Source organism: Ambystoma mexicanum, chromosome 10 (genome assembly GCF_040938575.1).
Source record: "Ambystoma mexicanum isolate Mex_15411 chromosome 10, UKY_AmexF1_1, whole genome shotgun sequence".
Classification (NCBI taxonomy): Eukaryota; Metazoa; Chordata; class Amphibia; order Caudata; family Ambystomatidae; genus Ambystoma; species Ambystoma mexicanum.
The window spans coordinates 1,412,097,112-1,413,250,544 of NC_090932.1; the positions used below are offsets into that span (position 1 = coordinate 1,412,097,112).

General features: G+C 45.1%; 2 protein-coding genes across 3 annotated transcripts; both read left to right on the forward strand.

The window, feature by feature from the left end:
* Positions 1–104,320: 104,320 nt before the first annotated feature.
* On the forward strand, positions 104,321–617,554 carry CORO1C (coronin 1C). Its single transcript, XM_069619459.1, has 11 exons — positions 104,321–104,463; positions 233,105–233,304; positions 383,653–383,775; positions 471,105–471,234; positions 526,392–526,573; positions 544,461–544,580; positions 546,238–546,342; positions 553,642–553,787; positions 559,176–559,233; positions 606,415–606,660; positions 616,404–617,554. The coding sequence occupies exons 2-11, from the start codon at positions 233,110–233,112 to the stop codon at positions 616,521–616,523; spliced, it is 1,425 nt and encodes a 474-aa protein (XP_069475560.1). The 5' UTR covers positions 104,321–104,463; positions 233,105–233,109; the 3' UTR covers positions 616,524–617,554.
* A 312,494-nt stretch (positions 617,555–930,048) lies between these two features.
* On the forward strand, positions 930,049–1,107,948 carry SELPLG (selectin P ligand). Of its 2 annotated transcripts, XM_069619461.1 has the most exons (3): positions 930,049–930,371; positions 1,044,653–1,044,723; positions 1,106,106–1,107,948. In XM_069619461.1, the coding sequence occupies exon 3, from the start codon at positions 1,106,111–1,106,113 to the stop codon at positions 1,107,182–1,107,184; it is 1,074 nt and encodes a 357-aa protein (XP_069475562.1). In that variant the 5' UTR covers positions 930,049–930,371; positions 1,044,653–1,044,723; positions 1,106,106–1,106,110; the 3' UTR covers positions 1,107,185–1,107,948. The 2 variants fall into 2 exon arrangements, with proteins under 2 accessions (XP_069475562.1, XP_069475561.1); XM_069619460.1 differs by lacking the exon at positions 1,044,653–1,044,723.
* Positions 1,107,949–1,153,433: the final 45,485 nt, after the last annotated feature.

The following is a 1,153,433-nucleotide window of genomic DNA, read 5'->3' on the forward strand; positions in this document are numbered from 1 at the left end:
TTGTCTGGCTAGGTAGTCTCTACGCTCTTTTGCCACAATCAGTTCTCTTCTTAGAGCGTTGGTTTCTTGTCGAGCTGAATGCACCTTTGCTCTGAGTTCCCCCAAAAGCTAGGCTAACTGGTCAGTCTCTGAGGTTTGCATGGCGCCCAGGTAGAGGTTTGTGTGAAGGCTTCGCGTTCTGTTACGCTCACCTGGTCTCCACAGGGGCACCGAATGAAGCTGGACGGCAACTGTCTCCACCAGCGTCACACGTAGCAGAGTGGTGAATGGCTGCACGTGCCCTCTTTATTTTGCCCTTTCGTCACGAATGAAGATTTGCCTAAAATGTTGAAACAAGATGTTAACTAGCCAAAAGGAGGAGGACCGACTCCCACCTCCCGTGACCTCCTTGTGCACCCCTCTACTATGTCTCACCTTAGAGTTATGAATGGCAGACTCTCCATCCTGCGACTGTATGCAGGGGCGCATTGTAGTTCAAGGATCTACTTACTTCACTGATCCTGCGGATTACTGTAGAGTTCCAGTCAACTGTGACTCTGTGGGTAATTCTTTATGCCAATATTTCTTGGTATGGATTGCTTTAGAGTTCAAGTTGCCAAAGGTTCACTACTGTGCTTGTTTCTTTGCAGATCCCCTTTTTGATGCACCCGATGAAGAGTGTCTCCTCTCCACAAATGATGAGCAGAATTCCTGAGGTGAGTTTCAACTCTAGCACGATGTGATAATATCTAAAAATACAGAATTGTTCTTCTGTGCAACTAACCTGCTGTTCCTTTTCAGTTCTGCAGGTGCGGTGACTCCGGAGCGGCTATCGCGTGATGGTGTCTCGAGGGACCGCAAGAGTCTGCAGCCTTCGGGTGAGTATTAGCGCTGCGTAAGGTTGAAATGTCTTTAATGAGGCCTTTTTCCTCTGTGCGGCTAACCTGATGTTTCTTTTCTGTTCGGCAGGTGCGGTACCTCCGGAGCGGCGATCGTGTGATGGTGCCTCGATAGATCGCAAGAGTGAGCAGCCTTCTGGTGAATATTAGCGCTGCGCAGTGTTGAAATGTCTTTAACGTGGTCATTTGCTCTGCGCGGCTAACCTGATGTTTTCCTTTTCTGTTCGGCAGATGCGGCGGCTCCAGAGTGACTTAGATGGAGCGTCAGGTAAGAACCTTGTTCTTGTTTCTTCTCTCTCTTTCTTTCTTTCCTTACAGGCAATGGTTCGTGAAGACCAGGACGGGCGTGGCTGAAGACTGGGCTGAAGCTAGCAGACACGGTGAGCGTTACGCTGCAGGAGTGCAGAATAACGCGAGGCGTGTTCTGTTCTGAGGGTGTGGTTTATATAGCCTCAAAGAAGTAGTCCCTCCAACCACACCCTCCCAGGTAAAGTAGTCCCTCCTGCATACCTCAGACTGGGCTGAATAAGATTCCACATACCCTGCAAACTGCCTTGCTTGAAAGAGCATTATGAGCCTGGCGCCAACGGAAGTCTTTAGGCAATCCTTTGGGGCCTTACCGGTCCCCATAGGTGCCGGTACCTGGGGCAGGCTGGCCTGCTCCTGATTGCTGGGGGCAAGCACCGTGACAGCCACTTCTTGTCTCCAAAACAAATCTGTGGGTGATAGAACACAGCCTCTCTTTTTACAAAGCTCCTGTTCTTCTGTGGGGGGTTTCTCTTATATTTCTGTTATAGGGAGCACCAGGACTGTGGTGTACAGGGCTGGTGACTGTACCTGTTGGGATACGGTTTCACTTTTCTGAGAATCTGTAAAAGGAAAATATGCTGCTTCGTTCGCCGCCTTGTCTGCAGCATCAATTCTGAGAGCTACTGAATTAGTGCGGTTAGTATGAGCAGCACACTTCACTAGACCTATCTCTGCTGGCAAGGTGAACGCTTCAATCAGCTGGGATAGCAGTGCAGCATGCTCGACAGAGCACCAGTCAGACCTCCAAAACCCTCTTCTCTGCCATCGTCAGAATAAAGAGTGACTGCCTTCCCCTTAGACATTTGTAGCCCCACTGTGTGCCACTAGTTCTGACTCTTGTGCAGAGTAAGGAGAAGGCAATCATCTCTTCAGTTTGACTGGGTACTCCCCATCCACAAGACCCACAACTGATGCACCTGTATGCCTCCCACCCATCTCTTGGTTGATGGTCGAAGACACATCAACAAAAATTACCTCATCCCCCCCCAGGGCATCCTCTTTCACATTCACCACCTCTTCCTCTTCACCCTCATACGTGCTACAATCGTGAACAATATCCTCAGACTGCACCGGCTCTGCTACAAATGTTGCAGGATTTAATAGGTGACTTTGCATGGGATGAATTGATGAATTTGATAAAATTACCTCATACCCTGACACTCTGAGTCATCAATGTGGATTTAGATTTTTCTAGAACTGTAAAGATTGCATGCTCTGCGTACAATGTAAAGTAATGGATGAAGATTTTTGAATTGCAATAGCCGCTCCCGCCAGAGCTTGTTCACAAGGGAACTGTCCCTGCATCACTGGGTCTAGGAGTCAGCTGTAATATGCTAAAGGTTTGTAGCCTAGCAATGTTTTCTGAGTCAGGACTGCTGTCATCACCTGCCGGTTTGAATGGGAAAACAGAAAATAATTGCTTCTTGTAATTTGGGGTCCCCAGGACCGCAGCATTTCTGATTGCAGCCTTGAGTTCCCAAATGCAAGTCCCCATTTCCTCAGGCCACTCTGTCAGACCTTTTGTCTTCTGTGCTTCCTCTAGTCCCTGCAAAAAGGGATTCACATAACTAGAGTAATCAAAAAACCATGATCTACAATAGTTACAGAGCCCCAAAAATTGCTGCATTCGTTTCACTGTGACTTGCAGAGGCGTATTTTGAACTGGCGTGGTTCTCTCTGGCATTACCTTTCTTCCTGCGGGCAATATTACTTGGCCCAAGTAAACTACCTCTGTCTGAAAGTATTGTAATTTCTCTTTGTCAACTTTGTCTGCTCGACACTGCTCCTCTGAAGTGCTGCAGACTAATAAATTGTCCACATACTGAATTACAGTACTGGACACATGTAAATTCCCCAAATCCATTTGAACCATCCTGTTAAAAATACTCAGAGATTCAAATCTCTGACCATGATATGTAAACACTGTGAGGTCCTGAGAATCGGGGCTTATGGGAACAGAGAAAAATACATTCTTTAAATCAATTACCGTGAAGTGGGTCGACCCATTAGGGTTGTTACAGAGAGTGGTAGCAGGATTCGGTACTACTGGAAATTCTGCATCAACAATATTATTGAGGGGGTGCAAATCCTGGACCATCCTCCAACTGGAACCCTTCGCCTTTTTAACAGACTAGCCATATTGCATGGGGACACAGAGGGTTGTATTATGCCTTGCTTTAACAACGCCACAATGGGCTCATAAATCCATTTGTCTTCTTCCTTGGACATGAGGTACTGCTCTAACATTCTTTAGCAGTCCCACATCATGAGGATTGCTGGTCCACAAATGGGCCAGCACTTTCCCAAATCATCCTTCCAAACTGATGATGTATTCTTAACAATGAGAATGGTGTGTGATACATCTCTTTGCCCTATCGCTATCTGGCAAGGCATCCAAATTTCAAAGACCGGTTCTCCTGTGTCTTTAGTGTCTTCGAAAAAATTGCTCGTCAGACACATCCCTTAGTGATAAGGTTGGATCGATGCACAGAACTTTGGGCCACTCTCAGCATTCCTCATCTGTGCCTGAGAGAACCACCCTGTTCTTCTTAATCACTAGGGCCTCAAAGAGAATTGTAACAATGGTGCCTGGTGTTACTTACTGTGGCACATCAGGTTGAAATAAAAACCTGAATGGTACTCGCCGGGCCTGATTTCTGATCCCCGGGACCCAACTCAACAAAACCATCACCCCATAGAGAAACAATTCTGTATGCAGGGGAACCCCTCTAATCTTGCTGTCGCTATAATAGGTCTGAAAACACGCTGCTTCCCTAACTGGACACAACCCTGGAGTCGAGCATACAATACTTTCCTCCGTGAAGGCATTCAACATCCGCAACTTGCTCAGGATGTCCCTTCCCAAAAGATTTGCTGGGGTATCCATTCAAAACATACAAAACAACAAAGGGGCTGATAAATGTTGATTACCCACCCTGATATGAAGATCTTCAGTATAAGGTACCGACAGGACAGCCCCAGAGAATCCTTGTGTGTCCATCGTTTTGCCTAACAAGGTGAACTCACCTTCCATGATAAAGGTCTTGATAGCTCCTGTGTCAACCATGAATGAAAATGTTTGGCCACCTACCTGCATTCCTATCCGGGGTTCCTCTTCCGGATTGGTGGTAATGGACAGGACTGGACACATCAGAGATCGATGTGAGATGTCCTACTCCTGGTACATATTAGCACCTGGGAGAGAAAAAGGATTTCCCCCCAAAACATTCACTCCAGTGTAGTGTGCAACTGTTCCTTGGGGTAAAGGATTCTTGTCCCATGTCTGCACCAATGCTTTTGCTGGCATGGTCGGTAGGATCCTGAATGTCTGTGCAGCCCCAGTCGCTGGGTTCTTTTCAACCCAAGCCTGCTGCGATTGCACAGGACCTGGGACATACGGCAGGGTTGGGGCCTGCATCTGTTGAGCTCCCATGTTAAAATACTGTGGCTGTTCATGATAATCCGGTGACACATGTCCCAACCTTCCACACGACCAACACTGAATCCCATAAAATCCTCCACAATTATTTCCTGTTGGCTCATTAAACCGGGTACCCACTCCTCCGACCCACCAAAAGACCCACTTCCATGTGGAAATCCTCCTCTGCCCTTCAAAAAACCCTCTCTTTGACCTTGCACTGGGAACATACCTGTCCACCCATCCCTGCGTCATACCTGGTTCACTGTGTCCCTGTTGTCCCGGTTCCCCTGCTGTCCCTCCATAGAATTTGTAATTACTGCCCCTTCTAAACAAATCTTTGCCAATTTCTTATGAATGAGTTTAGCCTCTGCTTTTTGTGCCTGATCTACATTATCCCTCTCTTTTTCATGTCTTCTCTTGCAAAAATACATGATGTGTGCCTGAATTTCTGGCCAACTCTTGGCCTCCATCCCTACTGGCTTATCTAAATCATGCTGGACTTCTTTAGGGAGTCCCTTTTTTAGCATGTGGTGAAGAATCGCCACATTCTTGTCCCATGCTTCTCCCATGTCTACCCTTCACATCTCCTGAATTACCTTGATGTGTTTGGCAGGATCATCATCGAATGTCATCGTCTTAACTAAAATTGAATTGATATCAGGCATATCGGGATACATAATCCACAAGGAAGATTAAATAAAGCTGCTCCATCACAGGTATTTACATCCGACTGAACTCCTGGGTACCCCAATCGCTTCCAAAGCTCGTCTGACTGCTCCCCCATTAGGGCCGTGAATAAGCTCCTCATGTCCCCTATAGCCAACATGACACAGACAGTATGCTTTTTTAATGCATGAATCCACTTGCCCGCACCTGCAGTGAGTGAAGGGTGTCTCTTCATCAAGTTATTCTGGTCCATATGTGACCATGGACAGAATATGCCATTCCCAGACCCGTCTGGAGCAACGGAAACTGAGTCATAGCTGTTTTTACTGGGGCTTCCCCCATCTCTCCCCTTCCACTTACTACAGCCATGTGAATACCCTGACGCGTTCTATGTATCCATGGTGTGCTTTCTATCGCTGCTACTGGAGCAGGAGTTAGAGTGCCTACACTCTACACTCCTTGCTTGACATCCCATTCCTCTCCCTCATCATCTCCCCCGGCTACCACATCCCTTACCCCTTCTACAGGCACAGAAGCATGATAAGCACTACCATAGGGTGCCTTCTCCCATCCTCTCTGCTCAGCCCCATGGCAGGATCCCTTTTCTCCATGTCCACCTGAACCATACTAATAACCGAGTTGTCCAATATAACAAGAATGTGTCCATGTCTCCACCTTCCTCCTTCTATGTCCCTTACCTGTCTTCTCACGTCCTTCCACTCTTCATGTCTTTGCTGCCACTGTAGCAGCACTACCCCTTCCTCAGCTAGCCATAGCGCTTCCTTCATCTTCTCCCGTTCTTGCATATCTACCACTCTTCACAGTCTATCCTCTATCATCGCAGGAAGAGGTCTAACCTCTTCTTTCGCTCTCATTTTCAATCCTTCCTCCGCTCTTCTAACTATCGGACTCACTCTTTCTCGCTCCTCCACCCTTAATCTCTCTGCTGAACCTACCAGTCGGGTTAGTTATCCCCATCCTGCAGTCCATGTTCAACTTCTCTGTAGCCCTAACCATTGAAGGAGTTACCGTTGCACGTTCCTCAAAATCCCAGTTCTTAGAACTCGTAACTGATGGAGGTGTTATCTGAATCCGTCTTGCAACTACTGGAGTAGCTGCTGGGGAAAATGGTGGTAAGAACTCAGGGTCTGTGTACCCCTCTCTGGGCAATAAAGGATAGCACCCATATGGGGGTAGCGCAGAAGAAATTCTGCAGCCCTCTTTTTATAGCCCTCCCCGCACAATTTCAACATTATGGCCCATCCCGCTTATTTCATACATCCTCCATAATTCCAAGATGTTTAACTGCTTCTCTAGCTTCGGGCCCTTGTGCTTTGTAGTCAAAACGGTATGCAGGTTTTCCAACATTCCCGTTTCATAGGATCCATCAATATGCCAAGAATTTATCATTTTCCCCTTAGTTTCCCGCAACCATTCTCTATGATATTTTAAAATGTTCGTGTTATAGCCGGGCAACACCTGGCACAGATGATTCAACAGAGTCTCCGTACTCCAACCCAGGTAATCAAAACATAGTTTCACAACAATCTCATACCGAGCTGAGCCTGCGCAACAAAATGTTTTCACCCAAGAGCTCACTTTTTACCCTTAGCCAATTCCTTATTCGCACTTCACACTAGTTCACTGTACTCGTCTATAATGCAATTACCTCACTTCACTATTTGAGCCAATTCTACTTCTCACTCATACACAGAAGACAGCATCTATATTTGCTGGACAAAATTTCCGAGATATCCCCACCACTCGAGCATATGAGGGGTGCAATGCTTTCCACTACAGCACCACTGCTCTCACTCTTTTCATCACTAGTACAATTTTTCTCTACTACAAAACTGCCTTTTATTGATTACAGGAAGTTTCCCTTCACTACTTTGACTAACCAAGAAAATTGAGGTGAGAGGCTCTGCCCACATGGCAAATACAAAAGAATGTCAAGGCCTACTTCAGAAAGGTCTCCACGGTTTGATTTACCCTAAAATACCACCCCACCTTCAGGTGAGGGCTCCAGCCAACCAGACAAGCAAACTAAAGGGTATCAGGACAAGCTTCACACTGGGCATGCAGAGTAAGGTACCCCCTCACACCTCTAAAATAACAAACTAGGTAAACAATAGATACAGGGGTCTTACAACACAGAACAGTTCAACCACTCTATCAGAAACATCCACTTTTCCAAACCCTGCAACCTCAACTAATTTCACACCCACACTCCAAGTCTACCCTTACCAAAAAAAACTGAAACAAAGAAACAACCCCATTCTTACCGATATTTCCCCCTTGCTTTACACCACCAAACGTGTACTCACATGAACCCAAGGTGCTCTGATGTGGTGCTTCATCAAGTCTTTCCGGACAGCTAGGCCATGGCATCACGTCTCCGGGGAGCAGATGGCCTTTAACCAATATGGCATCCGCAGACCTCTTTCTCACCATTCACGGAAGACGGGTCGCCATCATGAGGTGCCAGAGCTGAGAGAAGTGGACAGAAGATCCTCACCGTCTCGGAATGCCTGAGCTCCTACCTAGCTTGCCAAAATGTGCAGATGGACCTTTAATCACCTTAACCTAAACAGGCCCACCACTTAAGAAGTGAACACACAGTTGTACATAAAGCAAGTCCATTGTACAAAGCTCCGGGGAGCGGTTAGATGGTGTTGCCGGGGTTCCATGTGTTAACATCCCCGCAAACATATCGCCATACAAAAATATCACCATATTTTTGCAGCAATATTAAGGCATGGAACCTGCGGGGGACGCCCCTAGAACCCCTGCATTATTTTTAAAGGAGCGAGGGACTCCCCAGCAACCCTCGCTCCCAAAAAACCAAAATGTATGCCCCACAAAAATATCACCTATGGCCATTCCAGACGACCATGTATACAGCAATATTTTTGGTGGGGATAATATGTAGTGATACCATTGCAGGATCAAACTAACCCAAGTCTCAACAATACAACATCAGTTGGCATCTTATATACTTTTAAAACACTCCCAAATACCCTGAAAATCAACCCCCTCCAAATATGATTGGACAAAAACCTCTTATCCCAATTCTTCCATTTTCATTGGCCAGTCTCATCTTGATAGTCATCTTCAGATCCTACTCAGAACACATATCTTCTTAGGATTCGTCCGTAGTAGGCCATGACGTCAGTACATGGTTAACCATTGGTATTGAAAACATAATTCATTGCTAGCAATAACTGGCCTAAGACCTTTAACTTTAAGTGTGATTGCACATGGTTCGCTTACATATTTTAGCAAATAGAGAAAGGCATGACTAAACAGGATCTTCTTTGAAGACTCCTGGGACTTCTGAACACCTACTACTGGATGCAAACACAACTCTAGAACATGCAGCCTCTGATGACCTACAAAAAACAATTAACCAGTGTATACCCTGGCCTCAGGGCTCATTTTTATTACCACCAAACAAATTACCAACCCCCTCTAGCGACTTCAATACAATGAGCGAGATAACATCTGTTGCCTTGCGGGACTGTTAAATTATAAACCTTGCCCTGTTTGTAAGCTGACCTTCTTACTAGATGACTCATTCTTCTTTCCGTCAAGAAAGTCCCTGCTACTTACAATCCATGTGCAGCAGCTAACCACATAGATTAAAATTACTGATGTACTAACTTTTCTGCCGTCTGAAAACCTGAGAAAGTCAGTTTAAATGTAAACAGTCCCTACTACTTACAATCCATGTACAGCAGCTAACCACATAGATTAAAATGACTGATGTACTCATTTTTCTGCCGTCTGAAAACCTGTCAAAGTCAGTTTAAATGTAAACAAGCATTATGCAAGAGAGTCCCAACTACCATATTTTTTACAAAGCACCCTGTGGTGTAAATTGTTTTCATGTTGCATTTCCAGTTTTAATATTGTATCTTTCTACGCGCGTGAAGATCTGATATGTATACATTCTAAACAACTGTAACATTAAAAGTAACATATACCATCCATAATTAACTGCACTCCATACATATGGATTTGTAACATTGCGCCCAGTTCGCTGACATGCCCCGTCATCAATATGGTGCGCGCAACATGAATCCCTCGTAATGATGGGGACCTTTCCTGACCATCCCAACAAACACTCCAAGCACAGTTTTAGAAAAATATTTGCTATGCCTCTTGACCTTTCCCAAGATCTGTGGTAGAGATTTCAGTAGGCTATTGCGCTTTCTCCTTCAAGGGGAATTGTTCTCCCGAGCAGCTGCATGGTGGCTCTTAACAGACTCGCAGCCTTCTTGCCTCAGCTCTTTGATGGTAGCTACTTCTCTGTAGACGCTTCTGCCAGTGTAGATATTTTTCTCTCCTCACCTTTTATAGAGCTTTCCATTGCCTAATTTATCGAATAAAGTACAAGTCTGACTTAGCACTTTCCCTGTTTACTGCGGTCCCTGTGATTGGTTACAAACCCATATCTAGATCTCACTATCTGACCTGTGTCTCATTATTTATGTTCTTAGGTTTGCTAATGTGCTTTGGCCCCTTGAAACATCTTCTTGATGCTAGATGGAATTACCAGTAAATGTCTCAGACCAAATAACTGGACAGACCAAAGGAAGATGGTAAAATACTGTTTTAATCTCAATGAAAGAAAGCAGGGAGATATGACAGCTATCAAAATAGATCCATGCATGTTCACACTTTATCTTGCTTGTACAGATTTATATACTTTCACATACATCATTTATGACGTCATCCTACATGGCATTTCATAAAACCTATCGCCGGGAGGGATTTTATTACGAGAACATGTCTACTTATAGAATGATTTAAGGGTTAATATCTCATTGGCTGCCCCTTGTCTGTAGGACACGCCCTGAGCTACTTCTACCTACGTCACATACTGATTATAGCAGAGAATATGGCAGCAGACTAAAAACTGCAAAATTGTATATGAAAGTGTGTGCAGGCTTTCTGATTGTTTGGCAGTGTAAACGAAACCTAGGTTTTTCGAGCTGCGTCAACTTGTTCCGTGTTTTCTCAATTAGTCCATCATATGTCATCGACCCAATTCTGAGCCAAAGTTTACCGTTTGCAGTTGACCTTGTAGTTGTAGTCTCCTCACTGTTCTGGGACATTTGAGGGAGTGCGAGCACCCAACTATCTTAACTCAAAGCTCTAATGAATAGCCTTTGTTAGGAGACCACAATTTTATCCATTACAGCCTCTCAATTACTGCTATTTGATTTTATTAAACAGGGTGACAATTCCCTTTCTGGCCTTTAGAGACTTGGTCACTCCACCTCACATAGGCTTTTGCCTTCGTAGTTGACCAACACTTGGCATGTGCAAATGTCCTTGTTTCTCTTAATCTTAGCAGAAATATGTCTTACGCACATGGTCTGTTCATTCGACTCCCTTGTACCTTGCACCCATCTCTCAAAATAGTCTCCTTGATTCCAGGCCAAGATGCTGCCTTATTTTGTACACAAAAACAGATTCTTCATCAGTTCTTCAATTTGCAATCCTTGGCTCGTGTTTTGAGGTAGCAGGGTTGTTTCTTTAACACAGGCCGTCGTCCATTTTCTTCCAATGGCCGTCCTAAACGTCATGTATATACCTCTTTTTAGCAAGCTTCTATATGCTTTTTATTCTTGCGTTACAGCATATTTATAGTTATCGGTCAGAAAATGACTTCATCATCTTATTTTCGTTATTACTTTAGCTTTAGGTACATGTTACTCTTAGTGCTTCAGTTACATGGTCAGTCTTAGGTATTTCCATATTGTTTCAGCGTAGGTTTATATATCTACTTTATGACATCATTCTGTTGTCATCAGACTTTTACTTAGAGTTCCTCCATATTTCCCACAGCTGCATTCTGGCACTTTGGCAGTGGACATCCTTCATGGTAGCATCCTTCCACTGTCTCAACCTGAGGGTATCTTCTGAATGGCTGCCTGAGTGCATATAGTCTTCCATATAATCGATGTGGTATAATGTCACATACATTTGTGCATGGGCTCCCAGTTGTAACTCTTCGTCTGCTATTCCAATAGGATGGTGGTGAGGGGGTGGGGCGGGGACTAGAGAAGAGGCATCCACCTGCTCCTCTACACTATCTATTCTTCCTAATCAGTGGCTTGTCTGGCCAAACACATACCGAGAGCTTCAAGTCATGGTCTGTAACTTTGGGGGAGGGGCGAATGCACAGTTGTGTGTGGCACGGCGTCCTGTCACAGATCATTCTGATCCCACTCATCTCTCTGGGCTCTCCAGTAAGTAACTTGTCACAATGCGATCAGGGTCAAGTTGAGGTCGGTTATAACCTGATTGTTTGTTTTCACTCCTGTTCAGAAAGTTAATAGGGAAAAGATAGTGCCTCGTTGCACCCGTGGATGGAAGCTAAGAAGGGCTGATAAATGGTGAATATTCCCTCCCACATGGTTTCCATGTTTGTAGTGGTGACTGTTCTGTATACCCTTGATTCAGAGCATCTGTTCGGCAGAAGGGATAGCAGAGAGAAGGAAGACACTGCGAAATCCTCCATGTACTGCATATGGGTAGCTTTCCCCAATAGTATAAAGGTCTCCCTCGCTCATACTCCTCCGCATATGGTCTCCTGAATGTGACTATATCAATGTATTTTAGAACATCAATGCCAATCTTGATTGGATTCCCTTTATTGAAAGGGACAAAGAGTGGGAAATCTGCTCTTGTCCCCCTCTGCCCGCCTCTCTGTGCAGGGAATCCGTGGGTGGAGAGACATGAATCCATATGGATTCTACTGCTCTTAAGGATTTGAAAGAAGCAGGCTGAGACTGTAGGGGTTCTTGGCACTAGCAGCTGCCATTGCTGATCACTTTTGCGTTATATGCATGCAGCAGAGGATGGCATAGAAACTTGGGGGCCAACCGGATTCCTCTGCTAGCTTCTGTTCTATGCGGATAATGACCAAAATCCATCAGTGCTGACCCCAGACACAATTGTGGATATAATCTGGGTCTGCATTGCTAGTCACTTCGGCTCCTTCAAAATAAGCTGAGTGTTCACATGAAAGACCCCCTAAAATACTAAATTTAAGAGGGGAAAAGAACTGCTACACAGTATAAAGGAAAATAAAGGACAATTATAACTAAGTCGCAGACCTTCCAAAGGGAAGTGTTACTCTAGTATTGTTTTCTGTGCTGTTATAAGCAATTTCCCAAAAATGTCAGAGAATGACATAGGTAAAAGTGTTGAACTCTTTTTCACAGGTCAAAGTTCACAAGTGTCGAAAAGGCAACACTGCTCTACTGTAAAGTCCAGTCAAAAATTAAGAATCACTTCAGATCACAATGGAGCACCCGACTGTCATTGTAATATTATCGCTTAAGTGTGTTCCGTTTCTTGATCCATTGTGGCATTTCAAGAACTTTTGTGATGAACTAAGACAAAACTTTTCTGTTTTCCGCCAGCTTGAGGCTGGTAGTCCAGTCCAAACGATTTGTATTCTTACCTGCCAGAAATAGTACATTTCTTTGCCACGTCCTGGTGTGACAAGCACTACTGTAACCCAATGGCTAGAGACTTATAAAAAAACATGATTGAATGTGCAAATAAAGATGTATTTCTTGTGACTGGTGTGTTTCACTACGAAGGCTATGCACTAAAAATCTGAACGTAACCAGGATAAATATTCCAGTTTTGCAGATCTCTTAATCTTCTATTTTCCCTGAATTAGTAACTGGTATTTTTTATCACAAATCTTACAATGTATTTTAGATCAATAGCCGCTTGTGATGTTTGCTATATAAGGAATTGGATTCTATAGAGACGATGGGTCTCATTACAACTGCAGCCGGAGGTGTGTTTTTTCCGGCGCCTGGCTTTAGGGAATCACCGGGGCATTACAGCCCCAGCAGTCCGTGAAGCCAGGTGTTGGAAAATGTAACTCCCCATTCCCATTCCAGTCCCATAGGACTCAATGGGAATGCGGAGGACGGTAGCACCGGCACCAATCATAATGGTGCCGGTGCTATGGTCAAAGTCAAAGTCTCCCATTGTATTTATCATGACGGCAGCCAGCTTTGTTTTTCATTTTTTTCAACAATAAGTGTATGTCGCCGTGTCCCGCCACCCGTGTTACGGGTCGGGCCTGACAAACAATGAGGGATGGAGGCCATGCGTCTTGTCTCAATACTTTATTATTTAATACTCATCTATCTTCCTCTGAGCTCCGGCACTTCCCTTGTCCTGCCCTGCACCCCAAACTGGCCCCTTCCACATAACGAGGCCAACAGGCTTCATAACAGCATGACACCTCCCCCTTTCTTAAATGCCAAGAGAGGGGCGGTCAGTCAATTTCTTCAATCAGTCCGACAGGTTTCATCCTGACTCTCACAGGCTGCTCTGTCGGCTGACATGTGGGGCCCATCCCTGGTGTGGGCTGTCGAGAGTCCTTCGTCGTGGCCCACTCTTCCTCTGACACCTCACTGTCCCCTAGATAAGAATGATCGGATTCTCCCTCTGGATCTTCGTCCATGTCACTCTCCCCAGCTGACTCGTTCCTCACTTTCTTGAAATGGGAGACAATGCGTGTGATGGACACCATCTGTCGCCATCGCTCGCTGTGAGAGTCTTGGGAATTAATGTGGAGTCTTCCTTTCATTGTTTCGTCTGTTTCACTAGTACGCAATCTCCTATGTCCACTGTAGCAGTTTTGGCCCCTCTCTTCGTATTGGCCATTTCTTTCAACTGTTTGGCGGTCTCATCTTTTGCTCTGATCTTACAGTCTTCATGGCCCTCCGGACCATCATCTGGGTTGTGCGGGAGGCATGCACTGATCTGCTGTCTGAACATAAGGTCAGCTGGGCACTCACCCATAGTGCAATGAGGGGTGTGTCTGTATTCTCATAAGAACTGATACAGGACTTTTCCAAACAGCTTCCCAGAGACTTGGGCGATCTGTAAGGTCCTCTTGATGCTTGACATGAACCGTTCCACCATGCCGTTGGTTTGAGGCCAGAGTGGGGTTATTTTGCGCTGTTTAAATCCCATGCACTCCGCAAAGTACGCAAAGTTGTGGCTCGTGAACGGTGGCCCATTGTCCTACTTCATGACCTTTTGGATGCCGGAAGCTGTGTGTATACAGTCCAGTGCTGGGCTGGCAACCATGGCTGCAGTGAAGGGTATAATCTGGACTTCTGGGAATCGTGAGTATTCATCGATCAGGACAAGTACATATGAGCCATCTCTAATGGGCCCAAACAAGTCGATTGCCAGTTCATTAGCAGCGTGTGAGGTTTTGGCAGAGGGGCAACTACCCTGCATATGGAACAGTTCTGTAGCATGGTTTCCACTCTGCTGTCGAGTTTGGGAAAGCATACTTTCTGGCAGAGTAGTTTCTTGGTCGGCGCTGTGCCCCTGTGACCCTGATGAGCGAGGTCAATGACCCTTTGACAGAGTGTTCTGGGTAGTACAATCTTGCACCCTTTGAGGACGATATAATCTTTCGTGACAGTGAGTTCATCATGGATGAGGCATAGGCTCTGTACATCTTCCTGGACGGATTGATCCAGATGTTTCACCATGTCTTTGGCGTATCTCATCCTCTCCCCCCAGCCCTTGCATGCATTGAGCCACAATGCTGAGGGCCTGGTCTGAATCGCCCACGGGATTCGGAATGGCTTCATTTGGTGGATGACATAGCTCAGGTACTCTTTTTTGCCTTTCCCCGGCCTGTTTTGAATTGTGAATTTGTAGTCTTAGAGCCGGAGGCCCCATCTAGTGATACATGGAGGCTTCATGGACTTCGGGCTGCCATAGATTTTAAGGAGGGCCCGATGGTCTGTGATGATAGTAAAACCCTTGCCATACAGAAAGAAGTAGAAGTTCTAACATTCCCAGACCACCAGCAGGCTTTCTTGCTCTACCGGAGAATATCGCTGTTCTGTGTCTGTGAGGCTGTGGCTGGCATAGGCAACAATCTGCTTGACATGATGCTTCTTTTTAGTCAAACTGGGATAAAAGGTTGCCATGTCAGCAGCTGCTGCAATTTGCGAGCAGATGACTTTTAAGCTGGTCTGGCACTCTGGTGACCAGATTAATTCATGTCCTTCCTTGGTGGATTCACAGAGGGGTGCGCTGATGGTGGCGTAGTTTTCTAGATATCTGGCACAATAGCTGGCCAGACCACAGAATGATCTGAGATCAGAGACGGTGATGGGCCTGGATGTTTCAGCCAGCGCTGCCACTTTTTCAGGGTCAGGTCTCATCCCTTGTTCCGAAAAGATGTAGCCGAAGAATTTTAATATGTGCTTCCGAAATTCACATTTGTCTTTGTTTAATGTCATTGTAGCAGCGTCCAGTGCCATACATACACGGTATAATGTGTCGTCATGCTCACTCAGAGATTTGCCAAAGACAAGAATATCTTCACGGTTATTTAGGCAATTTGGTATGTGTTTTATGACCTGGTGTATTTCATCCTGGAAGATTTCTGCCACTGATGATACCCCAAAGTTAAGTTGTTTGTCCCGGAATAGCCCCATGTGCTTAACAAAGGTCGTAAGGTAGCGGGACTCCGGTGGCAATTCTAGATGGTGGTATACCTTATCGAGCTTAGCAAAGACTGTGGCGCCATTGAGGAGGTGGATCATGTTAGTGATCCTGGGGTCCTGGTGCCTTTCTCTCTGGATGGCTTCATTTGGCCTACGCATGTCCACACACAAGCGGATGGATCCCTCTGTGGACTTCTTGGGCACCGGGACTATCAGGGAGACCCACGGTGTGGGGCCACTGGCTCGCTTGATGATGTTAAGGTCCAATTGATGGCAGAGCTCCTCTTTGACACGTTTCTGAATGTTGATAGGGATGCCCCTGTAGTGTTGACCAACTGGTTTAATGGCAGGGTCTTTGTGGAGTTTGACTTTGCAGTTTTTTAGTATATCCAGGCCTTTGAACAGGTTTGGGAACCTTTTGACCATGTCACCGTCCGGGGCCAGGTATTTGTGTGCCATTATGCGATACAGGATGTGGACTAGGCCCATGTCGCGTGCCATTCTGAAACTCCATATGCATCCACAATTTGCTGCCGTGGACAGAACATGCAGTTGAATCTTTGCTGTGTAAGATTTGTGTGTACACAGTGGTAAATACCCCTTTGCATGGGAGTGGGGTGTCAGAGCCATAGGGATAGACATCCACCATGGAAGGCTTCAGTTTTGGGGGTCACAGGAGTTGGTTGTCTGTCTCTTTGCTCATGATATTAGACAGTTGCACCTGTGTCGATGAGGAACTCTGTTGGTGTATTCAGTATTTTAAGCGTGAGTATCGTGCTGTGTTCTTTGGCCGTGGTGTTGTGCAGGGCCCACATGTAACCTCTTTTGCTGTGGTCAGTGGACGAGCCTGACGAGTCACTTTTGGATTGCGAGTCTGCGTGCACATATCTCAGGGTTTGTCTTAGGCGGCGTAACGTTCTCCTTTCTGGGGATCTGTGAGGCTTCCGCTCGTAGTATTTCTCAGGGTCCCCTTCTGTTGGTTTGTGTCTTCTGGGTTTTCGGGTATTTCTGTGCTCTTCCTTATGGTACTTCACATGTCGCCTGCTTCCCGTCAGTGAGGAATGTCATGGCATGGGCTGTGGCACGTGCTTGCATACTGCTCGGAAATGGCCCAAACCTTCATGTGGGTATTCATATCCGCAACAGTAACAGGTCATGTTGGATCTTCTTGTGCATTCCCCCTGCGCGGGTGACAGTCTCTGAACAGAATCTCTGTGTTGTGTTGAGGATGCGATTTTGACTTTCCCCATATTTTGTACTTGCAGGGCGATAGCAGGGTATAGCGTCCTTTCATTGACACCCGTTTTTATGACAGTGTTTTGTCGTGGCATTTTTGCCGGAAAAAATGTTTCACTATTTTTTGGGGTGGCGGGGTGGGCAAGGGCATATTAAGGGTTGGGGGATAAAAAAATAGGTAAATGATGGAGGTGTTGGGGGGAACCCAGTACAAATAATTTTAAATACATTTTGAAAAGTTTTTTCAGCAAAAATGCTGCAGCAAAACACACGTCGTAAAAACGGGTGTCGATGAAATGACATAGCAGTGTCTGATCTGGCGATAGCCAGAATTTCATCCAGTGATCTTTGTTTTTTTTAACAGTTTTTTCCTCAATTCGGTTGACTCGGACCTTGATATTACTTGGGATCTGAGTGGCTCATCGTTAGAGTAGCAGTGGAAAGCGCAATGTTTCATGCAAATTTGCAGCCTCATGACAAAATTGTCGAGCTGGGTGTTTGTGTGGAAGACATGTAGTTCGTAATCGAGATTTGTGTGTGGTGCGAAATATGTCGTTAATGCCTCCTGGATTTCACTTTCACCTCAACAATCAGCTCGTATAAAATGTCCCGTACCGCTGCTCCCACAGCCAAAGTCAGTAGGTTCTTCATTCTTTCGCCGTCAACATGTCCCATGTCCACTATTCATACTTTGAAGTCTTTTATCCATCGAGCCCACCTTGGGCCAAGGTTGTTTGAGTTGGAAAAATCAAAAGCTATTGGCACTTGCCATGGGATGGTGTCTCCCTGTGCAATGTGGAACATCTCTGAGGGGTGTGCCGATACAGTGGTTGGTCTGTCGTCCAACGACATGGTTGTGTGGCCTCCTTGGCATGTGCCTCCGTGGGATCCCTTGAATCAGGTGGATCCTTCCCCTTTTGTGGGTGTGGGGATTCGCCTGCAGATATTGAGGCTGCTGGTAGGCAGGATCTTCGTCCTGGGATGCCGCCTCCCCCCCGGGATTCAGTATGGTCGCCTGACTGGTGTCACATCTATGGCCCTTTCCCTTGAGGGCATCTGTGTGGGGCCACACAAACACTCAACCCCGTGATGTAGGGAATAGAACACTGCTGTGTGTGAGGTGACTTTCAATATCCCTTTTACCATGGTATTGGGCCTTCTCCAGATAACCTTTTCATAGTCATTTTAGTTATACTGCTAGATGAAAAGCGGTTGACAGGCAAAATTGGTCGACTTGCATTTCTGGTTGATTTGACTTCTGGTAAAAAGTGACGAATGGGGTTGGAGGGTGCAGCACAGTAGGGGAGGTTCTTGCAACACCCCCCTAAAAAAAGTAAAAAGGTAGCAGATTGTATGTTTATACATTCCTCAGTGGGCATCCCCATTTCAATTGTAGTTAAATCTATTCACTCATATTTATTTTGACAGAAATGTCAGAAAAGCACACAAACATGTATACAACCACATACATCATGACACCTAAAACATTAAAAATAACAAAAGCTTCCACAAAATTAAGACCAAACATTATTCAACTAAATAGAATTGTCAGTGCGTCTTAAGCATCAATGCAAAACTTGTATCTACAGTGCATAGCTCTGGCATGTCTGCTTGGCCCCTTTCATATGTTATTAGATCATTCCCTTTTGGGCCAGGAATTTGCTAACTGCAGGGTCGGACTGGGACAAGAAGTAGGCCTGGACACCTAAAAAAGAAAAGTGCCCCACCCCTCTCCTAAAATAAAAGTGGCCCTCAAACTGTCATCCATGAATCGCGTCAATTCATGACTTTACAGAAAATGCTACAGGTCCTATTGCTGTGGCTGCAGAGTCAAGAGCTAGCAGTGCACAACATAACATTCCAGACATCTACACATGTAAACTACAACTATTACATCATTAAATGAGTCTTGATACTGCAGCATTCCTGCAAGGCAGTTAGAAAACCAATACAGCAAGCAGAATGCATACATCTGGCCACACCCTACAGCTGCATTGAGGTTCCCACTGCCACTCATCATATATTTTGCATTCTTTTATAGTGTGCTTTATACTCACACCTGATTACTCATGCGTTTAAGTACTGTAATAGCAGGTGTTATTATTCCAGTGTATGACCCACCTCTGAAAAATGAAAGGCTGAATCGGCACGTGCAGGATTCAAACTTGTTTAGTGCAGGCTGGCTCCACCGTAAGCAACAGCAGGTGAGTACTTAATTTGTGAGCGACCCATCGAGGTATGTGGGGCGGTAGCCATGGCCCTGTCTGGCATTTGATAATGATTTGTTATTTATATAGCGCTTTTGCCAAAGAACTGTACATTGAACATCTTAGAACACCCCCTGCTTCAGTCATGCAAGATCTGCACATTCTCAACCATGCTATGTGCACACTCACCCATGTGCATACCAATTCTGGGCACCCTGAACCAACAGAACACCGTTGGCCGGTCTGTGCACTCTTTCATCAATAGGCACAAAATGTGTTTTCCCAGGCATTTTTGAAGTGATTGGGTCATCCCTAGCTAGCCCCAATTCTCGTTCAAAACTATTGCCATCCTATACTCCCCCAACTCCATGAACCACAAAGGAGTAGGGAGAGAATCCCCAGGCTTTGAAGACCACTTCAGTGTAGAGGTTCGGTAGGTCCAGTTTCTGCCATTCCATGTGCGTAAAAGAGCAGCACAGCAGTGCTGGTAGCACCTGGAGACCAGGCAAACTTATAACTAATGAATTACTTCTACAGGGGCTATTACTGCAGGGCCTCAGAGGCAGCATTCTTTCCTTTTGAGCATATCTTTGCTGCTGCAGAAGGTCCAGCAATAGCACAGTTGCAAGGTATCATGACTTTATGTGCGGCCACCCAATTAATAACAGGGAAAAGTATCTCGTCCAAACCGAATGCAAAGCAAGGGGATTGCTCTCATTATGGCCATTGGTGACACACACACAGCAACATGTAGAAGATGAATTTGTAAATTTTTAAGTAACAATCACAGAGCAAAATCATACAGTTTAAATAAAAGATAAAGGGCCTCATTCCGTCTCTGGTGCTCCCGTAATGACGGGTGCCAGTACGGGACCGGCACCGTTCATTACGGGATGCCCTATTACGAGGTCCCCTTGCGGGACCCGCTCAGAATGTCTGGTCAGACCAGACGTCCTTAACGGGTCCCGCAAGGGGACCAGGGAGCTAATAACGGGCACGTTATTAATGGGCCTGTTATTAACGGGCCCGTTATTAGCTCCCTCCCCATTCCCATTGAGCCCTATGGGGGCTCAAATGGGGAGGGGTTTTTTCAATGAGGAATTACCAGGTCCTCCAAGGTTGCAATGACCCGGTAATTCCTCATTGAAGGAACCCGGTCCTGGAACCCGGTATGGAGGCAGCCATGCCATTGTTAAGGGCATGGCTGCCTCCATACTCGTAATGAGGCCCAAAGTGTCTGTTAGAGCTGCTACAGTCCCAGCAATTCTCGGAAAGACAGATCTAATGGATTACCGAGTTGGAGCCTGTGCTTCTTATATGTTTAAAAGCATAGTGCCAACATGGTGACATTGTCATGGAGGATGAAAGGACTGGATGAGAACGTTGTCTGAACTCCTTTTTTTCTCCTTTCTAAGAAAATTGCAAATACATGTAAACTGGCAGAAAAGTTTGTGAAGCGTGCATTACTGTGTGGGACCACAGGCCACATGGTACTTCTAATTTGGCTCGCAAACCATCACCTTCTTTTGCTGGTGTGTCTGACAAGTTACCTGCCCTACACCTACTGGCCTTTTAAAGTCGTAGTAGCCTCACCTGTTTATAAATGCCATGATTATTCTATGTCTGAGTCCTTTCAGATACCAGTAAGGAAGGACCATTAAAAAAGCAGGAAAACTTGCTTGTTATTGACAAACCCTAGACGCCTTTTAAGCATACAAACCAGACGAACGGGACTATTATCACAGACGGTACTTGCACATGCTGCACAGATTTGTGATTATGCGGCAATTCCCAAGTGCTTATGCTGCCAAAATCACTTGGTGCGCTACCGCGCCTGTGGCAGGTTATGGGTTGGAATCCCACCTGTGCCAATGCAGCCTTCCACTTATCAACAGGACTTCTGTTCTTTTAATGCAACAGAATAGTACTTTACTGCTGTAGATGCTATGGTTTTAACATCATTATATGTTAATTACAAGCATAGGGTCTATACATTTATTGGACAATACCAATACTTCCCGGCACGGTTTCCATAATGCATATTCTGCCAGCAGAACGCATGACTTCCAGTGCTTCAGTTAAGCTCTTTTTGGACTTTTTCCGTCTGGCTGGAAGGGTGAAAACAAGCCAACAAAGGGGGCACCCTCTAAATGAGGATGGGTGTCGAGCTACGAGATTGCGCTATTTCCCACACCCTTCTTGTAACTCCTTGTGTGCGTCCCACATGAGCAGCTGTCCATTGCTTATCAGCTGGGTTCACACAAGCAGGGCTGCCTCCTGGCTGGCGCCACGCCGGCGGATGGCTGAGGGTACTCCAGCATGCCCTCAGCTATTGTGGTGCATTCATCAAAGAAAGATAACAATTAGAAACTGTTAACTTTCTTTGATGAATGCATACATCTGCGTCTGCCCATTGCCTGGCGAGCTGGTGGCAGGCAAGCAGCAAGCAACTTTAAGTTACTTAAAGTAACCTAAGTTACAAAATGTATGTCGCTTAATAAAACCGGCCCCAGGATGGCTTAAAAAAAACAGCCCAGGGCCATCCTAAATCCAATAGCATTCGGCCGGTGGCCGAACAGCTGATAGGGCCAGTCTGCCCCTGGTCTCCTGCCTATGTGATTTCTGCCTAGTGATTGATAAGTGGATGTCACTATGTCCCCAAATTTCTCCCTTTTTTCTTGCTCATTTAACTGGGACAGTTTTCTATGAACTTCTAACCTTGCAGGCTCTCCTTTCAATAAGGGTAGAATTATGCTCTTAACCATTTGATAATTATTGGATGCTATGGACAAGCCTAAAACCATGGCGGCAGCAGCACCCTATGTTCCCATAATGTCTGCCAATATTGATGCTAGAGATGTGATAAACAGCGTGCCTATCAGCTGTAAATAAAGCCAGCTATAAATTGAAATCTAGCTGTCACAGCAGGCTAAAGGCGGTGTGCAGCAGAGCGAAGGATCATGGCTAGTGCACTATGCCTATGCTGTGTTATAACCTGAGGATAGGCGGCTTGCAGCTGTCCTAGCTTTTCTGAATACCACTTGGGTATGTCCTCAATTCTGGAAGTGCATGGCCCTAATATAATTCTCAAAGGGCCTCATTACGACCCTTGCGCTGACGGAATGAAGGGGGCCGGTACGGGACCGGCCCCCTTCATTCCATCAGGGCTGATTACCAGGTTCCCTTCGCGGGACCCGGTTCAGACGTCTGGTAAAACCAGACGTCTTTTCCAGGTCCCATGAGGGGAAGAGGGAGATAACAACGGGACACTCATAATGTGCCCATTGTTACCTCCACCCCCATCCCCATTGAGCCCTATGGGGGCTCAAATGGGAAGGGGGGATGGTTCCTGCAAGGAGGACTTACCGGGTCCTCCTATGTCAGAATGACCCGGCAAGTCCCCATTACAGGAACCCGGTAAAGGAGCATGGTTTGGAGGCAGCCATGGAGCTAATAGCTCCATGGCTCCCTCCAAACTCGTAATGAGGCCCAATGTCTGTAGCTGCACTGTTTCTATCGGTCCTTGTGGCTGCTGGGCAGGTGCTATGCCATGCTGCGCAGCATATTGCAATGTAAGGTTACGCACTGTGTCAAAATATGGAGTTGGTAGTTGATAGTCTGTTTGTAAAAAGGGGCCTCTGCGGTTTGGATGAAACCGGGCTAATCATTCTAGTGACAGGTTGGGTGTGGCTAATGGTCCATGTCTAGAATTTGTTTTTGGATGAATTAGATTACCTTCAAACCAGTTGACATGATTTGTATGTGTTAAAGCCAATTCAGGAAACTGGTATGGGCGACATTGGATGATGTTTAAGTCTCCCCTTATCAGGAGATTTGCATACCTGTTATTTACCTTGTTGGCTGTGGTTTTCCAGTAAATGAAGAGCGATTCAGCAGGCAGCCCTCCCAGTTGCCCGATCGCCACTGTAAAGTTTATGTTAACTCCCTGATAGTGAGATGCCCTAAGCCACTCGAACACTGCCATCCTGCAATGGATGGGAATATTGATTTCCTGATGGGCCATATTCTGTACCCACCTAACCTCTTTTGATTAAAAAGCTTTTTAGAAAATAATAATTTTCCCGCTCTGTCTATCATGACTGGGGCATGAGGTTATTTTATTATTAACAATGGTAGGGTCATCTCTTAAGAGGTCTCATCTGTGCAGGGCGCCACCTGTCTCGATTGCCTATCATTTAGGCATGACCATGAGCCTCTTATCTCCACCTCATTTGAGGCTGTGAAAACAGACCCCTAATCATCAGTCATTCATGTCAAAATTCACCTTAGGGTGTGTCTCAGCGCTAAAAGACGCGCATACCTAGGTTCATGTGCTTATCAACATGATTAAACACATACAGCCAGGAATTGTAAAGTTCTTGGAATCAAAGATTCTCTGATTACTCTGAATCATACACTTGACACAGGAGCTATAATGGTAATGCATTTAATATGACCCCATATCTCCTAAGGGCTCCGATTGTCATGTGGGCAAAGAGCATGTTTGAATAGATAAATAATACAAGTGGTGGTTTTAGTTTAACAACAATTATAACCTTTATGTCTCATGAAGCTATGCTACACTATACTACACGCCATCAGTCTCCAAGCATGCAGCAAGACCCCACCCATCACTCACGTTTAGAGCGGAGTGTGCTTCAAATGAAACAGCTCCTTCGGTTGGCAAGTTCTGCTTAGTTGGGCCTGGCTGTCTCTTTCCTGCTGCTGCTCTGCTCGGGACTCCTCTGCTCTGCACTCCTCCCCAGCCCCTCAGGTTTCACTGCACTGGCAGTCTGCTGGTGTTCCTTCTTTCCCCTTTTTGCGCTTAGGCTTTATATGTATATATGTATGAAGGAACATGGTTTCCCTACAAGTGAGCGGTGTCATATCCACTAATTTGAACAGTGAGGCCTAGGGCTTAATGTGTGTTCCTTGAGTTAGGTTTCCTATGTAAAACTACATTAGGTGGGTTTTCGCACCTCTCAGTGAGCACTCTGCACCCGTTCAGTGAATTCCTTCACTGCACTTTATGACATTCGTGAAGCTCTGCATCATTATGCATGGTATGCTTCTGCGGGCTATATTACTGGTGTGCAGTTAAAACAGGCAGTTAGCTGTCATTTCTGGTCTGCTCATCTGCCAGAACAGGATAGTACCACTTCCTGGATATCGGGGCTCTTGCAGAGCCCAAGAATATCTCCTCAGCAAGTGTGCCCACTATCCTTCTGTGTTAAAGTGTACTGTTTGTCTGAAGATAATGTTTTGGCTATCAATGTGTGCAGGCCACATGAGATATGAAAAGCTGTCTTACATTAGGATTGGTTCATGTCACGAGCACAGGCAGGGCCCAGCAGGGAGTGATGGGGGAGAACAAATGACACATACATGCTGGTAACTTTACTACTCACGACTGTCCCATTTTACAGGCAGTCTGGCCTTTTATTTGTTATCTTAGGTCCTGACGTTGCAACATCAGGATGCCTTTGGGGCCTTTCCTCAACATACCACACCCCTCCCCAACTTACGTGACAAATGAAAATAGAACAGGTGGCATGAAACACTGTTGCTGTCACATAAGGTGGCACTGCCTCTCGGGCTTACTGTTCGGTGGTAGACGCCATGCAGGCCGAAGCCTTTCAGTCTCGTGGATGCCTGCAGGCATTCAATAAGCGCATACTTTGATGCAGTGTTCCGTGGTAGGTGGGGGGGTGGCACCACATGCTCTGGTTCAGGGCTAGCCATGCTTGAAGACTCCCTTGCTGGGCCAACTGTCTATTCATTCCTTTCCTGGCTGCTGGACTGCTGTGGCGTCACCTGGGGGTTGGCCTAGCCTGTGGCTGGTGGCACTGCTGGAGAGGAGCATTCTTCCTACATGATAGTCGGCACACGCCGGAAGTAGGACACCTTCCTTGCTACCGACTCTTGTTCTCGTTAGACTGTTACCATTCCGTGGTCATTTTTTGTGACAACCCACGGGTTCGATTCATATGGCAGTGCTAGCTTAGCCTGGGCTCTCTGTTCTTCACCAGCACCCTGTCTCCTGGAGTGATGTCACTGGTGATGGTTCTCCAGACACGGCTTTCCCTTTCATTCCGGGCTCTACAGTCTTCCTCCATGTGTTCCGGGTCTAGCACAGGGGCAGTCCAGCTGTTATGTTTTGGCAGTCCCACTTGTGCTGGAAATCCAAACATTAGGGCAGATGGGCTGACTTGGGTGGATGAGTGAGGCGTCTGCCAGTACATCCGCAGGAACCAATAGGCTTTTGGCAACCACCGTTTCCGTTGCTTCTTCGCCATGCGGATCACTTTGTTGAAGAAGGCCATGAAGTGTTCCGCATCCCCATTTGCCTGAGGCCAGTATAAAGTGATATGATGGTGTTGGACGCTTAAGTTGTCTAGGAAGTTCTGCAGGTCTCGCCCTTTGAATGGATGCCCGTTGTCGCTTTTGACTCTGTTATGTATGCCATGCACTGTGAACATTTTCTTCAATGCTGTAATGACTGAGGCTGCATTTGTTGATCGGACTTGTTCGACATCGGGGTACCTAATGAACTCATCCATAGCAACCAGTAAATACGCCTCGTTGGCTACCGGACAGAAGTCCAGACTGATCTCGCCCCACCTCTTTTGGCTCGCAGGGGGGCAAGCGATGGGTTCTGGAGGGCATGGTCACTGCATTGCTTGGCAGGCTGCACACACACCTACTAGTGCTATTACTTTCACCTGTATGTTTGGCAGCCACACTCTTCACTTAAGGAGGGCTTAACTCTTGCTGATGCCTTGATGCCCTTCATGAGCTAGCCGCAGGGCTCTTTCCTCCAATGCTAACGGTAACACTATTCAGTGTCCCTTCAGCATGACTCCTTCTGTGAAGAATGACAGGTTGTGCTGCACCCTAAGTAGGTGTTGCAGCATCTCTTGGGCTGCCGCCATTCTGTTTGTTGCTGCTGCTAGCAGGTCCTTCCAGTTTCCTGACAGGATGGACTCTTTGACTCGCTGGAGGCATGAGTCCTGGTCCGTTTCTCTGATGATCTCTTCCAGTTTCATCTGTTTTGGCCTTGCGTATGCAATCACGTGGCACATGTGCTTGTCTGTTTCCTGGGTGTCATCCTGTTCTGCCGATTGCTGGCCGGGGGTTCCCGCGACAGGTAGTCCACTGAGTTGTTGCTTCCTGAACGGTATGCTACGTCGATGTCGAAGGGCTGGGGTTGTAGCATCCTGCGCTCAAGCCTGGCTGATGGATGTGTGGCGGAACCCTTGAATATGGGCACAGGGGGTTTGTGGTCCATGTACACTGTTGCGCGGTTCCCTAGAAAATATACTTGAAGTGGCAGCACCCACACTGGATGGGTCAGCCATCAGCTGGCGAACGCTATGGGGTGTGCGTTCCCCTCCTCTTCGTCTAATTGGGTGAGCACAGCCCCTAGTCCTACCGAGCTGGCCTCGACTAACAGTTGTGTTTTGTGTGCAGTGTTGAAAAATACCATTGTGGTGTTGGACAGCAGGGACGCTTTTATCCTTTAGAACGCATAATCCTGTTCTGGCCCCCAGGTCCAGGGGACATCTTTCAGTGTCAATTGTCGAAGTGGGGGTGCAATGGTTTCCAGGTCTGGGATGAAACGCCTGAAATAGGATGCCAACCCATGAATCTCCACACTTCCAACACAGTGGCTGGTGGGTGGGCGTTCTGGACATCCGTGACTTTGGCTGGGTCGGGGGACACTCCTCTCCCGTTAAAGACATAGCTGAAGAATGAAAGTTCTGCTTTGCTAAATTCGCATTTTTTGGCATGTACAGTGAGGCCAGATTCCTCTAGGTGCTCCAGGACGGCGGCTAGCTGTGAGTTGTTCTCTTCTTCGGAGGCACTGTAGATTAGGATCCTGTTGCTCACGTTCGCTGTCCTGGACAGTTCCTGCAGAACTTTGCGAATCTCATGCTGGAAAACTCCCACCGTTGATGAGATGCCGAAGTTCAGCCAGTGGTATGTGCGACAAAAAAGTTGTTATGTATCTGGATTCCTTTGCCAACCAGATCTGGTGGTAGCCAGAGCAGACATCCAGCTTACTGAACATCGTCGCCCTGGTTAGGTAGACAATCAGTTCAACGATTGTTGGCGTAATTTGACATTCACGCCCGATGGCCAGGTTTGGGAGTCTCATATCAATACAAATTCTGACTGCATCGGCTGCTTTGGTTTTTTGTGACCACCATCGGGGAGACACAGGGAGGTCGGTCCTGAGGTCTTTTTATTATATGGAGGTCTTCCAGCTTGTTGAATTCCTCCTCGATGGCCTCATGCCGATGGAATGGCACCCTTCGATGCCGGACCGATCTTGGCTCGATGGTTGGGTCGATGTGGAGTGTCACTGTCCTGTTTTTCAGGCAGCCGATGCCTTTGAAGAGATTCAGGTGTTTTGCATTGATGTTGTCCAGCTCTGGCTGTTGGAACTGGAGGGCAATATGGATGATCCTCAGTTTCTCTTCAGTTCTACTGCTTAGTAAATTCTCGACACCGGCGTCCACTACGCAGAATCTTGTTCTACTGGCTTTGCCATTATACAGAATGTCCGCCTTGAATGATCCTCTTACTGGGAGGAGGGTTTGCACCCATATGCATACAAGTGAACTGTCTTGCATTGCAAGACGGGTTTCGTGTGCATGGTCTTGATTTTGGTGAGAGGTATAACGTTAACTGTTGCCCCAGTGTCAATGAGCACTTTGGTCGGTGTGCCGTTCAAGAGCACCGTGCAAGTAGGCTGGGATCTCTGTGTCGTTCTCTTTGACTTTTTGTGTGGTACTAGTGCCGAAATGAGGTGCACCCTTTCGGTACACCGTTTGCTGTGCCCAGTGGGCCGTCCCTTGGCCGATTCATCCTGGGAGTCCTTGCTCACTTCGCTTTCACTGCTGTTTGTGCATGCTCTCTATTCGCCTGTTCTTGCTTTGCCTTTGCGATTTGCTTGCCGACTGCCTCTTGGTCGATATTGTTCCTGCAAGGGGGTTTCTGGGCCTTCTCTTCAGGGGCCGGCGCTAAGGCAAAGTGGTTGGGTTTTCCACACTTTCGGCATGTGGCTCTAATTGCCGGGCTGGATACATACTCCTCCGCACAACTTGCATGATCTTTCATTGCGCGCTGACCACTTTGGGAGAGTAGGGTTCCCCCTGGGGGATGCCTTTTGGTGTTGACTTCTGCGATGGCCGCTGTTCCTGGCTCTGCGTCCATCGGTAGACTACTGATGGCTGCTTCCATCGCGGCTCGCTGGGTTTCCGTTCTCTCTCTCTGGTGCCCCATCTCGAGAATGCAGTTCAGTGGAATGTTTCTTTCAGATAGAATGTCTCTCTGGAGCTTCTCAGACAGTACTCTGTGGATGATCTGCTGTCTCACAGAGAATTCATCATTAGGGAACTTGCAGCCTATGGCCATTTCCCTAATTCTCGAGTGGAAGTTATCGATTGTTTCTGCTGGCTGTTGTCTTGCCAAACTCAGCTGAAACCGCTCATAGTCAGGATTCAGTTGTGGCTGGAATTTTCGATTCAATCTCTGCCTGAATGCCAGCAAGACAGAGATCCTCGTCATTGGCATAACTGCACCCATCTTTCCCCTCACTGTCTGGCAGGTCTCCCTTGGGCCTCCTCCTGCTCGCACCTGCGAGGCTAAGAACTATGGGGTTATTTTTGATTCTACATTCTTCTTGCCTCCTCACATAGCCGATGTCTCTAAGAAGTCAAACTGCCAACTGCACCTCCTCAGGGGTACTCTGCCTTTCCTCTCCTTCCCCCAGAAGCTCGCTGTCTCTAGAGCTCTGGTTCTCTCTAGGCTTGACTACTGAAACACCCTCTTCTTAAATCTGCCTGCCTCTACTCTCCGTCCTGTGCAACTCATCCAGAACAGGACTGCGAAACTTGTCCTTGGCCTCAAGCCCAGGGGTCGTATCTCTCCAGTACTGAAATCCCTCCATTGTCTGCCAGTGGCTGCAATTATCAAATTCAAGACCTTTTGCATTGCCCACAAGGCTTTCTGGGGCCTGGGACCAAAGTATCTCTAACTTTCTCTTCTTAAGTATCTTCATACTCAAGCCCTTCGTGCCTCCCCCTCCAACTCCTTGAGGGTCAGGCACTTTTCCAAGCAACTATCTGGGGGCAGATCTCTCTCCTCGGTGTACCTTTTAATGCATTTTATATTTTGTGGAAACACACCCTACAGTGGAGGAGGAGTTGAAGTGTGAGGGAAGCTGCTGAGACAGGCAGGGATACATCATTGGGAGAAGGAGAAGAAACACCAGGAGAAGGTTGGAGGCCGGCCAGGGAAACATAAGGAGGATGGGAAGAGGTATAAACAGGAGGTGGTGAGCCAATCATAAGAACATCAGGAGAAGGAGAAGTGATATCATGAGAAGGTGGTAATAAAGGCTGAAAAACATCAGGAAGAGAATGAGAGGTATCAGGAGGAAGAAGTGTGACAGTGAGAGGAGGAGATGAGGGGAAAGTCAGAGTGACATAAGGAAGATACAATATCAGGTGGAGGTGGGGAAACAGTCAGAAAGGTTTCAGATGGTGGAAGAGAAGAGACATTCGGAGGTTGGAAAAAGGCAGGAAGAGGTGAAATAGCAGGTGGTGAAGGAAGTGTAGTTAGTGATCTTGCTAAGAGTAATGCTGACCAGTCTAAAGGTGGTCGAGCCATCGTTGGACTTGAATGAGATAAAGGTGTAGCCTGGTAAAGCTGTATACAAGTACAGTGCCTCATGGACCATTGTGCTGCATGGGCAGAGGCACTAGCAGTTGCAAAGTGGTGAGAATTCCACAGGAGCTCAAGATGATAGGATGTATACAGGTAGAAGAGAAATGGGAGCAGGGGGAGCTGCCGAGGAATGAGAATGTTGCAGAAGCACAAGGAGAGTAGCCAGAAGGGGGAGATAGGAGGCAACAAACCACCCCAAACAAAAGCTACTAAACCCTCCCTCAATCTAGCCAGTCAGATGGATCTCAGGTGTTGGCATTGGGCCCTAGGTTTGATGATCCTCAACCTCCTTTTATAGGTCACAGAGATATGGACTTCAACGTTGTAAGACCCCTGGATTACAATCCCAAATGAAGAAAGTTACACAAAAGAGAATTTGAGAATTTTACATTTTGGACAATTTGAGAAAGGTGCAGAGAAAGTTTAGGTTACACTATAAAAATCATTAGTGATCGGAAAGCCCCAAAGATTGCCGGCATGCACCTGGGCTTGTGATACCTTTGATATTCAAGTGAAAGAACTCTTGTTGTATTTAGACCCATTTTTTTTATAGCCTCAGCAAAGGAACTTTCGTTTGCTTTTGCTGATTCTACAATGCAATGAAAAGCCATTCGGTTATCTTTTTGGCTATTTATTTATTTATTTATTTATTTCCCACTTGTAAAGCGAACGTTCACCTGAGGGCCTCTTGGTGCTATCTAAGCAAGTATAAAGAAGAGAGCTAAAATAGGTAAGTCTTCAGGGATGTCCTGAAGGGCATGTAGTCATCCATCCTCTGGAGGGCTAGAGGGAGAGAATTCACAGGACGGCAGCTGCAACCAAAAAAGTCCACCCATCAAGCCAAGACAGCCTAAAGCAGGGGACCTCCACCCGACATGCTTCTGCTGAACGTAAGGACCAATGAGCCACATGGAACAAAAGCTTAGCCTGCAGATAAACTGCCCCTGTCCCATGCAGGGCGGGGAAAACCTGACAGAGTACCTTGAACTGCATTAGTTTTGCCACCAGTAGCCAGCAAAGTCTTCGTAAAACCCTGGAAATATGGGTACTGCCAGGAGTAGATTTGGACACACGGGTCGCAGAATTTTGTAAATATGTGTAGGCGTCGAATCAGATAGGCAGGCTGTGCAGGGAACAACGCATTGCAGTAATCTGATGAAGACAACAATAGGGAGGAGACCACCGGTGCCCAAAGATGAAAAGGCAGAAATGGTAGAACCTTGCACGGTATCTTTAGTTTGAGATTCCCCACCTGACAGATTGTGCCAACCTTGTCAGCCATTGATAAGGCTGAGGTGATTTTTACCCTCAGATCCATTACCATGAACACTGGGGTAGATCCAGGACCCAACGACGTAGGCCAAAAGAGAGGTGACCGCAGAGCAGCCGATTCAAATGAACCCACCACCAGAATCTCTGTTTTTTCGACGTTGATTTTCAGCCAGTTGGTTGACATCCACTCTCCCACGGCCTCCAAGCATGGCCTAAGCCTGACAGCTGTATCTGGTACCGTCGAATTCAGGCAAACCAGGATGTGTGTATCGTCAGGATAGGAATAGCAAGAGGAGCCATGGGAGGCGATAAGCCCAGTGAGTGGCTGAACATAGGCATTAAACAGAACGGTAGAAATGGAAGAGCCTTGGGGGGCACCGCAAGAAAGTGCAGTAGGAGTAGAGCAGAAAGTCGGGAGGGAAAGAGACTAGGAGCGATCAGATAAGAAAGAAGAGATCCAGGCCAGTGCAAAACCCAGAGAGGCCGGCCCCAGCGCGGTGGCTCAGCAGGACCTCATGATTGATGGTATCAAAAACGGCTGACAGGTCACTAGACCACAATTATATAAACTGCCTGAGAGGGGCATTGGGTGAAGCAAGAGAACAATGCTGCCATCCTTATGCCATGATCGAGTGGTATAATACTACCCAGAAACTGTTTTTTGAAAATAATTGCCATCCCTCCTCTCAGCCATCCTGTCAAGGTGCAAGATTTTAAAGTCAGGGGGCCAGTAGGCTCACACAACCAATGCTGTGGTAATGAAAACAAGATCAGGAGAACAGTCGCTCAGTAAATCATTGCACTGGGTCGAATGAGCCATCAGGGAGCGAACGTTCAGCAATACACATTGTAAACCCTGTTGGGGATGGGAAAGAATGCAGCCAGAGGGAGTGTCAGCCAGGAATCCCCTAGGGTATTGCGTAGTGGGGGTGGGGGGCACGAGGGCCAGAATCCTTTCACGTGAGAAGGTGACTACATTAGCACCTACTAGTGCTGCAAATCTTAACCCGTTATTAATCTGGCTTTAGCGATTGGGACGAAGGACAAGGAGGGCAGGAGGTTTGGTAGCAATATGTTGCCTCACCCATAAAGTGTCTAGCTTTGGATACAATCTTAAAAGTATCCCAACTAATGTCTAAGCGTATTGATGCCTCTCAGCTTTGTGACAGTGACCATGTCATTTGTTTATCACAGGTGAGTAGTGATGTCATAAATAGACTGCAAAAGGACAATTCTGTACTGGTGTTTTCATACAGATAGTGCCAGTTACCTTGAATGATGAATATTTAACTTTTCATCAGGACCCTGCATGACCTTGAATGCCTGCCCACAATCGCAGAAAATGTGCATGGCTTGCCTTGATTGTTTATTTAGGTGTATCACAGGGTACAATCACTCTCCTTTTCATCGTGTTCATAGTACTTTGAGACATCATAAACCTAAAGCCATAGCACAGACAAGAGCAAAATAGTTGAAAGACAGGATGTATGAGCTGGTGCACTGGCACTGCACAATGCTCTGCCAGAGGATTATAAAAGTATCCATCTGGATAGAATGTCTCCCCACCCAGGTGGTGGGTTGGCAATTATTTTTAAAGCTGATTTTCAATTAGCTCAAACCCCTTTAGTGCACGACTTTGATATGGAAGCCCTGCTAATTTGTCTTAAAATATCAGCTGCTATGTCATGGCATGTTCTCATTGTATATAGGCACCCTGGCTCTTATACAGGGTTTTTAAACCCATGTCTTGATCTGATTGCTGAACTTCAGGTAAAATATACACATGTGTCTGTCTTAAGTGATTTTAATATTAAATTCAATCAGCCCCATCCTCTTATTGTTACTCATTTTTTGAGACACTATCCGATCTTGGACTTCATCAGACCAGCAACGAGACCACGCATGTTCTGGGTAAAACCCTTGATTTGGTTCTGTCCGGGTACTTTTCTATCTCTACCTCCCCTGCTGTACCGGTGGTCTGGTTTGACCATTTTTCTGTTCACTTTTTTGCTTAAACTTCCACTAACCTTATTAAAGATCCCTCCTGCCACTGCTTGGCGGTGGAATTGGCGCTGTGGTGATAGGACTTTTAATGCTCAGTGTAATGCTAACACTTGGTTGACTTTTCATTTCTAACAGAATCTCTTAGGGCAGCAGCCGATGTTGTGGTCCCTCTTAAATCTATCCAGCTGCGTTGGTGCATCTTGGGACAATGGTTTTCGGGTGATCTCAAATCTGCCCGTCTCAAGTTGAGACAAGCAGAGGGCAATTGGCGTCATTCTTATGAATCAGTGGGAAAAGTGGCTTTTTGCCAATGTGAACCCTTATGCTCTTTAAGACAAGGTAACACTCTACAGGGTGGTTGGGGATGAGAAATTACTCAAACATCAATAATAAAACCGACTCAGGAAGTTGGCAAAAGACTTGGTCTGTTTTAATACCAATTATCTAAAACAGGGAGTACAACGGACATAGTCGGATGTCTGACAACAAGATCCCAGCGCAAAACATAAAAAACACATTTATATACTGAAAACTCATCATTATTGACGTCACACTATGTGGCAAACTGAGAGAACGTATGCGAGTCTGTGAGTGGGTAACAAAGGTCATCTAGATATACTTTCTATGAGGGTTGGTGTTGTGATTGGGTCTCTACTGACAGGTGACCAACTCTGCCCACCCACAGTGCAAGTCATTGTGAGTGTCATAAAATACACAACGTCTCATTGGACCTCTAAACTATAAGGCTCTTTGATACGTGGCCCTTTATAATTGGTTGGCAAGCTTGACTCATTCTGGAATATTCCATGCGTTAGCAGCATGCAAGCTGCTACCCCACGTGCCGGTGGTTTCGGCCTGGTCATGCCTCCCCACCCAATTAGCCCATCATCCATCATCACTAGAGCTGTCTGATATGAGATTAGTCTTTGAACTTGACCTTGCAAAGTATCACTACTCCTGGGAATAAAAGGGAGTGTGAGCATGACTTTATCTTCTGGTTTCGATGTATCCTGCCCAAAGTCTATTTTCATCTGATCAAGTGCCTGGAGACCATGTTTTGAGCTTCCTTGTTGTATTTAATAATATAAAATGAATAAAACTTTGCATCCAATGCCCTTCGGCCGCACCTTAATAGGAGCTCGACTCTTGCCTTCTCATCCATTGTATCTTTTCATTATAATTAAATAGTTTCTTGGCTGTCTCTTACCTTGACACTGGGCCAGGCAAGCGTCCTTGATTCTTCTTCCATTTACAGCCAGGCTTATTTTGCTGCACCACACTTTTCCAGGCCTTCTATTCACTGGGTCCAGTTTGCCCATATACGATGTGGAACTTCCAGATTCCTATGCATATATATACCTTGGCGCATCGCCGCAATCTATTCACTACATAGCCAGCCTTATGATGACTTTGTCTACTTGTGTTAATGCAACTGTACAATTATAAAATGGTTGTCTGTTTCTTCTGTGCTCTTCGCACGTGTGATCATCATCCCATATATGAAGTCTATTTGATTCTTACTTCGTCATCAGATTCTATATGGTCTATTCATCTTCTTTCTTGTCATCTCTTCTGAGGTGTGTCACTTTTCCTCATGTGGCCTCACAATTCTCGTCTTTCATCCATCTTCACATGTTCTTCTGGGATCTTTCCCAATAGGCTGTAATTTCTCTGTGGAAACATAAAGAATGATTTCCTTAATGGATACTTTGCTTCAAAGGCTGCTCGTGTTATAGGCATCATTACAGGTGTCTTGCTTGTCACTATTTCCGGTTCCGAACATATAGGCAATTTACGGGCAGGACTTCCTGTAGAGGCTTTTGGCTCCTCTTCTACACTCCCCCTCTGGTTGATTCTTTGACCACTCTCTCACCAGTCTCCGCATCTAGACCTCCTCTCTTTAAGAAGTGCTTCTTAGGGGTCCATATCTTCATCACACCTTTCAAATATCCTGCTTATTTTACATGTTCATCAACACTCCAGGTCATGTGGTTCTACTGTCAACTCAGGCTGCAGTAGATCCATCTTCCCACATACCTATTGTGGTCTCTTGGATACAGGAACTTTGTTCCCTCAGGTTCATGGATGCTAGCTTTTATACAGTCTCAAATTTCTTCGTAAGTCAGCTCTTTGGGTTCAAATCCAGATTCAACATCAATCCTGATCTTCATTCCTACTGCCTTCTTTGCTGTCTTCTTGCACTGTGCGATTATCTTGATCACACAGAATCCAAACATTATCACCGGCAATAATACTACAAAGGGACTTGAAGATATTCACCATCCATTGTGGTACCCATGAGAAGATTGCTGCAAACCCGCTGTCATCTGCAATATCTTGCACTTCATCTTCCATCTTGGTATGTAGAGTTGTCAATAGAGTTATGGCCTCTGACAAGGACCCATTCTCTTGATTGTGAGCAGGTATGAATGTGCAACATGATTCTCCAATTTTGTCACAAACACCTCCATCCATGGCTGTTTTCATGTCCAAGATATATGTTTTCTGGAGAGTCATCGGTCTTATGGCTCTCAGCTCTTCTTTGATAGCATTGAATCCCTTTATGGTAGTGTTGATCATCTGTAGGAGCTCCCATCTGGTTATCTGTAACCATTTGGCATTCGTCATCATCTGGATCCTTGGCATAAAGATTGTCGTGAATATTGCTGTCTGGCTGAACAATCAGTGTTCATATGGTATAGCATCAAAGGCTTCCTCGATTTAGCTGAGAAATAGTTCTCCCTCTTTGTCCTCTTGAGAATCTCAAGTGATCTCTTCTTCCTTAGATGAGCATTAGCCTTTGGAAATTCTCCAATGTTCAAGTCACTTTTAGGAATCACAAATGCTGGAACATGAATAATCACTATGGAGCACAGTCCTCCCCAGTCTCTATGTCTCTTAGTAGCTTCATATACGCTCTGGACCCTCAGGCCCAGCAGTGGTCCATTATCACTATCGTCCCATCTTTCATTGCTGGTATATCATAGATGCATCCACATTGGGCGTTTTCTCCATCTTTTCTTGTGCCATTGTTTCTGAAGCATAGTTCTGCGCTTGCCAGAGGCACTATCTGTACTGGGCCTCCCCTATCTTCAACACATGTCAGTAGTTTGGGAAGCTTCAGCCATAGGGGTTGCATCCCTTCTCCACATGCTCAATAACTAGTTTATGATATCCTGCTACTATCCCAGCTATGCATACGACTATGCCTTCTTGCCAGCCATCTGGTGAAAGTACTGTTCCCCAAATCTGCATTTGGCCTCTCTTCTTGCATCTTCATATTTCTTCATCAGTCTTTCTTTGGCAATTGAGCTTTCTGTTTATCTCCAATCTGATTCATGCTCCTTTCATTCCAGGCTGTTTGTATCTTATTACATGGTCTGTGGTGTGCAGTCTTGCTGTTGTCTTCAAATCTTGAACATAATTGTCTTCTTGTGGTCCTGACCAATCTGGGAATTGACCTCTCGTATGGCAGAGTGCATGGTGTGTCAGGCAATGAGCAGTTTGCACGTCTATTTCTATAGCTATGAATATCTTATAATTCCCCAATGCATAGGGTAGGAGAGCATAAACATAGCAACTCTCCTCAGAGGTTCTCATGCCCACCTCTTTCATGTGCTGATACCACATGTTATTCCCCAAATGTGCTGTGCTGTCTAAATAATGATTTAACTCATGATCTGTCACGATGCCTGACACCCAGACATCCGGAACAGGTCCATCTGTCCAGGGAACAGGCACCCAAGAAAACACAGGAATTCCCAAAACCCCGCCTAGGGGCTATATGGGTTCAGTACTGGCGCCATAGGCACCAAGCTCATATTGCCAACTTTAAACTATGCAGGTCATCCTGCAAAGAACTCATGTACAGGTCATCCTTAGGCCATGAAAGGACTACTTTCCTTTAGGAACTATTTTGCTGCTTGGGTGTGGTACTGGAACTTCTTACCTGGGAACTACTTTTTTAATGCTATTTAAACCACGCCCAAAGAGCAGCACACGCTTCGCGTTATTCTGCATCTTAGCAGCGTAACGCTCACCGTGTATGCAGTCCAGCATCCAGTCTACAACCACACCCGTCTTGTGTCCGGAGCCGATCCTAGAGAAAAGGAACGAAGAGAAGGTTAGAACAAAGAGATTTCCATTTGGTCATCATCTTTTTCTGGAGCAGCCGCACCTGTGGATAAAGGAAAAAGACATTAAAATAAACCGCGTTGCATTGCCAGCTGCAGCGCCGCGCCATACTCACCTGTCTTCGGAGCATCTCCACGACCTGACGCAGCACCCGTTGAATCGCCGCCCGAAACATCAGCATCTGAGAAGACAAGAACAAACAAAAGGTGAGCGGGGTTCCGCCAAAGACATTCTTTTACTTACTGCAAGATACTTACTCTGAATTTTACCGCTCGTGGCAGCGCTGGTCACCATCCTACATTAGACATTTTCGGCAAGGCGCCGCACCTGCAAAGAAGATAGAGAACTATTGGTTAATTACATTTGGAACAATATTACTTGCTAGATAGTGCTTGGTACAAACTGACTCTTACCTAAGCGCTTCCTTCATCCATCGAGGCAAACTCACTCCTTGGATCACGCTGCAAGGGAAAAGGTATGAAAGGAGCAAGAGTGAATTAACAGACATTACCATTGTATCTCAGCGGCAGTGCAGCCGATAGTGGTCTATTCCACTAGTCAACCAGGATGACCCTCTTTTTCTGGATTTTCAGGGTTTTCAACTAAGCATGGAAAGAGTATTTACCCGACATTCCCAAGGCCAAGCTTTGGATAACGAACGTTTGTCGTTGCGTCAGGGTAACCAGGATCTGCTGACCTAAATTGCAACCTTCAATAGGTTGGTGGTAGAAACAGGATGGCCAGAGGTCAAGCAAATTATGCTATTTCATCGTGGGCTACAAGGTGAACTAAAAGATGTTTTGGCACAAGTAGTGAAGCCACCTCAAGATTGTGTTGAATACATAGACCTGGTTGTCCAGTTGTATCACAGACTTCAGAATCGGAAGGCTGATCGGGCTAGATTCGACAATCGAGTATTGGTAAGACCTAAGGACAACATCACCCCCAAAGGAACTGATGTATCTGAACCCATGCGAATTGGGGGGTGGGGGGTTAAAGGACCTTTGACTCAAAAAGAAAGGGACAAGAGGCGGCAGTTACAATTGTGTTTGTATTGTGGAACCTCGGGGCATTTTTTACAGGATTGCCCAGTGAAACCACCTAAGAAGGTGGTAGGAGTCGTCGACAAAATCAATATGGAATCAGAGCCGGGAAACGACCACGCCCGACAAGCGTAGAGGTCCGCTTGCCAAGCATGAAGGACACTCAGACCTCGCACCTAATTGTAATTATTGACTGGCGAGAAAAGAGAGTGACCTTCTCGGATTGTGCACACACTTGTTACCCTGAAAGAACTTTGATCAAAAGACTGGCTAAGGTCACAAATCCGATAACTCAGTTACCCCAGGAATACCAGACATTTCAGGATGTTTTCCAGAAAGACCAAGCAAACACGTTACCACCCCACAGATCATATGATTGCCAGATCAACCTCCTACCCGGCGCTTAAATTCCATGCAGCAGAATCTACGCCCTCACTGAACCCGAAAATCTTCATTTACGGCAATATTTGGATCAATATCTCGGTAATGGCTTCATTCGCCCGTCCAAGTCTCCGGCAGCATCGTCTTTATTCTTCGTCCCTAAAAAGGAAGGTGACCTTAGGACTTGTATTGACTATCACGCATTAAACCAAATAACAGTAAAAAAAGATACCCGTTGCCCCTGATCCCAGTATTACTGGACCAAGTAAAGGATTGTCGTATCTACACTAAGTTGGACCTCCGAGGGGCGTATCATCTGGTACGAGTGAAAAAAAGGCAACGAATGGAAGACGGCCTTCCGTACCAAATACGGATTGTTCGAATACCAGGTGATGCCTTTCGGGCTTTGCAACGCACCGGCAGCCTTCCAGTATTTTATGAACGATGTCCTTGGCGAACTCATAGACGTCTGTGTTGTTGTATACATAGACGACATCTTAATATACTCTTCATCTGAATCAGACCATGTGAAGCACGTTTGTGCTGTACTAGAAAAACTATGCCAGCATACATTATATGTTAAAATGGAAAAGTGAGTTTTTCATACTTCGGAAGTTGAATTCCTTGGATTTATCCTGACCCCAAATGGAGTTCGAATGGATTCACGAAAGGTGGATGCAATCCTCAAGTGGCCCTCACCTACCTCGATTAAAAGGGTACAGAGTATGCTTGGATTTGCGAACTTTTAACGCAGATTCATTCCTGATTTTTCACATCTTGTACACCCCATCACGGCTCTTTTGCGGAAAAATAAATGCTTCCAGTGGACAGAAGAAGCTGAAAAGGCCTTCAAGATCTAAAACAGAAATTTACTTCAGCTCCTGTTTTAAAGCACCCACGTCCAGAACTTCTGTACGTGGTTGAAACTGATGCATCCAGCTTAGCCATGGGAGCTTTCCTTTCCCAAAAGGATCCTGAGACTGGTCAACCTCACCCGGTGGTGTTCTGGTCACAGAAATTTTCAGCACCAGAGTTAAACTATGCAGTTACCGACAAGGAATTGCTGGCCATTAAGTGGGCATTCAAAGCCTGGTGGCATTATCTTCTCGGTGCTCGACACACCATCACCGTAATCACGGATCACAGGAACTTACAATATTTAAAGACAGCCAAGGCTCAATCGTCACGCCAACTTAGATGGGCCTTATTCTTTGTGGAATATGATTTCGTGATGACTTACCAACCAGGTTGTCAAAATGGCAAAGCAGATGCCTTATCTCGTATTGGAATGGGAGAAGCATATCCAGAACCAGAACCAGTACCAGTACCCATAATTTTGGAGAGAAGAATTCTTGGAATAACCACTCTACAGACTCTGGACGACATCCATAAAAAGATTCAACAGCTTTTCGACCCTGCAGCCTTACAAAGCTGGTTGAACAAAGGCAAAGCTTATTCAGTCACCGATCACCTACCATACTATCAAGGACGTCTTTACCTACCAAATAAAGAATTACAAGAACATGTAATCTCCAATTACCATGAGTCTTTGATAGAAGGGCATCCTGGGATTGCTAAAACCGAGGCCAAGATCAAAAAACAAATCTGGTGGCCTACTTGGCGGAAAGACATTAAGTCATTTGTACTGTCTTGCGGTATTTGCGCCCAAAATAAGACCCAGAAAAAGAAACCAGCAGGCCTATTACAACCTTTGGACATTCCGCCTACGCCTTGGCATACCTTATCCCTTGACTTTATTACTGACCTTCCCCCATGTAATGGGTATAACACCATCCTAGTTATAGTGGATCTTTTTTCCAAAATGGCTCATTTCATTCCATTAAAGGGTCTACCTTCTGCCTCGACCTTGGCCAAGGAATTTCTAGAACATATCGTCCGAATACATGGATTCCCCTCTGTATTGGTTTCCGACCGGGGAAGTCAGTTCATTTCTCAGTTTGAGGAAATGCTGTCAATTGGCCCAAATCGACGTTAGACTATCAACCAGCCACCATCCTCAAACCGATGGTCAAACTGAGAGGACCAATCAGACACTAGAGCAATACCTATGGTGCATGTTACACCAAACCGAAGGCAATTGTTGTCTGGAACTCTGCCAAATACCTTTGGATCAGTGAAGTAACCGAACTTCTACACGCCCCTACACTCCACACAGGATGGAGAGTTCATCCTTCCAAACAATAAGGTGAGACTTTATGAAGGGGAATACTGGAAGTTTTCAGGGAAAATAGTGTTAGTGTAACCTCTCTACAACAGGTGGCTAATCCCCTTTACTGCTCTTAGGAAAATATTCTTGCGGGCCAGGCAGACGAAACTGAGTGGGCAAGTGCAGTCGATCATCACTTCGCTACGAGTCACACTGGTGGAGACCGCAGCAGTCCAGCTTCATTTGACGCCCCTTTGGAGTCCAGATGAGCGTAACATGATCATCCTCTCTTGCACTTCTCTTGGGTCTCTTTCTGGCCAAGTGAGTCTGTACATAATGATCATGTAATATATCAAAAACTGACCTTTTTCCAGGCGGAATCATAGGAATGCTTGTCAGTGAAATAGGTGACCTTACATGTGTCACTGCTGTAGGGATGATCACATATGGTCTTGGCCTTCGTGCAACAGTTATATCTGTAAGGGTCACTGGTGTTGGGAGAATCAAAGGGACTGCTACCTTCTTTGGACCAGCAAGGTAGGCAGCATGCATCAATAGAAACTGGAAAACAATAATAGATGCTGTGCAAACATATATCAGGCACCAATACATTAGTCCCCACTAGTGGCGATTTCCCATATGTCGTTGAACTCGCTTGTTTCCCTCCACTGCATAATTTTCACGATTACACATTATGCTTGTGTACTATTTTTTAAGGAAGGAAAACACCTTTTTAATCAGGCTAATTCGTTAAGTGCTCCGGTAGCTGCAAGATTTGCTCAATAATTACTGGACCATTCTTAAGATCGTGCAAGAAAACACAAATGTCAGTACTTCTCCCCACAAGTGCAGGATATGCCGAAGAATACAAATAAAAACAATAAGTAAGAGCCGGTGAATGTCAACATCAGATAGGACCATGTGGGTGTCCAAAGAGAAATTCAGTAAGAAAAGTGTTGGGATACTGCTACCTCTTCAAATTTTTAACCAAATGTCATTTAAGTGTAATCATGGTGTGTCAACAATTTTCTAAAGTTCATTTTTCCAAAAGATTCCTGTGGCTCAAGAACAAGTTTGCTTTCTCACTTCCTGTTATAATATCTATAAGAAGTGTCCCATGGGAGCCACAGTCCAAATGCACACTTGCATGTATTTAACCAGCAGTTTCAGTGTCCTCCTTACTTGTCATCGATCGAGTCTGCACCTGCAGAACTCCTTCGTGTGGACTTCCTTCCGAATTGGGAGGGGTGTTCCAGTCTCACCAGCATATGGCTTGACGTCGCTGAGGTGAATCCATGCGTGTCGTTCCTGGATCTTTACTGCTGAGGGAGTAATGTCTTCCACAATGTATGGACCACTGAACTGGGTGGGGCTTGTTCCACTTCCTAGTGAAGTTGTGGATTAGCACTGCATCTCCCTCCAAAAAGCTTAGGCACTGATAGAAATTCCTTAGATCCGGTTGCTGAATGGTCTTCTTCTGTGTTCTGAGACAACACCTCTTGCGCTTGAATTGATCTGAAATGACAGAGATACTAGCGGTCATACATGTCAAGTAAGCAAGTAACTAATTTCCTAACATTTCAGATGTCTTCTGGGCATCAATCCTACTCCTCGTTGGAGGAGTCAGAGGCATTCTCATTTGCCTCCCTGTTACTAGTTCGTGGGGCGTGAGATGGTGTTCCTACCCAGGCTTATTCCTTAATGCATATAATGCTAAGGGCAGGCACTAGAGCCATCCCTTTTTTAGTGACAATTTCAATTTAGCAATTCTCTCTTTGAGAAGACCGTTGAGTACCTCTCATATATTCTGTTCGCTTGCCGGTGATAAGCAGAAGAAAACTTGTGTTTTATGTTCAATAACAAGCTAATCTGTTCAAACAATTAATTGACAAAATGTGGGCCATTGTCGGATATCAGCACCTCACATACTCCCCATCTTGGAAATACTTCTTGCATTAAAAACTTCACAGCGCAAGTGGCATCGGGGTGTGTACATGGACCTGCTTCAAATCAACCCGAAAAGGGGCACACCACCACTATCATATACTTAAATCCACTACAAACTTGCAGCATATCAACATAATCGATATGTAAATACTGAAAAGGACCATTGGGTCGAGAGATCACTCCCCTGATTGTTCGCAATGTGTGCCCAGCAGTAGACCTTTGACATACGCTGAAATTTACTACATAAAATGCAACATGTTCTCACAGGTTCGTTACAAACCAATCGTTGCAGCGAGGATGTCCCCAATTACATGCGCAGGGTAGTGTAGCTCTTCTAACGCCACCCTTAATAAGGCTACAGGCATTGCCGGTTTACCAGTGCTATCCTGTCACCACAATGCTTCAGAAGGGGATAAGGAGCACCCTCTCCGCTTCCACATTTCTAGCTCTTCCTGCGGTGCACTGCCTTGAATTTCCATTAACTGTGTTTTCAGCAAATGATTAAAACCTGCCTTCATTAGCACAGTCAAAATGTACCCCTTTCTTATATGAGGAGTATCAAAACATGAGATGTCTGAAGAAGTTGCAACCTTTTACGCTTCTTCATCAATGGCTTTGTTTGCGCGTGATATAAAATCTGATTTCTTAGTATGAAGTTGCACATTTAACTATTGCAATGGCTGCTGGGAGCTGTAATGCCTTAATAAGTCTATTCATTAATGCTGTGTTACACAGGAGTGCCGTCCGCTCGGAGGTAGCCCCTCCTTTTCCAACATGCTAGCCCTGTGTGCACGGTTGACATCACATAGGCAGAGTCACTGTATGCCGTCACTTCTTCTCCTTTGTATTTCTCACGCACGATAATAAGCGCCACCAATTTTGCAGCTTATGCCGAAAAGTGAGACGCAGTCTTATGCTTGCCACAATTTCAAATTCCCTCTTTTCTCTATGCCTCACCACAGCTGACCCAGTCAATCTTTCTCCATTAATGTGAGCAATTTTCGATGACCCATCAATAAAGAGAATCTCTCCTCCGGACAGCGGCTTTTCTTGTACACGCGGTATGCCCTCATATGACACTTCGTAACTTGTGCAGTCATGCACATATTTATCCTCTGCCACTGGTTCAGCTACAAATGTGGCAGGGTTCACTATTCTGCACCTGACTATGCTAATCGCATGATTAGATATAACAACTTCATATGCAGATGCTCTCTGGTTGTTCCAGAATGGCAAACAAAGCATGCTCAACAAATAATGTCATGGAACACCCCATCACTATGCTCATAGACTTCTCAGTAGCGAACGCAGCTGCTGCCAGCGATTGTTTGCAAGGAAAGTGTCCTCTCATAACTGGATCTAAAATCCCACAGTAATATACCAGAGGTTTATACCCCAATGTAGCCCTCTGTGTAAGCACTGCTGTCATAACTGTCCCATTAATGTGCGAAAACAGGTAAAACTTAAGAATAATTGGGAATTCCTAAAACTGGAGCGGTGCAAATTACTTTCTTTAATTCTTCAAACCCTTCCTCCTTTTCCTCAGTTCATTCTGTTTTCTCATTACTCACTAGTTCCTTGATTAGAGCCTGCAAACGTGGTTGCTCATATGAACTATAATCAAACACCCGTGCTCTAACATAGTTACATAGTCCCAGAAACTGCTGCATATACTTTACCGTGGGCGGTTTTGCCGTTTTCAAAATTGCCTCAGCCCTTTCAGGTGTGACCTTTTTTTCCCTCATGTGAAATCAACTGGCCTATATACAACACCTCTTCTTTTTTATTTTTTTTATTGTGTTTAACCAAATTGGTTTTTACAAAAGAAATTCAACGCTTTCATTATTAGTACTTGTGGAGTACTTGAGGCACCACTTTTGGACGTGTGGGTTCAGCATGACTAAGTGCAAGCTCCTAGGGTCACAGGGGGCAAGATGGTATCTGACGAGTTGGATCTTTTTAGTGCCACTACTAAAAATTTAGCTGCCATCCGGGACCATCTAGCAGAATCGCCTGCCATCAGTCGAAACCAACCAGTTTCTTCATCTAGAATGGAGACGTCAGAAGTAAGTGGTGCCAGGTATACAATTGTCTTTCAGCTGTTAGTGCTGGGCATGACATGAGAAGATGTTGAATGGTTTCCACCTGGTCTGTAGTTCCACACAGCCGACAATTAGATATAGGCAAACGTGCTCGAATAGCCAGGATTTCCCTAGTGTGGAGCAGATTCAATCGTGCACGCATGAAAGTTTTCCTAAGTTCTTTCTCTGGGAATTATTCACAGTACTTCAATGGGACCTTCAACTGATTGTAAGACGGAGGTAGGTGCTTTAAAGATTTGTATAGGAAAATGTTCTCATTGGTATTTATCCAATCCTAGTACTCAAGTTTCGCTTTTACTTGTCCTGGATTCATAATTAGAGTTTCTTCCGAGCAGACGACTTCTTCGAGATTTTCAAGAACTTTTTTCACCCAAGCAGCTAACGGTTTACAAGTACCTTTCTTGATTTCCGATGCCACCACCTGGAAAATTGGCAGCGAGCTAGGAGACAGGATTTTCCCGTATAGCTGGACTGCACTTAGGGCCACCACCGAGGCTAAAGATGGAAGCACTAGGTCACGCCGAATTGCTGGCATAGGAGCGGATTTGGGCAAGCCCAGCACTGATATCCACAGAAAGCCATCCAACTTTGCCCAGATCTCTTGGGGCAGATTTAGGTTAGCCGCCATACCATAGGTTATCGCTGGCACTACTTTAGCCTTTTAGAACTGAAGTGCTGGTATCCATGAAAGTGTACAAAATTTTTCATCCGCTGCACGGGTTTGGGCCGTCAAGTTTCTTATTTTTCCGCATAGTGAGTCCTGAAGGGAATTGTCATTCAGAGAGCTGTTGAACAGGACGCCCAGGTATTTGAAGTCCTTTACTACTTCAATTTTAGTCTTTTCGAGAAACCAGGACAGGATGTTCTGGGTTTCCTTGGCCGATTTGGTGAATAACAAAATTCTGGTTTTCTTTTTGTTGATTTGCAAGTTGTTACTTTCCATGTATGTGGTTAAATTGGTCAGTTGTCTTTGCAGACCTATTGCCGTCTGATCCATAAGGATCAAGTCATCAGCGTACCACAGTCTTGACACTTTGCAGTCTCCCAGTTTCGGCGGGAAGGAACGAACCATTTTTTCTGACTCCTGAAAGTCGCCGAAGGCTATGAACAGAGCTGGGGCCAAGGGACAGCCTTGTTTGACTCCTCGTTCCGTGTACATCTGGTCAGAGAGAATTCCTTGTTGGTTTAGGCGAACTCAGAGGGATGTTGTTGTATGGAGAGCTATTATCGGTTCTAATACTGGGCCAGGGCACTTACAAGTTGTTAGCTTAGTACATAGTTTGATGCAGTCCACCATGTTGAAAGCCTGAGACAGGTCCACCATAGCCATATTGTCTTTGGGCGCTCCTCCCTTCACATTGACTTTAAGGATGTTGAGGATTAGGAGGTTGATCGATGTTCCGGCGCCTTTTTGAAAGCCAGTTTGGAACATGTCTGCGGCCAGAGATTTCCTGGCCCAGTCTTTGAAGTGCTGCAACAGAAGAGATGCAAAAATCCTCCCTATAATGCCAAGTAAGACAATTGGTCTGTAATTGGCCGGACTGTCTCTTGTCCCCTTTTTGAAAATCGGCACCAGAACTGCTTCCGTCCAAGTCTTGGGGATTTGTTTCTGTTTGACACAGTAATTGAATAGCTCACCTATCGCTCCGGCCCAAGCACTCAGATGTTTTTTCAGGTCTATATTTGTCAGACCGTCGGGGCCCGGGGCTCTTGATGATTTTAAGTTGGTAATTACTCTGAGGATGTTTGCCACATTTGATAAGTCGATCCAGGATTCGCCATTCATAGGTAGAAACTGCGGCACCACAGTAGTGGGCTGGCGATAGAGCTCAGTGAAATACGAAATCCACTTTTGTTTGTCGACCGAGTTGGAAAGCGGTTGTGCATTCTGGCCATTTGCGCTCTTCAGGAGTGACCAAAACTCTCTCGCATTCCTTGAGGCCCAGGCGTTTTGCATGGCTTCAGCATCATTCTGATATAAAGTCTGGCGTTGTTGCTTTAGCCAAATTTTGTAGACTGTTGCTCCGATGTGGTAGGCGTTCCAAGATTCTTTGGTATTACATTTTCAGTGCCAGTCTTTTTAGATTTCTTAATTCTTTCCACTTTATGACCACAGTGATGTTATACGTGTGGATGTGTTTTTGTTGGCTCTGTTTCTTTCCGGCAAAACTCACTTTGTGGGGGGCCCGTAGGGAGACGTATTCAGGTCTTGTCTCTGCCATACCTCTAATTAAGAGTCCTTGTTGTCTGCATAATTTGTCCTCGAAAGTTCTTATGTTTTCGGACGTTAACCGTAGTCGGTTTTGCTGTTTGTTGGACTCAATGTCGGGAAAATAGTGGCGTCGTTCTCTAGATGCTCCGCCCCACGACATGTGTAAGCGGTTGTGGTCGCTTTCGTTGGTTTTTTGGACTTTGAAGGAGAGGAAGAACGGAATCAGGCCTTCTGTGAGCATGCCATTTCAGTCTTGCATTGGGCCTCTGGGAGTTCAGGTCCATTTTTCGAGCTTTACTCAGCGGGGAGGGGTCTTGGATAGCCTCCAAGATTTCAGCATCCGACAGCTCCGGATCTTGTTCTAATTTCCTTTTATGCTGTTTTATAAAGTATTCTTTCAATGAGGACGATATCAATGGAGCTGGTGGACATTTAGAGCCCCTTGGATTTTTAGGCCTGTCTTCCGATATTTCTTAGAGATCAGCTTATCTCCCATGATTTTTGGTTTGACGCTTCCCTTAGTACCTAGGCTCTTAGACGCCTTGTTATAGTTCTTTGGTGCCGCAGCGGATGGCCCCTTTTCCGTCACCAGGACTTCATCAGAGGATTCAGGTAGGTCTTTGGCCGGGTTTGACTTTGGGGTTGTGGTCGAAGAGGAGGGGGTTTGATCCTCGTCTAGCCCCTCGACCCCAGCTGGTACAGTTTTATCTTGAGGCTCACTCAGTTCTGCAGCTATGTCCTGATGGGTCGAGTTCCCTTCCGTAGTCGCCGCAAAGACCAAATCATCCTCAGACCTCCTGTTCCCCCCCTACCCCCCCCCCCCCCCCCAAGTCCTTGTTGTCTGTGGCCCAGGAGTCATTTGAATTTGACATTATTGGTGTGGTTTTTGCCTCGTGTCGCTGTAGGTGCTTCAGCTGTTCTACTGGTGGGTTGAGACTTTGGTGAATTTGCGCTAAGGTCATTAGACCTTGGCTGGCCGATGCCGATCTCTGCTCACTTTTGTTGCTAGTCCTGGACTCCCAAAGACAAGGGTCACGGCTGGCCGCTGATGGAAGATGCACATTTGCGTTGCCAGTCGATTAGAACAGCCCCCGGCCGTTTAGACCCAAGCCGTGACCGTCCTCTGACAGGCTCCAGCAGGGAGGCCCTCAGCATGACGGTAAGACGGCCGGGCGGTGACGAAGTGGCTGATTGTGGCAAAAAACTGAGAGCATCTCTTCCTGGATTAGTTGACGAGGCCTCCTCTGCCGACACAACCAACGCTGACAGGTGAGTATTAGTGGAGGCACTAGATGATGGGTTTGTGGAGGCCTTTGCAACCTCCTCTTCTGTTAGAGTCTGAGGTGAAACAGGTTGCGGCTGACACAGTCTTCCTGGGGTCCAAGGCTCCGTAATCGGAGCTGGGATACGGGCCGGAGCGTTAGGCTGATAATCAGGGAAATCCAGAAGCTCCACCTCTCCAGCCAGAGTATTTGTCCTGGGGCAGGCTTTCCTTGCACTGAGCTCCGGTTGAGATTTGCTACTTCGTAGCCAACGGCCGGAGTCAGCTTCAGTGGGAGAAAGTGGCGCCATCGTGCCGATTAGAATTGTAGTTAATGTGGTGTGAATTGTGTACTGTCGATTCTTGAGGTACTAGCGTGAGATACGCACAGTTCTTAACAGCTCTTGGCAGGAGGGGCAGGGGTGGCCCTCTTACCTCGCCTCCCGTCACCAGACACCAGACACATTGCTTCGCACTCTGTGCATGCGCGGTATATAAGTAGGAAGTTCTTACTTATAAGTCAATGGAGATCAAAAGCGGACTGCAACCCTTGCAGACCACGAAGAGCGAAATGGGCAGAGGTCTGTCCTCACGTCCTCAGCCAGACACACTGCTTCACACACCTCTTCTTGGCAATACTGTAACTTCTCCTTGCCCCCTTTATATCGCTTGTCTGCTACGATAATCATTAACTGAATGGAGTCTTGCCTGCACTCATCTTCTGTTGTGCTAGAAACCAAAATGTCATCTACCTACTGCAAAACAACACTTTTCAAATCAATATTGCCTAGGTCCATCTGCAGGACCCTATTAAAAATCGATGGAGACTCCCAATACCTTTGAGGTAAAGAAGTGCTTTTCAGTTTAGTCTGGCGAAAAGTAAATTACGTCAGATCTTGAGGTTACTTATGCAACGGGATTGAGAAAAACTCTTTACCGTAAAAAATTGTGCTTCAACAGGGATACTACATAGTATCATTGCAGGATTTGGAACTAGAGGAAACTCTGCCTCTACAATCGGGTTAATTGGCCTCATGTTGAGAATTAAACGCAATGACCCCCCTTCGATTTTTTCACAGGGTACACTGCAGAATTGCATGGGGACTCTGACGTCACCAAGATATCTTGTTCCATCAGTGCGGAAATAGTTTTAAAAATATCCTCATCCGCCTCTCGAGACATGGGATACTGTATTGCTTGAGGTAAAACTGCTCCTGGCTTCAGTTTAATCTGAACTTCTCCCACCCCTTTCAACAGGCCTATGTCATAGGGGCCTGTAATTCATAACGAGGCTGGTACTTTTTCTAAGTCCTCGTCAAAATATACTGGATGCTGTTGAATTATCATTCGCTGTGGGACCTCTCTGTTCTCTATTTTGATCCAATAGGTAATGTTCATTTCAAATATTATTTCATCATCTGCTGGATAGTCTCTAAACATATCCTTATCTGTGACATCAGTCAGTCAGTCTTTACCCTTCCCCAACGGCAATGACTGTCCTCCATGGCCTGCCCCTATCAAATCCTTCGAGCATGACCAATTCCCCATGTAGTATGGCTACAAATAATTCTAGGGGAACCGTTCGTCCCCCCTCTTCGTCCATAGGTATCTGTGGTCTAAATAAAAACTCAGCAGGTATTCTCATAGTCCTTCCCACTAAGCCAGGAAGACATGTTAACAAAATGCATACCCCATAATGGAGGACTTCAGGTTCCATTGGCACTCCCCGCAGGGCCATGTGCCCTGTAAATGCCATAATAAATTCACCCACATTTAAATAGTGTATCCCTAGAGTCGAGCACACTATTCCATCATCAGTGAAAGAAATCATCATATTAAGCGTCATCATTAGATTTCGTCCCAGAATATTAATCAGGGTCTGCCGTGAATACAATAATGGAACAGACATATCACACTCTCCTATAGAGACTGGCAACTCATCCGTAAAAGGAACTCTACTTGTAGCTCCAGAGAAGCCTTGAGCATTCATGGCATTTCCCGATAACGGAAATGTTCCCTCTCGTAAACATGAGCGAGTTGCTCCAGTGTCTGATAAAAAAGAAAAAAAGATTTGCTTCCTATCGACACATCAGCCCTTGTTTCCTCATGGTGGTCTGGTGTCACCAATAGTACTGAACACATCAAGTCGCCCTGTGAGCTGTCCTATTATGGATATATGCTCATCCCTCTACCTGTGAAGGACTTCCTCCAACTACAGAAACACCTCCTATTCTAGGAGTCAATAACTGCCCTGTGTTTGCATTCTGCTGTATCTGCATGGGTGCATGCTGTGACTGTCCTTTCGGTGGATTCAATGGTACTTGCTGTTGCTGTTGTGCTTGCTGTATTGGTTGTGCTTGTTGCATTTGCGGCACTTGTGCTTCATACACCGTCTGATCGTGTGCAAACCCATTCCTAACTTGTGGGCTATATGCAGGATGATAAGCTGTCCCCCCCTCTTGAAAATTGGCCATTCTGTACAATCCCTTGGCTTCCACACATGTGTGCTGCATGCCCTGCCATGCCACATGTCTAACATATAGGAGGTGCTCTTTTAACTTGCCCTCCATGGTTAAACCCTCCTTGCATATTCTGGTTATCATTCTGCATATTCTGAAAGCCACTCTGATTATTTTGGAAATTACCTCCCCATCTGAAGCACATTACTCAGCCTCTCGGCATAAACCCATTTCCCCTTGTACCATCTGGCGTTGATGATTTGCCTGTGATGCACCCATAGCTTGTTGCTGAATTCCCAGCCCTTCTCCACTTGTCAATACCACACCTTCTATGGCGTATTTCGACAATTTCTTCTGAACTAACTTAGCTTCCTCAAACTTCCTAGCCTCTTCCTTCTTCTTGTTTTTCTCTTGCAATAGTCGACAGTGGTGCACTATAGTCAACTGTATCTCTGCCCAAGGCCTTGCTTTCATTCCCACTAATTTCTTGAGCTGTCTCTATACTTGCTCCGGTAGTCCCGGACATAAAATGTGGTAAAATACTGCCACTGATTTCCCCCACAGCTCGCAAGTTTCCAAAGTCCCATCTTCCTGAATATTTTGAATGTAAGCAAGCGGATCTTCGCCCTCTTGCATTTTACGTGCCATAATTGCACCCATATCTGACATGTTAGGATATTGCACCCTGAGAGCTGTCCATATGTCTGCTCTACAGTTATTAAATGGCGCTCCATCATGAGTTGTATTCTGCACTTTGACACTTGAGTAGCCTGCTCATGTCCAAATGTCATCAGCTCTCTCTCCAAGAATGGCTGCTAGGTGACCCATAATGTCCCCTGTGGCTAGAGTGTTTCCTCCTGTCATTTGTATGAGCTCATAAATCTATTTTCCTGCACCTGCCATTAAACTAGTGAGTTTACATCTTAAATTATCCTTATCCATCTGCGGCCATGGAATATGTGGCCGAGCTCCTCCCTTCTCCAATAACGGGAATTGTGTGAACCCTAATTTGCAATCAGCTCCTATTGTTTGCCTATTTAAAGCGAGGACAATGGTTCCGCATTGCCTTCTACCTGGCAATTACCTTAACTTGCTCACATACGGTGGCGAATCTCCTTTCTCGCTACGTGATCAGCCTTTAGAGCGCTCAGGATATGCTATGGGCTCGTCCTAACCTTAGGCTGTTCCAAATCAGACCATTTTACTTCCTTAACTGACGACATGCATCCTTCAGGACCACATGTGCTTTCTCCCTCCTCCCCATGGAAGGCTTCTCTTTCTCCGTCCTACATATCTAGTCCCCAACTGGTATGGCCATCATCTCTTTCATCCCTATTCAAAGTTAGCCTGTCCAATGCTCGAGACTAAACGGCTCCCTTCTTTGCCTCGTGACCGGTCAATTGAAGATCGATCCTCTCTTCCTCAGCTTCCCGATTCACCTGTTGCCCTCATTTCTCGATATACCTTATTGATCCCATCTCCGATACCTATGTCAAATTATCATCAAGGTTTACCCTAGATTGTCCTGGCATTGCCTCCTTTAATGGGGCAAACTCAGTGGTTCTGCCATTGCTCCCTGCGGCAGGAGGAACTTCTCTATATGGATCCACGATATTGGTGGGCATGGTTCAAATAACCCTGTTTGAATATGCTCAATGTAGCGTTCCCTCTGCCTACTTTTTCCCTCTATTTCTTCATCTAATTCCCTTTGTTTCTTTGCTTCCTGTCTAACCCTTTCCTCTTTTCGTCTTTTTTCTTCCCTTTGTTCATATACTATATGCACTTCCTCTTCTTTTCGTCTTTGTATTCTTTTATCCTGTAATTTCTGAGCTTCTTCCTCTTCTCTCTTCTAGCCTATCTTGTTCTTCGAGTGCTCTCTGCCTGTTGTCAGACGTTCTTTGCTCCTCTGCCCTTTCTTCCTTACTTTGTTGTTCCTCCTGATACATCTGCTCTCGTCTTTGACTGTTCTTTCTCTTGTTCTCATCTTCCCTCAATCTCCTTTCTCGTTCCCTGTCTTTTTATCTTGCTCGTCTTGGTCTTCCCTTTGCCTAACCTCCTCAAGACTTTTCCCATCAAGCTTTAATAATATCTGTCCACCCATCCATTCGTTCTGTACCAGCATAATCGCATCAGCTTTGTCTTGTTCTCCTTTCCATCTTTTAATCTCTCGTTCTATATCTGAAGATATGTTTGATCGTTCACTTTTCTCTTCCTTGCCCTGTAAGACCTTAAATAGCTCTTCCTTTCTTTTAGACTCTTCTTGACTATCGTCGCTACCACAAGCACACGGTTCATATATCGGGTTGCTATACCCGGTCATCGCTTTCAGTTCCTTTAATGGATACAGTCCTGCATCTTCTGTACTATCGCAAATTAACTTCCGGCAGAGTAGTGAAGCAGAAGGCACAACACTTTCCACCCTGCTATGGTTAAGCATCCATTCCTCAAGGGACAGCTCTTCCCACTCCTCCTGGTACATTTTCCAAAGCTCAAAAAATAGACAATCTTTTCTCTGATTTCTTTCCTGTGTACGCTGCATGCAAGTATGTGGTCATGTGTTGTAACACTGCCTTTGCTAATGATCCCCCTTGTGGCCATGGCATAAACATTTAATCTGATGTGGCTTTTACCGATTCTGTACTGTACTGTTTGATCTTGGCCATATGTGCCAGTAGAGTCTTGCACATGTGCATTAGTGGTGTAACCTCTCCCATTAAGTCTTAATTGACTGTCTATACTTAACAGTGATTTTACACAGAATACATTTCAGGAAAATAACAAATATGAGAGTGCTCCAACAATCTCTGCTCAAAGCCTCTACTTCTTAATAATCTCAGTCTATATGATCGTCGCCAACAATGACCTAGGAGGAATAATAACCTTTTCCTCTACTTAAAAACAGCCTATCTTTGTCGCTCTTCGACACTTTTTAAATACAAAACATATCAAAACAAACAACCTAGTCGACTCTTTACATGCACACCATGGTATATACTCCTTTCTCTCCTAGACCCTAAAATACTCTAATGGGAGTTTGAATTGTCTTCTCTCACAGATCTATCTGTGCGCACCCTATTTTACCCCCTTGGGGTTTAAGACAAATCCTAATTCCTTGAATTTAGGACTTCGGGCTTTTCTTATGGAACGCTCCTCGTCCAAAACACCTTTTCCCCTTAACCCTCCATTACTTATTTATGTGGTACCACAACCCCGCTCCCACAATTTGCCAGTTTCCTCAATCCACTTGCCATTCGCATTTCGGTTCCGGACTCTCGGGATAGCCCCCTCCTCCAATCAGCCACCGTCACCTTACGTCCGCTCAGCGCCTGTGGAAACCAGGAGGGATTTCATGAAAGAGGGGCCCATTCCACATGTACCTGCTTTACTTGCAAGATTGGCCGTTCTCCACAAGAAACCTTGCGTTCCTCCGGTTGGATGGTGGAGGGTGTCCAATATTCCGACTACCCCAAAGACCTACAAATCGATGGGCCTTTAAAATCATCCCCTTTCTGCTACTACGTGAACCCTTAGGCTTTTAAGACAAGGTAACACTCTACAGGGTGGATGGGGATGGAGAAATTACTTAAACATCAATATTAAAATCAAGTCAGGAAGTTGGCAAAAGACTTGGGGCCTCATTACAAAGTTTGTCGGCCCAGGAACTACAGTACGTGGTAAGCTTGCCGGAACCATAGTTCCCAGACCGGCAAACTACGAGTTGTGCTCGTGGGTGCCTTTCTGCCTGCCAGGTCGGTCCTGGCAGGCAGATCGGCACCCGCGAGCACAGCATGCCACATGCACCGGCACCATTCATGAATGGTGCCGGTGCATGCGGCTTCCTCATTCCCATTGAGCCCTGTGGGGCTGAAATGGGAATGGGGAAGAATTTTTTTCAGCGCCTTGGAATGGGCAATCACCGGTTCCGCTGGGGTTGTAATACCCTGGTAATTGCCCATTCCAGGGCACTGGAAAAAAACTACTCCGGCGGCAGCCGTGCCTGTATTGTCCGCCAGGGTCGTAATGAGGCCCTTGGTCTGTTTTAATAGCAATTATCTAAAACAGGGAGTACAGCGGACATCGTTGGATGTCTGACAGCAAAATCTCAGTGCAAAACATACAAAACACATTTATATACTGAAAACTCGTCATTATTGACGTCACACTACGTGCAAACTGATAAAACGTATGAGAGTCTGTGTGGGTAACAGATGTTATCTAGATATACTTTCTGTGAGGTTGGTGTTGTGATTGGGTCTCTACTGTCAGGTGGACAACTCTGCCAAACCCTAGAGCATGTCATTGTGAGCGTCATAAAATACACGTCTCATTGGACCTCTAAACTATTGGGCTCTTTGGTACGTGGCCCTTTATAATTGGTTGACATGCTTGTACCATTCTGGAATACTCCACTCGTTAACAGCATGCAAGCTGGTACCCCAAGTGCTGGTGGTGTAGGCCTGGTCATGCCTCCCCACCCAATTTCCCCATCATCCATCATTACTCAAGTTGTCTGCCATGAGACTAGTCTTTGAACGTGGCTTTGCAAAGTATCACTGCTCCTGGGAATAAAAGGGAGTGTGAGCATTACTTTATCTTCTGGCTCGATAAATCCTGCCCAAAGTCTATTTTCATCTGTTCATGTGACTGGAGACCATGTTTTCAGCTTCCTTGTTGTATGTAAACTTGGCACCCAATGTCATTCCGCCGCATCATAATAAGAGCTCGGCTCTTGCCTTCTCGTCCATTGTATCTTTTCATTATAATTAACTAGTTTCTTGGCTGCCTCATCCCTTCACACTGTGCCAGGCAGGACTCCGATTCTTCTTCCATTTACAGCCAGGCTTATTTTGCTGTGCCACACTTTTCCAGCCCTTCTGTTCACGGGGTCCAGTTTGCCGAAATACGATGTGGAACTTCCAGATTCCTATGCGTATATATACACCATGGCGCATCGCCGCAATCTATTCACTACATAGCCAACCTTATGATTATTTTGGCTACTTGCATTACTGCATCTGTAAAATTATAAAATGGTTGTCTATTTCTTCTGTGCTCTTCACACATGTGATCATCATCCCATATAGGAAGTCTACTGGATTTTTACTTCATCATCAGATTCTATATGGTCTGTTCATCTTCTTTCTTGTCATCTCTTCTGAGGTGTGTCACTTTACTTCATGTGATGTCACCAGTCTCGTCTTTCATCCGTCGTCATGTGCCCTTCTGGGATCTTTCCCAAGAGGCTGTCATTTCTCTGTGGATACAGAAAAGTCTATTTTGGGAGTGTACCTAGACTCAACCTTGTCCATGGACAGACAGGTAAGCTACATCTCCTCGGCAGCAGCACTAACAACTAAAATAATCAATGCTGTAAAATCCCACCCATCTACTGAAAATTACCTCAACATTGCCAGGGCCACTATAGGTGCAAAACTGGACTACTGCAAAGTCCTTCTACTGGGCACCTCTGCCAAAAACATTAATAGATTACAAATCACACAGAACAATGCACTGAGAGCAGCCCCCAGTATCCCTAGGAGGGAACACATCTCTCAAGCTAGACAAAAAGCTCACTTGCTCCCAGTCAAATAGAGCATCTTGTTCAAGACTCTCACGATAACCTATAGATGCCTATCCCAATCGGCTCCCAGCTATCCAACTGAACGAATACACCAAGTGCAGATACTTAGACCCAAAAGAGACATGTATACACACCAACTCTCAAACCCTTCCTTCAACAGAACTAAAACCGGTGGTTCGAGCTTCCAAGTTCTAGCACCAAAATCTTGGAACTCTCTGCCACCTAAACTGAGATCGGAAACATCCTTCTTGGCTTTCAGAAAGACGCTGAAAACCAACCTATTCAAGTTATGTGTCCCTAACCCATTACATTACTTCCCAGGTACATGGAACACGTGTAATGACTAACAAATCCTACTGTGCCCTTATACTGTACCTATATTTCTGTTCCCATGTAACTCGGAAGATGAGCAATGTATGTAACCAATATCCTATTGTCAAGTGAGCCTTTTGTAACAGCGCCACGATGCCCGAGGGCAGCTGTGCGCTTTAAAAATGTAAATAAAGAAAGAATGGTTTCCTTAATGAATACTTTGCTTCAAAGGCTGCTTGTGTTATAGGCATCATTACAGGTGTCTTGCTTGTCACCATTTCCAGTTCCCAACATATAGGCAATTTAGGGGCAGGACTTCCTGTAGAGGCTTTTGGCTCCTCCTCTACAGACTCATTAAAGGGTATCATATAGCCATTGATGATGCCAAGCAGGCCCATAAATTGAAAATGCCCTTAATCAGCCGAAGGAGCTTTTCTCTGGGGTTAGGTCTCTTTCCTCTACCACCACTCTTACTCCTACAGTTCCTTCTTCGCAGGCGCTCTGTGATTCATTAGCTTTATACTTGGTCACTAACATTGACAACTTACCTGCTTCTATTAAATTGGCTCAACAGTCTGCTGTGTGCAGCTACTCAGTGCCATTAACAATAGATATCCTCCACACTTGGTCCAATTTCCCTATATTTTCTGAGTACATGGTGGGACAGACTATGTTGCACCTGAAATCTGCAGCACCTTCCGAAACCCAGTTCCTCTGGATGTGCTTAAAGATACCATACCGGACATTGTTGGGCGGGTATCACAAGCAGCTAATGTATCCTGTCATTCTGGACATATCCTGTGGGAGCTCAAACAAACTGTGGCCATATCTCCTTTAAAAAGAAAGTCACTGGATCCTTTAGTTCTCGCTAACCTTCGTCCTATCTCACGCTTACCTTTTTCTATGAAGCTGCTTGAAGCTCTGGTCTCTCCTCTTCTCTCTTCTTTTTGAGCCTGTGGGCTCTTGGACCCCTTCCAGTCGGGTTTCCATCTGGGGCATGGCACGGAGAGTGTTTTCGTATCCGTGGTGGATGAAATGGCCAGGCTGGTTGACGGCGGTGGAGTGGGTGTCCTGATTTTGTTGGATCTTTGATGGACTTATTGAGGTCCCCGATGCACAGGGGGCTAGGGTATAGGGCTCCCTGATCTATATTAATATTACGAAGCAGCCCAACTCAGAGTGGTTAGGGAGTGGTTTTCGGAAAGTACAGACAAAATATGGGCTCGCATGGATAGAGCAGTGGCCGGAATGCCCTGGACAGGTTTGCTCTGGCTACTTGGGAATGAGAGACCTCTGAATGCCTGATATAGTAGGGTTCTACGTACGACGCGTGACATTTGGGACAGAAGGATTAAGAAAGGACACTTATCTTCTATACCCTCCCCCTTTACTCCAGTGTTCGACAACCCCAATTTCACTCTGGGCTTGGCAAAAGGGTCATTTAAAACGTGGAAGGAAAATGGGTGCGTAAAGATCTGAGACATGATTTGGGAGGGAGGAAGTAATGTCATTTGTAGATTGTAAAGACATAGGTGGGGGTGAGGGAAGGCGATAGATTTGAATATACCCAATTGAGACATTGGCTGAGACAGAAGGAGACTCAGCAAGCTGCATCTAGGCCACTAACAAAATTTTAGACATATATCACTTCACACTCTGGGGACAAACACTAAGAGGTGGACATATATAGATTGTTACAAGAATGCCCAGCCCCAAGACAATGGCTACATAAATCAGCATGGGAAGGCTCGCTGGGTGAAGTAATACTCCTGCGACACTGGGAAAAATTGCAGAAGAAAATAACAAAATTAACCAGGTCACTGCAACTGCGAGAGGCATGGTATAAAATGATACTCCAGTGGCACTACACCCCAAGCAAATTGCACAAGATGTTTAGTTCATCATCTGAAGAATGCTGGAGGGGCTGCAAGGGAGTCAGGGATTGGATGCACATTTCGTGGGGCTGCCCCAAGATAAAAGGGTTCTGGGAGGAGATTATGAAAGGTTTACAGGAAATAGTCCCAGGAGCCCTACCCCTTAATTAGATGAGACCCTGGGAGGGGTGTTGAGACCGGCGCTACATATAATCTCGAAGTCTCAGAAAATAGCCATGACAACGACGCTAATAGCTGCATGGATGGTAATCGCTAAAGACTGGAAACAAAGATCCCCCCTTCCTCGATCAGTTGGTATCGCAAACTTTGGGACATAGTGGAGATGGAGTGGATTTCGAGGGAATGCCTATAAACTCTAGGCGCATGCCTGATTTCGCCTGAAGCACCCATGCATCGCTGGATAGCTTGTGCCATTCATGCAAGAACAAGAGCGTCCTTCCCCCCACTCTCAGGGTATCTGTGTTTTGGGTACTCACCGCCAGCTGCGCCTTGCTGTCTTTACGCTTCTCTTCTTTTTCGGTTTCTGGTGAAACAAGCTCTGGTCGGGAGAATGTATCCTGTTGTCTATTCTCCCAGTACTGTTCCTGGGGTCCTTGGGATCTCCGCTGCATCTCAAAATGACTGCACAATCGACCCCAATGTTATCCGGTCTCTGCGAAAACACGTCCTGGGAAGATCTTGCGTATGGAACTTTGAGCCTTCTCTAAGGCTGGGTACGTTTCTACAAACTACGCCATGTCCTTGACTCCTGCTTCTTCCGAAGAGTAAGCCCTTCCCTCCTTCCCCTGCTTCGTTCGAAGCCAAATCACTGAGGTTACCATCTATTTTTAGCAACACTCCTCTCCTTTTTTTTTTTAAACAATTATTATTAATTTCAATAACACAGCAACCAAAACAAACCAAACAGTGAATCAGTCTCAACATGTATCGTTTCAGGTTTAACCACTGTTACCCATCCCCCCCAAGCTTACTCTCCTTCACCTCCTGCAGTCGCTGTCTTTTGGGGTGTCCCTCCCCCCTCACCCTCCAGAGAGTCCTCCCCATCCAGGACAGTCGCAGTAGATTCCGATAGGTTAGCTACCAAATACCTCCAGGCTCTCAATGTCTCTGCTTCTTTTTCCCCTCCCCTATTCGCAGCCTCACTCCATACCACTGTTTCTGCATCCACCCATTTCTGAAGGTCATGCCACCATAATACATCCACCCTTGGTCTGTTAGCTGCTTTCCAACCCATGGCAATTTTGCGCTTGGCTAGTATATAGGCTAGGTCCTTGAGTTTGCTAACATGCGCTAGCTTCCGTGGTCTAACAAACCCCCCCCCCCCCCCCAACCATGCATGCCTGCAAAGATTCTACCTCCAGCTTGATCCCTTTCTCAGACAGGAGGTGGGCCACCGCCCCCCAGAATTTCCTTGTTTTAGGACATGCCCAAAACATATGTATCATTCCCACATCTGCCTTCCCGCATTTGAGGAAAGTTTGTGTCCCAGCATTTTTTAACCTTGCAATCCTGCGGGGGTCAGGTACGCCATGTGTGTGACATATAGCTGGATTTGTTGCAGCTGCGTATTCCTAGATACCTTCTTATGGTATCTCTGAACCCTCCTCCACAACCCATCACTCATAGTTTCCCCAGCTTCCTCTTCCCAATACATTCTCAGCCTGAGCACTTCCTTCCCCACCCTTGACATCATTAGTTCATAGATTAGGGAAACCTCATGACCACCCTCTGATATGTCATAAAATGTTTCTATGGCCATATCGGGGGGTTGGGGGGGATCCTCTAGCACTATTTCCAACCATGTGTCTTTTATCTTCCGCATCAGCCTAGTGTAGGCAATATATTGACCCCGATGCAGACCAGTGTCTACCGTCAGTGAGTCGAACTCCACTGCCTTCCCCTCTTGACAGACATTCCCCAACGTAGCAATTCCGATCAGTTCCCATTGCTTGCAAACTGTCATCCTCTGTTGCTCATCATCTCCTTCCAACGCCACTAGCGGCATTTGTAGGGAACACCGGGTCGGGTTCCCCATGATCCGACATGCTCTTCGCCAAATCCTCCATCCCAAGTCTAACAATCCTACCTTTCTATCCTGCTGTTGTTCCGGCACCCATATCCATTCTCTCAAAAAGAACGGGCCACGCTCAGCCCTCAGCAGACTGGACTCTGATGTTGAGTCATCTAACCACATATTGTAATTGACTGGCCAGGTAGTGAACATCAAAGTTGGGTAGTTTAATGCCCCCTTGATCATGTGTGTTCTGAAGCTTCCACAAGGCTATCCTGTTTCTAGTATTGTGCCATACAAACCCTCTACACATGCTCTCAAGCTTGTCAAAGTGCTTTGGTATCATATTATAATATTATTATTATTAAATATGGTATGTTCCCAAAGAAATGCAGCAACCTAGGTAACATCACCAACTTCAGTAAAGCCACTCTCCCCCATCATGGCCAAAAGGAGCTTAGCCCAGAACATCATACTACTCTCTATGTTAGCCATAGCCTTCTCTGTGTTATGTTTATATTCAGACTCCACTGTATGATATATGTCTATACCCAGGGACCTGAAGGTTCTGGTCTCCCATTTTATCTGTAGTACCGGCAATTTATCTTGAGGTATCCCTTTATATGTGCCTAGTGGAAATGTACATGACTTTTTAGGATTTACCGTTATGCCCGACAGTGCTGCATCTCTCCCCAACACTTCCAATACGTATTGTAGGTTCTCCTCCCGGTATCGTAGGTATAGCAGCATGTCGTCAGCATACAGTGATATCAGCCGTTGACCTCCTTTTGTGCTGATCCCCACCTCTCCAAATTGCTGTCTCAGGTATATCACCAGAGGCTCCAATGCCAGGATAAACAGCATCAGGTACCACGGGCATCCCTGTCTAGTACCCCTACCAAGCTGCCAGCGATCTGAGACCGTTGCTCCCTTCTTGACCCGGGCAAGGGGCGCACTATATATTAGCTGTGCACATCTCAAGTACGTGGGCCCCACCCCATACTCCTTCAAAGCCGCCAACAGCCAGGGCTTCTTCACCGAATCAAAGGCCTTTACCGCATCCAACAAGATTATAACAACCTCCTGTTGGTAGCAACACTCCTCTCCTTTCTGATGAAAGGGTGCAGTTAGCGTTGTTTAAAAGGCATACTGCCCGTTGTGCCCAGCTACCTAGGGCTTGAACGTACTGGCTTTCCTGTATCTTTGGCCCTCTCATCGAGATCCACGATCTTCGTGAGAGGACCTGCCAGATCTATCAGCTTGTCCTGGCAGCCTCTCCAAGCCCGGTCTATCCCTTTTCTAATGTCTTTAGCTGTCTTGGTAACAAAGGTTACCATTTTCAGGTCCAGGTCTGTGGTAGCCGTCACCTTGCCCGGGAGGTCAGGCCTAGGACCTCTGTGTCCAATGATTTCCTTATATGTTGGGATATATACTATGTCAGTCTGGGCGATGGCCCCCATTCGGTGGACTTAGGGTGCCTAATCACCTCTGGGTCAAACATGTCACCCAAACTCTCCTCTTCTAGATGTGGGTCGTCGATGTTGGGGGTCACAGAGGATCTCCTCTTTGTTTTCCCCTCCTTCTTCGTCCGGCGAGTAGCAGGCATCATCTTGATCCCCTTCATTGTTCACCCCTGGGACAGGGGGTCGAGAGCGTGGCACTGTTGCCTTCAGTAGAAAGGCTTTCTTCAGCCTACTGACAGGATCGATTGGTTCTTGGGGTCTCATGTCTACCCCTTCTGTGTGGCTCAGGGGTCAAAGAGGGTGTCCTCTTGCAAGCCCTTTTAAACCCCCTATTGGTCAACCCCGGACAGGGGGGGTGGGGGGGAGTCTCTAGCTGAGGTTCCCTCTCCAGAGCTATCTGTCTGGCTTCTGTTTACCAAGCAGAGCTTCCAACAGATCTAATCTCTGCGCTAGGGGCTGCACACCCTGCGATACTGCTTGTGACAATGAGTCTCCCAGGACTTTCTTAAAGCTAAGGGACAAGTCCTCATCCCCTTCTGTGGGCTCCTCCACCCACTCCTCCGAACTCCATTCTGGGAGGTGCTCTGTGACACTTTAGGGCCTTCAAAGTGTGCCATTCTGTATGCTCGAACTAGCGAGCTGCTAGGGAACTCAGCTGTGCAGCAGCCTCTAAAGTATCTCAAACTCGTTTTTTGTTTTATACTTTGAACGTAGTTATTTCAAGCTGCATGTATCAGTGTCAAATCCATGAAGAAATGAGGGCTGGACGCTGCTGGGATGCAAAGCATTGCATCTTCCTCCCGTGGGCTCCTAGTGCCCCGCTGTATACACGACTACGTTGCGGCTGAAGCAACAAACAAACTCTGTGCGATCGAGCATGAGAGAAGGCGTCATCCTTGTGAATTCAACCGTTGGTACGCATGCGCGCTGCCACTGAAAATGAAGGTATGATCCTCAGCTTTATCGTTGTATAACGCGCCTATGCATATACATCTACACGGAACAATAGTGAACAGAAAAAAATACAGTACTCGGCGCAAACACCATTACTGAAATGTGCACATATGTCCACACACACTGCTACGTAATACTAACACTGAAAGTGTAAAGACAAAGATTCACTTATCTGAGTGCAGCAATAAAGAAAGAGGAATGGACCCGAGAGGGAGGTCTACTTATACACAGGGACAGGTTCTGATAGGCTCAGGAGAGCAGCCCAGGACTACCATAAACTCAAGGATTATGGGGATTGGTAGTTTTATTTGTATTTTGTTTATTTGTATAGCGCACCTGGCCCAAAGGCATCTGGGCACATTTCTTTCAAGATTACAGTTGTATACATATACAGATGATGCATTTATATCATTTTACATACAGTAGATATTTTACAATGGTGTTCAGCATGATGGCATAAATATACAAATGATGCATATATATCACATTATACATGCCCATTTACCGTGGTGTTCGGCAAGATAACACGTCATTGACCGCAGGCAACAGCATAAGTTGCTATGAGCAGAGTGTTTGGTATAGGCTTTAGCAATCCTGCGCTACAAGCCAAGTTTTAGCTTTACTTCTAAAGGTGCGGAATGATGATACTGATCTGAGTGGGTTAGGTAGTGAATTCCACAACTTGGTGGCGAGCACCGGAAACTGCAACCCCCTGCTTTGTGCAGCTTGAACCTCGGTACTAGTAGGCAGTGTGCTTGGGCTGCTCTATGAAGGCGATCAGAAGTGTTGGGTGTGAATCGGTTAGACGGGTATTTCGGTGCCTGATTGGCAGGGCATTTATGCGTGAGAGAGTTTTTTGGGTGATTCTCTGGGTGACTGCTAGCCAATGTAAGCTGCGTCTATTTTCCGAAATATGATGATTTCACTGGATATTTAGTGCTGCCCTGATGGCATTGTTTTGTGTTGCCTATAATTTATTCAAATTCCGTTGGCTGGTCCCCAGAGGCGTTGCTAGGGGGTGGCTGAGGGGGCTATAGCCCCGGTTCTTTTGGTTGTAGCCCTGGATAGATGCTCAGGAGCTACAACCAAAATGCTAGCTAGCCCAGTCTCTCAACAGTCCCGACATTATTATGGCCCCAGATCTTTTCCCGACCTAGCAACATCCCTGCTGGTCCCTAAGTATAGTGTGTTGCAATAGTAGAGTTTCAACATAAGGGTTCTAGCAAGGGTGGTGCAATTGGCAGTGGTGAGAAATGGTCAACAGGCCGTGATAAGTTTGCAGGTGTAGGCTCTTGAGGATATTATGGCGTAAGTTTGTTTTAAGGATAGTGTAGAATCAAGATATATGCCTAGAGTTTTAGTGTTGTTAGATACCTTTATGGTGTTGCCATCAATGATGAAGGCATTGAAGGCAGGAACTAGTCTGTTGACTCTTGGTTGGGATCACAGGAGGAGTAGTTCTGTCTTATCGTCGTTAAGACAGAGCCTGTGTTGTGCCATCCAGACCTGGATGACCAGATAGTCGTTGTTTAGTGCTTTGGAATGAACTTTGTGATCTCCAGTGATGGGGATGAGTATTTGGATGTCGCCTGCGTAATTAGTATGGAACCTTTTTGAAACTCTGGGACCTTTTTGGTTTTTTTAAGCTCCGGAAGAGAGAGTAAATAAAAAAAGTGGTCAGTTTAAAAAATGTAAAAATTTGAAGTGCTGTGAGAGCAGCATTAAAGAAATATAAGCATAATAATTGCCTCCTGTCTTGACATAGAATTCAAGAACAAAGAAGCTTGAAGGCGTGGAAGCTTATAAGTAGTGCTAGCCGGGTGTAAAGCCAGAGTGGAGCTGCATGATTGGGGTGAACACAAGTAGGAGTTTTTCTATGGCAACAAAGGAACAATAATTGCTGCATTCCATTGAAAGGAGTCGGTTTGTTTCCAGTCACAGTGAAACCAGTACACATGCAACTCAGATTCCAAAATAGTTTCCAGATTTGGCTGCCAGGTTTTCAAGGTAGCTTCCAGGTGCATTATGGGAATTTAAGTTCATGTTTTTGGAAATAGAGATTTGTGGAAGGAAATGTTAAATACTGATTTAGGGTCTTCTCTGGAGATGGTAGACCCTGCAGGTCTGCAGACAGCACCACCCAGAGGCAGAGATGCAGCGACATGATACTGTCCCGGTTTATGACAAGTATTGCCAGATTCTACATTGCCCCAGAAAATGAAAATGCTGGTTACAAAAGGTGCAATACAAGTTTTGCCCCAGTTTTTGCCATTTTGTCACACTAGTTTCTATATTGTCGGCCTGAAATGCCAATTTATAATTATGCCGTGCCAGAAAATGTGTAAACAAGTAGATCTGTAATTAGGAATTATGTTTGACTGTCTTTTTTGACCTAGATTGAAAGTATGAATATATCTATCCGCCCCTGAAGAAGAGAACACATCTCGAAACGTCCCCATTGATCAATACATTTTATATTTAAGACTGAATAACTAGTTATTGAATTTTGACTTATGATTTCATATTTATGAATGTTTCTTTCCTATATTGGATGGTATACATGGTAATATGATTATGACTTTTCCAATAAATCCCAAATGATAAACATTACTACTAAAACTGCCTGGCTTTCTTAGCCTTTGATAGTGTGCAGGGGACAGGAGTTCCCCAACTGGGAACTTATCTTTTTGCTGATTCCACCCACTAACCAGGAATCAATAGCAGTGCAGATGGTGCCATGGAAGGGAGCTTGGTAGCCCCAGAGGTTGTGCTGCACCTGTGCAGGTTGCCCTGTGTGGGCAAACTGGGCTCTGGTCCTCCTTGGAGGGTGAGAAGACAGAACGTGTGGCTCTAGCAATTAAGTTTGTGTTTCTTTTCCCCACCTCGTCACTCTATATACCCACTGGTCATTTCTGTTGCTGTTAACCACCCATTCACCCTTCTCATGATCTTTTTTCCTGTTCATATTATATATATATATATATATATATATTTGCAATGAAAAAACTTGTTAAAAAGGGACGTTATGGTTAAGTTGTGCTACTAAAAACCTATGAAATTCAGTGAAAAAGAGTTGTTAAAGGGACGTTATGGTTCCAACTGCAACCGAAAAACCCTTGAAATTCACAAGTTATGGTAAGCTAAACAACTATAATTTGCGCCACCATTGTGCACTGCTAAGCCTAAAACCCAGGACATCAAATATGACATCACTAATGTCATTGATGACATCACATATCTGGCTCCCCCTTTTCTCTTTGCTGACATATCTAGGCCACATGTTTTTCTTTAGTAACAGTTAGGAACTAAGAATTGTAAAACGTACTATATTTGTAGACTTATCCTTCAAGTATGTTCTTACAATAATTCCCTTATGGTCCAGTTATATCATATGAAACATATACATAGGGGGAAGACACAACCTTGAAAGACAGCAATCCTTTTTGTACATTAAAATAATCAGTAGAGTTATGAGCACTTTGATAGTTCTGATGTTTTTTTTCTTACTGTAGTTTCCCTGTATATGCTCCTATTTTTATATGTTGTACTCACTATTTAACTTAGGGTCCAAGCACATCGTGTGATTATGTATACACATAGGGTACGTAACAGCTTAGAAACAGAGCAATCATTTCTCTGCCTAAAGGTAATCAGTTAGGTTATGAACACTTTCTGCTACTACTGCTGCTTTTTTAACTTCTATTTCCTTGTATATATTCATATTTGTATGTGGTGTTGTCTCTGTGTTTTGTCTACAATAATGCAATTATGTAGTAAGTGGGTTTTATTACCTACTTATCACATGTTTCACAGTACGCAAAACTCTAATAAGAAAACAGTTATTTCACTTTTCAACATGGCAAGCCTATGAATATTGCACCTCCATCATGTATGCTGCACACAATGCCTATGTTTCTACATGAGTACCTTAGTGTACTGGATTGTACTTAATAATAGAATGCTATTTATATCAATGCTTAGCTTAATGCACTAATTAGCACTTGATATTTATTCCAAAAATCCTTTACACTTTTTTTTTTTTTATTAACATTACACTAAGAATCCCTTGTACAGACTTTTCATGAAAGGTAAATGCACATGTGATGTCATCAGTGATGTCATCAATGACATTTGTGATGTCATCTTTGATGTCCTGGGTGTTAGGCTAAGCAGTGCACGATGGTGGCGTGAGTTATGGTTGCTTAGCTTACCATAACTTGCAAATTTCAAGGGTTTTTTGGTTTTACTTGGAACCATAACGTCCCTTTAACAAAGTTTTTTCACTGAATTTCATTGGTTTTTATTAGTGCAACTTTACCATGATGTCCTTTTCAATGGATGAAGACCACTAGCATCCTAGATTCTCAAAGTGGGAACCCGGGGTGGTAAAAAAAAGAATTTTCTTCCCAAACCGGAACACCTGCGGCATCCCGGTGTAGGAAGGAAAATCTTTTACCAAGATGGACACCATGGAAAGGGGAAGGTGGGGTGTATAAAGAGACCACAACAGGGCATCGGCAGGGGGGACCATGAGAGTGACACGGGGCATGAGCGGGGGGGGAGGGAGACACTAGGGCATGAGCGGGGGGGGAACAGGGGAGACACAGGGCATGAGCAGGGGGTGGGGGGGAACAGGAGAGACACACAGGGCATGAGCAGGGGGTGGGGGAACGGGAGAGAGACACATGGGCCATGAGCGGGGGGGTGGGGAGGGAACAGGAGAGAGACAAGGGGCTTGAGCAGGGGGTCGGGGGAATGGGAGGAAGACACAGCTTACTATGCAGCGCTCTGATGCAAATGATAAACAAAGATGGTGGGCGTCTCTCACAATACGATGCACTGCACGCTTCACCGCAGCCAATAGGAAAGCACGTCAGATGTCCGTGGACATCACGCAAGCCGCTTGCCCAATCCCTGTCCTGACCGCGGAGCGAACAGGGAAGTGTGTCGGCAAAGCGGACACAGATATCACTAATTTTTTTCACTTACATTTTTGTCATTTTATTTCAAAACTACTGGACGGATTTACACCAAATAAAAAAAAGCACGCTTTCGGGACCAAGCCACCGCTCCCAGCACAAATTTGGTGTAAATCCGTCCAGCGGTTTGGGCTGTAGGCATTATGTCTATGGGAAAAAAAGAAGTTTTGGGACCCCCCCCCATAACTTTGCCTCCCCTTGCAAATAAATTCAGAGTGGGCCATATACCTTTTCTGCAAAGTTTGGTGAGGCTTCGTCCAGGGGGAGCGAAGTTATAAGCCGCCCAAAAGATGCTCTTCCTATTGAAACAGCAACTTAACCATAACTACATGGCCACTACCGTGGCCATCTATCTCTCTCTCCCTCTTCCCTCTCCCCTCTCTCCCCCCCACAAGAACATGCAACTCTACATACAAGCCAACGCGCATGCTAGTTAGCCATGCATATGCAAAGAAACATCCACAGAGTATGCACAAGCAGGCAAAACAAGCCAGACACGCTAATGAACATATCGCCAGCATGCCCGCATGCAAGCAGAAACAGCCTTCTGGGATGTCATTACGGTTTATGGCTGTATTGGCAAAAGGCAGACTCCAGGAAATGAATTGCTGCTTAGTGATTCTCTAGCTTTCAATCACTGACAATTACAGCTGCTGGGGAGGGTAGAACAAGCAGTGTCTTTACACCCTGAAAGGGGCTCAGGTTGCAAAGCTCACTGCACCACTTGCAATTCCCCCTTTGCTTGCCATGGTTTTTGCTAAATGTCTTTGTTTTCAATGCTTTTCCAGACTTAACTTCTGCATTCAACTGAAACTCAAGCTGTTCTCTATGTCAAAACTGCTGCTAATAGCACAATTGGAACCTTTGACCCAGCCATTGTTGTAAAGAGTGACGTAAGGGGGCTGCGGAAAGCAAGCACATCAGGGACAGCAAAGTCAGCTTAGAAAGAGGCCACAAACACAAAACTGGGGCAAGTATTTTAGAAAGGCGTCATCTGTCATCATAAAACAGCGGGGCTAGACAACTTTGAAACGGTCTGGTCCGATGCCCCTAAAAAATTGGTGAGAGAACACGAAATGTAAAACTGACTGACTTGCGGTTTGGACTGGATCCGTGCAGGTTTCCTGTTGGAGGCATGGTTGTGCTTCAAGTGCCACGCTGGGGATTATTTTCCCTCTATGAATCCATAACAGATCTCAAGTCATGACTTTCTGATCACAAACCCGATTCTCGAGACACATCCCTAACGCATAGATGAGTCATCTCAAACAGAAGGGTCAGTAGAAATAAACAGAAACCCATCCGCTTTGTGACAGTGAACCATGAACCATGATGCAATGGCGTCACCTGCTGGCCAATAATAATAGATCACACTTTCAAGCAATTTGTAATAAGATCAATTCAAGCTTGCAGAGCAGCCAGATTTGGTATGTGCTACAGGTGTAACTTCGGCTTCGAGTAAGATTCCAGTAAGTATTCTGCCAAATAGCTGATTTCAGCCAAATATTTACTCGAAGCGAAGTTTGGTACACCCCTACAATGAAGTGACTGATTTTGGTTTGTCTGTGTGACACTGGTGACGCGCAATCATGCCATCATTATTGTTGTTCATTGTGGAGGGAAATTTGCACAGCATGTTACACAAGTTTCAGTGCCGTTAGCAATGAAGGAGGCACTTGCCAAGGTCATGCACCTTTTTCCAATCTCCTGCATAACTTTTTAATGACATTGTGTAGACACTGATGTGGCTGCATCATTTTTCATTTGGTCCGCTAATGGAGAAAGCACGGTACATTTTGCAAAGAAGTGCATTTGTGCCTTTCTACGACATGTGCCAATGGCATACTTCGCACATAGGAATATGATATTTCACAGCACAAAGCTTCCCCCAGCAATAACGTTCATTTTACTATTCCTCCCATTCCGATTTCTGCACACCCCATCCAAATTGCCTTGGTGCCCTTCTTGAAAGTAGTGGAAGATTTTTTTGTAGTAGGTGTTGCGCACTGAAACGCTTCAAAACACTCTACAACACGTAAAGAAACCTGTTTCTGCAGCAAACCCCTTTCCAACCGATTCAACTAGTGTTTTGTACAGTGCCTCGCCTCCCACCCTGCATCGGTTCATTGGCAATTCCATTGTTCATCTCTGAACGGTGCTTTATTTCCCTTTTTCCTTTCCCAGTTCATTTCCATTTATTTTGGGCTTCTAACACACACCACAGAAGGAACGGCAGGAAAGGCCCAGTACGGAAGGGGCAATCAATGCATGGATACCATAGGGGGCATGCACAGACGGAATTATTGGGTGACCCTCAGCTACATAGGCACCAGTCATTGTCATGCTCATGGACAGACCCTTCCCACGCACTTCCACGTGCCTTCCCTCTGTATAGTAGCGCGTTGCAGTACATGCACAATACAATGCTTTTTGCCAGGTAAGGGTCTGTATCGCGGCATATGGTCTGCAAGGATGTTTTAGAGCTCTGCAGCCCTACAGGACTGCCCCTGTTGGCCGCAGCAGATGTGGAAAACGCTGTACATGAAATTGCCCTACTTCTTTGTTGGAAGGGCGGTAGACTGCTCACTGGTCCCTTGTGCTTCGATTTCAGTTGTCACATGCAGTCCAAACACTTGATGCTAAGCCATTAGCCTTAAGAGCAGCATTCACGGAGATGCACAGATTCTGGAATACAAGAATGTTTACAACAACGCGAAACACAGCTTCATTACATGGAGTAGGAAGACAATTCAGTGAATACCCATGCAGCTACATTACTTGTCTAACAACCACCGACATGGTTTGCGCTCTTAACATTCTGCAGTTTGCTTACTTGTCTTTACATGCACTAGTATGTGCATGACCAAGCCGGACCAGCTTTGCCATTTTGCAGATTCACTACAAACTGTCCCACCAGCAGTTACATGTTTTCTTCAACTGTACGATCCGCAGACGACCTCTTGACTCTTTGCGTCACAGTGCTCAGTGCACAGGCGGTGTGTCTGTTTCGCGGGTCATGGAAAGGCAAGCAGCACATCAATCAAATTAATGGAATATTTAACACGCTCACGTTACACTGCAGGTTGCTGTTGCTAGTTTACCAGTGGGCCACATACAGCATGGTGTGCTGCAGCCATACATTGGTAGGTTTGCAGAGCCACCCACGTCGACGGCAGGAGTACTTGAAATGCGGTAGCCTACCGTATGAATCCGAAGGGCTAGCGACAAGGGCAGAGTTACCAGCACACAGATGATGCCCGACGCATTGGGTATAGCTGTGCAATGATACACATGCGCTCCCACAACTATTTAAAAGTGCATTAGAAGATGCAGACATGTGGCCACTAATGGAGTCCTACAGATACTTGCAGTGTGATTGCACATAAGCCAGCCAGGTGCAGTCTCCCCAGGAAACGTCAATATTGCTCACCTGCAGTCATCTAGGCCAGTACTGTGCAGCACAGACTCACCATGTAATGTTAACAAAAAGATAAAGTACTCAAACACTCACCAACACTTACCATGTACATCTGTAATTGTTAAGATACACCAACACTATTAGGAAAAGGAAGGGGTACCGCAAACAGATACATACACCAGAGAATTTGGCCTTTCCACACGTTCATCATGAGGGCATCTAAGGAATCTGTGACAAACCGCTGTTAACAGGACGTTATCGTTCCATAGCAGTACCAAACAGCTATCATCTTTAAAGAAAACACTACGCTAAAGCAATGTTCCGGTTACAGTGCCCTACTAAAAACCTATGAAATTGGTTAACAAAAAACATTGTTAAAGGGACGTTATGGTTAAGTTGCACTACTACAAACCTATCCCCTTCACTGAAAAAACTATGCTAAAGGAAGAGTCTGGTTACAGTGGCCTACTAAAAACCTATCACCCTCAGTGCAAACACGTTGGTGAAGAGACGTTATGCTTCAGTTGCTCTAAGAACCACCTAGCAACTTCAGTGCAAAAACCTTTGTTACAGAATGTTACAGCTACTTTGCACTAACCCCAACCTATCCATACTGGGGACATCATACAGAAACTCTTCACTGAGGCACCCTGGAAGCCAGTCCCGAAAGAATGTTGACCGGAGACAGGGACCACTGAGGAATCCTGAAGTTAAGCACCCGCACATCAAAGTCCATTGTCGTCGACCAGGGTTTGGAGGTTTGCCGTAATCACTGGTAGCCCGTTGAGTCTTGTTGCCCAGAAGCAGGGTACTGTGCTGCCGACGACCAAAGCAGCAACACTCCACCTTTGCCTAAGACTTTGAAACAAAGGACTCCCTTGCCAACACTGTCGACCACTTTGTGCCGTCGGAGGAAGTCGATGTTGTCGATGAGCCGAGGAGAATCCGCCAGTGGGTTTGCCGCCATCCGGTCCACAAAGACACAGACCAATGAAGATCCGAAAGCCAGCCGTGGTAGAGTTCCGACCACCGACGGCAACACCCGCTACCGGGCCTACGTTCTTTATCAATCTGCTTTGCGGCATTGAACTCTTGTCATCGAGGTGCACCGCATGCCTCATCTTCTCAGCATGTCCATGACCGATCGTCAACAAGCACTGCAAAGATTGAAGCTGCTCTCTCGACGACAGTGTTCACATTTTCTTTGAGGAATCTCGAAGCCTTGTGGCTCCTGCTTTAAGGGGATCAGTCGACGAATCATCAAAGTAACTCTACTAAACTCATGTACATTGGGGCCATAGATGATTTTAGCAGGAAACAAGACTATTTTAAACATATGGACTGGGCTTGTTGATACACTTTATTTACAGGTTGCCCGGGTGGGGATCCTCACACAGAACTGTGTCTTATTAGCTAAAGTACTATTCTGCCATTGTTTAGCCTAATTTATCTTCCTTCTTATGTCTGATGTGGCTTCACATTACTATTTGATTTGTCATTGAGAAGAATGTTGTGAGGAGTAGTAGCGGTGTGAAGGTGGGAGTAGTAGGAGGCCGAGTAGTAGAGGTGTAAGAGTTGGAAGAGGTGGCGTAGTGGAGGTGGGAGTTGTAGGAGGCAAGAGCAGGGGGTGTGGAAACAGAAGCAGTCGGAAGAGACAGTAGCGGTGTGCAGGTGGGCTTAGTAGCAGTAGTGGAAATGCGGTTGTATAGTTGAGGAGAGGAAGTAAGAAGTGGTAGTTCATAGAAAAAGATCATCGGAGGGACAGGTAATAGAGAGGGAGAGTGGGAGAAGAGAGGGAAGAAAGGAGTGGAGGAGAGTAGCAAAGCAGAGAGAGAGTAGAACAATAAGGAAAGGAATAGAAGGATGTGGAACATCAGGTGAGTGCCCCAGTTAATGGAGTGCACCATCCAACCGGGGTCCCAGATAGATATCAGCTAGATTTCCCCCAGACCGCCCCCCCCACCGAGGAAGTATAAATAGACAATGAGTTTGACTTGAGACCATCACCTTTAAATAGCTTTTAGATGGTAGGGGTAACCAATCACTACCCCAGTTCAGGATCGTGGGAAGTCTGGGTTAAAGTGGGATTCCCCATCCTTAGGTTAGAAAGAGAGGGATGGCCAGCAGGCCGCTTTGAACTCAAAATAAAAACTCCAGTTTCAGCAATGCCATGCTAGTGTTCTGGTTCACAATATGATCATGGCAGTTTCTACATGGACCTAAACAATTGCCAGACCATTTTAAATTGCTCCACAAAATTGCCACCTTCACATGTTCACAGAACTTTGTCCCATTCATGCTGCCTAAAGATAATTGCTCAATGGCACTTGCTTGTGTATCGTTTCCCAGAACATTGCCCCATGCCACTTTCACAATCTTTCCAAAACATCACCCCATACCACTTCATGTTGAGCCCGCTCCTGTGCCACTCCCACATTACCCCTATAAAACAGTTCCCTATGTCACTTGTATACTGCCTCAGAATATTACTGCTTGTAATTTTCACACTGCCAAAGAGCATTGCCCCACTGTCCTAGAACATTTCCATGTGCCACTTTTACATTACCCTTGAATTATTCCATGTCAGACTTTCTCATTGTCCGACAGCACTGTCTCGTGCCACTTTTACATTGCTCTCATTAGAATACACTTACGTTTTCTACATAAACCTACCCCACGCCACTTGCATTGCCTCATGTCATATTCCTATGGTCTGCTGAACATTGCCCAATGATACATTCAGATGTCCGAGAATACTGCCCTTTGCATAGATCCCCTTGACACCAATATATATATATATATATATATACACATACATACACATACATACATACACATACATACATATACACACACACACACACACACACTTTTTAATGCAAAGACAAAACATTGCAACTTAAAAAAATGTATCTAATCGATTCTAATCAGTCTGCATCACCGCACCATATAATTCTTCCATCCTCTTAACCCCTACTCAGGTCAATTGAGTATTTTAGACACGCAGGTCCTCCCACTGAAGGATTGGTATCTGGGTGCCGTGGCTGCATGGTTGAGGCAATGTCTTTCTGCACCTGGCAGCTGAATGTGCTATAGTAAGTTAAAGATCAAGTGCACCAAGGACAGGATTCTGATTCTGGCAACTTAACACAAGTGTGAACGAAGATTTTCTGGCATTAGTCCTGCTCATGTGAGTCACAAGCTTGGTTAGAAACATGTGGAGGCACTCAGATAGATGAGTAATTTCATCCATCATTCAAGCACCAAGAAACGGTTCACTTTCCAGTATGTGACACGTGAAATTGAATAAGAGAATGGTTTATAAAATTATGAAAGCCTAAAAAAAGTGCCCGTTTTCTAGCGCCCTTTAATTTTTAGTTTTGGCCATTAGGTGGCGCTGAAAGCGCTACCTATAAAGCCAAAACGTTTGTCATTAAAATAAGAGCCTTAACATTAGAGCTTGAAACCAGCTTTGGTTGCAGGTTTGTTTTAATGCTTTTCAATGTAGGTTGGCATAGGAGGATGGATATGTGTTGTGTGCCCTATGTGTCCCTCCCATTTATGCCCATCTCCAAGTTAAATCAATATGATTTTCCTCCCATGTCCACGCATCTGTGGGCAAAACAAACCCCTTTTGGCACTCTTTGGCTGATTTCCTACTGTGTGGTGAAGTTGTCAGCCATGTTTACTTCCAACATGGCGGCCGCCATGTGTCAATGTTATTACAAAGTAATTTGACTAGATAGATGCTTTAAACATATGCACTACAGATACATATATATTTTTTTATTTGGTTTTATTAAGGTTTTCAAAAAACATGTTAATCATCATACAGGTATTATTTCGAGCAGGTCATAACTGTCAAAATCTTCCCCTTCCCTCCTACCTTTCAACAACCAGTACATCATTATTAAAAAACAAAACTCCCCTCCCCCCTCACCGAACAGTGCTTTATCTATCATCTCACCTTAGACATCGCATTCTCAATTGGGGCATGCAAACCCTGTTTAGAGTATGTTCTCATTTCACAGCTCAGGTCGCACAAGAGGGGCACAATCCACACTGGTTTCTGGATCTCCTCAGGTGTACAGCCACAATAACATTGCGCCATTCTGATTGGCTTGACCCTGTGATCCCGCGGGTCTGCTCCTCATTCCACTTGTTTTACAATTGGCAGGAGTTGGGTATATATTCATTCACAAAAATCGCACCACAACATTTCATACTGCGTAGCTCTCCCGTGGAGGGCTGCAGCAATTCTTTCCATTATACAAATGTTTGTTGCCACATTGATCCATTCTCTCTTACCGGGACCCAACGCCGCTTTCCATCGGATCAATAGACAAAGCCGAGCAGCAAGCAGGAGCAGGCCACTATTCCAGTCAACCTTCTAAACTCGCCTTCACATTCCTCCAAACCAAATAGAACGAGGGGTGCAGCTATGCGACAGATCCCATCCACCTCCTTCATCCAACCCAGGACCTCATCCCAAAACACCTTAATACGGGGAAATCCCCACCACATGTGCCAGTAGTCTGTTCTCTCACCACACTGTCGCCAGCATAGGGTGCTTGTGGCTAGAAACATCTTTGACAACCTATGGGGATCATATTGCCACCTGTGAAGATGGCGTGCAATTTATACTGACTCACGATTGATGTTTGCGAGGCCCCCTTACATATCCTCGTCCACAAGTCAGGGTCTAGTTCTAAGTTCAAGTCCCTTTTCCCACCTGTTTTTCAAGTTGACAGTGGACCCCTTCCCGGTGTTTATCACAGCTTTATACATACTAGATATCAGGCCTTTTGAGGCGCTCCTCGATACCAGGATAGACACTAAAGGGGTGAGGTGCCTCTGCATCTTCTCCTTCCAATTGTCCCTCATGAAAAAACACTGGAGTTGGAGAAAGAAAAAGACAGGTAAGGGGTTCATCCCCAATGCTTCTTCGAATTCTGTGATCGTGAGGAATCTGCCCTCCCTCGAGGCCTGCCTCAAACCAGGATTGGAATCCTTCACAATTGGCGACCTCTTCCCAAACTCCCGGTGCCCATGTATGGCTCAAAGGAGATGGCCATGTGACGATTCCCCGTATGTCTACCCCCCCCTCCAGATCTCCCAGATAGTGCCCAGCACAGGTTGGTTTCAGAGTCTACGGAGCAATTTGTTTCGTGGCACCCATAGCCATTCAAAGACAGTGGCTGGGGCTAGAATATAGTTGTCTAGATGTATCCACTATAACCCTTACTCCCCTCTCAAGAGGGGGACTAAAACCCATTAGCTGTACCGCCTGGTAATATTTTTTGAGATCGGGTAGACCCCACACCTCCCTTATCTTTGGGTAGAGTTAGAACATCATAATCTATTCTTGCATTCTTCCCTTGCCCCAAAAATCTCGAGATGGCCCTTTTTACCTCTCCAAAGAATACTTCTGGAAGCCTGATTGGGAGCATTTGGAATGGGTATAAAAATCTCGGGTGAGACACCATTTTGACTGCATTAGGCCTCCCAAGCCAGGAAATCGTAAACTTTTGCCACTTGGCTAGGTCAGCATGGATGCTAGCCAGCAGGTGGGGAAAGTTGGCATTGTATAGAGTGTCCAACTCACGAGTAAGATTCATTCCCAAGTAACGTAGGGTAGTACTGCCAATCGTGTGGCCCAATGCGGAAAATCTAGTAATGTCCTCCTGAGTGGGTTCGTGTAATGGAAACAGGATTGACTTGGACCTGTTAATTTTGAAGCCCGAGTTCTCTACATCGTTCAATTAATTGTATGGCTCTTGGTATGGATGTCAAGGGATTTCTGGATCAGATCTGCATACAGGGATACCTTGTACTCTTTCCCGTTCACAATAAGTCCCTCCACCAGACGATCTGCGCTGAGTTTCTGGGCAAGAGATCGGCTATGAAGCTCTTAATTTCCTTCTCGGACCCCAGCCTCTCTTTTTTTTTTACCTTCAAGCTCAAATGTGAAGAAGAATGGGTAGCCCCATCTGTAACAAACTCCTCGTTCTTTCAGCCATTTTGTGAGGAAGACACACATCCTCCTCAAGGCAAGCGTTAAGGAGGACAGGTCCTGGAAGATCGTCACTCTCACCGTGTCATGGGCGACAGGCTCACCGTGTTGTTCCTTCAAGGATTCTGGCCTTGTCTTGATAATTGTGAAAGCAGGCTAGGACAGTTCTCGGTCTGCCAGCTGTCTAGTCCCTCACCCCCTTCGCCCCCCGCTCTGTGTATCCTTTCAATCTTCAGCTCATCAATGGCATTGTCCTCAAATAAGAGAGAAATTTTCGAGAGCAGTGTTGAGGGGGACAAGAGTTCTAAAGGTGAGAGTCAACTATTGGCATGAAGCGAATTCGTGCCTGCAGGCGGATGACTGTGCGCTGTGAATATTTTCAACTAGTCTTATTCAGTGTCAAGACCGTGGTAGTTGAGATCCAGTATAGGTTTCGGCATATAAGGGAGAGCAGTATTCTACTTTGATCAAGGTGTGACTAGGAGTTCAGCTAGCACCTTCCCGTCCCGTTTTTGGGGAGGGTCCGATCCGGTTGATGAGTCCAGTCTCCTCACAGGCCCCTCTCCATTTATACAGATGTTTAAACGTGTGCTCCAGGGTGTATTTACTTCTTCTCTGTCTTTTCTGGTGCTGCTTTAATTGGCCTGATCTCATCAAGTCAAGAAGGAGGGCATACACCCCAAGCACTGGGGGCCCAACCCTTCGTTTCTTAGAGACGTTCTGTCCACTCCAACCTGGAACAGTGCCATGCATCTGAGGAGGAATTTAGGGGTAGGTCAATAACCACATGAGACTGGGGGAACACAATAGCCTTCTTTGAGCCCTGGGCAGTAGAGGTTAGGTGTGGCTGTTGACTGCTCCTGGACCCGTGCAACTTTGGTAGTCAGCTGTGGGTGTATGCCTTTGTGGGCCGTTGTGTGGTTAAGAAACCAGAGAGCCAGACAGTACCTTCTCTGCCACCCTATGTGAATCTTTCAAGTGGGACTGTTCTCAGGGACCCACATTTCGTGCGGGTACTGGGGTAACTGGGCGTGTGAGATGGCCAATGGCAGACCATGGTCCCTGTGTTTCCGCTGCTTCCTCCTAAAAGGGCAGCAAAGGTCATTTGACCTGGTAGAAGGCGTCAGACACTCACACAGGCAGAAAGCATGGGCTTCTTGGCCCTCAACCGTGGACGAAGGGCTGGTTCACTGGCTTCCTGTGCTCCGGGAATAGTGTTCTTCTGAAGTGTCTGAGAATTGGCAAAGGGACTCTTTCTCTTCAAATGCCTGTATTTGCATTCATTTGGGACGAAAGACCATGGCTGCCATGGGCTTTTCAATTATACTCTTGCGTCTGCCTCTCCAGATATTGCCATCCGGCACATTGCAGTCTGTCCCTCGTTTTACCTGTGAAGCCACGTACGAATGAACAACAGAAGAAGATTTCAGGTCAGTACTTCGATGGCCCACTGAGTCCTGTAGTTTCGAGGAGTTGCCCGCATGTCACCACCAGTACATTGATTTTCCTGCACCCAGGTGGTAGCTAGACTGTGTTGCTCTGATATGTTATTCTGGCTGTGGGGCGGTGAGACCGTTGGGGCAGTCCAATAGTCTCCCTCAGTGGTAGCAAACAGGGCAGCCGACGAACACTTCTGCTGCAGGTCCCGGGGGACTATGGCCGTCATCGGGACCAGCCTAGGGAGAGGCTGGCCACTCCAGGGAGGGTATGCTGTGCAACATGCAGATGGGTCGGGGCAGAAAGCAGACCCAACGGGGCGAGGTTGAGTCATGGGTGCAGTGCACCCCAGCGCACTCTGGTAGTTATTCACTGGTCCAAAGCCACGAAAAGCGTTGGGGGTTTGGGGCGGGAGGGGGATGTGATCATCCTTCCTCTTCACCACGGACACCAACGTCAGGAAGGGGGGGGGGCATCAACCTTGTTGGGTGCTTCACTCCACGGGCAGCGGTCCCTGGTCCGCCTCAGCCGCCCGGTCTGTACGTCGATGTCTCGGCACCCTGGCTCAAGGTGGGCTGCTGGGTGACATCCACACGGTGTCTCGTGTGTCAGCAAAAGGTGTTCGGGTGGAGGGTTTACCACTCTTCCAGCCTCTCCTTTCAGTCTAGGGTGGTGCAAAATGGCACAACGCTGTGTCATGTACTTGCACTTTCAGTATCCGGTGCGTTTCTCTGGAAGGCCGATGTTCCTTTTCTCGTTAAACTACGAAACCACATCCATTTTCTTCCACTTCTTAGATCAGTCTGTGGGGGGCATGTTCATACCTCGTTGGGCACCATTTTTTCAGGGGCCGGGGGGTCCCATGGTGGGGACTCAAGCCACGTTTGGGACCGCTTAGTGAGGAGCTCACATGGAGGTGGACTTCATCCGTGCTCCCTCCCGGTGGCCGATCCTACCACAGATCGACACATTTTAATGTATTTTGTATTTAAACAAGTTACTTTAATAATTACGTTTTGTTCAAAAATGTCCACTACTTGCTTGTGGGTGTCTAGTGTTTCTGCTGTTAGTACCCAATTGGATATGCTGTACGTTAGTAGGCCGATATTGGTTCTGCAGTATGTGATTTTTTTTTTTCAGTACGGGAAACATTCATTACCCCCCCCCCTCCAGCTCCCCATTGAGTGTGGCTTAGAGCTGGTGTCCGGTGTCTTTGGTACTTGTGTAATCGTCAGTGAGCCCAGTATTGGGGAGCTTGCATTTTAAATAGTTAAACTATTTAAAACATAAGTTCCTACCTCAGCGGCAGGCAACGCCACTGTGTCTGCCTGGACTAGAGTGTTCGAGGCTCAAACACGTCCACCAACGTGCAGAGAGCCAGTCACCTTCCCCGATTACATGGTAGGAACGTGTGTGTGATCCCAATATGGAGTACACTGGGGGCTGGACTGTGCCAGACGTAAAGGTGCAGACCATGTATTCTCTAAGAGTCTGACAGACCACGAATGCTACTCGTTTCCTCTGCCAGACTGGTTCTTTATTTATTGATTCATCTGAGGCTAAGTCCCACTGGCTTGCTGTGCTTGGAAACTCTTCCAGGGAAATAGTTTTTCACTGCGGGCTGCCAAATTCAAATGGGCATCGGAAAAAGCATCTGCGTATGTGAGCATCAAGCAATTCTTCCACTTTCTTGCCGAAAACAAACCAAAATGGGTCTTGGCCTTTCCCCACCAGTGACCTTAGAATAAATAACTACATTTGCGGCAGAGGAAGAGATTATTTTTGTTTGACTCCATAGGAGAGGTCACTCACGCTTTGTTCTGCAACGTCAGATCTACAGCAGCATTCCAGCATCTAATTCAAAGTGTGGCTACCCCTTCATCAGCTCGTAGCCCCGGGAAGCTGGGTTGCTTAAGTGCTTCAAGACGGGGCTGCAAACTATCTGGATTAGACACCCGCCCCTTCCACTGAAGCTACGCAGACAGTGTCCTTCGCTCCTGCTGCCCATTTAGCAGTGTTACACAGGCAAATTGTCCCCTGCCATTGCAAAGCAAATACAACCTGTCAAAGCAGTTTTTGTTGAACAACGTAACCCAAGTCACGTGCACTGAATGGAGGGTTGGAAGCAGAAGGGTCAGCATTGCCAGATGCACAGGAAAGCTGATCAAGTGAATGAGGCTAGCTGGCCACCTGCGCTTTGGAGGGTGCCAGAAATAGCTATAGTCTTTCCTCTGATGCACGAGTCTGTAGGTGGCAAGTCTGTCCTTGACAACGTTTCGAGAGAAAGGGAGGTAGTCAACACCACAGGTTGCAGAGACACCATTTACTTGTCATATCAGCTTCCAACTAATCTGTGCCTGACAAATTCATTCATTTCAGAGTTTTCTATGTCTCAAAGCGATATTGACAGGAGAAAGATATAGCCCTGCACGGCAAGTCAGTATGTTTAATGTATAATAAATACACCATTAAGCCACATATCGCTCAGCAGCATATCAACATGTTGTAGTTCATGCAATATATATACACGTTACAAAAAGGCATTACAATATACAAAGTCAACGTTTGTTTCTGGCTATCACGTTGACAATGGAGTTCTGGGGTTGAGGGGCAGGGAGGGAAGTGATGCAGGGCAGGAGGGGCAAGTCAGTACCGACTAGGGTTGTTGAAATAAAGACTTGTTCGAGATTACTCCAGTGTCCGTCTCTTTACTGCACAGTTAGGAGGAAAGCCCACACTTGACACACGGATGGGCCCAGGTGCCACAGGCACATCCTGCCGAGAGCAAGCTGGAGGGCAGAGTGAGCACATGTGGCTGCAGTGGTGAGGGCATTGCTCCGCCCATAAGGAAAAGCAGTCAATCAGGACATTCAGGCAGGAAGTCAAGAGGCTACATACGCTACAGCTCCACATAGACTTCCCGATTCACTAGCTGTGCAGCTACCAGGGGTTTTTGATGTGTCAGACACGAGCAACATGAGCCCCAAGATTGGCCAGGTTGATCAGATATTTTGATCTCTACATGGGGGCAACAGGGCCTGTGGATGAGGAAAGGCAAAAATGCCTACTTAAGTTGGCAGTGGAGCCTGCAACAAGGGACAGCCATCAACAAAATGCCAGTGACATCCATTGATTCAATTGAGGACTTGCTTTGCCTACCTACTTCACACTGCACACCCATGTGGATTATGAACGGCATCTGTTTGATAGCACAAAACAGGCAAAAAGTGAAACTATGGATGCTTACGTCATGGGCATCCGAATCAAAATGAAGCACTGTGACTTTGCTAATTATTCAAACACGGAGGCCCTACGGTCCCAAATCATAGCGGGCTGCGAATCCTAGATGTTTTGGCGCAAACTACCTCAAAAAGCCCAAACACTTGACTCTAACGCTTGCAAGGGCAGACTTGGCAGAGGACACACAGGTTGAGAGTTTCAACACAGCAAGGCCCTCAGAGTCATCACACAGACTACAACATGACCACCGACAAGAAGAACATAATCGGTGCGGATATGAATATCCACACAAAGAAACCTGTCTAGCAATAGGTCTGAGGTGCTCCGCGTGTGCCAATAAAGGAGATTTTAAAAATAGGTATGTCGCATAGCAAGAGAAAAAGGGCGAGATAGAGGGAGAGAATCCATAGTTCGCTACAGGTCCAGGCCACTTTTTACGGTGACGCAATCGTCGCAGGCAGCCACCCAGACTCACTACAAACCAAGAGAGACATAAGCAAGAGAGCCAGAAAGCGAACAAGCACAAGAAGGAGAAGAGGTCCGTCACAGGCACACGACCAGACAGAGGATTGAGAAGTCATGTGCGATATGTAGTAGAACAGTCTCCCTCAGACACAGACATCAGCTCATCGGAGGGTGAACACAGGAAGAAGGGTTACGTGTACACGTTGGGCAACCCTGCAGCAACTGAACACAGCCCGACACTGATCATGGGGCTCAATGAATCGTCGATAGAGTTCTTGATAGACACGGGTGCCACAGTGAACGTGATAAGCAAACAGGTATACAATGAACTAAAGCGCACGCCCCCCACCCGCAAAACTCAGTCTGGCAACTGTAGACATATCCATACGAAGCAACATCTCCTCTGAAGTGTTTGGGAAAATTCAAGGGCACATGCCGATCCAAGTCACAGGAAAAGAAAGTACTCATACATGTGCTTGCCACCGGGAGTGAAAGCGGATGCATAATCAGCTTCAAAACAGCCATAGACATGGGTCCGATAGAATGTTGTATAAGCCAACGGTACATAAATACATTGACCCCGTTAACATAATCAAGGGACTACACCGACCCTGTTCAAAAAGTATATAAATAAAAATGAAAACTATGCAACAAAAAAATCTAATTACACATAGACGAGGACATCCTGCCGGTACACTGCACCCACGTCAATATTCAGCAGAAGGTAGATGAGGAACTGTACAAACTACTTGAGCAAGACATAATCGAACCAACCATGAGTCCCACAACATGGGTATTGGCCATCGTCCCAGTCCCGCAGAAAAGCTCAGACACCATCTGCCTGTGCATGGATATGAGAAGACCCACCCAGGCCATTAAAAGAGTGATCACATGACACTGTGTATTAAGGACATAATACACTTAAATGGCGCCAAAGTTTTCTCTGAACTGGACCTCCAAAAGGGCTATATAACCAACTAGTGTTCAGCCCAGAAAGCAGAAACATAACAATTACAGTGATGACATTCTAGTGTTTGGCACAGACATAAGAAAACATGATGACACTATGCAGAGTTTGTATGACATTGGAAGCGGCCAACCGCACCCTGAATCAAGAAAAGTGTGAATTCAGGAAGGGTACGCTGAAATTCTCAGACATTTTCAGAGAAAGGCATGACCCCAGACCCGGACATGGTCACGGCACTCAACGAAACACCTCCACCATCAAACATCTCCAAACTAAGGTCCTTCCTGGGCCTTGCCAGTTCCTGTACACGGTACATCACGCAATTCAAGCTCTAACAAAGCAGAATGCGGTTTTCAACTGGTCTGAAGACTGCCAGCAAGCCTTCACCACAATACGCGACAGGGTGGCCTGGGCCGAGAACACCTATGTTGACGCCAACCACAAGTCGGAATTGAAAGTAGATGCAAGCCAGGTCAGGCTGGGGGCGATCCTAGCCCAAATTGACCCTGATGATCCAAGACGCACCCACATTGTGGCATACGCCAGTCGCAATCTCTCGGTGACAGAGCAAGCGTACTCTGAGGCTGAGAAAGAGAGTCTTGTCGTATGGGCATGCAAACTTTTTCATCATTTCCTATATGGAAAGCCCTTCAAGGTAGTAACAGACATCAGGCCCTACTCTTTCTGTACAGCAACCCCCAGTCCAAGATGCCACCTGCATAACCAGATGGGAACTCAAGACTACTTGTTTGAAATTGTTCACAGGCCTGCTAAGGAAGAACACCTGGCCAACTTCTTGTCCCATCATCCAAGGAGTGGAAGTGCACCTGAACCATCTGTAGCGGACCGCTATCTCCGGTACCTCATCCAGGAAGCAATACCCAAAAGGTATCGACCCAGCTCACCTCGTTCAAGAGATGGAGGCAGAAATAGCATACCAAATAATCAGCGAGGGACTCAGGTCAGGGCAGTGGAGGATAGCGAAAGAGAGGGGTCGCCTCGAGTCAGAGGACATCAGGAGAGAGGTGGACAGGCTCATACAAGTGAAGGAGGAATTAGCCCTCTCTAAGGACATGTTACTAAAAGGACACAAGATGGTGATCCCAGCCTCCCTCAGAAGAAAAGTGGTGGAACTGCCATGAGCGGCACCGAGGCATCATCTCCACCAAACACATGTTGCAACAAAAGGTGTGGTTCACACAGTTGGGACTCGCTGGTGGAAAATATCCTGAGAGAGCGCCCGACGTGCTGTCTCATCACACCAAACAGACATCCAGAACTGCTACAAATGGTCTGAGCTACCGGAAAGGAGTGTGGGAAGCAGTAGCTGCAGACTTCTTTGGACCCATCGAAGAAGGAAAATATATCCTGGCTATAACGGACGAATACTCCTACCTGGAGGCACAGCTGGTGTCATCCACGGCAGCCCACCACGTCATCCAGGCAATGGACCATATCTTCACTGCATATGTCATACCCAGAAGGGTAAAAACAGACAATGGGCCTCCCTTCACTGGCCAGGACTTTGATTGGTTCAGCGAGTACCAGAAGATCACGCCACTAGGGCCATAGGTGAATGGCATGATCGAACGCTTCATGGAAAATCTTAAACAAGCGATACAAGTGGCCCGACTCACGGGGCAACCCTATGAACAGGTCCTCCACCAACTGCTAAGGGATTATAGGAGCACCCCACATAGCTCCACTGGAAAAATGGTGGATCAACCTATTTTTAATCAGAACTTGGTACCCTGCTCCGATTTGAATCTCGATTTTTAGTAACTTATGATAAGCAGGTACTACTTAACATATCGCACAAGACATTATGACCCCCAAACAATTGCCATTTTAAGCCCTACCAATCTGATTTTTGCACACTCGGGACTGATCATCCTGATAAGCTATATTCCGTTTGAGGGGGGGTGGGGTCTATTTCCTATACATTCAGTTTGAAGGGGGGGGGGGGGTTTGGGGGCTCATCCCTGTACAATTTCACAGACAACTCCCATCGAGGAGATTGACAAGACTCAGATGCCTCGGGCGTGGAGGACCTTCATAAGCCAGAGGGAAGGTGCATGATGGGAACCGAGCACTCAAGACCTCAAAGGGTGAGGAACGAGCCTTGATGAATCATTGAAGAGATGGGGTGAGCTGCCTCATCCCAGGTTCATGTTATGCCCCTATTGTGGTAACTGTTTCATTTGGGTGGGATGTTGGGGGGATGTCACATTGACAATGGAGTTCCGGGGTTGAGGGGTGGGCGGGAAAGGAAGTGACGCGGGGCAGGAGGGGCAAGTCAGTACCGACTAGGGTTGTTGAAATAAAGACGTGTTGGAGATTACTCCGTCTCCTTACTGCACAGCGTGGTGCCCATTGGAGAACGCCAAAAGACAGTGCAAAGGAAGTCATTATGCCCAGTGTTTGGGCCATAGCAACCGCTAGAGCAGCAGGAGTTCCTCCCAGGAGACCTACCAAAAAGAGAAACCTCCAATACCCATTTATTTAACCCTTTGGGCCTGGAACGGGGCCCTCTTTCCAATAAGGAAGCCAACTCCCCGTTCTTTAAGATGATGCGTGGAAAGAAACTACTGCAGGAACTCCATCCTACCTACGTCTGATCTGCACAGGTGCATTTCTTGGACAAACTCAATATCAATCTGAGAGCGCTTCAATCTGTGCAATAATGTGCTCCACTTGCTAGGGGAATCCAGTCCCCTAACATTCCATACCACCTGAGAGGGTAGCATAGCGCCAAGTGACTGCTCCATTCGGGAGCACAATAGAACCATCGGTAAGACTACACCCAAGCAGTATCATAATGATCTTACATATCAATCAATGTATCCTCCCATTTCACATACCAGCAACGAAAATGAAGACAAACAAACAACTCCTGCCATTCACAGGTGTATAGTGGCAGATATGCCCCGAGTGGAACCACTTTCCCCAGTCGGGCAAGCCCGCCCCAGACCAAAGCGCCGCCAAAAGAGCCACCCAAAGCTAAAGATCAAAACCACCTGAGAGGGTTGGAGGCCCATACCTCAAACACACACTACTGCTAAGATCACCAATCATCCTGAGGGGCCCTGCTCCGGACCCCACTTCCTCTTCCCCAGATCCTGGAAGAGGATACGTTTCTGAGTGCCATAGGAGATCTCCCCCATCGACTTAGAAGCCCTTAGGATCTCCCCCTTGACCAGAAAAGCGTGCATTTTAATGAGGATATTTCTGTGTTGGCCCTGCGGAGTCCTTTGGAGGACATCCTCACTTCTACTCCCACTGGATCCTCCGCTCAGGTGGCCAGGGACACGGCCATCGCTCTTGGATGCGGACCCTGGAGGTGGATAGGCAAGGGTGGATCACCTGGGTGGAGGTACTTGGAGAATGGGGATAGGGCGTGTTTGGGTGAGGCATGTTATCCCCTTTCCCTTGTCAGAATGACCCTTACCCTCCCCCTGCCTTCACAGGTTATTACCCGTCAGCACCTCTTTCTACCACCCAAAATGCCCCACAGCCATCTCCCTTTAAGACTTGGACAAGGAAGAAGCATCTGGGAGTAATGCACACTTCCATTCATTCACACTACTCTGGTACTGAGACAAGGAAGAGGGCTGTGGTGGAGTACTGTTGTAAATGTCAGGCATGTTCAGCTACTTGGTCTAATTATGGTCAGGCAACTAGAATGAAGGACCTACGCCTGAAACCACTGGACAGGTCTCAGGTTTATAAAACAAGGGACCGCCCAGCAGCTCGAGAGAACCATCCTGGTGTGAGCCATCCAGTAAGGAACACGGCATGCAGAGGACAAGCGGGCTGGAGGGGATCCAGGTGGACCAAAGCCAGGTTGAGCAGGAGTGCAGAAAGGACACTGCGGCCAGCGCAGGCCGTGCAAGGGTCAAGAAGTCTGCTACCCCCTTTTACCAGCATCTACAGCAGGAGATGTGGGACATCAAAAGCTCCCAACCGCCACACGCCACTGGTAGCTTCTGCTAGGGAAGAGCAGGGCTACACAGCTGAAACGGAGGCCGGTGAGCGCTTCTTGCAGAAGCTCACACAAGGAACAGGCAGAGCTGAAAGAAGCCGAATCGAGAGGCTAGGAGAAGCTATAACAGACCGGTGAGTGTAAGAGAAGGGAACACTCATACCAGGGCATTCCGGTGCTGGAGCAACATATTGGCATAGCGAACAAACTAAGAATCAGGACAATTGCTATGGAAGATTAAACCCAATGCTGTGAATGATGAACAAGCTGCAAATTAGCATAAGTGCTTTTGAGAGTACTACAAGCGTTACTGAATGCCAGAGAAAGATACAAAGTAAGTACTGTTTGTGAATGCTGCAAGCATTGCTGAATACCGAGGTGTGTTGAGCCTATGTGAATTCAGCACGAGATCAATATAAGTGATGAACATTTGAGCAAAGCGAAAGGAAGGTGGTGTAAAAAGGTGAGCACCACAGAATGAGTTGTGCTATACATGTTGTGGCAAAGCCAAGAGAATGCCAAGGAGAACATGAAATCAGTGTTGATCGATATTTCTGAAAAACACAGAAAAATAGTGCCAATTGTTATCGGTTGGGTGACCTGTAATGGGAGGAACGTGTGGTCCGACAACTGCGCCTAGACCAAGTATCCCCTATTTGAAAAGAGCCAAGGAAAGCCAATGTAAAGAAGCTTGCATTCTGGTACCGTTACTTGTGGCTAAGAAATAAAGAGAGGAAAAGGAACCTTTGTGAACTATTGAAAAGCCTGAATGATTAAGGAGTTGAATGGGAATTATTTTGAAAGTCAAGAGACTTGAACTGATTTTTGTTTTGAAGCTTGGAAGAGCCGACTCTTGTGGAAGGGATCCCAGGACATTGTGAACTCTAGGGGAAGGGAACACAGAGTACTTTTAGGAAGCTGAACTTAAGCCACGAGCTGGAAGAAACTCAGAACTTTGTTTTGACCACTATTTTATGCCAACATCCCTACACATTATATAGGTTTAGTTGTGATGGCAAGTATAGGTTTCAGACACTCCATCCTGACATTTAAGAAAATAAAACATCTACTTAGAAATTTGAATCGGTTGTCTGTGTCTTACTTCATGTTGCCTTCACAAGAGATGTCAGGATAAGAATCTTTGAAGAAGCGGAGAACTCACACCTTCAGGTCAGATCCCTCAGTTGATTCTTCAAGGCACTGTATCCTGAGGTTCTCTCTCCTGTGCCGATTTCCCAGCTCTTCAATGGTGGAAATCAGCTCTTCCATCCCCTGCTTGGCACCAGCCAGTTTGCCCTGCAGATGGATGACATCTTCCCGAGGATAGTGTATTGATTCTTCTGCATAACCCACTTTCTTCATGTCCTTTGAGAGTGATCAAAAGCCTGCTGCTACGCCCAGGCCGCGTGAAATGACCCTGGGGAAGGTGCTCATACGCCAGTCCCAGAATCTGACAGCCTTCCGAATGCTTAAGTCTTCCAGGCTGACTGCTGCTCTCCTACCTGCAGATCTGCCTGCCAATGCGGGTCCATCTACTAAAGCTGCCGCCCTCCACTATGGGCGTGTCAGGCCTCCTACCCCTCTAGCAACGGAGGCCATCGGGTACAGCTCACCATCAGATGCCACCATACAGGCTAAATAGACAGCCATATGGTCCGAGGCATGAACAATAGGCCGCAGGCCACATGGTAGTGTGCTGCTCTGCACGCCTCCCTGTCATCCAGGACCCTGCGCCACCACTCACCGGGGTCTTGGGCACATCAGGGTGACGTCCAGGTGGCCCAATGCCCTGCTGGCGAGGGTGCTCCGGGGCATGCTCCTCTGGAGGTTGGAGGAGCTCCTTCAGCACAAGACCATCTTGGTCACCTCCGCAGGAAGTCCTGTGGTGGCTACAAGACAAAACCAGGTGCAAAATAAAGGTTCGCCTTGTACAACTTAATGAGGTGTTTTATGTGGAGCAGTCAGAGTGGTTTTGTGTTGTTAACCATGTCAAGGCAATTAAGTCTCCAAACATTGATTAGTCGAGGCGACTAAATAAAAATATTTTGATTAGCAATTCAACGTATATGATTAGCAAATTTCTATATCCTTCCTTTCAATCAGGGCCAATGCATGACATTTTTCCCCTGTACGGCAGCAGAGGGCCTAGGGACCTCAGAGGCTTCCTTCACCACTGGTGCTATATTTAGGATGCCTTTTGTTGAACATGTGACCAGACAACACTACTATTGCAAATTCAACAGGGCTTCCCACTAGTGCCTCGCAAATAGTGAACAATTACCAGAGCTGCCTATGCCAACCGCATCACGCCGCCTAAATTCAAGAAAACCAAAGCTGGAGGCTTTAGTTTCTCAGCCACAGCTGGCAAACACTGGAACTTCCTCTCTTCGACCCTACGTGCTGAACTCTTCTACTGGACTTTCAGAAGAACTCAAAAAAAAAAAACACACTACTGTTTGCATGAATGCTGGACACAGGCCCTTTACCTGGTCTGATCTTCGAAACTACAGTAACTATTACACTGTGCTTATCGCAATGTCTGTAAGTAACTGGTCATGCAACAGTGCCTTGATGCTCTTGGATTTAGTGCGCTATACAAATGTAAAAATAAATAAAACACACACTTACTTATCGGCAGAGCCTTTAAATTATTAGTTGTGGTTCATTGATGAACCATTGTTTCTGACAAGTGTTCACATTCCCATCATGATATGCAGAAGCAAGCACGATTCTGTCAAACAATGACTACAAGAAGGTGCCCTTATCATGCAATACCTTTTATGTGTCTAACTCTTAAACGTACATTTACCAAACTCATAGGATGTTTTTTTAACTTAACATTACTTCGCTTTCTTGTAATTTTCCATTCAAGAATTAGTAAATAAAGCTACGACCAAACTGTTTGTTCTCAACATGGATTTATATATTTTTCAGAAAGTTTCAAACCATCTCTACAAAACAGAGTTATTTAAAACCAAAGTACTATATTTCTACCAACTAAAGCTGGGAAGATATTTGAATAAGGGCCTTATGTTGCAGACTGGTCTCAAATCCCAGCTTCACAATTAACTAAAGTGTGTGATTGTTGGCAAATCATTTGATCTCACAGAAGTACCCACAAGCCATTCAGTTGACATATGTATGCTACACAAAAAAGCTCACTCAAGGAACTGCATCATAAAATAATGATAATGCCACATCTGCACAGCAAAGTAACTTACCATTATCGCATTTAGTATCCAAGGCTACATATGAGCTCCTTTTCTGTGGTATCGCTTCCAGTGATGTCGAAACATAAGCAAATTAGGGGAGGCTTCATGTATTGCACAGCCACTCAAATTATAAACCTGGCAACTTTCAATGGAAAGAAAAGTTCACATTTGTCATGAGTTTAATGCCAGCATGCATATCAAGGTCCCATCACATGGCATGTGCATTATGTTCGGACTATAGAACCTGCTAATAGATGGGTTAACCATAATCTTAGCTTTTGCTGTGGTCATTGAATTAAGATGGTGTCCAAATGGTAACATGTACAATAACCACAGCAACACATACGATGGCACCGCAGCTTTGCATGACAAATACAGACTCACATGCACACAGACCTCAGCCTTACATGTTCACACCTAGCCTTTCATATGCAGCATAGCTTTCAGGCACAAAACTGTAGCCTTTCACATGCATGCACACCAAAAATGCACATGTGCAAACTCAGCCTTTCACATCCTTTCAAATGCATGACACAATAGCCTTTTGCATGTGCACCTGAAAGCCCATCATGTTTAATAAGGCCGTTGAAGTCTGAGTGGAATATAGAGCTCAGCAAAGGTGGACAGCAAAGAGAGGGGAATTAGACAATTGATTTAAGAAGATGTGTGAGAAAGGAATAGATGAAAGAAGAGCCTCTCAGAAGTGATGAGGGGAGATGGGCAAGAAAGAAAGTTATAGGGTTGGTGTATACATGAGAGCAAAGTGAACAAAAAAAGGGGTAGAACTTTTAAGGGTGCAAAAGTGAGCAAACAAATTATGAAATAGAAAAATGCTGGAGAACAGAGGTGGAAGAGTCAGAGAGAAAGGGCTAACTTGTTTAGTACCATCCTGCGTCCCTCCCAGTATTTACAGTGGAAGACAGACAGGCTCCCACGCAGTCACCCGTATCTGCAGTTTCCATCAGCCAAAGTGTTCATTAAAAGGGAACTTGGGGTCAGCCTGTAGCCTGGCACTCTGCTTTCCTTTATAGGCCTGCTATTGTCCTGGAGCTTGGAAAAAGAATAAATAAACAATGCTCATTTTGCTCAAATTACATCGCAGTTAGTGCAACACGATTAATAAAGTGAAAAGCAATTCATCATTCTTGTCTAGTGATTGCAATGCGAAACCAGTTATTTTATGCCTTGCATGTCATTTGCAGCTGAATTTTAACAGTGGACTAAGGTTACGTATCAACTTGTGACACTGTGACTTAACATGTACAGTATTGTCTGGTACGTGGTGTATTGCCAACATAATTTGTATATAAACATTTGAAGTATAAACATATATTACATTGTATATAAACACTTTGAAGTACCGTGACCAATTAGAGAAACAAGGCCCAAGGTCATATAACTCTGAGGTGACTTGCAATATCCTTTTTACATATGGTAGGGGAAATTGCGATACACTGTCATCAGCTTCAATAATTGAATCCTTGCATAATGTGAGGTAAGTGATCTTCCAGTTGCTGAAGCATATAATGTACAATCCGTTTGGATTAAAACAAAAATAATAATATTCAGATTCTATTGTGTTGCATAAAAAGACTTTAAGCAGTTTAATAACATGCATCCAAAGAAAGTTTGTTTTGTACTTCAATAACATGCATCTCATGTGTTAAAACCCCAGTAATAAAATGAAGATATGGAAAAGACCCTATCAGCATTTCAAACTGGATTCCATAAAAGGTATGTCAACCAATGTTTAAATCTGTCAAATGGAGCTATACTTCAAAGTAAAAAGAAAGAGGAATTGATTAGGATTTATTGGGAATGATCAAAGCACTACATAATGATACCAAAGTGAGAGCTCATCTAGATTTGAGGATCTGTGTGAAAAGTCTGAGGTCAAAATGTCTGAAGTCAAATAGACCCTCCCACCCCCATTTGTTCGTATTTATCTAGGGGAGTCTCCCTTTCACCTATATATTTTCTATTAGCTTCACCCCCCCACGTATACCTATACCACCCTGGTTACCTGGCCACCCTTCTGGCCCAGGCCCCGCCAGTTGCACACCTGCACTGCCTCCCTAGCAACCCCCGCACCTGGGGACTGTTTTTCTGTATCCCTACAGTCCAATACGACCACTTATTTCTGAACTTACCTTGCACTTGCCACCAGCTGGCCATATTTTTTATTTATCTTATTTATTCTATTATCCCATGTACTGCACTTTCCCCTTCCACTTCCCCTACGCACTTTCCCCCCCCTTTTCCCTTCCCATGCACTTGCGATCTGAATGACACCTGGCCTAGTAAGATCGTTGTCTGTCATCCCTCTGTTCCCCCCTCCCTTGCCTCATCGCGCCTTGAAACACTTGTGTATAGGCGCGTTATAAATGCCATATCATATGCGAACAAATGGGGGAGAAAAAAAGAGAAATAAAAAGTCAGACTTTTGGTAGGTCTTTTTGACCTCTGACTTTTTGGCATATACCAGATTTGAAGGGCTCTTGCTCCAATTATATACAGTCTCATTTGGGGTCAAACAGGTTTGTGTTTTAGAACCAACTTTGCTTCATCTATATCGGTCTGATCCCGACGTAGAATTTGGGAAGGTACATGCTTTTCCACCATGACCAGGATCCAATTCTTTGCAATGGCTAGGTTATGTGGGGGTTCAAATGCAGCCCCCCCCCAACCAAAGGAAACTGCATTTCGCTGGCTGAACGCGAAAAGTGCAAAACATTGAAATGCTCACAAAGGCCAGCACAGCAATGTCAATGATACGATAAGTGATTTATATTGCGCCTGTACACAAGTGTTTCTAGGTGCGCCAAGGAAGGGAAGACAAAAGGAGGATCTTACTAGGCCTTGTGTCATTCAGATCGCACAAGTGCAGGGGAGAAGTGCCCAGAGGGGTGGAGGAGGGGAGAATACAATCAAACGCGTAAGTGCTGCCAGAGAAGTGGCTCATAAGTGTAGGGAAGAGGGGACTGTAGGGTTGCAGATACAGTTCCTAAGTGGTTGAGAGGCCCGGAGGCAGTGCAAGGGCAACCGGTCATGCAGAAGCCTGGTCCCGTAAATTCAGTGGGTCACCAGGTAACCAGTCTACACAGCAGACCGGAGCATCAGCAAGGTAGGAGAGAGAAAGTGGAAGCAAAAAGGTCTTGAGTTGCTTCTGGAACCGTAGGTTGACCTGTTCAAGTTTGAGAAAGACAGGGAGGCTGTTCCAGAAGGAGGCCCCAGCCGAGGACAGATCTACCCCCCACTCTGTGCCTGGAGAAGTGTCTGACCCTCAGAGTTGGAGGTGAAAGAGCAGAGGGCTCAATAAGGAAGATGCTTAGGAAGTGAATGTTGGATGTAGCGTGGTCCCCAGCCCGAGAAAGCCTAGTGGACGATGCAGAGTGTCTTGAACTTTATCCTTGCAGCCACAGGGAGCCAGTGGAGAGATTCCAGGGCTGGAGAGCCACGGTCCCTGGGCTTGAGGCCAAGGACAAGTCTCACAGTCTTGTTCTGGATTAGTTGTAGAGGGTGAAGAGTAGAGGCAGGCAGATTTAGAAAGAGGCTGCTGCAGTAGTCCCGCCTAAAGAAACCAGGGCTCGGGAGACAGCGAGCTTCTGGGGGGAAGGAAGGATGCGGAAGTGCAGCTGATAGTGCGACTTCTTAGACATCAGCGATGTGAACACCATACACCAACAGTGTTTCAGAAACAGGAAGATAAAAATTAAGTGTGCCTTATGTGTGAATGACAAAAAACACAAATCAAAGGCCTACACTACAAGGCATTCACATAAAGAAAGCTGTGAAATAAACACCTTCTGCAGCTAGGATCGAAAGGAAGTGTTTACCAGTAAACTCCAGTGTCTGTGCCAGTTTAATCTAAAGTATAATTTAAGATGGACATTGATGGCCTGATGCAAGATACATTTTTAAAAAGCCTTGTGTGAAAACATTGTTCCATTCAAAAACACCAGTTTTCTGTGTATGAAGAAAAGCTGTGCTAGCCCAAAATTACATTTTTCAGGAGATTTGCAGGGCCAGCACTGATCACTAGCCACCCCCCCCACCCCACCCCACCCATCCGAGGCAAGGCTGAAATCTCTGCTCAGCTGTCTATCTAAAAGATAATAGGCCTCATCCCTGCCGGTCCAAAATTAACATGCTGGTAATTCTGTTTATTGGCACGTTCTGGACTAGCAGAGTACAAGTTTGACCAAGGCATAAATTAGTTTTCAAAAAATTGATTAGCAGAGTTTGCTAATTTAAATGGTCTTGATTAGCAAACGCACCCATTTGATTAGTAATGTTGTACTCATATTTTTTATCATCATCAGAAGTTATTTGGATCCTCAAAAGACTATCAATACAGCATTTGTGTGTGCCGCTGAAGTAAGCTATTAGTGAGACAAATCAGGCCTTGCAAATTCTTGACAATTCTGCTAGACCTCCAGGTTAAGTCATTTAGTTTACCTACTCGACCTAAAAGGTAATGCACTCGACTCATAGCAACGGTGACAAAAAAATGTAAATGCACCTTCAGTAAAACGGTACGTCACCACAAGCCCACTTTATGTTTGGTACTCTACTGCCACCCCAAGCCAGCTATGCACAGTGAAGCATCTTTGACATCAACTGTGCAACAAAAAAAAAAAGTTAATGTTACAAAAAATGTTTGACATCCCTTGCAAATGGTACTCGCCCTTCATAAAATCTACTAGACTATGCAAGTGGGCGAGTGGACTTGCGAGCACTGGCTGAGTGTCTGTAAACATTTAAATGGTTAGCTACATGAATGGACACAGATTTGATTTTTAAAAAAGGCTCTGAAAACAGTTTGGGCAGTTCCCTCCCGCAGGTGTTAATTTATAATGCAATCATAATCATAGAGCAAAGTGAGTTCTGGAGCCTAATTACAGTGTGTGGTATTGCAGAAGATGTACCGTCTGGATGAACTATTGATCATTGCTTTGGTAAACATCTAGTTAGGCTTGTGTATTCATTACGTAAAAGGGTAGAAAGTAAGAGACAAAGCGATGTAACAGGCAGTGTCAAACTAGGTGGAATACTTTAGTTTGCTGCCATCTTACTTTCAGTGTAACTGGTATAAAACTGCTCATGCGTTGAGCACCAAATTGCACACATAAAAGCAACCAGCAGGTTAGGACACAGAACTAGATTTGCCATTAAAAGCGGTTAGCCGTGTGATCATGTACATTAGTATTCACTCAATGTGAATGATTATTGCAGACCTTCTGAAAGAGTTCATGAAGCTTCCAAAAGATTTAGGAAAATTGTTTTGATTACCACCCCCCAGGATGTATCCTTTGGGTGTAAGATCGGTAGTATTACTATAGGGTGAGTCTAACTAGACTTAAGGATAGTGTACTGGAAAACCTCAAAGGAATTTGCAGCCGTCACTTTCCATTGTTGCCTTCTATGCTAGAGCACTAAATGTCGTTAGCTAGGTTTGCCGATTTAGTATGCAAAACTCCAAATCCACCCCACATCATGAACCAAACAGTAAACTCCCTCATTTCAGTTCTCACCCTTAGCCCCCGTGGCATCACACCCAATAAACTCCCACAGTTACAAATCACAGCACTAAAATACACACTTTCAGTGACCTAAACAGAATCCGTTAAAAGTCTACCTGCATGACAGACTGCCGCCAGTCACTTCACCCCATATCACTATGAGCAGCTAACAATTAGTTCGACCATTCACCACACCCAAGAAAACAATCTCTGACCCCACAAGAAATCATAGACAATACCCAACAGCACAAAAACACGTACCATTTACAAGTTGGCACCAACCTACAAATTCACCAGATCAACTATATAGTTCTAAAACACAAGAGCATTTGGTATCTTCAGTTTCACACAGCAGCATGTGAGATACAATTACTTTGTCGATTAGTAGCAGGGGCTGACGTAGCAAACTGTTGTGGGGATGTTCCAATTCCATTGTTTTTAAAAACCGTAATCTGAATGATCGAACAGGTGTGTGGGAACGTTTAGGTGTCACTTCACTGTCTAAACAGGCATGACCATCATACTGTAACAAGGACATTGTGTGGCGATACAGTATAACTTGTGAAATTACCAGGTGAAGTAAATGAGGCAGCTTCTGGGGCAGGAATGAAGAACACTAGCCATGCCTGCCAAAAGACTTCGGTTTTCCAGCTTTTGTGACCGTAACTGAACAGCCATTACCAAGTTTATAATAGTCGGTTTCCACCCATCAGCTCTTGATTTTCTTTTTTCACTGCATTTTCTTCTTGTAGTTCATGCAACACTCAGGTTTCCAGTGCTTCCCAGATTCCACCAGTAGCTGTTTTTTTTACTCTGCCTTTTTTTTTAAAGCCTGAATTAGTCCCTGAGCATCACAATAGGTTTTAATTATTATGCCAAATGTTTTCTGTATCTTAATACACTGGTTCCTCGCTGCGGGTACGCAAAAAAGACAAGTTACAAAGTCAAAATGTGCCTATCAATAAAACAGACTTTTTACTTGAGCTGTACTCTGGGTAAGTTACTCCCCTTAGTCCCGATCCTATCCGTCGCCTTGGTTTCGTTTTTGCTTATTCTTGCGCTCCTTGGTGCTTTCCCTCCCTCCCCCTGCAGCTATCCACAACTCAGTCTAGCTGCACACATACTCTGACCTGGACTACGGTCGTCGAGGGCGTTAAACCCATAGCGCTTTGAGATCATACCAATGGTAAAAGGCGCTCTGCAAATGTCCAATAACATAAGAGAAATCATGTAGACCATCAATGTTACTCTAGAGGAAAGAGATGCTGTAAAAGAGTGGTGGGCATTGAGAAGCACTCATCTGTTTATGTGAAAAAAGGGAATGCCTCCGTTTAGGGACATCAGATGTACCCCCCTCCTCCCCCAAACATTAAATAGATGGACAAAATAAATACATTGCTTACCTGCCGACTGATAAACCAATACTGCTTTTAAATCCTTTTCGTCACGTATTTCTCTTCTACTTTCATCAAGACCATCCATCAGCCATTTACAATTAACTTCACCAGGAATTGCCAAAGGCTCAAATTCCCCATCCTTTCAAATACACAGAATTGTCGGAATCAAAGAAAAGCACATTAAAGAGCACCACGATTTGAATTATTGCCTAAAAGAAGAAACAAGTTAATTTAGTATGCTCCCAAGCATTTGTGAAACTAGTCTGTACCCAAAACCATTAATCTATAATGGGCTTGCTATGGATGTTCTTGCTTGATGCATCCCTATTTGTGAGAGAAGCGTCTCCTAGTGCTTGGTAACTTCCGACAAGACTTCACCCATTGTGGCTTCAACTAGTTGCATCTGCTTGCTAATAGGAGGTGGGTGCTCCGGAAAGGCAATACGTTCTTAACTGCAGAGCTCTTGTACCAAAAATGCTGCAGAGTCATTTTGAGTGTGTCCTTTAAAAGACAAGCACCTGTTTCAGTTTCTTAAATGTAAATATCAACCTTAGAAGAGTCTCCTAGCTTGCAGACAGCAACATATAGGGACCGGAAATAGGACAGTATGCAGGGACAGAACCTATGATCAAAGTGATCTTTACAGGTGGAACAAATAAATATTACACATTAGCAGGCAGGCCTTTGCTAATATGAGCCATGCACTATCCCCCTGAAGGGTCAGAAGCCCCCCCCCCCAATAAGCATTGCTACTGTGCCATAAAGTATGCACTACAGCTGAACTAGGGTAGTGCTCACGGGCAGTGGAAAAATCCTGCAAAAAAAGTAAACCAAGCCATGGGTAACTTTTGCAAAGGCATGGATTCCCCACAAATGCGCCAAAGCCTGATACATGTAGATAGCTTAGAGGGTCGGGTGCACCCATCTTGAGGAAATCAGGGACCTATTAATGTGGAACATTGTGGGGGCATCGAAGCAGCAACAGCATTAAAGCCAGAGAGGGGCAGCCAGTAGGAGCATGTATCCCCTACTTGGCGACAGTTTGAAAGTGATCAAACTGATCGGAAGACCAGTGATTGTGTGGAACAGGGAAGGAATCACCCCACCCATGAAAAGGGTGCCTCTGTATGCTGAACAGCTAGGGTGCCTTAAGCATGTGTGGTGGGGTGGGAGGGGCACAAAGCTCTTTAAAACAGGATTATGGGGACTGTTTTTAATTGAAAATATAAACATGTTGGGAGGGGGGGTCTTTTTTTACTCGAAAAGGGGGGGGGCTCAGCATTGCCTTCAGGGAATAAAGTGACCTCCCACTTTCAAATAGCAAAGCAATGAATAGCACTCCTTCACACCCAGGTCAGAAAACTTGCGCTATCGCGCCACTCCTCTGTTTCACAAGGCTGCTGAAAAAATAAAATTAAAAACAAAAATCGGGAAGAGCAAGAAAATGGCTCCAAGCTCCACAACATCTACCGAGAGTCACTGGTCCCATCATTAGAGACAAAAAAACACATCATCATCATAAAAAGCATTCACCCCAGATCACCAAACAATTATCAAAAAATATATTTCCAGATTAATGGCATAGTGATCGCTAGCCCTGGCAAGCATTCAATAAAGTTATGAGTTTACAGGAAAACTATCTTCAATTAACTGCTGAGGTGCAATGGTTGGAAAAAAACAAACCGCATTGAAGGGGAAATATGTTTGTTTAGTACATTAAGCTTCTGCCTTTCAAGCCTGCAGGTGCACCTGTCCCATAGGGACCGGGGAGGGTCCAAGTGCTCTAACTAGCAATCAAAATATATGTCAACATATAACTGTGCCATCAAGATAGAGGTTTTTCTGCCTTTTTTCTTTAAAGAAAGCCAGTTTTCTTGATAACAAGATAGTTGCTCTACAGCACTGGTCTCCAGAGTTTTTTGAACCCGAGCCCACCCTAAGAAAAACGTACCTGGCTTGCGTCCCCCTATAAACATGGACTCTTAAATGTTTCTGTTGCAAACGGTCATCGCACGCTGGTGGAGAATGGTGGCCCAAATACTAAATTATTTCAAACTCATTGCTTGTAATAACTTAAATTAGAGGACAAATATTTGTAAACACAGCATTCAGAATGTTGCTACATTAGAGAGGACTGGACTGAAAATAGTGTTGGATATTCATTTCCCACAAAAGAAAACAGCCAATATTTCTATCCTACAGTAACGCAACTGATGGAACAATTTGTTTAAGTACATCGCCAGCTTTGACCGATATTTAGTCTTATGGGCTGCAAGTGCCGAGAATCCAATCTCACAAAGGTACAAGGTGTTTAAAAGGTAACACTACATTGACTGTACATTTGGATTAAGTTGGAAACTGCAGACACATTTTGCCAGTCACTTTGAAGCTTCAGGAGTTCCTTCTGGAAGTGTATTGGGAGGTGGGCCTCCTATGTCAGCTAGGAAAGGCTGAACCACAAAGTCAATGACGTTACAATTGTCCTCTGGAAAGTACTTTGAGACTGGTTCCGAGATGGATTAGATAAGCAAGACATGAAAGGTTGAATGCTGATATTTTTGCATTCATAGCAAACTATGTGGTCTGTGCATTGCAGGTAGAGGTTTAGAAAAGTTCACTTTTCAAAGATGTTGCCACGGTAAACTAACAGTACAAGCCAGCGTGAATCACACACAGGCTCCTATTTTGTCCGGTCTAAACCCAGGATAAAGTGTCTCACTTAGTTCCTGAGTTCATAAATGCGATACAAATCCTTTCCCCTGTAGAGCCACCTTACCCCTATGTTAAACAGCCAAGCATATTGTTCAGCTCCCATTTCTGCACATAATGTGGTAGACGGGCTCTTATGTGGTGCATCTTAATAAAATGTACAATCTTACAACAGAAGTCAGCACCTCTGATTTCCTTCCCCATATTGCACACAGGCAAAGCTTGCCCACTACCAACATGTTTTGCTTTTAACCCAGCTCAAGCACCACACATTGAAGGAACACCATCCGTGCAAATACCAACACATGTCTCCCACTTTAAGCAGTGGAAGCAATTAGGAAGTAGTAAACAATGTCAAAGACTTATGATGCAGTTGCTCTGCCCTAAATTGGTTTATAAAATAAGAAATCCTCCATCTCTTTTCATGGCAATACTTCACATAAGCAATACAATGAGCTTCTTTTGAAAGGTCAGTGGCCTCACATCAAGTGTAGGGTAAACAGACCGTTTCAAGCGCGATATCAAAGGACAGGTCAGTGATGCCGCAGCATCACTGACCTGTCCTTTGCACTGTAAATGCAACTCTCACATGAGACGTGAACTTTAAGTATCGCCCAAAACTGGCCATGAGAAAGGAACAGCCTTAAAAATAGGTTTGAAATCCCCGATTGAGACTCCCAACTACACCTTTAAAATTGACCCACCTTCACACAAGTCAAAATACAGTTTTTTTTTTAAAAAAAAAGGCATCCTTACCTTCGGCAAGTCCTACTACAGATTTCAGGTTTTGTTGGTGCCACTGCTGCTGGGGACTTTGCTGGGATGATAGAGCCAATTTGTGTTACTGCAATTGAAAAAGTACAATAAAAAAAAACAAAATTAGACGTACCAGATTGACCGTAGCAACATTTACGCACTACACTCCGATAGTCAGCGCTCAGCCTCCCCTGCACACTAAAGGGACCTAGGGTACAGAGTCTTACTGGGAAATCTCCAAAAATCCCTATAGGCCAGTCCACCCCAGCTGACAGAGAAGAGTTAATACCTGAAAAAGTTAAATCAAACCCAGTCACAGAGACATAAAGAGAGAAAGAGCATCAGCTGGTTATATTTTACCCTTTCTATTCCCTGCCTAGAATAGTTGAGAAGTCAGCATGCTGGCATTCCAATCACATATCATATATAGAATCCAACACGGTAGTGCTTAACCCACCGAGCTAACACAGAATAGCAGCCATTTCGCTTTTAGCACAGTTCGCTGACAGTGATAAAGTAGCAGCCGACTGTTGCGTCTGCCGTGCCAGACACGAGGGCCATGAATTCCACTAGAAATCCCTTCTATGGCAGTGGTGCACCCAAAGTACTGTTGGTAATGCAGCGATTTCTAGTACATCAATTGATGCATACGCCTGGTCTATAATAGATGGCTACCAGGGTAGCTCAACAGGTTGACAGACTGTTGCTGAGGTGTTAAATATGCAACAACAAAAAATAGAAGTGCTATAAAACGTGTTTGGCCAGGGGATGGGTTGGGGTATTTCTGACTCTGTAGTGAAAATCAAAAGGTTTCCACCCATGAACAGAGTTTAATTTCCTAATGACTGCTGTCAGCACAACGGAAACATAACATCTTTATATATAAACTGTGATGAAAACACAAAGCCAGGGGCACACAAATTAGTATTGGTGTGGGGCTCTGACAAAAAACATTTCCAAGAAAACTAGTGAACGCAAGTTTCAGCAGCGTTTGAGTTTTGAAATGACTTTTCCTATGAATGTGTAAAATGCACAATTGAACAATAATGTGTCCAGCACATAGAATGCCTACTTTCAACAATGACACCTCCCCCAGTGATGCTAATGTACCATTGATTCCTGTGGTGTTCCTTTCAGGACAGAAGAAAAACGGGATGAGCAAACAGAGCCAGGAAATGCACCAGTGACGGCCGGGGAAAGGAGCACAGCAAAGATTAGGTCACCTAGCACTCAGCGGAGCTGGGGGCTTGGTAAAGCCTTGTCAAGGCTAAGGCAAGCCAGGTCCCAAGATCCAGCCAGACATCTGGCGCCGGATCTCGGACAGTGCCAGAGCTGGCCAATGGTCTAGATGAGTGACAAGGCAGAGGGGCAACCAAAGCAGGGGGACCGCTGTTGTACGATATCCGGCTCTTCCACAGCAGTCTGCTGGAGCCCAGTAATCTGCCGTGGGGGAGCCAAAGATTATACAACACTGGCATGTGTGCTTCTGTCCCTGCTCACCTCCTCTCCCCGTGGCCCCCAAGGTGATGGCACAGAGGGTTCACTGGGGGACCAGCATTGCAGTGATCCTGCCCCCCTGCTCACCTCCTCTCCCCACGCTTCCGCCTTTGTGGGTCCACAGGCAGAAGAGGGGAGCAGAGGAACCGGGAAATGCCTGAAATGCTCACTTCCCAGCACCCCCTTCAACCGTGGTGTGTGGGGTGAGCCGAGAAGCAGCATCCCCTATTACGCAAGCAGACGCTGGCAGCACCAAGCAGAAAGCAACGTAGCCTGGACGCGCAATCCAAATGCAGGAAAGTGCATGTCCAGGCTGTGTTTTTTTTCCTGTTTCGTGGCTACGCCCCCATCACGTCGCATGGACTGAGCATGTGCATGAGGGAGCCAGTGGCTCACCATGCACATTTAAGTGAGGCAAAAAATATAAATATATACGGAAGAAAAAAAAAGCATCGTTTCTCTTTTCTCACAATCCTGGACCCCAACCCCACTACACCCCCCTAGATTGAAGACCTCTGCCTACAGTATGGCTAGTTTTTTTAACTCAATTTTTGTTATCTTGCTGGCAAGACTACGTACCAGTCTCCATTTTCACTGTATACTGACGTAGTATACATGAACATGCAAGCATCTAGTCAGTGAGACAACACAGGGGAATGAAGAAACTGTCTTATACATACTGACAGCAGAAGAAATTCTGAGGGGCGGGGGTAATCAAGAAAGACATCTTATGGTACAGACAGACTCTGGCCTGTACAGCTCAATGCGCTGCCTGGCAGCAGTGAGCGGTAAAGTTAGGCACATCTCCCTGCAATGTTCTAGTCAGAACCCCTCACTTCGTAAAGGCAGTGCAGAACTCATCCCAGGAGACCTTCATGCTGGAGCGCTCCCGCCCCCTGCTCTTCGTCCAAAGCCCGCGTTGCCACCACCCTCGCACCCCGCCTGCGGCATATATAACATGGTATATAATGGTAAAGGCATATGTCACCACGAGCGCAGGAGGGCTCGGCAGCACCAGAGGCATCAAAGCCGGCGTGAGCCTGTGCAGCAGTGCAGAAAACTAAGAATGCGGCTGTGGTAAACACGGAATCGACACGGGGCTAAACTTCCAACTGGACAAGTTCATCGTTTGAAACAATGAAAGACGTTGCGCAGACAAGGGTGAAGAAAGCTGAAGTGCACCATGTACAGTTTTGTAGAAAGCCCGTGTGGCATACCGTAAAAAGCCACTGCCATTTTGCTGGTGGAAAACATGAAAGTACGCGTACGCAAAAAAGAAAACACACAAAGATCCGCTGTTGCTGCAACCAAAATCAAAATACGAAAAACAAAACCAGCGTCACCTAAATATACGCTGCACTTCGAAACACGTTCTAGATGTATAAGCGCCTTATAAATACACAATACACGTTAAATGCCTGCCCGTGCAGGGCATGGACTACAGTCCTCTCTCCTCCATGATTCTCTGCCTAAGCACGTAGACCGCCTACGTGAAAACGTCACGACGACTTAACGGCATTTTAGAAATACGTCATGTTTCCATAAAGGCATTTCAGAGAGTGTCGGCAAACCTTTAAAGAAACACACAATGCTATCGGGTCTCATAGGGACTTTAAATGTGTGCTTCAATTGATAATGGAAGCGACATAAGGTCTCCCTTCACGAAACGCTTCTTTTCAGTTTCCAGGCAGCAGCAGGTGAGTGAATGCGATCCAGCACTCATAGTGAATTTTATATGCATTTATTATAGCATCCATTAACGCAGATCGTTCTCATCCCTGTGTTGCTATATTGGTAAGAGGAGCTCGTTTGCAATCTCTGGAAAAGCACGCTTAAGAGGCTGCAGCTGTAAATCGCTGTATTGTACTTATCACATGTTGAAATTACAAATTGTAAGTACGTGACTTTCTAAACATCTGATTTTGAAATTACACATGGCAGCCTGTTGTTGTTGGTATGGTAGACACAGTCGCTGCCCCGAATCTCATTTACGGTACCTTTGAGGCTTGGAATGCTCGCAGACGCAGTACAGCCCCTGATATATAGTATTTGCGCCGGCTAATGATTGCAGACGTATATTGTCTCCAGTTCCAGTGCCTACTCTGAAAGTAATTATTCCAAAGGGCTAATGGCTGCAGATCCGGTACTTTCTCTGCAGACACAGAAACAGCACCCCGATGAATATCTGCAGACACTGCTTTCTCTATGCTAATGGTAAAGGCCCATTGCATTCTCTGGCTGGAGCGAATGAGTGCAGACACAATACCTGCTCTTGAACTAATTACTTCCTATACAGTACGCACCTGCTCATCGGCTACATCCGACAATACCTACCCTGGGGCAAATAATTACACACACTGTACCGGATCTGGGATACCGATTTCAGACACAGTACCTTCCCTGAAACTAAGCTAAACTAAGAACTATTGCACCATTCGGTTCCTTAAAGTAGCCCAGTTGCCATAGCTTTCGGCCACACCCATTACCACTACACTGTAGGTATAAAATTCCACTATTTTCTTTCCTTAATCTCATTTTTTTTAACTTTCCCCATAACCACGGTTATCAATATACTGCAGAAAACCGCAGTTATCTGTAAACGCACACAAATAACCAGGGTTATACATCAAAAGCATGGAAAATCCCAAACTCTTCCCTTCCCCCCCAGGAAATCTCCAGTGCCTGCCTCCTCGTGCCATGCCCCCTCCAGTCCTCTCCTGAAGTCTTTCCAACGCTATCCATCTTCCATGCCCTCCAACGGTCGTCCTTTCATCTGACACACTTTAATTCTTGATCTAGTTTTCTATCATAACCGTGGTTATCCCGCCGGCTAACCCTGGTTATGCGAAACCTTGAGCTCTGAACTTGGTCCCCAGCTGCCCCCAGTCATCAATTTCACATGGTGTCCTCTTTTCCCTCCCTGATGCCATTTAATCCTTTTTCCGCCTCCAAGTGGCATTTTTCCACTTTTCGTTTTTTGGCAAACACTGGTTATAAAATGTCATTTCATTTCTGAAAATCCTTGCTGCTGCATTGTGGGACATATATATAATTTTGGGAGAAGAGGGAACCCCCTTCTCTGTCAAATATTTTAACTACTACTGGATGGAGTAACCTTGGATCTCTTCTGGAAATTAGCCTCTCTCAGCCTCGCTGCTGCAAAGCATCAAGACCGATGAAAGGTTTTAAGGTGCAGGGGGCACCCTGTTCTCTGTCAATTGTTTCCTATTTGGTCCAAATCTGCCAAGTGGTTTTCATGCTACAGCTGGTCTCTGTTTCCTTAATAACCTTTTAACTTTCTGACTAATTGTTCCCAACATTTCCAGTTTAGTGGGACTTTTGGCAAACTTTTTGTATGCAAATTTCAGCCAAATCCATCATGCAGGTCAAGTTAGTAGCAATTCATTTTTTAGGTTTCCTATGCATCGTTCTCAACTTAACTGTGCGCTCCACTATGATATATATTTTCATTTATTTTTACATTTGTAAAACGCGCTAATCCCAGAGGCATAAAGGTGCTGTTGCAGGTACAAGTTATACAAGATCCCCTATTAGACAGGTAAAGGGTGTTGGGTCAAAGAAGGTAATATTGCAAGGAAGCATACGTGCTGTGCTCCCGAAAGAACCATGCTTTCAACTGTTTACGGAAGACCTAGCACAACTGTTTGGCTTTCAAGGTCTGGGGAAGAGCTTGCCAAAGTTTGGCAGAGATGTAAGGAACTCGCAGTGGCAACAGTAAAGACGGACACAAGTGATCACAGTTCAAGGGTGTTTATTAAACTGTGTAAATGGGCTGGAAAAATGCCTAATCTAAACCTAAATCTAAGATGGGAACAAGCTACGATCATCAAATAAGGCAGTCCTAGTGGCATCTCTGCAAATAAAAGGGCCTATAAGATAAAAAAAAACTATTGCCAATCCTTCCAGCTAAGCACAAAAACAAAGTGTGGGATAAGTGTTTCACAAGAAAAGAAAAACGTGTTCACAAATAAGTCAGGATGTGGTAGCCGGGGTCTCCCTTTCCCATGTTTTTAGCATGGGACAAGGTGGGACTCCTGAGCACAGCATACTTTCAGGCGACCTCAGCACGAGGCTACAGTTCCTTTCACTGGTATCAGGACCTCCGGTGGTTAAGTCTCTTTTCTACAAAAAGTCTCCGCCTCTGAGGACCTGATGTGTTCAAAATCATAAAACAAAAAGTTCCTTTCCATAGGAACGTTGGGTGATGACTCTTCACTCTTGGATCCCCCTCTTCTGGACTCAGACCCCTCTCGAATTTTAGCCTCCCTCTGTCAAGTTCACTACTGCCTTTATTCACAAGATATCACCTGTTGTATTCACAAGTCTCAATGTCTTTGTAAACAATCCACTGTGGACATCCCTCCGTCGGGTTGTAAGTGACTTCAATCCAGCACTCAAAACAAGTCAAAGCTTAGTATGGGATGCCCAATGGAAGCCCTTATTTATATATTTTTATGTCAAAGTTCTTTAAATCTGGATGATGAACCCTTATATAACGCCCCTCTCTTTGGATCCCCCTGACCTCACTGAGCCAAGAAGTAGGTTTGTTTTGCAAATTAAAAGGTTTATTTGAAGAATTAAACAATATATATATATCACACTTCTATGAACAAAATAATATCTGAATAGCACAATTATGAATATGGACGGTAATCAACAATGGGTAATATTATGAAATTAACAATCTCTTTAATCAGTAAGGAGTAGGAATAGGAAGGATAAGGTAGCAGAGAATACTTATATGGTTCAAGGAAATGCAATGATGGGAAACATGCAACACAGAAATAAACTTGATATGATTTCAATCAAAAGATAATATGATCACTTTTTCCCCTGTGACTACTCACTCCCCCCACTATGCAATATGAAGAGATGGAAATGAGGGCACACAGGTTTCAGGAATACAATTAATAATGCAGTTCAATCCCAGTTCCCCCAGCACGCTTAGAGAGACACAGGAATGATTAGGCAAAATACTTTTGAATGAGATTGCAATAGATGGGAAAATCTGCTAAAATGATTTTAATTCACTAAAGGATATTCAGCACTAGTGAGAATTACTTTGGATTGGTACAGGTCGACACTAGCAATGATTCATGAATGATTATCAGATTGAGAACCAATCTTTAGCAGTTGAAAACAAGAAACCGCTATTTTGACAGAAAATGAAATTGAGCCAAATTGCAATTCGCAGCAACTTTTCCGCGTGCGTGAATCGCGATTACAGAAAGACTATAAGGAATTGGAATGTCGTTTTGGTTCTAGGACGTGTGGTTCAAAAGTTAGACATTTTTGTGAAGGTAGATTTTTTAGAAATAAAGTCAAGATTTCAGATATGACAGATCACGCTTTAAAGATTTACCAACAAGGATAGGCATAAACTAAGGAGCTATGAAGAAGCAAGCCATTCAACGGGCAGCCACCAGAACCGCGGCGCCACCGCTCTGATCTCTGTCCTTCAAAACACCTGTCCCTCTTCAGAAAATATCAGCGCAAAAATGATTATTGCTACAATTATCAAGAATTATGTGGAGGAGAGAAGAATTTAGGATAGACAAAAGAGGTTCTATAATGTAGTTCTGGACAGGTTGAAATGGAAGGAATAGATTACTTTAACTAAGAGATGACTATGCACAGTTCTAGGTTTGGCTGGGTTCTCTCGCCACCAGACAGGTCTCAGGCACTCTGGGTTCTGCTCTCAGCACTGCACGGCGGTCTGGTCTGCTCGGTCTCTCGGACTGGATCGGACGGGTTCTGTGTTACAGCACTGCTCACTCTGGGTCTGGATCTTGGTTCTAGCACAGGGTTCTTAGCTAGAAGCAACACAGCGCAGCCAGGCTGTTGAATGGTTTGGTTAGGCCCCGTGGAAGTTTAGGGGTTAGAATCAGATTTGCAAAAGATTCTGAAGCCTGCTGAAAGGGGTTCAGCTTGTGGGTCAGGCCTCTCTGCTTCAAGGTTCTAGAGTTTGGGTTCTAGAGTTTGATCTCTGGATCTATCTGGAGTCTGTAGTCTTCCGGCAGGGTGCTTCGCTAAGAATAGTTGAGTAGTGGAAAAGAGTGTGTCTGTCTGGGTCTCAGCAGTCCCTATTTATGTGTTTCCAAAGTGGGTGGGGAGGCTGACTCTCTATGCCCAACCCTCTAAGGATCATGATAGGTCAGAGAATTTCCTGTCCCCTGATTTGAGACAGCAGCTCAACTGAAATCCCTCCCCTTTGCTTTTACATAGAAAATCCATTTTCCCAAAAAACATATTTCCCAGATACACAAGTTGTTCATAATACATATACACATCACAGCTTAATTAAGGCAGGTCTCTGTTCAAGTCCCATGTTCCTACAAGCTTGGGTTCAGAAATGACCACTTATTCGCGCTTTTTGTGGGTTTCCCAATATTGGTTCTGCACCAAGTTTTACACAGGCATACACACTCCATCTGAGCACATCTCTGTAATTTTCCATATCCCTAGCATAAACATAGCAGCTACAAGATGAATAAATTCCAGGGTTTAGACTTTGAACATCGCACAGATTCCAGCTTAGTCTTAACTTGTGAGTGAATTTTTCATTTCAGGAACCTCAGTTTCCAATTTTTGTCAGCTTGGTACAATTTGTGATAAGCATTTTTATAAAACATACATTTGCTTTCAATTTCATCTCAGTCTGGTCCGCCCCTAGAGCTGGGCTGACTCAGAGGGTCACATGTCTTGTTTTCTGCCAACACGACAGTTACACCCGAATTTAGCATATTCCTATTCAGTTGAAAGACTCTATTGTCTCTTTCTCCTGCCAGCAGAGGAATCCCCTCCCCACCTGATTAACATGTCCATGCGACATCCTCCCTTTTTGGTGGGAAGGCCCAAGGTGTGAAGGGTTCTCAGGGGAAGCAAGCCTTTTGAAGTTTTAACTGCATCAGGTTACTTTCTGATCAATTGTAACATAGTTCCTCGTGCAAATAAAATTGCATTTATAAACTTAAAATAAGCAACTTATCTTTAAATCAAGTCTTTTTCAACATGAAATCACGGTCTGGCACTCTATATGGCATTTTGATGGAATTCTCTTCTTGGGCATATTTAACTTCAGAAACACCAGTTCTCCTGTCAGAATTATAAATCGCTAGCACCTGACAGAGGCGAGTAACGGTACTACACCCATTTTGACAGCTGTCTTTCCATCAAGTATCTTTAAAATGGGTTTTTGTTCTGAGACCATATGATTCTTGCTGACATTGTATTGATGTGGATTCTTGTAGTAAATAATGTGGAACACCCAACAAAGAGGTTGGATCTTTTAGGTGATTTGTGAGCCATGATTTTAGCAATTTTTGACAATCAGGAAAATGGATTCTCAAACAGCTGTGTTTCTTTTTCAATCAGCATTGCTATTTTCAAGTGGTTTCAGGCTACTTTGTGGGTAGCCCAATGGTGGTTTTTGGCAGTGATCTCCTGTGCTCACTAAGATAGGCAAAAGTGGATGGTGGACTATTTTTCAGGATTTCACTGCGTAATTTCTGGTGATTTCTAGCGAGCAGCGTGCTTTCCAGTGGCCATCATGATGTTTCTGCTGCCAGCAATGCACAGTTGTATTGCAGAGCTTGGATGAGTGGGTTGATGCATCTCACAGGGTTCACTCTTGTCATCAAAATGTTTGTCAGGTTTCATGCTTCACCCCGTTCTGCAGGCATCCCTCAGCCGGGTTCACGATTGCCAATTATACACTTCCCTCTGCTTACCACGATACAGGATTTACTTCCCTTAGCTCCCTTTGGTTTTAACGGGTCAAATACTTTCTACTGTACAAGGGGTTTTACACAACACTTGTATGACCACTTTGACCGTCTCTGTGAGGCTATCCTAGGACCTTCTGGTATCAGTTTCATCAAACATAAAAGGGAGCCAGGGGCAGCCAGAGCCTTTAGAATGAGCACCCACGTGGTGCCGGACCATTCTACAGCTGGTCCCTCCCCTGGACTTTCAACAGTTCTTTAATTTTCCCTTATTTTGCCACTTGCAATATTTCATTAACACAGTTCGGTTTCTTTATTGGGTCTCCCTCCGACTCACCGGCTGTGATGAACTGCTTGGCTTTCTCTTGTCTATGGAGTTAAAGGCGGTACCATAGTAGCAGGCATCTCTCCCTGCCTTGGTCATCACCGTAGGAGGCCTCCGTGTACAGTTGACATCTGTTACAGAACTGGGGCTATTATTCAGTCTTATGTTTCCTTTTTTACAGAGGCTTCACAGATCTGTGTTGAAAAGGGCAATAGCTTGTCTCTACTTGTCGTCGTTTCGGTTCCTGCCGTCTTTTGTCTCCTCTTGAAAAGCTGCCTTGTCATGCGGTCTGCCTTGCTCTTAGTGTGCTCTCGTGCTCCACCTTTTATCCCTGTGGGGAAAGGAAAGGGCCGTCAGGTGTGTGTGGTTATGGTCAACTGCCTGACTTTGCCTGACCGTTGTGTTGGGACATGCCGGGTAAACTGCTCTGTCGTCAGTTCTTTGTCTTTCATGGTTTAAGAAAGAGTTGGTGCAATGCATATTTGGGGGAGGGACGTGAAGGAGAATGACTGGGAGTTTTTCGGGTAGGACACAGGAAAACTGGGATTCTGGTTATAGCTACTTTCGGAGTACAACAGGGTTTGAGTTCCTAGGGGATTTGTCATATACGTAGAGGTCGTTGCATCTGGGCAAGAGAGATTCATTGGGAGGAAGGGGAGCAGATGTGGTACAGATGTGGTACAGCCTACAAAGGGCTCAGGGATCTCATCCTCTCCTTCTTCCCCGGTATAATACTGCATCTAACCTGGGGTATTTCCCCAAGACCAATCCCGGGCTCCCCTGCCTGAGTGATCTCCCTCGCTCGTCCACCCCCAGGGTTGGGGTCTGAGCGGTTTCTCACAGAGATGACTGGAAAGCTAGTGCCTCCAACCATAGCCAGCCTGAATTTAGGCTGCAGGAGTCAGTGAATTTAGGATGTTCTGATTGTCAAACCAATCTTCTGTAATGGATATGGAGGTGCTGAGTATGAGAGGCACTTGTGGGTGATTACCAGTGTCTTGAAAGCGATTTGATCTCTGATAAGGAGCCAGTGTATGTTTTTTGCTCACTTCAGAGATGTGTTCTTTTCTTGGGAGGTTGAGGGCTGCTCTTGGTGCATTGTTTTGGATTATTTGCAATGTTTGTATATTGCGTGTTGAGATACTTGCGAAAAGGGCATTGCAGTAATCCAATCTGGAGACAACGAGTGCTTGTGCAATAGTGAAACAGCTGTCTGAAGAAAAGACGGCAGGCGCTGTTAAGTGTATATGTATTACATGCCTATTTGGTAAACATATGTTAAATAATGTATTTAATTGCATGGAGGGTGAATTAGGTACATAGAAGTTCATGGTTTACTAATTTCCTCTAATAAAGATATGGGCTCCCTTGGCTGTGTCACAATACGTCACTCCATTGATGAACCCAGGTGCTCTGAAACTATTATGGTGGCTATTTGTCGCTGTGGAAAATCAAAGTAACATAAAATAGTGATTTTCAGTTATCAATGGTGCTTTTGGGAGAAAGTACAAGCTTATGTAAACTGGTTGTTTTGGGCTGGTGGAGATTATGCATGTCTTGCACTAGGATTTTCAAGGTAGCCCTGTATGTCCAAAGATGTGCTGCCCCCCTAATTTGCAAATGTGTTTACCTCACCGGAATTGAAATCCCTGAAAATGACATCACAGGGGATTACAGCACTCTGTGGGGCATCATGGGTATTTACATTGCAGGGGTCGAAATTGGGATTTGTTGACCAGGAGCCAAAAACGGCTCCTGGCTATCAGGCATCACCCGTTAGGCAGGAGCTACCTCTGGGGAACCTGGAGTTGGCCCTAGCACACAGCAAATGTAACATGAGCGCAAGATGCAAACTTTAACGTGTTAGTTTTTCTTATTCTACAATATGCTTTAAACTTCCCTTAGGCGTGTAAACACATTCCCAAAACTACACAATTAATATCCCATTGCTATGTTTGTTTGGCACCAATTGCCTGAAGAGTCCAGTGTAGTTCTTGGTAGCTGTTGGTGTTCAGCTAATCTGGCTCTTTGGCTATAACCAGGAGCTAAATAGCTCCCAGCTCCTTGCATTTATGGACCCTGCATTACAAGGAGTTGCCAAGAGACAAATAACTTTGTTTTCTTCAATAAACAAATGGTGACCGCTCTTATCATGCATAGAGAAATACAGCAAGCGAGTCCAAGTTCCAGTTTTCTTATGCAAGTTGCATGTGTCCCATGGCTCTTCTCGCTCAACTGCATGTTGGTGATTGTCGCGAGGTGCAGCGGAATCACTACGCCCCAGAAGAATGTCACCTCTTCACCGTTAAGAGGCATGTTTACTGGCAACACAAGGGCCATTTTCCTTGCTACCCTTTGTGATCTTTTAACAGATAAACCACAATAAGGTATTGCAGACCTTCAAATCAGCCAATTTCCCTCTCTAAGTTCCTTCTTAAGCTCCTTGTCTGCCTCTGACCACCATGTCTTCCGTTACTGATTTTCCCCCAGACCCTTCCGGAATTAAGTTCTTCACATTTGCACCCGGTAAGAAGCCCCGGGTGCAAATGTATTTCATTGTATGTTTAAAATATACATATTAGATCATGTTTCAAGCTCATTATCTAAACACAGTACTTTTCTAAAAACACGACTGATAATTCAGTCAATACTAGCTTAATGTAGACAAGCAGTCTGAACGTCCTGCGGGTTGGAGGGGATCATCCAGCTGGCGGTCAGAGGCTACGGCCACATTTGACAATATAAAAACAGCCACAGTTAAATAGACCAGGCAATGTTGGTTACTTCTAAAGTTAAGACCAACAGAAAAAGGAGGGGTGCCCCTTCTCCCATCCTCCTCAGATCAGATCATGTGTCTCAGCAAGCAGATCGAATACACTGTAACCAGAGTGCTCTGCTGCCCTCTTTTGGTACAGGTAGTACGGAAGTTAGAGCGTGGAAGATTAAAAGGCTTGTTTATGCAGATAATTCCCACAGGTATTGGAGTCAGCATTGTGGGACACTATCTCCATCAGGCTTCCAGTAGGACTCCAACTCTAGGTTGGGCAAGTTTAGTGTATTGCACTCCAAGGACCCACCCCTATCTGTGTGTTGTTCTTCCCGCCTAGCACAGTGGTTTAGGCTATTGTGGTCCTAGAAGTTTGAAAGTGGGTAATGAGGTCTCCAAAGCCTCTCCTGGGCATTGCTGTAACTCTGCACAGGTACTTTTCACCTGTCTGAGCTATCGTGAGGCTGCGGATGAGGCATTGCGAAGTTCACGGTGCAACCTGGACTGAAAGCCAAACCAGAGTGCTATAGAGAAGTGCAGCAATGGGAGAGGACTTGATAAGGGGTGGCCTGATGTTGGCTTTCTGCGCATGGAAGGAGGTGTTTGTACAGTTTTCAGACCATGTGTAGTGCTGACGATGTGCCTGCATTCACTTGCACACAAAATGACAGACAGTTCTAGAAGTACCTTAGCTGAGAAGTCTGGCATCGCACCGCCCTCCTCTGCCGAGGGACCGTGCCCCAACAACCAGGCAGTGTTTAGCTCTTCTCTTGCCTTCAAATGTCAGACAAAATGACCCTTGCATGAGCAAACAATCGAGATGACTGAACATCCGTCAGAAATCCCACTCTTGAAACGTGATCTACAAGCACTTTCAAGAGTCTGCAAGTGAAATGCAGCATTTTCCTCAACTCCTAAATAAGTAAATGAACTGGTGGACTTATTCTTAAACTCCACATATGTAAATATCCAGCAACCGTTAAGGACTCCTCGGTGGAGAAGACTGCCCAAATCTTATTTGCCCCTGGCCACCCACAACCTTTTCGTATGAGAGGAAATAACCTCTTTGAACCAGATGACCCATTCCACACCGCCACCCAGTAGCCATCACTGGAAGTTCACCTACAGTTCAGCACCAAAGGAGCAAAGCATTGTGGGTATGCACATTGGCCGATATGCAAACATTCAGCTCCATGAAGAGAAGTCTTGATGGATGAATTCCCACCCTGCCCTTCTTGAAAAACCAGTTCACTTGTTTTCAACTATGATCCAAATGTATTGCTCTGAACTTCTTATTCCTTCAGTTCATTTGAATTCACTGCATGTTAAGTGCATATTTTGGGAATTTGTGACACTGATTACAGTTAGGCAGATCATCGCGTAGGTGTCAGTATCTACATATATCTGCTAATTGTTGACTTCCAGCTGTTTCCGCAGGCAGCACTTACTATCTTCCTCATTGGACTATTAGCCTCTCACATAAGTTAACTGAGCTGCCAAAAAGCTCCTGCTCAATCTCGGTAAGTCACTTGGAGATGCCTGGGCAGCCGCATTGCTTTTCAGAGTATTTCCCCACTTTTCTGTCTAGCTGTATGGAGTACTTTTGCAAGTGAGCCCAATTTAGTAGTGTCAGACGATGTGTACTCATCTTTAAAAAGATGACTTTGTAATATCCATAAGTATTATCTGGTATAGCCATCTTGAAGTGCTGTATGTATAAAGGTGACCATGAAAACCAGTATACCAAGTGATTGCCAGGATCTCGAGGGCCACTACTCTAGGTCCCATCACAGGGATTGAAATGAGGATTGGATAAGTAGGAGTTAAAGCAGCTCCTGGGTATCTAGCATTAGCCAGTGACCAGGAGCTACCACTGGGGAACAAGGAGCTAGTACATAGTATTACGCAATCTAACTTCCACATAAAATGCAAAATTCTCATTTTGTCCCTTATTTATGACCCCTTCTGCTTTAAATGTTGTAAAGATTCGTAAGGCCTGTTCACAAGGCTGCAGGAGCCTGTTGTGCCCTTTCCAACTCCCATATGCACAGGAGTGCATCAACAACACGAGGGAGTTCTAACACCCTCGTCACTCCAATTGCGTATAGTGACTATTCACGATGGGGAATCGGCTGCTAAAATGGCCGCCCCTTCTGCAGCAGCCTCTCCATGCAGGCTGTGTGCCCCGGACCCCCCCCGTTCGATCCGATTGGCCGGCTCCTGCTAATCAATGGGGTTCCTCCATGATCTGGCAGGCGGTCCCAGCCCATTCGCAAGACCTGTTCATAAGGCTGCAGGAGCCCTGTCTTGCCATGGATGCCGATCCAACAGAAGTAAGAGGTGCTCCAGGCCCTCACACATCAGTAACACATGGCTGGGTTTCCCTAGCACCCTCCGATTCCCACCTCAACCTAACCCTTCCTCCACATCTATGCGAGGCTCCTCGTCGCACTGCAAATCCACCTGCGTTCCAAACCCTTGCGTGACCTATCTTGACCCGCCCTCCGCCGTGTGCTGCATACAAACATTATTTGATCAGAACTACCGATTTCGGCCGGCTGCATACTTTTTCTTTCTGCCTTTTGACAGCTGACTGTCCACCATGAACAACCTCACCACCTTGTTATGCATGCCCTAAAGTGCCTTGTTCAAAAAATCGAATCTAGGTATTTTTAGAACTGTGTACCCATTTTTTTCTACTTTACAGTACCTTTGAGTGCCCCTCATGTGGGTGAGACCTTCCCTCTATGCTATCGGATTATTAGTCACTCACCTCAGCTGTCCTTACTGTGTGGCAGCCTAATTGATGTTGCCCCTCACTCCTTGAGGGGAGGCTTTGCCAGTCTGTGTAACCATACCTATTTGACTCATAAGCTGCCGGATGTAGCCCCCTGTAACATGAGCTGAGGCTTTGCCAGTCTGTGTAACTGTACCTATGTGACTCATATGCTGTCAGATGTAGCCCCCTGTAACATGAGGTGAGACTGTGCAAGTTCTGTGTAACCGTACCTATGTGACTCATATCCTGCCAGATGTAGATCCCAGTAACATGAGGTCAGGCTTTGCCAGGCTGTGTAACCGTACCTATGTGACTCATCGGGCGCAGAGAGAATGGTAGTGTTCAGTTATCTTACTTAAGGTTGTTACCCCATTTGTGTTATGTATGTTCACACTAATGCTAGTTTCGCGCCATGCTAGTTTCCACTTCTTGTAAGACTCTTAGACAGGCTCCACTGACGCCGTGGCTGGGCTTGCGCTATACCAATACATCTAGTAAATACATTGTAATAAATGCTGCTGTACACACAGTGCATATTTGAGACTATTCCAGCACTTTGGGGAAAGAGGCGAAGTCTGTTGGAGGGATGATGAGATCTTTGCTCGATTTGTGGGCTTTGGGGAGGTGGTGCAAAAACAGTGGCAGCCATGGAAGTGAGGGATCACTCCTTCATAATGGTTTATTGTCCTTTGGGTTTTAGCTCCATTTAATTTAAACAAATCTCTCTTATGTGACAGCTTGACTGCATGTGGCGGGGATAGAGCCAGGACTGGGAGTGACACTGAGGCACTCAATGGAGGCTTAATGTCAGACCCTAAAACACCGTTTTCACACGGTGTTCTCAATTGAAAATAGAAGTATCTGATATCACTCTCAAACTGTACCTCGCGCCACTCGCAACGCACGCGCACACACGCTCGCAACGCACACCATTTCCCATAGCTCGTTAGTCACTCGGGACGACTTCATGGAAGAGCACTAAACTTGTATACTAATTACACAAACTCCTACTGCACCATAACACCATGCCCTCACTAGTCGCGTGTGCTATATTTTCTGTACAGTATTTTCTAAATAGCTTCTTTGTGCAAGAGGACTGCTTGAAATTATTTTCCACCCAGAATCCCCTGCTGTTGGTCAGGTGACACGCCCCTGCGTAACTCTTCACTCCATACATCTGTGGATGTATGGCACATTTTGTTTTATTAGAAAACCCCCGCTCACCCACAAGTCTAACTCCTGAATTGTGTGCCTTTTTGATGACATTAGCCTGGAAAAAATGTTGGTCACCCAGGGGTCAAAGTCACAGGGCTTTAAGACATGTCTCATAGCCCTACCAGGGCTCGGTGGGCCCCTGCAGGGACAGGAAGGCCTGTTATATCATTTTGCTATTTCCAGTACTGGAAATGGCAAAACATGTAATGCATGTTTAAGGTGGAGGGGAGCAAGGAGTAGTGCGTGTGGGCTGGTTAATCCTCCCCCCCCACCCCAAAACGGAATCGCAAATATTTGCCTCTTTGACCTGTGCCGGTCACTTTTGGGGAAAGTTTGTCCTGCCCTAATTCCGAGCTCAAGCTATTAGGCGCAAATTAGATTTTCTTGTTACACATTATAAAAAGAGGGTGTGTGGGTGGTTTATAAAAACAAAAATGTAAAGGCTCAGTAACGAATCTTGTGAGGTAGGGCGATACTCGCATTACGTCACAATGTTAAGCCTCCTCTGTGGGGAGATCTGTTGATTGCCAGCTGTCTTTGTTCCCCAGAGAGGCAGTTCCCTCCAGCCTATCCCTGTTGGTATTAATTAGCTTCATCAGTCTGCCGGGTGTGTCTGCTCACGCTTTGAATACAGTTTTAAATGTGAAACGGTGATGTCATTGGTGGGTACCTAAGCCGAACCTCTGCGCCCTCTGCAGTGTTATTAAATGGTTTATTTAGTTCCCTCTGTGAGTACCCGGGTTAGACCTTGCCCCTTCCTAGGATTTAAAAGCGTTTGCTGCTTCGAGAGATTTTTCTCGAACGTTCTCGGGCGCAATGTCTGCTATATCTAATATAAGTGTTTTCATTTATTGGAAAACTTGTAACCAAAGAGATTCCCCGCCCTACCCACACGGAGTCCAGGGGGGCACCTAACAAGCACACACTAGAATCAGGGGAGCATGTTCTCCAAAATGGGCGCAGTTTCACAGTCCAGCAGCCAAGGCCGAGGCCACGATTGACCATACACACCTGGGATTTCATACTCCAGGACCCCTAGACAGATGCTACAAAAACATGTTTTAAATTGGTTGTCCTCGCTGAAGTTTGCAGATTTTCTACCCGTCCCCTGACGTGCTTTTTAGGCCACTGTGGCCTCACCTCGGCGACTCGCCCTTTCTTCTCGTCAGTAAATACTGCTTGCGCATCTCAAATCCTGGCCTCACCCAATGTTGGCTGTGACCGTTACCCCGTCTCGATCATTGTTCTTTCCTCCTCAGGAGCCTTGTAAAACGACTAGGGTGTTTCAGACAGTGATGCAGATCTCCAGCGTTCGTTGGCGAGCAACCCACCACCCTCTTTGTATTAGACGGGAATAAAAGCATTCAAGAAAGAGGCCCGGCTAGTGCTACATGCAGCCATCCCCTGTCGCATCCCAATAAAGGGTTCCAGCATCCTGGATAACTCGGGCTGTGGCACAATATGCCGGCTCTCAGGCACGCATAGTTACCGTGAGACTACTGTGCTGGTGATTTAGTGCATTTAAAAGAACGTGGTTGGTTAAAAACTGTCATGCTATTTTGAACTTGCTCTGTGCACCTGTTCACACAGCATCTGGGCTCACCCTGGTGTTGTTGTTTGCCATATTATACTTTTGAGTGGGTATGGGAAACCGCGTTGAAGGCATCCCCTCTGTTTTAGATATATAATCTCTCTGGTTCCCTGCACAATTTACCTCCACAGCTACTGATGTTCTCCGACCGGTTTCTGTGCTTATCATGTCACCAGGGAGGCAGTCTCCCTTGCAGCAAAGAGCCAATGCAGGTGTAATTAATCAATGTTGTTTCTGCTGCAAGGAATTATGGAAGTTGTAGTAATTCCTTGGAGCAGAATCAGCGTTGATTGATTACACCTGCACTGGCTCCTGGTCGGAGGAGAACATCAGTAGCTGTAGAGGTGAATTGTGCAGGGAACCAGAGTGTGCCCCTTCCATCCAGTGATATAATATTTTTTAAGTAATATTTAAACCAGTTTGTCGGCTGCACAAATGATGGGACATAAATATAGGTAAATACATAAGTGCTGTATAAGATCTACATTTAACATATTATAAAGTAAAACCTCTTAGTATTATATAGCCTCTAGATCCTTCCTTTCCCCTAGTAGTACTAGTCCAAATTACATTAGCCACAAATATAACCGTCAAATAGAAATTAAAACTTTCAACACAAAAAAAAGTATAACCATACACTTTTTTTGATTGAAGTTAGCATTTGAGAAATCACGTTTTCAAAATATTTCGACACATCAGATCACTTGCGAGCAGGGCTTCATTACTTAAAGGAACCTTCAAAGAGCGGCACTGCTTTTAAATGGAGGGGGGTGGGGGTTTATGTGGAAATATTTCCTGAAGAAATATTACCAGCAATAATGTCACCACAATGGTGTCACCGGAATTGGTCTTGTTGTGGCATTGATGTCACCAGAGCTAAATATCCCCTTTCACGCTTCGAACCACAACTTCCTACATATCCTAGCATTGTTTTAGTTAACAATTCTAACTCCAATTTTGGCTTCTACAGGGTTACCTGCTGGATTGTGGGCTTCTCCTAAGTTTAGTTTGGGGATATTTTGTTCTGCAGATAATATTGGCCTGCCAAAATAGCTTAGCGAGTTAAGTGCTTGCCCCAGAGATGTGTTCAGCCTGCACGATACAGGTTTATCTCCTGGCAGGCCCGACTCTTATCGCTACATTGTGTACCATTAAAATTGGAAATGATGCCATTAGAGCTCTTAAATTCTGGAGGAATCTGATATGTAGCACTACATATAAAGCCTTTACAAATAATAAAGTGGTGTGCCCTATAATCCTGCAGATGGAGCTCAATTTGAATCTCATACTTTTACAGATCTATGAATATACCTAGCACAATGGTTTATTACAAAATATCTCAATTGGATTTATGCATGCAAAAGGATGGTGTTTTTGAGTCCGTGGGCAGGTGGTGGTGTGCCCTTATATACGACAATAACAATTACCGGGGTTCTCTCCATTATATTGGCCACTAAATAGGACAACATTGTGAAGCACGGCAGGATTGCTGGGCACATTACTGTGGAAATGTCATTGCTGAAGATATTTTCATATAATTAAGGTATTTATTGAGCATGGACCTAGCTCTGAGAATGCCACCTACCTTGCTACTAAGCACATTTCCAGACACCGTATTTTTCTGTAAAATTATTAGGAGTATTAAAAAGATATGTTGCTCGCTTACAAGCATCCCAATGGTGGAAGAACCCCATAGATGACACATGTGCTCTAGATGAGTGCTACCACAACGCTTGCCACAGAGCAAAAGCCCTTTTTCTCATTGAGACCAAATGGCCATATTTGAATCGTTTCTGGATCAATTTGCCATGGACAGCGTATTAGGCTTCATCAATATTTATTGTCCTAAAGTCTCATTATGTTGTATCCAGATGGCCACTGCTCCCCCTTTCTCATTGGCTGATCTGTCTTATGCCCTTGGATTCCCTTTTTGTTGCTGCAGTCCTATTCCCATCAACATTTACACACGTTTCGTTTGCATGTGTTTTTGCCGCTGTTTTCTGGTTTGGGAATGTATAATCCTTTGTTGTCCTTCCATCAAATGTCTCTGTAAAACATAATTTGACCAGTGAAATCATTCGGGAAATATGGAGACATCTGGAAGTGAAACCATTCTAAATCCTGATGGAAATGTCAAGGCACAGATTTCCTCGGGATCTGAATAGGGATTAGAACGTGAGGCGCGAAAGCGTTTCCCCAGAGTATTGAGCCACTAAACCCTTGTTGCACTTGGCTTTAGTGATGCTCTTTTAGTGCAGATGTATAAATCGCATTCTTTTGCTTTATGCGGGTACCAAGCCTAATTTTGCTTTCAACTCTTCTCTTATTTTTTTATTTTTTTTATTCTTCTTTGAAGTAGTTTGTTTTGCTATGTTTTTTGTGTGTGTTGCAGAACAGCTCAGACCTATGTTTTTTTTTTATTTCTACACATCCCTATTTTACGTCGAGGAACGTGGAGAGTGCTCTGGCTACACCAGTGCGGGACTCCGGTTTGAACTGTGTACCTGTCTATTTTACACCTTAAAATCGGGCCAATACTGACAGCAAAGTTGAGTAGGAGCAGGTCCGTGGGTGTCTGACCATTTAGGCCATCTGCAATGCTCGGGTGATGATCAGAGCAGTGGCAGGAGCAGCGCCTCACAGGGCCTTTGCTGCAGTGCTGTCTGGCTTGAAGGCGTCCGATAGGATGAGGATGCTTCTTTCTATTTACTGGGTGTGGTAGTGTCTCACATCAGGACAGCGGGGAAGCTGTTGTGCGAGCGGACGAGCAAGCAGCGTCCGAAGTGGTGAGAGAGATTGCAATTCATGTTACACACCTGGACTTTCATGATGTAACTTATTACGTTTGAATTCCTTTTGCGACTCAACGCCAGCTTCCAGCACAGCCACGTTTAAAAGCGGTTCCCTGAGCACAACACACCAGTCATTTATACTGTAAATTGCAGACACCACTCACCTTTTTTTTTTTTTTTTTTTAAGAATCGTTTTTAGACCATATTTTTTTTTTCTTTACTTTTCACCAAGCTATTAGGAAAACATTTATGATGCTCTTTACTTGGCGCATTGCTGGAGATGGAGATGGACAGGCGAGTAGGAATCTTACAGCACCTGCACATGTAACCACTCACTTTGATTTCTTTTTCAAACAAGGCTCTTAGATAATGTATTAATAATCAAATGTATATTATGGTTGCATAACTCCAAGTACATTCAGCGATTCGTAATTGCTGTATTAAAATTGTATGTTTAAAATTATTTTTAAATGTCATCACTAGGATAAGAACTGGGAGCGATTGTGGGTAACCTAGCATATAGCATAGAATATAATTAATCCATCAGCCAGGAATTGGTACACCTTTATAGGCACACGTGTCCTCCCATTTAAACGGCACCTTTTCATGATGTGATAGCAAGGACATTGCCTTGATCCAGTCGACCACTAACTTTGAAACAGTCCTTGAAGTTGAGCTGAAGTTCCGAACACCATACCAAATGTTCCTTTGACCCACCCCACGCACTTGGCCTTGCCAGTACCGGCTTCTTTAATGCTGAAGGCTCCGGGCAGGAAAAAAATCCGGCTGAATTGCTCGCTAACCCTGCCAGACATATGCCAAGTTGGTTAGTTTCCCCAAGTTACATTTGTGCAGACATGGAGGGCTGTGTGAGCGGATGATCTATGGAAATGTTACATTGCCAAATCCACGCCCACAAAATGGCTACTTATTTAAACTAAAAGTCTTGAAATGGGGACTTAAAAATATACATCAAATGGGAAGAGAGCTCATCCTGTCTGGCCTATCCCGTTTACAGCAGTTTGACTACACTACTAGTATGGGCAGGGCCAGTGTAAGGAGTTATGCTGCTTCTGACAAGGTGCCATACCCTCACCCCCCCCTTTTCATTGGGGCCCAATGTGATATTTAATAAATCTGCCTGGAGCCTTTTGGCCCGTCTAGTGGCCATGACATTACTCACAAGAGGCTTATGGGCCAGATCAAAGGTTCCTCTACATTCAGTAATCCACTGCTCCTTGGGGACCGGATTTTGTTGAAGGTGGAATGGGAAGTGCCTCCAGGACGGTACTGGCCACACACTCTGCATTAGGATTTCTTTCAAATCATAGTTTGCAGGTTAAAACAATAATCAAAAATCGGAGTGTGAAAACTGTAAGAAATCAAGCAGTCATTATATATTTTTATGATGGGAGGGAACGCTGTGATAAGTCCATGCCAGTCTGAGGGCTGTGCATTACCTTGGGAATGGGGCCATAATCGGAGCCCTTAATGGAATGGGTGCCCCTCTTGGATTCGCTCGTCTCCTGCCATAACCCACCCCCATGTGAGCCACGAATCAATGCCAATTCCCCCCGGCATTTGAACTGATTCACTCTGCTCTGGCCCACATGTGGTCGCTCTGCCTTCCACCCTTCCAGTGGCAGAGCCCACGGCGGGGCGATTGCTCCCCCCTGGTGCCCGGTGTGACCCTCCCCCACCCCCCGGCTGGGCTGGCATACTATTCTCAATGCGGCCAGGCCAGCGGAGCACGAGTCAGTGGGCCTGCCTTGGTTATCTTAAAGCCATGCCATGAAACTGACAGTTTATCCTCATCATGGACACACTTCACTGTGTTCACACAGGACTGGCCTACCTGCATTGCTCGCGGCTCGCTGTGTCTCCCAGCAGTAGCAGCTTGTTTTAAATGTTCTGCAGCGCTTAGTACATCACAAGAATGTTTGCCTGAAAGTGAAAGACATGTGTCCGGTCCGGACAGACATACATACAGCTAGAGCCTCTGTTCACACACAATTATTATATTATGACAGGTTTTCAGCAAAGCATATATGAGATTTCGGAGTGGGAGATAATTTCTTTTGCTGTTTTGGGCTAAAGCTTGGAACACCAAATGTGTGCTGACTAGAATTCACTCCCTTTTCTCAGAGTTTTGTCTGCGCCAGGACCGGGCGGCAGCCCTGATTGAAGTTGTTTAGTTCGTTCCACTTGGCTCCACCACCCCACCCTCCTTCCCTTCCCTTCCCTGCTAGCCTGGAAATTATTCCCTCCCTTCCGTTTGCAAAACGGACAGGACGGTATCCTTATCATGCAGGCTAGAGTTGATACCAGGAGTAAGAATGGGTAGGTCCCAAATGTTTTGTAAATGGGCGATTGAGCAAAATAGGGACTAGTTACATAGTGTAAAACAAGCGAACAAGATGCTCAATTACCCTCTTTTAGTCCACTTTAGAACCAGGTCACTGAACAGAAAGAGGAATACTGATAGATTGTCTATTTCATCTATCTGAAATTCTAATGGAACCCAAACATATATTTGCCAAAGCATAAACAAAGTAAAAACACATTTTAATCAATCAATTTTTAACCCACAGCAAAATATGGTGGGTGCTTTCCACAAGGTACTTCACAGGTTTAAAAGGAATTCACGATTAGAAAAACACAAATCATAAAGTCCAGCAAAATTGCGTGTTCTACCAGTGGTGTCTAAGGTTAGTAAAGTGACACATGTAACAGATCACCTTAATATATTGTTTTTCAATATATTTTTTTGAATTGCAATTTTCAGAGGAACAGACTGTAAATGTACAGCATCAGATGAGTGCTTGTGCTGCAAAAAAGAAAGACACATTTGTTTCAATGTCTAGAGGATGTCTACATATGTTTCGGCACACAGACTACATCAACACCATCCCTGGTGTTCCACTGTTTTAGTTGTGGCCCTCTTTTTTTTTTTTTTTTTTTTGTTGCAGCACAAGCACTCATCTGATGCTGTACATTTACAGTCTGTTCCCCTGAAAATTGCAGGAGCCAACAGCCAAGTGCTCTCCCTTCAATCAAGTCTATTGTTAATGCTATGCCATCATCAATAACAATGATGTTATGTTACATTTGACATTTTCCCAATTCCCACCACGATTGGAAGGCCCTCTGCTTCATGCGTTCCCAGCACAGATCACAGGGGTTGTGCGTGTGCTGCTGATTGATCTTTACTGCAGGTACCTCTTGCCTTCATTGGCGGCGGAAGCAGCTTCACAGTGCAGGGTCTCAAAACGCTTGGGAGCCAGCGTGCACCATCCCTTATAACCAATAGGCACATCTCTGCATACAACTGATACATCAATGTGCCTCATTTCAGAGTGTGTGGGGAACAGGCCACAGGGTTTGTTAACACTGACTACAGCAAATAACCTTAAAGCGTAGTAAGACTAAGCATAGAAAGTACTCTCTTCAAGCATAAGAAATGGGTAAGGAACTTGGTGGGCTGTCTCTCCAGTGAGTCCCTGCGTCAGTTGCTCCGCGCTCCCCTCAAAATGTGCGCCAAGGCCTCGCACATGCTCTTTTCTCCAGCTGTCACGGTGGTTGATAGTGGCCTTGCATCAGTTGGAAAATGGGACTTCAGTGAATGGTTTTAATGGCTCAATTGGATTCTTTCATGATGCAGCGACAGACGATTGCAAGCTTCCTTTGCTAAATTAGTGCACCATTTTCCACCTGTCTATTGGCTTGGGGTGGGTAAGTGCAGCTTTTCATTTGGTGATGTTAGACTACTGTAAAAATGCTTTTATTTCCCCACTCACCAGCTAAACTGTCACCAAAAATCCTGGTAGAGCAGACCTTACTCAAATACATGTCTATCACTGTGGTTGTTTTGATGTTTTGGGGGGGCAAACTGTGCCTATATTCATTTGGACCGATGCGCTACTCCCTCAATCCCATACTGATTATCCTGCCATGTTCATGTGACTTGAGGGGCCAATAAAATCCAACTGAACCCCACTTTCTCTCATGGTTTGTCTGGTGTTTCTACATTGATGATTAACTGGGCTTGCCTTGTCCTCTTGGCACTTGTTGCATTTTTGGTATTTTTCAATCAGCCTACTTATCCCATCCCTATGACAGCCTCTGGGTATTTATTGTAGGCGATATTGAAACAATTCTGCATGGGGGTTCGGGGACCCTCAGGAAATGGAAAAAGTGGGAATCTCCGTTCCCTGTTGACCATTCCCTTAGTGGGAGTCCGAGTCTTTAATTTTGCGTGGGTCTGACTGTGCCAACCAAGGGTCATCACAATGCCCGAGGATCAGGATCCATCTATTCTAAGCTGTCCCTTAGTCTGTCTATACTTGGCTGTTGGCTCGCTCACAGCAGCAACATGCACAGGAAATGAGCGCTGCCAGTATTGAGATGATACAGATGTAAACATGATTCCTCCAATACAGTCATTGCTGTTTTGAATTGTCCTTTTTTTAAAAAAATGCATCTTGCTCAATTCTGCTGTTGAAACTTTAGTTTCTGAGGTGTCGCAGGGTCAGTGCAAATCTGCTGGGGGCACTCTGCTTCCCTCCTCTGTCACAGACGCCTGCAACATATAGGCATATTGCACAAAATGGTATCCCTCCCTATCAACAGTTCCTGATTATACCTGGAAAATTACAGTAATGGCAGTGACCCCCGAGCCCTCTGACCCAACTGTCCTGGCGCCCCCTGAAGAGCACTTTGCCCCCCCAACCCCCTGGCAACAAAACCTGGCTCCGCCACTGCACCCCTTTCCCCAGGCCCTCCCCTCCCCAACTTTCTTACCCTTGCTCTCCTCCCTCCTGGCCGCCTAGCGCCTATCTCCTTTAACCTCTGCTGCCCTCCATGCCACACTCCACTGATGGATGCCTAGGGAAATGGCAAAGGAACTACAAGGGGTTCCTTCTCCCTTTTGTGGTAACCATCTTTTTTCTAGTTGTATTTGTTTGCTTTTGAAACAGCAAGTGCCCCTGGCTGCTAATAGTCGGGACACCCATATTTGCCTGGTCGGTAGCCACTTTGAGACGACTTTATGCTCTGGCCTTTAACTTGATCTTCAGGCCATTACTACCCTGGAAATTCCACATGTCTCGGTTTTTATTTTGATCTTCTAAATCTAATCTTAATATCAAGTTTGCTGTAGGCAGCCACCATGAGTACTTTGCTATGTATGGCAGCCACCTTGAAGCTGGTTCAGCATGCGTGATTGCTTCCCAGGGGCGGGGGCTTTGGCACGTTGGCTTCCACTGTACTGAGCTCAGGATTGTCGGATTCCTTCTGCTGGGGACCAATCATTTCCGTTCTGACTGGTGTCCGCATGTCTGCAGCGGCAACGTTTAGAATAATGCACGTATAAACCTTCACTTGTATTCATTTTCTCGCAGTAACTAAATCCTATTAAACATGGAACTGCCACCACCTTTTATTTGTGATACAGCAAGTCCAAAGCTTAGAGACCTCACTCGGGTTACTTGTTTTGGGGAGCATGATTTGCGAAGTGCAGCTTTCACCATTTTGGTCGTTTCTTGGCGCTGTGTTCAATGTTTTAAGCCCCGGTGATGTCTCAAGTTTGTGGTGGAAGATGCATCCTTCACCACAAAGGATTTTAAAAGCCAATTCTTTGGCACTTAAACGTTTTGGATAAATAGCCTCTAAATACACGGCGTGTGGACACCATTGCTCGTACAGGAAATAGCCCTAGTAAGCACCACCATAAAAGTGATTTTGAAATGCTCAAAGGATAACCTCCTGTGTCACGGGAGATGGGTTCTTGCTACCAGGTGTGCACGCTGTTGGCCTTTTTTGCACACGTTCTGCTCCCTTGCCAGGTGTCTTGGACAGCAGAACTAGTTCTCCAACTTGTATCAGCGCCGTGTTCTTGGAGATGTCATGTTGCCAGAATTGAGTCAAACTTGGCCGCATAGAAGTAGCATTAACCCGAGGAGGTAACTGGCAAGCAAAGGATTCTTGGATACCTTTTTATGGTTTCTATTTTGAAGAGTAGATCTTTTAGTTGGTTAATGTAATCTTTGGTATTCCATTTAGCACCAGGTGGTTGTACAAAGTGAATGCAATCATTTAATCTTGCCATTGCAGACTTGCTGAGACGAGGCAATCCTTTCAAGCAGGAAAGGGGCATATCCTTAATACGGGAGACATTAAAGGGTGCATGCATTCATCAGTGAAATTGGTGGTTAAGTGGTATTGGACAGACAGACAGACAGTCAGTCATATACAGAGTATCCTCTAGGGCTTACTGCAGAATTGTGTAACCTGTAGGTCATGGATTTGCACCACTGCAAGGGCAGCTCAGCCTTTTATCCTTCTGAGATCGATGATGGAAGGATCAGAGTCTGGTAATAGCAATTTCTGACATTTTGGTACTTAGCAACCCCAGTTGGTGATTAGCTCTACAGATATGAATAATTGCGCATAGTAAAACCTCAGAAGGGTTCAGTGGGATCCTGGTTCATGTCACAAAGCACCCCCCTGTTCCAGCAGCAGCGCAGCATCCAGCATTGAAATCGGCAGTAAATCTACCAAATCTTGGGCATGTCTCCAGGGGGAATGGAGAAGAGGCAAGCGATTATATGATGTAGCTCTGCAGCGTTTTTCTCCTTAAGCAGAGTGGGAAATGGGCCGGAACAAGACGGCGCTCCGCTCTGGCAAAGTTTGCCTCACAAGAGTGCTGTCTGTCCTGCTCGGGCGCTCGAGAGCTCTCGCCCACAAGCAGGCTTCGGAAGACTCCACCAGCGAGACTGAATATTTAATTTGAGCTCGGGAGATCCAGCGCAAGCCTCCCATCCTGTGGACAAGTTTTCCAAATGGGTTGATGTGTCTTGTGATTGACTGACAGATGTTTTTCTCTTAGGGTGATTATTGAGACCAATGAAGAGAGCTCAATTTGTATTATTTGATCAGATGGATTTAGTGTACAAGACTACTTGCAGTATTTCTGGCTATTTTTCCGTTCCAATTCCCAGGGAAATTTCTGCACATGAGTACCAGGGGAGCGCTCCTTGGAGTCTGGGGGCTGGTTTTTTTGGGTCTGGAGCGGGATCCTGACCAACTGAGATTGGGTCATGCAGACAGATGAAGGTGGGTTTGAGAGGTAGGTCTAGTAGGGATGTTGCCATGTCTGCAGAGATGGGTCTATGCAAGCGGGGATTGGATTGTGGTTGCCTAAATCTGCCGATTCATTCATTATGTTTCCAACCAGAATCTTCTCGTGGGAAGATCTCATTTTTGATGAAGTTGACAGTGAACAACTCTAGATTTTAATAACGAGAATAATCTGAGGGTAAAAAGAGACCTGGGGTGAGGCCTACAACAAGAAGCTTTGTCTGGCTCCTCATCTGTGGACGAGTTTAAGCATGCTACAAACCACAACCAAGTGTGCTTTGGGCCCCGCAGAAATGAAAGGCAGATGTTTGGAAAATGCCCCAAAACTGTGCTGCATGATGATGATGAGTTAAGGGAAGCTCGCGTGCCTGGCCCCCATTCCCTGCACATCAGATGGCCGTGTGCATGCATAATGCCCGGGGAATTCCCAGGGAACAGTCTCTGATGTTAATGCTTGCTCTCGTTTCATAGTGTGATGTTGAGCAAAGTGGCTGCTCACGTGCCTGGCCCCCATTCCCTGCACATCGGATGGCTGTGTGCATGGATAATGCACGGGGAACAGTCTCTGATGTTAATGCTTGCTCTCGTTTCATAGTGTGATGTTGAGCAAAGTGGCCGCTCACGTACCTGGCCACCATTCCCTGCACATCGGATGGCCGTGTGCATGGATAATGCACGGGGAACAGTCTCTGATGTTAATGCTTGCTCTCGTTTCATTGTTTGATGTTGAGATAAGGGCAGCTCGCGTGCCTGGACCCCATTCCCTGCACATCAGATCGCCCTGTGCATGCATAATGCCCTGGGAATTCCCAGGGAACAGTCTCTGATGTTAATGCTTGCTCTCGTTTCATAGTGTGATGTTGAGCAAAGTGGCCGCTCACGTGCCTGGCCCCCATTCCCTGCATATCAGATGGCCGTGTGCATGGATAATGCACGGGGAACAGTCTCTGATGTTAATGCTTGCTCTCGTTTCATTGTTTGATGTTGAGATAAGGGCAGCTCGCGTGCCTGGGCCCCATTCCCTGAGCATCAGATGGCCGTGTGCATGGATAATGCCTGGGGAATTCCCAGGGAACCGTCTCTGATGTTAATGCTTGCTCTCGTTTCATAGTGTGATGTTGAGCAAAGTGGCAGCTCACGTGCCTGGCCCCCATTCCCTGCGCATCGGATGGCCGTGTGCATGGATAATGCACGGGGAACAGTCTCTGATAATGCTTGCTCTCGTTTCATTGTTTGATGTTGAGATAAGGGCAGCTCGCCTGCCTGGACCCCATTCCCTGCACATCAGATCGCCCTGTGCATGCATAATGCCCGGGGAATTCCCAGGGAACAGTCTCTGATGTTAATGCTTGCTCTCGTTTCATAGTGTGATGTTGAGCAAAGTGGCCGCTCACGTGCCTGGCCCCCATTCCCTGCATATCAGATGGCCGTGTGCATGGATAATGCACGGGGAACAGTCTCTGATGTTAATGCTTGCTCTCGTTTCATAGTGTGATGTTGAGCAAAGTGGCCGCTCACGTTCCTGGCCACCATTCCCTGCACATCGGATGGCCGTGTGCATGGATAATGCACGGGGAACAGTCTCTGATGTTAATGCTTGCTCTCGTTTCATTGTTTGATGTTGAGATAAGGGCAGCTCGCGTGCCTGGGCCCCATTCCCTGAGCATCAGATGGCCGTGTGCATGGATAATGCCTGGGGAATTCCCAGGGAACCGTCTCTGATGTTAATGCTTGCTCCCGTTTCATTGTTTGATGTTGAGATAAGGGCAGCTCGCGTGCCTGGACCCCATTCCCTGCACCAGGGCCGGCCTTAAGGGCAGCAGCGCCCTGGGCGAACTGGCGCCACCCCCTCGCCCTCCTGGTTAACAGGGGGCGGGGCCAGGATGGGCAACTTTTTTATTTATTTCTTTTTTTACACCTCCTCACTCTGGGCGAGGAGGTTAAAAAGGTGCCGTTAGCACCCCATTGTCATTGAATGAGCCCGCCATCGCGGGTTCATTCAATGACAATGTGGCGCCTGCCGCACCTTCTGACACCATGTCAGCTGGGGGCATGGGCGTAATTTTAGGGGGGGGGACAGGGGTGTTTGTCCCCCCCAACTTTCATGGCACACTATGTTGTCCCCATTCATTTGAATGGGGCACCTTTTCTTTAGAGGTCATGTCCCCCCCAACATTTTCAGCAAAGTTTTCTCCACTGGCTGTGGGGAGTGCTTGAAAGACTCCCCGGAGCTGGCGTGGTGGGGGGCTAATGGCTTCCTTTCTTGTGAAAAGTGTCCACGGCGGAGGGGCGCATTTAAAGTCACCCACCGCCACGGGCCCCTTTTACAGTAAAAGGCTACCTGCAGTGCCTTGTCCCACACCGCCAGCTTGGGGGAGCCCTTGAAAGACTCCCCGCCCCCCCCCCCTCACCCCCTGCCCCCCAGCTGGCGTGGCAGGGGCAAAAGGTGCCCTGGGGGGCGTGGCGACCCGGGCGGTCGCCCGAATCGCCCCCCCCCCCCCAAGGCCGGCTCTGCCCTGCACATCAGATGGCCGTGTGCATGGATAATGCACCGGGAATTCCCAGGGAACAGTCTCTGATGTTAATCTTTACTCCCATTTCATTGTTTGATGTTGAGCAAAGTGGCCGCTCACGTGCCTGGCCCCCATTCCTGCACATCAGATGGCCGTGTGCATGCATTATGCCCGGGGAATTCCCAGGGAACAGTCTCTGATGTTAATCTTTACTCCCATTTCATTGTTTGATGTTGAGCAAAGTGGCCGCTCACGTGCCTGGCCCCCATTCCCTGCACATCAGATGGCCGTGTGCATGCATAAGGCCCGGGGAATTCCCAGGGAACAGTCTCTGATGTTAATGCTTGCTCTCGTTTCATAGTGTGATGTTGAGCAAAGTGGCCGCTCACGTGCCTGGCCCCCATTCCCTGCACATCAGATGGCCGTGTGCATGCATAAGGCCCGGGGAATTCCCAGGGAACAGTCTCTGATGTTAATGCTTGCTCTCGTTTCATATGATGTTGAGCAAAGTGGCCGCTCACGTGCCTGGCCCCCATTCCCTGCGCATCAGATGGCCGTGTGCATGCATAATGCCCGGGGAATTCCCAGGGAACAGTCTCTGATGTTAATGCTTACTCCCTTTGGTTTCGCTTTATTGGTGGCTGTGTTTTTTTTTTATTTATTTATTTATTTTTTTTAATGCTGTTCTTGCGAAGCATGTATTTAATTTGAATTCACCCGTCTGCCAGCCTATTGAAACACCCTTAACGACTCCGCCGCTCCAACCTGGTATTTTTCTACTTCGCTTCTTAAGAGTAATTTTACATCCCAACCTACAGCGGTACCGGCAGGCCAGTTGGCCGTGTTGCCCGAGTGTGTCTAAGCAGCCAAGTTGTGCTCGTTGGCCGGCCTGGGTTGCAGGGGATTCCACATTGGCCCTGGTCTTTTCCTGCTCTAAACACCACACGCTTGCAGTAGACTGGATTCTGCGTCTAACCTGTGTTATTTTTTTATTTTATTTTTTACACTGGTTTAAGAGATTTTTTTAAAGTTTCCAGTGATATAGGAAACCTCTATAAATGACTAACGGCTATAAAAACTTATGTTTTATGAATGTATTGTGTGTTTTCTTACTGTAGGTTGGAATCCTGTCAGACTGCTCATTTACAAAGTAAATGTAGCTAGAAATCGTGTAAGGTGGACTGGAGCATCGTTGGAAGCCTTTAGATCACATTATGATGCGCAGCTGAAGTTGAAAATGGTGTTAGAACTATGAAGTGGTTTATCCTGAACTAATGCAACTATTTCAAACTACCTCTATTACACATACACATAAACAATCTCTGCACTTGTACATTGGTGATCATGAATTTCGGATCAGAAAAGCGATGGTACGGGCTGAAAAAAGGCAGGCATATAAACTCCCCGTTGCTATACGATTGGCAATCCTCTCCCGGATCAAAACAAGATACAGAAATTGGTCAAGAGGGTTTAGAGCCAAACTATACCAAACGGATGGTAGTAATATGCTTAAATCTCTAGCTGATAAAAATTCAACACAGTCCTGGAATATCATCAACCAGGCGGTAGCTGGTCATCCGGTTGCAGTACAAACCAATGATGTGTCGGAGGCTGCTTGGGTTGCGTATTATACTAAACTATTTGCTGCTCCAGTGGATTTCGCCAGCTTAAATGAGCCCGAATCAGTCTCAATTTCACTTACCATATGATAAATACGACATTTTGTACTACATCAAAAAAGCTAGCCATTCGAGAGCTCCTGGCCTGGATGGGTTGTCTAATATGCACATGAAGCAATTTCCAGATATATGGGCAGAGATCCTCTATCTTCTTTTCGAAGAGATTAATCGGTCCCAGAAAATACCATTATCATGGAAACAATCCATCCTTATCCCGATCTATAAAAAGGGAGAGCGGGATAATCCTGCTAGCTAAAGGCCGATTTCTTTACTTGATGTACCAGGGAAGATCTTTTGCCGTCTCATTTTGAGAGACCTTAATTTGTGGTTTAAAAACCACGCGAAGAGGGATCCTTTTCAAGCAGGTGTTGTTACTGGATTGGGTACTGTGCCCAATATTATCTCTCAATATGCTTAAATCACAGTATGCTGCCTGGAAACAATTTTTATACTTTGCCTTTATTGATTTTCGGTCAGTGTTTGATTTTATAACTCGAGATCTTTTATTTCTAAAGTTAAAATTGTTGGGCTGTCCTCCCTCCTTATTGGAGGTTATAAAGCAGTTACATACAACGACCTCCATGCGAGTCAGACTATCTTTAGAAGGATTATTGTCGTCAGCTTTTCCTACCTTATTAGGGATAAAACAAGGATGTATTTTTAGCATCAACCCTTTTTAACCTCTTTATTTTTGATCTGGGGCTTTCCTTTTTTAAGATTCAGTCTGATGCCCCTGAATTGGGAGGGCAACGTATATCGTGGCTTTTTTATGCTGACGATTTAGTCCTTATATTGCAGACTCCTAAAGGGTTACAGGCCTTGTTATCTGCTCTATCAGAATATGTGATAAAAAAATCAATTTACTATAAATATGCTAAATCACAGATTTCGGTTTGTAGGCCCCATTATAGAACGAAATGTTCCAACAGTAAATGGTATATTGGTAATGAAGTTATGAATTCTGTCTCTGAATATAAATATTTGGGGATGTATTTACAAAATACTGTTACTGATAACAAATATCTGTTGGATTTGATTTAGAGGCTAAATTGTTAACTTTGACTTCACAGGCCAGACTATTGTATTATAAATATGGGAAATTTACTTTAAAACACATATTAATGTTCTATGAGCAGAAAGTAATTCTTTATGGGGCCGAGTCAAAGTTGTATACAAATGACAAAATGTGGGATAAGTTAGAAGTCACATTTTGGAGAAAAGTTTTATACCTGCCAAATTGCTCACCAATGTCGATTCTGAGATTTGAACTAGGTATTAATTCTTTATCCAATAGACTCCAGTGGAGAATGTGCTCCTTTTTTCGAAAGTGTTTGTGTGGTGTCGAAAACAATAGTATTTTGAGTACGGTAGCACGTTATTTGACCAGTTCAAGGCATGTCTTTCCATTTGAAATGGAGGACTCTAATTTTGAACATATTGGTTGAGGCTGACATCTCTCTTGTCCTGTTACTTGAAAATCTTGGTCGTGCCAAGATTAAGTTTAATCGTTGGGCATGGCTACAGAACTATGCATGTTGCTTAAGTCTTAAAGACTTTAATACCAATTGTTTTGTAATCAAGCGACTGGGAGAAGTGGCAAATTATTTGCTGAAATGTCCCTCGGGACATGTACGAAACCAATATCTACGCTTCAAACTCAATTTATGGCCCACAAGGGCAGTCTTGGTAAAACGGAAAATCATTTCTCCGGATCTAATCATTTGTAGATTTTGTAAAATGGGAACTAAGAAAGAAACTACAACACGTGATAATAGCATGTCCAAATCTGAAGGCCACACGAGATAGGTTTTTTAGTAATCTGTTAAATCTGTGTGAGGAAACTCGGGTATGGAGTATTTTATGTAACTCTACGAGATTCGCTGTGGTAAAGGCGATGGTGCATTATCTGCAACATATATTACCTGTTGAAAGCAATGTATGAATTGCATTTGGGGTCGAATTCCAGTGGTAAAAATCTGTATTTGCAAATTTTTTTGACTTGAATACATTTTATCATTTTGGGGTTTTAACTTGGCATGTTTTAGGAGTTTTTTATTATGTATTTCATGTAGCTTCTTTCCTCGTGTTTAAACTTTGTGAAATTTTGGTTTTAAGTAAGTAAACTGAAAATGTGAAAGTGTATTTGAAAAGTTTATGTATTCAGCTATATCAAATAAAAAAAAAAAGACTGCTCATTTTGTACACCTGTATCTTCTGCTTTGTGTGTTCTTTGACTCCACAAGTGAGCAGAGAACTGGCACTGTGCCTTTTGGTTTTACTGAGCTATGTACCAGTATAAATTAACTCTAGTGTAAGGGGTCCGGTGTTTATTGCCCAAGCCTGCCAACAGTAAAATAGACTACATAGCAATAATAGTAAATCAATACTGCTGTAAGGCAAACACTAAATGACACTGCCGTTTTCGGTCAGATGGATTTCTTTTTTTAATACATTTTTTTTATATCTAACATGGGCTTGTGACTCAACTGAACACACCATTGGGGCAGACATTGCAATGTCAAAAGATAGCCAACCCTTCTAGGGATGTAGTTGTAAAGTAGGGTACCCGAATCTCTAAGTACGCAGCTACTTATTTTGGTTCTGTGCGTTAATGTCACCTGGGGAAAAAGTCAGCAGGTAGGTGAATTCTTTTTTTTTCTTTTTTCTTTTTTTTTTTCTTCTTCCTGCACCTCTAAAAACCCTTCCCCAACATCTTTTAGGACGAGTATAATTTACTGATCTATTCTCCAGTCATAGAATATTTGGGGAAAGTGCTTCATTTTCTTGGGAGTGCAAATTTGGGGAAATGTCACCCCCCTCCCAACCATTTCCCAGAGGACTTTATCACCGGATACCCTTATTTTCATTACTTTGGTAAAGAAGACTCCTTTCAAAAGGGAGTAAGTAGGAGGCAGGAAGGAAAGCGGCTGGGAGGCGATGAGCAGGCCACCAAAGACCTATACTAAACTCATTGACAGCAGAGTAGGTCAACAACCCAGGTAGTGTTCCTTACCCTCCTTATTCCCAACTGCTGCTGCTGCACACTCCTGTGAGTGTAGGTCCGTAAGCCTGTTGAGGAAAAAATAGTACAGCCTTCTCTTGCAACTTGTGCTAAACTAGCTGTTAAATTCCTGGAAACGTGAGTTTATAGAGCTCAGGCCATTAACGAGGTGTGGGCGCAGAAGGCTACTAGCTCCCTGGTGAGAGGACTGGGTGCCGTAACCATTTTCGTTGATATATCCCTGAGAGAAACCAATGGAACATCCAATCATAGAATGATGGCTGCCAAAATGTAGCTAAGGGTAGCTGTGTCCTCTTTCAATTTCCATTAAAAATAAAAAAAAAATAGAAAACGCCCTGTGACCCAAAACATGGATGGCTGCTGCATAGTGCAGCTATATCTTAAGGGTCCCAATTTCTAAAATAAATTAGTCCCTCCTTTCCATATTTTTTCATTTTATTCACGCATATTGAGTCACATTGCAAGCCAGTCCCTGTGTGGTTTCAGTTGTGCAGGTAGGATGTACTTCCTCCACATCTAATTACTTAATCTGATGCTTGTGTTTCATCGTTTGTGTCTGTATCTGTAACAATATCAATTGAGGACCAATATTAACACGGGAAGGGCCTTCTCTCTAACCCCTGCCCCCAGTTAAACGGCCCCACCAAATACCGTTATTTCTGTAATATTGAATTTGCTTAGCCCTGTCTGAACAAAATATACTATCACCAAGGCTTTCTTCCCCTGTGCCACACTAAACCAAGAACCAGGCGGGGGTATAGCGATTTTTATTTATTTCAATTAGATGTTCCGAAACTCGCACTGAAATGTGAAATACCACTTTATCCGTGGCACAACACAAACTTCTCTCAACCTAAATAAATCACACAAGTGAACAGAAATCGCAATTCTTTTCTTTCTACAAATGTCACTTTAAGAAATAATTTGCACTGGTCCGTGAACATAATTTACAAATGTAGTGCTGTGCAATTTCAATTTTCCTGCGTGCTTAAAAGGCTAGCAGTTTGTTTTTCCAGATTTGGACAAATGCATTTGGCAATTATGATTTCACCCCTTTTGGTTTAAAATAAACCCAGGGTGATTTAGCGTTTGTTTTTAGACCCCCCGTCCCCCACTTTGGTCTGGTTTGGGGAAATCTGACAGAAAAATTAGGATGATTGAAGACTTTTGGATTTCAGACCCCCCTTCCACAGAAAGACCGGTGTTTGGGAAGGTACGACAGAAAGATTGCACTGATGTAAGAACAAAGGCACCTCTCTTCCTCAAAGAAGTCAGGGTTAACAGGACAAAAAGGATTAACCAATTAATTTATAGGCTATAGTTTTTCAGCACACACTGGGAAGTGAGGTTTGTTAATTTCGAATCTTAAGAAAAATCACCCTGTAGTGTTCTGCCAAAGGGAATTAATTACATTTAATATTATTTACTTAGTTCTGTGCCCCCCCCCCAACCCACTATAAAGGGAAAGCATTTAAGGCCAGCAGATTCCCCCACCTAGTTTAGTTAGAAACGGCTCAAGTCTACTTACATTGAAAACCTCTGTAAAAGTGCAGGACAACCAGCTGCATGTCAGATAGGGCAGTGGTCTGGTCACTCCACTCTCAAGGATGGCTTCCCGCTCTGCACCATAGAACCCAGTCTGCTTTTAGGCCTGGACAGTTGCACCCAGATGCATACTCGGCAATCTCCTATGGTGTTTCCTTGCAGCTGTCAGGCGGTAAGTTTCAGCAGCTCTTCCCGATGGTAAATTTCAGCAGCTCCGTCACTTCCTCACAGTGCATTCCCCTTTACATAGCAGCAATGACACCATCAAGTTTACAATCTTGGGGGAGTACCCTGCAAGAGTTCCCGCAAATAGGATTGGACAGTCACCCATCTCTCTTCTCCCAACTCCTGCCCATCTGTACGGATCGGTTTAGGAGTCTGGAGCAGATAAATGGCAATTCCCATTTGTAATCGCCATCTGTTCTCATGGCAAATTCTTGCCAAAAACGAGTGATTAGTTAAATTATGAAGTTTTGCTACATAACTGCCAAAATATACATATTTTCTGATTCAGTGAATCATGGGGAATTAAACGACAGCCTAGGCTGCACCATGTTGCATAGCTGTGTGACAATTTTCTGTTTGCACAGAACACAAACCGTTATGAGCATATAATTTATTCCCCATACTCTTAATTTCACCCTCCACCCAAATTTGGAACATTTTCAGATCAGCCAGAAACCCTTTTTTTTTTTTTTTGTATTTTTTTTTTTTAGATGGCCATTACAGTTCCCCGAGTCATATAGGTGGATACATTTTTATATGACCAAAATCGCCTGGAAATTACCTAATAAATGATATGCATGTAATCAGTATGATTTATGGTTACTGAGAAAAAGGCCTAAATTATTATAGGCCTTTTAAACAAATGGAATCTTAATATGTGCAAATATAAGCTTCCCTTCCCCCCACGCCAACTGCGATTTGCCACTCTGGGCCAGCCTGTGACCAGAGTTATTTTATTAGTCTCTTTGAAGTTGGTTGTTTGCTCTTTGCAGTTGAGTTTCAGCCTCCCTTAATTGTAACCCTCATTTTCACACCTCCTGCTTACATTGTGGTCATGCTCCATCCACGGGAAGTTGCCCTGCAGTGACAGCCAGTCTGACGGACCCTTGGTTTTCCACACCTTAAGAGCAAGTCACTTTTTATTGTTGTTGTAAATTACTGGGGCTGGGGTTGTAAACCAGGCCTTCCGTGGGGGGGCGGGAGGGGCTACAGTAACTTTGTCATGGAAACAAAGTTGGCTTTTCTTTTCAAATGTTTGCTGGTATTTTGCATGCAAAACATAATATACATTACTTTTTGCCAATACGCGCCATGTTTTTTTCCCTGACATTTCTATGTTAGCAGGGGTACATTTTCACATTTGAACTGCTTTAGCACGCAAACACGCATGCAAAGCCGTTTCTGTGTCAGTGTTTTCTTGTTTCATATGAGAGGGACCCTTGAATTCCTTCTTTTGTGAATAAAAATTGCTCCTTTCCTTTGGTAATGACGGGTAGGCCTTTTTCACATGGATCTTCAGTTTGGGGCCTTTGATTACACCTCACACTTCTGCATGCATAGTGACATGAACTAGCACATCACTGCATCATTCTCAATGGACTGATGGCAGTGCTTGGTGCTGCCGATGCTGCAGACGAGTGCTGTTGTCATTTGTCTTGTGCAGAGGCCTCATAAGTAGAGTGGTAGAGAGCCAGCATGTGGGATAACATATTCCTGCAGACACCGACATGGTGGGTGGCACAGAGAGAAGTTGTTTGGCTGCCTCCTAGAGAACATTCTCAATCTAGTTCTCACTTTTGTGGACGGAACAATAGAATGGAAGCGGCCCTTAGGAGACCCAAAACACACATGGGTTTGTTTTTATGTAATGCGATTACCAGCTATTGATGATATCACAGATATTGTAGCATGGAGCGAGTGGGGGGTGCCTTTTCAGCTCTATATGTGGTTGTTATTTTATGTAGTGCTTCCGTTTTTTTTAATGTAGTTTGTTTGTTTGCTTTTGTGCATGGTATATGTCTACCGTAATGAAGCAGAAGTTCAGGAAGTTGGCTGTGGTAGGAAAAGGTTGTTTTTAGAATATATTACAGCACTTAATTCTTGTTTGAGAACATGTCAGAAATTCCGGTAAAAAGCTTTTCCCACCAATGGCAATAACCAGTCTCTATGCAGCAAGGCTTCATTCCCGCAACTGACTTGTGAGCCAGTGGTTGCTCCTTAAATTGACATCTCACTCATAACCATGGATAGCCAATGAGGTAGTCCTAGGGTGCCGTAACTTGTTCTCTCTGACCGCCAGTCCACACTCTTATTTTTGTGGTGTTTGTATCAATGTTTTTGACATTTATATTTTATTGAATTTATGAAGTGCTTTTCGCCAAAGGCGCTGAACAATAAAATAATCCAAAAAAAAAGTACAATCAAAATGATACAAATTAGTGCAGGTTACATCAGCAGAGGGAAACGAAAGACATTTTTAAGAAACAAGAGACAAGAAGGTAGAGTTTAGTATTTGTTTGAAAAATGCAAAGGGATGAGGAGGAGCGCCGTGAGAGGGGAAGAGCGTTCCAATGCTTAGGAGTCAAAGGAGAAAAAGGGCAGAAACGAGATGATGCACAGGGGGACTTAGGAACAGTTAAGAGAACTAGATTCTGAGCTTGTAAGAGGCGTGAAGGGAGATAGAATGAGAGTAGGGAGGAGAGGTAGGGCGGGCCAAGCCATTGGTAAATTTGAAGACGATCGAGAGAAAGTGATATAAAAGACGGGATTCAAATGGAAGTAGTGAAATTAAAAGCGGGGAGGATGTAATAGGGGGTAGAGGGGGTAGAGGAAAAAAAGGAGACAAACTGAAGAGTTCTAGATGGAACGAAGAGGGAAAAGGCAAGTAGGGAGACCAAGCACTAAAGATGAACGGTAGTCAATACGGGAAAAGACAAGGGAAAAGAAGTTCAGTAGTGTGAAAAGAAAGGAGTGCAGGCGGGGCGATTGTTAAACAAAGCATGGCGGCAGGAGCGGGTAATAGAGGAGATATGAAGGTAGAAGGAGAGGGAAGGATCTAAGATGACACCCACGTGTTGAAAGTGAAAAGGAAAGAAAGGATTGGGGAAGGAAAGAGGGGGGTTGGAGTAGGAGAGGGAAAGAGCAGAACCTCCACTTTTGAGGGATTATGATATAGAAAATGGGAAGACATCCAATTCTGAACAGCTAAGGGACAGGAGTGCAGAGCAAAATCAAAGGAAGAGAAAGATCTGGGTGTCAGCGTGGAAGGAAAGGTGAAAGGAGGAAATGAAGGGCAGAGAGAGGAGCAGTGTAGAGAGAGATAAGATGGCCAAGTACCAAGCCTTGGACACCATAAAGAAGAGGGAGTGAAGAAGTGCCCAGCCCAAGTGACAGAATAAGTCTGTTGTGAAAAATAAGAACAAAACCAGTTGAGAACAGACCCAGAAATACCTAAAGTGGAAAGGGAGGAGATAAGAAGAGTGATCCACGGTGTGAAGCTTCACAGACAGATCGATAAGAATAGAAGAAAGCTTGGAGTGGCGGGCTGTGAGGAAAGAATAAGAAACATAAAGGGCAGTTTTGGTGAAGTGAGATGGGCGGAAGCCAGACTGCAAGGGAGGAAGAAGAGAATGAAGACTCAAGTAACTGGTTACCTGGGTGTAGGTCGGACCATTCAAGAATTTTAGAGCGAAGGGTAGAAGAGAAATGGGGTGGAAATTAACTCTGGAAGACTGATCAAGAGAAGGTTTTTTCAGGATATGGAGAATAAATGCATGCTTGAAAGACGCAGGAAAACCAGAATGTACAAGGGAGGAGTTTATAAGGGAAAAAAGATGGGGATATGCTTGGGGAAGGAGAGGGTCAGAAGAGGCAGTAGGATGAGAAGAAGTGTCAAGGTTCGTAAGAGGAGAGAATGATGAAAAAGAGCAAAGTGAAAGTTGAGGAGAGTGGGTAAAAGCAAGACAAAGGTTGGCCACTTTAGATGTAAAGTTGTTTGCCAAATCAGACGAAGAAAGGGACGAGAACGCAGAAGGATCGGGGGCTTTTGGAGAGAGGAGATTGTGTAGAAACTGATGGACAACGAGGGTGGTGAGATAAAGTGTAAGTTCAGAGAAGTAAGATTTCTTGGTAACTAATAAAGCCAAATCAAAGGAAGAGTGCAGCATGGAAAGCGCAGCAAGATGGGAAAGGGAGTGACTTTTTCCAAAGCCGCTCAGCTTTATGCAAGTGTAGGGGTGGAGCTTTAATCACCTTAAACCAAAACAGGCCTACCACTTAAGAAGCGAGTACACGGTTGTACAGAAAGCAAGTTTATTGTACAAAAGCTCCAGGGAGCGGTTAGATGGTGTTGCAGGACCGAACTAACCCAAATCTCAACAATACAACATCAGTTGTCAGTTTATGTACATTCTGCAACAATTTAAAACACTACCAGGCACTTTTATTACCCTCAACCCTACAAATATGATTGGACAAAACCTCTTGTAAGAAATCCCATCTTTTCCCCAATTCTTCCATTTTCATTGGTCATGCTTATCTTCATTATTATCTTCAGATCATATTCAAAACACACCTTCTTGGGATTCATTATAATAGGTTCTGACGTTGGTGCATGGCTTAAATATTAGTATTGAAACCATAATTCATTGCTAGCAATAACTGGCCTAAGACCTTTAATTTTACGTATGATTGCACATAGTCTCGCTGAAGTATTTTAGCCAATAGAGGAAGGTCTGCTTAAACATGTTTTCCCTTGAACTATAGATGGCCATCTCCATTCCAGACTTCTGGCTCCTTAGTTTAATGTATGCGGCCACATACAACCTCTGATGACCTGGGGAAATACTTAACAGTCAGACCCTGGCCTCGGGCCTTGTTTACTACCACCAAAGAAATGACTTATCCCCTCTAAAGATTTTAATGCAAAAGGCCAGTTAACATCTGTTCTGTTGCAATCACTGTGAAACTTTCCCTGTTCGTACAACCTTATTACTAGGTAGCCAATTCTTTCCCCTCAATGTTCCTGCTACTTTTAGAATGCCTGTATAACAATTTATCGTGCGGGGGGAAAATAAAGCACCCAATTGTATGGATTTGTTTGTTTTACATTGTCTTTCTACGTGCTTGAAGATATGATATGTATGAACTCTAAATGATTGATCCCATCGACAACTGACTCCACTTGACACACATGGATTTGCACCATTGCCCCAGTTTTGCTGTCATCCCTCTCCTGCCATCAGAATGGTGTGCGCAACATGAATCCCTCGCATTAAAGGGGATCCTCCTTGACCAACCCGACACAAGCTACAGCAAAGGGAAATGAGACTTGGAGTAAGTAGAGTCCAGAAAATATTGTACACAACAGTGTAGGGTGCTGGCAGTTAAGTCAGGCGTAAGGGAGTAGACCAGCAAAATTGGAGAATGGCAAGAGCTCAATCTCAAGAGGAAAGATGAGGAACCCAAAAGAAGAAGGGTTCCGACTTGTAAAGCTAGTGTAATGAGGAACGGATGGGCGGGAGGCGAAAGGGAGGCCGAAAGAAGTGATCAGAAGCATAAAAAGGGGGACGAGGAGACCTGGGGGAGAGAGGGGGAAGAGGAGACGAGGGAGAGGGGGAAAAGAAGAGCAGATTAAGTTGAGGCAGGAGCCAGACTGATGAGCAGGAAGGAAGTGCACGTGATAAGAATCGGCAAGAGAGCAGCAGGGAGTTGCTGGCAAGAAGATTAAAATCCCCAAGGAGAACAAAGGGGAGGAAGACGGAAGAAGATGGGATAGAAGGAGATCACAAATCTGTAGGTCAGCCAGGGGGACTATAAACAGAACAATGTGGGAGATTGGAACAATGAGATGGGAGAGTCCAGGAGGAATTGAAGAGAATTCCAGTGCCCCCCTTTCCCCTAAACCTAAGTGGGCGGGGGTGTGAGAAAAAGTAGAGGCAGTGTGAAGAAAAGGAGTTGGTTATCAGGGGTGATCCAAGTTTCAGTTAAACAGAGAAAATGGAAATTGGAGCGAACAAAGAGGTCAAGAATGGAATGGGATTTATTACACACAGAGCGAACATTTAAGAGACCATAGTGGAATTGCGGAAGAAATGGGAGGGCAGGACAAGTTAGATGGATTATGTAAACGAGCAGGGGGGTAGCACCGGAGAAGTGCGATACGTTTTCCTAGATGGGATAGGACGAGGCATAGAAACAGAAAGAAGAAGACAAATAGATGACTAGTTGCCATATGATTCGCCACAAACCGAAATATATAAAGAAAATCAAAGACCTGCCCATCTATAAGGCGCTGCAGTGGTCCGGTTTAGCTGCAGTTCCAGCCATCACTGCGGGCACGTTTATTTGACTCCGGAACTGTAGCATCCAATTTAAAAGCCTGGGGTCGTACTGTCCACACTGCTTCCTTTGGTTTTTATAACCGGTAAATGCCATCTAAAGCATCGTCGTTTTTGCCTCGATCTGACTCAGTCATAGATTTTGTTGTTGGCTCCATGTGGTAGATTTGCCTGTTCTAATGTCTGGAAACAAAGCACCAATGTGTTGTCTTGAATCCCAGTCATAGCCGAAATCCCATGGAAACATTGTTAACTATGACCACATTTTATATGATATGATATTTTATTTGTATTGCGCTTGTACACAAGTGTTTCAGAGCGAGAAAAGTTGATCTTGAGTTCTAGGATAAAGCCACAGGGCATGTCCTATTATGCCAAGAACATTTTAATGTCCTGTTCCTCCGTGGAACAGCTGTTAGTAATTAGACGTTAGAAAATGGCATTTAAAACAAGCTGTGGCAAAAGGGACATTTTAGGACAGAGGGCCTATCCCTGCCACTCCATTGTCATCAACAGAACTCCTAAATTGTCAGTGTTCTAACTTTGCCTTAGAGCCTCGAGGGCGGAGAGGATGAGATTAGTTGACTGGAAGGCCGATTTAACGGCTTCACATGAAGCATGGGCCATTAAGGAGGGCTAAGGGCACCTGATCCCGCGTGAATCCCACACCCGAATGTGCTAAGGCTCCATTTTATTAGAGTGAATCCATTGAACATGCGTGTGTCCACAAACCAACTCTACGCGTGTTTAGCTAGATAAGCAGGCCAGATAGCTCATCAAATTAAGGACCCTCCCTGGACCTCCGTCTTTAGCCTGCAACACAAAGGTCCGAATCCAGGCAAGGCTAACTCGGCCCTTCCTCCTTTCACCGCCTATAGACGGCCATTCAATTTGGTAATGATACCACCTATTAAAGCAGGCGGATTCCTTCTTGAAGCACGATGTAAAAAACGTGCGTATTGCAAGTCTTAATGCAAACACATCTATCAGTTTATGGTCAACAAGTTATAAGTTAACAGTAGTATCAGATATTTGATGAAAACGTTGCCTTTTAGGTAAACCGAGTGCTTGAGCTCGTGTGAAAAGGAGGAATGTGAGCACGAAAGTGCAGAATTCAGAAATCCTAGCAATGTGACTTGGCCCCTCGTTTGCCATTGATGCACTGAGCTCTCATGCTGTTGTGGAACCCCAGCTGGGGTGATGCACAGCTTGCAATCATGCTTGTGATCTTGCATCCTTTCCCCTCCCTTTGCTCTTTAGTCCGCTGTGAGGCATGAACAGGTGAGTAGCAAGAACCAATCGCCCTCCTTGTACGGACAATCTCCTTAAGCCATTTATGACCACGTTCTCGCTGCCACGTTTTCCTATCTCCACGTGAAGAAGCCAGATCGAAGTGTCTGTATAACCAAGCGGCTCCGGCATACCAAGACCTTGCAGTCTATGTGCAGAGAAGTGCTAATGTCATTTCATAGACCTGAAGCCCTCACTTTGCATCACTCGTTATATGCAGTTATAGTGTGATTGTAAACCTGCTTGGGTCAAACCGGAAGTACGAGGGCACGTGATTCATAACAGCCACATGCTTCGAGAGCAGAGCATCAAAACCGCCCAAACCTGAGTAGATGGCTTGTTTCCGCCATGTGCTGACACCGGCAGCATCATTCTGCATGCTTAGCGCATGTTCCCTAGTAGAGGCCCTTGCAAATAATGACTGCACATGGGCGTGCATTAAGGATATTGTGCGAAGAGGGAATCCCCAAGCAATCTTGCGCAAACCTGGGTTCCGCCATCTTTTTTTTTCTTCTCCCCACCAGCCAAGCGAGATGGAGTAGTTGAACACTGGATTGGAGAGTAGCAGAAATACCAGTTCCTGTTCAGAAGTAATTTGCTGCATCGGCCCCGCAGCAAAGATTAGAACTGCCATATAACGCTCCACCACGAAGTCTGCCCCCCAATAGCTGGCAGCTCGGAACATTTTGTGGTTTGTTGTGGGAGGAGTTTCCAAACTCTCATCAACTTGCGCCTCTGGAATGATGCCCTCCCTTCCAAGCCCCCCTTTGTCAGAGTTGTTCTTTATAACTTCTAGATTGCTCTGCTCTGTGGGGCATTCGCTTTTCTAGGGGAGCATGCACAGGCTACCAAACTAGGCAGCACGCTGTCACTTGGTGAGCGAAACTCTTGCGGGGCTGCCGTTTCCCTGTTTCAGGAACACATCAATGCCATGTATTGGCTAGTGACATCCTATACAAATTGAGCACTTCAGTTCCAGTAGCTGTAGATTCAAGAACACAAAATTGGTGTCCCTCTCCCTGGTTAATCCTAACCAGTCTTGAGAATGGTATCCAGGTGTCTTATGAGTTGATTGGTCCCACCAACTCAAAGGAAGAAGCCGTCCTTGAAGGAGCTTCTCTGTCGAATGGAGTTTGACAATTCGGACCTGCAGCAGTGCTTCACCGGGCAAACCAACGGTCCAGGATTTGCAGCAGCTGTCCTCTTCCAGCTCGTCTTAGTTTCTTTCGTTCCAGTGGTCGACTCTGCTTTCCAGTCCAAGAGAATCGCCCTTTAAACTGCTTTCTCCCTTTCATTCCAGCCTAGCTGTCACTCACCCAGCAGGGTGGCTGTCCTTGCCGGACAGTCAGCCAATCACGCCAGAGTGCATTTGGGTCTCCTAAGAGACTAAGCAGAGGGAGTTTCGGGCACCTCCCTCACTTCCTGCCCACCCCAGATACTCAGACGCCAGAGGCGGTCTTCAGTCCTGAAGCCCGCCAAAGGCACACAAACAGAGGGACCAAACCTGGTTTGGCGCGCAGAGACAAACACTAGAAGGACCTATCCAAAAAGAAACTGTGAAAAAAGACTGGGACCTGTTTAAACAAGGGGCTTAAGGCGCCATCTTGAAAAACATGGCTCCCATGATTTTTAGCTACCGGTGTTCGCGGTCGGGAAAAATCCTGGTAGTCCGTTATAAAACCACTGCCACCAATCCTTTTCAATAGGAAACTGAAGCATTTGACTGCTGCATGAGTATTTAGACACAGGGGATACTATGTAACCCCTCCAGCACACCATTGTAAGATGGTCTGTGCTGGGTCTATGAATTTGGAAAGCCTAGTAAAGTCAATTTCACTTTACATTCTCTGGGAAACAGTAGTTTATCCCAGAGAAGGTATTTGGACCTTTGGGAAGTCTAAAAAGACATCCCTGTGTCACTGCACTGAAGGTGCTGTGAAACACACATGAAAAGATGATGCCTATGGAGTTATCTAAAACTCCATAATCAAAGAACACAAATGTAAAACACACATCAAAAACATTGACAGTGTGGGGGGGGGGGGGGGGCTCACACTCTTTCCAGGTAAAAAAACCAAGTCCTCAAAATCCAGCAGTTGCTGGGAGTCTCTATGGTGAAGGGAATTAGCACTAGTTATATTCATGAAATATCATAAACATACAAACAAGACATGTAATCTACAACCACCAACCATACACATTTTTTATCAGTGAGCCCTAGGTTGACACCTTATTTTAGGCACAATAATAAACCATTAAAACATAAACCACGTTTTGCTATCGTAATAAAAGGAATGTCAAGGGCATTATTCCCTTATTCCCCACTGAGCATCAAAATAAGTAAAAATAGCTGTAACCCATGTATGGCTTTTTCGCACTACGGAAGGGTGCTTAACCAATCGGGTGGCTGGAACAGCGCGCGAGAATACACATTCTCTGCCGACTGCTTCCAGCCACCAAAGGCCCTTTCCCTGGATGTGCCATGTTCTTCTTTAATTTATTTGTTTATTTTTATGTGGGGAGGCAACAGGGAGCCCCTCCCTGTTGATTCCACCCCCTAAACAAGTCTTCCCCCTTCCCCCATCTACCCACTCCCTCCCCACTTTCCTGCTAGACCGGAGCTTTGGCGCTCCTCCCGTCTCCTGGCTGCTGCCATAGAAATGGAAAAGTCCCTATTCCTTATGGCAGTGGCCATCTTTTCACTTTTGTTCCCCTCAGGAGATGGTGACGCCAATCTCCCAAGGGGGGGAAAACATTCACACCCTGGTTAACCTGGGTGTGCGAATGGCTTTCACCCCCGCTGTTGGTGGTGGACATGGCCTTTAACGGCCTACAGCCCCCGCTGAGGCCCTCGCTTTGCTTGGGCCGGCGGGTCATTAAAGGCCATATCTGCCCCCTTCCCCCAAAGCGGTGGTGAAAGCCATAGTAAACCTACGTCCATTGCCCAAATCATGCATATATTTTGTTAAACTTCTAATGAAACAAAAAAGTGAAACTATATCTACAATCTACACAATCTATAACATTTGATACATGGCAAAGCTGGCGCTATTGATGGAACGTTAGGGTTCTGGGTGTAGAGGGTGCTGTGGCAGGGGAAATATTGTATTTCCTGCCTGAATTGGAGGAGTAAAGGGGGCAATGGTTTGTGTTGGGGAGAGCTTTGTACCGTATTCTGGGAGTCTGTTAGAACACCTGATGGCAAGTCTTTTCTTTTAAAACCTTTTTGTTGTTCCAGTCTTCCAGTTGGCTGCCTGAGTGTAAATCTCTGCCTGCCCACAAGAAGGAGCATGTGGTCTTGAGGGTGGTGCGAGCCTGTTGTCCGAGTTGATGTGAATCTCAAAGGATGGGCACAATGTGCTTGTGTTTCTTTTGATTGATGATGAGATGGGTGACACCATGGATAATCACTTTAATTGGTTTGTGCTGGCCAATCCAGTCAAAGTTGCATAGGAAGAGCAAATGTGTTATTTTAATTGAGAAAGCTTCCCCCATAACTGCTGTTTATTTTTCTTCTTGAATATGTGATCCTGGAAGTTTAAACCAGTGCCAATGCTGGTGGTTAGAGGACAGCGGGAGAAGCCGTTCAGGATCGCGTTACTGTTTCGGGGTTGAATGTTGACTTTGAGCTTGCCCCTGTGGAGGTGAACAGATTTTCTTTGATTTGGATGGACCTTGACATCTAAGACTGAATGAGACTAAGCTGCTGGACCTTCGGTTCTCGGAGGGGTGGCTTGTCTATAATGGGCGAGGGGGTGCTGACCCACCAGTACCATTGCCCATTATGGAGGAGCCACAACTTAAACTGCCAAAGGGAAACCTGATTTCCCTTTCACAATTTCTGTTTCCCAGCACTCCTGTCCAATGACCCATTGGGGATTCAGGCTGGGGGACTGCACGTCAGAATTTGTGTAGGCGGCACTCCTGTGCACCCTGCACATTCAGACTGAATGTGGCACTAACAGCGCTCTGGCTCTTCCGCTTATGAGCAGGAACTAGGAAGTGCTCTGTGCGTCCCATTCTTGCGCATGGGAGCCAGGGGGCCTTTACTATAGGAGGCAGTATCTTGACCAGGACTGAAGGAAAATGTAGAATTCTGCGTATGTTCATCTATGCGTATGTGAATGAGCTAGTGCGCCGTGTGAATGAGTGAGTGTATAGGTGGGCATGTGAGTGAGCGAGTGAATGCTCTGTGAATGTGTATTTTGAATGAGCGAGTGCTTATTTGGTACGTGCCAGCGTGGGGCGCTGATATGGGCCGGGGACAGGTATATTTTTTTTTTTGGGGGGGGGGATCTATGATAAAAGGAGTAGAAGTGTTAACATGTGGCTGGACTGGCCTACATTGGCGCAGCCAGTTTGGACATGTTTACTTATTGTGGCATGGCATTTTAATGGTAAAGCCAACAGGATTATGTTCCTACATGTGCATATTGGTATATATTGGCAGAGTAAGCTTGGACATGTTTTCTTATACTGACATTATGCGCAAAGCAGGCATTAGTATGTTCTTATATGGGAATACTGGCATTTTGCAACTGGCCAGTCAGTGGAGCCAGCATGGAAATGTATGGGCACAGCCAGCGTGAACATTTCTTTTATACTGGCATATAATGTGGGAAATGCATCATGAAAATGCATTGGGAAATGCTCCTGTGCAGTGTTGGTGACTTTCATCTATTACATTTTTCATGCGTTTCCCTAGAAAACCGTAGGAAACCAATTGCAAACGGTTTGGTTTTTTAGCCAATTTGTCACAAAGTTGCTCATCACCATCCACCATTATAACCAATTATTCAAAAAGAATTCTCGGATTGGGTGGGGGAGTGACCCTCCTCATTCACCCACTGCCAGCCCTCTTTTGTTGATTTTGGGCAACCTCGCATATTTGTGGCAAACATATACACCCCTCCAATTATACCATTCACCAGCCATCACTGGGTTCTGATCAAATACAACTGTGGGTCATTGACATACTGATGTTTTGTGCTATCCAGCTCAAAGTGTAGCATTCAAAAGGCTCTACCTAAAGAATTAAAATGATCAAGGAGTGGAAGGAACCCGGGGGTGGCATCCTATGGCGGGCAATGGGTGCGAAACTAGTTCTGGATTTGGGGCGGTATCTTGCATTTGGCAGATGTTAAGGAAATGCTGTAGTTGCCATACAGTGCATACTTTGGAGGGACACGTATTGACTCATCCTCATTGTTGGAGAGGATGCTAAAATCAGTAGGAGGTGGCCACCTTTATAAAGAAGAGACCGATGCTGCTCTCTTCCAAATAAAACGGAGGGAGAGGTAATGAAGAATTGGTACATTTCTTCCAAGATCATATGCTGAATAGAGCAGTAGTGGTTTGGGCTGAATGCAACAAATGAAGACCTTGCTCCCTTATTGGTTTTGGCTAGTTGGTGGTAAGCACCACCCATAAGATGAACGAACTACATGGGAGTACATCTAGAAGAAAATGGTATAGGAGGAGGGACACAAAGCTTGTGTTTTGCTTATTTAGCCACCCATCGACTGCCCCTGGCCTTGCTGATCCCACTCACTTCCTCCTCCCCGCCCAAAACACATACTCGAGGGATTTCTTTGTGCTACATTTATCAAGCAGCAAGTAACTTTGTGCTTGGTGTGCCTGCCTCTGTTATATCAAAGCAGTCTTTTGACTGGAGTTGTAAATGCACTGCTGGTACAATAAAAATCTTTTAACCAAGTGGCCTTCAGGCACTTGAGGTATAAGCAGTATGTGTGTCCTTTGCTGAAGTCAGCATTGGCAAAGGCAACAGTTTTGGCTTATGTATAGTACCTAGATGGACATTTGCAGCAACTGCTGTTAATATGGCAAGTACTCGCACCATTTTGCAGCTGCTACAATTAATGACCAGTTAGTGCCATAACGGCAGTGCTTGGCAAACGCCTAACCAAGGCCTGCACAAAAGCCAACACTTAGTATTGCCAATGCTTGTGTTCTTTAAGCGCTGAATAACCATTCTGGGCGGTGGGTAAGGGGCACTTTTGAATCTTGCCGGCCCCCTACAGGGATTCATACCTGTGCTCTGCGGGTAATGTGCTGGAGTCTTAGGTTGCTGAGACTACTTAGCTTTGCTTCAGTTTATTTCAGTTATCTGTGCGTGGGTCCTAAAGCCTATTCCCCAGCATCTCCACCTGCAATGATTTACTGTTCCCAGAGCTGGAAGGGCATCTTCTCCGGTCAGCTCAGCTCTGCTCCAGCGTGTCTTTCTTTTAAGCATGATTAATAATTGCTAGCTGTATGTGGATAATGGGGTGTGACTATGGTCTTTGGCGTATCACTGAAGCGGAGTGAATAAGGGGCGGTGATGAAGAGGGGGGGATTGCATAACGCTGCATGCTATGCTATGGCTAACGATCACTACCAGCAGGTGATCGTACATTTCATTTTCTTTTACTCTATTTCGTTCAGTCTTGACATTTTTAGGCACACTTTGCTAAAGTGGGTTTGTGTTGGGAGGCGAGTGGAGAAGAGGCAGGATGCCAGGTAGGCTGTTTGTGATTGTTCCACATCGTGGATGGAGGATGGTGTCAAGTGGGGTGGTATAATTACATTTCATCTTTTTGGTACACTGGTCAAGTGCGGGGGGGGGGAGGTGGTGCGTTTGGTTGGTTGGTCCTGCCCCAATGAGTCTTACGTGGGTCTTGAGGTCCCCGGCCCACATGTATCTACTGGCTGGACCTAATAGTAACACATTCTGTTTAGAGTCTGGAGCCTTTTGCAAGCAGCTCGCCGTTTCTTTGTCCCCAACTCAATGGCACGTCGTCATTTGATAAACTGGTGTGAAATGAGGCTGTATTTTTTTTTTCGTATTATTTTTCTTTTTTAAATGTTGCCAGGCTCCCTCTTAATGCCACCAGGTGACCTCGCAATACGCGGCGTGTGCAAAGCGCACGTCTTCAGTGGCAGAATGAGGCTTGTTCCGTGCGCTTCCTCCCTTGCTTCCTGAAAAGAGAGGCCTCGTGCTCTTCCTACGGGCAACGCTCTCGAATGGACGGACCACAGTTGGGCCAAGCACGAACAGGGGGAGCTGCTGTCTTCTCGCCGAGTCATTGCTATCGGAGCTCAACACATGAAACGGCGTGCACCAAGACATTTAGGCAGAGACTCTGAGCGCGTAGTTTACCACCGCGGCAGTTAAAGAAAGCATGCCTGCGAAATGCACCCTCAATTTGGAAGTGCCTTCTCTGCTGAGCCCGTTTAGCAATTATGTAAGGCACTTCTATGCAACGTTATGGGACCATAATAGAGTGACTTTCTCCATACAGATTGAGCCGTCTTGGTCAACATAGTGCCAACAGACTGCTTAAATAGCAGACGATGTGCTATAAAAGACCACACTTCATTGCCGTTTCCGTAGAGGCAAACTGCATAACTTGGCGAAGAGAAAAATACACAGAAAATGTAAAACTTAAAAAAAAAAATTACTAGTTAAGTGACTAGGACCCGCTATCCCATTTTAAAAGTCGTTTTTGTTGTATGCGCTCAATAAACATGCATGGTTATTATTCGATGTTGCTGCGTATAACGGATTCAAACTGTACTCAAACTGTATCGTTTTAAATGACCGAATAAGTTGCTGACATTTTGTTTCTGGTGGCCTTTGTGGTTCTGAAATGGGAGGGAAAGGGGTCCTAGGGGAAGAGGTGTTGAGGGATGCGGACCAGGAATATCGGAGTGCCGTGTAAGAGTGCGCATGTAGGACGTTTATAGCAGTGACGCTTTGAGTGGCTGCCAGCTCCGGGGTACCGAGGCAGCTATGAGATGGGCTCTGTGACGCTAGGGGTGCCGTGCTTGCAGGCGGCGGTATCTCGAGATTCGCCTCTGTACTGTCAGAGACTGAAGGGGTGAGCAGTGTGACACTTCCCTTGCCGATGAAGAAGCGTCATTTCCTGAAGTATGATGCAAGGAAATGCTCTGCGTTACCTGCATCTTCTTGGGGTATCTCTAGCCCTGCACCCCACGCATGCTGCTACTCCGAGTACCCTGGGCTAGTTGAGGCTCCCTGTGTCTGTCTCGGTTTCTTTGGATTTAGCCTCTCGACGTGTTGGACAACCTTCTGCTTTTCCACAAGTTCCCACTTGTTGCATAACGCCTTATTTACTATGCCTCTTCCTGCTCGTTGGCGATTACTAATGAATGCCAGGTGACCTAGTCACATGTCTCTTGTTCCCAAGTTAGCTCCTTCACCAACCAACCGGGGATCCTTGTTTCTATAACAAAACGTCTCATCTTTGATTAGTCTGGGGTTGATTTTATCAGATTGGCGTTCAGGATTTGAAATTAACTTACTTTAGCAATGTCTCTTGCTTTACAACAAGCTCTTCTTAACTGTGGGAGGGATGTTTAGAATCGGCACAGGTGTGGTTCTGACAAGCAAGGATTTTTTTCACACTTGGTATAGCCAAACCCCCTCTGGGTATCGTAGGCTGAACAGCAAGGCTTAGATGACTATACGGTTTGAAATGGAGGTACAATTAACGCATGCATAGTCCAGGAATAAAGGGTCACTTGGATGTAAAGCAATATATATTATTTAAATTAAGAATACTATGAACTATAAACTACACAGCACACCAATATCTACACATATATGCAACAGTATGAATCCCAAAAAGGGAGGGGGGCACACAACATTTCTACAATTGCACAATTCTAAACCACAATGAAAAGCTATGCCAAAATAGTTTAAAGCAAAATGGGGTGGGAAGGAGGATGCTTAAAGAAGTAAAAACCGTATGTCTTAACATTAGAAGGCAATTAACTTAAAATCTAAGCTGGTATTGCCTAGGTAGGTAAGTAAAGTTCGAACAGTAAGTGAATTCATCAAAGAAAAGGGGGTCATTCCCGATTACTACAAACGGAGGGGTCCCCCTGGAGGAATTCCTGTTCAGAGCTACAATGCTCCTGGTCAGGCAAGGCTGGTGTTAGCAAATGGACTATACGCCCCTCAATGGTCTATATGGTCTGTTCCTGCAGATAGTTTTTCTTTCTAGAGATCCTTTCAGTGGCACTGCACTCCTGGTTCACTGATCTATCCATGGAGCAGTAGGTAGAAGAAATGGGCAGGCTGCTGTCTATTTCCCAGTTTTTGTTGTAACATTTATTATGTGCTTTCTTGGGGGGGGGGGGGGAGTGAGGGGGGGTTTGAGAGCAATTGCTTGTTTTTCTGGAGTAAAAGTGTCACGTATGCTGATTCTCTATAGGGCAGCGTATGACCCACACGACAAATTATCCCTTAAGATCCTCATGGCCAGACAAACAAACAGCTGCTGGAGCAGGGTACATCGATCACCTTCCCCCCGCGGGGTGATCCACAACTGGCATATTAATATTGACCGTGAACTAGAGTTTAGGGTGGGACGGGGGTGGTATTGGATCCAAACTCTTTGCAGAGCTCACACTTGCAACCACCAGATGACACTGCCAGCAGACCCGACTTCTTTCATTGAAGAGGGACAGATGCCTTGTGACATAATAGGACACTGGCTTTAAAACGTAATGAGGGTTGCCGCAGCCCCCAGGGCGCAGGAAGGCCTTGTTACATTTCTGATTCTGCCCTTTCTTTTGGTTTCGTGAGATACATCTGATGCAGGAAGACTGGCCTACTGATTTGGCATACAGACTGGCCTAACAACTGAACAGCCATGGAAGATGTCCGAGCACAGCCCAGCTGATCTGTGGAATGCGTAATGCCTCGGAGATGGGCATGAACAGCCCTGCCCTGAGAAATACAGTTTGATGCTGTTGGCTCTGGCTGCTAGAGGCTGCCATGCAAAGATAGTCTGCTGTTACGAAATGTGCCTTCTTTTTCCCTGTTCGGGAAATGTTATGATACATGGTGTTAATGGGTGGAGAATAATATGTAGCTTCTGCATTGTATATAAGGATGAGCCAGGCTTGGGAGGGGCAGAGCTGAATGCAGCCCTCTCAAGCACTGGTGTGTGTTAGCATTACAGCGCTTTTCCAACCCACTTCTGGTCTGGTGTATTGTTTGTGTCTGAGTGCCTGGAATGCCTGAGACGGTCTGAGGGAGCTGAATGAGCACTGGTATCTGGGGAGCAGGACGAGCTTGTGACAGGCCCCGCCAATGCATGTCCTGGGAGGGAGGGGGGGGGTCCCTATGGACTTAAACAAAAAACAAAATAAATCTCTGCCTTCATAAAGAAATTATTTCTGTTATAGTGTTCCTATTTTTTTATGAAGGCAGAGTGACTACAAAATGAAATTATTTCTTTTTGAAGTCCGAGGGTTCACCCCACCCCGTGACATGGAAGCCTCTCGCTCGGCTGGAGGCCTCCATGTCATGGGGTGTGGGGGCTCTAGGAATAGTTTCTTTTTAAAGTCACTCTGCCTTCATAAAGAAATTATTTCCATTATGGTTTGGTCCTTAACAGAAATCATTTCTTGATGAAGTCTTTGTGACTTCAAAAAGAACCCATTTATTTTTGAAGTAATAGGGCTCCCCTCAATCCCATGACTTGTGTGTATGGTGAAAGGGTGCACACTTAAATGTGCAACGAAACCTACATTTCAGGGGGGGGGGGGGCAGGGGCTACCCCTTCAAATGTTGGCAGAGGTGCTAACTTCACGGGCGGTGGGGGAGGGGCAAACTTATTTGTGGGGGGGGCATCTAACTTCTTTATGCATTCTAATGAGACTATTCTAGTGCAGCTTCAATGTTACAAGCAGTAAACTCTCTCCTTTAAGTCTGAAAGCACCTAATTATGGACGGCTGTGAGAATAAGCGGTCTCCTGTCCCCTCTCTACCATCGCTTCTCTGCCATGCAAGTACTAAACCACATCAAGCTTTCAATTGCCTAAAGAATTATGCATTTGACTGCAGGTACTAACAGTGAAATGCTTTACGTTTTAACATCTGTGTCCTGTTCTGTCCGGCAGCGGCTCTGTATGTCAGCAAGGTAGAGTGAACATAGCCCGCAATGTCGGCGGGGGCTGAAGCCCAGTCACCTCAGTGGTGTTGCACCACTACTTGTGTTTTAATCCCTTGGTTACTTATTGGTTTTCATCCTTACACATAGCCCTGATCTTCCTTTGTGCTTTTCCTCAAACGCAAGTGCTGGGATGAGGTAGAGGGACATGGAGGTAATGTCTGACTTAGTTACCTGTCATCCTCATTACTCCTAGTCCCACTCTTCCTCACCCTAGTACTTGCACATAAGCACTGGGAAAAGGAAAAGGGATGTGGAGTGTTAAGGAGTGTTAAGGATTTCAAATGGGAGACACACACCTTGGTCTCAGCCTAGTATGTAGCACACAACTGAGATGCCTTTTCTCTTTGTTTTATGCGGATTGAATTTCAGATGGTACACAACTCATCTCACACCCCCCCTTTTTGAAATACCCCAGGTCACAATGGACCATGAACCAGGCTGTTTGGTGAAAATGCTACATTTTATTTACTTTAAGATTCAAAGGAAATCATACAATTTTAATATGGGGCAGCAATCGCCAATGGGGTGATAATTATAATGAAAATTGAAGCAATGCACTTGGTTAACCTTCTCCTAGAACATATACAAAGCACAAGTGAATAGGAGCACTTTTTGAATTAGGATAGATAGCACCCAAGCTAAGGTTTTACCCTGCAACGTTCCCTGAGTGGATAGATAGAAGCAGTAGGCAGTCAGGAATAAGGGACAGAAAACCGAATCAATATCCAACCTTCCCTCAGAATGAGGCAAACACGGATTTGAAACCCTTTGCAAAGGCATGAAATGACACTCGGAAATGGACAAATAAATTAATGTGTGAGGCAAATATGATTTCTCCCAACAACAGGAATGAAGAAACACTAGCAATCACAATGCAATGGATCAACAAGAAGCATACAAATCGAAAATGAGTGGAAAGTTAGAACATGCTTCAGCCGAATGACACGTTGGAAAGTTGCAATTTTCTCAATTCCTTTTTAAATGACCCAAACAGTTTTTATAAAAACGGGTGAAATACTGAAAATCGCAATGCGTTTGTCTGTCTGGGGGACAGATGCATATCAAAAGGACAATATCAAAGTGAAAGTATGGTGGTAGCTGAGGATTGGGATGAGATTTTTGGGATGGAATGGGGTTCAGTTTTAGGAAAAATAGAGCAGTTAAAATGAACACTTCGGTTTTGAATGAAAGGCAAATGTTACTTAAACTAAATTATCTAGACTATATTGTTAAAGAGGAACACAGTAAGCTTCAAGGTTGATTCACGAGGTCAACCTTATCACCCAGTGCTCAACTTTAACTGGAAATTAGTTGATTACTCAAAATATAACTAATAGCTTAGGATTTACACCAGACAGATATGAAAAGAGATGGTGCTAGCACTTAGAATTCTCTGTGCACCCTGTCCTTGATTGTTACAGTTTTAACAAGTTAACACGGCGAGCACACCTTACAGCAAACAGCTAGGCAATTCTGGTCACCGGAGGGCAAGGACAGCTGGATGGCAGGGTTGCAACGTTCATGCAGGTAGTGGGCAGCCAGCTGGTCTGATTTCAGGATGCAAAAGGTACCACAGCTTTTCACTTTTTTAGTGTTTTTCTTTCTAGATCAATGGCCTTGCTGGGACAGGATCAGCAATGCTTTGGCCTTGTAGTGAAATCTGGAATCAGCAAGATGAATGGAGCAGATCAGGAACGTAGCTGCAGGAAATTCAGTAGAGTGTCTGGAGCTCTGTCAACCACTCTTATTTATAGAGCATGGTGACATCACAGAATTATTGGTGGCCAGAACTGAGCTAGGCCTACCTCCAAGAAGCATATAGGACAATCAATGTTGGTTGCCTCCTCGAGAAGGAGTCCCAGTTTATGAGGTTGCATTTTTATGAGGTAAAAAGCCATCCCACGGTCCGTTTTGTCAACAATCTGTCCATAACCTTATTTACACATTTGTGGCACTTTAACAAATAACATGGGCAGATTACATATTGTATGTAGAGCATAGCAGTCCAATCCTCACGATTGTGGGACCTTGTTTCACCGTTCTACCAGTTCTTCATTCTTTTCAGTGAGAGTTATATGACTTAATATTCTATAACTTTACACATGTGTAAAGATTATTATTAGGCATATCAGTGTTAAATTTGACAGTGGCATCCTATACACTTTCCGTGGAATACCCAATTCTCTGCCATTTCTATTCCCCATGTGTTAGTGAAGTCTATGACATCTTAAATTAAAGCCCATAAAATCACATTTAAACTGTTAACTTTTCACATTTTTGCAAAGTCCTGCTGCAGAGATAAAAGTTTTTAACATTTTTATTAATAAATAGTCCTTGGAGGCAAATGTCAGTATTGTTCCCCATATATGGGCATGCCTTTCCAAGGCTACCCCCTCAACTCAGGGTTGTCACAGATTTCCTTTGAAGCTTCTGTTAAAAGTCACCAGGAAGTGTGATTTTTCACTTCGCACATCTGTGTCCTTGAAGTTCCATTGTAAAATGGCTCAACCCAGACCCAAGTCTGATTTAGTATGTGAAGTTTCTTTGTCTTGGTCAAAGTTTTCCAAACTAGCGATTATCATCCAGGTGTCCTGGAAGTTCATGGTGGTTCCCTTTTGGGGGAAGCCTTGGCTCTGACCAACTGGAATAACCTGTTTTGGGAGCTTGCAAAATCTAGCCCATGCAGTTTGTTTTATTTTTATTTTTCTTTTGTCCTGCATCAAAACAAGTCTCTTGAATAAAACAGCCCATGTTTCCCCAGCAACAAACCCCTTTACGTTGCCAGGCACAGACAAGTCTTCATTCAACATTATACTTCTTAAAACAGGCATTTTTTTCCCCTCTAGTTTGTGAAAGCCCATTCTGACACATGTGGTGAAAGCTGGCATATTCCTTTCAAATTCGGTTTTGCTCTTCCAACTGGATTCCTACATGGTTTTGTAGCTGTATTCAGCTTGTTTTACACAACAGTCTGTACAAGGCAAAAGTCTTCATGAAATTGACATGTGCACAGAAAGCTAAAATTTTCTTTGTAAGCAGTGATTTTTTTTTGTTTGTTTTTTTTTGTTGACATTATCGTAGCAAAATGTAAGCGTTTCCTGTGTAGCTGAAGGAAAGCTTTTGTTGATTTTTCTCAGGTTTGGCTGGCACAGCCTGTCATTCAGGAATAAGGCTCTTTTCTGATGGAGCACAATGTGAATATGGCTGGGTATGACAGGGTCTTTTTGATAAAAGCAGTTTGATGAAAACAGGGAAAAATAGCATCAGAGCGGCATCATTTTAAAGGTGAAATATTCCCTTTTTCAATGCAAATTTTGGTCTTGCAGCAAAACAGCACTGCTTTGTCCCTCCATTTCTCTAAGACAAATGAGAACACACCCTAGTAACTTTTCTCGGGGTGCTCCCTCTTCCATCTTGCCCAATGGCGCTTTGGCAAAGAAGTGCAGCCATTCTTTTCGCTGCAAAAGGCAGTTTTGGTGTGAGGCAGTGGTGCCCACAGGAGCCAGCGCAGCCATTTTGCTGGTTCGGCTGAAGTGCAGCTTGGTTATGTGGGGGCGGGGAAGTACTGGTGAGTTGGTAAATATATCCCATAGGAGGTCATTCTGGGCCGAGAAGCTGATTTTTGGGGTTGTGTTGGAAGGGGGGTGTGTGAGGAGGGTGGGGTGTGATGGCAATTGTGCGATAAATCATAATGGTCATCCATGTCCAGGTAATCGGGCATAATACGTGGTATAATGGTGGCTAGAGAGGCATTTTGGTGCAGCCAGTCTAGTCATTTCTTAATTTGGCTTGACTTTTTTTTTAACTGGGCATTTCTGATAAAGCAGTCCTGCCAAGTGTAATTACCTGGCTAGACTAGCCGTTTCTTACTTTTGTATTTTTCTGGGCATCTGTGATAAATTAACCATGATCAGTGGTATGCTTCAACTGGCCTTTTGGTGCAACCGGTCTAGGTATGTCTAAATGTGGCCTGGCATGCTTTACTGTAATATGTTGCATCTAGACTGGTTTACATTGTGCAGCCAGTTGGACATGTTTTCATTGTGGTATGACATTTTTAATAGCAAAGCATTATATTAATTAAAGCATTAATGTTCCTGTACACTGTTGGTGACTTGCACATATTGGATTTTCGGATTGGTGTTACCGTACAAAACAATTGCAAACGCTCTGGCCTTTTAGCCAGTTTTTCTCAAAGTGTGCTGTGTAATGCATTAAAACACCCATTTCTATCTTTATCCTAGTGCAGTGTGTGGCTTATCCCTGCAGCAGAACGTTTGTGCGTATTGCACAAGTATGGTAATCTAGGTCGGCCCAGAGTGGTATTACCTGTGATTTGTTGCCGGGGTGGGGGGTGGGGGCGGGCTGAGCATGGTTCGCAGGGGGCCCCCAATTTTTGTGTTACACCACTGTAGGAAGGGTGTGAAACCTGACCTGCATCACTGTAATTGTAATTAGTTTTTTATAACACGCTTCATACCCAGAGGTTTCTAAGTGCGTACCCGGGGATCGAACCTGTTACTCTGCGTCTTTTTCAAGACGAGTGCGTTGCCCCTGAGCGATCCTCCCAAGACAGCAAGCCTGCTATAAAGTAGACTTCAACTCACTGCGTGTTGAACAGCTCCAGGATGCCAATGGCGAGGATGTGTTTTTTAAGCAGGTGTTGCGCAAGGTGAGCGAACGCAATTTTATCAGTATAATTGTCTAATCTAATGTGCGTGCATGGCTTTTCTTTAGCATGCTGTTTTCTGTGTGGTTTATTCATAATGAACACAAGCTTAATGCAATTAAGTTGTACATTAAACCATGTTGTTGCAAACCTATGAACCTTTCTGGCAGGACACCTCGTGAAGTGACCTTTACTAAATGTTTTGATCTGGTGATCTCGGGGCACTAAAGACACCAAGGCACCATTTTATTATGCTTCCAAGTAAATGGTAAGTGAGCAAGTTCCTGCAGATTTAATCTACTGCGCTTGTCAGTGAGAGTTCGGCAAGCTTACTCAACCAAAGGGGACAGTTTGAAAAAAGGTTTGTTCTCACTACTGATGTTTTCGTTTATGTTGGGTTTTCCCACCTCGGTCTACTATGCCGGTTCTTTATTGTCATTTAAATTGTTTCATAATACGGTCGAGAAAAAAACCGGGGGCCAGCGCAAGCCAAGTTTCATTTTGGAACCTCCCTGTTTGATATATTTAGGAGGAAAATGCTGCTTGGTGTCCCTTGGCTGCCTGCACCCTGGGCTCCCAGAAGGGCCTCGGCGTGGAACCGGATCTGGAAAGACTGAGTAACCCACCAGGGGTACATTCATGTGGGCCTGAAGCACAAGGTGTGTGAATTGATTGAGGGCCGGGGCTTGTAGAAGTGTGATTAAGCAGGGAACGTAAGACCCGTTGAAAACAATTAGAAAGCTATTTTATTTTCTTCTTTTATTGATTTTTCAAATTGCTAACCAAACTTCTTCTCCATATGAGCATTCACGTATTAACATCAATTGTCGACTTGTTTGGGTTAGGTTAACCCCCCCCACCCCCCACAGGATCAACAAGGGTACAGTTCACAAAAAGATGGTGAATGACTGGGATTAGGCAAGTATTATGGCAGAAAATGCATAATTCGGGGTTTTGAATAAGGTTCAGTGCTCAGTCTAACAAGCAGGTCCGGGCATTGAAGTCTTTCCTCGTATACTCCAGGAAAGGGGACAAGATTTCTGAAAAAGATATGAGATATGTCGTGATTCTTATGTCGGCCGTTAGTTTCTCAATTGCAAGGATTGTCAAAGCCTTGTCCATTCATTGCTGCACAGTTGCTGGGTCTGGTCATCTCCACATCTGCAATATGTATAATTTGTCTGTGATCAGCGACAGCAATTTACAGTCTCTATTTGTACATCCTCCTTTAAACTGGATTCGCAAACCCAATATGCACACTTTAGGGTCATTCTGCACATCCAGCCCCAGAATTACCTTTAGCTTGGATTTGAAAGCTATTTTGAATGGAAAATCCTGCAGAAGTTAGCATTTTAATATCAATATACCATTTTATATTTTTTGCAAACTTTAAGGTGCCTTTAAATGCAGCATTGACTGCCAAAGACAGGAGGTGACATTTTAAAGCATCTATAACAACGCATTGGCAAAGTAGAATTAGAGTGGGTTAGCAGGTAAATTGGAGGAAACGGGGATTCAAGCCAAAGCCACGAGTAACCGGATTCAGTAGACTAGTATTGAGGTTATTTTAGAAGCGTGGGTTAGCAGGTACATTGGAGGAAACGGGGATTCAAGCCAAAGCCACGAGTAACCGGATTCAGTAGACTAGTATTGAGATTATTTTAGAAGCGTGGGTTAGCAGGTACATTGGAGGAAACGGGGATTCAAGCCAAAGCCACGAGTAACCGGATTCAGTAGACTAGTATTGAGGTTATTTTAGAAGCGTGGGTTAGCAGGTACATTGGAGGAAACGGGGATTCAAGCCAAAGCCACGAGTAACCGGATTCAGTAGACTAGTATTGAGGTTATTTTAGAAGCGTGGGTTAGCAGGTACATTGGAGGAAACGGGGATTCAAGCCAAAGCCACTAGTAACCGGATTCAGTAGACTAGTATTGAGATTATTTTAGAAGCGTGGGTTAGCAGGTACATTGGAGGAAACGGGGATTCAAGCCAAAGCCACGAGTAACTGGATTCAGTAGACTAGTATAGAGATCAGTTTCGAAGCTTCATGAATAATCGGTATGATAAAAATGGAGGGGGGCGAGGTGGGTGGTTCCCTGTTTTCAAGGAAGTGGCACCTCTTTCTTATAATTTGTAGACTTGGAAATAAACACAGGGAACATGTCACTGGTGGGTAAGTTACAGATTGTTATTATTTTTTTATTATTTCTTTTTAGATTTAATTTAGGGGTGGCGTTTCGCTTTAAATCAGGCGTCCTTGATTTCCCGAGAAGGCCGTCTTAAGTTATTGGGCAGGATCTTGGGGCCAGACGCCTTGCCATGTGCAAAGAGCTTTGTGGAGCAAAGCGAATGCCCTGTCGCCTGCTGAGATTTCCTTCCTCCTTATCGGGAAGCACATGCTGTGTTTGGGCTGATGCTGAAAATGGCTCTCCAGCATTTTACAAATTGGAGACAGATTGCTCCCTTCTGTTCCCTAAAGCTAGTTTGCAAATTAAATTGTTTCGACTGGCCTGCTTACTTAATATGAACGCGTGCCATGCATCGCAGCAGCTCAAGTGAAGTGCTTATCTCGAACCGTCAAGTGTTTTACCGCTTCGGTTAGCTCATCGAGAGGCATTTTTTAAAATGTTCTTCACTGAAATTGAATCACGCTTGTACCCTCTGCTCTCTTTCACCAAACAAACGGGTTATTTACTTCTTTGCAAGAACCACCCTTATCTCCCTCATCTGCCCTTTTCCACTCACTCCTGCCTTTTCTTTTTTTTCCCCTCCTGTTCTTTTCCTCTTCTGTTGCTTTGTTTCTTCTGTTGGCTTTTCCCTAAACAAAAGATTTCTCATTTATTGTTTTTACCTTTTTTTTTTTAATTTAAATAATATTCATTTTTATTTCAACTACAATGAACGCTCATCTGAATGGGGGATTTGTAATATTGCTATGAAACGTAGACTGCACTTTCCTGTCTAGAACCTGGCCATTCGGGGGCATCGGAGTGTGTAGAAGGGCTTTGCCTGCATCTTTTGTTGGGCATGAGTTGGACATGCTCAGGCTCACAATGGCCCCCTGGCCACTGTATGGAGCTTGAGGGCCACTGCTGAATCCAAGCCAGTGCTCCGTGTCCTTAAACAGACAAGACTCTGAGACTACTGTGGCAGTGGTGCTCTGTGCAGAATAACATTTTTGTGCCATAGAGGGGGGAAATGGAGTACATTTTTCAGGGAGATGAGAACATGACGATTTGCATTTTTCCAGGTGTACACCCTGCGCAGACCACCATTGCAGCACGCTTCTTCTGTTGCACGGCCATTCTCTGTAATTAATTTGGCTAGCTGTCTGGCAGGCTGGGGAGCCCCTAAGTGCACTGGCTGTTCATGTTGTTGTCTTGCAACCTGAAAGATTACTTGTTACTGATTTGTTTTTTTAATAACGCGCTTCATTCATACCGTAGTTTGGTTTCTAATTGCAGATCCGGGATTCAAACCTCTGTTGCTCTGCGTGGTCTTGCTTCCAAGACCAGCACTTTGCCCCTGTGCAGCTGTCCTCCTTGCCTGCCTCTCTGCAATGTGGTCGTCTGTTAGATGGCCATGTTGCACCATGAAGCCTGTACAAGAAACAAAGCATCTTCTAGCCTTAAGGCGACAGTCAAGGCAAAGTAACCTAACACCACAGCAAGGTGCCAGACTGTCACTGCATACACGAAAGACGGACATCTGGCCCTTCTCTCCCCATTTGCCCTCATCCACCACCACCTGTCTCAGTCTAGTGAACTCTGCCTGCAAGGGCGGGGAGGGAGAGTGGGGGAGGAGCTCAGGCTGTATTTTCTCTGTAGATGATGGTGTATTAATATTGTTTGTTCACTACATTGAACTGTGCAGCACTTTATTTGTATCCAGTATAAAACCGTTCTACTACATTAACTCTGTTATAGAAACGTGGATATGCACTGAAACTATTGTTGACGTATCTGACATGTGCATGTATTTTGCACCTGACTTAATATTCAATGTGTACGTGTAATGCATGAAATGTAGCAGAACGCTCAACTGTACACTGTTTTCATTTGGGTTGATAGATCCATTTTATAAAATCTGTTCCCCTTTTTAGCACTGCGACCAGCGGAATGTGACCGAGTTCCACAAAGAAATTCAGGCCAGCTGCCAGATAGTGACCTACCAATCATCTGTGCGCCTGAACACTCTGCAATGCATGGCTAGTTTAATGTTCTGTTGTTAGGATTTTTACTGCACACTGCTGCCATTGGCATGGTCTCCAGGCGCTCTGGCAGATCTGGAAGAGAGTGAGTGGGTTTGGGTAGTTGGCAGGAGAGGGAAAGGCAAGACTGCAGTGCTTTTGTGCCGAGGATTGAGATCAGACGTACTTTTGATGCAGGACGTGTAGATGGTATCGAAGGCTGTGTCCAGAGAGGCAGTCTTGTGCTTACATTTTGGGTGTGTGTTGCCCGGGGGCCGAGTATGTTGGTTATAGTTATAGGTGCAAGTGTTTGACGTTTGGGGAGATGGTCTTTTTTTAAATTTGGGGCGATGGTCTTTTTTTTAAATTTATTTTTTGTATCTTTGTGCGAAGGGTGTTTGGCTTTAGTAATTGATGGATGACATTTCCTGTGTTGAGGATTGGATATTCTGGGAGACTGGGAAAGAGTTTTCTTATGGTTTGGGCGGGGCATTAATGTGATGTTGTTATAGCTTCCTGAGCGTCGTGTGTTTTATTCTAGTCTGGTCAGGTTGTGTCTGCACTTGAAAGTCGAACTATTGTGGAGTGTTGCCCTGCTTGATTGGTGTAGGTTAAACTCTGTTAAGCATTGTAGAGTCAGATGTTTTTACTTTTCCTGAAATTCAGGTGGTCTTGTAGTGTGAAGGTTTCCCTAGGTAGTGTGTTCCAGTCTTTAGCCACCATAGTGAAAAGGCCAAGCTTCTGTGTCTTTAGAATCCTCTGGATCTCTAATAGTCTGTTATTTCTTGATCTTAGTTCTCTGGCTGGTTGTTGGGGAGAGATTTTTATTTTTGAGGAATGCTGATCGTTGACCTGCAAGTGCTCTGTGGGCGATGCAGAGGTCCTTGAGTTGCTTGTGTGTAAGGTTGTCCTATGGGAGATTCCAAGGTTCTGATTCTTTTCCATATGTATCCGGTTACCAGAATTTATTTTTCTCTTGTGCTCCGTGAAGGACCTGGGGCATGTGTGAAGGTGGAGATGGATCATCAAACAAGTAAGGTTTTTGCTCTGGTGTGTAGGCTTTCTCCCTCTGAGGTTAATGGGTTGCTATTGCATGGTTTCATATACCCGAGACAGTCGATGGAAGGTTGAGTGGGGTTTGTGCTTCCCCGGGCCTTCTGTTTGGCTTCACGATACACAATCTTCATTATTTGGGTCCTGGAGAATGCCTCCCTTCTCCAAGTTCTCACAGTGCCAGGGAAATGACTCCCTTCCCAAGGCAGCCTTCCGTTTCGCTTCACAATACATCACCAGGGGTTAGGGTTGCCTTCCCCTGAACTTTCTTGGCTTTACGGGGCAGATAGCCATGAGTTATTCCCTCCTTCTCCTGATGTCTCTTGGCTTCACGGTTCACAAAGGCTTGGGGGAATAACTCCCTTCCCCCAAGCCCTTCTCCGACTTTAGTATGAAGTTCACAATGCCAGTGGGAATGCCTCCCTTCCCCTGGCTTCCTTGACCCTTTTGCTTTCACAGTTCAATCTTACCAGGAGGAAATGCCACCCTTTCCCTGGCTTGGTTTGCACTTAAAAAGTTCACAGTATCTCCCAATCTTATGGGTGTTTCCCAGACCAGTGTGTTGCTCTTTTCTTTTTTGCAGTAGCCCTGGTTCACTATCCTGCCAGGTACTGTGACTATGAAGGTGACTTGAGTTGCTCTTTATGAAAGGGTACAGGCTCCAGACTCAAGATTCTCCCCTTTTGGTGCTGCAGACCTAGTTCACTATCCTGCCAGGTACTGTGAATATGAAGATGATTTGGGTTGCTCTTCATAAAAGGGTGCGGGTCCCTGACCCTTGTTCAGATGCTTGTCAGCCTGTCTGAAGACCCACCAACTGTCCCAGCAACCCTGGTACCTGGAAGGGTTTTTTTGGGTTCTACGGTCAGTCAAAGGCTCTTCTCTGTGTCCCTTTGGGCCTCTTGCGGCCTCTGCTGCTTTTGTGTGTGTTGTGGCGGCTCTGCAGCATTTGGTTCCTTGCGCGCTGCGCATCTCCTGTCGACTGCGCATTCCAGCTGCTTCTCGTGTCTAGGTGCCTGCTTCTCCACAGCTCTGTTTGGTCTCTCCTCAGCGGACCGGATAGGGATCGCTCTTCTTCCTGGTTTCCCTTTTTAGTTTTGAATGGATTCTGCCCAAACGGGTAGCAGGAAATACTAGACCGTCCATTGTAGTTCTCATGTGCTCTTTATTTATTACATTTACAAAGCACACCTAACCCTTAGGAATCTGGGCACTTGTGCTTAAGAATACGGTTACATTGCAAGAACTTGATAATATAGTTACATTACTGATTACAAGAATAGTATCCATTCATGCTTGTACAATTGAATTACCACAAGTGGTTAGTTACATTTCCAACTTAGTCCAGTTCATTGCATTCCTAAGTTCGCAGAATACATTTTCCTAGTTCCACTATCCAAGCCTTGTCTTCGGAAAATGAACAAGGGAGGGAACGTAGGGCTCACTGGTGGATTTGGGTTGATTCTTAATGTCTTGGTTTGAAGACCCAAGTTTTATGTTTTCTACGGAAGGACCATGGTGACGAATCTGCCCTTAACTCTGAAGGCAATGCATTGATGTAGTTAGCTGCGATAACAGGGAAGCTAGAGCCTCCTGCTTTTTGTCTTTTGTATCTCTGCGTGGTCAGTTGCCCCAAGTAGGCAGATCGGGCTGGTCTAGATGAGTGTGCTTTGGAGATTTGGTTTGAGGGGTGGCGTGGGGGGGCTATTGGACAGACGTTTGTGTATGAGTGATAGTATTTTGAATTTAATACGGTCTCTTACTGGGAGCTAATGAAGGTTTTTTCTGGTTGTAGTTATATGGTCTGATTTTGGGATGCTGGGTGCTGCTCTGATTGCGTTGTTTTGAACAGTTTGACGTTTCGTAATGTTTTTTGCCGAACAGCCTGCGAAAATGGCATTACAGTAGTCAATCCTAGAAAGGATCAATGCTCTGGCCAGTTTGACTGCAGTTCTCCGCAGTTAAGAAGGGTCTGCATGTGGTGATAGGTTTGCCGGTATATGCTGAGGCTGAAGTGATGGCTAATACTTGTCGGGTGAGGGTTAGTGATAAGTCTAGATATACCCCTAGTGTTTTGACTTCTTTGGCTACCATGATACTGTTGCCATCAATGTCGAAGGATTTGTATGATGGTGGGAGGTTCTTGAGCCTTGAGGGACTTCCTACAATCAGGATCTCTGTTTTATCGTCATTAAGACAGAGTTCATGTTGGGCCACCCAGGCTTGAATGGCAATGTAGATGCGATTCAGGGATTTGGAGTCTAGGTCGTAAGCCCCAGTGATGGACAGTAGTATTTGGGTGTCGTCCACATAATTTGTATATGTGACACCCAAATTGTCTAGTCAGTCAAAGAGGTTTCGTAAACACGTTGTATAATGTTGGAGACACACATGATCCTTGTGGGACTCTGCAAGTGACTTAGTAGGAGGCGCTGCAGTCTTGGGGTGGGAAAAGACTCTCATGGAGTGGCTAGATAAGAATGATTCAATCCAACTTGAAAAGTGGCCATCACTTGCTAGATTGCGGCACAAAATGTTGTGGTTCACTAAATCAAATGCAGCCAAGAGGTCCAGTAGGAGAAGGATGGCTATGCACCCATCTTTCTCTGATTTGATCCATTTGGATTTTAGGATCCAACAAAGCCTTTGGTGCCATGGCCTGGACGGAAGCCTGATTGGCGGAGGCCAAGGAGGTTATGCATTTCGAGGTAGTTCTGAATTTGTACATCGGCAACTCTGTCTAATATTTTTAATAAGAAGGGAACTGTTGTAATAGGCTGGTAATTGGTCCGGACATTAGGGTCTAATGTCGGTTTCTTAAGCAATAGGAGCACCCATGCTGCCTTCAAATTGTCCGGTCCTTTGTTAGAGGCAAAGGAGTTATTAATCAGTGTCGTGATAAACGGGGCTAGGGTGTCTGCACATTCTTTAATCAGTGTAGCTGGGCAGATGTCACCTTGGCATCTCGATGGTTTAAGGCCCTTTATGGTTTTAATGGTTTAAACTATGATGATGGATGTGAATTCAAACCTAGGGTATGATTTTGGTTGCTTGTGGTGGGTTGAACAGATGAAGCAAGCTTCAATATTTTTAGGTCCATCTTGAGAGATGAGATCTTGTCCATAAGTGCCTTTTGAATGCTTTTGCACCAGGCTTGGTCCTTAATGCGTGGTCTGGGGTTTGTGATGGAGATTCTAATTCCTGAAGGACGGAGAAGAGCTCTTTGGTGCCAGAATTGGCATTCTCCAGCATTGGATCTTTCATGGATTCACATGCTTGGAATATTCCCTGTCGTCAGGCTGGGAATCCTCAGTGAATTATATGGACCTTTTCCATAGGAAAAATTTCGACACTTTTGTGTCCTATCTACGTCGTTTTGGGCCGCGTACGCCTGCGCCTCTAGGATGTAGAGGTCTAAGGAGCCCCGCCCCCGCGGCTCCCTCAGATTTCAACCGTCTTCCAAAGTAGTGGGATTACCTCGAGTATCTACTATTTTTGCTAGGTTGTGCGTATTTCTTCTTCTTCGACTTCGCTCGAAAATGTCTGGAAAGGCGTTGTTTCGTCCGTGTGCTACTTGTGGTCTTAAAGTGTATGAAGGTGATGGGCAGATGGACTGTATTTACTGTCTTCACCCTCATCATTCGGCTGACACGTGTGAGATCTGTCAAGGCTTCTACCAGAAGACCCTGAAGGACCGAAACAGAAGCCTGGTAACTTGGCTCAATGACGGGGCGGGTGCATACCCTGCATCGGAGGTAGGCTCTACTGCCTCGAGATCTAAATCTCCAGTGCCCCCTCGTCGCTCTGCATCGGCAGAGCCTCCGATGAAAAAACCACGTTCATCGGAAAAACGCCCCTGATAAACATCCTGCGAGGGACTCTTCGTCAAAGAAAATGTCATCTTCCTCCTCATCAAGAAAAGAGAAAAAATTGAAATCCTCCTCGGGAGACTGCCATGGCTCTACCTCGAGTCGAGTGTCGTCGACCCACAAGTCGAGTTCAAAACCGGCGAGCATGCCACAAGGCTCTGCGCCAAAAACTTTGTCGACGACGGTCAGATCGTCAAAGTCTTCTTTGCCATCTGCGTCTGCTCTTCCCGCGATCACTTTGGCGGGTCAAACAGCGCTTATGGAGAAAACATCATCGTCGTCGACGGTGGCACCTTCGGTGGGTTGGCTACCGGAAGTTTTCGACCCGATCTTGCCTGAGGCCTTATTGCAACCAGAAGCGGCCCTCTCCATCTCATCAGCGGAGGATGACCGTGGTCCGATCGTACAGCCGACTGATCTGGGGTTACGTGCAATCAGTTCAGCGGAGCTCCCGAGTGGAAGTGGCATCCCAGCCGCCTCTTCCTTGCTGAATCCCCAGTCTCTATTGTCCCTGGAGGTGTTGAACACATTACAGAAGCTGTTACAGCGTTTGGCCACGCAGTTGCCTCACACTTGTGTCCCGACGGTACTGCAGGCTATGCCGGTCGTCGCCGAACCAGGCCCGCCTCCTCGCTCGTCGACCAGAATACCTACAACTTGCCCGGTGGAGGAGGATCGTTTTGGCCCACACTCGGAGGAGGGAGAACTGCCGGAGTCGGAGTCAGAACGTGAAGGGTCTCTTTCAGACGTCTCATTATCCCCCTCAAGGGACCCAACATGGGAGTCGGATGGGAGATGGAAACTCCAAAGAGCCCGGCACAACCATCACCGCCGGATGACATCGGGGCCTTCCATGCAATGATGGGAAAAGCGTGTGCGGAATTTGGCCCAGCACCGGAAGAAGTAAAGAAAGATTGCTTTCTCTTCGATCATATGGGCAAGAGAAGAAAATCGATGTTTGCTAACCCCATTTTGGACCATATCTGGCAAGAGGGGTTGAGAACCATGCGTCATCCTTTCTCAGAACTGGCGATAAAAGGACGGTTAGAAAAGAAATTCAAGTCTCCGGAGTCAACCCCCAAATGCTTGACGTCTCAACCTTCGCCGGATTCGGTGGTGTCCGCTGCTGCGGCCAGAAAAGCGAGGTCGCAATACAAATGCACGACCCCGCCGGACAATGATGCCGAGACAAGATGCGTTTGGAAAGAAGGTATTGTCAGTCGGGGCGACTACAGTGAAAGCAGCCAACTCCCTGTCCATTATGGCGCACTATGATAGAGAGATGTGGCATCGTTTGGCTCCTATCTTGGACCATCTGCCAGAGGAACACAGGAAGTCCGCTATGCTGCTAGTACGTGAAGGGGAAGAGGCTGCCAATCACTCCATAAATATCGCTGTCGACCTGGCGGAGGCCGGTTTTAAACAAATCAATAACGGCGTAGTGTTAAGGAGGCAAGCCTGGCTTAAGTGCACGACTTTTAGACTGGAGGTGCAATACAAGGTGCTGGACATGCCGTACGAAGGGGAACAACTGTTTGGCGAGAAAGTGGATGAAGCCTTGAAGGGCATGAAAGAAGACTCTGACACTGCTCGGTCACTCAGAGCCCTCCAGAGTGGCAGAAATTTTTGTTCCTTTCGTCCTTTCAGAGGAGCTTCCGGAAACTCCCGGTTTGGATCACCTAGAGACCGAGGTTTCAGTAGACCCTCCTACTCTTCCCAAGGCTACAGACGAGCAGCCCAAGCTACTCGTAGAGGCAGAGATTATCAGTCCTCAAGAAGGAGAGGCTCCTACTCATCGTCGGCGAAGGATCGACGGGCAAAAACCCAGCAATGACAAGTTTCAAGAAGTCCTGGGGGGCACAGTGTCTCGTTGCGTCGACGAGTGGGAACGCATAACAACGGACCAATGGGTTTTGGACACGATACATCTGGGTCACTCCCTACAGTTCAAGGACAAGCCACCACACATTCCTCCAGTGTTCTCGCCACAATCCCATCTTCAGATACTGGTGCAGGAAGTGATGCTTATGCTGCAGAAAGGGGCTTTAGAACTGGTCCCGGTGGCAGAAAGAGGAAAGGGAGTGTACTCCCGTTACTTCGTGATCAAGAAACCCAATGGGAAATGGCGTCCCATTCTAGATCTACGGGCTCTCAACAAGCTGCTAAAGAATCTAAAGTTCAAAACGCTTACACTGCAAGAGGTTATCCGATCGATACAACCGGGAGATTTTTTGTCGTCGCTAGACCTTCAAGACGCATACTTTCATATCCTGATGCGTCGACGACACAAAAAATGTCTGCGGTTCGTCGTCGGATGAACCCACTATCAGTTCAAGGTCCTCCCATTCGGACTAAAATCGTCTCCCAGGACGTTCACGAAATGTTTGGCTCCAGTGGCAGCCTGGTTACGGAAGGAAGGTCATGTGTACCCATATCTGGGCGATTGGTTAGTAAGGGGATTATCTCCGGAAAGGGCACGGGACAGTCTGAATGGCACCATGTCCCTCCTACAGCGTTTGGGCTTCGCAATAAACTTCGAAAAGTCCTCCTTGACGCCATGAAGGACCTTGGTCTTTCTGGGGGCGGAGTTCCAGACGCAGTCAGGATTGGTAAAACCATCTGTCGAAAGAGTTCTGAAACTGCGACACAAAGCATTGGAATGGAAAGTCAACACCAGAGTGTCAGTAAGAAGGTACATGTCCCTGCTGGGGACCATGGCGTCCTGTATTCCCTTGATCAACAATTGTCTCTTCATGAGGCTCATTCAGGAATTCTTGACGGATCGATGGGCACAGAGTCAAGGTCGTTGGTCGGACAAATTGACCATCAACCGCAAGCTCGTGCAGGCACTTCAGTGGTGGAGAATCTCCGAAAATCTAACAAGAGGAATGCCCTTACTGGAACCTATGTTCCAGATGACAGTGGTGACAGATGCTTCTCTGACTGGATGGGGAGCTCATCTGGATTCCCTTCAAGTTCAAGGTCGGTGGTCATCGGAGGAGTCCAGCCTTCACATCAACGTGCTAGAGTTAAGGGCAGTGCGTTGGGCCCTGAAGTCCTTTCTACCACGCATAAAGGGATCCGTTGTACGGATAATGACAGACAACACGACAACGATGTTTTACCTGAGAAAACAGGGGGGTACTTGCTCCAGGACTCTGTCGACCGAAGCCCAGGAGATCTGGCATTGGGCCCTCCGCCAAAGGATATATCTATTGACGTTCCACTTACCAGGAGTCAAAAATGTGCAAGCAGACTCTCTCAGCAGAGAGATGAATCGACTACACGAATGGGAATTGAACGACCAACAACTACACTGTGTCTTCGAAAAGTGGGGTCGTCCGGCCCTAGATCTCTTTGCGACGAGAGAGAACAGGAAGTGCTCACAATACGCGAGCAGGTGGCCACAGCAAGACTCACTGGGGGAAGCGTTCTCCTTCCCGTGGACGGAAAAGTTTTTGTATGCGCCCCCCCCCCCACATCCCCCCCGTTTCCACTCATACGTCAGACGCTGCAATGGATCCATAGATATCCATGTCGGGTGATCCTGGTGGCCCTGTACTGGGCGAGACAAGTGTGGTTCTCCGATCTCCTCCATCTTTCAGCAGCGGAACCCATGAGGTTCCAGAGGATCTCGAACCTTCTGTCTCAGGACAAAGGGGCGGTTTGGCACCACGGCCCGGACAGCCTCAGTCTGACAGCCTGACTCCTGTTTTCTCCGAGTTTGGTACGTTAGCAATTCCACCGGACTGTTGTCGCATTTTGCAAGCTGCAAGGGCGCCGTCCACGAACGCTTCGTATTCATACAAATGGAAGAGATTCTGTATATGGTGCGGGGATCAGCCAGGTTTACATCCACTTAACATCACACCGGAGCAGCTTCTACCATACTTGCTACTCCTGGCTCAAAAAGGTTTGTCTTTTTCATCGATAAAAGTGCATCTGGCTGCCATTTCAAGATTTACTCTGAAGAGACATTCAACTCCATTGTTTAGTGACTGGTTGATTAAACATTTCATGAAAGGATTGTGCCGAACTTTTCCTCCAACGAAGAAGTTTCCTCCGATCTGGTTCTAGCAGCACTAATGAAGGCGCCTTTTGAGCCAATGTCATCGTCGTCATTGAAATTCTTATCGTGGAAACTGGCTTTTCTGGTGGCTATTCCTTCGGCTCGACGTCTGTCAGAAATACAAGCGTTAGTGATCGATCCACCATATTTGAGGTTTTTCAATAATAAAGTCGTGTTGGCTACTAACCCTCACTTCATTCCTATAGTCCCTACCATGTTCCATAAGCACTCTTCTATGGTGCTACCGACGTTTTTCCCAACACCTTCGTCTGCTGCGGAGAGGACTCTCCATACTTTGGACGTGAGAAGAGCTCTGAAATTTTACCTCCATTGCATTCAAAATCTCAGGGACACAAGACCGCTATTTGTGGCTTATGGCCCTTCGGCTAAAGGTAAGGCAATCTCAAAACAAGGACTGTCCCGATGGGTGTCATCTACCATTTCTTTTTGCCACTCAAAAGCTGGGAAACCGCTGGAAAAACATCCACGAGCCCATTCGACGAGATACACTTCGTCGGCGGCATTGTGGTCCGGGATTCCGCTGGGAGATATGTCAGGCGGCTTCCTGGTCGGTACCACATAAGTTTACCCGGCATAATTGCCTCGAACAACAACATGCTGAGGATACACAGATGGGTCGTGCAGTCCTACGGCACCTGTTTCAATAAGGTAGGCCCCAATAAAGGGGGGTATATCCTTCGGCTGATGTACGTTAAAGTGTTTTTTAGCTGTTCATGTACTATGATTTGAAGTTTAGCCGTGGCTAATATGCATTTATGGTTAGTGTTATTGGTTTGCATACACACCTCCAACTATGGGGGATACTGCTGTACAATCTATTCTAAGCATGTGAATCCATGAAAGATCCAATGCTGGAGAAGGGAATAGTTTCTTACCTGTAACTCCATTTCTCCAGCATTGGTATCTTTCATGGATTCACATGCGCCCGCCGGCCTCCCCTAGCATGCAAACCAGATGTCCCCCCATACTACTTTGGGGGTCGAAATCTGAGGGAGCCGCGGGGGCAGGGCTACTTATACCTCTACGTCCTAGTGGTGCAGGCGTACGCGGCCCAAAACGACGTAGATGGGACACAAAAGTGTCGACATTTTTCCTATGGAAAAGGTCTATATAATTTACCGAGGATTGCCAGCCTGACGATGGGGAATATTCTAAGCATGTGAATCCATGAAAGATACCAATGCTGGAGAAATGGAGTTACAGGTAAGAAACTATTCCCTTCTCAATACGTGTATTGTATGCGTTGCTCCTCGCTTGAAAGGTAGCTTCTTTGTATTCAGTGGCTAGGGTGATGAATTGTTTGTTATTGTGAGTGGGCATTTTTTCCAGTTACTTTCTGGATTTCTTTTTTTATTACGTAGGTCTTTAAGCTCTGTGGCTAAGGGTTTTGCTTTGCATCTGCCCAGAGGTGCCACTTTGTTTACCAGTCTCCATGGTCTGGTTTTAGGTGGCTACCAGGGATAAGGGGTTGGCAGCATTCTCTGTATGTGTGATGAACGGTGAGAGCAGGGGGGAGCATGTTGGCAGGCATGATATTATGGTAGTCGGGTGTCTGGGTCGCTGGTTCAAGGATAGTGGGAGTGCATGCTTGTGTGGATGTTTTGATGGAAAACAGTATTGTGTTGTGGTCTGACCAAGGGCAAGGGTCGTTGTTGGATATATTAGTGATGCAATTGTGGTCAGCAAGCCAGTCCAGAGTGCGGCCTTGGCGTGTGTGGGGCCCGCGGTCCGCAGGGTGAAGCCTTGTACTGGCCAGGGCCGTGGCTTTGGTGTCGGTACTGTCGTTAAGTCCTATATTGAAGTCCCCTAGGATGAGTACTTTGGAGGTAGGTTTTTAATTTGTAGTCAAAAGCGCAGCTATGTCCTCCTCGAAGGAGGAGGTGAGGCCTGGAGGCCTATAGCTAAGATGTATTGAGATAGATGCTGTGGCAGAGAGGGTTATTTTGACAGACAGCAATTCTCCTGACGGGAAGGCTTGGTTTGAGGTTTCTCTTCTGCTAAGGTTTGTTTTAGAAATGAAGGCGACTCCGCCTCCTTTCGAGGTGGTTCTGTCTTTTCTGATGATGGAGTAGCCATCTGGTAAGGCAATTGCCAGGGATGGGCCAGTTGCAGGGTGCAGCCAGGTTTCCGTTATAGCGATGAAGTCTATGGCATTGGTAGTGATGAGGTCTGAAATATCTAGGGCGTGTGCTGGGAGTGATCTGGCGTTAAGTGCTCACTTGATAAGGGTAGGCGTGTCCCTGCTAGGTGAAATCAGCACTTTAGGTATAATGGATTTTCTCGCTTCTGCATTTCTTCTTTATCTCAGTTCTGAGAGACCAGTGAGTCAATTGGTTTCTCCCTCGTCTCAGTACTTAAGCGATACATGTCCCTTGAGGACTTGTACTTGCTAGGGAACTTGTTGGTGGGAAGGGACGGGGGGGACGGGGTTAGGAAGGTGTGGTGTGGTAAGGTGGGGTATGCTCGCCCCAGGTCGTCACTAATCCCATAGGGGGTTTCTATCCCCATGACATCCACCCGCTAAGTACCACACCCAAGGGGACTATCAGTAGCGGCCTCGCCTACCTGGCCTCATGAGAAGGGGCTCCCCCTAAGGGAGAAGGGACATCCAAGGATTAGTCGCAACATTTAAATATTCAATGCACCAACATAGTGATGCCCAGATATGAACCACACCTGGGCTATGCAATGTCCTTTTTAAGGATGTGTAATATGATATACTTTTCTTAACACAGTGGTTCATACACATCCTCAGGCAATTCCACACTTGATTCGGTCCTCCTTGTTGTAGTACAGCAATCTTTGTTTTCTTCACCAGGACACCTCTACCGCCTCTGATATCTCTTATATCACGGGGGTGAGGGCGTCCTAAATCGAACCAATTTTTTTACTAGAACCTGCAAATATCAGACGTACATTTAGGATTACAAACCACTCTGTGGTTCCTTCCAGAAACCCCAGTATGTGCCCGTCTTGGGCAGCATCAGGTTATTTCTGTCCTGTTTCTGAATTCAGAACTTTTATTTGTCTTTGCTGTGTTGTCGTTTGGTGCATTTGGCTCTTTATTGTATTAGGAGTTGTGTAACATGATACCTGCAGAAGAGTTGCTTCAGATATTTTCAAATGATTTGTTTTTTAACACTTAACATTACTACTTGTGGCATGTTTCATGTCTGGGAGGTGTTGGACCATTTCCGCCATGACTGCTGAGATCCTTTCTCTCTGATGTCCTGAGCCGGGTGTTTTTCAAGGTCTTTGACTAATCGAACTGCTGCATGCGCTGTCCCGTTTTCTGACCATCTACTATCCCTGTTTCTGACCATTTGAATTAAGAAGAGCGGCTATGAGCAGCTAGACACGTGCCAGCTATCGCCATAGTGCTCTCCTGGCACTGAGGCGTGCCTGTAGAAGGTATTGGGCTCATGTCTGAGATAGCTAGACCCGAGACTGTGGGGGTCAAAATTGGAGAGAAGAGCAAGTAAAGGGCTAGGATGAGTTATTCGTTGTGTGGCTTGAGTGGGAGGTTTCGATGAAGGAATGGGTGCTAGTGGTGGGTCAGTAATTGGTGGGTATTTCTGGCAGGTTTGTGTACTTCATGAAGGTACATTCCGATGCTGCTTCAAAGGCCAGGACTAGATAAGTGACCCTCAAGACTCGGGGCCATTTGGGAGTTATGCATGTTGCCTTTCCGCCACAGGCGAGGACGATGCAGTGGCCCATAAGTGTGTACACCTTGGATCCGGCAGCTCGGGGTTGGCCAGGCGATGGCACTACTTTTGACAGTTGAATGTCTGCATGAACTATGGGGTTCTGTTAAGAGCAGTTGGTTGTGTTGTGCTCTCTGGGACAAGTTATGCGTATTCTGGAACTAGTGGCCCAGTAACCCAAAAGATAGCATTATGCTCTCTGCTTCTTACTTTCAATGGCGTACACTCCATATATGACCGGACATATGGTTCCCTCTGGGTGTGCGCTGGGGGCCTAACTTAAGTAGCAGGACACGTTGATCTAGGTCTTGAGTAGAAATTAGTTCTTATCTTAGGGTTCCTGCTTTTATGAATTGTATTAGGGTGATGGGTGGTACACCCAGACTCGAGTTCCCAGTCATTCTTTGAGCCTTTCTAATGCTAGTGCTAGTTTCTACATCTTGTTTGATGTCGCCCCTGGAAATTAGCGCACTCAAAGGGGTGTTGGGGAATGGGTGTGGCTCACTGGGTTAATTACCGTCTTTCCAGACTAGTTTTTAATCCTAGCTTCATAGCCTGATGACACGTGTTGTGTGATTCTAGCCAACGTACGTTATTAACTTGTGCCTCCAGATTGTAAAGTTGTGTACAACCATATATGTACGGAAGCGTATCTTTTGTTTCTCTAATCTGCTATCTGCCGATAAGACCCCAAACTGTTCCGTTTCCCCTTCTACGATAAATGACCCTGCGATGTCCTTTGCCGCCTTGGAGCTAGCTTTGTACTTCATGAACTGGCCAGAACAAAGGTTTTGTAACCAAATGATGATGAAGTCAGTAGACTCACGGGTTGATTGACAATCTACTGTAATTCCATTCTGCAATGTCGTGTCAGATTCAGTCCCTCCCCCTTTCTCTTTTGTTACATTTGTTTACACACATTGTCAAGAAGAGTAAAACTGTCGAGAATTGCTGTCAGAGTGCGCAAAGGGCATTGTCCACTCAGAGTTGTGCATCGTCGCCGCGGCTTTCGGGACAGGTGCAAAGCAATGCACGCAGCAGCGAAGATCAAAGGCCCCAGCCATCTGTCGGCATGAACTCTCAGAAAGGCTGTTTTTCTGCATGCCAGCTCGTGTGGTCCCTGATGGTCTCTGCCTGCAGGATGTGCTTCCTTTGGTAGAAATGTGCTGACCACATGCATCTGCAGCCTGCTCTAACCATGAGCAGGAAGGAAGGGCTTCCTCTTCCCCAGTTTATTGTACATAGCAAAATGTCTAGTGGTTTAGTTGCTGATGTTGAACCTGGCTTCAGCACTTGGCCAAAAGAAACGTGTAACTCTGGGTGATTCACTTGCCTCCGTTTGTAAATGTGTAATGCAAACATTTATCAACAGCAGGCTATGTGATTTACTTAGGTCGCACTGCAAATCCACGGACCCTTCCCCCTCAAAACCTGGTCAATGAAATGTGGTCTTGCACACCTACATAACCGGGTGACAAGACGTCCCGGGTTTCCTGGGACCGTCCCGGAATTAAGCCCTCTGTCCCCCCACCCCACTGCCACGAGAGTGTTTTTAATTTTAAAAACCACGTCCCAAGAGGAGGGTGGTCACTGCAGACATGCAACAATTGGTCTGCATTTTTGCATAATATACAGTTTCCCGAGCTTTCGATTACCAGATCTGACACCACAGTGCAGCCTCGAACCTACAGTCGTCTTGTTCATAGCTATATGCTGTTACTAATTGCGCCACAGGGACCAATAACATAGCCTGTGACCACTATGAAAGGAAAAACGCTCTAGTGTCTTATAATTTTGGAGCCCTGCAGTTAATATATAGAAGTGCTGGAAATATTTATTTTAATGGATGGCGGGGCCATGGGATGGAATGAGGGGGGTGTGGGAGGTGGTTGAATAGGCTGAGGGTGCTAGTCTCACGTTTGTTTTAGGCCTGCCCCGGTTTTTGATTTTCAAAATCTGGTCACCCTAAACATAGCCTTCTATGTCCGTTATGTTGGAGGAGCTACATCTAATATTACTAGGTGACCCAACGTATTATGCACCGATTTAACTCTGCTCTTTCTGTCTGAGAGTTGTGCCGTCTGGTGCGCACCTCCTAGAACCGTCCCAGCCATTGCTGACAGCAAAAAAAAAGACATTTAATTTCACAGACATTGTAAATTGGCTCATTTTAAAACTTTACAATGCTCATTTGAAATCACTTCCGGATATCATTTTAGTTACCACTGTTGTCTTGATCCTGTTAGTCGCTCCTACTGTCTCTCTAATACCTTAGGCCACACTCTCTTCTCTCCCAACTGAACATGGGACTGGGTAATCTGCTCCCCCAGCTTTCCTCCCCTGGTTGCTTGTAGATCCCCTGCTGCTGAGTTGTCCTCCCCTTCCTGCTCCTCTGCTTACCCCACTGTGTCCCCCCCCCCCCATGACTTGTAAAGTGCTCCGTTGCTTCCTCAATCTGCAAATACCCTAATTACAATAATACTGAGCAAAGCTCATAATCAAAACCTAGAACAACCATTTAAATCCTTTTCTGTCCAAAGTGAACAGTACAGTACACTCCTATTGTAATTTTTCAAAATGCCCCTATAAGAAGGGGAAGACGATGGATAGCACCAAAGGGGGTTCCTTGCTGCTTTGCATGCAATCACAGACAATTTGGGGTACATAGGAATGACCACAGCTCTTTATATTTGAACAATATATCAGTGAATCAACAATACAACCCATTTCTATCACAAAATACATAATACACACTGAACTGGGTACTCCATTTTATTTGTCATAATACTTTTAGTATTCATCCATGTATACCAATTTGGAGGAGAGGATAAAAGCGACTGAGATAATATTTTGCCCTCCCCCTCACACAATTTTGCAAGAGTAGGGAATTAGGGAACATTATATATATATAGGACATGTAAAGGACCTTGCTACATTTTGCTATTTGATCAGCACTGCATTGAATACAAAAAAGGAAGTAGTACTTTGTTTAATGTAACAATTCCTTTTTATTTTTTTAAACAAATAACTGCAGAATTCCTTTGGGGGTAGAGATCTCTTGAAATCAGAAGAGATTCTAATGGTTCGAAGTTTCGTTGGCAATACAATTGTTGTATTATACATAGTGACTTTTAATTTACCAATAGTCAATTGAGGGTTTATCCTTCTGCCATAAGTAGTTTATGTAAACCTTTTTTACCCTCTGTCAATCTTGCAATTGCATACTCTTTCGAACAACCTGAATAAAAGCTCAAACATGTTGAACGTGCATACTTTGGGAGAAATGTGTTAGGTTTTTGAACAGGTTGGGTCAACCGTCAAGCTAGGGAAAAGAGGGGGTTCCTTTCACTCTGACCAGTGGATGATTGTTCACATATGGAAAGCTGATCAAGCAGTCTCCTTCTCAAATCTAGAGATCCTTAAATTAAATGCTCTCAGTATCTGGGACTAACAGAGGTCAAAGAAAATTTGAACAAAGATCTCCTTTGGTTAAGTGTGGCAGTTCTATAATAAATCTAGAAATCACAAAGCAATCCAGAGAACATGCAAGTAGAACACCTTTACAACCTTCTGAAGGATCCCACAATGAACATCTTCTCAAAGAATTTAAATGACTTGAGTGTGAAACTGCCTGGAAATAATGGAGGAGAAATGGGTCCAAAAGTAAATCTTGACGTGGATGGCCGCCTGATGCAATGAAAGATCTTCTTTTGACGGGTTTGGTACCCATCAAAGAAAGAGGCTAGCCCAGCTCCCGCAAGAACTGCTAGAGTTGGGAAACTGTAAAAAATCCTTCTTGCAGTTAGTCTTGAACTGCACATCTGCCACTGAGGGAATACGATTTTGGACATGATCTAACTAGAGAATGGCTGCAATATCAAAAAAGATGCAGTGACATTGGGGTGAACTGATCACTCGTCTAACCTGCAAAGCTGTGGGTTAAAGGCAATCGTGGATGGAAACAAAATGCACTGCAGTACTCCAAGAGCTTCACGAATTGAGAAAAGACTGAATCGAACGCCAATTTGGCCACACTTGAAAGGGTGACCATGAATGCAAGGATTGTATTTGGCTGAAAATCAGGTATGTCAATTTCGACCTGAAAAGACAACATTAACACATTTACCAATTGCCAAGGAATTCTTGTGAAGGGTGCCTGCACAAAGATCAGAACGTGGTGAGCCAGTTTAAGAGGTTGTGAACGAAGTGGGCACATGGACCAGGGATAAGGGAATGCAACACAAACAATAAAAATATAAGAAACCGATGATACCATTAACCTAGTGGGAAAGTACTTCCAACTAAAGAGGAGTACTGTACAAATATACAAAATAACGTTATTGCAGTGCACTGGAGGGCTTGAAGGGGTCAGGTAGGGAGGTTGGGGGAGCCGGCAATGGTAGCTCCCTCCTTTAGCATGCAAGTGAAGTTTAAGCAGAGCTTTTAAGAGATCCATGTTTGGGCTTGATTTGATTGTGATGGCCAATGGGTGCTAATGGAGTGGGGCGAGGAGGGAAAAAGAGCGAAAGCAAGAAGAGGCAAAGGAGTGGCATGGGATAGTAAGGTTGAGTGCATACATGTGGGAAGGAGATGGTGAGTAGATGGAGATACAGCTAGACACATTTTGAGGATCAAGACTATTAAGAGCTTTGTACAGTAGGAGAAGAAACTTGAAAAGGGAGCGGTTGTGCATTGAGAGACAACCAGCATGGTGTCGGTAAGCAGAAGTGGGGCAGGAATCTGGATTGGTTGTAGACCCCAATGTTTCAAACCTTGTGTGAGTGAGCAAGCAGAGTAAAACGTGAATAGCTATTAACATTATTTGGGGAGCACAGTATATTTTGTGGGATTTATTAACCTTTTCATTGCTGTATCAAAGGTCTTAATTTCAGATTGATCAGCCATTGAAATTATTATTTTACACACAAACTTCAGCAGTTTTTCAAGTAAATCACCCTACCACAGAGAATTAAGTCCATGTTGATTTGACTATTGTGGTAAAAGTTGGGGATTAATTGTAAAATAATCCTCATGTAACTTTAAGAGAAATTACCATGCAAGAGTAGGGGAAAACAGACACAGCACCAAAGAACTTTAAACTCAAAAGGAAAGGGGAAATTCCTCATTCTCTACCTAGATCTCAAGAATATAGATAATTTCACGTGAACCATGTTTCTTCAAACTGATTTGTTTTCTGGTAACCACCTCTTCTCAAATCTAAAGAATGTTGGCATTCTTTCAACCAAGACTTCTATGCTTGTATTTTATTTTCCCACTTCCATACTGTCAAATATTTCTATGCAGTCAAGAAAAGCCTTGAATAACCTGCATTGCATACCAGTCATCATTTCAGCCAAACTCCCAAAAGCATATAGTGTAACAGCCTCATGGGTTCTGGGTAAGGTGTACTGTGTCACTAGACCCTCTCGCTCCAGGGCCTGTAGTCTTTAACCCTAGCCCATTGCCAAAACACGTGGGCCAAAGCTCTATCGTCCTCATACTCATTACCATGCTTTTCGTTCAGACTGTGGTCCACACTGTTGTATAATTCTCACAGATCTGCCTTGTTCTTATGGGAAGAGGTAAACACTCCTATGTGTTCCTCTTCAAATGGGACCGATTACAATTCCCTTGACGGCACCCGTTAAAGCTTTTCTGCTGGATCAATTTCATTGATAAGGTGGGTGTTCTATTTGCCTCTGGTGGTTTAAAATACATGAATTAAGTAATTTGGGCCGCCTGTAACATTTTGGTCACAAAGGTGTTAAAAGTTTTGTTTTGTAACAGACGTTTACATAATAGGTTGGTTTACTGAATTTATTGTTAACAGGGTAGTCTCTGGAACAGGCACACGAGGGGTAATCGAGTTTGATGAAGTATGGCGAAGGCTCGGAGCGTATGCACAGGTTTGATCAGAAGAAGCCATATCTCTGGTCCGGTGGTGTGGTAACAGGACCACATTATTATTATTTGCCATTGTCATTCAGAATCGTACCTGATGTCTGGTTCACCTTTCAACCCACTCCCTCTTTTGTACATGAAACTCTTTCTGATCTGGTTGTAAATTTGATGAGTAAGTACTGCGTAACCAGGTGGCAAAATGTGCACTTGCCACTAGACACTGGCTAGTGATTTTTAACTCTTGGCGAGTGAAAAATTGTGTATTGTGTACTGTGTGCATGTGTAGAATTGTGACTTTATATGGCTGGCTTGAAAGGTGTTTTGATCAGGTGACAACTAGTTTGTGGGAATTTTCCACACACCCAAATCAGATGCACACTATCTATTAACTAATGTTCTTTTTATGAACCCGGTACCCCAAATTTAACAATATTGATTCCATATAGCCCCCCTCATCACAAAGGGTTGCAAAGGTCGATTTTTATTAATTAAATAGAAATAATTAAATCAATTTAAGTATAAACACACTAGACCTATATGAAATCCCAATGCCAATAGTTACTACAATTTAAAATGATCCATACACTGGTCATTTGAATGGTCAAAATGGCATGAACTTGAAAATGGACTATTTAAAGCGCCTGCATCACCATATGTACATTTGACTTACCCTGAGCCAAACTTCTCCATGTGTTAAAAAGGAATGAGGATTCATGACAAATCTTTCATTTTATATATTCTTTTTTTATCAGAACGCCCATACCTATTTAAGTATCTCTACTTCTCCTTTATTGAAAATAAATGCCCCCCTCTTATCCTATGGACATGTCAGAATTTCAAATGGCATTCTAGAAAACTCAATTGAAAGACTGGCTACTTGACATTCCTGAATATAAACCACTTGAAAAGAGAAACCTGGCCATTCAACTTGCATGTTTGCTAGTTTCCCTTAGTGGTCTATCTTTTGTGTTAATGTATAACCGTGTTATTTCTCATTTGCAAGGGACAACTTAAGTGTGAAATGAGTAACAGTTAATAACCCTTTTCCTTTATTCTTGAGTGCTTCAGCACCCATAACAGAACGCTGTGTGGGGTTGTAACCTGGGAATGACTTCAGTTACATACAATTTCATGTACACAGTGAGTTATCATTTTGGTTCCCAGTATAAATCTTCTGTACTTGCGCATTACACAGGAGTCCTAGGATCTTCCAATATTCAAACCATAGGCTCCATTTAATTAAATCTATAATCCCAGAAGCCTGTATGCTTCTGAAACATTTACTAATTTCCCAAGATGTACAGTCAATTTATGAAACCCTCCACCCCCAGTACTTTCACAGATTAAAAGGGGCTGGTATTTAATTGAATCCCCTTAAAAGTATATTTCCCTTCTGTCATATTTCCCCTTCGCTTTATACTTGCATAGGAGTTTCTTTTGGTTGTCTCAGACAGATGGGTACCCTCTTACATACTGGTTCAATTCTCCCCCCCCCCCCCCCACCCCTCTCCGGAACAGTTGGGCATACGTCTCTAAGGTGGGATCAGATACCCTCCACAGCCTGGTTTCACTTTGTCTGTATTGGCCCTGTCTGCTGTTTTGTTCTACTGAAGAAGGCCCAGGGCTCTAAATACCAGTATGCCCCTTGCATTGTATTGTTGGTAATCCAAAATGGGTCCAAAAAGGAAAGCAATCTCTATTCCATTCTCCTTTCTTGCCTCCTTTTTTCCCTTCAGTCAGTCCATTCCATTTTAGTCAGTGAGTGAGCAAGTGAGTCAGTCCCCAAAATCTTTGGGTTTGTGTTTTTATAGACTAGAACTCTTTTCGTCTAGAGGTGGGCATAATTTCTTCTACCTAATTGGTCAGTGTATGCGACTGTATAATGTTCCAGGAGTGACATGTTAAACCATCCCCTTCATACTCAATGGGCATATTAATGAAGAGGGCAGTCTAATGGGATTAACTTCTACACGCAGTTTCACTGCCATTTGATGTGATGTCATCTTGGATAATTCTCCTTTTAAACAATTGTGGCTTTCTGAATCATCGTGTTACTTGCATGTGATCGTTACTAATCAGTTCGTCAGGTTGCTCACCCAATGATGTTAATCTGATTTGAGCACAACAATTGATATGATGTATGTGTGACAAATGTTTTTGTTTTACACTCCGATACTTTTACACAATTGTTTTCTCAGTTCAGTCTAACTGCCTAGGTTGCATGGATGCTAAGATAAATCGGTGACGTGCAATCTTTCTGCACAAAAATATCTGCATTAATTTAATTTGTATGATTAATCATCAAATATTTTACATTCAGCTGATGGAACTTTTCACACTTAACATACTTTTTTTTTAATAAGAAAATTATTATTATGACCTTTCCTTCAAAGGTTATATACAGAAATGTGATTCCAAATGTTAAATATACATTGTGCCATTTTTTTTTCTTCTTTTCAAAACATTCAATGATATCCCCAGTTCCTGGCACAATAACATGGCCATACGGAATTAGTTCCTTTTGAAGCTCCGAGCTGGGACTTTTATGACTCCCGAGAATGTGGTTATCGTGGTACTAGTTTCCGAAGACTATTTTTGAAGTTGCAGTTGCTCCAGCCAAATGTGTAGACAGCCCTCAGCCTCTCGTAATTTACCAATGTACTATCGCCATGCTAGAGAGCAAGTCTCAATAAGTTTGAATCTCATCCTCCAGTCCTGTAGCTGTTGGGGTAGGAATTGTAATTTTACTTTTGAGGCCCAAAGGTGGTGTTTTTCACAAATGCTGCTTTTTTTTTTTCCATTGTAGTTGTCACCTTTAAAAAGAAAAACGGTGTACCTTTTTATTTGCAATTAAACTTGATGGTTTACATTTTAAATATCTCTGTATGTTTCTTTATACAAACCTGATTTTCAGTCCTGTAAAGAAGAAAACAAACCTACTGAAGGGCTTGATTCAGTTTGACTCTTGTATGAAAGGCTGTGCTTTTCATCCCACATTGGACTGTTCTTCCTTTAATGAAAGGTTGCTGGATACCTTCTGTTAATTGGAAAGGTTTATTTGGGGCCTTGTCAACTACTTTGGACATATATTTTTGTTGTAGATGGGCTGCTAAAAACCCACATTTTCTCGCATGCGTCCTTTCCAGATGCTGTATGCAGGCTAAAGCACACATTTTTGTTTTTAAAGTCCGCTGTTTTCTTGGCATTCTTGTATACATTTTATTACAGGTTAGTAGCCCTGTAGCTATTTTTTGCTTGTGATTTCTGGCTTCTAATGCCATTGGTCTGGCTCATGATCTTTTTGAATCACAGTAGTAAGGTACTATATTGGTATTTGAGTGCCAACAAATACACGATTGCTAATCCATTAAGTATTGGGCTGTTTCATTCTCTTCATCTATGAAATTGATAAACCTTTACCGTCTCCTGGAAATGGGTTTTAAGAAGGATACATTGGTTGTAGTGTTACAGCCTCCGATTTAGTCTCATCTTAACTGTATGTGCTTAAACACATGCCTACTTCTTCATGTAAGATAGTTTGTAGCTTTTACCTCTTCACTGTCCTCTGTATGTGGAATGTGTAACAGCCATCTTTATCAAGATATGGAAAAGGAATGTTTTTTACCCAGATCCTGGGTGACATTATTTTTGAAGGAGCATTTATATATCTTAAATTACTGTATAAGAGAACATTTTCTCTGAATAAAAAGTAATTATGTCGACCAATGGTAACAACTACTGTATGATTTACAAAGCATGGGGGATAACTGGCAACCATGCTTTACAATGTAAAGAACAGGAAAAAGGTAACCAACTTGCAAGTGAACACACAAGTAGAAGATGCAATGACCGCTTAGTGGCAAGTGAAGAAGAAACTGATAAAGGGCTGTGCGGGTCTTTACTGAAATAGTATTGATCAAGCATTTTGAAGACCATTGTTACTGGTTGTTGGTAATTGTCAATTTATTGTAAATCCTCTTGTAAATTCAAAATCGGTGTAATTGCTCATAAGAAAGGGGCATAATTCTGACATGTGTAGATCAGACAATGCGGAGGGTGCAAACATGTTCTCTTGAACTTGTTTGTAGGTGAGAAACTAGTTCCCACACTAAGCCGTTGAACCATTATTACACCAACAGCTGCTTGGCAAGCACCCAGCCCTACCAGTATGAAAGGAAAAGTAGACATTTGCACTAACCTTGGTTTACCAGATTTTATTTATAACTCTATCCACTCTCCGCACTTAGTCTGGGGCTGTAAATCCACTAAGGCTACAAAAACACTACTGTCTTTGTTTCTGTTCTGTTTCCACTAAAACGAGAATAGTTTTGCGACAGGGAAAGCGGCCCTAACTTGTAATTGAAACCCCATGGGTTTAAACCATATAGAGGCGTGAGATCTACCGCCCAAGTCGCCTGATTTTATGGCTTCTTAGATGACCCTGACTAGGAGGGAGAGCATTCTCTGATCATGCTGCGAAGCTGTGGAACACCTTGCAGTTACCGGTCCGAGAAATCGCTCTTAAATATTGCAACTCTGTAAAGATGTTGCTTTTCAACAAGCAGCCAAGACATACTTACTTCAATGTCCTTCACCTTACTAATGGCAAGATGCAGTAAGTGAATGAATCCTGCTCTGCCAATATCCATTTAAAAGAAATGCTCCGGTGAGTGTAGGTTGTGCGTTTTGGAGACTATGCCCTTGGTGGGCTTATAATGTCTTATAGCAGCAATCCTCTCACTTCATTAGAAACATATTCTCTGAATTTCTGCAACTGCTGTCTTCCCCTCCAAGGGCCCACTGTTGCAGCCAAAACCAAAATGTTGTGGCCGCAGTCCCAGGAGGGGGCACACAGAACACCCTGCACCACTCCACCCTAACCTATGAAGTTTGTATATACATACCCAGGGAAACACAAAAATGGGACCGTATTGGCCTAGTGTGGAATGATGGAAAACTGCTATGTTAAAGGATGGGGCACGTTTTTAACAAATATGGACGGTGTAACTGGTGATCAATTTAGGGCTCTGATTTACTCAGGATTACCTTTTTGGTTGTTGCTTCGGCTGCTTTTTCTATTTGGCAAGAATTTCTTAAGAAAATTGAATCCTCCGTAAATTCATGTTTTTATGGCTGTGTAGTTTTATTGGGCTCCATTATATAATCGGGATGTATCAACTTGATGAAATGTATTGGAATTGTTGTTATTTATGTAATTAGAAATGTGATATGCTGATATTTTGTTGGATGTGGTATTAGATGTTGATTTTTTGTAAATGTTTGCATATGTGTGTCAAGATTATGTTTAAACAATAAATACTTATATATAATGTTTCTACAAGACCTGGCTAGCCCGCCAGTCGATGAGGAGCACTAGCCTTAAAGTGAGTTACTCAGTCCAGAACTCCGAGTTCAGTAAACATTTCTTCTTTATTCAGTCAAATAATATATTGCACATCATGGCTCCATGACATACAGCCGCCATCAATCTCGGCTCTCCCAAACAAAACAGTTGACGCGTTTCGCGGCACCACTTGCCACTTGGTCACAACACTGAGTCTCTGACACCACCTTGTTTAAAAATACTAGAGGCATGGTATTAGGCATGGAAAGGGGTCATGACAATGGACATCAAAAAGGGACTTCTATCTCAAGAAAAACTTGGCGGCCATCTTATAATGGGCTTTATAACCAACAAGCATTCACACCAAATAGTGTGCTGCCCCTGATATAATAATCAAAAATGGGCCATCATAATAACAAATGTGTTAAAGCATTAGTTCTTGTTTTAACTTAGCTGTCCAAGTTTACATTCCATTTACCACCATTGTCACTTGTCCATATCGTGATTCTGCATTTTCCACATTTAACATTTTATAAAGTGCAAAATGTTCTAGTCTCAATGCATAAAAGTGCTTAGAGCATAAAACAGGTTTGCCTGACATTGAACCATAAAGTACATAGTGCTTGCAGCATAAAGTGCATAGTGCTAAAGTGCTGACTTCAAATGCATAATATTTGCAACTTCAATGGGTTGAACCATGATCTCATATGTTTGGAAAATGCAAAAGGGGTTTAGTCGATTCTCAAGCTAATCAGTTGCCTTAAAGGTATCAATTTCCGAGACATTCAACACTTCACACCTGTGACACCTAATGTATACAAAAACACCCATAAAAAGGTTGTTAAAAACCTTCAACAGAAACGTGATCAGTCATTGTTAACGAGTTGGTAATGATTGTATTATGCTAGTATCCTAAAAAAGTATAAAGTCCTTAGTCTACGTTGTGTCCATTTGGTTGTTTACTTTCAAAATCAAGGAAACAACGGGTCTCTTGTTGTCGCAGCTTTTTCTATCTGTCACCACCTCTTGGGCCACTCTCAATGGCGTGGATTCCAAAGAGGGCACAACTGTTCATGTCACTATCATGATGATCTGTAAAATGTTTTGCCATTGGATAATTTACATCTTTGTGTTCGATAGCTCTGACATGTTTCTGCACTCTTATTTTAATTTACATTTAGTGCTCCCAACATACCACTTTTTACATGCACATAGCAGTATGTACACCACATACTCTTCTCCCGCATGTGATTTTTCTCATCTATGTACACTGTGGCTCCTGTTATGGGGTACTCAAAAGTGGCACAGTTTTTTGCAAATGTGCAGATATTGCATCTTGTGCACTTGTAAAAACCCTTCCTTCTGTTTGTCAGCCTTGTATTCACATCAGAAGCTTCTTCTTTTTGCATCAAACTATGTACCAGCATATCCTTGATTGAAGAATTTCTTCTGAGACTGATATCAGGGTTCTTTTTCAACATACCTCCAATGTCCTTATCTATGGTTAATACTTTCCAATGTTTCTGTAGAACCCGTTTCACATCTGGCGTTTGACATTGAAAGTCAAAATGAGGCGTGTCGGTTAATTTTTTATTTCCGTACTTGTTGACTTTTCCACCAAAAGAGCTTGTCTGTCCTGGCGTCTCGCTTTCAGATACGCTCTTTCTATTACCTTTTTTTGGATAGCATTGTCGTATGAAACCTCTGGCTATTTTGCTCTCATGATCGTAAGTAGCCAGAGTGTAGCTATTTCGTCTTATCCTTCTGAACTCTCCATAAGGTACGCTCCAAATCAGGCTTTTGGGATGCCCACTTTTTGCATGTAGTGGCGTGTTCGAACCCGTTGGTTTTCTATGTAACTCACACGTCAGTGTTTGATCGACTATGCGTAAATTCACGTCTAAAAAGGTTATGAAAGAGTAACTATGGGTTTCGGTGAACCTTAAATTGTTCTCATTCTGATTTAGTAGTTTCACCAATTCCACCCAGCCTTGTTCAGTTCCTTTCCAAATTATGAATAGGTTGTCTATGTATTTGAGCCAGATGACGACATTTTTCATTAGTTCCCGATTTTGTTCCGACCCAACCTCTGTGGCTTCCCAGGGACCCATGGTTAAATTCACATAGGATGGGGCGAAAGTAGTACCCATAGCTGTGCCTTGTACTTGTCTGAAAAATTCCTCGTTCAAAATAAACACATTATTGGTCAGGCATATATCAATCATTTGAGGGATCATTTGCGTATGTTCACAGTAATTGAGTGATCTTGTGTTGAGGTATCATTTGCATGCCTTTTTTTCATACTCATGACCAATAGACGTATATAATGACACAACGTCCATTGTGGCCATCATATAATTAGAATCCCAGGGAATGTCATTTACCCGGGATAGAAAATCCTTGGTATCTTTCAGAAAAGCTGGCAATGAGGAGACAAATGGAAAGAGGGTTTCGTCAATAAATTTGGACATGTTCTCCAGAGCAGAACCTACCAATGATACACTTGGTCTACCTGGTTTTTTGATGTTCTTATGAATTTTGGGGAGAAAATATATTGTTGGTGTAGTGGAGTTCGTTATCTGTAAGAATTTACAATTCTCTTCAATCAGGATGCCCTTCTGTTCTCAACTGGCTACGAAGTCTTTCACCTCCTTTCTAGTTCTTTAGTGGGATTCTTTTTGACTCTTTCGTAGCATTTCTTATCGTTCAGCTGTTTATATGCTTCCTTGATGTCATTTTCATGGGTCATAAGAACGATATTCTGCCCTTTGTCTGAGGGCTTAATTATACAGTTGGTAAAATCATTTAATTCTCTGAGGGCCATTCTGTCCTTGATAGTGAGATTGTCTGTTGCTTTCTGTCTTTTTCGTCTTCTGAGTTTCTTAAGATCTTCAATAACCAGGGTCTGAAACGCATCGATGTTGTTGCCCATATTTGTCATAGGATTAAATTTTTGACTTTTGTTTTACGTTACTTTTTACTATCCAATCCATTCTGATGTTTAATTCCCCAAAATCTATAGGTTCTAGTTCTTGTACAGCATTTACTTCCATGCCTTTTTGTAACTCTACCAAGTCAGTTAACACAGCTATTTCAGCAATGGTTATTTCAATTCTTCCTTCCAATGCTGTGGTTTTCCGTGCCTTAAAGTCTGTGGTGGCAAAGAACTTTTTTAGACGTAGCTTTCTAACAAAATGGTCAAAATCGATCCGGGTTTGTACATAATTGAAACCAGATGTGGGACAGAAATTAAGGCCCATACTTAGCAGTTGGCCGTTAGAATGTGATCTGACAAGTTAATAATTTTCAAACTTGCCTCTGTATCTTGACTCATTTCTTCTACTTGCAGAGCGCGGAGATCTGCCCGGGGTACTGTTTGATGCACTTGTTGCCCCTCTGCCCCTCCTCGTTTTTTTCGGCCACCTCTGCCTCTTCATTTCGTCTAAAAAATGTAACCGTGTAGTGGACTCCTCACTCTCACTGCCAGTGATATCTGACTTGGAGGCCGACAAATTTGTTCCACCCTCTCCTTCAATTGCTTCTGGGATTGTAGATTCGCCTAAGGTTGATGTTTGCATTAACTGCTCGAACCTTCCCGCAAATGTGTAAACTCTGCCTTTTTCATAATCCTCCTTGTCTCTCAAAAACTTCCTTTGTTTCCTCTGCTTGATTTCTTCTTCGTAATTGGTCATATTTTTATTCCATGCTATTTTTCAATTTTTTGGCCTCTTCACTCTGGTATCAGCTTAGGTTTTTACTCTCTTTCATGAATTTTATCCAATAATTTGGCCCTGTCACCACCAGCATACTTTACTAGTATTTGTAGAAAGGTTTTGGAACACCCATGTGTTGCTTCGCTCCATTCCTGGAACATTTCAGGGTCCTGTTCTTCGAAAGAAGGAATTGTCAGGATCCGTAAGCCGCGTGGGATTACTTTGTAATTTTTAGAGTTCCTTAGGTAAAGCAATTTCATTGTCATATACAACCGCTGGCATGGCACTCAATTGTTTGACTGATGCTTAATGTTTCGTTGAAAAGATTCAAGGCTTGTGCCTTTCTTGTTGCTATATATATATATATATATATATACATATATATATATATATATATATATATACACGCACATACTCACTTTGATTGTAACACTACAAAAACCAAAGTGTTTGTTAAAAATCACCCAAGCACTCCAGACCTTGTTGCCTCATTGGTAAAAACAAGTGATCTTTATTTTTGCATCTCAGTGCAAACACACATTACAGGCAAGCACACATGTTGTTCCTGCTCACATGACAGACAAGTAAAAAACACTTGCCCTCCAGGGCGGAAAGCGCCATGCATTCCGCTCGTGTAGCGAGCTTCTTCAGGCTAGCATTCTCCAAATTTGCTGCTAACACTGGCAAGTTTAAGAAGAAGCCATTACGAGTGGGGAAACTCCTCCCCTGGATCCAGTGCATTGCGATCACATGATCGTTAAGGGTAGGGAAAATGCTAGCGGAAAACCGCCACCATTTTGAAAAGTCTGTTCCAGAATGGAACAGCTGGTTGAATCGCCTCTCATAGCACCTGTAATCATTATTGTTGTGTATTAGATCTATGGGACTATTCGGGGTGTGTACCTCATACATAATAGCTTAAAACAAGCTTAGTTTTAATATTTACAATTATTTATGTTAAAATGCACCACATGCACTGTAAATATAATTATCTTGATTGCGCTCTGTTTAAATGATGGAGCACACCCAGATGCTCCCGAAGGGGGAACGTGCTTCATAAAGCTAGAAGGGCGACGCAATTTCTCTAATCTGTCCAATTCTATTTGTACCCTAGACGAGTCTAATGTCAGTGGGTATAATACCCAACTTCTCCAGACTCGTTAATCTGCAATTGTTCGATCAGTTTATATCTTGCATTGTGGTGATGATGCAAGTACAAACTAGCCATTCCTTCACCGATCTATATGTAAAGTACTAGTGCATTATTCCAAAAACAGTGTGATGTCATAGCAAGAGAAGTTAACGTCAATGTTATCATTTAAGTAGCATACATTTACACATGGGACAATCAAGATGCAACATAGTGCTGTGCCATGATATTCTGCAGAGTCACACAGAAACAAAATGTCCATTGTTATGGGTTTATTTATCTGCACCACAAGATGGCAACAATCACATGTTACCATAAGGTACATTTACTTGGAACTGTATATAGCAGCCATATCATACCTCCCTCCACGAGAACTCATGTTGACTGTCTGCCCCATACTTCATATCTAGTTGCACGGGGTTTCAGATATATGTGTAAAGGCAGCCGTTAAACATCCTTTCAAGTGCTGATTCATAGTGCCATTTCAAATATAGATTGCTATGCTATAAAGTGCTGATAGATATTACATTCTCCCTTCTTGAGTGCTAATACATATAATGCAGTTGCATTTTATACTTTAAAGTGCTAGTACATGTTCAACCTCTATGTGGCTTGTTAGTTAAGTGGTCATATTTTTATTCCATGCTATTCTGATTATATATCAATCCACTCTAAGGTGCTAGTGCTAAGGTGCTGATACCACATTGTTGACTCATACTCATAGTAGTCCCGGGCTCCAGAGGCGACGGCACCGGGGTGACACATGCCCCTACTCAGGAGAGCCACACTGTTGGTCCCCCCCCCCCCCAACTGGGGTTTTACACTTTGTAATTGGAGGTTGAGTTGTTTCCTGGGTACTTGAATGACTACAGCAACCAGAATCCCCTGAGGCCATCACTGGTAGTAACCATCAACACCTGAATAAAAACCTGAACAGACTGCCTCCCTGATGATTGCAAGAGGCAAGAAAGCGCGCTAGGAGGAGAACATCAACTGGACTGTGGAAAGGTATATCTAGCTGGGACCCAGAGTGCGCCCCTCGCATCCTTCTTTGTTTATATATATATATATATATGTGTATATATATATATACATGTCCACCATAACTTGGCTGATGTTTGTTAAACATGCTCCAACCTCAAGCCTGTAAGCCTATGCTACACTGATTAACCCTAATAAGGATGAAACCAGATATGTAGTTGTCTGCCGTCTTGAGAAATGTCTGTCTTGGGTTGATTATGCTATGTATAGTAGTACTGCTGTTGACAAAGGCAATTTTCTGGAACAAAAGTCTTGCATTTGAGCTAATTTTCATACCCACAATGCCTTGCTGATGTGGCTGTGAACTTCCAGCGATGGTTTAGGTGGTGTTGTAGCATGTGTGCCTTGGCTCGAATGGAATATTCCATTATTTTTATTTTTGTGTATGTATGTATGTATGTGTACATCAGTCAATGGGTTAAATTATGATGGTATGAGTATGCTACAATGACAATACAGAGATCAAGCTGTCGTTGTGTATGCACGTGTGGTGCTTTATTTAGCAGGTAACAAGCTATGAAGCAACCGAGTGCAGAGAAGCACGTTTTTTCTGCCTTCCTAAATGAGTGCAAGGTGGATAGAATGGGATATGATCTAGTGTACCTTAGTGTTGGCACATATGCACAGAGGCTCCCATCTCTTCCGCCCGAGTAGCTTGACTGGGGAACGTAATGATGCAGATGTCTACTGAAGTGTAATTCTCTCAGGAACTAAAGGACAGTCTTGTCCTGAAGATAACGGTGTGCAGCTCTGGTGAAGCATTAACATGGAACGCAGACAATGTGCAAAGCTGAGGACCAAAGTAATGATGGAATCGAGGGGTGGGGCTGGGCCAAACTCCAATCTGAAGTCTAGTGACCATGTCTGATGCTCCAGGACAGCACTGCACATAATTCTATGCATAATTGATCTGGGACTCCACCTCAGTCCCATGAAGTAGAATCTGCTGCGCGGCGGAGCCTTGCTTGGCTTGCAAAGCTGGAAGTGAGCACCCCGATTTGCCATGATCGTTTGGGGACACTTTTTTAGGTCCGTGCTGTGGTGCACTCTCCGAGGTTTTTGATTCTACTGGCTGAAGTGTGCTGTACGAGGACAACAGTGGGTCTGTTACCGATGACAGTGCGACGAATGTCACAGCAAGGACCTCTATCGGGAGGATCTCCATGTCGGCCCCATTAAGCTTGAAATACAAATGTTCTTTTTGTTTTTATTAGGTGCATATGGGTACAAATCTAAACCCTACACTTTCCACAAGCAAACTGATTGCTATAAACCTTTGCACATATATAAACAAATTAATACATCATTAGCAACATCTTAATAACGTGTTTTTTTTTTATTACGAGATTTAATCGCTTTGCGATTTTTACAAGATATACTAAAATCTGTCCATTGGTCCAGATGGGTAGCAGCAGATAAAGAGTTCAAGTTTTTAGATTTGTAGTTGTAGTTTCAGTCAGTCAACCTGCCCGAAGTTGTTTCAATTGTGTTGCCAAACGTTGGAAAAATCTGTTCCAGGGTTGTTGCTGCTGCTGCTATAGCCCAAGACGTTTTCTCCCTTTGATCAGGCAAGACCACCATAGTTTTTCGTCCTGTGTGTACAAGCTGGCCACGTGATGCGCCAGGTATGGAGTTCTGGCACTACCAGGACATGTCAATTGTAAATGTCGGATTGTTTCAGTTTCAAAGGGAGGCCCGCAGAATCTGCAGTTATTCGTTTCCGACTGTCCTCTAATTTTTAAGATTTCGTTTGATGGTAGGAGATTCAAACGAGCCCTTGGAGTATTTTTCATGCTTCTGCTGGGTTTTTTTTTTAAGAAGGGCTGGGTTTTGTCAGCTTTCCAGCTGCCGCTGGGAGGTGCAATGTAAGTTTATATGCCAGTCCTTTTTCCAAAGTCGAGATCTAGTCCGCTTCATACAGTCTTTTCAACAACATCTTAATTCCTACAATCAAATACCAAATCCATATTTGCTATTATAGCAAAGGCATATGTATTTGAATTCATAAGATATCAGACACATTACAATCAAGGAAACCAATCGGCGCAAATATTTCCTCTATGCAGCTTAATACTGCTAAAGACTGGGAGATTTCAGAACCAGATTCCAGAAGTACTTGCGTCTGTAGATTCTTTGGTTCAATAAAAACGTGCTAAAATGTGTGTGCCTAATTCTACGTGTAGATGGACATTCCGGAAGTAGGTGCTCCAGTGTTTCCAATCGCCCTTTGGTCATACAGTCTGCAAAATCTCTCCACCGCCCTTCCTGCACCCTCTACCTCCATAGTTGCGCAATCTTAGAAATGTCGTCATTTTCAAACCAGGCAATCTATTCATATACAGTTCTGTTTCATACAAAGGTCTTTCTCTTGAGAGCACCACGCAAGAGTATAATTAGTAATTGCCTCTCACGTCCTACACCAGTCGGACTCCCAGAGAGATATTGTTTACTATTTGTGGACAGGGTCGGACTGCGCCACACAATTGTGTGGGGCACCATTGGAAAAAGTGTCAGACAGTTGCAGATGCCTATTCAAACTGTCACAAAAGGAATGAATAGTACCCATGGGGGAGTTTTTTGATAAAATGTGATGCAGTTGTGCATTTTAAAGAATATTTATTCAGCAACACTGGTCAAAACTATTAGCAGCATAGTGAAGTAACTCCTCAAACTGGGCCACATTGGCCAGAAAAGTGGCCCACTTTGACCACAAAAACAGGCCCCCAACAGCCTTTTGCATTTTGGTTTGACCATGGGCATATTGACCCATCGGCCAGTCCGACCCTGATTGGACGAGAAACTACAGAGCGATTAGATTGAGAAAAAATGACATTACAATCTGCAACCCGTTTTGCCAGGCAGCGACTGTTCAGGTGCCATGTCACCATCTCTAGCCATTCACTCTCCGAGGAGAGGGAGTTCGCACATGCTGTGTGGAGGAGACCCCTGCAAGGAACTTTAGAAACGGATATTGTTTGTGATTTATTTACTCTGAGGTTCCTAGCTTCTCAATCATTGTACTTTTCATTAGTTTTGTTTCAAGCATGTGTCTGATTATGTTTGCAGTATTCCTTATTTTGAGTATTTGCCACCTCTGCATCATGTGGCTGTTCTATCCTTTACCCCCACATGATTGCAAGCACAGCCGACAGGCCACAGTTACTCTACCGTCTTATTTAAATACAAGAAAATAATACACGGTTATTTCCACTCCAATCCAGTTTGAGACACTGGTTTACAGTTCCTTTTATGGATGCGCCTCTGGGTTATTTGGGTTCTCTGACTGTAGCAAGCAGAGCACACGCCATGCTTTTCATACTATTCTAGAAAGTAAAGCACACGATAAGATTTTGAGGTGTGGGCTATTTTACTCCCAGGTTTTGGGCGTAAAAGATTTTTCACAGTGGGGAAAAAATGGTTCCGATTGTCAACGTGTATTTTAAGCAAGTACAAATACATTTTTAAGAAACTGGCATAGTTGTAAAACCTACCTTGTTTGCCCAGTAAGTGCCAGGCCTTCCCCAGAGCAGGTACCCCAACAGTCGAGCGTCTGTGTGCCTATAGCCTGGGGATGCCTATGGCCCGCAAACATCAACACAGTCGTGCAGGCAGGGGCAAGAGGCTGTTTTTGGTGAGAGTAGCAACACTGTTCTAAAACCTAACCTCGGTTTATTTGTTCAGCTTGTTAAATGCCCTGCTCACGATTGAAAGAGAACCTAAACGTACCTCTTTTGCTTGAAATGTGCCCTCAAGGCTCTTTTTGAAGAGGGGCACATGAAAACTGTTAAGGTATGGCTCCAAGCTGTTCAACGGGATGACTGTGTGTGCTCCAAAACCTTTGATTATGAATGTCTTTTCTTAAGACATTAAGCCCCCCCCCCCTCCCCTAACACCTGCATTCCACTTCTTCTATCAGGGGGCGTCTGTTTAAGACACACCACCAAAAAATAGTGCGATTTCGTGGAAAGCTCTAAATGTGCAATGTGACTACATACTGTACAGTTCGCTCTGAGGCCTGTTCCACTTGCATGTGTTCATCCCATCGGAGACATCCTGGCTTCTCAAGTGGTGCCATACTATGCACTGCGCCCCGAGATGGCGTTTCCGCTGCTATGCTACATTCTCCTATGCTGTTTGGATAGAGGCCAGCCCCCTGTCAAATACCAAAAATGCACGCAATGTTGGCGCTAGCTAGTGGGCTCGGTAAATGTGTCCGAGATCAGCACACGCTAAGCGCATGCACTGTGTTGCACAGCATGCATTTGACTGTAAATAGCCTTTCAAGGACCACCATAGCGTTACACCTCAGCGGACAGATAAATCCATTGTTCGCCCATTCCTTGTTAAAAAGAAATAAAGGCACGTCCAGGAAGCGGCCTGCCAAACGAAACCGCACGCTAAAAGGACATAATGAGAAACATGACCGCATAAAAGCGGTCACGTGCTTGCCGTCTCCCTGACAGTCTTGAATGGCTCTCTTCAGACTCACGCGCCGTCTAAGGCGGAGCATGTCGAAGCAGTGTTCTGCAGGCTTTACGGGACGACCTACAGCTCGGACGCCAAACATGAGCGGCTTCACGGCTCCACCTCTTTCCCCTGGAGAGTGCTTGGATCTCTCTCTGCCTGCAATATCCTTTCCCTGGGATTCCGGCTGCACAGATGCACGGTCATTCCGCTTGCCTTCCAATGGTTGTTCTGAATTTTCATGTCATTTACTTATTGCTTTTGAAAACAAATGTTCTCAAAAGAGAGCCTAGTCCCTTACACCATCCTTTGTCTAAAACTAATGGGGGGGACGGCGGTGTGCACACACAGTTTGTAGGTGGTGTTTGTTTATTTGCTCATCTATTGGACTGTTGGCCATGCTAATCCCCCACAACCAGTTCCTGACCCTCCCCGCCCGAAACACCTCCTCATTGGAACTCTTTCAGTTTGCTTTATTCAAGCCTTACCACCATCAAACTTTTGCTCTTGAAGTTCCTGCCAGTGTTTTTTCAAAGCAGCCTTTTCAGTGTTAATTACCTATTGGCGCTGTAAACCCTCCCCTAGTGTAATAAACCTTTCTTAACCAGGTCTGCCTTCAGCCACATTTATACATACTATGTGTGTCCTTCACTGAAGTCCTGTTAAAAACAAGTGAAGGCATGCACACTGCAAAAACGCCCGATTTCCAATTGGCCAGATTAATTGACACACCCCAGTAGGGAATGAGACTAAGAGATCATTCTGCAAGGAAGAATAATACTTTATAAAAAAATAAAGCAAGCAAAGAACTCTGCTGCCTGATAGTGCTCTGCCAAACAATACACGAGCAGCACATTAAAAGGGCACACAGCATCATCATCCACGTTTCCTATAATGTACAAATCCTAACGTTCAATTATAAAGGGCCTTATGGAAAAGGAAAAGTTGATACTATAAGGGAGGTAGACTGCTAATTGGTTGTTGATTTTCCAGTTGCTCCATGCCCACCTGGGCTCCTCTCCGTGGTGTGAAGGTCAGGGTGAAGTGACGCTGTCCTCCATCTAAGCTAAGCCATAAAAACAAACAATTACAAGAATAATGACTGGCATACAAATTCTTACCTGAACAGGGTTTTCCAAAAAGGTAGCAGGCGCCCCGCTCTAGAAACAACATGGCATGATAACCTGTTCTGTGGGTTTTTTCCCACTTTGTTTGCAAGGAACTTGGCTTTGGTCACACTGACTTACCTGGGGAGCCCAGACGTGGACTCCCTGCTTACTGTGCTCAGAGAGGCACAGCGCCACCTCACTGATGATGCCCAACAAGGCTGAAACACGTGTATGGGGTTGCTGTTGGTACTCTTGTTCAAAAGGGAATTGCCATAGCATTTCTCTGCTGGATTGCCCATGTGGGCGGGACAAAGACTGATATGCAAATGGACATTTCCCATCCGTGAAAGGTACAGTGAGCAAAAAGCGAGGGCTGCGAACTCTAAAAGTGGGGAAAAAAACCACAGAACAGGTTATCATGCCATGCTCTTTCTGGAGAGGGGCGCCTGCAACCTTTTTTGAAAAATGTTACATGAACAAGAGTATTAAGAAAAATGGGCAATATACTGGTGGTGCGACCCTTCCGCTTGGGGGTCCTCTTTGATACCTTTGTCCCACTATCCAGGTGCCCTCCCCAGATGCTAGATCTGCCATCATTTCCTCTTAGAACTCCTATGATATAGGGAGACGTGTGTTTCTGTTGGGAGGATATACTGCTGACTGGGATTAGGCCTGTGGTGGGTGTTCTGGAATGGGCAACGTGAGGGGGTCTGATGGTTATCAACATGAAGGAGGGTGAGGGGTCGGAAACTGGGGGAGGGGGCTTTTCTTGGTGAGAAGGGAGTTGAAAGGGCACGGGCAGTTTAGTGGAGATGGATGGGCACTTGTATTAAGAGTTTTGCTGTGACCTCATACTCTGCGGAGAGCGCAATCTGGGGAAGTGATGCGTGAAAATTGCAACAATAATTGATTGAACTTCCGAGAGAAAAAGGCTCATGCGGAGCTGCCGAGGAAGGGAGAGAGCGGGGGCTCGGGCTCTGTGTGAGGCACCAGGGATGGGGAGAGCTGGGTTTTGCATGGAGACGATTTCTGGGCCTAGTAAAAAGATGGCATCTTTCCGTCTATGGCTAGGCAGTGGATTGGGTTTTGCAGATACATTTCTATATTCTATTACATGATCAGGTACAGTGTGGGTCTTTCTCCCCTTGGTTCAGACATGCTTCAGTCGCAGCGGGAATGGTAAGGCGGGTGGAATTGGACCACCTCATCCCCAACATGCCCCCCTTTTGTTACTCCTAAAATAATGAATACCCTCCCCCAGTTCATCTTCATTCCTCAGCGTGCTGCTTCATCCCAGGCGGGGGTACTACCTTTTATTGGCATCCATGCTCTACACACATTTCTTAATCTTTCCCCACATCGTGCATATTCTTCAGGAGTGCATGTCATATAAATACATCCCCCCCCATCCCCGTCCAGGTCCACCCACACTTCCTTATAATATTCAAGATCTTGGGGTTGTTTGATAGTGGGGTGGTATAAGTGGTCTACCACGTCCCCTCTGTTGTATATTGCCACTATTCTATATTTGGGTTTGTTGTTTTCACCTGTCTGTACTTGAGCCTCTTTAGTGTCGGGGGGGGGGGGCATCTTATTATTTGCCTTTTTACTGCCGATGTCATCATCGCACTGCCTTTGTGCAGCACCGAAGACCTAACTGGCACACACCGAAAATAGCAAGAAGAACACCATGATGGGCACCATCATCTTCATTATTGTTCCAAGCCACGAAGGTACCCAGCTGAAGGCCTTGCTGAACCAATCTTCTCCCTGTGTGCCTCTTTCCTTCTTCATCTTCATGTCCAGTCGTGCAATGCTGCAATCAAGTGTGACAAAGTCCCATTCTCGCCATCTGAAGAAGGCACAAACGTGCAACATGAACTTCTGATTTTCTTGCAAACACCACCTTCCATGGCAGTTAGAAGGTCTAGTACGTAACGATTCTGCATCCTCATGAGTCGGAGTGCCCGAAGTTCCACTATGATGAAGTTGAACCCCTCTTCAGTGTCGATGAGCTCCCACCTCACTATTTGGAGCCACTTGGCATTTGTTCTTGTCTGGATGCTGCGGATGAGTGATGCAAAGAAGGTTTCTGCCCAGCTAAATTGTTTGTATTCCTCCAGTATTCGAGCAAGGAAATCAGAGAAGTCCTGAAATATGTAGTTGGAACAGTGCTTTTTTCAGGATATTTGCTGTTCTTGCTAAGAAACTATTTGGTAGATGGGGGTTGTGTTTCTGTTGGTTGAGGTGCTTTTGGACCTTTCTGCGACACCTCTCCCCACCTTAACGTGCTCTTCAGGTATCGCTAACATTACGGAATGGAGTGTTGCAAGCGTAAAATCACCCCTCCAAGATTACAGGAGTTGTAAGTACGCCTGTTTGGCGCATACCCAGTAATAGTCCATGAAGGGAGCAGTGCCTTTCTGAAGATCCGGGATGACGAGGATTCTGTTGCAACATGTGTTAAAACCCATAGGCACCTTTCCTTCACCATAAAAACACAGTATGTAACTTTCTTGTTTTTCGGACCTTGATTGGTTTTATGAGTGGTGTGACCCATGTTAGCTGTGAAACGTGCACAAACCTGGACTGACCACAAGTTTTGTGCATCCATTCCAGTCTTTCATCCGACAAGCCACGCAGTGCTTTTGCTTTGCACATGTAGGTGGACTGTGGTCTCTTGTTCTCCGCATAATTTGTGCATCTGTTGCAAAAAATAGTTCCTTGACACAGTTTGGACCTTGTGACCCTACGTTGCCAAGTTTTTCATCTGGTGGGAGGGCATTCAATATAACTGTGCATGCCTGGAAGGAGTTTGCTCTACTCTACAAGTGCGAGATGGAGACATTGGACTTCTGTTGAGGGGACGCCTTGTGGTACTAGAATCTTTGGTGTACCAGAGGTATGGGGAATTAATGAACACCCGTAGCAACTGCCATTGGTTACTCTTTTCCCCGTTGCACTCCTATCAGAATACCAGCTGTTAGATTGTCCTGGGTGACGTAAATCTTCAACTGTGTCTAACCCTAACTCGTGGTATGCATCATATCAGTGTTGGCTTATCTCCCTTTTCCGTCTGCTATTAGGCAAAAGAGAATGTGGCATTTTTGTAAACTTTATACACGTTTCATCATTATTACATAGTAGTCTGTCGGTTATAGTCTGGTCACTATATATGGAAAACATGTCACCATTCATATTTACATTAGAGTTAGTAGCAATGTGTCTGTCCATGGTAGGGGGAAAAGAGGACCCAGGTCTAACAATATAAGTCAAGGTTGGAAGGGCACGATCTATATTGCTAAATGATGAGGTAGGCAGTATAGTCGGTTCTGAGGTAGTGTGTTTCTAAAAGGATGATGGGTTGGGTACAATGATGTGGCATTATTTACACTGAAGACCTACTTAATTTCAGTAGTTAAAGAATCTTCATTTTGTACAATCACTTTTGTTCTGTTTTTGTGCAAAGTTGTAATGTTCAGGAATGTTTTGTTCTCCCACGTTATTTTTACCCCCTGACCCCCTTCTTTTATATGGACCCCAGATAAAAGAAGCAGACCAATATATTTCTAAAACCATAATCCTCATGAAAAATATTATTGCTGCAAAACAAACACCACAATTATAACTGTATGGAGCATTTATTATTCCCCTATTGCTATCTAACTGAGGGTGTGTCGATGTTGAATCCATGATCAAGGCACCTAAAAGTGATAAAACGGGTGACAATATTGTGGAGGGGGAGGGGGAGAGGGAGGAGGAGGAAGAGGAGGAGGGAGAGATAGATGGGGAGAGGGATTTTACATTATTTAAATGTTGTACTACATACATTCAATATCCTCTTTAGGGTGTTGCAGTGTTAGTTTGATTGTTCTCTAAGGTATCAGCTGCTATAATATCATGTGTTTTTCGTACATAAGACAGGTGGATTCAGTACCGTAGCCCTTTCACTTTTAGAGCGAGGGGTGTACAGTATATTGTCTCATATGGTCCATGGTATCTGGGGGAAGTTCCATTTCCGGGCAAAGCTCAGCTCGTACACTAATTCCCCAGGTAGTAAGGTTTTTGCAGGGCTGTCTGTGGCTGCAGTTGTCTGCCTCGCTTTCTCTCGTGCATGGCGGAGCAATTTGTTTGGCAATGCTACGTACTGCTTGTGTGAGATGTGTGAGGTACTATTTAAGTTCCTCGCCCAGTACCGTTGCTGTTCTATGTGCATCAAACGTTCTCCGTACTGGTGACAAAGGCGTTTGACTTCGTCGGCCAGTAACTATTTCATGGGGGGGACAGGTGGTGGTCCTTGCTGGGTTGAATGCACATTTCGAAAAGGGCTGAAGGCAAGCAATACATCCAATTCTTTTTGAGGGATTGGCATAATCTTTTACAATCTACTTTTCAGAAGGCTGTTGATTTTCTCAACCTTCCCCTTTGCTTGCAGGTGGTAAATTGAGCATATTTAAGGTTTTATTCATAATAATGCTGTCACTTCTTTAAAGAGGTCCTTTGCAAAGTGGGTCCTGTTATCGGATCTTACTATGTCACATGTTCCCCAACGTGGGAAAAAAATTTGGCTGCACACTTCGCGTCAGGGTGGGCGCAGGGCCCTGATTCCACCCATCGTGAAAAGGGACAGACCACTGCGATCAAATATCTTGCTCCATTTCATCGCTCTCCCATGTCTGCATAATCAATGTGCAGTTCATGGAATGGCCCAACAGTGCGGGGCAAAGTTCCTCTAAACCTTCTAAGCGTCATTCCTGAATAGAAACTTGGCATGTCGTACATTCTACATATCATTTTATTCAAATGTTCCTGAACGTTTGGTGTAAACCAATCCTCTTGTGGATCGGCCGTTATGTGCTGTTTAGATGTATGTGCTGGGAAGTGCAAATGTTCAAAAGCCATGACCAGTAATTCTATGGGCATTACTACCTTCCCTGTGTTTTGTCGCCACAGTAAGTCAGTGGGAGATTGGGTAAACCCTTGTTTCGTCCACAACTCTTGCTCTGTGTGTGGGGCTCTCTTCTGAAGCTCAATTATTTGGGCGATGGGTAATGAATTGTATCCTTCTTGTTTGGTTTCTTCCTGCTTGTTTATCATTGTGCGCGCTGTGGCCATTACTATTGGTAAATAAGCCGTTTCTTTGGCTGTTGCATCTGCCTCAGAGTTTCCCAAAGATATTTCGTCGTCGTTATGAGTGTGTGCCTGGCATTTTACCAATGCTAGTACAGCATGCTCTGCTAGTGCCTCTATTAGCTCGTTCAATAGTTATGCCTGTTGTACTGGGGACCTGTCTGCCCTTCTGAACCACCTTCTCCATCTGGACAGTCCGGCATGTACCATAGTGGTTACATATGCTGAATCGGAGTCAATTGTTACCGCGCACCCCTTCGCAGTGCAGAGCGCTTCAATCAGTGCCACTAACTCTCCTGCTTGGGCGGAAAAATACATGGGCAACCTTTTCTTTACCATTACTTCATATTCCCCTTCTTCTAGTCGCACTACTGCCGCTCCCACGTGTCCTTTTCCTGTTTCTGGGCATATTGATGCTGATCCATCTACAAAGTACACCTCCCCTTCCGCTAGTGCATTTTCTCGTGCTTTGGGGATGTCTTCCTTCACCCTTGTATGCGGCACAATCGTGTTCTTGCATATCTTTAACAGTACATGGTTCTTTTAAAAAGGTGGCAGGGTTCACTGTTTTTTACATCGTACTACATTTATATTGGGACTAAGCTGTGGCTCTTTGTGTTGTTAGAGTGGCTTTGTACCTTTCAGGTATTGCAAATATGGAGTGTTGGACAAACAAGGTGACCGAGCACCCCATCACAATTATTGAACTCGTCAACAGCAAAGGTGGTGGCTGCGAGGGCTTGGTGGCATGCAAAGTAACTTTGCATTACTGAATCGAGTGTGCCGCTGTAGTATGCTAATGGTTTCTGACCCAGGGATGTTTTTTGTTAGCACTACTGCCATGAGTGTTCCGTTGGAGTGCGAGAACTAGAATTCCATATCATAGTCGGGTGTGGCTAAGATGTGCTGATCAATTCTTTCAAGTTCTCAAATGCTTGTTGCATTTCTTGTTTCCATGTTCTGTGTGTTTCTTTCTGTGCCTCCTTTAAACCTTGCAGCAGGGGGGGCGTGTATAAGATGCATAGTCCAGTATCCATGCCCTGCAGTAATACCATATACTGAGAAACTTCTGCATGTCCTTTACAGTGTGGGGTCTGGCTGAGGCGAGCTCTGTTGCTGCCCTGTCAGGAATTATCCTTTTTCCAATCTTTTGAAATCAATAGGCCCAAGTACAGAACCACAGCCAGACAGTACTGCAACTTCTTTTTGTCTGCTTTGTACCCCTTGCGGGCTAACAATTGCAGCAACGCAATGGAGTCCCTACGACAATTTTCTTCACTCTCCCTGCAGACGAAGAGGTCGTCTACCTATTGTATGATTGTGCTTGGCACTTGAATATTGCCTAAGTCTTCCTGTAATATTCTGTTGACTATGCTTGGGCTCTCCTATTAGCCTTGAGGCAACCAACAGTGTTTCTATCTCCTCCCACCCAATGTGAAGGCTGTGAGATATTGGGAGTCAGGATTAAGTGGTACAGAAAATAAAGCATTCTTGAGATCCACTACAGTAAAATGAGTGGCCTGTTTCGGAAGGCTGCATAAAATGGAAGCAGGGTTGGGGACAAGAGGGAACTCTTTTTGCACAATAAGTGGGTGGAGGACCTGGACCATACGCCACGCCCCCCCCCCTTTTGCTTTTTTGATCGGGTAGACCGCAGTGTTGCATGATGAGATCGAGGGCACAATTATACCTTGCTGGAGTAGGGCACCTATGTGTTCCTGTATTTCTTCTTCCGCCTCTTGGGACAATGGATATTGATTTACCCTGGGTGAAAGTGCTCCTCGTTTTAGAGGTATTTTTACGGGTGTTACCTCCCTCAGTACCCCCACTTCATGGGGGGGTGGGGGGTTCGTTGTCCAGAGGTGAGAGGGCACTTGTTGAATGTCTTTGTCATAATAAGGATGCAGTTCACTGACGACGGCCATGAGGGCGCTCGGCACTTTTCTATATTGTACCATCACGTCACAGGGGATACTTTATTTCCAAGATAATCTCCTGATCACTTTCGTCATCAGTGAACAGCTTCTCATCGGACAACTAGCGTAATGGTATATTCGGGTCAATACACAATACTGTGCGCCACTCGCATCCATGTGCCCATTCCTATTGCTACTATCCTCCTTGCAGATACCTGTACTTCTTGCAAGTCTAACTACAATATTGTCCCAGCAACTATTTCAGGTGCTGCTACTGGTTGGAACGCAAAGTGTGAGGGCACTCTCCACTCTTGTCTAGTTAGTTCAGGCACTGCTCTGGCCAAAACCCTGATCCCTTAGATAAACATGTCAGGATCCACTGGTACCCCTCTCACCTTAAGTTCATTTGCCACAGAATGTAGTACCAACATTGCTCTGAGGGGGCACATACCAGGAGTGTAACAAACAGTCCCTCTGTCAGTAAATGTTATTGTCATGTTAAGCTTACTGAGCAGATCTCGGCCTAGTAGATTGACAGTTGAACTTTCATATTATATAATGGGAGCTCATACTGTTTTCCCCCCCCATCTTAACATCCAAATCTTCTGTAAAAGGAACTGTTACTGCAGCCCCAGAGAGTCCTTGTGTCTAGAGATTTTTGTTAGATAACGGATAATCACCCTCACGTATACATGATTTCTCTACCCCCGAGCCCACCATGAAGATGAACTGTTTGTTTCCTATCTCTGCCCCCACCAGTGGTTCCTCTTCTGGATTATAGGTAGTGTATAGGACTGTAGACGCAAGTACCCTCTGTGGACTATCCTTATTTGGTTGTTTGTCTGTGCCTGGCCACGAGAAAACATTTTCGCTGAGCAAGCACGTTCCCTGATAAAGGGCTTGTGCTCCATTTGGGGTAGTGGCGAAAGGTTTGTTATGTCGATGGGACATTTGGTTGGGGTGATTTGGTTGTGATTGCATGTTGTGAGGTGGGTGTCTGAGTGTGTTATAGCCTGGGATTGATCAGGTATTTGGTTGTTCATCTTGCTCGTAATTTCCTTGCGGTAGGCCATCAGGGCTGCCCGGGTGAGGGTGCCCACATTGAGGTTGATTTATGATATGCTTGATTGTACTGATAGTTCCCCCTTGTCTACTGCGGCATGCCTGTGACAAATGGCCCCACTTCCCACATGACCAACACTGTCCTTGTCCTCCTCCTCCTCCCCTGGGTCCTTGTGCCCCACGTCCCCCTCTCCTCTGTCTCCAGAACCCACCTTGTCCTCTTGCTGGTCTTCCTTGCCATTGAGGTCCCATATACTACTGCTCTTGCCTGCTGTCTGAGACCTCATTGCAGCCATTCTTGCTTGTGTGGCTATGGATACTCCTCCCTCCTCCACCTCCGCCTTTACTGCTGCGACCTTCACCAGTTTTGTCTGTACCAAATTTGCTTCCTCAGCTACTTTTCTCTGGATTGCTTTCTTTCTCCCTTTCTTTGATCCTCCTACAATGGTGCACATAACACTTTGAATCTCTGGTCAGCCTTTGGCTTCTATCCCAGCTATTTTATCTAGAGCCTTCTGCACTCTTTCGGCAGATCTCTCTTAATTATGAAATAAAATAGGGAGGTCGACTGGTCCCATGCAGTGCCTCTCTGCCCTCCACATCTCCTTTACACGAAGAATGAACTGTGCAGCATCTTCCTCGTCCCCCATATTTAATTGCATTATAGAGTGTAAATCGGGGGTATCTGGGAAGGGTATCTGCAGGGCATCCCACACTTGGGTCCTTACATTATTGAACGATGTTCCATTGTGAGTGTCATTGCCTGTTGTCATGCCCAGGAACCCTGCTTTTGCCCACACAGAGTCTGCCTGATAACTGCAGACACTAAGACTTTTAATGTGGTCTATTGCTATGGGCACCCCTGCAGTGTTTTTTTTTTTCAAATGCATAGATCCATTTTCCCGCCCCCGCCGTAAGCAGCGGGAGGGATTTAAGGAGGTTGTTTTTGTCCATCAGTGGCCAGGGTACATAGTGGGCCCGTCCTGCTCCCTTATGAATTGGGGGCATCTGCAGTTTTGAGTTCCCCTTTCCCCTACTTGCCTTTGTTCCCTTCTTTTTTGCTAACGCTAATCTTCCCCTTCTATTTGGAGCCTTCCTTCACTTACTCTTGGGGACGCTGATTGCACTTGCTGTATCCCTCACACAGCCCCCTCCTCTACTTCATCAAAATCACTCCAATACTCTTCATCCCGTATTGAGGCTACTGTGTCGTACCCCACACTGTCTGCCTCCCCCTCCCTTTCCACTCATACTGATTTTATGGGGGCACTGTCTACTCTGAAAAGGAAATCCCCGGATTTCCATTCATCCTCTGGTAGAAGAGAGGAACTTTTTAGTGGTGGTTGCCCTACCACCGACGGTTGTGTTGCTTTACATATTGCTCTTAGGCGGGCTAATTCCGTTCTAGTGGATGTCAACACTATTTCTAGGTCCTGAGTACTTGGCCCTGTGGGGACTCGAGTGGTGGCTAAAGAATCAAAAGGCGGAGGTGGGGCAGTGCTAGGTGTTACCGGCGTGCATTTTCCCAGGTACATATGCTGGGCAGTATACCCATGTGCTGGCCTTGTGAGTAATGGTATATCTTTTTAGGTTCTCTCCCCCCTTATTTATTTTATTTATTTATTTAATACTTGTCACCTTTCACTACCTCTGGAGGTTCTAATCCTTTCTCCCTCTTACTTAAGGTGGGCGTTTCCTTGGACATCTTACACAAATCTAGCACTTTGCGTCTATTCTGGAGTTGTTTTCCCTTATACTTCGTCGTCAATTAAGTGGATAGGTGCTCTAGCATTCCCTTATCGAATGAGCCCTCCCCAGGCAAGGTATGAAATAATCCCACCCCTTTTGTTTCCTTCACCCATTGCTCATGGTACTTCTTTATTCGTTCACTATAGAGGGGGAGATGCTCACAGATATGTGACAGTGGGCTGTCCATTCCCATTACCCCAGAGACCCTTTTTTAACTTTTCAAATGTCTCTTCGGTGTTCCCTGTCTAGGACAGTCACTAATATGATAGATTCTTCCTCTTAACGACCAAGACTTTACGCACTTGTATACATTTAAAACATAAAACATTTCGACATTTCAAGAAGAAAGAAATGGACAAATAAACAAGAAACGTATACTGGCAAAAACCTTATTCCCCACCCTTTACCCCTAGAGCATGTGTGCATTCTCTCACTCAAAACTCGCAAAACACCTCTGCCCCTTCTGGGCCTAACTCCACACATTATTTAAACGCTAAAAATAACGAGCTAAAATAACAAGCCAAAACAACAACCACTACTTCGTCCTGAGCTCACTACTTATATGGGGCGCCTACTTTTGTCTCTTTATTTATCCTCTGCACTGGTCGCAATAATGCTCTGCGGCACCTCCTTCTACCCCCTTTCAGAGCTAGGTTTGCGTATCTCCTCTATATTTTCACCTTGTTTCTTTTTTCATATATAAAAACTAATGGCCATGAAAAAGCGCTTTACTTGAACCAGTCAACCTCCTCATTCATTCATACTCTTGGCGTGTTCCTTTCAATCACTCTGCTCTTTATTTCCCCACGTTTATCATTCCCTGAAATGTATACTCGTGTGCCCGTGTTCTTCCAAGAGCCTCTGTTCGCAGTCTATCCACAACCTCTGGGCCTCTCCCTTGGGGCAGCACCCGGGCGAGCAGCGGGGTATTCGCAAAGCCGGAACCCACATGAACCTCTTTCTTCTGTGTACCCATTTTTGGGGACTGGTCAGCCGTAGGTGGGGATGGCCCGCCCAGAGAAGCCCTGGATCTTGCCGCAAGTACGGGGGTCTCGAGTAATATAACACAAGAGGGGGGTCACCAAATGAAGGCATGCACCCTGTTAAAGCATGTGATATCCAATTGGCCAGAATAATTGACACACCCCAGTATGGAATAAAACTAAGAGATCATTTGCAAGGAAGAACAGAACGTTACATAAAATAAACCAAGCAAAGGGCCCTATGGAACAGTTGATACTAAGGGAGATAGAGTGCCGATTTGTTGTTGCTTTTCCAGTTGCTTCATGCCCACGTGGGTTAGCTGGGCTCCTCTCCGCGGTGTGAAGGTCAGGGTAAAAGTGACGCTGTCCTCTATCTAAGCTGAGCAATAAAAAATGGCATACAAATTCTTACATGAACGGGGGTATTAAGAAAAATGGGCAATATACCGGTGTTGTGACCCTTCCACTTGGGGTCCCCTTTGATACATTTGTCCCAGTACACAGGTGCCCTCCCCAGATGCTGGTTCCCCATCCTCCCCTCTTAGAACTCTCATGATATAGGGAGACTTGTGTTTCTGTTGGGAGGATATACTGCTGACTGGGATTAGGCCCGTGGTGGGTGTTCTGGAATGGCCAACGTGAGGGGGTCTGATGGCTATCAACATGAAGGAGGGTGAGGGGTCGGGAACTGGGGGGGCTTGGCCTGGTCAGGTGGGAGTTGAAAGGGCACGGGCAGTTTAGTGTAGATGGATGGGTACTTGTGTTAGGAGTTTTGCTGTGATCTCATGCTATTCAGAGAGCACAGTCTGGGGAAGTGATGGGGGGAGCGGGACAATTGCAACAATACATGATTGGACTTCTGTGAGAACAAGGCTTGCGTGTAGCTGCCGAGGAAGGGAGAGGGTGGGGGCTCGGGCTCTCCATGCTGTGTGAGGCACTGGGGATGGGGAGAGCTGGGCTTTGCAGGGAGACGATTTTTGGGCCTAGTAACAAGATGGCGTCTTTGGCTAGGCAGTGGAGTAGATTTTGCAGATACATTTCTATATTGTATAACAGTCAGGTACAGTAGGAGTGTGCCCCCCCCCCCCCAACCGCCCTTGGTTCACACATTCTTTAGTCACAGCGGGAATGGTAAGGCTGGTGGAATTGGCCTACCTTGTCCCCAACACAAGCATTGGCAAAGCCAACAGGTTTGGTTTGTATAGAAGTATTAGGCATTTGCCATGCACTGCTTTTGGATGCCCAGGTACTCATAATTTTACTATTGCAAAACAAGAGGTCATGGTTGGACGTTTTAGAATTGATCCGGACCTCTGGCAGTGCTCTGGGCAACCCTCCAGACCATCGTTTTTCGCCCACCAAGTCATTACAAAAAAGGAAAGACCATATGAATATCAGGCCTAGTACCACCCATAAGGGGCAGTCGAGCCAGAACTGCTTGGTCACATGCCTTCTGCATGAGACCACAGGCATCCCCTGTTTCAGGCCTCATCCCATCTCACACCAATTTCCACCTGCTACCATCAATGGCCAGTTAATACCACTGCAGCAGTGCGTACTCCATACCTACACAAAATCCCAAACTATTGGCATTGCCAATGCCTGTTTAGATAATAACAGAGTAAAATCATATGATTATTTGTGCTTCCCAGTTTAACACCTCCCAAATTCCTGCCAGCCAGCCTGCTTTCTCGTTTAGCATGACACTGGAGAACAGATTGCCCGGTGACAACTGGAAAAAAAATGGGTTTTGGGAGTATCGCAGTCCTCATAATGCATGCTTTTGAACCTTTTGTGTGCGTACCCCCACTGTGGACCAAGAATGTTTTGGCTGTTTTGCCCATGGCGCCTGGGACTGAAGGGAGTAGCGGGGCCACCTCCCCACAATTTGTATACATGTACTTCGGAAGGGCACTCCAAAAGAAACACAGAGCAAGATTGATCAATCTCCCAAACCTGAAATAAATGCACCAAAGAACAACCACTAACTGAAAAGCTGATCAAGGGAACAACTACAAAAGGCAAAGTCTTGCACATGTACCACTACACTACACAAAGCACACAGAACCAGTGTGTGATAGAGCGGTTAGTCAAGAGACAGACACACAGCACTTTTAATTAAACTCTTTCTTTATTGATTAACTCCTTTTCCCTTTTCTTTGCTTTTAAAACATTGTTTTTCAACAGCTGGTGGGCTTCTCTGGTCTTGTGGTTTCTCCGGCACCTTTTCTTTGCACTGAAATAATGTTTATTGTCCAACAACTCGAACTGTAGAGTCTACTCCTTGTTTAGCTGACTCAGACTCTCAGCGAGACTGCTTTCTCTGCGTCTGCCTTTCAATCCCAATAGAACTTGACAGGGAATTGTTTTCATCAATGGCAACGTTACGATACGTTCTTTTCCATAAAACGTTCCTTCAGATATAAAGTCCTTAACAAAGACTCTGTGCTGCAAGGTTGGAGCCCTTTTCTCTCAGTCCGCTCCTCTGACATACAATTACGCTTTGAACTTCTTTCCCCTTTGAGTAATACGATCTCTCACCTCTTCTGAATGTAGGCGTGTTCTTCCGTTCGCTGTAGAGGTGTATCGACTCCTCTTGCAACGTTTCACTTGCTGAGGTCCTGCGGACCTGTCCGTCGACACTTGCCAGCTCCGCGGTGACTCTGAGGGGGCTCGTCTGCTCCTTCGGAGTTGAGCCCCGCTCCGCAACGGTGGGGGCTAGCGCCGCTCCTCGATTTCCCACAGCTGATCGGGAAACCGCGGCCGTGCCTGGAATAGCAGGGCCTCGCTCAGACGTACGCTTTCAATTAATCATTCACTACCTCTCACAGCTGTTTGTTCGGCAGCACTTGTAACACCTCGGCCCTCTTGCCTCGGCCTGTTTTCTCCCGGTCTTCATCTCGTTCACGCTGTCGCTTCTTCGCACTCAAGGAGTCAGCTGTTCGGTTCACCGGGACTTTGAAGCTTGGTATTTCAGCGCTTCCCTCCTTTAGTCTGCATCACAACATAACGTCTATTTTCTAAAATATAACTTCACGGGTTGCTCCACGGGAGCAAACCTCGCCTTAACTCTGGGCAGTAGAACCAATCAGTAGGCCCACTCATAAACTATCTCTCCTTCAGGAGGGTCGCTTACTTCTTCAGCTTTCTCCGTTTCCTGTCAAATCCAAAACACAGCCGCCCATCAGAAGACCAGTATTAAAAAAAAAAGCACCTCACTCGCTCGCTCATTGGCACTTGCTTATCTGTCAATCAAGAAGGCCCTCCCTCCAGGATCCTTTATGACATCAGCCTTGCAGACCACTTTTCCTGGACAGACAAGGATTTGCTGGCAATAGGCACTGATGTGTCTTATCTCCCTCTGGCTCATAATGCATGCTTTTGAAACTTTTGTGTGCGTACCCCCACTGTGGACCCAGAATGTTTTGGCTGTTTTGCCCATGGCGCCTGGGACTGAAGGGAGTAGCGGGGCCACCTCCCCCCAATTTGTACATGTACTTTGGAAAGGCACTCCAAAAGAAACACAGAGCAAGATAGATCAATCTCCCAAAACTTAAATAAATGCACCAAAGAACAACTACTAACTGAAAAGCTGATCAAGGGAAAACTACAAAAGGCAAATTCTTGCACATGTACCACTACACTACACAAAGCACACAGAACCAGTGTCATCACAACAAAAAGATGTTCAACCTTCAATATCACATACCTTACCAAGAAGGCCAACTTTCAGCTCCACCTTCTCAGAGGCATTCTCCCTTTCCTCACCTTCACCCAGAATTTCAATGTCTCCAGAGTCCTGGTTCTCTCTAGGCTGGACTACTGCAATGGCCTCTTAATCTGCCTTTTTCTTCTCTCTCCCCTCTGCAATTTGTCCAGAACAGGACAGTGAGACTTATGCTTGGCCTCAAGCCGAGGAACCGTATCTCTCCAGCGCTAATATCTCTCCACTGGCTCCCAGTAGCTGCAAGGATCAAATTCAAGACCCTCTGCATGATCCACAATGCTTTGTGGGGCCTGGGATTTCGCTACATCCAACTTGATCTCACTAAATATCTCCCGGCTAGAGCTCTTTGTTCCTTTTGGCTCCAACTCTCTGCAGATCTGACGTGCATCCAAGCAGAGATTGAGGTTAGATCTCTATCTTCGGCAGACTCTCTGGAATGGCCTCCCAGCCTTTCTCAGACTTGAGTCGGATCTCCTTAAGCTCCGGAAGCTACTCCAGGCCCTACTTTTCTCTACTTCCTTCCCCCTTGCCCTCTCCTGTTCATTCTGTCTGCTGTGACTGGCGGCCTGGTCCCTTATGAGTCTTACAGGGCACCAGACGCCCCTCGGCCAGTCCATCTCCGCACCTCCCCAACTAGCACTGCCTTTATAGGCCCCCTTCTTGTCCACCCCCTTCTCCGCACTTGATGGTGATCAAAGTCATCCCGCGGCTCTATCTCCTGGGATCCCCTTAGCACTTGCCTAACCCTGGGCCTTCCTTCCCCCTGCCCCTCCCCCAAGCCCCTGCACTTCTTGCTGTTGCACTTGCACGGTCTAAATGTCACGAGGCCTCGGAGGATCGGTATTGTTTTTATCTCCTTGTTCCCCAAGCCCCATTTCTTGTCTTGTGGCGCTTAGAAACACATTGTGTATAGGTGCCTTTATAAATATGCAATAGATAAAAATGTAAAAAAGGAATTCTGGAATCCAGCAGCTTGGTGCAACGTTGCTCTCAAATCTGAAGGTGTGTGAGACAGGCATGGTAGCAAGAGACACTGACACAGGTGATTTAGTTCTAAAACCTTTATTTAAAATATTCAAGTTATCTTGCCCTATTTCTAGTTTAGGTTGTCCCTTAACTGATGTTTCTAAGGATGGTCGGGGTCTGTAAGTCTCAAAACAAAGTCTGTCTGTGTCAAACTTATGCTTGCTCTCCCTTTGGAAACAAATGTTGTGCAGGGTTTCGCTAAAGGAAAAATAGTGTTCCAAAAAAGAAGACTGGATTCAGGTGGCCTCCTTGTTGGGTTCAGCTTTGCCAGTTCAAAATAGTTCAACTTAGTGCCCTTGGAACCTCCCAGGCAAGGTTCTTGTAGCTTCAAAACAAATCAGTTCACATAAGTTTGCAGGTCACCACAACGTGGGCCTTAGACTCTTCAAGGCACTGTCCTCTGTTTTAAACCAAACCAGTTTAAAAATGTTACTGAGTTCTCTTGGGGGTTTTCCCTTCCCCAAGCTTCTCGTGTATAGTGTGTTTTGGGCCTCTCAGGGTTCCCTTCCCCAAGCTTGAGCCCTTTGGTCCTATAATTTACAAAAGCCCACTGATTCTCTTGGTGGTCCTTTCACCAAGCTTCTTAAAGCACACAGCTCCTTTAGGCCTCTCAGTGTTCCCTTCCCCTAGCTTAGGCCTCTGTGTTCCCTTCCCCAGGCCTAGGCCTCTCTGGTATCAAAGATTTAACTCTAAGATCTTTTAGGCCTCTCTGGGTTCTCTTCCCCAAGCTTAGGCCTGTCTCGTTTCAAAGGTTCAACTCAAACTCCCTCTTGGACTTCTCAGGGTTCCCTTCCCCAATCCTAAGCCCCTCTGGTTGAAGAATATCCACAAGGTTCACCAAAACACAAAGGTTCTGCTTTCCAGAATTCACCCTTAAAACACAATTCTTTTTCTGAAGCTCAGTCTTTTACAAAACTTTGAGGATGTAGCTCCCCTTTTTTGACCACCTCTCAAGTGGCGCTGTTTGTATCCTTTCAACATCAGGATCTGTAAAATACTTTCGGGAACGCGTAGCCTTGTTTGACCCTATGCGCGACTGCTCTGCTACTTAGCCCCCTCCACATTTTTTTTTTGTTGTTTCTTTCATCTCTCTGTGTATACTACTGTACCTTTAGCCTACAGGTCTTCTGCTTTCCTCCTGTGTTTCTGGAACCCTCTTGTTTCAAGTGTTTCCTTCTTGCATACTTTCGTTCTCTCGTTGCTCTGTGTCGCTCTTAATGTTTTCCTTTTGTTCTCTGTGCCACTCTTATGCTTTTATTTCTGCCCTTTGATTTCTATTTCTTCGTGCCACTTGCACGCTTTACTTTCTCTGCTTTTCTTCAACTTGTGCCGTTTGCACACTTTAACTGCTTTCCTTTCAATTTCACGTATCAGCATCACACGCGTAACAGGTTTCTCAGCATACAGAAACGCACTGGTTAACGCGCTGTGATTGGGAGGGCTTGCCGGCTTCAATACTGAGGTCAGGCTCTCGCCACCTGACCCTCAGACACCTCTGGGACCTGGACTCCTCCCAGGGGAATGAGCATATGCCTGGCCACGTCCCACAGGACTGCATACGCCCCAGCAACCTTAGCAGCACACCGGGTCAATGTCTCGGCGTCATGCTCTCCTCCGAGTACTCAGGGTCTTCCTATTGCATTTCATAGCCCCCAGCTTCCATGGCTTGCTCAGCACCCATGGCTCACTCTGAACTCATGGCTCACTCTCTTCTCCTTTGCAAAGCAGGCTTAAAACCAATAAGAGATCCTGTGCTGGACTCAGCAACACAGCCTCCCTGTTGCTCTCCTAGCTGCTGATCTCTGCTCTGCTGAGTCCTCCACATGTTATACACCTGAGCCCTGTCAAGGGGTTTCAGGTGAATCCTTGGCCTCCTTGCCTGACTCCAATTAGTCAAATTATTGGGACATGCTTAACTCTTAGGTTTCTATTTCTTCATCCCGGTACTAGAGTGGTATGCAATAGAGTGCAGGTGTGTATAGTTGTCAAGTTCCTGACTCTGCCTAACCTTGTTAGTGACTTGTTGATAGTCTGGTGTAGTAGGCTTGTCCATTCATCTTCCTCCTCACAGTACTCTAGGGACTGTTCCCCATAGCTAATCTTTCTTAGTCTCGGATGCCTCTTCCTTGTCTCAGTATGTGTTGGAATTGGAAAGAGGGGACAGAATAGGACTTATAATCGCCCATGAAGGCTGAGGTGATGTATAATTGGGAAGGGGGTATACTGTATCTCGCCCTCGGGTATCCTCTTCCCACTCCCCACAGACTACCTACTCAGGTGATCCTCCCTCGCTTGTTCAACCCAAGGGTCGCGATCCAAAAGCGGTGGCCCTTCCCTGGCCACCTGAGAAAAGGATCCAAGGGAAGAAAATGTGAGGTCGCCGTCGGGTTTCTTACAGGTGCCACCAGCATATGTTTTAACTACAGAATCTCTGATTTACAGCAACCTGAACATGGAAAACCGGAGACTGGACAAGGTGAACGCCAGATATTCCTTTCAGGAAAGGGATCACCCCGAAATGTAGACCTATACTACATTTAAGACCTCATAACGATTAACATTCTGGCACACCCCCAAACCACTGTCCACTGAATGAATAACCATTTTTAGATTGCAAATTCGACTTCGCAAATGTAAGCATCTCCTCTACCCATTCCTCAACAAAGGGATAGAGCTATAAGCTTTCAAGACTGCATACATCAAGCCCCTCACAAAGAACATAAATGGAATCGCTAAAGATCCAACAAGCTACTCTTACCTATGACCACCAACACTTTATGCAGCATCTTCAACCCTGCAAAACTACTGGACAGTAAAGTCTACCGCCAGCTTCCGAAGGACATAGAAACAAACCATAACATGCACACGTAGGATTCAAGCCACCCAGAGCAACAGAATTGATCAAGTTATCAATCTGTATCTGTGTCTTTCTTCTGGTCATGCCAGACTGTTGTAGTGGCCTCATACTAGACATATTGTCAGCATTTGATGAAATTGGCCACAAAATCCTGAAGGAAAAATTGGAAGAGATGGGCCGGACCAGAACCACACACCAGTGGATTAGGTTCTTCCTCACTTATAGGATAGAGAAGACAAGTCTCAACTTTCTGCAGTGTGCTGCAAGGATCCAGTTTTTCGGCTCTCCTACTTAACATTTACATGTTGCTGCTCATGAGTATAATCTGGGAAAACAACCTGACAGGCTATAATATGTGACTGTCCAGATGCACAAAAGAGAATATGCTGGCTGTTTCTCAACAAATGCTTGACTGGATGACACAAAACCATCTAAAACTCATCCCCAAATAAAAACTAAGCACTAATCTGGTGCACCAAGATGAAAAGCCTTAACCAACCCAAGGCCAAACAAAAAGGGTAGTGTGAAGTAATTTCCCCCTTAGGGTGATGGTTCAGATCGCCAAGCGGGCCAGGTACTGCTGCTCATGCTGTGATTCTGGGCCTGAAGGAGGCTTGGGGAGAAGCCCCTGGTCAACCACATCATTCACAGAGGTGAAAGCAGGGTAGCTTCACTGTAGACCTGTTGCCACTTGCTTGACCCCTTCAAATGGCACCAAACCCTTTAACACTCTGTTCCCTTACATGGTCCCTTTTAAGTGACTTGGGGATCTTGCAATACACCTAAACAACCATGAACCCTCAAAGTACAAAAGTGCCCAAGACTTGGTAGGTAAAAGAGAAGGAATTCCTAATGGTTGGGAAATTTGGGAGCAGGACATGCAGAGCGCGGGCACATCATCCCTCTCCTCACCGATGACAGCCTTGTGTGGAAGGAGTGGAGTTTGGCCGCTCTGAGGCTGAATCATGAATGAAACCAAAAGAAAGGTGGTGCCCGAGTCTGAAATAGGCCCGGGCCACATTGCAAGCTAGTCTGACAAGAGGGAGCCTGGGTTGGGTGGAGAAATGGGCATGTGGCGTAGCGACAAGGAGATACAGGTAAAGCACAAAGACCAAGAGCAGTAGAGGAAAAGGATGGGAGAAGAAAAGGATGGGAGAAGAAAAGGATGGGAGAAGAAAAGGATGGGAGAAGAAAAGGATGGGAGAAGATTGAATAGGTGTGAACAGAGAACGCGAGATGAGGCTGGTGCGCAAGCTAGCACCAAGACAGGACGGAGGCTAAAGGCCCTGTGGGAAACCATAGAGTTGTTTGCCTGTAGACCTGGGCCTTTTTGAAAGGCAGGGTCAGGTTCATCTTCCACCATCTCCAGTGGCGACTACAAGTCCTGACTTTGGGCCAAGGGACAAGGTTCCCAACTGTATCCAAACTGCAAAAGACCTAGCCAAGAGAGCAGGGAGTGCAAGAGAATTACTTCACTCAGAGAATAAGAGTGACTGGATGAGGCCCGGAAATGCATGGGGTGGGGGGGGATTGAGAGACCTTCTAATTTGAGGTTTTTAGTTTTCATTTCAGCCAACCCTGTAAATACCCTGAACTTTTCTTTTGTGTGTAGCCCTTGCTTTGTGACTGTACTTTCCCCTCCTCTATCAAAAAGAGTGAAGAACCCGGGAATCTTGATGGTGAAAAAGCTCCCACTGGAACAAAAATTGAAAGGCCTGCCGCAGTGCTGCTTTTATCTCCATTAGTCAGGTGCATGCCTTTCCTGACCTCGCCACAAAGGACACTGGCCCTCTTCTCTGTGGTCCTCTCAAGGCCAAACTAAGCAGACCAGGCTTCCAGAATGCCTCTCGAGGTGCTTCATAGTACAAAGCACTGCTGCGAAGACCAAAACCAAGGGAAAACACTATTGGTTATTAAAACACTACCTTGCCACCAATCAGTCACAGATCCCTTTCAAGGCACTTTGTATAGCGCAGAACTCCATCCAGGGAAAGGGCCACATTTCAGCCACAAAATCCAGTGCTACGAATTGAGGAAGACCTTTTGGTCTGCCAAGCCTGCCTTACTATTGGTACCACCATACAACAGGAAACATCAGGGGTATCCTCATTTGCCGTTATGGCGACTACTGTGGAAATCGCTGAACATGAGAATCTGATCCCTGCAATACTGTCACCTTCAAAAAAGGACTGCAAATCTGGCACGCAACGCCAAAGGCTAGAAGCCTACACAGCTGAAAGAGGAAATTGCAGCCCAGTGCTGTGAAAAGGTAATTCAAAGACAAATCAACAAAATTGACCCGGCATCAGATCATCTAACATCTGCACCACTGCTCACAAATGAGCAAATTAATTTAGCGCCAGTTTGGCTGCTTAAGTAATACGGAATTTAGTAGACTGGTTTTGTCCTAGTTCGAACATTTGCACTAGGTGTAAGGAAGGCATGGTATAAATGAAGACAGACACTAATGATGCACAGTTCAAGGGCATTTATTTAGCAAATATGGGGTGGTTGAACCCCTATCTAGCCCTATATCTAAGGATAGGAGCAAGCTCAACCATCAAATAATAAATAACAGTCCTCGTGTCTTATCAAATCAAAATGGCCTAAACTAAAAAAAATATTGCCAATCCTTGCGCTATAACAAATGAGTGCAGGGGAAATGCAAAAGAAAACGGTATTCAAGAAAGTGTCTCAGGATGACTGAACAGTGGGGTTCTCTTCTCCACGTTTCACCACGGGACAAGGTGGCACATTCAGGCTTTGGAACACTCTCTGGCTTCTTCGGCTCAAAGGATTCAGTTTGGGACATAAGCCAGGGCCTTCCGCGACAAAGTCTCTTTCCAAAACAGTCTCATTCGCAGAATGCCTGGACACACACAAAGCAAAGTTCCTTCACTTTAGGATCTCAAAGTTCTCAAGGCTCAGGTTCACAATTCATACTGGCTCTCCCTCGGTTGGGCTCTGACCCTTTTTAAACGCAATCTTCATTTACAAGTCTCCCTCAGTCAGGCTCGGACCTCTTTCAACAAGAAGCACTTTATTCCACGTAGGTCTCACTCAGCCGGACTCTGACGTCTCAATCGCAACACTGGTAGGGGTTTCCTGCCCCTAAACTTCCAATCCCTTCAATTCAGTTTCTCGCAATCTTAAACGTTCATCTAAACAGAGACTTTCGATTGGGCACTTTCACTATGCCGGACCATTCTGTTACTCTGTAGGATCTGTCCACAGTTGACAAGTTATAGGCAAAGTGCAGATTTCTTCGTCGTATTTACACTACATGTCCCATAATGCACCTTTTCTTATGGTTAAATGGTGGATTTCATGCTCACAAGAAAAGTTCATATATTTCTGACAAGTTCCTGCTTCACCCTTACACACGTACTGGGTTTCCCCTCACTCAAACTCACCGGCCACACAATGCTGTCTGGAAAAGACTTGCCGTCTCAGGTCTGAGGTCAGGGTCTTGCCACCTGCCCCTCTTTCTCCCTGTGGATCAACATCCACCCAGGGAAAGCAGCACTGGCCTGTCTCTGGCCTGCTGCGAGCAGCTCCCCTTCTTTTGGCTCTCTCTCTCTCCAGCTTTCAAAACACAGTTCAACAAAAAGTTCATGCCGGTCTCCCTCAGTCGGGCTCAGACCTTTCAAAACAAAAGTTCAACAACACTTGCAGGGGATCCCTGCCCCAATCTTCACATCCTTTTAGCCCATAACTTTTTACACTTTCAGTCGGGCTCGGACCATTTCCTGATGTCAAAGACTTTCAAATGTGCGTGGCTTTTTCTACAGACCTCGCATGATCACTTTGCTTTTACAGTTCATTCACTTTATCGCTACAAACCTTTCACAGAGACCTCCGAGTAGGCACTTCCCTTCGCTGGACCACTCCGTTACTCAGTATCGCTGGTTCCACAACTATACTTACTTCAAAGTTCATTCACACGTCTGACTTTCTTCGCGTCTCATCCACACGCGTGCAGCCTTCACTTTTGTGACATAATGTTGCAACTTCAATCTTTCCTTAACACACACTGGTCTTTCATGTTGCTTGCCAACTCACCGGCTTTGTGCATTTCTTTCTTGTCTTTACAGTTTTACAATTCATGAGTCAAGATTAGTACCACAGGCTTGGCTTCGCCTCCACTCCCCAACTCTGCCGATCACCCGGGAGGCACGCTGGCGTCCTTGAAACAAAATGCAGCGTTCTTGTTTGGGATTTGGCCTTCTCCACGTGTCTTTCGTTGCCTTTTGAAGGCAACAACCTCTTGCAGGGAACTCCTGGAGGTCCTCAACCGGTTGCTGTCATCCATCGATCCGTCGCTCTGCTACAGTAGGTTTGCCTTCGCCCTGGAAGTTCTGCTCTTACTTGTGTTCCACCTTGTTCATAGTGTGTCTCTATATTCCGCCTTTTATCCGTGTGAGGAGAGCTGATTGGTATCGGATGTATGCCCTTAAAGTAAAGTGCCTGACTGGGACAGTCCAGTATTGGCATGTGGCAGTCCGTCTTCTGTCACTCAGTGAGGTTTTGAGTAATCTTTATTCTTCTTTCGAAATTGGGGCGCGGGAGTTGGGATGGAAAAATTGTCCTTTTAAAGGCAGAATGGGTGTGATTGCGATTGAACGATTGAGCACTTGAATTGGTCTCAGTGGGGCTGGGCCACTGTATATTAATAGTTATTCTTTCTAGTTGTTGTACATGGATAACTCAGTGGGGTAAGGCAATTATCAGAGTTGTAGATTCCTGTCGTGATGGTAGATAGCTTGTGTACAGACACGTCAGAAAAGGAGGGATGTATTAAATGTCCTCTGGGTTTAGAAGAGGGGGGGGGACTAGGTTACCTTCAAGGGTCAAAAGATGGTTTGATGTCCCATGGGGTTCTCTTTCCCTTTTCTAAGTTGGGGTGCGACAGGATTCTCCTGACAATAGCCTCCAATGACAGAGGGGATAGCGGGTAGGAGCGTGTCCGACAAAAGGGGGAATGCTGCATCTCACCCGAGGGCTTTCCTCCAACAGTCCCCAAGGAACCCGTCTTATCCTCCCGCACTGGTCCACTCCCAAGGTCTGGTTCCAAAGGCGATGGCCGTGCCCTGGCCACCTGAACAAAGAATCCCCGGGGACTATATGTGAAACCACCCTCCGGTTTCTCGCATAGGTCAAACATTTATCGGACTGTTTTTCTGAACTGTATATGCTTTGTAACATAAAGAAAGGTATTTGCTACGTTCCGTTTTATGGTACGTGGCAAACCTAGTGAAAAAACAGTCTGCTTTATTTTTGCCATAGTGACAACATACACAATACGTATTGGTGCAAAACCAGTTTGCTTCGTTCTGTTATACAAGAAGCAAAATTGGTGCTTCATTTTTTGCACAAGTGCAATTTTAGATAATCTGTCCCCTGGGGAAATGTACTAGATGAACAGCAGAATTGGAAAAGATTAATCTTTGTGGTCAGATGGTTACATTGGTGAACGCACCACCCAAAACAAATACCCTTACTTAATCAATAAAGGCATTGCAGTACCCAAGCACTTGCCCACCAATGCCACTCATCCACTCTCATTAACTGCCACACAGCCTGCCTGCTCCCACAATGCTCTCTATTATAGGAAAACTTTGAACTCTACAACAAAATATAATCGGATTTAAGATGTGTTTGTGCAGGTCTGCTATTCTATACTGTTCCTCTCGTGTTGGGTGTCAACATCTGCAAGGATTCCTGTGACCCATCTCATCACAATATACCTGATAATGCTAACTATCCCATATGCCAATTCATGTCACAAACCCATAAAAGGGCTGCTTCATGCTGCACAATAAGCCATGTCATGATATCCTCCAATGAACTGAACCAAGGACAGTGATAGACATGATATTTATGACGTTTGCTGTATTATAAAATATTTGCTACTCTTTTCTGTTCCTAACGCTAACTCCCACTCAACTCTAAATTACCCCCCCACCTGTCTACAGACAACAAGCATCACGCATAATCGAACACTCTAAACTCTCCACTGCTACCACCCACCCTAGCAACCTCACCATACTGTGGGATGTTTTAACCCACTCTCTTCTGCCCTGCGGAATCGCTGTGTGCTAGTGGTGCAGGAATCATCAAAATGGCAGCGAAAACGCCATGCGTGCCAAAACCCAGGGAAATTGCGCTTTGAAACATGGAAAGATGGCTGCCAGATCTACTTTGCCTGTTGTCAGTGGTGGGACGGAGACCACACTGCTGAAATAGGTCACTGGGCTGCCTACCAAAGAAAAATGGAAACTGCATGAAAGGCAGTGCTTTATTGAAAGAAACCTGGAAATTGCTCTTAAATCCCCTTTTCTGGGTTGCTGAAAATACAAAATGCTGGTCCAAAACACCACAAAACATCCAATATGTTTGCTGGGTGTACCCGCCACTTCATTTAAGGAATCAATATGAACGCACAATGTCAGGAGAAGCAGAATTTATCATCAAAATATCCACAGTAAAACGTGTGCTTGCCTGTGAAATCTGTCAAAATATGGGCGCAGTACCAGCGGCCGCCTGTATGACAGCTGTCATTAGTTGCATCAGAAGGTTAAACTTGTGCAATTGAAATCAAATGTCTATAAATTAAGTGACCTGTTATCAAAAGTAATATAGTTTGCAACTATTTAATCTCCATGGTTTAGAGACTGGAATTAGAGTTCTAGTTGCCTGTTTTAAAATTGCAAGTTTTTGTTTTCAACAAAGACAAATTTAACAAAGTGACTTTTAAAGTAAGCCTGATGCAAGCCAAAACTACAAAGCAACACCCCCACCCCCACCACTGGGCAAGGCACCTCCCTTCTGCTCTTTGGACCAGAAACTCACATTTAGGTGTTGATTAAGAGGGGTGGGGCACTGGGGCTGCTCCTGGGAGAGACAATGAACCTTCCTTGGCTGAAAGGATATGCAGATTGTAAAGTGTCAGAGGAAGAAGGCGGGTATTGCTCTTGAGCTACAAGATGGAGACGGACATTTTTGTTGATTCTCAATGCACAGAGCATATTTCTAAAAAGACTGATAAAGGACTGTGCAAATTTGTAAAAATGGTAGAATTAGTAGCAGTGTTAATGTGATATTTTTTTTATTTATTTTTTATTTGATTTTTTTGTGCACATTTTGAGAGGTGCCAGAAATCTGTGCGATGTTCTGAGAAGGTGCAGTGAAAATTCTGGTTTTGTAGCAATTGTATTTATGTCAGAAGCATGAAACTTCATACGATTATGTCCAGATATCATGCGCACATATGTACAAAATTGTGGACAAATCAGATATTGTGTCCCAGACAAAAAGTGTGACATTTTGCCAAATCCAGAGCCAAGATCTCACAACAAAGAGGATTGGAAGAGGATGTGCTCCACAAAATATGTGATGTATGTTATTGGTATAAAGATTGTACACATGTAAAGATGTATTATATCAAAAATAGATTTTATGTTCAAAAGGCAAAGGGGAAGATGTTTGCCTCATAAACCACATCATCATGATGACACTCTGTTTTCTCCTCCAATCATGGGAGAGAGCAGACTTTAGCCAATAGACTACCTAGGGGGTGCGCCTAGGATAATTCAACATACCCATCCCTTTATCAAACACATAAATAGAGACAGTTTAGGACTCAGGACAGACTGATCCACCCATCATCCCGAATTTGGCAAAGCACTTTGAAGGAGATCCATTCATACTCCTTGTTCCAGACTCCTGAAACTTTGCAAGCAGAAAGGCTCAGAGCATAGCTGAACCACTTTCAGCTGGGCCTAACTGCCAGAACCCATCCCTCAACTTAAAGGGGAAACCAAAGAAGCAGCCAGGCTGTGCTGTAACTTCTTGCCTGCCAAAGAATGATCTTCATAACCAGAAGGGCAGATTAAATCCAAATCTTGTGCCGTGCTGTGCAGATCAGAGAGCCATTGCAGATTCAGTCCAGTGGTGCTGTGCAGTGTAGACCAGAGCGCCTTGCTGTCCAGTCCTGCCGTGCGGTGTCCAGAGCGCCTTGCTGAACGCTGAACCCGACCAGTCCAGTGTGCCCAGCAGACTGTCCAGAACTATCCTTGACCAGAACCAGAATCCCAGACGGTTCCATTCGAAACATTGGTAGTGAGTATCCATAGTATAGGATTGTCATTAGCCTATGTACTGTCCATAGTCATCCCTATCCGAATCAAATCCATCTTATATCCAGGACTGTATTGTTAGAAATTATTTTTGTCTTGCCTGAACTCTGTCTCTTATCCTATAGTCCTTCAATAATAATATTGTTAAAATCATCTTTGCGCTGATATATTTTCTGGAGAAGGCAAGCGTCTCGGTGGGCAAAAACCATCCAGAGACGTCCTGGTATGGTGGCTGTGCTGACGTGTAGTTTGTTTCTTCATAGTCCATCCCTAATGTAAAGAAACCTTGTTTGTATTTTAAAAGCGCATCTTGTTTTACAAATTTGCCTCTATCTGAAAAAAATGACCTCCACGAAAACCTCCATACCTTTTTCATATTTTATGCCAGAAACGAAAGTGTCTACTTGAAGCTAACATCCTAAGCTTTCTAACGAACCCAACACCGCATCTCAACTCCTTTTATAGTTTTCCCGCGACCGCGTGTGGAAAAGTTTGCAGCAAATTCTTCGTTTGGCTAAAATCCATCACGTGTAAAATAGCTTTTCATTGCACCCGACCTCAAAATTAAGTTTCAACTTGCTTATTACTCTCAAATCATTGCGAGTGTGTGTCTGAAACCATACAAAGCGGCTCCCATTAGAATTTCAACAATTTCTGTGATTTAAACATTTTCAGTGTTTTACTCATTCCATTCAAAGCCAACTTTAAAACCATTTTTGACACGTTTGCCAATCAATTCTGTTTTTCTCTGATGTTTGCTGGGGGGGAAATTGGGATTGATATATTTGCTTGAATTCTGCATTCCTGAAACCTCTTCTCTCCATTTCTTCATATTGCATATTGGGGGGGATTGAAGAGTGTGCAGGGGGAAATATTAACCACATTGCCATTTGATTGAACACACACAAAAGGATTATTTCTGTGCTGCCTTATTTTTCCCATCATTGCTCCTTATGATTAAAGAGATTATTTAGTGTGACATCACCCCATTGGTGATTATTGTATACCCATTAAAATAGTGTGATATATATTGTACAATCCATAAATAAATATTTAACTTTGCAAACCAGCCTGCTTCCTGGTTCAGTGTGACCGGGGTGGGGGGATTCAAAGAGAGGGGCGTGATATAAGTGGTACATCATTCAGAATAAAAGAATTTATAGACACAAATAAATAATTAAGGGTTTCAGTTGTGCATCCCACGCTAGACATTGACTTAGGTGAAGTGCCGGATTGAAATCACTTACAAGATTCTAGACCAGGGGTCTCCAACCTTTTCTTTGGCAACAGCTACTTGTAGTTAATGTTAAATAGGCGTGAGCTAGTAGGGTAGTGATATCCAGGAGTTTGATAATTTTGACCAAGATGTTTTTCAGCAGTTTATTTGCTCTTCATATAAAAAAGGTATACTGTATGTATTTATTGTGATATTAATATATCAATAACTTCAAACACATGTTTATTTTATTATTTATTAGATGCTGTTTCCTAAACATTGTTAAGCATATCAGAAGTATGAAACTAATTGGGACATTCAATGTAAAGGCTTAACCTGCATGCTATCCACTGGTGTTCAGTAATCTGATGTAAATCTTGACAGAGCAACAGCACTCCGATGCTGTCAGATGGGATCAAGGTTTTGATTTCAGGAAGTTAGTCTGAAAAAGGCAGATTCACAGAGACCGGCAATCACATTGGCTGATAGCGCAGATACCTTTTTAGCCATAGTGACTGCACACCTTACATGGCAGACATACATTCAGGGCAGTTTTGAAACTTGCTTACAACAGACTCGGCCATGAGTTACTGTGCCCTTCACAACTGCACCATCTGTAAAAAGTGCATTTCTTTTTCATCAAATAATTAGCACCTTTTTTAAGGATGGCTCTGAAACAGCATTTACTTTACCTACACTTTAGAATCGCAAACAAATTCCTTTTGGAAAATTATTTTCAGAATTTGTGTATTACTGAAAAATTCCTATCAATGTTACTATTTTATTCCCACTTTAACTTTGGCACCGTAGATTAAAGGTGTTTCTTTGTACACTGGGACAAAAAAAATGGTTTCCCACTCTGGATGGAAATGGTACATCTTTTGCCTTTTGTTGGATGGTGAATCTGCAATGTGACTAGTTTTTCAATAAATGTGAGATATGGCTTTAAAACAAAATCCAGCATATGCCACATTCTGCTTTGTCAAAAAATATAATCCACTGCCAGTTTAGCATATTCCCAATTCATAAACATTGCTCACTAGGTCACAGAAGTCGGCCAAAAAAAAAAAAGTAAGCCAAAGCTTACTTTGTTGATTACCCTTAAAAGTTATGTCAATAATTGGCAAGATTGAAAAAAATGAACATTTGGGAAACCATGTGATCTGGTCCTATGCAAAAAGTAGTGTAAATGGTAGGGCTAAAATAACATTCAGGTTTATAGTGATGACTTGTAGCGTGCACACATGACACAACATATGAGTCTAAACATTTTGAGCAAAGAGTATGGTTGTAACAAGGGGCAACTGATTCAGAATGGATGGCAACATGCCACCCTGCTCCCTTTTATGGAGGAGGCAGTATCAAAGTGAACAGATCACAGGATCACTGCCTCTCCCTGCAGGAATAGTGTTATTCTGGTGCATGACCAATGGGCCATGCTTGGCTTGCACGTGCAACTCTGCGACATACTGGAAGGGTTCATGTATTAGACAATTATTGTAAATTAAGTTTTGCTGAATTTTCTGAAAAAACAGTGCTCTTAAATTGCACGATTTCAGCCCAGTTTTGAAAGGCTGGAAATCCCTTGCCAGAATTTCAACATGTGTACAGGTTCCCCATAGATCTCCCGATTTGTGCACATAGCCAAAGGGGATCAACCCTGTTAATTGTTCTCCCTTTCCATATCTTTCCTCTGTTCTTTCCCTGTATTCACCACCCTATTCTGTACAGTGCTCTGTTACTTAGCAACTAGGGTTAAGCTATAATAAGCCTTTGCATATCAAAATATATACACAAACCACTGCTCACATTTCCCACTTAATTCCAACTATCGCTTCGTAAAACATCTCACATAGTTTTTTTTAAGTCCTGGTATTGATAGACATGTCACTTTACATTCCTGTTTAGTTTCATAAATGTAAATGTACAAGCACCAGAATGCAGTGCAGTTAATAGTTTTCCATGTTTACTTAAATGTAAAATTGCAGTTAACGCTGAGTTCCTTTTTTTTGGGACATCCATAGAGGTGGGCTCCTCCATACCACCCCATTTTCCATCTTAAGCTTTAATACAGTTTGGGTACTAGAACTTTAAAACCGGAACTCAATAGCTGAAAATATGAAAAATAATTCAGTTTTACCATAAACACGCAAAGCGAGATGTACCCTTTGTTGCAAGCTGGTACTCGCACACGGATTGTTATTTTTCTGTGCACACACACACACACACACACATGCTGAGGAAATGATTACAGCTGTATCTTTATTTCCTCCATTCTGATTGAAAGCCTACAATTACCATCGTGCGAAGTAATGCTAGCTGAAATAAATCTAAAGCAACACAATGAGACTGAAACAATCACAACCGCAGCTTTGGTTTACACAGCATGCGGATTTATGCACCCAGGCGCTTTCCAATCCGCCATCATTTGCACCTCTTGGTGAAAATGGCCACAACACACATTTCCCATTTACTTTTGTTATTGATAGTTACCCTCATGTTGGGACGCTGTCCGAGCCCTTCAAGCCCAGATGCAGCCCCCTCCTCTCACTGTGCATACAGCGTTTGACTGCTTACAGGAAGAGAAGTGGGAGTGGGCAGGGGAAAGGTCCCAGGGACTTCAGACATCAAAAGAAACGTGCAATGCTAATTTTGGGGTCTGATCAAAGAGCTACTGGGAAGCCTCAGCGAGTTATCAGTAGCTCACATCTACTGGTTGGAGACCACTGTCATAGACTAACGTTTGTGCAGACAACCTGGTCTGGCTTGCTGAACACCAACAACCAGCAAACGTTGAAAGCATCACATTCACACACCTTGCACAGATAATCTGCCAGTGGCAGCTGGTGAATTTGTTTAATTGGAGGGGTGTGAATATTCTCCACAAATATGCCACGGTGACTGTGTTTAACAGGGGAGCACAAACCAACCAAGTGGGTTTTCCCCCAGTAAATTATGCTTTGATTTTGGGTTAAACAGCACATTTTCTGTCGAGAACTGGGCAAAAAGCAACAGTTTGCAATTGATTTTGTAGGTGAACTCCAATCCAAAAATACAATCGCTGCACGTCACCAACAGTGAACTGGAGCATTTCCCAAAGCATTTTCATGATGCCTTTCGCCCACAATCTATGCCAGTATAAAACTGTGTTTCCCTTTGACAGTTCAAGCCAGCCCAGGAGCGTCCTGGGCTGGCTTGGCTCCTCCATAATGGGCAAGGTTTCTGCTGGGTCACCATTGCCTCGCCCATTGTGGATGAGCCACCCCTGTGACCTAGTTGTAACCTCTGCAGTCACTAAACCCCCATAAATCTACTTTCATGAACTAAAGTACTAGGAGGCCATGCCAACGGTAAAAACCATGCAATGGCACGACCAAGTAATATCACGAGGAGATTCTGTATGGTCATGGACATGATGCACAATGTGCATTTTTTTGACGGAATCGGAATAATGCACAAACGGCAGCGACCACATGGTCAGGGGAAAGGATGGTGTAGGAGAGTGTAGAGAACCAGCATGTTGGAATTTATTTTTGCTACTATGTGTTGTAATGAATGTGCAGGCCTAAATTGTAGCATAGCTCCCCCTTAGCTTGGATGAGGTCACGAGAGTGTGTTTATGCCATTTAAGGAGACAGGCCTCATGTCCGTGTACAAACCTTAAAACTAATATAAATCGTGCAAGGGAGTGAGGTGGAAACTGGCCAGTGAAGATGGAGAGCGACCTAACCTCGAGTTAAAGGTTAATGGGAAGAGTAAAGTTGCCAGTCCGTGCTTAAAGGGCATGCGGTTGGGTCCTAACTCTAAAGTTAGCTTGTAGAGCCCTTGAGTCTCTGTGTTTTGTGCACATCAGTCTAGAAGAACAACTGATTTGGAATTGCTTTTAAGGGGACATCAGACGTTGCATCACTTGCATCAATTGGGGGTCTTAGCATGATATTAAAAACCTGCTCTCTTTGTGGCTATTGGTTTCAGATGTGACATACACTTCTGGGAAAAAACCGAGCCCAAGCACCTCCCTATGGGTAGACCCACTTCCCGTCTTTTTGGTGGTGTTACCTGGATTGGGCCAGCTTTTGCATTTTCTCTAAATGTCAATCTGTCAGGATGGAATTAGGAGTTGGGTTCCTGATGGCATAAAATCTGCGTGTTTCCCTTATGCAGGTTGTGGTATACTTACTTGTATTCAGAAAGATTAGGGGTAGCTGGCCTCATCAGGGTCTGTTTTCACCCGCCATGTTTTTCTGTTGATGAGCACAATGAGAAACGGAGAATCTGCGTGTTTGAATTTGTCTTTGATACTTTTATTTTAATAAATGTGTAGGCTTAAGTTGTAGCATACTCCCCCTTACTTGGATGTGGTCACAATAGTGTGTAGATGCCCTTTAAGGAGGCCAGTTTCCGTGTCCGCACGTGTGCACACAGTAAAACCAGTGTCTAAGGAAAGCTTTTGGACTATAAATCGTCATGCATTTGATTTTTTCTTTTCTTCTTTTCTTCAGACACAATGAGGCGAGTTGTACGACAAAGCAAATTTCGGCACGTGTTTGGGCAAGCAGTGAAAAATGACCAGTGTTACGATGATATCCGCGTCTCCCGGGTCACATGGGACAGTTCGTTCTGTGCGGTCAATCCCAAATTTGTTGCGATCATCATTGAAGCCAGTGGTGGAGGAGCATTCCTGGTGCTCCCTTTGCACAAGGTAGGAACTATGATCCGCTTTGCTTTCAAGTCCTTGACTCACTGACTATTTCCATCTATGTGCGAACGAACTAGCGAATGCAGAAGTCTGTTTAGTTTATTAGATGTCTCTCATTTCACGCTATCGAATCCCCTGGCACAATCTGTTATCAATGCACCCAGGATTGTCCCCAATGCACCCAGGGTTTCGGCTATTTGATTTTAAGCAAAATTTAACATCACATAAGATTTCCTATTACTTGTGATTCTTGTTATGTTACATGGAATTCATGTAGCGATGTGTTTACTATTTACATGACTTCAGGAAGGTCTCAGATAATGGCAATGTGCTGGGCTTTGGTAGGGCTGTCATGGTGGAGTTCTGTGTTTTTGAAGCAGAAGATCCTGGCCAGAGGGGTTGCGTACCCACATAGGCCTTCCCCTACCTGTATGTGTTTAATGTGAAGGCATCTGTATGATTCTAGTTGGGAGTTCTCAGGCATTTTGGTTGGTTACCAATAATAGGCTCTCTCCAAACTTCTCTCCCTAAGAAAATCCTGGTTGTTTTAGGTAACGAATGATCCGCCCGTGTGATTAATATTATTTTTTTGTTGTTGTGTCAAACAGTGTTTGGATACCAATAGCGCCACCTTGCCCTCCTTTAGGTTTGTCATGGTGTGTGATTGTAGAAGTGAGCAGTGAAATAATTGGGTTGGATACCTGTAGGCCTGCATCATTCCTTACCAGAAGGAATGTCATGGTTAGGTTGGTGGTCCTGTAAACAAATTGCACATCCTTTAAAGAGAATATGAGACAGGCTTTTGGTTTCCAGTGAAAAGAAGACAATCCTTCTTGGGCAGTATCGTTGGGTGAAAAGGAGTTTAACAATCGTCCAATGTATGCAGTAGTGCTTTCTATTTACATAGAGGGTGGAAGTCAGTGCAGGAAGACGTGGCATCTCGTGTGTGCGCATGATGCTAGGTATGTGTGGATTTTTTGCTCTGTGGAATGGTTAGTTTGGTCAGTGCAAAAATAGTTGGTTCTGGATTTTGCAGTGAGACAATATTGTGTGGACATGCTGAGCTAGGCTAATCCAGGGTGAGTTGTGCAACATATTGTTTAGGTGCATCATCTACACCGTGGGGATGGTGTATCTCTGGAGGTGTATGATGTTGTAGATGATGTAGATGGAGATGGGAGTGGTGTGATTAAAATCAGTTGCAGCTTTCCTGTCATGTGCTGGTGTGGTGTGGCTGCAGGAGTGTTGGGAAGTGTTGCTCATGAATCATGATGCAATGTGGGGTTGTAGAGAACGATGATACTGTAAGTGTGTGTGTGTGTGTGTGTGTGTGTGTGTGTGCGCGTGTGCATGTTTGTTGTGTCTGTTGATGTTTGTCAATGGAATGAGTTGTGGGTGAATGGGCAAGGTAATGTGATGTGATGTCTGATTGTAGCGGGTGATGTTACTTTGTATTGAAATGTGATGTGTGACTGAGCATGTGTCGTGTGTATGTATCCGCTCGAAGAAGAGGTTCCATACCTCAGGGGCGACTAACCACACAGGCCCACTGTTTAAAGTCTCCATTTCAACCTTGCCATCCCAGACTTTCTGTACTTCACTGGCCTCCCACTTCTTAACCAAAACTCAGGCCATCCTGTCCTCACTCTCTTCTACATACCTCCCTCTGTCCTCCCCAGCTCTCTGGCCTCCCTTGGCCCTCCTCTCCCCTCCTGCTCTCATCTTTCTCGCCCATAGCACTGGATGAGGTCTCTAGACCAGTCATCTCTATGAAGGTCTCCTGGAAACTGGCGCTTCCCTGTTCTCCAGAACTATCAAGGACAACATTGCCTCCCGTGCGCCAGCTTTGGCCGATTTCTGTAATCGCTCCTTTGCCTCTGGCTCCTTCCCGATTCCCCTAAAGCACCCACTTGTTCATCCTCTCCTCAAAAAGCCCTCTGCCGACCAGTCCTGCCTCACAAACTACCACCCTATTACCCCTTCATGGCAAAAACCTGGAGAAGCTGGTCATCTCCCAACTGATACAACACACTGAATCTGTTGGCTGTCTCCACAACCACAATTCTGGCTTCAGAGCAGCCAGAGGCACAGAAGCTGCTCTACTGAACACCTGTGAAGACTTGCTCTCAAATCTCGATTACAACTCTCCATCCATTCTTATCCTTCTGGATCTTTCCTCTGCCTTTTAACATGGTCAATTTGCCACCCTGTGACACCCTTGGCATCACCCGCCTGGCACTTGACTGGTACACCTCATTCCTTTCCGACCGACGCTCCCAGGTTGAAATGGGCCCTTTCTTTCCCCATCACACTCTCCAACTGCAGCGTTCCTCAAGTCTCTATCCTCTCACCGTGGCTCTTCAACATCTACCATGCCCCTCTGGCCCACCTGATCCTCTCCTGCTCTCCTCACTTCGTGTTCCACTGCCTGCTCCTCGCACATCTTTGACTGTCTAACTGCTATTCAGGCATGATGTGCTACCAATGATCTCTGCCTTAATGCCAGTAAGACTGAGATCCTTGTCATAGTGATCCCAGCTCCCTCCTTCCCTCCCTCTGGCTGCACTCTTTGGGTCTCCCCTCCCCTCACCCTCTTGTGAGGCAAAAAACCTTGGTGTCATCTTTGACTCCTCTCTCTTCTTCTCTCCTCACATCGCGGACCTTGCCAAGCAGGCCAACTATCGGCTACACTTCTCAGAGGCATTCTCCATTCCTTCGCTTCCCCCCAAAAACTCAATGTATCCAGAGGTCTGGTCCTCTGTAGGCTAGACTACTGCAACAGCCTCTTCCTCAATCTTCCTTTATCCTCCCTTTGACCCCTTCAACTAATCCAGAACAGGACTGCAAGACTTTTCCTTGACTTCAAGCCCAGGGACCGCATCTCTCCACTGGCTCCCAGTTGCTGCTAGGATCAAGTTCAAGACCCTGCATCATCCACAGGGCTTTCTGGGGCCTGGAACCGCGCTACATCCAACTCTCTCTCCCTAAATACGTCCCTGCTAGAGCCCTTTATTCTTATAGCTCCAACCCTCTACAGATCAGATAATTCTCGAAGTAGAGAGTGCGGGTAGATCTCTCTCTCTGGAAAGGGTCTCCCTGCCCCTCTCAGGCTTGAACTGGATCTCAGGTTCCGGAAGCTCCTTGCAACCCACATTTTCTCTTCTCCCTTCTCTCTCCCCTGCTAACAACCCCGTCTGCCACAGAAACTGGCTGCCTGGTTCCCTCTGAGTTCTACAGGCCACCAACTCCCCCCACCGCCAGTCCAACCCCCCCTCCCTGCACTTAGCTTGTGGGCTGCACCCCCTGTACCCTTGCAATCCGTGGCATCTGCCTTCCTCTTGGCCCCCCTCCTGCTCCCCTCATTTCGCTTGCACTCTCTCCTCTTTACCCTGCACGTCCCCTTTCCACCCTAGCACTTCACATTTCGTGCAGATGGGCACCTCCTTGCCCCCCCTTCTCCCTTGCATTTCTTTACTGCACTAGCACAATCGAAATGTCACAAGGCCTAGTAGGACCGTTATTATCTTTCTCCCTTGCCCCTCACACCCCCATTTTGTCTTTGACACCTTGAAAACAATTTGTTGTATAGGTGCCTTTAAAAATATCCAATAAATATGGTGACTATTTGCTTTGGTAGTTGATGCAGTTTATTTTTTGTGGTTATTGAACAAAAAGGTGAGCACTTTGATCGGCATCGGTGTGCAAGAGAACGAAAACCGAGTGGTGCAACCTTAAGGAAGGAGCTTTACACATGGTGAAAGTGATAACTGAGCAGGTGTGATCTAGGGGGAAGAGTCTAGGCAGCACATGGATTGGGGACAGCGCATAGGGATGGTTTTGTACAATTGGACCGAAAAAAAAGGTCAGACCGTAGAAAACGACCGAAAAATGCTACCACCAAAGGTTTGAACAACAAAAGTTCGAACCTTTGGTGGTAGCATTGCAGGTTAGTTTAAAAAAAAAAAAGCGGGGGCTGTGGGAGTGTCCCCCGCTCACTAGACTGTATGGTATAGTGAGCGGATAGTGGGGAACACCGGCGAATTTTAAAAAAAATAAAATTAAAAAAAATAAACAGGGGTTGCGGGGGAAACCCCTGCAGCCCCCGTAGTATGTAAGTGTGTTCGCTTGAGAAAGGTGCAAACTTTCTGGTAGTTCGCACCTTTCTCATGCGAACTTTCCGGCCATGGCAAAATCGGCCGCGGCCGGATCACTTAGAACCCATACGGATAACACGTTATGTGTAATCTATATAGAAAAGCAGATAACGTACAGTTTGATAGTTGTATCAAGAGTAGGACAGTATGTGCTATAGTGTAGAGGAGATGATCAGGATGCTTTGATGTGTTGGTTTACAACAGGGTCTCCAGGAGAATAAGTCGAAGAGCAGATATGAAAGCATGGACAGGTGTAATCTTATCAGGGGGTGACAGTGCCATTGTAGAGGTGCAAGGAGATGAAGGGAGAGGCAGCCCAGAGGCAGGTGGTTATGGGTTCAGACAGATTGAATAGGGTGCTTTGTGAAAAAGGTAATAGATTTAGAGTTGCCAGTCACTGAGTTAGCCAAGGAGCAGTTAAGGTGTACCAGGGTTTTGATTCTTTGAGGAGTAAGAGAGTCCATGTGGGCCCAGGATGGGTTGTTCTTTCATTGAGAATGAGCTCTAGTTAGTCAGATGAGGTAGGGAGTTGGGAGTTAAGAATTGAGAGAGTAGAGCTGAGGAGTGGAGCAGAGTAGGTGTTCAGAGGTAGGAGATGGAGGTTGGCTAGCTTTTCTTGGATCTTTGATATATTTGATGACCGGAGGAATGGAGCAAAGACAGCAGCATTAAGCCACCTGAAGCAGTGGGATTGGAGAGGAGATGGGATTGATGAGGTAGGTGAACCTACCTGTAAATATGAGTAGAGTGAGCAGAGAAGGCAACCTTGTAATGGGTCAGCAGTGAAAGGGGACACTCTTTGGGCAAATGTATTAGATGGGGTCACATGTTGGTCCTGAGAGATTGACAGGCAGATTGACTGGGGGTGAAGGCTGCGAGGGGTGGGTTGCGAGTTACTCATGCTCAAAGGGAAAGCTGAGTTGAAGTCGGGGAAGGTGTGCTGGACCGAAGAGGGCTGGTCGGGAGGGGGGGGGGGGGGGGGGAAGAGGACGGGAGGAGAAGAGAGGAGGGGGAGAGAGGGGTAGAAACACCTCGGCTGTATAGAGAGCCAGGGCATTGGGTTTCAACTTCTGTTTAGATCGAGGTGGAGTGTATTTTGGGGAGAGGGTTGTGGAGGGGGAGCTCAGCATTGTGAGTTGTCAGGTGGAGCTGTACAAATAGTCTGGATGTAACGGGTTAGGGAAAATGATGGTAAAATGAGGTCCTTGGAGTAATGGTGGACGTGGGTTAGTTGGTCATGGAGAGTCTTCAAGTTGTAGTCCAATGGTAAGAATTCAAGATCATGTTGGCAGTCAGTGAAGATTTTAGGATGGTTGTAGTCTCGGACGAGGGCAAAACTAGTCTCAGTGGTAAACTGATTGAGAAGCGGGCCAGATCAAGGATCAGAGTTGGATGAGGTGAGGTGCCTATAGATAAGGGGGATGGTGAGGGAGCAAGGTGTTGAGAAGCAGTGTGGGAGAGAGGGTACAATTTGGGCATAGGAAATGGGCAGGGTGGTTGGCTTTATGAGCCCAACCCCTCCACCATGACTCTTGGGCCTGAGTGAAGGAAGAATATAGCAGCATGTTTATGATTGGCAGAATCATGAGGGCTTATCCACATCTTGGTGGTAGCCAAGACCGGGGTTTGGAGGTTATGCGACTCAGAACTGGCAGTGAAGAAAGAAGTAGTATTGCATAAAGATTAGGCATTCCAGAGCCCAAGAGTGAGATGGGTGGGGGATGGCGCAGAAGGAAGGGTTCCAGAAAGCTGAGTGCAGATTAGTTTCGCTAATGCCAAATGGCCTGGGAGCAGATCATTGATTGTGCATAGTAAGGGGATGCAAGAGGAGCATCAATGGGAGAGAGAAGTTTTGAGGTTAAGTCATGCTGTTATCCCCCATGTGCAGTGTAGAGCTGTGGCTCTGAGTAAGAGAGGAAGTGTGTCCAAGGGCATAGTGAGGGTCAACCGGGACTGCTATGTCAAATGCAGGAGTACAATATACCCCAGTGAGTAGTTCTACCAGGATGAATCGGAGTGTTGTCACCCAGAGGGTGGTTGAAGAGGGTGAAGGCTGGCAGGTTTATATAGTGGGTCAGAAAGCAGTCTAATGGGCAATAAAAAATAAAAAAAAACAGTGGGGGAGATATTTGCTCAGTAGCATTACATTTTGAAGTGTGATTTTGTAGCAGCAGAGGGTGATCTGACTGTAGGGGCTAGTGCATGGCTGTTTAAGGTGACATGTGGCGGATGATTCATGGATGTGTGTAGCGTAACTTGTAGAGTACACAGTTGTATGTGAGTTAATATGGGTAGGATTGATGTGTAGAGTGGGCAGGTGTGGGTACAGCGGGTAGGTGAAAATATAAAATGCCAGAGTAGCTGAAACTTGCATTTGAGTAGAGTAAGGGGGCTCAAACGGGTGAGTTTGAGATGCATTTATTTTTGGCTGGTAACAGAAGATGCATAGGGGATGTTGATGGGGCAGGATGAAGGTGACCTGGTAGCAAGAGAAGGGCGGGAGGTTAGATGGGTGAAGTGAGGGTTTGGGTTACGTGTGCGAGCTGGGAGGGTAGTTGGAGAGGGGAGGATGCAGCATATGGGTGAGCAAAGGTGAGGGAAAGATGTGTGGGGTGACTAGTGTGCTTTTGATGCAGGTTATAGGCCAGGCCTACATGATACTGGGTTGGCAGGAGGTCATTATTTGTATTTTAATAGGTGGACAAGTATTACAGAGCAAAGGCGTTGGACAGAGATTGCTCTAAGTTAAGTGTGTTCCCTTGGGTAGGGGCCATGTTTAAGATCTTCCTCAGTTGTAATTCATCAGAAATGTATGGATTTCAGGTGGAATAGTGTTCAGAAGTCCTGCAGAGAGGCCTAGGTTAAGCTCCTTCCTTTGGCAAGAGAGCGGTTGTAAAACCCTTCTGAATGTTCAATGGACAGGAGGTTTTCAGATTTCCAAACCTCTTCTGCTGGTGCAGAGTAAGTTCTGCACAGTCAAAATTTGCTGTGGCTGATCCAAGCTGTTGGATTGGTCCGTGGTGGGTGAGATTTGCTTGTGGAACTCTAGACCATTGCCATGGAATGCTTGTTGCAGGGTAATTTTAACCGAGCCTGCGGTTCATGCCGACCGAGCGCATGGAATGTATGCAGTGCCAGCTAAATCGTGTTTATTCTTTGCAGCCATTTTGTGATGCAAGTTGATAGCCAGAGGTGAAGTCTGTTGTCATAGTCCAGCCGCGAGGAAATCAAGGTGATAATGGAAGTAACTTTCAAGAATGCTAGTTATGGTAAAATCTGCCAGAAGTTTAGTAATGTTGATTCAAAGGCCGTATCTGCATCCAGAATGACGCATGGGCTCCTCGGATTAGTGCCACTGATGATGGACCAAGATCAGTGGGACAACAGGTATCTACAGGGTATCATTATTAGACATCCAGCGGTAAACAAACGGGAGGCGTCGTTGGTGGCATGTGGTGGATGTACTGAGAGTTGTAAAATCATATTATTTCCGTTTCATCTGAATAATCTAATACATAATTCTGCATTAGTAAAGCGATTTGAAGAGTCTGGACATGTAGATATTGAATACTAGGGCGATATGGAGACATGTGTGCCAAGTGGTCTCTTTTAGCGAAACCTAATTAGTCTGTTGTAGGTAGTGGCAATGATGCCTGCCTCCGTAATTCAGTTCATTGGGTTTGAGTTCTACCACGTTAAAGATGGTTGGTCGTGCCAGGAAGGTCAGGATCCCATTTGCTGTTATTGCTGGCAGTGTTTGAAAGGCCATCCAAAAAATGGAAGTTTGAGCTCCTGAGACTGGAATCTTATTCATGCTGGGTCAATAAGGGTGGATTTTCATGAGGTTCTGTGTATACAACTAATTCCAGGAGATTTTCAGGGAAGTGCACGTTGCCCATTGGTTGAAGATTTTAAATTCTTCCAGGTTTAGGGATGGTTTTATTTAGTAGGTGCTTGCTGTGTGCAGCCTTGTTTTCTAAGGACACTAGTCCGAGTTTGAGGGATGCATCGATTAGTTTGAGAAATTAGGTTTTAGGTTTACTTGTAGACTGCATTTCCTTAAAAAAAATTTTAAAAAAGGGGATAAAAGGGTGGTTAGGGGTCGCTTAGGGACAGAGTTCATTGGTCGTTTATCTCTAAGCCCGAAACATTGAATGTTTTACAGGATCCAAATCTTATTGTGGTTGTGTTGGTTGACGGAGGGAGAGACATAGCTCGGGCTTAGGGCCGTTGCCTGCATTATATTGGAATGCTTTGTGTGCTGTCTGTGATGCCAGCATGGATTGTTGGTGATCGCTGGAGTATTCTGAAGTATGGAAGGACAATAAACCTACTCGCATGAAACTTGGACTGTGGAGTTCTTTAACCCGCGTACGTACTTCTAGGTGACTCAGACTAGTTTGATGGGTATTTGAATGTGGGCGAGTCGTTTAGGCAGAAAGGCTTATTACTGTTTTAGTTCGTTTACAGCTAATGTTTGTGAATCTTGCTGTTCTTGTCTGAAGTGTTTCCCATATCGTCAAATTGCTTGCAAAGAAGTGATGGTGTTGCTGTAGGGTTATGAAATGCATCAGAGTAGTGCCTCGCGTGGCTGATGTGCTGAGTGATTGTGTAGAAAGTCTTTTAGGGGTTGTGAAGCTGGGTTCTTCTTGGCTGTTGCATGATTGGCCGTTTTTGTGAGGCTAGTGTGTCTTATTGGTTGTTTTCTTGCACAGTTGCCCTTTAATTTGGAAAGTGGGTGGGGGAAGGGGTTGAATCGCTTGGCCAGGAGGTTTTTCCTCAAGCAGCTCTAAAATATCTGATGGGGACCGGATGTTGGTCTTGCAGCAGCCACTCTTTGAGTGGTCTAGCAATTCTCCCTGCTAGATCTGTGCTGGATCCCAATCCAAAATGAGGGTCAACGATGCTTTACATGCGTGCAGTGTCTGAAGGTGTGGCACTGATCAAGTAAAGAATGGTGAGGTCTTCTCCCCATGGCAAGGGCATGGGAGGTGGCATTATGAGGCTACCGGAGCAGATAATCGCATCAAGCGTGTGCCCGACGATGTGGATTTGTCCTTTCACTAGTTGTTATAATAACTTGTACTTTTCTTTAATTGTGCTATCTTTGACGTCCTAAATAATATAGATTCTCCCCTTAGGGGTAGAAATAATTTATTTTTTATTAAGAAAACAGAGTAGGGTCATACATTTCTTCTTTAATGCCCAGCACAATCTTACGACCAATCTAAATAAAACAAATCAAAAGGGATGATGCCCCAGGACTGCCACAGCTACATAAGGCTGATGTGCCATGAGATATAATGGCTTTTCACAAGTATACCCGCCATCGGGGCCTGGCCCATTTGTAGTCCAGCTGGGTGGTAATGAATTGCTGTGCTGGTGACTTATTTGACACTAGCTGTATAAAGTATATCAAGGGGCATACTAGTTATTGACTGTTCCTTTTGCCAAGGAGGGACTGATGAGATCTTGAGTTTGGGGTAGAAAGACCTGCCATCGATCAGAATTCTTGTAAATCATCTAAGCAATTAGAGGCAGGGGACAATGCAAGCAGAGGCAATAGCTAGACTTGGAAGGGTCCAGAAGAAGTTAGAGATGGAGGGATAATGGCGAATCCTCAAGCGAATAGCGCCACATGCAGTAGGCCAGGTCAGCTACTCCCATGTGGCTCACATAATACATAGTCTGTGCATGACTAGTATCCTGCAGAAGGCTCCTCAGGCCAAAAAGGAGGATAGAAGCTCCAAGACATTTACGTTGTATTCCAGGTCCAACGTGTGCCAGATTCCCTCTACATGCTGGGCTACAATGTGCTCCACAGGACGAACTGCTGGTATCTGTCTTCAGTGCAATGTCCAGGGGGGGGGGGGGGAACTTGAAAATGGTGGAGCCATTCCGTTGCTCCATGCGTCAAATCCACTGGTGCTTATGATTTGTGGATACATATCGGGATCTCTTGCCAGTACAGGAAGCTGCATTTCATGAATAATCCTTTAAGGGATTGGGTTTCCCAGTTGTGAATTTCTGGGTTATATAAGGCAAGAGATCCTGCAAGACAGCTGACCGAGTGTAACCAAAGGGCAGGATAAACACAGCCATAGCTGCTTTTGCATGCATCCCACCTTGTCGCCCAACCGTTCCAAGGTCCGGCAGAGGATATCTATTAGAAATCTCAAGTCTACTCTGAATTGGGAGGGCTTCAGGGGGACCTCCCCAAGCTGATCATAAAATCACAGATTGGAGAAGGTTACTTTTTTTAAAATTTATTTATTTAATGTGTTACAGTTTAATTAATAAACTTTACACATATATGGCAAATGAAATACAATAATGAGATTAAAATTACACAATTAAATAAAATGGCAATGCTAATAACAATAAATAAATAAATCTAGCCTAGACACAATCATACATTCTAAGACCTAAAAAACAACCTAAATCATCCTAAATCAAGCCCTGTGGATATCACATCAGAACTCACCAGGATACGAAATACTGACAATATTTGGAAGAAACAATTAGGAGTTAGAATTCACAATTACAGGATTCACGATTACAGAGTAACGCATAGCCCAAAAAAGGGTTCTAGTAAAGGTGTATCCCATCACTACTCCTGAGTGTAGATAATGCCACCTATTCAGATCCTAATGCCCAATTTTCCCTCTATGACCAACCAGATATTGTATAAAGCAGTTAGAATATGGATATTTTCGGAATTTAGGCAGTGATGCCAAAATAATGCCTTAGAGGTTGCTGCAGAGTCATGCGTATACTTTCCCATATGATGATGTATTATGCTTGTCATACTACTACATTGAGTCAGGACATGTCTTGCTGTCTCAAGAACTTTATTGATTTTACACAATCTGCAAATCCTAAGTGTCGACAGCAATTGATCTCTCCGGCCTGTGACCCATAGGGTCGGGAGTTGGTCCAGTCTTAATAGGAGTACAAAGCGTCGCAGTCTTTTGCAAGGGCATAAGTTAAGGTAATCTTGCGGTCTCATATATGTGTACAACCTGAATTTCACAAATTCATAACTTTTCAATGCACTGAGGTGGGCAAAATTTTCCAACCAGTCCCACATATCTATTCGCTTATCAAGGGCTCTCTGAACTTGCCTGGTGTAGTCCCCTTCGCGATACGTCCATCCTATATCAGCGAGATATCTTAACATTATAGCAGCGGGTGAGAGGGAATTTTGTTTTTTACATATTTCCTTATCCACAGCAATCGATACTGGATTTGTTGTACCACTACGCATTTTAATAAAAAAACCCTAGTCTCTTTTTCATCACTATAGCTTTCAATGACGGTATTCCCAGCTCTAGGCGTAAAATGGCCATTGGAATTCCTGGGGCGAGCCCCAAGACCCGCCGCCAGAATTTCCCTTCTATTACTTGTAGCCAGCTAAGATCTAGGTCGAACAGGGCCTCTAGTCCGTAGGTCACCATGGGTGTAAAAACCTGCACATAGAGTTGGCGAGTGCCCCATAACGTGAAACCTCCTTGCTTGTTAGTGAAGTTCGCAACCAGCGATGTAACCTGCGCTGCTCGCGTCTTCCATGTTAGTTACAGCCATGTTAGTGTTGCGACACAATGTTTTTGTGCTGAGTTAGGAGTAGAGGTTGTCAAGGTACATAATCCATTGCACACCTTGTTAATGGATTTAGGAGGCAATTGTGTGACTCCTGTAACCATTAACATGGTGAATTACCAAGTAACAGGTGGTGAAATGCCAGGTCTGCTTATCCAGTGGAACCTGAGAACGTCTTGGTGATGGCACACCATCAGGACAATGAGATGCGCATCCTTTCAATCCAGGCATGTTATCCAGTACCCTGGACACAGGGAATCCTTCAGGAAGGGGAGCTCCTTAAATTTGAAGTGGTGGTACTCTACTCATGCATGGAAGGCCTTGAAAAGGATGAGGGTCTCCACCAAGAATAGGGATCTGAAGAAGGTGGGAGGCTGACGACCTCTGCAATTGTGACCCTGGAGAGAATGCTGGTGACCCAATGCCTGCCTCTGACCCAGAAACAAGACAAGGGAGGGTTTGTTGGATGGGCTGATCACAAAACTAGATCTTATCGATGCAAATGGCAGCTAGTACTCAGTGATCTTGACCCAGGCCTACTGAAAGAACAGCAGCCTAGCACACACCTGAACAAGTATTTTTCATGGGGGCGGGGGTGCTTCTGGGTGGGTGCAGAGTTGCACCATCCATGTTTGGGGATAAAGGACGGACATTCCTGAAAGCAGACCTGATGTGCGTTACTCGTCCTGAACTGGGCATGGTCCGTAAAGTGCGGTTTGCAGTTCCCACCCCTGCCTAAAGTTTATTCCTGAAAAAAAATGTTTTTTCATTTCTCTTTGGACCTCTTTAATAGTCTTAAATGCCCCCAACAAACATGTCTATCTCTTTCAGGAAGGGACCTCCAAATAGTGGATGGAAGGGCCCATTTGTTTAGCGGCCAACTTGGAACTTAACCGAAGGAGGATGCCCCTTGGCCCCTTGAGTCACCAGAGACTCATTTGCATTGCCCAGTAGGCATAGAGCTCATTGGGGCCATACCCGTATGGACACAGGTTCCAAAGATATTCCTGAGACATAAGATTCTGCAGCCAAGTGCAAGGTCTTTGCGAGATCTAGATATGCCAATGCAGGGACCTTGGCGCAGACAGTTAGAAACGCAACCCCTTCACAAGGGTTTTTTCCACTGGGGAGACAAATGAAGGGACCTTTGGGGGATTGTGGTACACAGTGAAATGATTTTTGGAAGGTTGTCGGTGAGCGATGTATGGCAGAGTGAAGGAAGTGCTCCACGTGTGGAGCAGGCACCCATTCTGGCGAGGGTTTTTTTTCCCCTGAAGAGGTTCTGGGACGCTGTGGCAGGATGGCCAGTAGGGTCTCCTCGCAGGTCCTTCTAAAGAAGTGGTCCCTGAGGGACAGGGGCCTCAAGTCTTCCACTCGGGCACTAAGTCGGAAAGACAACCCAAACTCAATATGTCTTTCTCGCTCCTTGAAGGCAACAATGGTGGAGCATGTTTATCTAGCAGGGAATTCGGCAGGGAGCTGAACCCTTCCAAGCCTTGTGTGACGGGATTGCATGGCTATCTTGCCAACCTTGGCCAGGAGTTTTCTGTCTGCGTTGAGCCGCAGGATAGTTGGATTCATCTGCTGCAGAAGCTTGTTTTCCCCCCCAAGTGCCTTTGCTTCTGCAGGCATTTCACCACTGCAGGCTTCCTTCCTCTCTTGGAGTGGGTGTCCTCCCATTCTGGTAGTTCTGTGGGTGCTAATCATTGCATGGGGGAGGTGGGCCTGGGAACGAATCAGAAGAGCTAAAATTGAGACATCCAGGCAAAAGGGCGAAATGTCCTTCGCATAATGTACTTTGATATGGCCCCTTTGATGCCATCCTCTGTGGGTTTAAAGCGGTTCCAGTCGAGGGTTCAGAGCTAGAGTGAGCCTCCATGCTAGTGATATATTTAGTATCATTAACTATATTGTCAGCATATTCCTTACTTGTACTGCTTTATGCTCCTGCTCCTGGTCCCTTTTCCAGGGTAAATATCTGAACGTTATTAGCCAGGCAGCAAGAGTCACTGATCTCCTCGGTTCTGCACATGCACACAATTTCTTACTCTCCAACAGTCAATTATTATTCGCAAATAGCAATGGTAAGTGCACATTTGGAGACCTATTAATGGGAATTTTAGAGTAGAGTAATAATAAAAATGACAACCCCCTTTTTAATCCCGATTTTCTCAATTGTTTTAATTTTCACACAAAATAAAGTTTTTTTTTTAGTAGAATGAACACTGTGAAAAGTGTGCAGTGTACTAAAGTCAGAAACCCCAATCAAGTTTGAGATCATTATTAAAGCCAATGATTTGATTGCATGCACAGTAAATAAAAGAACAATCATAATCTATTCTATAACGTAGCGAGCACGAACATATCCGAAATGAAATTAAAAACCTTAAGCCAGAAAGACCAAAAGCCTTAGGCACAGGCAGCGCTTGCCTGGAATTCAAGCAGCCATAAAAGGATGCTAGCATGGTGCTGTGGACTTCTATAGCTGCTGGTGCAGTTCTGTGAGGTCATCCATTGTGATGTGCGTACTTTATTGTCCGTAAAATGAGGCTGAGGGTTGAGCAGCATTAAAGAAGAACTGCATAATTCTAGCCTCCCTGTCCTGCTGTAAAAGCAATACTTTCAGGTCTAAATAGGTGACCAATGTAATTATGTTCAAGGCGGTGAAAATGCCATTGTACTTGAACCGATGCCCTAATATTATATAAAATGAAAATAATTCTCATTAATAATAACGGTTTCCCTCCTGGTGATGTATGTACCTTGTGTGCAGGGGTGTCCCCGCGACAATGCATGGTGTTCAGTGAACTCGTTTGTATAAACACCAAATAAAACTCCACATTTAATCCTGGTAATCATAAAGATCTGTCACCAGCTAATGCAGAGTTTTATTCACAGCTGACTACAAGGGAGGAGCAGCTGTGACATCACAATGCCCTGTTGCCTAGCAGACGGTTGCTATGTTAAAGTTTTTTTTTTACACTGCGCCAGTCACAATTTTAGAGTATAACAGTAACGAGGCTTGTACAGAAAGTGTCGCAGCGTCCCCCGCAGAGCTGTATCCAGACCTTAGTGTGCGGAGGAGGAGTGACAAAGGGTATCCGAGGAGAGGAATGATGTAGAAGCTTCAGCGTTCAGAAGGTTAAAGTGTCCATAATCCAATGTGCGTCATTATACTTTGAATGTGGCTATGCGCTGAGGTGTTTATGTCACTTATTGTAGGAAAATGGAGGGTGCACACAGGAGGAGTGCGTAAAAGGCGGAAGTTATGTGGCCCTTGTTCGGTTTGCGGTATCCGCGGACAATTGATAAGTTATCAATGGAGTTCTCATCTTTGTTTTGTCCTTTTACCATTTACCACACAGCAGAAGTGCATTTTGATCATTGACTTAATGGGACTTGAGTCTCAGCAAAGAAAGAAAGTCTTTCTACAGGGGTCTACTCAGTTTGCATCTTTCATGTGGTGATTCCAAGGCAAATCCAAATGTTTAATAACGTTTCTAAGCAAGCCTTTGAATTTTTAAAACTTATTGTTGTCGCTCTTCCTGGATAATTTTTTTGTTTTGTTTTTGAGATTTTTAAAAATGTTGAAATTGGTTAAAAATTGTCGTTTTTTTGGTAGTGCTTTGCAATATGGGTTATTTACCAGGAGAAATATCAAGCGGCTCACTGATTTCAGCATAACCATCCGGAATGGTTGGCCCCATACAACTGCTCCACCCTTTGAATTAATTCCTGCAGCCGCAAAGCACATGTCGGCCAGATGATGCTTTTAGCTTTGCATAAAAGATTTCCAGAGAAGATTGCGGGGAAGGAATCCTTCATGAAATATTTAGTATTGTTTTTGAAACCTTTTTCAAATGTCATTTCAAATTGGGTTGATTTTTCCAGCTGGAAGATCTGAGCCATTTTTTACTAAGTGGGATCGCTTGCCATGTATTCGCTTCTGGCCTGACCCTCCTGAGACCAAATGTGGCCACATTTATCTCCACCTCTTAGTGACATGCTGCCGCTTTTCGGTTATGGTGTCTGCAGGTTTATGTCTGAAACTTCTAACTGAAAAAGAGGAATTCGCAAACAATGCAACAACTGGGCCTCATTGTACAAATTGCCCCCTCGCGACCCCCATGTGCAAGTGTAACAATGTGCGTTTTACCCTGACGTGGGCACACATTGGAATTACCAAGGCAGCGTAGAACCCTTCCCCAATTTCCAAATGCACATCCGCTACCTTAGGCATGCTTCCACGAGCTGGAATCCCCTCATTTACATAGGGGGCGTGGTCTGACCAAATGAGAATTCTTCTGCTGGTGCGCAAGTTTTGGTCGTTACCTATTGCACGATGGAAATGAGTTTTCCAGAGACCCTCCTGAACCCAACCCCCTAACCCCCCGCCCCCCTGTGGATTTGCGATGCAGTTAAACTGCAACCCCTGTGGGTACCTTGATACCTTCACAATCTGCATTCTACTGTAAACCTCTGTAGTTTGGACAGTGATACAGGGTTGTGATGAAAGCATTAGTCGGGGATAAAGCAGATTGCAGCATAGAAAATGTTGTGATATGTAGTTTAGTCACTCTCAATGTCCGCGAGTTGGAATGAGAATGTAAACTGTCGCTGGGTGGACGGTTGTTCACAGGCTGGGGGAAAAGTGAAGTAAAGACAGCAGTGACATCCCGCTGGCTATTGAGGGATTGAAGACACACTACTCACTGTCTCCGAGTGGTATTGGTCTCATCATTTTGGCAATGAGCACCAGCAGGACTGCGTGGCTCACAGCTGTTTGGCGTCGGCAACCTGGAGGGTATAGCTCTCTGTGCAATTACGGAGTCCTGGCTGCATGATGCAGCAGGACCTGCCTTCACTTTGGCGGTGTCTGATGGATATATTATCTTAAGAAGTGACTGTATGATGTGGCATTTATAACGCGCCAATACAGAAGTGTTTCAAGGCATGATGAGACAAGGGAGGGGGGAACACAGGGAAGACTGAGACAACGATCTTACTGGGTGACATTGAGATGGCACAAGTGCAGGGGATAGGGGGAGAGGGAAAGTGCGGTAGGGCGGGGGGGGTTAGCTTTACTCTACAATCAATCAAGCACTCAACATCCGTAAAATTGAGATTGTACAAATCCCAAAGTATTCTGGGCCAAGTTTCAAGTAAACCCCAATACTACCCAATACTACAATTAATGTATTATTCATTTACAGACCCCCCACATAGTGCAGCAGACTTTGTGACACATTTTAGTGACCTTTTAGACCCCACATTGAAGCACAACACTAGAACTTTGATACTAGGGGACTTCCATTTTGGATTTTGTCATCAATCGGACACACTGGCCATGTTGACCGAAGACCACGTTACTTGATCTTGGGTTTGACCAGCATATTACATTTATTTATGAAGCTCCCAAAGGCAACTAGGTACTGAACATAAGCATATGGTTACAGGTTTACAATACTTCAAGGAGATGTCTTCACCGTACAAGATACAATTTCGTTACGCATTCACACTTTTATACATTACATCATTACATCATATTCGTTGCGCATTTAATCATATACAAGCTGACTTGGTAGCAAATAGTGGCAGCAGTTAAAGTGGCTATATCCACTAAGTATTTGTCCTAGTGGCAGCGGGAAGGTCAGCCGAGACGGTGGGATCTAGGAACCTCAGTGTCTATTGTGGGGGGTCAGACCTGAAAAGTAGAAGTTTTTTTTCTAAATGACCAAAAAGATGGCATTTCTCAGTTGAGTCGGGAGGGCGTCCCACCATTTGGGTGCTATCACTAGAAAGCTTGAGCCTCCTGCTGTTTTCTATATCTGGGGGTGATGCAGGTTGGCGTAATAAGAACGGGTCGGTCTGTTGGATTGAGTTTTGCTGATCAGGTTACTAAGGTATATTGGCGCTTGTTCGATATACATTTGTGTTAGCGTAAGGATTTTAAATTTGATCCTTTCGTGGACAGGGTGCCAATGGATGTTCCTCCTGAAGGTTGAGATATGTTCATAACTAGGAGATATGTTCATAACTAGGAATGATTAGGCCGCTCTGATGGCATGGTTTTGTACTATTTGTAATGTTTTGATATTTCTTATGCTAGTTTCTGCAAATAATCAATTACAGTAATCCATCCTGGAGAGTATTAGAGCTCTAGCCAGGGTGATGGCGTTTTCTACAGAAAGGAAGTGTCTGCTGGCTCTTAGTTTGGCCGTGTAGGCCGCAGAGGAGACGGTGGCGTTTATCTGTCTGTTTTAAGGTGAGGGAAGTGTCGACATAGACCCCCAGAGTTTTTATTTCGTTGGCAACAGTGATGGTGTTGCTGTCTGTTAAAGGATTTGTACACTTGGGGGGGAGATTACTTAGTTTAGTTTTTATTTCCGATGAAAATCAGCTCGGTCTTATCGTTAAGAGCCATCCAAGCCTGGATTGCTAAATAGATTTTGTTTGTTTTCAGAGTCCGTGTCATAAAATCCTGTAATCGGTATGAGTATTTGGATATCATCCGCATCCATTGAGGTAGGTATCAATAATGGAGTTGGGTTGAGGTTAAGTTTAGATTTTGTCTGCTAAGGCATTTTGAATGTTCGAACACCATTGTTTGTCTTTGATATTATGATCAGGGGTGGGTGCTGGAGATTCCAGTTCACGGAGAATGGTGAATAGTTCTCTGGTATTGGACTGGGCGTTGGAGATTCTTTGGTTATAGACTTGGCTTCTTGCTTTAATGATTTCCTTTTTATAGTTGTTAGCTAGTGTTTGGAACAGGATTTTATCTGCTAGTGTTGGCGACATTAGCCAATTAGTTTCAGCTGATCTTTTAGTTGCACGCATGGTTCTGAGTTCAGGGGTGAACCAAGGGTTGATGTGTGCAGTAGGTTTGCATTTTTCCTTTTTAGAGGAGCAACTTTTTCAATAACTTCAGACATAACTAATTTATACTGACTAACCAAGGTAGAAGGGTCATTGTTTGGGTGGATCCAGTCAAGTAACTGAGTGAGGAGTGGTAGCATATTGTCTCGGGTGATGTTATTTTGGAGCTTCTTGAAGGAGCGGCCGATGCTGGTGGGGGATGTTTCAAGTTTTTAGTGATAATAGTAGCGGTGAAAATTATGGTGTTCTGATCAGATCAGGGTGTAGGGGTGTTGGAGTGGATATTCATGGAACAATTGGAGTCGGCTAACCAGTCAAGGTTGCATCCTTTTTTGTGGGTGGGGGCCCAGATTCTTTGTGTAAAACCTTGGGCTTTCATGGAATTGGCCAGGAGGCCTACATGAGTGTCTAATGGGTCGTCGTCATGTTTTCTTCAATCCTTCCGTAGGAGCTGCTGGACCCCACAGTCCCTCACCAGCTGTTCAGTGCCCCGCCTACTAATTCACAGTGGAGATCAGCCCAGCTAGAGGGGGGAAAGGGGAAATGGGACAAAATACCAAACGACACTGGAGCTTTTCTTGCTTCTTTGCTTGCTCCCTGCATAGGAGTTAAAGGGGTTAGTACACTAATACATTTCAATGTTCACAGAGAATAATACTTCAAATCAAAACACTATGTACCTGTGTCTCCTCTGCCAATCTGCCAGTTGCCTGGAGGGAAAGGTTTCTTAGTCTTAGTTTCTTCCTGCGTCAGGTGCTATTCCTACGAAGACGATACCAAGCTTCTGATCTGCCTCAACCTCGATCAGGCTGAGGCGTCGGCGTGCATAAGTGCCTTGCGGCCGTGGGTGAGTGGATGGGCCACAATTGCTTGAAACTGAACGGGGACAAAACTAAGGTGATGGAGGTAGGACCCCCTCCCGTCCCATCACTCTGGATTTCCTCCTTCTGGCCCTCCTCTGTGGGCCCACTTCCAGTGCCCTCCACTAATGTTATAAACCACTAATGTTATAAATCGGGGGGTCCTTACGACTAACAACTTGTCTATGGAAGTTCGGTATCAGCGGTCTGCCAGACTGGTCACCTTCAGCTGTAAATATTGAGAAAGACCCTCCATCTGATCCCTGGCACACTTTCTCCCCCTGTGATAGCCGCCATGATTATGAGCAAGTTAGATTACTGCAACTCCCTCTCTCTGGCTCAGCCAAAGGGGCTGGTAGGCCGGTTGCAAAGCCTTCAAAACATGGCGGTTTGAGTGGCAACCAGTTCCCCTTTGGGGGCCCATATTACCCCTGTACTGCGCTCTCTGCACTGGCTCCCGGTGGCCAAGTGCATCCGGTTCAAGTTACTGCATCATGCACCACGCTCTTTGACCCGGGAGTGGTATATTTGCGCACTCAGTTTGTGCGCTATGTTCCCAATCGCCCCTTGCGGTCAGCAGCTTCCGGTATGCTTTCTGTGCCAACTTTTCGTCTCACCAGGGTGGGCGGGGGCCAGGCTTTTTCCGTTACTGCTGCCCAGCTCTGGAATGCTCTCCCTCCCTCACTCAAGCTTTTACCCAATCGCATGTCTTTTCGAAAGGCTCTAAAAACTCTTCTGTTTTGATTTCAGGTCTGCCTGCTGCTTTTTCTCTGCCTGGTTCTTGGGCTCCCTTCTCTCTAGCGCCATGATGCCTTTGTGCAACTGCATGTTTTACAAAACCACGTTACATAACATAACTGAAGCACTAGATGCAAGTTACAATATATGCAAACAGTCAGGCATGAATTGTCGGATTAATGATGCAAAACAATGGCGTTGGACAATTTGGCACTTAGATAGTGTGACATGTATTGGTATGTTACCAAAGTTACCAAATGCAGTTAATTGGTATGCCCCTAACAATCCCTAGGTGGAAAAGTAGACCTAAGCACAATATGCGGAAACAGATGTTGCTAATTTTGGGTAAAATGAAAGGTTACCATATGGCTATGTGCTCAAAAAGGGCGTTTATACAGCAGTGGTAGCAATATTCTAGTTAGTGACATATAGCGGAGTCAACAGTTCTGCGTACCGGATTATGTCGATACCGGCTAAAATGAGATTTGTGAAGAGCGACTAAGGCTTCAAGGCGAGGCAGGGATAATGGGAGATAGACCGTTTTCGTATATAAATATATTGACAGATGCAGCACGCTATTTGAGGCAGGAGTGAGCCAGCCACGGATCTTGTATTAACGGCAGATATGGCCGGATCAGACGGAATAATGCAGATATAAGGCAGGAAACGAAGCAAGTAGTGCAGGGGCCTGTTTAACCAAGTGCCGTTAGTGCAGGGTTCCAGCCTAGGCAGACATGTACTAGTACGGTAGAGGTACAGTGATGGGAATTGCCGAATGTAGGCGGGGTCGCTGTCTTGTATAATAGTTACTTAGCCTGGACACTGTTTGAGGCACTGCAAGGAAGGTCGGAAGAGCAGTAAGTGGCTTACCACGATGGTCGATGCTAGTATAGCCGGTGGTTTAGCGCAGCTTGGGCGGCCCTCGGCTCTCGATTGGGCCAGAAAGGATGATCGCCTTATGTAGTCTGCCTTCGTAGTGAGGCACGGCTTCGCCATCTGGTGACAAGGGGTCGCCTTAAAGCAGATCAACAGCCTATCAACGGCTGATGATGCTGCCTAGCAACGCATATACAGAGCAGGTGCTGCCATTTTGGGACACAAGCCTTGTGTGTTGCCACATGGAGTGGAAGTTGGACAACTCGGATGGGTAGTGTAGAAAGATGCGCAAGCGTTCGCAATCATCTATTAGTGATAAAGGAAGAACCTTGGACTGGGTCTTGTCACCAAATATCAGCATTGAAAAAGTACATAATACACAATGCCCATAGTCAGAACATCTTCTGGACTGGATCATGTCCATTCCTTCAGTCACGAAAATCTCAAGGGAAAGTTGTCTGGTTGCCTATAGAAATACCCGTAAACTCGCCCCCTCAGCCATGGCACCCTTCTTTTTGCCTATGACTAATGACTTGACCAATCTTAACTTGTCGGAAGAGCTTTGCACTGTATTTCAAAGGACCCTGGAAACAACTGTTGAAAGCTTGGGGCCAGTCAAGTCACGTGTACAGAAGCAACCTGACAAAAAATTGGACACTGCAGAGATTTGTGTGCTCAAGAAAAATATGCACACTGCGCTCAAACAATGGGGGGGAAAAAATATATATTCTTATAAATTCGGGCGGCTAAAGCCTATAAAACATCAATTTCCAGTGCAAAAAGTAATTCTGACCATCGCATCCCGGGGGCAGCTTCCAGTTCCAGAGAGCTTTTTAGTATCCATAAAGAACTGGAGGCTTCATGCCCTCTACCTGGTTAGGTTGTCAAAGACTTAGGCTTTCTTGGAGAAACTCAAAAAAATGCCGGAAAATATCTGCTGCAAAAACAGATACCCTAAGGACACTGTAGGGGATGCAATGCCCAAGACCTTTCTGGAATTTGCCTTTCAGACGATTTCTGAGCAGTAACTTGCAGATATCCCTTGCAAACTAAAACCTACTAATTGCAAGGGTGATGTCTGCCCGGCTATCACGATTAAAGCCTGTGCCACCCCATCTGGTTCCCCTCATAACAAAATTTGTTAATGAGTCTTTCAGGGAAAATGTTTTCCCTAATTCAATAAAACAAGCCTGGATCGTTCCATTAATAAAAAAAAAACCCTCTCTTGACCCTGGCATGGCAGGCAACTATCGGCCCATTACGAATGTGCCTTATCTGTTGAAGATCTTAGATAAGTGGCACATCTACAGATTGAATCTTTCATAGCAGGAGCAGGTGCAAGTGGATCTAGGTCACCTGGCCTAAACACCACCCACCTTCTTAGCCCTGCCTCTTCCTTCCTGCTCTTAACTCTTAGATCAAGGGCGTCTCTCGGTCGGGCATCGGAAGCGAAGGGCAGACAAAGAAAAGGGCAATTCCTGTTTGGACCAGGAGGACCCATGGCCCGACCAGCTGCTCAGACAGCAGGTAAGCATGCACCAACATGTGTTTACACCCTCTGTCCCCACATGCCATCCCCACCCTCTCTGGTGCCCCTGTCATATTCCCTTGTGCCCCCCCTTCTCGCACACAGATGTTGCCTGATTTGCTTGATTCTTCCACTCTGCTTTCCCTCCCCCCTGCCCCCTCCAGCCTACTTCTGCAGGAGTCTGTTCTGATACATTCTGGTTTCACCATCACCGTCTTGTGGTCAATGCTGGATTTGACTGTTATGGACTTTGTTGATTCACAGTGCGTCACCCTTTCTCAACTCTCATGCTGGACTTCCTTTGCATCTTGTACTCATGGTGGCCCTGAATCATGCTGTTCCATCTTCATCTTGCAACATTATGTGTTACTACTGACTTCTGCAATTGTATTTGCTCTCCCCTCTTGCTTCTGCACTCTTTTTGACTGCTTACTCTCTGTTCTCCCCTCCTCCTCCCCTTACTTTTTTCTATGCACTTACTGTATCAGAATTGTCCCTGTACCTGGTATGATGGCAACCTCGTCTGTCTCCTCCCTCCTCCCCTTACTTGTTTTTTTTCCTTCCCCCAAGTCCCTCCAGCACTATCTGAAATGTTGTCAGGCCTAGTACGATAGTCGCTTGTTTTGTTCCTCCCCTCCCTTTCTGCACCTCTCTCCCTCACCTTTTGTTTTTCTCTGGCTCTACCAGAAATGTCGTCGGGCCTAGTATGGTAGTCAGCTGTCTGTTTCCATTTCCTTCCCACTCTCCCCCTCCCGTCCTTCTCTATGTTTTAGCTCTTGCACTATCTGAAATGTCATCAGGCCGAGTACGATAGTTAATTTCACATCCTTACTGTTCATGGCCTGTAAGAATGTCATTATTTCCCCTTGTTCCCTCCCTTGCCTTGAAGCGCTTTGACAAACATTGTGTAAAGTCGCTATATAAATAAACTATCATATCAAACTATCATATCATAGCTGAACATAACATCCTAGGGCCCAAACAATCGGGCTTGAGAAGAGCTCATTGTACGGAGTCTACCCTTCTTGAGCTCAAGACCAATATTTTGCAGTCCATGGCAGAGGGCAAGACCACCATGCTGATGCTCCTGGATCTCTCTGCCGATTTTGATCTTGTGGACCACTCCATGTTGGCAGAGAGATTACGGGTTTCAGCGCATTTTTCTGGTCCAGCCATTGAATGGGTAAAATCATTCCTGGCAGATCGTAGGGCAAGGGTCTTTTTCGAGGATGTCAGGGCTGAGGAGTTAATTGCTTCTTGCGGGGTGCCACAAGGCTTGTGTGTGTCACCCACTCTTTTTAACGTTATGCTCCCTTTATTCGAGCAATTAGCTGAACTTGGAGTGGTGTACGCTAATTATGCGGATGACACGCAGTGCCTCGTTCCCCTGGCAGTGGATTACGTTCTGGACTCTGCCTCCCTGAGTTCTACTTACAAACCTTTTAAACATGGATGCAAGCAAATCGGCTTGCCCTCAACTGTTCCAATGTAGTAACAGGGACTTAAGCTACCCCACCTGTCTGACGCTGGCCCGGAGTGGATCCAGCACAATTTGTACAGAACCCTATCGGTGGTCTGTGCATAAGAGAACACACAATTTACGTTTCATACCATTACAAAGCTATCATCCAAAACCTTTTGTTTGCCCGTAATTGCCGGGTAGTAGTACACTGTTTAAGGCATCTCAAATCAACCTCATACAATGGAACTTTGCATACAGTTTATGCAATGTGAGTTAGTACATCTGGTGACTTTCAAATGTGGTATAGTTGTCTTCACATCTATCTAGTCGACACTCAATGGTGTTTTTGGCACCCTGTAAGTAGCTAGTCTTCGGGTGCCGTCTTCAGGACAAGTATAGGGGACTCGATGTATCACAGAGATGGGACATCTGGGCCATTTCTTTAGTGTCGCAGGTTGGTGAAGAAAACCGTTTGAGTTCTTCGCTCCAAACGCATCCTGTGCGTTTTTATTTAATTTGATTCCGTTTGTCTAGGATCTGGTCCGCCGCTGACTAGCTGTACGCGCTGCTGCCGATCGCCGTGGGAATGGCGCTGTCTGTCGTTCCAAGACAGAACTTATGATGCTAGGCACTGCTACTTAGCAGAAGAAGCTTTCTTTCAGAATTGCAGATTGCAATATTGTCACCCAACACAAGGTCAAGACACTTGGGGTGATTTTTGATCAAAAACAGTCTATGGAAAGTCAGGTTAATTGTCTTGTGTCTAGTACTTGCTACCATCTGAAACTTTTGGCCCAGCTACAGTCCTTTCTCATCGGCAAATCATGCCATAGTTGAGCAAGCCATTATAGGAGCCAAAATTGGATTATTGTTCCAGTCTTCTGCTGGGAATCTCCAAACATGACATGACCTGTCTACAAGTGATTCAAAATAACGCGTATTGTGGCGTGTTTACAAAGGAGAGAACACGTCCCTGCTGCCAGGAGAGCCTTCCACTGGCTTCCTATTCGCAGTCGAATCACCGATCGCGTTGTGTATCACGCACCATTGCCTTTCTGGGCAGGCTCCCAAGTATTTGACTAGTCGTATTTCACGTCTAGCGGCTCGTAGAGTTCTGAGATCTAACAATACCTGCCTCCTTGAAACGCCAAGATCTCATCATTCTTATGTGGAGAAAATATCTTTTCTATATGCTGCTCCACGGATTTGGAATGCCCTTCCTGTGGATATCCGATCATGTACTAGTGTACACCTTCTTAAACATAGGCTGTAAACCTTTTTATTCGAGTAAACCATTGGACTAATATAGCATGATCTCCCTCCCATGATACTTCCTGATTCTTCCTGTTTAATGTTCTCTGTTGGCGCTCCTATGCCTCCAGGCTTTGCCTTGCATGCAGTATGAATAAAATAAATAAATACATACATAAATTGCAGTGAAGAGAAACAGGAGGAGGCACAGCAATTTCATCGGCCACCAGGTGCAGAGCGCACGTTAAGCGCAAGGTGGTATGGCTTCGGGGGGGCATATATTAAAGATTAATCTGAGAACAGGAGAAACCCAAGGCAAGTGCGAAGAGCGTGTGCATTGGGAAAGCCTGCTTGTGCGCACACGCTCCTTATTAGAGGAAAGGCCACATAGACATCGAGCGACAGGCAGCCATTTTGGTTCAGGAAATTTCATCCAGATTAATAAATGAACTGCAATCTTTCTTCTTACCGTCAAGGATTTTTTTTCTTCCTGTAACGGAATTAACAAAGAAAAAAAAAAAGCATTTTAATAAGAACACAGAAGACGGACATAGACAGAAAAGGATTCCTATGGTCAAAAAGTGAAAATAAGGGACAGTAGCCAAAACTAAGCAATCAAGAAAAGAAATCCTAGTTAAAGATCAAAGTGAAAAGAAGAGACTGCATAGAGAATATAAACATGGCTATGCCAGTTATATCGTTACACCCCCCTGAAGGTTTTCTTCCTATAGCGGGCCACCTAGCGGTTCTTGCCAAGAATGGAGGGAATATTGGCACAATTAACAATTGAACAACAAAGTCTCACTGCCGAAAAGAAGAAATTGCTTCTGTTACATGCTCTTGGTCCGGAAGTACAGCGCAAATTTAGGTAGCTACCAGTATTAGCAGAATTGGATACTGGAAACCTGGACGTACATGAGTGTGCCATTAGGCAGCTAGATAATTATCATGCACCAGAAACCAATTTAACTTCTATACAAGAAAACAAAAGAAAGAAGAGTCAGTGGAAGAGTATGTATCCTCTATGGAGAAATTGGCACTTGCATGCAAGTTTGGTGATGGGGATTACAACAGAAGAATAAATAGGTGATCACAATCATAATACATACTAAGGACTCAGCGATCAAAGAAAGGTTATGGATGGTGGGAGGCCCATCCTTAAACCAAGCGTTGGTGATCGCAAAAAGAATAGAACATACTCAAGGTGCTGAAAAACAAGACAAGAGGTGAAACAATTTGAAGGAAGCAAGGAAGACGAAATGGTCAAGCAGACACGTGTAGCAGTGGTTAGGAAGAAGGAAATACATAATGAGAAGGAAGAGTCATGTAATGAGGCTGGGCTTAGAAATAAAGATCGGGATGGCAGTGCCTTTAGAGAAAAAAGAAAACATGTCAAGAATACATACCGGTCACGAAAGACTAAAGAAAGAGATGTTTCCGATGCGGAAGAGTGGGCCATTATGCTGCATCCCGAAATTATCCAGCCATTGACAAAATGTGTGCAGCTTGCAAGGGTAAAGGGCATTTTTCAATAGTAGGGTGCAGAAACAAAAATAGGTTGTCGCTTCTCCAGAAAGATTCCGATTCCGGAGAAGAAATAGTATTATAGCTAACAACAAGACATGAAGTGCGCTTAGTGTGAAGTGGGCATCGAAAATTGGTTGCTGAAATTGATGGTGGATACCTGTTCGCCATATACCATTTATTACTGAGAACAAGTGGCAGGGGTTGGCATCTAAAGGATTGAAACATAGATTACACTGGTCAGAAATACGAAACCCAGGCGGGATCGAAGGATCCACAATACACTTGATCGGTTACTTCATAAGCAAGGGGCAATTTAAAGATCACATAGCTGAAATTAAGATATACATGACCAAGAAAATAGTAAATGTTTTGGGTTGAAGGGATGAAGCCAAGCTGAAAATTAATCTTGATCCATGTGAGTCACCCTGTACTTTATGTCGGTGGAGGTGAACGTGAAACCTATAGTACCGAAGAACAGAAGGAGGATGTATTTTGGGCCAAGTTAGGCTTGCTGAGAGGGTACGCACACAGAATTATACTCCAACCCAGGGCATTTCCATAATACATAAGAGAGCTAAACTTGTCCTGTTTGTGTTGATGGACAAGCTAGAAGCAGAATTGGAGGGATTACAGAAAGACGATGTCATTGAGTAGATTGAATCGTCTGAATGTGTGAGCCCCATTGTGGAGGTAGTGAAAAAGAATGGGAAGCTGCGACTATGTGTAGATTTAAGAGACTTAAATGGAAACATCCAAGTGGACAATTACCCTGATGCCGATCTTTTCAGAAATAGGGCTGCATGACTTATCCTTGGCCTCAAGCCCAGGGACTGTATCTCACCAGCCCTAATGTCTCTCCACTGGCTTCTGGTTGCTGCACGGATCAAGTTCAAATCCCTCTGTATCATCCACAAGGCTGTTTGGAGCCATGCTATCGGCAACTTGCTCTTACTAAATACTGTATTTCTAGATGCCTGTGATCCTGCGGCACCAATTCCCTGCTGGTCAAATGCTTCGCCAAACAGAGAACTGGTGGCAGATCTCTTTCCTCAACTGGCTCCCTCCTTTGCAACAGCCTCCCTCTCCCCCTCCGTCTTGAGCTGGATCTCCTGAAGTTCTGCAAGCTCCTCAAGACTCTCCTCCTCCTTCCCGCGCTCCCTTCTTTGCAAACTCCCCTCAGTCGCTAAGATTGTCGGCCAGGTACCTTATGAGTTCTACTGGGTCCTGGCCCTCTGCCCAATCACCTTCAGCATCCGTCACCTCTTGCACTTGCCTTGAGGCCCTCACCTGCCTGCAATGTTGCCATAGTTTGGCACTTATTTGATTTGGCAGCTGGCATCCCCTCCCTGGGTGTCTCTACCTCACACTTGTTCTCTGCAATCTGCTCTATGGCACTACCCCTGCACTTACACCCCCTCCTCTCTGCACTTGAATGCTCCGAATGTCACAAGGCCTAGTAGGGCCGTTGTGTCTTGTTTGTTTTTTTCTTTTTTTCTCTTTATTGTCATGATTGTTCCCTACCCCTTCTTGCCTTGTGGTGCTTTTTAACGCTATTGGATGTATAAGTGCCTTACAAATGACCAATAAGTAAATGTTAAACTGTTTTGAAGGGGCAAATGTGTTTACTAGACTAGATTTATCTAATGCTTACCACCAGATAAACTAGAAGAGTGTAGAGACCTGACTGTATTCATCACCCATTCTGGATGTTTCGTTCTAAAATAATGCCTTTCGGACTAGCTTCGGCTGCTGCCGTGTTCCAAAGAGCTATCAAGGATTTCAAAGGGACATTAGTGTATCAAGATGATATAGTATTTGGGAAAGGAAAAAGTGAACATGAGAGATTGCATACAGTGTTACTAAAACTAGCAGAGAAAGGTCTCAAAGTGGAAAGAAGCAAGTGTAATTTTAAGGAGCGTGGAATGGAATATTTGGGGCACGTTGTGAGTGGGAGAGGTTACAGACCATAAGTGGATGCTATAGCAGCTATAAAAGTGCCCCAGCCCCTAATAATAAGGTGTGGCATTGTGTTTAGGTCTGTGCACTATAGCAAAAAAGAGGATGGTGAGTAACAATGGGGGTGCAGTTCACAAGTGTGGAAATAAAGAGATACGCGCGTAAAGTTGCCATTGAATGGAGGTTTTAATCTCTTAACCAACTGCAAACTTAAGATGGAAAGATGTGACAAGGTTATGGTAGAAGCGGTTGAGCAAGTAGTCGGAAACAATTGGGATGTGAGGTCGGCGATTGAGGCGAAGTTGGTGGTGGTGTGTGATGACCTCAGTACGCAAGCATTGTAGCCGTTTGTGATCATGAGAGACAGACGGCCCAATACCATGCTTAATCCTGCATGGGGCAATCTGAAAGAATGTGTGGATAAGGAACGCAGTGTTAAAGGTAGTTTGAGAATGTTCAAGCCGGGCGACTATGTGAGGTTAAAGAAAGGTGTATCTCTAAGTAAAGGCTGTTCTAAATATTTGGATCCAGTAATGATAAAAGGAGAGTGTAACAAGTGTTGGGATTGAAGATGGTACTGTGTGGAGCATGTATAGATTGAGTAAGTGGAATTGGAATGGAGGAAAAGTGGATTTGGGTGTTTGTGAGGGTAAGAAGATGGATGTGTGGATGGAGGAAGAGGTAGATGAAGCAGTAATGAAGGAGAGAAACAGTGGAGGTGGTGACGGTAGGATACAAGAGGAAAGCATGGTGAGAGGAGGAGTGGTGTTAATGATTCCTCTACTGGTAGCAGAATTCGTAGACCACCATTTTGGTCCAAAGACTAAGGGCCTCATTATGAGGTTGGCGGTAAATCGCCGGTGCTACTCGCGGGTTGCCGCCGACCTCGTAAATCCATTCCCGCCGCCTGATATTACAAATCCTGCCAACCCGTGATGTCGGGTGGCGTGTCGGATCCTGTTCACTCTTGGAGCTGCTGAACCCCACAGATCCCCCGAATGTTTGATCAACAACAGATAAGCCCAAACATCCCTGGGGCAATGGGTAGTGGGTGAAATAAAAAAGGCACATCCTTCCTGTCTTCTTACTTGATTTAATCAGCAGAAGGTGGGAAAGGTAAGACAGTATTTTAAAGTCAACAAACCTCTCCCTCTAAAATCCCAAGGAGTACCTTTGCTTCCCTCTGCAACTGCCTAGATGAAATTAGGGTCAGATGGAACTTGTCAGAACTTGAAAAGAAGATTAACAAACTTCGAACTTGACTTAACAGACCAATTTCTTTGAATGGGTTCAAGTATAGTTTGCTTTACTTTAGACTTTAATTCAATTTATCCTGAACTCTTGAAAATATAAATGTATATACTTTGCTTGGCGTCTTAGAATTAAATTACAGTTTGTTTGCTCTTGCCTCAGCCTTTTCCAAAAGGTCTGTTCGTGTATTTGATTTCTTTCGTCCTATGGAGAGCCTTCAAAACACTTCACTCTCGCGTAAGTCTGTGATGTGCTTGTCCGCAGAGAACGCTAATCACCACTCTCGAGTCTAGTGAGATAAGCGTTCTCATTGGGCGCATGCGTGCAACTAAATTAAAGGAATGCTAGTTGTCTCACTGGTTTGCGGCTGCGTATGGCGCCAAGTATTGAGGCAACTACTCACGATCTACGCAGGCCCAAACAAATATCAAATGTCTCACACTATGCTATGCGCAGATGTTTCTCCACCCTCAATGTTCAAAAGCTTACCTGGAATGACGTTCAACTTGCCAAGTTCGTATGGTACTTAAACATGAAGCAACTTATGCTTGCGCTCGAAGCGGGAATAAATGCATCCTTTTTAACTTGCTGCTTGCTGAAACGATGGACTCCCAGTGCGCATATTCTACCTAACTAATTACCTGAACTATATACAGTAGAAGCAGATGAATTTAGTTAAGTAACTTGAAGTTCCTCCACGCTTATTTCGCTGCGCTCCTACCAGGTAACTGCTGGTCTTGTCGCACGCTGCCCTGATCACTGCTCATGCATAGTTTTTTCAGGACTACCATCAAACTGCTTAAATTATCAAAGGCCCAACTAAAGAGTTACAAAAAACAGGACCTCCCTGTTCAAGGAAGGACAATGAAAGGCAGTTTAGAATGTTTATTCAGGCTCCAAGTACATCTGACCACCAATCAGCAACTGGATACATTCCTATCCAATCAGCTCCCAGAATCTTCACCTCCATGATGGTTTGGGAAACTTTCTCCCTGCAAAGGAATAGTTAAGGACCAAACCGATTGATTCTATTCCAAAAGAAACATATTATTATCTTTAACTCCACCCGCCCATGTGATTCCTGACAGCAGGACTGTGAAGTCCCATAGGACTCCACGGGAATGTGAACACGGAAGCACTGGCACCATTGCTAACAGTGCCAGTGATTTCCATGCCTGCGGCCCTTGCAGGCATTCTCATAGTTCGGAGGTCCGGAAAGGGTGCCAGTACGTTGCTACCTGCACCCATATTTCCGGGCCGCAAGACTTGTAATGAGGCTCTGTTACGAGTTTTTCCTGAACATGTGGTGGCTTTGGGCAATTGCCTGTTCTAATATTTTCTTACGTTTGTTATATGTATTGTTTTTTTCTCTTTATTTTCTCTTGTTTTTTGGGATGGGGATGTGTTGTGATGTGTAGTTTAGTCACTCGCACTGTCTGCGAGTTGGAATGAGAATGTAAACTGTAGCTGGGTGGACGGTTGGTCACAGGGTGGGGGAAAAGTGAAGTAAAGATAGCTGTGCCGTCCCGCTGGCTATTAAAGGATTGAAGACGCACTACTCGCTGTCTCACAGTGGTATGTCTCATCAGAATATATGCTCGGCCACCGCCGGGCCCTCTAGGCCCTCTAGGTGCACTAGGAAGCCGCAGTACTTTTCAGTATGGCACAGCCAGTGTATGCTGTGCCCGGTGTAGCCTGGGTCTTTGGGGTGGCAGTTCAAGGGTGGTGGGTACTCCAATTCATGTGGAAAAGGTTGTAGACCTTTTGATTTCATAAATCAACTTACTGATATTTTTAAAGAAATAATATATTTTGATAGTTTTTGTATGCAGTTATTAGTGCCCTTTTGCAAGTGAAATTTAGGGCTAATTTTATTAATGGTATCTTTTTATTAGCAATTTGTCCATGGTCAATTCACACAGCCTGTGTTGCCTTTAAGGTCGGTGTTGGTGTTGTGTGACATTACTTACTGCAATGTCCTCATGGGCACTAAAAGGGCACGTGATCTCCCATACACTCCCCCTATGCTGTTGGGTATGTTGCACGAACTGGTTCATGATCAGAGCAAGTACCATCACCCACAGTAATTTCCATTGCAGTCTTAAAATACTGTATCCTTTGCATCAGCTCATTTTTTTCAACATGATTATCTATATATATTCAAAGTTGGCATCAGTGAGCTAATCTACTACCATTAATCGGATTGTAATACTAATGCGAGGGCTATTGTTGCAAGGAGGTGAGGGGTTAAAATATGCTAACAGTGTCATGGTAGGGGCATATTTTTAACTTCCACGTTTCTCGCCTGTGTTCTAGCTTGGCTGCCTCTGTGTGTTGAACATGTTCATTTTGGGTTCCATGTCTTACAGATTGAGTTTGTTCTGGCAACACTGGCTGTAGGGTACCAGGTGTCTCTGCCACATCTCTGTTCTATCTCCCCGCCTCTGTTCCTGTACTTACAGTGATGCTATGTTAATCGTTTATGCTGTAACAAATCGACACCATACTAGTTCGAGAACGAGCTTGTCCGTGGAGTGGCGCACTCGCTCCCTCCAGGAGTAGCCAGACTGGAGTCTGATGAAAGAAAAATGTACCTAGGTGTCCTCCAACAAAGCACCCACCTGACAGAAGCTGCCTCTAGACTTCACAATAATAGACTCACTGTAGAGGACTATTATGCTGGCTCTGAACAAAATCTGTAGAGCTGCAGAAGTCCTTTCTGATCACAAAGCACTGCATAGTTTCTCTCCTCAGTGAAGCGTGATCTGCCTCACTAGCAGGGTAACTTCTTCCTGACCCACAATTTAGACGGGATTAAAAAACATTGTCCAGTTTCTGTTCAGTTTTCCCCTTAATGCATATGCATGAGCCCCATTAACACACGTTGGGCTGAATTTGTAATTGTGGGACCATTTGCATGTGAATATTGGATAATTGGCATTACAGATAAGCCTTCATGAAAATCGGTCCCCGGATGTAGTCCGGACCATGGTGTGGCCCCATTCTCTGGTCCTGAGGTTGGAGGCTTAGTGATGAAATTCTACAACCGGGCATTTCTTTGTCTGTTTTTCTATTTGAGGAAGCCATTTTAACCACATTCAGTTGCCAGTTGTTTTGCTGAACTTTATTCCAGAAACATGGATTGACCGAACTTGTTCTGTAGGGAGTGTTTGGGGAGAGGAGTGTTGGATTGAGTAGAAAGTAGCATTTATGAGTGTCCACCTCTGTTCTATGTTATCCATCCAGAGAATTGTCCAGTGTTGTGATGTGGATTTGAGACCACTGATTTCAAAAACTCATTGATTCTGTTGGACAGGCATCTGCCAATTACAGCTGCCGCTCAAGTGGGTAACTGGGCAGTAGGGCTGGTAAGAATGTTCTCCTTGAAGATAAGTGATTAACAGGGTATTGCAAACAAAATAATGTGTTTTAGTGCTACCCGCAGTGTTCATTTCCCCAATGTTTTTCACTCCCGTTTTTTCTATGGAATGAACCCCTATTCTTCTATTACCCAATTATGTATTTTTTTCTAGAACACAATGTTAGTGAAGTGATCACGTAACACACCTTATTGGGAGAGATGTGTAGGCGGGCACACAATCTATAGCTTATGCCTCAACTTTTAACCTAACACGCCTCCTACTTGTCTCCAGGTCCCGCTTCCCTGGCTTTGGGAGATCGACTCAGTATGCACTGAGTCGATGACGGGTGCTAGGCTCTGCGTCTGCCAACTCTTTAGCAGGGGTTACACTGTTGTCCGCGGTGCTCCGCTCACACCGGCTGGGTCCGGTTTTTGTTTAATTTATCTATTTTTCTTTAATTCCAAAATCCCCGGTGTGGCTTCATGCACCAGATATCCTTTCTTCAATCCCCTGACCCGGGGGTTGCACAAGTTTTAAACATGAACTGCTAGTAAGTCATTCTTCAGCTATTGTCGCTTCATCCTTTTGAAAATGCCGGATTGGTTTAGCAGTGGCTCAATGGGGGAATTCTTTGGAAATAGTAAACTAGTACTTCGTCTTGACCATGCAACATAATCGCCATATAAGTCTGTGCATGCATGCATGTAATGTTCCGGTCCAGCTTCAATACTTACTCCCAGCTTCCAAGTGATCCCATGTCACACCTTCCCATCTACAGCCGATCCAGGTTTTTAGCCAAGTCCCATAAAGCAGAATGCACATGGCTAAAAAGCCAGGACAAGCTGAAACTGCTGGGCTTGATGTGGGGAACTCACTTTTATTTTTACACTTGCATTGTGCTGTGCTTGCTCAACCACGCAGTTAGCAATTTAATAATAATAATGAATCCTGGATTAGTGAACCACTTCCATGCGTATTTATATCGAAGCATGATATTCCCGCTCGTGCGGGGTCGCAAGTATGTGTGAGGAACGTCAATACAAAGATTGGTGCATTTTTAGGACGGAGGTCTGCCTCATGGCTGCATGTAAAGTGCATAGGTGAGAAACGGTTCATTCTACCAAATCTCCAAAAATGCATCATTTGTTGTAAGCCTGCTAACAATTTACGCGGTGGTAATCCCAATCCTCCTGCTCCTTTTTAGGAGTGAACCGCAGTTCTCTATCATTCCTGAATTTTGGAATACCCTTTGATCCATTTCCACTGCCATTTGGGGTAAGGCCCTGTATAATCCTCCGATGAGTAGCTGTGCAGCTTCCATCATATTGGTTGGTGAGAAGAAGCCACCAGATGGGATTTTCCTTACTACTCTTCAGCGCTTCACAAGCACGTGAAGTGCTCTGTCAGGGTTTTAGAAAGTTGAACAATGAAGATCTGTCAGTTGCTCTTTACCGCTGCACCATACTCGATTGACATATGTGCGAGCCCAAGAAAATGTAAGTTGGAGTAAGAAACCTAAAAAAAGAAATGGGGGAGAAAGTGAGTCGTTTTTGGCATCCCATTGATACAGTTTGGGAGGAACACATGTCCCAAACGTAGGTCAGAATTCAGTAGAATCATTTCATTAATAATTATCACCTCCAGATAAACGCACAGAGCTGAAGGTAAAGGTGCCCCTTTTGATCAATGAAAGTTAAGCTAGAAGATTGGTTTTGTCAAAAACTGTGTCAAAGGTGTTTATTGCCACATCGTGGTATGAGGGCAACTGTCCAGGAAGGAAAACGGAGCGTATTTGATCAGTATACCAGCACAAACTCTAAAAGATCGATGGACAGGCTAGACAAAGAGTATTTGTAGGGCACTTCTTTTTCATGCTCGGGAGCTCTATAGGGGTTTGTACACGAGGCCTAACTGCTATGTGGGCATGCTGAGAATGAGCAGCGCTTGGTGGCGTCATTCTAATTTCATTGACGTTTTACTGCCCTTTTTCCCTTGAATGAGCCAGCTTTGGCTGTGCCACTTTCTGATCGACTAGCAGAGGCAACACATCCTCTGCATAGCCTCGTAAGCTGTTTCTAGAAGCCCCAGCCACCTTAGCAGGGAGATTCAGTCTGTGTTCTCTCCTTTGGCGACACACAGCCTGCAGCCTGAGGTGGACTTGCTGATGGGGAACTCTGCACCCTTTTGTTTGTGGTAATCGATATTATTTCCTAATTGTCTCATAGGAAAAGGGTTGGGCTTCCTGAAAATGTGTACTATGGGGCCACTTCGAACATTATTTCCAGGGCCTCTTTTGGTTCCCACTCCGCCCTTGCAGGCAGCACATCACATTGAGTCCTGACAATAACGCCCAACTGCTCTTTTCTCCAGATGGTGTCCTAGGGGTACAAACGGGCTCATAATACAAGTCATCTAGGCGAGGGCGAAATGACAATTGCTTGTCCACAGTGCGATGGTGAGAAGGTAAGAAGGAGCTGCTTGAATATACCTGCTCTGACAGTGACTGACGAGAGGAGGGCAAACTGAAGATTTTATCATGCAATGAGCAGATTCCAAAACCTCTGCTCAGTGCAAGTGAAAATTCAGATGGTTTCTAGAAAAAACTGCTGTAAAATGTCTTTTACTTGAAACTTACTGAAACTTGAGGAGAACCATCTCCCGTTCCGGAAGCACCTCAAGACCTTCCACTTTGCTTCTGCCCAGGGTCGGACTGGGACAAGAAATGGGCCCGGTCACCCAAAAAAAAGTGCCCCACCCCTCGCTTCGCAACCCTTGACCTCTGATGACATCATCGGAAGTGATGTCATTTGACCCCACCCCAAAGTGACATCCCGGGAAGCGATAAAACACAACCTTTCACCCCTTGACAAAACAGGAAGTGGCATCAAATAGCATTGTTACAAAGTACACTAAATTACTGTGAATCCAAGCAGACGTCCAAGGCCAAATGATAATATGTTGTGGTATAGCACGTACGCTTAAGCTCTTTTTTTTATAGAACAAATATGCATACAATATCACCCAACCTGTGTTGGTACTCATTTATCGACTTAAGAAGGATGAAAGGCTTTTTTGAAGAAAAAAAATAAATTTGAAAAAAATAATTTAAAAAAAAAGTCTTCTTCCAAACCGGCCCAGGCATGGCCATAAACCGGCCCCCACTCCCTAGGGACGATTTCGGCCCGCTCACGGGCCGAAAGGCCGAGGGGCCAGTCCGACCCTGCTTCTGCCTTTGCCCCCCCCCTCTTCCTTGCTGATCTGCTCTCTCTCAGCACCATGCACCTGGCCTACCCTCTGACTTCCGGCCCAGGTACCTGCTCACCCTGCCACCCACCCCCACTGCCTCTTGGCAATCCCTTGCACTGGGGTCTGTATCTGTAATCATACAGTCCCCCGACCCCACCCTTGCCTTAAACCCAGCACTTGCCACTTGCTGGCTGCACTACCACTGTTTGTTGCTTTTTATGATTTACTTATGTTTTCCTTTGCTCAGTACTTTCCACTTCTCCCCCCTTCCAGGCACTTTTCCCCTTTCCCTCTCCCATGCACTTGCGCTTTCTCAATGTCACTGGGCCTAGTAAGATCGCTGTTTTTTGTTCTCCCTTGTTCACCTCTCTTGCCTTCTTGCGTTCTGAAACACTTGTGTTCGAGCGCGATACAAATAAAATATCAACAAATATATCCATATCAATTTAGGCGGATCCCTTTTTATTTGGCTAGACTATATTGTCTGTTTAAAAGCATCAACATTTAAATGGTCCGCATGGATTCTAGACCTACAAAAAAGTTTTATGGCAGCATATTCCTCCCATCTTTAAATAATCCTAAGAAACACGTACTATTTTTGTGTAATTGGTAGTTGCACCTGCACTTGGCATAAATGGGCACATGGAGATGTGCAAACGTATGCGATGCTTGGGCCAGTAACGGAAGTAGGGATTCCAGGATGAGAACTGGCAACAAAGCCTACGGGACTGACCACCCATATTTAATAAACAAGATTGGAACCACAATAATCATTTTAGTTTGCTTGGTGTGTTTTTTCTTACTCATTTGAAGATGTATAAAGAAAACCTATAATCACCAACTTAATTTTGCCTGAATTTTACCTTTCTTCTGTTTATTAAATAGCTTTGCATTCCATTGCAAAAAGAGCACACAAGACGAAGCGATTCCAAAAAGGTACTTCTCAGCTCTGAAAATGTCATCTAAAACAGACCGAAATCAAGCAAAGGTATCAAAACAAAAATCCCTCGAGAAACTGATCCAGGTGTGAAAAGAGTGGAAAGGAAGCCCAGGGAGGCAACGTGAGTTCATTCGTCCAGTGCACGACCAAGAGGCCAGGATTCCTTGCACCAAACAAACCATTGAATCCTCCATTTCTATTCCCAGTACTACTGCTCTGCCCCTTCGTTTTCTTTTATCTCGTATGATGAAACTTCCCACATACTAACAAAGGCTCACTCTACTGCCTCTCCAGGTGACCCTATTCCATCTGTTCTTATTCCTAAAATCTACCCTTCTCTTGTTTCTTATTTAACTTCTCTTTTTAACACCTATCTCATGCCCTGCGTGTTTCCTGCCTCTTTCAAACATGCTTCTATTCTTCCTTTAAAAATAAAAACTTCTTCTGATCCTTCTTTGGCCTCTAACCTTCGTCCTATTTCTCTTTTTATCATTTCTCTCTAAAATACTCAAACGCCTTGTTTACTCTCAAGTTTCTAATAATTCTATTCTCCCTTGCTTTCAGTCAGGATTCCAGCTTTTTCATTCTACAGAAACCGCTCTTATTTCCGTTTCTAATTCTCTACTCTCGACAATCCTCCGATTTTATTCTTTTAGATTTGTTTGCTGCTTTCGACTTTCTTCTCTTTCCTCCTTTGTGTTCATGGGTCTTGGTTTCAGGCATACCTATCCCAAAGAACCTTGTCAGTCTCCTGGGCCGGGTCAACCACTGACCCTTTTCCACTTATCTATGGTGTTCCTCAAGGCTCTGTGTTTGGTCCATTTCTCTTTTCCCTCTATACTTCCCCATTGGCGGAAGTTATCTCATCTTTTGGTCTTTCTCATCACTTTTACGCAGATGATGCTCCACGTTTCCTATCCTTTTCTTCTTTCACTCCTGAAATTCATAGTAAATTCTCGGCATGTCTAGTAGCCATCAGTTCCTGGATGACCAAACACTTTTTGGTACTCAATGCTGCCAACAGATATTCCACCTCCTTCAATCTCTTTTCTTCATTATCACCTTCCCATCTCTTCTACTGCCCACAATCTGGGACTTCATTTTGATTCTGAACTATCTTTCAAACATCATACCCCACCATCTTCTCAAGCCTGTCGTGTTCCCTTATCTAACATCCGTAAAGCTTGATCTTTCTTACCTTTTGACGCTGCTAATATTTCTTAATTTTTTTCTCTACTTTTAAATTGTTCTGCTTCTCTATTTGGTCTTCCTCTCTCTCATCTTGCCCCATTGAAATCAAATTTCAATACGTCCATTGTCGTCTCTATCGTCTTTCTCCACCTGATTCTATTATTCCCTCACTTTCTGCTCTTGGTTGGCTTTCCTTTCATTCTCATCTTCAATTTAATTTCCTGTAATTAGTCTTTAAATCTCTTTATGGTCTTCCACCAATCTATCTTCTCTGGTTTCTTTTTATACTCAAACTCGTTCTGCCTGTTCCCAAACTCAATTATCTTCTGGTGGTACATCGTTCTCCTTGTGCTAAATCCCGTTTCCGTTCTTTCTGTTAGTGGAAGCGAGTTCCAATGGGAGGAAACTATCTGTCCGCTCCATCTCTTTATATTCTCTTTATCGTTCTTCACTAAAGACTCATCTTCTCCAATCTGATTTACAAATCTGAGTGTTTCACTTTGTCATTTTCATTTCATTGTACTGTTTTATAAAGCTTTGGCTTAAAGCGATTTTATAAATCCCAAATAAAATACAAATGCAAAACCAGCATATGAATTTGGGGAGAGTAAAGTCTGCAGCGTACCTCCGTCCCATGCTGCCCCAAGATGCCCAAAGTCCAAGCCCCAAATAAGAAGGGCAGCGAGGCAAAGGCCTGATTGATGGGTGACAGTAGAATGGAATGGTTCACACTGGCAAGTGGGAGAAGCTCATCGGGGTCTGCCAAAATCCAGAAGGGCCCATCAAGGGTGTCCTGGTGCAACTACTGCATGTTGGTATTGGTGGGGGAATGTTTAGTTAGTTTCACTAGAGCCTTCCCCGACCATAGTTCCCCTGATAACGGTGCTTGTCGCTTTACAAAGTTAGTCACCTCTATTCTATGCCTTCTTTACTTCATTCTTTCTCCTACTTTCCATGCTTCCTTGCCTTCTTTCCTCGCTTCCTCGTGTCTCCTTAATTTTTCCACTTGTTTCTCAAATCCATTCTTTCGTTCTCCTTGCTTTCTTCCTCGTCTCATCCTCTTTGTTACTTATCTCGTCTCATCCCTTCCATCTTCTCTGGGTCTTAAAGGTACTTCTGTATTGTGGACAAAAACGTAAATATCCAACCATTGCGTGAGTTTCATATATATAATCATAACGTGGTTGCTGTTCAGTGTAAAAATGCCCCCTGGTTTACTGGATAGTCCTCTTTTTCAGGGCAATAGTCCTGCCCCCAGATTTACTGTTAATAGTAATTAAATGCCATCATTAAATATCACACGCTTCTTTGGGCTAGTGCTGTGTGAAAGGGGCTGGTGAAATAGGTCATAGAAAGTCGCGCTTGGACCCTGCATTCACATTGTAGATGGCAGGTGCTAGAAGACACCCGGCTGAAAGATGCCATCATTTGGAGAAACAGAGCATGCGCACTTAAATGCTAAACTTATGTTGATCAGTGCAGTCCAGGTCCTCATGATATGTGGCTTCATTTGCTATTCCAGTGGAGAACTATTGATTGAACCAGGCGTGCATGGGTGTTGCTTAAAAACTTCAAGACAACAATTACATTTAGTGCAGTACTCGGTTTAGGTTTGTGTTTAACACAATATGTACTTTTAAGGAGAAGTCCCCATATCATGGCAGCAAGTCCTGCTGCACTGTGGCGTTTCGCTGCTGTGCAGCGTTGCTGAGCATGGGTGTGAATGTGTTTGTGCACATTTGGGAGTGCCATGACAATAACTAAACCGAGCCACCCGAGTTTCATTTCAACGCTTCTTCCTCGATTGCCGTTTCCGCTGCGAGGCGCTTATCCCAGAAAGTCGCTTCTTGGTGGGCGGAATCCTTGCATAGATTAGATTGCTTTAGTGGCAGCACAAAATGCGAGGTCCTGGCCAGGTGACTGTCCCAAAACTCGATTTACATTTCTAATGGCACTGTGTCCAGGGCTCTAGCTTGTGGTGCGGCGTCACCCCCCTTGAATTGCGGGGCCCAGTTTGGTTTCTGGCGCTTAGTCGGGTATGGAAGGCTTGGTTTGGCGGACTGTGACCTGCTATGTAGCTCACCTGCACGTCAGTCATGACTTCGGACCATGGTCTTTGCTTTAAGGGCTGCCAATGAGATGGTGATCAATGGGAAATTCTGGCACGTCCAAGGTCGTCTTCACTGACCCTTTCCCGTGTGAACGTCCAGATCCCTCTGGAAATGCGAATTGCGAATGTGTGGCGGGCCATCTGCTGTTTAACGCAATAGTCCCATCACTTCCTGGTGTTGATTAATTTGCAGAACAGGTAAATCGCTGAACCACTTCAGATGGCTTTCTGCCTGTAAAATATGAGTTGTACTTGGATCGTGGAGCGTGGTGCTGCAAACTTAATTCACAGCGTGCACAACAAGCCGAAGGCCCGTTTCAAACCATGATGAACGCACGTAATTTGATTTTGATAATGCACAATAAACAATTTCCCTAAAATCTCACGTTTCCCCCCTACCATGCGTCATGTTCAGCACTGCCTCCTTTCCATGCAGTCGGGACTCGGTGGTCGGATGACAGTAGCTGCCAAGACCCTGTGTTTTTCTTTTTAGCCACTAACACTTTGCAGTTGGAGGTTTGTGGGCCCAATCTTATGGGGAAAGCAGAACTACATGCCCAAGAACGCAAAGTGCTGTTACCTGAAGAGCCAGAGCTGTGGGTAGTTTACAGAGGGTGACTTGGCAATACTAAAAGCCTTTTTGAATGTGGTCCCCATTCAGTAGATCTTCGAGCTATCCCATGTCCAGTTAGAGCAGTGGTATTCAAACTGTGGGTCGCGACCCCCTAGGGGTCCGCGGGTGCATCCCAGGGGGGCCCTGAGAGCTCAGCATGAAAAAAGATTTTTTTTTTTTTTTTTTAGATTGGAAGAAATGGGCAGGGGTGGCCCACATGGGCGGGCTGAAGCATGAAACTGTCTCAGGCAACAATGAAAAAGTGGCCCACAGTTGTAAATGGATATTCATTCCTTTAGTCACAGACTGGGCCTCATTACTACTATGGCGGACCAGTAACAACGGTGCTGGTAAGCTACCGGCACCGTTGCTACCGTTCCGCCATAGTAAGAGTTGTGCTCGTGGGTGCTTGACAGCCCCCGCCAGGTCTGACCTCAGCTCGTCGGATGCACCAGCACCGTTATTAACGGTGCCGGTGCATCCGAGCTCCCCCTTCCCATTTGAGCCATATGGGGCTCAAATGGGAATGGGGATCTACCGGCACCTTCGAAAGGGCAATTATCATGTCCGCCTAACTCGGCATGACCTAGTAATTGCCCATTCGCGGGTGCCAGACCCGGATGCAACTCCAGTGGCAGCCGTGCCGGTTTTACCGGCACAGCTACCGCCAGAGTAGTTATGAAGCCCACTGTTTCAATAGTACCCAAAGGGGTGCTTTGTGTTAAAATGTAAGTAAATTGTGATATATTCAGCAACAATGGTCAACATTACTAACTGCATAGTGGCCCCTCACCCATTATGGAGGAGCTAAGGAGCCAGCCCAGTGAAACAGTGAGCACTCCCTCAGCTGCTTTATCCAGCTAATGGAGTGCTCCTGGGCTGGCTGAACTGTCAAAGGGAAACACTGTTTCCCTTTGACAGTTCAGTTTAGTTCCCCAGCCGCACATGCTCACTGAGCCATGCAAGTGCTGGGGCGTTTTGCTTCGCCAGCATTGCATAGCTCATTGGAAATGCTGGCTGGGGCACTGCATGTCTGTATGTCCGAGGGGGAGCTCCTGCGCCTCCTCGCACATATGGACAGAGCAGCTGGAGCAGCACCCACACACAGGCCAATGCAGAAGGTACGTTTATGTTCATTGTTTTTATTTAAACATGTGTATGGATGCGTTATGAGTGAGTGTATGGTGATGGATGCTCATGTGAATGATAGTGATTGCTGTATGAATGTGCAGCGCCTTGCATATACACATAATCATGTTCATTGTGTTAGGACCAGTGGGGCCCAGGGGACAGGGATGGTATCTTTTTACCGGACATCTATCATTCAAAACCCTCTGCCTTGTCCACAAGGCTTTCTGGGGCCTCGGTCCAAAATACCTTCAGCTATTCCTCCGCAAATACCTCCCCTCTCGAGCTCTTCACTCCTCTACCTCCAACTCCCTCAGGGTCAGTCGTTTATCAAAGAAACGAGCTGGGGGTAGATCTCCGTCTTCGGCTGGGGCCTCCCTCTGGAACAGCGCCGTGCCACTCTAAAACTTGAGGAGAACCATCTTTCTTCCTGCACTTATCAGACCTACCCTGTCTGCTGCCTTAAACGTAGCACTTGCAAATTGCTGGCTGCACTACCACGGTTTGTTGCCTTTATTATTTATTTATTGTTATTTATCTGTTTCTCCTCTGCTTCGCACTTTCCACTTCTCCCCCCTTCCATGCACTTTTCCCCTCACACTTGCGCGTTCTCAATGTCACTGGGCCTAGTAAGATCGCTGTTTTATTCTCCTCTAATCCCCTCCCTTGCCTTGTCACGCTCTGAAACACTTGTGTACGAGCGCGATAGAAATAAAATATCAATGCCTGCCCCCTGGACTCCCAGCAACAATTGCAAACTGTTTGGCTATTTACCCATTTTTTGTTAAAAGTATGCTCTACAATGCAACATTTTAACCTATTATTTAAAAAAAAATTCACAGGGGGAAACCCCCCCGAACCTCCCCTTAATGCCCCTCCACTTAAAAAAGATTCACCAGCCGCCACTGGCCCTCAGACTGTGTTGGGAACGGGATGGGGGAACCGAGGGACTATGGTGGGAGCACAATGGGCGGGAACCATGGGATAGTGATGGGAGCAGAGTGGGGAGAGCCCTGGGTGTGTGATGGGGTGGGGAGAGACCAGCGACTGGGTAGGAGTGGGATGAGGGAGCCCAGCGACTTTGATGGGAGCAGGTGACGGCGCGCAATATATACTGTCCATTTGGCATTTCTGGGGGGTCCCGACCTGCCCAAATTTTGCTCAGGGGGGCCCTGGCCAAAAAAGTTTGAAGACCACTGAGTTAGAGAATGACGACGTTTTATTTTTACATTGCATATTTGACTTCTACTCATTTTGTCAACACATGCTCTGTTCCGTCGTCCCTTTTCAGAGTGAATACTTGCTTTGCCTAAGATATTTCTATTAAGAGTTCTTATATATTGCTAGGTTTATATACCATGTGGTTTAAACCTTTTAATGTAGCTTTATTTAACACAGGATGGCTTTTTAAGACAACGATGCTGCATAATATGTTGATTCCAATCTAAGGTTCGTATGGTATGAGATGCATATGATACTGTTAATATCTACTGCTTAACTTACAAAAAGTGGAAATAAGAAACCGCTCAAATTCCAGCTTATCCATAGTGTGTGATCCCGGGCAAATCACTTTACATTGCTCTGGCCTATTTCTCTTGGCTGCCGACATTTGGTGTCATGTAGAAGTTGTTTTCTAAATTGTACATTATTTTCATAACTTCCTTTTGGGATGTCCCTAGCCAGGCCCCACTCTCCCTCTCTATGCCTCTCCGCCTCTTTCTTTCTCTCTCCCTGGAAAATTTCATCCATGCAGCACTTGCACGACACAGAAAAGCGTGGTTTCTCAGGGAAAATCTTGCCTAGGTGTGAAGGCCTTTTATCTTTTGCTCCTAGGTTTCTTGCAGCGTTTGCAGCCCTCACTGCCTCCCAAAAGTCGTCATTAGAAGGATGCCAGCACAGAGCAGGACCTAGCAACCTCCATTGTTTTCATGACTCTCATTGTTGCCAGCAGCACATTAAAATGTGAAGCAGTATTGTCTGCAACAAGCCTCCCCAAGTGTGAATATTGAGTGCCAACAAGTGGAGAGGCGAATATGCAGGGTAAAGTCCTAAAAATAAAAGTGGGTGGACTCAACAAACGCAATGGGATGTGATGTCGCCAGAAATTAGCATATCAAGGTGACATATGCACATTTCATTAAATTGGCTTTGCATAACCACCCAAAATGAACAGGAAGAATGACATTTGCCTTTCACAAAGTCAACACACACAAAACCGAGACAGGATATTTTCTTCTAATAATGTTTTTGAAAACATTAAAAAGTGTGCGTGTTTTAAACTCCAAAAACCAATACAAATGTTTTCCCTGGGATTTGCACTACTGAAATGACACAATTTACCTTTTAAGTTTCATCAGGTTGTATAGTTCAGTGGGCGTCCGGCCTACAAACCTGACGACATCGTTTTGATCCCTGGGGTCGGCTTTAATTCATAAATTCAAAGAGGACATCCAATGTTTCTCTTTAGCTGGGGGGGACAGAGTCCACCCTCTGAATAAAGTGGGTGATCTCGGGTCTGCCCGTGTGTACGCTCGACTTGAGCCCTGCACATATGTACCTGAACCCCCCCCACCGCTCCAGTCAAATAACCAATCTGTTACTTATTCCATGATAATTTAACTGACTCACAAAATATCTAACCACCCCCCTTTTAAACTGTCTAGTTTATTTCCATGATGTCTGCTGGTTTCATGCACACAAAATAGGTTTTCATTTTTGGTATAACTTGACAGCTCCTTCACATTATATGTAACCTGTTGCATGCCATTGTCAAGCATTGACTAGGCTCTGTGTTTGAGACTTGGAAGTAAAGTTATAAGGTATCCTTGGGCTAGGCGCAGTTGTCGGACCACGCGGTCCACCCATTACAGGCCACACAACCGACAACCCTTGGTTTCTTGTCCACACTGGTTTCTCTTTCACCACACCTTTGCTTTAGTTTGCATTCACTCTGAATTTTCCGTGCCAGTCTTTTGGCTTTGCCACAGTGTGTTCTTCCACATAACTTACTCTGTGGTGCTCACTCTTCCACTAGCTTGCTTTCACAAACTTCATAAGTGTTCATCACTTGCTTTCCACTTCTTTTTTCTTTTTTTACCAATGTTTATTTATTCCGCAGACTCATACAGAGAACAAAGTTTCAACTAATGCATAGACCATTACAAACATTACATCTTTATATTCCCGTTAATTGGCTCTGCAAGGTCTGCAGGTTTTAACTTTTCAAACAACCCCCCCCTCAACCTCCCTCCCCCACTGCCCCCCCACCCTCCCCATCCCCAACTCATTCAGCTCCCATCTTGCTTGTTATTGAGTAGTCTGGTGTTTCATTCCGAGTTCTTCCTTCTTATTCCGTTTTTAGTAAGAGTCCGGATTTCTGAGTATCCTTGGTCTAAAATAGTGCGGTTCTTTGTGCTTTACCTTTTCACTAAATGGTTCTCAGATTGACAAAAATTTGAGGTAAGTACCAGTTTGTAATGCACAGATCTTCTCCATTGCCAGAACCCCCCATATTTTAATCCACCGCCACGCAATATTTGGACCTTGTTCAGTTTTCCACCCTTGGGCTAGGGTCAGTCTTGCAGCCGCGAGCAGATGTGTATTAATATAGCTTTGTGTCCCTTTGCTGCATATCGGTTTTCTGCTGTCGCCCCCAATAAGACGACTTTCAGATCTTCTGGGAGGGCAATTCCCATGATTTCTTTAATATGCCCCAGGACTTCCTTCCAAAATATCTGCACCTTTGGACAGGACCACCACATGTGGAAGAAGTCTCCTATCTCCCCACATTTCCTCCAGCAGAGCGGTGAGTATCTAGGGTTCATTTTATTCAGCCTGGCGGGGGGCAAATACCAGCGATAGACTATCTTATATGCCATTTCTTTGATGACTGTGCATCTGCAGCTTTTATGAGCTCTTTCCCCTTTCCACTTTATTCTTAATTTGTCATTCATTGCCTTTAAATGTTCATTACGTGTGTTTCACACCTGTTCTTATTTCATTCATGGACTTCTTACAGCTTTTCTTTAGTTCGGTATTCAATGCTTGTAAAGTGTTCCTTTAATTTGGTATTGAATAATACATGCTTCTCTTTTAAGTTTGTTCACTTTATAGTTCAGCGTTAGTTCGTAGTATTAAAAATACACCCCTTTCTTTGGATTCATTTTCTCTTGCACATTTGCTTCCATTGAACTGGCGAAGCCATATGCTTTACAGTAGCCCCCAGAATGAGTGTTCCCTCTGATTCACTCACCGGTCCTCAGCGGCTCCTCTGGGCAGTCTTTTTCTCTTTCTTGACTCTGCGTACACTTACGAATCCCACTGTGGGTTGTCGGTAGCTCCATCTCTCACTTGCGGTAGCCTGCAGAACTTATGAGTCCTCCGTGTCCCACAGCTCTGGCTGTGGGACACGGATCAACCATGATCAACACGGATCCACCTTGATCCGTTCACGGCCCGTTCAGGCCCGCTGTCAGTTTCATTCAGGCAAAAGCCGGCGTCCTGGTCTTCAGGCAGGACCCTCCTTGGCAGCCCCTTTCTTTGCAGGAATTCACCCCTCTCAGGGCCGTCTCCTGGCCTGGCGTCCTTGGCAGCCCTGTTGGCAGCCCTCTTCTTTGCAGGAATTCACCTTTCTCAGGCTTGTCTCCTGGCCCGGCGTCTCGCCTGCTGGTTTCCCCTTCCTTGTTGTCGGCTCCACCTTTTATGCACCCGTGACCTATTAACAGGTTGCTGGTGCGAGCCCTTGACTTTAATTGCCTGACTACAACTACTTGTGTTCTCTGTACATGCTGGACCCTCACAATAGTTTCCAGGCCTCTTCTTCCTCTCAGTACCAGAGTGGTGTGACTGCATGTTAGTGTGTACAACTCCTAGTCCCCTCTTCTTAATCCCAGTACTAGAGTGGTATGACTGAGGGGAAATAAAAGGAAGTGATTGGCAACAACCTATAACAGTAGGGGGAGGCTTGCTCTCAAGAGAGGGGGGATACCATATCTTGCCTAAATACATCATCTCTCCAATTCCCAAGGACCCTCCACCCAGGTGATCCTCCCTTGCAGGGTCCAGATCCAAGAGCGATGGCCTTTACCTGGCTGTCTGAGAAGACGATACGAGGGGGGTAGGTATGAGGATGTCCTCAGGTTTCTCACAGTAATAATTGTAGTTTTGTTGTGTTGAAACTAACCAACGATCGACAACCTTTCGGAGATCAGCCTGTCGTTCCGTCCACATTACCAAAAGTGGAGGTTTATAATTAGCTTGTTTCCAATCTGTTTGGATCCCTTCTGGTGTACTAGAGGTGTGGGGGTGATTGATGGTTTAGAAACCGATATTAATCCCTGGACCACGGATTCCCCAGGAGTTGTTAGTCACAACCGTATCTGCCAAAATTACAATGCCAGGTACATGTTGTGGGGAGGTATGATGCCAGTAATGGGCCTTGTTCTGTGAAGGTGGCGAGGTAGCGTGCAAGGTATGGGTTTTTTGTTTGCGGGGAGAGTAAGTGAGGCACCAGGTGCAGGCCTTCTGTTGTCGAGGGTGGAGGCAGGATGCTAGGTATGGGTCTTCGTGTGGGGTGGACTTGTTGGGGCAGACTGGCTTTGTTCTAACTTCCTCATGTATTCCAGGCTTTAGTCCCATTCATGCATACAAAATAATTTTTCTTCTTTGGAATTGAACTTGACTGACAGTGATTGACCTTTTTGTGTTCGTGCACAGGGCACCTTTTGGGCATGAACAGGACTCCTCCTCTCTTGTGATGCTGACTGCGATATTCTGGTCTCGTCACAAGTCCTTCTAAACCCTACTCCTGAACCGGAGCTAGCAAAGGCATCTTTAGTGCTGGAGTTCCTACTGTTCTCGCTTGTGCTGAAAAACATTTTCATGATTTCACTCCTCGGCTGTTGTGGTGCGTGTTGCTTTCCTGAGTGTACCACCTACTGATATTCACTGCTCTGTTGAAATGTGCACAGGCAGACTGCCAAACACTTCACTTACAGGACAGCTCCATTTACTGAGCGTGAAGTCTTTTCCTAAAAAACCTGTCACCTGAAGCACTGCTTTTATTGGTGCTTCGGTTGGCAATATATTTAAGGAAAAATTATAACCAGGCGCATACAGGTCCCCCCCCCCCCGTTGGCCACAGCAAACAATGTGCCTAAAAGGGATCTGTGCCCATGGTACCGTACCAAAACGGTTGGCACTAAAATAACTCAGCAAATGTAGACTTTGCAGTAAAGGGGCACGCTGGGTGAAGACATGGGTGCATGTAGTTGATTTAAGCAACACATGTCAGTTTATGAAGATATGTTTTCAAAGTTAGAGAAAGGAGCTTAAGTGATTAGTGTCCTTTAAGGTGGACCTGGTGGGCAAGGCTTCTTTAAACACCTTACGTACTTGCTGTTGGGACCGAACAGCGTCGAGCCAGGACTTTCAGCGTCAAACTGGGAGTCTGGGCACTTTTGGTGCTGGACCGGGATCAAGTTGTAGAGCAGCAGAAACTGGTTCCGTTGGTGCAGTGCGGTTTGCCAGCGGCGACAGCTTGCAAGTCGAAGACACTGGGGATGACCAGCAATGTTGGGTCAGCAGTGTATGAAGTCTCAATGGCCTCCGGTATGGAGAAGCAGACTTGGCTGGCTCAATACAGCATTGGCATACTGCAGTGGCAACTGCTTAGAGCACGAAGAAGCTGGTAAACCGGCAGGCGGTGTTCTAATGCAAAGGCTAAATGACTTGGAGGGTATCCTATGCGGAGACTGCAGAGGTTTGGCATCAAGCAGAATTCAGATATGCAATGGTGTTTGTGCGTCGATGGACTCTGGCCGTTGCAGAAGCTTGGATAATGTTGAAACGGTTCTACGTTATTTCGCCGACGGAAATCTCATCGTGGGACTTTTCATCGCCAAAAACCCTGTTTTATTTTTTATTTCTGGGAGGGGTTCCCCCCCAGACCTCCCCCTACTTTAATAATACCCCAACCCCTACAAAACACCCCCCCAAGAATATTTTAAAAAAACCAGGGTTTTTGGCGATGCAAAATTCGGCGATGAAATGTCCCACGATGAGATTCCCGTGGGCGAAATGCGTGTATACTGTTGAAACTGCCCAAACCAGCATTGAAGCAGTTTAGAGATGCAGGGGGATCCGGGGGTCGCTTTCTAGTTCTGTGGTTGCTGGGAGACCCAGGCCTTTGTCTCGGGGACAAGATGGGTACTTTTCTGAACTTTCTTACTAGGAAGATTTGTAGAGCTAAACCTCTCATATGAGCTACTCTAACACCACCCCCTTCCCCGTCTGCTTCTTTAAAAGGAATCCAGTGATCCGCACCCTAGTGTGAACAAATCCTTGTCATGTCAAGGCTGTTTTTGAAGCACGGGTTCCTGTGCACTATAGGAAGGGTCTTCCTTCCTCAGAGGATCAAAGGGGTGACTTGCTGTGTAGTGTTCCCCATGCTTGTTTTCACGTAGCCCAGACAGCTAATACACCTAGGCCTGTCATTAGTGAATTGCTTGACCAAGCTTGAAGGTCTTTGACTGCCAAATGTGGTGGCTGTATAATTTATTTTTAAATCTCAGCTGCCTCAATAACTAAGCTACAACTGGCTTATATTTACAGTTTGGGTAACCGTGTGGCTGGGGTACACAATTAAGTTATGAACCAGAGGTGCAGATGATTAAAAAGAAACCTCCATCTCTTAGATCTTTGTTCCAGCCTCTGTCAGGAATGCACATGTGAGCTTTGACCCTGCCCTGCTTTCTCTAGGTGGTTGCTGCCGGAGATGGACCCAGCAAAGAGCACATCTATGCACTATGATTGATTTTGGCATGGAGAATCTGACTATCGGACTAACCTTTCAGAAACCGAGTTACCTGCATCATTTGATTTCTGAACTTTGTGATGTTTAGATTATCATGCCCTCACCAGATATGGCATCCCCACAATTACTATACACATGCAGAAATAATTAGACATTTGGACAAAGAAAGACATTGCAACTTTGCTTTGGTTTAAAATAGGCAGTAACCTGCCTGTTATTCAAATTGGAGGGTAACATTGATGGAGTGGTGCCATTTACAATGACTTTGCTTCCACCTGCCACCAAGATGGTGGCCACCTGGCGACTGACATTTATGTGAACCCAAGTTCTTTCATGTGTTCAGCATATACCCCCTGCCCCCGTCCACCACTCCTGCACCCTTCGTCTAGGGGTCTTCCTCAGTTCCCTCAACTGGTCCATTTGTGATGCAATAATAGGTTACCGACTTATTTTTGGCCTGTTTTGGTTAATGGGCAGGTTAGTGGCACAACTAGAGTTCTCAAACCCCTAATAATAGGGTTGTTTGACCTCTATTTACGTAGTTCAACATGCCTTTCCTGATTGGTGGCTAAATAGGAGCCTACCAACTCTGGAGAAGTTGGTGTTGCTGGGTGCGTCTATCTGTACCGCCCTTCCCCTCAGCGTGGTACCCCAACAGACTTTGGCAGAATATGGGAAACTTGCTAATACCCAGGCCCGATTCCAGATGATGACACCATCATTCTGAGCCCGTATGTCAGGTGGTCTTGGTTGTGTTCCCTGCAGGGGTGGAAGGGTTCTGAGTGCAAGGTTGATTGGCTCCCCCCTCCACCTCACGTCCCCCACTGCATATGGCTGCAGCATTTGTCTGCCCTGTTCGTGCCTCCCAGCCAAAGTAAACTAAGCTGCCCTGCACTCGGCTGCTAAAAGACTGCTGTACTTTAGTTTTCGTAATAGTGATGCTGTATTTTAGGGAGGGCACTCATCTGAACCTTCCACACTTGCCTACCATTATTACCTCCCCCTTTCCTTCTGAAGAAAAAAACGCTCCCCAACCACCCAAATGCTACATGCTTCAGTTCACCAACCTGTAAGTCACCTGTACGTCCTCCCTGTGCCTCACCTCGTCCTCTTCTCCTCTCTAGTGCCCCTCTTCCGATTTCCTCCATGGTGAATCTCTTTTGTACCCTCATCGTGACTAGGGGTGGCTCGTCCATAATGCGAGGGGGAGGGCGGCCCCGACAAAACCCCTGCCCAATATGGAGGAGCTGGACTTCAACTATAAAAGGGAAACTATAGTTCTGTTCCCCAGCATGCATGCCAAATGGACCACGCAAGGCTCGGTTTGTTTTGGCACCCCAGCCTTGCATGGCCCATTGGGAATGCAGGCTAGGGAACTGCATGTTTGAATGTGTGAGGGGGCTCTCCTCTACCCCCCCCCCCCGCACATTGAAAGGGATCGGGGCATTGAGTCAAAAGCACTCTGGCTCCTGCACGCATGTCCAATAACCAAAAAGCTCTCTTTGTTTCCTGTTTGTGAAGCCGGAGCTCTTTCAGGAAGGTGCCGCAGTGCGAAGCATCAGGACCGGGGCAGAAGGTAAAGTTGATTTTAAAGTTTATGTATGTATGCGTATGTGCTTGTGTAATGAGTGTGTATGATAATGGGTACATGTATGAATGAGGGTGCGTGAGCTTGTGTTTGCTTGGCTGGCTAGGTCACCGGTTTTGGCTGGGGGAGAGAGGAAGGAAAAGGAGGGGTGCTGCATTTTTTTGCTGGGCAAAATCATGCTTGCTTTATCCCAGATGCTCTTTGGGTGTCAATGATAAAGCAAGCATGACAAGTGTTATTCCGTAACGCTTGTGCACTGGCATTTTGTTGCAGCAAGTCTAGCCATTACTATTTCATGACATTTTTTCCAGGGAAGCTTTGATAAAGCAGCTTGCTTTTTCAGAGATTCCCAGTAAGACATTTCAAAGCAAGCATGGTGTTATCACATGGATAGAATGGCATTTTGGAGCAGCCAGTCTAGCTACTTTTTGGCATGGCATTTCTTACTGGGCATCTTTGATAAAGTATGTGTGGAGAACCAGAAGGAGTTGAACGTGTTACTACTAACATGTTCCAAGGTTTTTATTTAAAATAAAATGTAAACGCATAGCTATCCCTATTACTATGAGGGAGGTTCCCTACTTAACGAACTAAAACTAAGAGTGGCTGTCAAAGTCCAAAGAAAGAAAAGTCCTCCCTTTTGAATCCTAATCAAATAACTGTCCCTATCACTTTGGAAAACCAAACAAAAAAGAGGAGACCTCCTTCCTCAATTCTGGATTCCTTATCCTAAGGAAGACCGTTTTTAGAAAGTTCTACAGGGCTCTGACCAGGTTTATCTATGTTCTTGGTAAAGTTTGAATTTTTTTTAAACTTCAACACTACAGTTCTCAGGCCTCTCCGTAGGCTCTGAATGTCAACATTTAAGTCTTGAAATAGGGTCTCTTCAGGAAAAACAAGGTTTCTTTAACATGGCCTCACCATTTCCCTTGTGGTGATTGATAGTAACCTTGCCTGGCGCATACAGATTCGAAATCCTCCAGGTTTGCTCTCCTCCCAATTCTGCACATTAGATCTCAGTTTTGTTAGAGTCCAAAAAGTCCTCTGGCCTTCTTAGGTTTGTTTTAGCAGGCCCCTGATATGGCGTCTGCCCGTTCCGGTTTTCCCGGCTTGCGTAATGCTGGTGGTTTCTCAAGCCTACACTATCAAATGTCTTTTGGTTTATCAAGGCTCCCCAAGCTCTCGTAGCTTCCGATAGGATTGTATCTCTATTCGGGTTTAACTGGTTCCCGTAACCCCTTGGCCTTCACAGCCTTGACTAGCACTGGTCGCCTCTTTACACAGCGTTTCCTTCTCGGGAGTGTTTGCTTACCTTCCCCGGCTCAGATCAGCAGCCGCTGTACTTCTGGTGCAAAGCTTGGACTTCCGGGCTCTCTGCTGCAATCTGGTGTTGCGCCAGTTGACTGGCCCCAGGCCCACCACAAGTTCTCTGTGATCGCTCTACCATATCGGTCTCTCTCCAGACCTTGGCTTCTCAGTCGGTCAGGACACCAGCCTTCCTGCATCGTATGGGCACTTCGCTGGCTTTCCATGCTACTGTTGGCTCTGTGGTCTAGTGTTGCTCCGCCTCTCTAGGATGTCTTTTTGTTGGAGGATGGCCTCTGCATGGGACCTCTCCTCCCACTGCGGAGGAGTTTCTCACTGATTCAAAGTTCCTCATGGTTTTATGCACGTAAGCACAAGCAAAAGGGGTGTGTCCTTCCTCTCCGACTGTCATTTTGGTGGAATCTAGCATTACCTGAATCCAAAGAAATTGTAGAAATTACACTAGGGTTAAGTCATTCTGATTCCCATGTTAAGCGGATAATGTTTTTTTTTCGCACAGGGAGTTCCTTATCAAAGGAGTTCTTGTTTCCGAGAGGGTAGTCATGCCTAGCGAGGTCCTACTTGCCCACACCCCTAGGGAGGGTCTTGTTTAGCGGGATCACGTCCCTAGCCTCAAAGGTGGTGGCTCCCTTCTGGGGTTAAGGGACGAATTTTCCAGATTCGTCACACAAGCATGATGCCCTATTATGTAGCTAAACTGGCATTTGCGTGCAGCCAGTTTGGATGTGTTTTCATATTGTGACATGGCATTTTTATTGACGAAGCCAACAAGCATATGCCCTTACGTGGGGGATACTGGCCATATATTGGCAGAATAGCATGAACATGTGTTTGATTTTTTGCAATGTGGCGATCCCAGGTGAGCTGCAGGGACCCCTTGCTCCATTTTGCCATCTTGTGGCCAGCAGCCATTTGCCCCAAGCCCCCTCGTGTTGCTCCCATCCCCTTCCCCTCCCTCTGCCTGCCTCCCGGACCTCCCTCCATCCCGTGATTGGCTGACTGTCTGGTCTTAAATGAACCGACCAAGGCAGCCCTCTGCCTGGCAGCCCCTGCGGCTAAGGGTCCCAAGGCAAAGGGTGGCTCCTACATTGGCGTCTCAAAGATGTGGCTGCAGGTGTCTGCAGGGGAAGCCAGTGAAGCCAGCAGTTAACAGACACCAACAAAAACCAACAAAAACTGTAAGTGTGGCATGGGTGGGGTGTAGAGCAATTACTCTACACCAGAAACCCCTGCCACTCTACTTTACCCTCCCATAACATAGACTGCCATTGACTTAGCCCATGCATACCTAGAAAGATTTGTGACCACCAGACTGATTTTATCCATGATAGTATTTGAAATGTTGCCTTGCACTGCATCCTAACATACTAGTCAATGTTACCTAATGTCACACCTGGAAGGAATTGTGGACGCTAGCCTGCGTCGCATCTGGATTGGTTTGTGAATGTCAGCATCTGCCTCATTTACACAGAATTAGGAAGGTTAGCATACACCACGCTTGACAGAACTCGTCCAGAAATGATAGAAATGTGAATGTTGGCATGCGCCACACTTAGAATTCTTAGTGTTGGCCTGCCTCACATCTAGATGAGATTACGAATGTTAGCATGTGCCACACTTAGACGGAATTCCTGACTTTGGCATGCGTCGCATATAGATAGGATTGTGAATGTTAGCACATGCCACACCTAGATGGAACTTGAATGTTGGCATGTGCCACACTTAGAATTGAGAACATTATCCTGCCCAATATCTAGATAATTATTGTGAAGGTTAGCGAGTGCCACACTTAGACGGAATTATGTAGACCAGCAAGTACTACACTTGGACAGAACTGTGAATGCTAGCATGTTAAATGTCATATAACCCACTAACCAATATAAGCTCAAACTCTCTGCATACTAATCTCACTCAAACTCGCACAACCATCTCTCGCACAACAAACCACACCGCAACAACACATGTGGCACCAACAGCACACGCGGACTGACACCGATCCAATACTCACGCCAAAGCTCAGCACCCGGTGTCTACCGAATTGAAGCTGCCAACAGTACACCACTCCTCTCACTATCCTACTCTCTCTTCACCTTACTAACTCATCCCACCTTCTTGTTTACAGATCCGCCAGAGCGCATGGGGACCAATTCCGTTGGTGACAGTGCGCTATATAAGTACCTTTTAACATATATATAAGTAATCTAACACTAGGGAGCTCTTTAAAATACTAAAAGAGGTAGAATCGCCCACCCAAGTACCTGACTTGTGCCTCAAGGACATTGAATTGGTGCACGGGTATACAAAATGACTTGGCCAACAAAATCACCTCAAGACTAAGATTAGTATTAAAAAAGATTACCTTCTCGCGTCCACCAAGCACACTCCTGCGCCTAATCCCCATTTAAATTTCCACAAAGTAACTTCTAAAGAGGTTGAAAATGTCATCCTCACCCTCAAGCCCTCAAACTGCCATGGTGACCTATGCCCTGCACAATTGATAAAGGATGCTGCTCGTGTTCTTGCACCGTTTATTACCAAACTAATAAATGCATCATTCACCTCAGGCACCGTACCTAACAACCTGAAACAATCCTGAGTCCTCCCCTTCTCAAAAAACCTAACTTAGATCCTGCCACCCCTACAAACTATCGCCCCATCACTACAGTACCATTCCTACTTAAAATCCTCGACAAAATAGCTTACCAACAAATCCAACATTACCTTGAACACTTCCACCTCCTTGGAGTCCGTCAATCAGGTTTCAGGCCTCAACACGGTACTGAAACCACACTCAGAGATCTCAAGGCACAGATAGATGAGCTGAGAGACAAGGGTAAGACTGCACTACTACTACTCCTTGACCTCTCAGCCGCCTTTGACCTGGTCGACCACGAGATCCTATGTAACCACCTTCAAAAAGCATCCCACTTCTCTCAAGAGGCAACCGGTTGGATCCAATCCTTCCTTAATAACCGCACAATGAGAGTCTTTTCCACTCTGGCAGCAGCCGACCCTTCGCCTATTACCTGTGGCGTGCCCCAGGGATCGTGCATCTCCCTGACCTTATACAACATCTTCACAAAGCCCCTTTTTGATGATCTAGACGGTCTGGGTATCACCTACACTAACTACGCCGATGATACCCAGATCCTCATCCTGCTGACGGGGGATTATGACAAGGATTTGGCCTTCGTTAACAAAATTTACCTCATCATCCAGGCATGGATGGCCCTACATGGTCTATGCCTAAATGATAAAAACAGAACTCATTATTCTAGGATCCTCCCAAAATATCACCAAACTAGACCCAATCTACTCCTCTTTTGTAATCGATGATAACAATATCTCTGTAGCCAAGGAGGTCAAAACCCTTGGCTTCTACCTGGATTCCACTCTCACCTTCAAAAAGCAAGTTAATGCTATGGCTTCAGCCACATCCTACACCTGCAAACTTATCAGAGCTGCCAAATCATTCCTCTCACCGTCGAACTGCATCACCCTAGCCAGGGCTCTTATCCTGTCCAAACTGGACTATTGCAATGCGCTATATGTAGGCTGCAACAAATACATCACAAACAAAATTCAAATCTTACAGAATAACGCACTAAGAGCAGCCCTTAGCATCCCTTAAAAAGCCCATATCTCAGACTAGAAGATCTGTCAACTGGCTATCCACCAAAGACAATACCTTCCTCAATCTGTCTCTTTGACCCACAAATGCCTACACCAAGCTGCCCCTGAATACCTTATAGCTAAATTCACTAGACCACCTCTCTCCAGAACGACCAGAATGGTTACCTCCAATCTCCTCCTTGTGCCTAGATTTAAACGCACTATGGCTGGAGGGAACAGCTTTCTGGTTAAAGCAGCGTAATTTTGGAATTCCCTACCACCTCTGTGTAGGGAAGACCTCCCTTATTGCCAATTCAGATCCAAGACCATTCAGTGGCTCAAGGAACATGATATATAATGCCTGCTGCGCTACACTACTATGGCTGTAAATCTGATCACCCAGGTGGTCAATTGACCTTTGTAATTTCAACTCTTGCTATAACCTTATCTTGTATACTTATCTTCTTGTAAATTCATACCTCGCCTATGTCTGTGTTTTTGATGATCCAGCAATGTAACCTCAGCTGGACTTCATCCTCTGTATGTAACAAGCTTTGCAAACCTCTTGATGCCTTTGCGCCCTGCTACCCCCGGGTTAGCTGCGCACTATAAATAAATAAATACTAAAATACTAAATAACATAGTTACTGGCATGTTCTCATATTGGAATAATGCCATAGGTTGGTGCAGCCAGCATGGAAATCTATGGGCATAGCCAGAGGGACATTTTTATTTATACTGGCATATATTATGGGCAAAGGCATCATGAAAATGTGTTGGAAAATTCTACTGTGCACTGTTGGTGGCTCGCATCAATTTTATTTTTCTATTTTTCTTTCTTTTCTCTCGAGTTACCCTACAAAACAATTTGCAAACTGACTGGCTTTTTACCCAATCCTCTTAAAGTATGCTGAAAAATTCACCTTTGCTAACCATTATTAAAACCTTTCTCGGTCAGGGGTAGGGTACCATCCTGCCCTTTGGTTAGTTCGGGCTCCATCCCGACGGTTGGTTTGCCATATTTTGAGAAAATATTTATGCCCCTCAAAAATGCACAACCCGCCACTGACCCACTCCTGCAGGAGTTGCATTCCCTGCGTGACACCCCGCGAGCGTCTTCCCCACTGTGGCACATCTTGTTTTAAGGATTCTCCCTCTGGCATGTCCCTAGCATGCGGCCGCTGCACCTGTAATGGCTACCAGTGCACCCAGTCTTCTAACGTGCTCGCGGGTACTGCGTTCTCCTCGCATATCACCCCCCAACTACGCCATCATCCTCCACTGTTGACGCCTTAAACCTCCGCTTTTACTGGGCACTAAACTAGCGACCCACAAACGCATATATGGAGCAATTCTTACATTTTTCGCTTTTAAATGGACGATGGTTAAAGGACCCGATTGTAATGTTCAGTTTTTTCAATTCCCCCAAAAATATCAGGGCTGCTGCATATGAAGAAACGACGCTGCCAAGAGAGGTCAGCGAGTTAAGCGCCCAGATGGATCTGTCTGTAACCTGCAGGCCTCCGGACTGAACCCGGCAATGGCCATCCGGGGCTTCTGGTCGCGATAACCATGCTGTTAAACGCGAAGGCTTCAGTAGGAATCGCCAAGTGAAAACGCTACGTTTAGTGTGCTCATTATTATTATTATAATGCTGTCTGTGAGTGTCGGTGCGATGGGTAAAGTGGGGGCCGGCAGGTTGCGAGGGACACTCCCAAGGTTACACCAGCTGCCCTGGAGCCTTTCCTTACACTCTGTGACTGCATTTGCCATTTTCCGGGGACTATGGACACGTCCCTGACAGCTCGCGGAGAACAATGCTCCGAGCGCTGCCTGCGAGCAGTGAATGGCTGCGGCTGGGAGCGTGCCCCGGCAGACGAGGGTCGGTCCCTGGAGGGGCGCAGCCTCTTTGTGCGGCTCGGGCCCCTCCCCCGCCCCCGATAGCGAGCGAGCGGCAGCAGCCAGCACTGCAGGCCTGCCTGCCTGCCTGCCTGCCTGCCTGCTGACGGCGAATGCTACCGTACATGGGCAGCGCGCGGGTTGCCACGCGCCCAGCATCCTTCTCCAAGCTTCTCGCTGATTGGCCCTTTTCGGTCCAGGCCAGGAGGATGTGGAGATGGGTCTGCGAGGGGGGTGCTGCAAAGACGGGAAAAAAAAGACAGGCGTCTGATTCAAGTGCGAGGAAACTGTAACCCCCTCCTTGCGGGATTTGGCACGGTGTCCCGCCGTCACAGCTTTATAAGGGGCAGCAAATTATTCTCTGTACCAGAAACGTACACTTGTTTTCCAGTCTCTGGAAGAATGCCCGCTTTAAAGTTGAACGTGGCCGTGTAAGACTATTAATTGAACGGTGCAAAAATGCGTCTTGAAGCAAAACCACATCAAAATGGCAGCAGCGATGTCCCAAGAGCCGCGCCCCCATTTTGGTAATTGCCTATACAGAGGGTTAGATCTGACGAACACCTGAGCCAATAGACGTGATAATACCAGAGAGAATACATGAGACGCCTACCAACCAACCCCCCCCCCACTCGCCCCTGACAAGGCCTTCATGTTGCGGGAGGGTAACTTGTTACCATTATGCCTCGAACGTGGAGAGAAAATCCAAATCCACCAAGAGTGTTCGGTAGATAGGGGGTTCTCCTCATCCTTCTCCCGGAAATGCTTTTAAAATTGGGTCCGAATGGAGCCTTTTACTGTTAGTTTTTTTTAAAAAAAATTATAAAGCGGGTTAGGCAGCCACATCAAGCTGTAGAAACGCATGAAATATTGCTGTATTCCAGAAGCTGTGCTACTAACATAAACGAGCGTATTTTGCTTCAGTTGATCAGGTACCTGCCAATAGGAAAATTGTTCAACTGATATAAACACTACATGCACAATGTAGACGCGTTTATGCCATGCACATGCACTATTGCCTAACAGTGTATGCCACTACCACAGTGGGAAAAGTAGCAATCCAAGAAATGACACCAGTTCCAAATATTGTGATAGGAAATGTATTGTTCAATACAATGTAATGTGATGAGGGCTTTATGTAGAGATACTTCTGGCATTTTGGCAACCTCTGTGTCCTTGATTACGTTAGTATGAGGGACGGGGTTAGCGGTAGTGGAAGAAAGGTACCCCGAATCGCTCATGCGGGCAGATTGCATGCATATGTTGTGTGTGCTAGTATTCTTGGTGAGTTTGGTTAGTACAGAGCCGAGCTATGGGGTTATGGTAACCTTGACTCTTTGGAGAAAAATGCATTTTAGCTCTTGAATTCTCGGTCTCCTGATGAGTATCCAAATGTTCCTCTTCAACCGGAAGTTGGGATCCATGCCGTTGTCTATGAATCAACACTCGGACCATTGATCTTTTGGCATGGACCAGAGAATACTTAGCCCCGTATAGAGAAGCTGTAGTGATCTGTTGACCCAACCTGGCTCTTATGGGATTCCCTGGTTCAGGTATACGTACTTAAACTAGAAAATTAGCTAGATTTCGGTAATCCCTGGGACTATTCCCTGTACCTAATGGCGATCATTTCATTTCACATCTACGTTGGCCATTAAGAGGGCCCATGAAGAATGGTTCTTTTCTTGCAATCTGGCTTCTATGTCCTGCTCAGGCCTAACATTTGGATATCTTGAGCTAGAGCAGCCTGGCCCAAGAATTTTATTTAACGATGATTTTGGATAGTGAAGTTAGATTGCTATACTTGAAATTTCGACAAAAAAGGAAAAGATTTAAACTTTGAACCCCCCCCGTCCTCTGCACACTGTAGGGTGTGTTGGATAATCCAACTACTATATCCTCGAGGAAATACATTCTTTATGAGTAATTAAATGGTATTTAAACACAAGTTTCAAACACAAAAAGTTATTTGACAAGCACAGAAGTGCATATGTTATTATTTTTACGTACAGGCTTTTGGGTACAAAGACAAAAGCAATCTCAGTACATTTGCAAAAACCAAGTGAAGAATGAAGGAGTGTTGCCAGTAGTCTGTTTCTGGGTGGCGACGCGTTTCGAGGCTGGACGCCTCTTCTTCATAGGCCTCAACAGACTCTAAACAAAATATTTATACATTAGAAGGCAGGCTTTTTGAGTATGCCAACATATATTAACACAAGAATACCTATCAATTCAAGCTGGTTTCATTACCATAAACATTGTTTCTGTGGTTCCCATGGTTAAACTGTCACTGTTTTCATATCCACATAATTGTATGGCTGATTATAATTTGCATGGTTTTCAATCACTAAGGTGACATGCTAATAGTTAGTTCAAATGTATATCCTGGACACAAATATGCAAATGTATATATAGAGCCCTATGGCCCACATGGAGTGACTAGATTAGTCTGACATTGCCCATAAACTAGAGTAGTATGATTTACCTGATAGAATCAAGTAGAGGACAGTGCTGTAAACAGAGAAGCGAAAATTCTTCCAGTATAATATAAACCTAAAGATTAACAATCTACTCTTGTCGAGACGTACTCTTGTCTGAACGCACAAAATAAGAGTCAGCAATCTACATAAGGAGCGCGAAATGCACTGTATAGCCCAATTAGAATCTCTAAAAGTATAATTTATTTAGAATCAAATATAAATCCATGTGAGCTAAACCCAGGCCATCATGGCCCGAAAAACGAGAGTCAGCAATGTATATGGACAAAGGAAATTATCAATTAACCTACCCAATTCTAGAGAACTGGGTGTGCATCCAAGTCAGCAGATTTCCTAACAAAGGTCCAGGGCGAACATAATGGCGATTCCACCATGCGCAGGCACTGGAACCGATCGAATTGCAGTGCTAAAAAGAAGTAATCATGAGAGTATGTAATAAGAGCAGCGGTCGCGGCTCTGTTGTAAAGAGAAGAGTTCTAATCAAAGCGGTCGTGTACCTTCGATAGCGATCAGTCGACCTTGTAACTGCAGGATAGCCAGTGCTGAACGGGGAAAGCGTGAAGGCATCGGTGACCGTTACCATAGTGACGCGATCCTCCAGAAAAGGGGAAGTGGAATGAGACCACGTGGGCCGTTCCAACCAATGGTAGAGTATCTAGGCTAGAAATAGAAATCGGACTACTGATGTCTTCTAGGAGACCGTGAAGCGGCCATATTAGAGTATGTTCCTTATGAGGAGCCTGGCCGGCGGCATTGCATAGAAACGAAGTGCACTAAATACGACGTACACCAACTAACCAATTTCCGAATTATACATCGTCAAAAAGTTGACGAAACTATGAAAAATAAAATGGAATAAAATAAACTAGACAATTAAAGAAAACATTAGTGAACAAGGCATGATGGCTAGAATTGTATATTAACGGACAGTAATATTAGCTCATAATGAGTAATGAAAAACAGACTAAATGAAAGTGGGAGCTAAAGTTAAGTAGGGCAATGTCAGAGCTCATCATCTCAACAAGAGGGCTAAAAAAGACATCTTCTTACTATATCTCATCAATACACATGATGGCCAAGTAGACATATATAGATTAACATGTAGAGTGAGGGATTATAATCAACATATCAGACCATTATTGAACAGTTGTAACGGGAAGAATTGTACTAATTTCATTCATGAGTTAACATAGTCTCCATAACAGGGCATCAATGTGTTAAAAACATAATTTTTCTCCATGATTCGATGGTGACTATACAGAGACTAGCTAGAGGTAAGAATTAGCAACATACTAGTTGGGGTAGTACAGAATACTCTAAAACCAAAATGTAACATAGGGGATGCTCAAAATTCCATCATAGGATACTCATGAGTACTAAAAACAAGTCAACGGTCAAAGACCGGTAAATATTTACATTTTTACAAGTAGAGAACAACAGTGCAAATATAGTCGTGGTTGTCCAGAAATACCCTCAGGTATTGTTTCAACCCTTGACAGACATAATTATCAAAGGAAACAGTTAAGAGAGTGTTCTTCATTGAGACCTTTGGGTTGAACGGTGTCCAAAAAATGTATCCAAAACAGTTCTCTCCTTAGGAGCATAGAGTGGTAATCTCCCCCTCTTGGGTTTTTTTTTTTAACAACCTCCAGGATTTGAAATCTGATCTGAGCAATTGTATGATGTTCAAGGTTAAAATGCCTAGCCACTGGCGATCGTTGGTTGTTAACCCTATGTTGGATTTATGCTCAGCCCAACGTTCTTTGGCGGGTCTCATGGTCTGGCCCACGTACAGTTTACCACAAGGGCATTTGATTGTGTAGATTACCCCTGATGACAAACAGGTGGAGTAATCATGTAGTTTTATTTTCTTTCCTGTTTGTGGGTGAGCGAGCAAGTTACCCCTAGTGATGTTGTTACAATGTGTACAGTTAAGACACGGGTAAGTTCCCTTTTTGTGGGTAGTCAAGAACTGCTGGTTATCTTTGAGGGGTCTTTCGGCTTTAATTAATTTGTCTCTCAAGTTTTTACCTCTCTTGAAGCACATCATAGGGGCCTTGGGGAACAATCTCAAAAGTGATGAGTCATTGTGCAGTATTGTCCAGTGTTTCTTAATACTTTTACTGATTTGGAAACTCTGGCGAGAGAATTTTGATATAAATAGTAGTGGAATGTCTTTATCACGAGTTTTAGTTTTCAAAAGATCAGTCCTTGTCACATTCAGTGATCTATTTTTCGCCTCAGTGAGAACTGTATCAGGGTAACCTCTTTTCTTAAATTTATCAATGAGTGTGGAGCACTCCATATCCAAGCCTTCCGGTTCTGAAATAATCCTTTTAAGTCTTAGAATTTGACTATATGGGAGGCTATGTAACATAGCTTTGGGGTGAAAGCTCGAAAAATGCAGTAAGTTGTTGGCATCTGTAGGTTTGTGGTAAATATTGGTCATAATATTACCATTTTCAATCTTTAAATTAACATCTAAAAAATGCAGATATGGATTGCCAATCTCCATCGTAAATTTGATTCTTGAGTGTACCGAATTAAGGTATGTAAAAAAGGATTTTAATTCATCATGTGTACCACACCATATCCCAAAGATGTCATCGATGAAACGTTTCCATATTAAGATGTATGCTGACTATTTTGGATGGTCTTGTACAAAGTCACTTTCAAATTTAAACATAAAGGTGTTTGCATACATAGGTGCCATGGAGGGCCCCATGGAGGTTCCTGAGGTTTGTAGATAGTATTTACCCAAAAATCGAAAGTAACTATTGTACAGTATGATATTGAGCAATTCAATGACAAATTCAGCTTCACCTCTGAGGTTTGTTGTGTTGAGGAGTAGCCACTCAACTGCTTCAATGCCTTCTGCATGAGGTATCGAGGTATAAAGACTACAGACATCGAGACTGAATAAAATACAGTCGAACTGATGGCCGTAATCTCTTTCAGGCAGTTGAGGAAATCAGTAGTGTCCTTCAAGTAGGTGGACGTAACTTGGACCAATGGTTGAAGTAACATGTCTACATAAACTGAAAGAGGGTCGAAAATGCTTTCAGTACCTGCCACAATAGGTCTTAATGGTGGGTTTGTTCTGTCTTTATGAATTTTAGGCAATCCATAAAAGACGGGAGTGATGGGTTGTTTGTTGATCAAAAAGTCAAATGTTTTGTCACTAATCCATTGATTTGATTTGGCTTTCTCTAGGGTATTCATAATGAGGCTTTTGATGTTAATGATTGGATCATTAGTTAGTTTCATATACGTGCCTTCATCGCGTAGTGACTCAAAGCATTTTTTGTTATAGAAGGGAGTATCCATCACTACGATGGCCCCTCCTTTGTCAGCAGGTTTAATGGTTAGAGATTCAGCCTTGGCCAGGCTCTCAATATGATCAAGTTGACTGTTTTTTTGATATTCAATGGGGAATTTCTTTTATAGTTAATTCGATTAAGATCTTGTAGCACATTCTTTTCAAAAAGATTTAATACTGAGTTCTGAATGTGTGGGTCAAATGTACTTTTTGGGCGCATCTCCAATGCGTCATCAATTGTTTGGTGCTGATCCATAGTTGGTTGTGTGTCAAAGAAGATTTTTAATCTAATTTTCCTTAGAAGGCGATGTAGACAGACTTTCTCATCAAAGAATGTAGTATTACAGGTCGGGACAAAGGATAAGCCTTTGTTCAGTGTATTAAGTTGACCACTAGACAATGTCTTACTCGAAATATTAACTACTAAATTAAGTGAATCTATTTGTTCTTTTTTCTGGGATGTTTTTTTGTTGCCTCGCCTGGCCTTTCTCTTGTGCCTAAAAAAACACCTGAATCTGGGATTTCACTAACTGCTAAGCGGCTGCTCTGTGGTGGCTCTTCAGTTTGTGGAGCTGGACTTGGTTGTTGTGGAGCTCGATTCTGTAAAGGTTCTCCTATACTCCTGTCACTACTGTTTCCAGAACTCGGTGACCCGTTCTGTCTTGGTCTTGATCGATTTGCGTTACGTTGGCGATAAAATTCCTGCCAATTATATACAATGTCGTTTAAATAGTCAAAGGTGTCACGTTTAAATTTTCGTAACTTTCTTTTTACAAATTCTGTTTTATAGTCGGCTAGTTTGGTATTAATGTCTTCTAATAGCTCAGATAGTTCTTGAGGTGTTTTGAATTTAGAAAGTTGCTCTTTTAAGGTTGAGATGTCTGTATCAATGGTTGTGAGTGATTTGGATAATTCTTCAATAGTAAGAAGGATCAAGTCCAAGGAACATTTATTGAGTATTTGGTCCCATCTGGCTACAAATGCTTTGTTGTCGCTACATAGTGTGGGTCTCAAGTATACTCTAAGACCCCTGGGTATTTTTTGTGACTTGTAGTACTCTACTAAGGTACTCACATGGAGTTTCTGAGAGATCTCTCTCCTAATAATTTTCTCTAGTTTAAAAACTAATTTGTCAGGGTTGTCTTTATCCTGTAAAGTTTTGCCTGTGTCTTTGATAAGAGACAAAATTCGGGTGGCCTCCTCCGAGCTAAATGCTAGAGTAGTGGCCTTTTTATCAGTTAACTCATTGATTTTTGAAAATGACATCCCTGTTGGATGTTTCTAAGTAATGGGTGCAACCTGTTCAATGTGCCACACTAGAGAAGTAGTGAACCAAAACAAGAAAATACCAAGGCAGGTGCACAACCTAGTATACTGATTATTTAGAGAAACGTAAAAAATTATGGTATTTAAATTTTAAAGGTGCGGGGGAGGAACTGAGATCCTGGCACAAGACCTCTACAAATAACAAAAAAGGAAAAGATTCAAACTTTGAACGCTCCCGTCCCCTGCACACTGTAGGGTGTGTTGGATAATCCAACTACTATATCCTCGAGGAAATAAATTCTTTATGAGTAATTAAATGGTATTTAAACACAAGAAGTTTCAAACACAAAAAGTTATTTGAAAAGCACATACGTGCATATGTTATTATTTTTAAGTACAGGCTTTTGGGTACAAAGACAAAAGCAATCTCAGTACATTTGCAAAAAACAACTGAAGAATGAAGAATGAAGGAGTGTTGCCAGTAGTCTGTTTCTGGGTGGCGACGTATTTCGAGGCTGGACGCCTGTTCTTCATAGGCCTCAACAGACTCTAAACAAAATATTTATACATTAGAAGGCAGGCATTTTGAGTATGCCAACATATATTAACACAAGAATACCTATCAATTCAAGCTGGTTTCATTACCATAAACATTGTTTCTGTGGTTCCCATGGTTAAACTGTCACTGTTTTCATATCCACATAATTGTATGGCTGATTATAATTTGCATGGTTTTCAATCACTAAGGTGACATGCTAATAGTTAGTTCAAATGTATATCCTGGACAAATATGCAAATGTATATATAGAGCCCTATGGCCCACATGGAGTGACTAGATTAGTCTGACATTGCCCATAAACTAGAGTAGTATCAAGTAGAGGACAGTGCTGTAAACAGAGAAGCGAAAATTCTTCCAGTATGTCGGGATGAAGCAAAAAGGCCGATGCTTGTTATTTGTAGAGGTCTTGTGCCAGGATCTCCGTTCCTCCCCCGCACCTTTAAAATTTAAATACCATTATTTTTTTACGTTTCTCTAAATAATCAGTATTCTAGGTTGTGCACCTGCCTTGGTATTTCCATACTTGAAATTTCGTTCAGGAACTTTACCTGTAAGTGCTTTGATGAGTAAATGAAACTGTGGAGCTACACAGGCACATTTGACTTTTGTTATGTGAAGATGGCCATAGTTTATTTTTTCTCCTCCTTTTATCAGCTCTGTGAAAAACTTATTTTTCCCAGTGTTTAGAATGATTTCCCATTGTTTAGAATGAATAACATTAGAACAATAAGATGGGCTTTCTCCTTATGTTTTCAATCCCAAACTTATCACCCTTAATGGGGAATTTCCCAATTTGTGATCATTGCATTGAGACTGAGAAAGCAATAATAGAAATTGGTGCTTTTCAATGCAACTGTGTAATTTGAAATAGTTTGGAAAAGCTGCAAACTTGAGGTTGCATTGTCACCAAAAGGGGAAGAAGAGTACTATTCTTAATAAAAAAAAATGGTATTGTCTTGTGGATGTTTTTAAATTGTGTATGTATTTAACTGTAGGTTTTTATTCTGTGAATCAGTTGTTTTACTATGAGATTTGGCTCCTATTTTATGTGGATAACACATTCTATGGTACCTTTTATCAACAAAAATCTGTTTTTGACTTACTGACTGAGCACAAAGGGTTTTGGTTGTATGCGGGGGAGCCCCATTCTCATTTTGCTTGGATGCGTGTGAAGTTGTTTCTCCATGCAAACATGGCTAATTCTGTGGAGTGCTGGACTGTGAGAGTTTGGATGGGTACTTGTTCAAGTGGCCATGTCTCTGCTGTGTGTGTACTTGCTGCTTGGTATGTAGGGAAAGATCGAAAAGTTGGGGAATGGGTGTATTTTATTGAACCGCACAGGAACAAAAATGCGTCCTGTTCCCCCCACCCCCCTGTCACACACACAAATTTGAAATTGCCAAAACATTCAAAAAAATTGCTGGACGTTTTTTGACACCATATGGCAATCCTATCAGTTTAAAAAATGCCAGATTAATTCCTGTGACAAGGCCAGTTTAGTTAGGGGTGGGAGGGTTACCAGAAAGCAGTACACAGCCAGCCCTACCCCAGAGGACAGTGGCATCAGATGGGGCCCCCTTTACATGTCCCCTTCCTTGGTGCTTGTATGCAGAGCCTTGTCGACAGCCTTGCCTCGAAATACAAATGCGCGCCAGTGTGCTTTTAAAAATAAAACACTTTAATATTAATAAACAAGTTGGACAAAAAAGATAATACTGACATATCCATTACATCAGGGACTTGCACTCAAATTACAGAAAGCATATATAAGTTAAACGGGCAATTATAACAGCGTTAAGATGCACGTAATAAAGTCTTAAGTAAACTACTACAAATTCCTATCCCATAGTAAAAATTCTTAAATCCGACTACAACAGACAACACTACAACAACAAACAAGACACTAAACCACACAATTCTCCACAATCCCCTAACAACTCCATATAGAAAACCAAGCATACATAGTAAGTATCAAATGTATAATTCATTAAAAGAACCCCAAATTCTAACATAATACTCCTCTCGCTTCTGTTTTCTGAGCATTACTTTCTCATAGCAAGACAAAGTACGGACATTTAACAGCCAATCATCCAAATCCGGCCATTTCCTTGATTTACAAACTTTTAGTATGTGCTTAATTGCCACTACCAGTACCCTATTAATCCAATCCGTTCTTATCTCTGCCTTATCCCCTCTCACCCTGCTCGATAACAAAATTGTTGAATGACATGTACGCGGAAGCGAGTCCTCCAGGATAATATCTAGTCTATTAAGGACTTCACTCAAAGGTGGACACCCGACAGCATGTCCATAGCATTTGAGATAAAGGTGCTCCCATGAAGACCACAATCCCAACAGATATCGTTATCCAATAGGCCTCATTTGGCCATTCGAGCTGTTTTCTATCGGTTGCAGATGCCACCAAGTCAAAGGATTAGTGGGGAAGATGAAAAACTGGACCGCCAGCTTGCCTGACATTCCAACAGAATGAGACAACAAAGACGACGCTGTGGAGACTCGATCGCAGCGGCAGCATGACGGCAGAGTCAGTCTGCACCTGCACACCTCTACAGTGTGGACACCCACCGCACAGGACCATCTGAGTCTGCCGGCCAGTCCTTATCTGAAAAGAGCAATCCCCTAGACCACCAAAGACTATTCAGGAGACTTACTGACAGTCCCAGGGAGCAAATCACGAAACATAAACTTAGGCATTTAATTTTCTACGCTGCTATAGCCATTACGCAGCGAGTCTGTGCAAAGAAAGTGGACAGGCCTTAACCCCCTTTTGGAGACATGCACATAACATCCTGGGAGGGGAAGACTGGTTCGGATTGACAATGCAAATCCAGGGAGGAGAAAACCGGTCCAGAATGGCCAGGCAAAGCTGTCAAATCAGTACAGGGGGAGGTAACTATATGCAGGGGACAGGAAACTGGAAGTGAGGGTTATTTGGGTGAGGTCAGCAGTTGAGCTGGAGGAAGACCAAGAGACCGACAGGTGGAATTGAGGTGTTTGTTGAAGGGATCATTGGAACTGGTGAGGTATTGGCTTAGGAGTGAAAGAGGTTCTGCAGTTGGGTGCATGAGTTTGCGTGGAGAGTGAGTAGAGGACATTAGAACAAGGAGTGTATGTGAAGTGAATGATACAGGTGAAAGGAAGGGGCTTTAGTTAATAGAGTTGGGAGGAGAGTAGTAGTGAGAGGGCGAGTGTAGTAATGAGAGGAAGAATAGTAGCAGAGGAGGGGAGGAGTCAAGTGGAGGAGTGGTTACGTCAAAGGGTGGAGGTGAGAGTAGGAGGAGTGATAAATCTGCGGGATGGTGTGTAAGCCGGAGGGAGTGGTAGTGAGTGTAGTAGGAAGAGATGAGTGGGCATTAATGAAGGAGTCTTAACATTACAGAGCAATTGCAAGGCACTATCCAACTTCCCATTAGATCACTAACCTCTTTTTAGAGTGGGGAAAGCTAGGAAGTTCAGATAGCCTGCACATTGGTAGCCATCTGTAGTTACCATTCGGTAGCACTTCCTAGGAGTTACGGACGCCTGGGTTAGGGAGGTAATCCCACAGGAGACGAGGGAAGAGGGACAGCCCTAGGGACTGCAAAAATGCTAAGAGAAACCCTTGAACTGTCCAAAAGACTCCATGGTTTTCTTTGCCTTATGTGACATTGCCAAGTAAGTTTTAAACAGTCCTACTTAATCAAATATCATCTTTCATGTCATTTATGATGGTGTAAGGCAGATCCCTTTTATATCAGTACAAATTTATCCAAGAGCCAAAAAATGGGATGGACGCGACATTAGAAAAACCAACATGTATTTCCCTGCAAGGGCAGGGAAATATCTAACAGCCATTCAAATTCTAATAACCAAATGGCTGGTTATATAGTAATTACAGAAAGGAAAATACCTCCTTTGTAGCAAACTTCCTCACTGTACATGGGCTGATGTGATGTTAGTGCGCGGTACAAAAATCCTTTAACATTATCACCACCGGAGTGGTCACTTGGCAGTCTGGCTGATCTGAACAGAGGGGGGTAGGTTAGGCGTTTTAGTAGGACAAAGGTTGGAGAAGAGCCAGGGAGCTGTGAAGGACTGTTGGCAGCTTCAGTTCTGTTAACATTGTTCGGCGAGCATATTGGTGTGTTATTCGGTTCTGAGTCCATTGTGTGCTGTTGTGTGGGTGGTTTTGTGGTGGTGTGGTTGTTGCGGTGTGGTGAAGTGCATGCGGGTTGCTGCAGTTTCAAGAGGTGTGGTTGTGTTTGGTTAGAGTGTGAGAGGTGTGTGAGGAGTGATGAGGTTTTTAGTAGTTTTTTGGGGAGGGGGGTTTGTTAGTATCCTTGTTTAGGAGAACTGCACATTCCTATTGCGTCTCCTTTGTGATTAGAGGAGGTTGTTTCCTTTCAGTGATTAAGTTTCAGCGTGATAAGGCTGTTTCATCTCTGTCATTATGCTAGGTTTGCTATTTTCGTGCTCAACAATATAGGTACTTCTATAAATGTTCTAAATTCATTGGCCTATTCTAACCACGTTGTAAGGTGACATGCTTGCTGGTCAGCTCATGTTCAGTGAAATAATTTCCCTTCTCACACACCAAGATTGGGTAGAAGCATTAGACACATGTATAAGTCCGAACTACTTTTATTATTGGTCTGTCCAGGAGGAGTGGATGTGGAGTGAAAGATTACAGAAATCTGGACCAATCATTGTGAGATGTGACAGTGTGACACACAAAATGTAACTTTAAAAACAACTTCCTACTGACCTCAGCGGTTGGCACCATCGTACTGTTCTCATTGCGAACTGCTTACCATCAGTTCATGTTGCAAATCCATTGTTGGTAAAATTAATTGCAGGTCCTTCCTGCTCTCAGGAGTTCATCTGTTCTGTGTGTGACCTTACGTGCTGACGGTTAGCTGTTCGCAAGCTTTGCTCTTTCGCAGTGGTGCAAATGTGTATATGCGTTTATACGCCTAAAAGCGTTTGTGCAATGTACATTGACGTGAACTTATTACATGATGTGTTGTGAATTAGGTGCAAGCTGTTAAACCGAGTACTGGATTGATCTCATGTGGTTCTAGTGCAGGGCAGTGGTGCTTGTGTAAGGTATGGCTTCATAAATGGTGCCCATCACCTCTGCATTCATCCTGCGTGAGTTGGGTATAAGCTCCTGTATTGTGTACTGATTCCTAATTTCTCTGTTGATTATGGTGCTTTGCATAACTGTTTCTTTGACATGGAGAACCCTGCAAATGCATGTTTCTGCATATCTTTCTGTTCAACTCCTGCCAACTTATGACCTTCATTAAGTTGTATTAGGTTGTTCTGCCTCAGGACTTACATTGTTAGAACTCTCTGGAATATGGTCGTGGGAACCCGTCGGACCTGAGGTGTCCTGGCCAATCAGTGTACAGTGTCTTGTCCTTCAACTCCAGGGCTTAGTATCTTTTCTTGTGTGACTTTACTATTGCAACTAAACCCTGGGAAAGCTTTTAGCCTCCTTGCTTTAACCAATCATTGTGCAGCATTCAGCCTTTGGGTGTGTGAATTGTTTCAACTTGGAATGTGTGTGCCCTTCTGCAAGGGCGGTGCTACCGTTCTCTGCTGTGGGGTGATGGAGAGTTTTCATGCTTCCAGAAAAGCTAACTAAATGTTGCAGCCTACATGTATTGTGCATTCTGCTAATGCAGAACTGAGGCTATCATGTATTCATATATATAAACACTTCTATATTTCTCTGGTTTATTTTAGATGTGTTTTGGATCTAATTAAATGTACATGGTCATCTGCACCTAAAAAGCAGGACCACTGGTGCCTCATTGGGGTCTGTGCAGGAAACTCTTCATTACATGGGGCTGCTCGCTGCTTTGCTATGTGCCTTTTCATAGTGACGTTTGCAGCTTGTATTTTGATGCACGTTTTGAACATTGCATATATTCTCCCATATTTCTATATGCCCCTTCATTGCTATAACCAAAAAAGTGATGGGTGGAAGATTTTGAATTAATTTGAACCACTGGCACTGCTCTGGGCAATCTTCCACACCACTGTATTTTAGCCCGTCTGTGCTATTGCAAAAGGGGGCTAGCCATATGCAAATCATTCAGGTACTGCCACCAATGGGAGCTGCCCAGCCGATCTGCTAGCCCAGGTTCCCTCTGCACAGAAACGCAAGCAACCCCATGCATGCTAGGGTTGCCTCAGTAAATCATTTATCATGGCAACTGATATATTGCCCCAGAATATTGAGAAGCCAGTCTTAAAAAATTAGCATGCCAGTGTTGTCCCTGTAAAGTGCATTCTCGTGCTACTGTCTACATTTTCTCCCAAAATGTTGAAGTCCGTCTCAACAAGGCTTTGCAGGCGCTGCTGTAGTAAAAGCAATATACATTTTCTTGGGACAGTGTAGACCCGGTGAAGGCATCATGAAGTATGACACAGACAACACACTTCAAGTTCAAACAAAAGATATTTATTAGCTTAAATGTCAGGATGGTTGAAAGCCTAAGTTATGTAGGGGAGGATTGGTCCAAAAGACCCCCCTTGTCTACATCCCTTCCCCAAGTGAGGGCCATGGCTCATCGGGCGTCCCCCCCCTTACCACCAGGGCCCAGGTGGTGGATGGCTCACCTGCTGAAGACATTGCCCAAACGTATTGAATTTAGCTAGGCCTCAGAAACCATTTTGTCTAAAGTTGGTGCGAGCTCGGCGCACTGTAGCGCGGCCCCCACCTTCGGAGAGTTTCAATTATCCCTGTGGCCGCAGCTCCCTGGCAGATCCGCTGTGAGCCCGTTCCCACGAACAAGACGGACATGAGCTAGTGTAAGATACCAACACTGTAACATTTCACCTTCCGCAGTGTATCACTGCTCCCAGCATGACCCAGCCAGCGAAGCCTGGGTGAAAAAGAGAACTGTAAAATGGTCCTCAGATAAAAGCAAAAGTTCCCAAATATTAATACCAAAACTACTTGCAATACGTGCATTCTCTCCACAAAACTTCTACTATTAAGGAAACCTGTAAAATGTATAAACATGGTAGAATGCATGTTTACATGACATTAGCAATAAAGAACCCACACCACTGCAGTTGTGTGCAAATAATAAAAAGCGTTCCGGGGGACTATTCGTTATGTGTATCATTGAAAAGCTTACACCCCACGGTCCCGCGCTATAACCGAACTAATGCTGCTAGAGTGCAAGGAAAGACAAATGTAACCATACAGAGGGCTCATGTGAAGGACGCGCGAGAATGCACCTGTCGTGTGTATGTCTAAGCCCCTTATGTGCCACTACCGTCACGTACGGTGGCGAGTCATTTTCTATGTGCTCCAACCTAACTACTACCTCACTTACTGCAAATGTATATGCATATAACTAAATGTTGTAGTTGTTAAAACATAGTGTACAAATAATGTGCTCAGACTGGCTATATTTGAGAGACATTTAGCAAAGTTAAAATGTATGTTTTCGAATGATCCAAATGAGTATTGTATAGTGTTAGAATGTTTATGATGTTTTCACCTAAATCGGCAACACACGAGGAAGATACCTTTGTGAATATGTGCAAGGCCATTCCCCCTCCCACCCTGCGAAGACTGCCAAACAAGAGAGCAGAGGCCCGCGCCGCGCTGCTCCACCTCCCCCAACTAGGCTGGAGCCGCTTCAAAGATTTGTAGTCCCCTCTGCAGCACCCAAGGCCATGGCCCGCCACCTGCATTATTTACAGCCCAGCAGTAAACCTCCGCCTGAATACACAAATACAAAGGCGCCCCCTCTTAAACCCCACAACCCACCGGATCACCTTAGACTTATGGCCCCTGTACAATTAGGACACCCAATACTGTGGCAACATACAGCAGCACATTCATAACGACTTCTAACAAGACAGAAAGACATGTACCGCCTGTCCCATGCCCTGAGACTTAGCCCCTCGACCTATGGTACCGGTCAACAGGACACTGGTAACCATGCACTGATTAATCACCATCAAACCCCTCTCAAGGTGCATTCCTCCTGTGTTGCATTAACCTGTAGAATAACCTATTGAAAGATCTACTAAAGAAGATAATATTGCAATAACTGAATGACTGCGGTGTGCATGGCCTAGGGCAAATAAGTCAGGAAAAGACATTCATCTCTGACACTGGCCACAATGGCACAACAACACCGCCCGGATGAACTCAGCTGACCTGCCAGGCCCAGCCCAACCCACGAGGCTGACCAGTGACATCCTCCAGCCAAGGCCAACCACATCGCAGCAGCGCCTATAGCTAGTCATCGCCACCCAATCCTATTGAACTTGTGCCCCTTATAGTATGTAGGTTCTGATGACGTGTTTTGTAAATATATACGCCTGTCTTTGCTATTGTCAGACAGAGCGCTCTCGGAGTTTGTAGAGTTCTTTGCATGCCCTATTCTGATTGATAAACTCCCATTACGCTCACCCGCACTCTGTCTTGGCCTTATTACCATTCTGGGAGAGTCCTTCATTGTCTCTCATTGCGGGGAGGATCGTGCTGGTTGGGGACGAGTGCCTTCAGTTACCCTATGCTAAGGTGTGATTTCCCTACCTGAAGGAAACTAAGGAAGGTCTGAGTCAAAGAGTTCAACTTAAGTCTGTCTGTGTCCAGCACCTATCCTTGCCCTCACAACTACAATTAGCCAATGCGTAGGGATGTCGATGTCAAAAGAAAGCGTTTAACTCCGAGTTCTGAGCTTCTTCCAGCTGAAAGCTTCAGTTCAGCTCCCCTTCTCCAAACACAAGTTCCATGAAAAAGGCTCAAAGTTTACCTTTCTCCAGTTTAAGGTGATATATTGCAACACCAGTCCCTGGGATTTCCCTTGCCTAAGTTTCAAGTAACGCAGTTCAAAACAAGAGGGTTCTTGAGAATTGAATCCCAAGACAAGTTACAGAATAGTTCAAAGTGATGTCGTTCAGCACCAATCCTTGGGGCTCCCTTCCTCAAGTCTTCATTGAACTATCCTTGATTTAGTTTTGTAGAAGTCTTAAACACCAGGTCATCCTGACCCTCTTTCTGGCTTGCCTTGCCAGCTCTTCTGCAGTGGTTTCCTTCGGTTTGTTTTACAGTGTTTTTAGCTTTCACCATTCGGGGTCCTCTGGTCTATGCGTAGTTGTCAGACCACATGGTCCAACCATCACAGGTCACACAACCAGGACCCTAGGCTCATCAGCTTTCACCCACAGGTTACTCGGTACTTTGCTCCTTGGCACTAAGCCACTGACATGTGATTATGTTTATTGGGCTCTTGGCTTAGGGTATATTCATGTACTAGCTTTGAATTTGATCGTTAAATTTCAGGCGCTAAGGAAAGCGGATACAAACACAATCGTGTATCTTTAGTCCAGCGACAAGGACACCAAAACTTGCAACCAGAAAATTCACCAAGAAACGGAGATCGTTTGCGAATACATTAACATATTCTTGTACTATTTTGGCTTCTCCTTGGTCACCTTGTGGTTCTGCCACCAAGTATCACACACCCTTGCCCAATTGTAGCTTTGTTACACTGAATTTATTCATTAATGTTCATTGTTTGGCTTCGCTTAGCCTTTCATACGAGTTCCAGGTTTGGATCGATTCATTATGCCACATATGTTTTTAAGTTCACTTTGCAGCTCAGAATTCAAGATTCTCTTATATGGCTTAATTAAGTTCAGTATTCAATGTATAGTTCGCTTTTAATGGTAAATTGGTATTTAATTCGATATTCAACATGTGCTGGTTTTATCACAGTGCTTAGTTTCCATTTAGTTGGGTATTCAGTATGCATCGAGCCTCATTACGAGGTTGGAGGTAGCCATGGAGCGATTAGCTCCATGGCTGCCTCCAAAACCCTTCCGACTACGCCCTGGTGAAATGAGCAATTACCGGTCCATTCAGAGGTTGGCGGGACCAGTAATTCCCCATTCACCAGGGCCATTCCCCATTCCCATTTGAGCCCCCATAGGGCTCAATGGGAATGGGGAAGGCGCTAATAACGGTACCGCAAATTGCGGTAATGTTATTAGCTCTAGAGTCCCTTTCCGGGTCCCGTCCTTAACGCCTGCAAAAACCAGGCGTTAAGGAAGGACCCGCAAAGGGAACTCGTAGTAGGGAGGTAAGGGATTACCGGCACCGGTGCCGGTAATACCTTACCTCCCACCTCGTAATGAGGCCCATTGTCTTTTCAAATATCGAATTTCTATTCAGTTCGGTATTCAATGGGCAGGTAATTATGTATTCCTCTGGACCGTTACTCACTTGTGGCCCGTGCGGTACAGGGGCACCTCTCTGACACTGGCCTGTCTTCTTTGCTGTCACCCTGTGGTGTCCCACGACTTCCTCTCCAATCCTGAAGTCGGAGGTCGGGAAAACACATTGTTGCAAACTCTGCTTGTTCTCCGGGTGCTTCCTGCTTCCCATCGGCGTCTTTGATGCTGGTCTTCGGACGTGGACAGTGTTCTCGGCATTCAGGGATACTTCTCAGCCCTGTCTGCACGCGCTTTGTTCTGGAGGCTTCCAGGCTTGTGGGAATGCAGGGCCCACTTACATTGGGTCCCACAATTTCACAGGATTTTCTGCCGGCATCCTGGTTCTTCCTCCTGGTCCACCACGGCAGCCTCCTTTCACAGGTTTCCTGCTGCTTCACCTGTCGCGCTCTGCCCTGCTGGGCTTGTCTCCCCTTGTACACATGCAGCCCCTTGACAGGATGCAGGTGTGGAACTCTGATTAGTCCTGCCTGACCACAATTACAGGGACATGCCTGCCCCTCATAGTGCCTTACAGGCATCTTCTTCATCCCAGTACCAGAGTGGTGAAAAGGGGTAACCTTCATCACTCTTGGTTGCATCTTCTTCGTCTCAGTAGTGTCAAATGTTATATGTGAAGATTTGAGGGGAACTGGCTTACAATAGCCTACAAAGGTCGGGGCAGGGGTAGGATGTTGTCAGTAGGGAAAAGGGATGCCATGTCTCGCCTAAGGGCATCCCAATCCTCAAAGACCCTCCATTGAGTTGATCCTCCCTTGCTTTTCCACCCCAGCGTCAGGATCCAAGCACAATGGCCTTTCCCTGGCCACCTGCACAGAGCATCAAAGGGGAGTAGAAGTGAGAATAATACCCTTAGGTTTCTCATAACACATAAACACTGCTCTAGGATAACGGTGATACCGGCTTCAACAATTGTGTTGCAGCACAGTTAAGCAGGTGGTTAATCTGCCAAATGCATTTGTCCAAGAAACTGTCCAGTGTCACATCATATTGATTTGCCCCATATCATTCATTGCCCTTAGGACTGCCCCATATCATGCCCCTTCAGACGATGCTTTGCCACTGGCCCATTGCCCCATAGCTGTCTCTTATGTCCAACTTCACCTTGATTTACCCCTAATAACATGCATTGCTCCTGCAGCTGACTCATGCCACATCCCTTTTCCCTCTAGATTTCCACATGGAACCCAATAACTGCCCCAGATCAGGTGTCTTTGCCCCATATATGGTGTAACAACAATTACATTGCCCTAGGACTACCCCATATCACTCCCATTTCCCCCTGTGCCTTATGCGACTCATTTACCCCAAAAACTGCACCATGCCATGGATCTTTGCCCACTAAATTGCTAGTTGCCACTCCTATTGCCCATGTCATGTCCCATTTCTACATGACACTCCTTGACATGAACTCCCAAATCTCACATTCCATTGCCTCCTGTACTTCTTGAGGTTTCCTCCCTCTCGTTAAGTCCGTCTTCCTCCCCCTCTCTGCACTACTCCCACTCTATCTCTATTTAAATCTAACCTCCTAGCTGTCCTCCTCTCTGAAGAACCACTTGCATAGCATTCTATGCCACCACCTCTCCCGATTCTCCTCTCCCCCTTCCTCTCGATGACAAGCTCACAGCACTTACCCCTCAACCCTTCATCCTAACATAGCACTTCCTCCAATATCCCGTTCCTTTATATCATGCTCTATTGTCTTCGTCCCTGGTTCATGTTTCTACCTACCCTGCATCATCTGATCTTGTATCCACACCCTCTCAGCCATTGTTAAGGATACTGTTCCTCTTCTCTGTAAATCAATGTAGAAAAGTTTTCTAATCCTTTTTGTGGCAGAAATGCATTGTTCTCACTGTAATTTTCATTAAATGGATAAATAATAAAAACTGTGTCACTCATGTCTCTGCGTCTTCCCCCATGTCAACCATTACTTCCCGGAGTGTCCTGCAGTATTCTCAAACACTTCCCCAAAGAACTTCTCCAAGTGAAGTACTCGAGTACCTTTGTACTCTGTATTGTGAAATGCGCCTCATGGCATCGGATGCCACAGGCCATGTACCATTGTCACTTGAATTGCCTCATGTCAATCCTGTTGGCCAAATAACTGTCCCATGTCACATTTCAATATCAACCTTTTCTCTGCGTCACTCACTGCCAAATGACATGGCCCACTGCCCTGTAAATTGCCCTATGCCACTCATTTCCTCAAGTTCTGCCCTTTAATATGCCTGTGCAGACATTTTCCTCTACACTGACCTTGCCCCCAAAACTGTCTCATATCACTTTACTTTGTCCCAAGAGCTGCCCCACCACGTCTTCCATTCTTAATACCCTCTTTCCTGCCTCACGCCACAACCATTTTCTCCCTGAATAGCCACATGACGCTCGCACTGCCTCCCATAGTTTCCCATGACTTGTCCCATGAGCCCTTTATTAATCCAATCCATGATACACTCATTACTACAATAAAGGTACCTTGTCACATCCATTTGCCACAAGAACTCCCCCAGGTTACTCTTACTGCCCCAGAACAACCACCATGCAGGGTCACATTAGCCACTAAATTGCACCATAGTATCCGATTAGCCCCAGACCTGCCCTATGTCGCATAAAACACAACACACAGAACTTCCTCAATGGCAGCCCCGTCACTCACTCACTTCCAGATCTGGTGTCGCAAAACACTGAAAGCAGAAATAGGGGTCTCCAGTAACTGTTCTCCAAGAGACCTTCTGTCTTTTTGCCATTAAGACCTCTCGGGGAGGAGGCTAAGAGTGGAGGGGCAGATCACAACCCCAGGCATGCGTTTATATTACACATGCCCATGGATGTGGTCCCCGGACACTCCAAAGGCCTCCTAGCACAGTGCCACTGTATGCTTATAGGGACAGCACCATGCGTACTCATGTGTGGCTCCAAGATTTTTTTGCCAGTTATCCAAACCTGAGGTACCTTCGTTTTATATGCATGGGAAGAACCCCAGGCTGTAAAGCCATGCTTACGAGACAATTTCTGCACCCAAACTTAATCAAACTTCTAATGTATTTTGCTGCATTTCAAATGTATCTGCACCCAAACTTAATCAAACTTATACTGTATTTTGCTGCATTTCAAATTAAAGATCTTTATTGTATACATGTAGAAAATGCTTTGGCATTTCTAAATATTGCAATAAAAAAGTTGTTTCTATAACCAGCATATTTAATTTGTGCATTAACAAGTGAAATATGGAAAAACACATGTACAACACATTTCACTTAATAAAATGATTCATGCATCAGCATTCCCCTTCCCTGGTGATGGAAAGTTTTATTGTAATATAAAAAAACACAACCTGTTCTGTGTATATAAAATGTATGGCACTTGAAAGTATTTTAATTGGAAATGTAATTGTGACAGAATTCCATCTGGCAGAGGTGAAGTAGCTTGAGACGTTTGATTTGTATTAATAAATGATGCAGGTAATTCTGTTTCTGAAAGGTAGGACTGCTAATCGGACACCCTTTCATAATGTTGCATGCCAAAATTATAGTGCACACTTGTGTCTTGCTGCGACTTTCTTCCGACAACCCCAACACCAGCCATGCAGTGGCAGAAGGGCAGGCACACAAGTCACATGTGCCTTCCTGACAGCTGCTGAAACATAAAGTTCTAACATGCACAGCAGGCTTTTTACTAATTGGCATGTCTAACTCATAGTATGTGTGTTTCCTATTTAGCTCAGTGCCACGATAACTGTAAATATGAGGTATGCCTAGTTATGGCATGGTGGCTGATTGGTCGCAATTATACAGCCACAGCATCTCAACTCCCTGATCCTGTCCATTTTCTGCTGAAAATCACTCTTGGTATGATGTCAGAATGAAATGACATGTTACAGTTCCCTGGATTGGATCCTTGACAACACGTTTGCATTGGAACAATTCACTGTGGCATTTTGCATTTATTAGGCCAGGCTACCCTGTCCTTAGTTGATTACTTTTTGGACTTGCACAAGAAGAAGGATTCACTGGAACTCTGTTGGGAATACAATCTATTCCAAAGCCCTCGGCAATAGTGCTGAAGAGAGAGTTCCCTAAACGTCCCCAGGGAACAGTGGGGCTGACGCTGCTGTGGACCATGGCCTCTCTACTGCCTGTGCACTGGATCCAGGATCCTGCTACCTGGAGGTGACAAACATCCTAAAGTGCAAGTCTGGAACTGCGGCGCAACTGTCCCTGGATTGGGCCTTCCAGCAACCCAGAAGTCCAAAAGCAGCTGGAACCCGGGTTTTACTACTACCCGACCTCTTTGAGCTGGTTCACTGCACTGAACTCACTTTGAGCTTCTGCAGTGCTGTTTTTGACACTCTAGGATTCCAAAATGCCTGCCTGCTTCTTTGAGCTACCTTGATGCTGACTCGACCCAGTGCTGTGCATCACGGCCATGACTCGACTGCTGGCTCGCTGCTGTGGTGGCCCCTGACCACCCAACAAAAGCATCGTCTTGGTCCAACTCAAAAGCTGACTGGACCCACTGGAAGTCATCAACTCAACATCTCAAACATGGACTCAACACAGCTTGACTAGCAGCTTTAGCTGTTAGGTCCCATTGACTCGAACAATCTCTAGCACGCACAGGAAGTCCCGCGCTTGGCCTGTGCTACCAAGTAGTTTTGGGCTGAGTGATTTTTAGCCACTACTTTTAAAATGTTATTTATTTATTGGATATTTGTAAGGCACCTCTACAACAAAAGGTGTTTCAAGGCGCCTCAAGTCGAAAAAAGGGGTAGTGGGAGAGAAAGGAAGAAAACAAAATAGCAGTCCTACTAGGCCTTATGACATTCAAATTGTGCAAGTGCAGTAAGAAGTGCAGGGGGAGGTGGGAAGTGTAGGCCGCGTGAGTGGGAAGTGCAGGGTGAAGAGGAGAAAGTACAACTGAAAAAGGGGGGGTTGGAGTGAAAAGGGATGCTGGAGCGAAATGGGGGGGCTGGAGCTAGCAAGTTTTAAGGGGAGGCCAGGAGGGCAAGTGCATGTGATTGAATGGGTTGCAGGGGGAGAGGGTCCATGTGCGAGGAGGGGGGTGCACTGGGTTAGGGGGCCTGGTGCCCTGTAGATAGCCTGTCACTGCGGCAGACGGAGGTGTAAGAAGAGGAGGTGGAGAGGGAAGGAAGAAGAGCAAAGGATGGTCTTGAAGAGCTTCCGGAACTTATGGCGATCCGGCTCAAGCCTGAGAGGGGCAAGGAGCCCATTCCAGAGGGAGGCTCCTGCTGAGGAGAGGGATCTGCACCCCCCCCCCACTCTCTGCTAAGTGAAGCGACTGATCTGCAGAGAGTTAGAGCTAGAAGACTGAAGGGCTCTAGCAGGGAGGTTTTTCGAGAGTTATTTGGATGTAGTGGGGTCCCAGGCCCCTGAAAGCCTTGTGGATGATGCAGAGGGTCTTGAACCTGATCCTAGCAGCAACCGGGAGCCAGTGGCGAGATTTTAGGGCTAGAGAGATGCAGTCCCTGGGCTTGAGGTCAAGGATAAATCTTGCAGTCTGATCCTGGATTAGTTGAGGGGGGCTGAGGGAGGATAAAGGAAGATTGAGGAAGAGGCTGTTGCTCTAGTCCAGCCTAGAGAGGACCAGAACGTTGGAGACATTGAGTTTCTGGGAGAAGGTGAGGAAAAGGAGAATGCCTCGGAGGAGGTGCAGTAGATAGTGCTGATACTGCACTTGTTACCTGCCTACCCTCGGAACTACGGGCCCAGGTCCCTGCCCTCCCAGTCGCACACATGCACTGCCTCCTGGCAACCCTGCACTTGGGGCTGTATCTGCAACCCTGCAACCCCCTACCTGCACTTATCTAATCACCTGTTTTCTGCATTTAACACTGCACTGCCACCTGCTGTCAGCACTTCTTGTTTTTGATGTTTGATTCTATGTCTTTCACTTGCTCCTCCCCTTCCCCTGGCACTTCTCCCTTTCCCTCCCTCCTCAGTTGCGCAATCTCAATGTCACTGGGACTAGTAAGATCGGTGTCTTGTACCCCTTGTTCCCCTCCCCTGCCTTGTTGCGCCTTGAAACACTTGCGTATAGGCACGCTATAAATAAAATATAATCATAGTGGGCATTCTTGGCAAGGTCTGCGGTGTGAGCAGAAAGGAGTCCAAGAAGACACCAAGGCTTTTTGCCTAACAAGAGGGTGAGAAGACCCATAGAGGGAGGCCAGAGGGCAGGAGGGAAGTGGGGTCCCACTGAGAAGGATCTCAGTCTCAGAAGGATTGCATTAAGGCAGAGATCATTGGTGGCACACCATGCCTGAATAGCAGACAGTCGGGTTGAGGGATGAGGGAAGAGGGAGAACAGGGAAGCTTGAAGGAGAGCTGCGTGTCCTCTGCATAACACTAGAAGTGAGAGAAGGAGATTAGGTCAGCCAGAGGGGCAAGGTAGATGCTGAAGAGCCAGGGCGAGAGGATAGAGCTTTGAGGAACACTGCAAATGGGGAGTGTGATGGGGGTGGGGAACAAAACGGCCCAGTTGAACTTGAGAAGTTCTGTTCGAGAGGAAAGAAGTCAACCAGACCAGTGCCAGGCCCGTGGTCCCAAGGGTGTCAGAGCCGGTTTATCAGGGTGGCATGATTGACTGCATCAAAGGCAGAGGAAAGATCCAGAACGGATGGAGAGTTGGAAGATTTAAGAGCAAGTCATCAAGCTTGGAGTTGGAGGCGAGAAGATGCGAGGTCAGACAAGGAGAGGAAGAGGAAGACCGGATCAGGGGTCCTGTACATGGTAGCGAGAGTGAACAAGAGGGTTGGGGAGATGCCAAGCCTGCAGACTCATTCGAAAGAAGAGTAGGTCTGAGTGGAAATGATAGTAGCAGGGACCCATTCAGGGAAGATCAAAGCCACTCTGCCTCCAGACTGGTTAGGCCTGGGCTTAAAGAGGATTAAAGAGGATCTTGTAGCCCTCAGGGACGAGTGTCAAAAGCATTGGCAGAGCTGGCAGTGAGCCACGTCTCGGTGAGAGCGAGAACGTCAAGGCCAAAGCCTTCAAGAAGAAGAGCCGGAGTGTTTAATAGCAGAGCAAGAGTTGAGGGTAGCTAGGCTAAGCTGGTTCCACCTTTCTGAAGGTCTTCTGAGAAGGGGTACAGGGATGTGGTACACCTGTCAGTGGTGAATGGGCAAGAGGGGTGGCAGACAGAGTGGCAGGAGAAGGGAGGAAGTTGATGAGAGACTGAAGACGCCTATCAAGAAGGAGGAGGTTGGGCTGAGAGCCCTGGGCCATGACGGTGCCATCCCTGTATTCCTGCAGAGGAGTAGTCATTTTGTCACAGTAATAAATTGCGTGGAATAAGGGTACATGTAGTTTGGGCATATAACTTGTGCTGTAGTTGGAGCTTTGTGCCCCACCACATGTGGGTCTTAAGAGCATGTACTGTGCCTGCTGACACAAACTGACTTCTGCGGTGTAGCAGATTGTTCTCAGCCATCCTGTGTAACTATTCACAAGGCGTTGTCACTTGTCCCTAGGGAGGAGCCCTTTTCCATGAGACTAGGGAGGTGCGGCCGATACCCAATAGTCCCCCTAGGGGTGGTTTAATGCGGGAGAACCTCATGGGACGATCAACTGGGATACAGCACAATGCATGTTGCCACTCCCCGACATTCCTTGGCCCTCCCTAATGTCCAGAGCCACTACATTGAGAACAAGCCTATGCATTGTTGTAACATACAGCTGAAGACCAAAACTACTAGGACAAGGAAGAACCCAGGCGACAAAGCTCATGAAGTGTGATATCACTGGTACAAGGTGGCACCAAGAAGGCATAAGGATCAAGCCGACAACAAAGAAAGACTTGTGTAAACCAAGTATACAACATCAACCAAGGACTGTTAGATGAGAGAAGCGCAGCACGGCCACAGAGCCGAACTCAGCTGTAATGAGAAGCACAGTTGTGGTAGGAGCATTGGTAACCAGTCCCGTTGGGGAAAGCATCCGGCACCCAAGTTCTCCATCGCGGGAGATTCGAAACGCCGACTGAGGCTGTGGAGAGTGGCAAAAGGATGCCAAGAAAGTTCTACGAGTGGAGGCTGACCGCAACCAGGAATATTCTGCGAAGTCACAAGTGCAGAGGAGAGAAGCCCACAGAGGCGGAGAAGTGTGCCCAGACCCAGGAAGTCCAGGCAGGGTACCAAAGCCCCATTAGGTGTGGTACAGGAAAACCAGAGGGGATCCAGGGGTTGACGCAGACTAAGGAGGCTTTTCCCCCAGCGCATTATTAGCAAGGATGTTAATGGACATAAAAAAAAGAAGGGTCTGGGACCTCAGCAGTGGCATCTGAGGCAATGTTCCTCAGCGCAGTGTTAACGAGGGAAACCACTGACCACCAGAGAAGGGTCTGGGACCCCAACAGTGAAACGGAAAGCATTGGAGGAAATCTTCCTCGGCACAGCGGTAGTGAGGAAACCACTGGCCTCCAGAGAAGGGTTTGGTACACCAACAGTGAGAAAGGACTGTATCAAACAATACCAGGAGAAGGAGTAAAATTCTCTTGGTATCGGACAAAGAGCTGTGAGAAAGATGCCAGGGGAAGGGAGTCATTCTCCCTGGTTCTATAGGGAACTGCATAAGCTTATATCGGGAGAAGGGAGTCATTCTCCTGGACATTGGATTAAAACTGGTAAAAGCCATAAGCCATAAGCCAGGGCAAGGGAACATTCCTCCTGCTGTTTTCTGTTGAAATAGAACATTTGTTGGACATTGTTCAAGAAGCCGGAGAAGGGAGCCATTTTCTTGAAGGAGGAACTTTGTTAGATTATTGTTTAGTTATAGTGTGAGGTTTAGAGCAGGATTTGACACAGGACGATGGAACTCTGATGCGACACACATTCTGACAATTCCTTTATTTTTAGTTCGAGGCAGGGCCACCCCTCTTAGACATAGGGACAGTGAGGTATTTTTGAGAAATAGTTTTATAACCAAAAACATGCCACCTTTCTGTCCGCGTTCTCCTTCGACACCCATACACATGACAGCTGGTCAGTTCAGCATGTGTCTGGCTCAGAGAAGAACTTTTATGTTCTCGCCCTTTCCATAATCTATACTGCGGTGCCACTCAACTGACTATTATAGATGGTCTACCAATGTCCTATGCCTTCCCATATATGGCTATCTGTTTCAATTTGTTCATCCGAAGTTCACTTGAATAACTCCCAGAGGATGCATTCGTTTGGTAAATAAAAGCCCATGACTTGAAAAATGGTGTCCAAGAGAAATGGAGCCTGGTTTTGCTCAGGTTAATGACGATAACTGGGTAGACCAAATTAACTGTTTCTGCACATGATAGTGGTGCAAGTGCATAATCCCCAGCGAGACTACATGGGCACCAGCATGTTATTGTAGAAGGTTGAGGGCATGTATGTAAAATACCAGCACTACAGTAGGGATATTGGGGAGTCCATGAACGGAAGGCCAGAACAGGCAGAGCTCACTTGCAGTTTGAACAACAGTACTGTGTTTATAGGGAACTTGGATGCTGCGAGGACTTGCCCAGTGGGACACAATGAGGGCAATGGGAGAACTGGCTTTCTTCAGAAGCAATGCAGAAAAGCAGACACATAGGTTATTTGATTTGAGTTAGTTAGTTATACTGCACAGAGGACCGAGCAGACTTAACTGCATCTGAATTGTAGAAGTTCCTTCATAATCCTAAACTCCCAAGGCAAGCTGTTCCAGAGTTTAGGGCCATACATTGCAAAACGTTTGTCTGCCCTGGGGATGCAACTGGAGTAAGGAACCAGCAACAACAATTTGTCAGCAGAGTGCAGCACACAATTTGATACCACATCAGTTTTTCAGCAAGCTATGTCGGGGCCATATTGTTCAAACATTTTATAATTAAACAAAGAATTTTAAAATCAATGTTATCCCCCATTGGAAGCCAGTGGACAGAGTGACGCAAAGCTGAAATTGGGGTTGATTTTGAAACTTTAAAAATGAGTCTTGTGTCTGCATTTTGGGCTTTCTGTAGTCTTTTGGGTGCTTCATTGGGGTGCCACCAGCAGGTTACATGTAGAATGGAAACCACGAACGCTGAAGGGAAAGAAGTACACTGCTGTGCATTCGACGTCCAGCTCCATGGATGTAGGTCGCGTCCCAGCCCACTGATCGAGACAGAGCTTGCATAACAATCGGGTGATAAGCGACATGGAAGCCCCTGGCTTCATCACTATGGAGTGGGAAGAGCTGTCTCTGTATATTCCCCAGGAAATTAGTAGAACAAACCCCTCCTCAAGAAAGGGAGTCAATGGAATGGGGCGATGGAGCGGAAGTGATGAGAAAACGGAGGCAGACCGCGACTATGGTGTAGGAAGGGCGACACCAGCGATACTTAACCAGAGGGATGGTGTGTCCAGGGATAGGTCCACAGAATAGGACCCACGACTTTGGTATCCTAACTATCAAGCAGGCCACTAAATGAGGACACATCTACAATGACCCCCCCATGAGAGGAGTTCATTTTGGGGAGCCTCAAGAGTAAGTTTGAGACCAAACTGGCCATAGTTATAGCTGGGGGCATTTAGGACAACATATTCTGGAGGTGGTTTCCAGAGACCCTGTTTGAGAGGATAAGCAATTGTGAGTATGTATATCAGTGGTAGACTAGAGTTGAAAGGACACAATCAATTATAGGCTAGGCGAATGGTCCCATCCTATAAAGTATTGCCCTAATCGGGCAGGGAATACGGAGAGCTACAGAAGCATTGAGAGGTTGGATGAGGGGCCATGTTTAGCAGGCAGATTGGGATGAGGTGAGTGATGGAAAGCTGTTGAGGTATTCTGCATTGTATGGGGGAGCAACCTGTCATGTAGATGCAAGATGAAAGTGGTAGATTTTGGTCATTGGACCAGAAGGCCTGAACGGGAATTGAAGTAAAACACAGTTTTGTTTGGCTTTTGTATAGACCGCAGAGAGAAAAGGTTAGCCTTTTGTCGTAGTTTGGAATTCTCCTGTCAGTTCCTTAATGCACCACTGTAGCAAATGCAAAGAAGACTAAGTCACCCGATCCTTAATCGCCGACACCCAAAGAGTTCACTCCCTCCAGCCCACCAGTCTGTGCTACGGTTCCAAGATGGCTGTACCCATTCCTGAACCAGCTATTCTCTCCCCCTTGAATACATGCAGGAGGTGAAGGAGATGCGTCCTGGAGCCTGGGAGTGTTGGAGTTGTGAGGGTTACACTCCAAAAACTGAGGTAGTATGAAAAGGATTTGTGCTGAAACCAGAAGGGGTGAAACTGGTATCTCCAGACATATGATATGGATGCTAGTTGGCAAACTCCTTGCAGGGCCACATGCTGGCAGCCACTAAAAGGATGAAATGGCTGTAAACATTTGTGGAGATTTTGGGTAGCGAGAGAACCCAAGAAACATGAGAGGAGCAAATGTATTTCTTAAACCACACCACAGTGTGGCATGATGCCACCTGATCTAAATGTGTTTATTCGGAAGGGTGCTCATCTGATGGTGCTTGGTTCTTGGTCAATATTAAATGTTTTATTTTACATTTTGAAGCGCTATACCACTCTATACTGATACCTTGTTAGTGCCTAGTATGATGTGGACAACCAGAGTTTGGTTAATTGATTTCAGGTAAAGCAGTGAAAAGGAAGATGTATAACTAATTTCAAATGTAATGTTGAATGTAACAATTTCATAGAAATGTGCATGTGCCTTTTTTCTTTGCAATGAAACTGGGGTAATGTTACTCATCAAAAGTAAAATACGCATAACTCAATCCATTGCAATATTTCAGGATCACGGGAAAGAGGGTGCTTTACAGCTAAACCTCATGGAGTTCAGAGAAATGTGGACTTTGATGGGTTCTTCTTTGCTCTGATGAGCCAGAATGCTTGTGTTTGACCTTTTGCAATGGCTAGTGAAGGTGGTCATTCCCCAAAATACAAATCCCAAACTCAGAATAAATGGACACACCCCCGTAGGGAATGAGACCAGGAGAAAGATCAAGTTGAGTAAAGGTTTATAAAGTAAAATGATGCATGCAGAGGACTCTGCTGCTCTGAGAGCGCTCTGCTAACAATACAGAAAAAACATACCTTTATACACATTTCTTTGTACACCAATCTCGTCCTCCGTGACAAACAGTATAGGGGATGAATAGTGCGAGCCCATTGGTGTATTGCATTGACACAGTATATTCCATACTGGGTTGGTGCATCTTGATTGGTCAGCGTGGAGTTGTTGCCTCTCGCAGCATGTGGGTCAGCTGGGCTCATCTGGGAGGGGTGAGGGTCAGGTTGGGTCCACAAGAGGTAATTGTCCTAACTAATCTAACTACACAGTATTCATTGACATACTAAGAGTAATGTAAAACATAAAACTCGTGCCAGAATGCAGGGTCGCCTATAAATTGTCAACAAACATATATTCATTCTTAACCTAGGCCTTAGCGGAGCAGAGGTGCAGTGGTCTTGTTTGCCAGGTGGCTTATCTAAACGTTTCGATCTGAGATTTATTCACCCTGGTGCCTCATGGTTCAAACAAATGAATTGATAGGTGTTAGTCCAAGAGGAATGTATGATCACACAGGAATAGTTATATTGGGGGCAATCAAGGGTGGTCCGTGGGGGAAGGGTCTCACCAACTGCTACATGAAAGGAGAATAGAGGGACAAAAGGTTGTGCAGGCAATAATTTCTACGGGTGGGGCGAAGGAGCAGGAGCAGGTTTGTGGAGACTGATTTATACACAAGTCAAGGTTCGCCTTGGACACACACAGGGCAGTGAGCTCGGAAGAAGAGCAAGAATACAGTTTTCAGTTTGCAACAGTTCGTGCCTGGGCTTCTATGAGAACTGGGCTGGTGTAGCACAGACAGGGGAGGAGGTGGTGGGGGCTGTCGGAGCTGGCCATGCGCGCCGCGGGGCAAGGGGAGAGAAGGCTTCTTAGAGATCAATGTGTGGCCTAGTAAAAAGATGGAGCCTGTAATGGCACAAAATGGAGTCTGAGTGTCATCCAATGGCTTCCTTCTACTGTCGTCAGTGAAAGGCAAGGGGCCGTCTCCCCGCAATGGGATGAGCAAATAGACTCATTTCATGCGGAATGCACAGGGGGGATACGGACCCTTCCTCCCTTACATTCCCCCGTTTCGTTACTCCTAAAGTAATGAATAACCTTTAGTGTTAGCACGTCTACATTCCTTTGCCTCCATTGCCGCTTCATCCCATGCTGGAGTTCCTTTTTATTGGCATCCATGCCCTGCACACGAATCTCCGGCTTTGACCCCTTCTGGCATATTCTTCAGGAGTATAGGTCATATAGATGCATCCACCATCCCCAGCCAGATCCACCCACACCTCTTTATATCATTTCTAATTCATAGGGCTCCTTTGTAGTGATATCTCTACCCTATCCCCTGTGTTGTACACTGCTTTCATACAGTATTTGGGCTCCTGGTTGTCCCGTGTTTGTACTTGCACGTCTTTCACATCATGAGGCACCTTGTTGGGGCTGCCCATTGGCACCACCATCATTGCACCACTAGCCATTGATTTTGCACAGCATCGAACTCCTACCTGGCACACACCAAAAGTTAGCATAAAAAATACTATGATGGGTACCAGTAGCCTAATTGCAGTCCCGAACCAGGATAATACCCAGTCAAAAACCGTGTCGAGCTAGTCACTTGGCTGCACACCACTTTCCTTCTTCATTCTTTCTCCGAGGTTGTGTACTGTAGTTATCACGTGTGATAGTGTCTCGTTATCAGCATCTTCAGAAGGTACGAATGGGCAACATGCGCTCCCGATTTTTCGGCAAACACTGCCTTCCATTGCTGTGAGGAGGTCTAGCACGTAACAGTTTTGCATGGTCATCAACCGCAGGGCTCTTAGTTCCACCTTTTGATGTTGAACCCTTCTTCAGTGTCGTTGGCTAGCTGGATCAGCTCCCAGCGCACGATGTGCAACCACTTGGCGTTTTCTCGTGCCTGGATGCTTGGTATGAGTGATAGAAAAAATCTGTCTGCTGAATTGAAGAGCTTAAACTGGTCCGTATCTGTGCCAGAAGTTCAGATGAGTCTTTAGAGATGTAATTCAATGCCCTTCTTTTGTGTGACACTCTGTCTTGAAGCTTATCCTCCAACAGTACATCATATGTGGGGGGTTCTTCGGTTGTTGACTGGGGTGCTGGAAGTGTTCTGACAGGCACCCTCTCTCCCTGGACATGGCTCTCCGTGATCACCCTCCGTGCCGAATGCAGCGTAGACAGGGCACCAGTGCCTCCATGACGGTGGGAGGCGCAAGTATGCCTGTTTGCCGCATACCCAGTAATTGTCCATTAAAGCAGCTGTTCCTTTCTTCATGTCGGGGAGGATAAGAGTTTTGTTGCAATGTTTGTTTGCCCCCATGGGCACCTTTCCTCCTTTGTGGAAACAAAGTTCGTAGTGTACTTCACCTTGGATCTTGATCGGTTTTTCGAGAACTGTTACCCATGTCAATTTGGCAATGTGCTGAGACCAGACCTGAGTGCATGTTTTCTTGACCCATTGGAACTTCTCCTGACAGTACCCGCAATGTTTCTGCCTTGCACATTACTGTTTCCTCTCACCATTTGTTTTCTGCGAACATTGTCCCTTTTATAACAAAAAATGGTTCTTTAATGCACATCACTCCTTGAGGCTTGCTGTGGCAGGTTTTCTCATTCTGGAGCAGTTGTAATGCTACTGTGTGTGCCTGGAAGGTACTTCAAATTCTACAAAGTGCAAGATGAATGATACACTGGGCATCTGCTATGGAGATCTCCTTGGGTATTAAAACATTAGGTTTTCCTGATGCGTGAGGTATCCAGGAACACACCTAGCAACTCTCATTAGTTGCTTATTTACCCATAGTGCTCATGTCAGAGTACCGTTTGTTAGATTGATCTGGGTGACGGGGGGGTCCTCCACTCCGCTCTCTGGCCCATTGTTCTTGCCCATTCGCTGCAGGGGTGGCTGCCATCCTTGCCTGTATTGCTATTGGCCCCTGCTCCCCGTCTCCTTGTCTGTCTGCGGGGAGGACGGCTGCTACTGCTGCAGCCTTCACCAACTTATTTTGTACGAGTTTCTCTTCATCTGCCAATCTTTTTTTGTGCAATTTCCTTCTCCCTTTCTTTGATCCTCCTACAGTGGTGTACTATAATGCCTTCTATTTCTGGCCAACCTTGGCTTCTATCCCAGCAATTTTATCTGGTGCCTTCTCTACCTCCTTCGGGAGGCCTCTCTTGATTATAAAGTAAAAGAGTTGGGAGGTCGACTGGTCCCAGGCCGTGCCCTTCTCCCCCCTCCACATATCCTGCTCCCGAAAAATTTACTGCGCAGCATCTTTGCCATCACCCATTGTGCATTGCATTACTGAATGTAAATCGGGGGTTTCAGGGAAGGTTCTCCGCATTGCATCCCACACCTGTGCTCTCACGTTATTAAATGATGCCCTATCATGGCGGTCGCAATCTATTGTTACTCCCGGGAACCCCGCCTTCACCCATACTCCATTTGCCTAGTCACCCACCGCAGACACTAGTAGGCTCTTCACATCTCCTATTGCTAACGGTACTCCTGCGGTATTTTTCTCAAAGACATATATACTTGCACCTCCAGAGAGCGGGGGCAATCATTTCAACAAATTTGTCCATCAGTGCCCATGGCACACAGTGAGGCCTTTCCGCCCCTTTGTGAATGAGAGGCATTTGTAGGTTCGTTTTCCCCCTGTCTTTACCTACCTTTGTGCCTTTTTTCTTTGCCAGCGCCATTCTTCCCATCCTATTCTTGAACCTTCCTTGCCAACCTGCTTCTTCCCTTCCCACCTGTGGTGTTATATACTGTACTTGCAGGCCTCCTCCCATCGCTCCTTCCTCGTACTCCTCGATATCGCTCCAAAACTCCTCTTCCCTCTCAGATGTCACACACCTTGTCCGGCACTTACCCGATCACCTTTCTGCCCTACTCGAACTATCTTAACTGGGGTACAATCAATGCCAAAGAGGAAGTCCCTGGACTTCCATTCTTCCTCTGCTACAATGGAAGGGGTATGTGGAGGTGGTTGTGGTGGTGGCAGCGTCTGTCTGCCCCCCGTCAGTGGCAGTCTGTCGCTGCATCGACACGCTAGTCGGGCCAATTCTGTTTGGGTGTTGATGATATGATCTTCTAATTTCTGGTGATGCACCCTATATCATCTGGGGGTGTGCTTGTTGGACAATATGGTCTTTTAGGGTCATGGGTAGGGGGGGGGTTATTCCTGGTGTAGTTGGCGCACTAGGCCAGGGCAAATATAGTGGGTCACAATATCCTTCATCAGGTTTGGTCAACAATGGGTACAGTTTATTAGGTTCTTCTTCCTTCCCCCCTCCTCCCCCCCTCCTCCTTGCTTGCTGCCACTGCAGACTGTGGTTCCCTGTTATTTGTCTTAGGAGGTGCTTCTTCAAACATCCTCCAGAGGTCTAATACTTCCCTCCTATTTTGGAGCTGCTTTCCCTTATATTTGGCCAATAAGTATGTTGCTACCAAATCCAGCACTGTCTTATTAAAAGACCCTCCTTCTGGCCATATCTGAGACGATCCTTTTTTAAAAAGAAATTTTTTAAAAGGTTTTTATTACATTTTCCAAACAAACAATAAACCAAACAAACAGTGCATATTCCAACAGTTTCAATACACTTTAACTTCCTAACCACTACTCCCACTACCCCACCCCCCCTTGCCAGTCTATTGCATTGAACCTTCAGTTTCCACACCCTGTGTTTCGGTCACCTCCTCCACAGGCTCAGTCGGGTCGTCTAATGACCCAAACAGTCCGGCTATCAGTGATTTCCAGGCCATCAGGGACTCATTCTCCTCCTCCACCTCATTGCTACATGCTTCTTGCCATGCCGTGGTTTCGGCTTCTGCCCATTTTTGCAAGTCTTTCCACCACAACTCTATCCTCGGCACATGGCATGACTTCCATCCCATGGCAATTCTCCTTTTTGCTAGCACATAAGCCAGGTCCCTTAGTTTGCTTACGTGCCTGAGTTTCCGTGGTCTCGGGAACCACCCCAGCAGACAGGTCCACTACTATCTTGACCCCTCTTCCTTCTAGTTTCTCTTTTACACCCCTCCAGAACCTCTCTATGATCGGGCATGACCAGAACATATGCACTATGCCCGCGTTCTCTTCGTCACACTTGGGGCATGCTTGCCGACCTGCATTCTCGAACCTCGATATCCTCCAAGGCGTCATGTAAGCCCTGTGTGTTATGTACAGCTGTATCTGTTTCAGCCTCGCGTTTCTAGACACCTTCTTATGATACCCCTGCGCCCTTTCCCACACCCCATCTCCCATTTGGGCCCCAACCTCCGTTTCCCAGTCCATTCTCGGCTGCGTGACCTCCTTCCCCACTTTAGACATCAACATCTCATACAGTCTGGAAATCTCATGACCCCCCTCAGCTATATCAGCTATATCATATATCACGTCTATGGTGGCATCCAATTCTTCCTCCAGCACAGTTTCAGGCCATGTTTTCTTAATCCTCTGTACCATTCTATGGTACGTAAAGTACTGGCCTTCATGCAACCCAGCTACTTCCCGCAGCCCCTCAAAAGTAACACTAGAGCTCTCCTGCCAGATGTCCCCCATCGTTGCCACCCCAGCCGGCTCCCAGTGGGTCCGGAGTATCAGTCGCAGCTGAGCGTCCGCCCCTGTCAGTACTACCAATGGCATCTGCGGTGAGCATGGGGACGGGTCCCCAATCATTTGGCATGCCCTGCGCCACACCTTCCACCCTAGTAGCATCATTTTAGGGTGACGCATCATTTCCCCTCTGGGTGCCCACATGACTTCTTTCAAATAAAAAGGTGCACAATCCCGCCCAAACAACCTGTTTTCGGAGGTCTCTTCATCAGATAGCCATTTGGCGACATACTGCAACTGGCTCGCCACATAGTACGCCTCGTAGTTGGGCAGCTTAATTTCCCCCTTTGTCATGGACGTTCTGAAGCTTCCATAACGCCACTCTGTTTTGCGTGCCGTGCCACAGAAAGTCCTTACACATGCTATTTAGTTTGGTAAAAAAAACCCTAGGAATCAAGTACGGTATATTCCCGAAGTAATGTAGGAGCCTCGGCAGGACCACCATCTTTAGCATCGCTCCCCGCCCCATCATCGCCAGAGGCAGCTTCGCCCAAAACCGCATGCACTTCTCAATGTTCCTAATGGCTACTTCTGTGTTACACTTATGCTCCTCTTCTACAGTTGGTATATATTTATCCCCAAGTACCGAAAAGTGCAAATCGCCCATGGTACTTGCAATACAGGTAATCACTCCGATGGAATCCCCTTATCCCCCCCCAATGGGAACATGCTGGACTTCTGGGGATTCACTGCTTTATCAGACAACGCAGCGTATCTCTCCATCACTTCTAGGATGTACTGGAGATTTTCTTCTGGGAATCGTAGGTACAGTAGCATGTCATCTGCGTATAGGGAAATCAGGTGCCGCTCCCCTTTCACCTCAATGCCTATAGTGTCATATTGATGTACTGGAGATTTTCTTCTGGGAATCGTAGGTACAGTAGCATGTCATCTGCGTATAGGGAAATCAGGTGCCGCTCCCCTTTCACCTCAATGCCTATAGTGTCATATTGTTGCCTCAGATAGATCGCAAGAGGTTCCAGGGCCAGTATGTAAAGCATAGGAGACCACGGGCATCCCTGTCTAGTACCCCTGCTAAATTGCCACCCGATATCACAGATCCTGTCTTAACTCTAGTCAGCGGTTCACTGTACAAAATCTTCGCCCACCTCACATAGCCAGGCCCTAACCCATAGTGTTTCAGGGCTGCTAGCAGCCACGGCCACCTGACGGAGTCAAAAGCCTTAATCGCATCCAGGGACACGATTGCCATTTCCTCATCCCTTCCACTGCCAAACTCAATGATCCTCTGGAGTCGCCTATGATTATTTGTGATGTTTCTATGGGGGACATAGCCCGTTTGATCCGGATGTATTAACTTGCTAATGACCCTCTTCAGTCTATTCGCCAAGACTGCAGTTAGTATCGTGCCGTCTTGGTTCAGCATTTACACAGGTCTAAAGGAACCACAGCTACGCCCAAGTTTATTTGGTTTAGGGAGAGGTACTATGACAGCCTCTCTGTGACTCCAGTAAGCGGCCCATCTCGAATGCTTCGTTTATCATTTCTAGCAGCGGGGTGAGGACCTCATCTATATATACCTTATAAAATGTATTTGCTCGGGAGCCCATCTGTCCCTGGGGTCTTACTAGTAGGCAACTGCCTCACCACCTCCCCCAGCTCTTCCAGGGTAATCGGGGAGTCCAGTTCCTCTTTCCTCCTCGCTTATCTTGGGCAGCCCCATATCCTCCAGCGTTTCCTCTATCATAACACGGCTGCTTTCCCCATCTTCCCCGTATAACCCTTTATAATAATCCACAAACGCTTGATTAACTCCCTCCTGAGTATCCTCTACGCTACCATCTTCCCCCTCTATAGTTCTAATTGTGGCTCTGGGGGTCTCGCTCTTATATAACCACGCCAAAAGTCTCCCCGGTTTATCGCCTCCCGCATGCTGTCTCTCTATGTACCTTTTATAATTAAGGTTACACAACCTATCCCAGTGTTCTGCATATTTTTGCTTTAGCTAAAGTATCAAATCTAGTTTCTCTGCTGTATCGTCACCGGCTCTTAAGGCCTCTTCCAATTTTGCTTCCGTCTCCCTCAGTTCAGCCGAAACCCCCCCTGTAGGCCCTTGGATTTCGCCATGGCCGCCCCCCTCATGACAACTTTAAAGGCCTCCCATAATGTCCCCGCCGAGTCCACACTCCCAGTGTTGGTTTCAAAATAATTTAATATCTCCTCTCGCAAGTCCTCCCTAAAGAAGGGGTCCCTCAACGCCTCCGCTCGTAGGCGCCATGTCGGGATCCACGCCCTCGGGGGGGCAGTATTGCCATGCAAGAATCAGGGGCGAGTGGTCCGAGAGTACCCTGGCCCTGTACTCTGTGTGCCATCTCCGCTATCATTTCAGGTGATGCAAAGACATAGTCCAGCCTCGTTGATAACTGCTGTGGGGCAGAATAATGCGAATATTGCCTTTCCCCAGGGTGCCACACTCTCCATGAATCTTCCAGCCCAAAGTCATCCAGCAGTGTTTGTAGCGCCCTGGCTGCAGGGGCCGGTCTATCTAATTTCCCATCCGATCTATCCACCCTCGGGTTCAGTACGCAGTTGAAGTCCCCTCCCCAGATCACCGCGCTACCCACACACACACACACACACACACACGCTCAGATTCGCACTCAGTGTCCTAATGTACGCCGCTGTGTTCTGGTTTGGGGCGTACGTGTTAACAATACTTATCTCCCTGTTCTCTACCAATCCCTCAGTATGACCATCCTCCCGTCTGTCTCAGCCACCACTTGCAACCGCTGAAACGGGACATGTGGCGCTACCCATATAAGTACTCCTCTTGCGTAGGCTGAGTAAGATGAGCCCACCAACACCCCTTTCCATTTTCCCGCAATCCTGTCCATCCTCTCACGTGTGAGGTGGGTTTCCTGCAGCAATGCGATATCTATTTTCTGCCTGCGCAGATGCAGCATAACCTTGTTCCTTTTTAAGTAGGTATTAAGCCCCCGCACATTCCATGTGAGTATTTTAAGGTCCCCCATGGCCTGGTATGGTCCCGTTCCCTCCCCCCCAGGTTCGTTTAGCTTTAAGTTCCAATCCAATCCATATAGGCTCGCATCCCACTCTAAAACCCCTTTATCCACAAACACACCAAACTTCCCGTTCCCTCTCCCCCCGACTCCTCTCCCTTCCCCAACACTCCCCCCCCCCCCCCCAACTGTTGCCCAGCTCCATCCGTGGATCTCAGGCTCCCCCGCATCTAGCTCTTTCCAGCTTTCGCCTGTACTCGAAGCTCCGCAGGGTGAGGCCGCCCTAGTGGCCAACCTACTACAACTATAATTCGGGGGGTAGGGCACTTCCGCCCTGCGCTCCAATAGCACATCAATTAACTACACATTGCCAAACAATTTAAATATATGTAACTGCCACTATATTCCAGTCCATCAAGTCTCTCACAATCAGCAATATGTAATCGAACATCAGCCTCCTACAGCCAGGCCCATCGTTCTCAGCCTTCGCCTAGGCGCCCTCGGGATGTTCGCACACCGCCATAGCAATATGCGTACCGTGTCCGAGTCACTTTTCGCGTCCATTTTGTGTCTCTTCCGTGTCTTGATCCGGGCAGCCCTGCAGATCCAGCCATGTTGTTGCTTCTTCCGGAGTGTTAAAAAAAATGCAGTTTGCTCTTATGCACGACCTTCAGTTTCGCAGGGTACAGCAGCATATATTTTATCCCAGCTGCCCGCAGCATCTTTTTGATAGTTACATAGCTGTACCGCTGTCTTTGGACCAGCATAGTATAATCCGGGTATGCCGTGATAGTGCTCGAGGCCCTCTCAATTGTACCACCTTTCCAAAAATATTCCAATATTTTCTCGCGGTCTTTATAGTTCAGTATTTTAGCAATTATCGCACGTGGAGGGGCCCCTGGTCTCGACTTCCTCATAAGGGCCCTATGTGCTTGCTCCACCGCAAAACCCTGCGAGAGTGTACCGGCCCCAATTGCTTGTAGGAGTAAGTTCTCAATGTAATCAGTCGGGTCCTGGCCTTCTTCACCTTCCGGCAAGCCCACCACGCGAATATGGTTTCTCCTCGCTCTCCCTTCTGCTTCTTCTGCTCGAGACTCCAAGTTGGCCACTTGTTGTTTAAGGACATGGATCTCCTTTGCATTGTTGGTGCTGGTGTCCGTGTTAGATTTCACCGCACCCTCCAGGCAGCTTGTGCGTTCCCCAGTCCCCTGACATCTTGTCTCAGCAGGGAGACTTCGATGCCCACTGCTTCGATTTTAGCTTCCAGGGAAGTGCGTAGGTCCATCGCAACCCCCCCAAGATTCCTTCAGCTCTGTGATGGCTTCTAAAATCTGATGATTATCAGCCGCTGTAGCGCCCTCAGCCTGTGCCACCGGGCCTTTGGTTGCGCTGGTCGCAGGAGACTGCTGTGTTTTCGTAAAAATATCCATCGTGGGTTGTTTGTTCTTATTCTTACCCACGGCCCCTCGCGCCGCCATATTCCGGTCTCCGTTGGGTCTCCCTAGCATCCGAGTGTCTTCCCAACCGTAATTTCCGCTCTTTACCGACTGTCGTGGTGATCTCCAGGCAGTCGCAACATCCTCTTGCCGCTGCTAGTTGCTGATCAATGCCGAGATAGCGCTGCTCATGCTTGTCGTGGTGCAGCCTGCATTTTCACACCTCTGTTGCCCTCGGGCCCTTGCCGTCCGGGCCAGTCCCCAAGCCTCCACGACCCAAGGCCCACAGCCCCCAGGGGTTTTTGTTCCGTCTTCACCTCGCCATAGCCGTTCTTTCCCCGTGGCCACCGCCTCTATCCGTCCTCTTCAGGTACCCCAGTGTCGTTTCCTTTGTTGTTGGCCATCTTGTGTGACAATGGACCAAACTGCCGCCGTTGTTCGTTGAGCATTTCCTCCAGACTCCCGCTTACGAATCTCTCGATCTTTACACAATGAGCAGAGCATACATTCCCGTGCGTGTATGATCAATTCTGGAACCAATAGCGCATTTTCAATGGTAGTTTTTTCGGATCATCTGTCGGATCCTCCGGAGCTACACGGGAAGCACGTCCTACTCCATGGCTGCTCAAGCCACGCCCCCCCCCCCCGAGACAATCCTTCCCCCCCCTTAATCTCACCCAGCCATTTGTCATGATACTTTTTTATTTTCTCACTGTATAAGGGGAGGTGTTGACAAATATGCATAAATGGTGTATCCATGCCCATAATTTCGTGTGTGTGTCAGTTATCCCTGATAGCACCTCAATAACCTTGTTTCTTCTAACATAAAATCTTCAAAATTGCATTCCAAAACCTTTCATTTACACATTATTTTGCTTTTGACCATGTCCTAGAAAGAACAGAAACCATGGAAACCTAAACCACTGAACAGACGGACCTTACAGACGACTCAATTTATTGACAACAAAATACCTTACTGACAACAGAGAACATTGAACATGTACTTTTAAGATGACTTTTTAGACCCCACTCCCTTTTCAACAATACTGAGTTTTCCCCCTTCATTCACACCTTGGTCACTCCATACTGGCCCCTTCTGGCCCGACCTCTAAAGAGTGTTTACCAACACTAAAAAGAAAACTAATTACTAATATTTTCAAAGTCTACTCAATATACAAGACTCCTACTTATTCCTCTTTCCCCATGTATAATCCTGCACTGGTCGAGACAGTACTATGCGGCGCCGCCTTCCACCCTCATTCGGAGCTAGGTTCCTGTGTCTCCTCTTATTTCATCAACTTATATAAAAAAAAACTAATAACCATATGAAGTAGAAAAACCTTAGTCAACAATCATTCAGTCCCACTCCTACTGAGTTCAACCCACAGGCTATTCCCCCACTTGTTTTAATCTGACCCTTTTCACGTTAACTTCCCCTCCTTTAATTCTTCTTGCAACCAATACTCATGTGTTTGTGGTGGTCCCAGAGCCTCCGTTCGCGGTCTATCCACAATTGGGGTGCCTCCCCCAATCAAGCCGTCGCACGCTCCGGCCAGCAGTTGGGTATTTGCAAAGCTGGGACCCGCAGAACCTGCTCGGGAGCGTACGTGTTTTAAATACCAGTTGGCCGTAGGTGGCAGTGGTCTTGATGGGGGTGCTCTGGATCTCGCCGCAGAGCACCGGGGTCTTCCCGGGCCAATCACTTTGTCGGGCTCACTAAATGAAGGTGGTCATTCCCCAAAATACAAATCCTAAACTCAATCAATGGACACACCTCAGTAGGGAATGAGACCCGCAGAAAGATCAAGTTGAGTAAAGGTTTATAAAGTAAAGTGATGCATACAGAGGACTCTGCTGCTCTGAGAGCGCTCTGCTAACAATACAGGAAAAAACATTTCTATGTACACCAATCTCGTCATCAGTGACAAACAGTATAGGGGATGAATAGTGCACACCCACTGCCGCATTGCATTGACACAGTATACTCCATACTGGGTTGGTGCAGCTTGATTGGTCGGCGCAGAGTTGTTGCTTCTCGTGGCACGTGGGTCAGCTGGGCTCATCTGGGAGGGGTGAAGGTCAGGTTGGGTCCACAAGAGGTAATTTTCCTAACTAATCTACCTACACAGTATTCATTGACATACTAAGAGACATGTAAAACATAAAACGTGTACCAGAATGCGGGGTCACCTATAAATTGTGAACAAACCTATACAAAGTCTTAACCTAAACCTTAGTGGGGCAGAGGTGCAGTGGTCTTGTTCGCCAGGTGGCTTATCTAAAGGTTTTGATCTGAGATTTATTCACCCTGGTGCCTCATGGTTCAAATGGATGGATTGATAGGCGTTCGTCCAAGAGGAATCTATGACCACACAGGATTAGTTAAATTGGGGTCAATCAAAAGTGGTCCGTGGGAAGGGTCTCACCAACTGCTACATGAAAGGAGAATAGAAATGATTGCCTGCACATCCTTTTGCCCCTCTAAGTGTGGGGGCAAAGGAGCAGGAGCAGGTTTGTGGAGACAGATGGATAAACAAGTCAAGATTCGACCTGGTCACACACAGGGCAGTGAGCTCCGAGGAAGAGAAAGAATACAGTTTTCAGTTTGCAACACTTGTCCGTGAGAACTGGGGCTGGTGTAGTGCAGACGGGGGAGGAGGTGGTGGGGGCTGTCGGAGCTGGCTATGTGTGCCGCGGGGCAAGGGGAGAGAAGGCTTCTTAGAGATCAATGTGCGGCCTAGTAAAAGATGGAGCCTGTAATGGCACAAAATGGAGGAGTGTGTCATCCAATGGATTCCTTCTACTGTCGTCAGTGAAGGGCGAGGGGACATCTCCCCGCAATGGGTGAGCAAATGGACTTCTTTCATGCGGAAGGCACAGGGGGGGGGCAAACCGACCCTTCCTCCCTTACACTAGTTTGCAGCTGGTTAAGACTGGGCCTTGTGTCTTTATTAGTAGATACTGGGGGAAAGATGTAACTTTTATGCATTCTTTTTTTCAGCTCCACTTTAATGTTACAGGGATTAGAATAGCTAGGAGATATGGAGCTTAGAGGAACATGGTTAGCTTGCACAAGCTACTTTTGATTCGCTGGGTCTACTGGTTCCAAACAAACATGCTTAGTGACGTTGACTCGGTTTGCAAATATATCTGAAAGAAGGATCTTGACCCATCTGGAGCACAGTGCACCTTGTATAACGGGCAGCAAGTTCCACATTCTCTCTCCGGTGGAATTCTGCTTTTTGAAATGCTCTTTACTAGCAGCTCCCAATTCCCTGGGTGTCGCCTTACACCTGGGAGGGGCTTTTGTGGTTGCCAGTCAGATCTTTATTTCGATTCCTCTGTTACATTTCCATGATCATGCTGACAGCGTATTAAAGGTGAACAGCAGCCAATTTCAAATGGGTGCTTTTGGGGGATTGGGGTGGTCTTTTCATTGGGCTGCTGCCAAAATCTCCATGTAGGAGTCTTGTTTTAAGATTAACGTCGGTAACTAACTCCAGCCAGCGGTCTTTGAACCATATAGCCGACTCCGTTCTAACGCAGCTCTAGAAAAGAAATGGTCCCATTGTAACCTCTCCCCAACCCTTTTAAATGAGAGAGCTGAGTTTGCTGCAGGTGACATGGACCAGGATTGATGAGCCAGCCCTTCGTTCTCAAGTGATCTATCAGTAAGGGAGCATCCCACTGGGCCTCTGGCGATGCCTTCATTTCATTGTCATTTGAAACATGGAACATGTGTAGCCTTTATGGCATCCCCATTGGCTTTATTGAACAGTTTACATGCTTCCCGTTCCCATTTGCAACACAGCAGAAAAGCCCCCCTGACGGGTTAGCCAAGAGGCTCCCCAGATTCTTGGCATTAGGCATCCTCATAGACGTTTCCAGTAGTGCAAGCCAAGCACCGACAAATGTTTTTGTTTTTCTTTCTGGCCATTTATGCGAGTTTGGTTTCCTGTTTTGCTTTCACACCCTCTCCCCTTTGCCAAGAATCCACTGATCCTGTATAATGCAGATAAAGAAAAGGAAAAAACACTTTGATTCAACCCACGCCTGATGCTCAGCAATTGTGCAGAGGTCTTGTGCGGCCCCAGCATAGACTGCAGAAGGAGGCAGCAGCTGACTTCCACAGGTCCTCTAAGGTCGGACTTGGGGGTTTAGAATATTTTTTCTAAATGTATTTTTACTAAAAAGCTGTTCCTAAAATTGTTTCTCCTCCCGCCACTCTTCAAATCCCCACAAACAACCATTTTTGCCTACCCATTCAAAATCTTGATTTTGCAATGATGTGGCACAGGATAAACCTTTCATCTTTAGTCAGCACCCCTACAATTTGAAGCTTTATTGAACATACCTGGCTCTCTTTTAAAAATGTTTTTTTTTAAAAAATGGTGAACACCTGCCCGAATTGAATTTGTCCTTGTCCTAACCACTTTCCTAGATGCTGGAATCCAATTAATTTCTGTCCAATCAACTCTAAAGAGCGGGCAATGTTGTATATAGACGCCTGCCACCTGTGGTTTCAGAAGCCCACACAGTAGCAGAGGTAGGTTTAGGTGACAGAGGGGGCAAGGGGTCTCTCATGAGGCAACTGTCAATAACCATTAGCTACTTTGTGCTTTGTGGGAGAAAGGTTGGGCCACCCTCTTCGGCCCCTCCCACACAGCTTCCCCAATGAGCACTCGGTAGTATGATGCTTAAAGTGAACTCCTGGCCTACCACTGTTTTCTGATTCCTCCTTACCTGGAATCAGCCCCTCTATGAAATATAACTCCATCTTTGCACATTCTCAGCTTTTGCAACTATGCTCTATAGATCCGAGTTTTGGACACCTCAGTGTAAAGTGCAGACCTCTGACATCCTGCAAACCCTATCCCATGCCCTGCATATCTTCACCCATGGCCTATGCACTCCTTGCAAATCAGACCCCACTTTAATAATACTCAGTGCTGAAAAGTATAGGGCAAACAAGTAACTCTGAGCCCGTCTACTGACCCCTCTCAGCAGTTGCCTTGTAGTTCAGCAAAATGGCAGCTACAAAGTGACATGTCCATTCCTACAAACAGCCTGACGTAACCCAAAATCCCATAAGCCAGGGACTGCTTTTAGCCGTTGGTCGCTCTGATTTGAAATTCTATAATTGTGTGCTCCCATATTAAACTCTAAATGTAAACCATGTCTAGTTTTGACATGGTGGCCTCTGGGAATCTAGTTCTACTGGCCGTAACTTCTTTTTGTCATAGTATTTTCAACTTGGTTGCATTTTACCAATTTTACTGGTTGTGCTTTGTTTATCAGTGTCTAGGTTCTAAGATTCACCCAAAACAACCATTTTGGCTCAGCCCACGAAAATAAACATTTTGATCTGTCTGGGATGTCTTGTTACCAGGACATCTTCCCATGGGGTTAGCCGGGAACCACTGCTTCAAAGGTGACTCCTGCCAGGAAAATGACTGGGGTGGCAATCACCAGAGACTCTTGGATGCAGTGCACACAGGAGAAGCTAGAGTTAGAAAAGACAGAAGATGGCTATCTGTCCATAGAAGTGTCCCACCATCATGGATTCTCTGAGGGCTCTGATGCTTCCTGTGCCTCCTCCCCACGTCCTGAAGACCAAGCACGTTGGGAACCACCAGAGTTGGACTTGTTACTGAATGCTAGAAAGGGACAGATCTACTGTGGCAAACTTCCCATTTATTGATGTGAGACCACCCCTTGTATTGAATCTTTTGGACTGCAGAAGATTTAATCTAGAACTGTGTTAAACAGTTTGACCCAATGTCCTCTTCCACAAGGGTGAAGACAAAGACTTCCAAGAAAGGAGCCATCTCTTTCCCTTACCTATCCCAGAGGAACATTTAGGGTGATCTTCTGCCTGGTCAAGGCCTGCTTCAAGCTGAGATCACTGGCATCCAGGAACCTGTTCAATGGTGCCACAGCAAGTGCCCTCTGGAAACCTTCCTAGCTACGAAATACAGACCAAGGACCCACCTTGCCACTGGTGACCCTGGAGCAGGTTCCCTGCAACCATAATGTCCGCTTTGAAATGCTTTTTGAGCTGCCGCAAGCACCCAGAGCTAGAGTGACACTCAACTCTTTTCAAATGGATTCAAGCTGCTAGCTCAAACTTTTAACTGCATGTGGTCCCGTTTTTGAGACAAAACCCACTGAAGAACCTCAGCACATCGTTGGGCCTCTTTGAGTCAACTTGGCTGATTCAAGGCACTGATCCCAGTCTGGCTGTTTTTCTACCGATTCAAATCCATCAGTGCTACAGGACCATATCAAGCCAACTCAATTGTTTCGACGCCTGCAATCTATTAGAATAACCGACTTGAACGTGTCAGTGCCTACTTGACCCCTTACAAAGTGCCTAGACGCCTTTGTGAGGTGTAATCAAAAGTGCTGAACCAGCCGAACTGAAGGGCCCACTGAGAAACTAACCTGCCAGCATTTGTAACAAACCTTTCACACCAGAAATGGGCCTATTAAGGTATACTGTGTGGTTTCTGCAAGTAACACAAGGAAGGGCCATGCAAAAAGACCTACCTGTCATTCCAAAAGAAACATCAGCATTTTAATTCACAAAGGTATAATCAAAGGGCCCTGTCACATGAAAAACAGGATTTTTAAACATCGACACAAACTGCTTTGCCTGTGTGTTTGTAAGTTAAAGCAAGACATGAGAAAAATGTTCCCCTGCCAACAGAAAAATGCCAGGGTGCATGTTGACAAAAAAAGTAATGTATATTATGTCTCGCATGTAGAATACCAGCAAACATTTGAAAAGAAAAGCCCACTTTGTTTCCATGAAAAAGTTCCTTAGGTCCAAGGCGCAGACACTGTTTGCTTGCTCTGGGACAAATTTTGCAAAGAGCTCTCCCAAGGAAAGCTTGGCCCGCATCCCAGTGGTTTACAACCACAATAAAAAGTGGCTTGTCTGAAAAGTGTTGAAACCAAGTGTCCTTTAGACTTGCTGTCTCTGCAGAACAATTGAATTTGGCTGATGAATTACCAGAACATAAGCAGGAAATGTGAAAACTGGTTCTACAATTAAGGGAGGCTGAAACGCCAACTTCATACAGAAAACTTCAAATACAAACAGAATAATAAACACTGGCCCACAGTGGCAAATGGTGTGGAGGAAGGGATGCTCAGATCTGCACATATGAAGATTCCCTTTTTTTAAAAGCGCTGTTATCATTCAGACATTTTTCTCAGCAACCATAACTCGGATTTTCTTTATTTAGGTTTCATTCCTTTAGGTAATTCCCAGGTGAGTGATATCAACTTCATCCAACTGCGACTCATGGACTGTAATGGCCATCTAAAATGGGTTTTTGGCTGATCTCAAAATGTTCCAAATTTGGGAGTTGGTGAACGGGTGGAGGGTGACATTAAGAATATTGGGAATACATTGCATATTCCCAACGGTTATATTTTTTGTGAAAACAGCAGAAATTTGCCACATGGCCGTGCAAAATGGTGCAGAACTGGCAGTCTTTTTATTTAATTCCCCATGATTAGCTGAATCGGAAAATATATATTATGGCAGTTGCAAGTAAAATCATGATGTTTTGCCACATAACTAGATTTTTGCCAAAATTTGACATGAGAACAAATGGGGATTGCAAACGAAGTGGCCATGTCTGCTCCAGATTCCTTAACCAATCCGTAGAGCGAGGCAGGAGTTGGGAGGAGAGAGAAGGGTAACTGTGCAATCCTATTTTCGAGAACTCTGGCAGGGTACTCCCACAAGATGGTAAACTTGATGATGTCATTGTTGCTATATAAGTGGAATGCACTATGAGGAAATGGCAGAGCTGCTAAAATTTACCATCGGGGACAGAGCTGCCGAAACTTACCATCTGACCGCTGCAAGGAAACACCAGAGGAGATTGCTGAGGGTGCATCTGGGTTGAGCGGTCTATTTCTGGTAAGGCCTAAAAGCTGGCTGGACTTTATGGTGGAGAGTTGGAGACCAGCCTGCAGAGAGGAGGGACCAGATTCCTGCCCTATCCTTTCAGAGGGCCCCGACATGCAGCTGGCTGTTTTAAACCACGTCATTCTATGCAAGTAGAACTGAGCCCTGGAAGCTAAGGTGGGTGGGAGTCTGCATTAAATCCTTTCTCGTTATAGTGAGCGGGGGCAAAACTGTGTAGATTCTTAGCCTAATTAACTGAAAATATTAATTTAATTATTTCCCTTTGGCAGAACACTACAGGGTGATTATTATTATTCTCCAGCATGGGGTCTGGCATGGATTCACATGCTCATGAATATTCCCCGTCGTCAGGCTGGGAATCCTCGGTAAAGAAAAAATCGGTATCAGTTTCGTTTCTGATCTGTCTTTCTCAGTAGTAACCAATCACTGGTCTCTGGGTCATACTGCCCCCAGCCAATGACTGCCCTCTCCCTAAGCCCCGCCTCTGGCAGCCATCTTCATATTTTTACCGCAGGCTCAAGTGTTGGGAGTCCTCGTGTTTAGCTCTCAAGCTTTTGCTGCGTTTTTGCGCTTTTTCAAAGAGAATTTCTCATTTTTCGGTCAAATAGAGCCTCAAGCTCCACCGTCTCTACATCCAATTAACGGCGATCCATGTCGGATTTTTCTACGCCCCTCAAGGGTGAAGATTTTGTCGAGTTACGCTTCTTGGAGGATTCCACAGGTTTCTGCGGCCTACCCGAACATGGCCCAGGAGAAAGGAAGCTCGACGCCCGGAAAGCTGTTCAGGGTCTGCCCTGGATGCCAGCTACAGAATGTGTTCAAGGAGGACGAGCATTCGAAATGTCTCTACTGCCTTCATGAGGACAAAACGCACGTGGAGAAGGACTTTGCGTTTTGCAGGAACATGTCGGAACGGACCATCAGGGACCGACACCTTCGTCTCTCCAACTGGCTGGAAGGAAGGAGTCCGTCAGGTGAGAAGAAGAAGTTGTCCGAGCGGTCTTCTATGTCCTGTGAGGGCGCCCCGGTGACGGGGGCCCAACAGAAGGCAAAGCACCGCGAGTCCGCGGGCACTGGGAGCGCCGAACGGTCGGGCTCTTCGGCTTCCAGGCTGGGCGCGCCTTCCCCAGCACCATCAACCACGAGCCAACGCTCTGGTTCGGGGAAGAGGAAATCGAGAACCCGGGTAAGCCTCTGGAGAGGCCCCGGTCGATCTCGAAGGATTCGGCCGAGGGGGAGCAAGGCGGTGACCCTCCCCCCAAGGTGAAGGCCTCAAGCGCGCCTATGGCGGTGAAGGCCTTGTATCAAGGGAGTCGCGGCGGCCCTGGCGCAGCCTGTGGAGGCTACACCAGTGGAGGTGACCTCGGGGCCCAGAGTCTCCCTGCCTCCGCGGAGGGAAGCCTCTTTCAGACCCATCGAAAAGACCCCCGTGAAGACCCCGGCGGAAAAAGAGGGGGGCGGTAGCCATTGTGGACACGGACACAACATCCGAGGAGGAGTTGGCAGAAGTCCTAAAGGGCCTCGATGAGGGCGTCAAGGAGGCCCGTCCCCACGAGGGTGACGATGAGAGTGACGGCGGCACTGGGGAGGGTCCTAGTCAGCCGTCGCTTCCGGAGCCGCAGGATAACTCGGCGGCCATTTTGTTGGTGATACAATCCTTATGTTCAGAAATAAGGACGAGATTGCCCTTACCACCGACAGAGGACCCGTACCAGGTCTGGCGGAGGAGCCAGAGCCGGTCCCGGCGGGAAGCCCCCCGAACAAGAGAAGACGGATCCACCCAGCCCGCCTTCTCAGCCCTCGCGGCCTGCTCGGCCTTTACCCACATCCCCCGTCCCTGGGGATGACACGGGAACAGACACGGCCACGACGGGTACCGACGACGACGGCGGTGACGATGGGACGGAGCTCCCATCACCAGCCCGGGCCTCCCTGTCCGATGAAATCGGATCTTTCCACGCAATGATCGCCAGGGCATCCAAGCTTTTTCAGCTCTGCCCCGAGGAGAAGGAAGGTTTCCTTTACCAATGGCGCAAGGCCAGGAGGAAGTCAGACCTTGCCGTGCCTCTGCTGGATGACATCTGTTTGGGGAAAACGGTGGATGAGTCCCTCCAAGCCATCAAGCCGGACTCGGAGACTGCTAGGGCCCTAGGCGTTCTCTGGCAACAGAGGCCGTCCTTTCAGAGCACCGGAGGCAAGCAGGGTGCCTCCAAGGGATTTGGCGGTGGCTCCTCTACGTACTGCCAAGCGGCCCGCTCCTCGTCGCAGGAAGCCTATAGAGGACGAGGCAAGTCGGGGGGGCCCATCGTCGCCAGGGCGGCCAAGGCGGCAAGGCGTCCGCCAAGCAAGATTGAACCGACAGCGGGGTCAGGCCCCCACCAAAGCACCCCGGTGGGAGGCCGGCTGGCGAAGTTTGTCAGTGTGTGGGAGTCCATCTCCACCGACCGTTGGGTGCTGGACGCCCTGGCCCAGGGGCACGCCCTCAAATTTTTAAAAAAGTGCCCCTGCATTCCACCCGTGGTCAGGAAGGAAAATCACGTCCCTCAACTACTCTTGGAGGTGAGGGCATTGCTCAGAAAAGGTGCCATCGAGCTCGTCCTGAAGAGGCTCCGGGGCTCCGGAGTATACTCAAGGTACTTCCAAGTAAAAAAGAAGACAGGAGGATGGCGCCCCATCCTGGACCTGCGACGGCTGAACAAATACATCAAGGCACAGAAATTCCGGATGATCACCCTCCAGCACGTGCTGGGACAGCTGGAGGAGGGCGATTTCCTGTCGTTGTTGGATTTGGAGGATGCGTACTTCCACATCCCCATTCTGAAAGGTCACCGAAAGTTCCTCAGGTTCGTGGTCCAAGGACAGCACTACCAGTTCAAGGCCCTCCCGTTCAGATTGAAGTCGGCACCCAGGGTGTTCACCAAGTGCCTCGCACCGGTGGCAGTGCGGCTGCGCCTCAAGGGGATCCACGTCTACCCCTACCTGGACGACTGGCTCATCTGAGCAGGGACAAGGGAGCTCGCCGTGGATCACACAGCAAAGACTGTCCAGCTGCTCTCGGATCTGGGATTCTCCATCAACTTTCCCAAATCCCACCTGGTCCCGTTGCAAGTCACACTGTTTCTGGGAGCAAAGCTTGACAGAGGCGCGCCTGGCCTCACCGTCAGAAGAAAGGACGAAGGCCATCCTGGGCAAGGTGCGGCACCTGCTGGCCACGGACGTGGCCAGGGTGAGGTCCATCAAGTCCCTCCTCGGGATGTCCTCCTGCATATATCTCGTGCGCCTGTGCAGGCTTCCGATGCGCCCTCTGCAAGAGTTCCTCGACTCCCGCTGGATCCAAGCGACAGGCAGCTTCAAGGACGGGATTCCACTCGACGAGACCTTCCAACGAACGATCCGGTGGTGGGGCACCTGCGCTCATCTGACGGCGGGCACAGACTTTCAGACCCCATCCCACCAGATAACGGTGCTGACTGATGCCTCCCTGGAAGGGTGGGGAGCACACACCAGAGATCTTCACGCAAGAGGCCTTTGGCTCCCAGAGGAGAAGAAGCTCCACATCAACATCCTGGAGCTCCGAGCAGTGTTCTGGGCCCTCGGGTCCTTTCTCCCACCCCTCAAGGGCAAGGTGGTGAGAATATTCACCGACAACACCACCACGATATTCTACATCTGGAAGCAGGAAGGAACCAGATCCCCAGCCCTCTCCAAGGAAGCCCAGGATCTGTGGCATTGGGCCGTCGCTCAAGGGATGTTTCTGGTGCCCTTTCATCTGGCAGGGATAAAAAACACCATCGCCGACTCACTCAGCAGGGAGCTGCGCTCGTGCCACGAGTGGGAACTATGTCAGGATCAAGTGGATCGACTCTTCCGACGATGGGGAAAACCCCAGATCGACATGTTTGCGACGGCGACGAACTCCAAGTGCCAGAGGTTCACCAGCAGGTTTCCCCAGCCGAGGAGCATGGGCGATGCTTTCTCGTTCCCCTGGGAAGGCCTGTCCCTTTATGCGTTCCCTCCATTGCCGTTGCTGCTCCGACTCGTCAACCAGCTCAAGAGGTACCGGTGCAGGATGATCCTGGTCGCACCGGCGTGGCCGAGGCAGATCTGGTTCCCGGACCTTCTGGACTTCTCAGCATCCCCACCAGTCAAGCTGACGACGGACGCGGATCTTCTCTCCAGAGAAGGAGGCGCCATACTTCATCACAACCCGGAGTCGCTGAACTTGCAGGCCTGGCTCCTGCAGCGCTAGAGTTTGGAGGGTACGATATCCCGGCTGACTGCAGAGAGTTCCTTGCAAAAGCCAGGGTGTCCTCAACTCTCAAGTGCTACGGACATAAGTGGAAGAGGTTCTCTGTCTGGTGCCGTGCACAGAAGATTAACCCTCTACGGATTACAGCCCCTCAAGTGCTGCCGTACCTACTGTCGCTGGCCAAGGCTGGACTGGCTCCCGCCTCCATCAAGATACATCTGGCTGCGATTTCCCCCATATACACCAGAACCACAGGACGGGCGTCCTTGTGGTCCCATCGCCTGGTGAAGGAATTTATGAAGGGACTGTTCCGATCGTTCCCGCCGGTGAAGGCCCCTGCCCCGGCGTGGGAACTCGACGTGGTGCTGACCAGGCACATGGGGGGCGCCATTCAAGCCCCTGCATTCGGCGCCGCTGAAATTCCTGTCGTGGAAGACTGCGTTTCTTGTGGCCATCACCTCCGCACAGCGAGTGGGAGAGATCCAGGCCCTATCCTGCAAGCCTCCATACTTAACTTTTCACGACACAAGGGTGGTGCTTAGGATGCACCCCTCGTTTATGCCCAAGGTGCCGTCGGAATTCCACCTCAACGAGCTCTTGGTGTTACCTGTTTTCTTCCTGTCGCATTCGTCTACGGCCGAGAGGACATTGCACTCGCTGGATGTGGCTAGAGCGCTGAAGTTCTACGCGGACCGAACGAAGGGTTTTCGGAAGACATCACAGCTGTTTGTGAACTTTGGACCTGTGAACCAAGGTAAGGCTCTCTCGAAGGCTTCCATTTCCAGATGGCTCTCTGGCTGCATCATGCATTGTCATCGGTTGGCAAACCGACCGTTACCCGGCCGTCCGAGAGCCCACTCGACCAGAGCAATCGCTGCTACCACGGCGTTCTTGTCTGGTGTGCCCCTGCTGGACATCTGCAGGGCTGCTACGTGGAGGTCGAGGGAGGAGTCCAGAGTCGGCCAGGCAGTGCTGCGCAACCTGTTCGCTTAAGGTGAGCCTGGTGAGGAGGTAAGCGATGCTTAAATGTTGAGTTTTATGTAATGCTTAATGTTGAGCCTTGCCACCTCCCGTGGTTGTGCATGTGTACTGCTATTTATTCTTATATTCATGAGCATGTGAATCCATGCCAGACCCCATGCTGGAGAAGGAACAAGTTACTTGCCTGTAACTGTTGTTCTTCAGCATGGGTCTGGCATTGATTCACATGCGAACCCTCCCTCCTGCCCCTCTACGGCTTTTCACTTGGTCATACTGCCACTTTGCGTGCTACCAAATCTGAAGATGGCTGCCAGAGGCGGGGCTTAGGGAGAGGGCAGTCATTGGCTGGGGGCAGTATGACCCAGAGACCAGTGATTGGTTACTACTGAGAAAGACAGATCAGAAACGAAACTGATACTGATTTTTTCTTTACCGAGGATTCCCAGCCTGACGGGGAATATTCATGAGCATGTGAATCCATGCCAGACCCATGCTGGAGAACAACAGTTACAGGTAAGTAACTTGTCCCAAATTTGAAATTAAATCCATTTTTCCCTGTTGAACCTGACTTCTTTAGGAAGAGGGGTGTCTTGGTCCCTAAACTAAAAAAATCCTTGAACCATCCAGCTTCCCCCAACCGTGACCAAAGTAAGGGGGGTGGAATCTAAAAACAAAGGCTAAATCACCCTGCCTTTATTTTAAACCAAAGGTGTGGGTGAAATAATTGCCATATGTCTAAATCTGACAAACCAAACTGCCAGCCTTTTAAGCGCACTGAAAAATCGAAATTGCACAGCACTAAATTTATAATTGTTTTTGGTTATTGATCAGTTCAATTATTTCTTGATGTGAAATTTGTAGAAAGTAAAGAATTGGGGATTTGGGTTCTTTTCAACTTGTGTGATTTATGTTGAGAGAAGTTTGTTGTCCACGGATAAAGTGGTGTTTGACATTTCAGTGCGAGTTTCATAACATATAATTCAAATAAATATATTTCCTGTACCCCGGGCTAGTTTTTGGCTCATTGGTAGCTCAGGGGAAGGGATCCAAGGGGCATGATATGCATCTGAAATAGGGCTGAATAAAATGCATCTGAAATAGGGCTGAATAAAAGAATGCATCAGACAGTTTGTGTGATGTTTGGCTTGGGGAGGGAAGGAACTCCCTGTGTCGAGGGTGGCCTCTCAAACGGTTCCACCTTGCGCAATGCTGTTGAGCCCTACGAAAAAACCAATAAGGTAGTTGAAGCGGTTCTGCCCCCCCCCCCCCAACCTGCATTAAAGGGCCATAGTGAGTAGTAAGACCCCACCCAGTGACCCCTTGCCTTTAGAGCCAGAGTGCGCCCTTTGATTACAAGTCTGCATATTGTGTCTTGTCTTATAGGGGTAAATTCTAGTCTTTTTGATTAGTATGATTGTATTTTTAGTTCAACTCCTTTTTTTCTAGAACTTTGAATGGACATTCTTGTATTTTGCTACCACAGTACTATTGTTGTTTGGACTGCTTCTGGGCTAGCTCACATCCCTCTTGAAGGGTATAGCCTTCCCTTGGTCCGCATTACCTAAGAGGTGAAGGAGGTACACCTCTTGGGCTGTGTCAGTGTTGCTTTTATGAGTCAAAGTTTTGTCCACTACTTATCCCTGTACACTTTCAGCACAGTAGTCCTTTCATCACAGTTCTACTGTGCTTCTTCCACCATTTTGTTTAGGCAGCTAAAGATTATGTATAGACTGCTTGATACTCTATGCATATCATCCCCTTCTGCACACATAATCAAGGGTGCTCCTTGTGAATTGTGGAAAAGCATACACTCTGGCCCGAGTCTGACCCTGTTGTATTTTGAACTCTGAAAAAGGTAGTGGAGCTGTTCACAGTAAAAACAAAAAGTAGTGGAACGCTTCTTCTGACCGTTCCCGCTCATTTTGACCACTGACCTGAGGACTGTTCTGCAGGGAAGGAAGCTAGCACAGATTATAGCACCGCGCGGTGGTGTTGCTTGCCTCTGGCACTATATAGGGTGTCTCAATACTCCTCCTGGCCTTCCTTTACTGATGCAATGACGTTTGCTTTTTTCCATTTAAGGCTGGGCTTCCATGGGAATAATTTTTTTTTCTTCTTTTTTAGAATTGCAATCGACTCTGAAATGTACAGTCTTTTTACCTAGTTTAACAGTGCACATTCCCCATTGTTTTGTTGTCTGGAGTGTTGGGCAAATTTCGGAGAGTAAAGCAGGCAGATGTTGCGTTTATCTGGAGTCTTCAGGGTTCTCGCAGCCTCAAAACTGGTAGTCAGTTGGAAGTAATGTCTATCTATATAAAGCACCAGCAAACCTTATTGACTGCCTTTTATGCCGGCGTGGATACGACAGTTGCTCTCTACCCGTCCCCTTCAATTTACACCCTGGGACAAAACGCCAGCGATTAGTGTTCCTCCAGCTTTTCGTGCCATGTGTTTATTTCAATTGGGGGTTCTGTGCCCTATCTTGGCCGCTTACTACCTGTGAGGATGTCAAGAAATGCGAACAGAGACGGTACTTGTGGTAAGAGGGTTTTGTTTACGTTAATTTACAGGGTTGGGGGTTGGAAAAAAGGCGTGGCATAACTAGGGTAATGATCTAGCGAGTGGGTGTGGCATCCTTGCTTAACCACCTGGTCCCATAGGCGTGGCCTGGGGTGGCACGTGCTACCCCTGGAATCTGATTGGCCACCCCCGGTGCCACCCTATTATCCCAAACTATGATTAGTGTTTTTGTGTGCGCTTGTACTTCACACCACCCCTGCATAAATCAGTGCCCCACTTGGGCCACCATAGTCCAGTCTGCACACGCCACTGCCTGATCCACGCATGGCCTGGAATCTGCTGTCTGGTGTGTGGGTAATGTGGTTCTGCTTGTGGCTAGGGATTCTCTCTGCTCGAGTCCTGGTCTGGAACAGAGGCTTCTGGGACTTGTAGTCCCTTTGCGATGTTTGAGGTGCTGGCATCTGAAGGGGGAAAGTGGAATATCTCATCTTGGCAGGGATGATGAGCAGAATACGGGAGGTGCAATTGTGAGCGGCCGGACCGTTCGGCCACCCCAGGCTGGGGTCGCCACCCTAGCCTACCTCACAGAGCCGGGGGGACCCACAGGGACGGCGTTGCCCGGCAGGGGCACCGACCGGACGGCACATGCAGTGTGGCACCGCCATGGTGCAAGACAAGAAACACACTGGAGCCTCGGATGGTCGGACTGATGAGCCGGAAGCGGCCCGTTGCTTTTATTATGTTGGTCACGTGGCTACTGCCACGTGACCCATGACAACATCCTGGGAGCTACCATGCTCCCAGGGGGGTTTACTTTGCAACACAGAGGATATGAGTGCCTCCTCACCGATCACTTATCCGAGTCCAACCAACCTCCCAGTAATCAATGTGGCAAGCCTCATCGTGCACACACCAAGCAGCTGGAAGTTCGCTGGCATGCAGGGCCGCACACACGGCAGTATGTTACACCTTTGGCGCATTTTCGCTGGCCTGTTTGGTGCCGGTCCTCTATATGCTGGCAAATTCACTTAATGAAAATCTTATATGGAGAAGTGGTTGAGCTTTTTAGTAAAGTGGTTGCCTCTTTGTTTCTGATTTTGTTAACTTAAATACAAATTAAAAACGGTTCCCAAATTTTGTTCCGCTTTTTGTACAAATTGGAAATTGCATCTTACATGAGCAGATTGGACACTTTCTTTGCCAAAATACTTGATGTTTTACATGCCAACGCATAAATAATAATGTAAAAGTGAACTACAAATAAGCGGATGCTCGAGGAAGACGAACAACATCTTAGCAGTTCCTCAAAATCCAATCTGCTCAGTGCACAAGGAATGGAAGTCTATCTAAAAGCAGTGCTGCATCAGTAATTGGAGAAAAGAAACAAGTTTAAGACTGGGATATTGTTCTATGCTATAGTTTATCGCCCATCTGAAAATGCTGGTTGCTAAATAAACTAAACTGTATGTTTACTACAGAGGGTCAGATCCCATGTTTTGGCAAACAGTGGCCCCCCAGTGCTTAAGAGACTGCCACAAGCTATACTCGGGATCAAAATATCTAAATCTGGGGCCAGCATAGGAATGGCCAATAGTGGACTAGAGCATGCCATAAAGTCCAGTGTGGGTCAGCTTGATCATTTGGTGCACTCTGCAGCTGGTCATTATGACCAGTGTTACGGGTCCAGAGTGTGCTCTAAAATGCCACTTTTGCTATAAGCGTTCGCAAAATGTAGCCCCAAGGCACTACACCGAAAATTGGTAAATTAAAGAAATGAATTGCAATTGTAAATGTGGTCTCCTTTATCTGGGGGAGGGTGGGGGGGGGGCTTTTTTGTTTTCAGCCTGGCATTATCCAGGGCATACAGAGAACCAGGCTCAAATGATATGTTGACGGTACCTAGGTCTGAATGGTGGGCCGGATTCACTTTCCCAGTTGTATCATTTTTATGGTGAAAAGCGATCGAAGACCTATGATGGACTTGAATTGTTTTTGAAAGTGTCATCTTGAAGGTAACAACGGTTCTTCAGTAACCAAACACTGGCTTTGCACAACTGTAAGTTGTGAGCTGCTCATGGTCACACTTCCTACAGGGTAGTGGCAGAAAGTAAGGAAGCCTCAGGCTGGCCTTCAGTCTTCATGAGCTCACTCAATTGTTATGCGAGAGGATGCATGCAAGTTCTGCCTCCTTATCACCACCCACAGTATTTATCATAAGGGTGCGTAACCTGTTGTAACTAGCGAATGCAAGCAATGCGCAATATTAACGGCTAGCTCTTCAGTTTTCACTGTTGCTAGGACACACTTCCATCATATGTCACCAATCTCGCCCACGTGTGCCATCCATCACACAGCTGTTTGAGGTAATGCTTGATCCGAGATAATAATCCCTAATCAAACATTACCTCCATCAAACCGCTGTCTGATGGCTGGCACATGGGGCCGAGATTGCTGATATATAATGGAAGTGTGTCCTTCACGGAGAGGGTGATTTTAAGTCTGTGGTGGTGTGGCAATATATCTTTACTCTGAAAATGAACTTGGTGAGTGGTACCGGAGCGCGTGTAAGTCGGGAGAGTGGTGTTGAGAATCTCAATGAGGCAGTGGTGGCAAAGGTGGCTGTAGGTAAGTTGAAGTGAGTTGTGGTGAGGTGGTTCCTTGCTCATGGTGGTCTGATCCACAGTTCATTAGCAGTAGACATAGTGTAGTGGAGCAGTGGTGCGAGTTGCAAAAAGTGATTAGTGGTAAAGATGCTTGTGATCGGTGGTCTGATAAGGTAGTCAGGGATGTTGTAGTGGCTTTGTTTAAATAATTAGGTTAGGTGTGGATAAATGGTGTTGAGTGGCTGTGGGTCAAAGTTTGAATGAGCATTGACATGAGTTAGTGTGAATGGCAGTGATCAATATTGTGAGTAGTTGTAACAGTGGTCTATAACAGTGGTGGTGAAAGTGACATCGAGTGAGGGTTAGCTGTGTGTAAATGGTTGTCAGTGTTGGAATGGGTGAGGGTATCTGTGTACCGGGAGGATGTGGGTGGTTGTGCATGTGGGAGAGTGATGGGGCAGTGGGGACATGTGGTTTTGGAAGTGAGTTAGCGAGAGTAGCTCATGACTAGCCGCGAGGTCAAGTACAGAAGGGGGAAAATGGTGTTGAGGGATAACGCGAGTTAATAGTGCGAGGGTTTGCTGGTGATGAATCATAGTGGGATCAGCGGCAGGCCATTGCCGGTGAGCTGGCTGCGGGCTGTGGATTGTGGATTGTGGGTTGCGGGTTGTGGCTTGAGCCGCCGTGTAACAGTATTGATGATCGTAGGTGAGGTGTCATCGGAGGAGGTTGAGGAGGAGGGGTAATTGCTAATTTTGCCAATCCCCAAATTAATAGGAATTCACATTCATATCTGCGGAGGCTAAAACAGTTGCAAGATACTCGGGGCGGAGGGGAATTTAGATCATTGCAAATGAAGTTCATTCTGGTAAGCTGCCACCAGCCCAAGCAAGCTGCATGGTTTCACTTGCACAGCAAGGAAGCTTGAAAGTGGCTTCCTCTCTGTAGGGGTTGATGGTGTGCTCTGTTGACTCAACAACGATAGAAAAAGATGTAGGTGATGCTGGTGGGATGGCCGAATCAATCCAAGGATTTACCCCACAGTATAAACACGCATTCACAATGCCCACTGCCAAGATTTTAAAAAGCAATTAAATATGTAGTTTACATGATCTAATTCTGCCATAATGACAGCGTTAGGTTGATGGTAATGGCCCGCTCCCCGAATTCATATGCCGGAGTGCAACCTGGGCCTTTAATATGGGTGGTGGGCCGGTACCAGATGGTTACAGGACTCCAAATGCAGGACAATTGCCAATAGCACCTTGGCACAACGTCTGTGGTCCTAAAGTCTTCCTTTTTGTGAGGGGCAAAAATTGGCAATGTAGATATGTGGCCCATGTTTTCTCACAAAAAACCTAAAGCAAAGATGGCAGGCATTGAAATGGTGGATGGGTACTCCTGTTATGTATTTCATTTCCATGGCACTGGGTGCGTTTCTAAAGGGGTGGTGGATTGGTAGTGGAGAGCAGTAAGCACAATTGGAGACTGAAGCATGAATAAGTAGCCGGGGGTGGCTCGGTGTGAGGGGCAGGGGCCTGGTAGTGGGAGAAGGCAGGCGTAGGGTGGAAAGGGCCGTGAGCATTTGAGGCCATCACGCTTCTTGGAACCCAGTAAGTGCTGATAAGTAATTTTAAGTACTGATCATACTGATTGTCTGCTCAGCTCTCTCTAGGTGCTAATATAACCTATTGAAGAGAATATCTATTACCATCTAGATTAATGTTTGAGTGTAGCAGATGTTTTGTTTTGTTTTATTTACATCAAAATTGTATCAACAATTGTTTTTTTAATTTTTTTAGAAAAACAGAATAACATTTTTCCAGTATAACACATTAGCCAAAAAAGAGGGTAAAAGATAAAAGAGAAAGAAAAATGAAAAAAGAACAGCAAAAAGGAAAGAAGAAAAAATGTATTGCAAATGAGTTTTGAGGGCAGCCAATGTACTGCGTTTAGTTTTGAATTAAACTAATGTATCGCATCTTGACACATTTTTTAGGGTAACCAATGTATTTAAACACATATTGACTCTCCTGCTCTCACATACTCCCCAGATTACCTCTCAGCACCCTGCTGCATACCAGCTTAACATGGGTGGGACATGTCCACCCCTACCTACCTTCTTATTGGCTATAATGCAATGTCACATTCCCTGGATGTTGTCGCTTCTCTCCAAGGGGGAGCCCCTTTGCATGAGTCCAGGGAGGTGAGGGCACTACCAGATAGTCCCCCTAGGGGGTGGTACAGAGCTGGAGGATCTCATGGGGAGAGACCCCCACCCCCTCTGGGGATAAGGTCGAACCTCTAGGGAGGATGCGGTAAACCACCACTCGCAAACCCCCCTACATTGTACACCCTATACCATACCATACCTTACAACCCCATGTATATGCGTAGGACCATACGTCTGACGCCTACTGAGACGAAGAAGAGCTTGCACTACCTAAGGGAGACGTATGTGATAAGTACTGAGATGACGGCGAGGTGCAGAACCATGAAGAATGCCATGTGAAACATAAGTAAGCATTCTAGTCATCCTTGGCAAAGCACTGCAACACCTGACATAAAAAGAGATGAAAGACTCGGTAGCAGGTCAAGCCATCCCTCGGAACATCGAGCAGGGAAGGGATGCTGTGCCAGAAGAGGCTGCAGACCGGCATACCTACAGGAGGAAGGAGATGTTCCCATTGCTGAAGGTCCTACCTGAGAGCTGGGGAAGCAGTAGTCCTGTATTGCGAAGGAGGTGGACCGCGTGTTCAGGCATCAACCTACATACTCTGAGGCACAGGAGACTGCAGAGCACCGCAAAGCAGAGGAAGACCACAGAAGCCTGAAGCGGAAAGCAGAACCCAACACAGCCCGGCCCCGCCAGAACAAGTAAGGAAGGTACGAGGGTTACCAGGCAGGCAGTTGGGCACCCTGCAGGGTCGTGGCAAACTAGAGAGGATATCGGAGGCAATTATCCTCAGTAAAGGGGCAAGAAGAAAAGCCCACACATGAGTTAATAGGGGTGATACTGGGATCCCCAACCTGAAATAGAGAACCCAAGAGAAAGATCATCTTTTTCATCCTAGTGATTATGAAAGATTGCTAGCTATCACTGAAGTGTCTGGGACCCAGGGAGCTTTAAAAGTCATCTTCTCCATGACAATGCCTGGCAGGCTGGGGGGGAGGGGAGGGGAGGGGAGGGGAGGGACAGAGAGACACTCTCACACTCACCTTCTTCATGATAGTACCTGGCAGGATAGTGAACCAGTCGTATCAAGTCTGTTGAAGAGTGCAGATGAGGAAGTCATTCCCCCAGGCTGAGGAAAAAAAGACCACAGTCAAGAGAAGGGAGCCATTCTCTTGACCATTAAGAAAGTTGAACACAGAAACCTTAGACCAGGGGAAGGGAGTCATTACCCCTGGCAGGACAAGTCAAGTACTGTGCTGGACTCAATTGATCTAGAGGAAAGGAGTCATCCCCAACCTGGATTGAAGAAATTGAGTACTTTTCGATACAGAGCGTTATATGATTGGCTGTCTTTTGTGAAGTACAAGGACCAGTATCAGAATTGTACTTCCCAGTACAGGGAAAGGGTGTCATTCTCTTGGACCAAGAACATTGACAAAACGTTCTGATTTAGTTACAAGTGTAAGGGACAGAATTAGAGTTTGACACAGGAAGGTGGACCCTTTAATTTACACGTACATTCTGACAGACCCATTAGCATTTTGGTTGAGGCATGGAAACCCCTCATAGAAGTAGGGACAGTTTCCCCTTTATTTTCTCTAATAATAAGTCTATAGCAATCACTATGCCACCTGTGTCTCAGTCTCCTCCTTATGCACCCATGGAGCACACATGCATTCTATACGTCTTGGACGATTCCCATACCTGGACCTCTGTACTCCAAGGGCTTTCAACCTACAGCGTGTTGGGATCATACCGATGGTGAAAGGCACTATACAAATGACAATTAGGTTGGGTACATTACATTATGGGAAGTGTTTCATATCCATCCCCTCAAAAACCTTGCCTTTCAGTATAACATGAAACATAAATATGGTGATGTTAAATGCATAGGATAATGATTAACCTTACCACACCGGTGTCCTAATGTTAACCCCACTCTGTTGAACAACTAATAAATCGGATGTATGCCTTTACCTTTCTCCATCCACTCCCTTCGCTCCATTCACCTTTACTTCTTCATTAATTCCCTTCGCCATGCATTCACTTCGTCATTACAGAGGGAGATCCTCTGTACCCCCTTTTTTAAACCCATATTCCTACCCTATGCACCCCCTTGACTCCAATCCCACCTACATTACAACTTATTTTATAATGGCCAATCCCACCAAAATGCAGATGAAGTGACTGTATGACGAAGTACTTGCATGAAGAAGTAAATGCATGATTAAGTCATGTAGACAAAGTGCTGGCAAAGTCTTCCCTGTGAACTAAAGGGGGATATCAATAAATCTAGTGCACACAAGATCTGTGACTGGCAGTGTTCAATAATCAAATGCAGAGAGGTTGCTTTGGTCTTAATTGGCTAAATTAAGATTTCAACTCGTTCCGCCAAGGAACCCCACTAAATAAACTTTGCTTCTTCATCTCCATGTGAATGTGGACTAAAACGAATCCAGCCTCCAAGTACTTCAGCTTTACAAAAGAGGATCATTAAATTAAGACCTGTGTTCACATTTTATAGGAAGAACATGTAATGTCCAAATATAAAGCACAAACATTGCTGGCTTTGCCTTTTTTTGGGATAGAAAGTCCCAAAGTTTCAAACTTGAGTCCTTCCAAATGTTTGGAAGTTAAATTAGATCATATTTGTCAACAGACTTCCTTCCACAGCGAACACATTGGAAGTTAAATGTTTGGTAAGGAAACTGGTAGAATTCTCCTGCCTTCTGGTTTCCAAGCCTGAGAAAAAAACTAAAGAAAAAGTAGCATTTAGCTTTGTAAAAGTCCCAATTTGGCCACTAGGAGCAGATGGAGGGACTCTTGGAGACATTCAAGCACAATAAAATAATTGCAGCATGTTTACAAATATTTCTTAGCCTCCATAACGGAAAGTCTTAACTTCAAAGCCCTCTACTTCTTATTTCCAGGTATCTATTTGCCTTTTTATGGATTTAAAATAATTCCTAAAGCCATTAACTGGAGTACTGCTGCTCCCATCAAACCATAATCCACCCACCGCAACTTCCTTACAGTATTATGAATTCCATTTAAATTGCAATAGTAGGGCTTAGTGTGTAGTTGGTTTTCACTGTCTAAATTGCAACCTAATAACACAGACTGATTGGGTTAATCCTGTAGACCAAGTTCCCCAAATCTAAAAATGTATATTTAGCAGTTGCTCACCCTCTAGAATTTGTGGCCTTTTCTAAATTGTTTCCTTAACCGTTATAGAGGTGCAGCTTCAAGGACAGCTTTTTATGTACTTTTGTCTTCACTGGGATATGTGCCGCCTGAATGAAACCTCATAATCACTTGTATAATTCTTTGATAATCGTTTTTGTTTGGGAATTGCCATAGCCATCCCAGTTTGAAAAAGCCACAAACTATAGTTGGGAAAATATGCACTTGTTGCGTCTAGGCTGTTTTTTCACAAAACCTTCTGAAAATGGGTTTATTGCATTTTTCAGCAATCTTTTGGCATTTAATGTTTTATGGAATACTAGTGTAAGAGCCCGTTTTCACGGATTGAAGTGCAGGTTTTCATTAACACAGTTGGACCACTATATATCTTAAGGCAACAGCTCCCTCTAGCGGTGACAACAGGCAGAGCTACTGCATGCGAAAAACATACAGGGACAAACCTACATCTGGCCTTTTATTATATTGTTGAGTAAGATTGCCATGTCCACACTTTGTATGGTGCTGTGTTAACCCTATGGTGTTTTGACTGCACCATATAAAATAAAAGTATCTAAAATCGAGTTTAGCAGGTTATATTTTAGTTAGAACACATAGGCTGTCCACTTGTAAAAGCCCTTGAAATTGAAGCTTTTGGTGCAATCTTTCTTTCTTTCAAATCCGATTGGAGATGTTGTCATGAAATATTCTTGTATTTGTATTTTATTGAATTTATATAGCCCTTTAATCCAAAGTGCTTTACTTGAGAACAAGTAACATACAGCAAGCATAAGATGACAATTGAATCACAACTCAAACAGTATAAAGAACAATTTACAATATTGCAGAGGTGAGGAGGGAGTAGGGAGGGGCACAGGTGTGCAAGGGAATAGTAGATGTTAGTGGAGGTATGATCGGGAGTAAGAGGGAATGCAAGAATGTGTGAGGAAGAAGAGAGGAAAAAGTAAGACTAGGTGAGAAGAGAGGGGTAGGGAGAAGGAGAGGAAACATAGGGTGTTAGGGAGATGAGTGAAAGAGATAAGATTTTAGAGAAGAGCGAAAGGAAGGGTAGGAGGGAGAAGAGTGGATGTGAAGGGGGTGGCGGTTCCAGTGGAAGGGAGCAAGGAGTTGGAAAGAGCGGAAGCGGGTGTGGGTGCAGGGTGGTGGTGCATGAGAAGAGGGTAGGAAAAGATTAGCAGAGCGGAGAGAACGAGAAGGGGTATAGAAAGTAAGAAGGGAGGAGAGGTGGGGGGGCAAGACCATAGAGGGATTTGAAGAAAAGACAGAGGAACTTGAGCTGGGAGTGAAAAGAGAGCCAACCTGGAGAGGTGAGAGAATGCAGAGGGAGCGGATGGCAGAGTGGTAGACAGGTTTGAGAGGGGAGAGATGAGATGAGAGGAGGGGAGTCCAAAGAGAAGGCGGGAACAGTGAAGAATCTGGAGAAGATGAGGGAGGTAATTAAAAGTTTAGTAGCGTGAAAGGTAAGGAGGAGTCAAATTTTACGAATGTTGTAGAGGTGAAAGTGTCTACAACATTGTCTAGGCAGTCCTACACTTTTCCAGTATTACTTTTCAGTGGATTGGTGGCAACTGTTGTGTACGTGGCAGAGGGCAGGGGACATTGACTAAGTATTGTATTTGAAACCTTTGTTTCTCATGCAAAGTCAAGCACAGAAATCTGTGAAATGCAACACTCACTGACGCAGAGGGAGAGGATACGTGCCAAGACAATGAAAGAGTTTTACTTTGATTACAAAAATTGATGATTGATTTCCTTTCAAAAATCCCAATCTGAGCCTTGACATCCTACTTTTCATCGGGATTCAATAAATGGGTCACTAGGACTTCTTTAATCTCTTACCCTTCTCTCAGAACCACAAATTGTTCGAAGTGGCTTTCCGCACTATCAGGATTCAACACTAGACTTGTGCATAGGATTTCTCAGCCTCTACTCTGGATTCTCAGCAGGCTTTTTTTGGCCTCTACTCTGGATTCTCAGTAGGTTTTCCCAGCCTGTATTCTAGATTCTCTTTCGGTTTTCACAGGGATGTCATTAGGGAATGGGTATAAATTCACTATCTCATTTGGATAAATGGAACATATGTGCAAGTTCAGTCTCCCATTCAGGATTTAACAATTCAGCAGGGCTCCAAATTAACCAGCATTTACCCGGAGCTACCACTGAGGAGCGCGGAGCAAGTATTTATTGATTGAGCATTTGTTAGGTTCCTGTACAACAAAATATTGTTTCAAGGCGCCACAAGGCAAAGTGTGGAGGGAACAAGGGGATAAAAAATAATGGCAAAAGACAGAAAATATACAATCGTGGTCCTGCTAGGTCTTGAAATTCAGACATGCAAGTGCTGTGAAGATGAGAAGCGGGGGTTGGGGAGGGGTGAGCAAGGTATGTGCTAGTGCTGGTGAGAGCCCGGATGGGAACTGCTGAGGGTGCCGGAGAGGTAACCGCTGATTAAGTGCTAGGGCGGGGGAGTCTCAGAGGGGGGATGTGAACAGTCTCCCTGTAATGGGCCCACAAGGGGAGTGCTGGGAGGGGGGGAAGGGTGCTGGTGTCGCCTGGGCAGGGGCCTGTTGTCGACTGGGCAGGGTCCTGGTACCTGTGAAATTCATGAAGGTCCAGGCTGCCAGTTTCAGCGGCAGTGGGGTGATTAGCAGGGAAGGGAAAGAGGTAGAGAAAAGCAGCGTTCTGGGAGGTTTCCGGAACATAAGGAGGTCCGGCTCAAGTCTGAGAGGGGCAGGGAGGCTGTTCAAAAGAGGGGCACCAGCCGAGACCTGCCCCCCCCCACACACTCTGCTTGGAGAAGCGTTTGACAAGCAGAGTTGGAGTTGGAACAGGGAAGTATTAGGTAGGGAAAGTTGGAGATGGCGTGGTCCCAGACCCCAGAAAGCCTTGTGGATGATGCAGAGGGTCTTGAATTTGATCCTTCCGGCCACTGTGAGCCAGTGGAGAGATTTTAGGGCTGGAGAGAAACAGTCCCTGGGATTGAGGCCAAGGATAAGTCTGCAGCCCTATTCTAGATTAGTTGAAGGGAGTGTAGAGAGAAAAGGGGGAGATTGAGGAAGAGGCTGTTGCAGTAGTTCGGCCTAGAGAGCACAGAGCTCTGGAAACATTGAGCTTCTGGGGAAAGGGAGAATGCCTCTGAGGAAGTGAAGCTGGAAGTGGGCCTTCTTGGCAAGGTCCAAGATGTGAGGGGTGAAGGAGAGGGAGGAATAGAAGATGACCCTGAGGTTTTTGGCCTCAAGGGAAGGTGAGGGTTAAGGGCCCAAGTAGGGCGGCCAGATGGCAGGAGGGAAACTGGGTGCAGGATCTGGGTCTTATTGGCATTAAGCCAGAGGTCGTTAGCCACACACCATGCCTAGATAGCGGTCAGCCAATCTGGGATGAGAGAGGAGGAAGAGGAGGTATTATAGGTAAGTTTGAAGGAGAGCTGTGTCCTCCAGTATAACACTGGAAATGAGAAGAGGAGGAAATCGGGCGAGCAAGACGGGAAAGATTGATATTGAAGAGCCATGATGATAGGATAGAGCCCTAGTCGATGCCACAGGTAGAGAATGAGGTGGTGGTGCAGGAGGAGGAGGAAGGGCCCACCTGGAACTGGGAGGGGTGGTTAGTGAGGAAAGAGTTCAGCCAGTCCAGTGCCCGATCCGTGATGCCAAGGGTATCACTGAGCTGTTTTATGAGGATAGAATGGTTGACCGTGTCAAAGGCAGAGGAGAGATCCAGGAGAATTGGAACAGCAGGAGAGTTTGAGAGCATGTCTTCATGGGTATTCAGGAGAGCAGTTTCAGTGCCTCTGGATGCCCGGAATCCATATTGATGGTCATGGAGGCAACCAGTGAGTTAAATATGAAGGATCAGTTGGGGGCAGACCAACTTCTCCAGTAGTTTACCCAGGAAGGGGGGGGGGTGGAAATAGGGCGATAGTTGGCCAGGCAAGAAGGGTCAGCAGACTGCTTTTTTAGCAGAGGGTGTACAGGGGAGTGCTTGAGGGATAGAGCCAGTGACAAAGGAGTGTTTACAGAAATCGTCAAGAGCCGGGGCGAGACAGATGTCCTTAATGGTTCTAGAAGAGCAGGGGAGCATCTGTTTAGATGAGACCTTCAAAGAGCGGACAACTTTGGAGACCTCATCGGGTGCTATGGGCAGGAGGGAAGAGAGGCTAGGGGAGGCAGAAAGGCAGGAGTGAGAGAGTGGAGGTGGGGTGGTGGAGAATGAGGACCGGGTGTCCTGAGTTTGGACGAGAAATGGGAGGCCAATCCGGTGCAGAGGGCCTGCGAAGGAAGAAGCGAGGTGTGAAGACTGCAGTTGGATTGTCGAGTTCCTTGCAGATTTTGTAAAGTTCAGCCGTGTTATTAGTGGCTCCAGAGATGCAGGCTTGTATGTGGGCCCTCTTCTTGGAGCAGATTGAAAAAGGATATTGCCTTTGGAGCAGGCCAGTTTGTCAGAGGATGAACCAGAGGTCTGCCTCTTCATTCAGCAACTCCGCACTTAACGTTTCAGAGATGCTAGATCGGAGCCATTGCACTTGGAGGCAGGTTTCAGGTGAATCCTCATGATGGGGGCAAGGATGTCGAGGGTCTTGGAGATGGCGAGGTGCAGGTTAGCGAGGACAGTCCGAGGAGGAATCAGAAGCAGGAGTTGGAAGGGGGATGAAAGTGAAAGCAAAAGCAGCGACTGATGCTCTCTTCAGTGCAGGGGCTGGTTCAGACCGATGCCGAGGGGCCCGAAGCAGGACGAGAGAAGAGAGTGGTCAGACCAGGAGAGGGGGTTGGTGACCGAGTTAGAGTTGAGGATGTCTCCATAGATGAGGGCAACCAGAGTGTCCCCGGCTGAGGGGGTCGGCGGAAGGATTGATTTCTGCTGTAGGCTGGTTGGACTGGTAAGAGAGAGCAGCAACTACGTGCTCGACTGGGCACGACAGTGGTACACACCAACGATAGTGCAGGGCAGAGTGATTAACCTGCTGGTTTAGGCTTTGTATTCTCGGGTGCCATCAGAAAAGTGCGCAATGGGGAGTAGAGGGGGGCGGGGGGCGGGGGGAGTAGCAGGAGCTCAGGCAACCTGTATTGAACTGCTGCACAGCCGAACTCTACTATTATTTCCCCCTTCCATCTTGGTGTTCACAGCCTTCTACCCTGCTACGCTGCACATGAACACAAGTGGTCTTAAGGATCATCTGCACGGCACTTCATGCCTCTCCGCAAACATTCCACTTTTCCTTACATACATAGATATGTTCTGCCTTGGTGCGGTAGAATGTAGAATGGAGTACATCGCCTCCGCGGTTGAACTCAACCCGGTGTTTGGACGTCTTTCTGGAAGTTAGAAAAGAGCAGCAAGGCGTGAGCATCATGGCTCCCTTGCTGAGCTTTTTTTTTTTTTTTTTTATAACAGTACTATTCAAAGTTTATGCCTTGCTGTCGTCAAACTGCTCTAGTTTTGCACAGAAGATACCATCTGTTGTTGCTAGTAGACCTAGCTCTTTCCGCACCCCACCGCCATTTTCTCCAAGTTTGTCCAGCCTTGTATGCGGTTCTAGGCTTTGTTCTCCAAATGTAACTTCCACATAAGATGCAAACATATAATTTTGGCCATTATTTAGGACCCCTTATGGTGTATAGATGGGTCCTGATGTTTTTATTTTAGATTGTACCAAATGCACACATTTAAATACAAATAGGTGTGTGTGTTCGGCATTCGTGTGCCTGAGGAGCCGAAAGTAGTTCCTGGTAGCTGTTGCTGTCAAGCAAGCAGGCTCTTCTAGGCTACACGCAGGAGCTAAATGGCTCCCAGCTCCCCTAATTTACAAAGCCTGTTCAGAGATGGGTACGGTATCCAATATCCACTCGGACAATCTGCAGATCAGTATGAATAAATACAATTTAATATTACAGATTCAATAGCAGCTAGATACAGGTGCGGTCTCGCCCATTCGTAATGTAATTTAAACTAGAAACGGGTTGAGCCTCCCATTCGTGATTTAGTCTCTCATTTGGGATTCAATGTAGGGAGGATTTAGGATTTGTGTCCCAATCGGCAATCCCCAAGTAGTCTGGATCTGGAGATGGGCCTGGGCAGTGACTTCTCAGGCTTCTTGTATGGTCTGCCAGGGAGTCTCCAACATCCGCAGGTCAGCGGTGGTCCTTCCTCCAGCTTATCTTCTGCAGTGTACTTGTCTTGTACCCCTCCTCCTGGGGTCTGATTGCTAGATGATTGTCTCACTCTACTCCGGCTTCTGGTTAGTTTATAGGCGTTTATTCTGGCCATCCTTCCCATACTGCTCTTTGTTTTAGTCCTGTCACATGGCAGTTGATGTAAGCCTGGGCGGCCATTTCCCTTTCTTATGTATGCACTGTTTGGTGTATAGATGCTCCCCTATTTGTTATCCTGACCTCGAGCACTACAGCAGATTTCTGGATACCCCTATGTTCTAAAGTTGAACTGTGCTGAGGAACACCAGACACTGCGGGGGGGGGGGGGGAGTGTCTGGCACACCCCACTGTGTGAAGAAAGCCCTCAGAAACGGGTGAACACAGGCCACTATTGATTTGCGTGTAATTCTAAGTCTGCGAGGGAGATTTGTCACTGATTGGAGAGTAAAAAGGGGGCATATAGCTTCACAGTACCTGGGCATTTGAATACACGAACAATTGGTGATCATGGGTGAGTGCCTGATTGCAATAGCTAGATATTGTTGAATGGCGTACAGGCCTATACTATAGCAGCCTGAACTGTTGGCTTTTTAATTCACCATTGTCTAATGCGTTCACAAATAGGGATGCACTTATTGGCAGTGAAAACCATACACTTATTGTATTTGACACGTTCAAATGCTTCTTGGTTTTTCCCATTTAATACATTGTAGGAGGGAATACATAGCCCTCTACTGCATCAGTCTCCACAGCCCTTTTTGCAAACATTGCAGAGCATTCTCTAGTTGGCAGGTGTCCTACAAAGATGAATGCTTGTCAGTGACTTCAGTAATGCTGTATTTACACCCCAGGTGTCCTACAAAGATGAATGCTTGTCAGTGACTTCATTAATGCTGTATTTACACCGTGCCTGTGCCCGGCCCTGTCTCGTGTGCTTCGTGGAACATCTCTGCTTCGTTTAACATCCGTTTCCCCTGACACAGTGAAAATAGAGGAGCCGTGTGCTTAATGGAAAGATGGTGTGCAAGCATGAAATCATCTGTTCATTGTTAAGTCTGCTCTGCCCTTCCTGAACTTCTCGCCATATGTTTCTGAGTAAGTGACCAAAGCTGGAGTGTTTGAAGGGTCCTTCCTGGCCAGCATCTCACTTCACACCTCCAATCAGAAGCCCGCATCTGGCACAAATGATGACATCTTCCAGATGGATTTCCGTTCTCTATGCAATGACCGAGAAATGTAATCCTTGTTATTGCACTGCTTGGCACTGCCATTTAGCGAAGACGTCACTGGTGTATCGTGGTTTTGATCCTACACTCGTAAAGGATGGGGCCGTGTCACATTGTATTCTGTTATCGCAATGGAAGGCCAGTATCCTTGTTCCGAGATAGCACCAGCTCATGAAAGTATACCACTAAGCTCTTAAGCGGTGCACAAAAAACACTGCCAGTTGGACAAGTGAGGCGTGGGGCCCAGGTTCCAAGCTCTCCAAGATCAGCAGGCCACTTTCTGATCTGGACATAGGTTTCACTTATCCTACAGAATGTGCAAGACCTCTTGTCCTTCAGTCTGAAAGTCCCAGAGATCTGAGAAGCGGCAATTAACGAGCTAGAATGATGCGTTTCCTCCAATGACCACCGCCTACCCCACATAGAAACTGTGCAACTCTTACCAGCCTTCACACAGTCGAGTCTGTCTGAAGTTGTAGACCTAGCTTTGCGATTGTCCCCTTCCTGGAGAGCTCCTTTCAGCAGTGTGGCTCGATGTCTTCACTTTAATCCTCACACCCAAATTCATGAAACTGATTCCCAAGCCACTTCAATAGGCAATAGTAACTTTTCCTTTGCACGTAACTGGGATCTCACTACTGCTCTTTGTGGAGCCTCCTGAAACCCAGCGAAATCCTGCAAAGTGAGACGATGAGGCAACTGGACGAGTTGGTGGAGGTCAACTGCCTGCTTGAAGATTGTCAGAATCCATTCCCACAACCGTGCTGACTTGTGGTAGAGCTTCTGAACCAGTTCCCACATTAACCCTACTGGATCGGTCTGTGATCATCTAGACGGTTGAGCACAAACCCTTCTTAAACGTGATAATGGGAAGGCATGTGGGGGGTGCTGGTCTGCACTAATAGAAATTAAAGCCTCACTTTTGAAGAATAGTCCCAAATCCTTAAAGGCATAACGACCAGCAGCAGAAATGTGTCTGCTGGCTATTCTGCTGCTCCTTGCGCGCCACATTTCAACTTGCACATGCAGTCAGTCTCCCAGATCAAGGACCTCAACCTTGGCTTCTAGTTGTATGCAAAAGACATCCAGGCCCCCCTCTAAGTGGAGGTCCATTTTGGAAACCATGCATGTCTAGATGGTATATACTTATGGGTGAGGCAAAGCTTTCTTTACATGCAGAGGAAATCGAGAGGTAGTAATATGCAAAATCCTTCACGTTTATGTGACTTGGGCCCCTCGGTGCAGCCCCAAGCCTAGTCTTGGTGCCTCCTTTGGCCTACCGATGAATACATTGATAACTGGGGCAAAAAGACAACCAGTGCAACATCATAAACTGATATTGGTATGGTCTGGAGTACACTACTGGAACATCCTGTTCGGGTCCCACCCCATGTCACAAATCTGGGTCTAGGTCCAAATGTTGCTTTTTAAAGAGTAACATTTTGGAGAGGTTCCCGGTAAAGGCCACCCGTCGCAAGGTTGCTCCTTCTCTATCCCCACCTTACCCTGGTCAGTTTCGGAGGGTCCCCCAAACAACATTCCCGATCTGCTGCATTACTCGGCACTCCCCTACTCCACCCAGTCTCTCAAGCTTATTCCCCCGGCTGGCTCCTGCTCCATACACGATTGCAGTCTCCCGCATGCTATTTTGTGTGTCACGTTTCAATCTGGCAGCCTGACGACCACAATCTGCAGAACACACAGAGGTTTTGCTAAATCTGGCGGCACACTAGCACAGCTTGAATCGCCCCACTGGATCCCTGTGAAATGAGACCTAACATTCGGTGAAATAGGCCTTCATGAGCTTCGGCCCTGCGCTGCTATTTACAAAACCTGGCCAAGGCACACCATGCTCTGCACGCACAAGTTGGGGTGGAAGCAACCTTACAACACAGGGTTGCTGGATGTGCCGCACCCTTGGCTAGAATCTTAGGGCACGCATTTTTCAGGAAAGCGTTTGGTGGCACTGTTTAAACGCCCACCCTTTTCCCTTTTCCGGAGACCGTGCCACGTCATCCAGAGTCCTACCAACCAGGGACCAATCCCTCTTCATGTAACAGGGCTCAACTGTCCACGTACTTCAATCTTTACTGGCCTGTTCTACACACGCTCCAATGCCATTCGAATTCTGCCAGCAGCAGTGCCCTAAATGGGCCTGTCCTATATCTGCTAGTTTGATGTGCAAATAATAGTCTCATTTATAGATATTCAAACTTTCTTAGCACAGTGCATAGTACAAACTGGAAGTTTGGGTGAAAGGATCTGAGATAAGCTGCTTTACCAAATGTGTGCTCCTTGGCACATAATGTGATCTCACTGGGCATTGTCTGCAAACCGGTTGTGCCAAAAAAGGGGCCTTCTCTCTCCCTCCCTCCCCCTTCTCTCTCCCTCCCTCCCCCTTCTCTCTCCCTCCCTCCTCCTTCTCTCGCCCTCCCTCCTCCTTCTCTCGCCCTCCCTCCCCCTTTTCCCCCTTCTCCTTCTCTCCCGCCTCCTTCTCCCTCTCCCCCGCCTTCTTCTCTCTCTCTCCATCCCCTTCTCTCTCACTCCCCTTCTCTCTCCTCCCCTTCTCTCGCCCTCCCTCCCCCTTCTCCCTCTCTCCTGCCCCTTCTCCCCCTTCTCTTTCCCTCTCCCGCCCCCTTCTTTCTCTCTCCCTCCCCCTTCTCTCTCTCTCTCCCGCCCCCTTCTCTCTCTCTCCCTCCCCCTTCTCTCCCTCTCTCCCTCCCCTTTCTCTCCCTCTCTCCCTCCCCTTCTCTCTCCCTCCTCCTTCTGTCTATCTCTCCCTCCCTCCCCTTCTGTCTCTCTCCCTCCCTCCCCCTTCTCTCTATTTCTCTCTCCCTCCCTCCCCCCTCTCTCTCTCCCCTCTCACTCACTCCCCTCTCTCTCACCCCCCCTCTCTACCTCCCCCTTCTCACCCCCCACCTTCTCTCTTTCTCGAGGCGGGATGGGTTGAGGCTGCAGGAACCGTTGGCTGTTCTACTGGTGAATGTTTTGAAAGACCTTAGCACACCTTTACATGTGCTGTGTATTTTGTGCACTGGATCCTCATTACATTGTCGCATGCGTTTCCCGGATAAAGATTCTCAGCAGCATATACCTACACATAAATTATGCAAACCAGAACAAGGAATTCTGGGAAAGTTCCTATTTGAAGTTAACAGCCTTGCACACGAAGCCGACTGGATTGGGGTAGCACCATCAACGCTGGGCCAGACAATGACAAACGCTTACACCTTCCAGGCAATATGCTGACGGGCTGCAATAACGCGTATCCCCGAAATGACAGACGAGGCAAGCCTAATTGAGTGCTGGAAATTCCCTTACAAAACATGGGATACAATCCGAGTTGGCCACAGCTGGGAATCATAAGTTTGCCTTTAAAAATATACTAGTGTAGCCCAAAGCACTCTGCGAAATTGGGTGTGCCAGTCACAGTGGCGTCGCCAGAAATCAAATTTAGAAGGGGCGTAGGGGGGGGGGGCACAGACAAATCTAGGGGGAGAACATGGTCACTGCTCGTCTTAGGTAGGGGGGGGGTTTAACAGGGGTGGGGGCCGGCCCCCTAGGCCCCTCCCTAGCGACGCCACTGGTGCCAAAGGAGCAGGATTTTTGCAGGTGGCTAACGATTTCAATAGGCATTCTCAAAGGAGGGGTGTACGTGCAGCGGGGGGCGGATAACTGTACATTTGCACAAACGCTAACGTAGGTGCAGCCATTTTAGTGCAAGTTCAAATGACTTTACATTGCGGACGGAAGGATAGCTCTGTGGCAAGGCGCGGGTCTTGGAAGCAAGGCCCCGCTGAGCAAACACAATCTCGCACTCGCGCTTGGAAGGGGAAACAAAAAAAGCGCCGTACGGGCTATGTGCGCTGCAAATAAATACATTGTCACCAGTTTTATTGCTTTGCATCGGATTGGCCACCCTTCCCCTGGACGCCTCATAACTTTAAAACGCACAACGTTTGCCTTGGAGAACCGACCACCATTAAGAAAGTGGGTAGAGAATGTGTTATGTGTTATGGTGTTAACGTGAAACCTTTTGTGTTAACCGCAAGTGGAATCGGTTTTTTGCATATATTTGTTTTCACTAGCATAGCGCTCTCTTCCTGTAACATAGATGCGTGTGTGTGTGAAGTGGACTCGCTGTCGGTGAACACTTGTTCAGATGTTTACAGCTTTGGGCCATACGCCGAGTTTGTGGTGTTTTCTTTTGCGATGCCACCATAACGTCTCTTTAGCCGCGCATTTCGATACTACGCTTGTCTGTGAATGAATACATGCTATCATTGTATCTCCCCTGCTGACCTCGGCCCCTACCCATAGGACTGGCCAGGTGGCTGACGCATGCGAGTTGAAGGATGGCGTGAGGATCCGCTGTAGTCATTCTGTGGCCCATGCGTCATGCCGGATCTGCCCTCATATGAAGGAATGGTGCAGTGTCCTCTTGCTCAGGCATTACTCAGCTCTCCCGGAGCTCCATCCTTCCTGACAATGCTGGCCTTGTAGGGACTAGCAATTATCCCACTTTGCTTCAGTCATGAAGGCAGTGGCTGCCTGGCTGCCTGGCTGGCTGACTAATAGCTATTTGTCATGGCAATGAAAGTGCAGTGCATTTTCATTATGGACTATTATTACAATAAGTGCAGAGTCCGTGACCATCTGCGCGGGCGGCTTGACGGATTCCGTGCCCTTTAGCTGGGCTTGCTTGATATGCATGGCCTGCAGCTCCTCCGGATCATCTTGGGAGATTGGATTTGAGGAAAAGGGAAATGCTGCTGTCCCGTGCCTTAGGGATTCTCAATGGGATCTTTGTTGACCTGCGCACGAAGCATCTGCGACCGTCTTTTGTCGTCTGTTTGGGGCCTTTCTGTCTGTAGATGGGAACAGTTTATTATGCAGTGTGATGGTCTTCGTGGGGTCGGCCTCGCTCGACTGCATAGGCACATCTGTTCCGCAATCCATACCCCACCCCCTTTATTTTAACTGGTGTTCTTTCGCGCTTGGAAAGGGCTGCTAACCTTTATTGTGGGTGTTTAAGTCCTAGTTTTGCACTATTATTGGTGTGATTGGGATTGATCAAGCGAGTGTTCCCAAAGTGTCTCTTGGATATGGCATAACGCTCCTTGCATTATACGGCTCCCTTGTTCTATTCTTCAGTTGCATTTCAAACGGGACAGATTTAACAGTGCACATCCAAGGAACGCAGAGACACACAAGGTGGGAATGAGGAAAGGGAAAAAAAGACGAGTGTTCTCAGTAAGTTGAAAGCAGGAAGGATAGCTCGGGTGCAAAGTGCTCGCCTTGGAAGCAAGACGACGCAGAGCAACACTGATTTGATCCCTGGGTCCACGCTTAGAAACCTCTGGGTATTAAGAGCGTTATAAATAACCAATTCTAATTATGTAAAAAAACGATGCAGTGCCGGCTGTGGGACCCTGAGCTAGTAGATCCTTTAGTGCCGAGACATTTTCCGATAGAAGTCAATCCTGCACATTTCTGGGTAGATGTTCGTCCCTCATTCACCACAATATTCTTTGAAGATTCACTAATTTGGACATCCATCTGCCAACAGCCTAGTCATAATATCTTCCAGTCAATGACGAGTTCTGTGACCAATGGGAGTCTTTTTTAGAAGTTCGTGGAACTCTGGTAACTTGCAGTAGATTGCTTTGGTTTTTCTAAAGCACTTAGGTATCTGCCACCACCTTTCGGGTACATTAGAGGGACCCGGACCCTGCTGTTAATTGGCTGTTGTGTGAAGTGTTGAAGCTTTCGGTACTTACTTATTTGTGTTTCCTATATTGTGCAAGTTGCATCCATCAGTCCTCTGCACCCACTGCCACTCCACCCCCACCCCGAACCGCTGCAGCTTTGCAGCATAGCTGCTACTTTTGCCTGTCTTTCTAATTACACCAGCACTAGTAATCCAGACAGCACCACCAGAAAAAAAAAACATTTCCAGCTCTGACACATATGAGGAAAAACAAGCCTAGGAAAGTATAGCAAAATAGCAGTATTGCTGCATTGCTGTTCCATCTAATGTTTCTGTCCTCTTTTTGTTCCCGCTGCATTTTCCCCTAAAAGGCAAGGCCGCGATCTTGAAATGGACGGGCAATCCCGTCGATGCTCAATAGGGAGAAACCAAACATGTGTTCAAGCTTCATTCTGCATCTATGTACCTGTGATACTTTGCAATGTCAAAGCAAGTAACTCCTTTTAATTTTCAGTTCAAACATTTAATCTCTCCCACTGTTGGAAAAAGCTAAAGGCTGGCTATTCTACCTTGAAGGACATTATGCCAGATCTGTAGATTACTGCATGAACTCCAAATTCAGGAATCTTGCCAGTTTGGTGCCAGAATTAAAAGGGCATTCTTTTGAACAATCTGGCCCTATAGCTCAGCACCCATGATTCCTCTTGCTGTTGTGGTATGGTAGTCCTCAAAATGAGTGCGGACCACTCACCTTATCATAGGAATTGGGAACCATGAAGAAAGAGCAATCCTTTTCTTGATTCCCAGATTATACTGCTGTTTCCCAGGCTTGTAAAATCTACATCCAGCAGGGTGCTTGGTAGCTGGGTTTTCTGAGGTGCAGGTTGGAGGCCGGGCAGCCACTCTGGGGAACCAGTTACTGTCCCTACCTGATTTACTTCTGACGACAGATTTCACAGACCAATCAAGACTTGTCTCTTCTGCCCGAGCAAAGGTAGCTCCTCCTTCTGCCCTTTCATCCATTACTACTTAAGGTTCCCTTTTCTGGGCTTTAGCATGTGTAGCTTCACAGCACATGAGCAAACCCTGCATAATATAACATCCCTTCAGTCCAGAAATGTCTCGCCTCTGGGTTCATCCCTACCCTTTCCGCTGAGATCCTGCTTCAGTTTCTGTCCCCTGGGGCCCTTCAATAGACCATTTGAGACTACACGGATGATCCGAAGTCCAGGTGTGAATGTGGGGCAAGGTTCCATATCAGCATTCCGACGTTTTAGGACCACGCATGGTGCCAAACGACTCAAGGCCACACTCACGCATTCAGAATTGCAGAGGAACAATACGTTGCTTCCTCAATTCTGCAAAATTGCCTTTTTTTTAATGTTTAATGGTCACTGTCCTATGTAGCTTGTTGTTTACTTCTCTGGGCTTGTAGGGAGAAGTGGAATCTACTAATTGAACCACCTCAGTTAGCCATGAAGTACAGAATACCTTTTATAAATGTTTCTTTGGTAGTTTGCCCCTTACGTGGTTTTTGCCTTTTTAATGGTATTTCTGCTCCTATGTCTGCCTGGGTCTAAGCCACCCAAGAAAGTTTTAGTAACTTTACTTTACGCATGTCCCTGGCCTAGACAAAGCATTGTGAAAGGGGCGAAACATGCATCAGCTGGATGCCGGATGGAGGCCAGATGCTCCCTATTTTGTAACCATGAAGAATAAAAACGTTTTACATTCTGCTGTTGGGTGAAGTGTGGTTCTTTTTGGGGCACTTCTTTTAAGTTTTTCTAAATAACCTCATGACTATTCACAATGTGTTTTTATTACTAACCATACAGTGCAATATTTGGTAGCCGTAATCGGCACACAACTGATCCAGGAGTGGGACGATACCACAGTGAAGTCCAGACTGCAACATGGATAGGTCTACTACACAACTGTAGACTGCATGTCACGTTGGCAAATGTAAAGCGTGCCTCAAAAGAAATATGCACTCTATATAAATACCTTATCCCCAAGTATTTTTGGATCCTTGGTAAAAACACAGCATGGCATCTAAGAGGTGGTCACTTGCAGCTGTAGATAACTGGTTCTTCTCAGTCCTTCTCATTCCTCCTACATTCCAGGCCCACTCTCTCAGGAGCTGCAGACCCTCCGTGGTGACAGCCCTCTCTTCCAGGTGTCATCAACAGGCTTTTCCTTTGCTCTCCTCGCAGAACACTCCTGAAAGCCTTGGAGCAGGACAGGAACTGGCTAACGGGGCCTTGTGGAAAAGGACAAGTCCAACTGAGCCTCAAGAGAGGAGCTCTCCACGCAGCAGCATCCATAAACCCAGTCGGGCACGACCAACTGAGCGAGCACTCGGCTCCAGTCACCACATGGCCCCTGTGCCCGGTTGGCAGGCGATAGGCCCACTCTGAACTTTCCTGCAGGTGAATGGAAGGTTCTAGGTCAGGGACCACTGGGGACCTGGAACAAAGTAGCACAGGCCCCAGTTCTGCACGACCTGGTAGAGTTCTTAGCAGTCAGTCCTTTCAGCCTAGTTTTCGTTCCCTGGCAAATGGGGAAGTATGACCAACCAGTGTACACGTGTCTAACACCGTGCACATGGCTGAAGGTTTACACCTGTAATAAACTACCATGCCCTGTCCACAGGTAACCTGAACTCTGGAGGGGCACAGAGCTGAGAATTTATAAACGCATTTCTTGTTTCAATGCTTCTCATTCCTAACCAGGGTTTTAGCGACTCCCGTTGAAAATGAGGGGAAAAAAAGCACAAACACACAGAGCATAACTGTATTTTATTCTTTTTGGGGGTGGAGCTTAAGTTGGTAGATTGGCGTTTGCCTGTTGTAAAAAGAGCATTTTATAAAATTGCTGTTATATTATTTTTTAGAGTGCAAGGTGCATATAATTAACAACAATTGTACCCATCCTCGCTTTGTAGTTTGTGGATGAGTTCCAGATTGTGTATCTATAACTAACAGGGCTGAGTCTTCTCCATCGGGGTGAAATTTAGGTTTGAAGGTAACAAACGGGAAACCATTGTTTACCTTGAAGAAATATTGATAAAAGTAAGCATTGTGATATGTACATTGCGACCCATTTACAAATATTTACGATCTCCTTTAGGACAGCCAAAGATTATTGCGCGACTTGACCCCTGATGTTTGCAGTACTAAAGTCTTCCTGAATTGCCAACGTGAACTGCAAATTTGTAGATCCTGGGGATTTGAAGGTGCTTTGGATACAAGGTAACAAGTCCCTGGGGCAGGGCATGACTCTAGATTCTCTTTAATGAAGATGTCACAGAAGCAAAGACCGTGTGTATGCTGTTAGATGGCTCCAATCTATTGGATTACAAGAAAGATTTAAAGGCCCTGACTGGATTCAGTTAATAGACAATGTACCACAGCATTTGCGACGCCTTGAGGATAATCCCCACGCGTTTAAATGTAACCGTTTTCTAAATGTAATCCCATAAAGGATGACAAAAGAGTTGTGGGGGTGGAGCCTTGGATACCATCGACTTCACTTTTCAGAACCTTTTCTGCTTCACACTATACACATGTTCAAATGATCAAAAGCCTCCTAGAATTCACCCTCTCACACAATCAGTTTCTTTTTAATGGCAATTATTATTCACAAAGTAGGGGGATTGCTATGGGGGCTAAATATGCGCCCTCTCTGGCCAATTTATTCATGGCCTTTTTTGAGGCTAGCTATATCTTTCAGAACAATCCTTACAAACGTCAAATTATTTGTTGGAAAAGGTACATTGATGATGTACTGGCCATCTGGGAAGGCAGTAGAGAAACTTTTGAAGCATTCATGCTCTATCTTAATGACAACACCTTTGACATCAAATTCACAGGCCACATTGATCCGCTTGTAATTACCTTTCTAGACTTACAAATCAAAATTGTCTCTGATACCATTGAAACCTGCACTTTTAGGAAAGCTACAGCAGTGAACTCCATACTACACGCCAGCAGTTGTCATAGTGTTATAAACAATATACCTAGAGGTGAAATGCTCAGAGCCAAGAGAAACTGCAGTCAAGATGAAATGTTTGTCACAGAATGTAAGTCTATAGGACACAGATTTCGGGAAAGAGGGTACCCAATTCAATTAATCAGGAATACAACAAATGCAGTAAAGCAAGTACCCAGATCGCAGTTATTGATAGAGAAGACCAAAACAATTCGAGATCAATATCCGACATGTGTCAACTTTATCACCAAATTTTCCAGTGATCACAAATTCATTCAATATATACTACAAAAACACTGGCATATTTTGCACCTAGACTCTGATCTGACACCATATATCACGGATAGACCAAATATTATCTTTACAAAAGCTACCACTTTGCGAAATATCCTGAGTCCCTCTTTCCTTAAACCTGATCCTATAGGTCAAGTTAGTTGGTTTTCCACCAAGTCTAAACCAGTAGGCTTTCATAAATGTGGTTCTTGTAATTTTTGTCATCATGCCCTAGCGCCTACAAAAATCTTCAGTTGCCATAATGGCCTACAAACCAAAATTTTGGACTTCATCAACTGCCGAACGAAATATGTTGTTTATGGAATAGTATGCGTTTGCAAGAAAGTGTATATTGGCAGCACAATTAGAGAAGTACGTTTCAGGATTCGGGAACACCTTAACCATCTCAGCAGTCAAGATACGAGACTCCCACTGGCCTCCCACTGGCAGAAACATCACCAATTGGACAATACTCAAGATATCAAATTTATTGGATTACAACATATCAAACAACATCAGAGAGGTGGTAACAGAGAATTGATCCTACGGCAACAGGAAGCAAGATTGATCTGCAAACTCCGCTGCTTATCGCTTGGTTTGAACCAAGATTCCGAACTTAATGTGTTCATTTAAACAATCAGTTGGTCTGGTGGCACAGTGACCCTACTCTCTAGACTTCTTTAGATTATAGGTATGAACTGTATTACCTACATATATCTTTAATGTGATTCACTTTCAGATCCAAAGGTTCATCACTCATGTCTTTTGACCTTATTACCTTGGAGCATGTCAATAAACTTCCTAGCAGGATCACATTTGTATTTACAATACCTAATTTGACTTTGCCTCACCAAATCAGTACCATCACACACATGCGTTATGACATCCGTCCCACTATTGAATTTATTGGCTTCCCAGCTCAAGCACACACTATTATTAATTTGTCTGTTGCCCTTTGACACGCGACAGCTAACACACATCTGGATTTCCGGATCCTTACAAATATTATTCCCTGGTAGCTGGCAACCAAACATCCCACAGCCCTAACAAAACTACCAATGATAGAAACTTTCAGGTAAATAACCGCGCTTGATGTAATCAATTGACACTAATTTACATTTTGCTTAAGTCAATTTTGGCTTTAAATATACACTTTTTTTCATCACCTGAGTGATTATGGGAAAAAGCCCACCTAACATACACCTTGCAGTCAAAACCAATACACAGCTAGTTTCAAGCTGTTTCTGCATTTTTAGACGTTTCTAAATATGTATTTCATTAGATTCAACTTTTCTAACAATACTTGACTATTTACCAATTATGAGTTTTCTTTTAGCGATAATAAATGTTAGTCTATCTGTCCTACCAGACCGCTAGTTCCTAATTTCATTACACTTCACGAATGGATCAGCATTTCCCTGCCTTCCGGCTTGGTTTAAGTGTCCTAGCAACCAGGTCAGGTGATTCGATCACCTGACCGACCCGGACGAGGTTACTACAGTAACCCGTTAGCACTGTGACTGATTTCAGTGAGAAACTGCCTGCCACTGAGCGCGGTATATCACCAAGCCGGTAAGCATTTCTTCCTTTTTCCCTACCTTTTTACATTGGGTATATTACACTGTTTGTATCCAAAACCCATTCCATACAAACACGATGTGACATTTATTTCACAGATTGCGGCTAGATATCCGGTTAAAATAATCAAACACGCCCTCTTGCATCGCACCATTGCCACAGCTACGGTATCGCTGCAAAGCAAAACACATCACAACTTGTCCTGCTTGAAGGTAATATCTGCCTCTAGTTCACTTTACATGTTATTTAAAACTGTCAAACTACCCTTTTAACATGTCAGAGAGTACTCGTTAATAGACTAAATCTGCTCCATTTGCTTTTTATATTTTACAGCATACAGAAATTATCAGTATCATGAATAAGGGAATCATCCGCTGCCACAATTTTCCAATAGCTTGACCATGAGTCTTCTGAGAAATATTTCAATACGGTATGCTTTACTCTTTGTAGCCTATACACTTACCTCTAACGTTCTATGGTGCACACAGCAATCTAACATCATGCCATTCTTTTTCTTTTCTCTCCCATTTCCGATCGTTCCTTGCTCCGACACCCTTCTCCCAACTCTGACAGATTTCCAGTTTGAACTCAGTCTAGGTTTAGCATCAGCATTCAATTTCAATGTTTCATATGTACCCATATGCCCTGATGACGACCTCATAGGTCGAAACACGTGTTGGCATTTTCGGAATTTCTTGGCATTTGGATGTTATTTTCCACTTTTCTTTGTATTGGTTGGTATTACCTGTATATTTTGGCATATTTTATATGGACTTCTTCTCAGGCATAGCCTGGCATTTATTTGTTTTCAGTATCAAGGTCCTCACATGTAATATGTATCCGCATGTACCAAGATTGTTCTACTGGTTTTTCTGAAACATTGTTTTATTATGCACTATTATCTACGTGAATGACACAATAACTTTGTTCTTTGCACCATAAATTTGTTCAATCACAAACTAGTTGTGCCTTTTTGTGAATACTCCCCACCTATCCCATTTAAAACCTATCACACTCGGTGAGTTTACACCAGGTTACAAGCGCAGCCTGTGCAGATGGTTACACATTCAAATTCCATAAAGGATGACAACAAGTTTGCATTACGAAGTCTTAACTGACCTCTGCATTGCTTTTAATGTCGTGTCCATTTTTAGATTGGGCTCATTGACATGAAGAGCTTTTTTATTTAAAAAATAATTAAAAAGGTGATCTTTCAGTGCTGATCCTTTTTTTTTCAGACCTTGTCCTTTTTTAAGTAGCTTTCAAAATTACGTAAATCCCTTCCTTTAGAAAATTATATTCATTCTTACGCCCTCGTTTCCTTACCCACTTTTTGGCAATCCTGGTCCTGCTAAAAAACGACTCTTTATCAAGAGGAAAGACTGCAGCTTTTAAAAGAATCTTAACCCCCTCCAGTGGGCACTGATTGGCAGCATCACTTTGACGAGCAAGGTGAGCGCTGCAGCTGAGTGAAGTACGCTACACTTTTGGCCCCTGGCTCAGTTCTGGTGGCGAATTTTGGTTTGGAGGTGCAGGGCTGCTTTGTAAGTGATCGACCAATGACAAGAATTGGGCGGTGTTTTTTTTATCCTGTGGGCGTGGTCATTGGGAAGCCTGTTTGCAATCCATGTGGTTCCTGAGTTGGTGTGTGCAGGGGAAAGAGAAGAAAGACGATAAATGGAACAGTCTGTAGGTGTGAAAGGAGATTGGGGTGGGGAGAGGGTCTGGTATAGCAGACTATTATGAGGGGGTTAATTAACAGCAACTCTTTGTTTAGCAAAATATTCCCTCTCTCGTTTACCTATCGCACCCCTTCCTCTGTTCTAAGTTTGCATCTGGCCGCTAGCTCTGGTGGCACTACGAAACCATCCACTCCCACCCGTTAATCCTCATCTGCCCTACACTCACCCGCTATATATTTACTTACCAGTAGAAGTAGGGGTTCAGGTAGCAGCACCACTAGCATGCTTTTATTTTGCACCATAAGCAAGCAGCGTGCAACTGCAGGTGAAGCCTTGCAAACCGTGACAGTGTTTTAGAAATTAGCACTGTTTCATAAGGTAACTGTCCCAACAGCAGGGTTTGATTCATTCGGACTGGTCTGCACTGATTTATTGAGCGTTCTCATCCCAGACCCTGAAAACATGACACAGGTAGGACAGTCATGCCGGGCAGTCTGTGGACATCAGCCAACACATTGCTACTAGAGAACTAGCGTATAACTCGCATCTCAGACCCCTATTCACTTTTCAGTCACCTAGTGGATCTAAAAAGAATTAGCCTCTGTAACATGTGCATTAGCCGAAGTCATCTTGTAGAACATTTTCTTTATTCACCGATGTTGCTCATAGTTTGCAATTATTATTAATCTTCCTTTAATGGTGTAGTCAACATTTGTCAGTGACAAAAGGAAAGCAAAATTAAAAAAAAATCAATCCCTCTAGCTTCCATTAATTGACAACAGTGGCGTTAAATGATCCAGCTTTCAACAGCAGACCCGGTGACAGTAGGTCACATGACCTCCCTCGTCTCTCCTTCAGCCTGCCATCCACTGCTGACAACACCCACCTCAGGCTTCCATAAAGGGACATCCGTACATAAGATCTAGCCTCCAGAAGCCAATGCAATGACAGCAGATCACGTGACCCCACTCTTACCTTCCACAGCTGACATCTCCCCCAGGGTCTTCAGTTAAGCAGTCTTTCCTGGGCGGCGTCCCCACCAGGCGTTCTCAGCAAAGGACCTGCGAAGATAGGAGACCACTAGTTTGTGCCTGTATGGGCATGTCAAGGCCAAGGGCCGAACCCTCTGCATCTCATGTCAAGGCCAAGGGCTGGACCCTCTGCATCTCAGTACTAATAAGGCATAACCATGTGCCTCTCACCCAGCTCATCCCTCACTCTCCAGAGAGCACCTTGGCAAATACTCCTCCATGCCACACACCGAAACTGGTAAAACATCTTCAAATCCCTCTGGTCACTGTTCACGCTTCCCCTCGCACCATGCACACTTTTTAATGCTGATCAACGCCCACTTAGACTTTCTGCACACAGCCAGCATTACATTAAATGCTATCTTCATTACCCAAACCTGGTTCCCAACAAACTCCCCCATATACCGCCCTCATGTTTGATGTCCTTTTCTAACCCGGATAGAACATCCAACATGTTGACTGATTGGTTAAGAGTCATCCACAAAATTGACTGGCCTAGTACAGTACACAATAATCAATCATCATTAGATTCACTGGAGGCTCTTTGCAAATTCTCTCGATCACACAAGTACTAAGACATTTTCCCACTCATCTACAAACCAACCTACAGGTGTGGCTACTTCATAAATGAGATTATGGACCTGTTGTTTTACAGCTTCAGTCTGTCATGTGACCAATATATTTCTTTGAGACTTCATCCTCCCCGTGACACAAGCAACCATATACACCAGCAACTCACTCCTGTGCCTGATACAATCGCTGGACATAATCTGTGTGGGGGCTGATACATGTCAGGTTAAGATTAACACCCAAGACCACACCTTCTCCTCTTTCCTTGTAAGCTGCGTGGACCTTCTCGTTCTCCACTGGACACAAAAGGCAGACACCCCATTCTCCTTATCACACAGTAGGTGCACTGGATACATTTCTCCAACTTTCCCACTGCTGCAAATGTCGCCTAGCTGTTTGAAGCCTTTAGTCAAACCTCCAAGGAGTTGACAGATACTTTAACCTGGCATTGAAACTTCAATTTACAAGCTACTAGTCAGCCATAAAAATTCACTCGCCGCCTTAGTTCTACATATACACACAGCACACCATTTCTTACTCTCCAAGAGTCAATTCTCACTAGCCAATGGCTAGTTGAGGAGTGCACATTTTGCACCCTGCTTTCACTCTACAAAAATTGGGCTGCTCCAGAATCAAACCATCCACCCCCTTGAATACGCAAGATCTCTATCAACAAACGGGCCATTACAGCTCTTGAGAAATGCTGGCAGAAGGCCTACAAACCCGCGGCCTTATGTTCGAAATGGCAGTACATGATATTCATAGCCCATGCTACATATTACACCACCATCATTACAGCAGTCATGAACAAGAGCAAATCTCTTTTTGCAAAAGTCAAACACTGTTCAAACCCCACACCAGAACTATATGTACCCGAATCCTGGAAGAAGTGTGAAGCTATCAGTATGTTTTTTTATCAAAGAGCTCAAATACCATCAAGCTTCACATCGAGAGTTCCAAATCCTCTCACCACCCTCCGTACATCGGACCACTGGCTGGTCTGTCCTGGATCAACTTTGTCTTGCCTGAGGGCTTCTAGTATACACTTGCATCCTGAAAACCAACCTCTCACACTGTACACGTGCTACCAGCTACCATCTTTGAAGAACGTACCGGTCCTGCCCTTACTGCAAATTTTAGGATAGATAAGAACCTCTCTGTGTAGGTACATGTCGAGATATCCTAAAAACGGGGACTATACACCAACTCCTGAAAACACATCCCTGGACCAGGAAGACGTAGCAATCTACTGACTGAATGTAAGCACTGGTTTTTCGGCAGTCTCATCGAAGGTAGTTGCTAACCAACTAGTCACATAAAAGAACATGCCCAGCAACTCAATTTGTCCCCTGTTCTCAGCTAAGGTCACAACAACCCAAGGATTTACCCTCGCATTCTTAGAGAAAGGAAAACCCAATATACAATTTCACATTTTACCATTGGGAAAGAAAACAACTCTATCATTTGCATGTCAAATACTTCCACCCCAGTCAATGATTTCCTATGTATACAACAGTACTTGGCAGAAAACATGTATTTGTTATATCTGTAAACTTTGAGGTAAAACTGACAGCCTTTAGCGCTCCTGCAGAATACCCCTTTCTCATGAATATATTTTCGCACAAGAGAACACAGCTGCTCTTTGGTAACTAAGATGAAATGTGTTGGTGTGACCTTGTATTTGTTTTATCCTGATTTGGCACTTCCCTGATCACGCATGGGGTTATCCTTATTATTTGTTTAATTCATTCGTGTTTTAAACTCCTACTCACCAAGAGCCCCGTGAGGTGGGGATTCAGACTGCTTGAGGGACGCCTTTGGTCTCGCGTGCACAATTTCTCCCACTCACAGCTGCCTGCCGAAACCCAGCAAGGTCCACTCGCCCGTCTCCCTCCTTTATGAACAGCCCAGCTCCGCTACGTCTTTCCTCTCACCGTCCAGTACCCCAACCAAATTCTTTTGTTTTTCGCTCTCTTCACTCTCGCTCCTCTCATGGCCATCCCCCTAATTTCCTCTTCCTCTAGCTTTTAATCTCTTTGCTTCCTCCCTTCTGCATATGTTATAATAAAAAATATATGGTTTCACCACCCATTTTCATGCATTCTGCCATGAGGTGATCAGTCAATCATCCTCCCCCTTTAACCAACACCCAGTAACTTTCCAGTGCTTGTCATTCTCCTTCCTGAATGACCCTTGTGCAGCACTCTTCTTCAACCCAGATGAAATGTGCTACATAGCATCCTGACGTCCTGTTTTTCCTGTTCGAACAAAGAATCTGTCTTTGCAAAAATTCCTTCTGCTGTCTCATTGCGCTCTGAACCACACGTTCACACACACTGCAGTTCAGCTTTACATTTTATGCATTTATTTCCTAAGCGAACACTGTAGTGGGAATGCACCTGTATTGTGGACTATGGCCTATGCAACCCCAGTCTAATTACTAGTAATTTATACATAGAAATAATGCTTGGGTATGTTTCCGTGCTCAGCTGATGCAATTTATCAGTGTTAGGTTGCCCTCTGCCGTCCAAATGGCAAAGTGCATCCACTTCAACAGCTATCATTTGAACAAACAGAATGAGCGGTTTTAAGTGGTCACCTTCACTTTCCACTATCGCAAACATTCGGTATAATTTCTAGTTACTTCTTTCCACCCCCACTTCACTTCGCACAAAGCACAACGGTTCCAGTGTCAATAAACAATGAATTACTGGCTCAACGTTTTAATCTCTAAAGAGCGAAACGCTGTAGGATGAATGCCTCCTCACGAGCTAAAAACAAAGTAGGTGCTGTAATTCTGCTACTACGCAATCTTATGTTATCACAGGTACTCTGTAGAAGCGTAATTGTCAACCGTGTTCCATTGCAAAGACTCTTCGTAGAGGCCTGTGTGATTGATGGAACTTCGATACTGTTCTTATGCTGTGCATACCTCTCATTCCATTTGATATTTTTAGCCTTTTCAATGACCATTAATAAGTCACAGGTGCCTACGCCCCTTTGCGAAGAAGCGATTAGTGGTAATTCCGATATTTAAGAAGGGGGACAGATGTGACCCTATGAATTACCGACCAATATTGACTCTTAAGATATGCTAGAAGGGCGTATGTTACATGGGAACAGCTAGTTACTAGTATTGTACCTGTTAAGATTAGTCATTAGTAGTGCTGGTGTATAATCATAAGTGTTAGCACACTACACTGTGCTAAGCTAAATCCCAAATCACCCCTTTAGTTCACCCTCAGTGTCTCACATCATTACTAAGTCACACACCTAACGTGCTGCAACATTAGCATCATTTGTGAATGCTGCACATTAGCCCTATTGAAGTCAGTGGTGCTGCTTAAATAAAAATGTGTGGACTAATCCCTACAGAATACATGCAAGGAGTAGTTAAATTATTATAGTTACCTGATCTAGCATGTACCCCCTGAGAAGCTTACCACCTCCAGGACTAAAACCTGTCTCTGCCACTGCTGTAAGGTTGATACCTTCCACTGTTGCATAGATAGAAAGGTAACGGAGCAGAGTAAAAGAGAGGGGCCTGAGGAACTGACAGACTGAGCGCAGGGCGAGAAGTAGGGATTAAATATTAAGAGTTAGCCAGCTAGGGGGGCAGCTTATGAGTAGATTTGATTGTACAGAGGAGGAATTGGAAGAGGGTTTGGTGCCACCGTGCATGGAAACAGTGGGCAGTCTTTTGGCAGTGCCGGGAGTAGGAAATTTATGAATTATGGTGAAGTGGAGAGGAAGACCCAATAGAGTATAACACTAGTCGTGACAACTGAGGACAAGAGTGGAGATCAATGTATTAGTAATTTTATATGTGAAGTGGGGCACTGATTTTGGATAAATTCAGTGTGTGTGACATGCCAGCAATAGAAGTAGCATTAATTAATTGCTGAAGGCTTAGTTCACTGTTGGAGAAACTCAAGGTTGCAGAACTTTGGGGGATGGGGTTTGGAAGTCTGGGGGAAATGATGGTGGGCATGAGGGAGTGAGTGGGGCACTGGGAGATTGTGATTTCGGCAGGCTGCAAAACATGCTCAGCAGTAGCCATAGTTGAGCAATAATTTGCTCTAACTTGTAAGACATTGTGTGCTGTGTGCATTTGGAGAGCTGTCATCCAAGCTAAAGAGCAAGTCACTTCACTGACGAGGAGCTTGCAAGTTGACCATTTACACCCCGATTGAAGTCTTCACAAAGGTGAGCATTTGGTCACTGAACCATGAGCTTGGACTTCCCCTCCTGTTTCTGTTCCATCCCATTCCTATGGCTTTCTTTGCTGGGTTTTCCTTCCGAGTTGGCCAGTCTCTGTCAAGCCATAGGAACCAAATTAAACATCGACTATTTTACTCTCCATTATCAATTTACAGAATTTAATGCAAGACCCGTTTTCAGCAATTGTGGGTGTATATTCTGTATGTTGGGATTGTATTGTTGCCCCAAAGGAATAAAGCTGAATCTTGTTAAATAGAATGATGACCAATGACTTCTGCCTTGACCAACTCTGTCTTGAGTTCACTTCCGAGTGGCTTGCACGAGTGGTAGTTGACTTCTACAATCCCTCTTTTGGCTTCTGCTTTACTTTCTTCAGCAATGTGTATCCCCTGAGAATGTATCAGAAATTCAGGGTTCGAAATTGAGGGGAGCTGGGGGATATTTAGCTCCTGCTAGCCTAAGGGAGCATGGTTAGCTTGAAAACCGCTACTAGAAGCTCCTATTGGCTTTTCGGGCCAATTGATGCCTTACAAACCGTGCATATGTGACATTAATTTTAGTTATTTGAAAACGCTAATAAAAAAGAATTGAGACACCTGTACAGTTTAAAACCTAATGCATCGTACGTAATGGACAGAGTTAAAGTGTGCATCTCTTGTTAGATTTGTGGTGCGCTGTGTACTCGCTCCTGGTTCCCCAGCAGTAGCGCCTGCCTACTGGGTGATGCCAGATACCAAAGAACTGGGTTTATCTCCTGCTCCTTGAATCTTAATTTCTAACCCTCATGTATGAGAAGAACTGGTTACTTGCCCAGCATTACTAATTCCCCCACATGACAAGACGGTCACGATCGCATTTGACTCTACGCTTGAGGAGTATTTTTCTTAGCTGTAAGAGCAGAAATTAAGATGGCTTATCGTTCTGATGTAGGGATGTGTGCTGTGGAAATTATTTATGTGGTTCTGTTTTTTTTTAAAGGGTTTTGGGTTCCTGCTATCTCGGAGTAGTAAATATGGGTTCAGTGATAATACTTTTCATGGCTAGCACTATCGTCATTTAAGTATCATGTTATCTCATGTGAATTGTTTTGTCTGCCTTTAGAGAGTGCACTATTGTTGATAGTCAAAATAAACAAGTGAAGGTTATGTTTGTATTTTATTTTAAAATAATGTGTTAAATAAAAAATGCTTTCAATACACATCCTGAACGTACTTCTTTTCCACACAGCCCATCTTCTATTGTGAACTGGGTTGTGTTCTTATTCTGTCAAACCTTTTGCTTATTGCATCCATTTCTGATTCCTTTTATTCTTCAGACAGGAAGAATTGACAAGTCTTACCCAACTGTATGTGGTCACACGGGTCCAGTGCTCGACATTGACTGGTGTCCACACAACGATCACGTGATAGCCAGCGGCTCCGAGGACTGCACTGTTATGGTAAGTGGACAAACCTCTTTCCATAGTATTTCCTGTTTCAGAACAGGTTCTGTTATTTACCATAAGAGATGACTTGGGAAAATACTAATTGCCCAAAGAATCGATGCCATGTACCTCCGTAGCCAATACTCGATTGGGAGATGGCTCTCATCCTTCTTCCAGATACACAAGTGATTTGGGTTCAGAGTGATAAAGCACATAAGGTGATTGGTTTATCAGAATAAAAAAACTGATGGGAGCAGTGCTGAGGGGCAGAAGTGGGTATTTTACTCAACCCCGACCCCCATGAACATTTGCCTCTTAGCCCCTCAGAAGATTAATCATGAACACTTGGAAAATAACGCAGTTTCTTCTAATGTTGTCAGCAAAGTATTTCCCCCTAAAAAGGTGTACTTCAATGTTTCCTATAAAGTGCAACATTAACAAGGGATTTCACCGGGCTCCTGCTCAGACCCTCTAATGGTCTTGTGGGCCCAAGAACCTATCGACCACGGTTCAAATCCTGGTCATGTGGCATAGTTAAAACCGAATGCACTAAGGATTCTAAAATACATTTGGAGTTCAAATAAATTTCCCTGGATCAGAGATCCCAGGAGACATTTTTGTCAGGATCCGGGAAGATCCGGCCCAATGCCAGCAAAGGAAATTAACATCTTTTCTTTAAGCAATTTACTTGTCATGGTTTTCCCCAACGTTTTACTTGCAATAGCATTGTAATATGCAGGTTCAATTAAAAAGATTGTAACGGCTTCCTCCATACTTTGAGTCAATTTTCGAAGTATATCGGGGAATGTCAGGGAATGTTTAGAGGATCAGTGTAAAGCTGTTTCTACTTAAACGATGTCAGAAGACACATGTTGTATGTTATAATATGCACAGGGATTGACGGCTAACTGAGTGGAAGCTAGGGAGTCTGTTTAGTATGTTTGGTGTTGTATTATCTAATGGGGAGATTGAGGTATAAACTGAAAATATACTCCCACCCCGCCCCTCCACAAAAATAAAGGTATAAATACTGATCTGTAAAAATAAAATGTAGGTTGCGATGAGGGGAGGGGTGGGGCTATGTTGATGGGGAGCTGGAGAGTCATGGGTTGGAGTGGATCCGCCATCAGAATGTGAAGCGACAGAGGTGAAGATTGAAGTACCGGGGCTGGTGGCGAAGAGTCCTGCCTGTAAGAGTTGGGGGTCAAAGCACATGCTAAATGTTTGTAGGTTGATGCAGTAAGTGAGGAGGTGTGTGGATAACCGGGTGCCATTGGTTTTATTCGTTTTTATGTAGCCCCTGTTATGTAGTCTAAATTTTCGCCTGTAACCTTTTTGAAGGTTCAGCACAATGGCCATGAGCGTCTATATGGAGCAGCAGGCACGTTACTCTAAAGATAAACCTTGTTTGTATTCAGTATGACTCCATGCAATATTTCAATGGAGCATTCCGGATGAAGGCACTCTCGCAACGTCTTGTTTTAGGCACTTCTTTAGCACTGACGTTTTTTCTCAAATGTCATAGTTCCGCATTGACTGCTTGAGAAGCACAGTTGTCCATAGGCTGTGGAGGCGTGGAGAGCAGGGAGTTGGAAAGGAACAAACTAAACTAAAAATGGGAAGATGTATAATGGAGTGGAGGTAGAAAATGTGATTGTATGAGTAGAGAGGTGCATGATTAATGGTAGACACTGAATAAGCTGCAATGCTGATATAGGAAGAGGGAAAACCAGACCTCGTGTTTGAGAATTTTCCAGAGAGTCGTTTTCTCGTACTGTGGATACTATAATAAGTCGATGCATGGTTGTGTGATGGCCCAGATATGTGTTTGGGAAGCCCATAATGTGCGGATGCCAGAATTGTGAAGTATTTTCTCAGGACCGCCACCCACTGAAAACCGACTTGCAAGCAAACTATCAGAAGTGACAAAGCCAAGGATTGGATGTCTAACAAGGTGCCCACAGTGAACTACAGTAGAGGGCGAATAGGGTCTTCTTGGACCTAGTTTGAGGTCCAGGGCCAAGGTATGCCATTGATTCCAACAGGGCATGAAATCCTACTTACCAGCCTTATCTTTGGAGGTTAAACCTCGGTATGTGCAGCTTTTCTGGAATTACCCTATTGGTAGATGCATTCCTCCACATCCTAGAATTTGTACGTAGAAACAGTGTCACACTAGAATTGCACATGCCTATTGATTTTACCTATTAGAACCAATGGGAGAACGTTCGTATTACTGCAACTCTGACTAATCTGTGGCGTTGTTTGAATACTTGTTCAGGGGATAGCTTTGGACTTCTGAAGTAAAGCTAAATTTGTGTTTAGTAATACTGTTTTTAACTAATTTGTATAATCCTCTTTCCAATTGCAGTAGTGAATCTATTGGGTAATATTTGTAACTGCGGTTTCATATTGTTGGGATGGAAATTAGCCGATCCCGCCCACCTAGGTGCTTTCAGGTAAGGCAAACCCCATATAAGGTGATGTAGCGTACAAGGGGGAGTAATCTGCAGTATCAGGCAATATGTAGAGGCACTGTAGCGCATGTGTGCATAACATATATCCTTTTACTGAAAAGGTGTTTGGTTTTAGCTCGGCTTCGCTCTTCATACCAAGTGTGTTTGTTCTTCCTCTCTGTGGCTTGTAGCTTAATTACTTGTACTCGTTGCCGCCAACATGCTTCGTGGTCCCCACTACCTCGGGTGGATACACGGCTTTTGTTGGCATCTTTTGTTTCTCCTGCTGTGAACCAGAGAAGCGTCTGTCTGTTTCCTGGTTGTGACCGGTTCTTCTTGGTTCCTTCTCTCGTGGCTTCCAATTTACACATCTGCTTCTTTCCGGGCTCCGGTAAGCAAAGCGCTGCTCACCTGCGAATGCCCAGGAGGCTTTCACCGGCTCCTGGTATTCCTGCAGCGTGTCCTTCTTTCACAGCCTTTTCTTTGTTGGTGAGCCGCCTGGCTCCACCACGCCGGCAATTGTCTTTCAGTTTGTTCACCTTTCAGGGAGAGACTTCCCACCAGCAGCAGACTTCGTTTCCCTACTTCAACTGCTACAATTAGAGCGCTTGCTGGGCTTGTGGCCGTCAGTAATTTGCACTGATCTTCACTGCTTTGTTCAGCTTCTTTGTCCCAGTGCTTTTACATGTATGGCAATGATATGATAAGTCATTTATAACGCGCCTGTGCACAAGTGTTTCTCAGTGCGATAGCCAATGCTCAGTAGCTTGCATGTAAAGTCCTGTTCTCTTTTTCCATACCCGTGGGCAGAAAAGCTGGTATTACTGAGGAGCTTTGGTTCTATAATTTCAGTAGCTTTAAAGTCACAAAAATGATGTTAGTCACAAGGATTCATGTTGATGTTAACCCGGTCCTTTTAACATGTGTTATTGGGGAAGCTGATGTTGGATCTTATTGGGAGTAATAATTACTGCTCCCTTCCTCGTTGTAGTTGTGGGCATATCATTCCCCATGTCACATGGGGGTTTATTGGAGGTGGAGTTGGCGAAGGGTTGAGGGAGAATTACAATAGTTCATCAGGGCCTGGGGAAGAGAAGGTGAACATTGGAGGTTCAAAACATTATAGCCCTCTACCTGGTATTTGCCAATAAAGAGACCACACATAGTGGATTGTGGTATGCCAAATGCAAGGTAACCCAGCTTTATAGTAATGTAAAGCTGGGGTAAAAACAGCCAAGCTCGCGCTCAAGGTTTTCTCCAAAATTTAACAGGAAACAGCAGTTTATATAGTCATTCTGATGTCGTCGTGATCACTGAGTCGCTCCTGGTCATTGGTTCACTCTACTAAGCTGCATATATAAATATGTCCACAATAATGATTGGATAACTCTTTATCTAAGATCCCACCCATAAAACATCCCATAAAATGTGCTACATCATCATGCTTCAATATTATTGGTAGGCTCTAAATTACTGCGGTGAAAAGAACATAGGCTTATCGGTTAACATGCGGTCACACTCTCCGTGAACTGGTGGCATGATGACATGTTTTATGTAGATGAGAGGAAAGGAAAAGTGTATCGCCTTTGTTCTTAATTAAATTGAACATCCCATGTTATCGCCGTCATGATGTCTGTGAGCTTCAAGGACTTCCAGTAATTCCGGTCCTTCCTATTCTTGCAACAGTAAACGCTGCATTCTGTTCTTGACGCATTTATTACTATTATTACGAATCCTACTGCTTTCACCATGCGCGCAGTCATTTGTCTTTTTAGCTGCACCCGCGTTAACGCCTAGCCAATCGCTGAGACATTAATCTGTCAACCACTTAGGAAATTTCCTGGGATGTTCAGTTCGTCCCGTGGACTTCAAATCGCCTGCTGTGTTGTCGTACCTTGATTTGCCTTAATAGTTGAACGCTCAAAATGGTATCTTGTTCTGTAATGTAACCCCCCGCCCCCTATGGTGTCTTGGGGTTTGACATTCCTTTGAGGCAGCTACCATCCAGCCACTGCAGCATTTTCCTGAATTAAATGTTTTTTGTTTCAAATATCGTGCTTAGCTGGGGGCCTCTCTTGAAGCTACAAAGCTTAATTCTCTGCTGTGTTTGTGCAATTTAAAATTGCAACTGCTTGTTGAATTTATTCCTCTACAGGATACATTTGCTTTATCTGGCGATTTCCTGGTGCATGCCTGTCGCATGCTTTCACTTCCTATGGGTAGCTGTAGCCTTACCTGCCTACAATTTTCTGCCCTCAGTGTGTAGTGAGTCCCCATCTTGCGTAAACGCTTTACTGTTGCCTAATGTATTCTATTTTAAAACTCACTAAGTGTGCAAGCTAATGCCTTCTCTGTTCCCTACTTGTGTAGCGCAAAAATAAATAACTATTCTTTATGTGAGCTGCATTTCCAGGAGAATTTAAGTACAGTTTCAAATGTGTCCTTTCTTATCTTATAATTTCGTTTCTTCTGAGGAAGGCAGTGGGCAGAGCCTGAATGTGCTCTCTAGTCAATAATTACCCCACTACAAAGGCACATCCCTAACGGGAAAGGGGGGGGTTATGTGTATTCCTCCGACGAAGCTGTGTCCTTTCTCTGAGGATCACCCTCCCCCATATGATCCTCCCTCATATGGCCACCCGGAGGGTTTGGATCAGAAAGTGGCTGCCTCACCCTGGCCACATGAGGGAAGGTTACCTCAGAGAAAGGAGTGATGACATTGTTGGATTCATCACATAATGCTCATAACATAGGTTTTGTGGTCTTCAAAAGAGAAAAATCTCTGCAAGTATTAGACAGGGTTCGAAATTGGGGGGAGCTGGGAGCTATTTAGCTTCTCGGTGGTCCCTAGACGAGCATGGTTAGCTTGACGCTAACAACTACTAGGAGATTCTTTTGGCTCCCCAGGTCAACTGATGCTGAACAAACGCACATCTGAATTAAACTCTGTTTGGGACAGCCTATAAGTAAGCATTGGGTCCAGTAAATGTTGCCACTGGCAAAAGAGGAGCTTTTTGTCAAACACATCATTTTGTCAATTGTTTATGACCCCTTCTGCTTTAAATGTTTTATACAACATTTAAAGCAGAAGGGGTCATAAATAATGGACAAAATGATGTTTCTATCTCATGTTAAAGTTTGATTTTAGAAAAATTATGTACTAGCTTCGTTTTCGCCAGTGGCAGCTCTGGTCACTAGTTAATTTTGGATAACCCAGGAGCTGCTTTTATCCAATCTTAATTTTCGAGCCCCGACTAGGGCTGGATGTGCAATCAGCCAACTCAGTGAAGAATATTTAATTCAGTTTCAACTTATTCTTCTTAAAAACAAATCTACAAATTCGTTTTTTGTGAGATCTTTTTCACCAGTTCCATCTAATTGGAAGATAACGACCTAATTTCGAAATTATTTGTGGCAAAAAGGGCATGCATTTCACCCAATTACTCTGGTACACTTCTTTTTCTGTCCATCCTGCCGCATTGTGGACGTCGACCCCCTTCCTTATAAGGCCCAAAACGACCATGTAGTCTTTCATAGGCTTCAGAAAAGAATGTAGCTGCATGTTGATTGTGTGGGGTGGGGTTTGCTGTTGAGTGCCAGTATAAAGCACATCTGGATGTAGATGCATGCTCCAGTCTACCTTAAAGGATTTTGGAGCCTGAATGGGGCACAGACCACTTGGAGCCCCTCAACCAAAAATGAAGCAACACAATCACTGGTCGTAGATCCTCCCCAGCCCCCCACCTCCTTCTGTCATCTAAATCAAAGACTATAGCTTTCTATAATGCCCTGGCAGCAATTAAAATAAGGATGTGAACACAGTTTGTCCCCTTACCCACCTGTGCTCAAATTAGAATAATAAACAAGTGGAAGTTCACGGCAACATCAGCTGTACACATTGTAAGTGATACTGTCTGATGGTCTTCTGCCACTTTTGAAGACTGCCGCGTGTGACTCTTTAAGAAAGAAAATGATGAAGAGGGTTTAGTTGGAGAGGCCGATGAGAAACGGAAGTACGTGAAAATGTCGAATCCCAAAAAATGTCGCTGGAAAAAACGAGGTACATTTCTACGAATCGTACTAAAATGATGAAAATTCGGCAAAATGAAGCTTTGTGAATAAATAGCAGAATCGCTATCAAAACCAAACGGAAATTACATTTATTATACATAAATAAAGAGTGCAAAGTACATGTTACCTTAGATTCATCTGACTGGTGAAAACCTCTGGGTTCCATATTCACGCGAGATTTCTATGGCGCATACAGTGTAAAAATCATATGAGGAATGTGAATGAAAGCTGCAGATTGTTCAATGGCAACATGGAGAAGATTTTTGGATTAACCAGCGTTCGAGAGGTCGCAGACTTGAGGCATGTGGCTGAAAGCAGCAGGCTATTTACGGGTTAATTGCCAATTCTGAAAGGATTGTTGGATTAACACGCCTTCGCGAAGGTGCATGCATGTATAGTAAAGTATGTTACTCAAAGCAACAGAATAAACACACAATACAGAATGGAATAATCGTTTGAATTATTCGGCCATACGAAATTTTCGTATGGGCGTAATACAAACAATTAGGCCATTAGCTGCTTGGTGCAGGTCGAAAGTGTCCGTTCCTGTGTGCTGATCTGTTTTGTATGGGTTTCCAGATTAGATTGCCCATACGGAAAGAGCCCGAGACTTCATAGAATGCAGCGCTTTGGATCTGGTTATCCAACGATTATCCAACGATGGAGTTTGTGATAGGTCTAATGAGGAGAGCTTAGTCATTGCACGATCACTGTTTATTTATTGTATTTATTTATGCATTTATAACGCGCACCAAGGCCGTGGGCATCAAGGCACTTGTTGCAAGTTCAATACAACCAAGTCTGGGGCAAATGAAAACGGAGGCTGCAATGGCTATTGTTGATTTGCAAATGGCTATGCCTGCAGCGGCTGTCTAAGTGTAGTGCAGGGTGTTACGAAATCTTATAAGGAGTCAGCTGGTCGGGGAAGAGGAGGTAGACCTTAAGAGGCAAAGAGGCAAAACAGCCTGCATCCCTCAACTCCTACAACTGGGCTCTAACATACAGGTGCCATTTCACTAAATGCCATTGCCACGATCTCTCTCTCTCTCTCTCTCTTCTCTTCTCTTCTCTTCTCTTCTCTTTCTCTCTTCCCTTTCTCTCTTCCCTTTCTCTCTTCTCTCTCTCTCTTCTCTCTCTCTCTTCTCTCTCTCTCTTCTCTCTCTCTCTTCTCTCTCTCTCTTCTCTCTCTCTCTCTCTCTCTCTCTCTCTCTCTCTCCGCACCATCTGCACCAAAACAACAAGCACCTGCGATGGGGAACAGGACAGTCTGGAAACCCACTCTTTACCGTATGCCACATGCTAAGGGTTAAGGGCTGTGTGAAATTTGAGGGCATTTGCCTTCCAGCACAGGTAAAGGACATGTTTTAGCAAACGGAGCAACCTGTACGGGCTGTAGCGTATGTCGCAGATTGGACATTCGGGATCAAGATGTATGCCAAGACCAGGTGCTCAAAGTACGTTTTTGTTAAGGACACACGGGTGGGACAATTTAAATATAAACAGAATCTTCCCCAGAGAAATCTTAAAAAATGAAAAAGTGGCCTTTGCCCACAAATGCAAATGTCCCTTTTGGCGGCTTTCCCAATCTCTGGGTGAGTAGTCTGGCTTTAGAGTCTCGGCTGTCACTGTTCCAAAGTCCCAGAGGATACACCAAACCCTTCCTTCATTCTAGATGTGGGCTTTCTGGTGTCCCATACCCAAGACTAAGCCAGTCCTTGATGTTCTGCAGGGCCCTCTGGTTTCTCTTTTAGATGGAGCTGGGGTCAGCCAGGAGAGAGGCCGAAATCCCTACTAATCTTCTTTCCTGACTCTGTCCTCCCCACCTCCTCTCGAAACTATCATTAGGATTCCTGACCACCACTGAAACTGCCTCCCTCCTGTTAGACCTGCCTAGGGTCTGTCCTGGCCCTCTGGAACCTCCTACCTCTAGCTGATTAATACCTTTTAATGAAGCACTGATCCTTTTTTTTTTTTCTCTAGTCCTCTTGCTACGCCTCTCATAGTTTTGCTGCCTCCCTTCTTTCCTTTGTTACTGCTACGACCTTCCACTCCAGAAATTACTTCCTCCCTCTTGTCTCCTGTTCCTACTACCAACCTTTACTCAACTCCTGGTTTTACTTCCTCCCTCTTTTCTCTCCCCTTGCTTGACATCTGGAGGGATCACCTCCTCCTCTCTCTGGCTGCCACTTCCTCTGTAGCATACTCTCGTCTCCAGCCTTCTCCAAAGACTCTGCAGTACATCTCCTCTCTGCCATTCTTCCCTTTCCAGCCTTCCTCAAACCGGATCTGCCTGCGCTGGTCAATTACCACACTGGACTGCGCTGCCTGGCTTATATAGTTACATGCCCCCTCCCCAGATTGGAATTTGGACCAATGCTTTGCAGCTGTGATCCTAAAGGGTATGAGGGTTGGGATTGGGCAGGCTCCCTCACTTCTTAATGGTCCGGACAGAATGAGGCTGAATGGGGTGGGCTAAACCTAAAAAAAACCCTGGTGGCCATTTTGAAACTCTGTGCATGGAGAGGCTGGACAAGCTGATTGTGTGAAGGATATCCTGCTGCACTGATGTTGGTAAGGCAAGTGTGCTACGGTGTTTCCTTCAGTGTCTTCCTGTCCTTTAAGGGCTTTTCTATGGCCTGTCTGTACCTGAATAGATCATTACATTATCCTAGCACATTCTGGGTTTTCTGGTTGGGAGAGAAGGGCATTGTGGGAGATGTCCATCCAATGGTGTTTGCTTGTACAATTTCGGTGTTTGGGCCTTGAGACCAGTTCCCTGATGTCTTCCCTGGTTTAAGCGACCTGACTGGGCCAGGTTTAACCTCTCCCAGGATCTACATTCTGCTTCCCAGAACCGGTCTGGGTTTATATTTTTCTCTAGCTGGTTTGGCTAAATACCCAGCTGCCTGAGTCGCCTGGCTTCTGGCCTCCAGATGAGGCTGCAGGCAGGGAATTTAGTAACGGTAGATGCAAGACGCAAAAAGTTGCACCTACCGACACATAGATAGAACTCAAACTAGCAACCTTACAGAATGTACAGATGCTAAAGCATGAAAACAGCTGAAAGATTTGAAGCAACGAGAAAAAAGGTACACCTACCATAGTATACATGAAGAATATGGACTGGAAGTTAAAACACAGACTTAGATTAGAAGAAGGGCGTAGTTTGCATGCAGTGTTGCCATGAGTGAGCCAAGAAACAAATTGTGTGCAATATACCAATGGTCGCTATTGTTCTGTGGCACAACTCTATAACAGTTAAACCAGGAGATCTGCATACCCTCAGAACTAAATTACTTTTAGGGGCTGATAGTTTTTAAATATTAGGGTCTGGTAATTTTGATGGGTTAGGCAATATGAGGTTAAATTAATTATCCATGAAATATACACTTTGGTTAAGTGGTGAAGCTGGGATTTGAGTCCAGTCTGCATTTCGGCACTTGCTCACTTTCTCAGTTCTTGTTTTACAGCAAGGTGCATTTATTTGTGAATGTTTGACTTTCTTGAACAATAAAGAATAGCCTGTTTTGTAGACATGACTTGGGAAGTATCGAAATCATGAATTACCTAATATGCTAATGTTTTTTTTTAAACCTGCATGGATGCATGCAGTGCTCCAGATAAGATTTGGAGGTGGGGTTATTTACTCCCTAATTTTTTTATTTGGTATTTTTTAGAGAGTTAAAATGTAAGTTAAACTCCCAATGGAAGTATTTTCTAAGCAAGTAAAAATATGTTTTAACTGGAAAAATAAATGGTTTTGTAATAATTATTTCTTTGCACCTAGTTATTCATACACATTAAAAGATGCACATGTACTTCTTCCGAGCAGGCAGTTATGACAGTAGTTTCTTCCTGTGGTACCACGTGCATGATTGGTCCAAACATATTCATGTAGCTGTGTGAGTGAAATCGGATGCACAAGATCCGGCATGTTTACTCCCTGTTTAAATTATTGGGAGGATTTTCCTATTTTTAGGGAGTAAAAGTAGCTGATGCACCCCTCATCTGTAGGGCTGGATGAATGTCATGCTATGCAAAAGGAAAATTATTGTACCTTTACTTTCTCTGTCATAAATGGAATCTACAAGTACCAGCATACTATCTGACATGAGCCTAAAGATCTCCTTAGGGGTTTTGGCTGTATTTTTAAGATGTACGTGCATCCAAAATAAACGGTGAAAAGTGCTTGCTTGTGGCAGACTTTCTGATTCGTATTCATGATGTGAAGAGCACCGTTTGAGATCGTAGAAATGTTGAATAAGACCCCATAGACCGGTGACATTTGGTTGGCTCTCTCCTGTCTAGGACCCCTTCCACTGAAATGGTCTATATGAAAGGAAGGAGCGGACAATGGGCTAAACCATGCCATTCAAACAGAATGTGAGATGGCAAACCCTTTCACAAATACAGCAAAGTGCTATATTGTGAGATTTTATGGTGTATATATATATATAGGATCACTTTAGCGAAAGTCAAAGAAGGAATGGCGTTATTTATCTAAAATGATATAATTTATTTAAACATTTTATTTTGTGCCTGCTTCAGCTGGCTTTTGAATTGGCAATGAATTGTTGTAAACATAGACACATATAAAAACCAACACAATAAATTTATGAAGTGCAATGTGCAAAAAGTGCAATCGATTCCCAAATAGTGTTCTAGGGACCTAATGTGCAAAGGATGCAATCCCCACCTAATCAATAATGAAAGGCCGATATCCAAATTGATTACCAATCTAATGCATAAAAATAGTTAAACATACAAACAAGAATGTTCAATTGTGCTGCAGCTGTATGACATGTTAAATTATGCCGCGGTCTACTAGGAAAGGCAGTGAGGTAGAGTAACATTGTCTTCAAATATATTCTGAGCTCTTTCTAAGGGTCTCCTATTTTCCCTCCCTATTTTCAACAGTTGCCCAATCAATGTGTGTAAATGTTTTCTTCAATAATGGCTGCCGATGCCTGTAATTGAAAAAATAGAACACTACTAAATAAAAAAGGCTATCTAACAACAAAATGACTGAGCAGCTTAATTTAAAAAGAATTAAAAATATAGAAAACTACACTTACTAATCACTTACACCTAACTGACCAAAGAAAAACATGCCGACAATACCATTCTGTTGGACCGGACCCCTATCTGTCTGCAGCATTCGATAGACAATCTTCCTAAATTGTAAAAAAAAAAAAAAAATCTTGATTGGTGGCAAACTTGAGGTGAGTAGGTATCGTTGGCTGTTTAATAATGTTCCTTTGAAAATTGTGGACAGATACATCTACCTAGGAGTCCCTAGCGTTTCATCCCCTGTACTTGATTTTTACAGTGATATTTGTCTAAGAATTTTATAGAAATGGTTGTATCTCAAGAAATGTATTAATAAAAAAGTGGCTACAACATTGAGGGTCTTACCCTGACTTAACGGAGGAGTATTCTGGCCAGGATACTGTGCGGCCTTGCAGTTTTGCTAGAATCCAAGCTGACTTGGATGGGCAAGTTCGAAGGTAAGCTCCTGTGCTCCATACTAGGAGTACCTCGTTCTGTGCCAGTCGAGGCCCGTCATTGTAAATTGGGAGTTTCTTCAATCTACACTATGCCTTCTGCAACGTTGTACTCTTTTTCTTAATATTTGTACTTCCTCATCTGTTTTAGATACATTCATTGGCTTTGTGGCAACCCAATATTCCCGGATATGCACTAATACTTTCATGACCAAACTATGCTCCACTGCACTCAGGCACTTTATGAATATTGATATTGAGCTCGAGGATCTGACCCAGGCTCCTAGTTTTTTTTTTAACCAATTTTAAAGAACAAAACTAGAGATTATGACACAAGGTCGAATATTGACTCTTTCGCTAAAAAGACTCTATATGCGTCATACAGCACTCAGGGTTTAAATGCAAATCTCCAAGGCCTTATCCAACTAAACTATGCTCTTTCCAAATACGCAGGTTTATTACATACTTAGGTTTTAACATACTACCTTCACGTGAGCATACTGGCAGATGGTCAAATCTACCTCGCGATGAGAGGATTTGCTGTCTTTGTAACTCTTCCATTGAAACCGCCCTCCACCTCCTTAACAAATGCACCAAATTGATGCCATTTTACTTGAAGAGTTACTCCAGCTACGCAACCAATATCCCTTTTTTCAAAACTGATCAGTTCCGAAACTGCATCTTTTGGGGCGGAATCCATCATCATGTCTGCGGCGGCCTATCATGTTTGGAAAGTTGCCATTAATTTAATTGCATCACCCTGAGGAATATTATTGTGTAATGATGTGATTGTATGTATTTTATCTTGGCCTTGTTCAATTTATTTTTAACATTAGTTTTTATCTGGTATTAATCTACTGTTTGAAATTTTAGTAATACATCTGTGTTTGTGTGTTTGATAATTTCTCTCAACGATTTAATGAAATGTTTCCACTATTGTATAATTCTTTATTATTTAGTTTTTTCTATTCATGTGGTATGATTTTGTTTTTGCTAAAGATTTGTATGTTTATAACCATTGCACAATTAAAAAAAAAACAATTTTGTCTTTCTAAATGCAGTATATTTGTACATGCATGCCCGCTCGTGTGGTGGTGACACTTGCGGTGTCTCAACTTTGTCAGGGGAGCGTTTTCGTCTGTTTTCTCCTTCCAGACATCAGTGGCATTCAAACATCACTAAGTGGAAACAAGAAGGAACAGGCCACTAGTGAAAACCAATAGACTAAAAATATTGTATTGCCATAAACTGAGCGGTTTGGCAAAATAATTTAAGAAAAATATAACGAGTACTATCCTCAAAGGTCTGTAGCATACCTCCTGGTATAATGTGAAAAACTTTCCCGGAGCATCACACGCAACCTCAAGAAAAACAGCTGTTTGTGCTGCACGTCCTTGCACTGCAATGGTGCTAGGCATACCGAGTTGTTCATTCTGGTATAGTTGGCCCGGAAAGTTGAACGTGTGTGTCATATAACCACTGTCATGTGCTTCTAACTCTCTGACAAGAACGTGTAGTCCTGGGTCTGTCCTGGAAAAAGCTAGACCGCTGCTTATATCAGAACGTGTGTTCTTGGCTTTATCGCGGAAAAGGCTAAGCCACTAATTGTTTCAGACTGACTGTCGGGAGCCGGAAAAGAAATTCCTGTAACGTTTACAATCGGACAATGGGCATAAAAAAGGACTTCATAACGCAGTGCCCTAGACCAATCAATTCACTCAGATTGGGAACTCTGCAGCTCTGTAGGTCGTTAATTCTTTTACCAAACAGGAATGTTGGAAAACTCGCTATGGTTTGTTTTTGGAATGTTAAGGGGATTAATAATGCAATCAAAAGACGCAAGGTCTTGGCTAGGATCTGGAGGAGTAAAGCTGATGTGATTTTTCTTCAAGAGACTCATTTAACTGAACAAAATGGGAGTTATTTGTCTAGTCCAAAATATTCAAAAATAATTTCACATTATTATGACTCTAGATCGAGGGGGGGTGAGTATATTGTTTAGGAAAGGTCTTCTGGCAAGAGTTGAAAAAACATTGACAGATGATGCGGGACGAATTTTGTTACTTGACATAGTCTATGATGGGAAAAGGATGACAATTGGGACGGTTTATGCTCCATGTTCCCCAAAAGTACAGTTTTTCGACAAATTGGGAACATTATTGGACAAAATGCAGGGTGAAGTGCTGTTGGTGGGGGGGATTTTAATATAGTGATGGAAAGTAAAATTGACCGGAAATCTGACTGTAGATATACTAGTAAGAAGGTCAGTGAGGAATTACGAAACTTTGTGTTTAAGTATGGGCTGGCTGATGTATGGAGGGAGCTTCACGTTGGGGAAGAAGAATTTTCATTGTATTCACCTGTCCATAACTCGTATTCTAGAATAGATTATTTTTTTGTCCAAAAACTATAATTAATCAGGTAGTGGGTTCGAATATTCAGGAACGTGACATATCAGACCATGCTTTGCTTGATATGCAAATTAACTTGAAGAACACAGGAGTGAAGTCCAAAAGATGGAGGATGCAAGCGAACGTCCTTAAGAATGAGTTAGTCACAAAGGGTTTGGATGATTTTATACATTTTTATTTTGGAAATAATAGAGGTACAGCCGGAATTAAGTCTGTTTGGGACTGTTTTAAGGCAGTACTAAGGGGTGAGTTGATATGTAGAAGTACACATGTTAAACGGACAAATCGGAGGGAGATTAGAAAGTTGGAGGAGGAGGTTAAAGTTATGCAGAAGGTATGTGCAACTGATGACTCAGATCAGAATAGGATTAGATTATTAAAACTGGAATCTGAAATGCATGACCGTGTAGAAAAAATGGCAAATAGTAGTAGGTTTTATTCAAGGCAACGGTTTTGGGAATCTGGTGACAGGAATGGCAAACAATTGGCTAGTAGGCTAAGAGGGATGATTACGGACACATGTATCTCTTCTATTCAAACAGATGGATGAGATACTTTGCATATGACAAAAGAAATTTGTGAAAGTTTCAGAGGTTACTACGAGCAGTTATACAAGGAGGAAATACATACTAGTGCAGAGAACTTAGAAACATTTTTTGATAAAATTTCTCTGTCTAAGTTAGATTTAGGGAAAAGAAATATGTTGGATTCTGAGATTGATATTGCTGAAGTATACTCCTATCTCACAAATGAAGGATGGGAAATCACCTGGGCCAGATGGATTAGTTGCAGAGTTTTATAAGAAGTTTGATTCTCTAGTGGCACCGATTTTATGTGAAGTTTATAATGTTTTTTTACAAACAGGAATAATGTGTGATTCAATGAGAGGCATTGATCATTGTAATTCCGAAACCAAATAAGGATCATAGAAGGTGTGGGAATTATAGACCAATCTCTCTATTGAATGTTGATCTAAAAATGTTCACAGAATATGGGCTAATAGATTGAAGTCATGTATAGGTGAACTGATTGACGGGTCTCAGGTAGGTTTTACTCCAGGACGATTTGGATATGATAATATAAGGACATTGTTAAATGTGATTGGAACACATTATGGAAAAGATTCAAGTAAAATTATTGGTTTATTTGACCCTGAAAAATCCTTTGACAGGATCAACTGGAATTTTATGGAACACACGTTGTTGAAAATGGGATTTGGCCCAATATTCATGAAAATGATCGTGTATACAGCATGATGTTGGGGCACAAGTGCAAGTTAATGGGGAGATCTCTAAGTCATTTCCGCTTTTGAAGGGAACACGTCAAGGTTGTCCGTTATCACCGTTTTTGTTTAATTTGGCATTGGAGCCTCTGGCAGAATACATCAGGCAATGTGATATGATCAAAGGGATAAGTGTAGGGAAAACTGAGATTAAAATGTTGTTACGCAGATGATATGTTGATTTTGTTGTCTAATCCAGAAGAATGTGGAACTATACTGAAAGAAATGTTTGAGCAAGTGGGAAAAATATCTGGACACAAAGTTAATTGGGCAAAAAATGAGATATTTCCATTATCTAGAACATGTGATAGTAGAATCTTGGAATTGTTGATGGTCGCCTGGAGGTGTCAGTATTTAGGTATACATATTGTTGGTGATTAGGGTAAAATAGTTCAGTGCAATTTTGATAAGGTGTAACCTAAAATATCATTGATTATTAAAAAATGGGAGAGGTTAAATTTGAATCGGTGGCCAAAAATCAATGCAATTAAAATGGTTTTGTTACCTAAATTGTTTTATATTATTCAATCAATCCCATTGCAAATATATAGAAATATATTTTTCTGGGGAATTAATAAAAGACCTCGTATTCCAAAATTCATGCTAATGCAGAGAGTTGAGGAGGGTAGTTTTGGATATCCAGCCTTGATGAAATACTGCAATGCTTTTTTGCTTAAAAAGAGTTTGCATTATTTTAATGAAGAAAATGCTAAGGAACCGATTTGGTTGAGAATGGAGAGGGAGTTGTGCGCACCGTTTCATTTGGATAGCATCTATAGTATGGGAAGATTGCCTAATAAAAGGCCAAACTGCCAACGATACTGGCAACTAGACAAGCTGTGGGGTAATGGTTTAGGGATAATGGACAGAGTTATGGTTTCAGCTCAGATGCTTCTATCTGGCATAATGAAGCGGTACAAATTAATAATAGATGTCTGTACTGGAAGAGTTGGGTTAAGAGAGGAATTCTGAAGCTGGGAGATATTTTGGATGGAAACAGATTGTTGAATTTTGATGAACTAAAATTTAAATTTGATCTAGGTCAAAGAGAAATAAATAGATATTTGGATCTGGTTGCCCTAATTAATCAAAGGAAGAATATGGCTAGTGGTTCACTTGGAGTGAAACCAGAGATTAGTAAATTGTTAGAGGGACAGGAGTATTGTGTACGGACTTACATGCAGATGGTGTGAAGGAGGCTTGGGCGAATGATGTGAGTAAGATCATATCTGAAAAAGATTGGAGGGATATTTTAAGGGTAGGCGTAAATTTGAAGGGAGATATGAATTTGCATTTAATTCGACAGAAAATTATTGGAAGGGTTTATTGGGCTCCAGTTAAAATGTGTTGTGTCTGAGTTTGGATGACTTGTGTTGGAGCTGTGGTACTGGCAAAGGTACTCTTTTGCATCTGCTATGGGAATGTACAAGGGTACAAACGTTTTGGAAGGATGTAATAGATAGGATTGATTTGGTTTTTGGTATAAGCCTACCAAGATCTGCAGCAAACATAATTTTGCTCTCACATGAAGATAGATGTATGAGAACTAGGAAATACAACTTATGGATTGACAGGGTTGTGATGATTGCAATTAAGCTGATCCTCAGAATTTGGAAGACAAGAAAGAAACATAATGTTGAGGATTGGTTGATGGAATTACAGATACTGTCACAATATGAAAAAGTCTCATTGAAAAATAAAGATAAAGAAAAGGTATACTTGTCGTTATGGGGACCGTTTGACAACCTTTCTGGATGAATTAATGGAGATATTGGAAAGAACATGTATGGTAATAGTGAAAGTATTTTTTTTTCTCTCCTTCTTCATTCTCTTCTTTTCTCTTGTCGTTTATATTGTCTATAGTTTTGTTTGTGAGTAGTAGTAAGTGCATTTAGTGGTGATGGTTTTTATGTTTCGCATAGGAGGGTTAAATTCATGAAATGTGTATTGCAGATGTTCAAGAATTATGGCTTTACATGTTTATTGCAAAATTCTGTTGGATATATGCGAAGTTGATGTGATTTATTAAAAATTCAACAAAAATCTTTTTTTAAAAAAAAAGAAAACTCGCTGCTGATGGTTATTCATAATGCAATGAGTCGTACACTAGCCATACAGGCTCAAATGCATAATCCAAACATAGTATTCTGCCCCTTGCATCCACTAGGATGCATGTGTGTTGTAATCCTAACTAGACATATAGTATAATACACACTTGTGGGTTTAATGAACTAAAAAAGTGAGAGCATGTTGTACACATAGTGGCCAAACACCCAGTAAGAGGCAATTGCAATATCCTACATCAGGTTTCTAAATTACATAAAATTCAAAAAAGATCCCATAATTCAACCAACACGAAGTTCTATGAAAAAATCAAACGGTGCTTTCAATTTTTTTTCTCACATTCAGACAAATTGATCAGAATAAAACCATCTAGTCGGTGTGTCCTACTGCCGAAAACAAGCAATGTTATTAAAAGATGGCACCTTAACAGATTGAACATGTCATGTCAAATTTGCTGCTGCAGGAGCCGAAAGGCTAACAAAATACGGACTGATGTCGGGGATTTAACCCAAAGATGAAGGTCACATTATATCATTTATATCAGAGAATGAGAAACAGTTTCTTCTAATTCAACTTTTCCTAACAAGAAATACCAATAACCTTTGCTTTTGGAAGTACGTTAGATGTCCAAGTGGGTATAGAAGAAATCCACTACCACTAGTTGCTAATATTTTTGGATCTTATTCCAGGCCTTGACAACGACCAGAGGTCGAAACACGTGTCAGCTGTTGTTTCTTCTGGAAAATAAACAACATTACTTCTTATATGATTAGGGCATTTGCAACGTCTTTTTGAAACAAATTCCGCATCGAGAGGACGGACCTTGAGCGCAAACCACTCCCCCGAAATTGATTTCATAATCTTCAATGTCATAAAGTAGATCAAGGTCAAATCAATGCATCTTTCTGCCAAAATAAAAAATGTTGTTAAACCGTGGCATATGTTGTAAACAAGGAGCCAGAGAAGAGAAATAGGGGAACCAAAATATCATGACAAACCCAAGGGCTGCCGCTTTTGTTGATTTAGTCCCGATTTGTAGCTATCCAGAATTGTTCCTTCCATGCTTGTTGCGGTAGCGTCGCCTTTTCTGGCGCTTTGGTCCGACCACTTTGTTCTTCCCTATATCACCTGTTTCTCTTGCATTAGCCGCAGTCCTAATTTTGTGTGACGGCGTCGACAATGGGGAAAGATGCCCCTGGTAGCCGTCCCCAATCTTCTTGTGCAGGCCACTAAGGACCTTATTACCAAGGAGTCATTTGACCCTTGCTTGGCCCTAATAGAAGCCATGTCACATGTCGCAGATGTGGTTGCACCCCTTAAGGACAGTAACATTCACCTCAGGCCGTGGCAAGTGTGGTTTAATGAGGAGTTTAGGAATATGAAGCATAGCTGTCGGTGGCTTGAATGTAAATGGAGACTGGATTACGATCTGCACTCCAGGCAAAAGTATAAGCAATCTGTGTTCCGCTATCAGGAAGTTATTTGCAATACTAAATCCCTTTACTATGCAGATCGAATTATCTCCGCTTGCTGCGCTGCAAAATAACTTTTTAAAATTGCGAAGGAATTATCCTCTGTTGCCCCCCCCCCCCAATGATGCTTTGTGCTCACAAGAAAGATGTGACCTTATTGGAACTTTTTTTGATGACAAAATACAATCAATTTGGGACTCTATTGCTGTCAATGCTTCCATCGGAGAGGATAGTGAGTTTCAGGGACTGTCAGCGGGCAGTGAGCCTGCTCCTCTGTTGGACCACTTTGAACCAGTCACTGTTGATACGATTAAGGAGACTGCCGAAAATAAAATCATCTTCCCCTGTGGATTCAATCCCTTTGTGGGTATTGCAGTCTCTACCCTCACAGTCTATCTCACTCCTTACGTCAGCAGTGCAATCCTCTTTTACTTTAGGGGTTATCCCCAGGACACTGAAGCATGCACTTGTCTCACCACTTCTGAAGAAGCCACAGCTCGACCCAGCCCTGGCCTCTTAACTATCGGCCAATCTCATTATTACCGACTGTTTTGAAAATCATGGAGGCAATTGTTACTCCCCAGATTATATTATTCCTGGAATCTGAATGTTTGTTGCACCCCTGTCAGTCCGGCTTTCCCCCTATGAGAGGCACCAAATCGGTTATGATCTTGGTGTTGGATGATCTGGCGTGTCTAGAGGACTGGGGAGAGGTCGGAGTGTTGATTCTGCTCGACCTCTCTGTGGTCTGTAACACTATTGACCAGAGCATTCAGCTCTTGGTTTTGAAGATGGCAGGAATTTTGGGAGCCCCTCTTGCCTGGCTTGCCTGGTTTACATCATCCTTGCCTGGCTTACATCCTTCTTGGCAGAACGCACACAAACAGTATCAATGTTTCCCTTTTCATCTTCAGCCAGGTCTTTGTCCTGCGGGGTTCTCCAGGCCTCGTCACTTTCCCTGCTACTTTTTAACCTGCACCTGCACTCTTTGGCCGACTTGATACAGGTTTTTGGGGTAAAATGTCATACCTATGATGATGATACTCTGCTTCTTTTTCGATTATATTCATCCATTAGTGATCCTCCGCCCCAGCTGATAGCAGTGGGGGAATGGATGAAAAAAAACATGCTGAAATTGAACTGGGAAAAAAACAGAGGTTATAGTGATGGGAGATTCGGAATCTCAGGCACTCTGGACCGATTACTTCTGGGCAGTGTCTCTGGGTCCACGTCTTCTTCCTGTGAACTCGGTAAAGAGCCTTGGAATCAAAGTCCAAGTTTCCGACTCTAAGGGACTGCAAATGGCATCCATCTGCAAGTCAAGGTTCGCTAAACTAAAAATTCTGCCTTACCTCCCTTTGGAATCCCGCCTTAAGGTTGTCGCTGCCACTGTGCTGGGAGCTATTGACTACTATAACAGCATTTATTTGGGCCAACCGGTATGTTTAATTTCAAGACTGCAGCTACTACAGAATGCTGCAGCCCGATTGGCTCTGGGAACGAATCGGATGGCCCATTCTGTAAATCTTCTGCGTCGACTGTATTGGCTTCCGGTGCACAGCCGCAAAAAGTTTAAGGCCATGTGTATTACTCACCGGGCCATGCAGCAGGGAGGAGCCGAATATCTGCAGGCTAAGCTTACCCCGTATGTTCCTGGTAGGTGCCTACGGTCAGAATCGCAGAGGCTTTTGATAGTGCCCCGTTTTCAAAGAAGTCTGTTAGGTGGACGTGCCTTTTCTTGTCCTGCACCTACCGTGTGGAATAAACTGCCTTTGGGCCTACAAAATATTGACAATCCTATCTTATTTCGAAAAAAGCCTTGAAGACCTATCTTTTCTAGTTTCATAACAGGTAATGTGTGAGGGAGGTGAGGTTGCTGGTTTCTCCCCTCCCACCTCGCCCCCCGTTGTTTCCTCTCAGCGCCTAGATGCCTTTTGTCCTTAGTAGTGCTCCTATTAATGCTATTACATTACATGCTAGAAGCTGTCTGTTCTCCTTTTGTCTACTCCAATAACCTTGTCGATCACCCACCAAAGTCCTTGCTATGTGCCATCAATGGAAAGTTTTCAACTAAGGGAGCGGACACAGTTTTGGTTCTAATTTTGGACTGATATTCTGTAACTCTGAATCTGATTTGCCTTGCCTACGTGCATCGTATAATGTAAATCGCATCTGTACTTTTACAAGTATTGGGTAACTTAAAATTCCATTCTCTGTGGTTCATTAAAAAGTTTAATTTGACCAAGGTAAATTTACAAGCTGCGCCATCTCAGCAAGGATAGTGTTCTTTCATGGGAATGGGGAGGGGGGTCTGGGAGGTCTCCAGGGAGTGGGGGGGTGCGAGTCCCTGGTATGATCTCAAACTAGCAGATGGTTTGACCTGTTTTCAATGCAAAAAGAGGTGGTTCCATTTTGGGACTGTTAAGCTGCAGAACATGCCAATGTTTCAGAATGAGTTGTTTTAATTGCATTGATATGTGGACTGAATGAAGTAACACAGTCCTTGAAGTTTTTCTTGATGTCCTATTTCTCGAAGAGCGTGGATCTGACCAAGTTCCTTGCTCTTTTTTTAGATTGTTGGAGGGTGTGGCTGGGATAGCCTCTGTTGAGAAGTCTCTCATACGCAAGGGTGGCTTCTTTTTTAAAAATCTTGTACAAGGGTACAATTTCTCCTGATCCAGATAAATTGACTAAAAGGTACATTTTCCCTAAGGGCTTTTGGGTGATACTCTGGTAATGAAGAATCTTATTACGGTCAGTGGGTTTTCTATAAAGACATGCACCTAGCGTACCCTCTATTTCTTTATTCTCCAGATCTAAAAAAGGAATACATACAGCATGTTTGGCCAAAGTGAATCTTAAATGGGGGTTGAGACCATTAATCAAGTTATGAAAATCATTGATGTTTGCTAGTCTGGTGGCCCAGATGACTAAGATGTCATCCATGTATCTCTTAAACAAGCGCATAGCTGTAAAAAATGGATTGGTGATTTTTTTAATGAATAGTTCCTCAAATTTAGCCATGTACAAGGTCACCAAATTGGGGGAAAATGATGCCCGCATGGCTGTCCTTTTCGTTTTGCATGTAAAATTGGATCTTGAAACGGAAGCTTTTTTACTGAGTGCCACTCCCACTAATAGCTCCAGTATAAAGTCAGTGGGGGACATTGTGTGGTTGAATTCTGCTGTTCAGATAATCTCTACATACCGCAGAGCCTCACCTGCGGTAAGTTGAAATAAAAGATTCAAAATCTAGAGTGACCAGTAAATCGTGGGAAGAATTAAATGGAAGGCCTTCAATGATGTTAATAACATCCCTTGCATCTGCCAAGAACATGGGGTTCTCTGCTGCTGAGGGTTTAAAAAAGAAATCGATACACTTTCCCAGGGGTTCCAAAACAGTGCTACACAAAAGCACTGGGTCTACCTGGAGGTTTCACTCCAAAAAAGTATATAGAGGGTTGTGCGCACACCATAGTTAAGGTTTTTATGTGGTGGAGTCTTGCTTAGCTGAGTTGTAAAATCTATTTGTGAAATTCAAGGGTACAGGGGAGAAAACGCTGCCTTTGACATCGTCATTTTGATAATTGCTAAAAAGAATAAAGTGTCTTCAATTGATGGACACTCCCTTCCTTTGCACTCACAAGTGCTGAAAAAATCAGTCAGTGGATATGATGGTTCATTAATTAGTTCAATCTATTACTCCTAAAGATTGATATTAATGCAAACATTAATTTGGTATATATTTAAAAATTCGCAATAATTTCACATATAGAGAAGTGTTATTTTAATAATGATACAAATACTAATAAGAAACATATATACTATTCTAGTGCATTCATAGCACAATGAGCTCAAGGCGTTTCGGGAATGAAAAATCCCTTCTTCATCGGAGCAAATTAGAGTTCAGGGAGTTGAATTCATATAATTAATTGTTTCAAACGTCAGCGTAATGTCCAAGGTAAATGAAAATCGTTATATCAGTAAATTGCTACATTCCGTATCTGATTGACTTCTTCTGATTCTGGTATGTCAATTGTATAACATCAGCTGTGTCTTGGGCTATTTTGTGATGGCGTTCAAACGGTCTCAGTGACACCTTCTCAAAAGCATTCTCAAAAGCATGCTCTTCCTGATCTGCATGTATTCTAAATTTGAAGGAAAAAATGATAGAAAGTAACTTGCTAGGGCTCCTATGTATACCCAACTTCGGATGTATCCTCAAATTAGTACCTCTGTGCTGGTGATGGACAGTGTTGTAGATCAGCTCTTCATCTGATCGTATTACGTGGACGCGCGATCATCTAAGAAAAACAATAAGATTGAAAGGACCTCAAAATCTCTTGCCACTTCTTGAATTTAATAGGTGTCTGAAGTAGCTTACCCCGTTTGTACAATTGAGGTTCAACTTAGTTCAACTCGGCAGAATGAAAGGTTCTTGTTGACGCCCTATCTACAAGACAGAGTGCCGTGTTGTAGTGTACTTTTAAATCCGCGTAAACTGTGAACGTTATGATCGATGAACATTCATTTTGGCTTACTTCACAAAAACCCAGACTCGATTAAAAGTGGAAAAGGTCGCTTTAATGTGACAGGCCAAAGCTTACAATTAAACGCTTACCTGGCTCCATGGCCTTACAGACTAAAGAAATATTTTAAACAACCAATTAAATAATTAAACATTTTCATTTTCCCCCAACAATTAAATAATTAAATAAAGCCACTTCCTCCCTAACTATCCCTTGGACCCTACCGTCTCCTTACCCCTTTTCCAGGCGTCCCGTTTTCTCCCTGGGGCCATGCCCCTCCAGGCTCAATACCTGTTGCCCCGGGGTGGCTCGCTTGTGCAAACGGCACCACCCCATCCTTTCCCGTGCCATTCCCCCATTGTGCTTCCCTCCCCCCACATCTAAAGGGGCCATGCCCCCGGCACCAGAAAAACCCTCCACCGAGGTGTTCTTTCTGCCCCACCCCCCCACCAGATTTCTTTACCTCCAACTCCTTAACCACTCTCCAAGCCAAGAGCCCAAGTCCGCCAGATAATGATTAATCCCATAAAGCGACAAGTGCACACCATCCTCTCTAAAGATCATGAATCCCTCATAGACTATTTCCTTATGGTCCATAACCTGTACCGCCACCGAGGCACAAAACTTAACCATCTATCTGTTTATCTCCTTCCTAGCCCGTTCTATCGCTCCTTCCCTTCTCGCTCCCCTCCAAACTCTCCGTGGCAACAACTTAGTCCACACTACCTCTGCTTGAGGCCACACTTGTCGGACCCATAACAAAAACCCTTTTTATTTTCCTAAGCAGAGCCACACTCGTATCCCTTACCAGAATATTTCCCCCACCATGAATAATCCCCCCATCTGGAGGCCCATAGCTTTCCCTCAACCCCGCCAACATAGGAAGCAACTGATCCCAGTGCAGCCCCCACAAACCCAGACCATTTTACCACAACATCTTTATAGTTGCAACCCAGTTGCCTGCCAACAACCCTTTTCTCAGCTTCTTTCCCCGCCCCCTTGACCCTACAATGTCCCACAAACCAGATTTTTGACATCTGACCCGACCGCCTAGCAGCATCTGAAAAATAAATTACAAAATCACTTACAAATCCACAACATCATAATAAATGCAGCACTCCTGCTACCTACTGAAAATTTCTATAGACATCCCGTTTGCCCCGGTCCCTGACAATACCCTTTGTATCTCCCTTACTTCCCGCGTCCCAACCTTTTCACCTACTCCCCTGAATAGCTCAGCCTGCTACCTTCAGATGCTGCACCCCTCCTACATGAACGAGTTCCAACCTCCTAACCTTACCCACACCACTAATAACACCTTCCTACAGAACCCATCCTCACCTGGCCATCTCCTTATCCCTCCCCGGAAACCCCCCCCGGTCCTCTCCTACCTGTCCCACTATATTTCGCACCTTTCACCTACCCATTAAACAATACACCTAAACCCACCTAGCCCCCCACCTTCCATCACCTGATTAATATGGCCCTGCATTGCCCCCCCTGCACCGGGGGCCCACGTGCACACCCCTCCATGCAGGCCCTTTATCTTATTACTCCTCTTCGCCACTGCACCAGGGGCCAAACCTGCACCCCCGTCCATGCAGTCCATTCCACATAACAAATCTTCAAGTTCCTTGCGTCCATTACCACTGTTTCCCACCTGCACCCGGGGCCGTAGTGCACCCCGTCCATGCAGGCCTCTTTTCTGCCTCACTCCTCTCCACCGCTGCACCAGGGGCCAAACCTGCGCCCCCGTCCATGCAGTCCTTTCCATATAAATTCCTCTTCCAGCACCTAGCTTTGTTGCTCCACTTTTTCCCCCAGCTGCACCAGCGGCCCAAGTGCACCCCCGTCCATGCAGACCCATCTCATCCCTTCCCCCTGCTGCACCAGAGGCTCTCCGGCGCCTCCGTCCATGCAGCCTGGAGCTTACTCACCTTGTCGTGCGGCAAGCGTGAGGGCTTTGCCACCGTCGTCAATGCCCTCCAAACGACGGCCACCACTACTTAACAATTTCCACAGTTACATCCCCCCTGCGGCCCTATCCTGCCCTACCTCGCGTCTTCCTCCTCACCCCTCTCCTACCCCCTTTGGATCGCCCCCAAAACCTCATCAAACCTTGTGCCCCCCCTCCTTTCACGATAAACTGAGCCCGACCTACCAGCACACCCCAATTTACCTGGCATGCAGTCCCCCCCCCCCACCTCTTTGCCCTGCTCCTCGCCCTGACCCACTGTCCCCTGCCTTAAAGCAATCTGTAGCCGGATGCCGACCCGCACACATGCTGCACTCGTGTTTAAATTTGCACATCCACCTCGTGCAGCCTTCTTTATTAAACGCCCAACATGCTGTTTAGGGCTGTCCTCCGCCTCCTCCCCCCACCCCCTCATGGGCGGGGCGACCAAGAAAGAGCCGGTAAGGCACAGGCAGCCCACTTGCCATGTGCAATGTCAGGGCAGGCCTCGTTGGAGCCATCCATTGCAGCCAAAGATCCATGTCTATCTCCCCCCAGACAGCCTGACTGTCCTCTGCCATTCTTGCTCTGAATTCCTCATCATAGCGTACCCAGGCAAAGCCCCCAAAACTCATGAAAGCCTTCCTAATTATGTCCATATATTTAAGCAGAGCCACGCATCGCTCTGGGAATTTTTCACAATATACACTGGCATAAATGATAAATGCCGATGTCCAATTCTCAAGGGTCACCGAGACCCTTGGGCGCGAAGCCAGTTCCCTCTCTTCTTCTTTAGACCCCTCCTTTGCTCTCACTTCCCTATGGAGCAACTTAAAAACCTCTACAAATTCCCCCGCCTGAATCTTCTCCCTGGTCGCTGCCATCAAGTGCGCCCCCAAAGGTTTTGTGATACCCATGTACGGCAGTTTTTTCTCCTTTCCTTTCACTTCAACCTCCTTTTCTTTTTCAACTTGCATCTCGAGCACCAACGGCTCCACCACCTTGTCCGTTTGAACCTCCACTGAGCAAATGCTCTTCTCATCCCCCGAGGCTCCAATGGCCTGTACACCAACTTCCTTCCTTACCCCTTGCAGACCAAACCCTTCATTTCCCGTCCCCTTTCTCATGTCCCCTCTCTGCCATGCAGATGACCATTCCCTTTCCCGCTCACCTCTTTCCACAAAGCCCGTCTGCGGTCTGGCGTCCACACCGATGCTCCTTATCTCTTCTCTTACTGCGGGGACAAAACATATCAGCAGACTCACCCAGCCAATAGTTCCCCCGACCACCCTGCACCTGCCTTTCCCGATCCCACCTCAAACTCTTCTCTCCTCCCCCCCTTTCCCTTACAGCCCTATAACCTTCTACCTCCCACTGCCCCACATAATCCTCCAATCCAACTTCATCACCCCTTAAATACCATTGTGGATGCGAGCTCATGCCCGAGTTGAGTTGATCTTCTTCGTGCGAGCCCGGGGCGTCCGCACCGCCACTCCTTTGACGGCTTCTCGGCGGGATCGTAGAAACCCCTGCCTAGTCATCTTCTCTCGGGCGAGGCGTGCCGTCCTCCACCCTGGAATCCTCATCGCTAGGGGCTGTGCTGCACCCTCTAGGCTCTCCTTGCGCTGACCGAGGGGCCGTACTAAAACCCTCTACCTCCACCTGAACAGTGGGGACTGCGCAGCGCCCTCCGCCCTCACTCCTCCTACCCGGGGGGGCCGTTCCGCACCCCACTCTAACCTCCATTGATGGGGACCTCTCCCTCCTTCTCCCACCTGCACTCTTCTGCAGGTATTTCCCCCCCTTTTCCCCTCTGCCCTGTCACCCCCTTCTGTGCCCCATCACCGCCCCCACCCTGGTTCCCTTGACCCACCTCTTTTTGAGCCATCCTAGCTTCCCTTCGGCTATCATTTACTCCCTCCCTCACTGGCTCCCCACCCGAAATCATTTCTCCCCCGGACGCCCTCCCATCTATATCCCTCCTCATCTTCCTGCCCCTGGATTCCCAAACCTCCCCTCTCCCTGCCGCGGGGGTGCAAGCCACCACTGCCGCGAGAACCCCATCCGCCGCTGCTCCACGCTGCGGCCTACTACCACTTAGCTCACCCTCACCTGTGACGTCCCCACCCGTGACCTCCCCCACTCCCCCTTCTTATTGGGCCCTAGATGCTCTACTAATTATTTCCAAAGCCTCCCTCAGAGCCCTAGCATCAACCAGACCCTTATTGCTGGCTCCCTGGCCCGCCATCGTGCACTAATACTCTTAATGTGCACTACAAATACACCCCTAGACAGCTACACTAGCTAAGCTAAGCCCCCGAGCCAAACCTACCCGAGGAAAAATCCCCAAAGGGTGAGAAAACCAGGAAGAAACTATTGAGCTCCAAGAGATAAACACCCTAGACCGAGAGCTAACACTATAGCCCCCCCTTTGCTTTTGACCTGCCCCCTAGCGAAGGAAAAATCAAAAACCAGAAGAAAGATACTGGGGCCAAAAACGAAAATATCACACCACCCCCTGGCGGCACGAAGGCCACACCGCACTATTAAAGAAATTAAGCTGACCCTTAAAAGGAGACTACAGTGCCCTCTCTGCCGAAACTCAGGCTATCGAAAAAGGGGAATAATTAAATTCCAAGCTTATTTATTCCTTATTCATTTATACATTTTTTTTTAATATATATTTAAATGCCCCCCACAAAATTGCCCTTGCCCTGGAGACAAACCCTTGCCTTCTCTAAAATGCCCCAATCGCCATAAAACACCCCAAAACAGAAAAACTATTTTCTAACGAGCGGGCCGCCCGCACTGAAAGGCACACGCTAACTAAAGCGGTCCCTTTAAGAGTCACACACTGTCCCCTCAGTCCAACGTACACTAAAGCGCCTGGGACACGACGCCCAAAGCACTCTACACGGACCCCAAGAAGGAGCTAAATTAAATTAACGCCCTCACCCACCACAACGAGGACCCGGGACAAGGGGATGCAGGTTCAGATTAAACTAACCATGAGCCGCTCCCGACAAAAACGCACGTTCACGTACTATCCGCGTAATACAGGCGGCTGCCGTGCCTCAGGCCTATCATCTGAGACCCCGCACCCCGCCCCCGCCCCCACGACCACGGCCACTACAGAGAAAGAAAGGAAGAGGTGAGAGGGGGGTACCTTATCTACGGTACCCCCGACTATGAAGTCTTTTTTTAAAATCTTCTTTTTTTTATTACAAATAAAGTAAAATACTATGCCTAACCTCCTCCCAATTAAAAACTCTAACCCCCACCTCACCTACGCTATCTCCGAACGAAGGCCCAACTACAGGGAAGGCTCGGGAGCAGGCGACAGGACAATCACCAAGTCCAACAGTCGCCTGCCTCCCGAACTTTCCCTGGACCTTTAAATACCCAGCAGAGGCGCTCTACACCCCACGGCCACTCGCTGGCCGTGTGCCGCGCCAAAATAATCCCCGGGGAGAAACGCTTCGCGTTCCCCCCGAGGACCCCCATTTACTTGGTGAGAATAAAGGAATCCGGTCAACCGAATTTTATTGTACATGTTTAGTCGCTGTGAGCTGAAAATATGGCTATTGCTGCAACATCAGCTTACTTGACGTCTGTGGTGTCAGCTCCGTAGTGGTGTCCCTAGTTACCGCTGCGCCACTAAACGGCGACTAAACATGTAGATTTTAAATTCGGCACTTTATGTTTGATAGGACGCCATCTGTTACCAGGACAACACTCTCTGCAAACCCTCGCGCCCTCCTACCTAGTTACAGAATGCTACCTAGTTGCAGAACGCTGGCAGTGCAGCAATAACTAAGGATATCACAGGTGACCAGATTCCTTAATTCTCGGCGCTTGCTTTGTCTTGTGGACCCGGCTCGCGTACCCTGCTTGTGGACCGTCACCCAACTCGAGTGAGTTTGGGCCAGGTGCCTAGCGCCCCCATCTCATCCATAGTGCCGTTTTGGCCCGTTAGCAGGTTTCTTACTCCACCTCACTCTTGCTAATGTGCCGACCCGGGCGTGCCGACCAGTGTAAGATTGGCGGGTACGATTGTAAGCCTGATGCCGGGCCTATTGTAAGATGGCCACGTGGGCGAGTGCTTCTGTAAGTAAGATAATGCAAGTCAGTGTGAGGGAGTGTGGGTGTGGGAGCGTAGCCGGCTGTGAAACGGGTTCCTTTGTGACTCGCTGCAAGACTGTGAAAGGCTGTTTTATTCAGCGTGTGCAAGGGCGTCCGGCTAAGGACACACATGCCCTCTTCACAGAATACACAGAAAAGGCAAAGGCGTCCATGGCTCATGCCTGCCAGTGGGGATAGATGAGGGGAAGGGATTGTCCTCATGACCAGTCAGCTGTCCAATCGCAATGCAGCGTGTATTATTATTATGAGAAACGTTGGGTTTTATAAGCGCAGCTTATAGAAAGAATGACAACATTGCAGAGAACGAATGTGTTCTATCTTCTGAAATAAGTGCTCGTTTTATTTTTCGGATCAGACTTGCAAGGCAAGTATTGAGCTCCTGCTCTGCCTCACCAATGCTGAGGAGAGTTTATTGAGAGCTCACAATGACTGACGGAGGGTCTCCTGGGATTTTACCTCAGGTAATGGTTGACTTGAGCTGCTGCATGCGACGTTTAGAACGTCACTGGTTTATGCATTCTATTGCGTTCAATGCAAATGGCCCTCCTAGCAACGTGGATTTTTGCCAATGCTGGCTGTACCGGAGGGTTGATGCATATTTAAACAGCATTGTCCATTGTTTTGGAAAAGCCCACACTACCTGCATCTCTTTGGGAATTTGTTCAAGCATTGCCCTCTCTTAGTTCATTTTTTGAATCCCATTCTTCTCTGCGTACTTTGGTTAAATAGCTCCTTGGGTGAGCACCCACGAGAGTGATCAGCTTGTAAAACGCAGGTCACGTGCTAAGGCAAGGCTGATTGAGCTCTCATTCCTCCACATAGATTACATGAGCATTTCTGAGTTTAGGGGAAACACCTAAAATGGAGGGAGAGATGAGGGGAAAGAAATCATGGGCCTAGTACCCGCTATGTGGGGGGGGGACGGTGGGGTGTCTGTGTCCCAACCATTTCCATGGTACCAGACAGACCCCCTGGCCCTGCAATGTGTTTGGTAGGGATAGAGCCCTACCTTACACCCAGTGCTTATTATTTTTTGAAGTGCCAGAGCTCAACTATTTTCTATCCCTTCCGTGAAACATCGGGATGGACCGCTCCGCTGCCTCCACCAATGGCTGCTCCCCTCAGTCTTAACATATATGGGGTTAAAGTTCCAACTCCCACTGGCTTATTGAGGTTGATGAAAGTATGGACTAAGGCAGATGTGCTATTTAGAAATACTAAAATAACCTACTCGTTGTGTCTTGACAGGGGACACATGTTTAAATGTGCCTAACACTTTGCTCTGATGCTTTAGGAGCTTCTCATGTGACTGACAGTTAAAATAATAAAGTTGCCAAAACGGCACCTCATAATTAAACTGAGCCTGAGAAAACCAGTGCTGGAGCTCAGAAATAAGTGCCTGGGCAAACACCCCCTCACATTAAGCACGGCTTCCAGCTTGGAAACATGTTTTGCAGGGCAATACGGCCTTCCTGCGGATAGTCACAACACAAGTGTGTTTTTACTGTTGCAGTACTGTCATTATTGGGCAAAGCCTAACCAAGTATGTTCTTATGGTAGCTCCTTACTGCCAGTTCTGGTTTTGGCCTTCTCTGGCAACACCAACATCTTGAGTGCTCTTACAGTTCAGTTACAGTACTGGCATAAAGTGGGCAAAGCCAGTACAGGTATATACGTACAGTGACCGGTACTGCTCGCCTGACAGACCTGGTCTTCAGTTACTGACATTATTGGGTAAAGCAAAGACAATGTGTGACTATAGTGGCCGGTACTGCCAGTAAAAGAAATGTGTGGCAATGTGCATTTTTAGGCGTAAGGGTGGTTGGTATAAAGGATGTTACTGGCTCCTTGTTTTCGGAAATGGAGGGGGAGGGGGTTTAAAATGAAGGCTCAAAAACAAGGAAAGGGGGTGTTTTAAAAAAATGGGGACGAGCATGGGTACAACTTTAGACTGAGAGCGCCACCAGCGGGGTGCCTCTCCCCAGGATTCTTATTCTAGCTATTGTACAGCTTTAGAGGGAAGACGATTCTAAAAATATCCCACTTTTGTTACTTTTCAAGAAACATATTTTGCTTTGTAGTGTCGGGCATTGAGGCTGCTACTTTCAGGCTGCAGTTACATGTGTAAGAAATTTGTTTCATACGGAAACCTAAGCGAATCGGCTTTTTACAGGGCGCTTCAGAATGGCAGCACTGCCATCTACAGGCAGTCACTTGTAGTTGCAGCTTAATTGAAGACGTATTTTGTTTCCCAGCTCACACTAATGAATGACTTGGTTACATATAGTTAAGTTAGGAGTGTGAGATATGTTTTAAGGTTAACTTCTAAAACTATGCAACCCCTATGATCAATCAAAAAGATGGGAATTGTATGCATTGTAATAAATGAAAATACAGACTTGCAAAACAGGGGGGGGACTGGGAAACTCTCGAGCACAGCCCATTGACTTGTTCTTGGGTGGATGGCCCCTGGGAGAGTCTCAACCAATTCTTTAGCTCACTGTTCTTTTCACAGAGAAGACATTTCCCTGCATATCAGTCTTTGTCCTGCCCAGGGGCAGTCCAGCACCGAAATGCTAGGCAATTCTCCTCTGAACAAGAGTACCACAGCAACCAGGGCGATCCAGACGTGGACCCCTTGCTCACTGTTCTTGGAGAGGCGCAGCTTCACCTCACTGATGATGACCAACAAGGCTGAAACACGTGTATGGGGTTGCTGTGCTCCCGCCCCCCCCTGCACCCCCCCCCCCCCGTTTTGCGAAAATACAGACTTGGACAACTAAACCAAATAAAGGTACATAGAATCACATGAGAAGATATAGAAACATCGGACGCAGAGCTATATGGGGTTATTTCCTTGCCGGGGTTCCAGGTGACGTCGGAAGCTGGAATTGTCTGTCATTTTAAACTCCGAGGCGGAATATGCCCTGCAGTTGAAAGCCACCCTTCTATAATCGTGTTTTCTGCTCTCCTGCATCCCTTTTCCACCCACTGTGCTGAACCAGCTTTGCACGGTGTACAGAAGTGGCTGTATGAGCTATATGCAACATAAACCAGGCCCCTTCTCCCTTCACCTCATAACAGCCAAAACATAACCTGCCGCCGGAAATGATGAATCCCCCTTCTGGGATGTTCCAGCAGTTGATTGTGAATTCCATAATCCTCTGTCATGACGTCACTGTAAAAGGAAACCGTAAAGTACATTAAACAATGTCAAACACAACAGGTTAATTCAGACACCCAGGGCTAGTGTAGGAATGGTCTTGCTGCTCATCTTCCTCCATTCTGTGCTTAAGATAAACAGTGTTTGAGGTTTTTTTTTACATACACAATGCACATAACATGACCAAAACTTGCCCAATCGTAGGCAATCCGCTCTTGGTCCTACTTTGCAGGCCCTACCAGAACATGGGAATCCTACATCATGATAAGTTGACCAGGCATCCTGGTGTCCAGGATCCTTTCTGAAAACAAAGTCCCTGTTTTGAGAGACTTTGTTGAGCATGTGTCAGGTTTCGTGGGATTTGGTTGAATGTGGTAGAATGAGGATATGATTAACATAAAGTATGGTTTGGGCCTTAACTTTCTGTGCAGAGTGTGGAGAGCTTCCCAAGTCAAAATGGAGACTTCCAAAAGGATCAGTGATTGGTCAGAAGTAACAGAAAGGCATTGTTGGAACATTCTAAACCGCCTTTCATTGTCAGAAGCCCAGCTGGAAGGTCCTATGTTTGAAGCTCTTAAGATTTAGAAAACTTTAGTTAGGCCCTTGTGCCTAAAATTAGTTATTTTGGTTCTGGAAAGTGTTGGAGATTTAAGAAGAAACTTAGAAAACGTTCCGGTGAAAGAAAGAAGCAAGCTAAGTGAATTCATTATCTTTTATGGATCTTTGTGATTTTCAAGCAGGAGTTAAATATTAATTCCATTAATTAACTTGTTCCTGTTTTTATTAGTTTTTGTTAAAATAGTAGTTCATTTCGTTCTTTCATGAATCTATTTTTGAACTTCTAGAACTGTATTTAAATTTACTGAACTGCGTCACATTTTTTGCAATTGGCTAGTTGGAGTGTGGAGGTCTGTTTATCATTTTAGCGTTGTGTGTTTTTTCGGCCGTATAAAATATTGAGTATTGTACCCTTTTTCGGTAACAGTGCTTTTATTAGCGTCGGACTAGCGTTAGAAATCTTACACTGTCTGCGCAAGTGACAGTGTGGTAGCCATGCGACTCTGAAGCGTTATGTTTAATTTACTAACATTCTAACCTGGCGCGTGATCATCACTGGGCTGCCTCTTCAAGGATTAGTGTCCGGAACTGAGGACTTTCTCCTTCCTGTTTGAACACTTCATATTAGAAGAGTGGAATACTATTCATTTACGCATGCGCCCATGCCAGTTTCATTTTTGAACTCTTTTCCTTGTTTTTGTGCGCTTCCATTTTAGAAGGAGTAAACAATATCTTCACGCATGCGCATATTCTGGTTAAAAGAAGGCTTCTTTTATGAGCGATCATCTTTGCCAGCAAAAGATCCAATTAATGAACACTTTTATATATTCAGGAAACAAACCATTTTAACTTGAATAGCCAGAGTGTCATTTTTGGAATTGGTATTGAAGCAGCTAGAAATCATCAATACAAACTACATGTATAATATTTCCAGCGGGTTGTTTGGGTAAATGACATTGGAACTGCTTGAAGATTAACTCATTAAACTGAGAGAGATTAGCAGCTTTTTCACAACCGAATTGAAGAAATTAGTAAGAGCATCTGAGACTCTATTTTTCTGTTTTCTTCATTTGAATTCACACGTCCTCTAAGTTATTCACAGAGGATAATCAGGTATGGTGGCGTGTTTATTTACTTAATATTATAACGAGAAGTCAGAGCCAAGGAATTCAAAGGTTAGTGACTAAAGTGAATTTGTTGTTATTTTCACCAACAGGTTGACAGATAAAGAAGCTGAGCAAAACCTGAAGTTTATTAATTTGTCCCATTTTCCCCCTTTCCCTTGGGGGTGCTCTCAACTGAACTGTTTGATACCAGTTAAGAGGTTAGCATCCAAAGGGGACTGCGGGGGTTCAGCAGCTTCCGGGGACAACATCAGATTTGAGAAAGCCTGACAGTATGAAAGGCCAGAAAAAATAGTCCTCCTAAGCTGTCATGAACCCCGAGTTCTCAATGGAAGCGTTAAGTGTTTTAGTGAGGGAATTACAGGAAGAATTAAAGGTGGCATATCAAGAGAATAAAAAATTAGGACAAAGAGTAGATGAGTTAAGTGAAAAGATGGCACAGACGCAGGGAATTGGGAGAGAAGAATTTCCCCCGGAATTGGTAAGGGTTGGTGAGGAGAGAGGTGTGGGTAGAGGTGATGGGGCAGAGGGAGGTTTTAGGGCATTAGTTATGCCAGTACCTTTGGCAGCTCCAGAGCGTTACTACGGAGATTCAAGTAAATTTCAGACATTTGTAACCCAATGTGAGTTGCACTTTCTTAGTAGGCCCGAACTATTTCCTTCTGATGCTTCCAAAGTTACTTTTATGATGTCTTATTTATCTGGAGAGGCTTCTACTTGGGCAGGTTTATTGGTCAGGCAGAAGAGTTTATCTTTAAAAAATGTTTCTCTTTTTATGGAAGAATTTAAGAAAATGTTTGATAAAAGACAACTGTCCTTAGAAATTGATGGTGAATTATTAGATTTGCGTCAAGGAAACAGAGACTTGGTTACATATATCACACAGTTTAGGTCTTTGGTTTTAGAATCCCAGTGGCCAGCAGAGAAGAGGTCTTCTCTTTTTTATAGAGGCCTCAAGGAGGAGTTGAAGGATGCCTTGTCCAGTGTAGTCCAACGCCCTTCTTCTTGTGAGGAATTGATTGATTTAGTAGTTCAGTTGGACTATCGTATAAGTGAAAGGAAAGCAGAAAGGCGTCGTTGTACTCAGGGGGAGGTGAGGTCAGTCATTAGAGGAGAGCGTTCAAAGCTTGAGGTGGGTAGTAAAGAAGTGAAACCAAGGGTGAATGATCAACAAATTAGAATAAAAGGTCCTTTATCAAAAGAGGAAAAAACTAGGAGGCGTGAGAATAATTTGTGTTTATATTGTGGTAGGGGCGGTCATTTTTTAGGAAATTGTCCCTTTACACCCAAAAAATTTTCATCAGCCGGAGGAAAAGCACAGCAGGTTGCAAATACAGTTCAGTCAGCGGTTCCACATATAACTGTAAATGTATCCTTGTATTTGAAGGAGGAAAAGAAAGGGTATGGACCGGTAGTGATTGATTCAGGAGCCACCGGGAACTTTATGGATTGGGGAGTAGCTAAGGCATTGGGAATACCACTAGTGAGGAAGGAAGTTGTGGAACAAGTTCGGGCTGTAGATGGAACTTCTCTTTCATCAGGTCCTATAACTCATGAAACTGGTGTCTTGGTTATGGAATTACTTGGAGGTCATAGAGAAGAAATCTCATTTGATTTAATTGATACACCAATTTTGAAAATAATTTTAGGCATGCCATGGCTAACCTTGCATAATCCTCACATTGATTGGAGTAGACGAGTGGTAGAATTACAGTCTAGTTTCTGTTTAGAAAATTGCCTTTTGAAAGGTAATCCTGGGAGGGAAGAAACACAAGGTTTAGTTTCCTCTTTTCTGACTGATGCAGGTATTACAGGACATAATATAGGAGCGGTGTTACGACATCTTCCGGAGTGTTATCAAGGGTACAAGGAGGTGTTTGATGAAAAGGAGGCAGGAGAATTACCTCCACATAGGAGTTTTGACTGTAAAATTGATTTGGAGCCCGGGGCGGTTTTACCAAGTAGTCGAGTGTATGCATTAACTGAAAAGGAGAATGATTATCTTAAAGAGTACCTTGCAGAAAATTTGGCTAAAGGTTTTATTCGTCATTCTCAATCTCCAGCCGCATCTCCATTATTTTTTGTACCAAAGCCAGATGGGTCTCTCAGAACATGCATTGATTATAGAGCTGTGAATAGAATTACAATCAAAAACAAGTATCCTCTCCCTCTAATTTCGGAAATCTTGAATCAGGTCCAGGGAGCCACAATTTTTTCCAAACTAGATTTACGTGGTGCCTATCATCTGGTGAGAGTCCAGGAGGGTGATGAGTGGAAGACGGCATTCAAAACCCGATTTGGGCTTTATGAGTACTTGGTGATGCCTTTTGGTTTATGCAATGCTCCAGCTGCCTTTCAATTCTTTATGGATGAAATTTTAAGAGATTTTTTAGATATATTCGTAGTAGTATACATTGATGATATTTTGATTTATTCTCAGGATTTAGAGTCGCATAAAATTCATGTGGGAAAGGTTCTACAAAGACTCAAAGAGAATCATTTGTTTGCTAAATTAGAAAAATCTCAGTTTCATACTAATTCAGTGGAATTTTTAGGATACATTGTTTCTCCCAAGGGATTGGAGATGAATCCGAACAAAGTTCAAGCCATCACGGATTGGCCAACACCAACGAAAGTAAAAGAAATTCAAAGCTTTTTAGGTTTTGCGAATTTTTATAGAAGATTTATTGAAGGATTTTCTCGATTGATTACTCCCATAACAAAACTTTTAAAGAAAGGTGCCAAATTTGTGTGGTCGACGGAGGCAGAGGAGGCATTTCAAGAATTAAAGAAAAGGTTCAGTTCGGCCCCTATTTTAATTCATCCAGATCCATCTCAGCCTTTTTATGTAGAAGCGGATGCATCGAATCTTGCCATGGGGGCTGTTCTTTCTCAGAGACATCGAGAGACCGGACAACTTCATCCAGTGGCTTACTATTCTAAAAAATTCTCTATGGCAGAACAAAATTATACGATCTCAGATCGAGAATTATTGGCAATCAAGTTTGCTTTTGAAGAGTGGAGGCATTTTTTAAAAGGAGCAAGACATACAGTGACTGTGTTAACAGACCATAGAAATTTGCTTTTTCTGAAATCAGCCAAGACTCTCACACCAAGGCAGTTAAGATGGTCATTGTTCTTTGCTGATTACGATTTTGTAGTGACATTTAAGCCAGGTAGGCTTAATGGAAAGGCTGATGCTTTATCACGTCAATTTCCTGGAAGTGAGATGGAATCAGAAAAGGAGATGATATCCATTATCGATCCATGCTGTTTTATTTCTGCCGGAATACAGAAAATTGAGGATGTTGAGGAAGAAGTTCGAAAGTCCATGTCAATTGCACAAATGGAGGAATGGGTCCGAAAGGATCCGGTTCGAAAAATTGAGAAAGGATTGCCGTTCTTTGAAAATAAACTTTACTTACCTATTTTGGCATTGAGAGAGAGAGTAATAAGAGACTGTCATGAATCTATGCTGTCCGGACACCCAGGTTTTAGAAAGACGCTAGAATTGGTCAGGAGGAGCTTCTGGTGGGAAAAAATGCGTCAGGACATCTTAAATTTTGTAAAAACTTGTGCTATTTGCGCTCAAATGAAGAGTCAAACCGGAAAACCAGTCGGGTTGTTGGAGCCGTTGCCTATTCCACCTCGTCCTTGGCATACAATTTCCCTGGACTTCATTACAGATCTTCCTTGTGACAAGGGTTGTACATCTATTCTAGTTGTGGTGGACCTCTTGTCAAAAGAGGCTCACTTTGTTCCAATGGAGGGAGAGGTTACTGCAGACAATTTGGCCAAAGTCTTTTTGCGAGAAATAGTTAGACTGCATGGTCTGCCTAATCAAATTATCTCAGATAGAGGTCCTCAATTTATTTCTAGATTTTGGAGGGTTTTTTGTAAGGATTTGGGTGTGGAAGTCAGTTTATCATCAGGTTATCATCCCGAGACCAATGGACAAGTAGAAAGAGTAAATCAAGAACTGGAGAAGTATTTGAGGTGTTATCTACAGGCAGGGGAAGAATGGGTGGATTTGATTTGGCTTGCCGAATTTGCTTATAATAATTGTGCTAAAGATTCAACTAACATGTCTCCATTTTATCTTGGAAGAGGTTTTCACCCACGGTTTTTAAGTTTTGAAATTACTGAAGAGTCAGAAAATCCTGGAGTTGAGGTTCGATTAAAAACTATGAGAAAAAATTTGGAAAGAGCAAAAAGGGTACTTTTCGATAGTAAACAGAAGTACAAAAGATTTGCAGATCAAAAAAGGAGGTTGGGTCCTAAATATAAGGTTGGTGACTTGGTTTGGCTTTCGACGAGACATTTGAGAATTAAGGGCAAAAACAAATTTACTCCACGTTTTGTAGGTCCATTTAAAGTAGAAAAGATAATCAATCCAGTGTCCGTACGGTTAAAACTACCTACTTCCTTGAAAATACATCCAACTTTTCACATTAGTCTATTAAAACCTGTGATTCCGGGGACTAGAGTTGTACATCCACCTTCACCAGTTCAGTTAGAGAATTCATCCGAAGAGTTTGTGGTGAAAAGAATTGTAGATTCCAGGAGGTTAAGAGGGAAACTACAATATTTAATAGACTGGGAAGGTTTCGGACCTGAGGAACGTACATGGGAAGACGAGGTGAATGTGCATGCACCACAATTAGTCTCAAAATTTCATAGAAAGTATCCTTCTAAAATTGGCCCTGGGACAGGGCATTAAGGGGGGGGTACTGTCAGGTTTCGTGGGATTTGGTTGAATGTGGTAGAATGAGGATATGATTAACATAAAGTATGGTTTGGGCCTTAACTTTCTGTGCAGAGTGTGGAGAGCTTCCCAAGTCAAAATGGAGACTTCCAAAAGGATCAGTGATTGGTCAGAAGTAACAGAAAGGCATTGTTGGAACATTCTAAACCGCCTTTCATTGTCAGAAGCCCAGCTGGAAGGTCCTATGTTTGAAGCTCTTAAGATTTAGAAAACTTTAGTTAGGCCCTTGTGCCTAAAATTAGTTATTTTGGTTCTGGAAAGTGTTGGAGATTTAAGAAGAAACTTAGAAAACGTTCCGGTGAAAGAAAGAAGCAAGCTAAGTGAATTCATTATCTTTTATGGATCTTTGTGATTTTCAAGCAGGAGTTAAATATTAATTCCATTAATTAACTTGTTCCTGTTTTTATTAGTTTTTGTTAAAATAGTAGTTCATTTCGTTCTTTCATGAATCTATTTTTGAACTTCTAGAACTGTATTTAAATTTACTGAACTGCGTCACATTTTTTGCAATTGGCTAGTTGGAGTGTGGAGGTCTGTTTATCATTTTAGCGTTGTGTGTTTTTTCGGCCGTATAAAATATTGAGTATTGTACCCTTTTTCGGTAACAGTGCTTTTATTAGCGTCGGACTAGCGTTAGAAATCTTACACTGTCTGCGCAAGTGACAGTGTGGTAGCCATGCGACTCTGAAGCGTTATGTTTAATTTACTAACATTCTAACCTGGTGCGTGATCATCACTGGGCTGCCTCTTCAAGGATTAGTGTCCGGAACTGAGGACTTTCTCCTTCCTGTTTGAACACTTCATATTAGAAGAGTGGAATACTATTCATTTACGCATGCGCCCATGCCAGTTTCATTTTTGAACTCTTTTCCTTGTTTTTGTGCGCTTCCATTTTAGAAGGAGTAAACAATATCTTCACGCATGCGCATATTCTGGTTAAAAGAACGCTTCTTTTATGAGCGATCATCTTTGCCAGCAAAAGATCCAATTAATGAACACTTTTATATATTCAGGAAACAAACCATTTTAACTTGAATAGCCAGAGTGTCATTTTTGGAATTGGTATTGAAGCAGCTAGAAATCATCAATACAAACTACATGTATAATATTTCCAGCGGGTTGTTTGGGTAAATGACATTGGAACTGCTTGAAGATTAACTCATTAAACTGAGAGAGATTAGCAGCTTTTTCACAACCGAATTGAAGAAATTAGTAAGAGCATCTGAGACTCTATTTTTCTGTTTTCTTCATTTGAATTCACACGTCCTCTAAGTTATTCACAGAGGATAATCAGGTATGGTGGCGTGTTTATTTACTTAATATTATAACGAGAAGTCAGAGCCAAGGAATTCAAAGGTTAGTGACTAAAGTGAATTTGTTGTTATTTTCACCAACAGGTTGACAGATAAAGAAGCTGAGCAAAACCTGAAGTTTATTATTTTGTCCCATTTTCCCCCTTTCCCTTGGGGGTGCTCTCAACTGAACTGTTTGATACCAGTTAAGAGGTTAGCATCCAAAGGGGACTGCGGGGGTTCAGCAGCTTCCGGGGACAACATCAGATTTGAGAAAGCCTGACAGCATGCACTCCTTGATGGACATGTGCATGATCCTAATTCCATCAACCCCGCTCTCTTGCCATGCCCCTGTACCACGGCGGGAAGCTGAGAAAATAAACTGCTGTTGCGCTTCTCTCTGGCGTTCCTTGTTTCATGGCACCCTCAGTGCACTTGCCTGGCCCCGCGGACGTCTGCACGAGGGCAGCAGCGGAGGCCACCCATCATGTAAACTCCATCCTCTGCCCTAAACACGGATAAGCCTGTGACCAGAGGTTTGGGAGGGGATTGTAGTCCTAGGTCTGAGTGACCCCCACATTGTTGATGCTGTCTCAATGTTCATTTCAGAAAATCTGGTCACCCTAGAATTTAGCAGGAGGTGGGATGTCTGTGTTTATCTCCTGCACTCTCCTGCTTTACCCTGCAGATTAGTCGGTTTCCCCCAACCCCTGGATGACTTTATGCTGTGAACTACCAGGTGCTGGCGTGTAGTGCACTAGTCCTTCCAACAGCACCTGTGGCACGCCTTATCGAGCACGTGCACGCCCTGAATGCTCACAAGGCCTAGTAGGACCATCTCTCTTTCATGGTTATAGTTGCCTTTCATTCCCATGTTCCCTCGCTGTTGCCCTGTGGGCGCTTTGAAGCACAATTTACTTGATGTATAAACACCTTGCAAATGCATAATAAATATAAATAAGCCAATAACCAGAGCAGTCGCATACCCTTTCATGCCATACCTTCATTAAAGTGCTGCAATGAATCCGTGCGTCATATGGACATGGAGACTGACCAACGCATGGTGATTGGTGCAATGCCATTGGTCTATGCAAGGAAAGCATCCTTAATCTGGAACTAATCTAGAACGCTCTCCCACCCTAGCCGACACCAGGGCAACTCTGCCATAGCATCCTTCACTTGCCTTCCTCGTCTCACCCCACATGCCTCAACCAAATGAAGCCTTCATTACCTCGCCTCTTGCCTCCTCCCAATGCCCTTGCAGTGAAGGGGGGAGAGGGGCTTGCGACAGGCTGAGGCATGCTGAAGACCGACACCCAGCAACACATACGTCGGGCTCCCTCCTAGGCATTTGCAAAGCACTCCTCTGCAACTGGTATGCCCCCTAGTGCTGTGGGATGTCTTGACTGCAGAGTCTGAGGTTCTCTCAGTGCAAGGGAAGAAAGTAGACGAGCTGCGGTGTGGGAGGATGCATTTTATTTAGGAGACCGATGGGGAAGATGAGGCTTAGCTGGTGATGTATGGGAAAGTGTGCATTCTGTTGGTGAGCAGCAGATTGGTTAGCACGTTTTTTTCTTAAATCAGATTTCGCATTAGGAAACGTCCCAGTCCCTTTCCAAACTTTGGGGAACCTGCCTGAAGTATGATTGGTTAATGTTTGTTCCTTGGTCTGTCTGTTTGGAATGCTGAGGGCATTTTAAAGTGCGCCCGACATTTCTGGTTCACTGACACAGGCCCTTCAATCTCCTCTGAACACCTTTTGCAAGTTGTAAAGTACTGGAAGAATGGACTCGATCGGACTAGATCACAAGGCTCTTCAGGAACCCTGTGGGAACTTTCTGACTTATCGCACCTTTGATATTTCGGAAGTTTGCTTGGAAGTAATGCAGGATAACGGCGATTAGTCATTTAGAATTGTATTCACAGAGCCTTGGGGCTTTAACTCCTGGTCATAGAACAGGAATTTGCAATATTGGGTAATCTGTTTTCATACCAAGATATTGTGGCAGGAGATACCGCAGGAGTACTTACTAAGTGTTGACCGAGTGAGATCACTGGGGGAGCGGCGGATCAAAAACGTAAGGGCGAATCGGCGAAAGTGACTTAAGGCATGAACGGTGAGCGCAGAGGTTCACTACAGCATACTCCTATGATAGATATGTTATGGCATTTATAACGTGCCTATCTATACACAAGCGTTTCAAGGCGCGAAGAGGCAAGGCAGGGGGAACAGAGGAAAGACAAGCCAACGATCTTACTAGGCCAGGTGGGAAAGGGAAAGTGCGGGGGGGGGGGAACGGAGCAGCTCGGTACATAGGGTCAACAATAAAGAATAAATAAAATAAATAAAAACAGTAGGTAAACGTGCGGCCAGCTAGTGGCAAGTGCAGACAAGTGTCAAGAGCTCGGGCAGACTGTAGGGATACAGAAACAGCCCCCAAGTGCAGGGTTTGCCCGGGAGGCAGTGCAGGTGTGCAGCTGGCGGGGGAGGGGACCTGGGCCCGAGATCAGAGGGTAGCCAGGTGACCATGTTCCAGACAGAGGCCCCAGCCGAAAAAAGAAGTTTACCACATACTCGTTGCTTGGAGAAGCGACTGACCCTGAGGGAGTTGGAGGTGGATGAGCGAAGTGCTCGAAAAGGAAGATATTTAGGAAGAGAGAGTTGGAGGTATTGAGGCCCCAGGCCCTAAAAGGCATTGTGGACAATGCAGACTGTTTTGAACTTCGCCAGCATTGGATCTTTCATGGATTCACATGCTGTGAATATTTCCCCATCGTCGGGCTGGGAAACCTCGGTAACTTTACTTGACGTTTTCCTATGAAAAACGTTGCCCTCATCACTAGGCGGATGAATTCGTCGACTGTGGTTCCGTCATCGACAGTAGTGCTGCAGTCTATGGCCCTGTCGATGACGGTGGTGTCATCGGCGCCGTCCACGACTTTGACGGATAGTGGTCTGCTGCTGTGTTGTCATCACAGGTGGAATCGGAAGGGTTGTTGATGACAGGTGGGGCGTGGCAGTTTGCCACCTTTGAGTCAGTCCTTCCTGAGAACATTTTGCAGCACAATCCTGCTGCGTTTTCTGTTTCTTCGGGAATGGAGGAGGAACAAGAGCCGGTGTTTGACCCGTCAGCCTTGGGTCTGCAGAGTGTGAGGCCTTCGTCGTCGAGTGGGGTTGGGGCTGGGCTGCCCCTTTATCCTTTGTTTAACCCACAATCAGTTGTCACTGTACTGTCTACGCTTCAAGGTTGCCTCTTCCTCCGAGTCCGGTGGTCGAGGGGTTGCCTGGTGAGGCGCCTCAGAGGTCTCCTCTGGCATTGTTGCCCTTGCCGGTGGGCTTGGGTCGTCCATAATCTCATCCTGAAGAAGGCGAGCTACCTGTTTTGGACCCTGAGAGTGTTCCGTGGGACACCCTGTCTACTGTGTCATCGCCGATGAGGGATGACGCGTGGGACACGGATGTGGAGGTTTGGCAGCCCGTAGTCTGCCATAATGTCTGGAATTTGGGCTGGCGCCTAAAGAGGAATGCAAGGGCTGCTTCCTCTTCGACCATAAGGGCAAGCGGCGGAAGGCGGTCTTCTCGGTGCCGATACTCGACCACGTTTGGCAGGAGGGCCTGCGCACGATGCACCACCCTTTTTCAGAGCCGGCTGTGAAAGGTCGTCTTGAAAAGAGGTTGAAGGCTCCGTCTACCCCTAAATGCCTGATGTCGCAGCCTATGCCCGAGTCTGTGGTGTCGGCGGCGGCCAGCCGTAAGGCCAGGAGCCAACATAAATGCGTGACGCCTCCGGACAGTGAGGCCAGGAAGCAGGACGCTTTTGGTAAAAAGATCTTGATGGTGGGGGCTATGACTGTGAAGGCTGCAAATTCCCTGGCGATAATGGCCAGATATGATTGTGAAATGTGGCATCGGCTGGCCCCGATTCTGGAAGATCTGCTGGAGCAACACCGAAATGAGGCCATGCTGTTGGTTCGAGAGGGGGAGGAGGTCTCCAACCACAGCATCGATATTGCTGTGGACCCGGCAGAGTCTGGTTTTAAACAGATTACTAATAGAGTAGTGCTTCGACAGCAGGCCTGGTTTAAGTGCACAGACTTTTCGGCCAGAGGTATAATATAAAGTCATCAACATTCCCTGTGAAGGCGCACCCTTGTTCGGTGAAAAAATTGAGGCCCTGAAAGGGATGAAAGAGGATACGTAAACCGCTGAATCCTTGGGTTCCTTACAAAGTGGTTGCTCTTTTCGCTTCTTTCGAGCTTTCCGTGGCACCTCTGGGAATGCCAAGTTTGCTTCCTCCAGAGATCGGGGGTACGGGCGCTCCAGCTACTCTTCTCAAGGGTATCGGCGGTCTGTCCAGTCGGCACTGAAGGGCCGGGACTTCCAGGCGCAGCGAACATTCCATGGCGTCCAAGGGGCGTCAAACTAAAACTCAACAATGACTGCCATATGGACAATTTGCTGGGGGGCAGGGTCACCATCCACGTCAACGAGTGGCTGAAAATAACATCAGATCGCTATGTGCTAGGCACGGTGCGTCTTGGACATTCGTTGGAGTTCCGGCGTCTTCCGGTTCCTATTATGCCGGTGCATGGGCTGCAGCCACATCTTCAGATCCTGCGGCAGGAGGTGGTACTCATGCCAGAAAAAGGGGCTATAGAACTAGTTCGGTTGCGGAGCGGGGCCAAGAGTTGTATTCCCGGTACTTCGTCGTGAAAAGTTCAAAGGCAAGTGGAGGCCTATTCTAGATCTTTGGGCGTTGAACAAGAATCTGCAACGCCTGAAGTTCAAGATGCTCTCCCTTCAAGATGTCATCTGGTCGGTGCAGCTGGGCGAGTTCCTGGTGTCGTTGGATTTGCAGGATGCCTATTTTCACATCCCTATGCAGCGGAAGCACAGCAGGTTCCTGCATTTTGTGGTCGTAGAGGAACACTATCGGTTTCGGGTCCTCTTGTTTGGCTTGAAGTCGTCCCTCAGGACGTTCACAAAGTGCTTGCCTCCGGTGGTGGCCTTCCTCCGGAGGGAAGGTCATCATGTGTACCCCTACCTGGACGATTGGTTGGTGAGGGGTTAGTCACAGAGAAGGGCACGCGAGTCTCTCCTGGTGGCCATGCAGATTTGCAACGGCTGGGATTTGCCATGAACTTCGAAAAATCGTATTTGATGCTGTCCAGAGAGTTGGTGTTTCTCGGGCGCAGTTTCTTACCCGGCAGAATCTGGTGAGGCCGTCCAGCGAGTGTGTGGAAAAATTGGGGGCCAAAGCAGACGAGTGGAAGAAGGGCACGGTGGTCTCGATCCGAGGTTACATGTTGCTGTTGGGGGCATTGGTATCATGTATCCCTCTTCTTCCCAATTGCCCCCTGTTCATGAGGCCGGTGCCGGAATTCCTCGCAGACAGATGGTCGCAGAGTTGGGGACGCCATTCGCTGGTGGACAGGACCGGTCAATCTTGTAAAGGGCCTGCCCTTGCCGGAGTTCCAGTTTATGATTGTAGTGGACGCTTCCCAGGTAGGATAGGGTGGGGGGGGGTGGCACACCTCGACAGGTCAAAGGTGCATGGCCTATGGTCTCGGGAGGAGACTTTGCTACATATCAATGTACTCGAATTGAGGACTGTGCACTGGGCCCTAAATTCGTTTCTTCCGCGGATCGGTGGTGAGGGTGTTAACAGACAATAAAACCACAATGTTCTATTTAAGGAAACGGGGGCACAGGACGTTTGGCATTGGGCTCTGGTGCAAGAAAGCAGCCTTGTCGCTTTCCATCTGCCAGGAGTTCTGAATGTTAAGGTGCACATGCTCAGCAGAGAGGCCAATCAACTGCACGAGTGGAGGCTGAAGGTGCAGCAGGTGACCTGGATCTTCCTGCGTTGGGGGCATCCTCCGTTGGATCTGTTTGCTACGAGGGAAAAAAAGCAGTGTCGAGTTCGCCAGCAGAGGGGCTTATCCCGAGTCATGGGGGGATGCTTTCTCGTTCCCGTGGACAGGGCTCTTTGCGTATGCGTTCCCCCCCCCCCCTTCCGCTCGTTCGGCTGACCATCCAGTGGATTCGGAAGTACCAGTGCTGGGGGATTCTGGTGGCCCCGTTCTGGCCCAGGCAGACGTGGTTTTCGGATCTTCATCTGGCGGTGGAAGAGCCGATTCAGTTGGGAGCGGATCTGGATCTCCTGTCTCAGGACGATGGCAGAGTGTGGCATCACGATCCGACGTCTCAGCCTGGCGGCGTGGCTCCTGGCCACTCCGCGTTCGGTCATCTAGGAATATCCAGAGAGTGTCGACGGATCTTGGAAGCAACAAGGGCGTCTTCCACGAATGTCTCGTATAGTCATAAATTGATGAGGTTCTGTGAATGGTGTAAGAGTTGTCCTGGGGTTGAGCCTTTGGACGTTTCTCCGGTGCAGGTTCTCCCGTACCTGTCAACCTGGCGGAGGGGGGCCTGGAGTTGTCATCCATTAAGGTGCATTTGGCAGCGATTTCTCAGTTCACGAGAAAGCGCCATGCTGCTCCTGTTTAGCGATCGCTTGGTGAAACATTTTCTGAAAAGATTGTATCTGACATTTCCTCCGGTGAAGAAGTTTGCACCGGTGTGGAGCCTTAATGTAGTCCTTTTGGCTTTGATGAGACCTCCTTTTGAACCCATGTCGGCAGCTCCCTTGAAGTTCCTTTCATGGAAGGTGGCTTCTTTAGTGGCAATTACCTCGGCCAGGCGGGTGTCAGAATTGCAAGCACCGGTCATTGACCCGCCTTACTTAAGGTTTATGAAGGACAAGGTTCTTCTGGCCACTAATCCGCACTTTATCCCGAAAGTGCCATCAGCGTTCCACAAACTTGCCTCTATCGCTTACCCTCATTCTTTGCTAATGCATCCACGCCGGCGGAAAAGGCCCTGCCTTCTCTGGACATTAAGAATCTGAATCGCACACAGGATTTCAGGAAGTCAAAGCAACTGTTTGTGGCATTTGGGCCGTCCAACAAAGGGCAGGCCATCTCCAAGCAAGGACTTTTCCGCTGGGTTTCCTCTACGATTTCATTTTGTCACACTAAAGCTGGCAAGCCTTTGAGGGGTGCCCCGAAGGCTCATTCTACGCGGTCCACGGCGTCGTCAGCGGCATTGTGGTCTGGGATACCGCTGGTGGACATTTGCCAGGCAGCCTCCTGAGCGGTGCTGCATACCTTCACCAGGCTTTACTGTCTGGGGCAGCAACATGGGGAAGATGTGCAGGTGGAGAGTGCAGTCCTCCAACGCCTGTTTCAATAAGGTAGGCCCCGCAGCTTTGGGCTTCTTTTTATTTGCTATATCACTTGCTGGTTTTGTGGTCTCATGTTTGTGATTAAATGCGGTTTGTTGGTTTGCCTGTAACTCACCGCCACACATTGGTTGTACTGCTATGTAATCTTTTCACAGCATGTGAATCCATGAAAGATCCAATGCTGGAGAAGGGAGTAGTTTCTTACCTGTAACTCCATTTCGAGGGGATTGGGTCCTCCGACGTATTCCATATCTATGACAGTAATCACCACAGCTGTGCTGCTTCGGAAACTTTTTCGGCGTCTGCGTCCTGCGTCGATGACGTCGATGCGCCGCCGTCGAGGACCTCCTCCGACGTCCGACGTCATCCGATGTGATAAGTAGGACGCACGACGCCAGTAGCCTCAGTTCCGTTTTTTCCGCGAACGTGTTGCTTCGTGTTTCTCGGTTCTAGCCTCGACTCTTTGGAGTTCTGTTCTTTCTGGTTCTTCGAGCCTGTTCGTTTGTGAATATTCCTTCGCAGCGATGTCTTCCACTTCGTCTTCAACCCCGCGTCCGGGCTTCAAGAAGTGCGGGGTGTGTGGGTCCAAGATGTCGGTGACTGACTCGCACGACGCCTGCCTCTGGTGCCTCGGGGAGGCCCACGACACGGATGACTGTGTCGACTGCCTGTCGCTCACTTCCAAGGCCTTACGCGAACGTAAGAAGAAATTGTCGGTAGGTCGGGTGTCCAAGCCCCGGAAGTCGAAGTCGGCGGGGCTTTCGACGGATGATTCGAGGGGTGACACTCCGCGTCATCGTCGGAGGTCTCGTCGGTCTTCTTCTAGGAGTCGGTCTCGCCACTCCTCTGCCTCTTCGAGGCGTTCTCGGAAGCGCCGTCACCGGTTGCCTTCCAGGTCCTCTTCCGAGGACTCTGCCCGGCACGTCGGTTATCCCACCAGCCGTGCGACGCCGGAGGAATGGGCTTCCTTTGGGAAGAAAATGTTGGCGATTCTTGAGTCGCAGGGTACTCAACCGTCCGCGCCCCCGAGTGGGGTCGGCCGTGTGAGGTCGAGAGACGCCGCTCGCAAGAGTGGTCGGCACGAGTCACGGGAGAGGTCCCGTTCGGACAAGGAGGCTCGTTCTCGCCGTACCCGTTCCAGGTCCCGGTCCTCGACGCGATCGAGACCGTGTGCACCTGTGATGTCTTCGAGGAAGACATCGACGTCTGAGGCGTCGAGGGCGTCGACAGGCTTTCTCGAAGCTCCGGCTCCGAGGAAGTCGTCGAAGCCGTCGACGTTCAGGTCGTCGAGAGACACGCTCGGGGCTCCGGCTTCGAGGGCTGTGTCGACGCCGCCGATATTGGAGGCGCTGCATCTGACGTCGACGCCGATTTCCTCGACGCCGATCCTCTCGGCGCCGTTGCCGGTTTTCTCGACGGCGGCGCCGATTCGCTCGACGCCATCGACGCCTTTCGTGTCGGAGGTGCCCCGTGTCTCGGGTGTACCCCCTAGGAAGGCTCTGGCTAAGAGCAGGCACTCTCAGGTGCCTTTCCACCACTTGGATTATATTTCGGAGGCGGATGAGGATTCGGTTGGCCTGGTTCCTGTTCAGGTGCCGGATGACATTGTCTCGGGCCATAGTCAATTTGACGATTTGAGGCAGTCACTGCATGATGCTAGTGGTCTGGACACCTCTCCGGAGGTGGAATTTGGTCGGCCTGAGCCTGGCTCCCATGCCGATTCCTCATACCGGCGCCTTATGGCTAGGGTGTCTGAGTATCTGGGATGGTCTGCTCCCCCAGGGGAGTTTGTGCAGGATGATCTGACGGACATCCTTGATGTTGGTCCCCCTTCTGACCCGGTTCTGCCATTCCATATGGCTTTACAGCGTAGGGTGGCGGCGGCTTGGACTGCTCCGGAGAGTCTCCCGGCAGTGGGCAGATCCTTGTCGCGGAAATACCGTCCAGCCAGTGGCGACCCCTGCTACTTGACCAGGCACCCCACTCCGGAAAGTTTGGTGGTGCAGGCGGCCACGGCCCCGGCAAAGCAGGCGTCGTACCCTACCATCCCTCCTGATAGGGACGACAAACGTTTTGATGGCTGGGCGAAGAAGGTGTTTTCTTCTGGTGGTATGGCGCTTCAGGCGGCCAACTCCATTTGTGCCTTGTCACGTTTCACGCACACTCTGTGGAACTGTGTTGCGTTAGCGGCTGAACATATTCCCGAAGGGGACGAACGGGTTGGTTTCCTTGCTTTGGTCCAGGATGGTAAGGATGCCATGTGTGAGTCCGTTCAGTCGGGTTTGGACTTAGCTGAATGCGTCAGTAGGTCCATGGCGGCGAGCACCGTGATACGCAGGTTTGCGTGGTTGCGGAAGTCGGGGTTTGCTCCTGATGTGCAGTCCCGGCTCCTCAACATGCCCTTTGATGGTGAACATCTTTTTGGCAGCAAGGCTGACGAGAGCCTTGAGAGGTTGCAGACCTCAAAAGCTGCAGCGAAGTCGTTGGGCGCTGCAGTTCGCCAACCTCCGCCTTTTCGTCCTAGGGGACAGCAGTGGAGGGGTGGCTCCTTTCGCTATTACTCGTCCTTTGGTAGAGCGAGAGGAGCTGGCAGTCAAAGGGGCCAACGCAGGGGTACCAGAGGTGGACGACAGGGTACCCGTGGTGCCAAGGCCGCTCGGGCAGTTGCCTCTTTGCCCTCAGGTAACGCCGCAGCCGCTCCTACTCAGTCATGAGGCCTTGTCCCATGGTTCGCCGGTTGGGGGAAGGCTGGCGCAGCATCTTGTAGAGTGGCGTGCCATTACTTCGGATGTGTGGGTTCTGGAGATCATAACCCACGGCTACTGTCTTCCCTTTCGGCACAGGCCTCGCGACAATCCACCGGGGAACCTCTCTTTGAAGTGTCCGGATCCGCTCCTTGCGCAGGAAATTCAAGCCCTGCTGGAGAAAGGCGCCATAGAACTGGTGCCTGTAGCGGAGAGGAACAAGGGATGGTATTCCCCTTATTTTTTGATTTCCAAGAAAGACGGGGGATTGAGACCCATCATGGATTTGCGCGGTTTGAACAAACTCCTCAGGAAGGACAAGTTCAAGATGGTTACTCTCTCTCAAGTCCTCCAGGCCCTTCAGCTTCAGGACTGGTTGGTGTCACTCGACCTCAAGGATGCTTACTTCCATGTGCCGATCCATCCCAAGCACAAGAAGTACCTGAGGTTCGCGGTTGGCGACTCGCACTTTCAGTTTCGGGTCCTGCCGTTCGGTTTGACCTCCGCCCCGAGGGTTTTCACCAAGCTCATGGTGGTGGTGGCAGCGCATCTCAGGCAAGGGGGGATTCACGTCTACCCCTACCTGGACGATTGGTTGATCAGGGGGAGCTCTCCCGAGCAGGTCCTGGATCATCTGTCCGTCGCCTGCCACTCCCTTCACAGGCTGGGCTTCTCCCTCAATTTAAAGAAGTCCCATTTGACGCCAACGCAGAGGCTCCAGTACATCGGAGCAGTGCTCGACACTTCCCTGGGGCAGTGTTTTCCTCCCCAGGTGAGGGCTCTTCACATTCAGCAGATGGTGCGCAAGTTTCAGCATGCCCAGACGCTCCCAGCGTTCGAGTTCTTGAGGTTGCTCGGCCTCATGGCATCCTGCATTCTTCTGGTGCCGGAGGCTCGCCTGTGAATGAGATCTTTGCAGTGGGCACTCAAGATGCAATGGTCGCAGTCCTCCGGCAGGATGTCGGACCCGATTCAGGTGCCGCCCTCGGTCGCCCGGGACCTTCTGTGGTGGGCCGTCGAAGGCAACTTGATGAAGGGGGCTCCGTTTTGGCTTCCCTGGCCGGAGGTGACGATCGTGTCGGATGCATCCCTCACGGGATGGGGAGCTCATGCCAACGGGCTGACAGTCAGCGGTCGTTGGTCTCCGTCGGAGTCCAGACTCCATATCAATCTGTTGGAGCTGAGGGCCGTCAGGCTAGCCCTGAGGGCTTTTCTGCCGACTGTGCGAGGGAAGAATGTCCTGATCCTGACGGACAACACAGTGGCCATGCACTACCTCAACAAAAAGGGGGGGGCAGGGTCACTTCCTCTGTGCAGGGAGGCGATGCAGCTCGAGTTCTGGGCCATCCAGCAGGAAGTTTCGATCTCGGCAGTTCATCTGGCCGGAGTCGAGAACGTGACGGCGGACGCTCTGAGCAGGCAGAGCACGATCTCTCACGAGTGGGAGTTGGCTCAGGAGATTCTCCTGGAGATCTTCGCCCTTTGGGGGACCCCTCAAGTGGATCTCTTTGCCTCCAGTGTCAACCGGAAGTGCGAAAGGTTTTGCTCGCGGGAATTTCCTCCGAGAGGAGCCTTAGGAGACGCGTTCGTGGTGGAGTGGTCGTTCCCGCTGCTGTACGCGTTTCCTCCGGTCCCCGTCATCCCGCAAGTGCTGCGGAGGTTACGGAAGTTCGGTTCCCGGATGATCCTCATTGCTCCGGCGTGGGCTCGGAGGACGTGGTACCCGGACTTTCTCGACTTGTCCATCTGCCCTCCACGTCGTCTTCCCTACCGAGACGATCTGCTCTCACGGGAGGGGGGTCAGGTTCTCCATCCAGAGGTCGGATCCCTCAACCTTCACGCTTGGCTTCTGAAAGGTTGAGGTATAAGGATTGGGACCTCCCTGAAGACGTGATGGAGGTGTTGCTTTCGGCCCGAAGGCCCGCAACTAAGTCTCTGTACCGTTGCCGTTGGCGTAAGTTCTGCGACTGGTGCAGAGTTCAGAATGTGGATCCTTTTGCATGTGACATCCCCATGGTTCTGTCCTTTTTGCTTTCTTTGGCCCACAGGGGCTTGCAAGTGGGTACCGTTAAGGGTTACCTGGCGGCGCTGTCCATCTTTAAGCGCTCATCTGAAGAATGTTCTTACTTTAAAATCCCTTTAATTTCACAGTTTCTGAAAGGGCTCACTAATGTGTTCCCTCCGTCGCCTTTCCTGGTGCCCGGTTGGGATTTGAACCTTGTTCTTAGGTTTCTTATGGGTGCTCCGTTTGAGCCGTTACATTCTTGCCCTTTGAGGCTGTTGACTTTGAAAACTGTGTTTTTAGTTGCGGTTACTTCCGCTCGCAGAGTGAGTGAGTTACAGGCACTTTCTGTTAAGCCACCCTTCACTGTATTTCACAAGGACAGGGTTGTCCTTCGAGTTCGTCCTTCTTTTCGTCCGAAGGTAGTGACGGAATTTCATTTGGCCCAGAAGATTGTTCTTCCGGCATTCTATCCTCCTCCGCATCCTGGTAAGGAAGAGGAGAGGCTCCATAGGCTTGATCCTAGGAGAGCTTTGAGCTTTTATGTTTCTCGCATGTCCCGGGTCAGAGTGGACGATCAACTCTTTATTGGTTACGCTGGTAAGCGCTTGGGGCAAGCTGTGACGAAACAGACTTTGTCCCGCTGGATTATTTTGGCCATCTCGGAGTGTTACCGCTTGGCGGGCAAGGACCCTCCGGCTGGCTTGCGGGCCCATTCTACCAGGGGCTTGGCTGCATCTACTGCCCTGCAGAGGGGTGTTCCTATTCGCAACATCTGTGATGCTGCCACCTGGGCTTCAGTGCATACATTTGTGCGGCATTATTCCCTCGATTCCATCAGAGGGCAGGATCTGGCCTTTGGCAAGGCGGTCCTTTGCTCTGCTATTTGATTGGCTATTCTAAATTTTGTTTCTAAATTCTTTCCCTCCTCCTTGATTTGGTACTGCTTTGGGAGTCTGTCATAGATATGGAATACGTCGGAGGACCCAATCCCCTCGAAGAACAAGTTACTTTCTTACCTGGTAACGTTCTTTCGATGGGATGGTCCGACGACGTATTCCATATCGCTCCCGCCCTGCCTTCCCCGCTGCAGAATTTCTGTTGCGTTTGCAGCTTACGTTCCGCAAGGCTTTGTGTCGGACTGGCAGTTGATTATTGTCACACGTTCTGGGGGAAAAAACTACAACTGAGGCTACTGGCGTCGTGCGTCCTACTTATCACATCGGATGACGTTGGACGTCGGAGGAGGTCCTCGACGGCGGCGCATCGACGTCATCGACGCAGGACGCAGACGCCGAAAAAGTTTCCGAAGCAGCACAGCTGTGGTGATTACTGTCATAGATATGGAATACGTCGTCGGACCATCCCATCGAAAGAACGTTACCAGGTAAGAAAGTAACTTGTTCTTCTCCAGCGTTAGCATCTTTCATGGATTCACATGCGCCCGCCAGCAGCCCCTGCAGGCAAACCTGGGTTTGTGTTCCTTCTACTTTGGAGGTTAAAATCTGATGGGAAGCCGCGGGGGCTGGTCTGTTTCTCCAGCATTGGATCTTTCATGGATTCACATGCTTAGAACATTCCCCGTCGTCAGGCTGGGAATCCCCGGTACATTATATAGACCCTTTCCCGTAGGAAAACTTTTTCGACGCTTATGCGTCCTATCCACCTCGTTTTGTATCATGCGTGCCCGCACCGTCAGGACGTCATGATATAAATACAGGACCCGCCCCCGCGCTCCCTCAGATTTCAACCGTCTTTCAAAGTAGTGGGATCCTCGTGATTACTACTAGTAGAAACTAGGTTGTTTTTTCTGTTTCGCTTCGGCGACGTTCAAATTCTGGAGAATTATGTCTGGAAAAGCGTTATTTCGCCCTTGTGCGACATGTGGCCTCAAAAAAGTTTATGAAGGAGATGCCCACATGGATTGTATCTACTGTCTCCACCCGCACCACACGGCAGATACATGTGAGATATGCCAGGGTTTCTCCCAAAAAACCCTTAAGGACCGTAAAAGAAGGCTGGTCGACTGGCTTAATGACGGAGCGAGTGCCTACCCGGCTTCGGAAGTTGGCTCCACGGCCTCCAGGAGCAAGTCAGAACCTCCATCGAAAAAGGTACGGCCAGCAGAAAACCGCGCTGAGGACAAGCATAAGGGGAAGCATGCTGGGTCTTCCTCATCACATAAAAAGCCCTCCTCCTCCTCATCGTCTAAGACGGAGAGGCAAGCGCTGTCAAAATCCTCCTCAGGGGACCGTTCCAGGTCTACCGTGAGTCGAGACGCTTCAGCCGGGAAGTCGGCATCGAAATCGGCGACGAAGTCTAAGGGCTCGACGACGACTACTTGCTCGTCGACCTCGGTGTCATTGACGATGCCTATTACCGTTCAGACAGCAGCGGTTGGGATTCCTTCGTCGACGGAGACTCAGTCTATGGCTTGGCTGCCAGAGGTCTATGACCCGATCCCCCCTGAAGTCTTACTGCAGCCAGACACGGCCTGCTCGGCGGAAGGAGAAGGTGGCACAGTTCTGCAGCCGTCGGATTTAGGCTTACGGCCTTCCACGTCGACGACGAGTGCGAGTGGGGGTATGGTACCTATATCATCAACGTTACTAACCCCCCAGACAGTTCTGTCTCTGGATGTGCTTAATACTCTTCAGAAGCTCCTGCAGCGGCAGGATACGCAGATCCCTCAACCTGGGACTTCATTGTCACTTTTTTCTGTACCTTCCGTCTGTCAGGCTGAGATCCTGGTGTCTGCAGAAGCTGCTGAGCCCCCGACAATCCACCCAAAATGTGGCACTCTGAGCTGATACTATAAACTGCTCAGTTTACCTCACTTCCAGGGGAAAGGGGGAAGGGACAAATTAACAAACACCAGGCTGGAAGCTAAGACTAGCTGGTTCTTCACCTGTGGTAAAACATAAACATATAATACACCTTGTTATTCATGAGGCACTATACTAACCTTAAGTATCAATATCCTTTACCAAATAAAGTTAAAACCATACCTGGAACTTCTCTACAAAATGCCCAGAGAAGTGATAAGCTGACTAGACTTCCTTACTAGTTGACTTGAATCTCAACGATCATTCAGCCTTCTTAGTAGGTCCATGAATGTGAAATTAACTTTGCAGGTAATCTTCTTTAAACTCACGAAGCTTGAACAAAGTCTTAAGTTCATTAAAAGTAAATGGAAGTTCTAGTGTTTCTGGAAAGTATTTATATTTCTTCTTATAAATTTCTTTTTAGAGTGTTTTTACTTAAACAGTTCTTGAAACTTGCGTCAAAAATCTCACGTGGAAATCTCTTGAACTCGCATAGGGATCCAAACTGAGTGAAGATCGTTGAAGCGCTGTAGATTAAACCGCAGGAAAAAACCACACGCGCTAAGTCGAAACCACGGGAAAAAATCCACACGCGATAAAACGAAAACATGCACACGCGCTGAAGTTCAACCGCAGGTAAAAATCCACACGCGCTTAGTCCAATATGCGAGCACACGCGCTGACGACAAACCGCGAGTAAAAATCCACACGCGCTTAGTCCAAGATGCGAGCACACGCGCTGACGACAAACCGCGGGTAAAAATCCACACGCGCTTAGTCCAAGATGCGATCACACGCACACGCGCTAAAGTCGGAAAAGCGGGAAAAATCCACACGCGCTTAAAACAAGATGCACACGCGCGGAAGTTCAACCGCGGGTAGAAAAAACACACGCACAAGAGTATCACGCGACACCAAAGAGCTTGCGCTAGATACTCAAGCGAAGTCTCTCACGCGCAGGCTTCTGTTAACGGAAAAACCACGCGCTTGATAGAAAACGTAGCGTAGCAAAGCCAAACATGCGACAGCAATAAAGTTCTTAGTAAATATTTTTCATATGAACTTGAAAATCAGATTAAATCTTCTACAATGACATTATAGAAAGAGTCTTGAGTTTTAAAAGGACTTATCTTGTAAAGAGTCTTTGAAACCTTTTTCTTCTTGGATAACTCGAAATCTTCTTACTCCTGTTCAGTGCCAAAATGAATCTCCGCAAGATTCCTGTTTGCTTTTCCAAATAAGCCGCTCGACCGCTTGAAACTTGAAACCCCTGAACAAGTTAAGCAGGAGCAGCTTAATACGCGACCTCTCAGCTGGGCAAAGACGATGAAAGGCAGTTTAGAATGTTCATTGTCTTCCCTATAAACAATCACCAGCCAATCAGAACTTAGACTGGGGACCTCCATCTTGGCTTGGGGCATTCTCCATAGACTGCAATGAATGTTAAGGGCAAAATTGGCTGTTTTAAAATTAAACTCATAATAACTTCCAAAAACCTTTCTATACTAATTTTCCCCAGACCTAATGTCTCAGAATATGTCACTGTATCCTAACAGTACCTGACACCGTCGACGAGCAAACTTGTGCGGCTCGCTCGATGACTAAAAACCCATCGGCTCCCAAGGCGGTAAAAGATCGTCCTCGAGTGCAGGAGGAGGGTGAGTTGTCGGAGTCCGATTCTATACCGGGTGACTCAGGGTCAGACATCTCCCTGTCACCGTCGAGGGACCCAACATGGAATTCGGATGTAGAGCTAGAGTCTACGAGGAGCCAGACACAGCCATCTCCTCCGGATGATGTGGGAGCCTTCCATGCAATGATGGGAAAAGCTTGTTCTGAGTTCGGCTTGATTCCTGAGGAGCAGAAGAAAGACTGTTTTCTTTTTGACCATATGGGTCAAAGGAGGAAATCGGTATTTGCCATCCCAATTCTGGACCACGTGTGGCAAGAAAGTCTCAAGACGATGCGCCATCCGTTCTCAGAGCCAGCTATAAAGGGGCGGATTGAGAAAAAGTTTGAAGCTCCGGAGTCCACTCCAAAATGTCTAACATCACAACCTCTGTCTGACTCGGTGGTGTCGGCGGCAGCGGCTAGGAAGGCCAGGGTACAGCAAAAATGTTCAACTCCACCTGAAAGCGAGGCTAGGAGGCAAGACGCCTTTGGAAAAAAGGTGCTCTCGGTCGGTGCGACGACGGTAAGAGCAGCCAATTCCTTAGCGATCGTGTCACGATACGATAGAGAGATGTGGCACAAACTAGCCCCTATCCTAGACCACCTGCCAGACGAACACCGGAAAGCAGCCATGTTACTGGTGCGGGATGGCGAAGAGGCCTCGAACCACGCAATTAATATTGCAGTTGACCTAGCAGAGTCTGGCTTCAAACAAATCAACCATGGCGTAGTACTTCGTCGACAAGCGTGGCTCAAATGTACTACTTTCCGTCCTGAAGTCCAGTACAAAGTCCTTGACATGCCATGTGAAGGGGAACACCTGTTTGGCGAAAAGGTTGATGAAGCGTTGAAGGGGATGAAAGAAGACACGGATACTGCTAGGTCCCTCGGCGCCCTCCAAACGGGTAGAAACTTTCGCTCTTTTCGCCCCTTTAGGGGCGCTTCTGGAAACTCCCGCTTTGGAGCCTCGAGGGACCGTGGATTTAACAGGCCCTCGTACTCTTCACAAGGGTTCAGACGAGCGTCCCAGTCGGCACGTAGAAGCAGAGACTATCAAGCTTCCAGGCGGCGAGTCTCGGGTCCCTCGTCGACGAAGAACAAGCAAACCAGCAACCAATGACGGCCTTCGGAACGTCCTGGGGGGACGAGTCTCTTATCACTTCGACCAATGGAAATGCATCACCACAGATCGATGGGTTCTAGATACTATTCGCATGGGTCATGCGCTACAGTTCAAAGACAAGCCTCCACGTCTCCCGCCTGTTTTTTCGACCCAGCCCCACCTCCGAATCCTACGACAAGAGGCGGCGCTTATGTTGCGAAAAGGAGCGGTAGAGAGAGTTCCTGTAACACAGGAAGGACACAGAGTTTATTCCCGGTTCTTTGTTGTCAAGAAGCCAAATGGAAAATGGAGGCCCATTCTCGACCTGAGGGTACTCAACAAATGGCTAAAGAGCCTAAAATTCAAAATGCTAAAGCTCCAGGAGGTTATCAGGTCAGTGCAACCTATGGATTATCTGTCGTCACCAGACCTTCAGGGCGCCTATTTTCACATCCCAATACGCCCACGACACAGGAGATATTTAAGGTTCGTCGTCGGGAGAAAGCATTTTCAGTTCAAGGTCCTCCCGTTCGGGCTCAAGTCCTCCCCCAGGACGTTCACCAAGTGCTTGGCCCCTATAGCGGCCCATTTAAGGAAGGATGGTCACCATGTCTATCCATATCTGGACGACTGGCTGGTCAGAGGTTCGTCCGGAGAACAAACACGAAACAGTCTAAGGGCCACAATGTCCCTCTTACAGGAACTGGGCTTCGCAATGAACTTCAACAAGTCCTCTGTAGAGCCTTCGAGGACCTTGGTCTTTCTAGGAGCGGAGTTTCATACACACACAAGCCTGGTGAAACCATCCAGCGAAAGAATTCAGAAACTTCAAAGCAAGGCGTCGGAATGGAGATGCGGTACCAAGGTGTCGGTGCGCACATACATGTCCCTGCTAGGGACCATGTCGTCCTGCATTCCGTTGATAAGCAACTGCCGTCTGTTTATGAGGCCTTGCCAGGAATTTCTAGCGGACCGTTGGGCGCAGAGCCGAGGTCGCTGGTCCGACAGACTGGTCGTCGACGAACAACTAGTACAAGCACTCCGCTGGTGGAGAGTGTCTACTCATCTAACGAAAGGAATGCCTCTACTGGAACCGGAGTCCCAAAAGACGGTGGTGATGGACGCATCGCTGAGCGGATGGGGAGCTCATCTGGATACGTTACAGGTACAAGGCCAGTGGTCGTTGCAGGAGTCCTCCCTGCATATCAACCTGCTAGAACTGAGAGCAGTGCGATGGGCTCTGAAATCTTTTCTTCCTCAACTGAGAGACTCGGTGGTGCGTGTCATGATGGACAACACCACTACGATGTTCTACTTGAGGAAACAAGGAGGGACACGTTCCAGGTCCCTATCGACGGAGGCACAGAAAATCTGGCATTGGGCCCTACAACACAACATGCAAATCTTGGCGTTCCACCTGCCAGGCGTGAAAAATGTGGAAGCCGATGCCCTCAGCAGAGAAATGAACGAAGTTCACGAATGGGTGCTGAACGACCAACTACAGCAAGTATTCAAGAAATGGGGACATCCTTCCATAGATCTGTTCGCGACGAAGAACAACAGGAAATGCCATCAGTACGCAAGCAGATGGCCTCAGCAGGGCTCACTGGGGGATGCGTTCTCTTTCCCATGGTCGAACAAATTCCTGTACGCATTCCCTCCATTTCCCCTTGTCCAGAGGACGTTGCAATGGATCCTCAGGTACCCATGTCGGGTAATTCTGGTGGCCCCGTACTGGGCCAGACAGGCGTGGTTTTCAGACCTGCTACACTTAGCGGTGGCGGAACCGATGAGACTCCAGAAGACCCCTGACCTTCTGTCTCGACAGGAGGGTGTCGTTTGGCATCACGATCCGGACAGCCTCAAGTTGACGGCCTGGCTCCTGACTTCGCCGAATTCGGTCGGCTAACGATTCCGGAGGACTGTCGGCGTATCCTGCAAGCGGCAAGAGCACCTTCCACAAACGCCTCATACACGTACAAATGGAGAAGTTTCTGTCAGTGGTGTGAGGATCAACCAGGTTTGGCCCCGCAATCGATTAAGCCGGAACAGCTCCTTCCATACTTGCTGTTCTTAGCTCAAAAGGGCCTATCGGTATCGTCAATAAAAGTACACCTGGCCGCCATTTCCAGGTTTACTCGTCGACGGCATTCGGCACCATTGTTCAGCGACCGCCTGATTAAGCACTTCCTTAAAGGCCTCTTTCGGAGTTTCCCTCCAGAGAAGAAATTTCCACCGGAGTGGAGCCTCAATCTGGTCTTAACGTCTCTTATGAAGCCTCCTTTTGAGCCAATGTCATCATCGTCTCTGAAGTTTTTGTCGTGGAAATTGGCCTTCCTGGTGGCCATCACTTCAGCCCGACGTATTTCAGAAGTTCAGGCTCTAATGGTAGACCCACCATACCTACGATTTTTCAAGAACAAGGTAGTCCTAGCCACTAACCCACAGTTCATACCGAAAGCTCCTTCGGTGTTCCATAAACACTCCTCTATTGTGTTGCCTACGTTTTTTCCGGAGCCATGCTCGGGAGCGGAGCGCACGTTACACACATTGGATGTAAAAAGGGCTCTCAAGTTTTATCTTCATCGTACGCAACCATTCAGAGAAACGAGACAACTGTTCGTGGCCTATGGTTTGGGTGCTAAAGGAAAAGCCATTTCAAAGCAAGGACTGTCAAGATGGGTATCATCTACCATTTCGTACTGCCATTCCAGGGCAGGAAAGCCTCTTCTACGACGACCAAGAGCTCATTCAACTAGAGCAGCGGCTTCGTCGACGGCTCTGTGGGCCGGAGTCCCTCTGGGGGACATCTGCATGGCGGCTACTTGGGCGGCTACACACACCTTTACCCGCCATTACTGCCTGTCGCAGCAACATGCCGAAGATACCCGGATGGGACAGGCGGTGCTCCGACACCTATTCCAGTAAGGTAAGCCCCTACTGAGGGGTTGCATCCTGTGGAATTTATGACTGTATGTGGTTCGTTTTCCTATGTTAACGATTACTAATGTATACATGATCATAGGGAACGGGCCTTGCGAAGAAAGTATATGGGTTTGCATGCACGCCTCCTCTCTTGGGGGTGTACTGCTATGTAATCTATTCTAAGCATGTGAATCCATGAAAGATCCAATGCTGGAGAAGGGAATAGTTTCTTACCTGTAACTCCATTTCTCCAGCATTGGTATCTTTAATGGATTCACATGCGCCCACCTGCCTCCCCTGAACATGCAAACCGGTTCCCCCACTACTTTGGGGGCCGAAATCTGAGGGAGCGCGGGGGCGGGTCCTGTATTTATATCATGACGTCCTGACGGTGCGGGCACGCATGATACAAAACGAGGTGGATAGGACGCATAAGCGTCGAAAAAGTTTTCCTACGGGAAAGGGTCTATATAATGTACCGGGGATTCCCAGCCTGACGACGGGGAATGTTCTAAGCATGTGAATCCATGAAAGATACCAATGCTGGAGAAATGGAGTTACAGGTAAACTATTCCCTTATAGCAGACGTCCTATTGGTGGGGCCTAAAGCGCCCAAAAAGGACGTTGACAGGACACTGAAATGTCGAAGTTTTCCATAGGAAAACGCTAAGTAAAGTTCCTGAGGTTTCCCCGTTTGACGACGGGGAAATATTCACAGCATGTGAATCCATTAAAGATACCAAGGCTGGAGAAATGGAGTTACAGGTAAGAAACTACTCCCTTAATCCTCGCAGCCACTGGGAGCCAGTGCAGAGATTTCAGTCGTGGAGAGCTACAATCCCTGGGCTTGAGGCCAAGGACAAGTCTCGCAGTCCTGTTCTGGATGAGTTGCAGAGGGCAGAAAGTAGAAGCAGGAAGATTTAGCAAGAGGCTGTTGCGGTAGTCCAGCCTAGAGAGAACCAGAGCTCTGGAGACTGAGCTTCTGGGGGAAGGAGAGGAAAGGAAGAATACCTCTGAGGAGGTGCAGCTGGTAGTGTGACTTCTTAGAGATGTCAAAGATGTGAGGAGAGAGTGGAGTCGAAGATGACCCCAAGGTGTTTAGCCTCACAGGTGGGAGAAGGACGAAGGCCAAGAGGCTGGCCAGAGAGAGACAGGAAAGGAGGGAGCAGGTGTGCCGATGATGAGAATCTGTCTTACTGGCATTAAGGCAGAGATCATTGCGCCACACCACTCCTGGATATCGTCCGCATATCCCTGAAAGTTGGGGCAGAGAGCGGCAATAAGTGCCAGGTATTGGTTGAGCAGCCAGGGAGAGAGAGAGAGGTTAGACCCTTGGGGAACACCACAGGTAGAGATGGAGGAGAGGAAGGACCCAAGTTGGACCTGGAAGGGTCGATCGGACAAGCTGAGAAAAGCATGTAGGAAGTGTGCATGTGTGCATAACGCAAGGAATTGAGCAGTGCACTACATGTGCATTCATGAGCTGAAGGAGAGCACAGGAGCAAGAGCAAGACCACTTCAGGTCGCGAAGCAGCAAAGAAGGCACTTCACTCGAAATGTTACTTTTATTGAGTCACCTTGTAAATGTTCTATGTATCAAAAGAGAGAAGAAAGTGATCAGGTTTCTCTGAACTTCCTTCAAAGGTTTACAACAGTATGGGACAGGCTGTTTAGAAACCTATTAAATAGATCAGAGTTAAGTTAGAGATAGGGAGAGAACAGTTACAATTAGCAAGATTATTAGTTTAAGAAGTGGAGTTATGTTCTGTTCTCAGAATTTGTAAAACGCATTGTCACCCAAGGGCATCATGCGCGGAGGACACAATCAGCAAAAGGCTAGCAAGAACCTAAAACGTTGGGTTTTTAAAAGATGGAAAGATGGTGAAAATGTAAGTGGTTCTCAACCTGCCTGAGAGCAGCGGGTAGGTTATTCCATAGTTTAACCGCAGAAACGAAGAAGGCAGGACCCCAGTTCTCAAACTGCAGAATTTGGGCATAGCTTTGTGCACCAGACACAGAGACTTGCATTCAATCCTTTTTGCTACTGGTAGCCTACTGGTAGCCAGTGAAGCGAACGGAGCACAGGACTAAAGTGTGACCCATAAGGGGTAGAGGTGGCAACCCAGCTGCCAGATTTGGAAGGCTTTGTAGCTGATGAATTAGACCAAGAGACTGAGCCAGATACAAGGCATTTCCACAGTTAATTCGACTAGTAACAATAGAGGCCACAATCCGAGGTCGAAGATGGTAGGTAGGTCGGTGGTACACGTAGTAAGAAGTAAAGTACCCAGATTTGTAAACAGCATTCACCTGAGCAGACAGAGAGTGAGGCAGAGAGGTAAACCCCCAGATTCTAAACCACCATCACTGGGATAGGAAAGAAACTAAAAGCAGTAGGCCAAAAGGAGGAAGACCAAGAAGCAGAGTCGGGGGAAGAACCCACCCAAGGATCTCAGTCTTGTCCTTATTAAGTGTCAGCCAGTTGCTGTTCATTCAGCCCCTCACGGCCAGTAGGCACTCACATCGCTGGGAGCATACCTCAGACTGGTCAAGAGCTAAACGGACCAAAATCTGGGTGTCCTCGGCATACGCGTACCACTGAAAGCTGTGGGAGCGCATGAGACAAATCAATTGCTGAACATAGATGTTGAATAGTATAGGGGACAAGGCAGAGCCCTGAGGAACTCCACAAGAAAGAGGAGGAAGAAGAGTGGAATGGGGTAGAGAAAGAAATAGTCCCCTATCCGACAGAAAGGATGAGAACCACGCCAGGACCGGGACACAAGGATGAAGCGGTCGACTGTGTCAAAAGCCGCTGACCAATCAAGCAATATCAGGGTACCCACTCCACCCTGGTCGACCAGCATGATAAGATCATCATCAACAACTGACACCAGGACACTCTATTCCACGTCCTGGCAGAAAGCCTGACTGAAAGGAGTCAAAGAGAAGAGAGGACTCAAGAAAAGAAGACGGTAATGGGGAGACTAAAGATTCTAACAGTTTCATAAGAAATGGGAGAAGTGAAATGGGACGATAGTTAGCAAGAACCGAGGTATCCAGTGATGTTTTTTTGGGCAGGGGGATTGACATGAACTCAGATTAATTTAAAACAGCTTTTCATATCTCATATGGCCTGTAGTCCTGAAAGATTTTCTTAACACAGACAAGATTCTTAAACATAACAGTTAATGATGCATACAAAGTGTGCACAAGTGCTCTTAGGTTTTGCAAGACCAGGAAATTGTGCTTTCTGGCCGACCACAAATGTCAGCTAGCAGCCTGTTTGACTTCACACCATTAGGTGTTATCTGAGAGCAGCCTTTTACCCTCACACAGGTAAGTGTTATATCTGATTAGGATTCAAGAACAGGAAATTGACAGGCGCGAACAGAAGCATCTTGCACATTCGCAAAGTTAAAGCCCATAAGGTACCATAGAAAATGCTGGGTAACAAGTGAGACAGTTATCCCTTGATAACAGACAAGCTGGCTAAAATAGCCTGCAGAGCGTACAATGCTGTGATGTTGCAGAACCTCACAGATGCCACAGAGTACAGTGAAGGCATTTGCTAAGGGGTGCAGAGATCTCACTTTGAGGTGAAAAACCCATCTAATGTAGTTTTACATAAGTTATACCTCAAATGCACAGTGATATGTTAGCTTTCACTGTTCCAAGCAGCAGATATGACGAACTCACATGTGCATGATATATATAGCCCAGCACAACAAGGGAAAAAAGAGGGAAAGCAGGAAGCCCAGCACATTTGCCAGTCCATTCAAGCCGGAGGGGCTGGGGGGTGGGGAGTGCAGTGCAGAGCAGCAGCAGCATTGGAGCGAGACAGCCAGTCCCAGCTAAACAGAACTCATCAACCCACGAAGGAGCTGTTTCATTTGTTGCACACTCTGCTCTAAACGGGAGTGACGAGCGGAAGCTTGCTGTGTGTAGTGAGACTGATGGCGTATAGTATAGTATAGTATAGCGTAGTTTAATGAGAGATATAGGTTACCCATGCATTTAAACTAAAACCAACACTTGTTCTATTATTTACACATTCAAACATGCTCTTTGCCAACATGGCAATCTTGTTCATAGGTGTGATGTTATGTTATATCTGCTTTTGCTTTAGCTTGTTTATTGAGAATAAGAACCCTCAGAAAATAGGGGCTCATTAAATGCATTAACATATCTCCTGTGTCAAGTGTATAATTCAGAGTAATGCGTCAGAGTGGTATCTCTTTGAGTCCAAGAACTTTACAATTCCTGGCTGTATATGTTTAATCATGTTGATGAGCACATGAACCTATGCATGTCTGTCTTTGAGCGCTGAGACACAGCCTATGGTGAGTTTTGACATGAATGACTGATGACCAGGAGTCTGCTTTCACAGCCTCAAACGAGGTGGAGAGAAGAGGCTCATGGTCACGCCTAATTGCAATCAAGACAGGGTAACCATTGCCTGCGTTAGATTGTTGGCAGTGATCCTGATTGGCAAGAAAGATTGACTGCTGTGGTAACCCAGGGATGATAGAGGGCATGATATCTTTTAAGTACCTTCAAAGGCACCGGGTCAGAGGGGGCTGCCAACTTCAGTAGGTTATTTGCCTTAGAAACCTCTTCCATGGAGAACCCAGGAAAATGAGACCATGCTGAAGAGTGAGGAGTGGAACCATCAACTGTAGCAATATTAGCTTGAGTTGGGGGCAGAAGACCCAATAAAACTACGGATATCCGTAATCTTGGTAACTATGAACTCAGATAGTGAGTCACAGAGTTGTTCAGTGGGTGCTGTGGTAAGTATAAGCCTAGTGGAGGAAGAGAAAGACCTAACCTCCAAGAAAAGATCTTTGGATTATTTAAGTGCTGATTCCACTTTAAACGTGCTGATTCCACTTTAAACGTGAAGTAAGACTGCCTTGCGGCACGGATAATTGCTTAATATTCACAAGTGAGTTGACGATAGACCAGTTTTGCTTTATGGTCATAGGACAGGCGCCACTTGCGCTCAGCTTGCCTTGCTTTCATGTGAGCTGCTTTGAGCTCATCTGCATACCAAGATGCAGAACGGTATGTCTTCTGCCGGTTCCTTTTTAAGAGGGGCCACCAAATCGGTAGCAGTCTGTAAGCTCTTGGATAGAAAGGATGCATCAGCTAACGGGGTATTTTGGCACTCCTGGTTGATAAAGGATGCCATAAGAGAGAGATTGGCAGTGCGCCAACTGCATTTCATGACAGTAGCCGAACAAATAGTAGCGGCAGGGTGGGGAAAGAGCACTTAAAAAGATATCAACCAGTGGTGAGACTATAGCACTTTTTTCGGTGAGGCCACAGTAATGGTAGTTTCAGCAGAAAAGATGAGATTAAGAGTGCAGCCCAAGTCATGGGTAACTTGAGATACAAATTGATGGTGCCCAAGGTCAGTGATGGACTCCAAGAACTGAGCCAATGTAGAAGTGAGTGGAGCGTTAAATCGTATGTTAAAATCTCCCAGCATCACTAGATTGGCAATCCTAACCTTTTTTTTTTTTTTTTTTTTTTTATTTTTTTTTTAAAACTTTCTTTATTGATTTTCAACAGATTGATAGACCACGAACATATCAGGTACTGCATATACATTACACGTCCATAACTTCCCCCATACCACCCTCCACCCCCACCCCACCCCCCAAGACTCCGATCAACTCCACTGTTCAATATCGAGCCAGTTCAGAGGTCAGGGCTGGCTGATCAACTGAGGGGTCATCCACCGCTCCAAGGTGGAGTAATGGCACGGTCAGCGACACCCAGCGATGTAATTCCTCACTGGAGTCCAGCCTCTGTTCGTGGATAGCGGTTTCCCACGCTCCGGTCTCGGCTGCCAACCACTTAGTGAGGTCGTTCCACCATTGTGCTTCAATCGGGCCTCTGGGGCTCTTCCAACACATGGCTATGCGTCTTTTAGCCGTGATATAAATTAAGTCTTTGAGTCTATTTAGGGGTTTGTTTTTGCGATCACGGCTGCACCTGCCCAGGATGCAGGCCACAGGGCTATGTACGTCCAGTTCAATGTCTGCTTTTGCCACCCTTCCCCGCACCTGCATCCAAAAGGAGCGTATCGCTGGGCAACCCCAGAACATGTGAGTCATTCCCGCCTTCGGCTCATTGCATTTAGGGCATAGCTGGATGGCTGCGCCCTTGAAAGACGATATAGTTTCCGGAGTTAGGTAAGCCCTGTTGGTAATGTATAGTTGGATAAGTTGCAGACGGGCGTTTCTGGAGATTTTCTTGTGATAAAGGGTTACTCCTTCCCATTCCTTGTCGTCAAATTCCCGGCCCAGTTCGTGCTCCCACTTCCCTCTGCTCCTGAGCTCATTCCTGGTCGTGCCTAACATTAAGGCTTCGTAGAGCCGTGAGGTCTCGTGGCCCCCCTCGGCGGTGTTCAACATAGTCTCAATAATCTCGTCCTCCGCTGCAAGAATGGTCGCCACCGGCCATCTGTCTTTCATGGCCTGGATCACTGCTCTGTGGAGCAGAAATTGTCCTGTAGGTAGCTCCGAGGACTCGCTCAGGTCGGAGAATGTTAGGATTACCCGATCCTGAACCAGGTCTCCGAGGGTGGCCACCCCGCAGGGCTCCCACTGTGCTCGCGTTTCCAGTTGCCCCCACGGGCGATGGGTCATGAGTGCTGCTATGGGGATCTGTGGGGAGTACGGATCAGGGGACCCCAACGTTCTGCAAGCCCTTCTCCAGAGCCGAGTTCCGAGCTGTACCAGATAAGGGTACTGCCTTAGGGCGTCCTCCTTGACCCAGAGTAGGTCCCTGAGTAGGAAGCCTGTCAGAGCTGGTTGGAGAAGTCTGGTATCTGTGGTGATCTCATCGGCCATCCATCGCATCACATGTCTTAGCTGGCTTGCAAGGTAGTATAGTTCGAAATTGGGGACTTTCAGACCCCCTCTTTCGTAGGGTCTTTGAAGTGTTTCCAGTGCTACCCTGTGCCTGCCCCCCTGCCAGAGGAACTGCCTGCATAGTTTATTGATGTCTCTAAAGAAGGAAGGGGGGATGTTGAAGGGCACGTTGGTGAAGTTGTGTAATAGGCGTGGAAGTGCTACCATTTTGAGGAGACCTGCTCTCCCGGCCACGGAAAGCGGAAGCTTCCCCCAAAAGTCCATGGAATTTGCTAGGGCATCTTTAGCTCTGACTGTGTTGAGGATGTGTTCTGTGTGGGGGTTACGGTGTATAGTGATTCCAAGGTATTTGAAGGAGGTCGACTGCCATTGCAGATCTAAGGAGGGCAGGGATCTGAAGTTTTCTCTGTATAGTGCAGCAAGCGGGTAGAGGCAGGACTTGCTTTTGTTAATACGGATTCCTGTGTGAATTTGGAAGCATTCTAGGGTTTCAAGAATGTAGGGCAAGAGGTGTTCGGGGTTGTGTAAGTATAGCAGGGTATCGTCAGCGTACATGGAGACCAGATGAGTTATCCCGTCGATCTCAATGCCCCCATCGCCATACTCCTGTCTGAGGTATGCGGCCACGGGTTCACTGGCGATGATATAAAGCATCGGGGAGAGAGGACATCCCTGGCGAGTGCCCCTGTGGAGAGACCACGAGTCAGAGTATGTCTTGTTGGTCCGCACCCTGGCAGATGGGTTGGTGTAAATCAATTTAGTCCAATTTAAGAAAACAGGTCCTATTCCCATTTTTATCATGGTGGCATATAGCCACTCCCAGCGCACAGAATCGAAAGCTTTGGTGGCGTCTAATGACGCGACCGCGTATTTCTGGGGCCTCAGTTCCGTGCTGTATATAACGTGGTGCAATCTCCGCAGGTTCTCGGTTATGGAGCGCCCGGGCACATAGCCCGTTTGGTCCTGGTGGATTAAGTGTGGTATTACCCTACGCAATCTGTTCGCTAGGAGAGAGGTGAGGATTTTACCGTCAACGTTTAACATGGAGAGGGGCCTATAGGAGCCGCAGTCCGTACCTTCCTTGCCAGGCTTGAGAAGGGGGATGATAACGGCTTCCCTCATGGTGTCGGGGAGGGTGCCGCGCTCATAAGCTTCGTTATACACTTGGGTCAGCAGAGGAGCCAGAGTTTCCTCGTAAGTTTTGTAAAACTCACCGGGGAGGCCATCAGTACCAGGGGCTTTTCCAGAGGGGAGGGATCTAATGATTGCTTTTACTTCGTCGGGAGTGATGGGCTCGTCTAGTGTTTCGGCCATCTGTGAGTCTAATTTAGGCAGCTCAATGATGTCTAAGATGTCTTCAATGCTGGTATCAGCCTCGGGCGGGGTCTCGGAGTAAAGATTATGATAGAAATCTGAAAAAACTGAGTTGATTTCAATTTGGGTATGTGCCGTGGTGCCATCCGGCTTAAGAATTTGGCAAATGGGAGCTCGGGGGGTCTCACTTTTATACAACCAAGCCAGGAGTTTCCCGGGTTTGTCTCCTAGGGCGTGGGTTCTTTCAATGTGTTTAGTATAACTCAATTTACCCAGGGATTCCCAGTGTGTTAAACAGGTTTGCTTCAGGTCGGTTATTTTTTGTAGGAGTTCAGGGGTTAAATCAGCCCTGTTTTCCAATTCGCCCAGCTCCGCTTCCGAGCGTTCCAGGGAGGATGTGATGGATCTACGGGCCCCTCCTATGGACGCAATCATCTCCCCTCTTATGACTACCTTGTATGCCTCCCATGCAGTGCCCATGTATCTGACGCTATTCAAATTTCGTTCCCAGTACTCCTCGGTGTAGTCGCTTACGTGTTCCCGAAGGGTCGCGTCATGGAGGGCTTCGGCTCTAAGCCTCCAAGTGGGGATCGGGGGTCTAGGCGGGAACACTTCCCAGGTGGCCAGCAGCGGGGAATGGTCAGACAGGACCCTGGGCAGGTAGAGGGCGTCGCTAAACATAGCTTGCTGTTCTTGGCTTACAAACAAGTAGTCCAGCCTCGTGTGGACAGCATGGGGAGGGGAGTAAAAGGAAAAAACTCGCTGATCAGGGTGCAGTTCTCTCCACAAGTCTCGGAGTAACAGCTGGTTAGTCAGTTTGGACAGAATCTTGGCCGGGGGGGATGGGCGGGTATGTTTATCATCAGATCTATCTTTTAGAGGGTCTAGGGTGCAATTGTGGTCACCTCCCCAAATCATGACGCCGTCCCTGTAGGGGCTGAGCCTTGGGTATAGGGAGTGGAAGAAAGCGGTAGCGTCGTGGTTGGGTGCATAGGTGCTAATTAGGCATACCTCTCTGCCTTCGATGGTGCCATACGCTAGTGCCATCCTACCTTCATCATCAGTCTTTGTGCTTATTAGTCTGAAGGGGGTGGTTGGGTCAACCCATATCAAGACTCCCCTTGCATAGGAGGAGTAGGAGGATCCTATCAAGGTTCCTCGCCAAGTTTTGGCCAATGCTTTAAGTTTATCAGCAGAGAGATGAGTTTCCTGAAGCATGGCAATCCCGGCTTTGCACCTTTTCAAGTATGCGTGGACGCGACGTTGTTTCACATAGCTATTCATGCCCCTGACGTTCCACGTGATGATTTTTATCGTGGCAGCCATGGGTAATAGGGGGTATAGCGTCTGTTTGGGGGTGCAGGTAGGGGCCGTGTCAGCGGCAAGAAGCATGTAGGGGATGTCAGTGGTCTAAGCGCTCTTAGATAAGGGTACATAACTGTGAAGCAACTGCCTCTTGTTCCCCCACTCAGTGGCTTGGGTGTCGCCTGGCTTAGGGGCTGAGTGGTCCTCGGGTTATGTATTCTGGACGTCAGTGGTCTAGTGGTTTCCCTTCCCCGGCACCTAACCTTCGTGCCAACTCCCATATTCCCTCCCCCCCGTAACTTTAAACAACTCAAACTAATAACAAGTCGAGCGAGGTATCCCCCGTCATGACTATCCCGTTTCTGCTCCATTAGACCGTGCGTTGGTCGCCTGGTGCCCTACGGGCGGGTATGGGTATACCCAAAAAAAAAAAAACAGGAAAAGATTCCGGGGGTGGAAGAGTGTTCGACTCTGGTGCCTCGCTGCTAAGGATCTGTTCAGCTGTGACAAGCTGGCACTTGCGTGGAGGGGACCATGGGGGTCCTCGGGCCCAGCGCCGCCAACGTGGTGTGGCTCAGCGCGGTCGTCGCCCCTTCGCCTCTATGTCGGGGATCTGTTCCCTATCCATCCAGTCGCGGGCCTCAGACGGAGTGTCGAATAGGTGGGCTTTGTTGTTGCGTATTACTTTCAATCTAGAGGGATAGAGGAGCATGTAGCGCAGTCCGGCGGCCTTCAATCTAGCTTTGGTATGTATGAATTGAGCCCTCTTCAGTTGGACCTGGAAGGTGTAGTCGGGGTAGATGGATATTTTGGCCGAGTCTCTGAGGATCTGGCCGCCCGACCGCGAGTAGGCCAGGATGGTCTCCCGGTCTCTGTAATTAAGAACCTTCGCTATTACTGGTCTGGGTGGGGTGCCAGGAGGGGGTCTTTTGGTGAGGGATCTATGGGCCCTCTCGATCGTAAAGCCTTGGGACAGTTTCTCGGCGCCAATCTCCTGTAGCATAAGGTTCTCCACGAAGTTCGTGGGGTCGGATCCCTCAATGCCCTCCGGCAGGCCCAGGAGGCGGATGTTATTTCGGCGTGCCCTCCCTTCTGCCTCTTCGGCCCTTTCCTCCAAGTTCTTCACTCTTTGCCGCAGTTCGTCAACATCTCTGAGGAGCTCCACTTTGGTTTCTGTATTTTCGCGCACTTGAGCCTCAAGTGTATCAGTCCTGTCGGCTAAGGAGCGGACGTCCTGGCGTAGGAGGCCCAGATCTATGGCCACCGCGTCAATTTTTTGCTCCATGGTGGTCTGGAACAATTTAATGGCCTCAAGGATTTGGGCATTGCTAGGTTCAGTGGCCGTTCCCGGGAGGTCGGGTTGTGCGTCCAAGGTTGTGCCGCTAGAGGTTTCGGAAGCGATGGGGGCCCCCAGCAGTGAAGGTATCTATGGTGGTTTGGCGCTGTTTGGACCTGGCTCCTTTGGTGGACATGGCGGAGGGCCTGGCGGATCTTGTCTACGCTAGCGTGGGCCCGGGGCGGATGGAGCCGTTCGGGGTGTTACGCCTCGGGGTTCCAGAGGATATGGTGGGCAAAGGGGGTGGGGGAATGCAGGTCTTCCCCCGGCTCACCTCGTGGGCTCAGCGACGCCCGGGCCTTCCGTTCTTCTCTCCGGCCACCACTCCAGGGGCTCCGCTCTCGGCAGGCTGCGTGCAGCACCCAGGCCGCGCCGCCCTTCGATCTCCGCTCGCGTGTCGAGTCGCGTGTGCCCTCCGCTGGTCAGGTGCAGTATCGGGGCTCCGGGCCCCGCACGGGTTGATGAGGAGGAGCAGGGCGGGTAGGCCGCTCGGGACTCCGTCAGCGGCACTGGAGGCAATGCACGCGGCTGAAGGGCTTCCTCTCTCGGCCGGGCATCCAGGTCAGGCAGGATCGTAGGCACCGTATCCGATCAGCTCAGCTAGCGCGGCGCCGCGGTCCGGGCGCGGCTCTGGTGTAAGGGCTGCCGCGTATCTCAGCGCGAGGGAGCCGCCATTTTGGCTTTGGCGGGCGGCGATTTTCCGTGCGGCAGCTCTTTCTTCATAGGGTGCCTCCGGGCTTGGAAAAACAGCCAGCGGGTGCAGGATGGTAGCAGCGTTCGATGAGAAGGAGTGCAGGCTTCAGGGGTTCACATTTAAGTAGGAAAAACAGCTTATGTTGGTCGCATCGGACGGAGCGCACCCAGAGCACGTCCTCTTCACATGGCGGTTAGCCACGCCCTTGCAATCCTAACCTTAAGAGAGGCCACCAAGTCTAGAAAAGGAGTTAAAAATGCATAATAGGGGCCCAGGTTGTGATAGACAATCAAAGTGTGTAGAGTAGGAGGCATCCACTGCCATACGCATGAGAAGCGCTTCCATACCCAAATGTTGTGATGTAGTAAAGAACATTTAAGAAGAGAAAGAAGATAACACTAAGTATAGAGGCAATGACTTCCACACAAGGCCTTTCAGCATGAACAAAGAACAAGTTACTTCTTAAATTGTAACGTTCTTTCGACGGGATGTTCCTCCGACGTATTCCCTATCTTTGATCATACGTTTCCAGCTTGCTGGCCTCGGACATTTTTTCTGTAGAGGGCGCTGCGCGTCGACGTCCGCCGAGTCGATGTCCCTCGATGGCCACCGTATCGGTGCCGACGTCATCATGCCCATAAATAGCCACGCGCTGCATCCGTTGCTCAGTTCCGTTTTGTAGCATAAGAAAAAAAGTCATGCCTGAATTGGTTATTGACCGTGAAGGAGCGTAAGCTGCAACCACAAGGGAAGTATCACTGCCGGGATGGATGGGAGGGGCGATAAGGAATACGTCGGAGGAACATCCCGTCGAAAGAACGTTACAAGGTAAGAAGTAACTTGTTCTTCGAAGGGGTTGTGTCCTCCGACGTATTCCTTATCTTTGATAGACTCCCATAGCAGTGGCATGTAATTGGAGGTGGGAGTGAGAATGTTATGTATCCCTTTAGGGATGAACCGAATGTAATACAGCCTTGCCAAATCTGGTCTCTTGACTAGTGGAGGAATCCAGATTGTAAAATTTTGTGAATGTATGTGCGGACGACCATGTGGCAGCCCCACATATGTCTCGGACCGGTACCCCTCTTTGGAGAGCCGAAGAGGCTGCGATACCCCTGGTTGAATGAGCCCTGAGATTTTGGGGTGGCTCTTTCCCTGCCAGTTTGTAACATTCCAGAATGACCAGAATAATCCACCTAGAAATGGTTTGTTTTGTTATGGGTAGTCCCAACTTGTGACCTGAGTATCCTACAAACAGTTGGTCTGCTTGCCTGATCCTAGCCATTCTGCTGATGTAAAAGCTGAGAGCTCGCCTTGGGTCCAGCCTATGTAGCCTTTCCTCCTCTTTCCCCGGATGGGGAGGAGGGTAGAACGAAGGTAAGGTAATTTTCTGAGTAATATGAAATTCAGAAACCAAATTTGGGAGGAAAGTAGGCTTCACCTGTAGGACAACTTTGTCCTTGTGGAAAATTGTATGTGGGGGTTTACAGGAGAGAGCTTGTAGCTCGCTCACCCTCCTAGCAGATGTTAGTGCTACCAATAGGACAGTTTTAAGCGTGAGAAATCTCAGCGAACAAGAGTGAAGTGGTTCGAATGGAGTGCCCGTTAGGAAGTTTAAGACTAAATTTAAGTCCCATAAGGGAACCTGGAATGGTTTTGGAGGATAAACATTAGTTAATCCCTTGAGAAATTGTATCACTAGAGGAAGTTTGAAATACGATGGTTCCTCCGCAGTGCGCTTGAAGATAGAAAGCGCTGCGAGATAGCCTTTTACAGTGCCAACTTGAAGGCCTGAGTTTGCCAAGTAGAGTAGAAACGATAACACCGTTGGTGTACCACATGAAAAAGGGTCGATATTCTCTTCCCTATACCAGCTGCAAAATTTGTTCCAACGGCAGCCGGTATAAAGACTTTGTTGCTGGCCTTCTGGCCGAAAGCAACACCTCCATGACGTCCTCAGAGAGATCCCAATCCTTGTACCTCACCCTTTCAGAAGCCAAGCGTGAAGGTTGAGGGTTCTGGTGTCTGGATGGAGAACCTGACCTCCCTTCTGTGAGAGAAGATTCTCTTTGAGTGGAAGACGGATTGGAGGACAGATGGACATATCTAGAAGGTCCGGGTACCACGTTCTCCTGGCCCAATCCGGGGCAATTAGGATCATGGTTTTCCGGAATCTTCTCAACCTCCTGATCATTTGAGGAATAACAGGGACTGGTGGGAACGCGTAAAGGAGTGGAAACTCCCAGTCCACTACGAACGCGTCTCCTAGAGCTCCTCTCGGGGGAAATTCCCTTGAACAGAACAGATCGCACTTCCTGTTGGTGCTTGTGGCGAACAGATCTCTTGAAGGACTTCCTGAGCTAGCTCCCACTCGTGGGAGACTGTGCTCTGCCTGCTCAGAGTGTCTGCTGTCAAGTTCTTCTCTCCGGCTAGGTGGACTGCCGATAGAGAGATTCCTTCTTGGATAGCCCAAAACCAGAGCTGCATCGCCTCTCTGCACAGTGGCAGTGATCCTACGCCTTCTCTTTTGTTGAGGTAGTGCATGGCCACCGTGTTGTCCGTCATTATCAGAACATTTCTCCCCTGTACTGATGGCAGGAAAGCTTTCAGCGCTAGTCTGATCGCTCTCAGCTCCAATAGGTTGATGTGTAGTCTGGATGACTTGAGACCAATGACCGCTGATGGTCAAGTCGTTGGCATGGGCTCCCCACCCCGTGAGTGAGGCGTCTGTGACTACTGTTACCTCCGGCCATGGTTGCCAGAACAGTTCTCCTTTCAAGATTTTTTCTGGATAGGCCCACCATTGAAGGTCACGGGCTACCTTGGCCGGAATCCAGAGGAGATCTGTCATTGTCCCTGAGAATTGCGACCACTGACTTCTCAGTGCCCACTGAAGAGATCTCATTCTCAGGCGAGCCTGTGGCACAAGGAAGATGCAGGATGCCATGAGGCCTAGCAACCTCAAAAAGTCGAAGGCTGGGAGACGTTGGGCATTTTGAAACTTGGTGACCATCTGTAGAATATCTTGAGCCCCCACCTCTGGTGGCGAGGCTTTTCCCAGGGAAGTGTCCAGGACCGCTCCAATGAACTGGAGTCTCTGTGATGGTATCATCTGTGACTTCTTTAAAGTGAGGGAGAAGCCCAGTTTGTGAAGGAAGTGGCAGACATAATCTAGCTGGGCCTGGGCCTGTTTCGAAGATACAGCCCTGATCAGCCAATCGTCCAGGTAGGGGTAGACGTGAATCCCTTCCCTCCTTAGACTCGCCACCACTACCGACATCAGCTTGGTGAAGACCCTCGGGCGGAGGTCAGCCCATATGGCAGAACTCGAAATTGATAATGAGTCACCAATTGCGAACCTCCGGTATTTCCTGTGTTTGAGATGGATTGGCACATGGAAATAAGCATCCTGAAGGTCCAGAGATACCAGCCATTCCTGGAGCTGGAGGGCCTGAAGGATCTGAGAGAGAGTTACCATCTTGAACTTGTCCTTCCTGAGGAACTTGTTCAATTCTCGTAAGTCCAGGATGGGTCTACGTCCTCCGTCCTTCTTTGGTATGAGAAAGTAGGGGGGAGTACCTGCCCTTGTTCCTGTCCGCTACAGGTACGGGGTTCTATGGCACCTTTCTCTAGCAGGTCTATAATTTCCTGCAAGAGGAGCGGATCTGGAACTTTTAGAGAGCTGTTCCCCGGTGGATGACTCTGAGGGATGTTTAGAAAGGGTAGGCAGTAACCCTGGGCAACTGTCTCCAATGCCCAAGCATCTGACGTTAAAGCCTGCCATTCCGTCAGATGGTGAGTTAACCTGCCCCCTACAGATGTATTGTGTGGAAATGCCTCAGAGTGGTTTGGAGGCGGCTGATGCAGATGCCGAGGGTAAAGGGGCACCTGCTGCGGCCTTAGTACCTTTGACCCGTCCACCTCGGGTGGATCTCCTTTGGCCTCTTTGAGCCGGCTGTCTTCTGCCTTTCCCGAATGCGGAATAATAGCGAAAGGACTTTCCTCTCCCAGAGGTTCCTGAAGGGCGAAAAGGGGTTTGGCGGATAGCAGCTCCTAAAGATTTTGCTGCTGCTTTAGAAGTCTGCAACTTTTCCAGACTGTCATCAGCCTTTTTTCCGAATAGTGAAGAGCCGTCAAAGGGCAGATTCAAAAGTCTGGCCTGTACATCTGGAGCAAAGGCAGACTTTCGCAACCACGCATGCCTGCGGATTGTTGTACTTGCCGCCATGGCCCTGCTGATACTGTCAGTGGAATCGATGCCAGTTTGAAGTGATTCGCACATGGCATCTTTGCCATCTTTAATAATGTTAAGGAAGGCTTCCTTTTCCTCTCCTTCGGGTAGGCAGTCAGCCGCTGATGAAGCACACTCCCACAGTGTGTGACTGAAACTGGCGAGTGTACAGGTGGCGTTGATGGACTTCAACGCCATACTACAAGCAGAGAAGACTTTCGTACCTCTTGTCATCTCTATCCTGTGGGACAGTAGGGTAAGCGGTCCTACTGCTAGATGAAGTTGCCGCTTGAACCACCAGGCTCTCTGGAGTCGGGTGTTTTGATAAGTATTCAGGGTCAGCAGCCGCTACACTATACTTGGCTGACAATCTTTTATTGACCGCAGGGATAACCTCAGGAGTTTCCCAATTAGATGTAATTTTCCTTTGTAAGGCTGCATGGAAGGGGACCACAGGGTCCTCCTGTGGACCTTTGTCTAATATGTCTGTTAGGTCATCCTGTTGAAAAACAGGGGAAGGCGCAGACCAACCCATAAATTCAATAATTCTCGCCATAAGGGTTCTATAGGGTGTTTCGGCATGTTCCCCTGGGTCTGGCTTAACAAATTCCACTTCTGGGGAAGTGTCCAGCCCACTTGCCTCATGTCGTCACTCCTGTAGGTCCTTCAGCCTTCTTTCCTCAGAGGTGAAATCCTCTGAAATAGGCAGTGTGGTTCTCTGTAACCCAAATGTTTCCTGGTCAGAATCTTCCCCCTCTTCATAAATTGAAGATAGTCCAGGGTACTCTGACCTCTGAAATGGTGTAAAACCCATCTCTAAGGCAGAAGGAGCCAAACACGTCATTATTGGGCGAGAAAACGTCGATGTCGTCGACGCCGATGTGACAGGCTTCGAAGGCGCCGAGAACGGCGTCGAAAAAACTGGAAGGGGTCTCTAAGAACTCGAGAGGATCGGGATCCTACTCGAGGACATCGACGACGGTCTCGGCGTCGCGTCGGAGACCCTTGGAATCACCTTTGGCTATGGAGTAGCCTTGGTCTTCTCTTTCATCAGCGTCGACGATGGCGTCGAGTCGATCGTCCGATGCGTCGAGAAACCCTTCGACAACGGCGCCGATCCATGCGTCGGAAGGAATCCTCGATGACGGCGTTGAAGATGGTGCCTTCTTACCCGATGGCTCGTGGCGCTCTCGGGTGGAATGTTTCGCCGGGTGCTGCGACTCACGGCGTTTTGATTTTTTGGGTTTTTCACCCGGGGCATCACCCACAGCTGTCTTCGAGGGGGTCGAGGCCGCGTTCTCGAAGACGCTTAACATTTTCTTTCTGAATTCCTCCCACTCAGCCTGAGAGCTGTGTTTTGTGGGACAGGAGACCCTTTCTGGGGAAACAGAAGACGATGAGGAAGGGGATCTTCGACGTCTCTTTTTTGAGTGTCTTGATCTCGACGAATGGTGGGAGCTACTTCGAGATCTAGAATGGGAATGTTTTCAACGGCGAGGAGACGAATGCCTCGACTCAGCCGAAGAAACCTTCAAGGAGGTTTTGACTGACTTACCTCTCTCGAGCTTCCCCTTGCGCTCCTTCAAGGCTTTCGCCGTCATGGACATGCAGTCCTCACACTCCGAACAATGGTGCTCGGCTCCCAAGCACCAAAAGCAGATCCTGTGTGGATCCGTTTCGACATTTTTTTACCACAGTCTCGACATTTCTTGAAGCCGGATCGCGGCGTCGTCGGTTCTGATGAAGATGCCATCGAGAACGAGTAGGTATTATTCGAGTAGATATAGAGTTATCCTGACTGAACTGAGCAACGACGTTCCGAGGCCCCACGAAGCGCGGAAAAACGGAACTGAGCAACGGACGCAGCGCATGGGTATTTATGGGCATGGGGACGTTGGCACCGATACGGTGGCCGTTGAGGGACATCGACTCGGCGGACGTCGACGCACCGCGCCCTCTACAGAAAAAACTTCTGAGGCCAGCAAGCTGGAAATGTATTATCAAAGATAAGGAATACGTCGGAGGACACAATCCCTTCGAAAGTTGGGGATGGGAAGATTGGAACATAGGAGATTTTGTGAAATTCGTTGCATTTCTCTTATCGAATTTGGCTGGAAGTATATTTGGAGGGGGTAATCGTGATAATTAAGATGGAGGAAATTTGGGGTCTCCCCGCATATATTTGTGGGCAAATGTAAAAAAAGAAAAAAAACATTAGTCGAATTTGACAAAATAATCTCGACCAAATCACACAGAACTGTTTTTTTGTGTGCATTGGTTCAGTATAAAATCTTTCACAAACAATAAAAGCAAGTGTTAAACACATAAAAATATGTAAAATACCAATACCTACACATTCACAATTCCACAACATATACAAATTTAAACATCGACCAGATTTCATATCCATCCCACTAAGGTAAAACAATATATATGATTAACATACCTAATCACAGTTAGGGTCAGGGAAGTCCAGTTGTCTGCAAACTAACATGCCTAGAGGGCGTTGGAAGACCGACGTGTCTCTGTGGAAAGAACAACCAGAGTGAAGCATTCTGGGCCCAGAGAACCAAGCGATCAAGAATGTTGTCTCAATGACTATGCCTGTCATGGGTTCTTACAAAATCTGCAGTGATAGTTTGCCCTCGCCTGAACACCCATAATCATTTCTGTCAAATCTCAAAAAGGTATTGTGCCAGTGTGCTTTATGGAATTTATATGAATAGGGAGGCCAAGTACCCAATTTTATCTCTTCTGCCCCAAGCCCTTGTAGAATTGATATCCCATTGTAGCATCTTTAGGCACAATCCCGTCTCCCTGCCACAGCATTTTCTTCACTTTAAGTGGTTTAAAATTACATCTTTACGTTTAAACGTGAGAGATTCTAATCTACAATTACGCTTGTCTGACGTCTTATTCAACCCAACACTAGAACCTGAATAAAATGTTTTGTTTAGGTTCACAAATCTTCAGGAGGCTCAACACATAGACAGGAACACAATTGCGAAGAGAAAACACCCTTCTCCAGAGGGTGCCTTCTGATCCTTTTAGTCTATCTCAGTCCTCCAAGTGCCAAATTTCCAAACCATAAATTACCCCTGGAACAGCATTGCCATTGTATTATTGGATCAGTAGAATAATGGAAAATCGGACAAACCTTGCATTGTCCCTTTAATTCGGCAGAACAGTAAACCATTCTAGTTCTGAGAATTATCCAAAGGGTTTCGGAGCTAGGTTTATTAAAAATCGGCAATCCTAAATTTGTGAAATGATTACTTCCAAGTCTCTACCCGCAAGGGGCCATTTATGTCTTACTGTTTGTTTTCAACGTGAAAAGAACAATTTTTGATTCCCCTGAATTTACTGCCAACTCATTCGCCATGGTGTGTTCATGGAAGGCTTTAATCGGTTGAAGGCCAACTGAGGAATAGTCAAATAGGACAATATCCTCTGGACAATATCCTCTGCATAAGCTAACCATCATATCCTCTGTACGCCCAACCAAGGAGGGAAAGAATGTACCTTTTCTAGAGCTTTCCCAAGGTCACTGATGTCTCAGTCCATCTCTTTTCTTTTCGTCGAGCTACCTGATGTGTGTTAAGTCTAATTTGAATGGAGATTTCGGAATGGAGGTCGATGAGGAGGTTGAAGGTCTTGAAATAGTTGGAGAAGAACAAGTTACTTAACAACTGTAACGCTCTTTCGATTGGATGTTCCTCCCACATATTCCTCATCTTGCATATCTTGTCTCCAGGCTTTGCTGCTTCGGAATTTTTTTTTCACCAGAGGGCGCTGTGTTCGAGGCTGCAGAGTCGTCCCTCGAGGGCCGCCGCCGTCGAGCGTCAACGTCATCTGCTGTATTAAGGGCTCGAGCAGCGCCCATTACCTCAGTTCTGTTTTTACGGTGTTCACGGTCGCATCAGCTGATCAGGCTTTAAAGTCCTCAGGCTCTTAAAGGGATGGTCTAGTAAAAAATTTTATTTAAAAAATAGATAGGCCACATAAAAAAAAAATACTAGCATCCTCTGTTTTAAAACTTCCTATGTAAAATTTTGAGCTATTCAAGCTCAAAATTCGAAAAAGCAAGCACAGGGGCGCAGCCATTTTGTGAAATGGAGGCCCTCCTGTGCTGGCTTTTGCTTTTGCGGCACTAATGAAGGAAAAGCCAGCCAGCTGTAGTAAACAAAGTCTACCGCTGGGTGGCTTTCCCTTCATTAGTGCCGGGACTCGGAGGACGCGGACCGGAGACCAGAGCAGGAAAGCTGCAGCTGAATCTCGGTAAGTGCTATTTATTTTTTTTACAAAAAATAAGCACTAGCTGTGGTTTTTTTTCTAGGTTTTCCGGGCTGGAGGAGCCCGGAAAACTTAGAAATAAAACCGCAGCTTTAAAAACGTATTTATGTTTGCGGTCGCTTTTGAAGCGGCCGCAAACATAAATACAACGTTATTGTGTCGGAAAACGCTGCGGTTTTTCTTTCCAAGTTTCTCAGGCTCCTCCGGCTCCCCTGGGAGCACCGGAGACCCAAAGTGATAGCCACAGCAGGCAGAAACACATGCGGTTGTGTTGGAAAACGCTGCAGTTTTTCCTTCCAAGTTTCTCAGGCTCCTCCGAGCCGGAGGAGCCTGAGAAACTTGGAAAGAAAAACCGCAGCGTTTTCCGACACAATAACGTTGTATTTATGTTTGCGGCCGCTTCAAATAAAAATTTTTACTAGACCATCCCTTTAAGGAAGTTCGAGTGCAACTGGCTCAAACTGTACGGAGGTGTAGGTTGGGAGGGTCGATGAGGAATACGTGGGAGTAACATCCAATCGAAAGAACGTTACAGTTGGTAAGTAACTTGTTCTTCGAATGGATTGTGGCCTCCCCGTATTCCTCATCTTAGATAGGCTCCCAAAGCAGTAAGAATTTGGAGGAGAGAGTACCAGAAAATTCAATTATTGACTGAATGAAGGACATTGTTTGCAAAGAGTCATCCTTGATATGACGTAGAGTCCAAGCAGTAATGCTTCACAAGGGTGTGCATTGACGACCAGGTGGCCACAGCACAAATATCCTACACTGGGACACCCCTCTGAAGATCCATGCAATTTGCCATGCCCCTGGTTGAATGAGCCCTTAGTCTATCTGGAGGCTCTTTTCCAGCCAATTTATAGCACTCCGAAATCGCTATAATCATCCATCTGGATTGGGTTTGTTTAGACACTCCAAGGCCCAATTTGTGTTCAGTATACCCAAAAAATAGTTGGTCACATTGTCTAAGATTTGCCAGTCTGGAAATGTAGAAACTGAGAGCCCTTTTTGCATCCAGTCTATGCAACATTTCCTCTTCCTTACTAGCGTGAGGAGGAGGGTAAAAAGAAGGTAATGTTATTTTCTGTCACAGGTGGAAATCTGAGATTATTTTAGGCAAGAAAGATGGTTTGACTTTTAGACAAACTTTGTCTCTATGGAAAGACCACGCTGTAGGACGTAGCGCATATAAGCAACAGAAAAGTGGGGTTAGTGAGTGAAAAGCTGAGGCCCGTTTCTGCAAGCCTACCAGATGACCAAAACGCCAAGACCCACGTAACCTCCTAATAGGACAGGGATCTGGCAAATACACAACCACAACCCCGACCACGCCGGTTTCGGTGAGGGAGGGCTGGACGAGAACACTGAGAACGGCACCCTGAGACGCGGGCCTGCAAGGACACGCGGCGCACAACAGCTGGAACAAAAGAAAAGGCGGTCGCAAGAATAGCAATGGGAGTACATGCTAGAAAGGAAAACGAAAAGTGCAATGGCATCTAAACCCCCGAAATCCAAAGGAAAACAAGCCTCGATGGAAGATTACACCAAGACACCCCAAGCCATGTAAGGGTCCAGCAAGAGACAAAAATCAACAGCCAGGCGACAAGCCGGAGCGTGACAATCAGCCTATCCTCGATGCAAATGCAGACCTGAAGACAGCTTTGGAGACCAACCTGGAGGCAGCTATGGCAGATCTGAAAACATCACTAGATCTCAAAATTGGAGCGGTACAGGAAGAAGTGAACATCCTGAGACAAGACGTCAAGAAGGGGACGAAACGCACGGCCGAACTGGAAAGAGAAACAAGCTCAAATTCTGTGGCCTGTAAATCGCACGCCTCGGAGATACATACATTACGACACCAAGTAGAAAACTTGGAAAGCAGAGTCGAGGAGACCGAAGGACGGGCCCGCAGGAATAACGTACGCATAGTAGGGCTCCCGGAAGGAGAGGAAGGCCAAAACCCTACGGACTATATAGAGACCATGTTACTACAGGAACTACAAGGCGGAGTTCTCACCCAAGGGTTCGCAGTAGAGAGGACACATAGGGCACTTACAAGGAGACCGCCCCCAAGAACCCCCCCCCAGGCCGATAATCGGCAAGACCCTCAACTATCGAGACAGGGAAAAGATCCTGGAATTCTTCCGGAAAGGTGGCACGATACGCAGGGCGACGGCATCCATCACGGCATACCCAGACTATACGCTCCTGGTGCAGAGGAGACGATTGAACTATGGCACCATCAAAAGAAGGTTGCTACAAGTACATGCTGATGTACCCGGCAAAGTTGAAAGTGTGCCACAAAAACAAGGCCCTTTTTTCGAGACACCAGAAGAAGTGACGGAGTGGCTGGACAGCCAGAGCTGACCGGACGAGACTGGCGTGCAGAAGAAAGACGACCTCGAACACTGAAGCAGAGTCAGCAGAAACCAAGGTGCTGTATTACATAAGACAATGCGACTAGAATATAAGAACGAGTACTAAAAACAGCATTGCAGAGGTTGGTGCTAAATGCAAGTAGAATAGCGCACACAGCGTGTTGACCAAATGCAGGACATAGCGCACCCACCTCCGTACCCCAGTAGATTAGTTAGGTTACCGGTAGTAAGGTAACCACCCTGCAGAGTTCCTAATATCGGCTCGCCGAGATAGAACTAAATGCGGGAGTGCCTGAGATCCAGGGATGGAGCTGGGCAGCAGTTTGGGATGGGGAGGCAAGGGGAAGGGAGGGAGTTGGGAGTGTTGGAGGGAGGGAAGGGAGGGTTGGGATTTGGGGCGTTTAAAGTTTGGGTACAAGCCTACAAATGCGTGCATCCAAGGTGAATATGGAGGAATAAAGGGGAGGAAGGAGGGACGGAATATGGATTAAGTCATGGGAGATCTGAAGATACTGACCTGGAATGTGAGGGGTTTAAACAGTTACCTAAAAAGGAATAAAGTCATGATGTATTTAAAGAGACAAAAGATAGATGTGGTGCTGATACAGGAACGCATCTCACTAGGGAGAAATTAGAAATCCTAAAAAAGAAATGGAAGGGGACCCTTATAGGCGCAATATACTCAACCTATGCTAGGGGGTGGTGGTCTGGGTGGCACCACATGTACCCTTTAAGTTGCTACAATCTACGTCCGAGGCCAATGGGAGGATGGTGATACTAAAAGGGCTGATTGAAAAGAGAGAGGTGTGCATAGTTAACACATACGCCCCGAATCAGGACACAGCGGCCTACTTTAGGACTCTATATAGTAAAATGAGCCCGTACCTAGGTTGTGCAATCATCTGGGGGCGGGGATTTTAACTGTACATTAGATCCAACAGTAGATAGGTCGGACTCAAAACATGATAGACCCACACCTGCAGCTAAAGCCTTAAGAACGCTAGCGAGACCTCCAACTGGAAGATGCGTGGAGACAGTGCCACCCACTTGACGGGCACTACTCGCATTACTCGGCCCCTCGCAACTTGTATACGCGGCTGGATTACATATTCACCACGCCGGAATTAACCCGAGAAAGTAGAGCCCCAGAATATAAAGCACATGTCCTGTCTGATCACTCACCCTTGACCTTACCATGGCAATACGCAGCCCCCAGAGCCAAGATCCCCACTTGGAAACTTAGAGCAGAGGCCTTAAAGGACCCGATTTTCAGAGAAGACCTTAGAACAGAAATAGCAGAATACTTCCGAATTAACACAGGTAGTGTAAAGTCTGCTGGGACCCTGTGGGAGGCTTTTAAGGTGGTAGCAAGGGAAGCAGCCATATCCAAATCCAAGGGATTACAAGGGGGCATAGTGCAACAACTTCAAAGTGCAGAGATGAAACTAGAGACATTAATAATAAATAAGGGGGATCATTCCCATCAGGACGCAGATAACATTATGCAACTCCAGCAGGAATGTAAGGGGTATTGGGAGAGACTGTGCAACCTAAACTATAAAAGATACACGGAGAGGCAACGGTGATAGGTTACAGTTCCAGGTGTGTTTATACATGGCTAGGAAAATAGGCCAAACAAGTGTAGAGAAGCAGTTATTCTACTGAATAGCTGAAGTGTAGGCAAACCAAATGTACAGGTACAGATGGATGTAACAGATAAGGGATGGTCAAATGGATAATTCAATTAAAATACAAACCGGGAAGATTATTGGCATGGCTATCTAAAAGTGAGACCCCCCTAGGCCCACGATCAGAGAGATACAGGGAGAGGGGGGGACAACTGCTGAATACTCAAGAGAGCGTGAACAGGGGGTTCCTAGAATTCTAGAAGCAATTGTACAGTGACACCAAATCAGAGAACGAAGAAGAGATAAGAGAAACACTGGAGGACAATCGGTTTACTGAAAATAAGTGTCGAAGAGCGAGAACATCTAGAAGCCCCGATCACACTAGAAGAACTGGAGGCGGTAGTCGAGCTGCTGCCAACCAGCAAGACGCCAGGCACAGACGGTCTCCCTAGTGAATTCTATAAAGCATACAAGAACGAAGTACTCTCCCCACCCCCCTGCTATTAGCAATGCTAAATGAGGCTTACGAGATGGGGACGCTGCCAGAGTCCCTCAGAGAGGCGATCATCATCCCACTCCTCAAACCCAACAAGCCAGACATGAACTGCGGTTCGTATAGAACGCTGTCATTGTTGAACCAGGACAGCAAAATCTTAACGGCTGTGCTGGCAAACAGAATGAAAAGGGTCATAGGCGGGTTGATACACCCTGATCAGATGGGATATGTCCCACACAGAAATATATCCAATAACCTTAGAAGGCTACATCATGTCATAGAGCAGTCTGAAGGGGCCTCTGGCGAATTAGCAATAGTGTCGTTAGACGCAGTAAAGGCATTTGACTCGGTCAAATGGCCATGGCTGTTGGCAACTCTGAAAGAAAACTGAATGGGACCAGGGTACCTGAAATGGGTGGAACTATTATACAGCTCGCCGCTAGCCAGAGTCCGAACCAGAGCAGTTATTTCAGAAAGATGGCAACTTAGCAGAGGCACAAGACAGGGATGCCCTTGGTCCCCGATGTTGTACATCCTAGCGTTGGAACCACTGGCGATATACCTGAGACGACAATATGAGGAAATAGGGATTTATACAAAGGGGGGACCGCACGTAATATTGCTTTATGCAGACGACATGTTACTATATCTAAGATACCCAGAGGAAAACTTACAGTATATCCTGGAGGTACTCGAGCGATTCGCGTCGCTCTCGGGTATCGCAATTAAACCCTAAAAAGTCCTGTATATTCCCCCTAGGATGGTATATAGGGGTCACACACGACAACCTTCCAGTATTACCAGTACCCTGGGTGACAGACACCTTTAGATATCTAGGAATAGATATTTACCACACAACCGAAGCAGAACCCATAAATAATACAGAAAAAGCCCTAACAAGAATAGTTGATAGCATGAAGTTTTGGACCAAACTCCCTCTAGCCATGATGGGGAGGAGGGCACTGCTGAAGATGGTGGTGTTGTCCAGACTGCTGCACCTCTTTGGAAACATACCGTACATCATACCAAAGCGCTTCTTCACAAAACGTCAAAGTATATGTAGAGGATTCCTATGGGCAAACACAAGAAATAGGATAGCCCTATGGAAATTGCAAAACACGTATGAAAAAGGAGGCATAAATGTACCCAATTTCGAGATGTATTACCTGGCTAGTCAATTGAGATACGTAACGGATTGGTTAGCTGAAGACTCCCTAGCATAAATAGTGCTAGGGGGCGATGCAAATCTCACTGTCCTCGAGCATGGTCCAGTACTCTAAAATAAGTGACATTCGACCCATCACCCCATTCGACCTTTTTAAAGCATGTTCATTATGCCAAACTGGGTTCACATTAATGAGAAATTGTTTTTGAAACCAGCCTATAGAGCTTTATAGTTTAATCATTTTTAATATCTCTTTAGAAAATGTTTTTAATCCATTAACCGTGTTGCTTGTTTTTGTTTCCCCTTTGCTCAGGTCTGGCAAATCCCAGAGAACGGGCTGACTGTCTCGCTCACAGAGCCGGTGGTAGTCTTGGAAGGCCATTCGAAAAGAGTTGGCATCGTCACGTGGCATCCAGCTGCCCGCAATGTGCTGCTCAGTGCCGGTAGGAACTATAGGGACGTTAGCTTTTCACATTCATACAATAGAAGCCCCTACCTGCTGTAATCATTGTTTGTGTTACTTTTCCTTTTTTTACACTCAGTTTTTATTAACTTTTCATAAACCTAGACAAGAGACCCCAGAGGGGACACCGTATCTCCTCGTCTACTTCCCCAACCCCTTCAGAACAATTGTTATGTAAACACTGCCCCCGGCAGACCCCCAACAACCAAGTAAAGGAGAGGAAATAAAAGCAGATAGAAGTAAAATAATGTAAAGAGAAACATTGAAATACATAAGACACAATAAAAAAGGGCATAACCAAAGTAGACACAATAGGGATGAGTCGCCCCCACCCCTGAGTACTCAGAAAGCCCAGAGCCTGGAAAGGGTTGCTCACGTTGGGGGTCGCTACTTCCCCACGCTGAAAGCCAGAGCCCCTGATCTGGGGCAGTATTCCCGCCTACAACTCCATTACCCCCCCCCACCCCCCCTCCCGCCCCTGCCTGCTCCCTGCCTTGGAGTATCCCATTCCCCCCGTTTCCCTCTGTCCATCTGCCCCCTCCCGCCCCGGTCTTTCCCAGACCCATGTTGAAGTATAACTTGCCCCCCTTTACTCCATAAACCGTGGTGTCGACATGGGCAATGTACGTCAATTTTTCCATCAAGTGGACTTTCCTAAACCAGTCCCCCTTATCCGGTACACTCGACCCCCCTCCAGTTCTGTGCCACTGCTAGCCTCCCTGCCCGGAGCAGAGACTCCCACATTCCTAGAAATCTATAGGTAGTAAACCCCACTGGTGGTATCCCAGTAATACCGTAAGGGGGTCAGTCTGAACTGAGATCCCTGCTATGTCCTTAATCCAAATAAGCAGTTCAGCCCAGAATATCTTAATGTGCGGGCATTCCCACCACATGTGGATCAACATCCGCCATTTACTGCAACCTCTCATGCAGAGGGGTGATGCCTCAGGGAATATCTTGGCAGAATTTCACAGATTCCCTGTGCCACCTGTGGAGAATCTTGGAATTATGCTCAGTGGCATGCGTCGACTGGTTCCCATAAACCACCACTCTATACATTTTGTCCCACAGCTTTTCCAGGAGCGCCTTACCCCCCCCCCCCACCCCCCCCCAAACTCCTCCCAGAAACCTTTGAAACGTCGCCTGGTATAATTTCGAGATCTTACCCTTCCTAGAGGTCGCTGTCTCCAGCACACTGTCAAAAGGGGTGCAGTCCCTCAACAGATTTCTTACCCATTTTGGGTCCAAAGGCAACCCCTTCAACCGAATATACTCAAAACCCCCAAGGTTCTTTTTCCCAAGCATGTCACTCACTTCCTCGTAGTCCTTCAACTTGCCCCCTCCAACAGGTGTCCAACCCTATCCAACCTCAAATCTGGCAACTTCTCCGCTCCACAAAAGTTCCTAGTGCCTAACCTGAACAGGTGACCCCATACCAAACTCAACGGAGAGGGCCAGGTGGACAGCTGCATGCTTTCCTTGGACATGGACCAACTCTTCCATAGGACCCTAAAAACAGGATGATCCCACACCTCCAAATTTGTTTGGCGCCCGTAGATAGTCCCTCACATTTTTTTTGGCAAGGTAACACAATCCTCCAGATAGGTCCAGTAGTTCCTAGACTTCTCTGACATGTGCTCTAGCAGAACTTGTAGCTGTGCAGCCTTGAAGTGCAAGGAAAATTCCAGGAACCCAAACCCCTCATCCCCCTTGGGAGGACAGTCTCCCACCCCACCCTATCCTTCTGCCAGATTAATTTAAAATGCATTGTCTCCACCTCCTTAAGAAACCCATCTGGGGGGACGGTAGCTGCGGGAGCACATTCATCTCGAGGTCATCCTCCCCGTCCATAACTGGATCAAATCCGGCCACCGTTTCAGGTCCTTCCCCACCTCCACTATCAGAGGTGATAGTTCAACCGGTGCAAGAGCACCAAGTCGGAGGAAATTGCCACCCCCAAGTAGGTGATCGAGCCTGACACCCTTCTAAGCTTGGACCAACCCCCTCCCCCAAACCCATCCACCCCTGTCACCTCCCCCAAGGGGAGGAGAGAGGACACTTGGAATAATTGATCTTCAATCTTGCCCACTTCCCGTACTCCGTTAACACCTCCAGCAATGTCACTAGTAAACTCCCCCCTCGTCCACTAGATAGCACAGGATGTTGCCCACCAACAGGGATATCTTGAATTTCACCCCAACCACCTCTATACCCCTAATTCTCTGGAACACCCTTATCTCCGCGGCAGTAGCTCAATCACAAGGGTGAAGGGGAGAGCGGGCACCCATGCCTCGTTCTCCTGGATAGTGCAAACTCCTCCCGTTGACAGATACCCGTGCCTTAAGCTCTCTATACAAGGCCCCTACCCATTTCCGAAAATTGACCCAAAACCCATTTTCATCAGAGAAAGCCCCACTCCACCATGTCGAATGCTTTCTCCCAAGTAAGTGAACCAGACTCCCTGGGATTCCCCCTTTTGAGCCCAGTAAATAAGATTAAGTGTTTTATGGACATTCTGCCACCTGCCTGCCCCTGACAAACCCCACCTGGTCCCCTTGAATCAGTGAGGGGAGTAGCCTGTCCAGTCTATTCTCCAGGAGTTTCGCCAAGATCTTCACGTCATCATTGAGCAGGGAAATGGGCCTATACGAAGCACACTTACTAGGGTCTTTCCCATCTTCGGGGATGATCGAGATCAACGCCTTCAACATTCTCCTAGGGAGAGCCCCGTCTGTGAGCACTGTATTGAACACCCTAGCCATTATCAGGGCCAACGTCGAACTAAACATCTTATAAAAGCACATTGTAAAGCCTTCTTCCCCCAGTGACTTACCGCCTTTGGTCCCCTTAATTGTGGCTATGATTTCCTCGTCTGAGATTGGGCCGTCCAAGTCATTGGCTTCCTCCACCGGTAGCCTGGGCAACTCCACCACCTCCAAGTATGACATTACCTCCTCTGGGGAACCTCTTGTTTCCGAGGTTTAGAGGATTGCATAAAAGTCAGCATGTTGCGCAATGCCCCTGTTGGTATGGGTCACCCTCTCCTCTCTGTCCTGTAGCACATTCACCATTCTAGCCTTTGTTTGCGCTCTCAACCTCCATGCCAACAGTTTATCTGCTCTTTCTCCCTTCTCATAGTAGGTTTGTTTGAACTATTTCAGTGGCCAATCTGTCTTGTAGGTTAGTAGTGGCTGCAGCTCCGCTCTACATGTTTGGAGTTCTTTCATCCTCCCCGCATTATAACCCCCCTGTGAATCCCTCCCAGGACCATAGCCGGTCAATCCTGTCCCCGATCTTTTTTTTCTTTTTCCTTCCCATCTCTATGAAGACCCCTGTCACAGTGGCTTTAAACTCCTCCCATACCATACCGATGGGGACCTCCCCCAAATCGTTGAATTTGAATTGAAGGTATTCTTTTATCTTCTGAAGTAGGACTTGACCCACCTACTTTTCCTTGAGAAGGTAATCATTGCAAAACCAACGCCCCTGTCCAGTCCTTCTATCCCTCACTCCCACCTCAGCTAACACCAAATCGTGGTCCTACCACGGACTACTACCGTTGCAGACTTCTGAACTTCAGGTAGCATATTTACATCGACCAGTAGCCAGCCAATCCTTGAAGGATTGGTGGGCTGCCGAAGAAAAGCTGAAGGGTGCCTGTTTATCCATACTGCCTACCTTCCCTGCTTCTGCCTTCCAAATATCAACCAGCCCAAGACGATCATTGGTGTCCCAAAATTTACAGGACTCCTCCTTCCCGACGGCCTCCTCCCTCCCCCTTTTCGTACTCAACCTGTCGAGCGGCGGGTCCAAGACCCTGTTGAAGTCGCCCCCGACCAGGAGTAAACTCTCCGCAAATGGTTGGAGGCGCTGCCCCACAGTCTCCCAAAAGGTCCCTTGCCCTGTAATGGGGCAGTAATTTGATACCAGCATCGCCTTACTACCTTTCATCAATCCCTCCACAAAACTAAATCACCTGTCCTTGTCTCGTTCGACTTTCATCTTCTGAAATCTACACCCCTGTCCCAACAGAATAGCGACTCCCACCACCTTCCCTCCACTCCTGAGGAGAAATGGGATTCCGCAACCACCCCCCTATGGCTCATTCTCTTCTTCCCCCCTGATAAAGTGGGTCTCCTGTACTAACAGGACCCCCATTCCCTGTCTCCTAAACTCCCTGATCAGAAAGGACCTCTTATAGGGGGAGTTAAGGCCCCGGATATTGGGAACCCACTGTTACCACTATGCTTTAACCCCCCCAACCCTGAGCCTGAATTTCACTCAGCCCCTTCCCTCTGCCCCAGCCCCCAATCCAGTCTCTCTCCCAGGACCTGCGCTGGCTGCCATACCATGCCTTCCCCCAGATGACAAACAATGGATGACAATATAACATACAGAACCAAACCCCTTCCCCCAAATAATCCCTGCCCACCCTTTGAACTCCCAACCTCCCACCTTACCCCCCCCCCCATGAGACGTCCGAGTTCTCCCACCCCCAATAGTTTAAAGAACTGAACCACCAGGACCTCTCGCCTCCAACCCCATAACTCCAACTAAACTGAACTCTACCCCCTTCAAGCATTCCCCCTCCCCCAACGAAACGTATGATGGGGGCAATAAACTCCTTATACACCTACAAACCCCCATCCATTTAGTGCACCTCCCCGTTCCCCACCCTCCAACATTCTGCAGAGCCCCCCCCAACCAGTGCCTACCCCATCTCAGCAAGTTGAACTCCACATCCGAACCCCCTATTATAGCTGAGGTAGAGCCTGGGTTGTTGGATAACCACGAGTCCCGCTATTCTCTCCAACTAACCCACTCCACACCCCCCAAGTCACTACCTCCTACCATCCAGGAGAGAACCCACCCCCCACTTTTCCCCCACCAGGGAGTATCATGAGTACCAATGAACAACCAGAAAATTAGTCAGTCCACTGGGGCCTGGCTCCCCTCAGGGCATCTTCGATATCAGTGAAGGGGTATTCAGTCTACCGAATTTACAGGCACCTTGGACCCTGCTCCGATCGCCCGGCTTCACGTAGGTCCCCCCCCCCCAGAGTTTTATCTTGAAGCGAATGCTCCCCCTGGGACCCTCTTCAACTTGCAGCTCCTGCGTAACCCTTTGGATGTCATCCTCCGTGCCCAGCTGAAACTCATCCCCTCCCACTCAAAAATAAGGGGGGGGGGTAAGGCGAGCACACTTCTTGCTTCTCACCAGCATGTAACTCGAAAGGTCCTGATATATAGCCACCTTTGATTCTTCAAACTCAAATGAGCCCATGCCGTTCGCTTTATCCAGTGTCCGAGCCTTGTCCGTGTAACAATGAAATTTCACCAGCACTGAACGTGGGCCCTTACCACCTCTGCTTGCCTTGTGTGCTTGATCCAGCACGACAGGGGCTCCCTCCTTTTGAGTTGAGGACCAGAGCCAGGAATGCTTGAACCTTTGCCACCAAACAGGTTGGGGATTCCACTTCCTGCTCCCTGATCCCAAAAAAAGCAGAGGTTGCACCTCCTCTCCCTGTTCCCAATATCATCGATTCTTAAGGTGGAACTCCTCACTTCGTTCCCCCTTCGAGAGGTCCATGTCCACCTGAGTCTCCACGACCCCCACCAATGTTTGGTAGGACTCTAGCCCCTCCAGTCTATCCTCCATATTCTCCACCTTTCTGGAAGGTTCCGCCACCTTTGTCCCTATGTCAGTGCATATGCCTCCCATCTCTTCCAGGATCACCTGGATGCTACTCTTGATGGCGCTGATTTCCATATCGGGGGGGCCCCCAGGGGAGAACCCCTCCCGGAGCAGCCATGGCTTCCTTTCCTAAGTAACAAAGGCCTTCCAGGGCCTCACTGCCACTGCCTCCACTGTTTGGGGACCCGGCACTGACCGTCACCTAGCCCCTTGACACCTCCAAATCTCGGAAAACGGACTGCTCTCACCTTGGTTCTCTGCACAGTCCCTCCGGGCCCCCACTCACTGCAGGCCTGTTGGTCCTTGAATGGTGTCCCGTGGCACCCCACTGCCACTGTCAAGTCACTCTGTAGCTATTCTTCTGGGGTGCCTGCGCTCCCTGTCCCTTGACTGGGGCTCCCCTCTCAGTGCCCCCTCCTTGGAACAGGGTTCTTCAGCCTCAAAATCCACAGGGTTCAGCGACTGGGACATGCCCCCCACCTCCAGTGTTGGTAGGGACCATCCCTCCGACTCCTTCCACTGGCACTGCTTCACAGAGGCCCTGTGGTACCTCCTTCTGCTCAAGCAGGCCTACACCCTTGTTGGGCAAACTCGCCGCAGGCCATCCTTAGCCCATGTGCTGGTGGATGTTCATTCTCTTCAGCCCCCTCACTCCGGTTCCTTGCCGCGCCAAGCAACGCATCCCCTACAGGAACAGGGCATGCCGGGAACATCACCCGCCTGGGCACTCTCCTGGCGGCTACTATGCAGTGTGCTGATGCGGACCACGGAAAGCGGTCCGCTCTGCCTCAGACTCTCTGGGTCTCCTGCAGGCAAGTGGGGCCTCTGCAAGTCGAGCCGCTCCTGCCCCCTGGCCGCCTCAGCACCATGTTACTTCCATCTGCAGCGGGCTGCTCCCCACACGCGGCTTGTGTTCACCGCCTTTGCAGAGGACCCTCTGGCTGTCCGCCTCACTTCCTCTAGTCCAGGCGCCCTCTGACTCAGCAGACCAGCCAATGGTGCTCCCTCCACCTTAGATCTCGCCGGGGGTCTCTGAGTTACCCCTTATGGCTCCCCGCAACCGCTCCTCAACGGAATATGGGGGGAGGGTTCACGGAGCGTCCCTAATGGACATCTATCTTGCCCGCGCCCAATGGTGCCCTCTTTGTGTTACTTTGACTTAACACGTGTAGTGTCTGTCCATAGGCCATTTTGTGATGCCCACTGAAAGTAAACGTGTCTTTCTGCTTATCATACCACTGAAGGTATGCCAGGGTTGTTCACTTCCATATCTGTGGCATAGATATGCACATTTAAGCTGCCAACTTGTCCAGCCTTCTTAGTCCGAGTGCACTTTTCAGCTTCCAACCGACATAGAAAGGCTGCTTGGCATGCTTATGTTCAAACATGTGCAACTCCTTTGTATTGATACGCGTACATGTACATTCTAGGAATGGAGTGGAATCTCTTGTGTACACCTGCTGTGTACAGTGATGCAGTTTCTTTCAAAATTGGCATGGTGTAGACTTTTGTTTCAAAGGCTTACACAGAGTAATAATACAAAAAGGTTACCTTTTTTGTATTTTTACAGAGTATTGGTATCAATCATGGAGACAGCCGAGAAGGGCATTGGCCAGAATTTCAACGCCGAGGGATGGGTTGAATCTCTTCTCTCAGGACCTGGGTACATTATTAAACTATTCAGAAAAGTCCACCAGCCAACATGGCTGCCCACTTGAAGGCAGTTGTGAAAATGTTTAAGCCACTTATGAACAAAAAGAAATTCAACTGATCCAAAATATTTCTGTATTCAAACTATGTGGGGGATGTAGCCCTTTCCAGTATTCATGCTTGCCCTTAATTGCTGCTAAGGTATTACATACAAGTGTTTTGCTTCAGATCCTGTATGTACCGAGTCTCACGTTCACTTGATACCCTGCGTGTCCTATTTTTCGCATTATCATAATGCACACATGTCTCTAGGACATATATTCACTAATGCTAAGCTTTGAGCTATGCTATGTTTTGAGCTAAGTTGGAAAAATGGCCACTACAGAGAACTGTCTCCTAAATACAGACAGGCTTACTCAGCCTCGCTACCTTCTCTGGTCAGTAACTTGCGTATAATTAATCTGTGCTATAACACCACCTGTCCATTAAGAGATTTTACTTTGTAATGTGTGCTATATACAGATTTAATGATTTGGTTTGTGGGGGGGCAGTGGGGTGGCTCTGCAAATTGAATATACACCTGCATCCCAGGGATCTGGACTCTGCATCCTCCATTTCTCTCAGCACCCACCTCATTATGTCACAATCTGAATGAAATTGCAGTTCTGTCTGATATTGAAGAGACATGTTTACTTGTTTTTCACTGGGAGTTGTTCAGTATGTAGGTCAGAATGGCAATTTAGTAAGTTATGATTCCTACAATTTTATATTGTGGTAATTAACTGCACACCACCCAATAAATTGATATTGAAAGATATTGAACATTCCAAAGTAAACGAGGATGATAAAACCTAACGAAATGCCATTTGGCCACCTTACGCGAACACCCTACTGTGTTCTTTGTGCGTTTTGGAAATTAATGGATGCCAAAGATTTAATCACTATGTGAATGGTGTAATGTTTACTTGTATTCATTTTACACATTCGCAGAGAACCTGGCTGCTGGCCCAGGTATGCCTCGGTACTCTGCCTTTGCACTCTTCCAGTGATCCCCCAGGGCAATTCCTTGCGCAATACGTGCTGGGTTGGGCATGCAACCTCACAGGGAGCAGAGCATGTTGCAGAGGATGTAGCTCTGCATCAGAGAGAGGATGTTGCACCATCTCCCTATGTAGCAAATATAAGGAATAATCGTCTTTCATCTGCTTTTGACACAGTCAACCACTCCATCCTGATCAATTGACTCTGTGAGAATGAAGATTACCCATGCTAGTTGTGCAGGGAGTCTTGATTCTACTGAAGACTAGGGCGCGAGCATTATGCTTCAACTTCTATTTATTTACTCTTCAGCAGTTTCAACGAAAACAATGAAAAGGATCCTCTTCATATCTTTTCTTTTCTTATAAACTACAAATCCCAATGTCTCTGTAGTCCTATCCTGTTCAGTCCAGCTATGAGTCCTGTTCCTGGACTCCTCCTCTTCTTTACATGCTCTGAACTGCATCTCTCGAATATCTTACAACAATGTCCAACCAACAGGACGAACAAATCCAACTCTTCGCAGACTCAACGTAGCTGCTTCACGCCTGTGCTAGTCGGCTTCACCCAGGCCTGGTGCCCACTGATCCTCAACTCTCAATTAGTCTTCTGGTCTTCCCCTAAGGATCATACAAACAACAATGTCAAGGTGGATTCCTTGTACTGTCACATCCATAGTTAATTGCATACAGTTGTAGACAGTACATGAAAGGGTGGGAATTTAATGCTCACCTCCTAGTTTTTAATAGAATCGAGACTCCCTGCGCAACTAGCAGGGGTAATCTTCATTTTATGTCAAGACTGGAAGCGAGCATTATGCTTGTTCAAAGCTTTCCCAATACAGTCGTGGCCAATCCTTCAATCTGCTTGAAATAAAACTCTTTAAAGGTATTATCGCTAGCCCAATTCGCTGCTTGCATAATATCCTGCAGAGACACCCCTGTTGTTAAGGCTCTGAATGCCATTACACCCCTCACTGAATGTGCGCCATACATTTCCAAGTCAATGGCAGCTAGCTGCATCACCTCTCACCCACCTTGCTATGGTGGCTGTCGCTAATGCCTGAAAAGGTCTCCTGCGCGCAATCAACAGCTGTGCAGTATCGGCTGCCCTGCACTCTGCTGTCCTGCTCTCGTATTCCTTAATACACCTCCCTACACACCATTTGGGATTGCTTGCGAAATGGCGATAGTGCACTGTAGTAGATCCTGTCTTAGTCCTTCTAACTATTGAAAAGGTCACCCCTTCAGGACCGAAAGGACTTCCTGTTAATCTCAAGCGCCTTGACGTCTGCTACTCGTTTGCAAGATACCAAACATAAAGCATCGCTAATTTGCTCGACAGTTGCTTCAGCGACAGATACCTGTCTGCTGGCCACTCGCTAGTAACCACAGCACCACTGTAACATCCCAATTTATATCTCAGCTCCAGTGGTGCTTTATAACGCTCCCCTTTTATGAGTCTGGCTACTGCTTGATGCTCCCCTGCTGTGACCCCTTCGATCTGTAGGTGGCCTGCTGAAATAGCCGACCTGTACGCTCCGATGGTACGAAACGCTTTCCCATCTTGTAACAGATGTGCTAGAAAATTCAATATAACTATTACAGGGGCTGAAACGGGGTGAAATCTACACAAGCTCCACCACTTAACCCAAGGCACGTTGTAGCTCCTCCTAGTGGATGGAGCCCAAGACTCCACAATGAGCTCTGCAGCTTGAGACGAAATGCCTGGCAGTTTCCCTTTTCATTAAAAACAGTTTGCCAGGCTCCGTCCCGTGTGACTGGTCACATGAAAACATTTCATGTGACATTCACTTCAAACGTGAGCTAAATGTAGTAGCCATATTGGATAAGTAACAGCAACTTAACTGTAACGGACTACGTAGACCAGAATTCATTAAGAATGTATAGTGAAGTCACAAATATTCGTAAATTCATTGTGCAAAAAATTACGTTGTATGTCACATCCGCGGCGTAGCCCAGCAAACATGTTTACATAATCGCTATTCAATAAAGGAAACATTCCGTACCAGTGTACTAATATAAAATGTAAAGTCGCGCCTGTCTGGTATAAATATCAATACAGGCGCAACAAATCTACTTCTCCATTGATTGTATTGCTAAACTTGCCAAATGTACTTGCTTGTTATTTACTTTATACAGTATCAGTTACTACTTTGCCTAGTGCTCATTTGACTTTCTTGCCAAATTCGCTAGTTATGTCTGGAGTAGCAATCTACATGCTCTAACTTGCTCATGTAATACACCAGCCTAATGCTCATGTCTCCTAGTACCATGAACCAGATGGGATTCCTCAGGACATAGTTTACTTCTGAAAACTCCCAACCTACTTACAAGGGCTTTTAGTCTGATCCTGTGTGCTTACATAACATCTGGCTCCTCAACCGTGCATGCTGTAATCTGCTTATGCGCAAGCCTTCTGATATCTCTATTTATTGGTGGCATACCTACTTTAGCTGCACATATCCCTAACCTAAAGGTTAGTGCCCTAACCTTCAAGCCAAGGGTTTCAACCTATACCCTGCCTCCTAACATGTCCATTAGTCTACCTCACTGGATCAAGCCAACCGAATTATTGCCACCTCTGAAGCTGACGACCCTGCCGACAACCATTAGACCAACCTTATTCTTACCCTAGCTAAAACATGTTACCAATTTCCCAATTACCAGTACCCTCCCTTCCTCTGGAGCTTAGGGCACATTATCCCCTATCCAACGGACTCAGCACTCTGTCATGACTCCCCGACTGAACCAACCATGCGCTACGTCTGCAAGAAATGGCAGGCTTGGCTCCAGGCTGAATAAAACCTCTTTATCGTCCTCGAGCCCTCTGCACAAAGCCAATCAAATAATTCTCTCTCAAAAGTTCCAAACTAACAATTCTAAGAAAAACCAGATTAGTCAAAGCAACGCCCCTCATGACCTGAACCGCTTATGCAACAAATCACTGCAAATCAAAGGCGCCCTTATCAATGTGAGATCTATGCTGGCCCACGCCTTAGACATAGCAGACCTGATCATCTCTAAACAACTAGACGTCATCGCAATAACTGAGATGTGGCTCCACGCTGCAGCTGGCCTTGCCCTTGCTCTTGCGATCTCTGATAACTACAACGGAGCATCCTCTAGAGGCATTGGCATCGCCTTTATTGCCAAGTCCAACCTGGGACTCAGTTTACACAAATACCCCGGTCACATCAGGAGAACTGTTGACAGTTAAACTACCTCTGGCCAATTCTTGTACCATAACTATGCATCTGATTTATAGACCTTCCGGCCAGATTGGATCATTTGAGGAAGGCATTACAACCCTACTCTCTGCTAATACTAAACCCACCTCGCAAATTCTAGTGCTAGGAGATTTTAATCTAGGCCTCAATGACCCTAATGATTAACATGCCTTGGCACTTGCCAACGCAATATCAGAACTAGGCTTTACGCAAAGGGTCACTAAGCCAATCCACACCAAAGGCAGACCCCTAGACTGGGTAGCTGAGTTTAACTGCAAGACTGTAATAACGTCCATCGAACCTCACACTTGGACAGACCATCTAGTGACCTTCACTATCCAAGATAGCCCACGACCTATCATATCAAACCCTCTAAGCCTCTCCACTTCTCACCAGGAATAAATGTAACATTACAATGGATAAGCTACGTCCCCACCTCCTCCCCATTTTAAACGCCCTCCATGTTGCCTCATACCCCTCTATGCTAGTTGACTTAAACAAATCTAACATTACCTGTGCTGTAGACAGCATTGCACCCCTAAAACTGTGCAAAGGCAAACCAAGAGCTCACCTCAATTCTTGGTTTACACCTAATCTTAAAGCCCTTCGGGCGGAAAAAGGAAAGTTGAAGCCCTCTGGAAAAATCACCCAACAGCCTTAAACAAAGACAACTTACTGAATATTACAGCTAAATACAAACGGGAGATGTTACAAACGAAACATGATACTTACAATGATAGGATCAACAAAGCCAGCTCTAGCACTCGAGAACTCTGTCATCCTAAAAGAAACGGAAGCCCCCATCCCTCCACCTGCACCAAGGACAAAACCTGGTGCACCAATATTCAAAATGCTTTGTCTAACAAAATTTCTCTCCTGCAAAATAAAATACTAGCAAAAAAACGTAACCTTCCCGAATCTAGATAACTCTCGGAGAACCTACTCTCACTCCTAAACCGCCCCAGCGATTTAAATTTGCCAAAGTCTACACCCAAGAAGTGGAAGACATCATAGCCTCACTTAAACCATCCAAATTCCAGGGAGATACCTGCCCGGCTTCCATAATCAAAGAAGCTGCAAGAGACTTAGCCCCTTTCATCACCACACTCATTAATGCCTCATTTAAATCCTGCACTGTCCCTTCCAACCTCAAGGACACCTGGGTCTTGCCGCTTTTAAAGAAACCCACCTTAATCCCAAACATCCCGATGAATTATAGACCCATTACAACAGTCCCTTTTCTTTTAAAAATAATTGACAAAGCAGCCTACCTCCAGATACAGGCATACTTGGAAATTAACAACTTACTTTGGCTCCAGCATTCTGGCTTTAGACCAAAACATGGTACAGAAACAGCTTTGATTGACCTGAAGGACCAAATTGATGAACTAAAAGACAATGGGAAACTTGCCCACCTACTCCTTCTAGACCTCTTGGGGAGGGCAGCGGGGGGTCTAGAAGGAGTAGGTGAGGAGTAGCTTGGGTATGTGACCTAGCAGTTCGGGCTGGACTGCCCCTTTTGGGGTGGGACCAAGCCTGATTTGCAAATGGTCTTTCCCCTTCTGTAATGGCTTGGCAGGCGAAGAACGATGGTCTGGAGGGTGCACATAGCAATGCCAGTGGTTAAGATTCATTCTAAACCTTCCAGCCATCACCTCTTTGTTTTTCCTTTACCAAGTAAACAAGACCAGGCCGCTAAGAAAAATAGACCAACTGTTTGTCTCCGTAGCTGTCATGATCTCTGCTTCCAAAAGGTCAGAGTTTTCCCAACTCCCTTGGAAGCAGATCCATAACCCAGGTTCCGAGTGCCAACCAGTCCCAATTGGGACCTTTTGGACCCAGTCCTGGCGCCAGTGGCACCAGGCTCATAAATATGCCCAGTCCCAGCGCTGGAAGCGCCGGGCTCATAATGCTTGGGTGGACTTATCTGCAGCAGACCATGCTGCTTACTTGCCTGCCAGTTGAGCCTCTGATCCTCTTCTGTTTGGAACTACTTTTCCTGTTGGGTGGGGCAGGAGCCACTCCCTAGATTCAGAACACTGGAACTCTTCTGGAAAGCAGGAACTCTTTTCTTACCTAGGCGTGGCTGTGGAAGGAGACACCTAAGCACTACAGGAGGCTATTTAAACCACACCCGATGGATGAATCTTGCTTTGCGTTATTCTGCATCCTCTGCAGCAGAACGCTCATCGTGTCTTCTGCATCTGATCCTGGGCCTAAGGAAAAAGGCTTACCATCCTGAATCCAGTCTTCAGCAACACCTATAAAGACAAGAAAGAACAGGTTAGCATTACGGTCTTCAGTGACAGCTCTTCACTTACCTGGTCCATCGGTTGTCACCAACGCCTCGCGCTGCATTCCGGCATCTGAAAGACCAAGGCTTACCTACTCTTCGTGCGCTGCGGAGGTCTTCACACTGCATTCCGGCATCTGAAAGACAAAAGCTTACCAACTCTTCGCACGCTCCGGAGGCCTTCGGCGCTGCATCCCGCATCTGAAAGACAAAACAAGGTGCGTTTAAAGACATTGGGGAACTTTAATACTCACGTGCCATTACTCCTTTCCACATCTAACCCAGTGGGTATTCCGGCACCCTGCAGCCGCTCCGAACTTGTACCTGCAAAATAAAAAGACAGTTAGAGCGCATCGTGAAGCAGGCAACAAGCGCTTACTTACGTGCTTCCAGGCGCTTCTATTCATCACACGGGCTCCATCTTCAACTCACTTCAGCCCGTCATCCGCCATCGCCGGAACCCTGCAAAACAAGAAACACCATTACTAAAGACTTTAAAGACATTAGAATTACTCGAAACTTACCGTTCGTGCAGTAAACGACAGACAGCAGTCCTCTGAAGTCAAGAGGCCTGCTCCCCTTATCCAGTGAAGAAACTGGTTACAGCACCCTGCCCCGAGGCAGATGGAGAGCACGGCGTTCACTTACCTAAGGTGAGAGCGTTAACCTTTGGGGTTCTACAGGAGAAGAGAAAGGGAAGAAGAGAGAGACATTCAATAACCCAGTTCCTTAATCCCATATTTTCTATCTGCAGACATCTTACCCTTCGAGTCAGACATACAGTGCACAGAGGTCCAGCCCAAAGAGCCAGCCGTGTGTTACACATCACCTTTGCAGATACGGTATACGCCCAGTCAAGACCGGCGCCTCTACGGGAATCAGGTGAGCGTTACAGAACGCAAAGCCTACCACAAAACTCCCGTCCAGGCGCTATGGAAACCTCGGATACCGACCAGCTAGCCCAGTTACTTGGGGAACTAAGGGCAGAAGTGCATGCAGCCCGTCAGGAAACGAACGCTCTAAGAAGGGAACTGATTATTTCCAAGGAGCGAACAGATGATCTCGCTAGACAATTGCTACAGTCACAAGCCGGACAGACCCCGTTACCCGCATCTGGGGGAAATCTTCCTTCTACATCCTCTATGAATCCAGTGCAGATCAACCTACCTGGGAATGTACCTCTGGCTCCGCCCGAACGATTTTCTGGTGACCCAAAGAGGTTTGCAGTATTTATCAATCAGTGCCGGTTGCATTTCTTATGCCGGCCAGCAGCCTTTCCAACTGATCAAGCTAAAGTAGCTTTCGTGCTTTCGTACCTTAGTGGCAATGCGGCAGACTGGTCGATCCCTCTAGTAAATCAAGATGATCCGGTCCTCCATGATTTTCAAGCTTTTCAGCTCAGTATGGAAAAACTGTTCGCAAGACATTCACAGGGGCAGGCCTTGGACAATGAGCTTCTTTCGTTGCGACAAGGTAATCAAGACCTTTTGGCTTATATTGCGTCTTTCAACAGACTGATAGTGGAAACTCAATGGCCTGAGGACAAAAGGATTACGCTGTTTTATAGAGGTCTACGTGGAGAGCTCAAAGATGTGTTAGCCCAAGTAGTGAATCCCCCACAAGATTGTTCGGACTATATAGACTTAGTCGTTCAAATAGATCACAGACTGCAGAACAGGAAGGCCGATCGTTCCAAGTTTGATGCTCGAGTATTTTCCAAACCGCCAACTCCCTTCCAAAGGAGTAGACTCCGGGGAACCCATGCAAATAGGGGGTCTGAAAGGTCCTCTAACACAAAAGCAGCGGGAAAGGAGAAAACAGTTGCAATTATGCCTCTATTGCGGAAACTCAGGGCACTTTCTTCGAGACTGTCCGGTGAAACCTGCCAAGAAGGCAGTAGGAGCTGCAGTTACCAAAGTTACAAACTCTGAGCAGGGAAACGACCTCGCCCGACAAGAATAGAGGTCCTCTTGCCGAGCGTGAAAACCAGTTCCGTGACCTCGCATTTCGTGATACCTATGGTCCTCATTAGCCCTGATAATCCGGATCGATTACATGCAATTGAAGCTTACGTCGACAGCGGTGCCATCGGCAATTATGTGGATCATGAAATGGTTTTGAGGATGAATCTAACTCTTTGTCCCAAGGCTGTAAAGGACGTCATTACTACGGTGGATGGTACGGAGATAGCCTCCGGGCCAGTAACGCATACCACTCAAGAGGTGACGCTAGCAAGTCAAGATGGACACCATGAGAAGATCGTGTTCGATGTGATCAAGGCCCCTCAGTTTCAGATTATTCTAGGAATACCTTGGTTAGAGAAACACAATCCTCTGATCGATTGGCGAGCAAGAACGGTCCAGTTTCCAGAATGTGTCTCTACTTGTCACCCTCCACCTGGTGTTGCACTGGCAGCAATTTCTTCAGAGACTCCCCAGTTACCTCCCGAATACCTAGAATACCAAGATGTTTTCCGGAAGGATCAGGCTAACTCTCTACCTCCTCATAGGTCTTATGACTGCCAGATAGACCTGATACCTGGATCTACTCCTCCTTGTAGTAGAATTTATGCCCTCACCGAGCCTGAGAACCTTCACCTTCGACAATACCTGGATCAATACCTGGCAAATGGGTTTATTCGTCCTTCCAAGTCCCCTGCTTCTTCAGCTTTGTTCTTCGTTCCAAAAAAGGAAGGAGACCTTAGAACTTGTATAGATTATCGCTCCCTGAACCAGATCACCGTTAAGAATAGATATCCGTTACCTTTGATCCCTGAACTCCTGGACCAAGTCAGAAAAGCATGCATATATACAAAGCTGGATCTTAGAGGAGCTTACCACTTGGTACGAGTAAAAGAGGGCGATGAATGGAAGACGGCCTTCCGCACCAAGTATGGGCTATTTGAATATCAGGTCATGCCCTTCGGACTTTGCAATGCCCCGGCCGCCTTTCAATATTTTATGAATGATGTCCTCAGAGAGCTCATAGATATGTGTGTTGTTGTTTACATTGACGACATCCTTGTTTATTCTTCATCGGAATCTGAACATCGGAAACACGTGAAAATGGTCCTCGAAAGATTGCGTCAACACAAACTTTTCGCTAAGTTGGAAAAATGTGTTTTCAACGTGACTGAAGTTGAATTCTTGGGATTCATATTATCACCTGGCGGAGTGCGTATGGATTCAAAGAAGGTCGATGCAGTTCTCAAATGGCCATCACCATCCTCCGTAAAAGGTGTGCAAAGCATGTTAGGCTTTGCTAACTTTTACCGCAGGTTTATCCCCGAATTCTCTCGAATAGTCCAGCCCATCACTGCCTTGTTAAAGAAAAACAAACGTTTTGAATGGTCTACCGAGGCGGAACAAGCTTTCCAGGATTTGAAGACTAAATTTATCTCTGCACCAATCTTAAAACACCCTCGCCCCGAACTCCCCTTCATCGTGGAAACTGATGCTTCAAGCCTTGCCATGGGGGCAGTTCTATCACAAAAGGACCCGGTAACCAATCAGTTGCATCCCGTGGCATTTTGGTCCCGCAAATTCTCGCCTCCTGAAATCAATTACACGATTACTGACAAGGAACTTCTGGCTATCAAGTCTGCCTTTAAGGCTTGGCGGCATTATCTGCTGGGGGCCCGACACACCGTTACTGTGATTACGGATCACCGAAACCTGCAATATTTGAAAACCGCAAAAGCCCAATCCTCTAGACAACTCAGTTGGGCATTATTCTTTGCCGAGTTTGACTTCATAATTACCTATCGACCTGGTACAAAGAACGGTAAAGCTGATGCCCTTTCTCGGATGGGAGTGGAAGAACACTTGATCAACCCTAAACCTGTACCAATCATTCCCGAACAAAGAATTCTGGGTGTAATCGTCACAGAATCCATAGAGGAAGTTAAGGATAAAGCCAGGCAACTTGTAACTCCAGCAGACATACAGAATTGGCATCTGCATGGAAAGGACTTTGCAGTAAAGGACAACTTATTGTATTTCCAAGAACGATTATACCTACCCAGCACAGATTTACAGAAAAAAGTAATCTCTTGTTATCACGATTCTTTAATGGAAGGACATCCCGGCATGGCCAAGACCTCAGAAAAGATCAAGCGCTACTTCTGGTGGCCGTCTTGGAAAAAAGATATCAGAGACTTTATAATGTCCTGTGGAGTATGCGCCCAAAACAAGAGTCAAAAGGAAAGACCAGCAGGCCTCTTACGCCCTATTGACATCCCACCTCGCCCTTGGCATACGCTTTCTATGGACTTCATCACTGATCTACCTCCATGCTCCGGATACAATACGATTCTAGTAATCGTGGACTTATTCTCCAAGATGGCGCATTTCATTCCGCTCAAAGGCTTGCCAACAGCAGCAACTCTGGCCCGAGAATTTCTCGAAAACATCGTCCGACTGCACGGTTTTCCTTCGGTTCTAATTTCGGATCGAGGTAGTCAATTTATTTCTCATTTTTGGCGAAGTTGCTGTCGGTCGGCTCAAATTGATGTGAGACTATCGACCAGTCACCACCCTCAGACCGACGGACAAACCGAGAGGACCAATCAAACTCTGGAACAGTATTTACGCTGCATGCTGCAACAAACTGAAAAAACTTGGAAAGACATCCTTTGGATAGCCGAATATGCCTACAATAACTCTGTCCATTCGGGAACTGGGAAAACCCCGTTTTTTCTTTTGTACGGCAGTCACCCTCGAACCTCGGAGTTGGATCCCCTCCAAGATCTTGAAACACCAGCAGTAGACTACCTGCATTCTACAATCACCCAAGCCTTTAAGGAAGCTGTTTCTCACCTTCAAAGGGCTAAAGAACAATACAAGAAAGGAGCAGATCAACATCGGAAGGAAGCCCCTCAATATCAAGTAGGGGATCAAGTCTGGTTATCCACCAAATATCTACCTCTAAAAGGGCCACGCACATTCAACCCAAGATACCTTGGTCCCTATTCCATCACTACCATAGTAAACCCAGTAGCGGTCAAGTTGCACTTGCCCCCGCACATGAAGATACATCCGGTCTTCCTCGTCTCTCTATTAAAACCCGTGCAACCTCAAACCCGACTAACTAAATCTCCAAAACCTATCCTAGTTGATGGAGAACTCGAGTTTGAAGTCAAAAGCATTCTGGACTCCAAGATCTCCAAATCTAAACTATTTTACCTAATTGACTGGAAAGGCTACGGCCCCCAAGAGAGATCCTGGGAACCTGCTGAATATGTCCACGCTCCTCGCCTAATCAAAAGATTTCACCGAACATTTCCTGACAAGCAAAAACCCCCGGAGAAGCCCGGTTTGGGAGGGGCCTTGAGGGGGGGTACTGTCATGATCTCTGCTTCCAAAAGGTCAGGGTTTTCCCAACTCCCTTGGAAGCAGATCCATAACCCAGGTTCCGAGTGCCAACCAGTCCCAATTGGGACCTTTTGGACCCAGTCCTGGCGCCAGTGGCACCAGGCTCATAAATATGCCCAGTCCCAGCGCTGGAAGCGCCGAGCTCATAATGCTTGGGTGGACTTACCTGCAGCAGACCATGCTGCTTACTTGCCTGCCAGTTGAGCCTCTGATCCTCTTCTGTTTGGAACTACTTTTCCTGTTGGGTGGGGCAGGAGCCACTCCCTAGATTCAGAACACTGGAACTCTTCTGGAAAGCAGGAACTCTTTTCTTACCTAGGCGTGGCTGTGGAAGGAGACACCTAAGCACTACAGGAGGCTATTTAAACCACACCCGATGGATGAATCTTGCTTTGCGTTATTCTGCATCCTCTGCAGCAGAACGCTCATCGTGTCTTCTGCATCTGATCCTGGGCCTAAGGAAAAAGGCTTACCATCCTGAATCCAGTCTTCAGCAACACCTATAAAGACAAGAAAGAACAGGTTAGCATTACGGTCTTCAGTGACAGCTCTTCACTTACCTGGTCCATCGGCTGTCACCAACGCCTCGCGCTGCATTCCGGCATCTGAAAGACAAAGGCTTACCTACTCTTCGTGCGCTCCGGAGGTCTTCACACTGCATTCCGGCATCTGAAAGACAAAAGCTTACCAACTCTTCGCACGCTCCGGAGGCCTTCGGCGCTGCATCCCGCATCTGAAAGACAAAACAAGGTGCGTTTAAAGACATTGGGGAACTTTAATACTCACGTGCCATTACTCCTTTCCACATCTAACCCAGTGGGTATTCCGGCACCCTGCAGCCGCTCCGAACTTGTACCTGCAAAATAAAAAGACAGTTAGAGCGCATCGTGAAGCAGGCAATAAGCGCTTACTTACGTGCTTCCAGGCGCTTCTATTCATCACACGGGCTCCATCTTCAACTCACTTCAGCCCGTCATCCGCCATCGCCGGAACCCTGCAAAACAAGAAACGTCATTACTAAAGACTTTAAAGACATTAGAATTACTCGAAACTTACCGTTCGTGCAGTAAACGACGGACAGCAGTCCTCTGAAGTCAAGAGGCCTGCTCCCCTTATCCAGTGAAGAAACTGGTTACAGCACCCTGCCCCGAGGCAGATGGAGAGCACGGCGTTCACTTACCTAAGGTGAGAGCGTTAACCTTTGGGGTTCTACAGGAGAAGAGAAAGGGAAGAAGAGAGAGACATTCAATAACCCAGTTCCTTAATCCCATATTTTCTATCTGCAGACATCTTACCCTTCGAGTCAGACATACAGTGCACAGAGGTCCAGCCCAAAGAGCCAGCCGTGTGTTACACATCACCTTTGAAGATACGGTATACGCCCAGTCAAGACCGGCGCCTCTACGGGAATCAGGTGAGCGTTACAGTAGCCCCAGGCAGAGAAGGAGACCGCATTTCCAGAAATGTCATCTCCAGATGGATAGTCAGATGCATACAACTGTTCTATTCTCTGTCAGACAAGACACTGCCTTTCACGCCAAAAGTTCACTCCACAAGGAGCACAGGAGCTACTCTGGCATTTATTGCAAATGTCCCCTTAGACAACATTTGCAAAGCAGCTAGATGGAGCTCAGGACACATTTTCACTTGGCACTACTGCATTAACACCCATTCCAAGACAGATGCACAGGTGGGACAAGCGGTTCTAAAACATCTGTTTGCCTATGATCCTTCTCACAACCCACCACCTTCTCCTAACACTGCTTGCTAATCTATGCACAGCATGTGTTCTAAGCAGATTCCACAAGCCTCAGAAGGGATACATTACTCAATGTAATCGTATTTCTGATGCTTGTATCGGCTTAGATTCGCATGCGCCCACCTTTCCTTCCCTTGCAGAGAAGGTGCATGGATGCTTATGAGCTTGTCTAATACATATCTGCTTGGATACACCTGCACTCACGCTACACCTCATGCTACCTCATGTCAGAAACAAACAAATCTGATGGACCTCGACGCTTGAAGGACCATGGGTACAGTGGACGTTACACTAGGGATAGTATTACTGGCACGCGCCCTGCCGACGTCCCTTTTTGAATTTTGAAAACAACTGTAATACTCTGCAGCATCAGAAATACGATTACAGTGAGATGAGATATATATTTCTGAGGCTTGTGGAATCTGCTTAGTGCTGAGTGAAAGTAATATTATCCCTAGTGAGACATCCACTGTACCCATGGTCCTTCACGCGTCAAGGTCCCTCACCTCAGATTGGTCTTTTCTGCCATCGTGAGTGGTCGCTTCTCGCGGAATTCAATTTCGGCTGACACCATTTACTTATGAAAAGTTTAAATATAGTTATTCTTTCTGTCCTTTTCCTTCCGACATCTTTCTTCGACACGGTGGACAAGACAACGCCGTCGGACGGAATCCAGTTTTGACTGACCCTTTCGGCCTTGGAAGGCCCACCGGACCTAGACACATACAGTAGGGAGAGTGGGGGGCGGTCGTTGAACAATACATTTTCACACCCTTTCCCTTATCGCCCGGCTACCTTTCCCAGACATGGATAGGATTCTCGTAAACTCTGCCCCGCATGTAATAAATAAATTCTGTCGATCGACAAACAGTGTGCCAACTGTGTCTAAACCGGGACCACGACGAAGGGCACTGTCGAGCTTGCAAGCTCTTTAAACCTAAGACCCTTAAAGATCGCAGAACCAAGCGCTGGGCCCATCACGCCATTCAGGCCAAGGCCGCCATCGACGTGGAGCGAGCCTCCAGTGATGGTAGCGTCGCCGTCCTTTCGGATGGCGAGGGCGACTGGGAACATCCAAGTTCCCAAGTGCAAGCCCCCGACCCTAGATGACTGGCCGGCAGCTCTGTTGTGGGGACAACACCAGGTGGCAAGAGCACTTCCTCTTCCCACAGTAAGCACACACCCCGCGACGATGTGTTGGCGCCGCCAAACAAACACCCAGATTCAGCATCTAGATTCACTGTCCTCTGGGCACTCGAAATCCCGGTCGCCCCATTACGGGCCCTGTAAGACAAAGGACGCCGCCCATAAAACCCCTTCGGCCAAACGTCTGCAGATAAGACGGAGACCCTTTCAAATGCCGAAAGTCCACGTATGTCGTTGAAACCGGAAGGGAAGTCCAAAAATACAGGATAATCACACCTGGTTAAAAAACATATATCCCAGAAAGCCTATTAAAGGCTACTCTTTCCAAGAAGTCTTTTTCCAAGAGTTCTGATCATAGAGACAAGTCTCATAAAGACAAAGACCAGTCTCATAGGGATAGGTCTACCCCTACAGAAACTGTAACTGCCCCACAAGAAGAGGATGAGGGTCCCTTAAGTGAGGCCTTACATAATAAAGGCCTACCCACACCAACACCCCTAGTGCCTGCCATACCTTACCCTGGGGTCATCCCCAGCTCAGCCCTATGGACAGCAGAGGACATAGATAGGGTGATGTCCAGAATGACCTTTTTTGCAGATTTCTTTTAAAAAAAACCTTGTGCAATAGAACATTTTCAGATCACACCTCCCACTGCTCAGGCTTCAACCTCTCAGCACATGCCTTCCACCTCTCAGCCACGGTCTTCATCCCAGCCACCAGCAAAAAGGTCTCGCACTTCTGCTGACCTTTATGACATACATACATACAGACACTGAAGGGGATCAGGAGGACTATCAATACTATGATGATGATGATGATGAGGATGATAAGACAGAGGTGTCTACTATGTCTTCTCCAATTCAACAGGATTCCCCAGTAGATAATCAGCCCTTATTCAATGACTTACTAATGAAAGCAGCTGAGCACTTCGGTATGCAAACTCTGGAGACACTCAGCAAGACAAAGATTTTGTGGAAGATATCCTGGGAGACAAAAAAGTTGCCACCCAGTTCATACCCTTCTTAAAGTCTGTCCAGAGAAGAATCCAACCTTCACTGGAGACACCCAATTAAACAAGGGCAGTAAACCTGCAAATAGAAAAGCTGTTCCGCCCGGCGCCATCTGATCCTTTAATCATCAGGGGACAGCTTAAGCCGGATTCACCAGTTGTCACAACTACTCGAAAGAGGGCAGGTACACCACTAGCCTCTTCACAGGCTCCCCCAGACAAGGAGAGCAAGAAGCTCTATACCATGGGTAGAAAAGTTGCAACTTCGGCAGCGTTTCAAACTAGGATCGCCAATAATTCCACACTGTTGGTGAGCTACGACTGCCATAAATGGGACAAGATTACAGCCCTCATCGACTCTGCTCCAGAGCCTTTAAAGTCTAGACTTGCCCTAGTAGCAGCGGAAGGAAAAGCCACTGCCAGGAGCTTGCTAAAGAACAACCTCAATGCTGCAGATAATGCAGGCCGTATTATTGCGGAAGGAACCATTATCAAGCGCCACGATTGGCTTCGCCAATGTGGATTCAAGCTTGAGACCAAACAAGATTACTCAGCATGCCAGTGGAACCAACCGTACTATACGGCAAAGCGGTAGAGAATGCTCTGGAATCAGCCAAAGAGGAATATGATACTCTAGTCCTTTGGGCAACTCACCAAAACAACCTGGCCGAAGGGGCGGGAACAATTTTTGCTGTTTTTCGTGGCCAAAATTCCCAAAGAGGCTCCGGATACGGACAAAATCCATCATGGAACAACTAGAGTCAAGCGCCCCAGGGTTATCCAAGAGACCAGCGCAGATCTTGCGGCTCGGGGAGATCCTCCACATCTAGAGGTGGAGGAACGCCTCCCAAACAATGACAACCCGCTACACGTCCCCTCCCATGCCTCCCCAGTAGGGGGATGGATTTCACACTTCACCCACGCATGGGAAGCAACAACCACGCACAAGTGAGTGCTATCTACAGTAGAGGGAGATTATTGTGTGGAGCTCCTGGAAAGACCATTGAACCACCCCTCGCGCCAAAGAAAGACATCAAAGGAAGAAGAACTCATCCTGGTAGAAGTCAACGCGCTGCTCCTCAAGGACGCCATCGAGATTATTCCGTCCACCGAGATAAACAAGGGTATTTATTCAACATACTTCCGTGTGCCAAAAAAAATCTAACCATTCACCCAGTATTAGACTTACGCCCTGCAAACACTTATGTAAAGCCACAAAAGTTCTGCATAACCACTCTACAAGAGGTAATTCCCTGCTAAAGCATGGGGTTTACATGGCAACATTGGATATGAAAGTTGCCTATTTTCAATTTCAATGCTCCTAGCGCACAGAAAACTCTTGCGGTTGAAAATATCAAACCAGCACTACCAATTCAAGGTGCTACCCTTGGGAATAGCCTCAGCTCCAAGGGTGTTCACTAAGGTCCCGACGATTCGAGGGGCGACTCTCCGCATCGGCGTAAGTCCAGGGGGTCTCGGTCCCAGAGTGGTTCCCGCCATTCCTTTGCCTCTTCTAGGCACTTGCGGAAGCGCCGTCACCGGTCGCCTTCCTCGTCTGAGGACTCCGCCAGACGGCGGGTAGCTTATCCCAACAAGCATTAATCTCCAGCAGAATGGGACGCATTTCGCAAGGAGATGATGGCAATTTTTGAATCGCAGGGCTCCGTTCTGTCCGTGCCTTCGAAAGAAGCTGGCAAGGAACGCGCTGGGGCCGCCGCTCGCACGCCTTCGGGCTCGGGCGGTCAGCGCGATCATCGGGAGCCGTCGAGGTCCCGATCGGACAAGGTTGATCACTCTAGACATGCCTGTTCCAGGTACCGGTCCTCAACGCCATCGACACCGCCGGAGCCTGTGAGGTCTTCTAAGAAGACGTCAACGCCATCGGTGCCATGTCCGTCGAGGGACTCTCTCGAGGCTCCGCCTCTGAGGAAGTCATCGGCGCAGAGGCCGTCGAAGAACACACTCGAGGCTCCGGCCTCGAGGCCTGTGTTGAAGCAGTCGGCGCCACGCTCGACGCCGATTCCGTCGATGCCCGACGCCTTTTGATGAGGCTTTACCGGAGGTACCCCGTGCAACGGTGGAAACTCCGTGGAAAGCCCTGAAGAAGTCGGTGAGGCCTGTATTTGAACCGTTTTCTGTGCCCTCATCCAGGGATTTTTTCCAGCCTCTGGATTACATCCCTGAGGTGGATGAAGGGTCTGATGATGGTTTGGTTCCGGATGAGGTTTCTGACAAACTATTGTCTGGTCATAGCCAGATGGAAGACCTGCGTCAGTCTTTGCACGACGCCAGTGGTCTGGACACCTCTCCGCAGGTTGAGTTCGGTAGGCCTGAGCCTGGCACGCACGCCGAGTCTTCATACCGGCATCTCATGTCAAGGGTGACTGAGTACTTGGGGTGGTATGCGCCACCAGTGGACTTTCTGCAGGATGACCTGACAGATCTCCGGGACCAAGATCCACCAACTGACCCGCTACTGCCATTTCATATGGCCTTGCAAAGAAGGGTGGCAGCGGCTTGGACTGCTCCAGAGAGTCTCCCGGCGGTGAATAAGTCGTTGCCGAAAAAATACCGTCCAGCCAGTGGCGAACCCAGCTACTTGACTTTGCACCCCACTCCGGAGAGTTTGGTGGTGCAGGCGGCTACGGGCCCAGCAAAGCGGGCATCGTACCCTACCATCCTTCTGATAGGGACGACAAACGTTTTGACGGTTGGGCGAAGAAAGTATTTTCTTCAGGGGATATGGATTTGAAGGCAACCAACTCCGTGTGTACCTTAGCACGTTTTACTCACACTCTGTGGAATTGTGTATCTTTGGCGGCTGAACATATTCCCGAAGGGGTGGGGGGGGACGGGATGGCTTTCTTGCCCTTGTACAAGATGGCAAGGATGCCATGTGTGAATCCGTTCAATTGGGTCTGGACGTGGCAGACTGTGTCAGCCGGTCCATGGTGGCGAGCACCGTGATGCACAGATTTGCGTGGTTGCGGAAGTCTGGGTTTACTCCTGATGTAAAAGCCCGGCTTCTCAACATGCCCTTTGATGGTGACCATCTTTTTGGCAGGTTGCAGACCTCCAAAGCTGCAGCGAAGCCGTTGAGCGCTGCAGTTCGCCAACCTCTGCCTTTTCATCCTAGGGGACAGCAATGGAGGGGAGGTTCCTTTCGATACTACTCGTCCTTTGGTAGATCGAGGGGAGCTGCCAGTCAAAGGGGCCAACGTAGGAGTACCAGAGGTGGAAAACAAGGTACTCGAGGTGCCAAAGCCGCTCAGGCAGTTGCCTCTTTGCCCTCAGGCACTTCCGCAGCCGCTTCAGCTCAGTCATGAGGCCATGTCCCATGCTTCGCCGGTTGGGGGGAAGGCTGGCCCAGCATCTTGTAGAATGGCGTGCCATTACTTCAGATGTGTTGGTTCTGGAGATCATAGCCCACGGCTACTGTCTTCCTTTCCGGCAGAGGCCTCAAAACAATCCACCAGGGAATCTCTCTTTGAAGAGTCCGGATCCGCTCCTTGCGCAGGAAATCCTATCCCTGCTGAAGAAAGGCGCCATAGAACTGGTGCCTGTAGCAGAGAGGAACAAGGGATGGTATTCCCTATATTTTTTGATCCCGAAAAAAGACTGGGGATTGAGACCCATCATGGACTTGCGTGGTTTGAACAAGCTCCTCAGGAAGGACAAGTTCAAGATGGTTACTCTTTCTCAAGTCCTCCAGGCCCTTCAACTTCAGGACTGGTTGGTGTCTCTCGACCTCAAGAACGCTTACTTTCTTGTGCCGATTCATCACAGGCACAAGGCACAAGAAGTACCTGAGGTTCGCGGTTGGCGCCACGCACTTTCAGTTTCGTGTCCTGCCGTTCGGATTGTCCTCCGCCCGAGGGTCTTCACCAAGCTCATGGTGGTGGTGGCAGCGTATCTCAGGAAAGGGGGATTCACGTCTAGCCCTACCTGGACGATTGGTTGATCAGGGCGTACTCTCCCGAGAAAGTCCTGGATCATCTGTCAGTCACCTGCCACTCCCTTCACATGCTGGGCTTCTCCCTCAACTTAAAGAAGTCCCACTTGACACCTACCCAGCAGCTCCAGTACATCGGAGCAGTGCTCGACACATCTCTGGGGCAGTGTTTGCCTCCCCGGGTGAGGGCTCATCACATTCTGCAGATGGTGGACAAGTTTCAACGTGCCCAGAATCTCCCGGCGTTTGAGTTCTTGAGGTTGCTCGGCCTCATGGCATCCTGCATTCTCCTGGTGCCAGAGGTAAGGCTGTGGATGAGATCTCTGCAGTGGGCTCTCAAGATGGAGTGGTCACAGTCCTCCAGCGGGATGTCGGATCCCGTTCAGGTGCCACCCTCGGTCGCCGGGATCTTCTGTGGTGGGCTGTCGAAGGCAATCTGATGAAGGGGGCTCCATTTTGGCTACCCTGGCCGGAGGTGATGATTGTGACGGACGCATCCCTCACGGGATGGGGAGCTCATGCCAACGAGTTGACAGTCAGCAGTCGTTGGTCTCAGTCGGAGTCCAGACTCCATATCAATCTGTTGGAGCTGAGGGCCGTCAGGCTAAACCTGAAGGCTTTTCTGCCTTCTGTGCGGGGGAAGAATGTCCCGATTCTGACGGACAATACAGTGGCCGTGCACTAACTCAGCAAAAACGGGGGCAGGGTCTCTTCCTCTGTACAGAGAGGCGATGCAGCTCTGTTTCTGGGCCATCAAGCAGGAAACTTTGATCTTGGCAGTTCATCTGGCCGGAGATGAAAACGAGGCGGCAGACTCTCTGAGCAGGCAGAGCACGGTCTCTCACAAGTGGGAGCTGGCTCAGGAGATTCTCCTGGAGATCTTCACCCTTTGGGGGACCCCACAAGTGGATCTCTTCGCCACCAGTGTCAACTGGATGTGCGAGAGATTCTGCTCGTGGGAATTTCCTCCAAGAGGAGCCTTGGGGGACACGTTCGTAGTGGAGTGGTCCTTCCCACTGCTGTACGCGTTTCCTCCAGTCCCCGTCATTCCGCAAGTGCTGCGGAGGTTACAGAGGTTTGGTTCCCGAATGATCCTCATTGCTCCGGCATGGGCCAGGAGAACGTGGTACCCAGACCTTCTCAACATGTCCATCTGCCCTCCGCGCCATCTTCCCTACCAAGACGATCTGCTCTCACGGGAGGGGGGGGGTCAGGTTCTCCATCCAGAGGTCAAGTCTCTTAACCTTCATGCTTAGCTTCTGAAAGGTTGAGGTATAAGGATTGGGACCTCCCTGAAGACGTGATGGATGTGTTGCTTTCGGCCAGAAGGGCCGCAAAAAAGTCACTGTACCGATGCCATTGGAGAAAGTTCTGCGACTGGTGCAGGGTTAAGAATGTGGATCCTTTTTCATGTACCATTCCTGTGGTTCTGTCTTTTTTGCTTTCGTTAGCCCACAAGGGCCTGCAAGTGGGGGTACCATTAAAGGTTACCTGGCGGCGCTGTCCATATTTACACGCTCGTCTGAGGAGTGTTCTTATTTTAAGATTCCTTTGATTTCTCAGTTTCTGAAAGGGCTCACTAATGTGTTCCCACCATCACCTTTCCAGGTGCCCGGTTGGGATTTGAACTTGGTTCTATAATTCCTAATGGGAGCTCGGTTTGAGCCTTTACATTCTTGTCCTTTGAGACTGTTGACCTTTAAAACTGTATTTTTAGTTGCGGTTACTTCGGCTCGCAGAGTGAGTGAGTTGCATGCACTAACCGCTAAGCCACCTTTCACGGTGTTCAATAAGGACAGGGTTGTCCTTAGGGTTCGTCCTTCTTTTCTTCCGAAGGTTGTCGGAATTTCATTTGAGCCAGAAGGTCATTCTTCCGGCATTCTATCCTCCTCCGCATCCGGGGAAGGAAGAGGAGAGGCTCCATAGGTTGGATCCTAGGAGAGCTTTAAATTTCTACATCTCACGCATGTCCCGGGTCAGAGTGGACGATCAGCTCTTTGTAGGATACGCTGGAAGGCGTTTGGGACAAGCTGTTACTAAGCAGACTTTGTCTAGATGGATTATCTTGACAATCTCTCAATGTTACTGTTTGGCGGGTAAGGACCCTCCGGTAGGCTTACGGGCCCATTCTACTAGGGGTGTGTCTGCGTCTACTGCTCTGCAGAGGGGTGTTCCCATTCGTAACATTTGTGAAGCAGCCACATGGGCCTCTGTCCATACATTTGTCAAATACTACTCCCTGGATTCTATCCATGGGCAAGATTTGGCCTTTGGTAAGGCAGTCCTCTATTCTGCAATTTGATTGGGCATTCTAAAATTCTAAATTCTTTTCCCACCTCCATACGTTGGTACTATTTTGGGAGTCTGTCATAGATGTGGAATACGTCGGAGGAACCAATCCCCTCGAAGAACAAGTTACTTTCTTACCTGTAACATTCTTTCGATGGGATGTTCCAACAACGTATTCCACTTCGAACCTTCCCAGCCTGCTTCTTGTGCGATTGCAGCTTACGTTTCCGCAAGGCTTTCTGTAGTCCTTCTGGCAGACGATTGGTGCCACACGTTCTGGGGGAAAACACTATAACTGAGGCTACGGGCGTCGTGCGTCCTACTTATAACATCTGGCGACATCGGCTCGACGGAGGCCCTCGAGGACAGCGTATCGACGTCATCGACGCAGGACGCAGGACGCAGACGCCGAAAATGTTTCTGAAGCAGCACAGCTGTGGTGATTACCTGTCATAGATGTGGAATACGTCGTCGGAACATCCCATCGAAAGAACGTTACCAGGTAAGAAAGTAACCTGTTCATCTTCTCTTTCAATTGGGCTTCTCAATAAACAAGAACAAGTAAAGTCTCGTACCAAACGCAACAAAACAGTTCCTAGGAGCTGTATTAGATACAAGAATAGGCTTAGCCTTTCCATACATGGAAAGAGTGCAGAACATGCTTCGGCAAATACCCCAGTATCAAGCTGGTCTCCAGATAAGCGTACGCAAAGCAATGAGTTTGCTAGGCATGATGGCATCGTGCATATATGTATTTCCACACGCATGTCTGTGCATGTGACCAATGCAGGAGTGGTTGGCGAAACAGTGGTTAGTGGGACGATCTAGTGGTCGTTTCACCAACACTAGTTCGAAACCTGCGCTGGTGGTCGAGAGAATCTGTTAAGGAGATTACCCTTCCACGATCCGGGAGCACCAGCGATTGTCACAACAGACGCATCACTCTCTTGGTGGGGGGTCTCACTACCTTCACCACACAGCACACGGTCTGTGGACTCACATCACGACACAGAACCGTATCATCCTGCTGGAACTTCTAGCAGTATTCAAAGCACTTCCAGCATTCGAAGTGCAACTGACGAACCATTCGGTTCAGATTTTAACAGACCGCACAACTGCGATGTTCTACATCAACAAACAGGGGGGCACACACTCTCCAAGTCTGTCCAAGTTGGTGCAAAAAATATGGTATGGCCACTCGGGTAATATCCCTATCCTCCAAACACATTCCAGGGGTACTCAACACTCGAGCAGAGACTCTGAGCAGAGATCCCCTACCAGAGGAACACTAGTGGCAACTAGACTCAAGTGTCTTAGACCACATCTTCTCTCAGTGGGGTTAACTCACACTAGACTTGTTCGCTATAGGAGAAAACAAGCAATACCATTACTTCGCGTCCAGGTTCCCCCAGCCAGACTCCAAGGGGAGCACCCTATGGATGAACTGGTCAGGGAAATTTGCTTATGCTTTTCCCCCAACTCCATTAATGGGCAGAATAGTGAAGAAGATGCAGAGAAAAGATGACGTTCATCCTAGTTGCTCCCATGTGGACAAGACAACTGTGGTATCCACATCTGCGCAACTGGTGATGTGCAATCCCATCAAACTCCCATGCCAAACCAACCTGTTAACCCAACATGGGGGAGCAGTGCACCCACAACCACACTCAATGAACTTGGCAGCATGGCTTCTAAAGTTATAGAGTTTGGACACCTTAATCACAGTGGTGTATGAATATTCTTGAGGAGGCACGCAAACCAAACACTAGACACTGTTATTTCGACAAGTGGAGGAGATTTTTTATTTGGAGCCAGTCAAAACAAATAAACCCTATAGAATGTACTCCTTCACACATTCTAAATTCCATGCTCCACTTGTTAGACTCAGGGTTAGTATTCAACTCTATAAATGTCCACCTGGTGGCTTTATCGGCTTATGCCACCTCTCAATGAAAGTATCGTGGTGGAAAATTCCAGTCATTAAGGCGTTAATGGAGGGAGTAAAAAGACTCCACCATCCAATTTTAAACCCACCGCCAGGATGGGATCTCAATGTAGTACTAGCAAAGCTCATGGGGCCCCCATTCGAGCCTATGCATAAGTCAAGTCTTAACCACCTGACATACAAGATTGCCTTCTTAGTGGCTATTACTTCCATAAGAAGAGTTAGAGAATTAAAAGCATTGTCAGTGCAGGACCCTTTATTTTACTATCCATAAAGATAAATTGGTTTTATGTACTCGTCATAGGTTCTCCCCTAAATGTATTTCCAAATTCCACATGAACCAATCTATTGAGCTTGCAGCTTTCTTTCAGAATCCAACTAGCTCAGCTGAAGGAAAACTCCACACACTAGATGTAAGGAGGGCAGTCCTTTACAGCATAAACAAGACCAGGCCACATAGGAAAACAGATCAACTGTTTGTCTCCGTAGCTCCAGTCAGAGAAGGAGACCGCATTTCCAAAAATGGCATCTCCGGATGGATAGTCAGATGTATACAATTATGCTATTCATTATCAAACAAAACGCTGCCTTTTACACCAAGAGCTCACTCCCCACGGAGCACAGGAGCTTCTCTGGATTTTATTGCAAATGTCCCCTTAGACAGCATTTGCAAAGCAGCTACATGGAGCTCAGTACACACTATCACTCAGAACTATTGCATTAACACCCATTCCAAAGCAGATACACAGGTGGGACAAGTGGTTTTAAAACATCTATTTGCCGCTGCTCCTTCTCACGACTCACCAGCTTCTCCTAACACTGATCTATGCATAGCATGTGATCTATGCAGATTCCACATGCCTCAGAAGGGATGCATTACTCACTGTAATCGTATTTCGGATGCTTGTGTCTGCTTAGATTCACATGCACCCATCCTTCCTCCCCTGAGAGAAGGTGCATAGATGTTATATGAGCTTCTGTTATCTTTCTGCTTGGATACACCTGTACTCGCGCTACACTTCATGCAACCTCATGTCAGAACAAAAACAATCTGAGGGACCTCGACGCGTGAAGGACCATGAGTGCAGTGGATGTCGCACTAGGGATAGTATTACTAGCACGCCCTGTCGACGTCCCTTTTCGAGAAAACAACAACTGTAATACTCTACAGCTTCCACTAGATGTCGGCCTATGCACATAGCATGTGAATCTAAGCAGATACAAGCATCAGAAATAAGATTACGGTGAGTTATGTGTCATATATATCGAACGTCCCAAGACAGCACTCCATCGCATCCACACTTTACACATCACACGATGTTGTAATGAAATATCACAGCATTTTATAGTTGATATATCTAGCAGGCAAAAGGAAGGGCGGCGGTTGCCCGTCATTATTTATTCATGTATTCTGAAGATTCTATTGTGTTCTATAGCTAATAATCTTTGACTTGGGGACGGATTTGGCTGATATTTTCCAAACACAGTTTGTCAAGGGCCCCCGCAGTCTGACAATTTGGAAACAATACAATTAAAAAATGAAAAAGTTATCAAGAAAGCAAAAAAACACATTTTGTTTTCAGCCTAGTCCCATTTCTGTTTCCAAAGAGAAAAACTGCAGTTTTTTAACAACCCATAGCACGATAACCGGTGGCCAGATCTGGACCAAATAGGGAACATCTTGGGCACAAAGCATTGTCTAGATTGCCTTACCTGGTTTAGGGTAAATTCGTCCAATAGATATATGAATATTTGACAGAGAAGGGGGTCCCTCCTGCTCCCTTAAACCTTCATATGAGCCTTGGTGCTTTGCAGCTGAGAGAGGCTCCTGCACTCCCAAACTGGAAACATCGCAAAAAGTTTGTCAAAGCCCCCACCCAAGCCTGGACATTTTGGGAAAGATGCATTAAAAAATAAAAGTTATTAAGAAAGCAAAAAATGCTGTTTTCGGCCTACTCCTATTCAAGTCCAGTTTTGGGAAAGCAAAAGAGCAAAAAACGCTAGGGGGAATCGGACCAAATAAGAAACAACTTGGGCACAAAGCGTTGTCGATTTCCGGGACTGGTTGGGGCTAAATCCATCCAGCAGTTCTTAAAATATTCAATGGGGAAGTAGGTGCTCCCTGCACCTGCAAAAATAGCTACATTGCACATGGTGCTTTGCAGCAGAGGCGCTGAGAGGTTTTTCAGAAATTAATGTCTGCCATTTTTAACAGAAATTCAATTGCTAATATCTTTTGATTTGCTGGATGGATTTGGAAGACATTTTCCTACCAAAGTTTGTCAAGGCCCCCCCAAACTGAACATTTTGGAAACAATACGTTACAAAATGAAAATGTCATTAAGAAAACATTAAAAACGCAGGTTTCAGCCTACTGCCTTCATTTCCCCATAGAGAAAAAGTGCACTTTTTGAATAGCAGTAGCATGTAAACTGCTGGGCAGATTTGGACCAAATAAGAAACAATTTGTCACAAAGCATTGATTTAATTTCTTTGAGTCGTTTGGAGTAAATCCATCCAGTAGTTTTTAAAATATTAGACGGACGCATCAGGCTGCCCCTGCTCCTTAAATACCTTATATACTTCGTCTTTGGTGCTTTGTAGCATAGAGGCTTTTCAGAAAGGAAAGGCTGCCATTTTATTTGTGTGCGATGCAAGCGATTTCCCCCTGATAATACTGGGAGAAGGCGAAAATGAAAGGGTTCGAAATGCTTTTTGAAGGAGGAAAAAGGATGCCATCAAGCTTTGGAATGAACTCCCCTTAACTTCAGAGTCTAATAACCTTCTCAACTTCAGAAAGAGACTCAACTCTTCTGTTTATGTAGTCACTCCTAGGGGAACACTGATTGTTTTGAACGACAGCACTTAGATGACCTGGCTGTAGGCGCTACATAAATACAAATAGCAGTCACATCAGGCTAGATGTCTTTAGTGGGAAAGAAGACACCATGTGAAGTTGGGGATTTGGAGGTGGGTTGGGGAGCCAGTTGTGAAGTCAGTTATGGGTAGAAAATGTTTGCTTTGTCTGGGGAATCTCACAAGATTATAGTGGCAACTACGCAAAACGTGCTCTGAAAGAAAATGTGTGTTGTACAAAGCGAGGGTGATTGGGGGTAATGGGAGGGAAAAAGTAATTGAGTGAAGTGAGGGGACCTGGTAAAAAGAGGGCACATGTTGATTGCCTGTGAGGATGTGGAAGACTTTTAAATTCCAAGCATTTTTTCATGTTATCGTGGGAATTGGCAAACCACCACCATACAGCAGAAATTCTGTTATAGGATTACTCTGAAAATGTTGTGAGAATAAGGAGTTGGGGAAACAAGTCGGCACCTACATCTACTGGGCCGGGGGCAATGGGTGTTTGGTAACAAATTAATGGTGTGACCTAGCTAATGTCCCCAACAGAAAACTATTGGTGCAACATTTACAGAAGCCACGGCCGAATGCCTTAGCTAATGAGACCTCAAACTATGCAACGTGTACAGAGGCCATGGCTGTAGGCCATGGACAAAGGCAATGACTAGTGGGCACGAAAGAAAACAATTAGTACAACGTGTACAGTGGCCAAACCAAAGGCCCTTGCTAATGAGACCTCAAACTCTACAACATGTTTGGCCCCGGCTAGTGGGTCCTGGAGAAACTTGAGTATAACAAAACCCTGGAAATTCAGTGACAACACATTAATTGAGAGTTAAGGTAATCCGATTTAATGGAACAAAATCCCTAAAATTCAGCACTCCCATTTCAAGCAAGTGCACTTTAACTATGCACCACCTGTCGCGCAGCGTATGACCATAATGATGACTTCACTCGTCACATCACCAATTGCATCACACATCATCACTGATAGCATTACTAATGACATCATGCAAGGCATCACTGATAACATCAATAATTACTTCATATGTGACATTATTGATTGTATAAGTTAGAATATCTTTGTTCACCTCTTGATACATATTTATTATTACACTATAACATAACATGGAACAATATACTGATACAGAAGTGTCATGATTGGGAGGACCATTACTTTGTAGTACTTATTTTACAACATTTTAAATAAAAATGTGTAATGTCATACAAATGGTTTTAATTTCATGCATTAGTAAGCAATTAAGTACCCAATTCAGATAAATCGTTTTCAGGTATTTCAAACATGAAATAAGAAGTACATATAGTAGTAAAAACACAATAAGAATAGCTAGAAGTAGAAACATGCTTAAGAGTGTTATGAAAATAGTAAAGGTACACATTTAAATGTACAATTCTCGCTACTGAATTAACATTACATTAACACATTCTGTTCTAAATGACAAGATTTACAAACACAATAATCGCATACGATTAGAAAGTATGTGCCTGTTTGCATTGAACCAGTATAGTCTAAGAATTCAAAGTTTGGTTAACATACAAAAAAACAGTTACTTATACTACATAATTCTATTTATAGAAAATATAAGAAAGTTAATATTTAATTATAGACATGCCAATTGTATTACTAATATATTTAGTTCTTTTGAATTTTTCCAATATAACGGATCATCTTCCACAGTACATAATGCTTATGTACTATTGTTCATTATAATAATCTCTGTATTCACTTACAATTGTACATTTAAAGAAACAAGTATTGAATACAGTATACTGTGTAGGTATGACATGTGTACATATGTTATGTAACAAAACAGTAGTCGTATTTCAAAATATAATTAACCAAACCACTGATATCAGTGATGTCATCAGTGAGGCCATCAGTGATGTAATCGGGGGCCAAAGAAACCTATTGGTGCAACCTGGTCAGTGGCAAAAGGCAATGGCTGGTGGCCCCAAAGAAACCTAATGGTTCAACATGTGCAGTGGCCACGGCCGAAGGCTATGGCTGTTGTGCCCCAATGAAACATATTGGTGTAACATGTATGTGCAGTGGCCACGGCCGAAACTATAGTATAACAAAACCCTTGAAATTCTGTGAAAAAATGTTAGTTAATTAAAGAGACATCGAGGTGAACATTTAACACAACAAAATTCAAGCAAACCCACATTAACTATTTGCCAGCTGTTGCACAACGTATGACCGCAATGATATCACAGACATCACTGATGACACCGCTAATTGCATCAGATGTGACACCTGATTATATCACTTATGGTATCATTGACATCGGACATGATCACTCATTATGTATGTTCAGATATTTGTGGGTCACTCTTGGTACATATGTTATTTCAGTGTACTTGATAGCAATAAAAACATGACATAGAACAATAGGCGGGTACACACGTATGACCCAAGTACTTGTGGAGCATCCATTTGTAGTATTTATTAAACAATTACATTTGATATATAAATATGCAATAGTTTATGAATTGTGTGTGTGTGTGTGTTTTGAATCAAGGGAATTATTCCCTTCTCCCCAAGGGGGAGTCTCCCTCTTTGAGGCTAGGGAGGCAAGCCTGTTCCTCAAAACCCTCCCTTGGGGGTCTGGGCAAGTGGGACCTCATTGGGAGAGACTCCCCCTTTGGGGACAATGACACCCGTTCCTCGAAGGAACTCCCTCAGCTGTTCCCGATGATGGCATACATGGGTCTATCTGAGGTGCCTAAAAGCAAGAAGTTCCGTTGTTGGGCTAAAGACAAAGTTGACCTATACCAGGATGATCAAGAAACATAATCTTTTCCTTTAAGGACAAACCTCCAATTCACTTCAACAAGGAGGTTTAAGAGTACACGCCAAGCCAAGAGAAGGAGAGCGACACATGCCAGCATACAATAAGGCAAAGCTAAAAGGAGGGAACAGTAGTCACCCAAAAAGGGTACAGCATTGTGAGAAACCTGAGGGCGTCCTCACATTTGCTGCCCTGGGAACCTCTGCCCAGATGACCAGGCAAAAGCCATCGATGTTGGACCCCGACCCTGAAGGTGTACAAGCGAGGGAAGACCACCTGGGTGGAGGGTTCCTGGGGATTGAGGAGTGGGTGCTGGACGGTGAGACATGGTATTCCCTCTTTCCTACTGATGACAAACCCTACCCTCCACCTACCTTTGTAGGTTATTGTCAACTCTATTCGGTCTCCCCTCATACATTTCAACTAAATACTGAGACACCAATAACACCACTTTGTTACCCGGACGAAGAAGATGATTCTACAACACCACTTTAAAGGTCTGGCATGTTCCAGTAATAGGACTACTGAAGGTCAGGCAAAGGACTTTCACCAGCAGCCCCTTATTTATTTTTTATTTATTTATTTGAATTTATAAAGCGCGCAGAACTGCCCTGAGGCATCGTGGCGCTGTTACAGTAGGCTCATGCTTAAACATAGGTATAGAGTAACAGTCAGTTACAAAAGTACATTGATACGTGCTACGGGACCGGGAGGGTCAAAGAGTTAGGCTTTGCTGAGGTTACAGTGCAAGCATAACTGTGCATATTTAAACATAGGTATATAGTAACAGTCGGTTTCAATAGTAGGTATTAACTTGTATGAGACTGAGAGGGTAAAGGAGTTAAACTTTGCTGAGGTAACAGTGCAGGCATAACTATGCGTATTTCAGCATTAGCGGAAAAGGAGTGTTTTTAGGTTTTTGCAAAAGGTGGTGTATGATTTTTCATTCCTTAGTGAAGTTGGTAGGGCATTCCAATTCTTGGGTGCGAGGTGTTGGAAGCTAGATCCTCCGGCTCTAGATCTTTTGAACGTGGGAACATAGATCTGGTTGGCACGGTGGGCTCTCGTGGGTCTGTTAGAGGCGTTGAGGGTGATTCTTTCTGCGAGATATGGTTGTGCATCTAGTGTGAGGCATCTGTGTGTGATGGCCATGGCTTTAAAGAGTATGCGCTCCTTAACTGGTAGCCAGTGGGCCTCTTTCCTTGCTTGGGAGATGTGTTCCCTTTTGGGGATGGTCAGCGCTGCCCTGAGCGCGTTGTTTTGCATAATTTGGAGTTTTTTTATGTTGTTGACAGAGGTGCCTAGAAAGAGAACATTGCAATAGTCCAGCTTGGTACCTATTGTGGCTCTGGTGATGGATAGGCAGTTATTGGTGGAGAGAAAAGGCTCGACTGTGTTGATCACCTTGGTGGTGAGCGCTGAGGAGGATGCTACGGCGGTGACCTGGCGGGACATGGATAGTGAAGCGTTTAGGTGAACACCTAAGGTTTTGACAGTCTTGGAGACTGTGATGGTGGAGTTGTCTATGTTGAAGGATTTATATTGTGGGGGGAGTTTGTTGAGAGTTTTGCTGGTCCCTATTATGCGGATTTCAGTTTTATCCCTGTTTAAGCAGAGGCCGTTGGCAGCCATCCAAGTCTGGATGGCTGTGTAGATTTTGGTTAGGGCTGCCATGTCTTCTTCATAAGTACCAGTTAGCAGGAGTAATACCTGAGTATCATCCGCGTAGGTGGTGTACGCTATGTTGCGAGAGTCGGGATCATTGAAGAGTGGAAGGGTAAATATATTGTAAAGAGTAGGTGCGGTGCATGAGCCCTGGGGAACGCCGCAGTGGATGATAGTCGGGGTTGCTGAGGCAGTGTCTGAAAAGACCTTCATGAGTCTTCCGTTTAGAAACGGGGCCACCCAGACGATAGCTTCGGGGGAGAAGTGTGCTTTATTTTTTAGGTGTAGGCCTAGGATATCATGGTTAACAAGGTCAAAGGCAGCGGACAGATCCAATAGGAGGAGTGTGGGTTTGCCTTTGTCCATGATGTCTCCAAGTTGTATTTTTAGATCGAGTAGGGCTGACTCTGTTCCGTGACCTGGTCGGAAGCCTGACTGTCTTTTGCCTAGGATGTGGTTGGTTTCAAGATATTCCTGGATTTGTGTGTAGGCAACCTTATCCAGGATTTTGAGCAGGAAAGGCATGGTGGTAATGGGCCTATAGTTATTAGGCACTTCTGGGTCAAGAGAAGTTTTTTTTAGAAGAGGGCGTACCCAAGCTTCTTTGAGGCTGTCTGGAACTGTGTTGGCATTGAATGAAGCATTAATGAAGGTTTTGAGGAAGGGGGCGAATGTTCAGTGCAGTATTTAATCCGACTGGCTGGGCATGGATCTCCTTTGCAGTTAGATGGTTTGATCTTGTTCCTTATCTCAATAACTTCATGTTCTGTAACTTCCCTGAATTTGAAAGGGGTTGTGGGGATTGTGGGGGTTTTGGAGGAAGGGGGCTCTGAGTTGGTGGTGGGTAGGTGGTTGGTAGTGGTGGTAGATTTGAGGTGCTGAGATAGGTTTTTGTGGTGCTCCTTGATTTTGGCTTGTAAGAGTTCAATTTTATTCAAGAGTGCAGATTGAATGGAGTTGCACCAGGTTTGGTCTTTAACAATATCTTGTGATTTGGTAGCTGGTGTGGTGAGTTCTTTAAAGATGGAGAAGAGTTATTTGGATTCGGAGCTTGCCTTCACAATTCTTTCATTATAGGAGGCTGACTTGGCTGTGATTATAGCTTTTTTGTATTGGGAGTTGATTTTTTTTGTAGGAAGATGGGGTGGCTGGGGATGGGGATTTCTGCCAGGTGTTCAATGCTTTTCTTTTCTGGGAGCAGAGCTCTTTAAGTTCAGTGGAGAACCATGTGTTTCACTGTTTTGGCTTTTTTATTCTGTAGAGGGGCAATAGTGTCAATGGCAATGGTTAAGGTGCTCTTATAGATGTCTGCTAGCTCTGACGTGAATGGTGTGGTGGTCTGACCATGGGGTTGGGGTGTTGGAGCTGACGTCGATTTGGCCACATGTGTGTATAAAAGGGTGTGAGCAATGTAAAGCAGGAGAGCAGAGAACCACTGAAGTAGAGAGCAACAATGAAGTTGGAGGCAGCAGTAGAAGTCTTAAACAAGAATGCGAGTCGAGTTGCTGGTGGGAACTGCTGGAGACTGTTCTGTGAGGCAGAGTGTGCAGCTACAATGAACCCTCTGGTATTTGGGTTGTGTCCCATGAGTTGTGCTGGAGCAGGAGCTCCCTTATGCAGAGTTGGTAGAGCGAGAAGCGGTACTGGCCGAGGCCATCCCAATTAGCCCCCCCCCTTAAACCCTGCCAAAAGAGTGTTTGTTCTCGCTGGGTGTTGTGGGAACGTCAGAGGGTCAGAAGGGCCTGCTGGAGAATCCTGAAGTCAGAGACAGAGTCCCAGGTGACACGTGTAGAGCGCAGAGACAAGCGCAGACACCAGTGAGCTAATTGTATCAAACGCTGTGTTGTCTCATACGTGCTCGCTCGGAACTGAAAGCTGATTATTGAAAGTGTTCAAAATAGAAAAGAGTGACCTTGAACAGCAACAGAGTAGCAACCCATTGTCTAATCAATTAACTGACTTTACCGACGAGTATTTTGCAAAGTGATTTGTTCTTTGACGACAAAGCTGAATCTTTGTATCTAATATTGTCTGGGGGTAAAGAGTAAGAACTTCATCGTTTTCCTGAGAGGAGCTTTAAAGGTACTTAAATAAGAAGAGGTTGGAAAATGTAATGGGCAAGTTGAAAATGGTTAAACCTGCATTGTTTCAAGCCAAGTGTGTTGTGCAACAGGCATTGCCTCAAGCCAAGTACAAGTGAACTATATATTGAATATCTAGCTGAGCTGAAACTTATAAATAAGCATATTGAACACCAAACTAAATGGAAAGTACTATTTGAATAAGAACAGGGAATATTGCATAGCAAATTAACATTTCAGTTAAACAGACCTGTGGCATGTTAAACTGTGCTAAAATGTAGGCTACACTGTGGGGAAAAAAAAAGTATATGGAACATTGAACAAACACTCAAGTCTTTTTACAATCAGTGTGGGGAAGAACCATAAGTCTATGGTAGAGCAAAAGACTGATCCAGTACATGCAAGTGTGAAAAGTCAGAAGCTCGAGGCAGATGAGCCTGAAAAGGAGCCAAACAAGGCTAAGGGAACTCATTGTTGCGTGACCTGTGATGGATGGATGGATGGACCGTGTGGTCTGATAACTGCGCCTAGACCAGAGAGCCCCAAATGTTGAAAAGTAAAGGACATTGGAAATGAGCCACAAAGAAATGTGAAAACAATTGGTCTGAATAAGTGTGGCAGTGAAATCCTGGGGGAGGGAATCCTTGGAGTTGAAATAACTGGGAAGCTCTGTCTGGTGCAAAGGGACCTCAAGACCTCCTTTTTGTATGAACAGAACTGCATTGAACCTGGGGAAGGGGACCACAAGATCTGGTGAGACATTGTTGAAACAAGCAACTATTGCAGCTGCGTTCAACTTGGGATAGGGAAATCAAGGAGAACTTTGAATTAACAGATGAGACTTTTCTTTTGAACACTATTGTGTTTGCTAAAAAGAATTCCTCACTGTTATTTTTAGATGTGAGAGCAAGCATATGTTTTTTGACAGACCGACCTTTGATTTGGACTTACAGGCACATACTTCCCTTAGGTTTATTTAGGCAGACAAAATCTCTACCTTAGTTATAGGGCAAGTTAGGCCTTGCACCAACCAGATAATCAAATAAAACACTTCTTTGAATGTGAAATCTATTGTCTGTGTCATCTCTTTATACCATGCCTGTCTCACAACATCCAAGGAAATACAGCACCGAAGAATAATCAAGGCCAAACAGTCTGAATCAAGAAAAGCTCATGAAGACACTTGGAGGACAACCTCTAAAGATAAGTGAAAACCCAAAGACATTGTTAAGGAGTTGCACGCCTGGATACAGGAGGTGACCAGAGACTATCTCAAAATAGTACATTAATAGAAACCTTTTAAAGTTAAAGCAAAACACTGCCTGATCAGTAGAAGGGAGTCATTCTCCTGATGTTACGTTGAGTAGTGGTAGGGCCAGTTCTTTCTACTAACTTCCCAAGGCACACTGACTGCATGGACTTGATGTTTGTAAGAGAATCGCAGGATTCAGCATGTTATGGGCTACAGTGCTTGTTATATGGCTTTGCAGGGAAGCCTTGTCAGCTTCCAAGATAATATATTAACTCAAAGCATCAGAATCATTAAAGTGGAACATTAATTGGTGAACTCTGTATCTGTCTCTTAAATATGTTTTCATTCTCCATCTGTTGGAAATAAAACCAAGCTCCCCCACACACGTCAGTATAGCTCAGTTGCAACGGCCTAGTCCTGGAAGTAAGACGACGCAGAGCAACACGGTTTGAATCCCGGGTCTGCGCTTAGAAACCTCTTCGTTATTAAGCGTATTATAGAAAAACAATTATAATTCATTATAATTGATCCATTGGGGCCATAACAGGAGTATAATTGGAAATAAAATCATTTATCTCGACCTTGATCAGGATTTACATGTGTAAATGTTATCCAGTGTTAACCAGGAGTCCTGTACTGGTGGCTAACAGGTGAATTTAGCAGTAATACCAATGGTAGCTGCTGGATTGGTTGGTAATCACCTTGGGACAAATTTAGAGGCCAGAGTGAAGCAAGGGTCTCAACATTGTGTCCTGATGCTATCAGCTGGTCCAGGCCGCCACTATGGGTATTATTGTAATTGGTACTCTGGGCTGAGCCCCAACTTGCCAATTCTTTCTTTATTTATTTTTTTGAAACAATGTACTTAACATGGCGTGTCTGAGTCAGTGGTTATAGAAATGGAAGATGGGCTCAAGGTAGAACCTGTCTTGCATTACTCTGACCAGGGAGGCAGTGTCAGGGAAGAACCAGGAACAGAGGGCAAAGGACCAGGTAAGTGAGTGAGGATTTGAGGAGGCAGGGAAAATGTTCAGAGGGAGGGGGGATAGCTGCTGATGGAGCAGGTGCGGTAGGTGGTGGGAAAAGGGCACTGGAGGCAATATAACATGGTGGACCTGTGGGGGTGTAAGGGGTGGAGGTGCCAGGTTTGCGATGGAACGCATCCTTATAATGTTACACTCGGTCCGCGTTTCTGACATCGTGATTGACTGGCACCTTCTCCCCTGGTGCTAATCCATAGTTATCTGGATAGAAAATTCTCCAAGCATCATATAAACCTGAATGTTCGATAAGTCTAAGTAATGCTTTGTTAGCTTTACTGGAAGGCATTTTTCATTGTGATTCCTACCCAAAGCCAAATGGTGAGCATATTGGAAACGGTGAGGTATGTTAGTTGAATATTTCTGTAGGGTTATCTAGATTGTGCAGATCTGATTCGTATACATTTAAAATGTGACACATCTGTCCATAAATACAAACATCATACAAAATCCACCAACCTTTCTCATCTATCTGTAAATTATTGATGTTCTAAGGCTTTTATAGTGCACCAAATTGCCACTATAGACGTCTAAGAGCGCCAAGGCTTGTATTCAAAACCTTCCTGTTCAAAATAGAAAAACTTCCCGTGCATCTACTGTAGAATAAAATATACCATCAACCCCCCTCCTTAAGTGTCAGAAATTCACTGTCTCCTATATGCATCCAACAGAAATGTCAACTTTTATAAGCATGCAACCACCTTTTAATTGGCTTTCCCAATCATTTAATGTTCCAAGTAAAAAACCTGAAAATTAGCTATATCAACAGGACATGAAGCAAATTGTACTACTTAATTGAAGCAAAAATGAAGTAAAATATTCTGAATTGTTGAATCCACACTTGCAGGTTAGAAAATAGGAAAGCAAGGCACATAAAAATATTGACAAAGATATACGCATCTGTTGGAGATATTCTAATCCATGGCTAAATACAGATTGTACTAGACATATTATAAGAATTAATCTGAGTGGTGTTTGAATTAGATTAACTACACAGCCACAGCACCCATCTAAAAATGATTCCTACATAGGAGCTTAAGGTCTCTTCTACACGCTGCGCATACACACAAGTTATAAACTAAGGAATAAGAATAATCCTTTTGCGAGACAAATCAATCTATTGAAGAATGTAATCCCCAGTCAGGTCGACTAGTGGGACAGAGAATTGTCACTATGTGCAGATACATCCTATGTATTTTCCAGGAGAGTCGAAGTGGTAAAATAGCAGGTTAAGATACCCTTTTGCCAAAACATAAGCAATGAACAGAGAACCTAAAACGCACCAGTAAATCAAGTTTTTGAAGCCTGATGTACAGGATCCGTCTTTCTGCTGAGTGGGACAGAGGTATACATTATGTCACGCCTGGATCCATTAAAAATGTACAATGATCCTCTGCATCAGGAAGACTCCTGTTCGATTATTCAATGTCACTTTAAATGGACCTGGGTGAAACAAACCAAAACGTGCACTAAGATGTATCCTTTATTTCTTTCTGCCATGTTTTTGGGTACATCTTAAGTAAATTCCTGGACTTATTTTAGCTGGCCTATTTTTGTAGCTTTATTAAGTACAAGCATAAGCCATGTGTGCTCGAGAAATAAAAGGTTTATTGCTATTGGCTTGGTGTTGATGGTCATGTACTACTTTTGATGGATCCAGCTGATGTGATCTCTGTACACTTCACTTTAAGCCAAGGGGAATCTTTAGAATCTTAATTGAGGAAGAATCTGATGGAATAACTAACCCCTGCTCCTTGCTGTATTCCATAAATGCAAAGATTGCCACAAGTTCTCCAGCATGGGGTCTGTCATGAATTCACATGCTCATGAATATTCCCAGTCGCCAGGCTGAGAATCCTTGGTTAAAAAACAGTTTCACTTAAACTGTTTTCTCGTCTAAACAAATCACTGTGCTCTGGGTCATACTACCCCCATCCAATGACAGTCCTCTCCCTAAGCCCCTCCTCTGGCAGTCATCTTCAGATTTTTACTGAACGCTTCAGTGTTGGGAGTCCACCAGTTTGCTCTCTGGGCTATTGTACGTTTTTGTTGTGTTTTCGAAGGGAAAACGTACTATTTTCTTTTAAAAGAAGCCTGTGTGCTCTTTTCTTCATCTGCCGACAGCGGTGCCACGTTGTCTGTGATGTTCCGCGCCCCTTAAGGGCGAAGATCCCCTCGCCACGGTCCCAAGTGGAAGCGTTTCACTACATGGTGCCAGTCACAGAAGATTACCGCTCTGAGGGTCCCAGCCACACAGATCCTTCCGTACTTACTTTTCTTGGCCAAGGCCAGACCGGCGCATGCCTCCTTCAAGGTACATCTGGCGGCTATCTCCCGCTACACCAGATCACCAGGAAGATCTTCACTTTGGTCCCACCGACTTGTCAAGGAGTTTCTAGAAGGACTTTTCAGATCTTTTCCGCCAGTGAAGGCTCCTGCCCCGACTTGGGAAGTCAACGTGGTTCTGACGAGGCCCCTGGGGGGGGGGCTCTTCGAGCCTTTGCATCAGGCCCCACTCAAGTGTCTCTCGTAGAAAATGGCTTTCCTTGTGGCCATCACCTCTGCCAGAAGGGTAGGTGAGATCCAGGCCCTATACTGCAAGCAACCGTACCTGACTTTTCACGAATCGAGGCTGGTGCTGTGTGCGCACCCCTCTTTCATGCCGAAGGTTCTGCCGGAAAACCACCTCAACAAGCCTTTGGTGTTACCTGTTTTTTTCTGAAACCTTCGTCGCCGGCGCAAAGGGCCCTGCACTCGCTCTGATGTTGCTCGTGCTCTGAAGTTCTACTTGACACCCACAAAGAGCTTTCGGAAGACTTCACAACTGTTCGTGAACTTTGGTCCTGTGAACCATGGGAAGGCCTTGTCCAAGACTTCCATTTCAAAGTGGCTGTCAAGCTGCATCACGCACAACTTCACAAAGTTCTACTGCATCGACAGGGATTCCAGGGAGGAGTCCGGAGTCGGCCTAGTAGTGCTAAGCAACCTGTTCGCTTGAGGTGAGCTTATTCCAGAGGTAAGGTTTAATTGCTTCTGTTGAGCCTTGCCACCTCCCGTGGTTGTGTAATGTTGTACTGCTATGTATCCGTTATTCATGAGCATGTGAATCCATTCCAGACCCTGTGCTGGAGAAGGTTTAACTTACTTACCTGTAATTATTGTTCTCCAGCATGGATTCACATGCAAACCCTCCATCTGACCCCTCTGCGGCTCTTCTCGGTCATACTGCCACTTTGGGTGCTTTCCAAATCTGAAGATGGCTGCCAGAAGAGGGGCTTGGGGAGAGGACTGTCATTGGATGGGGGCCATATGACCGAGAGTACAGTAATTAGTTTAGAGGTGAAATACAGTTTTTAAGTGAAAGTGAACAATAGTTACAGGTAAGTAACTTAAACCTTCTATTCAAAAGGTTCTCACAATGATTTTAAGTCTGTGCACATTCTACCTTTTATTTATTTTTCTTCTTCTTGCTCTCCTCTGTGGAATCATCCTCCAAATCCTGGTCTCTGGTCCACCTGGGCAGAGTTTTATAGTGATTTTGTTTTGCATCGATGTGAGCCACAACGTAGAACTGGCATTGTCCGTAAATGGTTTGAGACCTCTGAATTCCTACAATATGCTCTCCATAAAAGCATCTGGTTCAGCTATTCCTGGTAGACTGTAAACCCATTTATTGTCCCTCCAAATTCTAGTCTCAAGCTTTATAACTCAATCTGGCGCAGAAGATGATGGAGTTATGAGTCACACATGGCTCTTTTCAAGATTGTACTAGTGCACCAAAAACATTCTTCTCCATAGGTTTCATGGCTGACTCGCAAGCCATTCTCACAGTGGGTGTCTCCAAGGTTTAAGTGTGATCTTTCTTCTGATCTGTTTTTCTAAGAGATCAAAAACTGAGCTGGGATGTTTCTGAGGACAGGAACTATAATGGCCAAGATGCCTAGGTGAGATTTGTTGAATAACCTGATTAATGATTTGGAGATCTTGAAATGGCCTAGCAGCTGCCCAATAATGCTGCATTAAACAAATCAGCCTGCATTAGCCATTCCCAGCGTAACATACGCCATTCTAGCAGATCTTAAAGGTCAATATCGGTCGGTAATTCATAGGGTCACTCCTGTTCCTCTTCTTAATAACGGAATTTCCACTGATTCCCTTCAAGGAAGGGGGCGTAGCCCCCTGTGACTTATTAATGGTCACCACTGATCACTTCCAGCAAGGGGGCGTAGGTCCCTGTGACTTATTCTTGGTAATTGAAAGGGCTAAACGTGTAGGTAACGGTCTTCTTTTGAAAAAGGCATATTTGTATCAGATGAAATGAGCAGTATAAGTTCCATCGATTACACCGGCCTCTAGGATGTCTTTGTAGACGTGTAATACTCCTACGTCCCGTCCCCTTTCCTCCATACTTGTGGGACATCTCCCCGTCCTGTGGGACGGGACCGGAGCACTTTGTAAAAAGCATCCACATTTTTTTCAAAAATGTGTCCCTCCTTTCTTTCCTGCGCGTGGCCCGGCACGCGGCCGTAACCCTGCCCACCTTGGCTCCGCCCCACGCATCGCCCATCAGTCCTTTTCTCCGCACGATCGGGGCCGGACGCACTTGCATCCTCGGAAGATATTCTCCCCTGTTTTCCTCTCTGGCTCTCGCTAGCGTTCGTTTACTAGTCTATGTCTTTTAAACTAGATTTTCCAGACTGTTCATCGTGTCACCGTCGCTTCGCGAGGGCGGATCCCCCATCCTTTTTGTTTAGAGTGTTTGGGTCCGGAACACCGTTGGGACTCCTGTTTTTACTGTGACTCCCTTTCAGTCCGGGCACTTGAACGTCGGTTGGAGCGGTGGGAGGAGGTGTTCGGACAAACTCCTCCTTCTCATTTTCAGGCGTTCATCGACGAGAAGAAGAAACGCCCGGTAAGTTCTTTACTTTTCAGAGCACCCCGACCGGGGGATACCTTCCCAGGTTCCTCTCGGGCCGGGAGGGGCGTTGATCGCTCTGTTACTGGGGTTCGCCCTGAGGTGCCTGTCGGGCCTAATAATTCTACCAGAGTTTTCTCCGAGGGTCTCCGTAAGGGGCCTGTGTACACCGGAGTATGCTCCGAGGCCCCTCCTGTGGGGGCTGTTTGTAGGCCCAGTAGTCGTGGGGTACCAGAGCTTGCTCTGAGGCCTCTTTCGGCTTCCCTCAAAAACAAAACCGGGGTGCGCCCCGAGGCCTTGGCTGGGTTTGTGGTTACTGAACGGATGTTTGAGGCCCGTGCCATTAAGGCTTTTACCGGGCCTATGTCCGAGGTCCCTCGTACAGAGGCTAAGGCTACCAACAGTTCTGAAGGGCCGGGCAAGGCCCTGTCAGTGAAAGCGGTTGCTCACCGTTCCCGCTCTTGTGGTGACACCGGATCTGTTGAGGGGGAAAAGAAGAAAGGTTCTTCTTTTACCGGCAGTGCCGAGGTCCTTCCTTTGAAGGCTCAGTTGGCGGTTGGTATGTCGCAGAAACGTACCGGGTCTGCCGAGGTTCCTTATGTTAAGGCTAAAATTAAGACCCCTGACCCATCGACGGGGACCCCTGCCTCACTTCCTCACGTGCCGCAGTTCCCCTCAGATGAGGACAAAATGGCAGCCGTTCCCGCCACGACCACGGTGGCCATTTTAGGTACTACCCCTATAACTACGCCATCGGCCCCTGGTGTAGGGTTCGGTCCTTTGGGTGAACCTAAGGTCCCTTGTGCGCATCCTTGCTGGCCGGTTTATGGTTGGAACGCCTGGATGCCTCTTCCGCACAATGTTTCTTTGCCCGCGGGAGCGGCTCCCTTGATTTATGTGGATATGTCGGTGGAGGGGCCGGTGTGGCACCCTTCTCCGTTACATCCCCGGATTTGTCCACCTCATGAGAGGCCTCCTCAGGTTCCGAAACAATCTCCTGAGGATGCCTTTTTCGGTAAATTTCAAGCGCTTATGCGCACCGACCCCATGAGGGAATATTTCAAAGGGCTTTTCAAGGAGATATGTCCACCTGCGCCTCCGGCTCCACCTGTTCCTCCGGTGGTTCCGCCGGCGCCTCCCTTGCCCGTGGTGCCTCCCCCTGCTCTTCCGCCTTTGCCACCATTGTCCCCAGTGGACAAGGCAGTGCCTGACACGGCTCAGCAGGTTCCTGACCTGTCAGATGACCCTCAAGGCGATCAGGACAACGAGGACCTTCCCCGCTCTATCAGAGCTTTCCATGATCGGGTGCTGGACATGAGTTTCTTAGATGTTCCGGTGCTCGAGGCACCCGCTCCGCAGGCGGGCGTGCTTTCTGGGGCGTTCACCTTGTCTCCCTTGGAGCGTACCGGCCTGTTCCTGCAGAAGGACGTTCTGGCCGAGGTCCGAAGAGTCTGGGAAAAGCCACACTCGGGACTTTTTGTCAATAAAAAGATTGACGCGAGGTACAGGCTGCATTCTTCGGAAGAAGTGGCCTTGTCGTCTTGTCCGCCTCCCTCCTCCACAGTGGTGGCTGCGGCTACGTTGCAATCCAGACCTGCAGCATCCTCTTCCGCGACGGCTACTCAGGTCTTGGGAAAGGAGGACAAGCTCCTGGACTCCCTAGGGAGGAAAATCCTTGCCATTCGGCCTTGCAGCTCAGGCAGGCCAATGCAGAATTGATTTTGCTGGGAGCTAACATGTGGATGTGGAAAGGTCTGTCAGAGTTTGAGGAGCACATTCCGGTCGAGAAGTTGGAAGATTTCAGAGGGGGCCTTTCCGATGCCAGGGTCTTGGCCCAGGATCTCCTGGAGGCTGCGGCTCATCACGTAGACACCTCGGCTCGGGCCTGATGCTTGGGGTTGATAACTCGCGGCAAGCGTGGCTGCATGCCAGTAAGTTTTCGAAGGAAGTGCAAGACAAGGTACTGGGCCTTCCATTCGATGGTAAGGAGCTTTTTCACTCTTCTACTGATGTAGAGCTCACCAAAACCAAGGATAGCACTCAGACGGCTAAATCATTGTCTGTTCTGGTTAAAGCTCCTTTAAAATCCCAGAGACCGTTGTCGCAAAGTCGACCTTTCCTCTGGTTTTAGGGGCTTCCTCGACCGCAAATCTCGCAGAGTGTAGACAACAGCGGGGAATAACCGCCGTAGACCACAGCGTACGCGGTTTTTCTCCCGCTCCTCAGCCTCCTCATCAGGTTCAGGTGGCACCGCCACCGATAAGCCTGCCAAATGAGGGTTTTCCGTGCTCGCACGAGACCCCGTTGGGAGGACGCATTGCGTCTCATTGGGAGGCGTGGCAGACCATCACAGAAGACAGATGGGTCTTGTCAGTCGCTCGAGTGGGCTTCCGCTTACCTTTACCTCCTACCCCACCCCTCAACCCTCCTTTTCAGCTGTCGATCTCACCCTCCCTCAAGGCCGAGGTTCAGAAACTTCTGCACCTTAGAGCTGTGGAACCCGTTCCCCTCGGGGAGCGAGGGGAGGGCTTCTACTCCCGGCTGTTTACGGTGCCCAAACCCAACCAGGCTGGCCTGTGCACCATCCTAGACCTTTCCCAGTTCAACCTTTTCCTACCCCAAGAGAAATTCAAGATGATCACGCCCGGCCAGATACCTTCCTCTTTGCAGATGGGCGATTGGCTCAGCGTGGTGGATCTTCAGGATGCGTACATGCATACCCTGATTTGGAATCCACACAGGAGATACCTCCGCTTCTCTTTGGGAGAGGAGCACTTCCAGTTTCGGGTGCTTCCTTTTGGCCTCAGCTCGGCGCTGCGTGTCTTCACGAAGATGATGTTGGTAATTGCGGCCTATCTTCGTCTCCAGGGTATCCATGTGTATCCCTATTTGGACGACTGGCTCTTACGCAGCCCTTGTCCGTTGGCAGCAGCGGGCAACCTCCAGTCTCTCCTTCAGCTCCTGTTCCATCTTGGGCTGTCGGTGAACTGGCGGAAATCCTCCATGACGGTCTCACAGGACCTGACTTTCCTGGGTTTTCATTGGAACACGATCGACTGCCGAGTGTATCTGACCGGGGACAGAATAGCGGATCTGTTGGCCACTTGTCAGATGTTTGCGCAGTCGGAGAGTATGTCGGCCTGGTGGTTCCAGAGGCTTCTGGGCCTCATGGCCTCGTGTGTACTGGCTCTTCCTCTTGCTCGTCTCAAAATGAGACGGACCCAGATGGCTCTTCGGAGTTCCTGGCGTCAGGCTGTGGACCCGGATTCCAAGCGGATAATGATTCCGGATTCCATGAGAGTGGACCTGGACTGGTGGTCATCTCTCAGCAACCTGTCAGTGGGCGTGGGGTTTCAGGACCCAGCCCCCATGGTGACGATCACGACGGACTCCTCCCTTTTGGGGTGGGGTGCAACGTTAGATCTTCTTCAGGTCTCTGACCTCTGGTCGCCTCAGGACAAGCTCCTGCACATAAACCATTTGGAGCTTCTGGCGATCTTTCTGGCGCTCAAGGCGTTCAGACCGCTCATTGTCAACAAGGTGGTCCGCATAAGAACCGACAATGTGGTATCAATGTATTACATAAACAAGCAAGGGGGAACGAAGTCTCCCCCTCTCGTGGACCTGTCCATCCAGATTTGGGAGTGGGCCGTGCTTCATGGGGTCTGGCTGCTTGCAGTGCACATCCCGGGCCAGCTGAATGTCACAGCGGATGCCCTCAGCCGGCGGACAGTGGTCAGCTACGAGTGGGAGTTGAAGGCGGAGATCCTCTCATGGATTTTCGCGCGTTGGGGCACACCGGAGGTGGACCTCTTCACCACAGCGGTAAACAAGAAGCTTCCTCAGTACGCCTCCAGAGGGGGGTTGGGAGCCTCCTCTCTGGGGGATGCTCTCGAGATTCCATGGCACAACATGAGAGCTTACGCCTTCCCGCCTCTGCCCCTAGTTCATCGAACAATTTGGAAGTTTAAGAACTCTGTGAACTGTTTTCTTCTACTGATAGTCCCGTGGTGGCCGGCCAGGTTCTGGTTCTCAGAACTTCAACACCTGTCGGTGTATCCGCCGATCAGATTACCAGTAACTCCCGATCTTCTCCACCAAGGGGAACAACAAGATGTGGCACCCCTCCCCACAATCGCTCAGCTTGGCGGCATGGTGCCTGAGTTCAAGTCTTTAGAGCATTTGAGTTTGTCTGCGGATAACATGCGCATTATCCAGGCAGCCAGGAAACCCTCGACCAGATCTCAATACAAGAGTAAATGGCTCAGGTTCTGTCATTGGTGTTTGGAGAAAGAGTTGGATCCGAGGGTGGCAACGATTGACACGGTGCTGTCCTTCGTATCCTCCCTAGCAGAGTCAGGGGTTCATGTTCTGTCTTGCAGGACTTATCTCTCAGCGGTTTCCGCTTACCTTTCTACAGACCTGTGTTCTTATTCTTCTAACTAACCCAGTGGTGAAGAGACATTTTGCTGGCTTGACACACCTCTACCCTCCGGTTCGTAGTCCGCACCCGCCTTGGGATCTAAATGTAGTCCTGACGGCGCTGTGCCATAAACACTTTGAGCCAATGGCTACGGTTGACCTAAAGTACGTGTCCTGGAAAGTGTCCTTTCTGGTCGTCGTTACGTCAGCGAGGAGAGTGAGTGAGCTCCAGGCATTGTCGGTGGAGCATCCTTTCTTGGTCTTTAACAAGGACAAGGTAGTCCTTCGGACAAACCCGGCTTTCCTACCGAAGGTAGTGACCGAATTCCATCTGAATCAGTCGATCTCCCTTCCGGTCTTTTTTCCGAACCCTGCCTCGGAGGCTGAAAGGGTTCTACACTGTCTTGACGTCCGAAGAGCTCTTAAATTCTACCTGGACAGGACTTCTGAGCTTCGGAGTTCTTCTCAACTTTTTGTGACCTTCGGTAACCCTCAGGGCAGGCCGGCGTCTAAGGCATCTATTTCCAGATGGATTGCCGCCTGTATCACAGAGTCTTTCACCGTCCAAAAGCTGAAACCTCCTAAAGGTATCCATGCACACCTGGTGCGGGGCAAGGCAGCCGCGGTTGCTTTTCAGAAATATGTTCCCTGGGAGTCCATCGCTAAAGCAGCTACTTGGGCCTCCCCATCTGCTTTCTGTAAGCATTACTGCCTCAATATGAGCTCTAGAGCTGATGCTCAGTTTGGTCAGGCTGTGCTAAAGAACCTGTTTCAGTAAGGGGTTTTTCCATCCACCCATAGTTCATGTAAGGAGTGCTTGGGAATCTCCCACAAGTATGGAGGAAAGGGGACGGGACATAGGAGTATTACCAGGTTACTCACCGTAGTGACCACCTTACTCCTAGTACATAGTCCCCTTTCCTCCATACACCCGCCCGCCGTCCCCTCTAATAAGGTTCCTCTGTTATTGCTAATGGGTCTTGGACCCTGCGATAGAAAAGGACTGATGGGCGATGCGTGGGGCGGAGCCAAGGTGGGCGGGGTTACGGCCGCGTGCAGGGCCCCGCGCAGGAAAGAGAGGAGGGACACATTTTTGAGAAAAATTTGGATGCTTTTTACAAAGTGCTCTGGTGCCGTCCCACAGGACGGAGAGATGTCCCACAAGTATGGAGGAAAGGGGACTATGGACTAGGCGTAAGGTGGTCACTACGGTGAGTAACCTGGTAATTGCCAATCTTGTTCCATTGCAGAGTCCCCGTGATGGCATAAGATTGCATAGTAGCATAATTACAGCACCTACTTTCAGTTTTAGCTTGTGAGGAGGCATTCATCTTACAGCATTTCACGCTTTAGAGACTGAAACATTTAACCAGTAATTAACTGTTGACACTGGAATCGCTGTGTCCTGTGTGAAGAGAAGTAGGGGGGAAGAACTAACTTGAAATTATTCCGAATGTTTGCGATAGTGGAAGGTGAAGGTGACCGCGTAGAGCCTTGATCATTCTGTTTGTTAAAATGATAACCGTTGTTGAATTGGAATGGCACACAGAGGTGCAGTTTGCCAATTGGACAGCAGAGGGCAACCTAAGACTGATGAATTGCATCAGCTGAGTACAGAAACGCACCCAAGCATTTTATATATATTTAGATGGTTAGAAAATTCAGATAGAAAATTCAGATATTAGCTTATGATCTTAAACCTCAACCCTTCTCCTCCTTCAGAACAAGCACTACAAGCTGATAATGTCACATTAGTATGAATTTGTTAATGCTGCCCCACCCGCCCCTTCTGTTCGCCTTGAGAACCAATTTCGGTTCAGAAAAAGTCTTAACACTGGATAACGAAGCACATGATTTAAGGACAAGGAGCTGGGGCTTAAAATGGCAGCCAATCAAGCACCTATTTGGAAGGTGCATCATTGGTTGTGAAGCACAGCAGATTTTAATACATGTGTATCTTGAGTGATGAGGCAGCACCAAACAGTACATCTTCCTGCAATAAGTGACTATTATAAATGTAAATTCAAAAAATTGTAAGTAACATACACAAGTCACTTTGCCACTGTGGAGGAGGGCTGAGGAAAATAGTTTAATTTACAGCCAAAGCTCAGTCAGCCTGAGAGTTGATGCAGCTGTGCTTATTGAAGAAGCAGCATTGCAATGAAGGAAATGACTGCATTATAAGAGGTGCTTCCTTCCAGTCAGGATGAGGTGATGGTGGTGAATGAAGGTATTGCTCGTAATCTTGTCAGTCAGGTAAAACAAAAGGACAAAGGCATCAGAATCTCTGACACCGGAAACAGTGCTTTAATGTGGCTGCTGCATATTTTTTAAACATTTTAGTTGGTATGGATTTGATTTATAATTATTTTTAATTGTATTTCTTTACTATGTTTATTTTTTATGAACACCTTCTGTGGTGCATGATGTCCGCTGTAATTCAATAGTTATTTTCCATGAACTTCAGATAGACTACTCATGTCCTACTATCCGAGGGGCAGAATTCCATGTTTAACTTCTTACAATTGTGAGTGCCTGTCTTAATTTTCCCTGAAAATAGCTTTTCAGCCAACAGTTCACTGGATGTGTAGTAGTTCCTAAGAACAATGTTTGTTACGTTTTTGGTTTTTGAATCATTGACTTTTTATGTTTTTGAAACACTCAGTAATTGTTAAATACTGAATATTTGTTTCAGGGTGTGACAATACAGTCATCATTTGGAATGTGGGAACTGGCGAGGCACTTATCACACTCGACGACATGCACTCTGACATGATCTTCAATGTGTGCTGGAATCGCAATGGCAGCCTCATTTGCACCACCTCCAAAGACAAGAAAGTGAAGGTTATTGATCCAAGGAAACAGAAGATTATCGCTGTAAGTGTGGGTTCCCCATTCAGTTATCTCAGTTATAGCCTCTTACTGCGAATGGCAAATATCATTTAATGAAAAGCATATGCGAGACCGTGAGAGCTTCCATTTTATTTTCTGCACGGTTCATTTTTATTTATTTTAAAAATAAACAGTGCAGCTCTTATCTAGTGGCACAGGTATAATCCTGCCCCTTCCATGTGCACCCTGCTCACCCTTGCTGTTTTTTGTATTATTTTTTTTAATTTCTTTTTTTTTACAACTGGTGTGGACTGGTACTTGCTCGATCTCTGACTGCACTTAGAGATCTATGCTGTGAAAGCTAACAATAAAATCCTCACGAGAACCATGTCTTTAGCGGTCTAATGGGTGGTGAATTATTTGGGTAAGATTGAATCTCGGAGAAGAGCCTCTACATGCACAGCTTTTTTGATCGGTGCTGCAGGTGGAAACCCTCTCTCCTTCCATAGGAGTACATAATTGTGGACAACGTCAAAGGTGTAACGGGAGTGTACACCATAATTCTTCCCTTCTGATAGGGTACATGCTCTGGTCATTGCAGTGAATGTAGCAATTTAAGAAGCGCATCAGGCACTTCAAATGGAGTGCGTGCTGAATATGCCGACACCAACTCACATTGTTAATTTCTTAAATAATATCACAAAATCTTCAAGCTCCGTGCATGATCACAATTCTTTCAAAGCACTGTGAGGTATTCTGTTACAAGAATGCAGTCCTGGGCTTTGCCAGTTGCTGTTGTCGGTAGCAGCAAGTCTAGATTTAATACTGAACCTAGAGTAAGCAGCAGAGTTTCACCAGAATAAGTTTTTATTTGGTGAAGTGAGAACCAGAGAAGGGTTGTTTTTTTCTTTTCAACAACAGTGCCATTTACTGCCTGTGGTACTACTAGAAAAAGGGATAACCCGAGTACCAGACTTTCACATGAAATACAGCTCCCATGAGTGACCACAAGCAACAACTAAGTTCCGGCGGCAACTGGGTCTAATATGGCGATATAGTATGTAATTGGGTGGTGCTTTGTCCTCATGATTGTGTCAACACTGCTTGGGCATAGTCCCCTTCCCCTTATTTGTGACAATACAGTACAAATGGTGGTTTGTAATCAACATTAGCAAGTGCACGCTTTGCCTCTTTTAATCCTTTTCTTCACCTCTGGCGACAGAACAAGGGACTCTGGGTTGTGGAGAAGCCATTGCCTGAAGAAGACTTGCTATAAGAGCTTATCCCAAACGCCATTGTAGACAGTACCCTATTGCACCCCAGAAATACCACATTTTGATATTGGGTCATATTGGGTCATATGTTTGGACTGCTTTAGACTCTCTCAATAAAGATTAGTCAAGCATCTTGTACCATCTGAAATATCAGGGCCTAATTAATGCACCTTGGTTTCACAATTGTAATTCCTCCCATAGCACCCTATGCCCCTCATTGGTCAAAGCAGTGAGATATACCAACATAGCTGCTTTGCATGCTTCATATGAGGGGATGTGGTCTGGAGATTGTCTACATATTGGACCATTATTGATCCTTACACTTTCTATCACCCAGATCCTTTTAAGGATCTGCAAAAAGAGCATATTACCTTTTTAGTAATACCCCTGTGGAAGCCTAGTCTATGTAAACTACAAATCTGAATGTGTATGTTGGAATATATATTGGCTTTCTGGATGTATATGAATGGAAAAGTAACCCAAACAAAAATTACCCACAGCTGTCGGTGGAATATAGTAACTTATTGTTGCTGGGTTGGGTACCACAGACAATTTAGACAATACCTCTGAATTTACAGCTCACAAATTCTACACAATTTGGTGTCCCTATAGTTTTTTTTTCCATTGGCATAAGTGCATTGCATGAATTAGTAGTGGGAACAAGGATGTCCTGCTGCAAAAAAGATTCTGAGACCACTGTGATGCCCTTTTTTGCCCTAGGTTTCAAATGATACTGTGTGGTTCATCCCACACCATCATTTGACCTGCATCCTCCAGCACCATTCATCCAGTGTCCTCCTGAGTGCATTGGCATCTCTTACTTTTATCTGCGCTGCATCTAGTGGCAAACGTGTTTGTAAACATAACCACAGACATCCTTTGCTTTTTATAGATGTCTGTCTGCGTTCAGTAGCAAAATGCTGTTAAAGGAATGTTATGACTGCAGCACAAAACTCACAGATTTTCCAGATGTGCTCCCTAAAGCAATCGTAACTCTTACATAGTTTTCTGTGTCTTTAGTTGTGCTGGTTGCCTAGAAAATCAGGACTCTAAATCAATTTTTACTGTATTGGGAGTTTTTGTGTTAACCCGCGCATCCATTTTAAAGTGACCCTAATCTGTTTGGGCTGCTACTACGGTTTTTCCTTCAACTCTGTTTGTTGCTCACTTACTGTCCATGTGCCTGCCATTTAAATTGGCAAATGTGGCATGATGAGCAGAGCATGGCGTTGATCTAGTTAATTTGAAAAGGGTGTTGGATATTTTCATTGGCATTGCCAGTATTTGTAGACTCCACCTTTCAATAGTATTAACGGCTTGTTTTATTTCCACAGAGATTCATAATCATTTAGAAATTCCAATGTGTAGGTGCCTTTCCCCGTCTTACTACGTGTGAGAGAAAAAATAAAATAGTAGACACGAGGCCATGAGACCCGGCTGCAAGAGTTCAAAGGATGGTTTATTTCTCCAGCTAGGAACTAACCCAAAAAACTCTAACCCTCTCATTACATCATGCTCATATTTATATTAGTTAAAATAACTCTAACAAAAAATGCTAAATGGACCCGATTGGCCAGACGGTGTGGTGCTGTAGGTGTGGGTAGCATCTCTTCCTCCTGGTTGGCTGAGTAGCTGACGGACGTCAAACATCTTGTGCTCCATGCAGGTCAGGGTCCGGTCACTGTGGTCACTACCTTAGCTAATATGTTACACACTAAATAACAAATTATTTAAAACATTTTATGCTACTTGTCACATTTCTACATAAGTCACACACAATGATTATTGTCAGTACAATTGGGTCATTCGTGGCTTTATTTGGAGGCCTTGACCTTATTGTGCATGTAGAAGAATCGGGCTGTGTTCCGCATATCTGCTGGGTTTCAAACTCATTAGAACAAGTAAAAACATATATAGTAGTAAAAATGCTTAAGGTTAGTGTTGGGTGGGTTTTGCAACACAGGCGAGGGTCTGGCACTTGAAAGAAATACCTTACAGGGGGTGCAGGGTCAGGATGGCAATAAATTGTTCTAATGGGGGTGGGTGGCTTGCACATTTATGAGGACGAATCGAGCAGAAAGTGCTTAGCTCATTCTGGTTCACATGCCGGTTCTCAGGCAAACAGTGATCTCAGAGGAAGAAAACTGTAGCATATTGATTGTTGCAACTTTCTCTGCTTCAGCGTGAGAATGGAAGCGCAGAGCTTTCCTTTGCAGGGGGAGTGCAAGCGTGGGGGCCAGCCAACTGCCTGCGCGCCTTATGTGTGTGTCTCTGTCCTTGGCTGCTGTTGTGGAAGGGGAGCTGAGCATTGCTGTACTATCGCAGTGAGGCCTGTTTACCCAAGATGGAGTCGAAAGGGGGCACAAAAGATGGATGCCCCGTGTCCTGCTCATTAGTCCCATCTATGTAGCAGTCAACCATGGTTAACTTCACATAAGGGCAAGGGGCAATCCCACAACCGGAGGCACGTGGTCCAAGCCTTGTACTGAGGAGCGTACGACGCGAGGGGGCCTAAGGACCCCTCACTCCCATATACAATGTTAAGGTCATTACAGTCAGTCTAATAAGTCCAGCACGCTAAACATTACGCCTTAACTGTCGCTATACTGAGTATTTGCACCAAACTCCATGTTTGTAGACATTTGTTTTAGTAGAGACTTTAAATCTAACTAATTTCCTTTTTCCTTTTGTGTCTGGCTAACTTTGTTATCCATATCTGTGGGTATTGGCACAGGTATCCCGGGTAGTCATTGTGGGTGTGATTGCACGTGCAAGAACCATATCCGGAGCCATGTTAGGTGTCTGGTTGTTTATTGCATGCCTGTTTACACATGTATTATCTGTATTTGTGACCATATCCTCAGTTGTCCAAGTGGGTGATCCATAGTCTAAGCAATTTTAGAATTATCTGGTTGTTGGTTGTATATGTGTTTGAATATGTGCCAGGAACTCTCCAGTAAGTCTTTGTGGGATTGGAGTATTTTTATGCTGTATCTGGTGTTTGTTTATGAATCTGCATGCACAGTCTCCAAATGTGCCTAGTATTTTTTAATACCTCAAGTTTGACTGGTACTACTTTTAACATTTTTGTAATGTGGACCACTTTCAGGTAAGGACTAGAGGTTTGCCGACAAGCTAAGAAATTGAAGTAATTTCTACATTTGTGACCCGAAGGCATGTGCTTTTGGCGGTGCAGGTTTCTCTTGAAATCCTACAGCACATGCCTTTCTTTTTTTTTTGCACATCGTGTTTTTATTTCTCTGTCAACATACCTCACAGTTCACCAAATTTGGCATGTGTGTTTGGATGTGGCCAGAGAGGTGTTTCGGCGATCATTGGTAAACTGAATGAGGCCAAAAGCTGTAGGTGAAAATGTTTTTCCATTTTCCTACGTGAAGTGTCATATTACCTTAACTATATTGTCGTATTGTTATCTATGCAATCCACTACTCTTGTGACCTGCCCGATGTCAGCTGTACAATTGATGCTTTCGCATCTTACATCTGTGAGCAATAAAGAACAAAGGTGCAAGTTATCCAATATCGTAAAATTTCACTAGCAAACCTTAATCTGATTCATGTGACATTACAAAATGGAGGAGATGGAACTCTGCTTCTAAGGTCAAAGGAAGCCAGGATGATTGTTGCAATTGAAATCAGAAGCTTATTCCATTTGGGCACAGTCTTGCTGAGCTACATGTCTTGCTGGATTAAGCAACATTGGCTGCAAGTGTATTCCTCTCAGTTCTGTTTTTTTGGGCAAACCATAGAGACGCCATATTCTCCTACCTACCTTCCCCTTTTCACTCTCGTACTGCCCCATCTACACCCTGAATCTCCCGCCTACTCGTCTTCCTTCCCCATTTACATTTCGTAACCGGTTCCATTCCTTTCCTCGAACCTTGTAATGCCACTCCCCTTGAACTTTGTAATACCACCCCCTTCATGGTACCTCGCACCTTGTAGCGATATATTGGGAGACCACCCTTCCCCCCCATTTAAGGTGACACACAATACATGTGTTATTTTGTTAAGTTAGCCCTGTCTAGGACTCGTATAAAGCCACGTAGATCCCCCCGCCCCCCGTGCCACCAATGAGCCAAGAACCAGGCCGGGCTACAGATAGAATATATATTTATTAAATAAAAGGTGCAATGAATATTCCCACTAAATGATTACACATGCCACCTTCTCTTCAATACAAAAGCTTACTTTTGCAGATGTTACTTTTGAATTTCACTTTTGTCAACGGAACACAGGCTAAATAAACAGTTCCACCCTCTTTATCCACAAACCCCTTCTATGACTGAATTACACAATGCCTTGGAACATTACTAAATCATTAGCATTAGCATTTCTTAATGTTTAGATTTAAAACAACTACAACATTGTCTGTGTTCAACTGCAAATCACACATGCAGCGCTTTGTGTATGTAATTTCCCAGCCCACTGGAAAATGCTAGCAGTTTTGAAATTACAACAGACCTTTGATACTACTTTGGATTGATAGAACCCTTCTTCCTCAGGAGTGTGTGCATTTTTCAATTAGAAATTACACTTGGTGTCACTTAGCAATAGCACTTAGCTTACCCAGTACCATGCCCAGACCTTTGGTTTGCGTTCAGCCCCCCCCCCTCTGCACGTTTTCCTTTAGATAAGTCTGGGTTTGACAAGAAAAATAAAATAGGTTTACCCAATTACATTACGTACTACCGTTTTTAAAGTACACTGCATAAATGTGTTCATTTTGAAGGTTAACAAAATCACCCTGTGGTATTTGGCTATAGGGGAATTAATTAAATTATTATTATTCAAAATACCTACTTCCACACCCCCACCTATTAATTCGGGGGAAGGAATTGAATAAAACAAATCCCCATACACTTAGTTCTGTTGGATAGGCTACTTACACTGGATTTCTATAGGTTTGGTGCATAGGAAAGGCAGCAGTGTTTCAGGACCCACTCTTGTGGAAGCACAGGGATCTGGTCAGGTGCCTCAAAGATAGCTTCCAGCATTCATCCCTCTATTTGGCTCTACTTGGTCATAGGGCCTGGTCAGATTCAGTATTTCCAAATTGCTGTCTTCCTAGGTGAGGTAATCCTGCTGCAGTTTGTAGTCCTTTCCAACCTAGGCAGTCTTCCCAGATGACTTCAGGCAGATGGTTTTTAGGCAAGTCCCCCTTGAAGATTTTTAGGCAGCGTTCCCTTTCCCATGGCACAAGTCCTTTTTTACCCTCTAAGCCACACCTCCAAAATATTAGAAGTTGCCAGTTTATTGGTTCTGACTTTTCATTGGCGATATATTGCCCTCTCTTCCCCCACGGTCTAAGTGACAGAGGAACACATCTGCTGGAGTTCTCATTTGACATTGGTTTTATATACACCTGTAGTTTTGCACTGAAAGTCCTACTTGAGAACACATTTTGTTTTACAAATAAACATGACAACTTATATATTTTTGTGTTCCTCTACTCGTGCCGGTCTTATTACAATTGCTCACTCTCAGCAACCTTTTTTTTTTTTGCCATTTCCACACAAATAAGTTATTGTCACCAAACTTTACACCCAGTTACATCATTCGCTATTCTATTACCTCCCCAAATTTCAGTCTTTTGACATTTTCTGAGAAGCTACCATTGCAACTTGAGTTCCGAAATTCAGATTTTATGAAAGTTGTGGCAACAAAATTGCCCTGGATTATGTGATTTGTCCCAATTCTGTAAGTATTACGGCTCAAAAGTGAGTTTCAGTCCTCCAGACGCAAAGTAAAAACAACCCTCAGTACACCTTTCATAAGGATAACAAAGCTTTACTCATCAAAAAATAACTGCGCCCAGAGGCATTCAATCTCTCCTTCCACAGAGCGCACTAGTGTAACACTTACCAGTAAACTCTGCGGCGACGCCCTTGAAGAATCCTCTTCTACTTCTAGAATAGCAATTCCTGTAGCAATGACAAAAAATAACCTTCCTCACTATGGTTTCCTAATAAATTCACTCCACTAAGACTAAGTATAAATGAGTTTACCCTATACCTCTTTTGGCTCACCTTAATCTCTTTTTTGTGAGCTCTCCATCCTGCATTCACACAGGGGTGCATGTCCTGAAGAGTATTGACGATGTAGTGCCAGAAGATTATTTAAAACGGAAAATGACAATGGGCAAGGAAATAGGGAATTAATTGGAAACTTGTAACTATAGGCTATAGTGGAAAACTGGCTGTGGAGATAACATCATGTAAAAGGAGTTCCTAAAACATTAGGAAACAACTGTACATAACCAAAACCAGTTCAAAATATGTATTTTTTTTTAAAAAACTTTATTTTTGAACTTTCCATATCATCGGTACACATGTGCGCCAACATGGTGCATCCACTTAACAACAAAGGAGAGCAAAGAGGGGAAAGCGAGAAAGGAAAGTGAAAGAAAGAACAAGAGAAAGGAATAATATAACGTTACCCACTAACGAGCTCTCCCGCCAAGGCTGCCCCACCACTCCCGTGTCAACAAAACAAGTATCAATGCGTTCATTGCTTAAAACTGACTCGAGTCAGGTCGAGGTTATACATTAGTTCTTCAGTCACAAAGCCCCATTTCACGCTCCTGTGGTTACGGAATCAGATGATACAGTACTATTTAGCAGATATGCGATGTATGGTCCCCAGATATCCGGGGGGCGAGCGTGCAAAGGAAGGGTTCTTATAAATTCACTCTCTACATCCTGACAGTATGTTATGTCTTTCTTCCAGTCTTCGATTTTGGGTAGTGGGCCGCGGCTCCACGCCATGGCGACTCGCCTTCGGGCCAGGACCAGCAGGAGTGTTGCTAGTTTACGGGATGCGGGTTGTAGGTGTCTAGTAAGGCCGAGAAGAGCCGCCAATGGTAGCGGGCCACCTGTTCCCCTATGATGTCTGCAATTATTTGTAAGACTGAGACCCAGAAACGCTGAATTCCCGGGCAATCCCATGCTAGGTGAAAGAAATCTGCATGTGGCGCCGTGCACCGGTCGCATTGGGTCGAGGCTTCTGGATGATGCTGGTGCTTCTTAACTGGAGTGTAGTATGTCTGGTGAACAAAGTTGAAGTGTATTAATTTAAAGCGTGTATTTATTGCGACTTTTTGAGTTTGGCGCAGGATATAAGACCAGTCTTTTGCGCTTATTGATGACTGATTGACAGATTCCCATTTTTGCTGTGTTTTAGGATTAGGTGTTCCTGTGTCTGCCACGAGGGATCTGTAAAGTAGCGAAACCAGCCTCCCCTCTCCCCGCGCCTGGATGGTGTTGTGTAACAGATCCCATGTGGGGGGTTGTTTTGGGAATGAAGGAAACAGTTTGTGCAGGGTGTGGCGTAGTCTAAAATAAAGGAATATATCCAGGGAGGTGTTCCCCCCCCTGTCCTTGGCCATTTGTGGGGTGAGGAAGGTGCCTTCCGGGAAGAGGTCCCCGAAGGAGTGGACATTTATCTTATCGGCCCAGATTAGGAAAACTTTTTCATTCGTGAGTGGGATGCCCGAGATGTATCTGATGGGTAATAGGGGGGAATATCTTATGGTCACGCCGTATTTGACAGCCATCTTTTTCCAGATTGCATATGTGGACAGGACTGTGTTCAGCGAGTTATGTGGGACTGGGATTTGACTTATAATAATGGCACTGAGCAGGTCTGGTGAGGCTAGGGCGCGTTCCACCTGCACATGTGGGCGTACGAAATGGGACATATACCAGTAGCTCAAAAAATGAGCTTGGGCTGCCCAATAGTATTTTTCTATGTCTGGCAATGCTAGACCACCCTTTGACGTTGGAAGAACTAGGGTGTTATACGCGACGCGCGCAGGTTTACCTGCCCATAGAAGTTCCAGGACTGCAGACTTGACTTTCAGGAGAAAGGCTTTGGGGAGTAGGAGCGGAATATTAGAGAACAGATACAGGAGCTTAGGGAGTATGACCATTTTCGTCAAGGAGGTTCTGCCCCACAATGTTAACGGAAGCGTCTTCCACCTGTGTATCCGTTCTTGGATGGCGTTCAGCGCGGACACATAGTTATCTCTATATATGTCATGGTGGTTGCGTGACATATATATCCCCAAGTAGCGCACCCTTGAGTTTTCCCATTTGAAGCCGTGATCGTCTACAAATTTGACTGTATTGGGGGTCAGGGGAAACACTACAGATTTGGAGTGGTTAATCGTAAGGCCCGACATTTGGCCAAACTTTATTACTTCACGCATTACTGGATTGAGGTTTTCTTGGGAGTTGCCAATAAACAGTATCACGTCGTCGGCGCAGAGGGAGACAATCAGTTTGTGAGGACCTAGTTTAAGACCCCTATGAATTTGGCATTCCCGCAGTCGCGACACCAAGGGTTCCATGATGAGGGCAAAGATCAGGGCAGAGAGTGGACATCCCTGTCTTGTTCCACGTTCCAGTGCTATGCCCGAGGACCTAGTGTTGCCCAGAGTGATGTAAGATCGGGGGTCGTTGTACAACAGTGACACTAACTTAATGAAGAATTTGCCAAAGCCCATTTGTGTAAGCGTTGCCAGCATGAAAGGCCACTCCACAGAGTCAAACGCTTTCTCAGCGTCAAGAAGCACTGCTATTGCTTGTTGTGTCGGGTCCATGGCCTCTAACACCGAACAGCCGTCTAATGCCAAAGGTAGTGCTGCAACCCGGAATGAATCCGGCTTGGTCTCCAATTACTAGAGCCGGCATAAGAGGGAGAAGCCGTGATGCGAGAATTTTTGCGAGAATTTTATTGTCCAGGTTGATCAAAGAGATTGGCCTATATGAAGCACATTCGTCTGCAGGTTTACCGGTTTTGTGCAGCACTATTATATTAGCTTCACGTATCGTAGGGGGGAGGCTGCCCCGCTCAACAGATTCCTCGTAGACTTGGAGCAGGAGAGGCGCCAGGATAGCCGCGTGTGCTTTATAGAACTCTCCAGTGAGCCAGTCTGGTCCCGGCGCTTTGGAGCTCGGGAGGGATTTTATTGCGTCCGATATTTCTGTTTCGGTTATTGGTGCGTTCAGTGGTTCTCGTAGGACTGCCTCCACCCAGTACCACTCAGTGTCGTTGAGATACTCTTGTATCGAATTCGAGCTCGAGTTACCCCTGGAACTGTACAGGTTCTGGTAGAAGTCTCAGAATGTATTGGCAACGTCCTCTTCTGTGTATACCAGCTGCCCGCGTGCGTCTTTAATGCATTCTACCCGGGTTGGGGTTTTGTCTATTGAGAGCGGCCGGGCTAGTAGTGCACCAGGTTTCTGTCCCTCTCCGTATTGACGGATTTGGTGGGCGCGGCTGAGGAATTTTAGTTCCCTTTCGGCTGTTTCCCTGTACTTCAGGAGTTCTCTTTTCAATTGTGCTTGGAGTTGAGGGTTTGCTGCCGTGGAGGCTCTCAACTCTATCTCCTTTAGACGTCGTTCGCTGTTGGAGAGCTCTCTACGGATTAGCTTTAACATCCCGTTCTCTTTAGATAGGCATATTCCTCGAATGAAGCACTTCAGCGCTTCCCATATGGTGCTGGATGAGTTGACAGATCCTTGATTGATCTCTATGAAGGCTATCATTTCCTGACGTAATTCAGCTGCGAAGCCTGCATCCGAAAGTGAGCCTGGCTTGAATCTCCATCTTAGTCCGGGAACTGTTGTGCCTACTAGGGAGGCCTCAAGCGTGACCATCGAGTGATCGGAGAGAGTGCGTGGTAGGATTTGACTCGTTCCCCATGAGAACGGGCAGTGGGTGGATGCCATGATATAATCAATCCGGGAGCTTGTGTTGTGGGCGGATGAGTAGAATGTGAAGTCTCTCGCGTTGCGGTTATGCTGTCTCCATGTGTCTGATAGATCGAACGCATGGCATATCTCTCGGACTTGCATACTGGCTTTGGACGGGTTCCCAGTTGTGTTGTGGGATTTATCAAGTTTGGGGTCAATTGGCGTATTCAGGTCGGCTCCCCATACAATAGTTGCTGTATTGAACTTTCCAAGTTGGGACATCACCCAGTTGAAATTGTCGGGGCCATCGGTGTTTGGAGCGTAGGAGTTCACAATCACTACTTCCCTCCCTGCGATTATCCCTCTCACCAGTAGGGCCCTTCCCTCAGAGTCTTTCTGTGATTCAATTAGGCTAAAGTTCGTCTTTCTATCAATCAGGATTGCAACCCCTCTGGCATAGGACGAGTACGACGAGAAATATCTATGGCACCCCCAGGATTTGGCCCACTGAAGTTCCGTCGCTGGCAGGAGATGGGTCTCTTGGAGTATGGCAATATTGATTTTGTGTCTACGTAGATACTGGAAAATGTTCCTATTCTTCGCTGGTTGGTTACCGCCACGGATGTTCCAGGTGGCTATTTTAAATGTTATTGCTGTCATCTAGGGAGTCAGGTAGGTTCCTGTTCAGTAGGATGTGAGGGTGAGACCGGAGTCTTGATCCGAGTAGGAGTTTGAAGGGCTTGTCTTCCGAGTAGCTTGTGAGTCGCGGTGCTACTGCCTTGGGATGAGAGTGGGGGGAGGCCTGGGTGTGGTCGAGCAGAAAAATGTAACTGAAGAACATCAACTTCCCTCCCTTGCGTGGGCAACCCCCAACACGCCCACGATGTGCCCACCCGTGACCATAAAACTACAGCCATTGCTGTGCTTAGGGCGCTGGTTGCCGAGCCGGAGGCCGCATGGCCCCGAAATCAATAAATATGGTGTTCTGTGGTGAGTAGTATATATCGTGAAGGTTTCGAAAATGGTTGCTCCGCTCTGCGGTGTCGAGAAAGGGGCTTATGTCGGGTTTCTCCTCCTCCGTTCATCCCGTTGTAGATTCGGGGCATTGGCTGCAGGTCTACATCCGGCCCTGTCCAGGTACTCGGCAGCCTCCTCAGGTGTGGTGAAGAAATGCGCCCTCCCGTCATGCTGGATGCGGAGTTTGGCGGGATACAGCATGGAGTAAAGGATGTGATTATCTTGCAGTCTTCGCTTAATTGACGTGAAGGAGCGCCTCTGTGCTTGTACTGCCGATGAGAAATCGGGAAAAATTTGGATAGGGTCGCCGTCAAATTGGAGTTTCCCCTTTTCTCTGGCTGCTTTGAGTATTGCATCTCGGTCTTTATAGTTGAGTATCCTAGCTATGATCGGGCGTGGGTTCGCTCCTGGAATAGGTCTGGTTGCAGGAATCCTATGCGCTCTCTCGACTATAAATAGCGAGGAGAGGACCTCCGATCCGAACAGTTCGGTACACATGCGTTCGATATGGTCTTCCATTTTGGTCTGGGTTTGTTGTTCCCGGACCCCGACAATTCTGATGTTTCTCCGGAAGTGGCCCTCTAAGTCTTCATTCTTAGCGGAGACGGCTTTCAGTTGGGATTCTAGCGCGGAGACCCTGGTGGTTAGGGCCGCCGCACCATCATCGAGATCTGACGCACGTTGCTCCACGTTGTCTAGTCTATCGGCATGTTGGTCGAGGCGGTGCTGGATATGATCTACTTTGGAAGACAGATTGTCCAGTTTGCTCCCCAGGTTGCCAATTCCGGCTTTCAGGTCCAGGGGAATTTCTTTAATATCGAGGCCGAGGGTCGGGTCCTCGGTGGGTTCCATGACTTTTACCGGGGATGCAGGTCTGCCGTTGGGATCTGTTTGCCTGGTGGAGGAGCTGGCCTCAACGTTCAGTTTTTTCTGCGACTTGTCTGTTTTCCCCATTGTCTGCGCACGTCCACCTGCCCCCTCCTGGCTGTACGTGTTGCTCGCTCGCTAGTGTGATGGGCCAGAGGCTTTGTGCCGACGTTGGTGATGAAGAAGCGTAGTTTCAGAGTTTAGTGTGTATGGGCAGAGTGTGCCCGGACCATGGTGAGCTTGGAGGTCTCCTGCAGCTGTAATGGCCGGGAGCTGGAGCGTGGAGGAAGTGCTGCGGCGCCGCCAGATCGCAAAGGGTATGCCGTTGGGTGTCCAGGCGTGGCCCCTGGGGAGTGTTTTAAGAACACTCTGGGATAATGTACTGATGCCGCTCTCAGCTGTCCCACCAGTGTAGTTGGTGCTCAAGGCGTCTTTGTGGTAAGCGGCGTGAGCCTGTTCAAACTGGTTGGTTCTGTTATATTGGTTCCGGGGGCTGGGGGCCGGGGAGTGGAAAGAATGGTGTCTGTTGTTGTGGCCCCTCTCCCAGTTTATCTTCGTGCCCCGATGGCCGGGGGAATCTTGCCTGGTCCACTCGCAGGAGAGAGCCGCCAGACGGAAGTGTCCGCCGCCCGGGGGGGGGGGGCGCGCGCGTCGGCCGAGGCGCCGCAGGGGTACCGGCGGATCCACCCGCAGGCGATACGACTGGCGCCGGCACCCGCCACTCCACCGCCAGCTCGTGACACGCTGGGCCGGAGGGGTACCCGAATGCGCTGGATGGCGCGCGCCTGGCTGGGCTCCTACCTTCTTCTCCTGCCGGCCCACGAGCCGGCGCGGGGACGGAGACTGCAGTGTCTCTATGCGCGCCAAGGGCGCGGACGTCAACCCGACTCCTCTCGGCGGCCCGCCGCCGAAAAGACTGGCGCCGCGGTGATCCGCACCACTGGGGCGCCCCTCCTCTGCCCGTCCCAGGAAGCCCGATCCGGCGGGCCGCAGTCAGTCGCCTGGAACTCCGCCGATTTTGGGAACTTCGGGGCCCGGATGGTTTCAAAATGTGCAGCACGGCGTCCAGAATCAGTGCAGCGTGCTCTGCGTTGAAGTTGGGCACCACAGCAGGATGGATGTTTCAGGATATTTTCAGGGCCATGCAGAACTCCCTAGGAAGCCGCCATCTTGCTCGGCTCGCTAGCGCCCTCTCAGTTCAAAATATGTATTATACATGAATGACCAAAATGGGGTAAATAACCCAATTCAGCATACAATACTATTACCAACTTTGGCTTTTAGGAAATTCAACAACAATTGGCTCTGGCTCTGAGGAAAATCAACAACAATTGGCGCTGGCTCTGAGGAAATTCAGCAAATTCGTTCAACCCTGTTCTAAAAGAACGCGATGAACAATGGCATGTATCTAATAAATAAACATGTTAGAACTCTGCAGAGAGGAGCCGTTAATAACATGCGCGCGGAAACTCACTAAGCGCACAGCTGAGGCGGACTGGCGGAAAATGCTAAACAAATGACTAAAACACAGTTGCTGCACAATAAGTGAGTAAACTCACACGAATCTCACAAAAGGCGTTTCAATAAACTTGGAAATACCGACACTGTACTTGCGTGAGAAAACCGCTGTCCTCCTTCAGAACCTCTGAGAGGGAAACCGGGTGTCGGAAAACTACGAGTGCAGCTAAGGAGAAAATAAGTAAAACGGGAGGGAGGCTGGACACTCGACTATAGTGAAGGGCAGAAAACGATAATCTGAGGAAACAAGGAAGGGAAAATAACGGGGCTAGATTAATGGGCTGAATACAGTGAATGGAATTCTAGGAACAACCGCGGTAAGCGTCCGTACTGCAAGGCAGTCAGTAACGCGAAACGCGAGTTGCCTCATGAAGCAGCTAGTTATAACCAAGGTCAGTCAAAGACTAGACCTGTAAAGTTAGTTCCTCCATGGCACAACAGGGCGGCCATTGAGGAAACAAGACTTCACTTGATTCTAGGACCTCCAAATATCTGAGCAGGATTAACCACCTAAGGGACCATAGACTTAATCTGGGAACTGGCTGGTGTTCCTGACAACTAGTTACAGAAAAGAAGGTACAAAACATCACTCTTCACGCAAGCACATATTACAATGATCCCAACGCTCACATTGGTTGGGCACCTATACGCATACTGTCGGTCCCCTATGAATCCTCAGCCGATTGGTTGCATGTCGTGGTGTCAATCTTCATTCACGTGGTTGTAATCTGCACCAAGTTCACACCCTTACACAAATTTGTAGCAAGACCTTTTCTCACAGTTCTATCACGTGGTGTGCACCTGGGTGGTGGGCATGAGCCCAGCGGTTACTTTCGAGGTCAAGATAGCCTTCTCAAATGCAAGGAGCTTTATTTGATCACAGACACTTTGGCACTCCCTCAATGCATGGGCCTACATTTATTATCCTCACCCCGCACACGCATCACTCAGTCTTTTGACTGCAGCTCCCTCTTTACAGCCCACCCGTATCTGTGGCAGGTTTAGGATAACACACCAATCAATCGGTAGTGAGGGATTTAAGAGTTGCGATGGTGGGTTTCTGTTAGACCAAACTGAATACCTCAGAATGTTGTAGCCCTGTGGGCACTAAATCTACATTACATCTCAATATCGTGATCTCAATGTAACCTGACCTAGTAAGATCGTTGTCTCTGTCCCCCCTTGCCTCGTCGCATCTTGAAACACTTGTGTATAGGCGCGTTATAAATGCCATATCATATCATGTTTTGGCAACCTGGGCCTCTGCCCTACCCCTTGTGAGATTGTCCTTCAGATCAGAGTGTAACCTTGCCCAGACATTGCAATAAACATTCCTTTCTAGTTACATGAGCCTACAGTGTGAGATAAACCTGAGGCTTTGATTTAATTGTTCACCTGGCCTTGGAGAATATCGCACAGAATAAAACAGTGGAGTGAAGATTGCTCTTGCTGGCTGGGGCCTGCTGTGTGCCTTTTCTCATACAATGGGAGGGCTGAGACCTTGCTAGGCCTCACTTCTAAAAGGGCCATACTTCAGTATGCTTTTTTCTGTGCAGTTATATTGTGCGCCATTAGCCCATGCTGTCTACCTCCCACCTCCCCCTGTTATCAAGCATCTCTACTTCAGCACGCTCTTCACTCTATTGCTCTTAGTTTAAATCGTTTTTGGAGGGCAAGGGAGCTGGGCATGCATCCCAACAAAAGTGAATGGGAAAAATGTAATTCCTAATATAAACCTATGGCCACATATATTTACATATATATTTCTGAGTTTCATTTCAAAGTTAAAGATTTTGTTCGAACATCTGTTCCAGGCTGCGACCTCAATGTTGACCTAAGCCTGGAGTAAAATGATCATTCTTGTGAAGTCAAAAGCTGGGTTAATGGATACTGAAGAGATTGCATCTGTCTGGCCAAACCCAAGTCAGTCCATGGATGGTCCACAACATTTATCAAATTTGGGGGATTTTACAAAGTTCAGCCCACTTAATAGCAGTCTCTCTTGTTGATCCAGCCCACCAATAAATGGCTCTACCACGCATGAATGCAGCTCTCCACTCATGCTCTGAAACTTCAAAGCAATTGTCTTTTAACTGGAGAGGCTGAACAGAAAATGTGTGTGATTGTGGGAAGGTCACTTTAACTTTCAGGAGAAGAGTTGTAACTCTGACACTAGCCTTCTGTGCTTTGAATAATAGAAATACCTGCTTCCTTTGTTGAATAGTTCTTACATTTTTCTGGACTTGATCAATCACATGCAGGGCTCTTTTGAATCAGTGGCTTTCCCTCGATTTGCACACATCATTTTTAATGTGCAGCTGAAAATGAAAGGCTGCATTTGTGTGGGTCATCTCACAATGTGCCTTTCCAGTTCCTTTCTGCAGTCTTGTTTATTTATTGCATATTCCTTGTTTCAACTGCAGAAATATACACCGTTTTAATTTGCTAGGCACTTTGGCTGTGTTAAAGTTCAGAGGCTGGCTTTTCATTCTGCCAGTGTGCCTTTTCATGAGAAGAATGTATTTCAGTACCTTGGGGCCTAACCTGGCCTTTTTCATTTCATTTGATCCTGGGGCTGCCATTAAACCCCACAACTTGCACGCAAATACCCTGTTTCCTCATGTCGCCTCGTTTAGACTGATGGAGATTTTGGAATCGCTGTGTGCCATCAGCTACTATGCCATGCTTGTTGAATGTATCCCCCTCCCCAATTCCTCCTTAACAACAGAACCACATTGGGAGCCTCTCCTGATGGAGACTAGTATATTCCCCTCCCCTTGTCCTCTTTTAACTCTTCCTCTCTACCTTTCTTCCACCCCTCGAGTTTTTGTCTTTAATCTTTGTTCATTTAGCTCTCCGGATTCCTGACTTGCCATTTTCACCATGGTGTTCTCTCAGTGTTGGTCCAGCTGCAGTCGCCTTTTCCCCTGCTTATACCATCACTCATACTAACGGGCGCAAGCAGACATTGCCTTTTTTGTTTGCTTTGCCCAGGCTTAAACTCTCAGCTGTTAATGGCTGGTATGCCCCCACCATCAGACTATAGGAGTATATTAGAGTATGAAGGCACATGTTGCAATACAGGAACAACTGTCGTATGCTTGAGTGACAAAGGCCCGTACTAAAGCACAGTATTCTCACATATCCGGACTTCAGGAATGTTCATCCTCCATGCATTGGTCCCATAGCAAAGGTAAGATGATAACTAATCTAGGCTGCCATCTATTTTCGATCTTGGGAGGGTCCTGAGGAGGGGGAGTGGCTAGCGTTTTTTTTTGTTTTGTTACCTTTAGTTAACCTTCAAAATCCATGCCTTTAGTCACTGCTTGAATTTGTTTTTATTCACACCACTTCTTGTATTGCCAAAGGCTTGAAATTAGCTTTGTTTAATGTCCAGCGTACACATGTATTTAGATATCCTGTTTATTTGTAATGTAGACGTTTTGAATGCGTTTATAATTGGTCGATGTTTGTGCCTTCTTATGATTCTGTTTCTAAGATCCATGTTCTTACACTATCCCAATGATGTGCATTTCAGGAGAAGGATAAGGCCCATGAAGGCGCACGTCCCATGAGAGCCATCTTCCTTTCCAACGGCAACCTCTTCACCACTGGTTTCAGTCGCATGAGCGAACGACAGCTTGCACTTTGGGATCCGGTATGTTGTGCAAATCAGTGCAAAATGTGTGTTCTCAAGATCGATTGGTTTGACTCCTCTAAATGCATATTGAAGTCGACATGGATGTACTGCATTATGATGTTTTCATAGAATGGTCCCCATGGTCGTAGTTGTGCATTAAATTAATCATGTCTTTTGAGTTTATTCACAACAAATAATTATTTTATTAACTAGTTGCACTAATGGAAGGGGCTTTGCCAATCAGGTGGCTGGAAAAACTGGTGGGAACAGAGTACAGCCTGCGTTTCTCCGGCCACCCGAGGCCCTTCCCTGAGTGCCGCCATCTTGATTGTTGCCTCGCCAAGATTACCCAGATCCTTCCCCTAATCCCCTTCCACACCCTACCCACTTACCTGCTGGACCAGAACTTTCTGCTCCTGTCCCGGGGCTTCCTCCTATCCTCGGCACCTGTCCTAGAAAAGGCACTTGTTCTCTTTTCTATTTACTGGGGTGGGGGCCATCTTCTTTTTGAAACACATTTTCATGAGAGATTGGGCTCGTGCAATATGGGAGGAGCCCGTCTCCCACTTACAAACAATACAAAAAATGTTTCTCACCCGGGACAGAGCCCAGCATTCACCCCCGTGTTGGGGGGAGGGGAGGTGTACATGCCCAGTAGTGGCCTCAAGCCCCCTCGCCTGCCTAAGCTTGGGCCGAGGGCTGTTACCGGCCATGTACGCCACCTGGTGCAGGGTTAATGGCTATGTTTAACTATTGAAGCGAGAAGTTTACCATGTAGGTAGGGGTCTACAACCCGCAGCTCTCTAGATGTTTAGGAATCGGACTTCTATGATCTCTAATCATTGGCTTTTCTGGGTAAGGCAGTTGGGAGTTTTAGTCTGCAACATCTGGTGAGCCAAATGTTGCAGACCCTTGATGCATGGTACATTCGGAATGACACGATTAGAATGATCTGCTTTCTTCAAGTCAAAATATTTGCTGTGACAGCTGATCTTTTTCTGTAGTGCTGCCTAAAATACTGGCATCCAATTGCAGGGCTGCCGGGGAGATGTTCTTGGAAAATGGTGGTGTTCCTAGAATTGCTTAGTTCTCAGAACGGGTGCATTTTGCAGTGTTACAGTGCTATAGGTCCAGCACCTGAATACGCTGCCTCTGTAGAGAAACCACGTGTCTGCCCCCTTCAGTTGGCCTTTGCCCTTCTAGACGAATCGACTTATGATATGATGAGTTATTTATGACGTGCTTAATAGCCATTGGTTTCAGAGCACGGATCCGGTCATCGACCGGGGATCGAACCTGTGTTGCTCCGTGTCGTCTTGCTTCCAAGGCGAGCACGTTGCCCCTCAGCTATCCTCCCGAGACTTGACCGTCAATCACTGAGTTAACCAGTTTAAAGGCCTTTGCTTGCTTAGTAAACATATTAGCCATCTTCCTAAACCGGGAGTCTAACTTTGTTTTCTTCATGCATGTAACCTTATCATACATGCATTTTTCTAGCTCTTGTCTCAAAGGTTCTCATTGTTATATGATGCACCTTTGGAAATGGCACCTTCGACTGGCTGCAACACTGAAGAGTAATCCCCAAAATCAAGATAGTAGCATGTTTACCTTGTTTGTATTTGAAATTGCAAACCTGCTCAGTTGTTTGATGCATGTTATCTTTTGCGGTTTGCAGAAAAATATGAACGAGCCGATCTCACTTCATGAAATGGACACGAGCAATGGAGTGCTGCTACCCTTCTACGACCCCGATACAAGCATCATATATCTGTGTGGAAAGGTAATACGTCATTTCTAAGCTTTCGACAGCTTGTTCAAATAGATGTTCACGTGGCTGAATGTGTTTCTGGGTAAGCTTACTAAATATTAGTATATTTATAGTGCTTGCAGTTTTTTGGCAATACCATATTTTCATAAGCTGGAGCTGATGCCCTGTAACCAACTTCCCCCTTGAAAACATTCCAGTGTACTTGCCCTTCAGATACTGTGGCAGTTCAAAATGTTGTCCATCACTCAACACGCCTTCGCCTTCCACGCTGCACCACTTACTGGCCTGGGCGATTGGAGAAGCGCAATGAAATATACAAAATGATTCCTCAAATCTGTCAAGGCTATTTTATGTGTTGGAATTACCCATATATAAATGAAGAGGTCTGGCCGGGGAACATCGGAGGCATTTCTTACATAACACGTGAAAACATCCAACAATATCAGTTATCACTAAACACAAACATTCCAAAATAGGGTTCTGTACAAGTGCAAACAAATCTACAAATAAATTATAACTTGCAAATAAAAATGCAACACACTTTGGAACTATGAATAAATGAACTATCAGTTCAAAATTATATAGATGTGCATCTATATCATCAATTATCAATGTGCATTTAAATGTGTTTTTATGGGAGCCTTTCCTTAATTCAAATAGAGGGAAGAAGACTAATCCAAGCTCGGGAAGCAGATGAGGCATGAGATGAATAACAATCGTATTTAAATAAAGGAATATCTAAACGCAGAGCATCAGCAGTCTTGTTATTCCTCGAACATCTGGAGATGCATAGCTTCTCTGCTAAGTAAGATGATTGACCAGGCACCAAAGCCATACAAGACATTTTGCAAAGTTTGAAAGTGAATAGGAAATAATTTAAGAAAGATCAGAGGAGTGATGTGTTCAAACTACTGTATTTATTTATGAATTTGTAAAACGCATTGAGACCTTAAGTGAACGGGCGCTAAATTAGGTCTGTAATGAAATGAGTAGCTCGGTGGAGTACTATCCTGGGAGGATCCATGGTGGAAGCAGGCATCCCGGCAGAACACCATTACCGCCATTGAAACGGAAAGAACTGGAGCTTGAAAAACACATGGAAAATCAATGTCACCCTATAAGGCAAGAAAACTTGAAACAAGTGGGAAAAGCGTAAGGCATGAACTTTAAAATGAAAAAAATAAATAACTACAAGTTTATGAAACAGGTAACAGGTGATGGTGGTTATGAAGGATTGGACGGTACAGCAAGAGTGAAACTTTGTTTAAAATCTGTGTTTGAAAGAGTGGTCAAGGGTTTGAAATATGGAGATGAGGAACCAGGTATGGGGTGGAATTGGACAGAGGGAAGGAAGAATGTTGACATGGAGGGAGAGTGGGCAAGAGTGGGTGATGGCATATAGGTTCATCAGCCTGGTCAGGGCGTGGATGTACCCATTCATTATTCCTCGTTTCCTCCGTGAAATGCCCTGAACACATTACTATGCACTCTTTCCTCTCTCCTCCCTTCCCAAGACTCATGCAGGGGATTTCACTCCCCTCCTCAACCCGTGTACACAACTCAAAGAGGAGATTGATGGACCCATTCCACCACCACACCCCCAAATTCTTTTTGGCTCTGGTCATTCATGAGTAATTCCTCGCCCAGTGAGTCCCTCGTGTAGTTTTTCTCCAAATTCTGGTCTGGCCGTTGCCTCAGCTCAGCACATTTTTATATTCTGAGCGATCTTCAAAGCACGTGACTCTGTTTCCAGCCGAGTAACCCCATTGGCTGTCAGGTCGCACCAAACCTGGTGTGCTTGGGGTTGATTCTATAGTGCCTGCTGACAGACAGTATCTTATAGGAAGAGATGAAACCATCAGAATGTTGTGAGTTTATGAAATGGCGATTTCAAAAGCTCTGAAAACAGAACCATCTAGGATATAGTTATAAAGTGAATGCAATATGTAGCGATGGAATGCAGAAGGAACAAACAGTTACTGTAACATACCATTTGATTATATGTGTGTGTGAGTTTAGTTCAGCTGATTTCAAGATGTCAGTTTCCCTTGCTGTATCATGGTCTAGGCACTGATGATGTGACCACTCTTCTCAATGGTGTTCATTAGAGCGCCTTTGGACGAATGAGTGGGGAAGTGAACCTGAACCCATTGTGATTCACGCCTGTGCCCAGTCAGTTACTCAGCGATCTCTGCAATGTGGCTTTAGCCCATTAAGCTGTCTCTCCCTTTCAAGCCTGGCAGTGCTGTTCGAGCACTAAGCCAACAAGTTGCCTCGTACGGTGCTGACCAGCAGGGTACAGAACTGGCATATTTTTCCCCTCTGTTACCATGATTTACCGTATTCTTAGCTAAAGGGTCTCCATGATACCCTTCTGTAAACCCCCAGTGCTCGGAGGTCTACGAGTCACTAACCTGACAGTGGAAATGGGGCTATATCCTACTGGCACTTGTGTTTGGGCTGCGCACCACATGCTCTTTCTCAAAGGTAAAAACCCAGAAGAAGTCTTGATGAAACAATGTGTTCAGAACCAGGTCACCCTCAGGCAAGTTAGTCATGATAGTCCTGGAACCTCTGGCAGTAGAGCATGGTACAGCCAATGCATGCGCCCTAATGTTAGGGGAAGGAGGAAGGAATGGTTCACATGCAAGTTCAGCAGTAAGAAGCTTCATGGCATTTTCCTAGAAAAATCTCAGACTAGGACAAAGTATGTTCTGCTTGCAGCTAATTTTCTCCTAAACATTTTCATTAGCAGGACTACCCTGATGGATATAACATTTTAAGCAATGCTGGGAGAGGAGTCTGAGTACTTGCAATGCGGATTTTCTGGGCTGCTGTTCTGCGTGTGGGGGTCACTTGTTCTGATGCTACCCATATTGTACTTTTCTGGTCGGGGAAGTTCGCGCTTTTGCTGCACGCGCTGTTTTCTGCGTCGTTTACACTGTTTTTGTTAGAGCTGTCCGGTTTAGTGAGTTAAGTATGACCTATATTCACGTAACACAATTTCGAAACTTTAAACAGAGTAGGACCAGAGTAATTTCACGGCTGCATTTTGTGAGCCACTACATATTTACAAAACACTAGACTAGTAAGATTAGTTCCAATCCCAGCTGCTTAGGGCATGCCTCCGCTCAACATACTTGTTACCGGGTCGGGAGGCCAAGCGAACACCCCATTTTCCTACTGATGGTGGAGGACTTGGCTATGCACCATCGCATGCTGCTTTGGTTAACATACCAAGTACGCAGGGCGGGCGGGGGCAGCTCCGCTTCTATCCTCCTCCCAGGCATCCCAGATCGCAAAGGATCTGCTCAGCTGGAATGCACGGCCAAGTGAAGGGTATTTCCTTGCCATCTTTGGTGCCTGGAAGGAGGGATCAGTGGGGTGGTGACTCAGGACCTGCATGCGTAGTGGTGAACACTCATTTTGGGGGCATGCTATGTTCAGGACACGCAGGAATGGCAGTGGGGGTGGGGTGGGGGAGTACAATGACCTTTTGCCTAGGATGGCGAGGATCCTTGCACTGACTGTGACGCCTGGGTGTAGCCTGGGCGGATGTGCTTTTTTGTGGCTGGGAGAGATGCATATCTGCGTCACCAGTGGTTGAACCCATCAATAGTATTTCACAGTTTCTGCAAAGCTCGTTGTTTCAGTTGAGAGATGAAAGATTTCAGTTTAGATGCACCCCGTGGGTCTGAGCAAAGGGGGGGCATCTAACCACCAGCCCCTCAAAGTCTTACATCCGGTCTCAAACGGAGATCATGTGTCACTTGGCAGTCAAATGCTTTATTTCGACGTTTTCGCCATAAAAGTCCACAAGGAAAACAGTTCCCCTACATTGTTACCACCAATATAATAAAGAAGAAAAAGCTTGAATAGCATTACAAGTACTTTCATATCTTAGAAGTGACACTCGGTTAATTATAAATCCTTCTAGAAGATGCAACAAGGCACTGACAAAAGCCTTGGGTACACGTTTGGCTCAACCTTTCAGCGCTCAGGAAAATGCAGTTGGCAGCCAACAGTACGCATTTTTACAAGTAAATAGAAGTTAGGCACTAACAGAATGCCTGAAGTATAAATGTATGCACTTTTCTGCAAGTAAATAGAAGTTAGGCACTAACAGAATGCCTGAAGTATAAATGTATGCACTTTTCTGCAAGGAAATAGAAGTTAGGCACTAACAGAATGCCTGAAGTATAAATGTATGCACTTTTCTGCAAGTAAATAGAAGTTAGGCACTAACAGAATGCCTGAAGTATAAATGTATGCACTTTTCTGCAAGGAAATAGAAGTTAGGCACTAACAGAATGCCTGAAGTATAAATGTATGCACTTTTCTGCAAGTAAATAGAAGTTAGGCACTAACAGAATGCCTGAAGTATAAATGTATGCACTTTTCTGAGCGCTGAATAGATGAGCTAAAGTGCAATTAGCAGCCAACAGAACTTCAATGGAAACAGCAGTTAAGCGCTAAAGTGGATCCCTTAAGTGCAGATTTAGCTCACCCCAAAAGAGTGCAAGAGAAGTACAGAAGAGATGAAAAATACATACAAGTGCAAGTCTGGAGCTAGCAGCCAAAATTCAAGGCTAAAACTGCCTTCCCGAATGTCCGACAAATTGATCTAAAAACAATGTACCAGCCCTGAGGGCAGTCTGTGCTTCCTGTCAGTTGGCAGTTTTAGACTGAGATGGCAGCATTTTTAAAAGTTATTTTTTCCATGCCCTGCTTCATTAACTAGCCAGGATAACAGCCACCCTCGCCTCCGAGCACTCCAATAGGAAGGTGAGTGCAGCTGTGTCATGTCTTATGCCACGTCTCTTAAAATACTCAGTAACCTGCTCCACAGACACGTCATGCGTTGTCTCCTGCTTTCCATCGAGACGTCCGTGCTCCCAGTGGCAAAGCATTAACCCTAGCTCTAGTGAGAACGTTCCTGTGCTGTAGCTTTGTCACAAAAGTTAGGTATCCATTCCCATTGTGGGGCAAGAGGGTAAGTGTAGTCTAACTTGGAATCTACCAGCCATTTCTTCTTCCCTGAAGTCGGCAAAAAACAGAATAATTTTGAGCTTCAGAGTCTGTTTTGGCAGTTTAGCTAGCAGCTTGTTGTTCTCAAAACAGGCCCCCAAGCCCAACCTACACAAACGGGATCTGACCTCGCCAAGCCAGCCAACTAGTAAACTCCAATTAGTAAATGGCAGTCGGTTAGTAGTAACTAGTGTCTTGGTTAGGTTCTCCCGATTGTCCGACCTGAAGTTATGTCAGAATAAAGCCTGTCTGGAATGAACAAGGTCTGCTAGACATATCATTGCGGTCTCCAAATGAGTCGTATAGACCGAAGTGGACTGCGGGACTTACTGTAATCTAGTCAGAAATTGATTTTTCTAATTTCATTAGGCAGACTAAATTCCTGTATCCCCACATTTCACTCCTATACATCCCTGCTGGTATAGCTGTGCCTCCTTATATTGCCAGCTCTCCAACCTTGACTCTCATCTCCCTTCTGTCCTGATTCTCCTCGATCTATCCTCTGCTTTTGATACAGTCAACCATGCCATCCGGCTCAATCACCTCAGCGATAACTTTGGTATTACTGATCAGGCCCTGGCCTGGTCGACCTCCTTTTTCACTGACCAACCCTCACAGGTCCAACTGGGGTGTTTCCTCTATTCTTTCTTTTTCTTTCTCTTTTCTCTCACTCTTTTCTCTCTTTTCTCTCTCTCTTCTTCTCTCTTCACTCTTCTCTCTCTCTTGCCCCCCCCAGGAGTCTAACCACTCTCCCCGGCTCTTCTTCCTTTTCTCACTTTTCCCCGGAAGCTCAGTCACCAGAGCTCTGGTCCTCTCTAGGCTGAACTATTGCAACAGCCTCTTTCTAAATCTTCCTGCCTCTTCGACCTTCACAACTTATCCAGAACAGGAATGCACGACTTGTCCTTGGCCTCAAGCCCGGGGATCGTATCTCTCCAGTTCTGAAATCTCTTCTCTGGCTCCCGTAGCTGCAAGGATCAAGTTCAAGACCCTCTGCATCGTCTTTCTGGGGCCTGGGACCGCTGTACCTTCAACTTTCTCTTCCAAAACATCTTCCTTCTGGAGCTCTCCTGTCATTCACCTCCAATTCTCTGAGGGTCAGACGCTTCTCCGAGCAGAGAGTTGGGGGCAGATCTATCTCCTTGGCTGGGGCCTCCCTCTGAAACAGCCTCCCTGCCACTCTGAAACAGGCCCCCCCAGCACTTAAGGGTCTGTATCTGCAGCCCTAAAGTCCCTTCTCTGCACTTAGAGCCATTCGCTGGATGCACTTGTGAGTTAACTGCACTTCCTCCTTCCCCTCCCCCATGTCATTTCTCCCCTTCCCTCTTCCCTCCTTCCCTCTTTCCTGCACTTGCGCCATCTGAATGACACAAGGTCTAGTAAGATCGATATTTTGTCCTCCCTGGATCCCCCCCCCCCCTCCTTGTCTTGTCGCGCCTAGAAACACTTGTGTAGAGGCGCGTAATAAGTGCCACATATATATCGTATCATATGGTCTGCAGAGCGATGCTGAATAGTTTTGGCAAATCTGAAAATGCTTCCTGCCTTATTTTTACCTCTGACTTGGCAATTTGGTCGCCCCAAGTTAGTCTTGTGTTAAATCTAATGACCAGATAGTCCAAATTAACACACCCCCTCTGTCTGTAGCCATTCATACATATTCCGGGGTTAATCTTTCTTTTGCCTGAGGCTCACATTATTAGGCAATTGTTATGGCTGACTTTTAGGCCCCTGGCAGAAATATAACCGGTATATCGGTCTACCAGCATTTGAAGGGATTTTGGTGTGGGTGCCAGGAGCATGTTGTCATCTGCGCAGCTCAAAACTGGCACCCTCCTACTACCATACCTTGGGACATCTACATTCGTAGCAAGCAAATGCGCTTCCAATCAGTTAGTATATAGATTAAAAAGGAAGGGGGGCCAGCACACAGACCTTTACACCCTGATTTCGTCACTTAGTGCGCCTCTAGTCCCTAAAGAAACGTGCACCCTCGAGTCATTATGGACAGCCATAATCCTCAAACGAAGAGATCTGGGCACGCCGAAATGGCCCAGAGTCATCCATAAACTGTCCTGGCTAGGTGGATGAAAGCGAAACTTGGGTCAATAAAGGCAGTGTAGGCAGGAGAACCCACAATGTTCACATGTTTAGACAGGATCATGTGTCTATTGTAATCCAGTGGGCGCCAACCTATTCTATTTCTAGAGTGATGATCTGAACTTTAGTTATTGACAATTAGAAGGACTCCTCATTGTTTCCTTTCATGTGCTTCCCTTGCAGGGTGACAGCAGTATTCGCTACTTTGAGATCACGGATGAAGCGCCATACGTTCACTACCTCAGCACGTTCAGCAGCAAAGAGCCACAGAGGGGGATGGGTTTCATGCCAAAGAGGGGCCTAGACGTGAACAAATGTGAAATCTCCAGGTAAGACTGCACTTAAATATACATTTGCATTTTGTAATTGCACACACATCCATATAAGAAGGACCACAGTTGAACTTATGCGGTTGGGCCCGGACCTCCGGACTCGACCAAGGGCATAAAATATGTACCCAAAGATGTAAGCAATATGAAAATCTCCTTTTAGATTCGAGTTTGAAAGGTATTTTCTATGTGCAATATGTGTAAGTAGGGCAATGCATTTAGAGTTGATGAAGGCCACAGTCTCCTTTTTTTATTGTGGCCTCCATTGTAATCATTATTGTTAGTACAGTCTACTTGGTTTTGGTAGCGATTAAGTATAGAACCTGCACAAAATATGGCTATGGCAGCAGACGGTCATAAAGCGTGACCATACGTGAAGACATGAACATTAGGCATATTTTCTATCTACACTATATGTACGCTCATTGCAATATGCTTTCCTAAGGGTATTATGGTTCTCTACTAAGCTCACATAATAACCTAGGTTATTAAAAAAAAGTTACAAATTCTCAGTTAATCTCCAAAATTCTGGTCAAAAACCATTGCTGCTTAGCAGTTTAGGTAAGTGCAGTTCTTAAGTTGCCGAAACCTGGAACTCATTACCTTACCAAATCATAAAATGAAACATTAATATTTGAGGAACCATAACGCACACAATGCCCTCACAGATGTTACAAATGGCATCACTGATGGGTACTTTGGAGATGAGTTCTGTCCACATGGCACAGCCTCGGGCCATGCCTTTACCCGCACAGCATTGTTACAGGCTATCACTGGGGGTACTGTGTGTAAGACTGCCATTAGTCTGCGCTTTACCTACAGGGCCTAGGCGTAACCTTTGGGCAGACTGCTAAAATCAGACTACCCCTTTTTTTAGTACATTTCTTGGGTTTGGTAATGATGTAGCTTGAGAGTACCCTCTTTTTTCAAAAGACGCGCTGCTAGTCTAAGCTTAATTTTATCTCAAGTGGCTGTACAAAGCAACCCCTTGCGCTATACCCAACCTAAATTAGCCCAGCTGTTTCACAAATAGCACTGTCGTGGCTATAATCTAATGTGATCTTCTGTTCAGAGCGCATTTGAGCTCTATTATTTTGAAAGGCAGTTTATTGGCTTTGTGTGTTTGAGCATTTTTTTAACACTGGTGCACAAACATTCCCTGGCAGCATTGGGCAAATGGTTTGGATGAATGTCCCAGAGCTGTGTCTATTGGGAGCTGGGCGACGTGGTAATCTTTCATGACTCTAGGCCATTGGTATTTAAACTTTTTTCTACTGAGCTCCCCTTTCCCCTTTTGTTTACGGACCCACCACAAGCTATATATTTTCTATTGAAAGCAGTCACTGTGATCCCTTTTTAAAGAGCCTCACCCCCAACCCGCAGCATCCTTTGGGCTCCCATAGGGGCAGGCAGCCCCAAGTGCAAGGTTAGTGTACAATGTCGGTCGACCCAAGATTGATTCCATACTCTTTGAGTGTTACCCAGCCAATCGCAATGCATGATTGAAATTCAAATATTAGTTCAGGCGACCAGCTTGAAATTGGAGTCTTCTGGTCCAAATTTTGAGTCATTCCGCCTACCATTTTTAAGTGCCAATTGGAAACTAATCTTTCAAGCACCATCAAGGAAAGATCAGAGCGTTTGATGAGGATCTGAAAATAACAAAACAAAATCATTGTAAAGGGCATAATCCTACCCCAGTGTTTTCATTGTAGAGTATTCAATACATTTGATATGATATGATGGTTTATTTATATAGCGCCTATACACAATGTGTTTCAAAGCTCTTAAATTGCCTGCAATATATAAGGTAGAGATGATACGTTTGCTAAAGCGATAATGTTTTTAAGGGTGTCGGCAGGTGGTGGGTTGATCGAGGTCTGCAGCCTCCCCAGAGCATTTTGCTGCTGCAAAGCGGTGACCATTTAAAAATGAAACATTTAGGGATGAAAGAAATAGGGGGTCAAAACCCATGGAACTGCAAAAATGCCCCCAGATAGATGGAGTTGAGGAGACTCCTTTGTGTCCAATCTTCTGAGCCAACTTGCTGGCCCCAAGAGTGAAGCCTTCACTTATAGTATTTAAACCTGGAAGGAGAAGGGATTTCAACCAGGCTAAGTAAGAACACTGACCGATGCTCCTTCCATAGCTGTGAAAATGGAGAATCCATGGCACCCAGTTCATCCCACAAGAATAGTTGGACGTGCTGCAATTCAGAAACGTAATTGCCTACCCACTGAAGACACAGGTGAGCACCTTTGCTGTGTTACCTAAATGACAGTTTAGCGCATTGAAAGTCAAAGAAGCGTACAGGAAACACAGCAGCTGTTGATTTATCAGTTATCTGCCTTAAGAGCTTGTGATACTGGCAAGTTGACTATCAGGGCAGCAATGACCCTTATGATGGATAATTGCCAAGTCTAATAGTAACACAGTGTACTACATTGGTCTGCATACTAGAGCTCCTTTACATTGCATTCCGTGTTGCAATCGCGTTGAACATGTAGGGCCTGATTCACAGAACGTTCTGCTATGGGATTGGGCCATTCTAAAACACTTCTATGAATCAGGCCCTTAAGACTTTCTACCAGTACTTCCTTCTAGGTACTTCATTTATCAACTTTTGAAGGCCAAAGGTTAGTCTCTCCTGCCAGGACTAAAATTAACTAACCTCTCGAAGACCCCAAGACTTTAAGTGAGCTCTTATCTAATAACCACAACTCTAGAAGGTACTTCAGCACTTTCTTCTCTCCGCGCATTAATTAATCCAGCTTTGACTCAAGGGATGTTTCCATTTTATTTGAATTTGAGGCTGGTTTCTGCGTTAATAAAGAAACACTCTTTAGATCCTGATGTTTTGGACAATTATCGGTCTAGCACCAGTCTCCCTTTCTTGGGGAAAATCTTGGTGGAGGCAGTGATGCTGCAAACGACTGAGCATATTGATGGGCAACAGCATTTATGTCCTTAACCAATCTGGATTTGTGTTTACTGTATGGAATCCACAACACTTCAAATTATGTATAATAAACTACAGATAGCGGGGAAGCATGTAAATACATTTGTATTTGGCGGCAGTTTCCACACTGACTGCTTTCGCTGGACACTGTATTGCTGCTGCCCGGATGGGTCTGGAATGAACCGGGCTTGTTAATTTACTCCCAGGTCTTAGTGTGTATTTGAGAACCTCCTCAATCGCTATTTCCTGCTGTGTACCTGAGGGCTCGCTTCCGTCTGCCCCCTCCCATTTAATTTACAGATTAAGCCTTTGGGTGATATCATTTCTAAATTTGGCATCAATGTGATGAGGATGCCAAATTTGGCGGACTGAGGTCTCGACAAATCTTATATTTAATTCTCTAAACACGGAATTAATTCTTCTGCCGCCCCACCCAGTCCCTTATACCCCCATCTTCAGGTTCCCCAGGTTGGGAAGCTAAGGTTCAACCGCGATTGCCCTGCTGCTAAAAGTGGAATTTCACCTACTGTAGTTCCACTTGCTAAGTCTCGAGTGAAATATTTCATATTGATAAAAAGTTTAAAGCTGCACATTTTTCAATCAGCTTTAACTTTTTCTATTGTTTGCACAAGCATTGGTGGTTCTCTGTGCGGATTGTGGCAATGCTTCTTTGATGAACGCATGCAAGTATTTTCCTTGGCCCCTCAAATCCTTTCTCCATTGAGCTGCCAGGTTGCTGCCTGGATGGAGGAATTTTGATTGTATTGCTCCGTTGTTGGCCGAATTGCACTGGCTTTCTCTGGAGTCTTGCACATTCTTTAAATTAGCTTATTTTGTTTATAGCTGGGGTCCTGTGCCAGTCTCCTTATTTGTCTGATACTCTTGTGATATTTGGAGGATGTAAGATCACCCGCACTGAAGATTGTCTTTGTACAGATAAATATACCTGTCGCAATCTAAAACTTCAAAGCAAGCCTTTTCCATTCCTTTAGCTCATCTGTGGAACTCATTGCCATCCTCTTTGCACCGGGAACATTTGTTACTCCAGTTCTGCAAAGATCTAAACCCAATGTGTATTTGGTTCTGGATATATTCTGCACTCTTATACTCTTGGGTTAGGTTTGTGCATTATGGAAACGAGCAATAAAATAAAAGGTAGCTCAGCTTCTGAATTGAAGGTGCTTAACTTGCCGTCCTGGCAGGGTGACACTCTCAGGCCCCCCAGTATTGCATCCCATGCACAGTTGACTGCACACTGATCGTAAAGGCAAATAATTCTGTCATCTTGCCGGTTTCATATGAAAAGTCCCCAAATCTACAGAAACTGCAAATCAAGTGGAAGAATATTAAATAACTCCCTTTAATAAAACATATGCGTACAAGCCCAGCGAATGCACAGGCAGCCGCTGTACCTGCATGATAATCCATAACTGGTCTGGGAAATGGAGAAAATCAAGAGAAATGGACTGGTTCTAAGAAGGATGAATCTGATTACTGGTAAGTAATTGAGGCATATGGCATGTTCCTGCCCTGTGCTGTTTTTCCTTGCTTCAATAGGTCACTCCACCTCCAGTGTCACTGAGGGCCACACTGAGGCTGAGGGCCTGTTTCAACCTTCAGCACTGTAGAGCACCCTTAACAACCATGTCTCATTCATGTACCACAGATCCATTCTAACTCCTTCCCCAGCCCAGTTAACAATCCTCAAGAGATGGTAGAATGACAGGGCTTGCTAAATCTTACTAGCCCACTCACATTGGCGAGTATACTTTATGAAGAGCGAGTACCATTTGCATAGTGCTCAACCTTGCTGGCAAGTATGGGGATGTTTGAAACTTTTACTTGACATTTACTGCAAACCAACTTTGTTTGTAGTAGCTGGCAAATAAAATGTGCACTGCGCATGGCTGGCCTTTAAGATAGCAGCATTGCTCCAAATATGAAGTGTGCTTATGGTGACATGCTCCATTTTAACAAAAACACTGGTAAATATTTTGTCACCGGTCACCCTGGGGCAAGCGCATTTCTCTTATGTCGAGTATGTAAACTAAGGAACAGGCCCTGCAGGTCTAGTGGGATTTTTACACATTTGCAAAGCCTGAATGATGACACTCATAGACTGTGCACCACGTTGCATGGATAATTGCTTTGCGCATGGTTTGTTTTGTATGAATCACTTTGATATTCTGAAGGTTTCAAAATATGTACCACAATAAAAGTGACCCCATTCAGTAACTCCTTTCTGATGCTTTTCAAATAAGTCGCTTGACAGTGCCATGTTAGTTGGGGGTCGGTACAAGCTTTTCTGAACTTCTGTAATCCATACTAAAGCTCATATTTACAAACTGTTGATTTCTTGTAGTTGGCCTAGAATTGACTGCTTCTGTTATACTTTGCTTAACTGAAGACATGTATGTTTCCACCCCAAGGTTCTACAAACTTCATGAACGAAAGTGTGAGCCCATAATCATGACTGTTCCCAGGAAGGTAAGTAATCGTAAACCTCAAACCACTATACTCCGAAAGGGGTTGGTACCACTAATGCTCACTGAATAACTGATGTCTCTAGACTCGAAGATCCTGTTAAGCACCAGAACAAAACTCAAAACCTAATAGACTTTTAACATGGGCACATTTTTGGAGGTGAAACGATGGTCACCTTATTAAACATCACTAGGGAGTAAGTGCACTTCTGTGTGAATTGTTTGTGTGTATTTGTGTTAATCTTTTTAATTTATGGAAGCAATTGATGTGATCAGATTTCTTTCTAATTTACCATCCCCGTAGCCAGAAGAGAACATTGTGTGCGCCCTACTGCAAGCAGCTTAGGATGTATTCCTCAAACACATATCGGAGGCAAATGGCAAAAAACATTCTTTGCAATAAATATGCCACATTGAATCTGTGCGCACATGGGCCAGTTGTCTGTATAGTGAAAAAGATGATTACATAGATGCTGCTTCTAGACATGTGCGTTTCCACGCCCACGCCAATGATGTTTCATGTAGGATATATTTTGGGGTAATAATAATAATACCTATTTATGGTGGTGAGACACATTTTTGAATATTGCCTAGTAATTGTTTTGACCACGGTCACTAACAATACTCGCAATACTGGACTTGGTACACTCTGGATGAATGATTTATGCTTCCTCATGGTATCTTATGTATGATTCCACACTACACTTTTTATGGCCAGGTCTCAACAATTGTAAAGCAGGAACATTTGAAATACTGCACATTCATTCAATCTCTCTAGCTAGACAGTTCACAGCAGTTTCTTCACTTTGAGATATTTTTTATCACCCACCAGTTCTTTTGTGAAGATCGAATAAAATTACTGACTGCAGCAAAAATACACTAGGACTACAAGCTTTGGAATGTTATTTTTATCGTAAAATATAAATATGCAATTTAGACAGAGTAACAGCTATGCCCACATTGTGTTTCACAGTGCAAATATATTGCAATAACTTTCCGTGATTAGCTGTGCCCAGTCTTACCAACTGTCCTTGGAAACGTGGAACTTGGCAAGAGAAATACACTTTGAGAACAAAGAAAAAAAACACAGCAATGGTATTCAACAAAAATGCAGAATTACATGCATGTTAAAAATAAACAGCACCTAATATGAAATGTTCCACTTAGCCTTGACTAACTGATCCCGTTCAACACAGTAGCTCCTCACTTGACTTATATTTATCTAGAATGTTGGCGAGGTTTCTAATTCAGTTTGACATGGAAACCTTCATCAGTATTTCCTCCCGTCTCACCCAAGGTCGCTCAGATACTGCTCCAGCTTCAGATGGCCTCCAGCACTGAACTGTGTGCCTGGTCAGCCTCTGTCACCCCGTCTCCCAGTGCCGAAGATGTCAATCTACTCCCTCATTCAAAACCCTTTTTATTAGACTGGATGATGCCATTCTCCTTTAAGAATGACAATATCTCTGAGGAAACCAGCTATGTATCATACAGGGGAATTTGATTATCATCCCTGATCTTATATTTAGAATGGATACTATTGTCCTTTTGCAGTACCAACCATTGAGGACCACTATATAGGAACTGCCTTATTCCCGTGTTTAAGTGTCCTAGGATATATAAAGCAATGTCAGGTTCCGGCAAAGGCAGCATCTTAAGAGGTTGGCAAAGGTTGTTGTAGAGAAAAAGATGTGCTTGAGGTATGTGTGGGAGCATACGGTTTGGTAAAGGTTCATCTTTTTTCTTGACTAAATTCCTGTAGGGAGGTGGGCTAGTGGAGATTCTTCACAGAGCTGATTGGATAAAGTGTCTGCCGTTTGAACTACATTCTCAACTGCCTTTCATCCAAATAATTACTTGAGTGGGTCAGTTTTTTGGCGCTCGGCATGGAACCAAAACACAACAGTAACAGAGAGATGAGTGAATATAACTATTTTTAAATACAGACTAAGTACTGCAAATTGTTCAGTTGGTAGCAGTAATTCAGAATGTTAAAAACAATATAAATATAGTTTAGTCGTGAAAAAGACTTGAGATCAGGAAAGCACATTCTTTTGAAAGTTGATACGTCATCTAGCTGTTAGAGGAGGCAACCAGGTAAAGGAAGAGGGAAAAGGAGTTTATCATGTTGTAGTTGGGATCAGTAAAAGGTCAGAGGTTTACTAAAGTCTGTTTTTATCATTTAATTATAGATCCAAGCCATGTGTTCTGATTACTGAGAGGCATTGTTCCTGAGAGATGAGATCTGGAAGTTTATAATTTTGTCCACTGCGCTTTCCCCCCCGAAAGAGTCAAGCCTGCAGTTGTTACCATAGTAATAGACCATAGACGAGACCGATCTGTAGAGGTTAGAGAGGGTGTTAGGGAGAAATGTGCCAAATCCCTCTACCTTAGAGACCCCCAGCAACGTTGCTGGATTTTGAGGACTTTATTTTTTTTTTATCCTGGAGAGAGCGAGTCCCTTTTTCCCCTCCCTCTCATGTGTTTGTGATTTTGTACTCGGTGTTTCTTTTGGTTGTGGAGTCTGACAAACTCCATAGGCATCATCTTTTACATTGTGTCACAGCACCTTGAGTGCAGTGCCACAGGGAAGTGTTTCAGATTTCCCAAAGGTTTAAATAACTTCTCTGGGATAAACTACTGTTTCCCAGAGCAGTAAAGAGAAATTGACTTTACTTACATGTATAACTTTTTAGACCCACCACACACTATCTTACAATAGGGTGCTGGAGGGGTTACTCAGTATCCCCTTTGTCTAGCTTTTCATGTAACATTTTTGTTACCCTTTCCTCACTGAATGGCTGGTGGCAGTAGTTTACTTTTTACTACCGTTATGGGATTTTATAGCGGGCTGTGTTCGCAGCCACGGTAAAGCACCCATGGGTGCCATTTTTGTCAAAATGGCCCGGTCTTCTTTTTTCACCATTTCTTTGTGAAAAGATCATTCTTGAGATTTTTGTACGTTTTGTCTTTGGCAGGCTTCACAAGTGAAACCTGCCTCTGGCTCCAGGGTGTCTGGTGGGGGCAGGAAGTGAGGGAGGTGCCCGAAACTCCCTGTGCTTAGTCTCCTAGGAGACAGGAATGCACTCTTAGGTGATTGGCCGGCTGGCTGTCGGCAAGGACAGCCACCCTGCTGGGTGACTGACAGCTAGGCTGGAATGAATGGGAGCAGGCTGCATAAAAGACAAGGCTTTTTGGCTTGGAAGGCAGTCGACCACTGCACGAAGGAATCCGAAGAAGAACTTGAAGAGGATGCCTGCTCGCCTGCTGCAACTCTTGGACTGTTGGTTTGCCTGATGAAGCCCTGCTGCTGTGCTGAAACTCCAAATTTGTATTGACAGAGAAGCTCCTGCAAGGACGACTTCTCCCTTTGAGTTGATGGGAGCAACTCCAAAGTAAGCAACCTGGACATCCTCTCAATGCTGATTGAGTATCCACTGCAGTCGCTGCTGGAACCGGATAGCCAGGGACAGGAACACCAGTTTGTGTGCGTTGCTTTTAAGCTGGACAAGAGCTCCAGGAAGATCCTCCGGACTCCCAGGAAGCAGGACTGACCGAGCCTGAGCCCCCTCAACAGAGTGTGGGACCCCAGAAGCAAGGAAAGCCCATCTCGACAGCCAGGAACCGCAGTGTTGCTATTTGCGGTAGACTTGAGGAGCTGAAACACCGAACAGCCACTTGTTTGAAGTTTGCCGGTTGCGTGCCGTGACATCCCATTGCAGTGCATGAGCCCCCAGAAGTCCTCCCTCTTGTCTCCACGACTGAGGCCCAGAACCAGCGAGATCTGTACAGCTGCACAGGAACAGAAGTCATCTACTGCACTTTTTCTTCAGCCTAAAGGTATGTAAAGTCTAAGAGAACTTACCTCTTGTTGTGCAGCCAATTGCAGACTTGCTTGGTTGCATGTGTAGAGTTGCTGCCAGCTTCTTTACTTCACAAGCCTAATCAGCCTGTGGCTCTACTTTGATAGCTTCTATTCTACAAAGAATTTTTAGACTTTGAAAAAGACTTTCTACTTACCTGCAAGAAGTGCTTCAGTTCAACTTGACATTTGTTAACTTAACATTGGCTGACCTAGGCTACCTGAATGACTCTTCTCTCTTCTGCTTATGTGTTTTGCCTTCCTTCCAGGAAAGGGTTAACTGACTTTGCATTGAGTGGTTGTATTGAAAGTACATACCTGCTCTGCTTGAGAATGACTGTATGAATACTTGTTTTATTCTGAACCCTCTTCTCTTTAACACTACTCCCAAGAATATTCTAAATGCAACAGTGATATATTAATGCCAACAGCACTCTCGCTATTGAAGTCACCTGAGGGTGTAGGTAGTGCCTGTGTGACATCCCAAATGGGTATTTGCTCATTTAGATAACTAAGAGTGTCTATTTTGGAAGTATATTTGTGTGGTGTTTTTATATTGCTCCCTTCTGAAAAAGGCTTATTCTAACTGACTGATAAATTAATAATTGTTTTATCTAGAAACCTTGTGTGCAAGAGTTATTTGAATACTTGTCACTGTGAATCTCTGTGTAACTCCCCTACAGCTCACATTGACCCCTCTTGAGATGAGCCTGGCGGCTCCACACGCTACCAACCTGTGTAGTGCAGACTTATACCAAAGGTTGGGTTTCTTTTGCCAGGAAGTCAGGGTTGTTGTAGTGCACCCAAAGGGTACTGCATACAATCTTGCCTAACAGAAGGCCATTGTTAACCTCTGAAGGATTGGTCAGCTGGGACCTTCCAAACAACCCTTTCCACATCAGTGTGGAAGTTTTGTGCACGAACCTGGACAACATTCGAGAGAATTGATTGCCATTGCAGGATTCAATGCAGCTCTAAATCATCTCTGAGAATGTCATCCATGCAAGTCCACATATAGTCACTTCGAATGATGGCTTTGATTTTTGATAACCCAAGATGGCATTCATGGCCAAGAGCTGTCCATCCCTCTGGGTGGGACCGTTTGTCACCTTTCACTAGCTACCCCTTGTTCACAGCTAACTCATTCTTCACTTTTCTGAAACGTTTGTCTTCATACTGTACACCTTCTCCTCTTCCCAAAATCCTCCTCCATCCACCGCTATATTAGTTTTGCCTACTTTGTGCTCTGCTAAAGAAAATAAAAGTCTTGAAGCCCTATTACTCTTCTGGCAGACCTCCTTGATACTCTCTTCAGTCCTTTTGTTTCTCAACATAGCTACTAAGGGCTTATGACCCCTCCTAATTTTGACTAAACCTTTTCTATCTTGGAATATTTTTCGTCAAGCTTTGTAATACCTGTAGGCAAATGTGATGGCTTTACTCTCATCTCATCCCTCTGCAATAATACAGATCTAATCTCTCCCATCTGGCAAAATAATGGTCTAGTGTCCATCTCACCGTTTGTAAAATGGGGACATGCGCTATAGTTTCTTTGACTTTGCAAAACAGATCCCCACAGTCAGTCGTTTGTGCAAATGGAATACTTTTCCTAGTTAGCTTATACATGAGCTGGTTTCGTCTGCCAATCTATGAATATATTTGGACTATAATTCAATGAGGAAGGTGCAACTTCTCCCTTGCTTTTCAGTTGTGGCATACACTTACTGGCCAGTCATTGTTATGACCCGGTCTGGGTCATAGTGATATAATCAGGATACAGTTGCAGGTATGCTTAATGGTTGCTTTATTCAGGTTCTTCAGTTACAGGTACAAAATCAAGGCTCATCAAGTCCATAAGGAGATAGGAGGAAATCATGAGGGAAACCCACTGGCTCCCACCACCCAGGCTTCCTTAGATCAACTCCCTGGGTTAGAACCCATTCATACACAAACACTCCAAGATACCTCATACATTCCACAAATGACATCATCACATACATACAGCATTCAGTAAGAGAAACCATAAGAAAGGAAGGCTGATCCTAACACCTCCTTCCCTTATAAACCATAGAAGGGAAGGCTAATCCTAACTCACACCTCAAACACACCATGACCTGAAGCCGTCATCACACCTAACCATCACAAGGCCTCAAGCACAAATACTCTGCCAGTCACTCTAAAAGACCAAGAATATAACAGCTGGACAACCAGGCGTAACTAACAATCCAGTAACGGCACCCCACCATCTAAACAACAACAACTTCTGTCCTTCAAAAAATCACGCATCACCTTCCACCCGTCGCCGCCACCAACGGGTCACCAGCCTGCCACGCTGGAGCACAGACCTGCCCCTCTGGGCTACTAACCAGCATGCCATACACAACCTGAGGAAAACAGACCACCTCCCGTCTACCACTGCCACTGGTAGACCTCAGGGCTGCCACACCTGAGCACAAACAGCCACCTATACGGGCTGGCACGAAGTCCGCTACACACCTACAAGGAACATGTCTAACCTACTACACCAGACCATAGACTCATGGCAACTGAAGAGACAGGCGCCTCCAATCAATTAAAACACACTCACCTGACTCATCCTCAACCACTCAACATTCATAGCAACACTCACAACAGAGGCAACTGGTGGAGAACCAGTCAACCATACCACCATACTTCCTCGATGTGTTGGCCAGACACCTCGAGCCCTCATAGCTACTAAAAACCACCAGGTAACCCCACTACCAAGATGTTCTGTTGCCAAGCTCCCAGAACCACCCAGAAGAAACTCCTGGATGACCCCAGAAACAACACTTCAAGTAAAAACAATTATAATGAATCACTCACCATCATGGCTCAGCACAAAACACTATCCTGACTCCTCTGAGCCACACAAATCACTACCCTGACTCCTCTGAGCCACGCAAATTACTATCATGACTCCGCAGAGCCACACCAATCACTATCAAGACTCCTCTGAGCCGCTTGACCAGACTACTACTGGTCACACAATTCACCATCACGACTCTGCAGAGCCGCTTGACCAGACTACCACTGGTCACACAATTCACTACCATGACTCCGCAGAGCCGCTTGACCAGACTACCACTGGTCACACAATTCACTACCATAACTCCGCAGAGCCGCTTGACCAGACTACCACTAGTCACACAATTCACCATCATGACTCCGCAGAGCCGCTTGACCAGACTACCACTGGTCACACAATTCACTACCATGACTCCGCAGAGCCGCTTGACCAGACTACCACTAGTCATACAATTCACTACCATGACTCCGCAGAGCCGCTTGACCAGCCACAACCAGTCAGTGCACGCACACGTCACACTGGTTACATGCACCCCATGCAACCTCTCACAGTCGTGTAACTTAATCACTCAGACAATCAAGCAACAACATCTTAGTTACAACCGGAAGTAACTTGAGGGGTGTGGGCAGGGCCCTACCCACACTCCAAATCAAATCACGTGCTTAATAAATCAGATAGCAATATAACATTTCAATAATGACATGCCTCTGAAACAACTGTAGAGACACCATCTAAAAGTCCATGCTGCCTTTTATGTACAACTTTACAAGCTGCAAATCCTCAAGATGGTTAAAAACTAAAACAAGTCAGGAAGCATAAAATGAATATCACCAAAAATGGAATCACATCATGCTGCACGCAACTCCATTCATCCCGTGTATAAACAACATCACTGTAAATATAACCCTGTAATAAAAACTTCTTGTAGCATTCTAAAAGTCTCTGTTGCCGCATTGCAACATAACCTTCCTGCAACTTCAAAAGGTTATGCTAATGGATTTTTAAAACAAGATGTTAGCTCTCCATCACATCCTTGCCTTCTATCTTTCATCCATCCATCCATCCATGCTGTTTCACCATGCATTTATGTACGAATTTATGTACCCATTAATCTTTGTTGTTTCAAATCTAGTACACAGACTGAACATATTTGCAAAATGCATAATGCCAAGATAAACAGCAGGCTAATGTGAACAACCCATGTCCATTTTTTTTTTTTTTTTACAACGCAGCAGCTCTTACTCTTTCCCAAACAAAATACACAACGATTGCATTGAATTCTCTATCCCATCGCAGCAATGCTTACTATTTTCTGCAGCTCCGTACTTGACTCACATGAAACATTATGTGATTACACTCTACGAAGCTATGAATAAACGCACATCTCATGCGCGCCATACCAATGAAGCTGGCACTGAGACACGAGTCACACGCTGACAAAAAACAGCACTATGAAAACTTCAAACGCTGCGTGTGAGATAAAAACTTTTCCTCTTCTTCTTTCTTCTTCATGGACACATCCATCACAATACCGAAACCTGAGCAATGTAAACAAAGGATGTTCCGAAGTCGGAACTGAAAACGGCTCCCCTGTACACGTCATAACGTTCACCACGCTGCTGGGTGCATTCCTCTGATGGCGCTTCCCTTGAAACGCTCTGGATGGACGTTCTCCTCATCCGCCATACCTCACAGCAGTCCAATGACATCATCAGTGCCACTACGAGCTCAGGAGCACCCGGACCTCTCCGGCCAACTGTCACTACAGCTAGCTGAGGTCATTGCCCAAACCGGCGCTGCACAACACCCATTGTGAAGCACTCCCAATGCTTCACTAGAAAATCATGATGACAGAATTCCTTCTATCAGCTGGAGTAGTGTAACATGTCAGGCTGACTCTATAGCTCAGGCGGCCCCTGGGACTTCACAGATATGGCGAGCCAACACCTCACACCAGATTAGTCTTTGGGCACATCGAGCACCTCACAGCACATAATGAATGCATAGGCGAGCTGCCTCACAGAACTGTCTCTCTGAATTCTCGCTGGGTGCCACTGTTTGTTGCCCTTGCGTGCCTCAGCAGGCAGCCTTCTATACCCCGCAGAGGGTGTTTCGCCTTGCTCCTCCCAGTGCACCAACAGTTCCTCAGCCCTGGGTGCCTGTCCTTGCGCCTACTAAGGCACTGTCACTTTCTCAGCCCTGGGTGGTGGGACTCTTCCTGGACCATGGGGGCAGTGGGTTCCCTCTCCTTGTACAGTCTCTCACTTGAGCTTCCCTCCTGCTCTGCACCCCCCGCAGCAGTATCTCCTTTCTCCTTATCCTGGACCACACACACAGGTACCTGTTGCCTTGTAGCCTTTGTAGCCTTCAGGGTCCATCCAACCAGTCCTGTTGGAGACCAGTCCTCGTCGCCAATTGTTATGACCCGGTCTGGGTCATAGTGATATAATCAGGATACAGTTGCAGGTATGCTTAATGGTTGCTTTATTCAGGTTCTTCAGTTACAGGTACAAAATCAGGTCTCATCAAGTCCATAAGGAGATAGGAGGAAATCATGAGGGAAACCCACTGGCTCCCACCACCCAGGCTTCCTTAGATCAACTCCCTGGGTTAGAACCCATTCATACACAAACACTCCAAGATACCTCATACATTCCACAAATGACATCATCACATACATACAGCATTCAGTAAGAGAAACCATAAGAAAGGAAGGCTGATCCTAACAGTCATGCATTCACTTATGGTCCTATGACATATTTGACTAACTCATGTTATACTTGGGTAACAGACCCAGTCTGTATGAACTTACACTTTCCAGGATCACTGTGAGACCAGCTGTGTCCAGCACATGTACAACTTAAGTGACTCTTGAATCGTGTGCATCATGACCATACCCTGGATCAAGAGATCATTCTGATAAGAACTTACACCTGTACTCTTACCTTACAGCTGATAAATGAGTTTTGGAAAGGGCTGATCAGTTTGTTGAGTGGTTAGATCCATGGTTGGCGGATGTAGCTTTATTTGGTGAAATACAGGCTTTGTCAATCAATGAAAATGTGCCCGCCTTGCCAATACTGCTCAGAACTTCTGCAGTCCGGTCAGAGTGGAAACTAAGTTACAACCTTCTTGTAAAGCAACGGCTGCTCTGCCTATTCAGTTTTCATTTAGTATTTATTTATATTTTATATTACATATACATTATATTTTATATAGCGCCTTAAGCCAACCACTGAAAGGCTGCATCAGCGGAATTGATGGTGCCCACCTTGTGCATTCTATCTAGCTTATCAGTGATTTCCCTGAGGGGCATTGGCACTTTTCCGACTTTGGACACAACCTGCTGAGCCCCATGTTTGAATTGAATTATGTGGCAGAACCCTTGAAGACATCCCAATCCTTCCTGCATAGGTTGGGGTGTCACTCTTGAATGTTGGAATTTGTTTTGAATGGTTCTCCAACCACCATAACCCACTGCGTGGGACCTAACTTGACTTCATCGTCCCAACTACTCTTTGGATGATCAAAAGTTCCCATCCTGTACAACATGGACACACCCCTCTGCCTTTCATCCATTGAGTTACAACAGAGCATCAAACACCCCCACTAGGTCATTAGGTTTTTCACCATAAACGTTAGCAACAATCTCAGAGACGCATAAGGTACAACCCTTAATCTGCTTTTAGCAACACTTAGTCTGGGCCACTATCGACAAGAAAATGTGCGGCCTCAGCAATTGTCAGTTGCTGCATACGTTTCCTTTGTCGGTACAATAGCAAAATACTCAAAAGTGAAGGCCTGCCCAGCCTATGTTTCCCATTTTAAGATTTTTGCAGCATCTCTCAATCTCAACTTTTTCTGCTTTCTTGCTGACCATCCTCACTGTATAACACTTCTTGTCATTTTCTAAATGGATTGAACTTTCACACCTGACACCGCATCTGGGCCTCCTTGTAGGCACGTCCTTCTCTTCTTCTTTGTTCCTCGATTTTTGCAGAGGGATGGGGCCCCTTGAGGCACTCTCCTTCCACATGGTAGTTGGCTCCTGACTCAGCAATGTGCTTTCCACCATCAAATTCCAATTTTTTGAGACGCCGCTACATATGTTCACCTTCCTTGGCAATGTCAGTGGCCTGATCCAATCAGATCACCTTTCACACCCAGCTGTTCTGTTTTTTATTTTTTATTTAACTACTGCACTAAATTTGAAATTGGTCCCTTAGATGCGTGTTTTGCCCCAAAATTGTGGTGTCACCAGCTTATGTAAAGCAATGATGTACTTTCACAGATTCCCCCTGCAATTCCATTATTCAGAAAATCTATCCATTATTCCATTGACTTCATGCAGAAAATGCTTGTGTAATTTTGCTATCCTTTTTAAGAATGCATTCCTGTTGTCCAGTTCTGGAGAGCCTCCCAAATATCTTTTGCCCTTCAACACCCAAACTGTGGTGCGAAGGGGCATCTTTTTTCCAGTATTGTACTTTGCACTTTGCACTATATATAACCAACGCATAATCCATAAATTCCTCCTTCCAGTCCTCCTATCTCACTGAGGGCTCACCTGGATTAGACTGGAAATGAAGCGGTTCAGAGCGTTTTTCAGAGGTGGTGTGTGTAGGTCTGTGCATAGTGAATTTGATTGTTGGGTAAATTCCCTTTTCACCAATATTACTGGTCATTTAATGTGCCCAAAACATTAAAATGTGAGAAAGGGGCAAGAAGGGAGCAACGTTTAGTTTTGTCACAGTAAATAATCCCAAAAAACCCACAATCTGCTTGCCTGTTGCGCTCTACAGAGTGCACATTCTCCTGTCGGTCTGTAAGCTGTGCCACAATGATCAATGTACAGGTTTAAACAGTGTCTCTCTGGGAGATGCTGCCTGCCACTAGGCATCCATTGGGGTGGAATGCTGATGTGTGTGGCATCACAATGTTTCCCATCACTTAGCAACACTAAATATTTCCAGCGGTGCAGGGCACAGTGATGTAAACAGTTGCTCACTTGGCGGGGAGGTGTACAGAGCTGTTTGTACCAGTGTTTTTCCCAGCATTGTGCTTGAGACCGAACAGGTGTGGCGGGTTCTTTTCGAAATGAGCAAGTTCTGTGCAATAGTACAAGCATGGGTGTGGATGGCTCCTATGTCCCTTCTCTTCATCCTAATGATAGCAAGAGCTATGATGTAGGAGGAGTTGAGGTTTTTATATTATGATCTTGATTAATTCTACAACATTAAGGCGCACATTAGTCTGAGATCTGGGAGGTCTTGTGTTGTTTTTATTGGTGGTTTTGATCACAACCACCATTTTTGCAGGCTTTGTAGACTGGTGAATTTTCCCAATCTTTTAAGTGTGCATTAGTTGTTTGTTTTTCGTGATTCTTTTGTTTTTAACAAATATTGTTTGTATCTTTTCTTTTTTCTTTTCCTTTGTGTTTTATGATCTAGATTTCTCACTGAAGGACCTCTGCGGTCTGACATGCATTGGCCATTGGTATCTGCCTGCATATTCTAATAAACTAAGGCTTATTTTCACCACTAAAACCATGATTAATTGGAGTTCAATTTTGATTTTAATTATAGTTGAAAATAGTATGAGAATAGCCGTACTGCTAAAAGGTATAGTGCAGTCCCCACTGATGGCTGTATGCCCAGGTCATCTTGAAGTTCTGTGCAATGTCCACTAGGGTCCTATGAAGCTTTGCTTCCCCTGTATCCAGTATCTCATCGCCATTACCTGTTATGAAGGCAAGCAAATGACAGTCGACCGTGCCTGCCATTTATTAAGATTCCACCAAAACGGTCCTGAGGGCCACGCTAGGCTCACCTCCTGGCAAGACCACAACAGACACCCTCATCCACTTCAGCTGAGCCCTTTTGTGCACTAAAATTCTAGAATATGCACAAGTTCTCTTTGAAACCTATGGGCAATATAAGTATGAATGTAGACAGCAGATGTATAAGGAAAGAAGGGAGGAAGGAACTGTGGGTGAGGGCAATCAATGGAAACCATAGGCTACAGGGGATGGGGTGGGTGCTCAAAGCCCAGACTGCCAATGATTGCCAAGCCATGAGGCCAGGAGTGTCCGAGCCCAAGATACAATGTGATGGGGACTATAACTAGAAACATTGGCAAAGGGGGCAGCAGAAGGAAGTGTTTTTATGGATTCAGTGAAAGCCTTGGCACCATAATTGTCTGAAATGTTTGATGGTCTCATTGTGTGGATCCTATAGTGGATACCCATGTAATATAGTAGGTTGGATAATCAGTACGAAAATGACTGCTCTCTTGAGTGCCCATTAAATGATTCAATGCAACAAAGGTGCTTGCAGTGACATTTCCCTTGTGACTGATGACTACTGCCTAGAAAGGGTACAGTGATTGGTATGCCTCCTTCCCCTGTATTAGATGGCATGGGCAGAGGGTATGCTATACTCAAAGATTGCGTGAGCCAGCATGGAAGCCGAGCATTTAGAGGAAAGGACCGTGCACCGTAGTACATCGTACTAGAAAAAAGTAACAATGGCATTTCCGTACCCGTTGCCAAGCAACCACAAAAACAGTGTGAGAATTGAAAGTAAAAGGCGCAACAGGACGCACGTTACTGTCACATGCATAACATTGTAAAAGTGAAACATGCATTAAACATAAAGAAAACAGAAACAAATTAAAAAAATAAAATGTAAGGCCAGTAAAGACTGCTTACAACTAAACAAAGCAGTACAACCATAACAGCAAAATGCAGTATATAGAGCTGACCTCCTTCATCATGGCGAAGATGGAAGGCAGAATTTGATACACATTTGAAAGCAATTGATGGCATGAGACTGTCTGCTAGCAGAAATGAAGCCAATTTTAGGGTCAATCTAGGCTATGAAGGGCAAGAAATGTCTAGACCTGTATGTCCGGTATTGGAGGGTCAAGAAAGAAGTTGTTGCTAGAATGGAAAAACAGCATAAAAGTAAATATGGTATATTCCACGCGAAACATACATTTTACACCAGGGAGCAGTTACAGTGAGACTCGATTTACAAATACTTAGCTGCTCTGAAAGGAATTATAGCACATTGTAATTTTGGACAATTTTGAAACCAGGTCCTTAGGGATCCATTGATGGCACATGCAACGAATGATCAGTTAAGAGAATGGGTATGGGAAGAGTCTGAGCCTTCGATTGAGGAGGTGATTTGAATTAGCTAAAAGCATTGCAAGATCATCAGATGTATCCAAAAAAATAGCACAAACCAAGAGATAAGACACCCCTTTGTGCACTGGAGAACAAAACAGTGAAAACTGAAGGATCGACGATGGAACAAACCAGAGATTTCCAAAATCGGGATGTTCCAGGTGTGACGCCAGGGATCATATCGCCAACTCCACGACCTGCATAGCAATTGGAAAGGTGTGCAATATATGCAGAAAAGTTGAGCACTTGGCCAAAGTCTGCAGAAATAAATATGGCAGAACCAAATTTAAGGAGGATAGGAACCAAGTAACGTCTAAGTTTAGGGTCTAAAAGTGAACATTTTTATCAGATGCAAGAAGCAATTGGTGGAGGCAAACACTGTAATGATGTATTGGTGATGTGGGACCCAGGTAAGGATGTAAGTGAGTTTGGCAATTTCCGAAGACCCACCTGCAAGATTGTTGTAATAGAAATTGAGATCCTAGCAGATCCAGGCCCTTTACATATGTTCATACCAGAGAATATGCACAAAGGAAAGTTAGCGATAAAAGTTGGAACATTAGATCCGGTCACCAGGAATCCACATGCAAATTCTGGCCATCTGATTGGCATGCTGGGTTGGTTTGAGAAAATGAAATTCGAGAATTGGAAGATTGTATGTCAGATCACTGTGTAAATAATGGACCACCCATAATGAGTTGGAAACATCAAGCCAAGTTTGGCATGGAGCTGAAGCATGTGTCACAGGAACATGTTTGTTTTTTTTCTTTTTTTTTCACTCCTCACTGTGGCACTGGAGAAAACATTTTCCTTTTCACCCTCCGCCGGCTCCTGTTGTTGTTGTTCACCCTCGGTTTTCGGCTGGCTAAGAGATCTCGCGTCGGATCCTCCCCCCATCCACCGCCGACACCCACTCCCCACTCACAGGGGGTGTCCGCCACCGGCCTCGCGGTGGAAACCCTCTGGATCTGCGCGGCAGAGGATAAGTGTGAGGTATGTGGGGATCGTAGCGGGGGGATAGGAGGGGAATAATTTACTTCAAGAGGCTTCCTCTTACCTCATGCTTGGTGTTCCGTGGCCGGAATACTCAACGGCTTGTTCTGATTTGTGCTTACATCCGAGGATGATTTGGTTCTCAATTTCGTTTGTTGCAGCTGGAGGTATGCCGGTTGATCCAGTCGATCTTCACCTATATATCTTCCACTCCGAAGATGCCTACCTTCATCTGGGGGCCGGCATTCCATGACCATCGCAGCCAGACTATGGGACTGCACCACCTCTGCGGCAGCTCCACAGCCTGATTAGGTATTTAACAAAAATCCACCCACAGCAAAAATGGAAAGGGCAAAAAGACTTGATCCGACAGGAAAGTGGAGACACACTGTGAGACTGCACCACCTCTGCAGCAGCTCTCCGCACAGGAACTTGTATTGATGATGGAGCAACGTTTGCAACAGAAAGCCTTCATTACGAAATTTCCAGAGGTGTTCTCAGAAAGAAATGGTACACCATATTAAGCGTTTTAAAGTAAAATCAGAAAATTACCACTGAGACTGTTGGATCACCACTTGAGGTATTATTACAGGATATGATCAAACCGGGAATTATAGAGGAGACGGAAAGATCGGTCTTGGTGGTTCCTGGATTTAATTTTACATTTGTAAAGTGCCAAAACCCTGAGGCACCAGGGCGCTGTGGCAGACCAGTTACATGTATAGAAATCTTCAACAGAGAAGTGACAATATACCCCTGACACTCCCAGCACAGTAAAACAGTACAGATTGGAGCGGTAGTCAGTTGCTATGTTCAAGTGGGAGCACTAGGCAAAAAGCCAGGTGTTCGGGGCCTTGCGTAAGTCCCAGTAGAATTCTTCTACTCTTAGTTCTGGGGAGAGGGCATTACATTGGTTCGTGGCCACATATGGGAAGCTCATTCCACCTCCTTTGGCTCTTTTCACTTTAAGGAGGACCAGCCGATTAGCATGCAGGCATCTAACCGGTCTGTTGGATTTTGATTGTTCTATTTGTTTTTGGCCAGATATTGTGAGGATAAATGACAACGTTTTGAAAACTATCCTTTCCCTGATAGGGGGCCAATGCGCCTTTTTTCTGGTGGCTGAGATATGGTGTCTTTTCAGAATATTTAGAGCAGCTCGCAGAGGGTTATTTTGAATAATCTGTAGCTTATTGATGTTCCGTTTGGAGGTCCCAGCAAAGAGGACATTGCAATAATACAGTCTCGCTCCCGTGATTGCGATGGTGAGGCAGCTCTCCGGCGACAGGAATTGTCTCGCTGAATTGATAAGTTTGGCGGTGTAGACTGTCGAAGAGGCCATCACACTCACTTGTTTGGTAAGATCTAAAGAGGCATCCAGATAGATGACTAGAATTTTTACGGACGTAGACACTTGGATCTGGATTCCATCAATTCTGAAGGAGGTGTTCTGGGGGCTGAGCTTCTACAGCCTGGCGCGAGAGCCTACCAGCAAGATCTCAGTCTTGTCATTCAGGCATAAGATTTTTGTGGCCATCCATGCTTGGATGGTGCGTATACTTTATTGAGCCTGAGGGAGTCTGTCGTAGAAGCCTGACAGCATAAGTGGTATTTGGGTGTCATCGCATAATTAGTGTAGGATCTGCCGATGTCGTCTAGTAGGCCGAATAGGGGTTTGGTGAAAATGTTGTACAATGAGGGGGAGGTGCATGAACCTTGTGGGACACCGCACGGTATGGGGATGGGCTGGGCACTCGCCGTGTCTGAGAAGACTCTCATAGATCTATCCTCTAGGAAGTAAACGATCCACGCTGTAGCCTCGTGGGAGAAGTTGGCAGAGGTGGTGGCAAAGGGGAATCCTGGTCTAACAGGTTGAAGGCGGACGAGAGATCCACATAGTAGGAGGGTGGCTGGGATGCCCTCATCTCTGTAGGTATCCAGTTGGATTTTTAAATCCAGTAGGGGTGATTCTGTTCCGTGACCTGGGCGGAAGCCAGATTGTCACACCCCTAGGATTTGATTCCCTTCTAAGTAGTGCTGGATCTGAATGTATGCAGCTCTATCTAGGATCTTGAGCAGGAAGGAAACAGTGGTGATTGGGCGATAGTTGTTAGGCCCCTCTTCGTCCAAAGATGTATTTTTCAGTAGGGGGAGGAAACTGGGTTCTTTAAGGCTTGCTGGGACCAGGTTGTCCAAGAATGGTCACATGAGGAGTTGATAAATTTGGTGATGAAAGGGACAAGGTCTTCGGAGCAATCTTTGATTATGGCTGCTGGGCAGATGTCTCATTTGCAGTTGGAGGGTTTGAGGTTTCTAAGGATGTTGGTCGTTTATGATTCTGAGAGGTTTCCGAAGTGGAATGGGGGTGTGGTGTGTGGTCTGGACATGGGCATCAAACTGGACGGGTATATTAAGGTTAGTTTTTTAGCAATTTTATGTTGTAGCGTGCATATTTTGGTAGGCATGGCATTCTGAATGTTAGTGCACCAGGTTTCATCTTTATTGAGGCCGTCATTGGAAGGGACAGGGGATTCTGATTCCCCAAGTAATGAGTTGGAACTGGCTTTGGCGATTCTGGAGATATCAACTTACGCATTGGCTGCCGAGATGGCTAGTTTGTAATCAGAGGTAATCTTGTTAAAACTCATTTTATGGTGGTAGGATGGGTTTTTCTTTCAAATGGCTTCCACTTGTCTCTTCTGTGTGCGTAGCGCTTGGAGGGTTTTCTGGGGAGGAGCAGAGCCACCACTGGTGTCTTGGTACCAGAGAACCATGAACACCCTTAAGAGGTGTAAATGCTAACATTGTGACAAACACCTATTGAAAGGAGTAATTCGTTATAAAGTATAATTGCAGCTGTTGAGCCGAGTTTGAATTGTTGTAATTTTTGGGTCTATGTGAGGTTTATACCAAATTCATGAAGGATTTTGCAACTGTGGTTGAGCCATTGAGGGAACATGTTAGTAAGCAAGCAACATTTTATTGGAAGGAGCGACTAAAAAATAGCCTTTGAGAAAGCGAAGGATATTAGAGAAATGTATAATTTTTATGCTTCATCCCCTCTCCTACCAGCACTTTTGCTGGACTTCTAGTCCTTTTTCTTTTAATCCTGAATGAGTGGAGCCTTTTTTCGCTCATTCTTCCTTGTGGGCTCTCTTTTGGAACTCTATTCTTTGTATTCTACCTGTACTGTGGAGTCTACTCTGCTCCATAGCTTTTAAAGGCATCTGTGTTTTTACAACTGCAGCACACAACTCCTTATGGACAGTGTTGCAGGGGACCTTTAAGGTCCACCTTTAATACTCTTTCTATATCCGCAAGTAACTACAGTTCTTAAGGATACTTAGTATATCTCCCAAAACTCTATAGTCTGAGAGATTGGCACACACTACCTTCAGTGGAGTGCCAAAAGGATACCTAGTATCTCCCTTCTCTCTGCTCCTATGACTTTTAAGTCAGACAGATAATCACCTAGTTATGGCTGGAGGCAGTGGGCATGTTCTACCAACAATTGTCTTTTTTATACCGCAGGATATGTCCATAACCTCAGTAGTGCACAATAGGGGCACCCAAGTACCAACTTGGGGTCTCCTCCTTTTTTCCACCATTATTAGCGTGGTTGGTCTTGGTTAGCCCTTCTTCTACCATTCGGGAGGGGGCGAGGTGTGTCTGTGTGTGTCTGGCGGGACCCCTTTGGTATCCCCACCTAGGCTCAATAGTGTCTGGGCGGGCAGGAAGTGGGGGGAGGAGTCTTCCACCCCCTGTCCTTTACCTTCCTGAATAGGACCAGCTCCCACAGGGAGTCTGGCTGTCCCGATTGGACAGCCAAATGCCCCTTTCTGTAAAATGCTGCGAGATTGCAGAGGAGTGTGTGCTGGAACTGTATAAAAGGTGAGGCTTCTGGAGTGAAAAGCAAGTTGACCACTAAAAGCTGTAGTAACCAAAGAACAAGAAGATGACCAGAGACGCCTATAGACCCTTTGCAACACTGTGAATCGACCACTGCTGTCCTGACCCCGTTTTTTGTGTGACAGAGGAGCTCCGAAGAGGACGACTCCTTCCCTTTGGCTGGTGGGAACAACCAGACTAACTTTGAAACAAGCTATCTCCCGAGGTGCTGGGAGTTTCCAGAGCTGCGGAACCCCAATACCAGGAGACCTGCTGCCCATTTCCAGTGCATCGTCTTGGAAAGGCAGAATCCATCCAAATCTTTGCTGGACCCGTAAGGACACTCCAGGTATCTGATCCAATTCACCCAGACCCCTCTCATCAGAGTGTGGGACTGGAGGAAGTGAAGAAGATTAACCAGGCAATCCGTGTCCTTTGGTGCTGCAGAAAAGGTGCCAAAACCGCATAGTGAACTCAGAAGTTGCTAAAAGTCATGCTACAGGTCCTCCTTCGAGACTGCTGCCAAGAGATCCCGTCCATTTTCCTGCCTTCATTCATCAGACCAAGGAATCCGGAGGTCGGGTCCAGAGCTGCAACATCGCAGAGCATTCAGCGCAAACATTTTCTTCTAACCTAAGGTACTCTGGGGGGGAAAAAGGTATTGCTTACCTGATTCCAAGAAGTTGCTCCAGAGCATTGGAGTGCACGTAGAGGTGTCCAGGGCAACCCCCTCTTACATCGGACCCAAGCCGCTGCTTGTGTCCCTTTCTCAAGTCCGTTGCAGGGGGCATCTCATGAATGGGAGAAGTATGGAAGTATGGTCCGTTTAAAAGAAGAGCACTGACTTATTGTTTCCAAGGTAGGCTAGTTAGTAAATGCCAAGCCCCATGACTATCGTAACTATTTTTTCAATAAAACCAATTAACACCACTAGAAAGATCTAGCAAACATTCCAAGTAACATGGTGCAAAGAAAATGTTGATGCATAATGAAACCTCTATGCTTTTAAGAGCTGTGACTTAATTCCAAAGATTGAAGTGAGCGGGCACTGTTGGGAACAAAGCTCAACTGCTTTTATAGATCCACTACATTTTACAACCATATATACAATTCCGGAAATGGCATTTTCTTATCAAGGCATGCCTCTTCGTTTTGCTTTATACACTCTTTGAAATCAATCCGTTCTTTCTGGCCCTGATGAGCTGGTAATCAGTGAAACAATACGTAAGACCCAGCTAAGCGTTGCTTTCTAAATACTACCATGTATGTGTTGAGGGGATGCAGGGACAGCTTACACTGCTTCAAGAGGCACACCCCCGGAGTATGCTGTAACCATGGGGGTGCCTATATTCATTGCGTTATGTTTTATTGATCATCGTAAAAACTCCAGTAGAACCTTGATATCCAAAAGACATAGTTCTATGGGTCCTTTTAATAAGTGCTCTTTATTTGTTGCTGACCCAAAGCTGTGCAGAGTTATTCACATGAACACAAGGGCAACTACTGAACCACTTTGTGTTACTATCGTTATCTGCAGTGGCATCTCCCACAGCCTCTACAGAGTAATTTTGACAAACTGATCGTTATATTAAAAAGTCAGGACGTTTCCCTCCAGTCAATGAAATAGGTTTTGGGGGGGCACAGCAGTCACTGTACCACTAGATCTCCTTACACTTGAAATGTAAAGTTGAGTGAAGAACTGTGGTACACCAATATAAAATGTCATATCTGGTTTGACAAGAAAAGATAACTCTAACCATCTTTACATTTCTTCTTGAATTTGCAGTAGGTACTGTAAGGGTGTCGATGGACGCTGACACAAGGGTGGCATGATTGCTATAAAACTTTATTTATAGTAAAATGAAACCCTCCATATCCCCATCTTCTAAGAGGGGTTTTCCTGCCTCACACTAATACTAAGGGATCCGTCAGAATGTCTGCCAAAATCCCTTACACTACAACTAAAGAATAACCCAACAGAAAGTTCATTCTCCAGGAGGATGACTTCCTTCTCCTGGTATTCAGGTGATGTCCCCAAAATGTTCTTTTGCAAAAGGGATGCCAGGGGTAAGGACTCCCTTCCCTGGCCTATAGTTCCAACAAAACTTTTGTACAACTCGAGTCTCGGGACCAGGAGAATGTCTCCTTCCTCCTGGTATTGGTCTGCGCCAGTTTCTACTCTTGGAGAATGGCCCTCATTAGAAATTTGCCGGTCTTGGAAAATGATGATAAAAGTGCTGGTAATTCAGTTACCAGCACTTTTCCCGAACTTGCAAACGGTGGGGGTTCACTGATTTGCCTTCAGCCAAGAGTCCTGTGGGACTCCATGGAATGGTGATTTACTGCCCTTTCCACCACCTGTAATATCCCAGCCATTCCGGGATATAAGGTGGTGGAAACGGTAGGTCAGTTTGCCGGTATCCCGCCGGAATTACCGGCGGGATACCGGCAAACTTGGAATGAACCCCAAAGACTCTCTTCTTCTGGTGTTTGAGAGTTATTTTCTGTAACTTTCAACTTGATGTTTGTTTTGGCACTCTCTCACGATATTAGCAAAGTCCCAAATCCTTCTCTGGGCTTCAATGGACCTATCTCTTCCACTGTTTTGAGATGTCTGCTTCATTGGTGTTTGGGTCCCAGACCCTTCTCTGGTTGTAAGTGGACATATCCCTGCCACGGTGACGACTATATTCCTTGGATGCACAAACCTTCTCTCTCCGGGTCAGTGGCCTTGGAGCTACCACTAAGACGAGAAAGCTTTCCTCAGATATACAAATCTTCACTATGGGGGTCAGTGACCCTATTCACAATGTTCGTCTTATCACGAGTTAACCAGGGGCAAAGCAGAGACCCTCTAACTACCTCTGTTTCCCTGCCGATCTGCCCATCTCCCATTACCTTCTGTGGGCTCTTGGCATGTCTCCGGTTCTTGTCTGCTTCACATTGATTTGCTGTGCCCTGGACGTTCCGCGTCGGCTCCCAGCATCTTATGGTCTCTGCTCGTTGTCGAGCCACATGGTCCACCTGTCAGGCTGAGAGGTCCTGTGTCCGCAGAAGCTGCTGAACCCCCCGACAATCCCCCTGAAATGTAATTCCCAGAACTAGATTTTAATTCAGCTCTGTTAACTACACCCCAAAGGGAAAGGGGGAAGTGGATAACAAAACAACACCAGGTAGACTGCGTCAAGGCTAATCAGAGCTGAACCTGCAGAGGATATAAGAAAAGCAAATACAATTCCTTTATTTACTTACTAACCTTATGAATGGGAAAACATTAAATCCTTAACTAATAATTAAGACTCATACCTGGTTTTTCTCTTGAAATTTCTTAGAGAAGTTTGTAAGAAGCTGAAAATCTCTCTTACTTGAGACTCATGAAGTTTATAGCAACTTCTTACTTGAAGCCATTCTGGAAAGCTTAGTTCGTTGTCTCTTTTCCAAAATGCACTGATCTCCAGTTAGATTGTCTTATATAAATTCTTTCTTATTTTCTCTCAAAGCTGTTCAAACTATTTACACTTCTGTTGATTTTTTTAATCCTTGAAGAATACACGTGAGAATTATGTCCATACAGATGAGCTTCTCGTAGAAATCCTCCTGGATTGAAGAACGCGCGCAAAAAGTTCACCCACGAACGAATACACGCGGAAAAAAAGGACACGCGCTAGAAACCACACGCGCGACAATAATCTCACGCGGTTCTTAGATTAACGCGTCAGAAAACACACGCGCTCTTTAGTTCACACGCGACAAAAAGTTTTCTCGCATAGAAGCACAAGCGCTATAGAAAACACGCGCACATAAAAACGCACGCGATTCTCAGATCCACGCGCTACTGAATACCCGCGCTGGAAAAACACACGCGCACTTGAATACACACGCGATTCTCAGATCCACGTGCTACAGAACACCCGCGCTGGAAAAACACACGCGCACTTGAATACGCACGCGATTCTTAGATCCTCGCGCTACGGAACTCCTGCGCTGGAAAAACACACGCGCACTTGAAGTCGCACGCGACAGACAGATTCTCACGCTACTGCGCTGGGAAACACACGCGCACTTGAAGTCGAAAGCGACCAACAGAATTTCGAGCTTCCGCGCTGGGAAACACACGCGCACTTGAAGTCGCACGCGACAAACAGATTCTCTCGCTACCGCGCTGGAAAACACACGCGAACTTTAAAAGTTCAATAGTACTAGTACAAAAAATAACTTTTCTCAAATGTTTTCAAGGAAAATGTCATTGGGGAAGAACAGAGTTACTGTACAAATAAAGTCACTTATCTCCTGGGCGAATTCATAAAGATCTTCTGAGTCTCCTGTCTTCAAAAACGAATTCTTGTCAACTGATGTCTTCTCCCGGAACCCCCAAGAAAGTAGCCGCTCAACTGCTAACACCTGAAGGATAAAATCCACCAGGCCCAAGTCTAAAGCAGGAGCAGCCACAAAACACGTCCTCTCAGATGGGGTTTTGATGATGAAAGGCACAGAGTGACAGTTTAGAATGTTCATTGTTGTTCTGCATTGTCTTCCAACCAATCAGAGCTGACACTGTGAGACTCCATTTTGCTTTGGGTCAGAACCAGGATTCTGAGTCAGCAAGTTAATGCCAAACCAACTATAATAGAAAACTTCCCACCCACACAAGGCCAATCTGAAAAGGATAATTAAAGTGAAATAAGGAGAAGGAAACTTAAATGAGGAAAAAGATAGCCTGAATAGGGGAAGGAAACCTGACACCACCTTCCTGAGGTCACACTGACGCCTCCCTCAGCTGGGCTGGGTGTTGGGTCAGCTCCTGCCAGACCCAACAAGGACTCCCTCAGCGGCTCACTGGCTTCCTTCTTCCTCTGTCTCCAGTCTGCCAACAGGATTTGAAACTCCTGCTCTGGATGGTTTCCACACCTGTTGCCTCTCCAGGCTGGGCATGACAGTTTCTTTAGTCCATCGTCTCTTCTTATACATTGTTGCCAGTCCCGCCCTGGCAGATTGTCAGAATCCCTTTGTTTCTTTTGACGGTATGATCTTCATGCATCCTCGGGGCCACCTCATACCAGTTACCAGCACAGTCTGTAATATTCTAGCTTTCTGTGCTTTTCTTTGTCCTGGTACTTTCTGCATCCCAAGTGTGATGCCGGAAATGCATCTGAGGGACAGGGCCTCTGAATCCTTGTCCTTTTTCTGTTTTTACCGTGTGTTCTGTCATGTTTTCTGCCCAGGAGTCCATGAGGGACTCCTGGCAGTGCAGCTCTCTTTTGGTTTGGTGAACAGACCCATGGGATACCCTTATGGCACCCATGGGTAGGGGTACAACCCTGTGCCCCTAGTGTATGTTTTTGGGCACCTGTGGGTGGCCCACAGAGCAGGGTATGGGCTGGTGGCAGCTCCATGCTAAACTTGACAGGTGCTCTGGGTGTCCTCCATTTTGGGATACCCAGGCCCTGCCATTGGGATCAGTTGATTCCTGATAGAAACAAGATGGCCCCTGTGGCCTCTTGCTTTCTATTGCCTGTTGTCTTGTTTTTCCCAAAGTCCTGGGAAGCCCTGGCTCTGTCCCTTCCCCCTGGCTGGCTGTTGGGTGGAAGTTCCATATATGGTGTTGTTGTGAAGGCCCAGCTAGACTGACTGGAGCCTTCCCAGTGACTGTATGTTATGGGTACCTCCTGTGGGTGGGACCTGGGTGAATGGAGTGTGTGACCAATATACACTCCTTGTTGTGGTTGTCTGGTTTCTGGCATGAGAGACAAAGACTGAGACAGCCCTGCCCGAAACTGGCCTGAATGCAGTGTGTAGTGTTGAATGGCTGGGTGCTTGTCCCAATCCACATTCCTTGTTGTGAGTGTCTGAAAGGGAGGAGTGTGGCCTGAATGCACTGTGTGCCTGATTGGCTGACTGACTGCATGAATGCCCTTCTGTGTGATTGGCTGCTGTGTGTGTGCCAGCAGTGTGGATGAGAGACAGAATAGTATATCTGGGGACCTCTCACCACTGGAAATTGTTCAGAAGCATTCAGAAGCTGAGTCTCCACTCAAGAGTAACTGGATTTGCTGATCCTCGACGTCCAGCTGGAAGAAGAAGACTTGCTGTGGCATTTGCTTCGACGGAACTGAAGGTTGTCGAAATCGTCGAGGACTGACCCGAGAGAGGACCTGGCTAGGCGCCCTCTTCCCGTGCTCCGAGGGACCATCGAGCACCGCTGAATCTTCGCCAAAGCTCCCTGGACGCCAGACCATCGAAAGGCTGCCGACCGGAGAAGGGGACTGCCGAGGAGACCGAAGTAAAGCACCCGGACATCGACGCTGTCGAAGTCCATTGCCGTCGACCAGGGTTCGCAGGTCTGTGCAACCGCTGGAGGCCCGTCGAAGTTGTGTTGCCCAGCCGGGGGAACCACTTGACGCCGAGCCGCCGACGACCGGAGCCGTCCGCTCCTTGCCTAAGAACATTTGACTCGAAGGACTCCCTCGTCCGCACCGTCGACCGCTTTTGCCCTGCCGGAGAAAGTCGAGGACGACCAACGCGCCGAGGAGAATCCGCCGGTGGGTTTCCCGCCACCTCACGACCCCAAAGACTCGAGCGACTCGACGCCCTTGCTGGGCTCCCGTCTCTACAATCTTTGCGGTCCAGAACTATTGTCATCGAGGTGCCCCGCACACCTCCGCCTTGCAGGACGCCGACGCCCCGACGTCGACGAGCACCGCTCGGACGAAGCTGCCGCCTCTTCGACATCGTTCTACCTCGTTTGTCGACGGACGTTCGACGCCCCGTGCCTCCCGCTTGAAAGGGAAGGCATTCAAGAAGGGCCGTCGATTCCCCGTCGCCGAACCCCGAGGTCTTCGACGTTTTTCGACGCCTCTCGGCGATCCGTGACTCCTGCTTTAAAGGGGGTCATTCAAGAAGGATCTGTCGACGCCTCTTCGAAGAACTCGACTCCACCAGGTACATTGGGGGGGTAAAAACATTATAGGAGAGAAATAGACTATTGAACAATATATGGACTGGGCTGGTGTTATATCTCTTTATTTTGCAGGTTGCCCAGGTGGGGGGATCTCCACACAGAACTGTGTCCAGTGGTAGGGGCCAGTATTCTGCCTATTGTTTTCAATCATCTGCTATCTCTCCCCTCTCTATTGCTGGTTTCCTTCTTATTGATCTGTGTGCCATTTTTACAGTATTGTGAATGCACTTTAATGAGGTCTAATATTAGTGGTACCACTTTAGAATTGTAGATATTTACCATTGCTGATTTTCCTGAGCACAAAGTGCGTTATTGTGATAAGTGTACATAACCCTTGAATATTAATTATATAAAGACTGTGTTTTCAGTAATACAGTGTGTGGACATTCCTTTGTGGGGGCTTGGGGATACACTGTACTTAAGAACCAGCCTGCATCACCTCCTGAGAAGCTAGGCCTTGATTGCTCGTCCATTGCTACCGTAATCGAGAATCTTGGCTGGGGTCTTCTGTGCCTCTCCTCTACCATATAGAGAGCGGAAGTACAGACCCCCCCCACCGGTCTTGACACCAAGTACTTCAGTAATACATTGGTCTATTCTGAAGGAAGTGGTTTGGAATGGAGGGAGAGATTAGGGAAGGTTGGGGTGTGATGCTGTTCAGTGGGTACCTGGGTAATCATCCTTGTGCCCGGTAGGGGGGGGGGCCCCCTCCCTATGCGGTCCTTCCCCATTAAACCACCCCTGGGGTGACTATTGGGTAGTGGCCGCTCCTCCCTAGCCTCATGGGAAAGGGCTCCCCTTTGTGGAGTAGTGATAATACCTGGTGATCGTCACTTTACACCTCCCAAAAACTTTATAATAACATTTCTGAGGCTTGTGGAATCTGCTTAAATCACATGCTGTGCATAGGCCGACATCTAGTGGAAGCTGCGGAGTATTACAGTTTGTTTTTCGAAACTCAAAAATGGGCGTCGACACAGGGCGTGCCAGTAATACTATCCCTAGTGTGGCGTCCACTGTAGCCATGATCGCTCACGCGTCTAGGACCCTCAGATTTTCCACCATAATGGTCGGAGCCATTTCGCAGAGTTCCCTGGCCTTAGCCATACTTTTGCTAAATATTGTTATATTTACCCTTTCTCCACCCCAATGTTGAGTCACCGAACTTCCACACTCGACGCCGGCCCGGAGAAGAATTCCACCGTCGACAGCTGCATGACGGATTTGGGCCTCGGAAGGCCTCTAGCCTCGGCCCGGGCCTTGGAAGACCACTGGCCTCGGCCCTGCAAGTAGGGAGAGTGGGGGGTGGACATACTCTACACTCTTTTGGTATATAGGTACATTCTTATATATTCCTACACTTACCAGCCCGCTGCCACAAGGTGCGTATGGTGGGTACACCTTTCCAATTCTGCCCCAAGTGCAACCGCAAGTTCCCTTGGGTCGACAGGCACGCCACGTGCAATCTCTGCTTGCAGAGGGACCACCCGAGGCGAACTGCAGAGCGTGTAGTAGGTTTAAACCAAAAACACTTAAGGACCGTTCGATCAAGCGTTGGGCCCACCACGCCAGGCGGCAGGAGGCCACGGCAGCAGAGGGCGCCTTCAGCGATGACCGCGACGCCGTGCTTTCAGACGGCGAGGGCAACATGGCGTCAAGAGACAGCCGAGCGCAAGTCCCCCACCTCGGAAGGTCGTCCGGCAGGGCGGCTATGGGGAAGACCCCCGGCGACACAAGCGCTACCCACAGCACTTCCACAAGGCACATGAAGTCCAACCGAGACTCGACGCGCACGTCGAGTTCTCGGAAAGAGGCACATAGAGAACGGTCCGAATCGGTGTCCTCTGGGCGTTCTCGATCTAGATCGCCGCATGACTCCAGGCAATCATCCACTGTTTCCAAGAGTGCCTCGCTCCCCAAGGTAACGGAAGTTCGATCGTCAGAAGACGAAGCCGACTTGCATCCCCAGACCGCACTCCAGGAGTCGGCGCCCGCAGACCGCGTAACGGCGGCTCCCGAGTCCCTACCTCCACGTTCTAAGGATAGGGACACTACCCCCGAACCTCGATGCCAGGCGTCGGAAGGCTCCGTAGGGGCGAAAAGGCAGGGAAAACTCTTCCGCCTACAGGGAGGGGGGGGAAACAACAAAGGAAGCAGTCTCAGCCTCCTTACACACCTCAAAAAATGTCCACTCCACATAAACAGACAAACAAGTCCCAGTCTTCTGTTATCCCAAGGACCTCTGCTAAAACCAGTAAGTCTAGTTAGGATAAGGCGGAGAAAGTCCCAGAAAGGGTCATTCCCAGTTCTAAAGAATGGTCTATTGATGACATAGACAGGGTTATGTCAAGGATGTCATCATTGGCAGATTTTTACACAAAAAATCCTGAACACTTTCTCTCCTATACTCCCGACGGGTCAGCACCCTCCGGCTCTAAGGATCCAATACCTCCAAGTAAAAAGTCCCGGTTTGAAACACCAACGCGTTCTTCGGACCCCTTCTATGTACAGCCCTACTCTCAGTATCAAGGAGAGACATCCTTTTGTGAGGATCCAAATTTGGGCATGTTGGAAGAGCAAACTGGTACGGGCTACTATGGGGATGATGAGGACCAAGAAGAGGAAGAGGAAGACCCTGAAACCTACAGAATAGATTCCCCGGTAGAGAAGGAACACCCAGTTACCGACTCCCCTGTCGACAACCAACCTCTCCTGAATGAAGTTCTGTCTCGAGCAGCAGAACATTTCCACATTGACACCCAGGGTGCTCAAGAGGAGAGGGACTTCGCCGAGGAGTTAGTTGGAGAAAGGAGGCCTGTTGCTCAGGCCATCCCTATCCTTAAGTCTATTCAGAGAAGAATAGACCCTTCGCTTGTAAATCCTAACCTCACCAGGGCAGTGAACCCCAGGGTGGAGAAACTTTTCAGGGCAGCCCAATCAGACTCACTGTATATAAGGGGACATCCGAAGCCAGACTCCCTGGTTGTTACAAACACCCGTAAGAGGGCTGGAACACCCTTGTCATCGCCCGAAGCTCCTCCTGATCAGGAGAGCAAGAAACTGTATGATTTGGGCAGGAAAGTAGCCTCCACTTCCGCCTACCAGGCAAGGATTGCCAACTCCACCACCCTGTTGGCCAGCTACAACTGCTATCAGTGGGAAGAAGTCGCAGCACTCATAGACTCCGCCCCAGAACCCTTAAAGAGCCAGTGGCACGAGTTTTGGCGGAGGGAAGAGCCGTGTCCGGTTGCATTTTAAAAGCAACCTTTGATGCCGCGGATAACGCCGGCAGATTGATAGCAGAAGGGACTGTTATCAAGAGACACGCTTGGTTACAGCAGTCTGGATTCAAAGCTGAAGCCCAAGCATCTTTGTTAGATAAACCGGTGGAGCCGGATCTGTTGTTTGGTAAGGCGGTCGAGGACGCGCTGAAAAATGCCAAGGACGAGTATGAGACACTCAAATCCCTAGGCCAACTAACCAATAAAACCCCTAATCAGAGAGGGAATGGCAATTTTCGTCGCCCACGCGGCCTAAATTCCTAGAGAGGATCTAACTATTCCCAAGGGCAGGGTACACTGTGGAACAATAATAACCAACAGTCTACCCAGGGTTACGGCAGGGGTAATAAGAGTACGTGGTAAAGGTAGAGGCAGCTCCAGTAGAGGAGGCGGCACGCATCCGCCAAAACAGTGACGCTCCGTTCAGGGTCCCTTCTCACGCAACCCCAGTAGGGGGACGCATTTCCAACTTCACCCAAGCTTGGGAAGGGATCACATCAGACAGATGGGTGCTGTCCACAGTATCCGCAGGGTACTGCATAGAACTGTTAGAGCGTCCCCGAAACCATCCTCCACGACAAAAAAGACATTCTTTGGACCACCAGAAGATCCTCCTCGAGGAGATCGTCAATCTGCTAGCAAAGGACGCGATGGAACTCGTCCCGGGACACCAGGTAAACAAGGGTATTTATTCAACATACTTCCTTGTGCCAAAAAAAGATTTAACAATGCGCCCAGTATTGGACTTACGGCCTGCAAACAAGTATGTCAAGCCCCAAAAGTTTCGCATGACTACTCTCCAGGAGGTAATCCCCCTCCTAAAAAAGGGGGATTACATGGCAACATTAGACATGAAAGATGCCGATTTTCATATTTCCATGTTCCCAGCGCACTGAAAGTACTTGCGCTTCAAGGTGGACAGTCGGCACTACCAGTTCAAGGTACTGCCCTTCGGGATAGCTTCGGCTCCAAGGGTATTCACCAAGGTACTGTCGGTGGCGGCAGCACACCTACGCAGGGAGGCAATCCCGGTGTACCCTTACCTGGACAACTGGCTCATCACGGGGGAGACCCCAGTAATTTGCAGAACAAACGTTCAAAGGACAATCGACCTCCTCTTCGAATCGGGCTTCTCAATAAACGAGAAAAAGTCAAGTCTGGTGCCAAGCACCTCCAAACAGTTCCTAGGAGCTATCCTATCCTAGACACTCAGGAGGGGTTGACCTTTCCTTCCGAGGAAAGAATTCGGAATATACTGCTGCAAATTCCGCAATATCAGTCCAGTCGCCAGATAACGGTACGCAAAGCAATGCGTTTGCTGGGTATGATGGCGTCATGTATTTACCTGGTCTGCCACGCGCGCCTGCGCATGCGTCCCATGCAGGAATGGTTAGCGAAACAGTGATCTCAGGCAAGTGGTCAGTGGGACGATCTAGTGGTCGTTTCGCCAACACTTGTACAAAGCCTTCACTGGTGGACAAGAGAAAATCTGTCCAAGGGGAAACCCTTTTACTATCCCGAGATACAGGCAGTAGTCACAACCGATGCATGCCTGACAGGGTGGGGAGCTCACCATCTCCACCACACAGCTCAGGGTCTCTGGTCTCTCTCAGTGGCCAAGAATCACATCAACCTGCTAGAGCTTCTGGCAGTATTCAGAGCGCTTCAAGCGTTCGAGCCCTACCTGCTAAATCTGTCAGTGCAAATCTGGATGGACAGCACTACAGCCATGTTTTACCTGAACAAGCAAGGAGGGACTCGTTCGCCAAATCTGTCCAAGCTTGCCCAGAAAATTTGGATATGGGCACTCAGACGGAACATCTTCCTGTCATCGCAACATGTTCCAGGGGATCTCAATTCTCTAGCGGATGCTCTAAGCAGAGAGCCCCTCCCAGAGAAACACAAATGGTGTCTACACAGAGAAGTCGTAGAAGATATCTTCTCTCAGTGGGGTTTCCCCACTATAGACCTATTCGCCACAAGCGAAAACAGACAATGCCCAGGATTTGCATCCAGGTTCCCCCAACCAGACTCCCAGGGGAACGCCCTGTGGATGAACTGGTCAGGAATGTTTGCGTACGCTTTTCCACTAACTCCTCATCAGGAAGGTGGTCAACAAGATGAACAGAGACTCAATGACGCTTGGTTCCCACACTTACGCAGAATAGCGGTGTGCGAACCTATCAAACCTCCGGCCTGGTACAACCTACTGTCCCAGCACCAAGGTCAAACAGTGCATTCTCAACCCAACTCAATGAACCGGGCAGCATGGCTCCTGAGGTCATAGTCATCTCAATTTACCACAGAGGTGTATGGACATCCTAAAAGAATCTAGGAAACCAAACACGAGGCACTGCTACCTTGACAAATGGAAGAGATTCGTTATCTGGTGCCAGAATAAACAAATCAACCCAGTTGATTGCACTCCTTCCACTATTGTTACATACATGCTCCACCTGCTGGATGCAGGACTGGTTTTTAACTCGCTGAAGGTGCACCTGGCAGCTCTGTCGGCATACACCACTTCCCATAACAAGGTGTCGTGGTGGAAAGTACCAGTGCTTAAAGCCTTCATGGAAGGAGTAAAGAGACTTCACCCTCCTATTTCAAACCCACCACCAGGATGGGACCTTAACGTGGTGCTAGCTAAACTCATGGGCCCCCCATTCGAGCCCATGCATAAAAGCAGTCTCAAACACCTATATAATAAGACAGCCTTCTTAGTAGCAATAACATCTATAAGAAGGGTCAGTGAAATTCAGGCTCTGTCAGTGCAAGATCCCTTCTTTACTGTCCATAAAGATAAACTGGTTTTACGCACACACCCTAGGTTCTCACCTAAGTTTATTTCCAAATTCCACGTGAACCAGTCCATCGAGCTTCCAGCTTTCTTCCAAAATCCACAAAGCTCGGCTGAGGTGAAATTACACACCCCAGATGTGCGTAGGGCGGTCCTCTACTATGTAAACAAGACCAGACTGCTAAGGAAAACAGACCAGCTGTTTGTCTCCGTAGCTACAGGCAGAGAGGGGGGGGATCGCGTCTCTAAAGGTGCCATCTCTAAGTGGATTAACTGTATCCAGCTGTGTTACTCCCTTTCTGAACAAACTCTGCCTTTCACGCCGAGAGCCCACTCTACAAGAGGCATTGGGGCCACTCTGGCTTTCTGTCAGGTTTCCTTCTCTTATTCAAGTTTCCTTTTCATTATTTATCCTTTTCAGATTAGCTTTGTGTGGGTGGGAAGTTTTCCATTATAGTTGGTTAGGCCTTAACTTGATGATTCAGAATCCTGGTTCTGACCCAAGGCAAGATGGAGCCTCACAGTGACAGCTCTGATTGGCTAGAAGACAATGCTGAACAACAATGAACATTCTAAACTGTCACTCTGTGCCTTTCATCATCAAAACCCCATCTGAGAGGACGTGTTCAGTGGCTGCTCCTGCTTTAGTATTAGGCCTGGTGGATTTTATCCTTCAGATCTCAGCAGTTGAGCGGCTACTTTCTTGGGGGTTCAGGAGAAGTCTTCAGCTGGCAGGAATTCGTTTTGGAAGATAGGAAAAGGCAGGAAATCTTTGTGAATTCGCTAAGGAGATAAGTGACTTTATTTCTACTGTAAATCTGTTCATCTTAAATACAGTCTCCTTGAAAATTCGTTAAAAGTAGTGTTTCAACTAAAACAATTGAACTATCGGTGTGCGCTTGTGTTTCCAGTGCGGTGTTCCTTAGCGCGAGATTTTGACTGTAACGTGCGTATTCAAGTGAGCGCGTGCTTTCTAGCGTTTGTATTCCGAGCGCGAGCAGAGGTTGGTCTCGTGCCATTTTAAAAGCGCGTGTGTTTTATTGCGCGAGAGATCCTTTTCGCCAAAAGCTATACGCAGCGTGAAAACTACAAAGCGCGTGTGAAATACAAAGCGCGTGTGAAATATAAAGCGCGTGTGAAATACAATGCGCGTGTGATTTTTATCGCGTGTGTACAATGCGCGTGTGAAATACAATTCGCGTGTGAAATATAAAGCGCGTGTGATTTTTATCGCGTGTGTACAAAGCGCGTGTGAAATACAAAGCGCGTGTGATTTTAAGCGCGAGAATCTGTTCGTCGCGTGCCTTGTGAGTGCGCGTGTGTTTTTTCCATCGCGAGTAATTTTGCGCGTGACAATCACTTCGTTGCTTTTGAACTCAATAGCGCGGGTGTTCTTATTTCGCGTGTCTCGCAGGAGAATATTATTGCGCGTGTGGACCATTGCGCGTGTGAATTGTTGCGCGTGTGGATTTTTTGCGCGTGTGGATTACTTGGATCGCGCGTCTTCATCCGTTTGCGCGTGTTCTTCAACCAGGAAGATTTCTATGTGAAGTTCAACGATTAATGGAAATAACCTGCGTGTGCAGTTAGCACGTTTTTTCCTCTTTCTTCAAGGATTCAAAGACTCAAGATAATTATAAATAGTTTGAAAAGTTTTGATATTACAAGAAAGAACATTTTAAAGACAATCTAATTGAACTACCAGTGCAAGTTGGAAAAAAGACAAACAAAGAACTAAAACTTCCAGTTTTGCCTAATGTAAGAAGTTGCTGGGAATTTCTAGTATCGCAAGTAAGAGAGATTTTCAGCTTCTTATCCGCTTCTCTAAGAAATTTCAAGAGAAGAACCAGGTAGGATTCTCAATTATTAGTTAAGGATTAATTACTTCCCATTCATAAGGTTAAGTAAGTGAATTAAGAAAGTGTATATGTTATTCTTTATCCTCTGCAGGTTCAGCACTGATTAGCCTTGACGCAGTCTGCCTGGTGTTGTTTTGTTGTCCCATTCCCCCTTTCCCTTTGGGGTGTAGTTTACAGAGCTGTATTGAAAACTAGTTCTGGGAAATACATCTCAGGGGGATTGTCGGGGGTTCAGCAGCTTCCGCGGATACAGGACCTCTCAGCCTGACAGAATGAAAGGCCAATAATTTAGTCCGCCCGAGCTGTCATGAACCCCGACGAATCCATGGAGATGTTAGGATCTTTGATTAGGGAGTTACGGGAGGAGTTGAAAATTTCTCGGGATGAGAATGATTTACTTAGTCAAAAGGTGGATGACTTAAGTGTTAAAGTTACACAAATTCAACAGAGGGGAGAAAGGAGAGAGGATGAGGTTTCAGGGGGCGCAGGTTCTCCACCAGAGTTAGAAAGAGAAGATCAGTTACCACACATACAACGGGCGCCTACAGTGGCAGAAGGGGTAAGGAGTATAATTATGCCAGTGCCTTTGGCGTCCCCAGAACGTTATCATGGGGATTCCAAGAGATTTAGGGTGTTTTTAACACAATGTGAATTACATTTTATGAGTAGACCAGAATTATTTCCATCGGATGCTTCTAAGATAACATTTATGTTGTCATATCTTTCTGGGGAAGCATCTGCTTGGGCTGGGTTGTTGGTGAGTCAAAAGAGTGCGGTTTTAGAAAATTATACCAACTTTTTAGAGATATTCCGAAAAATGTTTGATAGAAGACAGCTATCTCTGGAAGTGGATGGTGAACTTTTAGAATTAAAACAAGGTAATAGAGACTTGATTGCTTATATAACACAATTTAAGTCACTTGTGTTAGAAAGCAAGTGGCCCGAGGCTAAACAAGCCTCGTTGTTTTATCGGGGCCTTAGAGATGAGTTAAAGGATGCCTTGTCTGGAGTAGTTGAACGCCCTCCTACTTGTGAAGGTCTGATTGATTTGGTTATTCAATTGGATTTCCGTTTGAGTGAAAGGAAGGCAGAGAGACGTCATGGTCAGAGTGATGTAAAGTCTATACTTAGAGTAGATAGACCCAAAATAGAGAGTAGACCCAAAGGGAATAATTCATCTCCAAGAATCAGAGGCCCGTTAACAGTGGAGGAAAAGACTAGGAGGAGAGAGAATAATTTGTGTTTATACTGTGGAAGAGGTGGGCATTTTTTAGGAAACTGTCCTTACACTCCCAAGAAGACTTCTTCCTCAGCAGTCAAGGTACAACAGATCGCCAATACGGTGCAGACAGCGGTTCCTCATATAACCATAAATGTATCCTTATTTTTTGATTTGGAGTGTAAGGGAAATGGTCCTGTAATGATTGACTCTGGTGCGACTGGGAATTTCATGGATTGGGGTCTGGCCAAATCGTTGGGAATTCCAATTATTCTGAAGGAGGTTGTAGAGCAGGCTAGGGCTGTTGATGGTACATGTTTATCTTCTGGTCCTATTACTCATAGAACTGGTTCTTTAACTTTGGAGTTATCAGGAGGTCACAGAGAGATAATTTCATTTGAGTTAATTGATGCCCCTTTGTTGAAGATTATCTTAGGCATGCCTTGGCTTACTCTTCATAATCCCCTAATTGATTGGAGTGCTAGGACAATTGACATGCAATCCGATTTTTGTAAAGAGAATTGCTTTTCAGGAAGTCTCTTAGAGGAAGAGGTAAAACAAAGTAATTCTGTATCTAGTTTTCTGGCTGAGACTGGAATTGGAGGTCATGATGTGGGAGCTGTAGTGGGTCAACTTCCCCAGTGTTACAAAGATTTCTGGGACGTATTTGATGAGAAAGTGGCAGGAGAATTACCACCCCATAGATCCTTTGATTGTAAAATTGAACTGGAGCCAGGAACAATTTTGCCTAGTAGTAGGGTATATGCTCTTACTGAGAAAGAGAATGATTATTTAAAAGAATATTTGTCGGAAAATTTGGCCAAAGGATTTATTCGTCATTCTAAGTCACCTGCGGCCTCTCCTTTATTTTTTGTACCAAAACCGGATGGCTCGCTTAGAACTTGCATAGATTATCGAGCAGTTAATAAAGTCACTATTAAGAACCGGTATCCTCTTCCTCTCATCTCAGAAATGCTTAATCAAATACAAGGAGCAAATATTTTCTCTAAATTAGATCTGAGAGGAGCTTACCATCTTGTACGTGTGCAGGAAGGGGACGAATGGAAGACAGCGTTTAAGACCAGATTTGGGCTGTTTGAATATCAAGTTATGCCATTCGGTCTATGTAATGCTCCAGCGGCTTTCCAATTTTTCATTGATGAGGTTTTTAGAGAATTCTTGGATATTTTTGTTGTCGTTTATATCGATGATATTTTGATTTTCTCTTCTGACCTAGATCAACATCAGAAACATGTGCGCTTGGTGTTACAAAAATTGCGAGAAAATCATTTGTTTGCCAAATTGGAAAAAAGTCAATTCCATACCGATTCTGTGGAGTTTTTAGGTTTTATAATTTCACCTAAGGGTTTAGAAATGAATCCTAAAAAGGTGCAAGCCGTTCTTGAATGGCCCCCTCCTACTAAGGTTAAGGAAATACAAAGTTTCTTAGGGTTTGCCAATTTTTATAGGAGATTTATAGAAGGTTTTTCTCGACTGGTTGCTCCTATAACGAGACTTTTGAAAAAAGGAGTGAAATTTGACTGGGACCTTGAAGCAGAAAAGGCTTTTCAAGAGTTAAAACAAAGATTTACTTCTATGTCCCCTTTCTTGTTGGGTCGTGGGTTTCATCCTCGCTTTCTGAGTTTTGAGGTGTTGGAGGAGGATTCAGGGAATCCTAGAGTGGAAGATCGCTTGTTGATAATGAAAAATAACTTGGATAGAGCAAAAAAGGTTCTGGGAGAAAATAAGTTGAAATATAAGAGATATGCCGATTTGAGAAGAAAAACTGGTCCTGAATATAAGGTGGGAGACTTAGTTTGGCTTTCTACCCGATACCTGAAAATTAAGGGGAAGAATAAGTTCAGTCCAAGATTTGTAGGCCCTTTTGAGGTAGAGAAAATCATCAACCCTGTGGCAGTACGATTGAAATTACCCAAGCAGTTGAAGGTACATCCTACCTTTCATGTTAGTCTTTTAAAACCAGTTTGTTCAGGAGCTAGATTCAGAACACCACCTTCCCCTGTGATTTTGGAGGATTCATCTGAGGAATTTGTGGTTAAACAAATTTTGGATTCTAGGAAAGTGAGGGGAAGATTGCAGTATTTGATTGATTGGGAGGGATATGGACCGGAGGAACGCTCTTGGGAAGATTCAGTTGATGTACATGCCCCCCGTTTAGTTGCTAAGTTTCACGCTAAATACCCACACAAGATAGGCCCAGAGACTGGGCATTAGGAGGGGGGTACTGTCAGGTTTCCTTCTCTTATTCAAGTTTCCTTTTCATTATTTATCCTTTTCAGATTAGCTTTGTGTGGGTGGGAAGTTTTCCATTATAGTTGGTTAGGCCTTAACTTGATGATTCAGAATCCTGGTTCTGACCCAAGGCAAGATGGAGCCTCACAGTGACAGCTCTGATTGGCTAGAAGACAATGCTGAACAACAATGAACATTCTAAACTGTCACTCTGTGCCTTTCATCATCAAAACCCCATCTGAGAGGACGTGTTCAGTGGCTGCTCCTGCTTTAGTATTAGGCCTGGTGGATTTTATCCTTCAGATCTCAGCAGTTGAGCGGCTACTTTCTTGGGGGTTCAGGAGAAGTCTTCAGCTGGCAGGAATTCGTTTTGGAAGATAGGAAAAGGCAGGAAATCTTTGTGAATTCGCTAAGGAGATAAGTGACTTTATTTCTACTGTAAATCTGTTCATCTTAAATACAGTCTCCTTGAAAATTCGTTAAAAGTAGTGTTTCAACTAAAACAATTGAACTATCGGTGTGCGCTTGTGTTTCCAGTGCGGTGTTCCTTAGCGCGAGATTTTGACTGTAACGTGCGTATTCAAGTGAGCGCGTGCTTTCTAGCGTTTGTATTCCGAGCGCGAGCAGAGGTTGGTCTCGTGCCATTTTAAAAGCGCGTGTGTTTTATTGCGCGAGAGATCCTTTTCGCCAAAAGCTATACGCAGCGTGAAAACTACAAAGCGCGTGTGAAATACAAAGCGCGTGTGAAATATAAAGCGCGTGTGAAATACAATGCGCGTGTGATTTTTATCGCGTGTGTACAATGCGCGTGTGAAATACAATTCGCGTGTGAAATATAAAGCGCGTGTGATTTTTATCGCGTGTGTACAAAGCGCGTGTGAAATACAAAGCGCGTGTGATTTTAAGCGCGAGAATCTGTTCGTCGCGTGCCTTGTGAGTGCGCGTGTTTTTTCCATCGCGAGTAATTTTGCGCGTGACAATCACTTCGTTGCTTTTGAACTCAATAGCGCGGGTGTTCTTATTTCGCGTGTCTCGCAGGAGAATATTATTGCGCGTGTGGACCATTGCGCGTGTGAATTGTTGCGCGTGTGGATTTTTTGCGCGTGTGGATTACTTGGATCGCGCGTCTTCATCCGTTTGCGCGTGTTCTTCAACCAGGAAGATTTCTATGTGAAGTTCAACGATTAATGGAAATAACCTGCGTGTGCAGTTAGCACGTTTTTTCCTCTTTCTTCAAGGATTCAAAGACTCAAGATAATTATAAATAGTTTGAAAAGTTTTGATATTACAAGAAAGAACATTTTAAAGACAATCTAATTGAACTACCAGTGCAAGTTGGAAAAAAGACAAACAAAGAACTAAAACTTCCAGTTTTGCCTAATGTAAGAAGTTGCTGGGAATTTCTAGTATCGCAAGTAAGAGAGATTTTCAGCTTCTTATCCGCTTCTCTAAGAAATTTCAAGAGAAGAACCAGGTAGGATTCTCAATTATTAGTTAAGGATTAATTACTTCCCATTCATAAGGTTAAGTAAGTGAATTAAGAAAGTGTATATGTTATTCTTTATCCTCTGCAGGTTCAGCACTGATTAGCCTTGACGCAGTCTGCCTGGTGTTGTTTTGTTGTCCCATTCCCCCTTTCCCTTTGGGGTGTAGTTTACAGAGCTGTATTGAAAACTAGTTCTGGGAAATACATCTCAGGGGGATTGTCGGGGGTTCAGCAGCTTCCGCGGATACAGGACCTCTCAGCCTGACACTTTCATTGCAAATGTACCCCTTGACACCATTTGCAAAGCAGCTACTTGGAGCTCTATTCACACTTTTACTCAGCACTACTGCATTGACACCCATTCCAAGACAGATACACAAGTGGGACAAGCGGTTCTAAGACATTTATTTGCTCATGACCCTTCTCACATCCCACCTCCTTCAGGTACTGCTTGCTAATCTATGCACAGCATGTGATCTAAGCAGATTCCACAAGCCTCAGAAGGGATACATTACTCACCGTAATCGTATTTCTGATGCTTGTATCTGCTCAGATTCACATGCGACTCCCCTCTGAGAGAAGGCACGTAGATGCTTGTAGTCTTAACTTTCTAGCTATCTGCTTGGATTATCTGTACTCGCGCTACTCCTCATGCTACCTCATGTCAGAAAAAATACAATCTGAGGGTCCTAGACGCATGAGGGATCATGGGTACAGTGGACGTCACACTAGGGATAGTATTACTGGCACGCCCTGTGTCTACGCCCATTTTCGAGTTTTGAAAAACAAACTGTAATACTCTGCAGCTTCCACTAGATGTCGGCCTATGCACAGCATGTGAATCTAAGCAGATACAAGCATCAGAAATCCGATTACGGTGAGTAATGTATCCCATACAACTATTTCATCCAAAGAGTACAACCTTAAAACCAGTCTGAGGACCCCTTCTTTTTCCCATTTTGCCCCTTAGCTACACGTCTGCCTTTCCTTTACCACATGTTTGGCTTCATGCTCCCACACTCATCAGTGTGAGTTCCACTAGTTTTTCTGGTACACTTCTGCCTCCAGGTATTTCTAAGGCAAATTAATAGATGCTGCGGCACATGTCAGTGATGCCAATTATGACACATTTTAACCAATGCTGAAAAAAAAATCAATAACAGGATGCATATCAAATCCTTGCTACATGGCACAAATAACACTGAACAACTCTGATAAGATACAAACATCACTGAAAGCGACGACTGCACCGTGTCTGTGATAGAAAGGAAAATGTGTAAGTAGAACTACGGATTGGATGAGAATTGCTGCAGTTTCATCATTGCTATTGGTGTTGGTGGTGCAGAGCCTTGAAGGGCACAACAAAGGAGGAGAGCTGCACGAGAGCCACGCTTTGGTGGGCATGGCCAGAGAATAGGGAAACATTTCAATGGGCGGATACTGCATTTGTTTCCAAACAGGTATGTGAATTTGGATTGCTGTAGGTGGATTAAAGAGCTCATTTGTTTTCAATACCATGTAGCCACACCAATGTGAAAAACAGTGGACCGCAACCCAGGATTAAAACCACAATGGGGAGCACAACAGTGTGCAACTGAGGACGTGAAATGCCTAGGAGCTATGCTTTGATGGGCCTGGAAAGCAGATTGATAATGAAACCTCATTGTACAGGTGGAGAATGCATTAGTTTCCCAAAACCATTATGGGGTATATGATTTCTATGGTTCAAATTAAACCACCCATTTGTTTCAATTCCTCAGAAATGTCACACTTTTGCTTTAAAACATGACCAGCATTTGCTTAGCTGGTGCTATGTTTGAATTCTGTGATTTATCATTTTTCTTCCAGATTGTGAAGTCAGTAGCATTGCATCAGTTTCTTCATTGATTCTACAGCAGATATTGATGACCTACTTTCTTTTAGTGATTTGTGCAAATCTGGCTGAATAATAATTGTTTGGGACATTGCCCAGATAAATGCAAATGAGATCCAAGCTACTCCTTGCTGATGTCCAACAAGGCCGAAACATGTGTGGGGATGCTTGAGCTCTCCTGCAGAAGGGATATGTTTATGTTTATTGAATTTATATAGCGCTTTACACCAAAGCGCTTTACACTGTAACAACAAGATACAAAATTTAAAGAAGCTTATTACAAACATGAAACAAACCAGAAGTACAGTATATGGAACAATTTACTCGGGGGAGGGGAGGAGGAGGGAGAGAGGGGGAGGGGGAAGGTTAAGGGTATGAGAATCCGGTTCAATGCTAGCAGGGTGGGAGACGGGGGGGGGGGGGGGGGGGCGAGTAGGGGGAGAGGGAGAATCCCAGGTGGCCGCATGCCCTCTAGGTGGCAGTGTCCAGTGAGGGCAGTGGGAGGTGAGTGAGGGGTGGGGTAAGGGTTTGGGGAGGGGGGAGGGGGGTAAGGAGAGAGTCAGGGAGGGGAGTGGAGAAGAAGGGATTTCAGGGAGGAGCGGAAGGATGAGTAGGTGGAAGAGGAGCGGATGGAGAGAGGTAGGGAGTTCCAGTGGAGAGGGGCCAGGAGTTGGAAGGAGCGGAAGCGCGAGGCGGCGCAAGGGGTGGGGGGGGTACTGTGAGAAGTGTAAGAGGATTCAATTCAACACTACAGCTAAGTCAACGCCTAGTCTATAATACTGAATGAAAACCCTTATTGATATATCTTTAGGTCCAGTTCATGCGTTCTGGATGACTACCCCTATATAACACCCCTCTCTTGGAATCCCCCTGACCCCACTGAGCCAAGAAGTAGTTCTGTTTTGCAAGTTAAAAGGTTTATTTGATAATTTAAACAAGAGATGTATATATCACACTTTATAATAAATTAATAATTGACTATCACACTTAATCTGATATGATACAGATTAACAACAGAGAATCTGGCACTAGCACACTTCTTTATAATTACTAAGGAGTTGAGATGAAATGGATAAGGTAGCACACTGGTAAATAGGTACAGAAGTATAATGTGGTAGAGAATGCCTTATAGAGTTCAAATGGATGTAATGTTGAATGAAATTGCAATACAGAAAATACTCAATATGATTTCAACAAACAAGGTAATCACATTTCTCTGGCAATCCCCTCCCCCCCCTTGATGCAATGCAAGGAAATGGAAGGAAGCACACAGTTCTCAGAAATGCAATCAAATGTGATTCAGTTCAATCCCAGCAAGCTTACAGAAAACAGATAGGAGTTTTGAAAACACAGGCCCAAATGCTTTGATATGTGCTAGCAATGGATGAGAAATATGCTGGAAATGCTTTTTAATTCCCTTTCAGAGGTTCAGGGTGAGTGGTATCTAGTTAATATTAGTCCAGGCTCACACTAGCAATGAGGCAGGGATAGTTAGCAGGTTAAACGAATTTCTGGCAAATGGAAGGCAAGCAGCAGCTGATTTTACATGTGGAGAAATTTGCAAATCGCGGCAAAATTCGCGGATGCGTGTTCCGCGATTGCGGTAAAACTATAAGGGGCAAATCTCTAGCACAAACGGTTGCGGAGATATGAGCGATTTTGTGAAGGTCGTTTTTCAGATTTGAAAAGACAAGTGCAGCTTGCGACTAGAAAATGACAAGTGACAGCTTTACAAATGACAGGTGACAGTTAGGAGGCAGTTCTACTTAGATTAAATAGATTGAATTATATTATTTTAACTAAGAGATTGGTTCTGCACAGTTTTCTAGGTACTCACACTATATTCTTGAGTGAAATGGGCCTCGCCATGGATCTGGTCAGGGTTTTGGACTGGGCTCGGGTCTCTCTCTGGGCACAGCACTGCTTTCTCTCTGGGTACAGCACTGCTTTCTCCCTCTGGTCTGGTCTCTAGTTCTGGATAGATTGAAGTCTCTAGTTTGGCTCTCTGGAGGTTTGATGGAGGTAAAGTATGGATTTTTCCGGCAGAGCGTCCCGCTGCAGATGGAATTTGAAGGTCTCTATCTGTCCTGTCTGTCTGCTTTTATGTGTTTAGAATGTGGGTGTGTTCTAGCATCACTAGACTTGCCCCTCTCACTTGTCATTGGTCCAGCTTTCATTCCTCCCCTTGATTGGGGAATGAACTGTGAGTCAGAGGGATGTCATTTTATGGCTTGCAGATAGGACACTCCTCTGTCAGATTGCACACATTCTATATTTGATAATAAAAGACATATTTCACAGTTAATGCATTTTCGTTTGTCTAGCTGAAACAGGGAGTCTGTAATATTAATAAACAATGGGGTTTTGCCCCAGAACATCACACAAATTCGAGTTTAGGCTTGAATTAAAGGTACATTTTTTAAATTAAAGCTCTCAAAGTTATACATTTCTGTCATTTGATTCCAAAGAGTTATCAGTGTTTTTGTAAAATATATATTTTACTTTCAATTCAGTCCTCAGAGTGTTGAAGTCCGCCTCCAAGACTTGGGTGGGTCAGTCACAGATCTCTGCTGGCTGGCAGATCTTTGTTGACAGCAAACATCCAGAATTAACATATTCCTTTCAGAGGAAAGGGTCCTTTGTGTGGTGTCTGGCAAGCTCACATCAGGAGGCCAGGGGGCCACTTTGCATTTAATTAACAGAACCCTGTTATTTCCTGGCTTCTTGTGTTGAGTTCTGAAGTGTTAAGAGTTCTCAGGACAGGCAACCCCTTTGAACCTTTGATGAAATAAGACCCCTTTCTTTGCACTCATGCAGTTTGCAAGACAGCTCTCCTGTCAGAGTTTAGACCGCTAGCGCCACCATCAGGATTTTGTGGTTAGTGCATCCATCCTTGGGATTTTTTTTTTAGATTGATTCCTTTCAGCAAGTGATATTATATGGAGTAGATTGTCCATGTTCAGGACATGGCATTGGTGTGTTTCTGCAGTAAAGTAATTCTGTGCCCATGATTTTGCCATATTTGACATTCAAGAAAAATGAATTCCCAACAGTATGGGTTTGTTTTTGGCAATCAGCATTGCATCTCTGAACTCACAATATAGGCAAAATGGGATTTTCCTGTGCATTTTCTGGGGAGCTCTGGCCATTATGATGTTTTCAATGCCAGTACTGCACAGTTTTGAGGTAGGGCCCGGATGCATGGGTAAATACATCCCACAGAAGGTAGAGATCAGCGGACCGGAGAGAAGGGGAGGGATGGTAAAATGAGAGGAGGGAAGAGAGATGGGGGGGGGTGAGGGTGAGGTCATGGAGAGATTTATAGACAAGACAGAGGAATTGAAATTTCTGTTGAGAGGAAGGGAAGCCAGCCAAGTTGAGAGAGAGAGAGAGAGAGAGAGAGAGAGAGAGAGAGAGAGAGAGAGAGAGAGAGAGAGGCAGAGGCAGAGATAGAGTCAGAGGGCCGAGAAGACATAGAGTACGGATGGAGGAGTGGTAGAGGGATTTTAGGGGAGTCGGGTGAGAGGCGGGGAGACCAAAAAGAAGAGAGGAGCAGTAGAAAAGGCGGGAGAAAATAAGGGAGGAAATTAGGAGTTTAGAAGCGTGGAAGGTGAGGGAGGAGCGGATCCTGCGGATGTTGAACAGGTGGTGCCGACAGGCACGAGAGGTTAGGGAGATGTGGTTAGAAAAGGAGAGAGAGGAGTCCAGGTGGAGGCCAAGATTGCGGGCGTGGGACGAGATGGGGAGATTGGAAGGGGGAAAGTAGATGAAAGGGGGAGGGGATGGGGAGGTGGTGTTAGGAGGGAAGAAAAGTACTGCCGTCTTGTCAGTGTTAAGGGAAAGAAAGTGGGAAGACATCCAGTTTTTTATGGCCGTGAAGCAGGAAGAAAGAGTGTGGTGGAGGTCAGCAGTGAATGAAGAGAAGGAGAGGAAGAGTTGGATATCATCAGCGTAGAAGTGGTGAGAGATGCCGAAGGAAGAGATGACAGGGGCGAGAAGGGAGGTGTAGAGAGAGAAGAGAAAGGGTCCAAGTACAGAACCATGTGGGACTCCGTAGCTCAGGGGGAGGCTGTCTGAGGTACAGCCACCCCAGGAGACCGTGAAAGATTGTTTGGAGAGGTAAGGGGAGAGCCAGGAGAGGACAGTGCCTTTGGAGCCAAAGGAGGACAGAGTGCTGAGAAGTAATGGGTGGTCAACAGTGTCAAAAGCAGCAGAGAGGTCAAGGAGGATTAGAAGTGAGGATTGTTTGGCATGGCGTGCAGAGAGGAGGGAATTGAGTACGTGAGTGAGGGCAGTCTCAGTGGAGTGTTTAGGGCGGAACCCAGACTGAGAGGGGGGAGGAGGGAGCTTGAAGAAGCAAAGGAAGAGAGTTGAAAGTATGATAGGCACTCAAGGAGCTTAGAGATGAAGGGGAGAAGGGAGATTGGTCAGAAATTGGAGGTGAGAAGAGGGATAGCAGAGAGCTTTTTCAGGATAGGGATGATGGTGACGTGTTTGAAAGCTGAGGGAAAGGAGGCAGAGGAGAGACCGATGTTAAAGAAGGTGGTTAGGTAGGGGATAAGGACGGGGTAGACTTTGGGGATGAGGGAGGTGGGGATAGGATCAGAGGGAGAAGCAGTGGGGTGAGTTTTGGACAGGAGATCGGAGACACTGGCTGGGGTGATAGGAGAGAAAGTGGACATAGTAGCAGAGGTGGGAAGGGAGGGGTGGGCGGGAGGGGGAAAAGGAGAGGTGAGGATGGTCTGGCGAAGAGAGAGAATTTTGGAGGAGAAGAAGTTGGCAAAGTCAGAGGGAGAGAGGGGGGAGTTCGTTGAAGGGTCAGAGGTAGGAGGGGAGAGAAGACGAGAGAGGGTCTGGAAGATACGGCGGGGGTGAGAAGCATGTGAGTGGAGGCGGTTAGAGTAGAAGGAGCGCTTGGCAGATGTAAGGCAGGAGTCATCGAGAGAGTGATAAGAGAAGTATGAGGATTGGTTAGCCAGAGAAGGAGATTTGAGCCAGCATATTTCAAAGCGACAGAGGAGGCGACGCATTGACTGAAGGTGAGAGGAGAGCCAGGGTTGGGAAGGTTTGCGAGAGGGTGAGAGGGAAGTGAGAGGATAGAGTTGGTCGAGACTGGAGGATATAGAGTAGGATAGAGGGGAAAGGGCGTCGTCAGCGGAGAGGGATGAGAAGTGAGGGAGAGGGGGGAGATAGGAGGTGCAGGAGTCAAGGAAGAGAGAAGGGTTGAAATTGCGAAGATCGCAACGTGAGAAGGAGGGAGATGAGCGAGTGGGGGAGGACAGAGGTGGAAGGAGGGCTGAGGGAGAAGGAGAGAAGGGCGTGGTCAGAGAGATAGTTGGGGAGGGACGAAACAGGGGAGGAAGAGTGAGATGAGAGGAAGATGAGCTCGAGAGTGGAGCCAGAGGAGTGCGTGGGGGGGGGGTGTTGGAAGTGGAGAGAGGAGGTTGGAGTCGAGTAAGGAGAGGAGAGGAGAGGAGAGAAGAGGAGAGGGGAGGGATGAGATGAGATGAGGTAGAGAGAGGGAGGTTGAAGTCACCAAGGACAGAGAGAGGAGTAGGGGAGGGAGAAATGAGGGAGAGAAGATGGTCAAGATCATCATAGAAGGAAGAGAGGGGATTAGGGGGTCTGTAAATGATTAAGAAGGAGATAGCGTGGGGGTGAGTGAAGGATTTATAGAGAAATTCGAAGGAGAAGAAGGTGGGAAGAGGAGTGGTGGGAGATGAGGAGAAACATTTAGGGTGAAGGAGGAGACCGACACCGCCTCCGCGACCACTCGGATATGACCTAGCAGTTCGGGCTGGATTGCCCCTTTTGGTGTGGGACCAAGCCTGATTTAGCAGGCAAAGAGCGAAGTCTGGAGGGTGCCCAGAGCAATTCCAGAGGTCCTGATTTCTTTTCAAACATCCCTGATGTCCTTTATCTAAAACAGACTCATGCTGCAACTAAATGTGCTTTTGGTCTTTAATACTTAGCATCTCTGGAGCTCTGGTCTAGATGACTGGGCATCCCTGAGGTCCCTTAAACTATACATGACTGGGCCCAAGTTAAGACAATAAGCTCTTATAATCTCAATGTACGAACATGTGCGTAAGCATGTTAACGGGTCCTTAGCACCTGGCCTGTATATGTCACCAGGGGGTCCTGTTCCCATATGGGTCCCGCTGGGATTGTTCAATAATTGTCAGACCACTCTGCAGCGTCAGCCTGGTCTGGCTTCAAGCTCATTAGCTCCATTCTGTGCTATCTGTGCTGGCTACTGGTTGTTTTTCACATGAAATAAAAGTTGGTAATTAGAATTACAGAACTCGGCAGAGGAATGCGAATGGGGCATTGCATCGGCAGTCCCTGCATGGCCTGTTAGGGTTCAAATCTTCAGAACCTAAAAGCCTTAAGAAAGTTGTACCTCACTGTGCCAACAGTGTCTTTCCCTAAACTTGGAGATTGCCCCTTCTTGAGCGTGGCTTCTGTGATCTGGAATGCCCTGCCTCAATGCAACATGGGGCTTCCCTTATTCTGGGTTGCTTGCTGTGAGAACCTGATTTTTTTGTCCGACCTTTGCATCTTGATGTCATTTTTACATACTTAATGCTGTGATTTAAATGTTTCATTGTACAATGTGCTACCCCCTTAAGTCAGGGTATTTCAATGTTCAATAAATCCACTTCCAATTTCTTCCAATGTTTCTTTTGTCTTTCAGTCAGACCTTTTCCAAGATGACTTGTATCCGGATACAGCCGGTCCTGAAGCCACTTTGGAAGCTGAGGAATGGTTCGAAGGGAAGAATGCAAACCCAAGTCTTATATCTCTAAAGCATGGTTACCTTCCAGGAAAAAACCGAGACCTCAAGGTGGTGAAGAAGAATATCTTGGGCAGTAAACCAGCAGTAAGCAAGAAGAATGATCTTACCAGTGTCTCAAAGAAAGCCACAGAGGTGCCACGCCATGTGAGTACAGAGTCCCAGTGCATTTGTATAATTGTGAATGAGCGATGGCCATAAGGTGCTAAACTACCTTAACTGTTAAGGGCATATCTATGACTAACTCATTACTCATTACAGATACCATTCCAACCGCACAGGCATTAATGAGTGCAACTCCTAAGATGAACCATATGTAAAAAGCATTGTTGTTAGTTCTTTGTCAATCTTCAAAGTGTGCCCTACTGTCCCCTGTAGAAGGGATTCTGAGTGTTGCTTTTGCATACAGAAGGAATTTTGTACAAGTTTTGTGAGGATGCGGTCTGCGAGGAAGGTCTGTATTGATGTTTTCATCAACAAGTCCGTTTCCAGAAGGTCTATGGCCAAGAGGTCATGTGTGTATGTGTCTTGTCTACATAAGCAAACATAATTGAATTGGGCACATTAACTCTGTAGGTATCTAGCAACATACACATTTACACCAAGAAGATCATCTTTTGCGATCTGATTCACAGCAACTACTCCAGGAAACTGCTGGTGATTCCAAGTCCCTTTTTATTTTCTTTCCATGGTCCGCAATCTTGTCATTTGACTTCAAAATGTCTGCTTTCTTGTTAGGTAATCTCTTAACAACAAATAAAAAACAATCATTGGGGTGATCACACTTGGCCTCAATAAAGAGTAAGCTACTGATTGTGCTTACAATGTGAGTGTCCTTCAAGACCTGAAAATGGATATGTGAGTTTGTGACGTGCCGATCTGACCACAGTCGGGCTTTTGTCATCTTGCACCATGTTCAAATTGGAGATAATTGGCCAATGCTGTGCACTGTTGAAAAGAAGGGTGGGTGGGTAGATGTTAATCTCTGATCATTAAGTTGAATTCTCCATGTAATTGTGTAAAAATTAGGTTAGGTGGGGAAAGTGTAATAGACCAGAGCTCCAGAGATGCTAAGTATTAAAGACCAAAAGCACATTTAGTTGCAGCATGAGTCTGTTTTAGATTAAGATGCTATACATAGGTTGCCATATGAAGGTTGGTAACTTGTTCCCTGCATTTTGAAGTGGGCGTGGACATGGGCCTATGTACAACTAAATGCCCATATGATGTCCATACTTTTCCCAATACGCTCATTCGGCCGTAATATTTATTCCAACCATGGGATTTTGGTCAGAGAAGGAGCATAATGAATTCAAACTGAAGTTTCCAAACACTGCAAATGTCCTATTCATCCATTACCAGAGATCGAATTCTTGCAGGTCTACAAATGGTGGGCCATGAGGACCACCAATCCCGAACTCTGAGGCCGGACAGCCTTGTGCCAACACGCTTCATAAAATAAATGATTCCACCGTGAAGCTAAACCCTAAACAAACTATAGCGCAACGAATGAAACACGAGAGGCAAACAAATGACTGGTGCCAAAAAATAAATAAAAGGCAAGGGAGTGGGCTATGGAGAATTCCAATTGAAAACATCCTAAGTGAACAAAAAAATGTCAACCTGAATAGAGGTAACATACTGAACTTATTACATAGTATTCCAACTCATTAAGATCAGATGATGTAACTGTTGTTGAATATATGTCAGAAGATCGCTCCAACTGGGTTACTTTACATACTAAATCAAGACTGCAAGCAATGACGATACTAGAAGCAAAAGACGAATTATTGTTTTTTGGTTTCGAACTGCAGCTTGTTGAAGATCAAGCGCCAGAACAGGAATGACACAGGGGCCCAAACCTTAAATGAACAAAAAGAGGAGCTATGGACCCAGCTTAAATCTAAACCACCGCTGAATACAAATGCTACCCAAAATCCCTCAAGTTACATACGTCAACATCACTACATCCACTAGCATAATGCTGGTAATAAAGAGACCTGCTATGTATTGATGTCATGGAACACTAGAGGTTTTGTTCAATTGTTTCAGGAAAGGTGGCAACTATCAGACCAATATCCATAGTATGTTTCCAAGAAACTTGGCTCTGTGAACCACCTGTTTGCAAAGGCTATACAGTTCTCCTGAACCCTGCAGGGAAAAACTTTCTTTGCTGTCCATTCTCAGGGCTGATCATGATGATTAAAAACAGATGAGTGGAAAATCAAATCATCCCTAAATCCTAATGTTTGTTCAAGCGACTACACTTGAAACCAGTACTTTAAGCACAACGAAAACACATCTGACTCTGCTAATCAATATATATTAGAACCCGGCAATGATCTCTGAGGCAAAATTTATCTCATCTGTAACTGCCCTGATTGATGACTGTCTAATATCATCCACTGATCCTGAAATCATATGTGGTGATTTCAATTACTCATGGTTTAAAAAAATGGTATTTCATCACAAATGGAAAGAGGTGAATGCTGGGTTAATGAATTGTCTTAGAGAGAATGTACAATGCTGAATGGCTGCACCAGTGGGCATATTCCACCAGCAGACACCTGGCAGCGTGGCGAGAGTAAGAAGACCCTGGACTATATCTGGGCCTCAAAAAACGCATTGGCTAAAATTACCTCTTTTCGTAACAAGGACAAGTAAAAGTGACCATGATGCTGTGGTTTTGATTTGGCCAGGTCCCTCTTAATTGCCTCTGAAATGTATTGAAAACATCACTGTAAATAACAGAGCAAACAGTGCGAATAAGTGCTGCCCAGGTGAGAAAAATCACATCAAAATTTCTTAGCACAATTGCTGGAAATACAGAGGTTAACTATACTCGCTTGTTGCAGCAATACACGGTGAAAAAAAATATCCACAACAGCAATACTATTCTAAAGACACATCCCTTCAGTTCAATAATTAATGAAGCAAAGAAAGTTCTTCGAACCGATTTAAAACTCTTTAAAAAAATCGAAAATGGAAGACTCTTGTTTTGATGAGAACGTCGACTCAAATACAGAAATTGGTTGAAGTCCTTTAATACAATTCGAGATCAAGAACAGGCGGAAAAGATGCTACACCTCATCGTAGAAAAATGATAGCAGGCACATTTGGGAAATTATAAATACTGGTTCCTTGCAACATGCCTATGCATTGTCAAATGGGGTAAACGGTGCTAAATGGGTCAAGCATTTTGTGACAGTCTTCAACGATCCGAGATGTTTGACCACACCTTTTGACATCTGTAACCCCAGTAAGTTGGAATGTCATAGATTCATAAGAAGATATTGAATGGGCTATTCATAAATTAAAGAACTCAAGGGCAGTAGGCCCAGATGGGATATCAAATGTGATGCTTAAATCAAATAGCACCGTATAGGCAAGTGGCACTCTTTAAAAGAATTCCAATAGAGAAGGTCTTGCCTGAGTCGTGGATGAAGGCGATTGTGGTTCTGGTGTTCAAGAAGGGCAATCGGGACGATCCTTCCAACTATCGCCCGATTGCCATTCTTGATACTATTGGTAAGGTCTTTGCTTCGTTTCTTCAGAGACGTCTGACGTGCTGGGCAGAAGATACAGCTGTGGTGGATGTAGCTCAGACCGGCTTCACTAAAGGTGTGGGAGTAGAGCTAAATTTGCTCTTCCTAAATATAATAAAGCTAGATGCCATGAAGCGAGGCTGAAAAAAGTCTTCATTGCCTTCATAGACCTGAGTCAGGCCTTTGATAGTATAAACCGGAATCGACTGTGGGCGAAATTGGAATCTTGGAATTGTCCCAGTGAATTGCTGCAACCTTTAATAGCCTTACACTCTAACACTTCAATTTGTGTACACTTGAACGCCCAGGGAGAGCTATCAGATGAAATTCAGACCAAGAGATGGGTGAGGCAGGGCTGTCCTCTTGCGGCTTTGCTATTTAAATTATTCATCTCTGACCTACCTGTTGCTTTAAAGGAGCCAAGGTCTTTTCCACCAATAAGAAATGGTCAGCCATTAAGCTGGGCGATCTATGCTGACGACATTGTGCTCCTAGACACCACTCAAATTGGGCTCCAGAGACTGCTCACTGCCCTACAAGGATATTGCGAGACAAATGACTTGCAAATTAATATCAGGAAATCAAAGATCATCTCGTTGGGACAAAAAAGCTCAAAGCAAAATAACAAATTTATCTGGCGAATAAAAAATGAACCACTTGAACCGACAAATAGCATATGTTATCTAGGCATATTGTTTAATGCCTCAATACGCAAACGGGAGTGGGCACAAGATCTATTCACCCGTATGCAGACATTTGCTACGCAAGGAGCAAAACTTCATGCCGCCTTCGGCAAATTCACCTTCTGCCCAGTCTTGACATCCTATGGCCAGAAAGTGGTAACCGCGATTTCATTTGGGAGTGAAGCAGGCTGGAATGTCTCCTGTGAGGTCTGGTCAAAGCTGTAGGGGAAATTCTGGTTTAAGATTTTGAGATTACCACAAAATGTATCAATAACAGCAATTTGCTACGAATTAGGTATTGAGTCGCTCTACGGTACTGTCTTGTGGAAAGCCATAACGACCCTCCGCAAAATTCAACTGACCCCTGGGGCTCGATCTTACGATATACTGAAGATAAAGTCGAGGCATCCATCGGCAGACCTGCTGCACATCTGTGCTGCAAAATTGTCTCTCATTATGGAAGATGCAGGTGTGTCATTGGACTCGATTCTGACAAGACCACAAATTGCAAAAAACAAACTGCGTCACAGGAACTGGATCCTGAATGATGAAAAACGAAAACAATTAACATCAACACTTGATTTTGGAATTGTATTACATAAACTTGATGAGATCCCAAAATAGCTGAATAAATTTCCTTCTCTCTATCATCGGGACAAGTTCCTGCGATTGTGTCTCAATATGTACAAGACTAAAGAGATGCAAATGCTAAAGCGAGACCCGCGCATTTTCGATAATCATTGTCGATATTGTAATAATTCTGTGGAATCGGTTAAACATCAAATGATTGAATGCACCGTGATTTCCTCACAACGTTCTCTGCATCTTTCTAAGTTTGCGCCGCAGAATGATAACATGGTAGAGTGATGGGCGTACTTGATTGCATGCACTAATACTCAGCTGACTTGTGCCGCAATCAATTTTATGGATGCTTTGTCACTCGATAATTAATGAAAAAATGTATGAATAAATTATTTTGGAAAGGAATCAGAATTTAAAGAATTAATTGATTGTAATGTAAAGTTTGTTTTTATGTATGAAACTAAAAGTTATGAATACAAAAAATATATCATGTTTCCATACAAAATTTGCACCAGTACTTTGCACCGGATACTGGTAAAACCAAATGCACACCTTGCAAGAGATTCCAAGGACGATTAGTTTGAGAGCATACAGTCTTTCAATTAGTACAAGGAACAGACTCCTCAGAGGCATTTAAACAAGGGAATCGAGAGCATGATTCCAATGCACACATACGCTGCAGGGGTAAAGACCACCACCTCTAGGCCAGCAATCTCTCTTAAAGCCCATACAAGTACACCATTCTCAGTAAAAGTGGAAAACCACCACTAAAGCAGGTCAAAATAAGCTAGTGTTCTCTGCCCACCTCAGTCTGAATTGTCATTGAAACATGTTTCGCAGTACTCTGATCCAAAGTGAGAATGAGTCTATACCTTTGGAGCTGAAACGCATTTCAGGGTTTTTATCACTGTAGTCTAAAAGATATGTTTTGGGAGTTCCACCACCTGTGGACAAATAGTCAGGCCTTCGACATTGAAAGAGTTGAACACTTTGTTTTTGAAAGCTGAAAAAGATAGGTGCCAAATATTTAACATCAAAGGCTTTGATATTGGCCTCAAAGCTCAAACACAGTGAATTGTTGAGCTCTTAGAGAGCACCAATAAACAGGTAGGATAAGAAAGTGTACAAGAAATTACCCCTTTTAGTCATTTAACTATCATTTAACCAATGACTACAAGTTTGTAGGGTCTCGGAAACAATAGCAGTAATTATATTTCAAGAGTCTATACAAAACCTCAGCCGATATATGTAGGAAAGAGCCTTTCCAAAAGGATAAAGACCTCCACAAGACAATATGAAAATACCATTTAAGATTGTTAGATTGCAAGAATGCATGCTAGAGTAATCTTTGAGGCAGATACTCTGAAGTATTTCTCTGAGGACGGGGAACACTTGGGAAACAAGGAGCAGTGCATGTGGGAGGATTGTGTAATGCATTCCCCAGAGAAGAAGGAACATCCTATTTCATGTCCTTATGATAATGCGACAACATTCTTGGAACACCCTATGCGATCTTTGAACAATGATCATACACCATACGATGCAAAGGAGAGTAGCAAGCTGATCTCCCATTCAAATGCAAGAGGAGCAGAGGAAGGTGACTGATTGGTAGAGACATCCCGTACCATACAAATTGAAAATCATTCTTTGCCTACTCTTGCACAGATTAGGGAACGGTGAAAAGAATCCACACTCGCAGTGCAACAGTGAGATCTCTCAACCAGAGTATAACATGAACTGTATCAATCGCCCTCATGCTAAGGGGTCAGCCTGCTAAACCCCCATTATAGTTAAAACTGCTAGAAAGCTTTGCAATGTCCACATCTTCCTATGATGCACCAGACAGAGAATACAAGAAGCTGTACACAGAAGGGTAGATTGTAGCCATCTAAAGATCTTCTTGCAACTGACTGAAAGTTCAACAGTTAGATATTATTATAGGACGTGGGATGAGTTGTTAAACCTCATCAAAGTATTTCCAGAGCTGATACGGGATGAAGTTCAGACATGTATGCCGCATTGGCCCAACCACCATGAGCCAAAGTAGTCATGACAGTGCTAAGACAGCAGGCAGGCAGGCAAATATTAACAGGCTTGTCTGCAGTGGCATTCATGGTTCCACACTTCTGGGTTTTTACATTGATATGCCATTTGTAGAGCAAGCTCTGAAAAGGCAGTAGCTAAGTGAAATAGAAAAGGGAACTTGCAAGGCCAATAGTGACACTAAAGGCATACGAAAATAAAACCTTAAAAGCCAATACTGGTCCTTTCAGGGATAGCCAGTGCGGTAGCAGGGCACGTCATCTTAATCTACCCATTGTGTAGGCAGATGCGATGGTGCCTAAGGAAGAGGGAAACCCTTCTCTAAACAGAGACTCTGTAAAGATTACCTGCAAGCACAGCACCCTGGTAGTTCAGCATAGCTACTGCACAGAATTTCTAAAATTAGCGAACGAAAAACACAAAATAACCAGAAATATTCTCAAACATGTACCTTTACTACTGAAAGAGGTAAAATCACTTCTAGCAATAGAGGAAGTATCTAACGGAGTGAGGGGCAGACATTTTTCCTCCAGCTCCTTCCTTCCTACCAAAAAAAGCTGACGCACTGAATCCCATTCTGGATATAGGATCACTCAACTGATTGTCAAAGACTCAAATTCAAATTGACCGCTTTTCATGCTATGGGTGCCTTAATGCTATAACGAGATTACATGACAATCAATCCAAAATATCTGTTTTTTTCGTATGTCATTGTATTCGAGCAATAGACAGTTTCTACGAATGTACATGGTGGCTACACTTATCAATTCAAGATCTAGCAAGGTCTAGCAGTAGTGGCTACACATCTTTGCAGAAATGCAGTACATGTTTGCCCATGTCTCGATGAGTAGCTTTTAAGAGGGAACACATCTGACAAATATCTGGCCCTCTAAACAGGCTGCACCTTAAGTACAAATTGGGTTTAACAGTCAATGTCAAGAAAGGCAGTCTAATGTCAACCAAAACGAACAATTTCTGGAAGCTCAAAAAGATTTCATCATTGAGTTAATGTTACTTTGAGCACATCGTTTCAGTTTACCTGGCATCTCCATATCTATGAGGAATACCATCAAATTGATGGGAATGATGTCCTCCACTCCAGAGCGTGTGCATGAGCCCAATGCATGAATGTTGCTCTGTTCAGTGGCCATGAACAGAAGGGTGTTGGGGGCTGAGGGGATATGATGGGGGTGGGGGGGGAATCCACTGGTTGTGAGAAAAATGATTGTCAAATTGCTCCAATAGTGGAATGTAGAGAACCTAATCCGGGACAGCCATTCAAGTACCTTCTAAGCAAGTGACATGGTCAAATGCACCTAGGTAGGGATGGGGGCGGGGGGGGTGGGGGAAGGCACGCCTTGGCAGTCTTCATGCATTATGCTTTCTTGAAGGGTTTTCTCACAAATCTCGGTCTCCATGGAGTTACTCCTCTACCGTCAGCTGTGCTCCAACAGGCTTCGTTTTGGGTTTATTCTTTTCATTCGATACTCCTCGATTCCAGCAGTGTCTCACACCTGTGGGCTTGTGCGGCTCCAGCACTCCCCTTTCTTCGGCATGCTTGGGCCTCTTCTGTGGACCTTCCACCTCTTGGCTCACACTGTTCACCTGGCTTTGCTCCAGCAGGTTCTGGCCACCTCCTGTCTTGGGCTGCTCAACAGATCTCTTCTGGTCTTTAGTATTACCTGGGGGCTGCTAAACTGGCCATAGGCAGTTGAACAGGCTGATGTCATGTTGACAGGCGAGGAGAAGACTTTATCACAGTAGTCGGCTGGTAGAGGCACAAGAATGGGGCCTAAACGCATGCACCTTGAAACATATTTCAATCTTGAGGGACCTCGGACATAGATCCTTTTGCAATAAAAGAAAACCCAGAATGCCAAATCTTCTCCTCAAGGAACTCTCAAGACTGGTCTCAAGGCAATGTGCTGTTACTTGGTATAGGATGTTCGCGTGCACTTACCTTCCAACTCCTAAGAGTCACAAGGTCATCTATGGAATCGTGTATGGATGCTACATGAGTTGGACAAATCTTGCTATCATCTGGTGCTGCAGTCGATAGCCCAAGACGTAAGAGTTAAGCTATATGCAGCGCAGTTAACATGCAATGTTAGGAGTATTGCACATCTCAATCCAGAGACCTTCCATTTGGCAGCCTGGTTGCTGTGATAATAGTTTCTTTTTAGCATTGCCTACACATTTTATGGATGTCTTTAGAGAAGTGAAAAAAACTCGTACTCACTTCTGCTTCTTTAACGAACAGCAGAGGTTCGTTGTTTGCTGTAAGACTAATAACAAATTAAAATGTCCTGAAAAGACCACTGTTTTATTTGATGCACTTACGAAAGCAGCATTTATCTTACAATTACTCTCAGGTAGGGGTAGGTCCTCATTACGGGTTTGGCAGTAGTAGTAACACATCCAGTATTTTCGAGTGTAGAACCTGAAACACATTATTGCATTGGCATTCGAGTGTTGAGGAATATATGCCACATTTACAGCCGCCACACTCCCTAGATTAAACTGCTTTGTATTATATGCATACTATATGAATGTAAAATAGATGTACTTGCTCAAATGCCCTCTTCTTCAATGAATGGCTCCTCCCGAACACCGGGGTCCACACACCCTCCACTCCCCATCCGGCACCAACATGACACTATTACCCGCTTGCCAATGTTGCCTCACCAGGTAGCTTGGAGATCCCTTCCTCCCCCACCCACCAGTTTTCTTCCCCACTATGACTGTAAAAGCGCTCCATTGCTTCCCAAAGCCAGGTCTGCGCTCAATGTAGACCCTAATAGTAGTAATAATATGCTCCTGTCAACTTACCCTTCAGAATCTAGTGAACAAATGGTAATATTCCAAATCAACTACTAGAAGGCATTAGATGCACAAAACCCCCTTTAACAGTAAGCCTCTTTTTCCATGCTCTATGTAGCCAGGCATCCAAATGTGAACAGTCTTTTTAATGTGTAAAGAAACCTGTGCTGTGTGCCTACAACCCTAATTGCTTTCCCTTGTCACCTTTTTATTCCAGCAACACGAAAACAAATTTGATGAGATTCTGAAAGAGATCAAATCAATAAAAGATACTATCAGCAATCAAGATGAAAGAATTTCTAAGTTGGAAGAGCAGATGTCGAAGATCGCAGTTTGAAGCCTGGAGAACAATGAGACCTGCTCTTTAAGAGCACTGTTTGCCATCCTATCAAGGCGCTGCTGTTTGACGGAAGACATTGTTTTTCAGATGGCGCCATTTCCCTTTCCACAGCGAAAATCAGCATTCCAAAAGGAACATTTTCCTATCCCAACTTCCTTTAGATTGAGACGTCATACCATGTAATGGGTAGCCAAACTTTTTATCAAAGGCTTCTGCCTTTTTAAGAGTGTTACGCGGACGCCGGGTCCGCCTTTTATTCTACGTCAAAATCAAATACCACTTTTTTATCGTTATTTTGTTATCGACTGTTAAAACATTTTTGTAAACTGTTTGTTTTTCAGTGTTGTGCCCAAACTTTTTTTTTTAAACTTAATGCCACATTTTCTTTTTGAAGTTGCCAAAACCAAAAGTAGCTTTTTCCTTTTTTTAATGTGTTTGCTACTTTTCAATATGCTTTCAGTTTAAAGGGACAGTGTTGTGTATGTTAAACGCACTAGAAATTCAATTACAAGTATTATGAGTTTTAGGGAACCCCCATTGAGACTGCTCCAAGAGCAGAGCTCCATTGTGGTGACATCATTGGAAAAGGCCATTGCATAAACTCTGAACTAGACAATGTTCCAATCTGCGAAAGGCAACTGTCTGTTCTGGCAGTGTATGTCGGGCACTCCATGTTCGTGCTGCTCTTCGGCCCCTCTTATTTCCCTCCACTGCCATTTATTTAAAGGTTTATTTTGGCCAATTAGGGTACTCCAATCCTTACAGCTCGTTTACTGACCGGGCATCATGAAGTTCACTGGGTTGCTATTGGATCTGAACCCCATTGCAGCTTTACCATCATCATGTGCTTTCTGTTATTATAATCGATTCAAAGTTGATGGTTGTGTTTTTACTTGATACGTTTTAAGATGTTTTTGGTAAGCTTGCTGTCTTTCCTAAAGAGGTTTTTTGTGTGGGCACAGAAGAGCGTTTTAAGTAGTGTTGGAAAGGAAATAACCATCCATTACAAACTGACCACTGGAACCTGAGCCATGAGGTCGTACAATTTGTAGATTGCACGTGGAGGCATTTGGACTTTGCCATTTCCATTACTTTGATTTGCCGCGGCCAGGTGGAAAACGCAATGTGTCTTTTAATGCAAATGAAATTGACATATAAAATGGGTTCAGACCTTTGTATAGCAAAGGCTGTGCACCACTGCCTTCTGATCATTTCCTGAAGTCAAATCATTTCATATGTTTTGGAGAATCTAGTTTGAAGGTTTGCTCAATTGCTTCTGTTGGACGTTGCAGGTTCCTTCCAGCCCGTCCCTAATTTGGGCTAACGAATCAGCTGGTGGTGTCCGGAAGCGACCCACAATGTTTTCCATGTGGTTTTTGGGTTCTCTTCCATAAGATCTTGTTTTGTAAATGGCAATGCACTGTGTATGCATCTTCCAGTTACACAAGAGTAATTAGATCAGGAAGTGTTCGGCCGCACTAAGTGGTCCAGAGTAAACACGGGGATGGTCACTGTCTTTCAAATGTAACTATAACATGGCCTGTGTATTCACATTGAGTAGCCAATACTGTGAGTGTGATATTCGCTCAAAGAGGCATTCTTTCACGATTTTGCATCACTTGGATGGGAAGGACTGTTATGGGCTGTTCCAGTAACCCATTAACCCCAGAGGCACATGAACAATATCTTATGTTATTAACTTCTTATAGAGTGCAACACGCCTCAGTGCGCTAGTGACATAGATTCTCTGAAGGAAGAAAGAAGGTATTTATTTTTAGCACTTTAAATTTGTAGAGGATTATTAAGTTCAGAGTGTCTGGTGACGCAGGAGGGAAGTGTGAACATGTAGTGCCGGAAGTGCCATGAAGGTCAACTCGTTCTGTGATAGCAGAGCCAAGGGGAGCTTTGAGGCAAAACGATCCAGTAAGAGGACACCAGAAGTGGTACATGCTCACCAAAAGGCTTAGTCCTCGTGCATCCATATTCAATGATGGCGTCCAGCTGTGGTGTCCTACCGAAAATCCTCTGATTAATATGCTTCTTGCTAGCCAGGCAAATGTTCAACTGTTCAGCCCCACATACCTTTTTCGGGCTAGAGTGTGGATGTTCACATCCAATGAGGCACAGGCACAGGCAAAGGTAAGCACAGATTTGCCGTAGGCTGTGGACATACATATTCGATCTTGGGGCTAGAGGATGGGTAGTAAAATGCAGTCTTAGGATTGTTTTTAGCATCCCGCATACGACTGCAAGGTGAATAAATGTTGGTAAACCATGCCAAACAGGACAAGTATAGATCCTCACGCAAAGAAATTGAAACGAGCACTGGGAAAGCAAATATGTCTGGATACACACATTGACTTTGCCAGCATAACTGCCCAATCATGACTTCAAAGACACCCTTTAGCCAAAGGGTGTTTGTAAATAGATCAGCCAGTACTGTACCCCACTACTGCGAATGTGATTTCAATACAGCATAAGGTTCACAGCATACCTCTATTTTATGTTTGTTTGTTTATTTATTTCCTTCCTGATATTCTCAAATGGTAGGGGAATAGGAACCATACCACTCTATTCCCTCCCCCTCCCCTTCCTCATTAATCCAGAGTGGGGAGACTAGAAGAGAACTATGCAGGGGAAACCAACCACTCGCCACTGTAAGAAAGGTTCATGCTGCCTCTGCCAATAAATGGCTGTATTCCCACATAAAAACTCTCATGTTGGCTTTGCCCATATTACCAGTAATGCCATAGTCAACATATGTCCAGTATAGACTAGTATTCTGATGGAAGGACATTCTCATGTTGGCTTTCCCTTAATGCCAGAAATACAGCTGTAAGTAAACCAGTCCATACTGGCTGTGTCAATATACGCCATTATCCACACCTAAGTAAATTCATGTTGCATTTGCCCATAATGCCATACAACTGTAAGAACACAGGCCCAGACTGGCTGTGTTCATTTAGGCCAGTATCACCATGTACATAATCAGATTAGATTTGCCCGTAATGCCAGCAATAATGCCCCACCACTATGAAGAAAATGTCCTTGCTGGCTGCACCAAAATGTACAGTATCCCCACAAAAGAACACTTGAAAAAGCTTTGCTCAGAATGCCATGGCACCGCAAAAACCACTTTCATGATGCTAATGTGATTCTCACTACCCCCACAACTAGTAGCCATGCACTAGCTCATGTTGACGGGCAGTTTCTTTCCACTAGGCATCCAGTCCCCTCCCCTGTGACCTGCATTGACTCGCATTGCAACCATTCACGCATGCCCATACAGATACATAGCCGCATACACACTCCAACTCTCAAACACATGCGCACAGTTTAAAAAAAGAAAAAGTACCTGATTATTGTGCTACATCTTACGCCTTGTCCTTCAGCTGGGTGTCTGGTCAAAGGATCGAATCCAAGGGTGTCTGGTCAAAGGATCGAATCCAAAGGGTCGAATGGTAAAAAGGATCGAAAACCAAAGGATCAAATCTTTTTTTTTTAATTATATATTTTTTGGGGTTTTTTCGTTTATTGACAAAAAATGTTTTTTACCACAAAAACGGGAGTTGGGGGGGGGGGGGGGGGGTGGGGGGAGACCCCCCAAATAAAATGTAAAAAAAATGTGATCCTTTGGTTTTCGGTCCTTTGGTGTCGATCCTTTCACCATTCGACCCTTTGGTTGTCGATCCTTTGACCTAAAACCCTTCAGCTGCACTCCTTATCTGGGACCAAGAGAAAAGAGGGGTGCTAGAGTAGCAAAGGGCAGCAAAAGAGGGAAAAGTGTGGCCGAGTATAGCAAAGCTGGTTTATTGAGTAAAAATAGAATGTGGGGAGAGGCATGGATGAGGTGCAAACCTCTTGAGCAAAAAAACAAAGAAAACACGACCCGCTTCAGTACTGAAAGTGTAGGATCAAGGGAGCGTAGGTTTCAGTTTGGACCCACTCTGCCCAATCGGAGTATTTGTTGAGTCTGCTGCAGATATGGGCCACACTGTGATTGGTTATATCACTTCTTTGCTCTGTAGTACAGAGATTCCTCTCTGGGGCATGTAAGCGACTGAGAAGCCTCAAGCAAGCATTTAGTGACTCGTAATGCACAAGTTGGGGAACCTGGCTATTGAGGGACCATGCCAATAGCAGTCTATCCATGGCATACTAAATCGACCTCCGTCACTCTACTGCCCCACCTCCAGATCCTGCAGCGATACAAAAATGTGTTGAGTGGTAGGTGCAAGTCCACACGTTCGTCATCAGCTTTTCATTGTTGTCCGTATTATGCACAACTCCAGCCATGCCACCCATCGGATTCAATGCATCTTTGATCACTGTGTCATTGCAATTGCCTTTAGAAATGGTCTGTGCAGCATAATACCTCTCCTCTACATCATTACAAAAATGTTCACCCCTTGCATGAGGTGTTGCTTCTCTGGGACTCAGTAAGCTCCCAGCATGTTAACAGTATACAAACAAAGAAATGACTGCTGATTTTTCTTGGCCAATTCTGGCCCTTAAGATTTGGGGATTTAGCTCCTATGTAATTTGACCATACGGACAGGAATGTCTGTAAGCAACAATAATAAGAACACAAGCACAATGCAGTATAGCACAGAAGAGAAACACATATTCTAACAAGCACCAGGGAAACCAAACTAGCCTCAAAGCAACATTCAGGGCATTTCTCCCCTGCTTAAACCACAACACTGGCCCTTAATAAGTGCTCGCTTCTGTAGTGGAGCTTTGGGCAGGATGCACTCACTGGTCAAGCAAGGCCGAGCAGCTAACTAGCTCTGCAGCCCCTCTCTTTATGTATCTTCATGAGTTTAGGACTGATCTAGAAATGGCTTTTAGTCAAAGGAAATTGATATGTGGCGGATCAACGAGGTATTTCAAGAATGCATTGTCTCTTGGGGGAAAACCTGTTTAATTTCGATGGGATCTCTAAATCGAGTCCAATTCCCAAACGAGAGGGACAAAAGGTCTTTTACATATTAGGAATCTTAAAGAACTGTTGGTCGTGAGTATAGAGATCATTTGATGGTACACACTTGCAGCCAGGATGCGCAACTGAAATTTAAAAGGTGGGGGAAATTCAGGCTCAAGATAGCAGTCACGGATCCAATGCCCTTGTCCTCGGAGAGATGCTAAGAAGTAGGTATGTAGAGGTACAGTGCGGTATGATGTACGAACGAAGCTGGCAAAAGTCTGCGAATGCGTGTAGCTTCCATTTCTGTAAACTTTTTAAAAGATTCTTTGATATTTTTAACGAAATTTAGGATGACCTTGAACCATGTATGTCCCACAATGTCCTATTTGTAACAATAGATACTATGCACAGCAAAAGGTTCACCACAATTCCTTGAGAAGCCTCCTCTCATCATGGATGAACAAAAATGCCAAATTCAAAAGATTGCTGTGTGCACAAAACATGGAATGAGCTGTAAAGATTCACTTTCACGTGTAATTGATCTTATATTTGTTTTGACTGATTAGACATTGAGCAACTAATTGCCAATGGTTGCCTTTTACACGTAAGAAGGCTCGGTTGAACATCTGGACTAAGTAGCGTATTTCAAACATTTCAAGCCAGGTGTAGCCATCTGGGCAGGGGGACATCAGTGTGCCCTTCCCACATGTGTGTTTGTGGCGTGATGCTGCTATGAATACAGGGTTTTCACTTCTCACGCAAGCTTCGTAATACCTGCCAAATGATGTGAATAAATGATATCCATAACTGACATTTAGGGAATGCCTGGCAAGTGCCTAAACAATTCATATTCAAAAGCCAGACCTATTGCTTTTCTCATTGCTTATTTATGAGCCAATTCCATGGGTGCAAGGGTAGGAAAACTGTTGGCTATGTCATGTGTACACAGCCCTTCCAAAATGCACCTTTCCAAAAGTCATTAATAGAAATCTAATGTATTGTGTTAGGCGCTCCCTTGGCCAGCAGGATGTACCCTCAGGTGTTTTAGAAGATGAGACGGTTCATCCCTTGTGTCGGCAGCTTTTTTTTAATCATAAACCTGAGTTCAGATCTTTGACTGAAGCACAGCGGTTGTGCATGCTTATCAGGGTCTTCGATGGGCTCTTGCCCTGGGCAACATATGGGGTTGGCATCACTCCAAATCTTTAACAAGAATCGTTCTTTCAAAAGTCGCATGACTATCAATTACACAAGCATTAAATAAGACATTGTCAAAATATTTGCCAGAAGTGTGAGAACGATCATGGCACAGTGATCTTTTCTGTGGGATGATGCCCACCTTGGAAGGTCTTCTGTCCCATTTTAGCTCCATTTGCGGTACCAGGGGAGAAGTATTCATTTGCGGATCATTCTGGGACCACCTAAGTCCTAACAGTGGCAAAATGCATGCATGCATTTTTAATTTAAACTCTTCGAACCTCCTACACTTGAACTGCGGTCACCGAGGGCGTTCCAACCACAAAGCGCTTTGAGGCCATACAAATGGGGAAAGGGCGCTATATAAATAACCAATACAATACAAGCCAGGCATATCTTCTCTGAACAAGAGTAGAAATAGCCACCCTTCGCTCAACTTTCTTCCACAGCGGGCATCACCGGTGAGGTGCAGCATCTTTCCTGGCACATAGAGGAAGGTGTCCACGGCTGGGTTACCACCATCTTTGGGTGAAATCCCGAGTGGCTCACACTTCCCAAAAGTGTGACGGCCCATCTTCTACGAATGAGCACACTCTAATAAGCTTTTCTCTGGAACGGTTCCTACTGAATAGGAAGGCCTGCAATCATTGTTATTTGTTTACATAATTTAATTTGTGATCGAATATGCTCTTATTTGTTGTGAAAAATTCAGTTGGTCCTGCCAGACCTTTGAAACTGAAAATACGTCTTTTGACGTTCTAGTACAGGCACGCTCTTCTTGCAGAGCGCAAGAAATATGTAAACAGGTGGAAAGACTAGTGTCCTGTCTAGTCCTCGAATTTTGTGGTTGAAGTGGATAATTTGGTGGCAAATGATAGACCAAGGGGGACATGCAGTGACCCCTTACCCTTGTTTGCATGAGCACCACCATAATGTATCAGGTGGAGGTCTTTCATAGAGGTGGACTGTACTTGTTTCCTCCCTTCTGACAGGCCCGAGGCCCCTCCTCACACCCCCGCCCCCCCCCCCCCCCCCGTGAAATTTCAGTGCTAGAGATGAAGGTAGCAAGTGTTAGGAATGTTGCGACTGTACGAGTATGTCTTTGTGTCGTGAACGAATGACTGAGCGAATGCTGTGGTGTCTTAGTATGTGTCGACGAGAACCTGGCAAAGGCATCAGGGAAGAATATGAATATTTAAAAGCAAGGGGTGTACATAGCTGGACGGAAAGGCACTGAACCTGCAAGATTTTGTTATGCTGCACATTCCCAATTGTACATTTTTTAAATATCTGTCTACAATATGCCAAGATTTGTATGAAGTATGTGTTCTAAGAGCAAAGTGATGTACCTGTTCAGTTTGCACAATCTACTGGGGATGTCCCAATCCCACGTGTCCAACACCTAGTCTGCCAGTTTCTTATCCAGGAATTGTTTTGTGTGAACTAGGCATTTGGTTTACATGGGTATGAAATGGGCAATTTAACCTGCAGCCTGTAGTGGGTCTCTAAATGAAATGAAATGATGCCTAACCAGGCTCACAGAGAGTCAGTGCCTGAAGATGTTCTTAGCCATATCCCAGAAGGAACCATCAAAATATTCCGAGATCTGCTCTTATAGAGCTGCCAGGGTATTCTGTCACAATATTTGCTTCCATTTCAAATATAAAATGATTACTTGCAAAAGGATTGTGTCCTGTATTTCATTTGTCGCTTTTCTGGATCCTGATGTTGCTTTATGTGCATGTTCTTTCCATATGGTACTGTTTTGTTTTCTGTACTGTGTAGCGCACTTTGCTCTTTATTTGTATGGTTTCAGGGGAGGTTTAACTCAATTGGAGTGGCTGGTGTATTATTTTGTGGCAATAACGGGGGGCAGAATTACATTTCTGAGTTTACGAAGGAGCAATGTCAAAATGCTCTCTGGTCTATGTATTGACTGGGACAGCGCTATGGATACATAATTCTAGATCACATTCATTGCCAGATAGTGTATTCATGGAGGCCGGAAACCATCACCAGCCCCATCTATGCTTCATAATGAAAGGCGCTGACTATTGTGGATCCACTGACACCTCAGTCCATCTCTAGACTTGTCTTGCCCCTCCCCACCTTCAGATTCTCCTTGAGATGCCTAACCCTCCTGATGGTAATAGCCACTCCTTTATTAGACCAGTGACCTCCATTCAACAGGTGCAACAGTCCAGAGAATCCGAGCATCCTGTACCAAAACTTGTGTACATGTACATTCGATTGCAGGAGACTTTACATCATGGGTCTTTTCCTGTGGATGTCTGCAACTCTAGAACTGTAAGCATCAGCAAGTGGTTACAACAACTTATGCGTACCAAACTCTTGCTTGTCACTGCCTCAAAACATGGCCCCACATAGTTATCAATACATCAGGAAGTCTTCTGCATGACTGCCACTGATGCACACAAGTACAAGCTTCCATGCTGCGTCCCTGACTGCGAACCAGAATGGAATAGTTTCAAGATGGAGTCTAGCCTTTTATGAAGGCTTGATGCATGCTGTTGGCCAGGATCTCGCTACCTTAGTTTGCTCTTTTTTACAATACAACGCCTTGAAACTTGATATGGATAGTGAAAAAAAGAATACTCTGCATATAGCACTACATGAACAGAGTTCTTGCAATCAGAATTCACCCTCTACCACACAGACATTGAGATAAGCAAGTATATTCTCAAATCAATGTCCTATTAGAAAAACACGTACGACGTAGTGTCTTTTCTCTCCTTATAGCAAGAATATGGATTTCAATACAAAAAGAAATTCGATCAGAACACATCTGACATTTTGGAAACTGTTAAAAACCTGGTTTTTCAATTCACCAGGATAGAGTCCTCTGTAAATCAAATTTAGTAAACCAACTTCAACAAGCTACAACAACACTATCAATTCACAAATACACAGTGGGGGTCATTACGACCCAGGCGCAAAGGGATACCGGGCACCAGTAATGACACCGGTGCCGGTAATCCCTTTGCGCCCTATTCCGAAGTCCCTTTGCGGGTCCTTCCTTAACGCCTGGTTTTAGCAGGCGTTAGCGTAATTTACGGTACCGTTATTAGCACCCTCCCCATTCCCATTTGAGCCCTGCAAGGGCTCAAATGGGAAATTGGATGGACATTTTCAATGGGTACTTACCGGTCCCGCAAAGGTCGGACTAGACCGGTAAGTCCCCATTAAACCAGGGCGGACACGGGACTGGTAATGGTGCTAGTTATGTCGCTAATAGCGCCATGACTAGCACCAACCTCAGAATGAGGCCCATTGCCTCATTACGAGTTGGGTGGAAATTCGGCAGTAAATCAGCCACAAAATAGCCCTGAGGAATTACCGTTACTGCCACTTGGTCAGATGGAATTTCCGCCTGATTACAAGTGGTGGTGGCAGTGTAATTCCCCATTTTATTTTGGGTCCATTGGACCCAATGGGACTTTTCTTGAGGTAATTCCGCCAATTCTGCCGATTTTTCGGCATCGAGTGGGATGATTTACCTCCAGGGTTTTCCTGGAGGTAAATCCTCCACTCAGAACCCAAACCCATAATTTGGTTACCGCTTGCCGCCTAACTCGTAATGAGGATAATTGTATTTAACAGATGGCACACCTAAAGAAAAGAAAAAAAAACAAGATTTAAGAAATAACACACAACACATGCAGGCACCACCTTTCCACAGTAAATGATGCATCAAAATAAACAATATAGCCAAAAAAAACGTTTTTTGAGGTAGAATCGCGAAAAACCACAGAAGAAAGGAACGTTGCAGAACAGAGCTAGCCTGCACAAAGAAACTGACAAGACACAAAACCAACACACATATCAGTAGAGCAGATTTGTCCAACTAACCAAAATGACTAACAATTGAATTCCTCTAACACCTCAATCAACAGATGCTCACCTGCTCGGAGAAACAAATAACGACTAAAGCAAATATCTCTGCCCACCACAACTGAACTAAGCCTCCACACCTCTGCATACAAGATGCTAAACTACACCCATAACACACACATCCCCAGCATCACTAAGGTCTCCCATCAGGAAACACAGACCTCAGGGAAAACACCACAATCCCCAGAGAGGAGTCTCCCGGGCAGATGCCAATTGTTCCTGGCTCTACTGGCAGCAACAGTAGAGCACAAGTCCTTGTTATTTCACACTATTTGCCCAACCACACTTTTCCCTCCTCTTTCCTTGTAGATCCATAAGAGCGCCTGGGGACTATTGACATGTCAGTGGAGCGCGGTACAAATCCCAATCACATAACTTCTTGCTTTGCGTTGTCATTTAATCCCTTGGCCTGTGGCAATACCCAACATACTCTTATGTCCCGCCCCCTTTCCTCCATACTCGTGGAACATCCCTCAGAACGGGAGACGGGAGCTCAGCGTGTTGCAACGCAGTCTTCAGGATCTTGTGTGTGGCACGCCATGCCCTGCACAGTGCCTCCTCTGAGTGCCGCATGTTAGGGAGAATTCTCATTCTATGGCTAATTTCCCTTACCTATAGAGTCCCCCAGCAGCTTTGCTGGATTTGAAGGGTTTGTTTTCTTCTCCTGCTAAGAGTGTGACTCTTTTTCCCACTCTTAGGCATATTTGCTATGTGTGTTCTAGGCTATTTTTTGTGTTTAATGTCTATGGGGTTTATCTCACCCCCATAGGAACCATCTTTATCCACATGTGTTACACAACACCCTCTGTGCAGTGACACAGGGGTGTCGTAGCGACCCCCAAACATAGACTCCATACCCTGAGACTGACTACTGTCTCCCAGGGCATGTAAAGTCCCTGTTGACTTTACTAGTCAATTATTATGAACTTAACCACTACCACCCATCTTACTATGGAGGTACTGGCAAGGGTTAATAGTTTTTCCCTTATGTTCATTTTCGAGAGGGTACCGTACAGTCCCTCTCTCAAAAGTTTCTGGCTGGTGGCAGTGGTTACTACTACCAAAAATATTCAACCGCAAATATTTCCCTATGGGATTTTCCCATTGTTCGAGGCTACCAGATTTACGGACAGCCTCTAACATACCGCCGGTTTATTTTTATACTAACTTTACTCCGGTAGGTTTTATTTGCCAGAACTTTTATATAAATTCTTTCTCGTGTCTTTCTCTAAACTCCTAACCCAGGTCGGGGATCCGTTGTTAGTCCTTTTGGCAGGCATCTGCCAAGAAGCCCTCCTTTCGGTGCCACGGAGTCTGGGGTGGGTCCATTGTGTGGGAGGGGGAGTAGGACCCCTGGACAGGGTTGCCTCAGCAACCCATGTCACACTCTGCCCTGATAGGCTGGAGGGTCTCCCACCAGGATGACCACTCCACTGTGCGAGTGACAGCTAGGCTGTATGAATGGGGATCTTTTTGCATAAAAGCAGGGTCCTGAGGACTGGAAGAGCAAGACGTTGCCACTGGAACTAAGAAGCCGAAGAGGAGAGAAGCCAAAGACATCTGCAACAACTGAACCACCGGTGAAGCCCTGCTGCAGCGTCTCACCACTTTTCTCCACACGATGAGAGAAGATCTTCATCTGCAAGAGCCTTCTTCCCTTGAGCTGGTGGGGCCAACCAGTGTGCCAAACGCCTTCCTGGTCCTGCCTTGGTGGAATCGCCCGTACCCTGTACTCGGAGACCGGATAGCCAGGCACCCATCCACCCGGCCCGCGATTTAAAGGAGCGTACCTTTTATTCGTTGGGCAGCAGTGCGGCTGGTTTCATCCCTGGGCAGTGCAGTAACTCAAACCTTCCTCCATGACAAGAGCCTCTCTTCCGCTGCTGGATCTCCTGAACTGCAGGAACTGCCAGGAACAACCGCCACCGCAGGGGCCTCTTCTTCATTTTAAGGTACTTTATTCCGCCAGGCCTCCCTTTCCGCGTGGTAGTGCTAAAGGTGTTTTAAATCCTTTACCTACCTGTTGGGTTGGCCGCCCCTATCTTATAACATTGTCTTTCACCTTTGGCATCCACCTTTTCGAATCGTTTGACAAAGACTTGACTGCAGCTACAGGAACATTTTATTCCTGGGCCCTTTGCCCTGTACCACTGACTCTGGCACAGGCCTATTGACTCTGGTCGAATTTGTTAGAATAGCCGTCTCTAGATTGCTTCTCAAATAGAACTGCGTTGGTGCACCCACTTATAACCACCTGAAGTGCCATTTTGCTCGGTTTTTCATTTAAGTATTATGCATGCTAAAGTACTGCCTTGACTAAACTTGTTCACAAACTTATGTGAAGTGTTGCTAGGGTGTGTAAGAAGATATTCTTGTATAACTTGTGTTTTCCCTCCCTTGTGAGAAATTGATAGAGTGCCATTTGTGTTTGGTTTTCACTGTGCCGTTTTGCTCAGTTTTCACTCTTGCTCAAACTGGTCTACAATTTAACTAGGGAGTTGTGTATACTTTTCTTGATAACTTGCTTTAATAACTGTGATTAATGTGTTGAACTGAAAGTGTGTAATAAATATATATTCTTTTTAATACAAAACTTTGGTCAGTGTTTCCTTGTATCCTAGTATTGTAGTCCTATTGTGTAAATCCTGAATACTGCTCATCTCCCTCTTGAGATAAGTCTGACTGCTTAGCCACAGCTACCAACTAAATCTTTGTGGTGCGGACTGATACCAAAGGGGATTTATTGCTCATACCTGTAGTCTTAATCTTCTGTAGTGTTCCCTAAGGGAACTGGATAGGATTCTGCCTAACACCGCCCTACTATCACTCCCTTTCTCTGCATTGGATGGGATGGCACATCGTGCTTCCACTGCACCCTGTTGCTCCAAAACTACAGGAAAATCCCTCCTCGGCACATGCCCAACGGGTTTCGGGCAGTGAGTTGGGTGCCCACAGAGCTTTTCCTCCATGGACCCGGAAGTAAAGCTCTGCTTATTTTGTTTGGGAGCGGGACACGTGTCGACATTTTTGCGACAAGCGTCTTTTTTTCACAGCGTCCTCTTAGAATCTGGCTTCAGTGCTGGGAAGCCACTTTTAGAAGACTACACGGGGAAGACTAGAATTTTATCAACAGAAGACTACAGGTAAGTGAACCAGTAGTCACCAGGGCACCCTGTGCAAGTGACACTCTGTGGAGTACCGTCCCACACGCAAGGGGTCTTAGTCCCTTTCCCATAGGCAAAAGGGAAAGCACTGTGCCAATGCTAGAGGTCCATACATGGACTACTGCACCACTCTGAACCGGGGGTGGGGGGGGTTGCCGGCCCAGCATTCGGGAGGGGAGAGACCTCTAATAGGGATGGGATCAAGCCTGATTTGCATATGGTCCTTCCACGTTTTTAATGGTTTGGCAGGCAAAGAACAATGGTCTGAAGGGTTGACCAGAGCAATGCCAGAGGTTAAGGTTTATTCTAAACCTTCGAGACATCACCCCTTTTGTTTTGCTCTAGTGGATCTAGCAGCACCCCATGCCCACACCACACAGTCTGAGCATGGGTGGGAGTTGGCTTCTTTCAACAGAGCTGGCAAGAGGTTACCCAGTTATAAGCACGGGAGGGACATTACTTCTGACCTCATCGGGACAAGGCTGCCTCACCCAGGGGTTCTATGTGATATTTCCGCTATTTGTTTTTATGGCTGATTTTGTGTGGCCTTTAAAATGCCGAAATTACATTTTCAATCGCCACCTCCCCCGGGAAGGTGAACCCGCACCCTCCCACTGGATTTCTTGAAAATCTGGGACTGGGTTGTTACCCCCGACCCCTCAGAACCTCCCCTTTATCAAACACCACCCCCTTACCAGCCCAACACATTCCCCTTCCTCCCCCATACAGTCACACCAACTCTCATTTATCACCCTGCACCCTCCACCCCCTTCCCCACCACAAACATTTCCCCTCCTCTAGCATGACAGTTTGATTTACAAAGACCGCTCTGAGCAGTCTCCTAGCTAGCGGTCTTTCCAAATTGTGTTTTTTATTTTAGTTTTTATTAAGCTATTTCTTCACTCCACACCTTCCCATGTGAACAGGAAGCACACAAGAGGCCCCTAGGGTATCACGGCACGCAAAGCAGAGGAGTGCGGTACACACAAAAATCCTGTAAAGTGTGTACACAGGCTTACGCCACAGACATGCAGACGACACTGGCCTCCACGTCAAGATTCAAAGAAAGGGGGTACCTCTGGAAAAGACCTATCTTGGCCGCTGCAGGGAAAGAGCCAAATGAAGAGGCACAAAAGGAAAAGGAGAAGTTGGTTCCCGAGGCAACGACTGCCTTCTCAGTGGCAACATTGATTAACCCAATGATGACTCTACAGTCACAGCCTAACTCATGTGGGCTACAAACACTGCCTCAAATTTTGAAGCGTGATTTATGTGGTCAGCCCCTACAAGGAAAGCTTACTTTGTGTCCCCGTTCTGGCAACCAACTCCCAGACTGCATCACCTTTGTGATTGACCACCCAAACTCTCCCTAGGCATCCCTTCTGCTCAACCGGGGGTCAGACAAGGACCTTCTCGGACAGAGAAATGAGTCACTGATGGCTTGTTTTAAACAATTCTCGCCGGGACCTGACATGCGTGGTTTCTTTAGAAATCTGATAAAGAAGATTGCACCAGGAACTGAACCCACACTGGCGCCTCAAAAGGTAGCGCTGCTCATATCCACATCACATCACACCTCACAGATGCAGGGTTGAGGGAGAAAAGCATGTCAGCAGGACGACACAGATAAGGGAGAAGAACAGGAGGAAGGTGCTGTTGTGAGGTGAAACAGGTCTGGACAACCTTAAGGGGAGAACCACCTTAAGGAAAGGGAAGGAACTGAAGGACATTGGGTGGAGGGAGGCAGAGGAGGGAGGGGCTACTAGAGCCCAGGACACAGAGCTGGAGAGGGGAATAAAGGAGGTCCACTGTGTTGTTGGCTCCGTATCTCTGTGAGTGTGGCTGGAAGAACGAGTGAGCATGAGGAGACTGGGACCCACATCCAGAGCAGGTACCTCCACAGATCGTATGTTCCAGGGTAGGCTCTGAGATATAGTGTAGTTCCTATAAGAAGTTGGAAGGCACAGGAATTCTGCTTCACCAGGATATTCTAGCTGAGGCAATGAAAACATGCGCAAAGCCCCATAATATCATGCAGGTAAACAAAATGCTTGACACCCGTTATAAACCGATGCCCACTGAGCTTCTGTACCTAACAAATATCCTGCAAGTAGATTCTGATGTATCTGAAGCTTTAGGTTATCCACGTTCTGGACCTAAAGGGCGGTCTATTACCCAAATCTTCCCTTGGCTGTGATAGTTCGACAATAGGATTTGGGTATTTTTATTTTAATGATTTACTAAAAAAACAAAGGATTATTGGGAATACTTTGTTACGTGTCATAAGAAAAGACTCTGAAGCTTTGCCATAAGGGACAGCACCGACTAGCACCATGTCCTGCACCATCACACCATGTGGCGGGAAATGGAGGAATTCACCTAGGACATGAATGGCGAGAGGAAGGAACAATTCTTGGAAGGATTAAAAGATGCTAGGATGGTAGCTTGCAACATGCTGGGGGCTGCAGGTCATGTTGACACACCAGCGTGAGGCTTTCGTCTTGGTGTGGTCCTTAATTGAGGTGCGTGTCTAAAGAGTTCTAAACTGCTTCCAGGTGTGCAAAACAAGGTGAGGTCCTTGTCCTTCGATGGAATAATCTTTTATCCCACAATGGATGACGAATGGCAAATGACACCGAGCACTCTTAGATGGCAAAGAGCCTCTCTGACATCTTGCCTCCCTATTCTTCCCAGCAGAGGACTCGGCACAGCACAAGCAGGTGTAGAGGTTTTATCTCCCGAACGCAAGTAAGAGAGCACAAAGGACAATCCACGCGTGCACCAGGAGAACCGAGAGCACGGACGGGACAACCCTTTTTTAGCACAACATTGGTGCAAGCGCACAAGCCTAAGGTTTGACATTCTGATGGCCCAACAACATTCAACACCGGTGGGTGGAAGAATATGCCTCCATTTAACAGCTTGGAGAGAAATGACCTCGGACCCTTTGACCCTATCAGTGGTGGGGCACGGCTACCGCCTTCCTAACCCCCCTCTGGCCTTCTCTCTCTTCCCAAACAGTTTATCAAATCTTCTCGAAGGGCTAATGAAACTGAAGAAACTGGATGCAATAGAAGAGATCCAGTTGGAGAAACCGGTGGAGGGCTTCTAGCTTTATAGAAGGACACAGTGGGGTGAAGAAGCATTCACAATCCGTTGGCGTTCAGCTAGCATCTCCCAAAAATGTTGACACCTCATCACATCTTGCCCGCCCTTGATTGAAAGTTTTTGGATGCGTGCCATGGACGGTTAGGAAGCTTATATGCACTTCCCAATATGGCCTCCACACAGGATGTACCTACGTTTCGCCATTCAGGATCAACCTTGTCAGTACAAAGTCCTTCTGTTCTTGCTGAACTCGGCCCCAAAGGTCTTCACGAAGGTGATAGGTGCTTTCATGTCACATCTTTGCTTAAGTGGGGTACGTAACTACCAATATCTGAACTACTGGTTAATTCTGAGTCCAACACCTTGTTAGGTCAAACAGGAATTTGCCTTGGGACTGACAGTAAATATGTACATGGATTTGGATTTGTATCCCTCAACATGACTTCAGTTCATTGAAATAGCATGAGACTGTGCAGAAGGGAAGGTTTTCTCCCACTACGAATCTGTGAGGGGCTCGTGCTTACTGGCTGTCAACTTTCAGTTCTTACTGGGACTCGTGGGTTCATGCATTCGGGTGGTGGCACATTTCCGGTTACATATGTGCCACCTGCAATTACATCTGGCCACATAATGGTTGCAAGTTATGCGACCACATCGCACGATGTATGAATCCCCAATCACCAACACACGGATCTGCAGTGATGGATGTAGGAAAGAACCTCTCCACAGGGGTCCCTTTCTCTCCTCCTGTTCCATCGAAGACGATGGCTACAGACGTATCTCTAGCAGGCTAGGAGGTGACAAGTAACAACTTAGAGATGCATGATTTTTGGTTGCATGAGGACAAGGACATGCATATAGCCATCCATCTAGGCTAAAAGGGTTTTTTACCCGTTCTGGCCTGGAAAACAGGTTCTGATCTACACAGACAATACTACTGCAATGTACTACCTAAACAAGCAGGCGGGACGAGATTGCAGACTCTCTGCTATCTGGCAATAGAAATCTGGAACCAGTGTCTCAAGCATGCTCTATCACAGGTAGCCTCACACCTCTTGGGGCAGGAGAATATCAGAGCAGGTGGCTTGAGTCGAATGACACATACTCAACACGAATGAGAACTCGATTCCAAAGCAGTGGACCAGGTTTTTCAAAGATGGGGCAGTGCATTGGTAGGCCTATTTGCGACCTTCAGGAACAAGTAATGTCCCCTGTACGCTTCATGGAAGGGGAAAGGGCAAGATTCTCTGAGAGAAGCCTTTCTACTTCCGTGGGATGGACAGATTGTCTATGCTTTTCTGGCTCTTCCTCTCTTGGTTTTAGTAGCACCTTTCTGGCCTGAAGAGCTTCTGGTTGTAGGATCTATATAACATGACCTGTCAACCGCCATGGAGGTTACCAGATGGGATGGATATCCTCCCACAGGAAGGGAGGATTCTACACCCAAGCCCTCAATCTCTGTCCTTAGCAGCCTGGTCCCTGAGGACTTAGTGTATGGACATTCAGGTCCCTCTGAGAAAAACATGGCAGTTTTGCGAGCAGCTAGGAAAAATAGTACAAGGTGCCAGTACTCAAGCAAATGGACACGTTTCTGTCTTTGCTGTTTTAATCACAAACTGGATCCCAGAGGGTAAACTCAAGATGAGGTGCTATCCTTCATTACTGAATCAGGGGTCTCTGTAGAATCCTGTGCAACATACCTCTCTGCGTATAGAGGCATAGCTGAATAAATGTGACCAGATGGTATCAATAGCAAATCCTTGGTCAAAAGGCATTTCAATAGACTGAGAATGTACCCCCTAAGGGAAAAATAACGTAGTCCTTGGGATGTCGTGTTAAATGCCTTTATGCATAAACCCATTGAACCTTTGGCCACGACAAACCTAAAGTGGCTAACCATGAAAACTGCGTTCTTGGTGGCTGTGACCTTTGTGCGTAGAATTTCACAGCTACAAGGCCTGTGTGTTGAAGATACCTATTAGTTTCTATAGGAACAAGGACAGTGTGTTAGGTCGGAAGGAGGAGACGGACCTGTTTTTGGCATTCTTAGAGGTTTATTTATAATAATGTTAAAGACTTCACTAGCCCTGTGGATTTGCCTGCCTAATAAAACCAACAAGGGTGCTGGTCCTCTGTTGTGAAGTCCAAAGCAAACAGTCTGTCCTCCGTCCAAAACTAAACTGCACTGACACTACCACCAAGACAAAACAATGAAATCCCAGGAGAATACCTCCCTTCTCCTGCAAAGGCTTCCCCAGCCTCAATATATCATTCTTACATCGTTTTTGGCTATTTGCTGTATAAACCTGTTCAGTTCCTTTAAGGACTTTTCCAACTCCTCGGTTCACCTTTCTCTTGACTTGAGTTCAGCCTTCTTGGTCTTTGAGTTTCTTTTATTGTACTTTTCTCAAGTGTCTCTGAAAGCCTTTCTTTCTTTAGTATCACTGAGAAAATAGAACCTGTCTTTATGTTGGTCAAGCTCCCAAGTTTCATTTCTGGTATTATTGGGACGAGTAGGATGAGTCATGTAATGATACTCACTCTCTCGAGTCTTTCTTGTACCACTGGGATGAAAGGATAAGTCATGTGATGATTCTCACAGTGATTCTCACTGTCTCGCTTCTTTCTGGTATTACTGGTATGAGTAGGCATCGTCCCGTGATGATTGTGCCTATATTGTTCTGTTCTTGACCTTTACATCAAGGCTGCTGAGATGAGTATGATTCTGGTAATCGTTACACTCGTAGTCGCTCCCAGATCTCCCGCCATCCTCGTTGCCTTCTATTCCACAGGTTGGCACCACCGGGCCTGCTTGCAGGATAGGGAATTCTTTGTCCGGTCAGGACGGCTTCTGCTTTCTCTCCGACTCTGCTTCTTGTCTGCAGTGCCAGCGTCTCAGTGATCTCGGCGTAGTTGCCAGACTGCACAGTCCACCTTCCTTGGGTCATGCCACCACTCACCACCGGCTCTCTACTTTTGTGTTTCTTCCCTTGCTCTCCTCTGCCTTCAGCTCTGCTGGTGCCTCCCTTGCAGGCCAGATGGTTGCTTCCTCGATACAGAGGATGTTACATTTCGATCAGATTCCACGACAACACTGGTTTGAAACTCCCAGGTTTCACTTCTCAATGATGCATTGCTGCGCCCTCCCAAGCAAAGGATTATAGAATTATTTTTTCTCTTTCAGTTAAGCACTTTCCATCAATTGCTCATTCCTCCTCGTCACAGTATTACTGGTTTCTACCCACTGAGCGATACACCTTGACAGTAGTCTTACCAGGTATTTCTTCAGGTTGGATCTTAGATCCTATGGCACAATGTTACTGTTGGGTCAAGAGTGGGATTTTGGAAGTTCCTCTTCGCATCAAGACCCCTTGCCCCAAGGGGAGAGTCTCTCACTGTGAGGTACCGCTTGCAGCCATCCAAGGGGAAATAATGCAGAGGGCTCACTTCGCTATCCTCACAAGGAAAGGCTCCACCTTGGGAAGAAGGTACAGAATCCTGCGATTCGTCACAGCAGCTATTTTCACATAAATGAGCAAATGTCCTAGCCTGTCTTCTTTTTTTGTTCCTGGCCCAAAGACATAGGCTGAACAGGCTCTTCACACTTTGGATGTGGCCAGGGTGTTGAAGTTCTACTTGGCATGAACCAAAGATCTGTGTAGGGGCACTCAACTGTTTGTGACTTACGGGGCCTGGTTCTGGGTGGGCCTGTTTCCAAGTCCTCCATTGCACGTTGGATGTTGTCCACGATTCTGGAGGCATACAAATCACAGAATAAAAGAGCTCCAAAGAGGCTTCAAGCTCACTTTGTGCATGGGAAGGGTGCATCTGTAGCTTTCCAGAGGCATGTACCTCTTGAGCACATTTACAAGGTATCAACTTGGACAACCCTGAATGCTTTCTGTAAATAGTATTCACTAGACCGTAGTTCCAGGGGTGATGTGGCTTTTGGCAGACCTATTTGGAAATGCAGGTCCCAACCTCCCATTTTCTGGTTCTGGGATTCTTTGTAATCTCCAATGAGTAGGGAGGAAAGGGGACAAGATGTTAACAATATTATCAGTTCATAGTCCCCTTTCCACCATACACACTTCCCACCACCCCCCTTAAAAATGTTTCTAAGTCCGACTGGATAAAGAGACTGTCGGTTGGGCGGGGTACGTTGAGGTACCGTGCAGGATGTGGCAGTGTGTGCCATGCGCAAGATCCTAAAAACTTCATTGCAACATGCTCCGGTTCCATCCCCTGTTCTGAGGGACGTCCCATGAGTATTGGGGAAAGGGGACTATGGACTAAGAGTACCAGTGTCGCTACAATGAGTAACATTTTTGATATTTTAAGACTAAAATGTCCATCCCGGGTGAAACACCCATCTTGGAGTGCTCCGGCATTTCTGTTTGTGTCTCACTAGGATTTTTGATGCATCAATCTGGAAATGGAACATAGTTACAACCTGTTTGAGGAACTCTATTTGCTATTGGGGTCACTCTCAATATGACACCATTTTCCCGTAAAGCTTTAGGTTCATGTAATGCGATTGGACTTTTCTATTTCACTCCATTCTATACTCTCGCATGACTGTACCAAAATAAATCCTTTCAATCCTTAGGTCGAAGTCCCTTCTCCAGCAATGGATCTTTCATAGATCTACATGTATTCCTCATTATTGGTTTAACACAGCAGTTAAAAGAGAACTAAGGCACAGAGTGACTCCTTTCCACCTCTTTCTGGGGCAGTTCCTCTTAGGCTAATGTAGTAGTAAATCATGTTATTTGGCAGTAGCCATCAACAAATAGAAAATAAAATGTACAACATAAAAACGCACCCTCCCAACACACCCTCCCTGTCCCTCGGATATCAAACACATAAATAAAACATCATCATACGCTGAAACTGTCCACCATAGCTTTTAAAAGCTGCTTTTACATAAGTGCATACATCCGATATAAAATTAATATTACAATTCATTTAGCTTCCCTTGTAGTGCCCAACGTTATGTGAATAAAATGACTCCAGCACCTCCTAAGATTAGTGAGAATATTACAAATTAGCGTAAAATGGACTAAGTGTTCCTCGAAAACTACTCAAAGCGCACATGCCTTGAAGCCTCCAAGCCAGCTCATTCGCCCCTTCAAAGGTAAGGCATTCAGTCTGATCACAAGTATAACCCTCCTATGTGTGGGGGACCGCAGCTTTTTCGTCAAGTCCAGATTGCTCGGAGGCTGAAAAATCTGTTAGGGAGGTTAAATTGCAGACCTGCTTCAATGCTGCAGTGCAAGCTAAATAGGCTGAGGTAGGTAAGCCTATGCGCCACTCCTGGAGGCCATCTTCACATTAATTACTACACATTGTGGGGACAGACTCCTCCGGACATGGTCCTGTCATCATTCATTTGAAAGTGTTTTTGAGTGGTTTAGTCCTTGGGGTGCGTTTTTATAGATTGTGAAAAAGCTATGGCAGGACTTCTGACAGTAGTAGTTGCTTTCCTGGGTGCTCTTCTGGTTAGGCACCCACCTCGTTGCTTCCCCTTTTCTGCTCCACAATATCTGCAGACCCTGCATTTGCGCTTTCTTAAATGTCACTGGGCCTTTTGGATTTACAGTATGCTTGTCGGTGTAAACTCTTATTGCCAAGCCCACGGTACATTTAACATGGCTCTGCCAGAGACACCGCGGGAGAAACGCGCAGCCTTCCTTCTAAGCAATTCTCTGCATACAGTGAGTGAGAGTAAGTTCGTGGGGCTTGCTTGCCGCGAGGCAAGTGCAGCTGGGGGAGGAAGGGGTTACAAGCACATGACTGCGGGAAATTGAATTAAAGCACATCTCATCACATTCAGGAAAATAAACCCATACTGGCGGCATCCTATCGAGTACATCTTATCTGAAATGAGATTACAAGTACACGAGGGGATGCTAACATGCACGGCAGCTCATGTGCCTCGCACTTCTGTGCACCTTTAACATTGTAAGTCTACTGATTCTAGCCGTAATCTCTTGGTGAAAGATGTTGCATTTGGTCATTTTAATATATGGAAGTTATAGAGGATGTTGAATGATAACTCCATTTTCATTACTGGTGGCAACGAGTAGACATGCCTTGAGTCTGGTTCAGCATAATAAGTATTTAACTGTGTGATGTTTATTTTTTTTAAAAAAAGAACAAAAGGAATGTTATGACTTTCTCAAGGGTTTACACAAAACATAACATGCAACAGACACTTGAACCCTCAATAAGTAGCATTTTCTGTAAAGTTGTGAATTGACGCGATTCACGGATGATGGTTTGATGGGCACTTTTTTGGAGGTGAGGGGTGGGCCATTTTTTTTAGGAGAAGGGTGGCCCACTTTTTTTTTTGGGTGTCCGGGCTTATTTCTTGTCCCAGTCCGACCCTGTCTCCATCTCCCTCTTTTTTAACATCTAAATGAAACTCATAATTGATCTCTTTTTGTGGTCGTTTTAACCCTTTTTCCAATGGAGGACAACCATTGAATGGATATACTTCTTCCTTCCTCACCACAGAAGGATTGCAAGATTTGTGGCAACTAACAATGCCAAGACCCTGGGAGCAGGGCCGGTGCAAGCACTAAGCAAACTAGGTGGCTGCCTAGGGTGCTGGCTAGCAAGATGTGCCAAAAAGGAGTGATTCCCTCTGCTTTCATGAATTACACAATCGATGTAAACCAATCTGAGTTAATGTAGCTGCATGATGTCCTCCTGAAATTAGGGGGGCCTGTTGTAAATCACGGTGCTCACTTTTCTAGGAGTATCCAAAGCATGGACGCCTGAAAGGAAGATATTTTGATGAAACAACGTGTTAGTACCAAGGCACTCACATTAGATAAGTGTAGAGTCATGGTAGAACTTCCCTGGAACGTTTGTCAGAAGAGTATAGGCCAGACGAAGTACACCCAACGTGTAAGAGCAAGAGGGAGATATGTGGGTGTAGGGGCAACAAGTAGTTAACAGGCTTATCCACATTTCACAATATGCCGGAGTATGCTGTGCTTGCATTGCATTTACTTGGCATGAAGAACCTGATAGAGATCACTTTTTTAGCAATGCTGGAAGGGCTGACTTCAAGTACTGACCACACAATTGATTTGATGCAGTGTTTGCTCTTAAACGGAAAAGTAATCTATATTTATTCATGCAATTTTAAACCTACATGAATAAATGTATAGACTTAATGTTGGGCGCACACGCGATATGAAAGTTGAAATTCTTTGCATCTGGGTGAATTCACAGCTCCAAGCATTATCTAGCATTTATCTATTTTTCATTTTCTATGCTAACTTTCAAAGCAGTACTGCACTTGGCAAGTCTTGCTATCTTTGCCAGTATATTTTGTATCCCGTTCAGGTTATAATTCCAAGATGAGCATTCTGGCTGAGAATATGTTCTTGCTGAGAATAAATTCATAGCACTTAAACTGTGAAGGTTTTATGTAGGTCTTCTGATGTTAAAATGTTGATCACACATCATACTTAGTGAAAAGTAGTCAACAAATAGAATCCTATTTGGTGTCAATTAAAAGCAAGGCCGGAGTAACTAACAAGCCACTGAGGTGGCAGTGAGCATAGAGGAAACCGTTGGCACTTTGCCTGCACTGGACTTGCCCTAGAAAGGGCCACATATGCTGCAGCCAAGCGACACTGCCCTGCATTCTCAGAACCTGCTATCTGACTGTCCCCTGTCACCTCCTTGGACACCCTTGGAGATTGGCTAGGGGGCAGACTTGGGAATGGTGCCTTTTTGCAATGGCCAACATTGGTGTGTTTTGTGCAGGCCAGCAACAGCTATGCTTACCACCCTATCCTCTTCACCTGTCCCTTCGGCTCCTGGTAATGAGCTATTGATGAGTTCAAAAAAGCAGGCAGGCTTGCACAATGCCCACCCTGAACCGGCCCCACTTCCCAGCAAGCACATGGCAACTGGTAAAAGCTGGATAATTGGGGTGGAGAGTTGTATGAAAGGAGAGCACTCCACATGCCTGGGAGCTAAAAGGCCGCATGGCTCTAGAGCCCCTGCTGTACCTGTTCTATGCTAGTGAAACTTGCACTGTCACAACCTATGCTGAGCAATTTGTCTGACAGAGCTTGTCCTGGCTCTGACCATGCTGTATCTGTACTGATGTAGGAGGTAAACCTGCACTGGCCTTGCACATGCTGTACTTTTGTCAGTACCAGAGGGAAGCTTGCATTTTTCCTGTTAGTAAATGTACTCATTTGAGTGACGGGTGCATGGGCCCTTGCAAACAGGTGATCTGCCAATGCTGTACTTGTGCATTTTTGTGAGGGAAACATACAGTGACCCTGGCATGCTGTGCCCATACCTGTTTGCAAGGCACTTGAACTGACCCTTCCCATGGTGTACCGGTTTGTGAGGGAAGCTTGCTGGGCTCCACCCATGCTATCCATGTACCCCTTTGTTAGGGAAGCATGCAATAGACTTGTCCATGCTGTATTTGATTCTGATGATGATGGAAACATGCACTGGCCTGTCCACTCTACCTGTACTTGTTTGTAATGGACACTTGCATTGACTTTTATTATTGTGAGACAACTTACACTTGACCATCCAGAACCCTTTGGGAGAGATGTTTGCTCTTGTTGTATAAATGATGTATCTGTTTGAGATGGAATCTTGCGCTAGCCCTGTCCATGTTGAATATTGACTTGGTTCTTAGGGAAGCTCTTAATGATTCTGCACATGCCGTGCCTGTTTGCTGAAAGTGTCCACTGGTCCGGCCTATGCAGAACCTGATGGTTTTTAAGGAAGGATTGCAATAGCCTGGTCTATGTGTACCTATTTGAGAAATGCCTTTGCTGGCCCTGCCTAAGCTGTGCCTCTGCCTAGTTTTCTCTTTGTGAGGGAAACATTTGCTAGTCCTGTACACGTAACTGTATGTGCTGTATTTGTGAGGGAAGCTTGTACATTTGGAACCTTTTGCTGCATACATAGACTGTGACTTATGGGTTCCTGTGGGGGAATGTGGACCTGCCAAGTCTTTTGCTGTTCCTGTTTGTTGTGTGATAGTATCTTGCAGCATTGTGGTCAGCAATGCATCTGCCCAGTGTGATGAAAGTTTTCAATCCTGCTCTTGGTGTGAAGGCCACTTGCTCTGTAACTTTCCTGTATGTCATGGTAGTTTCAACGTCTGCTGCATGTATCCATTTCTGTATGTGAATAAAGTGTGCACTGTGTGTGCCAGTACTGTACCTGTTTAGTGAGTTAAAGAAGCGTTGTGGCACACATTCATGACACACAATGACTTTACACAGCAACCGGAGGAGTACCAGGAGTACCTTTTCAGCAGTTTGTTAGAAATGGGATAGTTTGAATAACATTGTGTCAGTAAAATTAGTTAAAACTCCCAGCTGCCCAGCGCTTTAAAGCCCATGTTTAGAACAGTGTAAGCAGAGCTTTCACCACATCACCACTCAATCGTGTGGTAGCCTGTCTGGGAGGCAGTGCCACTTCCCCATTTTCGTATCTGGCCAGGGCAGTCTATTGGTGGTATACTGGGGTGTACGGTGGGCACCACTCTGTTACTTGTGTATTGCTGTTGTGTGAATATAAAGGTAATACATATAGTAAAAGTGGATTTATCGGAGCATACAGGAAAACAATCCTATAGGCACAATGATATATTGTACATGAAAAAGGTCAAGGGTTGCCCCTTAACTAACCATACGCTCTCGTTGGGCCATATAAACAAGTTGCACAAAGCAGTTCACATTTCACAATAGTGTGAATTATTATGTTTCTACATCGTCCAAAACTGTAAATCATAAGTCTTTGTGATTTGACTCAATATTTTGATTTCTTCGTAAAAGGCAGTGTGGATCCAACAGGTATTGGAAAAAGCCAATGCATTTCGGACCCAAGTCTGTCTTCAGGTCTAAACACTAATGAATATGTTCGAATAGCATCAGAACCATAACATAACAACCAAATAGACAAAATACATGATAATGAATACATACATACCCAATGTTTGTGAACAACATGAAACAGAACAGAAAGACAAAAATATGAAACCAAAATTAATCATTATAATCGTGAGTTACTATATTACTTAGTCATTGCGTAAAAAAAAAAATATAGGCACCCATTTTACCTTCCTGCTTCAAAAGTAAAGCCTATCTGAAAAAATAATAAACAAAACCCAAATGTATGGTTCCATCGTCATGCGCTTCGGATATAAATTCATACTCAAAGAAATGATTAATATATCCAAGTTTTACCTGGGTCAGTTAATCCTGTGAACTGACCAGAGGGGCATGGTAAATCCCTGGATTCTACATAGATCTGCGTAAGAAGACATGGATGTAATCCGTCAAAATGCCTAATACTGTGAGGATTTCCTATCGGATATCACAGCGCCATACAGTGGCTTCCCTTTGCTGTCCAGATCTATAAAAAGGCATGTAGTATCCACAGAATATTGTGACTGTCTGCCTCACATGGCCGCATCCTTATCTGTTCAGGTGTTATGGCGGGCATTGTGACATCACACGTGACTACGCATCATGACGTCACAAAAGGCCCGCCTCCTGAGCGGCCTGTGTAACCAAACCAGACCGCTCTGGAAAAACACTGAACCGGTAAGAGTGACACAGTAAATGAGGCTAATGTCAATATACTAACAAGTGTGTCAAAGAAAAGGAAAAATATGTATGGAAAAAATCCTTATGGAGGAATCGAAGTGCGAGTATCATAAGCGATCACCATGCTGAGCTACAGTTGGTATGCACATAAGTTAATGTCAAAATTGAACTATATAGACATTCAGTGGATAACTATGTCCATTCCACCATCTAAATGCGAGTGCTATAAGCAATGACAATGCTAAATGATGATTGAAATACACGTGCGCAGTGGTACGCACGTCAAGTTTGTGTGTGCATAAGTCCATATCAAATTACATAATATAAACATTCAGTGGATAACTCTGTCCATGGCATCATCACTCACATTCTGGTAATGTTTATGAAGCAATAAACTGGCCAATAATACGGGCTGAAATAATCAGCGTAGACATCTGAATTCTTATAAAGCAGCTAACATCTAATGTAAGTGGGATCAACAGAAGAAGATAGTTTAGTGTGTTGTCTCTGTCCATCTACTAATGGCTCAAAATATAATGAGATAATTAGATGGCCAAAAATATGGGCTGAACGAAGAAATATGGTAGGAAACTAAACTGTTACATTGTGTGTCCCAAGGTTGTGGGGTCTCCAAGCAAGTCCACTCACAATGTGCGACCTGATCTAATACTCATATGTAGCACATGTAGTTGATCTCTTTATTGATGCCAACAGGGGACATGGCATCAAGTCATTAAATCCAGAATGTTTCTCTTCGCTCTAGCTTCAATGTGAGATCTTTGTGGGTATCCTGTCTAACAATCACATCCACCACTTTGAAACATATCTGGGCTATATCATGCTTTTTTCGCACCAATGTCTGGCTACTACCGAATTCATGTTTTTATTACTAATACAAGAACGGTGCTCATTCCATCTCAATCTCGCTTGTCTTTTGGATTGTCCGATATAATAAATGCACATGGGCATTTAATGGCATAAATAATGTTAGTGGTATTGCATGTTGCGAAGCTGCATATTTTGATTTATTTCGCCGGAATGTGGGTGATTTATGGTATTGGCCTTAGTGACAAATCTACAGTTGCTGCAGTGTAGACATGGGAAAGTACCAGTGCGGGTTGAAATGGGTTTTTTCTTCTCCGGTCTGGTTTTAACCAGTTGATCCCTCCTGAGGGTGGTCCTTCTTTTGTATGCAAATGTAGGTGGTTCATGGAACAAATGTTCCACCCTGAAGTCAGAGGCCAGAGTTCTGCAGTTCTTTCATATTATGGATTTTATATGTCCACACTGCCTTTTATGAAGATATACAAATATTGGGTGACCTCATAAAGGCTTATGAATTACAGTTTTGGATGATTTAATAACATAATAATTCAGACTATTGTGAAATGAAATGTGAAATGCTTTGTGAAACTTGTTTACAGGGCCTAACAAGAGCATATGGTTAGTAAAGGGGTAACCCTTGATCTTTTTCAAGTCCATTGGTGGTTACCATCCTGGTCAAAGAACTTTCACCAGGTGGATTCGCTGAACCACCAGGTGGTGCTTTGGGTAGAATACCACCTGCTTTGGGGCGGCAGGTTCACTCCTGTACAACTCTCCCTCTCCGAGATAACAAAGGAATGTTGCCCACTCTCCTGTGAATGAAGGGGAGCAAAGGGCGTTTCTCTGCCATCTATGATACCTGGAAAGAGGATGTGTGTGGGATAACCCCACCCCAAACTAGCGGCAGTGGTAGCAAAGCTACTGAGAGCCACTAATACTCTCTAACTTTCAGTGACTCGAGCAGTGGTATCTGCCACTGGCCCTCATTACGACCCTGGCGGAAAGGGGTTTACGCCGGCGTAAACCATGGCGCCCCTTTCCGCCTGACTACGAGTTCCCGTAGCGCCATGGTGATTTTTACGCCTGCTTTTTGCAGGCGGAAAAATCCATGGCGCTACGGGACTTGTTAATTACGCCACCGTAATTTACGGTGGCGTAATTAACGCCTCCCCCACTCCCATTATACCCTATGGGGCAAAAATGGGAATGGGGAAGGGTAAATGGGGATTGGGGACTTACCGCCCCGCCAAGGTCAGAATGGGGCGGTAAGTCCGCCAACCACCATGGCGGAGTTGGCAGCTTAGCGCCATGGACCATGGTGCAAATTGCACCATGGTTCTCCGCCAGGGTCGTAATGAGGCCCACTGTCTTTAGTGAAGACTTAAGGGATGCAGATGGATGCTGGGCAGAGGCAGAGATGCTGCAAGTAACGCTAGTGGCAGTTTCACCACCAAATTGGGGGTGCTTGCCGAGAACCAGTGGGGTTGGGGGAGGGAAGCGATAGCCTCCTTCCAACAACCGTTAAATAGAGGGCTATTGTATGTAGTTAAAGTGGCTCACAACCGCCCTGAAATGTGCCTCACAGAGGCAAACACGTTTGTGTAGTGGGGTGAGGAGGGCAGGGGACACAGGCTTAGTGTGGGAAAGGTATGCCTGAGTCATTATTTTCAAATCTTCTTATTTTCCCTATTTGTATTGCTTATCCTTCCTGATCTGGCCATAGTTTCTAATCCAGTCTTTATATTATATATTGTGTAAGATATAGCGATTTAATTTTACCTTGTTATGAAAAAGTCTACAACATAGAGAAAAGTGCAGCTTGTGAACGTGGTGGGAAAGACATGCATGTGAAGCGGTGAGGACATGTGGTGTTGGTAGTGGGGGCAGCAGAATTGCATTTCGCCTAGGGTGGTAAAAATCCTTGCACCGGCCCTGGGACTGGGAGTGTGGGCAGTGAGGAAAAAAAAGAATTTAGGCGGTGCACTGTGAGACTGGTATTGAAAGAGGGGTTTGGTGGGTGGTGGTACCAATAGGGCAAGATGAAGAATGTGAGGTGGGATTGGGGGTGCATGGTATGGAGGATTAAGGAGGTGGAACACCCCAATGCAAGGAATTTACTGTCTATTCATTTGTTAGAGGCCGCACCAAGAGAAGGAGCAGCATAACGAAAGCAACATGGTTTCAGAGTGACGTCAAAGGGGTGATAGAGAGACCAAAACACAGTATTCTGGACACGTAAATCAAGCTTCTTTCATTCCAAAGGCAGAAAGTAAACTCCCAAGGTTTCCCTATGGGAGGACCGACTAGATTGTGGGTATGCCTCAGCAGCATCTACGTTGAGAAACTGAATTTCAAAAGCTTGAGGTACAAAATTGCAAATCCGACTTGTTCGCATTTTGTAACTCGTGCTTTTGGGATTTTGTCCCCCGGTTTTCATTCAAATTATGCAGGAGACCTTGCCACCCCTGCAGCCCATAATACTGAGCTAGGGTTGCGGGGGACACCCCTGCAACCCCTGCTCCCCTTGTTCGGTATTATGTGCTTCAGTCTTTTTTATCATGCGCATTCAGCTTTTTTTATTCGACCTTTTTAGACGAAAAGCCTCAGCATGCTTATGTTCGATCTTATCTTTTTCTATAGTACTGAAGACCACAAAACCCTTATCCACAAGCTCAAATACATAGCCACAACCCTAAAATGATTCAAGTCATTCCTTTCTGACAATGAACACATAGTCCAAGAGGCTTCAATGCACATCTCAGTCCTGTGAAATGTGGAGTTTCACCAGAGATCGCCCTCCAGGCTCGGATTGGCCCATCGTCCGGAAATCATGATGAGGTGGGCAAGGCCCTGAGGGCCGGTTGCTGAAGCCCACTCCTGGGCCAGAGGTAAGTTACATTGAGATCTTACATTGCGACCCACGGCGGATGCAGAGAAATGTAGCACCAGCGTGTTGCCTTTCTTTGATGAATGTGGCGGGCCGGCGGCCAGCCGTGCTCAGAGTGCCTGCTGGCAGCCCCTGAGCCACCAGCCATGACACCATGGCACCAGCAGTGTTACATTTTTACACAACACTGGGAGCGGCAGGGCTGGGCGGGGCCGTGGCTACCTCAGCCCTGCCTGCTCCCTGTGGTAAATAACATGACAGAGAAGTCCGTGGCCAGCGGGACGTGCGCATTTGCAAGTTGTTGCAAATTGTTTTGTGCCGTCATCGCCGCTCTCTTGCCTCCGGAGCTGGACACCCACTCCCATGAAGGGGCAACTGTGACCGTGAATGGTAAGCCAAGCTTTCGTAAAGTGTATTTAGTTTGCGTCCTGTGGTACCCTTTGACTCTGATGGTATTACTTCATTCTGGGAATTGTGTATAGCACTTGTTGGATTTGTATCATTCAGATATATCTGCAACTATTGGGAATTCTATGCAGCCATAGGTACTCTGTGCATGTGTTACCAAGACATGGAGCTTTAATTTCGCACATTACCAGTTGTAACATTTCAAGAAATAGGGCCAAAGCTCTTCCCTTGCCTTGGCTGTTTTCTGTCCATCATTGTTGACATTTGTGCCTCAGGATCATTCCTGATTGACTGGTATTGTAATGGCAACTTGAAGGAAAGATAACATGTTCCTAGACGGGATAGGAAATCGAACAGTAAAAATATATGGGCTCCATCAAAACCACACAGGTATAATGGAAAATACTAAAGTGCACCGGCTAGCTCTTAAAGATAAAAAACCGCTCAAAGTGAAGAAAAAATAAACATGTCTGGTGCTGAAATGGTACTTGTCTCGGGACGATAGCTCAGCAACAACGTGCTCGCCTTGGAAGCAAGATGAAGCAGAGCCGCACGGTTTCGATCCCCGGGTCCGCGCTTAGAAACCTCTGGGTATTAAGCGTGTTATAAATAACCTATCATATCCTATCTTTATTGCTGAAGGCGTTCCTTTTGGAGTTACAGTATGCTTGTTGGTGTAAACTCTTATTGCCAAGCCCAGGGGACATTTAACATGGCTCTGCCAGAGACACCGCAGGAGAAACGCGCAGCCTTCCTTCTAAGCAATTCTCTGCATACAGTGAGTGAGAGTAAGTCCGTGGGGCTTGCTTGCCGCGAGGCAAGTGCAGCTGGGGGAGGAAGGGGTTACAAGCACATGACTGCGGGAAATTGAATTAAAGCACATCTCATCACATTCAGGAAAATAAACCCATACTGGCGGCATCCTATCAAGTACATTGAAGAAATGCCTCGGACACGGTAAGTGTTTCCGAGCTTTTATTAGCGAAGCTCCCCGGAGCCCCAACACTGCCTCCACACTTCCAATTCCAACTGTCCCTCGCTGGTCTCGCGGCTCCCCCAGCCACAATGTTAGAGTCCGCGAGACCAGCTCGAGAGCAACATTCTGAGCTTAAGCTCTACACATCTTTCCCCTTATGCAAATACAATTAATAAGAACTGATTATACGAAAACCTACATTTTTTCAATTACGTTTTCACCTAGCCAAACAGTCCTAAAATAGAGATATGCTATGCATGCAAATTTTAAATCTTAACTTTGAACATTTATATCGAATTTCTTTTCATAAAATTGTTATGTTTCTGTATCATAATCTCTCATCCACACAGGCTTTGACCTATGCCTATGTGAACCTTCTTCATTCACTCCTACATCTGTATCCTTCTTTTCCACTTCCACCTCTACCATTCCTCCCTTCACTTCCTCTCCAACAACTCTTTCCTTCACCTCTTCTTCCTCTTTCTTATTCTTGTCCACACTCTCTCTTCTTCCCTTCAATCTCTCCTCCAATGTATCTTCTTTCTCCATTCTTGCTCTTGCCACCCTTCCCTTTGACCAAACTTCCCCTCCCTCCAAGACAACAACATTGCTTTTAACCGCACATATCCTTTTTGGTCCTAATAATTTACTTTCCACACATTTGTTCACCAACCTGGGATTTTTGACATACACCATCTCTCCAACCTTCCATTCCTGTTCTTTTACCCTCATCCTGTCATCAAACAGTTCCTTGTTTCTTTCCTGATTCAATCTAATTAGTCTCAATATTTGATCACGATCCATACTGACCACCTCGGCCATCCCCAGCCATCCTGGACAAAGTCTTGTACCCGGTTCCCTACCTTTCATTGACACAAATGGAGATACACCAGTTACCGAGTGTGGCGTAGTGACGTAACTCCATGTTAACATCTTCAACACCTCCCTCCATGGTTGTCTTGACTTCATTGCCAATTGTAGGCCCCCCTTTAGATACCTGTTGATTCTCTCCACTAGACCGTTCGCCCTGGGATTATACAGTGCAGTCCTTGTGCGTTTTATGCTGTAGCCCGCCAGAAAACTCCTCATTGCCACAGACACGAATTGTACCCCATTATCAGACACAATTTCCTCTGGCACACCTTCCTTAAGGAAAACTTTTTCCAAGAAACCAATCAACTCCTTAGTCATCACTTCCTTCACCGCTTCCCACTCAAACCATTTAGAATGAAAGTCTACTACCACCAATATAAATTTAAATCCTTCTCCCAAGCCATTCACTGGACCCATAATGTCCACTGCCAATTTGTTCCAAGGTTGATCTGGTATCACATTAGGTATTAACGGGGCCTCTCTTACCACTCTGCACTTGTCACTTGTTAGACAACTCCAGCAATCCTTAACATACCTTTCAGCACTTTTGTCAATCCCCGGCCACCAATAGTTCTGTCTCAATTTCCTTTTCATGGCAGCTTCCCCTGGATGTCCCTGATGTGCTAATCTCACCAAAGCCAATCTAATAGGTTGAGGGGGAACCAACCACCTACCTCTCCTCAATCTGCCCTCACACAAATTTAATTCATCCCTTATCTCCCACCATGTGTTGAATTTATTATCCAACACTTTTTTTATCTGGCCACCCTTTCACTGTCCATTCCTTTACAAGTTTGAGGTCCTCATCTGACTCTTCTTCCAGTGTCCACTCTTCTCTACTGACTGCACATTGTATTTCCGCCACCACTGACTCCTCTTCTACCTCTCTTTCTTCTACCCCATTACTTTCCATTGGTAGCCTGGACAAGCAGTCCGTCACCACATTCCTCTTTCCCGGCAAGTAGCTCACATCAAAGTTAAAACTTTGAAGTCCTAAACCCCACCTGCTTATTCTTGGAGAACCCAACGCCCACCTTCCACTTTCAAAGAGCTGCACCATGGGTTTGTGGTCTGACCTGACCACGAATCTTCTCCCCCACAAGAAATACTTAAAATGATTTACCGCCCAGAACATAGCTAATGTTTCCCTTTCAATGACGGAATATTTACATTCTGCTCCTCTTAGCGTCCTAGACGCAAATGCAATAACCCTCTCTTTATTGTCTTTGTCATACTGCACCAACGTTGCCCCCAACCCCAACATACTCGCATCCACCACCAACACACTTCTATCCTTAGAATCAAATCTTCCAATGGATGGTGCTGCACTCACTGCTTTTTTAATGCACTCAAAAGCCACCTCACATTCTGTCGACCATTCAAATCTCACACCTCTCTTAAGTAACATTCTAAGAGGAGTTGATACTTTGGCAAAATCCTTCACAAATCTGTGATAATACTCGGCCAACCCTAAAAATGATTTGACTTGTTCCTTATCCTTTGGCACTGGTGCATCCTTCAATGCTTGCACTAGATTCTTCTTCGGTCTTACTCCCTGCTCATCAATTTCATGTCCCAGATACTCCACGCTGCTCACTGAAATCTTACATTTGCTCCTTTTCACCGTTAGCCCTGCCTCACCCAATCTGTTCAACACCTGTTTCAACACTTCATCATGTTCCTTAGTGGAACTAGCATATATCAAAACATCATCTTGGAACACAATAATATTTTTTACACCATCCAGTACTGTCTCCATCACCCTTTGAAATACCGCAGCCGCCGAAGCGAGTCCAAATGGCATCCTACAGTACTTATATGTTCCAAATATTGTTATAAATGCTGTTAAGTGTTGACACTCCTCCTTCAATGGAATCTGATGGTACGCCTGAGAAAGGTCAATGACTGAAAATACTTTGGCGTTGTGTAATACAGATAATTTATCACCAATTATCGGTAGGGGATGTCTATCCACCAGGATGCTTCTGTTAAGATCCCTCAGGTCTACACAAAGTCTAATGTCTCCACTCGCCTTTGCAGCTACCACCACCGGCGACAACCATTCCGAGCTCTCACTTTTTTCTATTATTCCCCTTTGGAGCAATGACTCCACCTCCACCTTCAGTTTCTCGCTCAACTCATGAGGTACTGGCCTCACCTTATGCACCTTTGGGCTTGCACCCGCCTTCAGCCGAATCTGGTGTTCAAACCCTTTCAACATACCCAATTCATCCTTAAATACCATGGGATACTCCTTCTCCCACTTGTCTTTCACCCCGGCCACATCAATAGGTCTCTCTGCATTAGCTTGGATTCTGATCCCTAATTTCCATTGCTCACCCCACCCCAGGAGTGATGACCCTTCTTGGGTCACATATACTTCCGCTTTGCAGCTCCTTCCCTTATATTTTATGGATGCCTGGAACATCCCTACCACATCAATCTTCACGTTTCCATATGCATAAGGTTCAATGTTGTGTTCTTTCAACAATTTCACGTCTCCCTGCATGCAACTCAGAAATGTTGCCCTTGACATTAACGTCCATGGTGAACAACTGTCCACCTTCATGGTCACCACTCTCCCATTGATCATGAATACATCTGTGGGTGCACCTCCCTTGCTTGACACCTCCGAAATCTCTAGCACATGCTTTGTCCGGCTGCACAGTTCCAATTCTTGTTCCTCTATTTGTTCTGGTACTTTTCCTCCTATTTCAATGTTCTGCACCACACCTGATTCCCGGCACACTCTCGCGAAATGGCCCTTCTTCTTGCATTTCAAACACGAGATATTCCTGGCGGGACAAAACATACTTGTGGAAATGTGGCGGTTACTCCCACACTTGAAACATCTTATTTCCTTGTTTGTAACAATCTTGCGGAAACCCTTCACTGCAGCCACTTCTCCCTCTCGCCTGTCTCCCTTCATGGTCGATATATACTTATGGGTTTGTTCCATACTCCTTGCTGTATCAATGGCTGATTCCAGTGATGCATCCTTTGATAATAGTCTTTCCTGTATCTTCACATTATTCGTGCATCTGACCAATTGGTCTCTTATAAGGGAGTCTGTGAGCAAACCAAATTCACATGTATGGCTCAATGACCTTAGTGCCACAATAAAGTTCTCCACTGGTTCCTGTGGATCTTGTATCCTTTGGAAGAACTTATGTCTTTCAAACGTTATGTTCTTCTTGGCTTCAAAATGGGTCTCCAATTTCTGTTCTGCCATTGAATATTGGTCAATTTCACCTTGGCTCTGCTGCACGAGATTAGGCAATCCATCATAAACACTTCTGCCCTCAGTTCCTAAGTTATGGAGCAGGATAGCTTCCTTTCTCGCCGCCGCAAACTTATCACCCCCTATTGCAATCAGGTAAGTATCGAACAATTTTTTCCACCTGTCCCATCTTATTGGTGGAGTGCCGGGTTCTGACAGGAATGGGGGTGGCGGTGACATACTCGCTGCAGCCATAATTGTGTACTATAGGCCAATTTATTCAACACTGGGCTCTGTACACACAGTTGCACACTGGATGTATCCTCTTGCCCCACCTTATTTACTCTCCTCAGTCTTCTTATAGTCTCTACCAGTATTCTCCTCCTTTTCCACTGTCCAAATCTTCAAAATTGCTCTCTGTAGACCTCACAGTCATTAGCCTCACAACGACCCTTATGCAGCTTCCATCTTTAGGGTCTCACTTCGCTTTTATGAATCCTGTATATATATCACTGCTTGACTTAGAAAATGCCTTCCCTTAAGTTTGTTTCCTTTTCCAATACTTCTTCTATGTGGCACTTTTAAATAGTTCCACTAGGTGGCACTGTATTAGTGTGTGTCTCCCAGGCCCCTCTCCCTCTTCGTATTTCCTCCTCACCTCTTTGTCTTCAGGGGACTGGGAACCACAGCACCAACCAGTTTCTCCTGCTTAGGTGAGGTGGGGAGAATGAAGAGCTCCTGCTCCTCACTCCGCCTCCGCCGCGGAGACCGTCTCCCTGCAGCTCCGACAAGTCGCTGCTGAGACAGTCCCTCTGCGGCCGCCGCGGAGACCGTCTCCCTGCAGCGCCAAGTCACTGCTGCCGAGACCGCTCCCTGCGGCCTCCCCCACCTCTCTCCCTGCTACGCGATCTCCGTAGTCGTTGGGATCGCCACTTCGGGGTCCCGACACTATATACAGTGTCACAGGACCATTCCGGCGGCTCCGTGGCGAGCTCCGCTCCTCGTCGCCAAATGAAGAAATGCCTCGGACACGGTAAGTGTTTCCGAGCTTTTATTAGCGAAGCTCCCCGGAGCCCCAACACTGCCTCCACACTTCCAATTCCAACTGTCCCTCGCTGGTCTCGCGGCTCCCCCAGCCACAATGTTAGAGTCCGCGAGACCAGCTTGAGAGCAACATTCTGAGCTTAAGATCTACATACATCTTATCTGAAATGAGATTACAAGTACACGAGGGGATGCTAACATGCACGGCAGCTCATGTGCCTCGCACTTCTGTGCACCTTTAACATTGTAAGTCTACTGATTCTAGCCGTAATCTCTTGGTGAAAGATGTTGCATTTGGTCATTTTAATATATGGAAGTTATAGAGGATGTTGAATGATAACTCCATTTTCATTACTGGTGGCAACGAGTAGACATGCCTTGAGTCTGGTTCAGCATAATAAGTATTTAACTGTGTGATGTTTTTTTTTTTTTATTTTAAAAAGAACAAAAGGAATGTTATCACTTTCTCAAGTGTTTACACAAAACATAACATGCAACAGACACTTGAACCCTCAATAAGTATCATTTTCTGTAAAGTTGTGAGTTGACGCGATTCACGGATGATGGTTTGACGGGCACTTTTTTGGAGGCGAGGGGTGGCCCATTTTTTTTAGGAGAAGGGTGGCCCACTTTTTTTTTGGGTGTCCGGGCTTATTTCTTGTCCCAGTCCGACCCTGTCTCCATCTCCCTCTTTTTTAACATCTAAATGAAACTCATAATTGATCTCTTTTTGTGGTCGTTTTAACCCTTTTTCCAATGGAGGACAACCATTGAATGGATATACTTCTTCCTTCCTCACCACAGTAGGATTGCAAGATTTGTGGCAACTAACAATGCCAAGACCCTGGGAGCAGGGCCGGTGCAAGCACTAAGCAAACTAGGTGGCTGCCTAGGGTGCTGGCTAGCAAGATGTGCCAAAAAGGAGTGATTCCCTCTGCTTTCATGAATTACACAATGTAAACCAATCTGAGTTAATGTAGCTGCATGATGTCCTCCTGAAATTAGGGGTGGCCTGTTGTAAATCACTGTGCTCACTTTTCTAGGAGTATCCAAAGCATGGACGCCTGAAAGGAAGATATTTTGATGAAACAACGTGTTAGTACCAAGGCACTCACATTAGATAAGTGTAGAGTCATGGTAGAACTTCCCTGGAACGTTTGTCAGCAGAGTATGGGCCAGACGAAGTACACCCAACGTGTAAGAGCAAGAGGGAGATATGTGGGTGTAGGGGCAACAAGTAGTTAACAGGCTTATCCACATTTCACAATATGCCGGAGTATGCTGTGCTTGCATTGCATTTACTTGGCATGAAGAACCTGATGGAGATCACTTTTTTAGCAATGCTGGAAGGGCTGACTTCAAGTACTGACCACACAATTGATTTGATGCAGTGTTTGCTCTTAAACGGAAAAGTAATCTATATTTATTCATGCAATTTTAAACCTACATGAATAAATGTATAGACTTAATGTTGGGCGCACACGCGATATGAAAGTTGAAATTCTTTGCATCTGGGTGAATTCACAGCTCCAAGCATTATCTAGCATTTATCTATTTTTCATTTTCTATGCTAACTTTCAAAGCAGTACTGCACTTGGCAAGTCTTGCTATCTTTGCCAGTATATTTTGTATCCCGTTCAGGTTATAATTCCAAAATGAGCATTCTGGCTGAGAATATGTTCTTGCTGAGAATAAATTCATAGCACTTAAACTGTGAAGGTTTTATGTAGGTCTTCTGATGTTAAAATGTTTATCACACATCATACTTAGTGAAAAGTAGTCAACAAATAGAATCCTATTTGGTGTCAATTAAAAGCAAGGCCGGAGTAACTAACAAGCCACTGAGGTGGCAGTGAGCATAGAGGAAACCGTTGGCACTTTGCCTGCACTGGACTTGCCCTAGAAAGGGCCACATATGCTGCAGCCAAGCGACACTGCCCTGCATTCTCAGAACCTGCTATCTGACTGTCCCCTGTCACCTCCTTGGACACCCTTGGAGATTGGCTAGGGGGCAGACTTGGGAATGGTGCCTTTTTGCAATGGCCAACATTGGTGTGTTTTGTGCAGGCCAGCAACAGCTATGCTTACCACCCTATCCTCTTCACCTGTCCCTTCGGCTCCTGGTAATGAGCTATTGATGAGTTCAAAAAAGCAGGCAGGCTTGCACAATGCCCACCCTGAACCGGCCCCACTTCCCAGCAAGCACATGGCAACTGGTAAAAGCTGGATAATTGGGGTGGAGAGTTGTATGAAAGGAGAGCACTCCACATGCCTGGGAGCTAAAAGGCCGCATGGCTCTAGAGCCCCTGCTGTACCTGTTCTATGCTAGTGAAACTTGCACTGTCACAACCTATGCTGAGCAATTTGTCTGACAGAGCTTGTCCTGGCTCTGACCATGCTGTATCTGTACTGATGTAGGAGGTAAACCTGCACTGGCCTTGCACATGCTGTACTTTTGTCAGTACCAGAGGGAAGCTTGCATTGTTCCTGTTAGTAAATGTACTCATTTGAGTGACGGGTGCATGGGCCCTTGCAAACAGGTGATCTGCCAATGCTGTACTTGTGCATTTTTGTGAGGGAAACATACAGTGACCCTGGCATGCTGTGCCCATACCTGTTTGCAAGGCACTTGAACTGACCCTTCCCATGGTGTACCGGTTTGTGAGGGAAGCTTGCTGGGCTCCACCCATGCTATCCATGTACCCCTTTGTTAGGGAAGCATGCAATAGACTTGTCCATGCTGTATTTGATTCTGATGATGATGGAAACATGCACTGGCCTGTCCACTCTACCTGTACTTGTTTGTAATGGACACTTGCATTGACTTTTATTATTGTGAGACAACTTACACTTGACCATCCAGAACCCTTTGGGAGAGATGTTTGCTCTTGTTGTATAAATGATGTATCTGTTTGAGATGGAATCTTGCGCTAGCCCTGTCCATGTTGAATATTGACTTGGTTCTTAGGGAAGCTTTTAATGATTCTGCACATGCCGTGCCTGTTTGCTGAAAGTGTCCACTGGTCCAGCCTATGCAGAACCTGATGGTTTTTAAGGAAGGATTGCAATAGCCTGGTCTATGTGTACCTATTTGAGAAATGCCTTTGCTGGCCCTGCCTAAGCTGTGCCTCTGCCTAGTTTTCTCTTTGTGAGGGAAACATTTGCTAGTCCTGTACACGTAACTGTATGTGCTGTATTTGTGAGGGAAGCTTGTACATTTGGAACCTTTTGCTGCATACATAGACTGTGACTTATGGGTTCCTGTGGGGGAATGTGGACCTGCCAAGTCTTTTGCTGTTCCTGTTTGTTGTGTGATAGTATCTTGCAGCATTGTGGTCAGCAATGCATCTGCCCAGTGTGATGAAAGTTTTCAATCCTGCTTTTGGTGTGAAGGCCACTTGCTCTGTAACTTTCCTGTATGTCATGGTAGTTTCAACGTCTGCTGCATGTATCCATTTCTGTATGTGAATAAAGTGTGCACTGTGTGTGCCAGTACTGTACCTGTTTAGTGAGTTAAAGAAGCGTTGTGGCACACATTCATGACACACAATGACTTTACACAGCAACCGGAGGAGTACCAGGAGTACCTTTTCAGCAGTTTGTTAGAAATGGGATAGTTTGAATAACATTGTGTCAGTAAAATTAGTTAAAACTCCCAGCTGCCCAGCGCTTTAAAGCCCATGTTTAGAACAGTGTAAGCAGAGCTTTCACCACATCACCACTCAATCGTGTGGTAGCCTGTCTGGGAGGCAGTGCCACTTCCCCATTTTCGTATCTGGCCAGGGCAGTCTATTGGTGGTATACTGGGGTGTACGGTGGGCACCACTCTGTTACTTGTGTATTGCTGTTGTGTGAATATAAAGGTAATACATATAGTAAAAGTGGATTTATCGGAGCATAAAGGAAAACAATCCTATAGGCACAATGATATATTGTACATGAAAAAGGTCAAGGGTTGCCCCTTAACTAACCATACGCTCTCGTTGGGCCCTATAAACAAGTTGCACAAAGCATTTCACATTTCACAATAGTGTGAATTATTATGTTTCTAAATCGTCCAAAACTGTAAATCATAAGTCTTTGTGATTTGACTCAATATTTTGATTTCTTCGTAAAAGGCAGTGTGGATCCAACAGGTATTGGAAAAAGCCAATGCATTTCGGACCCAAGTCTGTCTTCAGGTCTAAACACTAATGAATATGTTCGAATAGCATCAGAACCATAACATAACAACCAAATAGACAAAATACATGATAATGAATACATACATACCCAATGTTTGTGAACAACATGAAACAGAACAGAAAGACAAAAATATGAAACCAAAATTAATCATTATAATCGTGAGTTACTATATTACTTAGTCATTGCGTAAAAAAAAAAATATAGGCACCCATTTTACCTTCCTGCTTCAAAAGTAAAGCCTATCTGAAAAAATAATAAACAAAACCCAAATGCTTTATGTATGGTTCCATCGTCATGCGCTTCGGATATAAATTCATACTCAAAGAAATGATTAATATATCCAAGTTTTACCTGGGTCAGTTAATCCTGTGAACTGGCCAGAGGGGCATGGTAAATCCCTGGATTCTACATAGATCTGCGTAAGAAGACATGGATGTAATCCGTCAAAATGCCTAATACTGTGAGGATTTCCTATCGGATATCACAGCGCCATACAGTGGCTTCCCTTTGCTGTCCAGATCTATAAAAAGGCATGTAGTATCCACAGAATATTGTGACTGTCTGCCTCACATGGCCGCATCCTTATCTGTTCAGGTGTTATGGCGGGCATTGTGACATCACACGTGACTACGCATCATGACGTCACAAAAGGCCCGCCTCCTGAGCGGCCTGTGTAACCAAACCAGACCGCTCTGGAAAAACACTGAACCGGTAAGAGTGACACAGTAAATGAGGCTAATGTCAATATACTAACAAGTGTGTCAAAGAAAAGGAAAAATATGTATGGAAAAAATCCTTATGGAGGAATCGAAGTGCGAGTATCATAAGCGATCGCCATGCTGAGCTACAGTTGGTATGCACATAAGTGAATGTCAAAATTGAACTATATAGACATTCAGTGGATAACTATGTCCATTCCACCATCTAAATGCGAGCGCTATAAGCAATGACAATGCTAAATGATGATTGAAATACACGTGCGCAGTGGTACGCACGTCAAGTTTGTGTGTGCATAAGTCCATATCAAATTACATAATATAAACATTCAGTGGATAACTCTGTCCATGGCATCATCACTCACATTCTGGTAATGTTTATGAAGCAATAAACTGGCCAATAATACGGGCTGAAATAATCAGCGTAGACATCTGAATTCTTATAAAGCAGCTAACATCTAATGTAAGTGGGATCAACAGAAGAAGATAGTTTAGTGTGTTGTCTCTGTCCATCTACTAATGGCTCAAAATATAATGAGATAATTAGATGGCCAAAAATATGGGCTGAACGAAGAAATATGGTAGGAAACTAAACTGTTACATTGTGTGTCCCAAGGTTGTGGGGTCTCCAAGCAAGTCCACTCACAATGTGCGACCTGATCTAATACTCATATGTAGCACATGTAGTTGATCTCTTTATTGATGCCAACAGGGGACATGGCATCAAGTCATTAAATCCAGAATGTTTCTCTTCGCTCTAGCTTCAATGTGAGATCTTTGTGGGTATCCTGTCTAACAATCACATCCACCACTTTGAAACATATCTGGGCTATATCATGCTTTTTTCGCACCAATGTCTGGCTACTACCGAATTCATGTTTTTATTACTAATACAAGAACGGTGCTCATTCCATCTCAATCTCGCTTGTCTTTTGGATTGTCCGATATAATAAATGCACATGGGCATTTAATGGCATAAATAATGTTAGTGGTATTGCATGTTGCGAAGCTGCATATTTTGATTTATTTCGCCGGAATGTGGGTGATTTATGGTATTGGCCTTAGTGACAAATCTACAGTTGCTGCAGTGTAGACATGGGAAAGTACCAGTGCGGGTTGAAATGGGTTTTTTCTTCTCCGGTCTGGTTTTAACCAGTTGATCCCTCCTGAGGGTGGTCCTTCTTTTGTATGCAAATGTAGGTGGTTCATGGAACAAATGTTCCACCCTGAAGTCATAGGCCAGAGTTCTGCAGTTCTTTCATATTATGGATTTTATATGTCCACACTGCCTTTTATGAAGAAATACAAATATTGGGTGACCTCATAAAGGCTTATGAATTACAGTTTTGGATGATTTAAAAACATAATAATTCACACTATTGTGAAATGAAATGTGAAATGCTTTGTGAAACTTGTTTACAGGGCCTAACAAGAGCATATGGTTAGTAAAGGGGTAACCCTTGATCTTTTTCAAGTCCATTGGTGGTTACCATCCTGGTCAAAGAACTTTCACCAGGTGGATTCGCTGAACCACCAGGTGGTGCTTTGGGTAGAATACCACCTGCTTTGGGGCGGCAGGTTCACTCCTGTACAACTCTCCCTCTCGGAGATAACAAAGGAATGTTGCCCACTCTCCTGTGAATGAAGGGGAGCAAAGGGCATTTCTCTGCCATCTATGATACCTGGAAAGAGGATGTGTGTGGGATAACCCCACCCCCAACTAGCGGCAGTGGTAGCAAAGCTACTGAGAGCCACTAATACTCTCTAACTTTCAGTGACTCGAGCAGTGGTATCTGCCACTGTCTTTAGTGAAGACTTAAGGGATGCAGATGGAGGCTGGGCAGAGGCAGAGATGCTGCAAGTAACGCTAGTGGCAGTTTCACCACCAAATGGGGGTGCTTGCCGAGAACCAGTGGGGTTGGGGGAGGGAAGCGATAGCCTTCTTCCAACAACCGTTAAATAGAGGGCTATTGTATGTAGTTAAAGTGGCTCACAACCGCCCTGAAATGTGCCTCACAGAGGCAAACACGTTTGTGTAGTGGGGTGAGGAGGGCAGGGGACACAGGCTTAGTGTGGGAAAGGTATGCCTGAGTGTCATTATTTTCAAATCTTCTTATTTTCCCTATTTGTATTGCTTATCCTTCCTGATCTGGCCATAGTTTCTAATCCAGTCTTTATATTATATATTGTGTAAGATATAGCGATTTAATTTTACCTTGTTATGAAAAAGTCTACAACATAGAGAAAAGTGCAGCTTGTGAACGTGGTGGGAAAGACATGCATGTGAAGCGGTGAGGACATGTGGTGTTGGTAGTGGGGGCAGCAGAATTGCATTTCGCCTAGGGTGGTAAAAATCCTTGCACCGGCCCTGGGACTGGGAGTGTGGGCAGTGAGGAAAAAAAAGAATTTAGGCGGTGCACTGTGAGACTGGTATTGAAAGAGGGGTTTGGTGGGTGGTGGTACCAATAGGGCAAGATGAAGAATGTGAGGTGGGATTGGGGGTGCATGGTATGGAGGATTAAGGAGGTGGAACACCCCAATGCAAGGAATTTACTGTCTATTCATTTGTTAGAGGCCGCACCAAGAGAAGGAGCAGCATAACGAAAGCAACATGTTTTCAGAGTGACGTCAAAGGGGTGATAGAGAGACCAAAACACAGTATTCTGGACACGTAAATCAAGCTTCTTTCATTCCAAAGGCAGAAAGTAAACTCCCAAGGTTTCCGTATGGGAGGACCGACTAGATAGTGGGTATGCCTCAGCAGCATCTACGTTGAGAAACTGAATTTCAAAAGCTTGAGGTACAAAATTGCAAAGCCGACTTGTTCGCATTTTGTAACTCGTGCTTTTGGGATTTTGTCCCCCGGTTTTCATTCAAATTATGCAGGAGACCTTGCCACCCCTGCAGCCCATAATACTGAGCTAGGGTTGCGGGGGACACCCCTGCAACCCCTGCTCCCCTTGTTCGGTATTATGTGCTTCAGTCTTTTTTATCATGCGCATTCAGCTTTTTTTATTCGACCTTTTCAGACGAAAAGCCTCAGCATGCTTATGTTCGATCTTATCTTTTTCTATAGTACTGAAGACCACAAAACCCTTATCCACAAGCTAAAGTACATAGCCACAACCCTAAAATGATTTGTCATTCCTTTCTGACAATGAACACATAGTCCAAGAGGCTTCAATGCACATCTCAGTCCTGTGAAATGTGGAGTTTCACCAGAGATCGCCCTCCAGGCTCGGATTGGCCCATCGTCCATTCGGCCCGTGGCCGGGCGGAAATCATGATGAGGCGGGCAAGGCCCTGAGGGCCGGTTGCTGAAGCCCACTCCTGGGCCAGAGGTAAGTTACATTGAGATCTTACATTGCGGCCCACGGCGGATGCAGAGAAATGTAGCACCAGCGTGTTGCCTTTCTTTGATGAATGTGGCGGGCCGGCGGCCAGCCGTGCTCAGAGTGCCTGCTGGCAGCCCCTGAGCCACCAGCCATGACACCATGGCACCAGCAGTGTTACATTTTTACACAACACTGGGAGCGGCAGGGCTGAGCGGAGCCCTGCCTGCTCCCTGTGAATTGTATTGGTAAATAACATGACAGAGAAGTCCGTGGCCATCGGGACGTGCGCATTTGCAAGTTTTTGCAAATTGCTTTGTGCCGTCATCGCCGCTCTCTTGCCTCCGGAGCTGGACACCCACTCCCATGAAGGGGCAACTGTGACCGTGAATGGTAAGCCAAGCTTTCCTAAAGTGTATTTAGTTTGCGTCCTGTGGTACCCTTTGACTCTGATGGTATTACTTCATTCTGGGAATTGTGTATAGCACTTGTTGGATTTGTATCATTCAGATATATCTGCAACTATTGGGAATTCTATGCAGCCATAGGTACTCTGTGCATGTGTTACCAAGACATGGAGCTTTAATTTCGCACATTACCAGTTGTAACATTTCAAGAAATAAGGCCAAAGCTCTTCCCTTGCCTTGGCTGTTTTCCGTCCATCATTGTTGACATTTGTGCCTCAGGATCATTCCTGATTGACTGGTATTGTAATAGCAACTTGAAGGGAAGATAACATGTTCCTAGACGGGATAGGAAATCGAACAGTAAAAATATATGGGCTCCATCAAAACCACACAGGTATAATGGAAAATACTAAAGTGCACCGGCTAGCTCTTAAAGATAAAAAACCGCTCAAAGTGAAGAAAAAATAAACATGTCTGGTGCTGAAATGGTACTTGTCTCGGGACGATAGCTCAGCAACAACGTGCTTGCCTTGGAAGCAAGACGAAGCAGAGCCGCACAGTTTCGATCCCCGGGTCCGCGCTTAGAAACCTCTGGGTATTAAGCGTGTTATAAATAACCTATCATATCCTATCTTTATTGCTGAAGGCATTCCTTTTGGAGTTACAGTATGCTTGTCGGTGTAAACTCTTATTGCCAAGCCCAGGGGACATTTAACATGGCTCTGCCAGAGACACCGCGGGAGAAACGCGCAGCCTTCCTTCTAAGCAATTCTCTGCATACAGTGAGTGAGAGTAAGTTCGTGGGGCTTGCTTGCGGCGAGGCAAGTGCAGCTGGGGGAGGAAGGGGTTACAAGCACATGACTGCGGGAAATTGAATTAAAGCACATCTCATCACATACAGGAAAATAAACCCATACTGGCGGCATCCTATCAAGTACATTTGATCTGAAATGAGATTACAAGTACACGAGGGGATGCTAACATGCACGGCAGCTCATGTGCCTCGCACTTCTGTGCACCTTTAACATTGTAAGTCTACTGATTCTAGCCGTAATCTCTTGATGAAAGATGTTGCATTTGGTCATTTTAATATATGGAAGTTCTAGAGGATGTTGAATGATGACTCCATTTTCATTACTGGTGGCAACGAGTAGACATGCATTGAGTCTGGTTCAGCATAATAGTATTTAACTGTGTGATGTTTTTTTTTTTTTTTTAAAAAAAAAGAACAAAAGGAATGTTATCACTTTCTCAAGTGTTTACACAAAACATAACATGCAACAGACACTTGAACCCTCAATAAGTATCATTTTCTGTAAAGTTGTGAATTGACGCGATTCACGGATGATGGTTTGACGGGCACTTTTTTGGAGGCGAGGGGTGGGCCATTTTTTTTAGGAGAAAGGTGGCCCACTTTTTTTTTTGGGTGTCCGGGCTTATTTCTTGTCCCAGTCCGACCCTGTCTCCATCTCCCTCTTTTTTAACATCTAAATGAAACTCATAATTGATCACTTTTTGTGGTCGTTTTAACCCTTTTTCCAATGGAGGACAACCATTGAATGGATATACTTCTTCCTTCCTCACCACAGAAGGATTGCAAGATTTGTGGCAACTAACAATGCCAAGACCCTGGGAGCAGGGCCGGTGCAAGCACTAAGCAAACTAGGTGGCTGCCTAGGGTGCTGGCTAGCAAGATGTGCCAAAAAGGAGTGATTCCCTCTGCTTTCATGAATTACACAATCGATGTAAACCAATCTGAGTTAATGTAGCTGCATGATGTCCTCCTGAAATTAGGGGTGGCCTGTTGTAAATCACGGTGCTCACTTTTCTAGGAGTATCCAAAGCATGGACGCCTGAAAGGAAGATATTTTGATGAAACAACGTGTTAGTACCAAGGCACTCACATTAGATAAGTGTAGAGTCATGGTAGAACTTCCCTGGAACGTTTGTCAGAAGAGTATGGGCCAGACGAAGTACACCCAACGTGTAAGAGCAAGAGGGAGATATGTGGGTGTAGGGGCAACAAGTAGTTAACAGGCTTATCCACATTTCACAATATGCCGGAGTATGCTGTGCTTGCATTGCATTTACTTGGCATGAAGAACCTGATAGAGATCACTTTTTTAGCAATGCTGGAAGGGCTGACTTCAAGTACTGACTACACAATTGATTTGATGCAGTGTTTGCTCTTAAACGGAAAAGTAATCTATATTTATTCATGCAATTTTAAACCTACCTGAATAAATGTATAGACTTAATGTTGGGCGCACACGCGATATGAAAGTTGAAATTCTTTGCATCTGGGTGAATTCACAGCTCCAAGCATTATCTAGCATTTATCTATTTTTCATTTTGTATGCTAACTTTCAAAGCAGTACTGCACTTGGCAAGTCTTGCTATCTTTGCCAGTATATTTTGTATCCCGTTCAGGTTATAATTCCAAGATGAGCATTCTGGCTGAGAATATGTTCTTGCTGAGAATAAATTCATAGCACTTAAACTGTGAAGGTTTTATGTGGGTCTTCTGATGTTAAAATGTTGATCACACATCATACTTAGTGAAAAGTAGTCAACAAATAGAATCCTATTTGGTGTCAATTAAAAGCAAGGCCGGAGTAACTAACAAGCCACTGAGGTGGCAGTGAGCATAGAGGAAACCGTTGGCACTTTGCATGCACTGGACTTGCCCTAGAAAGGGCCACATATGCTGCAGCCAAGCGGCACTGCCCTGCATTCTCAGAACCTGCTATCTGACTGTCCCCTGTCACCTCCTTGGACACCCTTGGAGATTGGCTAGGGGGCAGACTTGGGAATGGTGCCTTTTTGCAATGGCCAACATTGGTGTGTTTTGTGCAGGCCAGCAACAGCTATGCTTACCACCCTATCCTCTTCACCTGTCCCTTCGGCTCCTGGTAATGAGCTATTGATGAGTTCAAAAAAGCAGGCAGGCTTGCACAATGCCCACCCTGAACCGGCCCCACTTCCCAGCAAGCACATGGCAACTTGTAAAAGCTGGATAATTGGGGTGGAGAGTTGTATGAAAGGAGAGCACTCCACATGCCTGGGAGCTACCAGGCCGCATGGCTCTAGAGCCCCTGCTGTACCTGTTCTATGCTAGTGAAACTTGCACTGAGCAATTTGTCTGACAGAGCTTGTCCTGGCTCTGACCATGCTGTATCTGTACTGATGTAGGAGGTAAACCTGCACTGGCCTTGCACATGCTGTACTTTTGTCAGTACCAGAGGGAAGCTTGCATTGTTCCTGTTAGTAAATGTACTCATTTGAGTGACGGGTGCATGGGCCCTTGCAAACAGGTGATCTGCCAATGCTGTACTTGTGCATTTTTGTGAGGGAAACATACAGTGACCCTGGCATGCTGTGCCCATACCTGTTTGCAAGGCACTTGAACTGACCCTTCCCATGGTGTACCGGTTTGTGAGGGAAGCTTGCTGGGCTCCACCCATGCTATCCATGTACCCCTTTGTTAGGGAAACATGCAATAGACTTGTCCATGCTGTATTTGATTCTGATGATGATGGAAACATGCACTGGCCTGTCCACTCTATACCTGTACTTGTTTGTAATGGACACTTGCATTGACTTTTATTGTGAGACAACTTACACTTGACCATCCAGAACCCTTTGTGAGAGATGTTTGCTCTTGTTGTATAAATGATGTATCTGTTTGAGATGGAATCTTGCGCTAGCCCTGTCCATGTTGAATATTGACTTGGTTCTTAGGGAAGCTTTTAATGATTCTGCACATGCCGTGCCTGTTTGCTGAAAGTGTCCACTGGTCCGGCCTATGCAGAACCTGATGGTTTTTAAGGAAGGATTGCAATAGCCTGGTCTATGTGTACCTATTTGAGAAATGCCTTTGCTGGCCCTGCCTAAGCTGTGCCTCTGCCTAGTTTTCTCTTTGTGAGGGAAACATTTGCTAGTCCTGTACACGTAACTGTATGTGCTGTATTTGTGAGGGAAGCTTGTACATTTGGAACCTTTTGCTGCATACATAGACTGTGACTTATGGGTTCCTGTGGGGGAATGTGGACCTGCCAAGTCTTTTGCTGTTCCTGTTTGTTGTGTGATATTATCTTGCAGCATTGCTGACCACAATGCATCTGCCCAGTGTGATGAAAGTTTTCAATCCTGCTCTTGGTGTGAAGGCCACTTGCTCTGTAACTTTCCTGTATGTCATGGTAGTTTCAACGTCTGCTGCATGTATCCGTTTCTGTATGTGAATAAAGTGTGCACTGTGTGCCAGTACTGCACCTGTTTAGTGAGTTAAAGAAGCGTTGTGGCACACATTCATGACACACAATGACTTTACACAGCAACCGGAGGAGTACCAGGAGTACCTTTTCAGCAGTTTGTTAGAAATGGGATAGTTTGAATAACATTGTGTCAGTAAAATTAGTTAAAACTCCCAGCTGCCCAGCGCTTTAAAGCCCATGTTTAGAACAGTGTAAGCAGAGCTTTCACCACATCACCACTCAATCGTGTGGTAGCCTGTCTGGGAGGCAGTGCCACTTCACCATTTTCGTATCTGGCCAGGGCAGTCTATTGGTGGTTCACTGGGGTGTACGGTGGGCACCACTCTGTTACTTGTGTATTGCTGTTGTGTGAATATAAAGGTAATACATATAGTAAAAGTGGATTTATCGGAGCATACAGGAAAACAATCCTATAGGCACAATGATATATTGTACATGAAAAAGGTCAAGGGTTGCCCCTTAACTAACCATACGCTCTCGTTGGGCCATATAAACAAGTTGCACAAAGCAGTTCACATTTCACAATAGTGTGAATTATTATGTTTCTACATCGTCCAAAACTGTAAATCATAAGTCTTTGTGATTTGACTCAATATTTTGATTTCTTCATAAAAGGCAGTGTGGATCCAACAGGTATTGGAAAAAGCCAATGCATTTCGGACCCAAGTCTGTCTTCAGGTCTAAACACTAATGAATATGTTCGAATAACATCAGAACCATAACATAACAACCAAATAGACAAAATACATGATAATGAATACATACATACCCAATGTTTGTGAACAACATGAAACAGAACAGAAAGACAAAAATATGAAACCAAAATGAATCATTATAATCGTGAGTTACTATATTACTTAGTCATTGCGTAAAAAAAAAAATATAGGCACCCATTTTACCTTCCTGCTTCAAAAGTAAAGCCTATCTGAAAAAATAATAAACAAAACCCAAATGCTTTATGTATGGTTCCATCGTCATGCGCTTCGGATATAAATTCATACTCAAAGAAATGATTAATATATCCAAGTTTTACCTGGGTCAGTTAATCCTGTGAACTGGCCAGAGGGGCATGGTAAATCCCTGGATTCTACATAGATCTGCGTAAGAAGACATGGATGTAATCCGTCAAAATGCCTAATACTGTGAGGATTTCCTATCGGATATCACAGCGCCATACAGTGGCTTCCCTTTGCTGTCCAGATCTTTAAAAAGGCATGTAGTATCCACAGAATATTGTGACTGTCTGCCTCACATGGCCGCATCCTTATCTGTTCAGGTGTTATGGCGGGCATTGTGACATCACACGTGACTACGCATCATGACGTCACAAAAGGCCCGCCTCCTGAGCGGCCTGTGTAACCAAACCAGACCGCTCTGGAAAAACACTGAACCGGTAAGAGTGACACAGTAAATGAGGCTAATGTCAATATACTAACAAGTGTGTCAAAGAAAAGGAAAAATATGTATGGAAAAAATCCTTATGGAGGAATCGAAGTGCGAGTATCATAAGCGATCACCATGCTGAGCTACAGTTGGTATGCACATAAGTGAATGTCAAAATTGAACTATATAGACATTCAGTGGATAACTATGTCCATTCCACCATCTAAATGCGAGCGCTATAAGCAATGACAATGCTAAATGATGATTGAAATACACGTGCGCAGTGGTACGCACGTCAAGTTTGTGTGTGCATAAGTCAATATCAAATTACATAATATAAACATTCAGTGGATAACTCTGTCCATGGCATCATCACTCACATTCTGGTAATGTTTATAAAGCAATAAACTGGCCAATAATATGGGCTGAAATAATCAGCGTAGACATCTGAATTCTTATAAAGCAGCTAACATCTAATGTTAGTGGGATCAACAGAAGAAGATAGTTTAGTGTGTTGTCTCTGTCCATCTACTAATGGCTCAAAATATAATGAGATAATTAGATGGCCAAAAATATGGGCTGAACGAAGAATTATGGTAGGAAACTAAACTGTTACATTGTGTGTCCCAAGGTTGTGGGGTCTCCAAGCAAGTCCACTCACAATGCGCAACCTGATCTAATACTCATATGTAGCACATTTAGTTGATCTCTTTATTGATGCCAACAGGGGACATGGCATCAAGTCATTAAATCCAGAATGTTTCTCTTTGCTCTAGCTTCAATGTGAGATCTTTGTGGGTATCCTGTCTAACAATCACATCCACCACTTTGAAACATATCTGGGCTATATCATGCTTTTTTCGCACCAATGTCTGGCTACTACCGAATTCATGTTTTTATTACTAATACAAGAACGGTGCTCATTCCATCTCAATCTCGCTTGTCTTTTGGATTGTCCGATATAATAAATGCACATGGGCCTTTAATGGCATAAATAATGTTAGTGGTATTGCATATTGCGAAGCTGCATATTTTGATTTATTTCGCCGGAATGTGGGTGATTTATGGTATTGGCCTTAGTGACAAATCTACAGTTGCTGCAGTGTAGACATGGGAAAGTACCAGTGCGGGTTGAAATGGGTTTTTCCTTCTCCGGTCTGGTTTTAACCAGTTGATCCCACCTGAGGGTGGTCCTTCTTTTGTATGCAAATGTAGGTGGTTCATGGAACAAATGTTCCACCCTGAAGTCATAGGCCAGAGTTCTGCAGTTCTTTCATATTATGGATTTTATATGTCCACACTGCCTTTTATGAAGAAATACAAATATTGGGTGACCTCATAAAGGCTTATGAATTACAGTTTTGGATGATTTAAAAACATAATAATTCACACTATTGTGAAATGAAATGTGAAATGCTTTGTGAAACTTGTTTACAGGGCCTAACAAGAGCATATGGTTAGTAAAGGGGTAACCCTTGATCTTTTTCAAGTCCATTGGTGGTTACCATCCTGGTCAAAGAACTTTCACCAGGTGGATTCACTGAACCACCAGGTGGTGCTTTGGGTAGAATACCACCTGCTTTGGGGCGGCAGGTTCACTCCTGTACAACTCTCCCTCTCCGAGATAACAAAGGAATGTTGCCCACTCTCCTGTGAATGAAGGGGAGCAAAGGGCGTTTCTCTGCCATCTATGATACCTGGAAAGAGGATGTGTGTGGGATAACCCCACCCCCAACTAGCGGCAGTGGTAGCAAAGCTACTGAGAGCCACTAATACTCTCTAACTTTCAGTGACTCGAGCAGTGGTATCTGCCACTGTCTTTAGTGAAGACTTAAGGGATGCAGATGGAGGCTGGGCAGAGGCAGAGATGCTGCAAGTAACGCTAGTGGCAGTTTCACCACCAAATTGGGGGTGCTTGCCGAGAACCAGTGGGGTTGGGGGAGGGAAGCGATAGCCTCCTTCCAACAACCGTTAAATAGAGGGCTATTGTATGTAGTTAAAGTGGCTCACAACCGCCCTGAAATGTGCCTCACAGAGGCAAACACGTTTGTGTAGTGGGGTGAGGAGGGCAGGGGACACAGGCTTAGTGTGGGAAAGGTATGCGTGAGTGTCATTATTTTCAAATCTTCTTATTTTCCCTATTTGTATTGCTTATCCTTCCTGATCTGGCCATAGTTTCTAATCCAGTCTTTATATTATATATTGTGTAAGATATAGCGATTTAATTTTACCTTGTTATGAAAAAGTCTACAACATAGAGAAAAGTGCAGCTTGTGCAGCTTGTGAACGTGGTGGGAAAGACATGCATGTGAAGCGGTGAGGACATGTGGTGTTGGTAGTGGGGGCAGCAGAATTGCATTTCGCCTAGGGTGGTAAAAATCCTTGCACCGGCCCTGGGACTGGGAGTGTGGGCAGTGAGGAAAAAAAAGAGTTTAGGCGGTGCACTGTGAGACTGGTATTGAAAGAGGGGTTTGGTGGGTGGTGGTACCAATAGGGCAAGATGAAGAATGTGTGATGAGTGAGGTGGGATTGGGGGTGCATGGTATGGAGGATTAAGGAGGTGGAACACCCCAATGCAAGGAATTTACTGTCTATTCATTTGTTAGAGGCCGCACCAAGAGAAGGAGCAGCATAACGAAAGCAACATGGTTTCAGAGTGACGTCAAAGGGGTGATAGAGAGACCAAAACACAGTATTCTGGACACGTAAATCAAGCTTCTTTCATTCCAAAGGCAGAAAGTAAACTCCCAAGGTTTCCCTATGGGAGGACCGACTAGATCGTGGGTATGCCTCAGCAGCATCTACGTTGAGAAACTGAATTTCAAAAGCTTGAGGTACAAAATTGCAAAGCCGACTTGTTCGCATTTTGTAACTCGTGCTTTTGGGATTTTGTCCCCCGGTTTTCATTCAAATTATGCAGGAGACCTTGCCACCCCTGAAGCCCATAATACTGAGCTAGGGTTGCGGGGGACACCCCTGCAACCCCTGCTCCCCTTGTTCGGTATTATGTGCTTCAGTCTTTTTTATCATGCGCATTCAGCTTTTTTTATTCGACCTTTTCAGACGAAAAGCCTCAGCATGCTTATGTTCGATCTTATCTTTTTCTATAGTACTGAAGACCACAAAACCCTTATCCACAAGCTAAAATACATAGCCACAACCCTAAAATGATTCAAGTCATTCCTTTCTGACAATGAACACATAGTCCAAGAGGCTTCAATGCACATCTCAGTCCTGTGAAATGTGGAGTTTCACCAGAGATCGCCCTCCAGGCTCGGATTGGCCCATCGTCCATTCGGCCTGTGGCCGGGCGGAAATCATGATGAGGTGGGCAAGGCCCTGAGGGCCGGTTGCTGAAGCCCACTCCTGGGCCAGAGGTAAGTTACATTGAGATCTTACATTGCGTCCCACGGCGGATGCAGAGAAATGTAGCACCAGCGTGTTGCCTTTCTTTGATGAATGTGGCGGGCCGGCGGCCAGCCGTGCTCAGAGTGCCTGCTGGCAGCCCCTGAGCCACCAGCCATGACACCATGGCACCAGCAGTGTTACATTTTTACACAACACTGGGAGCGGCAGGGCTGGGCGGGGCCGTGGCTACCTCAGCCCTGCCTGCTCCCTGTGAATTGTATTGGTAAATAACATGACAGAGAAGTCTGTGGCCAGCGGGATGTGCGCATTTGCAAGTTGTTGCAAATTGCTTTGTGCCGTCATTGCCGCTCTCTTGCCTCCGGAGCTGGACACCCACTCCCATGAAGGGGCAACTGTGACCGTGAATGGTAAGCCAAGCTTTCCTAAAGTGTATTTAGTTTGCGTCCTGTGGTACCCTTTGACTCTGATGGTATTACTTCATTCTGGGAATTGTGTATAGCACTTGTTGGATTTGTATCATTCAGATATATCTGCAACTATTGGGAATTCTATGCAGCCATAGGTACTCTGTGCATGTGTTACCAAGACATGGAGCTTTAATTTCGCACATTACCAGTTGTAACATTTCAAGAAATAGGGCCAAAGCTCTTCTCTTGCCTTGGCTGTTTTCCGTCCATCATTGTTGACATTTGTGCCTCAGGATCATTCCTGATTGACTGGTATTGTAATGGCAACTTGAAGGGAAGATAACATGTTCTTAGACGGGATAGGAAATCGAACAGTAAAAATATAAGGGGTCCATCAAAACCACACAGGTATAATGGAAAATACTAAAGTGCACCGGCTAGCTCTTAAAGATAAAAAACCGCTCAAATTGAAGAAAAAATAAACATGTCTGGTGCTGAAATGGTACTTGTCTCGGGACGATAGCTCAGCAACAACGTGCTCGCCTTGGAAGCAAGACGAAGCAGAGCCGCACAGTTTCGATCCCCGGGTCCGCGCTTAGAAACCTCTGGGTATTAAGCGTGTTATAAATAACCTATCATATCCTATCTTTATTGCTGAAGGCGTTCCTTTTGAAGTTACAGTATGCTTGTTGGTGTAAACTCTTATTGCCAAGCCCAGGGGACATTTAACATGGCTCTGCCAGAGACACCGCGGGAGAAACGCGCAGCCTTCCTTCTAAGCAATTCTCTGCATACAGTGAGTGAGAGTAAGTTCGTGGGGCTTGCTTGCCGCGAGGCAAGTGCAGCTGGGGGAGGAAGGGGTTACAAGCACATGACTGCAGGAAATTGAATTAAAGCACATCTCATCACATACAGGAAAATAAACCCATACTGGCGGCATCCTATCAAGTACATCTTATCTGAAATGAGATTACAAGTACACGAGGGGATGCTAACATGCACGGCAGCTCATGTGCCTCGCACTTCTGTGCACCTTTAACATTGTAAGTCTACTGATTCTAGCCGTAATCTCTTGCTGAAAGATGTTGCATTTGGTCATTTTGATATATGGAAGTTATAGAGGATGTTGAATGATAACTCCATTTTCATTACTGGTGGCAACGAGTAGACATGCCTTGAGTCTGGTTCAGCATGATAAGTATTTAACTGTGCGATGTTTATTTTTTTTAAAAAAAGAACAAAAGGAATGTTATGACTTTCTCAAGCGTTTACACAAAACTTAACATGCAACAGACACTTGAACCCTCAATAAGTAGCATTTTCTGTAAAGTTGTGAATTGACGCGATTCACGGATGATGGTTTGACGGGCACTTTTTTGGAGGCGAGGGGTGGGCCATTTTTTTTAGGAGAAGGGTGGCCCACTTTTTTTTGGGTGTCCGGGCTTATTTCTTGTCCCAGTCCGACCCTGGCTCCATCTCACTCTTTTTTTAACATCTAAATGAAACTCATAATTGATCAGCACTGAGCCCATGAACTACAATTACACTAATGTTTTTCAGTTTAAATAATTTACAGACAAAAGCTTTGATCTCTATCTGATAATAATCTGATATTAATAGGTTGTGCCGCTTTTTAGGTTCAACCACTGACCTTGTCTGCCCAAAAATATTTAACATGACAAGTTTGATGTGGTTGTGAAAATGCGACAATCGACCAAAAGTCAGTAATCCAAAGAATACATTTACTTGGAGTGAATCATTGTATAGTCATTTCTTTGCAAAATTGTGTGTTAATCCTTAGGAACAAATTTCAACCTCGTTGTTCCTTAGAAAACAATTTAAAACTCTACCCGTGTTTCCCCACCTAGATTCGCTGGATCATCAGGAGGATTTATAATGCATATGCCAACTAGGCTCGGTTCTGCAAATTCAAACACACATTCCATAAATGAAAAGTATTGCTTGAAAATCAAACAAAAGATTTTTTTTTAAAAAAGATTGAATGGCAAGGTATGGAATTATTATGTTCAGAAAAAGTATTGTGGTGTTATAGTCAGGACTGCACAATGTCTTAAGTTTAAGAATGACTTGAAAGCAAGGGACGAATTGTTCCGTTTTCGTTTATCATATCGAGGTATCTTCAAAATCAAATTTATTTTGTGCACAAGTGAGGTTAATTAGCAAAGGGATGTACTTTAAAAAAACAAGATTTCTTCTGATTTTCATGCAATATTTTTCATGTATGGAATGTTTGTTTGAAAAGCCAAAACCAGCTCTGTTAAAACAGTGAGCACTCCCTCAGCTGCAGCAAGCACCTGTTGTAGTGATCCATGGCTGGCTTTAACTATCGAAGGGAAACGTGGTTTCCCTTTGCCATTTGCAGCTCCCCTGCATGCATGCCCAGTGGGCTTTACAATCCATCCTGTGGTATTCGCTCTCCGGCCTTGAATCGCCCATTGCGGGGCCAAACTGGGGAACTGCAAGCCTAAATGAGTGTAGTGCAGGGGCACTCCTACATCTCCCTGCACATTTAAGTCTCCCAGGTCAGTGTTATGGAGGCACTGCGGCTCCACCATGCATATGCAGGAAGCTCTCCCTGATGCCTAAATTCTGTTGCGTGCTGCCCGGGAGCTGGTGGGTCTTTGGTTCAAGCAGCCTCTGGAGTCCGGACTGGGGTAGCAAGTAAGAAAAAGTATGTATGTACGTTAGTGAATGGGAGCTTTTCCCGGGGAGCAGGCCTCTGATTGTGCGGAAGGAAGGTGACGGATCGATTTGTGCAGCGGTTGCCAGGTCATGTTTTATTGTGGAATGGCATTTGTTTCTGACATCAATGGTAAAGTCATTGCCGTACTGGCCTATGTTGGTGCCACCAGTCTGGATATATTTTCTTACTCTGGCATGGCATTTTCTATTAGCAAAGCCATCAGAGTATGTTTTTACGTGTGGATACTGGCATGTACTGGAAGAGCCAACATGGACATGTTTTCTTATATTCTCATTACTTTCAAACATGTTCCAAGGGCAGAAGTTAAAGCAAACTTTTTCCAAATGAAACTTCTGAAGAAATCATTCCTTTCATCATGCAGGAAGACCACTGAATGGTGGTAGTTGCCTAATTCTGCCCTAGGCATGTCCACTGCAATGCCCTGTATAAGATCCTCCCTGCCTCTAGACTCCCAAAAGTGCAAAACACAGCAAGCTTACTAGTCTTTGGACTGAGAGAATGCAAATCGGTCACCAGCCACCTCAGAAAACCCACTGGCTGCATGTGCAGGCCAGGAACTACTTCAAAATTCTGTGCCTAATATACAAATCTCTGAACAAGACACCCCCCTCTTTCCTCCAAGAAAAAAGTGACACAGCACTACATCCAGAAACCTATTGCCTACACCCTGTTGCCACAACAAGAAGCAAAAGCCGTATAGACAAAATGTTCACGGCCATGGCTAACCACCAGCAGAACGCACTCCCAGGTGACATGAGACACGAAAACAGCCCCATGACCGTCATTGCCAGGCTCAAAATCTTTGTGTTCCAGCACCCACTTGAAATCTAGACGCAGACGTGATCTATACATATTGCTGAATCGCCTCGAAGCAATTGACATTTGCAGGATGTGTTTGATGCACATCAAACATACACCTCCTTCAGGAAATGTTAGTCTGTACATTAGCATAGCTGTTACTGGTCATCATAATGAGCTGTGAGCTGGGGTTGCGTTGCTGCGCTCATGGGTCTGGGTTAGTTGGCTCTTGTGGCAATCTGCAGGAGAGGAGTGCCTGAGACCTGATGCTTGGCACAGTGGCTTTGAAATCTTTTGAGGGCATTAAGAAGCATTTGATCCTCAATGATTCACAATTGTAACTATCCAGCTTGAAGACGCCCTGTTAGCTTGCGAGGTGATAGAAATATGTGATGGCTCACTGTCGGAGAGAAATAGTGTCCACCAGTAAGGTCTATAAAGCCACAGGGAAACCTTAAAGTGAAAATATCATCATAATTGTTCTTTCATAACGCCCTTAATACCAGAGACCAGTTTCTAAGTGAGAGAGCGGGGTTCGAACCTGTGTTGCTATGCGCAAGACAAACACATTGCCCCAGCTATCCTCCCGGCTCAGATGGGGAAGCAGGTTGTAGGGAGTTGGTTAATGAATGGGTTGGAGCTCTGCTATTCCCAAGGGACGGTCTGATTAATGCCACACTCAGATGGGTGGATATCAAATACATGGATGGAGTCCTCAAAGCCCACTTTGTAGAACATTGCATCGTATAAATGCTATGTAGGGAAGATCCAAACTATGGGAGATGCACTAGAGAAATGTACTCGTTGCAATAAGCTCTATTTCAGGGCTGCTGGGATGGAGAATGGAGGTTCTTCTGGGTATCATCGGGGGTTTGGAATTCACAAATAGTAATCAAATGCTTGTCAGGTAAGCTTTAATGATTGCCAGGAGAGGTACAGTGGTGACATGGAAGGCTACTGATCCTACCAGTATATGGATACAAGTGAGCAGGATGGATCGTTGCATGGGATTTGAACATGCCATTCATTATTGCAGTAGAAACCCATACACACTTTAGGCGATCTATGGGCAATGGTGGAAACGTTCTGCGTTGTGTAAGTGGTCGGCATTGCAGCAGGTGAATGGGAAGTGAGGAGATAACTGGATGAGCCAGATCAGAGAAGTTCTCGAACCAAATGCTGTTTTCTCCATGGTTGAAAGTAGCATTGCATACTATCGGGGTCTCACATTGCAGAACAACATGTTTTATTGGTTATATTATTTTGATTTTTTGATATAATAATAAAAATACTTCATCCAAAAAGCCTGTAAACTAGTATGTCTTGGTAACCACTGTCTCCTGCTCATTCTATAATGCACTTGTCACAATTCTGGGTATACACTTGTGTTGTGTCAGTGGCTGGACTCGGCTCTCCCCTCTTTCCCAGAGTGTGAGGTCTCAGATTAACCATGGTGAAATGCACAAGGAGAGCAAGTTCTTCAAATGTAACCTACAGTCTCAATGGTCTATCCCAGACACGTGCTAAATGTCGGCCGTCTCACAATATCCCCCGTAGGCATTGATGGAGAACAAATCCCTTGAATGGAAGCACTCTGCCCAGCTATGAAGGATTTCCAGATGCATTTTCTCTTTCCAGGAATAGTTCTCAATAATTGATTTTCTGTATCGCCACTGGCATCTGTGAAGGATATTGTCCGGTTTGGAATGATGATTGCCCCCCAAGAAATACACAGAGTTGTAGTGGAAGTGAACCTTTCTTTATTCTCTCTCTGCTATTCCTGTTGTTCCCTTTTTTGGCCATCCCCTTCCTCCTTCTCCGTCCTTGCCTTTCCACTTCCTTTCTCACTTACAGCTCTATTCCCTCCTCCTCAATACACAACACCTCCCCCACTTATCTATTTCTTTTTTTTATATTTCTTCTACCAGTCTCTGGAGTTCCTTGACTATTCGACACAGTCTATTGTCCTCCTGAAGAATTCTTGTTTCTCCAGCATCTACCCTTGTTGACCATTCAGCCTCCTCTTCATTATGTGTCTCTTGGCCTTGGTCCATACCTAGGTCTTCTAATTCCAGACATGGGTCTTCCTCTGCAGGTCTGTTTAGTTGTTAGAAGAACAACGTGTTTCCGGTGATCTTTATTCCTTTGGTTTGCACATGGGCCCTTTTGTGCTACTTCTTAGCGGTTTGGTTGCATACCATGGCTTTGTCTTCTTTTGTTGCTTTTGCTTTACTATCACTTCTATGACCATCCACACTTTGGCCTTCACCTGCCTGGTCATGTCTGTCCATTCTTTTGTCTGGCATTTCTTTTACGCGTGTCTTCTTTGTGTTTCTAGATAGTTCTCCCTTTTATTGGTCTCTAGTTGTGTAAGATGTATCCTCGGTTTGTATATTGTATTGTACTTCTCCAGCATTGGATCTTTCATGGATTCACATGCTGTGAATATTCTCAGTTGTCAGGCTGGGAACCTTGGTCATTTTAACCTGGCGTTTTCCTATGGAAAACTTCAACATTTCGGTGTCCTATCACGTCCTTTTTGGGTGCTTTAGTCCCCACCAATAGGACTTAGGGTATAAATAGCCCCGCCCCCGCAGCTTCCCTTCAGATTTCAACCGTCTCCCAACTGTTGGGATCACCTCGTGTTCGTTGTATTTTTTGCACGTGTGTGTAATATTGGTATTGAGATGGCTTCTTGGGCTCCGAAGAAGTCTTTGTTCCGGCTCTGTGCGACTTGTGGGTTGAAGGTGTATGAGGGTGACTGGCATATGGATTTCCTCTACTGCCTTTACCCCCATCACTCAGCAGACTTTTGCGAGATTTGTAGAGGATTTTCGCAAAAGACTCTTAAGGACCGCAATCAGCGGGTGGTTTGTTGGCTTAATGAGGGTGCCTACCCCTCCTCGGAGGTGGGGTCGGTTCGGAGCCTGTCCTCCGAGAGGCCTGTACAGATGGCGGAACATCGCCAAGCGGCATCGCCCGAGCCTCTGGTTAAGAAATCTCGTCCTGCTCCTGGGTCGGAGGTCGGGAAGAGTGGTAGATCCTCTTCGAGTAAGCAACTGTCGAAGGGTGCTGTTTCGTCCAAGCATGGTCGGTCAGACCATTCCCGAGGTTCTGGAGGTAGGCCTGAGAAGTCGGCATTGCAGAAGAAGGCCAAGAAAGACTCGTCGTTGAAGCACCCCTCTTCAGGGGACCATCACAGGTCACCCTCTAGCAGGGTGTCCTCTCAGCACTGGTCCAGCGCTGCCACGCAGGCCGGTTTGCCTGGGAAATCTACACCGCTGGTTACTATGCCATCTGCGGGGCCGTTGTCGACTGTTGTGTCATCCGCTCTGGCAATGACCGGATTTGATACAGGCGCGATGCTTTTCTCATCGTTGTGGATGGATACAGACGGTTTGATGCCGACGAGTGGCGCGTGGCAGTCTTCCGCCTTTGACTCGCTTATGCCTGACACCATTCTATATCAAGAGACTGCTGCTTTTTAGGTGTCTAGTGGAGTCCGGCTTTAAGCAGATTAACAACGGGGTAGTGCTGCGTCACCAAGCCTGGTTTAAGTGCACAGACTTTCGCCCAGAGGTGCATTATAAGGTTCTCGACATGCCCTGTGAGCGGGAGCATTTGTTTGGTGACAAAATGTATGAGGCCCTCAAAGGGATGGAGGAAGACACTGAGACTGCCAAATCGTTGGGAGCTTTGCAGAGTGGGCGCTCTTTTCATTCCTTTTCTCCCGTTCCGAGGGGCTTTGGGTAATGCCGGGTTTACTTCCACCAGAGACCGGGGTTACGGTCGGTCTGGTTATTCCTCACAGTGATATCGGAGATCAGCGCTGTCGGCGCAGAAGAGTCAGGACTTTCAGGTCTCAAGGAAAAGAGGTGCAGAGCCCTCCTCCTCCTCCTCCTCCTCCTAAGGGGACACCTGCTAAGCCACAACAATGACTGTCTTCAGGGCAATCTGCTGGGGGGCAGGGTGGCAATGCACGTGGATGTGTGGTGCAAGATTACGTTGGACCGTTGGATGTTGGACACGGAGCGTCTGGGCCACTCACTGGAGTTCAAGTGTTCCCCGGTTTCCATTCCTCCAGTGTATGCCGAACAACCACACCTTCACATCCGGCAGCAGGACGTTATGCTTATGCAACAGAAAGGGGCTATAGAATTGGTTCCAGTGGCCGAGAAAGGCCAAGGGGTTTATTCCCGCTACTTTGTGGTGAAGAAACCCAACGGGAAGTGGCGGCCAATTCTGGATCTTCGGGCGTTGAACAAGACACTGCCACACCTGAAGTTCAAGATGCTCATTCTTCAGGAAGTCATTCGGTTGGTACAGCCAGATGAGTTTCTGGGGTCGTGGATTTACAGGACGGGTACTTCCACATTCCCATGCGTCAACGGCACTGCAAGTTTCTGCGGTTTGTTGTAGGAGAAGATCACCAATTTCGGGTACTCGCATTTGATTTAAAGTCGTCCCCCAAGACGTCCACGGGAGGGTCATCACGTATACCCGTACCTGGATGACTGGCTGGTGCAGGGTTCATCACCAGGGGAGGCGCAGGAAAGTCTCTGCGCTACCATGCAGCTGTTGCAACAGCTAGGCTTCACCATAAACTTCAAGAAGTCCTTTCTATCGCCTTCCAAGGACTTGGTGTTTCGGGGGCAGAGTTTCAGACTCATCTGGGAATTGTGAAGCCCTCGGGCGAGAGGGTAATGAAGCTCTGGCAAAGGGCTGCAGAGTGGAAGATAGGTGCAAGGATGTCGGTTCGGGCCTACATGTCACTGCTGGTGGCCATGGCATCCTGCATTCTGCTGTTGCCAAACTGTTGTCTCTTCATGAGGCCTGTGCAGGAGTTCCTTGTGGACCGGTGGGCTCAGAGTTGTGGCTCATGGTCTGACAAGGTGGTGATCGACGGCAGTCTGCTGGAAGCGCTTTGCTGGTGGCAGTGCTCAGGCAATCTGGTTCGGGGCATGCCATTGCTGGAACCTGAGTTCCAATTTACAATTGTGGCGGATGCCTCTCAGACAGGATGGGGGGCGCATCTCGGCGGCTCACGGGTTCAAGGCCTGTGGTCTCGAGTGGGGTCTCGGTTCCACATCAATGTGCTCGAGTTGAGAGCGGTACATTGGGCCCTAAAATCGATTCTGCCACGCATATGCTGTTTGTTGGTGAGGGTCTTGACCGACAATACCACCACAATGTTTTATCTCAGGAAACAGGGGGGCACACATTCATTCCAGGGTGCTGTCGAAAGAAGCACAAGAACTTTGGCATTGGGCTCTATTGCATGACATTGGCATTGTGGCATTTCATCTGCCGGGAGTGTTGAATGTGCAGGCAGATGCGCTCAGCAGGGAAGTAGGCCAGCTCCATGAGTGGCAGCTGAAGGAGCAACAGGTGTCCATGATCTTCCAGAAATGGGATCATCCTCCGTTGGATCTCTTCGCAACGAGGGAGAACAAACAGTGCAGGGAGTTCGCCAGCAGGTGGGCTCTCCCCGAGTCTCTAGGGGATGCGTTCTCATTCCCATGGACAGGCCGGTTCGCTTATGCATTGCCTCCATTTCCGCTCATTTGATTGACCCTCCAGTGGATTCAGAGATAACCATGGCGTGTGATTCTGGTGGCTCAGTTTTGGGCCAGGCAGCCGTGGTTCTCGGATCTCCTTCATCTGTCCGTGGCAGAGCCAATTGGGCTGCAAGTGACGTCGGACCTTCTGTCTCAGGACAAGGGCGCTGTATGGCACCACAATCCGGGATCACTCAGCCTCACGGCATGGCTCCTGACTACTCTGAGTTTGGCCTGCTAAGGCTTTCCAGTGACTGTCGGCGAATTTTGGAGGCGACAAGAGCACTGTCCATGAATGTCTCCTATGCGTGTAAATGGACAAGGTTTTGTGTGTGGTGTAAGGGCCAGCCTGGGGTGGACCCTTTGAACATTTCACCGGAGCAAGTTCTTCCCTACCTGTTGCAGTTGGCGAAAAGGGGCCTGGCTCTATCCTCCATAAAGGTACACTTGGCAGTAATTTCTAGATTTACTCGGAGGCGGCGCCCCTGTTCAGTGATCGTCTAATGAAGCATTTCTTGAAGGAGTTGTTTCGTACTTTTCCTCCAGTCAAGAAGTTTCCGCCGGTGTGGAGCATTAATGTGGTTCTTCCGGGTCTGATGAGACCGCCGTTTGAACCTATGTCGACGACTCCTTTGCAGTTTTTGTCATGGAAGGTGGCTTTTCTGGTCGCCATTACTTCGGCCATAAGGATATCAGAGTTGCAAGCATTGTTTGTGGACCCTCCATACTTGAGGTTCTTGAAGGACAAGGTTGTGTTGGCTACCAATCTGCACTTTATCCCGAAAGTGCCAACAACATTTTACAAACTCTCTTCTATTGTGTTGCCCTCGTTTTTTGATTCAGCCTCCACACCTGCAGAACGGGCTTTGCATTCGCTGGATGTGAAGAGGGCATTAAAGTTTTATTTGAATCGTAATCAAGATTTCAGACAATTCAAACAGCTGTTTGTGGCTTATGGGCCGTCCGTCAAAGGATGGGGAATCTCCAAACAAGGACTTTCTCATTGGGTGTCCTCTGCTATTTCGTTCTGCCACACTAAAGCTGGAAAGCCTTTAGGGAGGTCCCGAGGGCACACTCGACGAGGTCTACGGCTTTGTGGGTGGCATTATGGTCGGGGATTCCGCTGGTGGACATTTGCCAGGGGCCTCCTGGGCGGTGCCGCTTACCTTTACCCGGCATTACTGTCTGGAGCAGCAGCATGGTGAGGATGTGCAGGTGGGTCCTGCAACGCCTGTTTCAATAAGGTAAGCCCCGCAGCTTCGGGGTATTTGTTTTGAACTTGATCACTGGATGGGTTTCTTTGTCTCATGTATGTGATTCTGTTTCTATATTGGTTTGCCTTTACATTCCGCCATGCATGATTGGTACTGCTATGTAATTTATTCAGAGTATGTGAATCCATGAAAGATCCGATGCTGGAGAAGGGAGTAGTTTCTTGCCTGTAACTCTATTTCTCCAGCGTTGGTATCTTTCATGGATTTACATGCGCCCTCTGGCCTCCCCTGCAGGCAAACCTGGTTCGGGTTCCCTCTACTTTGGAGGTTAAAATCTGAAGGGAAGCTGTGGGGTGGGGCTAGGCTACGTCCTATTGGTGGGGACTAAAGCACCCGAAAAAAAGGAGGTTGATAGGTCACTGAAGTGTCAAAGTTTTCGAGGGGATTGGGTCCTCCGACGTATTCCATATCTATGACAGGTAATCACCACAGCTGTGCTGCTCCGGAAACTTTTTTCGGCGTCGGCGTCCGACGTCATCCGATGTGATACGTAGGACGCACGACGCCCGTAGCCTCAGTTCCGTTTTTTCCGCGAACGTGTTGCTTCGTGAATCTCGGTTACGCCTCGACTCTTTGGAGTTCTGTTCTTCTCGGTTCTTCGAACCTGTTCGTATTTTGTACGAAGATCCTTCGAAAGAAGATGTCTTCTACTTCGTCTTCGACCCCGCGTCCGGGCTTCAAGAACTGCGGGGAGTGTGGGTCCAAGATGTCGGTGACGGACTCGCACGACGCCTGCCTCTGGTGCCTCGGGGAGGCCCACAACACGGATGACTGTATCGACTGCCAGTCGCTCACGTCCAAAGCCTTACGGGAACGTAAGAAGAAGTTGTCGGTAGGTCGGGTGTCCAAGCCACGGAAGTCGAAGTCTGCAGGGCTTTCGACGGATGATTCGAGAGGTGACTCTCCGCGTCGTCTTTGGAAGTCTCGTGGGTCTCCTTCTAGGAGTCGGTCTCGCCACTCCTCGGCCTCTTCGAGGCATTCTCGGAAGCGCCGACAGCGGTCGTCTTCCAGGTCCTCTTCTGAGGACTCTGCCCGGCACGTTGCTTACTCCACCAGCCGTGCGACTCCGGAGGAATGGGCTTCCTTCATGAAGAAAATGCTGGCGATTCTCGAGTCGCAGGGTACCAAGCCTTACGCGCCCCCGAGTGGGGTCGGCCGTGAGAGGTCGAGAGACACCGCTCGCAAGAGTGGTCGGCACGAGTCACGGGAGAGGTCCCGTTCGGACAAGGGGACTCGTTCTCGACGTACCCGTACCCGTTCCAGGTCCCGGTCCTCAACGCGTTCGAGACCGTGTGCACCTGTGATGTCTTCGAGGAAGACATCGACGCCTGAGGCGTCGAGGGCGTTGACAGGCTTTCTCGAGGCTCCGGCTCCGAGGAAGTCGTCGAAGCCGTCGACGCTCAGGTCGTCCAAGGACACGCTTGGAGCTCCGGCTTCGAGGACTGTCGACGCCGTCGATGCTGGCGGCGCTGCATCTGACATCGACGCCGATTCTCTCGCCGCCGATGCCTGTTCTCTCGACACCGGTGCCGATTCACTCGACACCCTCGACGCCGTTCGAGGCCGGGGTGTCGGAGGTACCCCGTGGCAAGGGGGAACCCCCTAGAAAGGCTCTCGTTAAGAGCAAGCACTCTCGGGTGCCTTCTTTTCACCACCTGGAATATATTTTGGAGGTGGATGAGGATTCTGATGGCCTGGTTCCTAGTCAGGTTCCAGATGAGATGGTCTCGGGCCATAGTCAATTTGACGATTTGAGGCAGTCACTGCATGATGCCAGTGGACTGGACACCTCTCCGGAGGTGGAGTTTTGTAGGCCTGAGCCTGGCTCTCATGCCGATTCCTCGTACCGGCGCCTTATGGCTAGGGTGTCCGAGTACTTGGGATGGTCTGCTCCCCCAGGGGAGTTTGTGCAGGATGATCTCACGGACATCCTTGATGTTGGTCCCCCAACTGACCCGGTACTGACGTTTCAAATGGCTCTACAGAGAAGGGTGGCGGCGGCTTGGACTGCTCCGGAGAGTCTCCCGGCGGTAGGCAGGTCCTTGTCGCGAAAATACCGTCCAGCCAGTAGCGACCCCTGATACTTGACCAGGCACCCCACTCCGGAGAGTTTGGTGGTGCAGGCGGCCACGGCCCCGGCAAAGCAGGCGTCGTACCCTACCATCCCTCCTGATAGGGACGACAAACGTTTTGATGGCTGGGCGAAGAAAGTGTTTTCTTCTGGGGGTATGGCGCTTCAGGCGGCCAACTCCATATGTGCCTTGTCTCGTTTCACACACACTCTGTGGAACTGTTGCGTTAGCGGCTGAACATATTCCCGAAGGGGAGAACGGGATGGTTTCCTTGCTATGGTCCAGGATGGTAAGGATGCTATGTGTGCGTCCGTTCAGTCGGGTTTGGACATGGCTGAATGCGTCAGCAGGTCCATGGCGGCGAGCACCGTGATACGCAGGTTTGCGTGGTTGCGGAAGTCGGGGTTTGCTCCTGATGTGCAGCCCCGGCTCCTCAACATGCCCTTTGACGGTGAACACCTTTTTGGCAGCAAGGCTGACGAGAGCCTTGAGAGGTTGCAGACCTCCAAAGCTGGAGCGAAGTCGTTGGGCGCTGCAGTTCGCCAACCTCCGCCTTTTCGTCCTAGGGGACAGCAATGGAGGGGTGGTTCCTTTCGCTATTACTCCTCCTTCAGTAAAGCGAGAGGAGCTAGCAGTCAAAGAGGCCAACGCAGGGGTACCAGAGGTGGACGACAGGGTACCCGTGGTGCCAAGGCCGCTCGGGCAGTTGCCTCTTTGCCCTCAGCTAATGCCACAGCCGCTACCACTCAGTCATGAGGCCAGGTCCCATGGTTCGCCGGTTGGGCGAAGGCTGGCGCAGCATCTTGTAGAGTGGCGTGCCATTACTTCAGATGTGTGGGTTCTGGAGATCATAACCCACGGCTACTGTCTTCCCTTTCGGCAGAGGCCTCATGACAATCCACCAGGGAACCTCTCTTTGAAGAGTCCGGATCCGCTCCTTGCGCAGGAAATTCAAGCCCTGCTGGAGAAAGGCGCCATAGAACTGGTGCCTGTAGCCGGAGAGGAACAAGGGATGGTATTCCCCTTATTTTTTGATTTCGAAGAAAGACGGGGGATTGAGACCCATCATGGATTTGCGCGGTTTGAACAAACTCCTCAGGAAGGACAAGTTCAAGATGGTTACTCTCTCTCAAGTCCTCCAGGCCCTTCAGCTTCAGGACTGGTTGGTGTCTCTCGACCTCAAGGATGCTTACTTCCATGTGCGGATCCATCCCAAGCACAAAAAGTACCTGAGGTTCGCGGTTGGCGACTCACACTTTCAGTTTCGGGTCCTGCCGTTCGGATTGACCACCGCCCGAGGGTTTTCACCAAGCTCATGGTGGTGGTGGCAGCGCATCTCAGGCAAGGGGGGATTCACGTCTACCCCTACCTGGACGATTGGTTGATCAGTCCTGGATCATCTGTCCGTCACCTGCCACTCCCTTCACAGGCTGGGCTTCTCCCTCAATTTAAAGAAGTCCCATTTGACGCCAACACAGCGGCTCCAGTACATCGGAGCAGTGCTTAACACTTCCCTGGGGCAGTGTTTTCCTCCCCAGGTAAGGGCTCTTCACATTCAGCAGATGGTGCACAAGTTTTGGCATGCCGAGAAGCTCCCAGCGTTCGAGTTCTTGAGGTTGCTCGGCCTCATGGCATCCTGCATTCTTCTGGTGCCAGAGGCTCGCCTGCGGATGAGATCTTTGCAGTGGGCACTCAAGATGCAATGGTCGCAGTCCTCCGCCCTCGGTCGTCCAGGACCTTCTGTGGTGGGCCGTCGAAGGCAATTTGATGAAGGGGGCTCCATTTTGGCTTCCCTGGCCGGAGGTGACGATCGTGATGGATGCATCCCTCATGGGATGGGGAGCTCATGCCAACGAGCTGACAGTCAGCGGTCGTTGGTCTCCGTCGGAGTCCAGACTCCACATCAATCTGTTGGAGCTGAGGGCCGTCAGGCTAGCCCTGAAGGCTTTTCTGCCGACTGTGCGAGGAAAGAATGTCCTGATCCTTACGGACAACACAGTGGCCATGCACTACCTCAACAAAAAGTGGGGGGCAGGGGCACTTCCTCTGTGCAGGGAGGCGATGCAGCTCGAGTTCTGGGCCATCCAGCAGGAAGTTTCGATCTTGGCAGTTCATCTGGCCGGAGACGAAAACGTGACGGCGGACGCTCTGAGCAGGCAGAGCACGATCTCTCACGAGTGGGAGTTGGCGCAGGAGATTCTCCTGGAGATCTTCGCCCTTTGGGCGACCCCTCAAGTGGATCTCTTTGCCTCCAGTGTCAACCGGAAGTGCGAGAGGTTATGCTCGCGGGAATTTCCTCCAAAAGGAGCCTTAGGAGACGCGTTCGTGGTGGAGTGGCCATTCCCACTGCTGTACGCGTTTCCTCCAGTCCCCATCGTCCCGCAAGTGCTGCGGAGGTTACGGAAGTTCGGTTCCCGGATGATCCTCATTGCTCCGGCGTGGGCTCGGAGGACGTGGTACCTGGACCTTCTCGACCTGTCCATCTGCCCTCCACGTCGTCTTCCCTACCGAGACGATCTGCTCTCACGGGAGGGGGGGGGTCAAGTTCTCCATCCAGAGGTCAGATCCCTCAACCTTCACGCTTGGCTTCTGAAAGGTTGAGGTATAAGGATTGGGACCTCCCTGAAGACGTGATGGAGGTGTTGCTCTCGGCCCGACGGCCTGCAACAAAGTCTCTGTACCGTTGGCGTAAGTTCTGCGACTGGTGCAGAGTTCAGAATGTGGATCCTTTTGCATGCGACATCCCCATGGTTCTGTCCTTTCTACTTTCTTTGGCCCACAGGGGCTTGCAAGTGGGTACCATTAAAGGTTACCTGGCGGCGCTGTCCATCTTTAAGCGCTCGTCTGAAGAGTGTTCCTACTTTAAAATCCCTTTAATTTCAGTTTCTGAAAGGGCTCACTAATGTGTTCCCTCTGTCACCTTTCCTGGTGCCCGGTTGGGATTTAAACCTTGTTCTTAAGTTTCTTATGGGTGCTCCGTTTGAGCCTTTACATTCTTGCCCTTTGAGGCTGTTAACCCTGAAAACTGTGTTTTTAGTTGTGGTTACTTCCGCTCGCAAAGTGAGTGAGTTACAGGCACTTTCAGTTAAGCCACCCTTCACTGTATTTCACAAGGACAGGGTTGTCCTTAGAGTTCGTCCTTCTTTTCTTCCGAAGGTGGTTTCGGAATTTCATTTGGCCCAGAAGGTTGTTCTTCCGGCATTCTATCGTCCTCCGCATCCTGGTAAGGAAGAGGAGAAGCTCCATAGGCTTCATCCTAGGAGAGCTTTAAGCTTTTATGTTTCACGCATGTCCCGGGTCAGAGTGGACGATCAACTCTTTATTGGTTACGCTGGAAAGCGTTTGGGACAAGCTGTGACGAAACAGACTTTGTCTCGCTGGATTATTTTGGCCATCTCGGAGTGTTACCGCTTGGCGGTTAAGGACCCACCGGCTGGCTTGCGGGCCCATTCTACCAGGGGTATGGCTGCATCCACTGCCCTGCAGAGGGGTGTTCCTATTCGCAACATCTGTGATGCAGCCACCTGGGCTTCAGTACGTACATTTGTACGCCACTATTCCCTCGATTCCATCCGAGGACAGGATATGGCCTTTGGCAAGGCGGTCCTTTGCTCTGCTATTTGATTGGCAATTCTAAATTTTAATTCTAAATTCTAAATTCTTTCCCTCCTCCTGCTTTGGGAGTCTGTCATAGATATGGAATACGTCGGAGGACCCAATCCGCTCGAAGAACAAGTTACTTTCTTACCTGGTAATGTTCTTTCGATGGGATGGTCCCACGACGTATTCCATATCGCTCCCTCCCTACCTTCCCCCGCTGCAGAATTTCTTATGCGATTGCAGCTTACGTTCCGCAAGGCTTTGTGTCTGACTGGCAGTGGACTAATGTCACACGTTCTGGGGGAAAAAACTACAACTGAGGCTACGGGCGTCGTGCGTCCTACTTATCACATCGGATGACGTCAGACGTCGGAGGAGGTCCTCGATGACGGCGCATCGGCGTCATCGACGCAGGACGCAGACGCCGAAAAAAGTTTCCGAAGCAGCACAGCTGTGGTGATTACCTGTCATAGATATGGAATACGTCGTCGGACCATCCCATCGAAAGAACGTTACCAGGTAAGAAAGTAACTTGTTCTTCCATAGGAAAATGCTAGGTTAAAATGACAGAGGTTCCCAGCCTGACGACGGGGAATATTCACAGCATGTGAATCCATGAAAGATACCAACGCTGGAGAAATGGAGTTACAGGTAAGAAACTACTCCCTTGTCATTTTTATAGCAGCAATTTTACCATTGTTATAGTCAATGCACTGTTAGTGGGAATGCTCTCGGAGGACCGAAGCCCCAGACTGTTGGAGGTCCTGGGGCACGATTATGATGCATGTGTGCATTTGGGTGAAAAAGGCTTAGCAGGGCTAGCCAGGCTCCGGTAGAAAAGAAACCCATGTAGTCGGGCATGTGGATGGGCGCCGAGAGGTGGTGTCAGTGCTAGTGGCTCACTAAGTGTTCAGCGTGCCTGAAATTATCGTAGTACTGCACTGCATTCTACTGTCAAGAGGTGTTGAGGCATAGTCTGGTGTAGGTAGGTGGAGAATTTATGTAAACATCACTACTGAATTTTTTGTCATTGTCGTTGCTGTATACTGATGTGTGTGGTTAGCCATGTCTGCCGCCAGTGGAGTGGTATATTTTACATACCACTGCCTCCAATTGGAGGTGTTTTGATGTTAGGGCGTCATGAGTTCTATTGGTGTCTTTCCCATGGCCTTGTGCAGTGTTTTCGATAGTGGCACAGCATCCAACGTAAAGCTTGTTGCATCGGCATCTTCTCAATGATTGTTCTTTGTCTTGTCCTTTTGAAGAGGGCTATAACCCTGCATCATCCCGTTTGCTTATGGCCATAACAGTGTGATCTTTTGGTGCTTGAATCCCATGTGGGCTGCGAATATTGTAAAGTCGTGTCCATTGTACGGTGGTCCAATGTTTGTTTTTATGACCTTGGGAATGACCCACTCGCTAAATATTTGATATAAGTATCCCCAGGATGTGGGAGAAAGCTGTTGACTGTGGCCTTAACTTTTTTATTTTTTTTAAATGTATTGTGTTATAGTAAAAACAAATCGACTTTTCACAAATTACAGTAATTAGTAAAAGTAATCATTACAATGTGTATATAAAACAGTGATAGAAGAAAAAGAGAAAAAGCATACTGCAGCCAAAAAAGGAAAGCAAAATAAAAAAAAACTACAAGGGCGAGAAGAGTATAAAAAAAGAGCGGAACGAAAAAGAATGCTGCAGTCATCCAGCCACCAATCCATGTCCACAAATCTCGCAAACTTTTTCACCCTCACAACGTGTATGCCTACTCAGTCCATCAGAACGTGTCTCACTGTCTTAGCACATGATTGGTTGCAACATTGACACATATTTTCACTGCACAGATCCTTGTATCTGGAAAAAAGGATTTCCCTCGTGGGTAGTATGTTCAGCCGAAATCTCAAGAAGTCATTTCTACCTCTAGAACTTGGGAAACTATTTAAGTAACTGGGTAAGTATCCCTGTAGCTTATCATGAGGGACTGTGATAGCTTTTTAGATCCCATCTCTGTAATAGTTTGAATCCAGTACATTCTCTTTAAGTGCTTTTTTTTTTTTACATACATTGGATTATTGGTGTGATCACTTACATTACATTTACAAGATCTCAGGATTTCGGGAGCATATTCGGCAAGTCCTTTCAGGAAGAGTTTATCATTGTTAAAGAGTTCTACTTTCACATCTTCATAGAGTGTCAGCTTGTGGTACCCAAATGAATCTAAATACAGACTGTATTCTCCACTCAATATGTAAACGCAGAGATTGGAGTCCCATTTTGTACCTTACAGATGATATCTGGAGGGACTGAGGAGGGAGAGAACGTTTTTCCATAAAATCCCCTCTAATTTATCTCAGTTTATTGTTTTTATTGCTGGGCGAACATCAACACTGTATGTCAGGATGGGAATTAGTTTGCTGGTATATCATTTTATCAAGGGAAGTATCGAACACTTACAGAAGTTGTTATTCAATTTCTTCATCTGACTCCCCATTTGGATCAGTTTGCCCTCCAAAATACCCTCTACGTATCCCTGCAAAGGAAAGCAATGAACATTAAATCCCAAATATAGAACCTCTTTGCCAATTGATACAACCTGGTCGGATAACGTTCAGGTAAAATTAGGTTATTTTTTCAAGGGGTGGTTGAAGACAAATATTTTTGATTTGACAGGATTCATTTGGAGGTTTTTGATCGAAGCATACTCGCCCAGAGCGTCCAGCAGCAGCTACAGCCCAACAGGGGTGTAGTCTAGCATCACAATGTCATTTGCGTATGCTACCCAATTCAGCCTCTCTGAGCCCATTGTAGGGTTTGAGAGGCCACAACCCTGCATACTTTTAGCAAGGTTTGCCATATACAAGATGAATAGGCAGGGGGGCAACTATGCACCCCTTCCTCGCCCCCTTGTGGGCCCAAATGCGAGTTGATGAAGTTACCTCTGGCGGCATCCAGCCTTATCCTCAAAAAAGACAGCCTATGGAGTTCAGTTATTATGGCTAGAAGTGATTCAGGGAGTCCCCACTGTCTCATTTTCTGCCATAGTCGGACTCTGTTGACTGTGTCGAATGCCTGGGACAAATCGACCTAGGCCCCAAACAGACATGGTCCTCCTTTCTGAAAGGATTTAGTCAAAGATGTACTTATTATCACGCTATTCAGTGTGGTATACCGGCCCTTGCGGAACCCCATCTGATCTGTTGGCAGGATTCCATTGTTTTTTAACCAGCATTCCAGATCTTTCACAACCAACCACGCAAATATTTTGCTGTCGGCATCGGGAAGGGAGATCGGGCGATAGTTTATCGTATGACAATAGCTTCCCTCCACAACTCTGGCATGATCCTTGAGCTGACTACTTCCTGGAAAAGATGATATAGGATATTGGACCACAAGATGACCTCTGATTTAAAGATCTGATTTGTGAATCCATTTGGACCGGATGCTGAAGTGTTCTTTATAGTTTCCTTTAAAGAGTCCACAGTAAAATTCAGGGCCCACCTACCTTTATCGACGCTCGTAGCCGGTGTTTAATCCAAAGGACCATTGAGGGAAGAGAAGTGGTTCACCCATACCGACTCCTGTATTACATTACTTTGGGTGTTCACCTGCCTCTGCTCTCTCCTGTTCATTGTGGACCAAACATTTCTTCAATTGGTCTTACCCAGTGCCTTTACCATCTGCTCTCCGTCATTCTGAAGATGAATGAACTTATGTGACTTTGAATAATTTCTATATTCTTGATGCAGCTCTTTTCTCTGTTTTAAATGACTTGCTACTTAGTAGTTTGTTGTTCAACCCACGTATTTCTTTCCTCAGTTCCCTCTTTTTTATGTGGGGTTCCTCTTTGAAGGAGTACAGGTGATTCTGTCATGGTCGCTCACCTACAAATTTGGGTGCTTGGACAACCCACAGAAAGTGCACAAACGTAGTTTGGTTGTGGAGCTGTATGAACTCTTGATCTGACATTGACTTTAACCTTCGTGTCAGGCCTGTATTCAAACTTGACTTGCCTCGAGTCGATTTTTCCCATTGTTCACGATTACTGCCAGGAGGTACCGACCTTCAGAGATCATTATCGCAATTTCAAAGGACCCCATCAGCACATCATGATCAATCAGTGCCGTCTTTTTTATTTTTTATTTTATGCACTTATCGAACAAATCTTTTGTTAAAAATAACCAGTCAATGGTGGAACCCTGCGTACCCCTCGCCCAAGTCGCTACAGTAGGGACATCCCCCTTGATGTTAGCATTAGCCATAAAGAGATTCCATTCTTTTAGCAATGAGAGACACTGTCGACCATTCTCAGTCGGTTCCATCCAATGACCTTTATTTAGATGTGTTCTAATGCAATGGGCATTCAAGTCCCCAATGACAATTATACTTCCTGCCCCATGATGTATCCTTATCTGGATCCGAACATGAACTAAACGCCCCAGGAAGACAGGAAGATGAGAGGAGGCACGGTTCCAGTAAATGCTAATCCCCAATAACACCATAGATACTTTAGTGTCCTTAAAGGGATTTCATTACTAACTATCTATAAAGCAAGCAGTAACCGCCTGGGTTCGTCTCCATTTTCCCTGTGACGAAGCTAGCTGTTCTATTACCGTGAACCCATCTACCTTGAATGTTTGCTTTAGCCAGGACTCTTGTAGAGCTTTTGTCGAATTTGCCAAAAGTCTCCTGCTTTCCTTATTTTTAAATGAACTACAGCCCCTCGCGTTCTAACCTAACCCTTTTAGCTCTATTGTCCGTCATGTACTGAGGTGACCTTTTTGAAGATCGTAAACTTCCTTTGGCCTCTGTTCCCTCCTGAGCATCACTTTTAGTATCTGATGGCCCGTCCCTGTTCATGGAAAGGTTCTGCTGATACCTATATGCCATGGATCCTTGGAGCTGAAGCTACAGCTAATATGGCTTCAGCTCTGAGTCTTGATTTCTGTCCCATTTCCGTGATGTTATTATTTCTATGGTCAGGAAATTTGACATAGTCAATGTCATGCGAGGAGAAAAGAAAAAGCTCATTGACCTTACGGAAGATGACTAATATTCCACTTCTATTCAGAGTTTTGGTTGGGTTCCTTACATTGATTCGTTTAGCCCACATTTATGAGATGGCTTATGGATGTAATGCTGTGTCAAATTCCTCACAACCATTACTGTTCCTGTTGTCGCCCTGCTCCTTAGGGGACCCATCTCTGTGCCCTAGAAACTGAACTGAGCCTTTGCATTCTACCGCCCTCATTTGTGAACCATTTTGTTCTCAAGGCAACGTGATTATTTCCTTTGTTATTTGTGAATTTATCGCCACTGGCATCTTTTCACTCATGCAAGTCCACACATGTATGGGAGGTAGTGAACTGCTTCTCTCACTTCCCGCACAGGAATATTGGAGCTATCGTTATTTGTTTTTGAAGCATAGTTATTTGGACCCTGATGGTAATTTTAGAGCTACCCTTCCTCGCCCTAGGTGTACCTTCCCAGATATTTTGCCCTTTCCCCTGGTAATCAGACCTTCCTTCTCAATTATATACCCGTTCTCATTATCTGTTTGTGGCTTGCAATCTGATGCCTTTGCAATCTTTGAGGACCTATTAGTCTTAGTGGAAGCACTGGGAATGGTTATGGATCATACAAACTGTACGGTGGCTGATTTCTTCTTCCTTGGTGTTTTTAGTTGGTTTGTTTTTTGTGACTGGACTGTGCTTTGAGGCACCTCAAATTCCCCCTCTGCACTCCTTTTCTTTTTCTTTCTCCTTGTTTTGCCATTGATCTTGTAAGACTCGGGCCTGGTTGCTGTTTACTCCTTTCATTAGATCTGTGGGAGCTGAACCAAACTCTTCCTTGTCCTCATGGTTTTTGCAGGATTGTGCCAAGCAAATACATTCTTCCATAGTTGGGTCGGAAAAGGCATGTCATTAAATTCAGACATATCCCTCCCCTGATTGTTCTTTTCAACCCTTGCCTCTGAACCCAGCAAACTTTGGCCGTCGCCTAGTAGGGATCCTATGGTAGCAGTCAATATGTCAACTGAATCTTGTGTTGTTGACATTTACCATGTAACTCCTCAATAACCTTGGGCTGATGTTTAATGTCTAATTTTAATTTGGTTAAGGGAGTGAGCAGAGAATCTGTAATAGCTGTTTTTAGCCAACCGTGGAGCTTTTAAACTCACTAACCTCCCTGGTATGTTATAACATGAGGCCTGAGTGTTTTTGGACCTCGCCTCTTAGCAGTTCAAAAACATTAACCAGAGAGTTTGGAACAAAATTTAGGGCTTGTAAGGTTGCCTCATTTGACCCTCTCTGAGGATCCGGCATAATATTGCCCTCATTAAATTTCCCCCTGGGCCTGTGTGGGACTAAATGAGAGACCTGATGCTGAGGAAATGAGAGTAGTTGCGGGGTGGCCAACTTCATCTGACATACTTTCAGAAAGCTGCTATTACTATCTCCCAGGTGGCAGGTCAGGTCTGAAATTCCTGTGCAATCATCAATTATGTAAAGATCTGCATCCCCCACACTTTGACATTTCCTTCTAGGAAAGATATGTTTTATAGTTCTTTTCATGGTGCTGGCTGTTAGAGTAAATTCGTTTGTGGTAATTTTGCGTTTGGGGTGTTTGTTGATGGAGTGAGGCCCTTCACTTGCTCATTCTCATTAACTCCCTTGTAGGTCGGGGTTTGTACTTGGTCAATTGGGTGACTAGTTAGTGATGATGGAAGCATTTTCCACCAAGGTAAGGGCCTTTTCCCCCCCAGGGTTTCCTACCACCACAGAGCCATCAAGTTATGGTGCTCTTAAATCATCATTCAGTAGCACACTCCTGAGGTAGTACATATGCGATATTCTTTAGGAGTGGGGACAATCAGAAAAATATTACACAAAGACAATTTTGTGGCACTACAGGCCGACTGGGAAAAAATAAGTTTGGATGGCTCAAAGGCTCGAGGCCCACAGTTACCACCAGCAAAAGAGGCTATTGTTCTACAGATAAATTGACGTGGGGAGACCAGTGTTCAGATAGAAATAATTGTTCTCACTGTACCTCCTGAAGTATAGGCAATCTGAGCAAAGGCACTAGCCGCCTTCAGTCACTGATGCAGAAAGGAGCAAATTCATGCAAAGAATAGGCACTCAAATGCGTGAAAAGCCTGCAGTCACCACTCACAGAAAATTGCAATCTGCTGAGAGGAGCTCAATCCGGCGGGGTCAATAGTGGAACAGAAGAGATTTGATGTTCCTGAAGATCTTAACATAAAACCCATCAGCTCAAAGGCACTTGGCCCCGAGTCACTGATTTAAAACAGAGCCAGTTAGTAGTATGAAGCGGCCTAAAGGCACTAAATACCAAAAGTCACCACTTGAAAATGTGATTATTTACATCCCTCAAAGCCAATAATACCAAGTATATGTTTATAGGCAGTGGAACGCCAAAACTGTCTGAGGGCTGGTGATTGGAGACCAGACAGAATGTCACTACCACTACCCCAGCGTAGATTCTATGAACAAGTCATTCCAAAAAAGCCAAAATTGAAAACTAAAAAGCAAAAAAATAAAAACTGAAAAAGCGGGACTCAAAGCTGCCCTGGGCAGAATTTGGTTAATGTGAGCAGTTGACAACCACATTAAATTCTGCTCAAACGAGCCCAAACAAGCTTGCGTTAGAGCGAACACTGAGATCACATAGAGTTCTCACCCACTTGCTGTCCCCTTAACTTCTTTTTCTTCTTCTTGAAGAGTTACACACTCTGTGGTCCTCACAGCCCCCTTGTGGAGCTTATAATGGCGTTTCCAGCGAGGCGGGTCTAGGCAGTGCTGAAGGAGCGTGACCCCCACATTCACCTGACTCGCCCAGACTGCCTCTCTGAGACACTCCGTGCCACTCTGTGGTGTCAGGAGGATTTTGTATAGAAGCGCCGCCTCCAGTTAGCCAAAGGAAAGACTGCAAAAAGCTGACGTTATGCCCCGACTGCCTATCTGGTCTTAACTATAGGGAAATGTGAATACTCGTCCATTGCGACTAACAGGTGTCCTCCGTCCAGCAGCGGGCCGTATCTGTCTAGCACTACACAATGCCATGGCCATCTGTCAGGTGTGAAATTCCTAATGGGAGTGGTGGGTGGTTCTGGTGTGCAGGTACATTGGCATGCTACGCAGTGTTGTATAACGGCATCCGCTATGTTGTCCATGCATGGAAAGCGCACCTGGTTGCAGAGTATTTTCTTGGTGTTTACAAGGCCTATATGGCCTTCATGCGCTAGTTTAACAACTGTTTTCCTCCGCAAATTGGGAACCACTAGCCTGCATAGTCTGAGGAGGATGTCCTGCTCTGAAACAACTAGCTGTGTGAATCTTGGCCATTCCCTCTGTGTCCTTTATATTGTCCTCCAGTTGTCAACCTGGCGGGGGCTCACATGGTCTTCAATGTCGCTGTCGCTGGAGGAGGCTTTGGAAATTGGGTTGTCAGCACAGATGTCCTCATGAGCACCCTTCTTTTTGAAGAGGTAGGATCTGTTCCGGGAGCTCGCCACCTTGGTTGGACCGACAAAACAGTATCAACAAGAATGACGTCCTCCCAGTGCAGCCCAGAAAGGGGAAAAAGCCCAAAGGCACGAAGAAACCCTGGTCGGTGTTGCAGTGAGATGGGAGACTCCAGAGGTGATGATTGTCCGAGATGAATGGCAACAAGACCAGAGGAAGCAAGTCCAATGGAGTGGCAAGTAGAATCTGTAATCACAACCAAGTGATGGAAGGCTGTTAAAATGTCCAGCAGAGGAAGGTGTAGAATGGCTGAGAGCAACACAACCAGTGCTGAGAGCAGAGAAGACCATAGGGGAGTCACAGTGAGGCAATGAAAGGAACAAGGGAGAGGCCGGAGGAATGGAAGAGGAGAGGGTGAAGTCACCGGAGATGAAGCCTAAATACGGAGAACTGATGAGAACTATGGAGAGAGAAGATAAACAAGGGGGATGTAGACAAACCTACTGCCACCTGAGGGGAGAGGGGAAAGAGGGGAAAGAGGGGAGAGATTCATCCTCACTTCGGGCTGCCTTGTGTCAGAAACTCATGGTGACAAAATGTAAGACAGACGCAAGTGACCACAGTTCAAGGGTGTTTATTGAACAATGAAAAATGCCCAATCTAAAGCAAAGATGGGGACAGGCGTCGACCATCAAATAAAAATAAGGCAGACCTAGTGGTGTTGTGTCAAAATTAGAAGGCCTATACTAAGAAACCTATTGCCAAACCTTACAGCTATTACAAAAAAGGGTGTGGGATAATTCTCAATAAAAGAAAGAAGTGTTCTGAAAAATAAAGTCAGGATGCAGTGGATTGGGTCTCCCCCCACATTTCTAGCAGGGGGTACGAAGGGAGCTTGGTGCATAGTACTATCTCAGGCTTCTCCAGCATGTGACTACAGTTCCAATAACAGTTCTCAGGGCCATCAATAGCCAAGTATTGTTTCCTAAGAAAGTCTCTTGCCTTCGGGCCTGATGCGTTTCAATAACAAAAACAAACGTTCCTTTAACAAATGAAAGTTCGCTAGGGTGATAACAAGTCATCCCTAGGTCCCCCTCTTCTGGGATGTCCTTTCTCAGTCATTCACCTCAGTTCAAATAGGGTGATGGCCTCACACCTGGGTCCCCCTCTTCCGGGCTGACCCTTCTGAATTGTAAACCACAAATCGTTATGTCTTAAACAGTTTAGTGGACCGCCCTTCTTTGGGTTCACTCTGTTTCCCGGGACCTTGCACCTTCGTCCCCTCATTCGGCATCGCTCCTCCAGGTTCACTATTGCCTTTTTTGTACTTTCAATTTGTTTCAATGTTCACGGATTCAGGTCCCTTACTTTCCATTGTACAGGGCTTTAGCTCTACCCTCGCGTATGACCCCTTTGCTTCCTTTGGCGGCCTTCCTATGGCCTTCTGGTTACTGTAGTTTCTAAATATGGCACTCAACCAGAGTCTCTCGAGTTAGCACCCACGTGGTGCCGCTTTCCCTCTGTAGCTGGTCTCCCCTTCACACTTTTAACAGTTCATTCAAAGTTCATTACTTCTGCTTCAAAAGTTGCCCCGTTGCCATTCTCACTCAACACAACCCGGCTATTATCGGTTTTTTTCTCAACTCACTGATTTATTGCATTTAACCGCTGTGCTTTTGGCGTCTTTGGAGTCAAGGACTGTACCACAGGTGCGGGAGCTTCCCTCGTTCTGCCTTATCAACATAGGCTGGCCCTGCATAGCATTGACGTCTGCAGCATGACACTTAGGCTAGTGTCTGCGGTCTTTGATTCTCCTTGGTGAAGGTTTGGCGGGTCTGGGATCAAAAGGGCAAGGTCTCGTCTCTCCTCGCCGCCCTCTCGCTTCCCACCAAGTTCATCCTTCTCTTGAACTGCCACGTTGTAGCCGCCTCGATGTGATGTCTGCCGTGTTCGCCTCTCTCGTACTGTGCTCTCTGGCTCCATATTTTATCCCTGTGGGGAAGAGAAAGGGCCATCAGGTGTGTGTGATTCTGATCAATTGCCTGACTTTGCCTGACCCTAGTATTGGGACATGTCAGATAAACGGTTCTTGTGTTAGTCCGTTGTCCGCAGTATTGTGCAAAAGTGTTTGCGGTGGGAAGGGGGGGGCAGTGGTTTGGAATGTCCTACGTGAAAGTATAGGGAAAAGGTGTTAAATGAAGGGGGATACCGCATATCACCCGTTGGTGTCCCACTCCCACATCCAGGTGATCATCTGTCACTGGTCCACCCCCAGGAACCGGATCCAATAGCGAAGGCTGTGTCTTGGCCATCTGGATGACAGATCCCCAGGGACTAGCTAGGGAGACACCTTCAGGTTTCTCACTCCTGACATGCAGTCAGCCACTTCAAGTCGCCACCCGGTTTACAAACAATCTCGTCATCATACTTCTTCAGCCGGTTCCCCCATTTCTCAATTGACGGGGCATTTTTGTCCTCTGGTTTCCGGATAGTGAAGAATATGCCTGGTGGTCCGTTATGAGTGTGATTTACATCCAATCACAAAATAGTGATGGCCACCAGGCTTTCCTTTTCTGCCTGGGAGCATCCTGCTAACATTGTGGTTAAAGCCCTCCTCGCATAGGCGATGATGTACTTGGTGGTCACATCTTTTGTCGCACTTTGGGCCAGTATGTCCCCTAGACCCACTGGGCTGGCATCCACTGTGATCTCCTTGTGCCAGGCCAGGATAAGCGTGCCAGAGATTGCACTGCAGACAAAGCAGATTGTATGTCTTCAAATGCGGTTTGACACTTCTCATTCCACTGGAAGGGGACTTCCTTTTTGAGCAGTGATTGGTAGGTTTCATCTTGGTAGCATAGTTCGGCAGGTAACACACACAGTAACCTTCCGTACCTAATAAGGATCTGTCTTTGGCAAATTGCGTCAGCGGGGGCATTGTGCTAATGTCAAGGACCTTTTCAGGATCTGAATCATTCCTTGGTCAGCAAAAATGTGCCCACAGAATTTCCAGTGTATTCATTTTAAGTCACAATATCATTTAGAGTCAGACCAGCCGCTGTTTTTTGCAGACTTCCAGTAGAGTGTGGTCATGTTCCTCTTGCAATGTAACGAGCACTAGGATATGTTTCCTGTAGTAGAATGCAGAGTTGAACAGCAGGAGGAGGCATCTGACTTTTTCTTGGAATATCTCTGCAGCGGATGAGATTGCAAAATGTAGTTGCTTGTACTGGAATAGACCTTCATGGGTGGAAAACGTGGTCATAGGTCTTGAGGGTTCCATGTGTTAATATCCCCGCAAAAATATCGCCATACAAAAATATTGCCATATTTTTGCGGTGATATTAAGGCATGGAACCTGTGGGGGACACCTATGGAACCCCACTCCCAATAACGCCAAAAATTATCCCCACTAAAAATATTGGTGTGGATAATATTACCTGATACCGTCTTGAGGCGGGGTGGAGGACCAACTGATGGTATCCTTGATTTAGATCAAGCTTTGAGAATCTGACCCCTTTGTTGATTCTCATGATCATGTCCTCTGTTTGGACCAGGGTGCCCTTCTTGTTGGATGGATATGTTGGGAATACTCATGTCCTTGCATAGGCAGATGAGGCTGTTGGCCTTTGGTACCCAGGGAGTCTGACCATCTGCTCCCTCAATAATGTCATCTTGGAGAAGGAGGCGCAGCTCTTCTGAGACCCTTTGTTGAAGGTGTAACCCAACACATCTGGGGTGTTGCGGCACTGGCGTGATTGTGTCATCATTGTGTAGTTTGATCACTGTGTCATTCAGTTTTCCTATCCAGCGTAATAATTCTGAGAAAATATGGTACGTACTTGAAGCATCGAGATTTGGACAACTGCTCCTAGTGTATATTGTCTCTGATGTCCTAGGGTGGCATTGGGATATTTCACATCTATCCTAGTGTATGTCGATGAGTTCAAGAGCTCTGCTGTTTTGTAGCTCAACAAGCAGTGTCTGGTGTGGGCTCTTGAGGACGTTGTAGGGTCACAGTAATCTCCTTGTCCTTGTGTTGTAATGCACATGTAACTGTCCCCGGGAGAGCAGCAGTTGGCTCATACCTGTCAGGGAGGAAGAGCTGTTCTTGTCTGTGTCCACATAGCCAGGAATGGTTCTTGTGGGAAGTGCACACCTTCTCTGCATACTGACTTGAAGAGGTTATCCCGCTGGCAGTTGAAACATTGCTTCCTGATGGCTGGCCACGGCCCTCTGCGCGGGAGTGCAAGGCTGCAACCGTAGACCGGTCTTGGTTCTTGGTGGGTATGGTCGTGCTGCTGGTGGGTATGTTTGTGGTCAGGTATTAGTTTGAGGACATAGCTGAAGAGGGAAAACCTGAATATACCTTCCCTCCTGATGGACCCCCTACCGGAAGAAGCATCCACGACAAAACGACCACTGATCATATGAGTTTGCACCGATTCCCACTGCTCCCATCATGAGCACGCACCACGGAAGAAACCCGGCCAGCCGACCATACAACCCTGCGGCAGTATGAACCTTATCCAAAGTGAGCGGGGAGAGACCAGACCGATCTGGAGATGACTGCATGGACCGAATCGACTGACACCACAAAGCCATGCTGCAAGTCCTTAGAGATGTCATGACGACATAGCCACGTTAGACAGGAAGCACACTTGCACTCCGCACATTCAGAACATTCACACACCAACCTATACAAAGAATACATGCATACAGTTCTAGGAGATAGAGGACAGCAACACATACATACTGTCTGCATGTTTGTTATTTTGCCACCTAGGCCGCTATTGCACTGCAGAAACGCAAGATGCCAGAAGAGCTTGTGTACAGGCTTGCAGATGCTACTTGCTACTAACCCTATGGAAGGTCAGGAGCACATGAGGGTCTTGACTGACCATGACACATCTTAACCCATGGACAATATGCAGAATACATATCCAGCTTGCAAACAACATTCCACGCGCGGAGCCAAGGTGATACCGGCCTCAGCAGGGACTCGTCCATGCAAAATACAAAAACAAATTGAAGCAATTCAGCCTCACACACGGTCGCCTCACACGTGACCCAGCCGAAGCTGATGTGATGCTAAGACCTACAAGCTGGGAAAGCACAGCAGTCCCACACCTGAGCTTGCAACAAATCGCACCATATCAACAACACTATACGCTGTGACTGGACCACTCTCATGGCAGTAGCATACACACACACCATTGTTACTCTCTGTCACATAGTCACACATTATTGATACACATTGTACATGACCAGGTGTCTTGCGGGCTGGGAACAGAGCTTGTCCCAGGCTTGGGGGTCTGCGGCCTGACCAATCAGGACTCTGGAGTCTAGGGGCAGGTAGCAGGGATTACCAGCCAATCACAGGGTTCGCCAATGTAAAATGTTTTGAGTAGCAATTTTCAGGGATGATCCAAGCATACAACCTGACCCAGCGGCCTCCACTAACATTGCTCATTATACGTTCCTATATGGGACCCACCACTCAGGGAGCCAATCCTCTGTGGTGATAGGTTTGGGGTCTGAACTTGCTGAATGACGCAGACCATGACGTCACTCGTCTACAAAACTGGCCTGCGAGCCAGAACGCGATGACATGTGCCTGGAGTACTCAATTTATCTGATCCCTGTTTGTTTACTGTAATATTAAAATCTTGCTCCTTGTGTGGACCTAGACTTCTTTGGGACAAGGGAAGGAGTTGGGCTGTCCCTGAGCCGTAGGTCCATGGGCCCCAGGTGCAGCTCTGCCGGCCCCTGAAATAACCCTAACATATCGGAGCCCGGGGTGTTTGTGCAGCTGCAACCCTCTCTCCCTTGGGTACTTCATTGGGGGCTGCTTGCACATCAACTCTCTCAATAGGTGTTTGCAAAACACTGAATAATCCTTTGATTATCCACAGATGGATTGCTTCTTCATCTGAAAGGTTTGTGAACTGGCAATAGGAAAAAACATTCTGTAGTCAAATGACCAATTCGTCCACTGTCTCATGAGGTAGCTAATGACACTTGTTAAAGGCACATCTTTTATAGTCTCAGTTTGGTTGTACTATTAGTTTCTTATTGAGTGCTTCAACGGTCATGTTTGATGTCTTTTCCTGTGCAGGAATTGTCTTAAGAATCATCTTTCATCATGCTGGGTCTCTCCCCTTAAGTGTCTCTGTTGTATTAGTTTTTTTTTTCTGGTGCCATGTGGGATATAGCTGCATTCATATTCGTATTGGTGGTGCGCGTGTATGCTGCAAGACGTTCTGGCCCCTGCTGTCTTAGTAACAGGAGATTTGGCAGGCCCAGTTGGAGGTGTTCCAGAGCGCGCACTGGATGCCTTTGCTGTAGGAGGTTGGGCACACGGCCAGCTGCTGCCGTAGTATATGGGATGTGGCGTGCACAGTTGGATGTGCACTTGAAGCTGCATGTAACGCCCCACAGTCTTGGAATGGGAACGCAGGCATCGTACCAATGGAATCTGGTCACGTGGGCCGGAACAAAGGACATGCTGTAGCGGTGCTGGAGCTGAGCGGAGTGGAGTGACTGCAGAATTGCTGGCAAGCAGCCAGTTGATGGACGGAGTGGTGCTGGGTCTGTGGAGCAACTTCAGCGGGAGCTGGCAAACAGCAGTCTGCGGATCGACATGCTGTAGCGTGGGATATTCCTCTCCTTCTTTGCCACTTGTCAGGTTTAGAATGAGGGTTGTCCCTCAATTAATGCACAGAGCCATAGTGGAGGTGTACCTTTTCTCTTTTTCTTTGCATTCTTAGTTTGACAAAACTTTTAGCAAAAGAACCACCATATATGTCTTCCATTTCCTTTAAAAAGCAAACGTTTGTGTTTAAATTAACTTCTCCCCAGGTCTCCACTTAATGCTACAAGGGCGTTAGAAAAGGAGGAAGAGAAATGTTCTCCTGGTTCTTGACCAGACGTCAAAAGTCATTTTTGTCGGGGGTCAGAAAACTGCCCAACTTCAGGCTTTCCCTTAGGAATTTTATGGCCGCAATTGTCAGGCGTACTCGATCTCCTCGGAGAAGCATTGGCCACCACTCATTTGTTGATAGAGAGGGAAATGCTTCTATCGATTTTGCAAAGTGTTTAAATCTAATTTCTGTTCAGCCTGAGCACAGAGTGCAAAGATGTTGCATGGACTCAACTGTGTTTGAAGATTTACAAAATCTGCATAGGGGCGAAGTGGCTCTTCCCTTGAATCTTGTTGCAACTATTTCCATCGTTGGAACCAGGTTGAGCCTAATTCGCGTCAGGTTAGATCTATAAGCAGGATCTGGGAATTTTAGTATATACGATGGTGTTTGGCCGTAGGCTCTGGTTTCGCTGTTTAGTTGCTTGAAGAGTTTGTATTTATTAGCGGTCTCAGAAGTAACAATCCAGTCTCTCTCCCAGAGTTTTATTTATTTTATCTGGGTTTATCAAGAGCTCTTCATGAGAGAGGTCCCCAGCTCTTCTAGCATGTTTTTACAGAGGTGGTCTCTCACTACCCCCGCTGTGCTTTTTTCCATACTGATCTCTTCTTTGATTGCTCTTGAACTTAAAGGCGCTTCTGGGTTCTATTTCCTGAAAAAGGATAGGCTAGGATAAATCAATGATGATTTATGGGTACCAACCGATGAGTTGATGATTGAACACAACTATTTGGTGTTCTTTTTCAACCGAATATTCAGCATTAATTGGGCATCCCTTGTGATCATTTCTTTTTTGTGGCCCTTTGCCCAATTTCTAGATTTCCTTTTTAAGGTTGATAGCCTCAGAGGTTGTCTGCCTCCTGGTTTTTCAGTCGACTCATTTCCCTTCTGAGGGCTGTCTTTTTTTTTTTGTTGTTGCTAGCTGCGACTCGTGGCTTGTCTGTGTTGCTGTTGCGTCTTGTGAGAACCTCGCCTTGGTCATAGGTATGGCACCAGTAGTGTTGTGTAACTGATCAGGGACATCGGTAGCGTTTTTTTTCAAGGCTTTCAGTTAGACCTGCATTGTTGCCTCCAGCTTGGCCACGTCATGTTTTTGTAATCTGAGACTCTGTCTGTTAACAGGCACCACCTCGTCCAAGTAAAATTGTTTTGGTACTGTTGCTTCTGTAGACCATTTGATTCTCAGCAAATAGTGGTCACTTTTGATCCATATGACAGACCTCTAGAGAATGTATGGCTCCATACAGGTTTCTGGATGCATAGATAAAGTCTATGACAGAGGTTTGATGTCCTCTAGGCTATGTGGGTTGCAATTATTTCCCTTTTCAAAATCCCTTGATTTCATCAGGTTGAACCAGTGAAGGCCTCTTAGTTGCTTTGCTGCTTAAGAAGTTGTGTTTTCTGCTGTGAAGTTACTTTCCCCATCACTTGAGATGAGGTTTAGGTCCCCACACAAGATAATTGAAGTGCTGTCCCACTTCTATGCTTTGTCTATAGCCTTCATTGTAGCCCATATCTTCACTTCAACTCCCTTTTTTCCGCATTCTAGTATATATTAATTATTACTAGATGAATTGGCTCTGCGTAAATTGACTGTAGTTTTATCGGGCGTTGTTTCAAAACCATTATCTGGATGTCAGGTCCTGTTTCCAAAGTTCCTCAGAAGCTGCTGAACCCCACAGACCCACCCATGTGTCCAGTGCACAACTGTTGGTAAATACAGCTGAGTTCAAAACACCTCTGGGGGAAAGGGGAATGGGACAAAATAACAAACTCAGACAATGGATCTTCCTCCTTAGGATGGATATCTGCTGAATGAGAAAAGACACAAGGTAAGCTTCTAGCCTGTAATTACATCTCCCACTCTCTCTAACCCCAAGGATGTGTGACCGTACCTGAGATTCCTCTGCTGAAAGCGTAGAGGATTAGTTTTCACCATAGCATTAGTGACATTGAGATTGGAATTGAGGTTCTGCTTTTTTTACACTATTTAAAAGAATGTCTTTCTCCAAAACTATTGCCTGCTTCTTAAACTGAGTAGAAGCTGAAGAAAACCAATTAATTGTAGAAACAGTGAAAACGCTTCTGAGTTCATTTGTCAAAAGGCACACAAATTAGTTCTTTGAATCTTGTTCGTTCACTGGGTAGACCAGACTTGGATGATCTTCACACTATGACACTTTCCTTAACCTAACTTCAATGTTATACTTTCAAATTAGAATTCCAGCTGGCTGAGAGAATATTCACAAAGTCATTAGCTTGACAATCATAGTTTCTGAAGGGTAAGTGTTATCTCTATTTTCCAAAGTTCCAAAATTCCTGCAACCTATTGAAATCCTTTTAAACTAACTAGTTATTTCCTATTTACTTAAACTAGAAACACTAGGTGAATCACGCCAACCTAAAAATGTTAATAGAGTGTGCAGCAATAAAAAAATGAAACTAACTAAGCATCATGGTCGCCGCGCTAGTCAAGATAAATATACTTCGAGCGCGATGCAGGAAGGAAAGCAAACTGAAAGATCAGTCACCACGCAAAAGAAAAACAAACAGATTAACTGTCGCTGTGTGAAATGAAAAAGGCTTACCTAAAGGAATGAAGCACCTACTAGGAATCGGACGCAAATACTGCCAGGAAGAGCTCTGGTAACGTAGCGCAGCTCAAGGAACTGGAACACGATAAAAGCAGGAAGCAGCCTTAAAAGAAAAGTAGCATTGTACGTGCAGCCAAAAAAATAAACAAGGCGGTCGTAACTGTACAGAGAAAGGCTGTTTCCTGACAGTTGAAGTCATGCGGCGAATGCGTAGTCAAGAATAAATCTCTTACCTCCTGAAACTAAATGCGCAACAGGAAAAAATAGAAACGTCCTGATACTAAAGTGAAAACTAATTGAAACTACATTTTTAAGACTAGTTAGTACTACATTAATCTATTTTTTAAAATACAACCTGATTTCTTTATTTCTTACTTGTAAAAGATTATCACGTATATGAATTGGAAGATGACAACAATCTTCTTGATTTTGATAAGACTTCTTCTTTAGTAGTTGAAAACAGTTTTTTCTTGTTTCTTCAATGACACTAGGCCCAAAAACATAGTAACCAAAACAACAGGAATTATCTCTTTGACAATTCTTAATGAAAAGCAGTTGAAAATGTTCTGCCTAGCCCTTTGTTTAATCTTCCACCAATCAGGACTCCAGGTTCCTTCCACCATCTTGGCTTGGGCTAACTTCTGCACTTTGGTATAAATAAGTGAAGGCCCAAACTGAAAATGTATTTAATCCTTATTAAACAAATGAGTATGAGGAATGAAACTGTCATGACCCTTGCCCCTGGCCCTCACTGGCATATCAGTCTTCCAGTTAGAGCCAGGTCAAAGGCCTTAAAACCTCATCCAAGACTCTCTTGGAGTCACTCATAACCATCATGAAGACCAACATTATAATGCAACGATTTACTTGGGACTATTTAACTTGGGGGGGTGGGGGGTTCAGCCAACATGCAGGCACACATATAGCTCAGTTACAAGGAACTGAGCTATGCGGTCTAGTCTTTTGGGTGTGGTAGTCCTGGGACTACTTTACCTGGACTACTTTGGGTGTGGCAGGCCTGGGACTATTTTACCTGGACTACTTTACCTGAGACTATTTAAACCGCACCCAAACAGCAAAACATGCTTTGCGTTATTCTGCTGTGGGCAGCGTAACGCTCACTGTGTCCAGTTCTTTGATGCCAGTTTACCTGAAACCAAGGAACTTACCTGGAACAGTATCCTGTCTTCAATCCATCGCCGACTTCAGTTCCACTCACCCAAAGGTATGAACTCCATCATCCGGCACCGCATGTATCCTGGAATGAGGAGAAAGAAAGACGGCATTAGTAAGTGTTTACTCACGTTTCCTCCCGAATGAAGTAAGCCACACAATTCTTACCTGGGTAGTCATCTCCTGGTCAGTATCATTGCTGGAACATTACGGCGCTCGGGGAGGAACATCGCAACCTGCAAGGAGAGAAAAGACACAGGTTAGCAATATAAAAGGCGAAACAGCGCCGCGCATCGCGCATTACTCACTGGACAGCATCGCGCACACTGCGCTTTCACCTACCGGTCCAAGCTCATCTTCAAACTGCATGACCACACCAAAATATCTTTCCATACCTAAAAGGAAAGAAGCAAGACATTATTATTCGAACTAAGAGGAACAAAAGAACTGCATATAAAGACTGTAAAGCAGCAAACCTACAGAGTCGCAGCAGGCCTGGATTCCCACAGGGGGGCTTGCACCAGTGAAGTAACTTGGTCGCTGCTCGCCCCCCACATCTACGCGCCCCTGCCACGAGGAGCAGGATGGAGAATCCACCTTTTACAATATTAAGACCCATCTTTAACCAGAGGCCTTACCAAGGGACCGGGAGAGGGTTCGAGAGTGCAAATCATCCAACCAGGGCTGGGTGGCGTCCCCGTGAATACCAGGTGAGCATAACAAACGTTATCGGCCACAACTGCCCGGAAACCTGACCATTTTTAGTTGAAACCAAAGGTTCAAAATGTGCACCCATGCTTATCAATGTCAACAGCCCGGCTGTTGGACGTCCCCCTGCTGAAGTAACTGCAGGGTTAAGAAAGGACGCAAAGCCTTCCAAGGCCGGATTTCTCAATAACCATGTCTCTTGTAGCCATATAAAATCAGCTTAATTCCAATTGATCTCTCCTTTAACTGTTAAACGTTGAAACCCTCGCGTATTCCAAGATACTAGGGTAAGTTTCGTACTTGCTGCTGTTTCAGTTACTCTTTGCTAGTTGGTTTTCTCCTTTTCCTGTGATAGATAGTACCGACCTTGTGTTTTTTTTCTTCCCTTGGGACTGCTATAGGTGACCCGCCTATTAGGTAGGCTGTTCCTCTCCTTGCTAATTATCAGTTTCACATTTTCTTTTTTTTCCATTGGTATGTGCATTAGACCTGAAAACGGGCCTTTAGGAACCCTCTCCTGATCTGGAGAGGTGGTCTCGAAGTATAGAGATGAATGTTTGTTTTTGTTTGTAGGAGAAGTCTTAAGGTCATCCTTTTGCAACTTTGACAGAGTTTCCCGGTTTGAAGGCTTTTCTCTTATTGGTTCTGTTCCTCGATGTTCATTTACATCAAAACCAAGAGATAAGCAGCTAATAGCTGCCTCCAGTATTCACTGATGAGTGCAGATGCAGTAGTATCAGGTATGTAGGATGTTCGCTCAGGAATTCAATTATCGAGAAATCATCACTTGCAATGTGGCGTAGATGAGAAACATAATGGCATAATTTCAGAATGTTATGCCTATTGTAAGGAAGTCATGGTATCAAGAATAGACAGACACAAGTGATCACAGTTCTAGGTTGTTTATTAAACCATAAAGGTAGGTTGGAAAAACACCTAATCTAAACCTAAATCTAAGATGGGAGCAAGTTTCGACCATCAAATAATAATAAGGCAGGCCTATTGGCGTTGTGTCAGATAAAAGGGCCTAAACTGAGAAAAACCTGTTGCCAATCCTTACACTAAATAGGAAAAGAAGTGTGGGATGATGTTCTTAAGAAAGAAGGAAGTGTTCACAAATGATAAGTCAGGATACAGAACATGAAGTCTCCCTTGCCCACATGCTCAACATGGGACAAGGTGGGATTTTCGAGCATAGCACACGCTCGAGCATTTGCAGCACAAGCTAACAATTTTGCTTTCAGCAATCAGGGCACTCAGTGGTTGTCTCTTTTCTCTCAAAAAGTCTCTTGCCACTGTGGGCTTTATGTATTAAAAAAATAAACAAAGTTCCTTTTCACAGATGCATCGGGTGATGTCTTTCACCTCTGGATCTCCCCCCCCCTTTCGGGCACAGATCCCAATAAAGTTCTTAGCAATATCGGGATCGTCGGAGGTTGTCTCTCCTGCTTCCGAGGATCTGATAGTTCAAATAGTCAAACAAAACGTTCTTTCGGATTGCACTTGTGTGATGTTTCTTCACCCTTGGGTTCTCCTCTTCCAGGCGCAGACCCCTATGTGGTATTCACAAATCTAAATATATTTTCAAACAATTCAATGTGGACCACCCTGTGCTGGGCTCACTGTAGTTAACTCACTGTTCCTTTGGGACTTTAGACTTTGCCCCTTTTCATCAGCATCCCTCCTTCGGGTTCACTCTTGCCAATCTCACAGGTCCTTTTACTTTCTTACGATGTGGGATTCACTCCCCTTATTCACAATCATCTGCCGGTCAAAGACTTTGACTGTACAGAAGATTTTATTAGACCCCCGTATGATCACTTTGACCCTCTTCTCGCCTTTCCCAAGGCCTGCTGGTAATGGTAGTTTCAACAATCGGGTAATCGCCCAGAGTTTCTCGAGTGAGCACCCTGTGGTGCTTGGCTCATCTGCAGCTGGCTTTCCCCTTTTACATTAACAGTTCTTTGTACTTTCTGTAATCAGCCGTTTGCTACTTTTGTTCAACACTGTTCGGTTTCTTTATCGATCTTCCCTTCGACTCACCGGCTGTGATGAACCGGGAGTCAAGGCCGGTACCACGGTAGCAGACGTCTCTCCCCGGCTTCGTTATCAGCAGAGGGTCTCGTGTACAGTTGACATCTGCTGCAACACACGCTGGCTATTGTTCGCAGTTTTATGTTTCCTTCTGCAGAGGTTTCACGGGCCTTGGTTGGAAAGGGAAAGATCGCTTCTCTCCTGGTCACCCTTTCGGTATGTGCCATCTTTCTCCTCCTCTTGAACTGCTGCGCCTAGATAGCTGTCTCGTTGCGCGGTCTGCCTTGCTCGTATGGTGCTCTCATGCTCCACCTTTTATCCCTGTGGGGAAGGGAAAGGGCCGTCGGGTGTGTGGGATTCAGGTAAATTGCCTGATTTTGCCTGACTCTTGTGTTGGGACACGTCAAGTAAAGGGATCTGGTGTTTGTCCATCATCTTAGGCGTGTAAAAATGTTTGTGTTGGAAAAGGGGGGGGGGCAGTGTTTTGGAATATCCTACGTGGTAGGAGGGAGAAAAGCTGTTCAAAGAAAGGGGATACTGCATCTCACCCGTCAGGCCCCACTTCCACTCCCCGAGGACCCCCCCAGGTGATCCTTCCTCACTGGTCCACTCCCAGGAACTGGATACAATACAGATGGCTGTGTCCTGGCCACCTCGATGACAGATCCCTGGGGACTAGTCAGGGAGACAGTCAGGTTTCTCACATAACCTTCTTCCATGCGATGTAGCCGCATTTGTTTCACGGGAACCGGCAGAGATAATCTACATTTCCCTGGTCTTTTCCTTTTCGGTGTTCCACAGTGAAACAATAGGGTTGTAGATCTAGAAACCATTGCACGACATGAGGGTTGGAGTCTTTGCATTGGCTAATTCAAACTAGGGGTGAGTGATCTGTGACTAGTTTGAATTTTCACCCTAATAGGTAGTATCTAAGATGGATTATGCCTACTTGATGGCCAGGGCCTCTAGTTCCAACACAGAGTAATTTTTTTCATGTGGGAACAGTTTGCGGTTGGTGAATAATATGGGGTGTTACAATCCATCGCAAACCTGTGACAGGACTGCTCCTAACCCTGTAGGGGAGGCATCCGTTTGTAGACACATTATTTGGAGAAGTCGACTACCTTTATGATCGGGTTCTGGCACAGTCTGTTTCAAGGTGTTATAGCATATCGCCTCCTCGTCATTCCAATGTTTCTGCGGTTAGGCATTCTTAAGTTTATCAGTTAGCCGGTCTGTTTTATCCGAAAAGTTGGGGATAAACCTACGGTAATACCCTATTAAACCGAGAAAAGCTTGAAGGTCTCTTTTGGTTTTGGGGGGTTGGTGTAGCTAAGATATCTTTTACCTTCTCATGTTGGGGCTGTACATGCCCATTCCTTACGAAGAAGCCTAGATATTTGACGGCTGACTGGGCCAATCTGCACTTAGCTGTATTTGCAGTAAGGCCTGCTTTTCTGAGGACTTTCATGATGGTATGAAGATGGAAGAGATGGTGTTCCCATGTTTTACTATAAATAATGGTATCGTCAATGTAAGCTCCACAGAAATCAGGGTAGGGTTGTAAAATGTGATCCATGAGGCGATGAAAAGTGGCTGGTGCCCTGTAAGCCAAAAGGCATGACTTTAAATTGAAATAGTCCTAGAGGCCTTGAGAATACTTTTTTTCTTTATCTCTCCCATATACAGGGACTTGCCAGTACTCTTTGGTTAAATCTAGGGTATATAGAAAGGTGGCTTCTCTGAGTTGATCAATTAGGTCATCGATGTGAGGCATGGGATATGCATCAAAGTCAGAGATGGCATTAACTTGACGGAAATCTATACAGAATCGCGAGGAATAGTCCGGTTTAGTGACCAACACGATAGGAGTGGACCAGGGGCTGGAAGATGGTTCAATAATATTGGCTTTCAACAGTTTGTTGACTTCCTCAATCACTATCTGTTTACGACTTCTGGGAGTCGATCTGGTTTTAAATGAACCACTTTACCTTTAGGTGTTCTAATATAGCGGTATGTGTCTTTTACTCTTCCTGGTTTTTCTGAGAATACATTGGGAAATTAGACTACTACATCTTTTAAATGTTCTTGTTGGATAGATAGCTCGGGAGGAATTCATAGAAAATTATCTACTTCTTCAGGAACCAGAGAGGCTAGTACTTTGGCATGGGTGGCTGACGGTGTTACGCTCACCTGGCTCCCACAGAGGCGTCGATCGGAACTGGACAGCTGCGGTCTCCACCAATGTGACGCGTAGGGCCGAGATGACGTCCTGGCCCACCTAGCTTCGTTTGCTTGGCCCGTTGGAATGTTCTTCTGCAAATGGAGAAAGGGAATTAACCACCCGTGGAGTTGAGCGTAAATCCCCCCACCCCCGCTGTTCTCCCCACAGATCACCTTTGATGTCCCCTTTTATAGTCTCAGCTGATGGTTTGAAAAGATGAGCTCTCCATCCTGCATTGAGCGCAGGGGCGCGTTGATAACCAGTTGCTTCACTGGCTCGAAGGAATTTCTGAGTTCCAGAACAATATTCACTCCGAGATTCCCGGAAAGACGCCGTAAGTATAAAGTTCGTAAGAGTTCAAATGCCTGACTTTCACTCTTGTCCGATTCCTTGCAGGTTGCAGCTTGACCCTAATGAAGAGTTCCCCGTGGCAACCGGTAGTATTCTGGTAAGGATTTGTATTTTCCAACACAGTTCGATAAAATAATGTCAATATGTAACCTGTTGCTTTCTCCCTTATTCAGGCGCTGAGAGAAAGTATGAAGTCTTGGTGAATAATACCTCCGGTGGTAAAATCAGGTAAGTCTATTGTGGTGAGGAGGGTTCCCCTTGTTAGTCCCTTTGTTTTACCTTGCTGTCCTTTTGTTTCCCCTTAGCGGCCGGGGTTCGGCGAAGATGCAGTGGTAGCTGTGCCGATTCGTGAAGAGGAATAGTACCCCCGGCGGTAAAATCAGGTAAGTCTATGGGGGGTAACTAATATTCCTATGTGTATTCCCTTGGCTCACCTTGCTGTTCTTGTCTTCTCCTTAGGTGCCGGAGTGCGGCGGGAACATGCAGGAGGATGGGGTGGAATGTGAAGGTGCTGCGAAGGCCGGTGAGTTCAGCGTGGCGCTGCAGCAGGCGAGGCGACGCGCATAAAATAACTTCTTTCTTCCAGCTCGAAGGCGTGATGGATCCGGAATTCCGGTAAGGATTAAAGGTATTGCTCTTGTTCTAACCTTTTCTCCTTCTTTCTCCCTTTTTCTAGGAGCTCCAAACTCGAGTCGGGCCTGGCAGAAGGCTGGAAGCAGACTTGCAGGCACGGTGAGCGTTACGCTGCTGGATGCAGAATAACGCGAAGTGTGTTGCTCTTCGGGCGTGGTTTAAATAGCCTCCAAAGTAGTCCCAGGTAAGTATTCCTCCCCAGCCCCGCCCGAGTAAAAAATAGTCCCTAAGTAAAGTAGTCCCTTCCAAGCCTCTTTTGGCTTGGAGCTCTTGCAGCATGGTCTGCATCAGGTAAGTTTTAATCTATGAGCCTGGCGCCTATGGCGCCAGGACTGACTCTCCATATGAGCCTGGCGCCATAGGCACCCGGACTGGACCCAAATAGCCCCTAGCAGGGGTTGTTGGGCTTGCTTAGGATAACTTGATGCCTGCTTCCGGGGTTGCTGGACGTGGTCTGGGTCCCTGGTGGTAGGCATTATGACAGATGGGTCCTTTTTCCACTCTTTCAAAAGATTGATGTGGTACAGGTGGATCTTCTGCTTTCTGTAGTTTGGGTTACTTTATAATTGCAAGTTCCCACTTGTTCTACTATTCATAAGGCCCGTGCCGTTTGGAGACACATTTTGTTTTCTGAGGTTGGTTAGAGGACCAGTAGTTTTTGGCCTATGGAGAATGATGTTATATTTATCTTTTTTATTATAAGCGTTTTTTTGTTGGTTCTGGGCCTTTTCCATATGCGTTCAAACTAAGTCTCGAACCAATTTCATATGTTCTCGCATTCTAGTGGCAGTTTGCGAGATGGCAATGGGGGCCTCCTCTCGTTCCAGGACATCTCTGGGTTCTCTACCATAGAGCAGCTCGGTGTTATTATTTTACATTGGGAATACCTCAGGATATTGGGTCACATAATCTACAATGACAAGGACATATTTATTGAATAACCTAGATGTTGCTAAAGGTCTGATTATGTCCTTACCGATTCTTGAAAAGGGACTTCTATGATCGGCAACAGATTCAGAGGGGCAGGTAATGGGATTTGCGGGCTGTTTTTTTGGCAGATTTTGCACGTTTGGATATAGGTTTTTATATCAGCGTGGATACCTGGCCAATAAATCTTCCCACTAATGTGCGCCTGGGTTTTAGATTGTCCTAAATGCCCCCTTGTGAGATGGGAAAGCGCGATCTCCAGTGCAACCATTCAGTGCCTTTTGGGTATTACCAGCTGTTTTTTTATTAAATCTTCCGTAGTTGTTTCCCTTCTATAAAGAAATCCTTGTTTTAAGAAGAAAAAGGGACTTCCCTTCCCTAAGCCCTCTCTTTCCGGGATTCCCTGTAGAAAAGCTTAAGCGAGAGCTGGATCCTTTAGTTGGCGAGGTCGGGCTAGATGGTGGGTTCTTCCCCCCCCTTCCTTCCTTTCGATGGTTGGAGATTTATCAGCTTCCCCAAAACCTAGGTCACCTCTTTCTGTTTTATCTTGTTCACTCTCTTTAAACTGTGGAAATAGAGCTCTTTCCAAAATTCCCTAAGCAATTTTATCTCCTTGACGTATCTAAAAAGGGATTCCACCATGATTCTGTAAGAAAACCTTCACATCTCCCTGGAAATTGGGATCAATAATGCCTGGTAAGGCGTCTACCCCGAATGTCCACGCTAGGCTACATTTTGGTGCCAATTGCATTTAACACCCCAGAGGGGGTATCGGGACCAGATCCATAGGAATCATTCCTCTTTTCCCAGGAGGGGATAATAGCTTCCCTACTACTGCAGATATCGAACCCTATTGATTCCTTGGTGGCGATGGAAGGGTTAGAGGCTCTCTCACTAAGTTTATGAAATGGTGGGGTTCCCCAATTAGTTTCAATTGAGTGACATCCTACTCCTGACACCACATGTCATGAAGGCATGGTATAAAGAATAGACAGACACAAGTGATCACAGTTCAATGGTGTTTATTAAACTGTATATGTAGGTTGGAAAAACGCATATCCTAAATCTAAAATGGGAGCAAGCTTTGACCATCAAATAATAAGGCAGTCATAGTGGCATTGTGTCAAATAAAAGTGCCTATACTAAGAAAAACCTATTGCCAATCCTTACGCTAAATACAAAAAGAAGTGTGGGATGATGTTCTTAAGAAAGAAGGTAGTGTTCACAAATGATAAATCAGCATACGGTACTTGAGGTCTCCGTTCCCCATGTTTTCAACACGGGACAAGGTGGGACTTTGGAGCACAGCACACGCTCAAGCTTTCCCAGCACAAGCTAACAGTTCCACTTTCAGCAATCAGGGCACTCTGTAGTTAAGGCTCTTTTCTATCAAAAAGTCTCTTGTCACAGGGGGCCTGATGTATTCAAATAATAAAGAGTTCCTTTTCACAGATACATCAGGTGATGTCTTTCACCCCTGGATCCTCATCTTCTGGGTCGCAGATCCCTAGAAAGTTCTTATCAATATCAGGCTCTTCAGAGGTTGTCTCTCCTGCTTCCGAGAATCTGATAGTTCAAATAGTCAAACAAGTAATTTCGTATTGCCATGGGTGAGACCCCTCTGTGGTAGTCACAAATTTTGCTGTCTTTTCAAACAATTCAATTTGGACCACCCTCTGCCGGGTTCACTCTAGTCAACACACTGTTCCTTTGGGACTTTGGACTTTGCCCCTTTTCATCCTCATCCTGCCTTCGGTTTCACTGTTGCCAATCTCACAGTTCCTTTTACTTTCTTACAATGTGCGATTCACTCTCCTTATTAAGGATCATCTGCCGGTTTAAGACTTTCAACTGTATGGGGGATTTTACTAGACCCCTGTATGACCACTTTGACCCTCTTCTCGTCTTTCCCAATGCCTTCTGATAATAGTAGTTTCAACAATCAGGTAATCACCCAGAGTTTCAGGCTCATATGCAGCTGGCTTTCCCCTTTTACATCAACAGTTCTTTGTACATACTGTAATCAGCCGTTTGCTACTTTTGTTCAACACAGTTCAGTTTCTTTATCGATCCTCTCCTCGACTCACCGGCTGTGATCAACTGCTTGGCTTTCTTCATATCTGGAGTCAAGGCCAGTACCACAGTAGCAGGCCTCTCTCCCCAGCTTGGTTATCCTCAGAGGAGGGTCTTGTGTACCATTGATATCTGCTGCAACACGCGCTGGCTGTTGTTCGCAGTCTTACGTTTCCTTCTGCTGAGGTTTCACAGGCCTTGGTTGGAAAGGGCAAGGTTGCTTCTCTCCTGGTCACCCTCTCAGTATGTGCCGTCTTCCTCCTCCTCTTGAACTGCTGTGCCTGGATATCTGTCTCGTCGTGCAGTCTGCCTTGCTCATATGGTGCTCTCATGCTCCACCTTTTATACCTGTGGGGAAGGGAAAGGGCCATCAGGTGTGTCTGATTCAGGTCAATTGCCTGACTTTGCCTAACCCTTGTGTTGGGACACGTCAGGTAAATGGCGCTGGTCTTTGTTTTTGGTGTGTGAAAGTGTTCTTGTCAGAAAAGGGGGGCCGTGTTTCTGAATATCCTACTTCCACTTTTACTCCACAAGGACCCCCCTTGTCCTGGCCACCTGGATGACAGATCCCCGGGGACTAGTCCAGGAGATGCTGTCAGGTTTCACACATAATTCAATATACATTCTTTTCTTAGATCAATTATTTGCACCATCCTTATATAATGTGTCAAGTCTCTTGCCTGCTCAAATCAGTCTTTTAGCCGACCCGTTTATTGCTCTTATCTTGACTTTTCATCTCATTTGATCTCTTGCACGCACTGTTGGTTTGAAGAAGTTTAGAGACCTGGGCTCTATTTTTTCCTTTTGTTTCTTGTGGGGCAATTTTCTGTTCGCGTTAGGACGCAGTTGTGTTTGCACCATTTGGACAGTGCTTAGAGACTGCACTTCCTGACTCCTTCTAGATCTAGCTGTTTCTTTCACCTTAGTTTCCATGTTGAGTCTCGTTATTATCCATTCGCATCTTTCTGCTAATGTCATAAAAGGACTACTCCTTGACTTGGTCTTCACCAGAGCTTTTTTGAGCTCTTCCCCCTTGTTTACACTGAAGCATTGGCGAGACGTTTGCGCTGCAATCAAGCCTTTAATCTCGTCATCAGTAAAAAGATTAGTTAAGGAGATCACCTCATACTCCTCTCAGAGTACCTCAGCCCCACTTCTTTCTTGGAGTCCGACTATGTTTTAGTTAGGGACTAGTAACCCCTCTCCCTCAGTGAAGCTGACTGTTCCATTTCTTTGTTTTGTGATATTGCGGTCATTGTGGTGGGGCAGCTTTTTAAACGATTCTTTAATCGCTTTTGGTTTTATAATCAAGAGAGTGGGTTTTCGTGGTGATTTCTTACTAGCCAGCGTTGCCACAGGCTTTACATTCGTAAAGAGTGGAAAGGTATTCTTGGAGGGATTTGCTGGTTTCCTGGTGGCTGACCCCTCTGATCCGGCGCCTTGGACTCGGGTTTGTCTCCCATCATCTGGGCATCCTTGGGGATGGTTTAAAGTCCTGTTTTCCGCACTTCCAATGGGGGTAGGTACCACGGTTCACGCCCCAGTTCTGGTGTCAAGGGGGACCTCCACGGTGTCATTTAGGGGATACTCATTTATGCGTGCCATCAGAGTAATGGGGACTCTGTCCTTAATCAGGTCTCCTTGATCAATGTTGTTGGTCCTAGAAGCGCTGATCAGTTCTGCTTGTTTGGCGAGTTCCTTTTGTTGCGAGATTGGTGCTATGAATCCTTCAATGAAAATCGTCTTAGAGTGTAGCATGGCAAGTAAAGTAGTCTTTCATGGTGTCACTTATAGCTTCATATAGCTTCATGAAGGGTGCCAATGCTATTTTGACCACTGAGAGCTGTGTAAAGTGGTCTAGAGCTGCACCCTGACTGATTTCCTCTGGTTTTTATTTCCGCTGGAGACTTCATTTTCTCTAGCAGGCATAGCCCCAAACCCTCTTTCTTTCTATCTGTCTTGCGTTTAATTGCATCCGATCTTCATCTAAACGGGCACTGCAAGAGCACTGTGCCCTTCCTGGCTACTGTAAGTCCTGCCCCCGGGCTCTGGGTTGGACCACTGCATGTCGTTAGTGGTGGAGGCCTTCTGCTTTCTTCTTCTAACCAGCATTTCTTCTTCTTCCTCTGAAAGCCACTCATTGGCATCCTTTTGTGTCTGCCTGCTTCGGAGTAGCCCTTTGTCTTTGACTGTACTATTATTCGAATTTTCACTTGGAGTCCACTATTGCTGTCGGTGGTCTTGTTCATCCCCAGCACGGGGAGCCGCATTGGTTTGTGAGGTACATTTGCTCTGTTTGCTGTGAAGAGGATGATGCAGCACTAACGTGCAGTCTCTTGGAAGACGGGGCTCTCATCCCCTAGTCTTGGGTCTTGCCCCTCTTCACTCACCGTTGTGAGTGTATCAAAGACCTCAAGCCCTTCCAATATTTCTCTGTCTGAAGGCTCCTTAAAACCAAAGAGACGCCCATTATGTGGGGGTTTCATTATCGTCCCTCATTGATCTCCCTTTCCTTTTTGGGGGCGGGGTCCTACCCATTTCCATTTTCTTTCAAACATGTTTGTCAATTTGGGTCTCGGTTGGACCTCTTTAGCAAAGAGATCCTCCAGGAGGGATGTGGGTGGGGGCTGGTTTCCGAGTTGGTATTGATGCCAGATCCAGGAAGGAGGCTACGTCCAAAGGCTGGCAAGGGCCGTTTCCCGACACTACATTACAATCGGGAGCCTCCAGTTGTGTTTCTAAAACCAGTTGTCCAGTTGTGTTTGGCTACTCTTTTTGCTTTCCTTGTTTCTGGCTTGAAGCTCTTGTGTTTGTTGGCCAGCCGCCGCTTCATGTGACACTGCAAGATCCGTTAGTTTCTTTCCTGGTAGGGGCGGGATAACGGGGGTGGGGTACAGGGGCACCAAGGTTTTACCTTTGGGGTTTGTCAATGAACAGGGGACCTGTAATACATAGGTTTCTTTTTGGCTTACTGCACAAAAGCACCCTAACTCTCTTGTAGTGGAAAATGTCACTTTAATGTGACAGGCCAAACTCACAATTAACCGCTAACCTGGCTCCTTGGACTTACAGACTAACAAAAACGTTTTAACAACCAATTTAATAATTCAACACTTTCATTTCCCCTAACAAATACATAATTAATTAGATCCACTTGCTCCCTACCTATCCCTTGACCCTTACCGCCTCCTTACCATCTTCTCCAGGCGTCCCGCTTTCTCCTTGGGGCCATTCCCCTCCATCTTCAAAACCTGATCCCCTGGGGTAGCCGTTTGTGCAAACAGCAGCACCCCCATCCTCTACTGCGCTATTCCCCCATTGTGCTTCACTCCCCGCTCATCTAAAGGGGCCATGCCCCCGGCAACCAATCAAACTAAATACCATAGAACCCCCTCTACACCAAACCCCTACTTCCTAGACCTGCAGCCAGGCTGACCTGCCACATCAGCAACAAAACTTTACATCACACTTCCCCAAGTAATGCCCTAGCCTGTCACAACAAAACTGCCCAAAAATTCTGTATGGCCCTTAACAATTACTACCCTGAAAACTATTGAGGGGGAAAAACCGACCAAACTTCCTATTAAAATGAGAAAACCCCCTCTGCCCCTACCTGTACATTTCAAAAACATTCTCCTACTATAAAAAAGAGGGTGGGAGGGAGGGGACAAATGCACGTCCTAACCGTCCCCTGCTCCAGAACCTTCCCCACCCCCTTAAATACCCCCTAGGGCGCTCTATGCATCAGGCCGACTCACTGGCCTGTGCAGCGCAAAAAATCACCTTCCCCCGGGGCCTCCCGTTTGGCTTACTGCACAAAAACACCCAGACTCGCTTGTAGTGGAAAAGGTCGCTTTAATGTGACAGGCCAAATCTGACAATTAACCGCTAACCTGGCTCATTGGCCTTACAGACTAACAAAAACGTTTTAACAACCAATTTAATAATTCAACACTTTAATTTCACCCAATAAATAATTAATTAGATCCTCCACTTCATCCCTACCTATCCCTTGGCCCCTACCATCTCCTTACCATCTTCTCCAGGCGTCCCGCTTTCTCCCCGGGGCCATGCCCTTCCATCTTCAAAACCTGTTCCCCTGGGGTAGCCCGTTTGTGCAAACAGCACAAACCCCATCCTTTCCCACGCTATTCTCCCATTGTGCTTCACTCCCCCCTCATCTAAAGGGGCCGTGCCCCCGGCAACAGAAAAACCCTCCCCTGAGGTGTTCTTTCTGCCCCACCCCTACCACTTCTTTCTACCTCCAACTCTTTACCATCTCTTCCACCTGCAAGGTCATAACTATTCCCGTAAATGGACAGATGAACTCTGTCATCCCTGAAAATCTTAAAACCTTCATAAACTATTTCTTTGTGCTCCAAAACCTTCACCGTCACCGAGGCACAAAACCTTTCCATTTCTCTATGTATTCCCTTCCTACCACGCTCTATTGCTCCCTCACTTCTCGCTAACCTCCAAACCCTCCGCGGCAACAGTTTAGACCAAATGACCTGTGCTTTGGGCCACATCTCCCGGACCCATACCAAATCCCTTTTCATTTTCCTAATGAGAGCCACACCTGTATCCCTTATCAGATCATTTTCCCCTGCATGAATTATCACCCCCTCTGGAGACCCATATCATTCCTTCAACCCCGCCAACATAGGCAGCAGCTGATCCCAGCGAAGCCCCCCTAAACCGGACCACCTTACCAGTGCCACCTTGTAGCTGCAATCCAATTGCTTGCCAAAAACTCCCTTCTCCTCCTCCTTCCCCGCCCACTTAACAATAGAGTGGCCCACAATCCAATTCTGCGACATCTCCCCCGGCCTCCGAGCAGCATCTGAAAAAGAAATTACAATATCACTTTCAAATCACAACCACCCTACACACATTTGACACTCCTGAAATCCCCAAAACTTCATATCAATCGTCACCTTTACCCAAGTCCCTGACGTACCCTTTGTATTTCCCGGACTTCCACCGTCCCAAACTTTTCACCTTAACCTCCGATAAGCCCAATCCACTACCTCCAGATGCTGCACCCATCCTAAATGAATGAGTTCCAAACTCTTCCCCCTTTTCCCCTAACACTACCAACACCTTTCAAAGCACCCCCAAAACCTGCGCTGCTGATACTGCCGCCCAATCCTCATGCTGAAAAACCAAACCCGTCCTCCCCCCACATAGCTCCTTCCACGCCAAACCTGTCCCCACCGCCCACAAATCCTTGCTCCCCCAACCCAGCAAAACCCAATAACCCTTTCCTTTTTGATCTGTCTTAGACCTCTTAATCCTGATGTCCAGCCCTAACTCTGTAAAATAAACATCTTCCCAATGCAGTCCACTTACCCCACTCTTTCCTCACACCAGCTCAGAAACCCTAAAGGCCCCAAACAACAGCCATGTAAAGCAAGTCTCAAACAACTCTCCTTCCCACGCTGACCAGCAACCCCCCCCCCACAGCCCGACACAACCTGGCTAGTAGGTCCGCCGATACCAGTCTCCTCTTATCCTTTTCCCTCCCACTCTCCATTGCCCATCCTTCCAACATCCTGGTCGCCATTTCTCCACCGCTCGGCTGAAAACCCCCAAACCGTTTCCCATAGAAAGCGATCCCTGCCATCTTCCCTGTTATAGCTGGTTTAGACCAACCCTTATCCATGAACCTCAAGAGGAAGTTAGTAATATCATCCCTTCTCTGCTCTTCCGCATCCCCCCTACCCTACCAACTACGAGCTCCCCCTTTTATGAAATCCTCCCATGCTCTCCTGTATGCCTCCCTAGATGCCGGGGCAAGTGAACCCTCCACCAAGGAAAGCGTTCTCAGCTTCCTATCTTCCACAGCTCCTCCGGAATCCGCTGCCCCTCCTGTTCCGCTCCTGGACCCAATCCATGGAATCTCTGCTATTGAAAACGAGATAATGCATCAGCGATGCCATTATCCTTCCCCGACACATGTATTGCCTTAAACACCACATTCCATTCCATGCAACGCAGAACAAACTCATCAGTCTCGCCACCCTCTGATCCCTTGCCGACTGGCTGTTTACTACATGAACCACGAATTCATTGTCAATGTTGAAATTCACTTTCCTGTTCTGCGACTCCTTCCCTCACAACTCTATTGCAACCAACAAAGGAAATAATTCAAGAAATGCTATGCTCCTCCCTTCCTTCAACCAACGCGATGGCCACTTCTCTGTGCACCATTCTCCTCCCCAAAACCCTCCAAACCCTCCCGCACTTGCTGCGTCTGAAAATATGTGCACTTCCCATGACACCAGATCCCTTTGCAACCACATGGACACCCCGTTAAAACTCTCCAGAAAACGCAGCCAAATCATAGTCTTCCCGAACTGCACCTGATACCCTTACCCAATGATGTGGGCACTTTGCTCCCGCCACAGACTGCGCCATGTTTCTACAAAAAGTCTGCCCTGGGACCACCACTTTTCATGCAAAATTCAAATGCCCCACCAGTCTCTGCATTTCCACTAGCGTCCTCTTCCGAGCCCCCACCGCCTTCGCCAGCAATCCTCATGGCCACTGAGTCGAATTCAATCCCTAAAAAGGTTAACACTACTACTGGTCCCTCCATTTTGTCTTCTGCCAAAGGCACCCCCAACTCTCCCATCAAGTCCTGAAACATCTTTAGCATCTCCCCGCGCCCCTCTCTCTGTCCGTCCCACTAATGAACAGGAAATCATCTAAGTAATGTAGTACTCCTTCCAAACCAGAACTATATGAAAAAACCCACTGCAAAAAGGAACTGAAACGCTTGAACAAAGCGCAAGAAATTGCGCACCTCATTGGCAAAGCTTTGTCAATGTAGATGCGGTCCTCAAATTGCATCGGCAGCAGCCAAAAATCCTCCGGGTGCACCGCACTTGGACATGAAGGCCCCACAACCCGTTTTACTCACCAAACCCACTGCCTGATCCACACTTGTGTATACAACCCCACACTCTTCCGGCGAAATACAATTGTTGACAGACATGCCCTCAGGCCATGAAAAGTGGTGTATCAATCTAAATTCCCCCGGGACCTTCTTGGGTACAACACCCAGTAAAGGCCCAGCTTCCCGCTGAGGGTTGCCCTCTGCCTTCTCCCCCAGCCACCTCATGGGTGAGGTGACCAAGAAAGGGCTGGAAAGGCACAGGCAAACCACTTGCTGTGTGCAATGTCGGGGCAGGTCTCGTCGGTGCCATCCACTGCAGCCAGAGATCCATATCTATTTCACCCCAGACCGCCTGTCTGTCCTTTGCCATCCTTGCCCTAAACTCTTCATCGTAGCGCACCCACGTAAAGCCCCCAAAACTTGTAAATGCCTTTCTAATCACATCCATGTATTTTAGCAGAGCCACACATCTCGCTGGAAATTTCTCACAGTAGACACTCGCGTAGATAATAAATGCTTATGTCCAATTTTTGATCGTCACCGGTACCCTTGGGCGTGATGCCAGCTCCCTCTCCACCTCCTTAGAGCCCTCTTTTGCTCTCACTTCCCTATGAAGCAACTTAAACACATCCATAAATTCCCTTGCTTGTATCTTATCCTTAGTTGCTGACATCAAATGTGCTCCCAAAGGTTTAGTGATGCCCATCTATGGTAGCTTTTTCTCCTTGCCCTTCACCTTTACCTCTTTTTCGTTTGAAACCTGTACCTCGATTGCCAATGGCTCAATCACCTTGTCTGTCTGTACAAATGTCCGAGCAATTTTTCCCTTTCTCCAACCAAAGTTCCAATAGCCTGTACACCAATCTCTCTCCTCACCCCTTGCAAACTTGACCCTTCCCTTCTTGCACCCATTCTCGTGTCCCCCCTCTGCCTTGTAGTTGACCAGTCCCCTTCCCTCTCTCCTCTTTCTGCCCTGCCATCGCCTGTTTGCAGCCTGGCCTTCACTCCGACACTCCTCTTCTCTTTCCTCAATGGGCTCCTGCTGCAGGGACAAAACATGTTGGTGGTCTCACCAAGCCAGTTATTCCCCCAGCCTCTTGCCCCCAACCCCTTGGCTCCTGTCGTTCACAATCCCACCTAAGGACCCTTCTCGCCCTCCCCCTCCTCCCTACTGACCTATATCCTTCATCCTCCCACTGCCCCACATATTCTTCCATCCCTTCACCATCACCCATGAAATACCATTGCTGCTCAGAGCACATGCTCGGACCGAGTAGATCCTCTTCTTGTGAGCATGGGGCGGCTGCCCCGTCACTTCTTCAGTGTCTTCTCGGCAGGCTGCAGAAACCCCTTCCTGGTCCTCTTCTCTCGGGTGAGGTATCCTCTCCTCCACCCTGTGGTCTTCCTTGCTAGGGGCCGTGCTGTGCCCTCTAGACTGTCCTCGCGCTGTTCGAGGAGGGGCCGTTCCTAAACCCTCTCCATATTCATCCTCTGCAACAGCAGGGGCTGCTCTGCGCCCTCCACTCGAATTCCTCACAGCCGGACAGGCTGTTACGCGCCCCTCCCTAACCTCACTAATCGATGGGGACCTCTCTCTCCTCCTCCCACATGCACTGTTCTGCAGGTATTTCCCACCCTTGCCCCTCTGCCCTGTCACCCCTCCCTGCACCCCGTCACTTCCACCTTCCTGCCCCACCCGACCTATACTTTTTTGGCCACTCCTAACGTCCCTTTCATCCACATGCTCATTATCCTCCAAACCCCTTTCTGACCCCTCTCCCAACTGCATTCCCCCCCCCCGGACACTCTCCTGTCAATCTCCCTCCTCATCTTCCTACCCCTTGACTCCCAGGCCTCCCCTGTACTGGCCGCAGGGCTGCAAGCCACCACTGCCGCAAGAGCCCCATCTGTCTCTGCTGCGGCCTACCCCCACCTTCCTCCTCTTCTCACGCAACCTCAACCACCGCCCCTTCCAGCTGGGCTTTACATGCTCTGCTAATAATCTCTAGGGCCTCTCTCAGCGTCTTGGCATCCACCAGCCCCTTTTTCTTACCTCCCTTTACCCACCATGGTGCACCAATATTAATATGGCTGTGCACTAAATATGCCCCTTAAATGGTCACCTAACTGTGCAACACCCCCGAGCCAAAACCTACCCGGGGGAAAAAACACCACTAAACTGGTCTGCCCTGGAAACAAACTGCACTCCAAAAATTATGTTCCTATTATAAAGAGTTAAATAAACTCTTTTATTCACCTTCTAAAAATATTACAAAAATATATATATTATTATTATTTTTTATTTTTTTATTATACCAACCAACCTTAAATTCCACTCTACCTGGTAACACCCTCCCTGGCTCCTGTCACCGCAAAGTATAAAACACCCCAAAACTAGGCAGCCCGTGCTCAAAAGCGGCCTGAAAACACTGCCCCCTGGCGGCGCGTGGCAAGAACCGCACAGATGTGCCCAGTAATAGCGATGCGGTCCCTTTAAGTAATCCGCACTGCAACCTCCATCCCGAGCCGGCTACCGTGCACAGATGCGCCACATAGCAGCTGAACAAAATGGGCTAATAACGCCCTCCCCAACGAGACCAAGCGCGACAACAGGGGCGGGATGGCCCCGGAGCGGCTTTTCCCAAATCCTAAGACCAGCTCCACCAAACGGAGCCACGTGAGCCGGCACCTTCCTCCCCTCCCACGCCCACAAACAAGGTGCTGAGCCGGGTAATGAAAACCCTGCTCCCCGCCCAACAGACAGTGGATGAGGCCGCTGACGGCTACGATAAGGGGGGGTACCTTATATACGGTACCCCCAACTATCTGCTAAATTTAAAATAAATAATAATATTCGTAAACTATGCCTAACCTCCCCCCTTTTCTGACAACAAAGCCCACCTCACCTAAGCTAACCTCCAACACGCTAGGCCCAGCTACTCTGGGAAGGCTCCGGAGCAGGCGACCTGGACTGCTGACAAACGCACGTCCTAACCATCACCTGCTCCAGAACCTTCCCCGCCCCCTTAAATGTCCCCTAGGGTGCTCTATGCATCAGTCCAGGGTTATTTGATGTTTCTCAGTTCTTTCAATGTCGGGCAATGTTTGATCCGTTGGGGGGAAAGTAAAAGTTGGAGGAGATGAGTGTAAGCCTGTAAGCGCGCTGCTGGAAATAAAGTATTGAAATAGTTCTTACCCTCTGAACAGAAGAAACTCTCGGCGGGCCTGTGGAGGTCTTGTAGAATCGGGAAGGGCGGAGTCGGGACTTGTGTAGTGTCGCTTCTAAGCAATTTAGCCAGCTCCAGTTGCACCAACCTCTCACTTCTCCTCCCTCACTGGCACCCCAGTTGTGGCTGGTTAGTAGGCAGCAAGCTTTCCGCGGGTCTCTTTCGTCATCATCCGGTCACCCGCCTCATGCCTTCTGGCGCTCGACTGGCGAGTGACTGGACTCTCCTCAGGGCTCTTTGCCTGGGTCTTCACAGATAAGGGTTTCGGGTTTCCTTAAAGGAACAGCGTAGCAGCAGAGAATACAGTGTATCAGCAGCATAAACACCTTTTTTTATTATCTCCAAGCTCTTTACTGTTATTTTTTGCCCCACCCCTTTCCATCATTTTCCATCCGTGCCTTTCCTCTTCCTTTCCCACTTAAATCTATATTCCCTCCTTATAAATAGACAACATGTCCTGTATGGTCTTCCAGCATCTCTCCTTTCTGATTTAGCCATGAGCATAGCTGATGTGTCCCAACAAAAGGGAATTTTGAATCACTTCAAGTATCTGGGATCTTTGCCACATGCTACCAGAGTCTTCCTTCCATGTAACTTCAGTTGGGTCCCCCAGCAGCTACACGAGGTAAAAGATGGCTGTGTCCTAACAATGACATGCTGGAACCTAGTAACTGGGCTCCCCACTGCCCTAATGCTTTCTTAAACATGAATGTTTAAAAATATTTTCATAGAATCATGTCAATATTCATTTGATTCAGGACGAATGTAGTTTTCAAATGCATACATCTTTTCCAATGTGTGCCACGTGTTTCGAAACATGTATGACCTTCATCAAGTGGTGATGTGGAAAAAAAGCCTCTTGATTTTCTTTTTTTCTTTTACCCTAAAATAACGTATGCAAACAAACTCTTAAAATAGAATCTTTCTTCACCACAACCTCTTGCCTGCCTGAGGCCAGTTGAAAAACAATGTCTGTATCCTTGAAGTGAAGCACTGCGCAAACATTGTAAATATCAATGCTATTTATCAGATCAATTATGAGAACCTACCTTTTCAGAAACCCTCATCAGTCGACATGAAAATCTGTGGTGGAATTAATAGATTTAGTCTTGTATATACTGTATATTTTTTTGTATAATTCTATGTCAAGACGGAGGCGAGCATTATGCTTCATCTTCTTATTTATTTGCTCTCCAGCAGTTTCAACACATCAAACAAAATGTCCATCTTTCCGATGGCCCAAACATTTTTTTTTTTTCTTTCAAAAACTTCATTTCCCATCAGCCTAGGCCCTGAACCCAGTGTCCTGGTCATGTGACCTAGTCCTTCCTCTTCCTGTAAAAACTCCTCTTCTTTTCCTGCTCTCCAAGAGATAAGTACCCTTCACTTAGCTGCGCATTTCTGTCAGCTTTTTTGTATTGGGTTACCAGTTGTAGTGATATTTGATAGCGTTTCCCATGACCAGTCATTAGGACAGCGCGCAGGGATCGCGCAGCGTATGGAGGATTTGACAATCCGTTTACTTTAATTTGTTTTAGCCAGAGCCCCGTGCTGCAGTATCAGCACTTCGGGGGCCGGCCCGAGGCCGGGGCACCGCACTCGCGTCGACAGCGAGGGAGCGAGGCCCCCACCCTCGCGAAGGAGGAGATACGTTTCTTTTCCCAGCCCCCACCCTCGCGGGGGCGGGGCTTAGCCGAAGATCTCGGCGCATAGAGCGAGGGAGCGCGAGGCCCCCCTCCCTTGGGAAGGAGGGGCTATCCGCTGCGCGGGCATTGCGACCCGATCTCCCGACAGAGTCAGATCAATATTCTTTACCGGAGACCGCTCATACGAGCGATTTGTGGACTCAGTGCCTCCACTGAGGGATAAAGAAGCTGCTTGGCAGCCAGGTGCAGCCTCAAGAAAGAGGAGTGAGAAGTGGACGTGCCCTTACACCTGTTCAGGTACTATCAGGCACCTACCAGCACATAGCATGGCTGATTTTGAGTGGAGTGAGGAGGAGCAAGAAGCTACGCAATCGGAAGATCTGGCTCAGAGCTTCAAAGACGTGCTGGGTAATTCACTCATAGAGGCAGTGGCTCTAGGAGTCAAACCCCTGCAGGACCGCCTGCTAACAATTGAGACTTTCCTAAGCCAAAAGGACAGATGCACCGCACCGACTACAAGCACGTCCACCAGGGCCACGCCAGAGAGCCCTCAGGGGTGTATGAAGGCCCGGAAGAGCGCAAACTCTTCGGACCCCCCGGGCCAATTTGAAGGGGCGAATCCAAAGGCCCCGGAGGCATCCGACGCTTTCAATAGGCTCAGAGAAGCATTTATGGCCAAGTCGGAGGTGCCGAGCCTCATGACCCCCTACCCAGGGGAAGAGAATATGGGAGACACCGGAGAGGAGGTCCCTCAAGAGGAGGAACCCGTAGAATCTCCAACATCCTCGCAGGAGGATGAAGATAGAGACGGAGACGAAGGGAGCTTACTGCCTCCGAAAAAGAGACTGAGAAAACTGAACCATTTAGAGGAGGAAACCTATGTTTCAGCCCGAGGAGATTAGGAACCCAAGATCGTCAGAATGGGTGCCTTCCCCGAGAGTGGCACGATACATGACGCAGAGGCTGCGCAAGGCCTTAGAAAAGGAAGTGAGGCAAAGAATGAGAGCGGAATGCCCCAGGCCGGAGCTCCCAGGAAAGGTAGCAGAAGCGCCAGAATTGGACCCTAAAATGTTGGCGTTCGTGGCGAAATCGAATAGAGACCCTAGGAAAGGGATCGATCGCTCCTGGAGGAGTTGCCAGGAGAAGGTCCTGGATCTGGCAGGTCCCCTGGCCAAGATCATGGACCTGGCAGAACGAGCGAAAGATACAGGAGAAGAAATTGACCCGGACGTGGTAGCGAACTGGGCCCAAAGAGCCGTATGCCTGTTAGGTAACGCGAACTGCGCCATATCCTCAGAGCGCAGAAGAGGACTGCTATTGAAGATAGATCAAAAGCTAGGAGACCTGTCCTCCTACGAAGCAGGAGAGGCCGCGCAAGGATTGCTGTTCGGCGAGACTTTCGGAAAGGAGATGGGGAGGTTCGTAGGGACCTACACCTCTTTGGAGAAAGTGCAAGCCTCCATTAGGAAAATCTTCCCCGGAAGGGTTTTTGGAGGGACCGGTCGCTTCAGAGGCCGAGCGACCGGTCGCTATCAGACAGCCAGAAGGCCTCAATCGAACAGAGCGCAGTACTGGGAGGATAAGAAGCCAGACACCTTCTTCCAACCCAGAGGCCGTTTCCCCAGGGGAAAACGAGGCAGAGGACAGGGAAGAGGACAATACGTTCCCACAGGTGAGACCATCCGCTTATCCTGCGGTAGGGGGGAGGACTGCGATGTACTGGGAGAACTGGCGCGCGCTTTCCTGCGACGCTTGGGTGCTTCAGTCAGTCAGGGGCCTACACATACAATTTACGCAGACCCCAATCCAGTACAAAACCCCCAGGTTGATAGTAACAGCGCGAGCAGAAGCAGACTTGTTGCGAACAGAACTGCAGAGTTTAGCGGAGAAACGGGCCATCGAGCCTTGCGTAGCTCCAAAATTTATAAGCAATATGTTCCTGGTGCACAGGAAAGAGAAAGTGAGGCCAGTGATAAATCTGAAAGGCCTGAACGAGTGGGTAGTCTACAACCACTTCAAGATGGAAGGGACTCACCAACTGAGAGATACACTCAGGCAGGGCGACTGGCTCACAAGAATAGACCTGAAGGATGCGTATCTTACGATCCCAGTAGACCAGGAATACCGACCCTTCCTGGCTTTCAACTGGGACGGGCGATTATGGCAGTTTGCCACGATGCCGTTCGGACTAGCGTCCGCTCCCTGGGCATTCACGAAGATGATGAGACCAGTAGCAGCAGCAATCAGAGAGAAAGGTATTCGAATCATCATCTACCTAGACGATATCCTGGTAATGGCGAGCAGCGAAGAGGCGCTGCGATATCAGACCAGATGGGTTACGAACCTGCTGACCTCTCTGGGATTCCTAGTGAACAGAGAGAAATCGGAAACGGTACCAGTCAGGAGGATAGAATTCCTAGGTTTCATTATAGATACCAGGTCTGCGACTCTGGAGCTGCCGAACAGGAAGATCCGGGATATTCGAAGGGAAATAAGGACCTGCCTCGCCAGTCCGACCGCATCGCTGCGAACAATCGCAAGAATTGTGGGCCTGCTCGCAGCGTCAATTCAAGCGATCTTCCCAGGGCCTCTACATTACCGAGCGCTCCAGAGGTTGAAAATAAGACACCTTCAGCAAGGGCTCGGCTACCACCAGCTAGTGCAGCTAGACCAAGAAGCCCGAACGGAGCTAGAGTGGTGGCTCCAGAACATGGAGGCATGGAATGGCAGAGCCATTTTCAGCGACCGCCCAGACATGGTAGTAGAATCGGACGCCAGCAGAGCGGGCTGGGGTGCCCGATGCGGAGAACTCCAAACGGGAGGCAGATGGAGCTCGGAGGAACTCAGGCTTCATATAAACTGCCTGGAGCTCCTGGCCGGCTCTTTTGCTATCAAGGCTTTCACCAAGGACAAAGTGAACTCATGTATACTGCTGAAGATGGACAACATCTCAGCAGTCAAATACATAAATCATTTAGGTGGGACGAAGTCCAGATTGTTAGCGGAGATAGCCAAGGACTTCTGGCACTCCTGTCTGGAGTCGGGAACAGCAGTGACGGCAGAATATCTACCAGGCGCCCAGAACGTAGTGGCAGACTGGAACTCCAGACATCTCACGGACTCCAGCGACTGGAAGCTGCACAGAGCGACCTTTCAGCGGATAGAGAAGCTCTGGGGACCGTTTCACGCAGATCTATTTGCGTCCAGACTGAACGCTCAAATGAGCAGGTTTTTCAGTTGGAGACTGGACCCAGCAGCAGCAGGGACAGATGCTTTTCTGCAAGATTGGAGAGGTCAGACGCTATACGCTTTTCCTCCTTTTATAATGATAAGCAGAGTTCTAACGAAAGTCCGCAAGGAGGCAGTGAATCTGATCATAGTAGTGCCGATATGGAAGTCCCAAGTCTGGTTTCCAGCATTGATGGAACTGATGGCGGACTATCCACGAGTGTTGCTGCAAGAGAAAGGCCTCCTCACGGACCCAGTTGGGTTGTATCACCCTCTGAGAGTGAAGGGGACGATGCCGCTAATGGCGTGCAAGATAGCAGGAGACGTTGGAATCTCCCGGGAATTTCGCCACAAGATGCGAGCCTCATCGCAGAATCATGGGCCCCCTTGACTAGAAGGAGCTACGATGCAGCTTGGAACAGATGGGCTAGATGGTGCAAGACAAGAGGTTTTCATCCCGTTTCTGCCCCTCTAGTAGAGATCGTGAACTTCCTAGCGGAACTTCTACAGGACGGTAAAGCCTACCGCACGATAGGGGTATATAGATCCGCAATATCGGCAGGCCATATGCCTATTGAGGGAGTACCAGTAAGTGAGAAAGTGGCAGTAATTAGACTCCTGAAAGGGATAAAATGCAGGAAGCCACCGCAGCCGAGGTATAAATCTCTATGGGACGTGACAGTCGTGCTTCGACTATTAGCCGACTGGCCCAGTAATAGGTACCTATCGCTAGGAAGACTGTCGGAGAAATTAGCAATGCTTCTAAGCATGATCTCATGCAGGAGAGTAGCAGACGTCAGAGCATTGGAGGTAGACAGAATGATATACGGGCCAGACGGAGTGACTTTTCATCTGGCCAGGAGAACAAAGACAGACTCCTCATCGATAATGTATCCATATATGCAAGATCATCCTAAATGGTGCGTGGCCGCATGCATTAGAGAATATATAAATAAGACGGCTGAGCTGAGACCGTCGGGGACGACGCAATTGCTGATAGCGCGCAGGAAACCGCATAAGGGCGTAGCAACAGCCACTATAGCGATATGGGTTAGAGAAGTCATGAGCCTGGCAGGAATTGACATGGCGAGGTTTGGAGCACACTCCGTGCGAGGAGCGGGGGCATCCAAGGCACTCCGCCAAGGGGCGACATTACAAGATATTCTGAAAGCAGCCGATTGGGCGAGTGATAGCACGGTTAGAACGTTTTATTTTAAACCAATTAATACACTGGCAGAAGCTATGGTAAGAAGCTTTGAACAAGCATAATGCTCGCCTCCGTCTTGACGTAGAATGAAGATTCCCCCTGCTAATAGCGCAGGGAGCTCTTGATTCTATTAAAGACAAGGAGGCGAGCATTAATTTCCCACCCGAGATACACGGGAAAATGATAAGAGATGACGTGATAATGGACAGATATGTACGGAGTGAATAACAAGTTACTTCTTTCCCAAGAATAGGGTGTGTATCCGCCGCCCTAACATGTACTGTTGTTTTCCGTCTTAGGAGAAGATCAGAAGAACGGCTGAGTGAGCACGAGAGAGGATCTGAAAGCATTGATCGAGATCGCAAGTTTGGATGCGAGAGATCGTTTTTACAGTTCCACGGGGCAGAGACCTCCCGGATCGAGTTGCCAGTTCAGGAGAGGTTTACGATAACAGTTGTAATGCAGTCAAAGAAGAGGAGGTTTTACAGGAAGAGGAAGGACTAGGTCACATGACCAGGACACTGGGTTCAGGGCCTAGGCTGATGGGAAATGAAGTTTTTGGGGAAAAAAAAAAAAAATGTTTGGGCCATCGGAAAGATGGACATTTTGTTTGATGTGTTGAAACTGCTGGAGAGCAAATAAATAAGAAGATGAAGCATAATGCTCGCCTCCTTGTCTTTAATAGAATCAAGAGCTCCCTGCGCTATTAGCAGGGGGAATCTTCATTGCCCTTCAAAAGAGGTCTGTTTCTATTTAAATGTTATTGCCATCAGTCTATTTCTTTCGTTTTTAATTAATTGATAAATCTTCCATGTGCTGTGCAAACAAAAATGAAATGACTAATTTGGAATACCTATCCCACAAATACGTGGGACATGGGAGATTTGCAATAAAACTCCATATTTGTAAAGGTTTCTACCAAGAAAACTTTGACTTCTGATTCACCAGTTGAATTTGTTGGGTATGTACAAGGTCATCCCGAATAATTTCAATGTGCCTCATCCTGTCCAAATACAATCTCTACATGGGTTTCGGTGGGAAGGGGCGAGTTTCTGCAGCTGGATGGTGGACCGTGCTGATGGCAGGTTCCTTGCCACTGGTCCTCTGCACGGATGGCTGCGTCTCTCTTCACTCCATATTTATGCATTAACGTAGGAAGGGAATGGCCTTATTTTATGATTGTGGAATTTAGACCAAATGTTGCATATAAGTGGCAGTTCTAGTGATAAGTAAATGACAATAGCCAGGTCAGTGGTAGAAGTGAGCAGGAACGGTCGGGAGTGCCGTTCCACTACTTTTGTTTTTTACCGTTAACAGTTCCACTACTTTTTGCAACCATTTTCACCATTGCGGAACTGTTCTTTGTGAAGCTGAAGCACATTTCTCCACTTTCCCACCCAATAGCAGTTACAGCTGAACTGAAATCTGTTTCAACTCAATTAGATGTCAAGCAGCATGGCTGCAACCCTTGAAAAATGTGTTGCATGTTCTCCCCGCCCAACCCCCCCCCCCCCCCCCCCCCCCCCCCCCAGGCCACAGTCCAGTATTTCTACCGCTGGGCCAGGTAGACTGAAAGGTATACAGATACATTGTCGGATGGCTCAAGAATAAACCTATGCAGAGACATTTCGAGTTAATCTTCTAATGTGAGCGTTGCCGGTATTGAGCACGCGCATGTTTGCTGATTCCGTGTTGATGTGCTTTGCCGTTGAACATATTGCAAGGCCGATCTTTTGGGTTGGAAATTCGCAAATACATTTCCGCACTTCGGTTGTTCTGCACCATACGTACATTTCTGTAAAAGCGTTTCCCAAAACAAGAAATGAATAAGTAATAGGTGTGAAAGTTGTTCTCATTTCTCGTTCCTTATATTGTGCTTCTTTCTAAAATTGATAGACATTTTTTAAGCCTAGTTTGTATATGTCTGCCTTTGCTGCGAGTGCGAACGCGAGGTAATTCGTGTTGATATTGTGAATAAACTATAGCGACTGTTGCCTGTAGCTCACACTGAGAATTGAGGCTTCGGTGTCTGTGCAACCTCCACGTAATTCCTACTTGCAATACTTTTCTGGGTACTCCAGTTCCTGTTTCTCGGAGCTTGGAGGCGGTCCCACAAGCCTCAGAGACTTTCATCGCAGAGTAGAAGTGTGCTGAGAAATCCGGTCTAGAAATGTTGCAATCAGTATCGGAAATACTCTTCTTGACGCACATGGTCCTGTTTCTGAGAAGATGCACACGTATGTAGAATGTGTTTTCACAAGTCCACCACTTTCATTTCCAGTAACAGCATTTCAGCTCCCTTGATGGGAGCCTCCTCACTTGTTTCTGGGCACTGAATAAATGCTTGTGGGCTAATACAGATCCAGGCAAGTAAGGATGGGTCGATCACAGCGTTGGACTGCGGCAAGAAATAGGCCTGGGCACCTAAAATAAAAAGTGGCCCTTCCCCGTCTCAAAAAGAGGACCCCTCAAACCATCATCCCCGAATCGCATCAATTCATGCATGCACTGGTTAGATAACCAAATGGGCGACTACACCTGCTGCAGAAATCTGTGGAGGCATGCAATGGTATCAGGTGTCACCTGCCGTACAGATGCATCTTACATCCTGTTAGCTGGACTTGAGTACCTGGCACACACTGCCAACATCTACCCCACTTTGTTGGTGCCACCTGGTACCGCTGGTGATCCCACAACTCTCTGAACGTGCAGCGCATTGCTCCTGCAAGAACAAGTTATGCTTGATAGTATGCACCATTCTGTTAATCCATAAGGTGAACACACCTGCTGCAGAAATCTGACAAATCAGGTTGTGTGTCACACAGGCATGCTGTCATGATGCCTACCCCCAGGCATCTGGACCAAGCCCATCAGCCCCGGGAGCAGGCATCCAGACATTTATTAAAACCTCAGCAGCCCCGGCTAGGGGATATCTGGGTTCAGTCCTGGCGCCTAAGGCGCCAGGCTCATAGTCATTACTTACCTCAAATGACTCCAACCCAACGTGAAGCCTGGAGGGCACTATTTTAATACAGGGACTATTTTTTACTCGGGTGTGGTGGGACTTCTTACCTGGGACTACTTTTGAGGCTATTTAAACCACGCCCGACCAGCAACACACGCTTTGCGTTATCCTGCATACAGCAGTGTAACGCTCACTGTGCCTGCAAGTCAGCATCCAGACCTCTGCCACGCCCGTCCTGAATCCAGAGCTCCTAGAGAAAAAGGAAAGAAGAGGTAAGGTTAGAAAACTAACTTTATTCCAGTTTCTCACCTGATTCCGGAACCATCACGTCTCCGCACCTGGAAAGGACATTATTTCTACACGCGTTGCATCGCCAGCTGCAGCGCCGCGCCATACTTGCCAGTTCACACAGCGTCTTTTGATTCAGCGCTTCTTCCATCATTTCTTTGCCGGACTCTGGCTTCTGGGGACAAAAGAAATAACAAGGTGAGCCAAGAGATACAATCTCTCTTACCACCATAGACTTACCTGATTTACCACCGGAGGCATTATTCTTTAACTCTCCACTTCTTCATAGCCGCATCTGAAAACGGAGAGAAAACAACACGTTAAATACATGCATCATTGACCGGACAGCATCGGGTAATACAGACTCTTACCTGAACGCCATCTACGGCCACAAGACCATCTTTTCTCGAACTCCACTGCAAGATAAGAAAGGAATGGGACAAGAGTGAACATCGGACATATTGAACTCTATGAACTCTATACTTCGCCAGGAACCTCAGAGTCAACTCACGTCCGGAACTCCCCAACGTCTTCTAACCAGTGAAGCAACTGGTATCTACGCCCCCCTGCAATCCACGCAGGATGGAGAGCTCATCTTTCAAGAATATAACGTGAGAGTACTGGAAGGGGATTTCGAAGATGATTAGTGGGGAGAGCAGGGAGGTGCCATCACTAGAATCCACGGGTGGCTAAATTCCTCTCTCCACTTGCAGAATACTTCTACGGGCCAAGCAGACTAGATTAGGAGGGCCAGTCCAGTCTGTCATCTCTGCACTACGCATCACGTTGGTGGAGGCCGCAGCAGTCCGGGTCCGACCAACGCCCCTGTGGGAGCCAGGTGAGCGTAACAATTCCCACGTGTTAGGGAAAATTCTCATAAATGGTTGCTTTCCCTTACCTACTGAGTCCCTCAGCAGCTTTGCTGGATTTCCCACTCTTACATGTGTTTTGCTATGTGCATTTCTACGTTTTGTGTGATCCTAGGCACTGGAGCGTCACCTACTCCATGGCACCATATTCTTCCATGTGGGTTACACAGCACCTTCAGTGCAGTGACATAGGGTTGTCTTTTAGACTTCCCACTGACTACTTTTCCCCAGAAAAGATAAAGTTGCCATTAACTTTAGTCACTTTTACCACAGACCCAGTACACCGCATCTTCCATGGAGTATTGGAAAGGGTTCATTCTTATCCCTTTTTGTCTTTGCCTCTTGGAGCATTGTTTCGCTCCCTTTACATTAAGACTTGCCTGGTGGCAGTGGTATCTACCCTAACTTTTCTACCGCGATTATCTTATATAAACATGGTAATGTTTTAGGCTATTATATTAGCCACGAACATAAACCTGCTTGACCAAATACATTTTATTTTGGCTCTGGCTGGGTTTATTCACCATTTCTTTTTGTTAAAGTCTTTCTCGTGTGTTACTCTGCGTGCCAAACCAGGTTTGGTCCCTTTGTTCATTGCCTTTTTGTGGGTTTCCACCTAGAAGCCCTCCTTTAGGCGCCTGAGAGTCTGGGTAGGCAGGATGTGAGAGGGATTTTTAGGACCCCTGCCATGGGTTCCCTTGGTAACCCAACTCACTCCTTTTTGATTGGCTGGGTGACTGTCACTGCCAGGACAGCCACCCTGCTGTGTGATTGACAGCAAGGCTGTATGAATGGGGGAAAACTGCATAAAAAGCAGGTCTCTGGGACTGGAAAGGCAGAGTCACCACTGGAAGGAAAGAACCAACGGGGAGCTGACAGAAGAGGACCACTGCAACGACTGAACTGCCCGGTGAAGCCCTGCTGCAGGTCCGAATCTTCAGAATCCGACGACAAAGAAGATCCTCCAGGAAACTTCTTCCCTTGAGCTGGTGGGACCAAGCAGTTCACCCAAACTACAAGTCAGGACCCCTCCTCTGGTCGAATTCGCTGTACAGAGCTACAGTGTGCTGGATAGCCAGGAAGGTCGGACCCTGCTTGGGTTTTAAGGAGTGCACCTTTTATTTGTTGTTTTGCTCTGCTGCTGGTTGCACAGGACCCTCCAGTCTTCCTACTTCGTGTCAGTCCGACAGTCGCTTCAGGAACCGTGAGCCTTCAGGAACCACCAGGAACGTCCGCCTTAGCTACAGCTCCCTCTCCGTTTTAAGGTACTGTGCAAATCTGGTTGTGCGTTTTGCTCAGCTGCAGTGAAAGTGTTTGAAATCTTTCTCCAATCGGAGGGCTTCTCTTTTCTTTGAACTAACTTTTCTACCAACCAACCTCGTCCGGAATCTGTGCCACAAACTTTACAGCGAACTACATTGAACCTATTATCTTGAGCAAAAGACTTTTGAACCATTGACTTTGGCCTTAAGCCTTTTCTATTCGATTTTATCATTGTAGTCTCCCTTGTTCGCTTGCCCTGAGTACTTACCTGTTGGTGTGGATTCATTTCTGTTAACTTCTGTCTTTTAAATTGCTGGAGTGCCATTTTGCTCCCACTTCATTTTGTGAGCATAACTTGTCTGGAATTTAAGGGAAGTGGTGTGGTGAATTAAGAGTGTGATATTTAGACTGCTTATAATAGTGTAATGTTATACAACTGAAGAGTGAAATAAATGTATATTCTTTTACTTGAAAACCTTGAGTGAGTGTTTGCCTGAATCTTAGTAATTGCTGTACTTTGTGTAACTATTTGATACTGCTCACTTACTCTTGAAATAAGTCTGGCTGCTCTGCTACTGCTACCACTTTAACTGTGTAGTACAGGCTTGTACCAAAGGTGAAATTGTACTGTCACTTGTAGTCTTAATTGTGTGTGGTGTTCCCAAAGGGTACTGTATATAATCCTGCCCAACACCCCACCATTACAGAAGAATCACAGATGCACCTCATATTCTGGATGTGAGTACCGGGGCTGGCCCACTCTGCCTGAATCTATTCCTCTCCATTTTTACCACCGGGTTCCCCAAGGCAATCCTGCAACTCACCCCTAGAAGAACAGGCTAAGGAGTGGGTTAATGCGTGTGTTGTACACTTCTGGGGACTGTGATGTGTGCAGTGGTGGAAGTGGAAAAAATAAACTAGTGGTACTCTGGCTGCACCCAAAAAGGACGGAGTGGGATGGCTGAACAGCTGGTGGAGGGGGTGGGAGAGAAATGGACTACTAGGATCACAAGCTTTAGCTGAACAGAAAGTGCCACGCTTCAAATTGGATCACATACCTTCCAAGCTTGACTGGGTACAAATAGTTTGGATTTCAAGGCCTTCAGTAATAATGGTTCATAGAGTTAACTCACAAAAAACAGAAATGGCATAATCGAGCCACATGACAACATGTAAATCCTTATAGTAACACGTGAAGCCAAATTAATATCATTGTGGCTTTCATTTTCACATCCTAAATAGTAAACTGTAAGTCCCAGAATGCAAGATAATGCCAACCTGAAAAATCTATGTAAACGAACAGTACTTTCACTGATTTAAAACATGTAATAAAATATGTTGTGTAATAAACTCTGAGATGGAGATTCTTTGTCACAAACCTCCAGCTGGCCCAACTCCCGTCTGCCCTTCCATTCATGGATCCATTAATATATACACCCACCTATGCCGTCCATCCATCGGTCAGGTCTCTCCGTAGCGCGTGAAGGAATTCAGGTGGGAATGCATGAACCTTGAACAGTGTTTTTCTTCTTTAAACGGGTGCTTTTGGTCGGTTGTGAAGCTCGGTTACTGGCACACAGACAGCTGCATCATAAGAGCAGAAGATTAAATATGTAAACTTTGTGTCTCAATGATGCTTCGGAGCTTTGCTCTGTTTAGGGAGTCCACTTAAAAAATGCACATAATTAGGATAATAAATACATTGAATTTCTGGCTCCATAGTTAGTCTTGTTCACAGGGTTGAGCAAAATCTGCAGTTAACTGCATGTAGCTGCACTTTCTGGGGCATTTCCGTGTAAAGCGCACTCGCATGCTGAACGGCGATAGACAGGGACTCTATGCCTCCAAAGTTCACATGCGCTTCCATGTACTGCAAAATCGTACAGAGAGAGAGATGCAGACATGGGCAGTGCCAGCCGCACAATGAAACTTAATTGTTTTGAAAAATAAACTAGACTCTGAGTATGATTTCTTGAATTATACAGAGTGGAACAGACCGTGTACTAGATGTATTAAATGAAAAGAATAATTGAACGCTGCCATGCGTATAACTTTAGCGTATTCACTGTAACAAATGTTGTAAAAGATAAGGAAAGGGGGCCTGAGGGTGCATTTTGTTTAATATATATAGATTGCTACTTGGACATTCCACTCTGTTAAAAAGGCTCTTTTCATAATGTGATGTTACAGTGAAGTATGTGTACATTGGGCAATTTGCCCGCTGGGTATGTCATTTCATGTCATACACACTCAGGTGCTGGGATTTATTTTCCTGTTATTTTCCTGTTCATTCAGTTAACTTAATAAAGGTGCATTTCGAACAAATAAATATATTTTTAGATTTACTTGTAGCACTAGGAATACTAGTAACGAGAGAACAAAAGTACATTGCAAAACTGCAAAATAAACAGTGTCCTCTTAGTGGCATCCCTACAGTGACTTCTAAAATCAGCAACGCTACAACTTGTCTAGGGCATGGTTGGGTGCTCCTGCTTTCTTTCTCCCTTTGAGCCTCAGCACATCTGTCAATTTAAAGGAGTAGCTGGGTCGTTTCTATTAGTTTTAAAGTGGTTTCAGACAGCAGCGACTACAGGGCAAACGCTAGTTAATTTAAGTCGCTTTACAGCAGTGGTTGCTGCATGGAGTGGATGTGCCTCAAGGACTGGACTTGCAGACGGTCTACAAGCCAAGCCAAGCCCAGTCCAGTCCTCAAGAGATATAAATGCTATAAATGGTAGATGACCTGACGGGCACCGGCCCCTTAATTTTATGTTTTTATCTTTACTTACTTTGCGTGATCACGCCGGCCCACGTGCGTGCACAAATAATGTCTTCTGCTGTCCACCTCGGCTGTGCTGAATGGCTGGGTTTGGCCAGGCGCAGGCTGCTGTCATGAGATAAGTAGGTCATGGAGGAATGCATTGCTATACACACCATTGTATTACACACTTCTTCGCTGTACATGAAGGAAATTATGTGTAAATGTAGCCATTGTCTGCACCATGCCTCGTGGAAGTGTAACCTTCAAAATATTTACATGTTAATGTTAAAGGATAGTTGTACCGCGCACTATCACCACCCGAGTGGTCCCCTGGCGCTTTAGCGGCTCTGAAAAAGGGAAGGAGGGGGAATGAGCTGGGAAAGTGCAAGAGAGCAGTGATGTGATATTGGCGGCCTCAGCCTGGTGGGTCCGTTGGCTGGGCTTGGGGTGTTTTCCGTTCGGTAGCCGCCGTGTACTGTTGTGAGTCTGTGTGTTTGTTTTGTTGTTGCAGTGTGGTGAAGTTTGTGCGGTTTGTTGTGTTATAGAGTTGTGGTTGTGTTTGTTTGGAGTTTGAGAGGTGTATGCAGAGGGGTGAAATTGTTAGTGAGTCGGTTATTGATTCATGATTGCACGCTTGGTCCAGGCGTGGCTGGCGAATAGTATGTCAATCATTGAATCACATTACTATCTAGATTTCGATGCAGGCTAAACTTAGGAATTTCATCTATGTGTGGCACATGCTAACATTTACAGTTCTATCTAGTGAATACATAGTGAAATCATGAATGCTTTTGTTTTAGAGTGTCGGATACTGTGAAACATGTAAGAAGTAGCTACCATTGCCTTTATAACTGCATAATTGCACTACTGCCAGAAACCATAAAGACACCACAATGCATACAAACATGACCACATACAAGGGAATTAAAATAAGCTAAAAAGGAGCAGTATTGCCAGAAACTGTTCATAACATAACTGATTATCTTCATGCACAGAAACCAGTGCTGTGTGTTACGCTTTCCTCTTCCCCTATATGTATATGTATCATATGATGTGAGTGAACCATAAGGAAAGTAGTGTAAGAACATGTGAGAAGGGTGCCGTATACAAATGTAGAACCTGTTGAACTGTTTGTTCCTGACTGTTAGCAAAGAAAAGCACCTGGCCTACTTATGGTAGTGAACAAAACAGAGGGAGCCACACATGTGATGTCATCAGTGATGTCATGAATGAGATTATGACATTCAGACTGTGGTAGATGAGCCAATGGGCCACTGAAGGGTACTCTTCGCTTTTGAAGCTATTTCAGTGGACTCACTCTTAAAAATTCTTAAAGAGATGCGTTCAACAACATGTCAGGCAGACGTAATTCTGTCAAAAATGATATTGGAATACCCAGAAATACTTGCTTCCTTTTAACTTGATTTATCTATGCTTCATTCTTTGATAATAATGTACCAGATCTTATTAAAAAAAATGACTGTTACTCCTCTAATTAAAAAAACGAATTTAGATCCTAGAGTCTACTGGAACCTCAGACCCATCGCAAATGTCCCTTTCTTGCTGAAAGTCCTGGACAAGGTTGCTACCATACAGTTTCAGGAACATCTTGAAACTGCTAATATAGTACATCCTCGACAATCTGGTTTCAGGGTATTCCATGGCACAGAGAGTGCGTTACTCAATCTGCAAACAGAAATGCTGAACATTGTGGATGAAAGCAAGTCGGGGCTGCAGATGCTTTTGGATCTTTCAGCAGCCTTTGACCTTGTAGATCATGAGAAATTGGTTGACGGCCTGCTAGAAATTGGTTCATGTTCTATAGGGAAGGTGGAATAGTTTAAGGCTGTTCTTAGTAACTGGATGGCAAAGATTGTCTGGGGGAATGGCTCCTCTCAACTGGAGGCCATTACATGCGGAGTGCTGCAGGGGGGGTCCCACTCTTTTTAATGTCTTTTTTATGTGATTTTCTGGATCTGCTAAGGGTGTACTTTACCAGTTATACGAATAACACTCAGCTCATTCTTGAGTAGAGTGGTGATTATGGTAAAGATTTTAAGTATATTTCATCTATATACGAATCAATAGATATCTGGATGGCAGAAAATGACTTGTGTCTGAATAGTGAAAAGACAGAACTCCTGGTGTTCGGAGTAGCTAAAGGGCATGAAAAACTAGGTGCTTCTAACTCAGGTTTTAGCATATTTCAACACATCATAAAAACAGCTACAAAAGTTAAAACTCTGGGTGTAACCTTTGAAGCATCATTAAATGAGGAATCAGAGGTTGCTAGTATAGTTAAAAACTCCCAGTATTATATGAGGCTTTTACGTTTAGTTAAGCCATATATTTCTAATACTCACTGTATTACACTGGTTAGAGCCCTGATTTTGCCAAGATTGGAATACTGTAATGCCTTGTTAATCGGAGCCAGTGCACAGGAAGGAGCTGCATTGGCTCCCAATAGAGCCTATAATAATCTTTAAAATCAACACTATGACTCATGAGTGTCTGTTTTGACACGCACCTAAGTATCTGAAAGATCGTATTGTCATCCAGCAAGTCACTAGATCGATGGATTCGATGGTGTTAACTTGCCCAAGAAGCAAACGCATGAGGGGAAAGAAACGTTCTTTTCCAGTGAAGGCAGCCTTGGCATGGAACACACTTCCACAAAATGTACGCTTTGAGCGAAAATGTATCTGTCGTTCGGAAAATATTGAAAACCATGCTATTTTATTTGGGCTTTTTCTCTGGCTAAGTTTCTGTAGTCCACTTGTTGTTCCGTTTGTTGTCCAACCGTGCCCTGATGTCTGCGGGCTTCAGCGCGTTTCATATATACATACATACAGAATGCGCAATCCTAGCTTGGAAGCAAAGGAGTGCTGTAAATAGAAGACATGCCCAGGGGGCTACAGGTAGGGTGCAATGGTGGCAGAGGTTTCTGAGCTGATTAGAGGGAGCAGTAGATGGGGAGGAACTCTGGAGGGAATAAGTAGGGTTGAGTGTTGGCAAAATGTTCTTTGAAGAGTAGAGTTTTCATGTTCTTCCTGCAGTGTAGGAGGGAGGGGCCAGTCTGATCTGTATTAGTATTCTGTGGAGAGACCAGGTGCATAGCAAGATGTTTCGAATTCTTTCCCTTTTGCACATCTTTGTTTCCATTCAGGCAGTGTCGTGGCTTCTGGTGCGTTGAGCTCGGAGCATAGTGAGTTCTCTGGCCAGGTACAGTTGTGATGATTGTGATTTCCTTCTAGGTGATGTATGCTGTACATTCAGCTTTGATTTCCTTTTTTTGATAATATTCACAGTGTATACGATTTGATTGTTCCGGCATCTTATGTTTTGTTTATTGCTGTTTTCTTTTTTTAAAGTATTTTTTCTACACATAAACTGTATATTTGACCAATTCATCGAACTTGCAAAAAATTGCTGTCATAGCCTACAATACTACTCTATTCGTCAGACTTTACCATAGGAATACAGGACCTAGTTTCCTTTGTTGCAGATGTTCTTTGTTCCCACTATGCCTCTGCTTTTTATTGTTCCCCAAGCCATAGGCTGTGCAGAGTTATTTTCCTGGATAAGAAATTATGACAAGTGGAGAACCGCTTTGTTCCAAACAACTGAACTAAGATGCACTTGTCTAGGAGGTACAGAGCCCGGGCATCTCCTCCTAGACAGCCCACATCCAAACTTCAATAACATGTTCCCGAGTGGTGTTCCACAGTCACCAGGGTGACACAAGGTGTGCCAATGTAGGACATTCTACCACCATCCCTCAATGAAAAATAAACATACCCACCACCCCACCAATAGCTTTTTGTCCAACAATGCCTGCCCCTGCTGGATCCTCGTTGCCATAGTATAGCTTGCTGATATGGGTCAGTGTCCTTGTTGTGGGACTGCCAATATGTGTAGTCAAGTTACCAGAACAGTATCTAGAAGTACATAAGAGGAAACCTGAGCGAGAATTGGAAGCGCATGTCTGAAAAGTGGAGCTGGGGCCATCAGTGACTGGACTGAAGTCATCTCCTCGGCACCTAAGTTGCGTTCAGCTCTTACTAGCGTACTCCCCAGCACAGGTTCCTACTCCCCATCGGCATACTGTAGCTATTCACACCGGAAAGGAAAATAGCACCCTGTGGCTTCTTGTGTGATGTGGAGAACGCATACATCAGCACTAGCTTGCTAGGTCATCCGCAGTAATGAACACTGCTATAGACTACAGCGTTTGTTGACATCATTTCATCAAGAGCTCCCAGCTGCTCCCCTGCCAGTGCTGTGGTGTTGGACTTGGGGCACCTGTCTGCATTGCCCTAAGCTATCACAAACCCACCAGTATCTGTGGAATGCACCCTAATTGCTGTTCCGCGAAGATCCTATTGTGGCAACCTCACGCAGTGGAGCAGCCTCTGCACCTGGGACCAGGGCCATCTTAAGCACTTTTGGGGCCCGGGGCACAGACCTCTTTGGGGCCCCCCTCCACCGAACCGATCACAACCCAAAGTTTGATATGCTGCCTCTCAGCAATCCAAATGAGCCGTAGTGAATGCCCAAACTATGTATACCACAGTGAACACAACCATTACAGGATGAATTGATCAGAGGAGAATGTATTTGTCATCGGTAGCCATTAGGTTCAGACCCTCAGCAGCATGCCAAAAAATACCCTAACGTGCTATTTAAGTTAATGAACAATGGAAACAGACTTCTTTAGCTCAGGCAGCTACGTGGGGCACCCCTCCAAGATGGGGGCCCGGGGCAAGAGCCCCTTTTGCCCTCCCATAAAGACGTCACTGCCTGGGGCACATCTGCAACTGGCCCCACCATATGGCTCAAAATGAGGCAAAAACAGAGTGCTGGATACTCTGTGCCAACGCCACAGTGGACAAGAAGTTACTGCCCTGGAGCACAAGTTGGATAATTGTCTATGTTCCTTTCTCTTGGTGTAGAAAATAGACCCTTCGGTGGGCTATTTTTGCCTTGTACAGCTGGATTAGGGATGACAGTCATTTGTGGCTGCAACAGTCCTTTCCAAATCAATGCCCACCCTTTTCCCTGTGTGGCCAAGTCGAAGATTGGTGACCTCTTAGGGGGCGGTGGGAGGTCTATCTTGTGATGCTCCCTCCCAACCCCTCAACCACTACTCTCCTTTCTTGTTTTTTCTGTTTCTTGCAGTCCTTGTGGGTCCTTGTTGAGTCATCAACAAATGTAGGAACCAACAGAGGTGTAGATGGTGAGTCCAGACACAGACCAGCTGTGAGCCTCTTAGAAAGTCCAGGGAATTGTTATTATACTCTAGCAAAAGTGCCTGTGCTCCGCACAGGATCTGTAGACGGAGATGGAATCAAACTCTTCAATTTTTGGAAACCAATGATTACACAAAATCAAAATGTATTCGGTGCAATGTATTGCGGGGCAAATATCTCAGAAACAGTGCGTCCTAGGGCATTGAAATGTGGTTTGCTAGTTTGAAATGTGTTCCTCGTGCTGAGATGCTTAAAATGAGCTTTATCTGGTCCTTCTATGACCACATTGATGTTTTGTCGATTTCAGGCAACTGTCTTGTATGAAGGAGCTGAAATCCAGGGAAAGGGGTGGGGTGTCCAAATGTCATGTAGCCAGTGATGTCTGTAGGGTTCTAACAGGTAGCTATGCCAAATTTGGTGCAGATTGGTGGAATCGTGAAGAATTGTATAAGGAACAATCTAACAGATTTTCTGATGTGTGTGTGTGTGTATATATATATATATATATATATATATATATATATATATTACACAGCCACTGTAGTGGCTGTGTAGTTATGGTTAAGTTGCTGTTTCCATAGGAAGAGCACTTTTTGGGCAGCTTATAACTTCGCTCCCCGTGGACAAATCCTTACCAAACTTTGCAAAAAAGTATATGGGCCACTGTGAATGTGTGTGATGTTTGGTCCAGGGGGGGAAAGTTATAGGGGGGGCCCCAAAACGTCTTTATTCCCATAGACTGAATGGGGGAAAAACTTTGCGCACGGCTACAGCCCAAACTGCTGGACGGATTTTCACCAAATTTGCGGCAGGAGCTTGGCCCCGAAAGCGTGCTTTTGTAAATTTGGTGCCAATCCGTCCAGTTGTTTTCTTTAAAACGACCAAAAAAGTATGTCTAAAAAAATTAGTGATATCTATGTCCGCTCCGCGGTCACACTTCCTTCCCTGTTCGCTCCGCGGACAAGATACCGATTGACTAACCCGTAGCAAAATGTCAGCGGAAATGTGACGCATTCACTGATTGGAAGTTGAACATCATGAAGTGCGTCGGATTGTTTAGCTGCGCCCGCCATCTTTCATTTGTGTTTTGGTGTACGCGGACATCGCCGCTAACACATGTAAAACAATACAACATTGCACTTGTTAAACCTATGAAATACTGTCTCAGAAGGTGAGGGTTAATGAGGCTGGGATGGGATGTGGCAGCAGGAAGTCAAAAAGTGGTGTTTTCTTGTCACCAAAGTCATATGGCAAGTTGCTGCTCAATATAGTGTCCGTTAAGTACAGGCGAAGAATTACTGTGTCTGTGTTACAATGTATTTAAAATAATATTGCAGTCAGTCCTAGAGTTTGAAATCTGAGGCAGCCACCTGCACTGTTTGATGGAAACAGCGGGTCTGCACACAGTTCTCATGAATGCATTGAGACATGTTGTTGCAAAGTCAGAATGTATTTGCATTCTGAGTGAAGGTCACTTGCTTTGCTTTTTTGGTTGCGAGCTCAGTAGGCCCACGCATCCGACTGAACCCATAAGGGTCAATTGTTTTTTGACCTTGAGCGAAAGGGAAATTTCAGTAAGAATGCAGGGAGTGAAAGTTTGCAAAAAATACCATTTGATAAGGTTATGTATTCAAAACGTTTGTAAGGCACATGTAATATCAGTTCAAGAAGATTCTTTGGTGCAAGTACATTGCTGTCTGAGTTTCACAAAGACAATGGAGTTGGTGAATATTGTGTAAGTTTACTTTTGACGACTCTACACCGGAACGAGATTGAATTTATTACCAGAACATTAATTTTGGCAATGTAAATGAAGTACTAGCTTTCTGTGTAGTTGTCATTTTTTTTTACTTATGGAGAGTGCAGATTCTCAGCGTTTGTAGGCTATCAGTAGATTCACCCATGTTCAAGGCTAATATTTCTTTAAAATGTCATGTATGACCATATCGATTTGTGTATCAGTTTCCACGTTATTTTTGTCTTTTTTGAAATTGTTTGCTAAAGGTTGGGTATTGATACGTATTTTCTGTTATGTTTTCCGAACAGCTACATGCTGCCTTACTGTGATTGCCCTGGATTCCAGATGCCAAGTGATGGATTTTTTGCACGCCAGATGCACGTACTCGTGACCGGCTGCCTAACCGTCACTGTTTTGTGGGACGATCGCGCAGGACCAATTTGTCCGTACGCTGCAGTGGCCATTAGGAGTAACATAACATCTTTTATCGTGGTGTAGGCCGAAGTTCATGCCGACGTCTTGGAAATCACTGTGCGACCAAAGCGGTTGCTTTATCATAAACAAATACTTTGTGTATGGGAAAAGAACAACGTGTGCCTCACGATTAACATTTTCGATGACGAACGAAGAAACAAAGTTACTATTTGATTGAAAATGGAAATAGTCCGATGGTCTCTGACAGTTTATTGTGAAATAAAAGTATTTAACAAATTCTAAAATGTTAATGTTTTCTTTTAAAAATCAGTTTATTATTTCAAAATGTGACGTGCTACATTGTATGTCACTGTGGGTTCATTTTCAGGTTCTGCGTCACGGCACGTAGGTGCTTATGGGCGCATTTGGCTACGCTGAAGAGGAACGTCATCCAAAAAAGGTGTAGAATATCATAAGGGTTGGTTATGTGACGAGATGTGGGAGTGTTTTTCCATTAGACAAGTGTCGTAATGTAGTTAAAAAACATAGCGGTATATGTTTACTGACTGAGGGGTAGGCTGTAGCCATGGGGAGTGGGCAGAATGTCGGGGTCATGGTATAAGGTCATGATCCGCACAATGTGGCTACTGGCCATGACCAGAAGGGAGAAAAGATAGGATTACAGTGGCCATGTCCACCTGGGACTGGCTTTGTGGTAAAGTTGTTCGACATTAGGATACATTTGAAAGGGAAGAAAAAGGTGCTTGTGGTAATATGTTAACATGCTTTCCTTTTTGCTTTTTGCAGGCTACCATGGAAAGCGAATAGGGGCCCTGTATGGAACAACCGCCTTCCCTTTCTATGGTGGCCGTCTTGGAAAAGGATTTTGTTTTCTAATCCGGGACGCCACAGGCATCCCGGATTAGGACAAAAAATCCTCTTTTTTTACTAGCACGGGTTACTGCTTTGGAAATCTAGATTGTTAATGGCATTCATCCCCCATTTTAGGGGTCGAAGGGGGGTAATGATCCAGAGATCGCGTTATGCACTCTCGCTTCGATTGGGCTGATAACTTGGCCTGCTGCCCCTTTATTCACCCTTCCAGTCCCTGGAACGGAGGACCAACGCTACAATATTCCCATTAGCATAACACAAACTGCAAATGGAAATGTTGGAAAATCTTATTGCGTCTTTGTACTTTACTGAGAAATATAAAGTAGATAGTCTATGTGATTTTTATTGATATTTTTAAACTGTGAAAGGTGGTTCTTAAAGGAACATTTAATTTGTTTACGGATGGCTTTTTTTTTGGAAGGGCAGCTAAGAAGGAAAGTTGCGGACGGAAATGAGCAAAGAGGCACCAAATAGTAATATGGAGGGGTAGGTGGACGGGAGAAAATGTTGTGCGTGTGTTATTTGTAAGGTAGGGGCAGTGTTTCTCATGCTCCTTCATTACAGCAGTGGTGCTGTTTCTTGGGGAGGAGGGATGGCCTTAGCTCATGTCATTTTCAGATACATAGTACTTTTGCTAAAAGTATGTACTGTGTACTGCATTGTTAATGGCTGAGTATGAATAGATGTTGGAGCTGTGCAAGGGAAATGTTGAAGTTGCAAGTTCCTATATCAGTAAAAAATGTAGTTCCACACTGTCCACGAGGCATAGATCTTATTGTTAAGTGTGTACGGATTCTCAGACACGTCACCGTGCTGTGCGCCAGCATATGGTCATGTGGCATTCTCCGGAAGGTGTGCAATGAAGTCAGATGTTTGTTTACATTATGGTTACGTGCCACTACCAGAAACCTATGAACTTCAGTACTTAACTTTGTTAAAGGGACGTTATGGTTAAATTGCGCTACTAAAAACATATCAAATTCAGTAAAAAAAACTTTGTTAAAGCGACGTTATGGTTAAGCTGCGCTACTAAAAATCTATGAAATTCACTAAAAAAACATTAACGGGACAATATTTTTCGAAGTAAAACCGAAAAACCCTTGAATTTCGCCAGTTATGGTAAGATAAGCAACCATAACTCGCGCCACCACTGTGCACTGCTAAGCCTAACACCCAGGACATCAAAGATGACATCTCAAATGTCATTGATTGAATTTCATAGGTTTTTATTAGTGCCACTTAACCATAGCGCCCCTTTTCACTAGGTTTTTTCAGTGAATTTCATGGGTTTTTACCAGTGCGTTCTATTTTCCTACCACTTACTAATATCATACTTACCCAATATAGCAATATTTGTGTCCAATTTACAAAGTGTCACCTTAAAACTCTGCCATTTACCACCTTCTAGTATAATTTTAAATACTTCTATACACTTTTTGCAACTATTTCAACTAGTTTTGCATCCGTAGATGTCTGCGAACATCTGACTTCATTGCGGACCTTCCGGACAGTGCCACATGACCATACGCTGGTGGGCGGCATGAGGACGTGTACGGGAACTCGTCCGCACTTCACGATAAGATCCGTGCTTCGTGGACAGTTCGGAACTGCATTTTTACTGATCTAGGAACTTTCAACTTCAAAATTTCCCTTGCACAGCTCCAACACCTATTCCTACTCATTATCCATTAACAATTTAGTACACAGTACATACTTTTAGCAAAACTGCTATTCATCTTAAAATGGCATCAGCTAATGCCATCCCTCCTCCCCAAGAGCCACAACCACTGCTGTAATCAAGGAACATGGGAAACACTGCCCCCTACCTTATAAATCACACACGTGCAACATATTCCCCTGTCCACCTACCCCTCCATATTAGTGTTTGGTGCCTCTTCCCTCATTTCCTCCCCACCTTTCGTTCTTAGCTCTCATGCCAAAAAATAAATACATCCAAAAACAACAAAAGAAATGTTCCTTTAGGAGCCACCTTTCACAGTTAAAAAATAGAACTACAAAAAAACGTATAAACTCCATCTACTTTATATTTCTCAGAAAAGAACATAGACTCAATAAGATTTTCCAACATTTCCATTTGCATTTTGTGTTATGCTAATGGGAATATTGTGGCATTCATCCTCCATTCCAGGGACTGGAACGGTGGATACCGGCCCGGCAGCCCAAGTTATCAGCCCATGTGAAGCGAGGGTGGATAACGAGGTCTCTGGAGCATTAACTCCCCATTCCAGCCCCTGTAATGGGGGATGAAGGCCATTAGCACCCTAGGTTCCCAAAGTGGGAACCTGGGTGCTAAAAAAAAGGATTTTGCTTCCTACACCAGGACACCACCAAACTTCTCAGAAACATTTAGATCTAGATCTATTATCAGTATGACAATTTAAGTATAGATTTGTCAAATGGCAACTCATTTATAAGCATTTACATTATTTTGGGACCCCCCCTAATTCTGACCCCTCTTGACAGAATCCCACCAAAGGAATATAATTGCAAAATTTCATGCAATTTCTTTGAGTGGTGCCAAAGTTATATGCCATCCAAAAACTGCCCCCAAACATCTGAAGAGTCCCCGAACATCTCAGAACTGTTTGCGAACATCCAAACTGTTCGCTGACTTTCGCAGCAAAAAACACCCGTTTTTTTGCTTCTTGCAGCCACATCCCATTGCATCCTCATCACTCACCCGTTACCTCCCCAGAGATTATTTGATAAGTTTGACAAGGGCAATGTTGTCTTTTTTAATATGTTTTTACCGCGATGTCCGCGGACACCGGCCGCTGTCCGCGAATCCAAGATAATGGACATTTCCAAAAATCTGACACACTTCACGATTTTCACCTTCCGATCAGTGGGCATGTCCGATGTCCGCGGACACCACGTTGCCCTCTAAGCCAATCGGAGTCCTGTCCGCGGACCGAACAGGGAAGTGTGTCTGCGGAGCTGACATAGATATCACACATTTTTTTGGGACCTACTTTTTAGTCGTTTAAAAAAACACTATACGGATTTCCACCAAATTTACAAAAGCACACTTTCGGGACCAAGCCGCCGTTGAATGGATATTTTTTTTCTCCATTCAGTCTATGGGAAAAAAATAAATGTTGGGACCCCCCCTATAACTTTGCCCCCCCTTGACCAAACCTCACCAAACTTTGCAAAAAAAAGAGTGGGCCAAATACTTGTTTTGCAAAGTTTGGTGAGGATTCATCCAGGTGGGAGTGAAGTTATAAGCCGCCCAAAAAGTGCTCTTCCTATGGGTTTCACAACTTAACCATAACTACATGGCCGCTACCGCAGGCCATATAATATTTAATGAAAAATGTTGTTAAAGGGATGTTATGGTTACAATTAAAACCAAAAAACCTCAGAAATTCACCAGTTATTGTAAACTAAGCAACCATAACTTGCGCCACCACCGTGCACTGCTAAGACTAGCACCCAGGACATCAAGGATGACATCACAAATGTCATTGATGACATCACGGATGACATCACATGTGAAATTAATTTTGATGAAAAGTCGCTACATGGGGTTGTGTTTATAATGTTGGTTACATGATGTCAGGGGTGATTGTGTAATGTTAAACATGTAATAACTAGCTAACAATTCAAGACTTACTACACACTTGTGCTATTACAAACAATACATATGAAGACCCACTATGCATACAAATCAGAGGTACATACGGGGAAACCAAAGCAAGGAAGGAAGAAACAGCATCATCAGAAAATGTTGATAGCATTAAAGTTTATCTTCATGTATACAAATGAATTGTGTGTTTGAGGCCTGCCTATTGCCCCATGTACGTGCACCATGAGCTAAGACCAAACCCTAAGGAAAGTACTTTGAGAACATATGACAAGGATTCAGCAGATATGTGGTGTCATCAATGACATTTGTGATGTCGTCTTTGATGTCCTGGGTGTTAGTCTAGCAGTGCACAGTGGCAGCGCGAGTTATGGTTGATTAGCTTACCATAACTGGGGAATTTCTGAGTTTTTTCAGTTTTACTTGTAACCATAATGTCCCTTTAACAATGTTTTTTCATTGAATTTTATAGGTTTTATTAATGCAACTTAACCATAATGTGCCTTTAACAACGTTTTTTCAGTGAATTTTATAGGTTTTTATTGGTGCAACTTAACCATAACGTCTCTTTAACAAAGCTTTTTTCAGAGAATTCCATGTGTTTTTACCAGTGTCTGATATTTTCCTACAACTTACTAATATCATACTTACCCCAATATAGCACAGTTCTTGTCCAATTTGAAACATTTCACCTTAAAACTCTGCCATTCCCATCTTCTAGCATCATTTTTAACACTTCTATACTTTTTACACTGTTTTTGCTTCCGTCGACGTCCGCAAACATCTGACGTCATTGTGGAACTTCCAGACAGTGTCCCGTGACCATGTGCTTGCACGTGGCATGAGGACATGTCCATGAAGGTGTTTGCACTTCGCGATCGGGTCCTTGCTTTGAGGAAAGTTTGGAACTGCATTTTCTACTGATCTAGGAAGTTTCAAGAGCAAAAGGTACCCTTGCACTGCTCCTACACCTATTCTCACTCATTATCCATTAACAATCTAGTACAAAGCACATACTTGGAAGAATATTAGCAAAACTGCTATTTATCTTAAAAATGGCATCGGCTATAGCCATCCCTCTTCCCCAAGAGCCACCAACACAAGCTGGAGGACCTACGCAACAAAAAAAGCACAGTACTTCCAAAGACAATGAAGAGGACCAAGAAGATGAGGTAGAGGACGTGCCTACCTCTAGCACCAAGAGAGAATCGTGGGTGTGGCAGTTCTTTTCCACTGTTGGGAATGTACCAAAGGCTAAAGCTACCAAAGAGAAATGCAATGAGTGCAACGTTGTATAGTATTCTTATGGGACCACCTGCATGTGCCGCCACACCTGATCCAACCACTGCAATGCTCTCAGAAAAGCTGTTTGTTTCTTAGCAAGCAGTAAGCTGTCTTCCTCCACCTCACCTTTACTCAAACACTACTGTAAGCACACAGCCTACTTCTGTGGGATGCAAAATCCCACCAGCTACTTTCCAAGCAATAAAAGAGGCTGTTGATCCATATACTGCAACACACCACTCTGTAGGGGAGATCAATTTCGAAGTGCTTTTGAAGCTGTAATTACGGAGCATGATTTCCACTGCCCCCTACCTTAGATGTACCACACACATGCAACATCTTTCCCTGTCCACCTGCCCCTCCATATTAGTGCCTGGTGCCTCTTCCCTCATTCCCTCCTCACCTTATGTTCTAACCTCTCCTGAAAAAAAAATGTGCATTTAGGAACCACATTTCACAGTTAAAGCATAGAACAAAAAAAATAAATCTTTTAGACTCCATCCAACATTCTATTAGCATTGTGTATTATGCTAATGTGAATTATGTGGCATTCATCCCCTGTTCCAAGGACTGGAATGGGGGATAATGGCCTGCCGGACCGCTATCCCCCGTTCCAGCCAATGCAATGAAAGATGAAGGCCATTGGCACCCCAGGTTTCCAAAGCGGTAACCCAGGGTGCTAAAAAAAAAAAGGATTTTTCTTCCTACACCAGGAGGCACGTGGGGCCCCACTGTAGGAAGGAAAATCCTTCTCCAAGATGTCCACCATGGAAAGGGAAGGCTGGGCGCCATACAGAGCCCCTCTTCCCTTTCCATGGTGGGCTGCAAAAGGTGACTAGAGAACCATATGGCCATATTACCACAAGTAAAAATTTCGAAAAACTTTACCACGTAGCTGGTCCCTGGTGGACATGGCTACTTTATCCCCATTGGTCATCCCTCATGGTCATGGCCAGTAGCTAGATGGTCTGGGTCATGACTTTATGCCATGACCCGAACAATCTTGCCACTGCCCATGGACACCGGCTACACTTTGGTCACCAAAGGTATGTCACTATTTTTTGTACCTGACAAAAAATAAAACACGGGACACATTTGCAAAACCATGCTTTCAGGTCCTTTTCAATGCTCCTTACACGAGTTTGCCAGAAATCCACCCATGTTTTATTTTTCCAAAAAGTGTCAAAATGTACGTGCATACCTTAGTCCTATAACCTAGCTCCCACTTGAGAAAATCCATTCAGACTTTGCAGAAACATTCAAGGTTGGGCCTCTAATCTTTCTGAAAAATTGTGTCCACACTCGTCAAATGGCAACAAAGTTATAAGCCATCTAAAAATGTTGAGACCACACCTTCTAATTTAGCCCCTCTTGACAACATCCCACCAAACTTTGCAAAAACTTTTATATCTAGATCTAAAATGTCTTTCTAAACTTTTGTGCAGATTCGTCAAATGGCACCCCATTTATAAGCCTTTATAATATATCCCCACCCCCTCATTTTGTTCCCTCTTGACAAACCAGCACCACACTTTTCACCATTCAGAATCATGTCTACAATGAAATTCCAAAATTTCATGCAGTTTAATTGAGTGTTGCCAAAGTTATAAGCCATCCAAAAACTGCTTTTCACCAACCCTGTGATGCACAAATAAGCATACAATATGTTTGTGAACATCACAGAACTGCCCTGAACTGTTCGCGGACATCGGGGAAGGAAGACACACTTTTTTTGGCTTTTTAAGGCCATATCCCACCCTCATCACTCCTCACCTCCCAGAGATTGTTTCATTAGTTTAAGTCCAATGTTGAGTTTTTTAATATGTTTTTACTGCCATGTCCGCGGATATCGGCTGCTGTCGGCGAATGCAACATGGCGGGTGTTTCCAAAAATATTTTTCCAAAGTGTCCAAATGTAAGCACAAAAAATAGTGATATAGGTGGTTCCATGTCATTTCATCGCCTGCCTTTTCATCTTCAGGCTTTTTAACGTGCACATTCCATCGAATGAGCTAATCGTTTTTTTTTTTTGGGAGGGTACCCCCCTAACCCCTCTCCCACACTTATTTTCTTGCCATTGCCCACCCGCCCAAACCCTTATCTGCCCTTTCCCACCCCCTCCTAAAAAATTTGATGAGCACATTTGATGGAATGTGCACTTCGAAAAGCCTGGGGATGAAAAGGCAGGCGATGAAAGGACGTCGTACCATATAAGTTTGGTGCATATACAATGGGCCTGGCCCTTGGTAAGGACGAAAGCCTACTCTGTTCTACTTATTGGGGCATGCGGCATGGCCGAAGCTGTATGTTTTGTAGGGTATAAAATCTGCTTGCGGCTGCAGCTAGGAGTGCTGGATGGGATTTCAGCAAAGTTGTGCAAGGATATTTACCAAGGACCTGAACGACTGGTTTTGGAAATCTGTCCTGTGTTTTGCTTTTTTGAAATTGTCAAAATGCGAGACCTGAGAATAGTGATATAAATTTTCTGATGTGGGCAGAGGGCCTGTCCTTCAGCAAGGACAAATGTCTACTTTGATTTGCCTATTGAGGTATGCTCTTCTGATATTTAAGTATGCATTGCAACAGATATGTTTGTTAAAGGAGGTTTATAGTTCTTTTATGCATGTTAAAAAAGGAATTATTAATAACCTATATACAGTGATGTAACACCATGAAACATTTTCACTCATAAAAACCTATGCAATTGGCAGAAATTACTCTGTTAAAAGGACGTTATGGTTAAGATGTACCCCACCCTTGGGACTCCTCTGCCCCAGTAGCTAGCTAGTGGTCTCCCATCTTGGGATCTTTTGGCACTTCCCTCCTGGGTACCCATGAGCACTTGTCCGTCCGTACTGCCCTTTTATTTTTGCACTTCTGTCACTGCACAGTGCATATGTGCATTTACAGCAGCACTGTGTACAATGTTTTGGTATACGCATGGAAAAAGTAGATGCAAAAGATTTGTAGAATTCCCTTTGAAGCAAATAGATAACACAGTGCCGGATGACTGTCCCTACTGCGTTGAAAAAGAGCAATTCAGATATCTAGGCATACAAATTACAAATAATCTAGCGGACTATGTGCCCAAAAATGTACACCCAATAACGGTAAGGTTCAAAGAAGACGTCCGACACTGGATGTCCCTACCATTAACACTACTAGGACGCACATCACTTTTTAAGATGATGGCTCTCACACGCTTTCTTTACATATTACAAAAAACCCCGTTACCAATAGCGCCCAGTGAATTTCGTAAAATAGACCAGACACTTAGAAAACTGCTATGGAACGGGGGTCACCCACGCTTATCACTCACCACCCTACAAAGATCCGTATGGGAGGGTGGGATTGGACTCCCCCGGCTACAAACCTACTATTGGGCCAATCAAATGGCAATGGTGAACGATAAACTGCACGGAGACACCACACAGCCGCACAACAGAACACAAGACCTAAATCCACAAGAAAGGCCCATCATGAAATACCTCTATCGCAAAAAGGACCGGCCAGCTGCCCCGTCCATGCTGTCACACATAACTCAAGTATGGACGGATATACATAAATACTTAGGCTGGGACAAAAAACTAAACCCAGTACAACCACTGTGGGACAAACACCTCCCAGAAGTGAATAAACTAACTAAATGGCCCTCTTGGTCACAACTCGGTATAACGAAAATTGGTGATGTCGTGAGAGAAAACAAGATAATACCATTCGCAGACCTAGTCACCACCTTTGTACTCCCCCCAAATGAGCAGTATCACTACACACAGCTTAAACATGCGTTGCAGGCCCACCTTCCTGAAATGACTGACATGCCTGATTATACCCCGCTGGAACGAAACCTATTCCCAGAAATGATTAAGCACAAAGTCATGTCTACTATATACAATGCCATAACCTCTTTTGCAACCAATGAACTAATAAGCCTGAAAACCAAATGGGAGAGGGATGTGGGTAACATACCTCTGAAAGAATGGGTAGCTGCATTGAGGTTCCCCAGAGAATCAACTATCTCTTCCAGGCTCAGGCTAATCCAGCTGAAGATATTGCATAGAATGTATTACCCAAGGGTAGCATTATTCAGCTGGTGGAAAACCACCAACCCATCCTGTTTGAGATGCAAAAATGAGGAAGGTTCCTTCTACCACATCCCAAGGGAATGTACTCTTATTCAGCAATACTGGCAGCAGTGCTGCGATGAACTGTTGAGGGTAATGGGCAAAGTGATCTACAGAGACCTGAAACAATTGTTGTTGGGGATGGAGGAGGATGTTGAACTGTCACAATACGAAAAATTGTTTTTTTCCACCACCACTGCATTGATCAAGAGAAATATAGCGCAACTTTGGGGCTCTGAGACGACACCGAACTATGCGCAATGGACCACAGACATGGACATCTGTATTGCAATGGAAAAAAGAGTTTGTACAGCTAGGGGATGTCCCGAGACAGCTCAGAGAATATGGCAGAAGATGGAAGATACACACTGAGGGGTGGTTTGTACCGACAGACCGAACTGTCACCTGTGGACATGTGAAGGGAACAAGAATTACGAGACATTGGTGTAACACATGTAGTTAGACGTGTTAAGAGACTATAACAAACTGTAACCATAGTGTGAATTCGATGTTTGGTGGGTAAGGGAAGTAATTGTTACCTCGCAGTGCGAGGCTGTATGTTTTTATGTTACTTAAAAAACCATAAAATGTTTAATAAAAAAAAAAGATGTGTAGAACATTGGTAAGTGGCAGTTGGTGCGTGGAAGTTTAATATATTGATATAAGTAGAGTTTTTTAAGTGATTGGTGGATATATGTGTGAATGGTTTAAAGAAGGTAATGACAGAGTGTTACAAACATAACAGTAAAAAGAGTCGAAAGGCTGGTTTGTGTGATGGTGTGCATGTGCAATCCAGGTTTTCTAATAAGGCATGGGCTAGACAGGGGAATGCAGAGACTGTGGATAGTTATAAACGGTAATGAATTATTTATTTATTGGTCACTTTTTAGGTGCTTATACAGGAAGCAAATACTGTTTCAAAGCGCCCACAGGGCAACATGGAGGGGACAGAGGATAATAGACAATGTAATTACAACAACTTTAATTAAATACAACAAAAAGATGCAATGGGGAGGGGAGGACGAACCTGCTATGCCTTGTCAGTGCGTGCAAGTGCAGAGTGGGAGTGGGATAGGTGCTGTGATGCTCATAGAGAGCAGCAGGTAAAGTGCTATGAATTGCTATGAAGTGTAAGTGCAACTTCCAATGGTGGAGGGTGAGCCGAGGCAAGTGCAGGATGGACTGTATCTGGGAAGATAAGATGTGGGAGATTAGGGCCCCGAAGATGCATAAGACCCTGCACACCAGTCAAGCTACTTTGAGATTAGCAGAGCAGAGAGTGAGGGAAGGAAGAGGAAAAGAGGCTGGTCTTGAGGCCTTTCCGGAATTTAAGGAGGCCCTGCTCAAGACAAAGAGGTGGGGGGCTGTTCCACAGAAAGGAGCCCGCTGAGGAGAGTGATTGTCCACCTGCTATCTGTTTTGCAAACTGCTTCACCCGCAAGGAGTTGGTGCCAGAGGAGCGCAGGAGTCTAGAGGGGGAGTATTTGGTCATCAGAAAGAGTTGCAGACAGCCTTGTGGATGATGCAGAGGGATTTGAATTTAATCTGTGCTGCGATCGGGAGCCAGTGGAGATTCTGTAGGGCTCGCTGCCCTGTTCTGGATTAGCTGGCGGGGGTCACAGAGTAGACAAAGGTAAATTAAGGAGGAGGCTATTACAATAGTCGAGCCTAGAGAGAGCCAGAGCCCGGGTAACATTCAGTCTATGGGGGAAGGTGAGGAAATGTAGAATTCCTTTCAGAAGGAAAAGCTGAAAGTGGGACTTCTTGACAATGTCCTGAGTATGAGGGAGGAAGGAGAGAGAGGTGTTGAAGATGACTCCAAGGTTTCTGGCGTCCATAGAGGGAGCAGGGGGAGAGCCCATGGAAGATGGCCAGAGTGAAGGGAAGAAGATGGGTGCCAGAGTTCCAATAGGGAGGATCTCAGTTTTGATGGCATTGAGGCAAAGATCATCGGAAGTACAGTAGGCCTGGATGAGAGGCAGTCAGGGTTGAAGGAGGGTGCGAGGGTATCTGTAAGAAGTTTAAAGAAGAGTTGTGTGTCATCAGAATGGCACTGGAAGTTCGCAGAGAAGGAGGAAATGAGGCGTGCTAGCAGAGTAAGGTAGGTGTTAAAGTGCCAAGGCAAAAGAATGGAGCCCTGGGGATGCCACAGGTGGAGGAGAAGGTGCCCAGTATGACTTTAGAAGTGCAGTCAGTTAGGAAGGAGGTAATCCAGTCCAGTGCCCGCTCCAAGATACAAAGGGTGTTATGGAGTCTTTTATGAGGATGGAGTGGCTCACTGTGTCAAATGCAGAAGAGAGATCAAGCAGGAAGAGGGCAGCAGGGGTGTTGGTATCAAGGGATGCGGGCAGTTTTTCACAGGTGTTCCGAAGAGCAGCTTGGCCTCTGGCTGCTCAGAATCCAGACTGATGGTCATGAAGACCGCCAACAAGTTCGGTGTGGGAGTTAAGTTGGGGTAGGGGCAACTTCTCCAGCAATTTCTCCAGGAAACGGGTGATGGCGATGGGGCAATAGTTGGATGGACAGGAAGGGCCTGCTGGGGAACTTTCTTAAGGAGGGGGCGCAGAAAAGGGAGGGCTTGAGTGAGGATGGAAAAGAACCAGTAGCAAAGGAGTGGTTACAGCGATAGCAGGGTCGAGAGAGAAGATGTTGTCCTGGATGGTTCTGGATGAGCAAGGGGCAACCTGTTTGGAAGAGACCTTCATGGAGTTGACAACTCTGGAAGAATTCACCAGGGAGACAGAGGCAAAGGAGGAAAAGGAGGAAGGGGTAGGGAGAGTGGCCAGAGGAGGCAAAGGGGGGGAAGGGTTTGGAAGAATGAGAGACAAGGCTGTTCAATATGTCCTGGGTTTTGGAGGTGAAGTGAGTGGTGAGTGCATTGCAAAGGGCCTGGTAGGAAGTAGGGGCAGAGGATATTGCGGTTGGGTTGGCAAGTTTCCTGCAGATTTTGAAGAGTTCAGCCGTGTTGTTCGATGCGCCAGATACTCGTGCCTGTATGTGGGCCCTTTTTTGCATGGATAGAGAGTCGGTAGTGCCTTTGGAGCAGGCGGCAGGCCAGTTTGTGAGGGGGTGAACCTGACGTTTGCCACTTACGTTCTGCAGCCCTGCACTTACGTTTTTGGTCTGCAAGTTCAGAGTCATCCCAGGTGCTACGCTTGGAGGCATGGTTCAGACAGATCCTTATGACTGGGGCGAGGATGTCAATGGTGTTAGAAATGGAAAGATAGAGGTTGCAAAGAGCAGAATCAGAGGTGGAGTCTGAGTTGGGTGGGCAAGGGGGAATGAAGGTGTGAGTGAAGGCAGCAGCTGACACTCGTTTCATCGGACGGATGTTCGTGAATGAGGTTGGCAGAGCTTCGGGCAGGGTTGTTACAGGGCCATAGGGCCCCAGATGGGAGGTGAGTTGCGAGTGGTCAGTCCAAGAGAGGGAGGTGAACAGGGAGATGAGAGAGGGAGGTCGGAATGGATGAAGGAGTCCAGCATGTGTCTGGCAAGTGGGTTGGGCCAGAAGGAAGAATGGAGAGGATGTATGCTGTGCACAAGGAGTCTAAGTGGATGCTGAAGTCGTCCAGGAGAAGCAGGTTGGAGGTGATAGAGAGTAAGGAGGAACAGAAATGAACCCACTCAGAGAGAAACAGAGAGGAAGTGCCTGGAGGCAAGTAAATGGTAGCAATGGTCAGGGTGGAGGAGGGATAGATGACCAATTTGCATACCATGCTCTCAAAGGATGAATAAAGCTGAGTGGATAGGATGGAAAAGGAAGCCACTCCGGGAAAATTAGGGCAACCCCACCACCTACCCGGTGAGGTCGAGGCTTGGAGGTGATCTTAAAGCCGTCGGGTAAGAATGTGTCAAAGGAAGTGACTGAGCTGGCATTGAACCAAGCCTCAGTGAGTGCGAGTATGTCCAGGTCAGTGTCTTCAAGGAGAAGGCAGATGTTAGCAGAGTGTTTGATGGCTGAGCATGCGTTGAGGATCGCCAAGTGGTGATGATCGCTGGCTTTGAACGTTTTTTAAGGTGGATTACAGGAGTGTGGTACTTCAGTCAGAGGTGGCGGAGCAGGGGGAGTTATACGGGGTGAGGCAGGAGACGGAAGGAAGTTGATGAGAGATGTCAGGATCCGGTCAAAGAGAAGGACGTTATCCTGAGGGCCCAGAACCAGGGTAGTGTCTGTGAAGTAGACAATAATGCAGCAGGGAGATGAGTAGAAGCCCACCAGGAGGACATCCCACTTAGTGCCGCCATTAATGGTAGTGGAAGAGTAAGGAAAGAGAGTACAGATCAGATGAGAGGTCCATAGGTCTGGTGATGGGACAGACAAAAAATTGTCAGTGAAGATTTCTCTGGAGGATGCACTGACATAACTGTCTGAAATTGGGAGGCCAGGGTTTTCAGCAAGGATATCTTTTTATGCTTTTTCCGTCCATATTTTCTGAGAGAGAGAGAGGATAGGTGATAGTGTATTAGTTGGAGTAGATTGGGGAGATGGAGTGTGCCACCTCAGAGCGAGAGGAGGGAGCAAGAGGCAGAGACATAAAGAGGGAGGGTGGGGGCTGCAGTGCACAGTTCTGACCTTAACTCACAGGCGGCAATGAATGTTAAGAGTAAATGTTACAAAACAAAGTAGGATGAGAGCACACCTAGATTTGACTTTTAAACTAACAGACACAAACAATGCAGGATGAGAGCACTCCTAGTTTTGACTTTTAAGCTAACAAACACAAACAATTCAGGATGAGAGCACTCCTAGATTCAACCTTTAAGCTAACAGACACAAGCAATGCAGGATGAGAGCACATCTAAATTCGACTTTTAAGCTAACAGGCACAAGCAATGCAGGGTGAGAGCACGCCTAGATTTGATTATTTATATATAGGTATTGAAAAACAGCATTACTGAAGTGAAGGCAGTGAGGGTTCCAGAAGGGTAAAACCAAGTAAGAATATGGACCATGACGTACAGGGGTGAGGAGCCAGCTGAGATGGAGCAATGAGATTGTTAGGAGTGGTGCAGGCAAGAGTCAAGGAGAGATGAGGCAGGCAATGTAGTAAACAGTCAGCACTCACGCAATAGCAGAAGGGGGGATGCCATGAACTAAGAGCGCATGGAAGAAGTGCCCAGCATCAATCTGCATTTCTTAGCCTGTATTAAGGAACGGGGGCTACAAAGCCAGCCAGGCCTGGACAGGGCCTTCGAAGTGGGCCTGCGATCGAATGGCCCAGCTCCCGCCTCCCGGTTGCCATGATTGGCTGATGTGAACCTAGCCAGCCAATCGGAGCGGAGCAGGCTCACGCCACAGGATGCCTTCAGAGGGCTACAAAGAGGGTGGCCCTCTTGAGGAGGTCATAAACAGCAGGGAAAAGCAGGAAAGTGATTTCATTTTTCTTATTTTTTCTTTCGTGCGAGTCTCCACTTGTCAATCAACAGAATAAATGCTGCTTTCTTCTTAAAGTATGCAAAAAGATCAGCACCGGCGATGCACAGCGATTATGGAGCCGCACATAGTTTTACTGACATCATAGAAGGCATAGATGAGGTCATGGCAAAGAAGCATAGATGCAGGGCTGCCTGAGGGTGGTCATCAGCTGTTTCCCGACTGCAGATGTAAGAGAGAAGAACTCTCATGGGCCTCGATGTGGGCCTTAGATTGAATGGGCCCACTCCCGCCTTCTGGTTGCAGTGATTGGTTGATGTGAACCTAGCCAGCCAATGGGAGGGGGAGCAGGATCAGGCCACAGGAAGTCTCCAGAGGGCTACAAAGAGGGTGGCCATCTTGAGTAGGCCATAAACAGCAGGGAAAAGCAGGGAAAAGCATTTCTGATGTCATCTTTGATGTCCTGGGTGCTAGTTTTAGCAGTGCACGGCGGGGGCGCAAGTTAAGGTTGCTTAGCTGACCATAACTGGCAAATTTCAAGGGTTTTTCGGTTGTACTTGGAACCATAATGTCCCTTTAACAAAGTTTTTTTACTGAATTTCACAGGTTTTTAGTAGCGCAACTGAACCATAACGTCCCTTTAACAAAGTTTTTTTTACTGAATTTCATAGTTTTTTAGTTGCGCAACTTAATCATAACATCTCTTTAACAAAGCTTTTTTTACTGAATATACACTTTCATCATGTGAATTTAGGAGATATTTACTAGGATTCCCTTACTTTATATACATGTAACATAGAACATAGTGAACCCCCCCCGCTAAGGATATTTGAAGACCACGGACTGAGCGTATGTCCGTGGACGGTCTCGGACGAGATCAACACTACCCAAACACTCAGGGGGTATCTGAAATTGTTCTATCATGCCATATAAAAACTGCACAACTTTAAAAAGCAGCACATAAACACATTATAAGTAATAATATATAAGCAGTAGAACCTACACGTCTAACACATCACCCATCCATTTAAATACCATATATAATGAAATGGATTATACCATAACAAAAAAAGATATGCCTCCAACGTAATTACCTCACAGAAACTGCACAGCTAGGAGCGACAGTAGACAAACACAACACAACGAATACAAAGTACAAGAAAGTAGTAAGTGAACTTCATTTTTCTTATATGTTTGTATACTTTTTGTATGAGGTGCAGAACAAATAATGTATTTCTGTTGTTTTCACACAGAAATGTGCAATACTTTGGAGTGGCTGGAGGAGAATTTTCCGCATGACGAAATGTCAGAAGATAGCGATAATAATGGTACACACTTCTCTGCATAAGCAAATTGATAGTCAGTACTTTATGTGTACTTAACATATATATATTTATTTTTAACAGACCATACAAAAATTGAAGAAATTCAACCAAAAGACACAGTGCAAGACACCTTGAAACACATAGAAGAGAAAGTGGACATGCTGAAAGATAATTTCAATCGTTTATGGCAATTTGTGGAGGACCACGTCAAAGGAAAAATTAGATACCACTGTACTACCTGTACCTGTCCCCCTTCTCCATTTCCCAGTGAACTATCCCCAAACCCTCAAGAACAACATAAATGTTTCGACAAAATTTCCATCCCTTCCTCCCCTCACAACCAGCCTGTGGAAACCCCTAATTCCCCCATATTTGTTTCAGTGTCTGCTTCCCCTCTCTCTCTTAATTGCTGCATATGTGTTTAATAAAAAAAATGTTATGTTAGTTTTAATGGAATTGTTTGCATCAAATTTTTTTTGTTATTTAAAGAGTTAAAATGTCTGTGGACAGCGTGCCTATTCGGCATGTCCTTAATTAATAAAATATGGATGTCCTAAGGACAATACACCTACCCGTACCATTCGCAACCAAGATGGAACTGTTCTTAGAACACACCAGCTGTCCGAGATGTCCGTAAATCAACAAAATGGGGGCGTCCTAAGGACATTATACCTCTCTGTACTGTTGGCAACCAAGATGAAACTGTTCTTAGAACACACCAGGTGTCCGGGATGTCCGTAAATTAACAAAATGGGAGTGTCCTAAGGACACTATACCTGTCCGTACCATCCGCAACCAAGATGAAACTGTCCGTAGAACATGCACGGTGTCCGGCATGTCCGTAGTCAAACAAAATGGAGGTGTCCTAAGGACACTATACCTGGCCGTACAGTTAGCAGAACATCTACGCACATGCGCACCACACCCGTAAATCCTGCGAACATCGCGCCTGTCCGTAACTGTCTGTCTCACTTGTGTCGCACTTTTAATTAGTTTCAGAACCCAAACACTGTCCGTAGAACACACGCACGCATGCGCACGACCGTTCCTGTGCATTTGGTGTCCTGCGGGCACCCATTTCCTTCGCGGATGTGTTCACGACATCATCATGCGACCGCACCCACGCTGAGCGTGTGTCCTAATTTGCGCACTTTGTCCGCTTCCCCAACATTTCAAAAGAACTTATGCAGACAAGCCAAATTATGTTACAGTAAAAAATCACCATTTCACATGTCCCATACAATGGCCCTAGCTTTCCACATATTGTTTGGATCTTTTTGAATGCTGTTGAGTGATCGCTATGGTCACGAGGCGCACCTCTCCACCCCTATAAAAGGCCACACCCCCGAGATCATCTTCATTGTACTTCTGGCGATTGCATATTGAGTTTTGCTGCCTTTAGTGCTCTAGCGGAGATTACCTCACCAACCATGATGGCATCCATGGCTGCTGTTTCTACATCAGCCTCAGCACCACCCCCAAGCCCTCCACCTCCACCACCTCCCCAAGGGCCTGCAGAGAGGAATACGCATGAGGATGTAGAGAGCGAGGATGAAGAGGATGAAGAGAATGAGGTGGAGCAATTCCCTACTACCAGCACTTGCCAGGAGTCGTGGGTGTGGCGGTTGTTTACCGTTTATGGTAATGTACCAAAAGCACGTGCAAACCAGGTCACCTGTTAACAGTGCAAGTTGGTGCTGAGTTGTGGGAGACCTTGGTGCGTACAGCTTTGGTACGACAACCATGAAGCGACACCTAACTTCGTTCCACGGTGCGGACATTCGCGAGGTTGTACCATGTAAAGAACGTAGTAGGTTGAGTTCCTCCGCAGCATCCTCCGTTTCTGATCCTCTCACCACAAGAGACACTCCTGTGGAAGAGCGCATCCCTCCAGCTGCTTCACAGGCCATTTGCGATGCTGTTGACCCTTACCCTTCGAAGGTCACAATATTGTGTATGTATTGCGACGCAGTACTCTGCAGGGGGGAGAGTTTTCGAAGTGCTTTCGAGACTACGGTCACGGTGCACCAGAAGAGCTGCTACCTACCTAAATAAGGCCCACCCTACATCTTTCTCTCTTCACCTGCCCTTTCTTATCCCTGTGGTTGGTGTCCCTTTCTTACCCTCCTTTCCCCTCCTCTCCTAGTGTGTTGTGTGTATAAAATCCCCAAACATATAAAACAACAAAAATCTTTAAAAAAAAGGCTCTTTTCAGAGTTTAAAAATGGAACTATCAAGTAAACGGTGTAGGCCCCTGCGAATTTTTCAAAAAGTCAGCGGACAGTCCTAGGACTGCAACCGTAGCAAAACCAATGCACTTTTCTCTGGGTGTAAGTGGTGGCTCTGAAAAGAGCTTTTTGGTGGGGTTTTGTGTGTTTGAAAAACTTGGATTCGTCAACATGTAATGCAAAATAGGTGACTATAATTCCAAAAAAGGTCACAATGCATTTTGTACATTTCGAAGAAAAATCTGATTGCCAGAATATGTAAGATGGACTCCATCTCTGCGAAAAATGAATGTGCTACGAAACATAATATTTTCATTGCGGAAAGAGGACATGCCAACATCTGTTAGAAAGGCACAAACAGCCTTATTGACATTGCGCCTTGTTTTCTCCATTTGTGGACCAAAAAAAGAACAACGGAGCCACATTTGTCTTTGCGCAATGCGAGAAAAATATTCTTTGGCAATTTTGAAACATGTCCATGACCTTCTCAAGTCCTTCCTTCATTGCAAATTACAAAGAGATTCCAGACACATGCCCTAAATTGTTTCCTCCACAATGAATGATAATTATGTCAGGATGACGCTCTGTCTGCAAAGTAGCACAGAGAGGTACCGAGACCAGCCACTTCATTTCACGCACTCCATGCCAGTGCACTTCCACATGAGGGTATCCAAGATCTGCAGATATACCGCGACGATCTGCATGCACCTTCAACCAATGTATCCATGAGTCTCCCAAAATCCAGATAATCTGTTTTCGAGCACACACAACCATAGCTGTCTGTTCTCCTCTCAGGAAAAAGATGTTCTCATTAAATCTCTCTGTTCACAACACACCCACTGAACTTTACTGACCAATCCCTAGCTTCGCTCATTCTCATTTGCATGCCTCTCCACCCCAGAATCCCTGTATGTAATACGTGCTGCCTGCAGACTACCGCCATGTCCGTGGACATGTAGAGGATCTAAGCTTGACGACTGTACATTTGAATAGTGTTCCCCATTTTCCCTTTAAGGTGGGCTCTGAAAAGAGCAGTTTTTTTTGGGTTTTTTTGCAGATGCATGACAGACACCTGTTATTTTGTATTTTTTTGCGGGGGTTTTCTTCTTACTTTACTCCTACAATCATCACATAACCTGCTCCAAAGCAAGCCTTACATTCCAGAAGAACATGGCATTTCCCAAAAAAGATAAAGAAATACCATCTGCTTCAAAATAAGCCGCATTACTGGAAACAATGTTCTCATGGCAACAGAAAAACCTACCAACTCTTAACATGAAAGCACGCATTCCATGATTGATTGCACGACTACCAATACTTTGATCAGGACAAAAAAACAGAACTGTTGTCCCATTTTGCTCTAGGAAGTAATCCAGAAAAAATTACTTTCGCAGTTGGAAAGATGTCGATGACTGCTTGAACCAACTGTTCCAAATCTCCCAACAAAGTAGGTGAACTCACGTAGCCCAAATGGAAAGCACCATAGCGCAAAACTACCACAAGGGGACTGTTCATCCTATGCATATCCCCACAAACTTGGAGAATTGCCTCTACATTGCAGTCAGTCGCCACCTCCACTCCTCTTGCATCGAAATTGTTTGCCACATGCCTACATTGAGAATAGTGCTGTAAACCATGGACAAAAATATCTCCGAGCACCAACAGCCTGACTGTCTCCACCTCTGCCATCTTCACTACACACACTCTCTACACAAATCAACAATGTCAACATCTGATTGGCTGATCCATACAGTCCCCTTTACATGCTGGATTTGCTGTAAAACCCTGTAAGTGGCAAGCCCTACCCGCGGACATGCACATAGTCTGCGCGGCACGTAACTCTTAGCCAGTCCTTCTACCCTTTCCACATCACTCGCGAATCCATTCCCTCATTGGACACAGCTAAGCAGTCACACAACCATCCACCAATCTCATCCAAGACCTCTGCATCTAACTCCATCATCAGAGTTCCGCACTTCAAATGTACTGTTGATCATTCTGAATACAAGTCTCATATCATTGCAAAGCACCTACTACAAAAACTACTGTGAAAGACTTGAGGATTTCTACTTACAGCTCCATGCATACCCACATGCATGATTACAAAGTACAGGTGTGTATATTTTATTCAGAGTACATGTACAACTCTTATGATTCCATATAAACAAATTAATGCCACTAAATCTGCATAGCCAAAACATACATACGAACGCTCCTGCTTTAAATGCGAGACTCCTGATTTTTCATTGAAAAATTGCACTACTTCTTACTATCTCCCGCATGACCTATACATACGTACCAACCCTCACGATTTACGCGCGAAACTCGATTTTCCATTAAAAAATGTCACGATTCTTTACTGTCTTCCGGCTAAATTAATGTTACTCTCAATGCGATCGTATGAGAAAAATAAAGGTTCCCGATTGCTGTTGTGACATCTCCCTCTCAGGTGCTCCCGATTTTTCGTATGCCTACTTATAATATGAAAGTATTCAAATTTTTCCCATCTACTATAATGACCTATCACTTCCAAACCTCTCTGCTATCTACAACACAGCTGCAAAAAAACAAGGGAATTTCATGAACTTAAAATTGTACTCATTTGCGAAGCTGGTTCAACTAACGTACTGCAAATAACATATAAAGGCTGCACATAGTCAAATGAAATGCACGCATACACTGTGTTGAGATATCAAAAGGGAATGCTTCCACAAAAGCATAAAAATGAACGTGTACATTAACATTACTGCTATAAACACACAACATTACTAACTTCTTCCTTTTACAATTGCAGTGAAGACCACTCTCCTGAAAATCAACAGCATCTACACTACAAACAACATATCCGAAGAAACCTGCTCATTCCACAAAAAAAGGTAAGTACAATACTACCTTTTATATTCTTACTGTTCCTCAAAGAGACAGTGTGGGTCATTCATGTAATTTGGGCACCAAAAAAGCATCGATTTTTGAACCATTCTGCCAACAAATCCCCATTTATTAAACAGGCAGAATGGCACACAAATCCCCGTTTTTTTGGAACACAAATAACATATACAAGCCTTAGAATGTTAGTACTACAAAACAAATACCTGTTTTAATTTTATACCGTTATGTTTACTATTAATGCTTCTCCTCAACACTAGCTCACTTTCTACTCTCATCTGAAGCACAGTGTAGTAACATACAAACAGACAAATAGCCTTCCCAACTCATTGTAACTGCCCAATGCACATTCAGACACGACCACAAGCATCTTCCCCATTAAACTCATACACGCATGCACACAGCACAGATACATTGTAAAACAGACCAACCCATACCCTCTTTTTTTCAACAGACCCCAAAGAATGCCTACAAAAAGCAAGTCCCTAGAAAGGAACGCAGAAATAGAGGAAATTAAAATAAAAGTGTCCAAAGTAAGCTTCCATCGCTACCAGAGTTTGTACAAAACGTTGAAACAAAACAGTTAATGCAGTCATTTAGCGGAACAAAAGAAGCTTCAACTACAGAAACTTTGCCTCCTCTATCAAAATGTGGCACGAAACAGAAAGAATTCGGCTACCACTACTGCTAATACTGCTCCTATAAATCCTCATATACTAGCAAGAAACCACAGTAAAAAAAAGTATTTTAGCAAAAATGTCCTGCCACAGAGTCCTTCACAATCTAATAAGAAGAGGAGCAAAATCATCCACAACCCTTAAAACCTACCGTAGAAAATTAATTCTAGAAGCTCTCGTAGACAGTGCAATCCTTCTCAAAAGGAAGTTATTTATTTTAGTTTTAAACCGGATGAAACCACTAACAAAACTAAGTACTAAATTACAAAACAAACTTCTCAATAAACGCAATGTCAACAAAAATAACTTCTTAAATATTTGTGGAGGTGAATGGAGTCACACGATGACCACAGAACCATATTTTAATGAAGAAGCATACAAACAAAATCAAACAAACACAATTGCCATCCATAGCAGTGGATGAGGATATGAAAAAATCAATAATACCATCATGGAACAAGAAACACTGCTTACAAAAGTATCCCCAGAAAACTCAGAATTACCTCTCCATTCGACTGAACCAGAACGTCCAGTATACAAATGGCCGTGCACGTCAATGTGTAACATTCCCAACAAATCTTTCAAATCTTTACACCAGTTCCTCAACCCGTATGTGAAAGGTAAAGACAAAATCAAAATGAAAGTGCTGCAAAATATGGATACCTGTCCAGTGCGCAAATACACAGGACTACAAGGACATTCATTAGCCTGCATTTCAGGACCTATTTGCAAAAGCACCTTCGATGATATCAAAATGATATCAACACATCATTCAAATGTAAGAAATCTAGTGTATAAACTGTACTATGCTAAAAGTCCAGCCTTAGAACTAGCCAATTTAAATAACACTCTTCTGCATGGTACACTCAAGTACCTACAAGAAGAAATCGACCGTATCCAGAGAAAACATTTTGGAAGTGAAAGCCACTTACAAAATGCAATAGCTTTACAACAGACTAGCAACAGTTCTGCACATGGCAACCTTCTATTGCACGCATACAAAAAAGAAATACTAAAATTTAAGTACATCCACTGAAGTACCAAACCATGTGTGTGTTGCCGCAGAACTTTTTACACAAAAACTATAGACGTAGCAAAATAGAAGACAATGAAGATTCCAAATGATTTGAATTAGCTCTCTACCTTTTAGCAGAAAACAAATACGAAATAAGTGAACCCGTAATATGTTGCAGTTACTGCACTACAAAACTTGACGACAACCAAACTCCTTCACGTGCTATCACAAATAACTTGGAATTATTCCTACTACCAAAACCCCTGCAACAACTCAATTTGTATGAGAGCATCATAATTCAAACAGTACACCCATTTCAAGCAATAATACGCCTTCAACCAAAAACAGCAAAATTACCTCCCTCTGAATTGGTGAAAGGCTTTTGTGACAAAGTAGTTTATTTGCCATTAGATCTGACAGAAAATGTGCACACTCTAGGAGTGCAACGTCCAATAGAGCATTCTTTAATTGTCTTAGTAAATGGTGTACCAACAAAAGACAAAAACAATTTGGCAACAACTCGTGGACTTACATAAAGTTAGACAAGCCTTGCAATATCTGAAAGCTAATAATGAATACTACAAAGAAATAAATATTGAAGAAAGCTTAAGGGAAACAACTGAAATAATTCAAGAATCATCAGAAACTGGTCAATTTGAACTTCTGGATCCTACTGCAGTTTCCACTCTTTTGGACCATCATACAATTCATCCATTGCACTCTAATGAGAGCATAGATGATGCACTAGAAACTTACCAAATGCGACAAACCAAAGGTTCACCAATGAGCATATGGGAAAAAAGTATAGAAGCATGTGCTTTTCCACTACTATTTCCTACTGGCAAAGGAGGAAGATACAATGATAGACCCACTCAGATAACAGCATCAGAATACCGCTCATTACGAATGTATTCTGAAGATCCCAGATTTAGACAAAATGTGGAATACATATTCCACCTACTCTTTGAAAGTGAACTAGCAACCCTATGTTACGGAGTTGCACACATATTGAAATCTGGAACCCACTTTCAAAATATGTCAGCTACGCAATTAATACAAAAAGTGCAAGAAAAAGATGACGTTTTACAATCAAGCATAACTTATCTGTTTGCAAACATGCATGGCACGAAAGAATACTGGTTCCGACGTCACGGAGATGTACGTTGTATGATCAGAAACCTTGCACCACCCACTTGGTTTGTTACATTAAGTTGTGCAGAATATGCATGGGAAGATTTACATAATTTCCTACGCATATCAAACAAAACCAAAACAAACATAGATATACTAACATCTGGAGAACTTTGTTCTCTAGATCCTGTTAATGTTTCAAGATATTTCCACCATCGTTTCATTGCTATGCTACACTTTATTTGTAATAAAATTGTTCCTCCGCTCGGAGAAGTGCAACACTTCTTTTGGAGAAAAGAATATCAAGCTAAAGGAGCAGCACATAGCCACATGCTTTTATGGATTAAAGGTGCACCTAAATTTGGTCAGGACAGTGATGCCACTGTTTTGCAGTTCATCCAAAAATATATCACTTGTGAAATCCCTTCACAACCGACACATTGTGACCTTCATGGACAAATTGTACAATTTCAAAGACACAAATTTGGCAAATATTGTCGTCCAGATATAAAAACAAAGGGAAATACTACACCAAATGCCGCTTTGGTTTCATGTCTTCTGTTCAACATAGTGTTAAAGGTAAATCACCTAAGAACATGTATTACATAAAAAGAACAGAAGAATCAAAATATATCAATGATTACAATGCAATCATTGCCCTCTTATGGAATGCTAACATAGATGTGCAGTACATTGCAGATAATTCCACTGCAGTTGCACAATATGTTACAGCCTACTTAACAAAAGCATAAAAAACAGAGCTGCAAGACCTCTGGAATGACCTATCATCAGACAAAACACTATCTCAGAAATTGTACAGCCTAGGCATAAAAATGCTCTGTCATAGAGAATGTGGCACCTATGAAGCTGCAGATCATTTAACCGGTACTGCTTTGTATGGAAAATCTGTAAATATAGTATGGCTAAGTCTTGGTCCTGCTAAATCTAGAAAAAGAGTTCTCAAATCATATGAGCACATAGAAACAATAGCCAAAAATGATCCCAACAGCCAAGACATTTTGAAAAACAATTGACTAGACACATACTACCCGAACAGGAGTACCACTTTGGAAACCATTTGTCTATACCACATAGCCCAAAACTATGCATACAAAAATAATATAAAACCCAATGAAAGCAAAGGTAGATATAGAGTGACAGATTGTGAAGGCAGCTTAGTGAAACTTACCAAACGAAGCTTAATTAATCATGTCAAATTGTCATTAAAAACTCCTCAACAGAAAGAACTATATTACAAGTCCCTGCTACAACGTTTTAAACCATGGAGAAAAGAAGAAGACATACTAGATAACTATGACTGCTATGAAAACGCTTTCAAAGCAAATGAAAGCACTATCACCGATGTGAACTTTACGCAGTACAAAACAATGTTGCACAATGAACAACAACACAAAGAGGCCCAACTCCAGGCCCAACTAGATAAGGACACTTCGAACAGTAGTCAACCTTCTGTAACAGGAAGCCAAGAACCACTAGGACAGCCACTAATAGCAAATGAGGCAGAATTAGCTATGTCACTATGAAGAAGATACAGAAGACTTAACTGTACTACAAACAAAACTTGACAAAGACCAGCGCACCATTTTTGAAGAAGTCCAAAAGAAATTGCACATGGTGTACAACACAAAAATAAAGAATGTACCTGCCAAAATTACAAACCTATACTGCTGTACGTCAGTGGTGAAGCTGGGTCAGGCAAAACATTCTTAATCAAAATCATCAGCAAGTTCCTTTAACAATTGACAAACACCAAACTGTCAGCTGTTGTAACTGCCCCCACAGGTTTAGCTGCCTACAACATAGGCAGTGTCACTTTACACCGATTACTACTCCTTCCAGTAGAACACCAAAACAAATTAGACTATTACAAACTTTCTACAGAAGCTGCAATAGAACTATGCAGAGTATTAAAACAAATGAAAATGCTACTAATAGATGAAGTGAGCATGGTCTCCAACCTAATGTTGACTTTGATTCACCTCCGATTGTAAGAAGTACTTAAAACAAACTACAAAGAACTCTTTGCAGGAAAACACATTATCGTTTTCGGAGATCTACAATTGACACCATTGACACCAGTGAAAGCTGAACCTATTTTTAAAACCTTAGGACATAAACTCGGCCGTAAAACTGTTGGCAGCATAGAAAATGTCAACCTTTGGCAAAATTTCCAATACAGAGAATTAACAGAAAGCATGCGTCAATCTGCAGACCTCACTTATGCCAACATTTTAAAAAGTATTAGAATTGGTGTACTATCTCAAGAAGCACATGCAATATGGTAAACCCAGCACATCCATGTGCTTTATGGCGATAACGCATGTGCTACTGATGTTATGCAACAATTAGCGCACAAACATGTCAATTGTATGGCCTTAATGCCAACTCTTGCAAGCTGTTCCAAATTCAATTAAACAATGTTAAAAAAAGAAATGCAAACAATAATTGAAATTTTCTCCACAGACAAACTGGACGTACATAGTATGACACTACCCATGTGTCAGCAAGCCACAACAAGACTAAATACCTTAGAAAATTCAATCTCCAACACAGCTGGGTTGGAAAAAGTATTAAAATTATCCTTAAATTGTAGGGTAATGCTGAAACATAACCTTGACGTGGAGCAAGGACTAGTTAATGGGGCACTGTGTACAGTTGTTGGCTTTCAAACATACCCATGTGACAACAACATTCAGTTTGTCAATATTCTCTTTGACAAACTTGCAGAAGTAAAAAGGATAGGTGTAACGCTCACCTGATTCTCGCAGAGGCGCCGGTCTTGACTGGGCGACTACCGTATCTTCAAAGGTGATGTGTAGCACCCGGTTGGCTCTTTGGGCTGGACCTCTGTGCACTGTATGCCTGACGTGTAGAGTAAGATGTCTGCAGATAGAAAATATGGGGTTAATGAACTGGGGTTATTGGGGTGTCCCTATCTCTTTCCTCTTCTCCTCTCCTGTAGACCCCCAAAGGTTAACGCTCTCACCTTAGGTAAGTGAATGCTGAGCTCTCCATCTGCCTCGGGGCAGGGTGCTGTAACCAGTTTCTTCACTGGATAGGTAGCGCAGGCCTCTTGACTTCAGAGGACTGCTGTCCGTCGTTTACTGCACAAACGGTAAGTTTCGAGTCATTCAAATGTCTTTAAAGTCTTTAGTAATGATGTCTCTTGTTTTGCAGGGTTCCGGCGATGGCGGATGACGGGCTGAAGTGAGTTGAAGATGGAGCCCGTGTGATGAATAGAAGCGCCTGGAAGCACGTAAGTAAGCGCTTGTTGCCTGCTTCACTATGCGCTCTAACTGTCTTTTTATTTTGCAGGTACGAGTTCGGAGCGGCTGCAGGGTGCCGGAATACCCACTGGATTAGATGTGGAAAGGAGTAATGGCACGTGAGTATTAAAGTTCCCCAATGTCTTTAAACGCACCTTGTTTTGTCTTTCAGATGCGGGATGCAGCGCCGAAGGCCTCCGGAGCGTGCGAAGAGTTGGTAAACTTTTGTCTTTCAGATGCCGGAATGCTAACCTGTTCTTTCTTGTCTTTATAGGTGTTGCTGAAGACTGGATTCAGGATGGTAAGCCTTTGCCTTTCAGATGCCGGAATGCTAACCTGTTCTTTCTTGTCTTTATAGGTGTTGCTGAAGACTGGATTCAGGATGGTAAGCCTTTTTCCTTAGGCCCAGGACCGGATGCAGAAGACACGATGAGCGTTCTGCTGCAGAGGTTGCAGAATAACGCAAAGCAAGATTCATCCACCGGGTGTGGTTTAAATAGCCTCCTGTAGTGCTTAGGTGTCTCCTTCCACAGCCACGCCTAAGTAAGAAAAGAGTTCCTGGTAAGAAAAGAGTTCCTGCCTTCCAGAAGAGTTCCAGTGTTCTGAATCTAGGGAGTGGCTCCAGCCCCACCCAACAGGAAAAGTAGTTCCAAACAGAAGAGGATCAGAGGCTCAACTGGCAGGCAAGTAGGCAGCATGGTCTGCTGAAGGTAAGTCCACCCAAGCATTATGAGCCCGGCGCTTCCAGCGCTGGGACTGGGCATATTTATGAGCCTGGTGCCACTGGCGCCAGGACTGGGTCCAAAAGGTCCCAATTGGGACTGGTTGGCACTCGGAACCTGGGTTATGGATCTGCTTCCAAGGGAGTTGGGAAAACCCTGACCTTTTGGAAGCAGAGATCATGACAATAGGGCACTCAACAGCTCGATTCCTTCTCTTCAAAGACATGTATGTACGTAGAGAAGAATTTTCTCTAACTCTTGCATATGCAGTCACCATTCATAAATCCCAAGGTCTTACCCTAGACAAACCATTGATAGATATTGGAAACACAGTCTTTAAAGAAGGCATGATCTATGCAGCATTATCACGCTTATGTACACTTGACAGTCTATTTCTAATCAACTTCGATGCAAGTAAAGTGAACGCTGATATTCCTTGCATTTTAGAATACAATAGACTACGTTCACTGTACACCCCCATCTGAAATCATATCCTGTTCCACAAAAAGGAAAACGTTGTAAAAGAAAACTAATTCAAACAGAAATGCAACAGAATCTGACTGCAAATCCTTCAAAGAGAGTAAAAGAAGCGAATACTTCAACAATTACCACAACCAAAGAATAGAACCTATTAGTGAAAGTAAATCAGGTACTTCTTCAAAGAAGAAACACAAACTTTGAAAAAAACACTTGGACAAAGAACTATCTGGTCCATGGAAAATTTTCAAATGAAACTGGTGTAAATTGCTGTGATGTAGCAATGAATATTCTATTTCAATTGCCACCAATTGTTAACAACATTTACTTACACAGTACAGACCAATTGTGTTTGCAAATGTTAGTCCTTCATAGAAACGCAACAAACAATCCTGACAACACGTATATTGTTCACGGAATAAGACAAGAATTGGACTACTGTGCTGGAATGGTGAGGTTCACTATAAACTCACAAGAAGGTCCACAAGAATTTCTAATGTACTTACTACAAGTACTGGAAAACAAAAACATACCTATAAATTAAATCTTTCAGATTTCATACATGTGGAAACATACATGCACTCTCTGCAGCAATGCGACACAGGAACAAATCTCTAATGAGCGATTTGTGTATGTATCCATACCTAATTGTGAATCCATTCCATTTCAGCATTTTGTACAAAATGTACAAAATGCAAACCATGGCAGATTAAGTACTAACTGCAATTCCGATAATCGCTCCACCTTACTGATACACACACATAGTAACTACATAATACTAATGCTTCTACGTTACAATTCAGATGGTACCAAAAACAACTGCAAGCTGACTGGATTCACACACGGTCAAGTGTCACTTGGTAAGAAAACCTTCACTTCACTAGGTATAATCTACCACACAGGAGCCACAACCAATGCAGGTCACTACACTGCATATATTAAAAAGAAATGTGGATGGTTCAAATGTAAGGATAGTAGTATTACTCTAAAGCAGAGATTACCAGAAAATCTTACAAACGCTTATTTAATATTTTTAAAGCCAAAATTTAATAACTAATGTGTAACATAAATTCTATTAAAAGACTATACGCCAACAGGTATCTAACTGTTTAAAAAATATGCAACAAGTCAACATATAGAACATTAACCAGAAACAACAAGTGAACACTCAAAGGAAACAAAGAAATGGTTTGTAGCATAGCAAAGAAATGTTTTTTTAATCTGACAAGGATTTTGTTTCCCCAGACCCAATGGTTTGTAAACTAAATATGAGGGTAAAAAAAGCACTAAAATGTCTATTATACAATGTAATATGTCTTTATAAAACACAAACACTAACATGCTCTTTTCTTTTATCACAGAAATTGAAAAAGAATATTTCCTCCAAGTACTAAAGTCATGCAAAAAATATATTGAATCTCAACAAATGAAACAGTAAGTATAATTTCACACATTTCATACATATTCAAATCTATACGTGTGATCTGTGGCTGTAATATGGTGCAGTGGCTGTGGCCAGGGCCTAGAGTCTTGGATGTATAACCTACGGCCTACAGCCTGCGGCCATGCGACCAAGACTGTAGGTCCTACCCACAACCACCGCAGCATATCAAACCCATGGTGGCTTATAACTTCACAGCTTATAACTTTGTTCTTGGGTGCATGGCCTTTGTCCATGCACCCAAGACTGTAGGTCCTGGCCACAACCACTACAACATATCATGGCCTTCGGCCATCCACCGAAGACTGTAGGTCCTGGCCACAACCACTACAACATATCACACCCATTGTGCCTTATAACTTCAGTACTTAGTACTTTGGTCTTGGGTGAATGGCCTTTGGCCATGCACCGAAGACTCTAGGTCCTGGACACAACCATCGCAGTATATGAAACCCATGGTATTCAATTCTATGGCTGTATCTGTGGGTGTGATATGCTGCGGGGGTTGTGGCCAGGGCCTACAGTCTTGGGCATATGGCCTGCGGCCTACGGCCTACAGCCATGCACCCAAGACTCTAGGTCCTGGCCACAACCACTACAGCATATCAGAACCATGGTGGCTTATAACTCATTGTCACACCCATACAATGAAACATTTTAATTGCGGCATATACACAATTTGCACCCAAGACTCAAAGCCCTGCCTACAACCACCTCATAGATATTCAAATCTATGGGTGTGATGTATGGGTGTGATATGCTGCGGTGGTTGTGGTCACGGCCTAGAGTCTTGGGTGTATGGCCTACGGCATACGGCCTGCGGCCATGCACCCAAAACTCTAGGTCCTGGCCACAACCACTGCAGCATATGACACCCATTGTGGCTTATAACTTCACGCCGAAGGCGTCCCGGTATAGGAAGAAAAATCCTCTTTTTTAGCACCCCGGGTTCCCACTTTGGGAACCTAGGGTGCTAATGGCCTTCATTCCCCATTTCAGGTGCTGAAATGGGGGGGATAATGGTCCAGAGACTTTGTTATCCACCCTCGCTTCGCTTGGGCTGATAACTTGGGCTGCTGGTCCGGTATCCACCGTTCCAGTCCCTGGAACGGAGGATGAATGCCACAATATTCCCATTAGCATAACACAAAATGCAAATGGAAATGTTGGAAAATCTTATTTTATTTACTGAGAAATATAAAGTAGATGGAGTCTATACATGTTTTTTTTGTTCTATTTTTTAACTGTGAAAGGTGGTTCCTAAAGGAATATGTCTTTTGTTGTTTTTGGATGTATTTTTTTTGGCAGGAGAGCTGAGAACGAAAGGTGGGGAGCGAAATGAGGGAAGAGGAACCAAACAATAATATGGAGGGGTAGGTGGACAAGGGAAAATGTTGCGTGTGTGTTATTTCTAAGGTAGGGGGCAGTGTTTCTCATGCTCCTTGATTACAGCAGTGGTGGTGGCTCTTGGGGAGGAGGGATGGCATTAGCTGATGCCATGTTAAGATAAATAGCAGTTTTGCTAAAAGCATGTACTGTGTACTAGATTGTTAATGAATAAGCATGTACTGTGTACTAGATTGTTAATGGATAATGAGTAGGAAGAGGTTTTGGAGCTGTGCAAGAGACATTTTGAAGTTGAAAGTTCCTAGATCAGTAGAAAATGCAGTTCTGAACTGTCCGCTAAGCAGAGATATTATCGTGAAGTGCACTAATAAAAACCTATGAAATTCAATGAAAAAACTTTCTTAAAGGAACGTTATGGTTAAGTTGCACTAATAAAAACCTATAAAATTCAATGAAAAAACTTTGTTAAAGGGACGTTATGGTTTCAAGTAATACCGAAAAACCCCAGAAATTCCCAAGCTGAGATCTTATTGTGAAGTGCGGATGGGTTCTCAGACACGTCATCATGCCACGTGCCAGCAAAGGACTGGGAACAAAAAGAGGCCCTGGAAATAATGACTGGGGACCAAAAGAGGCCCTGGAAATAATGTCCAAAGTGGCCCAATATGACACATTTTCTGCAAGCCCAATGCCTTTCCTATGAGAACATTTGGAAATACCACACAAAAGAGGCCCAGGGTGCAGAGACCCACCGGGAAATCTCCAGAGTTCCCTATAGGCCAGTCCACCCCTGCCAGCGTATGGTCATGTGGCACTTTCCGGACGATCTGATATGAAGTCAGATGTTCGTAGACGTCTACGGATGCAAAACTAGTTGAAATAGTTGCAAAGAGTGTATGGAAGTGTTAAAAATTATTCCAGAAGATGGGAAATGGCAGAGTTCAGGACTTTTCATCAAAATGTACTCCAAATGTGATGTCATCACATTTGTGATGTGATCTTTGATGTCCTGGGTGTTAGTCTTAGCAGTGCACGGTGGTGGCGCGAGTTCTGGTTCTTTAGCTTGCCATAACTGCCGAATTTCTGGAGTTTTACGATTTTACTTGAAATTTTCAATGAATTTCATAGGTTTTTATTAGTCCAACTTAACCATAACGCCCCTTTAACAAAGTCTTTTCTGTGAATTTCATAGGTTTTTACCAGTGCATGCTATTTTCCTACAACTTACTAATATCATACTTACCCAATATAGCAATGTTTGTGTCCAATTTACAAAGTGCTACCTTAAAACTGTGCCATGCCCCACCTTCTGGAATCATATTTAACACTTCCTTACACTTTTTGCAACTATTTCAACTAGTTTTGCATCCGTAGACGTCTACGAACATCTGACTTCATAGCGGACCTTCCGGACAGTGCCACATGACCATGCGCTGGCGCGCGGCATGATGACGTGTCCGAGAACCCATCCGCACTTCACAATAAGATCTCAAGATCTCTGCTTGAGAATTTCTGGGGTTTTTCTGTTTTACTTGAAACCATAACATCCCTTTAACAAAGTTTTTTCATTGAATATATATATATATATATATATATATATATATATATATATATATATATATATATATATATATATATATATATAAAGAAATATACACACTTTTGTTAATAGGTTCCAGTTCATCATAAGCTATTTACAGGAGAGACCACCCCCTGCCCATCCTCATTCATTCCAGCTTAGGCCCCCAACTTACAGATCCAGAACATTCTCACTCAAGCACTCACAAACATTCTCCTGAATGCATTAATATTCTATCAACATTCATGGATGACCAGCAGGACAGGAAACCTTTCATTAAGTCCCTGCTTAAGTTGTCTTGAACATGTGTGCTTGCCAGTGCAGCTCCTTGAGGATTGAGTGATGTGCACAACCTTTCTTAGTCCTGTGATGAAGCATGCTGGACAGCTTTTGGAGAAGTATAACTGCCAGTGGTGTGCCCTGGCCACATTGAGTGGAAGTCGATATGCTAATTGTTATAACCAAGCAGTATATTGGGTAGAAGACAGAATTGCATTAGCAGAATACAATAGAGAAGTATTGCAATATAATGAATTGCAATGTGCTGCATTGTGATGGGCTGTGTAATTACCTGCTCTTGTGCCTGACCCGTAACCAAAGATATTTCAGCAGTTAATAAATGCATATATTGGAAGTTGCAGGGCACTGAACAGGCACAGCAAGATATATTCATGCAGGTCCTTAATTACTCTGCATACAAGCAGTGATCGAATGGAGCGGAACGGTCGGGAGGGTGTTCCACTACTTTTATTTTTTTCTGTTTACCATTCCTCTACTTTTTGCAACCATATTCACCATTCTTTATAGATTTGTCCATTCATGACCCCGTGCAAGTGTAAAGTTGTAAAAGGAGCCTTAGTTACTAGTCATCTATTTCAAATGCTGCTGTTGATTTCTCTAGGTCTGTCAGTAGTGGGAGCTGCACTTTTTCTACTAGGCAAGCCTTGTTGGGGGGTATTCCTGTATACCCCAAGTACTCGCTTGCAGAACAGTGCTCAGGTGCATATCTCTGGTGTCCAATTTACTGTAGCCTCTATTGCAATGCCCGGCCGCAACACCTTGTCACATGTTGCACTATGCTTCCACCTAGCCTCGCCCCTGCCGTGACCACAGTACCACTACCTTTTTCGGTACACTTCTACTACGGCTTACAAGGCAGTTTTTGGTTCATGCTCTACATTTAGCTTACACGGCACCTGCAGAAGCAGTGCATGGCAAAAGGACACCTGCCGCTGTCTGATGTTTCCGGTGTGTGTATTTATGTATGTGATCTCTACAGAACAAAGCCTAGCCCCTGTGCACAGAAGACGTGTGCAGATGTGCCATTGCTCTGGTCCCTTTCGTTGTGGCCACTTTCGGAATTCTTTGAAGGGGCCAGCAAGGGGTAGAGGAAGTGGCTGCTTGCTAAACCTCCCAGCTGCAGGGCTTGTCTTAGTGATGACTCATTATGGCAGCTGAGGTGCAGAGGAAGTGGTCTGCTTAAGTATCCATAACAGCAGATTGCCCATTGCTCACACAAAAGGTCCTACCGACTTCACAACCCTTCTCGCCCTCGTAATATCATCCAATGTTCAACTCAGATGGATTAATACGAATCTTACTTGCAAGTTAACCCACTGTGTCTTTACTTGGGGGGGGAAATAAACCCAACGGTTTCATGTTTGTATCCAATTCGGCATCATTAACACACGCCAACATTAAGGACTCCAGAATTCCCCTTTCAAGGTCGCGTCTGGAGACAGCATATTGGTTAGACTAGGTAGTCCCTATCTCGTTTTATGTGAGGTCGTGATGGGTGTATCGAATCTCTCATTACACGGTGTTGTCACGTGAAAGGCTTTCAGTTGAATCTACACATGTTTTCGTCCTCATATCTTGTTTTCTTCTCCATATATAACTTGCAGAATGTTTTCTCCTCGCCACGTTCCCTCCGCCCACCTATTGGCGAACTTCTTTTCGATATGTGGGGGTAAATGACTATCTCATAGTAATTGTCAAGTAGGGACACTGTTAAACAACACGGTAGCGTTCAAAATCCCTTAAATCCAGCCTTCACACTTTTACAGCTTTTGACAAAGGTCAAAGGGACCTACAGTTCAGACTGTAAACACACCAGAGGCTACAGTAAATTGGAAACCAGAGATATGCACCAGAGCACTGTTCTGCAAGCTAGTTCTTGGGGTACACAGGAATACCCCCCCAACAAAGTTTGCAGAGTGGAAACAGTGCAACTCCCACTACTGACAAACCTAGAGAAATCAACAGCAGCATTTGAAATAAATCTGAAGAACAAATGATTTCCAGCCAAAGCTTTCAAAACTCACCGCAAACAAAAACAACGAACTCCTCCAAATACAGAAAAATGTTCACACAATCAAGAACCAGGGACTCTTGGCCCAATTCAGAGGTACCTGGAAAATTAGGAAAGTGTCGTTACCTGCAGGAACAACATTTTTCCTAAAAGCTCCATATTCTGTGAAAGAGAGAATATGGCGGCCAGAAGGGCACTGAAAGGGGATTCTCCTTGCAAAGCTCTGGTTTTGCATTAAAAGAATGTGTTAAAACACGGCCCCTCTGAGGTGTCCTTCACAGCTATTGCCTAGTCTTTCCTGCAGTACAGCATGTAGGCTCGGTATCTCCTGGATTGGCAGTGCTGCTATTCCGATTTACTAAAGGCTAAATCAGAAAAGTTGCAGTTTTATGAGGAATGCTTGCAGTGACCCTTTGCACACGCTGTACCCACAGTGATTGATCTCATGAGCTTTTGAATCTTGAAAGCATGACAGCTACCCTCCAGTCCCTACACCCACCTCAGAATGGTGGTGCTGGAAACTGGAGGGACAAGTGTTGGCTTTCCACGTTACTTCCCCACCCAAAGCCCAGACTCAGGTCCCCAGTTATCCAAGGGAATTGAAAGGAACCTAGTGCCACTCCAACATGAACAACTTGCATAGGAAGTGAGGCAGAGACACCTTATTACCTGGAAAATCCAAACTCGGATAAATAGCAAAATCAAAAGCTACAGGATCCTTTTATAGAAAACCTGAAGCGCAGGGAGGTAATGACACAATACAAAGGCACTGGCAACAGTTTTGCAACTGAGATGTTCCAGCAGAGGCAGCCTTGGAAAGCAGAGGAAGACTGGACCTGCCAACAATGCGGCTAGGGCTGGTGAAAAACAGGCCCATTGTTATTATACTGCCCTATATATGACAAGACGAGGAACTATAGCACGAGAAATTGTCAGAATGACCAATGGCTTCACAAAACTCAGTGGCGAGGCAACGCATCCAAATCCTGCTCAGAGAAAACCCAGAGACAGTAGAGAAAGCAACAGAATACCTGGAACACCAGCAACACCATCAACATGCCACCTCACTGTGCTGGCATGTTAGCTCTCGCATTGTATGCTTTGGATTTTGGCACAGGAATGTCATGGGTCAGGCATTTGGGAATGTCTAACAATAAGAAGACCATTTCCCAGAAACGTATAATGCTTACTGGATGGAAGATTATAAAACAGAAAATGTTCAAAGAGGGATCTGTTGCAATAGAAGAAAGGTTGAGTGACTACGTGGACCAGAAGACCACAGGTATCACATTCAAGTCACTTGTTCATTTTAGTAGAACAGGTAAGAGGGAAGTAGTCATCCACATGAGGTAAGACCTCTCCTCTTCCTCCTGCTGCTAGTGTCGCGCGGCACTGCCCCCCTCCCCCCGCCCCAAAACCCCTTTCGATAGGGCCTCATCTTTCAGCCCAGGCCTGTGTAGGAACCACTCCCAACATCCTCCTGATGAGTGATCATGTGTTGCGCGTTGCACCATTTCCTTTCTTTCTCCTGGGGCATCCTCTTCCTAAGCATCTTCTTATTTTCTACTTGTTTGTGACAGGATGTGAGATATAGGTTCTTGGCTGGTGTCTCTATTACATCTTTGCCACTTTGATTTCCATCTGTCTATTTGCACCAAACTGTCTTGGTCTCTGGCGTTGTGAGCCCTCATTCCGATGGACTTTGTGCACTTATTTAATCATCTTCTTGGCACCATTATACCCATCTCCTTTATCAATAACTTTTTTGCCTCCTTATTTTTCTCTTATTTTTTACTCCTTCTTTCCCAATCTTTGTCGACTACACCTCATGTATCTCTCCTCATCCCTTCTTCAGTTGTTCTCGTAACATATCCAGTCTAATACATATCACATGCTCTCGGTCTTCTCCTTCTCCTATTTCCTGGGGTCTTCTAAATACATGATGTCAATAACAGAGCTGATGCTATCCTGGATTCCTTCCTTCGGTTAATCCTTTATTTTTTTGTCTAAGAACTCAATTTCCCCCATCCAACACTACCACTCCAGCTTATCAATGTACCCCCACATGAATGGCAAAGGGGGAGCTACTGCACATTATCTCATTCTTCTTTCTCTCTTCCTGCCCCCCCCCCCTCCGTTTCTTTCCATAAACCCTCTTCCACTTTGTCCCTCTTCTCTGTCTACTTTTTCTCCTTTGGACTTTGCCAACTACATCTTATCTAAGGATTTTCAACTGCGTTCTTCGCTTTCTTTTTTTTAACTTTCATTTTTATTCACATTTTTCATAGGTTTACAAACATCATTCAATTTCTGAGTTAAATTCCAATCAACATAAGCCAACCCATCCCCCTGCTGCCACCCAACTATAACACGTTTGCACTTCTGGTTGTACAACTGCTCTGACTATGTCATTGGACGTGCTAAGGCAGGTAACAGTTACAATACCACTCCCTAAACAGACTATCCACAGTGGGGTCAACCCGAATTCCACTTTTTGATAACATCATTGGTCCGATCATTCTACTGGAAAGGAGCAACGGGGCCTCAGGCTCCCAAGAATATACACAGTTTTGGCTAGGCTAATGAGGGAAGATAGCTCAGCAGCAATGTGCTCGCCTTGGAAGCAAGACAACAAAGGAACACCACAGGTTCGATCCCCGGGTCCTCGCTTAGAAACCTCTGGGTATTAAGCACGTTATAAATAACCTATAATATCAATGAGCATTCATCCTATATCTAAGACTTAATGTAAGGTTTGCCAAATCCCCATTTCAGTATAAATAGGCCCCATTCCTTATGAAAAGATCCCATACAGTCATTGACCATAGCTGACCATTTTTCAATTATAAAAATGTCCCAGAGTTTATTCATCCAGCCTGCTTTGGTCGGTATAGTGGAACTTTCCCACTTCAGGTCCAGCACTAATCTCCCAGCTCAGAACATTGCCTCCCCCAGTCTGCATATCGATAGTCTTCCCTGTTCCTCGCAGGTATGCCCAGCAGTAACTGTAGAGGATCTTATATAAGCTGTACCCCCACTATGTCCTTTATCCAGCTCTGAAGCTCAGACCAGTATACTTGAATTCTTGCGCATAATCACCACATATGAAACGTGGAAGCCATTTGGCCATATGCTGTAGGGCAAAGCGGCGGTATTCTGCTATACATTTTTGAGAGTCTTAGCGGGTCTAGGTGCCAGCCATGCAACATTGTGAAATTGTGCTCCATGGCTGCACTGAAGAGATTGCAGTGGAACATGACCCTATACATTTTCTCCCAAGTTAATCCTGTATAACTTGGAAAGTATGCCTGTTCCGGAGACCGCACTTTCAATTACTTTTTCTAAGGATTTAAGAGGCAAGCCAGCTCTCCACCCCATCTGGAGCCTGCTAGGATTCCTTTTAGTCATATGTAGTAGAAAACGCTTAATGCCTCACGACTGAACATCTCAGTTACCATCTCATATTCCTTAAAGGCCCCCCTCCATAAAATGCTGCCCTGCTCTCTCCAGTACTTTATCTGACTATATTTGTGTGTGCCCCCACAATGAACTCATCAGCGAAGGCCAGGAGGAGAGTATGTTATTAATGGCTCCCCTTTTCCACAGGGACCAAAATACTCCCAAGCCCGGGTGAGTTTTTATCCTTTCAGGGATCGCTTTTATCGGAGACCATACAAGGTCTCTTACTTTTTTAGGGTGGTTGTACATGTCCTCCAAGTACATCCAGTATGTGCCGAGATTGTCCCTCATATGTTACAAAATAACCCCCAGTTGGACCACCTTGTAATACATTTGGAAGTCTGGGAAAACCAAATCCCCCATAGTCCCTAGGCAATGTCAAGGTTGACCTCTTAACCCTGGGTCTCTTACCCCGCCAAATGACTTCAGCCACCATAGCATGAAGTTTTTAAAGGACTGCGGAAGTTTCGTCGGGAGAGACGAATACAGGCACCGCAGATGTTGCAGAGTATTCTTCTTCACCAATGTAATTCTAGCATACCATGAAAGGGTTAGGGGTCACCACTGGTGAGATTTGTTCTTATTGCTTCTAACATGGGGGAAAAAATGTATGTCTGCCAGTGTCTGCAATTGCTTTGGAAGGTGAATTCTCTAGTAGGTAATTGCGTCGGTCTCAACTTCCATACCCCTGATCCTGTTATGGTTCTGTATGCTAGAGTCAGCGAGAAGCAGTGGCGTGATGCTGGATTTGGTAACATTAATCTTGAGGCCAAAAAGAACCTAAAGGAGTCTATTTGCGCTAGAATTTCAGGAAGGGAATGATGGCCATCGTCCAGATAGTTCAGGATATCACCTGCGAACAGGGATAAATTCAAGTTCCCCTCCTCACAATGGATCCCACTGATCCCTGGATTTTCTCGTATTGAAATCGCCAGTGGTTCCACGTTCAATGCGCACAGTAATGGGGAGAGGGGACATCCCTGCCGCCTTCCTCTCGTAAGAGGGAAGGGGGATGAAAGCTTCCCATTCACTAGTACTCTGGCCATTGGGGCTCTGTACAAAGACGCAATCCACTGTCAAAAATGATGTCCAAATCCTATTTTCTGCATCCATTCCATCGGGTCAAATGCCTTTTCAGAATCAATAGATACTAGACATGCATCTAAATCTTGTTCTTGGGCATAATGGATTAGATCAATGATCTTGTGAACATTGTCTGAACCATGGTGACCTCTGATGAAACCAACTTGATCCCTGTGAATGAGGATCGGCAATACTCTGTCAAGTCTGTTCCCCAGCAATTTTGCCGAGATTTCCACGTCTGTGTTCAGCAAGGAGATTGGCCTGTATGAGGAACATAGGGGTGAATCCTTGCCCTCCTTGGGAATCACCAATATTATGACTCTGTGCATGGAGTCCGGGAGCATCCCCCCCTCCAGAACATTGTTAAACATTTTAGCCTAAAAGGCTGCCAGGGTGGAGCTTTAGAATTATAAATACGGACTGTGTGAAGCCATAGTCGCCCGGGGAGGTTCATAGTTTTTATGGTATGGATCACCTCCTCCTCAGACACTGGGGTTTGAAGGGCTAAATGCCTTCCCCTATATTGGCATTATCATGAACTGGCATCCTGCTGTCTGGCTGTATAGCTGCCAACATTCTAGCACTTTGGTGCTCCCGCAACTTCCAGGCCAATATCTTATCTGCTCTATCTCCTTTTTCGTGATATTTCTGTTTAATGAACATCAGTTTCTTCTCTGTTTGGTGAATTAATGGGGCCTTCAATTGAGATTTACACATCTACATTTTTCTGACACAGCCGATGGCATCTGTTTATTAACTTTCCCCCCTGGTTGCAAGGCTTCAATTTTACCCCTCAAGTCCGCCTCCTGTCTATCACGTTCTCTGATTTTCTGGGAGCCTATCTCTATGAGTTCTCCCCTAATCCTGGCCTTGAAGACTTCCACACACACCTGGAGTCCCCACCTCACCATTATCATTAATTTTATGCTGGCCAGAAATCCCTGCACAATCTCCCTATCCTTTAAGAGGAAGTCATTACATTTCCATCTTCCCTTACGCACCTCCCTCCCACAGTTTCCAATATTACCTTGAACTAGATGATGGTCCAACCACGGTATCAGCTATGTGGTTGATTCTGTAGCACATTCTTTCAAGCTGACATCAATAAAAATGTCATCTATTATTTAATAGAGGTTGTGAACCCGTGAATAGTATGTGAACGGCAGGCTCTACCCCCAACTCTTCGTTGATTTCTTTGAACTGTTGGGATTGCGTTGCCCACATATGTGATTCTGTCGAGTCATTCAATGTCTTCCTATCTTTCGTCGGGTCGAGGGACATGTTAATGTCTCCCCCCATAGTAGTAGACCATCAACAAATAGTTGAAGCTTCCCCTTAACTTAATCCCAAAATGAAATGTGTCCATCATTAGTACAATAAACTGACCCCACCATAAGCCTATATCCTTTTACTGTTTTAAATGTGAAAGGTTTTTATTAACTGGAACTCATTAATAAATAAATATACTCTCAAATAGTGTTTCCTACATACAACTTGCCAGATACACAAATGATAATGTAAACTACAAATTTGCTATGGCAGTCCAAAAATGAATTCACATAGATATTAGATAGTTTAATTGTAAATTCATGTGCTTTATCCAAGGCGTAAGGACACATTGAGCAAAAGCTGCATTTGTAAAAGTCAGTCATCTGTTGTTCAGTAGTTAGCCAGTTCCCTGATGGCTTCAATGGACTGAAATAGCTGGGGCATAAATGATTGTGTAGAGTGGGTGCTTTACTATAAACAATATCACGTGTATTCCCAATGTGCATCTTGAGGCTTTCATCCATACCAAGCAAATGCCAGTGTCGGTTGAGATTGTTGAACAATTGCTCCCATTGCTGTATCGTGTGAGGAATCTTACTCTATCATGCACACTATGTGTTCCATGTCCTTTGCTTTTCTTATCCACATGAGTTCTTCAATAGTCCTGTTTCTGGTTGTGGGCACTGCTACTTCTATACTGCCTTTCATGTACCCTCTTTGTTTAAACCTATTCTTTACCACTTACAATTCTTCTTCAAAAACATTTGTTTCACTACAGTTATGTTTTGCCCTAATTACTTCTCCACCGGAATATTGTGTATAAGATGTCTCAAATGACCGATGGTTGACAACAACGTCGAATTCACCCCAGTAGGTTTGGCATAGGTGCGTGTGTGTATTGTGTTGTCGTTACTGTAAATGGTCAAATCTAAAAATGACATTTCTCTATCATTAATTTGACCCACTGGTTCCAGTCACTAGTTTGCAGTCTGTACATTTTGTTGGGCATCCAGTAAATTCTGAATGCAATTGTTTTATTGGGTGAATCTGTCTTCTAGTAATATGAAAACCTTTGGCTGTCATAATTCATCTCACCCCATCTTTTCTTGCTTGTACCGGTATTCAGTTCTGGGTTCCTGTCTTGCCTGTCTTGCCTGTCTGTGGCACTTGATTTGTGAATTGCTCTCTTTGGAGGTTGATGTAAACCCTTGATTTTTTTGGAGTATAGGAAGTCTGGCTCGGTCTTTGAACATTTCCATTTTCCAGCTTGACCCAGTTCCGGGCCACCTTCCTCTGTTTCAAAGAATCCCTCTGTCGGTTTTAGAGTAGAGGATATTTAAAAGTCATGATACCAAAAGCTCTCGAAGATGGTGTTTGGAGTCTCTTCAGGGACATCTTAGGCATTTAAGACCTTTCCACAGGAAATGTGTCATCAGCTTGTCTGTGTTCATGAATACTTGCTTTTGGAGGGTGTTGATTCGCTAATATGAATCTTATCTTTGGGCAGACCGTCAGCTTCACATTATTCATGCTGTCCCCCCCAAACACAGCTCAAAGATTGGCTATCTTTTCATGTTATTTTACTATGCTTTTACATTGAACCAAAGAAATGTCTTTTAACAGCGGTTGCACATTCGGTGCGATTATTCGGTTCCATGTGTTAATATCCCCGCAACAATACCGCAATACGAAAATATTGCCATATTTTTGCGGCGATATTGACCCATGGACCCTGCGGGGGACACCCCCACAACCCCTGCATTATTTTAAAATGTGCGGGGGACACCCCCACAAACCCTGCTCCCACAAATTATCCCCACCAAAAATATCATCTGTGGTGGGACAAACGGCCAAATGTACGGCGATATTTTTGGTCGGGATATTTTGTAGGGATAACGATTATTCTTGACATGAAATTTATTAACACAATGCCCTGTCATGTTATGAATTCCTATCTAGCGCAAGGTCACCCGAAAGCATCATGGCGCTGGAGAGAAAAGATAGAAGCCCAAGAATAAACAGGCACAAGGCCATCAGCCACTAAGTTCAGAATAAATGTGTTTTAGGACTTTCCTAAAAGCCAAATGATTGGATATAATTTTCATTGCCAAGGGAAGCTTGTTCCACAACTGCGCCGCCGCAATAGAGAAAGCATGTCCCCCAATCCGAGAGCGACGGAAGGGTGGCACACAGAGCAGGCCAGCCGATACTGACCGCAGGGGACACTTCTGAAGATAGCGTACAAATGTAATGCGAAGATGCTCCGCCCACTGGTCATGCAGAGACCAGTGTACAATACATAGCGCCTTGAATTCAAAACGCTGGGCAACCCGGGAGCCAGTGCAAGAAGCGTAGAACTGGGGAAATGTGAGCCCCATAGGGTGACCCCGTAGCCACATATGCTGCGAGATTTTTAAGGCATTGGAGTTGGTGGACCAGGCCCTTAGGCAGTGCCAGATAGAGAGAATTGCAGTAGTCCAACCGGCACAACACCATCGCAGCCACAACCGACAAGCGCAAAGATGGTGGTATCATATGAAGCACCTTTTTTAAAATGTTCAAATGGAAAAGAACGGTTTGGCACACAGCCGCTACCTGGGCAGCCTTTGACAAGGTGGCTGTCATAATCACCCCTATGTTTTTCACCTTAGCTGTCGGGACAGGGATGCAGTGAATGTGGTTTAGTGGGATAGTTTTGTTCGCTAAAGTCTGACAATGTAAGGTGCAGTACAAGCAATTTAGGGAGATATTTCTAACCAGGTATGGCATGGCATGTACAATTCAGGAGGATAGCTCTGCTTTCTAAAGCCTGACAATGTACGATGCAGGGCATGCAACTAAGGGGAATGGTTCTGCTGTCTAAAGGGGGATAGTTCTGATCATGTACAGTATTTTCTATATGTGATGTAAGGGGATAGCTGAGGAGTCTAAAGCCTGATTATGTACAGTGAACTATTAGTGATTAAGGAGGGTATCTCTGCTGTCTAAGACGTGACCAAATAAGTTGCAGTATATTCCATTTAGGAGATACTGACTAAAGCATTTCCATGTACGGTGCAGTATGCAATTTAAGGTGATCTAAGTGGTGTTGTATAGTACCCTCACTGCACATGGCTCTGTAAAGAAAAGGGAGTTCAATAGTGGGACACTCTGAAAGGCAGATGCAATACCTGTCGTGTTGATGCATTTCGAAAGTACTCAGTTCCTGTATGCCAATCTGCTTTCTATGGTTTTGACAGAGCGACTTGGCTGTATGTTAGCCATAGGGAAGAGCCCAAGATCACACAGTCTAGAGCGCTTTGGGTCTGGATAGCAGCTGATGTAGGAGTGGGTTATTGGGATAAAGAGGAAGGCTTAGCCATGGCTCATTTAGTGTGGATGCGTTGATGTGCTAATGGCTAGGCCTTCAGCAGCTGTCTCTGGGAGATTTATGAGTGTTGTGTAATGTGGCAGGAGATCTTAGAGTGAGTGGGTTAGTTGGAGAAAAAGGGGATTAGCTCCTACAAGGCAACGTAACCTGCAACTCTGCACTCCTACTGCTGTCCTCTTGCAGGTAGGTCCCATTTCAATATTTCACATTGCCACTTTCAATCTCTCTTTCGCTCTCTTTCTTTCTTTCTCTGTCTTTGCTGTGAGTTGACAGATGAGCAAAAGGGGCCAGCCAGAAAATGGCACTCATTGCTGTAAGCTAAATGCTAATGGTTATGTGAGGCAAGATCTTTGGTTGAGAGAAAGGACTGCAGGAAGGTACCACCTCACCCATTAACAGCTATGTGCACTACAAAAGTCAGGAAGTTGAAGCAAGACTTCCTTTCTGCAGTTAGTTGGCTGATTTGTGCTACAACTTTTACACAATTTAGTATGATTTCTCGATGAATGTTAAAGAATTGCGCTTGCATAGCTTTGAAGCTGGTTTCAAAATCTACGAAAAGACACATTCTTGACCAAGTATGCTCCCTTCGCTTGTCTGGTCAATTTCTGCCTTCTCATGCTGCTTGGGAAATGGGCTGCTCATGCATAATGGGCGAGGAGGCGCCAACCAGCTAGAGCCCTGGCCCATTATGGAGAAGCGATGAGCCAGCTCTCTGTAAATAATGAGCGCTCCTACGGCTGCTTTTTGCACTCCAGGCTGTGGAACTGCACATTTGAATGTGCGAGGGGGCGCTCCTGAGATGAGCATCAGGACCGGGGCATAGGTTGAGATTCAATTGAAGGTTTATGTTTGTGTATGTGTGCATGCATTCTTGTGTAATGACTAAGTCAGTGTATGATGATGGGTGCACGTGTGAATGAGGGAGTGCATGGTGTATGTGTTAGGCAGAATTATATGCAGTACCCTTTGGGAACACCATACACAATTAAGACTATAAGTGTCAGTACAATTTCACCTTTGGTACAAGCCTGTACTACACAGTAAAGTTGTAGCGATGGCTGAGCAGCCAGACTTATCTCAAGAGTAAAGTGAGCAGTACAAGAAGTTACACAAAGCAAAGGACAACAATTACTATGATTCAAACAAACACTGATTCAAGGTTTCTGAGTAAAAGAATATACATTTATTTACACTAATTAGTAATGGTTGTAGGGTAGAGCCCAATATGTGCGCTCCGCACGTCTGAGTTAAAATGGAAAGTTATGCTGCCTCGCCAAGGTCAAAAAGGGCTGCGGACGCCTACTGATACGCAGTAAATATAATGTGTATTGAGTGTTGACCAGCAAATCGCGCTCACTCCATAAGCTACATTGAAATAGACAATGTCAATCAAGTCCTCAAAGATGATCAAGGCTATTGTATTTGTCCTCTCAAATTTTGTTGATTCGGCAAAAAGGCGAAATTCGTTGCATCAATGCAGATTTCTTTTCCTTTTTGCCGAATCAACAAAATTTGAGAGGACAAATTCAATAGCCTTGATAACGACACATCTGTCGAAACACGTGTCGGCTGATTGGAGGATTCAATAAACTACATCTATATATTTATTTAAGGATCATGTTTGAGGACTTGATTGACATTGTCTATTTCAATGTAGCTTATGGAGTGAGCACGATTTGCTGGTCAACACTCAATATACATTTATTTACACCATCAGTTATAAAACAGTTCACTATTATAAAGCAGCAGGAAATCACAATCTTAATACACTACAACAACCCCCAATCAATTCTGGACAAGTTGAGCTAAAAAATGAAGTGTGAGCCAAATGGCAACAACCCCAACGAGTTATAGGCAGGGCAATCTAGAAAAGGCTTACTATAACTAGGATTCAAGTCAATAGGCCTGGGCCAATGTTAATGGTTCAGAGTCTTTGCAGAGGATCACACAGTTCAATGTAGTTTGCGGTTAAGTCTTTGCCACGAGTTCAAACGAAGTTAGTCGGAGGAAAAGTTATTCAAACGAGAAGAGAAGGACAAGCCTTCGGCGACGCAAAATATTTCGAGCACTTTCACCGCGGTCGGACAGAACGAATGACCGGATTTGCACAGTACCTTAAAACAGAAGAATGCTGTATCTGAGGCAGTTGTTCCCGGCAGTTCCTGCAGGCTCACAGTTCCTGAAGCTTCAGTCGAGGTGATGAGAAGGAGGACATCTGGAGGGTCCTGCACTGCCAAGGGAAGAAGCCAGCAGCAGAGCAAAGCGTCGAATAAAAGGTGCGCTCCTTAAAACCCAAACAGGTCCCTTTCTCCCTGGCTATCCAGTTCACTGCAGCGATGCACAGCAAATTCAACCAGGAGAGGGAGCCCGGCGTTTGGTGTTTGGCGAGCTGTTTGGTCCCCCAAGCTCAAGGGGAGAAGACTGTTTGCAGATCTCCTGTGTCGTCGAAGTTCCAGGCGATTCAGACCTGCAGCAGGGCTTCACCGGTATGTCCAGTAGTTGCAGCAGTCGTCTTCCTCCAGCTTCTCATTGGCTCTCTCGAACCAGTGACGACTCTGCCTCCCAGTCCCAGAGACCGGCTTTTTATGCACAAAATCCCCCATTCACACAGCCTGGCTATCAATCATACAGCAGGTTGGCTGTCCCGGCCGGACAGTCACCTAGCCAATCAAACTAGAGTGCAATTAGGGTCTCCAAGGAGACCCTATGCAGGGGGCCTAAAACCCCTCCCTCACATTCAGCCCACCCAGACACTCAGGCACCTAAGGAGGGCTTCTGTGCAGAAGCCTGCCAAAGGACGGCGAACAAAGGAACCAAACCTGGTTTGGCACGCAGAGTAAAACACGAGAAAGACCTTTACAAAAATAAATGGCAAATAAACCCTACCGGAACCAAATGAAAATCAAAGGGGTCCAGCGGGTTTAGAGTTTGAGGCTACCACGATAGCCTCTAACTATACCGAGGCTATTTTCATAGTTCGCGGTAGAAAGAAAACGGTGGATACCAAATCCACCAGCCAAATCTTAGAGAAAGGGGAACACACTAATGTTCCATGAGAATCAGACAAAAGGGGATAACTGTTAACCCCTCCAGTACTCTATTGGAAGATAGGGTGTACTGGGTCTGTAAATTCAAAACGCCTAGTAAAGTCAATGGCAACTTTACATGTTCTGGGAGACAGTAGTCAGTCCCAGAAAATGGATTTTAAAGTGAGAAGTCTGAAAAAGACAACTCTGTGTCACTGCACTAAAGGTGCTGTGTGACACACAGAAATAGGACGATGCCTATGGAGTTGGTGAGACTCCATATCCATGAACACAGAAAATGTGAAACACATTGAAAATGAAAAGTTCAAAGAGCCAAAATATAGCAAAAGAGCTGGAGGGCTCTAAGGTAAAGGGAATTAAGAACTTGTGTGAGAATTCTCCCTAACAGTATGGCTGCCCATGTGAATGAGCAAGTGAATGAATGAGTGAATGTTGTTTGAATGTGTGTGCCTGTGTGTTTGTGCTGAGCCAGGGAGCTTATTTTGGCGAGGGGAGGGAATGGGAAGCAACTGCATGTTGTACCGGGCATCTATCATTGTCTTGTCTTTATTGTGTAACTGTTAGGGAGAATTCTCCAGAATGGCTAATTTCCCTTACCTACTGAGTCCCTCAGCAGCTTTGCTGGATTTCTAGGATTTATTTTCTTCACCTGGTAAGAGTGTGAGCCTTTCTTCCCAATCTTGCATGTGTTTTGCTGTGTGTGTTTAACATTTTCTTGTATTCATAGACTGTGGAGCCTCACCTACTCCATAGGCATCATCTTTTTACTGTGTGTAACACAGCACCTTCAGTGCAGTGACACAGGGTTGTCTTTTTCAAACTTCCCACTGAAACTCAATTTTTCTGGGACTGACTACTGTCTCCCAGAAACATGTAAAGTTGCCATTGATTTTATTAGTCTTTTTAATCTCACAGACCCAGTACAAACTATCTTTCATAGAGTACTGGAAAGGGTTAATAGTTATCCCTTTTGTCTGTTTCTCATGGAACATTGTTTCGTTCCCTTTTGATTAAGATTTGGCTGGTGGCAGTGGTAACTACCCTATTTTTCCTACCGTGGTTATTTTAAATAGCCTTGGCATTGTTTTAGGCTATCTTAGTAGCCTCGAACTTAAACCCGCTGGCCCATGTAGATTTACATACGGTTCCGGCTGGGTTTATTCGCCAATTCTTTTTGTAAAAGTCTTTCTTCTGCTTTTCTCTGTGCACCGAACCAGGTTTGATTCCTTTGTTCGCCGACCTTTGGCGTGCTTCTGCACAGAAGCCCTCCTTAGGCGCCTCAATGTCTTAGGGGGACAGGATGTGAGGGAGGGGTTTGATACTCCCTGCACAGGGTCTCCTTGGAGACCCATGTCGTGCCCTGTCATGATTGGCTGTGGTGACTGTTGCGGCGGGACAGCCACCCTGCTGTGTGATTGATAGCCAGGCTGTGAATGGGGGAAAACTGCATAAAAAGCAGGTCTCTGGGGCTGGAAAGGCAGAGTCGCCACTGGAATGAGAGATCCGAAGAGAAGCTGGAAGAAGAGGACCCTTACCACGACTGAACGTCCTGGTGAAGCCCTGCTGCAGGTCTGAATCTCCAAACTTCGTCGACAGGGAAGATCTGCAAGGAATCTTCTTCCCTTGAGCTGGTGGGACCAACCAGTTCGCCAAACTGCTAGCCAGGCCTCCTTGCTCTCGAATTTGCTGTACAGAGATACAGTGAACCAGATAGAAAGGAGGAACAGACCCTGCTTGCGTTTTAAGGAGTGCACCTTTTATTCATTGTTTTGCTCTGCTGCTGGTTTCTTCCCAGAGCAGTGCAAGACCCTCCAGTCTTCCTCCTTCTTGTCAGTCCGACAGTCACTTCAGGAACCGTGAGCCTGCAGGACCTGACAGGAACGTCTGCCTCAGCTACATCATTCTTTCGATTTTAAGGTACTGGGCTAACCAGGTCGTTCGTTTCGTCCAGCTGCGGTGAAAGTGTGTGAAATCTTTCGCCAAACCGAGGGCTTGTCCTTTTCTATATTTTTAAAAGTAACTTTTAGTCCGACCAACTTCGTTCTGAACTCTTGGCAAAGACTTAACCGCAAACTATTCTGAACTGTGTGAGCCTCTGCATAAGACTTTGGTCCAGTGACTTTGGGCCAGGCCCCTTGAATTTGATTTCCTCACTGTAGTTTCTTTTTCTAGATTGCCCTGCTTACTTGTTGGTGCTGCTCAATTTCTGTCTAACTTTGTCTTTCCCTCCCTTTTAAATTACTGAAGTGCTATTTTGCTCACACTTCATTTTGAGCCTAACTTGTCCGGAATCTATTGGGTGTGGTGTAGTGTATCTAGATTGTGATTTTTCAACTGCTTGACAATAGTGAAATGTTTAATAACTGATGTGTAAATAAATGTATATTCTTTTACTGAGAAACCTTGAGTCAGTGTTTGTTTGAATCATAGTAATTGCTGTCCTTTGTGTAACTATTGATACTGCTCACTTTACTCTTGAGTTAATCTGGCTGCTCAGCCATCGCTACCACTTTACTGTGTAGTACAGGCTTGTACCAAAGGTGAATTCGTACAGTAACTTGTAGTCCTAATTGTGTGTGGTTTTTCCCAAAGGGTACTGCATATAATTCTGCCTAACAGTAACTGCTTCTAAAAATAATGGGTTATAAATGTACTAAGGGTTTACGTACAGTTTGATAATACACAGTGTACAATTATACACTTTCAAAAGTAAACATCCATATTATTGAATTTGTATTGTTTTGTATTTTTTTTAAATGTATAGAGTGCTTTACGGCAAAGTGCTTAACAATAGGAAAATAAATGGTAGACATCAAATGGTAAAATTACAGTAAGAGAACAGAGAGAGAGAGGAAGAGCATTCCAGTGAATTGGAGCAAGAAGATAAAAAGAATGAAAGCAGGATTATGTGCAGGGTGGACGAGGGATGGACAGAATACCTTGGGACTGTGAAAGGAGAGATCAAGAGGGGGAATAAAATGAAAGCAGGGAAGACAGGTAAGGGGCGAGATTATAGAGAGACTTAAAAATAAGAAATAGGAAGTTAAACTTAAAGCAAGAGTGATAAGGTAACCATTGAAATATAGACAGGGCTGGAGAGATGGAATCCCGCTGGGATACCAAAAAAGGAGCTGAACAGAAGAATAATGGCTGGATTTTAGAGGGCTTAGACTCAAGATCGGAAGTCCGAAAAGAAGGGAAGAACAACAGAAGAGATGGGAGAAGATAAAGGAGGTGTCTAATAGCTTAGTCGCATGAAAAGTAAGAAAAGGCGGAGCTTTGCGGATATTGAACAGATGCGTCCAGCACGAGCGAGAGAGGGATGAGATCTGAGTAGAAAAAGAAAGGGAAGGATCAAGATAGATGCCCAGATTCTGGGCAGAAAGAGAAATAGGAAGTGAGGAGGAAGGAAAAGAAATTGAGGGAGGAGACAGGGGAGAACGAATAGTTAAGGCTGGGAAGAAAAAAACACAGTTTTAGAGGGATTGAGAATGAAATAATGGTCAGAAATCCAAGACTGGATAGCCAGAACACAAAAAGTTAAGGTAGCATGGATATAAGAGGAAAATGCAGAAAAAGACAGGAAAAGCTGTACAATGTAACCTCTGTATAGATAATAAAAGCACAATCTAAGTACCCATGCACTACGTAATCTGGAAAACTGCCTTCTGAAAACAAAATAAATTAATATTGTTTAATAAAAAGGTACACACAAATCATAAATACACAAAAATGTAAACCATACTAACTTACATTTCACTCATAATATACAATTAATGTTACACTTCCATTTCATGCAACCACTCAAAAATGTATACAAGGAACAGTTACCCATAAAATACCTTATGGAAGTAATGCCACTTACATAGGTACTTGTTTCTCAAAAAAACATATTTGAAAAATATTGTATTTAATATTAAGTATTATGTTTATCATGGTGTCCAGTCAGTATGTCGAACACATTTTTTCAAATGTAAAAATGTCGAAAACATTATGTCTAAAAAAAAAAAATCGAATGTATAATATTTTTATTTAATACGTTTTTTGGGGTTTTGGTAAGTAAAATAAAGTGTAAAAAAAAACAGGGGTTTGGGGGGAACCCCCCCATTAAACAAAAAAAAAAAAATGAAACATTCGCAAATAAAATTTCGACTTAATGTTTTCACATTTTTGCATTCGAAATAATTGAATTCGAAATATTAACTATAAACCGTTTATCATACAGTGTACACTTACCGTGTTAATGCTTCCAATATCAAGGTACATTTGGAAATGGTCCTGTTTGTACATGATTATTGTCTCTGAAAGTGCACATATAATATAAAAACCTCTTTTAAACAGGGTTCACGGTAAGCAAACCGTCACGGAAGCACCGGCACCGTTAACAAGTTCTCTGGGTCAAGGTCAGGGTCTTCGCACCTGCCCCTCAGGTACCTGGGCTTCCCTTCATATGCCCAGCGGAAACAAGTCAGCAGGATATGATCTGCCCTCTCTGGCTCTTGGAAGGCACAGCTCCTCAGCCTTGCTGCAGCCCTTCAACAACACAGTATCGGCGTCTTGGCCCTCAGCTCCCTTACAGGCTCTTCAGGGTTCTTTCGGCACTCTCCTATGCTTTTCAGCTCCACTGGTCCACGCTGCATCCCCAGCTCGCTCAAAGTGTGTCTCAGTGCTCCACGTTTTACACTGACAGGGGTGTTAATTGGAGTCAAGTGTGGCTGGTGGAAAGGGAGGCCTGCCCCTGCCTGTCCTTGTTATGGGACAGGATGGAGACTGTCCATAGTAATCCATGGTACATTTGTTCCTATGGGCAATCTTCGTAGCTCTGCTCCTCTTCTTCTTCGTCCCAGTAGTTTTGAAAGAAGGCAATGGGGAGGAATTATGGGAGTTGTAGCTTTTCCTAATGGAGGGAAACGTCTGTGCTTTCAGGGTGAAGGGGGTAGATGTGTGGTTGTAGGTGAATGATTTTTGGAAAATGTCCCATAGTGACTTTGGAGATGTTGCATAGGGATATATTTCTTCTACGTTTCACTTTAATGTTAGCACCTTTTGTAATTGGGGAGGGGTATTTGTAACAGGAAGTGTCGGATAGGGGTTTTTCAGAAAGGGGGGGTACGGTTAAGTGTATATGTATATCAAGTACTTAATGTAAGGCAGACATGGGGTCTCATTACACATCCGGCGGTAACCCCTGTAGTACTTACACACAGACTCCCCGATACTCTGCAGAAGTTAAATTGAGCCCTATTTCTTTCAAGGCAATGGTGCACGTCCTGTCAAGACGGAGGCCCTACAAGTCACCGGAAGTCACCTGAAGTTGACTGAGTGCCAAACAATATCTTTCTTTACCACACTGATTTGTGGGTTCCGGTATTGGTTCAGGTGTTCAATGCACTGATTCTGTGTAACAGGGACAGGGATAATAATCCCAATTTAGAAAAAAGGGGACAGATCCAAATCTACAGCGTACCCCTGAGTGACCCTACTGGATGGCACCTCCAAACTATTCGCGTGGATTCTCTTGAAGAGATTGGAAGAGAGAGTACAAGAGAGCGAGGTCCTATTAGACTCACAGCTTGCTTTCACGGCAGGTACTAGTACCATTTATCAGGGTCTCAGTTTGTATGTTTTGATGGCCAGCCATGTGAGGATTTTGGGAACTCCTGTCAATGTGGCCTTTATGTACCTAGGTTCTACATTTGACCACATGGACAGGAGTCTCCCTTGGCGGTTTTTGCGTGAAATGGGTGTCCCAAATCAACTACTCTCCAAGCTGGAGGCTCTTCATAAGAACTTGAATATTTTGGTCCGCTACTGTTTAGGGGGTGAGTTTACTGAGCATATTAGCGTTACAGAGGGGGGTTTGGCAGGGTGCATGCTGGCCCCCTTCGTTTTAACCTACATGTCAACTCCCTTTCCAAAAGTCTGGAGACCATCAGTGGGGGTGTACCAAGGTGCAGGAGGAGGAGGATCCCGGTGCTGAGCTACGCTCAATGATGGAGTGATCTTGGTAAAAACATCAAGATCACTCCAACTATTAGTGGATGAATATAAATGATATATGTCAGCTACCAGAGGATTACAGGTACATTGCAAAAAATGCTTCGTAATGTGTGTATCGTCCGTGAAAACGCATTTTGCACCTGTGACAATGGATGGTTACAGACTGGAAGTGTGCACCAACTTTGATTATCTTGGAATTAGATTTAGTTCTAGGTTCATTTGGGGCAACCACATTGAAAAGTCCTCATCTCAAATTAGGCAGGTATGGATCATTTTCAGCTTTGCAAAAACAAAACAGAATCACTAACTTGATCACGTGCTGGCAATATATAGTGTAAGGCAATCCCAGCCGGATCATATGGGTGTGAAATCTGTGGCTATGACAGAGTAGATTCTCTCCAGAAAGCTGAGAATTCTTTCTTGACACAATTACTGTCAGCCCCTCAATCCACTTCTGTTTTCACGACCCATGTCTTCAGACAGACTCATTTTAATTGGCTGTCTTGTTGTGCTACAAACCCATTCTTTTCTGGCATGCCTTCTGCACAAATGAGGAGGTGCACCTGACAAAACCATTTTAAACATATTTTCGCAATCAAGCTGGCATAGAGTGGATTGGCTTGCTTATGGCAGATTACATCTCTGCAAAACGGGGCTGGGGATGTGCTTTGAAAATACAGCTTTGCCACACCAGGTTCCAAAGCACATTGTTAAAACACAAGGTCATGTAGTGTGTTGTGTCTTGTATCTCCCCTGCCTTGGCCCTGTGTGAATGCTACCCTGATGGAATGCCTGGTGGAATGCTGATGAGTAGAATGCTATGGTGTTAGTGCTCTGAATGTTCATGTCAGTTGGTGGATGAGACCCTGTGAGAGTGGGAGCCAGTGGATGTTTCCTGTACCTTAGTTTAAACTTAGCTTGTAACTTACCTGTTTGTTATTACCTTGTTAACCGGAGCTTAAGTAAAGTATCAAGGGCAGTGACTTGTCATGCCTGGGACTATGTATTTACAGTAGTCATCCCTGCATGGGGGACCCCATTTAGAAGGTACGAGTATGTGGTTTGGCTGCGACTAAAGAGTTTGCATCACCTTCCCATCCCAAGCCCCAGCAGTAAAATCTTACACAGAGGCCTTCAGGCCGAACATATACAAATATAATTGTATAGAGCTGTAGGATTGCGAAAGCAGAAAGGAATGTGAATGGCTGAGCCCGTCCTGAAGGGCAAACTCATGGTAGCCATGGTAGATGTCTCAAGCTGCCAAAATGCCTGGCCTAGATTTAGGGCACTTGCGCCCCCCAGAATAATAGGCATCCAATTTGAACTGCAAGACACCCATGAAACAGAATACCTAAATCCATCAGAATTTGGTTGATTAGTGTGGTCATCGAGAGGCCCAGGAAAAGCTCCAAGGGGGGGTAGCTGATAAGAGGGGTGCAAGGAGTGAGGAATTCTGTGATTTGTGATACGAGGAGCAGGAGGTGATGCCAACAATTTGGTCTCATGGCGGGGAGGTATGGTGAGGGTGCCTGCATGTCTGGTATTAAGAGAAGTACAGAAAAGAGCCGAGATTTGAGCAGGCACTGCTGAGTTAAATCACTTCTAAATTACATTTTCAGTGCTGTGATATTATTTCTGGGGTGCAGCCCACTAACTTGTGCTACCGTGTTCAAGCACAAAGAAAATAGACTATGCAAAGAAGACCTAGGCAATGTTGCCTTCGGTGTGGGCCGCACACCCTTATATCCCGTCGGGATTCTTCAAAAGTTTAAAAGTTCTTAAAGATCGAGTTAAGAGTGTTTGCTTTATAATAAATGATATTTAATCTTTAGTAATCAAAAGGTAAATATAGTATTGCATTTCTTAAGCAAACATCATTTGATGGCCAATGCATTTCGGACTGTGTAGTCCTTCATCAGGGCCGTGTCTAATCACATAAACAAACACAAATTGTTGCATGTATTGCCACATCAATAAATCACAATTTTGTAATAAACAGGGTACCCACATACATAAAGATAGGACGTACAATAACACAAAGAAGAGGGTAGTAAATCAAAGAATAAGCATTTCTCGTTATCTATGTATTTAACCACAGTATTCCATTTGTTAATCCTATTTGATTTGTTTCTTCCGTGATCACATTTAATTTACACATTATTCGATCTATCACCTAGGTGGAGCTACACAAACTCACACGCAAGTTAAAATTGAAAGTATGTATTGCTGAGATGGAAAACGTACAACACAAAGATGCAAGTCGGAAAGAATTAATCGAATTTAAGCCGAAGAGTGCTTTTGTTGTTCCCATTACTGTTCCGTCAGTTGATATTTTTGAAAAAAGGGTCCTTGTAGACCTCAAGAAAATACATTTTGGTACACCTAAGCACAAAAACTTGAGCAGAGAAGAAATGGCTATCATTAAGGAATTATACACAGATACAAAAACAGACAAAGGAGGTGCTCTCGTAATCCAGAACACAGAAGATTACAAAAAAGAATGCATGCAACAGCTTAATGACCAAACTATTTATTCCAAAATAGATCAAGATCCTATCAATAACATCAAAACTAACTTGGAATCCATACTCACAAGAGCCGAAGAATTAAGAATGATCACACCCAAAACCAAACAATACTCACAGAATCCTTGACCCAAAACACTGCATTTTAATTTACTCCCAAAGATTCACAAAAATGTTATCAACCCACCAGGCAGACCAATTGTGGCAGCTACAGGAGGAGTACTACAACCTTGGGTACTTACATTGACTATTTTCTACAACCAATCATACAAAAGACTACTACATACATCAAAGACAGCACCCATTTCCTAAACATCCTGGAACAGATCCAACTAGAAGAACACAATATCCTCTTAACTATAGACGTCAAAAGTCTTTACACTAGTATACCCCGTGATCTCGGACAATCGGCAGTAGAATGGCTCCTGTTACAGGAAGAAAACATTGGAGCATACAAAGAATTCATTTTGACTCTACTCACCTTCATCTCTATGAACTCCTACTTTACCTACGATAACAAGTACTACCTCCAGACATCTGGCACTGCGATGGGAGCGACCATTGCAGCCCCATACGCTAACGCATTCATCTATCGTTTTGAGACTGAACATATCCTTGTAGAAAAGAAATGGATGGACCAACTGAAGATATGTCTTGATATATAGATGATATTTTTGGGATATGGAAGGGAACTAGAGAGTCACTCAAAGATTTCCTCATATACATCAACCACATAGATGCACGAATACAATTCACGGCAGAAATCGGCGACCCTAACATTCACTAACTGGATGTTGAAGTTAAAATCAATCGACAACAGATCACTACTTCATTATATACCAAACCAACAGACAGGAACAATCTTCTGCATCGTATGAGTTTCCACCTGCAGAATACACTACGTAATTTACCATATGGCCAAATGCTGCGACTGAAAAGGATCATCAGTGATTAGGATGAACTTGATTAAGACTGCACAAACTTCAAGACAAATTATTAGCTCAAGGATACAATCATGAGGAATTAGAACAAGCATTATCAAAAGTGGCAATCAAGACTAGGGCGAGCACACTTGAACAGAAAACAAAGAAAGATGCACCAACAATAGTGTCTGTGTCTAAATTCTCAACACAGAGCGCGCAAATCAAGAGATGTATTACCAAACATTGGCCTATTTTGACCAGCGATGAAAGAACTACAGAGCTATTTCAGACGAAGCCGGTTTTTGCGTATCAACGCACTAATAACTTACGTGATCTTCTGGTTAATACTAAAGATAACAAAAGTATGCATCAGAAACACAAACAACTGGGAACATACCCATGTTTGAATTGCAATAACTGCAACAACGTGATTAAAGGGACTGTTGTTTCGCATCCCCACTCTGGTGAAAAGATCGAACTCAGATGTTTTGGAACATGCAACACCGAGAACTGCATCTACTGTATACGTTGCCCATGCGGCCTATGTTATGTAGGGGAGACTGGACGCAAATTGAAAACACGCATGAATGATCATAAGTCATGCATACGTAATAAGAATATGAATGCAGCAGTCACCAGACATTTTAACCAAAGGAACCATACAGCAGCACAATTGAGATTCCAAATACTAGAAGTATTGACCAGTTACCAACCAGGCATTGACCCAAAAAGAAGATGACAGCAAAGAGAAGCATATTGGATTGATCGATTGGACACACTATCACCGCGAGGAATGAACGAAGAATTTGATTTGAATTGTTTCTTATAATTTAGTCTGTTTTACTTTGTTTCTGTCTGTTATTGTTTACTTGTGTTCAGTCTTATTTACTCTAGATTTGGAAAGAAATGTTTATTTAAGACTATCTATTGACCGGATTGATTGGTTTTTCTCTGTGGTCACATAATATCTCGTTCAGCATTTATTCATGATAGACATGGATATTTTGATTCTCAATAGCACTGACCTACTGATCTGATTGTTTTACTTTTCTCCTTCATCACATCATAGCTTGTTCAGTATTTATTCATCAGATACATATATATTTTGATTTTCAATACCTTTCATCACCAGCAATGATTGCACATTTTAGGTTTGCAATGCAATCTCCAATACAAGATGCATAACTTGACACATCTTTAATTTTTTATGGTACTTACTAGCATGCCGACTGTATTAGTGGCAAGCATTTTTGTACACATCTCTTAACCAGCAACTAAGGGTTGATAATTTGAAACATAGATCAAATCCTTGCACTCTTAATATGTCAGGACTATCAGTTTGAACTGTTCAATATGCAATGGCAACTTCAGGATACTATCCTTGTCAGAATTAGGCAAGAACAAGATACATTTTCGTATTCTCGTATTTTCGCATACTGTTGCCCATTACAAGATGGCCACCGACACATGGACAGTCGTCCATATTGAGTGTGGCAGTATCTATGACAACCGCAGCTTCACTAGCTCGCGTTTATTTAGGCAAGAGAAAGCAGACGGCAAGGCGCTCGTGAAGGGCTGCACCTATGCTGTTTAGAAGGTAAGAGAGAAGAATTGTAACAAGATTCATTAAGACGCTGCGATCCTAGCGCATCTTAATTAAGTAATAACACAGTGTTTTTACAGGTCTAAACTCGCGTTCGAATCACGGCGCTTTAGCCGTATACCGATTTGCTACGAATCGTGTAGACATACACCAGATAAAAGATCAGAATTCTATGCATTTTTCACCGTATGCATGCGAGAGCGATCACCATGCATGATTTCTTGAGACACGGCGCTTCAGCCGTACACCGATACACTACGAATCGTGTTTATGTACACCAGATAAAAGGTCAGAATTCTATGCACTTCTTACGGTATGCATGCGAGAGCGATCACCATGCATGACTTCTTATCACAATCTACTCAGCAAGTATTACTATAATACAAAATCACATGACTCTGCCACCATGCTAGACATAGGGATTCTACTCCACAAACAGTGCCATTTCACATTAAAAATAAATGCATGACATCACAAACAATAGGTGATAGATCAAATAATGTGTAAATTAAATGTGATCACGGAAGAAACAAATCAAATAGGATTAACAAATGGAATACTGTGGTTAAATACATACATAATGAGAAATGCTTATTGTTTAATTTATTTCCCTCTTCTTTGTGTTATTGTACGTCCTATCTTTATGTATGTGGGTACCCTGTTTATTACAAAATTGTGATTTATTGATGTGGCAATACATGCAACAATTTTTGTTTGTTCATGTGATTAGACATGGCCCTGATGAAGGACTACACAGTCCAAAATTCATTGGCCATCAAATGATGTTTGCTTAAGAAATGCAATACTATATTTACCTTTTGAATACTAAAGATTAAATATCATTTATTATAAAGCAAACACTTTCAATTGGATCTTTAAGAACTTTTAAACTTTTGAAGAATCCCGACGGGATATAAGGGTGTGCGACCCACACCGAAGGCAACATTGCCTAGGTCTTCTTCGCATGGTATCAAGCGAAGCCCACCATTATTCTAAAGAACCAGTTTGAGCTTGAAGGTATTCACTGAGATCATGTTAACAACCAGGTAAACGCCATGTGACCAAGCCTATGGGGAGGGTAACATCCCAGGTGGCCCACCAATCAGTTCGCGGGAAGCCAAGATGACGGAGTAGGGGCACCACGTGTTAGAGGGCAAGGGTAGATAAGGATTTGGCCAATCGGTCGAGGGACTATAAGGGCTGCAGTATGTATACAGGTAGTTTCCAATGTGGGTGGGGGTTGAATACTGTGTATTGTGTGCGTCATTAATGACATTGTCTTTCCTTATAACCCCATGTTTGCTTTGAACTGAGAGCTCCGTGGCAGTTTGGTTCTACGGGACCTTCTGCCACCTTTTCCTTTTTGTATACATAACAAATCTTGTTTTCCTTGCAAAGAGGTGCACTGAGCTTGTTTCATTAGAGGAGTGTTTTTTTATTGTCTGGAGGTCTTGCCTTAGATCTCCTAATTATTAACTTCATCTAAAGTGTATATTTATTTGTTGTGCCTATTTTTCTATTTGCAACTGGATTAATATTCTGAAATGTATATTTATTTGCTGTTTTTAAATGTATTTGATGCCTTTTAATTTTGGGAGTAGGACACAGGGTTTTTGAACTAATTTATAGCTAGTACAGTAGCATGTGGGCTGAATGTACGAAGTTGCATGCACCAATTGAATTGATGTACATTTTTATTGTGTGATTTCTGTTTGTGACTTTAGTTTGTGTTGAAAATGCATGGGTAGCATTAATAGCATTTTAAAGCGAAGCACATTCACATATTGATGACATTAACGTTGTCGTAAGAGCTTTATTTTAATCATAAAACCATGAAAGCAACCCATAACGCGTACAATACATGATAATTCATTATACATTACTCAATACTAAAAACAGTAAAACCTTCCTAACATTATGACATTATTTTAATCATATTGTGATTCCAAATGCACTGGTGGATACCATAAGGAGAGTAAAACTTGCAGCCTCAAGGTTATCACCCCGCAAACTTGTTAACCACTCTGGCCCACCATGCTCTGTGGATGTATCATGCCGTAGCAAATACAACACAAATGCTTTGAGGGTTGCTCAAGTATGACAAAGCCTCTCTTGTGTGGCGAATCCCAGCCGAGAAGAAAATTGGTTTCAGGTAAATACATCTCAACATCAGGGTATTTTGACAGATCAACATGACGTGCATTACATTTTCTGTTGCCGCCTTACACATTGGGCACAAAGTGGACTCTTGAGGTTTCCAAAGATAGGTGATGCTTGCAACCTCCAATGTCCCCAATCTGAAACGAAGGCATAACGATCTTTCATAAGCCGGGCTGATTTAGTCAGCATAAGCTATAACACCTTTGGACAATCTGCAACGGACATAATCAAGGTCACCAGCCAGTTTCAGAGCATCACAAATTAAATCATTACTGCTGATAGCAAGGTTAACAGCCTTTTTTTCTACTGCCTGACAGGTAGTTGGGTTTTCCCATAGGTTACTAAGGTTCAGTTCAGATAGGCATTTTGTTACATGAGTAATTCATTTCAAGCTTCTCCCTCCCTTCGAACTCGGATAATGTAACAGAGCCTCACGGTAAGGTTGTGAGCCTTCCTGGCTCCACAATCTCAACCAATATTTGGTTGGATCATACTTCGCCCTGATCATCAAAGTGTAAATACCCAACTCAAGATATCTTAAGGAGGATGGGGTACCTGAGGTAACAGTAGCAGCTTTAAAAAAAAAAAATCTTTCGCATCATTGTAACATATTAGCTGTTGTGTAGCCTCAGACTTCTGCACCATTAGAGGCAGCTCGAGTTGATTGCTTCTGGAATACATTCAGAGTGGGTGAAACCGCTCCTCTACCATGCCACACAAAAAAGGAATGTATAGCCTAATTATATTTTTCCATGTAAGTGCTGGATGTTGCCACTTAAGGCACCCAGCTACCAAATTCATGAAACCTGATTCCCAGGTAATCAAAATGACTAACCTGTTCAAGTGTAATGTTATTAATTTTAAAAGATACAGGCCCAAATTTGGATAGACAAGGCCGAAAAACCATGATCTTAGATTTTGTTATATTTAACTCAAGTTTTATGTCCATGCATTTATGCAAAAAGGTTGAGAAATCATTTTTTCAGACCCGATGGAGTTGTTGATATTATAGCTGCATCGTCGGCATAAAAAAGAGCTGGGTATTTCACTTAGCCCATTTTTGGGCATTTCTGGCACTCTTGTAACAAATCGTCAATCATTTCTTGGACATATATTTTGAAGAACAGTGGGTGCCAGGTCACAGCCCTGTCTCACTCCCATTAAACCCTTTTGTCCATCCGTCCGGCCCCCCCAACCAAACCAAACTCTTGCTTGATTTTAGGAATACAGTTGGAAATTAATTAAAATAAATGCCAAAGGGGCTTTGCAGTCGTCCAGTATATGCCACAGTGTAACTCGTGAAACCGAGTCAAATGCTGTTTTAAGATCCAAGAAAGCAACATACAATTTCATCTTAAATTTTTAAAAAAACATATTTTTGAATTAGAAGAAATAAAAGGAATCATTGATTTATGGTACAGCTATTTTACCTGAATCCCACCTGGTGAGTGCTTACGATGTGATTAGAGTCGGACCAAGACTTTAAGTGGGCAAGTATAGTCTTTGCAAAGATTTTCCCAACCCCATCCAACAATGAAATGGAGCGGTAATTAGAGGGGAGATCTCTTCAACCCTTTTTGTATTGATTGATAATGTCTGCCTGACGCCATGTGGTAGGAATTAAGCCCATAGAAAGAATGGCATTCAAAACCTTTTATAAAACCGGGACCCTAACAGTTTCCTCATCCTTATAGAGATCAGTCGGAATCAGGTCAGGGCCAGCAGCCTTACCATTCTTCATAGATCTTTGCGCTGCCCCAACTTCAAACATACTCACACTTCGGTGTGAGCCGTCAACGTTGTCTACTAACTCCATATTGCCTCGTCACCAGGGTGAGATTTATAGAGATTAGAAAGGTGAGACTACCATTCATCAGCTAGAATACCACATTGCAATGACTGGTCACCATTCAACTCTTTACCTGCCACCATCCTCCAAAAGAGGATGTTATCCCCCTGTTCCAGGGTATTATGCATGACCAACCATTTTTCACAAACGAACTCCTTGTTTTTTACTCTAATTAGTTCCTTACAACCTGCTCACAATGCAAGCAGTTCAATGTGACGTGCCCCTGCATTGGTTTTAACACAAGTAATAATTTTCCTTTTGGCTACATGGCATTCTCTATCATACCAGTTTAAGTTAACAAGGGCACCAGTGGAGCAAGGTTGGACTTAATTTTGTCAAAGTTGAGAAACACAAGTGGCGATGAACACTCAGCACCCGAGATGGCCATTAGGTCACTCAAAATCGATTTATATATGTCTGATTTATGCCCTTGTTTAATAACCTTTGACCATTTTCCGTTTTTCCGTGAGTGACCTGTTAACATAATGTGCTGTGATGTTACGCCATGTGGACCAGATCCCATGCCTGGGCTAACTCGAACAATAATAGACATGGGAAGGTGGTCACTCTCTGGTCGATCACAGATTTCAAAGTCGAAAGCTTTGCCCCATTGGTCACCGTAGACAAGTTTGTAATCTATGTGATGCATTAGCTGGACCCACAGAGGATTTCTTAGCCGGTTGGGTCTTTGGAAAACGGCTATTGCAAGCTCTCAGATTGAGATTATAAAATGATCTTGCCACTTCAAAGAATGAAAGCAGGATTGTGTGCAGGGTGGACGAGGGATGGACAGAATACATTGGGACTGTGAAAGGAGAGATCGAGCGGGCGAATAAAATGAAAGCAGGGAAGACAGGTAAAGGGCGGGATTATAGAGAGACTTAAAAATAAGAAATAGGAAGTTAAACTTAAGGCAAGAGTGATAAGGTAACGATTGAAATATAGACAGGGCTGGAGAGATGGAATCCCGCTGGGATACCAAAAAACGAGCTGAACAGAAGAATAATAGCTGGATTTTAGAGGGCTTAGACTAGAGATCGGAAGTCCGAAAAGAAGGGAAGAACAACAGAAGAGATGGGAGAAGATAAAGGAGGTGTCTAATAGCTTAGTCGCATGAAAAGTAAGAAAAGGCTGAGCTTTGCGGATATTGAACAGATGCATCCTGCACGAGCGAGAGAGGGATGAGATCTGAATAGAAAAAGAAAGGGAAGGATCAAGATAGATGCCCAGATTCTGGGCAGAAAGAGAAATAGGAAGTGAGGAGGAAGGAAAAGAGATTGAGGGAGGAGACAGGGGAGAACGAATAGTTAAGGCTGGGAAGAAAAAACACAGTTTTAGAGGGATTGAGAATGAAATAATGGTCAAACATCCGAGACTTGATAGCCTTAGCACAAAAAGTTAAGGTAGCATGGATATAAGAGGAAAATGCAGAAAAAGACAGGAACAGAAGAAGAATATGGGAATCCGGAAATTTTTGAAGCAAAACCGGAAGAAACAATTGGACGCTACTTTTTCAAACTAAATGAATAGAAGTAGAGAATAGAAACACATCTACAGAACAAGATATTATGTCACCACAGCGAAAAGTCAATCAATCAGGTCAATAGATAGTCTTAAATAAAATGTCTTTCCAAATCTAGAGTAAATAAGACTGAACACAAGTAAACAATAACAGACAGAAACAAAGTAAAACAGACTAAATTATAAGAAACAATTCAAATCAAATTCTTCGTTTATTCCTCGCGGTGATAGTGTGTCCAATCGATCAATCCAATATGCTTCTCTTTGCTGTCATCTTCTTTTTGGGTCAATGCCTGGTTGGTAACTGGTCAATACTTCTAGTATTTGGAATCTCAATTGTGCTGCTGGCTGGTTCCTTTGGTTAAAATGTCTGGTGACTGCTGAATTCATATTCTTATTACGTATGCATGACTTATGATCATTCATACGTGTTTTCAATTTGCGTCCAGTCTCCCCTACATAACATAGGCCGCATGGGCAACGTATACAGTAGATGCAGTTCTCTGTGTTGCATGTTCCAAAACATCTGAGTTTGATCTTTTCACCAGAGTGGGGATGCGAAACAACAGTCCCTTTAATCACGTTGTTGCAGTTATTGCAATTCAAACATGGGTATGTTCCCAGTTGTTTGTGTTTCTGATGCATACTTTTGTTATCTTTAGTATTAACCAGAAGATCACGTAAGTTATTAGTGCGTTGATACGCAAAAACCGGCTTCGTCTGAAATAGCTCTGTAGTTCTTTCATCGCTGGTCAAAATAGGCCAATGTTTGGTAATACATGTCTTGATTTGCGCGCTCTGTGTTGAGAATTTAGACACATACAATATTGTTGGTGCATCTTTCTTTGTTTTCTGTTCAAGTGTGCTCGCCCTAGTCTTGATTGCCACTTTTGATAATGCTTGTTCTAATTCCTCATGATTGTATCCTAGAGCTAATAATTTGTCTTGAGGTTTGTGCAGTTCTTGATCAAGTTCATCCTGATCACTGATGATCCTTTTCAGTCGCATCATTTGGCCATATGGTAAATTACGTAGTGTATTCTGCGGGTGGAAACTCATACGATGCAAAGATTGTTCCTGTCTGTTGATTTGGTATATAATGAAGTAGTGATCTGTTGTCGATTGATTTTAACTTCAACATCCAGTTAGTGAATGTTAGGGTCGCCGATTTCTGCTGTGAATTGTATTTGTGAATCTATGTGGTTGATATATATGAGGAAATCTTTGAGTGACTCTCTAGTTCCCTTCCATATCCCAAAAATATCATCTATATATCGTAGCCATATCTTCAGTTGGTCCTTCCATTTCTTTTCTCCAAGGATATGTTCAGTCTCAAAACGGTGAGTAGAGTCAAAATGAATTCTTTGTATGCTCCAATGTTTTCTTCCTGTAACAGGAGCCATTCTACTGCCGATTGTGCGAGATCATGGGGTATACTTGTGTAAAGACTGTTGACGTCTATATTGAAGAGGATATCGTGTTCTTCTACTTGGATCTGTTCCAGGATGTTTAGGAAATGGGTGCTGTCTTTGACATATGTAGTAGTCTTTTGTATGATTGGTTGTAGAAAATAATCAATGTAAGTACCCAAAGGTTGTAGTACTCCTCCTGTAGCTGCCACAATTGGTCTGCCTGGTGGGTTGATAACATTTTTGTGAATCTTTGGGAGTAAATAAAAATGAGGTGTTTTGGGTCGAGGATTCTGTAAGTATTGTTTGGTTTTGTGTGTGATCATTCCTAATTATTCAGCTCTTGTGAGTATGGATTCCAAGTTAGTTTTGATGTTATTGATAGGATCTTGATCTATTTTGGAATAAATAGTTTGGTCATTAACCTGTCGCATGAATTCCTTTTTGTAATCTTCTGTGTTCTGGATTACGAGAGCACCTCCTTTGTCTGCCGGTCTTATAGTAAGCTTTTAATCTGTGTATAATTTCTTAATGATAGCCATTCCTCCTCTGCTCACGTTTTTGTGCTTAGGTGTACCAAAATGTATTTTCTTGAGGTCTGCAAGGACCATTTTTTCTTGAGAGACGAGGTCTACACTTGGGCAGAAAAATATCAAAATCAACCATCTCAATTTAAGAAATCCCACACTGATCAGAGTAGGTCACACACCGACTCCAGTAGAGACGGAAACCCTCAACATCCTCCACAGACGGCAGAAAGCAGTGATAGAGCAAAAGTAGGGGGATCTAGAGCAAGGAGAAATAGCCAAACTTTTTTAGACAACAGCAGAGGAGGAAGAAAACGAGGAGGGGGAAGAGGAAAAGGACCAGGGGTAACAATGAGGTATCAAGCTCGGACAACCTAGTAGTCAACATCTCCAACAGAATCCTTAGCAATCAAGAAAACAGAGTGCTACAGAAAGGTCTCAAATTCGTACCAACCTACGGTACTAATTTATTCAAGACAAAGGTGGAGCTACACAAACTCACACGCAAGTTAAAATTGAAAGTATTTATTGCTGAGATGGAAAACGTACAACACGAAGATTCAAGTCGGAAAGAATTAATCGAATTTAAGCCGAAGAGTGCTTTTGTTGTTCCCATTACTGTTCCGTCAGTTGATATTTTTGAAAAAAGGGTCCTTGTAGACCTCAAGAAAATACATTTTGGTACACCTAAGCACAAAAACTTGAGCAGAGGAGAAATGGCTATCATTAAGGAATTATACACAGATACAAAAACAGACAAAGGAGGTGCTCTCGTAATCCAGAACACAGAGAATTACAAAAAATAATGCATGCGACATCTTAATGACCAAACTATTTATTCCAAAATAGATCAAGATCCTATCAATAACATCAAAACTAACTTGGAATCCATACTCACAAGAGCCGAAGAATTAGGAATGATCACACACAAAACCAAACAATACTTACAGAATCCTCGACCCAAAACACCGCATTTTTATTTACTCCCAAAGATTCACAAAAATGTTATCAACCCACCAGGCAGACCAATTGTGGCAGCTACAGGAGGAGTACTACAACCTTGGGTACTTACATTGACTATTTTCTACAACCAATCATACAAAAGCCTACTACATACGTCAAAGACAGCACCCATTTCCTAAACATCCTGGAACAGATCCAACTAGACGAAAACAATATCCTCTTAACTATAGACGTCAACAGTCTTTACACTAGTATACCCATTGATCTCGTACAATCGGCAGTAGAATGGCTCCTGTTACAGGAAGAAAACATTGGAGCATACAAAGAATTCATTTTGACTCTACTCACCTTCGTCTCTATGAACTCCTACTTTACCTACGATAACAAGTACTACCTCCAGACATCTGGCACTGCGATGGGAGCGACCATTGCACCCCCATACGCTAACGCATTCACATATCGTTTTGAGACTGAACATATCCTTGGAGAAAAGAAATGGAAGGACCAACTGAAGATATGTCTTGATATATAGATGATATTTTCGGGCTATGGAAGGGACCTAAAGAGTCACTCAAAGATTTCCTCATATACATGAACCACATAGATGCACGTATACAATTCACGGCAGAAATCGGCGACCCTAACATTCACTACCTGGATGTTGAAGTTAAAATCAATCGACAACAGATCACCACTTCATTATATACCAAACCAACAGACAGGAACAATCTTCTGCATCGTATAAGTTTCCACCCGCAGAATACACTACGTAATTTACTTTACCATATGGCCAAATGCTGCGCCTGAAAAGGATCATCAGTGATCAGGATGAACTTGATCAAGAACTGCACAAACTTCAAGACAAATTATTAGCTTGAGGATACAATCATGAGGAATTAGACCAACCATTATCAAAAGTGGCAATCAAGACTAGGGCAAGCACACTTGAACAGAAAACAAAGAAAGATGCACCAACAATAGTGTCTGTGTCTAAATTCTCAACACAGAGCGCGCAAATCAAGAGATGTATTACCAAACATTGGCCTATTTTGACCAGCGATGAAAGAACTACAGAGCTATTTCAGACGAAGCCGGTTTTTGCGTATCAACGCACTAATAACTTACGTGATCATTTGGTTAATACTAAAGATAACAAAAGTATGCATCAGAAACACAAACAACTGGGAAAATATTCATGTTTGAATTGCAATAACTGCAACAACGTGATTAAAGGGACTGTTGTTTCGCATCCCCACTCTGGTGAAAAGATCGAACTCAGATGTTTTGGAACACGCAACACTGAGAACTGCATCTAGTGTATACGTTGCCCATACGGCCTATGTTATGTAGGGGAGACTGGACACAAATTGAAAACACGTATGAATGATCATAAGTCATGCATACGTAATAAGAATATGAATTCAGCAGTCACCAGACATTTTAACCAATGGAACCATACAGCAGCACAATTGAAATTCCAGATACTAGAAGTATTGACCAGTTAACAACCAGGCATTGACCCAAAAAGAAGATGACAGCAAAGAGAAGCATATTGGATTGATCGATTGGATACACTATCACCGCGAGGAATGAACAAAGAATTTGATTTGAATTGTTTCTTATAATTTAGTCTGTTTTACTTTGTTTCTGTCTGTTATTGTTTACTTGTGTTCAGTCTTATTTACTCTAGATTTGGAAAGAAATTTTTATTTAAGACTATCTATTGACCTGATTGATTGACTTTTCTCTGTGGTCACATAATATCTTGTTCAGCATTTATTCGTGATAGACATGGATATTTTGATTCTCAATAGCACTGACCTACTGATCTGATTGTTTTACTTTTCTCTTTCATCACATCATATCTTGTTCAGTATTTATTCATCAGATACATGTATATTTTGATTTTCAATACCTTTCCTCACCAGCAATGATTGCACATTTTAGGTTTGCAATGCAATCTCCAATACAAGATGCATAACTTGACACATCTTTAATTTTTTATGGTACTTACTAGCATGCCGACTGTATGAGTGGCAAGCATTGTTGTACACATCTCTTAACCACCAACTAAGGGTTGATAATTTGAAACATAGATCAAATCCTTGCACTCTTAATATGTCAGGATTATCAGTTTGAACTGTTCAATATGCAATGGCAACTTCAGGATACTATCCTTGTCAGAATTAGGCAAGAACACGATACATTTTCGTATTCTCGTATTCTCGCATACTGTTGCCCATTACGAGATGGCCACCGACACATGGACAGTCGTCCATATTGAGTGTGGCAGTATCTATGACAAGCGCAGCTTCACTAGCTCGCGTTTATTTAGGCAAGAGAAAGCAGACGGCAAGGCGCTCGCGAGGGGCTGCACCTACGCTGTTTAGAAGGTAAGAGAGAAGAATTGTAACAAGATTCATTAAGACGCTGCGATCCTAGCGCATCTTAATTAAGTAATAACACAGTGTTTTTACAGGTCTAAACTCGCGTTCGAATCACGGCGCTTCAGCCGTATACCGATTTGCTACGAATCGTGTAGACATACACCAGATAAAAGATCAGAATTCTATGCATTTTTCACGGTATGCATGCGATAGCGATCACCATGCATGATTTCTTGAAACACGGCGCTTCAGCCGTACACCGATACGCTATGAATCGTGTTTACATACACCAGATAAAAGGTCAGAATTCTATGCCCTTCTTACGGTATGCATGCGAGAGCGATCACCATGCATGACTTCTTATCACAATCTACTCAGCAAGTATTACTATAATACAAAATCACATGACTCCGCCACCATGCTAGACATAGGGATTCTACTCCACGAAGAGTGCCATTTCACATTAAAAATAAATGCATGACATCACAAACACTAGGTGATAGATCGAATAATGTGTAAATTAAATGTGATCACGGAAGAAACAAATCAAATAGGATTAACAAATGGAATACTGTGGTTAAATACGTACATAATGAGAAATGCTTATTCTTTCATTTATTTCCCTCTTCTTTGTGTTATTGTACGTCCTATCTTCATGTATGTGGGTACTCTGTTTATTACAAAACAATCCGAAATGCATTGGCCATCAAATGATGTTTGCTTAAGAAATGCAATACTATATTTACCTTTTGAATACTAAAGATTAAATATCATTTATTATAAAGCAAACACTCTTAACTGGATCTTTAAGAACTTTTAAACTTTTGAAGAATCCCGACGGGATATAAGGGTGTGCGACCCACACCGAAGGCAACATTGCCTAGGTCTTCTTCGCATGGTATCAAGAGAAGCCCACCATTATTCTAAAGAACCAATTTGAGCTTGAAGGTATTCACTGAGATCATGTTAACAACCTGGTACAAGCCATGTGACCAAGCCTATGGGGAGGGTAACATTCCAGGTGGCCCACCAATCAGTTCACGGGAAGCCAAGATGACGGAGCAGGGGCACCACGTGTTAGAGGGCAAGGGTAGATAAGGATTTGGCCAATCGGCCGAGGGACTATAGGGGTTGCAGTATGTATACAGGTAGTTTCCAATGTGGGTGGGGGTTGAATACTGTGTATTGTGTGCATCATTATTGACATTGTCTTTCCTTATAACCCCATGTTTGCTTTGAACTGAGAGCTCCGTGGCAGTTTGGTTCTACGGGACCTTCTGCCACCTTTTCCTTTGTGTATACATAACAAATCTTGTTTTCATTGCAAAGAGGTGCACTCAGCTTGTTTCATTAGAGGAGTGTTTTTTTCTTGTCTGGAGGTCTTGCCTTAGATCTCCTAATTATTAACTTCATCTAAAGTGTATATATATTTGTTGTGCCTATTTTTCTATTTGCAACTGGATTAATATTCTGAAATGTATATGTATTTGCTGTTTTTAAATGTATTTGATGCCTTTTAATTTTGGGACTAGGACACAGGGTTTTTGAACTCATTTATAGCTAGTACAGTAGCATGTGGGCTGAATGTACAAAGTTGCATGCACCAATTGAATTGATGTACATTTCTATTGTGTGATTTCTGTTTGTGACTTTAGTTTGTGTTGAAAATGCATGGGTAGCATTAATAGCATTTTAAAGCGAAGCACATTCACATTTTGATCACATTAACGTTGCCGTAAGAGCTTTATTTTAGTCATAAAACCATGAAAGCAACACATAACGCATACAATACATAATAATTCATTATACATTACTCTTTACTCAATCCTAAAAACAGTAAAACCTTCCTAACATTATGACATTATTTTAATCATATTGCGATTCCAAATGCACTGGTGGATACCATAAGGAGAGTAAAACTTGCAGCCTCAAGGTTATCACCCCGCCAATTTGTTAACCACTCTGGCCCACCATGCTCTGTGGATGTATCATGCCGTAGCAAATACAACACAAATGCTTTGAGGGTTGCTCAAGTATGACAACGCCTCTCTTGTGTGGCGAATCCCAGCCGAGAGGAAATTTGGTTTCAGGTAAATACAACTCAATATCAGGGTATTTTGACAGATCAACATGAAGTGCATTACATTTCCTGTTGCCGCCTTACACATTGGGCACAAAGTGGACTCTTGAGGTTTCCAAAGATAGGTGATGCTTGCAACCTCCAACGTCCCCAATCTGAAACAAAGGCATAACGATCTTTCATAAGCCGGGCTGATTTAGTCAGCATAAGCTATAACACCTTTGGACAATCTGCAACGGACATAATCAAGGTCACCAGACAGTTTCAGAGCATCACAAATTAAATCATTACTGTTGATGGCAAGGTTAACAGGTTTTTTTCCTACTGCCTGACAGGTAGTTTGGTTTTCCCATAGGTTACTCAGGTTCAGTTCAGATAGGCATTTTGTTACATGAGTAATCCATTTCAAGCTTCTCCCTCCCTTCGAACTCGGAAAATGTAACAGAGCCTCACGGTAAGGTTGTGAGCATTCCTGGCTCCACAATCTCAACCAATATTTGGTTGGATCATACTTCGCCCTGATCATCAAAGTGTAAAATACCCAACTCAAGATATCTTAAGGAGGATGGGGTACCTGAAGGTAACAGTAGCAGCTTTAAAAAAAAATTAAAAAATAATCTTTCGCATCATTGTACATTGCACTCATTAGCTGTTGTGTAGCCTCAGACTTATGCGCCATTAGAGGCAGCTCGAGTTGATTGCTTCTGGAATACATTCAGAGTGGGTGAAACCGCTCCTCTACCATGCCACACAAAAAAGGAATGTATAGCCTAATTATATTTTTCCATGTAAGTGCTGGATGTTGCCACTTGAGGCACCCAGCTACCAAATTCATGAAACCTGATTCCCAGGTAATCAAAATGACTAACCTGTTCAAGTGTAATGTTATTAATTTTAAAAGATACAGGCCCACATTTGGATAGACAAGGCCGAAAAACCATGATCTTAGATTTTGTTATGTTTAACTCAAGTTTTATGTCCATGCATTTATGCAAAAAGGTTGAGAAATCCTTTTTTCAGACCCGATGGAGTTGTTGATATTATACCTGCATCGTCGGCATAAAAAAGGGCTGGGTATTTCACTTAGCCCGTTTTTGGGCATTCCTGGCACTCCTGTAACAAATCGTCAATCATTTCTTGGACATATATTTTGAAGAGCAGGGGTGCCAGGTCACAGCCCTGTCTCACTCCCATTAAACGCTTCTGTCCATCCGTCCGCCCCCCCCAACCAAACCAAACTCTTGCTTGATTTTAGGAATACAGTTGTAAATTAAATGAAATTAATGCCAAAGGGGCTTTGCAGTCGTCCAGTATATGCCACAGTGTAACTCTCGAAACCGAGTCAAATGCTATTTTAAAATCCAAGAAAGCAACATACAATTTCATCTTAAATTTAAAAAAAAACATATTTTTGAATTAGAAGAAATAAAAGGAATCATTGATTTGTGGTACAGCTATTTTACCTGAATCCCGCCTGGTGAGTGCTTAGTATGTGATTAGAGTCGGACCAAGACTGTAAGTGGGCAAGTATACTCTTTGCAAAGATTTTCCCAGCCCCATCCAACAATGAAATGGGGCGGTAATTAGAGGGGAGATCTCTTCAACCCTTTTTGTATAGAGGGATAATCTCTGCCTGACGCCATGTGGTAGGAATTAAGCCCGTAGAAAGAATGCATTCAAAACATTTTATAAAACCAGGACCCACACAGTTTCCTCATCCTTATAGAGATCAGTCGGAATCAGGTCAGGGCCAGCAGCCTTACCATTCTTTATAGATCTTAGCGCTGCCCCAACTTCAAACATACTCACACTTTGGTGTGAGCCGCCAACGTTGTCTACTAACTCCATATTGCCTCGTCACCAGGGTGAGATTTATAGAGATTAGAAAAGTGAGACTACCATTCATCCGCTAGAATACCACATTGCAATGACTGGTCACCATTCAACTCTTTACCTGCCACCATCCTCCAGAAAAGGGTGTTATCCCCCTGTTCCAGGGCATTATGCATGACCAACCATTTTTCACAAAGGAACTCCTTCTTTTTTACTCTAATTAGTTCCTTATAACCTACTCACAATGCACGCAGTTCAATTTGACGTGGTCGGACCACACGTCCTTTATGGGTCCCGCTAAGGGACCAGGGCGCTAATAACTCTATGGGGGCTAATAACCCTATGGGGGCTCAAATGGGAATGGGGAATGGTTTGTTCAATGGAGATTTACCGGTCCCTCCAAGGTCGGAATGGACCGGTAAATCCCCATTGAACAAGACCGGACTCGGACACGGTATGGGTGGCAGCCATGGTGCTAGTAGCACCATGGCTGCCACCCATCTCTTAATGAGGCCCCTAGTTACATACAGATACAAGGTAAGGTAGGTATGGCCTGATGGCCCTTATAATGCAAGCATACTGAATCATGACAGCTGGCAATACTCCCACAACATGACATTTTGGGCTTGTGTTGAGCACGTATAGTTACAAGATTCTAAGATACAGGTAAAGTAGGTGTACACTGATGGCAATTATCTTAAAAACATACAGAATCTGAATCAAGATTGAGTTTCCTGAGGAGAGGAGTTCAGGTTTAAAAGTTTTTAATGCTTTGCAGAATATCCAGTAGGATTTCTCTGGCCTCAAGGATGGTGGGAGGTCATCCCAGAGATTGGCAGCAAGGTAGGGGAAGCTGGAACCTCCGGCTTTACATCTTTTCACTTTGGGAACTATAAGCTTGTCTGTGTAGGGGGTCCTTGTGGGTCTTGAAGAGTGGGCTTTGGCAATTCTTTTGGAGAGGTAAGGTGGTGCTGTGTTGGAAAGGCACTTGTGGGTAATGGATAGTGTTTTAAAGATGATCCTCTTCTGAATGTGGAGCCAATGTGCCTCTCTTCTAGCGCTCGAGATAAGCTCTCTATTCGGGATGTTCAGGGCTGCTCTGAGGGCATTATTCTGGATGACTTGATGTTTGTCAACTTTATAAAAGGCCAAAGTACCCCTTTAGAATACTCCCTCTCTCACACGGTCAGGGGGTGACCACAACTGTTTATATATCAAAGAGACAGTTATACAATTTATAAAATGTACTGATCTTATGCAGATTGTCTGATGAACAACAAACCTCCCAGTACCTCTAGTCTTGAAAAAATAGACCAAGTACGTGTTACTTATGCACAGTATCAAAAAAATATGTTTTAATAAAGTTTTGCACAATAATAAAAAGCTCATAAAAATGTTCTGTATGAGTATGACCCAACACAACACAGCATGATGTAAAAGCAATACAAATCACAAAATTCACATACATATAACCACATACAATAGTAAAAAACAATACAAAAATACACAAAAGGCTTTAACACTTTTCCAAAAACTGAGTATACTAGCTCAGATAAACAACAATCCCAACATGTTTCAGTTCTTTCTTGCACTAATTGGACGAACTTTCTTCAGGGGAAGAACTCCATTTCCTTAGTCTCCACCATGCAATCCAGGGCCACACATAGAGATTCCAAAAATGTTCCTAAAACCAGGATACACAAAGGAGGAGGGGCTGTCACTGTACATTGTCATCATGCATCTACAAAAGTCAGTATACACTTGAAACATAGTTCAACAACCAGATGGCAGTACCAAGACAAACAGCACTATGGGGTTTACCTCCTGTTAAGGGCCATTTTCCTTGTGGACAATGTATTATGTGTGCCTATACCAAAGAAACTAAGCAGATTGCACTTAATCCAACTACCATGTGGATGCTTAATGACATGACCAATTGCAACACAGATAACGTGGTTTATTTAATCACATGTCCATGTGGACTACAATATATTGGAAAAACCAATAGGGATCACTAAATTTTATAAATTGTATAACTGTCTCCTTGACTTGATGTTTGATCATGTTTTTGGAAGCAGTGCCATTGAATAGAACATTACAATGGTCTATCTTAGAACCAATGATTGCACGGGCAATAGTTAGGCAGACATTTTGCAAAGGAAGGGTCTGGCTACATTAAGGACCTTGCAAGCGTAGGCTGCAGAGGAGGCAATGGCATTGACTTGTCTGGCCAAGGTATTTACGGTGTTAGAGACAGGAATTCAGCAGTTGTCGATCATGAGGCAGAATATTGCTTGGTGAGGTTCTTTAGGGCACTTGGTGGGTCAACAATCAGGATTTTGTTTTTGTCGCTGTTGAGACAGAGGGGTTGGCAGCTATCCATGTCTGAATTGTGGAATAGATTGAATTCAGGGTGTTGGTGTCTTCTAGGTAGTTGCTGGAGAGTGGTATCAGGCTTTGAGTATCGTCGGCATAGTTAGTGTATGCTATGCCGAGAGAATCTAAGATGTGAAAGGTGAAGATATTGTAGAGGGTGGGGGCGATGCAGGATCCTTGTGGCACCCCACAAGTGATGGGTGAGGGAGAGGTGACACCGATCGCTGAGAAAACCCTTATAACTCTAGGCAGTGGCTGATGGTGAGAAATGAGCGTGATTGGTGAGTTGTCTCTGTTAGATGGAAAAGTTTCATTTGTGGAGACCTTCCTTGAAGGTCCTTATTGTAAACAGTTCCTCGACCTGGTAGCGCATCACATCGCTTCTGATGTGACTGCGGTCCAGGGCATGCCCCCATGGTGGTGGGCTTTCAGGGCGACACCTCCAAGGAGACTGAAGAAAGCAGAGGTTGTTGCTTGCAGCCGTTGGATGCTGCTGCTGCTAGCCTCATTGAAAATTCCCTTGGTATTTTTGTGGTGGCTGAAGCACAGATTAATCCAGGTATTATGGAAGTGGCCGAAGAGCTCTTGGAAGAAGGTAGGGGAGAGGTGGTGTATTGTAGCCCTATGGGGGTACCCCAGCTCTTGGAATGTGTGAATCTTTTGCTATCCATTTTCAATGTCTGCAACGTTAAGACAAAGACTGTACCTAAGCCAGTCAAGGTGAAAATGAGAGAGCCAAGAATGTGTATGAAATGCCCTCTCCCACTGATAAAAAGTATAACAATAGGAAAGATCTCCAGAATAATGTGGGTAGGGGGTCAAGAGCGTTTCTGCGCAACCTAACCCTCCCACGACTACCTTTTCATCCCCACCATTCACATCAACCCAAACTGCAGCAAAAGAAGGGAAAGGAGGGGGAATGTGATTTGGACTCTGAGCCCTCTAACTCACTATTGCTATTGAACTGGGCATTGGAGGACTATGTCCATCGGACATTAAATAGATCTGCTGTTTTGAAGTTACTGGCTAAAGTTCCTGCGTCATCTCACCTTGTCTCAGCTGATATTGACCAGATGGAATTCTGGAACAATGTCAGACGGGATATGGTTATACTGCATTTCAACTAGGGATAGGTCTTGGAGCAGGTACTGTCAGCCACTTCACAACTAAGATCATGGGCTTTTCGTTCTCTACCTATGCTGGTCATTCTCATTTGCCTGTTTCTCATACTGATATCTCTTATATGAAAGAGGAGGCTACAGTTCCTCAATATGCCCCAATACTAATGGTAAAATGATCAAGTTGGCAGACAAACGATTGAGCATCTAATTGATAACGTGGAATCTAGGAATGGCAGGGATTGGAGTTGGGTCTCGGCCTGTTTGAATGGTCATAGCCATTAGTAATTTAGTGATGGCTCGGGTGAAGCCCCCTAGTTACCTAATTGCACTTCATGGAACTTAAGGGGCTTTGTTAATCTTGTGTCTGCAACTGATTCTGCTATTTTCGAGGCAGACATGTTCTGTGTTCAGGAGTGCTGGCTGTCAGAACCCCTGTCTAAGGATGGATATCACTGTTTACTTAACCCAGCTTACAAAGGGGATACAGGGAGATCTGCTTCTGGGCTGTTGTTTGGAATTAGGAATGACATGAGTCTCAGCAAACCCCTATGCCGCCCAAACTCCTTTGTAAAAGATGTAGAGTTAACATGGGATCCGGCGGTGTGCCCAGAGCAGACCTTTACCTTGTTTGTGACCCTTTATTGGAATCCCAAAGTAATTACACAGGTTTTTCTTCTTTTGCCTGATTATTTGTTGTTCTTATTATGGTGACACTGTATACTGTGTTTTTTTTTGTTTCACACATTTGTTGAAGGTTACACTGATGACCAAATAACAATTAAAAAAGAAACAGGGCAATTAAGGAAAACCACTGTTGCCAAAGCTACAAACGAAGTAGTTAAGGAAAATAAAAGATGGCAGAATGCAAGCCCTCCTTTGCGATTGTTATCAAGGTGGAGAGAAATATTATCTGCATTGCCTGAGGCAAATTAAACTTAGTGAGAAATATTGTCAATGTGTTGTGACCTATTCATGAAACAGTTGTTGGGGTTTTACTTTTCGATATTGAGGATTGAAGTGTGGAACATTTGAAGCAGCCTCACCACAAAGTACTTGTAGTAGTGATAGGAGTTTTATACTAGCAGGCGAGTACAGCAGGAAAGGGACTATTAGTGGTTAGTCTTGGCAGGTTAGTGGACCAGGAAGAAGATAATTGAAGTACTGCAAAGCGGTAGAGTGTTGTGGTGGCAAGAAAGTGTCAAGTCCATTTAGTGTGCTGTGATGAACTGCGGTAAAACCATTCTTACAAAACGTTGTTGTTTATGAAGAAGAGATGTGGAAGTCGTCGTGTTTTTCAAAGAAGACAACTTATATTCAAACTTGACCGGAAGTGTGAAGACAAAATCTTTTGCTATCAGTCAAGAACTGTGGAACTTTGAATAGTATTTTGAGGAGTGGACCATTCTATTTAACAATAAGACTGTTCAAGTGCCAAGTTGAAACCTATGGTGTGCAAATAACTTTCTGTTGTGTTTGGAGCAGAGCTTGGCAATTGAAAGGAACTTTCTTAATTTGAGCGTTGGTGTGGAAAATCCTGGGGAAGGGGATCCAACCCTGGTTACCATATTACATGTTTGCAAAGTTTGTGTTTGAATCTGTTATTTATGGCCATATGATACATGTATGGTGTATTGCATGTATAAGTGTGAGGAACAGATACCTTTTTAGAGTGTTTTCCTTTAGTCTTAGATGGACAAGTAGGGAAAGCCAACTTCCCCAACTCCCCCTCTCCCGTCACACACTCCGCAACACCCTGAGGAAGGACCAGGTTCCTATGACCCCTCAGTGTCCACTGCCCATGGCCCTTGTATCTTCCAGGGATATCCGAGTGGGGAATGCCAAACCCCATGAATTCCAAGGTTCTTTACCTCCCGCCCCTGTGGGCCCTTTGCTCATTATAACATTGGCGGTCTGTTCATATCCCAAGACATACTTGTCTCTCTTGGGCTGCTAATCCAGTCTCTGGCCTCACGAGGATCTTCATTTAGTTTTCTTAGCCCGGCATCTGACCTTTTTCCATTCCCACTGCATCCTCCGGGGTTTGGCCCCCTTCATTGATCCACATCCACTTCCTGTGTGTCTCCTGCAGGTTCAGAATAAGTTCCCCCTTCTTCGCATGTGGTGATTCTGTGCTGCCGTCATTCCCACGTAAAGAGCAGTCCAAAGGGAAACATCCATTTGTATCTCGTCTGCTTTGACGCTAGAAATCTCACCACTGGGCCCATTTGCCTTCTTTTCTGCAATGTGGATAGCGCCAGGTCTTGATCTAGTTGCACTTCTTCACCGTTGATCCGGACCTGACCTGCTACCCTCGCTCTCTTGGAGCTTTTCCTTTTGGCCATAAGATGTTATTGCGACCAGGACATCTCGGGGTCATGCCCATGGTTACCCTGCTCTTTGTGGGACCAATCTATGAATCCGGTCTATCTGTACTACATACCCCGCTTCTTCCGCTAGGATTTCTGTGAAAATTTGCTGGGTTGTTGGCTTCAAATCCTTATCTTCCACTTGTTCCGAGAGGTTTTGGATTCTTATGTTGGACCTCGTTGATCAATTTTCCAGGTCCTCACTTTGTATTTCCAGGGTTTGTGTCAGGCACGCTATATGTTCCAGGGTCTCCTCTGTTTTCTGAGAGTCTTCTTCCATGCTTTGCAAAGTTCTTTCTAATGTGTCCGTTCTTTCCACCAGCTTTGTGACATCCATTTTTAGCTCCTGAACCAATTGCATGATTTCTTTTTTTAATGTTTCAAATTGTGTCTGAAAGGAGGCCATAAACTGGTCATGGAACTCCTTAAACCATCCCTGCATGTCCTCTTTGCACATAGCCATCATGCCCATTGCCCCTACCTCCTTGTTTGGTGAGGTTTGTTTCTTGCCTCCAAGCCACGGGGTCTGAGATGGTTCTGTTCCCCACATTTGTTTAATGCTTACTGCTTGTTTTAATTGGGGGGTTAGCTGGGTCGCCTCCGCTGCCACTTTCCCTCTTGTTTTGGATATGTGGTGGTTAGGTCCTGCTTGTGAACTGGTCCACACCTGCCCCTGCCTTTCCGGGGTACTGTGTCCTGCATTGAACGATTCATGTCCTCCTGTGCTCTCCCTGCCCTAACCTTGTAGGCGGTTGATGGGTCCCCATGTCCCCCTCCCTCTACTAGGCGTGTGCCTCTTTTTCCTGGCCTTATGATTTGCCCCTCAGTGCTTTTTTGTTCCACTCTTCAACCAAATTTTAGGCGTACGAGGTGGCCCCCCGCGCTCTTTGTCCTTATATAGTTGTTGCCTACTGTTATGGGCCCCCCAGGCCACCCTGTGCCATGTAGTCAGTGCATGTTTTGCATAGGTGCTAGCCCACCTCCCACTTGCCTGTAATGTTGTGTCTTTGTGTCTTGACCCTCCTGGTATACCGTCACAGCTACACGGGTGGTTGTAGTTACTGACCGTGTGGCACTCTGCAATCCTGTGGCTGTGACCTCTCAGTCTGCATGGTCACCGATAGTTGCTTGTTGTTTAGTACATCCTGGGTGGCCCCTCTCTCCTTTACATGGTTGTGTGGGGGCTAAGGCTTCACTGAGGCTGCCAGAGCTTCTTTTGCACCTTCTTTCAATACGACTGGGCTCTGTGTGGGTTTAACCGTTTTCACCAGTCCCGCGTGCTTGTTTCCCTCCGCTTCTAGTCCCGTCCACTCATTCCCCTCCGCTTGTTGGACCCAGGAGTCCCACGGGGTCCACCACCTTCCCGTTAAACCTCTTGCCGGGTGCCGGTCCTCGTTGTGTTTCCCTAATGTTCGTCTCTTTTGTGCTTCCCCCTTCAAGTGTCACAGGCCAGTCCCTCTGTGCTGGTGGGCGTTCCTCTGCAGAGCTTCTCCACTTCCCCTTCCCTGGGGTTGCAAAGTGCACATACCTTCTGCTTGCCACCGCTGGATGTTTCCGGCCTGGTGTTCTTGCTGCTAGGATGCCGGGCTGGTCTCCTCAGACCTACTCACTTGTCTGTCTTGCTTCCTTGCCCTTAGTGATTAGCGCCAGATAGTTATATGCACTGTTGGCGGAGCTGGCCACCCGTCTCTCTCTGTATTCTGTAGAGAGGTCCAGCCTGCCCTTCCTCCACGTTGAGTCCGGACGGCACCTGCATACTGTGCTGTCCCTTTCCATTGCGTTGTCCGCTAGTACAGCGTTGTTGTGGGCCGGGTGCCGCTCTGCTAAGTTATCCTGCCATTAGATGCTTCACCCTCTGCCAATGCTGCTTTTATTTCCCCCCTTCTTTGTGGCCCTGTGGGGAGAGGCTTTTACACACGTCCTCTACCCATGGGGGCCAGCTTGGAATCGTGCCATTTTTTTTAATGTCTATATGGCGTATTTGGGAAAGAATCTTGAGCAGGCCTATTTTATTGCCCCTAAACCTTTTGGGTAACATATGCGGATAACACCATCTTGCTAGACTGCTCTAAGGTGGGAATCCAAAGACTTCTAAACTGCCTAATCATAAACCCTCGCAAAACACATTTAATTACCTAACAGCAGGTAAACACGAGAAAAAAAATCAGTATGGTTATTAGGGGAACAAGTGATAGAGGTGAACAGCATGAAGTATTTGGGTTTTGATATTCTTAATACCCCCTGTAAGAAGGCATTAATGGAAGAATTCTATATAAAGGCAACAAAAGTGGTTGCGCAGATGAAACATTTTAACCATAGGTTTGGCACATTTTCAATAATCCCTCTTTTGAAATTTTAAAAATCCAAAATTGTACTGATGATGACCTATGGGTCTGAGATCCATCATAGTCTGATGCAAGAAGACTTCTGCCACACAAAGGGCCTTGTATGGAAGAATGTACTCAGGCTCCTTCAGTCCTTGCCCATTAGCATAATTAGATATGAATTGGGTCTTCTGTCTCTAGAAGGCCATATTGTATGGAAAATAGATATATTATGCTAGAAATTTAAAGCAGCTGCCACAAAAACAATGCTTGCAGAATTTAAAGAAAAAGAGGGCTGCTTAAACAACAGCCTTATTATTGCAACTGTTCAGACATTGGAAGATTGGTGCCTGGATGGTGAACTAATACATTTAGCCCCAGGAATTTATAAACAGATTGTGGCATGCTGACTGGTGTAGGACATGTCACTTGGTGGGAGGATACAGAAAATATCAGAATATTGCTACAGATGACAAAAATTGGGCACCTGTGTGCGGTACCTCTGTAAATACCCTTCCTGGAAAGTGGGTTTTACATAAATGAGATTTAGATTTGAATTCCTGCCAACCAGGGTAAATTGGGTGAAATGGATACAATTAGACTGTTATCAGGATAGCTCTAGGTTCTATTTAAAAAAAACGATTGAATCGCTGCAGGATTTACTTTTGCACTGTGAAGCCTTGATGGCACAACACCTAGTATGTTTTAAGAAATGTATAGAACACTACGGAAGTAGCACGGGACAGGTAATCTGGAGTATGTGCTGCTCGAAGATCTCATATCAATTGAGTAAGTCTTTGTTCCAATTCTTAGTGATGATAAAGCTTGTGGAGTAGAGGAGATTTTAAATGATACTTTTGGGAGAGCAGGTAATAAGGTTAAATTACGTCTATTGTGGCACAAGAATGGATTTTAAAAGTAATTTTGAATGTTAAATATTTTGTTCTGTGTAAGGATTCTAAAATGTTAAAATGAAATGGTATGTTTTTATATTGTTTTTATATGAAGATGATTGATGAATTTGTGTAAGGTTTTAAAAAGTTTTAAAACTGTATGCACAGTAAACAAATAAAAAAGGAGAAACATTCCATTATGATTCTTTCAGCCTTGTTCAGGGCTAATACAATGGCGCTGGCAATCCGAGATCCCTGGACGGAAGGTCTGACAAGCAACGCTCAACTCTTCATCTTTTGTTTATATCCTGATCATTTCCTGATTGACAAACTACATACGATTCAGGACCTCCTTATTATGCAAAAATTGTCTTAAATAACTACAACTCTTTTCCGAACTATGGTTACGTGATGCCTTTTATTTAAATAAAAAGTCACGTTTTTGTCAAATATGATTCCATTTAGGTCAGAAATGGGAGACTTAGAAGCACTACAAATATGCAAGAAGACTCAGAGAACAATTGTTATTATATTTTTTTTATTTGAATTTTTGGCTTATTACAAACCTTTTAGCAAAACTTTAATCCATTATCCTTCACGTCTGAAATTCGTACATAAAGGTTTTCTTAAAAACAATTATATAAATATAAGATTGTCCTCTGAGTTCTACTCATTTGTCTCACAAAATCAACCATTAATCTTATTAAAACCATCATCCAGCATTCAAGCTATTGCTCAACATTTATTATCAAATACAATTCATAAAAAAGATACTGCTGCTGATACCAAATATGTCTGTTCCCCACTCAGTAAAATATTCCACCATTCTGCGAGTGTTAAAGTGCTTTAGCTTGTAAAATAATGTAAACTTGTTTGCTTCCTTCAATGTCACTATCCAATCTGCTCTCCGTCCTCACCAACCGGATGGGCTTCTCTAGAACTGTCCTAAAATGGTTTGCATTCTAGTTATCTGGTAGGCATCAGGTTGTACAGATGGGCTCCTTCAGATCAAACTAAGTCCCAGTCCCATGTGGGGTCCCGAAAGGTTCCATTCTGTCCCCAATTATCTTCAATCTATACATGGAGCCCTTGGGAACACTCCTAAATGACCCCAACATAGCCATCCATCAGTACATTGAAGACACTCAGCTGCCCCTTAAGGTCAGTGGCCCGCAGGACATTGCTCGTCTACGCCAGTGCCTGGCTACTATCCAAACATGGATGTCAAATGCTTACCTTAAACTGACCCAGAGCAGGACCAAATTTGTCAACCATCTGTCCCCCATCCAAACAACAACACAAGCACCAATGGCTGGATGACACTTGTCTAGAAGGATTCACCCCACAGCGGTCAAACTCAGCCAAATCCCTGGGCTTCATTATTGACAGTAGCCTTTCCTTCCAAAGCACATAGCCAAAAATGCACAAGCCACATGGCTACAGATCCACAAACTCCAGAAAATCAAACCCTTCATTCCTCCGAACGAATTCCATACAGTTGTCCAAGCACTTGTTATCTCACAAATCAATGGGGAAATGCCCTCTTTAGTGGGCTTCTTGCTGCACACCTGGCTCCCGTCAAATCAGCACAACACATTGCAGTCTCCATCAATACATGTGCCCACAAATTCGACTGTATCTCTCCAACACTGTGCATGCTTCACTGGCTCTGCCTCCCTGCCAGGATCATACACAAAACTGCATGTTTCACTTATAAAGCAGTCTCAAACGCAACACTGACATACTTGGTGGCTAAACTCCCCACTTCTGGAGGGTCTTGCACATCACGTAGCAGAACTATCAAAGGTTGGAGTCAAAGGTAGCCCGCAAAGAGAAGACTCACAAGCAGTCCTTCTCCTGCCCCGTCCATCTGTAACTCACTCCTATTAGAGGCTCGCAATGCCCCTACCATGCTCCAGTTCCACAAACACTAAAAACTTGACTCTTTCAGACATACCTGATGGAGGAAACAAAATACCTCCCTCTCTCCACTAACAGTACTGCATTATTGTATAAAATGTCAAGACCAATTCTGGCACAATCCGGTTGTAAAGTGCTCCGCTGCTCTTGAACTATGTTCATGCTATAAGCAATAAAATAAAAATAAAATGTTAAAAACGTGGCTAGGATGTCTAGCCACATAAGTGTTGATATTGTGTTATCTTATCATGTTTGCTTTACCCTTGAGGCAGAGTATTCACCTCAAGGGTAAAGCAAACATGATAAGTGTTATTACGTGGATAGACTGGCCTACCCAATGTAGGCCAGTCTAGCCATGGCATAACAATTCACTTATCATGTTTGCTTTACCCTTGATGCATGGTACTGTGCTCTCATTGGGGTCAAGTTCATACAAATGAAAAAAAATGGGACGGACCAAGTATTTCTTCAACTTCAAAACAAAATTCAGAGGAAATTGTCATTCTTCAAAAGCCCTTCCTGCTTTCCTCCCGCATTGTAAGTTACGCTATTATATCTGACGGTGTTAATATGCATCCAAGGGGTGACTGTGCACTGTCAGTGAGCAAACTTTGCATAGATAATCCTTTTTTATGAAAAACAAGGGGGACAAGTTGTTATGAGTTGTATTTCATACAATGGTAGAAAGATTCCCAACTATTTTAGGTGCCAAATCTGGAAATTCACTTCATAAAGCCTTGCTCTTTCTAAGAATTTGAATTCTAAGGCATTACACAGAGGCTTCCTGTTATGCACTTCTTTCTTTATTACACTCCACAGCAGTAAGAAAAATAAATGTACAAATACACCCGGACAACTACACCATCATCCGAGCTGACAGAAAAAATGGAATAGGAGGAGGAATAGCAATTATTGCGAAATCCACCCTAAACATCAGAGAAGTAACTAGCACAACCCTACCTTCAGCCGAACTCCTATCCATCAAACTCCCATTATCCGACACCCAAACTATCCTTCTCCACATTATATACAGACCTCCAGGACCCCCCCTCCTCCTTTGAAGAAGATATCTCTCTCTTACTCACTACCAACCTGAAACCTAAATCTCAAATCATCATTATGGGAGACTTCAACTTGGGACTTAATGACCCCGATGACAATCAGGCCACCTCCATTAATGACACTATTACTCATCTAGGCCTCACCCAACACATTAATAAACCTACACATACAAAAGGAAGATCCTTGGACTGGCTTGCAGACGCCAACTGCAACCTCTCACTGACCAATATCACTCCTTGTGCTTGGACTGACCACCACCTTATTACCTTCTCTCTACCCAGATCCATACCATCTACCACACTACCCACTAGATTACCTCAAATAATCTCCAGAAATAACCGCAACATCACTATAGAGAACCTTAGACCTCTTCTCGTGCCTATCAGTAAAACTAATCTACCTACGCAAAATGGCAACCCATCAGCCATTGTAGACCTATACAACAATACCCTAGAACTAGCTCTCAACCAGATAGCGCCTCTTAAACAACGAAAAGCCAAACCCATTGCCCACTCCAACAAATGGTTCTCAGCAGAATTAAAGGCTCTCCGCAATATCAAAAGAACTGCAGAAACTAGCTGGAGAAAAGCCCCTTCTCTTTCCACTAAAGATAAGTTCGCCTCAGCAGCCTCCACCTACAAATCCGCCATCTTAAATGCTAAAAAAGAGATCTATAACATGAGAATACAAAACGCCAAATCTGGCAGAACTATTCTCTATACTAAGGGAGCTTGAATCACCACTGCCTCCTTCAGAGGACTGCATTAAAGACAAGGCCTGGTGCAATAATATCCAGCTGGCCCTCGCTAATAAAATTGCCCTCCTACAAACTAAGACAGAAGCAAAAAAAGCCAACCTTGCCTCCAAACAGAATTCCATCAGCATAATAAACCACACCACCCCTAATTGCCCTTCCTTCCACTTCTCACCAGTCACAGAAGAGGAAGTAATCAAGATAATCGCCAGTCTCAAACCATCCAACTACAAAGGTGACATTTGTCCCGCCTCCGTCATCAAAGACAGGGCTAATGAGTTAGCCCCTCTCATCACCTCCTTGATCAACGCTTCCTTCAAAAACTCAGTGGTCCCCAATAACCTTAAAGAAGCGTGGGTCCTACCCCTGCTCAAAAAACCCAACCTAGACCCCAACGTCCCCACAAATTACAGGCCCATCACCACAGTCCCATTTCTCCTCAAAATCTTAGACAGGGTTGCCTACCTCCAAATACAACAACATTTGGAAGACAACAACCTCCTAGTCCTGCGACAATCCGGCTTTAGACCAAGGCACGGGACTGAAACTGCCCTCTTGGATCTAAAAATCCAAATGGATGATGCCAAAGATAAGGGCAAACTGGCCATTTTGCTCTTGTTGGATCTATCTGCTGCCTCCGATCTGGTTGACCCCCAGATCCTCACTCAACACCTCTCCTCGGCTGCTGCATTCTCTCAGAATGCTACTAAGTGGATCCAGTAATTTTTGTCTGACAGGTCGACTAGGGTCTTCGCCCCCACCGCGGCTGCGGACCCTATCCCAATCACATGTGGAGTGCCCCAAGGCTCCTGCATTTCCCCCACACTTTACAATATCTTCACGAAGCTCCTCTTTGACCGTCTTGACGATATGGGTGTCAGCTACACTAATTATGCAGACGACACCCAGGTCCTCATCACTCTCACTGGCAGCTATGAAGAGGATGTTGCAAAGCTTAATGAAATCTACTTAGAAATCCAAGCCTGGATGGCCACACACAGTGTTTGCCTCAACGACGATAAAACAGAACTGCTTATCGTAGGCTCCCAGGCTCGCCTCAACAAACTAGACCAAAGGTATCAATCCTTTACCATTGATGGCAACATCATAAAAGTCTCCAAAGAGGTCAAAACACTAGGTGTGTACCTCGACTCCACCTTGTCACTAAAAAAACAAATAAACTCCACCATCTCAGCCACCACCTACACCAATAAATTGATCAATGCCTGTAGGCCTTTTCTCTCCACCTCTAGTTGCCCCACCTTATCAAGAGCGTTGATATTGTCTAAATTAGACTATTGCAACACACTCTACCTAGGTACTACCACAAAAAACTTGAACAGGCTCCAGATCCTGCAAAATAATGCACTAAAATGTGCCCTTAACCTCCTGCGCAAGGCTCACATATCTACGGCCAAAAAAGAAGTCCACTGTCCACTAGCTCCCGATCCGCGACAGAATCAAGCTAAGAACACTGGTCATCACCCATAAGTGCCTGTCACGCACCGCCCCTCGCTACCTCTCAGACAAATTCGCTAGACATTGCTCCACTAGACCCACCAGAACCCCTTACCTGCTCCAACTAAAGATCCCCAACTATAACCTAAAAACAGCAGGAGGTTCAAGCTTCCCAGTGCTCGCAGCACAATGCTGGAATACCCTCCCTCTTGCAATTAGATCGGAAGCTGCATTCTGGCCATTCAGAGCCATGGTGAAATCATGGTTACTAGCCTAAACATCCAATCTCTCAATGACACGTTCGGCCAGCCGCCGTTCGCCACCATGTAGAAATGTTCACCCAGGCTTTAACCGATTCAGGACCACCCTGTAACCCGGTCCTCATTCTCCACTGTAACTATCTTGTACCCTGTTCTCTGTATACTTTATTCTTGTATGTAACTACTCAGAGCCTGGACTAATGTGTGCTCTGACTGGTGTATTAAGGTGTTTGTGTAACGATATGTAACTCTGCTGTGCACATGATTATGCACCCAGCTACCTGAGGGTTCGGACGCGCTTTATAAATAAACAAACTAAACTAAACTAAACTACACACTACCACTCCTATAATCCCACCCACAGTCTCCCGTCCATGTTGCCCAACGTCACCTCTCTTTCTTACTGCTCCAGACATACTTTGTTTTGTACCTAGTTCCAGTGGGTCCATGGAAGCATGTTCATGATTGGGCTTTCTCTTATTTCTATTGGGCTTTGCGTGCAGAGTTGGCAGCAGGCAATGAGGCCCACGGTACGCTGTGTGTCTATAGAGCCTACCCAGGCAGTAGACGCGTTGAGCAGAACAAGCGCTCCATTGGTATCGAGCGGCTGCAGAAGGTAGGCGCAGGCTTCAGGTGTGGTGTGCATGGGGAGGACAGTATTGTCCCAAAACACCAAAATAAAAATGCTGAATGCGCATTTACTGTGCATTCGGCATGGCCTAAAATGTTGAATACCATTATACAGAACAGGGTTTGTGTGGTTGACCCCCGCTTCCTGTGTTCGGTGTAATAGGATCAGGGGTTGTGGGGGTGTCCCTCGCTTCCACTACGAGGAGTGGGGCGGTGGAAAATATCAAAAAGAAGAAAAAAGAAAAGAAAAAGGGACCCTACAATGGAAGTCCCCACCCACATAAGGGGAAGGAGACATGTCGCAAGGAGGTGGATGAGGGGACTAGAAAAGACAGGAATTAAGGTAAGTGTGAGGAGGCAACGGTAAGTAGGGTGCAAGGTTCGGGGTAGTGGAAAGCAGCACAGTGGCATCCATGTGGTCACTGCGTGCCGTCGTTTTCAAATTCAGCATTTTCAGATTCAGTAAAATGGGGCGCGCAGTAATCATGTAGATCCGGGGAGGACCGATAGTGGCTGCATTCTACATTCAGCCATGAGAGAGGAGAGACAGGAAAGCATCACTGGGCGCATTAGATAACAGTACCCGGAAATGTGTGGATATGTATCAGAGGCTTACATTGTTGATACTGTTGAAGGATGGAGAATGAGGAGTTGGAGGGGGATATGCCCATTCTGGATCTATTTTTAGGAGAGGAGGTTGATCCTTCTGAAAATATAGAATCATGGAGGGGGCATTTTGTGTCCTTTGTCAAATCTTCCTTATCCCAGGAGTGGATAAGGCTTTTGAACTTAAGATGTCATTCCTGTCTCCCACCATACAGACCCAAAAAGGGCTGTGATGGGGCTGGGCGCATTCATGATTGAGGTGTTACAAGCAATCAGTAGACCCTTAAGCCTGGAGAAGGACCAGAAACAGACCAAGAGAGCTAGTCTACTGGCTCTACATCCTTCACAAGGGAACTCTGGCTTTAGTTCTGCCCTCATCTTGGCTGATTATATAGAGGCAGATGTTCCCACTCCTGGATTTCTGGACCTTTCTGACCCAGAGGAGGGTCCCTCAGGTTTACAGGATGCCATTGGCAAACCAATTTTCTGCCCAGAGCTACTCTCCCACCCCAACTCCCGTGAGTGTATCCCTTTGAAGCCGGTAGGAGGGTATGCTCAGGTTTTTATTAGACAAAGGTGGGAAGCTTCTGCAAGAACTCACATGAGGGCTTACTGTCCTAGGTTGGTGTTGCCAGCCGCAGCAGCCTCTACAACTTCAGTAGACCCCAAACTGGTAATCTTATTCTCCAAATATAATAATAATAATAATAATAATAATCATTTGATATTTAATTAGCGCTTGTATCCAAAGCGCTTTACATAGGGAGATGTCTCTCAAAAGGGGTGGGCAGAGCAGGGCAATCCTGTCAGGACAGACTTCTCAACAAAGTGGGGTCTCTGACTAGGATATTATAATTAGCAAAGGAGGCCAAGGCAGCTGGGAGGGTTGTTGCACCCTACTGAGATCAGTAATTGGAATCAAAGGGCCTTAAATGCCTCTTTTCTTCCTTTTCTTTTGATAATATTGTAATTTGATGTAACCTGTGTACCAAGCTTCATGACTTCTTATTGCCTGCGCCCTGATACCCTCGGGTCTGGTGCGCATAATAAATATTAAACTAACAATCTGTTTATTAGGGGATGCCAACACCTCCATTACCTCCATTACAGGAGAGGTGAAAGGGCACTCTGCTCAAGATCAGCCTCAAACTAGGGGGTCTAGCAGATGATAAGGGGGCACATTCATCAGGGGCCTTGCACCGCCCATCTAAGCAAGCTGTAAGGCTGGGCAAAGTAAGTGTTGTCGCATCCAAGAGGGCTTTAATATCTGACAGAAGCAAAAAGCAAAAAGTGCGCACCAACAATGTTGTAAACAAGAAAAGTAAATGTAATGACTCTCTAAAGCAGTCTACAATTAAGTTGGCTTTACAAAGCAAGTCAACTTCCTGACTGGCTCAGACCCCTCAGCTAGCTCCTGTTATGCTGGGTATAAGCAGTCCTGTGAGATTACCGGATGAAATGTCTTCTAAATCAGAGTGCCTGGGTGGGCCAACTTTACCTAGCACTCAAGCATCTCCATTGTTCTCTCTGGCCCCATGTAGTAAAGGAGTCTTAAATTGTGCAGGAGAGTGTAGTGGGTGTTCACTAAGTGAAATTGTTCCTCCATATCATCTAAATGTTTCAATCTCCTTAGCGCCCCCTTTCAACCCTCTCTGCAACCTAGACTCCTGAGGCCCTCGAGGAATCAATTGATTGACATTCCGGGAACTATGTCCACAGGCAATCTAAAGTCTTTGCTAATGATAATGTATCCAGAGCTGGGTTAGATGTAGAAGATCAGGAAGAACAGGGTCTGGCTATGGCCGACAGTTTTGTATCAATCACAGACAATCTTGCAACACTTAGAGGCTCATCCTTCTGTGCTCCACATACCGGCACACCCAAGGTTATTTTTTCCACTTATCCCTATAATCTCCAGTGTCATTGTGGATAGTTGACCTGTCTGGTGACAGTATGCGGGGGTGCTTTCGACACACCTGGACCATCGGGATATGTGTACTGATAACTCTGAAATGCAGTTTATGCCAACAGCCTAGCAGGCGCATGGTGAGCTGATGGACTCCCCAGGTGATAGTGACCCAGAAAAAATCTTGCGCAATTCTAGCTTTTTGGTTGATTGTGCGAATCGATTAACGAGTGCCTACCATGAGATGAATCAAAAAGATCTGGATTATTGGACAAATGTCTAGATATAATTGGCTCATTGACTAACATGATGGAGTCTTTGCCTGTATTAGACGCTAGTGCAGGGCAGGATATCCCCATGACTAACCTAAGGAAAAATGGCATCTCTGAATGAGCTGCTCTCCCAACACTGTGTCCATGTTTTGGTCAAACTACTGCCTGTAGGGATGGTGGGGCTTCTGCCCGGGATCAAGCTGCATCCAAGGTACTTTCCTTGCTCCCCCCCCCCACTGGCTTTCAGCTGTTGGTAGCTTCTGGAGCAGGAGTATGCAAAATTTGGGACACACCCAGTGATTCCTCAGCATGCATTGAAATTTGGTGGCTTGCATCTAACCGCTGATCCGTTGATGTGTTGGAGAGAGAATAATTTAATATTGTGTTTCACGGGTCTAATGCATGGAAACAAGAACTCCTACAAGAAAATGTTAATAAAAGATTTGACTGAAGTGCTTTGAGTGAATGACATTTCTATTAAATTATTTCCTTGCGTATGTATCCTCTCGGATTGCATGTACTTTAAGGGCTATGATGTCCGTTTTTCTTTTGCAAACACTCATCTTCATTCATGCATTTTAAACTGCTGCGAGGTGTTGGCGGGCAAAGGTATTGAGGTTTATAAGGATGTGAGGGCCTCACTCTGTCATCTGCATGTATGGTATGTCGGCAATGGTTTGCCAAAATTTGATGCTGGCTCTATCTTTGTAAGATCAGACACTTCTGCTCAATCCAGCTTTGCAGACGGTCTATCATAGACCTGACTTGGGAAGAATTGTAGTTAAGAATGACTGTACCTCTTTTTTCAGTGGCCAATATCTCTAGACAAGCTAAGGAGTCAGTATACAGTTTTGTATACCATACCATGCGTTTTGAGTCCCTTTAGTAGGGGGCCAACTAGCTCACAGACATAGCAGCCTGACAGTTTCAATTATACTATGTATAGCCCAATTATACTAAGTATTGGCCCGATCGCCTGACATCAGCTCAGGGTGCAACACGTGATGGTCCACCCAATACCCCCAGCACCCACATTGCAGGCAATTGATATCCATGTTCGAGAAACCCATTTAAAAAATGGCAGGCGACTTTCCAATGAACCCATTGAGCTCCCAGAAGGGTCTACTGCAGCCCTCCAAACTCCTGCAGCATGATTGGCTGCCTCAGGGGCAAAAGGAGGTACCACCTTCAAGCCAGCAGGAGCAGCTGGTCCACTCCGAATGGTCACTCTTAAGGGCCATGATGCCTGTCTTGGCCTGTCCGGGCCGGATCCGGACGATGGACACTGTCTCCATATTCTGCGCAAATCCAAACCCACCAGAGACTGAGATCGGAAGCACCGATCTGGATTACCAGACCTGGCCACCAGTGCAAGGTAAAGCATCTCATTGTTATATGCACCTTGGATCCCCCCTGCCCCAAGGTTATATGCTGCAGCTCCTCTCTGCAGAATAAGCCCCTGCTATCCTTACCGCCCCAACATGGCTCCTCCCCCTCTTTAGCCTTCCCCCCCATCAGGGTCCCGTTATGCCCCAGCCTTGCAGAGTTTGCATCCAGATCCACACACCACCAAACGATGCACTCTGCAACGGCGAAGAACGACAGTCTTCACAACACCCACATCCCACATAATGCTGATCACCATTCTGGTGCACATATTGTAGCCGCCAGACTTCCCATTAGAGTACATCAAACCTGCACACAGTCATCAGAGCAATCCAAACCTGCACACCCTCAGACACCCATGCCGCTGCCAAAACCCACTTGGTTCTTACCATCCCTGAAGCCATAAAAAGACTTGTTACACATAGAGGCAAAAACCCTCTCCCCCTCTAACCAGACAGACACCATCTGTAACTGCAATCGTACCATGACCTCACCCAGTTCAGACATTAACATACCCTGCTTCCTAACTCTAGCAGAATCGACCCACCATCACCACACCACTAACCAAGGCGTCACCCTTACCGGTAATAAAACAGGCCCACAAAAGACCTCCAAAAGGAACATTCGCTTAGGAGAACGCTGCCATGCAAGTCTCACAACCACCAACCTTAGCCCTACCACTAATCCACCAAATGCCTCTCTAAGGAACTCCCGCCTAAGGGATCCTACCACCAGCACCAACAAAAAACGAAATGTCACAAAGAAGACTGCATCCAATCTTCTAAACAAACTACCCCCCTCCACTTACAATGTACTCTAATCAACATGAGATCCATTCCTGCACATGCCACAAATATCCACAACCTCATCACCATCGGTAACTTAGACGTCATAGCTATTACCGAGACATGGATACATGCAGCCTCCGGCCCTGCCTTATCAATTGCCCTTCCGCCCAGTTATACCATCTACCACACAGATAGAATAAATGCCAAAGATGGTGGAGTGGCACTGATCGCAAAGGACACCTTACCCATTAGACAATTGAATTCCTCCCTTCCAAAACACTGTGACATACTATCTATGAAACTAAAACTGTCTGACTCAGTCTCCATGACTCTTCACACCATCTACCGACCCCCAGGCCCATCCCTGACCTTAGAAGAGAACCTCCTTCACTGTCTGAGTGCTCACATCACACTGTCATCCAAACGATCCTCATGGGAGACTTCAATCTTGGCCTGAATGACCCGGATGACCTAGCAGCTCTATCACTGTCCAACTCGCTTAGCGCCCTTCGCTTCCATCACTGTGTCAACACTTCCACTCACAATAAAGGTAGGACTCTTGACTGGATCGCTGACCTCAATTCTCAGGTATCATGCCCCCTCTAACAACCCCTGCCCATGGTCGGACCACAACATTGTGCAATTCTGCATCTCACCAGTCATCCAATCACCATCCATCCTCATCTCACAGCCTCCTATCCTCGCTGGCAGCTCCACAAACCTCACAACAGAATGCTTAGTCACCCTGCTGAGCTCACTTCTACCCAATCGCCTTTCTCCAATGACCTAATCTCGCTTGCTTGCTAACCGATACACAGAAACACTAACTGCAACCATCAACACCATAGCTCCACTAAAGCCCTGCAAACTTAAACCGTCTGCTCATAGAAACTCTTGGTTTACCCCCAATGTCAAAACAATTCGCACCAACATGTGGGCAGCTGAAGCTAACTGGAAGAAATCACCATTTGAGGCCAGCAAGCTCCTGTGCACAACAGCCACTCATCTCTACAAAAAACCAATCATTGCTGCCAATCTTCTACCAACAATGCAAATTCAAATTCTAAAACGCGTGAGATTTTCATAATTCTCAGAGAATTAGAAACTCCTGCCATCCCTCCCACCACCTTAACTAAAGATGCCAACTGGTGTTCTGATATCCAAAACGCCATGCTTACCAAAGTTGAAACCCTGAAAAAGAAAATGGACACCAAACAAGCCATGATCCAACTCTCTCTAAGTCCCTCGACCAACCCCACCCCATCCACTGACATCCGCCATGCCCCTCCTTTGTTTCACTTTCCTAATGTCTCCAAAGAAGAAGTCAAAGCCATTCTTAAAGGCCTCAAACCTTCTCGCTGCAAAGGCGACATCTGTCCTGTAAGTCTAAAAAAAGACTGCTCAGACCACCAAGGCTTTCTCATTGCCTCCTTTATCAATGCATGCTTCTCTACTGGAATAGTACCCACCAGCCTCAAAGAAGCTTGGGTCCTCCTTCTGATCAAAAATCCCACACTGGACCCAGCAATCCCTACCAACTACCGCCCAATCACAACCTTCCCCTTCCTACTTAACATCCTTGACAGAGCAGCCTACCTACAAATTCAAAGTCACCTTGAGGCCAACCAAATCCTGGGAATGAGCCAATCTGGCTTTCGCCCAGGCCATGGGACAGAATCGGCTCTCATTGACTTAGAAATCTAAATTGATGAAATAAGAGATGAAGGTAAGCCTGCCCTGTTACTTCTAGAGCCCTCAGCTGCGTTCGACCTAGTCGACCACACAATCCTATGCCAGTACCTATCTACCTCTGCCAATTTCTCTCCAGATGCCTCAGCCTGGATATTCTGCTTCCTAAGGAACAGATCCTTGAGCGTATTTGCAGTGAAGGCCAGCGCACCACCAGCACCCATCTCCTGCAGAGGTCCCACAAGGACCCTGTGTATCACCCACTTTATATAACATATTCACAAAACCACTATTCACACTCCTTGACTCCATTGGCATTTCCTATACAAATTATGCTGATGACACACAGGTCCTACTCTCCCTATTTAGAAACTACCAAGAAGATTCTGCCTCTCTCAACTCGATATACTTGACAATGCAATCATGGATGGCCATGCAGTGACTATGCCTTAATGATGAGAACACTGAGCTTCTCATAGTTGACCCCCCTCAGTAATTAAAAAACTAAGCCCCCTAATAAGTAAAAAACTAATACTCATCCTTCAACATCGACAAAGTAACAATCCCGTCTCCTCAGTACTGAAAACACTTGGTGTATATCTAGGTACGTCACTATTGCTAACGCGACAAGTGAGTGCCATTGCCTCCAGCGCTGCCTATATGACCAATCTAATCACTTCTGCTAGTCCTTTCCTCTCCCCAAACAGCTGCATGACTATAGCCTGCGCCACCATAGGATCTAGACTTGAGTATTGCAATGTCCTTTTTGCAGGTACAACAGATGCCAATATTCGTAAAATGCAGGTCATTCAAAATAATGCTCTTAGAGCTGCGCTAAGCTGACCACATCACAGCAGCAAGGAAACCTGTCCACTGGCTCCTGATTTGTGAATTGATCATCTTCAAAACCCTCTTTACCACGCATAGATGAATATCCAAAGTTGCCTCCCTCTACTTATCCCAGAAAATCACTAAAGCAACCTCTGCCACACCAACCAGAGTAGCTTACACCCACTGCATCACCCAACCTAAATTTAAGCAGAAAGAAGCTGGGGGTTCTAGCTTCCCAACATTTGCTGCCAGGCAATGGAACCTACTCCGGACCACCCTCCGGGCTGAATAGTCTTACTGGACCTTCAAGAAAGCGCTAAAAACTATGCTGTTTACCTAACTCTGACTCCCACGGCTCCCTCCTTTGAGGCTTGGAAACAAAGAATCCATGTCAATCAGGAACTACTACCATGCTCCTGTATTGATCACAGGTGCAACTGGTTTTATATATTTTTGGATTTATATGTTCTGGTTCTTTTATATGTAACTGGTTTTTATCTAACAGTGTCTTGATGCCCAAGGGCTTAGCGCGCTATACAAATGGAAAAATAAATAAACAAATATAGTACTAGTATAAGCAGTTCGAATTGCAATGTCTGTTGTAAAGGCTGTTGCGGTAGGGGGGGCGGTTTGTCCAATTCTCAATTATCTGCAGTTCGACTGCTAAGATAGAATGTGGCAGGGGTGGCTAATACATTTGAAGACTGTAACTGGCTACATTGGCTAAGAAATGTATACATATTATGTTTTCAAGAGACATGGTTTTGTGACGACTCTCTGTTGGTGAAATATTTTATGGACTAGTGGATAACAATTTGTCTGGCTAATCGGGTGGGTGCTGGTAGGTTGTGTAAGGCCCTAGCCACGTTGGTACGATGCACCAGGGAGTGGGGCCCCATACATATTTCCACACACGCAGACCAAATTCTGCTGATATTTATTATACATGGCAATAAGGTGAATTCCAGGCTCCTTATGGGGAATATCTACCTTCACCTGAAGGAGGATTTGAGAAATATTATATCTCCTAACAGATGGCTAGCAGAATTTTTACTATGAGAATGTGAGTCAAGCGTAGTCAAGGTAGGTGACTTGAATGTCAAACTGTCAGATCTGGGGATGCCTACTGAGAGGCTGCTTTTAGAAGCTGCTGCTGGGATCCCCAGGAGGAATACAAATCTGACACTTGCTGACCCACGTGGCATTTTATTGGACTCCTTCTTAAACGCTACTGTTTGGTGTAATTAAATGGGAGATGTGTGGGTGACGATCCCCCTAAGTTTACTTTCAGTCGACCCGGCAGCAACTCTTTAATTGACTATTGTCTGGTCAACTGTTATTCTTTTTTGGAAGGTGGAGCATCGGAGCACTGGAAAGTGATCACGACCCCCTAATTCTTGGGTGGAAAATTGAATCATCACTCCCTGCTCTGAAGTCCACCTTTATAGGTGATCATTTGTTTTCAGATCACTAGTCTATAAAACAGTCTAAAGAAATGTTGTTGGAGATTCTGGATAAGAGGTAATATTTTTGTCACAGATGTCTGTAGAGAATCCGGTGGTCAATGTATTAGCAAGCGACAAATCGGTGACTTTTATCTCCGAAAGGTGCAGGTATTCCGGCAATTCCATGTTAGCTGATAAATCAAAGAGGCAGGCAGAGTCAAGTAATGATGCTCCATGGTTTGAAATGGAGTGCCATAGAGCTAAGTTTGCCTTGTGGTTAGCCTCTAGAACAAAAAATAGCACAGCTGGGACTAGATACAAGGCTAAGAGTGATTATAAAACTTCTGAGGCTAAAGAGAAAATAGTTTTATGAATCTCAGTGGGAAAGATTGGAAGTATCTGTGTGGGAAAGAGATGCAAAAGATTTTGCGTGGATTCGGGATGATATTCTGGATATGGTTTGTCCGATATCCAACAGTGAATGGACCCAGCATTTTGGGGTCATGATGTTTGAAGATGGTATAATAACTACTCTGCTGGCAAAAGTGGGCATAGATCTTATTTTCTCACTTAAAGAAGTGGAGCGTGCTATCACTGGGACCAAGGCCGGCAAGGCACCAGGTCTGGATGGTATTAGACCAGAAGGAAATAATTGGTTCCCAGAATGGTGGTTACTGGTTCTATTAGCACTTTTTAACTCAATTGCTGCGTCAATGACTATTCCCCATTCTTGGTCTTTAAGTCTAATTAACCCTATCTTTAAAAAAGGCTTGATGCTGGATCCGCACTGCTATCACCCCATATCATTACTAGAGAGTGGGCCTCATTACGGGTCCGGCGGTAACCGTGCCTGAAATTCTGGCAGGTTACTGCCGGACTCGTATTACCATTCTGCCTCTGTGATTCCTGGAATTACAGGGGCATTACGACCCCGGTGACCCGGGAATTCCAGAGGCGGAATTTGGTAAATCCCCATTCCCATTGAGTCCAGTAGGACTCAATGGGAATGGGGAAGTGGAAACACCGGCACCATCTCGTGATGGTGCCGGTGTTTCCACGTCTGCCTGCAGGCGGGTGGTGTTAAACCCGCCAGGTCAGACCTGGCGGAAATGACACCTCCGCCTGCAGGACTCGAGATCAACCGGTATGGAAACAATGGTGGCGGCGGATTTACCACCACCGTTATTTCCATACGAGGTGACTCATAATGAGGTCCAGTGTTTCAAAAATCTATATTAACTGTCTGTTGGTCAGGTTAGAGACTTGGGTTGAGGAAAATAACATACTTCCCATTCATCAGGCAGGATTCTGAAGGGTTTCTCGACATCTGCTATACTGAAAAACGCAGGGAAACCCTACGCTCTGGACCAGGGTATTACCATAAGAGTGTGTACTGAAGAATTGTCCAGAGGACTCTATTCAATTGTTGCATATCAAAGATATTTATTTCACTTGATACAAAATTTGAAAAATGACAATTAATCATGTATAAATCACTACTCTAATTCACATTTAAGTTGCAGGTAATGAGACATTTAAAACATTGCAGATAACCAAATTCATTTCTGCAATGAACAATTCAATCATTCATCAACATAGATTCTCACACACACATCTACATACAAAAGTGCATTCACAATAATTTGTTATATGTAAAAAAGCATTCAAATGGCGACATGAAGAGCATTTCTCAAGTTTCAACAGTTTAAAAACATGCCGTCAAATGTTGGAGTGGATCTGAATAATAATTTCTGCAGTTTGCTTGATCACATCTCCAACAATTTTCGGTTTCCGAGCGGTTTCAACGTGTTGGAATTATTTAATCCACGTCTTCCTCAGGGAATCCAAATTGTATACCGATTGTCCAGCCGCTGGTTCTATGAACAAAAAGAAGAAGGTGTTATTAAATCTCACAAGTAGGAAGGAATCGTATGTCAATCGCATTTGATAATAACAGATATTCTCGTGAATATACAGCATGGAGTGGTTATGGCAGCCTGAAGTGACGCCCATCAAGGGAATGCATGTTCTGATTTCACTGCACACTGCCAAGATCATGCATGACTCACAAATACTTTTGGAAAACAAGCGCCCTTCGTCCTGGCGATCTTGGCCCGTCTCCATATCTGACCATGTTTTTGTACTCTCAGCCATCTGAGATAAATACGTGAAGATTAGGAGGGGCGTGGTATATGCAGGCTTTTTTGATCCAGCTAAAGCATTTGACTCTATTGATCACTTGCTTCTCTGGAATAAGCTCAAGAGATTGGGAGTTCCTGTTCTTTATTACAATTTTTTTTTTTTTAATTTTCATTTATTTGCATTTAGTTCAATAATAAACTTTTACAAAAATTAAACAGATTATATTGATAGTAGACATTACACCATTAATCCTACATACATAAAAAAACTTAATTCACATATATTCTTATCTGTTAGTATTCAGACCAGCATATGCAACGGATAAGTACTTTTTACACTTTAGTTCATTCATCGTAAGATTTCATACACTCGTAAAATAGCTAAATCACTTTCGATGATATAGTAAAACCACTTGTGTGTTTTCTTTCCGCTCCCTCGTACTCTGTCAAATAAGACAACCATTGGACCATCAAGATACATTGTCACATGACACCCTAGTCTATACAAGGCAATGTGAACAGACTCATTTTCTGTGTTTAAACAACATGATCAAAATTCAAGAGTTTTTATCGACTCATACTTGTGAGTCAAATGGCCTAGCGGAGTCATATAAATGTGGCCTAATCTAGAACATTCACTGAGCAGATGTCTCGCCATTTCCACACATGAGGGAATCTTACAAATTCTACAGGATCTCCCTTCCCGCAGGATTTTCCATTGAGCTTCATGAATCGCTCTTACAGGGAGCTGGTTGGTGCGCATTAACAATCTAAATCGTCGCTCTTCAGGGTCAGGGCAGCGTAAAAGGTAACCTTGTCAGTTTCAGGTACTTGTGGATAACCTGCTCAACTTGCCAGTGGCCATGACATTTTTGTAAATGGTCATAATTGTTGGCCCAGTCCCATTGTTTGAAGTGACAGGATTGTTTGTCTGTACAATTGATTTTTTGTCTATACCCTGACAACAGCGCCTCTGTAAGAGATAATCGAAGAGGTGGTCCCACTAGTGTGTTTTCCACCAATAAAGGTGGGCGCCAGGGTTGCCCACTGGCTCTGCTTTTGTTTATTATCTTTTTATCAGATTTTATGTCTACCCCATACTTGCAAGGCTGTTTTCCTAGCTCTCTGAATCGGGTATTGTACCCTAATCTTCTTTATGCAGATGATGGTATACGCTTAGATCTGACCCAAAAGGGACTTGCCAGTTGTCTTAAATATGCATCAGATTATTTTAAAGACAACGGTCTAAAATTAAATCTGAAGAAAACGAAGATCGTTGTTTTTGGGTCAAAGAAAGAAAACACCTTTAACTGGTGCATTGATAATGTGAGGGTATATATGGCTGATTCATACTGCTACTTGGAAGTCGCGTTCTCAAGTAGCTGCTTGTGGTCTGCTCACTTAGCATCAGTAGAAAACCGTCTAAGGACAAGCCTGGGAGGGATCAGGAGATTTTATCAAAAATGTGAGGGGATTCGATTTGATAAATGTATTCAGATGCTGGAGACTAAGATTTATTCTGTCATATTGTACGGCAGCGAGATCTGGGACGTGTGAGTTGCACTTCTTTGGATAGTATATTATACATTTGCTTAAGGAAGCTGCTGGGCGTGCTGTCCAGCACCCTGGGATCTCCCCTTGCCTTGGAGTCTGGGGTTCCAAATATTGGTGTTCAGGCTGCATGAGGATTTTTAGAATATTTTCGTAAATTCCACTCTGTTCCGGCGGTGAATCCTAATATTGTGAACGTGAGGGAAGAATTAGCAAATGCGGCAACGTACGTTATTTACCCCTGGTATAAGAAGCGTTCCATCTTGTGCAAAAAAATGGGAATTGCCTTTGATGAATTAAGGGGTGACCAGATCACATAACAACAATTGCTAATGAAAGCCAGAAGTAGGGAATTTGATTTGGCAGTAAACAGTATGGAAAATGTATGTTCACTTGGACACTTGAAGAGGGCTTGTCGCATTTATTGTGAGAATTTCTCGCTAAGTGTCATTCGCTCTCCGGTGCAGAGATGCATCACCGCAATGGCGCGTTTGAATGTCTTACTCATGAGGGCCCGGTAGACGTGGATGTTTAATACAAAGCTTTGTACCTGCGGAAGTGGGGTGGATGAGGATCTCATTTATTTATTTATTTATTTATTTATTTGTCAAACATTTTTAGATGCCTATGACTGAAGGGACATTTTAGCGTCAATGATATTAGGCATGTCACTGATGCTATGAATTTTGTTCTGTCCTGTGTCGATGTTTGCTTCATTAATGATTTATCCAAGTACATTACTCAGGCTTTTAAACGTATGGATAGAACATTTTAAGTTCTAGCTAATTTTTGTACATTTTAACATGTCAATTTTTTACTCTGAATTGTATTGTATTTATTTGAGGTCAATTGTGACTTTTTTAAATTCTGAACTGTAATGTATTTTATCTGATGTTAATGGTGAAAAATGAATTAAAATATTTATCTCTGTTAGGTTGTGATAAGAGGGTGGGGATTCTATTAATGACATGTAGGAGAGTATTATCCTTCCCTTTGCTACACCTCACCCTTAATAGTACTGATTGTGTGCTTCTCTTTCAGATGACTGTTTCAGGGGCCAGTCTTTCTACTGGTGGTGGTCCAGGGTGGTCCGGATGGTCTCATTGGAGGTGGTCATTGCTGGGATTGCTGTTCTTCTTGTCTCAAGGCTCCTTCAAAGACGGCTGACGTGTCGTAGTGGGAAAGAGGAAGGATGTTGGGAGACGTTGCCTTACATAGGAAACATGGAAGAGAGACTGTGGTGGGGGGTTTATTGGAGTGGAAGTGTGCATTTGTAAATCTTTTTTTCATACTGCTGTGGAGTGGAATAAAGAAGGAATCCTGACTCTCCATCACCAGCTAGGAGTAATTGAAATTACTAAGGCACCAATAATGAGGGAAACGCTAATTCTAAGGAAACATAAATGCAAAGGTAAGCTGCAATTGGACAAATGCACTAATGATGTTGAACTTATATAACACTTCGTCGTCCCATCCAAGGGAAGAGGGCAGGAGCCCTTCCCCATCGCTGGATCCCTGAAACAGCTAGTAAGCTGCAACGAAGGCCTGCCTGGCCTTATCCTACTTCCTGCCTGTCCCCCGCATGCCGGGCGCATCGCGGCGCCACAACGAGGCTAAGCCTCGCATATCCAGCTCCTTACATCCGCCGGCAGGCGGATGTGCCGGCGGCTCCTACGAAGGCCATACTAAGGCCTGTTGGGTGCCTGTCTGGCCCCCACTTCGTCGTCCCATCCAAGGGAAGAGGGCAGGAGCCCTTCCCCATCGCTGGATCCCTGAAACAGCTGGTAAGCTGCAACGAAGGCCTGCCTGGCCTTGTCCTACTTCCTGCCTGTCCCCCGCATGCCGGGCGCATCGCGGCGCCACAACGAGGCTAGGCCTCGCATATCCAGCTCCTTACATCCGCCGGCAGGCGGATGTGCCGGCGGCTCCTACGAAGGCCATACTAAGGCCTGTTGGGTGCCATAGGAGCCAGGGGCCAGGAACTCTGCCCTTACCGCTCCAGGTAAGCCAACGCTGCCACCTGCCACCTGTTTCTGTGCCTGTTTATGCCTGATTCTGCCGTCTGCCATACCCTATGCCCATCTTATTCCAGGTAACTTTTGGCCAACACTACTGCACTACTCCCAGCTACCCATTGTCTCCAGCACTATGTGTGTCTGTTACACCCCAGGAATTAGTAACCAAAGTGCATAACCCGTGTGCACCACAGGACTGTTAGGTGTTACCCCTTTGCATTTTTGCCAAATTATGCTATTTGAAGTTAGGTGTTACCCCATTGCATTTTTGCCAAATTGTGCTATCTGAAGTTAGATGTTACCCCATTGCATTTTTACCAAATTGTGCTATTTTGAATCTAGGTGCTACCCCACCGCATATTTGCTGCCTACCACTATTCATGCGCATATTCTGTTTACAAAGCCACCTTTGTCCTCCAAGAGCCCACAGAGCTCCTACCGCAATCCAAAGTTCACCCCCTGACCACAAACAGAATCTAGATGTCACTGCCCTATCTGCATACTGCACTTTTACTGCCCTGCCCGAATTGAACTGTACGTGTTTATATTGCTTCTCGCCCTGCCTACCCAATCTCTCAGATAACACCTACATTGCTACTCCCACTCTGCTCACACAACGCCAGCGCAGTACTGCAGAAAATGCTAACTATATTACTCATCTTCTATGCAATGGCCTCGCCCGCATCCCCAGACATTCCCATCCAGGATACTGACTCAGGAACCCCCCCTCCCCAGCCAGGCACTAGTCTCACCAACGACCCCTACACAACTAGGTACTATCCTGACCCTTCCTACCCAAGATATCATTGCAAGTCAGGACCTTCAACTTTTCCCTCCCACCCCTGCACTACCACCGAAAGAAACAACAAACTTTGCGCTAGACTCTCTAAACTTTATGAGCCGCCCCGAAGATTCCTGTCTGATTCCAAATGCGAAGCCAAAAGTTCTACCAAAGGCACCACTATCCCCACAACCAAGTCCAAACCTATCATTCATACAAACAGCTCGGTAAAAACGGATGTACACTCCTACAAAGGAGCTCTCCTCACTGCCAGATCATTGGTCGCACATGCCCTTGATATTGCAGACCTAATTATCAAAGATAAATTAGACTTTATTGCTCTAACTGAAACGTGGCTCCACAATGCAGCAGGCCCATCTTTAATGCTGGCCATCCCAGACGGCTACACTATATCTAGGCAGGACCGGGTAGGTAACCGGGGCGGTGGCATCGCCATCATATCTAAAGTAAGCTTAGCTCTCAGACTAGCCCCGACCCAAACTCTGCAATCGTGTGAATCCCTCACCGCCAAACTCCCCATAAATAATACCCAATCCCTCACTATCCACCTGATCTACAGACCACCAGGTCCACTCGGAACCTTCGAGGAAGATCTACATAACCTAATTTCTAACAATGCGAAAACCACTTCACAACTCCTTCTACTAGGGGACCTTAACTTAGGGTTCAACGACCCAGCAGACATACATGCCTCTACCATAGCCAATACGATCTCATCACTCGGACTCTCACAAAAAGTCAACCTACCCACCCACCTGAAGGGTAGAACCCTAGACTGGGTTGCTGATGCTGATTGCTCAGCGGTCATCTCCGCCACCACACCACTACCTTGGACCGACCATTTGCTGGTCTCATTTAACCTACTGACCTCTAGATCACCTACCACAACCGTGTCACTAGCACCACCCTGCCTCACAAGAAACAAGAAAAATATCTCAATAGAAAAAATCATCCCAGCTATCCTTCCAACCCTAAACGCATTGCCAGACAATCTAGATCCCAGCACACTAGTTCACGAATATAATAAAATCATGTCTAAAACCCATTTAAACAAATGGTACACACCCGAACTCAAAGCCCTCCGCCTAAAAAAGCGAAAATGTGAAGCTGATTGGAAATTATGCCCCTCCAGTGAAAAGAAAGCCATCCTGGACACGATTTCTCGTCATTACAAAGCTGAAATCTGCTTAGCTAAACGGAATTCCTATAACATCCGCATTGCCAACTCCAACTCAAGTATGAAGGAGCTCTTCTCCATACTGAAGGAACTTGAGTCACCCATTGCCACACCAGACACCTGCACTAAGAACCAGACCTGGTGCACAGACATCCAACAAGCACTAGCAAATAAAACAAACACCCTACAAAATAAAATTCAACTAAAAAAAGACTCCCTAAACCTCACTAACCCTCCCACATCTCCGCCCAAAGCCTCACCAAGTACACACACTAACTCATTCACCTTCTCTAAAACCACCACCCTTGAGGTTGAGAAAATCATCCTCTCTCTTAAACCATCAAACTGTAAAGGCGATATCTGCCCTGCACACATAATAAAGGACGCAGCCAGAGACCTGTCGCCCTTTATCTCTAAACTTATAAACGCCTCTTTCTCCTCAGGCAGTATCCCTTCCAACTTAAAACAATCTTGGGTGCTCCCCCTCCTCAAAAAACAGACGCTTGATCCCCTCATCCCCACCAACTACCGACCCATCACAACGGTACCCTTCCTACTGAAAATCTTGGACAAAGTTGCCTATGTCCAGATTCAAAAATACCTAGAACTACACAAGCTACTAGGCGCCAGACAATCAGGTTTCCGCCCATTACACGGCACGGAAACAGCCCTCATCGATCTGAAAACCCAAATTGATGATCTGAGGGACAAGGGCAAGACAGCACTCCTCCTCTTACTCGACCTCTCCGCGGCTTTCGACCTCGTCGACCACAAGGTCCTCTGCAGACACCTTGACTCAGCTGCTCATTTCTCCCCAGAAGCTATCAAATGGATTGAATCCTTTCTGAGTGAGAGAACTATGAGAGTCTTCTCCCCTTCAGCAGCAGCAGACCCCTTTCCTATCACTTGCGGAGTCCCGCAGGGCTCATGCGTCTCCCCCACACTATATAACATCTTCACCAAACCCCTGTTCGACGATCTGGACCATCTGGGTGTCACCTACACTAACTATGCTGATGACACTCAGATTCTCCTCCCACTTTCAGGGGATCACAGTAAGGACAGAGAGTTGGTGAATAGGGTATATCTCATCATTCAGGCATGGATGGCATCCCATGGTCTATGCCTGAATGATGACAAGACAGAGCTCATCATCTTAGGTACACCTGCTAATATCAACAAACTAGGCCTTGAATATGCCGAATTCAACATAGATGGCAATCTCATCAGAGTATCCAGGGAAGTAAAAACCCTTGGCTTTTATCTGGATGCCACTATGTCATTCACTAAACAGGTCAACTCACTAGCATCTACCACTGCGTACACTTGCAAATTAATAAGGGCAGGCAGACCATTCCTATCCAATGACAGTTGCCTGATCCTGGCAAGAGCACTCATACTATCTAGGCTTGATTAATGTAATGCCCTCTATAGTGGTGCTAACAAAGCCATTATCCACAGGCTCCAAATCTTACAAAACAATGCCTTGAGAGCTGCCCTCGGCATTAACAAGAGAGATCATATATCAACCACTAGACGCCAACAGAAATGGCTCTCTACAGACAACAAAATAAACTAAAGTTGGCCTCCCTAACCCATAAAGCCCTCAACAATGCCGCCCCCAGTTATCTGATGGACAAGGTAAAGAGAAAGTCCTCCATCCGACAAACAAGAACTATCAATTCCAACCGTCTGATAATTCCCAGATTCAAACTCTCCACCATTGGTGGGAACAGTTTCCCGGTGAAAGCTGCCACGCTCTGGAACTCTCTGCCACACAACCTAAGAGCTGACCAACCATACTTGCACTTTAGAAGACACCTCATCAGTCACCTTAACTCCAATAACCCTTGTATTTAGCTGCACTTTCTACACCTATGTATAGATAGTGATACTTTTGTTCGTGATTCTGCCCTCGCCTCTAACAGCCCTGCACACATCTGTACACTTACCTCCTGTATAGATATTGACTTTTTACGTTTGAAGATTTGTATACCTCTTATTCCTGTAATCCTGAATATTTATTTTTCAGGATTACCCGCCTCTAACAGCCCTGTACATATCTGTATATTTACCCCCTGCATAGATATTGACTTTGTATGTATGAAGATTTGTATATTTCTTATTCCTGTAATTCTGATTATTTTTATTACTACTTCAAAGTGTATATTTCTGCAACATTGTAAGCTTCGAATTATCTTGCGCCTGCGCCCTGTTGCCCCTGGGTAAGGTGCGCCATACAAATAAATAAACAAACAAACAAACAAACAAACAGGCGAGAAGCAAAAGAGAATCTCTTCAAAGATATCTGGAGTCACTTTCTAGATGGTTATGCATAAAAGAGTGATTGCTCAAAAATAATGAGAACATACCCCTAACACTAGGTATATGGCATATTGGCTCTTGATGTTTTTCTTCATGGCTACAAACTGTAAATCTGCTAAGATAATTGCATTTCTATTAATTCTGCCTCCTTTCTTTTGTTCCCACCTTTGTATGCCTTTTATAGTCAATTGTGTAATTTGAAAACATGACTGACATGTATATGCACTTTAAAAAAAGGAAAGAGGATTTTACCTTTGACTGGATGTGTTCCTTCTAGGTTAACCTGGTAGGAAAGGGAGTATTTGCTTTCAACTGGATGTGTTCCTATTAGGAAAGGGGGGTATTTGCTTGAGAGGTGACCACTACTGGCAGAGTCTTTCCGGATAGTCCACCAGCTGGAAATCCACCTGCGACCATTGTGTATTTAGGTACTCTGGGCCTCATTCTGAGTTTGACAATAGTGGTATAACAAGTGGTCTTTGGAAATACTGCCTGTTGCGCGTCTTAACCTACTTATGGGTTTTGGTACCAAAACCATCTGCATTTGTATGGAACCAATTAACTCCACAAATATGCAGGTGGAAAGATGGCACTGTTACCCAGGCAGTCTTACTGTGTTAATACATGTGGCAATAGTGCATGCCTCCAAGAGATCCCAAAGGGACTCCAAATTGGGGAATAAATATTGAGACTTGTGACGCAAGATTGTTCAGTACATTAGCGTTAACGCATTTTTGTGACATGCAGAATCGTTCATTGACTGTATTAGAAGAGGTAATGCCCCCGCACTCATAATGAGGCCTTCTGTCATGGGTCTGTGTGGAAGGACATATTGCTTGATATCCCCAAAAGCACCCGTTTAACCTTCACATACTTGGGTATTTTCACCCTAATTTGCCTATGAAATCATTGAAGCCCCACCAACTTTAGCATGTTAGTTGTAAATGAGGCATATAAATGTTCATAGTTAATGGAGGGCCCTCTTAGGTTTGGTTCAGTGTACTGTGAACAGTGTACTGTGCTATGTTGTGGTTCTCCATGCGATACCATGTACAACAGCAATTATAAAGTATTCATAACAAAGATACGCCACCGTTTATAGTACATGCACAGGCTACAGGCAAGAGTAGGCAGCCCCTAAAGTGCCACCATCAGAAAGGGCCAGCCTGCCCTTACGATCAGAACATGTTTTCACCTATGCCCGAGAGGAAGAAGCCAGTTAGCAGTAGTGTTACGTCTCTTATGAAGGTGAAATTCCGACATTGACCCTACATGTCAATGCACCGAACAGAAGGTTTAAAAAAAATATATTTAGTGATTTATGTACTTTACATCTACTGTATACGCTTTTTTAAAATGTGTTTCTAATGCTGGAAAAAGGCAAGTGACAAAATAGCCGTAGACCAGTTTTATAAGCATGCCAAAAGAGTCCTTTTGCCTCTTGAAATTTCAAGGTTCGCATTCGCCCAAGCTTCCTATCTGAACTGAGGCACCACTAGCCAAACTGCAGCCTCCAAGCCCACTTGAAGGTTTATAAATGAGAATTTAAAGACTATGGGCATCATTAAGATTTTGGTGGGGAAGTAAAAAAGTGCCTGTAATTCCGCTGCCGCAACTTTTTTGTGGTAATAGAATTACTGCACCACTGGGCTCTGTTTGGTAGTAAAGTAGAGGATTTAAGTCCAACAGAAATCCTCTACATTAGCTCTAAAAAACAATGAAATTACCAGGTCGGAATTACCGCTCACAGAAATTCCCAAAAATCTGCATGGACTCCAAAAATGGGGCTTAACACTGTCATACTACCACTTGTAATGGGATTGAGTGCTGGCAACAACAAAAACGATTTTGTCAGTAGATCATCAAATTTACCACCAAACTCATAATGAGGCCCTATATAATTGCGACATTTGACAGAGCACAGGTCAATGCTTTAATCTGGATAGAAACCATCATGGAAAGGGAGGGCAAATGGGAATTATACAGAAATACCTGAAATGCCACTAATCCCTCCAGCGGTCTGAGATAATCTAAATTAAAAGTAGGGGTGCGGTAATGAGCTACTTCAGACTGATGAGAAAAAGGCCAATGCTAGATTAGGCAGAATCAAAACAGGAAGCGGCTTGGTCAACAAGAAGTTGCCCAAGTGATTCCGATAGAGGAAGTCCATGAAGTACACACAGCGTCTCTACCACTGATGAAATCAAAAGTGACGAGATTTATGTATGGTGCTAAAGAGTTGCATACAATACAGAGAACTAAAAGAAATTCACCGCTGCCAACATTCAGATCTGTGACAGAAGAACAGAAAAGTGTCCAGAGAATACAAAAGTCAGGGGCTTAGGTCATTAAATCAGGAGGTAAGAGCAGAGGAACTAATAATGAAAGTGAGAAACACATTTCTATTGGCAATGCCCTTTAAGCCATCGCAGAATATGGCGGTGCTTTTACAGCAGTGTCATGCTTCAGTGTGAATTTATTTTTATTTTGTCACAGTGAATGCTTGATCCACTGCAATATGGCAGAATTGTCATGGCAGTTGAAGCTCCAGTTGAGGTTCAAAATGTTCTTTTTGACACAAAAGGGTCTGAGTGGGTCATTCAAGATGGCTATCGTGTGTAGGTGTGTAGGTAAAAGCAAACCTCTGGCCCTAACTGCTGACCCGTTAGACTACTTCATGTAGATGCCCCTTGTGTTTAGGGGCAATATGCTCCATAACACTACAGAGCTGAAGACTGCAATTAAGGTAAGTAGGCGCGAGGTACTGAGGAGTGCCTTTTTATGTACGCTTGAGAGGATATGTTAATCCTTTTTGCATTGCCACACGCTGAACCCCCCTTTAATACTTGTCAACTTGCTTAAAAATCCCTAAGGGCACAATGCATTGTGGACGCCCCTGGGATGGCGCATTGACATGAATTGAATTGCTTCGCTTTCCATACTATGGTGCTTCTTATCCAGGTGTCCCTTTGGAAATCAATTGCAGTGCGCTCAGGTAGCTCAATATATAAAGCATTCAGTCGTTTTATTTTAGCATACTAATGTATTTACGTTACACTGCCACATCTGCCACATCTCCTAGGTATTCCCAGCACACATTCTTGCATTGTTGTACACACTGACCAACATCTAACCATCCCTAAGGAAGTGTGCTGCATAGTTTCCTAAATGTTCTCTATTGGGTGCACATACAACCCTGTTGTGCCTTGCATCTAAGAGCCCCTTGGAACAGTGCATTGCATTGTTTCACTTTGTGCACTGCAGTGTTTCATATCTGGGTGTTCCTATTATTATTATTATTAGTGCGCACAATTCTGAATGACCTCCCTCTTACACATACTACACTGGTTTCCTCTCCAGGCCAGGATACTGTTCAAGACTGCATGTATCATCTATGATGAGGTCACGAGTAGCACACGGCTTACCTTGCGGCTAAGCTCCACATGTCTGGTGGCACACGCTCCTCATGCAGCAAATCAAACAACTGTCTCGAATCACAACTCGCCCACAAAGAGATGACCCACAAACAATCATTGGCCCTCATTACGACCCTGGCGGAGATCCATGGTGCAATTTGCACCATGGTCCATGGCGCTAAGCTGCCAACTCCGCCATGGTGGTTGGCGGACTTACCGCCCCATTCCGACCTTGGCGGGCGGTAAGTCCCCAATCCCCATTTACCCTTCCCCATTCCCATTTTTGCCCCATAGGGTATAATGGGAGTGGGGAAGGCGTTAATTACGCCACCGTAAATTACGGTGGCGTAATTAACAACAAGTCCCGTAGCGCCATGGATTTTTCCGCCTGCAAAAAGCAGGCGTAGAAATCACCATGGCGCTACGGGAACTCGTAGTCAGGCGGAAAGGGGCGCCATGGTTTACGCCGGCGTAAACCCCTTTCCGCCAGGGTCGTAATGAGGGCCATTGTCTTGTCACTCACCCTTGGGAACACGATCCCGGTATCGGCTCCGAATGCCCCCACAATTCTCCAATTTCGCAATATCTCTCAAAACATGCCTTTGTCAACAACACCTGACCAAGGACTAATCCCAATGGATGTTCAGACCGAGGAACAGACAGTAATGTACAGTACTGTGCTATTGTCAAAAGATGTCAGCCCATACACTGGCTACCCACATCCTGTACAGTGCGCCACTGCTCTTGGGCTAAGTCCGTGCTTGAAATAATAAAATAAAAAAATAAAAATACTGTGCTCACTAATATTTATTTATTTATTTTGCATTTTTAAAGCACGCACACAGCCCACAGGCATCCAGGCGTTGTTCCAGGATTTTTTTTTTTTAGTTGCGTAATTGTTTTTGTCTTAGTTGCGCATTTATAACGTGCTTAAACACCGAGAGGTTTCAAATCGTGGACCCGGGGATAGAACCTGTCTTGCTTCATGTCTAATCGAATAGCTGTACATCATCTTACATACTGTCACACATCTAACTAACCCTAAGAAAGCATGCTGCATTGTCCATACATTTTACCCTAACAACACATTGGATTTCCATTTATTAAGCTCTGTTATGTTCACATCTTATATGGCTCATTGAGCTGTCTCGGCTTGTATACTACTGTGTCTGTGTCTCATATCTAGCTGTCACTGTGAAAGCACATTGCCACATATTGTGCTCCTTGCATTGTTTTACATGCTGTCTCATATCTAACAATCCCTAGAAACGAGTGTCAGTTTGTTTATAAATCTTAGCTGCTCGCTATCACACATAGGTATCACTGGAAGCAGAGTGCATTGCTGATGTTGTGCGCTGTTTTGTTTCCCATCTAGGTATCCCCTGGATGTCACGTTGATTTGTTTCATTTTGTATACTTTTGTGTTTTGTACTGTATCTGGGTGTGCTGGTGAAACCGCATTTCCACATAATGCACTCTGTGCTGTTTAGAATTCCTAGCAAAAGGCATGCCATTGCTTTACACCCTATGTCATATCTAACTATCCCAGGGAAGGCAAGCTGCGTTGCTTCTAGGTTGTGATCTGTTTTGTTTACAGCTAGGCACCTGTATGCGTTATACTGTGCCCGCCTGTGTTTCACATTTGGGTTCCCCTGGAAAGGTTGCACTGAATTATTTTCCACCTATTTGCTATCTAGTGATTTTACAATATGGATTAAACTGATTGCGACATTGCACCCTTCATTACGGGAGCGCCGATTACGAGGTTCCCTTTGCGGGACCTGCTAAGGACCCCTGGTAAAATGCTGTTGTTAGCATGCTGGTCCCCTTGCGCAAAAGACATCTGGTGAAACCAGGCGTCCTTAGCGGGTCCCGCGAGGGGAAGAGGGAGCTAATAATGGGCCGTTATTAACAGAGCCGTTATTAGATCCCTCCCCATTCCCCTTGAGCCCTATGGGGGCTCAAATGGGAATGGGGATGGATTCCTGCAAGGAGGAATTACCGGGTCCTCCAATGTCGGAATGACCCGGTAATTCCTCATTGCAGGAACCCGGTATTGGAGCCCGGTATGGAGGCAGCCATGGCGCTAATAGCACCATGGCTACCTCCATACTCGTAATGAGGCCCATTGTCTTTCTTAAACAATAAGGGCCTCATTACGAGGGGGATGGTAAGGGGTTAGCAGCGTCGGTATAGGTGCCGGAGCCGTGAACCCTGTACCGCCCCATTACGAGGTCCTCTCGCGGGACCCGCTCTGGACACCTGGTTTCAGACGTCTTTTGCGGGTCCCGCGAGGGGACCAGAATGCAAACAACGGGCCCGTCATTAACATGCCTGTTCTTAGCATGCTCCCCATTCCCATTGAGCCCTATTGGGGCTCAAATGGGAATGGGGATGGTCTGGGTCTGGGTTCCCTGAATGGGGAAATACCGGGCCCTCCAAGGTCGGAATGGCCTGGTATTTCCCCATTCAGGGAACCCGGACCTGAGTTTGGAGGTAGCCATGCCCTTCTTAAGGGCATGGCTGCCTACAAACTCGTAATGAGGCCCTAAGTGTTTTTACAATTCTTTATTTTATTGTTCTGCTTTGACCATTAATCACATGTGTTTCTTTTACAACCCACTTGTCCGTAGAGCTAAATAGGACCTGCAAAACTCAGAATTACAACACACAAGGGGCAAGAAGCCAAACCAACACAGATTGGAAACTTACAGAAAAACAAGTGAATATGTGGCTGGGATCTGGAGAGCTCATTAGTAAGTTGACAAGAAGGCACAGATGGACAGGGAAAAGCGAATTTCCCTAATAACACCTCCCACTAATCCTTGACGATGGTAATGTGCCGCCTATCTATTGAAAGTGTATAGAAAAAGAATCTCCCAATATAATAAGTTTCATTAATGATGACATTCTCAGATCGTTTGCCAGTTGGATAGAGTCTTAGAAAAATAGAGTACTGTTTTTTCTATGTTCTTATGGTGCTAATAATGTGAACCAGTGAACACAACACATACAAAAAAAGGTTATAAAATTGATTTAAGACAAGAGACCACTATCTCGGGAACCTATCATTTTATAAATCCTGGATATGTTGGATTCCTACTCAATGTTAAAAATGTGCAGTGAAGACATAATAGATCAAGTGGAAAGAGCTCATTTATTTAAACAACCCAGGGTACGCAGAAACGTTGCAGTACTCCTGGTCATGGTTGACCGGTTTCAGTGACCTTGCTAAATTATGGTCACCTTCTTCAGGACCATCTTCGTATCACAAGTGATTCTTTTACAGCCCACTTATCACACAGGAGGGCTGTTATGTAGAGCTAAATGTGACCTGCCAAGCTCAGAATTACAAAACACTAATTACAATATTTTTATACTGATTGCGATGTCTAAAGATTTTATTATTTTTCTTGATCAAATGGTGTATTTGCAGTTGTTTATCTATTTTAACTTTCATGCTCTGACCAATAGGCACATTTGTTTCTTTTACAGTCAACACACCTTAATTATATGAGCATTGCCATTACACTTGGCTATCTATTCTTTGGTGCAGTTTTGCCGTTACATCTATCATTTACTCATTATGAGTTTACGGGACCTTGAAACCAAGTCACTCCTACTTTCCTGAAGTTCTGTTTCTCCAATAACTATTATGATGGATACTCTCTCTGCAGCCTCGTGCTAATTATGTTGTCTACGCCATCAAATTATTCCTCTTCTAGTTCAATTAACCTTGCATCTACGTTTTCTATCCCTGTGATTGCTTCTAGTAGGAAGGCTGCTAAACCTAAGCCACCTAGTATGAATTTTGCTAATATAATCCCTATTAATTTAAAGGCTTACCCTCCCCTTATCTCTTCTTCTACGTTTTCCTTTTCACCTGCCCCAGTTACTAACCACTCTGTTATTTCTTCTGTCTCTGCCTTTTTTGGTATTATCTCTACCATCTCACTTATTTGTTTTTGTTTCTACCGGAAACTCCGTACATGCCTGACTCTATTGTCCACTTTGATTAATTAATCCCAGATGATTATTGCATGAAGATATAAAGACCCAGTTGGTAAAAAGGGTGGTGGTTTGGCTTGCATTTTCATCACACTCTCTTGTAAACCTTCACAAGCATCTACTTTTCCCTCTTTTCAGTGTCGTTCTAAAAGACATATTTATGGATAACATTGTAGATTGCATTATCGCGCCTGGTAACCTGATTTCTACCACCTTTCATTTTACTATTAATTGGTCTGATCATTATTTGATTCCATTTTCAACTTTGATTAATTCTGCACCTGTTTCTAAACAGCAAAAAGTATCTAAATGTGCCAAATGAAACTTTAATAGGGTAGCTGGAGCTGTGATTGAAAGTACTTTTGGCTCAATTTCTATTTTTGTTGCCAAAAGATGTTCATATTGATCCACTTTGTTTGAATTGTACTTCACCAATTCTTACAGTGGTTCATCAACTTGCACCTCTTCAATATAAGAGATTTACTGAATGTCCGTCTAAACCTTCATATTCTACTAATCTGTACACCAATAGAATATGTGTTCAGAGCCTCTGACAGTGTTGGAAGGAATCTTAAAATGATTCCAATCTTATTTTATTACTTCGGTTCGCCAACACTGCAATAAAATTGAATAAAACCAGATGTCTTTTTAACATTGCCAATCACTGTCTAAATCCCCTGCATGTGCCAATAATCTCTTCTTCTCTTGAATCTTGTTCTGGCATGATGGCCTTCTTTTGGACACAGTTGCAAAACTCAAATCAGAACTACCTTTTAAAGCTGCCTCTGTTTGCTTCCCTTTATGTACTACTCGTGACATTTTACCGTGGGCCACTTTTTATGTTCTTTTAATGACTGCATTGATTCGCTTTTGACCGTGATGAAACCTACTTTCTATGTAGATGATATGTCCAGCTAGAATATGGAAACATCCATCTGCTTTTTTACATCAGTCTCTTTGTTCAGTTGTAAACTCTTCTTTTACTCTTGGACAATTTCCTACAAGTCTTTAAATTGGCCTTACTTCTCCCTTGCTGAAGAAATCTAATCTGGACTCTGATATCTGGATTAACTATCTACCTGTCACTAATCTACTCTTTATTGGAAAAATGATTAAACAGGTTGTGGCTCAGCAGTTGTCTAATCATATTGCAAAACACTATTTGTTGCACAGTTATCAGTGCAGTTTATGTCGCCATCACATCACTGAATCAGCAACTCTTTTTGTCTTTGATAAGATTCTAATGAAACCTTTTTATTGGTTTTACTAGACTTATTCACTGCATTAGGTACAGTATCACACCAATCCCTGGTAAAATGTTGCATGCGCGCATGGGTTTTGGGCGTGTGGTACTGGATTGGTTTGCTTCCTATGTTTCATCTGGTCAACAAGCAATCTTCTCTTGTCCCATTTGTCCCCACCAACCCTCTCACTCCCTAATGGAGTTCCACAAGGGTGAATGCCCACTCCCATCCTTTTAAATTTGTATACTAAACCCTTAGGTGATATAGCTCACAAATACAAGATTAAGATTCACCAGTATACTAACGATACTCATCTTTATCTGAAAATATCAACTCAAGCTGATATACTCATCCTTAAACCGAGCTCAGAGGACATTAAGATCTGGATGACTCTGGCTAATTTAAAATGTAATGCTACAAAAACTGAGTTCATCCTCTTAGCCATTTCTAAAAAAAATCTCTCTATCAGACAATGGCTATATATTTTATATTATTTTGACAATTCATTTATTCCTTCTGACATAGTAAAATCATTTGGCTTCTAAATTGAAAGACCACATTATGATGAAAGCGAAAGCTGCTAACTTTTGAATAACACTACTTAGATGCATCAAGCATTTCATTCCTTGTTAGCTCTTCCATATTGGGGTACAGGCTTTGGTGCTTTCCCATGTTGATGGTGGCAATACAGTTCTTTTGGATGCTTCTCACTATGCCTTGCATCCTCTCAGATCTTCCCATCATGCCATAGCAAGACCTGTTGCTGGCAAAAGAAAGTTTGATTCAATCTCACCCATTCTGTCTGAGCTTCACTGGCTTCAATTAGATAGCAGGATTCACTTTATAATCTGATGTTTGACATATAAAGCAACTGTTCTTCCTCAACCGCCTGGCTGAAAAGTTTCAAATTTCAGATGGTAAACACAACACTAGAAGTAAAAACATTCTTAATATTCCTAAAGCCAATCTTGCTAGAACTTCTATTCAAGCTTGCTCTTTTTCTATTTCTTTGAAATAGTCTCCCCATTGATCTTAAAATAGCCTCCTCCCTGTTGGTGTCTTGAAAAAAGCTGAAAGCCTTTCTATTTCCATATAGCTCTGTCCTAACTGTTCCTCTTTTGAATCATGCTGTTCTTTTATGTTCTGCGCTTCATTACCCTTAGGTCTTATTTGCACATTATTAAAACTGTAATAATAATAATAATAATAATAATAATAATAATAATAATAATAATAATAATGTTAATGATAGTTATAATAATGATGGCGCGCTTTTGTTAAGTAGGAAGCTGCGGATCCCAGGCTGTGTTTCCATAGGAACTTGGATGCACTTCCTGGAGACTCTCTATCTCGTGGTCTCGCTCCCCCGTTGCGGTAACCGTTCAGCTCGCGGCTCTCCCACTGCAGGGCTGAGCATCACAGACGTTTTTACCTGGCCGGGTAACCCTCCACATTGACTCTTCCTTCTGTTCATTTGCGCATCTTTTACAGTGATCCACTTTTGGAAACGCCCGCGGTTTTGACTCGTAGGCGGTGTCAGCTGCGTGCCGTGATTCAAACATGGCCCCTGCATCATCAGCAACATAAGGTATAGTCAGTCTACCTTTTGTTTTTCTATCCTTGCTTTATAGGCCATTCTATAATATACAAGCCTGTATTTATTACTTTGCAGTGACCCCTAGGGAACTGTGCATAATTTTCACAAGTACACAGCTACACAGCTTTCTTTTTAGACATTGCCCGCTGCTGCTGACTGTATCTTCTTGTGTTCCAGGATGCTTTGATCTATGCGCATATATTGTTGGACTACATTTGCAAGCACAGTTGTTTCCCCCACATTCAGCGCTGCTACAGGTAATCATGCCTGCCCATCGCTTTTCACCTTGGGTGACTATCTTGCATGCACACTGCCAGCATGTCACTCAGCACGCATCGTACCAGGATAGTCAGTGTATCTTCTGCCCATTCTTACTTTGAGGCCGACCGGTGTGACACTGACACTAGGGCCTATACCTTTGAGTATAATTGAGTTTGGGTTTCTCATTCACCTTGGATGCATGACTTCAGGAACCCATGCATCCTAGGGGTCTCTCCTTGGTGGTTATTTATAACAGTAGTACATCAAGCCTGCATGCCCATTAGCACTTTTCACATCCCCTAACGTCTAGACATCGCACTTGGTTTACTCAGACATCTATATTTGTTCCTCTCACCTGACTCTAATCAGTCTGCTCCCTCTTTTGTGCCTAGCATGATGCTTGGATGCGTTCAATATGTGGGCATTCTCTCCACATATCTATACACAGTTCTTGCTTTGCACATGAACCTATTCAACAATAGAAACACTTTTATTCATACATAGCAATGCATAATGCAAACACTACTATAATGCAAACTTAAATTTGCACCTTTTATGCTTTTGGTGCAAATCTACCATGCAATGCAATAACTGTAAGCCTTACAGTCTTCTAATGCAAGCAATCTAATAGCAACTCCATTCCACACCATTCCTCTCCATTCCACACCATACTTCACCCTCTCTCTAAGACAAACCCTGTCTGATTACCCCATCTATCATGTCAGCCAAAGCTCTATGTGAGAGTCTGTTCTAATTCCCCATGCACGTGTCTTATTCAGATCAATACTCCCCTTTTTCTCTGTGTTGCTCTGTCTCTCCTCTCCCGCTAACTCTGCAACCAGCCAGTTAGTCAGGGCCAGGCCTCTCTCTGCCAGATCCCTGCCAGATCAATCTCAGCTCGATCTCAGCTCTCATCAGAATGTTTTCCTTCTGTATATCAGCCAAAGCCATCCAATTCTGCTGCTCGCAAAACCGCTTCCCGAAGTACATCCAATCACTCCCAAACGCCTCTCCAAGTCATCTCTCCTCTCTCAGAGTGTCAGTGTGTCATCTCCAACTCCAACTAGCATCTCGAACTACCAACTCCCTCTCTCCTTCAGGGAGCAGACCAGCAGAAAGCAGCAACCCAAATCTCAGAACCTCACCTCTCATTATACTGTTCAATGATATATTCATATCCATGGTTACACTCGTCTCTCTAAGCTAAAATGCATCTCTTTTTGTCTGTCAGCATTTCTAAATGTGAGCAGTGCCAAAAGTCTGTGATGCATGTCTTGTACTTTTCATCACTGTGTGTTCTTGTCATCATGACATTTTCTACATATCTATACCATGGCCTTCTCCTGTCTGCCTGCGGTACACCATCTTACTCATATTTCTCCATTCAAATTCCTCTCTCCTTGCATGTCTCTGCCTGCAAAAGCTCTCCTTCTCCATGGTGCTTGCCCCCACCTTCTCTCTTTCTGCGAAGCACCACCCAGGCTGATAAGCCCACAATGCCTTCCCCAATAGGACAAGGATCGCGTTATCTTTCTGTTTACGTATTCTTGGTACACTGTAACTCATAACATCTTTCCGCACTCCGCAGCGCGTCTGTGTGTCTCAATGGAATGGCTTCTGTCTTGATATGGGCAAAATCTTCCTCGGGGCCAGCCCTTTGAGAGCAAAAATACCCAATTCAGCCCAAAATACAGGTTCTATTGTGCTGAGCAGTGATCTCATGCTAGTGACAAATGACACCCTCAAAGTTTTAGCATATTTATTCTAAGCAGTGAATTTCATATACATTTGGGATTCAAGTTAAAGAATATTACAAAGCATAAAACATAGAGCAATGCAAAATATAGTGAAACATGGAACTTAGATAAATATAGAGAAATATAGAGAAACATAGAGAAACACAGTCTTACGTCCCTTTAATCAGCACTGGGAGACCTGGCTTTTCATAAGCTAGCTGTAAAACAAGCCCCGCTCATAGAAAAACAATGCTGGAGGACACCGTGAGAGCCAATTCCGGGCACCTGTTTCTGCACGAATCAAGTCCACAGGACGATCTCCCCACGAGTCATGTGTGCATGGATATTTTATAATCTCTTGCTGTCAGTCACCATGACGCACAGTTCCAGAACTTTCCCTGTGCAAAAATATGGGCTGGTTCATGGAAAAAACCCAGCTCTCTCTGAGATGCTCCCTGCTCGCTCCTACCCCCTCCCTTGGAGCCCTCTCCGCGAACACTGGAATGTCCTTATCAGTGCCTTCCCAGAGAAAAGCAAGATTAGCTTGGAGCCAGGGCTGCCGTTAGTGAGGCTGAATATTCTAAGGGAAGCAGGGATGTATTAACCCCATCTGCAAGCTCTAAAAGGCATGCACTCATAGCTTAGTGTTTATAGCGCTTAAGACTGGCTATCTAAGCGCTATATAGGTGCCATAATGTTCCAAACACTCCAAAAATACCTATTAGGTACAGAGCTAGGGGCCCTCCCTGCCTGTCTATCAACAATGCTTAATGTGACCTATTTCATACTAGGCCTGCATATTCCTTGTAGCTCACTACTGCATAATGGAAGTGCTACAACAGACTACTGTCAGCATTTTTAGCACATACCTTGAATACACTATTGGCTTTCAGCGGCTAATGCTGTCATCTAAAGCCCTGATTGGCAAGGTTGCAATTTCGTGTATCACTACATTCCACCCCTATTCAATGTTTGTGCGACAAATGCTGACTAATACCTATCAATATAGTATTTAGTGCAGTGATAAAGACCTAGGGGCTTTGCAAGAGGTTTAAGCAAACTATCTTCTAGCGGTTAGTTAGCGTGGCATGCAAGGTAAAACACTACCTAAACAAAAATGTACACAAAGTGAACAGTGACATATACCCTTGCCAAAACCTGGCCTACACAAAAATATCTACACAAAGTGAACATGGACATTTACTCTAGCCAAAACATGGCCTACACAAAAATACCTAAATCAATTTTGTATAACTGATTGTCAGTTAAAAAGCAGCATGCAGTTAAAATGTCAAGGCAATCCAGTGTAGTCTAATCTACAATGCACTATTGCATTTATGTATGGTTACCAATTCTAAAACCTGGCAGCCTTTCACTCTAAGGGCTTACCCTCCCCCTGATCCCAGGGCATTCAAGCGTGACTATGGGCTGTGTGACTAGACACTTCCCCCAGGTAGGTGGAACCCAACCAGAAACCATCTAATTTCGTGAACAAGGTGAACCCATGGGCACCAGGTTATCTAAATAAAAACAATTCTGCTAATTTACATCAAGCATGGCATGTGTTATTCATGCAATCAAAAGCAAGCAATTCAATCCATATGTATGCTGGTAACTGTAGCTCTGCGTGTCAGTGTGTGGAGGATGGTCGCCCCCACCCAGTAAAAAGCCAACACCTGCTGATTAAACAATGTTTGCCATACAATGCATCGTGTGTATTTAGCAGTCTTGTTGACCTGCCCTATGGCAGACAAAAATGTCTTCATGTCTAAAATTCTGTCATCTTCAGTTGGCTGTCAATACTTGTAGCAGTGCTGGGCATATCAATGGGCCCCACTAGGCCAGAAGTTCTATAGCAGAGCTGGCATCAGAACCCATAGTGGCTAGCTTATTGTGCACAGTTTCTATGTCACAAGCATATAAAGCTCCTGTTACTCCCCGCTGCTCCTGCAATTAATGAATCTAGCTCCCTAGCTACGCGCACTCTAGTGATGGGCCATAGAAATGGACTCCATTTGTAGCAGCTTGGTAGTACTAAGGAAACATTGCCTCATGGTAAATCTATGTCTAAGTGTATCACTGTAATTATGGATGTGTGCATTACTAGCCTGCAATTGTGACTTGGAGAATACTCTTCTTCAAGTGGGATATCTACCATATACAATATTAACTTTAGCCACAAACACCATACTACTATCCGGCAGTGGCTGTTTCATCACACCATGGAAAAAATTCATTTAGTCAAGTTATAGTCCATAAAATCTTGGCGAGAACACTCGCTGCAGTTCTTGGTCAGAAAAACATCACATTAGACAAATTAAACAAATGGTATCCATTCAGTGACAAAAGATGCCTGACAATGTGCCAGGCCAGTACACTAGCAATTCCATGTGGATACTCATTTGTAGCGCTTTTCCAAAGAATTATTCCAAATGTCTACAATCAAAAGGTGACTCTTTGCATTAGTGTGCTGGAGACAGCTGTCCCCACAAGAACATGAAACTGGTTGGTTTAACAAAAACCGTGTCACACTCTGTGTCATGAAATCAAACATCAAGTCAGTCATGGTTTCATTTACCTGCCTTAAGCTGGCTGTAAAAGTATCCAGTGTTTCAAAGATTACCATTTCAAATTATAGCTCATACACTTGGCAGCATTACTTCAATTAAGAATCTTAACCTACGCACAGGTGACTTTGATGTGCGCATTCATCTTATCTCAAAATAAATTACGCTCCTACTTGCATAATTCTGCTGCCCCAACAGTTCATAAATCATTTTCCTGCCTACGTGCAATGTAGAATATTTTTTTTTTCAAAAAACAAAACATCTCTGGTTAAAGCAATTCAGTTGGAAGAGTAAAACCATTTCGTTTTTTCAGACTCATCTCAACAGTGCATTTAAAAACCATTTTTCAATGTGTTAGCATTCAATTGCTGTGTCACACATCTGTTTGTGGTGCCTGATGTTACAGTCCACCACTCATTGTCCATAGTCCTTTAAACAAGAAAGGGCAAACCATGTCATTTAAGTTATTTCCAGCAACTGAGTCATTTGAATGTGTAGCATCAAATACTTGATAATTAGCCAAGTCTGCATCGTGCCAGTTCAGCAAGAGTTATTACTCTGTTGGACACCTTTCGCAGGTTGCAGCATTGAGTGCGGTGCAGGGCACGTTAAAGTTGACTCGCATATCAGTAACTCGCATACTCTATGAGATCAGTGTCACCCACAAACTGCATACATCTATTTCTGATATTATGAAATGCCTTGTCTTGCTTTTATGCCTAGGCAAAATACAAACAGAAATGTTAGGATGTCATCAAAACTTCAATATCATTATTCTTCATGTTAGGATGTCATCAAAACTTCAATATCAGCGTTATCCACCCCTTCCCATAATACCACCCCCATCTTCAAAAAGTCTCATCAGGTAACTACACACTTTGTCATTGCTACTGCAATTATTTATCACCCTTCTGCATGTTTCTGGGGGCTTATTTACACTCAACCATACGGGGTGTAACTGCCTAATCACAAACTCATTTGTGCAATGCAATCATAGCTGGTCAATGGTACCTCAGACTGATCTGTGCTTTTACAAAGCCATATAGTAAGTACCCAGGTCGCACAATGCTTTTCTTTTTTCACCAAAGCGATCACCAATGCCAGGCGCCAACTTGCTTCCAGTGTCTCATGATCTTGATTTAGTTTGCCCTGCTGGCATCACTCCATTTTTCAAAGGTAAAGTCTTTCAGTCCAATACCGCTTACAGTTGTACAAGCAGCAGCTTTGTTTATTCTTCATACAGGCAGTGTTTTTCAGGCCTCTGGTTTTTTCACTTGTCATTTTTTCCAAAGGGTGTTTGCTGTTTCCTGAACCACCCCTTTGAGTGCGATAGTCTAAGTCAGTTTCTTTTGTTGCTTCAACAAATCATTCATTCTTGCACTAAGCCGTATGGCTTCTGGATCATGGCTAATGTGCAGTGTTCATGTTGTACTTCAAAGCCCCGCTCTGCATGTTGTCTCTTGCAAAACGGCTAAGCACTTTTTGTCAGTTTTGCTTCCATCTGGAATGCCATAATGTCTCTGTCAGTTACTCCATCCCTGGCAATGTAGCTTGCAGTTTGCCAGATGTGTATTTTCTCTTCTCAAAGCGCCTAGAGGTTTCTTCTCCAGTGCACAGCGCTTTACTTTAGTTCACATCACATGGAGCATTGGAATGCAGCTTGCACAGCAATAGCGTTTCACTTCACATCACATCACATGGGAATGCGGTTTGCACAGTAATGTCTGTTGGAATGGGCAGCTGTCTTTTCTTGGCCCATTCACAGATGCATAGGTAAATGTTCAGATGTGATGTGCCCGTCTGCCATCCTGCATGAAGCCTTTGCTCCCCACCACAGTTTACTGGGCAAATTCTTTACTTCTGAACTGCTCTCTGTTTTTGCTCCCCCTTCCTCAGGAATGCAGGCATGTTTATCTTTCGTGTGCACCTGGCAGCGCCATGAGCACGCAGCTTATCTCTTTTGCCTATAACTCTTATACTGTGGCGGCTTCAATGGGAAGCACTCGTTCAAGACAGTTCATCCAGATTAACTCTTTCTTGTACTGTTTCTGCTTTTGTTTGCCTTCGCTTTCGCGCACCTCGCCCAAGACAGCTTCAAGGCACAAGCTCTGCACACACAGCAAGACTCTTGTTTTCAAAAGCGGCACTTTTCTTGTCATCAGATTCTACTCCATGTAATTTTGCAAAATGTTAAAGCGTCTTTTTGCCTGTTTTAACCTGGTTAATGTCCCATTTAAAAGCATACGTTTTCTTTTCTTGTAATGTGCGATCTTTCAAGAGAACTCACAACCCATTAAATCTTTGTGCTATCTTATCACACACAGATGTTTCATTCTGTTGTACCATTGCCAAACTATAACCACTCAGTTCAGTGCATTTAAAAAATAAAAATGCCAATGTTTAGTGCAGCTCCCTGCACGTTTTCCTGCAAGAGCAACCCACACTCTATATATTGCTTGTGGGCTGTTTAATGTGTCAACAACATTTTTTCTTTTCATGTATCACAGTCAACAGGACACTATTTCCAAATCATACATCACTTATAAGGCAACAGCACAAATCCATGGCATAGCATGGGGACAGTCAAAAATACTCCAGGGGCAATTTAGAAAAATATAAATTGTTTTTCCCTCCAAACCATTGCAAACTGATTCTGCAAATTCAAATCAATAAACAAAAATCGAAAATCCAAATAACATTCACTCACTTTCCTTTTAAGTGAGTCTCTCACCCATTAAAAGCATGGCACAGCCTAAAATGCAATATAGTCATTTTAGTGTGTTTCCTTTAAACAGAATTTGCCACCATTAGCACATGGAATTTTACAGTTGCCAAAAGAAAAAAACAAACAACCCTTTAGGCTCTCAGCACAGATGTTACTCATTCTCCTAAGCATGGCTCATTCCCCTTCCTCATTATTCAGGAATGCCAACCCTTCAAAAGCATACATCAAAAAAGCGAACCTTCGCCTCCGAACATTACAGCCCCCACTCGCTAGCACACTGGGGCTGAGTCAATGGTTAAATCACTATTCATAATTTGCATGTCAAATTCTTGCAATTATTTTTTTTTTCCTGCCCTCATGACAGAATAGAGATGAGAACTCCGTCTCACTATGCATTCCAAATTACAACTTTAAACTGGGGAAACCGCATGATAAAATTCTTTTCTAATTGAGCATACATCTTTCTTAACCATTCATCGGAGTGCTTTAAACAAAGCCATTTCCCGCTCGTTTATCGCCTTGTACTCCCTGGCACCAATCCCATGCAATAAGTCAGTCACGACTGATTTACTGAAGGGAGTCTTAACCACACAAGCTATCGGCCACGGCAAGCCGACACAACATTGCTGCCTTTTGAAGTCTCAGAGCTGCAGTGAGACCACCAAGGAAATGCGACAGCCTGCTCCCCACTCTACACTGTGTTCTCTCACACACTTTGTCATGTCATAGCATGGCACTGCTCTTCACAAATCCCACAAAGCTGCCACCAAATGTCTTGATATGGGCAAAATCTTCCTCGGGGCCAGCCCTTTGAGAGCAAAAATACCCAATTCAGCCCAAAATACAGGTTCTATTGTGCTGAGCAGTGATCTCATGCTAGTGACAAATGACACCCTCAAAGTTTTAGCATATTTATTCTAAGCAGTGAATTTCATATACATTTGGGATTCAAGTTAAAGAATATTACAAAGCATAAAACATAGAGCAATGCAAAATATAGTGAAACATGGAACTTAGATAAATATAGAGAAATATAGAGAAACATAGAGAAACACAGTCTTACGTCCCTTTAATCAGCACTGGGAGACCTGGCTTTTCATAAGCTAGCTGTAAAACAAGCCCCGCTCATAGAAAAACAATGCTGGAGGACACCGTGAGAGCCAATTCCGGGCACCTGTTTCTGCACGAATCAAGTCCACAGGACGATCTCCCCACGAGTCATGTGTGCATGGATATTTTATAATCTCTTGCTGTCAGTCACCATGACGCACAGTTCCAGAACTTTCCCTGTGCAAAAATATGGGCTGGTTCATGGAAAAAACCCAGCTCTCTCTGAGATGCTCCCTGCTCGCTCCTACCCCCTCCCTTGGAGCCCTCTCCGCGAACACTGGAATGTCCTTATCAGTGCCTTCCCAGAGAAAAGCAAGATTAGCTTGGAGCCAGGGCTGCCGTTAGTGAGGCTGAATATTCTAAGGGAAGCAGGGATGTATTAACCCCATCTGCAAGCTCTAAAAGGCATGCACTCATAGCTTAGTGTTTATAGCGCTTAAGACTGGCTATCTAAGCGCTATATAGGTGCCATAATGTTCCAAACACTCCAAAAATACCCATTAGGTACAGAGCTAGGGGCCCTCCCTGCCTGTCTATCAACAATGCTTAATGTGACCTATTTCATACTAGGCCTGCATATTCCTTGTAGCTCACTACTGCATAATGGAAGTGCTACAACAGACTACTGTCAGCATTTTTAGCACATACCTTGAATACACTATTGGCTTTCAGCGGCTAATGCTGTCATCTAAAGCCCTGATTGGCAAGGTTGCAATTTCGTGTATCACTACAGCTTCATAATGCCATATGCCTCATTCTTTCTCTAGTGCTTACTCTCTCACTCGCAAACCCAAGCGCTATCTATAATGCCTCAATGCATATTCTAAGTGCACACTCATGCGTGTCTCTCTACAATGCATACATAATACATAACAACATGTGTCTACACGTCTCTACAAATATAACATGTCTCTACATGGCACTTCAAATATAACAGGAATAATGTGGATAGTCGAATTATGTCACTACTTCATGTCACTACTAATCAGTACTAATCAGAATGTAGGATGGATAACTGGATCCCTAAATGGGTAATGATTCTCTAACAATGGGCAATGATTCCATAATAATGGGTAATGATTCCATAATGATAACAAACCAGGCTTCTCCATACTATCAGGTTTCACAAACTGGCTTCTTTTTAAACACTGTAGCTCAATATCATTAAGTTCTGTGTTGCTCTCTATTCTCTAGATACTCTATGTTCCAGCTTTCTTTAATTCACCTTGTCCTATTTCAAATCTTTTGGTGGTATTAGGAGAGGGTCGGAGAGCCAGATACTTTCATTTCTCCACTTTCAGTGACTTGTTCTTTTCCCTTTCTTGTCTTTGTTTTCTCTCACCTAGGGACACTGCTCTTACATTTCTGACCTCAGGTCCAGAGGAAGGCGGTCTTCTTTATATCAACACGCTGAAACGTGTTTCACCACGCCATTTTGACTTTCAGCAGGTATGAGTGATGAGCCTGTGCCTGGATGGACAGGTTATATACGTAGACCTATAGCGGAACTGTAAGAGAGAGTTGGATAGTGTTCATACATGAACCAATCTCTACTAGCTAAAACCCCATGTTCTACAACGAAAACAATTGAATTAATATTTTGTTTGATATTGTGGGACCTCATTCAACTCTCAAAATTGTAGTGGAGTTGAAACATAGCTGTTGTTTTACAGCATTTTGTAATATTGGACATTAATCCTTTTTTGTGTTATTTAGTGAAACTTCGTGCTTATTGGATAGATTTTCTTTTTTTCTTTTTCTTTCCGTTTTTCTTTTCTGCTTTGCTTGTCGATATTCATTTACTATTGACATTTCTGTTTTTGTCTAATCCTGATGATTTGTTCTTATTTACATTTTGTAATATGTTTTAAAATTGAGTTTGTTTTAAAACAATATTGTCACATGTTTTGTAATATGTTTGTGAGTCTTTGTATAAAGAGTTAACAGATGTTTTGTAATAAATAATGAAAAGTACTATTGAGTTTTGTGTTAGATCTCATGTTCAGTGAAGAGATAAAACTGACCATAATGGCTCAGCTAATTGCATACATGTTGGGCCTCTATATATATGTGATGTTAGCTTGAACATATAGAGAATATAGGGACACTTTCTGGTAATATTGATTAGCACATCTAGAGAGAAGTGATCCATGTTTTTCCATTTTTGTGGTTTTTACATGCAGAAAAAACATTGGGGGTGCAGGTTATCTATACACCACATCACCCTTGTATGATCACCGGTGGGGACACATTTTGCTGCTTTTTAGTTATAATAATGATGGCATTGTTTCACTTTCTATACTATTATGTTTTATAGGTAGGTGTGCTTGTGACACTGTGTTGCCACATACTGTGCTCTGTGTTGTTCACAACTGATCATCGCCAATAAAAAGACTTGCACAGTTTGACATACTCTCTCACTTCTCACTATGCCGTATAAATCGAGCTTCACCTTTCCTAAATTGTGCTTTGTTGTTTTCACCTATAGATATCCCAAAAAGGTAATTGCATTGCTGTATGTTGTGCCTTCTTTAGTTCCACAGCTAGGTATCCATACATACCCAGATTAAACATACTACCTCCACCATCTCATATTCCACACCTAGACATTCTTAGAGTAAACTATCTAGCTCCATGCACCCAGCCACATACAAGTTAGAGACACCACACAATAGTTAAAATTGTTGAGTGTACAAGCTGTCAGCCGCTAAGCATAAACCACTACACAGTGACAATGTTACACCCAAGGAAAGACAGGCAACAGGTGCAACAACACACAAGCACCACCCAAACAGCCACCGACCGGCTTGCATGTACAACACCCAACATCAACGACCCAAGTACCCCTAGCGGCAAAAGACTACAAGATACACCCCATGCCCTTCTCGTAACACAACTTGAGTGACAACAAAGGAAAACAAATACACCAGGACAACAACCAGAACCCTCACAAGCCCCCACAATCAACCTTGCAATGAAGATTACCATTCTAGAACTCGAATTTCAGAACCCTGCAGCACTCATCACGCAACAGATGCTTGAGACTTCATAACCCCAATAACAACCTTCAATCTGCAAGCACCTTTTATCATTACCGATCATCCAGCTGCAATATTATGGCTGGATACAAATGAAATAATCAATTCAAGCCAAAAACTATTGGACCCTTTTAACGACAAAATATCAAACTTAACCTACTTCCCCACTTCAAAACCAATGAACAAAGTGACAACTCGGATCCCGTTTGGCATGTGGAGGATGGAAGCAATATAGAACATGTAACAGAACTGACATGGGAACCAGAGGCAGGAGATATGATACACTGCAGCCTGATCAACAACCACTCTTTATCTCAACACAGAACAGAGACGCACAGAATCCTTAACGAACAAGTAACCAACATGCTCTTTATAACTGAAAACTGGTTGTCTGGTGTCAGAAACCCTGCCACCTGCAGCAAGGCCGCAATAAGCGACTGACCCGGAAGCAACAATCAAATTCTGGGCAATGATACCCAGCCGGCAATCCCACTGATGAAAAGTTTCAAATCAATGTCTGAACTAGACTTAAAAATATTTGTAACATTTAGCAACAAAGTCGTCTCTCCGATAGACCCCTCCCACCTTCAAACATATCCTCAGCATGGGAACACAGAATTATATTTCAACAAATTAATGAACGGCTCACTCGAAACACAAATTATAGCAAAGGCTATCAAGACAGACTACATCAAATCAATTTTCATTAAAATGCTGCTAGCGATCTAATGTAACATAACATACCCAACCAAAATTCTAGAGAGCAGCATATACAGCCAAATCCTGGAGCATGTAGAGTCCTATATGCCGGATCAGTGGACTAATGCATCCACTAGAGGGGGCCTGTTGTTACGCTCACCTGGCTCCCGCAGGGGCGTCGATCGGACCCGGACAGCTGCGACCTCCTCCAACGTGAAGCGTAGTGCAGAGATGACAGACTGGACTGGACCGCCTAATCTCGTCTGCTTGACCCGTAGAAATATTCTACTGCAAGTGGAGAAAGGGATTCAGCCACCCGTGGATTTTAGTAATGGCACCCCACTGTTCTCCCCACTAATCACCACCGATATTCACTTTCTGTAAATTCACCTTATGTTTGTAAATGATGAGCTCTCCATCCTGCGTGGAATGCAGGGGCGCGTAGCTACCAGTTACTTCACTGGTTTGAGGGCGTTGGAAGAGTTCCGGATGAATATTGACTCCGAGGTTCCAGGCGAGAACCCGTAAGTATAAAGTTCAAAGAGTTCAATATGTCCGATGTTCACTCTTGTACATTCCTTTCTTGTGTTGCAGCTGGGTCCAAGGGAAGATTGTCTTGTGGCAGCTGATTGTGTTGAGGTAAGAGTCTGTATTACCCAACACTGTCCGGCAAAAGATGCGTGTGTTTAAATTGCTGGTTTCTCTCTCCTTACAGGTGCAGCGTAAGAAGTTGCGGTTTGTTACAGAATAATGCCTCCGGTTGTTAATCAGGTAAGTCTATGGTGGAGAGGTTGTATTTGTTGGCTCTCTCGGCTCACCTTATGTTTCTTTTGTCCCCTAGATGGTGGAATTCGGCTGAGAAAATGATGGAGGCTGCGCCAGATGGAACAATGCTGTGAGGACTGGTGAGTATGGCGCGGCGCTGCAGCTGACGATGCGACGCGTGTCGAATAATGTCCTTTTCAAGTTCGAAGATGTGATGGATCCGGAATTCAGGTAAGGATTGAAATAATATCTGTTTTCTAACCTTTCCTTCTTCTTTCTTCTATTGCTAAGAGCTCCGGATTCAAGACGGGTGTGGCTGAAGACTGGATGCTGACTGCAGGCACGGTGAGTGTTACGCTGCTGGATGCAGAATAACACGAAGCATGTGCTGCTGTTCGGGCGTGGTTTAAATAGCATCCAAAGTAGTTCCAGGTAAGCAGTCCCTAGAACCACACCCGAGTAAAAAATAGTCCCTGTAGAAAAATAGTCCCATCCAGGCCTCACGTTGGCTTGGATTCATTTGCAGCATGGTTTGCATGAGGTAAGTAAAGTCTATGAGCCTGGCGCCTACGGTGCCAGGACTGATTTCTATTATGAGCCTGGCGCCTAAGGCGCCAGGACTGAACCCAGACAGCCCCCAGCCGGGGCTGCTGGGGTTTTATTAAATACCTGGATGCCTGCTCCCGGGGCTGATGGGCTTGATCCAGATGCCGGGGGGTAGGCATCATGACATCACTCCCCCCAAGGCCCCTCCTAAAGTTGCTCTTCCCCTTGGTCCTGGTTTGTCTGGGAAGTTCCGATGGAATTTCTTCACCAACCGAGGTGCATGAACGTGGTCACCAGGTTCCCATGACCTTTCTTGTGGTCCGTAACCCTTCCAGTCGATTAAATAAAAAAGTCTTGATTTAACCATCTTAGAGTCCAGGATATTCTTTACCTCGAATTCAGGTTCTCCATCTATTAGGATGGGGTCAGGTGGTTTGGTTAATCTTGTCCCAGGTTGAACTGGTTTTAGAAGTGAAACATGAAAGACAGGATGAATCCGCAAATTAGAGGGTAATTCCAATTTGACGGCCACCGGGTTGATAATGGCCTTAATGGTGTAAGGTCCCAAATATCTAGGATTGAACGTTCGAGTTCGCTTTAGAGGTATGTGTTTTGTAGCTAGCCAAACTTGATCTCCAATCTCGTATTGTGGAGTTTCACTTCTATGTCGATCAGCAGTTTTCTTGTATTTCTCCTTTGCTTGTTTCAAGTGTTCTATTGCTTCCTTAAAGGCTTGTGTAATAGTAGAGTGCAGATGAGTCACTGCAGGCATTTCTAAGTGTTGAGGCGAATCGAGTTCTGAGGTTCGAGGATGATGTCCATATATGGTATAAAAGGGGCTTTGTCCGGTTCCTGAATGTACGGAGTTATTGTATGCGTATTCGGAAATCCATAAAATATCTTTCCAATTGCTTTCGGTTTGGTGTAGCATACAACGTAGGTATTGTTCAAGAGTCTGGTTGGTCCTCTCCGTCTGACCATCAGTTTGGGGGTGGTGACTGGTTGATAGCCTTACGTTGATTTCGCCAATTGACAGCATTTCTTCCAAAATTGCGAAATTAATTGACTACCTCTGTCAGAGACCAATACGGAAGGAAATCCATGGATTCAAACAATTCCTTGGCCAAAATCGAAGCGGAAGGTAATCCTTTTAAAGGAACAAAGTGGGCCATTTTGGAAAAACGATCCACAATAACTAGAATGGTCTTAAATCCATTACACGGAGGTAGATCTGTAATGAAGTCTAAAGACAAGGTGTGCCATGGTGTAGGTGGAATATCCAAAGGTTGTAAAAGGCCAGCTGGTTTTTTCTTCTGACTTTTGTTTTGTCCCCTTGGTTGCTAGTGCAACTTAACCATAACGTCCCTTTAACAAGGTTTTGTGTTAGTGAATATATATATCGCCAGACCTTAAGAAACGCGTCAATATTACCTTCAGGAAATCTCTCTCCATCAAAGATTCATTGGTCAGCAAAGCATGCAAGTTTTCCCTGAACAGAACAAATTATATACATTCTGTAACAGGACATGTGGTGGCAGAGTCACATTACGTGCAACACAGAGTTTGTGGTCTATGGACTTTTATGTTCCTGTAACCTCTGGTACATTGGCAGTACCATTGGGAAACTGAAGCTTAGAATTCTACAGCACATGAGAGCCATACAAAACTTTGATGCCCTCTTACCCAATGGCAGGTTACTTCAAGGATGTACATCAGGGCAAACTTGACTGTTTAAGATGTTTGGGACTACACCACATTACAGCCAACCCTCGTGGGGGCAACAGAGAATTGGAACTGCGCCAAAAGAAGACCAAACTTATTTTAGATTTCGAATCAAAGAAACCAAGGGGACATAATTTTGATGAGGAGTTGTATATCTATTTAGGAACTTGAGTTAACAGGATGCAAAACCAAATGATTGCCTGTCGCTCCTCTCTGGTCCCTATTTGGCTACTATATCAGGCATTGGTTCATATATATTATCATTTTATCTTATTTCTATCTACTAAGGACAATACCCTTTACTGTCAGCCAAGAATATACATACAAAACAAATGTTTGTGTGGGTGAAGACGTGTAATGTTGTCATATGAAGTCTTTTTAAATTTGTTATTTGTGTATGCATATTGCAATATTTTTTATTCACTTGGGTGAGGATTTCTTGTCAGGTCTCTATTTCATGGTTGTCCGTGGTAAGATATTGTTAAATGGTGGATTTTATGGTGAAGATTGTCTTTTTTCAATAGTAAGAACAATAGTGGTAGTTAGTATATGTGGATGCATCAAGTGTTCCACTGTGGGGATCTATGTGCAGATATTACGAAACCCGGGCAAAGCCATTGTTATATAACAAGATGTAACATTCTAGCACTATGCAATTTAGGTATTTTAAACCAAAAGATGCACTTTAAAGCACTATGCACTTTAGGTATTTTAAACCAAGAAGATGCACTTTAAAGCACTATGCACTTTAAAGCATTGTGCACCTTATGGTAAAAGTTGGTTAAATGCATTTTATAAAATGAAGAATGTTTACTAGTATATTCTTGTAAGCTGTACCTGGGTATATATCCATGGTCAGAACCAGCAATTCTGCACTTCTGCATTTGTAGCATGGATTAATTTACTATGGATTATGCCATTGTCCCATCGTGGCCGCTGTATTTTGCTTTTTAACACTGGATCCCGCTATGCAAATTTTATAAAATGGTGAACATTACTAATATGAACACAATCACAGCTGAATTTGGGGTTGAAGGTAGACTAACTGGAACATATCTGTTAAATGCAACTTCCAAAATGGCCACCGTGTTCTACCATTCACAAACCCATATACTATACATGAGGGTGAAAGAAAGTAAAAAAGGACAACTTGTACCATGAACCATAGAGACTGGCTGAACTTTTGTTGTATATATACATGAATTGCCAAGCACTAGTTTGTACGTGAATAAGCAGCAAGACAGCTGTGAAACGCGTTGTACCGTGCTTTTTTAACTGTTGGCTGATGCCCAATAAAACTGGATACTTTAAGGATTCTATACCTTATTCGTCTGGATTCTTTTTTGATTGAAGGAAAGTATCTTTACTGGCGTTTTTCTCCACTGCTGTGAGTGCTATCCCACCCGGGAGGGATGGAATCACTTTCCCCTTTTCTGAATATATATATATATATATATATATATATATATATATATATATATATATAGTGAAACAAACTTTGTTAAGGGGATGTTATGGTTCAAAGTAAAACCGAAAACCCCCTGAAATTCACCAGTCATGGTAAGCTAAGCAACCATAACTCGCGCCACCGTGTACTGATAACATTAACACCCAGAACATCAAAGATGACATCACCACTCCCACCCCTCCACCACCTCCCCAAGAGCCTGTAGAGGAGGATGAAGAGGATGAGGTAGTGGAAGTCCCTACTACCAGCACACGCCATGACTCTTGGGTGTGGCGGTTATTTACCATTCATGGTAAAATACCCAAGCCGCGTGCGTACAAAGTCACCTGCAACGAATGCAAAATAGTGCTCAGTCGCGGGAGACCTGATTTGTACAGCTCCTCTCCTAGTGTGTCGTGTGTAAAACCCCCCAAAAAATATAAAACAATAAAAAAAAGGCTCTTTTCAGAGCTGCCTTTCACAGTTTAAAAATAGAAGTGCAAAATAAATGGAGCAGGGCCTTGTGTATTTTTTAGAAGTCTGCGGACAGATCGCGGACATTTAAAATTTTGGGGTGCTGCCCTATCATTGCACTTTTCTCGGGGAGGAAGTGGTGGCTCTGAAAAGAGCCTTTTGGTGGTGTTTGTTTGTGTTTGAAAAACTTGAAATGGTCAACACCTACTGCAAAATGGATGGCTGTAATTCCAAAAAAGGTCGCAATGCATTTTGTACATTTCTCAGAAAAATCTGATTGCCAGCATAAGTAAGATGGACTCCATCTCTGCGAAAAATGTATGTACTACGAAACATAATATTTTCATTGTGAAAAGAGGACATGCCAACATCTCTTAGAAAGGCACAAACCGCCTTATTGACATTGCGCCTCGCTTTCTCCATTTGTGGACCAAATGAAGAAGAACGCAGCCACATTTGTCTCTGCGCAATCCCAGAAAAAATTGCTTGAGAATTTGGTAACATGCCCATGACATTCCCAAGTCCTTCTTTCATTGCAAATTGCAAAGAACTTCCAGACACATGTCCTAAACTATTCCCTCCACAATGAATTATCATTATGTCTGGATGATGCTCTGTCTCCAAAGTAGCACAGAGAGGTAGCAAGTCCAACCACTACATTCCACGTACTCCATGCCAGTGCACTTCCACATGTGGGAATCCAAGATCTACAGCTACTCCACAGCTTTCTGCATGCACCTTCAACCAATGTATCCACGAATCTCCCAAAATCCAAACAATCTGTTTTCTGAAACACACCGCCATAGCTATCTGTTCTTCTCTCAGGAAAAAGACTATCTGACAAACTCTCTCCTGGCACAACACACCCACTAAACTTGACTGACCAATCCCTTGCTCTGCTCATTCTCATTTGCATGCCTCCCCACCCCAAAATCCCCATATGTAACACGCGATGTCCGCGGACTACCGCCATGTCTGCAGACATATCGTAACATGGACAGCCCTTCTACCATTTCCACTTCACTCTCTGTGCCATTCCCTCATTGGATATAGCTAAGCAGTCACACGACCATCCACCAATCACAGCCAAGACCTCTACATCTAACTCCATCATCATAGATCAGCACTTCAAATGTACTGTTAATCACTCTGAGTACAAGTGTCATATCATTGGAAAGCACCTACTACAAGAAATACTGTTCAAGTCTCCCAGATTTCTACTTGCAGCTCCATGCATATCCATATGCATGAACACAAACTACAGGTATGCATATGTTCTGCATAGTACATGTACAATTATTATAAATTCATATAAAGAGATGAACTCACTTTTAACTTGTATAACCTATAAAATGAACTTACTGTCATTTTTCCCATCTGCTATAATCAACTGTCACTTCCAAACCTATCTGCTACTTAATTTCTTTTTACACAGACATTTGCAAAGCATGTTCAACTAACATATTTAAAGTAAAATATAAAGACTGCACATAGTCAAACAAAATTGCATGCACACACTATGTTCAGATATCAAACAAGAATACTTGTACAAAAACATAAAAATCAATGTCTAAATTAACATCAGTGCTATAAACACACAAAATTACTAATTTGTTTCCTTTACATTTGCAGTGAAGACCACTCTCCTGAAAAGCAGCAGCAGAATTTGAAGTACAAACAACAACTCAGAAGAAACCTGCTCATTCCACAAAAAATTAAGTTAAATACCACCATAATATTTTTACTATTACTCAAACACACTGTGGGGTTCATTCATGCTATTTATGCACCTAAAAATAGAGATTGTGCACCATTCTGTCCACAAATCCCCATTTGTTAAACAGGGATTTACAGGCAGAATGGCGCACAAATCCCCATTTTTCAGTGCACAAATGACATAACTCAGCCCCTAGAATTTTAATATTATAGAACAAACAACTGTTTTAATTCTATACCATTAGATTTACTATTTGTGCTTCTCCTCGCCACTAGCCTACTTTCTACTGTCATCTGAACCCCAGTTTAGTAGCACATAAATTCAAGAATACCCATCCCAACTAGTTGTAGTTACCCAATGCACAATCACACACCATCACACACATCTTTATCATCATACTCAGACACTCATGCACACATACATTGCAGAACACCACAACCCATACCTTCTTTATTTTTTTCAACAGACCCTAAAGAACGCCTAGCAAATATCAAGTCCGTAGAAAGCAACGCAGAAGTAGAGCAAATGAAAATAGAAGTGTCCAAAATAAGCATCCATCTCTAGCAGAATTTGTACATAAAGTTCAAACAAAACAGGTAATACAGTCATTTAGTGAAACAAAACAAGCTTCAATTACAGAAAATTCACCTTCTCTATCAAAATGTAAAACGAAACAGAAAACGATTATCAAGAATTCAGCTAACACTACTTTTAAAACTGTTCATATAAATCTTGATATAGTGCCAAGTAAACATACCAAAAAAAGTACTTTAGCAAAAATGTTCTGCCACAGAGTTCTTCAAAATCTTATAAAAACAGGAGAGAAATCATGCATAACCCTTAAAACCTACCATAGGAAATTAGTCTTAAAGCTTTGATAGACAGTGCAATCCTTCTCAAAAGAAAGTTATTTATTTTAGTGTTAAACAAAATGAAACCACTAACAAAACTAATGACTAAATTACAAAAAAGACTTCTCAATAAACGAAATGTCAACAAAAATAACTTCTTAAATATCTGTGGAGGTGAGTGGAGTCACACCACAAGCACACAACCATATTTTAATGAAGAAGCATACAAACAAAAGCAAACAAATACAATTGCCATACATAGCAGTGGATGAGGGTATGAAAAAGTTAATAATACCATAATGGAACTAGAAATACTGCTTACACAAATATCCCCAGAAAACTTAGAATTACCTCTCAATTCAACTGAACCAGAATGTCTAATATACAAATGGCCATGCACGTCAATGTGTAACATGCCCAAAAAATCTTTCTAGTCTTTACGCCAATTCCTCAATCAGTATGTGAAAGGCAAAGACAAAATCAAAATTAAACTACTGCAAAATATGGATACCTGTCCAGTGCGCAAGTACACAGGACTACAAGGACATTCATTGGCCTGCATTTCAGGACCTATTTGCAAAACCACCTTCCATCCTATCAAAATGATATCAACACATCATTGAACTATAAGAAATCTAGTCTATAAACTGTACCATGCTAAAGGTCCTTCTTTAGCACTAGCCAATTTAAATAACATTCTTCTACATGGTACAGCAAAAGACCTACTTGAAGAAATCGACTATATCCAGAAAAAATATTTTGGAAGTGAAAGCCACTTACAAAATGCAATAGCTTTACAACAAATTAGCAACAATTCTGCGCATGGCAACCTTCTACTACACACATAAAAAAAGAAATACTGAAATTTAAAAGTACATCTGCTGAAGTACCAAACCATGTGTGTGTATGTTGCCGTAGAACTTTTTATAAAAGTAACACAAAAACTGTAGACTTAACATACAAAATAGAAGACAATGAAGATTCTAAATGGTTTGAATTAGCTCTCTACCTTATAGCAGAAAACAAATACGAAATAACTGACCCCTTAATACTTTGCAGTTACTGCACTATAAAACTTGACAACAACCAAACTCCTTCACGTGCTATCACAAATAATATGGAATTATTCCCACTACCAAAACCCCTACAACAACTCAATTTATATGAGAGCATCATAATTCAAACAGTGCACCCCTTTCAAGCAATAATATGCCTTCAACCAAAAACAGCAAAATTACCTCCCTCTGAATTGGTGAAACGCATTTGTGGCAAAGTAGTGTATTTACCATTAGATCTAAAACAAAATATGCACACTCTGGGAGTGCAACGTCCAATGGAGCAATCTTTAATTATCTTAGTAAATGGTGTAGCTACAAAAGACAAAAATTTGGCAACAACTGATAGATTTACATAAAGTTAGACAAGCCTTGCAATATCTAAAAGACAATAATGAATACTACAAAGAAATTAAGATTGAAGAAAACTTGAAGGAAACCACTGAAATAATTCAAGAGTCACCAGAAACTGGTCAATTTGAGCTTCTAGATCCTGCTACAGTATCTTATACTTTAGACAATTATACAATTCATCAATTGCACTGTAATGACACAGTAGAAAATGCACTAGAAACGTACCAAATGTGACAAACAAAAGGATCACCAATCAGCATATGGGAAAAAAGTATAGAAGCACTTGCTTTTCCTCTACTCTTTCCTACTGGCAAAGGAGGAAGGTACGATGATAGACCTATTCAAATAACAGTATCAGAATACCGCTCATTACGGATGTATTCTGAAGATCCCAGATTTAGACAAAATGTGGAATACATATTCCACCTACTCTTTGAAAGTGAACTAGCAACTCTATGTTATGGAGTTGCACACACATTAAAATCAGGAACCCAATTGCAAAATATGTCAGCTACACAATTATTACAAAAAGTGCAAGAAAAAGATGAGGTTTTACAATCAAGTATTACAAATCTATTAGCAAACATGCGTGGTACTAAAGAGTACTGGTTTCGACGTCATGGAGATGTACGTTGTATGATATGAAACATTGGCCCACCCACTTGGTTTGTTACATTAAGTTGTGCAGAATATGCATGGGAAGATTTACATGATTTCCTATGCATATCAAACAAAAACAAAACAAACATAGATATACTAACACCTGGAGAACTTTGTTCTCTAGATCCTGTTAATGTTTCTAGATATTTTCATCATCGCTTCATTGCTATGCTACACTTTATTTGTAATAAAACTGTTCCTCCCCTCGGAGAAGTGCAACACTTCTTTTGGAGAAAAGAATACCAAGCCAGAGGAGCACCACATATCCACATGCTTTTATGGATTAAAGATGCTCCTAAATTTGGTCAAGACAATGATGCCACTTTGTTACAGTTCATCGAAAAATATGTCACTTGTGAAATTCCATCGGAAGCAACAAATAGTGATCTTCATGCACAAATTTTACAATTTCAAAGACACAAACGTGGCAAATATTGTCGTTGCAAATACAAAAACAAAGGTAAATACTACACCGAATGCCGCTTTGGTTTCCCTAGACCAGTTACAAAAACAGGTCAAGTGAACAACTTCATGTCTTAAGTTAGACATAGGGCCTCATTACACGGTAGGCGGTAAGGGTTTACCGGTACCGGTATTTTACCGGTACTGGTAAATCCTTACCGCCTTACTACGAGGTCCCTTTGCGGGTTGGGGAATTTAATGCCTGCTTTTTGCAGGCGTTAAAAACCAACCCGCAAAGGGACCCAGGGAGCTAATTACGGTACCGCAATTTGCGGTGCCGTAATTAGCACCTTCCACTTTCACATTATGCCCTATGGGGCAAAAATGGGAATGGGGAAGGGCAATGGTCCAAGGGGGAATTACCGCCCCGCCAACCTTCGAATGGGGCGGTAATTCCCCTTTCCACCAAGGCGGTGCCAGTATTTTACCGGCATGAACCATGGCGCTAATTGCGCCATGGTTCTCCGCCTACCGTGTAATGAGGCCCATAGTGTTAAAGGTAAATCACCTAAAAATACATATTACATAAAAAGAACAGATGAAGAAAAATATATCAATGATTACAATGCAATCATTGCCCTCTTATGGAATGCAAACATAGATGTGCAGTACATTGCAGACAATTCCACTGCAGTTGCACGATATATTACAGCATACTTAACCAAAGCAGAAAAAACAGAGCTTCAAGACCTCTGGAATGATCTGTCATCAGACAAAACACTGTCTCAGAAATTATACAGCTTGGGCATAAAAATGCTCTCCCATAGAGAATGTGGCTCCTATGAAGCAGTAGATTGTTTAACCGGTACTGCTTTGTATATAAAATCTGAAAATATAGTATGGCTAAGTCTTGGTCCTGATAAATCTAGAAAAAGAGTTCTGAAATCATACAACGGCATAGAAACAATAGCCAAAAATGATCCCACCAGCCAAGGCATTGTGAAAAACAATTTGCTAGACACATACTACCCAAACTTTGGAAACCATGTGTCTATACCACATAGCCCAAAACTTCACATATGAAAATAATATAAAACCTGATGAAAAAAAGGTAGATACAGAGTGACAAATTGTGAAGGCAGCTTAGTAAAACTCACCAAACCAAATTTAATTAATCATATCAAATTGTCATTAAAAAATCCTCAACATAAAAAACTATATTACATGTCCCTGCTACAACTCTTTAAACCATGGAGAAAAGAAGAAGAAATACTAGATAACTATGACTCCTACGAAGATGCTTTCAAAGCAAATGAAAGCACTATAACTGAGGTAAACTTTACACACTACAAAACAATGTTGCACAATGAACAGCAACACGAAGAAGAACTCCAGGCCCAACTAGATAAGGACACTCCTGACAGTAGTCAACCTTCTGTAACAGGAAGCCAAGAACCACTGGGACAGCCAATAATAGCAAATGAGGCAGAATTAGCTATGACGGAAGTAGAAAACACCATGTGTTAGTATGAAGATAAAGAAGACTTAACTATACTACAATCAAAACTAAACAATGAGCAGCGTAGCATTTTTCAAGAAGTAACAAAAGAAATTGCACATGGTGTACAACATGAAAATAAAGAATGCACTTACCAAAATTACAAACCTATACTACTGTACGTCCTTGGTGAAGCTGGTTCTGGCAAAACATTCTTAATCAAAATCATCAGCAAATTCCTTCACCAATTGACAAACAACAAACTGTCAGCTGTTGTCACTGCCCCCACAGGTTTAGCTGCCTACAACATAGGCGGTGTCACTTTACACCGATTACTACTCCTGCCAGTAGAACACCAAAACAAATTAGACTATTACAAACTTTCTACAGAAGCTGCAATGGAACTACGCAGAGTATTAAAACAAATGAAAATGCTACTAATAGATGAAGTGAGCATGGTCTACAACCGAATGTTGGCTTTGATTCACCTCAGATTACAAGAAGTACTCAAAACAAACTACGAAGAGCTCTTTGGAGGAAAACACATTATTGTTTTCGGAAATCTTCTTCAATTGACACCAGTGAAAGGTGAGCCTATTTTTAAAACCTTAGGACACAAACTCTGCCGTAAAACTGTTGGCAGCATAGGAAATGTCAACGTTTGGCAACATTTCCAATACAGAGAATTAACAGAAAACATGCAGCAATCTGCAAATCTCACTTATGCCAACATCTTAAAAAGTAGTAGAGTTGGTATACTATCTCAAGAAGCGCAAGCAATATTGAAAACCCGGCACATTCATGCACTTTATGGTGATAATGCATGTGCTACGGATGTTATGGAACAATTAGCGCACAAAAATGTCAATTGTATGGCCTTAATGCCAACTCTTGCAAGCTGTTTCAAATTCAATGAAACAATGTTAAAAAAAGAAATGCAACCAATAATTGAAATTAGCTCCACAGGCAAACTAGACGTACATGGTATGACACTACCCATGTGTGAGCAAGCCACAACAAGACCAAATAGTTTAGAAAATTCAATCTCCAACACAGCTGGATTGGAAAAAATATTAAAATTATCCTTAAACTGTAGCGTAACTTAAACGTAACCTTGACGTGGATCAAGGACTAGTTAATGGAGCACTGGGTACAGTTATTGGCTTTCAAACATACCCACGTGACAACAACATTCAGTTTGTCAATATTCTCGTTGACAAAATTTCGGAAGTGAAAAGGATAGGACGCTCAACAGCTCGATTCCTTCTCTTCAAAGACATGTATGTACGCAGAGAACAATTTTCTCTAACTCTTGCATACACAGTCACCATTCATAAATCACAAGGTCTTACCCTAGACAAAGCATTGATAGATATTGGTAACACAGTCTTTAAAGAAGGCATGAGCTACGTAGCGCTATCACGCTTATTTACACGTAACTGTTTATTTCTAATCAACTTTGATGCAAGTAAACGCTGATATCCTTGCATTTTAGAATACAATAGACTTCATTCTCTATATACCCCCATCTAAAAACATGTCCTGTTCCACAAAAAGTAAAACGTTGTAAAAGAAAACTAAATCAAACAGAAATGCAACAGGATGTCACAGCAAATCCTCCAAAGAGAGTAAAAGAAACTAATACTTCATCAAGTACCACAAGCAAAAAAGAACCTATTAGGGAAAGTAAACCAGGTACTTCTTCAAAGAAGGAAGACAAACTCCAAAAAAAGCACTCAGATACAGAACTACCTGGTCCATTTAAACTTTCAAATATAGCTGGTGTAAGTTGCTACGCAAATGTAGCAATGAATATTCTATTTCAATTACCACCAACTGTTGACCACATTTACTTACACAGTACAGACCAATTGTGTTTGCAAATGTTAGTACTTCATAGAAACGCAACAAACAATCCTGACAACACCCTAAGTGTTCATGGAATAAGACAACAATTGGACTACTGTGCTGGAATGGTGAAATTCACTATAAACTCACAGGAAGATCCACAAGAATTTTTTATGTACCTACTACAAGTACTGGAAAACAAAAACATACCTATAAATGAAATCTTCCAGATTTCATAGGTGTGGAAACATACATGCACTCTCTGCAACAATGTGACACAAAAACAAATCCCTAATGAGCGCTTCGTATATGTATACATACCTAATTGTGAATCCGTTCCATTTCACCAACTTGTACAAAATGCAAACCATGGTAGATTATATACTACCTGCAATTCGGATAATCGCTCCACCTTACTAATACAAATACATAGTAAATACGTAATACTAATGCTTCTACTTTACAATGTAGATGGTACCAAAAACAAATGCAAGCTGACTGGATTCACACACGGTCAAGTATCACTTGGTAAGAAAACCTTCACAGCAATAGGTATAATCTACCACGCAGGAGCCACAACCAATGCAGGTCACTATACTGCATATATAAAAAGAAAATGTGGATGTTCGAATGTAATGATAGTACCGTTACTCTAAAGCAGAGATTACCAGCAAATCTTACAAATGCTTATTTAATCTTCTTAAAACCAAAATGTATTAACTAATCTGTACTTAAACATTAACAAAACTTCTATTAAAAAACTATAAACTGTTAGAATATGCCAACAGCTATCTAACTTCCCCAAGATTCTACAACATCTAAACAGATAAATGAATACCACTACATTATAACAAAACATAGACAGTTAGAATATGCCAACAGGTATCTAACTGCTCCAAAAATCTGCAACAAGCCAACATATAGAACATTAGCCAGAAACAACAAGTGAACACGGCCATGCATCCAAGACTCTATGCCCTGGCCACAACCACCGCAGCATATTACACCCATAGAGTCAAACATTTTAACTATGCCATATGGGCACTTTTAATGTCTGCGAACATTATGAGTGTTCTTAGAACAGTTTCAACTTGCCTACGAACAGTACGGACAGGCATAGCGTCCTCAGGACACACCCATTTAGTTTATTTACGAACATTTCAGGACACCGCCTGTGTTCTTAGGACAGTTTCAGCTTGCTTGCGAACAATACGGACAGGTCTAGCGTCCTCAGAACACCCCCATTTTGTTTATTTTTGAACATCCCAGGACACTTGATGTGTTCTTAGAACAATTTCAACTTGCCTACGAACAATGCGGACAGGCATAGCGTCCCCAGGACACCCCCATTTTGTTTATTGACGAACATTCCAGGACACTTGATGTGTTCTTGGACAGTTTCAACTTGCCTACGAACAGTACGGACAGGTACCGCGTCCTCAGGACACCCCCATTTTGTTTAATTACGAACATCCCAGGACACATTATGTGTTCTTAGAACAATTTCAACTTGCCTACAGACAATACGGACAGCGTCCTCAGGACACCCCCATTTCGTTTATTTACGAACATTTCAGGACACCGCGTGTGTTCTTAGAACAGTTTCAACTTGCCTGCAAACAATACGGACAGGCATAGCGTCCTCAGGACACACCCATTTTGTTTATTTACGAACATTTCAGGACACCGCGTGTGTTCTTAGGACAGTTTCAGCTTGCTTGCGAACAATACGGACAGGTCTAGCGTCCTCAGAACACCCCCATTTTGTTTATTTACGAACATCCCAGGACACTTGATGTGTTCTTAGAATAATTTCAACTTGCCTACGAACAGTACGGACAGGTATAGCGTCCTCAGGACACCCCCATTTTGTTTATTTACGAACATCCCAGGACACATGTTCTTAGAAAAATGTCAACTTGCCTACGAACAATACGTACAGCGTCCTCAGGACACCCCCATTTCGTTTATTTACGAACATTTCAGGATACCGCCTGTATTCTTAGAACAGTTTCAACTTGCCTGGGAACAAAACGGACAGTCATAGCGTCCTCAGGACACACCCATTTTGTTTATTTATGAACATTTCAGGACACCACTTGTGTTCTTAGGACAGTTTCAGCTTGCTTGCGAACAATACGGACAGGTCTACCGTCCTCAGAACACCACCATTTCATTTATTTACGAACATCCCAGGACACTTGATGTGTTCTTAGAACAGTTTCAACTTGCCTACGAACAGTACGAACAGGTATAGCGTCCTCAGGACACCCCCATTTTGTTTATTTACGAACAACCCAGGACACTTGATGTGTTCTTAGAACAGTTTCAACTTGCCTACGAACCATACGTACAGGCGTAGTGTCCTCAGGACACCCCCATTTCATTTATTTACGAACATTTCAGGACACCTGTGTTGTCCGCGGTCAGAACGAACACAACAGGGGTGCCTGCCACCTAAATAAATACAACATTTAACCCATCTCTTACTCCCCCACCCTCCCCAATCAGTCTTACACGCCAACACACTTTAATAAATAGTATTTTTTCACCAGGTTTCACCGCGCTGTCCACAGATGACCGCGAATCCAAGATGGCGGGCATTTCCAAAAATCGGACGCTCTTCACAATCCAATCGCCGAACACGTTGCATGTCCACGGACATGATGCAAGCCGATTAGCCAATCAGGACACTGTCCGCGGAGCGAACAGGGAAGTGCGTCTGCGGATCGAACATAGATATGACTAATTTTTTGTAACCTACTTTTTGGTCATTTTAAAAAAAACTATTGGATGGATTTTCACCAAATTTGCAAAGGCACACTTTCGGGACTAAGCCGCTGCTCCTGGTCCAAATTTGGTGAAAATCCGTCCAGTGGTTTGGGCTGTAGGCGTGAGCAAAGTTTTTTCCCCATTCAGTCTATGGGAAAAAAAGACGTTTTGGGACCCCCCTTATAACTTTGCCCCCCTTAGACCAAACCTCACCAAACTTTGCAAAAAACCTCAGAGTGACCCATATACTTTTTTTGTGAAGTTTGGTGAGGATTCGTCCAGGGAGAGCGAAGTTATAAGCCACCCAAAAAGGGCTCTTCCTATGGAAACAGCAACTTAACCATATCTACACAGCCACTACCATGGCTGTGTAATATATATATATATATACAGAAACTCACCGGTGAACAAACACAGGCGTAAATGAGTCACACTCACAGCCAGACTTAGTCGATATGTTGCCAGTTTTCCATCCCATGAAAACATCAGCGTCCAAAGTATCAGGTTAAAATCACCTCTTTATTTTCACATAACAGTTTCAAAGTTTCTTCCATTTAGCTTCAAGCAAGGTGTAACGGGAGGCAAAAGCAAACAGATGACACCTTTCGCTACACCTAGTAGCTTGGTCACATGATTATATATATATGCTGTGTGTTTTGTGGTAGGGGGTTGGGGGTGGTGGATGACAGGGTGAAGTGGCGGGGTGGGTTAGACTAGGGGTTGGGTGGAACCCTCCATTTAAAAAGTAAAACCCGCAAAAATGGCCGCAGGGAAAACACCACGATCATCAAGGAAATGCTCTCACAGATCAATCAGCGAACCATGATAAATTCTGCTGATAACAGCTGCATTGATCTCCTCAAGTTTGACAGCTTCGCTAATTGGGTGATTGAATTCGTTTCTCCTTTGATGGTCAAACAATGCGCTCCCGAACTTGAATCTCTTGACTTTGGACTCACAGTCTGCAGAAAACAGGCAACAGGCAACAGAAAACAGCTCTGAGCGTGAATCGCTATTCGCTTACATTTCCAGCCCCGTGATTTATTGCATGGAAAGAAACTTGGTCGAGAAATGGATCTGCGAAGTAGCGATGTCAAAAATTGTTTGACATAAAACACCCGATCCAACACTCTCATGGACATCATGGAGCACTGGAGGTCACTGTTCGTTCCTTGTTCAGCCACAGGACCAGGTTTGCCTAACTTCATTTGACATTTTTCTGTTACAGGAAACTTGGCTCACTGGCAATTTCAACATTTATGGCTATAATATTCTCTGCAACCCTGCCAAAAGTGGCAAATCAGAAAATGGCTTGAAGCTGTGGCCCATTAAATATGGAATAGGACGAAATGTCTGAAAAAATATTACCGACCCCACCAAAAGACCTAAAACACACACCACGAAAAGTTCTAACTACCAAAAGTTTGAACTTTTCGTGGTATCTGTTTAGGTGTTTTGGTGGGGTCGGTATGACATTTTTTTTTTAAAGGCTGCGGGGGGCTGGGCGGTTGTCCCCTGCAACATCCCGCTCACTACAGTGAGCGGGGGTTGCGGACGACACCCCTGAGCTCTCCCAACAGAACAGGGAAAAAACCGAAAAAAAACAGGGGCTTCAGGGGTGTCCGCCGCAACATCCCGCTCACTATACTGCACAGTATAGTGAGCGAGGGTGCGGGGGAAACCCCTGCATGTTCGCATGGGAAATGTACGAACATTTTGTGTTTGTGCATTTCTCATGCAAACATTTCAGTCGCAGTAAAAGCAGCCGCGGCCGAATCACGCAGATCCTTAAATATAGGCCACAATGATCTGATCCATCATGCATCAATCTCAATGACTACCGGACTGGAGCACTTGCATACTATGACATTTATCCTTACTGTCGCCAAACCAAACAACACGGGCAATCGTATTATGTGGTCTCCAAAAAAGACTGTAGATATCAACAACATGATGCTAATGAACAAAGGTTATCTTGAACCCTGGCTGGCCTTGCATGATTGGAACGTCGAATTAATGGTAACAAATTAGGCGGCCTCTGTTGACACCCAGAGGCAAAATTCCAATTGTGGTGCCATCCAAGCTAATCTTTCATAATTCGATCCGGCCATCCGGCTAGAAAGGTACTCCTTTTTGAGGACAGGGCGAAAATTAGAAAACAACAGCTTCTTTCGCCAATGAGAAAAAAGCTAAACTCACTTTGTTAACAACTAGCTACAAAAATTGGCTGACCCAGCACAAGCACTCCCTAAACAACACAAACTGGCTAACTTTATTCAAAACCTTGAAGACCAATGATAGCAAAACATTTTGGTTACATTTTAGGGAATTCCTGGCTGACTCAACATCCCTAGCGCTCAATGTGGTTTCTGAATCCCAGTGGGGAGCACATGTAACTGAATTATATGTACTGCCTGAGGGAGAGAAAACCAATCTGGACAGTTATTTTTCCAAAAATAAGTTCTTTGGTGTAGGATTTGAGGAAGAAGATATAATCAAGATAATTAAAAAAATGAAATCTTCCTGTGATATGATATGACATTTATAATGCGTCTATTCAGAAGTGTTTCAAGGCGCGACGAGGCAAGGGAGGGGAAACAAAGGGAGGACAAGACAGCGATCTTACTAGGCATAGTGACATTGAGATCGCTCAAGTGCAGGGGAGAGGGAAGGGGAAAAGTCCCCTGAAACAGATGGAAAAACAAATTTAAGTTTGAAAATAAATCTGGAATTCTGGGCAAAAGTCCTGTTGAAGTTGTTCAGAAATATCGAGGCTACGGGATGCATCCCAGACAGCTGGAGGAGATGCATACTTGTACCTGTTCATAAAATGGGTCCCAGACATGACCCCCTTAATTATAGATTCCTAGCAATGTTGGATACAAACCAAAAGATATTCTCATCAATATTGCTAAAGAGACTGAATGAATGGGCTCAGGATCAAGGATTATTAAGACCTTTCCAAAGGGGCTTTAGAAAGGCACACTGCACATTGGACAATATATGTACAATCCATTTCTGATGGCAGAAGCAAGGTGAAGGGCCAACATTAACCTATATTGTTGCCTTGTTGACTACAGCAAGGCATTTCATCTTTTCTCACGCAAATTGTTGTGGATTAAACGTTCATGTTGGGGGATAGACCCACCCATATTGTATTTCATTAAGTGTCTGTACTCAGACCTGACAGTTATGATTCGGCTAAACCACGAGGGGGAGTTGAGCTCGTACATTGATACGAATACAGGATTGAACCAGGGGTGCATTCTTGCCCCCTGCTTTTCAATCTATACATCTCAGACATGGACACATTGATCAGAGCAGCACAGAACTTCCCGCCTAAAGTAAATGGAGTAGCAGTGTTATGGCTAGGAAATGCCGATGACACTCTCCTTTTTGACCAGACCCCACTGGGCCTCCCAGGTTCAAAAGAAGCCTTGGCATCTTTTGTGCTAGATAATCACATGAAGTTTAAAACACACAAAGAAATCATGTGCTTAGGGGGCTCACTGCCAAAAAACGACTCTTAAATGGAAACCTGGTCAAGATAACCTCAAAGTAGTTTATAGCTACATATACTTAGACTTCCCGCTAAGGCTCATTCCCACAATTCATTTCTATAGGGACATTGTGACTAGTTTGATTTGGAGAAAATGGCTAATCATTAAATTATACATTGTCTGCACTGGGTGGAAACAACACACAAGCACCATACCAGCCATACTGTTCGGTCTTCAGGACCTCCCCTCGAAACATGTCAGCTGGCTTGACAGATTTGAGGGAAGAGTCCTTCAGTACGTTATGAATTTGCCTAGCTCTATACCAGTTGAGGCACTACGGATGGAGTTTGGTACCTGATCTCTTATCACCTCTTGGCTGGTACAACATACCCTTCTAAACTGGAAACTGTTCTCTCCTCAGAGCAATGCAAATAAGCTAGTACGAATCTTGGGTGTTAGAGACTGCAACAGAAAGGACAATAATTATATCCACGACATGGAAGAATCGGCCAAAACTTTATTGACTGCTCTAGGGACTTCTTTGGCACAGGCGCATGACCTACCAAATATTGAACATATTCTGAAAAAGACGTCGAGAGAATGAGACAGGATTAGAAATGTGGCCACATTAGCCAATAAGAAAAGATATATTCTCAAAGCTCCTCCTACATACCTGACCAGGTACCGTGACCAGTCTCGGAAAAGATGTATTTTATACTTGCGTTTTAATCTATTACCCACTTGGGAATACTATGGAGCTTGGGAAAACATCCCTCATGAGCTAAGACTAGTTTTTGCTAGTCAGAGATTGAAACTGATCATCACATTCTAACTAAATGTCATAGTCTAAAAATCCATCATGTTAGAGGATATGGGCAATTTGTTATGACTATCGAACAAATTGAATTAGATACATTTTGTAACACTGTCTATAGGGCGTAATCAATTGTTATTACTGCTACTGCCTATCTTATCTGGAAGGCTGTACAAATGATTTTAGACCAACAAGTCAACTAATAACTTGTTTTTACTATATCAAGTTGCGTGCGTGCCATTAATTTTCCACACACTTATTCATACTCTGCTAAAGGTTCCATGTGTTAAAATCGCTGCAAAAATGGCTGTGAACACAAAATATCGCTGCAAAAAGGCTGTGGTTTTGCTGCCAAAATCAATGTAAAGGATGCGGGGGACACCACCGCAACCCCAGGACCCATTATACCATTTAAGGGGATCGGGGGACACCCCTGCAAACCCCACTCCACTTAAATGGTGTAATGGGGTATACCTTTAAACGGTCAAACCACAGCATTTTTGCCTCAATGTTATCACTGCCTACCGTGCTAAAGGTATAGGGTGGAACTAATTGGTATCACTATCACTGCTGCTGTGCATTTTATCTTGAAGGCTTCACAAATGATTTTAGACCAGCAATTATGGCAACTATTTTTTTTAACTGTATCAAGATGTATGTGTGCCATGTATCAAGATGTATGTGTGCCATATTTTTAAGTACATTCACAAATATATCGTTATTTATGCAATGCTTAAGGTTTGAAAGTTTACCAAATGGCCAATAAAAAAATAAAAAAAACATTAAAAAAAATAAACACCATGAGGAAAATGCACATGTGTAAAATAGCTGCGGTGAAAACATGTGAAACCCATGCCCTCACAACAAGCACAAGGCTGCTGCTCTGGACATAAAGCCGTCGATGAATCCTACATTTCACACTTAGGAAGATTACACACACACATGCAGAGCTCAGTGTACTTCTGGTTTGCAACCTCAATACAAAGCACTGAAATCTTGTCTTCCCTTCTCCTCCTAACTGACCCACCCACAGACTCTCTTTCTGATCCGCCAGAGCTCCTGGAGACCATGCAAATGGCAGCAGTGTGTGTTAAAAATAATATAACGAATACAATAGCATAACAATCTATTGTAAGAGATCTTACAGTTGTTGATACATACAATGAATGTACACTCTAGAATCTGTTTAGAAACAGAATGTGAATTCCCCTTATATATTTCCCCTATGTGTATAATAAGGGAAAATGCCATAAAGAATCATGAGTAAAATTGGAATTCAATAGAGACAAGTTGCCTTGCTGGAGAAGGCAAATTGATCGGGAAACTGTAGAAAATGTGATTATTAAAGCAAAGGCAACACGAGCAGTAGGTTCCAATGATCTCAGTATTTTTGTACTGAAGGCTGACCCGAGTCTTTGGGTAAATCTCTGATGTAAATTATTTGCTGAACTTAAGGCATGGTCTAGTAAAATTTGTTATTGTCCCTACGGGTCGGCCATGTTTTTTTAAGCCTAAGTGGCTCGATTTTAGAAAACTTTCCTATGGACCTTACCCGAGTTTTCGTCCATTAAATGCATGCGAAAACAAGCACCAGGGAGCCGCCATTTTCTGATAATCCTATCTTTTCCCCCATCGCCCTGGCTGACCTGCTTTTGCGGCACTAAATCAATTCCCCTGCCCCTGAGCCTGACATTATCAAAACATTCATATTCCCCGCCTCTCTCCGTGACGTTACTGTGCTGCGTAGGCAAACGCGCCCAGTCGTCTTCTGCGCGACTCCACACAGAACCCGGAAACCAACACAGATCAACTCACAACACAGTGCGCCACAATTCGGAATATGAAACTGTACTTTAAAATGAAACAGCAACACGGTACATTTGGGAAAGTACATTTATTTGACATTAAATGTTTAGAGAATATTCAGCAGTTGCCATATGAACTCCGAAAGCCATTTATTTTCTTTTATCTGTATCCGCAATAACTGTTCCGTTTCATCTTGAGTCACGCGCTGTTCCTTTATGGTACACAGGGTGTTCATTTTCGTAAAAAGAATCACTTTGGAAGCACGGTGAACCGCAAGGGTGTTCCATCAACTAGGCACTAGTCCAGCCTAAAGGTTGATATGTTGCTTCTAGCCACTAGTACAGCGTAAGGGCATGTGGGCCCTTGGCGATCATCCCATAATATGGTGATCGTGCTCCAGTTGTTGACACGAAGCTGCAGGTGTCTGCTGAAGAATCCATCCGCCGGTGTCTCAAACAGATGGCAGTGGCAGAATGGGATCAAATACCTGTTATGAAAACAAAAAAATTATAATTAGTCTCGCTAGCCGAACTTCATTAATATTACTCATTTTATTTATTACGACCGATCAGAAACTATTTGCTTGCAAGGATAGTTCAATTGAGTATGTTCGTCTCTAAAATCAATGCGAAAAGTAACGAGATAAATCGAGATAAAATGATAAACAACAGTTAGTCTACATGCGTGAGGAATTATATGATATATGATATGGCATTTGTAACGCGCCTATACTCAAGTGTTTCTAGGCGTGACGAGGCAGGTGGGGAACAAGGGCAGACAGACAACGATCCTACTAGGCCAGGTGTCTTTCTGATCGCGCATGGGGAAGGGCTGTACATGGTTAGTTGAATACAAATTAAATAATAGGGCCAGCTGGTGGCAAGTGCAAGGTAAATGCCGGGAGAAGGGGCTGAAGGATACAGAGACAGTCCCGTACTGCAGGTAGGCAGTGCAGGGAAAAGTGGCTGGGCCAAGGACCGAGATCGGTGAGACCAGTGGACCTGCATGCCCATGTGCCCACTACGAACACGTTTTACTTGCTTTTCTTAGCTCTTCATTCATTCATTTATTCATGCATCCATTCATTAAATCTTCATTCCGGTATAAAAGCGTGTAAAGATTTACTTACATTATATTTGAAATTTCTATTGTGTCTCTTCGTAATGCAGTCTGTAAAATGGACCGTGCTCTTGACAACGATTTTTCGTATACTGAACTAAAATGAAACTCGGTCTAGTTTCTGAATTTTCTGCCTTATCGTCTCTTACGTTATTGCGCACTCCCTTCAAATGTAGTTCTTTCGGCATAGTCCCTGTCTCAAGGTCAAAAAACAATAGACCCTTATACTTCCAGTGCGACTTGTGGGCCTCATCTGGGTGCTGTCCTTCTCATTCTTTATTTGCAACATCACGTAGTATAGGCAGCTGTGAGAACTTGAAGTTTAGAATCCGTCTATGTAGTGCGCCTCAATGTGCAAATGCGAACTGGCTTCTCTCCCAAATGCCACGGCCCGCTTGGCTGGCGCAATCTAAGTGCCCCAATTTTGTCCCCGTTGTCTGCGAGCTTTGCAGCCCAAATTGAGACATTTAATTTTTGGCGGAAGGTCAGGGAAAGTATAAAGTACCACAGGAGTTGAGTTAAAAGTGAGATTTATTGTTTGTTTGTTTGTTTTATTATTTGCAATACGCAAGCCTCCCCTCCGTTAACAGTGCGCAGCATTTACATTTACATGAGATGAGACATGAGAAAAATATATACATACACATATGTGAGGTGAATAGAGAGAATTCAAAGATGACACCCAGCTTGTTCGCCACCCATGATGGTGAAGGTAGGGGTTAGGTTTACAGGTACACTGTATAATAACATTTATTTACAAAAAGACAATCGTATTGCAATTATTTAAACCGGGATTTGTACTTCACAATCAGCTGTGCTTCGGGTGGGCATGGCACAGTCGCAATGTTCGGTGGCAATGGATCACTGCTCTGCACAGAAGCGTCCAAAATTCCATATCTGTGCTTCTCTAACACAGCAACAATAAGGCCTTTCACAAAGTCGAACAACTGCATTTCATCATAGACTGGTTTGATCACCCATTGCTTACTTCGTTTTGAAAACACCTTAGTGTAGCGAGGCATCCTTACTTTACCCCTAGTCCTAGATTGTTCACATCCGACATTGCTGTTATGGGCCAAGACCGCTAGTAGAGTGCAATGTTTTATGCCCTAAAAGCTAAAATGCAAGCGCTTTGGCCTGTACTTTAGGCACATATTGTGGAACACCTCCACATCTCCTGTGTGACAGAATTCTGTCAGTCCTCTCAAATCTCTTGATAGAGTTTTGTCGAAAACAACCTTCTCAATGGCTTTGTGTGTCGGTGAAGATGGAATCAACCACTTCTTCTTCCGTGCCTCCTCTGGGGACAAAGGGCCATGTTCACATTGGTGGAAATGTTCATTTGCTGTCCAGCGGTGAACGTTGGTACAGTGGTGCATCAGTGACCGCCATTTTTCAAGTAGTATTTCTACTGACCCCTCACAAGTTTTTGAGCTCCACCAAAGATGGTTGGTGATAGAATGTGACCACTGCAAAATACTTTCAAAACCTTTTTTTTTCCCTGCAGCCGAGATTTTCTTATTGATTGATTTAGCAAGATGCCATACGTCAAATTGATGTTTAATATGTGGGAACTGCTCTCTCATTGTCTTGGCAATTGAAACGTGTCTATCCGTGGCTATGAGGTCGATGTGCATTCCCCTTGATTGTAGATATTCCACTGATTTTATAAATCCTAGTTTCTCCATGGCCACTGACGATGTACATTGTGTTACCTGCACGACCACCAAACTCACAATTTTCTTACTATCCATGTCCTGAAAGTGGTAGGTGCAGTACTTGGCAGAAAATCCAGGGCTGTCGCACTGTCCATCGCCGGCTAGCCTGAATCGTTTGCCTTCGAATGTACTTGCTGGAGACAATTGTTCAATTTTCCAAGCATCACTAATGGCCGGAAACAGATAATCACATTGGTATATGTAGTACAGCGCTTTAGAAATGAAATGAAGTCCCACAAACTGAAAGAAAGACTCTAACTTTCTTAAACTGGAGCCACTAAAAAGTGATGCAGCCACACACAGTAGATTGCCTGCTGGCAGTTTCCCCAGCATCGGTTGTGCAGACCATGAGAACCTATGATTTAATCTACAGGCGGCATTTATTTTGACGTTACTGCCTTTTATTTGATGAGTCACATTAATCAATGGCTTCCCACATACTTTCCCTCTAATGGAATGCACACATTTCAGCATACTTATAATTTCCATCAAACAACTGTCGAATACAATGTATTTGCTCTCTTTCATTAGACTGTCATCCTGCGTCAACGTTGTTTCGGCCTGTGACGTTGTGGAGATTTCAACACATTGGAAAGTAATATCGCTGATATCAAGTTCTGATGCGTCTATGGATGCTGCGGCTGGTTCATTCTCTGTCATTTCGACATCTATTACTTCAACATTGATGGGAGAACACAACAATGTTGACAGGTTTTTTGGTGGCAAATTTTTGGCGGGTGTAGATTGTGTAAATTGATCTGCAACTACTTCAGAGCTATCTTCAATACATTCAATAACATCTTCTTGTGGTGGTGCGGTAGCACTGTAGCTATGGTCCAATGCAACTTTGCTGTAGTCTCCAAACATAGATAATTCATGTTCTGGCCATTGGACATGAGCATCTCGAGCCTGAACACGCCTCGCCTCAATTAATAGTTCCTCCATAGTGTACACGGTCTGGCAAGCCACATCTCTCATTCGCTTCACTGTCTGTGTGTGTATAGTTCTGACACCCACGGGTAACTGGAGGAGAGATTGGAAAAGGGATGTTCAGTTTAAACACAAGATGGAGTGTAGTAGAATTGACTGGAAAAAAACATAAAATAGTCCCCAGCACAAACATTTTTTTAAAGTTATGAACTGTTTGTAACTAACCCTTTTTTGTTTTTTTTTCTTTGCAACTTTTTTGACTCGACCTTCAACATCTGCACGCTGTAGCTCCGATTCGTTTCCGCATGTCCTCCCTTCCTCTTGCGCTGCAACGACTATATTTTCTGTATCCGCATAGACAGCACGGAATGAGGCTCCGTCGTCTCCCTGAAACATAGTACTTTCATTACTATGTATCAAAATATTGTTAGCATAAAACACACGTGAGGACGAACACACAGGTACATCTCAATAGCCAAACACGATTTAAACATTGTGTGCAACAATCAAATGACAAGTATTCGACCAGTGATGATCTATTTCGATGGAACTGTCAGTATCCATACCTCTGGCTCTGCATGGACTGCCATGAATGGTTATATTGGAGAGGAGGCATCCGCATCTCCCTGAAACACAGTACTTGCATTAGTATGCTTTTCAATATTGGAAACACAACACACACTTGGGGTCGACGGCAGAGGTACATATAAAGAGATAACCACAAATGATGCATTGTCCAAAAGAATCAAGGAAAATCCAAATATGATCACATTTCATCGACTTATTTCAACGATTCCTTTACATCTGCATCATCTAAATGAGATGTTGTGATTGTGGTGGAAGCTTCGTCGTCTCCCTGAAACACAGCACTTGCGTTAATAGGGAATAAAGTATAGCAAATGGAATCACGTTATGTGATCACGCATGATGGAGCTGTCATTATCCATACCTCGTGCTGCTGAAGAATATCTATGGATGTTGCAAATGTAGTGCGCACTTCCGAAAGCTGTTGCGCCGATTCGTATACGCATGGCCCCGCTTCCACTTCCCCTGGAATTACTTGAATGTCAGGCTCTGCATCAATTGCAGGGGTTGACGCTCCATCAACTGCCTGAAACATAGTACTTGCATTAGTGAGGATTACAATAGTGAAAACATAACACACACCTGGTGTCGACAGCACAGGTACATATCAACGGCTAACCACGAATGAAACATTGTGTAGAACAATCAAACGACAAGAATTCCAGCTCTGATGATGACGCTCGATGGAGCTGTCAGTATCCATACCTCCAGCTGTTGAACATCTAGAAATGTTGTAGATGTGGCGGACGCTTCAGCATCTCCCTGAAAGACAGTACTTGCATTAGTATGGATAACACTAATTATAACTGAAAACAAACACCAGTGGACGACTAAGGTGTATATCAATTGGAAAGCACTAACCAAACATTCGGTAAAATGATTACACGATGAAATAAAAATATTACTTGACATGCATAAAACAGGTCTGTAGCGGATTAGCCTAGTAAGATTACCTGACACGCGCTAGAAGTGGTTGATAACTGCGACCACGTCAAGGATGTAGAATGTTCTTGCTTCAGATTCAAGGGATAGTCAAGAAGTTGTAAAGGTAAATTAATGATTGATAATGAAATGCCAATATTAAAAATAGCCATGTAAGGCGACAGAATACTTGTAAAATGCTCAATACAGCACAGTTCCCTGTTCCCATATATATACATTGCGTTTGTGGGTTATGAAATCGAAAAAGAATATATTGGTAAATGTCATTATTCAAAAAACTATACACTCATATCAATATCGAAATTATTACAAGGGATAGAACACCTACAATATCAATTAATTTGTTCGGATACATACACACTACCGCAAGGCCTAAAGCTAAATCCGGACACTTGACTCACCGGTGGCGGAATGTGGACGAATAGAGTGGGAATAGCGTTTTCGAGCAATTTCCGTGTCGTTCGCCGTTTATTCTTCTTTGTTACCCAAGATGTTGTGTACATGTCCAAGGAAAAGTGCCGGCTGCAGATGCGGTATCGATCACCTCTCTTGTCCTGTAAGACTTGTTGGACTCTACTTTCCAGCTCATCCAGTGGATATCCGCAATGTCTGACCCATTCTCTTATTCGATCAACAGTTTTCGGGAATACATGCATTGTAGTGCCTTCAGATTTAGCATGGGTCTTCGAAGGGCAACCGCTAATTGAACAGGCAGGCATTGTTGATAAATCTGAAAAGTAAATATCGACATTATTATACAATCTTCAAGAATAAAGATTTGATACAAAAGTAAATGAATCATACAATGATCAATGCAAGGTTTGTTTTGGTCGCAGGAACTATACCAGTTCATTATGTGCGGCTTAGTATTTGCATAAGTTGCAGAAATGTATAAATGATGTAACTAAAAACTGAACATGTGACTCATCCCTTGGATGTTCTGTATTGCAGGAGAAGGAAACATGCTTACATTATAGACTGGACCCCCGAAGGGTGCAATTCGATGACAATAGACACAGATGAAAATAAATAGATCTATTGATAGCATAGCAATGGAAACTCAAGTCAATAGCAATGAGACCAATGAACCTAGCACTATTGTGTACTCAACTCGCAAATAGATAGAAATTTAAAAATCTGCGAAATATGACTAGGATACATGGCCTTACCTTGACCAACAAACAGTTGGATTCAGCAAGCAGAGCAGTATGTTGCAGGAGAATAGGTGGGTGGCCACAGGTAGCACACTGATGGGTTTGCTCTAAGCGGTCACAGAAGTTCACGGATAGCACGACGACGAGCAGATTAGCGTAGATCTCAGTGGTTGCCAGGTAACACGTTCAGGAGTTGACTTGCAAAGCACAAAGATGTTCTCATGAGACATATCAAGTGGTTTCTAAAGTATTAGAAACAGGGGTGTGTTTGTGAATGAATGACATATGTATGTCGTGGTCTTTGGGGGGGCGGCCTGCTTCAAGGGGAGGCCTGGCTGGAGACACAGGGTCTGAGGAGCCCATGTGACCGATGGCCCCTTGGCGTGGGACACCTTTTGAAGTGTACATGTAGTTTGGCACCTTGGCCTTTCGCGCCCCTGACAGCCCCCCATGCCAGCGCGCATCCACTGGCGTGAACTGCCTTTGATAGAGGGGGGTGGGATGGATGGGCCTGGGGCGTGCAGATAAGGCACAGGAAGACTGCTGAATGGAGACACACTTATGTGGATTGCAGGGGGGCGGCCTGCTTCAAGGGGAGGCCTGGCTGGAGACACAGGGTCTGAGGAGGCCATGTGACCGATGGCCCCTTGGCGTGGGACACCTTTTGAAGTGAACATGTAGTTTGGCACCTTGGCCTTTCGCGCCCCTGACAGCCCCCCATGCCAGCGCGCATCCACCGGCGCGAACCGCCTTTGATAGAGGTGGGTGGGATGGATGGGCCTGGGGCGTGCAGATAAGGCACAGGAAGACTGCTGAATGGAGACACACTTATGTGGATTGCAGGGGGGCGGCCTGCTTCAAGGGGAGGCCTGGCTGGAGACACGGGGTCTGAGGAGGCCATGTGACCGATGGCCCCTTGGCGTGGGATACTTTTTGAAGTGTACATGTAGTTTGGCACCTTGGCCTTTCGCGCCCCTGACAGCCCCCCATGCCAGCGCGCATCCACTGGCGCGAACCGCCTTTATATCAGTATATCGTTGCTTATCAATAACAAATGCCACATACCGGAGATTCTTGTGAGCACAGACCCACACTTCAACCGGTGTATTATAGTGGTCAAGACCCTAAGGCCTGTATAATCCAATGGTAATTGTTAGTATAGACATATGTGTGACTTTTATAGAGCCATAACCCACTGAAAGACTTTGAACAAGTGTTATTTAGTGCATGCATCATCGAGAATATGTTATGTTAGCTTAGATAGATAGTGACCACCCTGCTTCACAGCGACCAGACCTTCACCCATTCGGAGCACAGATGTCTGACATCCATCCTTGAATGGAGACACACTTGATTCATTTAAAAAATCGAAACAACCGTTGTTAAAATATATGTGGTGTTTTATTTTGTATCTTATTTTCATGACACAAAAATACAAGACTTTAAAGATTGTACAGGTCAGGTTGCAGCACAGTGAGAGAAAATCCCCTGTACTGACCGCTGTCACTCGGGAACGTTTCTCTAATGGCACGAACGGCACAGGCGGGTATCACTCTTCGAACGCGGTGTCCAAGCCTCCCGTGGAGCCACCATGTAAAGGAACGATAGGCCACCAGCCTGTACCACCTGTGAAAAGGAATGAAACAAACTGTTTTTAAATGACCAAGATAAATTTAAAAAACGTTTGTTGTCAATGACAATTCTTGTAACTAATGGCATTCTGCATGGACAAATGCTATCTAGACAATGCACACTATTGAACGACTTACATGCGTTACAATGATATGTAGATGTAATTTTGGATATAGTAGAAGAACATGAAGTGGCATGACAAGCAGAGTATACTTACTCGTTACTCGGATTACGAGGACGAACAGTTGCGCGAAGTTCGTGCATAAGCACCATCATTATTCTCAACACGGCCCGTGTGAGGCAGGCTGCCCTGAAGTCTGGCAGCTCGGTGATGCATTGCGGTCGTGGCTCGCCTTCCGAAATGTAGGCCAGGCATCCCGAGTTTTCTCGGCAGCAGCAGTTCTCGTCCTCAGTTGGCATTAGCTCGCACCGATTGCATGTGCACCAGATGGAGACGCCGTCCATTCGACTAGGCCCAGGCTCTTCATCTGTTGATTCGTCCTGCCAACTGCCATCCGAATCCCCATCGTTTTCACGTGCTTCCCTTTCCAGTAGTTCCTCCTCGGTATACTCGGGCTCGTACATGTAGGGCATTATTGTAGCCATTGTGTGGTAAACAAAGTAAAATAATTTACCGAGATGGTACAGGTGTTCACACGGGCTACAAGCGGCGAAGGTAGCTGACCAGAGCACTGAAACGAGTCACAGAATACTCAAAGTAACACAGAGAGAGGAATGGAATCGAAAATCTGCTGTGTGTTGTGAAACGGTCTGTTTATACTTATTGAGGAAAGAGGCGTCCTGCCATTTCCATGGTGACACGTCATTAGCTGAAGCGCAGCGAATGTTGACACAAGACGTGCTTTGGCGTTGGGAAATGGGCGGTACGAGTCTGCTGATGACAGGCTCAGGGGCGGGGGAATTGATTTAGTGCCGCAAAAGTAGGTCAGCCAGGGCGATCGGGGAAAAGATAGGATTAACAGAAAATGGCGGCTCCCTGGTGCTTGTTTTCGCGTGCGTTTAATGGACGTAAACTCGGGTAAGGTCCATAGGAAAGTTTTGTAAAATCGAGCCACTTAGGCTTAAAAAAACATGGCCGACCCGTAGGGACAATAAACATTTTTACTAGACCATGCCTTTAGTTCTAGGTCTCTGTTACCCATGACATGGCATCAAATTGATATCGTCCCCATTTATAAAAAAGGCCCAAAAACTGATCCTCAGAGCTATCGGTCCATAGCGCTCCTCGACTCTTGCCGCAAAATATTCACAATGCTGGCCTTGCAAGATCTCAAAAAATGGATTGCTGTGTCAATGTTATTCCAAAATGTAAGTCTTGCTTCATGACAGGACTGGGCTGTTCCCTAAATGGACTGATTGTCAGTTTGTGCAACTAAGTGTTTATCGTGACATTGGTCAAATTCTGAATATGGCATGTATTGACCTCATTGCGGCGTTCGACTATGTCGATCGCTCCATTCTTTGGAATAAGCTATATAGGTGGCGTATACCCAGCAGCTTACTTAATATTCTGATCACCTTACATCGCGACACATTGATTCAAGTACGGCTCAATATGTTGGGAGGTATTCACAACACTTGCACTAAGGCAATACTGCCTGTTTGCACAATGCCTTTTTAATGTATACATGGCCGACTTATTTGAATCGTTGAATGCAGTGAGGTCAGCACCGCCAAGAATCAGCAGCCCCAAAGTTAGTGCACTCGCTTTTGCAGACGATATCATGCTATTTGACAGGACACCGATTGGATTATCAAGGTCCCTCTCTGCACTAAATAACTACATAGCCGATAATGGCTTACACATGTGCACCCACAAAGAACATGCATACACTGTCCTGTAGATAGAGGACAGATACACATACATACTGTCAGAAGCCTTTCCTTTTCACTAGCCAAACGCAGAAACGCATGAAAGCAAATGTCACACAGAGCACGCTTGCAACCACTTTATTGCAACTAACCATATGGAGCTACAGGGACGTATAAGGAACCTGGAAGAGCCGAACATTACTAACCTCTAAAGAAAAACATACAGTATATACATAGGGAAATCATAGACTGACTGTAGTGAATTCCCATGAAGTCAAAGGGCTCAGAATAAGGAAAGAAGAGATGCAGACTCTGCAGCACGCATCACATGGAAGGTGCTTGCAACCAAGGACAAGGGCGGCGTGGGACATTTTGGGCTCCCAGATTAGGGAGCCACCTGAAAAATAACAGAATAAAATCCTCACTAACTGCAGACTGAAAAGCTCAGGTTTGCAGTCCTCACCCACGTGACTCGGCCGAGCCGAACAATGTCCATTTACCCTAGGTGGAAAGAAAATCTGTTCCCAGAGAACACAGGCAGAATTGACGCATGTGTTCTACACCAAACATTGCAACATGCAGGCACTCACCCAGGGTAGGTGGCCATACCAGTGGCAAAAATGGGGACACACAGTCTTTCTCATAAACTTGAAAAGGTACACTGAGCGCTGTGAACAGAACAGGGTCCCCGGCCTGAGGAGACCCACTCTAGCCAATCAGGACGGTCAAATCCTGGAGTGGTGCCTAATGGTGCAAGGGCCAATGGTAGACCTGCAACAATGTAATAGATCGTTTTTGGGGAAGTCTCAGGTGAACCCACCTGACATGGAAGGACCAGTTAGACAACTCATATAAGGTACCTATAGGTGGTAGTACCTGAGCTACCCGATAGAGCTGGCTCTTAGGTTTTTGGGGAAAGGGTTGGAGATTGTGACACGGGCTCAGGAGCTGTGATTGCTGGAGACTTTTGTGTTTCCTGTATGATCCCTGTCTGTTTGGAAAATAAAAGACAGTTCTGCTTTGCCCCATGGCTGAATCCGTGTATAGGAAATGGGCGGAAACCTCTTTTTTGTAAGGGGGTCTGACTCTAGAGGATTAAGAGAATCAATCGAAACAAGGGGGATAGAGTCATAGGCTACCCTGGACAAAGGCGTGACCCAAGGTCACCTCAACATTTGCAGGGGGGCCAGGAGGCTGCTGACTTACAGAATATAATGTCACCAAGGACTGCAAGGGTGAAAAATGATACAATAATGTATTCAGACTAACAGAAAGACATAAATACAGACGGTGCCGTAGCATGTGGTATATGCATGTTCAAGGAATTCTGCATATCAGGTGAGATAGTAGGCAAAGTGACAAATAGTTTGATTTCTTGCATTGTTTCACATTAACAAAGCGCTAACATTGTCGACACACTGGTAGGTGTTTCTGGTTCGGTATATAGTTGGTGGTGGGCAGTGGCTGTACGAGGTGAGCAGCGCTGCCGGGATGTACCGAACTGTCTTCAGGACAAGTAGTAGTGGTCGGGACGTTGTTAGCTGAGAGAGGCTTCCACCTATAGTAGAGGGGGACTATATTAGTGACAAGAGAAGTGGTTGTAGCTGGGTTAGTATACCGTGTTCCTGCAAAAAGAAAGGGAGACCTACCATGTCAGGTTAGTGAAGCGCCTTGTCTGGAAAACTTTATTGGATTTTGCCAGGCGCTGGTAGATGCGGCTGGGAGGCAGAACTGCAGAAGTCAGATGCCTTGGTCTAAGGAGATATAATTTAGTGTGTTTTGAGATATACGGTCATATACAAAAAGGGTGTTAAAGTGCTTATAACCCGTGGATTGGGATGTGGATATAAATAATTTTCCTATTTGCAACGTGGGGAGCACGTAATGGAGGCAGTGCTAAAGTGTCAGTGGGCTCAGTAGTGGATGATCAATAGGCTAAAGGGCGTGAGTCTGCCTCAGGATCCTTATGTGGGGCTCACACGGGCTGCACCGTGGTGTAGAAAATAGCGTGAATGCTGTGCTAGCAAGAACTAATGAGCCGCGTGCACTTAAACAGTAGCAATAGTGAGAAATAAGGATCGTCAGGGGTTATAGTCGGATCGAACGGCAGCAGGCTTACCTAATTCCGGAAAGAGCTGTGTCACTGTAGAAACTGGAAATTGGAGCTGCGCATGCACGGGGGCCTTTTATGTGCCTGTTCCAGCTAGCGCGCATTTGTAGAAGGGAGAATGGACACAGTGCATTGTAGTAGCAGCCGGCGATTGCGCATGTGTGTAAAGGGTACACTAGGTTGGTTTTTTTGGAGTGTATGCGCATGGGTTTATGTGAAACACTGCGGCACAGCCCAGGGAAGGGACGAGGGCCGGGCTTATTATGGTGTGTAAAAATACAAATAAACATTTCATTTTACCGCCGGATGGGAACATGAACAATCATTACTAAACACTTCATTAGCTACATCAGCTAGTGGTCATCTTTGTAGCAATGTCATCTACTGGGAGTAACTTTGAGAGAACTATTTCTAAGAGAACAAATAGTCAAAATACATTTCAAACACTTGCGTGAAAAGCATACTTTACAGTGCAGACTTGATGTATTTAAACATATTGGATGCGTATGAGGAACGTGTTGCTTAAAGCCCACCAAAAAGGCCGTTGGAGACAGGATACTGGCAAGCACAGTATTTGTTTGCAGAGCATAGTTTCAATTATGGTGGAAGGCCTAAAAACACAACAACATTTATGTCTAGATGTCTTTTTCTGATGAAGAGTAAGAGTGCCCCTGGTGGGAATTTGAGACTCTAGGGTCGTGGGCAATTCTATTAGCATCTATCTATTGAAAAAGAGGTTCCATTCAATAGAAATGTTTAAGCCATCTTTCACTGAGTTCAAACGATAAATCAATTTTTGCTCGAGTTTGCTCAGGGCGAGGTCTTTGTCGCCGCCGCGGAATGGGTTCCCCACTGTTTGCAATATTGCCCAAAAAATGTCATCATGGGTGTGTTTTTTGGCTTTGAAATGTGCCACCAGGGGTTTGTCATCAATTTGATTGCGAACACAAGAACGGTGTTCGCATATGCGTTGCCGTATTTCTCTTTTGCCTTTGCCAACATAAATGAGGTCACATGGGCATCTGATTATGTACACGGACCATTTAGTTCTGCAGTTGGTGAAAGAGTTTAGGGTCCAAGGTTTGCCTTGCAAAGTGATTGTTTTAAGGTTGGCTGTTAGGGTACATACAGAGCAGTGCCCGCATTTAAATGGCCTTTGACTGGTGGGAGTTGCCATAATGTGGTCTGATCGTTGATGGGTTTGTCCATTTCAGTGTATGGGTGTACAAGACGATCTTTTAGATTGCGACTGCGTTTGAAAGCGAATCTGGGTTTCTCTGGTCTGAAAGAGTCTGTCTGGAGTTTATCCCAGTGCTTGAGAACTATTTTTCTGATGGAGTTGCTCAAAGGGGTGAAAGGTGTGACGCAGGTCATTTTCATGTTGTGTTGTTCTTTTTCGGTGGGTGTGAGACATGATTCACGGTTGGTGTGTCTTACACGTTTTCTTGCTTGGCGGACTATGTGTTTCGGGTAGCCTTGTTCTTTTAGACGTGTTGCTAATTCTTTACTTTTGCAGTCATATTCGCCTATTGAGGAACAGTTTCGTATTATTCTGAGAAATTGGCCACAAGGGAGATTCATCTTCAGGCTTGAAGGGTGGAAGCCGAAGTATTCTAAAAGGGTATTTTTAGATGTTGGTTTCTGATACAACGTGGTGCTCAGAGAGTTATCCAGATTTTTGTAAATTTCAAGGTCGAGAAAGGGTATTTTATCCTTGTTGTAATCAATGGTGAATTTTATGCAAATGTTCATGGAGTTCAGCCATTGTAGAAATGAGACGAGGTCATCTTCAGTTCCTTTCCAGATCATGAAAACATCATCTACATACCGGAACCAGCATACAATGAAGTGTTTGAAAATGTTGTGGTCACTGTATATAGAGTTTTCTTCAAAATTATCCTTGAACAGATTGGCAACATCAGGGGCAAAGGTAGCGCCCATACTGGTCCCATGGCATTGGTGGTAAAAGGTTTGTTTGTAAATGAAATAGTTTTCCATCAGAGCTATTCTTGTACATTCTAGAAGGAAAGCTGTAGGGGTTTCCAATATCGTTCTCAGGTAGAGGTAGGTTTTTAGGACTTGTAGGCACTCCATTTGTGGGATACTTGTATATAGTGATTCCACATCTAATGTTAAATCCCCCTTGTTTCGACTGTATCTCTTAACCCTCTAGAGTCAGGCCCCCTTACAAAAAAGAGGGTTCCGCTCATTTCTTATACATACCATTGGACAACCCTCCGGTTGTTGGGCATCAATAATTGCACAAATACCTTATGGAGAACGTCAACATTGTGAGTTTCTCCGAAGAATTATACAAAAAACTCCTAGAGACACCATCGCTCCTCGGTGGCTCAACAACACCAGCTGGACCAGTAAAAGATCCGGCACTTAATGATTGAGACATACTGTTACAGAAAAAGAAAAAACTTGTCCGCACAGAATCACATGGGCAGCTGATGCTCGAATATCTTAAAATGGGTGTAATACCAGAAGGCCTACAGGTGAAGAACAAACCTTGTGTCTTCCTTGATAACCCCAGATTTATGACTAAATTTAGCGGGGTGGGTAACAAATGTTCTCGTGTTTGGGTTATCCTGGTAATAGAGACAGCAGAAGAAGAGACAAAATTACAAAAAGAGGAACTCAAAACCCTTGAAGATCAGATCAAAAGAGACTCTGAAAACCCGGACCTAAAAGTTCAGTTGGAAAAAAATCGAATAAATAAATAAATTTCAGAAATTCACAACCGACAAACAAATCTGGAAAGTGCCATCCTACATCCAAGACACAACGGCCATGATAAAGAAATTGGACACACTACAAATAGGACAAAGAGACCTACTAGTGACCTTAGATGTGGAATCACTATATACAAGTATCCCACAAATGGAGTGCCTACAAGTCCTAAAAACCTACCTCAACCTGAGAACGACATTGGAACCCCCTACAGCTTTTCTTCTAGAATGTACAAGAATAGCTCTGATGGAAAACTATTTCATTTACAAACAAACCTTTTACCACCAATGCCATGGGACCAGTATGGGCGCTACCTTTGCCCCTGATGTTGCCAATCTGTTCATGCATAATTTCGAAAAAACTCTGTATACAGTGACCACAACATTTTCAAACACTTCATCGGATGCTGGTTACGGTATATAGATGATGTTTTCATGATCTGTAAAGGAACTGAAGATGACCTCGTCTTATTTCTACAATGGCTGAACTCCATGAACATTTGTATACAATTCACCATTGATTACAACAAGGATGAAATACCCTTTCTCGACCTTGAAATTTACAAAAATCTGGATAGCTCTCTGAGCACCACGTTGTATCGGAAACCAACATCTAAAAATACCCTTTTAGAATACTCCAGCTTCCACCCTTCAAGCCTGAAGATGAATCTCCATTATGGCCAATTTCTCAGAATAAGACAAAACTGTTCCTCAATGAGCGAATATGATTGCAAAAGTAAAGAATTAGCAACACGTCTAAAAGAACGAGGCTACCCGAAACACATAGTCCACCAAGCAAGAAAACGTGTAAGACTCATCAACCGTGAATCATGTCTCACACCCACCAAAAAAGAACAACACAACATGAAAATGACTTGTGTCACAACTTTCACCCCTTTGAGCAACTCCATCAGAAAAATAGTTCTCAAGCACTGGGATAAACTCCAGACAGACTCTTTCAGACCAGAGAAACCCAGATTCACTTTCAAACGCAGTCGCAATCTAAAAGATCGTGTTGTACACACGTACACTGAAATGGACAAACCCAACAACGATCAGACCACATTATGGCAACTCCCACCAGTCAAAGGCCATTTTAAATGCGGGCACTGCTCTGTATGTACCCTAACAGCCATCCTTAAAACAATCACTTTGCAAGGCAAACCTTGGACCCTAAACTCTTTCACCAACTGCAGAATGAAATGGTCCGTGCCATAATCAGATGCCCATGTGACCTCATTTATGTTGGCAAATGCAAAAGAGAAATACGGCAACGCATATGCGAACACCGTTCTTGTGTTCGCAATCAAATTGATGACAAACCCCTGGTGGCACATTTCAAAGCCAAAAAACACACCCATGATGACATTTTTTGGGCAATATTGCAAACAGTGGGGAACCCATTCCGCGGCGGCGACAGAGACCTCACCCGGCCGCAAACAAGAGCAAAAATTGATTTATCGTTTAAACTCAGTGAAAGATGGCTTAAAAATTTCTATCGAATGGAACCTCTTTTTCAATAGATAGATGCTAATAGAATTTCCCACGACCCTAGCGTCTCAAATTCCCACCATGGGCATTCTTCATCAGCAATAGACATCTAGACAAAAATGTTGTTGTGTTTTTAGGCCTTCTGCCATAATTGAAACTACGCTCTTCAAACAAATACTGTGCTTGCCAGTATCCTGTCTCCAATGGCCTTTTTGGTGGGTTTTAAGCAACACGTTCCTCATACACATCCAATATGTCTAAATACATCAAGTCTGCACTGTAAAGTATGCCTTTCACGCAAGTGTTTGAAATGTATTTTGACTGTTTGTTCTCTTAGAAATAGTTCTCTCAAAAGTACTCCCAGTAGATGACATCGCTACAAAGATGACAACTAGCTGATGTAGCTAATGATGTGTTTAGTAATGATTGTTCATGTTCCCATCCGGCGGTAAAATGAAATGTTTACTTGTATTTTTACACACCATAATAAGCCCAGCCCTCGTCCCTTCCCTGGGCTCTGCCGCAGTGTTTCACATAAAACCCATGCGCATACACTCCAAAAAAAAACAACCTAGCTGATGTTGTTTAATAAAATGCTTAGCCCAGTTAAGGAGTGCTTATTTGAAGATCTTGGCAGAATCTGTCATGCAGGTACCTCGCAACCTTTGAATGAGTTTTATTTAGAATGGGCCTCATTACAAGTTTGGGGGTAGCCATGCCCTTAATAAGGGCATGGCTACCCCCAAACTCGGGTCCGGCTCCAGGTCCGGCAAAAGGGGAATTACCCAGCCATTCCGACCTTGGCGGGCCCGGTAATTCCCCTAGGCGCGGGACCCGGAGCCGGTACTTCCCCATTCCAATTTGAGCCCCCATAGGGCTCAATGGGAATGGGGAGGATGGTAGCAGCGGTACCGTTCATAACGGTACCGTTGCTACCATCCAGTTCTGCTCGCGGGTGCCGCTCTGCACGCCTGGTCTGACCAGGCGTGCAGATAGGCCCCCGAGAGCAGAACTCGTTATGAGCCGGTACAGTGATATCACTACCGGCGCCGTTATCACTGTATCGCCACAGTTATAATGAGGCCCAATGTCTTTTTGATTTGGGGAACGTAGGGCCATCTATGGATGAACTGATAGCAATCTCTAACCTGCCTAAGAGGAAAATCAAAATAATGGATAGGTGTATCAAGTGTTACAGCTTGCTGAGTTACAAGACCTATGAGCGTTATAGGCAGGTTAAATCGAAATATAATAAACCACTGGTCTATCCGATGTTGTTTCTGGATCGCAGGATAAGGAAAACATATATGCGATTTTGGTTTAATATCTTACGGAGTATAGACATGGTGGGCCCAATGAGAGGAATTCCTCCAGAAGAGCGGGGCTGTCGATTGTGTGGGTGCGACAGAGTCCTGGTGACACCTAATTATGCAATGTGAAAAAGTGAGCCCCCTTGGATATAAGTGGGACAGGGCCTTGGTAACACACACAACAGCAGATGGACACATTGCCATGATATGATAGGTTATGTATAATGCGCTTAATACCCAGAGGTTTCTAAGCGCGGACCCAGGGATCGAACCTGTGGTGCTCTGTGTTGTCTTCCTTCCAAGGCAAGCATGTTGGCCTTGAGCTATCCCACCGAGACCGTAGCACTGGTCCACTTTAATAGGGGAGTATTCCAGTTAGTTGGTGAAAATGTTGACTGATTTATGGGTGTTTGAGATATATTGGCAAATTGGTTCACTATTTTTTTATATGATGCGAGATATGAATTATTAATACTGTACAAATGTAATAGTTGAGTTGCATAGTTTATTGTAAATAATATTCATAAAAGAATCTTTCCACATTAAAAACATATGAAAAAACACACAATATCCACCAATGTCTGAAATCATTAAAATCAACCATCGTTACAATTCATTTAGTGTCTTATTCGGTGCATAGATGATAAAAAGAACATTAGTAATAAAAATCGTGGTAATCTGGGAAATCATGTCTTTCAAAAAAATGTAGTGCTGCCAGTGCCCAACGGTTACTCCCAGATTACCTGCCATAGATATCCAACAGATGGGTTTTTCAAATCACAGAGAAGAGACGCTCTTTCGGGGACTCAGATTTCAATAACACGTGCACAAGGGTTTCAAATGTCGACGTATAAATACAAAAACTACATGCTCTGAGCCTGCGCTCAAGTCCCTCTCGGGCTGCCAAAATGTCTCTTGTATGGAGCAAATTCTGCTGCAAGCGCAGCAATTGGTGTCTCCGTGAGGAACTCAGAAACTCAAACAGGTAAGATGGCAATATCCCAAAAGGTCGAACATCAAGGAGTATTCCAGAGAATAATTTATAGCTGAGCACCTCTTCTATGGCTTGGATCCAATCCCGCTCCCACAGCTTCTTTTTTGCAAGTTGGGGAGTTGCCTGCAGGAGAAGGAGATCCACATCATATTTTGCCATAAGAACATACAGTCGGTAACCCATTTATTAAATGAAGAGCACAGTTTCATCTCCTTCAGCTGTTGCAGTTCCCACCACAAAGATGGTCTCACCCTGTCATTATTTTCAAAAAACAGAAAAATGTGCCTCCATGCCACTTGCGCCGCGATTGACAAGGGGATCAACTCATAATGCAGAACAGCAGCACACCCTCTGGGATTTTTCTAATGGATTCCTAACTCACATGGTGTCATAGAAGAAAAATGATTTGTTTTCAAGTTGTGCCTTCTCTTTCTCGTACAATCTCTCTCTCTGTGGTTTCCCTACTTATACCCATTCCATTATTTATCTCTCTCCCTCTCATGTCTCCCCTTTGTGTCCTATTCTTCACCGTCCCTCTATCTCTTACTACTCCCTCCTTTTCCCTCCTTCCTGTTTCTCTCTCTCTCTACCCCTCCTATTACTCCCTCTTGTCTCTCTCTTGCTGTCCCTCTGATCTTCCTCGCTCTCCACTCGCTCCTGTTACTTCCTCCTGTCTCCATCCACCTTTCTGTCCCTCTTTCTTACCTGCTCACTTTCTCTCGCTGTTACTCCTTCCGCTCCCTCATATTCTCCAAATTCCCCATACACCTGTCTCCTTTCTCTTTCACTCTCACTTCTATGCTCTATTTCATTCTCTAACTCTCTCCGTGCACCAATCTCACCTTCAAAAAACCCTCTACTGTCACTGTCGCCTATCTCCCGTACTCTCTCTAGATCTCTGCTATCACACCTACTCTCACACCAATCACTCCACATTATCACACTTGGCACTACTCTCTCTCACAAACAGTACCTCACCTGCTCTCTTGTTCACAATATCCAAATAATTTTCAGCACTCTTTTCCAATGTCCATCCTCTGCCTGGTCTCTCGGTCCACCCACTCGCCTCCTGACTTCACCCAAAAACCCTTCAACTCTGCTTGTGAGAGTGGGCCTTTCATATCTGCACCGTCCTTCCTTTCTACTCCCTCCCCCTTCACATTGGTTCCTGCTCTCTCCTGATTGACGTGAGCAACCGAGTGCTATGCTTTCCCTGGGAGCAGGGTACATTGGCAAAGTTTGAAAGATCCTACATGGCCCCACTCTCTTTGTGCTCACTGGCGTTCATGGGGCTTCTGCGGCCTGGTCTCATGGTTGTCCACATTGCACTTCTCATTTCTGCAACCTGGGAAGCTGGTGTTTCTGCTGGTAATCTGGAGGACATCTGGGAGTTATACATCCACCTAGCCTTCCAGCTTTCTCTTGCTGTGCTCTCTGCCATCATAGTACTAGATATTGGAGGCTGTGGACCAGTAAGTAGAAGAAAATAACTCTACCCAAACAAGAGGTTGGAAGGCATGTTGCAATAGGCACTGGTACCAGAATAACAAACATGCCAAGCATGTTCAGAGACTGGAGTCCTCCCAACTCCCTCCCTCCGCTGCTGGGCCAAGACCGGCCCTGGCATGTGCACTGGTGGGCAACCTAATCCAGGTTGGGAGGGCCCCCCATTACATCTAACAGGGTGATGCCTCTTACACTGTCACAATGGTGACTGTGTACTAAGTGGGCCAGAGTAGAGGTATTCTGGATTTGTCTTAATCATGGCTATAGTGTTGCCCCAGCATTTCCCTACACAAAGTCGTAGTGCACAGAGTCCATATGGTCAAATTCTATCATTCTTTGTCCTGTAATACAAGGAACTTTAACACCTTGTACTTTCTTACTGGGCTAAAATACAATGGGGGTCATTACGAGGTTGGAGGTTAGTACCGGTCATTACCGGCATGGAGCAAAGACTGTGTCCGTGCTGGTAATAGACCGCTAAAAGCGGCCTATTACGACTTTGCGGGCACAAATCGCCCTTACCAGAATTGCGCGAAATGCAGATAGCTCCACCGCCATCCAAGCCATCTGTATTAGCGGTGACTGCAAATAAGCAGAACCGGAACCAGCGTCATCGCACAGGAACGGGAAGGAGCACAGCGGCCATCTTTAAAAACACAATCCATTGCCATCCTCCACAACCAGGAGACATCTGACCACCACAGCTGTACCACACCTCACCACCACCTGCTGCATCTTACCATGCCGAAAGCAGTAAAAAAAAAAGCACAGATCGCCTGCGCAAGGAGCGCTTCTCCCGAAGGAGTTCGCCATGCTGGCGGAGACGCTGCAGGAACATGCAGATGTTGTCTTCTCCTCCGACATGTCCTGCCCTGCAGTGCAGCACAAGAAACAGATATGGGCGGAGGTTGCTCAGAAAGTAAGTGCCGTTGCCACCACACCCCGCACTCCCAAAGATGTCCGGAAGCGCTGGGACGATCTGCGTTTACGCGTGCGGAGCATTCTCTCCGCCAACCACCAGCTGGGGATGGTGACAGGTGGCGGTGCGGACTCCCCCAACAAATTGCAACCGTGGGAGGAGATCTGCGCAAGCACTATAGGGTTGGAGGCCATAGAAGGAGTGGGGGACATGGAGCGAGGAGCCCCATCTTCGGCAGATGCAGGTAGGTGTCACAAAACAAACACTCAAAAGTGCTAAACAATGATGTCCCCCTGAAATGATGGGAGGCAGGGTCCACCAGACACATAATTACAAGACTGCCTACAGGCACTGCACAGCACCAACTCGTCCACATTCATGATGCACCCCATATATGTCTCTTCCCAGACACATCCCTTCATTACCGACCCAAAAGCGAAGCAACCCGCATGTCACTACCCCAATGGCAATCTCCTGCCATTCCATAGAGAAACAGCAAAACCAATGCATGCCTGATGCACGTTGACCCATCACTAATGCTCTCCCTCTCTTGCTCCCCCACAGGCACGCAATCAGACACTGATGAGCAGGACACCAGGGAGGATGCCGCAATGCCCCACAAAAAGGCCAGGGGCATGGAGGGACCAGACTGCCCCTCTACATCAAGGGGAAGAGGGCAAGCTGCAGTTTTGCGCAAGGGCAAGACAACCCCAGTACCTCCACCACCAATTACCATTACGGCCAACACCACAGCACCCACACCAGCCACCAACACCCAGGAGACAGTGGCTGAAGGCACTGTTTCGGGTGCCAGCAGTATTGTTGGGGAGACAGCTGCCACAGCAGCCATGTCCGACGATGAGGCTGAAAGTCTCACACAAGGCACAACTGCCGATACTGGGCCAATGCATTCGCCACAACTCACACCAACCAGCATTGACGACATCAACAGGCAAGAGCTGTCTCCTGGAGAGTCATGGGCTGCCAGTTTCAGCCCCCCACAAAGCCTGCCTGAGGAACCAACAATGGCCGTGGCACATCATAGCTCCACCAGTGTCCCAATCAGCCAAGAGGGGATGAGGGCGATTCAACAACGGCAGGATGAGCTGGCAGGGCTGTTAACCCAGCATATCACAGAATGTGGACATGCAAGGGATGAGATGAGGGAATGCGCCTCTTCCATCAGATCTGCTATAGAGACAAGCTCCAAAGAAATTTGTAGCAAATTGGCAGCGATGAGACAGGTACTCTCACAAATGGTGGCAGCAATGCAGGCCATGGACCCGGCACAGGTGGCCGAACAACCTGCCACATTGTTGAGTGCTAGCTCCACGAGGACCAGCCCCGTGCGTAGGTCTGGACGGAACCTGCGCAGGTCTGCCAAGGGTCCACCTGATGCCTGAAGAGGGGAAGGGGTGTAGGCTCTGGCAGGCATCCTGAACTCATGTTGACTTACGGTGCATGCAAGTGCACACCATGTGTGGGGAAGTTGAGGGGTCAGGGGGGAGAGGGTGTGTGGGGAAGTTGAGGGGGGGAGAGGGTGTGTGGGGAAGTTGAGGGGGGAGAGGGTGTGTGGGGGATTTGAGGGGGAGGGGGTGAGAGGGTGTGTGGGGAAGTTGAGGGTGGAGAGGGTGTGTGGGGGATTTGAGGGGGGAGGGGGAGAGAGTGTGTGGGGAAGTTGAGGGGGGAGGGGGGACAGGGTGTGTGGGGAAGTTGAGGGGGGAGGGAGGTGAGGGTGTGTGGGGAAGTTGAGGGGAGAGAGGGTATGTGGGATGGAGGGCTTGTGCACTTTGTTATGTTCCTTTAATACACCTGTTGCATAATCATAACTCACATGTGTGGACATTGCTAATTGTGTACGTGTGCTTTATTGGTGAACAGTCTACAGTGTCCGTGTCCCTGACACGCCCAGTGTCCTGAGTGCCACCTCCATGTCACACCCCCCATCCATGTGTGCTAGAAACATTGGTTAATCAGAGTCAGCCGCATGTCACGTCCCTCCTGTGCATCGCTGCCTCCCTGAAGTGCAGCCACATCTCCACCCTCCTCATCCTCATCGTCAGGTGGTTGCAGTTCAGTGTCAGGAGGCAGAGGCACATTCCGTCTGATGCACATATTGTTTGGCATGACACATGCCATGACGATATTGCCCACCTTCTCATGGCTGTACAGGAGTGCCCCACCAGACCTGCTGAGGCAGCGAAACCGTGCTTTCAAGAGGCCAAATTTCTGCTCAATCACCACATGGGTACGTGTATGCCCACAATTGTAGTCCTCCTCGTGCCTGTTCTGCGGGTTCTGGACTGGGGTAAGGAGCCACCTCTTCAAGGGATAGCCTGCATCACCTGCATGTGGGCAACAATGTGTATGTGTAAGTCATCACATCATATGGCACCTGTATCAATGACACCATAGCATGCATTGATTTACTGTTCACTACCACATATCCATGCATGAATACAGACACACAATGTGACTGCTATGGGTGTATTCCTCCTATGGAGAGGTGTGCGTACCATCGTCTAGTGGGCGCATGGGGGTCCTATTCCTTGTGAGTGATCATGCACTGTGTTAGTCCACACTGGTGCTGGTTGTTCCCATGATCTGGCTGATGTGCAGTCATTTCTATGCTTTCATCCTGTCACTGTTGATGGCAGCCTCATGATGCTCTCACTATGCACAACAGATGGTGACATGCAGTTTTGGTGGACCTCTGTGTTAGTGTACTGGTGTTTTAATGTATTTGGCCCTCCTTTGTACGCAGTGATGGAGGACTGTCCTTTCTGTTGATGGTATTTGGTGCTGTGCATTGGCCATACTAATTGCTTGTAGCTGCATTGTGTTGCGGGGTGTACGGTCTGATTATGTACAGTGCACATGTTGATGGCTATGGGATGGTTGTAAAACTGCATAATTTTCATGGTAGGACAGCTTACGTCTTGCATTTTGGGGTCAGGTGTCAGGTCCAGTCTGGCCTGCTTTAGGTTATGAGCATGGTCCATTCTCCCAGGCACTCTCAGCCAGGTGAAGTATGCATCTCTCCCCCCCACATCTCAGCCAGGTGAAGTATGCATCTCTCCCCCCACCACATCTCAGCCAGGTGAAGTATGCATCTCCCCCCCCCACATCTCAGCCAGGTGAAGTATGCATCTCTCCCACCAATCACCTACCCACGTCACAGTTCCATGAGCCTAACATGCAACTCACCGAGAGCCAGGATCTCCACCCCGCATGTCGCTTCATGTAGCGTGGTATCGTGGAGTTCCGCAGGACCATTGAATCATAGGTTGATCCGGGGAATCGGGCACAACAATGTGTAATTATCTTGTTTGAGTCACATACCATTTGCACGTTGATGGAGTGGTATAACTTACGGTTGCGATACACTACTTCCATGGCATGTGGGACCACCAATTCCACATGGGTGCAGTCGATGGCGCCAATGGAACCAGGGATGCCGGGCAGTGAATGGAAGCCAACTTTGGTGATGGAGATCTCCTCGGCTGTCTGTGGTAGGTAAATGTGGTCGCCTGTGTGCTTCAGGAGGGTATCAAGCAATTGGTTCAGCGTACGTGAGAATAATGGTTGTGATATGCCATGCATGTGTCCCACTGTGTGCTGGTAGGTGCCTGTGGCCAGGAAGTGGAGCACAGACGCTACCTTCAGTAGGGGTGGGATGGCAGTGCGTATTTCAATCAGGCTGACAATGTCGTCATGTATCATGTCCACAATGGTGATGATGGTGTCCCGGTCCAGAAGGTACAGGGCGTGGATCTGCTCAGGGGTTAGGTTGAATGGACTGGCTCTGATGCGAGGGATTGGGGGCTGCCTGCGTGGTGCCACTGGCTGCACTGGTGGGGCATGCTGGGCCTGCCTCACCCTCCTCCTCGTCCTGCGTCTCCTCTCTGCTGCCTGTTGTTGTTGTTGCTGGAGTTCCACTGCAATCATGTCCTCCAGCCCCAGCATTGCTAGTAGTATTGGAATCATTTTGGTGTGTGACTGGGTGTGGCAAGGGGTGTGGTGTGCTCCTTTTGTGCTGTCCCAGTCTATTGCCTCCACCTGTGCTGATTGTGTGCACCTGTGGCAGTTGGGAACACTGCCCATGACTGTTTACGGGTGGTCCGCGATGCCGGTATTTGCTCCATGCCGGTAAGGTACTTTCTGGGCTTCAGTAGGGCGTTATTTGCATGTCCGCCTGACTTGTGATGTTCCCCTGTTTACACCATGCCGGTATTGCCCGCATGAAGGGTCGCGTGCCCGCGCTCCTGCCGCTATTAGTGGCACAGTTAATTATGGTGCCGCTAATAGCGGGTTGGCGTGTCATAATCGGGTAGATCGGTAAGCGATACCAGCATCTTTTTCCCCTTACCTCCAACCTCGTAATGACCCCCCAATATCTTCCTGCCCTCATCTGGCCACAAAGGTGGTGGGGGTGAAGTTGATGTTGTGGTTGCTATATGATGACATTTTGCACTTTCAGATGGCCACATAACCATTATATTCTAATAAACCCTAAACATACTAATATTCTACTTAGCATGGGACTCTCTATGAATGTTACTAACATTTAAATTAAAAGTTTCACATGAGGCAAGTAGGGTTAAAGCATTTGATTTTTCTCTGGCATAAAGACCAGTAGGGTGCTGGAAAAATTGACATTACTCACATTGAAAAATATCTATGCACCACCTCCTCTGTATACATGAAAGGTAGTAAATGTATTAGCTATGTACAGGCCACTTAGGGCCGACCAACATAGGGCAATGTGTTAAGCCATTTACATGCAAAAGGCAACTTTTGTGTGTTGGCTCATGTAAGTTTGCATTCACAAATACTGTCCTCAGGAATCTTTATTTTTGGTTCCGAACCCCGATGTGAACCATGTTTCCTGAATGGTATGTTATTAGGCATTTGTACTCCACCCATCACATCACCACTGTAGTGGTCTTACAGTGCCTGACCTTGTCCGAGAGGGGGCGCATTGTGACCCTGCCAGGGTATGGTCAGACATTGATCTATATATATATATATATATATATAAAAGAAGAAGGGTTAGGGGGAGGTGATAAGAAATGGCGATTAATCAGTGGCCAGACAGCTTAGTAGGGGGGAAAACTTAGGAGATGACGAGAAGGGATCATGGTTGTGTTAGCTGGGATGCTTGTTTCTTAACTGTGGATAGTTACTGGTAAGCATGAGAGAAGGTTAAGGAATACACAGTCCATTATTCAAGCAAGACTTAACTAGAATGGCAGTATCTAGACCAGATGATAATTGGTCCTAAATATGGTTGGTGTGTGGTTGCGTGATGGACTTGAGAGATATTCGCATTGCCCTAGTAATGTGGAGACTTTAACCAGCTTAGTTTAAGAGAAACACTCCCTGTTCCAAGGGAGAGAACTGGATTTGTCAAGCCAGCTGAAAGAAGTGTCAGCGCCAATAGTCGGACGTGTATAGATGAAAGTGTGGGAAAAACAAGAGGATAGTGATATGGAGGGGAAGGAGGAGAGAATACGAACTTGAGTCAATAATAATACATTCCAAAAGAGTTCAACATAACCTTAAGGAGGCTGATCTCTATATATCTCTCGCGAGAAGGATTATAATGTCCCCACATTACACTCTGACGCTGACTATGCGTTGACAGACAAGGAAATGCAGAGGATTGCTCTTCGCACAGTTCTTAATGAATAGGATTAATTATTTTAGCATGCATTTTGTTGGGCAAACAGCTAGACTATACTTTGGCATCGACTGGCTGCATGAAAGCATAATATCATCCCAGGCAATAGTACTTAGCTTTGCACTGTGATCCATCATGACCCACCCTGATTCAAAATCAGCTTCAACCACTAACTATATTTTCAAATCATACTTAGCTTTACAAAGGCAATCCCACTTTAAAGTGGCAGCCAAACCTTTTTTAGTTTTGAATTTCGTTTTTCCATGCAAAGTCAATCAGGCCTTGAATGGCCAATCTCTCACTTTGCTTTCAATATATAGATGAGGAAACACAGGGCAGACATTTATCAACACGGGTGTTCCTGTTTTTAAGGTGCACCCCCTTTGCATTTCCACTCCTTTTATCCTCCAGATTTCACCCAGTTTTTCAATTGGACAATGTGGGGATTGGAGTTGATTTACCATTTTAGATGTAAATTATGGTTATTAGGAAAACTGGCTACAGGGCAGATAGTTTGGTAGCAAGGGATTTTCAAGCAATCAAGGGAGGAAACAGTGGGGAGCAGATCACCCAGTCTCAGGTAGGGTGGGGAGTGGTGGGTTTGTGGACCTAGGTGTTAGGGAGGAGCCATTCATTGAAGAAGAGTTTCTTCCTTCTGGAACTGTTGAAGTGTGTGTGGGGTTGGATGTTGACAGGGAGGTAGTTCCAGAGTCTTGGGGTGTAGACAGAGAAGGTCTGTCTTCTGGTACTTTCCTTCCTGCACTAGCGGAGTTCAAGTCTGCACATTTCCTTACGTCTGGTGGATCGTAGGCCACCGGTGATGCTGTGTCTCACAGTGAGGTAGCTTGGGGACTTCAGAGTGACAGACTTGCAGATGATGCAGTGGAATTTGAAGATGATACAGGCTTGCATCAGGAGCCAGTGCAGTTCGATGAGGCTTGGGGTGATGTGGTCTAATTTGTGTAGTCCTTTGATGTAACCGGATGCAGGATGCAGGACACATCTCGGGGGTGCCAGGGTAGTCGCCAGAAGGCCTTCCAAAAGGGCATGCCACCATCCATGTGGGAGAGGATCAAGACTTGGACAGTAGTTCTGAAGTTGTTTTCTGGGATAAGGGCTTGATTTTCCACAGGAGAGAAAGTTAATACCAAACCATTTGTGTCTTTCTTGCTATGTGCTGTTTGAAGTGTACATTAGTGATGCCTCATCCTATGATGCCATCCAGGCCATGATGCAAAACTTCCTGTGATGAAATTGAGGTCAAAAGTCGTGTGATGGTGTTTGCGACATGTTTGCATGAAAGTAATGTCACTTCAGCTACACTGGACATTTTGGTGAAATGTAGTCCCTTACTGCATGTGCAAAGTAAGTTGACGGAGGAAACTGGACTCAATCTGCCTCTTCACATTGTTTACAGTGAATAGCAGTACCTGTAATTTCAGATTACCCATAGGAAAGATAACCAGATTGTGGGCCGGCTTTTCTAATCAGATATGGTAGCGTTGATTTAAAAAACAATGTTTGGCATGAAAGGAAATGTCACTGCACTGCTTTATTCCGTAAAATGTGGCCATTACCCTGCTAGTGGCAAGTGGTAAATGCACCAGTGGTAGCCTAGACCAAATACCACTATACCGTACAGAGTCACCATTGCAAATTAATATGACAGCTAAAAGTGGAGCTAAAATTAGGTAAGCTCTGAGTTCTTCGAAAACAATGCCTTAACAGTTACCATCTACCGCAATGCAAATGGTGTGTAATGTGTAGTTATAAAATACAAGTGTAATTAGAGGGGTGTCTTTTTTCTTTCATTGGCCCTACCCAAGACACCTAAATAACCATTTTATTGCTGGTGGCTTTTCACCATCAGCTGTTCATTTTTATCACTGGGGAATTGATGGTATTGTAGAAGTTTCTGAAAATATGTGTTCCGTCATTGGTACTTTTATCACTGGCAATATTTACCACTGGTGGTATTACCAGTGGCTGTAATCTGATGGCAATACTTTACTGCTGGCATTGAAAAGGAATGGCACATTTCATGTACCTTATTGGCATCACAGTGCTAAGGTTGGCAGAGTGGTATTTTACCTCTGCCGTTGGTATTTGCGGATTACGGCCAGATAGTTTTGATGCAACTATGCTTAGTGGCTGATAAAGAATGCACAGTTCAGTGGCAAGGTGGTCATTGTGCTTGATGATTGCAAACATAGAATTATTGATGAGTGGCTGTCATGTACAGAGCATTATTCCTCTGGGAGGTTGGGAGTGCTAGACAAAGAGACAGAAGCTGGAGTTGTCTGTGATGTCATTCAGAACTTTGAGGTGGAATGCATGCCATGGTAGAAAGCTACCCAATTATAATTTTACTAGTGTGAAAGCCTATGTACACGGGCCAAAGTGCGTAAAGGAACGCATCTACAGAGTGTTAATAAGTTGTGTGGTATATTTCATTGTAATTGATTGTAATACATTTAAATAGAAAACAATATTTTTTAGGTTTTCCTTAACACAGTAGGAGCACTATATATCCTGAGGCAACATCTCCCTCTAGGGTTGATAACAGGCGAAGCGGGCAGTCTCTACTGCGCATGACTGCATCGGACAAACATACACCTGGCCTTTTATTATAGAGGCTGTTGTTTATGGCCCTTGTGTGCACCTTCTCCAAACTCTGTGGTGTCCTGTGGACATGCAATGGAGGGTGTGCAGCGGGGGAGGGAAGAGGGAACTATAGATAATCTACAAAAATACCAGGATCTCCCTCTCACCAACCCACAAAAAAAACCCGCCCCAAAAAAACACCTGGAAGAAAAAATGACATATCCCCTTGCTGTGGTGTCATAGCAGTTGAATGTAAGTTCCATAAACTTCTGAAATAATGTCACAGCAGGGGTGGGGCTACAGCACGCAGAAAGGAAATTGTTGACAACCACGTACAGTATGTACAACATGTCAGTGTCATGGGGAAACCAGTGCTCTGTGCATCAGAAATGCAAAATTGACTAACTTTAATCCAGATGACATTTGAGCATTTTAACCCGAATTTCTGAAATGCATTTTGCAGCAAATTTAAAATGAGAAATTGTGCATTTTTGTTGCTAGTGCAGAATGGCGGCTCTGTTTCTTCCCTTCTTTCAGTGCACGGTATGCGCGGAACACGTGTACAAGCCTAGACTGGGCCGGATCGACATTCTAGGTGCGTGTAGCGTCACGTTCAGTCAGAAAGCTGCACCCCCCGCCCGGAAGACAGAATGCCGCCTGCTCTCGCCTTGTAACGTATTATGGGCCTCCCAACTAACCAGTGTTTTTTTTTTCGGAGGGTGACGAAGCCTCTCGGTATCATGTGTGCCCTGCAGCAAATCTTCAAAACCACAGATTAGCTTCCTTTCTCCGAGCGCTTTCGCAAACATTTCCTGCATCTGTGCAGGTAGCACTGCGAGTTGTTCGACTTTGGCGATAAACTGACCGGTGCCTCGGTTTCCAAGACGAGAGCTTTTTTCTCCGTATTAAGAGCGGTGAATGCATTTAAGACGTCTCTTGGGAGCCCACGAGCCAGGCCAGGTCAACACCCCGCTACTGGAGTGTCTACAAGTATTGGGTAAGAAACATTCGAACTTTCCTAAGGTTCACGTTTTATGGGCATGGCGTCTTTACAGTTGGTGCAGGCATTTTAGGGCAGGCCCAGGATATTGGTACACCACAGCTTCAGAGAAGTTTTAGGATAAAAGTAGAAAGGGCTCGTTGAAGCCCACACCTTCTTTGAAGTTCTCGAAAGTAAATTTAAAGACGTAAAAACGTGGTTCATCAAATACCTCTGATTGGGAAAATAACAACGAACAGTTTGGTCAACGAATAATGTTGTCAATAAATAATTTTGGCAGCAGGGCGTGGAGAACTTCATACCTGCTTCTCTATGTGATTTGAATTTTTTTTTACAATTGTTAATTATCGATTTTTCTAAATGAGCATAATTAAAACAACTATGTATTTTGTTTTATACTAACAGTATACATATTTTGAAGGATTTGAAGGATGTATATAAACCATTGAAATAATAACAAAATACCACCTAATTATGAGTTGGGAATGCATGGAATGTTGGGGTACAGAGAAAGAATTTATGGGGAACATATGGGTTTTTAGTATATGGAGTAGGCCATCTCAATGCATTGTGAGCCAGGTTTCATATGCCATCATATGCCTTCCCCTTGCTACCCTCAGATCTCATCTGCCTGGGGGATTCCCAATACATGTTTAAATTGGTGCCGGAGGGAAGCATTGCAACACATGCGCGTGCAGTGGAATCATGCTAGGCTCACATGAGTCCTGTTTCGCTGATTTAAAATAGATGTCTCAATATGAAAGTAACATGTAAATGTCTGGGGGAGCTAGAGCTCCCTATTAAAAGGTGGGGAGGAGGAAGCAGAGTTGCGTTTTCTGTATGGCTTCTTGTGTCTAACACAGGAAGTGAAATGGGCAATCGGGAGCCCGTACCATCTCCACCGGGGCCACCAATGCTGGTGTATGGGTGACTTTGAGAAACCGATGCCTTTTGAAGTTAGGAATCGCCAATCGATAGGCTGGCGTTTAACCTAATTAGAGGTTTTATTATCAATTTCTGGGATAACAACTGCAATGCGCCTCTGTAGAAGGGGGTGCTGCCCTCTGCCCTTCTTCCATTTCTTATCACCCTCCCTGGCCTTCTGGGTGCCTTCTTCGAGACCTGCGGCCTCATTTTGAGTATGGCTGTGTGGCAGTAACGGAATTGCCAGCGTTTTCACCACTCCACCAAATGAGTATTGAGGTAAATCAAAGGCAGTACCTCTAGAAAAATGCAGGAATTATCTCTGGTGGAATTGCCTCTGGGGCCAATTCCTCCATGATGCGACTTCATAATGGGGGAATAACAGTCAATCAGAATCTGGGGCATTTAATCCAACTTCCAACTGCAGCTATGGGATTCATGTTGGAGAAATTAGCGCAGTTGTACCCGCCAAACCCGTAACAAGACCCCTAGCATCTGACCCCCACCTGCTGCAAACCCCTCACACGTCTTCTCCCTTTTCCTTCTTCTACTTTGATGAATAGTTCTCTTAAAGCTATTTTTTTGAGGTTACTATACAAAGACCCCAAATAAATAAATTAAAATCATTGAGCATTATCGCAAGTTATTTTCACCAGGGGTTAAAGAAGACACGTGCATGGACCTGTATATATACATATGGACTACAATAATCTGAAAAATTGTCCCGGAAGCGAAGGGGGTTCTTGGGACCAGCCCCACCAGGTTCTGGGCAATTCATGTGAATGATATGTGTAGCTAGGCACAGCACCCATGAAGGCGTCTGCTATCATAGTAATCCAGGTATATTTCACGTCACAATAACTGTGATAGAAATCCTGTCTCACTCCATTACAAGAGTGCCACTTTGTGCCAACCTAATCTTTCACCTGCACTCCTCCCCACCATCATGTTTCATGCCATTCACTGCCACCTGTTGTTTTAAAACCTTGAGGACACTTTATAGTTATTAAACAAGCAATATTATAGTGGACAAACTTGGAGTATAAAAAAGTGACAGAGAATTTCTCTATTTGTTTTTTGTATATGGTAAAAAGAAATGCAACCTTTACAATTTATCATTACATAAGAATATACATAGCACATAAAATCACGTAAACAAAACCATATACATAAACAGCAGTTCTTCAAACCCATCATACCACTTAAAGACCTCTAATAACAATAGTACTAGTGTTAAAAAAAATCATTCATTTCAATTCCTTAAAACTTTCAATTCATGCATCAATCAAATGTTATATAAGCGCTATTTTCAATGTCCTATAACTAAATCCATTCATCCATTCAACATTAAGACATTTAATACATTTCTCTATGGCTTATCTGGTATTTGGGCATTCGGCATGTTCAGAAGCTCCCCTTCCGGTTGCATGCGTGGACCGGATCCACTCTGGGAACATGCAGAGCCTGTGATTTGCCCGACCTAGTGAGCAGTCAGGGATACCCACCCGCTGGCTCCAATTCCAAAGCCGTCTTCACTTCACTTCAACACAAAGGTTTGTTTTAGATCTGTGTACTTTACAGAAGGCCCTTACATAAGGCTATATCTGTGCCCTCTGCATCAGTGTTCCCACTATGATTACGCCTCCATCGCCCAGCCCTTACTCAACCAACCGCCAGTGTTTCTGTAAAGCATCTTCAAGAGGGATGGCTCCACCACTGCTTGCTACATATCATTGCGTACAACGTTTTGTATCAAAATGCCCTCTCGCATTACGCCAAATATATACAACTACTGTCTCTCAAGGACATTGTAGAAGAATCCCAGCTGCACCTGCCACCGGGGATGCGGGTGATGAGTTGTCGGGTTCCAGAGGCTTCAGAAAATATAGCAATAAGAAATGAGAGGATTGTAAGGGTTTAAATGACTACTTTCCTGCAAATGCAACCAATGGTGCTTGTGGTCAACGCCGGCTCGCTGGCCATTACATCCTACTTTCATTTGTGGATGTGAATCACATTGAAAACGAATGAATGCACCAACCCGTATGGGACAGTGGGCGTGGGGGCTACCTGAAAGTAGAACCTGACGGAAGCGTATGATGATGGGTTTATGCGGTAGAACCTGAACATTTTATAGAAATCTATAGTATACATGTCTCTATACTATTATTTCTTTATCAGATGTACATGAATACCACTAGGAAAATAAGATGCTCAGTTGGTCAAAGGACTTGAGTTCCTCAAGGCAGTTTATTATCCTTCAAAGCTGATAAAATGAGTACTAGTTTTGAGTCGATTAAACGTAATGTGCTTAGTTTTTCAGCATGCGTGCATGTTTTGTAAGATCGCTCTTCAGTGTTGTATCCTGGTCACATTGCGGATGGAAGTGAGGACCTGATGCAAAAAGGTAATGGTCCAGGATCCTGAGACTTCAGTCCTTTGCATTAGATAATGGGTGAGGGTTAATGAGGGTTTGTGGAAGGTAGGGGTCCAAAGTCCTCACTGGAGTGTGGTCGGTAGTTCCTGCACCTACCATGCGCATGTCAAAGCCCTGCACACCGACCATTCTGGAACCAAGCTTCTTTCAGCTGAATATGGGATGCCTGCGACACTGGCATTGCCTAACAAGAGGGTGCAATAAAGGCCAAAAGGTGACACGCTGTTTTCTTTAAAGTCATATTTGGTTCTCCCAGTTGACCATGTTTCTTCTTTTGGAGTGAACCCAGTGTTTTTGTTTCTTCATGTTGATAACACATTACCAATCACAAATTATCAGACTAAACCATGGTCTAGAAGATCTGTAACCAGACTAATTCAGCTCAACAACTTACTACAAGCCTCAGGCGGCATGCGTCGGCCTGCACGCTAAGGGGTGCATGTGAGCGTTTGAGAGTGCCTGAAAATCAAATCATGGGTAATATAGGTGCCAAATGTAGTCATGCACTTGTATGGCTTTTACCTCTCTGTGGACCCCAAAACCTCCAAAATGAGGTTTAAATCTGAAAGGTTGACATGGTGCATGGGGATCGTGAGTCATTGCTCCAGTATGCTTCAATCCTGGCATTGATCGTTCATGGCACGGCTACAAAAAATATGTTCCCTCATCTTGATTCTGTTGCAGTGCATCAGCCTCAGGCCTTCGGTTCAACAGCGCGCGTTGCATGATGTACACACCGCAGGATGGGCCCGCACAGACGTCTGCCACACCCAAATAAAAGAAGCATGCTCACAAAAAATATCTTACAGTTGCTTTGTAAATTGATTGCATACCTTCAGCCTCTTGTATGGTTGAAAGGGGCAGTCCAGGGAATCCATGGTTTCTTTTATTCTATAGTTACCCTAGAGGGGCCTCCGTGTACCATTTTAAAGAAATATGTTATTTTATACATCAGTTGGTAGTACAAATACGATTACATGCATTGAGGACAGTATATCACAAGATATTATGTTGGAAGAAACCATTATATACATACAGGAGTTTCTATATTTACCTAGCCAACCCCCTCAGCTCTCCATCTCTCGCTCACTCGGATGGCCTACCTCACGCCTCTGCATAGCTGCGTCTCCAAACTGCTTCTACACTCTTTGTGCATAGATGAGAGGTGGCAGATCCACACTTCCTATGCCCCTCTGGCCTCTCATTTTTGCACACTAAAATAACTGCGTAGCATCCTTTGGGCTCCGCACTGATGATAGCGACATAATCTGCATAAGCAGGGGACATGCCTCTGTTCAACAGCCCACTCCTATCCTCCATCAGAATCGAGCCCACTCGCCCTGCCTGACATTGTTTGCAATGATCTAATGATGTAAGCTCAGAATTTGAATCTAAACTCACATCTTTCACCTGAAACAATGGGGAGGGTGTCCTTGCAGCTCAGCATATGATCCCTGCTGAAGATTTGATTAATCTTGATATGGGAAGTGGTTTGGAAAGGCTCCATTGGGACTATTTTGCAGAAAGATTTCTCGACCATCTCTCTGAATGCAGGAAGATATCAGGAGCATGTAGTTCAGATAGTTCAGCCATGATTCCAGTGCTGCTTGCGGTCTCAAGCCAGCTCACATGATGCTTCAAAAAATACTGAACATCGGCAGTGCTGCCAGTGATGCATCTGGATGGGGAGTCTAGTACAAAAAACCAAAATAGCTGGAGCACAATGACCGCTATCTACAAGAACACGGTTCCTTTCAGGGTAGTTGGATGGCCTGGTCAAAGGGTCCTTATGAAGGCAAGTTTGAGAGTTCTTCCAGCGGTTATCTCTCTATTCTCTCTGTTCTTAAGAGACCGTCGAAGGAAAAAAGCCTCCATCCCGTCCTTCAAAAATGTCTTCATGCCTGTGGAGGGAGACTTTGAGCTCCCATCAGCTCCAACAGGAATCAGTGTGCTACTGCCATATACATAGCAAAATCCTAACAGGAGGTTGGTGCTTTCTTCACTTTCTGCTAGGAGCTAATCGCAATCACTTCTTATGGAAGTGCCTCCACTCCTTTCCTCGCACCTGCTAGAGGCCACAGTCCATAGAAAGCCACAAAGGTGCAGAGCAAAACAACAAAGGCTAGAATTATAGCTAGTGGAACCATGCATTTTCTTGCCATCTGCCTTCAGGGATCAAAGGACCTCGGCCTATAATTGCATTCCCTTGCACACTCAATTCCCTGCTATCTAGGATCCCAGTGGCTGTTTTAAGGTAAAACAGAGGTTCTCAGTGTCTCATATGAATGGAGTGCGAAGATGTACCAATAGAAAGCTAAAGACATCTTTGGCTGACCCCAGTCTTTGAAATGTCTCCTCCTCACATGGGAATGAGAGGTGTACGCTGCAGCATAATGTAGCTCCATGATAAAGGAGCACAATCACTGCCTAACATTGGAAGGTACAAGTGCAAGTAACCATAGTCTACTCTGGCAGGATATAGATGCATGTCTACGTGTATATTTACAATATTTACAATGGCCCACCTTCCAATGTGTAGGAGGATAGCACTCTGCCACCAAGTATGGGAGGACATTGCAATGTCCATTACAGCCTGTGGAGTTTCATAAATGAATGAACATTCTTTGCGGCCTGGCTACTTTGTGCCTTAGAAGAATTGGTTTATTAATAATATTCTCTCTCCAACTGTATTAAATGTGTAGGATTCATACTGGATGTATCCATAGATGCTTGTGCATTAGTAAGTTAATGACCCTAGGGCATGTGAGCTGTTTAAAGGAAGTGGTCATTAAAAACGTTTTACCATGTGGGTTTTTAAAAAGTAAATGTGAAATTAGCCATCAGTTTTGCTCATGTACATACTACTCAGTTTGTAGGAGGATAGCACTCTGCCACTAGGCATGGGAAAAATGGGAACGTCTAGTAGAACTTAACTTCGGGCTTTATAAATTAAAGGAAACCCCTTGGCTGCCTAGTTAATTTTTGCCTCTGAAGACTTTGTTAATTAATAATGTTCTTCATCATTTTTATGATTCATTTTTATAGCTCAAACCTAGCTCGGGATCAAAAGAGTAAGACATTGGTCTCAAGAAAGTAAACAGTATTCATAATTAACACAGTACAATATGCGGACAAGGGTGTGCACAAGTAGCCGGAATCTAGGTTATACCAAGGTAGTGTTGAACGAGCCAGGACTCAATTCTTTCCTAAACTGAAGGAGTCTTGGATCAGTCTGAATTGCCATGGCGAAGAGGACTAGAGCATAGCATAAGAAGGGCTATTTCCTTGTTTTCACCATTTCCTTGTTCTCACCTTTCTTCTTGTTTTCACCTTGTGAGCCAGTCTAGTTTCCAGTTTGGCAATGGTGTTACTGCAAGATGAGCATGTGCCGCCCAATGTTTTCTCACCTTTCTCCTTGTTTTCACCTTGTGAGCCAGTCTAATTTCCAGTTTGGCAATGGTGTTACTGCAAGATGAGCCTGTGCCGCCCAATGTTTTTACGTTGGCCATTAGGTAGGCCAGAGTAACAGCGCTGGTTGCATTGCCGGCAAGGCATGCTGTATGGAGGGTCACTGTGATTCTCGCAAGGTGGGCATGATGTGGTCACATTTCCTATAGCATATGAAGAGGTGAGCTGCAGCATGCTGGGCCATTTTGAGAGGGGACAGACGAACAGCAAATTGGACATTATTCCTACCAATATTTAAGATCACCCGGGCCTGCATCACCATTCGGAAGTCCTGGGACGCTCTTCATCTTGCCGAGTAGGGAGAGCTAATGCCAAGCACTTTTAGTATTTATTTTACAATGTTTTGTTGGAAAGATAGATTATTATCCACAATGAAGCCTATGGAACTTTGCTTAGTCGGCGAGGTGATGGCTGAATGCTTCCAAACGCATTTTATCAAACCACTTTTGAGTGGGTTCTTGCTTGGAGGGGTGGACCAGGAGTAGGAATTCAGTCTTGGTGGGGTTAAGCTTGAAGCAGGCATTTGTAATCCATGTTTCAATGTTTGAATAGTTTTGAGAAATGTGAGAAGGTAAGATACATCTTCGGGGCCTTTGACCTTTAGGTGTAACTGTTGTATGGCATTGCCAGGCTGTTCTAGGAGTGAGGCCAGTGGGTCCATATAGAATTTAAAGATGACCGGGAAGAGAATGGTACCCTGAGCGGTTCCACAGTTGAAGAGGCAGTGTTTGGACCTCATGGAGCGCAACTGGAATGCATGGTGTCTGCCAGGTAGTTAGAATTTGAACCCTTTCAGTACGGTGCAGTGAAGGGCATCCTGTGTGCAAGAAGGGTAGTGTGTGATGGCTGACAGTGTTGAACGCAGCTGAGAGGTCTAGGAGGACTAGCAGGCATGAGCCCCCAATCTGAAGGATGTTGTCGTCCACCTTGATGGTGGCTGTTTTAGTGCTGCAAATGGGGTGGAACCTAGATTAGTAATCTCGGGGAAGGCCAAGTTGCTTGATTTATGCTTAGCAACTACCTTATGAATCACTTTGGAACCAAATTGGAGGCTGGCCAGTGGTTTCCTAGGTCGAGGAATGGGCATATAACCTCTGTATTTAGGGTGTCTGAGAATGTGTCATCATTTCGGGAGGCATTGACTATCCTATAAAGAGCAGTAAGGACTGGACCTGTATGTTTTATAAGTATGGTGGCCTGGAAAATGTCAGTGTACGAGGTCAGTTTTAAGGATGCGAATACACACAAGGACTTGATGGGAGCAAAGATGGCCCAAGGTTGAACTGCCTACATGGAAAATAGGGAGGGTAGTCTGATGATAATTTGAGCTCTGGCTCGAGAGCCTGATGGTATCGATCTTTTTGATGACAAACTTATTGATAGCCTCACACTTCTCCCATGATTGTGGTACCTCTGGGTCCGATGTGGGGTTCCAGCAGTGTTTAGCTGCTGTGAAAAAGGCTTTGCTCCTGTTAAAGGATGCTTTAATATGGTGTAATAGAGTCTGTCATGTGAAAACTAGGGCCTTGAGAAATAGAAGTTCCTCTGGTTTGTCGACCTTGCTCCAGCATTTCATAAGAGTTCTAATAGATCGTTTCTTAATAAAACAGCTTTTGAATATACAGTGGGTCAGACGGTTTGGTCTGCTGTGTCCCAGATTTATAATATGTGTAGGCATCACGTTGGAGTATGAATAGATAGTCATGTATTATTAAGTTCTTATTCCTAAGGCCTGTGGACTTTTTAAAGGGAGTGGACAAGAAAAACATATCAACGTTTCTCTGTGTACGTATTAAAATGGTAAGCACGAAATTGGCCATATATCCATTTATGTACCTATTACAGCTATATACTTTGGATACAGGATTGCGGGAGTGCAGAGTAAAATGTCCCATGTGGGTAAGTTATGAACACTGTTCAAGCTGTGCATTGCCAGGGTTCGCAATTACGTTTGGAAAAGCAGGAGCTAAAAGCAGCTCCTCGGTATTGCGCATTAACCAGTGACCAGGAGCTACCACCGGGGAACGAGGAGCTAGACCATAGCGTTCCGCAAAACATATTTCCACACAAGATGCAAACCTATCATTTTGCCTATTATTTATTTCCTTTTAAACTTAAAATGTCATATAGATGTGTCCTAATGTTCATTTATAGATTGTCACAAATGCACAGAGTTAAATTCACATAGATATGTTTGTTCGGCATTCATGTGCTTCGGTGAGCCAAAGGTATCTCCTGGTAGCTGTTGGTGTCAAGCTAACCAGGCTCTTCTAGGCTACGAGCAAGAGCTGAATAGCTCCCAGAACCCCTCAATTTCGAACCCTGATTGAGTATGTGGAGGTTTTCTGTAGTGAGAGTAGAAGTTATTACAAAAATGGAAAGTCTCGCTTTGAGGTAAGTTGCTCTGTAGGGCGACACCTTATAATCCCAAAACTACGAAGTCGAAAAAGTGGTACTGATGAAATATTGTATCTGTGAGTACATGGATGTCGCAGGTCTCTGGAACCAGACGGTAGTAAAGCCTAACCGTCACCACAAGGAATGTAGAAAAGAAAGAATTCCAGGACTCAGCGCCACCAGTTATATGATAATTTAATTGTGTTGTATTGTCACACATTAAATGTTGAAGTAGAGCCCATAAACGATAACATGTTTCGGCTAGCTCTGACCCTTTTTCAAATCTGGGCCAGATTGCGATGAACCAATCCAAAAGACTGTATGTCAATGTAGTAGTAATGGGGTGAGATCCCCCAAACTCAATCTTGATTCTACGGCAAGAAAATAACACGCGTCGCAATCTGGCCCAGATTTGAAAAAGTATTTAATGTGTGACTATACAACACAATTAAATGATCATATAACTGGTGGCGCTGAGTCCTGGAATTTTTTCTTTTCTAGAAGGTATTACAGCTCCTGGTATTTTTCATTATTTTTCATCAGCTTCCTTCCCAACACAAAGATTCAGAGGTGCATAGAAACAAAGTACATTGGTGAAGTGATAAATCGGGTGGAATTGTGTAAGGGAGGTTGCATGAGGGTCTGGATCATCAATATTTGTTGAATAGCCTAGTGTAAAGAAAGTACCATTACCGATGGGAAGGACTCATGGATAGCCTCTTGGCCATTATAACATCTCCTTGGACCTTGTTTCTGCGATAAAGAAAGGAATATCACATATTTTATATAGTCATCATCATGTCCTGTTTATTTCTGAAATATTCCATGAAACAAATAAATACAATGGGCCAGAGTCTCACATTTCTTTGACGCAAGTGATGAGATGTGCTAGCACGTCGTCATCACGTGTCCCAATAAAAGATATGCCCTTTGCGCAAAAAATATGCCAGTTTTTGCCCCCTTTCTGCATTTGCAAAAGTAACACTGCGTTTCAGAGCATTTTAAGGCACATCATTCATATGCACTTTAAAATGTGCAGAAAGCGAAGGCATCCCCCTGTGCATGACCGGAACAAGTGCAGGGGGATGTGCAGCACGTGACAGAGCCATTCCTGACCCTGTCATGCTTTTTTTTTTTTTTTTGCAAGAAGATCAACAATGGCGTGAACTAGTGCTGTCCCGCTTGGAGATAGAAATGTTTTCTTTTTGTGTTTACATTTTGCTGTAACGGCCCCTTTGAGAAAATGCATTTCCAAAAAGGAGGCTATCATACATTTGCTTTTAGGGGGTGCTCCAGACACCAATGTCTGCAAGGGGGCTGGACAACACATATTCTGCTCTGCTGCCCGGTGCCACTGAATTGCGCAGGTCACCTTTGAGAACAAGGGGCCTCATTACGACCCAGGCGCTAAGTGGTTAATGGCGCCGTAAAAGGCTGCGGCGCCGTTAACCACTTAGCGCCTTACTACGAGGTCCCTTTGCGGGACCCAACCTGAACGGTTGGTCTGGACCAGCCGTTAAAGTAGGGACCCGGAAAGGGACCTCGCAGGCAATTACAGTACCGCAATTTGCGGTACCGTAATTGCCGCCTTTGCCATTCCCATTGAGCCCTATCGGGCAAAAATGGGAATGGGAAAGGGCCATGGGGAAATGGGGAAATACTGCTCCGCCAACCTTGGAATGGGGCGGTATTTCCCCATTTCACCATGGCGGACTCGTTACAACACCGGCACCAACCATGGTGCTAATAGCGCCATGGTTTAGCGCCGGTGTTGTAATGAGGGCCAAGGTGTCTTGCATATTTCTCAAACAAGTGCAAGTGAAAAAAAGGCGCAACCTCTGGGCTTTTTATTTGCACTTGCTTTTGAGAAACTAGCCCAGTGTGTCATAGAAAGATTGTTACAAAACCAATTCAAACCCAGCATTATGAAACTTTTATAAAGCAGTGCAGTTTTTATGACTTAACATAAGAGCCATTAAGCCACTACTCCCTGCCCTTTGTAGAGAATATATGCTTCGTGAACCCCTGGATATCTAGAGGTATTTAGATCACAATGGCCAAGCACTTTCAGGATCATTCATTACTGCCAAAACCATGTAACTGACTGCTGTTGCTCTTCGGACATATGAATAGTTAGAGACCTCAGGGAAGTGATTAACCATCTTTCCTGGCCATCAGATCTTCTCTATGCAAAAGGCAGTCATTATTGTTTCCTGTCAGTCGCTTAGCGCATGGTCGAATACGACAGGGCACAGCTTTACATAAACAACCTCGGTATAATAAATATTTAAGGCACAACTCCTTCTTAACAGTTAAATAACTAATGCCTCCTTTACTCCCAAAGTATTCCTACACTTGAATTTTTAGCACCTATTCCTCAATTTCTGATTTTACTAATAGCTTTGTCTGCCTGTTTATTGCAGCTGTTTGATCCCAAATGAACTTTAAATCAAGGTCATTAGCCAAAAACCTGATATCGTTCTGGCACCTGGAATATTGATAACGTTGGCCACTGCTTCCTTATATTTGGTGGGCTTATCAGAGTTCCAGAATGTACTACAATATAGGAAAAGCCTGTACCAAAGTTCCAGTGTTACAGTCCTCAGTTTCAATCCTGAATGCAAAGGACCACTGGGGGTGCTGTTGGAGATTGACAATAACTACTTCAAGAATAAGTGTTCACATATAGTAAACGAGATGCATCATGGTAAACCCAGATCTCTTCTCCACATATTGCGCTGGCACAGTTTGAGACCTTTGAACTTCTAGAGTTGCTGTTGCTGCTCTCCTCCAAAACGTTGAGCGAAGGATAAAATCATCCCACAACTTTCCGAAGGTCATCTCACTCTTTATGGTTTGCTGTTTTCATTTGCAATTCTGAATAAAACATACCCCGAAAGGCTTATACAATGTATGCTCTCAAATTACTCACCTTGCAATACTTATTAGAGGGACTTATCTTGGTAAATTTCACTCAATTTGTTATTTTGCAATTGCAAACCAGAAGGAGTTTTGGAGATCCTAGTGGCACTTATACAGTGCTTCCTCTGACTTTTAAATGCTGTAATAAAAGCTGTTGTTATGAACCAACATAATGGTATTCAATTTGTCAACCTCAGAAGGATTAAGGGCTGAGTCGACCGTGATGGGATACGATCCTGTGACTGCATGTTGTACCCAGTTCTCAACAGTGAGTGCTAATCTAACTGACCTATCGTGCGTTATCAGTATAAGTAGTTCAGTATCAGGAAAACAGACGGAACGGGGGAAGAAAGTGTAACTAATAGGACAACTCTGCCCTCCTTTAGTTACACTTGCTTCACCCGTTCCGTCTGTTTTCCTGATACTGAACTGCACTCTGCTTCCTAATTTCTTCTTTTGAGATGTTCTATCCATTTCTTTTACGAATAGCACTGTGATCTCATTGTGCTTGCTTTGTGTTTCTGATTTCCAACAAAAGAGATCCTCATCTCCCTTTCCATTTAGACACTACATGATAACACCTTCATGGTTGAAGTATCAAAAGTTGGGTGCCACTCTATGCCCCTCCTCGAATTCAGTGTTTTTCAAATGTTTCATCAAGCACCCCCATTTTCCATTTGTAACCCACATTTGACAGTGTTGTTACGCGATATGGTTGATTTGACTGATGTGGCCTAACAGGCAACCATCATTGGACATTCCTCCCTCACTCTGTTTCCCTGACCCATTGGTTTGAACATCCTTGGTCTAATGCAAGCTCTCCTTGTCTAACTCTGTCAATCCTGCCTTGCACTGTCTCAGCAAGGAACCTCTTTGTTGTCTATGCAGGGGAGTCATAGTTCTCAGCTTTTAAGAGTGTGTCCACTTGTCAGACCCGCTTACAACTCGTAAATATTTGTAGAATCTGCCCCTCGCTTGCCCACTCAGAAACCACTATGTTCCTTAACCTAACTGTTCCCTCCATCCATGACTACACTACATGTCTTCTACTAATTTATATGTAGACACTGGAAGATTCTTAATTGTTCTAATGTAGCTACCCGTGCACCTTGTATATCTTTTCAATTGTTTATCTTTCTATTTACCCTGAAGTGGAACCCCAATTCCTGATCTTAGTCACCAGTAGTGCAGGCAACCTGCACCCCACCAAAACGTGGCCTGCAAGTATTCCTGGACCACTTTTGGGAGATGAGCCTACCCGTCTCCAAAGCACCCCTATGGTCCATTCCCCCATAGCACCTCAAGGATTCCCTCTGCACCCCAGCACCCCAACGAATAGCACAGGGGCAACACGCTGGTCTTGAAAGCAACAGAGGTCTGTTCCTAGACCCGCGCTTAGAAACTGAACTCAGGTATGATATTAGGCACATTATAAAAACAAGTTAAATAAATAAACAATTGAATAAATAAAAACCCCACCTCCTTGTCGGGTCCCACCAGGCCCCAGTAAGGCAGTGGGGCATGTTATAATGCTCCGTGGGGGATGGTAGCAGCTTGTCCTCTTTTGCAGGCTTCTAATCGTTGGTCCTTGGAAGAACCTCAAACTTTTCTGGATGAATTTTCCAGGAAAATTGGTCAGTTTATGGGAGCTTGAGTCACCCGCCCTGGTGGTCCCAGTCATCCTCAAGCTAGTGTTCCCTGGTCTAGTTCATGAATCCATGCTACCTTGCTCTTGCTTATCTCTCTATACTCATCTACTTCTACTGACAATAACTTCATTTTGACTCTTTTTCTGCCTTTTCAATTCAATTCAATAATCGGTTATTGTCACAATGCATGAAAATACAAGTACTACCAATGCTTGTTTATTAGCTATCATTTTGTGCACATTTTAAACATGGGATCTCGAATTTCTGATGATATTGCAGGCATCCATGTATTCTGCTGCTTTTTCTTCTGTCTCTGAACGTTCTCCTGTCCTTTTTTGAGCTTAGTGAAGCTGTAGATCTTTCACTAGAATTCTCGATAGTATTATTACTTATCTCTCTTTCTTTTATCTCATTCTATTCTCTCTGGTCTCTAGGCTTGCACTATCACTCACTTTTGCTAGCTTTTTCTCTTTTTTTCTCTCTCTTTCTCTTTTCCTTTCCGATCTTGTGATTTCCCCCTCTTGTTAAATGAGATCCTGTTATTACAGTTTCTGTACAGCACTGCATGCATCACCACGCTATTCAACAGCACTTGTATGATCTAGGATGGATACAGTAGAGCGTAAAGCAAACCCTTTGAGAGTTAGCTAATCCAGAAGGTTCTAGCAAACAAAGCATTCCTCAAGTGTGCGCCTGGATCCTCTGTGGAGCACCAACAATGTTAAGTGATGCTTCAATTACTGGTAAAATAGAGCTGTAGTAGTACTGCGGGTCAGTGTTGTGAAATGGTAGCCTTATTAGCAATAACGCGCCGGTAGAGCTGCAGCATTGAAATGCAGGATTCAAAGTTGATTCTTTTCTCTTGTGGCATGCAGGTTAGATAAGTAAACTCTTGTCCAAGTAAGAGTCTTATCCTGGCAAGTGTGTTGCATGCTTCCTCACACTTTTTCAAGGCCAAGAGTTATGCCTTTTTTACAATAACCTAATCTTCTTGAAAAGTGACATATTTGGCTCTAGCTCTCCAGCTTGCTCAGCTTGCTTGAAGATGGTGTAACCATACTTCCAGGTCTGCTGCCAGTTTTAGTTATTTTAAACTTGGTTTGTAAAAATGGAGCCTATGTAAAAAATGCACCTCACAAAAGAAAAGAATCACATTTGAATCCTGAGTTTATTATTTGGTTAGCACCCATGCTTTGAACTAATGTTAGTGGTGCTTTATCACCAATAATGCTCACAATAGGCAATCCTGACCTTTAGTACTGGACCACCTGTTTTACCTAATTTTCTCTACTGGCCCAACCAGTCTGCCATTCCCAGTATTCGAGTGATGCTGCTTCATCCTTTATTGTGGTATATTGCCACTACTTGGCCAACGCGACCCTTATGTGTTATTCTTCTGGTGTCTCAACACTGTAATGCCCTCGGATACCATTTAGAATTGAATCATTCTCTCCACGTTCAAGGCATCACTCAAACCATAAGCATTCCATTCTGTGATAGTTATTTTCCATTTAAAGAAATATATATTAACATCTGCTGAGTCCACAGGTTACCATCCAATTTAAAATCTAAGTAGTGTAGTATAGCTTCTTGAACAGACACTAATCAAACCTCACCAAATGTCTTCATTTCAATTCTCAATGCTATTTCATACCATCTGGAGCTATTGCGTCTGCGTTGGTATCCCTGGACAAGCTTTGATATCTACATACCTCTAAGCAGGGTTCCTAGTGATAGTTTCGACAGAGAAAGTTTCGAATGCCAAATGTTCTGACACAAAAGTGCCGAAAAAAAAGTTTTTATTTTTTTTTATGGGTGGGGAGTCCCCCCAAACCCCTGTTTTAAAAAAAAAACACTTATTTTACAATACGAAATTAAAATAAACCCTTTAATATATATAAAAAAATATACATTTGTAACTTTTTTTCGGCACTTTTGTGTCAGAACTTTTGACATTCAAAACTATTGTTTTGAAACTTTGACTGGACACCCTAAGCAGTGCTTGACACTTTCAACCAAGTAACAATTCTTGCAAGATTTCAGTAAATAATCTGGGCAATCATTTTAGGTGGATATTTTATGCTTATCCAATAAAACCCAAACTTTCTACCAGGTGAATTTGTTTAATTTCATGGGTATAAACATTTCCCTTGAATGTTTGCAAATGACTGACTGTAGCGAGAGAGCCCAAACCAAGTTTGGTTTGGGGGGTTCTTCTCCAGTGAACGTTTCTAAAATAGTGGGTTAAATGTGTGCATTTTTCAGGACATGTTCTGTAAAAAGCCACACAGTTTGCAGACTGTTTTGTAGGGTAATTAAGGAAAACATCCAGTAGATGACAGGTCACCAACAGTTCACAGTAGTAATGTCTGTGTAATTTCAAGGTACTTTTGCCCACATTGTGAAATAAAAATTTTCACCCAAACATGTCTTTGCTATCTGTACCAGTTTTGGCCAGTATTCCCACATAGGAACGCTCAGCATGTCGGCTTTGCCCATAATGGCCATAAACATTTCATGCCACTCCAGCAAAATATATCCATACTAGCTGCACCAATATAGGTCAATAATTACACATGAAAACACCAATAATGTTGAGTTTGTGGCTAATTCCAGTAAAAATGCAGTGATACTGCAAGACAACATGTACACACTGGGGAGGCGGGCACCACTTATACTTTAATATAGTAGTATATCAAAACATTAAAGTATTTGGACCCGACGGCACCACTGTTACAGTGGAAAATAATTGTTCACACATAGCACTGAATTGCAAGGGATTGTACGGCACCTTGGGGTTTTTACCCATTGGCCTTAACTGCAGGAAAACATGCCCATGCTGACTGCAATGTTGCAGGCCTGTAACCCCCACATAGGGACACCCACCATGCTTACTTTGCCCATAATGTGAGTAAAAATGCCATTGCACTGTAAGCAAACATGTCCATGTTGGCTACGCCATTGTAGCCCAGTATCATCTCCCACAGGTAAGAACACTCATCATGTTTGCTTTGCCCATAATGCAAGTAAAAATGCATTGCTACAGTAAGAACAATGCCCATACTGGTTGCCCAATGTAGCCTAGTATCCTGGCAACTAAATAGGTTCATCATGTTTAATCAGGCAATAAGGCAAGCAAAAATATCATGCCACAGTACAAAAACATGCTGATACTGGCTGCTCAAGTGTAGGCTAGTATCCCCATGTAAGAAACATCATTATGTTTATTTTGCCCATAATGCTAATAGATATTCTATGCCATTGTAAGAAAACATGTCTATAATGGCTGCACCAATGTAGGCCAGTGACCCAATGTAAGAGCACTCATCATGCTGGCTTCATCTATAATGGCAGGAGAAATGCCATGCCCCAGTATGAAATATGTCAATACTAGTCGCACCAATGTAGGCTTGTATACCCCACATAGGAACACAGATATTGGCTTTTCAAGCAAACCTCCTCGCCAGTGCTCCACATTTCCCCCAGTCAGCAGCTCACCCCCCTGGCCTCCCTGCACACAAATTCACACCAGCAACATACACACTGCACCCTCTGCTTCACATGCAACATACACATTGCATTTTCATTCACACATATATCCATACGCAACAAGGCACACACTGCTCTCATATACATACATTCTCACTGACACACACACACACACACACACACACACACAAACACACACACACACACACTTCTTTTTTACCTGCAAAATTCCTCAATTGTAGCTTCTGTCTCCCTGCCACTGTCATGCCGCTTCAGATCGCCCTCCACCTCCTGCCCATGCAGGAAGCAGGGGAAGGTGTCGACTAAACACCTCTCGTTCCTTGGTTCCTCACATGCATGGTGGAGTCATAGCACAACACCATCTCACCGCGTAAGGCCATCTTGAGTTGCAGAGAGAGGCAGGAGTACCCCATGGGAATTTCTGGACCCACTGTACCCCTGCCTGCATGCCTAATGGACCCTGCATGATTGGGGAAGCAAACACCTCCGGCCTTGCATGGCCTATTGGGCATGTCCAGGCTGATGTACTGTAAGGCAACAATTACACCAGCCAAGGAGCATTTCATCAGCTTCTTGCTGCAGCTGATAGAGTGCTCAGGGTTTTTACACTAGGCTGGCTTGGCTCAGCTGTCAGCTCAACTAAATTGGTTGATGGGTTGACACCCCATCATGGATTATCCCCCTGTGCCTTTCACCTGATTCCTTTCCGTACCTCATGAAGTTTCTCTATTGTCCTATCATCACCTATTCATTTCGATTTGTATCCTCATATGCTGACCCTCATTCACTTGTATGCTTTGATTTTACGCTAATGCATATAACTCCCAAATTCTTCTCCATTTGGACAAATTATACGTTGACCAGACACATTATGTCCCTAGGCCATTCATGATCGGCGTGGCAACACTGGCTTAACCCCAAACCTGCAAAGTCTGAATTTGTGGTATTGTGCAATCAGGTTGAACTATGGTATTTTGCCCTACAGTGAGAAGCCAGTTGTACATGCCGTTCTAGGTCTAGTATTGTGACATTTGGGTCTGCTGATCTAGTCACAACTCTCTGCCTCTCTGGGAGCAGGTGTTAGCACATCTGCTTACTAGGAGTTCTTCTGATTTTCCTTGATTTTCCTGATTGTATGATGTGAATACTATTATTGCCTGCAGTGATCTGAGTATCTCTGTAGAATTAAGACTCTTCTGCCGGCACAGGCTGTAAAACATGTAGATTTGCAGAAATTTTGCATGCAGCGTTTCAGAGATTCTTCCGGGGAAAGCCTGGAGATATGAGGTTTGCAGTTATTTATTGAATTTTGAATGTATCGGTTGGAATGCAGTAAATAACCGTCCCTACATACCAAGAAAGTGTTTTAAATGTTCCAGAACTATCTGCAAGTTAGTGTTTGTAGACAAATGCCATTCATAATAGATATTGTAAAAGAACCTCTCTTCCTAAAGGAACAGAGGTATGTGTCTATCATGCACTGCGATTGATATTGATTAGGATCGGCGGGTGGCATTGCCCCAGTACTTACACCCTATGGGTAGCTGCAGCAGTGCTTTGGAAGAGCTGTGTCTGTTCTGTTAATGTTATTGGGTCTTGTACCGCTCAAGTTTGCCGCTTGCATGGTCTCCTGGTACTCTGGCGGATCTACAATGCAAGGGGGATTGGAGGGGTTGTTAGATTGAGAGAGAGAAGAGAGCTTTGTGTGTTGTTGGCAGCTTCAGTTCGTAGAAACCAGTCACTGAGCGTAGGTGCATTTTCGGCTGGTGGCCGTCACGTGGTGTTTAGGTATGATTGTGCATGGTTTAGTTTCATGTTGGGTGTTGTGAAGAGCGTATGGTTTGTGGTGCGGTAGAGGTATAGTTGTGTTTAGTTCAGAGTTTGAGGCTGAGTATGCAGAATGGTGAGTTTTTAGTATGGTTAGTTAGGAGGAGCAACACATTCCCATGCCCCAGCAAACCATCTAAGTGCAATACATTTCCTACTCCCAACATCTAGTTAAGTGCAGCACATTTCCCGTCCCATCACTTCATCTAAGTGCGATATATATCCCTCCCCAACAATCCATCCAAGTGCAATACATCTCTTACACCCAACAATCCATCTAAGTGCAATACATTTGCTACTCGCAACAGCCACTTAAGTGAAGTACATTTCCCGCCCCCAACAATCCATCAAAGTGCTACACACTTCCCACCCCCAACAGCCAGCCAAGCGCAGCACACCCTCCACCTCCAACAATCCATCCAAGTGTGATGCATTTCTTACCCCCAGCAACCAGATGCAGTGCAGGACATTTCATGCCCCCGAAAATCCATTTATGTTTGATATGTTTCTTATCCCCAACAACCAGATTTAGTGCAGCACCTTTCCCGCCCCCAACAATCCATTTAAGTGCAACATATTCCCATCCCCAAAAGTCCATCTCAGGGAGCAGAACCCAACACAATATAGATATTACACAATGCCCATCTCAGGGTGCAGCACGGAGCATATGGCTCACCTATAAATTAGGTCATATGCAAAACATGGCTAAACTGCACAAATAGGCTAAGTGCCGACAAGAGGCCAACCCATGCAAATAGGCTAGATGCATAAAACAACCAGTTTACACAATTAGGCTCAAAAGAGTTGTAGGGTTTTACTGGAGTACAGTAGCAGCTGTGCTCCCCGCCTGCACCACACTTATCTTTTCTGTTGCTGTAGGTTGTTTGCATCAGGCGTCCTAGGGAACATGGGCAAACACAGAGTGAAGCTGCTGAGTGGGGAGCTGCCCTTTGCATCTGGCCCTTAGCCGATGCCTGTCCGGGCCCCTCTTTTAAAAGGGCATTGAAAAACTGTATGGTGTAAGGCACTAGTAAGGTTCAGTAGCAGAGCTGTGTTTGGACCCTGGTACTGGATCAGTAGATGTGTTACAGGCGAGTACTGAGAAGGATGTCTGGAGATTTGGTATCCCCCAACTACCAATCAAGTTGATACAACAATACGAGTGAAAGGAGGGCACATCTTTGAGCCAACAAAACATGTTTTCATTGCCATGGTCTATGGGTAGACATGTAAAGTTGTGTACTAGGTAAAACAGAATGACTGATTATGGACCGATTTTTGTAGCTTAGATAATGAGGACTGAATATGTCCCAAACTTAGTTCTATTGTTCATAAAGCGGTGGAGGGCCCTTCGCTGAAGTCGAGAGATGCTTGGGAATGTCCAACAAAGCTGTGGAAGCATCTGGCATATGTCAGCCTCCTGACAGATGTTGAGTGTTTAGCACCCAGTACATGTGCAGCATATATTAAACATATTGTATTAATGTATTCATATGCATGCTATGGGCATTGTTGCTTTTGTGTTACTGACCCTCCCCAGTCATGCCAGCTAATACCAGAGCGCATAGGTTCTCTCATGTCAGGTGTGGCACTCTGTGCTAGATCTTATCACCCCCACTACTGGCTTATGCTCCTCCCTGTAATATGACTGATGCATATTGTCTGAACCTATGAATGTGACTGGGCCAGGGAGGAGGAGGCCGGGAGGCAATGGATCTTTGCTCCAAGTAAACAAGATCTGCTCCCACATCAAAAGCCCTTATAGCCACACTGAAAAGCGGGAAGCAGTGGGATCTCCTTGGATACAATTGAACTGCTGTTCTGTGGTGAGCAATGATGACCCATACCATAGAGACCCCACACCTTGTGTGAATTGCAATGGCTCCTTATGCTAGCTCTGCTCTGGTTCAAAACTGCGTACCTCACCTGCAAGAAAATTGCCGCCAGTATACGGGCCTACCTGACAGCCAAGCTAAACATGTCGGATGGCACATTGTCATCTTGCAGTAAGACCATCACCAGACTGTAAAGTAGACTGGCTTGCAAGGAGAAAACTAGGAAACTGTCCTTCTCATGCTTGGCTCCAGTCCTCTGGGACTCCATCCCAGTTGCAATCTGAAAGAACTGAAGACCTGGTTCTTCCAAAAATGGCTTGGTGTAACCCTGATTTTGACTATATTGTGCACACCCGCATCAGTATATTGTATGGTGATAATTACTTCTAATGACTTATTAAATTCTCGCCACTAATATTCTTCCATAAACTGTACAGTGCTCTGTTGCTCCCAAGCTAGGTTTGTACTATAAACATAAAATAATAATAATACAGATCCTGGGGGTGTTTTAGGAAAGGCTGGCTGGGTATTGGTATGACTTGGCTATGGGTTTGCAGTGGGTTAGAATGCATCCAAAGTACTCCTCCCCACCTCAATGTGTCAGTTTCCCCTCTCAAAGCCATATTCCTCTCTTGAAAGCCCACACATATACCTTGGGCTAAACTGCACAAAACCCCCCGGACTTGCGTGCAGTGGAAAAGGTCAATTTAATGTGACAGGCCAAATCTTACACAAAACACTAACCTCGCTCTTTGGCCTTATAGACTAATTACCATTAATAATTAACAAACAAATAATTAATGAATTAATTAATCAATTCATTATCCTTCTCCCCCCCTGAATTCCTCTCACCCTTCTTCCCCCATTACTCCTCATCTTCTCCCAGAGGCCATGCCCCTCCTTACATACCTCTTCACCCTTCCTTGTACCCCCATGATAGCATGTCCGTCCATGAACCCCCACCTTTGCTGTGCTATTAACACTTTCTACTTCCCCCAACCATCCAACCACCCTCCAAATGACTGTCCGCAGCACCCATAAAAACCCTCCCCCGAGGTGTTCTTTCTGCCCCCCTTTTTGCCTTCATCACCTCTTCCACAGCCATTCCTCAAATCCAGCAGATAATACTCATTACCCATCATAGGCAGGTGCACCCCATCCTCCCTAAATAGGTCAGAAACCTCACATTCAATGTCCTGGTGTTTGGGTGCACGCATCCCCCAGGTCTTGCAACATCTCCCAATCTCCTTATTGATCTTTTTCCGTGTGCTCTCCATGGCACCTTCTTTATAAGCACCTCTCCAGACGCTCCTTCGCATCAATTCCGTCCAATATATCGCAGCCGCTAGCCAAATCTCCTTCAACCAACTCAAATCCCTCTTCACCTTGACCAAATCATACCAGACCAAATCATACTCTCCCGTGTGCAAAAATAGTGCTGCCAGCACCCCATGTTGCTCCCACAGCCCTGCCAACATGGGAAACAGCTGATTCCACCTCAAGCTCCCCACCCCGACCATCTCAACAATACATCTGCAAAACTGCACCCCAGCTTGGTACCAAAACCTTCTTCCTAGCCTGCCGCCCCGCCCATTTCAGCATGGAGTGGCCACAGATCCAGATTTGGGAAACCTCTCCAATCCTTTGGGCTGCATCTGTGAAAAGAGAAAAACGTGAGATCCCCATGCCAAAACACCCAACCCCATACATCCCCCTTAACCTCTCCCCATTTCTCTGATATATACTTGGTATTTTGCCGACCTTCACCTCCCCAATCCCTTAATTCCCTGCTCAGTCATCCCTTCCGATGCTGCTCCTATCCTGAACAAATGCATCCCAAATGCTGCAGCCTGCGCCCCTATCGCTGTCAATCCCCTCTTCATGACCCCCAGGAATTGCACCGCCATCACCCCCTCCCAGCTCTCATTTACAAAGACCAACCCAGCACTGCCCTTGTATCTACTTCGCACGTTAAACCCACACGGACTGGGCACGGTTCAGACCACGCTCTTGATCTTAATATCCAAAGAGTTCGCCATCTAGAACACGTCATCCCACCTCACTCATCTCCCCCATCACTAACACCAACTCCGATACTCGGAAAGCCCCAAAAACAACCAAGTAAAGCATGCCCTGAACATGTCCCTCTCCCACAGGGATCAACATATTCCCCCAACAGCTTGAGACAGTGCTCCAGATAAGAATTGGAAGTGGGAGTATTTTACTTCCTATTTTTTAAAATTGGGAGTACAATTATTTTTTAGGGAGTAAACATGTAAGTCCAATTCCCAATGAGAATACCGAGTTATAATAGGTTTTAACTGAAAAACAGAAATGTTTTTTTAATATTTATTTCTTTGCACCTAGTTATTCATGCACATTAAAAGATACATGTTTAATTCTTAAAACCAGGGAGTTAAAATAGTAGTTTCCTTCCTGTGGTACTAAATGCACTACTGGTCCAGACATATCCATAGAGCTGTGAGTGTGAACGCAGGGGTGAAAGCAGCGGCGCACGATTCCACATTTCGTTTTCCTATTTTATGTTGGGAGTATTTTTACTCCCTATTTTTATTTTTTGGGAGTATTTGCCAATTTATAGGGAGTAAAAGTGGCAGATACACCCATTACCTTTAGGGATGGCTTACCACAATCACTGCAATAACTTTGCTTTTAATTCCTTTCTCTTGTCCCTCACTTTCCGCATATCCATTGCCCAACCTTCCAGCTTCCTGCTCACCATTTCACCCCCACTAGGCTGAAAACCCTCAAACCATTTACCATAGAAGACAATCCCTGCCACTATCTTTGCCCTAGACCAACCCTTATCCATGTAATCCAGTATGAAGTTCACTACATTATCTCTCCTTCTCTCCTCTGCATCAGCCCCCTTTTCCAACTCTGCACTCTTCCTTTTAGGAACTCTAACCATGCTCTCCTGCACACCACCGAGGAACTTGCATCCAGTGACGCATCCACTAACTGCAGCGCTCTCGTTCTACTAGCTGCCATAGCTCCTGTGGGATGTGGTGCACTTCCAGCTCTGCTTCCGGTGCCACCCCATGGCATTTCTGTCACTGAAAACAAGATAAATCATCAGCAATGTTGTTATCCTTTCCAGGCATGTGCATAACCTTAAACACAATTTTCCACCTCAGGCACCGCAGCACAAACTCCCTCAAAAACCTGGACACACTTGAATCCTTGGCAGACTGTCTGTTAACCACGTTGACCAATGCTGTGTTATCCACATTAAAGTTCAACTTGTTTTTCTACAGCTCCTTGTTGCACTATACCAATACCACCAGCAATGAAAACAACTCCAATAACGCAATGCTCCTCTCTCCCTTTCTCCCGTGCAGTGTCCATCTCTCAGCACAACATCTCCCCTGCCAGTACAAACCCAAAACCGACTGCCCCTGATGCATGCCAGAAAACCAGTACCTCCCAAGATACCGGGTACCAAAGCAGCCACATGGTCACACTATTGAACTCTTCCATAAAACACAGCCATATCCTGCAGTCCTTTCTGAGAGCCCCCAACACCCTTATTCTGTGGTACGGTTCCTTGGCCCCCCTTCGTGGAATGTCATGTTTCTTCAAAATGTGCATCCTGGGATCACTAGCCGGCACACAAAATTCAAGTGCATTAACAACTTCTGCATGTCTGACAGTGTCATGTTTTGCGTCCCCACCGCCTTCTCCAATAACTGAACCAACTTGCTCACCTTGTCCTCCGGCAGGCATCAGGTCATCGACACAGAGTCCAATTCTATCCCCAGAAAGGTCCGGAACACGCCGGGCCTCTCTGTCTTGTCTTCGGCCAAGGGGACCCCCAAATCGTCCATCAACTCCTGAAAGAGCTCTAGCATCAACTGGCACTCCTCCTCTCTCCCCGGCCCGCTGATAAACAAGAAATCCTCCAGGTAATCCAGCACTCCCCTGAAACCTGATCTGATCCAGGGGACACCCCCCACCCTCCCACCAGAACAGAAAAAAAAAAGCTGGGGGGCTGCAGGGGTGTCCCCCGCAACACCCACTCACTATAGTATGATAGTATGCAGTATAGTGAGTGGGGTGTGGCGGGGGATATCCCTGCACCTCACCCGAGAAGCAAAAACTAAAAAAAAATATATAAAAGCTATGTGTTGCGGGGGTGTCCCCCGCAACCCCTGCCCACTATACTGTATCGTATAGTGAGTGGGGTGTTGGGGGAGGCACCCCTGTAGCCCCCAGCTTTTTTTATTTTTGTTGCTCGTATGTGCGGGCTGTTGCGGGGGACACCCCCGCAGCTCACCCTAGCCAAAAAAAATGAATAATGGTAAAAAAAAAAGACAGGGGCTGAGAGGTGTCTACCCCCAACACCTCGCTCACTATACTATACAGTATAGTGGGTGGGGGTTGCGGGGGCCACCCCAACAACTCACCCGAGCAAAAGTAAAAAAAAAAAAAAAACTAGAAAGGACCCTGCCGCGCCGGTTCCCGATCCTGGAAGTGAAGAAAGGGAACCGGCGCTGCATCGACACTGGGCATCTAAAGGAAAGGTAAGTAGGGGGTGGGGGTGTGAGTGAGGGTATGAGTGAGGAAATCTGCGTGATTTGTAATGCGTACATTTCCCATGCGAACATTTCTGTTGCGGGAAAATCAGCGGCAGATAAATCACATAGATCCAATAGGGACACCACCAAATCCCCCAGGAACTCCAAAAAAGGTCCTAGCATCCTCCCCTATGCCACTTCCTTCGCCTGCTTCTGTCTTAAAATGTCCTGCCACTCCTGTGCAGACTTCAAGTTCTCTGACCACCTCCTTACCCTAGGGCCCTGATATCCCAACCTAAAACTCTCCTAAAACCCCTCCCGTAACATCTTTGCTGTTGCCCTGTCTGGATAGAATATCAGCTACTCCTCCAACCTCTCCAACCCAACTGGAGTATATACCTTTCCCCACAACCCCTGTCCATGCACCCCTACCCACCCTCTGTCTCTCGGTGCACAACATTGCGCGACAGGGTGTTATCGCGTGCACCTGCTGCACCCTTGTTAAATGCCCAGCATGCTGCGGATGGCCGGCCTCTGCTCGGCCAAGACGGGGTGACCATGAAAGATTTGTTATGGCACAAGCATGCCACTTGCAGTGTGCAAGTGGGTGCCACCCGCATCAGCGCCATCCACTGTAACCACAAATCCCTGTTGATCTCCGCCCACACCGCCACCTGATCGTCTCTTATCCTTGTCCTAAATTCCTCATCATACCATACCCATGTGAAACCACTGAAACTCACAAATGCCATCCTTTTGACGCTCCTCTCTGGGTATTTCTCACAGTACACACTGGCATATATCAAAATGGCTGATGCCCAACTGTCAGTCGTTACCGGGACCTTGGGCCTTGCTGCATTCTCCTTCTCCTCCTTTGATCCTTCCTTTACCCTCACTTCCTCATGCAAAAGCTTAACGACTTCCACAAATTCATCTGCCCAAATTCTCTCCTTGGTGGCTGCCATCAAATGCGCCCCTAACGGCTTTGTGATGCTCAGACATGGTAACTTCTTGAACTTCTGCTCACCTTTACTAAACCCCAACCCACTTGCTCCCTGCACCACCTGGACCTACTTGTCCAGCTCCTGGCCTGTTACTTCCACCGTGCTCATAGTCCTCACCTCCACTCTCACCAATGCCCTGGCAATCCCCTGCCATCATCCTTCCCCACACCCTGCCCCCCCATTCCTTTGTGACCCCCCACTTTGCCCCCAACTTGACCAATGCAGCAGACCATTCTCTGCCTTGCTCACCTCTTAGCGGTCTGTCCGTGCTGTCCACTCTCACCATCCTGGCCGAAAAACATCAGCAGATCTACTCTGCCTGTTACACTAGGTCTGTCCCTAGACCTCTTCTCCCTCACATCTGACATACCTTTGTTTTCCCCCAGACCATCCTCCCGCTCCACCAGATCACCCTCTTCGATTCTCTCCTCATCCCCCAATCCCCTTGCCTCTTTCCTCCCAGAACATCCAGCCTCCCCCCTCCTTCTCCAACTCCATTTATCATTCTTGTTCTGTGTGCTCACTTGGGCCAGGTGGATCCCCCTCTCGCCAGCAAGGGGTGTCCATCCCAGCTTCTTTGTCGTCTTCTTGGAGCGGCCAACCCAACCCCTTCCTGTGCAGCTCTTCCTGGCACAAGTGTCCTGTCCGCTGCCCTGTCCCCAGCCCTTTTATCTCCTGTGTTAGGGGCCATACTGAGTCCTCTCTGCTGGGCGTCTTGACTGTCTGACAGGTCCATCCTGGTCCCCTCCCCATTTCCGTCAACCGCCAGTGGGGGCATCCACCCCCTGTTGCCAGGACTCTTTCATAGAAACATCCTCCCCTGGCCCTTCTTTACCATTGCCGGGTTCTGCCCTCCTTCCCGATCCCCTTCTTTCTCTCACCTCTCCCTCCCAAAACAATCCCTCAAACCGCCCTCCTCTCTCACCTGAACACTTTGCCCATCCTGACCCTCACTCCCCCTACCCTCTGGAGGCCCCCGACTCCTACCTGCCCACCTTGGTATGACCTCCCTGCTTCTCCTGACCTCTTTCATGCTCTCCTTATCCCTCACTGCTTCCCACCCAGCTGATGGGGTGCAAGCCACCACTGCAGCTGGGGTGCTGCTCGAAGCCGCTCTGCATTGCGGTCTGCCCTCCTAGTGACCCCTTCCCCAGTAACCTCGAACACCGCCTCCTCCAACTGGGTCTCCAACTGGGTCTTGTTGGCTCTGCTGATCAAGCTCAGTGCCTCCCGCAGGGCCTGCGCATCCACTTTACCTCTAGACATTGCGCACCTCACGCAACTTAAACCGTCCTAACATGCCCTGCACTGCTGGACCTAGCACAAGGAAAAATTAAACATGGCCCCCTTTTAAAAATTGAATTGCTCCTTTCAGTACATGCTCTCTCGGGGGCCCATTAACATGCCTGCAGTAACCACTAGCCCCCCAACCCCAGATCAAGCTTGGCTCCCTCCTGCCTCCACCAAGCAGAAGATTACCTCCGACCCGCTAATGACAGGGGAAAACCACGTGGGCCCCTCTGGCTTGCTTGCCAGAGGATCCCTCACGCTCCCCTGCAGCCCAGTAGCAAACTCCTTCTCTCCCACGGAAACGTGCTGCAACACTGCCCTCTGCTGGCCTCCCTGCCGCACTGCTCTCTCCCGGGCTGGAGGACCTCAACCGCCGACCCCCTTTTCAAGCATCTAAACAAACCCCTTGAAAAAATAGACTGGGACCCCAGAGGGGTGATGGCCGACCGCCCCCAGACAGACGACCAACTATCCCCTGCTGCCTTTCCTGCGGAGAGCTCTGCGCTGACCCACCAGAGCTGGCCCGCTGGCCTGCCCACTTCCGCAGGGGCAACTTTGCCAGAAAATGCCACCCGCAGCCCCACATAAGCAAGTCACATTCGCTATCCCCCCCATCCTCCTCACACCCCCAGCGAATGCCCCATGTGAAAGCCCAGTCGCAACAACACCAGAGGCACCACCAGCCCTTGCGCCTCCCACCTGTCGGCTCTGAACAATTATGAAATAATTTTTTCTAACTTTTTTTTTAAAACCCTACAGCCTCCCTACTCAATCTGACGCCCACTGCCAAACGACCACCAACCCTGGCCCACACCACAACCGTTGGGACAGGGAAGCGTAGGAGCAACGCAACAAACATGAGACCACACCCAACTGCTGCTTGCTTCTGAACCTTCCCTGCCCCAATTTATACTGGAGGGGCCCTCTATCCTCAGCGGCCGCTTGCTGCCCAGGGTGCAGTGCCAAAATCTACCTGGCAACACATACGCTTAACCCCCAGGACCTACATTTGGCTCTTTAGGTGTCTTTATCTTATCCTTATTTGCTAAGCAGCACAAAGTGTCTGTCCAACGGGCCTCCTGGTGTTCACAACAAATTGGGAAATGGATGTCTGAAAGCAAAGATGGTTCTGTGTGTTTTGCAGCATGAGAAAGTTAAAGCATTCCAAACTTGAAGAACTCATACAAGGAAGGCTCTCCTCATTTTCCTGCCTGAAAGTAGCAGGGGGCTGAAAAGGAACCTGAACGTAGGCACTGACACAAAGTTTAATGGCTGCGTCCGGGGACATAGAAACTGGGGACATTCCGAGAGAAGCACACCTATCTGTATTCACTGGCCGATCGCCAGCCATTGTAGGGAATGAAGAAGGGGTGTGATATGAAAACAATAAACAGCTTTGTAGAGAAGTCATGTGTCCATTTCCAGTGCTGCCGTGGTTGGCTTTAGACATTTTTCATTTCCTTGCCAAGTATATGAAAGGAATGAGAGGGACATGAGGTGGTGACTGCTAAGGGTGGCTCCACTTCAGCTCACTGTGCCGCATGTTACCGAATCGTAAAGTAAAACCTGAAGATTTCCTCCTATTCATCCTTTAAATGGAAGTTTTTTTTACTATGCCTGTTAACTATTTTATTATGTATGCTGATGTTACTGCACGTTTTGTGAGGGTAGTATTACCATCTCAAAAGGCACAGTAAAGACACCGTAATAACAAATATGAGTGCGAGATACAGAGTAATTACTTTAAAAGGACAATAAATGTCTGCAAGTTAGTGCTTGCACATCCATAACGTTATCAATAGACATAGTAAAAAGACATTGTTCACAGCAGTAAACACACATTTTTACCATGCGCATCCCTTAATATTTTTTACCCAGCCAGCCTTCCAGGGTGAATACTAGACTAAAAGACCCTACACTATCCAGTCAAACCCTGCTCCACCCTCGAGAACATCCTCATTATTTACATAAGAAAGCAGATTTTCATTCTTCTTACAGGGGCTACACGACCATATCACATCCTTTGCCCATTGACTGCCCTTTGCTGGCTTCCATCTGGGCAGCAGGCACAGTTCATATCACTATGCATAGCACATTAAGCCATTTAGGATTCAGGCCCGCCATTTTTCAAAGCTGTTCCACATATATTACTCCACAAACTCCAAGATCCATTTTGAGTAGGTGACTAGTATTACCATGGACCCCCACTAGAATTCAAACATCAGGGGTTAACAGTGTTAAGTCGCAAACTACCAGCACACTCAATTACTTGCTCGCCAAGAGTGAATTATCTTTCACAAATCGGTAGTGGTGACTGAAAGATTTGGGGCGATCAGTGTTCATTCACCCAAAACTACTGGGATTCCACTCCGCAATCTTTCGGGGCACTTGACACCCATCTCTCCTTCTGCAGAGATATTAAACATGGCTGTTCCCTTGTTAAGCTACATCACTCCTTCCGGTTTTTGGTTCTATGGCAATAAGTACTTCTGCCTCAATGCCTATCTGTAGGTGACTGGTATGACTTACAAATTCAGTAACATGACATGCCATAACCTTCTCCATAGGCATCCCTCTTCAGGTTTTCATAGTGTAGTGATAGTTGAGGTGTAACAGAATGAACATCTCACTTAGGATGTTATCCAGCTGCATGGTGTTTCGCCTATAAATAGCCCAGGGTGGCCATTCAAAGGCCCTTTCACTTACCGGCTGTGGTACCTTCAGTAATGTTGTCAGTCCCCAATAATTGTGAACTGTGAAATTGCTAGTAATGTCCTCAACCACTATTTTCTGTGCCCTAGGAGGATCTCCTGTACATACAGTACAACAGTACAGGGAACAGCTATACCCATCACTCTGTCCACATCATGATCTCAATGAATCATTGAACTAATAGGTAGACACCAATGTTATCAATTTAATTACCGTGATAACTGTCCTTGCCAAACATGGCATTGTACGACTTTACGATAAGGGCATTACTCAACATTTTTTAAGGATAACATCAAAACCAAGCACACTTTTGAGGATGGCACAATATTGGAAGGTTGCGAATGACAGTGAGGCTACTGAACAGCTACACAGGAGCACACACGCACAATAGTATTGTTTTTAGGAATTGTTCTTCAAATTATATGTCTCATAATATTGATAGGTTGATAGACTGCATGTGCAAAGAAAACGCTTCTATAGATTACATGACATGCATGATATGCAGAGATGTTAAACCAGTCCTGTCATTTCTATAGGTACAGTGATGTAGCAGCCACCATCACTGACCATATGACTCGGTTTGTTATGGCTCACGTGTCCCTTCTTTCAGATGGAGGTTTCAAACACATGGAAAAAGTGGGTACGGATTTGGAAATCGATGGAGGACATCCAGCCATCCCAGCCATCGCTAATGTGCAGGCAATCTCTGCGGTCCCGTTCACCCCATGGCCTTTCCCTTTTTTATGCCGGGTTTTTCTAGTCTACCTGGTGCAAAGCTGCCTTCCAAAGTTAAGATGGAGTGGAATAGGGTCACAGATGGTGTTTGTACACAGGAAGACTTTTCAGTTAAAAAAGAAACTCAGAAACGACGACAAATCTTCGGTAACATGTTAGCTTCCAAAAATTAATTCACACCAGTAATGATTTAAGAGTTTCAATTTAAATGTGCAAAGTATCAAATAGAGAGAAGGTGAGAGTTGTCTCGCGCTACGCTGTGAATGTATGATGGCAAAAAGGCCCGCCATATTTTAGATGACTCTGCCTGAGCCACTATCACCCTTAAGCAGACATACAACTCACAGTTGGCTCAGGGCTGTCTATTTGTTCTTAGACGTGTGCATTAGATGTCCACATGGGCAATGTATGCAGCAGCCTATTGAACACGATTTGCCTTAGATGGGGAAATGAAGGGAGGGGGCAATGACGCAGGCCTGTTTGCAAATACAGAAGGTGAGTGGCCAAGGGAGAGGCAGGTCCGAGGAGTGGCGGCCCCAGAAAGAAAGCCACATTCAGAGAATGTGTATTGATGGGCAAAAGCGGTGCACAGGGTTTTCTCCAGAGTTCCTTTATCATTAAATGTTCCGATCTCAAACAGCAGAGAGCCTGTCAAATGTTCAAGGATGTTAAACGTGATTCAATTGGCAACATAACTAACAAATGCACCAAATGTACAGCAAAACAAGCACAAGACCATATGCATTTAAAGGTGTGAGAGCCTCTCTACTGAAATTGGATCTCTGAGCTAAAACGTGTCGAGCCCTCTTAGTAGCACCACAGCATAGAACAGGTCCATGGGCTTTGATCGTACTGAGCAGTGGGGCATTGTCACTTTTGGCAGCTATAGGTGGGTGTGTAAGAAACATATAGATTAATCCATAATAGTACAGTACATTTTATACTCACTGATTGTAACTTGTTAGTTAGTTGAGATCCTTGGACAGTCCTCTTACTTTTTCATGCACAGTGTGCCATGCGTGCCATTGCATACCTGTTCCTTCTGTACAGTGTGCAAACCATGCTGGTCTTAGGAATTAGAAAAGTGACCCGAGGGAAGAGTGGCAGCCAAGTCTCCCCATGGCGTTTGGGCGAGCGAGACAGCCTGTGTGCCTTCTCTTAGTTTTGTGAGGAGCTGGGGAGAGTGTTTAAAGTAGGAACATTTCTGAAGAGGGGCAGCATTCTGTTGGGGAGTTTTTCAGATGACACAGCCATATTTAATTGCGCTTTAAATGTGTGCCTTTGCAATGCAATTGGAGTTTTTGGTGATAGTTTGGTGCACTTAAATGATTGGGAAATATATGCTGTATTTTTCTTTGTTGCTGGTGCAAGGATCTGCCGGGGGGATGTTAGTTGGAGTTAGAAGTTGAGCTTTGTCGGTCATTGTTAAAGTGGGTTTTGCCCTTTTTTGTGGTAGTTAATGGAGGAAAGGGTAGGCCTCTCTGAGGTACAGTCAGGCTAGCCTCGAGAGCGGTTTCGCAGGACAGGAACAGGAGGTGAAATAGATATAGTTGCAGAGATGCCAAGTTCAAGGTGTGGTTTTGCGGGACAATTGCATTCCATCAGCATTATCCCCCATATACCCATTCTGTCAACCGTGACCTTGTCTCAAAAATGTGTATTTTGGCACTTCATATTTGGTATGTTTTTGTGTGTGTTTACTGCTCGTGTTTGTTTTACTGCTACATGTCCTCTCGCCTTTAATGATGTCCTCTTAGTCATCTTTCCTGCCCTTCCCCCATCTATCTGCCTTTCCATACACCCACTTCCTTTCCCTTAGCTCTCCCGCGGCCCCTCCACCACTTCCCCTCCATCACTCTCCCCTGCCACTCACCGCATCCTCTGTCTTCATTTATGTTTATCGCCGTGCCCTGCTCTCCGCGTACCTTCTTACCACACATTTCCCTCGCGTGGCCTTCAGACGCTGAACATTGACAACGTTCTGCAATTGCAGCAAGAACCTGCTGCAGTCCTGCAGGCAGGATGCCAAGCGCAAGTTGAGAGTGTAATGATACACACGAGGTCCATACTGTACTGGGTCCAGCTGCTTTGCAACACACTGGGGAACTTGCACATGTAGCTCCCAGATACAGATAGTGCCGTGCTCATTTGAATTCCGGGTACAGTGCAACAGGGTTGGGTTTAGAATGAAGGCTACTGGTCTGTTCAAGCACAGTCTTGACATTCTTCAGAGACAGTCCTAGGATGCCTTCACACACCCAAGGACTAGGGATGATACACACAACTTTATTCGGCAGTTAGAGCCATAAAAGCATCAAAATACAAAACACAATTCATATATAAAACGCGATACCACATCTAAAAATGCTTGGTATAGCACCACATTAGAACTAATCATCACTTCTTTAAAATACATCAGTCACTTTTTAAGAACAGGTTATAAAACTTGGCGGGTCGCAACAGCATACAGTTTCAATAGATTTAAAAAATGTACCGGAGTAATTTGGCAGCACCAAGAGGGGGAGTATAGAGACTCACTGAATGTTGGATCTTCTTAGCCAAGGGCGGTGCAACATTTTGAAACAGAAAATAGAGCAGCCGGGTCCTCGGCATTAGTGCAGAGCTCAAGGCGACTTGCACTGACCTCACGTTCCTCAGTTTGAATAGTGGTAACGCGTATCATAATCTGAGGTCATTATATCTAGCGCAAGAGAACACAAAATGCATCATCAGTGGCACCACAAGCTGCACAAACAGCACTATTGGTGGACTTCCATTTTGCAGTGAAGGATGCTACTTTCAACGTGTTGGTACGCAGCTGTATATATAATGACCGCGCATACCCAGGTTTTAGGACTAGTTAGGCTGCAGCAATGTAATGGCATTGTGGGAAAGCACAGGGCTTGGCAACATCTTGTAGGTTAGATTGGGCTTGTTCTAAGCCTGTGGGCAACTTCAAAGACCCGAAAATACTTTAAAAGAGAAATTGTGACATGTCTTCTATATCAATGCTTTGTACTTTTTTGCATTGATAAAGCAAAGTTTCAGGTGGCTGACAAAAACCGCACTAAATAGTTGGTAATGTTATTTGATTCTAGGTTAGGTGGCAACCCACCGCCTCTGACCCAGGTGTGGCCCTTTCACACCATCTGTGTACATAATATCTAAACCGTTTTGGCCTTGCTGTCCTATGTCTGGCAAGCTAACACTCACTGCAGCACTGTGCAGCGAACCGCAGAATCTAACCTGAGCAGGCCAGGTGAGCTGGACAACGCAGTGCCCTGCTGCCAGGCTTTGACTGGCTCACCAGGCATTCAGCCCATGGCTGCAAGAGCCTGACGGACAATGTGAGCAAGTATTTGTGCATGGGGCGGTTCAGGTGCATAGCGCTGCCTGCATGATTATACTAGACCGAGAGGGTGGCTCATACAGAAATACCATCTACTGACTGGCACAATGCAGCACATCTTGCTTTAGTAAGACCAGGACCCCCTCTTCAACCCTAACTTCAATGATAGCTTTGTGGGAGGCAATTGGAAAAGGGATAGGATGAGCAATTCTTAAGGTAATCTCTCATCAGTGAAATACAGGGTTACTTCCTTGACCCCCATGGAGAAAAACATACAGTGAAGTTTGTGCTTAATACTCTGCTACCAAGACTGCATTAATCTTAATTGACATGAGCAAAGAGTAAGATTAACTATCTTTAATATGGTTTTAATAAAGGATTCCAGTGATTTCAAGTTAACCCTTCATTGCAATCTTGTGGCAGGCATACCTGCCCTTAGTCTACCCAGCTTGCAGCAGTCACAACATCCCTAGTATACACTCATTGGCTTTTGATTCAACCCAGGAGCAGCACTGTGGCTTCCAAACTGTATTGCGGTTTCATTACAAATAATTCCTCAGTACACCAACAATACTTATAAAACAAGCATTGACAATGGCAATAATTTTGGCGTTTGATGTTGTTCTTTGCATTATGAATTTATAGGTCCCATGGTCTTTGCATTATGAATTTATAGGTGCCAGTGTGCATGGAGGAGGTTGCAAAGTTTCAGAAAAGGATGCGATAAGGGGCGCAGGTGTGCAGGAGAATGAAAAGGAAAGATAAATGAGCAAGGGGTTAAATAAATAAGAGAGGGTGCTATCGATGATGAGCAAGAGGAATAAGCACGAGAAAGGTTGAGAGAGTAAGAAATTAAACGAGAGTGTGAGAGGAAGGAGGAGAGGGGGTAGAGAAGAGGGGGTGAGATGGGTGACCGGTTGTAGAGAGAGTTGGTGGGTGGAGGTAGAGAGAGTGGGGGTAGGGTGGGTGGAGGAGGTTGGGGTAGAGAGAGTTGAGGTTGGGTGGGAGCAGAGAGAGTGGGTGTGGGTTTGGTGGGGGTAGAGAGAGTGGAGGTAGCGAGTGGGGAAAGAGAGAGTGGGTGGGGGAAGAGAAAGTGGGGGTTAGGGTGGGTGGTGAAGAGAGCGTGTAGGTAGGGTGTGTGGGGAAGATAGAGTGTGAGTAGGGCTGGTGGGTTGGGTAAAGAGAGGGGGTAGGGTGAATGGCTGGGCAAAGAGAAAGTGGGGGTATGGAGGGTGTGTGGGGTAGAGAGGGAGTTGGGTGGGTGGAGATAGAGAGTGGGGGCAGGATGGGTGTGGTAGAGATTGGAGGTACAGGGGATGGGTGGGGGTAGAGAGAGTGGGGGTATTGTGGGAGGTGGGATTAGAGAGAGTGGGCTAGTGGTAAACTAAAACTCAGGGGAAATATGCTGTATCTGTAGACTTTGCAATGAAATATTCTTAATCAGATCCATGTATATTTTGTATATAAGACACTCCAATTCTGAGAGGTAGAACCCCTTGAACCATATTGCGACATAAACAGCATAATACATTAACACAATAGTGTTAACGTATATTTACCGATTAATACAGAATAGAGTTTCCCTAGCCATACATGGCAGTCATATCCACCATAATGTACACACTAGTGTACTAATAGCTATACAAAAGGACTGCCATAACGATTTGGGGATGCCAGTTATTCATGCCACAATGTACAAACCAGTGCATCCTAAATTGTGCAAAACGGGTGCCCTTTCCACTACGTACAGGCTATCAAGGTTTGGTGCTAGTTGGTCGCGCAGGCCTTGGTAAATAGTTATGAGTACGTTAGTCGTATCTTTTTTCAACACAATCCTTGTTTTTTACTGTAGTACACTTGTTTCTGGCTGAAATTTCCTTTCAAGAATACTGCATTAAAAAACAAGCATTCTGTTGAAAAACGATACAAATAACGTATGCATAGCTATTTACCAAGGCGAGCACGACCAACTAGCACCAAACTGGGATAGCCTGTACATATTTTCGAGGTTGGGAGTAGAGCCTCAAGGTTCTAGTTCCGCTTGCTCTTTAGGACTACAGCGCACTGATAGTCGGTCATACTCATCCAAAGTTTGCCCTTTCCACTATGGTACACAACCGTACACACAAGTCACCATTCCCTGTGTAATATACATTTTAGTCTCCCACCAGTTTATAAAGAACCGAAATATCCACTTTAAATAGGACTGCCATTCCCATCCTCATAGCCACAATATACAGACTGGTGAACCCTCTTGCCCCCCCCCCACATACACAGGGCTGTTATTTCCATAACACTATACAGATAATCCTGGCAACAGTGTATTCCTGTCTTCCTATCCATGGTACATTATCTTGCACGCCCATGTATTGTATTGTATTGTATTTTGCTTATTTGTATAGCGCTCTTTCCCCACTTGTGTGGCTTCAATGCACTTTCTCCGTTGGAATGCCCTCGGTGACTGTAGTCAGTGTGGTGAAAGATTCTAAGGAAATTAGTTTAGGAGATGCAAGTGTGCATTTTGCCGGTCTCGGGCTTTGGTCGCTGGCAAGGCTCGACTAAGCAGCCCAAGGAGAGATAGATCGCTATTGTTGAGAGAGTCAATGTGTGTTCAGTTATTCGGAATTCCTTTCTGATGGTATTCGCTGTATGCTAGTGGCAGAGGTGTTGAGGTACGTCAGGTGTTTCAGTATGGATGACTATGTGTGGTGCTAGACCGGATGAGCATAGCCATAGCCGCATTCTATCGTGCATGGATGCTTGGCCGTGCCTGTGCTCTGTATCCACACTGGTGGTGTGAGATATACTTACCATAAGCTTTGAAATTGTTTGGCCGGGCGGTCTTTGTGCAGTGCAGCACATGTAATAAACAAAGATGGAGGCTACACCTAGATTAAGGGATCTTGCGTAGTAGGCGAGAAGACTATGGATCTCAATGCAGTAGGTTTCACCATATAATAAACAAAAGATGGAGGCTACACCTACATCCAAGAGTCCTGTATAGTGGGAGAGAGGCCCAGGTTTCAGAATGCAGCGGGTACTAGGGGGGTGGGAATATGTTGCGGGTGTGCCACAGCGAAAGCTGCTGGCTTACCTGGAGTACTTGTCGGGTGGGAGTGTTATTGTGCAAGTGGTGGTGGTGTGTGAGGTGAACCACTGCGAGAGCTGCCAGCCCCTGTGTTGTGATTGATGCAGGGGAGTTTTAATTAGTGGTGTATTCTCGGGGGGCAATGGATTAGGAGAGTATTGGGAAAAGCCAGTTTTATTGGCCTTCCTGAATTTCAGGAGGTTTTCAGTGTTGCAAATGTGTACCGTTAGGGAGTTCCAGATGATTGGCACTTGGACGGAGACGGAGGAACTGCCAAACCTTTGGAGCTGTGGGGTGGGATCACTAGACAAAATGCTGTGTGAGATCTGAGGTTCCTCAAATGGTTGTAGGGGACAAATTTGCCTCTCAGGAATTCCGGGCTGGTGTTGTGGACTGTGCAGTGGGTGATACACATGGCTTTAAAGGTGATGCGTTGAGCAATCGGGAGCCAGTGGAGGACTCTCAGGATAGGGCTGATGTGTTCTCTGGCGGGCAGGTTAATCAGCAGTCGTGTTGGCGTATTTTGGATTTTTTGGAGTTTGCTTAGGTGGGATGCCGGTGCTCCTAGGTAGAGGCAGTTTGCGTAGTCTAGGCGGGACAGAATGATGGAATTGATGTCCGATAAGCAGTGGGGATAGGTGAGGTAGGGGAAAACCCACTTGAGAATCTGTAGGTGGTAGACGCAGGTTTTGGATACACTGGTGGTGTGTTGGTTGGGTGGGGGATAAGTCTGAGTCCAACGCGCATCCAAGATTTTTTACCATGTTAGAGGGTGCTGGTGTTTGTCCTAGTGGTTTTGGCCATGGGATTGGTTGGGGGTGGAGCGCTGTTTTCCCGCAGACTAGGATTTTGGTTTTTCTAGGGTTGAGGATGAGGTGGTTGCTCGTCAACCAGTGGTCAATATCAGAGAGTCATGTTGACAGGTCCGGGCTGCTAGAGCCTTTGAAATTTGGGATTTTGAGGATGATCTCGGTATCGTCTGCGTAGTTGTAGCAGGTAAGGTTGTACGAGCGGATGATTGCGGGATTGGTTGTATGTAGATGTTGACGATTAGGGGTGATGTGGCTGCTCCTTGAGGGACACCTTTACATACTAGTCGTGATGTGGATGTGAACTGGTCGAGGTATCTGATTTTCGACCAATTAGAGATAAAGGATGAGATCCAAGAGAGGGCTGTGCTTTTGATTCCTAGTGTTTGTAGTCTGTCTAGTAGAATCGAGTGATCGATGGTATCGTAGGCTGCAGAGAGGCCTATCAGGATGAGAACCGAACAGCCGTCTGCATCGGCTGTTCTTTTTAGGTCATCCCAGATAGAGACTGGGGAAGATTCTGTTCCCCTTAGCGGTCTGAAGCCTGATTGTGCTGGGTCTAGGAGGTTGTTGGCTTTGCCAAATTGGCCAAGCTGTTTGTATAAGGTGCAGTCCATCAGTTTGGCTATGAAACGCATATTGGATATAAGACGGTAGTTTAAGGGAAGGAGTGGGTCTAGAGTCGTTTTTTTGAGAATGGGTTTGATGTAGGATGTTTTTAGGGTTTTCGGGAAAGATCCTGATGTGAGATTAAGGATTGTGCATGTGACGTTACCTGCACAGGTGGAGTTTAGTATTTTTTCAAGCATTGAGGGTGGGCACGGGTCTCCAAGGGAGCCAGACGGGTGGCTGACTGCTACCAGCGATAGGAAATCTTGCTGTGTGATGGGAGACGAGTCAAAAAAATGTGTCTGTGGGGAGTTTTGGGTGGAGGTCTGAGGGCGAGGTGGAGGCGGCGGTAAGTGTTTTAGTTTAGCAATGATGGCGGAGTGTCTTTCGTTGGTGGCATTGTGGAAGTGGAGTGAGAGGGTGTCGCGTAAGGCTTGGGAGTTTGGAGTGGGCAAGCGCGAGCATGAGGGGGATTTGAATTCTGCTATGATTCTATGTAGTTTCTTACTCGGGTTGCAAGCATTTTGGATTCGGTTCGCATAGAATGATTTTTGGCTTTTTTTGATTTCCGATCTGTAAATTCTGGCTGGCCTTGCTAGGGCGGTTTTGTTCTGGGCTGACGGGTCGACTCTCCAAGCCCGTTCCAGACTGTGCTTGAAGATTTTTAGTGGTTTAGATTGGAGGTGTACCACCTGGGTGTTGGTCCAGATCTCTGCAAGGTACTTTTTGATGGGGTGAGGGAGGTGAGGGCATTTGTTAGACAGAGGTTGAAGGATTCTATTGTGGGGGGGTCCTTCCAGAGAAATAAAAGTGGTTTGAGGGAGTTGCGGAGTGAGAGCTCAAGATCTGGGTTGATTATCACTTTGTTCCATAGTGGTAATGCATAAGGGGGGGTTGGCGGTGGTTGTGTGGGGCCTTGACCGTTGACCGCGGTGTTCAGAGGTATGAAGAAAAACAATGCTGAGTGATCGGTCCATGACAGGACGTGCGGGGCTGGGTAGATATGTTTGTGGTGCTGAATATTGCTTCAAGGGTGTGACCTCTCGTGTGGGTGGGGGTGAAGGCATGGTGTTTCAGGTTGAGTGGTTCTAGATTGTCTCTGACCTGGTGATAGTGTTAGACGGGGAACCGAACCATATGTTGAAGTTCCCTAGGATGGTGAAAGTTGGGTGTAGGATGAGGTTGGCGGCGAGTGCTTCACCAAATGTGTCTGCAAAGTTTTTGTTGTAGCCGGGGGGTCTGTAGATGAGTAGGAAGCTGTGTGAGGTGGAGGGTGCAAGTTGGAGTTTTACTAGGAAGGATTCGTAGTCTGTGGTGCAGGGGGAGGTGTCCTTGGTTATTAGCTTGAATTGGTCTTTGTGTAATATTGCAAACCTGCCTCACCTTCTTGATCTGTTCTGGACAGTGAGAATGTAGCTGGTGGGAAGGTCTTGTGCGCGAAGGGTTCGTAGTCATCAGAAAACCAGGTGTCAGTAATGAATAGGATGTCTGGGTTTTCATCTGTGATGAGGTCATAGATGTGGAGTTTGTTTTTGGAAACTGACCAGGCGTTGATGAGGGTGCAGGATATTTGGTGGGATGCCCTTGTGGGTAGAGGGTGTGTTCGGTTGGACTGTGAACTTGGACAGTTAAAAAGCCACAATCAGCTAAACCTTGCACAGGGAAACTGGTTAAATAAATTATGTAGCAAAGAAAGCATAATGTTAACATATAGGATGTTATGCGACAAAGTTAGGAGCCATGCTGAAAGCCAACACTCTCCAGGAGGAAACTTTACCGCAAGTTCGCCAAGACAAAACTAAAAGGGAATCAGGCCACAAGTGAAAAGGAAAACAGTCTCTTCCAACAGACACCAGAGCGGGCACTGCGCCACTGCGTGCAGGACCATAAAACAAAGAGCCCAAGGGGCCACGAACACATGAAGCTAAGTAGGCTAAGGTCTCATGCCTAAGTTCTGAAAACTTGAAATAAAGACATCAAATAGCTACTTGCTGACTTAACAATAGGTAAAGGCATACAAAACAGTTGGATGACACTATAATATAGATATTCAGTGAATATCTTACCTTATCCCAGGAGTCTCCGAGCAGCACCACTTACCTGGCAGCCATTCCTCTACCTCTGGCAGTGGCTGACCATCCTGGGGCAACGCAGAGGTACATTTTTCCCTATAAAAAGATTTCTAGGGCCTTCCAGCTCCAGAGTACACTCCCGAAGTGCGATCAGAAACATGGCCCACATTCCCACAGAGCCTTCCTCTGTGCCATCTGTCGCCCCCTCCACAGTGCATTTTAGGAGAAACCCCCACAAAGCTTTGTCTGGTTCTCCACTAAAGAAACCAACCGTTCTCCAGTACCACCACGTCAGGGGCATTACAGCCAGAATCACAGATCAATGTGCCTGACAGCACGAGAATGCATCATGTCCTATGTATCAGTGCTCCTGCAATGGCCAATGCCCCAGTACGCACATGCAATGCTTGGCGCTATAAAGGCATGGCAACAAAGGCCCGAGTGCTGCACGAAAACAAAGAATGCATATTACTAGAATCCAGCACATCTCCGAATCAAAAACTCCTGAGGGGGTAAACGGCTTCTGCCTCGTCCACACAGCCAGGTCCAAAGCAGAAAATCACCGAGTGAAGGCATCATGCCCTGGGCCGTCTGCTCACAAGAACAAAAGAGAAGGTTTGATCACAGTTTGCATAGCTGTTAACAATGTGGGTTGATGAGCTAAGCGGCTGCCTTCCGCTCAGCGCTGGCTAATGGACCGGCTCTCGCCGGAACCGAGATCCGGCATCAGATCTCTAGCCAGATCTCACAACCAAAAGGCACAAAAACGAGAAAATACTGCCCTATAGAATAATACAAGGGAGAACATCACTGCACTATTAAATGAACACATGAAATCTACTGGCTTACTTGGAGGGGGAAGCAGAGTGTCCCATACTGCTTTCACTGTTGCTGTGACACGCTGGCGGTGAATCCGAGGCAAGGGGATGAAGTGAGGACTTGTGTGGGGCTCCTGCGACGACCTCCCAGGCTTAGGGTTGGTGAGGATTCTCTCCTGAGCCCCAGGCAAAGCCAGATGTCCTCTTCTTGCCACCCAAGCTGGCCCACAGCAACTTGGAAAGAGATGCATGCTAAGGGTATGGACCAGGTATTTCCCTGGAGTAAATACATGATTTCAAGGCCTAAACTATGAAAGCTACAAGACTGGGTCATACCTTCAAGAGCACACAGCACCACAAGGGTCTTCATTCAGGCGAAGAGCTCAGCAACCCCTCTGACTGTCATTTCTGCCCCAGAGCAGAACCTCGGTAAGCACAAGGACTCCCAAGACAAACTATTTCGACTGAACATATGGACATTGTTTATGTTTTTGATCTGTCAAGCATAACTACATATATTGTACATACGTGCAATGAATATTCATAGTCAGCCACACAGCTGGCTAGGGGAGTACATAAAGCAAAATATGGGATATAACATGTGGTTTATTATGATGGCAACCATCTCCAGTGGCCGACTGGAAACACTTCAGGTGACAATGAATTACTCGGCATTAAACATGACGGTTATGAACATGGCTAGTAAACAGGTTCAAATGCACTTTTATGGATAAAATACAATGAAGGGGTGTTCCCGTAACATCATGCGCTGTCGAGTGTGCCCATGGTTTTATTGTCCTGGCACCTGTTGGATTGATTGCTATTACCTTGTGCACACTGTGGCAGCAAGTGTGGAGCTCAGCATGGCAAGTTCCCAGTATGGCCAGTCAGACTAATATGGCCACATTCCATCATGTCCAGCTATCTCAACATGAACACATTTCACCATGCCCAGTTAGCATTGCAAGATTCCAGTACGCCCAGTCAGTCCAATATGGGAACACCCCATTAGGTCCAACAAACCCAGTTTAGCCGTGTTTGACTTGCCCGGTTAGCCAAGCATCAAGTGTAGTTTCCATTAGGCATATGTGTGCAGAGCAGTACCAGTATTGATTAGCCTAAATAGTACACATGGGTGGTAATATAAACCTTTGCTCCTTTATTTATATTTTCTTTAGGGTTATTTAATACCGTGAATTTGTTTAGAAACAGCGGCACAAATATGTTGTACCTGTAACATGAACCAGCTATGATAGGTTACATTTAGAGAAAGCTTTTATAGTGTGCTTTACAGGGCTTGACATGGAGTGCTATATATCTTCTGTTTAAAGCCTAGAATAGCCTGGTCAGCTAGACACCAAGAGCTACCAGGAGCTACATTTGGCTCCCTTGACCAACTGGTGACATAAAACATACTTTTGTGAGATGAACTCTGTGCTTGGGAATGTGAATAAATGAGCATTAGGACACATTTGAAAGACATCTAAAGCATAACAGGTCTTATAGAATGGACAAAAAGGTATAGTTTGCATCTCATATAGGAGGTACATTTCTGGTATCCAGTGTAATAGCTCCAGGTTGCCCAGAGATAGCTCCTGCCTACTGAGAGTGCCAAATACCCAGGAGCTGCCATTAGCTCCTGCTAATTGAATCCTTATTTCGTCCCTGCTTTAAACTGAAAGAATATAGTCATTTAGAGTTGCTTATACATAGTAATCACAGTAAATGTAATCCCCTGGGATACGGCTGTTCTTCTAAGCAGTAGCTGGAAATATGGTGTTAAATATTTGTGTACACTTTCCAACAAATGAAAAACTAATTTGAAAAGAAAATGCTTTGGCCAACCCATGTTCCTCACTGCTTGTGTTGTGCCTAATGTATGAGCACAAGGTAAGTGCTTCCTCAGTAATTGAATTTTAAATCATAAGAGAAGCAAATAAATAAAAAAATAGAACACATTAGGAATGAAAATATGATTGAAATACATTTTTGTAAACAATACAGCAGTTCAATTCATCTATATTTATAAAAGTGAAAATGTGTGGGTTTGTGGCTTGGCAAAGCACTGTTCCTTATACGATTCCACACCTTTTCACCAATCTGCACCACATTTTGCATAGGTACCTGTTAGGACCCTCTGGACATTACTGGCAACATGACATTTGGACACCCCACCCCTTTTCCCGGATTTCAGCACAACTCTAAATTTCTTTGTGGGTCTCTGGCTTGGCGAAGCACTGTTCCTTATACAATTCCACACCGCTTCACCAATCTGCACCAAATGTTGCATAGTTACTTGTTAGGACCCTCCGGACATTCCTGGCTACAGGGTATGTGGACACCCCATCCCTTTTCCCGGATGTCAGCACAACTCTAAATTTCTTTGTGGGTCTCTGGCTTGGCGAAGCATTGTTCCTTATACAATTCCACACCGCTTCACCAATCTGCACCAAATGTTGCATAGTTACTTGTTAGGACCCTCCGGACATTCCTGGCTACAGGGTATGTGGACACCCCATCCCTTTTCCCGGATGTCAGCACAAGTAAAACTGTGTTTGGGCCTTTGTGACTTGGCAATGCGTTGTTCCTTATATAATTCCACACCGTTTCACCAATCTGCACCAAATCTTGCATAGTTACCTGTTAGGACCCTCTCGGCATTACTGGCTACATAACATTTGGACACCCCACACCTTTCCTCAGATTTCAACACCTTCACACATGAGACGGTTGCCTGAAATCGGTGAAACACCAATATGGTCATAGAAGTACCGATCTCAACACCAGAAACAAAACTTGAGGTCGCTATGGGACCTCAAAAGCCATGTTTCAAGGCCCAAGGATGCCCAGTTTATGAGATATTTGTACCACAACAAACTGTTCCAAGCCAGGGTCAGGCGACAGGTGGGGATAGAGCACAGAAGGTCCCAGTATGCAGTAGCACACCTACTCTCAGCTACCCCAAACGTCTGCTCCGGGCCGGGGTATGTCAGCCAGCCACACGTGCCCATTCTCAGTGCAGTTTACTTCAGGGTGCAAGGCACATCAAGTGATACGCGAATCGGAACAGTGGCCTACAGAATCATTGATTCAACAATTGTTGGGAGTGTTATCATGTCGGTCTACAAAACCCGATTGGAGAACGGGCACTTTTTGCTAGTTATAAATATAATTTTAAAGATGCATCCAAGTAATTCTCTTGCATGTTTTTATGGTTTTCGTTCATGTGCAGTATTTCATTTTCCTCAGTAGAGGTAATTATCAGATTAATTACTTCACAGTTAATTATTTTCACTTCTTTATTATCCTCCATCAGCCAAGCCAGAAAAATGAAGCTTTGTGGCTAAACAGTGGGCTCTGAACTTCCTACCACTTAGTGCGAAAGAAAAACATCTGCGGTTCAGAAAAAGACCTAAGACATTTATCGTCAAAAACACTTTTAACTAGTGACCTAGTGAACGGGACTTCTCTGGAATTCTGTGTATTGTCCATGGCCTATAATATGCAGTACACCTGTTGCCTCGTGCATCGCTGTTTTACCCGCTAGCTCTTACTTCCTGTGTTACTCTTCTTATAGCCCTTACCCGCTTTCCTTACCCTCTATCACCTCTCACTCTCCCTGCTCCCCCTCTTATCTCCTGATCAGAATGTTCCAAAGCTGTGAAGATCAGAATCTGCCTTCTCTCTTCGTCCTCCGCCCTCTCATCCTCCTGGGATACAGCGATGGGACTGTGTTCACAACTGGAGCCTTATCAATCACCAATAAATAGTCAAATCAGCGTCAAAATCAGCCTCCATCATTGGCAGCTTGGTCCCCTCAGAATCTCAGTGTCCCCATTGACCAGTCCACTTGTGAAGAAAACCTGTACAGGTTAATGTGACAATAGTTTGGTAAACAAATCTATCTCTCACTAAATGTAGTTAAAGTTGAGTGTGTGGTTTTTAAAGATGTTTTTGAAGCATATAAACAAAACTAGAAGCAAGTTTCCCCCCAAGTGTTTAAACTATCTATGCCCTTTTAGTAGTTGCATTAAACCTGGTTATGGGTCCTTCATGAACTCTTCACTAGACTCCATGCAAGATGCACAAGCTAGGCCTCAAGCATTGCCCTTCTGTGACCAAATCATGCCAGGAGATCTTTTTAGAGTATAGTTTCCTCCATAACTAGCTGCCCATTAAACTAAGAGTTCTCTTTAAATCTCTCTTTATCACTCAAAATTCTTTCTATTCACACGGACCTCTATTCCCCATCAAACAGTTCTCTCACTATTCCCCTTCTCATAGTTAGTGATGGGCGAACTATTCCACCCGTGACGCGAAACAGGCAGAATTCGCAATGGTTTCTGCTTCTGCGCGTTCCGTGAAAATCATCATTACGGTTCCGCCACCACCATAATTTTGCGCGTCAAGTGGAATATTTCTTCCGTCATTGTTTTGCACCAGTACAAAGGTATGTTTTCCACGCTGTTGTCAGTTGTTGCCCGCGCGAACCATTGTGCAACGTTTCGGGGCGTGACAAACTGTTTCAATCCTGCAGTGCTGAAATGTGGCACTAAGCACATGCACACAATCACGAAATGTGCATCCTGCATGGCCGAAACTGAAATGGACCTGTGCGCACGAGTATGCAAAAGAGAATCATGTGAAATACGCGAGGTACATGAAAAGCGGTGCACGCTCAATCTTTGGTGGGTTTCGGCGTGGTTTTGACAGTGGTTTGGCAGGTTTCACTGAAGGGGGATGGGCTCAGGGATGGACTGGGAACTAAAAGAGGCCCTGGAAATAATAACTGTGGACCAAAAGAGGCCTTGGAAATAACGTTCAAAGTGGCCCCATTTGACACATTTTCAGCAAGCCCAATGCTTTTCCTATGAGAACATTTGGAAATACCACACAAAAGAGGCCCAGGGTGAAGAGGCCCACCGGGAAATCTCCAGAGTTCCCTAAAGGCCAGTCCACCCCTGGATGGGCTTGTGACAGCAAATATTTCGCATTTCATGGCCTGCCAGATGATTGCGACCATTTCGGGTGAATCCACGGGCGTGATGGAATGGCAGAGACAGGTGAAGCAGATCAAAATCTGAGAGGTTTCACTTCCGCGCCTGGCAGAGCGGAATCTCGCAACTTTGCTCAGCATCCACGCTTCTGTCTCTGCCACAAACGGGGCCGCTCCTTCTCATTTCTTGCTGCTTCAGCTTGGAACAACCTCCCGTGCTCTCTGCCATATCTCGTTTCACCCCTTTTTCATGATCATCTCAAAACCAGGCTCTACTCCCAGCTCACATAACTGCCCCTTCTCGTTACTTCGTCTGCCGAGGATTGGTGGCAAGAAACCATCTGTGTAGTGTACGACTGCTCAACATAACATGCATTGCTGGTAGATATGCCAGGAAGTGGATTTTATGCGGTCTGATGATTACTAAATGGCTGATTGCAAGACAGTGGGATACAAAGAATTGCCTCCAGATTGAGGAATGTTTAAATTAAATGACCCAGCTGACTTCCCTGGAGAAATGTACTTGTAGAGTAAGTGGAAAAAGGAGATGGATTTGTAAAAATTTACAAAGCTTATTTGGAGCTCTACAATGAGAAGTGGTTTTGATGCTATGCTCTTTGCTCAGGCTACTTTTATCGCAGGGTTTTCAGATTTAGGGATGTCGTGGGCGATTTCAGTTTAGAATCATGAAAGTCTTCTTTCCGGGTGTTGCTATTGTGTTGCTTTAAATTTGTTCTAGAGCTGTTGTGGATTGTGTGGAACCGGGAAGAAGTAGTTACAAAGTGGCGGACAAATTTTCTCCTTCATTAAAAAAGTTAATGGTAGGTACCCTGTGGGTGGGTGTTTGGCCTACTGCCTCTCCGGTGTCTTGCCCACATGGTACATCTGTTCTGTTTGAGAAAATAACAATAAGCAGTATGTATGAAGCTGTTATCTGCTACCAGAACATGCTAAGCAGCCACAGTTATCTCGCTGGAGAGAATTTCCCAAATAATATCTGAGTCGCAGGGCATTACACACAGACCCACAGACACTGTACACATCGTGTCCCCGTTCTGGTAAAACCTGTGTGGCTGCATTCTTTGAAAGGCTTTTGCAAAATTGCAGTGCGATAGATGGAAGGTTTTGAATGAATCATAACCACTGGGTATGCTCTTGGCAACCCCCCAGAGTAGTGTTTTTTGAGGCTGCTGTGCCATTACAAAGGGGGAAAACCAAATGCAAATCAGGATTCGCCTCTCCCAAAAAGCTGTCATTGAGCCTGCACTGTTAGGTGACACCCATTCTGCAAAGAAACACAAGCAGTTTTCCTCACACGAAAGAATTTGATGCCATGCCTATCAGAAACCATGAGCACTGAAGAAATCACATTACAAACTGAGAAATGAAAGCTCTCGAAATACCTGTGAAATACCTGTGAACACAGAATCATATACAAGAACGACATTTCTATAATTAGTCTAACAAATCTACACAAAAAGACCATTCAGCCTTGCAAAGCATTTGCTCAAGAACAAGCTAGAGCGAGAAAAAGCTTTCGAGCGACATCAATACTTAACACACAAGGAGATTTTGGTCCCTCCATAAAGTGCATCACAGCATTGATAACCACCCAAGATAATCACCCACGCCCTCATTGGGCATTTTATTCATTTGTTAATTGAATATTTGTAAGGCACCTATACAACAAAGGGGGGGAGGGGAAGGGAGAAAGATACAATAATAGTCCTATTAGACCTTGTTACATTCGGATCGTGCAGAACAAGAAGTGCAAGGGAGGGGGTTGGGGGAAGTGCAGGTCAGCACAAAAGAAGTGCTAAGGTGGTTAGGGAAGGGTGAAGGGGTGAAGCGCAGGTGTGTAATGGGGAAGCCCAGGGACAAGTGTCATGGAAAGCAGGTAAATCGCAGGGAAGGGGTGGGGGGAGGACTGGGTGGAGGGGGCCTTCAACTGAGCCAGTTATAGATGAGGAGATTAACAGTGGACTACATCGTCAACGAGGGTTTATCTTGCGACTGTAGGGCCAGATGAAAAAGCTCAATCATGCTTATTGTAAATTCACGCTGGAACCCCTGATAAAATTCTATACTTGTAATCCCAGTACTAACTTACGGTGTGGAAATATGTCCAGCCATAAAACTAATGAACTTGGGGGGGGGGGGGATTGAATGCAAACTCTGGAAAAACGTGCTAACCTTACCTCAGTGCCTTCCTGTGGCAAGTCTTAGATATGAACTAGGCCTCCAGTCCCTGAGGTACCACGTCAAATGGAAGGTATCATCTCTCTACAGGCAGATAATAGTCCCTAAAGACAATACATTATATGTGGATATAACAACAATGCTGGAGAACAAGACAAATCAGTTTCTAAGGGAACTAAGAACCTACGTGCGAGTAATACTCTCTAACTGTGATTGTCTCGAAAAAGATCTGACGGATAACCCAATGTATGTAAAAGGGCGTTTGAAAAAATCAGACTGCACTCAACAGCAGCAATGCCGAGTACAAAGGTCCACCAGTCACTATCGCCTTTTGACAAACCAATGGGTTTCCGGGCAAGATATCTAAAACGTTTTCCTAATCCCAGATATAGATCAGATTTTCTCAGATTCCGCCTGAACCTATTGCCGACAAGGGAGATTCTTTTTTATAAGATATAAGGAACAATATGAGGACAATCTGTGTCCCATGTGTGGTAAAACCTTCTTGTAAATCTTGAGATATTGCTGGTCTGCGATGGCATAAGAGAAGTGAGAACAAAGGCGTTTGCACGCCAGATTTGTTGATAATGAAGGGGGCGTAGACAAGCCATCTTCCTGGGAAAGATACAGTTCGGGTCACGAATCAGAGTTAAATGGGAAGTCATAAAGTTGCTGCGATCAGTCAAGGTGATGGGAATTGATTGGAAGGTCACAAATCGTCGAGAGCGCCCTCATCCTGTGCACACTGGAAAGAGTCCTCTATTTTCCTTGTTAACATATCTTTTTATATAATATTTTTATGTAACAGAAATGTGATTTCTCTTGCCTTTACCTTGCTTTTATTTCCTTTTTGTTTTTGCTTAGTAAAGGTTTGTAATAGACTGTATACTAATAAATAAAACATTTTTCTTTAAAGTAGTAATAGCAAGCTTGGGCCCACTTATGGACATACCCATCCTACTTAGGGTGACTATTTTAAAACTGAAAAGTGTTGGATGGAAGGTTTTGAATGAGTAATCACAACTGCCATTTCTCTGGGCAAGTGCCCAGACCACTGTTTATCTGCCTGTCAAGCCGATGCAAAAAGGGGAAAATAATCCTAGCAAATCGAGACGGCAAAGGGCCCCAGACTTGCACCGGCTTCTCAATCGTGACATTTGAGCACGGAGGATGCCAAAGGGGGCAGGTCTTTGCAGTATATCTAAAATATCCCTGTTGCCGGCTTCACCACATGAATAAAGTTGCTTTTCATAGGACCGGATATAGTTAAAATCAGCATATACAGTACAAGCTCTTTTATCCAGGAACCTCTTAATCGCAACATTCTCGAAAAGGGCATCTCCCATTGCCAGTAATAGAATGGTTCTGATCAAAACAAAATGGTGGATAGCAGAGTTTCCATGCCAAATGACTGAATATGTGGGTGGGAGAATGCTGGTAAACAGAGCAAAATGCTTTGATATCCAGCCTCTGTGCTGTTTGCTGACTCTTTGCCAGCTGTATGACTGACATACGGTTAACCAGCATATTTGCTGATCAAGCATCATTGAGTTTCCAATGGGTGGGAAGATCCAGCTTTTACTGTGTGCACATATGCATAGATGTATACTATTGTGAATATGTGAAGGTCCATCTTTAGATGGGATTCATCTGCGCTCTGTAAGCCCTTCCCAGCTGCTCACAGTGCACCAATTGAGAGGGCAACACCGTGGGATCAATCACTGACTTGATGTAAAACAAAAAGGTCCTTTAAACACACCCTTTGTGTATGCATGCTTCCTCTACAATGACCTTTCGGTGTGGCCCCCTTCCTATGCATTTCAGTGGGATTCACCTGCATCGCAGTGTACAGCCATGCCTGCACACCTTTTGTACCCCGCACCCACTCTGACTGACAGCCACCAGCAGTGCAGTCAAGTAACCTAGAATGAATACCAATACTTTGCCATTGGTGGTCACACAGGGCCAAAACGAATATCGCAAGTCCCTTTCCTAAGCTAAATGAGCATGTAACTTGACTCAGTGTGTCTCAGGGTGAAAATGGTCCTTTTATAACATTTCAGCAAGTTTTGGGATTGGGTAAAAATCCTCAGTTTGAATGAGAAACTGTGTTTCTCAGTTGAGGTCAGCAGATAGGACATATCTGCTTCCTCATTGGTTGGGAAAGACTGCGTGCTGGTTGCTTATCCAAGGGGGACATTCGGTAATCTGGTCACATTTTGAGCATAAATGAAGACTATTGGACAAGAAGGCACACATTGGCCTGAATTGCGAAATCATGTTTTATCGACCAACCATAGGGCATCTTAGTGGTTAGTGTCACCCAGTGGCGAAAAAGTCTGTGATATTGAATGATTCCAGAAACAGCTCTAATATTAATGTTTAAATGAAGCAGGGGCTCTTTGGTAAAAAATAAGGTGTTGGGGAGCTTCTCGCTCCAGTGAATACGAACTAGTTTTGATAGTAAGTAATGTTAATGTATTGTTTGTTTTAATGTGTTAATAAATAGCAGATCCTTTTCTTTAACCATGTGTGCCACTGACCAACCCGTTAGCGACAATGTAGCCGGGTGCTACTGGCCTCTGTGCAGGAAGCTGTGAAGGTATGTAACACCAGAGGAATGCTAACATGTTCTCATCAGCAATGGCTAAGGAATCAAACATTTTGCCATTTCTTTTTGTAAACTCCATACAGTAAAAGAAAAAATAAAAATCAATGTTGGCTACAGAATTGTACATAGCATGCAGACTGTAACATTCAGTATGATAAGCATGCATCAAAAAAGTAGCCCACTTGCAGTGACTGGATGCAGAGGTTTACAGCTATCTTTTTGGGTTATTCGGAAATGTAAATTAGATAAATCCGTGTATAAGGACAAGAGTTTCAGCGATGTCCGGAAAGCAACATGAGGAAGTGGGAAGGAAATCGGAATGCATGGCAAAGGTGACATGTATTGTTTAGATATTGGGAAATTATACACCAGTGTAGTTTCACAAACAAGATACATTGGCATAATCATCACAATATTTCATCAGATGTCTCCTAATTCAGTCACATCAGTTATTTCCTATATACATCACAGGTAATAGCTGCTTAAAGTATTGGTCATTTGCAGAATGTGGATTGATTCGTGTGCAGGAGCAATCTTTGAGGCAAAGTGTGGGTGAAAGATCTGTCAGGACAGACACGCTTTACAGATCTAGATGGTACCTTAAACTGCTGTTTTTAAATCTGTTAATATCTAGCAGATCTTATAATCACTTCAATTGTGATCTATAACAGAGAGTTCAGTGCTTGTAAGAAAGCAACCTTTCTTCCCCACGCCCATCCTCCAACAAGGAGGATGGGCAGCCCCAATCCTTATGGCCAAGTCAAAAAACATTTGGCAATGTTATAAAATCACTCCATCAAACTACATTAGTTGCCCTCTTAACGCCTAGACCACAAAAGCCCCAAAGAGGTCCCAAGTGACGACCAAGCAAGTGCAAATGACCATGGGGTTGGGGGAAGACAACAAAATCACACAAAAAAGGGCGGGGGTTTCTGCTCATTTCATGGGTAATTGGGTGACATGTTCCTTGTGGGAGCAGAGAGAGGGTCGCCCTGTAAGGGCCAGATATCAGCTACGCTCAGTTATGTTTCCACATTACTCCTCTCCTTCCACAAACGTTTAACATAGCTCCCATGTTTCTAAAGAATTGGGCAACTCTAACAAGCCAAATTAAGTCATTTTCTCCATTTTGTGAATCTCTCAAAAATAAGCCCAGCACTTAGATAACACTAGTTCCCCCAGTTGTTTCCACATAATTGTTATGCAGGTGGCCACCAACATTTGCATGACTAATCATCATTGAGATCTTCATGCAGTAGACCTCTAGGTTATCTTGCACTGCAGAAGAGCATTCCATGGGTTATCTGAGATTGCTCTACCTTTAACCCTATAAATACATGCTAGAGGATCCTTCCACTAAACTATAATCCCTACCATGTGTGGATCATGGTCCTGCACTGTTGCACCCCTCCAGCACAGAGCAGACAGCGCAAGGAACGTTTTGGGTAACCGATAGGGGTTGGGGTACCACTGATAACACAGCATGTAGGCATTTCCTTTACATTGGATAGAGGATGAAGAAGTGGAAGCCCTCTTCCAGTACGCTTCCCATTTTTGCAATGGAATGGGTTCATCTGGGTTTCACTTAGATCCTCATTCCCCTTTCGGGCAACTTTTTGGAGGACACAGCCTTAGTAAACAGAGTATACCTCCTCATTCAGACATGGATGGCATCTCATGGCCTCGCCTGAATGACGATAAAACTGAGATACTAATCCTAGGCTCTGAAACTAACATAAAAAAACGTAGCCCTAACTATACCGCCTTCAACATCGACAACAATCTCATCAAGGTGATGCCAGTGGTCAAAACACTAGGCTTCTATCTTGATGCCACCCTCTCGCTTAAGAAACAAGTCAACTCACTTGCATCCTCTACAGTTTATACCTGTAAGCTTATCCGAGCTTGCAGACCATACCTCTCCACCCCGAGTTGCATCACCCTCGCCAATGCCCTTGTTATGTCGAGATTAGACTACTGTAACGCTCTCTTCTCAGGTGCCAACAAAAATATCATCCACAAAATACAAAGAATGCAAAATAACGCTCTAAGAGCAGCCTTGAATATCCCCAGGAGAGAACACATCTCTGATGCTAGAAGAGAGTTTCATTGGCTAAGAATCTCTGACAGGATACTTCTAAAAACAGCCTCCCTTACCTCCAAATGCTTAAACAACTTGGCCCCACCCTACCTTGCTGAAAGGATAATTAGAAGATCGTCCACACGCCCAACGAGAACTACCAATGCCCATACCCTGGAACCGCACAGATTTAAATGGGCCATAGCTGGAGGATCTAGCTTCCCAGTTATTGCAGCACAAACTTGGAATGCACTCCCGCATGACCTCAGAAAGGAACAACCATACCCTCAGTTTAGACTCAATGCCATTAAATGGCTACGAACGAATGACTGTTAGCTTACCTCTCTCGGTACCTTGCTCTCCTATCTTTACTGTATGTCTCTTAATTTGCTTCCTCCTGTACGCCACTGTAACCATCCTGGCATCCTATTTCTTTTTTCGTTTTTTTCAAACTGTCTTGTATATTATTTGCTTCTCTGTACACATTATGTAACCAAGTTTAAGTTGTCTTGACCTCTACTGCGCCCGGCTACCTAATGGGTTTGGCCCGCAATACCAAATAAACAAACAAACAAACAAACAAACAAACAAACTCTCATAACTGCCCCGTATATTAACACATGCTGTATATCATCTATGTGCATGTGAGTTCTAGCACCAAACTTCTCAAAGTCACTGGTGTCTTTATCACCTGTATGCAATGTTCCCCGATTCTATATTCCGTGATTAAATTGGACATAACTAAATCATTCTCGATCTTCCACCAAAAATGTGTCCTTGCACCTTTCAAATACTAGGGGTGGGCTTCCTAGTATCCCGCTGCAAGTATTCTGTCCTTTTCCCAGACGTGAATCCCAAGTCCTTGCGTCCGAGTGGGAAGTCTGGGTTCCTCCTGACTAGTGTTAAGGGCCCATTCCTGGGAGACAGGTGGTAGTGTTATTGGGCCCAATGCCAATACCAAAGCATGTTTTAGAGATAAGTTCAAATGGGGGAAGGTGCTACAATTTTTAGGTTACCCAAAGCTTCCGAGGCAAAACCAAATCAGGGATCTCCCATTTTGCACTCGGTCATTCATTTCTAGGATCAGGCACACACTACTCAAAGAGTGCCATAAGTTGTGGGGCTGAAAGGTACTTCTCCATATCCAGTATCCCCCGTTTAACCTTTGATTGCAGCAGTATTTTCCTAGAGATCCATGGAGGTTTGCTGGGCCAAACAAAGGATATGACTACTTCCCGCATCTGACCACTCTGTTCTCTCAATATATTAAATGAAGTGCCGGAAACGTATTAAAATAAGAAAGAACAAAGCCATTCTGCTTGTGCAGGACACTCGGGGACACATTTTTAAAAAGTAGTGCAAATGAAACGAGCACAGAGCATCCGCTAGTTTCATTTACGCTACTTTCAGAAATGCACATGTCACCGTATTCTCAAATGTGACCTGTGCATTTTAGGAAGGGCTGGAGAGTGGCGCAAAGATGCGCTGTCCAGGCCCCTTTACACTGATGCATGACAGTCTCCTAGCAACTGCGCGGTCGCTGGTAGGGCATTTCCCAGAGACATGCTTGGAATAAAAGAATGTCCATCCCTGTTTGGGGGATGGCAATGCAAGTGGGACAGCCATGGTTTAAACCGCGCCTGGCACACTTAAAATCATGTTAGGGTCAGAGATCCCTAGACTATTTGGATGGACACGTCTCAGTACTGGGAGACCACTAGGATGGTAAGGGGTGCCGTGCCTCTAACAATACATTAAAAATAAGAGCAATGCTTGTGCTGACAAGTCAATCATCAAACACCAACGTTCACCGGTGGACACCAAAACTAATGTGAGATATATGTCAGGGGTTGCTCTGACGTTATTTCAATTTGGCCTTGATGGTATTTTACTAATGTAGAAGCTGTAATACTTTTTATGGATCACTATCAATGATACCTTACTGATAAAATGTGATCTTTGCCAGAGTACAGACACGCCTGCAGGCGAAACAGGGTGTTGATGGAGTGACTGGCTCATTCACTTGTCACTTGGAAATGTTCTACACTTGAAATGGGAAATTACCCACAGTTCCATTACCGGTTTGGCATAATGTATGCATCACCCTATTCTTCTGAGCTTTTTCGTTACATGTACACACAGCCTAAACACGAAATAAGCAGAAGCATGCATGGGTTGTATAGAACGCTCACAGATCTGCCATTGCAGACACACATGACAACATTAAACAGCTTGCATGTACAGTGCGCACGTAGAAGGCCCAATAGATATTTCATCATCAAAGTAGGATGAAACTTTTGTATGACCAAAAGTATGGATGATGATCAGCCTACATGTAATGCAGATTAAGTAACACTATCGGTAAAGAAGAAAAACATAAGTTAAAGAAAGTAGGTCAACAGGCATGATAATAGCAGAAGGAACTCAAACATTGTGAACAGTTTGAAGAACTACTACAGAAACATCGTGGTGGCCAGGAACTGAAAACATGAATGGTTATGCAGAGGAGAATTGAAACCTACAGGTGAGAGGTTATTCATGCTAGCCCAAGATAGGGAAGTTTGTACCACATTGTTTACTAACTGCATGCCACTGTAAAGATGACATGAAGGGGAACCATGGATGTTGTTTTAGGGCTGCTGAGAGCCACGTTGTGACCCATATGGATTCCCTATCAACCATGTGCTCCCAAGACTCCCAAGAGATGCAGCCACTTTTGTGCATCGAGGAAGTAAGGGGAACCAGGAAGTAACAGAAACCAAGCACAGTGATCAATGTACGGGGCATAGTTTAGGGTGAGCCCCCTCTATTTGCCACTGTTTCATTGCTGGTTTACCTACTTTGTTCCATAAAGAGTCTTCAGCTGAGCCACTTTAGCCCCTTGGGGAACTCTATGCCCCTCATGGTCAGGGTACATCATGTGCACTGCTAACCCATACACATGTCCTTGCACGTTTGCTGTGTAGACACCAATGTTTGAGGGCAGCCTCTGTGTCATTATAGAGGTGTACAACTCGCAACTGTAACCCCATATAAAGCCCAGTCTGGTGGCATTACAGCCTGGCATTCTCATCATAAGTGAAGGAACTTGATATGAATGCAGCCATGTTATGGCTACTGTCTGCTTGGGAATTGAGGGCTGCACTTTCCAAGGCCAAATATGATCACTCGGTGAATAGCTTCTCAGATTCAAACCTGAATCCACACCTGTGGGATGCCTAGGAAGGTGGGAGTGAAAGTCAAATGTGGCGGCCCCAGCTGATTAGGTGGATCCAAGATTGTCTGAATCGAACCAACCCTGTGATTGGCACCTGGATTCCCTTGCTAGACTCATTGCCCCGTACACGTGGACGGTCTGTTTCCTAAACCTGTCCAACCCAACAATGAGTCCCAAAACATGGGGGAACAGGCATGGGGAAGCCCTGTCTGAACCTTGAACCTTGTGGGACCTTCCTGATTTCAAAGCTTGGCTCTGGTGCCAACTTGAGCGAGTTAGAGAGAGTGTTAAAAAGAGAGAGACCTTGTCTGGTGCTCTCTTTCCTTTGCCCTGGCGGCACCATCTAACTAACATGTCCTTATTCCTTTAGGGCCCTGCCCTAAGTATGCCATGCTGCTTATTCCCTGATGAACCCTGACATGAAAAAGTGAGAGTCCTGGATACTGAATGCGCTAGCAGCCAACAACAGCCAAGAGCTAAGGCTGCTAATGACAAAGAGCCACAAATGACTAAGAAGAAACGTTAGTGAACATCTGAAGTGAGCATGCAGACTCTGAGGAGTGCTTCTCCTACCAGGGCTGCCATTGCTGAACCGCATCTGATTCTTCCGACAACTGAGCTACGCCTTCACTGGATGTAACATCTTGCATTGCAATGCAGCTCCATCATTACTTCTTCTTTAGCTGCACCTTATCTCCACCGGCACCACTGCTGTCATTCTTGATTCAAGCAGCTTGAACAGCTACTCTTCCACTGCCACTGGAGAACAAAACGCTTGGACCCACCACTGCTGACCCCCATCCTCTTCTGAACCTGAACGCAGACTGTCTGTGGTCCGAAACTGCAAAAGGTATCAGATGCCACCACCCTGCTTCCTTTCAGAAGGGGATCCGAGTGATACTGAACACAAGCTCTGATCTTGATCATTGGCCCTATCTGTAACACTGGGCCAATACTTATCATTGAGGACGACAGCATCAGGACCAGCATCCCTCTAAGCCAATCAGAAGCTTGTCAATCTCTCCCCCTATTGCCTATAAGGAACTAAACCCCAGTAGAGCAAATAATTGTCCTGATGAACCTTGGACCTTATGATATGATATGGTATTTATGATGCACCCATACACAAGTGTTATGGGTGACCCTACCCAGCAAGACAGAAACTAAAGTATGCTCTGCTCAGAGACTTGGCACTTTCTAAACCCTATTACTTGCCTTTTGCTTTACCTGTGCTCATACCTACCTTTTAAGGGGCATAAAGTATATTTTACAAAATAAGTTTGGGACCTTGTATTTTTGTATATGGCGTAGCCTCGGTTGCTTGACCACTTCTTGCAGCTAGAGGAGCCAAGGGACTGCCTGCTGTCTAGGCTTGGGATGGTAAGGCAGGCACTTAGTCCCAGCACCAGGCGATTCCTCCTAACATTCGCCGTCACCAAGTGTTGCATATATGACCTTCATGGTTCCCTTGTGACATGTAGGATGTGTTGTAACGTGAATGGGATTCAAGTTCGCACGTGAGATGAATTGCTGTAATATTATCTTGGGGGTTCAGTAGAATGTGATGCCACTGCTACTCCCTGTATTACAGTTGGGTTGATTATGTGGCCTGCATGGCTCCCTTGTGGCATGTATGAAGTGATGTATTGTGAGTGGGACTCAAAGTCACGTGTTGGCAAGATCTGTGATATTACCCAAGGGGCTTTTGTAGAATGTGATGTCGTTACCACTATCTGTACTGCTGGGTTGAATCCGTGGCCTCTGTGGCTCACTGGTGATTTGTATGGCTGCCTTTCACCCACCCTGATGACGGTCTGAATTAATTTATTTTCCTCTTCCTGTGATTTCATCATGATCGTGGACTGCGTGCTGTCCATTGTGATGTTCTCGACCTCTAAGATTGTGTGACGTCATTTATTTTGCTGACATGGGTTTCGAAGGACATATCGTATGCCTTCTGATACCCCAGCGATTTTAATGAAATGTCGTTAGTGCGCCAAACATCTTTGTTACATTTTGTAATTATTTTGAATTTCACATGCATCGATTGACTCTTCGTCAACAAGTTTGTCTGTTGCAAATGATGCGACTCTGGTCCATTTCGTTTGCACCACAAAACTCACACCTATTTCCAAAAGCATCAAAATGCGCTTGCATTAAAGGTACGCACTTTCTGATTCCCTTTTGTTCCCAGTGTGAACAAGGGAGCAAAGAAGGAAGGGGTAGAATAGGGACTTTCTAGTCATTTTAAAGTGACTCTTCAATTCAGAATATGATGCGTGTTTGGTAGAGCGCAGAGTATGTGAGAATGCATGCCAGGGTGATTTCTGAACTTGTATTCACTGCTTTTATGGGTGACATATGCGGTACGAACCACTGATATTCCATTTGCATTTCTAGCCCTCAAACTGTGATAGAAATCCTTTAAACTGTTTGCGACTTTTCACAAGGTCAGCATGCCTTTTAAGATCCTATCGTTTTTCAATGCGCTACCAGCACTCACATGGGATCCTCTTCTTAAAATCAAGCAAGTAAAAAACTATATCCTCTGCGCTCTTTTTGGGAATAGGGCCTATTTTTGGTTTGTGAACAAAATTGCACTACATTTTGAAAGGCTTTGTAGGCATTGAGTGAGTTAGATTAAAAATCATTTTGTAAAATTCCTGATTTCTAGTGGCTGGTGAGCCACTGTGTTTAGTGCACATCTGTCCCAGTCCATCAGAAAAGTAGATCCACATGAAACTCTCTGAAACGGAGTCGTGACCCTAGGGACAGCGTCAGGACCTTTCCACTTTTTCAGTAAAAATGATCCCCCGCCTCCTGGTCGAGGGGAATGGGGAGGCAAAGCAGCTGGCCACATGCTAGCAGTCTTAATACCTAAAAACATACTCCTTTAATGCGGGTCATTCAAACATGGGCTGCATGCATGTCACGGGCTGCCTGTGAGGTGCAGTTCTTAACACCTCGTTGCCTTTTTATTCAGGTTTCCCTGACATTCCCTGACATTAGTATCTTGCTGGTGTCAAAGAGTGATTAATAGCTTTTCAGTGGGCACTTAGGGCCTGATTCACGGAAGCATTTTATAATGGCGCAATCCCATGCTCTTATTTTGAACATCGGGAGAAATGTGATCGCTGGTTGGCGTATAGATTGAGGTTGAGAGAGTCTGAGTGTTCGATTCTGTCTATTGCTGATTTTGATGGTCAAGTCACTTTCACTCCGGATGGTATTAATGAAGTATTCAGAAAGTTTTATGTGGATTTATATAAGAATGAGTCACATATTGATGCGGATAATGGAGATTTCCTGGATGAGATTCAGGTCCTTGGAATTTCAGGGGAGGATTCTACTTTATTGGAGGAAGATATTTCGGTGGACGAAGTCAAGTTTGCGATATCAAGATTGAATGTTGGTAGGTCTCCAGGGCCTGATGGACTGCCAGTGGAATTCTATAGATGGTTGCCTAATTCGGCGTTGACACTTTTGACGGAAGTGTATAAGACTTCAAAGGCTAGGGGCATACTTCCGGACTCTACTAGACATGCAACTATCTCTGTCTTTCTGAAGAAAGGCAGGGATGAAACACTGGCGTCCAGCTACAGACCGATTAGTTTGATCAATGTGGACAATAAAACTTTGGCCAAGATTCTGGCTCTGCGAATGGAGAATCTTTTGCCGGGGTTGATAGATCGCAACCAATCTGGTTTTGTTAAAGGTAGGATGACGTCCAGTAACATGAGAACATTGCTGTGTACGATCATGAAGGTGTCAGAGTTGTCTGAGGACTCAGCTGTCCTATCACTCGATGCAGAAAAGGCATTCTATAGAGTTGACTGACGATGTATGTTTAAAGTATTGGAAAAAATGGGTTTTTGAATTCAGTTTTGTTCATGGATTAGACTACTGTATACCAGGCCGACGGCTGATGTCAAAACTAATGGTCAGAGGTCGGCACCTTTTGATTTGGAACGTGGCACAAGACAAGGTTGGCCATTGTCTCCTTTGTTATTCGTACTGAGTATTGAACCCTTGGCAATGGCATTGAGAAATGAGGAGGGTTTACAAGGCATTACTTGTTGGGGGATGTTGCAAAAAATTTGGTTATACGCTGATGACTTGTTATTGGTCTTCAAGAATCTTGGTGAGTCAGTACCGGTTCTTATGAACATTCTCGAAGCCTTTCACCAGTGTTCTGGTTATAAGATTAATTGGGCAAAATCGGAGGTTTTACCGTTAGTGCCGCTGTGTGACAAACAATTTATAACCCAGTTGGGATTCAAGTGGTGTGCTGAAAAACTACTGTACTTGGGGGTATGGATTTTGCCTAATGTTGCTGATTTTGTGAGAGAAAATATGATGATGGTGTGTACTAACCTCAAATCAGATTTGAAGAGATGGAATGTGTTGCACCTTTCCCTTTGGGGGAAGGTGAATGCTTTGAAAATGGTGTCGACTCCTCGCGTAAATTTTGTTCTGAGTATGATCCCTTTAGATATTGAAAATCATTTTTGGCGTGAGTTAGATAGCCTCATGCAGGAATTTATGTGGTATAATAAACCTCCTCGCCTGAAGATTAGCAAATTGCAATTGCCTTTGTCTAAGGGTGGGCTGGGGGTCCCTAATTTTGTCGCGGAATATTTGGATTTTCTAAAATCGGAACATGAGGACTGGATGTGTGCAGAGTCTAGCCATGTCAGCCCTTTGTCACCTAGGGCCATTTTGACCAGTAAGCCATCGCAAACAAGGGTGGAAGGCCTGCTAACTAGGAGTTTACGGAACTCTTGGGTGGCCTTGTGTGAGTATCTGGGTTTCAATGCTTTGAGAGATCCGAGTGCGCTTGAAGGGAAAACTTTGTTCTGTCAGGATTGGTATCTAGCCGGGGTGCATTGGATTAGTGATTTGTTCAATGGTTTGCATTGGATGACGGCTAGGGAATTTCGGTTGAAGTTTGAACGTCCTACTGTTTGACGGACTATCGGAAGATCAGGAGGGCGGTGGGCGAGGTGGACTTGGAAAAGAGAATCAACATAGACATGCTTGGATGGATACCTGGAGTGAGTGGATGTGGCCTGGTTAGTTATGTCTATAGACTGGTTGTGTCGAACTATCGGGCTAATGATGCTTTGAGATTGGATTGGAATCGGAGAATTGGTGAGGATATTACTGAGGAGGATTGGACAAGTATTTGTGAGAATGTGAAATTGTGTTCTTTGAATCTTGCTGATAGGTCGCGTCAAATACAGATATTGAATAGAACATACTGGACACCTGAGAGAATGATGAAAAGAGGGATGAGTGACAGCTCGGAATGTTGGGCGTGTTCACATGAGGAGGGCACCTTGGAGCATATGTTGTGGGGATGTTCGAGGGTGAGAGGTCTGTGGTTCGAGTTTGATCAGATCTGTGAAAAGATTTTGGAGGAGACGGTTCATATGGATTTTAAGACAATTGTACTAGGCTGTGGGGATTTATTGGACGACCTGACTACTTCCCAGAAGAAATGGATCTTTCGTGGGGGAATGGTGGGAAAGAAACTAATTTTGAGACATTGGAAAACATCTAACCCTATTACTATTGAGGAATGGATTTCAGAGATGCATTCTCTAGCGGATATGGAGAGAGTGCTATATCAGAGAGAGAAGAAAACTACATTATTTAACAAGATTTGGGGTAAATTTCGGCTATTATATTAGATCAGTTCATTGATTGTTTTGTGACTCTGCCTCTCTGCGTTCTTTTGTTTTTAACACACTGCACGGGCGCCTCTCACTGTTTTTCCGAGCTGTAAGGCTTGGGGGCCTTCAAACATCACGTGTAAATGGGTGCCCACCAGTCCTGACACACTTTCAGCCGGCCCTGCATAATCTATTTGTGGAACGATTTTAAGCAGATCTGGAAATATTGCACGCGCATCCTGTAAGTGTTCTTATTACTTGGCTGAGTGGGCGCTTTACTGATGAATCACCATTCTTCATTCGATTTCAGGAATGCGTAGCTACTCGAGGGCTTCTCTGACTGGCACTGACTGGTCACTGTGGCCCCTTAGGGCGAAGACAGGAAGCTAGTGATCCTTAGAGAGCTGTGTCACAGAGTCGAGTTCAGGAAGCATGATTTGAGGTTGCTCTGAGGAGCCGATGAACGCCACATAGAAGATACGTGTCCGAGTCCCAGTAATCTTTTTTTGCACTTCAACGTGGATGTTACGTATAGCAAACACACAGAGACATGTGAAGGCTGTGTTAGAGAGAAACCCCAATGCAAACCGAGGTGCTGGTCGGGGGCTCTCTAGAAAGCGGATAGAGATGGGGTAGTGTATTGCAAATGTCTGGTGAGTGCCTGTGAAAGACCCCTAGTTTTGGCGCAGCATCAGAGACGTATGTCCTTTTCAGCTTTCAGTCCACAGCAACCTATGTTAGTATAGAAGGGATAGAGGCAGTCAGAGGCGTTGCTAGGGGGCTATAGCCCCTGGCCTTTTGGTTGTAGTCCCGGATAGAAGCTCAGGGGCTAAATCCAAAAGGCTAGCTAGCCCCGAGTCCCCACAATCCCGACATTAGCGTAGCCCCGGATCTTTTCCAGATCTAGCAACACCCAGGCAGTTATGAATTGGTCACAACTCTCCAGGGCAGGTACAGCTTTGACAGACCGAAGGCCTGATTAATGGATATTTTTGCGCTGTAAATAGGGACTTTGCCGGCCATTTTACATGCAAAACCACCTCCATTGATTCATGGAATAGACTTAGCAGGACTCTTCCAGACATTGCAGGTCCGGTACGCCTCTGTGAGCGGTCGAGCGCCTTGCGTTAAACTCTGTGCAGAGTGTGGGTGGGACCTGCGAAGAGATCTAAATAGAGTGCGGAACATGCATATTCCCCATTCTCCATGCAGAATGAGGAAGAACTAGGCATTACTTGGGCATGTCAAAGGATGGCCTGTGTGAGGAAATTGCACTCGCAGCACCACGCAAGAAAAAGTGTATTAATGGATCTGACTGTGCAACATCACATCTGGGGAATCAGCACCCAAAGCTCCGGATCACACTGCCACCTGAAAGCAGGCGTAAGGCCCTAATCACATAGGAATCACTGCACAAAGGTAAGGTCCGATCAGGAATTTAAGGGTGCGTGCATGAAGTTGGGGTGCCGTTCGCAGCTAGGGTTATGTGTATGCCGCATAGCTGGGTGGAGCCGTGGTTTACGGGGGTTCTCATGCAGATTGACCAGAGAATTACCTGAGTTAAGGATAATGGTACGCATGTTGTTGGGGTGCTGTTAACAGTAATGGGGGACCCCACGCAGTGTCGCCGAGGTGCTGGCTTCGTTGCAGTGGACACCACACAGTATTACTGTGGTGCAAGAGTTCGCAGTGGAGGAGCCCGCAAAGGTAGCTCTATGTGGCTAGATTTGCTTTCACGTTGGGCGTTCCGACCGCTATCATAGGGTTACTTTGAGGGAAACATTCCATAAATACTCATAGCGCACACAAAATCCTATGCGCGCAGGAGCGCGCAAAGCCGTTCTCGGCGTGGGGATCAATGCACACTTTTCCGTGAATCGGCCCCCAGAGTGTCATGTCTGCTGGTGTCTCTGAGAGGTGAGTGAGATTGACTCACAGCAAATCTCAAGTTAAGTTGGGGGCCTGGGCCTTAGTAAGGCCAGAAGGTTGGGAATTTGTTCTTCACAAGTCATAAAGGTGCCGGTAAAAGGCTGGTGGGTCTGTGCTAGTCACTTATCCACCAGGACTCCAGTTCTACAAATCTTGTGTCGACTGGGTGTAGTCAGTCATACGTCAGTAACATCTTTGGTTTCAAACATAGTCACATGAGGGCCTGAATCTCCGGGAGGTTAGAGGGGTTGCATCACAGCACAGGCAGCCATATGTTAGGCAATTGCGATTGGATGGCTAGTCGAACCAGAATGGCATCATTCACATATTCAGTTGATGTTTCTGATAGAGTGGCTGGGTGAAGAGACAGCCGGCAAAATGTTAGACTCATGCCTCTGAAAAGTGAGTAGCCACACAGTCAATCTTAGGTCAGCCCTGTGCCTCTAGAAGACATGTGGGCCTGGGACACAGGCAGCCATATGTTGCGTCTTCCATTCTTGAAGGATGGTGCAGTGGGGTAGGGTGAATCCTGTATCAAGATTGTGTTTCTGCAATTCTCATGGGACGGGGACAGTGACAGTCACACAGGCAGTCTAGGCCAAAGCCTATAGAAAGCTCCTGTGGCTCTGGCATAATTAGTCACATGGTAGGCTTGTCCCTTTAGAAGGCTGATCGGCATGGGTGGGAGTACAGCAGGTACCAGATCAGTGCTCCTGAAGAGGCTGATGCCATGTGAGTCAGCTGTCAGTCAAGAGCCCCAGCAATGCTGCAGCCTCTCTATGGATAGAAGAGGGATGGAAATCTCATCAGTCAGTAGAGCATCTCATGAAGCTATGATGAAGCCATGATGTCGGTTCAAGCCACCTCTGAGGAGCAGGTTGAAGAATTTTATGCAGTTACATTCCGAAGTACTTCTTGCTTTTTTGTCCCTAAATTACCTTTGGGAGACTTTCAGTGGTGTAGTTTGGATCCCAACATGCTTCCCCACACGGCTCTCTTTTTTAGGCCCTCCGCTCACCCCCCCCATGCCTGGCATATTAACAGTCATAAGCTATGTGTAGTTAGTTCATTTCAAAGGCACATCAGCCTCTGCACCGGGTGGCATTCGCAGAAATTTAAGAACATCATATTTTACAGCACTTCATGCTGGATTCCGGTCTGCTTCTAAACACTGTAATAACATGTGTTCATCTTACCCAATTAATGCTAATTAGTTGATCCCTCTCAACCAGGCTGGGATTCAAACCGGTGTCTTGAATGCTGAACACAGATGCCTGAGGTGCGTGCCTAACCCGCTGACCTATCTGTGGTACATGCTGAATTAAGTATACAAGTTTGATGACGGAACATGCAAATCTCTTATGTATTTTGTAAGTCTGCCAAGTGTGAGGTATCACATAAGTATTCTTGCAACCTCTCCTATTATGACCTAGTCAGCAACTTGTTGGAAATGTATCTTATTCGCAACCTACCTATTTTGACTTATTAGCACTCTGCTGAAAACACATTACACTTACAACTACCTCCAACCCTTGTTGTCTCCTATGCCTGTCTACATGCCTGATGTAGACCCCTGTTCCACGAGGTGGGGCTTTCCCGGACAGTGCTCCACACCTATGTTGACTGTATGCTTACCTGTACCTTTCCGATGTATCCCCCAGCACCATGGGGTGGGGCTTTCCCAGACTGCTCCACACCTATGTTGACTGTATGCTTACCTGTACCTTCCAATGTAGCCCACCTTACCATGAAGAGGGGCGTTCCCAGACTGTGCTCCACACCTATGTTGACTGTATGCTTACCTGTACCTTCCGATGTAGCCCCCCATACCATGGGGTGGGGCTTTCCCAGCCTGTGCTCCACACCTATGTTGACTGTATGCTTACGTGTACCTTCCGATGTAGCCCCCCGTACCATGAGGTGGGGCTTTCCCGGACTGTGCTCCACACCTATGTTGACTGTATGCTTACCTGTAGCTTCCGATGTATACCCCCTTACCATGACGAGGGGCGTTCCCAGACTGTGCTCCACACCTATGCTCACTCTATGCTTACCTGTACCTTCTGATGTAGCCCTGTACCATGGTGTGAGGCTTTCCGAGACTGTGCTCCACACCTATGTTGACTCTTGGCTTACCTGTACCTTCCACTGTAGCCCCCGTGCCATGGGGTGGGGCTTTCCCAGACTGTGCTCCACACCTATGTTGACTGTATGCTTACGTGTACCTTCCGATGTAGCCCCCCGTACCATGAGGTGGGGCTTTCCCGGACTGTGCTCCACACCTATGTTGACTGTATGCTTACCTGTAGCTTCCGATGTATACCCCCTTACCATGACGAGGGGCGTTCCCAGACTGTGCTCCACACCTATGCTCACTCTATGCTTACCTGTACCTTCTGATGTAGCCCTGTACCATGGTGTGAGGCTTTCCGAGACTGTGCTCCACACCTATGTTGACTCTTGGCTTACCTGTACCTTCCACTGTAGCCCCCGTGCCATGGGGTGGGGCTTTCCCAGACTGTGCTCCACACCTATGTTGACTGTATGCTTACGTGTACCTTCCGATGTAGCCCCCGTACCATGGGGTGGGGCTTTACCAGACTGTGCTCCACACCTATGTTGACTGTATGCTTATGTGTATCTTCCGATGTAGCCCCCCGTACCATGAGGTGGGGCTTTCCCGGACTGTGCTCCACACCTTTGTTCACTGTATGCTTATGTAACTACTGATGTAGCCCCCCTTACCATGATGAGGGGCGTTCCCAGACTGTGCTCCACACCTATGCTCACTCTATGCTTACCTGTACCTTCTGATGTAGCCCCGTACCATGGGGTGGGGCTTTCCAAGACTGTGCTCAACACCTATGTTGACTCTATGCTTACCTGTACCTTTCGATGTAGCCCCCCAATACCATGGGGTGTGGCTTTCCAGGACTGTGCTCCACACTTATGTTGACCCTATGCTCACCTGTACCTTCTGATGTAGGCCACGTACCATGGGGTGAGGTTTTCCCAGACTGTGCTCCACACCTACGTTGACTCTATGCTTACCTGTACCTTTCAATATAGCTCTCGTACCATGGGGTGTGGATTTCCCAGAAAATACCATACAACCCATCCCTAAATCTGTACTAGACATTGTGGACTGGGCTACTGCACTTTAACTGTAACTAGCGCCTAGATACCTGTTGGCTTTATGCACTGCTATACATGAAAAATAAGTAATTAAATAAAATTGAGGCCAAATGGTGGCTATCCGAGCAGGTTAAGAATGTTTTGTTTTAGTGTGGCATAGTTCCATTTTGTTAGGTTTGCCCAGGCACTTTGTTTCTTAGCATAATATCTTTGATATTGGCTGTTTATCAGCAAAAACGGAAAGGGGATTCTAGGGTAGATGACACACAGTCTTCTTATTGCAGAATGCCTTATAATCGGTGCCTTTAGTGGGATATTGAGGGTGGTATATGGGTCACTACAGCATTGTATAAGGGTGGCATGGCTTAAGAAGCGAGGAGTTGGTAACAATTATCCAGTATTTTACATCATGATATGAGTGGTAACCACCTTGTAGCATGTCCGAAGGGTAGATTTCTTGACCTTGCACATTAGGTTTACCCTCAAATCTGAGTACAAATCTTACTGGCTGAAAGTGAGCCTACACGTCGTAAATGAGGAATAGAATTGTCAAGTTTCTTTTAGCTGGAATGGACTCTGCAATACCTGAATTAGTTAAGCAATAAACCCTGACCAGCAGCGTACAGATATGTCCCAACAATTGGGGGGAAAGGAGACTAGAAGGACCGTCCCTGGGGAGCAACAGGGAGCACAGACCCCATAGCGTTATGTGTGTGCTGTCGGTGTGGAGTCAGTATTTGACATCTGCTATCCAGCTTCTGTGTTTCAAGTACTGCATTGAGCCTGGTCGCCAGCAAACAGCAAACCCCCTTTCCTGCTGCTTACCTCCATCTCCCGACCGTGGGCAGGATTCCTGGCAGCCTCACTGATACTGGCGGACACCCTCCGCAACCTAGCGGGAAGCAAAACTGGCTGCCACAGTGCGGGTGGCGACTAGTGGCATTGATTGGATTACCTAGGGCCGAACCAGTTTTGTGAAAGAAATCAGCACTCAAACAGACCCTATTAACTCAACCCGCAAGAACTCAATTGACACAGGAAGTATATCAAAGCTGATTAATGATTCGGTCCTCAAGTTAAAGGAGGGAATCATGGAAGCTCTTGAGGGGCATCTTGCTTCCAGGTCTAACGAACTAAGGGTCCTAAAAAACAGAATAGAGGCAGAACTGGCAGTAGTCTTGGTCAAGCAGATGGTAGCCGAAGTCCCAATGGGGAATGGAAGTAACAATGCACCTACAGTGGGGAAAAATATACCGGCAACTGAGAACAGAGCGGGTAGCAAGTCATTTCCCTATAGTGCACCTTTGAATTCCATGAAAAAAGACAGCCTGTCAAATAGGAGTGACCTCAATGCCCCCAAGATTCCGGGACGATTAGGAATTAACACTCCGTTGACAGGCCCCAACCGAAATCTGGCGCCAAACTCTCCTATGGGAGGAATAAGAGGTTGAAGCGAGAGTTATTGGTGCACACCAATTATTCAAAACACAGTTTTCTTATCCATTTAATGCTATTTAGGGAGTTTAAGGTGCAGGGGAGGAATTAAGGTCATGGCACAGTACCAACACTATCAACAAGGGAGACTAGAGGATCCAATGGTGGAATCCTCCTGTCCCCTGCACACTATACAATACCGTCAAAGACAGTTAAATATTCAATGGATCGCTTTGCCTAAATTAACTTGCATTTCATTAAATTGCTATTTTTATCTACACTACTTATCTGAATGCATTTTGTCTAACTTGTTGTTGGAAACCTACATCCTATATGAACTCTGAATTGAATATTTAATAATCTTTGACAGTATTCTATAGTGTGCAGGGGATGGGAGGATTCTACCATTGGATCCTCTATTCTCCCTTAGGAATAAGAGGTTGCCCATCGGTAACAATGGCTAATGAGCCCCTGCTCCCGCCTGACGCATATGAAGGCAAAGATGCACTGGTGAATAAGATAACACACTGGCTTGGCACTCGAGGGGGTGCCTTAGCCTATCGCTGATAAGAGAGGATATCACTAGGTGTACAGGAGCTTAGATCCCCAACTCGGGTTTGGATTACATCCAAGTATTTTTTAAATCCTGGGACTTGGTTGAATGGGTCCTATGCCTGGATGCTCCGGCGTACCCACCCAAGAATATTAACATTGTATTGAAGTGCCCCAAGTCTTTCCTTTTGAGGATCAGGGAAGACAGGAGGGGGCGCAGTTTTCCAATATAGGAAATGGCTGGCAAAAGAAGAGTGCCCGGGCATCACCCTCTATGGGAACAGCCGAGGGCACAATGGATCTAGAGGATGTTCAATGACTGGCCTCCCCGAGGCCGAAAAGCAGGGTGACAGGAGTTTATCAGTTTTTTATCCTAGAACATAGGTGGAATTTGCAGACATATGGAAGACCCAGAGTGGGTTATGTCTATTAGAGATTTTCAAGTGATCATGTTTCAGGAATCGTGGGCCCTCATAACCCCTTTAATACAGGGCTATCAGTCATTTTCCATAGCGGCAAAAAAGGTCTCTTCATTTGGATCGAGAACACGCTTGAGTGGGACGTGAGCGTTAAGGAAACTGGCTCCCCAGACCTGCATCACCTTCTAATTTGTACAAATAAGGGCAAGAGTCTCTCGCTATTTAACATTTACAATCGACCAACTAAGATAGGCGGTATAGAAAGAGTGAGCCGCCTCAGGAAATTAGAGGTTGAACGTCTTAAAGTGAGGCAGCAAGAGGTAATTACATTGGTCATGGGCGATATGAACCTTCAACTTGAGCCTCAGTCCCTGTTAGAAGGGATATGGGAAGAACAAGTACAGGCCTGGGAGTTTACACACCTTAAGGCAGCCCCCCCCTAAAAATACACAATTGTGCCCTAGAAACAGCTCTTAATATTAATATTAAACTAAGACCAACCGGCAGGAATACTTTCCAGGGCCTGAATGGTCAATCATTAATAGACTATGCACCTATATCGGGCAAAGACTGGGAAAAGGTCCAGAACTGTGTGGTAAAGAGCAGCCCGGGTAGCGAGCAAAGCTCATTGCAGTTAGAGATCCTTCTGCCCGCTAACTCCAGGCCCAAAAGCATGTAAGGGGAAAGAGCATTGGAAATGGTTGTGACTGGTAACGCCTGCAAGACCGTAAAATGGCTAAGGTTGCGAGAGGCAGAACGGCAAAATGATCCGTATGATGTAGTCAGGGCAAATACAGAGCTTATTTGCAATAATCAGAACTGATTTATTTGTTTTAGCTGAATATGAAGGCATGCCAGCTAAAGAAAAAGCTTTTAGTAAGAATGGGTGATACAACTCAGAGTGCTGTGAAGCAAAAAAACTAATTGTTAAATGTGCCTAAGGGAACTGTGCCCTGAGAAAAGAAAGCAACTCCCAATTTTGAGTCGAGCATATGAGAACCTCCTTATCAAGAAAAAAAGAGAATTTGCAAGCAAGCAATGGTCTAAATCATATGCAGCGAGCAGAGAGGAAGATTTTATGACATTTTGGAAAATGGTGGCAGGAACAATTAATGAAGCCGAACAAACCCCTATGTGTCATATCTCTGGAAACGATTGGTAGTCCCACGTTAGCACACTTTATAGCAACCAGGGTGGTGATGTTTCCATTCAAACAGGTATTGAACCCTGCCTGATTGAGGGAGATGTAGGGATCACAATACATTGTAAAGATGCAGAAGAGGCAATCAGCAAGCAGAAAACGGGGAAAGCTGCTGGTCCTGATTTTATACTCGTAGATCTGTTTAAAGACGAGATATGGTCTAGGGTTCTCCTCTCCGTTTTTAATGCAGTAATCAAGTCAGGAGTTATCCGTCCATCCTGGCAAAGAGCGCTTTTGGTCCCCCTTTATAAAAAGGGCAGAAGCGATTTGCCAGCAAACTATTGGCCTATTTCCCTATTGGACTCCGCTGGGAAAATCTTCAGCAACATAATGTTATATAAGTTACAGGAATGGGCAGACAATAACCACGTGATCTCTACCTTCCAGACAGGGTTTCAAGCTGAAAAAGGAACGGTGGACCAGTGTTTTGCCTTATTCCTGCTCATTCAGAAATGCATTAATCTTTCAAGGGTGAAATTGTATGCAGCGTTCCTTGACGTTACTACCCCCTTTGACAGTGTGTCAAGAGCTACATTTTGGGAGATTATGCATAAGAAAAAAAGCCCAGCCAAACTGGTTGCACTTCTTGGTCAATTGTATTCTATGAACTCAGGCCAGGTAAGGTATGGCTTAGGGAGGGGTGGGGGGTGACTGAACCATTTTCAGTGAACAAAGGATTAAGACATGGCTGCGTGGTAGCCCCCCCTATTATTCTGTATAGATGTTCAGGAAATAATGGACACAACTATGACGAACTGCCAGGACTGTCCCAAATTAGGAAATGTGAGGTAAACCACACTCTTTTACACAGAGGATGCTGTGTTGCTGGCAACTACTCACCAGGGTTTACGTAACTCTCTAAAAATGTTTGTAAGTGAATGTAAGGAATTAGGTTTAACAGTCAACACTGATAAAACAAAGGCAATGGTTTTTCACCCCAAACATTCTAAAACATTCTCTCTTCATTTGGCATTGGAGGACGTCCCCCTTGAGCAAGTCCAGTATTTCGAATACTTAGGTATTTGTTTTCAAGAACATGGTGACTGGGGAGAGCAGATATAGAGATCTAACTTAAACAAACACTGCACAGCTGTAAAGTCTATGTTCCGCAAACATGGGAGTGGGGCTGTTTCCTCGGCCCTGCAGATGCAGAGGACAATCAGTCCCGGCTGTTCTATATGGAGCTGAGGTGTGGGGTTACGGCAATGTAAATGTTTTGGATGTAACTGAATCCAAGTTTCTAAAAAATCTTCTGTCTCTACCTCTGTGTGCCCCCTCTGCCTTGCCTGTGTGAGGACAGAATTGGATGTTACCTTTGTCGGAGATGCCATTTCCTTTAGACCAGTTTCTTATTGGCTTAGGTTATGGCAAACAGAGGGTTTAAAAATACAGAGGGAAGGGTTGATCCATCCTATGCCCCTGGAAGGTGGGAAAGGCCTCAAATGGGTGTGTCATGTGAAGGATTCACTAACCTGCCTAGGAGTAAGGACATTGTGGGAAGCACTTGAAGGAATTAATCACAAAGTGCAGACTGAAGCAAAGATCTGTTAAAAGCTCATTCAAGAAGAAACCTAGTTGGAGAAGTGAATGTCCTCCAGATAGGACCTGAGTACCTTGCCCATAGACAGTCAGTTAGCTTTTAGATTTATCTTCACCAAATTTGTACTCTCCGTGAGAGGAGTTTATACCTAAGGTTTAAATTGGGATCCCTACCTCTGGCACCTGTCATGAAGAGGTGGCAACTGAGTGCAAGCGAGGCCGTCCACTGTGGGCTGACACAAACGAAACAACAGTATACTTTCTTTTGCTTTGCCCTGTGACCCTTAGTCCTAGGCACACTTACTTACGTCACTGTTCCTATCAGAGGGTTTATAGGAAAACTAGAGAGGCATTGGAGCTTTGTAAATCTACGTCCCTCCCACGTGTGATCTATGCCACCTCTCAATATATTTACAGAGTTTGGCACGTAAGTGACACAATTCATCTATCTACAGGAAGGTCTGTAAAGAGGGTGAAGGGTTCAGAGTAGACCCGTCTTGTAGATTGTGATGATTTCCAGCTGGTATTGTTTAATTGTATTCATGCCGGACAGCCCATGTTTATGTATGAATGGTGGGCCAGTATGTTAACATAACTCTGAGCATTGGCGAATCCGGTGGGGTTATGTAAACTCAAACGTTCTCTGATGCAATGGAGGCAAGCTAAACAGAGGAACAGATCAAGAGGGGGCTCGGTTGTTAAATTGAACACAGCGTACACTGCTATTAACACACAGCATGATAACTGTAAAGCACCTTATCCCAAAGAACTTTAAACCATTGTATATCTTATTTTAATATTGTCCAAAGCTTATATGTTGTGAGATCTAAGAATTGTAACTATGTCATTTGAATGTTTTCTTATTGATTGTGAGAAATTTAGAATTTTGTATTGTACGTGTTTTTTGGCTCTTTTTTGACGAAATAAAACAATTACAACAACATTAACGGGATAGGTAATGCCCTGGGCGAGCTAGAAGCCCGAGTAAAGTGAGGGCTTTAACGTTAGCCCGGCCATTTGCTGCCCCAGTAATGCCCCCGCCAGGATGGGTTTATTGCTATTAGTATCCCAGCACATTTTACCGGGATACTGATCTGTGTTTGCCATCTCTCAACTTGAAAGGAAACTACAAAACAAGATGGCTGCCATTGATCAGGCGTAATGGCTCTACACATAGTCTCTTCTCCCTTTCCATTGCGGCCATTGCTACGACTGAGCTGCAACGGGAACAGAGAGTGTTCCCGGCACCGGCGTGGAATGAAGGAGCGCAATGTAAGTGGGATGGGGTGAGGGTGGGTGGAGGATGTGGAAAATGGGGTTGAGTGTGGTAAAGGGTGTGTGGGGGCGCACTTGCCTCAGTACCAGCAGGAAAGATGGCAGCCTCCCGCTTACATTGAGGCTAGGAGCAGGGATTTTTCCATGTGGCAAAACCTCAGTTCCGAGCTGCCTGATTGGCTGGGAGGCTGCCACCCGCAGCCATGCACTAATAATAATTTGTTTTCTTAAATAGGGCCTTATGCAGGATGTTACCTGCTTCTAAGCAGAATAATAGGTGTCATGATCCCATTTTATGGTACTCAATTTACCTACCTTGAAAGGATGAAAGGTCGAGTCGGCCCTGCCACAGGATTTGAACTTGTGAAGTGCAGGCAGGCATCATGCCACAGTCCAGGGTTTAACTCATAAGATAGCCATCTGGACAAACCCAACTGATCTTTTAGAGTGTTGCCCAATAGTGTCTCAGTTTGCATATCTTTCTCTCTCCCATACTACCATCATGTGACAAAATGACTACTGCCCCATAAGGAGTACAAGGATGAGTAGTGGCTTAAATGCCCACTCAGCCCCCACATCTCTATGAAACAACAGTGATCTCAATCATTAAGGTGAAACAGGCACAGATAGGAGATATGCCTCCATCACCTTTTGTGATAACGTGACCCAAGTGCAGGTTATACTCTTAAGAGGGGTGTGCATTTGAGACAGTAGCAACCAAAACAGCAATAGTACAACAGTTCAATCAAGGTTGTATACATATTTACATACTTAAACACACCAATATGCAATAAAAACTGTACATGCACTAACAAATCCCACCCCCATAAAAGAGGACACAGAAATGCAGAATATAACGATGCAAGCACTCTGGATACTTAGCAGGGAGGCAAGTCAATAATGTCAAAATGGATATGTCCTGAGGTAAAAGGAGTAACAGCGGCCTTAACCAGTCTCTAGGGTCCCAACAAATGAGTCAGGGGTGCTGGAGGCCTTAAATCATTAACTTTGTCATTTCTTTAAGGTTCAACGGCATCGAACTAGACTTCTTAACGTTGTGCGAGTGGTTCAAATTAGGTTCTGATGCGCCGAGCCGTGGTGATCCAGACAGGGAGAAGGTATCAAGTTCGGTTTGAGGTGAAGCTCTCTGCAGTTTGATGCAGCTTTCAAAGGATGCTGGTCGATGAGGCCTCCAGGTAACTATGGGTCAATGACAGAAATGCTGGTGTATAGAGGCACGGTTCAAGATGAGGCAGTTCAAAGGTCTCAGCAGCAGCAAGCTTCTTGTTCAAGCCAGGGCAATTGATGTGCTCAGATGGTGCAGTAGAAAACTGGCTGAAAGTGCCAAAGGCAGCACTGTGGGTCATGTTGTTTCGAATCGATTGAACATGTTTGACAATGGCTCGATAGAGGTTTGATATGGGAGAATGCAGGAGACCAGCTGCTTTGCTTCTTCTAGCCCTGTGCTTCAAAGGCCCTTTGTTTAGCAACTTCATATTGTGAGGTAGTCCTTTGTTATGGAATTGCCTCTTTGAGGCCAGGCTCCCAGATGATCTGCTGTTCTGAGCTACTGTGCCTGGCAATAAGGTGTTATCCAACCTCCCAGGATGTCAGTGGAGGCAGCCACCCTGTCTCTTGTCTCATTTACTTGAATGCAGGTCCCTGGAATACACATTGCCCCTCATAGCTGTTCTGAGATCATAGGGTTGATCACAGGGTTAAGTTTAATAATTATGTGAACTGCCAGCCACCATTTTAAAACCTATGTATGGTTTATATTTTCAGATTATCCTGCTACCAAGTTGGTAGCTAATCATAATTATCACAGTTTTGGAACGGGGTACAGATTTAAATGCAACCTCTCACTGCAGTAAATTTGCTTTGACAGCATCTGTCAAACCGGGAACCTGTGACCTCTGAACCTGCCACACAAGAGCAGGTGCTGCATGTCAAACTATTCATGCAGAGGGGCACAGGTGTATACTATATGTTTGGCATGGAGTTCGATAAATGGGGTAATGTTAAGCAGACAACTCCTTCTGCGATGGATCATTTTATCTATATTTATAAAAGTGAACATGTGTGGGTTTGTGTTTTGGCGAAGGACTGTCCCTTATACAATTCCACACCGTTTCACCAATCGCCACCAAATTATGCATAGTTACCTGTTAGCACCCTCCGGACATTACTGGCTACGTGACATGTGGACACCCCACCCCTTGCCCCAGATTTCATCAATTTAACACATGAGACGGTTGCCTTAAATTGGCGAAACATCTATGTGGTCGTTGAAGGACTGGTCCTCAACCCTAGAATGCAGGTTTCTATGGACATTTGCTCCGCAATACACCACAACGAACTGCACCACACTAGGGGGAGGCAGCAAGTGGGGAGAGAGCACAGTAGGTCCCAGTATGCAGCAGCACGCCAACTCTCACCTCTTCCCCCCAACGTCTGCTCCGGGGTATGTCAGCAAGCCACACACGCCCTTTCTCAGTGCAGTTTATTTCAGGGTGCAATGCACATCAAGTGAAAAGCAAATCGGAACAGCGATCTACAGGATCATTGATTTTCAACAATTGATGAGAGTGTTATCATGATTGTCCACAGAACCAGTTCAGAGAAAGGGTACCTTTTGCTAGTTATCAATAAAAAAAAAAAATCCAGGGCTTTCCTACCCTTGCCAGATGGCAATCCTTCACATCCCACATGCCACAGTGTGTGCTATACTGATCTTTCAGACTGTAGGCATGCTCTAATAAAAATGACTCTTGAGTTTGGGTCCTCTTCTTTCCACAACTGGTTGCCCCTGCTTTGAGATTGCTACCAAAACATGGAGTTTGGTTCTTGTCCAGGCAAATGCAGAGTTTCTTTTCCAGCTTGTGAGATGTGGTTGCAATGAAAGACTTAATGACCCATCAAGTAAATGAAGGTAAGGCTCAAAAGGTCATAAACAAAGTTTCTGGATGGGAAGACCCCACCTTTTGATTGGGATAATGATAGAGTTACTGCTATGTACGCTGGCAGAAATCACATCTTGAAAATACTGTTTACATGTAAAGAATGCAGAATCCCACCAGGGTCAACTCACCCTTCATCCTTCTGAGACCAATACATTGAGTACTGTTAACCTAGGTACAAATAACCTCTGTTATTATTATGTTGCTAATAAGTGTGAGGACTCTGCCGGGAAGCTCTGTACAAAAACACAATATTTATATTATTGTTTTCATTATGGAGTAGTATTAAAAGCATTCCCTAAAGTTTGATGGAATCAGCAAAACTAATAACATTAAAAAAAAAATGTCAATCACAGCAGTAGCAACTACATGTGTTGCCATGTAGAGCATGACAAGTTACAACACAGACCCATTAACATGCAGGTTGCTGCAGGCGAATACACCTGGTGGTTCTGCAGTTACCCAGGCAACATTATAGGTAGCAAGAGCAGAAGAGAGAACAGGGGTGGTTGCTTGATACTGAGAACAGGAGGAGGTGGAGGAGTAGAGAGCAATGTCAGTATACCGGCCCGACTGAGGCATTGAATAGACATGAAGGAACAGCAGATGATCAACATGCCGCGATTAATGAAATACTGAGTCCATCATCATCATCATACCAAAGGCCATATGATACTGCATGAGCTGATTGCATTGCATTAGGGCCAGAGGGTTCTTCACCACAAAGTTGTGATACTCCATGGAATATGAAGCTCACATTTTTCACAAATCCTTCAGCAGGTTGTGAAGCCTATTATTATCTCATGTAGACAAGTACATCACATTTCCAAGTGACAAATATATTGAATGTAGTTAAAGTTGATTTCTGTGGGGGCGCTGTGGAGCTGCAGCGCAAGATGGAAGCTTCTTGGTGAGGCTCTGTGCTCTAGTGGCAAACATCAGTGTTTGGAGCGCACTCTGCCCACACTTGATGCAACTGATCTGACCCAGCACGCTACGATACCCCAGTGGTGGGGCTAGTGGCTGGCTTTGGGTGTTTTTGGCTACACAGACTGCCGTTGTCAGTCCGGCCTACATCATGGACGAGGACCGCCACTACTACCGGAGGCTCTGTGGTGGTGTGGAGGAGGGACAGAGCGGTTCGTGCATCATCGGCCTGAGCCGCTGAAAGTGCGCAGACTCTGCACCATGGACCGACGTAAACGCTGCCCGGGTTGCGAGGTGTGTGGTGACCTGTTGGAGCTGAGGGGAGGTCTGCGGTGTGGCGGAAGAAACTGAGGCTTGTCTTCTGCTATAATGGTGCTGTTTCCTTTTCAGCACCTGCTGAAGAACCCCTCTCTACTTACTTATTAATGCTACAGGGAACAGGTGTTTTGACAAATTAGGGGCCTGATGTGGTTCTCTGGGCACTGATCCTTGCTGGGAGGCATAGCGATCGAAGAGGAGGTTGCATTGTTTCTCCCATTTGCACAAGGTGACACACTTTCTGCGTTTCTGGCCTCTAGTGAACTGCTGCAAGGAGGAGCGGGCTGCAATGGGGCCTTTGGTGCAAGGGTATACAACCATGACGAAAGGCACTGGGAGGAAGCAGGGAGGCATGAATAAATGTGTGCATGCAGTGACTAGACCAAGTGGTGTGTCACAAAAGGAACCTGCAGTTGGGAATGGGTCAGACACACAGTTGGTGGGCCCTCCATATATTCAGAAACTTCTCGCCTCCATGCAGAAGGGGTTTGACTCTGTCAGTGGCAAACTTGATGGCATTACAGCCAGCATAGCATCTATACGGTCTCAGCGTGAGAGGGATTCACATCAAATGAACACTGCTGAAGAGAGGATCAGCACATCAGAGCACACGATAGCGACAATTCAGAGTACCATTAACTCCCTCACCAAGGATGTGAAGGCAGTGAAAGCAAAATGTGATGACCTTGAGTCGAGATCGTGCATATCATTGGGTATTCTGAGGAGGCACTTTGTGGCAATATGGAGAATGTGATGGAAGGGCTTCTTAGTGAAATTCTGAGAAATTCTCCCGCTGGTGGAATATTTTGTACTGGAAAGAGGAAACCGTACCCTGATCTCCAAGCCGAAGCCTGCAGGCTACCCACACCTGATGACTGCTTGTATATTAAATTTGAAAGCTAGAGATGACCTACTCAAAACGCTGCACAACATGAAAAAAGACCTCAGATATGAATCCAGCACGATACACTTTTACCCAGACTACTCCGTCACTGTACAGCAAGAGGGAAGATATTTCCTAGGTGTCAAGAAACTCCTCAGGAAGAGGAACATCCAACATGCAATGCTGTTCCCAGAGAGGCTCAGATTTCAGTTTTAGAACAATACATACTTTTTCACAGTACCTGAAGCTGCTATACGGTTCATTGAAGCTAGTATCCCTGTCTCTGTGGCTCTGTGACCTGGTATCTCATGAGGGTACAGAACATGATGGCTGGTTAACACTTAAATGATAATATATGTGGATCGTGTTGCTGTGGAGTTTCTCCTGTTATGATTGGTATATTACTTTGGTCTCAGTAGGTCGCCACTGGCCGCAAACACAGTTATCGTTGATGCGCTTGCATTGTTTTGGTTGTTTGGTTTATTTTTTGGGGGTATATTTCACTGCTACAGTTTGGGCTGCATTAAGGGAGAGGGTGGGGGAGTTGGAAAACTTGGGTAGAAACATGAAAATGGCATTGGGTGGGCACTATATCGGAGAAGGTCGAGTAGATTGTACACCTTTGGTAATGTAGAGGATGACAAAACCTTTAACTCAAATGACTTTATCCAATAAAACTGTAGAGGAGATCGCGCTCCTCAGCTGCATTGTGGGTGGACTGAGCAACCCAATCAAAGCCCCGAAGATATTGTCTTTGCTCCGAGGCATGGCACCCATATATTATTTTTACAGGAGACGCATGCCACCGCAGCCCAGGACACAACCTTTGCAAAAACAATGGGATGGTCACAGCTTCTATACATCATACTCTAGACGAGCTAAAGGAGTAATGACCACGGTGCATACATCGCAACGATTCCAGGCACTGGACACTCGAGTAGATGCACAAGGGCAGTATGTTATAGTGCATGGGAAATGTAATTATTTGGAAGAACTATTAGTAAATGTCTATGGTCCCAACACGGATGATGCTGACTTTTACAGGGAGATTTCGTTCTCTGTGGAGGTTACCGCTCAGCCATGATAATCTGGAGAGGAGACATAAGCACAATTTTAGATGTATCGCTGGACCACACTGGGATATCACCTAGGTCACTGCCCAGTGCTGCCCGTGCAATAGAGCAGGGCATGGGTAGAAGGGAATATTTGGATGCATGGAGGACACTGAACAAGAGTGCGAGGGAATATTCCTTCTATTCCTCCGTGCATGATATGCACTCCAGATTGATGTTTGGTTAGTGTTGTCTCATTTGTTCCACAGGCTCTCAGCGTGCTGCATACTCCCTAGAACCTACTCAGATCAGTCCCCCATCAGGATGGTCCTGTGTATATCACCTGGGGCAGGAAGAAGAGCCCCATGGAGATTCCCATCAGCTGCACTTTTGGACCCATTGTTTACCACAAATTTGCATGACCAAATGACTGTGTTTCTTTACCATAAATGTGGGATCAGTTACATTTACAGCCTCCGTATGGCAGGCTTTTCAAGCATTCGTAAGGGGAGTAGCTATGTCTCAGAATTTGTCATCTTGAAATGTATTAGGAATGACATTCGAAATGCTGAAGACCTTCTCAAGTTACTTGAGACTTGTTTTACCAGAGACCTCCCATCCCGGATGAGGTTAGAAATTAAAAGTGAATTAGATAATTTCCAGGAAGCGGGAATTAAAATATCTTGATTGACCACAAATGGCGAGGCGTTACGGTGAAGCCGATAGACCAGACAGGCTACAGGCACGGCCTGCCAGAATCGAAGGAGGGAACAGCAGCATCCCGTGCATTATAGCAGAAGGAGGGGTAACGCTGCAGGGCAATCCAGACATAAACAACACTTTCTACTAATACTACTTCAAACCTTTTGGCCCACTCAGTGTAGTAACCAACGATGAGCTCACACAATACTTAGATGGAATCCCCATGTGCCTGCTTTCCAAAGAGTCTGGCGCCCAGCTTGACATCCCCATTTCTTTAGATGAAATCCACACAGCTATGTATGAACTGCCGAACGGCAAAGCACCCGGATCTGATGGGCTGTGCTCAGAATTCTATATGGAGTTTAAAGACCTGTTAGCCCCACACTTATTACAACTTTGGGAGGAGTCGCTTTCTAGGCAAGTATTGTCGGAAACTTTGAGAGAAGCAATAATTATACTGCTTCATAAACCGGATAAACCGGCGGAGGACTGTGGTTCATACTGTCCACTGTCCCTCATCAATGCAGATGCCAACATTTTTCCTAAAGTGATTGCGACTAGGCTCTTACCCCTCATGCCATACTTAATCCATACAGATCAATCTGTGTTTATCCCGGGGCGCTCCACTATCTTGAACCTCCATAGACAGTTTAATATGATATCGTTTGTGGACCCAATGGCACAGGCAGTGGCCATCTCGGTGGCTATGCAGAAAGCATTTGTTTCGGTATCCTGGCCATTCATGTTTAAAGTTCTGGAAACTTGTGGATTTGGCCACACTTTTGTATCCTGTGTTAGGCTTCTATACACGCTGCCTTATGCCAGTTTGCAAACAAATGACACACTGCCCCAATACTCTGGCTGGCCAAGGCATGAGGCAGGGATGTCCCCTCTCGCCTTTGCTTTTTGCATTGATGGTGGAGCCGTTGGTGGATATTATTAGAGAAAAGTTCAGGAATATAGGTGTCAGGGCGGAAGCCACACCCGAAATAATATCTTTATATGCAGATGCCATTCTGTTATTCCTGAGAGATCCAGAGAAAATTATCGAACCTGTTCTTCAAGCAGTGACCACTTTTGGCAAATATTCAGGCCCACATATAAATAAGACTAAGTCTGAGGTGTTCCCATTGACACCCGTGACTGGAGAACCAATGAATCTGGGTGGCCTTAAGTGGACCTCAAAACTGGTTAGGTATCTGTGGATAATGGTCTCGCCTCTGGATGATCACATGTTTGAGTGTAATTATGGGGCAAAGATGAATCGACGAGACTTAAAGCTGTCAAAATGGAGTTATTGACCAATCTCAATACTCGGTAGAATCTTACTACTGAAGATGTCCATACTCCCCAAACTCTTGTATTTATTGCAGAATATGCCCCTGTGGCCAGGGAGGGCTATTTTTACAGAACTGTCAGGTTTATGCTTAGATTTCGTTTGGGCACCTGGTTCTATCCGAATGAAATGGGCCGGCTTAGTGCAGCCATATGCCTCGGGAGGATTGGGTGCACCTGATTTTGAGCTGTACTTTTTTGGTGCCACAGGCACAATTTGCGAGATAATGGGTTGGGTGTAGGCAGAACCCTCCACATGTTTGGCGGATGGTGGACACAGCGGGGGCAGATAACCTGAAAACCTTACTTCTGAGTATCCAGTATAAGCAGGGTAGGTTGCTGGATCCTGTGGGTATCACACTATTGGCTTGGAGGAAATTATTAGGTGGGAGTAACTAACCCTTACTAAGGCAACTTCCCCCTTTGGGGTAACCCAGCGCTTGGCCCTACAATGGACAATGTCATCTGCGGATCGTGGCTAGCCACGAGTTTCCACGCATTGGGGAGCAGGTTTATTGAGGGGCAATGTATTAGCTTGGAAGAGGCTAGAGTACGGGTGGGGGGGCTTCTTCAAGCATTACACTATCAACGTTTGAGTGCAGCATTCAATGCGTGCTGGTCAGCATTTCCGCAGGAACCATCCTTGCATGTGTGCCTGATGTTCATACTTGGTGCAGTTGGTGCCAGGAGGGCAGTTTCTAGCCTGCTGGAATTGGTGCTGCCGACGAGCGCCCCCTGCAGTGTCCAGTGCTAGACTCAGGTTGAGTCGTAATTTATAAGTCAAATTCACAGATGCATAATGGTTAAATATTTGCAAATTGATGATGGAAATATCCTTACATAAAAATGTGGGCTCATCTTCTTCAAAATCCTAAATAGGTTGTATCATGCCCCAGCCAGAACTAACCCTTCTGACCCAGAATGTCAGAGCAAATGCCCCAGATGTTTAGCTCCTAGCGATGACTTATTGCACATGCAGTGGGCCTGCCCGAGACTGAGGAATTACTCGGCTGAAATATGTAACATACTGTCTGAAATGACTGGGGTTCAGGGGGAGGGCAACCCTTGTACTTGTATACTGGGGATGGTGGATAAAATGTCTATTGTAACACGTAGCTTGAATCTTGGTCTGCTGCTAGCCAAGCAATGCTTATTAATGAAATGGAAGGGAGCTGCATCACCGACTGATGATATGTGGATTGCTAGAGTTGTTTGGGACAACGATATGGAGGAACAACTGTATGTCACCCTGCTGCCAACTGGCTGTCGGCCTAAGGACATTTGCACTGCCTTCCGCGGGTACCTGCGCAGCAGTCAAGCACGCGCGGTCCAGAACCCGAAAACGGAACACCAGCAGGTTGGTGTGCAGGAGAGCCCTATACTGCCACATCACGCCTTCAAATGTTGTTTATGACTACTGTATATGTTGTACCACCAAGTGCCCAATAAACAATGTGGAATAGCTGGCTTTCTAAATGTCTTAGATGCCTTAGTCTGCATGCATGATGAAGATGTTTATCGAGAGCGATAGGATACGCCAGCCCGCATTTCAACAATGCAATACACAATTAATATGCGTAACAGATACTTGCACATCGTTCATTATTATGCCTGAATTACTTCATCCACAAATGATGGCATGATGCAACCCAACAATTGTGTGCCACATATCATGTCAATACATCACCATCGGGGGACCACCTTTGCACAGACTCACATTGAGTGAATTTTCCTGGAGCACTAGATTTGCCACCAAGAGAAAGCAAGACCGCCAAACATGTCACTGTCATGGGCAAAATAGGGCCCATCCCTATACAACTTGCAAACCATGCCAAAGACCACTAAGTCTAGCACAATCACAGGAGGGCATACTTTCTGCTACTCATTTCATCTGGCTCTGCAAAAAATAGAAAGCAGAACAATAAAAAATAAATATAAAAGACCCATGTAGTCTAAAACATCTCATGTTGCCTTTGGGAATGCAACAAGCTGCGTGGGTGACTAGATATGCTACTCGATATGGCCTTCACTGACATCTCTGAGCATTGCATGTGAATTCGAATAACCATTGCTGTTGTGGTTGCAGACTCCAATGTAGAATCAAACAACTGCTAGTAGGTCAGACACAGCCTGCCTTGAATCACGACAAGGAACACCATGACAGGTGCCTTTGCGTTGTTGAAATGCATGTTTGTAGAAGCGCTGTGTAGTACAGATAACAAAACACATGACAAGTTGTGTACCCCAGATGAGGTGTGTTGTTCCGTGCTCCAGTACCTCGTCTTCTGCAACATGACCACGCAGTGCTGTGCACATCAGGGATACCATTGCTCTTAACACAGTTGCAGAGGATGATCACAGATACTACGCTGCGCACAAGAGGCAATGTTATAAGGAACTTATTCTACTCACACATACCTTATTAATAGGGTGGGTCAAATTACACACAATCAAGCAGTGGTGTATGTTGTAGGTTTGGCTGTGAAGCCCCTTGTTCTTACACTGTGTTTTTGAGTCACATGGTAGCTGTACACGTGCACTGAAACACACACACACACAGTGAAATCTAGGTGATGATATGGGGTGGAACATTGCTTCTTATGAGAACTTCCAACAATTATGCCACGTGGCTAGACTGATACCTACAACTAGGAGTAGAAGCATGGAGGTTGGTGGCACAAGATAAAGACCAGATAGACCCTGCTGCGTTTGGCAATGCGCAGTGCCTCTTAGGAGTATGTCTGCACCTGTCTTCCAATGAGGGTGGCTCTGGCTTGCCATCACAATATCGATGGTGTGATGTGCAGCAGCAAGTCTTGTCATTATCCTCACACTTGTGTGCATTGTTGACATCAGTGCATTGTTGCCAGAACTTGTACTCCTTTGTCTCCTGTGTATCTTCCATCCTAGATCTACTTCATGCACTTTTGTCTAGCACAAAACACCCCACACCTCCAGAATGCGCCCCACCGCATCCTACAGGGCAGTGGCCATTCTAAATATGGTGCATCAACTCAATTATTGCAGGATATATTTCTTCTGTGCTCCTGGGTGATGCATCTGGAGCCGTATTAGGTGGTCTTCCCCAACGTCTGCATCTGTGTTTTGATCTGGATAATTAGCGCACTCTTTATAGGTGCAAATATGTCTGATTCCCCCACTCCATTTCAGGTCTTCTGCTTCTCCTGTGTAGCTATTGCATGCACCACATTCTCTTTCTCAAGATGAAGGAAGTCCAGGGTCACAGTGATTGCTGCTGGCAAGGTGATCACCTTGCTTCAGTTTACCATCTTGCTTACATGTCTTTTTGGCATAGCTCAAGTGTGTATAGGTTGGTTGCCAGCAGCTGCAGATGGGCAGTGAGCATGCAGTGATCTTGTTGTGGTATAGATCCCTTGTCTGGGTCAATGTCGGTGTGGTCTTTTGGCCCTTTATCATCCTATGTTTCATTTGACATGGGTGACATTTTACTGAGGGTGTGTGGTTTGATATCCACATGTCACATTTGGTTTCATAATGGCTCACATTCAATTGGGACAGTATGAGTTTGTGACGTACTGATACACATATCTCTACCTTGTGGGAGGTCCACTCCACAAGTCTCTATCCAACCCACGCCCTCCGGATTGCCCATGTTGATGGTGCCCTGAACCTTCTTCAGCCATAGATGTGTGTGCACTTTTTGTGGTGGTCCCCCACCACATGGGCATGTAGTTCTGTTTGTGATAAGTAATCATCAATGCTTTGTGGGGTGCTGGTGGCAAACAGGTTTGGCCGCATCTGAATCTGCCCTCTCAAAATGCTTAGAAAAGGTCCACCGCAGAGTGTATTTGTATTTGTATTTATTTATTTATAATGCGCACCAAACCCAGGGGTAACCAGGCGCAAAGTCAGCAAGAGGGTTGCAAAAACTTAGTTACATACAATAGGGTGAGGTCCCGCTGCGGTTACAGTGCAGGACGTTTCACGCCGAATATGAGGGGAGGAACATATACACTTTAAGCAATACTATATACATATTTACATACACTGAGGTAAGAAGCCAGGTGGTAGTGGCGCATCCAGGCATCGGAAGGTTGTTATGAGTCGAGTGTTTTAAGCCAGTGGATAGTTTTGGCTCTGAACTGGTGGTAGGGTAGGTCCTCCCTGCAGGTAGGAGGAAGGGAGTTCCAAAATTGCGCTGCTTTAACTGGAAAGCTGTTGCCTCCAGACATAGTTCGTTTGAACCTGGGCACCAGAAGAAGGTTGGTATTGGCCGTTCTCACGGGGCGAGAGAAGGTGGGTCTAGTAAATCTGGAGATGAGGTATTGAGGGGCTGCTTGGTGGAGGCATTTATGAATCAGAGACACCGATTTAAGGAATATCTTGTCCTTGGTGGATAGCCAGTTGACGGATCTTCTGGAGTCAGAGATGTGGGCTTTCTTTGGGATACTGAGGGCCGCTCTAAGGGCATTATTTTGGAGGATTTGGATTTTGTTTGAGATATATTTGTTACATCCTACATATAGAGCGTTGCAATAGTCCAACTTGGACAGGATCAGTGCCCTGGCCAAGGTGGTGCAGTTGGTGGGGGAGAGGAAGGGTTTGGCTGCCCTAATGAGTTTGCAAGTGTACGCGGTGGCGGAGGCCATAGCGTTCACTTGTTTGTTGAAGGTGAGGGAGGAATCTAGATAGAAGCCGAGGGTTTTAACCTCCTTAGCTACCTTGATCTTGTTATCGTCAATTATGAATGATGAGTATTTGTGGCCCAGCTTGTTGAGGTAGTGTGTTGAGCCAAGAATAAGGAGTTCCGTCTTGTCATCATTCAGGTATAGACCGTGTGTGGCCATCCATGCCTGGATGATGAGGAACACTTTATTAACGAAGGCCAAATCCTTGTCATAGTCCCCCGACAACGGGATTAGGATCTGGGTATCATCGGCGTAATTAGTGTAGGTGATACCCAGATCGTCTAGATAATCAAAGAGAGGCTTCGTGAAGATGTTATAAAGTGTAGGGGAGACGCAAGATCCTTAAGGCACGCCGCAAGTGATGGGTGTAGGGTCGGCTGCTGCTGACAATGAGAAGACTCTCATCGTGCGGTTGTTAAGGAAGGATTGGATCCAATTGGTTGCTTCTTGAGAGAAGTGGGCAGCTTTTTGTAGGTGGTTGCACAAGATCTCATGGTCAACCAGATCGAAGGCCGCAGAGAGATCAAGGAGTAGCAAAAGTGCTGTCTTACCCTGGTCTCTCAGCTCGTCTATTTGTGCTTTGAGATCTATAAGTGCAGTTTCGGTTCCATGCTTTGGCCTGAAACCAGATTGTCGGGCGCCTAGGAGGTGGAAGTGCTCAAGGTAATGTTGGATCTGTTGGTAAGCTATTTTGTCGAGGATTTTAAGAAGGAACGGTACTGTGGTGATGGGGCGGTAGTTAGTTGGAGTGGATGGGTCTAAATTCGTTTTTTTAAGCAGAGGGAGGACCCAGGACTGTTTTAAGTTATTAGGTACGGAGCCTGATGTGAAAGACGCATTTATTAGTTTGGTAATAAATGGTGCGAGATCACGGGCTGCATCCTTTATCAGTTGAGCGGGGCATGGGTCTCCGTGGCAGTTTGAAGGTTTGAGGGTAAATATGGTGTTTTCTACCTCTTTGGTGGATACTTTATGGAAATTAAAGTGGGGGTTGTGCGCTGGGGGAGCTGATTGGGTCAGGTGAACCTTATTGTGGATGCCGGTACACGGCTTAGTAGAGGCGAGCAGAGATTCTTTTTTAATGCTTATCTTAGTCTTAAGGGAAGAGATTTTGTACGCTAGGACATTTTGTATGCCCGTGCACCAGTTTTTATCTTTGATACATGAGTCAGGCACATGAATTGGGGATTCAACCTCTTTAAGTATTGTGAAAAGCTCTCTAGTGCTAGATTTAGCTTGAGCGATGCGTGTACTGTAGGACGTTTGTTTGGCCAATATAATTTCTTTCTTATATTGGGAAGCTAGACTGCTCAAGTTTTTTTTGTTGTTTTCTGAAGGGTAAGCTCGCCAGATTTTTTCACGGCGTCACTTTTCCTGTCTGAGGGCTTTGAGGTGAGGTGAAAACCAGGAGTTGATGTGTTTCCGGGGCTTACTCTTTTTTAGCTTCAAAGGGGCTATGGCATCAAGGGATGAAAGCATGATTTTGTTATATATGTCCACCATTGTGAATGGATCTGTACGATCCGGGATGGCATTCAAGGTTGGTGTGATAAGTGGGATCAGGTTTTCGGGGGTGATGTTTTTTTTTTATTTCGGGATTGGACAGCTGGAGCTATGCTGTTAGCTTGTCCTGGGGTTGCCTCTAAGGTGAACGAGATCAAGTGATGATCTGTCCAGGGCTGTGGGAGTATGGCGGAGACTAGGACTGGGCAGTTGTGCACCGCTAGCCAGTCCAAAGTTCTCCCTTTGATATGGGTGGGCTCGGTGATCTTCTGGGTGAAGTTCCTCTAGGGTGTTATTAATAGTACTTGCATTTGTGTCTGCGGGGTCGCTAAATCCGAGGTTAAAGTCTCCTAGTAAGAGGCGTTGTGAGGAATTTTTAAGATTATTTAATAAGATGTCTGTGAGGTCTTCTTCAAATGACCCTAGAGGGCCCGGTGGTCGGTAGATAAGGTGGATGGAGATGGATTGAGTATTAGATAAAGTCACCTTGGCGGTTAGTGATTCACAAGAGCTCACATTAGTGGATGATTCAATTGTGATATGGAATTTGGTTTTGGCTATGATGGCAAGACCTCCGCCTCTAGAGGTGGTACGATCAAGTCTTAATAGCGTTTAGTCATCTGGTACCGCTAGCATAATTGCAGGGCCTGCCGTGGGGTGAAGCCAAGATTCGGTGACCGCTAAGAAGTCCAGGTCTTCATTGTGTAGCAGGTCGGCAATGTCTGATGCATGGGCTACCATAGAGCGGGCGTTTATTAGAGCACCCTTGGTCCTAAGATCTACTAGGTTTGAGGGTGGTGGCACGGATTCATGTGTATTTTTCTGGTCACGGATGGGCTCACGGTGGAGTCTACTGTTCAATTGAAGAGGGTGTAGGGAAGGATTCCTAGTCACCTTGTTTTAGGCTTGATTAGGTAGAGGGTCATAGAGCCTTGGGAGCCTGGCCCGTAATCTAAGGTTCCTCATGAGAACAGGGCAAGGTTTGGAGGTCGTTTCAGTTAGTGTATATGGGTTATATACGGGCTCAAGTGCTGGTAGATTAGGTAGCATGGTTGGGCATTGGCTGTTCAAAAAGTACAATATTGATCTCAGTAACACTTTATAAAGCGCATGGAGATACACTGTGATGTAGGGCAAGAAGGGCTAGTACAGTGAAGTTGTAGTCACTAGCAGGGTGCATAGGCAGTGGGTTACGATTTTAGCAATCAAGTCACAATAGCATAGGTCACTGGCAGAGTGCATAGGCATAGGGTCACCTAAATTCGATTTAGCAATCAAGGCACAAAAGCATAGGTCTTTTAGCAATCAAGGCACAAAAGCATAGGTCACTGGCAGAGTGCATGGGCATAGGGTCACCTAAATTCGATTTTTCAACAGGGCGAGAAGCATATGTCACTATATATGGCAGAGTTACGGTTCCAGGTATTTCGATTACCTTGTGTGTGGCAGTTAGGGACTGGCAGATGGCAGACACAGGCACAAACAGGAACCAAACAGGTGCTGGCCTTGTAGCAGTGGGCCTTGGATGTTGTGGGCCGGCTCTGCCTGCCGGCAACCAATGGGGGATGAAATAGGCAGGACAGCCTATCAGTGTAGCCTGGAGAGGTGTCCTGGGCAGGCTGATCTGGTGTTGGGAAAGGAGTCGGCCATTTTTGAATTTCGAGTACCTCGTGTACTCCAATGGCGATTCCAATGCGGGGGCACAAATTGCCACCATTTGGTGCTGTTAGGAAGCAAGTTGGCGCTGCTTCGTTTAAATATGAGGAATTCGAAAAATAAACAGAAGCGGATGTCGCGATCAAAATAAACGCATCGCGGAGAAGGCGCTGCAAACTAGCGCTTGCCTTAATTATTTCATTACACAGGAAAGCTTACTGGTGGGTGCCCGCTGCTCCTGCAGGGGCGGACGCTGGTCCGAGGAGCTCCTGCTCCTTTGCACTGCCGAGGGGGGCTGGATCCGAGTGCACAATAGAGTTCCACTCACTCCCTCATAGTGAGTACACTTGTATTGTGCACTCTACGGTGGAACTTTTATAAGCATTTTTTAGCTTTACTAGTCATGGATTTGCCAGACATCCTAGCTTTTGACAATCGTCCATATGCCAAAAGGGTTATGCAGCAATTCTCTATGGCAATGCCAATCTTATCGCTAATCGTTCTTCATCTCAAATCCAGACATCTGTGCTTCTATGCCATGGCATAGTTTCTGGAACACATGAAGCATACTGCCTTCACGTTTCCTCTGCTGGTCAGTGCATGGTGATGCCTTCCACAGAAATGCTTGGTTAGTATATGACGTCATCGCACTCGCAGGTGCCACACCACAGAGTGGTTTTGCATGTTCCTATTCGCAGTCCTTGCAACTTTCAACGTTCCCATGACTTTATAGTCTGCACTGAGAGGTGCTTGCCCAGATCAGCGTTCAGGAAATGGTCATTCTGATTCCTACCAAGTGGTTTTTCATTTCACTTTCAATAGGACTATTTGTTGTTGAAAATAATCGCCCAGACAAGAGTAAGGGGGTCATTATGAGTTGGGCAGATTAATACCACAGGGCAGATATATTTGAAGAAATGCTGCAGATGATAAATACTATCTCTAATAATTAATAATTAATAATAATTTCGCATTTATTTAGTACTCCGAACCCTCAGGTACCTGAGTGCTGCTTATTATTACCCATGGTGTGTGGTGCTCATTTATTGACCTTGGAAGGATGAAAGGATGAGTTTGGTCTTGCCAGGATTCCAACCTGCGTCAGCAGGATCTACATGGATGTCAAAGCGAGCGCTCTACTCGCTGTGCTATCGGACTGGTTTAGCTATCTCTATCTGTGGTATTTTGGCAAGTCGACCCTATTCAAACTTTACCACTGGCAGAGGTGGTATTTTCTGGATTGCCTCTGGGGCTATTCCAGAAATGACACTTTTGCCAGTGTTAACCTCTGAAATATTTCTGTTTAGATATGTTTATGTCTGTTTCCACCTTCAATGGGACTTGGAAAAGGATAATATGCAATACTGGTTCAGACTACTACTTTATATTTTCTGTTGATTCAAAAGGAGCTCAATACTCATCTTTTAATGGTCGGGAAAGAACATGGATAGGCTTAATAACATATTGACTCAGTCTTGCGATGATATGTTAGGCACGATGGAATAAGATGGTTATTATTAATCTTTGAATTATATTATTGATTGTGTCGCTAGACTGCAAATAATGGAGCTAGACAAAAATCAGGAATGATATATGATATAGTAATTGCAGAAAAAAAAGGAATCGCAATTCTAAAATCAGGAAAATCAAGAAATCAGGTTTAAATCAGGTGAAACATTACTCGCTGTAGCTAAAGTTCAAACAAGATATCACAACTGACTCAGATCTCACATGAGCTCACTTGCTACAGCTTAAGTGGCAGATCATGAATGGCACAACCCTACATCAGAAGTCAGTTGGTGTGAACATATAAATGACACCTATTATAAAAATATTATTCCTGAGATGCTGCCACCTTATTCTGGAAAATTGTACAACATTAACTGTCACCATTTCACGGTTGAGGATATTCTAGACATTATTCAAAAATTGACAGCATCACGTGCCCCAGGCCCTAAGGAGATATCTGCTGCTCCCATCAAGGGTGCCCCTGAGCAATAGGCTACTGTGATTTATCACATGTTCAGTAAAATAGCTTCGAATGGCATAATCCCAGATAGTTGGACGAAGTCTCACCTCATTCCGATTTACAGAAAAGGCCCCACAATTGTCCCTCTTACTATCGATTAGTAGCGATGGTTGACTCATTGTCTAAGATTCTCTTTAAGTTGGTGTTGGAAAAATTGAATACCTGGATTGAATAAGGAAATGTAATAAAAAGCAGCAGCAGACTGGCTTTCGTAGGAGTAATAACCCCATGAGTAATATATGGTGCTTATTAAATCATATTGCACGATAAAACATAAAACCCTCTATTTCTGCTTCATTGACTACGATTGGGCAATCAACACAGTTCATAGACTAAAGCTATGGAGCAAACTTGAGAGATGGGGGCTTGACACATCCATTATACATTTCATCAAATTTCTTTACTCAGATACATCAGTTCTGTTTAGAATAAATCAAGAAGGGCGACTTTCCTCTGAGATTCCAACTAACTATGGGTTAAAACAAGGGTTTGTCTTCGCACCAGTCCTCATCAACCTATTTGTGTTGGACCTAGATGAGGCAATGCTTGGCTGTAATAACACCCCCCCCTCCCCCGCCCGAATGGGCCAACATACCATCTCTTGGCCTACTTGTGCAGATGACACCATTCTTTTAGATTGCACACCTATTGGCCTTCAGCGGAGCTTAGAAGCTCTGCAAGACTATTCTGTCACAAATAATTAAAACAATGATATAAAAGAAAATTGATAATTAAGGCCAATTGAATAACAATCGTGAATTTGTGTGGAAAATTGAGGGCAACGTGTTGGAAGTAGTCAAGAAATACACTTATTTGGGAATCCCAGTCTATGATTCCTTGAGCTCTGCGGCTCTGGCAAATTATATTATGGCAAAAGTACTAAGGAAATATAATGCAATCGAAGTGCCTATCCATTGGATAAAATGACTTGAGTGCAAATTGTGGCGTTTGACTCTAGGCCTTTTGAGATCTGTTCCTATCGAGGCTGTTGACAAGTAAATGGCATGACATCCATCCTCACATGCTGTAAAATTGCTTGAAGCATTTTTTATCTTAAAACTTTGGAAGTGAAAAGCAATCAGATTTCACTTTTATTCCAGTTTTGCAAATATTATGAATCTTGGTACAGCTTCTGACTGCTTAAAAGATTGGGTCAAAGACGTACAAACCTTTTTTTAGGTGATTGGATATGTAGAGTCCTTCCTTTTATTTTGGAGTGGTTGGCAAAGAAAGTAAGCCTAAAGCTGCTGACTGACATTGAAGTTATTATATCTATTGGTTATCTACTAAATCCACCTATCAAACTTATGTTTTATAAGGTTTTTTAATGAATACATCATTTGGAGTATATTGTGAAAACTCGGAACTCTGAAATTAGAGGATTCATTATGAAATGTGTTTGTCGACATTTAGCCTTCTAATGTCTGTATAGGAGCATGGTCAAAGACACCATATTTGTTAAGGAAATGTTGTGTATGTGGCTTTGAAGTTGAAACTGCGCAACATCTCCTTACTGGTTGTATAAAGTTACGCACTATGTACAAAAAGGGATTTGAGAAAATTGTGCATGATTTGGGAAGTGTACAAACTGATTGTTGTTGGGCTAACTTATACTCAGGTAATGACCCGGTTCTCAGTGAGGCTGCATATCACATATGGTTGGAAATGTGACTAGTTGAAAGTATTTTTAAGGAAAACCTTTCTGTAAGAATGTCTTCTTTTAATTTGACTTTTGATAAGTAATGAAATGTATTATTATTGATGGATAAATTTTATGTATTGTATTTATATCTGTTTTAAATATGGTGTTAAAGGTTTCGAATTGTAACCAAACACACTTAAATAAATAAAAAATTAAATAAAAAAAAACATTTAAATCATGGGTATGGTGGTGAGGGGTGTCATCAGAGATGTTGTCACCCCTTTACCATGGCCCAGTCCAAAAACATATTAGTGTATTGAAGGGAGGCTCCTGTGCTACCTTTCTGTGCAGTAAACAACATACAAATATTTTCTTTCCACCTTTGAGGTTGAGGTAAAAATAGGCGATCTGTAACCAAAAATTCACCAGAGGACTTTGTCTCTGCTGGCTTTCCAATGGAATACCACCATAGTGAATACTTCCAAACTCAGAATCCGTGACCGATTCTGGATGTATTTTTAAAATACTGGTAGTACTATCATTACTGTCGAGCTCGTAATTACCCCCTAAGTGACGAGACCAGTCACAAGGTATTTGAGCTGGCAAAGAGTGCACCAAAATCTAACTCTTGACCCCACTCAGCACCAGCAAGTTGTAGCTGATCTTGACTTTGTCTAACTTTGGTCCTGCCACAACATAGAGTCTTGTCACTTTCATATGCCAACTCTACTTGGCCCTCTTTCACAAGTGCAACCACCAACGGTTTGTCACTGGCATACATTGGGAAGTCAAATCTTAAAGAGCACAGCAATGACCATATGAATGTATTGAATAGTAGAAAGAGCCAGATGGTTGTGGGTTACCAGCTGAACTGGTAGCCCACTGTCAATACACCAACTGTGGGTTTGTAGAAAGGAGGTGCACATCCTGGCATTGAATGCTGAGAAAACCAGCTATGCTTCAAAGGGTTATAGAAAAATGATACTTTGTGTATGCAGTTATGAGAGGTTAAAACCGATGTATTTCTTGTACACCTGCAACATTCTGGCATCCTGTAGGCAAGCAGTTTGATTCGTAATGGCACTGCGTAAATGTGAGCGGCACGCATTGGCAGACTTTCTGCATTCTTCCCCAGAGAGGCGAATACTTTGAAATGTAAATGAAGCAAACGTCAGATACTGCACTATTCCTAATTTGTATTGCTTATAACCTGATTGTAAATATTAAAGACACTGGACACTGTTAATCATAATCAGCAGAAGTGGTGGCTTGAAGCGGTAGTCTGCGGCAGAGTGTGATTTCATACCGAGAAACTCACTCGGCTGTCTGGGAAACGCTGCTCCTTTAACTCAAGAGGAGGAGGAGCACATTTGAGCCCCAGCGTGACAGCTTGAAGAAGCAGTCTGCGGCAGTCTTTGGCTGGCTTTTGGTGGCTTGTTATGAGTCGAGGTTATGAAGCGGTAAAATCCATTGAAGATCTCTTGCATAGAATGTATGCTTTGAGCACTTGCCTTCAGTGTTTTACCTGCTTTTTTTACTTTTGAGCTGTGAGTATGGCACCTTCCTATGTGCTTAGAAGCAAAAATATACCCCTGGGGGAACTGACCAAAGTGGCAATTTAATGGCAGAATCCACTGTTTTACTGTATAAATAAACGTATTATTGCGATGTCATCTATCATGACTTTGACTGAAGGAAAGGTCACTCTTAGTTAATATGTAGGATGCAGAGAATTCAATCAATTGTGCGCAAACTGAGGGGTAAGGCGCTTCGGAACTTGGTGGTGCACGGATGTTTGCTTTTGACCCTCAATCAAGATTGGCTTCCCCTGGCGAGTTCTACTCCTTGCGCTTCTAATACTTTGAATACCAAAATAAATAATTATTTTCAGAAGTCAACTACTCATCCTTTAAATTACCTGCTATGACGAGCCTGCATGGCCAAGCGGTGCCTGAAGTTCCAGATGAAGCCCTGTTAGTTGGGGCGCAAGATTTTGAAGAAGATCTAGCAGTTTGAAAAGCTTTAGAAGTAGCTATCGGTGCATACGTCTTGAGTACTCACAAGATCTTAGTGAAGTCGCAACAATTAGTAACAAGTGGAGAGACCTCGCCTATAATGAAACTTGTCAATTTACGATTGCAAGCAATGGTGGATAGAGTCGATCAGCTCCATGCAGAGATGATTGCTAGCTTTGTGGAAGAGCATGCAAACGTGGAGTTAAAAGGTAGTGAAGCTCATTATATGGCACCATCATCTAGTGAGAATATAATTGTCTACTCCCTCATTGTCTCGACTGTGCAATATCCACTAGCCCGGCCAGACGGTGAGCAACCAACACTACAGATCTAAATGAGAAATTAACAGAAACAACATCTATTCCAACGTTGCATTTCGCACTGATCACCTTGGTGAAATTATATGAATCTTTGAATAACAAAATACAGGATCATGTCGTTTTACTAACCATGCTGAATTCAAAATCTCTTGGATGGAAGGTTTTTTTATCAGTCACCAAAGCATCCACATTTTGTAAAGCATTTGGCTGAAGATAAGAGGTCTGCAGGAGGTCCGGCCAAACTGTTTAAGCTAATGACGTTCCTGTAGGTTCATCTAACCATATGACATCCAACAAACAGTAATCCAGCTGGCAGAAAGGAGACAATCGGTAATAGAGATATAGGATGACCTCCAGGTTAGCTTGAAGGTGGTGGAGTCTCCTGCCAGCAAAACACAAGAAGAGCTCCCTTCTGAAGGGCAAAACAATAACTCATTTGATGGTGACCCCCGAGAAAACCTTACCACAGGCTCCCAAAATAACTGCCCTATCTTTTCTCAGACTAAAAAGAAAAGATACAGAGGGAAAAAGCCCATGTAGTTAAAGAAAACAAAGAACCAAAGATCAAGAAATCAGGACTCGAGGAAATGTTTGCGGAACTACGGTATCTCCGAGAGACACCCCATGTCAACCTAGAATAGTGCAAAAGAAAATGGACACTAACTCTAGGGAGACTTGTTGGATGGCTCGGGATAGAGGCGTAGAGATCTCTGGAAGTGATGAAGTCTGTGAAGAACATATGAATAATTCAGTGTATTCGGAGACCTGCCCCTTAATCAGAACTAATGATGGGAAAGACCAGCAACTATGCCCTCTTCAGGGATCAATACTGATGGCCATAGGTTTACCTAGTTCTACTGAAGAATAGTTAAGCCCACAGTTGATTTAATCAGAGACAATTCTACGAGATCAGAAATGTTGCACTCTACAATAAAGAAGAACTCTGATTATTCACTCACAGCGGCCCGAATCTAATGCAATAGAAAATTAAAATAAACTGACTACAAACTGTTCCCCTAAGATGTCGCCCTTATCGATGTTTACTACTTGAGCAATTACCTATATCAACGAAAATAATTGTATTAAACATAATTAATGTACTCAGGCTTTTTAATACAGTGCCGCAATTAAGAGCGATACAATTGAGAGCTATTGCTTAAATGGAATTTTTCGGTGACTGGCAATTAAATTCAGCATGTAGCATCAAAATTAGTTAAGGACATTATTTTGGATGTGGCCCCGTTGTTTAGATCGATGGGTTTTGAGCTCTTTGATGTCTGTAGGGAAGAGTGTTTGAGAGATTTGGAAGCAGAAAAGAAATATCTATATTAATGCAAATGATGGGCTACCGGCTTTGAAGATTACGTGCTATGAGGATGGCCAATCTACTAGGAAAGTGAAGGAAATTCTCCCGGTTATGTCAGCTAATTTAAAAGTTGCTGGCAATAGGAAGGAGAGTTGGTCATAGCTGGGGAAGTTCATTGGTGGTTAATAAACCACGAAATAATCTGAATTTGGTAGAGTCTTTGGTGGAGATGGCGATGGGCTTGTGGAATACAAGAGGATTTGCGCATTTTTTCCAACCAGTAAATTGTATTTTTTCTAAAGCGGACTTGCTATGCCTTCAAGAAACGTGGCTCTTGACTCCACCAATAGTAGATGGTTTTACAGTATAATTCAATCTGGCTCTTAAAGGGACTAGAGGAAGACCAATGCCAGCTCTTATGATGGCCAGTCAAACTAACAAATGGTGGGATTTGAGAGATTGAAAGGATCCAAATCCATGTATCCAAGTAGCCAAATTATACTGGGAAAAAGTATCCAAATATGGGAACCTTTCCAGTTTTCAACATCTATTGGAACCCAACCGCTATCTCTATCACAGCTATCACAGACATTTTGGATGATGTAGCTGAAGCTATAGATGACTGCCTTAGGGACCCTGGGATAACAGGCATAATACTATGTGATGATCTAAATGCTATAAGTGAGGATTTTGATATCATTTGACCTGCTCAGTGTGTAGGGAATTCCGCAGCGAGAACAAGGGGGGGAACGATAGTCAGCATTCATATATACAGATGGATTAATTAGGTTAAATGGCAATGTTAAGGGGGATAATCCACCAAACCCTGCATGGGGGAGAGCTGAACAGGCTTCAATTATTGATTATATATATGTTTCAGCTAACATGTTCTCCCGAGTTGTAAAATTGTAAATGTACCTCTCTCCCTTTTGTGATCACAAGATTTTGGAAGCAAAGTGGTTGATTCCCATAACCATTCAGATTAGATCTAAATATTCATCTAAGGTAACTTTTAACGGTGGAGGAACCATTTGATTTGGACTGAGGGTTCACTAATTGGCTTGAATAATGGACTGATTAATTTTCTTGAGTAAATAGTGATCCTGTTCCAACATTAAATATACTGAAACTGAACTTGTTTGCTCCTTCTATAAAAACGGGTCTGAATCCATTATATAAGCATTGACAGGTGTTTACCTGCAAGTGCAGGAAAAAAAGAATTTAGACGGACAATAACATGTTTAAAAATAGCAAAGAAATTCATTAACCAAGAAATTGTAATTAAGATTTAAGCACCTGCTTAGGGGACATAAAGCCTGGATGGCCCAATTAGATGCTGAGGCTATGCTGGCTGCGATTTCGTAGCGGAGTTCGTCAGAGGTATGGAAACGTATTGAGTCCTCTGGCACCGTGCAGATGACTCTAACTAGTAAACTGATATCCGAGGCGAAGAGGGTGGACCACTTTGTAAAAAATATTTTCTAAAGACCAAGCCGGGGTCCCAATCACACTTCCATTAAAGGCCATACATTGTCTGCTTGTCTTTAACCAGGAGGAAATTGTGCAGCTGATTAGCAGGATTAGCAACTCCAGGACTCCTATGCCTGGCTGTTTTACCAACGTAAGTTTGAAGCCGCACCCAGATTTGTGGGCGGAAGCCCTATGTACTATTTACACGTATGTAGTAAAGATGAGATGTATCCACAATACATGGAAAGAGGTGATTGTAATTCCAATTTACAAAAAGGGTGATAGGTCGGATCCCAGAAACTACAGACCTATCACCCTATTGGATGCTCCTGGACAATGTTTAGCCTCGTTTATATTGCAGCAGCTAAATTAATGGTTGAGATAGTGGACATTTTGATCTGCACCAGACATAGTTTATAAAAGGTGCAGGTAGCTCTGCAAACAGGTTATTATTTATTTATGTAAATGGAGAAACTTAGAGAAGGAGAAAGAAGTCTATTTAGCATTTATAGACTTCAGACTTGCATTTGACAGCGAAGATCGTAGGCGTTTATGGAATAAACTCCGTGCTTGGAGTTGCTCCACTTTTTTGGTCGACATGATAGAAGAATTATATTCAGGTAGGTGGGTCCTAATGATATGATTATTCTTGGGTCAGTACGTGTAACGCATTCACACTGAGATCCCTTTGCTTTCGTAATTTTGGCTATTTCATATCCTTATCTGTACATTATAGATTCCCAACTTGTACAAGTTTCTGTCCTTTAAACACAACAATGTAGGATATTCTTCAGGGGGGTGTAGTATCTTGTGTCGATTCTATTCAAGGCACATCTGTATTCCATAACCACAGTTTTCTAATAAAGGAGATGTCCCCTGTTAATTGAAAGAAGGCACTATATTACTACTCAGTATCACAGTATTATTCTGTTACTTGCTAGAATTGTATCACCCTAATCCCCATAAGGGTGTGAAGCATGTTGCTAATTACATACCTCTCTGGCTCAAGGTTTTGGTAGCCTAGAGTCTTATGAAACCTTGAATGGTTTATAAAAGGCAGGTTCCAATTGTTTAAAGAATTATTGCCTTCTTTCTATTCTAGTGTACAACAAATATTGACGTTAGACTAATAAGTATATTATGCTGTGCATACTCATACTGCACTTCTATGGCATGTATCTTACCCTGTAATCTTTAGGTCGTGCACTATCTCATCAATGTAGATGTCGACAAAACAGGTGACACTCACTGGTTCACTCTGTTATAGTGAAGTGGTTCTCCCTGTTCCCTGTAACATAAAAAAGAGAGAAAGAGACCACCACCCTACATCAGACTTATAGTCAACATTATTAAAGGAACATCCCCTCTCAACATTGAAAAGGAACAGTAAACACCTCCTATCGGTTACTTACTTTTATCTCATTGATTGTGACTGGTCCAAAGTCCCAGATTTACCCAATTCCAAAAGATCTTAACAATGGGTGCTTTAATCTCAAAATCACCTCTAGTCTGTGAACACAAAAGAGATAACAATGCTCCTGTAAGGATACAATATACCTCTAAGGCATCTGTTTCCAATCTCAAAGAACAAATATTTCAGTTGTCATATATTAATATGGGGTACTTACTCACTAAATCCAGGTCTCCCAATAATTCCATACCTATACCTAGAGGTAACAACCATACAGGGAATAATCAACAACAGCCTTTTTTAGGAAGGGCAGAAAATCAGAGACAATGGGCACAAGAGCGGATGCAGAGACGCAGCTACAGGGACTGTTAGTCAACCTCTCGGATGTCCGATTGCCCCAAAAAGAAGAAGCTGTCCTCAATAAAGGACTGAATTTTGTGATATCGAAGTATCACAACCCCTTTGAATTTAGGGTTGAATTTAACCAGTTTATGCGGAAAGTACATCTGAGGGAGTTCTTTAAAAATAACCCCTTTGATAAAGGTGATAATTGCAGTGATCTCAGGAACCCTTCTGTATTTTGCACACCTTTCAATTCGCACTCTCCAGAATCCAATGTTTTTGAAAGAAAAGTTATGGAGGAGATTAATATATTGGAATCTAAAGGGATACCACAGCACTCTAACCTTAGTAAATCAGAACAGAATATTCTGAAAAAATTGGGTGCCAATCAAAAGATCATTATTCGTCAAGCGGATAAAGGTGCCGCTATAGTGGTACTTAATAGAACGGATTATTTTGAAGAGTGTGAGAATATTTTGTCTGATGCAAGTCATTACCAAAAAATAGACAAGGATCCTAGTAAAGATTTGATTGTCGAAATCAAAGATAAGGTCAACAAAGCAGTTGAACTACAAATGATCAGTAAACAGGAGGGTGAGTACCTAATTAGAGAGAATGGTAGAATACCTGTATTCTACATTCTCCCTAAAATTAATAAAAACTTGGAGAAACACCCTGGAAGACCAATCGTTTCAGGAGTGAACTCACTCTTGGAACCTCTTTCCAAATTTGTGGATGTTTATCTGAGACCATTCATTCCAAATAAGAAAAGTTATATAAAGGATACTACAGATGCCATCAATAGGATTGAGGGGAATGCCTTCAACCCCAGTGAAATCTTGTTACTGTGCTTGGACATCCAAGCACTTTACACTAATATACCTCAATTAGCAACATTGGAGGTAGTGGAGGAGACTCTACTTAATAGAGAAGATCAACACCCAGTTTCCAATTCATTCATAAAATGGTGTACTGAAATGGCCCTCACTAATAACATTTTCAGTTCATGGGCCAATTCTATAAACAGATTGAGGGGACAGCAATCGGGGCAGCTATGGCGCCTAATGTTGCCAACCTGTACGTCAATATGTTTGAGGAAACAGTTGTATATACAAATTTGAATCCATTTCAAGAGAATATTTTTTGTGTTGGCTACCTTACATAGATGACGTTTTTGTTATTTGGAAAGGCAGTGAAGAAGAATCTCATCATTTTGTGCTTTGGTTGACCCAACAGAATAGATACCTTAAGTTTACGAGTAACATCAGTAAGGAACAGATCTACTACTTAGATATTTGTGTATATCATGATTAAGGTGTGTTGTTGGTAAGACCATATAGCAAGAAAACTGATACAAATTTTAATAGACATCATGCACAGCATGTGAAAAATAACCTTCCTTTCGGACAATTTCTTCAGCTGAAGAAAAATAGTAGCACTAACGAATCCTATGAAAATGGTGCTACTAATTTGATTGACAAACTTGAGGGTATCCTGCCCCTTTGGTTAAGAAAGCTTCCAAGAGAGCATTTAATAATAATCGTAAAGCTCTACTTGATAAGCAAATACGTAGAGATGAGAAGACCAAAGAGACACCTTTAGTGTTTGTGAACACATATAGTAATCTCTCATACAAAATCAAGAGTATAATTAATAAAAATTGGAACAAAATCATGACTAAAGATATTGGGAAACCACTTGTAGCATTCAAAAAGAGCACTACTGTGCATAACTTAGTCATGAGGAATGATGTGGGCCACAAGAAGAGGTAATTCCAACAAACCAATTTATGCAGTATTCATCTGGTATTAGGACATTACCCATGTGGTAATTGTATAATGTGTACCCAAACCAAAAAAAACTCAAACTGTAGAACTGGACCTTCAAAAGGTGTTGAAAATGACAGAGCAAACTAATTGTAACACAAACCATGCAATTTATTTAATAAAATGTCAGTGTCAGCACCTATATATAGGCAAAACGAATAGAAAATGCAAAACAAGGATGATCGAGCACAAGAGTTGCATTAGGAATGGAATCGAACAGGCACCCATGGTCAAACATATCTTGGAAAACAAACACACTTGTAATGAATTTGAATGGGTGATTCTGAAACAAATTAAGGGCGAATCACAGGAGTCGATTAATAAAAAGTTATTGCAACTAGAACAGAAACTGATCTTATTGTCCAAAAGCTATATCCACGGTCTGATTGAAGGAGCGGAATAGCACAATGCCTACGCAACTACAGTGTTCTCGATCATCCACATATAATGTAAGTGTCAGGTCCCTGTGTACCCTCCCAATCCTCCTCACCTGATTCCACTGAAGTAAGGTCCTCGGATACAGTACCAGATGGTTTGCTCTTCTTTTTCTTGTCGAAATATGGCTTTTCTTTAGGCTTGTGGTCCTTCCGTTCGTGTAAATAGGGTCTGGCTCCCCCGGAGGCCACCTTGGCAGAGCTGGAACCTGTCCTTGGGGTACCCCGGGGAGCCAGCCCCAAAGCAGGGAAAAAGCCAAGTGGCGGAAAAAACCCTGATGTCCAAGAGTCTTGATTGGAGTTAAACGTTCCGGAGTGCAGAGTAGAAACAAATGGGATCTTAGAACTGAAACGTGGCAGCAGGAAGTTTAAGCAGCTACTCCCTGGGATAGGAGGCAATCAGCAGGAAATGAAGGTAAGAAATGAGCGGCGATAGATGCCGGAAAAGTACTTGAAGTGAACCGCAAGACAGCGGAAGAAACCCGGGTTCAAAAAGAACGCGGACAGTAGGAAAGCCGGCAAGACGCCGAAAGAGAAAAAGGTACGGAAAGACGGAAAGAAACAAACCTTAGTAGGGAGGCAGAAATAAGGGATACACACAGAAAAAACAAGGAAGAACGTCAGGGCGAAACTGACAGGTAAGAGGACTAAAGTTTAAGTCGCACAGAGCGTTGTGCCAAGAACAACAGATACAACGCAATGAGCGCGGGGGCGGGGTCTGCTAATATACTAGACGCCGCCATATTGGATGAGGACTAGAGTGGTAGGAGAGCTAAAGTTAATGCCTCCAGCGCTCCCACAGCTTCCACCCGCAGTTCCTGACAGTATACCCCCGTCTCCTCGGAACCCCCCCCGGCTTCCCGGGATGACGTTGATGGAACCTTCTTAGCAATCGGGGGGCATGAATATGGGAGCTTGGTTCCCAGGACCTCTCTTCTACAGGGTAGCCCTTCCAATGCACCAGGTATTGTACCCTGCCCTTACGATATCGTGAATCAACCAGGTAGGAAACCTCATACTCATCAGGAACTGGAGCTACAGGAGTTTGTACTCTAAGAAGCCGTCTCTGGAAAGGGTCTTCCTTGTGCAGTTTCAGGAGGGAGGTGTGGAAAACTGGATGAACCCTCTGGAGATATTTGGGTAATTTAAGCTTATAGGCCACCGGATTGATTCTGGACAGGACGGGAAAGGAACCCAAATATCATGAAGAGAATTTACCAGTGTGAACCCATTTTGGCAGGAACTTGGTAGACAACCAGACTAACTGACCTGCCTTCCAGTCTGGGTTGTTACGTCTGCCCTTGTCGGCCCACCTCTTTTGTGATTGTTGACTGGTTTTGTGTGCCTTCTTGGCTAAGGTATGTACTTCATGTGGGTCCTTTAGAATACTGTCTAGGGCAGGTACATCGGTTGAAGGTCTATTATTCCAAGGTAAGTGTTGAGGATGATAGCCATAGGTACAGTAGAAAGGGCTCATCTGGATGGTTGTATGGAAGGAATTGTTATAGGCGAATTCTGCCTGTGGAAGGAATCGAAACCATTCGTCCTGCTGGGGGCTACAAAAGCATCTTAGGTACTGTTCGATGCTTGCATTAAGCCTCTCTGTCTGCCCGTTACTCTGGGGATGGTATCCTGAAGAAAGAGCCCTGTGAATACCCAATGATTGACAGAGCGCTGACCAGAACCTGGAGGTGAACTGAGAACCTCGATCCGATACAATGGTCCTGGGTAAACCATGAAGACGAACCACGTCACAGAGGAAAGTGGCTGCGGTTTCTGATGCTGTCGGTATATGGGAGAAGGCGGAGAAATGAGCTAGTTTACTGTAGGAATCTACCGTAACCATGATTACGGTCTTACCATACGATCTGGGGAGGTTGACAATGAAGTCTGTGGAAACGTGCTCCCACGGATGTTCTGGCAACTGTGGCTGTTGCAATAATCCAACCGGTTTCCCCGTTTGGTACTTGCTAGATGCGCAAACAGGGCAAGAGGATACGTATTCCTGTACGTCCTTCCTAAGGGTGGGCCACCAGAAACCCCTGTGAAGTAGCTCGTATGTCTTCCTGATTCCAGGGTGGCCTACCAGGGGGGCATCGTGACACCAGGAAAGCACCTGTCTCTGTAACAGCTTAGTGGGAATAAAGAGAGCGGAACCATGGTAAAAGAGACCATCACTAGCCTGAGTAACAGTAGAGGGTAATCCGGCTTGCACATTATAACCTGGGATCAGATCTTGAAGAAAAAGGGAGGCTGCTGCAACTATCTTAAGGTCCGGAAACACCAGTTCGTGATTCTTATCGTCCCCTGAGTTGTCCCCGTATCTGCGGGACAAAGCATCAGCCTTATGGTTCTCCGAACCTGGAATGTGAGTAATTATAAAGTCAAATTGTAAGAAGAAGTAGGCCCACCTGGCATGACAGGCATTTGTGCATTCCATCTGTTGAAGGACTTGTAGGTTGCGGTGGTCGGTGCGGATTAGGAAGCTATGAGCCGCACCTTGCAGGAGATGGCGCCATTCTTGACAAGCTAACTTGATAGCCAACAGTTCTCTCTCAAGGACAGAATAGTTTCGTTCACTGCTGGTCAACGTTTTAGAGTAGTAGGCAACCGGGTGTTCTTCCCCATCATCTGCCTTCTGGAGTAGAATGGCCCCTACTGCCCCAATGGAAGCGTCTGTTTCCAAGATGAACTGTTTAGCCTGATCTGGTTGGACGAGAATGGGAGCTGAAATAAACAAATCCTTTAGTCGTTGAAAGGCTTCTCTGGGTCTTATGTCAAAGATGAAGTTGACTCCCTTTTTTAGAAGAGATGTGATGGGTAACACTATGTTGGAAAAATTGGGTATAAAACGTCTGTAAAAATTTGCCAACCCAAGAAACCTTTGTACTTCTTTGACGTTCGAGGGTTCCTTCCATTCCACTATGGCCTTTATCTTCCTTGGGTCCATCTCGATGCCGTCCTTAGATAGGATGAAACCTAAGTAGGATATAGTGGTCACCTCGAACTCACACTTCTCTGGTTTGACCAGCAGTTGATGTATTTGTAGACGATGTAGTACCTCCTTGACAAGTCGGCGATAGTCTTGTAAAGTGTGAGAAAATACCAATATATCGTCTAGGTAGACGACCACAGACAGAAACAGCATGTCCGAAAATATCTTATCCATGAACCGTTGGAATTTAGCTGGTGCATTTACCAACCCAAAGGGCATCACCCTATATTCAAAGAGCCCCAAAGGGGTACGAAAGGCAGTCTTCCATTCGTCGCCCTTCCGTATCCTCAAAAGATGGTATGCACCTCTTAAATCAAGCTTGGTAAAATAGACAGCCCCCTGGACTGCCTCCAGGACTTCTCGTATCAATGGCATAGGGTATCTGTCGCAAATGGTGACTTGATTTAGGCCCCTGTAGTCTATGCATGGTCGCAGTTCAGAGGTGTCTTTCTTTGGGATAAAGAACAAGGAAGCCCCACAAGAAGAATTGGATTCTTGGATAAGTCCGTTTTGTAAATTAGCGTCCAGGTAGTCTTTGAGAGCACGTTTTTCTGGCATGGATAATGGATACATGCGACCAAAAGGTACCACTGCTTCCGGCGTAAGGTCTATGGAACAATCTTCATTCCTATGAGGGGGTAAGATTCTTGGCAGTGTATCTAGGAACACCTCAGCATATTCCCGGTATTGGAACGGAACAGAAGACACGGTCACTGTTCGGGTGGTGTTGGTCTCTTCTTCATAGGATCTTTTGACAGGATGTTTCATGCAGCTATATTCGCAGTATGATGAGTTAAAACTCACTCTGTTGGACGTCCAGTCGATGGTGGGGTTATGCCGTCTCAACCAAGGTATTCCGATAACCAGGGGGAAGTGAGCTGCCCTGATAAGATCGAAAACCATATACTCTTGATGATCTCCCAGTTTCATCCGCAATGGAATAGTCTCGTTGATTATGGGACCTGAAGACAAAGGTGTACCGTCCACTCCTTCGACTGGTATGGGTCTTGGCTTAGGTCTTGAAGGTACCATCTTCTTCTTGGCCCAATTTAAGTCGATAAAGTTACCCGCTGCACCGCAGTCCAGCATAGCCAAAACTTCTATGGGTCCTGAATCAGATAGCCAAAGGTGTACTCTGAATACCATGAGTTGATTGTCGTCTGAATCCTCTATTGGTTTGGAGAGTTGCAAGGGTGGCAGGTGGCTCCCCCGATACTTCCCTTGCGTAAGAACGGGGGCTGGAGTTTTCCTTCCTCCTGGGTGGTACTTCTGGGCAGTTCCTTAAAAGATGTTTGGACGAACCACAATACATACATAACCCAGCTTCACGACGTCGTCTTCTCTCTTCCTGGGTTAACGGTCCTCGCATGGATCCAATCTGCATTGGCTCTTCCGTAAAATTCGTGTTCCTAGGTGATGGTGATTGGGAAGGCCGTGTGGATGTCTGAGGAACGCTGCAACCTCTTCTTCTTTCCTGACGACGTTCTAGTATCCGATACTCAATCTGTAAAGACAATGTTACCAAATCCTGAAAGGAGGCCGGCCTGGCCACTCTGGCTAGTTCATCCTTAATCTCGTCTTGGAGACACCGGCGGAAAATGGTCTGTTTAGCTGAGTCCGGCCAGTCGGACTTAGCGGCCAGCCTCGTAAAAAGGGATATGAACGTCTGTAGGTCTGTGGTTCCCTGCCGTACATCGAGTATCGCTTCCAGAGAGGTGTACAGCACTTCTGGTCGGTCGAATCGCGCTTTAAGCGATTCCACAAAGTGGTCAAAGTTGTTTAAGGAGGGATAATTCCCGGTGACCAAGGGAGTGGCCCAGGACAGAGCATTTCCCATAAGATTGGCGATGATGAATCCAACTCTGGATCGAGCGGTGTCATAGGCATAAGGTCTGAAAGTGAAATGGACCTGGCAGGCGTCAAGGAAGTCCTTCAGACCCCCAGGATGTGAGTCGTATTTACCGAAGGACAAAGCCATGGGTGGTAAGTCCCCCTGGTCCTCGCGGCGTAGCACCACCTGCTGCCTCAAGCCGATATTCTCATTACGTAAAGCCTGTACTTCAACGGTAAGGTTCTGCATGGCAGCCACCAGTTCTTGATACTGTTCCAGGGACGCCATGGGTATCTTAAGGCGTTGTATGCTGTCAGGTCCCTGTGTACCCTCCCAATCCTCCTCACCTGATTCCACTGAAGTAAGGTCCTCGGATACAGTACCAGATGGTTTGCTCTTCTTTTTCTTGTCGAAATATGGCTTTTCTTTAGGCTTGTGGTCCTTCCGTTCGTGTAAATAGGGTCTGGCTCCCCCGGAGGCCACCTTGGCAGAGCTGGAACCTGTCCTTGGGGTACCCCGGGGAGCCAGCCCCAAAGCAGGGAAAAAGCCAAGTGGCGGAAAAAACCCTGATGTCCAAGAGTCTTGATTGGAGTTAAACGTTCCGGAGTGCAGAGTAGAAACAAATGGGATCTTAGAACTGAAACGTGGCAGCAGGAAGTTTAAGCAGCTACTCCCTGGGATAGGAGGCAATCAGCAGGAAACGAAGGTAAGAAATGAGCGGCGATAGATGCCGGAATAGTACTTGAAGTGAACCGCAAGACAGCGGAAGAAACCCGGGTTCAAAAAGAACGCGGACAGTAGGAAAGCCGGCAAGACGCCGAAAGAGAAAAAGGTACGGAAAGACGGAAAGAAACAAACCTTAGTAGGGAGGCAGGAATAAGGGATACACACAGAAAAAACAAGGAAGAACGTCAGGGCGAAACTGACAGGTAAGAGGACTAAAGTTTAAGTCGCACAGAGCGTTGTGCCAAGAACAACAAATACAACGCAATGAGCGCGGGGGCGGGGTCTGGTAATATACTAGACGCCGCCATATTGGATGAGGACTAGAGCGGTAGGAGAGCTAAAGTTAATGCCTCCAGCGCTCCCACAGCTTCCACCCGCAGTTCCTGACAGTAAGACATTTTTGAAAAACTGGTTTGGAAATAGTTTCAAACATTTTGTTTTGAAAATTCTTTGGTTTTGGAGCTGATTCAGAACCCATTGACTAATTCTTGGGTATCTGACTGCAGAGTGTACTATTGTGATGTTGAATGCTCCATTTGGTTCAAATTTATTTCTGAATCCTTGCCCGTGAAATCCCGCTTGGCCGCGACTCCTTGCCTCGGCTGCCTTATCTCGCTTCATTGGACTCCAAAGGATTGCTAAAGATACGACTACAGCCTCCAGCAGACTTCAGTTACTACAGCTGGGAATTCGCTATAAAACTGTGCACGTGCGCGCAGCGTGCGTGCGCACCCGAGCATGTCCCGTGAAGTCCCGCTTGGCAGCGACTCCTTGCCTTGGCTGCCTTATCTCGCTTCATTGCATTCCAAATGATTGCTAAAGATATGACTACAGTCACCAGCAGGTGAACTGTTATAGAAGTGACTTTGCTTTTAGCACTTCGAGTGCAAACTCAATAGAAACAACTCTTCGTTTGACCAATTATTTCTATTTTATCTAGGCTTCAGTTACTTCAGCTGGGAACTCGCTATAAAACTGAAGCGCGCGCGCACCCGAGCAAGTCCCGTGAAGTGCTTGGCTGCTTTGCTGCGCTTGTCGTGCTGTGGCGGTTCGGCGGTTGCTTCAACTTTTTCATTCTGGTTGATTTACTGCAGTCTTTGTACTTGTTTGCCCAGTTTTATTTGGTGCTCTGATTTAACAACCGAGTGTCTTAGCAAAATTTTGCTGTAATCTCTCTGTTGGACCCTACTCATGCATCAAGGCATCTTCACCCTACGTACTGGGATGCCGCCTCCTGCTCTTACGCTCTGCAAAAAAACTTACACTTTCAACGGATAAAGGCAAAGCAAATCAGGACATTTGCACCTTTTGCAAAGAAGCAGGTTTTTGTACCACCCCCAGCCCCTCCTTACCATCAAAAACAAGCCTTCTTGCAGTTTCTGCTTCAGCTTCTTCGCTCTCAAACTTTATCAAAACTGTTACAAACTGCTGTCCATTATCAACATCAGAGAGCTCTCCGAAACCCACATCTCCATTGGCTCCTGTTGCTGTTCACTTGGACACCTTTAGCAAATCGATCACTGACAGTGCCCTTTTAAACAACTTGTCAACTGCTCCCATTTCAATGGGCAACAATAATCCTGACTCGTTCGACATTTGGATATTCCGGTGATTGACTTGGATCTTAATGACTCGTGTTTTTCAGCTCATGATTCCTTTCACAATTTATCCAGGTCCCCAGACCTATTTTTGAACTCTTCTCATGCAAATTCGGCACTAGCAGTTTCATATGGTGCCCCGACTCCGCAGGAAACATGTTAACCTACAATTCACTCTACTACCCCAAAAATATCTGAGCCATCTTCTAACCTATTGGATATTACGCTTATGGCAATGAATCTGGCCATTCAATCAATGACCAGACTTTTTGACACCCTAGATGCCAAGCTAACGTCCAAAGCTACAGAATTGGATCAATTTGACCTGGCAACATGTTTTGCCATTCCATCAAATCCGTCCCATGTAATACACCTGTTGTTCCCTGTTCAATCACCGGCACTAGCTCAGTTGCTTGTCAAACTTCCATGTGTGTGCATGAAGTAACAGATGTGATTTTTTCCACCGATTTCCACCGACAGCAAAACATGAGGTTACATCTAATACTCTGAATCACTATAAGCATGCTCTCCTTGTTAATCCTAGTTGCAATCAACTCCACTGGTCAGAGTCATCACTGCTCTTGTTCAATCATCATCTAACAATTGCAGCTGACAAAGTCAGTAGGAGTGAATTTGTCCATAACTTTGCATACTGTGACTTAATTCAGATGTTTCATCCAAATTCACGCCATCAAGTCAAATCCATTGCTAACTTGCACATTTATAATCAAGACATAAATAAACGGAACACATTATACCGCCAACAAAAACGTGAAGCATTGCTCTTGCCGGCTGGAACTTGGGGAATCGTCTTGACTCAGCTTAAAACAAGGTACAAAAACTGGCTTCGTAGCCAAAAGTCCAATCTATATCAGCGTGATGGAGCTCAAATACTGAGTGCCTTGTCCACAAAAACATTGCTGCAATCTGGTCAGCTATCAATACCACACTGACTGGATCTCAGATTGTTTTCCAATCACAGGGAGTTACTGAATTGGAATGGATCACTTATTATTCTAATCTCTATGCCCTTCCTGCTATTTCTAAGCCCTCTCACAGTATCCCATCAATTTCTCATTTTCACATAAAATTTGACAAGGATGATGTTCTATTCTTTATTCATAAGGCAAGTCGGTCTCGAGCTCCGGGACCGGATGGTCTTTCGAACCATCATTTCAAACAATATCCTGAATTGTGGTCCATAATCTTGCACACTGTCTTTTGTCATGTTATTCACTCTCAGTTGATACCTCAAACTTGGAAGCACTCAATAGTCCTTCTAATTTACAAAAAAAGGGGACAGATGCAAACCAGCAAGTTATCGTCCAATAGCATTATTGGATGCTCCGGGGAAGATTTTTTCCCGCCTCATTTTACGAGATCTTAATAATTGGTCCCTCTCTGCGAACATGCGAGACCCTTTCCAGTCTGGATTTGTAGTTGGTCTTGGGACCCTACCAAATCTGATTGCTCTGAACCTGCTCAAATCGTCTTATGCCACTCGGAAACAGCCATTATACTTAGCATTTGTGGATTTCCGAGTGGCCTTCGACTCTATTGATCGCTCCCTCATGTTCGCAAAACTTTTACAATAGAACTGCCCCAGTTCTATGTTAACCCTAATTCAATTGTTACACACAAATACAACTATGCAGGTGAGACTCTCAGTAGAAGGGCTCTTGTCATCTAGTTTTCCAACTAAACATGATCTCAAACAGGGGGGTATCTTGGCCGCTATCTTGTTTAACTTGTTTATTCTTGATATAGCTAACACTTTCACTGCCATCTTGTCAGATGCACCTAGATTGGACCTACAACGCATTATATGGCTGCTAGATGCGGATGACCTTGTTCTACTCTCTCAGACCCCTAAGAGTCTTCAAAATCTTCTGGATGGACTGGCCAGATATGCCCATGACAATAATATGGTCATCAACACTGACAAAACCCAAATACTTGTTTGTAATGGCTTTTCATCACGCCAACTTACTCTAGTTTCAAGTGTAAGTTACATCAAGTTGAAGGTTGTCTCTCAATACAGATACCTGGGTGTACCTTTTACCAATATGTTGTCAGATACTCTTTTGGATCATTCTCTAGAGTTGAAGTTGACTACGCTATTTTCACAAGCCAAGATCCTTATGTATAAATTTGGAAAATTCACATGTAAATATGTTATGTCCTTTTTTCAGCAGAAAGTTGTCCCAATTCTATTATACGGAATCAAAGCTAGAATTTCACAAGAACAAGATTTTTGGGATCGTCTAGAAGGGCGTTTTTGAAGACAGGTTTTGAGATTGCCAAACTGCTCACCTCTCCCCATCCTACGCCACAAATTGGGTTCTCTATCTCTACATCTACATGTCCTCTGGAAAATGGCCTCTTTTTGGCGTAAATGTCGCCTAGGACTCAATACTAATAACATACTGAGCATAGTTGCTCACTATCTATTACAGTATGACCACTATTTCCCTACCAGGTGGAGGAACCACATATTGGATGCCTTATCTGATGCTTCCATATCTTTGGATCTCCTACTACAAAATCCTCTGCGGGCAAAAAATAAACTGTGTGACTATGATTGGATTTGCAATTGTGCCAACTGTATATCTTTGCATGACTTTAATAAGGCTCCCTTTGGACATAAGCAACTCCGGCATATGGCCGATTATTTAGTTAAGTGCCCTGCTCCATACCTTCGCCAGAAATGTTTGCGATTTAGGCCTAATTTATGGCTGACTGATGTAATACTGGCAAGACGGGGACAGATCCCAAACGACCAGAACTTTTGTAGGTTCTGTGGTAATAACTTACACCAAGAATCCCTTCAACATCTGATTGTGGACTGCCCAGCCTTGGTAAAGGTATGCAATTTACACTTCAAAAATGTTATCTGTATATTTAGTCCCTTAGATTCTAACCTTATATGGCAGACCATCTTTACCAACCATAGGATTGCTGTAAAAATTGCCATAGTCCACTTTCTTGATGCATTATTTCCATCGCAGTCCAGCTCCTAAACTTAATTTTAGGGGAGACCTCCTTAAATTCGACATCTTGTTGGTTGTGGTCATTAAGGACTCCTAGTGTACAACTTGATCTGGCAGTCTCTAGACCATATCCTGGGAGACCCTATTGATCTTCTGGAACTTTTACTGAGTGTTTATCTATTTTCGAAGGTCCTGCTTCATCTTCCATTCTAATTTTGCTTTCATTATCTTTATTGCTTGTTTATCTGTCTAAATCATGTAAATTGATCAAACCAAATGGCAAACGACTAATGTAATATTTGTGTTACTGTTGTTAACATACTCTCCTTTTTGTACATTATTAATTGTATGAATTCTACTTTTATTTTTGAAAGGTTGTTTTGTTTCAGCCATCCAAAATAAAAAACAAAATAAAAAAATTCTTTTTGCAAGCACATGTTTAAATGTCGTAACATATGCTGATTAGTTCAAGGCTTTGTTGTTGCACAGTCAAGGGCACAGCATTTGTTTGTAATCCGTTGGAGAAATGATTTAAATGATGGTCATATGCCTCCTAAATTGCCCAACTCATTTGTATTTTCCTGCTTAATCAATAACACACTTGTATAAGATGAGGATGTATGTCACAGATGCCCTTCAGTCCACGAGGTGGGCCACTCCTCATGCAGTATTAGTGACAGAAAAGAGTCTAATTGCAGAAAAAGAAGAATAGAATAAAACATGGGGCTAAGTGTACTACATTACCCACATTTTTGTAGTTTTCCATGACACACATGCATTGTCATGCGCGTGGGAGCGCATGGACGTCATCACGCATCTGTGTGATGACTGCAGCGCGCACGTGCGCGATGATGTCACAAGTGTCCGCCACAGCCGTGACTATCGCGTTTAAAACAAAAATACGGCAGAGTAGCACAGAAGTGGCTTTTTGTACGGAATTATTGGGAGACCTGGATTTAGCGAGTAAGTACCCCATATTAATATATGACCACTGAAATATGTGTTCTTTGAGATTGGAAACAGATGCCTTAGAGGTATATTGTATCCTTACAGGAGCATTGTTATCTCTTTTGTGTTCACAGACTAGAGGTGATTTTGTAAACCAGTCAAGGTTTCATAAGACTCCAGGTTACCAAACCATCGAGCCAGAGAGGTATGTAATTAGCAACATGCTACACACACTTATGGGGATTAGGATGATACAGTTGTAGCAAGTAACGGAATAATACTGTGATATTGAGTAGTAATGTTGTGCCTTCTTTCAATTAACAGGGGACATCTCCTTTATTAGAAGATAGTGGTTATGGAATACAGATTTGCCTTGAATAGAATCGACACAAGATACTACAAACCCCTGAAGAATGTCCTACATTGTTTTGTTTAAAGGACAGAAACTTGTACAAGTTGGGAATCTATAATGTACAAATAAGGATATGAAATAGCCAAAATGACTAAAGCAAAGGGATCTCAGTGTGAATGCGTTACACATGCTGACCCAAGAATAATCATATCATTAGGACCCACTTATGTTGTTTCACTTGTATTGTTTTAAGTTTTGTAATCATTTTATGCAATATGATCATTTTTATGATAGTTTTACGATTAGGAATTCTATGTTGTGTGATTAATAAAATGTAATTTTTTTCCATATGGTAAATATATCTTACAGTATTTTTTTGAACTGTTAGACAGGATATCCATCTGTTAGGCACTTTTTAGGTACTTGATCTTCTTTTTGTATATGATAAACAGTTCTCCACAGAGTAAGAAGTTTGTTTATCCCCAGCTGTGGTTCGAGCCGTTTTGAGAATAGTGTAGGCCGATTCTCTATCCTGCCTGTGATACAATTTTATAAATCAAAGGTCGTCCCAACTCTAACATATGGGTAGGAGTGGCGTTAAACACACCAAACTCAGGGGGTAATTCATGGATTATTTGTGCTGAAAAAAACAGTATTTGTGCGCCATTTTGTCCGCAAATCCCTATTTAACAAATGGGGATTTGCAGGCAGAATGGCGCACAAATCCAGTTTTTTCGGCGCAAATAATCCATGAATTACCCCCTCAATATAGAATCTACTCACACAGATTTTTCGGAAAAAAGTTTTGGCCCTCCCACGAAGTACACCAATACAGATTTTTCATTGGGAATTGGGCCTATTGTCCTTGCAGGCGATTGTTAACTGGAAGACTCTATCTTTATACAGGAAGTCTTTACTGTCTGATTTTAATTTGCTCCTTTATATTTTTAATGAGTCGAAAGGGTAAAATGGACATCGCAGTGCAACTTGGATGAAAGAGTGTTCAAATATTGCTAATAGTGTAGTGGTGAAAAATGCATTTTTAACAGGGAATCCACAAAAAGCAAAAATCAAAGTATGGGAAGTGGACATGACCTGTCAAGAATGTATTAAATATAATTTTAAAAAAAAGATTTTAGGGAGGAAGTGAAGGCTTGCCAAATTATCTGAAATAATTCCCAGATGCTTTCTGTAGGTCTTACTTCTTAAGGTTTCGCATCAACCTACTTGTGAAAAAAGCAGTAATGGGTAAGAGAATGAAGTGGGAAGAATAAAACCGCTGCTGCAGATATTGTGGTGTTACTTCACAGTTAGAAACCCTTCCCCACTTTGACGTTGAGTGTCCAGCATTAATGGGAGAGAGGACACACTGTTTGGGAGCCTTCTTTCAACAGCATACATCCCGTAATAATGAAGAGAAATGGTTACTGCTTCCTAGTGGACATTTTATAAGTACAACTCTTTCTGTACCAAGGTTTTTAAAGACACTGGCCCTCATTACAAGTTCGGCGGTAACCATGCCGCTATTGACGGCATGGCTGCTGCTGAAATCGCGTCGGGGTCCGGGTCCTCGGAATGAGGACTTACCGGGCCATTCCGAGTTCGGAAGGCCCGGTAATTCCTCCCTCCGAGGACCCGGACAAGGTCCTTCCCCATTCCCATTTCAGCCCCTATAGGGCTGAATGGGAATGGGAGAGGGAGCAAACAACGGGCCATTACGAGATGGCCCGTTGTTTGCTCCTTCTTCCCTTCGAGGGACCCGGTAAGCACGCCTGGTTTTCCCAGGCTTGCTTACCGTGTCCCGCGAGGGGAGCTCATAATGCGGCGGTACGGAGTGAACGGCGCTGGCACCTTTTACGGCGCCGTTCACTCCGTACCGCCAGGGTCGTAATGAGGCCCACTACCGTTTGTATGCTATTGATGGTTACTTACTCTTTATTTGGACACCCTTGGTGACTGTCTCATTTGGAGCTTTTTAGTCATTGGTTTTATATGTGTAGTTTTGAAAAGTATTTCATTTTAATGTAAATATTCGTCTTATGTGGTTTACCTTATGATGATTGTAATTAATTTATTTCATGAATTTAGCAAAAGGTTTGGATGTGTAAGCCAAGCGCTGTAATGAAAGAATCATATTTACCTTTTTATCATAATACAAAAAACCTGTTGCACTGGTGAGGACGTAATGAATCCTCCAATTTACAGACGAAATATATGACAATACTCTGATCAGGAACAAGGCCACATTATCTGTTCTATAGGATAATGACCACTCAGATGTATGCACACTCACATTGTAGCTCACTGTGCTTATACGAAGGACACATATTCATGTGCATATCAGTCTGGTCAGACCCACAGGACAGTACAACAGCAAAATTCTATCAAATTGTCCTCTGAACATGAGCAACCCCAGACACGTTTCTGCCTCATTGGGCATTATCCATAAGGGTGTGGTAGCGGTGCTGTGTCTCTCTTGGCACGGAGAGCAAGAGGTTCACATCTGGATTACCCTTACTAACTTAGGGTGAAACCCCAAGTATTGCCGTGTTTCGGCATTTTTAAGAGCCTCTGTACTGAGAGCGAACAATGCAAATAACCTGTTCTGTGGGTTGGTGTCCTCTCAGGAGAGTCCACAATCACACTGTAGCTCACTGTATTCCCACAGAGCACCAGTATCTATTTGCATATCGCTGTGGTCCCACCCACAGAACAGTACCACACTGAATGCTAGCAAGTACTGTCAGGAACCCCAGACACATGTTTATGCCACGGTGGGCATTATCAGTGGGATGTGGCTGTGGTACTGTGTATCTGTAGGCACAGAGAGCCAAGGACCCATGTCTGGATTAACTTTACTAAATTAGGGTGAAACTTCAAGTGTTTCCAATTTGCCAAAATTCCAAGGGCCTCTCTACTTAGAGTTCACAAATCCAAATAACGAGTTCTTTATGGTAGTTACCTATTGGGTCTTATAGCTGCTTGCTGCTGATGCCAATGTCCACCCTGTAGGTCACATAATTGAATCCATGCAGAGCTGACTTGGTCTTTCAATAAACTGAGCAGGATTACATTGGATAACAGCAGAGCTTGTTATGATACAGTGCTGTATCATGTCAATAACTGTGTAAATAATTGCTGAAAAAAAGAAGTTAGCACACATAATACTTTTTCATTGTTTCTAGTAATAAGATAGCACTGTATGGTACAAATGGGGATGTTCACCATATTACGTTTTTTTGCTAACTTTGTGTATTTTAATTAGAGATACATTTATTAAATTATCAACGAGAGAAATATCAAACCTATGTTCAATGTTTTGATGATTAGAAATACACCATTAAGATATATGTGTGTTTATTGAGCTATTTCCAATAAAGGAATATTTGATTCAGTCTTTCGTTTTGGTGGGGCGTGGGTGCTAGGATTTTACCACCCTCTGCAAAAGGGTATCCCAGAGCTGCCCTTCCCATGTGCCTAGAGACACTGACCACTTACGGGCCAATGTAGGGGACATTTGGTGCCACCTGTTGGGGTTGATATAAGGCACTTCCTAGTATTGCCTTGCCCTAGAATAGACTCCTCTAGAGGACAACTGTGAATAAAAGCAGACTTGAGTTTGGGTTTGTGGAATACCGAAGCATTTTAACTTGGAAATAGAGATTCCCTTTGTAAAGATATTTACTAATTGGCCCTTTTATGTTTTTGCTGAAAGTTGACATATCCAAATTGACCAAAGTATTACTGTGTTTATAGTGTGGGGGGTCAAATGTGTGTAAGCATACTCAGTACGTTGGCCTGCTGTTTCATTTTTGTAGACCATTCATGCCTGACACTTACTTGACGGTGTCAGGCAAACCATCATTGGATAAATTCTCCTGTCATTCCATTCTTAGCACTACTGCTGGTCCCTCCTGCCACTTTCAGCCCCATTCTTGAAAATAAAGTGTCAATTACACTTCAAAAAAGCTACATTGCCAGATTGGGCTATTTACTCTTCACATTCTGGCTCCAGTAACGCATGTGGTGCTGGGGATGTAGGCTACTTTCAGTCTTCTTTCCACCTTGCATCAATATTTAGAGAAAATATCCCTAATTAATCTTGCTGTAGAGGTGGGGTGGGTTTTTGGGAATGCCGTGGAGGCACAGGGCTGGGGTAGGTTAATTGGATAGGGGTGTAGTAGGCAGATTGTCCATTTAACAGAATTAGCTTCCCTGCAGCATCAACGAGTCCTGGGCTGGTATCCTGCTGGGTTGTCCTGCCTCACAGCATGGGCTCCTTACCGTGTGACAGAGCCATTTTAGCAATGACTGTGGGAGTTTACCTTTCCTGGGGCAAAGTTTCTGAATAAAGTTCAGAATGGTGTGTGTGGAGGAGGATTTATTTACAAATATACGCATACTGATGACGCAGGGATGCGCTCTAATCACAAACGTGTAAACCTTCAAACGCTTCCAGCTTTAAATGCTTACTTTAAGAGAGATTGTGCATGTGCAGAGTTCTCAAATTGTTCTATGTCATTGGCTTATTTTTCATTATCCTAGGATACAAATTGAGAAGTAGGAATGGACAGTCTACTCGCACCTGATGTGGGGCATGTCGATAGCTCTACATGTGGCATTCCAAAGAGGTTGTTTTAGCAATAAAGTAGAGTTACCATAAATACGCTACATTAAATATAACTAGAAATAAATATTATTATTATGATGATATTTATGGGGTGCAGACTTGGCTTTGAGAAGCAAAGAAACGCTTTACAGAGGTATACAATAGTACAGATGCATAACAGAGTGATATTCAGAGGTAACAACAGAACAGATATACAGCGGGGGGTGGGATACAGAGAAGGGGGAATCCAGATATAGGGTAACCGTATAGATCTGCAGTGCTGGCGACTGGTTGTGCGCCACCAGAGCTGGATCCTCTTCATTGGGAACCCCTCTTGGATTTCCACAGACAACCAAGTGTATGCCTTAATCTATGGGTGAACTTCTAAAGATTTGTTGCCCACCCTTCCTGAAACCCCTTCTGACATGCCTACCTTCATGGAGTACGAACACCACCACAGGATACCTCCTTGCAATTCCCTGTCCTGATGAAGGCTGATGTAATCACAGCACCTCAAATTTGCTGGAGAGACAGAAACACAGTCATGTCGCAATTCTACCATTATACAGTGTCAATTTCTCACACTGTATACCAGGCTTATTAATTAAGCATACATACTTTTATACGGCTCCAGATTTTGTGGTTTATGTTTACTGATAATGTTGATTGTTTTGTATATATGGATTGTATGTTGTAAACATTTTCTGTGCTAAATGTTGAATTATGTGTTGGAATCATCACGTTTTTTGTTTAGATGACTAATGGATTAAAATAGTGGGTTACCCTGATAGATCAGCAAGGAATATCGAGGCTTAGTACCACCAAAAATTGAATCTGCCAGTCACGAAGTCAAAGTTATGAATATAACTTTATTCTGTACAGTTTCAAATATCAAAGCAGATAGCTATCTGGCTCCTAAGTGCCTCGCAGTGTGTACCAGCATACACTGTGAGGGGAGTGAGTGCTGGTCATCACAAAGCATGCAGTATTTATACACAGTCCTGGTCATAGCCCAGCCCTTCTCCAAACTAGACAGTTACAAATTTGGGTGTGTGCCCAGTTCACATAACAAATATAATAATATTAGTATATACTTTTGACATGTTGTCCTATCCTTGAAGATTCAATGGTGGTGTTAGTTCTCCAGTTTAGGTTGATCCTAGTTTTAAGAAACAAATTCAATAGTTTATTGCTAAGGCACATAGTTTTAGTTTGTCTACCATTCAGTTCTGATGTTTGTATATGGCTGATGCTATTGATGCAGACACCACTTTGAATTGAAGTTCACAGTAGCTCCAAGGTTCCTTAAAACATACTGGCAAACTTTTTTGTATCCAGCTGTGTAGATCTGTCCTTGTTTCTTGAGCCTTAGGATAAGTCCTGTTCCAAGAAATGCACAAAGGATTTCTTCCAAAACTCACAGCATTAGTTACTTTGCATTGTATGTCACTGTTTGAAGGAGGATGAGTCTGTAGACATAGATATCACTTTGAATGAGAGTTCATTCTGACTAGAAGGTCTCTTTGCACAGAACAAATAGTCTGCTCCTGGCAGCTCTAGTGTTGACATAGGCTCAGAGGTCAGTCTGCTCTGGCAGCTGAAAACATGGTTAATCATTTCTGAACAGAGAGCAAGAGTCAGAATCAAAATGGCAGATGTTTTCCAAAATGGCGGCAAAGTCAATTCTGTCTAGATCTAGTTAAGCATAGGCCAATGTTTATAATAATGCAGTATTCATGCGAATATGGTTTAACAACCCTATACTCAGATTCACCATGATCAATTTGTCTGTGATGAACATTTGTTACCTGGATAGATCAGGGAATTTACAGGAACCCCTTTAACTTTTTGATACAGAGGAGGGGTACAGCTGTACTGGGTGGCGCAGAGGAGAGGGTCGGGTGGCGTCTAGCAAGTCAGTTGGCACGTGGGGCAATGTGATGGCCTAGGTGTTGAGGCAGAGAGATTCCTTGAAGAGGAGTTTCTTGAGTTATTTTCTGAATTGTAGGAGCATGGGGGTGAGTCTGATGCTGCATATTCACCTTTGCTTCAGAGAAAATACTTAATTCAAGCAAGTTTCATTAGGGCCTCATTGCAGTCTTGGTGTATGTTTTGGGTGAATTACTGCTGGAGCCTATTACTGCTTCCGTTGAAAATAATTAATAAAATGAGTCCAATTACAGAAATACCACTAGCCTAGTGATAATGCAAGTGTTATGGCTGCAATAATAAAAAGTGGAATTCCACAAATACAGCGTTTTGTAATTTGCATTTTTCAATCCATTTGACTCCTACCCTCGTATTGTTGGTATAAATGGCTATTATATAGGAGTAGCACCTATGGGTCATATCCGTTTATGCATTACATTCAAAAGGTGGTTAATTGTGGGCATATGAGATGCAACCCTTTTCCAATTTCTCCACAATTTCTGGGACATTTAAAATGATTGCATATTTTGTGGTCACATCATGAAGCATCATCGACGTTTTACATCAGCTTCCTGAAAGTCTTAACAGTGGGAATGCAGGCATATATTGTAAGCACAGGCATCATGAAAGCGCTTTATAGTGGGAAGGCTGTCATAAATTGTGGGCACGAGCATAATGAGAATGTTGTAAAGTGCTCCTGGGTACTGCCGGTGACCTGGCGTCTAACGTTTTTTTTGATGCAACAATACTGAAATAATTACAAATGGTATGACTTTTTATTAGATTTTTCTAAAAGATTGTGCAGTAAAATGTACAATTCCAACCAATTATTTTAAAAAGAAATTCTCGGTGGACCCTCCCAAACCCCTACTTTAATTATGTGTACTTTGTGCTAATTGTGTGGAACTATCAATGACCCTCTACTTCAAATATTCACCAGCCACCACTGACACAAATCATTTAGAATGCCAGTGACCCCATTGGAGCCATCTGCCCACCCCGTCACCAAAAGATACATGGGAAAGACATGACAGAATCAACTGTGTACATCCCAGGTCTTGGCAGCTGGTGGAATGAGCAGCTTAAGTGCACCCATTCACTGCCCACAAATCCAAACTGTGGAAATAGGAACAGTTGGCTGTTGCTAAAAGAGTTTCATGTACCTGGTCACAGTTTGAGCCTTTCATGCGAATCGCACCTGCGCTGTCAATCTTGTACCCTTAAGCTCTGTGTCACACATGCTTGAAATTCCTGGCACTGCAGAAAAAAAGTGCGGCCCTCACACTAATTCAACCAGTCCCACATGCTTACTCAATGATCTATTCACCCATTTGAGACTTATGCAGGTATCCGTCCATACATCCTCACTGTATCCTATGCCTTTAAACTTTACATCATTTAGCCATCTTCAAAACGTTTAATGCATTCCTCCAGCAATATACACATAGCCCTGAATCTGTCCTCATAATCATTCATTCACACATCCGCTCTTGTTTTCATGCATTCATTAACTCTCACATTCATATGAATTCATTTACATCCCCCCTGCATCCTCTCCTCTCTCTCTGTCGGCTTGCCTCTCGACATAGCCTCCATCTGCCCGGGTGTGTCTGTGTACGTGAATGTAGATCATATTTTCATCCTGCAGCTGCCAACACTATTGGCTTGCTCATTATTTGGTTTATTTGGTTTTGGTTGAGTGTGGTACAGCCTGTAATTGCCAACTATTTTAATGTAGCTGGTATAGGGCTGATGAAATGGACTGGACTATTGCATTTCGAACTTGAGAGTCGTGTGCATTCTTTGTGCAAAGTAGTGCACTGCCAAAGACTACCGCCATTTCAGAATGCTGTGGAGTGCATGCACCACAATGCATGGGGAGAACAAGGTGTGCCTTTAAAGTACAGAAGGTGGAGGTGCAATGCAGCTGTGAAGGCATGTTTTTCATTTCCCACTCCATCTGCAATGTGAACCTGTGAATTTCATGGCAACCCTGATACGACTGTCCGTACCTAGCCTTTTTTTATGCTGGTCATATGTATTATATGATAGCGGTGCATGTAATTTTAGTTTAGTATCAGAGCGTGGCAGCAAGTAGATGGAAAATTGTGAATGCATGGCAAATATCTATATATTATTTAATTTTATTTGAATTTATATCCAGCACTGGCCCTACCCAGAGGGTCATGAGCACCTTAAAAAGGTCAAAAGTTCAGAAGGTGAGCGAGGAAGCAGAAGTTACATTTCATTTTTTCGTCAAAGGAAGAAAGTATAGAAAGGGGATAGGAGGGGAGGTGATCTGGCTGGATTAAGTGTGCAGGAAGTGGTGATTGAGGGTGCGGTGCAGATGTGGAGTGGTAGGTTTTTCCAAGACCTGGATGCCCACTGGGTGTATGCTTGTTTTTGTGTGCATATTAGTTTGCAGAGTGGAATGCATAGGATATGTTGACTAGCTTGTCTGGTGTTTGTGTGGTTGATGGGCTTCAGTTTGTTGTGAAGGTAGGATGGGGGTTGAGGTGGATGGCTTTGTTTACAATGCAGAATTCCTTGAAACTTATTCTCTGGGGTGTGGGAATCCAGTGGAGTTGGGAATAGCTGGGGTGATGTGTGAGTATTTGGGTAGGTGCAGGATAAGTCCTGCCACTGTATGGCATGCAGGAGGGCGAGGGTGCTGTTGGGGGTGCCCAGGTCGGAGAGCGTTCCTGTAGTCCCGCTTGTACTGAACTAGTGCTTGTACTGTAATGTGGAAGTCGTGAGGGGGAAGGATTTGTTTCATCTTCCATCAGGTGTGTAGTTATAGGTCTGCTCCACGGCATTCCACTTTAAGGTACAGGCCTTACTTCATATTTACTTGCTCGGATGGTGGCTTCTTATCAGCATGAGGTTGTTGCTCACTTGTGCACTGCTGAACACCCGCTCCTTCATTAAGCATGCGACAGACATTGCTGATTGTTTACTAGGCGAAGAAGTGGACATGTGCTTCATTATGGAGAACTGGTTATGTGAGGAAGCAGGTCAAGCACAGTTATTGGAAATCCCTATTGGCTACAATATTCATCGAGTGGGCCGGAGGTGGGGGGGTTGCATTAATTTATAGATCATCCCTCCAGATACACGCTGTATGCTTTGAAACACATAGCGTATGTGACATATTGCATGTAAAGGTTCTGTTGGATCCAAACACGACCACTGACATTGTGCTTATTTATCGGCTGCCTATTACAATGCCTGATTTCCCTGAGCTTCTGGGAGACATACTTTTCTCGTTTCTCAAACTAGCATCTAAAGACATGCTTTTGTGCGACTTCAATTTGGGGCTCCATTATGAAGAGGATCTGATGCCAGCTACCAGGGGCGTTGCTAGGGGGTGCTAAGAGGGCTATAGCCCCTGATCTTTTGGTTGTAGCCCCGGATAGAATCTCAGGAGCTACAGCCAAAAGACTAGCTAGCCCCCAGTCCCAACAGTTCCGACATCAGCGTAGCCCCGGGTCTTTTCCAGACCTAGCAACTCCCCTGCCAGCTACTACTGAAGCTGCACTTGTCAATCTAGGTTTTCAGCACAATGTGCTGACTACACCGCATGTGAAAGGGAGAGTGCTGGATTGGGGTGCCAGTGTGAACATTACTATTGAGAGAGTGGATGTGAGGCTATGCCCCTGGTCTGACCATATGCTGGTTCACTTTAACCTTGTTTGCCCTTATCAGACCAAGAAAGTCAAACCTGAAAGTGGTGTCCACATCAAGAAACACCAGCCATCTTTCGGCCTCGGGTTTAGCCCCGCTCTTTGAAGACACTATTAATAATTTGTCCCAGCTGGACTCCGCTGATAAAATAGCTGTGGCCTATAAAAATGTATTGGAGAATGCCATGAACATAAAGGCACCTGAAAAAACACGGCTTATGTTAAAATGGAAACCTAGCTGTTGGTATTCAGATGAAATTCAACTTCTTATATCGATCAAGCATAAGGCTTATAATTGTTGAAAGGTGTCCAACTCTGAAGATAACAAAACTAAATATCTTGCAGCTGCAAAAACGCATAAAAGATGCCATTACTTCAGCAAGGAAATCAGCATTTGATCTGAGGATCGAAAATGCTAACTCGGACACAAAAGAATTGTTTAGAATCTTGAGGGATCTTGCGGATCCGCTTCCGGCCACACCTATGATTAACAGAAATAAAAACTTGTGCAATGCTGTCCAAGAGGCTCTGATTAATAAAATAGAAAAGGTCCAGGCTGACACTCATGCAAAGCGGGATATACATGGCAAGGTGTTCTGCCATGATCCCCCCCCAGAGTTGGAGTTGAACTTCCCTCCCTTTGAGTTTCAGCCCATGATGGAAGATGAAATGTTAGCCAGGATGAAACAGCTGGAGCCCACTTTTTGTAAAAGTGATGTGTGTCCATTGAGGGATGTGAAAGAGTGTGCCAATCAGTTGATACCACGTATTACCAAATTCGTGAACTCTTCCTTTAAGTAGTGCTTTGTACCCCCATGCATCAAACAAACTTGGATTTCACCATTATTAAAGAAATCATCTCTTGACCCAAAAGTGGCCACCAATTATCTGCCCATATCAAACGTACATTTTTTGCTTAAAATCCTGGCCCAAGCGGCTTATAAAAATCATACTTGCAGGAAAACCAGATCCTGAGCCAATGGCATTCAGGTTTCTGGAGGGCCCACAGCACGGAATCGGCTCTGCTAGATCGTAAGGCAAACATGCTGGAGACTGTCAAAAGAGGAGGAACGGCCCTCCTCATGCTCTTTGATCTCTCTGCAGCGTTCGACCCAGTCAATCATCCCTTGCTAGCATCAAGGCTCATTCACACGTTCCACTTCTCGAGAACTGTGGCGAAAAGGGTCGAGTCCTTCTTTTCCAAATAAACAACAAGTGTTTTTGATGGTAATCATAAAGCAGACACCTTTGAGATCTCTTGTGGAGTCCTGCCGGGCTTGTGCCTGTCTCCAGCACTCTTTAACTTGTTTACTCCACCACTATGTGAGCGGTTTAGTGACAAAGGGTGCTATATACGAATTATGCAGATGATACGCAGTGCCTTATCCAGGAATTATATTAAGGATACTGAGATGATCAACATGGTTTACTCCATAATACAAACTTGGATAATGGAAAATGACTTGGCACTGAATGACGGGAAAACTGAGATCATGACGGTACCTGTCGGAGAAAGCTACCGTCGGAATACCACGAGTTTCACATAGCTGGATGTGTTATTCCAACCCTTCCCCAGGTGAAGACCCTGGGGATGGTGGTCGACCAGGAATTTAACATGAGGGCTCATGTGAGCTACCTGGTGTCTTCCACCTCTTATGATATTAAACTGCTCACACAGTTAAGGCCCTTCCTGTCTAAGGAGAATCGTACGACAATTGCAAGGGCAATTGTTGAAGCCAAATTAGATTATGGCTCCAGTTTGCTGCATGGAATAAGCAATGGAGAGATGATGCGTCTCCAAATGATCCAAAACAATGCAGTAAGAGTGGTTGAAGGACTTGGAAAGTATGACCATGTTGCGGAGGCCAGGTGAGCGCTGCACTGGCTTCCTATAGCTAGCATGGTATCTTTTCGTCTTCTCTGCATAACACATAAATGCCTGTATGGAGTCAGTCTGGCATATCTTTCTAACTGAATTACCTGACGTCTGGCGCAAAGAACCTAGAGGTCCAATAACTTGGGCCTCCTTCACACTCCACGTGCAAAGCTGGAGATGGCGTCATAAGGTTCCTTCAGTTATGCGGTGCCCTGAAGCTGGAACAATCCCCCTCCGGACCTAAGAATGTGTAAATCCCTGGATGGTTTCAAGGCAGGGTTAGAAACACTGCTGTTCTGCTGATCATGCTGAAGGTTTTACCAATGTTTTGTTCCCTGACTGTTTTATCTGTTTATCTGTCTTGTTGGCGCCATTATGCCTCCGGGCCTGTGATTGGCACAGTACAAATATAAATAAATAAACAAATAAACAATGTGGTGTGTCAAGGTAAGGTGAGGGGCGATGGTAAATCCTAGGAATTTGACATGTGCCGTAAAGAATATGTGTGGGTTTCCTTTGGTGAGTTCACGGAGTTGAGAAGGAGATGAGATTTGTAAGTAGATTTGTATGTTGTCCGCATATTGGTGAAAATGGATATTGAGTTTGCTAAGGGTCTGTCCAAGAAATTCTACATATAAATTGAAGAGGCGGGAGACAGGGAGGATACTTAAGGAATCCTTTACTTGACTGGGGTGGTATCGGATTGATAGGGGGGCATGGAGACAAAATGTGTGTCTTGTCAGTGAGAAAGGAGGTGTACCAGTCGACAGCAGTGCCTGCAAGTTTCTTTCTGTGGGATAAGCTATTCCGGGGAATAGTGTAGTTGATGGTGTTGAAGGCTGCAGAGACCAGTACGAGGAGGGCTGTGTGCCCTTTGTCGGTGATGTTGTGGAGGTCATTGAGGATGTTAAGTGTAGTGATCTCATTGATGTGGCAGGGTCCGAAGCCAGATTCAAAGAGGTTGAGGAGGATGTTTGTGATGATGTGTTCTTAGAGTTAACTCACGAAGAAGCGTCCCATGTAATGTATCTTGCAAGGTATGGCAGGTTTGTGATTGGACGGTAGTTTTCAGGGAGCATGGGGTCGGGGATGGTTTCTTGAAGAGGGCAGAGAGGTGTCCTATTTTGAGTGTGGAGTGGAGTGGATTCTACCATGTGTGAGAAAGCAGTTCATGAGAATGACCCAATGTGGAGCTTAGGGGGTGATGCAGTTGGATGAAGTTTGGAGTGGGCAGACACTGTCCGTAAAGTGTTCAGGTTTTGTCTTTGCTGTGAAGATGATGAGGGTATCATGGTTAACGAGGTGGAATGTGTCCCATGTGTCAGCAGATTTGGGAGTAGAGGTTGGGATTGGAACTGGAAAGGGGAGGGCTTGTCTGATGTTGTGTATTGTAGAGATGAAGTAGGGAATTGCATGCTGGGGTGGATGGAGGTATAGAAGGTGTGGGTGGTGGTTTGGAGAGGGACATGCTGACATGTTTCTGTGTGTGATTGGGGGGATTCACATTTTTGGAGGTAGTGGCGGCTTTGACATTAAGCATGGCCATCTTATATTTGTTGGTGCAGTGTTTTGGTGGTGTCCTGGTGGTTGGGCATGGGTTATTTTGGCAGGCTTTCAAAATGCCAGGCTTCTGATTTGATAGGAAGAGAATGTTGGACCCCTGCTTTCCTGTGATGTATGTGTGTTTTTTTTGTTTAGAGCTGGGCCATGGTGTTGAGTGTCTGGTTGATAGTGTTGTTATTGTTGAGGAGTATGGAGTGATGTGTGTGATGGGAGGAGGGGGATGTCATGAGTGCTGCTAAGGCAGCGCCTGCAATATTTTTGATTTGTCTGTTTGGGGGTAAGGGGTTGCTCAGCAGGTCGGAGGATATTGTGTGGCAGAGTGAGTGTGAAGGGGATTCATTGGCTACCGGTCGAGTCTAGAATTCGGTTTCCAATTTTGACTATTACACAGAAGTGCAGACATAAAAAATATGCCTGCATAATATCTCCAAGAACTTCTGGTTACTAAAACCTGTGGTAGACCACTGAGATCAAGTAATCAGAATTTTCTAAAACCATTCCTAGATGTAGAACTGTCAAAGTCTCTAATTGAGCCTTTTTAGCAATTGCCCCCAAGACCTTGAATGACCTTTCTTTGGAGCAAAGAGGCATTGAATCAATAGGTATATTGCAAAGGAAACTGAAGACCCATCTGTTTCCCTAGGAAACCAGGATCATGATCTTATTTGAATCTGCTATCCGTATAATTCTTTTTAGGGACCCCGAATGTTTGTTGTTTCGTCTTGTTGCGCCCTCAAGCCCAAGGGTCCATGGCTGCGCATAATACATTTAATAAAGTAAAGTACCGTTCCTGTGCCCCGTGGCTCCCACCTTTATGGGATGGGCCACTGAACAGCCTGCGCTGCCAGCACTCTCCTTCGCTGCACCACCCAGCCGGCAGGACACCAGATGCTTTACTGCAAACTCTGCACACCGGTTGACACTGCTCAGACGCCGGCACAGACCACTGTCCGCAGGAACCCTGCACCTTTCTGGGGTTCCATACTTGCTGTACCAACTGGCCACAGCTGGAATGCTGGATTGCACAGCCCGGTCTGCAAGGACCCGCTGATGTTCAGTGGATGGGAACTTTTCAGGGACAGTGTCTTCCACCTGCTGCTCTCCCGCAGCAGCTCCTGCACTGGTCCTGGCAGAAAATCCTTGTCGCCAGTGATATGACGGAGGCGGGGTCCTTCTCTTAAGTACAGCACAGAACACTAGGTAAGTTATAGGTAAGCCTTATTGTCCAGTGCAGGACACCAGGTAAGTTATAGTCAAGCTTTATCGTCTAGTTGTACACCTAGCCCAAGTGTAATGCAGGAGGAAACACTGGAAGAAACACTGTCCCATCCACTCCAGCTCAGCTCACTCTCTCTCTTACTGTCCCCTAGAAATCCCCACACTCAATGCACAACATTCCACCCCAGAATTCCACACTCTAATAATTCCGCAGGCACCAGCACATTCCTACACACCGCTGTGGCCAAGTTGATCTTGAAAGGGGTATCGTGGGCACAAACCTGCATAAACATGATAGGTTGCACAGAGGGCCGCAGGCAGCAAGCGAGGGCGGAGATGACAATCAAAAGTAATCTTGATTGCCTCAGTAGCTAATCTGCTATACCAGGTTGATTCAAGATGTGGGAGACAAGCCAAGGGGGAGGTGGGGTGAACCAAAGTTAGAGACATGCAGGTGTATGGGTCGCCCGTTAGCAAAGAAAAACCTTTAAATCTGACATGGGGGCTCTCTAGGGAGTGGTACACTCTCAGCAAAAGATTCAGTCTGAGCCATTAGGTAATGATGAGGGGAAATAATTGGGGTTGGGACGTTTATTTGCCATCAGAGAAGATGCCCCATTAAATTGCAGGAATGTTCTGAGGTTACTGCACGAAATCCTGCAACTCTGCCTGTTTAGTTCCAAAGACACAGAGTTTACTTTCTTGATAAAAAGAGAACAGCTGTAGTACAAATCTATGTTGGAAGTTGGTCATGGCAGAAGTAGATGTCACATAGGCTATGACCTGTTGTCATTGGAAATGCAAAAGTGGATGGTGCAGGAGGATGACTCCATCACTTTTGTGAGGGAGAACCAGCAGGACCAATCGAGGCCCTTGAGGATTACCCATAACCTGGTATTTGAAAGCAGGCCCACACTAGCGATGGTATGCAGGTCACCAGGGAGAATGAGGACACATGGTCCTGACTTCCCTGCACCCTCCCGGGAGGCTGGTATAGGATGAGTGATAGAAGTATGGGACTTTAGGGTGTGGGAGCTCACCGTTCTCAATAGGAACTCTGGATGCATTGCAAGTCTAACAAAAAATATAAACGGAAGTCATCTCTGGTGGGCAGCTGATGCCTTGTTATTTCAGGAGTTATGGCTAACTTGACATGTCAGCTGTGATAGTTAAAAAACCATCCAGCAACTGACTAGGAAGATCCGGGGGACGAGGGGAGACCGTTAGGTGGCCTCATCACGGCTGTGAAAAATTCCCTGTTAATTGACTAGAAGATCATCTCAGAATACGAATATGGCATTTTAGCTATCATAGTTAGACAGAAAAACATCTAAGCTGAAGCTCCTAATTTTGTTGGTTAACATCTACAGTAACTCTCTGTGTGTCAACTTGCCATCCTTCTTGCAGACACTTATGGAAATCTTTGAAATCTTTAACTGTGATCAAGCGGGTACCCATGTATTGCTGGGGGGGTTATTTCAATGCACATTTCCTGGAAAGGGAGGGACATAACCAACTGAATCAAAGGGGGGAGGAGGAGGGCAAAATGGAGATCGATTTTTTTTAAACTTGCGGGTTTCTCAATGGTTAATGGCAATGTTGAAGGTGACATCCCCCCAAAGATACTTGGAAGAGCTGTTGCTCCTTTTCTTGCATTGATTGCATTGTGTTATCAGAAGGTTTGATGAGTGCATGCTTCAAACTTCAAATCCCTAAGACTTTGTTGAGTAACCACAATCTACTCATAGCAAAGCTGAATTTTAAAGTCCAACTTAATGTCCATCCTAATTCTTCTAATCTAACCCTTGCTAATGGGTGTAATCGCTTGGGGGAAGAGGATCAGTAAAGGGCAAAAGTGTATTGATTATTTTGAACATTTCATAAATTCGACCACCATATTTGAGAACCTTGAGGCACTAACGGTAGGAACACTCTGTAGTATCCTTGATAGGTTTGTCCAAGTTAGTAACCCTGATGGTAAAGTCAGGGAGGTGGGCACAAAGTGGTTTGACTGCCAAGTTCAAGAAAGAAAAAAGGCCCTACATAAGGATCCTCGTAGATCTTGTAGAGAATCCTTAAATTCTACGTTGCAGTCGGAACAGATTAGGAAATTAAAGCAAGATTTTAAAAATTGGCTTAAGTCCCACCGCTACTACCAGTCCTACTTGGAAGGGGAAAGAATATCACACATTGTCGTTAGTAAAGACCCCCAGAATTTTTGGAGGGTGATTAACAAACGTGTCCATGGTCAGAGAAAACAAACAGGATAATCCCATTTCCGAAGTAGTTCGGGCAAATATTTTGAAAATCTTTACAGGAGATCAACAGTTATAGTGTTCGAACCTGTCACCATTGAACGTGGATGTTGAAAAGATCGAAGGGATCATCAAAAGGGCCGCCAATTCAAGGGCAGCAGGGCCAAATGGTATATTCAAAGTCCTTTTAAAGTCAAATACTAGAGTTGGGGCAATATTTTGTTCTTTCTATTTACATCAGCATTGAGTTGTAAAACAGCCCCAAGCTCTTGGAAACGCTCTGTGATCATCCCTATCTTCAAGAAAACTGATAGGAATGAGCCACTTAACTACCAGGCCATATCTCTCTTGCAATGCAAGAGTTTGATTTTTGCCAGCCTAGTCCTGCAAAGATCTAGAGGCGTGGGCGACTGCCGCTGGACGCCTAACCAAGTTCCAGACGGGATTCAGAAAGGGCCACTCTACATCTTTGAATGGCCTTGTGCTATCATGCTTACAAGGACAGGCATGGGCTGAGGCAAAACAGCAGATTTTCTTAATGGCTATCGATTTTGCAATGGCATTTGATTCAGTGAATCGCTAACGCCTCTGGGTGAAACTGCAGGCTTGGGAATCACCTCAACCATTGTTGGCTATTCTGATACACTTACATAGGGAGCCAGTTCTACAGGTCAGATTAAGCAGGCAGGAGTCCCTGTCCCAAGAGATTCCTACTTATAAGGGGCTGAGGCAGGGATGTGTGCCCCCCCCGCTTCTTCAATCTGTACCTGGTGGACCTGAGAGAATGCCTGTCATGATGCCTACCCCCAGGCATCCGGACCAAGCCCATCATCCCTGGGAGCAGGCATCTAGACATTTAGTAAAACCTCAGCAACCCCTGCTAGGGGCTATCTGGGTTCAGTCCTGGCACCATAGGTGCGAGGCTCATAGTAGGAATCAGTCCTGGCGCCTAAGGCGCCAGGCTCATAGTCATTACTTACCTCAGGCAGACCATGCTGCAAATGACTCCAATCCAACATGAAGCCTGAAAGGGACTATTTTTCTAAAGGGACTATTTTTTATTCGGGTGTGGTTCTAGGAACTTCTTACCTGGGACTACTTTTGAGGCTATTTAAACCACACCCGACCAGCAACACACGCTTTGCGTTATTCTGCATCCAGCAGCGTAACACTCACCGTGCCTGCAGCCTGCATCCAGTCTTCTGCCACGCCCGCCTCGAATCCGGAGCTCCTAAAACAAAGAAGAAAGAAAGGGACAAGGTTAGAAAATGAACTTATTTCTATTCCACACCTGATTCTGGATCCATCTTGTCTCCGGACCTGTAAAGAACATCATTTCTGCACGTGCCGCACCTCCAGCTGCAGCGCCGCGCCATACTCACCAGTCTTCACAGCATCCTTCGGGTCAGCGCTGTCTTGTCTCCATCATTTCTTCGCTGAACTTCGGCACCTAGGAGACAAAAGAAAACCACAAGGTGAGCCGAGGGGACCAACAAATATAATTCTTACCACCATAGACTTACCAGATTTACCACCAGAGGCATCCTTTTGTGACTCTCCATATTTTCACGTGCCGCATCTGTAAAGAGAGACAAAACAACACGTTTTCCTCGTGCAACATTTTCCGGACAGCGCCGGGTAATACAGACTCTTACCTGAGCGCCACCAGCTGCCACAAGAGCATCTTTTCATGAGCCAGCTGCAAGACAAGAAAGGAAGGGGGGAACAAGAGTGAACATTGGACTTATTGAACTCTATGAAATTAATACTTACTGGTCCTCACCAGGAACCTCAGAGTCAATACTCTCTGGAACTCTCCCGAGCCTTCAAACCAGTGAAGTAACTGGAATCGACGCGCCTCTGCAAATCCACGTAGGATGGAGAGCTCATCTTTCAAGAATATAAGGTGGGATTGCTGTGAGGGCATTTCAGAGGTGATTAGTTGGGGAGGACTGTGGGGGTGCCATCTCTTGAATCCACAAGTGGCTAAATCCATCTCTCCACTTGCAGGAGAATATTTCTACGGGTTAAGCAGACAAGATTAGGAGGGCAGATCCAGTCAGTCATCACTGAACTACGCATCACGTGGGTGGAGACCGCAGCTGTCCGGGTCTGACCGGCGCCCCTGTGGGAGCCAGGTGAGTGTAACAGAACGCAAAGCCTATCTACAAATCCCCACCCGGGCGTTATGGAAACCTCAGAAACCGACCAACTAGCCCTATTGTTGGGGAATTTAGGGCAGAAGTGCACTCCGCGCGCCAAGAGACTAATGCCCTCAGGAGAGAACTGATTGTGTCAAAGGAGCGCACTGATAATCTTGCTAGACAATTACTGCAAAACCAAGCTGGGCAAACACCATTACCTGGACTCGGGGGGAATCCAACTCCTGTTTCATCGAGAAATCCTGTGCAAGTGGTTCTACCAGGGAGCATTCCTTTAGCTCCACCCGAACGTTTTGCTGGGGACCCAAAAAAGTTTGCCGTGTTTATGAACCAATGCCGCTTGCACTTTTTATGCAGACCTGGAGCTTTTCCGAGCGACCAAACCAAAGTAGCCTTTGTACTATCGTATCTTAGTGGCAGCGCAGCGGATTGGTCAATTCCATTAGTTAACCAGAATGACCCTCTTCTTCTGGATTTTCAAGGTTTTCAATTGAGCATGGAAAGACTATTTGCCAGACATTCACAGGGACAGGCCCTGGATAACGAACTTTTATCATTACGACAAGGTAACCAGGATCTACTAACCTATATCGCCACTTTCAATAGGTTAGTGGTGGAAACCGGATGGCCAGAGGTAAAACAAATTACATTATTTCATCGTGGACTTTGGGGTGAACTCAAAGACGTTTTGGCCCAAGTTGTGAACCCACCTCAGGATTGTGCAGAATATATAGACTTAGTGGTCCAGTTAGACCACCGACTTCAGAATAGAAAGGCTGATCAAGCTAAGTTCGAGAATCGGGTATTGGTTAAACCCAATGTTACCCTCAAAGGAACAGATGTATCAGAACCGATGCAGATCGGGGGGGTCAAGGGACCCTTAACTCAAAAGGAAAGAGAAAGAAGACAGCAGATGCAATTGTGTCTGTACTGTGGGGCCTCAGGACATTTTCTACGGGATTGCCCTATAAAAACATCTAAAAAAGTAGTCGGAGTTGCTGATAAAAATCAAACAGCCTGATTCTGTAAACGACCACGCCCGACAAGCGTAGAGGTCCGCTTGCCGAGCTTGAAGAAGGAAACTCAGACCTCACACTTCATCATACCAATGGTCCTTATAGATCCAAGGCAGCCATCACGTATGCACGCAGTGAGGGCATACATTGATAGCAGGGCCATAGGAAACTATGTGGACCACGAGTTGGCTTCTAGGATGAATCTATCTCTCTGCAAAAAGACCACTTCGGATGTCATCACCACAGTCGATGGAACTGAAATTGCCTCTGGGTCTGTAACTCACTCCACCGCAGAGATGACACTATTGGGTCAGGATGGGCATCAAGAGACTATTGTGTTTGATTTAATCAAAGCCCCGCAGTTCCAAATAATACTGGGGATACCTTGGTTGGAAACACATAATCCTTGTATTGATTGGCGAGCGAAGAGAATAACCTTCCCGGATTGTGCACATACTTGTTACCCAAAAAAAAACTTGAACCAAGGCCTGGCCACAGTCGCTACTCCAGTCGTGCAGTTACCTCAGGAATATCAAGAATTCCAGGATGTTTTCCAAAAGGAACAGGCAAACACCCTACCACCTCACAAATCATACGATTGTCAAATCGATCTCATACCTGGTGCACAACCTCCATGTAGTAGGATCTATGCCCTTACGGAACCTGAAAACCTGTACCTACGACAATACTTGGACCAATACCTTGCTAATGGCTTCATTCGTCCATCCAAGTCCCCTTCATCTTCAGCTTTGTTCTTCGTGCCTAAAAAGGAAGGTGACCTCAGAACGTGCATAGACTACCGCGCATTAAATCAGATCACGGTTAAGAACCGATACCCATTGCCTCTGATCCCCGAATTACTAGACCAAGTAAAGGACGCTTGCATCTACACTAAATTAGATCTCCGAGGGGCATATCATCTGGTACGTGTAAAGAAAGGCGACGAATGGAAGACTGCTTTTCGCACGAGTTATTCGAATACCAGGTGATGCCCTTCGGGTTGTGCAATGCACCAGCAGCCTTCCAGTATTTTATGAACGATGTCCTTCGTGAACTCATTGACGTCTGTGTTGTTGTATACATAGACGATATTCTAGTGCACTCCTCTTCAGAATCAGACCATGTGAAGCACGTTCGTGCAGTCCTTGAGAAACTACGCCAGCACAAGTTATATGCAAAATTGGAAAAATGCGTTTTTCATGCTACGGAAGTTGAATTCCTTGGATTTATCCTGACTCCAAAAGGAGTCCGAATGGACTCTCGAAAGGTGGACGCAATCCTCAAGTGGCCATCACCAAGTTCAGTTAAAGGGGTACAAAGCATGCTCGGATTTGCTCATTTCTACCATAGATTCATTCAGGATTTCTCACATGTTGTACACCCTATCACAGCACTTTTGCGAAAAAACAAATGCTTCTTGTGGACCGAAGAAGCTGAAAAGGTCTTCCAAGAGCTGAAAGCGAAATTCACGTCTGCACCTGTCTTGAAGCATCCACGCCCCGAACTTCCATACATAGTTGAAACTGATGCATCCAGTTTAGCCATGGGAGCTGTCCTGTCCCAGAAGGATCCTGAAACCGGTCAACTTCACCCAGTAGCATTTTGGTCCAGAAAGTTCTCGGCACCCGAGTTAAACTATGCGGTTACCGATAAAGAATTATTAGCCATCAAATCCACCTTCAAGGCTTGGCGGCATTATCTTCTCGGTGCCAGGCATACCATTACACCGATCACCGGAACTTGCAGTATTTAAAATCAGCCAAGGCCCAATCATCGCATCAACTTCGATGGGCATTGTTCTTTGCCGAGTTTGATTTCGTGATCACTTATCGACCAGGTTGTAAAAATGGCAAGGCAGATGCCTTATCCCGAATAGGGATGGGAGAAGCATATGCGAACCCGAAACCGGTGCCTATAATTTCAGAACAAAGAATTCTTGGCATAACCACTCTACAGACACTAGAGGATATTCAAGTAAAGATCCATCAACTTTTTGATCCAACAGCCCTGCAGGACTGGGTGAAGAAAGGCCTGGACTACTCAGTCATCAATGACCTACCTTATTATCAAGGGCGACTATTTCTACCACACAAGGAACTACAAGAACTAGTCATCTCCAATTAAAATGCACCCTGATGGAAGGACACCCAGGTATCGCAAAAACTGAAGCTAAAATTAAGAGACAATTCTGGTGGCCCACCTGGCGAAAAGACATAAAGTCATTTGTAATGTCTTGTGGCATTTGCGCCCAAAACAAAAGTCAGAAGAAAAAAACAGCTGGCCTCTTACAACCTTTGGATAATCCACCTGCACCATGGCACACCTTATCTTTAGACTTTATTACAGATCTACCTCCATGTAATGGATTTAACACCATTCTAGTTATTGTGGATCTTTTTTCCAAGATGGCCCACTTTATTCCTCTAAAGGGATTACCTTCTGCTTCAATTCTGGCCAAGGAGTTCCTCGAAAACATTGTTCGAATACACAGATTTCCTTCCGTATTGGTCTCTGACCGAGGTAGTCAATTCATTTCACATTTTTGGAAGAAATGTCAACTGGCGCAAATCGACGTGAGGTTATCAACCAGTCACCATCCCTAGACCGATGGTCAGACGGAGAGGACCAACCAGACCCTTGAACAGTACCTACGTTGCATGCTACACCAGACCGAAAGTAATTGGAAAGATATTTTATTGATTTCTGAGTATGCATACAATAACTCTGTACATTCAGGAACCGGACAAAGCCCCTTTTATACCATATATGGACATCACCCTCAAACCTCAGAACTAGATTCGCCTCAGCATTTAGAAATGCCTGCAGTTAGTCATTTGCATTCTACTATTACACAAGCCTTTAAGGAGGCAACAGAACATTTGAAACAAGCAAAAGAGAAATGTAAGAAAAATGCTGATCAACATAGAAGTGAAACTCCACAATACCAGATTGGGGATCAAGTTTGGCTGGCTACAAAACACATACCTCTGAAGGGAACTCAGACTTTTAACCGTAGATATTTGGGACCTTAAATTATTAAGGCCATTATCATCCCTGTAGCCGTCAAATTGGAATTACCCTCTAATATGCGCATTCATCCTGTCTTTCATTTTTCACTTTTAAAACCAGTTCAACCAGGAACAAGATTAACCAAACCACCCGACCCCATCTTGATAGATGGAGAACCTGAATTCGAGGTAAAAAATATCCTGGACTCCAAGATGGTTAAATCAAAACTTTTTTATTTAATCAATTGGAAGGGCTTCGGACCACAAGAAAGGTCATGGGAAACTAGTGACCACGTCCATGCACCTCGGTTGGTGAAAAGATTCCATCGGAACTTCCCAGACAAACCAGGGCCCAGGGGAAGAACAACTTTAGGAGGGGCCTTGGCAGGGAGTGCTGTCATGATGCCTACCCCCAGGCATCCGGACCATCCCATCAGCCCCTGGAGCAGGCATCTAGGCATTTAGTAAAACCTCAGCAGCCCCGACTAGGGGCTATCTGGGTTCAGTCCTGGCACCTTAGGCGCCAGGCTCATAGTAGGAATCAGTCCTGGCGCCTAAGGCGCCAGGCTCATAGTCATTACTTACCTCAGGCAGACCATGCTGCAAATGACTCCAATCCAACATGAAGCCTGAAAGGGACTATTTTTCTACAGGGACTATTTTGTACTCGGGTGTGGTTCTAGGGACTTCTTACCTGGGACTTCTTTTGAGGCTATTTAAACCACACCCGACCAACAACACACGCTTCGCGTTATTCTGCATCCAGCAGCGTAACACTCACCGTGCCTGCAGCCTGCATCCAGTCTTCTGCCACGCCCGCCTCGAATCCGGAGCTCCTAAAACTAAGAAGAAAGAAAGGGACAAGGTTAGAAAACGAACGTATTTCTAGTCCACACCTGAATCTGGATCCATCTTGTCTGCGGATCTGTAAAGAACATCATTTCTGCACGCGCCGCACCTCCAGCTGCAGCGCCGCGCCATACTCACCAGTCTTCACAGCATCCTTCGGGTCGGCGCTGCCTCCATCATTTCTTCGCTGAACTTCGGCACCTAGGAGACAAAATAAAACCACAAGGTGAGCCGAGGGAACCAACAAATATAATTCGTACCACCATAGACTTACCTGATTTACCACCGGAGGCATCCTTTTGTGACTCTCCATATTTTCACATGCCGCTTCTGTAAAGAGAGACAAAACAACACGTTTTCCTCGTGCAACATTTACCGGACAGCGCCGGGTAATACAAACTCTTACCTGAGCGCCACCAGCTGCCACAAGAGCATCTTTTCACAAGCCAGCTGCAAGACAAGAAAGGAAGGGGGGAACAAGAGTGAACATCGGACATATTGAACTCTATGAACTTAATAATTACTGGTCCTCACCAGGAACCTCAGAGTCAATACTCTCCGGAACTCTCCCGAGCCTTCAAACCAGTGAAGTAACTGGAATCGACACATCCCTGCAAAACCACGCAGGATGGAGAGCTCATCTTTCAAGAATATAAGGTGAGATTGCTGTGAGGGCATTTCGGAGGTGATTAGTTGGGGAGGACTGTGGTGGTGCCATCACTTGAATCCACAAGTGGCTAAATCCATCTCTCCACTTGCAGGAGAATATTTCTATGGGTTAAGCAGACACGATTAGGAGGGCAGATCCCGTCAGTCATCGCTGCACTACGCATCACGTGGGTGGAGACCGCAGCTGTCCGGGTCCGACCGGCGCCCCTGTGGGAGCCAGGTGAGCGTAACAATGCCTAAGGGATGCGTCCTTTGTCTCAGGTAAGTTAGGGGAGCTTTGAGTCTCTTACCTGTTCTATTCTGATGACATAATCTTGCTAGACAGCACGCATCTTTGTCTACAGAGCCCTAGAAGTGTATGCAGAACAAAATTAATTAGTCATCAATTGTACGAAAACAAATGTCTTAAGATTCTGTCAAAACAGCAAAAGGCCATTGGGCTTTCATGGTCACTATGTAAATATCCGGTTGCTCCCAATTCGAGTCTCATGTGTTTGGGCTTTGTAATTGATTCTAGCACTAACAGAGGAAACGTAATTGGTAGATTAAAGTCGAAAGCAGTGCAATTCGCAATAGAGATAAAGAGGATCCGCATACAGCACTAAATTCTCACTTGTGCCGAGGATAGAGTTTTGTCGACTGAAGGTTGTACCAGCGTTAATGTACGGAGTGAAAATTGCTGACATCTTTCGTGGGATAGACTGCAAAAAGATAGAGGCAACGATAGGGAGGAAAGCCCTAGTCTTGCCTGATTGCATGCCAATACCTGCCCTGCTTCTTGAGTTGGGCCTTTCCTCTTTGTCTTATATCCTGAAATAGAAAATACTACCTCAATATAGACTATTACTTAGTCCATCTCAGGATTTTCTTTACAGCGACTTAGGTGCAACAATGATCAAGGGAAACTGTCCTCCCCTAGTGGCCCTTAGAATTGCAGCGGACCACATTTTGAATGACTGTGGTGTACATGTCGACTCCTTGATCGCAAACCCGGTGCTGGTAAAGAAAACGTTAAGGGAGTGTGGCTGGTGTCATACGATAGAGAAAGTGAACTCTTATAAATTGTACAAGAGCCTTTCGCCCTTGGATAAACCGCTTGGATACTTACCACTTTGTCTGAGGAAGTTTCCCAACCCCTATTGGCAGAGTGAATTCCTTCAATTTAGGTTAAACTTATTACTAACAGGTGAGATCTGAGGGATCAGGGAAGGAAGGGGTAAGAGGGATGAGAAGGGTGTGGGAAACTGTCATGTGAACAACTAGATCTGAAGAAAAGCAGAGAACACATCTTGGCTCATTGTGGGGCCCTCAAAGCCCAGCGATTGGCTCTTCTTAAAAGATTTGTATGGGATGCTAATTACACAGACACCAGTGTCATTTTCTATAGACTGGCTAGTGGGGAGGGAAGTCTCTTAACAATAGTAACACTAAAATTGTTGGTTGCAGCAGGGACAATTAGTATTTCGTAGAGGTCTAGGGCCTGGTTTCCTCCACTAAATGCTTAGATATGATCTCAATTTAAGAGTGATCACAAGAACACATAAACTGATGCCCAGATCACTACTGAAGCGATAGGTGCAGCACCCACGGAGGAGGAGAGTTTACTTGATGCTAAAATAGACTGATATGTAACACGCTACAGCCTCTTACCTATTTATTTGCACACTTCCCTACTGCGTATTTGTACAGAGGGGAGTGGAGACGACCTGCAAAGTTACCAAGCTCTTGAGTAGGAAAGTCTACAGTGTGGTAACTACATATCAGCCAGTGTGTTTGATTCTTCGTTGCGTATTTTGCACAGAGGGCAGTTATGGTAACGGGTATGTGTGGTACAATGGGTTTTATTTGTATGCATTTCCTTTTCTGGAACTCTGCACTTTAACTGTTGTTGTGGTACAAGGTTTTAGGTATAATAGAATTCAGACTTATATGAATCTATTTTAGAGTGCTTTTGAAAGTGATATTTTGATACCTCTCCTGTAATAATGGGACGCGTTTTCCTATTTTTTCTTCTGTTTTGTATATGCTTAAAGTTCATATATTGGGCCTTATATATTGTATTGATTGTTGCAATATTTTTTTTATAGCTTGTGTAAGGTTGACTGGATTCAACCAGAATCACAATAAATAAATAAGTAATGGGTGCTTTGCAAAGGAAATACATAACTGTTTCTATTCTGCATCATGGGGTCGGTTTGTGTTCCCCATCTCTGAAATAATGCGCACGAGAGACCGTTGGTGACGGGAAATGGGCAGATGACCAATCAGCGCCCTTGACACAATCTAAAAACAGGAAAGTCGCTATCGAGATATGAGTCGATGTTATCACTGGTGACCCTGTGACAGGCCTCACACCCAGATCAGCATCTGGTGCGGTTGTTTGTCCTAATATCATCTGACATTAAAGGTTCATCCTACCCATCAGATTGATAATAAAATTCAGAGCAACGGTCAAATGGAAACCGCTGCCATTTTAAAACCACAAAGCTGTTGTTTCTTTTCCTTTCTTCACTTCTACTTCTCGTTTACTTTTACCTTGAACAAATCGCAACTGGAAAAAAATACCGAGCCTGCTTTTTCTTAAACAGCTTCTCTTTTTGTAACTGTTGAAGTATTATCTGGCTGGTTTTTGATATGCCGCAGCTCATTAAAATGTGCATCACCGAGTGTACAAGATTACCAAAGAGGAGGAGACGAGGGTGTATTTATTTATTGTAAACATTTATAAGCTGCCAACCTAGCCCAAAGAATCCTCTGAATAAATGATAGCTGGGGCCAGGCCAATACAGCAGAAGAAATACAAAACGTTATGTAAAAGCAACTAAAGCAAGCAGCAGGTATTCACTTTGAGTAGGAATGCGATAGGCCTTTGCCAGACACTGCTATAATGGTATTACCTACCCATAAAAGGACAACGGCTGGGAAGCGGTTGGATAGCAGTGCACAAACCAAAACTGTTGGCTTTGACCATGCTTGTTTTATGGGACCTCAGTGCAAGGAACAGATGTAGTAGACTGCTTTGAAATAACACTTGCAGGCCCTATACAGCAAAACCTTCCCATTACTGCATGGTGGGGCTAGCACAAAGAGATCCCAGGAGGATGTGTTTTGGGCAGATTGGGGCAGGTAGAGGGTGTGAATGACTGTAGGAATTAGCTTTGCCACGGGTAGACAATAGATTGGTAAATACACAAACAAGCTATGCGTCCCTCCTCACATCACATCTCCCTCCTCCTATCTGTGCTTCAGTGCAATAGTTTCGGCTTATAGGTGATGCTTAAGCAATAGCTCATTGCCAAAACTAAACAGATGCAATCACAAATAGGGTATTACTGACAATGTTAAAACAAGGTTGGCTACATTTTTCACCATTGGCCGGAGTGTCGTTCCGTGAGCTTTCAGATGACCTGTTCCACTTGAGGTGCCACAGCCTACCACAGGAACTGTAATCATTCTGGCACAGTTGCAAGGTAGCAGGTCTGCACATTTGCATTTGTAAATATGACAGATTGGAATGCAACACTGCACAAACGTCTATTGGCTGCAGTCTGGTGTAATGGGTGATGCGTAAACCAGTTGGAAGGGACTTGGAACAGTGCGTTGGGACCTGAAGACTGACTGATACATGATAAACAATGAGACAGAAAATGGACAGAATATACCTCATTTACATAGCTACAGGTAGGACTGTGGGCATTGGGTTAAGAAAATGATGTTGAAGCGTGTAGGTGTGCTTCCAGTGACAGTAGGAGACCCTTGAGGGTGATTGTGAATCGGCTCACTGTGGGAGTGTTCTTAATTTCAGTGAGAATGGAGCTCCCGTGGCAGAGGGCCAGGCTGGAGAATTAGTGGGAGGCCGTGAATTGTTTGTGAGTGGACAGGTAGCTTGAGGGGGGCTTTGGATCAGAGAGAGGGAGAAAGAGAAGCAAGCAATGGAGTTGGCAAGGTCAAGGGGACACGTGCGTGGATGTTGTGCATTCATATGTGTGAAGTTTCCCTGCAGTTGTTTGCCACTGGATCAATTCAGAGGACCAGTGGCATCAGAGCAGGGCCATCATGTGACTCACTGTTACAGCTCATAAACTGATCCTGAAATGGTATTTTGCCATCTATCGCTCAACACATCTCCATGATACATAAAGGGGTCCAAAGGCAAGGAGTGTGTGGTAATTCTGTAATGCATGTGAAATGCAGGCCACCACTGGCCACTGAACCCCAGCTCCACAACAGGGACACTTGCATTCAATACATTTCCAAATAATGCTTGAGAAACAGTGTAATGATTGTCAGTGCCAACTACCTCGCTTCCACTAATAACATATGCATTTACCTCTGCTCTGAAATTGCACAGCAGTTTTAGAGTGACTATGTGGTGAGACCTGGTTACTTGGAAAGTGTTGCTTGTTTAGAAACTGACATATACATTCCCATCTATCCTGTAGACCCAGCTGGAATGACCCAATATTCCATGCAGGTGACAGTGGCTACTCTCTGAAGCAGCTCCTCATCACAACATGTATGTACCCAGTTGTCTGAGGATGCCAGCAGTGCAGTGTAGCTCACATGCAATCCGGATGGTCGCACGTTTGGCTTCCACAATCGAAAGTCCAGGGACCATTGAAGGGGGTGTACTGCTGAATAACACTGGTATGATGTGCGACATCAAAGTGACCTTTAGTGTCAGATGTATGTTCTGCAAATGCTTGTCAGCTATGTGGTGCACACAGAGTCACAGGCCCGAGTCACAGGTGGGCATAAGAAATGATCTACTAGCTTGGCACTTTGCCTAAATTGCAGCGCATGGAAGTGATAGCTTGGCACTTTGCCTAAATTGCAGGCCATGATGTCTTCCATAGCACGCCGCACTGAATGATGAGACTGCACTATGTCACCAAGCTTGTAACATACTTTCAAGGAGTAGGGCATACATGAGTGCATTATGTACTTATCTGTACTTCACATTCACAATTAACACAGATGATACATGTGTGATTTGCAGAACTCTGTACTTAGGTGCTACGTATGCACCACATATGTACATGGATGGAACATAAGAGCAAGCACTACGGCATTAGAGACTGGATGAACAAGTAATGGGCAATGAAATGAAAAAATCACACTTCCCTTGAGGAAACCTCACAAAATGTTGACATCTGCACATTTCTGAGACTGCACCTAATGCTTGGGCTCGTTGGTGATATGGCTGGCAAAGTCACTGTGACATTGGCCCGCAGGAAGGTGGCGGGTTAGAGTTCAATACTGGTGCAGTAGCATGATCCTGCTGTATCACATTGGTTATGACGCCGCTGGCCCTGGAAGATGATGTTACAGTTGCAGTGTAAGCTTGCATGGGTGTTGTGATTGTGAGAGACTTGCCAATCCCCATAGACTCAGCACTGATGCATATCTAGCTGAACCTGAAGGCTAGCCAGCCAAACCATCATATGGTGGGTGCCGCGTAGGCCTTCTAACCTGGAGCATATGTGTGCCAATTGGATCCTGATGCTAGCCTGATAGATCCGAATTTCCTCCTCCCATGTCAGCTTTATGTGGGCATGCTGACGTGGGAGTCATTCCCCATTGATATGTTCCAATGGCACATAGCCTATTGGTAGAAGAGATATTTTATCAGCAGCCACAGTGTGGACAGGGTTGGGACACATTTCAATCACTGGCGTAGTGGGGCCCACCACAGCCCCCACAGCATGGGGAGCCACACCACACAATGTCCTCTGTGGGGCCCTGCCCAGCTTCAGAAATGATTAATTTCTTTCACTCCAATTTCCGAAAGAAATGGTTTGTTTCGGAAGTCAGAGCATTTCTTTTTAATGTCAGAGTATACACACTCTGACTTCAGAAAAAAATGTTCAATTTCTGGCACCATGGGATGGAGGCGCTCCTGCTCCCTCTGCTCCACTGCACAAGTCAGGAACCAGGAAGCTCTCCCTGCTTCCTATTTCTTATCTGGTGTGATACAATGCGGGAGTCAGAGCTCTGGACTCTATTGGAGATGATAGATTTGGAATCAGGAAAGCAGGTAAAAAAATCTTTTTGTAAGTGTGTGTGTGTTCATGCATGCATGGGTGTTGGATGTTTATGATACATGTTTTGTATTTATGTGTTTGTGCAAGCAAAGGTGTGTTATTTATTATGTAATATGTGTGTGAATAAGTGTATGATAGATGGATGGCTGGTGCATGTGTGAATGACTGAGTGTATAGGAACGTGTGTGAATGAGCGAGTGAATGGTGTGAGTAAATGAGTGAGTGAATGTGTGTGTGCGCGTTTTTGTGTTGGACTGGCCCCAGAGAAGATGCTTTTGGCAGTGGAGGTTGAGAGACAGGGGCGAGGGCGCACTACAGCATTTCATTTTCCATTCATGATAAAGCAAAAATAAAAGGTGTTATTATGTGGCTACACAGGCATTTTGGGGCAGCCAGGCTAGCCATTTCTTACTATGGCATGACATTTTTTACTGGTCTTGTAAAATTATGCAGCATGATAAGTGTTATTAAGTAGTTAGACTGGCAATTGGCGCAGCCAGTCTATCAATTTCTTACCATGGCATTACATTTTAATGGGCTTCCAACCATGATAAGGCAAACATGATAAGTGTTATCATGTGCCTAGACTGGCATTTTGGTGCAGCCAATTTGACCATTTCTTACTGTGCCATGCCAAATTTTACTGGGCATCTATGATAAAGCAAGTATGATAAGTGTTATTAACTGGCTAGACTGGCATTTGTGTGCAGCCTGTCTAGCTATGTTTTACAGTGGCATGACATTTTGTTCTGGGCATTTATGGTAAAGTAAGCATGATAAGTCTTATTACATGATGTTAAAGACTCCAATCAAGCAGTCCCACTAAGTCAGTGCCTTGTCTGGGATTGCTCAAGGGAAGCCCTTATTTATATATTTTTATGTCCAGTTCGTTTACTCTGGATGACAACCCTTATATAACACCCCTCTCTTAGAATCCCCCTGACCTCACTGAGCCAAGAAGTAGGTTTGTTTTGCAAATTAAAAGGTTTATTTGAAAAGTAAACAATATATATATATTGCACTTTTATAATAAATTAATAATTGATATCACACTTAGACATATGACAGTTAGTGATCAACAATGGATGATGTGATACTAGCACACTGGGTAATTACTTAGGAGTAGTATAGAGGATAAGGTAGCTGAGAATGCTTTATATGGTACAAGGAAATGCAAGGTGGAAAAGAAGCAACACAGGAATAAACTTGATATGATTTCAGCAAAACATAATATAATCACTTTTCTCCTTTTGGCAATTCACCCCCCCTCTATGCAATGTAAGGAGGTGGAAGTAACACACACAGTCTTCAGGAATACAATCACAGTACAATCCGAATTCAGTTCCCCCCTAGCAAGCTTAGATCACAAGGATGATTTTAAACACAGGCAAAATCCTTTTAAATGTGGTGGCAATGAAGTGAAAAATATACTCAAATTGCTTTTAATTCCCTATAGGAGGTTCAGGGTGAGTGAGAGATACTTTAAATTAGTTCAGGATCATTTTAGCAATGCTCTATGAATGAATGTCAGGTTGCAAACGAATTTCAGCAAAGGGAGGCAATGACAAATATTTTTACACGTGGCTGAAATGAAGCAAAATGTCAAATCGCAGCAATTTTTCTGAGTGCGTCGGGCGCGATTACCGAGGCACTATAAGGAGCAAGTCGGTTTTAGGCTTGTTGGAAAGCTTAGAATCTTAGAATCTTAGAAGCTTAGAATCTCGCTCCCAGCAAAAACGGTTCCGGAGATACGGACGATTTAGTAAAGGTAGTTTTTCGGATTTGAAATTTTAAAGTAAAACTCAAAATGACAGATGACAGCTTGCAGCTGTGAATTGACCGAAAGACACACACAATTCCTATGAGGCAGTTCTAAATAGGTCAAAATAGTTTGGATTAGATTATTTTAAACTAAGAGATTGGTTTTGGCACAGTGCTAGCTGGGTACTCACACTATATTTTGGAAGGAATGCGACTTCGCCACGGATCGGGTCAGGATTGGACTGCGGTTCCCTCGCCACGGACGATCTCTGCCTGGTTCTGCTCACAGCGATCTGGGTCAGCTCTGCTAGTGGCACTGCACAGCGATCTGGATCTCTGGTTCTGACAAAAGTTCTTGGCACTGCATGGCGGTCTGGTCTCTGGTTCTGGGTACAGCTTTGCTTTCTGGGTGTTTCTGGCACAGGGTTTTAGGCCAGAATCAAACAGCTCAACCTGGCTGTCTGAATAGTTTGGTTTGGTTGCCAGGTTTTGTAGGCCTGCTGATAGGAGTTCAGCTGTTGGGTTCTAGAGTTCTTGTAGTTTTGTTCTGGAGTAAGGAGTCTCTGGATGTGAAGTCTGAAGTCTGGATGTGGAGTTGTCTGTCAAAATGCTCCGCAGAAAGTGAAAAAGAAAGTCCTATCTGACTTCCAGTGGCTCTTTTTATGTGTTTAGAAAGTGGGTGGGTCGGCTAATTCTGCATGCCCAACCCTCTCAAGATTTGATAGGCCAAAGGATTCTTTGGTCCCTGATTTGAGAAAGGATAGAAATCATTTTTCATAACTACACATATTTCCCGGATACATTTGTTTGACATTACATGTACACATGTACATATTACAGATTACCTAAGGTACATTCTGGCCCAACTCTGATCTTCCTGGGGGCTTGCATTCAAAAATGACAACTTATTTTCGTTTTTAGTTGATTTACCAATAGCGGACGTTTACCAAAAATGGCACACATGTACACCGCCTTTCTACCCATATTCCATTAATTTACTAGGTCTCTAGCATAAACCCAGTGTCTGTAATATCAATAAATAGCGGGGTTTTGCCTCAGAACATGGTACAAAGTTGAATCAAGTCTTGAATTGTGGGTACATTTCTTAGATTAAGGATCTCCAAATTGCACATTTTTGTAAGCTTAATACAATATTTTAGAAGCATTTAACTTAAATATATATCAATATATATTTGCTGCAATATGATTCCACAAAAGTGTCTGAGCCCACCCCCAGAAACTGGGTAAGTCAGGAAACACATGTCTCTCCTTCCAGGCAGGGCTCTGTTTACAATCCACACCCAAATTAACATACCACATTCAATTGCAAGAGTCTATTGTGTTTGCTGAGGTCAGCAGGCCAGGGGGCCACTCTGCATTTGGTTAGCATGTCCATGTGATCTCCTGCCTTCTTGTGTGTAGTTCTGAGGTGAGAAGGTTTCCCAGCCTCTTGCAATGTTAATTGAAACAGCCTGTCTTCAGGGAACAGCAGGTGTTTAAATTCTTAATTAACCAAAAAGGCTTTGAAGTTTCCAGTTGTCTCAGGAGGCTGGCAACTCCTGAAGTAAAGTTCTACTGTCAGAGTTTAGACCGCTAGCGCCGGTTTGTGGACAAAGCTTTACTGCACCCCCATGATTTTAGCAACTTTTTGACATCAAGAAAATGAATTCCCAACAGCTCTGGGTTGCTTTTGGCAATCAGCCTTGCCATTCCCAATGGTTTCAGGCTACTGTGTGTGTAGCCCAATGATGGTTTTAGGCAGTGCCCTCCTGTGCTCACAACATAGGCAAAAATGGGTGGCAGCCTATTCTTCATGTCTTCCCTGTGCATTTTCTGGGGAGTTCTGGCCATCATGATGTTTTCAATGCCAGTAATGCACAGTTTTTGTGGTAGGGCTCGGTTGCATGGGTAAAACATCCAACAAGCCCCCCCTCTTGCGATGGCCATTCTGATCTTTCACTGATGGAACTCGCAAGATCTGGGATGTTCGCCTCATCTTCTTCTGTTAGATGGCACAGTTCTGTATCTTTTCCTCCATCAGGTGGATCGATCGGTTCTCCTCGCCGGTCCTGATAGGAATATTGGGCGGTACCCCAGGACCTTGGATCTTTGCTCCCGGTCCCCGGTCGTCCTCCTTAGTCAGTCTCCATGGTTTCATCTCTCCTAGGATGATAAAGCAAAAGCGGCAATACCTATTCGTAGACATTTCTCCCCCACTATTGATCTAGTGGGGGGGCATGTACAGTTTATAAATCAAGAGACATAGCATTCTTATTTTGAAAAACAAGATATAATTCAAAGACAGTGGCATACAAGAATCATAATATTTTAGAGACTATATGTGGGATATTTTAGGGTTGGAACTGAATTACTCTGGAGCGGCCTCCTCTGGGATTCCAGAGGATTCCTCCAGTTGTTGCAGAGTGTGCCTGGGAAGGCAACACTTTAGCTGATTAATATGGGCCCACTTGTCTTCCCCTTCCGCCGAAATACCTTTGGGGATGCAGATCTTGTAGGATAATTTCAAACGGTCCCTTCCATGTAGGCAAATATGTTCGCTGTTTGGCCTGGTTCTTTTGGAAATTGTATAGATAGACCCGGTCTCCCACAGTATATTCCTTCCTGGTGGTCTTCAGGTCATAGTGGGTTTTCATGCTATCAGCTGATCTTTCTAGATTCCGCTGAGCATAGGCAAAAGCATATTGGAGGTGTTTCCTTAAATTCTCCACATACTCATGAGTTGTGGAGGTGTTTATCAACGTCTGCTCTTGGGTCCTGTAGAGCAAATGCTGGGGAAGCACCATCTTGCGTCCAGTCATCGGCTCAAACGGTGACATTTTAATTGCCGATTAAGGGGTAGATCTGATGGCCATTAGGACCAGAGGTAATCGGATATCCCAACTTGGCCCAGAATCTGCCACAAACTTTTTTAATATGCTCACAATGGTCCGGTTGTAGCGTTCTACTGCCCCAGAAGAAGCTGGCCGGTAAGCAATATATAGCTTCCTCTTGACCCCCAGTATCTCCCACATCTTTGTCATTACCTCGCTGGTGAAATGGCTACCTCTGTCTGACTCAATCCTTTGAGGTAGACCAAAACGGGAAAAGATGTGGTTAATCATCAGGGCAGCTGCTGTTTCTGCCTTGCAGTTTGGGGCCGGGAGACATTCCACCCACTTGGTAAACAAGCATGTGACAGTCAACATGTACTTGTTTCCTCTAGACGAGTGAATCACAGGGCCTACAAAGTCGATTTGTAAATCTGACCATGGCAGTGTCATCCCCCTCTTTTGGAGAGGCGCCCGGTGTGTGAGGGATGATGGCTGAAATTGTGCACATACAAGACACCCCTTCAAGTATTGGTCGAGGTCCTGCCCCATGTGTGGCCAGTATGCAACCTCTCTTCAAATCTCAAGTATTGTCATGATGCCTACCTCCAAGGAGCCAGGCCGGGCCCAGCAACCCCAGAGGCAGACATCATTTTCCCCAGGGAAGTCTCAGCGGGCCCAAGTCCGGGCCCTTTGGACTCAGTCCTGGCGCCTTAGACGCCAGGCTCATAGCAGACCCCAGTCCTGGCGCCTTAGGGGCCAGGCTCATAGAAGAGGATATGTGTTTAAGTGCTTGGGTGCACACTTACCTGATGCAGACCTTGCTGCTTCATCCAGGCCCTCGGGGAAGGATACATACCTGATTGGTGGAAGGATACATACCAGGAACTTCTTCCAAGGCTATTTAAACCCCACCCGAACAGCCACACGTGCTTCGCGTTGTTCTGCACCTAGCAGCTGGACGCTCACTGTGTCAGCTCCTGCATCCTGACTTCAGCCACGCCTGCCAGCACCCTGGAACACCTGCAAGGGGAGAAAGGAAGAGAATAGGAGAAGAAAAGCCTGAACCTGCTAAATCTGCATCCCGGAGTCATTTCTCCAACGGCCCTGAAAAGGAAGACATCATTTTAAAGGCATTTTGTTTTGATCGCTGCAGCGCTGCATTTTACTCACCTTTGCAAGGCGCTTCCATCTTCAGCAGCGATCTTCCGGATTCAGCTACGCCCCGGCGTCTAGAGGAAAAAAGACAAGAACAAAGGTGAGAGGGAGAAAAGGAATAAAGAAAGCTCAGTTTCCTTTTAAGTCTTACCTGTTGGATTATTCCCACTGCATTTCGGGTCCTGCCGCTTCCTGGCATCTCCGGACCCCGGCCCCTATGGGGAAAAAAGACCAAGACATTGAATGAGCGAATGCAAAGACATTACCTGAGCGCTCATCCAGAACTGTTTCACTTCGGGTCGGCACCATATCTCCGGCACTCCGAACCCCGGCCCCTAAGGGGAAAAAGACATAAGCATTAGCGCTTGCTGCAATTAGACAACAAACATTATTATTAAGCTTGAACTTTTGAACAGAACTTTTACAGCGCCTTACCTGAACAGTCAAGCTTACCTGAACTCCCATCAATCCTCAATCCAGTGAAGTAACTGGGTTTCAACGCGCCCCTGCATCAGAAGCAGGATGGAGAGCTCATCCTTCCAAACCCTAAGGAGGGTATCCAACGAGCCAGGGAAGCCAGAATAGAGGGGCCCTTCCTGTCCATCTTCAGAGTTCTGCACCTTCGACGCCGCGCCTCTGTGGGAACCAGGTGAGCGTTACAGAACGCGAAGCCTTACCACAATTTCCCACCTGGGCGCTATGGAGACTTCCGAGACAGATCAGCTGGCCCATCTTTTAGGGGAATTACGGGCAGAAGTGCACTCAGCCCGCCAGGAGACTAATGCTCTCAGAAGGGAACTAATCCTATCCAAGGAAAGAACTGATGATCTGGCCAAAAGGTTATTGCAGGGCCAGGCAGAGCACACTCCTTTACCTGTTTCCGGAGATATTTCTACAACAATGGGTTCGAATAACCCGGTACAAATCAATCTACCTGGACACATGCCTTTGGCCCCGCCGGAACGTTTTGCGGGGGATCCCAAGAAATATGCCGTTTTTATGAACCAATGCCGTTTACACTTTTTATGCAGGCCCGGGGCCTTCCCCAACGACCAGACCAAAGTAGCCTTTGTACTATCTTACCTCAGTGGCTGTGCTGCCGATTGGTCTATTCCATTGGTAAATCAGGATGATCCCATTCTCCGGGATTTCCAGGGCTTCCAGGCCAGCATGGAAAGATTGTTCGCTCGACACTCGCAGGGACAGGCCCTTGACAACGAACTGCTATCCTTACGACAAGGTAATCAGGATCTTTTGTCCTATATCGCCACCTTTAATAGACTAGTTGTGGAAACCGGATGGCCTGAAAACAAAAGGATCACATTGTTTCATTGAGGCCTGCGCGGAGAGCTTAAAGATGTTATAGCTCAGATAGTAGATCCACCCCAGGCCTGCGCAGACTACATAGACTTAGTGGTTCAACTTGATCACAGACTTCAAAATAGAAAAGCAGATCGGCTCAAGTATGAAACCAGAGTACCTATCAAGACCCACGTTAACTCCAAGAGTACTGACGTTTCCGAACCTATGCAAATTGGCAGTGTTAAAGGACCATTAACGCAGAAGGAACGAGAGAGAAGGCGACAAATGCAACTTTGTCTGTATTGCGGAACTTCCGGTCACTTTCTTCAAAGTTGTCCAGTTAAACCACCCAAGAAGGTGGTTGGAGCCACTGATAACGAGTTGACACCTGGTTCGGGAAACGACCTAGCCCGACAAGCGTAGGGGTCCGCTTGCCGAGCTTGAAAACAAACTCTTTGATGTCGCATTTTGTCATGCCAATGGTGCTTGTGAACCCAAAACAGCCTCAGCAGTTGCATGCTATAAAAGCATACATAGACAGTGGAGCTATTGGAAATTACATAGACCGTGAATTGGCTTCCAGGATTAAGCTTCCTCTCCGCCCGAAAGTAATCCAAGATGTAATTACTACAGTTGATGGAACCGAAATAGCCTCAGGGCCTGTAACGCATTCCGCAGTTGAAATCACTCTGGTGGGTCAGGACGGACATCGGGAAGCAATCGTGTTTGATGTGATCAAGGCCCCACAATTTCAAGTACTTCTTGGTATCCCTTGGTTAGAAAAACATAATCCGAGAATAGACTGGCGAGCAAAGAAGATAACTTTTCCTGATTGTGAACCAACCTGTTACCCAAGGAATCCAGCTATGGATCTAGCCTCTGTAACTTCCACCCCTGTACAGCTACCATCTGAATACCAAGAATTCCAAGACGTTTTTCAGAAAGAGCAGGCTAACACCTTACCTCCCCATCGATCTTACGATTGCCAAATCGACTTGGTACCCAATGCACAACTACCTTGTAGTAGGATTTATGCTCTTACTGAACCTGAGAACCTGCATTTGTGCCAGTATTTGGATCAATACCTGGCCAATGGCTTCATTCGCCCATCAAAGTCACCAGTCTCTTCCGCTTTGTTCTTCGTACCTAAAAAGGAAGGAGACCTTAGGGCCTGTATTGACTACCGCGCCCTAAATCAGATAACGATTAAGAATCGTTACCCTTTGCCCCTGATACCTGAGCTTATCGACCAAGTAAAAGATGCTCATGTGTACACCAAGCTAGATCTCGGAGGAGCTTACCACCTGGTACGTATAAAAGAGGGCGACGAGTGGAAGACTGCATTCCGCACCAAATTTGGGCTCTTCGAATATCAAGTAATGCCCTTCGGTTTGTGCAACGCACCTGCCGCCTTTCAGTACTTCATGAATGATGTTCTTCGGGAACTTATCGATGTTTGTGTCATCGTTTATATTGACGACATCCTGGTGTATTCCTCCTCAGAATCTGATCACAGAAACCATGTTAGGGCAGTTCTTGAGAAATTGCGCCAGCACAAATTATTTGCCAAGCTCGAAATATGCGTTTTTCATACCACAGAAGTGGAGTTTCTCGGATTCATCCTGACACCTCAAGGAATCCGAATGGACTCGCGGAAAGTGGACGCCATTCTCAAATGGCCATCTCCTAGCTCTGTGAAGGGAGTGCAAAGCATGCTTGGCTTTGCCAATTTCTATCGAAGGTTCATCCCGGAATTTTCTCGAACTGTTCAACCCATCACAGCTCTCCTAAAGAAAAATAAACGCTTTGAATGGACTCTTGAGGCTGAACAAGCCCTTCAGGACCTGAAAACCAAATTCACCTCTGCACCTGTATTGAAGCACCCGCGCCCAGATCTCCCTTACATCGTGGAAACCGATGCCTCCAGTTCGGCCATGGGAGCTGTCCTGTCGCAAAGAGACCCAGAAACTAACCAACTACACCCTGTAGCCTTTTGGTCCAGAAAATTCACTCCACCTGAACTCAATTACGCAATTACCGACAAAGAACTACTGGCTATTAAATCAGCTTTCAAGGCTTGGCGTCACTATCTTCTCGGTGCAAGACACACCATCACCGTAATTACGGACCACAGAAATTTGCAGTATTTAAAGACGGCCAAAGTCCTGACTTCAGCCACGCCTGCCAGCACCCTGGGACACCTGCAAGGGGAGAAAGGAAGAGAATAGGAGAAGAAAAGCCCTTACCTGCTAAATCTGCATCCCGGAGTCATTTCTCCAACGGCCCTGAAAAGGAAGACATCATTTTAAAGGCATTTCGTTTCGATCGCTGCAGCGCTGCATTTTACTCACCTTGGCAAGGCGCTTCCATCTTCAGCAGCGATCTTCCGGATTCAGCTACGCCCCGGCGCCTAGAGGAAAAAAGACAAGAACAAAGGTGAGAGGGAGAAAAGGAATAAGGAAAGCTCAGTTTCCTTTTAAGTCTTACCTGTTGGATTATTCCCACTGCATTTCGGGTCCTGCCGCTTCCTGGCATCTCCGGACCCCGGCCCCTATGGGGAAAAAAGACAAAGACATTGAATGAGCGAATGCAAAGACATTACCTGAGCGCTCATCCAGAACTGTTTCACTTCGGGTCGGCGCCATATCTCCGGCACTCCGAACCCCGGCCCCTAAGGGGAAAAAGACATAAGCATTAGCGCTTGCTGCAATTAGACAACGAACATTATTATTAAGCTTGAACTTTTGAACAGAACTTTTACAGCGCCTTACCTGAACAGTCAAGCTTACCTGAACTCCCATCAATCCTCAATCCAGTGAAGTAACTGGGTTTCAACGCGCCCTTGCATCAGAAGCAGGATGGAGAGCTCATCCTTCCAAACCCTAAGGTGAGGCTTCACGGGGAATCGTGGAGGAGGTATCGTGGAGGGTTGGAAGGGAGTGGGAGGCTTGAGCATTGTTCCACAGTTGGTAATACTCCCTTTTCACGCACAGGAGGGTATCCAACGAGCCAGGGAAGCCAGAATAGAGGGGCCCTTCCTGTCCATCTTCAGAGTTCTGCGCCTTCGACGCCGTGCCTCCGTGGGAACCAGGTGAGCGTTACAGAACGCGAAGCCTTACCACAATTTCCCACCTGGGCGCTATGGAGACTTCCGAGACAGATCAGCTGGCCCATCTTGTAGGGGAATTACGGGCAGAAGTGCACTCAGCCCGCCAGGAGACTAATGCTCTCAGAAGGGAACTAATCCTATCCAAGGAAAGAACTGATGATCTGGCCAAAAGGTTATTGCAGGGCCAGGCAGAGCACACTCCTTTACCTGTTTCCGGGGATATTTCTACAACAATGGGTTCGAATAACCCGGTACAAATCAATCTACCTGGACACATGCCTTTGGCCCCGCCGGAACGTTTTGCGGGGGATCCCAAGAAATATGCCGTTTTTATGAACCAATGCCGTTTACACTTTTTATGCAGGCCCGGGGCCTTCCCCAACGACCAGACCAAAGTAGCCTTTGTACTAACTTACCTCAGTGGCTGTGCTGCCGATTGGTCTATTCCATTGGTAAATCAGGATGATCCCATTCTCCGGGATTTCCAGGGCTTCCAGGCCAGCATGGAAAGATTGTTCGCTCGACACTCGCAGGGACAGGCCCTTGACAACGAACTGCTATCCTTACGACAAGGTAATCAGGATCTTTTGTCCTATATCGCCACCTTTAATAGACTAGTTGTGGAAACCGGATGGCCTGAAAATAAAAGGATCACATTGTTTCATCGAGGCCTGCGCGGAGAGCTTAAAGATGTTATAGCTCAGATAGTAGATCCACCCTAGGCCTGCGCAGACTACATAGACTTAGTGGTTCAACTTGATCACAGACTTCAAAATAGAAAAGCAGATCGGCTCAAGTATGAAACCAGAGTACCTATCAAGACCCACGTTAACTCCAAGAGTACTGACGTTTCCGAACCTATGCAAATTGGCAGTGTTAAAGGACCATTAACGCAGAAGGAACGAGAGAGAAGGCGACAAATGCAACTTTGTCTGTATTGCGGAACTTCCGGGCACTTTCTTCAAAGTTGTCCAGTTAAACCACCCAAGAAGGTGGTTGGAGCCACTGATAACGAGTTATTGACACCTGGTTCGGGAAACGACCTAGCCCGACAAGCGTAGGGGTCCGCTTGCCGAGCTTGAAAACAAACTCTTTGACCTCGCATTTTGTCATGCCAATGGTGCTTGTGAACCCAAAACAGCCTCAGCAGTTGCATGCTATAAAAGCATACATTGACAGTGGAGCTATTGGAAATTATATAGACCGTGAATTGGCTTCCAGGATTAAGCTTCCTCTCCGCCCGAAAGTAACCCAAGATGTAATTACTACAGTTGATGGAACCGAAATAGCCTCAGGGCCTGTAACGCATTCCACAGTTGAAATCACTCTGGTGGGTCAGGACGGACATCGGGAAGCAATCGTGTTTGATGCGATCAAGGCCCCACAATTTCAAGTACTTCTTGGAATCCCTTGGTTAGAAAGACATAATCCGAGAATAGACTGGCGAGCAAAGAAGATAACTTTTCCTGATTGTGAACCAACCTGTTACCCAAGGAATCCAGCTATGGGTCTAGCCTCTGTAACTTCCACCCCTGTACAGCTACCATCTGAATACCAAGAATTCCAAGGCGTTTTTCAGAAAGAGCAGGCTAACACCTTACCTCCCCATCGATCTTACGATTGCCAAATCGACTTGGTACCCAATGCACAACTACCCTGTAGTAGGATTTATGCTCTTACTGAACCTGAGAACCTGCATTTGCGCCAGTATTTGGATCAATACCTGGCCAATGGCTTCATTCGCCCATCAAAGTCACCAGTCTCTTCCGCTTTGTTCTTCGTACCGAAAAAGGAAGGAGACCTTAGGGCCTGTATTGACTACCGCGCCCTAAATCAGATAACGATTAAGAATCGTTACCCTTTGCCCCTGATACCTGAGCTTATCGACCAAGTAAAAGATGCTCGTGTGTACACCAAGCTAGATCTCCGAGGAGCTTACCACCTGGTACGTATAAAAGAGGGCGACGAGTGGAAGACTGCATTCCGCACCAAATTTGGGCTCTTCGAATATCAAGTAATGCCCTTCGGTTTGTGCAACGCACCTGCCGCCTTTCAGTACTTCATGAATGATGTTCTTCGGGAACTTATCGATGTTTGTGTCATCGTTTATATTGACGACATCCTGGTGTATTCCTCCTCAGAATCTGATCACAGAAACCATGTTAGGGCAGTTCTTGAGAAATTGCGCCAGCACAAATTATTTGCCAAGCTCGAAAAATGCGTTTTTCATACCACAGAAGTGGAGTTTCTCGGATTCATCCTGACACCACAAGGAATCCGAATAGACTCGCGGAAAGTGGACGCCATTCTCAAATGGCCATCTCCTAGCTCTGTGAAGGGAGTGCAAAGCATGCTTGGCTTTGCCAAATTCTATCGAAGGTTCATCCCGGAATTTTCTCGAACTGTTCAACCCATCACAGCTCTCCTAAAGAAAAATAAACGCTTTGAATGGACTCTTGAGGCTGAACAAGCCTTTCAGGACCTGAAAACCAAATTCACCTCTGCACCTGTATTGAAGCACCCGCGCCCAGATCTCCCTTACATCGTGGAAACCGATGCATCCAGTTCGGCCATGGGAGCTGTCCTGTCGCAAAGAGACCCAGAAACTAACCAACTACACCCTGTAGCCTTTTGGTCCAGAAAATTCTCTCCACCTGAACTCAATTACGCAATTACCGACAAAGAACTACTGGCTATTAAATCAGCTTTCAAGGCTTGGCGTCACTATCTTCTCGGTGCAAGACACACCATCACCGTAATTATGGACCACAGAAATTTGCAGTATTTAAAGACGGCCAAAGCTCAATCTTCGCGACAACTCCGATGGGCTTTATTCTTTGCGGAGTTTGATTTTGTAATTACCTATCGCCCTGGCTGCAAGAATGGTAAGGCAGATGCCTTATCCCGGATAGGCATGGAAGAAACCAATTCGAGTTTAGAACCTGTGCCAATCATACCGGAACAAAGAATTCTGGGCTTGACTTCATTGCAAACCATTGAGGACATCCAGGCTCAAGTAAAACAACTTTTTGACTCTTCTGACTTACTGGAATGGAGTCAAAAGGGTCCTCACTACACCGTTAAGGATGATTTACCCTACTTCCAAGAGCGGTTATTTCTGCCAAGTAAAGAATTGCAGGAACTTGTCATTACCCGTCATCATGAATCATTAATGGAAGGACACCCCGGTATCGCGAAAACAGAGAAAAGATCAAACGCCACTTCTGGTGGCCTTCTTGGAGAAAAGACATAAAGTCATTTGTGTTGTCTTGCGGAATTTGCGCCCAAAATAAGAGTCAAAAGAAAAGGCCAGCCGGCCTACTTCAACCTTTGGACATTCCACCAGCACCTTGGCACACCTTGTCAATGGACTTTATAACTGACCTGCCTCCTTGTGGTGGTTACAACACGATTCTCGTAATAGTGGATCTATTCTCCAAAATGGCCCATTTTATCCCTTTAAAAGGATTGCCGTCAGCTTCCACCTTGGCCAAGGAATTTATGGAAAATATAGTGGGGTTACATGGTTTCCCTTCCATATTAGTCTCAGACCGTGGAAGTCAATTTATCTCCCACTTTTGGAAGAAATGTTGCCAACTAGCACAAATAGACGTGCGGTTATCCACCAGCCACCACCCCCAGACCGACGGACAAACCGAGAGAACCAATCAGACTCTCGAGCAATATCTGCGGTGCATGTTACACCAATCCGAGTTAAATTGGAAAGACATCCTTTGGATTGCAGAATATGCATACAACAATTCAGTGCATTCTGGAACCGGACAGACTCCTTTTTATACCCTGTATGGTCACCATCCTCGGACCTCTGACCTAGATCCACCTCTGATCCTGGAGATGCCTGCAGTAAATCACCTACATTCCACAATAACCCAAGCCTTCAAAGAAGCTACAACCCACTTACAGCAAGCCAAGAAAAAGTATAAAGAAAACGCTGATTTGCACCGAAGTAAAACTCCTCCTTACCAAGTAGGAGATCAGGTATGGCTAGTAACTAAACATCTACCCCTCAAGGGTCAGCAAACTTTTAATCCCAGATTCATTGGGCCTTACCCCATCAAAGCTATTATCAACCTAGTGGCCTTTAAACTCGATTTACCATCCAACATGCGGATTCATCCCGTTTTTCACGCATCCCTTCTAAAACCAGTACATCCTGGAACCAGACTGTCTGAGCCCCCAGGCCCTGTCCAAATTGATGGAGAATTAGAATTCGAAGTGAAAGACATTTTAGATTCCAAGATAGTTAAGTCGAAACTCTTCTATCTTGTTGATTGGAAAGGATATGGACCTCAGGAAAGATCTTGGGAACCCACTAACTATGTTCACGCACCACGATTAATTCAACGATTCCATCGAAGATTCCCGCACAAACCAAAACCCCCGGAGGAAAAGACCTTGGGAGGGGCCTTGAGGGGGGTACTGTCATGATGCCTACCTCCAAGGAGCCAGGCCGGGCCCAGCAACCCCAGAGGCAGACATCATTTTCCCCAGGGAAGTCTCAGCGGGCCCAAGTCGGGGCCCTTTGGACTCAGTCCTGGCGCCTTAGGCGCCAGGCTCATAGCAGACCCCAGTCCTGGCGCCTTAGGCGCCAGGCTCATAGAAGAGGATATGTGTTTAAGTGCTTGGGTGCACACTTACCTGATGCAGACCTTGCTGCTTCATCCAGGCCCTCTTGAGGCCTGAATGGGACTACTTTACCTGTAGGACTCTTCACCACCCGGGTGTGGTCGGGGAAGGATACATACCTGATTGGTGGAAGGATACATACCAGGAACTTCTTCCAAGGCTATTTAAACCCCACCCGAACAGCCACACGTGCTTCGCGTTGTTCTGCACCTAGCAGCTGGACGCTCACCGTGCCAGCTCCTGCATCCTGACTTCAGCCACGCCTGCCAGCACCCTGGAACACCTGCAAGGGGAGAAAGGAAGAGAATAGGAGAAGAAAAGCCCTTACCTGCTAAATCTGCATCCCGGAGTCATTTCTCCAACGGCCCTGAAAAGGAAGACATCATTTTAAAGGCATTTTGTTTCGATCGCTGCAGCGCTGCATTTTACTCACCTTTGCAAGGCGCTTCCATCTTCAGCAGCGATCTTCCGGATTCAGCTACGCCCCGGCGCCTAGAGGAAAAAAGACAAGAACAAAGGTGAGAGGGAGAAAAGGAATAAAGAAAGCTCAGTTTCCTTTTAAGTCTTACCTGTTGGATTATTCCCACTGCATTTCGGGTCCTGCCGCTTCTTGGCATCTCCGGACCCCGGCCCCTATGTGGAAAAAAGACAAAGACATTGAATGAGCGAATGCAAAGACATTACCTGAGCGCTCATCCAGAACTGTTTCACTTCGGGTCGGCACCATATCTCCGGCACTCCGAACCCCGGCCCCTAAGGGGAAAAAGACATAAGCATTAGCGCTTGCTGCAATTAAACAACAAACATTATTATTAAGCTTGAACTTTTGAACAGAACTTTTACAGCGCCTTACCTGAACAGTCAAGCTTACCTGAACTCCCATCAATCCTCAATCCAGTGAAGTAACTGGGTTTCAACACGCCCCTGCATCAGAAGCAGGATGGAGAGCTCATCCTTCCAAACCCTAAGGAGGGTATCCAACGAGCCAGGGAAGCCAGAATAGAGGGGCCCTTCCTGTCCATCTTCAGAGTTCTGCGCCTTCGACGCCGCGCCTCCGTGGGAACCAGGTGAGCGTTACAAGTGTTGCGTGAAACCCCCTATGACCGGCTGTGGCCGAATCATGGGCGTGACTTAACATCAGGCTTCGGAATGAGGTAGGGACCACCCACTGATCATGGCCAGCTTGGGATTTCCTTACCAACAAACTGTCTTGGATGTGAAACATCTTTGGACATTTCATCAACACTCTAAGGTCCTCCTTCCCATTGTAATCGGTATCCGTCAGGGGAAAGTTCTCAGGGTCCTCAATGTGTTGGTAAAACTTACCAATTATTGGATCCCCCTTCTGAGCTGTAATCAGCTGTAATCAAATCAAGCTGTAATCAAATCCGCATCAGGGGTCTCCTTACTCCATTGTGCAGTTGGAAGATCATTGTGAGCATTTGTCTGGGACGTAGTGATAGCAGTGACCTGGATTTCCCCCAACATGGACTCAATCTCTATTAGATCCCCTTGGATGGCCCCGGTTTTGGCCAGCTGATCAGCTAAGTCATTTCCAGTTTTGTCTGGTCCCTCTACTTTGGAATGACCCTTGATCTTTTTCCAGTAGATGGTCATCCCACTCAAGGTGACCAGGTCATCAATGTTTTGGATTAACTTCCCATGTTTCAAGGGTTTGTTATTAGCACATAACATGCCTCTGGTTTTCCAATTAACCAGGTGCTCCACAAACCGTTCCATACATAATCCGAATCTGTGATTATGACCAGTTCGTGGAGTTGATGTTGGACAGCAGTGAGGATGGCTTGATGCGCAGCCATCAACTCTGCTACCTGACTACTTCGGGGACCAATTTTTTACCCAGCGGAGGGTGGGTTCTGGGGACTCATTCACCCATGCATTCCCTACGCCGGCCACCGGTTCTTTTTCCCGTCAACATGGTAAGAGCATCCATCCACATAGACAGTGGGCATTCCCTCACACTTGTCTTCTTCAAAGACTTTGTGTGGGGAATTAAGGTATGCCTCCATGTTGTCTTTGAGTTTTAGACTTTCGTCCTCGAGACAGTTTTCTCTGGCACAATCATGCAAGTCAGCCAGACCTTGCGCGTGGGGACTCTTCTTGTTTTGGCCATATCTGACCTCCACAGGAAAGCCTTGCATTGACAGAATCCAGGAAGTAATTCGGGAATTACTCACATTTCCAGCCTGGATTCTGTCACTTTGGAGATATTGCAGAGGCTGGTGTGGAGTCTCCACTATGATGTGTTCCCCCTGGATAAACGGGCAGTAATTCTTCAATGCCCACACCATTGCCAGGTGTGCCTTCTCACAATCATTGAATTTTTCCTCCACAGAGGATAAAGTTTTGCTCGCATAGGAGATTACTTTATTGACCTTGTCATGCTTTTGGTATAATACTGCCGTCAAACACGTATTAGAGAACCCTGTCTCCAGGAAGAACTCTTTGTTTCTGACAGGGTAAGCTAGGCAAGGTGCTTGTGAGAGTCTTCTCTTGAGTTGTCTTACTGCCTCGGATTGTTCTGGACCCCATTCCCACTTGACCCCCCCTTCAATAGATGAATCAGGGGTCTGGTGATCTCTGCGTAGCCCTCAATGAACTTTCTGCTGTAATTAGTCAGTTCAAGGAGGCTCCTTAGTTCCCGCAGAGTTGTGGGATCCTTCAGTTTCTGAAGTGCTTCCACTTTCTTTTCTTGGGAACAGAGACCCTGAGGAGTAATCTCGTGCCCCGAGAAATTAACACGGGTTCTACACCACTGTGCTTTCTGAAAGGAAAGTTTTGCTCCGGCGGCCCTCAACTGTGTCAGAACATAACAGATCTCCGCTATATGTTCCTCCACAGATGAACTTTTGATGAGGACATCATCTACATAAGCAAGGTTACCCCTCGCACCCAGGTCGGGCATGGCTTTATGTAGGAAAATGTTGAATTCATGACTGGAGTTGAGTTATCCGAAAGGAGTTCGGGTCCATGTGTACTGCTGGCCCCCAAAGGTAAAAGCCAGTTTGTATTGGTCCTCTCTACTGACAGGCACGGTCCAGTATCCATTGGTCAGGTCTATTGCAGTGAATACCTGCGACCCCTGAATCTGGGCCAGCCCTTGGTCAATGTAGGGCAGAGGCCATCGGGAAGTATGGACCCGTTTGTTGAGCTCCCTAATGTCGGCGCAGAGTCTCCACTGGCCGTTTGGCTTCAATATTCCCAGCACCGGATTATTGAAGGTGCTGTGTACTGGACGGATTATTCCCCGGGACTCAAGGTTCTTAATTATTTCAGTAAGGGACTCCATGGATGCGAGAGGCAAGCGATATTGATTCACAAACACTGGAGTCATGCCAGGGTCCGTGGGAATTGTTGTGTGGATGTCAGTGCCACCACCGTCATATGAGTCTACCGCAAAGAGATCTTGGAAATCCAAGAAAACTTGTTTCAACTTTTGCTTCTGTTCCAGAGTCAAGCAGGCATCAGCTAGGTTGACTCTCTCTTCCACCATCTGCCTGAAGCCTGGAAAGACTTCTGGTTTTGCTATCTCAGTGGCCTCCTCCAGCTGGGTGGAAAGGTCCCTGGTCAGAGTGCTGATTTGGACTGGAGGCTCCAGGTGGGAAAGGCAGCCCTCATGGACCTGGAAAATCACCTCATCCCTCCTGAAGTCACAATTCACATCTTCCTTACCATAAGGGCAAGAAGTGTACACCAGGAAGTTCCCCCCATGCCGGGTGAAAATCCTGTCTGGTGTTGTATTTTCCTCACTGTCACTGTCAAAACAGTCCTTGGGGATTGGTCCTAACAGTTCATTTCCTAAATCAATGGAGAAATGTCGGTTATCAACCGCCATTCCAATAATGGTGCCTGCGGCTAGAGTAATACTCTTTAAATCGCTGTTATCCACCTCTATTGGAATGGTGCCATGTTCTATGTTGACTAATGGTGTTGTGTTTACCCCAAACCCTTGCTGTTGAAGAGAAGCATTTAGATGAATATAAGCATCAGGGTTTTTCAATTTTTATCCTCTTTTAACTTTCACTCCCAGGGAGAATTGTCGGGTCCTTTCTGGGATGGTGACTTCCTTTTTAACCTGAATTTCAACTGCATAAGGTAGCAATTGAGCTGACCTAAATGCTTTCTCTTGATCCTCAAAGCCCATGGCATTATCCGCTAATCGTGACCAAGCTTTGAAGTTTATTAGGTCCAAACTAATGGCAAAGCGATTGAGAATGTCACTGCCTAAGTAAAAGGCGCCACTGACGTCTCGCACGACCCAACAATTATGGACTATGCTCTTGTTGCCAATGGAGATTTTGAGCATACACCTTCTTGGCAGGAGATGTTTAGAATTGGGTGTTTCCAGATCCATTTCCCATTTGTCTATCAGTTTGAATGTGGGAATGGCTGGATCTTTTGGGAGTTGGCGGAACATGGCTTCGCTGATGAAGCTCTTACCGTTGTTCACACACACTCGAGCGAGAACAGAGTCCTTCCCATCATTTAACTGAACAGGGATGAACAACTTCTCTCCAATTTGCTGAATATCATCCAGGCTCTAAGCTGATTTCACATCTTTCTGGACTATAGGAATGGGAGTGTCTGATTGTGGATTGGTAAAGAATTTCAGAGTGTTTCCTTCCAGTGTGGTATACCACCTTAAACTGGAAGGAAGGTTGATTTTCAGAAATAGAGAGGACCCCCCATCACCAGTCTGTTGTCCTACTGCTATTACTGTCACGTCTGGAATTTGGTTGTTCTGGAAGTGAAATTCTACTTGGTCAGATTTCTGTTCAACCATGTGGCACGTGCCGTTTAAACTAACATGGTTGACACTCTGCTTTAATTTTATTGGTCGGCTAGTCTGGGTCTAGAGGACCTTGTTTACGCAATCTGTTAGGGGTGACAACCTTCTAAGGAGGTCATTCCCTTGTAAACAAGGGGTGCCCTCTGGAGTCACTACTATGACCGGGTGTTTCACCTTGTGTCGCCCAATTTTGATGTCCAAATCTGCAGTCCCCTCGACGGGAATTTCCTTCCCGTCAAAGTTCTGGAGTTGTCCAGGAAGAGAGGTGAGAGGAATTTGGTACTTCTCCCCCCTACCTGAATTCAGTTCATCGAAGGCCCTTTTGGACAGAAGGGTAGCTTGGGATCCAGTGTCCACCAGTGCCAAAATTGTACCCTGCCCCTGTACTTGTACCGGGGCATAGTATCTTCCCACCTTCTCCTCAAGGGGGCACAGATAATGCACATTTTTGGACAACTGGTGGGCTAACTTTCTGGTTTTGGACATGGCGAGAGAAGAGATTTGGGCAGAATTCTGTGGAGAGCCTTGGGAATCTGGAAACAAAAATTGGCAACTTGAAATGGTTTTGGGTTCCCCTGGTTCCGGTTCTTGGCCGCCCCCCCCCCCCCTTTTTGGAGGCAGTCATCAGGATGGGTTTGACCCATGGGATTTTGGTATTGTTGGTTCTGGGATAGAATGATGGGCGGCGACAGCTCAATCCCCACATCTACCCAGTCTATTGATTCAGTTTTAGGTTCCCCTGGTTCTGGTTCTGGGCCGCCCCCCGCTCTTTGGAGGCAGTCACCGGATGGGTTTGAACCAGGGAAGTTTGGTTTTGTTGGTTCTGGGATAGAATGATGGGCAGCGACAGCTCAATCCCCACAACTATCCAGTCTGGATTGGAATTCCTTGGGACCCATTTTTCCTTGGGAGGAGTTCCCCTATCTCTGAAGGAGAAGATCATTTTCCAAGGATCCTCTGAGGATCCCTCTCTCTCAAATTCCTCCACAAAGTGGGTCTGTTTGGGTCCTTTGTTTCTCCTACCTCCTCTCTGTTCCTTGGGTGACAGACTTTCAGGGGTAGGAGATTTTTTTTCCGGTTCCTGTTTTTCCAGGGGCTGTTTACAAGTTGGGAAGGAAGCTTCTTCCAAGGCTTTACACCCCCCTTCCCCTTGTGCCTCCTCCCTGGGAACCGGTGGGTTATCGAGGTGCTGCCCCAGTCATTGTTCTGGAGCACCAGGCCCAGGGTTTGGGGCATTATGCGGTGGCATACTCATCTGAGGGTTCTGTTGAGCCCTCAGTATGTGACCCAGATCCCGTGCCATGTTTTGGACCTGGCGCTCAAGTTGGGAAACCCGCTCAGGCTGATACGGGTTCTGTTTTCTCCCCTGGGCTGATCCCGGGAAGGGTAGCTACCCCTTCTCTGGTAGTGCCCCGGGTTAGGAAGATTTGGGTACGCCTCCACCCTTGGCCTCCCCTCTCCCGGATTAGGTTGTCTGGGCTCAGGGAATTGGGGAAAGAAGGATGGATGGTTTTGGGGTTGGAAATTGGGTGGATACCTGGGAAAAAAGTTCTGCCCAGTGTTTGGGGAATTTCTGCCCTCATGTGGGAAGTTAGGAGGGAAGTTCCCTGGGTCAGGTGCTTGGCTGGATCTTCCCCCTTGGGCTGGAGGAGTCCACACATAACCCAGGATTGGTCTGTTTCCCTTGTAGCGGGGACTTACATAGTCAGGGGAGCGAGGGACCCCATTTGTGGGATTACCTCCTTGACTCCCTGTCTGTGATTGGCCCGAGGGCCTTCTGGGGTTAGAGTTATTCTGTGCAGGCAGATTTTTAGGCTCCACATCTCCAAATCTAAAACGGGGGCAACCTTTACCTCCGCCACCTTGGCAGCAGCAGGGGTGCTGTTGGTTTTGGGGTTTTTCTGCGCATTACTTTTATTTTCTATGGGCTTCTGCACCTCATAGATCCGGGTGGCTTGCTGAATGACCCAGTCTAAATATCTTTTCTCGTGAAAATCTCTCACGAGCTGGGTCATTATGTACTTGGGAAGAGCATGGAAAAATGTGTTGATGAATTCTCTGCTGTCCGTGCGCACCCTTCTGGTGGTCTGCGCAAAGGCACGCTTCAATTCTTGCATGAATTCTTGTGGGGCCTGATCCTCCCCACATTGCAAATTGTAGGCTGCCTTGCGAGCCTCTTGGGGATTTCTATGTACAGAAAAATGTTTCAAGATGGCCGCCCTATATGTGGACCATCTTGAATGGTTTTGGTCCTCCAGCCTCGCAAAGAAACTCGAGTATTCAGGGGAGAATGTCCATTTGACGTACTGGATGCAGCTACTGCTGTCCTTCAAATGGAAAGTCTCCATCATTTGCTCATAGAGCTCCAAGTGTTCCCAAACAGAATACTTGGCGTTCTTATGATAAGGTGTGATGACACTCCTGATTGCCTTAATCTGTTTTCAGGGGTCCTTAAGCAAAGCCCTTTTCACCTTATTGGCCATTTTGGTTTGGGTAACCATGGTCCATTCATCCTCTGATTCAGAAGCACTGCTCCCGGAGGTGCCCGTCTGATCTTCCAGGTTTTCCCGGATTCTGCGAGCCTGGGAATAGCTGGCAGAATGTGGGGACCTGGTCTCCTGTGTCCTGTGACGCTCAGAGGAGTCTTCCGATCCCTCCTTGCTACCAGGATTTGATGGGTACCCCCCCACTGACCTAACTGGGCAGAGGTTTTCAGGATGCCCTTAGTGGGCCTACTCTCCTGGAGTTCCCCACTAAATTGCACTGTACTTAGGTGCCCACACCCGGATGCCCGCCCATCCATTCCTGGGTGGTACTGGCCTACGAGCCCCATCCTTTTGGCTGGATAGTAATCTGCCATCCCTGTGGCCCTGTGCTCATGTGCGCCAGGGGACATGGGGGTGGCAGAGTCCAGGGACTGGGAGAGATGAAGGCCTCCGGTACTAGGGCTCCTGAGGTTATGCTCAGGCATTTCCCTTTCCCAGCGAACCTCATCTCTATCAGCCCCTGCTCCCTGTTGCAATGTAAGAGCCTGCGCTTTCAGTTCCTCGGTTAAGGCCTTACTAGACTCTATCAGTCTCTCCTGCATGGCTACCTGTTGCTGGAGCCTATCATTGTGCTGGCAGAGAGCCTCATTCTCTCTCTGTGCCTCCTGATTGGTCCTGGAGTACTGGGCCAGTTTTTGCTGCAGGAGGGTTACCTCCTGAGTCCCATCCCTACTGGCCTGCTCCTTTCTTGCCAGAGCCTCTTCCACCCTCCTGGTGTGCTCTAACAAGTTCTGATGCTCTTTTTGGAGGTCACCCAGCCCCTGGAGGGCCAAGTGGTTTTCTTCAGTTTTTCTTTTTAAATGGCAGACTTCCTGGCCTAAGGTGTCCCTTTCCTCACTAAGAGTCTGCATCTGTGCCGCCAGGTCGTCCCTTTGCCTTTGAAGGGCACCAGCTTTCTGGCGCTCCTGATCAAACTCTGCCTGGGTATCCAGGTCTTTCAGGATCAGTTTATTGCTCTCTGCCTTTTTCCCTATCTAGGTAGCTTTGCAGGGTAACTACCTGCTCAGCACATGCCCTATTGAAATCTAATTGTTGCTCCAGCTTTTTCTGGCTCTGCAGTAGGGAGACCAAACCTTCTTGGTACTCCATCTGCAAGGCCAGAAATCTGGTATCCTGGTCAGACTTTTCCTGTTGCAGGATACACATGTCCTCTTTGATTTTAATGAGATACTGTCTGCTCTCATTTTCTGACTCCTGGCTTCTGTGCATCCTCTGCTCAGAAGAGACCAGGTCAGATTGGGCTTTCTCTAACGCGATCTGTTGCCTATTTGCCAGATCTTGGCCTTCAGCACATTTGTCCTGCATGGCTCCCATATATAGATACAAATATGCCGCTATCCCAACCATCTTGTCGTGTTCATCTTTAGCTTTAGGAGCCATGTATAGTTCACTCAGGGCCACATATAAGGGACCCTGATCTCTCCAGACATCTAACCCAGTTGCAGTGACCTGTAGTGTGATTGCCTGCAACCACACATCCTGGCCCTGCTCAGTCCATTCACCTCTCACAAATAGCTTATGTAAGAAGTGCTCTCTGGCTATTTTGATGTCTACCAGTGTCGTCATTCTGGAATTTGAGTTCCTTCCTGACTCACAGAAGTTTATATTTTATTTTGCAAAAGAGACAGTTTCCTTAGAGCTTTCCTTTGAGGAGTGCTTTACAGTGTAACACAGCGTGGTGATCTAACCGGATATGTATCCTGTCAGCTGGCACACTGTATTAATCTGCACAAGTGATAGATCTAATCTGCCATCCCGGAAGAGCCCCCACTCTGTTAAAGACTCCAATCAAGCAGTCCCACTAAGTCAGTGCCTTGTCTGGGATTGCTCAAGGGAAGCCCTTATTTATATATTGTTATGTCCAGTTCATTTAATCTGGATGACAACCCTTATATAACACCCCTCTCTTAGAATCCCCCTGGCTCCACTGAGCCAAGAAGTAGGTTTGTTTTGCAAATTAAAAGGTTTATTTGAAAATTAAACAATATATATATATATATATATATATATATATATATATATATATATATATCGCACTTTTATAAAAAATTAATAATTGATATCACACTTAGACATATGACAGTGAGTGATCAACAATGGATGAAGTGATACTAGCACACTGGGTAATTACTTAGGAGTAGTATAGAGGATGAGGTAGCTGAGAATGCTTTATATGGTACAAGGAAATGCGAGGTGGAAAAGAAGCAACACAGGAATAAACTTGATATGATTTCAGCAAAACATAATATAATCACTTTCCCCTTTTTGCAATTCACCCCCCCCCCCCTCTATCAATGTAAGGAGGTGGAAGTAACACACACAGTCTTCAGGAATACAATCACAGTAAAATCCGAATTCAGTTCCCCCCTACCAACCTTAGATCACAAGGATGATTTTAAACACAGGCAAAATCCTTTTAAATGTGATGGCAATGAAGTGAAAAATATACTCAAATTGCTTTTAATTCCCTATCGGAGGTTCAGGGTGAGTGAGAGATACTTTAAATTAGTTCAGGATCACTTTAGCAATGCTCTATGAATGATTGTCAGGTTGCAAACGAATTTCAGCAAAGGGAAGCAAGGACAAATATTTTTACACGTGGCTGAAATGAAGCAAAATGTCAAATCGCGGCAATTTTTCCGAGTGCGTCAGGTGCGATTACGGAGGCACTATAAGGAGCAAGTCGGTTTTAGGCTTGTTGGAAAGCTTAGAATCTTAGCTTTAAAATGACAGTTAAAACTCGCTCCTAGCACAAACTTTCCGGAGATACGGACATAAACTGATGCTGAAATGGTATTTTGCCATCTATCGCTCAACACATCTCCATGATACATAAGGGGGTCCAAAGGCAAGGAGAGTGTGTTAATTCTGTAATGCATGTGACATGCAGGCCACCACTGGCCACTGAACCCCAGCTCCACAACAGGGGCACTTGCATTCAATACATTTCCAAATAATGCTTGAGAAACAGTGTAATGATTTTCAGTGCCAACTACCTCGCTTCCACTAATAACGTATGCATTTACCTCTGCTCTGAAATTGCACAGCAGTTTTAGAGTGACTACGTGGTGAGACCTGGTTACTTGGAAAGTGTTGCTTGTTTAGAAACTGATATATACATTCCCATCTATCCTGTAGACCCAGCTGGCATGACCCAATATTACAAGCAGGTGACAGTGGCTACTCTCTGAAGCAGCTCCTCATCACAACATGTATGTACCCAGTTGTCTGAGGATGCCAGCAGTGCAGTGTAGCTCACATGCGATCCGGATTGTCGCACGTTTGGCTTCCACAATCGAAAGTCCAGGGACCATTGAAGGGGGTGTACTGCTGAACAACACTGGTATAATGTGCGACATCAAAGTGACCTTAAGTGTCAGATGTATGTTCTGCAAATGCTTGTCAGCTAGTGGTGCACACAGAGTCACAGGCCCGAGTCACAGGTGGGCATAAGAAATGATCTACTAGCTTGGCACTTTGCCTAAATTGCAGCGCATGGAAGTGATAGCTTGGCACTTTGCCTAAATTGCAGGCCATGATGTCTTCCATAGCACGCTGCACTGTATGATGAGACTGCACTATGTCACCAAGCTTGTAACATACTTTCAATGAGTAGGGCATACATGAGTGCATTATGTACTTATCTGTACTTCACATTCACAATTAACACAGATGATACATGTGTGATTTGCAGAACTCTGTACTTAGGTGCTATGTATGCACCACATATGTACATGGATGGAACATAAGAGCAAGCACTACGGCATTAGAGACTGGATGAACAAGTAATGGGCAATCAAATCAAAATCACACTTCCCTTGAGGAAACCTCACAAAATGTTGACATCTGCACATTTCTGAGACTGCACCTCCTGTTTGGGCTCGTTGGTGATATGAATGGCAAAGTCACTGTGACATTGGCCCACAGGAAGGTGGCGGGTTTAGAGTTCAATACTGGTGCAGTAGCATGATCCTGCCGTATCACATTGGTTATGACGCCGCTGGCCCTGGAAGACGATGTTACAGTTGCAGTGTAAGCTTGCATGGGTGTTGTGATTGTGAGAGACTTGCCAATCCCCATAGTCTCAGCACTGATGCATATCTAGCTGAACCTGAAGGCTAGCCAGCCAAACCATCATATGGTGGGTGCTGCGTAGGCCTTCTAACCTGGAGCATATGTGTGCCAATTGGATCCTGATGCTAGCCTGATAGATCCGAATTTCCTCCTCCCATGTCAGCTTTATGTGGGCATGCTGACGTGGGAGTCATTCCCCATTCATATGTTCCAATGGCACATAGCCTATTGGTAGAAGAGATATTTTATCAGCAGCCACAGTGTGGACAGGGTTGGGACACATTTCAATCACTGGCGTAGTGGGGACCACCACAGCCCCCACAGCATGGGGAGCCACAACACACAATGTCCTCTGGGGGGCCCTGCCCAGCTTCAGAAATGATACATTTCTTTCACTCCAATTTCCGAAAGAAATTGTTTGTTTCGGAAGTCAGAGCATGTGTATACACACTCTGACTTCAGAAAAAAATGTTCAATTTCTGGCACCATGGGATGGAGGCGCTCCTGCTCCCTCTGCTCCACTGCACAAGTCAGGAACCAGGAAGCTCTCCCTGCTTCCTGTTTCTTATCTGGTGTGATACAATGCGGGAGTCAGAGCTCTGGACTCTATTGGAGAAGATATATTTGGAATCAGGAAAGCAGGTAAAAAAATCTTTTTGTAAGTGTGTGTGTGTTCATGCATGCATGGGTATTGGATGTTTATGATACATGTTTTGTATTTATGTGTTTGTGCAAGCAAAGGTGTGTTATTTATTATGTAATATGTGTGTGAATGAGTGTATGATGGATGGATTGCTGGTGCATGTGTGAATGACTGAGTGTATAGGAACGTGTGTGAATCAGCGAGTGAATGGTGTGAGTAAATGAGTGAGTGAATGTGTGTGTGTGCGGGTTTGTGTTGGACAGGCCCAAGAGAAGATGCTTTTGGCAGTGGAGGTTGAGAGACAGGGGCAAGGGCGCACTACAGCATTTCATTTTCCATTCATGATAAAGCAAAAATAAAAGGTGTTATTATGTGGCTACACAGGCATTTTGGGGCAGCCAGGCTAGCCATTTCTTACTGTGGCATGACATTTTTTACTGGTCTTGTAAAATTATGCAGCATGATAAGTGTTATTAAGTAGTTAGACTGGCATTTGGTGCAGCCAGTCTATCGATTTCTTACCATGGCATTACATTTTAATGGGCTTCCAACCATGATAAGGCAAACATGATAAGTGTTATCATGTGCCTAGTCTGGCATTTTGGTGCAGCCAATTTGACCATTTCTTACTGTGCCATGCCAAATTTTACTGGGCATCTATGATAAAGCAAGTATGATAAGTGTTATTAACTGGCTAGACTGGCATTTGTGTGCAGCCTGTCTAGCTATGTTTTACAGTGGCATGACATTTTGTTCTGGGCATTTATGGTAAAGTAAGCATGATAAGTCTTATTACATGGCTAGGCTGGCATTTTGGTGCACCAAGTTTGGACATGTTTCCTTATTGTGGCATTGCACTTTTAATGGCGAGCCAATAGGAGTGCGTCCTTACGTGGGGATACTACCATATACTGGCAACACCATCCTGGCCATGTTTGGCTTTATGCGCACAGTAAACATCAGTATATTCCTATATGGGAATACTGGCAAATATTGGTGCAGCCATCTTGGACATGTATGGGCACAGCCAGCTTGAAAATGTTTTTATACTGGCCTATATTGTGGCAAAGGCATCATGAAAATACATTGGGAAATGCTCCTGTGCATTGTTGTTGTTGGTATAATGCAACATTTTAACCCATTATTCAAAAACGTTTCTCACATGATGTGAAATGACAGGCTATTTATAACGCGCTTAATACCCTGATGTTTCTAAGCGCGGACTCGGGGGATCGAACCTGTGTTGCTCTGTGTCGTCTTGCTTCCGAGCCGAGCATGTTGCCCCTGAGCTATCATCCAGGGGCGTAAGGAGCAAGACCAATATGATGTGTGTCCTTACATGGGGCGGGTTGAGGCACGTGTGCGGTCAGCAAGTAAATGTTTTCTTACTGTGGCATTGCATTTTTTATTGGTGTTAAGGGCAAAGTCAACATGATGAGTGTTCTTACATGGTAAGTCGTGGGTGGAGGCATTTGTGCAGCCAAACAAGGAAATTATTCTTTAGTGTAGCATTGCTTGTATTACTGGTGTGGAGGCAGAATCAACATGAAAGTATTCTTACACGGTGGTGCAGGGATTGGACAAGCATTTGTGCAGAAGAAATAACATCTTCCTGTGGCAGCAGATTTTTAGGGGCATTAAGGCTAAAGCAAACAAGAGAATGTTTGTTCATGGGGATGCTGGTACACACAGGCAGAGCCAGCATGAACATGGTTTCTTATGGTATCATTACTGTGCTTAATGTTACTGGCCATGCACAGAGTCGGCTGGTCCATTTGGGTGTCAGGACTAAGGAGCCAGGGCAGCCCCTTTGTTTCTATGCTAGGTGAAAGGTTTGATTGAAACACATTCTTACATCTTATACCTAGTAAAGTGTGCGGCGTGCCTCTGCAGCAGTATGATCATCATATGGCCTATGCCTGCATGGTGGTGCAGGCTGGCCCGGAGTCTGGCATAGCTTGTGCTTTGTTGCCATGCTTGGGGACGGCCCTCAGTGTGACTAGCCCAGGGGCCCACATATTTTGTGTTACGCCACTAATTTGAATGGTCATCGCCGGAGGTCTGTGCATGTCGTGGAATGGCCCTGGGAAAGTCCAGATCCTATGGCTTGCCATCCTAACATGGCTACTGACACTAACGTTTGGTGTCACCTTCATCTCCACTATTTCACGAAGGCGTGCTGCCGGCAAGAGGGGCATCAGTGTTTAGGAGTTGCACTGCTTCTGTGACAGCATTGAATGAGTGAGTGCCAAAGGCGTGCTGCTGGCAAGAGTGGCATCAGTGTTTAGGAGTTGCACTGCTTCTGTGACAGCAGTGAATGAGTGAGTGCCAAAGGCGTGCTGCTGGCAAGAGGGGCATCAGTGTTTAGGAGTTGCACTTCTTCTGTGACAGCAGTGAATGAGTGAGTGCCAAAGGCGTGCTGCTGGCAAGAGGGGCATCAGTGTTTACGAGTTGCACTGCTTCTGTGACAGCAGTGAATGTGTGAGTGCCAATGTCTGAGGACTACCAAATCCAAAGGACGGTAATAAGGAGAAAACTGCCAACTCCCCCTTAAAAAATTGAATCATAAACTCATGATTATTTTTTAAGTAGTATCATATAACATAGTTACTCGTGCAGCGTCAGTTACAACAGAAGTGTATTATCGAAGTTGAGGCTTCTCTAGATTAGGCTCTCTACACAACATACACAAGCTGGCTAATACCAATGAAATGTGGAGCCAAATATAGCAGCAATTTCAGAAATGGATGCCTTCCTTATCACATTTCGGAAGCAGCTTTAAAAAAAAAAAAAGCAAACAGTTCAATTGCGGTAGAAATATCAGCAAATTGATCTGCACACAATTGAATAGCGCTTTGATAATTTTGCATATTTTTCCTCGTGCTCGACTAAAATGATCAAACATTTTGTGAAAAATTGTAGGAGGAATATCTAATAATGTAACTGTACTAGAATTACAGATTAGCAAAAGCCATAACCGCATGGTCAGCTGAGCCAGTTTAATAACAATAATACTAAAACTATTACATGCCATTTCAGTGAAGTGATTCCTGCCAGATTCCTCGAGCTTCTAAGTCCTGTAACAACAGATGGTGTTACCCAGTTTAATGGTAATCAGTTTATGGATGTTGTAAGGATGAATGGCTTAGTGATGTCTGGGGCGAGTGCTTCACTCACTGAGAAAGGACTTGTAGTTTAATTGACAGGTTGTTATCTAGATTAGTTCATTATTGATTTGACTAATTCCTACATTGTCCACAGATGGATGATGGATGAATGGGAAGTATTGAAACCATCAGGCCTTTAGGCTGGAAGACAATGTCATGACTTCCTCTAATCTCTAGATTTCTGCTTCATTCACTTTACACCCAACTTTGCACAATGTGTTCTGTACACTGAGCAATGCTGCAATGCTGCTATGTTTGATCTTTTTTGCTGTATGGCGACAATCAATTTGTTTTCTGCTCTTTCTACAGGTGGAATGGCGCTGATCTGGATTGCTCTACAGTTAGCTCTTCTGGAAATTTCATTAGGTTATAAGCTTCCAAGAGAAGCGTTCATCGACGAAGGCACCCACAAAAAAGGCCAGTGGGCAGCCGAAGATCCCTCCATTTCAAGCCTTTCCACAGCCAGCGTCTTCCCATGGCCAACTCACGGTTTTCCATCTGATTTGAAAAATAACTCATCCAAGGTGTTGCGTGTGAAAAGAGACACTGCGGCTGGAGAAAGTCCACCGCTTGAGGAATTTATGACTGCCCCTAATTTGGATGAAGAATTCACCACAGAAGAGGACACAAACACAGCAGAGGTGTTGCATATTGATCCTACAGCAGAACCAAAACATACTCAACGCACAGATAGTTTACCAACCCAAACAGATGTAGTCCAAGAATCAACGCCACACATCTTAGTAACTAACTTCAGCACTTCCAGTACAATGCTGGATGTAACACACATCACAAGGTTCAAAACCTCTGATATTGTAACTGAACTTTCTTCAACTCGGAGTCCTGTTACGTTCCTTCTCAATGACACTACACCAGTAAGTACTACGGAGAACAGCACAGCCAACATTTCCACAGGCCCAGTTGACTTTGGGATCAGGCCTGCGACTGCACTCACTGAAACACCTGTGGAGACACCGACAACAACACTGTCAACTACTCTAAGTCATGTTGATTTACCAGATTCCACTGCTGGGCCATCTGAAACCAGCCTGACCAATGGAGGAAACATCACGCCCGAGAAGCAAAACATCATGCAGTCTCTCATGGGTCAATGCTTGCTGGCCATTTCCATCCTGGCCCTTGTAGCAACTATCTTCATCATCAGTACCATTGTCCTTGCCACTAAACTTTCAAATTTAAGGAACAGGTATAAGCTGCTGAACAAAAGCAGCACGGAGATGGTGTGCATCTCCGCTCTGCTACCTGATAGCGAACAGGCTTCTGGGAAGAGCAAAGTGAAGCCCAACAAATTGAAGACCTTTGCAGCGAGCCCGGAAGAAGGTGATGGGGACAATTTGACTCTAAACAGCTTTTTACCCGATCACTAATATAGAATCCTGATGGTTGGCAGATGGTTTTCTATCTTTGTCGTACACCGGATAAGCAATTTATCGGAAATCCTCCATCTTCGGAAATTATAAGGGGAATGGCATGGATTCATGTCGCTAACAATGGATATTGCTTTAGACTTGTGCAGAACAGTCAATGGAAGATCAACTATCACAATAAATAAGACTTGAAGAGATCTGTGTTTAGTGCCTGTATTATCAACAAGCTTTCTTATAAATTAATGACAACATGATGTGTGCACCTACACACACGTAAACCTACACACACATACACATACACACATGCACACAACACACATATACACACACACACACACACACACACACACACACACACACATGCTTATTATTAAAATGATTACACTTCTGGCTATTATCACAAACTCATCATGTGTCAAAGGATCCAAGTTAACATTTCAATGCACTATGGTTATGATATCAGTGACCAATCACGACACTGGGTTCAGAATGAAAAGTGCACAGGCAAAGAGTTTAAAATGTCACGGTTTAGAAAAGGTGGTGTGAAGAGTCATAGGAGGGGTGAGGTGTTGGTGCAGGCAAAGGGAATGCAGCATGCAGAGTCTCTCCCTGGTTAACGCTGCATTTACTGACTTTTTCAGAAAATTCTGTTTTGGTTGTGCAAAAGAATCTGTATGTTGCCTGAAAAAAGGATTTATTTTCTCTTTTGCTTTGCCTAATAAATATGTTGAGATGTTGTTTTTAAATAAATAATTTTAACGCTATTCATAATTGAGGTTTTACATTTCTTAGAAATAAATAAGGTAAGGATAAGATAGCTACTGCACAACTGCAAAAGCATGTTGAGTCTAATAATATACTACATAGTCAACAGTCTGGTTTCCGGGCAGCACAAAGCACGGAAACAGCGATGTTGGACTTGCAAACTCATATGCTAAGCATTCTAGACAAAGGTAAGACAGGTTTACTTGTACTCCTGGATCTTAGCACGGCCATTGATCTTTTGGACCACCAACAACTCCAAAGGGCCCTGGAAAAGGTGGCTAACAGTTCCAAAGAGACCACCATATGTCTGGCATCGTTCCTTGCAGATAGGAAAGCCAAAACCCACTGGGGTAAGAAATTCTCTAAAGATGCTCCCATCTTATGTGGTGTCCCGCAGGGGTCGAGCCTCTCGACACTCTTGTTCAACCTCCACCTGATGTGTCTCTGCATAGTGCTCGATAATATCAGAGCTTACTTTACGAAGTACGCAGATGACAACCAGTTGGTGGTGGAACTGAGTGGCAATTACATCAGAGACAGCTCTAAAGTGGCGACACTATACAATATCATCGAGATATGGATGGAAAATAACTGGATGTCTCTCAACGGCAGCAAAACAGAGATGATGATCTTCGAATCCCTGCCATTTGCCTTTAAGCCTACCTTCTTATTTCAATTGTGCTCGTAGCGCCATCTGATTTATTGGGCTTTTCGTGCCTTTATATTTATATTTAAACACCTTTTGGATTCCTTAGAACGGCGTGGTTGTCCGTCGGCTGCCTCCCATTCTATTGGTGATCTTTAGATGCATTTCATGCAGTGCCCTTGTACTCTGGTAAGCCGTGGGTCACTGCTTGCCATTTAACATTGTAATGGAGCTCTTGTGCCATTTTTGCAGTGATTTGCAGACGGCGTTGAAGGCTAAGGCTAAGTGGCGCTGGCTCTTCATTTTTCAAATACATGTATTGCTGGATCATCTTAAACTGCATGGGGCGCCCTTCAGGTGAGATATTAGTACTTTTGCCTCAGTTATAGACACTCCACTTTGAATTTAGGTTTTTCATTTTCATTTACCTGACCTAGTGCATTCTGGTCTTGTTTCTTGTTTCAGGTTATGTTTTAGTCCTGAATTGTTTCGTGTGACTGGCCACACTACACTGCATAGATTGTTGCAGTAGTAAGGTTTTCATCAGGTTAGTCCACTATTAGTCCTTTTTAGACACAGATATTGCCAGTGATATCTAGATATATATTATTATATATACACATTCTTGTTGTCGATTCACCATGGTCCTGAAGGTTCCCTCTCATCTTGCACGGGTCTCTTTTGGGAGTCACTTACCCTTTTGCTCTGGTTTACACAGCTGTTGTAGTGGGGGCCGTATATGCTTATTTTCACTATGGTATACACGGTTCCTAAATTGTTTTTAACAATTCAGGCTGCTAGCTAACAGTCCTGTTTCTCCTTTTTAATTGTATGTTGTAGGCAGTCGGCAAAGACTTTTTCATGTAGTAGCTTATAGTCGCTTTTGCGTACTTGTTTTGCAGAATGGTAACATCCACCTCCTGAGGAAGACGTTCAGTTAACCACTACTACACGTCGAAACCGGTCGAGAGAAAAATTCTACAGGGATGTGATCTTTGCATCTGCTTTTTCTATCCACCCTGACAATAGATTGTTTGTGAATTATTTCTATTGTTTGCAAACACCGCAATAATGTGTGTTATTATGGGGACTAGTTATGAATTCCTCTTCCCCATTGGTTTTTAGCATGTTTTTTGGTGTTTTGTAGTACTTTGGATGTATGCCACGGTATGATGAGTTGTGTGTGTATGAATGAACTTGGTATGTTGAGTATGAGTGATGTAGTTTTAGCCGATTTTCGGCATATTGTTGCTGCTGTTTTGTTATGTTAAAATGATTAGTGTACAATAACTTTGTGTGATTTATTCACCAGTTTTCAATTTTTGTATCATCTTTGATAAATTTGGATACATTTTTTCTAAATATACTTTGCTCTGGACATATCTTTTCTGTTTCTTGATCTTCGAATCCCACCAGGCTCGAGCCAAGTTGGGACCAGGATATACTTCATTTAACATCAAGGACTCCCCCATTCAGGTTTCAGGGAAAGTGAACGCCCTAGGGCTTTTCCTGGAGGCTTTAATGGGTGCAGACGCACAGGTCCAATACTTACATAAGAACTGCCTATACCATCTACGTCTTCTTAGGGCTATCCAACCATACCTGAGTGACGAGAAATGCGCCACCATTGCAAGGGCTGCTGTTCTGTCCCGTCATGACTATGGTAATGCGTTACTGCTAGGCGTAAACAAGAGCTGCATAGCAAAATGTCAAGTTATTGAAAATAACGCAGTCAGAATAGTAAAATGGAAGACAAAAAGTGAACATATCACTGCCGATAGAATAGCCCTACACAGGCTGACCTAGGAGGACAGGATCCAGTTTAAATCCATGCCCCTGGTCCACAGATGCCTGCACAGGAAAGTCCCGGCATACCTAAAGGAAAGAATCACCCAACATGTACCCAGGCGCTCTCTAAGATCCAAGGCCCTGTGCCAGATCTCAGTTTCATCCCATAAACAATCTAATGGTCTGGGGAGATCGTTCCCAGTGATAGCAGCACAGAAATGGAACAACCTCCCCTTACGGATCAGCCTGGAATCCAACTACATAGCTTTTAGCAAAAGCTTGAAAACACACCGCTTCCAGTGAAGAGTAGATGCTCCCAGTCCAGTTAGGCGTCTTTAGGGAGGGCCTGCTCTGTCCCGTGGACTACCTGTTTGTAATATGTATTTGGTTTTTGCGCCCGATGCCTGCGGAGTTTCGGCACAATATAAATCAATAAATAAATTAAATAAAATAAATAGGAGGTAAACCTTTTGCTTTGTGTGTAATGTATTTAATAGAAAGTCAAATTGTTATAAATAAGGTGATATCTTCCTTCTCGCAACGGAATTAGACCATGTCATGGAACATTTCACGCCTTTGGTGATTGCGATGGCTTTGTCCAAATAAGGGTCAGGAGCAGGCCATTGTTTAGCACATACCTGATCAGTGCAGGCATGGCTCATGAACTGGTTGTGCATAACTTTGGCACAGAAGGCCCCAAAATGCATGTGTAGGCCATCATATGTTCATCAATGGTCTCTCCTTTTCTCTGGGCTTTGGTATAAAATGAAGGTCTTTGCATAGTGATGCTGAGGTTTAGCAGAGAATGCTTGTCATAGTGGACAATGAGATCTTCAAATATATCCATGTTACCTTCTTTGGATGGTATAAGTCTTGCAATTCCTTGGCCTCTGACCCCAGGCTTCATCATAGTCTGTGCCATCTAAGCAGACAAAGAGCTTGGCTTTCCACCATTTCCATCTGATGGCCGAGCCTTCAGGCCTTTGGAGGAATTTGGGGTGCTTCCAACCCTGGCATGGTTGCTTGCATATGGGGTTGGGGACTGATAAAGGTGAGCAGACTGATTACATGGGATCAACAGGGTAACCTGCAGAGGGTGTAGAGTGAAGGAGGGCTGGGTTGCAGGGAGCTAAGGAGCTTAGGCTAAGGAGGAAGGCAGGGACATGTCAATGTGTGCTGTAGACATGCAGGCAGTCAGGTAAAGGATTATTTATTTGCAGTAATTGCTGTTGCAGAATGCCTTGTGTAGATCGCACTGTAGCATTAAGAACGCTGTGGGAAGCTGGTGAAAGGCATGTTTGCCTTGGTAAGTGGTATGAGTTTGAGTTTGAATAAATTCAGCTTGGTAGCCAGTGGGAAGGAGCTTGTTGTCACAGGGTGGCAGACACCTCCGGTAGGAGGACAGGCTCGGGGGATGGCAGTGGCAGAAGGATATGTCCTGGATGGGAGAGTCTCTACTCAGGTGAGAGGTGCAAGATCGCGGAGGGCAGGGTAAATACAAAGGAGAGCTGAAAGTCATGCTGGGACAGAGAGAATGCTGGGTAGGGTGGGCTCCTCTCGAAACAAGTTGGTGTGGCTCACCTGGCAGCGGAATGGATGATGCCAACGCTTGTGGATGATAAGAGGCTGGTTGTAAAGGCAGCAGGGAGGCAGCTTAGATCATCATCAGTTGTGAATACCAAAGAGGCACTGTGGCAAGGTAATCGAAAAGGAAACTGAAGAGAGTCATTCAACAGGGTCATGACCTAGAATGTATGAGTGTCATAGGGAAAGCAAAGCAGAAGGGAGGAGGAAGGAGTGGGAGCAAAGAGGACAGAGACATTTCCAAGGAAAGTTACTTTTTCCTGCTTCAGGAGAGTATATCTATGCTCCAGATCCCTCTAATTTTCTCTCTCATTGCTAGAATGTAATGCTTACGTTTTTACTTTATGAATTGGGAATTTACCAGTATCATTGCGTGACTACATATGTGTGATCTTTCTCACTATTACCTTTAAATATACCATTTTCAGGTGGGGTCATTTTTGGTGTTGCCTGAGAGTATAAATGAGTTTTAGAATATATCAGAACATAGCTGGTTTTCATTTTATAATTATTGAATCATTGTTCTTTTCACTTGTGCCAAAAAAGAGTAAAAGTGGGACCCACAGGTATGATTTCCTAAATAGTCTAATGTATATAACTGCATCTCTTGTTAAAACCTTTGTTTAAGTGTTGAAACTAAAGTGTTTCCTTTGTACATATTTTCCATAGATCAGAATGTACTTTGAGGGCTGTCAATAAAGGTTGATACTGGTACAGTACCAGCAAACAAAGTGTCAGCCTCACAAGGGGGAGGCAGTGTCAAACAGAGCTCAACATTTGATACCAGCATAACACACACTATAAAAGCAGTAAAAAAGGTACCTAGCATTTCATGCTGTAGAAGGCTGTATAAGATATTTCTCATTAAATGTGTGTAATGGAAGCCAAATCGAAAGATAGTCGCAACCCTGAGCAATGGCACAAACCTTTTCCACCGAGGCTATTTCCCAAACCTTGTACAACCAAACATTAGTTATTGGACACTCTGCCATCTTCCAGCCCCTAGCCAGGGTGATGCACACAGTAAGCAATAATTGGGTGAGCAATGCAGCCCGAGAGCCCCCAATGGGTAGACATATTTCACCGGTGCCCCAAACAAGACTACCAGGGAATCAGTACGCAACGAGGACCATGTAATGTCACTAATCAGAGACAGCACCTCCTTCTAAAATCATCAAGCCTTACCCCAGTGCCACCAAAGATAGAAAAATCACCAAGCTGGCTGCATTTCCTCAGTACAACAGTACAAGTTCCATCAGTACAGCACCTTGTAGGCATTCTCCTTCTTGATCATGCTACAAGACGAAGTGGCGTGCCTCGCCCAGATCTTGCCACATGTATCCTCTGTGGTGGGACTTCCCAAGTCCCTCTCCCATTGTATCATGTGAGAAAGCCTGGTAGAGGAGACAAATATGACCAACATTTTATACAACCTAGAAATCCTATGATTAGAAGAGCCTTCCTCCATGGTAAGCTTCAAAGAAGTAAGAGGGCAAGTCCCGGCTGCGACTATCCCTGAATTAGTAATCCAGTGGTGGAGCTGAAAGTACCTAAAACGTTCAGACTACACCAAATGCTGCTTTACATTCTTCAAAGGTGAGAGGGATGCCCGAGCAGTAATGCTGTCTCAGTTGTAAAAGACCACCACCCTGCCACACATGGAAAGTCCTCCCCCTGAGACCAGGTGAGAAAAGCAGGTCATTGGAGACTGGGAAAAGGGTCCTACCCCTCTCAGGATCTTCGACAATCAAATTGCCTTAACCCAGTAAGCCAAGGAGACAACAGGGGATTGTAGAAGCATCCATCTCATGCCCGTGTGAATACACCCAACATGAGGCAAAACCGACAAAGGGAACCAAGTAGCAGATTGTTCGACTTCCACCCAGAGAGCCCTATCAGTGCCAACAAGCCAAGACATGAATAGTGAGATATTCGCTGACATGGCATAGTTCTGCAAGATGCGGAGACCCAGCCCAAGTTGTGTTTATTGGCATCTAAGGCTCACTTGGCTACCCAGGGTATACCCATTTTGTGATAACATTGTACACATATAATGAATCTTGCGATAACTTTGTATATGGTTGATACTGTATGATTACCTTGTTGCCATTGACTCCAATTGAACTGATTAGTTGGGGCTATGGACATTTAAAACCTTGTGGGATCAACAATAAAAACTGTTGTCAACACTGTAATGTGAAAATTGATTTGCCTTCAAATTGTTTTTGATAAATGCGTATTGAAGTTTAATCCCATTTACAACTGAAATTACATTACTACTAATGTGAAGTATTTTCCTCAATATTATTGAGGGATTTCTCTCTTTTACTTTTGCTTAATCAAATTGGGACTACGGTCCCCCTAAAAGTGAATTTGGGCTTACTATGTAGTGATTCATAGTTCTGTTCCTGTCTTTCTCGTTGTCCCAAGTGGCCTTCTGACTGTAGCCCGTCTGCACCCGAAGTGGATTGTTGCACATGTTAAGTCAAATTTAATGTTAGTTTTTTTTAATATTCACAGAGACAGACAAGTTTTTCAATCTTGAAATCTAACTAGCCAGTGCACCCCTACATACCCTTTTCTCTGTTTACCCAGGGTATGCTCCCAGCCCCAAAAACTTCCTAATGTTCTGATGTAATGATTGAAGAGAAGTGTGTCTGGAGAATAAACCTCCAATCCACCCTGTCAAAAGCCTTATTAGCACCCAGCACCAGTAAAGTCATCAGGGCTCTCACTCTGCCGGCTGGCCTCCATTACATTAATGACGCATCAGATATTGTCATGCATGCTGTGGCCGACTATAAACCCTGTCTGGTCGGGGTGGATCAAAGAAGGGAGGGCCTCCATCATTCTAGAAGCCAGAGTTTCTGAGTAAATCTTCACGTCAATAATGAGAGAAATCGAACGATAGGAGCCGCATTGAGTAGCGTCCTTCTCAGGATTCAGTATGAGCGATAGCAGAGATTCCACCATGGAGTCAGACACCCTGCCTGAGTGAAGAGAAGCATTAAAGAGTGTTGTTAAGGGGTTCTGGGGATGAGACTTGAACGTTTTATAAAAAGCTGGCATGTACCCATCTGGACCCGGTGCCTTTTGGTTGTGAGCATGCACCTCTTTCACAATCATAGAATTAATGTGCAGCATACAACATCACTATAACAATATGGAAATGTGTATTTAGGTATATAATTTGTTAGGATTGTGTAAGGCCAACATAAGCTAACCCCAGCTTAGTCCTTGATCTGGCAATAGGTTTGCTTTGCAGAATTTTGGGCAAAGGACCCCATCTCCCAGTAGCTTTATGCTGATGGTTAGGACGGTGACAGCTGGTAATGGCATAATTTACTTACCATCAAATCCCACTAAGTCTTAACAAGGGGTTTGTAGGCAAACATGACTTTCCCTTGAAGTCCCTTTTTTTGTTACAATAGGATTTTATACGTTTTTCAAAAAAGCATCATCATTCGTCCACATCCCTATCCATTACGAACTAATGTTCATGCAACCATATCATGGGAATAGACAGGAAATACACCCACCTCCACGTGGACCTTAAGGAGCCAGATCTAAGTTAAATTATAAAGTAACCACATCCATTCCGCATAATGTTTAATAGATCATCTCTTGTATTAGTACAGTTTTAATGATGTGTTCATAGAAATAACATAACATTATTTAATTCACAACATGAGCACAAAAAACTCAACCTTAAATATTTTCAATATTTATCTTCAAATCTAAGGAAGTGTTCTCACCTGTTCCAATTCTATTCAAAATCATTGTGTAATACTTATGATTATAATCATATTCAGATTTAGCAATCTCCTAACTGTGCCATTTTAATGCCAATTTTAAAGTTTCACTCGCGAGGCCATGCACTGTTTGAATCCTCTGGTGAGCTTCTCCAAGGCAATGGCTAAATCATTAGTTGACTAATTTCTCACAGTAAATTCCCATTCAAGCTAACCATGTGAAGAGACAATCACGTCAGAAGAAAATACATGTTTCAATAACCCTTGGTACAAAACAAACATGCAGAGATAGGGAAACAAAAGAGAACCACAGATTATTTCAAATATATGTAATAACGAAACTAATTTCACTTTTGATTGGAACAAATAACTCTTTATTATAAAGCTTAATGACTAAGGAATACAGACAAATTGAGCTTTATCTTTAATCTGACCTGATAATGTTAAAGCTGATTACTATATTGTTGAGTAGCTGCTTCACCTAGTCATTCCACTGATAAGGCCAAATAACAAACCATGTGCTTGGTGAACAATTAGTCCAACTATGAATTAAAAATGTCTGCTGAATCATTTCCCTCTTCAGACTTGTAATGAAGAATCTAAGTTCCTTTAATTCAACATTAATTCAACTCGTTATTTAAAAGTATACATTTTTTCTAATTAAACATATGATCTGAAAAAATGTCAAATACCTGTGAGTTTTGCACGCATTTTGACTACTTTGGTTAGTGCCTTTTAGTTATAATCCTCCTTATTCTTTTAGTATCCAGCGCTAGCAACTATCGTATGTGTTGATAGACAATCCATTTGCACTTATTTCAATTTTTCTAGCTTTTCTCTGATAACGTTTTGCTGCAATATGAGTATGTAACAATTTTTAAATTACATAGTAATGTAATCTTGAAAATATATATTGCCCTTATGACATCCCATTTACCTGCAGTCGTTCTTGATGATTGAACTTCACCTTCCTTGTTACTAACGTGGTCTACTGTAATAAGCCTTGGTAAGATCATTCACCTGTCAGATAAACATTCTAATGTGTGAATTTGTCGAACCATCCAACAATACAACACAACCTTCTAACTTTACATATTATTCTGTATGAACCCACTCACCCATGTGTTTGTAGATGTGCTTAGTTGTGTGTACACTGTCCAAAGTCAGCGATCCGGTTGGATTACTGTGGTGCCATTTTGGCCTCTATTACATGCTGAAAACCAGATTGACTCTGAAGACAGACTGCCTTCATGTCCACTGTCTAAGGTGTATGCCATATTGGACTTACTCACCCATACTTGTGTCATTATGTTTAAAGTCTGAAAAATGTCCTTGTTACTGTGTTAATCTAAAAAATATGCAAAGACACCTGCGGACCTCCACAAAAGCATGAATTAATTGGAGTGGTAATTTCCACGTCACCTTGGAATATAGCATAACTTCATGTGCCAATTTCTAACGATAACCTTCAATTTGTCTGCTTAAATTGAAACACAATCTCAACTGTGGATTATTAAAAAATCAAACTGACTCTATTGGACTTACTGCATTACCAAGGCTTTTCAGCATAAAACATTATGATAAATCCATTCATATTCATCCTTATCTGGTCAAATCTGTCCTTTATAAAAAAAAAAAAGGAAGGCAGTTCATGGTCTGACTTTAATCCAAACTTGGTTTCTGTGAAGAATAAAATGTGTTTCACCTCTTTTTGTCGTGGTATTATTTCACGATCTCCACCTCTTGTGTTGAAATTATTTTTTTCATTTCCATATAATCTCAATTGGTCCATACACTCATTTCCATGTGCCTTCTCCCACTGTGCCGCTAAGGGTTGTTTCTTGTCTTTAATCTTGATTCCTCTGCAATGTTCGTGCATTCTTTCTTTAAGTGGTTTGATGGTACTTCTTATGTACACTTTTCCACAAATGAATGTTTTAACATATATGACAAAATTGCTATTGCAAGTTATCAATTGGGTAATCGGTATGCTTCTATTGTAAGCATCTGTAAATTGTCTTAAGTTCGTTTGTGAAAATTTACATTGACTGCAAGTCATATATTTGAAAAAAACTTTTGTTGGTTGGATAACTTTACTTTTTGATTCATCTTGCAAGAAGCTGGGAGCTAATAGATTTCTTAATGTTTTAGCTTTCTTGAAAATCAATTTTGGTATCTCTTCTTTGAAAGAATGTAATTCCTTGTCTAGTGTTAGTATATTCCAGTGGTTATTAATCATTTTGTAAATCAAATGACTGAGAGTTGTATTGGTAATACATAAACATCTATCATTTTGATTATGGTATGGATATGATATGATATGGCATTTATAATGCGCCTGCCTGTACACAAGTGTTTCTAGTGTTTCATAGTTTATAGTTTAGGAATAAGTACATTCTCTCCTTTTGCTTTCACAGCTATATTTTAAGCTTTGTTAATATATACCTCCCTCTTTCTTTAAAACTTTCGTTACAAAATATGACAACGTCCTTTAAAAGGTACATTAGTAGAACAATTCCTGTTGGCTTAGAATAATTCTCCTCGTGATATCCTGTTGATAATAGTTTTTATGTGACAGCTTGAGGCATCTAGTATGGTATTGGGTTCTGTTGGTTTGCAATATGTTTGGGTTTCAATTGTGTTATTCACTATCATGATTTTCAAATGTAGGAATTTTCAAATCAAGGAATGAAACCTGTCTTTTGTCATAGGTTTATGTATATTTAATATTGAAAGTATTGTTGTTCAATTGTTCAGCAACTTCTATTAGCTTTTCATCACTGCCATTCCAAATTACCAATATATCATCGATCTATATAGCCCATGTAATAATCTATGTATGTTTTCCTGGCATGATGATGGTGTTTTCCAAGAAACGCATCACAAGATTGGCTATGGAAGATAAGCATTTTGCCCGCATAACAACCCCTTTACATTGTTGCTAAATTTCTTTGTTGAATATAAAGAAATGGTTAGACAAAACATGGTTAGTGAGATCTAACAGCATTCGTTTTTCCAAATACTATGACGCAGATATATTGTCATAATAATTTTCCATGTTTTCAAATGCCAACTTGTATTTATATAGCGCCACCACATCTAGAGTGACAAGTCAATAGTTTTCATTTCAAATTATTTTGTCCAGCTTCTGTAATATGGTCATACTGTCCCAAATGTATAAGACTAATTTGACCAAAAACGGATTTAGAAAGTTGTCTATGAATTTTGTGATGGGCTATAATCATCTTTGTTAAGGAGTACCACATTGCACAGTGCCCTTTAGCAACCAATGTACTGCATCGGTGCTGTTACTTATAAACACAACACTAAGATTTTGTTTGTTACAAATAATCAGACATTCCATGTCCACTTCTTTCTACCTTTATGCAATTATGAAGAGCCAAATCACAGCCTTAGGTGTATGGGGCACACATGTGCAATCTTTATTAGTGCCCTCGGCAATTTTCTCTGTATTTATTTTCTTCTAGGAGAGCAAATGGTGGTCTTTCGTGCACACATTATTTTTCATGTGGCAACTGACTTGCAAGGTAAACCACTTTCTGAGCATGCCTAATTAGTGAGGTATCGCTGAAGAGCATTTGGAAGGGAATTTCCTCTTCCCAAACTTTTCGATTCTTTACAAATCAGTGTAAAATGTGCATCTTTCTGGACTTTTTTCAAAGATATTGATTAAAAACTAAATATTGCACATGTGATTATAAAGAGTGCACATCAATCAGCCCAGGCTGCCAGATCTGCCACAGTACTTAGAAAATGTATTCCTGTGAAGAGGAAAATATGTGGATACACCAAAAAAGCATTGTATTCTAAGTATAAATAGGTTTGGTTTTGGCTATTATTTTGGGGAGAGTGTTTTATGCCATTGGGAATATGTATTACAAAAAACAAATATTGCTAATCATAACTGATGTGGTTTGCACCAATTCAGACAGGATACAATATTTGCAGATGGAATAATGGCAACTAAAAGGAATGTGTCGGAAATATGAAAGAATTGTATATGAATTAAATACCAGTGCAATACAGGTGAGTAGTCAGATGCAAGGTAAAATAGGCAGAATTCGTCAAAATCAATACAGGAACAGCTCCCCTAACTCTTAATAAGTCCAACCCTGAGATGGTTTGGTGCCTTGTGCCCAAAAGTCACAAGTTCCAATGAATAACTTGAACATGTAAGGCTATTCAGAAATGATGAAGTGGGCTGCGGTAGTACTTTTATAAAGTTTTCAAAGTTATATATGTAATTGGCAAAGTTCCAGTAAGGGCTCAACTCAACAGGTATGTTAATTTACCTCCTGAATCTGATTCGTCCAGATACCACTGTAGGTCCATAATCTGTTGGGTACACAATCTTCTGCACTTGGTTAATTTGAGGAAGGCCCAGGGGTCGTGGGTGCAGAGGTCACTTTCTGTGTTGGGTGTCATTCACATTGCACAGCAAACGGTTCCTGTCATCGTCTAGAAGAAGACCTCAAATTAACAAAGATGAAGACTTCTGCAGTGCCTACCCCATCAGGACACCTCACACAATCTAACGAGTGTTCCAACGGAGGTCACCACGGTCAGGCGGCGACAGGTGATCTTCAGGCAGCAAACACCTAAGCAGCCCCAGCACAGCTTCCACTGGAGTGGGATGGCTTAAAATGTAGGAGCCTGCTATTTGCAGCATACGCTGCATATCTGCAAAGTTCCAGTGCTCAGTTCAGAACAACGATGGCTGCATCGAGGTATCCCAGGAGACAGCTGGCCAATCCAGTCAGTGGTCCAGAGAAAATTCCAAAGGCTCAGGAGGCACAAATCCTCAAACAGTGGTAGGGACTGGTTATTCCCACCAGTCCAAAGTTCGAAGCACCAAGTGCTGAGATCAGGCAGAGGAGCAAAGCTTTGCCGGCCCAATCACTGTTGATGCTGGTCAGCTGTAGGGGTCGTCTTAAGGTCATCAGTGGGCTGCTCTTCCTAGAAGTCCTGGTTCCATTGATGATCTAATGAACAGTTGTAGGAGCCCTCCTTTTATCCAAGATTCAGGCTGTGAGCAAGCCCAATGGTAAGGATCTGCAACATCCAATTATGGACAACCACTAGTCATCATAACCGTCCAGCAACAGATTAACAGGCACCAGTGGATGTGGACTGGGACCGGACAGCCCAAGCCCCCTCTTCTGTCTCACAGACACAAAGCCCCCTTGCCTGCCAAGGAAGCAGCTTTACCTGTGGAAGGGATTTCCATATAAGGCCAAAGAACCATATGGCCAAAGAACAAGTGAAAATCTTGTGGCACATCCATTTTAGGGTTGTAGCCACCTTTATTAGCCATTTGTGGTAAATGCAAAAGATAAATATCACACAAACTGTAAACATCACACAACTGCCACAAGCTTGTCTTAGGCGCATTGTCAAAGTAGCCAAAAAGCCATTAAATAAAAATGTATAAGGATAAAAGGTATCCTAACTGCACTTCACTGTAAGGTGATGTGTGCAATTGTAAAAGTAGAAGAATCGATAAAGAAAGACATAGGGCCTCATTACGAGGACGGATGTAACTCGCCGGTGCTACCGGCAGGTTGCCGCTGTCCTAGTGACATAGATTCCACCGCCTGATATCCCGGTGCCACCATGACATTACAAGTCCTGACGGCCCAGGATATCATGCAGCGGAATCGGGAATGGGTTCACGGAAGCACCGACACCATTGTTAACAATGGTGCCGGTGCTTCAGTGAAAACTCTGTCATCCGGGGCTGTTGCGACCCCCGCCCGCAGAGTCGGAATATGGCAGTCCGGAAAGGGTGCCGGTTTGGTGCGACCGGCGGAAAAGGCGCAAAAAGAAAATCTTTCCCAACAATGATCAGAATTCCTGTGGCTCTGCTTACTATGCACATTACACTGTCCTGTGAACAGAGCTCTGACCGCACTTATTCAAAACCAGCCTTACAGTTAAAAGCTATACACAGCACCCATATTTACTCCCTAAAAACAGGAAAATGTGCCCAACAAAAATGGGAAACAATGAACATATAGGAGCGTACCTCTGCTTCTTCCCACAGAGCTCCACTGATATTTTCAAATCAGTGACCAGCAGAGTAGTGGAATAGGAAGGAACTCTAATAATGATACTAATACTCGATCTGAAGATTAATATTAAGGGCAAATAACATTTTAGTGAGCATAAAGTATCCCCATTGTCAAAGCCAATTATAGTTTTCACTCCCTGAAAAAGTTGATTCCAATTAGGGAGTATAATCTTATCAGAGCCCTGCTTGCAACCCTAACATAGGAAGTGAAATGACAGAGTACATAATATAGCCTATAGTTTAGCTCTCTCTCCCCCACCACAGCCTTGACATGCAGGGGGATGGTAAAGGCAATAAACAGAGAACACATAAGTAACACATAAGTATATTGAAAAACAGGTAGCAGTTGAGCATAGAAAGAAACAGAAGGTGCAGGTTCCTAGACTGTCACTATCGTTTCATATCTTTAGCAAACAAACAACACTGTACTGTACTACCAAACAAAACATTTGACTTTTTTCTTTTTAAAGTTGCTGGTTTGTTCTTCACCCCCAAAGGAGTGTTCTCCTGTGCCTTTGCCCCATAGCCTTCCCTGGCTCCTGTGCTAGCCTATAATACTAGTTTACAGGGCTCTGTAAAAAGTGAGGGATTGTAGCAGTAAAACACTTACTAGAATAGTTGCATACCCACAAATTACTTTGCAAGCAAAACGTATGTATAGCCTTGCAATGATATTGAAGAAAAGTTCACAAATGTGCATGTACACAATTATTTTGCAGTGCATACAAGATTGTTTGAAATATACCCCATCCTAATAGTGTTGGGTAGAATTATACAAGTGCTCAGTGAAACCGTTTTCGTATAGTAGAGAGTTAACAAATAATTTGTTAAGGGCTATGCCCACTGGAACTTTGAAAGGATGTTAATTTAGTGAAAAGCATTCTAGCTGTTTCAATATCCATTGCCTTAATACTATGTATGAGTAATGCCACGCATAATCCATACCCATTATCCCTTGCAGGACAAGTAAATAGTATTGCAATGTTGCTCTCCAGCTATAGGGAAATGTTAGCAATGCTAAAATAGGAGACTCTGAGCATGACATTTGCCTACTCAAAATCCTTAGTGCGCAAATTAATATTTGAGTTTTATAATGCATTAACTTTTTAGGGTAACACTTTAAAGTGTTTGTGTGACATATGTACCAAAAAAAGAAGCATTGGTGGAGATTAAACATCCAAATAGCCTGATTACGTACAATCAGTATGTGATATTTCAGCTGACAGTTGGGTTATATAGTGTAGGTGAGGATTACATAGTGTGGGCAATGCTTTTCCTAAGGCACAATGAGTAACAGAATTTCTGGTGCTTGAGCGTCATTCATATTACCACAAACATACAACAAGTGGATGTAAGTACAACTCTGGTGACCTTTTGTAGAGCCAAAGTAGGCAGAGTCAAGGTTGTCCAGTAGTATCTAAATGTGTCCTGGGCAGAAGTTAGAGTCATGAGGTATCAGTGTGTGGAGGGATGGCAATTTGGTTAATGTGCACAGGCATATCTTAGTTAGCTCTTCTGTTCATGGAGCCACTTTTCATGTTAATTTTTAACTTCTAGAGGGTTTATTCTGCTTTTAGAGTTTTAAGTTCCCTCTAGGCATAATAGGGTAATGTAAATAGAGTATAAGAAAATTTAAGGACTACTTAGTGTAATTTAGCTTTGTTAAGAGAGAAAGCAAAAGCTGAATAACTGATGTGGCTTGTGCCTCATTCATACTTGAGAAGGTTGGAATTGTCTGTGTGCACTGCTAAAATTCTTCTGAGCTGCACCCAGAAGGAAGCTGGGCAGGCGCACATGAGCACTGCTTAAAGGGAACATTTCCTGGGTATATTTCAAGAAAGTACCATAGATACAAAACATGGGCGATCGCTCCTATCCAATATATGTCATTTGTATCACAAATGAGAATAAATAAAATGTTAAACCAATTATTCTATTCCTGCCCAGATTTTAGTAGTTTGCCTGGTCACCAGAAGCAGGTGACTACTTACTTTGCTACTCAAGTGGGAAATGGAGTGAGCACCTCATCCTGCTGTGCTCAACAAGAATACATTGGGCCTCATTACGACCCTGGCGGAAATCGAAAAACGATGGCGGAAATGCAATACCGCCATCGAATAGCGCTCGGTGCGATCATGACCCGTCACCGCAAAGTACGATGCCATTAGCGACACCGTAGTGAACGCCAACGCTAACTGCACCAAGTACGCGCACGCGCGCCATGACAAACCGTAATTAGCACCATGGCGCAACGGTACGCGAATTCCGACCCTAGCGGACATGCACCTAACGCCATCAAGCACGGCGGAAAGTACCATTCCGCCATGGTGAGAAGTACGGCATCGCGAACCAACCGTAAACGGCCCTACTGAGTGCTTGTACACCGCTCCCTGGCCACATTGTACAACCCCCCGTAGGTGCAATGAAGTCACACAATGCAACCAGTGAAATGTACTAGTCATCCATGCCTGCCAACGAACAAATGAATCTCAAGAGGGCCCAATGGGAGCTGCAGGGCACAGATGGCACGAATACAGAAGCCATACAAATGGACATGACCTCAGTCTCCCACCAAGAAACGCACGCAAACACAGGCACCTGTGACCAGCAATATTCCGATAATCACATCATTCCACCTATCCAACTGGCTGACCGGCATCTGTTACACAAAAGCTAATCCCCCGCCCCTGAGCATGACATCATCAAAACAGTCATAATGGCAGCCCTCATTCCTGACCTCACTGGGCTTCGTAGGCAAACGCGCCCAGCACAGTACCACGCAACTATACCCCGAAGCTGGAACCCAATGCAGATCTCCTCACAATACATCGCTCCCCAAATAGTAATATGCCACATCACTTGCAAAGAAGAACGCTACACGGTTCATATCAGAATAGAAATTTAATGCACAACAAATTCTCCAAGCCCATACAGCCATTAGGCCATGAACTCCAAAATATATTTCATTATTGTGGGCTGCATCCGCAATAAATGACCAGCTACTTCTTGTGTGACGCCCTGTTCCTTCATGGTACACAGGGGCTACATTCCCGTACGAAAAGGCAACATGGAAGCGCCTAGAACCGCAGGGCCGTCCCAATAGGGAGGCACTAGTCCAGCTGAAAGGCCGAAATGTTGCTGTTAGCCACTAGTACTGCGTAAGGGCATGTGGCCCATTGGCGATCGTCCCATAAGATCGTAATGCTGCTCCACTGATTAACACGAAGCAGCAGGTGTCGGGAGTAAAATCCATCTGCAGGAGTGGCATACAGATGGCAGTGGCAAAAGGGGAGGAGATACCTGTCAACCAAATGAAATGAAAAAGAATAGTATGGCCATCAGAACTACATTTGAATTACTCACTTCAATGATCACACCAAATCCACAGCCATATGCATGCTAGCCCACTCCAAAGGATCATCACCACCCAAAAACCACTTGCGAATCATAACTATCTATATCGAGGTGAAAACACTATCACAAACGAGTGTACCTGTGCATGAGTCTGTTAAAACAGAATCCATCTGATGGGATTGGTAACGTGCATAGACACAAGTGTCTGAAGGCGCGTCGAGACAGGGAGGGCTCAACAAGGCCAGATAGACGATGGTCCCACTATGGCAGCCCTGCATCACATAGCGCAGGGGAGGCGGATAGATTCCAAGAAGCCCTGTACATGGCAAACTCTGTATCAAATCATCTGTCCATGCATCCATACATCATTCCCTCATCCCGTAATGAAAACGCCTGTTTCCATACTCACATAACATGTGAAATTTCCATTGAGTCTGTGCGTTATGCAGCCTGCAAAATCCACTGTGCCCCAGCCCGTAATTCCAGTGTTGTGAAGTAACATGTATTTGGGAACGTCCGGCCTCATCGCCCACGTCGCTATTGCGCATCCCAAACTATTCATATCAATCATTGCATCCTCGCCATGGCCCCTGTCCCAAGGACATTGAACAATAGAACGTTATATTTGCAGTCAGACCTGTGGGCATCTCCTCGCCGCTAGCTGAAAACCGAAAGCGCCGCCCTTCGAATTCCTCATTTGCAACATCACGTCGAAAAGGCATCTGTGGCCGCTTGAAATCACAAATTAATCCATCTAGTGCGGCTGTGTGTGAAAATGGCAACTGCCTTCACTCACAAATGGGACGCCCCGCCCGTCGGTGAAGCTCGGTACAGTGTTGCATGAGGGTCCACCGTTACTCGAGTACTACGTTCCACTGACCCTTCACAAGTCTGTTCGCGACTGCAAAGATAGTATGTGAAACAATGGGACCATAGCCGAATGAACATATCAACCAATGTTACACTGCCATCGGGTACAAATACATGATTGCAATAGCAAGATGCCATTCGTCGAATTGCAGCGTTGTATGCAGGGACGTGCTCGCACAAAGGGGAGTGCAGCTTGCACAGGTGGAATGAATCACCACAGGTGGAGGCCATACAGCCTGAAAACACATAAATTGCACACCCAGTCTCCTCCCACAACCACACCCACTCCGAAATGCTACCGGCAGGACTAGCTATGTTGGCCCTGGGGGACCTGATAGCACTGCAAGTACTCCAACTTCAAGAAGAAGACGAACACCAACTACAACCGGCCGCACGGCGGAGACGCAGGAGGAGGAGGAGGGCAAGGCAGGGCCAGCAAGGGCCACCAGCACAGCCACTACCACCACGCAGGCAGCCCGCAATCCCACGCCTCTGAGCACATCCGTTCAACCTCACTGATGAGCAGATCCACACCCTCTACCGTTTGGACCGGGACACCATAACCGCCATTGTGGACATGACACAGGCTGACCTTGTCAGCATGATAGATAGCCCAACCGCCATCCCACCCCTACTGAAGGTGGTGTCTGTACTCCACTTCCTGGCCACAGGCACCTACCAGCACACAGTCGGACAGTTGCATGGCATATCACAGCCACTGTTCTCACGGACACTATTGCAAGTGCTCGATGCCCTCCTGAAGCACGCAGACGACTACATCTCTCTACCACGCTCGGAGCAGGAAATTACCAACACTAAAGTGGGATTCCATGCACTTGCCGGCATACCGGGTTGCATTGGTGCCATCGACTGCACCCATGTGGAATTGGTCGTCCCACATGCCATGGAGGCCCAGTACCGCAACCGAAAACAATTTCATTCTCTGAATGTACAAATGGTGTGTGACTCCAACAGGATCATTACACATTGTTGTGCCCGATTTCCTGGATCAACCCATGATTCTATGGTCTTGAGGAACTCTACTATACCACGCTACATGGAGCGACACGCAGGGAACAGATCCTGGCTACTCGGTGAGTCTCATTTCATGCATGATGATGTGGGGTATGTGATGCGGCAATGACCTGGCAGGAAGGGGGGGGGTGCGTACGTAGCAATGGCATTCCTCAAAATTCCTTACTTGTCCACATACAGGTGATGCCGGGTATCCACTGAAGAGATGGCTCCTCACACCAGTCCGGAACCCACTGGACCAGCATGAGGAGGACTACAACCATGCCCACTCACGTACCCGTGTAGTCATAGAACAGGCATTCGGCCTACTGAAGACTCGTTTCCGCTGCCTCAGCAGGTCTGGCGGGGCACTCCTGTACCGCCATGTGAAGGTTTCAAAGATGGTCATGGCACGTGTCATGCTCCACAACATGTGCGTACGTAGAAATGTGCCCATGCCCCCTGACGCAGAACTGCAAGCACCTGATGATGGTCATGATGAGGGTGGGGATGTGGCAGCACCTCAAGGAGTCTGCGAGGCACAGGAGGGCCGTGACATTCGTCAGCATCTCATAGATGCATGCTTCTAGCACTCACGCCTGGTGGCTGATACATGGACACGGGACTCGTGGCACTGTGTGTGTCTGGAACATGCACAATATGGACTGTACACCTATAATGGCCTCGTACACAGAGATCAATGTCCACACATCTCATTGCATGATCGTGCATTGTTTATGGCATATGTGATATCATGTTAAACACCCTATCGACCCGCCACCCAAGTGAGCCCACCACACCCCCTCCACCCTCCTACCTCCCCCCCGAACACCAGTGTCCAAAGATGCTCATTGTCAGTGGGCTGTCGCTATTGCAAGCCCCCTCTGCGGGTATCAGGGGCACCCCTGCCTGTGGAGCGCAGGTTCCTCCCAGATTTACGTTGGGGGCTGCCCTGGACGGAACTTGCAACGGATGATGTCTCTGTCTGCTCACGTCCATGCATGTCCCTAAGGGTTTGTGAGAGCTCAGTGAGCACACGGCGCACTGCGGCAAGTTCGGCACATACGTCTTTGGACGTCGCATGCAGTTCCCCCCTCAGGCTCTCGGTGCTTCTCTCCATTTGTACTCTCAGGCTCTCGGTGCTTCTCTCCATTTGTACTCTCAGGCTCTCGGTGCTACTCTCCATTTGTGCCCTAAGTGTCTCAGTTGATGTTTCTATGTCTGCCTTAGTGCCCCCACATTCATCGGCATGGTCCTTGAGGAGCGTGGCCAGTTGCTGCTGTTGCACGATTACCTGGTCGAGGGACTGTTGCCTCTGCTGGGCCATGGCCATTTGCGGTGGTGTCACAGAGGGGCTGATCACCTCATGTTGCCTTGCCACAGGGCTTGTGGGGGATGGCCAGTCATCGTCTTGTGGGTGCCCCTGCGTGGTATCCTCATGGTGTACGGGATGGAACAGACAGGGGGATTGAGACAGGTCATGGATGGATCTAACTTCGACATCCCCGTTTTCTGTGTCGGAGCATGCTGCCATTAATGCAGTATCACCTATGGTGCTGCTGCCACCAGAAGCAGTGCCTACTGTGGCATCCATTGGGGGGACCTGTGGTGGTGGTGTTGTGGGCATGCTGGCTGCTGGGGTGCCTGTTGGAGTTCCCTCCTGTGTGCTGTCACTTGATTTGTGCTGCTTCCGTGTCTTGATGCGTGCAGCTGAGGTGGAGGGTCTTTGGCCGTTGGTCTTGGCCCTCTTTGCAGGTGTGCTGGTAGGGGTGTCCTGGAGCTCGTCGTTTGGATCGGACCCTGTGGTGGAGTAAAGGAGGGCGGGCGTTATTAATGGGTCTGTGGGAATTGGAATGGCAATGTATCACATGCATTGGGGTGGTACCTGAGGGTGATTTGGGTCGGGCCTTGGAGGTGGTTTCATTTGTGTGTGGAGTGTGGGTGCAGTTGTTTGGCAGCCTGCAGTTAGGGTGTGCCTGCTGCACGTGTAGAGGGTGTTTTTAGGATTTTTAATTATTTATGTATTTGATGTGAGTTTTAAAGTGTGCTATCAGGCCTATGTATGTGGACGTTCTCCTGGACATGTGTTCCTGTTGCACTATGTGGGCACGTGGTACTTCACATGATTGGACGTTGTGGTTTTGGCATTGTTTTATTTGGGACACCTACCTGAATCTTCGGATGTCTGCACTCCTTTCTCCATCCCTCCGACTCCCTCTATGCTCTCCATTCCAATGGTGGAGGCACAGATTTCTTCCCAGGGGGTCAACTTGATGGGTGATTCCGATCCTCCCCCGGTAGCTGTGGCAATGTTGCGGTTGGCAGAAAGTATGCTACCGACGCGTATCCGCAGGTCGTCCCATCGCTTTCTGCATTGCTGTGGGTTGCGGGGTGCGGTCCCCACCGCACTTACCCGCTGTGCCACCAGGGCCCATATGGCCTTCTTGTTCGCAAGTGCCGTCCTGGTCATTTGCGTGGAGAAGACGGCGGCAGCATTCTCCTGGAGGGTCTCCGTGAGCACGGTGAGTTCCTCACGGGAGAAGTGGACCTGCCGCTTGCGGTCGCACGCTTTCTTCGCTACTTTTCCCATTTTTCTTGGTTTCACTAGGGTGGATGACGGGTTGGGATGTGTCTCAGGGTAGTATTTTTAATGGTTGTGTGGAATTTGTGGTTTTATAGGTGTACGGCGGGATGTTTCCCGTTCCGGGACCATGCTTTTACTTCCGTTTCCGTATATTTACGGTCACCGTACTTTCCGGTTGGCGCTCACTGCGGTGTCCGCTGAGATGGGTGGCGGTATTGCACCTAGGGCGCCGTACGGCGGCGGTATGGGCCGTTTTGGGGTCATTTCCGCCATCGCGGACTTTGCACTTCCGCCATGGCGTGGTGCTCGTGCCCGATGGGTCGGAATGAGCCGCACTTTGCTCCATCGTGCAATGGCGGAAACGCTATTTACGCTATGGCGGTCCGGTCGGTTGATTTCCGCCAGGGTCGTAATGAGGGCCATTGTGTTCCTTTGGTAGAACACTGCAAGTGATTTTTTGTGAGGAGAGGAACACTACATAACTGTTTGTAGGTGGGTAGGGGATTACATTACATTCAGTGGCTGTAAGTGACTTCACCTGTTTCTCATGGCCATAGCAATAGTAGTTAACAGTTGCAGAGAAAAAGACTTATAATTCTTGATAGCTGTAGAAGGTTACATTCATTGGCCCTCATTACGACCCTGGCGGAGATCGTGGTGCAATATGCACCATGGAGCACGGCGGAAAGCTGCCGATACCGCCATGGGGGTTGGCGGATTTACCGCCCCATTCCGACCTTGGCGGGGCGGTAAATCCCCATTCCCCATTTTACCCTTCCCCATTCCCATTTTTGCCCCATAGGGTATAATGGGAGTGGGGAAGGCGTTAATTACGCCACCGTAAAATACGGTGGCGTAATTAACAACAAGGTCCCGTAGCGCCATGGATTTCTCCGCCCGTAAAAACCAGGCGGAAACCGCTCCATGGCGCTACGGGAACTCGTAGTAGGGCGGACGGGTCCGCCGCGAATACCGCTGGCGTAAACCCACTCCGCCAGGGTCGTAATGAGGCCCATTGTCTTTACATCAGTGTGCCAGCTTTCAGGGAAAGTCCAAGTACTATTTATTAGTGGTTGCAGAAAAAACATACTTATCATTCTTGGTAGGCAGGAAGCATTTATATTCAGTCGCTGTGTGGCAGAGAAAATGTCTTCCATTTTTAGGAAGGTAGGCAAATGTTATATCCAGTGACTGCAAATCAGCGTGCTTTTTTTCAGTGGCTACCACAAATTCTAGATGTTCTTTACAACACTTTTTTATTCGTTTTTTAAACAATCTACCAGAAAAACATACAATAGACAGGTGTGTTATACAACAGTACCATAACATGATCATACCTCAAGCTAGGCCCTGCTTGAACTTCCAATACTCTGTAGCTTCTCACTTTTGGACATGTTCACTCTGGGTTAACCAAAGCGCAGCCCTGCTCTCCCTTTTCCAGCCATTATACACTTCATGTATGGCCTCCGGGTGGCTTAACAATGCGTCTGTTTTATATTTCTACTCAAGTTGATACCTCTTCCTTTGTGTCAATCCATTCCAAGCACTGCCCTCATGCATCCACCTTTGTAGCTTCTTATACCATACTTCAATCTCGGCTTGGGACCAACGTTTCAGGTCCATCCACCAAGCTTCTATTCTGGGGCCTTCAGTGGGTTTCCAAGCTATTCCAATTTTACGTTTTGCCAACACGCAGCTCAAGTCTTTCATTTTAGCGAGATGCATAGTGTGCTTACTGCCCCTTGGGAACAGTATTCAGGTGGCCTTTCATGCATTTGGATTCCTCCTGTGGCTACTCTGTCCATTGTTGCCCTCCAAAACCTTCGGATCACAGTATATGTTCAAAACATATGTATCATATCTGCGCTCTCTTAGCTACACCTTGGGCAGGTCTGCACTCCTCTCCCTCCCATCTGTGACAGCCTGTGCGAGTATAAATCTTGCGCTTCTAGACACTCTCTTGGTGTACAATAGTGCCCTTTTCCATTCTGTATCCAAGAGTCTTTCCCAGGTGTCTTTCCTGGTGTCTGCAAGCTCCCAATTTGGCTACATTAAGTGCTTTTAAGAATAAGTCATAGAGACTGGAGACCATGTGGCCCCCCTCCGTTACATCGTACATGGTCTCCAGCACTACACTAATTTCGATTCCATCACTGAGTTTCGGCCATCGTTTGTTCATCTGACTAATCATACTCATATGCATTAGAAATTACCTCTTGTATATAGCATATTCAAGGACTAGGGTCGGAAAGTCTATCCACTTGTTCTCTCTTAACAGGTATGATATGATAAGGCATTTATAACGCGCCTATACACAAGTGTTTCAAGGCACAACGTGGCAAAGGAGGGGAAACAGAGGGAAGACAGACAACGATCCTACTAGGCCAGGTGACAATGAGTTTGCGCAAGTTCAGGGGGGGATAAGGGGAGGGGGCAGTGCAGTACATAGGATAACAGTGAAATAAATAAAGACAATAAATGAAATTAATAAAAGTGCAGCAAGGTGGTGGCAAGTGCAAGGGTAAGTGCAGACATCATGGGCCTCATCACGAGTTGGCGGTAACGCCGGCGCTAATAACGCTGGCGTTATCTGCCCTACTGCCAAACCCACCGGCGCTATTAGCGCTGGATCACGGGTTTGGCGGAATTGGAAATCCACATTCCCCATTGAGCCCATTTGGGAATGCCCCATTCCCCATTGGGCTCAATGGGGAAATTTCATGCGCTTACCGCCGGCGGATTTCCTGCCGGCGGTATGAGCGTGAAATTTCGGTGGATTTCCCCCCAGCTAAAAGCTGGGGGGAAATCAGCCGAAGCCCTGATTTGGCGGACCCATAAATCTTGCAGTAACAGCGCTACTGCCGGATTTAAGGGTTACCCCCAAACTCGTGATGGGGGCCCATGTGTCAAGTGCTGGTAGGGGCTGTAGGGATACAACAACAGACCCTGAGTACACTGGTTGCCAGGGGGGCAGTGCAGCTGTGCAACTGGTGGAGAGGAGACCTGGGCCCAAGATCAGAGGGTAGCCAGGTAACCAGTGCAGTTTCAGATTCAGCCAGGAGATCAGCAGGGGAGAGTAGGAGAGAAAGCAGAAGCAAAGAGGAAGGTCTTGAGGTGCTTCTGGAAGTTTCAGAGAGGCAGGGAGGCTGTTCCAGAGGGAGGCCCCTGCAGAAGATAGAGACCAACTCGCTGCTTGGAGAAGCGACTAACCCTGAGGGAGTTGGAGGCAGATGAGCAAAGAGCTCGAGAAGGAAGATATTTAGGAAGAGAGAGTTAAAGGTACTGAGGTCCCAGGCCCCAGAAGGCCTTGTGGACAATGCAGAGGGTTTTGAACTTAATCCTTGCTGCCACTGGGAGCCAGTGCAGAGATTTCAGTTCTGGAGAGATACGGTCCCTGGGCTTGAGGCCAAGGCCAAGTCTTGCAGTCCTGTTTTGGATGAGTTGCAAAGGGTGGAGAGTAGAGGCAGGCAGATTTAGAAAGAGGATGTTGCAGTAGTCCAGCCTAGAGAGAACCAGAGCTCTGGAGACAGTGTGCTTCTGGGGGAAGGAGAGGAAAGGAAGAATACCTCTGAGGAGGTGCAGCTGGTAGTGTGACTTCTTAGAGACGTCAGAGATGTGAGGAGAGAAGGAAAGTGTGAAGTCGAAGATGACCCTGAGGTTTTTAGCATCAGAGGTGGGAGCAGGAAGAGGGCCACGAGAGGCCGGCCAGAGAGTGACAGGAAAGGAGAGAGCAGGTGTTCCAATGAGGAGAATATTGGTCTTACTGGCATTAAGGCAGAGATCATTGGCGGCACACTACTCCTGGATGGTGGACAGACAGTCAGAGATGAGAGAAAGAGAAGAGGTGGCTGAAGGGAGCCTGACAATGAGCTGACTGTGGTCTGCATAGCACTGAAAAGTTGGAGCAGAGATCGCCAATGGGTGGTCAGGAAGTGCCAGGTATTGGTTGAACAGCCAGGGAGAGAGGTTAGACCCCTGGGGAACACAACAGGTAGAGATAGAGATAGAGGAGAGGAAGGACCCAAGTTGGACCTGGGATGGTCGATCGGAGGGGAAGTAGGTCAGCCAAGCCACTGCCTAATCAGTGATACCCAGGTTAGGAAACTGGGTGTTGAAATTGAGGTTGGAGAGCAGGTCTTCACGGATGTTCAAGAGAGCAGTTTCCGTGCTTCTGGCAGCTCTGAAGCCAGACTGATAGTCATGGAGACTACCAACAGATTCAGAGTGAAGATTAAGCTGGGAGATGGCCAGCTTTTCCAGGAGTTTGCCCATGAAAGGAGTGATGGAGATTGGACGATAGTTAGCCGGGCAGGAAGGGTCAGCAGAGGGTTTCTTAAGAAGAGGGTGCACAAGGGAGTGCTTCAGGGGGGCAGGGGAAGACTCCAGTGGCGAAGGAGTGGTTGCAGAAATCAACCAGAGCAGAAGCTAGGGTGTCAATGTGGTCCTTGATGGTTTTGGAGGAACAAGGGTCAACCTGTTGTGATGAGACTTTCATAGATCGAACTTGTCTAGAAACCTCGTCTGAGGAGAACAGGGGAAAGGCAGAGAAGGAGGGAGGAGAGGTGGCCGAAGAAGGGGCAGAGGAAGAGCCAGGAGTAGAGGGAGGAGAGGAAGAGAGAGAGGACAGGATGTCCTGAAGTTTAGAGATGAAAGGAGAAGCTTGGGCCATGCAGGGGGCCTGGGAGGGAACCTGAGAGGTAGAGAATGCAGCAGGATTGGCCAGCTCCTTGCAGATTTTAAAGAGTTCAGCCAAGTTGTTAGATGCCGCAGAGACGCAGGCTTGGATGTGGGATCTCTTCTTGGAGCAGACAGAAAGCCGTTATTGCCTTTGGAGCAAGCAGCAGGCCAGTTTAACAGAGGATGTACCGGAAGCATGCCATTTCCTCTCACTGCACTTGTGTTTAAGGGTGATGAGGTCTGAGTCATACCAAGAGCTGTACTTGGCTTTGGGCTTCAAGCGGATCCTCATAACAGGGGCAAGTACATCAAGAGTATCAGATATAGCAGAGTGGAGCATGGAAAGGGCTGTGTCAGGGTGTGAGTCAGCCAAAGGGGGGTGGGAAAGTGTCAGCGAAAGCCTCAACTGACACACGCTTCATAGGTCCGATAACCGAGAAGGCAGGTGGCAGTGCTGGAGTTGGCTTGGCCTGAGGGGTAGAGAGGGTGAGATGGGAGGAAAGGAGAAAGTGATTGCTCTAGGAGAGAGGAGTGGTGAGGGGTTGAAAGGGGAAGGTCTGAAGAGATCAGAACATCCAGCGTGTGCCCTGCAGAGTGAGCCGCGCCAGAGGGTAGAATAGAGAGTGAGAGTCGCAAAGGTCACGAAAGAGTCCAGTGGAAGGACAGGAAGCATCCAGGTGGATGTTGAAGTCTCCAAGAAGGAGGTGTTGAGTGGTTGAGACCAGGAGGGAAGAGGAGAGGTCTGCCCACTCGGAGAGGAAGGAGGAGACCTGACCAGGTTGCCGATAGATGGTAGCCCAATTGAGGGAACGACCAAGAGAGAGAGAAAGCCTGCAGACGAGGCATTCAAAACAGGAGTAGGCCTGCGTAGGAATGACAGAGGCAGGAATCCACTCAGGGAAGATCATGGCTACACCCCCTCGGGAACCTTTGCATCTGGGCACAGAGAGGATTGTAGCCATCAGGGAGGAGAGTGTCAAAGCTCGTGACAGAGCTGGTCGTGAACCATGTCTCGGTGAGATGGAGGACATCAAGATCAAGTTCTTCCAGGAGGTGGCAGATGTCAGAGGAGTGTTTGACAGCTGAGCAAGAGTTTAGAGTGGCAATATGAAGCAGGTTGCCGTCCTTGAAAGACATCCGGGGAGGGGTTCAGATCAGAGGTACGCCCTGTTGAGGTGTAGGAGCAGCCCGAGGCAGGGCAGAAGAGGATGGAGGAGAGGGCAAGGTAGCCAAGACAGTACCATTCAAGTAATGGTGATTCCTTTGCTTTTCTAATCCCTTCTCAACCGGTCCACTGTTCCTTGTTGCCTGCCAATTACTTCTACTTGGGGAATAATCATTGCACAAGATTCAGGGGCCTTCAGCAGTTTCCAGGTCATGTGCCAAAGATCAATACCAAGTTTCAGCAATCGCGAGGGCCCTAGCGGTGGTGCTTTTTCAACCCATAACATTTATTTCAAAAGGTAGTGACCCAATTTTCTCTATAAATAACAATGCATCTATTGATCCCTCATCTTCCAGCCAGTTCACCAAAAATTGCAGTTGCCCTGCTAGATATTATAACTCGAAATGTGGCACTCTGCTTCCTTCCTCACTGTAGTGTCGCTACAGGGTGCGCAAAGCTATCCTGTTTCTGCTGTCCCCCCATATAAAGTCATGTGCCAATTGACAAAGTGATATGAGAAGAGATGTGGGTGCACCACCATTTTTAGTAGTTCTGCCCTGCCCGGCACCCCGAGTGGCAGCCTTTTCCAAAAACCCATGGAGTTGGCCACACCCTTTAAAACACTTTGTGTATTGTTCTTGTGTGTATCAGCCGGGTCATGCCACACGTTGATGTCTAGGTAGCGAAAGGTTTCCCTCGTCCACCTTTGACCCAACACTGGTAGCTTCTCCATGGTAAGTTTACAGAGTCCCACCAGCGGAGACAAACAGGATTTTTCTCTGTTAACCTGAAAAGCTGAAAGGGTTGCAAATCGGTCTACATCATCTAATAGGTACTGTAGATTAGTCTCGGGTTGACACACCACACATATAATAGCATGTCCTCAGCATACAAAGATATCAGTTGTACTGCTCCATCTATCACTATGCCAGCTTCAGCACACTCCTTTCTGAGGGAAACCGCCAGTGGTTCCAATGCTAGTATAAACAGCATTGGTGACAGCGGGCAACCCTGCTTGGTGCCCTTATGTATTTCCTAGTACTTTGGAGACCTCTCTACCAGTTTTAACCCTGGCCCTAGGTGCAGTATAGATTAGCCTGACCCATCTCAGGAACCCCTTACCTGTCCCAAAACTCTCAAGGGTTTTCACCAGCCAGTCCTAGCAAACAGATTTGAATGCTTTTACTGTATCCAAAGAGGCTACCACACAATCGTCTGACATGTGATTGGTACAATATATTACATGGTGTAACCTCCTCAGATTCCACGTGGTGTTATACTCCAGGATATACCCAGTTTGGTTTGTATGGACCAAGCTTCCTATTACTCTTTTAAGTCTATTCGCCAGTACTGCCGTCAGGATCTTGCAGTCCTGGTTCACCATGGATATTGGTCTGTATGAGCCGCAGTTCTGTGGGGGCTTATTTGGTTTAACAACCGGCACTATGATGGATTTGTGTACACTGCTGGACAACACCCCTCATTCATACACTTCTTCATAATCTGCCAGGAGCCTGGGTGCCAGTATTCCTGCATATGTTTTATAGAACTCTCCTGGCAGCCCGTCGGTTCCCGGGGTTTTAGCTGTCGGGAGTTCCGCTATAACATTCCAGATTTCCTCTATTGTCAATGGAGCGACAAGCATGTCTGCCTGTTCCTCCTCTAATTGTGGTAAACTTATTTGGGCCAGGGCTTCACTGATGTCTCTATCCTCTGATACTTATCATCTGAGTATAGGGATTCATAATACTTTGAGAAGACTGTGTTAATCTCGCGCTGTGTCCTGATCACGGTACCATTCTAATCCGTGATAGTGCTAATCATGTCCCTCAGCTCTTCACGTTTGCATAACCATGCCAATAATCTTCCGGGTTTGTCTCCTTCTACATGTAATCTCTGTGTATACTTTGCAAAGTCTAGTCTGCGCAACCTTTCCCATATCATTATGCATTGTTGGCGCAGCTTCACCAACCCAACCGATTCGCCCCCCGCCTTCCCCCCTCATTCTCTCTGTGGCTTCCCTTTGTGCAATAGCTTTTTCAGTGTCCTTCAGGGAATATAATGTTCCTTTTCTGAGACCTCCCATTTTTCCGATCGCCACCCCACACGCATGACTACCTTGAAAGCATCCCACAAAGTCTCTTATCTTGTGACACTGCCAGTAGTAATCTTGAAATACTTGTCGATCCGGTCCTGCAGGTAAGCACTGAAGAAATCATCAAGTAGGGCTTCTGCTCTTAGTGGCCAAGTAGGGATTGGAGGTCTCTGTGCGGTGCCCTTCCATGCTGCTATTAATGGGGCGTGGTCTGAGAGGACTCTAGCTCCATATTTTATTTCCGCAAACTCTCCCAACGATTCCACCCCAGTAAAAATGTAGTCTATTCATGAGTGCACTCTGTGAGGTGCTGTGAAATGAGTCACTGCGTGCCTCTTCATGTTTCTCCTTCCAAACGTTTTAAATGGCCCAGTAGTGAACTGAGGGCTCTCTACGGCAGTGACAACTTTTCATATTTCTTATCCGATCTCTCCAGTCGAGGGTTAAGTGTGCAATTGAAGTGGCTCCTCTGTATGAGGATAACTTAGAGAGAGTACAGCGACCGGAAGAACCCTGTGGCATCATGATTAGGTGCATATGTATTTACAACACAAACTTCTCTATTCTCTAGCAGGCCATGTACCACAACAATACATCCTCATCCTTTTTAAACTGAAAGAGGACAGCTGGAGCAATCCAGGTGAGAACACCTCTAGCGTACGCTGAGTATGGTGAACTGTACATCTAACGTGTCTTGTCTGTCATTCGTAAGGTGTGTTTATCGTAGTAGCGCAACCTTCGTCCCATTCTTTTCAAGCACGCATATACCCTCAACTTCTTTACATAATTGTTAAATCCTCTAACATTCCAAGTGACTATGTTCATGTCACCGATTTTAGACATGAAGAGTATAACCAGGGCCTACGTCGTCCCACCGCTCCTCCACCCTATTCCTAAAACATTTACATCCAGGTCTCATCAATTCTGTGTTGTATGTTGTACACACTTGAACCTGTCTTCAAACTCAAAATACCTTTTTGGCCAAACCTAAGGCCAACTTACTCCCCCCGCCCTCCCGCTCCAAAAAAGCATGTCACCAACAAACCTATAAAATTCCCAAATTGCAACCAACAGCCCAGCAGCACTTTGACTGCTCAGGCCCTGCTGCTTATCCCCTACCCGCCTACCCGCCTCCCCACCTCCGGGTATTGTGCAGCAGCTCGATGCCTTACAACTGGCATCTTAAATTATTACATCTGGGGTATGCAGCAATTGTTCTCAGCAGCAGTTTACTGGCCACATGCTCTCAGTCTAAGTGTCTCTGTGTCATGGTCCCGCTGCTTTCATTATCTCGCCCGCCTTTTGTCTTGCGTTACCGGTATCAATGGGGGGACAGGTGGGCCTTGCACACGCCTATACCCATAATATCCCCCTAGGATTCATTGTTGCCTCCATTCTTAGAGTTGTGATATTCTGTGTGTGTCCATCCATGAATGCGCTTCTGTCGCATTATCAAAAAGGTACAATCTGCCGTTGTGCAAGACCTTTAGTTTAGCTGGATGGATCAGCATGTACCGTAGATTATCCCGTCTGAGTCATTCTTTAGTCTGTTCAGATATTGCTCTGCGTCGCTGTACCGCTGCCGTGTAGTCAAGGTCTATTGCCAATTTTGAAGAGCCTCTTGTGATATTTCCTCCATCTCTCAAAAAAAGCGAGGATCCTCTCCTGGTCGTTATAGTTCATGATCTTTGCTATTATCGGTCTCGGGGGGTGTGGGAGGGCTCCCAGCAGTGGTTTCCTTGTCAGGGACCTTTGTGCCCTCTCAACACTAAACCCCTGTGTTAACTTGCCCGGGCCCACCTCCTGTAAAAGCATATTTTCAACATAGGTTGTGGGGTTTTTGCCTTCCTTCCCCTTTGGGAGACCAAGTATCCTGACATTATTCCTTCTTGCTCTGCCCTGCGCATCTCCTGCTCGATGTTCTAGGGTCTTTACACTGGTTAGCAGGTCTGCCACCTAAGTCTGAGTGGTGGCTATATTAGTTGTGTTGTTTTGCAACTGCTGCTCTGCCATTCCCAAATGGTCCACCAGTCCACCTACATCTTGCTGCAACAGTCCATCATCCAAAATGACCATGCCCATCTTATGTTCCATTGCCGCTTTCAGTACTGCAATCTCTGCCATGATGTAAGTGCTGCAGCCAGTCTCCCTGCGTTCCCATATCGCTCCCCTCTTTACCTGTGAAGCCTCCATACCAGTCTCTCTGGTCTTTCCTTTGCAGCACTTGTCCGGCATTTAAACAGTATCTACTCTAGGCCATGTCAGTCTCGCTTTTTGACTCTGTGGCCTGTACCTTCCCTTTCACTGTATTATTGCTGTATCATCGTGAGTCATGCTGTGTGGTTCAATGCACCTTGCCTGATTTCAGAGGTCCGGCTATCTGCCTCCCCCACCTCCAGGAACAGTTGTTCGTTCCTTTGCTTTTCCTGCCTCTGATCACCCGCAATACCACAGGTCACTGCAGTACTTTAATTCTCACTGAACACTTTACTTAGTACCTTATTACTCTTCTCTGACAGTGTGTGAGATTAATTAAATTATCCCTTCTTATTGCAGTGGTGGTAGCCCTCTCCAGTTCAATCACCAAGTGTTATGTTGTGTATGCAGGCAGCTCACTGTGGACCTCCGACTCAGCAACAGCTCTATGAAAGCAGGTGCATCCACTCTCAGAATGCTTCTCGTCACACACACAGAAGCGTGACAGCAACACTCCGGACAGCAGAATTTGAAGGCAACCAGCATTCTGCTTCTCTGGCTGGTTATACCCATAAAGATTCGTTCTCAGGAATCTTTGATCGTTTTTCTTTTTTTTGTCGTGCGTTAAATTTGTTAATTCAGGTTTTCTGGAGTATCGCCAAGCTTTCCCAATATTAATATCTGCAGTGATCTTGCGCTTCCCACAGTTGTTACTGCCCCACCATAGTCTTTGTGGTTTTAAGGGCCTCTATAAACTTCCTGTGGGCGATGTCTTTAATACTTTCAGCTTGTCGGGGCACCCACTCCTTTCTCCAGCCAAGCGGTTGGACGCACTCACCTCCATCTACCCCAGGGCCATTGTGTGTCACTGCTGTTGCGGGCATACTCTCAGACTCCACCTGCACTGCAGCTATGTAATTCCAGCCGAGTAGTGTCACTTCTGGGTTAGTTCATGCTGCCTCTGTGACCGCCATCCCAGGCTTCCGCACCAAGGACAGCGCACATTCGCCACCTCGCTGCTTTGTCTCTCTGCGCTGTATGTGAAGTGATCAGTTTGAGTGCCAGGATGTCTGGAGCACCTAAAAGGGCCAGGGGGAGAGGAAAGCATGTGGAGGAGGACAGTCCACTGTATCTGGAGCAGAAGGGGGAGCAGAGATTGTCAAGCCATAGAAATGCATAGGTGGTGGTACTCTTCCTCTATGTCAGCCACTGCACCAACTCCTCCACCACCAGGAATACCTTCATGATCAGGAAGGTGCAGGAAGATACATCTTGTTCCAGCAATAACGTCCACATGTTTTAAATTCTTGAAACTACAGGACAAAGAATGAGGGCATCTCGTCACCTGCACTAAATGACATAAAACGGTGTCTCTAGGAATGCCTGGGACCAAGTTGGTTATCACATCTTTATGGTGCCATATGATGCAACACAATACACAGGACAGACGTGTACTCAGAAGACCTCTACTGCAGCCTTTTCACCACCAGTAGCCAGTGTCCATGCTGCCCACAGTTTCTACTGTCACCTCTACGTTAGTGTTTGTGCTACTACTGTTATTTTCTTGACTCCTCCTTCCGCTATTTCACAACCACAGTAATACACACAGCGCCAACTTGCAGTAGGGCACACAGTAGTACCCCAGGTAATTTCATCTGGTACTCCTTCTGAAAAGAGAATCGCAAAAAAAGAGCACGTCTAGCCTTCTATGTTCCCTGCTTGTCATGAGAGCACAGACAAAATGTGGTTAATAATTAATGGTATTTCTACCATCTGAAAATGTGCTGGTAGTGTCCCCAATATTCAAGTTTGCAAATTGCAAACACTTTGGGCCAACATTTGGTTGGTTGATTTAATTACAGTCTACACAAGCTCCTTTTAGTGCAATTGACTTAAATCCTTTCTCAACTTTTTTACCTGTATCCAACCCTTTATACAGTGGTGTAATGGAGGGAGTTCTGCAAATCATCGTGGCCTTCTTGCACACCTGAAAATAAACTGTGAAATGTGGGGAGCATTCTTTCTGCCTCCATAGGCAGTCAATCCACCTGCCTATTTCCTAAACTCTATCTGCCCAAAAGTGCACACCCACAAAGTAAAACCCTGCTTGAGTAAACTGACATTCTCCCTCAGGAAGGACCCATCTTTCCCTAGTAGTGAGCTGTCCTTAGGGGGACACTAATGAACTGCCTATCTAAAAGGGATACATTGAGAAATATGGCTCTCCACTAAACTGCATCTAGTATATGGATAAGGCCCAGATAACCATGAGCATAATGCAATGGGCACAGAGCTGTAGCAATTTTAATATAAACGTGTCCTATCCACTGAAGGGCACTGCACTCTGCTCCATATCTAACCACATGGGCGTAATTTTAGGGGGGGGCAGGGGTGTTTGTCCCCCCCAACTTTCATGGCACACCATTTTGTCCCCATTCATTTAACTGGGGCACCTTTTCTTCAGATGTTATGTCCTCCCCAACGTTTTCAGCAAAGTTACTCCACTCTCTAACCCCCCAGAGTGGAGTGAGTCCACAAGTCTGGATGACCAGAAAAAATCATTAAAAATGGAAAGGCCTCAGTTACATTTGGGTAGGGATTTTAAAATTGTTTATTCAACACTCCGCTGAGAGTAAAGCTGGTATTCTATGTGGCACATTATTCAGTGCTCTAATCAATGAAAGAAATAGATATTTCATGGTATCCCCTACTCACAATAAAAGGATATGCCAAACTAGGTCGACCAGTTTCAGTGATGTTTCGTTCGCAATGTCACCTTCTTCAGGACCACGTTAAAGTGTTGACTTGCTTCTGCGGTCTGCCTGAGCACAATATTCATGTTCATTCGTTACAAAACTTTGCTTCTTAGTATTGCATTAGTCATATCTACTTTTTTTGTTTAGTTTGATAAAGTATGAGGTAGTCATCTATTCCATAGGAGCAGTCGTCTCTGCCCATGAAACATCTTTCTTTAGGGTGTCCCTTTGTCAGATTCACTAAGCCATGTGAATTGTTAGGCAAGTGGCCATGTTTTTTTTCATGAGCTGGGGCATCTACAATATCAATCCCTTCACCACACCAGGTCTAGGGGGGACAGTTCTCACCCATAAGGGTGAAAGCTGAGCCAGGGCTTGCAGTATGGGAATGAGGCGCTCTAGCTCAGTACGGGTCAGATACAAATGTGACATGTGACACGGGGCACAGCATGTCACAGCATACCACTGTGCCATGTGTGACATGTCATGTTCAGGTTCTACTCCTTCTCCGGCTTCTTCGCACAGCTTCATATACAGAAACCTGGAAGCACTGCCAACTTCCTGGTTCCTGTCTGTGAGCAGCGCGGAGGAGCCAGAGGCCTGGAATGACACACAGGACCAAAGCTTCAGCGGGAAACAGGTAAGAATGATTTAAAAACAAAAGGCTATGTGTATTTTGCATGTGTGAAGCGTGTGTCGGATGAATGTATGTGTTATTAGTCAGTGACGGGTGGGTGAATTGGTATGAATGTGATAGTATGTGTTTGCATGTTCTAGGTGGGTGGGTCCGCACCTGTTTGGAGAATGCAGTGTGGGTGGATGTGAGAGAAAGTATATGAGTGAGTGAATGGTGGGTGAATGGGTATGAGTGTCATAGAGTGTATTTGAATGTTCTGGGTGAGTGGGTGCGTGCCTGTTTGGAGAATGCAGTGTGAGTGGTTGGAAGAAAAGGTCTATAACTGAGTGACTGGTGAGTGAATTGTTTTGAATGTGCTGGGTGGGTGGGTGCATGCCTGTGTTGAGAAATCTATGTGACTGGGTGGCTGTCTCGGGAGGATAGCTCAGGGGAAACGTGCTCACCTTGGAAGCAAGACGACACAGAGCAACACAGGTTCGATCACCGGGACTGCGCTTAGAAACCTCTGGGTATTAAGCGCATTATAAATAACCTATAATCATAATCAGAGAATGTTTATGGGTGAGTAAAAATGGTGGGTGAAGGAATGTGATTGTGTTTGTGAATCAATGTTCTGGGTAGAGAATGCAGTGTGAATGGAAGGCAGAGAAGGTTTATGAGTCAGTGACTCGTGGGTTGAAGGGTATGAATGTGATAGTGTGTGTTTGAATGTTCTGGGTGGGTGGGTACCTGTGTGGAGAATACACTGTGATCATATGTTAGAGAAGGCTTATGGGTGAGTGAATGGTGGGTGAATGAGAAGGAATGTGATTGTGTTTTTGTGTTAATGTTCTGGGTCGGTGGATGCGTGCCTGTGCAGAGAATGCAGTGTGAGTAGATGTGAGAGAAGGTGTATTGGTGAGTGAAGGGGTATGAATGTGATAGTGTGTGTTTTAATGTTCTGGGTGGGTGGGTACCTATGTGGAGAATACAGTGTGCGCGGATGTGAGAGAGGATAAAAGGGTGAGTGACTAGTGGGTGAATGAATACGAATGTGTTTGTTTGTGTGTGTGTGTTTGTGTGTGTGCGTGCGTGTGTGTGTGTGTGTGTGTATGTGTGTGTGAATTTTCTGGGTGAGTGGGTGCCAGTGTGAGTGAATGTGAGAGAAGGTCTATGGGTGAGTGACTGGTGGGTGAATGGGTATGAATGTGATTGTGTGTGTGTCTGTGAGTATGAATGTTCTGAGTGGGTGGGTGCCTGTGTGGCGACTGCACTATTAGTGAATTTGAGAGAAGATGTATGGGTGAGTGACTGGTGGGTGAAAGGGGTGAATGTGATTGTGTGTTTGTGCAAGGCCCTAGGCGGCCTGGGCTCACAAGAGCATTTTTGACACATCCTTAAGTGACATGGGATGTTTTACTGGAATTTTCAGGCAAAGCCAACTTCATGTGTGTTATTACGTGGCTAGACCTGCATTTTGGTGCAGCTAGTCTACCCATTGCTTACTGTGGCATGACATTTATTACTGTGCATCTGTTGGTATTGCCAGCATGGAAATGTATGGGCACAGCCAGCATGAAAATGTGTTTGATACTGGCATATATCACTGGGAAAGGCATGAAAAGGCATTGAAAAATGCTCCTGTGCACTTTTGGTGACTTGCATGTAATGTATTTTTTCTTGAGTGTCATGTTGTGGCCTGTTTGCTTCATTGTATAGTAGGAGCTATGTTCAGGCTCCTGGACTGAGGAAGTGACGAAAGAGGCCCATAGATTGGGCAGTTGGAAATGTGTCTAAAAGCGTGAGGCCGACTTTTTCCCCTGCGTCCCCGCCTCGCAGGGATGCCACACTGGCGACAACCGGGTAGTGAAAAATGCATGGAGTGGTGAGCGCATGGCTCGCGCTCAGGGATTGGTGTGCATCAGCAGGCCAGCCTCGGCTGGAGCCCGGAATACTGTGTGCTGCCTGCCGTGAGACACACACTGACGATGCACAGACTGCAGTTTGCAGCGGGTGTGCTGTCCCGTGGCTTGAGCCACTACCTGCCTTGAACACCATTCAACAGTGGTGCGCATGCACGACAAGAACGACGAGCGCAAGGCTCGGTAGGGGGCAGTTGCCATCAACAGGAGAGCGGAGCAACTGCTCCAAGAAACAAAAGGTGTTTCAAATGCTGTATCAGAGCTCTAAGGAGCACAGAAACATTAGGAGGGAAAAGAGGCCTTAAGGGGAGGCTAGCAATTGTCAGGACCTCAAGGGAGGACTGCATATCGTCCAGCATCACAAAAACACAGAATCACAGGAATTAAATATGTCACAGGAAGACATACTGTCAAAGGTATCAGCCAGAGCATCCTCCACATTTCAACCAATGGCAAATTAAGCATTCTCGGTGCACCTACCATCAGCGTTCGACCTGAAAGACACCAGCAACCTGGGACATTGCTGGACAAGATAGCTCTGTGACTTCAAGTTATTTATCGGGTCGAGGGGACTATTGAATGATCAAAGATAGAAAAATATATTCTCCCTTCCAATAGGACCCACAGTAAGAGACATTTTAAATGAACTGTTGAATAATGATGAGGTGTCTTTTGAGGAGCTGTGAGATGCTTTAACAAGATACTTCAAACCACACCCCAACTTGGATTATGAGAGTCACATATTCCATACCACAAAGCAAGAAAAGGGCGAAAACCTAGACAACTTTGTGATGAGGCTACTGATATGTATTAAACACTGTGAATTCCACAGATATTTTAATGATGAGGGACTATGATCGCAAGTCATCGCAGGGTGCGAGCCCCACACTTTCAGAAAAAAGCTGCTACAAAAACAAAGATCCCTAGAGGAGATTCTAACGATGGCCTGCACGGAGTCAGCAATGGAATGCAAAATGGAGAACATGGGGAAAATGCACTTAAAGCTGCCCCCTAAAAACACGGACAGCATCACTAAACCGACACCAATCCCAAATGCCCCGACCCGGAAAACAAAACAGTGCTGTTTCAACTTTGGATACAAATATCGGCATGACAGACCCTGCCCAGCCCTGGGACACAAATGTGCCGTGTGTGGTGGAGAAGGCCATTTCTGAGCAGTCTGCAGAAATGCACCAACAGGCGGACATTGAAACACATCACCTAGGGAAGGGAGACGATACACATTTCAGAGAAGCAATGGAAACAAAACAAGTGGGGAGTCCAGAAATTATCAACAAGGTGGAGGAGAAACAAATAAACCCCACACCAGGAGAGATCGCCACTCGCCTGAAAGGCGCGAACACAGGTGCCCACGAAGACATGTGCGTTAGGTCGAGATATGATCTCCATCCGGAAGCAAATCTACCTCGTTGAATGATGAACGCAGAAAGAAAGGATATGTATGTGAATTATTAAGGAATGGTTTGCTTCCCTATATTGTGCACACATCAACACAAATCTAAAGGAGCTTGTTTAAGCAATATTTAATCCAAGGAAAAAACAGCCGACACGTGTTTCGAGCAATGAAGCTCTTTTTCCAAGGCTGTACACAATTACAAAATTAATATACATGTTTAACAATCCCATGTTTTGGTAAACAAAATAGATAGACCCAAAATCCACAACAATCAGAAGGGCAAAGGGGTAATGCATTTCAACCAAATCATTTTTTGATAAGTACCCAACATAACATTTGGTAAAACAAATCGAGAATTGGTCAATAGTACCACATATGTAAAAAACAATATACATTTTTCATCGGAGAATTATCAATTTGTGAAAAATTGAATATATGAAAACAGAAGAATTATAACGTTTACAAATACCACACGTAGCAGGACATGACAAAACAAAAAAGAAAAAGATGAGAAAAATATAATTGGATTAGATAGTGATTGAAACCGCTTGTGTGTGTTCAAAGACTGTATGAGCGCCCCATGTATTTTAACAATAGAGGGCAGAATTTGCCTGAAGAGAATTAACTGTTACCTTCTGGAGGCTTGGTTGTAAATTATTTGCTAGGAGAGAAAGGGGAACTTTCAGTATTGTTTGATTCAAAAAAGGGGGGAAAGAGTTTTTGAAAATCCATGTATATAGCGATGGAAATCATTAATATAACAAAATAGAGACCTTACCAGTTAATTATAGAAAATATATGCTCGGGTGATTTCACCAGTTCCACTGAAAAAAGTAAATTGCAAATTTTAAGGCACTTGCCTAGCATGCAACGTGGAAAAAGAGCAAAATAGTTAGCTAATTAATGCGTATAAGCACGTACCTATATAGTAGCAGTTGCAATATAGTGATCTGACCATAGCAACAGCAATTGTAAACAAAGGCACGACCGGCAGGGAGACGACATCATTTCCAAGGGAAGAAAAAGAAAAGACACACACACATATTAGGTGTCTCTCCATCACACGTTTAAACGCAAAGAAAGTAGACATCCACATGCGCATGGCCCCTGCTTCCAGCTAGTCTGCAGGGGTCTGCGCGAAAGTACGCACTCACTGGCGTTTCCGCACAGCGTCTGAGAAAGCAGCAGCCTCGCGTGTGCGCGCTGAGGCTCCAGTTAAATGGAACCTGGGATACATCACGTTGGTCACATTTGGAAATACGACGGCCATATTGAAGGTACCTATCGCTGAATGCGAATGAATGTAAAGCTGGAAAGGAGCTAAACTGAAGAGGACAAGGCTAATAAAGGCGACCAAAAGAAACCCGGTTATTTCGCTGATAACAACCCACTTAATAGAAGACCGGACCTGGGCTTGTTGTCCATACTGATAAAACAAAACGTATCTTTCACTAATTATTACAATAATTATAGGTAGTTACCAATTTGTGGTAATTTATATCTTACAATACATATTAGGTGACAAAAAATTGGCAAGGTGAAAACATAAGCCAATTGCCGTAAAAAGCAACATAGAAAGTCCTCCCCTGGGTGGATGAAGTGCTCGGTGCACGGGCAAAAAGAACAGGATTAAGTTAAAGTATGTACAGATTAAGCAGAGGCAAACAGTATTGAACACACACAGCAGAGCATATCACAACCAATAATTAAAAATGCATATAGCATGGTCATGGCAATTGTACAAAGTGACATCAGAGAAACACCGAAAATTCATGGTCAGTATTAAGGCCAGATGACACAGTCCGGTATTGGCAGATTAGCCTGGCTTCCAATTGCCTGAGTTTTAATGTCAGGTTGCCGCCACGTTGTGGCAAAGTTACTTTTGCCATGCCGGCAAACCTGATATCAGACTTATTGTCCAGTTGATGGTGGTTTTGCCAATGTGTGGCTAGAGGAAATTTGGATTCTTGGCTTGAGATGGTGGATATATGCTCATGTATACGAGTTTTCAGAGGTCTAATGGTGCTTCCAATATAGTATTTGCCACAGACACACAAAATACAATAGACCCAAAATTTCGAATTGCAATTGATAAAAGTGTTCACTTTAAACGTTCCCATTTTCCCAAAATCAATTTGCGAGACCTCCAGTGCATAGCAACACATTGAGCATTTTCCACATTTGTGAAACGCATGATTAATTTCCTGGCTAAGCCAGGTAGCAGTCTTTTTTTCACTCGACATGAATGAGGGTGATATCAAGTTTTTGAGATTACTTGCCTTGCTATAGATAAAGTTGGAGATGCATCCAACCATGGTGCTAACTCTCTGTCAAGTTGAAGCAATTGCCAATGACGCTGAACAATTTGGAATAAGTTAGAGCTGTCTGCATTATACCGTGTAATGAATTTTAATTTATTACTATGATTTGAGCTGGACCTAGTTTTCGGTTTGAGTAGTTCAACTCGCTTCTTGTTTTGGGCAGTACGCTCAGCTTTGGATACTGTGTCTGGGTGGTAACCTCGTACCAGGAATTTTTCGCGCAAAAATTCACATTCAAGTTTGAAATCTTTATCCCTTGAACAATTTCTACGTGCTCGAATAAACTCCCCTTTGGGTATGTTTGTAATGATGGATTTTTTATGACAACTAGATGCATGTAGGATTGCATTAACCGCTCTAGCCTTACGAAATGTTTTAGTTACAATTGCATGCTCATGTAGACTGATAGTAAGATCCAAGAAGTTAATGCTTGTACAGCTGTACTCATGAGTGAACTGAATACCCCAATCATTATTATTCAAGTAATGCACAAAATCATTCAAACAATCCACAGTGCCTGTCCAAATCAGAAACACGTCATCAATATAACGTTTCCAAGTGTGAATGAATTGAGTAAACTTGTTATCAACCAATGCACATTTGTCTTCAAAGTGATGCATAAAGATATTGGCAAGAGCCGGGGCATAGCTCGCTCCCATAGCCACTCCTATTTTCTGTTTGTAATAACAATTATTGAAAAGAAAAACATTGTTGCTTAAGGCACAGGTAAGCATTTCTTTAACCATGGCAATATGTTCAAAAAAGGATGCAGAGTGTTGACGATAAACGTAATCAACACTAGCAATAGCTTGGTCATGATTAATCGAAGTATATAGTGCTTTCACGTCAAGCGTAACCAACAGCATACTCGGAACAACTTGTAACTCAGAGAGTATCTGCAATATATGCATGGTATCACGTAGGAAAGTTGGAATTGTGACAACCAAAGGTGAAAGACATTCATTGATATAGATGGAAATGGGTTCCATGAACATATTGCCATGGTTAAAGAAATGCTTACCTGTGTCTTAAGCAACAATGTTTTTCTTTTCAATAATTGTTATTACAAACAGAAAATAGGAGTGGCTATGGGAGCGAGCTATGCCCCGGCTCTTGTCAATATCTCTATGCATCACTTTGAAGACAAATTTGCATTGGTTGGTAACAAGTTTACTCAATTCATTCACACTTGGAAACGTTACATTGATGACGTGTTTCTGATTTGGACAGGCACTGTGGATTGTTTGAATGATTTTGTGCATTACTTGAATAATAATGATTGGGGTATTCAGTTCACTCATGAGTACAGCTGTACAAGCATTAACTTCTTGGATCTTACTATCAGTCTACATGAGCATGCAATTGTAACTAAAACATTTTGTAAGGCTACAGCGGTTAATGCAATCCTACATGCATCTAGTTGTCATAAAAAATCCATCATTACAAACATACCCAAAGGGGAGTTTATTCGAGCACGTAGAAATTGTTCAAGGGATAAAGATTTCAAACTTGAATGTGAATTTTTGCACGAGAAATTCCTAGTACGAGGTTACCACCCAGACACAGTGTCCAAAGCTGAGCGTACTGCCCAAAACATGAAGCGAGTTGAACTACTCAAACCGAAAACTAGGTCCAGCTCAAATCATAGTAATAAATTAAAATTTATTACACGGTATAATGCAGACAGCTCTAACTTATTCCAAATTGTTCAGCGCCATTGGCATTTGCTTCAACTTGACAGAGAGTTAGCACCATGGTTGGATGCATCTCCCAACTTTATCTATAGCAAGGCAAGTAATCTCAAAAACTTGATATCACCCTCATTCATGTCAAGTGAAAAAAAGACTGCTACCTGGCTTAGCCAGGAAATTAATCATGGGCTTCACAAATGTGGAAAATGCTCAATGTGTTGCTATGCACTGGAGGTCTCGCAAATTGATTTTGGGAAACTGGGAACGTTTAAAGTGAACACTTTTATCAATTGCAATTCGAAATGTTGTGTCTATTGTATTTTGTGTGTCTGTGGCAAATACTATATTGGAAGCACCATTAGACCTCTGAAAACTCGTATACGTGAGCATATATCCACCATCTCAAGCCAAGAATCCAAATTTCCTCTAGCCACACATTGGCAAAACCACCATCAATTGGACAATAAGTCTGATATCAGGTTTGCCGGCATGGCAAAAGTAACTTTGCCACAACGTGGCGGCAACCTGACATTAAAACCTCAGGCAATTGGAAGCCAGGCTAATCTGCCAATACCGGACTGTGTCATCTGGCCTTAATACTGACCATGAATTTTCGGTGTTTCTCTGATGTCACTTTGTACAATTGCCATGACCATGCTATATGCATTTTTAATTATTGGTTGTGATATGCTCTGCTGTGTGTGTTCAATACTGTTTGCCTCTGATTAATCTGTACATACTTTAACTTAATCCTGTTCTTTTTGCCCGTGCACCGGGCACTTCATCCACCCAGGGGAGGACTTTCTATGTTGCTTTTTACAGCAATTGGCTTATGTTTTCGCCTTGCCAATTTTTTGTCACCTAATATGTATTGTAAGATATAAATTACCACAAATTGGTAACTACCTATAATTATTGTAATAATTAGTGAAAGATACGTTTTGTTTTATCAGTATGGACAACAAGCCCAGGTCCGGTCTTCTATTAAGTGGGTTTTTATCAGCGAAATAACCGGGTTTCTTCTGGTCGCCTTTATTAGCCTTGTCCTCTTCAGTTTAGCTCCTTTCCAGCTTTACATTCATTCACATTCAGCGATAGGTACCTTCAATATGGCCGTCGTATTTCCAAATGTGACCAACGTGATGTATCCCAGGTTCCATTTAACTGGAGCCTCAGCGCGCACACGCGAGGCTGCTGCTTTCTCAGACGCTGTGCGGAAACGCCGGTGAGTGCGTCCTTTCGCGCAGACCCCTGCAGACTAGCTGGAAGCAGGGGCCATGCGCATGTGGATGTCTACTTTCTTTGCGTTTAAACGTGTGATGGAGAGACACCTAATATGTGTGTGTGTCTTTTCTTTTTCTTCCCTTGGAAACGATATCGTCTCCCTGCCGGTCGTGTCTTTGTTTACAATTGCTGTTGCTATGGTCAGATCACTATATTGCAACTGCTACTATATAGGTACGTGCTTATACGCATTAATTAGCTAACTATTTTGCTCTTTTGCCACGTTGCACGCTAGGCAAGTGCCTTAAAACTTGCAATTTACTTTTTTCAGTGGAGCTGGTGAAATCACCCGAGCATATATTTTCGATAATTAACTGGTAAGGTCTCTATTTTGTTATATTAATGATTTCCATCGCTATATACATGGATTTTCAAAAACTCTTTCCCCCCTTTTTTGAATCAAACAATACTGAAAGTTCCCCTTTCTCTCCTAGCAAATAATTTACAACCAAGCCTCCAGAAAGTAACTGTTAATTCTTTTTAGGCAAATTCTGCCGTCTATTGTTAAAATACATGGGGCGCTCATACAGTCTTTGAACACACACAAGCGGTTTCAATCACTATCTAATCCAATTATATTTTTCTCATCTTTTTCTTTTTTGTTTTGTCATGTCCTGCTACGTGTGGTATTTGTAAACCTTATAATTCTTCTGTTTTCATATATTCAATTTTTCACAAATTCATAATTCTCCGATGAAAAATGTATATTGTTTTTTACATATGTGGTACTATTGACCAATTCTCGATTTGTTTTACCAAATGTTATGTTGGGTACTTATCAAAAAACGATTTGGTTGAAATGCATTACCCCTTTGCCCTTCTGATTGTTGTGGATTTTGGGCCTATCTATTTTGTATTCCAAAACATGGGATTGTTAAACATGTATATTAATTTTGTAATTGTGTACAGCCTTGGAAAAAGAGCTTCATTGCTCGAAACACGTGTCGGCTGTTTTTTCCTTGGATTAAATATTGCTTAAACAAGCTCCTTTAGATTTGTGTTGATGTGTGCGCAATTTAGGGAAGCAAACCATTCCTTAACAATTTTATTAATGTAGCTATCTGGCAGGGTGTCTACACACTTGCTTCCTTTTGCAGCCCTTATCAGCTCCTCTAATTCAGTGTCAAGGCGCCTAACCTCATCTATCCAATACTGCCAAACTTCCTTAAAATATGTATGGGAATTAGGTTATGACACTGCCAATGAACAAAACCTGATCCTAGTAATGCAAGTCAATGGACCCACGGCTGAATTCCTCATAGATATCTGAGCAACAGTAAACATACTCAGTGAGGAATCATACAAGAAGATGTCACCCACCCCAAAAATTAAAACCATCTAGCGTGGACATCTATTTGTATGGATAGACCACTCCTTTACCATGCTGAGTAGTGATAAATGCCACATGCTCATACCAATCTCAGTCAGCAGGCGTTCAGCTACACGTCCTTAAGATGGAACCTCAAAGCAGATGCATTCTCAGTTTTTGGTTGGCAGTGGAGATGGGCTTGGTTCATGTGCTCTACAAAATCATGGCCCACAAATATATGGCGATATAAGGCAACATTGAAATGGCGTTCCCTGCACTCTTTAAAGGCCTGGGCAAACTACAAGACTGTAAGGTGACACTACACATTGATCCATCAGTGAAGCCAGTGGCT

Excerpts from the sequence above, each read along its gene's own strand:
- CORO1C (XM_069619459.1), top strand. The coding sequence starts at position 233,110 with ATGAGGCGAGTTGTACGACAAAGCAAATTTCGGCACGTGTTTGGGCAA. Across the intron at positions 546,343-553,641 it reads TCATATATCTGTGTGGAAAG|GGTGACAGCAGTATTCGCTA; the intron begins GTAATACGTCAT and ends CTTCCCTTGCAG. Across the intron at positions 606,661-616,403 it reads CCACAGAGGTGCCACGCCAT|CAACACGAAAACAAATTTGA; the intron begins GTGAGTACAGAG and ends TTTTTATTCCAG.
- SELPLG (XM_069619460.1), top strand. The coding sequence starts at position 930,293 with ATGCATTTAAGACGTCTCTTGGGAGCCCACGAGCCAGGCCAGGTCAAC. Across the intron at positions 930,372-1,106,105 it reads GGAGTGTCTACAAGTATTGG|GTGGAATGGCGCTGATCTGG; the intron begins GTAAGAAACATT and ends CTCTTTCTACAG.